Genomic DNA, 1,034,572 nt, shown 5'->3' with positions numbered 1-1,034,572 from the left:
GAGAAAATGGAGAGATGGCAAAAGCTGGGAAATTACAGTCTCGATTTCCTCCTTAACCAGCCACTAGCAACAGAGACAAAGGACCCCACTGATCTGTAAGATGGAACCTGGTGCTCCTCAGGTCCCACCTCTTAGGGCCAGTCTCCAGCTCCTCCCTGCCCTCTTGGCCATGGCTTCTGGAAGCTAGAGGCCCACTCTGGGGGCTGACTTCCGATATGTGTGCCAGAGTGCCCCGCGGGTGGGTGTCCCTGGCAGGCCCTGGCTGGGCGGAGGCTATAACAGGAGCAAGAGCTGTGTGTCAGAGGGGACACAGCTGCACAAGAAGACCTCAGCCAGGATGAAGCAAATCTGCCCATCTCGCCCACGCGCCTGCCCTCTCCCCCGACCTGCGCAGGTTTGCAATTCATCCGCCGTCCTCAGATGCTGTTCCTGCTATCAGATGGTGAAAATGGAGATTCGTCTTGAAGAAAAAAAGAAGTAGCTCGCTTCCCCCACACCCCAGTCTATTTGAGCCCCTCCCCTCCCCCACCGCCATGTGTTCCTGAAACCTGGGGCTGTTCCAAGTCCTAAATGTGCTGGAAAGTATATCCCTGAGCAGCTGTGAACCTGCTCAGGCTGCCGTGGCCCAGGGTGAATCAGAAACCAAGAGATAGGCAAGCTAACAATGCAGCCCCTTGTTCCTGCATTGAGAGAGAGATCGCCATCAGCACCGGGCTCCTGGGAGTAGGGGCGGCAAGCTCACACACACACGCAAACACACACACACACTCACCATTTGCCTCTTGGAACAACCCACTCACCTAGCCCACCCAGAGTAAGTGCTGGGGAAAGGTGTTACACAGCAGGCCTGAGACCATCATGACTGCCTGGCGGGGTCAGCCTCTCTCTAAGGTGCCTCCATCCTAGCCTCCTACTCTCTCCTTTCACTCTAACTTACCTGGGAAGGCAAGTTATGGAGGGAGGTGGAGGGGAGCGCTTGCATGAACCTAAATGGTGTGGGATTGTCTTGAGGTTTTCCACTGGGCTGGAAAGGTTTTCCACTGGGTGTGAAGGGCAGTGGGATGCATAGCCAGAGCCTGAGAGGGTTTGGGGAAGTCTGTTTACAGGAACCAGACACCCTGAAAAAAATAACTTGCAGGCAAGTTTCGAAGCAGGCCTGCTCATGGAGCTGGCAGCCGCTCAAGGCCGCCGTAGAGTTGGGGGCCTTCCCATTAGGCCTGATTACAACCACTCACGATCCTCACCAACTGCAGGCAGGAAGCGCCAAGCACCCATGGGGGTCTAAACCACCCACAGAAACAGCCCTGTTCACACGCACCACATCTGGGAGATCGGGCGGGGAGTTCTCTTCCCATCACAAATGGAGAAACTGAGGCTCAGAGCCACCTGCCTGCCAGGCATTGTCAGCGACAAAAATTAGAAGCCCATTTCTTTAGCAATTCCTAAAAGGCGGGGTGGGGGGGATTCTGTCTACCAGACACCTCCCATGAGCCTGATCTAAAAGCAAATGAGGAAGGATGAGCAGAAACACCCCCTGACTTAAAACTGTACCCACAGCCTCATCTTCCCAGACAGGGAGGGCACAGCCCAAACTCCAGAATGCTTCCAGGATAGAAAAAAGCCTTAAAGCCAAGACTGACCCACCAGGATTCCACCAGCTCTGCAGCGCTGGGCTTATCCTGTGTCTTCATCCCCACTCAGTCATCCTGCACGTTCTGCTTCAGAAGGAGCTTTCAAATCCTGCTCCTTCTGTTCCCTTCCCAAGCACCACTGCCTTCATTCAAGCCCACATAATCTCTTCCTGGAGTGTTAACAAAGCTCCCGCTTTCATCATGCCATCATGCCAACCACCATGCTCCCAGCTTATAAACCTTCCTGCTTTCCCTAACCCTCAAGATCAAGTGCAAACATCCGAGTCACACAAGGCCCTCTAGACACTGGGGTCAGCCCCAATTCATTCTCATCCTTTTGTTCCTACCCAGTAGTTGCCACATCAGGCAACTGAGTTACTCTGTGATGTCCCTGTGCCTTTGCACGTGCTGTTTCTCTGCCTAGAATAGCCTCTCTCCAGCATAGTCTCTACATTGAAAAGTTCCACCCATTCTTCAGAATTCAACTCCAGGGCGCTCCATGCGTGGGCCTGCGTCCATGTCTCCATGGGAGAGCTTCTTTGATCTGTAATGATCATCTGCATATCTGTCTGTTCCATCAGACCAGTGGTTCTCAAACTGGGGTGATTTTGGCTCCATGAGACATTTGGCCATGGCTGGAGACACTTTTGGTTGTCACAATGTGTGTGTGGGGTGGTGCTACTGGCACCTTGTGGGTAGAGGCCAGGGATGCTGCTAGACATCCTACCGTACAGGGCAGTCCACACAACAATTATGTGGCCCCAGATGTGAGTTGTACTGAGGTTGAAAAGCCCTGGACTAGTCTGTGTGTCTCTTGAGGCAATTCTTATTTGTATATCCAGTGCTAGGCCTAAAGAGGTATCCTATCACTGTTTTTTGTTTTGTTTTTTTCAAAAGACAGGGTCTTGCTATGTTGCCCAGGCTGGGGTGCCATGCTCATAGTGCGCTATTCCCAGGCATGCTCATAGTACACCACAGCCTCCAATTCCCGGCCTCAAGGCGTCTTCCAGTCTCAGCCTCCTGAGTAGCTGAAACGAAAGGCATGCACCAGGGCACCCAGCTTTCAATAACTGTTTTTTGAATAAATAAATGAACAGACTGACTTAACAGTTATATACTCCCCGCTGTGGGATGGGGGTCACCATAAGCCCACCAAGTTAGAGCTTAAAAAACTTGATTAATAATAAGTGAGCAAGCATATTGACAAGGATAGAGTAAAATATGCATGTGAATCAAATGCTTCACTTTTGGTGAAGAAAAGGACCAGCCTGTTATCAGAGTGGACCTCAAGTTAGGCAAGAACACATATAATCACTGTAACACTTTTTTTTTAAATTAGGGGCCTGTGATTAAGAAGTATCAGTAAATTCCTTCAATATGCTTACAAAGCAGATGCCAAACCCTTAGCAGGACAGAGGACTCAAGGCGCAGCCCTACTTCCTACAGGGGATATGGCCAACTTGGAGACGGTACAGAGAAAATCCATGCAGATGATTAAAGCTCTGGACACCTAGGCCCATGGAAGGAAGGCAAAGGAATTAATATTATTTAACTTCAAGAAAGAGATGGCTTGGAGGGTGTCCTAACAGACATTTTCCAGTAACACCGGAGGTTATTAAATGGAAGGAGTGGCCAGTCATTCTTTGGCATCCAGGACCCAAGAAGAAGAAACAGATGAGGAGGAAGGAGGATAAACGGCTTCTGGACAAAGTTGAGTAAGTAAAGTTTGGGCAAGAACCCACAGCGCGAGTGACAGAGGATCCTAGAGGATGCTGCACCTCTGCCTCTTCTCTAGAGGAGACCCCTTTCCCACTGCTAATGCTGTTGAAGGGCTGGGGAGAGGGCTGTCCAGGCTTCAGGCCTTGCTTTTGGAACTTTCCTTTGATCTGGAAAGACAGGAAAGACCAGGGGAGCCTGGGAGGCAGGGAGTAGGAGAATCAGGGAGAAAGCAAGGGTAAGAAAGGAGAAAGGACAGCAAGAGCAAGAGGCGGCTGGAAAGACACCAGGGGAATGTCAGGGCTGCATGGCCTCAGCATCTGGAGTGCAGACTGCGGGCTATATTTAGACTGCCATGACTTGCAATAATTTGTGCAAGGGGGGAAGAAAGGAAAATGTGAAGTTGGCGTTGTGTTGGGGAGGGAATGAATTATAAGAAAGGAATGGCCAATAGAGGCAAGCTGTGCCTGAGGCCCCAACCCTTGGCCTCTAGGAAAGAGCCTCTGAGCAGTGCTGGCCGTCAGGAGTGAGTGATGGTGTTTACTGAGCCTAATCCAACTCATGCCACCATTCCCAGATGCGCCCGGTACTCCCCACCAAGAATGTGGGGTGCTGGGTGTGCCAGGCATCCTGTCTACTGCAGCATCAAGACGGTTCTGGGATGATTCAGGGTCCCTGCTGGAGAAGTGAGGGCCCAGGCAGAAGCTCTGGAGAGGGGCTCAGGGCTTACGTGAGCAGCACTCTGTAAATTCTAGGAATTTGTATACATTGCCGAGGCCTCTCTCCAGCTGGATTATAAATAGAGGATTAGTTCAAAGGCAGGCAGCCTTTTAAAGAGACGGTGCCAAGCAAAGCCTACAACCAAATACAGTCAAACCTTCTTCAGCCCCTGTTCCCTTCATCCAAATAGCATATAAGTCACAGCAACGGCATTTCCCTGGCAGACCAGGCACCATGATGTCCTTTAAGAAGTGGTCAAGAGGGTTCAACTTCAGCTATATAGCAAAACCTCAGTTATCCAGAACAAAACACATCATTCTGGATAGTGGAGCTTTCCAGCTAGCTTAAGGGTTGTTCTTTTAAACATCACATGTCGTTGGGTGTGGGGGCTCATGCCTATAATCCCAGCACTTTGGGAGGCCAAGGCAGGCAGACAACTTGAGTTTGAGACCAGCCTGAGCAACATGGAGAAATCCTGTCTTTATACAAAAATACAAAAATTAGCAGGCACCGTGGCACATGCCTGTGGTACCAGCTACTTGGGAGGCTGAGGTGGAGGAACCACCTGAGCCCAGGGAGGCAGAGGTTGCAGTGAAGCATGATTGCTCCACTGTACTCCAGCATGGGCAACAGAGTGAGACCTTATTTCAAAATAAAATACAATAAACATCACATGTAAACATTTCATCATTTTGGATGGAAATTTTTCTTAAAAATAGTCATATGCTTACCAGGTTTTAAAATAGAATATACTGATCTTAGTTTCACATTTCTGTTTTGCTTAGGGTCATTTTTAGAAACTTCAGTTACTATACTGTTAACCCAGTAGTGCCCAAAGCTTTGAGATTTGTGTGGCCACTTGTATCTCTTCATACTGCTATGCTTTTGGGGTTCTTGGGTCTACTTTGTATCATTTTCTGATCTCTTCCTGTGGCAGTGATCACTTTTCCATGTTGTAAGGGAGAATGCTACTTTATTATTTTATTTATTTTTATTTTTTAGAGACAGAGTCTTAGCTCTGTCACCCAGGCAGGAGTGCAGTGGTACGAACTTGGCTCACTGCAATCTCCGCCTCCCGGGTTCAAGCAATTCTTCTGCCTCAGCCTCCTGAGTAGCTGGGACTACAGGCACATGCCTAATTTTTTGTATTATCGTATATATGGGTTTTACCATGTTGCCCAGGCTGGTCTTGAACTCCTGAGCTCAGGCAATCTTTTTACCTCGGCCTCCCAAAGTGCTAGGATTATAGGTGTGAGCTACTGCACCTAGTGAGAATGCTATTTTATTCATACCTATAGCAACCTCAGGACTCATCTTTTATTCTGTTCTGGGTTGAGAAACCAGATATGCAAATGTGCTAAAATTCTGTGTAAACAAAAAGTAAATAGGTTCTAAGAAACCTAGCTTTTTCTATTTCCAGAGGATTCATCCAGGCTTTCGTAAACGGTGATGGGCCATCCAGCCCTCTGAGAACCCAGTTGTTTTGAATTATATGCTACTTTCAACACAACAATATGGGGCTCTGTAGACAATGTTGGCTGCTTAGATACCTCTTGGCTCATCTCCAGGTTCTGGTCTGATTTTAGATAGTGAGGTGTCTGAGTAGCTTTGTTTGGGGTAGATAGAGCCTTACTCTAATTTGAAGTCTAAGTTCTCAAAGCCCTTGCATTTGAGGCAATTGAGTTTTTTTGCCTACCTATGTGTGAAGCTGGAACTGTGATTAAACCCAGCACAGGTAAAAGACCAAAGGCAATCACCCTGCCCACTTGTTCATTAATGTCCCATTTTCTGTGTCCTGTGAGATGCTGGGGATTGCAGGCAGGATGCTGAGCAGAAGAGTCACATGTAGGATCAAGAAATGAAAAGTCAGTCACTCAGAGGCACTGGGCTGTGAGTTGGTTCAGAGAAGAAGCAGGTAGAAGTTGGATATTCAAAATGGATGAAAATAGGTCAAGCCAGTCCAGGAAGGTACAGAGGTCCTTGGGCAGATTTTAGTATCATCTTTTTAAGCTGGGAAAATCTTTCTGTGCTTAGTCAGAATTAGTACTTTGTAAAGCCCGCAAATAGCTAACCACCCTTCAGCAAAGATCAGACATTTCTGATGGAGAAATTAGGCTCTGCGGGGGGTGACTTTACTCTCCCAGACCCATGGGCCAAGAGGTGGCTCTCAGAAGCCCTGCAGCCCAGGCCACCGCCACAGCAAGGCAGCCCTTGGTCAGCCTGTCTTAAGGCAGAAGGAGTCTCACCTTATCTCAAAGGGTGAGTCTTGAGAAGGGTTATTACATCTTACTCCTGTAGAAAGGCTCGGCGTCAGATTGATTTTTCTCTCATCACTATCAGGTTAAGAGAGTTGGTCTTTTTGCCGAAGGTGTTCATCATGGCCAATCTGCTCTCCCAATGATTGGAGGAAATCTGCCCTACACAGCCCTGTCTGAGAACATGTGACCCACCTCCCCGCTTCACACATGACTGGACCAGGGGTGGGCACTTGACCCAAGGGTGACCCATTCATTGGCTAACCAGTGATAACTAATGATGGAGGTGACTTGGCACAAAAAGATAAGGTTAAGATAAATACATCATTTCGGGGGAATCTGGACTTGAAAATGGAGCGAACGGGCTAATGGCCAATGGCCACTTCATCTGAAAAGTCATGCAAAGTATGGAGTGGGGCCATGAAGCCCATCTGTGAGCTGATATTACAGAGAAGTGGAAACTGAGAGTACCAAGCGGAGAACAGAGTACGGAGCAGAGGCTGAGAGAGAATGCTTAGAACATAAAGCTCCCAGGAGACGCCCAAGTTCTTGATAGCGTCTGCTCTTGCAAGCCCGTGACACCTGTGTTCCTAGCTGTGAATTTCTGTGAGCTAGCTTGGGTAGGTCTCTGTTCCCTGCAACAAAAAGAACTTTGCCCAAGATTGTCACAATCACTATAAAGCCAGCTGCTCAACCATGAGGAGCTTGGAGCTTGGAGCTCAGAGCTCGATCCATCTTAATGTGTCCTAATGTGTCCAAGGAATCCCAATTCTGTAACTTTTCCTCAGAGGACCCATTTTAAAAGGTTTGAATTCTTATGTTGTCTTTCTCTAATTACTCCAGAAGACCTCCACCTCTTCATGTCCCATTGCTATGACATGCCAGGGTTGCCTCTGGAGACAGCCAGGATTGATTTTAGTGCACCCTGGACTCCTGGTCATCAGTCCTAGGACTGCACTCTGCTTGATTTCTAATAACAGAGCTGCCCTGCTGACTGACACGTAGATCTGCTTCTCCCATAACCTGATACTCCCTACAGGTTCATGGCCATCACAAAATGTCAGTGCAGGAAGGGGCTTGGCGAGCATCTGGCTCAACCCTGTCATTTTAGTAATGAGGAAACTGAGTCCCAAGGAGGTAACACAGCTTACCCCAAGTCAGGCAAAGTTGAATAACTTGTTTTTCCCTCTCTCTCTCTCTCTCTCTCTCTCTCTCTCTCTCTCTCTCTCTCTCTCTCTCTGTGTGTGTGTGTATGTGTGTGTGTGTGTGTGTAGGTTTGTGTGCTTTTACCATTATTGGGTTTTGTCTTACTAGTTTTAAAATTCTTCTTTAAGCTTCAGAGGGCATTTTGAATTCTGTATATTTAAATTCAAATGAGTGTGCAGATATTGCACAGAATTCTGTATATGCTCAAGGTAGAATGAATTGCAAATATCCCACTAATACTTATCTTTTATATGAGTGGTCTCCAAAATAGGGCATGTGCAAGTTGATTTATTGGGGTAAGGGGAAAAGATTAGAATGTCTTTTTTATCATAACAAATGAAAAGTTTAAAGGATGAGATAAAAATAGACATTCTAATCTCTTCCTCTTACCCTAATAAATCAACTTGTACACACCCTAATCTGGAGACCAATCATATAAAAGCTAAGTATTAGTGGGGCATTTGTGGGTTCATTCTACTTAGAGCACATACAGAGTTTTGTGCAACATCTGCACACTCATTTCTCAAACACACATGTGCTCAAATTTCTCATTTTCACATCTATATACGTATATATATACGTATATAGATGTGCTCAATTTTTAAAAATTAATCAGAGTGGCTGGGCTCAGTGCCTCAGGCCTGTAATCCCAGTACTTTGGGAGGCTGAGGCAGGCAGATTACCTGAGGTCGGGAGTTCAAGACCAGCTTGACAATCATGGAGAAACCTTGTCTCTACCCAAAATACAAAATTAGCCAGGCGTGGAGGCACATACTTGTAATCCCAGCTACTTAGGAGACTGAGGCAGGAGAATTGCTTGAACCCGGGAGGTGGAGGTTACAGTCAGCCAAGATCGTACCACTGCACTTCAGCCTAGGCAACAAGAGTGAAACTCTGTCTCAAAAAAAAAAAAAAATCAGAGTGTGTAATTAAGATTTTAACATGTACTTCAAGGTTAGAATTGCTGTTCACAAAGCACCATATAATATAATATGGTAAAAACTGTGTGTTAGTAGTACTTTACTTCAAAATGCAAAACTCATAAAGAAAAAAATGATATAATAATGTCAATACGCTCTACGAACTATATTTAATAAAATTAATGAAGTGTTCCTGACTTTTTTTTTAAAACCACTTAGAAAAATAAGAAGAGACAATTACTTTTTAAACACAAAATACCTCTACCTTAAATTAAAAGCCAAGGAATTCTTAATGGCACAAAATGGGGGGCATTCTCTTTAGATATAAAACAAGGGTAACAGCTATTGCTTTTATTATATCGTTTTATGATGTGACAATTAGTTTGAAGTTTTTGCCAATGCACTAAGACATGCTGCAGCAATAAGAGGTAAAAGTTCTGGAAAGGATATGAATAAAATTAAGCTTCAGTATAATAGATTAATATAAGACAAAAAAATCAACAGGTGAAGCAAATTATGTCAGTTTCCTCCAATGATGTAAGGATAAATGAAGTTCTTTTACATTTAGAATTTTAATGCTGGAAGAAATCTTTATTTTTATTTTTATTTTTTCTTTAATCTCCGCTAAGTCTGCTAAGAAATCTTATATATATATATATATATATATATATATATATATATATATATATATATATCTGACCTACAGAAGATGTTCAATAAATATTTGTTGAACATATGAATAAATTATAAAATAGCCTCATTGTATAGTTAATATAGCAAGGCCCAGAGAAATTAAATGACAAACAAGGTAACTTTAAAGGAAAATGGATTTTTCTTTATGTATAAGGCCACAGTGGTATCACAAGTCATTGTGAAGGAAGATATTTTATTCATCAAATAGGACTAAAACAGATTAGAGATCCGAGGAAAAGAAATAATTTCGAAACTCATTGAATACCATTTCCAAGCCTTACTCCATATAGTTTAGAGTTAAATGTAGAAAACACAAAAAAATGCATACAGATTTCTTAAAGCAAATACAGGTGAATATCTATATCTAATCTCTAAATAAGAAGGGGCTGTAGACTGAAAGCAATGAAGAATCATGAAAGACCTAGAGATTATAATACATGAGATGATCAAATGCCTTTACTCTGGCAAATAATATAAGCCAAATTAAAAGGCAGACAACAAGCTGAGGGAAATACTTGAAACAAAATGTGAGAGACTTAAAGATAATATCCTTTAAGAGTTTGTATGGCTTGACAAGAAACACAAAAAGATAAATGAGCCAAGGACAGGCACACATAGTTTACATAAAAGGAGGTGCAAAAGACCAAACTTCGTAAGGCAAGGTCAGTTTCATTCATAGTCAAAACTTTATAAATGATCACTTCCCACCTATCAAAGAAGCAAACTTTTGTTTATTCTTAAATGAAATAACTCAAAGCTGCCCCTTTTGTGGGAAAGCAGGCATTCTCACTCACTGTTAGTAGGGAGAAACTGGCACTAGTTTACTGAAAAGCCCTTGGGCCATAGGCATCCAGAACCTTGAAAATGTTCATCAACTTTAACCCATCAATTTCACTCCTGGGAACAGTACCTATGGTTGGACTGCTAGATTTAGCAAATTAAAAATAATAATAATAAGATGCCTAGCAAACTTTAAGTTTCAGGTATATGATGAGCACTATTTGAGAATAAATTTGTCCCAGGGAATATTTTGAGCATGGTTACACTAAAAAAGTATTCATTGTTTATTTGAAATTTAAATTTAACTGGACATCCTGTGTTTTATCTAGCAATCCTTGCCTATGTAAATAACCTAAAATGTAGCAGAAATTTATGCACAAATCTTTGTTGTAATTTTATTTATAATAGCAAAAATACTGAAAGAAAATTCCTAAATTTCCAACAATAGAGGAATTGGAGGAGGGATGTGTGTCTGGAGAGTTTTTAATGACAGTGTTTACAATAAAATGTAAACTTAAAAACCCAAGCAAGCATCTTATACCCATTAGGATGACTATCACTTAAAAAAAGGAGAAAATAACAAGTGTTGGTAAGAATGTAGAGTAACTGAAACTGTTGTACACTGTTGGTGGGAATGTAAAACGATACAGCCATTGTGGAAAACAGTATGGCAGTTTTCCAAAACACTAAAAGTAGAGTTTTTATAATCCAGCAATTCCACTTCCGGGTACATACCCAAAATAACTGAAAGCAAGGTCTTGAGAAATTTGTATAGCCACGTTCACAGCAACATTATTCATAATAGCTAACATGTGGAAGCAACCCATTGTCCATCGATGAATGAATAGATAGACATGATGTGTTATATACACACAATAGAATATTATTCACCCTTAAAAATGAAGGAAACTCTGGTACACACTACAACACGGTTGAACTTTAAGGACATTACTCTAAGTAAAATAAACCAATCACTAAAATACAACTGCTATATGATTCCATACACGAAATACTTAGAGTAGTCAAAATCACAGAGTCAGAAAATAGAATGGTGGTTACCAGGGACTTGGAGAAGGTGAGAATGGGGAGTTAGTATTTAATAGGTACAGAATTTCTGGTTGGAAAGATAAAAATAATCTAGTGATGGTTGCAGAGTAATATGAATATACTTAGTACCACTGAAGACTACACTTAAAAACAGTTTAGATGGTAAATGTTATGCTATGAGTATTTTACTACAATAAAAAAATAAAACAAACCAACAAACTGAGCAGGCTCAAAGCTACAATCTCAAGTATATAAAACAGTATGTGCAGGAGAGCAACCTATAAAATACTAACAGTGGTTCTCCCTGAGTACTGATATTATAGGTTATTTTTATTCTCTCTTCTGCATAGTTCTGTATTATCTAAATTCCCTGTGATGAGTGTATAAGACTTTTGTGGGGATGAAGTTAATTAAAAATAAAAAGCAAATGACAAACCAGTGCCTGATCAAAACTACACTACTGACATTTTATGACATACATAGGAGAGTGCAGACTAATCTGTGAGTTGAGACTGAAAATGGAGCAGAGATGCCACTTCTTCTCACATATTCCTGATCTTTAGGCAAAGGAGGAAAATGGTCAGTGTGGTTTTGGGGCTTTTAAAAGCAGCAGTGGGAATCTGGGCCCTATTTCTAGGCAGGCCCCAGGAAGGCATTCAGGCCTTTGAGGAAGGTTGCTGCAGATGGTCCTTAGATGGTCTCACAAAGTCCTGTGTGCCTCGGGGGGCTTGAAAGCCACTGATGGATTCCAGGGTCCCTCAGAGGGACAGAGGAGTGGCAGAAGGAGGTAGATCCTGTGGCCATGTGACTAGGAACAGGACTTATGGCAAGAGTCAGGGGCTGCTGCCTGGGCACCAGAAAGAGGGCAGATACCATGGCCCTACACAGCCCTCCTTGATCCCTGAGGTCATAGGAGCAGTTGCATGTCTGAACACGCAGTAGGTGCTCATTGCATGAATTAGATGAACAAGTAAATGCTTGTTTTGCAGGAATTAGGATGCTAGAAATGCCTAGGTCAAGCCAAAAACAAGACCCCTGGAGGAAGAAGGGAGGAGAGGGAATTACTCCACAGAGTGGGAGGGAAATGATGGAGGCAGTAAGTGGGGAGCATAAGGCAGAGTGTAGCAGAGTACCCCTGCAACAAAGGGAAACACAGGTGACAGCCACCTGGGAAGGCGAAGCCCAAAGTGGAATCTGAGAGATGATGGCCTACTGACTCCAGTGCCTTCTCCCTTCCAGAGAGAGGCCCCGCCCCCTTTTCACGTCTGCTCCTCTCCTGGGAACCTGCAAAACTCTGTCAAAGGGGAAGCTGGGATCTGATGTTATAGTGTTTGAGTCAGGGCCTTCCAGGAGGGGTAGATGATCCTCCTAGACCTCCTAAAAAGGAGAAAACACAAGGAAATGCTCTGATTTCCTGGCACATGTTTAGCATTAATATTATTTTAAGTGAGTTATATGTTCTGAACACATCTATCCATTTATCAGAGGAGTAGGATAAAACGAAGTAATAAAAAGCAGGGAAGAGGAATTTTATCTTGGATCTGCGACTGCTCTTTTCTCCTCTCTAAAATGAGGAGTAGAATGGTTTGGCTAAAACACTTGCTTATTTTAGAGGAATCTGGATCTTTATCCCCCTACCACTCTCATCTTCCTTTGGTCTCCCCTTAAATGACTGAGTGGAAACCTACTTTAAATATAAAAACACACACAGATTAAAAGTAAACGGATGGATAAAGACATACCATGCTAACACTAATCAAAAGAAAACAGGAGTAGCTATATTAAATTTAGAAAGAGCAGGCTTCAGACCAAGGAAAGTCATCAGGATAAAGAGGGGCATCCCATAATGACTTAAGGGCCAGTTCTCCAAGAACATAAAACAGTTCTTAACTTGTATGCACCTAACAGTGTTCAAATGTGTGAGGCAAACACTGGTAGAACTTCAAGGAGAAACAGACGAATCCATTGTTACAGTTACAAACTTCAATACCCCTCTGTCAGAAATGGACAGATCCAGCAGGCAGAAAATTAGTAGTGACATAATTGAACTCAACAATACCATCCATCAACTAAATATAATAGAAATCTAAAGACTACTTTATCCAATAACAGAATACGCATTCTTCTCAAGGTCACATGGAACATTCACCAAGATAGACCATATTCTGGGCCATGAAGCATACCTAAACGTATTTAAAAAAATAGAAATCATACAATGTCTTCTCTCAAACTACAATGGAATTAAACTAGAAATAGTCCGATAGCTGGAAAATTCCCCCAAAAATGTGGAGATTAAACCACACATGTGTTATAAATAACACATGGGTCAAAGAAGAAATCTTAGGAGAAATTTAAAAATACTCGGATTTAAGTGAAAATGAAAATATAACTTAAATAAATTTGTGGGATGCAGTAAAAGCAGAGCTTAAGGGAAATTTATAGCACTGAGTGCATATATTAGAAGATCTAAAATCAATCACCTAAGCTTCCATTTGGGAAACTAGAAAAATGAAGAGCAAATTAAATCCTAAGTAAGCAGAAGAAACGAAATAATAAAAATCAAAGGAAAAATAAATGAAATTGCAAACAGGAAATCAATAAAGAAATGAATAAAACCAAAAGCTGGTTCTTTAAAAAAATCGGTAAGATCAATAAACCTTTTATCAGGCTAAGAAAAGAGAGAGGACTAATATCTAAGTTACTAATAACAGAAATCAAAGAGGGAACATCACTACAGATCCCATGGACATTAAAAAGATAATGAAATAATACTATGAACAACTCTATGCCCACAAATTTTGTAAACCTAGACGAAATGGACTAATTCCTTAAAGGATACAATCTGGCAAAATTCACACAAGAATAGACAATCTAAACAGGTCTATATATATTAAAGAAACTGAATCAGTAATTAATAGCCCCCCAAAATAAAAAGCACCAGGTCCAGATGGGCTCACTTGTGAATTCTATCAAATATTTAAGGAAGAAATTATACTAATTTGCTATAACTTTCAGAAAATAGAAGCAGAGGGCACATCTCCTAAATAATTCTATGAAGCCAGCATTACCCTAATAACAAAACTGGACAATGACATTACAAGAAAAGAAAATTATACACCAATTATCTCTTACAAATATAGACATAAAAATCCTCAACAAAATATTAGCAAATTGAATCCAACAATGTGTAAAAAGAAGTATATACTATGATCAAGTGGGATTTACCTTAGGTATGTGATACTAGTGCAACATTCCAAAATCAAGTAATGTAATCTATCACAGTAACAGACTTTAAAAAAAAAAAATACAAAGCCAGGTATGGTGGCTCACATCTCTCATCCCAGCACTTTGGGAAGCCAATGCAGAAGGATTACTTGAACCCAAGAGCTGGAGACCAGCTTGGGCAACATAGTGAAACCCTGTCTCCATATATTTTTTTAAATCACATAATCATATTAATAGATATGATCTATTGAGTGAATCAAAAAAAAATTTGACAAAATCTAACATTCATTCATGATAAAAATGCTCAGTAAACTAGTAGAGGGGAATTTCCTCAACATGATAAAGAATGTCTACAAAAAATCTACAGCTAACAGCTTAATGATGAGAAATGTAAAACTTTTCCACTAAGATCAGGAAGAAACCAAGGATTTCCCCTGTTATAGTTTTTTAGCATCATACTAGAAGTCCTAAATAATGCAATAAGACAAAGAAAAGTAAATAAAGAATGTTCAGATTGGGAAGGAAGAAAGAAAACTTTGTTGTAAATGACATGGACATCCATGTAGAAAATCCAAAAGAACTAACTTCTTAAGCTCCTGGAACTTCAAACGATTATAGTAGGGTTGCAGGATACAAGGTTAGTACAAAATGTCAATTGCTTTTCTATATACCAACAGTGAACAAGAGGAATTTAAAATTAAATTCCGGAGAACAATCCAAGATGGCCGATTGCCAACATCTCGGGATTGCAGCTCTCAGTGAAAGCACAGAGAACTAGAGGATGCTACACTTTCAGACAAATTCTCGTCGCTCAGGGAGCCGAAGATTCCCAGTGGAGGAGTCACACGGGTCACCAGCGCGACTCTTGTGGCCAGCGCAGCGGTTTGACCGGCACCTCGGCGCCACAGCTCTCGGAGCCACAGAGTAAACAGGGCTGGCTCCCCTTCTGACCGAGGTTTGGAGGACCCACACGGGTCCCCAGCACGACTCCTGAGGCCGGCGCAGCGGTTGTGATGGCACCTCAGCGCAGCAGCTCTCGGCGCAGAGTAAACGAGACTGGTTCCCCCTCTGACCGAGGTTTGCAGCCCCGGGAAGGCAGAGTCGCCTATTAGGGACACAAGAAGGAAGCCAGACAGGAGAATCCTGGGCAGAAAAGCACCATCAATCTTAATGCCACTGTTCTGGCCCTGGGAACTAACAACTTGGACGTCCATTCAAGAGACCTAATCTGAAAGTAGGTAATTTCAAAGACGACAGGCGGATACATTTACAATGATGGGAAGAAACCAGCGTAAAAAGGCTGAGAATACTCAAAATCAGAACTCCTCTCCCTCTAAAGATGATCACAGTTCCACATCAACAATGGAACAAGGCTTGATGGAGAACGAGCGCATCCCATTAACAGAATCACTCTTCAAGGAATGGAGAATAAGAAACTTCTGTGAGTTAAAAGAACACGTTGTAGCCCAACGTGAAGAAACTAAGAACTTTGAAAAAAGGTTTGACGAAATCCTATTGAGAATAGACAACTTAGAGAGGAATATAAGTGAATTAATGGAACTGAAGAATACAATGCAGGAACTCCGAGAAGTATGCACAGGTTTAAACACTCGAATTGTTCAAGCAAAAGAAAGGATATCAGAGGTTAAAGTCCAACTTAATGAAATAAAACGAGAAGAAAAGATTAGAGAAAAAAGGATAAAAAGGAATAAGCAAAGTCTCCAAGAAATGTGGGATATGTGAAAAGACCAAATTTACGTTTGATAGGTGTACCTGAATGCAACGGAGAGAATGAATCCAAGCTGGAAAATACCCTTCAGGATATTATTCAGGAAAATTTTCCTAAACTAGCAAAGCAGGTCAATATTCAACCCCAGGTAATACAGAGAACACCACAAAGGTATTCCTCAAGAAGAGCAACCCCAAGGCACATAATCATTAGATTCACCAGGGTTGAAACGAAGGAGAAAATACTAAGGGCAGCCAGAGAGAAAGGTCAGGTTACCCACAAAGGCAAGCCTATCAGACTTACAGCAGATCTCTCAGCAGAAACTCTGCAAGCCAGAATAGTGGGGGCCGATATTCAACATCCTCAAAGAACAGAACCTTCAGCCCACAATTTCATATCCAGCCAAACTAAGCTTCACAACTGAAGGAAAAATAAAATCTTTTATGAACAAGCAAGTACTCAGAGATTTTATTACCACCAGGCCTGCTTTACAAGAGCTTCTGAAAGAAGCATTACACACAGAAAGAAACAACCAATATTAGCCTTTCTAAAAATATACCAAAAAGTAAAGAGCACCAACATAAAGAAGAATTTACATCAACGAATGGTTCAAACAGCCAGTTAACATCAAATGGCAGTAACCCTAAATTTAAATCGACTAAATCCCCCAATCAAAAGACACAGCCAAAACCCAACGGCATGTTACATCCAGACCTGTTTCACATGCAAGGATACACAAAGACCCAAAACAAAGGGATGGAGAAAGATTTACCAACCAAATGGAGAGCAAAAATAAATAAATAAATAAAAAGCAGGAGTTGCAATTCTCTTATCAGATAAAATAGATTTTAAAGCAACAAAGATATAGTGGTAAAAGGATCAATGCAACAACAAGAGCTAACGATCCTAACACCCAGATACATAGAGACTTAGATTCAATGAGACAGAAAATTAATAAGGATATCAAGGACTTAAACTCAGATCCAGAACAAGTAAACTTAATAAATATTTATAGAGCTCTCCACTTTAAATACACGAAATATACATTCTTGTCAATACCACATCACACCTACTCATAGGTTTAAATGAAACATTGATTGGCCATTATTAATACCCATTTTTTTTTTTTTTTCAGAATAAAGCAATATTTCTGTTCACCCTCCCTCTTTCTCTTCCTCTTTCTTCCTCTCCTTTACTCATTTTTTTTTTCTTTCCTTCTCTCAAAAAAAGAAAAAAGAAATCAACTTGTAAACCTCTAGATCCAGGTCAGCAATGTCTCTCTCATTGCTTGATTTCCTTCCTCCCCTTCCTTCCTTCCTTCATCCCTTCCTTCCTCCCTCCCTTCCTCCTTCCCTCCCTTCCTGCCTTCCTCCCCAAAAAATAAATAAATTAAATTAAATTAAATCCCTTAGCACAGGGCTGACATATGACACACATGCAATACATGGTAGACATGAGTACAGTCTCTGCAGACCTTCATCATCTTTTATCTGAACTGTGCTTGGGCCTCCTTTCCTCTATTCTTTCCTTAAATAATTATGCAAATAGCAACCACGGTGAACTCATTAAAAATATGAGTTCAAATATGGGCTCCTCATTGCTCACAGGGTAAAGACTGTTAACACAATGAATAAGGTCTCAAAGTTCAGGATCCTGGCTACCTTTTCCATTGCATCTCCTGCCACTTCTGTTTTAACTTTATGGTCAGAGACAATAAACTGTGAGATTCCCAGCTCAGTCGTTTCCCAGTACCCACCCCAACATACACCTAGATGAAATGGACCAATTCCTTAAAGGATGCAATCTGGCAAAACTCACAAAAAGTCCACTTGCTATTCACTGCTACACATCGCTGCTTCTTTGCTCCGGTAGTTCCTTAGTTGTGGAATACTTCAGCCCATCTCTTGGCGAACTCTTCTTCTCCAGTATAAGTCACCTCCTCCAACAAACTAGGGCTGAGTCTCCCTCTTCGAAAAATACCACTATCATTGCATTTATCATGCTATGTTTTAAAGGTGTGCTTCTTCTGTGTCTTCAGCCCTACCAGAGCATAAGATTCTTGAGAGAAGGAAATTTGATTCCTTTGAATCCCCAACACCTAGTAAGGCAGCTGACCCTCAGTAGGTGTACAATAAATGTTTCTTACGTGAATTACTATGTAAAGGCACTGAGGTAAGCACTTGACAAAGCGGATTACTTCTCACCCTTTCAATGAGATGGAAAAGTAGCTACCAATCTGCCCATTTAATAGATGAGGGAACCAAGGCTCCCAGAGATTAAGATGTTTGCTGGAGGTCAAAGTAGTTGCTCCTGAATCCCAGATCTGACTCCAAAGCCCACATTCATGTTGCTGTACCACAGAGTCCCTGGAAAGGGGTCCCTTTTGGGGACACCTTGGGTGTTTGAAGGTAAAGGTAATATCATCACACATGTCTAATGCATGGATATGCTTATGGAAAATACTAGGTACTCATTGCTGGCTGCTTCCCAAAGCCTTAAAACCTAGGCCGGGGGTGGTGGCTCCCTCTTCTAATCCCAGCACTGTGGGAGGCTGAGGCAGGTGGATCACTTGAGGTTGGGAGTTCAAGACCAGCCTGGCCAACTTAGTGAAACCCTATTTCTACTAAAAATACAAAAATTAGCCAGGTGTGGTGGTACGCACCTATAATCCCAGCTACTCAGGACGCTCAGGAAGGAGAACCACATAAACCCAGGAGGCAGAGGCAGCAGTGAGCTGAGATCGTACCACTGCACTCCAGCCTGGGTGGCAAAGTGAGACTCTGTCTCAGAAAAAAAAAAGAAACCTGGCTATGCCCACCTCTTCCACAGGCCTTATGGAGGCCAAACCAAAGGGCGCTGTCCTTTTCTCTCTATCCCCTCAAGCTGTCTTCTTTTGCTTTGGATCTCTGGCTTTTCTTCCTAATTCCTAAATATAGATGCTCTCCCTGCTTTCCCACTTTTTATTCCTATTGCTGACATATACCTTCTGCAGTCCCTGTCCCTGTCCTGTGGCAGAGATGACCACCAGATATGTGTAGCCCACTAGGGACTACCCAACAGTCACCCTTGCATGTAGATGGGGCCAGGTGACTGAGTTCTGTCCGGTGGAAGGCCTGGCTCATAAAAGCCTCCTGCCAGGTCTTCCATATTCTCCTGGGCCACATGAATGTCATTAATGTCAATTCCAGGCTGACCTGGAGCCACATGTTGAAGACAGCAGAGCCTCCCTCACTCAGGATTCTTGAATTACTTCAGATGCAAAGCCCTGCTCCTCAGCCCTGTGCCAAATTAGCTTTAAGTGAGCAAGAAACAACCTCTATTGTGTCACATGGCTAAGATTTTGGAGTCTGTTATAGCAGCTAGCATCGCCTTACCTAACTCAGACCCCTTGCTGAACCTCGTGTTCTTGGGCACTCCCCTCCCCCAAGGAAGCTCCACTCTACATCTCATTGCCAAGTTAGCTTCCTTGCTTTCCTTCAGTCTACCCAGGGTTGCCGCCTTCCCTCTCAACTCTTCAATGGCTTCCCTTTACCTACAGACGCAAGGACAAGACCTCAGGCTCCAAGCAGCAACCCTCTCGCTCTCACATTCTCGTGCTACTGTCAAATCTGACAAGCCTGAGTACCCCACGTGCATCCTGTCCACTCCTGCCTCTGCTTCCTGTTTTCTCTCCATCTCCACAAAAAACCCTTCCTTCTCTGAGGTGGGCTGTCAAGTGCCCCAGCTACAGGGAACGGCCCCTCTGAAAGCTCACAGCCCTCTGCTTACATGTGACATGGGATCGATCCACTGCACTTTCCTACAATGCTACACAGGTTTGCTTGGCACCCTTTCCCTCCCACTGGACTGTCAACTCTCTGAGCACAAGCCTGGGTCTTACTTGTCCCTGACTGGGCCAGGCAGATCCCAGGTACAAAGTAGATGCCAGCTCCCCTCCCCCATCACCCAGCAATCCTTGATCTTTCTTCCTTGATGGTGAGGCCAGGGCACTGCAGAGTGTACACAACCAGCTCATCCATCTCCCTCCTCCCCGCACATTCAGAGGGCTAACTGTGTGACCTCTTCCATCTGTGGATTCCTCTCCCTCTCTCTCTTTTTTTCCTCTCTTAACAGGGAGGAAACAGGGTCTTGGAGCTTGCTCAGGAGCCTGGCCTGGTGGGGAAGAAGTTGGCTGCTCAGTTTTATTTAAGCTAGCAGAGACATCAATCGAAAGCTCTTTAAAGTTCTGTTTCAGCTGGATCCCCAAGAATGTCCTACCCACTCCTAATAAGAAGCTCATTTGCCTCCTCCAGGCCCCTAGTCTCAATTACAGACCCTTCACGTGGCCTACACATGTGTGAACGTGTGAGTTAGGATGTCAGCTCACAGTTGCCCTCTTTGACCCAGTTCAAAAAAGGATTTCTCTCCTCTTCCAGGCCTGCCTTCACTGGCCTTCTCTCCTTTCTGTCCCGAGAGACCTTGTGACTTTGAGGCCTCTTCCCTCTGCGAACTAGCCAGGGGAAAACCTGTGACTGAAGACACTGTATCTGGGCCCTACCCTTCTCATTCTTCACGGGGCAATGTTCCCAGCTATGGTAAGAAGCAAAGAGAAGACAAAGACCAAAGCCTGATGCAGAAAGAGAGGTTTGCAGTTGTGCTAAAATGTGCTGTGGGGGCCTCTAAATGAATGCTCCCGCAGGCTGCCTGTGCATGCGTGTGTGTGTGTGTGTGTGTGTGTGTGTGTGTGTGAAGAGGTCCTCGTGAATGCCGGGCCGTCCCTTCCTACTCCTGAACTCGGCCACCACAGCCCTGGTTCTTTTCCATCCCCACTGATGAAATGCTTCTTTATGTCTTATTCACATCCTGTCTTGACTACCACAATTGTCTCCTCGCCGGGCCCACATGTCTCTCATCACCAATGGGATCCAAATGTTGCTGACAAAATAATCTCACTGCCTTTGTGCTGCAATCACATTCTTCCACTTCTGCAAATTCTTCTCTGTCTCCCCATTACTAGGGGAATCACACACAGACCACCATCTCACTCTGCCTCTCCTACCAGCTTGTTCTCATCCTCTGGCTGTTCCTAAGTTCACAGATCTTTCAGGCCTGCCCAGGATGCCTGGAACAAACTCCTCGTACTATTTACTCAGTCAGCAAATGTTGATGAAGGCCGAATGAGTTGGCTCAGATCTGTAATCCCAGAACTTGGGAAAGCTAAAGTGAAAGGATCGCTTAAGGCCAGGAGTTCAAGACCAGCCTGGACAATATAGCAAGACCCCATCTCTACACAAAATTTAAAAATTAGCCAGGCATGATGGCCATGGTTATGGTCCCAGCTACTCTGGAGGCTGAGGTGGGAGGATCACTTGAGGCCAGGAGTTTGAGACGACAGTAAACTATGATTATACCACTGCACTCTAGCCTGGGCAATGGAGCAAGATCCTATCTGAAAAAAAAAGTTTATTAAAGAGTGACAGGCACTCTTTCTAGGCACTGGGGAGATAGCAAGAAACAAAACTGAGAACAGCAGTCAATAATATAAAAGCAAAATAGAATATCAAGTGTTATAAGCGCTCTGAAGAAATCAAAGCAGAGAAAGGGGATAGAGAGCAACTATTCCACAAAGTGGTTGAGGAAGGCCTCTCCCAGGAGGCCTAGAACCTGCTCCCCACCTTCCCTCATGTGGGGCTTGGGGCTGCCATCCGCCTGCTTTGTCAGAGGACTCCCCTCCCAGCCTGCTCCTGTACATGTTTATCTTCATTTGAAGATCTGAGAGGCGCTGAGCATGTCTGATTCAGCAGGACAACTGTTAAATTATTAACTCATTCAAGACTCACTAGGACTGGAAACATCAAGCACATATACAAATCCTCAAACACAAACTCTGTTATTTTCCAATTCCTGGTCCAGAACACTAAGGGCCATTTAAATATGGATTTTTTTCTTTTTCTTTTCTTTTTTTTTTTTGAGACTGAGAATCACTCTGTTGCCCAGGCTGGAGTGCAACCTCTGCCTCCCGGGTTCAAGTGACTCTCCTGCCTCAGCCTCCTGAGTAGCTGGGATTACAGGTGCCTGCCACCACACCTGGCTAATTTTTGTATTCTTAGTGGAGACGGAGTTTCACCATGGTAGCCAGGCTGGTCTCGAACTCCTGACCTCAAATGATCCATCCACCTCAGCCTCCCAATGTACTGAGATTACAGGCGTGAGCCGCCACTCCAGGCCTTAAATATGGTATTTGATTGACTAGTGAACATTTATCTGAGTGTCCTGTCAAAGTCTGAACTGTATCTCCACTTCCCCAGAATTGGGGTGCCTACTGGCAGTGGTCACCCAAAGCTGACTCTGTCTTCCCCAGCCAGGCCTCCTCCCCTTTTTCAGACAAAGTACACTGGATCCATGGAATAGATGCTTGGTGACAATGTGCCTTGATTCACTTTTAAACAGCCCATGGAAAAAAGCTCCCATGGCTGGAGGCCTCAATGGGCAATTTTATTAGCAGGTGAAATGACTACCATTAAATTAGTAGCAACAAAAATTGCTATCACTTAAAAGAATGCTGTGTCATGTGGGTTTTCCTTTCTGGGAGGGGAAAGGCAAGGACAGGTATCAAGATGAAGACTAGATCTCCACTTAGACTCAGAGCAAAGTTGTAAATTGCTCTTCTTCTCAAAGGGTCTCTCTCTGGCAGCCAGCTCAAGAGTGGCAGCCATTGTGCCCATCCCAGTTTGTCCTTGCCCTACGTTCTTAGTATGGTCTGTTTAGGTCTGCCCTGCCTAATACAATAGCCACTAGCACAGGGACAATTGAGCATTTGAAACGTGGCTAGTCAGCATCAGCATATGCTGTAAGTGTATAATACACTCTGGATATTGAAAACTAAGTACAAAGAAGTAAAGGTGAAATATCTCACAAATAATTTTTATATTGGTAACAATTTAAACAATATTTTGGGGTCTAAGAGAATATAGTATATCTTTATTATATTAAATCACTATGATATAAATTAGATTTCAAATCAAATGTATCCTTCAAATTAATTTCATTTGTTGATTTTTACCCCTTTAGAGTGGCTTATCAGAAAATATAAAATTACACATGTAGTTTTGCATTTGTGGCTTGCATTACATTTCAGTGAAAAATCCCTGAGTTAGCATCACATCTCTGGTTTTTAAAACATAGTTTAAAGCAGTTCCATTTTGCTCACTAGAAATTTTACACAGAGCACCCTCCACTATCTAAAGCAGGTAAAAGTGGAGCTGCCCAGGTTTAAGGGGGTGGATATTTGCAGGAAAAGAAAGTTGGAGGTGCACGGCATGGGGCTGAGGAGCCCCATCCATTATAGCAGAAGACTGTTACGGTCATCTATTATGGGATCGGATCGCCCATTCATTTGAAATTGAGTGGGGGGATACTCAGAGGCCCCCATTCAATCACCCTAAGTGGAATCTGATCATTATCTTGGAATAAACATTCCAAATGGAAGGTGAGTGCTGGAAGATAAGGGAGATAAGGAAACCATATGGCCTTGTCCCCGGAGGCTCCCAGAGTCTTATTTTTGAAAGGATTAATGCATCCAAAGGGGGATCATCATAGTTCCGTTTCTTGAGGCAGAGGCCCTAGCACCTCATTCAGGGATATGAACTGTCCCAGGCAGAAGGGACTAGGACTCAGGATGCATTCCTCCACACTTACCTTTTCCTCCTCCCTCATCTCCCTTCACACCAAAGCCCCCCAAGCTGGTGTAAATGGATCCCCAATCTCTAAACTGTACTCAGCATCCCAGGCCTGCAAAGTTGGGGTCCTGGATCTCCCTCCTCCTTGATCTAGCACCATTGCCAGAGGCTCCATCTCTGTCTCACCCCCATCCCATTCCTGGCTGACCAGTGGTGGCCGCCAAGGTGGTATACAGGGGAGAGGCATTTTCCAGGCAGGGGTGGGAAGGTTTCGGTGGGTCTGTAGGGACTATGGAGCCAGTGGCAGGCTGAGAATCCCAGCCATGGGGGCAGGGCAGGTAATATGAGCCCTGGAGAAAGGGATCTGGGGCTAAGGGGAGTGGGAGGCAAAGGCGACGGGCTTTTGAGCACGTTCTCTCCTCCCCACGTCACAAGGCACTTCATCCTTCATTCCTCTGGCATTGCTTTTCTTGCACAGCTGTTCTCTGACCCATAACTGGAGACTGTTGAAGGCAGTTGGTTTAGGTACAAAAGTGGATGCTTTAAGCAGAGTGAGTGGCTTCGGGATGATGTACTAGTAATCGTTGATAACAGTAATAATACAAAGAATAGCCAGTATGTATTGAGGGCTTACTCTGTGCCAGGACTTAACTTGATGATCTTGTTGATAATCAAGCTCTATGATAAAATAGCTTATGAGGTAGGTTCTATTTTACCCAGGAGTAAACTGAGGCTCAGAGAGGCTAAGTAATTTGCCCAAGATTGCACAGTTAGGAAGCGCTGAAGGCAGGAGTCCAACTCAAGAGGTTGGACCTTGGAGCCTGGTTATTGATGCAGACAAGGAGGCCAGAATGTGCTTATTCCTGTCAAACTTCAGCAGTCTTGGTCAGTGACAAGCAACTGGAAGACAGTTGCCAGACTCTCTCTGTGCACATTTTGGATGGGCCCAAGGTAACTTGGGCAGTTGCCCCTGGCTACCAACCAAGTGAGCCTGAGCTGTGGTCTCATACCTCACTTGCTGGAACAATCCAAGCCCACTGTTGTCCAAACAGCCCTGGCCAAGAAGAAGCCACTCCTTTACCCCTGACCTCCAGCATGGTCACATCTTAGGGCAAGGTGGGAACGACAAAGGGTGTATGTGGGTGGGGGTAGCCCCACAGAGCTCCAGCCCACAGGCTTCCCTGCTTCAGGATCGCCCTGGCCGGTGGCCTGGGTTTCGGGATTTTCTGTGCTCTGAGCACATCTAAACATTTGGAGAAAAACAAGAAAGGGAACAATAGATGCTTGTGGGCTGGAGAACAGGGCTAACTTCCCCCAGGGACTAGAGCACTGTTCATAAACTGCCCCAGCTGCACTCTCACGGTCAGGATGTCACCGGAGCCTTGCTGAATTACAGCCTTGTCCTCTCCGGGGGCAGGCTGTGGGCTCCTGTTATACATCGTGGGGGGAATGCAAATGCCGTGGGGGAGCCAGCTGCTCAGGGGGAAGGCATAGTCTCCTGCTTGAATTTTAGGAAATCACACAAAAAATATGCATCCGAGCCTTGGCGCTGTAGCTCTGCCAAATCATCCTCTGACAGACATGTCCTGATCACAGCTGTTTGCCTCACAGGAAAAGAATTAGGTTTCTGTCAAGTGGACTCTGGGCACAGCCCCAGAGAGTCTGATGGGGTCCCAAGGACCTGGAGAGTATGTGGAACTAACTTGTGTGGAGAGCAATTTGGCGAGGAGGCAATGGCATTGGTGTCCTCAAAAAGAGGTCCAGGCTTGGGTGTGGTGGCTCATACCTGTAATCTCAGCACTTTGGGAGGCCGACACAGGAAGATCACTTGAGCCCATGTGTTTAAGACCAGCCTGGGAAAGATGGTGAGAACCTCTCTCTCTAAAAAAAAAAAAAGAAAAGTAAAGTAAAAGTTAGCTGGGCATGGTGGTGCATACCTATAGTATCAGCTACTCAGGAGGCTGAGGTGGGAGGATCACTTCAGCCTGGGAGGTCAAGGCTGCAGTGAGCCGAGATTGTACCACTGCACTCCAGCTTGGATAACAGAGCAAGACCCTGTCTCTTAAAAAAAGAAAAAAAAAGGCCCACTGGTTATTGCTCTGAGTAGGGTGGGCATGGTGGGCCAACAGTGGGCTTCTTGGAGCTGGCTCCCCTCAGGCTTTTTGGACAGTTGCTGCCCATCATCACAGACAAGGGCAGCAGGGGCAGGGTGTGTTAGGTCAAGAACAAGTTGGTGAGTGGAGGGGTGCAAAACAGAGCTCAGACCCCCTCCTCATTCACAGCTGGCTGGGTGGTGCCGACCAGGCCCTGTCAGGCCAAATCCCTCCATCCCGTGCTCCCGGCCTCCATCCCCCAGACCCCAGACAATTTGTGAGGGATGCCCCTGTCTGGATGGCATCCCTGGAAAAGGCTACAGTGTTTCTAAAGAGGCTGTTCAGACATCACATCACAGTCCCAGATGGCCAAGTGGCTCCTGTGCTCACTTGGCCGCTCTCCCTGAGAAATGCTTTGGATCAGAGAGTACTGCTAGGTTGTTTTTGCCTGAAGGAAGTAGTAAGAATTCAGCAAGCACCCCACAGTTGAAAGAAAAGTCAGTGGCTTTACTTGCTGAAAGTATTAGTAAAGAACCCACTGAGAGGATGTGAAGCACCACACACTAGCTAGGTAAGAAGGCCCCAGATGAGGGGCCTTTGGGGCAAAGTGAGAGGAATTGAGAAACAAATGGTTTGGCTTCTGGAGAAGAAGAAAAGCGTTTCTTAGTGTCTAAAAGGTTTAAAACAGCTGTGCTAGGCCATGCCTGGAGCATGATCCAAAGGCAAAGGTCAGGAGTGTTTTGCTGAAGAGGTCTTCCTGAGAGCTCAGCAGTCCTTCCTGCCCTACTTCACTTAGCAAACCCTGACTGAGGACTCCTGGGATGCACAGGATTCAAAGACGAACAAGAAAGCTCACCTTCAAACACTCCCAGGCCAGCCCTCTGTCCACGCTGACGGTTACACAGTGTGGACAGGGCAAGAATAGGAGGTGGGCAGCCAGCACACAGCGCACACACAGACACTGGAGCCTGGGGAGGCAGGAGCCTGAGCAGTCTTCAAGGGCAAGCCAAGGCTGGCCAGGCAGCCAAGGAGGTAGGATAGATATTCTAAGCAGAGGGAACAGACTGTGCAAAGCCTGCCAGTGACAGCATAGCCCCCAGGCAGAGCTTGGACAGTGATAAAGTGACAGGCGCCCAAAGAGGAAAAGGTATACCTTATACGTTCTGCTTTTAACTCCCTTGATTTTCTGTCTGTTTGTTTGTTTGTTTGTTTGTTTGTTTGTTTGTTTGAGACAGAGTCCCACTCTGTCACCCACGCTGGAGTAAAATGGCATGATCTTGGCTCACTGCAACCTCTGCCTCTCAGGTTCCAGCGATTCTCCTGCCCTAGCCTCCCAAGTAGCTGGGATTACAGGCGTGCACCATCAGGCCTGGCTAATTTTTGTATTTTTAGTAGAGATGGGGTTTCACCATATTTGCCAGGCTGATCTCAAACTCTTGACCTCAGGTGGTCTGCCCACCTTGACTTCCCAAAGTGTTGGGATTACAGGCATGAGCCACTACACTCAGCCAACTCCCTTGATTTTCTATACACCTGGCACACGGGAGCTTCAAAACCTTGTGGCAGGAGGGCCTCTCTCAAGTCAAGTTCCATCCCTTCTGGTACATTAATTAAAGGCCTGTCCCTGGCTTTCATGCTGTAGTGGCTCCCACAAGGATCGGTCTCCAGGCTGCTCCCTGCTCCTAATGCTTTCCTGAACACCCTCTGGTCCACCATGCCAGAGGCAAGCAGTACACTTGCATGTTATGAGGGAAGGGTCTGTTCCCAGGAAGCAAAACAATATTATCACTGTATTTTCCTGATTTCTGGTCTCACAGCATCTTCCCAGCCCAGTCCTGAAAAACTGCTATTAAATCAATGCAGCTTTAGAATTGAGAGAATCCAGTAAATCCCAACTACACCCACCTTTTAGACACAATCTTTGACCATATACATCCAGAATTTCATGTATGTTCCCTAATTGTATTCTTTTTCTTCACAATTGGACACACAGTTGACTGGCTTAACTCCAGTGAGCATCTGACTGAGGCTGAATAACCCCACTTTCAGCGTGCCTAGTGATTCCCATCTTGGTCTCAATTATATGAGATCTGTGAAACCTGCCCTTCTTATCACTAGCATCAGCACTTCATTTTTCCATTTCCACTTATTCTTATACAACAATAGGGCTAAAATACAAGAAACTATTCAAATACTTGCACAAACAGTGCTGAACAGTCCAAAGGTGATGCTGCTGAAATGGAGCTGTTGGCCAGCAGGCAGCACTACCTGTGATGGCTTTGAAATGCTCCTTCATCTGCCAGCCTGGGAGTTCTTGAAACCAGGGGCTGGTTCAAGGGGTTGGGGTAGAGGAGGTGGTGTTGGTATGGGTCAATGTAGAATGTATGAAAAAAAGGATGTGCCAGTAAAAGTTATAGGCTGAATGTTGTCTAAAATGATCGCATCGTCTGAAGCCCAGGGGGTTATAAATCCTGGCACCTACTGCCCAGATGGCCAGGCACTGCTATAGGTTGAGGCTGCTGGTGAAGGCTTCTCTCCAAGCAGCTTGTATTGCATCCCAAATGTGCTCAAGTAAACCTTCCAATATCTCCAAGTCTGGAGGTGCATGGGGGGTGGGGTAGAGACTGCTATGCTATTTTATAGCTGGGGAGATTCTGCACACTCATCAGGAAGGGAGGTCAAGTTCTAGGTCACACCTTCCCAGACGTGGCTCCAGCCTGGCCTGTTGCAGGGGGGAATAGTGGGGTAGAAAGAACAAGCTGCTATCATCGGCAGAGATAGGGGGCTTACTGGCCAACAGAGTGGTGAAAGGACACTTAGTGCTGCTTGAAGAAATTCCTCAGGAGGCTCAAGAGTGCCTGGAAACAAACACCCGGGATTTCTCTGCCCCTTAGCAACCCAGGCAGTGGAACGTGACTTAAGGTCTCTAAGCTTGCAGTGAGTGTGGTCCTGGCCATGCTCAGCCTTTCTAGGGGCTATACTGAGAAGAGAGTCCCTCTCCTTAAAGCTACCTGAATACCAAAAACCTTTCCTCAAAGCTTCTTCTTACTCTGGAGTCAGAATCCTCCCTGAAGTGGTAAGAATTTTGCAAGAAGTGGTAGGTGGAAACCTGGTCTTTTAGTTCATGACTAGCATGTTAGAAGGGACTGAACCCGGTCATGAGGGCAGGAGACTTGGCCTCCAGGCTTGCCTCCGAGCTGTCTTTCTGAACAGCTCTGGACAAGTTCCTTCATTTGCAAAATAAGACTGTTGATCTAGGATGGATTAGCTTTAATACTCGAGTTATTAGAGGATTGGTGAAATATGACAGTATGTGAAATGTGAAAATCATAAACTATGATTAAAAATAAAAATCTTAGGAGGTATGTATGCTTTTTGCAGCTGGGAAATGTAAGTCCAACCTTGGGATTTATAACAAACTACCACAGGAGGACTTTTGGGCTCCCAGTCAGGCCTCAAACCGGCATCACAAAAGGATAAAGTCAGTTGCTCCTGAATCCACCCCTACCAAGCTGGTTCTTCCTTCATCTGCCCTGGATGGAAGGGTGGCAATTTCCCTTCCAGATGCTGAGGGTATGAAAGCTTTGTTTGCAGGCTGGGGTATGAACACCTCCTTTTTAAGATTAAACATAAGACCAAGCACACTTTTCAGAGCTGCTAAGGCCCACATTTTGTGTTTAGCTTTGAGTTCCCAAGGCCCAGTCTGAAAGGCAGTGTTTTCTCTACCTTTAAAGAAGAAATGGGAAAAAGAGGTGGGTTTGGGGATTCTTATTTTGCAAACCTCCCTGGAGACAATGCAAAAACTCCTCCTCTGCAGCAGCAGGTAAACACCTGAGCTGGGAAGGAAAGCTACCTGGTAGTCCCAATGAATACCAGCAAGACAAGGGCAGGGAAGAGGCGGGGGCAGCTCCCCTACCAGCTGAAAGCTTATTTTGTTTGAACCAGGTCCCAACCACCCCCTGCCTCCCTTCGGGAGGGAGGTAAGGAGGGACCAAACCAAGAAGGGTGTGATTTTCCCGAGGGGCCACTGCTAAAATGAAGTCGGGCATCATGCGGGGCTAGAAGCTGTGGCTGCAGGAAGCCAGAGCTGATGCCCTTCCCGCAGCCTCTCTCTAGCCCCGAACCTGCGGGAAGAAAGTACTCCCCCCTTCCAGCCCGTTCGGGTTGGTTTGCGCTGGAATGCCACGCTTTTCAAAGTGTCTGAGTGATAGGCACTTTCTAAATATGTACAGCGATGGTCTGATAAGCAACTAAGCGTCTGGCTTCGTGGGTTCATGCCCCGAGGCCGGGCGGCCGGGGGAGGGTTGGGGGCTCAGCTGAAACCTCAGCTCCAACCTCAGCTCCTCCTTACAGGCCCGGCTTGCAAACGGTCCGATTCACTGCTGGGGTTTCCATTTTCCAATTACTTCTGGGACTGGAAGAACATGACAAGAGACACCTCCCCAGCCCCATCTCCTGCGTCCTGCCCGCGACTCAGCCCAGGTGACCCAAACGGCTGAGTCAACTTGGTGCAACCGGAGCGTTCCTATCGCGCCGGCCGCCCCCAGTCCCCTTCGCCCCTCGCTTGGCCCCACAATGCGCCCTTGTGCCGCGCCTGCAGTCAGGCCGGGGATTTGGCCCAGGGATGGGAGGAATATTCGTCAGATATTTAAAACAGAGCCGAGAACAAAGCAGACCTTTGTGCAGCGAGGCGGCCCGGGAGCTAGGAGCCGGGCCCCCCTCCCTCCTCCTGGCGCGCACACAGCTGGGCCAGGCGAATGCGCATGCGCGCAGCGACCAGCGAGCTCGGGTTCAGGGCCAGCTTCTATCCAAGGTAAGCGGGGCGCTGCGTTAGCCCCTTCTCGCCCTGAGCCCCCGGCGGCCGGAAGCAGAAGCTGGCTCTAGTCCGCAGGCGGCTGCGTGTTTAACTGAAAAAAGAAATAGTCATCTTCCATGTTTCTGTAGGACGCACAGATCAAGATAAAATGACACACCACTTGAGAAGCCAGATTTTAAATGACTGGAAATAATGGGACACTTGGGTCAGGTAAAAATCAAGATATTTGGAAAACGGGCCGTTTTCGGCAACCTTTTGATAGGCACATTCTTCTTCCGGGTTGTTTATGCTGGAAGACCGGCTCTTTCATTTTTCTGTTCACCGTCACTTGGAATTTGGAAGATGTGTGTTGGTTGTTGTCAAGGGCCCGGCTTTTGTTTTAGGTTGTGGGCTGACTGGACGGTGTTTATTTATTTATTTTTTTAAATAACTAAATAGCTAAATACAAGTATGCATGGTACAAAAGATGAGATTGTGTCATGAACCAAGAAATGTATAATTAACGAAATTTTAGGCAGAAGAAAGAAAGGGTTAAGAGTAGCTATTAAATATATGTTGGGGAAGGAGATTGAAAGTTTTCTCAAGTAGGATAGACTAGGAGTGAGTTGGTGGGAGGTGGCATATGCAAAGTACCCCCATTCTGCTTTATATTGACAGTGTTTGCACCCCATAGGTAATGGGCACTGGTAGACAGAGGTTGGGGGAAGCCAGTGGCCGGCTTAGAAGTGCGTTATGGTGCTTGAATTATTCAGATGGGTGAGAGAAAGGCAGTCCCAACCAGATGATTTCACAGCCTTCCAAATGCAGCTCCTGGAGCATGTTCAGTGAGGTTAGATGGACCTCCCCCATCAAACAAGTCAGGGGTTGCGCAAGGACTCAAACGGGGTCTGATGACTGGTAGGGCTAGGTCTTTGTAGTAGCCCACCCTGCTCCAACTGTGGACACACATGGTTTTGAGGAATTCATGGCTTTCTTTTTCCTTCATAGCTCAGTTACCTGGTGGTCACAAGAAAGCAAAGGGATTTTTATGTGACATCATCTTGGCAAGAAGCTCCCTTACCAACCTTGACCTCTAGGTCTCCATGGCAAATGCTGCTGGGACATCATTGGCACCAGATCACATCCCTTAAAGGCCACGCTGCAGCAAGGGCAGATAAATAATTTCGTGGCAACAGTCACATAGCAAACTCATTCTTAAATGTGGGCTGGTTAGTTAGGATGATGTAAGTGGTTTTTTTCCACTCTCTTCCACATTCTGTCTCTAGAATTCTAGGCCTAGGACATAGTCCAAGAATGTACCTTGGGGTTTGAGGTAAGAAAACAGGCTGGAGTGGGACTTGAAGAAGTACATTCTAGATACAAGGATAAATTATCTTTCCTTTCCCAGGTGAGAGTTCATTTTCTGTCTTGGTTCAACAAAGGTATGTTATCTTTATTTGAAGGAAGCTATAATAGATAGTCTTCAAGATGGCAGACTTTAGTTCTTTCCTTCCTCAGATTCATGGGCTGCTTCTCACCCCTTAAATCTGGTCCACCTGACCAACAGCATATGGTAGGAGCGACACTCTGGAACTTCTAAGGCTTGGTTGTAAGAAGCCTTGCAATATATGCCTGGATCTCTTAGACCCTTCAATACTGGAACACTTGTTCTAGAAATCGGCCACCATCCTGTGGGAAGTCCAAGTCACAAAGAGAGGCCAGAAATAGCTGCTGCATTCAAGAGCCCTAGCTGATCTCTCAGCCAATGTTCAGCATCACTGCCAGCCATGTGATGACGTTGACCTTGGACGTCCAGCTCAGTAGAACCTTCAGATGACTTCAGTCCTAGCCATTCCAACTGCAAGATGTCCTGAGTGAGAACCAGTTAGCTGAACCCAGTCAACAGAGATGTGAGAGATAATAATGCACTGTTCTGAGACACTAAGTTTTAGGGTATCTGTCACGTAGCAATAGGTAATTAAAGAGGAATGACATGCTAGATAGGTTGGGGAACATAGGAGAGGACCTCCTGATAGCCACTTTGAAAGGCTTTATTTCTCAGGATTTTTTGCCCCTGCATTCCCTCAACACTATTCCTGCTTTCTGAGCTGTGTCTGGCACATGGCACCATATAAACCTTGCACTGCTCACTAACTGTGCCATGTATATTGGTCTCCTCAGGTCGATGGTGGACACTTTGAAAGTAGGGACCTATTTCGTTTGATTCCTACCCTCCTTACCACTGACAGATTTGTCAAGCTGTTCCAGTAGATGAGTGCAGAGGATGGCAGCTGGAACAGCATCTTGAGGTGCTTATGTGGCATGGCTTCTGATCTTTGACATTTGATAGCTGAAGAACATGCTATTTGGGCCCACCCGGGAGCCAGCCACACCATGGGGGAGTCTGAACCTCACCCACACTGTGGCTGCTCAGGGGAAGGAGACCAGGGCCAAGAATGCAGTTGCTAACCTCCTGCTTAGATTTGCCTCTTTGGGGGCAGCCCTAGAAACCTAAAGAAGAGCTAAAACTGTGTGGATAGGATAACCCAGGAGACACAGAGAACCTATTGTAGGAAGGAGACAGGATCAAGATCTCCCCCAGCTGCCCATCTAGGGATATGGATGTTTAAGCCATGCTAGGGTCAGAAGTGGGAACATAGGTTAGCTTGAGTAGAACCTGGTGCCTGTGCAGGAATCCTGCCTTCTGCGGGCTACTTGGGAGGTCAGGGAGGGAGGATGGCTTGAGTCTGGAAGGTTGAGGCTGCAGTGAGCCATGTTTGCACCACTGCACTACAGCCTAGGCAACAGAGTAAGACCCTGTCTCATAAAAATAAACAGTCTGGCGAGCCCAGTACATATTCAGAGCTTGGGGGAGAGAGAGGAGAAAGGCAGGACAAAGGTGGCTCAGGAGGCAGTCCTTCATTCTGCCAATAAACATTCTTTTGTAAATCAGGTCTGGCTTGAGGCACAGGGTAGGCAGAAAAGAGCAAGGGAGACAAAGTCCCTGTCTCAGGTAAAATACCTAGAGGAGTTGTAGCTCCGATACACATCTCATGACATAGGCAGAGCTTAGCTGACCATGGGTATGGGGGAGCTGTGGTCTTCCCTCCTCATTGTATCCCAGTCTTTGGGCTTTGTGAAAGAAGACCTGGAACTCCTGTGCTATGAGGTGGTGATGAATGTGGGCACTAGAGCTACATGATCTAGTCCAGGTCCCGGCTGCATCACTTATTGGCTGTGTCACCTCGGGCAAGCTACTTAAACTCCTTTAGTGTCTCATCAGTAAAAATAATAACAGTAACAGTGTTTTATCTCAAGGTGGTCTGAGGATTTCATACAATCATCCTGGCAAAGTGACCCCTTAGCTCCACGTGTAGCACCGCAGGTGCTCCGGAGCCACCTGCTTCTATCCTATGTACTTCCCACAAGGCATGGGAGGGCTCTGGATGTGAAATTATCTGCAGGGTCCAAGTAACTTTTGCTTAGAAAAAACAAAAGGGATGATAAGGGAAGAAGAGGAAGTCTCACTTAGGAATGAAGTTGCCCAGGGCCCTGTTTGCTGAGAAGATCACACAGGAATCATATGACATTGGTCTGACTTTCCTGGTCAGGGTGCTTGCCTGTGTCCCACCACCAGGAACTGCCCACACATGCGCTGAGTTTCAATAGCACTGAGATCCTAGGCTGCTCTTCCTGAAACTCAGGAGAAGTTTGGGCTTCCCTCCTTTAAGATCAGAGGTGGCTCCCAGGTAATTGCCTGGTAGATATAAGAGCCATAGAGGACTTGGAATTATGAGGGTAGGGAACTGCAGTTTGGGGAATCCCAGAGTCTCAGGAAGCATTTTGGTTCCATCTCTTGACCCCACTTCATGGTCTGGCGTATGGAGGCGCCAGAAGTGCTAGGAGAGCTGTGATTGGCAGGCCTTGCTCCCTGCCCATCTTCCCTCTTAGCTTCCCCAGCACCATAACCCCGTTTAGACTGGGCATATGGGCAGATAACACAGGATATCATGCTGGGGATTGCATTTCTGAGAGGGGGCGACCGCCCTTGCCCATAAGTATGAGTTGCCTTTGCTAAATATCCCTGCAATGTAAAGTGATTAGCAAAGGGGACCATGGTCCTTTGTTCTACACCCATCAAATGTGCTGAAATCATTCTTTTCCAAGCAGCACATCCACATTATGCCACCATTCAGATGACACCAAGAGCTAATCATCCTGAGTATGAGATGTGTTCTCTGGTGAGATGCCTGGACCTCCACAGGGAAGGTCATTCTCTTGCGAAAATGCCCGCTTCCCCTCATCTTTCAGGGACCCCCTTCCTGACCAAAAACTCAAGGTAAGCAAATCTAGAGCCCAGTGTTTGGGCTACATTCCAGACTCCTGGTGTTTCCAACCCAGAGGGCTCATACTCACTGCAAATCTTTACTCTTCTTAAAAGTAGTTTAACCTGGCCGGGCGCGGTGGCTCAAGCCTGTAATCCCAGCGCTTTGGGAGGCCGAGGCGGGTGGATCACGAGGTCAAGAGATCGAGACCATCCTGGTCAACATGGTGAAACCCCGTCTCTACTAAAGATACAAAAAAATTAGCTGGGCATGGTGGTGCATGCCTGTAATCCCAGCTACTCAGGAGCCTGGGGCAGGAGAATCGCCTGAACCCAGGAGGCAGAGGTTGCGGTGAGCCGAGATCGCGCCATTGTACTCCAGCCTGGGTAACAAGAGCGAAACTCCGTCTCAAAAAAAAAAAAAAGTAGTTTAACCTTTGGGAGGTCGAGGTGGGTGGATCACGAGGTCAAGAGATTGAGACCATCCTGGTCAACATGGTGAAACCCTGTCTCTACTAAAAATACAAAAAATTAGCTGGACATGGTGGCGTGTGTCTGTAATCCCAGCTACTCAGGAGGCTGAGGCAGGAGAATTGTCTGAACCCAGGAGGCAGAGGTTGTGGTGAGCCGAGATTGCGCCATTGCACTCCATACTGGGAAATGAGAGTGAAACTTGTCTCAAAAAAAAAAAAGTAGTTTAACAGAAAGAAGACATTTGATCTTTCCTTAGTACATTTCAATAGTTAGATTTTCACTGTCATCTGAATTCAAGACACAGAAAAACAAAGCACAAAGCCCTACTGGTCCTTCTAGTTTATCCATCATATTTCATTACCTTCTAAGAAGTCTGCCTTATTAGCATATCTGATCACCTGAGGAATACCTGGCTGGAATGTTTAGATGGTAGTAAGGGAATGATTGGCTTATTTTCCTCCTCAGATGTAATTCTTTGGGCTCTCCACCCAGGGTCACTACTAGCCCATATGGCACCTATGTCTGAATTAGAAAAAGGTACCCTTCCTCTTTGTGGATACAGCCATGCCAGGGCACAGCTTGGCAGGCCGAGTGCATGCTGAATTTCAGCCCCCATCTGCCCTCTGTGCAGGTTGGCCTTTTGCAGTGAACAGCCTGCACAACTGTACATGGTGGCCTTGCCTATACTCAATGTTACTAGCTCTCATTTCTCTTGTGGGAAAGGTGGGTGTTGGAGAGGGAAGGGAAAGAAGATGTTTGTTGCTGTATATTACGGACAGGTTCCCCAAGAGTGGGCATGTTTTGAGGTCTGGGAGAGTTTCAGGGCATTTTACAGCTGGGCCCACTTTCCCTGGGACTGAGAAGTAGGGCTTAGAAATTAAGGCAGTCCTTGGGGAGGGAACAGCTGGTCAGTCTGCCCATAATCCTGCCCAGAAACCTGACAGCAGACAGCCCTGGATTTGCTCATTTGAATGCTTTAAGAGAATTTCTAAGAACCCTTCACCCTCTTCTGAGAAAAAGAAGGTAGGTTCATGGCGCTATTCTCCCCTTGCCTCCCATGGAGATTTGGTCTGTGGTTAGGACATCTGGGCACAGGAAGTATTAACCCGTCTCCGCTTTCAGATCTAAATCCAATTACCTGTCCAGGGGCTTGCCTTCCTCACTTTGATGAATTAATTTACAGAGTTCTCCATGGTGTGGTCTGGGGGTGTCAGGAGGGGGCAAGTCTAGAAGACTCCCTGTGGGATCCCAGGGGTATCATCTTCCCCAGCTGTAACCCAGCATAAACACCTCTACAACTGAATGAACAGCACATAGCATGTCCCTAACATGAATAGACCTCGGGAGGAATCATGACATCTAGTTTTTTGTTTTTGTTTTTGTAAATGGATACATTAATAGACCCAAGATAATCTTGTAAGTAACTAAGGGCTATCAGGAAATGCAGAGATATTTGTTCATTTCCTATTCATTCATTCATTCATCAAACTACTGAGTGTCTACTCTGTGCCACCCCAGTGTTAGGCTCTGGGGGTGAGGAGGTAAGAGAAATGCACTTTTGCCTTTCATTTAAATGGCATCTTCTCAGAAAGGCCTTCCATGACCACCCTCTTCCCAGACTTAGGACCTCCTGTGAACACTCCCTCCCTTTTGGTAAACAGCCTCCCGCTTTAATTAATTACTTGATCCATTTTTGTCTTCCCCACTAGACTCAACCTCAGGAGGAGAGAGACCATGTCTGCAGGAATCAAAATGAATCAGCACCAATCCTGGCCCAGGATGATATAGGTTGACTGAATCAGTTGTTCCCCGTCGAGTGTCCTGGAAGTCAGAATGGCTCTTCCCCTGTGATGCCCCTCGGCTTAGGCCATCTGGCCCCTGTGGAGGGTCTAATCCCAAGTAAGGATTCTGCTCCTGAGAGGGCCAGGACCAGACAAGGTCTCTCCTAAAGGCAGTGACTCTAGGACAGATGGGACAGTGACTAAAGGCAGTACCTTAAGGCAGTGACTCTAGGACAGATGGGACTCTGGAGGCCTGGATGGTAAAGGGGTAACTGGAGCTCAGGGATGCAGGCCAGGTTAGAGGCATGCTCTCCCATCCATTACAGGTACCCAGGTTCCAGGCTGACCCCTCTTTTAGGAAAGAAGTAAAGACATGAAGAGTAACCCTCTGTGGGCCTGTGCTGACCTACCTGCCATCTCAACCCCCAGATCTGCCAGAGGCCTGAGTGACATGGGAAAGGGGAGTGGTGTGGGGGCTGCTTGGCCTGCCTCCTGCACCGCAAAGCTCCGGGTTTGATTACACTCACTGTCACGGTGCACAGAACCTGCAACCCCACTGGGGAGATCAGCTGGGTCCTGATTGCTAACAGCATTGTTTTATTCTTGCTAAGCCACTACATCTTGGCTCTGTTGTTATGTTTCCAATAGCAACAGGGGGAAAGGCAACTTTGTCTACTTTGAGAGCTTATTTTTCCTCTTGTAGGATGGGATGTAAACAGCCCAGGGCCCCAGCCTGAAGACTTATGCCCTGGGGGCCCGTAAGGAGAAGGCCAGTTTAGCTCTGTCTCAGGCAAACAGGGGTCATGCTCAGGCTGGGGTCATGGAGGAGCCAGGAGCCAGGAGCTAATCAGCTCTTCTGGAACTGGGCTCAGCTGCCCTCTTCAGTTTTGAATGGTTACAAAATATCCATGGTGGCTGAATGGCAAGAGAAGAAAGGTGGCTATGGAGAAGTGCAGTGACACCATTAGCACCCTTGGGCATCACTCGGGATGTGAAGAAAAAGAGGATTACCCCACAGGCCTGGATGAAAAATATAGGGGTTCTCTCTGGCAAGGGGCTTTTGCTTCCCATTGAGAAGGAGCTGCCATCATGAATAGATGGATGGATGCATGGACAGGTGGGTGAGTGGATGAATGAATGAAACAATGAGCATGAGATGGGATTCTCCAGGGATTGAATGTGACAAAGGAAGGAAAAATAAGAAAAAGTGAGGAAATGCAATGAGGTGGTTAAACTCTCTTAGGCAGGGATTGTCAAGGAGTGGTTTGGAAGGGCCTTACCCCCCTCCCCTCCAGTCTTCATTGGCTTCCCCGAAAGTCATTCTAAATAAATAAACATGCAAGCTAAGTGAAAAATAAAGTGTTTACTATACAAAACAGCCTGATGAAGGCCCCCCAGCTCCTGCATTGCCCAGCATTCCATCCATAGGTTCTCCTTTACAGAAACTCCTGAGCTGCCACTCATCAGCTGCAAGGCTTTCTCCAAATCCCATCCCAGACCAATTGTATTTGGGCTGTGGACAGACAGGTGAGGGCCTGAAACATGATTAGAGGACATTGGGAAAATAAACTTCAGATTCACTTGAGAATAGGAAGAGTTAAGGAATCTTAAACCTTTCGGTCACTCCTACCTAAGGATTTGGGGTATTAATTAACAAAGCAAATCATTGGGTAGATTGTCTCTGCTCTCACTTCAGTAAAAAATGTTAAGTACAGGCCTTTACCCAGGGAAGGACCAGTAGGAATAGTTCACTGGGGCCAGGGTCAAGCGTTAGGGGTCAAAGGACTATACTCTCTAAGCCTTGAGCAGCGAGTACAGAAGTGAGCAAGGCTCTTCTTTCATGGAAGGTTCTTATCAGAAACCAGAGCTGTCTAGAGGGCCACAGTGAGTCAGATTACAACAGCTACCCAGGGTGGGGATGGGTCAGAAGGGGTCATGTAGAGACTGTAGGTAAAGTTGCTATTCTTAGGCCCCTGCTACCTCAGGGGTCTGCTGATTCACTTGAAAATCTCTGGACTCCTGGGAAGATCCAGTCCAACAACTTGCCTAGCTCTTGGGTAAGCCTGGATTGCCTTTAATGCTAACAAATAATAAGACAGTAGAGACTTTTTCTCTAAAAGAAAGATGCAGTATCATTTTTAAGCCAATGCAAGAGGTAAGATGAGGAAGTCTGATTCCCAGAGAAGCATCAATCTTACCCCAGATCTTAGAAGGACTTCTGGAAGGAAAGGGAGAGAGGGGCTGACCCTGGAGTAGTGGCCCTGGAAGCTTTGATACTGAGTTCCAACAGGAGTAGGAGAAAGGTACATTATATTTGGGGCAAGGATCAAATGAAAGTCTAGGAAAAACATCAACCTTGGAGACTGAATAGGCTTGCCACAAGCTTCAAAAAGGGTCTTAAGTGTCCCTTTGATCAAGGAGTAGACAAAAAAGGTGCCCCACGCAGAAAATAACCTCCTCAGGAAGGCAAGTAGGTTTAATGGGTTTTCACAGAAGGGTGGGAGACCATTTCATTTTGCCTTTCTTAGGACAGCCGTCTGGGGATGCTTGCCTGAGAGGTTGTATGTTCACTGTAGCCTAATGTCTTTCAGAGTAGACTGTCACTAACTCTGACTCCTCCCACGCATGGATTCCTTCCACCAGACCTTTGGCTTCCGTTTGTAAATGTGCTTCAGCCCGAGAGTGAAGGATTGGAGGAAACTGTAGTACCTGACTATCTAACTTGCTTCCTTGACTTCAGGACTAACCTTTCTAAAACTCATGACTTTTCCTTCTTTATTTAAAATCTCTATCTTTTAACATTTTAATTAACTCATTTTATTGATCTATCTTTCTAGTTAAAAAACAAAAATAAATCTTCTCCCGGGAACATGTATCAGAAGAGAAAAGAGTCCCTACTGGCTAGGGCTAAAAGCTGAGTTGCTTGTGTGAACTTGGCCTGGAGCATGATCCCCAAATGATAGTTGTCTCCATGTGAGTGGTTTTTATCTGGTCTCCTGCTCTCTTAGCCCTGACCAGGCTATATCTGTTGCTAAGACCTAGAGGAAGAGATTTGGGTTAGCCTGTGAAGCAGAGCAGCTAAGCCAGGAATTCTAAGAACAAGGGACAAAAGAAAAAACAGGTAGGGAAAGTGGAGGGGGCACTTCTTTCCCCAGGTCTGCTGCTATGGTCCAGCCTCCTGAATTTGAGTTTCTCAAGTAGTCAGGGCTAGGCTAAGGGCAAACTGAGGCTACAGTTAATAAAGTGATCTGCCTAACGCCTTACTAGTTACTAGGCACTAGATGCTTTACATTTAGAGGCAGCATCAACAACCCTGTAGTGTCAGTCAGAATTCTGGTGGAAAAAAAGAGGAGAATTTAATGAAGGGACTGTTTATCAAGCTATGGGCAGAGTGTAGGGGAACTAACAAAGGAAGGTGCAATACTTCAAGCTTAATAACATTGAGGAGGTATTACCATCCCTAAATCCAAAGAATCAAGAGGAAGGAATAGTTAGGAGAATTCACAGAGAGTACCTATAAGGAGGGGCTTCCTCATAAGATGGTGACAGTGCAACTTTTGGAAGAGGGGCAAAACTAATCCACAGTGATTTGACAAAAGAGCAGCTAGGGGAATAAACATCTCTTCTGTCATGTACTTTCCTGTTTGTTATCTCTCTTTCCTTGGGCACAACTAGAAATTAGAGGTCAAAGGCACCCATTGATGAGTCTAGACAGGTCAACAGCACAAAGGGTGGCGAGTGAACCTGGAGAGCAAATGTAAGATAGCCAGCCTCCCAGGAACACAGAAGAGATTTGTTTGTAGTAACTTTCAAAACTGTTTGCTTCCTTCTCCGTTGCCATCCCTGTTCCTGCATGGCTTGCGGATGCTAGAGTTTATCTGCTGCTTCCTTATATCCTGGAACCCCCAGCCAGGTTATCAGTGTCTAGTTTCTGGACCTGCCTGCTATCATTCCATTTCTTTATCAAAACCTGTTCTTAAGATTTTTGCTTCTGGCCATGACAAAGCAACAGGATCCAGATTTACCCTCCCCGCTGTATACAACTAGAAAACAACAAAATAAATGTACTGATGGCTTCAGAGACTGTACAGCACATAGTGCAGAACTATGACCCATGAGATAAAGAAAATACATGTGGTAAGTGATCACCACAGTTTCTGATTGGAGGCGCATTCTGGACTTTACAGCAGGGGAAAAAATATCCCAAGCAGAATATAGTAGTCTTGCTGAGTTAAAATACAGAAATGAAGCTCAAGGAGACTGTAGATTAAAGTTGTGGGACAGAGTTCCAGAGAAAGGGGGACTATGTTAAAAAAAAAGCTCCAGAAATCTGCATAAGTGCCCTGTTGAGTGACTAATACTAAGATGTTCATACCCAGAGTGAAGCTTTGTAAGTCTGGGCAAAGAATGACCAGGAGCTATAAACTGAAAAATTCAGAGAGCTCACATGGGATTCTGAGATATACAAATATCAACCAGCTTAATCACCTGAGACATTCACTAGAGATCCAATAAGGATCATATGCAAATAGTAGGACTGAACTATCTCTAGAATAAAAAAAACTTTAGGCTCATTCTAACAAAGCTGAAAACAAGCCTCTAAAGGAATAATCTTATTCATAAGTAACCACCTGCCAGATAAAAACTCAATACTCTTTAAAGGAAGATTTAAAAATATACAGACATTCAACAGTGTAACCTTTAAAATATCCAACATCTAAGCAAAAATTACTAGGTAATTTTTTACTAGGTAGCAGAAAAATATGAATAATATCAAGAAAAAAGTCAATTAATAGAAACATGCCTGAAAATGACAGCATTGAACAGACAGGAATGAACAGACAGGCACATTAAAACTGTTTCAGTATGCAAAATATACTCCAGGATTTTAAGAAAAACACCCATAAAATGAGGAAGGAATGCACCTCTAGTGGTGAAAAAGACAATATATGAAATGAAAGGTCAGTGGCTGAAATTCAAAGCAAATTGGATGCTTTGAGGAGAAAAGTAAAACTGAAAACAGCAACAGGAACTATCCAAAATGAAGCACCAAGAGGAAGAAGCCTTAAAAAAATAAATAGAAATGAACAAAGTCCCATTAACCCTTGGGCAATATCAAGTGGTCTAACATATGTGTAATTTAAAAAGAGAAAAAAGGGAGAACAAATTTTTGACAAAATCAAAGCTGAAAATTTACCAAATTTGATAAAAACTATAAATACCACAGAGCCAGGAATCACAATAAACCCCAATCAGAATAAACAAAGAAAATCATACCATCATACCAAGGTATATCATAATAAAATTAGTGATAAAGAAACAATTGTAAAAGTAGTCTGGAAAATGATATATTTTATAGTATTATAGAGATGGGATATACTGCAGACATCTAATCTAAGCTATGCAAGCCAGAAGACAATGGAATGCTATATTTGATATACTGAATAATCAACAAACTCAAATTCTGTATCCAGTGAAAATACCTCTTAAAAATGAAAGCATAATGAAGACTTCTTGAGTTAAATGAAAGCTTAGAGAATTCACCACCAGCAGATATGGATTAAAGAAAGGTTAACATAACCTATATTTATCCGTAGGTTTACCATTTCTGGTGCTCTTCATTCTTTTGTGTAGACCCAAGTATTATTTTCCTTCTTCATTAACAAGGAGGAAATTGTAAATATAATAACACAAATAGTTTAAAAGTGAAAGAATTAAGAAATATATATTGTACAATGCTTATCATAAGAGAGCTGGAGTAGTTATATTAATAATAGAAAAAGAAGACTTTAAGACAAGGAATAGCACCAGAGGTAAAGAGAGACAATTTCACAGTGGCAAAATGAAAAATTAAAGAAGATTTAACAATTCTAAATGTTTGTGTACCTGCTGGCAGAGCTTCATAATTTATGAAACAAAAACTGACAAAATGTAAAGAAGAAATAGAAAAAACCATAGTCATAGTTTGAATGTATACATTTCATCATTCCTCTCTCAGGAATTAATAAAACAAATAATAGGCAGAAAAATCAGTAAATTGGTAAGGATATAGAAGATATGAACACAAGTATCAATCCATTTGACCTGACACCTATAGAAGACTCCACCCAACAATAACAGAACACCTATTTATTTTCAAGTTCCATGGAACAGTCACCAAAATAGACCATAATTTGGGCCATAAAAAACAACTAAGCAAATTTTTAAAATTTGAAATCTCACTGTAAAATTATTAAATTAGAAGTAAAACACAGAAAAATGTTCAGAAACATACATGAATATTTGGAAGTTAAACATTATATTTTACATATTCTATGGGTCAAAGAAGAAAATGCAAAGATAATTTAAAATGATTTTGAACTGAATGAAAATGAAGACATCACCAATTTAAAGTGTACAATTCAGTGGTTTTTACTGTAGTCACCATGTTATACAATAATCACCACTATCTAATTCCAGAAAATTTTCATCACTCAAAAAGAAATCCTATACCTGTTAGCAGCCAGTCTCAACTCTCTCCTCCCTGTATCACCTGTAAATTATGAATCTATTTTCTATTTTTACATATTTGCCCATTTTGTATAGTTCATATGAGTGGCAGAAGGAATTTTAAAGTTTTAAATGCTTACATTAGAAAAGAAGAAAGGCCCATTTTCGACTTGATTACCAACATAATTCAATAGGAATAGAACAGTCCTCTCAACAAACATCCATGTACATGGATGGTCATAAGTAAAAGAATGAAGTTGGAATCTTACCTCACACCATATACAAAAATTAACTCAAAATGGATCAAAGACCTAAATGTAAGAGGTAAAACTGTAAAACTTTTGGAAAAAGTATAGGTGTAAGTCTTTGTGACCCTGAATTAGGTCATGGTGTCTTGGCTATGACATTAAAAAAAAAAAGAAATATTCAAGAAGATAAATTGAAACTCATTAAAATTAAAAATGAAGTGAAAATAAAACCCGTGGCATGGGAAAATATTTGCAAATCACATGTATAAGTGACTTATATCAAGAACATATAAAGAACTCTTACTGCAACAATAAAAAGACAACCATTTTTTAAAAATAGGCAGAAGATTTGAATAGACATTTCTCCAAAGAAGACACACAAATGGCCAATAAGGACCTGAAGAGATACATAGACTATTTCACACTCACTAAGATGGCAATAAATAAAAAAAAAAAAAGAGAGAGACAATAATAACTGTTTCAAGAATGTAGAGATATTGGAAGCCTCATATGTTACTGGTTAGAATATAAAGTGGTGCAGCTGCTTTAGAAAACTGTTGTTTTCTCAAAAAGTCAAACATATGAGCTAGGTCAATTGCTCACGTGACTAGCAATTCTACTCCTAGATACATACCCAAGAGTATTAAAAATACATGTCCACACACGCTGTTTATGAATGTTCATAGCAGCATTATTCATATTAGCCAGAAAGTGGAAACAACTCAAATGTGCATCAACTGACGAACAGATAAACAGAATGTGGTCTATCCATACCATGGAATATTACTCAGCTATAAAAACAAATGAAATTCCAATACATGTTACAACATGGATGAACCTTTGAAACACTATGCTTGTTGAAAGAAGCCAAACAGAAAAGGTCACATATGGTATAATTCCATTTATATGAAATGCCCAGAATAAGCAACTCCATAGAGATGGACAGTAGAATAGTGGTTGCCAGAGGAAAGGGGAAGGAGGAGTGGGGAGTAACTGCCAATGCATATGGAGTCTCTTTTGGGGATGATGAATATCCTGAACTAGATAACGGTGACAGTTGTACAATTTTGTGAATATACTAGAAATTGTACACTTTAAGAGGGTGAATTTTATGGTATGTCAATTATATCTTAATTTTTAAAATAAGTATTTGGTACAAATGAGTTTATGCCCCAGTGCTGATAACTGAAAGGCTTAATGAGAGGCTCTTCTCAGCAATGCGGTTCAACTCAGACCAACTCCTCCCCACAAAGGCTACAGAATCTATTTTTTCAACTGAAAAGTCCAGCTCTTGGGACCTTTGTTCTTAGCTGTGGTTGCTACCAGGTTGCCTCTGAAGCCTGAAAAATCCTGTGTAACAGGCAGTAGAGGTTGAATTTTTTATTTTAGTATCTATGCTTACTTTCCTGCAGCACGAGTTCTTTAAAGTCTATTGCTAACTTGCACTCATAGCCTGAATTGAAAAAATAAAAGATCATAGTGAAGCACTTTACAATTTATAAAAAAGCACGTTCACATTCACCACCCTTCTGATCTTAGCATTTAGATTGAAATTGGGCATCCTGAATGGCCACACAACAGCAGGCCCTAAACTCTACCCCCAACTTCTCTGACTCCAAAAATCGAGTGAGAACAACTAAAATGTGCTTCTGAGCAAGTTATGGGGAAATGGTCCCACTCGCCCTCCCAAGAATATTATGAAAGCTCTTGGCCATTTAAAGAACAATTTCCACTGACAACCTTTTTTTTTTTTTTTTTGAGATGGAGTTTTGCTCTTGTTGCCTGGGCTAGACTGCAATGGTGAAATCTCAGCTCACTGCAACCTCTGCCTCCCAAGTTCAGGCAATTCTCCTGCCTCAGCCTCCCAAGTAGTTGGGGTTATAGGCATGCGCCACCACGCCTGGCTAATTTTTCTTATTAGTAGTAGATATGGGGGTTTCATCATGTTGGCCAGGCTGGTCTTGAACTCCTGACCCCAGGTAATATGCCTGCCTAAGCCTCCCAAAGTGATGGGGTTATAGGCATGAGCCACGGTGCCCAGCCTCCACTGACAATCTTATATTGGTCTGCATTATGCAGAATGACCTCGACTATTAGTCATGGGGTGGGCTCAGATATTAAATGGCTTGGTCTAGTATGCTCACCTAGTTAACTACGCTGATTGTGGGTCCATTTTCACTCCTTCAGGGACACACACACACCCCTGCCTCTCTTTACAGCAGGATACTGTCTATCTTCCCAGCAGTGCTATGACCAGGGCTGAGTTTCCACTTGCATTTCCTTCCTCCCTCTTTCCCTCCCCCTCCTCCTCCTTCCCTCCCTTCCTTCCTTCCTTCTTCCCTTTCTCCCTCCCTTCCTTCTTCCCTCCCTCCTTTCTTCTTTTCTTCCTTTCTCTCCCTCCCTCCTTCCCCCTTCCTCACTCTCTTCCTCCCCCTCCTCTCTCCCTACGTTCTTTTTTTTAAATTATGGTCAAATATACATGACATTTATCATTGTAACTATCTTTAACTGTACTGTTTAGTGATGTTAAGTGCATTCTCACTGATCTCCAGCCATCACTGTTATCCATCTCCAGAACTTCTTCCTCTTGAAAAACAGAAACTTTGTACCCATAAAACATTAACGGCCCCTTCCCCTTTCTCCACCCTGGCCTCTGGTAATCACCACTCAACCTTTTGTCTCTATGAACTGACCTCTAGGTATCTCATGTAAGTGGAATCACACCACATCTGTCTTTTGGCCACCTGTATTCCTTGAGGGCAAAGAGTCATCCTGTTCCTGGGCTGGCCTGTGGGACCAGGTGTTTGATGTGGTAGCCAGGAAGGATAGCAAGAGGAAGGACAGCAGAGTCTGGAGTGCAAGCACATCCCGACAGAACCAGGAGGGCTCCCCTCACCCTGTCAACAGCTGGCAATTCTTTCTGCTCTTCTACAAGCTGAGTGTTACAAACAGGAGACTTTTCAAGCCCAATCCCAAACACAGGAATTCATCCCTCGTCAGTCTGTCTCCTGGGCCCCATTGAGACAGCTGGACTTCCCACGCAAGCGAAAGCATTCAACTGGGAGTGCCTTTTCCCGGGTCAGCCTGTTCCAGCTTTCCCTTAAAGGAGACCATCAGCTCCTTAAGAGCAACGGCTATTTTTCTGTCCCAAGTTGTGTAGAATGTGGTGTGGAGCACTTTTAAAATGCCCATTTCTGCTATTAGCAGCAATCAATGCAATCTATGCCATCCTAGGTTGGCATAATTGTATTTACTTAGCCAGACCTATGAAATTCACAGCAAGGATATAAGCCTTGTGCTTGATCCTCCCACTGGCTTTTGTGAAGATGAATGAACCAATTCCTTATTGCTGAAAAAAAAAAAAATTCTTTCACTGGACTTGGACTCAGGCCACAGCTAGACTGTAAGCAAGGAGACTAGAAAACAAACGTGGGCTGGGCATGGTGGCTCACGCCTGTAATCCCAGCACTTTGGGAGGCCAAGGTGGGCGGATCACCTGAGGTTGGGAGTTCGAGATTATCCTGACCAACATGGAGAAACCCCGTCTCTCCTAAAAATACAAAATTAGCTGGGCATGGTGGCACATACCTATAATCCCAGCTGCTTGGGAGGCTGAGGCAGGGGAATTGCTTGAACCTGGGAGGCAGAGGTTGCAGTGAGCTGAGATTATGCCATTGCACTCCAGCCTGGGCAACAAGAGCGAAACTCCATCTCAAAAAAAAGAAAAAAGAAAACAAATGTGGACCTGATAGGCTCTGTGATGTCCCAGGCGTAATCTGGTGGGAGTCCTGAGAACAGCCCATGCTGTGTGTGCCCAGGTGCAAAGAATAGGTAAACATTTCGCAAGCGAGAAAGCTTCGTTTTCTTCAAATTCCCATTTGAGACTGCCTGGGTGACTACACAATGTGCACAGTCATGCAAATAGGTAGAGTCCTGTTCAACATCTACAAAACACACTAATTTATTGATCTGTTTTATTTCTATATGGTACCTTTCCTCCTAGGAGCCGCAAGGCTTAACAAGCTTCAGCAGTCCTTTTACAACAGATAGGCCGCAAGGAGGGCAGATGTTCTAATCACTCTGCAGAAGACCCAACTGGAGGAAATGACATCTAGTGTGGGCATCAAGGGTTGTAGGAGTGGGAGGAAGATATAGAGAAGCAGAGGTTTTTCACTGGAGACATTGTAAAACAATGACACCCTTTGCTGAAAGAGACAAGGAAGCAATTTCCCTGGAGGTTCAGAAAGTAGAATTATACTTGCTGTTGGATGTTAAGTGTAGGTCTGGAAGTCATGGTGGAAAACTAGGCTGGGTATCACTGGATGCTCATCCAAAGTCTCCGTTCTGATTCCGGTGGCCCGGTTTCTAGGAGGAAGAGCAGAAGAGAGGACAGTTGAGTGCATCTGTGGAGGGCATGTAGACACTTCATAACGACCCGGGATTCCTTGTTTTTCTGAGCACATTAGGTATCAGGAAGGTAGAGCTGGGATGTAAGTATGCTGCTGACCAGCATTCTGACCCTGGCCATAGTTCTAACACCTGTGAGATGAGAGAATACGATCTGACTCAAATGCAGCAAAGTTTTCATGAAGATGTGTAACTGTTTGTGGCCTGCAGGTGTACATGACTAGGGAGATGAGATGAGACAGACACACGCGCACACACACACACATTCAGATGCGGTTGTGATAGGGAACGGACAGAATTTAAGGGAGAATGAGGCAGGAGAGCAATTGGTTTCACCTTTGGAGGAGGTAGGCCTTGAGTATGGTTGAATAAGATGCTACTGGGTGGCTATGGAAGTAAAGAGGAGGTGTCTGGAAGATAAAACAGGCGAACACAAAGAGGGAGCAGAAGACTGGGCAGGTGCAGAGGGGCAGCCCTGGGGGAGAGCAGCAGGTGGCTATGTGTGAGCACAGGGACATACCACAGAGCAGGGACCCAGGCAACATCTGCTGAGTGACAGTGGCGGCAGTGAGGTTGTACTGGAAGACAGGGGAAGCCCTCTTCCTGGCAGGGAAGCCACATGCGTGTGGAATTCATATGGGTTTCTAAAAGAGAGACAGGCCACTCTGATGGGTTCTGTGTCCAAGAATAGGGAGACCACAGGAGGAGAGGCCCAAAGGCCGAGAGGTAAGGTCCAGGGAGGAGACGGAAAGGGCTTCAATTCAGACAGCAACAGCAGGGTGGGAGGGATTGGAAAAATAGCACAGAACCTCCTTCAGGCATCCAGAGGCAGATCAGACATGGAGGGAGTCAAAGAAGATGGACAGAATGTTGGGGGCTTTGAGCCTGGGCAGTGGGGATGGTAGAAATACAGAAACAGAGACAAACTGCCTCAAGGAGAGGTTTGGGGAGGAGATATCAGTTCAGTTTTGTGCAGTTCAGTTTTCTACAGGGTGTCTAAGCAGAGACAGCTGGCAGAGCAGACAGGTAGAAATGCGGGGATTTCGGGAGCTGGAAATCGGGGGCTCATGGAAGCAGTGGCTGAAGATGTGGATACAGAGGAGATAGAAGGGAGTGCTGGGAGAGGAGGCCAGGCAGGCAGAGGAGCAAGTAAAGAGCACTGGGACAGAGAGAAATGGAAGCCTGGCAGGAAGCCACCAGGAGAACCCATGGAAGGGATGCAAAGGGTGGATGGGAAGCCCAGCAACTCTGAGGAGGCAGCTAGGGCTTAGCTCCTGAGTCACTGTCGTGAGGAGGACCACTGAGAATAGGCCCCAGCAGTAGCCGATGGCCAGGGCTGGAGAAGAGGAAGAGGAAAGGACCCTAATGAGAAGTGTGTGATAAAGGGGACGAGAGCAGAGCTGGTAGGCTGAGAGAAAGCCGTCTAAGGGAAGCCCTTGTAGGATGAGGAAGAGGACGCCATGCTTGTGGCTGTGCACCGGAAGCACCGGAGATGCTGCCGCACAACTTACAGTCCAGGCTGAGGACGGTGGCCACCTGGCGTGGAAGACATGGGAGCTGTTGTATTTGGACCCAGGTATGAAAGTTAGTTTTGCAAAGGAAGTGAGGACATCATCTGTCCCTCCAGGAGGGAGGGAAGGGTAGTGGTATGAGTGAGCGAAGTCTGAGGGGGCTGAAAGGAGACTCCAGGGGCCCTGTGGGAAGGCCTGGACCTCACTGAGAGATTCTGCAGGTAGAAGGTAGAGGTGGGTGTCTGGAGCATCTGAGGAGAATGACAGTGGCCAGCTGACTGTGGCCTGAGGGGAGAGCTGGGGACTCAGCCAGTGCTGGGCCTGCAGCTGCACCTTCTCTGGGGCCCACAGCCTCAGGTGTGGAATGAATGAAGTGGATGGCCATACGGGGCCCTCAGGGCAGGCCTGGGGAGAGTTGAGAGTGAGGGCGCTGAATGTCTGAGATCAGGTGGGCGAGGGAGCCCAGGGAAGCTCCTAGGGGGAGAGGCGGGGGCACAAGAGCCAAGGTAAGAGCAGGAGAAAGGACAGGTGAGGGGAGGAAGCTGCGGCCAGACAGTGGATATCAGTAGCTGAGGTCTCAAAGTGAGTGGCTGGAGGTTCTGAGGGAGCCAGGCAGGTAAGTGAAAGATAGTGCAGGGGCTGAGAAGTAGGGGCCCCAGAGGAGGGGCTGCAGCATGGAGAAGGGAGCGGCTGGGCTGGCTGCAGAGCTGAGGAGCGACTGAGAAAGAGGCAGCAGCAGGGCTGGGGCCCAGAGCCTTGGCGGGGGACATTGCTGTGCACAGTCCTTCTCTTCATTAAGCAACTGCACCTGTTGGGAAGCCAGGTCAGCTCCCAGAGGCAAAGGGGGGCCTGCCCTGTTCATGCTCACTGAATCCAACTCCTTGAGGGCCTGGGCTGAGGTGCTGAGGCCTGAGTTTCATGCCTGGGGACTGTGATGCCGAGGAGAGGGCATCAAAGGCAACTCCTTCAGCAGCTGACCCACGGCCGGCCCTGCCCAGGAGCACTCTGCAAGGCCCCTGGCTACCTGCAGCTGCTCTCCTTTTCCAGGGAGGTTAAAGCCCCATTCTAGGTTAGGCCCTTAGGCATGGAGAGTCCAGCTATTCCTCTTTCACAGCCCCGGGACTCCCTCATCGGGCACAAGCAGGGCTGCTCTGAAGCGAGGAGCATCTCCTGCGTGCTCCCACGCCAGGAGCCAGGGAACTGGCCTAGGGAAGGACTCCGGGTGGGGGCGGACAGGCCCTCGGCACTTCCCCTCTTAGAGACAAGCCAACAGCACAGCTGGACGCCCTACTCTCAATTTGTTCAGCTCAGTTGGATTCTCTTTCTCTCCCTGGTGAGCTTCAGTTTGGAGTCGTTTGCTCTTCATCAGCAGTTTCTGGAAATGTGGTATTTGGAGAGGGTTGGGGAGGCCTAAGAGAAGGGAAGGGAACCCTGAGAGGCTGTGATGGTGCCCAGCCATGCCTGAGGTGATCTCCTATGGGCATGTGCCGTGCCTGACCCTCAGGCCTGCCGCCCTCATCAGACCCAGGTGTCCATCCTCAGGCCTCTCAGGACCTTTGGCCTCATACCACCCCTAGCTAGAAACTGCCATGGGCTCCTTCCACCCAAACGAGAACCTTTCTTTCTTGATTCCTTCCCCTGAGGTCTGAACTTTCTTTGCCTTTCGGCCTGGCTCTTCTTTCCTCGAGAGGCCTGTGTGAGAAGGGGCAGGAGGTAGGCTGGGCCTGTCTTCCTGGGCGATTGACACCCCATCCTCCTGCATTGCCAGCCCCTCTCTTCCTCCCCAGCACCCCACAGGACAGCCCTGGCCCTCCTTAGAGTGCACCTCCCCGGGGGCCATGTGCTCCCTGCCCTTTCCTGGTGCTCCGTGGTATTTGTCCTCAGCAGAGGAGGGAGGCGCCAAGGCTTTGTGCAGAGACCCCGGGCAGAAGAAGATAAATGGAATTTGCAATAAATCCAGGAGCAAAGTTGTAACTTGACTTAAAAACAAACAAAAGGGCCAGAACTGCACTTAAGCTCAGCAGAAGCTCATCTCCCAGTGTAAACAGAAAAGGGCGGACGTGGGCTGAGGAGCCTCTTGGGCCTGGGCTGGCGAGGGAGGGGTCTGGAGCGGGGCTGGCCGCAGACTTCCTCTGGAAGAGATGGGCTGTGGGGGAGGGTCTCTGTGGCCTTGTGAAAGGAGAAAGAGGTGCTGGCATTGCTGTTGTTTGCCAGGCGTTTTTCCGTGACTTACCCTTTTGAAAGGATACTCTCAGGATTGAGACAAGAAGGTTGTTGTCAGACTGGTGCTGGGCAGATAAAGCTGGGTCTAATGGAGAGCAAACAGAAGTGCTGCCCTGAGCTCCCGGCCTCAGCCCTCCCTGGAGCTGGAACACCGGAGCTCACTGAAGCCTCTCCACCGGCTCAGAGGGGCTAGGTGCACCACAATGGGCTTCCCTCAGTGGCCTGCCCAGCATGACCCTGGAAAGGTCACTCTTGCTGCAATCACTGTGCCTCACCTAGAAGCGTGAGGCTGGACTTAAATTACGGCACCTTATCTTTACATGTGACACTTTATATATGACACTCCATAGTTTACATGTGACACTCCCTAATTTCAATGTGCCTCCACATACCTGACCCTCCTCAACTACTCGAGGAGTTGGGTGGAACAGATAATATCATCATCTCATGGGCAGGAAAACAGACAGAGGTTTTCCTGCCCATGAGATGACAGAGGTAGAGACCCAGCCAAGGTCACACAGCAAATTAGTAGTTGTTCCAGACGAGTGCAGGGGGAAAGGTGGGTCCTGAGGCACAGTTCCGACTCAGTTGATAACAAACGGTGTCATCTTGAATGAGCTGCGTAACCTCTCTGGGCCTAGGCTTTGGTCTAAGGTGATTCCTTTCAAAGGGTAAACAGATTGGCTGCCACTATCTTTGTGGCTGGGTTTTTCAAAGTCAGGAACCCCAGGGAACCCAATCGTGTGTCGAGGACCATACAAAACCAGTTTAAACATGGCACATCTTCCCGGAGCCTCATTTCTACACTCAGATATTTTGGGAGGGAAAATAGCCAACATAATGAAATCTTTTTTTAGATTGTAAAACAAGATGGTTATATTGTAAAAGAAGATGCAAAAATTCCAATTTTAAAAGCAAAACAGAAAATGTCAAGAACACACAGTGCTTGCTGCAGTCTGTCTCGGTTCTGCAGAGGATGTATTTGCTCTCTCCTGACTCCTGAGAGCTTGGTGGGAGAGTTTGGGAAGTACTGCCAGGGACCCACCCTGAGAAGCCTGGCTTGGCTCTTTCTAATGGGTATTCGAGCCTCACTAGGCAGTGAGCTGCCCATATTCCTGGTGAAGGTGAGATGGAGCTGTTTTCATAGCATCTTACATGAGGGTTCTGGTCTTAGGCTGTGCATTAGAATCACCTGATGAGCTTTCAAACAGGACTCATGCCAGAGTCCTCCCCCGCCACCCCCACCCCACCTCCCTGCCCAGGTGCACCAGAGTTCCTGGGAGTGGCTAGAGCACCCTGTGTCTTAAAACCTCCCAGGTGATTCTAAAGTGCAGCTTCTGCTGCCGACACTGACAGTTTAGACCTCAGAGTTCAGGGATCCCAAGAGCATCTGTCTCTGGTGGGAAACAGTGGCACAGACAGCCTGCTTTCTACCCCCTACCTACCAACCACACTTAGACTAGTGGGCAAATGAGGCTGCATTCCACCCCTAGCTAAAAAAGGGTGCGGAGATTAGGGGGCCGGTGGAGAACAATACGAAACTTTGTAGGGGCCGGGAAGGCTATACTGTGTTGGATAGCATCCCCCCAAATTCACGTCTTTCCCAGAGCCTCAGAACGTGGCCTTATTTGGAAATAGAGTCACTCTAGGTATAATTAGTTAAGACACAAGAGTGGTGTGGGTCCTTCCTCCGATCTGACTGCTGTCCTTATGAGACGAGGGAGAGAGTACACGTGAAGACAGAGGTGCAGGCCCAAGCAGAGCAGGAGCTGGAGGAGGTCTGGGACAGGCTCTCTCTCCCTCAGCACACCCAGAAAGAACCGCCCTGCTGCAACACCTTGATTTCAGACTTCTCGGCTCCAGAAATGGGAAATAATGAATTTCTGTTATTTTAAGTAAAACTTGACCAAGTCAGCCCTATGGGAAACGAACGCAGAGGCTAATGTCAGTGAGTCCTCCCTTGAGGGGCTGGAGGGGGAGGGGCTCAGCACCTTCCTAGCTGCACTGATGGGCATCTAGGGAACCACATGTCGCTGGCTTGATGCCAGTGGTTCTGTGAAGGAAATGAACATTGGTGGGCTCATTTTGCTGAAAAGCTGAGGGACAGAGTAAACATGGCCTGTCCAAAGCATCACTCTCTGAAGAAAAGACAAGAACACAGGAGTCAGTTCATGTACCCATTCATTCATTCACTCACTCACTCACTCGCTGACCACCCCATCACGGAGCCCTACCATGCATTCCCAGAACACACAAGTACATGAGACCAGAGCAGCCTGGCCCTGTCCTCAGGGAGCCTGAGCCAGTGCTCTGCTCATCAATGAGGAAGCAGGCCCATGGGCGCTAAGATTTCTCCAATCTGGACATTTGGTGACTTAGAGGGAGGCAGAAGGGCAGCCCCAGGGACCACTGTGCTGCCACTGGGGCATTTTCGGTGGTCACAGCTGTTAAGAGGCAGGGTTGAGGAAGGGCTGAGGGGCTACACACCCATGAGGATGTGGAGCCGGCCCTCTGCTCCCCTGGGGCATCTGGTGAAGCACACTTTACTGGAGAGCTGGGGGGATCAGTGACAAAAAGCGGCCCGCCGCAGGACACCACGGGAAGTGAGATGGGCTCAGCGGCCACTGATAATTGTACAAAACTGAAAATCTCTAGAATATTTCCAGTCCTTTGCTCTTATCAAACATCACATGGGAAACACTGGCAAGTTGTGCGGGACCCTTTCCAGAAGGAAGGGAACTTCACCCGTATGGCCTTTTGCAGGGAGAGTTTCTTGGAGTTTCAGCCTGCGAGTGGGCTGGGCTTCCTGTTCTGGGTTCACCCCACCTCCAGCCACTCTCTTGTGCACCTGGACTCGCCATGAAAGGCGGCTTTCTAGATGGACTCTCCAGCCAGGAGACATCTCTGCTTCTCAGGCTCTCTGGTTTTCCCTTCACATTTTTGAGAGTTACATGACACCCCGCAGCCAGCAATCATGGAGGACTAAGAAATACAAAGTTCAGGGCCTGAGGCCACTACGGCCTCCACTGTGGTTTTTCTGGAGCTCCATTTCATTTGGGGTAGAGGTGAATGCTTCCCTCCAGAGACCCCAGCAGGCAGGGGCTGAAGAAAGTTGAAGGAACAGTTGCTTCCTCCATGGTAGGGTATTCTTTGGCATGGATGCAGCCTGACAGCAAGGGGACAGGCGGCCCAGGACAGCCACAGGGCTGGACACAATGAGGAGCGGCTGGAGGCGAGACACATGTGCCATGGGCTCCCTCTCAGTCTTCGGGACAGCCTGACAACAGCAGTAATCATTAGCTCCGCAACTGCTTTCACTGTAAGTCCATGTTGACTGACACTTACACAGAATTAAAACACAACAACAGTTTGCAGTTAACTTGGCCTTTTATGACCTCACAGACTTTTATGAGGAAGTCTTGGGTTGCCTTATTTTCAAAGGGAAGCCAGCAGGTATGATGGGGACCCCAAGAAAGAGCTGAGAGCAGACCCCAAATCAAAAAGGTAAATGAAAAAAGCAGATAACCTGTTTTATGTTTGTAAAAGCAACACGTGGTCACAGGGGACAATTTGGAAGACACATAAAAGTTTGGTTTTTTTTTTTTTTGAGACGGAGTTTCGCTCTTGTTACCCAGGCTGGAGTGCAATGGCATGATCTCAGCTCACCACCACCTCCGCCTCCCGGGTTCAGGCAATTCTCCTGCCTCGGCCTCCTGAGTAGCTGGGATTACAGGCACACACCACCATGCCCAGCTAATTTTTTTGTATTTTTAGTAGAGACGGGGTTTCACCATGTTGACCAGGATGGTCTCGATCTCTTGACCTAGTGATCCACTCGCCTCGGCCTCCCAAAGTGCTGGGATTACAGGCTTGAGCCACCGCGCCCGGCCAACACATAAAAGTTTTAAAAATAAAGTAGAAGCCACCCATCCCTACAGACAACTGTCAGTGTTCTGGGCTATATCTACCCTTGCTGATTGTGAAAATATGTCTTTGCATGTGTGCCTTAAAAACAAAAATGGAAGCAGATTTGGCACTACAGTTTTTGATTTCACACATGAGGGTCTAAAAACCTGTAATATTTCAGGTAAATCTGATATAGGGATCAATAAAGAGAATAAAATTAAACTACGAGCAATTCAGCGCCTAATCCATAAGGCACTCCATTAGGTGGTATGCCGGATTGGAGATGTCTGGTGTTCAGAACCTGGCCTTGACACTGCAGAGGGACGGGAGAGGAGCAGTAGGGACAGCACTGATAGTCACATCCTCAGCTCCATTTTGAGCCATTGGGTCCTCAAAATGGTTTGCTGCATTAAGCAGAGTGCAGCCCGTCCCAAAGGCTCCTCGTTATTTATTCACTCAATAAATATGTACCTGTGCCTATTGCGTGTCAGGTGTAGGGGTGTTTAGGTTTTGGAACAGGGAAGGATTGTGGTGAGAGCAGCGTTTCAGGAGATTTATACAAGCACTGCTGACCAGATGGAAAGGCATGATGGATAATATGTGTTGACTTGCCTAGGTCATAGTACCCACATATTCGGTCAAATACTAGGCTAGGTGTTGCTGTGAAGGTATTTTTTAGATGATATTAACATTTCATCAGTAGACTTTGAGTAACCAGATTACCTTCCATAATGTGGGTGAGCCTTGTCCAATCACCCACTGAAATCTGGTCAGATTTCAGATTTGCCAGCTTCCACAATTGCATAAATCAATTTTTTAAAATCTATTTGCCTATCATCTGATATCATCTATCTATCCACCCATCTATCCACCACCCCCCCCCAACCCATCCACCAATCTATCTACATCCATATCCTGTTGGTTCTGTTTCTCTGGAGAACCCTGAGTCATAGAGATAGGAATGGACAAAGTCAGGAGGAGGGAGGTCAGCTGGGCCAGTCAAGATGCTGGGAGGGGTATGTGAATGTCTATGTTTGTGTGAAGATAACTGTGTGTGTATGTTTGTACATTTGTGTGTCAGTGTATGTATGCTTATGCCAGCATATATGTGTCTGTGCCTGTGTATATATCTGTACCTCTCTGTATGTCTTTGTGTTATATCTGTATGTGTGTGCCTGTCTGTATATCCACATGAGTATGTCTGTGTCTGAGTGTCTGTGTATTGGTGCATGTCTACATGAGTCTGTGTGTCAGTGTGTGTGTTTATCTACATGAGTGTCTGTGTCCGGTGGGGGATGCAGGCAGTTGAGACAGTTTACTGGGAGGGAGAGTACAAGCTGGGTCTGGGGACCAGACAGGAAGGTGGACAAGCAGGAAGGCAGGTCACATGGTGGGCAGAGCTGGAGCAGTCCATGGAAGGGAGCAGAAGACTCAGGCAGCTTAGGGAACAGGAGAGCCAGAAGTCACAGGTAGTACAGAGAGGTCTTTGGGGGCAGTTTAGGGACATACCCATGCCATTCATGCCCAGGGATGGGTTTTTCAAGCAGGTTGGGACAATAAGGCTTGCACAGAGTGTGTGGCAGTGGAGAGGAAGACCTGGAGTCGAGGCCCATGAGAATGGTGAAGAGAAATAGGGCAGTCAGGGTGGGAATTGGTTTGGAGTTGATGATGACTTCAGTTTTAGACCTGTTGGGTTTGTGGGAACCACAGAATAAGACTTTCAAGGGTGAGGAGGGGTAGTGATCAGTATCATGTTCCAGAAAGAACAAGGAAAATGCAGAGTGAGAAGAAGCCATTGGCTTTGACAAGAGGGAGGGGAGGCAGTGGGCCTCCATGTGGAGGGCAGCATTTGTGGGCCCCCTACTATGAATATATAGAAATGAAAGAACAGGAGATACCACATGAATGGCGGCAGAGCTGAGTGACGGGAGCCCTGTGCAGATCTGAATGAAGAATGAAACTCGGTCTTCAACACATTCAGGATGGATCCCATTAAGAACTTCCTCTGAGAGCTGGCAAACTGATATCCTTTAATCATGCTTTATATTTATAAAGGCCTTCCTCCAAAGAACTCCGAGTGCTCAGAGACATTAATTAATGCACTCTCCCAGCCTGCTTTAGGGAAAAGTTGGTGGCAGGTATCATCACTATGTTTGTAGGCATGGAAACTGGCAGACATGAGAATGATGCTACCAACCAAGGTCACAAAGCTAGTTTGTGGCCAGAAAGGAAGAAATTCAGGGAGATGTCCTACCTGGCTCTCCTCCTTCTGCGGCTAGGCCATCCTATATCACCCACATCTTGCCAGGACTCTCCTCCCCCAACCCCCACAAATTACTGGTGAGACTTGGCTATCAGACCAACTACAGGGCCTCAGGCTTCAGAGAGTGGCCCCCGGAGGGATGCTGGGGCCAGGTGTGGGGCTTGGGGACCAGGTCTTTTGTCTGCACCATCTTGGACTACATGCGAACCTAAACAGCTTACTTCTGCTTACTTATTTACTACCAGCAAATGCCGAAACCAAACAATAACAACATCTCCAAACTCAAGAAAGCATGCAGTCACTCAGTTGTGTTTCACAGGTACCGGCACACAAGAATTCTCTAGCACTGTAAAGTGAGGAAATACCCCAATCCTTATGCTTCAGGCGGTGCAAACCCAAACCATGTGCTCAGAAGCAAAATGCTCTCTAAATGCAAAGAATATCCAGGACAGCCCACTAAGAAGATACTTTGGTCACCTCTGGTGGTAATGATGATACCTGCCACCAACTTTTCCCTAAAGAAGGCTGAGACAGTGAATTAATTGATATTTTTGAGCACTTGGAGTTCTCTGGACAAAGGCCTTTATAAACATAAGGCATGACTGAAGGGTATCAGATTGCTAACTCTCAGAGCTTGGGTTTTATCAGGCCAAGAAAGGAAGGGAATGCCAGGGGTCCCAGTGGCAGAGGTGATCTGCAAAGTCCTCTACTGTGGCCCCGGAGGGTGCAGATGTAGGGACCACTAACCTAAAGACATGCAGTCCTCCCTGAGACTGCACCTGCCAATGCCTGCCAAGCCCTGTGGGCTGCCGATACCCAGGCTGTTGAATAATGAGGACTGGCTCCTGTGGGATCAGTTAAGCAGTACATATTCCCAGTCTAGAGTTTAATACCCTAGACATGGGTGGACATGGGAAACTCAAGGGCCACCAGCATGCTGGCTCAATGCCAAAGTTTAATTAGGCCCTAAATCTCCAGTGATTACACTAGGGGACCAATCCCCTGAGGCCAGCCAAAGGGAGAAGCATCCCGAACAGCATTGCATCGGCCTCCTTTGAGTCTTTCCCCTCAACTCATTGTTTGCTGAGACGTTGCTTGTTAGTGCAAAGAATCCCTTCCAAGTCACTGAGTAGCTGTACAGAAAATCAGAGGGCCACTGGCTAACGATCTCAACTGTCTCCTCAGGTAGGCTGTTTCCCACACCTGCCTGCTGCAGCCTGTGGAACCAGGAGTCCTGCAGGGGACAGGGTGTAGATGAGCATAATCACACTTCCATTCTTGGGTTTCCATGGGCGTTTGGTCAGAAGTCAGCAAAACTATGACTTGCTCAGAAAACAGAATGATTGGGCTCTTTGGGAGATCCCAAAGGCCCAATCACTCTGCAGGGCTGGGGCCTGGGACCTGAAAGTGAAGCCTAATCTTTTTGGGAGCCCCTGGGGAGGAAAAGGGTTATGTGAAGTGGTTCTGAAAGGAGGAAGGACCTGAGAATTTCAAAGAACCTCTGTCTTTTCCTTCCTGTCTCCATCCTTCTTTCAGAGCCCTGGAGGGGAGCATTCCAGCTTCTTACAGTTATGGTGAAGAGGGCCAACACCAAAATGTCACTCAAGGCCCAGACCCATTTCATGATCTGGGTGGGCATGGGTGAGAATAACATTTCCACAGAACTGATTGATGAAGGACGTGGGTACAAGTTTAATATAGGTGGAGCTGATATGAAGGAAGGTTGTGAGAAGAAAACCTTTCTTGTCTTTCTCCGACTTTCTGTTTTCATTCAAAGAGAGCAGGATTAAGTTCTCAGGTCTTGGAGTCACATGGCTGGAGTCTGCAGCCTGGAGGAGACCACCTGGCCATCGGGTCCTACCCGTCTGTGCACCTACTTGCTCACCCCATGGTTCCTCTACTAGCAATGAGTTTCCTAAACAGGGCATGGCCAGATTCCTACCTTGTGCAACTTCTGCTGTAGCTGGAGAAGGAGCATTCGAGCCTCCTTCGTGTTCATGAAATGAGTTCTGATACGTTAGAATAACGTCCAGCACATAGTATGTTTTGTATGGCAGCATCCTTTCCCCTCTTCAGCGGGGGTTTGGTTGGCTATGGAGATTTGCCCACACTGCCACGACTCCTGGCAGGCCCCGTGTTCAAAGAGTGTGGGAATAGAGTACTGGCCGATGTCTGACGGTCAGCACCGCAGTGGGCCGTAAAGCAGCAGCAAAGGGAGCAGCCAGCTCAGATAGGGCGCAGGAGATGAAAGCCAGCCGTGTTTTCCTTTCCAGAGTGCTGCTGTGTTCCTGAAGGCCTGCAGCTTCCTCTGCCCTGCTGGGTTTTTTTTTTTTCTTCCCAGTTCCTCTCAGTGATATCTTAAGAGGCAAACTTCCAGCACTAACAGGAGGTCTTTTGTTCTCCTTTTCTCAAAGTGGACTTTAACCCAGTTACTACAGACTGAGTCACTGTAAAAACAAACAAATAATAATAATACTCCATTTTCTTAAAGGCTCTTCCATGCCTGCTGACAGAAAAGGGGAACCTGACACTGCCCTGGGCCTGTGGGGCTCCTCCCCGCCTCCGCCTTCTGGAGGCACAGCCCATGAGAACCTTCCAGAACACACTGGAGCCCAGCACCATGGAACTGTTCAGCTAGGCTCTGGTTTGTTGAGGATTTCATCTGACTTGGAGGGGCTCATGGTCTCTGAGGAATTGGGGTCTCAACATAGTCCTGGTGGGATTTACCCCAGACTGAGGAATGCTTGTTGTACTCCTAGATCTGCCACACTCTAAATTTGAGACTGTGTCCCTTCTCGACCCTTTAGTTACTTTATATGTACGTGGATCAGGCTGTTAGACACTCTGAGATTTTATGAGAAAGGACTTTACAATGGTAATATCTTCCTGCTCTGTAAAGGACGACAGGGCAAACTAAGCATACTAGTGCAGCCCGAATCCGTTTAATAAACGTTTCACCTGCACTTAGTTAGGCATTAGGGTTACAGAGATGAGAAAGGGCCTCTTCCTGCCTTCGGGGAGACAGACCTGTACATAAATGAGGTTGGTGACTTCCCATATAAGTAACATGGACATGTGCTAAGGGTGTGGGTACAGCAAGAAGAGAATGGCCATCTGGCTGGGGAGCGCTGGGAATGTCCTCTTAGAGGAGATTGGGTTTGAGCTGAGTCTTGAAACATGAGTAGCTGTTCATGTCTAGGGCAGATTGAGGGAGAGGGGGCATAACCAAGGGATGCAGGCCATGGTAAGCTGTGACCTGCCATTGTGCAAGCCCTCTCTAATCATTGTCCAGGCGTTTTTGCCTCCATGCTTGGGTAAGAGCTGGACCTTCAATTTCCTTAGGAGGAGCAGACCCTGATGAACATGCCACTGGATTCAGGACTCTGGTCCCAGACGTTAATGACATCAGACATTAAGATCTGCTTTGGGCCACTACCCTCTGGACTCATGCCAAAGAGCATAGCCATGGCTCCAAATGGGTGCTGTTGCTCGTGTTCTCCAATAAGTTGTCACCTACGGTGTTCCTGACTCATTGGAGCACAAATGTACAGTGCAACATATTCATGTCTGCAATGAAAAACCAGTTCAGTTGCCTGGAAAATGCCTACTCACCTCCAACCCCCATTTACAAGTCTCCTTGACTGTGAAGTATCCCCAGAAGCTGTGGGCAGAGTTAGCAGCACTCCCCCTTGTGCTCCTGTGGCTCATTCTTCTAACCTTGACTCAGGCTCTAACTGTCATGTAACCTGTGATTTCTCCTTTTCCCTGAGTACGCCTCCTCCTAGCTGAGGGGAATGGACGGGGAATGACACCTAACACATTTCTAAATCCTTGATCTTAAGCATGGTATTTGGTTCATGGACATACAAGGTGTCCAGTAGACATCTGTGAAGTGGACACATGAATGAATGAATGAGGTTTGACTCAGTGTGCTGTGCTTGGTTTGACCATGATATCAACATGAGGCTTTGCTTCATCATCAATAACAAAATGGTAAGGCTTAGCTTAAGGGATTCCTACTGATACCACCTCTTCATGTAGAAGTAGATTTCTCTTCCTGGAAGCTACTTGTACTTGAGAATTTAGATTTAAAGTCAGACCGAGACCACCATGGGTCTCTAGGACAGTCGTCAATTTTTCTAAGCTGGTCCCTACTTTAGCAAATCCCAGGAGTGAAAGCAGAGGGGTCTTCATTTACTCTGTTGGGTTTGTGCCCCAGAGATACAGTCCTTTCCATTTTAGCATCAATCATTTGAAAAGTAAACACCTCGCCTTCTTGTGACCTGGCAAGAATAGGGTAGACTTCTCTCCATCCGGGTCAATTTACATCTGTGTCCTTTTATTTTTTAACTTTTAGGTTTGGAGGGTGCATGTGAAGGTCTGTTATATAAGTAAACTTGTGTTACAGGAGTTTGCTGAACAGATTATTTCATCACCCAGGTATTCAGCCCAGTACCAAATAGTTATCTTTTCTGCTCTTCTACCTCTTCCTCTCCTTCCTCCCACCCTCCACCCATGAGTAGATCCTAGTGTTTGATGCTTCCTTCTTTGTATTTATAAGTTCTTATCATTTAACTCCCACTTATAAGTGAGAACATGTGGTATTTGGTATTCTGTTCTTGAATTAGTTTTCTAAGGATAATGGCCTTTGGCTCCATCCATGTTCCTGCAAGAGACATGATCTTATTCTTTTTTATGGCTGCATAGTATTCCACAGCGTATGAAGTCTTATCAAGGACAGGGGCAGTGGGAGTCTCATTTCATAGGGAAAATGTTCCTTGGCTGGTCCTTCCAGCTCTCTATTCTGTCATCCTCAATGTCCCCTAACAACCAGGAGTGGATGACAATAAACAATTTCAGTGTTGGGACTGAGTTGGCCATGCCCCACTGGGTATGGTTCCCCAGACAATGCACAGCTCCTGGCCTAGCCTCAGCTCATTTTTCTGCTGTGGAAGAGCACAGGCCCCATCCTCAGATTGTCTCTTCCAGATTATAGCTTTAAGAGGAGTAGTAAAAAATTCCAGGAACAGGCTTCATCTCAATGACAGTAGTTGGTTAATTTCTTCTGAGAAAATGGAAACCTTGGTCTCCTGATGTGTGCAATGACAGGCACAAGAGGAATTTTCCAATACAACAAGGGAATGAATTTTCTAAGGACAGCCTGGCCGAGAAAAGCCGCCATCTGACCGTGAACCAGAATTGGGTAATGTGGCACCCTTGGAGCAGCAGAGGTGACCGGCTGGAACAGTCAGCCAGGAGGACAGCTGCACTCCCTACCACCTTCTGGGTATGTTGCCAAGGTCTGCCACTGACGGGATTAGTGACTTCAGGACAGCTGGAACATTTGCAGTGCCGTTTCCTAATGGTGGGAAGAGACATATCTTGATTCTACTTCTGTAGGAGGTGGTAATGAGGAGTAGCTGAAAGCTAGATGGGTTCTTTAAAACCTGTGACAGAAATGGTGCACACCAGGCTTATCTGTTGTGTAGGAGCTTTTACAGCAGCCGTGCTGTTTGCTTCTATGAACTCATTTATTACTCTCTTGGTCCACTCATTGGGCACTACTCTACGGGGAACAGGGTCCTATGAACCAGACAAACAAAGCTGAATTGTCTTAGTCCCTTAGTTTTGTTCTTCCCAATTCCCTTTATCGGGCCATTGTTCTCCCTAGCCCCTTTCCTTCTCATTCCATTTTCAAAACTCTGAGCTTCTAAGGATACTGTGAAAAGGCCTAGGAGAAGGGATGAATTGCCCCCGTGGTTGAAAACCCACTGAACAGCTGTCGAAGTTTATAACTGTCCTCCACGAACCCCTGGGAAACATTCTTGGAGATGCTCATTACTGATGGGAAAAAAAAAAAGTTTTGGTATGATGAATTCTCAGTGCCAGGTAGAGATGAAACCTTTCCAAAGCTGTTACTGTCAGTGAGAAATTCACCCTGGTGGTGATGGTTAGGATATCAGATACTGTGTGCCTCTTGCCCCATAAGCATCTGTTGTGGAAAAGGCTGAAGAATTTGAATCTCCAAAATAAAACGGAGAATAGACATGGGATAAGAAACAGGAAACACAGCTGCTGGTCTTTCAGATCATCTTTTTTCCTTAATGTAGTTTCCCCCTGATTTTGGAAAATGCATGTTAATGGGAGGAAACCTGGAAAATAAAAAAGATGATTCCACAAAAGAAATAAAAGTACAGTGTATTCTTATTGCCCAGAGATAGCACTGTTGACATTTTGATGCATATTTTTCCAGTTAGAATAGATATAATACTTCTTTTCTTATGGAACTGCTACATTGTATGCATATTGCTTTATAATCTGTTTTTTCTCTTTAATGATGTGGTGTGATCATTTTCCCATGAGACTAAGCCTTCTTCTGACACATAATTTTAATGACTACCTAGTATTCCATCATATAGATGTTAATTTAACTAATACCATATGGTTGAACATTTAGGTTGTGTCCATTTTGCTACTATAAATAACACGATGCAGACACTGGGGAGACTGACTCAGCCTGCTCGCTTGTTCTGGTCATAAGTCACTTAGTCTTCCTTAATAGTCATTGGCCGTTTGATGGGCCAGATAAACTTCACAAGCCTTGCTCTGAACACAAGGACAAATTTAATCTATTCAAGCTAGGAGTGGCCTTGGATGTTCTTTCAATTCCGCAGAAACACTGATATAAAAAGACAGTTATATTCAATTCATTTATTCATAGATGCCTCATTTCAGACAAAACAGGCTCCCTTGACTGATTTCCCTTTGGGCCTGGCCATCTTTTCTACAAGATAGGCAAACTTATTGTAACAGCAAAGGAAGCGAAACGTCTTTAGTAAGGTAAACCTGTAGAAGCAACTGGAAACATGTCTTCTAGGGTGAATCATTTTAAAATCATCTTCCATGTTTAGGATTTTCCAAGTAAATGTTCTGCTCCATTAGAGTAGATAATTGGGAGGGGAAGAGAATAAAAGTTCCAGCGCTCCTAGTATACTGAGGTGTTTACGCTGTGGTTTGTTTAGGCAAAGGGGAGGGCATTGGCTCAGAAGCACTGAGCAAGTACGCAGCGGAGAAACTGGGGCAAAATCTAGGCTGCTGGGTCCTAGTTTGTCTCAGCCTTAAGAAACTCAAGCGGGTACAGAGGGTAGGGGGGGTGCCTTAGTTCACCTCCTGTTTCTACAACCCTGGTCCTTTAGCCCAGCAGCAAGCCAGGGAGAAAATGTACTCCACAGTGGAGGGGCATGGGCCCTGTGCCTGGGACATCTGGTCTGGGGAGGGGCGCCTGAGCAGGTCACCTGTCACTTCATTGCCCCCTTTCTCATTCTTGTAGCCGTATACACATCTCCAGCAGTCACTAGATGAGACTGCTAAGGACAAAATTCTCATTGGACTGCCAAAATCTCATGCCTGTAATCCTAGTGCTTTGGGAGGCTGAGGTGGGTGGATTGCTTGAGGCCAGGAGTTTGAGATCAGCCTGGGCAACGTAATGAGATCCCACTTCTACAAAAAATTAAAAAATTAGCTGGGCATGGTGGCACACCTGGAGTCCTAGCTGCTCCAAAGACTGAGGTGGGGGATCGCTGGAGCCCAGGAGTTCAATTCAGCTTGGGTGATAAAGCAAGATGTCTCTACAGGAGGAAAAAAGAAAGGGGTATGGCAGAGGACTGTACATAGGGAAGAAATACTCGTGTGTGCACACACAGACTCTCTTGCTCTCTCTTTTCCTTTCTTTCCCCCACCGCCTCACTCACTCATAGTTTAATGGGGTTTCTGGGAGAGGAAACTGTGGTCTCAAATGTGTATGAAAAGTCCTGGAACAAGCTCTCAAAAGCCTGCAGGGGTGGGGGGCAGGAGGAATCACAAGATTGCCCTTAGGCAAACATTTCTGTCCCACCTCTCTTTTCAGCTGCCCTCATGTGTCATGAGACACCCCTGCCCAGCCTGACAGGCCCACATAAACAAAGTGCCCCCGTGGGCCATTCCTTTCCCAAGCCACAGAGGGGTCTTCTGGGAGTTGGAAAGGATCTTTCTGAGCTGATCTGGTGCTGGCTGATGAGCTCAGCTGTGTCCTCTTCTAGGAAAGAGTTACTGCATCAGAGCATGGCTGCCTTCCATCCCCCTCCCCAGTCATCTTTCTTCTTAGCCAGAGACAGGCTGGGGAAGTTGACAGAGGGAATGCTGGGAAGAGATCAATATTTCTTCCTTGGGTGGTTGAGGAGCTGCACAGATAGTGACAGCCTCTCTTCATGCCCATAATGAGAAAATAGTGGCATCACTATAAATGCCAGCCCTGATACATTCTCCACTTCCAGCCAGCCCAGGTGCCAGGCACCTGCATCTTGGCCTCTGGAAACTAAGAAGGAAGGGCCCCATGCCCATTTGCCAACCTTTTACACTAATGATGTGAATTCCCTCTTGTCCCATTGGATTTCATGTCTCCCTCCCCATCAAACCTCTAGAGACAGGCCCTGATCGGTTCCTACTACTATTTTCTTCTCTCTGCTACAATGACAACTTGACCCCTACCTGCAGCTTCTGCCCCCTTAGCATCAAAGGGCCCAGTGATCATCGGCTGGTGAGAGCTAGAGAGCCCTCCGTGGGCCCGGCCCTGTTCCAAGGGGCTCTCATGTATTAAGTCCTTAGAACAATTAGTCCTTAGAACAATTTAGTCCTTAGAACAATTCCATGAAGTGGGCAGTTACTATCCCAGTTTTCTAGATGAGACTCCTGAAACCCAGAGAGGTTCATTAACTTGCCCAAGGTCCCACAGCTAAAGAATAGAAAATCTGAATAGCAGCATAGCTCTGGAGTCCTGCCCTCAAGGCCATGCTGTGGGTGGGAATAAAATGGTTCCAGTTCTGCCAGCCCTTGCTGCTGGCACAGTTCTGACTTGGGGCCTCAGTCTGACAACAGGATTCTGTCTTGCTTCTGTGCCTAGATTCCTTCTCTAGAGACCTGGTGTGTTCCTCTTTCTAGGATACCCTATGATGCAGGATTCCTACCATCCCTTGTTTCAAGTTCTGGTATCCCACCTTGAGTCCATTCTGATGGCCATGGCTATGGACCTTGCTGATAGAGCCTAGACAATAAGAATGACGTCTCACTCAGTTCTGTATCCCATGCAGAGCCAAGAACATGGTACCCTGCACACCCATAGGAGCTGTTCAAATCACATTTGCTGAAAGGGATCAATGCCAAAATGCTCTGGGCCTCAGTTTCCCTATCTATACAATGAGGCAATAAGAATATATCCAGAGTTTTGTGAGAATGAATTAAGTGAATCTATGTGTCTAGCATGTGGCCAGTGAACAGTGAGGGTTGGCAGTTACCATTATTGATGTAGCGGTCACTTGCGTTATATATGGGCAGAAGAACTTTGAGCTCTAGGATTCTAATCCTGGCCCTGCCACTTCTCAGATCTAAGATCTTTGGCACTTGAACCAACTTTTTTCCTGTGCATGTTTTCCCATTTGAAAAGTTGCATAGTGATACTTGTACCTCACAGAGATTTTGAGAATTATGAGATAGTATGTGTGAAGTAGGGTGCCTGGCACAGAAAAAGATCTCAACAAATGATAGCAAAATTTACCAGTGGTATGATTGTTATTTTAAAACCAGGGTGCATATGCTTACAACATTTGGGGCCACTCAGTATTCCTGTGACAGACTCCTCTCTTTGATACACACACACACACACACACACACACACACACACATACAGTCATTGCATACACCTTTGCACCTCCCTGCTCACATTTATGGTGCAAAATTAAGACATCTGGGGCTTAGCCATTCCCCATCAGCCCATGAAAGCAGGCCTCCTGCTTCAGGGGAGGAGGTTTAGGAGCTTGTATCCATGGAAAGCATCCATTCTCTCCCTTCTGATACTGAGGGGACACAATAATATCACAGCCATCTGGAAGGAATGGCTTGACCAGATCCTTCAGGGAACAGGACCATCAGAGGACAGGGAGTGTGAGCTTCTCTCTGACCACCTGGAAGCCACCTGCCTCCTGAGTGTGTGCCCAACTCCACACAGTACTAGGTGGTGAGGCAGTTTCCCAGCTCTCCATTCCTCCAGCAGGATCCAGAAGTGAAAGGAGACAAGAGGAGTGACAGCAGGACTGTGTGGCTCATCCAGGTGGCCAGCCAATCACTTCCACATCCCAGCGGCTCAGGACTGCAAGTCCAGTGGCTACTCCAGATCCCTAGAGATCTCTCCAGGCCTGCCAGAGCACCACATGGTAGCAGGACCCCACCACTCCTTAGCAACAGGGTGAGAGATCCTTGTTGCAGCTGGTTGTGGGGAACCTTTCATTTTCATTCACTTAAATGAAAAGAAGCAACTCCTACACCCCACCTGCCATACACACACAGGGGCCCTGGCTCTGGCAAGGTGCAAATGCCCAGTGAAGAAGACATCAGACACCCAGGGCTCCTCAAGTTGATTTCATTTTAATCATTGGAAGGATATAGATTATGATATCATCATATGGTTGTTTCTTGAGAAACATCCAGAGCATCCATGTTGGAGGTGTATAGTCAGAGGGATTTATTTACAGATGGAAAAGCCAATGAGGTGGCTCTCCTCTTTGTCTTTATTAACGAACATGTGACAAGTATAGCAAATAAGAGGTGTCCTCAAGTCTCTAGCATGGCTGTTGTTCAGTGTGTCCAGCGTCCCTGGCAGAACTCAGCATGGAGGACACATCACTCTTCTTGCTCCTACTTGTGGGACTTCTTCCAGCTTCCATTTCCTACTGTCCTTGTGTGTGTTACTATGCCACTGGGGACCCAACTCACTCTAGTGTTGCCGTCTTACCTGACTAGCCTCCCTTAGCCCACTATGGGAAAGATGCTCTACCTCAGCCACCCAAAACATGAACTAAGAAGAACCGGAGTTTTGTTTAAATAGGAAGAGGGAAGAGACAAGTCACTGGTGAAATTCACAAGGCCAAACCATCAGAATGAGATTGGGCTGGTGGGGTAGGGAGTGGAGGGGAGGGGACCATGGCTGCCTGACCCATCTCAGGTAGGGGCAGTCACCTAGTGAGAACTTCATGGGGCCATCTAGAAAGGCCTCTCCATGGTGAGGGTGTTGAAGAGGGACATTCTAGAGATGCCACTCTGCCCCACCACCCATGGTCAGCATTGGGAGGATCATGGGCAGATAGAGTAGTGGACACTTAGCTGAATTATGGAAAATGCCATAAGAGGTAAGTCAGCATCATCACCCTCCTAGAAAGAAGGGCTGCAGAGACACAGAGAATTTGAGGTTGGATGGCCCCTTGTGGGTAATGGGTCTAACCCCAGGTAAGACAGCCAGGTGGTGTCAACATTTAAGATTCCAGATCTATTTATACCCTCAGTGAGAAGTTCAGTTCCAGTCCTCAGGCTTAGGAGGTAATAAAGAGGCCCCAGCCCCAGGCATCTTTGCTGTAGATAGACTAAAAGCTGAAAACCTGACATTGCCAGGTTTCTTTGCTCTGAGAACCAGACTGATGGGACAGGTAACCCCCAAGGCTGCTGGGGAGGTAACTGGAACACCCTGCCATGCTGGCAAGCTGGGGGGAGTTAAAAACAGGTGTAGATCCAGGAGGTAGCCAGACTGGTTTCAAGCCTGCTCATGAAAAACTGGTTCTATTTTTTTAACAATTGTCAACCTGGCCCCCTGAGCCTGGGTAGACTGGCTGTCCAGGCAGAGCTCGAGGAGATGCATGGCAATTGCAGTCTCAGCGCTCACTCCATCAGTCAGCCCAAACCTCCTTGGAAGCACAGAGCCGGACTGATGAGTTAGTGAGGCTCTTCACATCTTGCTGGAGACCGAGGCCAGCACTAATTTTTAGAATCAGCATCTGGGTGACACCCCAATCGGCTGCTCAGGGAGACCTGTGTGAGGCTAGGCAGAGGATGAATGTGAGGCTTGGGGTGAAGGCAGGGAGGAAGGCTTTGAAATGGGCTGGGTCTGAAGTGGCAATAAATGTCAGTGCAACATTAAGAAATACACACCACAGGTACAGACCTGAATGCATATGGAATGTGTGTGTCGTGTGTGTATATATGTCTGTGTGAGCTAACACAGACATACCCAGCTTGATGAGCTAACAAAAAAGCCAAAAACTGAAAAAGGGGGCGGAAAAAAGCCCTTTCTATCCCCGTAGCCATTAGAAAGAAAATAAAGTCCAAATTGCATTCAGGGCTGCTGAGACAGAGGAAGAGAGAGGCAAGAATGGAAAAAACAGGCTATAAAGATGCCAGGGCTCCTTAAGCAGAAACATCTGTTGAAGTCATAAGACTAGGGGCCTGGTCAGGCTTCTAACAAACCCAGGAAGAGGAGAATCTGTACGGGATCAGGAGTACCCTCATCTGCCCTGTGCAGGGCCCCTGGGACCAGCATACATGCAGAGGAGATACCTTCTCCAGCACTCAGCCAAGGCCTGGCTTCCAGCAGCAGAGAAAGGGAGAGGGAGGAAGAGACGTCCCCAGGTCAGGAGGGGCCTGTGGCAGTCAAGGGGGCAGGGATGTAATAGCAGTTTTCAGTGTGTGTTTATTTAAAGCTTTAACTCACTGAGGCAGCCTGGTGAGCCACATGTCTCAACTCCTGTAGCTAAAGAAAGAAAAAGTGAAGGCGGGGGAGGGAGGGTCTCTTGCTGACCTGCACAGGAATAGGTGGCTATGCTTGCTGTTTGCAAGTGTAGGCCACTCTCTCGTTTGTAATTTTCAGCAGAGGCCAGCTGTTCAAGGTTCACCTCTTCTAAAGACTACAAAAATGGCAGCTACCATATTCCAGTCTCTGTACCATGTTCCTTGTAAGTATCACTTATTTTAATCTGCCAGTAATTCTGTCATCCCCAGAATGGATGGAGACATGCATGGCTGTCTTCAAGGAGATTCTCATCTTAGCATTATCATCCCAGGAGGAAACTGAGGTTTAGAGAGGTTAAGAGACTCACCCCAGGTCACCCAGTCAGTACCCAGGAGCTAACCCTCCCTCCTTTCCTCTACAAAACTTGAAAAGCAGCTTTGCAAAATCAGTGCAGCATTTATGGAGACGTCAAGGTCCCTGCAGACCCTCGTGGTTTGTCCATCCCTGTGTTCCCTTACATGAGCTTGGAAAGCAGGAGGCACTGTAGTGACGGAACACACCAACCCCAAACAAAGGAAAGCCGGTTAAAACTCCAACCCCCAGGACAACGAGAGAATCCTACTGTCTCTCAAGGAAACTCACAGACAGCGAAAGAAATGAAATCCAGACTCGATACTACTTGCTTGTGGGGAACCGCCAAGGGGCTATTTATCCATTATGAAAGTTACATGTTGTATCTCCTCTTCCTGGAACGCCCCTGTCCCCAGACCTGACCTCGCCAGACCACATTCATTCAGTTCCTTCACTCACAGTGATCTGTTCTACATGAGACAGCTTGGTCCCTCTAGGGGCACTGTGGATCTTTATTTCACATGTGGGTAGCTGGAATGAAAAGCTACCACTGTTGGCTCTGGGATTCATGGTCAGGGGACTGTAAGTCCCCCAGAAAAAAAAACTGAAATGGCAAGAGGACGGACTGAAGCTGGATCTCCTGGGAAATAAAGGATTTTGATGTTCCCTGAGAAATCATCTCTGTGCCTCTAACATTGACTAGGGTAGGAGCCTTCTGGTACCAGGCCAAGCCCCACATCAGCCCTTTATAATAGGTTAGATTATCTCTGCTGTAAAGGGGAGGAAGCTGAAGCTCAGAGAGGGAGCTTAACTTACCTAAAGTCACGTATTACTAAGTGACAAAGCTGGCATTAGAATCCACAAGGCTGGGCTGGGTGTGGTGGCTTACACCTATAATCCCAGCACTTTGGGAGGCTGAGGTGGGTGGATCACCTGAGGTCAGGAGTTTGAAGCCAGCCTGGCCAACATGGTGAAACCCCATCTCTACTAAAAATACAAAAATTAGCTGAGTGTGGTGGCGGGCATCTGTAATCCTAGCTACTCAGGAGGAGTAGCAGGAGAATTGCTTGAACCTGGGAGGCAGAGGTTGCGGTGAGCCGAGATCAAGCCACTGCACTCCAGCCTGGGCGACAGAGCAAGACTCCGTCTCAAAAAAAAAAAAAAAAGAATCCACAAGGCTGGAGATGAAAGCACCCACACGTTCTTTCCTGTGCTTCACGCTGCCTCAAACTCCCATGTGCCTGTGTCCGCTGGCCGTCTTGTTAAAACCCAATCTCTGATTCAGTCAGGCCTGAGATTCTGCTTCTGTAAGAAGGTTCCAGGCCTGCACCTTGAGGGGCGAGGATCTATACCTGCTGCCTTTTTAAATGCATTCTGCCTGCCATTTGGGCTGGTATTTCTTTGCCCCTTCAATGTAGTTTTTCCACCAGAATGCCAAAACTGACCAAAAACCACACTGCAGCCCAGTCAGCTATGCTATGTACCCAATTATTGTAACTCTTACTCTTCCCTATGACTTGGCTGAGTGTTAAAAACCCAACATTAGCCTTGGGTAACAAAGGCTGGCAGAGGCCTGCCTCAGTGCCGCTCAGAAGCTATGGAGGAGGAAGCTGCTCTGCGGGGCTGGGGTAGGACTCAATATGGTTCTGGATCTCGGGGGGATGGATGTGATGAAATCTCTCTCATATGGCCTCTCCCACAAGCTGACGGGAATTTCCTGCTCAGACCAGAGAAATTAGGGTTTGCTCCTCCAGGGCCAAGCTCAGTGGGAAAAGTAAGAATAAGCAAGAAAGCAAGGGTCTGGCTTTGTGTGAGCCCCGCTGTCTCGGGTTCCTGGTTCTGCTCCATTTGTAGCTGGGGGAGGGATCTTCTCCAGTTCATAGTTACAACCTGAGATTCTGCATTTTCCCAGGGCTTGCTCAAAGGTTCTGCGTACAAATCTTTCAGAAGGGCTGGGGTGATCTGCATTCCACGGAAAGGAGGGGCTGGGAAAGGCTGGGGCTCAGGTTTGTTTTCCAGCACAAAGACAAGCTAGAAAGACAACCAGAAAACCCAACCCCAACCTCTGCAGTGCCCTGACCACTCTCCCTGTCCTTTGCGTTGACAGAGGGGTTCCTTCTTTCAAGACACTACTGAGGGCCCCTTATGTGCAGGCGCTGTGCTGGATATTGACACATAGCAGAGAGCAGGATTCCTGGCTTCCAGCCCCCAGAGCTCGAAAGCTGGAAGGAGCCAACTTTTTTTTTTTTTTTTTTTGAGATGGAGTTTTGCTCTTGTCGCCTAGGCAGGAGTGCAATGGCGTGATCTTGGCTCATTGCAACCTCCACCTCCCAGGTTCAAGTGATTCTCCTGCCGCAGCCTCCCAAGTAGCTGGGATTACAGGCGCCTACCACCATGCCCAGCTAATTTTTGTAGTTTTAGTGGAGATGAGTTTTCACCACGTTGGCCAGGCTGGCTTCAAACTCCTGACCTCAGGTGATCCACCTGCCTCAGCTTCCCAAAGTGCTGGGATTACAGGCATGAACCACCACCACCGTGCCCTGGCCATGGAAAATGCCAACTTTTAAAGGGGTAACTGAATTTCCATGAGGTACATGCTGAGAATGGGAGTGTCTGTGAAGCCAAGTTACATGTTCTGTGCACATTACCTACCTGGCTGTGTTGATCATGACACCTGGCCCTCCCATTTGGGCCCAACATGGGTCTCCCTTTACTCCCTGGCCTGCCCCTACCTCCCGTGACATCACCCTTTAGAATCCACTGGACACCTTGGTTAAAACCAGAGAAACACATGGGCTTGTACATCCATGGGCATCTGGAACCGATCGGCACAAGGGCTGGTGAGGTTGTTCTTTGGGAGTTGTGCAAATGTTTGCCTTGGTCAAAAATAAAGGTGTGTGGAGGGGAAAGGTCAGGTCAGGCAGGGAGGAGACAAGAATTGAGCGGGGGGTGCACCATGGAAGAAGACCGAGCTGGGGAGTTGCTACAGGTCCATCTGGTTACCCGGGGCTCAGGACTGCCCAGCTTTGAACAGTCCTCAGGACGAATCACTGCCCCCGGAACAGGACTATCACAGCTCTGCCTCTCCACACCAGCCTCAGAGAGTTCTGATTGCAGTTTGTCACACCCACCCCCATCTTTAATTATCTTCTCTTCCATAGGCTGGGAGGTAATGGGGGTAAGGGGAGCTGGAGGAAGACTGATTGCAGCTGATTCACTGTGAAACGAAAAGCGTAATGTGCCGTGGATGTTTTGCAGGGCCTTGATGAGATCTGCAGCAGATGAGCTGTTGCCCTGGCAACGCTAATGAAAAGCAGGCCTCAAAGAGGTCCAAGAACCCCCGTGGGCTGAGTTATCTCCCCCCTTTGCAGCTCTCCTTGCCTCCCCACCAGCAGCCTCAGATCAAACTTCCCGAATATTTATAAAATCTCTACCAGAAACAGAGAAACTCAGCCGCCCAGCCAGGCGTCTGCCCACGTCTTTCCGGAGCTGCTCGGGTGACACTCTCCAACGTGTCTCATTATTCTGTTTTTCATCCTTGCAGTGAGCAGGACAACCGTGGGGGGCGGGGGGGGGGGCGGGGGCTGGAGAAAAAAAAATGTTTGCTCTGCCCTGTTCCAGCTGATTTTGACTTGGGGAATGTACTTAGCATTTAGGGGCCTTACCTGGGACAGGTCATCCCCAGCCCCTCCCTACCCTTCTGCCCTCTAGTTTTCACTTTATCCCACCTTTGTTAAAGATGGGCTCTGACCTACAGCCTGTTTGGCTATTCCTTGGTTGCTTGTTTAGTCCATCAGCCTCCTGCCTGGGGCTCCTCATCAGCCCCTGGGAAAGTCTGAGGAGAAACTCACTAAGAAGCTCTCTGCACTTCCACAATGGAAATGCCAGGGATGATGGGGATTGGCAGCAAAAGGAGCCAGCCTCCCTGCCATGGTGAACCAGGAATTGGGCTTATTCCCTCTGAAGAAAAGAGAGTTCCTGAAATTCACCATGGGGAGACAGCAGGGAATCGAGGCTGGTCTGAGAAAATCTAGGTGACCGTCGCCTTTTTTTGCGTGCTGGTTAGTAAAATGCAAAGAACGTGAAAAACAGAGCATACAGAGATGGGATGCACCTCTCTGGGCTTTGTCCTGCCAGAAAATGGGAAGACTCCATTTGCCCAGCTGAGTATGTCCCGAGACTGCCCTTTCCTGACCACCGCGTCCTATGGGTGACACAGACTTATATGTAGAAAGGCAGCCGGGGCTTGTGGGTAAGTCCTGGATTGGGCTAAGAGGGTTGAGTGTCATCTGAGTGTAATGCCCAGCTCTGCCAAACCCCAAGGGCTCAGTCTGGCAAGTTACAAAACGTTCCTCTCTCTCAGTTTCCTCGTCTTCAGAAAATGAGGATGGGAGTAGGTAGTCTTTAGGATCTCTTCTAGTTCTGTGATTTCTATGTAACAATGGAAGAATAAAAATGCTATGTGGTAGGAAGCACTAACATGGACAGAAACCATGGGCCAAATGTGGGGTCCAGTTGGTAAATAATACAGGTGATAAAGCAGGAGACTTGATGGAAGTGTTGGGAACCTTTTGTGGAAGTGAAACCTCAAGTCACCTTGAAGGACGAAAGGGATTTGGACAGAAATAATAACAGTTGGCCGGGTGCTGTGGCTCAGCCTGTAATCCCAGCACTTTGGGAGGCCAAGGTAGGTGGATCACCCAAGATCAGGAGTTCAAGGCCAGCCTGGCCAACATGAAGAAACCTCATCTCTGCTAAAAATATAAAAATTAGCCAGGTGTGATGGCAGGCACCTGCAATCCCAGCTATTCAGGAGGCTGAGGCAGGAGAATCAATTGAACCCGGTAGGTGGAAGTTGCAGTGAGCTGAGATCGTGCCACTACACTACAGCCTGGGGGAAGAGAGCAAGACTGCCTCAAAAAAAAAAAAAAACAGTTGGGTAGGTGCAGATGAGCAGATGTTGGGAGCAGGCAAGGAGTGCAGTGGAGAAGGTGAGCTGGCTGGAGGTGAGGAAGCATTGGGAGGTAAGGTTCTCTAGGGAAGGCTGATCAGGGCAGGGGGGCAGTGTTACAGGGGCATGAGCGTTAGAGAGAAGCAAAGAGGCTTGTTTGACTGTAATAGCTCCTGCTTAATGAGTATTTAGATTAAGATTAATGAGTCTGCTTTGAGTGACTCCCACCAATACCCTGGCTGTAAGAGGTGGAAGGAAACCATATCAATAACAAGATAGGACCCTCAGCCGCTGGCTCACATGGCCTGGGTTCCTGCAGCTGAGGGATCTGACTCTTCAGAGATATGTCCTTTTGACACCTTTCTGCCAAGGAGGCCAGCCAAGTGGCACAGGCTGGTGGGGATTAGAGTCAGGGAATGTAAGACGAGGAAAACAAGCTCTCCACTGTGTCGGGAGCGTGAGACGGTGACACCCGAATGACCCTGAGGCACGAGGTGTTGGACAGACATCCAGCTCCGGTGTGGGGGAGGTGCCTGGGCATCTGGAGGGCTCTTCTAGGAAACCACCAAAGCAACTCCCCCCAGTTTTCACTGGCTAAGCTCACCCCACCAGGTCCCTCAACTGGTGTCTGGAGTGGCCAGTGCTGTGGCCCACACATTAGGGAGTCTGCTCTGGCTCACCTCCAGCCATGATGATGTGTCCACAGGTTAAAGGAACATGGCCCCTGAGCCCCACACATGCCCTGCTGCTGGACGGTGGACCGTGCTTTGTGCATTCTGATCCTGGAGTTCCCTGGTCAGTTCCCTGAGCCTAGGCCCAAGGCCATGGTGCGGGTGGACCATGTCACTGGTATGCACACCCATAGGTCTCAGAAGGTGACCGGGGGTGACTGGGGGGCACTGCGAAGCTTGGACATGCGAGCTGAGTGCTCACACATGTGTGCTCATGGCCCTTCCTAGTGCTAAATGAGGCCAGGGTCTGAAGCTAGCCCACCAAATTCCAGTGCGGAACTCTGAGGGGTCCATGGGTTCTAAATTCAAGCTTGGCCTTCACCATATCAGGAAGGTACATTTGTCAAGGCAAAAGGAGAGAACATTCTATGCAATAGTTTGTGTTACATAGTAATAGTTTGTTAGCTTGATTTGTAACTTTCAAATCTTTGGATATATGAAAGCTGGTCTACACTATACTCTTACCTGGACCCCCAAAAGTTTATGGGGAGTCTCTATATCCTAAACTCATCTTACAGCTTCTCCTCCCATGTGCATCACTATTAAGGGACCACCCTGTCTCCGAAGAGTGTCACCTACTCCTGGCAGGTCTGCAGGTGCTGTAGACAAACGTATCAGGTAAAGCCAATGGACCTGAGGCCGTAGCGAGCCATAGCACCTGCCACCACCAGCTGAGGCCTGACATTTTTTTCTTTCTTATTGTACTTTAAGTTCTGGGATACATATGCAGTACGTGCAGGTTTGTTACATAGGTATATATGTGCCATAGTGGTTTGCTGCACCCAGCAACCTGTCATCTACATTAGGTATTTTTCTTAATGCTATCACTCCCCTAGCCCCTCACCCTCAACAGGCCTGTTCCTCTCTCTGTGTCCATGTGTTTTCATCGTTCAACACCTGCTTATGAGTGAGAACATGTGGTATTCGGTTTTCTGTTCTTATGTTAGTTTGCTGAGAATGATGGTTTCCAGCTTCATCCATGTCCCTGCAAAAGACATGAACATCCTTTTTATGGCTGCATAGTATTCCATGGTGTATATGTGCCACATTTTCTTTATCCAGTCTATCATTGATGAGCATTTTAGTGGGTTCCAAGTCTTTACTATTGTAAACAGTGCTGCAATAAACATACATGTGTATGTATCTTTATAGTAGAATGATTTATAATCCTTTGGGTATATACTCAGTAATGGGATTGCTGGGGGCAAATGGTATTTCTGGTTCTAGATCCTTGAGGAATTGCCACACTATCTTCCACGATGGTTAAACTAATTTACACTCCCAACAGTATAAAAAAGTTCCTATTTCTCCACATCCTCTCCAGCATCTGTTTTTTCCTGACTTTTTGGTAATCGCCACTCTAACTGGCATGAGATGGTATCTCACTGTGGATTTGATTTGCATTTCTCTAATGACCGGTGATGATGAGCTTTTTTTCATTTGTTTGTTGGCTGCTTAAATGTCTTCTTTTGAGAAGTGTCTGTTCATATCCTTCACCATTTTTTGATGGTGTTGTTTTTTCTTGTAAATCTGTTTTAGTTCTTTGTAGATTCTGGATATCAGCCCTTTGTCAGATGGGTAGATTGTAAAAATTTTCTCCCATTCTGTAGGTTGCCTGTTTATGCTGATTATTGCTTCTTTTGCTGTGCAGAAGTGCTTTAGTTTAATTAGATCCCATTTGCCTATTTTGGCTTTTATTGCCATTGCTTTTGGTGTTTTAGTCATGGAGTCTTTGCCTATGCCTGTGTTCTGAATGGTATTGCCTAGGTCTTCTTCTAGGATTTTTATGGTTTTAGGTCTTATGTTTAAGTCTTTAATCTATCTTGAGTTAATTTTTGTGTAAGGTGTAAGGAAGGGGTAGTTTCAGTTTTCAGCATCTGGCTAGCCAGTTTTCCCAACACCATTTATTAAATAGAGAATCCTTTCTCCATTGCTTGTTTTTGTCAGGTTTGTCAAAGATCAGAAGGTTGTAGACGTGTGGTGTTATTTCTGTTCTGTTCCATTTGTCTATATCTCTGTTTTAGTACCAGTACCATGCTGTTTTGGTTACTGTAGCCTTGTAGTATAGTTTGAAGTCAGGTGGTGTGATGCCCCCAGCTTTCTTCTTTTTGCTTAGGATTGTCTTGGCTATAGAGGCTCTTTTTTGGTTCCATATGAAATTTAAAGTCGTTTTTTCTAATTCTATGAAGAAGTCAATGACAGTTTGATGGGGACAGCATTGAATCTATAAATTACTTTGGGCAGTATGAGGTCTGATATTTTTTTCCAGGGGCCAAAGCCTCTCCTCTGTGCCTTCCCTCAGACTGCTTATTGTACAGATGCTCCTTGACTTACAATGAGATTACATCCAAATAAATGCAGGGTGGGCTGGAAATACCACAAGTGAAAATGCACTGAAGCCACCTAACCTCCTGAGGATCACAGCTGAGCTTAGCCCACCTTCAGTATACTCAGAACACTTCCACAGCCTAGAGCTGGACAACATCACCGAGCAGCACAGCACACTGGGGGGCATTGGCCCTTTACCCTCATGACCAGCTGGCTGACTGGGAACCATGGCTCACACCACCGCCCAGTATCACGGGAGAGTGTTGTGCCGCTTTCTACTGAGTGCTTATCACTTTTGCACCATCATCAAGTTGAAAAATCACAGCTAGGGGACCATCTTTATTTTGAATGCCCTCCCCCAATTTCGTCTTAAAGGCAGATTACTTAATAAAGAAAGCCTGAGAGCCTGGTCAAAGGTAGTCTATCCCTTCTCCTAAAAAAATTCTACATTACAGTTTCAATTATATTAATAAAAGTAATTCATGCTCATGAAAGCCACTGAATCACACAGGAGGGAAGAAAGCGAAAGGCAGGAGCTCCCTCAGCCTCCTGAGCCCCAGCTGCCCTTCTCCAGAGTCGACCACCAAAGCACAGCTGCCATGTCCCCGTGTGGAAGTGGCCTGTGCACATCCGAGGCTATACTGTATGGAGGCTCCCATCTGTTCCTTGAGATTTCTAGGGGAAAAAGGATTAAAGAGAGGTGAGAACAGAACCTTGGGGAAATGGGGCTGGTTGGATGGGTCTGAGAGAGGAAAATAACTGAAAGGAACGCAGAGAGTTATGGGCACCCAGGGAGGTGACAGGGGGAGGTGTGGGGCAGGTATATGCACCCATAACAGTGGGGGGTGTGGGGAGTCAAGAAGGGCTATAGCTAAGAACAAAATCAGTGGAGCTGACTGAGGAACACCTGAGCGGAACAGCAGGGGCAGAATAAAGCCCACATGTATAACAATGTCTCTTCCATGTGAGTCACTGTCCCAAACACTCCCCCTCAGTGACTCACTTCATCTTGCCCAGAGTGCTCATTTGCAGATAATGAAGCAGAGGTACCAAGCACTAAGTAGTCCAAGGTCACACAGCTTCTCAAAGGCAGGACAGGCCTCCTCCAAGGTCACACAGCTACTCAAAGGCAGGATGGGCCTCCTTCAAGGTCACACAGCTACTCAAAGGCAGGATGGGCCTCCTTCAAGGTCACACAGATACTCAAGGCAGGACAGACCTCCAAGGTGACATAGCTACTGAAAGGCAGGACAGGCCTCTAAGGTCACACAGCTACTCAAAGGCAGGATGGGCCTCCAACCCCGGGGGGCCCGCCATGTACTAAGGTCTGTGCTTTGGCCAAACCACAGCTGGCCGTGGGGTGAGCAGGAGGCGAGGAGGTGGGGCAGAGTGGTGGGCCTCCCTGACAACGCTTACACTGAGAGAAACTTCCAGAACATGGAAGAGGGGAAATGCAATGAAAGAGGAAATGAGGGGGATCCCAGACCCTGTTTTGTCCTGGTATAGTGGGAGCCAGTGGGGGGTCTCAGGGTAGGCAGGGAGGATGGCTGCTCTGGAGGAAATCAGTACATTACAGGCAGCACCTTTCAAAGCCCCCTTCAAAGCTCCATGCTGGCCCTGCAGGCGCTTCTCTTTACTGTCCCCCAGCTCCACTTTTGGGCACCGCCCCCTCCCATGCCTTCTCCTTCTGAGCAGATTGTTGTGACAAGGCCCCTGGCCGATCCGGGACCTTTGCTTGATTGGGCCTGGGCTGGGGACACGGAGGCATCTGCCGCACTGAGTCTCTGCCTCAGCCTCGGTGCAGCAACAGTGGGGGCGCAATGCCTGTGAACCCCGTGACCATTTTCTCTCTTTCATTTTCTTTCTGGGCACTCTGACAGTGGGGCAGCCAGCCTCCTTGGAAGGAACATGGGTGGGGAACAGAAACTGGGATTGTAAGGTGTGCCCCACACACCAGGCCCAGCTCTCTTCAGGCTGATTTGGGAGCTGTTGGTGTGTTTAGGAAACATGCAAATAGGCTGCCAGGTAAAATGCAGACCGCCCAACACAGTCTAGATTTCAGACAAGCAAGGAAGCATTTTCGATATACGTATGGCTCAAATATTTTATAAAACACACTTATACTAAAAAAAAAAAAGTTCATTATTCATCTGAAATTCAAATTTAAATGAGTGTTCTCTATTTTTATTTGCAACATCTGGCACTCTATCCTCAAACACAAACACCCAGCCTGGCTCCCAGGACTTGCTCAAAGAGAAGCTCAGGCTGGTGCTGTGCCTTCGATCTGGTGGACCTACATTACGTCCTGTGCTCCAGGAATAAAAGACATCTCTGAGTTCCCTCAGTTCACTGAGACGTTAAGTCCCTCCTCTAAATCCCCATGAGTAGTAATGGAGGGGAGGGAGAGAGGAGTTTGGTGATTGGAAGCAGCTGGACAGAAGACTTGAAACAGAATACTAGGTGCTTCTGGGAGGTCTCTAGAAGCAGAAGTGACTTGCTTTTAGACCCTGGAATTTTCAAGGTGAGTGAAGCCATGTGTGCAAGGGGAAATTGGTGGTGACCTCACCATCATGGAGAGTCGAGAGGGCTGAATTCGGCATCAGTGACTGCTAGGAGACCCTTCTGGACCCTAAGGTGTGCCCTACCTCTTTACTCTGCACAAAACAATGGAAGGGGTCAGAGAAGAGGCTACTCAGAGTGGATGGGTAAGGCCAAGCAACCTATCCAGGCCCACACAGTAGACTAGAGGGAAAGCAAGCCTATGACCCAGCCCCTTGAACCCTTGAATGCTTCCAGAGAGCTAGGTCTTGGGAAGGTTGAATGGCACACCCATTAGCTACCCTTGATCACACTCTCCTCCTTTGTCTCATCACCTCTCTGTCTGCCACGTGTTAGAAGGCACATGGATCTGGGCAGGGTGCCTGAGTCCAGACCACTTTCCCTGAAATTCCATTCTGGATTTTGGGCTCCACCCTCCTGTGATCTATTCCTTCCAAATTGGCCTCCTTCGTATCATTATAAGGGCCCTTTGCCTGTGAATCAATATATGCTTCAAGGGGAGACAGGCTATCCAGAGACACTCAGGACCTGGGCCTCAGCTGTGAAGTGTGGTCTGTTGTTTGTTTCTTTTACACTAATTGCATAGCAGGTCATATATAAGGTGGGTTGGCAGATTCAGAAACCTCCATGAAAGCTGCCATGTCATATCACCCATGGAGGGAAAGTTACTTTATCTTTGCTTTTCTTTGCTTTCACTTCTGTTAGCGAGTTCTAACAGCCATTGCCACATAGCGTTGTGTAGGCAGCAACCTGTTTGACAAGGTGCCATGGACAAGCACACACCACAGAATCAGGAAGACCAATAAGTCTTTCAGGAGTTTGCCTGATGGAAATGACTTGAGTTTGGGGCCAGCCTGAAGTCCCACAAAGCAGTACTATGCACACCCACCATTCTCCTTGATTTGAACCTACCCTTGGGGACATGTCTGATTTCATTCATTTATTTAAATGGTACTTATTGAACACCCACACCATGGCAGGTAGGATTCTAAGTGCTGGGGATACAACTTTGGGAAAACAGACCAATTCCCTGCCTTTAACAGTGTGTGTGTGTGTGTGTGTGTGTGATGAATGAGGTGATCAACCCAAGTGCATCTGGTAACAATAAGTTCTATATAGAAAAATAAAGCAGAGAAGAGGAGATAGAAAGTGCTTGGGTTGCCCTATTTAAGGCAAAGGTCTGTCTTATATAGAGGTGAGAGAAGGCTTTTCTGATAAGGTGATGTTTTTGGAGATCCTAAGTGAGGAAGCTAGACATGACGGTTTAGCGGGTAGAGCATTCTACTGCAGATAGGCAGAGGGCTCAGCAAGGACAGGGGCCCTGAGGCGGGACCATGCCCATCTCATTGGGGGAACAGCACAGGGGTAGTGTGCCTAGCACATGCAAAGGGAGAAGAGGTGGAGGAGGAGTAGGGTCACATTATGCATTGGCCTTGACTCCAAGGGTGGCTGGAAGCCCTTGGAGAGCTTTGAGCAGAAGTATGATATGACTGGCTTCTGTTTTTAAACAATTGCTCTGGATGCAGTGTTGAGAATAGACTGAAAGGCAGGCATGGGAAGGCTGGAAGCAGAGACCATCTGGAGGGTCTTGCAATAATCTAAGCAAGAAATGTGGCTGGCTTTGGCCAGTGAGGTCATGATAGTGGTGGTGAGAGGTTGCTGGATTCTGGATTTATTTTGAAGGAATTGCCAACAGGATTTGCTGATGGCTTGGGTATGGAATATGAAATTCCTAGAGGAAGTAAGGATGACTCCAAGACTTTTGGTCTAAAATTTGGAAGGATGGAGTTGCCATTTACAGATATGGGGAGACTAAGGGAGGAACGTGTTGTGGGGAGGATGGGAATCAGGAGTTTGATTCTGGGTATGTTCATGTGGACACACCCGGTAGATATTCCGCTGGAGATGTCAAGCAGGCAGTTAGGCATACAATTTTGGAACTTAAGGGAGAGGTCTGGGCCAGAGACCTAATTTGGGAGCCAGAAGATAGATGTCATATAAAGCTACATGATGGCATGAAACCCTGCAGGAAGTGAATGAAGATAGAGAAGAGACGAGGTCTGAGGATGGAGCCACAAGCTCCTTCTCTGCCACGCACCAGCAATACTGAAGAGCCATGTTCAGGGTTCAGTGGCGAGCCAGCTCACTCACAGCAACAGCTACTGCCTTTTCTGTGCAGGCCACCTACAGCACCTTCTGGGTGCAGACTTTTAAAATCAAGAATAGGCTCCAAAATAATATCTGAGATGAACTGTACACCTTTTCACGTCCCTGAACAAGGCAGTAAGGGAGATGGGCAGATGTTGGTGTCTCTATGCGAAACAATAAAAAACATTTAGTCTTTATCTGGTTACTGGCACATAGCTCCTAAAAACCTTAGAATCTCCAGAGTTATAAGAGTGTCTTTTGTATGTGAATGAGATGACTGGTGGCCCCTAAACAGCTTTAGGATGGGAGCTGGTTGCCAGAAAGACCAAGGCGTGATTAGAGGGTTGGGACTTTCAGCCCCACCCTTGAGCTCCAGGGAGAGGAGAGGGGCTAAAGATTGAGCTAATCACCATGGTTCATGTTTAAATCAATAATGTTGACACAACAACATTTCCATTTAACCCTAAACAACAACAGGGCTCTGAGAGATCCCTGGTTGGGGAAAACATCAAGGTGTTGGAGAGGCCAGAGAAGTTCTGAGCCCCTTCTTCTACACATTTCTGTAGGAATCACTTCCATTTGGCTGTCCCTGAATTGTATTATTTATAAGAAACCAGAAATAGTAAAGTGCCCTGAGTCCTGTGAGTCTTTGTAGCAAATTATCGAACTTAACGAGGTGGTTGTAGAAACCGCCAAATTTATAGCTGGCTGGTCAGTGAAGGTGGCACCATGGGACTGTGGCTAGTATCTGAAGTGGTGGCAATCTGTGGGACTGCGCCTCTAAACCTATGGGATCTGTCCCTAACTCTAGGCAGTGAGTGTCAGAATTGAATGGAACTGTAGGACACCCAGTTAGTGTCCAGAGAGTTGGAGAATTGGTTGGTAGAAGAAAACTCACATATTTGATGTTAGAAGTCTTGTGAGTAAAAACAATTCAGACCCTATAGCCAAGGTTTCACCCAGAGACGCAGGTGGTAAGATTCCCTCTGTATACCAAAGCCAGGCTGCATGGGCAGGAGTCTGTGGGCACTGCCACGCGAGGAGCTGATTGTGTGCTGGTGACTGACCCTGGGGCCTGGTGAACCCAAGGTGACGGGTGGGCTAAGCAATGTCTACTGAAGTGGGTCCCAAGAGGCTGAATGCTTCAGTGAGGTAGGGAAGGGTATAGGCAGATGAAATAAGAGAAGGCAGAAAGGACCCTTTCGATGTGGTGGTTAACAGAGTGGGCTTTTTAATCAGACAGACTTGGCCTCACTCCTTCAGAAGTTACTAAATCACAACATAAATAAGGAGTTTTGGCCAGGCCTGGAGTCTCACGCCGGTCATCTCAGCACTTTGGGAGGCCAAGGCAGGTGGATCTCTTGAGCTCAGGAGTTTAAGACCAGCCTGAGCAGCATGGTGAAACCCTGTCTATACCAAAAATACATACATACATACATATGTACACAAACATACATATACATAAATACATACACAGATACACATACATACCTATATACATATACATGCATACACATACATACATATGCACACACACACATATATACATACATACACACATATATGCCTATATATACATACGTGTGCATATATACATTCACATAAAACCATATACATACATACATACATACAAATGAGCTTAGCACTATGCCTGGCAAATGACAAATTATCAATAAATAAAAGTTGCTAAAATCATAATTATTTTTCATGATTTCAGGATAATCTACCTCTATCCAGGCCTATTCAGACCAAGATTGGAAGACAGATTTCAGAAAAAAGCAATGACAATACCTTGTCCCTCTAAGGGGGGAAATGAATGTTTCTAGAAGTGGCTAATTTAAGAGAAAATAAGGATGAGATTTTGCTTTTATCCAGTGGGAAGCAGCTCCCTGAGAGAAGCACACCTCAGAAGAACCTGAATTTCAGAAAGAATGCACTTGCCTCCAAGTGCAACAAGGAAGGAACAAAGGCAGGGTGAGAAAAGTCCGAAGCACAGAGCGAGAGGGTGGGGAGACGGACGGAGTGGGTCACCATCGAGCAGAGGGGCTGACCTCGGCTGCAGAGGACAAAGGAGGTGCTGTCCCGAGGGGGAACCAGAAGTGCAATCTGGGACCAGCTGGCCTCACCTTTTCATTTTGTTGAGAGGAAGCAAGGACCTAGGGTAGGGAAATGATCATGACAGGCCATACGGGACCAGGTCCCAGGCAGCTGGAAGCTGCCAAGTGGGATCCAGGCTCAGCTGTGAGGAAGGTCTGAAGTGAAGGGTGAATGTTGAACCCCGGCTCATGGCTTGTGATTGAGAATACCATTCAATGACCAGCCTAGGATTCCATTGCTTTTTTCTTTTTAGGTAAAAATCAGATGAGTAATGAGTAAAAGCACGTGAACAGTAATTTTAAGTTTGACTATGGAAGCATCTAGACTGAAGGAGGGACAGAGGGTCATTCTTCGTTATTCCTTTTTGAGGCTGGGCCTTCATCTTCAAAACCTTTATTTTCAAAATGATGAAAATTGTAGACAAGGCTACAGGACAAGAAGCGTCCAGTGGCATGGCTCCAGTATCCTGGGGAGGGGCAGCCAGTTCCTTGGGTTTCCATGAACTCAGAACATGCAAACCTAGCATTGCCTCCCAGCTCCCTCCCATACCCATTCATCTCCTCTTGAGTTACAGTAATCATGGAGATCAACTGGGTGCTCTGCTTTTAGGCTCAAAGTCAAGGCCAGAAAAGACAGAACTGAACTGGAAGTTTTGCTTCCTTCTCCATACCTCCCTGTCAGCTTGTAAGCACCTTCTGTTCACCCAAGTTTTGGAGAAGGCATTGGTCTTGTATTCTGACACAGACCCTGGCCTCCCAAGCTTGCTTTCCAGGGAATCTTAGCAAAACACAAACAGAATGGCCCTGTTGGTTTTTCCTTTATCTAGCTTTTTTTTTTTTTCTAAATAAAACACCATGAAATATTTTCTCTTGATCTTGAAATACTTGCACACTGGGACCTGCTGTAGAAGATCTCAAGGTAAGAGAAAGTTCAGCAAAGAGCATAGAATCTGAGTCAAGAGCCTGGAACCCAAGCCAGGTTCACATTTGACCCCTTACTTACTTACTTATGTCACACCCCTGCCCCAAATCAAAGTCCAAACCAGTTCTTGCCTCCAGCACAGCCAATTCAATGACAGAGGTCAGAGGGGTACCACTGATCTGATTGTTAACAGGCAAAGATAGCTCCTACCCTAGAAGCTGTGAAGTACCAAGGCCTGGATCCCTCCCTAAGAATCTTTCCCTGCATCCCCCAGGGCTAGTCATGCCTGGGTGCTTTAGCATCTCTATCTGGAAATGACTCATTCCTCACTAAGTGTCATGGAAAGGCTGCCAAGAGACTCTCCCTAGAATAAGGGTTTTCAGCTTTATGCATCCTCAACCTTCTACTGAGGGGCTTTACTTCTCATTCCCCAAAGCCTCAAGGTCCTCCGGGGTGGGGGTGGCAGGCAGATCTGAAACGGTAACAATCCCAATCACTAAAAGGAGGAAGGTGTCCCCCGTGCTTATTTTTCTCCATTTGCCTTCTCCCTTCAGGTTCATTCTCTTCCCTTTGCTGCCTTGCTCTGGGACTGAGCAAGTCCCAGTGCCCCCTGGGACTGAGTGCTGGGAGCTCAATCACCAGCTTCCTTTGCCCTCTGGCTTACTTTTGTGTCCACCAATGTGATGTACAGGCAGGAGGCTGGAGGTCAGGAGAGTGCCTCTTCCCCGGCTCCCTCATGCTCTGGCGCTTGGCTATGGCAGGGGCTGTGGCCCTTGGGACCACTGCTCCCATCAGGTGGCCACCTCTGTGCTTCCAGCGCTCACCAGTTCCCAGTCACACTGTTGCCTTTCTTTGCTCCTCTGGCTGAAGGCTGGTGCCATCTTCCCGCTATTGCTAGTTCCTTGGTGCTTCACCATTCCTGCTGCTGTCCTGAACCCTGCTGGCCACCTGTAAGTTGTGCCTTCACTGCATTCTTCTCAGTCAAATCCTTTTGAAAATAATTATTTCCTGCTAGGACCCTGATTAATGTATCTTTCTATATGTATTTCAAAATAAAAACTACCCTAAATGGTAAGTATGAGGCATTCTGACGCTGACTCTTTTGAAGCTGTGTTGGTGTCCAAAGATGCACTTGGCTGCCAACTGGGGAATGAGCCTGGGTGCAGGGACTGCTGCTGTTGCAGCTTCTAGAATGACAGGTGGGGGCCCTGGCAGTTGTCAAGCCTTCCTCATTGGAAGAATCCCCATTCACCATGGGTTTGTGGCTTTGGGGGAGGGAGAGGGAAGGAGACGGAATTGTTTTACAATCTACCAGGCAAGGCTCTGGGATTCAATGGTCCATTTCAATTTTCCAAACGGGGCCTAAGACTCAGGGAAGTGGCCACAGAGCCCATTTCAGTCCAAATCAGCCAGACCCCAAACCTTTATAGATTCTCATCCTGAGGAAAATAAAATCTGGTGACAGTCAGAGAAATGAGGGGCAGGGGGAGCAGGGAGCAGCAAGGGAGCTTGTCATGTAAGCCCCAGCATCAGAAAGAGTTTGAATTCTGGCCCTACCCTTTACAAGCTATGAGAACTTGGGAAAAGTCACCTAACCACTCAGAGGCTCAAGTCCCTCATTTTCCAATTGGGAATAAAGAAACTCCATATCTTCTAGTATTGCCAAGTCAGTATTTTTGACAGAAAACCCTGACTGAGCAGCCCTCATTGAGGAGCGCCATCTGAAGGGCTTGGTACAGTGCCTGGCCTGCCAAAGACGTGCAGGAAATGGGACTTGGTATTATCTAAGTCCATCTCCATGGCTTCCTGCTAGAGAAACAGTCATTGTGGAGAAGCTCCTTGGATGTATGAAGGCAATCAGAAAACCACTCAATGACGTGCTTTCCTTTTCTCTAACCTCAGAGTGGACTTGGATGAGAAGACTGCTCACCCCCAACCTCTTTTGCTCCTGGGCCTATTTCCCCAATCCCCCTGCACCCTCCATAGTTACTTGGGACAAAAAAAAAATCCTTGCTAAGTTGGCAGGCTTTCCCTCTTCTCTGAGGAGCTCTTGGAATTGACTAACGAGGTTACCACAGGTGCTGCCTTGCTGCCAGCCATGAAAAAATAAAAGTAAACTATTCTCTGTTGGAGAAGTGTGATGGGGGACACATGCCCAGAACTGCTACTGCAAGGATCTCAAACCACAGGGCTGTTGCTGTAATACATTTCTGCTTCGCTGGCCCAAGGTCCCTGTCCCATGAGAGTGGGCCTGGTAGATTCAAAGTGGAGGCATGGGAGCCCCAGATGTGGTGGGCTGGCCCTCTGGGTGCCCCTACACAGGCTGCTAGAGCACTGGGTGGGAGGGCAGAGCTATCTTTTTGGGAGAGATCCACAAAGATGTCTCAGTTGGATTATGTTTAAATAATGTCTGGTGGGCTGAACAGGGTTTTAAGGGCTGAGAATTAAGACCTATGTGTTCCATAATGCTGTTAGTGATGAAATGGCTGTGGCCGGGTGCAGCGGCTCATGCCTATAATCCCAGCACTTTGGGAAGCCAAGGCAGGAGGGCTGCTTGAGCTCAGAAGTTCAAGACCAGCCTGGAAAACACGGTGAGACACTGGTGCATGCCTGTAGTTCCAGCTACTCAGGAGGCTGAGGCAGCAGTATTGTTTGAGGCTGGGAGTTTGAGGTTGCAGGGAGCCAAGGTTGCGCCGCTGCACTCCAGCCTGGGTGACAGAGTGAGACCCTGTCTCAAAACAAAACAAAACAAAAAGAAGTAGCTATTTCTCACCCTCAGCTTGCTGGAGTTGGGGCGGGGGTGGAGGGTAGAGCACTGGAGTTCCTTCAACACATGAGTGAGCTTGCACACCCCACACACACACATACCCCCATACACCCCCATACCCCCACACACAGTAGTCGATGAGAACAAAAACTCAGGCGGAGCCCAAACACATGTGCTGCATATTCTTGTTTGCTAGGCTCTGCAGAGGGAACTGAGCACCAAGATGATGCTCAAGTTTTAATCTGCAGGCTGAATGGAAGGTCTGCCTCCTTGGAGGCCCAGGAACAGATAGGTTGGACGGTGGCCTGGAGCCTCCCAGAACCATAGGCTCCTGAGGGGAGTCCTGGGGCTTCATCCACTCATTGAACAAAGACCTGCTAGGCACCCTACAAAATATTGGATACAGAGCAGGGGGCAAGGGTGCTGCCCTCCTGAAGCTTTATTCCCCATGGGAGAGACAGGTAATAAACAACACAGGCAGCTCTTGTGTGTTATTTGGTGACAAATATATGGAGAAAAATAAAACCCAGTAAGGGGGATAGGGAGACTTTGGGTAGGGATGTCAGCAAAGGTAGGTGTCAATTTTCTCAAATGTAGAGCATCAGCAAAGATCCCACTGAGAAAGGAATGGGTCAAGTATGGGCAGTGAGGAGGCAGGGAACCATCCAGGTGGAAGGCATAGCAAGTACAGGGACACGGAGGCAGGGGCGAGCCGGGTTTCCCTGAGAATCAGTAAGGAGTCCAGTGTGGCTGAATGGAGGAGCGCATGAGGGGGCACAGCAGGAGTTGGGGCACAGAAGGAGCAGGACTCTACCATGTGGGCCTGCAGGCCACATCAGCCTCTGGCTTTTACTGAGTGAGGTGAGAGCTGCTGGAAGGCTCTGAGCAGTTGGAGGGCTGATCCATTGTATGCAGTTCACCCTGGCTGCTGGGAGTTGACTGGAAATAGGATAGAGTAGTATGAGGTGACCGTAGCAGAAATCCAGGTGTGAGGGGTGATGACACTCCCCGGCCTGGGTTTGAATTCCGACTCCATTACACACCACCTGTGGCACCATGGGTAGGCTGTTTCGTCTCTCTGTGCTTCTGTCTCCTCACGCGTAAGATGGGCTCTTACCCATTCTTCATAGGGTTCTTTCTAGGACTGTGATGAGGATTAAATGAGCGAATACATGTACAGTGTCTGAGGTGTAGTAAGAGCTCAAGAAACATTAGCCATTATGCTGTGATGCTGCTGATACAACACTGGCAATTTGGAGATGGAAAGTCAAGGTCGGCAGGGGCAGAGGATATCAAGATTGAAGTCACCGCCTGGAAGGTCAGTGATAGAAGCCAGGATACACTGCGAGGTCAGGACAAGCCAGGGGCCAGCGATACGTGGACAGTCCAGGATCAGGTGGGAGTGGCCTTCGCAGGTGATCTGTGGGGGCATCCCAGGAGTTATTGTGGTGGCTGACTGGAATCAGAAGCCCCAGGCAAAAAAAAAAAAAAAAAAAAAAAAACAAAGAAAGAAGGAGTTGGGCCTCAGGCAGAATAAAAACAAGGGACTTTGCCAAGAAAGCAAACCAAAGAGCCCCCAGCTGCAGGAGCGGCTCAGGGCAAATAAGCAATGTGAACATCTTATTTCAAGAGTTTTCATGGGCTCCTTAAAAAGCAAGGTTAGGTTTCCAGCAAGATAGAAAGCAAGGCAGTTACTGAACATTCCAGCCTGCAAGATGTGAAGTCTGGGTGGCAGCCGGGAAAGGGCCCATGACACAGGGTTGGGGCTGATGCCTGGGAGAGAAGCCCACCGTGGGTTTGAGAGATATTAGGGGACCAATGGACACTTAGCAGAACCCAATAGTGTAACTGGATTAGAGATTATATCTCAACAGGTTGGCCGGACAACTTTTTGTTTGTAGATTACCAACATCCTTACTTCTAAGCCAGAGGACATGAGACAGAACAAGGACTTATTTGCACAGAGTATGAAACAGCCATGCACTGGGGTCTGTGGGGGTCCATGAGCTAACACTTTTCCCAGAATGGCGTATGCTCTGGTTCTGGGGATTGTGCTTTATAGATTGGTAATATTGGACGGTGAAATAAAATCGATGCCGCCTCTTGCAGCTCCTTCTTCCCCTTAGAGGCTGCTCACTCTCATTTTTCTCTTCTTTTAACAAACTTGATCATCTGGCTCTCAGGTAAGAACCTGAGCCAAAGAGATTCTCAAAAAAAAAAAAACCACCAACACCAAACAACCAATAACTGAACAACTAACAATCAACCAATTAACTACACATGGTAGGGAGAATGCCAGCCCCTCAAAGGTGTCCACAGCCTAATTCCTGAAGCCTACAAATATGTTCCATGACAGGGAAAAGGGAATTAAGGCTGTTAATTTAACCTTAAAGCAGGCACATTGTCCCAGCCAATGTAATCACAAGGGTCCTAACAGAAGAAGAGAGAGGACGAAGAGGAATTCGAGTCAGAGGGAGGAGTGGTGATGGAAGCATGACTGGCCAGAGAGCTGAGATGTTGTGGCCTTTGAAGATGGAGAAAGGTGGCCAAGAGCCAAGGAATGTGGATGGCCCCTAGAAGCTGGACAAAGTAAGACAACAGATTCTCTCCTGCAGCCTCCAGAGGGAACGCTGCCCTGACAACACTGATTTTAGCTCAGTGAGTGCCATGTTGTACTTCTGATTTCCAGGATTATAAAACTAATTGATCTGTACTATCAAAGCTACTAAGTTTGTGCAGCAGCAATAGGAAATGGACACATTAACCAACCATACTGGATCTAGTTTGAGCTGACAGGATTGAGTCCGGTGCTGCAGCAGGCAAGGCCTTCAGCCTGGTTGTGTCGTCTTAGCTCACAGGGTCTCCTGCCCTGTGTTCTAGCCAATCAGAAAATTTACTGTTGCCTGATAGTTCCTGCCTCTCCCCTCTGCCAATGCTCTGTTTCTGGGAGAGTTGTTAGAACTTACATTTCGGGCTTGCAAAGCCCCTTCACTGGTTGAAGTTCAAAGGAAATGCTGAGCATTGGAGCGGTCTGCAAACTGGAAAGCTCATGAAGACATGAGCTAGTATGTGATTTGATTTGATGTAAGTGTGTGGCTCTCTAGCCTTTGAGTCCAAAGCCCCTGAATGTCCTCAGGGCCTTCTCCTTTAGGTTACTGATCACAGTGTCTTAAATTACCATTTCATATATGCACATGTTATTCTCTTACTAGATTTGCAGCTTCTCTGAGGGCAGGGCTCTGGACTTCAGTGTTTACCCTGGTAGTCCCCATAGGGAGAAGCTTAGCTGGAGGTAAAAATGAAGATGGGGCTGAAAACAAGAGGGTCAGAAGGTTACAGCAGGCTGCCGAGGGCACTGGGCCACGCTCCTAGCTCAGCTGCAGCCCCCAGACTTAGACTCCCTGATGATAGGACCTGGCCATGCTTTTGTCCCTTTAAATAGCGTAGAGTATTTAGTAAACATTGATGGGACTCTGTTTCTCACAGTACCCTCCCCTGGTATTTTTAAGGTCCTACAGTGACATTTAGATGCCTACAATCTTGGCTGCCACTGGCCTATCCTATGCAAAGTGACAAGGCTGCTTTCTCATAGCCTTGTTTGATTTCAGACCTTCCAACCTCGCAGTCAAAGGACCCCTGGGAGAGAGTCATAATTCTGGGCCCTCTCCTAATCACAGGCTCCCCCCACTGCCAGGTCCAGCCAGTGCTTGGGTCCAGGCAAGACAGCCCTCTGGGTACTCCTGTTCCCACAGGTGGGGCAAACAGATGCAAGACAAGGAGCTCGGGGCAGAGGGACCCAGGGGCCACCGGGGAGGCTCATTCTTCCCTCTCGCTGGCACAGCCTGTCCTGTTACTCTGGGCCACATTAGGTAAACAGGGGAAAGAAAACAATGTGTGTCAGCTACAAAATGAGACCGTCAGGAAAGGAATGTTATTGCCAAGTGTTCTCCGAGGGCAAGACAAACAAAGAAGGTAAACCCTGTCTTTAACATCAGGCCCAGCTCACAGCCATGCCCTCCAGCAGCCTTTCTATGAGCAAAGGCCTGTGCCTCACAAAGAGGGACCCTTTCTACCTGCCTCTCCTCACTTTTGCGGGGTTAGCTTGGCTTACTTCCTCAGCCCCTGGGTTGTGGGGGCTCCCTGCTGAACAGCCAGTGGGAAGGCAGAGGCTGCCGGGATGCAGGCTGCTGTCAGGCCTGGCTTCATGGCAAACCCAAGAGCCCATGGTGCTGTCGGCTGCTAGCCGGGCCCTTTTAGAGGGGCATTCCCATCTCCAAGGAGGCAATCACATCAATAAGGGACGTTCGGCATCTTGCCCTCTCTGCGGGCAGAGGTGTCCCCTAGCAACTGGGGCTGTGATCTGCATATGACAGCGCATTGCAGCTATTCAGGACTTTTCTTTCCCCTGCTTTCTTTGAAACAAGCTTGCCCTATATCCAAGTTCCCTGTGAGCCCCATACAATGAAAACAGCAGTTGACAGGTTCCCTGTAACTTGTGAAATTTGAGTGCATCCAAGGGGAGAAAGAGTGCTCATTACCGAAACACAAAACGAGCCTCTTTCAAGGCGTGGTGCGTTGGCCCTTCAGTTTGCTGCTGCTGACCCTGTTGCCCTTCTGAGCACAATAAGCAGAGGGAGGAGAGGGAGAGAGAGGCCTTTACTCCTTAAGTTGCCAACTGATCACCTCCTAACCCCTATGGGGGCTGCTTCTCCTAAACAATTCGGGTGACAGAGGTCAGGGCTCTGGCCCATTCCTCTGGGGAGATCTTAGCTCTCCCTGCAGGGACTTTCCCAGGTGAAACAAAGACAAGCTCCAGAAGCCTTAAACAAAATCCTGCTGATGACGCAGAAGGAAAATACAGAAAGGGGAAATGAGAGGTGCCCAGAACCACAACATTGGGTCTCAGCTGGTTTATTCAACCAGACCTCAAAGCCCGTTACACACTCTGAGACTGGGCCATGCATTGCGGAAGCCCAACCACATCTACATTCCAACATGGTGGCCAAGGACCACTTAGCAACTGGGTTGGGGAGAGGAAGCCATGGAGGGGGAAGAAACAACTCTATTTTTGCCCACACTGGATTTTATCTAATTACTAGACTTCTTACATTCAAAATATCAAAAGAAGATGAGAAAGAAGACAAAGAGAAGGCAGAGGAAGAAGAAAGAGAAGACGAGGAAGAAGAAGAATTGATGAGGTAGGCCAAAAACAGTGCAAACTTTGAAGGAAAGCCTGTTGAAAATGGCTGCCCGTCCCTGAAGTTGCCCAGTGAGGGTTCTAGAGGGATCCAGCGCCACAGCTTGAATGGTACACCCTATTGTGCACAGAGCAACATAGGGTAGTGCACGTGAAAAAAATGCAAGGAAGATCTGTGTCTTACCTCCACCCTGCCCTTGGTAGAGTAAGGGATGGCCAGGAAAGATCAGGCTCTATTCTTTCCTTTTGATTCCAGAAGCAGTAAGTGCAGGTGACACATACAATCCTGTTGTGCCAATGATTGGGTACAGGTTTGGTTGGGGATCACAGGCAATTTAACCATTGGGCTTCTAGTTATCATCAGAAAATGAGCTGTACCACTTGCAGCTCTCTGAAGGTGCCGTGTGCTTTCATTTCGCTGATGATGTCCCCTTCTTGCTGGAATACCCTCCACCCACTCATCTACCTGACAAATTCCTGTGGATCCTTCAGGCTATGTACCCAGTGCCATCTCCTTTGCCCATGTTTCTGTCTTGGCACGTTTCACATTGTGTTATGGTGGACTGTTTGCTTTCTTTTCTGTGTCATAAGACAAGTTTCTTGGCGGGTAAGAATAACCACTTCATTCATTTTTGTTATCATTGGTGGTTAGTACATAGTAGCTGTTCAACAATCACCTGAAGAATTGTACTGAATCATGATCACAATAATTGTTTCTTTTTCAGGTCCTGGAGTGAGTTTTAATTAATCACCAAGGACTTGTGAACAGGGTTATAACTTCTGTAACTCCAGGGGCCCCATTCATATCGTGTGAACAGGATATCTGGAACTATGCAATATGGCAGCTCTGCACATGAATTCTTGCCATAGGCCAGGCGGCATGGTACAATCCAAATACCAGGAGCTTGAAATCTAGTTACAGAGGCAGGGCTAATATGAAAGGAAGAGACAGTAACGGCACCGCCAAGGTTGTTCTTCTTGTGGGTACAGCAGGGATCCTGGGAAGGGGCAGGTGTATGCAGACTAGAGTCATTGGGAAAGACTTCATGAGGGAGGTGGAACTTGCCTTGTCCATGATGACTCGGGTAGAAAACAGATGATAAAAAGCGGGTATACACAGAGCACAGAGGATTTTTAGGGCAGTGAAAAACTACTGTGTATGATAATACAATGGTGGATATGTGGCATTACCATGTTTCTCCAAACCCATAGAATGTACAACACCAAGCGTGAACCCCAACATAAACCATGGACATTGGATGATAATGATGTCAACAGAGGTTTATCAGTTGTGGGATGTTGATAACGGGAAAGGCTGTGCATGTGGGGGGACAGGGGTATATGAGAACTCTCTGTGCTTTCTGCTCTATTTTGCTATGAACCTAAAACTATTCTAAAAAATTAAGTCAGGCCCAGCACGGTGGCACACACTTGTAATCCCAGCACTTTGGGAGGTCGAGGTGCATGGATCACCTGAGGTTAGGAATTTGAAACCAGCCTGGCCAACATGGTGAAACCCCATCTCTACTATAAATTCAAAAAATTAGCTGGGTGTGGTGGTGCATGCCTGTAATCCCAGCTGCTCAGGGGGCTGAGGCAGGAGAATTGCTTGAATCTGGGAGGTGGAGGTTGCAGTGAGCTGAGATCATACCATTGCACTCCAACCTGGGCAACAAGAATGAAACTCTGTCTCAAAATAAATAAATAAATAAAGTCAAATTTTTAAAAAAGAAGGTACAGGCCTATTTGGGATATTAACAAAAACAAGCATATTAAAAAAGAAGCAAGCAAAATATATAGGGAAGTCAATAAACTATGACCTGGCCATTGCTGGCTGAAGGGAGAATACACTGAAGAGTAGCAAGAAAGATGGTTTGATAGGCAAGTTGGTGCCAGATAATGAAGAATCTTGAAAGCCAAGCAGAGAAGTTGGGATTTGGTATTGGAGGTCTTGTAGCTTCTAGGGCTGAGAAGTGACATAATGAAAGTGGGATTTGATGAGACTTCAGAGACAAAAGCAATCCAAACATGCCCCAGTCATTGAGGCACCGGCGAGTTTCTCCCAACTCGTTAGGTGCATGCTGTGAGCCCTGGACTATCTATGAACAGAGCTGTGGAAGACAATGGTCAATCTGGCAGTGGTGATGAGCTCCTACAGTGCTTCCTGAGTACATGTTTCATCAGTTGGATCAAGGTCACAATTTGAGTGAAGCTGGCATAACAGGGCATACAAGACAAGCAGCACTCAGGCTTGAGGGGTTTGCCTGGATTTGCTGCTGACTTGCTGTTAGAAATTTGACCTTGATGTTCTTCTAATTACTAACAAAGGTGATGAATCAGACAGTTCTATGGGAAATAGGCCAGGTTCACCTTATTAATTCTCCAGATTTTCATCACAGAGTGTGAGAGCTGAAGATAGGGTTTTATCAGCTACATCTGGGAAACCAGTCAGCAGTCATTCAGCAAATACTTACAGACTCTGAGGACAGAGCAGCAAAGAAAACAGACATACTCCCCGCCCTCACAGAGCTAACATTTTAGTAAAAAAACCATGTAAAGTTGGTTTCTTATCAGGTATAGAGAAGGATGACTCCCAGAACCGCTTAACCTGGAGAAATCAGGAGTGAGGGTGAAGGGTGACAAGGCCCAGGGAAGTGAGGTGGCTTGGCATCAAGAAGAGGGAGCAAGTTTACCTTATTCTAGAAGAATGGTCCTCAAACTTTCTACCCCAACGTCCCCAAGGGATATAAGCAGACACGCTTCCTTCAATGTGGCTTGTGGCCACATTGGAGCCAGGGAGAAACGAGAGTGGCCAGACACCTCCAGGGAAAAGATCCAGATACCCTCCCCAGTTGCACTGAAAGAACCTGATGGAGTGAGACACCATTCTCCAAATGCATCTTTTCGGCAGTGTTTTTATAAGATAATATCGACATGAAGATGTTAAGTCTTTCATGAAAATACATTAGGGAGAAAGCAAGAGTCGGTCTGTTCCACATGTAATCAATGTATTAATGATCAGGCATAGGCAAGGGTGGGGTGAAGGAGATTAACTCCCTTTCTGTGCCTGCTCTCCCTGTTATTGGAACTTGGCTATACTTCTGCCCAGCTCTGGAGAATTATTACAAACTAGGTCAATGAATTAAAGTCATTGAGTAGCAGATTCCACCTCAATGTTAGAACTTTTCTTTTTTGAGACAGTCTCACTCTGTTATCCAGGCTGCAGTGCAATGGTGCCATCTTGGCTCACTGCAACCTCCACCTCCCAGGTTCAAGCGATTCTCCTGCCTCACCCTCCTGAGTAGCTGGGATTACAGACGTACACCACCACGCCTGGCTAATTTTTTGTATTTTAAGTAGAGACACGGTTTCACCATGTTGGCCAGACTGGTCTTGAACTCCTGACCTCAGGTGATCCAATCGCCTTGGCTTCTCAAAGTGCTGGGATTACAGGGGTGAGCCACCATGCCCAACCAAGAAAGAACTTCCTGAGGATGAAAATTTTCAAGGAGTGGCTCAGATATCTAAGGCAGTGAGCACCCATCCTGGAAGAATGCAAAACCCAGGATGGTCATCTGTTTGAACATCCTGTACTGGCAGAAATATTAGACTCAATGAGCAACCAGAACCCTCTGGTAATAGAAGGCAGAAGTTTGAAGAGAAACAGGAGGAATCTGAGGGCCGGCCTTAACCAGAGCCCAGAGAAACACCTTTCAGCGACAGTCATGGGAGCCCCAGATCCAATTCTTAAAACTGAATGTCAACGGAATTAATTCCCTGCGGCATCTTCAACTAGGGCCATACCCTGCACCATTATTCGCCATATGGAGACATTTCAAAGATGACTGCAATTGAGATGTGAGACAGTGAAGGGTCTGGTCTAAAGGAGAGACTTGCGTGGAAACTAGACATATTGAGGTCTCCTCTCAAAGGGCTGTGCAAAACTCCGAACAGAAAGGCTTGGCTCTGAGTGAGCCAGATCCCAAGTGCCCCAGGGTTAGAATGAGTCCCCTCACATTACTGAACAAATGCCTCTAAGTCACCTTTTGCTGGAGGAAGCTTGGTCCTTGCAGGAGGGCCTTAGATTGGGCCCTGATAAGGCAGTGCATCCTGTCTGCCTCCCTGTCCACACCCTCACAGCTGGGCCTGCTGCGGTTGCTGCCGACTTCAAAAGCACCACTTCCCTTGGATCTACATCAAGGATTGGAATGAGAAAAGGGTCCTCTGACCTTCTTTTAGTGAGTGCTTAAACCTTTGTGTTGTGTGCATGTGGGGTGTGTGTGTGTATTTTTCCTGTCACTATTGTGTTTTTATGCACTGGATAGAGAATGTTTGAAAACAATGATCGGAAATAGTCTTTCACCTATGGCCAGAGGCTGGAATCTGGCCCAGTGATGGGAGAGGCCGTGATCACCCAGTGGGAACCTGGTGGCCCACGTGAAGAATGTCACTAGGGTGGATGGCAGGGCCTTCCCAGACCCCACCCCAAACACTGGTGCTCTGAGGTCCCCTCAGCCAGTGAGGCCACGGGCACTTGTTGAGTGTGTCTCTGTGCCCCAGCTCTCTCAGTGGGAGATGCCAGCCTGGAGGCCAGACCTCATCCTCAGGCCCATCATCTGCCTCACTCTCAAGGTTTTTCCATTTCAGCTTCAACCCAACCTGATCATCAACACCATGCCAGGCCTGAAACCCAGCCCTCTCCTGGGCTCTTAGGAAGGTGCCCTTGGGCTGGTGGGAAGCCCCATGAGGTGACAGCAGCCTTTCCACCCATCCCGAGGTTCAGGTTGCAGGTGCTGGTCATGGGAATCTGAAGAACTCTGTGGCCATAAGTAAGGGACAGGGAAGCTCCTCCAGCCCGAGCTGCCCGCTCAGGACTGCACCCGGCCTCCTCTCTGGGGAAGAGGAACACAAGCAGCTCCTTGTCACAGGCCTGTCCCCTGCTGGGATGCATCACCCAGCTTCAGGGGCCTCTCATTACCAGAAAGCACCACAGCAGTGCTAACAGGGGCCGGCCAGGCCTCTGCGGCGTGACCTCTCCTGAAAGGAGCCCAGCCAAGCTGTGGGCCAACACCCACAGGCTGAAAAGGAGACAGGGACTGTTGACAAGGGAAAAAATGAGAAGCGGGAAGATTTGTGCTGAAGGCATATTGGCCGCAGAGAGCCTCTCTTCGGGCTTTCTCAGCCATTCTCAGTAGGCCCTGTGGTTTAAAGGATCCAGTGCAGAAAAATCAGGCCCCAAACTGATTAGGGCCTAGCCTTCCAAAAAGACACAAATCACCTCTTTCCTGCCCCAAACACCAGGCAGAGCAAATGCTATTAATAACCCCGGCCTCTGCCCGGCCCATGCAGGCCCTCTAGTGCGGCCAGCTGTTCAGAAACAGGTTTGGGAAAGTGATCTTTGGCACACAATGAAAAGGGTGTGTATGTGTAGGGGAGCACCCAAGAGTTCTCTATCAGGGCCAATATTATTTTTAATTGCCGAGAATCAGCCTGTGGCCGTTACTCAAGGCTACAGAGCACAGGCTTGCCAGGGATCAGAAACCAACTTCAAGAGGAGGTGAAAACGCGCGTTCCAAGCACTGCTCATTACCGAGCTGTCGTTTCTTATGGAAAATCAGGTTACGCCTCAGAGTTGACACAGTCCTCTCCCCACCACCTTTCCCTCTTTTGCTCCCATTTAGAAAAGGAGCAGTGAATTTGAGCAATCTGGGAATTCTGGTTTCTGCCCTTCCCCCGAAGCATGACCGATGGCCCATTTTTCAAGCCAAATCTCACCCCTTGCTGGCAGCTGTCAGGAAACCACAGAAGGTGCTTGAAGGCACACAAGAAATGGCTGGTTCTAATCTGGAGAAAAAAATGAATTAACAAGGCAGCTACTTATGGAAGAATGTTTTCTTTTCTTCAGCCCCAGCCTGCATATTTTCACAACATGTGTACTCTGTTACCTTGTCACTTCCCTGTTTTCTTTGGGTAAATAACTGGGCTGTGGACTTGCGGGGGGGAAAGAAAGAAAAACCCAGCTCAGAGTATCACTGGAAAGGCCTGGCTGGCTGAGCTGGAGGGAAGGAGCATGCCTGGAGGAGAGAACAGGCCCATTGCAGGCTAAGCTTGGCCCACGCTGGATGGGGCTTTTCATTGAACTCTGCAGGTAATGATGTGAAATCAGAGACGGAGGAGAAAACTGCTCGCCTCAGCCCAAAAACTGGGCTTGGCAGACCTGAGACTGGGGGAAATAAAGAACTTCTCTCCTTCGCCAAGTTCAATGTGAAGCCCTCTCTGAACTCGGCAGAGTCAACAAGGCAGGTTGAAGCTTTTCTGCCAGCCTCTGCCCTCCCACTGGCTAGGGTAGCGGCCAGGGTGAGAGAGGTCAGTCTCATCATGCCCAGCCGTGAACTCTGGAGGTACTGGCAGCAGCGTGGAACTTCCGTGGAGCACAGGAGTAGGCTCTTCCTTTGTAGCAATACATGGTCTGTGTTTGGATGGGGAGGCGATGGGCTCCATCCAGAAGATGCCCAGAGGTTTCTGAGTTCCTCTCTTCCAGAGCTGCTATGGAGAACTTCTTCACTTCTCTGGCCTTAGAATGTTTGCCTTGTGATGTCTGTACCATACACTGGATGGGTATCTAGCAGGGCATCTTTTAGATATGCCCTAGTGATGAGGGCACCAGGTGGGGGAATAGTTGTGGGGAAACAAATGTTCACTCTAACAAGTCAGTGTCTTTCTCCCTAACACTGTAACAACTCTCCTTTGCGCAGGTTCTCACGGCTGATCACTAGAATGGAGAATCAACAATAATATTGCTGCCTCATTGCTCCTAAGACTGCACAGCACACAAAAGGAGTTAGTTTGCCAAGTGCCAAAACATGGCTGTGGGTGCTGGATCCACCCTGCATGGGGAAACTGAGGCAGAGAGCACTCAGAGCCTGAGACTAGCACAAAAGCCCCCACAGCTGACTTGGCAAAGGCAGGACTGACCGGGTGCTGTCTGGGCCTCTGCATATGTCCATTTCCTTTCTAAATTTGCTCAAGAGCCTTTGGGTCCCACCTTGGACTCCCTATCTCACCCTGTAGATCACACAGCCTTCATCAGGCAGAGGTTTGGAGTTCAAAAGCAGCATTTTCAGTTGCAAAGATCTGGTCCCCATCTGTTGAGTGGTTCTTTCAGTATTGCTGGAAGGGCCACAAATGTCCCATGAGGCCAGGTCACTTGCAGAGAAAAACTGATGCTGTTGTTAAGTGTTGCCTGTTCAGAACTGGCACTTCCAGGGTGACAAGGGCTTTCTTCGGGCAAAAAAGGACACACCAAAAGCTTTCTAGGATAATTATGGACTCTTCAAATTATTCATGTGGTCTAATTCTGCAAAGACAGCCCCAGAGATGCGCTGTGAGGCAGACAGGAGCAGCTCTTGAGGACAGAGACAACAGCTCATATACACTGCTGCCACGAGGACCAGGCTGAGAACTTTACACACATCACCTCATTTCATCCTCTCACTCACCCTCTGCACGGAAGACTGTTCTCCTTTTCCAGGGGAGGAAAGTACAGAGACCAGACAGGTTGGGCCCCAGACCCACCAGTGTGACTCCAAAGCCTGTATGTTCTGTATGTTCATTCACCAAGCTGCAGTGCATTTGAGGACAAAGCTGAAGGAACTCCCGTCTCAGAATGATGCCATTTAGCTCGAGGGCCTGCTCCCTCTAGCCTGATGACCTGTCCAGAAGGCTCTGCCAGTGCCCAGATAGAAACATCTCTCCAGCAGCATTGCCACATGGAACCCTCCCACTGCTGGTCCCTGAGAAGCCACACTGGGAACTTGCCTTCCTCTGCCCTCCTCCCAGGCATACCTGGTTTATATTTATACCTCAGCCTGAATCCTCACATTGCTAGTCTTATCTTCTTCCTAGTCACCTCCCCTAAGGGTCCCCAGCAGTGCTTTGCAGAGCAGAAGCCCCAGGTGAGCATGCCTGATGAAGAATTAAGCTGTATTTCTCCAAGGGGGCCCTCTAGATGCCTAGCATCAGAATCCCCTGGGGGTTGCTCCAAGAATGCAGATTCCCAGACTCTGTCACAGACCTCAATAAGACTTTCAGTGGCGGGGATAGAAATCACTATTTTTCATAAGCCCCCTAAACGATCCTTAAGTTTGAGGTCCGCAATTAAGGCTTTCCAATGAATTAAGATATGTGGATCACCAGATGCTGTGGAAGTGGGCACTGTGCAAAGAGCTCATTGTGTATTTGGTATCAGCATGGGAGTTCTCAAGTGGGGAGGCTGGGGGTGAAAGGAAGACAGGAGCAGCAAAGGAAGGTGTAGGAAGCTGGGCAATATTTCTGCCAAACTGTTTGGAACTCCTGGATGGGTGAAGTTCTCCAAGAAAGTTCCAAGCAGAAGGTTTCTAGAGCCCTATTTCAGGCATTCCTGAATCTGGCCCATTTCCTGCTGGGAAGCAGTATCCCTGTGCTCCCTGCTGGATGATCCCAGTGAGCAGGAGAGAGAGAGAATCAGGCCCTAGGACTTCCAGAAGTGAAGTCAAGTAGCCTTGTAATGTGGAGAGATCAGGGTGGAGAATGAGAGAGGAGGGCAGAAGAGTTGGGGGGAATGGGGGATGAGGCCAGTTCATTACTTCTAAAGGTTACTTTCAGGTAGATTTAGGGGAGCAGCAGCCCCCAACCCCCAGATTCATTAATAAAAGACCTCCCAGGTGGGCCACCATGTGCCAAATATAAGATGAGTCAGTTTGGAGTCTCAGAAAATAAAAACAAAAATCCTTTATACAACTGAAAAAGAAATATTTTTCCCCCGCCTCACCAACAACTCCAAAACAACTGAACACAAAGTACTTTAACCTTGGCGTGTGACAAGACCTCCATGAAAAATCGTTTCTCAGCCCATTTGATGGGAAAAGAGTGCTAATTTTGTGACACCTGTAACATCTGGGTATGCTCAGCAGAAGTCATTCCAAGGAAAAATCTGATTATTAGTTGGAAAAATGGGGCAAGAAGGGGATAGAGAAGGAAGTGGCTCTGCTGGGTGTGTGTCAGTGTGACTTCTAGAACTGTCTGTGCCCATGTGGACTTGGACAGGCCACTTCAGGACTCTGGGTCTGGGTCTTCTCATCCAAAATGAGGTAAGGAAGAGCCGTGCAGTCAGCAGAGCTGCTGCCTTCAGCACTGGAGACCCCGAGGCAGACACGGGCTTCTGCCTTTTGCCCATTCCACACTGGAGTCCTCTTTGGGGTGCAGCCCCGGCAAGCGTGGGTATCTGTGGTAAAGACATCCTGCCATCGCTTTAGTGGAAAAATAGCAGAAAAAGGGCTACAAGCAGCTCTGCAGTCTTCCCCTTTGATGAAAGAAATCAGGGCATTATTCAGAATTGCTCCTGGGGCCAGGCATACTGGCTTACACATGTAATTCCAGCCCTTTGGGAGGCCAAGGCAGGCGGATCACCTGTGGTTACGAGTTTGAGACCAGCCTGGCCAGCATGGTGATGCCTTATCTCTACTAAAAATGCAAAAATTAGCCAGGTGTGGTGGTAGGGACCTGGAATCCCAGCTATGTGGGAGGCTGAGGCAGAGAATCACTTGAACCTGGGAGGTGGAGACTGTAGTTAGCCGAGATCATGCCACTGCACTCCAGCCTGGACAACAGAGCAAGCCTCCTTCTCCAAAACAATAAATAAATAAATAAAAAGCTCCTGGGATGTGTATTAATCACAGGTTAATGACTAACACATTCATATAGTGTCATACGTATGACAGATTATATTTAGATATATTTATGTCGCATGTATGATACTATATGAATACAAATTACAGGTGTTTGTATAGATATTTGTGTATTTATTACAAATAAGTATTATAAGTATACATAGGTAATTACCTACTATTTTATAGGCATTTGTTTCTATAGATACATATACGTACAGGTTTTTTGTGTATATATATATATATGCACACATATGTATAACTATATCAGTACAAATCACAGGTATTTGTAGACATGTTACAAATACCTATTAGAGATACGTATTAGTAAGTATCATAGGTATTTATATTATATACACATGTAAATATATAGGTATTTGTGTGTATGACACTATATAAATACAAACCACAGGCGTATATTTACATTTACGCACAGATACAGAGTAACCCAAGGGGCCATGGACAATAAGCATTTGACTCCTATAGTGAACTGAATTGTGTCACTCCCAAAAGACAGACTGAAGTCCTAACTCTAGTACCCTAGTACCTGTGAATATGACCTTATTTTTAAAATATAAATATATTTGCAGGTGTAATTACAACGTAGGTGGAGATGAGGTTATTCTGGAGTAGGGTGGGCCCTCAATCTAATATGACTCATATCCTTATAAAAAGAAGCAAGAGGAACAGAGACAGAGACTGTCATCCACAAGGAGACCACCACAGGAAGACGCAGATGCATAGGGAAGGGCTTCATGAAGACACAGACGCACAGGGAAGGGCCACGTGAAGACACAGACGCACAGGGAAGGGCCACGTGAAGACAGACACAGAGGGAAGGGCCATGTGAAGACACAGATGCACAGGGAAGAGCCACATGAAGACAGACACACAGGGAAGGGCCACGTGAAGACACAGACGCACAGGGAAGGGCCACGTGAAGACAGACACACAGGGAAGGGCCACGTGAAGACAGAGATGCACGGGGAAGGGCCACGTGAAGACACAGACGCACAGGGAAGGGCCACGTGAAGACACAGACGCACAGGGAAGGGCCACGTGAAGACACAGACGCACAGGGAAGGGCCACGTGAAGACACAGGTGCACAGGGAAGGGCCACATAAAGACACAGGCGCACGGGGAAGGGCCACGTGAAGACACAGGTGCACGGGGAAGGGCCACGTGAAGACAACAGCAGTGACAGGAGCAGGGCAGCCACGAACCAACGAATGCAGAGGAGTGCCAGCCACCACCAGAAGCTGGGAAGAGGCAAGGAAGGACCTTTCCCCCAAGCCTTTAGGAGGAACAAGGCCCTGCTAAAACACTGATTTCACACCTCTAGCCTCTAGAATGATGATGTAATCAAGCCACTCAGTAAAGTACCCACTTGGCTAGGGCAGCCCTTAGGAAGTGACTACAGCTCTTGTAGCCAAATGGAATGAAGCACAGCCTTCACGTCAGCGTTGGGTTTGCAGCTGCCGAGCCCCCTAGATGGTGGCCCCTCTTCCCAGCTCTCTCTCAGGGCAGGGGTGGGGTGGAGATATTCAACTATTTCCAACTGAAACCAACACTTGTAAGGTTATGAAGGCCCCTAAACCTGCTCTTCCATGATGATGGCTGACACCTAAAGCCACCCTGCCACTACCCGAAGCCCATGCTTGATCACCTGGAAATGGGGACTGAGAGAGGGTGAGAACGGCACAGCCTTTGAGCTCTCATGGGGTGGCGTAAATTTACAGTCAGTATGCCTCTGGATCAGAGGTCCTGCTGTTAAAGAGTTTTCTTTTTTTACTTTAATGGTACACAGGAATTCTCCCCTAGCCCCCTCAAAACACTCACACATCTTTTTAAAATTTGCACCTTTTTTTCGGTCTGGTTTCCTATGGTGAAGGGGAGGCTAGGAAATGCCAAATAAATCATCTGTCTGTCCTCACTCAATTGAAAGGCAGGAAATGCAGAGAACAGTCAAGTTACCTTCCCACTTTGCATATAACAAGAGCTATCAGGACCTGTTCCTTTGAAGGGGAGGCCCTTCTGACAGCAATATTAAGTTTTCAAGGCCACTGGAGTTTGTTTCTAGGGACCGGACCCAAAGTAGGCAGGCATGTGGGATGCTGGCTGTTTCCCCCTCCAGCCACTTCTAACAGTAACTTCTTGGGCTTGCCCTGGGAAATTACTCAGTCAGCAATGATTTAGGAGCTCCATGTGCACAGCACCATTGGAAGTCTATGCAGGATTAAAGGCATTCTACTCTTGAAGCCTAATTTTTAAGGAACGTACATCTACAGACAGTCCTGGACTTACAATGATTCAACTAAATGATTTATTGACTTTATGATGGTGTGAAACTTGCAATTTTGACACAATGTACAGTATTCAATAAACATGAGCTATTCACTACTTTGTTATAAAGTAGGCTTTGTGTTAGATGATTTTGCCCATTGTAGGCTAATGTAAGTGCTCTGAGCACGTGCTAGGGAGGCTGAACTATGAGGTTTGGTAGGTTGGGTGCATTAAATACATTTTCAACTCACAATGTTTTCAACGTTCGATGGGTTTATTGGAACTTAACCTTGTCGTGAGTGGAGATGCATCTTTAGTTGGTGCGACAGCTAATCATGTACATCAAATAATGAGCCCAGACAAGGAAGTTTATAAAAAGTGTTCTCCCCAAAATGTAGAAAGGAGCACAAGTGCTTTCCGGGTGGCCAGCCAAAGCTTCTCGGAAGAGGCAAAGGCTCTGGGCCGGGGCTTGAAGTCTAGGTAGGGCCCCAATGCCGGGGACTCCTGAGGACGCCACGGAATGGGGTGTGAGGAGGCTTATTCAGGAAACACTGAGAAACTTAGGGTGTGTGAAGAAGGTGGGGTGGGGTGGTAGGAAACAAGGCGGGAAGGATACGCAGGAGCCATCCTCTGGGATGTTTTGTGGATGACAGATTAAAACTGTGCTTGCAGTCGGGTGAATGGGGCCAGCCCTCCCTGGAAGATGGCCTCCACTTGGTCTTCCATTCACGGAAACATATGTAACTGCAAACACTTTCAGGCCTAATGTGATCTCCATGGTAGGGTTTCTTGAGAGGCCACACAGGGGTTTCCTGCAGTGCATTTCCCAGTGAACCTTTCCTCAAACCTTCTGGGACATTTGCTCCTCAGGTTTCACACTGCTAAAAAGGCCCCTCTGTCTTGTTCTTCCTCCCTTTCTCTTTTTAGCCACCTCCTCTTCTCAGGCTGTCCTCTCCCCATCCCCCAGGGGTCTCCTCACTTGTCCTCTGGGTAGCCTAAGCTGTACTCCACCTGATGGCTTTAGGAGCCGTCTGAGAGGGATCAGCAGGGAGGAAGGGCATGCTGAAGGAGGCCGCAGACAACGAGAGCGGCTGGAGGCTGTTGGTTCTATGGAGAGGCCTGAGCAAGGCCCTGGGAAGGAAGAGAGCCCCAAAGTAGGACAGGCAAGTCGGGGTTCCCAGGATGGCTCTGGTCTGGGTGGGCTTTCACATTTGAGGTCTGTCCCCCTTGCCTGACTGTGGGGCCATGTGTTGCTCCCTGCTGTTTCCCCATGCCTAGAAGATGTCTAGAATATAGCAGGTACTTAAAAAGTAACTGCTGAGTAAACAGCAGCTGAAGTATTAGAAGAAAGAAAACAGCGTTTTTAAGAAGAACACTGTTACAGTGACTTGGCTCATAATAGGAAACCAACGTGCCAATTCCCTTTCTCTCTTCCCTTCTTCTATGCTAAATGTTTTGTGCTCAGCACATCCGTCTTTAGAATTGTTTTCAGAAAAGATAGCACTCTAAGCCCTAACATCTAGTCCATGAAGCAGGTATTACAGCAGAAAAAAACCCACACTGGCTCCCAAGGAAGTGGATGAGTTGTACACAGAACAAGCCAGAGTCTCCCTGTGTGTCTAATGGGGGAATGGGATGCATGGTCTTGGAGGATATTTCCAGTGCTGTCTTTGATTTCACCCAGCTGTCAATCAGGGTCATGTCTGTTTTATTCAGCTCAGCACTGAGCATACCGGGGACATCTAATACGTTTCTACTGAAGAAATGAATGCTAGGATGGATGAGTGAGTAACTCAGCAGTATCCTAGGCTGAAGAGAAGGGATCCTTTGCAACCCCAGGGCTGTCAAGGAGCAGACAGCCCAGGGTTCACCTCCCCTGCTGTCCCCAAAAGCAGGAACACCAGCAGGTGGAAGAGGGGAGACTGCGATCCACCTGGGTCCATCATGCCTGTTTCCAGTTTCTGCCTACCCTGATTCACAGCTGGAAATATCCTCCAAGATCACATGTCCCACTCCATTAGACAGACAGGGACACCCTGGCTTGTTTCATGTACAACTCACCCACTTCCTTGAGAGCCAGTGTGGGTTTTTCCCTTGTGATACCCGCTTCATGGACTGCATGTTAAGGCTTAAATGTGTTATCTTTCCCAAAAATACTTTAATTCCAAAGATGGCTGTGCTGAGCACATAACATTTAACACCAGAAGAAGGGACTAGAGAAAAGGAACCAGCACATACAAATGTCCTATTATAAGTCAGTTACTGTGCTAGTGTTCTTCTTAAGAAAAGTTTTTGGCCAAGCACGCTGGCTCACGCCTGTAATCCCAGCACTTTGGGAGGCAGAGGCAGGCAGATCACAAGGTCAGGAGTTTGAGACCAGCCTGGCCAACATAGCGGAACCTTATCTCTACTAAAAATTCAAAAATATAAAAACAGCTGGGCATGGTGGCAGATGCCTATAGTCCCAGCTACTCAGGAGGCTGAGGCAGGAGAATTGCTTTAGCCCGGGAGATTGAGGTTGCAATGAGCCGAGATTGCGCCACTGCACTTTAGCCTGGGCGACAGAGTGAGACTCCATCTCAAAACAAAACAGTATAAAAACAAACAAAAAAAACCTTCTTAGTTTCTTCTAATACCTCGGCTGCTATTTATTCGACAATTGCTTTTTAAGTACCTATATATTCTGGACATCTTCTAGGCATGGGGAAACAGCAGAGAACAAACAGACAAAAATTCTTTTACTGTCACACTGACATTATGGTGGAGAAAACAGAAACAAGATAATGAATAAAATACTAGTATAGTAGAAGGTGATAAATGCTATGGAAGAAAATAAAGAGCAGGAAAGGAAGACAGGAAGTGCTGGAGGAAGGAGTTGGCTGTTGTGGGGTGTGTGGGGGATGCCATTAAGGTAAGGGGGCCAGGGAAAGCATCACTGGGAAGGTGACCTTGAAGCAAAGACTTGAAGAGGTTAAAGAATAAGCTGTGTTGGCACATGGGGGGAAAGAGTCCAGGTGTAGAAACCACTTACCAAGGGAAAGCTGCAGCAGGAGGATTGTGAGGATTTCAGAGAACAGCAAGGAGACTAGCCTGGCAGTAGGACACTGAGATCACTCTTTTCTTTTCTTATTTCTTTTTTTTTGAGATGGAGTCTCACTCTGTCACCCAGACTGGAGTGCTATGGTGCGATCTTGGCTCATTGCAATCTCTGCCTTCTGGGTTCAAGTGATTCTTCTGCCTCAGTCTCCCGAGTAGCTGGGACTTCAGGTGCATGCCACTATGTTGGCTAATTCTTGTACTTTTAGTAGAGACGGGGTTTCACCATGTTCGCCAGGCTGATCTCAATTTCCTGATCTCATGATCCACCCGCCTCAGCCTCCCAAAGTGCTGGGATTACAGGCCTGAGCCACCACACCCAGCTTCAGACCACTCTTTACATCTAGGAAGAACTGGCTTTTCCTGTTAGCGCTTGGTTAATTCTCCTTCTTAGGAGGTCAAGGTCACAGGTGCAACCTTTGTTTTGTGACTTTTGTTTTCCAACAAGTCATCTTGCAAGGACAGAAGAGATGGTCACATTAATAGATGAATTATCACAAATCTGTCCTTAGAGCTGGTCTGGGGCCTGACTCCACAGCCAACTACCAATTTACACTTACACATATCATCACCCTTTCTGAACCTCAGTTTTCTCCTTTGCAAAACGGGGGACACACTTGGCAATACCCTATGAGATGGGACTCATGTGTTGTAGAGTGAGTCTGTAACTGTGATCTGCTGTAGAAAGTGTTCATTGTTGTTATTATTATACCATAGAAGTCACTCAGGGTCTATGTCCAGCTCATGTTGGGTCTGTAAAGCCATTTTAGTAGACAAAGCTCATTTCTTAGCTCTGTATGCTAGGTTGCAGAGATGATTTTTACTTATGTGTTATAGTCAATCTTATTATTTTGGGTGAGTAAAGATTTCATGAGGCTCTCACCAGCCCCTCCGACCTTTGCCTGGATCTGTCAGGCCATTTACCAAACCTGTGATGATCCCACTATCCCCAGCCTCCCCCGCCACCCCTTCTCCACCTCTACTTTTGACTCTCAGCCTCACTTGAGAGAGCTGCACATCTGTGCTAATGGCCTCTATTACTAAATCATACAGTGTGACCTAGGCGCTCAATGCTGCCAAACAATTTTCATCCTTTGGTTAAGCCCTTGTTGGCTTCCTGTGCTGGGAGCTCCAAACCGACTCCACCCTTCCCAAATCCCCAGCCCTACCTCCCCTCCTTCTCCTCGCAGCAGATGGCTTGTCTTCAGCGGCACTAGAGGAGGCAGCTCAACAGTGTGAACCTCTTCCTGCCTGGAAATTCCTTAACCAGACCTCAGTCTACCCTTGACTCTGCCCATCTCTCCTGGGGCCAGGACTAATAACATCTCCCCTGTGGAGAGGATGGTTTCTCCCTACACTGGCTACCATATTATTCTTTCTATAGAAATCATCTGAGTGATGCCAAAAGATTTATGAATAAAGGAAGTGATTGCTGTCCTGTTGATCATAGCATCAACTGGGAAGCCACCATGTGTTCAGCAAAAGGGGACTGGTTAAACTGATCATGGTACAGTCACGCAATGGCAAGGAGGACTTTATCCATAGTACGATCCCAGTGTTCTTAGAAGCAAATGAAATCGGCGACAATAAACACAAATATGTGTGATTGGGGAAAAAGACTGGAAGGAAATATACAAAAATAGAAATAGTGATTATCTTCAGATGGTAAGAGTATGAGGGATTTTTACTTGTTCTTAGTACTTTACTGTACTCCGAAATTTCTCCTTTAAGCACGTAGTATTTTTATACTTAGAACAAAAGCAAATATATTAACAACACTATTTCTCCTTAGAAAAGCTGCATGTGACTCAGTTCCTCTTACTTATCCTTTTAAATGTAGTGTTTCCTGGGGTGGTGCCTGGCTGACAGCTGCACATGTAAGGACTGGAAGCAAAGAAAGCCATAACCAATTAACATTACAGCGGGAACTGAGGCGTGGAGAATGGAAATGCCTCCACAGGAACATGTTATTACTAACTTTTTTTTTTTTCATCATGGGACAGGTGTTAAAGGGAATGCACGAAATTTGCTCCAGATAATTTATTTTTTAAAATACTATGATTATGGCATTGTGCTGCTTCTCCCTTCACGGGGACTCTCAACATGGGAACTATTTGGTAATGGATGTTGCATTTTAGGTCTTTTACATCTATTTAAGGGAGGCCCTACTGTGTGCCAGCACTGGTGAGACAAGGGGTTATCTGCCAGTGGGTCTTGAAAGGGAATGGTGCAGCACGCCTCACTAGGGGCTTTGCAGATGTTTGAGGGAGTTTCTGATCGGCAACATGACTGAAGGAACGGGTGCTGCTGATTTAGTGGGTGGGGGCCAGGGTTGCTACACACTCTGCAATATATAGGGCAGTCCTATATAACCAAGAATGGACCCACCCCAAACGCCAGTGCCTGGGAGGTGAAACACAAAACTGGACGGCAGAGTGTGGAAGATGCAAACTCGAATGCTCCCCTACCCCCAGGCCAGGCAAGCAGAGGCTGTGGTGCAGTGGGGACAGCTGTTTGGAGCGGTGGCCAGCATTACTGTATCTCCCAGCCTTCCCAGCAAAGTCAGAAATCTAGATGTAGATGTAAATTTTCCCGATTAAAAGCAAACAAACAAACACAGAACGGGCCAACCAAACATATCTATGGGCCAGATTTGACCATCAGGTGTCCACTTGCAACCCTGCCTTAGGGAAAGGCATAGTCCCTGTCTTCGTGAGAGGAACGGAACAGAACCCTTAGGCGTTCAAATTCAAGTCCTAGAGGGGACAAAGATGGGTTCAAATCTCAGCTCTGTCATTTACTACCTCTGATCTTGGCAAATTCACTGAACCCTACTTTCCTACTCCATAGAACGGAACTGGCGGTAACACTCTTTGGTTTGTGCTAAGATGAATCTGGGGAGAGACCCCCAGAGCCTGTGCATGGAAAATGATTAATAGAGCAGAGATATTCTTATTATTAAGGACACCACAGTCTAAAATAAGCATCTGCTATGTACAGCATTCTGTGTTAGGTGCTGAGGGGTTGTAAATAAGTGTGAGAGAAAGCCCTTGACCTGGAGGTGTTTCCATTCTAGAAAAAGAGAGAAACCCTGGGTGTAAATATTGTGAGCTGGTCAGATGTAAGAATATGACTGACATGAGACACGTACTGGCGACCAGAGGCAGGCACTTCTTGGGAAGGGGGAATCCAGCCAAGCAGAGAAGGAGGCAGGGGAATAGCCTAAGCAAAAGCAAGGAGACAGACGACAAAATCATAGTAACTACGTGCTTATCACAGACAGGCACTCTCTGAGTCCTACGTGGGGGATACATCTGCTGCTTGGGCATCAAACCTGCGAGGGAGGTGACATGGGGCTGGAAGGTGCCCTGGAGCCAGGTCAAGGGGCTGCCGATGGCCAGGCTACAGCATAGATATTTACTTGTGGACAGGGTGTGGAAACAAGGAAGTGAGCTTTAGGAACAGTGATCTAGGGTCCAAGGGTAACGTGGAAGTAGAGATGGGGACAGTGGTCTTACCAGGAGAGCAAGCCTGAGGCCTGGGACTGGGTAGGGAGTGCTGAGGAGGTGCTTCCCCAGACCTCTGGAAGAAGGGCATTTGGGGGTGGTGGGGTATGCTGTTAAAACTAACGGCCTGGAGGATCACGGGGACGTTTTACAGGGAAAATGATTTCAATCTCTTGTACCCCTCCACGCTGTTCTGGCTTGCTTTCTCCACCCTCTGCCAGCATGTTTGCTCTGTCGACTACTCCTCATGGTTATAAATGCCTCTCTTTAACTATTTTTTAAATTTTTGGAAGGAACTCATTCTCTGGAAAATTTGCTGTTATTTCCCAATCTCTAGAAAATCTGGACTCATCCCCCACCCCTGCTTCTCTAGAACACAGAACACAGCTCGGGTTATTGATGGATTGGGTACAGCAGAACTTCCAGAGTTTTTGCCCATCTAGGCTGGCCGATAAGGAATCCCATGTTGCATCAGAAGGAACAATGTGCTTAGTAAATACTGTGAAACAACATTTGCAGGGGAAATTGCTAATCCACTAAAAGAACAAACTGTCTCCAAGCACTCCAACAACATTCATTTACATTCCAACAGGCAAAATGCTGTTTACACAAGAGGCGCATCTATTTTTAAAAGGAGACCAGGCACACCTCTCTTAGGGAAGATTCTGTAAGCTGTGACTCTGATGGATTCTGCAGGATAAAGAGTAATAAGACTGTTTTGCTGGGGATGTCCCATACCTGAGATTCTTCAGACCATAACCAGAATTGGTCCAAACCAGCGAAGTTTCACTGTGCTGCATCTTTAGCATGAAAGATCCCATGAACAATCACTTAAGCTCTCCCAGCAGACAACTGCTATACAACCACTGGGGGGTACTTACACCGAAGGACTATGAACTCCTCCAGGAAAGAAGCCTTTGCTTTGAAAGTCAGTATAATACCCTCATGTCCACATTTGCAGAAGGAAAAGTAAACAAATACAAGTGTGCAGTGACTGGCACCTCATGGGCCAGGAGGGAGCACGGCGCAGCGTGTGCACAGGAAGTGAGCACTCCAATGAGGGAAAGGGGGCAGAGCCTGTCTGCAGAGGGGGTGAGAAAGTCTCTCCATGCTGCTCCTTCAGAAGAGTCCTGTTAGTTCTTATTCTGTAGCAGGACAACCTCCGCCCTCCTTCTGAGTCCCCCAGTCCTCCTCCACTGCTAAAACAGACGTTGGGGGACAGCTGGGAAACCTGCAGCAATGAAGAATTACTAGACAATGGTCAGAGCTGACCGAAGCTTTAAAAGGCTGCCTTGTAGATGGCAAGTTTCCTGTCACCAAAGGCAACCAAATGTAAGTTCACTATCAGTCAGCAGGGAGAGTGGCAGGATTTCGCTGTAGCTTCCTGCAGAACTTAGTAGAAAGAAATACCTAACGGATGTTTTTTCCCTTCTGGATCTTTCTATAAAAATGTGTCCAGGGTATAGATGAAGCACCAGATAAGAGCTAACAATCTTGTGGTTAGCTGGACCCATGATTTGGTGCAAGTCACTCCTCATTGGTCAAATGAAGTCTGAGGCTCAAAGAAATGTGAGTTGTGGCCCCCATCCCTTTTCTTTCCCCATCCCTCTCCCTGGAACATTTTATGACCTCAGACAGTGGCTCAAAAATGGAGATGTTCCAAGTCTGACTCAGTCACCAGCCTTGGAATTAGGGTTGTCCTGAGGAGATGGGACAGACAGCGGGGAGCCTATCTGGTGGCTTTTGAAGAACCTGACCTGCTCCTGGTGCTCAAAACTCTCAGCTCCCACTCTGACTCCCAGGTCCTGAAATGCCAGCCTCACAGTCACTCCCTGGGGATTTGAATACACCCCTACCCACTCAGGGGTCCTGTAATCAAATGCAAATTAGGTCTTTATGCAACAAAAGGGTGGGAGGAGAGATTAGCTGACAACCCTGGGAGTGCCTGGCACAAGGCCCTGGGGACTGATGGCCCCCCATAGAGGGAGGTCAGGAAAGAAAGGAGAACAGAAAAGGGAGAGATCTCAGAAGGGGTCAGAGGCCTTGGGCAGCCCCCTACTTCATCCCCCAGTGGGCCCTGGGTGGGGGAGCTAATCCTGGGTCATCGGCCCTGGGCATTGTCTCAGCAGGGTCAGGACCCCCACCCTGTGCATCACTGACTACACTTCCGGCCTCCTCGCCTGTGATGCTCTGTGCTAAACAGCAATTCTCCAGGCCTGGGACCCAGAGACATCCACTCTGTCCCTCTCATTTCTCCAAGACCCCAAGAAGTCAGGACTCAATGCCAAGAGCAGGGCCTGATGGGGCATAGCTTGGAGAAGAGGCATGCACAGAGGGTGGAGAGCCATCTTGGAACCAACTCCTGCGGAGTAAATCAAATTGCCCTCCTCCCCAACAACCCGCTCTGCAATCCTTTCCAATCAGGGAGTCTAAAATTACCATATTTACAGCATCTGCAGCCAAGCCAAGCACTAAACAAGATGAATAGCGGTGACGCACAGGCCTGAGTGGGAGCCTGGGTAAGAAGCATGCAGCCGGCTGGGCAGGGCAGGGCTGGGCTGGGCTGGGCCCTTGGGGCGAGTGAGCCACAGAGGGAGAGTGAGGACAGTCCCGGGCAGGGGTCCTGATGGGTGAACTCACCCAGCACTAAGGGGAGGTACAAGGGGGTGGTGGGTGAAGACGCCTTGGTATCTCAGCCTTCTGGAAAAAGAAGAGAGGAGGCATAACAGAAGGAGAACATGAGAATATGCTGCTGACTTCCTCCTCTGCCTCCCTCTCCTTAAACTCTCTAGGAGGAACCCACTGAGGCCTCCAAGACAGGATGCCTTCCATGGAGTTCCTTGTGTGTATGTGGGGTGGGGGACTTCCAGCAGGGTTTTGCTCTGAATTCTTCCAGTGGGGACACCCATGCATGCCTTGTGAGTTCTCTTCCCAAGCAGCCTTTTCCAAGGGCGCTCTGTCAACCTACACAGACCAGTGACTTCATTCCTAAAAAGGGCCTGCAGGTCTGGGTGCTTTCATTCTGGAGGAGACTGAGGCCAGGAATGACGGGGAATGTTCTGCTTCAGGGTGTCCCAACACTTTTTGTCCCACCCTGGCTGTTCTCTCCCTGGGAGGAAAAACGCCCAGGAAAAGAGGCTGGTGACTCATGACCTGCTCACTTGCACTTGGAGTTTCAGAGCTAGGAGGGAATTATAGACAACAGAGAGAGGGAAAGAGACAGGGCCAAGGAACGGGGCTTGCGGAGTCTAAGGCCAGTGCTGTGACTCCTGCCCTGGTGGTTCACCATAGATTCTGTGATGCTCCCGGGTGCTGAGGAGTGAGCAGGGCTCCTGGACCCCAACACTCATTCCTTCAGCCACAGCATCTCCACTTTGAGCCGTTTTGGGGACTGGGCTTCTCTTTATGTTTTCATTTCATTTCCCCAAAATGTTCAGTGACTGAAGTAAAGTCACTGGCCTGTACGAGCCGACAGGAAGTGGAAGGTAACAGTGGGTGGCTGGAAGGAAGGCAGAATGAGGTATCTTTAGAAACAGCTGGAATGTAGCAGGGATGTCGAGAAAGGAGGTTAATCCCGACACAAGGTCACGATCAGCACTCACGTGTGAACCAGCCCCCAGAAGAAAACTTCTCCCCGAGAGATTGAGAGCCAGAAGCCACCTGCACTAATCCTGCTGGGACCTGAACCCAGACCCCAAAGTGTGGGCTGTTTGTTAAGCACTGATCTAATCCATGACAGCCATTTGTGGTAGGAGGTGAGGAGAGGCTAGATTTGCTGATGCTTGGAGCTGCATTAAAAAAATGTTTCCAAGCTGAGGACATCCTGAAATAGGCAGACCATTCAGCCCATGACTAATTCTGGCCTCACCCTCGGGGTGTCCTAGAAGGAGACAGTCCTGATAAACTACACGGAGGTGTTTCTGCTCTTCTTACTTTCCCAGAAATTTGCCAAGAGTTTGCCACTAACATTAATATGGTAAAAACTGAGTGGAGTTGGTCACCCGAGATAGCAGCTCCCACTCCCACTGACCTCTGTCCTGTCCTGAGTAGTGCCCATGCTATTCCATAGTAGCCAGAAGTCCTCCTCTCTTCCCCTCCCGCCTTTCAGAGCACACCTCTGCCTCCTCCCCTGGCTCCGCTTTCCCATCCTCAAACAGTATTCCTCCAGTTTTGGGCTTCTATTTTTAATTCCAACTCTAGCTGCTTTCCTTGAGTGACTTTACTCTTGGTTGGCTTCGTTTATCACCAAAAACCTGTGACCTTGGCCCTGGCCATCTTCCAGAACTGCCCACATATATTTCCAACTGTCTACTGGACATCTCTAGTTGAACATTCTATGGTTGTCTCAAGTCACACATGTCCAAGACTGATTTCATTGTCTATGCTCCCTTGCTTCCCATGACAAGTCCCTCTTCACCTGAAGGTTCCTACCCTATCTCCTCTCTGTCAATCACTGATATCACCAGCTACTCAGACATCCAGATGGAAGCCTCTAGGCCTTCCCTCTCCCTCACCAAGGCCTAACAATGTTAACTCTGATGAGTCCTCTAAATCTCTCCCCTTTCCATCTATTCCACTGTAGCCCCCAGTTAGGCTCTCAGTACCTCCCTGCTGCCACCAGTCCTTCCTCCAGAATCTCCCAGCCTTGGATGTCCCTCCGTTCTACAAACTGGAGACAACTGTCTAAACACAGATCTGATTACTCAGTAAGTAAAATATTCCCTGGTGATCCACTGTGGGCCCGACTTTGTGCCGAGAACTGGGAATACAGTGGTGGACATGACTAGTAGGGTCCCTGTCCTCATGGAACTCACAACAAGTTCAAAAACAGATACATGAATAAAATACTTCTAAGTTGCAGGGTAGGAAATAATGGGGTGGAGTGGCTATCTGTGCCACCCCTTGCAGAAAGACCTTCAGAGGCTCCTCATTACCTACAGAACAAAGTTCAGACTCAACTTGGGAAGCAAAAATCTTAGTATGGCCCAATTTATTCTTCAACTTCCTCTCCCACCCCTACCTTCTTCCCCGCAACCCCCTACTCTGTGTTCCATGTTCTATTCATCTTTGAATCCCTAGCCCTTCACTCTTGGCAAATAACAAGCAGATAATGAATACTTAGGGAAATCAATGCATGGACAAGTGGATGATGGCTAGGTGTCTACAGGCATGCCCTCTCCCGCTCCTTACATCTACTCTGGTGAAACTGCTTTACAACGGCCCCTTCCTTTGGGTCTCCAAAATGTTTCTCACACTGTTTCTGCCCCAGGTACTCATAATAATGTCTTTCCTGCTAGACAGTTAAGGCATTAAGAACAAGGGCAATATTGTTCCATTCTGAAAAAAAATGCCTGGCACACAGCAGGTGCCTGAAACATGCCAGTGCAGTTGACTGTGAAGAGTCTGAAGCAAGGGGAAGTGAGTGTTGTCTTTTTTTTTTTTAGACTGTTTCCTACAAATACTACAGTGGCCATCATATTTGGGTGGAAAAAAGAAGTATGAAGATATCCACCGCCAAGTGGGCAGACAGAGGCACACACCGGAACAGCCTCAAAGAGCCCAACTTTGTGTCTTTCCTTCTAACATAGTTTTGCACAAGCAAAAGAGGAGAATAATGAACCGGATATTAATAATGAACCATGGAATCTGGTGCTCAAAGATATACCCTTATCCATCTGAACGGAAACTCATCTGGATTAGGAGATGGTTCTAGGGCTAACCTTATTTCTTCACATGATCTGTGAAGAACCAACCCCATTCATCCTAGTGACAGAATATATATTTATTCCCAAGGACCTTAAGTGAAACCTAACTCCTTTGCTGCTCCCACATCCCATCCCTGGAACTCCTTCATCATTATTCTCTAAGTCCAGAATAATTGAACACAGGGGTCTGTTGGTTTTTGGCAAATGCATTCGGAGTCCCTGCCTTCTTTGGCAGGATGGGAGGAAGGTAGACAGGTACCCAACCATGAAAAAACTTCAATTAAAAAATCTGATTAAAGGTAAAAATAAAAATAAGAGGTAGATTTTGTAAATTTTTTTAGGCTTGGTGCCTGCTCTCAGAAAAGTACTGGGCACGTGCCAATCTTCCTGGCTCCGCTAGGTCATTGTTGACTCTCGAATTTCACACATGGTCACCTAGTCCTCCTTTCTTTTTCCAGTCTCACCAGAAAGCACCCCACCGCTGACCTGAGCATTTCATTAGTCCTATCTCTTTAGGGGCCATTTAAGATTTCTTGACAGCCTTATTTTATTCACTCTGGTTCAGTGTCGCCAACCCAATAATTCTCAGCCAAGCCTTCAAAGGAAATACGATCTGCTTGCTGCGTCAGATCACTTGGAAACAGACACGATTGGCTTGGAGTCACTCCATGCGGGGCTGTAAAATTGTTCTCTCCTAAGTGGGTTGGGTTAAGCCCAAGCTGAGACAAGAGATTTCCAAGGAATACAGAGCACAGGACTGTAGTAAGTGGTGGTGATTCAGTCAGTGGCCTTCTTGCTTCTGAGTCCGTATTAACCTTCCTCCAGCAGCAAGGATGCGTAGGCAGCCTTCGCAGTCAAACAAAACAGTGAGGTCTTCAACACCGGGCTTCATGAAACAGTTTACAAGAGTAGTGGGGATGCAGCCTTAGTGCAAATCTCTTTATTCTTGCCAAGTTCTAGTCTAAATGTTTGTGTTTCCAAGATAAATGAAGGTTAGTTAAATTGATTTCGAGACATGTATCCCATGCAAAGTTGGCAGGGTGTCCACACTTCCATTGGGCCAACTCCACCAAATACCATTGAAATTCCAATACACATTTGTCCGAAGGTCTTCTTGGACTTTCAGATGGGGTTAATTTATTCTTTAACTTAATTTTTCAATGTGTCGTTTTTGTTCTAATTACCTGAGAGGCTGTCTGGTGTAACAAAAAGAGTCCTAGATTAGGAATCAGAACTCCCAGTTACATCATTCATAGGGCAAGCCATTTAATGTGCCTCAGCTGCCTTAGCTACAAAATAGGAATTGTGCTACTTGCTTTAAAACCATAAAGCATCATACAAATGTAGGGAACAGCTAGCCCCAGCAGTGGTTGTGTGGTTGAAAAGGAAGTGATTCTCCTGGTCCCATTGAAGCTGTGGGCCAAATCAGTGTGGCAAGAATATGAACATGGGTGGTCAGGTGAGCAGGACACTGACTGCCCTTTTAGAGGACCTAGTTCCAACTCAAGACAAATCCTTCCATCTCATTAATTTGTATTCTTATATAATCTTTTGTTTTAAATAAATTTTAGAAGTACCCAACAGAAGAATTTTTCATCGTTTTTTCCACCAGGAACATAACGATAATTCTTGATATTCAACAATATTCCTTTATTGAATCACTTCTAGTCCCAGATTTCTAGCTTCTAGGGAATAGGAATAAAAATGTTTGACCTCAAAGAATTTAGTCTTTTGGCAAGATGTGCTTGTAAACAGATAATCATGAAGTAAAGCTAGGATGGCAGTAGTAAGAGAGTGACAGGTTCTCTAAGGCAGGGGTTGGTAAACTACACCCCAAAGGCCAAATCCAGTCCACTACCTATTTTTGTAAAGAAATTTTTTTAGAACACAACCATGTTTATTTGTTTACATATCACCGATGGCTGTTTTTCCACTCTAGTGATGAAACTGAGTCGCTGGCAGAGATAATAGGCTTCCAAAGCTTGAGATAGCTTCTATCTAGCCTTTTACAGAAAGTTTGCTGACCTCTGTTCTGAAGGAATCAGGAATCTTACAAAGATTTAACCTGCGTTAGAGAATGGGAGAAGGGCATTCCAGCTGGCTGGAACAGTAAACACAAGGGAATGGAGTTATTAAAAAACATTTCGGGCGGGCGGCGCGGCAATGGCGGCTGGCGGCAGGGATCCGCGGGCTGGCGACATAGAGGAGGACGCCTCACGGCTCATCTTTCCTAAAGAGTTTGAAACAGCTGAGACACTTCTAAATTCAGAAGTTCATATGCTTCTGGAACATCGAAAGCAGCAGAATGAGAGCGCAGAGGATGAACAAGAACTCTCAGAAGTCTTCATGAAAACATTAAACTACGCAGCCCGTTTCAGTCGTTTCAAAAATAGACCATTGCCAGTGTTCGTAGCTTGCTACTCCAGAAAAAGCTTCATAAGTTTGAGTTGGCCTGTTTGGCCAACCTTCGCCCAGAGACTGCTGAGGAGTCCAAGGCTCTAATCCCAAGCTTGGAGGGGCGGTTTGAAGATGAGGAGCTGCAGCAGATTCTTGACGATATCCAGACGAAGCGCAGCTTTCAGTAGCAACCTCCAAACATACTGCTTCTCAGAGAAACCATGTCCCCAGGCGTAACACCACCTTCCCAGGGGCTGGGGCTCACTTGCACAGACGTTCTACTGCAGAAGACAGTTGAAAATCCCTTTGGAGAAAACAGCCCAGCTTGGCATTGCGTTAGGTTGCTGTTTGAAATAACTCATAGGTCCAGGTGACAGGTAATCTTGGAGCAGCCTTGTGCAGTGGCTGCTAGTGGCTTTCCTGAACGTGCCTCTGGGAAGTGTGAGGTGGGTGTGTCATATAAGCCACACTGTTGACTACCTCATTCATGGTTTTGGCCTCCACATCATCTTTTCTTAATATTTCACTTTTTTTTTTTTTTTGAGACAGTCTTACTCTGTCGCTGGGTGCCAGGCTGGAGTGCAGTGGCACAATCTCAGCTCACTGCAACCTCCACCTCCCGGGTTCAAGCAATTCTCTTGCCTCAGCCTCCCAAGTAGCTGGGACTACAGGTGCACACCACCACACCCAGCTAATTTTTGTATTTTTAGTAAGATGGGGTTTCACCATGTTGGCCAGGATGGTCTCGATCTCTTGAACTCGTGATCCGCCTGCCTTGGCCTCCCAAAGTGCTGGGATTACAGGCTTGAGCCACCGCACCTCGCCAGTATTTCAAATTTTAATTTCAGTACGTTTATACTTTTAAAAATTAGACCAGAACATGGTAGACTTTATAGAGAAAGACCTGTTTTACATAGATGCCAAAGGAATAACTAAACCGCTGTTATTGTTTGAAATGCCTGTTTTTGTCTTAATGGAGTTAGGGCCTTAACTCTTGCCCAGGCTAGAGGAGTGCAGTGGTACAGTCGCAGCTCACTGCAGCCTTGACCCCCCCGCCTCAGCCTCCCAAATAGCTGGGGCCACAGGTGTGTACCACCTTAAAGGATGAGAGTGTCCATAACAGAACACCTTGGTATTATTGTGCCTAACCTGGGGGACAGGGAAGAAGCCTGCCATGGGAAGTGTTTACACTTAGGGACAACTGTGCTAGGTATCGTGGAGCCCATAGCCTTGAGCGAGATGGCTACTTTGCCTTTTTTCTTGAACTGTCTTGCATAATGTGGATTTGCGGCAAGTGGTCTTGAAGGACTCATTTAGTCACCCTCAAATTAAGATTCTACTTCATCTTCCTTGGGCCTGCACCTCAAAGATGACAAAGAACAGAAGAACAGTGGTCGTGCCAAAGAGGGCTGCAGCCAGGTGTACGCTATTCACTCCAACCTATTTGCTGCATGAACTATGCCCATTGTGTGCCCAATGACAAGGCTTTTAAGAAATATATCATTTGACATGTAGAGGCTGCAGCAGTGAGCAATGTTTCTGAAGCGGGCGTCCTTGACGCCTGTGTACTTCATAGGCTGGATGTGAGACTACACTACTGTGTGAGTTGTGCCATTCACAGCATGGTAGTCAGGAATCGAGCTCATGAAGCCCGCAAGGACCAAACACCTCCACCAATGTAGACCTGTGGGTGCTGCCCCATGACCCCCACCAAAGCCCATATAAGGACCAGAGTTCTTAAGGACTGAAGAAAAACTATTCTTTGGAGAAAAATAAAATTGCAATTGTACTTAAAAAAGTTTTTACTTCATAGGCCAGGCTTGAAGTTCTGAACACTTTGAAGTCTCCAATCTAAGCCTCTGGCTTGCTACTTAGCAATAGGTGTTCTATGATGGGCTGATTTGGAAGGAGGGAGTCAGCTACTCTTGAGCCACTTCAATGAAGTCACTTGATCTCAGTCTGGGGGGAAACACTTTAATAGCTAAACATTCTAGCTTTGATTTTTTCTGAAGGAAATACACCTCTTGAATTCTGGGGTTTTTCTTTGGGGCATTTGCTTGACTGTATACGAACTTGTGATCCAAGGAAAAAGGAGAAAGAATAGTGTTGGCTTTTATAGTCAGCATAGTTTTATGTTTGCTACTAGATAAGGAAAAAATAAAAAATTCTTATTTTTATAAAAAAAAAAATTTCATGATTAAAAAGCAATGGGAAGTCTCACTGGTATAAGACAGGGAGCAATGGGAGATGAGGCTGGAGAGATGGGCTGAGTTTGGGTGGAGAAAGACCCTGTAAGTCAAGGCTAATGGGTTTGAAATTCATCCTGTAGACCTTTGGTCTCCAAATGGGATGCATGCCCCAGAGTTCCGCAAGATGATCCACTAGAATTTAGTAGTCAGGAAGTACTAGAATTTTAACTTCTTTTTTTCTAGGAAATAAAAAACATGGTCTTCTAATATTTGACATAAATATTGACAATGGGGTCCTCATATCCATTGTCATGGTCATGAATTGTTCATGAGATATCCTGTGGCAAGATGAAGACCTGCACATTGCAGAGTGGGCAAATGGTGTCCTCAGTCCTCACTCCCCTGGGGTTTTCAATGACATAGGAATCACTACAGCTTGCATGTCCCTGACTCATTGGATTATGGATATTATCAAATTTAATGTAACATACACAAAATGGACAAGAAGATTAAAATATTCCCACATGGAAACAATGGATCAAAGATGATATTAGTAGCATAAGCACAAGCATATAGTAAGAATGATAGCATCGACACTGCTCTTAGAACAAGTTTTCTTCAGCCATATTACAAGGTGAAGACAATGACCAAATATTTGCCTGTAACAAGAAGTCAAGCCAAAACAATTAGAAATTTTCATAAAAACTATTAGATATAAGGAGTTACATCATTTGTGGTGGCTCTCCCCTGACATATTTATTGTGCTTTGAGATATTAGCTAATGACAGTATGAAGCCACCAAAATTGACAAGACTTTTTTTTTTTTTTTTTGAGATGGAATTTCGCTCTTGTTACCCAGGCTGGAGTGCAATGGCGCCATCTCGGCTCACCGCAACCTCTGCCTCCTGGGTTCAGGCAATTCTCCTGCCTCAGCCTCCTGAGTAGCTGGGATTACAGGCACGTGCCACCATGCCCAGCTAATTTTTTGTATTTTCGTAGAGATGGGGTTTCACCATGTTGACCAGGATGGTCTCAATCTCTTGACCTAGCGATCCACCCGCCTCGGCCTCCCAAAATGCTGGGGTTACAGGCTTGAGCCACCATGCCCGGCCGACAGGACATTTTAAGCTATTGCTTACTTCATCTTTATCTCAGCCTTTAAAAAATTAATTTTGTGTCTGTTTTATAACATACATATTAGTAAAGTAATACATGTGTATAATTTAAAACGAAATATATGTATATTGGAAGTACTGATTCAAAGTTTTTTACTGATAAGGTGTTAAATCAAAGTTTGGGAACCACTTCTATACAAAATAGAGGACCAATGGGGATCTCAATAAAAGATGAGATGAGGTTTGTTTATCTCACAGGCTGCCACGTAAAAGATAGACTCTTGCAGGGTGGCCACTTAAAGCCATTTTTAAGTGCCTGAAGATCTTGAAAAAAAAGTTGTAAATACTAAGAGCTGTTATTGCAAATTCCACTTTGCCAGCTCTTTCTTTTTTAAGAAATGAATGGCTTCTTCAGGCTCACACAAGGCCCCAAAGGATGGCACAGACAATACAGCTTTGCTACAAGCAGTTAGTTGGGTGACATGGGCAAATTTCAGGGATGAGGAAACATACCCAAGGAATACCGCATGCCATCTAGACTCAACTTTCCTCTCTGACCTGCATGAGTTTCCAAGGCAAAGGGGTCTTCAATCACGAGGGCTATGGCCACTGTTTAAGCCAGAGGGGCCATTCCTCCTCCTGACAGGCATGATTAATTGATTCTGACACACAGACACACTCTGTGAGGACTGTGCATATAAGATGTGGCTTCTGGGAAGGACTACAACATTTCTCCTCTGGAAAGGGGCCAGGTAGGCCATTAGGCTGTTATAGCCAGTTCTCCTTAGTCACCTATTCTTTGCCACAAAGAACTCAGTTGTCAGATTTGAAGAACTTAACCAATATCCTGTCAAATCTTCAAGAAAAGAGGAGCCTGACCTGAGCGAAGCAGAGAAAGGATCTGCAGCCTCTCCCTGGGGATGTAGCTCGGGCAGTCCCAGGAAGGTACCAGCACTGGTCTAGAGCCGAAACCTACACAGACAGCTTCTTTGGGAACTGTCTGGGTAGGTTTAGGAAACATCACAGATGGCTTCTTTCTCTGTGCTCCATGAACAAGGGCATACCTATTCTTTTCTGCCTGTCTTCTTCAAGAACTTGAAGGGGAAAAGTGAAAACAAAAACACATGACAGCAACAACCACCACATTTTATGGTCCAAGATGTAGTACAGTGTGGGTGAAAAAAGCATGTCCTGCCTGTTTTTGCAAATGTCACATCATCTGGCCCTACTCTTCAGCTCAACCTTCTTCCCCACATGGAGTCTTCATTACAATCAAGTCTGTTTCCTTCTCTCCAGCACACCATCCAAGTCCATTGTTTGATCTTTGTTGAAATTATACTCAACCTTGGGGCCCTCACAAGCTGTCATTTCTTCACAAAGTGTCCCTCACTACCCCAAACCCACCCTCTCTCTCATCTGGTTGGCTAGAGAGAGTCACATCCAATTAGGGTCCCCTTGTGTGTTTCTCTAATTGTTTCCAATCTCCCCAGCTGCCTTTCCTTGGGTTGGGGGTGTCATTATATATTTGCATAGCACCTAGAACATGCTAAGCCCAGTTTTGCAAATACTTATTGTTTGACAATCCCACTAGTAGCAATAAATAAGTCATTTCCACATGAAGAGTCAGATCTTGGGAGGGTGGCAGGTAAGTCAAATTGAATAAGGGAGGGCTGAATAAGTCATATGTAATGACTTTCATGGTTCATGTAAGTGGAGCTTATCTCAAATGTCAAGGATTTCTAGCTAGAAGAGGTCTAATGGTCCGACAGTGTTGTGGTGTGGTCTGCAGTACAGTCCTAGGCTCTTGAGCCTTGAACAGAGTGCAAGGAACACAGATGAGCCTATGTTTGCCTCAAGCAGATCATTTGAATTCTCTAGATCCTGTATTTTTTTTTAAGGAGCAGGGTAGATTCCCTCATGTCCTGGAGGCATCTGGAAAGGGCTGAGCATGGGCAGCTCTGTCTAGTGGCTTCTCTCTGTCCCTCTGTTGCTTTGGGACAGCTGCTCACAGTGGATGCCAGCACAGACATGCTCTTCCAAAGACACATCCTGCCAGGATGACAGGCCCTAAAGGAGACACTGACACAGAAGAGAATCCTAACACTCTCTTACCGCATCAGTAAAGAACAGCAAACAGGAGCCAACAGCAGCCTGAAGGATGCTGCCCATGAGAGGCCATAGTTTAGCATCCTTTCACCCACAGGAGGAAGAAAAGTCCCTCCTTTCTCACCCCTTCCCCAAAATTAAAACAATGAAAATCAGCTCTCATTATCCCGATAATTAAGTCCCATTCAGCCAGCTGACAGCGGCCAAAGAATGATTTTTCTGTGCAGCACTGTGTGGCTGCCCTCCATGGCCTCATTCATGGGCCACTGTGTGCATTTAATCACCCTTAGCTGGGCCGAGCTAATGAAATGCTGGGGCCTTGCCCTGCCCTGACCCTGCTGCTATTTCTATCTGAGCTCAGCACGTCCTTTGCTTGACAGTTGCAACCGAACAAGCAGATTTTTCTCTCCCATCTATGGAGTGTAAAGAGCCTATTTTGGCAGCCTGTGGGGCAGGAAACCCCTCTGGAAACGCAGTGAATGCCCCTGGAGGTTAATGTGCAAAGCTGTTTTCCAGACTGAGAGGCGGGCGGAGGAGGGGTAGAGGGCTGGCGACTTGGAGGCAAGGAGGCTGTGGCTGGGGGCTTTTCTGGGGCAGAAGGGGAAGATGAACCTGGAAGAAGTATGGGGCCATGAGGTGAGGCTGACTGAGCCATCCTGTCACAAACCTGAACAAAAGCTCTTTGTCAGTTATCAAAAATCTCCCTCCCTCACTGGGGTCAAAGTGAGAAAATCCATTGCACTGGGTTTCCAGTTCGCATGGCATAGAGAAAGGGGGGATCCCTGCGGAGAGAGACTGCTCTCTTGAAGTTCCTAGCTGTTGTTTTAATGATTTCCCAAGATTCAGAAGTTAGGGACTAAGATAGCAAAATCATAGGCATTTATCCATACTAAAATGTAAGGATTTTCACTTAGCTAATGGGAAAAAAAAACCTTTCTTTGAGGAAAGTCGTAGAAAAGACGCAAAAACAATGTGTTAAATGGGATGGCATGGTGGCTTTATATAGAAAGGACATAGCTAAAGAAGGACTCAAATCAGGGGTGACAAACTCAAATGCCCTCAGGGGCCAGAGAGATCAGAGGTCACCGAAATGAGAGAAGGGAGACAGGTGGGAACTGTGGCCAATTAGAAAATGCTGGTCCAGCCCCATCCAGGGCAGGCTGATTCTGCTCAGCCCTAGCTCTTTTTTGCCATACAAGTAGGCAGGCCCACGATTTTCTGTACTTTTAAAAAAGAGACATCAGAAATCTCTATTCTTATACAAAATCTCTCAATTGTTGATGTTAGAAACTAATTTGAGATGTAAAAAAGAAAAGCAGCGTACTAGCCAAACAAACCATGTGTTGGCGTACTGCAAACCTACCCCCAATGTTTGCAGGGCCTGGGGCAGGAGGAGAAATGGTGGCCCCCATATCATGTGTCTAAATATTTAAAAGGTATAAATCAAGCCTGCCAACTGTTAAACCAAATATATTCTGTCTGCCTACAATGACAAAATATGCCTTCCTAAAGACTTGGAAGCCAGGTGTGAGAACTCAGAGTTCTGGGACACCTTGGAGTTGCACACAGACATAAGGCAACAGAGAAGAGCTGGCTCCTGGCCCCCAGCCCTCCCCTTCCCACCCCAGCTCCAGCCTGCACACCTGTGGGAGTCAAGCTCTGTCTAACCCCCAACACCTCAAACAGCCCCCCCTTCGCTGCCCCCCTGACTTAATGCTACTCACATCAAAGGTACAGACTGCCCGTAGGAGGCCAGATTCAAATGGATTTGGGGACATTTGACAGGACTCTGGGGATCTGGGACCCAGAATGTGAGGTGTCTTGGCATTTTGGCCCATGGGACTGGAAAGAGCCAGAGTTAGGCTCTTTAAAGTGTGGGGTCCAAGTTAGGGTCCCCTCCTAGCAAGACCTAAGTGTGTTACTGGCCCCAGTTTGAGATCACTGACTTAAATAATCAAACACCCAGAAATGAAGACGTCTTGATGCTTAGCCTGGTTTGTTGACCAATTAGCTACATGACCTTGGGTAAATCGTAATCATTTCACGAACCAGTTTCTACACAAATGGAGATAAAATATCTCTTCTAACCAACTCATTTGAAAACTAAAATGAGATTACACATGAAAATATTTTGGAGTAATAATTAAATAAAGAAATTAAAAGGCTGATTAAGAAAAAGACTGCCACAGACACAAATTTTATCGAAGGGAGCATATATGTGAAGGTCTCACTCAAAATATCCTATTAAGAGTCTTTTTAATCTCAAGATATGGGCTAAGTCTAGAAGAACTAAAATGATAGTACTTTTCATTAAGGGTTTTTTCTCTTTATTAACAGTCCCTTAGGATGGGTCTCCTATCACATTAATCTTCAAAGAATATTGCAGAGGTAAATAAAAACAAAAGTAAAACCTGTTTCAGTAATTCATGGCTCCTTTTTAAGAGCAACCCCCTTTAACCATCATTAAGGTAGTATCTCTGTTTAGGGACATGTGCTGTTATTGTGACAGTCATTCTAAAAATGTTGGGTGCCATTTATTTTATTTTCTTTTTTTTGAGAAAGCATTTCAGTCTGTCACCCAGGCTGGAGTGCAGTGGTACAGTCACGGCTTACTGCGGCTGCTACCTCCCAGGTTCAAGTGATCCTCCTACCTCGGCCGCCTGAGTAGCAGGGACACAGATGCTCACCACCACACCCAGCTAATTTTTTCAATTTATTTTTGTAGAGACAGCATCTCTGTTTTCAGGCTGGTCCTAAATTCCTGGGCTCCAGTGATCCTTCCACCTTGGCCTCCCAAAGTGCTGGGATTATAGGCATAAGCCAGTTGTGGTTGACCTTGCAACTGGCTGGGTCTCAATTTTTAATGAAATAAAACCAATATGAAAAATAGCAAAAGGGAAAAAAGACTACTTAAAAGAGTAATGAAATACTATAGAAATTCCACAAGGATCTAAATCAATAAAAAGACCAAATTTTATTTTTAAAGACTTACGGAAAATTAACTTTAAGCCATAGAGTAGACAAAACTTTACAAAGGATAACTTCAGCTACCAGGAAACATGTATGTGACAGTAAATTTAAGAGTTCTTTCCAAAGAAATACAGTTTGATATAGATATCATGCAAAAGCATGACTGGCCTCGTACTGAAAGATATCCTTCCATTAAGACCAATCTAGGGCTCTGAAAGTACAGCTGGAGAAGAAATACAGTTCTATATAGTCTTTGTTTTAAAAAAATGCAGTCAGCTTTCTCAGGTTGAGATGTTTTCTATATTCTGAAACACCCAGGGAGGGTTGGAAATAGCAGCTGTCAGAATGCCTAGCACTCAGCTCCCTTTCCGAATAACAATCGAATTTCCTGTTGGGGGATTTTCTCTCCCCAGTAGAATACAGTCTGTGGATATTGCTGGCAATCAGGAGGTTTTTAATCCAAGTTGGGCCAATCAGATATTCCCTTCAATGGAAAGTGAATTTTGAACAGAGGGACAAAGAGAATGGAGATGTCAGAAGTTTCATCCCATCCAAGTGGAGCGTTCTAACTAGACCGGTGGGACTCTTGGACCCTTGTGGTTCCTGCTTCTTAGTTTCTGGAATTTGCCTGCTTCTTACCCATTTCTAAGACTGGTTCTTCAGCCTTCCCTTAATTCTGTGGGACCCCCTTTTTCCTTTCTTCAATCTCTGGCTTATGTTAGCTAGAGGGATTTCTGTTGCATGCACCCTAAGAACCTTAGCACAGAAAATAGCACCAGTGCACTGTGGTCCTGATCTCTGTCCAAATCACCAAGTGCTCCTGGAGGCCTTTTGTGTGCCTGACCCTAGCGAGCATGTGTCTCACTGAGGAAAATGAGAGGCTTCACACAGAAATAGTGGTACTGTCCCAGGCATCCTCCATCCAGTTATACATGTTTGTCTTTTTCCTTGGTTTTCCTGAAATGTTGGAATGTTCCTTTACTTTTCCACTTGATAGTATGAGCTGTTCATAAAACAGCCAGCAGAATCCTAGCACTTTGAAGGGCGCTCCCAGAATGACTTTGTAGTTGGAATGCATATGACAGTGAGTCAGCTTGGTGCTCCTAAGGCCTCCTGTAAGATGGATGTGTCAATATCACATGCTTTGAAATTAGGTCCCAATGCACCTGGCTGCCTTTAAGAGAAGTCAGTGGAAAAGACTGACGATTTGCCAGGTGTCAGGATGGGGATACGCAGGAACTAAAAATAACAAAGAAGAGCAATATGCAGGGTGGAGGGGGGGAATAAAAAAATCTGGGAACTGATAGTAGAAAGTGCCCGGGTCACAATCACAGTAAGATATAAACAAGGGTATAGGACATTAGAGGCAGCAAATGCCCTAAGCTAGCTTTTAGATTAACTTTTGAAATCAGAAATATTATAAACAATTATATTTATTGTTTAACTTTCACTCACTGCTAGAGGTCAAACCTCTTTGGTCTTTTGCCATTACCTGGGCTTCTACCTTGAGATTGTTCTGTACATCCACGAACCATAGGAAGGTGGGGTAATTTGGAATTTAAGAATACAGAGGCTGTAGAACCAAACCACAGCTGGAATATGTTTGAACTTTAGCTCTACAACTTGTTAGTCCTATGGACTTAGGCAAGCTATTTAACCTTCCTGTGCCTCAATGTTCTCATCTATAAAATGGGGGCAGTGATAATGCATATAAAGAACTTAGTAGTAACCTTGGCACATTAGTGCTCTATAAGTATTAGCTACTATTAATCAATTGAAAAATATGTATTGAACAGCCACAATGTTCCAGGCACTGTTTTAGTCCTTGGGATGGATCAATGAACAAAATAGGCAAAGACCTCTACCCTTGTGGAATTTACAATCTGGTGGGGGTGGCAGTGGGAAGACAGATGACAAAGTAACTTGATAGTGTTAGTAATATCTGACCCAATATCCACCCACTCCACTCAGCTTTCTGGAAATCCTCTAAATCTTTACCTTCTTCTTTGACCATTCTGTTCATCTTCGTGCCTTCACTGAAGATGTGGTTTTCCCCATAGCACCCAAAAGTGTGGTTGCTTTTTTATCTCACTGTCCCATATCCCACAGCCTGTAGATAGGACAATGGGCTTCCTTTCTTTCCGCTGCTACTTCCAAACCCTTTCTCCTCTAAAAAACATAGCCATTTGGATGCTCATTCCTTCACATTATCTAACTCTTCTCCCACTGAATTGCTGTCATCAACAACCTATTATTCATTTATTAAACACTTGAGCATGTAACTCTTCTGTTTCAATCCTATTTTTGCCATCGTTCTTGGGGACTTAAATATCCTTGGTCTCTGAGTTCCTTGACCTTCTCACTTCCAATGATCTATTCTTCCACTTTCTTCAGCTATGTTAAAATGGCCATAGCCTAGCCTTGTCATCACCACCTTTCAAGTTGAGATTTCAACTGTCATATGCTGACCACCATTTTCACCCTTCCAGCCAACCTTCTGTAGTATTTCTACTCTAGTAATTTTTTTGACATCAACAATCAATTAAGCTCACTTGCTTGTCTGTTTTTATTGTTTGTTTTACTTTGCTTTGTTTTGTTCTATTTATCACCTCCTCTCATGTCCTTGTTTTCCCTTTACCCGTGATCAATTCCACGGTCCACTATTATCACCTTTGCCCCTCTGTCCTCATGCCAAACTCTCCAAGAAAAATCTTCAAATCTGGTTAAACCCAACTGTTGGCTTAGGCTGAAATAGTCCTGAGGCAATTTAAGGTTAATAGTGAAAGTAATTCCACTGAGTTGACTGATTACACACTTTAAATCCATGACTGCAGTCCTCAAATGAGTACTCAACATTGCTCAGAAATGCTGTGTTTTTTTCCCTAGTAAGTTTATTTTAACTTTTCTAAGGTCACTGTTTATCTCTTCTCCCCTCAGACCTCCAATGATCATCCCTTCTCAACTTATGATCTCAATTCATGTCTTACTGAGAAAAACAGAAATAATCAGACAGAAACTCTCTCATCCCTCCACTGCAACATCTTTAAAACTATTGGCATAGGAATTGTCTTCCTTCCCATTGCAATGGAAGAAGTAGCTCTCTTCCTCCTAAAGGCAAACACCTCTACTTGTGCTTTGGATCCCATCCTCTCTCGATGTCTCAGGACTTATTCCTAAGGTCATCCACCTCTCTTTTCTGCACAATCAACTTCTTTCACTCTACTGAATTATTCTCAACAGCAAACAAAGTGCTCAGGAACCTCCCATCTTTTAAAATCTACTTTGATACATTCCCCTCCGCCTACAATCTCAGTCTCTGTCTCCCTTCCAATTAGTTTTACCTAGTGCCTATAGAATGCTGTTAACTTTTGTATATTGATGTTGTATTCAGCAAAATCAATGAAATCTCTTATTATTTATAATAATCTTCCTATACAATGGATTTTCTGTGTAAATAATCTTATTAAAGAAAGATAGCTTTGTCTGTTTTCAATTCTTATACCTAATTTCTCTTTCTTTTTTCATTGCACTGGTAGGACTATCGAATAATAGGGGTGATAGTAGGTATCATCTTTTTTCTAATTTTAATGAGGCTACATATAAAGTTTTACCATTGAGTGTGTTGTCTATGAAGGTATTGGTTATATATTCTTTATCAAGTTAAGGAAGTTCCTGCCTACTCTTACTTTGCTAAGAATTTATATAATAAAGGAACTTTGAATTCTATACAATGATTTCTTTCTGCAGCTATATTAAGATAGATCATAAACTATCTGTTACCATGGCATATTACATTAGTAGTTCCTCATGCCGGACCATCCTTGCATTTTTTAGATAGATTCCACAAGGTTTTAAAAACACATGCACCCAGACATGTTATCTCTGGTAATATTCTAGTTAGAAAATTTTCTTCTAACTATGTTTATAATGGATTAGTCTATACTTTTTTCTTAGGTTTGGTGTCAAGTGCCTCAAAAAATGAGTCACTTTCCTTCTTCTTCTACCCTCTAAAACAGTTTATATAACATAGAGGGGGTTAGCTGCTCATTCATAGATTGGTCAACACATCCCAGAAATCCACCTAGGCCCAATGTCTTTTGGATAGAAGACTTTGATTTTGGGTAGCAATTCATTTCCTTCATAGGTTATTGGTTGATTTGGATTTTCTAGTTATTTATTCTTGATCCAACTTTCAAAATTTACTTTTCTAAAAAATTATTAACTTCATCTACTGGTATTAAGTTTTTCATAGATTTGCTCATTCTATATTTTATGATTTTTTTTCATTCCAGTTGTATCTGTAGTTATAAGTTATGTTCTCTTTTTAATTCTTAATATCATTTATTGCATTTTATTTCTTTTTATTCTGGAGCAGCCCTGCTAGAGTTTTAACTATTTTACTAGTAATTTTGAATAATCAACTTCTGAATTTGTTTATTCTTGTTATTTCTTTTCCATTAATTTTCAATATTTTTATTTTGTTCTGCTTTCTTTAGGCTTAATCTATTGTTTTCCTTGCTTCTAGATTTAAACACATCTTTTAATGAGTTTTAAAAATTGAATTCCACTGTGACCAGAAAACATGTCTATAAGGTATCAATTCTTATAGATTTATTGAAACCTTCCTTTGTGTGGCCTATGATGTCAATTTATGTAAATTTCAACATATTCTTGAAAAAGAACACATGTTCTCTATTGTTGGATTTTGGCTTTTATTTGTTTTTGAGACAGGGTCTCACTCTGTTACCCGGGTTGGAGGGCAGGGGCATGTGATCATGTCTCACTGTAACTTTAACCTTCCAGGCTCAAGAAATTCTCCCTCTTCAGCCTCCAGAGTCACCAGCCCATCTGGCTAATTTTTAAATTGTTTCTGAAGAGACAGGGTCTTCCTATATTGGATAGGCTGGTCTCAAACTCCTGAACTCAAGTGATTCTCCTGCCTTGGCCTCCCAAAGTGCTTGGATTATAAGTGTGAACCACCATGCCTGGCCTATTGTTGGATTTTGAGTAAAGGATATATCAGTTTGTGGTTATATCTTTTATGTTTTTAATAAATTTCTGTAAAAATAAATTTAAATCTACCACAATTTTACATTTTTACATTTTCTCAGTTTTTGCTTTACATGTTTTAAGTTTCAAGGTTATGTTTTTAGGGGCATTTCGGTTCATAAATATTATCTTTTCTTATATCGTTATATATCTCTCTATGCTTATTAATATATATTTCCCTAGATTCTACTTGCCTTACTGTGATACTGCCTTTATTTTGGTTAGCATTTTGTGGTATATTCTTTTGTCATCTCTTTATTTCTAAGTTTCCATGTGGTGTGGCCTAAGTATTTCTTTTACGGTTTTTGTTTTTTTTTTTTGAGACAAAGTCTTGTTCTGTCATCCAGGCTGGAGTGCAATGGGGTGATCTCAGCTCACTGAAACCTCTGTCTCCCAAGTTCAAGTGATTCTCCTGCCTCAGCCTCCTGAGTAGCTGGGACTAAAAGTGTGTGCCACCACACCTGGGTAATTTTTTGTATTTTTAGTAGAGATGGGGTTTCGCCACATTAGCCAGGATGGTCTCAATCTCCTGAACTCATGATCCACCCGCCTTGGCCTCCCAAAGTGCTGGGATTACAGGCATGAGCCACCATGCCTGGCCCTAAGTATGTCTTCTGAAAATAGCCTATAGGTGAATACTTTAAAAATTCTAATCTGATATTCTCTAATTTTTAATAGATACATTTAATCAACTTATATTTATTGTAGTTACTGTCATATTTGACTTAGTTCTTCCATTTTATTTAGTTTTCTATTTATTTTCCTTCTTTGTTGTCTTAGGTTTTTTTCTTCTTTCCTGTCTTCTTTCATTTTTTTTGGTCTTTCCTGTCTTCTCTTAGGTTGGTGAGAGTTTCTATATTCTATGTTTTCTCTTTTGTTAGTTTAGAACCTATAGATTGAAGTTCTTTTCTATTCATAAATGCCTTTAAGTTTTACCATACACATTTAATTATATATGTTTCAAAGTCTAAAATTTTCGATATCTTATCCTCCTCCTGAACAAGGCAAGATTCTTAGCACACTTTACCCTGTAAATTCTCTTTATACTAACAAATTATCTTAACATATTACCTTTTAACTTTTAAACTCCAGATTTAGTTATTTTACAGTCAGTTGAAGTAAGTCTATTTTAATTTATTTATTTCTGTGCCCACTATAATTTCTTGATTTCTATGTCCTATGTTGAAACTGAGTTTTTTTTCTTGATCTTATAATGGTTCTTTTAGTGAAGACTCAAGACTGATATAAACTTTATTTTTTAAAAATTCCTAAATTGCCTTTATTTTAAATATACTCTTAAAACTTAGTTTAGCTAGGTATAAAACTCTAGCTTTACAGGTGTTTCCCCCAACCCTTCAGATATTTGAAGATACAACTGCACTGTCTGCTGGAATTTACTGTTGTTAATAAGATGTCTATTATCAAGGTAGCTATCATTCCTTGATAAATAACTCTTTTTCTCTCTGGTAACTTTCTCTTCCTTTTCTCTCTGGTAACTTTCCCTCCCTCCCTCCCTCCCTTCTTTCTTTCCTTCCTTTCTTTCTTCCTTCTTTCCTTCCTTTCTTTCTTCCTTCTTTCCTTCCTTTCCTCCCTCCCTCTCTCCCTTCTCCCTCCCTCCCTCTTCTTTTTTCTTTTTCTCTTTCTTTCTTTTCCTTACTTTCTCTCTTTCTTTCTTTTGACAGGGTCTTTCTCTATTGCCCAGGCTGGAGTATTCATGGTTCATTGCAGCTTTGACCTACTGGGCACCAGCAATCCTCCCACATCAGGCTCCAAAGTAGCTGGGACTCTAAATGCATACCACTATGCTTGGCTATTTTTTTATTTTTTGTAGAGATGGGGGTCTTGTCATGTTGCCCAGGCTAGTCTTGAACTCCTGGGCTCATGAGATCCTTCTGCCTCTGTCTCCCAAAGTGCTGAGATTACAAATGTGAGCCACTGCACCTAGCCATAACTTTTATACTATCTTTTTTATCCTTGAGGTTCCATAGGTTTTCTATTTCATATATATATAAATTAGAGCTTCTCAATATATCTTCATGCCCTTAACTCTGACTTGGGCTACATTTTGGTGGCTTCTTAAATACTATCTTCCTATTCACTAATCCTCTCTTCATCTATTTAATGTCTGGAATCTATTCTATCTATATATTTTAGCTTTTTAATTTGTTTTTGTATTTGCCAGTTCTTATTTCTGTCTACTTTATTTCACAATATGCTTTTTAAAGTAGATGTTATTTCTCTTTGAGTATTTAGACAAATTGTTTAAAGTTTTAGTCAGATTGTTCTGTTATTTTAATTTCTTTGGACAAAATTAATCTAATGAATGTTGATTTTGTTGACTGGTTTTCTTACTGTTGAATATTTTTGCTTGGATACTAATTTTGAGAATGACTATCTTCTCCTCATTTTCTTCTATCCTAGAGGTTTTGTAGAGGTCTTCTTTCTCATTTTCTTTCATCCTAGAGGTTTTGTAGAGGTCTCTAGTTCAGAATCAAGTGATGATTTGAGATCTTTCCCAGCCATGGTGTTAGTGATCTCTCCCTCAGTGAAAGAGAATCCTAGCTTCTGTTAGCTGGGCTGTGATTATTTCTCCTGCCTCCATAGGCCTACAGTTTCCTATAAGCAATAATCTCAGATATGATCATCAGCAGCTGTTTTTCGACGTTCTTTCCTAGTAATAAAGCTCCACCTTACAGATCACCTGAGGTCAAGTGTTTGAGACCAGCCTGGCTAACATGGTAAAACCCCATCTCTACCGAAAAAATATAAAAATTACCCTGGTGTGGTGGCACATGCCTGTAGTCCCAGCTACTGGGGAGGCTGATGTAAAAGAATCTTTTGAACCCAGGAGGAGGAGGTTGCAGTGAGCCAAGAAAGAAAAAAAGAAAGAAAGGGGGGGAGGGAGGGGAGGGAAAGAAGCGGGGAGGGAGTAAGGGGGGAAGGGAGGGAGGGAGGGAGGGAGGGAGGGAGGGAGGGAGGAAGCCCCACTTCAATGTTTCTAATTTTTTTTTTCGAGACAGAGTTTTGCTCTTGTTGCCCAGTCTGGAGTGCAATGGCGCAATCTCGTATCACCGCAACCTCCACTGCCTAGGTTCAAGCGATTCTCTGGCCTCAGCCTCCCTAGTAGCTGGGATTATAAGCATGAGCCACCATGCCTGGCTAATTTTGTATTTTTAGTAGAGACAGGTTTTCTCCATGTTGGTCAGGCTGGTCTAGAACTCTTGACCTCAGGTGATCTGCCCACTTCAGCCTCCCCAAAGTGCTAGGATTACAGGTGTGAGCCACCATGCCCGGCCCAGTGTTTTGTTTTAAGAAGTGAGTTTAACCCCAGTAATCCACTGCACTTGAAGCAATTTGAGTCCCTGTCACTCCACAGGAGCCTCTAGCTGTGCTTCTGGATTTAGAACTCAGCCAACCTGTAGCTTCAGCCTGGTTCACCATTTCAACATAATCTACCTAGAAAAGGAAAACCTGTATTTGATGAAACAGAATAGGGTTGTGAATTCCTTGGAGTTGGACAGACCAGGGTTTCTTTTGCAAACTTATCACTTACTAGCTGGGAGATTGGGAGCAAGCTATCTAACTCTTTCTTATTCTTCAACTAGAAATAATAATGCCTACCTCACAAAATTAAGGGGATAAAATTTAAAACTGTGCCTGATACCCAAGAGATGCTCACAGGACACAGAGTAAGTATTAATATTAATCATTTTAAAAGGTAAATAATCGGTTCTGAACAAATCCATATTTGCCAGGATTTTTTTTCCCCCTAAATATGGAGCTTGACTCAGAAGACTTCTTCTTGCATTTCATGCCTGCCTCCTGACATTTACTGGTCAAGATGTTTAGTATATGAATTTTAGCAGGGTGATCATGGGTTTTTACAACAGATCAGATAAAGCTTCATTTATTTATACTTTATGATTTATGTCCAACTTTTAAAGTGTACTTGAGGTAGTTTACAATGAAAGTCACATATGCAATAAATTAGTTAAATAAAAAAGAGAAAATTAAACCATAGAGGAAGGAGGGAAAACAATTATGCCCAAAATCTGAGTTGTCACCGTAATTGAGCATTACATTTGTTTAAGGTTTCCTGGCAGCTAAAGGGAAAGGAAGAGGAAATGTGATGAGTGACATCATTCTCAATGGCTGAAGTTTTTCTATGAAATAGTGTAGCAAGGTTATGATGGGCTAGAAACCGTGCAGGGTTATGCTCCATTCAGGATGTACGATGCGAAAGAGCAGAAGGGATTCTTTACTGGTTGGTGTCAGTGTTTCTCATGGCTTTAGCAACAGGTTGGACGACTGTGGCTTTAGATGGCTTAGTGCAATATGACTGGCGCCTACAAACTGAGACTGAAGACTTAAAAACAACGTTTAAAAAATTTGGGGTATAAAAAATACACATTTACTAAAGATTTGGAAACTTCGAAAGAATATAAAGAAGAAAATACAAATTTCCTTACAATTCCAGTGCTCAGAAATAATCATTGTTAATATTTAGTAAACTTCCTTCCAGGCTTCTTTCTATGCATACTTCATTAGCTGACTTGTTGCATTTCTTTCTGGCTCGATGATTCTACAAGTTAGGTGGCCTTTGGCCCAAGTGGTTGTTTTATTTAACAATACAAATAGCTACTGCTCATATATCATACATCTGATGTGCTCTAGACACTCTATTGGTGCATTATGTCGTTCCAGTCCTTCCAAGGAAGTTTTCCCTATTTGCAGAGAGGTTATGTAATTTGTCTAAATCACATGGAGTGAAAGGAACAGCAAAACACAAATCTGGGTGTGTCTGTGCAGCGTATTCTCTTTCTCCAACAATGTGTGACTTCTCTGAGACGCAGGCGTGCCCCTGATCCCTGCCACTTTTTTGTGACTCCTAGAAGTGGGAGTGCCGGAGTCTGACATCAGCTCAGTTGGTTCACGGGCCTCAAATGGCCAGCCCAGAAAACAGAAGGAGCTTACTCCTCCCCTACTCACTCTCTCCTTTTGTCCCCTTCCCCCGCATGCCAGAGGTCAAGAAGCTAAACTGTCTAGGTTCCCAGGTTAGCTCAAGCAGCTGTTCAGATGGTTTTTGCTTTGATAAAATATTGCAACTCAAACCTCTTTCACAGGGATAAGGTTAAGAAAAAGTCAAGAAACCCAGTTCCATTGTTTTCAGTCCCAGTATTACCAAAGGACATGTAGGCTTTTTGTTGTTTTATTTTGTTTTTGTTTTGTTTTGGTCATCGTTATTACTGTGGTTTATAATTGAAACTAAGTGCAGATGTAACTTTCCTCTCTCCTGAGCTCCCTGTTCTGCCCAGAAACTTCTCTCTTGGGCAAGTCACAGACCACAGTCTTGCAGCAGTCCCAAGCAGCCACTAAGAGTCACAGATCCAGGCCACACTGCTGTCAGGGCAGGCTGGCTGCCATGCCCAGAAGGGGCAGCCTGTTGTGAGTGGCCTTTGTCCAACGCAAGCAGTGTCCCATGTGCCAGGGACCACTCCTGGCTGAAAATGAGCTAGTCTTCTCCCCTCTCCTTTATCACTTTTGGGACCTAAGAACTGAGTCCAGAAGAACCACGCAAAGGCCTGAATCTCAGAGGCTGTTGGTGGGCCATGCAGTGGGCTAAGATCCTTGGAGCAGAGGTCTCCCATGCAGAGAGCTCTGCAGCAGTCTGGATGAATCAGGCTGGGTTGCCAGCGGGCGTGAGTCAGCAATAAGATGCCCTCTCCCCACTACACTTGCATAACTCTAAACACAGGCTTTGTCTTCCCTAACAATCACTCATCTGGCTGTGGCACACCAGAGGCTGCTTCCTGAAGGACATGTTCATGGGAAAAATATTTTAAAAGAGGGTATCCACACCTGAGCTTCAGCACTGTGTGCAACGGTAATTCATCTGAATTGCCGGAAGTATAATACAATCACACGTCACTTAACAACCAGGACATGTTCTGAGAAATACATCAATAGGTAGGTTTGTCACTGTTTATCTTAGAGTATACTTACACAACCCAGTGATATTGCCCACTACACACCTAGGCTGTACTGTCCTATATGTGGTCAGTTGTTGACCAAAATATTGTTACGTGGCACATGACTGTATGTGGCAAACCATGAACAAGGTGGTTTTCCAAATGATTTGCCTCATGTGGGACCCATTTAATAATAATAGGAACAAGAGCAACAACAACAAGTACTTGTATAGCACTGGACACGTGGCACACAGCGCACTAAGCACTTGATTTACATTAACTTGTATACTTTCCCCATTTTACAGATAAGAAAACTGAGGCACAATGGTCTTAACCAACTTTCCCAATGTCACAGAGCTACTAAGAGCCTGAACCAGAGCCCCAGGAATTCCAGTTTCTTAACCCAGCTCAGAAGTTGGACTTGGATGTTCATATTATGGAATGGTAGAGGATGGAAGAAAATTGTAAATCACAAGTATTTCCCAGTTGATAACCTCTCAAACCTGAGGATGGCTCAGGTTGGCTCTTGGCACTCGGCATGTCATGGTTCTATCATGCAAATTCCATGTTCCAGAGCTCACAGAAGTTGTGGCTGGCTATCTGGAAGTAGAGAAAAACACCCCAGAATGCTAGTTGGAAATGTTTGGCATTTTGGGAGAGTGAGGGTGTGAAAAGCAGCTTGTTGTAATGCTATAGGATGTTTGGACCTCTCTGAGGAGGGGATTTGGCAACTCTGCTAAGAAATGGAACATTATTTGTCAAGAAGAGACCCCACTGTAGATGTGGCTTAGCCTGGAGGACCATGAGAATTTCCACATGGTCAGTGGGAAGATGCTAAGGTGGCCACCATGTTTTTCACTTTTCACCTCATGGTCCAATGTCCTCCAGGTCCTATGACCTGGGGATTGAAAACCATGGTAACTTTGAATGACTTTCTTGTTGCTGTTTTAACAAGTTACCACTAATGGAATGGCTTAAAGCAATGAAAATTTACCTTATAATTCTGGAGAACAAACGTCTCACATGGGTCTCACTGGGCTAAAATTAAGACATCTGCAGGGCAATGTTCCTTTCTAGAGGCTCTAGTGGAATATCCATTTGCTTGCCTTTTCCAGCTTCTAGACGTGGCCCTCAGTACTTGGTTCATGGCCTCTTCCATCTCCAAAGCTGATATTGGCCCACTGAGTCTTTCTTACATTGTTTCACTGACATTGACTCTTCTGCCTCTCTTTTCCACATTTTGGGACCCTTGTGATTATACTGGGCCAAGGACAAGCTGTCTATCCTGAAGTCAACTGATTAAGCAACCTTTTCTGCTTCCTTAATTCTCCCTCACCATGTAACATATGCACAGGTTCCAAGGATGAAGACTTGGACGTCTTTGGGAGGCCATTACTCTGCCTATCATAAGCCACAGAGGAAAAGGGTGGAAACCCCTATAATGAACATTCTTGACCCAGCTGAGGGCCTGATAAGCAGCTGGTGGTCTCTACCACATGCTGGAGAGAAATCCCTGGGGACCTGGCTCAGAGAAAAAACTGGGAAATCACACAAGTGCCTTTTAAAGAACTACAGATATGTCCATCTTCTTGAGAAAACCCAAAGTCAAAAAACTCACTTCTGCTCCCTGTTAGAACCTAAAAAAGAACCATCCTGTGGGGTCGAATCATTGACTCAGGCAGCCTGGAATCCTTCTGAACAGTGACCGCAAGGGAGAGTTTGTAGGAGAACATGAGTTAACTCAGTTCTAAAATCTCAGAAGAACGCTTCCAGAACATTCCTTCATTGCGCATCTTGGATCTGTTAGGTACAGCTTTAAAGCCATTTCAAGCCTGTGGGTGTGTTTAGCCTGTGTGTACGAGGGCAGCACACGTAGAACTCACAATGTGTTTCTATTTCTTGGTCTTGAAGCAACCTGTCAGGAGTGTGGAGAAGTAAGGCCCGTGATTTCAAGCCTGTCAGGGTTTACTCTGTCCATAGATTTATCTGTCATACTCTGCTCTGGCCATCTCTCAGTTTTAGTCTGTCCAGCCTGAAATGGTTTAATTTTTAAATTTTATGCATCTTTTTCCATTTTTGAAACTTCTGAGATGTGTAGCTCATGTGGGGATCGCAACAGCAGCTCTCCCTGTCGGTCAGCCAGGAGCAGTGCAGACGCCATGTGCACCCTTGGGAAAGTTGCTTGACCTCTCTCTGTCTCAACGTCCTTGTCTGCAATGTGAGGATAATTACAGCACCTACCACCTAGGGCTGAAGTAAGGAGTGAGTGAACCATGCAAAGTCCTTAGAAATGTCTGGTACTTGGTAAAGCTGTAATACTCCATAGCTGTTATTATAAAAAGATTAAATAAGACATGAACCTATACTCTTACTGTCACAGAACTGGCCATTTTGATGCCACCAGAACATTCATATTCACTCGATTTTGAGCATGGCAGACACATTCCTAAGCAATATGCTTCTTCATTTTGCTTTATAGGAATATAGTTGACCCTTGAACAACATGGGTTTAAACTGCCCAGGTCTACTTATATGTAGGTTTTTTTTTTTTTTCCCAACCAAACACGGATTGAAAATATAGCACTTGCTGGATCCAAACCTGTGTGCATGGAGGGCAACTTTTCCTATACAAAGGAACAGTTCCCCCACATATGCCAAGGGGCATTCCCACAAAGGCTGTTTCTTGTACACATCAAGGCCCACTGTTGAGTGGGTAAATGATAGGCAGATGAAAAGCTGGGCATTTATGCCAGGGCCAAGAGAAAGCTCCTCTATCCAGCTTGGGTTAGGGACATAAATAGGGCACAGTGGGTTCTCCCAGGGCTCTTTGGTGCTTCCTGTCTTCCTGACCCTAACCCAAACCCAAAAGGGAACCTCCCAGACAGTGTTATGTTGCCCTGACAGTCAATCAAATCCTGTTCATCCAAAAGGCCGCCTCAGACATCATGAACAGATCTTGGCCAAGTCCATTCTAATCCGGCTTCAACCTCCCGTGCCCCAACTCCACTTTCCACTCTGTGCTTTGCGGCAGTGTTGAATGTTACGGAACTGTCCTTGGGGGTCTGTTAAGAAGGCTTCAGGCTTCCCATCCCATGGCAGGACTGCTTGCTGTCCTCTGCTCTCAAGCCTGGAATCTGCTTTCCACTCTCATCACAGCCTGCTTCTGAATGGTCAGATTCTCCCACCCAGCCTGGAAGAACTTCAGGGACCAAGAACCTTAACTCCAAATGGAACACAGGCCACAAAAATTCCTCAAATATGTACCCCAAAAACAAAAGGGTCTCCGGGGATTCACTTTGTCTTACCAAGTTTCAGCCGAGGGGGAAACATTCTAATGTTGAATAAGAAGAACTGTCAGAGAACTGTTTTGTTCAACAGCAGATGCATTCCAGACCTTATCTAATCAGGGAGCCCTCTTCACAGCTGACGCAGAGGCTGTTCCTGCACATTGTTCCTGAGTCAGGGAGAGGGGCCTTGATTTTAAATGCAAAATAATGGTCTTTTGGCACAGGCAAAGGTGGTTGGCAGCTGGAGGTTTGGGGTGACCTCTGACCCTCTCCCACAGTTCCTCGCAAGTCCCACTGCACAAACCTAAGCCACCCTCAAATCCCAGGCTCTAATTGGCTCTGGTTTGTTTTGCTTTTCTCTTCTATCCAGAGCTTCAAAAGGCACTTCGATAATTGTTTGAGGCATGAAAAAGGCAGGTTTCGGCTTTCCTAACTGGAATGGAGGTAATTACCATCTTCCATACACGAGCCGGTACATGCTTCAAATCAGATGGCTCTGGGTTGTTTTAGAAAGTGTAGCTGGGCCTCCGAGTCAGGAGAGGGAGGATTATGGGGCCTTCCAACAGCTCTATTCCAGAGAGGGAGGAATTCAGACATCCCAGAAACAGTGAGGGAAACTTCCATATTCTTTTGCAGTCTCTTCAAGTCTGCCCAAGAGATTTGGCCTGAAAAGATTGTGCCTTCAACCTCATCCTGGAAATTCAGGCAGCATTTTTTTGGTTTTCTCTCTCAGGAGATGGAAGCTGACACCCCACATGACTCCCATCTTGTCTGCAATCAGCAACCAGGGCTTTGACCTGGGCTGTCTTCCTTTCCAGCCTCAGAAAGGGGTCAAACTGAGCTGGGTCTAGTAAGAGCTGCCTCAGAGAACCAGAACACGGATTTGCTTTTGTTCTCTCAGGAATGCAAACCCAAGTGGGGGCAGACTCAGGCAGACATCCCACTCACGCGGCCCTGAGTGTGGACTGGGAGCAAGACCCTGCTTCCAATTTCAGCCTGTCAGCTGTGAGTCCACAGGCAGCGAACACACATCTCTCACCCTGCCACAGCCTCACCCAGAGAAGAAGGGTTGACTTCACAGCAACCCTACGTTAAGGTTAACTTCATTTAACATAGGGTTAGCACAGGTTTAATATGAAGGGCTAACAATTACATGTAACAATTACATATAAATGTTAGCTACTGTAATTGTCAGAGGCATGGCCACTGGTGCCAAAGGAACCACTCTGAAAATTCTGGACGTTTCCAAGACTCTGGGGATTCAGAAAAGGAGGAAGAAAAGAAGCTGCTGCAGGAACAGAGCAGGGAAGCTAGAAGGGAACAGGGTGGCAGCCCCAGCTCAAAAGGGCTGCCCTCTCAAGGGCACACCTGAAACGTATTAGGTTGCCTGAAATTCCACAGATTAGAGATTTAGTTTTGCTTCTTCATAATAACATATCTCAAAGAGAACTGGCTGGTTAAACATTATTCATACATCTGTGTGAACTGGTTTATTTGCTCTCTTCCCAATACCTACACACTTAGAAGCTTCAGAGAGCAACGAGCTTGGGTCTGAGTTAGGGACTAGGAAAGGAACAGAGAGTAATAATGTAGAGTCATGAAGCACTGTCTAGGACATGGCCAGCTGTTCAGATTCTAGAGCCCCAGTTCAAATCACTGGTTGGCCTGCAGACAGCCTGCCTGGCTCATGAGAAGAGAGAAGTGGGGAGGTCAGGTATGAACTGGAGGGCCTGAGTTGCTTTTCTGATGTTGGTACTTACATGTTGCCCACTTGTAAAATATCCTTTGCAAATGGTTTCTGGGACTCACTCTGTTTTGGGAGTGCCTCCTTCCTGAGCTCTGCAGATGGCTGGCCCAGGGAGCAGGCCCCAGCTGCTGCCTCTCCTCAGACATTCCATCCCTATGATGTCATCCAGGTGCAGGGTTGGAGTCACCTCTCCACTGCAGACTCTCTTGATGTGGATATTCAGTGGCCTACTTGACAGCTCCCTTTCAAGTAGGTCACACAGAACTCTCCACATCCCCTTAGCCCTACCCCGTGCCACCCAAAACAATCCAAACAAAAACCCCATCAGCACAGTCTCCATGGACATGTTCTTGATGCAGTCAACCTTTCAGGGCTATTGACATTTCTCTCTGTACCTTGTGCTTTTCTTTCACAGCCCTTAAGACAATGCATAATCACTTACTTATTTTTATACTGACTTGGGTAATATCTGTTTCCCAATAGACTATAAAATTCATGAGACCAGGTGGTTTGTCTCCTGTTCTTCCCCACACCCTAAGTAGCATATAGTAAGTCCTCACTATGTATTTGAGGAATGAACAGTATTAAAGCGGAGATGGGTCCTGGGGTGAGGAAGAGTTTCTGGGCACGAAGAAAGGCCATGAAACCTGGCAAAAAATGTATGAGCTCATATCTTGTTTTCCTGAAGGGTCATTTGGTTTCTTCCTCCTCCCATCTGATGAAGTTTTATGTTTAACTAAAGCCCTGAACAGTTAGAACAAATGTATAGGAAATGATCACATGATCCTGAACTTAGCAAAATTCTACAAGCTTAAGTGTCTAATATGAGGAGTGCCTAAATTATACCTATCAATATAGTTGACTCTCAATTATCCATTCCAGTGGATAATCTAATAGCCAATAATCTAATCATTTATAATGTACTTGCCTATAACCCCATAAGTTTTACATGTGGCTTTGGATTATGTTTCTGAATTTGCATCAGAATATAGGGGGCTCTGATGGTTTAGGAATTCACAGTACTCAGAGCATATATATGTCCAATGTCACTACCTTAGCTGCCCATTAAGGATTCCTCTGTGTTCCAACTGCATGTAGAAAAAATACTGTATTGTGCTTGGGAGGAAAGTATATTGGTTTTTGTTTTTTTATTTTGTTTTGGAGAAGGAATCTCACTCTGTCGCCCAGGCTGGAATGTAATGGCATGATCCTGGATCACTGCAACCTTTGTCTCCCTCAAGCGATTTTTCTGCCTCAGCCTCCTGAGTAGCTGGGATTACAGGCGCATGCCACCACACCTGGCTAATTTTTTCAGATTTTTTTAGAGATGAGGGTTTCATGTTGGCCAGGATGGTCTTGAACTCCTGATCTTGTGATCTGCTCGCCTCAGCCTCCCAAAGTGTGGGGATTACAGGCATGAGCCACCACACCCAGCCTCATTGGTTTTCTTTTCTTTTTTTTTTTTTTTGCCATAAAAATTGGGGTCCAAACCCCAGCTCTTGCACTTACTAGCTGTGTTTTCACACTACCTGTCCCAGTCTAAACCACTCCCTCAGGCAGGTGTAAAACAAGTCAAGAGCAGAGTTAAGCTCCTTATGAGCTTTCTGTTTTACATCTAGGCAAAGAAACTTCCTCTCTTCTCCTTTTCTTCTCTTTTTCTTTCTGCCTTAAAAGACCTTCTCTTCCAGTTCAGAGGGATGAAGTCAACAAGGTGTTTGTTTTACAGAATCATGTCTTGTTGTGAAAGCTCATAATATCTAGACAAATCTGAAAGAAAAACACTGTCCTGGGAAATCTAATATGGAAAACGGACTCCCTGGTCTTTCCCTGGGCTCCACTGGCCCCACCAATGGTGCGCACGATGGTGACTTTCTCCACGTTGTACATACATCTGGACATTTGCTCATGCTGTCTTGGGTCAAAGTCTCAAGTTGGAAAATGGATTCATCCTGATTTCCAAGGCAGAACCAGTCACGTTGTCAGTGGGTAGCTGAGACCCCAGAATTCCCACCTCTTTTCCCTGTCATGAAGTTTATATCTCGAGGGAAAACAGCTGTCCATTCTCAGGCCAACTGGGACTGCAGCCGGCTGTTGCTTCCAGATGCCAAGAGTCAGATGCACACCCACTCTTTTCTCCTACTCCCTAAGGCTGAAGTCTCAAACTTTATTGAATTTATTAATAACCTTAGGGACTTGCTAAAAAGCATTTCCCCAGGCTCTACCTCCAGAAAATCTGATTTAGTTAATTCAGATTGGCCAGGAAATCTGCATTTCAAATAACAACCCTCCTGCCCCACCTCATTTCTGATCTCTAGGAAATTCCTAGGTAATTGGTCTAAGAATCATACTTTGAGTGACAATAGCTACAGTGGAGGCACTGGTGTGCCGGTAAATGTTTAACAACGGGCTCTGGAGGGGGAAAAGCCTGGTTTATAGCTTGCTGGTTTCTGTGGTATAAATATTCCCACCTTGGTCAACTCGAGCTACAAATAGACATCATGATTGTGAAGTTGGGAAACGGTTTGTGCGATCAGTTCTGATAAGCCCATAGTAACTGATTTCAGCACACCCACTGAGTGGAAGTGGCCGGATGCCTTCAAATGCTAGTTCCTAGGCTCTGGCATAGAAGGGCCACTGTTCAGTCCAGAATGTCACATCTCCGAAGTTTTTCCCCTAAATCCTTCATTTTTTGAATGGTTTGTTTTGGTTACTGGCTCCCAGAGACGGAGGAAGGGGGAAGAGGAGCTCCAGGAAAGAAAACGCAATTAGTGTGGGATGTTGGCCTGAGTTACACTGCTAACGTTGTTCAATCCAGCTTTCAGCAGGGAAGGGGTTTCAAACACCTGCCTCTGCCTTCATTTGATAAGCTTCTGGTCAACTCACATTAACCTGATCCTGCTGACCTGGAGAAGGATGAAAAGGCTGAGTGTCGGGGACCTGAGGGGATGAAAGGGGATGGGGGAAGCCTGGGGGGGGTGCTCATATGACCCGGGGTCGCCATCGGCTTAAGGCTTCCCCTTTGTCTCCCTGCTCTGGCCCCATGTTTGAAGGTTCTGGTGATTTCCTCCTGCCCCCGACTAGGCGAACAGATGTGGAAAGATCTCCAGTTCCCAGGGCTCAGGACACAACTGCCTGTTGTTTCCCGCCTGCAGACCGGGGCCAGCAGTCACAGGCGGAGCAGCTACGCAATCACTTGCTAAAGAGCTGAGCCCAGTCAGGTATGGGCGCAAGCCTACTCTGCCTGCCCGGAGTGAGAGGATGTGTAAGCCTAACTGAACAAGAATGGAAAACAATCATGCCCCCGCCCTGTCTTGCTCTAAGTCCACTGTGTAGGAATTTGGAGGCACTTTAGCAGAGGCAATGACTTGAGCTCTTCCACGGCAATACAATGCTCACCGGTGCCATGACCATTTGAACAAATGCAGCCTTCTGGGCCAGCTGCTTCTCTTGTCCCATACTGCAGGTACTGCCAACATGAGAACTTTGCTCACTTCTAGACTGGAGTTGAGGGAACCCTGCTCCTTCAAAAAGAATGTTTTCCTTAGCCCACTGAACTTTCGGGGCTCACTGGATCAAGGCGGCAGAAGAGTTACAAAGGAAGGGGTTAAGTGTTGGCTTCCCTATGTACCTTATTTATTCAACACTGATAGTTTCAGAAATGGCTTAGAGCCTAGCTTCCTCACCATCCATATACCTTTGACAAGTGGGACAAATAAAAGCATGAAAATATATCCCTTAAATGAAATACCTGTCTCATAGCTAGTCCATCTATAAGAATAAGCTGATACCTAATGACATGTTTTCTAGTCTATGCAATAAACAGTCGTGATTACAATTTTGCATGAAGACCCGGTACATACACATCTTAGCGTAGAGCACATTTACCTGTAAATGCTACGAGTGGTAGAATGTCAGCCATCTCCTAAAGCACTGATTCTCCAAGTGAGGTCTGCAATCCCCAGAGATCCCCAAGACCCTATCACAGGTGTCTGCAAGCTCAAAATTATTTTCATAATAATACCAAGATGTTGCTTGCCTTCTTTTCTGTGTTGACGTCTGGTTAAAATTGCTGGCGCTGGATTACACTGGCAGTCATGATATTCTTCACTGCTACAAACTTACAGGGGAAAAAAAAAGCCAGTTTCACTGAAGAATAAAATGAAAGGTTTTTGCTTTACAAAATCATGCCTGATTGTGTAAATTAGACAGTAAAAATTATTATTTTTATGAAACCTTGCCCATAAGTGTACTCCTTCCTCCCTTTTTTTCTTCCTCCCCCCACCTCTCTCCCTCTTTCTCTTTCTCTGTTTCTTCTGTGTGATGACTTGGAAAGAAAGTATCAAGTATTTCTGGTGCATCCTGAAGTATGATGGTCATCTGGAGGAAAAGCACTTAGTCAGTGTCCTGAGCTGTGAGCGGCACCAGCCACCTGCATGGAACACAGTGTTTACCCAAAAGGACCAAATAACCCATGGTTATTCAGATTTGGTTACTTGACAGGCATTTTCTCAAAAATGAACAAACTGAGCTCATGACTTCAAGAAATACAATAATTGACAGTATTTTCTGCCAAAATAGAAATATAAAGCAGAAGTTAGAAGTTATAAAAACCTGTCTCTGCCATAGTGAATGTAACACCTTCCCAACACTTATAGAGGTTTTTGATGGGATCAGTGGTGATATTAACAAATAGGAACTTTTAGTATTTATCACGAAATATATCAAATTAGAAAAATCTGCATGACTTAGTGAAGCAATATTTTCCAAATGACCCATGCATAGTATTACAAAATCATGCATAGGCAAAGATCTATTCAGAGCACAAGCCAGACAGATGAATTTTAATAAAACAGCATAAAAAGTTCGTTGATATAGTTTTAGATTCCACATTGCAACTAACCTTAGTAATCTACTATTGGTTGAGTTTTGGTATAATGTCAAAGAAGAATATTCACAATTATCTAAAAAGACTATTATAATATTCCTCCCTTTTCCAACAACATATCTATGTGAGGCTGGGTTTCCTTCACATACTTCCACCAAAACAACATTATCACAGCTGATTGAATGCAGAAGCCGATATGAGAAACCAGCTGTCTTCTATTAAGCCAGACAGGAGATTTGCAAAAATGTAAAACACTGTCACTCTTCTCACTGGGTTTTTTTTAAAAAACACAGTTATTATATAACAAAATGTTATTTTTAATGTTTAAATGAATTAATATAGGAGTTTTAATAAATTACTAAATATTAATTTATTCATTAATCATGAATAAATATTAAATGAACAAATATTATTTTTCAGTTTTAGTTTTTAATATGGCAAATTATTTACTTACCTGTTGCTGTATAGCAAAGTGCCCTAAAACAACCGTGGCTTCAGACAACAGTCATCATTTGTTACCTCTGTGGTTGCTGTGCTTAGGCAATTCGGGAGTGGCTTGGCTAGGCAGTTGGGGGGTGGGGGGGTTAGTCTCTCATGAGGTTACAGTCACCTGAAGGCTTAACTGAGGCTGGATGATCTGCCTTCAAGATAGTTCATTTGCAAGACAGGCCAGTGTTGCTGGCTGTGAACAGGAGGCCTTGGTCCTTCTCCATGTAGGTCTTTCCCTGGTGCACTCAAAACACAGGATCTGCTTTTCTCCAGAGTGAACAAGAGAGGCCAAGTAGGAACAACTAGTCTCTTTTATAACCTAGCTACTGAAATCATTTACCATTACTTCTGCCATTTTCTTTTTTTTTTTTTTTTTTTTGAGACGGAGTTTCGCTCTTGTTACCCAGGCTGGAGTGCAATGGCGCGATCTCGGCTCACCGCAACCTCCGCCTCCTGGGTTCAGGCAATTCTCCTGCCTCAGCCTCCTGAGTAGCTGGGATTACAGGCACGCGCCACCATGCCCAGCTAATTTTTTGTATTTTTAGTAGAGACGGGGTTTCACCATGTTGACCGGGATGGTCTCGATCTGTTGACCTCGTGATCCACCCGCCTCGGCCTCCCAAAGTGCTGGGATTACAGGCTTGAGCCACCGCGCCCGGCACTTCTGCCATTTTCTACTTGCCGCACAGACCAGCCCTGAGTCAATGTGGGAAGAGACTACACAAGGGCATGAATACTAGGAGATAAGATCTTTGGAGGCTATTCTGGAAGCTGGCTACCACGGGATCTATCAATAGATACAACCCACATAAACCAAGGCTCTTCAGGATCATCAATAACTGTTCAGCATATACAGAAGTCCTTAAAGCCAAAATAATTTAGTTGCCAGCCTAAAGAAATTGGTCCAGCTGGGTGTGGTAGCTCATACCTGTAATCCCATCACTTTGGGAGGCTGAGATGGGGCAATCACTTGAGGCCAGGAGTTTGAGATGAGCCTTGATTTAGAGATTTAGAGATGAGTGAGATCCCATTTCTAAAAAAAAAAAAAAGAGAAAAAGAAAAGAAAAAGAAATTAGTCAGGCATGATGGTGCACACCTGTAGTCCCTGCTACTTGAGAGGCTGAGGCTGAAGGATTGCTTAATCCCAGGAGGTTGAGGCTACAAGTGAGTTGTGATTGCACCACTGCACTCCAGCCGGGATGACAGAGGGAGACCCTGTCTCTCTAAAAAAAAAAAAAATTATTAGTCCATATCTCTAAAGTGTCTTTGCTGTTATCTTTGTCCTATTGCTCACAGTTATACCATCATTTAGACAACTTCTTGCCCACTCACCCTCCACAAGCTTGGACACAGGTTTCTAGCTCTGTTTCTTCTAAACTTGAGTTTGCTGGAGACTCCTTTATGGGTTTTAACACTCCCCATAACCTTTGTCTGATTTGTACATAGAAAAATAGCCCCAAAATTACAAATAAATTATTAAACTAAAGGTCAGTAAGACTACTGGACATAAAATATTTGAAAATAAATTATATTTCAATAAGATACACAAATAACCAGCAAACACGTAAGAACTATCTTTAGTTAAACCTGCTCTCTGCAGATTGCAGCCACACCTCCCCAGGAACAGAGGTTTTTGGGGCTAGGTCAGGCCCCCCCATTACCTGCTTTAGAGAAGACAGGGAAGAAAATCACTCACTGTCTGTAATTTTATTTAAGAGAGTGCAAGAATGTCATATTTGAGCCTTTCACTCTTTTTTCTTTGTATTTCTTATCGGAAATGAAAGAAAACAGCCAGTGGAGATAGGATCTCAGGTCTAGAATTCCTAGCAGGTAATTTGGGAGTTGAAAACAAATCTCCCCTGAAATGCATTAAGCAGGTGAAGGGGATTCCAGTTTCAACTCTTAAACCACACCTTATCCTGGCCTGGCAAATAACTTCCTTCCAGCCCCAGGCAAATCCCAACTTCCACCCGCCAAAAGCCTGCAGTTAATAAACGTTTAAACAACAACAAAAACCCCAAGTGGTAAAAGGAAGACTGATTGGAAGCCGAGATACTAGAAGGGCTGCTTGAGAGTCCCTCTCTGAGGGCCACACCCACAGGAGGAAAGTTAGCCAGGGAGGCCGGGGCCTGGAGCTGAGGGACCCAAGGCATAGCGTCTTTCAGAGCATCAGAGCAGGGTAAATATCTGACTTGAATCAAATGATTATTTTTCTTGATCAGATTTGTCCACATGTTTCATTAGAACTTCATACCGCTAACCCTGGTCAAACCCTTTAAAATGGCCAAAATCTCCAGGTTGCATGATTGAGCCACAGTATGTCCTGCTTCCCGCTAAGTGCTGCAAGACTGCAGTTTCTGAACACCGGTCTAGATAAGTCAGCTGAGGGTTGGTCAGGAAGTTCTCACGTGTCCAGAGAGAACTGAGAAAAACAAGGATCATGTTATGTTGTGGGAATGTGCTCCGCAGTACTTTTTATTCCGATTTGACATATCAGAAAATGGAGGGTAGAGAGCTTGAATAACTTGCCACATAGCTAGTCAGCAGCAGAGCAAGGATGGAGATTCACACGATCAATCACGGTGACTACCCTTTGCTGAGCACCTGTCATGAGACAGTCAAAGCACCTTGTGCTTTGTGTGTGTTAACTTGTTCAGTTCTCATGGATTGCTTCCTATTTTAAAGAAGTGAAACTGTTCAACAGAGCTTCCTGCCACAAGGGAAATCTTCTTCATCTCACTGTCCAATAGGTCACCACCAGCCCCATGTTGCTAATGAGCCCTTGAAATGTGGTAAGTGAAACCGAGGGACCAGATTTTTAAATTTTATTTCACGTAAATTTATTTAAATGTAAACAGCCACATGTGGCTGGCAGCTACTGCACTGACCAGCACAGCTCTAGGAGGTTCAGTAGCTTTTCCAAAAGCCAGCTAAGTGATGGGGTGAGGGTAGTGTTGTGGGGCTGATTGAGCCCAAAATCCACGCATCTCCCCTTTTCTCTCTGCTCCCCTGTGAGGTGGCCTGCCTTTTCCAAAGTGAAAGACCCTGGAAGGAAACTGACCAAACAGTAAACAATCAGCCAAAAATTAAGCCAGACCCCCTAAAGGTGGAGTCCGTATTTGAGCCTGCTTCTTCTGAATGTGTCTGGGAGCCCCCATGGGTGGCCAAACAACCCAGCTGGGGGCTTGAGACACTGCACCAGTAACTTCCCAGAGCCCACCATGGCCCGTTTGGCTGAGGGTTCTGTGACTCACAGGTTCCAACCCTACAATTTAAACAGTAGCATTTCCTTTTTCTGGGCTTAACACTAATTGGTAGAGAGGTGGTGCGCTCCCAGGCCCAGCCTCACCCTGTCAAAACATGTAGCTCTCAAAGGTTCCTACTGGAGGCACCACCCATGAGGTACGGCTACCATTGCCATGTGTCTGAATGCCAATGCTTAACCCAAGCCGCCCACTGTTGTTCCATGAGCCTCTCTACAGCCTCTGAATGTTCATCTTTGCTGCATCACGCTCCTCCAAAGCCTCCAAGGACATCCTGTGAAGCTCAGAACAAAACCCAAAGTCACCACTTCCATGGCTGGCCCCTGCGCCCTGCTCTGACCTCATGTACCATAGTTGTCCCCTTTGTTCAGCCCCAGTTCCTGGCTTCCTTACTGTTCCCCAAACACATCACACTCGTTCCTGTCGCAGGGCTTTGCACTTGCTATTCCTTCTACTTGAAATCTTTCTGGGTTGAACACTGCTTAACTTCATCCAATCTCTGCTCAAATGTCACCCCTTCAGAGAGGTCTTCTTGACCCCGCTGTGTGTAAAGTAGTGCACCCCTCACTGCCATCTCTTACCCTGCTTACTTTTTTCAAGGCGCTTATCGCTAGTATGTATGTTCGTTGGTTTGTTTGCTTACTATCTATCACCCATACTAAGACGCAAACAGGGTAAGAAGGAACAGTGTCCTTTTTTCACCCTGTATCTCCAGTTTCTAGAATAGAGTCTGCCACATGTGTGCTCACTGAATATTTGTCGAGTGAATAAATGAATGCATGCATGCATGACTGCTTACACAGAGTTTGGGGGCGGGGGGCAGAGGCAGGCTCAGGCTGTCTCCCTCTACACAGACCCGTACTTCCATGATTTGGATGCCAAACCATGAGAAACAAAGAGATTTGCCAGTTTAATTTCTTTTGCCCTGGGAAAGTTAAAGATCACAGATAATCCAGAACTCAGTGCCAAGTTCTCTGATTTATAATCGAGGAATTATCCACACAGAGGTAAACAAGAGCAACGGACTGACAAGCAAACTGTAGGAGGAGAATGATGAGAAGCAGACGGAGAGACCCATGCAATCTGCAGCCTTCAGCTAGCCTGGGTTCCCGCCAGCTCTCACTCAAATTTCGATCCAGAGAATCTCTGCTGATGTTCACTTCCAGATTCCTCTGGGCCACACTGCCAGGTGGCTGTTGGGCACAGGGATCACTGCAAGTCACTTCTCTACCTGACAATGATATTTTGCACGCGTCTTAAAGGCACACCCAAGAGGGCAGGCGTTTGCCAAAGATGCCCCAGGCCCACAAAAGTCACCAGATTTCCCCAAACCTTTCCTTCTTTAATGACAGAAATGTTTCTCTTTTATTCCACCACTAAAAACTTCAAAGAAACATAACTAGCATCTGACACATAGGAGGTAGTAAAAACTGAATGAATGAATGAATGACAGTATCAACCCAAAAGGGGAACAGTGGTCTTGTGAAGAATGGGATAGTCAAGCAAATCCTGGACTCCCTATTGCCTGCTAGATCACTTTGGATATGTCCTGAGGCCTCAGTTTCCCTATCTGTAAAAGGAAAGCCTGGCCTAGCTGAACTCCAATTTCCCTCCCAGCTCTGACACTCTAATTCTCTGAACACGCCTTCAGAGCTTCTTTATTGTAGACGAGTTCTTACATGTGTCCTGCTGAGAGCAAGGCCTGCTGGTCTGGCCTTGTTTTTAAGAACCAGAGGTTATTTAATAGCAATTCTCCCAGAATATGTTTCATGTCTTCCATGAAAGAAGGTTCTGGAAGGCAGCCATCATCAAAATAGGAAGTAACGTCAGGTTGGTGTGCCATTTATCAGACAACACAGGCTTAACCAAAATTCCTGTCACCCGCTATGGTGATTCTGGGAGCTTGACCAGATTTCAGAGGTTTCCTATTCAAAGTGGTGAGAAATCATCTCTGTGGCTTGTGGGATTTGATACCTGCTTCCCTTCTTTCCAGGGCTCAGGGCTGTGGGTGCCAAGTGAAGGCTCCAGTAACCCATCTCCTCCTCCTGGGGTCTGAGGGCAGCCCCTCCAGCCTCAGAGGAGCGCTCCGTCCTGTAGGCCGTGGGAATGCCCATGCAGGCTCGGATCATTCCTATCTACTTCACATTTCACTTTATGCTGTCTGTAAATCTGACCATTTCTTCCACTCCTAGAGGTGTCCCAAAGCACTAGTCCAGCAGAATTCAGACTCCTTTCCCTTTCCCAACTCTACTCACAGCCTCGACTCACCAGGAAGAGAAAGGGCATCTGACCGAGAGTGGGACCAGGATTCCAGACCAGCTTTAGATGAGCATCTCTCTGGGCCTCAGTGTCCTCGGATGGGCGAGAGGTGGGGACTGGGTGTGGCTGCTTGTCCTGTCCCTTCCAGCTTTATGATTTTCCCCAGCCCAGAGCCGGAGCTGGCCCCTCTCCAACAAGGAAGCCATGGTTTGTATGTTACGGAGCGGCTACAAATGCAGGGGCATTTTTTTCCATTTCTTTTTAATGATCCTAGGTACTGGAGGAAGAGACAAACATTTTTATGATCCCAGGAACCAAACAGCATAATGAAAATCATGGCAACCATCAGCCCAATAAAACCATGGCAAAAGCCTCCACATTCTCAAACAAGACCCTGGGAATTTAAAGCTCTCAGAAGCTTTAAGTGGCTCAGGCCTGGCTGAAGGCCTCCGGACGCCAGCTGATGGCTGATGAAAGGATTTTAACGCGCCACTGAAATTCTCTTTTCCTAAATAACCACTTTGAAACCTGTTAATTACAGACACACAACCAGCCCTAGCCCCCCAACAGGACCCAGGGCTTCTACCAGGGAGAGCCGGGCTCCAGAGGCTGGCCGCTGCCTTGGCGCTACACACGCTTTGTGTTGGGTGACTTTGCTTCAGGAAGAGAATCCAAAGTAATGAAAACCACATGGCCACTCCCCCGCCCCCAGCCTCCTACGCTACCTCCCTTCCCTGGAGACAGAGCCCGGCTCAGTCTAATTTGGTCCAGTGTTTTTGTTTCCTAAAATCTGTCTTGGGCCCTGGGCCATTAATAGGTTGCAGCTGATTTTAATCTACATGAATCAGAGACTTCACTTCTTTAGTTTTAAGGAGATTACAAATTGTGTGTCCCACAAACTCGGGGTGGAGGGAAAGGACCTGGTGGGGAGTGCAGGGTTGGGGAGGTGGGGAAGATCCTGGAAGGCACAGAAACTGCTCCCCACTCAGCAGGGGGCTTGAAGGAGCCTGGGATCACTCAAAGCTGTGGGAGGGGGACTAAGGGGAGGTGAGGGTCTTGCAGCTGTGACTCAGTGGCAAGAACACAGAATCTGGTCCTGTATAAACAGAGTTAAAATCGAGGATCTGGACTGGCAGAGGCCTCTACTCACCTATCTTCAACAGATTAAATTCCCAAGTGCTTGTTGGGGCACCCCTCAGAAGCTAAAGCAGGGGGAAGCAAACCATGGCTGAACTGGTCAAATCCGGCCTGCAGCCTGATGTAAATAAAGTCTTCCTGGAACAAGGCCACTTCCATTTGTTTACGTATTGTCTGTGGCTGCCTTGCAGTTGTGGTAGAGACCCTGTGGCCTGTAAAGCCAAAAATAGTCACTATCTGTCCCTTTTCAGTAAATGTTTGCTGACTCCTGGGCTAGAGAACCATCCGAAATCTTACTAGGCAGGAATTCTCAAGGGATGGATTTAGGATTTACTCCATGCCCACCCCATACCAAAGTCTAAATTCCTTCCTTCCAAACATGACTCTTCAGGGAAGTATCTTCATGCTTATTTGAGCAATGACAATAAAACAGAATGCCCACACCATGCCACTCAGCTAAGCTTCCAAGTACCGGCCCTGACAGCCCTACACTCCCATTTCACAGATGAAGAAACAGAGTCACTGAGATAAAGCAACTCACTGAAGTTCCCTCAGGGAACAGCACAGTTAGGAAGAGCTGAGCCTCTGAGTCATTGCATGGTCCTCTCTCCATGGGATGTAATGAAGGGAGCTGGGGAGCTTTAACATAGCAAGGCTCCCTTACGTGTGCCACAGGGCCACTTGACAACCCAGTGAGGGGCTTGGCAGTGTGTCTTCATTTTCAAGGTGAAAAGCATAGTACTATCAGGGAGTAGGGATGAGAATCAGATAGGCCAGACTACACTCATCCCCTGAAAACCCCGTTTACCCAGGCCCAGTGGTTGGTGGGCCCAGGCCCTCTGGCCCTAGGCAGGCCCCCACTCGATCAGGACCCGGGGCCCCTCTTCTCCCAGTGTGCCTCTAAGACAGCTCTTGCCTTTCAGGCGCCTCGAGGCTAGTGGGGCAGAGACAAGCAAGGGGAGGATGATGACTGCATGACAGGCGCAGTGATACAGAGGCACATGTGGTGCTTCAGGAAGACAAAGCAGGGTCACCTTGCCCTTACCTAAAAGCCAACCCTTTGTGGAACTCTGGGTGAAGAACCTCCAATGCAAATGCTACTCACTAGAAATGTAAGCAGGCACCCTCCCTTCCAAGGCTTTCAGGGGCTAAATAAACGTTGGGGTCATTCTGGGGACAGGCAGGGAAGCCAGAGAAACTGGTACCCCCCGAGGAACGAGACTGGCAGGTAAACTGATGACACCAAGGAAGCTGCTGTCTTGAAGCAGTAGGAGCTCTCCCCATGGGAACCATTTCCTGGAGGACCAGGCCTGGGATGGAGACCTTTGCAGCCAAGGTAGGATGTCACCCCAGGCTGCAATCTCAGTGGTCTGGAACCCCCCTGAAGGCTGGCTATGTCTGGGCCTTGAACAGAATCGCAGACCAGCAGCGTGCCGTGCTGGCTTACACAGAATGTTGACTCTGAGAAGGTCTCTAGCTAACAGGAGCTGAAAGTTCCTATAAAGGATAGTGAGTGGCCTGTACCTCACTGTGTCTATTTCCATTGCTGCCCCGAAATCCCCTTTCCTTGGTAAGCTTCTCCTAGAATTTTAGGCAGTACCTCAGTACGGTTTCAGAATTCATCGAGGAGCCATGGGTCCCAGTTTTTAGAGTTTTGCTTTGTTCAGAGGTCTCCAAATGACTAGAGGTTGTGAATTGCCAGAGGGTAGCAGAGGACTCCAGCTGAGCAGGGACCAAGTATAAAGCAAACTTCCATCACCCTCAGCAACTGAAGCCCTGCACTGGGGCCAAGGCAAAGCCTGGGAAATGACCCATCAGCATCTTTGGGTCCCCTCATCATGGGGACTCTGCTCAGAAATAGTCTTCAGCAAGGTTAAGCCCTTGGCCAGATGGAGAACATGGCACGGCACTTCTGGCTTCTGCCTCCCAGGGAGCCTCCAGTGCATCCCTGGTACCCTCTGCTTCTGACAGCACAGGGTTGAGGGTGTAAACCTCAAAGCTCTATTTTGTCTAGATTTGGTTTCCAGGTGGATTCAGGCTCTCTATTCCATGGAACCCAACAGCCTGGAGATTTCTGCCACTGCATCCTTGAGTCAAGACTGGAAGAAGAGCAGAGGCTCATGACTATCCCACAAATGTGAACCGTGGACCAAAATGGGTGTTCAGGACAGCTGATTGGACAAGGTCCCGAGCTATGCTGAGGAGTGACGCTGGCACTTCGTAAGGCAGTGGAATGAAACATACCATGGTGAATTAGCAGTCACTGAGTGTCTATTGTGAGCTGCTCACCATTTGGATGAACAAACTCTCAAGGAGACTCTGAGGCAGTCACATGCCCAGGAGTTTGTTTAGAGAGTACAGTTTCTTCCCATTCGAGGTGTGCAGAATTTTCACTTACAGGTGTGTGATCATGATGTTGGGTCAAACTCCTCAACTTTCCTACAGAATGCCACTCCTAGGACCCTCTGCAGTCTGAAGTCCTCATACAAAGAACAGAGGATTTATGTCAAACTCTACCCTTCTGCACTACCAAACAAAGCCGAGTCTGAATAAAGCAAAGTGAAACAGCTCATAAACACTTCCTGGGGCTGGGCTCACTAACTAAAGCTCAAAGCAGAGCCAGCTAGATGCTTTTCAAACCCATGAGCACACTCAAGGACACCCGAGCTGCCACTGGCCCGTGCAGATTGGGTGCCGAAATGGCACTGCAGCAACGAAGGAGGGCGTCATTCTAAAATTAGAGCTCTGCTTTGTCTCCGCTCTGAACATATATGGGCGGAATTATGAATTAATGTTGAAAATCCATTTCATTTGTACTTCAAGGGCACGTGGGCCTGATGCCCACACTCCTTCCCCAGCCCCTCTGCAAACGCACTCGCCCTCAACTCACCCCGGAGACCTGGAGCTTTTGCTACCAATCACATTTTGTGTCCTGTATAAACAAGGCCTGGTAACTAGTACAGGAAATGAACTTCACAAGCACTGAATGTGTACCCACCTGTGGTATGGGGAGTTGCCAGATTTTTTTCTAACTGAGATTGTTCACAGAATCTCGAAACTTTCTTTCAGCTTCCCCCTCTGCACACTGGAGTGTGGGCACCTGCCATGCATGCACACATACCCAAGCACAAAATTTCCCTCAATTTCCCCCAAAACATAACAGCAGTGAGATCTGCCCATACATACACGGGCACACAGCCGTTCCCAAACCTTCTCTTTTGTCTCCCCACCCACATTTCGATATATAAACAACAGCACCTAGTTGTACTGGGGCTGCCCCCTCCGCCTTGGATCCACACAGAACTTGTGCCTGCTCAGCACAGTCCAGCACACAGGAGCTGGGGAGCCAAGGATGTTTATCTTCCCATGTGTGCACCAGCGTGCATGCACACATGCACGCGCGCACACAGCCACATTCCAGCTGGGCCCAGCACAGCTGTGACAGTCCTGGGTCTGTTTGCCATTGTTTTTCTTTGCTTCTAACAGGCATTCATGCAACAGAGAGGAGGTCATGAGAGGTTTCCACCCCATTTTGTAGCATTTACCTCGAGCCTGAGTGCTGGGGAGGTGGCTTTTGAGAATGAGGGATGGGCAGTAGGGTGGAAAGCAGAGATAAAGGCATTCCTTCCCATCTCCTGCCTGAGCTTCACTTGCTAATGTGCACTGTTCGGGATTGTTTAGAGCTTTCTTTCTGTATCACCCTGTCTGAAACCTGGCTGGGAGAACCGAGGCTCAGCTAAAGAATCTCTGCAAGTTCTGTCTCAAAGTTCTGCTTTATCACCTCTTATTACTACAGTTGTTCTAGTCCCAGCCTGCTTGGGGACAAACTGTCCCGAGAGCCTGAGTGGGAAGCCCCAGCCACATAAGCAAAGACAAATTTGGGTAGAAACTGAAGGAGATAAAAATGGACCCCAAGTGGCCACTATTCCTCTAGGAATTTTGGCCCACAAGAAAAGCTGGTATATAAAGAATTCCCCACCCGACCCTCGAGCAGTGAATGTTCAAATGATTCCCTCAGCAGTACATATGCAAAGTGGACCCTGTCTTTGCATTGACAGTAAGATTGGGTAATCTGCAAGCTCATTTGCTATTTCTAAGAGCCAGATGAGACTAATGCATCTAAGACACTAACAAACCCAGGGTTCTTACCATGTGGATCTGGACAGAGAGAATGTCTCTGTTGCATCACTCACACACCACAGTTCCCTCATAGTGTACACTGCCCCAGGGTGTACACTATGAGGGAACTGTGCTGTGTGACAGATTTCTCATTGTGCCCCACGGAACTGTAGCAAGGGACTGGTTAGAAATACATGTAGTTTGTCTGCAGCCGTCACTTGCAAACTCCGTCCCACTCACCTCCCTGGTCCTTTCTTCAAATAAAATCTTACTAGAAAGCCCAGTTGTACACTGTTGAGTTGGTCAAAACAGTCTCTCTGGTTACAGGGATAAGTTAGTTGTGTGTGTGCGGGGATGGGGTGTCACCATCTGCTCCTGCTCCATCTTCGTGCTCCCCCATCTATACTTTAGAGAATCTCTGAGGGGGTCCTTGAATCCCAGGTTGAAAACCGTGATCACAATGCAGGCCTTTTCTTTTAACAGTTGTCAAACTTTGTACCCAGGAAAACACATTATGACAAGGAGCTGCTAGAAATTTGACAGCCTTTCAAATTAGCCTGAGTTTTATATGCTGTTGATTTCAGCTGCTGCCCATGTTTGGCATGGCATTCAGAGTTAAGGACCCCTTGCTGAAACTCCCTGTTCTCTCGCAGGTCCGCAGTTCAACAATTGGGAATAACTGTACAGAAATTAAGAAATGAGACTGGAGTCTCAGATGGAGCCACACCTCCAAGTGTGGAGACTGAGCTCCAGTGTCTAGTGAAGAAATTTGTGCTTAAATAGTATTTGGCGATGGAGAGCCATTAAAAAGCCATATGCTATTATTACTATTAATTCTTTTTTAGGCCGGGAAACGATTGAAAATGAACTAGCAAAACAAAAGATTACTCCTTTGCAATTTAAGTTCCCTTTCCCATCTCTAGCTGTCTGAGCCTCCATATCCCGGCCCCAGAGTCCACTGGGAGAGTTTCCCTCCTGAGAGTCACAATGGGCCCAGCCCAGATACCTTTCTCCAGTCTTCATGATCAGAGGCACTGATTGTCTGGTGTGGCCTTACTTAAAGCGAGTGGCCAAGCTCAGGCTTCGGCACCCTTGCGACTGTGAGCAAACTCATTGATGTACACACAAATGAACACATGCCTAAATTAAAGAATGTGCATACGGGTGAACAAAGTGGGGATTTATATGGTGTGCAGGCCAAAATGGAGACCTGATTCCTTGGTTTTGCCTCCCTTCTTTCCTGGACCTTCAGATCCCCCAACCCCCAAATATCTCAATGAAGTCCTTGGTTTCAGCTGCGGAGTCAAGAAACAGAACTGGAGGTGGCATGGAATGCTGGCTTGGAGGAGGAATCATTGCTCCCGATCCAGCTCTGTACCCTGCTTGCCTTGGGGAGAACTCCTGAAGCTTTTGGTACTGGAATGTGTCCATACCTAAAGCGAAAGGTGCTATTAACGTGCATCTACCAACTTCAGAAGGGACCGCAGGGATGAAGATATAATTAAAGCCTGTGAAGAACTTTGTGCTTCCTGATGAAAGATAACACCACCACCATGAAGTTTTATTATCTACCGACTCTGTTTTTAAAATGGTTCCAATTCCTTTCTGTTTTTCCTTTTGGGGTCTGCATAAATTTTATTAGCCATTAATTTAAAAAAGAAAAGGTCTCCTTGTACCTCAGGGCATGATTTTATTCAGCACCTCAGAGAATTTCTTTCCATATCCCAGACCCTCAAAGGATTCCTCTTGGTCAGGGTGGAAGAGGCCTGCGTTTGGCTTCAAAGGCCCTCCCTCCTTCAGGCTGGGATGAGACTGATAATGGCTCTCATTTTGTGTTCAGCTGCTGAGTTCAGTTCAATTTAATAAATGTTTATGGAACATCTACTAACATCTTCTTAGCCCTGAGAGGCAGGGAAGGGCTGAAATGAGTAGGAAAGGTTGTGAACTTTGGAGCCAGGCTGCCTAAGGGTTGAATTCCAGCTCGACACTTCCATATGGGTCCACTTCCATGTGAAGAGGCTCAGTCACCTCTCTGAATCTGTTTGTCAACTGTAAAATTGAGATAACCCCATTCATCTCCCAGGGTAAAGTAATAAAGAGATAGAAATCTATTGAGTGGTGGGTAGGTGCTCAGTGAGGCCTTGCCCCCTTCTCTCTAGCATCAGCCTCTGGAGGAGGGGGAAGGAAGATGCCTCTTCCTCAGCAATGTTTTCCTCCCCAAGGCCCTCTGTCTACTCCTAAAGACTTGTCCATCATTTTGGAAAGAATGTTAGCCAGTTAAACCAGTGGTTCTGAAATGTTCTCATGTTAATTTCCCCTGTGCTCTGGGCAACCCATTCCATTCATACACACCCTCCTCCACCAAAGTACCTGCAAGGCCTCCCCATCATTATGTCCTCCACCCTCCCTCCAAACCCATTCCCAAGGAGGAGAGAAGAGCTTTCCTATTCTTTTGAGATAGTGAGCAGTGCAGTGGAAGTGGCTTTGCTGTCTGTCTCCACTTCAGAAAAGATAAAACTGCAGGGTCCATGAAGTGTCAGTCCTCCAAAGGAGGCTTCAGGCCACAGGGAGGAGGGGTGAGCCCAGGCAGGGTGGGCGGAGGCTGTCCCAGAGGGACCCATCCAGGCAGAACCAACACTGCCTTCCAAGGTGCCCTCGCAAGGGCCCACCTCACCTTGGATCTAGCCTGAAAGATGCCCCCTAGAATGTTCCCTAGCAGATATGGCTGTCCTGTGGGGGAGAACCATGATAAAGGAGTCCATACATGATCCTCTCTTTTTCTAAATGAGGATTCTTGTCTCCCGGGTTCCCAGGGAGGAGAGCGGATGCAAAGGGGCTCTTGAATAGGCACCGCAGAGGCCAACACACTTTAAATTAAGCTTCCGATGCTTAGAAGGGGCCACGGCTTCCCACAAATCCCCTGGCGCACGGAGCTTTGAGGCAGAGTGTTCAGTCCGTTTGTTCTTTTAGAAGTGCGCCTTGGAATCCAGGAGCTATTTGTTTCCGAAAGGTAGGCGCTCATCAGGTGGGTGGTCTTTGCATTTTTTGTGTGCTTTGATTCCCTCCCTTTTCTTTTCAGGACTATTGAGGGGTTTATTTTTCCCTCTCCCAGCAGTGCTCAGGGGTTTGGCTGCAATGTGCATCTGTGCTGGGTTTTCCCACAGGCCCCTGCAAAGGCAGCCCTGCTGCCTTCAGAAAGTCCCAGGCAGCCCGGGGGTGGGGGGTAGCCGGAGCTGCAGCTGTGCGCCCCCTCCCTTCTGTAGTAGGCTTTGATCAGTTTTCGTGGGGGCTGCGTGCAGCCTGACCTCCCATCTCCAGCGTCTCTCAGGTGGAAAGTTCTGTTCAGCCTGTCTGTGGCTTCAAAGGCCCTCCCTCCTTCAGGCTGGGATGAGACTGATAATGGCTCTCATTTTGTTGTCTGATCTCCCAGCAGCCCACATCTTCCCATTGACAGGCTTTTGCTTATTTGGTTGGGCTGCTTTGGCCAAACTCAAACCACCTTTCTGGTTGAGGAAGCACATTGACGTCCTCTCCCATTGAGGCTCCTTTGATGGCTCAGACATGGCCTTCCAGCCCAAACAAAGGTGACCAGGCTGCAGCAGCCAGGCACCTGGAGAATCAGAGACTGGGTGTTGAGCAGGGCGGATGGCTCTCTGCGAGGGCAGAGGGCTGCGTGAGCCTGTGAGTCTGTGAAGAGGAACGTTCGGCTCCGCCCTTTCTACCTTTGAAGACTGAGGCAGCCCAGTGCTTTCTGCTCTAGTTCCTTGCAGGAATCCAGCCGTGGTGGCTGATGTCACACATCATCCTATGCCTGTGCCCGAACCTGGACTGGACATAGGCAAGGCCAAAAGCCTTGATGTTGACAGCATTTCCCAAGAACTTGAGCCATTCACTGTCTTCAGAAGTGGGCACCTGGCCAGCTGAGCTTGGGGAGTTCCTGGTCTGGCCCATTATTTCCAATAGTTGTGGCCTGACAGCCTTAGTTCTCAGGCCAAGGGGGTAACAACAGCAACCTCAGTTGCTTCAGGGCCTACTTCTGGCTCTGGCCTCAAAGTGCTGCTGACTCTGTGCTTGGGCCTTCCAGCCTCCATGATGTGTGTAAAAGGACAGGGCTGCACATCCAAAGTAGCCGTCGGCGAGTTTGTGCAGGGGCTGCTGCCTCACCGAAGGTTCACGGGGTCTCAGCTTCGGCGTGTCTCTCCCCATGATGTGGATGGGGTTAGGCTGCATGTTGCCCTTTGGTTTCCTCATATTTAAAATAAGGGTGGCCAAGGGCAACAGGAGCGGTCAGGAGAGCATCCTTCTTCCTCGGTCTGATAGCACAGTCTCTTCCTTCCTTTTGATCATACTCAAAACAACTTCAATAGAACAATAAGTCTGGGAGGAGCCAGAGGGGGATTTATTATGCTGTTGTGCTGTGGCAGAGCCTTGCCTGACTTTATCTTGCACTGAGGTCTGCATGGGAGGAAATCTGCAGGCCTGTGGATTGTCTCCCTGAAGCTGAACTCCCTCCAACCTGGAATCTGGGAGGGAAGAGGAGACGCTGCCATGTTGGCCACACCCCAGGGTGAACCATGGCAAAAGGGAGATCAGCCCAGGTCTCCCAAAAATCTGAAAACATGACTGTGAGAGGCACAGGGACCCTAAACAGTCAGAGCCCACCTGGGTTTAGCCCTATAAAAGGAGATTGTGGACAGGTGCTCATGAGAGTTTTCTTAACAGCTGGTGTCCTCTCTTCCCATTCTAGCAGGAGAGGGAGTTGTGTTGGGAGGTGCCCTCTGTTTGTGGCAAAGTGGGGAAAGCTCAGCAGTGGACTGTCAGCTTCTCACACCAGAGAGATCATGTGGTAGGGGGTTCTCTTTCCCAACAGGGCTGAGAGCCAAGAAAGGACCTCAGAGCCTTGGTGCTGAGAAAGTTGATTGGCCCCAGTTTTGACTTTATCTCCCCCTGAATGCAAATGTTTTGACATCCGTCTGCTGTTAGCAGGATCCACCAGGTCATCTCAGCAACCTTCACCTCAATCGACCCCATAACTCCAACCCTCACTGACAAAGAGAAACTCTAATGCCAGTGCTGCTAGTAAAATGCATACATAAATAAATACATCCTTTCTCATCCAACAGCTGAGTGTTACAGGATGCTGGCCTGACCATCTCTGTGGGGCTAGAGCCTTTTGTAATAGTGTAGATCAAGCACAGGCAAACCTGGGGTCAAGGTCTGGTTCCACTAGCATTTGCCAAATGAACTTGAGCAGATTACATGACCTCCTAGAGCCTCAGTTTCCTCCTCATCTGTAAGAGGGGGATGAGTATAGCAACCACATAGGATTGTTTAGAGGATTAAATGAGATAATGTATGTGACATACCTAGCACACGTTAAACATTCTATAGAGTGTGCTCATTATTATTGCCACCACTTCAAATAGATGTGAGGATCTGATCGAACTTCCTTGGTCCCGAGTAGCGTCCTCAGGTGAACCGTGAGCCCCGATCTCTGCCATGAGCAGGTAACGCATGAGGAATGCAAGAGGAAAGAGGCTCCGCAGTACAACGTTTAGTTCACCTCAGACCCTGGCAGCAAATCCAGGGGATGAATTCTGTTTTCTAGACGACCAGAGTCTCTCTCTTCAGTCATTTCATCTCGCTGGGCAACCTCACTGCATTGGTTTTCTAGGGCTGCAGCAACAATCTGTCACAAACAGAGTGGCCTAAAAGCACAGACATTTATTCTCTACAGTCCTAGTGGCCAGAAGCCCCACATCAAGACGTCTGCAGGGCAACGCTCCCTATGAAGGCTCTTGGGGAGACTTCTTCCTCGCCTCTTCCAGCTTCTGGTGCCTCCAGGTGTTCCTGGGCTTGGGGCTGCTTAACTCCAGTCTCTGCCTCTCCTTGGTCACACTGCCTCCTCCTCTTTGGGTCTTTCCCTCTCCGTGTCTCTCCAAGACCCTTGTCATTAGATTTAGGGCCCACCTGGGTAGTCCAGGATGATCTTATCTCAACATCCTTAATTACTTCTGCAAAGACCCTTTATACAAATAAGGCCACATTTACACATTCTGGGGGTTGGGACATGGACATAGATTTTTGGGAGCCACTATTCAACCTACTGCATCCACTAACCCTGCAAAATAGCTCGTTGGATTATGACCTGGGGCTGGTGAGGGGCTCACTCCTCTCCATGGTAGTATCACTGGTCCTCTGCTTAGTCTCAAGGAGGGTTATGAACTAACACCTTCGAAGAAAAGAAAAATCTAGCTCTTCAGTTTTTACTCATTGGCAGCGAGTGAAAACAAGTTCTTTCCACTTAGTGAAATACAGACACCCACTACATCCAATGGGGGACTCAAATTCAAGCTGAGTCCCAGGGCTTCCTGTTCTTTGCTGGACATGTTGGGATTTCAAAGCCCATTGTGTCCCTTATGCTTATGAACGCAAAAACTCATGTGTGAGGAGCTCCCTTCTGGCAAAGTCCTACAGGAAGCATTCATTCTCTCAGTGCTCAAACCCTTCACCTTCTCCTCTTCTTGTCAACCTCCAGAGGCTCCAGACTCACTGAAAAGGGGGCACAACTCCTGTCTTGTCTCAAAGGCCTCCCTTGGCCTTGCTCTCTGACCCCTGTTGTCTGTTTCCTCCTTCAGCCCCTTATTCAACCATAAAGATCCATGTCTAATAGGAAAGACATTTCCCAGGGGTTCCCAGTCCCCTGTCAGGAAGGCCTGTCCTCCAAAATTGCTGACAGTTACACTATCAGACTGCAAGGGAAGACAGATCCTAATACAGTGTTTTTTTTGTCCTTCCTATCAAATCATGCTTATATATAAATTTAGTATAGGGCTCAGCTCCTTCCAGGTGGTTTTAAGAAAAAAGCCAGTGTTATGCCCTTTCCCTGTGATGAGTCTAATTGCATGAGGCTCAGGTGGTGGCCCTGCTTTGCCCCTCAACAGCGTCTATGAATAACTTTGTGTTTGTAGGTTTCTTTTTAAAGGTGTTCCTCCTATTTCTGGTTCTCAGATGTTGACGAGTAGCATATGTAGAGTTCAGTCTGGGATTCTGAACACAAATCTGGGATTCTGAACACCAGATCACATATTCACAGAGTCCTTCACCACTGGAACCTGGCTAGGGGTGGGAAAGTCACCATAACCCTACAGTCCTGTGGAAAGGGTAGAGTAGTGCGGACTAACTGGAAAGAAGTGAAAATAAGACAAAGTAGCCAGTAGAATTCCGGTCTGCCTCTTGCTTAGCTACAGAGAGCGCAGCAAGGCGATGGGGGATGTCCACTGCTCTCTGAACCATCCTTCAACTTATACACTGAGGGTTCCATTTTCTCCCCTTTTTCTGCCCACAGGTTTGTACAAAATTTGTGTCTTCACATGGAGACTATGAGTTTTTTATGCATGGAACACAGCCCTCTAGAAGGGTCTTGTGCCACTTTAAAACGTGACTCCCCAAAAATCTGACCTGTGCTTATACATTGCTGATGGAAATACAAAATGGTTCAGCCTTGTGGAGAATAGCATTGCAGTTCTTCAAAAAGTTAAACATAGAATCACCATATGACTAGTAAATCTGCTCCTAGGTACATACCTAAAAACATTGAAAACAGGTATTCAAATAAATACATGTGTACACAAGTTCATAGCAGCACAATATTCACAATAGTTGAAGGGTGGAACCAGCCCAAATGACCACTGATGGATGAAGGAATAAAATGCAGTATATCCTGATAGTGGAATATTATTCAGCCATAAAAAAGGAATGCCTGCTACAACATGGAGGAGCCTTGAAAACATACTAGTGAAAGAAGCCAGACACAAAAGGTCACATACTATATGATTCCATTTATATGAAATATCCAGAATAGGTAAATCCAGTGACAAGGCAGATTGGTGGGTTTCCAGGAGCTGGGAGGAGGGGAAAATGGGGAACATTTGGGTAATGGTTATGGGTCTTACTTTTGGGGTGATGAAAATATTTGGGACTAGACAGAGCTGCTGGTTGCAATTGTGATGAAATCTACTTGCCATAGAAGTGTTTCTTTTAAAGTGGTTAATTTCATCTTATATAAGTTTCACCTCCACAAAAATGAAATGTTTTAAAAAGAGAGAGTTAAAAAAAACATACCTGTGTGTTCCACACACACAACCCAACCCCTGCTCTTGTTCCCATTTCCTGTTCCCTTCCTGGTTAGACCTGTGTGCCCATTGCCGGTGCCATGGTATCAGATCAGCGTATGGTGCAGATTACTGTTGGGCTTGTTCTTGATCCCACTTCTGAGACACATCCTCTAAAATTCCATGACTAAAGCTGAGTCTACACAGTAGCAACCAAACATTGTAGCAGAGAACAATGGGTGTGGGTGAGAACACCTTCACCACCAGACTGTTTCCCAACATTTTGTTCTGTGGCGGTAAAGCTGATTTTTCTCAGTAAGATGAACAGGTTTGCACATTTCTCTGTCTCTAGGAATTTCCACAGGCTGCAAGAAAAAAAAGAACACAAGTGTTACTATACCTAGAAAAAGATGTTCAAGGCTTGCATAAAACCCACTAAGGCTAAAACTGCTGTTTATCGAAGTTATCGGGGGGAAAATGTTCATGCCCCCATTCTATTTGTTCCAACCTCATTTGAACAATTGAGACAGAACTTGTAGTTTTGCGTTTCCATAACAGAGAGGATTTGGAACTTCAAAGAGAAAAATGCCCATAGGGAGAACTGAGGACATGGAGACACCCTACGTTAACTAGGGTGCAAAGTTAGTCTCTTGATGGAACTGTCATTCACTCATGCACTTGAACCCTTGAAGTCATTCATGATGGCTGAAATCAACTTCTTCCGAACTCCTGTTTATGTTGATATTTTGATCTCCTTCCATGGATCACGAATATTCTTAATGGAATTCATTCATTCACTGCATATGGTCCTGCCATGTGCCAGCAGGCAATGGGCCAGGCCACCAGCTGGAGAAGACCCTGCCCCTACCTTGCTGCATAAGCACCTCAGTGAAAAAGCGAGGCAGACACATCAGGAACATCACAACCATATGGCAGATGCTCAGACAGAGGTATCCGGCCATGGGAGCACCAAGGAGTCACTGCCTCTGGGCCCCGTCAGAGTTGGGGACAGTGGACCACAGTGTTAAAGGAAGATGGTGACAGGAGATCAGCATTGTGGGCCAAGTAAGCACAGCATCCACATCAGCCCAGAGGCATGGACACAGGTGGCATATCTGGTGAACGTTGCTGCAGAGGGGAGACGGGAGGCTGTCCAGGCAAGTTGGGGCCAGGCTGGGAAAGGCCTTCCATTTGACCCAATTTTTTCTGCTGACTGTTTTCTTTTCATAGGAATGATAGCCAAATATTTGTCATACATCATTTTCCTTCATTTTCTCAATAGCCCCCTTTACCAATGAATACACTGAAGTTCCAAAAGCTACAGTAATTCCAAAGAGGGATGCACCCATCACCGGAACACTGCTTGTCAATGACTGAGTGGTTGCTGCTGGGGAAGCCAGGATGGAAGGATGGGACCAGAAGGACAAAGGTGGCTTTAACTGCATCAGTAACATTTCATTTCTTAAGCTGGGTATGGGTACCCGGATGCTCTTTGTGCCTTTTTGTTTGTGTGAAATTTTCATAATGATTCTTCAAGCCACTGGACTTGTGCATTAGGGTAGCATCTTTGCTTGAAAAGAGGCAGTGTCTGAGGCTGAGGATCCCTTGAGAACACAGGGGCTGCCCTTAGTGTCCAAATGCTTTATGGGTTTTTCACTGTGATAAGAGGTAAGTCACTGTTTATTCCACCTAGTTGAGGCCTCAGAGCCGACACTTCTATAGAAAAGGCAGGACAGACGGGTTTGACCCTCCTGGTTCCCTTGGGCAGGAACTGCAAGTTTCCCATCTAGGGGCTTATGAGCAGAGAGGAAGGGGTCTCAGCTCCACAGAGTGTCCTCAGTTACCGCTTCTACACGGCTTGACTACCTGTACTCTGAGTTCCTTTTCAAGCGCATTTCCCTTTAGTGAACACTGTTTGCTTCCTCTGCCAGAGCATCCTGCCCCTCTAGTGTAACCCTGAGAAGGAGACCCAGGCCCCTGCCTTCCTGGCATGCAGAGCTTAAAACAAGAGTGCTCCGCCATCAGACATCCTTACCACTTCCAGCTATTGAGTGTAATCAGGTGTGCCAGGATCTGATTTCAAAGCCAAAAGCAAAGGGACTCAGAGGAATCCTCTCTCTCAGTTGCGCCAGTGGAAGACAAAGGGGTCTGAACAAACAGGATGCACTAGAGCTGTGGAGAGCACTCCCCAGCAAGTGGGGCGGGCGGGATGCAGGGTGAGAATAGTTGGCCTGTAAGCCTGGGCGTTGGCATGCAATGCAATCGTGCCCAAGAGAAGCAAGGCAGGGCATGAACGGATGCTGATTCATCTGACAGCCTATCTGGAGGGTTCCTGATAAGACAGTCATGCTCTTCCAGGGCCCAGAGAGTTATATAATCCCCACCGGACTATAAGAACCCAACTCTGGCAGTTCACCTTGCAGAGAATGCTGACATTTCTAGAAATCAGAGAAAACCCTCTATGCCTTGTAGGGCAGATGAGTAGTACTAAGGAATCTGCAAGCAAGTCAGAACTGATGTCTTGTGAAGGTGGAGAAGACCCACTAGTTGCATCCCAATGTCTGGGTCCTGGTAGATCCATTTATTTCTGTCCCTGTTTCCATCTCTTATCCCATAGTCTTGGGCTTGGGAGCTTACATCTAGTAAACTGTCCTGATCATTAACTGGGTAAAAAGTTGAAAGCCATTCCAGAGAACAGTACCCTTATTGGAAGGCTATAAGCCGAGGGAAAATTTCAGTATTTCCTTTCTGCTTCCCATTGCCCCCATTTTTATACTGCAGGAATCAGGGATAAAAACAAATGTTGTATCACACCCAACCTGAAGGCAAACGAAGATCAAAGGCAACAAGACTAGGAAGCAGCTTACAGTGGGAAGGGGGTACCCATCTAGACTGACCGCTCGCTGATTGTGAAATTCAGGGGTGTTTGCCCCAGTTCACCATCTTTCAGAGATAGCCTTGGTGGTGCTTAAAAGCACCAGGAGTGCTTGGAGTATTAGCCACAGGCACCTCTGGCTGTTATAGTGCCTGGGGGGAATGCTCCTGGCATTTTCTGGATGAGGTTAGAAGTACAAATGTCCTCCAGTACATAGGACAGTCTCACGCAACCGAAGAACTACCCCGATCTTTTTCTAATAGAGTAGTACTGATGAAATTGGTCATTTCTTTTCTTCTTTTTTTTTTTTGAGATGGAGTCTCACTCTGTTGCCCAGGCTGGAATCTAATGGCGTGACCTTGGCTCACTACAATTTCCACCCCCTAGGCTCAAGGGATTTTCCTGCCTCAGTCTCCCAAGTAGCTGGGATTACAGGCACGTGCCACCATGCCCTGATAATTTTTTGTGTGTGTGTGTTTTTAGTAGAGATGGGTTTCGCCATGTTGGCCAGGCTGGTCTCAAACTCCTGACTTCAAGTGATCTGCCCGCCTCGGCCTCTCATAGGGCTGGGATTACAGGTGTGAGCCACTGCGCCCGGCCGGAATTGGTCATTTCTGACACTCAGATGAACCCTGAGCTCCTCCAACCTGGAGCCTTTGAACATGAAACCTATAGCGAGAGTCTCTGAAAAGAATCCAATTCTAAAGGCCAGTGTTGGTTCTAGATGAAATAAAAAGCACACAGAAAATGAAAACCTGCCTGACACCTATAGTTCATCAGTTGCCTTTAAAGGAAACTCTTACACAAACTCAAAAGTTCCCAAGAGAAATTCTAACCGGGCATAAAGCATTGTGAGATTTATGGAGATGCTTTCTTCCAGGGATAGACTTCTGAGAATCGGAGACTCAGAGGCTGCCTCTTGGCTTCTATAAAGTAGTTCTGGCACATACATTAGGTTGTTTTGTCCCTATACAGTGTAAATAGCTAGCACGTGACACTTCAGCAACTGCTAAAAATGAAGTCCCAGCTACTTGTGGGTTTATGGAAAGCACAACATGTGCAAGTTGCAAATGATTTCTATGTAAAATGGCAACGTGACTGCGGCTCTTCTGTAGCATGACCAGGTGGAAGGTAAGTATGAGGTCCTTGGGGGAATTCTAACTACATGAAATTGACTGACTAGGACTGTTTTTTTTTTTTTTTTCTTGGAGTAGGCAGGGGGAAACCAGCAGATACCATTCAGATTTTTCTTACAAGGAGAGACTTGATGAATCCATCATTGTACTCATAAGCCAATGCCTTTCACAAAGAATTTGAATTCTAGGGAGATTTTGAGCACAAAGCTGCAATGTCTTTGAGAACTTGATTTATGATGCATGATGAACTGCTGTTAACTCTGGGGTCATTCAGCCAGTGCGGATGGGAAGGGCAGCCCCATTAATCACAAGGTAGCAGAAGACCCCTCCAGGTGAGCCAAATGCACAGAGGGAGGAAGTGAGTCCAGGTGGAAAAAGAGACCCCTCCCCTCATCGCTGGTGTGGTTGGGAGACAGCTCTGCTTCAGGGAAGCTTGGAGGGATGGTCTAATGTACATTCTCGCAAAGAATCAGAGAGGCTGCAACTTGTCTGAGAAGAATTTACATCCTGGCTGCATGGCATTAAGCAAGCTACCTAAATCTGAACCTTGGGCCCTTCCAAGATGGGGATAATAGTACCTGCCTCAGAGGGTTGTTAGGAAAATAAGCAAGCATTTACTGAGTACCTAATACATGCCAGGCTTGGTATGAGGTACTGGGGAGATGGTAGTAGAAGAGCTGACAGTTTCATGAAAGCACTTCTATAGTGTCCTAGGCACAGACACTGCCTATCATTTGTAGCTACTCAACAAATGTTACTTCCCTTCTCCTTATAATCTGTACCACTGGGCACCTGCTATGTGTAAGCTATTGTGTAGGCCCTTGGAGCTGGCATCAAGTAGCAATTTGTAGCTTCAAAACTGGTTTCACATGTGAGAACAAATGTCAGCAGTTTTTGCACTTGCTGATGGTGAGATAGCAGGAGGGGTTTTGAGCTCACAAATCCCTTTAGCTGTAGCAGCCCTCCTTTAATTGATGTTATATCCTGGACTTCTTAGAAAGATCCAACCTATTTATTGATGGTCATTAATACACCTGACACTGCTCTAGGTGCTTAAGAAAAAATTCAATGAATAAATCAAAGATGCCTGCCCTGCAGAGCTTATATGGTAGCAGAGAAAACACAGAATGAAGGGTAAACATTGTGAGCTGTTGATTATTTATTACCTCATATGGAGATAAGTGCTTTGGGAAAATATAGTAGAGCAGGATGGGGGTAAGCAGAGCAGGCTGCAATTTTAATTAAGTGCGGTAAGTCTCACAGAGAAGGTGATATTTCAGCAAAAACTTAAATGTGAGGGAGTCATCATCCACCGTGTGAGGAAAGGAGGGGAGGGAGTCAGCTATGGTACTTTGGGGAAAAGGGTTCCAGTAAAGGGTTCAGAAGTGCAAAGGCCCTAAGGTGAAAGCATGCCTGTGACAGGAGTCAGCTAGGAGACAGTGTAGCTGCAACAGGTGAGCAAGTGAGGAGCAGTGAGAGGCTGGGAAGCAGGTGCCACTGGAACCGGGGGTGGGGGGATAGTGGGAGCTTTCTAGGCTTATGGAAGGACTTTGCTTTCAGTCTGAGTACGAAAGGGCCACTTGAGAGTTTCGAGCAGAGGAATGGCATGATTTGATTTATGTCTAAAACTGGAGAGGAGATCATAAACTTAGGCTCAGGCCTTCCATGAAGGTTGGAAAACCATCCATTTATCTACCCCGTCATCTTCACAGGCCCCCCGGCATGAAGATTAGGCAGATTATTTCTAGTCCCATTTTACAAACTGGGGAAGTGGGACTCAAACTGGAGAAGTGGGAAGGCTAAGCACGTTCTCTGAGGATCCAGGGCTGGATGGTGATAGGCTGGGGACTGAATTCTTGCAGTGCCCCTGACTTGGACTAAGATGGGTTTCTGGACACTTGGAGCTGTCTGCTCCACAGTGTCCACAGGGGTTTTATGCATCCTTGAGGGTTGTTTTGGTGGAGAGAAAAGACCATCTGGGGCTACTTTGGTTTTTGAAAAGTTACACATTGAAACAACTCAGTTTTCTTTTAGGCTTTAAAGTTCATCTTATAAATCTTATTACATTCTCACAGATGGTCAATGAGAGTTTGTAGACGATATCCCCCAATTCAAAATATCCTTCCTTACCTTATGCCTCAATAACAAATATGATGCGTTGCACCTAGTACATCCCACGTCATACATCTCAGAGTCAATCACACCAGGAAGGAGGAGGGGGGCACTGCTGGGGGCCCGGGGTCGCGGTGCAACTTGGCCAGGTACTAATCCATGACCAGGGCTGGGCTCCCGGCCTCAGGGTCTGTGGGGTGGGCTTACTGGCAGTCACTGGCCGCAGGGCAGGATGCCATAGGGAGATGATTGGAGAGGCACCCAAATGAAGGGAGAAAGGGAATGTTTTCCATTTGCTTATCTCCTACCTCCCTTTTTATCCTTAACTCTGGAGAAAAATTTGCTACTACAAAGTTGTACGCTGGTTTTTCTTCTACCATGTTGACGAGCAGGGGCTCAAGGGGCAGTCTGACAGTGTAAGGCCCCTCTGAGGAGGCCTCCCATTGCTTACCTCAGGCTTTTCCTAACTCCCCGCTCTTTCCTTGGCCTCTCCATGCTCCATCTTTCTCTCTGCTGTCCTTCCTGCAGCATTCCTCTCCACCCCCTCCCTTCTATTGGCCTTGGGAGCTCTCCACCCTTCCCCTCCAACCCTCCATACCCCACACTCTTTGTTGCTGGATTCAAGGTTCTCAATACAATAAAGCTTTGATGATTTGCCCCAATTGAGAAGGAATGTCAGCTGAAATTAATGAGGAGTCTGAATAATAGAATTTTGAAGCAAAGTTTAGTTGCTTTCACGTTAAGACATCCTTTCCAGAGAGAAGAGTTAGCATTTAAATGCAGTAATAGTTGATGTTGAGAAATCGGGCAATATGTCTTAGAGAATCTTTTCAGTAATCTACCAGAAACGAATCACTTATAATTAGCATTTTCTTTCTTTGAATCAGAGTGTTTCTGCGTTGAAAACCTTTCATTTTTAGCGACTGACATCTTTAAAATCACTGATTTTACCAGACTTCTCTCAGATCCACAAGTTTCAACTCCTGAGTTCTTTGTGGCAGAGACATTTACACACTGAAAGTCTCTCTAGAAATTTTTAATTATTAATGATATAAGCAATACATGAATATATTCTTGCAAAAAATTAATACCTTAAAAGGAACAAATTAAAATCACATAAATAAAATCATTTTCTGTTATCCCATTTACATTACTTTCTTTAAGGTGGTAACAATGTATTCTCTGTAACAAACCATTTTGCACAAAAATCCCTTCTCCGGGGTCCTACCCAAAAGGCAACTATCCACACTTAATTGGATCCTACACATTTAAAAAGTAGTGGCTGAGGGAGTTACAAGCTCTCAGCTTCCCAGTCTATATCTTTATTCCTTAATTCTCCCCACTTCCTTACCACATCTCTGCACACTCCATATGCATGTATCTGCCAGGAAATCTCAGCAAGTGAAGCACATCTGGCAAATGTTAATAATTAGGAAATCTAGATGAGGGCACTTGGGTGTTCATTATATTATTTTCTCTACTTTTCTGAATGTTGAAAATTTTCATAATGAAAAAAGAAAAAAAAAAAAAAACTCACAAAATTCTAAAAACAACAAAACAGCAAGTGACCCCGGGAAGAAGAAAGGACCGGTTCTAGTTACTGCTGTTTCCCTCTTCCTAGAGAGTCCCACTGGGAAGGGCTGTGCCTCACCTGTGGGAATAGGAATGTAGAAATGCCTGGTGTATTTCTTAGTAATATGGCTACTTTTCCAAGCTCTTTCATACTTGTTCTTGTTTTACTTGCACAACAAGCCTTTGGGGGTAAAAAAGGCAAGTGGGTTTCCCCCATTTTACAGAAATATTATTGGAAACCAAGAGGTTTCATGATACTAGCTAATAATACCAGCTCATAGTTACTGCTTTCTTACTAGGCTGCAGGCATTGTTCTAGCTACTTATGTGCACCAAATAATTTTAAGAATTATGTGCATAAGCTTAGTAAGTGGTGGATTGCAGTATGAACCCAGGCAGTCTACTCATGAGTCTAAACTTACAAGCACCTATATCCTCATGTGATAACATTACAGATGACTTTCTAGCATCCCAAGAGTGGAAATCTGGCAGCCTTCAGGGTGCATTCAGACTATAAAAGCATTTATTTGGCGTATACAGTATTTTATAATTTTTGAATTTCAAGATGTATTTAAAGAGAGATTTTATCTGAAAATCCAGATTTCTGGCTTCCCTTGTAAAATCAGACATTCTGGCAACGTGAGGCCAGCATCCCACAAGATAACAAGTGATTGGAGCTGAGATTGTGAAAGAAAAATTTTCATGACACTTGTTAAAGACTTAGAGGAAGACTTTATTCAAGAAAGTATACTGCAATGGGGTTCTGCAGAAGTGCGAGATGGGCTCAACTCAGAACACATTGAGGAAAAGTGCGAATTTATAGCCAAGGAGCAGGGTGGATGCCAGTGAATGACTAAGAAACACCAAGGCTAGGGGCATTCTGGCTAAACTGACGTGGCAGGATTCTTACTGAAGGCAGACAAGGGTGATAGGACATAAAGGGAGGGGGCTGAGGAATTTGATCAGATATTGAGAGTGATCAAATACCAAGGGTGGATAATTTTCACTCAAGTGACTCAGCAGGATTCTTGCTAAAATTGGACTAAGCAAGCCAAGGACAGAGCCCAAGGTCGGGGTTTAGTCAGAAAGAGGACTCAGAGGAGCCTGACTCAAGTTTAATCAAGGAAGAGTCTTTGTCAGTAACTGCTGCCCCTTTATATAGGGTATGTTCTCTCTAATCTATCAGTCCCTACAACTCCCTATTATTGCACCTGGCCTCTTTTTGCAACTCTTTTTAACCTGTCTAGCATGAGCGTTTGAGTTTGTAACCCCTGTACTATTAAAAAAAAGATAAACCCTAATGAATCAGAATTAATTTCTGTCCTGGTACCATCAACACACTGCCTAAGTCATTTATTCATTCATCTTTCCAGATAATAACCATCCATTCATGTATCCATCCATCCACCTTTTCATTCTTCTTGTCTCATGCACCCTAGCTAAGCAAATTGTCAAACTGAACAGTCATACCTGAATTTCTTGGCCAATATCTACTTTTCTCCAAATCAGATAAGAAGGGCAAGATCAGAGGGTAAGGAATGTCCTATGAGGAAAACAGTTATGGTAGGTGTTATGAACTGAGCTATGTCCCTTCAAAATTCATATGTGAAGTAAACCTCCAATGAAACTGTGTTTGGAGTAGAGCCTTTAAAAGAAGGTAATCAGTGGCCAGGCACAGTGGCTCACACCTGTAATCCCAGCACTTTGGGAAGCCCAGTGGGGCATATTACCTGGGGTTAGGAGTTCAAGACCAGCCTGGCTAACATGGTGAAGTCCCATCTCTATTAAAAATACAAAAATTAGCCGGGTGTAGTGTTGTGTGCCTGTAGTCTCAGCTACTTAGGAGGCTGAGGCAGGAGAACTGCTTGAACCAGAGAGGTGGAGATTGCAGTGAGTCAAGATTGTGCCACTGCACCCCAGCCTGGGCAAGAGAATGAGACTGTGTCTCAGAAAAGAAAAGAGAAAAGAAAAGAAAGAAAAGGTAATGAATTGTACATGATGGTCAGCAACAGAAAATAAAATAAAAGGATGTAATTAAGGTTAAACAAGGTCATAAATATGAAGTCCTAGCATCATGGTGATCTCAAACCAATAAACATAGAATGGACACACAGAAAATAAAAACCAAGAAGATGAGGTTCTATACAATGGAACTAGTGTCTTTATAAGAAGTGGACAAGACGCTAGGAGCTCACACACACAGAACAAGCCATGTAAGGACACAGAGAGATGATGTCCATCTGCAAGCCAAGGAGAGAGGCCTTCGGAGAAACCAAACCTGCTGGAACCTTGATCTTGAACTTCCAGCCTCCAGAACTGTGAGAAAATAAATTTCTGATCTTTAAGCCATGCAGTCTGTGGTATTCTCTTATGCAGCCAGAGTGGATGCATATGGCAAGGAACTACTGTCCAGGTGCCCTCTGCCTTTTCAATCCCTCTGACCCTCTCCACTTTCCCTGAACAAGCAGTCACCTAACATCCAAGGCCATGTGAATAGCTACAAAGAGAAGGTGTTGGTAATCCCAGTTAAAAAGGTCTATGGTTTCTCCAGGGGTGTGACTGCACCATCAGGATGGGCTTTGAGGGTGGAAAAGGGCTGTGGAGATGCCACTGAAGAATTCTACCAGTGAGATGAACTCAGGCCATTTCACTAAACCCTGTGTGCTTGAAATGGAGAGTTGCTGCTTAATGTGTACAGACTTTGGAGTTGGGGTGTGGGCATGAAAAATATTAGCAAAACCCACGGTGGCTTAAGGAACACTGAGAGGTACAGGTTCATCCAGCTAGTTGGTTGGGTTTAGCAAGCAGTTTTTGTCTGGAGATCCTGAGCCCAGCTTAAACTGTGATGGTCAGAATAATCACTGCAAAATTTGCTTCATTTTAAGCCTTCCTCCAGCTTTCCACCAGGTGTTCTACTTAAAGAGGCTCATGGTATTGACACAAAGATAGGTGGTTGTTGATTAACTCCAGAGGGGCACAGAAAACTGGGAGAAAGCCAAACTGGCTTCTGCTTTATCTCTGCATCAACTTTCAAGCAATTAGATTGGTAACGACTGTGTGGTTTGGACAATGGTGTTGGCATGACAGGCTGGACAAATCCCACGTGGGTTCCTGGTCAGCCAATGGCAATAGACTTCAACCTCTCATTCTAAATAGAATGGGCAGGGATCTGGAGGTGCTCCAGCGGAACTGACTGGAACCCTACAGTAGCAGCTCTGGAAACACTGTCAGAGTTACCTTCTTTGCTATCATGGGCTCCTAGGGAAATGCTGCAATTTTAGTCACTAGATAAAAATGTCAGTCACAAGACAAAGTTTGACTGATGATTTAATCACCATTGACATACTCGGAGGTCAGGAAAGGGCAAGGAAACACAGACATTTAGACTAGCCTCTCCTTCACTCCTAGACTCGTGTCCACTAAAAATAATGTGGGCAGACTGAAATTTGAATGCAGATGGGTTGGGTTTGGCTTTTAGCCATCTGAAGGGTTACAAAGGTGATGGTATCTAATGAATAAATGGTAAAACATACTATCACAATTCACTTTTCCCCTAAGCCTCTGGTTGATGCATGAATTTCATATAAAGCACAATTTCTCTGACTCAGTTGAAATAGGGAAAAACCACACATGACTAGTCTTCCAAAAACCATCATGAAGATTTGTGAATAACTTCCAATAAAGAGCTTTGAGCACCGAGAATGCAACTGGCAAAAACTTTATCCAAACCGAATCCTTCACTTGTGTTCTAAAATCTGAGTTTGAAAGCTATTTGAGACTTGTTAGTCAAGAATCTGGGCTTTACAAGACCTGAGGGTGGGGGCTGAAGAAAGGCAAGGATCAGGGATAGGGGCAGAGGATCCTTGCAGGGGCCAGAGAAGACCTTGGGGGTTAATGAAAAAGGAATATCTTCCCACTCGCTTGGTCAGGGTTTCTCAATGGAAGTTCCTCTTATTTCTGCTGATGCCTGTTTTTTGGGAAAAGGAAGTAACTCCAAAAACTGGTACAAGGAGAAAAGGTAGCTGGGTCCCATGATGGGAACACAATTTTCCTTAGCTAAGAGAGGATTGTGTTTCCATTCCTTTTTTCATTACATACCTTCTCAATATTCTTTATATTCTTAAATAAATCTCAACAGCTCTTCCTTCCCACTCACTAGTCCTATGCCTCTGTGACTGGGCACTTCAATAGGGCGAGAAGTAAAATTCTGGAGTCAGGGACTGGAGATGAGCAATGATAGGAGATGCCTAGGCTGTGAGAGTATAAGGGGACCATGTCTACAGTTATGAGCAAGAAGCAAGAGAGAATGGGTATGCTTGCGGCAGTCCTGTTAGAGGGTATACAGCCCGCCCTGGAGTTCATCACTGTCTTGCCCTCTCACAGCCCCTCTACGAGAAAATGCCGGCCCACACTTCCTGCTACTTGGGCAGCCATGGTTTCAGGGACTTCCTTAGCCAACAAGGGATTGGTTAGCTAGTGACCAATGATGTTGTCTGAGACAAAACACTAAGATAAGCCCTAGATAATGAGATTCTCTCTTCAGAATCGTAACCAAGGAAAAAAGCCAACGGGAACTGAAGTTGAAAGGCTAAGGGGTAGGGAGAAACACAAGGATAAACCATGTGCAAACTGCAGTTTTGAGTAAACAGAACTATACAGCATGCAGGGCAAATCTGGGGTGAGAGGGAGAACAGCCCTGGGCAGACACACAGAGAAAAGCAGAGACCCCAGGATCATGAATTTCCAGGGCTGCCTTCCCTCTGGAAGGCCTTCCAATTCCACACCACCTATATCCTTCCCAGTATGTGTCCCCTTTTCCCGGAGACAAGTGAGACTCTTCTTCCCAGTGAAAACAGCTCAACTGTAATAGAAGTTTGTACACACTCCATGTAGGTAGGTTGAAAACGGAATTATTATCTGAAGACATCAGCAGAAGCAAGAGGATCTCCCCATCTAGAGTTAACTAGAGTAGGCCGGCTCTCAGCAAACATGGCCTACCACCATGGCTTACTTGGAAGCAGCTTGTGCACTTGAGATTAGGTTTTAGGCAGGAAATAGTGTGACCTAATTTCTGCTTTGTTCTTATCATGTCAGGTTATGCCAAGTCTATGTTTGAGACCTGAAGAAAGGAAGTCTTGGAATCTACAAAATATTAGTTTGGTCTGAGAAAGTTAAATCCCTGTTAAGTCACCAAAATCCAGGTCCACAAATCTCTCTGAGAAAAGCTTTAAACCCGTGATTTTTTCACTGGTTCAAAGGAGCAAAGACATGTGGTGGTCATGTTGGTTGACTAACAAGAGCTGATGAATCATCTCTTCAAGGCTCCCACTTCAAGGCTCAGGAGGGCTAAATCGGAAGGAAAACCAAAAGCAGCTCTTGTCAATATGAGACCTCCCTCGTCTCTCATGTCCACAGCCTTGGAAATGTCCCCAGGCAAGGCTGCCATCAGCACTTGACCAAAAACACATGCAGGCAGCCCATTCAGATCAGGAATTCATCATGAAAGAATAATAAGGGAAAGTTTCTCTCTCTCTCTCTCTTGCAAGGAGAGCTGCTTTCTGGAAAAGTCACAGGGCTTTGAAGGAATGTGCATCATGTCTGGTAACAAGGGGTAGAATGGAAAGGAAGGGCACATTTCCAAAAGCCTTTTCACACAGGGCATGATGGTCTGGGGTCACTCAAAACTAGTTGTTCTATCTTAAATGTGTTATTGAAATCAGGCCATGACTCCCTTTAACCCACTATCCCTTCTCAGAGTTGTTTGTGTCTGAAAGCGCTAGAGGAAAACTACCCAGAGTTAATTAGAGTTAACTGGTCTTTCCTGGCTACCCCTCTATTTCAAAAGGTCACCTGTGGACTAAAATGGGCTGCAAAACCGTTTGGTTTTCCTTAACACTACCCCATAAATCTTTGATGTATGCCACGTAATCTGAGGGAAAAGTATATAAGCGTGAATATGGAAGAAGGAGACATTTGCAAGCCCAGTGGGTATAGCTGTGCATGACAAACATTACAGATGTTTACCAATATCCAGTTCCCATTCCCTTCAGAATACGGAGCAGGTGGTACCTTCTTGCCTCCTGGAAGTTAGGAGTAGCTGCATGGCTGCATGGCCATGAGAGTAGAAGTAATGTATACCATCTTTTGAGGGAAGAACTTAATCACCAGTGCTCAAGCTCTCTCTCCTCCTGCTCACCTCTCCCTTCCCCTACTGTGGTACTGTGGCAGTGCATGTTAACACTGAAGTGCAATACTGGGTCCTACATGGAGGAGGGCTTATCTGGAGAGGCTCAGACATACACGGATTTTGCAAGTCACTGACATTTGGGGGGACTATGTGATGGGCAACAGAACCAAATGTGTCCTGACTTACGTCTAGTGATTTATTGGTTTTCTCTCCTCCCAGATCTATGTGGAGTTTTGGAAAATTTGTGTTCCATCTGAACTGTGCCCTCACTGAAATTCAGAAGTAGGCAGTGTGTTTTCTCTCACACTTAGGATGTTTGGCTGAGAAGAGCGATGAGTGCCTTCCCTCCATTTGTGCAAAAGAAGCCTCTTTGAATTTTGGAGTGGAATAAAGAAAGTCCTTTCACAACCACAGGAGAAAAGTGATGGTGATGATATTGAAACCAAAACTTGGAAAAAATGACCCTTCCAAATGGTTCCAAGACCACAGTTTTTAGGCTAGAATCAGATATTCTGCACTTCTCCTTGCCTTCACTTACTTTTCTCCCATTACCTAATCCTTGTCCTCCCTTTCCAGAATTCTCCTTTGGCAATCCTGGTTTTCCTGGACAAACTTTCACAGCCCTGTCTCTGACCAGTAATTTTGCTTTGTTCAGAACACACAACCTAAAAGATATTATGCACAGAGTTCAAGGCTCTCTGGGTTAATCCAAAACGTTCCCCTTGTGGGCTGACAGGGACCACACATTTCTGAATCTTCACCAGGACTGCAATACCTTCATAGAATAGCTGGAAGGCTAACATAATTAGGGAGACAAAGTTGAACTCTGACACAGTGAGCTGTAGTCAGCAGTGATTGCACTGCTGCACTCCCAACTGGGAGACACACACACACACACACACACACGCACATGCACGCACACACACACACCCTTAAAAAGTCTCTGAATCACATCATAATTACTTTCAGTAAAAGTAATTAATGATACAGGATGCCTTACTAGCATCTCATGGGTGGTACCAGCTTGGCAGATTTTCAGTTCATAGGGAAGAATGCTACCTGTGTCCTTCCTCATGAACATTTCCTGGGTCAACTTACCTGCGCATTTCTCCTAATCGCTAGTAATGATGATGAGGGAAGGCAGTGATGGAGCCTCTATTATAGTCTGAGCATCACTGCCCAGAGTCCAAGATCAAACCACTAGCATATTTCCTGGTGATTCTTTTATTTAGAAACTGCTCACTGAGTTCTCACTGTTGTGAATGTAGTATTGTGCTGAGTACTTGAGTGAATTGAAGCTAAGAGTTGTGATCAGAGATCTTACACGGGCAAGGGATGAGAGACAAAAGAGAGTAGAACTGCCTGAGTTCACGTCCGCATTTCATCCTTCCCAGTGAGGGACTGAACCTCTCTTGCTTCAGTGCCTCATCTGTAAAGAAGGAATAATACCAAGTTCTACCTTGTAAGATTACTAGAGGCATTAGAGAAGTCTGTGTATGTAAAGTGTGTGCCAGACACGCAGCAGGTGCTCCGTATCAGAGGCAGTGCTTAGGCCTGTCCCTGCAGCATGGTTTGTGGTGAAGGCCTGGAGGGCCTTGGGCAGGAAAATACAGTATGGTTTGTCAATCACTGCATGTAGGGCACTCTCTTGTGTTTCTTGGGGTCAAAAAGGTAGTGTCAAGGAGGAGCCACTTAATTTTTGACATTTGGGATTGGGATATGTCTTCCTCTTACTTTTTTCGGACGCATTTGAGTGATCCTTTTTAAGTGTGAACAATTTGGCCTTTTTTTCTTGGCAGACAGTGAAAGTGAAGAGAGAATAAATTAAGAGTTGCAGAGAACAGACATCTTTCTCAATGTAAGGGAGAAAAAGTAATATATTTTCCTCATCTATCTCAAGGTTCATGGCTGAGAGCTCTATAACAAAATACAGATTCACAAGAGAAAAACATATACATTTACCTTTTTCTTCTTTGAAATGGAAAGTACCTATTAAGTGCTTCAGAACCAAAATCAAAACCATGACTTCACCATGGACTAAGAAGGGTTCTCAAAAGACAGTGCAAAAAGAAGCAGCCCTCCCAAATCCAGAACCACCCCCAAAGATAGTCAAATATACAAATGCACCTCCCAAGAGCTGGCGATAGTTGGTACAATAGCCGCAAATAGGGTGCAACCCACATTTCTCTCCAGCCATATTCTTGAGTTCCCCTCCCCTGAAGTTTGTTGGGGAACTCAAGACAGCTTGTATGCCCCAACAGGGAGAAAATCAAGCCAAGTTATCAGGAAAGAAATTGAAACAAAGAAAGAAAGAGACAGCAGTCCCTGAGAGGGAAGGGATCAATAACAAATGCATAACTTAAAGCCATATTTAGCCAGAGTCACAATATAGGTGTAGGAGTGTGTGTGTGTTTTCCTGCTAATCCGAATTTGGGAAGGAAGGTTCAAAAAGAAATTTTTACCTTCTCTCTCGACCAAGGACTACAGAGATCGGGGAGAGCTGACCTTGCTAAGAATTCTTATTTTTCCAGCTCTTTTGTTAATTGCCCCAGGATCTCATCTGCAAGATCCAGAATGAGTCGGGTATCTCAGCCACCCCATATGGGGCACCAGAAACTGTAGGGGAGAAAAATAGCATCTTTTCCTTACCTATTGCAAGGTTCATGGCCAAGACCCCTATAACAAAAGACAGATTTACAAGAGAAGGCCAAGCTCACACCTGTAATCCCAGCACTTTTGGAGGCTGAGACAGGCGGATCTCCTACAGACAGGAGTTCAAGCCCAACCTGGTCAACATGGCGAAACCCTGTCTCTACTAAAAAAAAAAAAAAAAAAAAAATAGAAAAATTAGCCAGGTGTGGTGGTGCATGCCTGTAATCTTGGCTACATGGGAAGCTGAGGCAGGAGAATCACTGGAACCTGTGATGCAGAGGTTGCAGTGAGCCGAGATCACACCACTGTACTCCAGCTTAGGCGACAGAGTAAGACTCCATCTCAAACAACAACAACAACAACAAAAACATTTATAAGAGAAAAGCATAAACTTTATTTAATGTAAATTTTATGTGACATGAGAATCTTTAGAAATGAAGACCTGGCTGGGCATGGCGGGTCATGCCTGTAATCCCAGCATTTTGGGAGGCTGAGCTGGGAAGGTGGCTTGAGCCTAGAGGATCACTTGAGCCCAGGAGTTCAAGACCTGCCTGGGCAGCACAGTGAGATAGTCTCTACAAAAAATAAAAAATTAGCTGAGTGTGGTAGTGCCAGTCTGTGGTCCCAGCTACTTGGGAGGCTGAGGTGGGAGAATCACTTGAGCCTGGGAGGTTGAGGCTGCAGTGAGTTGTGATTGTACTGTTGCACTCCAGATTGGGAGACAGAGTGAGACCCTGGCAAAAAAAAAAAAAAAAAAAGGAGAAGAAGGAGAAGAAGGAGAAGGAGAAGAAGAGGAGGAGGAGGAGAAGGAGAAGGAAGGAGAACCCTGCAAACCAGGGAAATCTGTATTTTTATGCCTAAGTTTGATGAAGAGTAAATAGTCACGCAGAAGTATGGTTGGAAGACTAACGAGTATGATCTAGGGGGAATAAACTGGGGGAAATTTAGTGAGACCTTTTTGTTCAGATTCTTCTCTGTCCCCATGTCTTCTCCTTTCCTCTGGGTACAGAGTGAACACTTTAGGAATGAACATTTTACAACCTGCTTCAGGAGAGGAGAGGCAAGGGGAAGGTGACAGTGGCCTTCCTGCCTCTGCGTGTTTTTTCTGGTGCCAAGGTGCCAGATTTTGGAGTAGTGTATCCTGAACCCCACCACCAACTTCTCAAATAGTCCCTTGATGTTTGAAATTAGCGAATTCATGTCATAAGAATCCACAGGAAATGTACATTTCCTGATTAAACTGATTGCGAATTACCTTGGTTTTCGCCAATATTCTATTGAATATCCCAAGTTCTCAAAATGTACCTCACTCAGAGAGAGACACTTGGTCACAGCCTGGGATAACTGCCTGCTCCGCCTCTTCCGGGTCTACCCAAATCCTTCTTGCCTTCTGATGCTCAGCACACCAACACCTTCCCTGATTCACTCCAGCTGAGTAAGATGCTCTTCCTTTTGCCCTTGCTGCCCGGGGCTTGGATGTGATTCTGCTTTATATTATAGTTAATCGTTTGTGAGTCTTTTCCCATTCCTTGGAGTACGTTTTTGGAGGGCAGGCCCACATTGAGCTTTGTTTTCAAGCTTTACCTGAGCACTCGGTATGTGCTCAACAAACACTGAATTGTTAAAGGACTCAGTTGTTCAACGATTCTTCATCAGTCTGCACCTACTTGGTACACTGCACTCTGTTGGGCTCTCACAGGAGACACGAAATAGGATGAGACTTGATTCTAGCCCTCAATGCACTAAAAATCTCTGATGGAGGAGCAGGTACAAAGTGATTCTACACAGCACAGCTTGAGATCACTAACAACCTGGGTAAGGCGGGTCGCAAGGCCAAAGGCTGGAAAGATTTAATGCCTGGCTTTGAAGGGGCTGAAGCCCCCAGACCTTGCCCTGAACCCAGCCTGATGCTTCAATCAGAGCCTCATGGCAGTAAGAGCGAGTAGGCTGGGTGTTCTACTGGAAACGACTAAATTATCCTACGGGTCACCACTTGATTTATTTGCTAATTGACTGGCGCAGCTTTGGGCTTTAAATCTAAAGAAATCATTTCATCCTTTATTAAATACCGCATGAGTCTCACTCTTTGTTCAGCAGGGCTATACACAATATACCAAGGAAACTTGAATTTACACTACAATAGTTATGCCACTAATGACCTACAAATGCCACTAATACCATACATGCTCCACTTCTCGGCTGGATCTGAACCTGTCAGTGAATTCTGAGCCCATCGACCTCCCTCTGACACAGGGCCGACCCCCATGCCCATGCCCGCCCCCAGCCTCCCCCATCGTTCCACAATTTCATTTCTGAATCGGTTACTATTTGGAGACTCCAATTCCTTTACACCTACTCTTTTTATTTGGTAGACAATACTTTATTCGGAAATGTTCCCTCCTGTAATTACAAATCTTGTTAGTCATCCTCCTCCTCTCCCCAGGGGGATTGTGGGCTTTAATTAATTAATGTGGTTAAACCCTTTGAGGTGCCTGGTTGAAAGGTGCTATATAAGTGCAAATTATTATTATTATGGCTGTTGACATCCCATGGTGGCAAAGCTCTCAGCCCTACACATCTAGAGACCTGAACAAAGGCTTCTTCATCTTCACCTTCCCTGCTAGGTCTGAAATCGCTAGCTCAATGGTTTAGGGGCAAATCTGTTACCATCTCAACAGCAATCAACTAATTAATCCCCATTATGTCAGCTTCCGTTTCCTTCTTCCAAGCAGTACGGTCCTGTTTTATTTCACAAATCATGCCCCCATCAATTCTAGACAAAGGTCGCAGTATCCCTATGGCCTCTGCTGGCCTCAAAGAAAAAAAAAAAGGAGAGAAAGTAAATTTGAAAAAAAAAATTGTTATGAAATGCACTAACTTCCCACCAGCAACCTAAATGGAACTTTCCTCCAACACTGGTCCTCTTCCACACCTACTGCCCACAGGGTCATTGGCGTCGAAAACCAGAGACCCAAAAATACAGCAAAAGTGCAGGTTAGGGTCCTGCAGCCCTGGCTTGACTAAGGATAGCTATAGACAAAAGGTGTTGCTTGGTGTTGCTTGCTGGGTGGGAAGAGGTCATCCACAGAAGCAAGCACCCCTCTTCAGCTTTGTCTGTGACCCCCAAGTTTCCCCTGAGAAAGCCAGCTGCCATCTGTAGCCAGGAAGCCCTCACAAAGGCAGGGGACCATGATTTAGATGTTTTGTGCTACACCTAGCACACCACAGCCCTTAACAAATGCCCAATACTTCTACTATGATTGTAGCCATTGAAAGCAGTCCTGTCGGGGAGACTTGGCCTCGCATAGGGATGCTGCTGACCAAAACACTCCTTACAAGGTTGTGCCTCAGACCCTTTGTTAGAGTGGATGTGGGCAAGCCTCAGGGGGTCATGTCTTCATCTGCCTTCATTTATCCTCCCTATTGAAGGGCTCCTTCAGGACATTGGTCAGTCTCTGTGGGAAATGATTTGGAGAGCAACAAAAGAACTTGGGCTCTTTGGGGGGCCTTCAGAATTCAGTAAACATCTGGACATGGAAGGCCAGGTTCTCAAGCAGTCTAGCTGGGGAGATGTCAAAAGAGAGAAAGAGCTGTGTCTGCAATGCAAGCCCTTAGTTCTGTGGCGACATTTGTTGTAGAAAGACACAGACACCCCAGTAGGTAGATCGGAAGATTTTTCAAAAGCTCCTCTGTTTGTTGGGTTTTGTGAGTTCAGTGCACTGTTTGTCAGTTCTCAGGGCATGTGTGAGGAAACAGGAGTTTCGCATGGCTGGCGAGCAGCATGTGATGGATGTTCTGATTCTGTGTGCACTACGAATAACCCAAGGTTGTATAAGCCTGTCCTGGTATGTTGCTGTTAAGCGTGTCTGCTATCCTTGAAGTTTGTAAAGCCCTCACGAGTCAAGATGACTTATTGAATTCTCATCCACGAGCACATTTTAATTGACAAAAAAATTAAGCACTAAGTGGTGAAGTGATTTACACTTCATCAGTGAAATTCAGGATCTGAACTCTTGACTCTCAACGTTCCCTTTATTGTTGACTCAATCCATTTAGAACACATTAGTCAGCATGATTCAACATTCACCACTAATCAGCATTAGTGATGGAACTAATCAGCATTCCCCAGTGTCCCTGAATCCATCCTCAAATAGCAAAAGAAATTGGCTTCTGTCAAGAGACAATGGAATGCAGTTTTCGTCAGTATTCACAAGCTGACGTCCAGTCCAAGTCCCACATACTCTCAGGAACCTTCCTTCCTCAGTCATCCTAGTTGAAATGAGCCGACCCCCTTTATCCTTCCATGTTCCACTGTTTGAACCTTGGCAACAGGTATCACAGTTTGCTTTTGATTAAACTTATTTAACTACATCTCTCCTCATGATTCTGAGCTACCAAAAGGAAGGGACTTTGTTTTTCAGCATTATACCCCTTGGCCCCTGAGCACCATGCTTTGTAAACAATAGATGCTCAACAAATATTTGCTGAACTGAACTCACTGAAATGCAGCTTAAATCATATTCCAGAAAGAACATGAAGTTCTTTGGAAGAGACTTTCAAAGAAATCAACAACCTGAATTGATTGAACATATTTTGGTACTATTACCTGGCCATTTTTGCAAATGCAAATTGTTAACTCGGCAAAGATAGCCAAGTGGCTTCCAGGTTCTAAAAGAGGAATGTAAATCCAGCCTAACTATAGTCCAGGCCTTGGAACAAAGTTTTTCTCTATAATGTTATTCCAACTGACATTTTGTTCCATGTGTATATGTGTGCGTATATATATATATAAAATTTATTTTTTTTTAAAGTAGAGACAGGAAAAAAAACATTTTGGAAAAAAAAGTGTTTGGTCTATGACTTTGGACTCAAGGTCATGCCCTGCCTTGTGCTATAGCACTAGTAGCTCTCTCATTGAAGTTTCTTTCTTGCCTACTGCCTACTAGCAAAACATACGGCAATTCCTGCCTGAAGGAGATTCTGTTTTGGGTGAGCAGAACAAGAGTTTTGGGTGCTGATCCTTGGTGAAGTGATACTCTTTCTCTTCTATTTTAGAACCAAAGAGGGTCCTGATGGCACTTTTTAATACATAGATATTTATGCCGCATTTTAAGAGTATAACTATCATGCAACAAGCCCAGCCCTTAGGTCTCTGTACTATTGCATCTTATCTCTGCAACTGGGCTCCTCCGAAAGGGCTGTGTCACCAAATATTTATCATCTTTTCTTTCCTCATGATAACAGAACTCCCAAAATTCAGCTGGGTATAAGGCCACCCAGATTAAGGACTACATTTTTAGGCTTTCTTGTCATATATTTACAGACTGGCCAACATCATATAAGCAGAAATAATGTGTATAACTTCTGGTTAATGTCCTCAAGGGAAGGGGGATGCTTTCCCTCCCACCACCGCTCTCTATCTCATGCACATCTTGCTACTGGGATGGAAAGCATGATGCTGAACCATTCTGGAACATGGTAATAGCAACATCCTAGGTGTGATGGAGCAAAAGACCAATGGCCTGGGCTCTTGGAAAGACATGTAGAGCTGAGCTGCTATACCAGCTCTGGACTGCATTCCTCCTCGGTGCTACATGAGGATGCAGTACATCTCTATCATGTATACAACTGTTAGGTTAGGCTGTAGTTATACCTGGCCAAACTTATAATCAACCTGCAGTCAAGGAGTTCCTTGAAGGATTGTTGTATCAGTGTGACCAATCCATTTTGGCTTAGGATTTCCAGATTCAATATCTCAACAGAGGCTCATGAATCCTGAGAGGTAAGTTGCCATAGGGGCTGCCATGATGGAAGATGAGAGGACCCAAACCTATTTCTGATTTTTTAAACTCTTAGGAGCCCAGGCTAAGAGCTTAGAAAGGGCTACAAACTGAATTTTGAGGCAGTGAACATCATTTCACCTTTCTGGAACTCAGTTCCCTCAGGTGAGAATGAGGGTGATAAATGAGACTAAAAGTTCACTTTCTGGGAAGTATTATGTAGTTAACTTTAGGGAAATGAAGAAATTATTTTCAGAGAGAGAGATGGGGTTTTGCTCTGTCACTCAGACTGCAGCGCATTCCTAAGAACGCATGAGAAGACTGCCTGTGGAAAGATGATGACAAACTTACGATTATGTGAGGCTGCAGAGAAACTGGTCCACTATCTCCAGGACAAGTATAAACTGGTAAAAGTCTTTTTAAAACTATAAACCTAAATATCAAGAAACACATGTAATAAGATTGTACAAATAATCAAAATTTCTGTAAGTAGGGGAGTGGGTACCATGTGGCATATTCATACACTGAATGGATGTGGATACCTAAAGTGAAAGAACATGACTTGTGTATCATATGACCTGTGTACCAGGTGACCAGTGTATCACGTGGCTACATTACAAAAACAATGTTAAGCAACAAAAGCAAGTTGTGAAATTGTGTACAATAAGCCATTTATGCAAATTTCAGAATGCACTCAAAATCAATCATCATACTATGTGTAGACTCACATGTATGTAGAAAAATTTATAAGAATGGAGAGGAAAGATATAGACCAATCTCTGAGAGTTTTCACTTTTGTGGAGGAACTGGTAAGAAGGGAATAGACCAGGGATAGGTGCAAAGGAGTTCTAAAGTGTGCCAAGTTTTGTTCCTGTAATTAAAAAAAAATGGAACATAATTTTAGTAATTATTTATTTGGGGTGTTAGAGTCACATGTTTTCTTTCTTGATTTTCTGTACTGTTCTGTATTTAAAGCGTCTTTCATATATTATACAATATTTCCAAATTTCGGAAAATCGCTCTTCAAGGCTAGTTGCCAGAAAAAAAGGAAACAAAGCAGAGTGCCTATGTGAGAAGATGTCACGGAAGGAGGGGATGGAAAGTGAATGTAGACAGAGGAGAACAGCACTGGGCAGATGGGAGTCCTTCCTCTCCTTCCTCATCTCCCCAGGAGGTCCCAAAGTAAGGCAGGCAGAAGCAGCAAAGGACAGTGCCTTGGCCTAGGCAAACTTTCCGAGGCTGCAGTGGCACCTGGCAGGCTGGAGACAATGTGACAGACCTGCTCTGCCTTCTTCTCCAAGACCTGTGGGAGAGGAGTTTACTCTCTTTGCTCCATTGAGTTCCAGGGCTCTTTGCCCAGGCTCCCACAAGAATGCCAGGCCGTGCCAGGTGTGGAGGTGGTATTTACCAGAGATACCTCTGTACCTGGATGGAAATAAATTGAGAATTTTCTGGGTCACTTTGAGTCCAGCAGCATAAAACATTTTGGTAGGTTACTGATTTAAACTGAAATCTGATTAATTCAGATGGTGGTATTTGGGGGAAAATTTTTTTCAATAAATCATCCAGTTGGCTCAGTGACTAAGAAAATGGGGTGGGAGAACTTAACGCAAGTTTGTGACAAGGGAACAAACAGAGGAGATTAATGCCTTTCCCGACATGCTTCAAAAGATGATCAAACCGTTCTTGATTACAAAAGCAAAGCAATAAGGATGAGGCACATAGCTTTCCAGCTCCAAAAAAGATCGCTGTTGCTTTTTCTATTTTTCTTGTGCCACCCTATTCCAAGTGGTTGGAGATATGGGAAACTAATTTCGTCTCCAGCACCTTCTCTGGACCTGTCTCAGGGTGCCCTGGACTCCCCAGCTCCTACTCCACGTTTTATGCTGCTCACTCAAACCTACACTAATAGATGACAGCACCAGAATCCAAATTCAACCCATCATACCTGACCTTGATTTTGCAAATATGATATAAAAAACACACTGTCTTACTGAGGAACTAAGCCACTATCTTCTGTCCTGTTCAAAACAACCTGGCTTTTCTTTTTCAAATCCTCCCCAGATTCCTGAGGAAGGGAGTAAAGGGGAGGCTGTGCTGGATCAACCCTTCATCCCCCGACCTCCCCTCGCTTAGGTTCTATTTCACCAAGTCCACAGGTGTTTATGCCTATGAGCCCCTGAAAACTAGGAGGGCTCCCGGACTGGGACTTGGGTTTTCCTCTAGGCCTCCTGCAGCGCCAGCAATACAGCCCGGCTGCTTTCAGTGACAGAATCTTTATTCCTGGCCTTCAGTCCCAGCTGTGTTCTGGGTGACACATTTGCAGTTTGCTAAGGGAACAAAGGACAGGACCAGAAAAGCCGTGGGTCAAGCTGGAGTTCACTGTAAACTCTCCCTTTCCTTTCTGCTGTCAGTTGCTTCTGTGGGCACACCCCATTAAAGCTGATTCCCAGAATCAACTCCTACTTTTCCCTCTCCACTGGGCCCCAGCGCACCTGAGCATCACTCTAAGAGGCCAGCTAATCCTCTGAGCTTATTCACTTGGCAGGCACTGAGACTTCCATGGTGAACTCTGGGGACCAAAGAAAAAATAGATTCATGAGATCCCCTCCGACCCCCACCTCTCTCACTTCATTGCACAAAGAGACTCAACTCTCTCACTGCCTGGGATCTAGCTTCCTCTCAGAGTCCAAACCCTCAGGAAACTGGTGACTGTGAGCTCCCTCTCCTTTGAGGCCTAAGTATTTCCAGCATCTAGGGCCCAGCATCCAGAGGCCAGGATCCCAGACAATTGCTGGACAGACAAAGAAGATGCAAACAGGATGGTATTACCATGTTAATGGCCCAAGTTGAGGCCTCCTGAAGATGCTGGGAGGAGGGGGGGGTTCTTTCATTTACTTTTTCTTTCCTTCTTTCTTTCCTTCCTTCCTTCCTTCCTTCCTTCCTTCCTTCCTTCCTTCCTTCCTTCCTTCTCTCTCTCTTTCTTCTTTTTTTTGCAAAAGGAGAATAGTTCTGCTTTCTATTTTACTACAACAATAGCATGGACCGGCTCCTTCATGTGTTTAAAAAGCAGCCTGAGAAATCTCTAACCAGCCCCTCAGTCTCTCCAGCCTGCCGCTTTATTGTCCTTCCCATCCCAGTGAACAAAGGGGAGGGAAGGCCCCCAGTTGTTGACTGTTCTCGGCATCCTAATCCTTGAGAACCGGTGAGGGAAATGGCCTGTGGAGCTGGTAAATCGAATTCTGCCCTCACCTTTTATTCCCTCCCTCTGCCTGTGCACTCCGGAGTTCTTCAGGTATTATAAAGTCTCCTGGCTAGCAGGCCAGTAGGCATCTGGGGGCTCGCTAAGGCATAAAAGGCCCTGAGGGATCATTCCCTATCCCCACGGGTAGCCTGTGTGGTTGGCTTGTTCCCACCATCCAGGCGGCTTTATTGAAGACCGAATGTCAGCCACAGTGGCTGGCGGCCTCCTTCTAGTTGGCAGCACAGGAGCTGCCCTGTCTGTTCCAAGTCCCTGGACATGGGCTGTACATCCCACCCAGAGCTCCAACTTCCACACCAACTTGGGGCTAACCTGCCAGTGAAACTCCTCATGTAAGGAAAGCTACTTGGCCTTGACTGGTGGTAACTTTTCAAGTTTTTCCCTCAGGAACCAAGGGTTTCTTTGCTTTAAACCTGGGGAATTGTGCAGGTGTCTTTTACCTCAGTCATCTGACAAGAATGGGGGACAGGAATTAGCTTTGATGTTGCAGTATGTGGAGATCTCAAGGGTACAACTGTGCTGAGCTAAGGGAATGATGAGGACATCCTCTCCTAGGAGGATCAGGCAAAGCTGAAGTGACAAGGTTGTTACAGATCCTGCAGGTTGGTTACAACGATCCACGTCAGAAAAACATTTTACACTGCGGTCCCCACACAAACTTATAATGTGCACGCACATTCATACACAATCACACAACAAATATTTTATGAAATGATAACAATATGTGTGACACAACCTGGTATTTTTTACTCTCTATTTCTTCTGTCTTCAAATGCTGGTTGTGACTCATCAATTTCACTTCACGACCCACCAATGGGTTGTGACAGTATTCGAAGCCTTGAATCAAGGTTAATATTTTCATTTTCCAGCTGACAAAATCAAGCCCAGAGATTTTCTCAAGATGATACCAAAGCTGGACGTAAAATCAAAGGTAAAATCTCATAAAGGAGGGACCTGTGTTTTCTGGGGACCTGCATTTTTTGTTTTCCCAAAGTCTTTGGGAGCACACAACAAGAAAGCAGGGCATACCAAGAGCTTTGTTTTCAGGGGCATTGCTGGTAAAAGCAGAGGTGTTCCACTGCTTCTGGGAAACCTCTGAGGGGGCTGTGTAGCTTGGGGAGTGGAATAGAGAAAGCAATCAGGTGAGGTTCTGAGGTCTCTCAACCAAGCATTTTACTTACTGGTGGTTGTTTTCGAAGCATAAGACATTTTCCTGAATTCCTCTCTTTCCTAGACACAGCACCAGGTCAGCCTCCTTTAGTGATCCACTTTCTCCTCCGTTATCCAACTTTTTTGAAAAGTCATTCCTTGCAGTTTTTTAACCTCTACCAATTCATTGTATTTTCAGTCTCTACTTTCTCTTCCCTGTGAAATCATGATCCTAGCAATGAGCATCCGAGAGACAACTCAGTGAACCTTGTTCCCACAGACGTCATCCCAAGTTATCCAAATTTGACCAGGCTTATAAATGCTGTTTAACAAAATGCCCAGGGTATGTGTATCACATGAAGACGCTTGATACAGGTCATCTGAGCAAAACAAACTCTTTTCCTCCTGAAATTACCTCGTAATCGTCCATAGAATTTCTTGCAATCTTCATCTAAATTTGCTACTTACTATACTTCTAATCTTTTAGGAAAGCCTCCAAAAATGAAGAGCTGAATGCCACACTGTGCACTGGGTAAATAAAAGTCCAGCTTTCTGATTGCTTATTAGCTATACACCCTTAGAGAGTATGTAACAAAGAGGCCTGCTGTTTGCTTTGCTTAATCTGGTCTTCAAATCTCTGTTCCTTTGTCAGAAAACACTATTTGCAATTGTAAAAAAAAATATTTACCAAGGAACTTGGATAGCATAAGTCAAAGGCTAAGAGCCAAAGGTCAGTAGTTCTCACCCCAAATTTCGTGGACCTGAGAGTTCCTGCTGTGGAGCTCAGCTACACCAAACAAACATGCAGCTTTGTGAGTCCATTAAGAAGCAGACATTTTAGAAGGGGAAGGAAAGGGAAGGCTGCAGCCTGTTCCTCAGCTAGAAGCATGGACTCCCCAGCCTGCCCCACATAATCCCTGCTAGATCTTTGCAATGCAATGTGTCTCTATGGGGGAAATCACAGGGACTACCCTGTTTCACAAACCTGGGAAAAATGCTTAACTTATAAAATCCTTCAGGGTAGGACTTCTCCCATGGACAGCAGTGACAATATGCTCCTCTAGGGCTCAGGCCAGATGTTCACCTAAGCACCTCTGTGGATGGGGTCTCCTGCCTGACAGTAGGGGACAGATATGTATCCTGAGCACTTCTGTGGGGATTCTTCCTCATCCACAAAGCAGTTTTGGACATCTGATCTGTGGGCTGACTCTTCTAACAGCACTCGAATTTACCCCTTCATGTGACTTGTTTTCTGGAAAGACCTGTAATTGGGTGCCTTTCCTAACCACCAGTGCATCTGGCATCTGGGAATGAGCTACCATTGTAGATCAGTGAGTTCTAGGTCAAGGCCTCAGGGCGCTCCACCCTAAGCAAGAACTCAGCTCTAAGTCTTGGGTTCAGGTCACAAGGTGCAGGTTCTAAAGGTCAGGCCCTCCACAGGAAGACCATGTCAGGACTTAAGCACAAGAAAAGGAAACAGGATAACCAGGAGTGAGGGAGGCAGGGCTCAAGGAGCCATGACATTGCCCCTCAGAGGCTGCCAGCCCAAGTGGCTCTTCAGCTTGTTAAGCAAGAGGACTCTGGGGCAGCACTGGCTCCTCACCTCCACACTGGTGTCATATTCATTGCCTACCATGCCGTAGGATCTGCAAAGAGGAATGGGGTGGTAGCAATTCCGAGCCTTCTCGGTTTGATCCTCATGTTTTGATCGTCTCATTCTGTTGTGAAATTCTATAGGTCTCCCTCGGCCCTACCTCAATCTTCTCTGTTAAATTCTTGCCACAACTGCTGATCCCTCGCTCTCTTTAGGGTAAATATCACTGGCCAGTGCATGTTGTCCAGAGCTAGCTTCTACATCGTAGTGATTACCACTAGCAACGGGTGGCACTACGCATCATCAGTTTAAAGAAATAGCTTAATACAAGGATCTTACCTTGAAGAACCAGGCCTTCCTCCTTGATGGTGTAGACAAATGAGGTGAAGGGAGCGAGTGGGGACTTGGCAATGAGAATCTGCACATAAAGCACATTTTTCTAGGGTTAGTCAAAGGATCAGGGATGGGCCTCTATTGACTCCCTGTCCCACTTTGAGACAAATGGTAACATATGACTATAAGACACAAGGCTTATTTAAAAAAAATTTATAACCCAATGTTTAAATGAGTGTTATCCTTTCAAAGCGGTCATCTTAAAAGGCTATACATTTATTCCAACTTTTCTGCCATCAGATACCATATTCTTGCATCAATTCTTTTAGAAATAAATCTCATTATTTTATAACACATGCTTAAATTGCTACCTTTCTGCCCCAAAAATAAACCTAACTTGATTCTCTAATTTTATTTATAAATTTAGCTGTTTTACTAAAAAAAATTCAAAGCTACGTTTAAAAGATTTACTATCACTGCAAATATTCAAAATGACTTGCTAAAGACAAAGCAATCAAAGGTTTCTTTTTTGGCCCTGGTCCTTCACCAAATCTTCTCTTACTTATGGTGTAGAGCATTTTCCACGGCCCTTGACTGTGGATTTGGGCACATGACTTGCCAGGTGGCACGACACAGGTTGTGCCAGGTTCCAGCCAAGGCCTCAAAAAGCCTCAAGTATTTCTAATTGTTCTCTTAATGTTTGTGCCATCGTCAGAGAAAAATATGTCCATACTAGTCTGCTATCTCAGAAAGAGGGCAATAGATACCTGAAACAGAGCTGGCCAGGAAGGCTTGGGCTAAGGAGTTGACCCCCAGAGACCCACATGTACACAAGTTAAATATTGCTGTATGCCTCTGAGATTTTGCCAGTGGTGTCATGAAGCATTATTGCGGCAAGAGTTAACTGATATACCAGCCAAAATTTCAAAAATGTCTTCAGCAATGGCATTCTCCTACGAAGACACCTATTTTAAAGGAGATGGTTATTTGGTCATTTAAAAAATCAGTATCATTAGGCCATTATCATGTCTCATATGGCTCTATAGAACCTCTAATAATTGGTAGGTTGTTTTATTATAGTATTTCTACTGAAGGAAGATTCATATCAGTTTCCTGTTTTACACATTAAAACATTATCAGAAACAGGGACAGTTGAACTCTGAACCATGTAGGTAATCAGGGAGGCAAGAGAGAAGGAAGAAACAATTTCAAATAATCAAAGGGCTTACATATAATATCTTGATTATCTCAATTCAACAGATATGTACTGTCAGCTATGAAAAGTGGTGGGGAAATGTGATGAAAAGATCGCAGGTTTTAGTGATAGGCTTGGCATCCAGCTCTTCCACTCATCAGCTAGGAGCCTACAGCAAAGCCCACAATTTTCCTTGAGTAGCCATTCCCCTTCTTCCCCTTAGTAAAGAGCTCCTCAAGTTTCCACATTTCTCTGCTTCTGTTGCAACTAGGTGTGGCTATGGGACCAAGCTTTGACTGGCAGAATGTGAGCACAAATCACAGGTAGAACTTCTGGATTATGTTTTCATGAGAAAACTGCTAAATAAATAACTTGCTAAAGGCAAAGCAATCAAAGGTTTCTTTTTTGGCCCTGGTCCTTCACCAAATCCTTTACTATGTGACTTCATTTTCTCTTACTTAAGGTGGAGTGCCCTTCACTTTCCCTTTCACCCTTCCCAAGACAGGAACCAGCTCCAAGCACATGGGTGTGGACAACACCCTGGGGCTGACAAAGCAGCAAGAGAGAGGGAAGCTGCGTGGCTTCAGAGAACATCAGTGTCTCCAACCCGGGGTCACAGTCCTCTCAGGACAGAGCCACTTGTCTCAACCACTGTATTTTGGTATCTTTGTTACTACAGTGCAGCCTGAACTCTAAACAAAACTGTGATTCCGGACAACCTAAACTTTTTAAGTCTCAGTTTCCCCACATGTAAAATGGTAATAAAAATACCTTCCTAAATGGGATTACTATAAGGATTAAATTAAGTACACAAAATGCCTGTCACTGTATCAAACATAAAATAAGTTCATAATAAATAATAGGAACATTTTCAACTAACCCATCACATATGCTTCCCAAGTACCCCTTCACCCTCACTCACCAAACAACCATATACTTGGCTTCTACCAGAAGGAAGTCTCCAGTTGAATTTCAGTAATTTTTACAAGTGTTCTACAGTTATCTAGATAAATGAGTTCATCATTCTCAGAACCAATGAGAAGGAAGTATAGGTGGGCACTTACACTTTCATGTCAAAAATACCTCATTTGAAAATTAAGGTGGATCCTGGATCCCCTTCTGCCTGAGACAGTTTGGAGACAGTTCAATGTGAATTTTCAGAATACCCCTTAGAAGGGGAATGGCATGATAGAAGACAAGACAGTGGTTCTTGGTTTTAATTTGGGTTTGCATCACTGGTATGTCTGCTGACCTACACATTCTGATTCTGTAGGTTTTGAGTGGAGCCTGGGAGAGTCTGCATAACAGGCTCCCAAGAGACACTGATGCTGTGGTTCACAGACCACATTTTGAGTAGCCAGATTCTAGGCAATCAGCCTGATTGAAGAGTCTAAGACGGAGAGGCAAGAGATGGGAGCTGTGGGGCCAGTTAGGGGTGACTCCAATAAATCAGTGATGAGATGATAAGGGCATAAACTATAGCTGTGTCAGAAAGAGGGGGAAAAAAGGAAATAGATAAGAGAAATGTAAATCCTTTAGATCAAGTAGCAGTAAAACTAAACTAAACATATCCAAAATCTCAGATCTTCATTGTCTGTATGTAGCAACTAGACATGAAACCAAAAGGGTGTAAATAACTAGCAATAAATAAAGTATCATGCCATATTTTAAAAAATATTACCATTTTTATTTTATGGGCTACAGAAACTGAGACCCAGAAAAAAAGAATGCCATCTGAGCCGAAGCCTTCTGACTCTGTGGTGCTAACTCCACCTTCTAATAGCCACTCTGTGAACAAGCCCTGAACTGCAGCCAAGAGGATCTCACATCTGGAGGGACCTCCCTGCAGGAAATCAGAGAGTTTGGACAGGTCACTGATTAACGCACTGTCCTTCTGGAGCAGGGTTTAAAATGAGTCATCAAAAGGATGATCCGTGTGCAGTTAGAAAAAGGAAGCGATAAGTTATGTCAGATGAATTCCATTTCCTTTCTTTGGAAAAGAACTTCCAGATTGATAGATCAGAGGGCTATCACCAACACAAAATATCTGATTTCAGCAAAAAATGTGACAAACTCTCTTGATAGTCTTCTGAATAAAGTGAAGATAAGTTGAGTTAGATACTAATACCACTAAGTGGACTTGTGAGTCACCAAAAGGTCAATGGTAACCTGGTGAGGGACAGCAATCTCTAGCAGAATGTACTGAATTCTAGCCTTGGTCTTACTGACTTGAATAAGATTGCTGATGTATTCAAATACATCCATACAACAAATATGAAATCCAGCAGGAAATGGAACTGACAAAACTGCTGCTCTAATAGGGCTTATATTCTAAAGAAAGATAAGAAGTATCAAATAAATACAATTACGTTATGTTCGATGAGTATACTCGCAATGGATGAGAAGATAAAGAATATATGAAGTGTACTGGATTGAAGGTGGGGGTGTCAATTTTGAGTAGAGTATCATGAGATCTCACTGAAGAGGTGACATTTGGACTTCTGAATCATGTAACTAAACCCACTGATAAAATGCTGAATTGATGGGAAGGTAACAGAAGACAAGGAGTTTAGAGAAAGAGTTCATATATTAGATTAGATAATCATGATATCAAAACAAATCTCAATTTGGTTGGAATGTTGGAACAAACCCTACTCATCGTTTGGGATGCAATTTTATTGAAAAAAATGAAAGGCCTTGTCCTTGAGAACAGAGCACCAATGTTTCATTATGGAACAGGAGAAATAAGATTTAGTATTCAGAAATGGAGTGTTGGTTAACTATAGTTCAATATTAGTCAGCTGTGAGATGTAATTCTCAAGAATCTAGCATGTTCTCAGGTTATATCAATGGAGATACAGTATGTGGAACAAGGGAGGGGATAGTCCTGCTTTCCTCCTCATCCAGCAAACCATGCCGGATGCAATGTGTTTGGATTGGGGCCCAAGTCCCAAAAGAAAACAATGACAAAAAAGAAGGTAGCTGGATGCTCAAAGCAATCCATGACCACAAACACTTCAATGCAAACATCATGGACTGGAGTGAAGATGCATGTTGCTTTTACTTTGAGTTTTAGAACCTGAAGATTCTGTAACATTATATACTAGTATTATATACTATTACATACTATATGAAGATGCATATTGCTTTTACTTTGAGTTTTAGAACCTGAAGATTCTGTAACATTATATACTAGTATTATATACTATTACATACTATATGAAGATGCATATTGCTTTTACTTTGAGTTTTAGAACCTGAAGATTCTGTAACATTATATACTAGTATTATATACTATTACATACTATATGAAGATGCATATTGCTTTTACTTTGAGTTTTAGAACCTGAAGATTCTGTAGTATTATACACTAGTGAGGGGGAAGTGTAAATTATATTTCAATATATTTCAGGAAAAAAAGTGATGCATTCCATGTATCTCTGTGGATACAGATAGATTTCTCCCTTTTTTAGATCTGAATTAATGCCCCATGACCTTTCTGCTATTCAAACTATAAACTATCCTCTTCTAAAGCAGACAATCCCCAGCAGATAATTTAGGCTGCACTAGTTCAGATGTTCAGCCATCCCATAAATCTGGGGTGTTCTAATCATTGTCCGACTTAGGCGGTTTTCAAGCATCATTCAGTCTTTTCCAACACATGATGCCCTGCATGGAGCCCTAGCTGCCTAATAAAATACCAGGGCCCTAGTGAAAAATTCTGATCACACTCAAACCTGCGTGCAGTGTGTGAAAGTTGGCTTTGGAACTCTGAGGGTTCACAGAAATATGTAACTGAGCAAGAATGAGTGTAGACATATGCGGCTCAGAAAGCCTGGGCTTCATGTGGTAGTATGTGGTATGGTGGGTGGTTAATCTCATCTCCCACAAATAGCCAGACTATTTCTTCTTGAATATTTCCTTCATATCAGCCCAGCGCAGCTTTAACTGCATTCTAATGAATACACTTTCTCCTCTTTTGCAAGGCTAGGACCACTATCCTTGCAAGGAAAATGGTCCCTCACATTTTAAAATTCTTTGGAGTGGTTGGCCCTGTAATCTCAGCAATTTGGGAGTTTGAGGCAGGAGGATTGCTTGAGGCCAGGAGTTTCAGATGACCTTGGGCAATACAGTAAGACCCTGTTTTGATTAATCAATCCATTGATCCAACCATCCATCAATTCTTTGGAGGAATATATTTGGTATACCAAATATGTTCAATGCTGAATCCCCAATCCCACTACCATCTGGAAATAATTCTTGTTATTTGTACCATCCACCCATCCATCTGTGTACTTTTTCAATACACAAATATGTACTGGGCTTTTTTCTCTGTGTTCAGCACTGATCTAGGTGCAGGAGATAGAGCAGGGAATGAGACAGAGAAGTCTCTGATCTTACAGAGCTGACATTCTGGTGGTAGAAGACAGACAATACTGGGAAGCCCTTGGGCTTTTTCCACTGTGACATTCTACAATGTGCTCCTCACTCTAGGGCATTCAATCCCTCCATCAACAAACATTTATTGAGTACCACACTCTGGACCAGGCAGACTGAATTTATACTCTGTAAATTTGTACTTACTAAAATACTACCACCTGTTTCTACCTCAGTTTATTTCTTAGAGGCAAGCTCTGAATTCTCAGTGGAACTGAGATCTCGGCATTTTCTGTAATCTCACTCTGTTCCCTTCTGCAGGGCCCAATGTGGTGCTTTTCAGCTGCGGACTCCTAGAATGATGGGCAGGCATCTTCCTCACTGTTCTTCATTTCATTCCTATGCTGGTGTGTGGAGGTTTCTCTCCATTTACAAGTGGAAACACAGAGGCCTAGCTGGTACTCTAAGTAAAGCGTGGAAGGAAAATTGGCCTTTGGGGCCCATAGGCTTCTCCCTGCAAACTCTCTCCTCCTTTTATGTCCCTCCCCCCAGGTTTCTGTTTTGCTCTCTGTAAATAAGCTGTCAGCTAATTCTCTCTACCCCTAAAGTGAGGGCTGGTAAACCTTTCCACGTTACCCTTCTCAGGTGTGTCTACATTGCAATGTAAGACTCTCAAAAAGAGAAATGGGTCTGTAATGATAGAAAGTGCAATAGAACTGTGGTGGGTAGGGGGGACTTCCAGAGTTCCTACACTAATACTGCTCATGAGAACAACAACAACCAGCAGACATTCATCTTCACAATAATCCTCGAAGGTAGGTGCCGAAGCTGGATTCCAACCAAGACTACCTGGTCTGTACTTGTAACCACCACGATGGCAGCTCCCAATCTGTCACATACAACTCCATCCACTTTTCTGGGATTACACATCAAATGAGGCAGGATATAGAAGTGCAGATAAGGACACTTTCTTTTCTGCACGAATATTGCATGATTCAAGACAAAGAAGGGGGCTGGACAGGGTATCCATGCCGGTTGCCTCAGCTGTTCACAAGCTTCCACACAGCAGTCTGCCTTCTATCCTTCATCTCTGAAAATCCAAATACAAATGTCACCTCTTCCAGAAGCTTCTGCTGATTTCTCCAGCCTAAAGTCATCTCTCTCTAATCCCTTCATGCTTTATCTGTATTCTCTAATTATTAGTTTTCTTGACGCTTGACGGTTAAATGTTACCTGAATTAACTATAATCTATTTGACCATTCTTCTTCTTGCTGCTGTTTCTGGTCCCATAAACCTCTAGTGTGGTGCTACATATGTAGTGGAAGCTTCATTATGAAATGCAAGAATGAATGAGGGAATAAATGCACAAGTCGATGACCCATAGAAGCTCTACTGATTCATATCCATTTTTAGGACTTATCTGGCTCCCTCTTCCCAAAGTTAGGGAACTCAGAAAATGCCATAGAAAACAGCAGGCTTCCCAGTCAATCACTGCCAAGATTCTCAGCTTGGCCAGGCCCAAAGTCAAGTCTTTGGTTTCAGCTTGCTATAGCATCACATGTTTTTCCTGGCCTGATCCCACTTTCAAGAGGCTCAGTAAGTGGAAAAGGAGCCACAGAACAGAAAGTGCTGGGCATAGGAACCCCAGGCCTTCTCCAGGATGGTGACACCTTCTAGGGATAGTGTCTGGGTCCTCCTTTTAAAGTATAGGTGTGGCCCTCATCTGAGGCAACCAAGCCCAGCCCTTCTCCATGGGTGGCTAGGAAGGCCAGTGTGGAGCAGACAGCACAGAGATGTCAGGAACCTTGGGCACAGGCTATCCTGAAGGCTGCTTTGTTTTTTTTTTGGTTTTTTTTTTTTTTTTGAGACAGCGTCCAGTTACCCAGACTGGAGTGCAATGGTACAATCTCAGCTCACTGCAACCTCTGCCTCCTGGGTTCAGCCGATTCTCCTGTCTCAGCCTCCTGAGTTGCTGGGATTATAGGCACCTGCTACCATACCCAGCTGATTTTTTGTATTTTTAGTAGAAACGGGGTTTCACCATGCTGGCTAGGCTGGTCTCAAACTCCTGCCTCAGGTGATCTACCTGCTTTTGCCTCTCAAAGTGCTGTGATTACAGACGTGAGCCACTGTGCCTGGCCTGGAGGCTGCTTTTATAGAGTTCTGGTCCTGGCAGTTTACATGAGTTCCTGCAATATAGCCCCAATCTTAAGAAAAAGGGATTTTGCCTTTGTGGCCCAGGAAAGCAGACATGAATAGGCAGCCATGAGCGGAGAGTAAGCTGGCAACTGATTCTTCTACTTTCTCTTCTCTAATTTCTGTGCCAGGAAGGCTTCCTTTGACACCAGTAAGGAATCCTTCCTCTCTTCTATTTCCTTCCTCTTCCCACCCACAACCCCAAATCTCACATTAGCTGGAGGTGAAAGGAAGAGTGAAATGAGCTGGCAGAGGAAAAGTATAAGCAGAAGAGTTTCTTCCTGTAAGGGCAGGAGGTAGGACTGGCTTTCTTTCTATCCCTACTATCTGGTATAAAAGGTGGGGCCCAGAGACAGTGTAATATGCTCAGCAAAGAAAAGTACAGCAAGAAGCAACTGAAATAGACAGCTCAGAAACATGACTTTGCATCCATCCACGATTTCCTGTCCTGCTAGTGTTTTAATCCTGTCTCAGTCTCCCTCATGATCAGCAAGATTATGTGGTTGCTGATAAATTCAGTGGGGATTTCCTTGTTGAATGTGTCTGATACTTTTAACTTCGTGCAAGGGTCCTGCCGAGAAATTAGGGAGGAAGCCCACTCACTGAAATGTCCTTCTACAGGGACCCTATTCTCTCACTTCAACTGGAGTCCTAGGCTAATAAAACCCATTGCTAAGTTAAACAAACCTTTCCTCTAGCTATGCCAAGTGTCTACGACAGAAATCCTTCATGCCAGGGTTTTCCTCCTTGTCCAGACTCAGAAAAAAGTTGTTTTCTCAGCTGCTTTGAAGCTCAGGAAGAGAGCCAGGGAGGCAAACAAACCAGTTAGTCTTGCATCAGATAATTCAACAGGCTCTTGATAACCCCAAGTTTTCTGTCCCTTCCCAGTTGAGCTGAACTCTCCAAGCCAAAGGACAGAAGGGCCGGAAATGCTCCAGACAGGAAGATCTGTGACTGGAACGAGGCCATAGGATCAGGGGAGCTTGAAGTGTACCCAGTGATCCTCACAGGAATTCCCCATTGTGTTGCGAGAGCTGGAGGGAAAGGTGGCAGAAGTCCAACTCTCAGTCTGTGTTTGGATCTTAGACTGATTAGAATCTGCTTCATCACTTGGAAAATCACTCTGCATGGAACACTGAAGCCTCAACACCAGCAGCTTTGCAGGATTATAAGGCGAGAGCAGAGAATGAGTTTAGCGGCATCTAAACTGCCTTCTCAAAATAGAAGAGCAAGATCTGTAGAAGTAATATAGTGCTGGAAAATGGCAGGGTGGAAAATGAGTTTATTAATTTGTCTACACATGGCCTACTTCACAACTTTTTCTACAGAAATTAGGGAGCATAAAGTAAGTTCATCTGAATTCCTAAAAATATAATTCTAGTCTCTGGGAAGAGTCTCTTAGGAAGTTTGCCCCTGGGATGATGGGATCTTATTTCCTCACAGAATATCATTATGCTCTTGTATAACAACTCTCTGGTGACTGTTTTCAAAATGTTTACCTATAATATAAATATACATCAGGTTCCCAAAGTATAAGAAAGTGTTGCCTAGAAAAGAGCAAGCTCCTTAAAGAAAACATTAATTTCTTCTGATCAGTAGGATATTAACTTAGTAAATGATGGAACAGCAAATAGTTGAGGGTCAGAATGACATTTTGAGTTTAGTGTTTTTCCCCCAACATTTTATTATGAAACTTTTCAAACATACAACAAAAGTATAAGAATTTTATAGTGACTATCCATAAACATATCAACTGGTTCTACCATTAACATTTTATTGCCTGAACCCACGAATTTGAGGTTGTAATGAGCTATGATTAGTTCTCCAGTCTGGATGACAGAGCAAGGCCTTGTCTCGAAAAACAGAAACAAAAACCAAAATCATTTTAATACACTTGTTTTTATCACATATATATTTATCTGTCAACCCATCTTATTTTTTGTTCTGGTGTTACTACATGTCAAAGTAAATTGCAAACATCAGTACACTTTTCTCTAACTACTTTAGCATGCATATAATTAACTATAAGCTTAATATTTATTAATACAATTTAAAAACCAGGTTGGTTTTTTTTTTCCAGTGAACTTTGCATGTGGTTTAAAAGTGTTAGTAATTCTTCCTGAATTATGCCACAATCAGAGAAAATTTATCAACTATAAATACATGGTAGTATGCAAACTTATACAGTCAAAAATATGGCCCACCAATTCTACATTTATATCAGCTTTATTTAGGTATAATTTACGTGCAATAAAGTTATTTTTTAACATAAGCATTTAAACTATCTATTTCCCTATAACCACCGCTTTAACTACACCACATAAGTTTTGGTATATTGTATTTCTGTTTTCATTTTCATTCACTTCTAATTTCTCTTGTGATTTAATCTTTGATCTATTGCTTATTTAGGGTTTGTCTGTGTGAGTGTGTTTTTAAATCTGTACGCATTTGAGAATTTCCAAATTTTTCTTTCTTTTTTTTTTTTTGAGACAGGGTCTCACTCTATTGCCAGGCTGGAGTGCAGTGGCTCGATCCCTGTTCACTGCAACTTCCGTTTTCCAGTATCAAGCAATTCTCCTGCCTCAGCCTCCTGAGTAGCTGGGACTACAGGCGTGCATGACCACACCCAGCTAATTTTTTGTATTTTTAGTAGAGATGGGGTTTCCCCTTGTTGGCCAGGATGGTCTCGATCTCTTGACTTCATGATCTGCCCACCTTGGCCTCAGAAAGTGCTGGGATTACAGGCATGAGCCAACACACCCGGCCTCCAAATTTTTCTTTTGTTACTTATTATTAATTTCACTCCAGGGCTGGGTATGTTGGCTCCCACCTATAATACCAGCACTTTGGGAGGCTGAGGTGGGCAGATCACTTGAGACCAGGAGTTCAAGACCAGCTTGGCCAACATGGCAAAACTCTGCCTCTACTATGCATACAAAAATTAGTTGGATGTGGTGGCGCATGCCTGTAAGCCCAGCTATTCAGTTGGCTGAGACGCACAAATCACTTGAACCTGGGAGGTGGAGGTTGCAGTGAGCAGAGATGGTGTCACTGCAATCCAGTCTGGGTGACAGAGTAAGACTCTGTCTCAAAAAAAAGAAAAAAAAATTCATTTCATTGTGATTAGAGAAGTTGGTATGATTTCAATCTTTTAAATTTATTGAGGCTCACTTTGTGGCCTAATTTATACTTGAGAAGAACATATATCTGTTGTTGTTGGGTAGGGTGTTCTGCTGGAAATGGCAGGGTAAAAAATATTTATTAATTTGTCTACACACAGCCTACTTCACAACTTTTTCTACAGAAATTAGGGAGCATAAAGTAAGCTCATCTGAATCCCTAAAAAATATAATGTTAACTAGGCCTGTGAGGTCTACTTAGTGTAGAGTGCTGTTTGAGTCTTCTATTTCTTTGTTGAGTGTCTATCTAGTTGTTCTATCCATTATTGAAAGTGGGGTATTGAAGCCTCCAGCTATTATCACTGAATTTCTATTTCTCTCTTAAATTCTATTAGTTTTTGCTTCATGTTTTTTTGGGCTCACCTGTTAGGTGCACATATGTTTATAGTTATGTCTTCTTGATGGAGCGATCCTTTTATAATTATAAAATGTTTCTTTATTTCCAGTAATAATTTTTGTCTTACAGTCTATTCTGTCTGATATTAGCATAGCCATTCCAGCTTTCTTTACTGTTTGCATGACATATATTTTTCCATTTTTTTACTTTCAGTCTATCAGTGTCTGACTCAAAGTGTGTCTCCTGTAGACAGCATATAGTTGAATCACGTTGTTTTTTAAAAAAATTTATTTTGCCAATCTCTGCCTTTTGGTTATAGCATTTAATCAACTCACATTTAATGTAATTATTGATGAAGTAGAATATATGCCTGCCACTTCAGTATTTGTTTTCTGTGTGTATCTCCTTTTTGTTCCTCTGTTTGGCCATTACAGTTTTCTGCTATTCCTGCATTGTGTTAGATATTTTTCTAGTATACAATTTTAACTCTCTTGTTATTTTTTTCACTATGCATTTTTGAGTTATTTTCTTAGAGGCTGCTCTGAATATTGTCATTCATACTTAACTTAAAACTAGTTCAGATTGATATCACCTTAATTTCAATTGTTTCCAAAAATTTTGCATCAATATAGCTCTATTCTCTTTCCCTCCCTTGTACCACTGTCATACAGATTACATTGTTATACATTATAAGCCCATTTACACAGTTTTATAATTGCTTTTTGCAGTTATCTTTCAAATAAGATCGTAGAGGAAAAGACTTACAAACAAAAATACATTATACTGCCTTATATTTACGTTTACTTATATATTTATCTTTACTAACACACTTTAGTTTTTCATATGTATTCAAGTTACTCTCTAGTGTCCTTTCATTTCAGCATAAAGAATTCTTTTTAGTATTTTCTGTATGGCAGATGTACTAGTGACAAATTCTTGCAGATTTTGTTTTTCGGGGAATGTCTGAATTTTTCCTTCATTTTTGAAGGATAGTATTGCTTGATATAGAATTCTGGATTGACTTTTTCTTTCAACAGTTTGAATATGTTATTCTGTTACCTTTGCTTCTGTGGTTTCTGATGAGAAGTCAGGCAGTTAATTTTACTGAAGATCCCTTATACATGAAGTGACTTAGTGGTCCACTAATGACATGACAGACTTCCTTAAATGCTGTGAATCAGTAAATCTTTCAGTTTGTCTGTCTGTCTGTCTCTGTGTGTGTGTGTGTGTGTGTGTGTGCGTGTGTGTGTGTACGTGTGTGTTGGGTCATGCATTCAATACTCCATCAAGCCATATAACTCTGTTTTATTGTTTAATTCCTTCTTGCACACAGCTTCAAGGGCTGCCAGAAGTGAGAGCTTCAGGTTTTGTTAGCTCTTACAAAGCACTGGGTATGTATGTGGCCCTCTATATTCTTTGGTATATGTAAGAGCTTTACAAAAACCCCTGTAGCGATCTTAGTCCCCCAGATTAATTTTACATTTTTTTGGTCAGCCTTTTATTGGCCCTACCTGGTAATGGAGCCTTGGGCAGCCATGATGGTAAGCAATTACCACTGACTGTTTTCAACAAATGCTCTATGGGTAGTGCTGTTCACACTGACCAAGTTCTGAGTCTAGATCAAATAAAGACAAGCCCTGAGAATGGAGCTTTTTAGCAAGCAGTTAGGTCAAATAATAGCAATTCTCTGGGATGGGGTTTTTGAGGTGCTCCAAACCTGTTTTATCCTCTCCAGTGGCTGCTACCATGCTGGCTTTCAAAGATGCCACACAAATAAAGACTGTTGATTTTCAAGGTTACTATAGCACTGATGAAAAGAGAACAGAACTAGGGCAGTTAAAATTCCACAAGTCTTGCTGTTCTTCCTGAGAGTCACTTGTTTTGTTTTGTTTTCCTCAAATAAACACTCTTTAGACTGTTGTGAGCCTTTATTTAATTTCCAGAATTCTGAAGAAGTTTATTTTGACAGTTTTTGTCAATGTTCTTGCTACTTTTATGGAGGTGTAGATTTTGGGAGTGTGTTGGTCCACCATGCTGAAAACTGAATCTCCTAGGCCAAAATTTAAACATCCTGTGATTCATTCAGTATCTATCTTGGTTATCTCCCCTTTCAATTCTGACTCCTCCTTTTTCTGTTTTAAAAGTTGTCACAGCACTAGACAACTGATTTTTTAAATCAACTTAATGTTTACACATAATTTAAAATGGCAAATAATGCCACTTTTTTATTATCTTTCAGCTCTTTAGTTGAATCTGTCACCTATCATATTATTAATTTGCAGGTACTCTTCCTTGTCTTCTGACCATTTCTAATTCACTGCTTCCTATTTTTGTTCTTATGACATTTTTAACTCTGAGGAAATTAATTATACTTTAAGTTTTCTTCTGAATCTTACATTATCTCTAAATCCTCATGGTTCTTTTATTCTGTTTTCTTTTCTCCTTGACATGACAGGAATTTTCCAAAGTCTGGTGATACTTGGTTTTCAATCATATTTAAAGCATAAAATATTTTTATACTAAAAATACAATTCAAAGCACTGTGTATACATACAGCATTTATAAACTGGTGGGATCCACTGTAGAGTCAATAAATGGAGATACCTTCTCAGAGGTGGACTGATATTTAAAAAATGAGTTCTTCACTCTCTTGTTTGGTTGCTACATTCTAGAAGCAGGGCAGAGAAAGAGGCTATAGACTCACCATTTGGCAGGCATAATCCTCTGTTTTAACAAAATGCTCATCTTTGTCCTTTGCTTTATCTAGAGTCCCAAGTCTGTCTCCAAAGATAAATTTTGGCTTTTATCCTGGGTTGGAGATTCGTCACTTGCCTTTCTAGTGTGAAAAAGGAGGTTCAGTTACTTTATATATTCCATATAAAATTGTAAACCAATCTGCTGTTTTTGTCTTTTCCATCTTCTTTGATATCTTGTACTTCTAAGTCCTGAAGAAATCTCTCAAGTGTTCTACTCCTACACTATTTTGAAGGCACTCTATTCTTTCTTGCCAATCTTGTATCATTTCCTGTGTTCTATTATTTGCTGAAATCTGTTGATGTCTTAAAAAGATTCACACAAGTGGGAGGGGGAGGTGGGGAGGGATAGCCTGGGGAGAAATGCCAAATGTGGGTGAAGGGGAGAAGAAAAGCAAAGCACACTGCCATGTGTGTACCTACGCAACTGTCTTGCATGCTCTGCTCATGTACCCCAAAACCTAAAATCCAATAAAAAATTTAAAAAAAAAAAAAAAGATTCACACTCTCTGTCTTTTTGGATTAACTTTACTATTTTATCACATGGAAATAATTTCAAATGAATCATGAGAAAGAATGAACATGTGATCAAACCTCCACATTAAAGTGGAGGCACTGTGAACTTTAGTTTTTCTATCTTCAGTTAGGTAGTGATTTAGTAGTATTGTCATATCAGTTTGAGAGTTATGCACGTGCACACAAGTGTGCACACAACACACATTCCACTGTACAGAGGTACCAAATAGCTCCTCTTAAGGCTGCTCAATCCTATTTTTCAGCTATTATCAAATCATGCCTATAAGGCACTAAAAAAGGTGGCTTGGGGCCAAGTACAGTCAACATTATTACAAAATGTAACACATCTTGAATATGGCCAAACATGTCTTTGAATCTTGGCTATATACTTTTGGGTACTCTAAACTCTTTAAGCCTTACTTTCCTCATCTCTAAAATGAATACAATAGCACTCATCTCATAGGCTTACTGTGAGGATCAAAGAGATGAAATTAGTGAAAAATGTGGCACATCATAGGAACCTGAGAAATATTACTTTCTTTGTACTATGATGAGAGAATCTTAGGGGGATAAAAAAATGCAGAAAAGTTAGTAACTTGCTCCATTTTAAGGCTAAAGAGTTAGTTGAATGGTCTAATTGCCTTTCCTTGCTGTCCATGTGAGAGTGCCTATGTGTGTAAGGCTAAAGTACAACTTCATATACAGGCTCTAGAACTGTACATTTAGGTTTAAAATGATGTTTCTAACCATTACTAAAATTATTAATATTACCATTTATTAATATTACCATTGGGTACTCTGAAGGAAGAACTGACTTTATTGCTAATAAGTTCTTCGCCATCAAATACTACATTTAAATTTTATTTTTACTGTTTTTTTACAAATAAAATGTTAACATAAGTATCACCAACTTCAACTTTCAAGTAAGAATAAACTGGTTTCATTATGATCTGAATCTGGAAACATAAATCTAATTCCAATTAAAGCAAACAAATACTGTCACAGGCAATTTCAAGCAACAGGAATCCATTCCCTTTCTCTACCCTAAATCAGGAGTATATAAATAACCAAAAAACCAAGATGCACAAGAGCTCTGTCCAGCTGTAAATCCTAAGCTCTCTGGATATCCGGTTAGGCAAGCCTGACTTCCCAGCACCATCCACAGACCCTTAAGAAACAGAGTTGGGGGCCAGGCACGGTGGATCACACCTACAATCCCAGCACTTTGGGAGGCCAAGGCGGGTGGATCACGAGGTCAAGAGATCAAGACCATCCTGGTCAACATGGTGAAACCCCGTCTCTACTGAAAATACAAAAAATTAGCTGGGCATGGTGGTACGTGCCTGTAATCCCAGCTACTCAGGAGGCTGACGCAGGAGAATTGCCTGAACCCAGGAGGCAGAGTTTGCAGTGAGCCGAGATCGCTCCATTGTGCTCCAGCCTGGGTAACAAGAGTGAAACTCTGTCTCAGAAAAAAAAAAAAAAAAGAAACAGAGTTGGGTCCTTCTGTTCAGGTCCCCTAGGAAATGCAGCCAAAGTGAGGCAACTCTGGCTTTCAAGGGTCACAGAAGGAAGACTGTGGCTATGTGATTATTACAGCAAAAAGATGCCAGGAACATAGAGGGTGTGTCTTGAATTCCGAAGCACACATCCCTGTTACATCATGCTTGGGCCACACGGGACTTTCTTTAGTCTCACAGGAACCAATTCAAGGAAGGCAACATGTTTCTGTGTAAAGAGGTTAAAATCTGGGCTTGACACATTCAAAAACAGCTGGTCAAATGGGACTGGTTTGTTTAATGTACCACATCCCTGGCGCTGCTCTGATGGGTGGAGGAACCAGTGCTAGTGAGAAATCAACATGCTCTTTCTTCAGAGTATGGTCAAATTAATTCTCTCTTTTACTGCAGCATTTTTACTATTTCCCTAAAGTCCTCCTCCAGCAAATGCCAGGGCAAAGGACAAGAAGAAAACACAAGACTGGATTTCAGATGAGTTGAAGGGTGTAACAGAGAAACAGCAGGGCAACCTTCCCAGCTTTTCCTTTAAGCACAAACTAAATCTGGTTTCAGAAAGACGGAGGAGAGCTGGAACTTTATACAGTAACTCTCTCCAGTGTTGTCAGGGTATAACCAGGAACCTGCCAGCTTTGTCTTTTGTATTTTCAATGTGACTGTCTAAATCTTACACTATATATAACCATAGAATGACTCACTTATCAACTATTATAGGGGAATTAAGGTATCTTTAATTCATAGAAATAGGCTCACAGACTGAAATAATTCAGGAAACAGGTATATGCACCAGAAGGATCTCAGAAAGAACTTGGTAAGAAAAGCTTGACAGCAACCAGACTGGATATGTAAAGAGTTTAAAATTCTAAAATTCTCATTAGAATCACTTGTTTGTGCTCAATCAGTGTCTTCAGGCAGTCTACCTACTTAACACACACACCACCCGGCTAAGCATTCTACAGAAGGAGAGAATAGCTTATCTTGCCTGAAACACAGGACCCTGAAGCTGAGAATACAGATGAATATCGACCATCAAAGGAGTCAAAAACTGTCCAATATAAGGCGTTCCCTGGGCTAAGAACTCCGGATAGGGCCTTTGTGGGGTGCAGCATGGCCTGGCACTGAGACTCGACAGTCATGCTAAAAATGAAGTCTGCTCAGAATCCTCCCGGGCCTTTTACGGTGTCACAATCCCACATTCCCTTCTCTCTCTTTCCCTGTTGGTACACTATGAATATGGCTTTATGTTTTTCTGATTATATAAATACCACATGTTCACCAAAACAAGTCAAGCAAAACAGAGTCATGAGGAATAAAGCAACCCAGCCTCCTTCAGTGGTTCTGAGTGAGAAAAACTATGTGAGGAACTACAGAACAGAGTGTGGGGTCTAAGCTCCCTTTCTCCCTGAGGGCCCTTCAGGGGTGGAACAGGAGGTAAGTCCAGAAGACATAGTCTTTAAAAAAGTCCTGGCCGGGCGCGGTGGCTCACGCCTGTAATCCCAGCACTTTGGGAAGCGAGGCAGGCAGATCACCTGAGGTCGAGAGTTTGACCAGCCTGGTCAAAATGGCGAAACCTCGTCTCTACTAAAAAATATAAAAACTAGCCAGGCGTGGTGGCATGTGCCTGTAATCCCAACTACTCGGGAGGCTGAGGCAGGAGAATCATTTGAATCCAGGAGGTGGAGGTTGCAGTGAGCTGAGATCGCACCATTGCGCTCCAGCCTGGGCAACAAGAGTGAAACTCCGTCTCCCAAAAAAAAAAAAAGTCCTAAGCTCTTTTGGGGACTTTCTGATGTCAGCTTCATTCTGTCACCCCTCTCTGCTCCTGTCCTCCTACCAGGCAGGCAACTGTCTCCTGGAATGACACACAGCAACCTTGGGTTTAGCCTAATTAGGAGGCATAACAATGGGAAAAGCCTCTTCTTTGTTCCCCTAGGGTCCCATCTTAAATAACTTTCCGTTTTCTCCCCTCCTTTCCAAGGAGTTAATCATGTTTTAGAAGTAAACTAGAGCTCTGCCTAATTACTATGGGACAGAAGCTTTTATCACAAAGACAAGAGTCCACATGAGTTTTCTTCAATACTCAGCCCTAGTTCTTCTAATCACAAGGAGGAAGAATAAATTAGAGATAACTACCCTAATGACACTGTAGATTCCAGTATGCACAGGCAGGCAGATTCATCCCCAGGGGAGTCAGCCAGAACTCTAGGAGAAATGAGACACGGAAGAGGCGAGAGAAACGAGAATGGAAACAAAACAAAAACTAGGTTTAGCTATAGGAGAGCCTGGAGACCTCATTCCTCCTCAGGCACAGCGGCAGGATCTCCAACTCTCAGGAGACACATGATGAGGAAGGGTGATCTTGGGGACAGCTGGGGGGATGGCCTTAAGGTCTCTCATTGTTCAGAGCTTGATAATTTATTTGGTGATCTGGAGCGGTCTTCTGAGCCATCTACCACTTTCAAATGAGAATCCTAAGAGAAAGGCTCAATTAAGGTGGACCTTATTACAAGACATTTAAAAACAACTAGATTTAAAGATCCATTCAGTCCAGACCAGCATAGAATACACTTTGAGGAGTCTTTGTAAAATGTTCACCATGCTCTTTGGTGTCCCTAGGTAGAAGGATTAGACAAAGTTAATGACAAAGCAAAGCATGGCTACAATATTCATGCACCAAGTCAGCTATTTCTAAAACGAAGCTATATTGCTACCTCTTTGGTCCTTCGTTAGGTTTAAATCAAAGGTTTTTTGTGTGTGTGGGGTTTTTTTTTTTTTTTTTTTTTTTTTGAGATGGAGTCTTGCAGGCATGTGCCACTATGCCTGGCTTTTTTTTTTTTTTTTAAATTTTAGACAAAGTCTCACTCTGTCCCTAGGCTGGAGTACAGTGGTGCAATCTCGGCTCACTGCAACCTCCCCCTCCCGGGTTCAAGCGATTCTCCTGCCTCAGCTCCCAAGTAGCTGGGACTACAGGCACGCACCACCACGCCTGGCTAATTTTTGTATTTTAGTAGAGATGGGATTTCACCAGCCATGTTGGCCAGGATGGTCTAGATCTCCTGACCTTGTGATCCACTCACTGTGGCCTCCCAAAGTGCTGAGATTATAGGCATGAGCTACCACACCCAGCTGTTTTTTAAGTAATTAAAAATGAAAGTTTTTAAGGAACACAAAATTTCATTCATTTTTGTGTTATGCTCTTAACTACATTCCTGTATAGCCGTACCATGAATACTATGCTGCTATGAAAAAGGATCGGTAATATGTATATTTACATGAAAAATTATCCATATGTGTAGATTACTTTTAAAGTAGCTTATATGACATTATATATGGTGAGTACATAAATATTTTGATATATGCGTAGAAGAAGCCAAGAGGATTATATACTGAGCCTAGAAGATAATATATTATATTCCCTCCTACTACATCACTTGATTTTTTTTTCACAACTAGCATGCGTTACTTTTTTGTTTTCCATTTCAGAATAAACAAACAAAAACATCCCCTCTCTTCTACGTGGAAACTCCAGTTAAAGACAGAGTGTGTGCTCTGCCATTCTCTGTCAGCAATTAAGCCAGGATATGCAATTCGGTATTGCCAGAGATTTTCTGTTGAGCAGGCAAATTCTAGCTGGGTGCCACTGAAAGCAGACTACACCAAAATGAAAATACAAGACCTAAAAAGGGCAGACACACTTGGAAATTATATAAACCATATTTATAACAAGTATAAACAACGACTACTCAGAACTGAATGATTTATTTAATGTTATATTAATTCAACAAATATTTACTGAGTGCCTCCTATATTCCAAGTACTGAATTAGACATTAGGTAAAACAAAGATGCACACAATGAGGTTCCTGCCCATAAGAAGCTAAATGGCCCAGGTTTGAGGTAACCCAAAAAGACTCAGGAATCCAGGAGATGACATGTTAAAAAACACTGGCTTCCTTGCTTAAGGTGAACTGTAGTCCACAGCTTCAGTGACTGAAATGCCTGTACTTTTCGCTTTCTCAGATTAATATGGCCAATGTATACAAGGGCTGCCTTGGTAGACTGTATGGATCATATATTCATGTAATCTTAAAGTGAGTTTTCTCTGTCAGACAACTAAGACCCTTGTATATGATCCACAAGCCCACGCCAGTGGATTAGCACATTTTTCACTTCCTGAAGACCATCCTCAGCTCCCTATAGTATCTACTTTCCAAAGCCTTCAGTAGGTCCTTCTCAATATGGCCCACTAGCTGCTCCAGTCTCCACCCTCACCTCTGCCCCTCCTGCTCACTCACAATTCAGACTTGCCAATCCAGCTAGATTTTGAAAATTACGTTTTATTCATCTTTGCTTTTTCCAGAGCCTAACCTAGTACACAGTAGATGTTCAGTAAATATCAGCTTGCTAAATGACCACATTTCCAAAATTATTACTAATTTCATCTTAGTTACTTGTTTGATGCCACTTTTGAACTGGAAAGAATATTTTACAGCTCATCATTAATGATTAAGTGTAACTAACCCAGAAAAGGTTGCATTTTTGTCATGGAAGCAATGACATCAAAGCTTAATATGTGGTTTTCTTTTTTTTTTTAAAAAAAAAGGCCATGGATATAATGTCTAAATAAAACCCCAAAATGATTTCGTAATTGCTTTTAAGTCAGTATTTTTAACTTACTCTTCATCTGAAACTTTTTCAAGAGCCTTATAAGCCAGAAAAGCTGTTTAATGTAAGTTTCATGCTTTTTTTCTCTCTCTACTGTGATGGAGGTGAATAATGAAATGCCAAAAGGAAACCAGTAAGACAAAGGGCAAATGCATAAGAAGGAAGAGGAAAAGAAAAGGATGGAATCATATAGGAACCAGGAAAGTAGACCCTGAATAATCAGGAATTATCTCTACTTAATTGGAGAATAAACTCTTTAACTTAACAATACAGGTTCTCATTATTAGAATTATCCAGCCCACATTTGTATGTAACTATGAGTATTTAGTATGTGTATTATTTAATATTCTTTCTGTTACAAGTAACAGAGATGTGATTGAGACCAAACAAAAAGGGAACTGATTGGCTCACTTAACTGGAATGTTCAGGAGCAACTGACCTTAGGCATAGTTGGATCTAGGGCCTCAGATGAGGACCTCATAATCTCCCCTCCTTTCACCTGGAACATTCTCTCAATCTTTTGTTTTATTCTAGGTTGATTTATTATCCTTCCCAAGTGGGTTCCTTCATATGGTGGCAAAGACAGCCACAAGGAGCTCTAGTCTTACATCCTACCAATTTAGCAACTCTTATTGTTCAGCAAAATTCTGGGCTTACTCTATTCAGCTTAGCTTGGGTTAACCAATTATTGCAAACCAGTCTCTGTCAACAGAAAAAGTGATCCTTCCATTGGTCAGACATGAAGCCAGTGGGTATAATCAGCCCTAACTAAACAACATAGGCTGAAAAAAAGTGAAGAGGCATGTTTCCTTACAGGAAAATCATGGTGTAGGTATGAGAGAAAGGGTAAGCAGAAATACCAGATATCTATCACACCGTCTGAGGCAAGACAAGCTAGTAGCTCTACCTCACTTTAGAGTCTCTTTTCTACCATTTACTAGTTGTTTTAACTTCAGAGCACTTCATAACCTCCGTAACCCACTTCTTCCATCTGTAAATTCAGGGTAATAATACCCACTTCATAGTGTTATTATAAAAACCCACCTCACAGCATATTGTAAAGATAATGTTTGTATAGCTCTTACCACGTGCCTGGCACAAAAATGGCAACTGATAATGTTATTATCAGCATTCCCTGGAGCGGCTATTATAGAAAGCACAGAGGATATAGAAACTGGTAAAAAAGAAAGTTGCATCATTATAACCTAGATGCCAAACCATGACATGCAGCTTTACTTCGGAGCCCCTCTAGAGTCTATTGATTTATTCTTGGCACTTGAACAGAATCATTGCCTCCAATACCTTAAACCGTTCTCAGTCCGACACCACGTTCGTTTCCACTCTACTGTACAAGCGCTGTAGGACGGTTGATCCCATTCATTCACCAAGTCCATCACTTTCTTTCTTTTTTTGAGACAGAGTCTCACTCTGTCACCAGGCTGGAGTGCAGTGGCATGATCTTGGCTCACTGCAACCTCTGCCTCCCAGGTTCAATAGGTTCTCCTGCATTAACCTCCTGAGTAGCTGGGACAACAGGTGCACACATCCAGCTAATTTTTGTATTTTTAGTAGAGATAGGGTTTCACTATGTTGGCCAGGAGGGTCTCAATCTCTTGACCTCGTGATCTGCCCGCCTTGGGCTCCCAAAGTGTTGCAATTACTGGTGTGAGCCACCGCGCCCAGTCAAGTCAATTGCTTTCTGTATACCCACTCATGACTTTAGAAAAGTCTTAATTTTAGATTTCCTGATAAAAGGACGATATTACTTGAAACTGGCCAAGACCCAGTCATAGTTTGAGGTGGGTTAACAATTAAGAATGTGCTGATTTTAATTATTTTATTATCTGTGGCCCAGTGTCACAGACTGAGGAAGGTGGGGTTCAGAAATTATAAGATATATCTGTAAAATTACACCTTAAATTGGTGAATAGTTATTAAGATCAACAACAACTAACAATTAACCTCTTTGGGATTGAATTCCTTCACATATAAAATGGGGATAATAGAACTTACCTTATAAAGATGTGATAGTAAGTGCATTATTAATAATATATGCAGAGTACTTCAGTACTTGGTAAATGGTTAAGTACTTGATAAATGCTAGCTGTTGTTACTGCTGTCATTTTTAAATACTATTGAATTGGAAACCAGTAAATTAGTAATCTTACACAGAATCCTTTTTAAGTAAGAGATCTTTTCCTTCTGAAGGAAATAAAGTTTAAGAGGTCTGGCCAATCCTACAGATTTATAGCCATGTGAAGCTGAGAAGAGAATTCTGCAGTCTCTTCCCCTAAATTGTCCCTTTGTTGAAAGCCTTGTGGGTTAGCTCTTCAGCCTGCAAGCAGAGTATGAATGTGGGAAGACATCCTGTAGTTCTAGTTTGCTGTTGGCTTTGGGTTCCATAATGAAGGTCTCTGCCTACCTCTGGACCTCATAAACAGCACCGTGGGAGGAAAAATTTGCCAAAGTTCAGTTGTATATCAAAGAAAGCCACAGAGCCAGAGAGCTCCCTGAGGACCCACACAGCTGCTTTGTCTCCTGCCAAGCCATGGCCCTAATGCACGGATATGCCTGTGAGCCAAGAGCCAAAGCCACAAAGTTCCACCAGTTCATTTAGCCTTGGCATTTCAGTGTACTGAGGGATCTGTTATTTGGGTTGCTGTCTCACTGTTAAGGGGTAAAAACAGAAACATGCCCCCCCACCAGAAAACTGGTTTACTAAAATCACCACCATTACCTCCACCCCATCCCAGCCCCTACTGTGAGAACAGCTCTACTGTCTTGTGTGACAAAATGTAGCAAATGCCAGTTTTTCCCACTGGTGACCCCTGATCACTTTGTGGTCATACTTTCCCATGGAGCTGACTTGGATGGGCCAGTTTCTGCACTCCAGGGTAGGTGCAGGCCTATGGCCAGTGCCACCACTGCTGAGTCTACCTTAATCCCTCTCCCTCTAAAACACTCTTCATGGTTTAATTTCCACTGCAATAGCTTTTCAGATTTTCCCTAAACATCTTTCACCTCAGCACACACAGATACACACACACATACACAAAACTCACAATTATTTTCACCTATGGGATTTGCTTATTTTCTCAAACAATGCCCCCAAATCCAGTGGCTACAACTTTTCTCCCTGGAAGTCATGATGATTTGAGTTCTAGAAAAGTCTCTGAATGGAGAGCTATGCAGAGGACTTTGCACAAGAGAATCCTGAAGTTACAAATAGTAGCTTGTCATCTTTGGAGTTTATTTCATTTAAGTCAACAAATGCAAGCTGGGCATCTGCTCTGTGCCAGGCACTGTGCTATGACTTGCAGCTGGCATGAAAGGGAGGCAGTCAGCAGGTAACTGAACCTAAAACCATGTGCAATGAGAGTCCAGAGAATGCCAGTAATGCCACTTCTTCACGGTGGTTGACGAGAATGTAAGAGAGGGAATCATCAAGACCATGCCACAGAGAACAGGCTGAAAAATTCTAGGCACTAATACACACTGCAAAGTCATACTAGAAGCATATAAATATGAGTACATAATGCTTTAAGAGTAAAAAAAAAGGTACATAGCACTAATATTTCTTATCCATGAATTCTGTTTGAATAATCAAAATTCATCCCTCAGTAGAGCTTTTATTCTTGAAAGCACAAGGTTATTTTTCTTTAAGACAAATTTCTATTTTTATATAGGAAAATGCAGTCCTTGAGAAAAAGCCACTTATCCAAGACTAGGCAAAACTCTGTGTCCCGAAGGCTGAAGGTGGCCAAGCTGGGGCAGCTATCACAATTCCCATCTTCTGCATTACCATCAGACCACCCTGCCATAATAAAACCAAGCCCACGTCTTGGTTTTGAGCATTTGAAAAATGGAGAGAAATGTGACATTTTCCATTTGAAAATGGAAAGAAATGTGACAGGGAATCTTAGATTCCCTGGCTTTCTGATTACTTGCAAATCCACATAAGGCTCACATATCGCCCTCCTCTCATTTTGTCAGCATCTGAATTTTTTGGTCATCATGTGAGTGATGAAAACTTAGAAGCTACAGTGATATGTACAGCATGTGGAAAACCACTCCCAGGTTCTCTCTGCCCTGGAAGAGCCAGAGGCACATGCACACATTTCTTATACACCCAAACAGACCTATTTGTCCACTTGTGAACACATTCAACATCATCAGACACTCGTTCAAAAAACAGCATGCTATGTGCTGACTTGATGGGAAGCCACAGGCTAAGTTCTCAGACACTGGCCAAGAAGAGATGGGATCCAACCCATCCCTAGACCACAGGAAAAATACTTTTGACCACAGAGCTGGCCGCAAAATATTCTTTTTGTAGGAAACAAAATGTTTCCAGGCTTGGGATTTTCTTTTCTTTCTTTCTTTATTTTTTCAGTCCTTTCACTGTTACTGAGGAGGAAAGGCAAATGCTTAAGCAAGAGGCCAAGTAAACATCGAAAGAAACCAAAACCAGTGCTCCTTTGCTGAAAGAGTGGAACACAGGGTGAATGAGCCGTGTGCTGGATGAGGCCCAGGCCTTGTGAAGCTTTAGGGGAGCAAGGACCCAGGCAATTCTTTATGTGTTCATGGCCCCAGTTTCATCCTATTTCACTGCAGCTCCACTTAGTGACTAAGTGGGCCTGGGCAACTTACTTAAGTTTTCCGAGCCTCCATTTCCTTAAGTGTAAATAATAATAACAATAATATCACAGGTTAGCATAAAGAATAAATGAAACGGCTGGGTGCGGCGGCTCACGCCTGTAATCCCAGCACTTTGGGAGGCAGAGGAGGGCAGATCACAAGGTCAGGAGATTGAGACCATCCTGGCTAACAATGATGAACCTCCATCTCTACTAAAAATACAAAAAATTAGCCAGGCATGATGGTGGGTGCCTGTAGTCCCAGCTACTTGGGAGGCTGAGGCAGGAGACTCACTTGAACCAGGGAGGCAGAGGTTGCAGTGAGCTGAGATCGTGCCATACACTCCAGCCTGGGTGACAAAGGAGACTCCATTAAAAAAAAAAAAAAAAAAAGAACAAGTGAGACATATGTAAAAGCTGCACAGGCTGGGTGCGGTGGCTCGTGCCTGTAATCCCAACACTTTGGGAGCACAAGATCATGAGGTCAAGAGATCAAGACCATCCTGGCCAACATGGTGTCTACTAAAAATACAAAAATTAAACGGGCATGGTGGCATGAGCCTGTAGTCCCAGACTCAGGAGGCTGAGGCAGGAGAATCACTTGATCCCAGGAGGCAGAGGTTGCAGTGAGCTGAGATTGTACCACTGCATTCCAGCCTGGTGATAAAGTGAGACTCCATCTCAAAAAAGAAAAGAAAAAAGCTGTGCAAAAGCTACTACATAGTAGGCTCTCAAGAAATAGGATTTGTTAAGGTAGTTTTCACAGGTTGCTAGGGACCTATTTTCATGACCTGTTAGAAAACAAAGATTCCTTAGAGATTAACACTCCAGACCCCATATTTCATAAATAAGAAAACAGTCCTAGAGAGAGAAAGGTTGTGACCAAATCATCCAGTCAGTAGTAGGCCCTGGGCTAGGACCCTGCAGACTGGACACAAAGAGTAAAGAGAGTTAAGGTAATTCATATCACAGAATATTTTAATGCTATGTGCTGTTGAGTGGCCATGGATATCACACTTTGTGTCTCCAATAACCGCCCGGCAATGTAGAAATGCAGATTTCTAGTCCTGCCCCCCAGAGTTGCCGATTTAGTCTGGGAAGTCCAGTAATCTAAATTTTTGACAAGCTCTTTAAGTGGATTCCAACAGGTAGTGTCTGACCACCTGTCAAAAAGTATTACAAGAGGAAGTCATCAGCCAAATAAATAACTGAGCAGAATGCTAGGTTTGTATCCTATGGTTTAGCACAAACAATGTGGCCAGCCCCCATTGATAATGAGACTTTTCCCATTGTACAAAATAGTAAGTGAGATATAGCATGGCATTGTTTCTTCTTCATAGAACCAGAAAGTGCAATCATCTTCTAGATCATGTAATTCCCTTATAGAAGAAGAATCTATGACTCGAAGTCATTTGTTCAAGATCACATACCTAATTAGAGACAGAGCTAGAACTTTATTCTAGAATAACATTAGCTTTTTTGCAATGGAAAATTTTTTTCAGGTACCCAGATATGAAGACAGTAGTTTAGGTATGTATGTTATATACTAGAATCCTTAAATTAATCTTAATCTCTGAAAGAATTAAAAAATCATGCCAGCTTTTTGATGCACTCTAATGCATGTTATTTCTGGTGCTGTGATTCACTTCATAGGCGCCCTTACAGGCTAATGAAGGAAACTTGGTCAGAAGAAAGAACTGACAATGTCATACAAAGCCAAACACTTCAGAGACACAGAAACTATAGTTACATGGTTGCACATAACCTACTTGCTTTTCATTAAAATCCTGCTCTTTTTATATAAAACATATATCTGATCCCGAGGTCTGTAAAGTTCTGTGAGTCATCAAACAATTGTGTAAGTATCCTGGTTAGTGATTACCGTGTTAAAGCATTTGCGGACTTCCAAGACACATCCCAAATAAATCAATACTGGCTTAGATTCAAGTCCAATTCTCAAAAGGATGAGGTTTCAGCTGTTCCCTATACTATTAGAACATATAATAATTTCTTAGCAATTTCTGGAGTTTGATTCCCCACAGACTAGAAACTATGGTTACTTTCCTTTCTTCCTTTCTCTCTTTCTTCATATGGAGTTTTGCTTTTGTTGCCTAGGCTGGAGTAAAATGGTGCGGTCTTGACTCACTGCAATCTCCACCTCCCGGGTTCAAGCGATTCTTTCACCTCAGACTTCCAAGTAGCTGGGATTACAGGTGCCCGCCACCACACCTGGCTAATTTTTATATTTTTAGTAGAGATGGGGTTTCATCATGTTGGCTAGGCTGGTCTCGAATGGCTGACCTCAAGTGATCCACCTGCCTCGGCCTCCCAAAGTGCGGGATTACAGGCATGAGCCACTGCACCTGGCCGAAACGATGGTTACTTTCTACTCTTGGCCCAATGCTGAAGAATCTGAGAAGGCACAAGTATAGTTCTTCTACTTCTACTTTTCTTTGATGAATGCTTTCAGATAGCAATAATCTCCATCCCTCAATACAGTTTGTTCTGAAAGTTATCATAAAATGTGGGCAACATCGCAAAGTAAAAGCTATGGCCTGTTTGAAAAAGAATCAATAGTGTAGTCTGCAGTTTGATAATGCCTATCCTCATAAAAGCCTCAGAATGCTCCGATTCATGAAATCAGTAACAGTCACCTTAGACAAGATTTATTATGATTTAGATCAATCTTACAACCATTATTATCAGCCAAATAAGGCCAAAAGAAGGGGGTTAGAGAAGTCTCTTTACAGAATCTGAGGTGGAATCTGAATTAGAATCCAAATACACCACTAACCACTTAATCATCCTTTCCCTCCTGGAGAGAGTTCTGGCCTTCGGAGCTGTTCTGCTCCATGCCATTTGGGCATTCAGAGAATGCCAACTCCTCTGCTACCACATGAACCAATTAAAGGGTGGGAGCCTGCCATGCTTTCAATAAGGGAGGGGCAGGTTTGGATGTGTGCATACAGACCCTGGAACATTTCAACACACCTCTTTTAGAGAAGGTTCTGTTGGTTTCAAACCCCCAACTCCCATGAGGCATTGTTTCCTGAGCTTAGATACATCTGGAAAGTTTTGGAAAATCCTACAGGAAGGAGGCTAGGCCAAAAGAGCTCCTTTTCTCATGCCACTCAGGAAGCACAGCACAAATGTTTGCCCTTCAAGACAGTCCAGGCCAGGAGCCCAACTCTCAGGGAAGGAGAACCAGATTAGACAGAAGAGTCCTCTGGGGGAACAGGGCCAATGGAGAACAGATTGCGGGGGTCTTATATTTACCATGTACCAACCGGGAACCTGTATCTGTCAAGGTCCATCAGTAAAACAGGACTTAGCCCAGTAGTTCAAGAGAGAGCATTTAATTTGGGGAATTAGTTACAAATGTGTTGAAAGAGTTGAAGTGAAAATAGGGGATATTGAGTCAACCCAGAGATTAGCAACGAGAAGAAGCTACCCCATCCCCAGGGCTGGAGGAATCAAGGAAGAGGTGCTGTTACTAGAGCCCAGGGACTGGGGCTGCTCAACTAGAGTTGGGAGAGCAAAGGGATCTTGAAGAAGAACTAATGTCACTGCCTGGGATACCACTGGAAGCAGGGCAGAGGAATGAGAGAGAGAGTGAGAGAGAGAGAGAGTGTGTGTGTGTGTGTGTGTGTGTGTGTACACAAAAATACATGGCTTCTCTCATATTTCTGCCCTTCATCCTTCCTCTCCAAACCAACTAGACTCAATGGAAAGGGAGACTAGAAAATGCGAATTGTAGGGTCAGTTCCCTGTGGTATCAAGTAGAGCAGGGGAAGGGCAGGGAGTGGATCTGAAGGCAAACAATCTACTGGCTGACATGACCCACTGAGGCAAGGATTCCTGATTCCCAGTTTGGAAATGTGGGTCTTTGAGAAAACTCTGAAGCCTGAACAGGTATTTCTGTAAATTAGCTACTGATGCCACACCCCAGGACTTGACGTTTGCTAGAATTCAGTCGAGAGGGAGACACAGCTCTTCATGGGGCCCTCTCCTCCTTGAGCTCAGGGGCTTTACTGAAAATAGTTTGCACCTTCCCTTTCTGCAGAAGGAGTCTCTTAACTTTTCATTTTTCCCACATTCTGATAACCATTGTCTCTATATAGAAGCCAGGGATCCAAAATAAGGAAATGGCATTGAGAGTGGAGATGGGATGATGGGCTGTAAGCAGTGGTGGGAGGCAAGGGAAGAGAAAAGTTTGACTCAAGATTCTGTGTAATTATAAGAAAGCCTTTCTGATCCCCAACCTAATTCCTGATGGCAGTCATGAGGCCTGCATAGAAGAATGGAAGAAGCCATACGATGTCCACATAAACAGGAAACCGCATGTTCCAAGCAGGGCCAGCTCCTGCCTCCCTCCCAGGCCTCCTTTTTCTCCTGTACCAGCCTGTTTCAGTGAGTAAAACCTCATCCACTCACTCATTTGCCTCAGTAACAACCTCCTTCCCACACTTACAGATCTCCTCTTTGTGTTTAAATGCTGTGGATCCTGCCTTCTTACCATCTCAAAACTCTTCCCTCTTTTTCCTCTCCATATCCACTGTCTTGGTTCAGGCCCTCATTTATTTGCATCTTATTTGAAATCCCTCCAAATCTATATGGAAAACTCTTGCCAAAGGGAGACCTATAAGGTAAAAATCTGATGTCACAGCCTTGCTGGGAGTTCTTTATTGGGGCTTCTGAAAGCCAGCAGGACTGCGTCTGGTTTGTCCCTCCTTTCCTTGCTTTATCTTTAACTACATACAGGCCCCATCCTCCCCCATCCCCACTCATTGTACAGACACATACTCTCCCCTGTAGCACTAAAGAAGGACCATTTGCAGTTTCCACCTCAGAGCCTTTGTTCAAACATCTTCCTCGGTCTCCTACCTCACTTACCTACAAATACCAGTGCATTTTTCAAGTTTTGTTTCTAGTATCACACACTCTTCTGAATCTTTCTCTGGCTGTCACTTCCCTGTGAGTGTTCTAACCGTCCCAATAGTGATGGCTACACTGTCCTTTTCCACAATTCCCTCCGTTTCTTCTTGAATTTATTTACCTGTCTGCTTCCCTCTATTAACACTAGGTAGTCTCCTCTACTACTATGGCTCTTCAGAGCAGGAAACTGAGCTTCATTTGACTTAATTTTCCCAGCATTTGCGACACATACGTACCCAGAAAAGATATGAAGGATAAGAAAATGAGGCAGGAATGAAGGGAGAGGGGAGGTGTTCAACATAAATAACACTTAGCTGTCTTGTCTAGATAAAAATAGAAGAGTTACGCTCTACAAAGCCAGCATCAGCCTGAAACCAAAACCTGGCAAAGATACAATGCAAAAAGAAAACTTCAGGCCCTGATGGAAATATATGTAAAAATTATCAACAAAATATTAGCAAACCAAATCCAGTAGTATATAAAAAAGTTAATTCACCACGATCCAGTAAGCTTCATGCCTGAGGTGCAAGGTTGGTTCAACATATGCAAATCAATAAATATGATTTACCACATAAACAGAATTAAAAAGAAGAACCATCTGATCATCTCAACAGATGCAGAAGAAGCTTCTAATAAAATCCATATTCCCACATGAAAAAAATTGTCAATAAATTAGGCGTAAAAGTAACATACCTCAAAATAATCAGAATCATCTATGACAAACCCACAGCCAGCATCATACTGAATGGGCAAAAGCTGGAAGCATTCTCCTTAAGAACAGGAATAAGACAAGGATGCTCACTCTCACTACTTCTATTCAACATAGTACTGAAAGTCCTAGCCCGAGCATCAGGCAAGAGAAAGAAATAAAAAGCATCCAAATAAGAAAACAATAACTCAAATTATCTCTCTTATATACTGAGAAAACACTAAAGACTCCACTAAAAGCCTCCTAGAACTGATAAATGACTTGAGTAAGTTTTGGGATATAAAATCAAGGTACAGAAAATTAGTAGCATTCCTGTACACCAATAATGTTCAAGCTCAGAGCCAAATCAAGAACACAATCCCATGTACAATAGTCATAACAACAAAAAATACCTAGGAATACATCAAACTAAGAAAGTGAAATATCTCAACCAGGAGAGCTACAAGTAACTGCTGAAAGAAATCAGAGAGAACCCCCTCCAAAAACATTCCATGTTCATGGATTAGAATAACCAATACTATTAAAATGGCCATACTGTGCAAAGAAACCTGCAAATTCAACACTATTCCTATCAAACTACCAAGATCATTCTTCACAGAATTACAAAAAAAGTTCTAAAATTCACATGGAAACAAAAAACAGCCTAAATAGCCAAAGCAATCCTAAGCAGAAATAACAAAGCCAGAAGTATCATATTACCTGACTTCAACCTATACTAAAATGCTACAGTAACCCAAATGCCATGGTGCTGCTACAAAAATAGACACACAAACCAATGGAACAGAATAGAAACCCCAGAAATAAAGCTGTACACCTACAGTCCTCTGATCTTCAAAAGAGTTGAGAAAAATAAGCAACGGGGAAAAGACTCCCTACTCAATACATGGTGCCAGGATAGATAGCTGGCTAGCCATATGCAGATGAATAAAACTAGACCCCTATATTTTACCACACACAAAAATTAACTCAAGATGAATTAAATACTTAAATGTGGGCCCTCAAACTATAAGAATCCTAGAGAAAAATCTAGGAAATACCATTCTGATGTTGGCCTTGAGAAAGAATTTATGACTAAGCCCTCAAAAGCAATTGGAACAAAAACAAAAATTGACAAACAAAACCTAATTAGAGAGCTTCTGCACAGCAAAAGAAACTATCAGCAGAGTAAACAGATGACCTACAAAACTGGAGAAGATATTTACAAACTATGCATCTGACAAAGGTCTAATATCCAGACTCTACAAGGAACTTAAACAATTCAACAAGCAAAAAATAAATAACCCCATTAAAAAATGGGCAAAATACATGAACAGACCATTCCCCAAAGACGACAAACAAGTAGCCAACAAACATAAAAAATGCTCAGCATTACTAATCATCAGAGAAACGCAAATCAAAACCACAATGAGATACCATCTTATACCAGTCAGAATGGCTTTATTACAAAGTTAAAAACAGATGCTGTTGAGGCTGTGGAGAAAAGAAATTGTTCTACCAAAAATATATATATATACACACACACACACACACACACACACACACACACCCCAAAACCACACACATGTACTTGTATGTTCACTGCAGCACTATTCACAATAGTAAAGATATGGAATCAACCTAGGTGCCCATCAATGGTGGACTGGATAAAGAAAATGTGGTACATACACAGCCATAAAAAAGAATGAAATCATATCCTTTGCAGCAACATGGATATAGCTGGAGGCTATTATACTAAGTGAATTAACATAGGAACAGAAAAACAAATACCACATGTTCTTACTTACAAGCACAGGGTACCCACGGACATAAAGATAAGAATAACAGACACTGGGAACTAGATAAGGAAGAGAAGAATGGGTGAAAGGGTTTAAAACGATACCTATGGAGTACTATGCTTACTACCTGGGTGATGGGATTATTCACAATTCAAACTTCAGCATCTCATAACATACCCATGTATCATACCTGAACATATGTTCCTGAATCTAAAATAAAAGTTGAAATTATATTTTAAAAATTGCAAACTTATCTCAAAGAGATATCTGCACTCCCATGTTCATTGTAGCATTATATACAATAGCCAAAATATGGAAACAATCTAAAGGTGTATCAACAAAGAAATGGATAAAGTGGGTATATACATACAATGGAATATTTTTCAATCTTAAAAAAAAAGAAAATCCTGCCATATGCAACATGGATGAACCCGGGGGACATTATGCTAAGTGACATAAGTCAGTCATAGAAAAAAAAAATATTGTATGAGTCCACTTATGAAGTATCTAAAATAGTCCAAAAGATAGAAACAGAATAGAATGATGATTTCCAGTGATTGTGAGAAGTGGAAAATGGGGAGTTCTGTTTCAAAAGTACACCATTACTGTTGCCGTGTGACTGAGTTCCAGACATCTGCTGTATGACAGTGTGTGTGCATACAGTTAATATGGCATTGTGTTCTTATACTATTTGTCAAGGGGATAGATCTCATGTTAAATGGTCTTACCACAAAAAATTAAAAGTAAAAAAAATTAAAAATGCAAAAAATTTGTAAGAGTTAGAAGAGGACTGTGTCTTTGGTTAGAGTACACACAAAAGATTGTTATTACAAATACAGTCTCTAGAAGATTTATTACTAAAGATTTTAAGCTGTAATGCATACTATCTTCATTCGTTTTGTGCTGCTATAACTGAATACCAGAGACTGGGTAATTTATAATAAACAGAAATTTATTTCTCATAGTCCTATATGCGGGAAAGTCCATGGTTGAGAGGCCATCACATTGCCAGGGCCTTTTTGCTGCATCATCCCACGATGGAAGGGCAAAAGGAGGGTGAAAGAGATAAAAGGGGGCCAAACTCATCTATTCATAAGGAACTCACCCCTGTGATAATAAACCCACTTTCACAATAATGGCATTAATCCATTCATTACGGATGAACTCTTAAGGCCTAAATTAATTCTTAAAGGTCCTACCTCTTAATGCTATCACAATAGCCATTAAGTTTCCAACACATGTATCTTTTGGGACACCTTCAAACCATAGCATTCTGGCCCTGATCCCCAAAATTCATGTCTTTCTCATATATAAATACATTTATTTCATCCCAGTATCCCCAAAGTGTTAACTCATTCTAGCACCAACTTAAAAGTCTAAACTCTCTGCATGCCTACAGAATTAGCACAATGTGGGAACAACCAAGGCTTACCACTTATATCCTCCAGAGTGGCAGCATGATTCACATGTGGGACTGCTTGAGCTATGACTGAGTGGCAGAAAAATGCTCCTCTGGGGATGCAGAAGGCAGAGTCCTGAGGTGGCACTGGAAAGTCAGCCTGTGGCTGGTACCCCGGGGTCTGTCCCTGGAAACCATCTGCCCTCCTAGAGCTCTGGGTTTGTGATGGAGGGGCAGCCTCAAAAAATCTCCAAAATCACCTCAGGGTCATTCTCCCATTGTCTGGATGAATAGCATCTGGTTTTCCTCTATTCATACTAATCTCTTTATCAAATGGTTGCTTAGCCATACATTTCCTCTCCAGAAAATGCTGTTTATTTCTCTACCACACAACCAGGCTGAAAATCCTTCAGATCCCTTTTAATTATAAATCCCATCTTTAAATTATTTTTTCTCTTCTCTCATTTTACTGCATGCAGTTAAAAGAAGCCACACGGGTTTTTCGATGTTTTACTCAAAAATGTCTTCTCCCAGATATCCTAGTTTATTGCTCTTAAATTCTGATTTTCGTAAGGCCTCAAGGCATGGATGCAATTCAGCCAAGTTGTTTGCCACTTTATAATCATCATGGCCTTCACTCCAGTTTCCAATAAGGGATAGTCATCTTTTCTGTCTGAGACCTCATCAGAATGGCCTTAACTGTCTATATTTCTACCAACATTTTGATCACAATCACTTACGTAATCTCTAAGAAGTTTCAGATTCTCTCCTTCTGAGTCCTCATCAGAATTAGTTAATGCTCCTATATTTATAGCAATCTAGGCTTTTGTTAGCCTGCTACTCCAAATTCTTCCAGCCTTTACCCATCACCCAATACCAAAGCCTACTTACACAATTTTTTTTTTTTGAGATGGAGTCTCGCTCTGTTGCCTAGGCTGCAGTGCAGTGGCGTGATCTCAGCTCACTCCACCTCCCGAGTTCAAGCAGTTCTCTACCTTATTCTCCTGAGTAGCTGGGATTACAGGTGCCTGCCGCCATGCCTGGCTAATTTTTGTATTTTTAGTAGAGACAGGGTTTTACCATCTTGGCCAAGCTGGTCTTGAACTCCTGATCTCATGATTCACCCTCCTTAGCCTCCCAAAGTGTTGGAATTACAGGCGTAAGCCACTACGCCTGGCCCACTTCCACATTTTCAGGTATTTATTGTAACAATCACCCCACTCCTTGTACCAATTTTCTGTCTTAATCCATTTTGTGCTGCTATAACAGAATACCACAGACTAGATAATTTATAATAAACATAAATTTATTTTTCACATTTCTGGAGGCTGAGAAGTCCAAAATCAAAGGGCCAGTATCTAATGAGGGCCGTCTTGCTGCATCACTGCATGGTAGAAGGGCAAAAAGAGGGTGACAAAGAGACAAAAGGGGGCTGAACTTGTCTTCTTATAAAGAAGCTGCTCCTGAAATAACAAATCTACTTCTCAATAATGACATTAATTGATTCATGATGGCAGAGCCCTCATACATTGATCACCTCTCAAAGGTCCCACCTTTTAATAGTTTACAGTGGCCATTAAGTAAACTACTACTTAATATATGCTTTTTTGGGGGCATATTCAAACCACAGCATATACCTTTTCATGAGGAAAAATATGAGATTATTAGGATATGAAAAACAGTGACCAAGGTGTCACAGTGACTGCTATGGTAGTTACTCATCCTACTGATCTCAGTAGGTTTTCTTTGAAAATACTTGGCCTTTGAACAACAACCACAACATGTAACAAGATCCCCCACACAGAGGGGTCTTAGAGACTATTGTTTAATTCAAATTGAGATTATAGGTACAGCCAGGTGCTATGGCTCATGCCTGTAATCTGTAATCTCAGCCCTTTGGGTGACCAAGGTAGAAGAATTGCTTGAAGCCAGGAGTTCAAGCCCAGCATGGGCAACACAGCAAGACCCTGTCTCTACATAAAATTTAAGAGTTAGCCAGGTGTAGTGATACGTGCCTGTAGTCTCAGCTACTTGGGAGGCTGAGGTGGAAGAATTGCTTGAGCTCAGGAGTTCAAGGCTTCAGTGAGCTATGACCATGCCCTTGCACTGCAGCCTGGGCAGCACAGCAATACCCTGTCTCTAAGGAAAAAAAGAGATTACAGTGGTTCCTGAGAAGGACTGGCCTCCTCAAGTCAATGGCATCAAATACTGACACAGTCAGCAGAGCCAGTTACAAGGATCTTGGAGTCAAGGGGTTCTTTGAGCAAATCTACATGAGAAAAGCAGGGAATAAAAAGCATGGTATAAAAAGGAGAAGCTAGTGTCAGAATGGAGTCACAAGTAGGAAATAGAGATCAGTCACAAAAAAGAGCCTAACATTCCAAAGCAGGTCAGGATGGAGCAGTATATCTGGAGAGAAAACTGTATAAATCGTTATAAATAAGAGAGAACAGCTTGGCATAGGCACAGCTTTTAAGGGTCAGAAGTCATGCTGGAGCTTTAAAATAAAATCTTTTTATTATAAAGCGGCACCCGTAAAAACAAAACAAAATAACAACCAAAAAAAGAAAACCATAGTACTGCTAGAGAGTTTTCCCATTTTATTAGACATTGAATCTTCATTAGGATGCTGGGATAACACTTTCAGAGAAGAATAGACAACTGAGAAAGGATTTAAAGATAAACTGTGAAGTGGATTACCATATGGAAAAGTGACTTTACAAGGAAAAAATGAAGAAATAGATATCATTTAAATGTCATTCTGTATCATGAATGAGGGAAGGGATGTATCAATGGGATGCACCACTATGCCTCCTGGGCCCTTAAGTTCTCACTGGAGGAGAGAGATGAACACAGGTCCATCCCCACTGTGGGCAAGATGCCACAGAGACCTCTCTTTCTTCTTTGACAATAAATGCCAGAACACTGAAGTGAAACGCAGAACACAGAAAAGGTGCTTGCTGGAAAAGCCGGTACTTGGAACAGAGAGCAAGAGCCAGAACTTTCCCTGATTGAATGGTGAAATCCAGAAGACCATGTCCTGTAGAGCTCATTCTTCCTCAAATGTGTTCTGTTGCCATACAGAGCTACACAGTTATAAGAAATAACTAATCATTACTTAATAATTGAGATGGGAAAAGTTCTCTCAAGGCAATGGATCATTCCACTCTTTGAAGGAAGTATTCCACTCAGTATAAGCACTGAAGGTGACCACACCACAGGGTTTGAAAAAAATTTTTTCTGCCATTAATTCCAAGTAACGTGCATGAATAATCTTAGATGAACATGGTATTCGGTGTAGAGTCAAGGTTAAGAACCTAGGGATGTAAAAGACAGAGTGTATGTATGTGATGGGGAGGGAGAGGCAAAGGAAAAGGAAAGTTGTGGCTTTGCCCCTTAGAAGCCATGTGATTTAGAGCAAAACTTCAAAACTCCATAAACCTCAATGTACTCCAACTACAAAGTGTATCTAGTAATACCCACCTCACAGAATTGTCGTGAGGCTTGAAAAAGAAAATGCCCACAAAGCACTTGGCAGAATAACTGGCACAAAGTAGACTCTCAATAAATGGATGAATAGACTCAGCAAAGCAACCAGAGAGCCAGGGCCGCAGGGGCTTTGGATGGGTTGTTTTCAGTCCCTCCCAGACATACCAGGTGCCTCAGCTCTAATTCTCTAAGGTTTGTAAAGATGTGCCTCTTTCTGGAGTTTGACTCTCAGAGAATTCTGTTAGAGAATCGCATATCATAATCCCAGCTCAATCTTTCATTGCCAAATCTGAATTGAAGATTCAGAAAATGGGCAGTGTGATACAACCATGGCAGCTTGGCTCTCCAAAGGTGCTCTCAAAATCACAGTCCCTTCGGTAATAGTAAAGTGAGAGCCCAACAGTCAAGCACACAGTTTTTGTCTGAGATGCAAGAACTCTTAAGCTCTGCCAAGGTAAGAAGAGAACCTTCCAGAAAGAGATCCTCAGTTAAAAAAAAAACAAACCCTCTGCTTCAAGCATTCTAAGACAGTTGCCAGGAGCCACTGGCTGATTTAAAAATCCAGGGAAGCTTGGGGAAGGGAGAGGACAACAAGGTGAAGGTTAAGGGAAGGAAGGAGTGACTATGGCAACTTTGCAGTAACTAAAAATTCCAAATTATTTACAGCGGCAGAAATCAGAAAAGCTCAATGATTTATATTACATTTGAAAATTAATCGTCCATCAGATAATGTGTAGCATATCATAAAATGTTTTGGTAACACAATCTGACTAACATAAATTCAAACAGAATGCTAGAGACTTATTTGATTCATTTCTCCTGAAACCTCCATAATGTAAGCCTTTTGTCTGCTTCCCATTCCTCCACCCCTAATTTTATAAGCTATTAAGAATTTGGAAGGGCCTGAGGCTCCCTACTCTACTCACTGCACCCATCAGTGACATCAAGAACGGACTTGAAATACAAACTAGCATTGTACCATGCTGTGTGCCTCACAGCCACAACTACCCCAGGAGAGAAGCAGAGGCCACAGGTCCAGGCGGCGCCGCACCTCACAGCAGGGATACTCCCCCCAGCAACAGCAGCCAGACGACTAGTGCTCCAAGCTGGACCTGCGTTGGCCACATGTGTGACAAGCTTTCAAATCACACACACAGGAAGAGGAAGGGGCATTTCAGAATCACAGGCTTATGCCAGGAGTATTTCTAAGCCAAATAATGCCTAGAGCAAGAGAAAAAAAGCAAGAAGAAGCCCATCGTCTCCTTGCTTTCATGTTCCTGCCCCAGAATGGGAGGAGCTATTCTAATATGTAACTCAGTAAGTTTTACAGGTAAACCAGTGACACTCTAGGTCTAATCGTGTTGGGAAAAAGAGAGGAAGATAATAAGGACCATTCATTGCAACCCAGCAGAATCATCACTAAGTCAGGGCTGTATTCCCAGGAGGTCAGGCATTCTGTCACTGAGATAGGAGGTCAGAACAAGATAAGGTCACAAAGACCTTGCTGATAAAGCAGGTTGCAGTAAAGAAGTCAGCCAAGGCCCACCAAATCCAAGATGAACGTGATCTCTGGTGTCCTCACCACTCATTATACATTAATTATAATGCATTAGCATGTTAAAAGACACTCCCACCAATGCTATGGCAGTTTACAAATGCCAGGGCAACATCAGGAAGTTACCTTATATGGTCTAAAAAGGGGAAGAACCCTCAGTTCTGGGAATTGCCCACCTCTTTACACGAAAACTAATTAAATAATACACCTCTTGTTTAGCATATAATCAAAAAATAATCATAAAAATGGTAAACCAGCCCATTGGGGTTGCTCTGCCACAGAGTAGCCATACTTTATTCCTTTACTTTCTTAATAAACTTGCCTTTTACTTTATTCTATGGACTCACCCTGAATTCTTTCTTGCTTGAGGTCCGAGGACCCTCTCTTGGGGTCTGGATTGGGATCCCTTTTCGATAACACAACTACTACCTTCGATCTCAGAGAACATGGTACAGGAAACAGAACTGAGGGTCTGGAACCATACGAACTTGGTTTCGAATACTGATGCTATCACTGAATACAAGTTATTTGTTATTAGCTAAGTTCCTCTATTTGTAAAAATGAGATGATCAGATCTATGCTGAAGGGTTATGGGAGGAATGGATGGAAATAAAGTAACAAGGGTAAAAAATGATGCCTGCAAACTCATAGGTACTCACAAAAGGCTAACTCCCTTCCATCACTAGATAATAAAGAGGACTTTAAATTAGTATCACCTGGTGCACAGGAACCAAGCAAGGATGCTGTCCATTACCAACTATGGGACCCTGGCGTGGCAGGAAATGGGTTCCCACACCGGCTGCTGCCTGCCCTGAGCCTCTCTTCTTCCCTCTGTCCTGCCCTGCTTTTTCAAAATAAAAATGCATTGACTCAAAAATGTGATAACCAAAAAGCTTCTCTCATGCTCACAATATCAGACATAGTTGTTCTCCTCTTGCACACCGTTAGCCTGTGAAGATGAGCACGAGGAAGCCAGGATTGAAGGGGGCTGTCCATGAGTACAAAGGCCATCTGTAGAACAGTAGCACAGCTAGCCCTGTGGCAAGATGTTGTCTATAAGGAAAGTCACTTGACTGAGGAGTTCATGCTCACTGCGAAGTTCAACTTGGAAAAAGTCATATATTCACATTTGGGTTCAAGAATTTAAAAGATGATTTTTATCTTGTAATTCAATGCATGCGGGTGAGATGGTGCTTACCTTTTTTTTTTCCTGCAGTGTTCTTTAGGATCTTTTTATGAACCACTGTAAGTCATGGGAGACATAAATATATCACCTGCAAAGTGGGTTTGGGGACTTTTTTGCCTACAGTCTTTCTACTAAAAGTTACCAGAGTAAAGTGAAGATAGTAACAAATTCAGAATCCAAAGAATTGGATTTCTGCTCCATTTCTGCTGTTTACTAGTTGTGTAACCCTGAATAATTCACTGAATCTCAATTGCTTACCCCCATCTGTCAAACAAAGGGGTCAGAATGGAGTAGGAGACTGAAGACCACCCATGTAAGAATCATCTGAAGAGCTTGCTGAAAATTGCAGATCCTAGGCTTGGCCCCGCCCTCGCTGAATCCAGCACTGGGGATGGGGCCTGGGATATTCATTGTTCACAAATACCTGGGATTTTTATATTCACTGTACTTGGGACTCACGGGAGAAGATGATCTCTAGACTGTATCTCAGATGGTCACTGTCATATTCTAAATGCTTTTTGTTCTAGTGAAAGTGCTGATTCATTTGTAAATCAGTTCATAGTTCAGGCAGGTATTGAACCCTTCTTTCCTTTTTAGTTTCCCTAGCCAATGAGGTTGCCCATTTTCTTCTCACTCACAGCTAACCAACTAAGGCTAAAATACAACATCCTGTCCAATCTTCATTCTCAAATGAGCCAAATAAATTTCAAGGTCCTTGACTCTCAGGCCAGCACCTTGTCCAAGAGATCCCATAGCTGTTTCCGATATTGTTTCCCAACTGAAAATATTTTCCTTCCCAAGCCAGACTACAGAGTCTTCAGTTTGGTTCCAAAGCCCTGTGTCTCTTCTGCTTCCTGCAACTGCTCAGATTTCTCTAGAAATCTCTTGCCCAGGTATTTGACCTAGTTTACTTAGCAAGTTAGAGCAGGGAGGGTCACTGCACAAAGGGATTTGATACCAGACAAACAGTCTATAAAAATAAAACAAGTCAGAGCTGGAGGAGAACAACAGAGATGATAAAATACTGGTGAAATGAGTGGCTCATTAAAAGGTAAACCACCTAAATGCATTGTGGGAGGACCAGTCACTTGTCCCGGGATGCTCAGAGCTAATGCACCTCAAAGAGAGAAGGAAGGACATGTGCTAAGTCTGCCGTAAAAATAAATGTCTTCAGTTTAAATACATTAATACATGTATTCTTTATTCGTAGATAGGTCCTTTCTACTTTTTGATGTTAAAGCATCTTTACCTTTTTGAAATGGTGGTAACAGTTAATTTTATAACTCTATTCGATTAAAAATAATGTTTAAAACATTATGGTGGTTCTCTCACCCTTGTTTTGTTTTTATTTTATTTGGCTCAAAATCTCCTAGGAAAGACTGACTCTCCCCCTCAGCAAAGGTGCATGGTCTACCATGGTCAAAGCGTGGGAAAGAGGGCCCTCCATCTGCAGTGTGGGAGTCATTGTACCTATTTTCAACTGGCAATTTCCAGTGGAACCCTCTTAACAGAAAGTTCTCTCTACTTGAGCTCATTCAGAAATAGTGATTTCTTGGATACACTGACTATTTTCAAAGGAAGTCCCATGAGTTTGCTTGTTTGTTTATTTGCAGGTGGTGGGAAAGGTACAGGTATTCTTATCTCGAATGTGGAGATGGAAGTAGGAGATGTCCACCTGGGTATCATCTGTGTTGTGCTTTCTCAGTCCCTACACTGTGAGTACCAGCTCACTAATCATTCACTGGGACTGCACACTTTCAGTAGGATCTCCTCAGATTTTAATACATTTGCCTAGTGCCCTGAAAAAGGGGATCATTTAAAAGTCACCATTCTGGGTTCCCCTTTCATTCATTTCCCCAGTCCACTCAATACCTGCTAGAGCACGTCTATTGGAAGAATGTGGGCAGGGGCTTGGATCTCACACTTGAGCAGCTCTGGAAAGGGAGGGGACGTTTATACTCAAGGCAATGTACCTGACTAGATTTTATGTTCCCTTTGCTAGTTCTGCAGATATTTATGCTTAAAAAGGGTTTTCACCTCCCGCTAAAGCACAGTCAAACTTCTCTGGTGGGATCTAGTCTCTCTCACACACACACACACACACACACACACACACACACACACACACTCACGTAATTCTCCTTGCCTAAAAACAGCCGATGAGCTGGAGTAGAAAACAAGAGAACAAGTACAATGACCTGGAACCATGCCATCAAGAGAGGGGTACCTACAGCCACCTAGGCTGCAGAGTCCCCCACCCAGGTGGTGCTGAAGGAACTGAGAGGCAGACACTCAGCTAGAACAACAAAGTGGGTCTATCTGAGGGACCAGCAGCCTTCCAAGCTGAGAGCCTCAGGGGGCTGACAGCATTTGAGATTGAAGGCCTCGAGCAGACGCTGATCCACACATTTATAATCTCTGAACAGGTGATCATTATTAACAAACAGAAGTTTGGTATTTTCTCATAACACAAAATATGCCAAGTAGGTAGCTGATGCCTGCTTACCACTGATCACAGAAAAACTGAAAAGTACTCTCCATGAGGGAGCCATGGGGGCAGGGTCAGATATCTTAAAGAATTATTTTATCCAGTGTATGATATTCCACTTTGGAATGCCCCAAGTAGTTTTCTACTTGGAGTAGTGGGTGGGGAGTGCAGCTAGGTTTTCCTTGCCATAATTCTTCCTAGCAAACAATGTATTTTATCATACACTCAGCATTTCTCAATAATCACAAACTTAACATTCTCAATAGAGGAGTTCCTTTTGAGTTAGGGCAACTAAGCCTGAATCCTTCTTTGGAGGAATCTAAGAGTAGGGAGATATACAGCTATGACTTACATCAGGTAAAACATCATCCTCAATATCTTTCTTTGGGTGAATACGAATGTAAGCCTGACATGCTGCCCCAAATCTACCCTTCAGCTTATCTGAGGGAAAAAAAAGTATCAACTTTTCTTTAGTTATTCAGTCTTTCATTAAGCCTGTCTAACCAGAGAGAAAAGTTAAGACTTGTAGAAGACAGCAACAAAGATTTCCTACCCTCCGACTGAAGTCCTCATGCTATCTGCTCCCTGAAAGCAGCTGGAGAACCCTTTGCTCCCTCAGCCTAGGTCTATGTTTAAGGCTCTGGCTTACTTACACAAAGGCTATCCCATAAGATTCCAAGGGAAGCCTGACTCCTATCCTCCCATAGACTCCAGCAGGCTGGTCTGCGAAAAGTATTCCTGTATTCAGTATTCTCACAGTATTTCTATTTAGGTATCTGCTTATATTCTCAAGGTTTGATGCTAACCCTTTAAACCAACAATTACTAACATTATAAAGGAATGGTTAAACTGTAAAACTCAATTTCTATGGGGAAGAATGATTCTAAATAAGCAGTCCTTCATCCTTAAGACTGGGCTCATGAATAGCTACAGGAGTGTGTTTCTTTTTCTTGCTTTCTCTCTCTCTTTCAAAATAAATGTATATACTGTGTAAGTGTCAAGCACTGCCCTTACATTTGAGGGTACACAGATAAATTCAGTCAGAGACCTCAAGGGGCTCATAATTCAGGGCTCAGAAGTCTAAGAATAGAGACAAGGGCCAGGTGCAAGTGTGGGTCAGAGGGAAGAGGGACGGATCACAGCTGGTGTCAGGGAAGTCTTCATAGTGATGATATTTGAGTCTCTGAAAATATAAAATGGACGCTGAGAATCCCATCACCAGAAAGGAAACACTGAATACTACCAAGATGCAAAACAACCTGGGGCTTTGAGAAAAGCCTGTGGATTCAAGGGTGGATCAGCAGCTTGAGTGATATTGGTTCTGTCAACAATTTACTAGGTATTTTAGGCTGGTCCCTCAAGTGTCCCATAATTTCAAAGTGCCTCCTAAATAGAAATGAAAATATTATTAGAGAATTCATTTAAATAAACCTCCTATATGAAAAAAAATGACCTCTTTCCAATTTGTTGAAATAAGAGAGTCATAATATTTATTTCATCAAGGGGGTGTGAGGCTTAAGTCAGGATTCATTTACTTCCTTACTCCTTCCAGGGCACTTGAAAATTTATATAATCCCATTTGTGGTTTGTAAGACCAGACTTCATGAGGATTTGAGGAGAAACTGTATAAATGTGAATGTTTTTATCGAGCTTTCCCTCCTTCTTTTAAGTATAACCAGCCTTCGCTAGACAGCACTTGGTTATGGCAAGAGTTTCCCAAGTTAAGGCCTCGGCCACTCCTCTGCACGCTCTGCCTCATTAATCGCTACAAAACCTTCCTTGGTGGCAGGCCCCCATCTCCTCTACACTTACTTCATTCACTGTGCTCTTACTGCAAGTCCTGTTTGCATGCTTATGTTTCCTCAAGTAGACTGTGAACAACCACAGGGTATCAACCATCTTTTATCTGTTTTTCTGAATCTCCAGCAACTAGTCACACAGTGACTAGCAGAGAAGAGGTGATTAAATAAAGTTTGTCAAATGAGTAACAGCTCAAAACCTCTGCTCTTGTTACAAGGCAAAACACAGCCTATCTGCTCTTGTTACAAGGCAAAACACACCCTCTGACAATGCAGCCTATCCTCCTGTTCTTCAGCTGCTGCTCACTCCATCCCTGCACCTCCCCTTTCTGACTACCTGAATTTTCTCTCTTATTTAAGGCAGAGGTTCCCAGCCTTGGCTGAACATTAGAATCACATGGGGGAGCTTTACAAATCAACACTGATGCTCAGCTCTACCGGTGGAGATTTTAAGTTTACTGGCCAGGGTGGGGTACTGGCATTGGTATAAACGCTCCTGTAATGAGCCTTAAGTGCAGCCAAGTTTGAGAACCACTTTTTTTTTTTTTTTTGGAGACAGAGTCTTGCTCAGTTGCCCAGGCTTGAGTGTAGTAGTGCAATCTGGACTCACTGTAATCTTTGCCTCCTGGGTTCAAGCAATTCTCCTGCCTCAGCCTCCCGAGTAGCTGGGACTACAGGTGTACAACACCACACTTGGCTGTATATATATATATATATATATATATATATTTTTTTTTTTTTGGTCTTTTTAGTGGAGATGAGGTTTTACCATGTTGGCCAGGCTGGTCTTGAACTCCTCACCTCAATCCACCCACCTCAGCCTCCCAAAAGTGCTGGGATTATAGGCACGTGCCACCGTGCCCAGCTGAGAACCACTGATTTTAAGGTAATACTCAAGTCTCACCTTTTCCTGAAAAGACTTACTATGCCTCTGATGATGTTACCTTCCTTTGGATTCAAAGCAGTTACTGTTTTAACCACTCATTAGACAACAAATCAAACACTGCCTTGTGACAGTACCTCAGTATTAGTTTGTTGGGACCTCGAGGGCAGGAACTACTCTTCTACTTATTTATATCCCCATGCCTTGCACAGGGTAGACCAAAACATATTTTCGATGGTTTTAAACAACAACAACATCAACAACGAAAAGTAGGCGAGGCCATTTTAATTCTACTCTAAGAACATGTCTTTGGTAAGAATAAAAATGTTGCACAAAGGGTGGGGTGGGATTGAAGCAGAGTAGGAAAAGAATAAATAAAAGTCAAATGGAAAAAAAGCTAAATTAGTCCAAAAGAAAATGTTTTCCAGCTTCTTAGGGTTTTTCAAACACTGAAGCAGAATAAGCAAGAGAATTAACTTGGCTTGTGCCTGATAAGGAGATTTCTTTCTTGGTTACAAAATTTTGCAAAGTTTCCAGGGTGTAAAGAAAATGATCAGCCAGGGAGGACTCCTTCCCTCGGACAACACAATTCAGCTCTTGGGTTAATCGGCTTTAAGGTCTGCTCAGCTTGACTTGACCCCCTTCCAGGCCTGTGATCTCTGTCTAAGCCTCATATTCAAGAGCCCTGGTATAGAGCTCAATGTCATAGAAACAGGATGAAACATAATCTTCATCCCATAGCCTGGATCCCTGGGTGTAATGGCCTCTTCTTGGGCATTGGAAAACCCTAAAAAACAAAAAACTATACCTGTTATCTTCTCCATGTGGCTGGTGTCCCAGAGGTCTCACTATCCTAGAATGATCCGGCATGTTCTGCTACTAAGTGGTGTTATAAGAAAGTACTATTTGGTGCAGTTACCTTATAGATTAGCTTTAAAGTATTGTTTTGGGCACATATCCCAGAAAAGACTTAGCTTCATATGGCTTCTATAGTTTGTCACAAAATAAGGACCACAGGAAAGTCTCAGGGAATCGCTAAAGCACACCCTCTGCTTAGGCAAGATAAGGTCACCAGACAGACATGTTTTCTATATCAAACTTTATTCTAGTTATTAAGTCACAAATTTAACAACTGGTCCCAAAGGGTATGCACATTTCTATAGATTAATTGAATGTATGTTCTTTGCCTGGGTTGGCCATTTTAACATTGGCCATGTTTTACATTAATTTTTAATTACTGTTTGATTAACATGATTCCAGAGCATTTAAGTCTACTCCTTATTGATTACTAATGATAGCGACAAGTTGTCTTTTGTAAATTAAGATAACATGACTGACCCATCTAATGGGATGTGAGCTGATGAACTGTCACTGGTCCACCCACACTCTGCTCCTCATTCTCCTTACGACCACTGGGCTGCATTTTACCATATAAGCCAAAAGCCAAACGCCATCAACATCCTCCAGTCACCAAAGAGACATATAAAACGATAGATTTGTCTCACCAGCTACTTCCTGTTGACACTGACTGGTTAATTTATTAAAACAAAAGGAAAATAAAAATATGGCTCCAACTTCTTTATTCACTTATAAATTCTAACTGGAATTAGTAAAACTAGGATTTGGGAGCCTTGACTCCATGATACCATGTATATATAATAGATGTAATCATAAATTCCATGTGTAACAGTAAGAATGGCTTCTAAAATCTAAAACCTAAAACTGAGATAAACTACAGCTTTCAAGGAGTGGGATCAAGGCTCCATGAAAATGAATGTCTCAATACTGATTCACAAGGAATTTTGCTTCCTCTGATAAAGTTTACGTAGGCGTGTTCGACAATCCTTAATGATATCCCTGAAAGCTGCAACACAGCTATTTAACATGATTTACTACCAAAGGTCATTAGATTCTCCAGGAATATTCTGGAATGTATTCCACTAAAAAGAGAAATAATAGCTTCAGAACCTAAGATACCTGACTTATCAGGGAAAAGGTTCCATTGAGGCAGTGAGTAGTCCAGGGCCTGAAAACTCAAGAATGTTTCCCTGAACAGAAACAAGCAGCTCCATCTTCTCAGGACATGGCTGACTTGACCACCAAACTGGAATGCTATTTACACAGTCCAAAGCAAACCAAAAAGAACTCTCTGGTCTGTAACCAAGGGCATTTGAAAAATTATATCTAGAACAGGCGATAGCTCATGCCTGTGTTTGATGATTCCTGCTTCCTTGAAAAAGAGCCAGTTTACCTCATGCAGGTAAAGGCAACAAAACCTTTTCAGCCATCTCCTCCAGAAAGGATCACCAGTGTGATATTTCATGCCTCTGTATCTAAACAGCCTGGATGTGATTTATATTTAGCAAGGTGGGCAAATCTGGCTTCTGAATTCTATCCTCTCCAAAAAATCAAAATAATCACCCGTCTTCTTCTTCTTCCAGCTTTTAGGAGAAACTATGATTGAATCTGGTTGTACAGTAGGATAAAGCTGAGGTTCGTTCGACACTAAGAAATTTTGTATTATGAAACATTTTACCAAAGAGGTCAGACAGTGGTGTCCTTTTCTTTGGAATCAAGAGAGAAGACTTAAAAGGAGGTAGAAGGTAACCTTTCTGGATGTAAGGGAAGGATTCTCACTGGGACCAGTATAGAAACCATAAATGGGGAACTCTGAGAAAGTGGTCAACCATTTGGAGGTCTCTCTAGTATCACTCAGTACTTTACACTACAGGTGTATGTGTTAATGTAAAAGTACCTAGTATCTGTGGAAGTGTTTATTCACTTGGCAGCATCTGTCTGGCCTAAGATTTTCAAAGTACACATACGCCAAGAAAAAGCACCATCATTATTTAATTCATATGCAAATTATCTAGTCCTCAATAAATACAATCTAAGTGAAATGATCATTTAGAGGCAGAGAATTGGACATCCTTAGAAGTGGGTCCTTGGTTGCCTACAAATATCAGAGAAATGCTTACTCTGGGAGATCAATTCTTATGTTTTTCCTGTGTGTGATTTGTCTCCCCACTTTATTATAACTGCTGTTGAGACAAGCAGAAATGCTGGTATCTTTATGCCCTACCAGTTTGGCTGGCCCAGGACAGACAATGCGGCCAGCATTTTCAGAGATGCTCAGGTTGCTAGGTACATCTCGTTCCCTGACCTTCATAGTCAGAGAATACTGTCAAAGCACTCACCTGTCTTCTCTCTGAACCAAGGTACTGGAGGATCAGCCGGGTATTCACACAGTGACTCCAGGTATTTCCTAGTGCAGCTGTCACACAGCTGGATCCAGAAGTGCCTGAAATGAAATGGTAAAAGCATGCTTGCAGATGCCCTTTCTTGAGATGGCATTTCACATGAAGTCCAGTCACTATTCATTGCTCAGAGAGTACTTGGAGGCTCAGTTCCTTACCACAGAAGTTGATGAAGTAGGAGAATGAATATGAGATGAACATGAGAATAAAAACCAGCAGGGGTTTCCTTCAGCCTCAAAGTGACTACCACTGGGCCAAACAATAACAGAGTTATATCTCAAAAAGAGGTTGCATTGCAAGACAGCTCAGAGCCACTGCTAATAATACATCTAGCCATTCAATATCCAAGGCATAGTGCTACTCCACAGAACCAGTTACGAAATAGTCTTAGTTTAATAGAGTTGTTAGACATTTTTAGCTTGACAAGAGTCTCAACTCAATTTTCCTTATCAATATAGAAACAGTGGCATATACATGTAAAATTCCCTTGTCCTCCCACCCTCCATATACACACACCCCAAAAAAAGGAATCTGGAGATCTCAACATTTCATATGTAGTCTGTTTTAGACATCCCTGTTCCAAGAGAAACATTCCTTTACCTTCTAAGACTTTCCTATAAGGAGAAGGGTCTGAAGTAACCTTTATCTGAGTTCCTAGCCTCCTCCAAGTTGCATCTTACATCTCCAAAGCTTTACTGACCCTTCTTGACATCACCAGGAGAAAACCTTTCTACTCCCTACCCCCTTCTTCCCTGTTGAAGGTGAGCCAACGAATCCTGCCGCATAGAAGCCAGCTCCCACAATCATGTCTGGCACATCCCGAGGCCTCCTCTGAACCCCTGTGCCCTGTGCCTGAGGCCACCTCTGAACCCACTTTGGTCGTGGGCCATGACAGGAATCCTAACCTTGGAGGGCACAGTTGGACATTTACTGTCCCTTGTAGCCTCCAGATATGATCATTTTTCAACGAGGAGACTATATACAGGTTGGAGTCCACTGAATTAGCTAAAACACAATGAGGCCTTGAGTGTCTCATCTGTCACCCCCTTATGACATTATCTGTTTGTATGCCTTAGTGTGGAGTAGGAATAGGTCTTGTTTTCCAGGGCAGACACCTTTCAGGGTGGTCTACTAACTGCACATGGCCTAAAGCACCTGGGTCCAAAGGCTACAATGGACAAATGTAGTTCAGTGGTTCTTGGCTGGAAGGTGATTTTATTGGTAATGTCTAATTCACAGTGTTACTGGCATCTAGAGGGTAGAGGCTGGTGATGCTGCTAACCATTTTATATTGCACAGGACAGCATCCTGCAACAAAAAAAATTATCCAGTCCAAAATATAACAGTGCTGAAGCTGAAAACTCCTGAGTCAGATAACACCAACCATATATATATGTGTGTGTGTGTGTGTGTGTGTGTGTGTACATATATATATATATGTATATGTATATATATATATATATGTATATGTATATATATATATATGTATATGTATATTTCTTGGTTCAAGCAGGAACAGGAATGAATGAGATGGAAATCAATAACCAAGGTCTCAACAAGCCCAGAGATTTCAGATTAAGGAAATTTTGCGTAAGAAAGAATAAAATTTGGGGTAACGTCAGTTCATCATGCACACAACTCAAAACATGCACAAATTAATGCGAAAACAAATAATCTAGACTGTTCTGATCTGATCACATCATTTCCTTACTTAAACGCCTTCAGTAGTCCTTCATGCCTGAGATTAAATACTATCTCCTGAACAACGCTCTCTGAGCACGTTGTCAGCTGCCTCTGCAGCTCTCTCTGGCTTCACCTCTCTCAGCTCTCTCACTAGATGGTCTCCCATGACCTCCTGACTGCCCTGGCCCCATCCTCCTTGACCTCTTGTCAGCAGTTGATAAAGCTTCTCTCTTCTTTGGCATCCAATCTACTGGCCTCTTCTGCTTCTCCTTTTACCATGTTGATTACTCCTTTCCTTTCTCTGCCTTTGTTTTCTCTGTCTTCTCAGTTGTGGGTGGACCTTAGGGAGTGGGGCATGACCACATTTTTTTCTTGTGTAATACCAGATGCTTTCAGTGTCCAGGAAAATAACATACCTTAGTAAAGATGCCAGGCGCTTGCATATTAACATGCATAAATTATTTACCCCCACTAAGAGAAACAGTCTTTACCATTTCTCTTGAAATTCACAACCCTCTCAGTCTAGCATTTTCCGCTTTTATAGAAATAGACTTAGAGAAAAATATTTTCTACTATAAGAAAACCAACACTGCAAGGGCAATAGCAACTACATTTGCATTTTAGAAAAGCAGCTCTATTGAGATAATTTACCTATCATACATCCTCCCATTTCTAGTGTCTAGTTCGGTGGCTTTTGCTATATTCACGGAGATGTTCAACCATCCCCACAATTAACTTTAGAACATTTCATCACCCCAAATAGAAATCCCACTCCCACTGCCCATCAGTCCCCAAGATCCTATTCCCTGCCTACCTCTAGCTCTTGGCAACCAGTAACCTATTTTTTCCTCTATATATTTAGTAACTGACTTTCAATGAAAGCCTATGAGATGAGGGAAGTGGTGAGTACTGTGGTGAGTCCGAGAGTTCATCCAGGATCTCCAGGGGGCAGTCTCTGTTCAGCTCCAGCTGTTGTTGTCATGCGGCAATGTGAGTTCACAGTTAGTCACATCTTATTTATTTATTTATTTAAAAAATGTAAAAACCTTTCATAATCTCATATTTCAATGTTATGATTTTAATTGTTCTAACATCAAAGTACAATTTTGATTTTTAAAAGGGAAGCCAGAAATCAATGCTTTAAGTATAATTTCCTGATTTACATCAGGAATTTTAAAGTTTTAAATTTTTAACAATTTTAAAATGTCAGTTTAATATTTACACTTTTAAAAACACACAAATAAACATGCTTTTGAGCCAGATATGCCTCATTCCTATCAAGCTTGCAGTGTCTGCTCTACACAGCATGGCTACACTCTGAAAAGGATGAGAGCTCCTTTGACAAGGTGGATGGTTTCTAAGCCTTTGTCTCAACCTCTGGCTTGTCTCAACACCTGTCTTCCACTTTTAACCACAAGAACTGCAAGCCTACACCATAAATTTTAGCACGGCAAATTCAGTATCATCAAAGCAAACTCATATTTTCCCATATAAATCTACTTCTCCATCTCTGAGGTTTAAAACCTCAGCTCCATTTTAAAATGTCTCCTTCTCTCATGCTTCTCACTTGCAATAAATTGAAAGGTCTTATTGATTTAACTGTAAAATCCTACCTATATCCATCCGTTCATTTCTCCTACTTCACCTTAGACCCATTTCCAACCCCTCATTCTTCCTAACTTAACCTTAGACCCACGTTAGCTTTCACCTGGTATGACTGCTTTAGTTGCCTGTTGTCCATGCTACTGTCACTTTCTCCCTATTAAAGCCATCCTCTATTTTACTACCTGATTAACCTCCTCCAAGCACACATCTAAGCACACCTCCCTCCCATTTACAACCAGCATGCTCAAAAACTTTCAATGGCTCCCAACTGCCTTCAGAGAATTCTAAATTCCTAACACTGGCATTCAAGGACTTTCTACCCTGTGCCCACCTGCCCTTCCAGACTTCTTTCCCCCACTCTATTTCTCACATCTGTGTTCCTACTTAATCACTTATTCCTCCCTCATCTGGAACTCCCCTATGTCCACATGTTTCAAATCTACCCTGCCTTTAATGCTACTCCCTATGTGCCAGTTTCTCTAATCTTCACAGAAATAATGTCTTCCTACTGTAAACTTCTAGAATACTTTATTTTACTGTCTCATATAACAATCATTTTCTACTGTGCTATATTATTTGTGTGCTTTTCTTATCACCTTTAATACAGAGTCATGCTCTGCATAATGATGTTTCAGCAAATGGCAGACTGCATATATGACGTGGCCCCATAACATTATTATGCTGATGATAAACTTCTATCACCCAGTGATGTCATAGCAGTGGTAACATCATAGCACAATGCATACTCACATGCTTGTGGCGATGCAGGGTAAATAAACCTACTGCACTGTCGGTTGTATGAAAGTATAGAGAAATGCAAATCAAAACCACAATGAGATACCATCTCATGCCAGTTAGAATGGTGATCATTAAAAAGTCAGGAAACAACAGATGCTGCTGGTGGGAGTGTAACCATTATGGAACACAGTGTAGGGATTCCTCAAGGATCTAAAACCAGAAATACCATTTGACTCAGCAATGCCATTACTGGGTATATACTCAAAGGATTATAAATCATTCTACTATAAAGACACATGCACATGTATGTTTATTGCAGCACTGTTCACAATAGCAAAGACTTGAAACCAACGCAAATGCCCATCAAGGATAGACTGGATAGAGAAAATGTGACACATATATACCATGGAATACTATGCAGCAATAAAAAAGATGAGTTCATGTCCTTTGAAGGGACATGGATGAAGCTGGAAACCATCATTCTCAGCACACTAACATAAGAACAGAAAACCAAAGACTGCATGTTCTCACTCATAAGTGGAAGTTGAACAATGAAAACACATGGACACAAGGAGGGGAGCATCACACACCAGGGCCTGTCAGAGGGTGGGGAGCAAGGGGAGGGACAGCGGAATAGCATTAGGAGAAATACCTAATGTAAATGATAGTTCGCGGCTGCAGCAAATCACCATAATAGGTGTGTACCTATGTAACAAACCTGCACGTTCTGTACATGTACCCCCGAACTTAAAGTCTAATAAAAAAATTTTAAATTACAGCACATACAATTATGTATAGTACATAATACTTGATCTTATTATAGTATATATATTTACTATACTTTTTATCATTATTTTACTATACTTTTTATCATTATTTCAGAGTATAGTCTACTTATAATAACCAGTTTAGTAAATACAAAAACCAGTTTATATATTTACTATATTTTTAATGATTATTTTAGAGTATATTCTACTTATTTTAAAAAGTTAACTGTAAAATATCCTCAGGCAGATCCTTCAGGAGGTATTGCAGAAGAAGGCACTGTTATCACAGGAGATGATAGCTCCATGTCTGATATTGCCCCTGAAGACTTTCCAGTGGGACAAGATGTGGAGGTAGAAGACAATGATATTGATGACATTGATGATATTGATCCTGTGTAGTCCTAGGCTAATGTGTGTGTCTGTGTCTTAACTTTTAAGAAAAAAGTTAAAAAAAAAAAAAAAAAAGCCAGGCACGGTGGCTCACACCTGTAATCCCAGCACTTTGGGAGGCTGAGGCGAGTGGATCACCTGAGGTCGGGAGTTTGAGACCAGCCTGACCAACATGGAGAAACCCCATCTCTACTAAAAATACAAAGTTAGCTGGGCATGGTGGTGCATGCCTGTAATCCCAGCTACTCAGGAGGCTGAGGCAGAAGAATCACTTGAACCTGAGAGGCAGAGGCTGCAGTGAGCCAAGATCGTGCCATTACACTCCAGCCTGGGCAACAGGAGCAAAACTTCATCTCAAAAAAAAAAAGTTAAAAAAAGAAAATAGAAACATTTCTACTTTGAGAATAGGAATATTCTCAAAATAGAAACAAGTTTACAGAATAAGGATATAAAGAAAATGTTTTTGAACAGCTATATAACGTTTGTGTTTTATGTTACTGCAAGATCAAAAAGTTAAAAAAATTATAAAGTAAAAATGTTATAGTCATCAAAGGTTAATTTATGACTGAAGAAAGAAAAATGTCTGTTATCAATTAGTGTAGCCTAAGGACACAGGGCTTATGAAGTCTACAGTAGTGTACAGCAATGTCCTAGGCCTTCACATTCACTCATCATTAGGTGCACTCACCGACTGACCCAGAGCAACTTCAGTCCTGTAAGCTCCAATCACGGTAAGTGCCCTACACAGGTGTACCATTTTAATCTTTTTACTAGATCTTTTCTGTTTAGATGTGTTTAGAATGTTAAATACTTACCATTGTGTTCCAATTGCCTGTAGTATTCAGAAGAGCAACATGCTGAATGGGTTTGTAGACTAGGAGCAATGTGCTATACCATACAGCCTAGGTGTGTAGTAGGCTATGCCATCTTAGTTTGTGTAAATACATTCTATGATGTCCAGACAATGTTGAAATTGCCTAATGATGCATTTCTCAGAACCTATCTCTATTATTAAGTAACACATGACTGTATATTACAGAGGCCAAACCCACATCTGATGTATGTCAACATGCCTGAGTCACTTAACACAAGGTCTGAGACACAGAGGATGCTTATAAATACTGACCACATGACTAATTAAAAAGTTATTTCCACTAAATTTTGAATTATATTATATCTTTGTTTTGGCAGCAAATTTACATCCTTAATTCTATCTTGCTTAGCTAAAATTAATAGGTTTACATTATTCAAGTAAACTCTAGAAGTTAGTTGCTCATGCCTGCTAAGTGATGGGATGAAGTGAGGCTGAGCTCTAAAGTTTGTCAAGAAAAAGGTACATGTGAATAATTAGGAGTTGCTAGTTAAGCACTCAAAGATTTTTTTTGGTGATAAACTGCGGGAGTTTCTCAGGTCTAAAGGAAGACACAGGGTGTCTTCAGAGGTCAGAGCCACATTTGGACCAGTAGCAACTATTTAAAGGACTCCACGTTGCTAAACCAATAAGAACAGTATAAAAAAGTCCCCATGTATTTGGTTGTTTTCTGGACAGGTAAACCTAAGTCTTAAGTAAGGGCCATGAGTACAAATGACCACAGAAAAGTTTCCAGAGGAAACCCTGAGTGAGCAAGCTTGACTGTAGTCTACCATAGACTTTAAAAACATCCATTTGCATTAGGAGTTGCTTATAAACATTAATCTACCATAAAAGGAATAACAGCAAGGCCTTGAAAGTTAATAATAATGAAAGGCAATTAAAGGTTTTTGTGTGTGTGTGTTTGTTTTTAAAGACAGATTCTCCCTCTGTTGCCCAGGCTGGAATGCAATAGCATGATCATAGCTCACTGTAACCTTGAATTCCCACGCTCAAGCAATCCTCCCACCTCAGCCTACTGACTAGCTGGGACCACAGGCACATGCCATCACAATTGGCTAATTTTTTTTATTTTTATTTTTGTAGAGACGCAGTCTCATTATGTTGCCCAAGGTGGAAAGGCAGTATTTTTTAAGGTACTATATGATAGGCATTATGTAAACTTAAATCTGGTTGAGCTTCATATCTTAGCTATATCTTTTTTGATCCTTTCAACAATCTATGAAGTAAGTAATATTAACATCCCTATTGACAGAATGAGGCTATGAGAAACTAAGTCACTCCAGGTCACATGGTTAGTTATTGACACAGCCAGTGTTCGAAACAGGCCAAGTGAGTCTTAACCACTACTCCAATTAGCTTTCTCTGGATTTATCACGTCCTCGTGTCAAATAATGTGTTATTCTGCTAGCCCACAAGGGCCTTGAGAGCTCAAAGGCCCATCTCTGGGAGGACACTGATGGAGGTGTGTCATGAGGATCTTATCACTCATCTGAGCTCTGCATGTCACTCAGGCTCCATACTCGGCTTTCTCTGTTCTGATGTACAGTGATAACCCAGGGCAAGGGGTTTCCAGAAACACAGCACAAGCTCTGGCTCAGCAAGTTACTGCACCTCACTCAACTGGCCCAGCAGCTGGATTCACGCAAGTTGGGTGGCCTGGAACTGACCCTCTCTGGTTGTAGGATTAAAAATCTGTTCATGATTGGAAAGACAGTTCACTTAATAAGGCCTCGAGTATAAGAAAGCAATTGAAGGGTGACTGCAGTAATAGGATCACTTGAGAGAGGGCATTAGGAAAACTGTTAGTGACTATAAATTTGTAACCTTATTTTAAGCTGGAAAACTGAGTGGTCTCTTACGTCTTTGAACTTTCTAGCATTCCTGTGAGAGGGCTGGCATAAATGATCGTTAATGCTGTTGATAGGACATTTAAAGTAGGAGGAATCTGCTACTGGCTTTTAGGAAAAGGTGATTTCCTGCTAGATTACCTAACTGGGTAAGAAACAGATAAGTGAACCTTGTCTGTGTTCACTTTAAGAGGCAGTTCTAAACATTGAGGTGCTTGCTCTCTCTCTCCTTTTTGATGATTGTGATATTAAGACCTGCCAAAGCAGTATGACTTCATTGTCTGGAATTCGGTTCATTCCAATACAAATACAAAAATTGAATACATGAACTGAGCTTTGAAAATATTTTCATTTTTGAGGATTTTCATTGTTATGGGATTGAGCCTGTAGAAGTTTCTGGGTAAGCTACATAGAGCAAATCTAATTTATTCACACCGAAGTCAGGGCTCTCTATAAAAGACTGTGGGAACATTCATTCTCCACTCTCTCAGAGACTCTTTTAGGTAAGTCAAAGCATGTTCCCTTTCTGTGATTGCTAACCCATCTGTAAAATGTGAATAATTCTTGCCTCCAGGCAACCAGAGGTTCTTGGTGACCCTTAGATGAAGATACTTGATATGTATAAGTGACAGGAACAAGGATAATCAAACACTGAAGATGAAATTCTAGGGAGGAAAGAAGTTTAATCATTATCTCCTACATTTTTCATCCTGTTAACAATGAGGCAAGATAATAAATCTTGGTTGCGAAGTGGTTAAAACAACATGATTTGGATTCTGGAATATCTCTCATAACTATCTTTTGGATCCAATTCCTTACTCATTTGGTGTGGGAGTTGGTTATGAAGATGAATTTCTCGCAAGGCAAGGAGCTCTCTGCTCTGTATACATGGGGTGTAGCCCTTGTGCAATCAGACTGGAGGAGGATAACAAGGTTGCTATGTAGCCTTGATTTCCAAAAAGGTGATGGGCTTCTGGTACCAATCTGTGTCAGTATTTAGAAGAGGCCTGTTGGAAAGCTCCTTCCCTGAAAACATTTCAATTTATGACTCCTATGCTAAGCATTTCTGGGAGATCAGACTGAATCTCTAGTGCATAACAGAAAAGCGTCTGCCCTGTAGCAAAAGGGTCAAGTTTAAAAGAATACTTTTCCGTGTTTAAAAAAAGTCAAAAAAACAAAGCAATGACTCCCAGAATAGGAACAGAGGGGAAGGAAAAGTTCATGGCCTCAGAGGATTGGATATTCTGAATATTTGGTCCCTGTAGTCCCTGCAGATGAAAGCCCACTTATTTAGACTAGAAAGAGGAAATTTAAAAAAACAAAGGAATAACAATACCTACAAATGTTTTCAGGACTAAAATAAATCCAGGGAAGAAGATGGTATGTTACCACTGGAACTGCATTCTCCTTATCTCCTGTCCTCACATCCTGAAGCGCATTCTATGTAATGCATGATAGCCTGTGGCCAGCTGCTGGCTAGGAGGCAGGACCCTGAAGTTCTACTTTTGACTCCGTTGTGAGCTTTTGATGAGACCAGGTGGGAGAAGGAGAGTAGTGTCACAAAGAACCTCAGAGTAGGCCTCGGTAATGAGTAGTTACATAACCTTGTTAAGCCTCAGTTTCCTCATCTGTGACAAGAAGGGGTAAATGACTTCAAAAGTTCCTGCCTTATTAAAAAAACTTTGAGTTCTACAGTATTTTGATGACATGAATGAGTTCCTCATTGAGAACCTCACTTGTTTCAGAAAGTCTGAGAATGCTCCCCTTCATAAGCTGTCTGTGAATTGCTGTGCCCTACCCAGCACCCATTTATGCTTGAAGAGAGCACACACATGGGTTCTTTTGCTGATAGCAGATTTCTCTCCAGACTAGAGATATTCTTAGTCTACCCTACTTAGTAAAACTTTATGATGGGTAAACATGTGCCGACCAGTGGCCAAGTCCCAGCAAACACAACTTCATAGTAACAAAGTTTAAAGACAGGAGTCTGAGTGCAAGACTAGGGATCAGAAGGGGGTTATCATCCATTCAATTCAGCTTCTCCTATTTAAAACTAGGCCCTGGTACTTGCTGAGCTTCAGCATGGTTCTTTATTGGATCGTCCATTTGAAATGGGGAAGTGACTGAGAACCTGGGTTACCACTCTTGTCAGGTCATCAGTTCTTGTCCCATACAATGCAGAGATTCAGCAACAGAAAGTGAAGAGAGTGAATGAGTTTTTAAAGTAGGAAAACTGCCTATAATAGGCTATTTTTAGAATAAAGATTCAAGATGACCTACAAGCTCTGTGAGACCACAAGACAAAGGTTTCAAAGAAAAGAGACTGGGATAGGATCCGACATTTATCCTCCAGCAAAATTCATTTCCTTGGGGGCTTGAGGTTCACTAACTGAACCTGTAAACCAGCTGTATTTAGGGTGCATTCTACTTCCTTTGGTCTCTAAAACTGACAATGGGTCTTTAGGTCAAGTTCCAACGGAAGTGATATTTCTGACCTAGCTCTATAAATAGAGCACTGGAAAAAACCCATCAGCTGCAATGGCTCAGGGATCACACACTACCTATTAAGTAAGTAACCACAGTATTTGTGCTGCCATTTTAGATAAAAAAAAATATCTTTTGTTATTTATAATCTCCAGAGCTTTGAGATTCTCAAAATTACTAGTTGCTATTCAGATTTGTAAAATAAAAGGTCTCTGGCATAAAACCGTGAAATAACTGCTTCAACCAATACCATCTACACACCGAGGAAGGCATTTGGCTGGTAAAGAATGGGCTGCTTCATTTCAGTAAAGCAGAAAATTTCATTCCTGATGTCCCTTGGCTGGAGGTGAAAGGAGTGAATGTAGTCCAGAGGCTTTACTTGCACAGCATACCTAGGCTGATCCAAGTCTCAGTAAAACTTGTTACTGAGAAAGGTAAGAAATGTGAAGCAGAAAACAGGAAGAAGTGGGGCAATCAGAACCCCTGGAATGGAAAAGTTAGGGATGGGTCCTCCATAGCAAAAGGTAGGGCCGAGGCAGGGGTGAGCCATCCACTAGGCTAGCGACTGGTATGCACCAGCACAGATCACTCAACAGCTCCACTGGCGCATGGATAGGGAGAAAATACCTTCAGTTTCCCAGAGTCGTAACAAAATACTTTAAGTTCTCATCCAACCAGGACATTTTTGAAAATGAAATGGGATCATTTTAATAGGTATATGGGATAACAGAGATAAACTGAGATTGCTCTGAGAAAACCAAGACATACGTTATCCTGCAGAGATACCATGTAGGAACTGTACAGAATCAAGTGAGAACGCTCACTTTCTAAGAAAAGCTTCAGTCTGGAAGCAGGGGATGCTGAACTAGGCTTCTCTGCTGTTCTGTAGTGTTGATCATCAAGGTCTCAAGATGGCTAGGAAAACAATAGTAGGCATAGGAAGAACAGAACTAGACTGTCTGAATAAAAAGAAGCAATCTCCCATCAGCTCAACTTCCAACATTCTCTAGGAGGCCTTGCCCCTGAGCCTTTTCTTCTCTAATAATACAGCTTTCCTCTTGCTACCTTCTACTTAAGGCAAAAAAAAAAAAAAAAAAAAAATCCTGAATGGTGACCTGTAGATAAATATCCTGACCCTTTGCAAAGAAGTTTTTAATTAAAAATAAATTCGCTCATCACAGAAAATACATATTACCCTTAGGTAAATACTAGCATAATAAAGAAAACAAAACCCAAAACCCCAACCATTTAAAGAAATCAGTGTCACTTTCTCTTTAAATTTAGGCTTCATTCAAGAGACGCCAGAAAGATGCTTGCATAAAATATGAGATTATTTTCCCCCCAGAAAGTGTTCTATTTGCAGACCACATCTTTCAGCAGTCCTGGTACGAGCTTTGCTTTCCTGCTCCCATTGTAGAATCAGAGGCAGAAGGAAGATACCAGATTTGGATTCTCATAAGACTTGTGTATTATAAATGGTCACCTTCTTATTTTTTGACCACTTGATATTTGTTTCATGTGGTCCTGGCTGAGGTGGAAGGAATACAGCTGCTTATTCTGATCTCACATTGGGTATAGCTCTGAGTGTGGGAAAAAACAACACCCTCAGAAGTGTGCACTCAGCCAGCTACCTTTGGAGAGAGCTGGGGAGGGTGCAAAGTGGTATGTCCTTTACCAGTCACTCTTTCTGGTGAAGATTCAAACTATAGTGAAGTAATATTTGATAGCTTTACATATCCAACGAAGTACTTTGGGACAAAGAAATCCAGGTGACCACCCACTTGACTGAAAAGCAAGGGGACACACTAGCAGTCATGTAGTTTGCCTTCAGGAAAAGAGCTCACAGGGCAAACCCAGGACTGGAAGAGGGTCCTTTGCCCAGGCCTTAGCTGGTGAAGAACTGTGCCTGGGTAAGCCTGCTCTTGCTTCAGGTCCACATAGGATCACTAGCTCTTTGCAAGCAGTGAGGACTGAAGAGAAAAAGAAATGTGGTTTGTTTATTAGGAAATATGTTCTTGAAGAAAAATATTTATGGGAGAACATCAATGGCTTTAAAAACCATTAATGCAAAAAGACATTTCAACTAAATGCCATGTCTAATCCTGGATTGCATCCTGGAAAAAATTGCCGTAGAGTACATTATCCCAATAATACCTGGCAAAGTTTGCATATTGTCAGTATATTAGATAATAGTATTGTATCAATACTAATTTTCTGGGTGAGATCACCATACTGTGGTTATGTAAGAGAAGTTCTTGTTCTTAAGAGATAAATGCTGAAGTATTTGGGGATGAAGGGATTGCTATCTGTAATTTGCCCTCAAATGGTTCAGCAAGATAATTACAATAGGTTAATATTATAAAATAAATTGGTAACTAATATACAAGAGATAAAAACAAATGAGGCAAAATGTGAAAAATCAGGTAAAGGGTATATGGGGAGTTCAATGAATTTTTCTTGGAACTTTTCTGTAGGTTTGAACTCTCCCCCACCAAAAAAAAAAAATTAGTGTGAAAATGTAGATTGGCCTTCCCTGAGAGATTACTTGGTCACTGATGTAAAATCAAGACATGGGATTGGATCCCTGGAGAAATTACTAGGGCATTCACACGTTTCTATGCAACATAATCATCTGTTAGCTTTTAAAAATGCAGAATCCTAGGCCCCATCCTGAACCTAATGAATCAGACTCTCTCCTCTGAAAGTGATGCCCAGGAGTCCCTATTTTCAACCACCCCCACCTCAGATGATTCTAATATACGTTATCTGCTGTTTCACTTGCAATTACAGACTCCTCAGATCCTGCAGATAGTCCATGTACCATCATGCATGCATTTGTATTAGAAAATCTCCACCTAGTATCTTGTGATGTGGCTCTGTGTCCTTGTAATCTGGAAGACATCATTCTGGAGAATGCCCTTTGGCCCAGTTTTTAAGACTGACTTAATCCCCCACCCTACTTCCCAAGAGGAACAGAGAGAAGAGATGTAAATACCCTTTAGAATGCCATAATTCATCTGCTTGGAGTTGTTGTCCAAGGAGACACCCAAAACTAATTCGGAGAGGCTTGGTAGGAGGGGCAGCTGACAGCCTGGGCATAAAACAGGCCAGGGCTGGTGACTGGGCCCAGGTCCTCACTCAGAGACCCTCATTAAGGCCCCTCCTCAGTCATGCTCCCTGACCTGCATTGCTTCAAGACACCAAGCATGGCTCAGCTTTCAGAATTCACACTCTCCTTTGTTTCCTCAGTGACAGCTGGAACAGAATGCAAGTAGGGGTGCAAAAAGAATCAAGTGGGACAGGAGACAGAAGTGCTGAGGTGCTTTGAAAGCTCCAGAGTGCCTAAGCGCACCTGATGAATTCCACTTAAATTGCTTCCTTTGATCCCACAACATGGATACAATCCTTATTACCATTTCATAGGCAGAAGTGACTTGACCACCAAAATCCGCCTGGTCAGCAGAAAGCTGGACCCAGGCCCAGGCCTTCTCCAGCTCTAGTTGTCCCAGCCGCCTGCTGCCCTGTCACTAGGGAGCACATCATGGTGGAGAATGCTTTCAATTATCACCTGACCCAGAGTGTGAGGATTTATGGTTATGCTTTCCTCCCTCCCCATCTCCATCAGCCTCTTTGGGAAGCAGAGGATCCCGATAGGAATCAGCATATGTTCCTGCGTGGGAGGGAACGGAATGCTGGCCTCACATATGTTTGCTGCCCTGGAGGCTCTGAGAAGGGGGTGGGGGAAGAAGGAAAATGTTGACGTTTGGTGAAGGCAATCCCAGTGTCCTTTGCTCCCAGAGTTTTAGACAAGAACCCAGAGGGTTTTCGTTTCCCACGCTGGTGAATTCATTTTGGCTGCCGAGTTCCTTCAATGCAGCTTGTGCTTCCTTGACCATCTGGAACAGGGCTTTCTGAGAGACGCTGCCACACTTCTCCTTTTGGGGGCCTGCACACACACACACACACACGAGGGGTGTCCCCACGCCACCATGCCAACACAAGGCTCACCACAAACTGAGGCCACAGAAGGGAGGAAAACTCCATTTGTGATGGAATTCTCAGCTCACAAGTTTCAAGGCCTAAACAATGTGCAGATTACCAGGGTGTGGGGCTTAGGCAGTGGAGACGACCTTACTTTAACTTCCTCAAGGATCTCTATCACCAGCATGTCCCAATCCCTGAAGAGGGGTGGGGTAGGGGAGTCAAGTGCTTTCAGGCAGCCGCCTCACGGCGGGACAGGGAACTCATGAACAAAATGTGCTGAGGCTTTCAGGGTTATTTTAATTGGGGGAACTGGTTTTGGTGGCAGTAGACAGTCAGTTCACATCTGCAAAATACGAATTCTTAAGCAAAGCAGTTTCCTCCTTCTTTGAAGGCCAATGCTTATCCAGAAATGGGAGAGAACTATGGGTTTACTGCAAATGACCAGCATCAGGGAAGTGATCAAGACCATCAGCTCTGGGTAATGTGTCCCACATCTCAGACGTCAGTTGATATAAGACATTACAGTAAAGAATTATGAGGTAACATTTTGGGATAATTATTGTGTTCCAGGCGAAACACCTTACATGCATTATCTCTATGAGGGAGGTACCATTATCATACCAATTTTCTAGTGAAGGAAGCTGTACTACAAAGAAAGTGATTTGCCCAAGGCCACCTGGCAAGTGGCAGAGTCAGGATTTAAACCCAAGTCTGACTCATTATTTTTCTTCTTATTGTTTCTTTTGGCCATTTAGAAAGTATTATAAGAATGACCATTAATCTCCCTTTCTGGGAGGGAAAACACATGGAAACCACCCTCCCCACAATTTTCTGGACATCTCATTCATTTTCTTTTCCTCATTAAATTTAATGTTCCGTTTCTTATTCAGAGTCATCTGGGCCTTTCTGGAAAAGCATATTTTAATAATGCTTTCTCCCTATTGTTAGGAAACTCTTAGTCATATGAAAGGTTTCTAGAAATTGATACCAAAAGAAAAATAACTATCCAGGTTTTCTCCAACTGAAAATACGTAACGTGATCCTAGTTGCCAAAATCATAACTGGCTTTCCTTCTATGACTATAACCTCCACATCTGGTTCACCTTCTTTGCCAGAAGTACATGATCATATATCTTCTGCTATCTTAGGATGTTTCTCTACCTTAGGACATTTGTAGGTAGAATTGCTATGCTAATCATCATTATAATCTGATAATTACATTATTTCTTTTATCAATGTTCACTCTACAATGAAAATATAAAGCAGCAGAAGGTGGACATGAAAGAATAAGAAGAGCCCTGAAGAATGCCCATTAGTTCATTGTTTTCTTTTTTCTTTTTTTTTTTTGAGATGGAATTTCGCTCTTGTTACCCAGGCTGGAGTGCAATGGCGCGACCTCGGCTCACTGCAACCTCCGCCTCCTGGGTTCAGGCAATTCTCCTGCCTCAGCCACCTGAGTAGCTAGGATTACAGGCATGCGCCACCATGCCCAGCTAATTTTTTGTATCTGTAGTAGAGACGGGGTTTCACCATGTTGACCAGGATGGTCTCGATCTCTTGACCTCGTGATCCACCCGCCTTGGCCTCCCAAAGTGCTGGGATTACAGGCTTGAGCCACCGTGCCCAGCCTAGACCATTGTTTTCATCTGTAATGTGGTTGCGGGATGGGAAGAGGGAAAACCATATAGTACCGACCAGGTACCAGAAACTGTTCCAAGTGCTTTACATGATACACATCTCTTAATTGTCTCAACAACCACATGAAGTAGATAGGAGTGTTGCCTCCATTTTATAGGTGACAAAACCTTACCGATATCTATAGCTAGTAAGTAGGACAGACAGGATTCAAACTGTCAGCTGGACTCTGGGATGTCCCTGACCTGTGATCCTGACAGGCAGCCACTGCCAGGAGTCCTTGTTTTAGATATTATCCATGTCTGCCGCTGAACTAGATCCTAACAGCGGATATGTAGTACACCCTTACCCAAGGATGGCCCGTAAGTTTTCATGACATTACCATGGACTCATCTTGCTTGTGAAACCAAGTAGTAGTACAAACATAAGTATCATGTGTTAAAAAATTTTTGAAGTAAAAGGTTCTGTCATCATTGTCCTTAAAGAAAGTGATGTGCCCAAGGTCACACACTTAGTCACTGGGTCAGTTCTGGGACAAACACCCCTTGATGTCCAGCCCTTAAGTCAAGACCATTGCTTCACCTAGAAGGCACCATGGGCACTCTGCCTGAATCCAGGAACCTCTGGAGTTGTATATGGCTCTGTCCAAGACAAAGGAAGCCGCTGTGCCAGCTCCACAGCAGCCCTGGCTCTAAATAAAAACAGCACAACAACAACACTATAGCAGCAACAACAGAATAATAAAATAAAAGGTGAAACGCCCTCGAGAGCATAAAAATTTCCTTAAACCGATCATCAAGGAAAGGACAGGGAGAGTTCCTTCTTTAAAGAGGTAAGTGCCTGCCAGCAGAAACCTGAAACTCATTATTCTGCTGTATTTTCTTTTTTCATGACTAAAAAGTTTTTCTGTCCTCCCCTTCCTATCCCTATCAAAAGAATATCCCCCAAGACAATCACAAACTTTAAAAATAGCAGGCCCTCACTTCAAACAAAATGTAAAAATAAAAATTCAAAAACCCATAGTGTTTACAAAACAGTTTTACATGGAGGAAGGGCAAATTTTATCTTAAGAGAGGCTAATTTCATAGGACTGGGCAAAGAGAGGAGAGGTAGAAAGGGTGGGAGCACAGAAGAAGGGGAGGTGGGAGAGGAGGGGATAAAGGAAGAAGAATCGCTGGCTTTAAAAAGCAACATTGTCCAGAGAGGTGAAAGGGAACAGATGGCCGTGGAGAATGTGGCCCTCAAAGCCTGAAGAAAGGGGCGATGCCGACAGATCTTGCTGTTTCCCATTGATGCCTGAATGTTCTGGTGTGTGGAGCCGAGGCCAGTGCAGGGGACGGACCTCTGTTCTCAGCAGCTCACTGGGGCACTGGCGCTGAGGCTCACTGAGAAAAAGAGCAGGCGGGGGTGAGGGGGGTGGGAAGCAGCTGTGGTCGCAGAGGGAAAGGGCAGTGGGCAGCAGCAGGGATGTGCGGCTTCCACAGCCTTCTCTTCTGGTCCAGCCCAGGGAGGTCAGCCCAGTGCTGGTCTCTGCCCTGGCAGAGGTGAAGGAAAGGACAGGAGCCAGGGCCCAAAGCCTCGGCATCCTCCCCCTCAAAACCCACTGGGGGAGGCCTGTCTAGAATAAAGTAGATACCTTGGGAGAGGGAAATAAAGAAAATATTCCAAATGCTTTCAGAGGATTGAGACATTCAAATTACAATAAACAAGAAATCTGGGTCCCTGAAAAAGGTCAGAGAATCCTGCCAAGTAAATCTTACATTATTTCATGGAGTCTCAAGGCAGAGAAGTGATTTGCTGAGAAAAACAAAAATGAGTAGGTGGCAGACCCAGGAAGGAATCCAAGAGTCAGTTTCAGAAGACTGAGTCAGCCCCCAAAGAGGTGTAGGGTTCAAGGTGGGCCTGCCCGGTCACTGCTCATAGCTGTGCCGTACTGGAGGATTGTTATTGGAGACTCACAAGTCAGTACAGAGCAGCACTAATACAGGAGCCTCTGGCCAGCGGGTGAGCCCATTCTTCCAGGAGGAAAAAGCCCAGCAGCCCCCTGCAGATTCAGGCCTGAGAACTAGGGAAGGCAGGGAAAGGTTTGCAGAAGCAGCGATTACAAAGAGGCCCATAAACTTTAGGGAACAAAGATGCAATCAGTGTAATTTCCTTAACTTAACTTTGATCACAAAAATTATCCTTCCAAATGACATCTTGACCTCTCCCTACACCTGCAGAAGATGTGGATAAAATTCAGCCCTGCTCCTGCCCACTACAGAGGGAGCCACATTCTGCCTAGCTCACTTTTCCGTCAGCCTACAGAGAGTGCACAAGTTCAAAACAAAATTCCCCCGGTTCTTATCTTCCTCTCTCTTCTCCCCTGGCCCTAAAAATGAGAGACACCGGAATTTGAGGCAGATAGTCTCTCTAACAGTGGGGCAGCAGTTTGCAGAGACAGATCCCTCATCAAAACAATCTTTTGGAAACATCTCCACACATTTCCGGCCCCCATAAACATCTCTCATCTAACCCTCTGTGAGAGTAAAGGAAGTTAAACAGGAGCCCTAAATATATTTAGGGACCTGGCAAGTTCACCTTTACCTGGGGCTAGACCTCCATTGCCAGGTCAAAGAGCCACCAAGCCCCACGTTCTGCACTGTACATGCATCGGAGTCACTGAGAAAATTCCCATGGAGCGGCTCAATGAAAAAGATCAACCATGATAAAGACCTTGCCTTTTATTTCCCTGCTTCATCCAAATTGCTTCCCAGGCGCTTTAGATTTAGAAGCTCTACTAATCAACCTTATAAACAGCAGCCCAGCCACTGCATAGAAATTACTTTGTATAGCTCCTAAGCAAAATTACCCCAGGGGTTAGAAGATGCCCAAGGCTTTAACAATCACAACACAACACAGCCTCAGTATAAGAATAGAAGACAAGCACACTTTGACATCCCAATTGAAACTCTGGGCCGAATCCGACATAGAAGAATGTAATTACCTTTCCTAGTTTGATGGTGCACTGAAGAAATTGGAGAAGCGGAATACCTATTAGGTCCCCACTAATCCTCCTCCTAAATTCAAAGCAGGGCTAGTCCCTGGAATTCATTTCTGAGTATCCTTGCTCTCCGCTATTGTTAAACAGCTCAATTGATAAGTGCTTCCAGCTAATAATGCTTTCTACTGAGCTCACCCCCTCCTCTTTCCCAGCGGCTCAAAGCACTTTACAAATATCACCTCATTATTCTTTATAACACTCAAGTGAGCCTGATAGGTGGAAAGGTTCATTATCTTCTCCTTTCCCAATAGGGGAAATAGACAAAGGAAGGAGAAGTGACTCGCTGAAGCCAACAAAGCAGAGGCAGAACTGGAACTAAAACTCAGCCATTCTCCTGACTCCAAATGCGCACATGTCCTATGTCAGCGTGTAAAGCTGTTCTGCTGACAGGGCAGGATTTTCTCCGCGTGGGCTGTGTTGTAATCAACAGGTCCACAGAACTAGGGCACCAGGCTGGAGGGGAAAGGGCATGAGTTGAAATGGGAGGTCCCAGTCAACGGCCTTCACTAGTGTGGACCAGTTTCTTCACCTCGGAATCCCAGCCTCCTCCTCGGAAAAGAAGGTGTGTGGATTACAGGATCTTTCAGGTTCCTTCCAGCTCTTAGGTAATTGGTGAAGTAAGAGTTTCAAAAGAGGGTTCTATTTTTCACCAGCCCCTTGTGACCATCTGGGCCTCATTCCTTTTGCAAGCCTGAAATAGCATCTTTGTTTATAGAGGGCTCTATGTCACCCACTGTCCACCCAGTGGAGATCAAATCATTCAGTTCAAAGTGGCAAATGAGAGAGACAGTCCTGTAGGGCATCAAGGCCAAGCACTAAAGAGATATGGAGATAGGCAGGGAGCAGGAAGACAGAAGACTGGAAGGGTCATAAAAGGAAGAATTGGCAAATGACATCTTGAACTGTGCCTTGATCCTCACCAGGGCACTCCCTACATTCCAAGGAACCTATGACAAGCCTTCCAAAGCATAAGAAGGTCCCAAAGAAACAGGGTTTGCTTGGGTTTTTCTAAATACAGGATTTATTTGCCAACCCCAAAACCAACGTGAACAATGACCCGATGTACCCTGTAGTGGTGGTTTTCCATGTAAGCAGAATTTGATTTTTATGAAATAACATTGATGTACCTTCCTCAAGTTAATTAAAACCAGATTATACAGGTGGTTCCATAGTTTATAATGTGTATTGCTTGAGCCAGATAAACCAGAGTCTTTAGAAAACGTGCAGTATTTCATCTCTCTGATTTTCTACACTTTCTTTTCCTAAATGATGCTTTACTACTCCTCATTTACCGCAAGAGTTGAAGAGAGAGGACATTTAGCAAAATCAACATTTATTTGTAGGGGAAGCAGCCCCCGCAACCAGAATAATGGCCTTGGAAACAGTTTTGTGTGATGGGGCGATGGCAGTGACTGGATATAAAGGACTGACTGTGCAGCCGCCAGAAAGAAACACATTTTTGTAATATCTGAGTTGTTTCTGTTGGCCTGATCTGCCTTGCATTCACCATGGGAACTGAGTCAACAAGTTTGCTTGCTTTTCTTTCATACAGAGCATTTTCTTTCCCACATACAGGGTAAAAGGAATAAAGAATAGATATCCCCTGAAAGTCAAAGGCTTCATGATTAAAAAAAAAAAGGGTATAATGTTATTTTTCTCCAAGTCCAGCTGTAAAGGCAACTGGTCATAAGTTCTATTCCGTCTGCTCTCTCTGAGCACCTCAGCCTGCCCTTGTGCAACCTTCTTTCTGGGAAGTTAAAGAATGTCCAGGATTAGCTCAAGTCCTGAGGCTGCCAACTGTGACAATCTACAAAGGTCTCTTAGGTAATAATTCAGATCCCATTTCTGCTCAAGGCCAAGATGGTCCCCAGTGAGTTGGAAATATTCTCATTTCCTGGACCTAGACCATAATGTGAGTTGACCTTCTAACATCTTGGAAGGGCAAGCTCAGCATCTCTGCATACTAAAGACTCAACAACTGATATATCTGTGACAACACAAATGAAACAGAACGTTAAAAGCAGGGGTTAAGAGGTCATCAGCAACAAGTTTAAAAAGAAATACCACATGAAAAGAAAGAAGAAAGGAAAAAGAGAGAGAAAGAATAGAAAGAGAAAGAAAAAGAAAGAATGACGAGCCTCATAAATTTAATATCAAGTTATCTCCCACCTAATTCTAGAGGAAGATATCTTGCGAACATATCCTGAACTGAACTTTTGAATTCTCCAAAAGAAGGCCAAGTTTCCAATGCTAATTAGATAAAATGCCAAATTCCTCTCACCATTGCAATCCCAAGTTGGGAAAGAATGAATCAATACGCTAAGCTTGTGAGGTATTTTGGAGACAAGTAAGTCTTTAGATCCTATGCGGGACTATATTAGTGTAATGAGGTCTAGAGGACACCCTAATCCTTCCTCTGATGCTCTTTCTCTGTATTTCTTAGTAGTGCAGACATCTGAGTACTTAGTGAAACACTAAAGTAAGCTTCTAACCCAGCTCTGTGACTAACTCATTCTGTGACCTCCTTAAGCCTTGGTTTCCCCAACTGAAAAATAAAGTATGATTGGGTTTCTAATATCCCTTCCAACTCTTAAATACCCTACTGTTGTATCTCTGCATGGATGGGCTCCAGCACTTTTCCTAGCCACAGTATATTCTCTACCTTTTAGTTTCATTCAGTGCTGGTCTGTCTCCAAGGGTCCCAGAGAGGAAGTGTCTCGAGTCCCAGGCTCTAAATTCAAGCTTTACTGACTAATAGGAATATTTACTTCTCTGACCCCTGCAGTATAAACTCAATGTGAGAATACTAGTGTTCCAGGTGATCTCACTCAGGAAAACCCAATGGCATATGCCAATAGATACAATCCAAAATGGGCAAGGATGAAGACCCCAAATGTGAAGATTTAGGAAGTAAACCAAAATAATAATAGGCTAAGCTCACAGTATGAACACCTAGGAATGAATGAATAGCTTTAATATAAATGACCAGAATTTCAAGGCATAGATTTTTCCACTACTCAAGATTTGCAGTCTAGTTATGACCTAGCTCAGCAACTATATCCACAACAATGGATTTCCACAATGTTAGTTGAGGAAACATTAGGAACAGTCAGCAACTCCAAAAAACTTTTCATTCAAGGACTCTAAAATGTTATGTAAGTATTATTTCTTATGATCCCAAACAGAGGTGGAGATGAGGCTCTTCATCTGAGAAATAAGGAACATTTTACAGACTTGTCTCAGATTATAGAGTAAGCTAGGAGTTGAACAGAGACTCTAACAAGCCATTCTCAGAACTATTCAGTTCCTAATCTTTACATATTAGCAGAATACTTAGGTTTCAAATAGTAGAGTAATTCAGAAGATTCATTGAGAAACAAAAGGCCCAACTTGGTCTTGATTACCAGATTTCCCTAGCAATCAGTGATCTTTTTGTTTGCTACCTTTATTTGGAAGTCTTTTGGAAGTCTGACTGAGATAGACCAAATCTACATCTGACAAAATGATTAATATAAATACTAATGTGTGTTTAAAAAATAATTTTCTACTTTTCTATATTACCTATTGGTCAATTCAGAATATAGCCTTGTTACGACAGACCGACATTTAGAACACACTTGTAGATCTGATATATTAAACAACAAAGCAAATCACAAAGTAGTATGTGCACTACAGTCTAATTTTTGAAAACAAAATTAAAATAGGTATACACATAGAAAAGTGGCTAGAATGACAAACACTGACACACACACACACACACACACACACACACACACACATACACACACACACATATATATTTTTGAGGTGGAGTTTTTTTTTGTCGTTGTTGTTGCTTTTGTTGCCCAGGCTGGAGTGCATAATCTCAGCTGACTGTAACCTCCGCCTCCTAGGTTCAAGTAATTCTCCTGCTTCAGCCTCCCAAGTAGCTGGGATTACAGGCATGTACCACCATGCCTGGCTAATTTTGTATTTTTAGTAGAGATGGAGTTTCACAATGTTGGTCAGGCCGGTCTTGAACTCCTGACCTCAGGTGATCCGCCCGCCTCAGCCTCTCAAAGTGCTGGGATTACAGGCGTGAGCCACCACGCCTGGCTGACATATTATCTTAATGTACTATGATTATAATTTTTATTTTCCTTTTTAGGAGCTATCTATATCTTCTATTGGTTAATAAAACAACATGAATAAACGTCATAAACATAATAGTGAGTAAAACAAAACAAAAGAAAAACAGTACCAAAGAGAACCTGCTATATAACTCCATTTATACAAAGTTCAAAATCAGGCAAAACTAATCCATGGTTGTAGAAGTCCAGATAGTAGTTACCTTTGGGATGAGGGTGGAGAGGTGGGGTAGGGATCGTGACAGGAATGGGGAGCATCATGGGGGAACTATTAATGTTCTGTTTCTTAATCTGGGTGCTGCTTACACGTGTGCTCAGTGAGAAAGTTCACAGAGCTATACACCATGATGTACACACCTTTTTGTTTACGTATGATACTTCATTTAAAAAGTTACTTAAAAAACCAAACAACGACTGAATCCAGAGGCTTCCTCACACACATTGTCAGGAAATCTAGAGGAAGGACTCTTTCTGGGGGGTGGGGAGAGCCATATTCCCATAGTTCCATTTCTGAATTCTGGAATACGGCTCCATAGAAACAGGAAGAGGAATACAGATTTACATCATTGAAGGCTCCTGAGTTATGAATATCAGCATCCTTTGCCATCTCCCTTGACAACATGGTATTGGCCTCAGACAACATGGTGACTCTGAAAATCCAAGTTTTCATTCAATCAGACTCACGATAAAGGTCAGTCATTCAGCCTGGACCACATGCAGCCACACTGAGGGGTGCACTTCCCACATCAGGGCTCCATTAATGAAAACAAGCTGAAAGTGGCTGAATCTGCTAGAACGGAAGCTCTGTGAGGGCAGGGACTTTGTATCCCCACTGCCTGATGGAAGATCTAGCATAGAATTAGGGCTCAATAAGTATTTTTGAAGTGAGCAAATATAATATTTTCACTTTCAAAAAGAAGAAGTGTGTGTGTTCAGCTCATGTAAAAATTACGATGGACACTACAGAAGAGAGAAGATGAAGTAGAATGGTATATATTTGAATGGTGATATATGTCTCTGATTGTCCCTTCCGTGTTCCTCAACTAAGTCAGGCTAACTAAGGCATGGGGAGATTTATGTTGCTATAGATGTTTAGTGAAACAAGCTAGAAAAACAACAGTGTCCAGACTGAGTATAGTAGCTCACGCCTGTAATCCCAGCACTTTGGGAGGCCAAGGTAGGCAAATTACTTGAGGTCAGGAGTTCAAGACCAACCTGGCCAACATGGTGAAACTCCCTTTAGTAAAAATACAAAAATTAGCTGGGCATGGTGGTGTGTGCCTGCAATCTCAGCTACTCAGGAGGCTGACGTGGGAGAATCACCTGAACTGGGGAGGCAGAGGTTGCAGTGAGCTGAGACTGTGCCACTGTACTCCAGCCTGGATGACAGAGAAAGACTTTGCCTCAGTTGAAAAAAAAAGATTGCAAGTCACATATGTAAGTTAACGTTTTCTAGTAGGCACATAAAAAAATAGAAATTGGTAAAACAAATGTCAAATATATTTTAGTTAACACGATACATCCAAAACATTATCATTTCAATGTGTAATCAATATGAAAATTAAGACATTTTATGTTATTGTCCCTCATACTGTCCTTGAAATCCAGTGCATATCTTATACTTATGGCACCTTTTATGTGCTCAGTAGCCGCATGTGGCTGGTGGCTATGTAGTGACAGTGCAGGTGTAGGACAGCTACCTGGTGGTTGTAGTGTGTGTGTGTGTGTGTGTGTGTAAGACAGTTGATGGTATTTAATGCTGGTTCCATCTGTTCCTGGAGTCAGCTGCATCCCAGTCCTTAGTTTTTATAGATAGGCCAGTATCCTTGTGATAATTTTATTTTCTGCTTCAGCTACTTTAAGTATGGTTTCTGTCACATGCAATAAAGAGACAGATGTACAGAAAACATGCCTGTGGGTGCATCCTGCTTTAGAGGTACAATGCCTGTCAAACAGTAAACACTAAATTAGCATTGTTGAATTTGTCAATTAAGAAATACAGTTATTAAGAAAAATGTGCCACCATCTTATTACTGAAGGTGTTATGCCACTTGCTGTAGATTGCGCAGTCGATTTGTACATCACTTTTGAGAACAAATGAACCAAAGTCTAGTTCTTACTTTAGGTATTCCAGGTGCATTTTAGCTGTAAATTCTGAATCAAACAGGAGTTTAATAAGATGCAGGCGCTACAAGATACCTGGATACTATCCATCTGAGACTGCTGCAATGTAAAAGAAATTAAAATAACAGCCTTTCTATCAGCCAACATACCTCCTGCTTCATCTCAGGGTTTGTCTTTCTGCCAACACACATTTATTTCCGTGTGTCTTCAGTTAAACATGGAACTGGAGTTTGAGAGGAAATGGGTCAGTGGTTTGACTTTGCTGAGGGGAAAGCAACAGCCATCCCTGATCCAAAAACCCAAATCACTTGGTGACTTAAATACATAAATAAGTTTGGTATTTTAGTATTGTTGTTCATTCCACTCTATTAGGTCCAGACTTGTACAGGAGAGGTGCTATCAATGAATGTACAGTTTCATCTGAATTCCAATTTTTCTATGTCACAAACCAGTATTTGGGTATCCTGAATTTCATCTGCTACCCCTGTTTCTGTGATAGCTTTACAGTGGTGTACCATCAATAAGTTGGAAAGACTAAATAAGTGGCAGAAACAATCATCTTCCTTCTGCTTGATGGAAAACTCTTCCTGGGACTGGGAAGAAAGAGATACTCAATGCCATTAGGAGGAGTTCTTGCTTGGCTTTCAGAACCTCCAATGCAAAAGGCACATGCAATCCAGTGAGATTAGAGGAGAGAGGAAGGGCCACTTGGGTACTAGGTAGTATCAGGCCAGAGACAGAGAGAACCAGAGAACAAACTCTCTATCATCTCCTGCTGCTAAAATTCTTGGGTGAGCCCTGCAGGTGCTAAATGTGGGAGGGCATTTGCAGAATTTGCTGTAACTCCTGCTATCGAGAGAGGTTGAAGATATTCAGCGGGTGCCTTACAGCATAGAGAGGACTGGGGAAAGGTATGTTATTGCTACATTTGTGTGAATCATTGGCTTGTAATGCACTTATAGTCTGCATAGATCATTTAACATTTGAGTTGGAAACTTAACCCAATTGTCTACGGAGCTGTTTCTGATTTGCCCTGGTCGAAAGGGGTAAGCAGGTCATATCTGAATTTTCTACTCATCCTAATTATGACACACAGCAGATGGAACTCCCAGCACAAAAGCTGGACTCCTGGGTTCTGCCAATAGCTTGTATGTGGCCTTTCTAAGTCCCCGCTTTTATCTTAAAGTGTCCATTTGTAAAAAAAAAATGGAGGCAACAATAACCTCCAAAGGATACTGTCCTAAATGTTGATGAGATCACATTTAAGAACCTGCAGACTTTGGAAAAGAGATGGGAAATAGAGCAATGAAGTGATTAAGGGACCATCTTAAGTGACAAGTGGCTAAGAGCACAGACTCTGGAGCCAATCTCTGGGCTGCCACTTATTGCCTTTGCCTTTGAACAAACAACCTCTTAGTGCCTGAGTTTTTCATCTGCAAATCAGGGCTAGTAATAGTGTCTTCTTCCTAGGTACCATTAAATGGTTTTATATATATTAAATGCCTAAAGCAGTATCTGTCAACATATAAAATTAGCAAATCATTTTCACACTTAAAGCTGAAAAAGACATCACAAAATATCTAATCATTCTCAGAAAATACCCTTTCACAAATGAGAAAGCTGAAGGCCAGAGAGATCAAAATAAACTGATAGAAATAATTTGCATATCCCAGTCAGCTCACCAGCACAGACAATGATGCTTATGAACAACAATTCTCAGCAAGGGTCATCACTGGATGCTCTTAATGCTAGATTAGGTCCAGAGGTAAGACTGCTCTTCTGGTCTAGTCTTGGGGGACAAATTAGGCCTCACTCATCGGTTCTTAGCTGCCAGATGGGCTCTTCTTCTGAGAGACACAGAAAATGTGACAGCATTTGGCTGGTGGTACTCAGTGCCATCAAGCTTCCATGAAGGTCAGCCTGAAATTGCCAGTTGCTTGAAGGGGTACTGGAAGGGAAGGGAGTGCTAGGGAGTGAAAGGCGAAAATCTATCCCACTGCCTAGAAAAGTCTTTTGGAAGAATGAGCTAAGTCCAAACGTTTCAATTTCTGTTGCCAGGGGCTGGTGAGAAGACTTCACCTTGATGTGATGTGGCAGCGAAGGTGGCAGGCCTGCCATGCTGTCGATGCAGAGAAGCTGCGGCCCAGCTGACAGGAGGGTTGAGCTGAGCAGCCTCACTGTTCCCCCGGGACCTGGACCGAGCTCAGAGCCAGGGGAAGTGGGGATTAACACAATGTGGTGTCCGAACTAATGAGTTAGCAAAACAGAGACAGATGGCAATTGAGTAACTTAACTCGCCCATCTCTGTTTGCAATGCACTTCCATAAGCTTCTCCTCTGTCCGCGTGCAGTGTAACTCTGCCCAGCTCTTTCTGTTCATCCCAGAAGATCATGACCACAGAGTAATCATCCTACATAAAAGAAGCTATAACACTACTTTCTAAACACAACTGTCACTCAAAATGGGGGTATGCTGGTGGGGAGGAGGTCTTTCAGATACCATTGGTGAGATACCTCTGGTTCTGGAGAAAAAGCAGTTATTTTAAAGGAATTCTTGTTATTTTATATTTAAGATATAATTCATATAACGATTGCTTAAAATATAGACAGCTGTGTATGGGAATGCTAAAAAGGGGTATAACTTGCAACCTGGAAATGAAAACAAGAAAAAGGAACCTTAATTCTGATCCCAAGACAAGTTTCCTTCAGTCAGATCTTCAGGATTGTGCAACAGTTTCCTTCACAGGCAGTAGAGAGAGGTGCTGCTACCAGAGGGTGTGATAAATGACGTGAGTGGACACTTAGACCAGACACGCCAGCCTTGCCACTTTGGGAGGCAAATGGCTGCTTCACAAATTATCTACTGCCCTGTGCCTCTCATAAGGTTTTTTCCTGGCTTCTTTTCCAACGGTCATTGCTTCCAGGTGGCATTACTGTGCCAGCTAGCAACGAAGCCAGCCAGGAACATAGGCATTTGGGGAAATCCTGCTTTGTACTTTTGAATGTTGGTTCATGTTTATAACAATCTCTGTAATAATAAAGTTCCAACCACGTAAACAACAAGATTTTCCAGAAGAAAAGAAGGTTTAAAAAATCCCTGATTTATGCATTTTGTTAAAAGGTTTACTTTTCCCCTGATTTTTTCTTATTATTTCATTCTGAGGTCTAAGAAAAAAATTAAAATAAACTTCATTGATGCAAATGGATTTCACTTTCACAAAATGAAAAGCTGATTTGAGAAGAAACTTCAGTGGTTACTGAATTACTCAAAAGAACAAAGAGAACATGTACCTTGACAAAGAAGCCTGTAAGTGGAAAGTGTACTCCCCACTTGTACCCACACTCCCAAGCTCCCCTACACAGTGACCCTCTCAGGGGCTACCTGCTCACTTCTGTCTTCCTTGAACAGGTCCTTGGGATTGACACAGAGTAAAACGTGATCAGACTCCACAGCTTAGTAGCTGGCAGCATCAGCTTCGGACTCAATGATGCCTGGGGAAATACTGATATTCCACCCTGATTCTAACTCTGATAATGCAGGACAACAGAATGCACAGGTGAAAAAGGCCCTGAATACTGAGTGCTGAGAGCAACACTTGGAGAAAACCACATATGACATTCTTGGAAGTAGAAATTCATTATTTTTTTTTTCACTTGCTGCTATTGGGAATGAACACACTTTCCAACTCTAAGGGTTAGCTGACTTTCATGGGAAGTAACTAGTCACAACCTCCTTGTTAAAAGAAGAGGATATCCTGAAGACATGAAACTGGTAAGTGATCAGCATCTACTTCAGTTACGCTTCCGCCAGCATGTACATCTGTGTTATATACCACGTGGTTTCTCAACTTCAGCACCCTGCCACTTTGGGCTGGATAAGTCTTGGTTAGAGGGACTGTCCTGTCCATTGTAGGATGCTTAGCATTGCCCTGGAGAGACACCAGTAGCATCCCCCTACATCTGTGACAACCAAAATGACTTCAGACACTGTCAAAACTCCTCTGGGAGCAATACTGCCCTGGGTTGAGAACAACCGGTACACTGGTACACACAGTAATTCTGAGAAAGCTTCAGTGAGGGATGTTACAATCTTCTGTTTGATACTTTTTAAAGTTATATAATTAGCTTATATATTTTTATGTTGTTTAATGAGAATCCAACTGACACATATCCGAAGAGATTAAAAATACTGAAAGGAAATTTGCACCAAATTACAAGAGGCATTGATACCTTCTAATGGGAGGAAATTTATGAGTAAATTAAGAATTAATTAATTTTTCCAGTTGTGGTTTCTTATGCAGAAAGAGGAATCAAGATAAGCTAAATAAATACAATGAACATAAACAAGGCCATGTGTTATCAGGAAGTATGGTGGTTTGAGTCTAAAGGGGGCTACACGCAGCTGGGCCAAAGAAAAAGCCGTGTAATACTATGCTAGTGATTTATCAAAGAGGTTTTTTTTTCACTTGTCTCTAAGAGTTCTATCAGCTTTAACCATGCCTACCTTCATATCCCAGGAAACTATCAACATACCATCAGTAGGATATGTTTTTAAAGTGATTTTTAGAGTAGCCAAGATATATTTGTGCTGGTCCAACCAGTGAAATGGTTGATCTGAGTTAAAACCAGGTAAGGGAATACCACCTCCAAGTCTTAACTTCATTAGCATTGGTGAGCAAGTCGACTATATTGAGTAGAATTTTTAAGAGTATTAAGTTCTAAGTCTTTGTGGGAGGGTTCTGTCTTTTCATCTAGACTTAGCTGAGTACCTGACATAGTGTCATCTGTAATAACTGTTATTTGAATGAATGAACAAATAAATAATTTGTATTTGCAGTAGATAAAGAATATCTGGAGTAGGGCCCTAACTTTTTAGGTTAAGAATTAGAAAGTCGACTCTGTCCTCTCACAGAATATCTTATGGTGCTGATGTCAAAGATCAGTGATTGAGTGAGATCAGTGATTCTCATCCAGAGACAACTCTTCCTTTCTCTCCCCTCCCCCGGCCCCAGGGTATGTGTTAATGTGTGGAGACATTTTTGGTTGTCACAAATGGAGAGAAGCCTTTGGCATCTACCCAGTTGGAAGAGGTAGGAACGCTACTAAGTGTACTATAATGCACAGGATAGCTCTCCACAATCAAGAATGATCCAAAATGCCAATGGTGCCCAGGTTGAGAAATGTCAGCCTAGATAAACCAACCGACCAGAGCTAAATAGACTTTGTCTCAGAATATGTTTTCTGCCAGTCCCTGTTCTTGTGCTTCCTAAGTCCTTTCTCTATATATCCATCCCCCTCGAGCCTCCTAATCCCAAATCTTACTTTATATGTATTTTGCATCCACTGGCCATTACACCTGTAAGCAAAGATGGAGTAATACAAACAGTGGACAGAGTTCCATGCAGGGGAGGTCTGGAGTGGACAGAAACAGAGCAAAAGGTGTTTCCTCCTAAATAATAGTGACTGCAAGGGGTTTGGGGTGGAAACGCAACCAATGATTTTCATTTTAAGCCAATCCACTTACTGTGGCACTGTTACTGACAAAAAGGAAGAAGTAGTGTTAGAACATAATTATAAAGAAACTCTATGGTTTTTTAACAGAAACGCACCATGATCAATTTAAGGGAATTAGGAAATAGACCAATACTGCTTTAAGTGAAGCTCACATAAGTAAATTCTTCTAAGAAATAGGTAAAAATATATTTCCCAGGAAAGACTCTCTGGCAAAGTAGAAAGACTGGAAATCTGGTGAGTCAGATTCTAACTAGCTAACTAGCTATGTAACTCTGTAAAGTCATTTACGGTCATTAGGACTTGGTTTCCTAATCCAAAATAAGAGATCATTTCCAGAAGCTAAATTTGACAATTGACAGGATAAAGAAAACAGGATATATGGGGAAATGGGAAAGAATGATGGATTTGGAATAAATGTGAACATGATTTCATGGCTAAGACTGATGGCTCTATATTCTGCTCTTTTAATTTAGAAACCTATCAATAGATGCCAATTAAACTGTGCTCACCCTTCTGATTGATCTAACTTAAAATATTTTAAGTGCCCACCTCATCTATTTTTACAGGACTGAAGTCATCACTCTTTTAAACTGAAGGTTGCCTTATGTGGCTGTACACAAATCACAGCCTTGATGAACAGGGAATTGTATTCAACAGTTTTCCTTTGCAATCCACATGTTCTAAGCTAATACCAAAATAGTGAGAACCCTGAGATTGCAACAAAAGGTTGAGATTACATTTTCACTGAAATGACACTGAGGTGATGGTGCCAGCCAAACTTCTGAGTGAGTTATGGCACAGACACAGCCCAGAGACTTGGCATTTTTCTGTTTCTATTTTTTTCAACTGATGACTCTTGCTGAGACTGTAAAAGCCAGTGATCCTTCATCCCCCATTCCATCTCTCTGTGGGGAATTATAATATGATTAAATACTCTTAATTATACACACACTCTGACATCTTAAGGAAGCTGATGAAAACTACCTGGCAGAAACCATAGGTGTGTATTAACTCTAACCAACTGAGGCCTGCTGGGGCACTAACCACAATCATTGGCTTTGACTCCCCAAGTGAGATGTCACTCTGAGACCATGTGTGTGGTCAGTTAATCAGGTGTGTTTCAGTTTGGCTGGGTGAATAGGCTCTGCAATTTTACTTTGGTTCATCAAACATTCTTAGCTATTTAAGATGACCAACAACCTCTGTCAGAGAGGAGTAATTTGGAGGAAAAGTAAGCTCCTCATTGGTCAAGTGGAGCCAGATAATTTTACATGGTTCCCAGAAGGTACTTAGAAACACACTTTAAGCAAAAGAACATCTCTAGAACCCGGATGCTTTGAGAAAGAGGCAATTTAAGTGAATGACAGCAAAATAAAAGCCTGGAATTTCAGGAAGTGGTTAAAGGAACAATGTGTATATAAAAATGAAGTAAAATCACTTTTTCCTGGCAATCTACTTTTATGCACAATGCAATGGTATGACAGTGACTAGCATTTATGAGTATGTGAGTCCACTCTCTATGTTTACAGATATCACAGCAGCCGTCAACAACGGAAAAGGGCGAGTGGCTCCCTTTGTGACTAGCAGCCTCACTCTTTACCCCGCTAACTTCACCACACCCACGGGAGCCTTGCTTACCAGCCCAGCAAGAGTTGCCTTGATTAAAATGTGATGTCCCTGGTCACTAACAGGTCTCTTAGGAAATAAAGGGAAACTAGCCAAACCATACTATGGGAGGAGCAGACAAAATCTCTCTCCCCTTTCCATTCAGACATATCCTGACCACAAAAATTGTCTTCCACCAACTCTTCTGCTCTCCATCCTACCTTCCAATGTGATTACATTTGTCTGCCTTTGTACTTAATCTTCATACACCTCTGTCATTCCTCTCTTCTCCCTACAGTGGGAGTAGGTATTTTGGTTAACTGTAGGCAAAGTGTTACCATTCCCCATGTCCACTCTGAGGCCTAGATCACGGATCATAGATAGGAAGATGAATGAGGACAGAAAGGGGATTTCCTCTACTGGTCTGCCAGTCACTCCCCTCTCCCAGCAGTTTCTCTATTTTTTTCCTCAAAGCACTTGGCAGTCGCTGAGCAAATCCTGCTGACTTGGAAGCTGAAAAATTTCTGGTAAAAATCTATTAGCAAAAATTATCTCTGATACATAAATTTTGATTAGAGAGATAATTTATTTTAGATTTATTTATGCACTCAATCATCCAATAAATATTGAATTCCTTTATGTATCACGAACTAGACTGGGTAAGTATTTTAGTAAATAATGGCATGAGACTTACGTCAGGCTGAGCAAGGCCTGCCAATATCATTTTATCCTTGAATGAGAAGCTCCACTTGCTATTTCCCGGAACAAATAACAATGAAGCAGCACATATGGCAAATAACAGGTACCTAGTATACATTTGTTGCTGTAATTGGATGAAGAAGCATTGTTGGGAAGAACAAGTAGGCCAAATCAGAAGATATGAAGCAAAATTTCTGGGCCTGAGTATCTCATCTGTAAAATGGGGATCATGCTACCTACATCATTTATTAGACAAAACTGTAGTGAAAATCAAATGAGATAATTCATATGAAAGCATTCCATAAATTATGAAAGTAGAATGCATACATAAACTACTATGACTCTTCAATCTCAAGATTACAGATAAAAGTATAGTCAGCCCTCCATATCTAGGGGTTCCCCATCTGCCCATTCAACCAACATGGATTGAAAATATTTTGGGGAAAAAAGGAATAAAAAATAACAATATAAGCTGGACGTGGTGGTTCACACCTGTAATCCCAGCACTTTCGGAGGCCAAGGCGGTTAGATCACCTGAGGTCGGGAGTTAGAGACTGGTCTGACCAACATGGAGAAACCTCATCTCTAACAAAAATACAAAATTGGCTGGGTGTGGGATGGTGCGTGCCTGTAATCCCAGCTACTTGGGAGGTTGAGGCAAGAGAATCGCTTGAACCTGGGAGTCAGAGGTTATGGTGAGCCAAGATCGCACCATTGCACTCCAGCCTGAGCAACAAGAGTGAAACTCTGTCAAAAAAAAACAAAAAAAGAAGAAGAAGAAAAAATAACAATATAACAGTAAAAATAATACAAATTTTAAAATACAGTATAACTATTTACATAGCATTTATATTGTATGAAGTATTATAAGTAATCTAGAGATTACTTAAAGTATATGGAGGGATATACATAGGTTACATGAAAATACTATGTGATTTTATATAAGGCACTTGGGCATCTGAGGATTTTAGTATGGGGCTGAGTCCCTGAACCAATCCCGCATGGATACTTAGGAATGGACCATGTATCTCCTCACTTCAACCAACAAAGAAACCTTAACAGAGGAAGGTGGTCTCAATTAACTAGGTTGGCCACTAATACATGAAATGATTTGAGTCTTAAAGGGAAAGGGAAAGAGCTATTGGGACAAACATGCTTTTTATAATTTAAAATATAGTGACTGAAAACAGGAATCACCATATATTAGTGAAAACAAAAGAAACTCATATGCTAAAAGACTTAAACATATTGAAGTGGTTCAAAAGTAATTAGATTGAGTAGGGTAAGGATACGAAAGTTAAAGCTAATGTTTTATCCTACCTCTATATTCGAATTCTGAGTAGATGAAAACTGAACTGTTTTCACCTACTGGAGTCTTTAAAAAGACTCCACATACCACTCAAACCCGAAGATATGTGGAGTCTTTTTAAAGGGACAAATTGAGACTTGCAAAACTGTTAAAAAATCTCTAGGAGACCTTAGATTAAGTTTCAGAATCACCAGCTTAAGAAACTTAGGACTTATTTTTTGAAAATGACTTTTCATTGCAAAGCATTGTCTTTATGATTTAAAACAATCTTCATAAAAAGTTTAAAATCTCATTGAACTTGCAGACCTCAAGAATCTACAGCTCTCAATTTGAGAAGTACTGATTTTGTCTCACTCCCTCCCTTTATAGATGAAGGAACTCGGGCCTGTGAAGACAGTGACTCCCTAAGCCACACAGATGGCTATTAGCAAAAAGGGCGCATAAGCCCAGGCTGCTTGATTTCATGAGCAGAGCTTTTTCCTTCTTCAGACAAGCCCTTCTCTGTTTGTGGCAGAGCTCACTATCTGCTCCAGACAGATACTGGTATTGTCCTACGCCAGAGACAGGGAAGCAGATGGAGGCGAGAAGGTTTGAAGGGGAAGTGATGTGGGTGTGGCTGATGCAGAACGTCATGCAGCTGGATGAGCTATTTGAAAGAAAGGTATTTCCAAGGCTGAATTCTTCTGTTCATCATTCAAACAAAGAAACATTGGGTGGAAAACACTGGCAGTTTTAATAGCAGGCACATTTCTCCCTAACAAGTTTGGGCAGAAAGTAGAAAGAATATGGTCCTGAGCTAAAAACTGGAGAGGAACCAGAGAAGGTATGAGGTTATAATTCAGGGTGGCCAATTTAATCAGCTCATATTCATTAAACACCCACATACACATGGTGCTTTACAACAAACCCTTCCCTCACTCTGAAGCATCCACAGGCCTGTTTTAAATGGGCCACCCTGTACATGTTGGGAATCTGGCCAGGGTGTTAAGGCAACTGCTTCCCTTCCTAAGAAAAATAGGGTAGATTTTTAGACAACCACAAGTAAAAGCTAAAACCTCTAGTTTCACATCCCATCTGAAAGCTGGGAAAGACTTGAGGAATCTGTTTTCCAAGAATCTGTTTGCAAAACTCAGTAATATATTAAACCCTTCCATTTCAGACCTGTAACATCCTATACTGTCTACATTCCAGGACTTTTACCCTGCAATTTCCCTGGGTACATTTGCCCTCTTTATTGGAGCTGAACTCAAGTGCTTTATGAATATTCCCACATAATGACTGAAGCATTATGACCCTTGAGTTATGTATAATTAGCCAATCAATGATTTTGGTCACTTCCGGCCCTTATATAATGGATTCATTGTAACTACAAAAAACATGTTCTTACCACTGCCTGTGTAAGCTGCCAAGAATATTTTCAGTCTTACTGATTTATCAAGCAACTTTTGATTGCAATCTGAGGAGAGGACTGCCTGGGCCTGTTCTTTTGACACTCCCCAGGAGCTGGGCCCAGCAAGCTTCAGGTACTATGTGGTCTCTGAATACCAGGGAGGAATGCGGCACAAATCACCCCACTTGGGTCCTTGCCCAACTGTGTTGGCAGGTGCTGTGACTTTTACAAGAAATCTTATACTTCCAAAGATTGTAACCCACACAGAGGGCATGAGACCATTAGGAAAGACTGAAAAGCTCCCTTGACATCAGGCCATTCATTCTTCGATAACTTTTTCATTCTTACATGATGACATCCACTGGGGATCTCAGGAAGCTAAGGATAAGACTCAAGGTGTTCTAATTACAGTTCATAATATAAAGCAAACAGTAGGTGCTCAATTAAGCACTGCTGGGTGGAGGATTGTTTTCTGTTTTTAATTTGGCATAGTTTCAATGTGTGGTTTAGAGGGTGAAATGGGTTCAAGAGGTCGTAGATACAAATGGGAAGGCAAGATGGTTTGTTTGAAGCGGCTCTGCATGTCTCCAAATAGGTGAGCAAAGAAAAATACAGTATTGTTCAAGGTAGTTAGGTGAACAGTCATAAGAGCTGTAAAGTAATAAGCCTACTTTAATAACACCCTCACATTTTACAAAATCCTTACGTGGCCCCAACAGCTTTGCCTTGGGTGTACATGGAATAAATAGCAGGTGGCTTGTCTGGCATGTCCTTCCAGTTCAGGAGTAAGTCTGAGGCCCCTGGGACCCTAGGAGTCCTCCAGCTTAATAAATAGAATATTATCAATATTCTGGAAGGCTCTTGTGTGATCCTTCTCCAACAGCATCATAGTCTCTCCTACCCAGCGTGAACCTTTATTTTAAACTTGGTGATTTTCATTCAAGCTATTGTCAACATTTCAAAAATCCTATCAAATGTACCCAGAATAGGCTCCCCAAGCCAATATAAGGGTCACATTTCTTTATATTTTTCACTAGAATTAATCAGCTAAATCTAATTTTCACTAGAATTAAATCAGAATGAAAATCAATTTTCATTTCATTAAAAAATGAATTTATTAATTCATTCAACAAATGTGTATCAAGTGCCCACTGTGTATCAAGCAAAGACTTAGGCACTAGAGAAACGGCCATGAACAAGACAGACATGGTCTCCATCCTCACAGCCTAAACATGCAAATGGTTACACAAATAATCAGTAAGGTATGGTTGTGAAAAGAGCTCTGTGGGTGAGGTGCAGCATACTCTGGAAGTGTAACTGTCAGCTACAACCCATGAGCAGGCACAGGGTCTGGGAAAGCAGCCCTGAGAAAGCACCACTGGAGGAAGACATGAGGCAGAGGATGCAGCATAATGACATGCCCTAGGTATCAATGAGAAAATAATAAAATCGTGATTTAACCATCAGAGTTTGTTTAGTAGGCTCAAGCCCTCAAAACGTGGGATCTCTAAAGAAAAACAGAATGAAAAGTGACAAGTATGGAAGGCACAGCTGCAGAGTGCCCCCTGCCTCACTCACCCCAGCCACTGAAGCTGAGAGTGGTGAAGGAGGGTGTTAGGAAAATTCAACTTTACCATTACATACAAAGAGATTAAAGGACATCCTAGCACCCTGGCTCCTGAAGCTCTGTTTCTTGAGGTCGAGCAGCAGACCCTTCCCAGGTTTAAATAGGGTAGTGCTAAGTTTTGGTTGCTGAAGCAGTTCCATCCGCACTAACCTTTACGAACCATGACTGTGTCAGTTTTTCCAAGCAGGAGAAATGGATGCAAAGCCAGGCCACATCTTAATAGGGCCCTGGTGAGCTAATGGGTGTGATTATTTCATTGTCTCGGATTCACGCCAGCCCAGGCTCATCAGATACAGGCACAATCCAGGAGAAACATGACCTCACTTTCGACATGGGACTGTGCATTCAGATGCCAATAGGAATTTAGCGATCCCTCAGTGCAGGTAAAACTGAGCTCTTTATGGTTTCAGCTAATGAGAAGCATACCAAAGTTACCTAAAACAGTAAAGCTAATATTGACATTAACATACTAGATACTGTTAGGGCATGGGAAGCCAGGAAAAACTTCTGAGACCATCTGTGCTAAGTGTGTCACATCTATAATGAGGCGTGTATTTAAGATAAATTGCCATCTCTTTAAATGATTAAGTACCAGATTTATGGAAAGCTGTAACCCCACCAGGACCACAGGGTTGTTAAGTGGTTAATGCTATAAAGGTGAGAATCTCAAGGTTTCAGTTGTGCCACAAATTGTCCACTGACTTGCAAAACCTTTGCCAAGGAAACTTTGCCTCAGTTTACCCAATGAAAGAAAAGGAAGTCTATCACCTATGTTGCATAGCTGTGAGAAGGGCAAAAGTTTTACAGTCAGGAACATGCATGCATTCACTGATTCGTTCTCAGAATCTTCTCATTATATCATGTTGACATCCATTGGAAGACATCAGAAAGTACAACACAAGGCTCAATGCATTCAAGTTCAGCGTACAGCACATTTGCTCATTATTCATTCAATACTTTTTTTCTGAGTATCTATTATGTGTCTGTGTGAGACCCTGTACTAGGCACTAGGAATATTAGAATTAAAAACAGACTTGCACTCTGCCCCAACGGTGCTTAGAATTTGCTGAGGGAAAGGGCCAGGATTGACTATTAACTCATTTGTGAGTTGTGTGGTATTGGGCAATTTACTTAATTTCTTTGTTGAGTTTCATTTCCTCATCTGTAAAATGAAGATAATAAAACCTGTCTGGTATGAAAGTGCCTAAAATTACATCACACACAAATATAAGGAACCCAACAAATGTTGGTTTTCTTCCTCTCTCCAGATTACAAAGCTAAGTCTTAAAGAGTTTCTGCTCTTCAAATAAAAGGTGTTTCCCAAATGCAAAAGACCAAGCCATTATTCTCACCGACCACATAAGAGGCAGTGTGGTATAATGGAAAGATCTCTGGCTTTGGAAACAAAGACTGAACTTAGAATCTTTTTTTAAAAATTATCTTATTTTGCTTTAAGTTCTGGGACACATGTGCAGAACCTGCAGGTTTGTTACATAGGTATACTTGAGCCATGGTGGTTTGCTGAACCCATCAAGCCATCATCTAGGTTTTTGTATTAGGTATTTGTCCTAATGCTCTCCCTGCCCTTGTCCCCCACCCCTTGACAGGCATATGTGATGTTCCCCTCCCTGTGTCCCTGTGTTCTCACTGTTCAAAACCCACTTAAGAGTGAGAACATGCGGTGTTTTTGGTTTTCTGTTCCTGTGTTAGTTTGCTGAGAATGATGGTTTCCAGCTTCATCCATGTCCCTGCAAAGGACATAAACTCATTCTTTTTTATGGCTGCATAGTATTCCATGGAGTATATGTGCCATGTTTTCTTCCAGTCTATCATTGATGAGCATTGACTTGGAATCTTGACTCTCCCACGTACTAGATACATGGCCTTGAACCTTTTCAGGTTTCTCCTATTCTAAATGTTGATATAGACCTAGGATCAATCCTCTGCTATATTCTTACCTACAGCTCAGCCCATTCTCCTGAGCGCTAGACGAAGACTCATTTATTCAATGGCTTTGTTATTGTCTACTTGCTTATCTTTCTCTTTTCAATTATGTATTTTCTGAGACAGGGTCTCGCTCTGTTGCCCAGGTTGGAGTACAGTGGCACAATCAGGGATCACTGCAGCCTTGACTTTCCAGGCCCAAGCCATCCTCCCACCTCAAGCCCCCAAAGTAGCTGGGACTACAGTTGCACACCACCAGGCCTGGTTAATTATGTTTATTTTTTTATAGAGACAGGGTCTCACTGTGTTGCCCAGGTAACTAGTCTTGAATGCCTAGGCTCAAGCAATCCTCCTACCTCGGCTTCCTAAAGTGCTGGGAACCACTATGCCCAGTCACTTGCATATCTCAAATGCAACTTTTCTAGGACAGAACTCTTAATCCTTACCCTGCTCCTCCCATCCCAATCTGTTCTCCTCAACATTCCTAGATTTTTTTGGCAAATAACTCTAGGAATGGAAAAAATGATGCCATTCTCAGTTATTTAATATAAAAAATACACAATTCTTCATTTTTGTTTTAAATTTTCTTTTCTTTTTTTTTTTTGAGACAGAATCTTGCTCTGTTGCCCAGGCTGGAGTGCAGTGGCACAATCCTGGCTCACTGCCTCCTGGGTTCAAGTGATTCTCCTGCCTTAGCCTCCTGAGTAGGGACATGTGCCACCATGTCCGGCTAAGTAATTTTGTATTTTTAGTAGAGATGGGGTTTCACCATACTGAGCAGGCTGGTCTCGAACTCCTGACCTCGTGATCTGCCTGCCTCAGCCTCTCAAAGTGCTGAGATTACAGGCTTGAGCCACCGCACCCGGCCAATTCTTCATTTTTTTTTTTAATGCACTGCGTATTCAATCTATTTGAAGATCTTGTAAGGAATAGCTTGAATCTGACCACTTGCCATCCCCTATGCCACACCCCCCAGTCTGAGCCACCATAATCTCTCTCCTGGATTAGTGTTATGTTTCCTGATTTGTCTCCAGGCTTTCATGTGGCCCCCTTAGAGCCTATGCTCCTATACAGCAGGCCAAATAATCTTTCTAAAGTGTTAATCAAGACATGTCCATCTCTGGCTGAAAACTCTGCACTATGCTTAGGATAAAATCAAGCTCTTTGCCGAGTTTGACGTACCCTTGCCCTCTCCAGTCAACTTACAGGCCTTACTAGGTTGTTGTGAATATAAAACTACACACAGGAAGGAAATTTAAAATTATTAGGGGCCATCAGTAGATGTTACTGTTGTTGCTATCGTTATTATTGGATCCGTTGCCCCTTGGTAAAGAGTTTTAAACTTGTCTTCTAAATGTAAACTGTAATTTCTGCCAATGGTTTTATGTCACTACGGACAGATCTTGTAACAGGAAAATCCTTTCCTTCCTTGTTAATCCATTTATGCCAGAGGTTGCAATTTTTGTGTATGAAAAATCAGAACTTGGTGATGACCTTGAGCAGGATATAAATAACTCCCACAAGCTTAGTGTTCCAATAATGGAACACTAGGCATAAATGGGTTAATAGGTTCAGTCATTATCCTCCTACCATATATTAATTTTGTATTTTTTCACTTCTGGATGTGAGATGTCCCTTGCAGGAAACAGCAGCTGTGCTACTAACCCTGGACATTGTCCAAGGCCATTTCCATATCGTGAGAGAGAATCATCCCCTCGAAGTTTTTTTTTTTTTTTTTGCAGCACAAAATAGAAGATCAAAGAAAAAAAATTATATATATATATACAGATATAAACATATAGTATGTAGCACTTTTTGTCCAGAAATGACTTCTGTGTGATCTGAAAAATGACTAGGCCATGGTCTCCAACTCAGCAACTGTACTGAGCTAGTCATTATGATTATTCCATTCACCACTTAAACACAAGAGGCTCTGGAATGAAACCTAGCAGCCAGACATAACGTATGATGTATTGATAGGGAAAATGAAAGATGTGGCACCTATTATAAAGAATAGGAGGAGTTTGTGAAAGAGAAATGTCATTGACTGAGTTGCACCAAAATTCCAAAGCCAAGCAGCACACACTTTGTCCCTTGAGAAAGGTAAAACCCCAGTTTCACATTTTACCCAAGAAGAAACCATGGTATAAGACCAGGAAAGAACCTTAGAGGACACAGCAATGCTTGTGAATCACCAATACTACTTCCGGAGTGCTCTCATTTTCTTATGGAAGGTTTCCAAACTCAACTCAGTGGACACAATCTGAGCAAGAGCTGGTGTGCTGAAGAGCAATATGCCCAAGCGAATATAGCACTAACAAGATCCTGATGATGGTTTCCTAAATGGTTTTCTAGATTTTACAAATAGCCAACTTACTGCCACTAGGCTATTTGCCTTTAAATGAAACATCAAACACATAAACAACCTGGAGACTCAAGCAATGAGCCCAGCGGGTAATGTCAATATAGAGCCATGTCACATCTCCCAAGAGGGATGTATCACCAGGCCTCTTCAGGACAAGCTTCAGAGAAAAGAGCTGGGTACTCTACAGCCAAGAGACTCAGGAAGGGTGCTCGTTTTTTGTGGTTGCTATCTCACTGCACGGATGGGGGAAAACCCTAAACAATAAGAACAACAACCATGACCAGGTTCCGGCAGCTACCCTGAAAACGAGCCACAAAATGTCAACCTGATTTTGTAGTCATGTCTCAGGTGTTTGCAGTCTACTTCATGCAGTCTTATACTTCATTTTCCCTCCTAATTATTAGACTGCAAATCTCTCCTATAATTTCATTGCTCTATTTCTTTCTATATGAAGCAGCAGAGTGCTTACTACTTTGGGAAGTAGGCAGGGCTTTCTGGTGTTAGGACTTTAGATAATTTCCCTCATTCACCACTTTAAGAGTGAAGTAAGATACTAAAGTGGCAGCCTTGGTAGCAGGGATGCAGCACTTGTACCACCACTGCCCCATCATAGAGCATATGGGAGTGGCTGCTGAGCAATTACATGACAGCAGTCCTAGCAGCCACTACAGACCATCTGGAGTTGAATGGAAGATGAAATCTATTTGCCCTTTCTGGCCAGAAGCATCCAGGTATTACAGGAAAACCACCACAAAAAGAATGAAGCATATGTACTTTATAGAAAGAAAAACACAGTAAATAACTAAACTCAAACAAATACAACACAATTCAAATATTCTGCCTTTACTATGGCAGGCGAACATTAGCTTGAAGACTTAGCTATGATGGGTGGGAGAATGGAGGATGAAAAGGACTTGGGCCTTACTATACACTAGCTATGGGATTTCTGAGTAATTAACTTCTTTGAGGCTGTGTGCTCATTTGTGAAAATACAGGAAAAACACATGCCTCACAGGGTTTATGTTAATATAAAAATTAAAGGAGAAAAATAAAAATATGTACATATTAAAGTTAATTCCTTTCCCATTTAGCTTTCTGGTGTTTTAGTTCTTAGATGCACCTATACCTAGCTTTAGTAATATTTCCCTAGTAAGAAAATGTCACCTGTAAGCTGATTCAGCAATAAATAAACAGCAGAATTCTACGAATTCTTTTTGGCATCCAGACAGGCCTATAGCTATTAAGATAAGAATCAATTCTAAAATGTTCCCTTTTCTATGTGATTGTCAGAGGTCTCAGAATGCCCATAGCCATAAAAATACTTGTCAAAACATTCTTTTTCATAGGCTTTCTCTTGTTTCCCTTTTTCTACCACAGCTGTGACACCAGCACTTTATGTCCATCACTAATAATCCCACTTCCTCAGGACCCAACAGAACCGCTGCTTGATCCTTCTTCTTTAAAAGAAGAAAAACAATTTAACCTACCTCTTTTGTCTGGGCTGATTAATCACCAGGCTAGCTTTTCTGGGTAACTTTTTCAAGTATTGTATCCTCCTTCTCTATAGAGAATACTCTTCTCTATTTTTCTGCGCTGTCAGCACATTTCTCATTACCTCCTCTATTCTCCTACGGATTTTCCCCACTCCTAAGAAGTCATGGTTCTCTTCCTATGTGTTCTTTCAGTCCTCATGAACCTGCATTTCAAATGTCTGTCAGACTTGCTCTACTTTATACATTTTCATACCCTCGAGTCTGATATATAGTAGGCATTGAATAAATACTGAGTAAGCAAATTAATATAAATGAATTTTAAAATTCTCAGCTTTTCCAACAGCCCCTTACCACTCACACATAAATATGTTACTCTGTCTTAAGTCTTGGAATCCTCATACTCAACGGTAAGAAACAGGAAGATGGTGAACTTTCAAGTTTATAGGTACATCTGATTTAGCCTAGATCATAAAATTATGACTAAGGAAGTGAATATCAAGTACAATTTGAAAACATATCATGTCATCATCTTTCGGTCCCCAAATGGTATATTTCATGAACAGTTTTATTAAGTGGCCATTTTGCAGAGGCTTTCAGGTTGCCTGCCTGTCAGACTGGACCATACACAATTACAAGGATTCCACAGTAGTCTGCCGTCCCTTCCTGCATTTTATAAAGAGCACTTCAAAATGCTCTGAAAAAATCTGTTATGTCCTGAAGCTCCTGAGAGTGAAACGTTACAGTTGGAAGCCGCCTGAAGCTCATTTACACACTGAGGTTATTAATCCCCTTCTTATATGTTTGATATAAGCCCTAGGGCACTTGGGAGGGTGATCCAATTACCCAATTCAGAGAATTGCCCTTTTCTTTCAACCAAGTTCAGAGCTCTGAATTTTTGTTCCACCAATGACTTTTTGTTTCAGTCAAACAAGGTCACAGAAGAGGCCAATATCTGCCAAGGCCAACAGGGGTTTCATTTACATGCTCACTAATGCGAGCAACATAAGAACCTCTTGAGAGCATTAAACTAGGGTGTGGGACAACAAGCCTGTTATTTATTTACCAGTTCCCAAAGCCACCCCTGCCAGTTTTTTGCTATTCAACTTTTTGGTTACCATTTTGGATTTAACGGAATTCTCTTCTGTGCATCTGGAATATGTGGTGGGATTTGTCAACAGGCAAGAAATCTCTAGGGAAATGTTGAGATAAGCCTTCGAAGGCTACTTATTCCAGGGACACGAGGCAGACTAGGCATAGTCTGTAGTTCCTTAAAGTCAAACATTTCCCAAGTTAGCTTATTTATGGCCATAGGGAGTTTCTTTTGCCATCCATCATCTGTCTCAGACCTTTATTAGTTATTATGTTGTTGTTTCCTTTACAACGAATACTAAATAGAGTTAGTCTTGCTCTAACTAAGACTGGTACACTTTTATCATGGTCAGAGAAAGGATGGTTTGGCCAGTGTTTTATCACTGTCAGAGACATAGGCTGTCTGTTAAAATTGACTATGGTATGTTTATTACTTGAAGCTGATGAACAGTACTTTAGCTGAGAATAAGCATTAACAGATGGTCCAGAGAAATAAGGCAAAATGTTAATTAATTTCTCCAAAATTCCAGTACTCCCACTTCAGAATTTGTGAACAATATAAAATTAAACTAAGATTGTTAAGAGAAGAGTTACTCTTATGAATGTTTATTAAAGTCAAGAATAACTAGTTATCAAAAAAAGCATCTTAAAAAGTGACACTAGTCTTTGAATTGTTCTATGTTTGCAATAATCAACAGAAACATCTGGAAAACTCACCTTCCTGCCTAAATATTTCACAAATATATTCAGATTATCACTGAAAAAAAGTCAGGAAATGAAAAGGTAAGTGAAAAATGTATTTCTTCTAGTGGCCCAATCATAAAGCCAACAGTTTTTGAGTCTGATACATGAAAGAGATAACAAAATTTGTAAACAGTTAAAGATATGAGTTATAAAAAGTAAAAAAAGAAAAGACAGGTTAAAAATATAATTTAGACAGCCATACATGTTATACAGATGAATTTTTCTGACACGTACTGCTCAGATGAGAGATTGAAAATGCCTTAAAATTTTGTTTTTTAGAACATGGAGAAAGAATTTGCAGATCACACTGATTAGTTAATAATCTGAAACTAGAAGATCTGGGTTTTAATCTCAAGCTTTGAAATTAATTCATCATTTGGTTTTGGAAAGACTTTAACTTGCCTCATCTCAGTTTCTCCAGATGAAATATCTAGATTGTATGACACAGCATGATTCATCCAATAGGAAGCCCTTACAGATAATGTTTGTGCATGTAAGCTCTAAGGCTGGACTGCCTTCAGCAGCTTGAAGACTTTAAAAACAGGACAGAGCAATAAGACAAGTAGGACAGTTCTCTGCTTCCAGCAGTGTTACCGGGAGTAAGTAGAGATCACTTCACATCTTTCCTCACTGGGCAGTTGCATCAGACACAGAACCTGACTCCTCTTTATTCTACTTATAGCCCTTTTTCTTTCTGCTCATGCCCATGAAGCTCTGGCATTAAAGCTGATGGTCTATTTCGAGGTGGCCCACAAAGTACTTCCCCCCTCAGCCTCCACTGTCACTTTGCTGTGAATCCCAGCCCTATCCAGCAGTGCCCCATGCTCTCCTCAGACCCATGACAGGATGGGAAATGTGCAGGAGGACTAAATTCCTGCCACGCTAACCTTAGCTCCCTCACCAAAGCTGAGGACAGTCAGAGGCCAGCACCCTGACATGGGCACCTCTCTGTCCCTAACACCTGCCAATTCCTGCCTGAAAACTATTGAAAGAATGCTGGGGTCCAGGGAGCTTGAGCGTGAAAAGGGTAACTCACAGAAGGGAAAACACAATCCTGGCCTCAAAGCAGTAATAAAAATAAAATTAAACCCTCACACACACACATAAGATTCTTTATGTCTTCAATTGAAGTTGCCAGAGTACTTCACACTGGAACTACGTGCAAGAGGATTTTCTGAAAAAACAAACCACACACACAACAGACCTTACTGCTCCCTTGAAGGGGCTTATTTAAGGCAAAACAAGGCCTCCCATCATTCCTGTGAGAGATCATTGTCCCCCTTGTTGCCACAGCGCCCTGTGAGGCTGTGGGAAACAAATGACCTCAGAGGCACTGCAGTATGTGTCACTGCAAAAGAAAAGAGAGTGGAAGGGGCTGGGGGAGGGGGCTGCTGGCGAGCGGAGCCCTCCACCGCGCGGCTGTCCTCCAATGATACCCCTCCAGGCACAGCGGGAAGGAGGCTTGCCGGCCCCAGGAGTCTCCCTCCAGCCTGTAACGGGATTAGGCTCCCGCTCCCTAGAAGCAAAGCGTCTTTCTAGATGTCCTGCTGCTCGCCCTGGTCAATGTGTCCTCTAATTGGCCCTCCCCACAAAGTGCCTGCTGACTGCTAGTGTCTCCCTCTGTTTCATGGGTGTCTTGAGTGGAGAGAGGGCTCCCCCGAGGCCCGCGAAGAGTGGGCGCAGAGGGAGGGAGGGAGAAGAGGGCAGCCGAGGATGACAGGGGTAGCTGGGGGAGGGGACACAAACAGGGGCAATCGGAGAGCAGGGAGGATGGAGGCGGGGGGAGAGAGGGTTGGGATGAGCGGACCAGGAGGGAAGATGGCGAGGCAAAGCCGAGAGAAGCACTCAGCAGCAGACCCTTCCGTCGCCCACACTGGGGAAGGAAGCCCGTGTGGCCTCGATCTCACTGGGGTGCGTGTGAGAAAACAAGCCTGCAGTCCAGCCAGAAGCGGCCTTCCCACCACACGACTTCCTCCTGTGGACCCAACACGGACCGATGTGGTCCCTTCTCCGCGATCTCGGTGAAATGGAGTGGCTGATGTGACTTCCGGCCTACACAGGGGCCCACAGAAGCACAGTGGTTGGGGGCGGACTCTGAGTCTCACTAAGTGGGCAACACCACCCTCACTGCACCCGCACACGCTCCCACTCCAAGCCGGGAGAAAGACTGTTACAGCATCGCGTGTGTGCATTTTGAATTCAAAGATGATACCGGCCCCGCCCTCCTCCTTGAGCCACAGAGCTATGTTAACCACAAGGTGGCAAACCAAAACGGGGAAGGAGGACAGAGTGGGCGCCGCGGGAGAGCAGAGCACCCTGGATGAGGCTGCACACCTGGAGATGAGCCTGTCTCCATATTGGGAGACATTGAGAACACGCAAAAACAATGAAAATAAAACATGACATATTCACAAATATATACATACATATCATCCAGTTTATCTGTAAACTTCCTTTTATATATGCATATATTCTTTATGGAAACAGGTATGCATCTCTTTTTATTGTTTAACCACTTATGCTAATTCATCAATTACTTTATGCACAGTACAAACTTCTGAAACTATCGGAGTTTCAAAAATTCTGTTGATCCATAGAATTTGTTTTGGCTTCTAGAAAGCAAGGAGAAAGTTTGCTGCATATGAAAAACTATCTTGTACCCAAAATCTTTCTTCACAAAAGTCTCAGCTGTGGCAATGTAGGTTTTTGCACCAAGTTTGCAACTGGGAAGTACTGCAGTCTGAAAGTAGCTGGGTTCAGGGCACAAAGGCTCTGCCTATTTTCAGTTGTTTACCAGGAACTCCAATGTCTCTAGGCTGCCCCTTCTCCTCCCAGTGGTGCCCAGGACTGTGCAAGAACCCCAGAGGCATTTGCATTTCACGACACACTCATTCAAACTAGAGATAAGAGTGAGAAGGAACTAAATACACAGCATTTCGTTATGTTTCTTTCAGGCCTAGTGCTTACTCTTTTCAGAGTAGTGATGATTATGAAAGAATGTAGGCTCTAGAATCAGAAACTTGATGCCAAGCTCCCCAACTTCACCTCTCTGTTCTTGCCTCCTAATCTGTAAAATGGGGCTGATAAGACTCACATCATCAGATTGCTGGAAAATCAGTTAATAATGAATTAACATATGAAAAATCCTTAAAACAATGGCCTGGCCATAGTAATAAATATTGGTTGCTGTAATAATTAATATTAACATATTTTTCTTGGCTAGCTCTCATTTAGGAATTTTTGTACCCCACTCAAAAAAATTAATAACAATAATGACAAGAGCTAATATTTTTATTTTTTGAGAGCTATGTGTTAGGCACTAGAGGTCCTTTATATGTATGATATGTATTCAATTCTCACAACAATCCTATGAGGGAAGTTTGTAGATATCTTCGTATAACCTTTAATAGAGGCACTGCATTAGTTTGAACCATATGCTATGGCTGATACTTAGCCACCTTAGGTCTTAGAAGCAGTGACTTCTTTAGTTTAGCCTAATTCTTTGGGGGCAATTATAAAGACTTCAAGGGGCCAGGCATGATGGTTCATTCCTGTAATCCCAGCACTTTGGGAGGTCAAGGCAGGCGAATCACTTGAGATCAGGAGTCTGAGACAGCCTGGCTGATATGATGAACCCCGTCTCTACTAAAAATACAAAAACTAGCTGAACGTGGTGGCGAGCACTTGTAATCCCAGCTACTCAGGAGGCAGGAGAATCACTTGAACCTGGAATGTGGAGGCTGCAGTGAGCCAAGATTGTGCCACTGCACTCCAGCCTGGATGACAGAGTGAGACTCAGTCTCAAAAACAAACAAATGAACAAAAGACTTCAAGGAAACAAGGACCAGGTCAAGGGAAGAAGATACATGAAACAAGCACTAGGAGATTCTCCTCTTTCTCCATCCTTTCCCCCCATAGCTAAAACATGATGAGAGGATATGATTTAGGAAGAAAGCAGTTGACATAATGATACTGAGTGTAGAAGAAGAGAAACTAAAGCTCTAGGGAGCAAGGAGGGAAGTGTAAAAGCACTAGCTCTTGAAATTCCTGGCAACAGTTCCTCAGCCTTAGAAAACAATTTCAGTGCCCTTCATTCACTCAGTAGGTACTTATTGAGCATCTAATCAGAGTCCTTGAAACAGGGTGGAAATGAGTAAGACCTGGATTCTTACTTTGGTCCAGCTGTTTGTTAGCTATATGACCCTGGGTGAGTTTCTTAACTTGTAAGTGCCAGGGCTCAAAAAACAATATCCCAAACTATTGTACTTTGGCTGGGTGACTATTCAGAACTAAAGGAAATTAGGTAGCCTCAGAGCCACCTCAGAAGCAAAGTCTCTCTCTGACCTTCTCCTGTCCTCCTTGTCTCCCATGTCCCTTGAAGGGAGTCACAGAAACCAGAATTCCTCTTCCTCAAGACAGGTCATAGAAACTAGAACCCCTCTCCCCCAAAGCAATCAATAAAACATAGAAAGGTCATTCTCTCCTTTCTCCCTAAAAACCCTCATTCCAGGAAGGTCTTGCCCCCTACCTGGAGGAGGCAATGCTTACAGAGAAGCCAAATAGAATCTGAACAGACAGGCTTTGCTGTGCTATATCTACCCCTTCAGTCTACCACCATTAGACCATACCCTTTGTTGTCCAGTCACATTTCTACACAGCTGCCCATTGTTCATCAAACCAAAGCATAGAAACAGACCATCTTCTCTGGACCTTTGGGTCTACATTTCTGAAGACTCCCCTGTCATGTAATATTTTGATCAAATACATTTGTTATGCTTTTCTCATCAACCTGTCTTTTGTTAAAGGACTGTCAGCTGTGACCCTCATGATGGGCAGGGAAGGGCGTCACATCTTTCCACCCCACATAAGTCCCAATTTCCTCTTCCATAAAAAAAAAGATAATATCATATATGATGTAGAGTTGTTGGGAGGATTAGAGACAAGTGTGAAGAAGACTTAGCACATGGCACATGCCCAGTAAGAGTTATTATTACTGCTGCTGCCACTACTGCCACAGGCATTGTGCTAGCCACTTCAGGTTGGGCCCTGCTGTCCAGATGTCGGCCAGTGAAAGGAAGAATTACAGAAATAATGATGATAAGATGTGCCTAGCGAGGAAGTTCAGTGCATTTAGGGCAGCCTTTTATGGCAAGGAGGACTTCAGCCAGGGAAGGGTGGGGAGAAGGCATTCCAGGAGAGGGAGTGGCATCTGCAAAGGCACAGAAGCTGCAAAAGCACATGGTGGGCTCTGAGCTGGGAAGCAGTGCAGTCTAGTACATCTGGGGAGGAGGAAGTGAAGAGGAACAAGAGAAGGCTGGAAGAGCGCTGGGCCACAGAATGGAGAACATGGTCTCCCCACCTTCACCAGGAGTTCAGAAATGAATAAGACTATACACAGTTTTACGAGATTCTTCTTTTAACTGCCAAATATATCATTTTGATTATTTAAGTGTTTGTTGTTCAAGACCCAAGGAGCCCAGCCCAGGCTGACTAGGCCGTTTCCTTGCAAAAACTGAGAAAGGTTAAAAGCAAACAAGTGAAAAGTACCCAGACCAAAAGCTAAGTAGACAAACATTTTTTCCTTTCTTTCTCCTTGATTCAGTATTTGAAAAGACTAGTCTCTAAAGTCTCTATTTCAAACAAAAAGAACAGACAGTTCCAGCTTCTAAATCCTGGCAAAGAACTGCCACCACTCTTTTTGGAGAGAGAAAAAACACACCCCCTACAACACACAACTTTCAGCAACGTTTCTGCCAGGAGCATTCCAAATGATTCCTTTGAGGTAGCCAAGAGGAGCCCTCAAAAGGTGAAAGAACTCACAGCTCTGCCTGGCTTCTGAGAGAGGTAACGGCTGTTAAGACCTGTGGGCCCTGCTTACTGGCCGCTGATCTGGAGTGGCTGCCCAGCATCCTGGTGCTATGATTTCAGGCAGCAGCTGTTTGAGGTTACCACTCACTACCCTGAAGCAAGAAGAGAAGGGACTCCCCCAGCCCCAGTGGTTGCCCCCCTTTCATTCTCCCTCCCCCTACCCCCATGATTACCATACTCCTTTTCCCAGCCCTCTCCCAAAACAAAACCAAAAAACCACCCTACTTGCCCCTGAGCTAAAGGAATCCAATCACCCAGAAAGGGAGACTTTATGAGCTTTCTGGGGTTCTGGGCGGATGGAAGGGATTAAAGCAAGGTGTGCTTTATGTCTTTTGTAGTTTATTCTCCTGCTGCCTTATGGAGTAGCCAATTCCCCACCTTCAGACAGGTCTGCTTGTTCCTCTTGGTGGGTTCTGTTTTTCTTTCCTCCCTCGTGGGTTTTTCCTAAGGTAGTGAGAGGATGCAGTAAAACTCCATTTCAGATGCATCATAAAATTCAGAGGTTGGCCTATGGCAGCTCCAAGCAGGTGGGGTGTGCTCCACTATGGCAGCTGCTCCTCTGTAGGGTGGTATGAATTAGGAGAGGTTTCCAACAATTCTGTCATTCTGTGCTGGGACTGAAGCAGAGGGGCATGGCTCAGTTCTACCTTCTCTAGGACTGACATGTCTTCAATTAGCATGGTGAATTTCTTCTTTTGTTAAGGATACTCAAACTCCATGGTACAGTTAATCATAAAATACTATATCTTTTAAACATTTTTCAAATAATTTTTAATAATTTCTTTACCATAGACTTTTATATCATACGATCTGACTGAAGAATAATTTACAGTCCAGATCCTGCATTCCATGGACCAACCAGACCATAACCTTCCAAGAGTTTTCCAACAGGACCTATTGTATTTCACAATAGGAGAAATATTATACAAGTGGGCAATAAAAATACAAAAAGACGCTTCATCTCTCTAGAAATCAAAGTAAAGCAAATATAAATGACAATAAGACATCGTTTCACTCAAGAGATTCATGAAGACTGAGGAAAAAAATTAACTGCAGTGTAGGCAATAGTGTGGGAGACCAAGAAATCACAAACACTACTAATGGGCATGCAAATGGATACATTCCTGACAGGTAGTTTGGCAATACATACGAAAACTGAAAAATGCCTAGGACCCGTTGATCATTAACCTCGCTTCAGGAGTACAGGCATGCCTAGTTCTATTGTGTGTCACTGTATTGCGCTTCGCAGCTTTGTGTTTTTTACAAATTGAACGTTCGTCCTTGACAAGTCTTTCGGTACCATTTTTCCAACAGCATGTGCTCACTTGATGTCTGTGTCACATTTTGGTAATTCTCACACTATTTCAAACTTCCATTATAATTATATCTGTTATGGTGATCTATGATCAGCGATCTTCTCTGTTACTCTTGTAATTGTTTTGGGCGCCATCAACCACACCTCTGTAAGACAGCTAACTTAGTGTGTGTATTCTGACATTCCACCAGCCAGCCCTTCCCCATCTTTTCCTCTCCTCAGGCCTCTCTATTTCCTGAGACACAACAACATTGAAATTAGGCCAATTAATAACCCCACAATGGCCTCTGAGTGTTCAAGTAAAAGGAAGAGTCACGTATCTCTCACTTTAAAGCCACAAATGATTAATCTTAGTAAGGAAGGCTCACTAAGATGTTGAAAGATACCTGTCTGTGCTCTAGAAATGGAACAACAAAGTATGGATGGCAGCACATCTGTTTGTAGCATGGTTTACTGAATATTTTAAGCCCACCATTGAGACCTAGTGCTCAGAAAAAAAAAAATTCTTTCAAAATCGTACTACTCATTGACGATGATGTAGCTGGTCACCGAAGAACTCTGATGAAGATATACAAGGCTAATGTTGTTTTCATGCCTGCTGTGGCCCATGGATCAAGGAGTAATTTCAACTTTGAAGTCTTATTATTTAAGAAATACAATTTGTAAGGCTATAGCTGCCATAGATAGTGATTCCTCTGATGGATGTGGGCAAAGTAAGCTGAAAAGCTTCTGGAAAGGATTCAGCATTCTAGATGCCATCCAGAAGATTCATGATTCATAGGAAGAGGTCAAAACATCATCCTTAATAGGAGTTTGGAATAAGATTCTAACCATCATGGATGACTTTGAGGTGTTCAAGACATCAGTGGAAGCAGTTACTAGAAATGTGGCAGAAATAGCAACAGCATTAGAATTAGAAACGGAGCCTGAAGATGTGACTGAATTGGGGCAATCTCATCACATAACTTGATGAGGAGTTGCTTCTTATGGATGAGCAAAGAAAATGATCTCTCTTGAGATGGAATCTACTGATCAGGATGCTATGAACAATGTTGAAATGACAACAAAAAATTTAGAATATCACGCAAACTTAGTTGACAAAGCAGTGGCAAGGTTTTAAAGGACTGCCTCCAATTTTGAAAGAAGTTCTTGTAATCCCAGCACTTTGGGAGGCCGAGGCGGGTGGATCACGAGGTCAAGAGATCGAGACCATCCTGGTCAACATGGTAAAACCCCGTCTCTACTAAAAATACAAAAAATTAGCTGGGCATGGTGGTGCGTGCCTGTAATCCCAGCTATTCAGGAGGCTGAGGCAGGAGAATTGCCTGAACCCAGGAGGCGGAGGTTGCGGTGAGCCGAGATAGTGCCATTGCACTCCAGCCTGGGTAACAAGATCGAAACTCTGTCTCAAAAAAAAAAAAAAAAGAAAGAAGTTCTACTGTGGATAAAACGCTATCAAACAGCATGGCATGCTACAAAGCAATCGTTCATGAGTCAATCCATATGGCAAACTTCATTATTGTCATTTTTTAAGAAATTGCTACAGCCACCCCAACCATCAGCAACCACCCCCAATCAGTCAGCAGCTTTCAACACTGAGACAAGACCCTTCACCAGCAAGATTATAAGTTACTGAAGGCTCTGATGATCGCTAGTATTATTTTTTTTTAGCAATTAAGTATTTTAAATTTAGGGAATCAATATTGTTTTTAAAATATATAATATTATTGCACACTTTTAATAGAATATAGTATAGTATAAACATAACTTTCATACACACTGGGAAACCAGTGAATGTGTGTGTCTTGCCTTATTGCAATGGTCTGGAACTATGCCTACAATATTCTCCAGATACGGCTATACAGCCTAAGGAGATAATTAGACAAATTTGGAAATCTGGATATAAAAGGATGTTTGTTGCAATTTTTAAATGATAGTAAGCAATAGAAAAATACCGAAATGAATAATAATTGGGAAATGGATAAATGGATAAACAGCACAGCTGTTTAATGGAATATATCATCACTATAATTAATGGTGTCATTATTTATGGACATAGAGTTGTCCACAATGAGAAAGTACAGGATGATCTTGTTTTCTAACAATGGCACAGGTCAGTATAATATGCACATTCTGAGAGTGATCTGGACAGTGGCTCACCAAAATGTTATTTCTCTCAGAAGTATGATTTAAATTAACTTTTCCATTTTTCCTTTGTACATTTAATAATTTTAAAATTAGAAAACAACAATAACAATAATTCTGTTTTCATTTTGGTGGGGGAAAAGAAACCCAATCCACTGAACCGATCTCCAACTGTGACCAGCAAGTCTCATGAATTTTCTTCAGTCTGGTTCCAGAGAGGTATTTGCCAGAATGACAACCATGGCCAATTGATATTAGAAAGAGTTTATTAATATCAGGAATAGATGGGCAAGATTAAGTTGGAGAATCTAATAGACCCACAAGCCCCATTCCACTTTACTTTCTTTTGTTTCCAAAATCAGAATGAAGCCAGTAACAAAATGAGGAGCTAAACTTTCTAGGCAAATCATTTTGGGTTCCAGGTAACATTAAGGTGAATTTTTAAATGCTCAATCTATTATGAGAATATTGGAGCTAATCTACCACTCAATAAAATTTGTATTGATGTTTTCTTTTTGAAAGTCAAAGAATTAACAAAAAATATGTCTCCAAAAATAGGCAACACAAGGATGGGACGTGAAAAATACATCTGTACTAGTCCCACCAAAACAAGAGTGCCATCTCCACAGTTTGGGAGCTCCCACTGGGTGGCTGCCTACATCCCTCCAGTGACAAGATGGGATCCTCTTTACTGTGCTTCATGGTGCCCTCTACAGACAGAAAGCTTACTCACTAGAGTTCTTCCTAAAAAGCCTGAAGGTACTCAGATAGTGCTCTTATACTAGAATTACCTTCTCATTTCACAGAAAGGGAAATTGAGTCACAGTGCAGCCAAAAGGCTTAAATTCGGCATTTCAGACCTCAGAGCTTGAAATGGGGCTCCTATATCAAAATTCTGTCCTATGTCTACTATTTTTCTTTTTGCTACTTAAATCATGAGGAAGACATAGCTTCCCAAGGGTTACCTTCCCTACCTAAAAGTATAAACTCTTTGGATTCTTTAAATTTAAAAAATATATATTTTGTAGAGACAGGGTCTTGCTTTGTTGCCCAGGCTGGTCTCAAACTTCCAGGCTCAAGTGATCCTCCTAACTTGGGTCTCCTAAAGTGCTGGGATTACTGATGTAAGCCACCACATCTGGCCAACTCTTTTGATGTTTAAGCTTGTAAGTACACAGAAGTGACAAACTTCATTTTACTAGTCTAAAACCTTATTGGAAGACACAAAAGTTCTTATAATAGGCACACTACCTATGTAGCACCACAAAGAGCAGTGACTACAGCTCCTTTTTCTAATGTTCTTTACTACTTTATGAGTAATCTCTTTGTCAAGAAAACAATGCTGCTATCATCAACAGTTCTAAAATGTCTTTGTTTCATGGAAGTGGTGATGAGAAAGGATCATGTTTGTTTGCCTAACATCACAGGTGGAACATGTACATGTGATTTAGGCACAACCCTTAGAGACCCACGGGCTTGAGGGTACCCCACATGGTTCCACCACTTGGTTAGCCTGAACTGCTCAGAAACCTCTAATAGAAGCAGAGTTACAGAGAGGGGAAGGTCTTACTGAGCCCTTTGCCCAAAGTGGCAACTTTTTAGAAAAATTCTAAATGAAATGTTGATACTTCTGTGCCCCCTTCCCCCAACTGTGACAGCCAGACAACAACGGCTCAGGCCCCAACCCCAACACCCTGCTCTGTGCTGATATGACTTGAATGCACCTCCGCCTCCACGTTTTTATACTCTGCTGTGGACCCCACAGTGCCTGCAATTGCACCTTCCTTAGCCCTAATCCTTCATCTCGTCTTGCCAAAATGCCAGTCTGAGTGTTCCATGGTAGATCTGGTTACTGAGAAAGAAAGATAGACACAGCTCTGTGGCAATATTCTAGCCCCAATATTCCAGCACTTCTCATAAGTCCTCCCCTCTGCTACCCCATCCCTAACACCTACACACATAGAGGCCCAATCCAGCTGTTGGGACAAAACACCAAAGAAGTCCCTTGCTGGCTCATATCTTCTTGTTAAAATGCAGATTGAGATTATTGCAGTCTTTTGTAAATCCACTATTACCACCAGTGTATTACTTTGTTTTTCTTTATGGGGTTAAGTAGCATGAGCAGAACTCAATGTCTACACTTTTTAAAGGTGGTACTATTGGCAGTTGTGACAAGATGACAGTTGCAAACCAGGACTATCCTCAGAAATTGGGATATGTGCTCATCCTGGGTGTGAGGAAAACAACACAAAATAACAAAAGGCTAGGGAACAGGCCCAGAGGGGGCTGTTTTGCTTTTAACTTGCTTTTTGGCATTGCTGTTAATAAAAATCCTTAGAAACTACAATGGGCTGTGTGCTTGGTTCAGGACTCAGAACACAGAGGAAACATTTTATGACTACACTCTGTAGGCTAAATATGGGAGGAAAAATAGTACCAGCATCACTTTCCCCATCAAACTACCCCCACCACCATGCCAGACCCCTACCTGCTGAAAGTAAAAGCAAGGGACACAGGCAGGCCAATTCTTGGGGTTCTCAGAAAAGATAAGAAGGGAATGAATGAATTCAAACACAGACCTAGAAGAAGCTCAGAGAATTTATACTGGTAAATGTCCCAGAAACCCCTGGACTCCCTCTCTGAAATCACGAAGCCCTTACCAATGATAACAAAGTGAAAATTCCTGCCTTCCAATGCCTGGCAAGTGCGATGGGAGGAGTCTAGGGAAGAGTCCAGGCCTATGTCCTAGGCATCAGTGGGCAAATAGGTTCTAACATCTCAAGGTCACATTGAACATAATGGCTCACAGAAAGGACCTATTTGGGTCTATGGTGGCATCTCCCTAGGAAAAGTAGGAGCTTCTTTTGGGAAGAGTTCTACAATGCAAACAACCACCTTCTATGTGAACTCTTAGAGCCCACCCACTGGTAAGGTGGAAGAGTCAGGAGACATGTTTCTATGTGGGCAAGGGGGTGGCCTGGTCACTTCCTAGGTTCCTGCTGGCTTTCTGAACGTGTCCATAGGAGGCATCAGAGCTGGCCAGAGGAAAATCAATTTGTCCATTCTCACAACTGATAAGTAACAGTTACAGAAACACAGTACCACGAAGTTGTTTAAGCCCTCTTGTTACTGTCTGCTCTTTCCTCACCCAATATCATCCATTCATTAATTCTATCATTCATTCAACTAATATTTATTTATCCACATTTATGATTCAATTATCACCTATAAGGAGATGACTTAATTGTGTATCTCCAGCCCAGACCTCTTCACTGAGCTCCAGGACACCTATATCTTCCTGGTATATCTTCTTAGTTTGTCAAACTCAGTGTCTCCAAGGCCAAGCTCATTATCAGCTCTTAAACATATTCCCTTCTTTTCATCTCCATCCTCATTACTCCAGTGCAAAGAAACCAAAATATTTCCCCTGGTCAATTGCGTCCACTTTCTGGCAGGGGTCCCTCTTCACCCATCTAATTCATTCTCTACACAGCAGCCAGTGGGATGTTTCCAACTAGCAAACCTCATTACCTTACCCCGTCCTTTGCTAGAAACAGGTCAATGGCTTTTCTTTGCTCTTAAAGACCAAAAACCCCACTGTGTTCTGCTCCCTGGCAATGGTCTAATCCTGCACATTCCCTCACTCTTGCAGCCTCTTGCATGTGCTATGTCCTTGCTGATTCCTCTCAATGGAGCGCTCTCCTCTAATCAATGCCTCCTCCCTCTTCAGGTTGCAGGACATCTCTTCAGTAAAGGCTTGTGAAGTATGTTCCACTCTACAGTAATGTACTCTCTTAGTCAATGGACCCCTCTCCTTTGAGGTAAAGATCAGGCCTGCAACTTGTTATTTACTTTGGGCTTCTTTGATTCATGGCTGTTCCTCCTCTAGACTGCAGGCTTTGTGTGGGCAGGAGCTGTGTCTGTTTGGTTTACCATAAGCATTCATCAAATAATTATTGAATAAAGAATAAAGGGAAAAAAGGAAGGAGAGAGAGGAATGATTCCTGTTCTCTCAACACTTTTGGTCTTTCCTGCTTTTAGTAGAAAAAGCAGTACTTTTCTACTTCTGGTCTTTAGTCCATGCTGTTCCCTTAGTCTAGCATGAGACTTCTCTCTCCCACCAGTTAAAACCCTATTTCTTAATCAAAATGCCACTGTCCTATGTCTGCCCTTCATTTCTGGCATTCTTTGGGTCTGGTCTGGATTAGGGTGCTTTATGTACACAGTCACCTTTTGGGCAGGGTCCATGTCTTATTTGCCTCTGTATCCTACCACCACCACCACCACTGTCCCCAACCTCAGGGCTTAGGGCAGTACCTTTTACAAGTTTATTGAAAGGAAGTGAATTCAGTGGAGCTACTGACAATAAGGCTAAAGCCATGAGGGAAGGATTCCTTTCCCAGTTAGGTGATACCATGTTGAATAGTCACACTATTGCCTGGTACCATCCTATTGTTGACTTTACTGGAGTTGTACTGGTAGTTCTGCTAGACTGGTTCACAGAAGAAGTCAAACAGATGCAATTTCTACCTTCCAGTATCCTACTATCTAAAATGAAGAATGATATTAAGGCAAAGTGAAGGCAAATGTGTTCAGCGGGTTTGATGAATAGAAGTAGAGGGAGTTAGATATCCTGGAGCGACCACCATCTCCCCTTCACTAAATCAGGGAAACTGTCTATCTTCACTTAATTCTATTTACTTAACACTACCCTAAAGAAAACTTGTTTTCATGTATCCATCTGTCTCATTTTTCAAATGAAATTTCTAAATGCAGACCACACACGATATTTCTTTCAGTGGACCTAACACTGATTTATGCTAAGACTCGGGGAAGGGAGGCACTCTGAAGAAAGATGCTTCAACAGCAATTTTCTGACTGTCAGCCTTTGCTTGCTCTGCTATAGTAACATGCAGATGCAGTTTAGTGTCTCAATTACTTCTGGATTTGGTCCATTCCAGAGTCATATCATCTCTGCTATACCAAGGAAGCGTGAAAGTCAAAACTGTGATTCCTGACAACCATGGTGATAGAATATAAATTAAAAGGCCCTTGCTTGCTCAGCCATCATTCTGAAAACATCAGAATGCAATTTGTTGGACAGATTCTATAATCTGCAGATGAAGGCAGTTATAGGGCTCAAGTTTATCCAGCGTTAACAAGCCCTAATAGTCTAGTTCAGCTCAGACATAACAAACGGAAATGGCTTTAAATTATCCTCCCCTAGAGACATGATTTCATAAGAGAACAAACTCTATATGCGCACAGAGAGATTTCCAATGTAAACATGTGGTGGAAGCTAAAAGCTGCAGCCGAGTTTCAAGCCTGGATATGCCAATGGCAGGGTATTTGATTTCAAAGACACTGATTTCCTCCCAGTGCGATAGCATGTATGCTTTTTTTGCTGACTACACTTTGAACTGCAGAATACACACAAGCTTGCATCTATGTGTAATTTTACAGTTTTCTTTCTAGCCAGGATATTAATAGATTTTACTTAGCCTTTGCATACATAAGTATGACTGGGATACAGATGCTTAAGGCATAAGGTTCCTCATAGAAAACACAAGGCTCCCTCATCACCTGGGCTGTCTGAAAAACAGACTAGCCTTTAAGGTTTTGCAAAACACAGGGTGAGCAGCTTGGCTCTTCCATGTTCAAGCAGGATATCAACCAAGCTCCCCATGAATATAAAAAGTAGGGAAGCCAGGCACAGTGGCTGACACCTGTAATACCAGAACTTTGGGGGGCTGAGGTGGGTGGATCACCTGTTGTCTACAGTTCAAGACCAGGCTGGCCAACATGGTGAAACCCCATCTCTACTAAAAATACAGAAATTAGCCGGGCATGGGGCACACGCCTGTAATCCCAGCTTCTAGGGAAGCTGAGGCAGGAGAATTGCTTGAACTCGGGAGGCAGAGGTGAGCCGAGATGGTGCCACTGCACTCCAGCCTGGGTAACAGAGTGAGACTCCATCAAAAAAATAATAAATACATAAAAATAAAAAAGTAGGGAAAGGAGAATTCCTTTGCCCTATAAAGAGAACAGAATATCCTCGTTTATTCCTTTTAGGCGAATCAAGTCTAAAAGGCCTAAGACCAAGATTTTACAATGACAATCAGCCAATGTCCATTTGACCTATATGTCAAATGAGGTCTGTCTCTTATTTTTATATGGCCCATGAATTCAGAATAGATTTTACGGTTTTAAATAGTTGAAAAATAATATTTTGTGACATGTAGAAATTATATAAATTTCAAGTTTCAGTGTTCATAAACAAAGTTTTATTAGAACACAGCCATGCTCATTTGCCCATGTGTTGCCTATGGCTACTGATGCACTAGAGTGGCAGAGCTGTTTAGCTGCAACACAGATCACATAACCTGCAAAACCTAAAATAAATAAAGGCCTAAAATATTCTGGCTTTTTACAGAAAAGGTTTGTTTATCCCAGATCTAAACTATGAGACAAAGTCAATGTTAATCTTCAATTGGTTTTTTTGTGTTTAAACAAACATATGCATTATGCCTATGAGCTCCCAAGTGAGTTAAATATCCTTTGCATTTATACCAGAACCCATTTAGCCAAAGTTGAATGCCTTTGTACAGTTTTCTTTCAAACCATCAAGTCTTGCATGAATCATTTTGACCCGAGAGCACAAGGAAAGCACAAATAAGAAATCTTAATTTTTTATTTAAAATTTTCTGAATTTGAAAATATTGTATGACTTCACCCCAGAGGGCACACCAGCTTACAATATGTAATTTAGACCATGAATATACCATAGATTCTTCACTTTTCAGTCATTACAAACTGTTCTTGCTACCACAGCACACCTAAGGAATTTGTTGGTGCTTTGCAAAGTATTTAAAATGTTTATATAATTTTTAAAAAATTAGTCTACAGCCGGGTGCGGTGGCTCACGCCTGTAATCCCAGCACTTTGGAGGCCAAGGCGGGTGGATCACGAGGTCAAGAGATCGAGACAACCCTGGTCAACATGGTGAAACCCTGTCTCTACTAAAAATATAAAAAAAAGTTAGCTGGGCATGGTGGCGCGTGCCTGTAATCCCAGCTACTCAGGAGGCTGAGGCAGGAAAATTGATTGAACCCGGGAGGCAGAGTTTATGGTGAGCCAAGATCGCGCCATTGCACTCCAGCCTGAGTAACAAGAGCAAAACTCTGTCTCAAAAAAAAAAAAAAAAAAAAAATTAGTCTACATTTATCATCAAAGCTTGTCACAGAAGTATTACTTTCAGTGACGTTAAAGCTTTGAACTGTAAACTCATTGAGGGAATGTCCTTGGCATTTAATATTTCTCATGCCCTCCCAGAGCATGGTCCATGCAATGGTCACTTGGTAGCACTGGTACCAAGATAGGTATGTGCTGACCTTACCAGCATCTTTCATTTCTTGACTTCTCTATTGCCCTGTTGATGTTCAGAGCCCACAAAGAATATTCAGCAAATTCATTATTCCATCCCTGCCCTGGGGTAGTGTATGTTTAAACTACTTTAAAAGGATGAGACTATCACTATTTATCTATTTATTTATTTAGAGATGGAGTTTCGCTCTTGTTGCCCAGACTGGAGTGCAGTGGCATGATCTCGGCTATCGCAACCTCTGCCTCCCAGGTTCAAGCAATTCTCCTATCTCAGCCTCCCAAGTAGCTGAGACTACAGGCATGTGCCACTACGTCCGGCTAATTTTTTGTATTTTTAGTAGAGACGGGGTTTCTCCATGTTGGTCAGGCTGGTCTTGAGATCTGCCTGCCTCAGCCTCCCAAAGTGCTGGGATTACCGACAGGAGCCACTGCGCCCAGCCTTCTCTATCATTTTAAAGTCCTCTCAAACCACACAGATATCTTCTGCCTTGGATTCCCAAGCAATCTTACTGTGTGTGGGTGTTTTAATAAAGATCAAAAGTGACCAGCAGCCCTCTGCACTCTACGAGGAACAAAGATGGCTAGTATTAGTAGCTGAAACTGCTGATGCTGTTCATGAGCCTGCTTCGTTATTTATTGTTATATATTTGTTTGTTTATTTTTTGAAACAGGGTCTCACTCTGTCATCCAGGCTGGAGTGCAGTGGCACAATCATGGCTCACTACAGCCTTGACCTCCCAGGCTCAAGCAATCCTCCTGCCTCATCCAACTCAGGAGGCACATGCCACCATATCTAGCTAATAAATATGGTTTTTCATAGACACTGGGTCCTACCACATCGCTCAGGCTGGTCTCAAATTCCTGGGCTTAAGTGATCCTTCTGCCTTCGCCTCCCAATATGTTGGGATTATAGACATGAACTATTGTACCTAGCCGCCTCTTCTTTTAATTTAATTTCTTTTTTTTTTTGAGACAGAGTTTCGCTGTTGTTACCCAGACCGGAGTGCAATGGCACAATCTCGGCTCACCGCAACCTCCGCCTTCTGGGTTCAAGCAATTCCTCCTGCCTCAGCCTCCCGAGTAGCTGGGACTACAGGCACTCACCACCATGGCCAGCTAATTTTTGTATTTATAGTAGAGACGGGGTTTCACCTTGTTGACCAGGATGGTCTTGATCTCTTGACCTCGTGATCCACCTGTCTCGGCCTCCCAAAGTGCTGGGATTATAGGCGTGAGCCACCGCGCCCGGCCCCAGACACCTACTTCTTAAAGTCAAATCTTTGCAGTACAGGGGACCCCAATCATTTTGTGGGTGCTAAATCTATTTTCCCAAGCTGATAGGAAGTAAAGGAATGCAGCTAACAAAAACTCTGAAACTGTTACTCTTTTATGCACAGATAAATATGCATTTAGTCAATAAACATTTATGAAATACTGCTAAAGTGTCAGCAACGATAATAGATATTAGAGACAACAGAAGGAACATGACTTGGACTTCGTCCCTACAATTTTTCAGTCTAGTGAAGGCAAACAGTGTAGCAAACAATTCATTAAAAAAAAGTGGCCGGGCGCGGTGGCTCACACCTATAATCCCAGCACTTTGGGAGGCCAAGGCGGGTGGATCACGAGGTCAAGAGATCGAGACCATCCTGGTCAATGGGGTGAAACCCTGTTTCTACTAAAAATACAAAAATTAGCTGGGCATGGTGGTGCGCGCCTGTAGCCCAGCTACTCGGGAGGCTGAGGCTGGAGAATTGCTTGAACCCAGGAGGCGGAGGTTCCGGTGAGCCGAGATGGTGCCATTGCACTCCAGTCTGGGTAACAACAGCGAAACTCCATCTCAAAAAAAAATGTGTTGAGGATTACAGACATGGAAGGGAAGACAAGGAAGAGAATGTTTCATTCTTCCTAAGGGTGAACTGTGAAAAAGACTTCAGAGAGGTGGTACTTTGATTGAGTCTTAAAAGCTGGGCCAGCTTTGGGGGGTAGAGGGAAAGCAAGTGGGGAAAGGATAAGTTACAGGCAGAGGAGCAGCAAAAGGGACCAAAAAATATGAACTATCCTAGAGCATAAGAAGTACTCTGAGTAACAAACAATGGTTCTAGTGTATGTGTTTTGGGGGAGGAGGGGTGATGGAGAAATGAGGCCAAGAGAGAAACCATTCAGAGAGATACGGCTGGAGAACTGAGCAGCTGCCAGACCCTTGAGGTCCCTGTGTGTATGCTAAGGAGTCTGGAATAAATCCCAGAGACAGTGAAAAAGACACGGAGGGATTTCAAGTACAAGAGTAACACAATCACATTGTTCTGCTAGAAAGAACACTTTGGACATGGTATAGAAGAGGGACGAAAGGACTACAGAGTGGGGACTGCTGGGCTAGTCCAGGCAGCAGCAATCCAAGGTGTGAACTGAGATCCCAGATGCAGGGGTGGATATGAAAGTTATTAAGGAAGAAATCTTGATGATTGAGTGGTTGTTTGGAGGGACAATGGAACAGAGGGAAAGTTGATTTCCAGGTTGTTGTTTGGTGGCGGGGTGACTAGTATTCACTATGTGCAAAGAAATAGAAGAGGAGGAATAGCATCTTTTTTGCTTAAAAACAACAGTAACAGAAAGAAATTAGGGCCTTCCTGATTATATTCTAGGCTAGGAAATCATATCAAATGAGGTTGTGCTTCAAGCAGTCTCAGAAAATTCTTTTTCTGTCCTTGTGGCTTTTGAATGTCATGGGTTAGAGTACCACGTCAAAGATGAAGCCGCTTTAAATCTGTTTTGGAAAAAGAAGGGATATAAATATGTAATATAGAAAACATCAAGATATTTATATTTTAATCTATTCTCTGCATGTATCCAAAGACAAATATAGGATCTTTCTGAAATTCTTCTGTGAGATTTGAGGGGACTAAATTATATACCTTTTCCACAACTGAATTCTGAACCCATTTGTGTTAGTCTGTTCTTGCCTTTCTGTAAAGAAATAACTGCCCAGATGCAGTGGCTCACACCTCATGCACCTTGGGAGGCCAAGGTGGGTGGATCACTTGAGGTCAGGAGTTTGAGACCAGCCTGGCCAACATGGTGAAACCCCATCTCCACTAAAATACAAAAATTAGCTTGATGTGGTGACACATGCCTGTAATCCCAGGTACTCGGGTGGCTGAAACATGAAAATCACTTGAACCCGGCAGGTGGAAATTGCAGTGAGCCGAGATTATGCCATTGCATTCCAGCCTAGGTAACAGAGCAATACTGTGTCTCCAAAAGAAAAGAAAAGAAATACCTGAGGCTGAGAAATTTATAAGGAAAAGAGGTTTAATTGGCTCACACTTCTGCAGAGTCTAGAGAAAGCATGGTGCTGGTATCTGCTCAGCTACTGGTAAGGCCTCAGGAAGCTTCTAGTCACAATGGGAGGCAAAGGGAAGCTAGCATGTCACAAGTTGAGTGTGGGAACAAGAGGAAGGGGAAGTGCCACACTCTTTAAATAACTACATTTCATGTGAGCTATCAGAGCAAGAACTCACTCAACACCAATGGGATGGCACTAAGCCATTCATGAGGGATCTACCCCCATAATCAGCACACCTCTCACCAGGCCCCACCTCCAACATTGGGAATTTTAACATGAGATGTGGAGGGAACAAACATCTAAACTATATCATTATTGCTCTAGATCCCCAAATCTCAGGTCCCTCTCACATTGCAAAATACAATCATCCTTTCTTAATAGTTCTCCAAAGTCTTAATTTGTTTCAATACCAATTCAACCCAAAGTCCCAAGTCCCAGGTCTAAAGTCCAAAGTTCCATCTGGAGATGAGTTCCTTCCACCTATCAGCCTGTGAGATCAAAAACAAGTTATCTACTTATGAGATACAATGGTAATATGGGCATTGGGTAAACATTCCCATTTCAAAGTGAAAGCTGGCCAAAAGAAAGGGGCTATAGGTCCCATGCAGGTCTGAAACCCAGCAGGGCAGTTATTAAATCTTGAAGCTCCAAAATAATCGTCTCTGACTTCATATCCCTCATCCAGAGCACACTGGTGCATGGGCAGCCCTGTGGCTTTGCAGGATGCAGCCCCATGACTGCTCTCATGGGTTGGAGTTGAGTGTCTGCAGCTTTTCCAAGCTCAGGATACAAGTTGCCCATGGCTCTACCATTCTGGGATGTGGGGGGAGGCAGCTGCCTTCCCACAACTCCACAGGCAGTGCCCTGGTAAGGACTCTATGTGGAGGCTCTAACTCCACATTTCGTCTCCATGCTGCTCTAGTAGAGGTTCTCTGTAAGGGCTCCACCTCTGCAGCAGGCTATTGCCTGAGCACCCAGGATTTCCAATACATCTTCTGAAATCTAGAGGGTAACTGCAAAGTTTCCTTCACTTTTGCACTCTGTGCATCTGCAGGCGTAGTATCCCACGGAAGCCACTAAAGCTTACAGCTTGTACCCTTCAGAGCAGCAGCCCAAACTGTCCCTGGGGCCCTTTGAGCTGCAGCTGGAGCAGCGTCTCAAGTCTGAGCAGGGCAATGGCCCAGGCCTGGTCCCTGAAACCATTCTTTCCTTATGGGGCTCTGGGTCTGTGATAGCAGAGTCTGTCTCCAAGATCTCTGGTATGCTTCCGAGGCCTTTTCCCCACTGTCTTGGAAATGAGAACTTGGCTCCCTCTTAGTTATGCTAATCTCTCTAGTAAGTTGTTGTTCCACAACCTGCTTGTATTCCTTTCCTAAAAATGCTTTTTTTTTCTTTCTCCGCCACATGGCCAGGATGCAAATTTTCCAAACTTTTACACTCTGCTTCCCTTTTAAATGTAAGTTCCAATTTTAAATCATTTCTTGGCTCCTATACCTGATTGTAGGCTGTCAAAAGAGATAGGGGGAAATTACGTAACATTATTCTGGGCAATTATATTTTAGACCTGACCCTAAAAGTTCACATAACTAAAGCAAAAATCGAAAAATGGGATTATATCAAAATAAAAAGCCCCTGTACCACAAGGAAAACAACAGCAGCATAAAGCGACAACTTTTGGATAGGGAGAAAATATTTTCAAGCCATATGTGCAATTAAGGTTTAATATCTAAAATTTGTAAGGAGCTCAAACAACTCTATAGAAAGGTAATATGTAATCTGATTAAAAAATGCGACCTGAACAGACATTTCTCAAAAAAAGATACACAAATGGTTCTTCTTATATGAAAGATATATGAAAAAATGCTCAATATCACTAATCATTAGGGAAGTACAAATTAAAACCACAATGAGATATCACCTAACACCTGTTAGAATGGCTATTTATAAAAAGATGAAAGAAAAGGGTTGGCAATGAATGTGGGGAAGAGAAAACCCACACATTGGCAGTGGAAATATAAATTAGTACAGGCATTATGGAAAACTGCATGGAGTTTCCTCAAAAAACTAAAAATAAAATTACCATATGATCCAGCAATCTCATTTCTGGGTATTTACCCAAGAGATGTAAAATCAGTATGTTGAGATGTCTGTACTCCCAGGCTCATTGTAGCAATATTCATAGTAGCACTGTTATAGAATCAGTCTAAGTGTCCATCAACAAATGAATGGATTTTAAAAATGTGGTGTATACACACAATGTAATACTATACAGCCCTGAAAAAAGAAATTTTGCCATTTTCAACAACATGGATGGAATTGGAGAACATTATGCTAAGTAAAATAAGTCAGGTACAGTGAGACAAGTAGAGCATATTCTCATTTAAATGTAGAATTCTATAAAACAATTGATCTCAAAGAAGCAGAGAATAGAATGGTGGTTACGAGAAGCTGGAGAGTAGGAAGAAAGAGGAGATGATGGACAGGTGCAGTGGCTCACGCCTGTAATTCCAGCACTTTGGGAGGCCGAGGTAGGCGAATCACGAGGTCAAGAGATCGAGACCATCCTGGCCAACATGGTGAAACCCCATCTCTACTAAAAAATACAAAAATTAGCTGGGCATGGTGGCACACACCTGTAGTCCCAGCTACTCGGGAGGCTGAGGCAGGAGAACTGCTTGAACCCAGGAGGCAAAGGTTGCAGTAAGCCGAGATCGCACCACTGCACTCCAGCCTGGTGTCTGGTGACAGAGTGAGACTCTGTCTCAAAAAACAAAAGAGGAGATGATGGCCAAAGAGTATAAAGCTTCAAGAGGATGAAAGTTGGTTTTTTTTCTTTGAGATATATCATGTGGTGAGTATAGTGAATAATTATGTACTGTGCATTTCAAAATTGCTAAGAGAGTACATTTCTTTTTTTTTTTGAGACAGAGTTTCGCTCATTACCCAGGCTGGAGTGCAATGGCGCGCGATCTCGGCTCAACACAACCTCCGCCTCCTGGGTTCAGGCAATTCTCCTGCCTCAGCCTCCTGAGTAGCTGGGATTACAGGCACGCACCACCGTGCCCAGCTAAATTTTTTTGTATTTTTAGTAGAGACGGGGTTTCACCATGTTGACCAGGATGGTCTCGATCTCTTGACCTCATGATCCATCCGCCTCGGCCTCCCAAAGTGCTGGGATTACAGGCTTGAGCCACCTCACCCGGCCGAGAGTACATTTCAAATGTGCCTACCACAAAACTAGTATGTGTTTGAGGTGATGGATATCTTCATTAGTTTGATTTAATTATTCTACATTGTATTCAATTATAACATTACATTATGCCCATAAATACATACAAGTATATTTGTCAATTTAAAATTAAAAAATAAGTAAATAAAAAGGCAACAGAAATGGAGACCAAGGGCTACATATACTTTAAAGATAAGGAGCAGGTAACTCTCCAGGATTTGTTGCCTGAGTGGATTTGGGGCCAATATGCAGCGGACAACAAAAACAGAAAACCTGGATACTCATTGCTATTTACCTCAAACTGAAAATTTCAAAAAGTTCTACAAATATAATTAGGTCAACCATGGATATGTGTGAATTTACAAGATGTAGAAACCGCAAGTACCAGCAGTTACCTAATGATCTGCTCCCCTAAGTGTCTTTCCACATGGTGACAAGGATAAACCTTTCTGTGCCTTTCTACTTGCTTTCATTTGATGGGCTTCACTTTATGGTAAGGAAATCTTTTGCTCATTAACTCCAAAGCTAAACTCTTCATTAGAAACAGACACACACACACACACACACACACACACACACACACACACACACACAGAGAGAGAGTGAGAGAGAGAGAGAAAATGAGAGAAGGCATGGGTGCATAGCAACAGTGAGCTTCCCCAAAACTGGGTTAGGCACTGTCCCTATCCTGTCCCTCTATGTCTGGTGGAGGACAATATCTGAATGTGAGAAGTTCTTCCTTATCTCAGACTCACCAGTTAGATAAGCCATTCCACTTTCCCTAAAAAGCAGTGAAGAAGTACAAAGCCCAAGAGTGGCTTAGGGGAAACCCTTCCTCCTAGAGAACAAAGACTTTCCCCCCAAAGCCCTTGATGAGTAGTTTTTTCTTTCCTAACTTAAGCAGTAGATAGAAGTCAATTCCACTCAGTAAGCATCAAGAGGCTTCTGTCTTCGAGGGACTGGACTAGGTACTAGAAATAAAAAGATAAAAGACAAAGTTCTATCTTCAACTGTTTTCATCCTATTTCTGGAAGACAGGCCTCTAGAAGGAAGATAAACACATGATAGTGTCAAGAAGTAAGCAAATTACATGGGGAGCAAACAGGAAGTACTAATTAGTTGTAACCTAGGGAATTAGAGTGAATATTTAAAAGCATTTGGGGTTTTTTTTCTTACACTGTATACAATATTTCAAGCCATCATTTCCTTTTCATTAGTGGAGGATTTTGGTTTGCCACAGGATGCGAAAGTGGATTAGATGCAGTTGTGTGATATATTGATGGACATGTATTATCTCCACCACTTTTCTAATAACTGAAGACTTCCTTTCCTTTGGAGAACTGTTCCAGCCCCATCTCTGAGGCCTGTCTTCCTGCCACTGGGGTAGACAAACGATCTAATGGGCCAACAGGGCTCCTTTTGAAGGTACTGACAAAGTTGGAAAGAAAAAGGCCCTTATACCTATGAGATCCTAAGTGATAAGGACCAGAGACCGCTGCTTTGCTACCTACCATATGGCAAAACCTGCTGCGAATAAAACCCAACAGGAGGAAAGCAGAGCAGAGAGATGGAATTACAGCAGAAACGATGATGACGCTGGAAACCCAGTTAGATCCACTCCTTAGACTTCGCAATTACATTGGCCAATGAATGCCACTGGATCTGTCACTTTATCATAAACTTAGAAATCACTTTATTAATAAAATATTACTTATAAATTGCTTTTACCATACCTCTGACATAAGAAATTAAGGTTCAGGCTTCCACAAAACTGTATGAAAACCCTGACCACTTTAATCCTAGGAATTGCCAATGATTCTATAAATGACACACTGTTATTTAATGATGAAGCTACTCTGATAGCTACTCTGAAGCATCAGATCAACCATCATTTTAGTGTTAATTTTTCCTATAATACACTTGCATATAACTTAACCCTTCATATTTCTATAATTTATTTTATTCATCGTGCATTTTTTTTTTGCATTATACGTAACTGAAATACAGTTACCTTAATTCTTGTCCTTTAAAGAGATTAAATTTATTTTCAGTTCTAACTTAATCATTAACATAGTGCTTTGCCTTAACATTCTCTCTGCCAAGTTCATCTTAGTGGCATCTTCAAGGTAAAATCAACTTTGATATGTGAAAATTCTTGCTTCTCACCCTCCCTGAAGGGGAAAATATCAGCAAAATTCCAATTTTAAATTGTTTAAATTGTAAAGAACTCTATTTCCCTGCTTCTTAACCTGTAAGGATGAAACAGGACAAGTGAAAACATGAGATCTCTAAGCGTCAAAGGCAGACTGTTCCCCATTGCTTTCATATTTTACTTCCCTAACCAGATTTCAATCTCTTAGAGAAGGAAGTGTCATGATGTCTTGGGATATCTCAAATATGCAAGATGGTATGGGAGCCTAGGGAAAATCTCCCCTTTGCCCTCTGAATGTTTACTGAAAATCCACTGACAAAAGGCAGATTAATAGGAGAAGAGGCATACAAACATAACTAACTTGCATGCATGTGCATAGGAGTCATAAAAAATAAGAAAAACTCAAAGAAAGGGTCAGATAGTTGAAGTTTTCATCCCGAGGTTACAGAAGGAATAGGGGCTTAGCGCCTGGCAAGACCAGTTATGGGTGGGAGAGAAGAAAAGCATGGCTAGCAAAGGCAGTCTTGTAATGCAGATGAAACCTCACAGGTAGCAGCCCTCTAAAAGAATAAGTTTTCTGTTAGATCCCTAGAGGTGTCAAACTCTCAGTTTCTCTCTCCCAGGAGCCCATCTGTCCTAGATCCAGACAAGTCACAGCACAGAAAGGCTGGCTGTTTATTTCAGCAATGTAGATTTTCTCTACAGATGCAAATCTCCTCCACAAAAGACAGATTTACAGGGCTATTCCTGTTTGCAGGCCCTCTGAATAGCCATCTCAAACATGTCAAAGAAGTAGATTGGAGTGTGAAATATTTTGGTTTCCTTTAATGGTAAAAAAAAAGGAAGGAGGAAAAATTTATTTACCTTCCTTGGTAACTCATTCTATTGGTCCAAAGCCACCTGAAAGTTATTTCTGATAAATATTTCTAAGTAAACACTATAAGTAAAATATTATTGAATACTAACCATGTGCCAGGCACTATGTTACATTCCTCCTAAAAACATTTCTTCTTTCTTTTAACCCTTGTGTAGACAAAGAAAAAGTAGGCACCTTCTCTCTAAAAGACTATTACACAGTCCCATCTCAGCACTGTCGACGACTAAATTACCACAATTTCTTTAAACATTCTTTATTGTGATGATTAAATTATATACATTGTAGAAAATGACTGTGCCATTAGAACGCTACCTTGCTGTACTACTTTTCAACTTTTACTACTTAGGAGAGGCAGTTTTCCCTAGCCTCTAATTTTCTCAACATTTAGACTGATTCATATTTATAAGAGGAAGAACTAGGCATAGAGAGAGAACAGTATATTCAATGTTCATCTTAGTGGAATCCATAAGGTTAAATCACTCCTGACATATGAAAATTGTTGCTTTTCACCTTCTTAAGCAGCAAAAAAATTATCAATAAAACTGAACCCAGAAACAAAGTTATTTGGTATAATGTTAGATGAAAAATATGGCAAGCATAGTTCTCTCCTCCCGCCGTCCAAGATGCCAAAAGAAAAGAAGGCCAAGGGAAAGAAGGTGGCTCCGGCTCCTGCTGTCGTGAAGAAGCAGGAGGCCAAGAAAGTGGTGAATCCCTTGACAGATAAAAGGCCTAAGAATTCTGGCACTGGACAGATATCCAGCCCCAAAGAGATCTCATCTGCTTTGTGAGGTGGCAGCAGCAGAGAGAGCCATCCTCTGTAAGTGGCTGAAAGTGCCTCCTGCCATCTTCCATTAACCAGTTCACCCAGGCCCTGGACCACCAAACAGCTACTCAGCTGCTTCTGCTGGCCCACAAGTACAGACCAGAGACAAAGCAAGAGAAGAAGCAGAGGCTGTTGGCCCCGGCCAAGAAGAAAGCTGCCGGCAAAGGGGATGTCCCCACTAAGAGACCACCTGACCTTCAAATAGGAGTTAACACTGTCACCACCTTGGTGGAGAACAAGAAAGCTCAGCTGGTGGTGATCGCACACGATGTGGATCCCATGGAGCTGGCTGTCTTCCTGCCTTCCCTGTGTTGCAAAATGGGGGTCCCTTACTGCATTATCAAGGGGAAAGTAAGACTGGGACAGCTAGTCCACAGGAAGACCTGCACCACTGTTGCCTTCATACAGGTTAACTCAGAAGACAAAGGAGCTTTGGCTAAGCTGGTGGAAGCTATCAGGACCAATTACAAAGACAGATACGACGAGATCTGCTATCACTGGAGAGGCAACGTCCTGGGTGTCAAGTCTGTAGCCCACACTGCTGAACTCAAAATGGCAAAGGCTAAAGAACTTGCCACTAAACTGGGTTAAATGTACACTGTTGGGTTTTCTGAACATAAAAATAATTAACAATACAAATTTTCCTTTAAAAAAGAAAAATATGGCAAGCATAAAGATACACTTTGAGATAGCTAAATAGCCTCCAGTCTTAACCCACACATGTGTGGGCCCTTGGCAGCCATGTTTAAGCCACGTTGTCTGGCTGGATTAAGGGCAGACATATCACCTGTGCCAGACTGGTCAGATCCTCTAACAGGAATTTAGACTCATTGATGCGGGTCTACCTGGGCTGGGAAATCTAAGGACATACAAACGTAGGTACTGAGGATGCACCGCCTTTGGCCATGTGCTAACCAAGCAGTAACGGTGGCTAGATGAGAAAGAGAAAAGAAAGAAAGCAGATATACAGAGAGAAGCAGAGATCTGAATTCAGGAGCCCCTAAAGGGAGCCAGGCAGACACGGAGATACAACTGGGCCACAAAGACCAGTTGCCTCGGTCCTTGCAAATGCTCCAGTTTCAGGCTCTGGTCTCTTATGAATCCCAGGTATATTTCATGCTGTTGGGTTCTGTGAGTGTCCTTATTCCTTATGGCAATTTTTTTTGTTGCTGTTAAGACAGTTTGAGTGGGTTTCAGTTATTTTCAAATAAATGATTTCTGGACCTGGCATGGTGGCTCATGCCCACAATCCCAGCACTTTGGGAGAATGAGGCAGGAGGATTGCTTTACCCAGGAGTTCAAGATCAGCCTGGGCAACATAGTGAGACCCCATCACTAAAAAAACACACAAAACAAAACACAAAAACCAAAAAATCAGCTGAGTGTGGTGATACATGCCTGTAGTCATGTATACAGCTACTGAGGAGGCTGAGGTGGGAGGATTGCTTAAGCCGAGGAGGTCAGGCTGCAGTGAGGTGTGATCACGCCACTACGCTCCAGTCTGGGGGACAGAGTGAGATCCTGTCTCAAAACAAATACAAATTTCTAATGTAGGAAATAAGCGAGTGGTTCTTAATTTGGGTTGAGTATCAGAATGCCCTGAAGAGGGTTTAAAAACACAAATAACCCTGCTCTGTTCCCAGGGATTCTAATTCAGTAGGTCTGGGATATAGTCTAGGCAAGGGAAAATTTTTAAAACCTCCACCTAAGAATTATGGCCCATGGAATGGCAATAGGTAGATAGCAGAAAGCTAGACAGCAAAGGAAAAAGGACATTTTGGATCAAGATAACAGTGCCAATAGGGAAGACAGAACCACAGGAATCAAGAGCACAGCCACTTCCACAAAGTTGCATGCTACAATGGCTAATTTTAGCATCTACTTTCACACGGCAAAATTGTGGTCAACTTTAGACATCTGTCTTGAAAAGAGATGTGAAGTTCTGAGGGGGTATTTCAGGTTTAATTCATGTATCAATAAACTATCCACTGCAGCTTTAAATCTGAATCATTTTGGTAACTGGAAGCATCAAATCTTCTTAAAAAATTATTTAGCTGGGCAATTACAGGTTGCAATGGGCAAGGATAGGCACCAATGAAAATAAGATGTGGGTGTGTGCAAGAGAGGCAATTATGTGGGAATTTCGTACACAGAAATTCTCTACACAGGAAGAAATTGAGTCCAAAAGCTGATTTTATTCATCTGACAGCAAGATTAACACTCAAATTGTGGAATAAATTAGTAAGTAAACTACAAATGAAATCACTCTCTTACGAGTTTGACAAAGGAATTCATCACAGTTAGAACGTGGAACTTTTCTAAGGTAGATGACAAAAATTACTGTAATATTTGTTAAAAATTTTGTAAACAACCATAAAAAGGAAATGTATAGTATTCTACTCTATATAAATGCATCTTTTAAGAACTACATTATTTGGTTATAAGTATTGGGAACAAATAAAAAATAAATGGTTAGCTCCCCTGCAAACCCTGGGAATGAATTCTCCATCATTGAATGGGTTGGTGTCTAAAAGCCACATCAGGTTTAACATACAATAGCATTAGTTTCAAGAAATTGACACAGAGAAAGAAAATATTATTTGGGCCTTAGAAACCTCCACTATTTAATAGATGCACTGATGGCAAATAGAATTCTGTCATTGTTTTATATTAAGGTTCAAAGCACTTTTCTCAAAATGTAGGAATTTGGAGTGTAATTTGTTTAAAAACTTGAAGAATTCGCTGGTAATTGATTGGAGTACATCACCATAACAATCTATGGACTGGACAGTAAGACCCCCAGGGACTGAGTGACTTCTTTGGTCAACTTGATTGCTTCATATCTCACACGGGTAGCCCTCATGTATACCAAAAGGAATGAATAAGTGTTGAGTGAAATATAATGAAAAGGAAATATAATCATTATTACACATTTATGACATCATTCTAGGCAAGTAAATGATCTTACCGTTTTGAATTCTGCTTTCTTTACTGTAAAACCAAGATTCATCCACGTTAAATACAAAGGAAGATACGACAATTTTGAGAGCTAAATAGTTTAAAGCAAAAGAAGGCAGAACCATAATTAAACATTCGGTTTCCGGCCGGGTGCGGTGGCTCAAGCCTGTAATCCCAGCACTTTGGGAGGCCGAGGCGGATGGATCACGAGGTCAAGAGATCGAGACCATCCTGGTCCACATGGTGAAACCCCGTCTCTACTAAAAACACAAAAAAATAGCTGGGCACGGTGGCGCGTGCCTGTAATCCCAGCTACTCAGGAGGCTGAGGCAGGAGAATTGCCTGAACCCAGGAGTCGGAGGTTGCGGTGAGCCGAGATCGCGCCATTGCCCTCCAGCCTGGGTAACAAGAGCAAAACTCCGTCTCCAAAAAAAAAAAAAAAAATTCGGTTTCCTTAATAGTTTCTTCTCCAAATGATATAATAACAGCTAACATTTGCTCAACACATTATATATCACACATCATTCTCACATATTATTAACTCTTTTAACTCTCAGAATAACCCCTGAAATAGGTACTATCATTATTCTCACTTTTACAATTAAAGAAACTGTGGCACAGAGAGGTTAAGTAACTTATCTAAGATAAAACAGCCGGAAGTGGCAGAGCCAAGATATATACCAAAGCAAGTTCTCTCAGCCATTATGCTTTACCACTTCTTGAATGTAGTGACCACACAGATTTTTTTTTTTTTTTTTTGAGACATCTCTCGCTCTGTCACTCAGGCTGCAGTGCACACTCTCGGCTCACCGCAACCTCCGCCTCCTGGGTTTAAGTGATTCTCCTGCCTCAGCCTCCCAAGTAGCTGGGATCACAGGTGGGCGCCACCATGCCTTTCTCATTTTTGTATTTTTAAGTAGAGATAGGGTTTCACCATATTGGTCAGGCTAGTCTCGAACACCTGACCTCGTGATCCACTCGCCTCAGCCTCCCAAAGAGCTGGGATTACAGGTGTGAGCCATTGTACCAGGCTCCACACAGGCTTTTAACCTTTCATTCTAGTCCCTTAAAGTATTGCTAACCTAATGGCTATTTCCATAATACCAAACCCATGGTGGGTGCCTGACTGTCCATGGGGAAGGCTCTGTAGAACTTTCTGCTCTTATTACTAAAAAAATCAGTAGCTACAGATTCTAACTCTACCTTTATTTAGCTCGGTGCATCTGAACAAGCCTCTCAAGGCCCCAATTTCTTCATTTAAATAAAGGAATTATATTAGATTATTCATGAAGCTATTTTCCAACCGTAAAATTCTATTAAAAAAAGTAAAAGATTTCAAGCCTCTTCTACCATTCCCCACATTGTCAGACCTTTTCAGCACTGCCTCCACCGAACTTAGATCCAGGAAGGTGAATTGGTTGCAATGAAACCTATTAGTATCATAGAGGAAAGCCTGTTTAGGGACTGCAAAGATACAAATAAGAAAATTACTGAGAGACTAAAGTATGCTGATTGTACTAATGAACTGAAAGAGTGGCTATCTTCTTTTTTAATTTTGACAAAAATGTAAATGCAGAAAAGTACAGAGAAAAAGATAACATATTTTCTGGGTGTTTTTTTTTTTTGAGACAGGGTCTCACTCTGTCACCCAGGCTGGAGTGCAGTGGTGCAATCTTGGCTAACTACAACCTCTGCCTCCTGGGTTCATGGGATTCTCCTGCCTTGGCCTCTCAAGTAGCTGTGACTATAGGCACGCACCACCATGCCTGGCTCATTTTTATATTTTTAGTAGAGATGAGGTTTTACCATGTTGGCCAGGCTGGTCTCAAACTCCTGATCTCAAGTGATCCGCCTGCCTCAGCCTCTCAAAGAGCTGGGATTACAGGCGTGAACAACCGTGTCTGGCCAACATATTTTCTTCAGCTCTTGTCATATATATATATATTATCAAGAATTTGGAGAGATTATATGTACCACCATGTTATGGAAGCACTATTCACAATAGCCAAGATATGGAATCAACTTAAAGGTCTATCGACAGATGAATGGATAAAGAAAATGTGACCTATATTCATAATGAAATACAGCTGATGCTTGAACAACACAGGTTTGAACTGCAAGGTCCACTTACATGTGGATTTTTTCAATAAAGTTACTCTAACCTGCCTCTCCTACCTCCCATTCCACCTCCTCTACCTCTGCCACCTCTGAGACAGCAAGACCAGCCCCTCCTGTTCCTCAGCCTACTCAATGTGTAGACAATGTGGGTGAAGACTTTTACGATGATCCACTTTCATTTAATGAATGTAAATATGTTTTCTCTTCCTTATGATTTCCTTAATAATGTTTTCTTTTCTCTAGCTTACTTACTGTAAGAATACAGTATATAATATGTATAATATACAAAGTATGTGTTGACTGGTAATGTTATCAGTAAGGCTTTCAGTCAACAGTAGGCCATTAGTAAAGTTTCAGAGAAGTCAAAAGGTACTGGTGGATTTTTGACTGTGTAGAGTTAGCACCCCTCATCCCTGCATTTTCCAGGGTCAACTTTATTATTTATTCAGCCTTAAAAAAAAGAATGAAATCCCACCATTTGTGATGATATGGATGAACCTGGAAGATATTGTATTAAATGAAATAAGTCAGATGCAGAAAACAAAATACCACATGATTTCACTTCTATGTGGAATCTAAAAAAGTTGATTACATAGAAGTAGAGAATAGAATGGTGGTTACCAGAGGCTGGGGTGTGGTGGAGAGGGGTATGGGAAGATGTTGGTCAAAGGAGACACAATTGCAATGAGACAGGAGGAATAAATTTCAAGAGACCTATCGTACAGCAAGGTGACTACAGTTAAGGATATATTGCATTTTTGAAAAACGTGGAGAGTGGACATGCTCTTAGCATAAAATGGTAACTATGTGAGATAATGCATTTGTTTAATTAGCTAGATTTAACCATTCTGCAATGTATGTATACTTTAAAACATCATGTTATAGGCTGGGCACGGTGGCTCATGCCTGTAATCTCAGCACTTTGGGAGGCTAAGGCAGGTGGATCATGAGGTCAGGAGTTTGAGACCAGCCTGGTCAACAAGGTGAAACCCCATCTCTACTAAAAAATACAAAAATTAGCCAGGTGTGGTGGCATGCACCTGTAGTCCCAGCTACTCGGGAGGCTGAGGTAGGAGAATCATTTGAATCCGGGAGGCATGCCACTGCACTCCAGCCTGGGCAACAGAGCGAGACCCCATTTAAAAAAAAAAAGTTGCATATGATTATAACATACAATGTTATCTCATAATTTTAAAAAGAAAAAAAATTGGTGTTCACCCTCCTGGCCTTTTTAAAAATAAAAATAAATATAAATATAGCCTTTGTTGTACATCATTTTATCTATGAAGCAAAAGGCATCTCTAAGGCTCACAGCTGGAAGTGTAGGTATCAGGTTGCAATGCTTGGGCCTGTTCACGTCAGACTAGAGGCTGTCAGATAGTTCTTCAAAGTGACTGTACCAATTTCCTCTCCCATTAGCAGTTTGAGTTCCTGTTTTCTTATATGCTCACCAACATCTAGGGTTTTTGCTTTCTTTTGCCAAAGTGATGGTTAAGAGTGGTATCTCATCTTTGTATTAATTTTTATTTCCTTAATGACTTGTGAAGTTGAATGCCCAGGTTTCTTCTAAAAATCACCAGTTTATATCCTTTGTCTATTTTTCTATTTTTTTCTTATTGATTTGTAGGCATTCTTTACATATGATGATGATATGAAGGTAACTAACTTCTTAAGGTTAGAAGGTCCTAAATTACAGGAGTCCCGGGATGGCCCCAGTTACGTCAAGGGGACACCGATCTGCTGAATGGCTCTGCAGCAGAGACTAAATGCAGACACAGAAAGGGTGAGAGTATTCTATACAGGGACCACCAGCTAAATGAGTCCTCGGCTGGGTGGGTGGGTTGTGGACAGGGTTCTCTTGTCCTCTTTCATCTACCTATCCATTGTCCTGGCCCCTCTACTACTCTACAACTCTATTTTCTAGTCAGTAGGAAGGAGAAATATGAATCAGCCATTTCAGTCTCACTGATGGAATCACAGAATGAAGAAGAAAAAGTGCAGATTCTCTAAAACAAGGTTTCACATAGATGAGCTGATTTAAAGATGTTTCTTCTTAGTTCACAAAATATTAAAGAAAAAATATTTAGTTTCAGATGAAACTAAACTGAACTGGAATAAGAAAGATATCTATCTTTATTTCTCTCTCTGCACTTCAGTTTTTTCTTCTGGAAAAGAGAAGGAAATAATTTTTTTTTTTTTTTGCCCCATGGCTAACTAGAGACAGCCTAGAATTAGAAATACAACAGATTCAAAATCTTCTCTTGTATGGGGTGAGTGAATATATAGTTATAAGCTCCTTCACCAAGAGAACTTAGATCTTTTAACATGTAGGCCAGGAGGCTGCTCCATGGTGCTGCCCCAAACTTTCTCAGTAGTTAAGAGCCATGCACCCTATAGAGGTTTAGAAAGAAAACAATACTATGAATGGGAGCTTATTCTCCTTGGCTTTTCTTGAAATAATGATCTCTGTCAAGCCTCAACAGTTAAAATGAATTGTATTTTGATTAATTACCTTTATTCTGTTAAAAAAATAAATGACCAAAGTATGTGTTTATATATGCAGAGATGTATAATATATGTGTGTGTGTGTGTATATCTCATTTGTGTTTATGTGTATATACCAAGAGTGAAAGAGCCAGCTGTTTTAGCCATTTATATTTGGGGGATGGGTGGGTAATACAGTAAGTTCTGTTGAAAGGAAATTATGGGAGAGAATCTGATATCCTGAATCTTTCAACAAGACAGGGTTCAGAGGGCAAGTGTGGAAATAAACTTAGAAACCAGCTTCTTGTTTCCAGATCAGTTTTTAAAAGTAAGCCTATAATGTGAATTCTTTTTGGAAGTCAGGATTTTGCTGCTGTTGTTTGGGGATTTTTGTTTGCCTGCTTGCTTGGTTTTGTTTCTAAGTTAATTTTTCTTGCATGATTCCATTAGAAAATGCGTATGAATGGGATATTGTTAAGATTCCTTTCCGTCAAAATCACCATCTTCAGCAAACTCCCCCAATACTTTCAATTACCAGTTTGCCGAAATGACATTCTTCTCTCGTCCCAGTTTTTCCCTGTAACTTGAAAACTACAAATACAGAAATTATCACTTGAATCTATGCAGGATAACTGATTGTGAAGTCAGACAACCTCTGTTATTAGCAGACTCATTTAAAAGCTGGAAAGCCTCCTGGATAAATTACTTTTAAGTGACCATGTGGGCTCCATGAAGGGGAAATGACTGCTGGAGCAGAACATGCGGAATCTGTCTCAGCGATGTGGCCCCGGAAATTGCAGAACCCAGTTGTGGAGCTAATTAGTAGATATGTGGATGCATGAACACTATAGTCACAGGAGCTTGGACTTACACAGAACATCCTGACTTGCCACATAGCAGAACTCAATGAAATGACCCAACTAGTTCGGAAACATGTGGATCAACATATGGACTTTAGGTTGTTTTTGAAACTTTAGGTTTTTAATAAGTATAGATCCCCTGAAACCACAATCATGCCAAAGCTATTGTTCTTTAGAATAGCTTTTCCATGTATAAAACCAGAATTGTTTCTAAAACTATATTTTAAAAGTAAAATACAGTTCTCTGAGTCTTGGTTTGTAGTCTCTGGATCCAAAATTATACCAACTAAGTTGCAGTAGGACATAACGCCAGGTCTATACTAGAGTTGACATTCAATGCTCCTGACTCATTATGGAACACTTAATCCTACCCGTCCAAACACACTGCCGCCAATACTAAGCTGCCCCATGATTTGGCTCACTTATCATATCTAGTTAATGAAGAAACTAATTATAAATTGCTAATAGCTAAACTGAAAGAGTAGAAAATAGAAATCCTATATTTTATCATTAACACTAGTATTCCTTTGTTTTGATTTTTTTTCTGATATGCTGTTTGTCTATATACAATAGTTACTTCTTCAAAGGCATGTTATGAACGTTGGAAGTAACTCCCGGGCAGAATTACACTTAAATCAAACCAGCCAGTGTTTCTCATGTTACCTTTTACGAGGTACAGCAAGTCGTTCAACAGCTCTTTTGATAAGTACATCCTCTATCTGGTAATCACAGAATCTTAGTGAAGAAAAGTCTTAAAGGTCCATCTAGTCCAACATCACACCCAGTACAAGAATCCTATCTGCTTGAAAAAATTCTTCCTTTGTATAAATGAAATGTCTAAGGCAATTTTCTCTTAATATACTCAGCGGAAGAAGGAAACATCTGGCCACCTTTTTCTTTATAAGAACTCTTTCCATACTGAAACACCACTTATTTTCTCCCTTCAATCTTCTTTTCTTTTAGTTAAATAGCCTACTTTCATCACTCTTTAGAGATCTGATTTTCCACGCTTTTAATCATTTCAGTTGCTTTCCACATCCTCTGAACATGCGGAAGCTCAACCTGGGCATGGCAGCTGAATGAGAGCTTTGCTACTGTCTTATTAATGCTGACTATGGTGACTCAGTTTTTAATGCCAGGCTCTTGTTAACATAGCCTAGCATCATGTTAGATTTTAAAGTTGTTTTTTTCTTTAATGTAGTTAATTCTTTTTTTTTTTTTTTTTTTAATTAAGAGACAGGGTCTTGCTATGTTGCCCAGGCAGGAGTGCAGTGGCTATTCACAGGCAACATATGATCCCACCACTGATCAGCACAGGGGTTTTGACCTGCTCCGTTTCTGACCTGGACTGGTGCACCCCTCCTTAGGCAACCTGTGGTCCTCTGCTCTCAGGAGGTCACCATATTGATGCCGAACTTAGTGCAGACACCCGATTGGCATAGTGCACTACAGCCCAGAACTCCTGGGCTCAAGCGATCTTCCCATCTCAGCCTCCTGAGTAGCTGAGACTACAGACACACGCCACCGCACCGGGCAATTTAGTTGATTCTTTACTTCAAACTTTTCTGTTACCAATAAATATTTTTAACATTAACTTTTTTAAAAGAAAAATCCTCAGAGTACTTAGAATGATTTATTTTTACTGTACTTTAGGTTCTGGGGTACATGTGTAGATCATGCAGGATTGTTGCATAGGTATACACATGGCAATGTGGTTTGCTGCCTCCATCCCCATGTCACCTACATCTGGAATTTCTCCCCATGTTATCCCTCCCTGATCTCCCCACCCCACCCCGCTGTCCCTCCCTTGGCCCCCCACAAGAGACCCCAGTGTGTGATGCTTCCTTCCCTGTGCCCATGTGTTCTCATTGTTCAACACCCACCTATGAGTGAGAACATGCGGTGTTTGCTTTTCTGTTCTTGTGTCAGTTTACTGAGAATGATGGTTTCCAGATTCATCCATGTCTCTACATAGGACATAAACTCATCATTTTTTTATGGCTGCACAGTATTCCATGGTGTATATGTGCCACATTTTCCTTGTCCAATCTATCGTCGATGGGCATTTGGGTTGGTTCCAGGTCTTTGCTATTGTAAACAGTTCTGTTATGAACATACCTGTGCATGTGTCTTTATAGTAGAACAATTTATAATCCTCTGGGTATATACCCAGTAATAGGATTTTTTTTTTTTTGAGATGGAGTCTCACACTGTTGTCCAGGCTGGAATGCAATGGTACAATCTCGGCTCACTGCAACCTCTACCTTCTGGGTTCATGAGATTCTCCTGCCACATCCTACTGAGTAGCTAGGATTACAGGCACGCACATCCACACCCAGCTAATTTTTTATATTTTCAGTAGAGACGGGGTTCACTATGTTTGCCAGACTGGTCTCGAACTCCTAACCTTGTGATGTGCTAGCCTCAGCCTCCCAAAATGCTGGGATTACAGGCATTAGCCACCACAAACAGCCTAGAATGATCTTTTTAAAGGTAAAAACCAGCCTCCACAGGGTTTTAGCAATATTTAATCACAGATGCCACACACAGTTGGTAATACACCCTGTTATCAGTATGATGTTTCTTCCTTTACACATACATAATTCTGGAATTCTTTATGTATACATCATGCTCTCTGGAACCAAAGAAAAGGAAAGATACCTTCTGTAGATTCCTGGAATTCTCAGCTAAAGCTGACATTAGTATCATTTTAGTAGCTTATAGCCTCCATGGGGCCGTGGATCTCAGAAGTTGTTGAATTCTCAGATGTGTTAGTATTTTACTCAGGAGTTGGGGTTATAAGTGACAGAGTACATGTTCAAGTTGACATAATAAGCCTGGGTGTGGTAGCTCATGCCTGTAATCCCAGCACTTTGGGAGGCTGGGCAGGCTGGGCTTGAGGCCAGGAGTTTGAAACCAGACTGGGCAACATAGTGAGACCCCCATCGTTACACAAAATAAAAAAAATTAGCTGTGTGTGGTAGCACATACCCCTTTTCCTAGCTACTTGGGAAGCTAAGGAGGGAGGATCACTTGAGCATAGAAGTGTAAAGTTATAATGTGCTATGATCATGTCAGTGCACTCCAACCTGGGCAACAGCAAAACACCCTGTCTCAAAAAATACATACATAAATAAAAATAAAAAGTGACATAATATACAAAATAATTGGAAGGGCTGGGGGTAGATTTAATGGGTCATATGACCAAGGTAGCTGAACCTGAGTGGTCAAACGATGATGAGAATCAGTCTCTTTCCTTAGCTCTTCATTGCAGTGTGTTCATTGCGTGCAGTCTTAGGCAGGCTTCTCCAAAATGGTGGCTACAGGCTTATACTGTACCAACTTAGTGACCCTAGCTTACAGAGGCTCCACTTCCCCAGCAGTCTCAGCCAAATTCTTATGGTTGGATTCTTACATGCTCAGCTTGGGTTACATATTCATTTCTAAACCAAGCACTGAAACTTGTTTGGTCTGATCCAGGTTCAGAGCCAACCTCTAGAGCTGGAGGATGGTGTCAGCTCCATGTGAACCACAGAGATGGAGAAGAAAAATTGAAGCTCTGTTTCCAAAAGCCAGGGGAGCTGAACAGGAGAGAACACAGAGCTCCTCTATTCACAGCTCTGTCAGTGTCTTCTCATGGCTACCATGGAATCCACAAACGGTATAGTCCGTGATACAGAGTATGGAATCGGTAAAGGCTTGAAGAACAGGTTCACTGGCTAGCTTTGTGACCACTGGCTCATTACCAGCACAAGACCTCAAACACTTAAGGACCACAGAAGCACCACCTAGCAATGCACAGGAGAAAAGTTGGGTAGAGATGGAAGGAGGGGTGGAGAAAGGGTTAAGAAGATACAGTACTCTCGGTGTAATTTCAGGGAGCAAAACCCAAGAATTAGAGAAAGTGTTTCCATAGAGCTAAGAAAAAGTATATATTTAAAACCTGTAATAAGCATTTCTTTGTCCCTGGTTCAGTAATGTTCTGATCGAAATTTTGTAGTGACCTTAAGGCAGCTTACTCAAACAGGCTGAGTGGCCACAGAGTAAGGCTACATAAAGGTACATGAGGTATATAGGAAAAGAAGACGGGACAGAGGGGTCAACAGGGGAGTGAGTGCCCATGGGGCTCCCGGCAGAGGTAGGTTAGCTGGTCCAGTAAATTACCTACCTTTTGACAATGATTTAAAGGGTTTCTTGCTGAATTATAGTAAAATAAATACATATTAGTGAATAATTAGAAGACAAAATTCTATTCTGAAACACAAATACTGTGCTGAAATGTGCTAGGACCATGTTTACTAAGGCACAGTGATTAAATTTTAAATTCTAGTTTATTTTTCCTTTTATAGTTGCAGATATTCCTTTGTACTTATAAGTCTACTTTAATTTATGAATATTTTATACTGTGTTTTAATAATACGTTCTCAAAGATTAATACCTACTCATAGTGGTTAGAACTTGAAATAATTACAGTCTGTTTATCTTTGGTTCCTTGTTGAATCTTAAGTTAATTATAAAAATATTTGTAAGTAATAAAAATAACCTCATTGGGTAATATGGGCATTGGTATTAAAAGCAAAAGAGAACCAGGAAATTTAGTTGGATTCCCAGAGGAGTTTTTGGCTGAGAAAGGTTTGGGAAGCACCATGCTAGCTAGATGCCTCCAAGAGTAATATACTCTTGGCCTAAGCATAGAAGGAGAAAGCAGTAGACAGAAAAAGGGGAAATGGAACAACCCTCTGTAAACAAAAACAAAAAAAAAAGAAAGAAAGAAAAATAATCTCTGAAGAATAGCATTTTTATTCTCTGCATACCCTGGAGGAAATTTATACACAATTTCTCACCCATCCCCACCAAAAAAAAAGTGTCAGGAGGTCAAACTAAAGACACTGAGAAAATATCTGACATTATCAAATTGATGGTTTAAGAACTATGGCAGAAATACTTTAAATCTATTAAAATTTTAGCTTTCTGAAACAGATAAAATTAAAATACACACCCTTACCTCTAAAATCAAGTGTGAAACATGTTTGCTGGTTTTCTTCCTGTGTGTCCCTCTAGATTTACTTGCAATCATTCTTCACTTGCTCTCTGCCCTGGGACCTGGCCTGTGTGTGTCACATCAACAGGACTCTCCTGGGTTGGGCCACTGTGGCGTACCAGCAGGAGACTGGAAGGAACAGAGTGACGTTTGGCTACGGCCTGGCTGTGCCTCTTGATGGAAGGTCTTGGATCCTGCTAGGCAGTCTTGTCCACACAGACCCCTCTGTCTCCTGCTTCCAGAAACCAGCCTGTTCCCTCACCTTCTCAGTCTAGGGGCACTAATGGAGCCCCACTGCAATTAGCCTCGGAACACGAAAGTGTGCCATTTGATGGCATCCTGACTGATACAATATGTAATGTTTTAGGTTGAAAAAAATGTCGTTAGGCTATAGAGAAAGTTCTAGTGGCAAACTGTGCTCATTTATGTCTACTCCTAACATTTACTACTATTTTTTATTAGAGTTGAGTGTGGGCCAAGCAGAGGCGTAAAAAGGCTTACAATCAAAAAGCCTTTAGTTCTCCATTCATGATTTAGTTCTCTAGTCATAGATACAGACTGGGCTAGAACAAGAGCTACTTAGCTTTTATCACATTGACACAAGCCTGTGTCTCCTCTCCACTTTCCTCAAACCCCTACATGTCCTGACAACCTGTCACTTTTTCTTTTCACTGGGTAATAGCGGGGCAAATAGCACTGTGAGTAAGAGTGTCCAGGATGGTGTTAAACACACCCCAAGGTCACTTGGGGAGACATGTTTTACTTAAAGAATAATAACATTATTCAACTAGTACTTAATACAAGATGAAAATTGTTACAACTCAGCACTTCAACAGTAAGAACGGTGTCTCAATCATTTTTCTACTCCCCAGACATAGCACAGTGCTTGACACTTAGTAGGCAAAAAACACTCAGATAAATTACAGTGTTAAATTCTAAGGTACAGTAGGATGGTAAGTACTATGCGTGGCCACAGTTGTGTATACTGAGTGTACATTTATACTGTGTGCCTGGGTTCCCTTTCACTCATCTTAATAGAACATCACTGATGTCTCCCTTGGCACGGTTTTTAACCTATTTTGGGTCATGGACTTCCCCATTGAGAATCTGATGAAATATACCTACACACGAAAAGATAAATATAGGTCAAGAACTAAAGATAAAAAAAAACACTCTTAATCAAGATGTTCGACAAAATACTGAAGGAGACAGAGTCCCTGTGTAGAAAAAGGGCAGGGCACGCAGTACTCTATGAGGAATCTGAAGAAGTTCATTCCAGCTGGACTTCACAAGAGTATAACCTAGAGAAATTTACTTTCTGTATCAAAACCCCCAACTTCTAATGATGGGTACCTATGGCGGTGGTTGCTGATGACAGCTCTCACTACAGGCCAGGCATTGTGCTAAGTGTTTTATATATTTTCACTCATTTAACCCTCAGAAACATATGTTCACTCATTTAATCCTTATTAGGTAGGTACTACTATTATCTTCATTTTAAATATGAAGAGGTTGGACCCAAGGAGAATTAGCAGACGGCTCAAGATCATAAAAGCAGTTGGTGAAGGAGCCAGCATAAAACCCAGGTTGTCTCACTCAAAGACTTGAGCTCATACCTGCTCCTAACTGCCTCGCTCCACTAATGGAATTTATTAGAACATACTTGTTGAGTAGCTAACGGAGCATAAGGCACTGTGTTAGTTGCTGTGGGAGACCCAGAGACATATACAACAGAGTTTTCCCCGAAGAAGGCACAAATGCTAGGGGAGGGGATAGGAAGGTAAAGCCTCATTTGCATTAATAATGCCACATGGTACAGGTGAGGAACAACTGGGGCAGAGCATCAGGACTACTGAACTAAAGCATGAGTAGGTAGGTCAAAAGCAGCCTGAGAGGTGCTATCACAGGAATCCAGAGACTTTGAAAAACTAATGGTACCAATGAAAATTGGAAAAAACTAGGGGAAAAAACAGTCACACCCTAGAAAAAAACTTTATATTAAACATTAATATACAACATGAAACACAAAAGTTTATATCTTAAGTATATTATTTATATAACATAAAAGGCAAAATGTTCTAGAGAGGTCTTTCATATCATTAGAAAGTGCCAACTGAAAGCCAGAGCACGTGCAGACTGAGCCCCGGGACAGTCCTGGTTCTTGAACCCGTATGCCAGGAGTCCGAGAGAAAGAGATGAACAGGATAGGGTACCCACCCTCAAGAAGCATACAGTTTATTGGGACAGACAAACTGCTATGCAATTTACTACAAAATGTTGTGGTGCCATGACAACAGGAGATGAATAGAGTCTATGAGAGGAGGCCTGAATGGCTCAGCAAGTGTCATCCCTGCCCAGATGTGCAGGTTGGGCGTAGTTTGTTGAATCTACTTGGGCTCAAATGGTCCATTATTGAGTGGGCTTTAGAATGTAAAACAAGAGATTACTAGATAACCACCCAACCAGTATTGTAAGTAAACTACATACCATTTACTGATGTGCCAGCCGCTTATAAATTATAGCATATCCACTTGTGAGTGTGGCTTTATTTATGATCCTCTAAGAGTTTAACTTCTAGCCACTAGTAACTGGAGGTACCTGCCCTAGCTTTTATTCTCAGCCTCTTTTCCTGCTTTCTTGGACGTTTTGCAGCTTCTAAGGACTCACAATGGTATGCCCTGTTTAACAGGTCCTCTGGGCTCTTTCTACATGCTCTCTTGGAACCTGAATATCACGTTTGAAGGTGAAGCTTGAAACCCAGAACAATGCCTCCATCCCACTTCCATTCTCTGTGCATCCATCGCTCTCTCTGACGCAGGACTGGGTCTCCCCAGGAGTTTCACTCTATCATCCAGGCTGGAGTACAGTGGCACGATCTCAGCTCACTGCAACCCCCACCTACCAGGTCCATGCAATTCTTCTGCCTCAGCTTCATGAGTAGCTGGGATTACAGGTGCCTGCCACCACACCTGGCTAATTTTTTTGTGTTTTTATTAGAGATGGGGTTTCATCATGTTGGTCAGGCTGGTTTTGAACTTCTGACCTCAAATGATCCGCCTGCCTCGGCCTCCCAAAGTGCTAGAATTACAGGTCTAAGCCACCGCACCCGACCCCCTGTTCTTTCTTGTTTGTACTGTACCTCCTGTCTGGATGGTCTCCCAGTTCCCTAAGGAACACCACCCTTAGATGCCAAGGCCTCAGACTCAATGTCCAGTGAGGTCACAAGTGGAGGCTCAGCCCAGTATCTGGTACATAATAAGCACTCAGTAAAGGTTTTGCTGAATGATGAAGGAACAAATAAATGAATGCTCACATCTTCAGGTCTCTAAGAAACCTGCCCTCGGCCACTAGCAGCAGTGCCCAGCTGCCACAGACTGACTGACTGTCTCATCCTGGATACTTCATCCTTACAATCTGCTCTCACTCCCAGATCCCATGGCCTCCCTGGGTGCTCCTGTCTTTGGGTCAGGAAGTCATATTTAATTTGACCCTGTGTTCTTGGGGGAAAAACAGCTCTGGGCTGAGTGCTGCTGGGAAGGCTGCCCCTAGAAACAAGAGATGTTTTCCTCTGTGTGTGTTCTTGTATCCCCTTTTGAAATTCTCACAGTCACAAATCTACTAGTCAAGGTTATTAATGCCACGCATCTAACATATAACTGTCCTTTTTTAACCAACCGTTTAAGGTGCTAGCTAAAAGCATTCCTGGTAATTTTGTGAAGTCAATGCCTTAACCTTTCTGCTTGTAGGCAGCCCTCTTTTCACCTCACAGTCAAATCCCAGTAGACTCCCCCACATTCCCCTAACTTAAAGGTGGCTGTCTCTACTCAGGCCATCCTAGCTTTTAGGCTCCTAATAGTCCCACATAAAGCAAACAGACAATGGTCTTTCTGCACAGTGCATCTATGAGGCCCGGAAGGCAAAATTCTATCAGGTGCCACGTAGCTCTAGGCCAACTATGTCCTAAATCTGCAAAGCCTCAAATCAGCCAATCAAAACACACAGATAGGGTACCACTTTAGTACAAGGCATGGGAATGATACACAACCATCAGAAACGTAGGCCTCGTTCCTCAAAAGAAGCTTATGAATGAGAGAAAGGTTACTTAAAAACCCAGCATTACAGGCCACACATGCTGACAGCCAACATGAAGTAGAGGCAGCAAAAGCAATTGATACATGTGGAGGGGATGGGGAAGGAAATTTGGATAGTTGTTGGAAGGGGAAATAATTGGTCAGTCTGCCCAAAATACAGGTGAGAAGAAATCCATCAAGCTTGACTAATTATCAAAATCCTTGAGTAAAATTACAGAATATGCTATCTTATAGTCCTTCAAACTGCCAGTTGGATTTATTTTGGACCCCTTCATGATATCAATATAGAAATCAAACAGTTCTTCATGCATGAATTAAAAGAAAGACCCTATTACTATTTCTTCATTTTATACATTAATTGAATCTAGTGCTTACTACATACTAAGCACTGCTCTAAGTGAATTATAAATATTAAGTCACTGTGTTGGGCGTGGTGGTTATGTCTGTATCTTAGCACTTTTGGAGGCCAAAGTGGGTGGATTGCTTGAGCTCAGAAGTTTGAGACCAGCCTGGGCAATGTGATGAAACCCCGCCTCTACCAAAAACAGAAATATTAGCTGGGTGTGGTGATGCACACCTGTGGTCCCAGCTTCTCAGGAAGCTGAAGTAGAAGGATCACTGGAACCTGGGCAATTGAGGGTGCAGTGAGCTGCGATCACACCACTGCACTCCAGCCTGGGTGACAGAGTGAGACCTTGTCTCAAATAAATAATTTTTTTTTTTTGAGACAGAGTCTCACGCTGTTGCCAGGCTGGAGTGCAGTGGCACAATCTTGGCTTACTGCAACCTCTGCCTCCCAGGTTCAAGCAGTTCTCCTGCCTCAGCCTCCCAAATAGCTGGGATTACAGACGTATGCTACTATGCCCAGCTAATTTTTATATGTTTTTTAGTAGAGACAGGGTTTCACCATGCTGGCAGGATGGTCTCGATCTCCTAACCTTGTGATCCGCCTGCCTCGGCCTCCCAAAGTGCTGAGATTACAGGCGTGTGCCACCATGTCTGGCCTAATACTTTTTTTTTTTTTAATTAAAAAATTAACTCATTGAATCCCCACAGCAACAATGTGAAGTGAGAATTATTATTTTGCCTTCTTTACAGAAAGGGCAACAGAAGCACAGAGTTTAAGTAACGTGCTCAAGGTCTGCCTTTGTGCTGCCTCTCTGGGTACCAAGAAAAAGCAGATTATGAATCAAATGCTGCTATATGCTAAGCCTCTCAGAGGCCACAAAATGCTAAGAGCAGACACTCATCAATGATGTCTTCCCAGAGCTTCTTTTGAAATCTTTCAAGTCTATCACTTACTAAATTGTTTCTGAAAGCCGCTGTGGCACCAGAATTCCACACCCAAAGGGAGGGAAACAAAACCTTTGCAAGCTTGCCAAGTGTATAAATTGGCTAAATTAGACCTGCAGTGGGGAGATGGGTTGGAAAAGAACAGGGGAATGTGCAGAGGGAGAGTAAAAGGGGAGTGGGCACTCTAGTCTTGGAGAAAGGAGCAAGATTACTTTTTTCAGATGTATAGAGCTAAGAGAGAAGATCATAACATTATGCCTCCTACTGCGGCTTTTTCCCCCTAGTTTTACTTTTTTTTGTGGGGAGGCACTTACATTTCCTTTTCAAATTGGATAGACTTGATTTTAAAAACTGTGAGAAGTGAGTGGTTAAAGGAAATAGGAAGTAAGGAGAAATGTGGCCCAATGGCAACTTGGAGACAGATGAGGAGAGCACTGAAGAAAAGGAAAGAGGAGATTTTCTGTACTTCTGCAGGGAGGAGAGAAACATGAGAAGTGTGCTGAGAGCTGGAAGAGAAAGGCTGGGAAAGCTTTTAACCAGAAGGAGGCAGTGTTCTAGTGTGACCCTATGAAAGCAATTCTTGCAGACCTTTGGGTCTATAACCCACAGTTTAAGAAATGCTATTGGGATACATGGGAGATCACACCCATAGAGATATTTCACACTTAACAACTGTAGCCACAGAAGATGATGGGATGGAAGGGCTAACTTCGTGAACTTTCCCAGTTGGACCAAGTAAAACTTTTTATTTAATGAGATTGAAACACTGACAAATCATTTTATAGAGGGAGTGAACCAGGAAGAATATATGTTGGTTCTAAAAGAAAATGGTGTTGGGCAGTATATTTTCGTCACTAACCAAGAGGAAAGCAGGGAGGAGGAAGAGAGGAGCAAGGCCCCTTGCCTTTGGCAGGCAGTGGTCTGAGCACTACAGCAGCTCTGCAGAATTAGAACAGCCATCTTGGAACATGAGCCATGTTAAACTCATCTCAAAGCTGTTAGCTATTTACAGTCTAAGCCTTGACAGTCTCCTCAGGCTCTTTAAAGATATTAAAATGATGACACATTTTAATATGCCAAATTTAATATTACAAAAATGTTGTAATAAAGTTTCAAGGCTTTCTTTCCCCATTGGCTTAATCACATGCATATAAAACAGGAGGCATTCAAAGTTAACATCTTCTAGTGCCCAGATTGCTGCGACTATTGCATTGCTGTGTGATACACATCACGAACGATTCTTTAAGGCCAGTTTCAGACCAAAAGTACTCTATAAACTCCAGCCAGTAAAGAACAAGGGGAGAAAGGGATGATTCCAGTATCAAGCCAAACTGGGGTCTTGGGGAGGGAGAGGAAAAGTGGAGAATCTAAGGGCACTACATGCAGCAGTAAAGTGATTACTGAAGGGGTTTTGGAGTCAGAGTGATTTGAATGCTTATCCCACCTCTACCTTTCAATGGTTCTGTGACCTGCAGAAAGTTACTAAACCTCTCTGGGTCTTTATTTTCTCATTTGTAAAATGGAGACAACAGTATATGTCTCATAGGGTTGTTAGAATGCAGTACAAACTCATGTAGGTAATGCAGGAAAGGCATTGGCACATATTAGGCACTCAGTAAATGCTAGCTAGTATTCTCAGAGCCATGTCTAGTGAGATTCCACTTCTCTAGGCTACGAAGATGTCTTATAGAAGAATTCAAGAGGGTGCAGAGTGACGCTAAAGAAGCTAAGCACTTTACCTTTCAAAGGGAACCGCAGTTCTGACCTGATCCTGAGTTAAAGCTGGAATACAGAAGCGTCAAGGTGATCTACAAGGTACACCCCTGAGCCACAGTAGACCTGGGTGGGCCATTCCCAATAGAATTGGTCCCCAGAGCTGGTTACAAGAAGATAAAGGAATGAGAAAGGATTCCCTTCACCTTGGTATGACTGGACTTGATTCTATTTTCAAAGCTTTATCTCATAGATTGTTTTTTTTTTTTTTAGGTTTAAAATGGATAGTGATTTTCAGTAATCATAAAAGACCCCAGTCCCTTTGGACAGTTTTTTAAAAATTGAAGTAACAAAGCATTGCTGGCTTTAGCAAAAAGAAATACAGGGCTCAGTTCAATTTAAATTTCTGGCAAACAATGAATAATTTTAACATATCCAGTACTTTATATTTTTAAGCATCCCAGTACAATATTTCAGATGTACTTAGACAAAAATTGAGATTTATCTGAAATTCTAATTTAACTGGACAGCCTGGATGTTTTTGGGAACCCTAAACAGTGACCAAGAACTTGCCCTTACTAACATGCAGGGTGGCAAAGCAGTCACCAAAACAGCAACGAAAACTCCTCCATTTCCAGGGCCGTCACTTCTCAACAAACGCAGCACTAGATTCTCAGACTTTTTGTTTGTTTGCTTTTTAAAGACCATTTCCCTACAGAGAGGTTTTTTTTTTTTTTTTAAAGCATCTCAGTCTACAGAAAAAAATAACAATGGGATGGGACTTCCCCTCTGATGGCATCTAAATAATTGCTGGTTGGCTGACGACTAAGGCATGATACTTGTAAGAGTACTGACCCCTTGCTTATTTAGCTCTTCTAGCCAAGGCCAATAGGTTAAGTTATGTTCTTCCAAAAATGTCTCTTCTTTATTCTTCATGAAAAAAATACACATACAGAAATTATGTTCCCCCAAATGGAACAGCATTTTCTTTGGCAGGTTCAATGCCACTAAATACTATGAAATTAACCTTCGGGGCTTAAGGGGCAAGGCCCAACAGTGCTGGCCATTGTCTCTAGCTACAGCTGCAGCCCAGCTATTCACACTGACTCCAGAGAGGGAGGTCCACCATGTCATGAACAAGGCCACATGGTAGGTAAACTGTCCATGCAAACAAATAAATGCAAAAACTCTCTGTTTCCTGGTAATATAAAAACCAACTGCATTCTTTCCTTCCTGAGGGATAGTCAGTAGTATTCCTTACTTTCCAAAATATCTCCAAACAACCCCAGGTTCAGGGTCTTTAGCAACTTATATTTAGAAATAGGTTTAACCAATAAAGCCCCAGGGATTTTAAGCAAATAGTACCACTCTTCTTCCTCTTTTTTTTTTCTTTCTTCTCAGACCTCGAATTCATTTCCTAAAACTACTCAGGTGCAGTGACTACTCTTTCAAAGGTTAGCAACCAAAGTTTCAAGGAGTTGCTGGACTTTTAATCTTCCTGAAAGTATTACATTAAGCTTTTGGGCCAGCTTACAGCAGCCTATGGCCAGGCTGACCTGGACAAAAATAGAATTCACTCCAGTTTACCAATCTGGCACAAATTATGTGCTGGTCAAAAACGCTTTTTAATCCAGGAATCACTAGTGACAATCCATTGGTGCTTTATGTGGCCCAGTAGGTGTGACCAGATGATTCAGAAAGAAGAAATTGAAGAAAACTAATCACATCACCTTGGTGTAAAGCATGCATAATAAACGGGGTGAAATGAACTGTGTCTCTAGGAAGGCTTCATTGATAAAGGTAAAGCAGAGCTTGTGATTCCCTTAATTCCATTGTTTCTGACTTAACTATATAAAAATAGCTAAACTATGTGATACATGTGTCAATCAATTTTGGATTACTCACTGTTCGCAGAACACATCCCAAGTTCTCCTGTCCCTGAGCCTTTGCTCACATCTTTCTTCTAGATTGCTTCCCACCCTTACCCATGCCAGGCAAAAGTGTATCTGAGTTTTTCAAAATTCAGCTCAAATGCAATTCTTCCCTGAAATGTTCTCTCTTTCTCTTCCAAATTCCAAGCGTTCTTTGCTTTTTCTATCTTTTCACAGATATCTAACTGGAAGGTGTGATGGACTTGTTTCTCCCATGAATGATAAAGCCCCCTGAGGCAAGGACTAGATATCCTGGAGCCTCATCAAAACAGAGCAGAGGGTAGGTACTCAGTCAATGTCAGCAGGACTCGTGAGCTTAACCATGTCATTGATTTCTTAGTAGCATTGCCTCTACAAAGTCTTTACTGATGACCTTCCTGATATCACACAACTCTTTACCACAGAATTCATGACATCATATTGAAATTTCTTATAAACCACTGGACTATTAGTTCTTAAGGGTAGAGACATTATCTCACTATCCATATGTCTGCAGTACTTAACACAGTACTTGAAAATGAGAGTGCGCTTAAATAAGTATGTGATGAGATCTTCAAAGTGAACTAACTATAAGCTCTTTCAGGGGAGCTTAGATTCCGATCTTCTCCTTCTCTTTATAACCAAGAAACATTGATTGATGCTGACACATGAGGTAGGTTCTGCAGCAGCTTCTCATTTTTTCAAGTAGGTTATACCATTTGGTGAGCAAAAATATGGAAAATGTTCTGAAATATAAGTGCTAATCTCAAGGTTTCATGTATTTTGAGAAGCTTGAGACTTAACTGTCTCAAATGGCTTCCTGGGTGGGCCTCTTCCTTAACCCAAGATAGCCTCACAAATTTCTTTCTCACTTCAGCAACACCTACATTCCAATTATGATCATTATTTGGTATTTTCAAAATAACTCCAACTGAAGTTCTAAAACTGGATTATACGATGACATGACTTTATAAATTTATTATGCTAAAAATCATGGAATTGTATATTTACAATGCGTGAATTTTATGGTATGTAAATTATATCTCAATAAATCTGTAAAGAAAATTAACTTCAACTAGTCATCAACAGAGAATCCTCTTATTTTTCATTTTAACCTCCAAGGTCTACCATAGTAAAAGATAGCATGGCTGTTCCTCATTAACCAAGAGGTGCGTCCACTCTGGCAGGAGTGTTCAGGCGGGTCACCAAATGTAAACAGCTCTGTAAAGGTCATCACAAAGGCGCTGTTGTTCTGTCTCACAGCCGAGAAGGAAAGGAGAGTCGCCACAGAATATCTACTCTTTCTTGCATCCTAATTAGAAACATGTGGAAGAGGGCCCACCCACAGGTCAAACCAGCCAGAAAGGCCCCATTTCTTCTACCTAATGTTGCATGTTGGCTAAAGTAAGACCTCTCCCTGTGCCTGCCATGGGAATGTTTTCAAATTATAAAAGTATCTCCAAAGGCCACCATCAAAGCACCAGTAGATTTTCACTAGTGGCTCCCCATGATTTGAAAAACACTTCCTTGACCAGCACATAATTTGCGCCAGGTTGGTAAACTGGAACCAATTCCATTTGTTTGTCCACTTCAACCTGGCCAAGGGCCTGTTGTACCCCGGCCCAAATTACACACTCCCAGACTCCCTTGGGTAGGTGAAATGCAGAATTTACAAAGTTTAAAAGCTCCAGGCAGCATCTTGGCAATATATATTGTACAAATGTCTGTATTCTTTCTTGTAAGTCACTTAAATTGAACTTAATATTTTGATTCTTTCCATTTTACAGATGGAGAATATAGCAGCAATACCCAAACTGTCTCAGTGAGCTATCAGGTAAATGAATGATAGGACATATAAACTCTATTAATGCCCTAAAGAAAATGCCATATAAGTCTAAGATGATATTTATTACAACACTACCAAAAGAGCAATACTGTTGTTCTCATTCAGACAAGCCCTAGTTAATAGTCACATTTCTTCAAACTCTAGGAGACAGTAACTTGTTTTAGCAGTAGAAAATTGATATAAAGTTAGTTCAAGTGAAACTAAAGTTTTATTTTGGGCCTAAAGAGCTGCAAATGCTGGCAGACCTTATTATTTACACACACTTAAATGATAATGCTGTTGTTGTTTTTAACATAGGGAGCAATACGTGCAAAGACTGTTGTGCTGGCCCATCATGGGGCCTTCTGCAAAGATGAGATAGTCCAAGAGGCCCTCTTTGATCTGACCAAAGATGGGTATTTAATCTCCTATGTGGAAGAAAACTATAGGTCTTAGATTAATTACCCAGCTATAGATCTGCTGCCAAACTGCTCCAAGTCTCTCCTCCTAATGTGAAATAAAATGGCCATTTACTTCAAATCATGTGGTAGAGCTCGCTTAGGCCAGAGAATATGCATTCCTTCTTCCCTCATTTGGATACGTAAAAGATCAGTGCTTTGGGAGCTCAGTCTGTACTCTGAACTTCATTGTTTCTTCTAAGTTTGCCAGACACAGGATGAGAGACGAACAATAGGTAGTTCTCAGAAAGAAACTTTGAAACTGAAGGGAGTTAATTTTATGTGTGGAGAGCTGATCTTCTTGGTTGAGATAGACAATTAAAATGAGACAAAGACTGAAAGGCCTTCTGGTGAACCCACGCAAAGTGTCACTAGCTGCCTTTTCACAGAAAACCAACTGGGTTCTGGCAACTGGATGGTGGTAGCAGTGGGTGGGAGGGGAAGTCATAATTAAGAACCTATGGTTCCAGTTAAATTGGTCACACGCTCTATACAGAAGCCCAGTCTATATTCTGAATCACCACTGATGGTCATAGGGGCCAGAAGATCAAAACTGGGACTCAGTGGATGATCGTGAATGAATGTCTGAGCTTCTCTGTGCTGCCTCAACTCTTAAAAATAAATAAATAAGACCTGTCCACTTTAGTGTGAATGAAGTGGCATCACCGTTTTGGCATCATAACCAAGATACGTCTTGTTAATATGACTCTGCTCCGTAGACTCAACTGTGTGGAAGCTTTGGGCTTCCAACATACGAACAAATGCCAGGGGCTCAATGATCAGCAGCCAAATGTGGAATCAGATTCGCTGAAAAGAGGCAAGCATTTTAAGTCTGCCTTTCAAAGAGCTGCAGCCCCACCTGACCACCAAGTTCTAAATGGAAGTGGTTAACACTGTTTGGCTGCATTTTCTTTGGCTGGCTCATGCCTTGTTGACCACTGAGAGACGTTTGGGCAGAATGAGGGATCAGAATGAGTGCAGGGAGGGACAGGAGAGGACACAGTGGAGTAGGAGTGAACTGGGCAGTGGAAATGCCCTTTGATCAAATGCTTATTTTCCTTGCGGCAGGGCAATTATAGTGAACTTGCTATCGGCACTCTTGGATCAATTTTTCCAGATACTTCTCTGAAGAGAGAATGACTCTGATCAAACCCTCCCCAAGCCAGAAGTTGAGGAAGTAGGAGGAGGAATTTTAAAAGTGGGTAATGCACATAGAATTCTTAACAGAAAGCTAGATGAACTGTTCTGACACACAGCAGTTTTCTAGCCCCTAAGCTGAAGCTTCCAGGCCTATAGAGGCTATAGCAATCAGAAGCCACAGGGGTCTTTATGCTCCTTCCTCCTAGATTTCAAAATAGTCAGAGAAAAAGGAGGAAGCTAGGCACTAAGAAGCCTAGTACTGAACAATCGTAGCTATTGTCACCCCACTCCAAATGTGTTCTATCAGAAAAACCATTTATATCACTCGAAACCAATGCCTAACCCCCAATCTCCCTGACTGCCGCTCAACCTATGACAGTTCCAGGGGAACTGCAAGCCAGAGGTGAAGGATTCCTTTGTTTGCACGTCTGTGATAGGATGACATGTGGTCCTGAGTGCCAAGGTACTAAGATAAGAGGGGTGCCCAAAATGCCCAGATGGCTGGAGAATGAAAACCCAGAGAAGAGAGCCAAGTTTGCACAGCAGACAAGGACCACTGTGGCTGGGGCTGGAAGTGGAGTTCTTGTAGTCCACAGACAGCAGCGGAACTAAAGGAAGCCATCCCCCGACTCAGCTGGTGGGAGTTGGGCGGCTTCCCAGCTGGAAGGGGCTCTCAAACACATCCCTGTAAGCTACCCATGAAAGACAGAGATGCCGTTAAAAACAACAAACAAAAGGAGCCGCTAATCAAGAGGAACTTTAGACTTAAGAATGGGATTCAGTCATCCTTCCAGAAAGATGCATGCCTGGGCCACAGCCCAAGAGAATGACATTCAGCTGCTGTACCCCTCTTTGGGGCCCAAGTTTGGAGGCACTGAAAGGAGAAGAGATTCACAAAGGAGGCAGATGGGACGGCCCCCGCAGACATGCAGTGCAGTTCCCATACAGAATATTATAATTCACCAGGTATAAGCAGTTGCAATTGTGATCAGCTGCTTGAAACCGAAATAACGTTTTGCATAAGAAGCAGCGAAAACCTCAAAATTCATATCATACCCTTTCCCCATAAACTCTGAAAGTTATAATCATTTGGTGGTTGACGCACAGTGCTGGAAATCAGCAACCAGTCATCTTGGCCACCCCCAGTTCTAACTACTCAAGACAACCCAACCAAGGGCTTTTTCTGTGGTTAGTAAAACGAAGCTATTTTGCATCAATAGCCCAAATGGCCTTAATTCTTCTTTTCCAAGCTTAATACATAAAACCAGGTTATTTTGCTAATAATGGCTGCTCCCTCTATTTCTTTCCTAATATTTTCATTACTAACCAAATTGCTCTTAGCAACATTTTATCTTCCACTAGTTCTTCAAATAGAAAGGCTATAACATCACCAGGTGAACCAAAAAGAACAAGACAGTGGAAAAGAGAAACATTTAAAGTTTGATAATTATGCTGGCAAAATCCAAACTGTGGAAAAAAAACTGAGTTGGGACAATTTAGTTTAACTGGGACATTTTAGTTTAACTGGGCTTTGAGAACTATTTGTATGATCACCAGGGCTGGTCTGTTTTTTTTCCCCCTTGAAAGCCTAGCTGCCTTTGTTCAGTGAAGAAAAAGGGAGGTTATACCTGTTGACCCAGCTGCCCTCAGATGACAACAGGGTTAATACTGGAGGGAATCTGCAGGTCTGTGAAGACTGAGCCTTCATCCCACCCTCGCCTTAATAGCTGGATAGGTAAAGCAATAGCATCTTCTCCCTCTGCATTTCAGTCTGCAACGTGTTTTAAACGAGAAGACAGCATGGCAGCAGAAGAGTGGGTCGTTCTACATTCTGCTCTGGAACATGCGTGGACATCATGCCACTGACAGACTCCAGGGAACTGCATTTTTGCTCCTTCCACCTTTTCAGAGGTGTCAGTGCAGGCTAACCGAGTCAATCTTCATAATCAGGAACAGCTTCTCTGTTTATAACTTAATCGTGGATACAATACCTTTCATCAGCCCTAAAAAACAAAACGAAACAAAAACACATTTCTCCTCCATTGTGCCACTATCCCATATGGACTTGGGCCTTTGTAGATGAAGAACACTCAGTTATCCCTGAAAATGGCTAAAATTGTATTTAGTTGATTTGTACAACATGAATTGCAAAACAGTGCTCAGTTTCAATATCCAGTTACCTGTTATTTAAATCTTGTCCTCCTTACAAATGACATCAAGAACTATGGGTAGAGTCTTCTTAACAGCACTAGTGCTGTTTCAAGTATGATAATAGAAGGAAAAAAAGATGACCTTGAGCTGAGATAGCTTAAAGACTGCAATAGGAACAAAATTCCCTTTGAAGAGAGAACGCAAGCTCTTCAGAAGAACAAGAATTCAGATGTCCTAGGTCACTGCTGGTGGCATTGGCATTTATCACTGGCTGCAGAAACATGGTGGCCAGATTTCCTGGAAATTTTTTAAAAGGCTTCTTTCCTGAATTTTCTCCGCATGTAAACCATTATTTATTTGCAAGAGAAGAGGGGGAAACGGCATATACATATATTAAAACTTCAAGCCTTTAAAATAGCCATTGCCTGCTTCCCAAATGGCCTATTTAGTAAGTCTCATTTTCTTGCAATGATTTCCTCTTCAGACAAAGTTGCCTAGGGGTAGTCTATTAAATATATTTTATTAGCTTTTCTTTTCTTTCTTTTTTAACTAGATTACATGTTGGACTGCAGTTAACAACACAGACGTGGCACCCGCAACCTACTTTGCATCCCTCTGCTCACAGAAACATTCTGGAGAGACTGCACTTCATCCTAGCAAGGATGAGCCGTGTAGGGTTTGGAAAATGGGAGCTGAGGAGGTAAGAGGCAACGGATGAAGGACCACTATCTAAACAGATTCAAAGGTGATCTGCTTTGTATTTTTTATTTTTATTTTATTTGTTTATTTATTTATTTTTTGAGACGGAGACTTGTTCTGTGGCCCAGGCTGGAGTGCAATAGGGTGATCTCTGATTACTGCAACCTCCGCCTCCCAGGTTCAAGCAATTCTCCTGACTCAGCCTCCTGAGTACCCGGGATTACAGGTGTATACCACCAGACCTGGCTAATTTTTGTATTTTTAGTAGAGATGGTATTTCACCATGTTGGCCAGGCTGGTCTCAAACTCCTGACCTCAAGTGATCTGCCCACCTTGGCCTCTCAAAGTACTGGGATTACAGGAGTGAGCCACCACGTCCAGTCATGACCTGCTTTTTAAAAAGACTGCCGCCTTACCCCTCATATCCTGCATCAAGCACTCATATCTATGATGGTGATCCTGACAACAGCATAAGGTTCTCTAATATTATTGTTGTGATCATATGTGCGGTGTGGTTTACAGGCTTCATGGTTTTGTAAAAAACACAAGCATACAGAATGAAAAGGGAGAACAGTTGAAAATTCATCAGGTGATAAGAGGAAATTGGGTTTGTGTGCCTGAGGGGAAAATGTGATCCCTTCCATCCTACAGTGAGCAGAGTATCTGATCTTACTTCTACCCAACACCATCCGAGAGTGAAGCTGCCAGAGTAAAGGGCCTTTTACACAGGAGAGAGGTGGGCACCCTTGTAAGACTCTCCATCTTCCCAGGAGCCGTCTTTCAGACAACTGATTGATTCAAAACCAATTTATTATTAAGGCCTTGAACTACAGAAGACAGGAGTATCAATGAAAGTATTCCCATGCCTGACAATGGCTCCAAACTAACACAAAAAAGCAGAATCAAATAATACCTTATAATCTTCTGTATTCCTCAAATTATGCTTCACATGACAATTTACATGTATCATCCAAATATGTCTTAGAATATTTCATGTATAAGGCCATCGCATTCTCCTGAAATTCCCTAAGTGTCACAGCTGGAATAACTGCTTCCCCATGATTATTCACTTCCTTTGTCTAGAGGAACCAGCTCTCCCTGGGTCCAACACCAGCAGCTCTGCGGTGGTTCCTTCATCATGTCTTTGGCAGACATCCAGCCTCTACCATTAGTTGGGATGTTTTACAGCAAACAACACTACATTTAAAGATGCTTATTAGGGAGATTTAATTAAAGTGATTAGCATTATTATCATTATTGTTATTATTAAAATATTTTGGACGTTTCCAAGTACAGAATACCCCAGTGATTTTCATCTCCCAAAATAATAAAAGTTAAATCTAGCAGGAACTGTTTGGCTTTAGTGTCTCAGAAGATACAGTGTTGCTTAATGTCCGCTAGATTCATCCTTGGCCCTTCACCTTTCTCTAGCTCTCTGTGATTTTTCTTTCTTCTCTACTTGAAAATAAACATTCTTTACCTTCAGGCCTCTCATTTGCTGATCCTTGAGTTGTGATCCTCTGTGGCTCATTTCACTGCCAATACCAGTGCCATTGACTTAGCTTTTAATTTAAAAACTGGGAAGTGGGAAACAGATACCCACACTTCATGAGGCTGCTCTGTCTCAAATGCTTCCCATCAGACAGATAGTAACAGAGCCTCCTTTCTTGGTGGAGAACATGAGCTATCTTTTATGCCTTCTTAGTTAATGAAGGGTCTTACTGTAAGAATAGCTTTTCCAGTCCATAAGCAAGATAACTCATGAAAAAATCTGCTAACATTTCTAAGAGCTAAATATGAAACACCCATCTTTAAGTGACACAGAAACATCATCAAATAGTGTGGTATTGCATCAAAGATACGTTCATAGGTCTAATAGTGAAATAACTGGCGTTACAACATGACAGCAAGGATTTTTCCCTCTGTTTTATGAGAGCCTTCTCTCTCCATATTGTTCATGAGCTGAGAGCAAGGGCAGCCTTTCCAATAGAAAGTACATTTGGTTTCGATTCACTTTCATAACAACAGACACTAACCCTTAGGAAGATGGAGAACATTAAGCTCCATTGTTCAAGCTAAGGACGAATGACTTGGGTGGCAGAAAGCTAAACAGTCGCTTTTCTGAAGAAGAAAATGCCTATGGGTGTAGCAAATCTCATTCTCAAACAGCCTCCTTTTTTTAAAAAAATGACACAGATAGACAGTTAAGGAAAGCTAAAGAATCATCTCAAATCATAGAACTGGGAAGGGATCTCAATAAATTATCATTTGATTCAGCCTCCTCTAGAAAGTTTTGTTTCTTAAATAATTTTATAAACATTAAGACACTGTGATTTAACAAGGGATAAGGGCAGAGAAAAATATTTTATAAATTATTTTAGTAAGAAGCTTGTAGGACCTTTTATTATCTGAAATAATGACTAAAGGAATGAAATTCTTCAGATTTGGCAGCTTTAAGGTTGTAGAGGTTGTTAAGAGGTAGAAATAGGATCCATGCTGTATTCCTCTGGCAAAAGAAAGTACTCATGCCACTGGTTCATGTCTCAAACAACCCGAACTCACTCTCCATCTTTATAATTTTTCAGAAATAATCTGTCATGTACATTTCCTTTTCTCTCACTGACAGAAAGGAAAGCATATTGGATAAGTAAATACAATGGAAGACTTCTGACGCACAAAATGTCCTAATAAAGTGTCCTTCAGGATAAAAAAAATACTCAAGTTGGAAGTTATGTAATTCTATCCTTGATATTATTTAGAAAACAACAGGGGAAAACACCATCCACTGTACATTCCTCGAGAACCTCCAATCAAAGGCTCTAGCACATTTCCTGGCTTCAGACTGGCTATAAATAAATTTAATAAGGATGAAAAAAAAATCACTGCATCATTTACAGTTCTCTCTTGACTCCAGCTGACAAAAATCCAGTCCAGATGTTTATGTTGCAAGAACAACAGTAAGAGGGTGAGCCTCAATCATGAGTATGAAAGCCCAGAGAGAGTGAATTTGAACAGAAAGGGAGAGCTAGTTTGGCAGGGAGGGTGTAGACAAACTTGATTTGATACTAACTTACAGATACACAGTAATTAATTAATTTTGTGCATAAGAAATTCAGTTTATTAGCCTTTCCTCTGCCTCATCTCCCTCTTCAAAGCCACAGGAGCTTGGCTGGTGAAACGTGAAATGGTTGTTCCATAACCTTTGCTTTTAAATTAAACAAATGACTTCAGATTTCGGAGCAGTTGTTGACTCAGGGGAAAGCATGCCATTAAAAGTGTGCCAGAGACGGATTTAATTGGTACAAGTCCCAAAAACTGCTCGAAAGAGCACAGGCTTCCCGCATATAGATTTCAGGAAAATTACTCAAAGGCCTCACAGCTTTGTCAGAATTTGAGATGTGAAACAAGGCAGCTGAAAGACTCCATATCAAAAGGGTAAATTCAATTCAGGAGATATTAATCTGATTACCTAAGTAAGGCTGTGAATCGGATATGCTCCATTGTGCGCTCTCGTTCAACCTGGACAGCTGGAGGAGCCAATAGCTTCCTTTTCTCTGACATATAATTAAGTTTTAAGAGACTATCAGGTTACGGATACAAAGTTTTAAGAAATATTTCATTCAGGAGTGGTATTTACAGTGCTCGCCTATTGCAAGAGACATTGTTCACTTTATTTCCTTGAGCCACACTGGAGAGTGTGTGGATCGGGGCCTAGGGGCTTGGTGTTTGTGTTTCAGGCTACAATAAACGCCCTCTGTGCACCTGCCTGGAGGAAAAACCAGTCCAGCCGCCTCCCAAAACAAAAGGGCCCTGTATTAAGTGCTGAAAACCCAGACATGAACTGACCCTGTCAAATTCCAGCTAGGAAAAAAAATCAATATTTTCATCCAATCCAAGAAGTGCTGTCATGTAGGTTTCTGGATTTCCTTTTTCATCTGCACTGAGTCTGAACAACGATGACCTGTCAACAGAAGTCATCTCCTTTCTCATGAGTCTCCTTGTCTTTCTAGATACTTCCCTGATGGCACAACACGTTGCCTGGCATGCCATAATCTGCCCTCCAGAGGTCAACACGCATTCTCCCACTCTTTCTCTACCAGGTCCTTCCCACTGGAATCTCACTTCGGCCATGCAAGTTCATCTTCTAAAAGAGAACATTACTAACTCATGTGTTTTCAACGATTTTTCCAACACACACTTGTCAAAAACTCTAGATACATTTAGAATTGCAAGAATGTTTATCAGGCCAAAGGATCAAGGTTATATTTCTTCCATGCTCATTGTGGTTTCCAATGCAAACTGGTCAAAAGATATATTGGGTCACATAGAACAATTTCAGATGATTTCCTCTGAGAGCTGTTCAGCTTGGGTTTGTTTTAATTCATGTGTAGAATTAATCATCCTTGTCTCAGCTGAACTGCACATTCTCATGGAGAAAAAATGATTTCTCACAAATATGAAACCCAGGTAGGTGGTTTTGTTTGTGAATTTCACCAGAGGCATGGGCAACTTTAGCCTAAGTCATGGGTAAATAAATGGAAAAGAACAAGGTGATTACCTGAACTTGAAAGTGCAAGTTGGTTACAAGACCAGAAAGGACTTGTGAATTGCAGTCTCCTACTTCTCTAAGTCAACCCTTAATGGAGGGGAAAATTAACGAAATCATGACTTCGATATTTAAAACTGCCATAGACAGTAAACCTTTGGCTACAAACATTTTTTAATATATTTGATGATGAATAGCTAAACTTTCAAGGTTAAGTTTTCTCAAGGTTCTTCAATAGCTCCTCCAAACTCTAGCCTAGTGTGGGGGCAGAAAGTGGGAACCAAGATGACCATCACAAGAAAGTCAGTTCCCTAACATGGCCATTCCACTAGGATGTGCTGAATTGTTTGTGTCTGAAGAGAGGAGAGAAACCAAGCAGCAATTTACCTGATTGGCTGCTCATTAAACAGCTAGACAAGAAAAACAGTCACCCACCACAGGCACTAAGCCACTCCAACCTATACCATGCTACCATGGCCAGCCTGGTGAGTTCTCAGTTGAACAGCGGGCTGGTTAATAGCCTGTCACTTTGTAAGTGGGTCTAACTCAGTGATGGAGGTGGTCTGCTGGCTGATATCCAGGCACTGCAGACACAGTGAGTCAGGACAGACCAACCAGGGGGTTCATCTTAGTTCTGCTCTGACATCCTAAGGCAATGGTCCAAGCCTCCATCACAAAGATCACAATGATCTCTCCTCTCTGTGAATGCCTCTGATATTAAAAATCTGCTTCTCTCATCCTGGCAATTCATTAGGTGCTGTACTACAATGTGACTTTCAGTGTTTCATGTCTGTGGGTCTCATGTTCTGGATTTTCCTTATTTTCGTGACTTTTTTTGTCTTATCCACTGTATTGCAATACATACAGCCAGTTTATATATAAAGTTTAGATTCATTACAGTACGCAAGAATTCTAGGGTTCCAACTAGATGAAGCTGACAAACACTAAAATTAGCCTTTATATTTGAGAGGGCAGGGGCCAAGCCTGGTATTGTTTTCATGGCCTCCTGAAAATTCAGCATTTCACATTATAGGTGACTCATACTTAATGTGTAAATGAATGAACAATTGAATGAATGGGCCCAGTGCTCAAATTTTGTTTTCAGTCTCACTCTACTTGAGACAGTAAAGAGCTCTGCAGTAAAAACAAGGAAGGGAGATATTTGAACTATACCAAGTGGTGGGAATACATCACAATGACTCAGTGGGATGTGGGGAAAAATATTAGAACCTACCTCATATTTGAAAAATTCTATTTCTGGTGTGTTTTATGTAACAGCAGCAACTTGCCATATTTTGGGGTAATATGGTAAAAAAAATAATGGATTATAGTCAAAGATTGCTGCTCTAGATCCCCAATACCATAACAGGGTCAAAACGAACGTGCCAAAATGCTCATAGATGGGTTGCTTCAGCCTTCTTTAAGAAGTGAACAGAGAAGCCTGTTTGAGGCTTGAAAAAGAACATACCAATTTGCTCACTGAAGACAGAGGTGACAGAAGAAGCAAACTGAAAGGGCTGCAACCTTCCCCTAATGCTTACAGGATAGCTGAGGGAACTGAGGTCCAGAGAAGTTAAGTGCCTTGCTCAAAATAGTACAGATGGTTTGTGGCAAAGCTGGCCCTTGAACAAATGTCTCCCGATTCCAAATGCAGTGCTTTAGCTTCTCTTAAAACACATTGCTTTTCTGCTGACTATCAGTACAGAGATTTCAGGGCACATATTAAAAAAAAACAGCTACAATTATACTGATGCATGGAAACCTCTCAACAGAAATATGTGATCATAAGCTACAGACAGACTCTAGGTTTGAATGCCAACTAATTACTAGTTATGTGATCATCAGCAAGTTATAGAAATACTTTGCACTTCAGTTTATTTGTTTCTAAGTTGAGGGTAATCATTGAACCCCACAAAGTTGTTACATTTTTATGTGCTTCCAGCTACAAAATGATTCTGTCACTTCCCTATTTCAATGGTTTCCTATCACCCTCAGGAAAAAATTCAAACTGATTAGCATGAGGAATAAGACCTTTCACAATCGGGCCCCTGCCTGGCTCTATACCCTGCCTCGATTCCATGACATGGGCTTTTCCCTCTGCCAGGTGCGCTTTCCCCTTCTCTCGGTCCTCTTAAGAACTACTGTTAATTCTTCAAGATCCAGCTCAAATTCCTCCTTCTTCTAAAGTTCTGAGACAGCCTCCTCCCCAAGCTAGGACTCCTATCTGCTCCTCCAGAAGTATTCCAAACCTAGTGCCATCATGACACCAAGTGTCATCTGCTTACTCGCCCATCATATGCCATGCCCCTTCCCCTTCCCTGACTGTGAGCTTCCCAAAGAGCAGGAACTGTAGCCTTTGTCTCTCTGTCCGCAGCACCTGCCTAACACGTGACCTAGTAGACAGTAGGTGCCTAATGAATATCATCATAGTATATCACACTAAGCTACTCAGTCACCACCCTTGTGTGAATGTGGGAGATTACTCCTTCAAAAGCTGAGCTGTTCCGCTTCTGTTCTTTCCTTTCTGACATAGTTCCCTGCATTGCCTACTGCCATTCATCATACAGTTATTTATTATCATCAAGTATTTATTAACTATTATCGTCAAGCACTTGTCTAAGATGTGGGGATCCAGCACTGAATAAAAGTGACAAAAATTCCTGCCTGTAAGAATTTATATTCTGGCTAGGCATGGTGGCTCACTCCTGTAATCCCAGCACTTTGGGAGGCTGAGGCAGGTGGATCACTTGAGGTCAGGAGTTTGAGACTACCCTGGCCAGCATGGTGAAACCCCGTCTCTACTAAAAATACAAAAAAATTAGCCAGGCATGGTGGTGCGTGCCTGTAATCCCAGCTACTTGGGAGGCTGAGGCATGAGAATTGCTTGAATGAGGGAGGCAGAGGTTGCAGTGAGCGGAGAAAAAGAAAAAAAGAACTTACATTCTAATGACCCTAAGACAGGACTTTCTGCTGATTTTCCTTAGTTTTGTATTATCCAGTCAAAGGGCAAACTATTTCACACAGTTCTAGTTTGGTCCCTGAAGGAGCAAGAACCTTCTTCCTGGCTGGCCTTGGACCCAACCCTTGGTCTCTGGCAGCCACTTATTCACTGTTGTTCATTTTCTGGGATCTACATTTAAAGTTTTCAGTTGCTTATTCTATCTCTGGTCTAGATATCTGCTCAGAAGGAATTTATTTTGATACTTTTCTAGCTTCATTTACCTAAATATCATATTTTAAAGCAAAACAAAGTTTGTCTCCTTAACCCTGTCCACTGGGATTTCATTCATCCTCTATAGCTGGAGATGACAGGGCCAGGAAATGTGATTATCTTAGTTGCTCTGATGAACCTATTAGATGGAAGTATGGCTAAAAAAAAAATCAACATCATAACCTAAAAAGACCTTCTATTAAACACAGGAACCTCCACCCTCAACACACACACACAAACACTGCATATATACACAGGCACATCTGCATTTAACCCATAAAACTCAGATACTCCCCTGAGGGTAGAGAGTAATTCTGGTCTAGCATATTGTAAATCACGGAAAGGATGTATCTAACAGACACAGACTTCTCTACTGCACATATTTTAGTTATCCAGCTGCCCTCTTAGCTCCTCTAGCTTCCCTTGCTCAAGCAGTGGACAGATGATGGCTGACCATGGGCTATTGCCTGTGCTAATGCGCCTCTGTTATATGTCCCTGAATATGAGGTAATTTACACATGGTTAAATTAAGGCCTCATATCTCACCTGATAATAATAGTTTAGAGTACAGTGGATTCGGGATAAATGGAATAGACATCTCTCCCCATCTAAAGACAAATTCAAGGGCTAATTATTTGTATAAAGAAAATTAGATCAAGAAAGATCCAGGTTATCTGGGGCTAAAAAGAAAATGTTTTTAAATTTCATTTTTAAAACAGTATATTGCCTTGATGGCATGGAGTAGTGATGGTAACTTCTACCAAAATTTTGATCTGAAAGGAGAGGGCTGGGCATGGTGGTTCATACCTGTAATGCCAGCACTTTGGGAGGCAGAGGCCGGAGGGCTGCTTGAAGCTAGGAGTTTGAGACCAGCCTGGGCAAGATAGTGAGACCTTGTCTCTACAAAATAAAACTAAAAAAATTAGCCAGGCATGGTGGTGCTTGCCTGTAGTCCCAGCTACTTGGGAGGCTGAGGTGGGAGGATCACTTGAGCCTGAGCCTGGGAGGCGAAGTCTACAATGAAGGTAACAGAGTGAAACCCTGTCTCTAAATAAACAAACAAACAAACAGACAGACAAATGGAAGAAGGAGAAGATGCTTAGAATGAAAATGACTAAAGGGACCAACAGAGCTACACAGTCCTGCTTAATAAACTTACAATGTCTGCTCAGCTGAACAAAGTCCTTCTATTAGACGTTATGTTTGGGTACTTACCTCCCTTCAAAAAGAATCTGTCCATCATATATAGCCCCTTATCAGTGGACCCTGCTGAAAGGATATTACTATTATGGCTGAATGGATGAAAGGACAACCCATGAACAGAATTTACCAGGTATGAAAGATAAAATGGGTCAATCAGATCATAAAGTCAAGTGTCAGTGTCATGGAAAGGCATGACAGAGATGAGATAAATGAAGAGAATAACCTAAGTCTCAACCTTCCCAATTCCCATGTGATCTGGCAGTATTTTAGTTCCTATATATACATAGTCAAGATAATCTCAATTGTATCCTTACAAAAGAGCTTAGTGGATAAAAATGTACCTCTGGAGCCAGTCTCCCTGGGTTGAAATCCTGACTCTGCCACTAATTGTGTTGCCTTCTAAGCCCCAGTTCCTTCATCTACAAAATTGGGATAATTAATATAGTTATCCTTCACTATCTGTGGAGGATTAATTCCAGGACCTCCTGCAGACATCAAAATCCATGGATGTTCAAGTCCTTAATGTAAAACAGCATTGCATTTGCACAAAACCTATACACATCCTCCTGGATACTTTAAATCATCCTTGATTATTTACAATAGCTAATACAGTATAAATGCTACGTAGATAGTTGTTATACTGTATTATTTAGGGAATAATGACAAGGAAAAAAGTCTGTATGTGTTCAGCACAGACACGACCATCCATTTTTTCCATACTTCCTATTTTTCGATTCACTGTTGGTTGAATCTATGGATGCAGAACCCATGGATAAGGAGGGCCAACTGTACCATCCTCAGAGGTGGTCGTGAGGACTGAATGTGATAATAAGCATACAATGCCAGGCATGCAATATATGGTCCATAATGTGTGTATTAACATACCCCCCAGGTGATTCTGATGCGTGCTGAAGTTTGAGAAAATGGAATAAAGGTTTTGGTGGAGAAACACAACCACTCCCTATCTTTGACTGAAGAACAGTCCTCCTCTATCTGGGGAAGATCATCCATCTTCTTCGATCAAACATGCAGCTTTGGAAGGGACAGATATCCGAAACCAGGTCGGACCTCAACTGGGCCCTCCTTGGGCTAGATTGCCTTGCTAGACCTTGTTACAATCCTTCTCCAAATCCTAGTAAACATCACAAATCTGAAAACACTTCACACCACATTACAACACAAACTAAACATCATTGGGCACCACCCCTAAAAACCAGCCATTCTTTTCTTCTTTATAATCTGTGACTCAAGAGGCCTCTCGCCCTTTGTATAGCATTCTCTGCAGCAATGAAAAACAAGGGTCTCTTCTCAGAGAGTCCTAACTTGAAGGCCTCTGGGATCACACCACCTCTTGGCATCCCATTCTCTCGGCTCTTGGCCCTGTCGTCACCTCTCTAGCTGTGGCAACTGACAAAGATGGCTTGGTGTTTTTGTCCCTCCAGCCTTCTTGACATTGAGAGCTTAAAACAAACAGTGCAGATTTGAGAAATTAGACAGTAAATCCTAGACAGTAAAAAGATTTGAGGGTGAGGGGAAAGTACTTTCAAAGCTAGCCCAACTCTCACACAAACTACCTCAAGGACTGCTGCCCAAAGAAACCTCTCTGGCTCTCATCTAACTTGATTGTAATGCATCTTGTGCTTCAAACGTGCCTCCTTTTGGCAAACTACCACCAGCAAAACAAAGCTCCTGACAAGAAGCACTTCCTGGTGGTTGACTTTAATGCTCCCTTTCTCCTTTTGATCTCCCAGTTGAGGCTATATTGCCCCCTGGCCTCCAGGCTGAAAATCCTCAACACATTCCTCTCCCTTTTGAGATTTACAGCTTTTCTGACATTTGTAGGCTGTGCCCATCTCCTCTCAACTCTAACCTCCCCTCCCTCGCATAATATTTAGGCTTTCTCTAGCCAAATACCACACATTTTTTTGGTGCTTTTAATCTTTTTCTATAAATCAGGCCTTTCACGGCATCTGAACAGCTGCTGGAAGACATATGCCCAGTCAAGTGCCATGGTCTCCTGAATACCAGGGAAGTAGAGCACTGGTTGGCGTGTGCCCTTGTGAATAGAACCATATAAAATCGTGTGTGTTGATATAGTCTGTGGCTTTGGAAACAAAAACTGAAAGGTCACCAGGACACTTAAACATTTTTATCCAAAATCCACTCCTAAGAGGCAGCAGTAAACCAAATCTAAAACTTCACAGAAGGGGCTCTGACTTCTGTTCCCAGCACACAACCTTTCACTGTGTGGCCATTCAGCAATTCCCTTCACTCCTTCATGCTTCAGTTGCTTGAGGTAGATTAAGAAATTCATCATTTAAGACAATTAAAAATACTATGGAAACACTAATGTGAATAATGTTGATCATAGTTGTGAATATTAACTTTGCAGTCACATGGTGACACCTTAGGCTTTCAAAGTACTAATTATAGTCAACTTGTATCCAACCTCCAAGGAGTGGATTTTAAAACCGCTCCACTCATACGCATTGGCACATGGCCCTACACAAACCAAAGAACATTAAGTTTGAGATTGGGCTGTGGAGGGCCTAGGAGCTAAAGCGTGTAGAGATCTCTGCTAACTTGACCAACGCACCCCAAAGTCTGTGGTTAATGGATTACAAATTTGGGTAATGAAGGACAATAAATCACAACTATAATAATAAAGCTGAAAGTACACACAATTTAAATAGAAACACCAGTGTTTTTTATCGGAAATGAAAGAAACCATTGATCATGGCAACTGTCTGAGATTAGCAGGGAGCCACATTTTCAAACATCCTGCAGTAAATCCAGAGCAGATCCAGCTGGAAAGCAAGAAATAAGACTTAAAAATTCACACCACGCTTTGAAGTTTGCTTCTTTCATAACCATGAGTCTCTGATTTCTCCCAACCATTCTGAGCTGCTCTTCCTTGTTGAACTTACTTTGAAAAAGAACACAAGCCACAAACTTGCATATAATCTTTCAAATGGACTCCAGCTTTTTGCAGGGATGGGTTGGTAGGGAATATGACTCCCCAAATACCTTCTCTTGCACATGAAGTCAGCCATCAGTTTCCCTGACTCCAGCCAGAACAGAAAGCCTCCCAACAATAAAACTAGAAACCGCTCTTGGTTCTAGGAAGTACTGCTATTTCTCTTGTGTTCTTTCCTTGACCTATCCACACACTTTACATTTTTAGTTTTCATGTGCTATGATCTCCTATCCACACATTTTACATTTTTAGTGTTTATGTACTATGATCTATCAAAAACAAGTAATGGCAGTTAAAAGGATACAACATGCCAGATGCACCAAGATGGTAGCCTAATAATGTCTTATTTTCCATAAAGCCATGTGGAACTCCTGAAGTGGGCCACGTCACCATAGTGAAGTAACTGCTACTCTGTTCAATCATCAGAAGAAAGCAAGCCAATGGTCTACGGCTTCAGTCTTGCACAGGGCTCACTGTTATCATCCGTCAAATCTTACCTACCAACTGTGCCATGGTAGGTGGGCACTCAGTCAGTTCTGCTCAAATCCCAGGTGACTTCAGAATAGGATATGGCATCTTAGGCCATTTGGACTGTTAGATCCCTTCTCTATTAATCACTATGGGGAAAAGAGATATTCCCCATGACTGAGGTCCAACAATCCTTAGTATCTCCAATGACCACAAGGAAGAGTTGGCAAGGACTAAGAAACATGTTCTTGGCCACAGAACAGTGTCAATAACTAGGCACAGAACTCTACAATAAACTATATGTCTGAATTTCTGTCAACAAAATGAAATGTGAAGAAGAAAATACTGTGATTCAAAGTGCCTAGTCTAGAACAATATAGAATATACAACCAAAAAAGTCCTTATTTCTACCCCCATCTCTTCTGTTAAATAACAGAGTGGATGACTAGAAGATTGCTACAGTCTTTTCCAGCTCTAACAATTAAGATCTTAAGGTGTGTCTGAAGATCAGGAACATTCACCCAATGATAGGGGTTAATTCTGATTGATAGAGTGGGACGAATGAGTGTGTTGCTGATGTTATCCTAGATTAAACACAATAAAAAGGACCTGCAGAAATCTTTGCATTGGTACTTTGGCATACCTGCAACAATCTCCCCTTCCTGTACTGCTGCCTCTTTCTCACTCTGTATATACTTCACGTCTTGCCTCTTGCTCACTCTGCCTCTCTCCACACAAAGGTATACAAAATCAGAAGTGTGTGCAAACCAGTGAGCACGAGAAACACACTGGGATGGGGTGGGCCCGAGGTCTGTCTTGTCCTGTAATAGATTTCAGCTGCAGTGCACAGTGCACTGCTTAAACAGTGCTCCCTTGAAAACAGTTGTGGGGTGAGAACAAGCAGCCAAGAGCGCCAGTGATAAAATGATCTGAGTTGACCTAAGAGGAGTAGTACCCAGCAGGGGCTGATCCAGGGAAATGAAGTTCCTTCTGCTCTGATGCAGAGGAGGGAATACAAGTGACCTGGCCCAACTGAGAGATCTCTTCCACCCCAACAGATCCTGTACTATTAATATCTGCCAGCTGCAGGCCCAGAGCATCCCCCTGCTGAGATCAAAAGAGCTCCTATCTTAGCTGGAACAAGGTCATCCGCACAGGGCTGTAAAAAGCGAGCCCTGGCTGGCTGCAGGGACGTCTATGGGGGAGGAGAAGTCAGGAGATGGGAGGTGCTCTCTCACGCTCCTTTAATCTCGGCTGACCAGCTGTTGCCCTCCCAGTGTTTGTAAAGTTGAGAGTTCTTTGTTTTTGTGTTGCTGGGTCTCCCCGCCCCCACCCTTATTAAATGTGTGGCTGAGTTGTTGGCTTGGATTAAGTAGACTCATGTTCACTGCTTGACATCATGGTATAATTCCCTTCAGCGAGGTTTCATTCCACTGTTGAGTTATCCAGCTCCCAGGTGGGAGAGTCGAAGAAGGGAGAATTACACCCCAAAGGCCAAGGACTTTCCTGGCACTGCTCCTGCCCTGAGCTTTGTGCCTTGAGAAGGAATGAGAGGACACACTGAATTTTCTCTGTTTACTTAAAATATTTCCTCACATGTGCAGTGTGCTTGTCAGTGTGCAGCCTGCCTTTCACAAACTATTCCATTCACAAGTTACTGGGAGAACAGAACTTTCGGGACTTATGCAAATTGACCAGAGTTACAAAGTAACCCCAACCCAGTGTGTTTCTCATTCTCACTGGTTTGCACACACTTCTGATTTTGTATACCTTTGTGTGGAGAGAGGCAGACAGAACAAGGGACAGACAAGTAAGACCAGAAGTGTACACAGAGTGAAAAAGAAAACACACGTGGAGGGAAGGCTGCTGCAAGGTATGCCAAAGTATCAGCGCTAAGATTTCAGAAAGATCCTTTTGATTGAGTTAATCTAGGGCAACATCAGCAACACAGCCAATCTTCCTACTCTGTAAATCAGAATTAAAACCCCATCAGTGGGTGAATGCTCCTGACCTTCAGACCTACCTCATGATCTTATATGTTAGAGCTGGAAAAAACTTTAGCAGTCTTCTATTCATCCAACCTGTCATGTAACAGAAGAAGAAACTGAGACCCAAGTAATCAAAAGGCCTGCCCAACACCGCAGTTAATAACTCATTGGCAAAGCTGATACAACGAATGCTTGAAACAAAACAGAGCAATTTGTGTGTGTGTGTGTGTGTGTGTGTAAATCATAGGAACTTAACAGCCATTATAATATATTTGAATGGGTATAAATGTTCTAAGACATTGTCCATTTTAATCCACTAATAAAAACCTTCATTATAGACTTTAGGAATATATTTCCATAGCCTCTTTATCTGCTCAGCTGTACAAAGAAAAAAAATCTAGAAAAACCAATTGTTTCCATTCCTCCTTGGATTTCTGGGAGGATAAGCTAGTAACTCTTCCTTTGCTGTCAACACAATATCAGGAGTTTCTTGTGGCAGTTACACTGCAGCCTTAAAGTCATTTCTTTTCTATGTGATTTGCTCTTCTTCTTTGCTTAAGATAAACCAGGAAGGCAACACAAAGAAAAGTACTTACTGGTTTTCAAATAAGGAAGAAGTTTATTCTGGTCTCCTCCTCAGAGCTGAATAAATATGTGCATGTATGTTTGTGTGTTTGTGTGTGTGTGTGTGTGTGTGTGTGTAATAATTATAACACTTTTTAACAATGTTCATAGTTGCTTTATGTGATCCTCATGATCACTGTTCTTCTGAAGTATTTTCTGTGATACTCATTTGGCATTTATTTACTGCCTAGTATGTGCTTAGAATTTTGCTAGTCACTGGATAACAACATGGATACAAAAGAATATGACGTGGTTGTATCTTTAAAATCTGCCAATTAGGCAGAAAAACATGAAAAGTTAAACTAATTTTCTTTTCTTCATATAGTTGAGCAGATAGAGCGGCCACAGAGGAAAAACAGAGAGTGAGACCACAGGCAAGGAGGTTCCGTGAAAGAGGCAGTCTTTAAATAAGCCTCAAAGGAGTGGATGTGGGATGAGAAGAGGCAGTGGAAGTGAAAAAGGGAAGTGCTGTTCTGGAGAGGGAGAGCTGTCTATGCACAGGCATGGACCTGGGAGTGGGGAGGAGCAGGCAAAGAGCAGCACGCTTGGCATAGGAGCTTCACCTAAGATATTGGCAGAAACCAAATTTGAATAGAAAGGAAATGACAGATTATGAAGGGTTAAAAGCATTAACATTATCCAGTGGTGTTTTGGAAGCCAGTCCAACCAAAGGAGAAAAAAAACAAAACAAAACAAAACAAAAACACCTGATTTTTAGCATTTGCTGATTTCCATGGTATAAATACTTTTACCATGGCTGATTTCAAGCTAACAAACCCCAAATCCCTAAATATTTTAAAAACAGCTTACTGATTTTAGCTCATTCTCAGGGAAAAAAAAAAATTCTAAGATTTCTGAGTAGGAGAGCATCATAGTAGAATGACGCCAGATGGGGAAGTTCAATTTGGTAGTGGCAGAATGGAAATGGTAGAGGCTACATTGGGAAGGTCAATCTGGATGTTATTAAAATAATCCAATTGGGAGTTTAGTAAACCAGCTGATCACAACACACATTACAAAAAAGAGGGGACCAAGGAAAGATACGTGGAAAGAAGTACTAAGCAGATTTGATGAGAAAAGTTTCAGGAGGGAGGAATACTTGATTCAGGTTTTCGGCCCCGTTGATGGGGGTTATGATGAAGCATCTTTATGTAGAAGGAGGGTACACAACAAATCCTATAGTTTTCATGAATAAGCCATTCGTTTTCACTCCTAAAGCCACCACTAAGAAGCAGAGGTGTGGTTCTTGCAATTTCTAAGACCATCAAGCAAAGTTGATGGGCAGAAGACCACCTAGGCAGTCAGTCAGGAGCCTTGCTAGGCCTAAAAGTCTCCTGTATTCCATCAGGAACGATTCTCAGAAAGTGGAAAGGGAGGAGGGGTCTGGAAGAGCTATGCACATCTACCCGGCCTGCAGAATTCTGCATGAAAGATACTAGAGTATAAGGAGAACAACTCAAAAATGTCAAGTAAGCACTTTTAATAAAACTAGAAACCACCCTCTGGTTTACTGATGTTATTTCCCCAGCTACGTAAATCTTATTGCCATTGAAATCATAGCCAGCCTGACCTTTGCTAGCAGGGGGTGGAGAAAATTTTGCAGATTTACCAACGTGGAGATTTTTTTCTTAATCTTCTGTCAAGCTGATTAGGAATGTCATATCTCTGGCACATGAAACTGATGTACACTTTTTAGTCCAAAGGAGCTCAGCACAAAGAAAAGGCTAAATTGCTATGGGATCACTGGTAAAGTCAACCTTTGAGCATCAGTCTCAAAAACAAAATCATTTAACAATTAATCAGCCCTTATTCTAAGGACCTGAAATAGCCCACACAGGAGTGACTAGCCTCCAACTGGATGTCACTCATAGAGGCAGGGCAAGAGACTCCCCAAGTATAAGATCAGATGCCAGGAAAGGTGGCCAAACCTAAATCAACAGGCTCTGGCTGGGTTCACTGGCCAGGGCCTATTAGCCATATCTCCCAGCTCTCAACAGGAGGTGGAGAAGCAGTGGGGCTGTATGTCAGTGTCAAGTTTCAGCCTCTCTAGGACGGATTCCTTACCTTCAGACAGGGACAAATCATCAGCTGGAGACACCAGGTCTGCCTGAGAAGCCAGGGCTCCACTCAGATGGGTTGTAATCTGATTCGTCAAGATAACCTGTGAACAGACAGGGAGAAGGGAGGGGCAAGGGAGAATAAAGACAGAAAAGATCAAATTAATTATTAGAACTATCAAAAGGTAGACTGTGGTTTAGGAGAAGACTGATAAATACAGAGGTAGGAAAACCCCAGCCCTGACTTTCACCAGCTTTATCTTTAGGCCAGAATATCTGGCAAGGCCTAGAATTATTCAAAACCCAGAAAACTGAGGAAATAGAATGACTTGTTTCAGAGTAAAGCCTCTATCAATTCATTCTAAATGCTGTGTAAGTTGGGACTGAGGCGTGTTATCATATCAGTTAAATAATAGACAGCTAACCACAATTAAATTCACATGTACACATTTTATCAGACTTTAATTTTTAAAATTATATCTGCCAGGCACAGTGGCTCATGCCTGTAATCCTAGCACTTAGGGAGGCTGAGGCGGGCAGATCACCTGAGGTTGGGAGTTCGAGACCAGCCTGACCAACATGGAGAAACCTCATCTCTACGAAAACTACAAAATTAGCTAAGTGTGGTGGTGCATGCCTGTAATCCCAGCTACTTGAAAGGCTGAGGCAGGAAAATCGCTTGAACCCAGGAAGTGGAGGTTGCAGTGAGACAGGATCTCACCATTGCATTCCAGTCTGGGCAACAAGAGCAAAACTCTGTCTCAAAAAAAAAAAAGAAAAAGCAAAAGAAAGTCAGGGTTTTATTTCCAAATTTGTGAAATAGGAATGAGTTTGACTCTAAATAAATAACACTCCTCTTTTAAATAGCTGAATTCTAACAAAAGAAGTTCAAAGTCTCACTATGTATTTAAGACATATTAACATAATCCTATCTATACAAAAAAAGAGGTCATAACATTTAAAATTCCTGGAAAGGACTTTAAAATTACCTAATTAATGTGATCCAATGCCACACAATATTTTCAAATTTGGTATAGTCAAGAAACTATTCCTAAAAAATTCTCATTTGTAAAATCTACCTTATTGTTTAGAAGCCTAGAGGAAAAATAAATACAGATTCTTTTCTGGAAAATTGTAACATAATGAATACCACAATCATTTCCCAAGGTTTAGATGTTCTCATCATGGGAAGAAACTATGAGCATCTTGGTCACTCAGAGGCGATGTCCCTTCTGAAAAGGGTACTGGGCATTTAGTACACAGTTCAGTGCTTGGAATATTTGCCTAGCTGGACTGTGCTGAACCAAAGGTCAGCTACGGTTGTTGCCACCTGATTTGAACAGAAATGGAAATCACCTCCATTCTTTATTATCCAGCTTTTCAGTCACACCTCTGTCACTGTATCCTGAATGGACCAGTGACACATTATAAATCCTGTATCAATGGCAGCTTAATTGAGGGCTGAGAGGGAGCAAAACAGCAAGGTCAGGTAATGAAATGAAGTACTTGAATAGCAAAGACAACCTTTTAAGGTCTGTGTGCCCACTGGGCTTGTGAGCCTCCAGTCACTCTACAGTAGTAATCAGATATTGCAGGATTCCACTCAGTATTTGCTAATCTTATCTCTCATAATTCTTTTGTATTGCTACTTTCCATCGACCAGTGAGAATCACCTATGTCTTCAATTAAAATGGCTGGAAACGGTCAAGTAGCCTCCTTGAAATACTATTCCACTATATGAGTATAAATAAGTACTTGTGTTCATTTCTCTCTCTCTCTCCACACTCTCTCTCTGAGACAGGGTCTCACTCTGTTGCCCAGGCTGGAGTGTAATGGCGCAATCTTGGCTCACTGCAACCTCCACCTCCTGGGTTCTCCTGCCTCAGCCTCCCAAGTAGCTGGGACTACAGGCCTATGCCACCATACCTGGCTAATTTTGTATTTTTAGTAGACATGGGGTTTCATCATGTTGGCCAGGCTGGTCTTAAACTCCTGACCTCAAGTGATCTACCTGCCTTGGCCTCCCAGAGTGCTGAGCTTACAGGCATGAGCCACCATGCCCGGCCATTTCTCTGTGTACCTATGAGCTTCATTTGTTCATAGGTTAAATAATATCTATCTTATGAAAGTTTTATGAGAATTAAATGAGATAATCAATGTAAGGTACTTAAAGTATCTGGCACATAGTAAATATTCAATAAATAGAAGCAACTGCTGTTGTTATTATTTCCTTCAGAATGAGGATATACAGGTTAATAAATTAGTATATGTCATAGGCTCCAGACATATGTTGGTTCTAACAATAGAACACTAAATCACAATTTTCTATATCAGGATACACTTTGGTACCTGATCATTTGTACCTACTTTAGTCTTTCCTAAGTTTGATTTAACTGCAAAGAATTTGTGTAAAAATCTTAGTAAGAAAAATATAGTCATTATTTAAATCAAGGCCAATATGATACTGACATTGCTCTGAAAAACACTATATGCTTTACCTACCAATGAACTGAATAATATATTTGTCTTAGCAAAAAAAAAAATGTGGAACTTCTGAGAGATCTAAATATGTCAGCTCTAATATTTTTGTGATTCTTCTTAAATGATGGCTTGGTGAAAATGACTGGGACTCCAATGTCATAATTAATAGTAATGAGAAAAAATTTCTTACTTAATACCTACCTGCAAAGCATGTCACCATATACATGGGGGAAATCAAGATATAAAGGTACTGTATGTCTCTAGAAACTTACAAATTCAATGATGAGGCATTGACTAAAATATGTAGACCACTTTTTCTCAATTCACTGGTTCTGTAATGGAAACTTGTACTGAGATGATGGTTTTATTGTACAGAACTAATGAAATGATACCCTACAGAACATAACACTGAACTACAGATGTACTTCAAAAGATACCCAGCATAATTTCTGCTTCTGGTGAAACAGTAGATGGGGAAGAAAATATTTTCACTCCCCAATGGCAAAAGAACAAGCTCCTAACTGATTTTGCTAATAATCCTCCCCCTTTTAATTATGAGTCTTAAAGCCAAATCCAAAGGGACACATAGCAACCAAACTCAGGGCTTTGCTAATCATGCCATCTTATGAGTTGCTGTGGCTTTCTAAATCTATTTTCAGCAAAAAGGATAGAATGAACACATTTCCCAAAACAATGATTACACTCATCACAACTTGGGCAGAAGACTATAGGTATATTTTCTTCTGAGGCAATCAGGAGACTTGAAAACTCTACTCTTAAAATAACATAGGAAATACTATTACAAATTATGAACAGAGTCTTACCATGATCTGGTTTCTAAAAGTGAATTCTAACAGACACTTCAGGGGGTTTTCCTGCTGCTTTGCTCCATGGGAAAGACTGAGGCTTCTGATGCTCAGTACTAAATTTGTGTAAGAGCAGTTTGCACAAGGGCTTTGGAATCAGACCTGAACTTAGATTGTGCGTTCTACCATTTACTGGCTGTGTGATATGGGGCAAGTTTCATAATCTCTCTGGGTATAAAAATACTTAGCTCACATGGTTCTGAGGATTCACAGCTGGATATGCATAGAAAGTCCTTAGCACAGTACCTGGCCTGTGGCGAATGTTACCCCATCATTGTCATTAGTTATCCTTTGCTGATTTATATCTTGCTTGCTTAGATGTGAAACCAATGCCTCATTCCATTTTATATAGCATATAGCCCACTGCTGACAAATAACAAACATTTGCTGTCAATATGTTCAAAAACAATACAAATTTAATTGAAAGTACATATGCTATTTTTGCTATTTCCCTAAAATACGGCTTGTTGAAAACATACAACATACCCCTAACTACACACCAGCAATTACAATGCAAGACTAGAGTGGGATTTTTGGACAAAGGAAAAGATATATATTTTTAATGGTCATGATTAGGTCTGAAGCCAGGAATAGAAAGAATCCAACTTAATCAGCTTCTCTTGAGGAAGAATACCATCCACCTACTAGAAGGAACAAGAAACCCTAAAAGTTATATAAAGTAAGTTCTGTCTCAACTCAACCTTATGTATGAGAGACCGCTTACTCCTAAGCCTCTTTGCACTGCCCTCTTCAACGTCGGTTGCTTACAGAGGTGTACGTGTATATGAAATGGCCTTTCATATAGTGTCACACAGACCTTGAGTCCCATTTTTAATACTTTCCCACAAGGGAAGATGGGGAGAGATTTCTCCCTTCAATAGCCATGCCCCCAGGTTTCCAGTTTTACTCTGCATTATGTAGCTTCTCTAAGTACATCTTACTCAACCCTTCCGCATACTTCAGTCAAATATCTACACTTAGTTTAAGAGAAAAATATAAGATCTTTAAAAAAGAAATACAGGGTATAGATTCATAAACAACCCAGCGGGCCCTTCTTCACAGACAGCAGGATGTATAAGCTAGAGAAAAGAGATAGAGAGGACCAGTTAATGATGAGATGAACTGGTAAGGCAGAAGGCTAGGAAATCAATGTCATTTTGGTCAGAAGGCAGAGGTTCCTGGCCATGAAAAACCAACCAACACACACACAAACAAAGATACCTGATTTATTTCCACTAAGTATTTAAAAAGGTAGCTTAAGGCAGTAAAACCTTGAGTTAAGAGCAGGTAAGTGGAATGAGCTGGTCATCAGTCAGGGGACTGGGCCAACTGAGCCTAACTCTCTGCTAGTCTGTGTACCCAGTGCAGACCCTCTGCCTTTAGTTGACCAATCTTTATTTAGCTATGCTATGACTAGACTATACCCAGACTACACCTACCCTCTGCTCAGGCTTACTGTTCCTGATCTTAAGGGGCCACTGTACACATCTATACTGACCTACTCTACATTGAAGGTTAGAAATATCTTTGTTGGGGGCCTCCATGAATAGCCGTTTTGTATACTGGAGCCTTCCATGAGTACTAGAATGCATTAGTGGAGAGAAAATGGGATAGCCCTGGAGGCCTGAGTAGGAAACTGCCAGGCCTGAAGCCACAGCCTTTGATGGAAGCAGCTCATTTTACCTGATTCTTGGTGGGTGACAAAGAGGAAGTCTGTGGTCAGCCAAGGATAGAATGGGTTGGAATGTGATATCTGGCCGTTTGGTTAGCAGAAGAGATATTCATGATCAGCAATATAATTACTGATTAAAGTCAGATTTTTAAAGGACCTAAGAATCTGCCAAATGCCATCATTGAGCTTTCTATGGGGGCAGCTGAGAAGCAAATTTTGTAATACCCATTTTCTACCAAGTGAACTGGTGTCACCTGTCTAATACCAATAGTACAGATTGCAGGCTTCCCTGCCTGCCCTCCTCCCTAAAGCAACATGGGGCACAAGAGAAGAGAGAAACTCTCAGCTCAGACCTACTGACAGGTGACTTCTCCAAGCCTTAATGTCCTGCTCTAGAGAATTCCATCTATAAAAGTAATAAATAAAGAAATCTAATGTCCAGAAATACACTGAAAGATGGTCAAGATGCTACACTGTAACAAGACCAATCTTGTGATAAGACTCTTTTCAGACTTTGCTAATAAATACCATAAATCAAATCAAGTAGGTCATTAGCTTCCGTTTCTATGAAAGTCAAGCATGTGAGGCAATCTTATATGAATTCTGACAAATTTTTGGTGGTTTTCAGTGGCCCTTGATAACATGTGGTTATCATTTCCGAGGCCCATGGGAAGTTCTGAAACTAAAGCTTTTCATGGAACTCATGTCTCTGTGCAACAGAGTTGAAGGGGTAGGCTGGGTTAGGGGATTCCTGAAGCAACCTCAGGCATCTCAGGGGCATTTCTAGCCCATAAAACACCTGCTTCCTCCTCCCGTCCACTCACTGGCAGAAACCTGCCACAATCTAACACACATCAGGAAGTTTCAAAATCACTTTAACTGGGCCAGGATAGTGAGGTGCAGTGATAGTCCATCCTGGTACTTCCGGCTTTCAAGTAAACAGCAGCCCCTGGATAATCTGGGTGGCCAGAGAGAGAGGCAAAAAGAGAATGTGGGTGCTGACTCTACTCACCAACCCGCCTGGCGCTAAATCCAATGCTTTCAAAGTGACAAGCCTCTGCCTTTCATCAGCTCTGAAGGCATAATCTTTTTTTCCTTTTTGTACTAAAAACGGTCTCTCTGCTTAAGGCACAGCTTTAAAAATGTTACTTTTGTATCTGAAGTGATCCTAATTGCCATATATGACAGTGACCTAGCCTTTCTATCCAAACGCCTGGGATAAGTCAGAAATTCAAATTTTAATCCTGGCTCTGTTAAGGGTTACTGAATGCTTTGCTTTTAAGGAGACAGAGACCGGAACTTTCCTGTGAGAAATTGTTCAGGTCCATTGAGTCCTTTCATCACCAAGGTTTGAGAGAAAGGCCTGGAGTGGTTTTCCCCATGCCGTCCTCCTGCTCCCCAACCATGACGGTGTCTGCCCCAACCTGTCTGCTGTGGTAGGAGCTGAAGGTGAGGAGCAGACAGGAGGAAGAACGAGAATAAGGAAAGCAATGAGGGCAAGAGCCAGAAGGAAAAGAGTGGGAACAGGGTAGGTCTAGAAAACCCATGCTCGCAGACACACGTCTTTCCCCACCCCAAGCCCTTCCCAGCCATTTTCAGTTTTGGAAAGAGATACCCAATATTTGTTAAGAAGAAAATTCACAAAAAATATTTTGGAATTTGAGCATCACAAAAACAAATCTGGTTTTACTATTGGCTGGCTTAGTTTTGCCAAACTCTAGAAAATAAAAAATCATTCCACAATTTAAAAAAAACAACTTTTATCTTAGCTTCGGCTCAAAAAATATCAACTGTCAATTCTAGAATAAAAAACTGATAAGGTTTCAATATTCCAGCCTGCCATTTCCATCTTGAAGGAATGCACAACAATTGTTTTTGGGAAAATCTGAAAGGCTGCGGGGAATTTTTCTTGTGAAATATTTGTAGAGAAGAAGCCAAACTTCAATTTTGCTTGAAGAAAACATGGGTGTGGGAGTCAGGAAGCCTTTTATTTCTGGCTCTGTCACTAACCTGTGTAATTCTGGGAAATTCTCCTAACCTCTCTGTACCTAAAAGTGTTGAGTCTACAAAAGATATGCAGAGAATGAATGTATTACAGCTGTTATAATGTGTCTGCTTAGAATAAATGTTTCATATATTTCACTCACATTAGGATGAGGGCGGTACTAAAAATTCCATCTTTGCATTGCTTCTTATCTTCAACCTTAAGAAACTCGTCCCACACAGAACCAATTGGCGGTAGCCAAGGAAAAGTGGGTAGAAAAAGGGATGAAGGAACAACTTGAAATAAATTGTGTTTATGGTGAGAATACTTTCAATCTTAATAAATTCACACCTCGTATTATCAGCCCTGAGGAGAAAGCTCTTCTGTAGATTTCACTGTGAAATCCATAGGCAAAGCTAGAGAAACACTCTGCCTAGTAGGGAAGTCCCTAAAGAAGAGTGGCTCAATCTGAGGAAATGCAGATGGAGGAGGTGAAAAAAACTCCTCAGCTTTGCACAAGCACACACTCAATCACAGAGGGAGCTGACGCAAGTAGTGCTTCCGTCCTACTTTTGACCACTGAGTTCAGAAAAAAATGTGTTGAAGCAGAATTGCGTCTGCCATTTGGCAAAAGTAAACACACAAGATAAGCATGTGGCTCCCTAGGGCAGCTTTCTCTTTGGCCTACTTCTCTTGGGGTGCACACACAAGGGCATGCAGTGGAAACTGTGGGCTGGCAGCTACCATGCCATAGACATAGGTGTGGAGAGCTGGTTCCACTGCCGGCTGCTCCACAGGCTCCAGTGGGCTGAGGTTAGCACGTGTTGGTTCCAGATCTCAGATGGGGCCGGCAGTTGTAAAGAGGCCACAGAGAGTAAGCTAGTGTGCTGTTTCCACCTTCAGTCCAACCCCGGTGGCATCCTGTCAGTGATCTTGGGCCCACTGCAGGAAGTAACATGCACAATTGGTGAACTGTGACAATGTAGCCACAGTAGCTTTCAACTGTACATTCACCAACTGTGTGCGATTTTGCAGTTAATATGAGGCCCAAAAAAGTCTCTGGCCAGCCAGAACCTGGAAGAGAACAAGGCTAACAGTCAGCTGACTCTGAGGTTCACATGGACATGAAAGAAACTATCCTACCAGCCTTCTGCCACACTGTACATATCCTGTGGCCAATTTGCTTTGGCACGTAGCGTGTATCCCTTCCTGCTACCTGATCACTGCCCACTGAGTCCCACAGAAAGGCAGAGGAGGTGAATTTCCAGCACCGACCCCCCCCGCAAATTTCTGCTGACCTTTTTAGGTGTTTTTATTACTTGATGGTGCTTTCTATTCATGTGTACTCCTGGGCTCTGGGGATTCCCCTCCCTTTGATTTGCAAGGAGGAATAGAAAGACACAGCTTTGTGATCAGTCCATCACAGACGACTGGTATTAAGTGATTTCCCCTCCTTAGACTCATTTGATACCAAGAAAACCATTCTGTTGAGTCACTTGCTCCTTGCAGGTACGAAAATATGGCACTTGGGGGAGTCCAACCTGATAAATACCAACATTGATAACCTTCAGCCTCAGCTACACTTCCAGTGGCTTATAGTAGAGCAGTGTTGAAGCAGAGGAGCCTTGGGTCCCACCCAGCCTCTGACAAACCTCCAGTGGAGGGTGAACACCTCTGGGCTGACTCCTTGTATCTCTGTGCCACCAGCACAAACGGCATCCTAACCACCAAGGGCTCTCCAAACTCAGTGCCTGGAGAAGTGCAACCAATTCTACTTCCAGAGTTATTCTATAGCATAAAATGGGAGCAAAGTCCACTCGCTATGTGTTCAAGCAGAGGTTAACAGGTCTGCCTAGGAACAAATTTCCAAGTTAGCCACCTCATCAGATATACTCTTGAATAAAAGTTAATTATTTGATTTTGTCAAGGAAGGGATATTGTGTAAGGTGCTATTTTTAAAAGGAGGGGTGGGGGCAGCTGAAGCAATGCTATCTGTGTCTGTACTTAAATAAATGACATCAATATGGACACACAATAATAACCTACAATTAAGCAGAGTCAGCACAGGAGAGACAAAAGAAGACTAGGTCCAGAGCAAATACATTGAAATGGCTAAATATTTACATGAGTTGGGGCAGGCGTCCTCCCATGGTGATGCTCTTGGAGTGGAGATCTTCCATTATGGTTACTAACATTCAAACTCCCAGTCATGTGGTACAAGCCCATTAAAAAGGATGCCATGAGGCCAGGTGCAGTGGCCCATACCTGTAATACCAGCACTTTGGGAGGCTGAAGCGGGTGGATCACCTGAGGTCAGGAGTTTGAGACCAGCCTGGCCAATATGGTGAAACCCTGTCTCTATTAAAAATACAAAAAATTAGCGGGGCATGGTGGCGGGTGCCTGGAATCCCAGCTACTCAGGAGGCTGAGGCAGAAGATTTGCTTGATCCAGGGAGGTGAAGGTTACAGTGAGCCAAGATCATGCCATTGCACTTCAGCCGGGGCAACAAGAGCAAAACTCCCATCTCAAAAAAAAGTATGTCCTGGTCGAAGGCAGATCACACTTGAGGCACAAGCTCTACTGCCAGAAGCCAAACAAGTTTTTAGTCTCGGATACTCACTCTAGTAGCTAGGAAATGGCTCCTTGACACTCTCCAAATGGGAAATGTGAGGCTTTCAGGACTCAGAGTCGCTAAAGATAATGGTGAGGCACCTATGCTGTGCATTGCCTAAACCTGCCCAGTACAACTGCCTGTGGGTGCCACACTGTAATTTTTCTCCCTCATTTCCAGGTAGCTATTCGTTGTCTCTCATGACATCTTTAATAAGAATAACCATGTCATTTTACACATACTTTTTACTTCCCAGGGTATGTTCACAGAATGGTCTTAGCTGACCCTCAATGCAGAATGAGGGGAGCTGGGAAGTGACCAAAGCGGCTGTCCTGGGTTAGGAGGGTGGGCTCCAGAGTCAGATCCCCTGGGTTTCCATCTCAGCTCCACTGCCTACTAGTTGTAGATTATTTATTCCACACCTACTCAGGTATATTATTTAATCTCTCTGTGCCTCACTTTCTTCAACTGTATAATTGGCATAGCAATCCTACCTATTTAAGGATAAATGAGTTAGCATATGAAGCACTTAAGACAGTGCCTAACACCGAACAGGTGCCTAACAAATATTAATGTTATCCTTTTACTTACTATTCTATTGAGTTCAGTTCTTCCAGTAGGAAAACCAAGGATTGTAACATTCTCATTCTAATTTCTCTACTTCTCACAGTTTACCCATCCCAAATGTCCCAGTTGGAAATAGCCTCTTTTACTCTATAAGTTTCCATCTTTGAGGGGCCAGTTCAAATCCCACCTCTTCCATGAAATCTTTGCTAACTATTCTAGCTCTAATTTTTCTCTCACTTCTTAATATTCAGACTTTATTTATTTATTTTTTTTTCCAAATATTTTTGAGACAGGCTCCTGCTCTGCCACCCAGGCTAAAATCCAGTGGTGCAATCGGGGCTCACCACAGCCTTAAACTCCTGAGCTTAAGCATTCCTCCTGCCTCCGCCCCTAGAGGCACACATGTACCACCACACCCGGCTAATGTTTTATTTTTCCGTAGAGACAGAGTTTCCCCGTGTTACCCAGTCTGGTCTCAAACTCCAAGGGTCAAGTGATCTGCCTGCCTTGGCCTCCAAAAGTGCTGGGATTACAGGTGTGAGCCACCTTGCCCTAGCTAATACTCTGACTTTAGAATCGATACCAAGTAATTTAGTACAAGACTTTTTATGTCATTTGTAGTATCCATTTCATGAGATTTTTATGTATTTCTACACCTCTGACCCCGTTCTCAAGGATAGGGGGAAGAAAGGAAACTCAGGTTCACTAAGCATTTCCTATGTGTCAGACCCTCATCAACTGCTTGAGATACATTGGCTTATTTCATCCTCACAACTTAGGAGGTAAACATTATCATCTCGGTTTTGAAGATGAGGAAACCGAGGTTCAGAGAAATTGAGGCGTTTTCTGAGTTCCAATAGCTGGCACATGGGGGACCCAGACTCAGACCAGGTTGCTTGGCTCTCTAGTCTCCAGTTTCCATCACATAAAAAGGTTCTCAACATGAAAACTCATGGTTCCATGGATATTTGTGGATTAATTTCCTCAGCATAAGGCATTTACTGATATTGGGTTAACCAAGTCCCATGTGTTTAATGCAAAATCATTCATAAAGAAAAATACTGTACAAAATGTTTAAGTATAAAACAAATTTTCAGTAGCAAGAAGAAACCAGTCAACTGTTAGAATTCTGTTTGTTAGAAATGGAAACACTGAGTCTTCAGGCGGAGGAACCATGCTCCAGTAGATATGGCAAGGGAAAGGACACAGACTCCTGGGTTCTATTTCTGTCTTGGCCACCAACCACTCTGCTAATGTTTTCACTTCTGCTGAAATGTGATGACGAGAGTTTCAGAAGAGAGTTTGTCACATAAGAATAGAATAAGAACAAGCAGTTAGCTGGTTAAATGTGGTAGAGACACAAACACTGTGATCTGTATTAGGGGTTCACAGGTGGGAAAAAATCCATTGGGCATTTGTCTTCTCAGTTTCCCTTCAACGCACAGAGAACAGCACCACTGGGTCTGGAACAAACCTTTAATATAAATGATAATAGTCTCTGTGTTTTCAAATGCATATCTCTAAAACTAAAGGTCTTAGGTTTAATAAATATTTTCTTGTATTTCCTATTTGAAATGATCTTTGTATTTATTTTTCAGATTGGTTACTCTGTACAATGGTAGTGCTAAATAAGAAAAAATAATTCATTCTTAATATATCTGGGAACCAGCTCATGAAGTGTATTAGTGCCTCTGTAACCTGATGGTAAAGACAGAGCTAGGATGGAGGTCATAGGGCGAAGGGTTTGTCTTTGGTCTTTGAAGTCATCTAACCAAGAGGCCAGGCTGTTTAACAACTGGTAACTGAGGAGGGTTTCTGGCTGTTCCTGCAGTCCTTCAAGATATACCATGATCCCTTCGAAAAAAAGGGACACAGAACCTGGAAACACTGACTACCAATCCTATATACCTAAAGTCCCACTGAATTCAGAATCCTGGATTCTGAGCAAGCCTCACGGAAGCCATCCCACTTCCATCATGGCCTGGAAAGGGGTCACTGCCGAGAACAGTTGCCCAGATGCTTAGGAATGAGAGGACAAGCAAGCTTTTTCTTTCTGGTTATTGACAACACGGTGTTTATTCTCATGGACTCCTCCTGCCCTCCCTAGGACCACATTGAAATGACTAAATCTGCCTGTTGGCTCCAGTGAATCCAGTCAAATAAGTCAATTCTCTTTAAGTTTGTGGTCTCAACTCCTTGTTGGTTTATTGCAAAATTAAAGGGCACACAGAGTAGAACCATCAATCAGTAACCAGCAGAGGAATAAGCTCTTTGTGGAATGTACCAAGAAGCAGGAAAGAAGAAAAAATGAAAAGAAACCTCATGAAATGGTCATTTGTTAGGAGAACAGAGAAAAAAATCTGCATTTTACATGCAACATCATTTAGGAAAAGTCTTATTAAAGGTTTCCTATCTCACCAGGAGAGCAAGCACAGGAACGCAAACAAAAATCCCTCAAAATGACCTGCCATCTAGTAGTGCTGGTTTTTTGTGGGTTTTGCTGTATTCCATAGACACAGCCAGAGATCATGTGGCCCAAGGGCTGGAACAGTGACTCAGCAGGCTCAGGACCAGAAAAGGGAGATGAGAAGCCACTGTTGTTTATTACAATACAAAACAGACAAACAAATGTAACTGGCTCTTTCCGCCCTCTATGTCCTGCTGACCTTCCCTTAGCTCCCCTTTATTTAAAGTACCCAGTGCCATGTCTCACTTAGAATTTTTAGCAAATGCAATTTGATCAGGGTGAAAACTGAAGAGTAATATATAGTCTAGACAAAGAAAACTGACATCTACTGGGTACCCAGTGAGTATCAAATACCATGCTCAGTGCCTTACTTACCTCCTTTCATCCTCATCATTGCCCTACAAAGTATGTGACATGGTTTCTTTTTTAAAAATAAAGATATTGAATGATTTGCCTGGCTTGCAGCAGGCAGCAACATTAATGTGACTACAAAATCACTTCTTTCAAATAGAGTCACCATTTCAAGCATGGCACCAGGAAAACTGCTATGTGGCATACTAAATCCCTCTGGAAGAAATGACATTGGCAGTACTGGAAAGAGCATAAGGGTAACTCACCAGCCGTGTCTACCTTGCACATTTTTCTCTCTAGATAAGTTTCTTCTCTAGGGAACTAATATTGTCTAATTCACAGGCGAGAAAAGCAAGATGCCAAGAAGTGTAGGAAATTTCTGGCACTGGTAGGCAAAAGAGCCAATAGAATACATGTCTTTTTAAATCATGGTTATAAAAAGACTGATACTTTTCTGTTACCAAAAAAAGAAATGAAATGAGTATGCAAATGAGCTATAATGAGTAGCAAGTAACCCGTGAAAAGAGGGATGCATGGGAAGTTAAGCGATGCGAAGGTATGACTTCTCACTGGGAGACTCAGGAAAGGAATCATTTGATCTGGGCCTGGAAAGAAGGCCCAATTTGGACATTGAGAGCTATGGGGAAGGTCTAAATGGCAGAGGAGGCCCTATATTATAAGAATTTGGATCTGCAGAGTGTTTCAGAGGAGGAACTCTGGAATACTGGAGGTCATTAACAAGGTGACCAATCTTTCACTTTCTATAAAAATAGCACAGGTATTTATACCAGGGGTTCATCTGTCTCAAAAAGTCATGCTCTTTGAAAAGCATGAAAACAGGCACCCAGCTGGAAGACACTGAAGAAGACTTCCTTCTCCTGTTCACCTGCATTTAAGTCACATGACCCAACTTTCCAGGAAGTAAAGGCAAGATGTCTGCATAATCTCCTCCTACCACTGAACTTGGTTCCTACAGAACAGGTTCTTGCAGTAAGGAGAAAAAAAAATAGAAATAACATGTCAGCTGAGAGTTCAAGGGTAAGGGCGTGTGGGGGGGAACGGAGGGGGGGAGAGAGAGAGAGAGAGAGAGAGAGCGAGCTGAGTTTCAAACTGTATTTAGAAGCTAAATTCTGCTAAAACACATCAAAGAGTATTAGGCCCCATTATAGAGGAATGGAAAAGCCCTAATTCACATGCAACAGGGTTTAGGAAAAATTTTTGTTAAAGACTTCTCTAAGGTGGTAAAATACTAAAACAAAACAGCAACCAAAAAGTCCTCCAATGACTGTGTGACTGGGTGTCATCCATGCGTATCCTGATAACTTCTCGCCAATTCCCTCTCAGGCAGGAGAGACCCCACTGGACTTCAAAATGTTCCTACCCTAAGGAAAGGAGGCATTATAAACCAAAGCAGAGCCCCTTTATTTGTTCCACTACTTTTTTTTCAAGTCCACATTTTCTGCCAGTTACTTTTCAACATGACTGACAAGAATGCTTTCCACTTTTCCATTATGCTTTCAAAATCAACAGCAAAGCTCAACTAGGAGTTCAGATAAAAATGTTAATCAATACAACTATAAGAATGTGACTTTCATATAAATTTGGTCAGTTTTAGGTGGTACGTGAGGGTCACAGAGAAGCCCCTGACTCTAACACAGACTTGGAAATGAAAATAAGATGGCCTTACGGAGTTAAACTGCATAATCAGCACTCACTGGCTCAGGACGGAACTGCTGAATGAAAGGATAGAATATGCGCCTCATTAAGCAATGGATCAAGGCAATGATCATCAATGGTGCTAAAACAAGTGGGTGAGAAGTTGACAAAAATCTTGGCATGGGAAGATCAAGCTGCCACCATCCTGAACCACTGATCAACGTAAACACCATTAAAGGTGATATAGTCAGACATTATTGCCTTGTGACATGATAAGATAGGAAGTACTAGCACCACCTATAGAGTATTTTTGCCTAAAAAGAAAAACAAACAAAAGAAAACTCTAAATCCTAACCTAATAAAACCTCAGCAGTAACCCCCAGTTTATAGGAAATATAAAATCTAGAATACCAAGTTAAAGAACATGGTGAAGAAGCTATCAGCCAAATCTAGCATGTGGGGCATTCAACATCCATTCTCCAAATAACTAATGTCACAAATAAAGGGAAGGTAAGGAAGTAATTATTTGTGACATTATTTATTTATGACATTATTTTATTCTGGGAAGTACTCCAGAATAAAAGAAAGTAAAAGGATATAACAACCAAATGCAATTTATGGACCTTATTTAGGTCCTTATTTAAACTAACCAATTGTAAAAGGATATCTTTGAGACAATCAGGGAAATTTGATTATGGGCTGGGTATTAGATGATATTAATGAATTGTTAATCTTGTTAGGTGTGGTGAAGGCAAGAGATTATGGTTTCATATGGCCTTAGTGATTTAAAGATGGGGATGTAGGTGGAGAAATGTGTGTTCCAGAGAGAAACTTAAAAATACAAAGAGGGAGGGAGGGAGGGAAGGAGAAAAGGAAGGAAGGAAGGAAGGAAGGAAGGAAGGAAGGAAGGAAGGAAGGAAGGAAGGAAGGAAGGAAGGAAGGAAGGATATATAATCATGATACATTCTGTAGCTCTGCCATGAATGCTTACATTGTCACAGTAATGCAATTATTAACTGAATATTACGATATAATCACACTGGAAGAAAGAAGGGGAGGAGTGAAACGGGAGGAGAGAATGGTGTAAGTACTCTATGGTCATCATCCATAGAAAACAGGAGATAATGTGTAAAACTGAAAAATTAAGAAATAGCAATTCAAACATATCAGTTAGAAATGTGGCGGTAACTAGTAGAATCAACAATAAGAGATCTGAAGTGGCTGCTTCCAAAGCATACGAAGCAAAGGAGAGGGGAAATCAGGGCAAGAAACCATTGTTTTTCAATAAAAATCTATACTACTATTAGATTTGTAAAACAATATACATGTTTTACTCTGATGAAAAATAAAATTTAAATTAAAAATAATATGTATAACAGCATATGGGGAGTAAAAAATTATACATAAAGGATAGCCTAGCATGGAGGCTTACACCTGTAATCCCAACTACTCAGGATGCTGATGGGGGAGGATCACTTGAGCCCAGGAGTTCGAGGCTGCAGTGAGCTATAATTGCACTACTGTACTCCAGCTATAAATGACAGAGTGAGAGCCCATCTCTAAGAAAAAAAAGAAAAATGATATCCGTGCTTGTTCCAAACCTGACTAGAGTTGCCAGGAAGCCCAGTGTGCCCACTCAAGTGGTCACCTGACAGATATATCTGCATGTGGAGGGGAACAGCAGGCTAACAGGGCCTGATAACATAAGCATTTGAATCACTTAACTCCCCTCTTATTGATTCTGTACTTACCTTGGTAACTGTCAATAATGTGACAACTGTCCAATAATTTGATTTGTCACTTAATTTACTTTAAAGGGGAACTTAGGCAAGCTTATCTAGTGCTCAGAAAAGCTTAATTTTGCACTGTAGAATTAATAATGTGGCATTCTGTTTTTATAGCTCAGCCTGGTCTGGAGCTTTGGGACCAAGAACAGGGCCAAGTTCGCCTGAGAGTGATATGCTTTTGGCCAAAAGCTGATCACCAGGCAAAAACCACTTTGGGAGACTTCCTGACTCTGGATAGCAGCCTCCTGCTCGGGAGCTGCCCTAACCTTAGTGTCCTCACCATCTTGCCTGAAGTGAGAAATGAAAACCACCAGTTAATCTGGGTTATTTCCCTACATGACACTAAATAACTGAGAGACAATTGTAGCTGAGCACTTTTAGGGAGACACAGTGGCCACTCGTGGCTCTTTTCAAGCAAAGATATTCTTCAACAGGTGCTTTCAGGACCCCACAGGACATCACGGGCAGAAGCTAAGGTTCGAGAACTTTTAAATTAAACAGTTCAAACATTTAAAATATCATGATAATAGAATGTTTAAGTTTTTTTAAATAAAGAAAACAAAATAATAAGTATTGAGTACTTCCAATGTGCTCTTTACATGTAGTATTTCATTTAATCTTCACAAAACCCTATAGTATAGGATCATTCTATTTGTCATGTATATTTATTTATTTACGAAGGAGGTAAATAAGATACGGCAACACTGAATAATTTAGCCAGGGTCACATGGCAAGATGGAGCAAGGATTCACACCTGGGTTGTCCGCTTAGTGGGTGTGGTTCTGAGCAGCAGTGAAGTGTATTACTGAGACTCACGCTGCAAGTGAGGAGTAGAGCCAGGAAGAAGCAGCTCTTGTCTTTTACTACAAGTCAGCAGAAGGAAGTGGAAGCCAATGAAACCCTTGAGACATTATTATCTCCCCTAACTATAGCCACTACAACCAATTCCATTAGCTTCAAGCCAGCTGAGTAAATACCTGAGTTATATTAAGCCCCCATAGTGATCGCCTGGTGAAGAAGTGCCTCTGCGCAACTGAATCCAAAAATTAGAAATTAAGTTCTGAAGTCATAACAGAACTGTTGGTGACAGGGCAGAGAAAAAAGTACGGCATGTAAAAATTGCTTGCTGTTTCATTGTCGAGTTGAAACAAGTATCTCACAAAGATAACATCAAGCATTTGCCTTACTTCCCCCTGGAGAAAGGAGAACACAAAGAAAATGGCAAATTTAGGAGGTCCCCAGAGTTCTTACAAACTTGTCCTTCATTTTTAATCAAGGCTACCATTTATTGAGCAATTACTATGATGTGTGAACAATAAAGCTAAGCACCCTTCAAACATTATCATCATCGTTATCTTGAATTAGTTAGTCCCTTGCTATGAGTTGATCAGTCTGCTAAGCGCTATGCAAAGATTACCTCCTTTAATCCTGGCCCCTCTCCTGTGAGGCAGGCCATAGTATTTTATATCCATTTGACAGGTAAAGAATATGAGCGTATAGAGGGTTTATAAAAATTGTATAAGGTAATGGGAGAGCCATAACTTGAAGCTAAAGCCCAGAACCCGTATCCACTGGAATATAAAGACTCGCTTTTTACCTACCATGCTGTATTATCTATTTACCTTTCTTTTTAATATTCACAACACATTTTCAAGGTGCTTTAATGTTCATTTTACAGATGAGAAAAATGAGCCTCACAGAGGTTAAAATCACTTTCTAAAGACACACAGCTGGTAAGCAGCAAAGCTGGGATTCAAACCCAGACTTGTTTCACTCCAAACCCCAAGCTCTTCATCACTACACTACAGCGTCTGTCTTTTCATTGGGATATCAGTGTGTTCATTTAATAAACATTTATCAAAGGCTTACTCTGCACCAAGCACTGCTGTAGGTACTTGGGATACAATGTGAACAAAACAGATAGAAATCCTTCCCTATACGGTTTACATTCTAGTGGTAGGAGGCAGACAATAAACATAATAAATGACAAATGATACAGTATGTTAGAAAGTGATCATTGCTATGGGAAACAAACTAGGCTAAGATTCAGTTTAAGGTGTGGGAATAGGTTGCAATTTTAAACAAAGTGGGCGACAGAGGCTTCATGGGAAAAAAGAAATATGAACATAGAGTTAACAGAGCAGAGGACAGCACAGATATGAATATCCAGTCAGTTTTATATCCTTTCAACAGAAATCTGTAAAGAGAAATCCTTTAACAACTTATCTCATGTATAAATACCAAGGAAGCAGAAAAGTTAAAAAGACAAGGCCTGGGCTTTGTCCCCTAACTTGCAAAAATGCATACTGCAAGGAGATAAGAAAATACGCACACAGTTCATCTGCTATAAAAGAAGGAAATGGTAAGGTTGGTAGCTGTGTCTAGACAAAGAAAAAAAAAAGAGAGCTTAATATTTTACCTATCAAGAATTAGCTCCCAAAGTCAGTGGCCTTTCCCAGGCAATCTGGGTGATGTCTTCATCAAGCTCTCAGTCTACAGATGTTAACATTATAAAACTATTCCCATAAAATTGCACTGCATAACAGCCGAAGACTGGCTGAACCCCTGTGACCCAAACGTGGTATCTCCAGAAAAACCAACAAGGCAAGCTATATTACACTTTCCACGAGTACACAAAACCTAGACTATTCTGAGTAAAAGTTCATTACAGGGAGAGTTCAGCCTAAGACTGTGGGAAATTACAGAAATAATCTCTTCATCCAAATAAAAAAAGAATTCCTTTATTAGGAAAGATCCTGAGAACACATCCTTCTATTCCAGACTTTCTAATAAGGAAAAATTAAGGCTAGACACTGAATTTTGGTATTTTGTCTACTCTGTGAATGGCCTTCAGTAAACCATCTTCTCCTTACAGGTCACAAACAAGTTTTATTGGCCATATCCGAGGATACAACAACATATATTCTATAGGGCTTCTCCTGTATTGGGCTGGATTGCAAGGCATGTAACAAAGTAAAGGACCTAAAGAAGGAAAACTGTCTAGTGAGTAATATAAGTTAAGGTTGCAAAGTTATTCCTAGGATTAATATCAGTAAAGTATTACGTGACTATGAAATTTATTTCTATTTTTTATTTCCTTGTTGACCCTTTGGAAAGAGGGTGGTTCTATAGCAGATGTTTCCAATTGGCAGTTGTGCATGACCAGAAGCTTCAGATAAAGTGAGTCAACCAGGACCTTGATCCAAGGCCTGTGTTCCACTGCTGGACCACAGCCCTTTTCATGGTACAGGTCCCACAAAAGAGAGACAAAGCAAGAGAGGGAAGGAAAAGCCAGGAGAGAGGTAAATAACTTCCAGTTCAATCCCTCACCGAGTCCACATATGTTTACTGAGCAACCATTGGAGGACAGGTGTTGTTCCAGCTTCTGGGTAACAACACAGAACAGGACTAAGACTTCTGTCTGCCCTTGTGGAGTGAGACCCCCTAGTTAGGGTCCAACAGTAAACAAGAAAACCAGACAATTTCAGATATGATGAGTAATGTGAGGAAATAAAATATTGGGTGTAGTTACTGATAGGACAGTCAGGGGAAGCCTGTCTGAGACAGGACATTTAGGCTGAGATCTGAGTGATGATCCTAGGGTAGCACAGAGTTCAGGGTAGAGTCCCAGGCAGGAGAGATGAGTAGAAAGGTCCTAAAGATGCTTAGGATGCCCTGGGAATCCAGCAAGACCAGCATGGCTGGAGTTACTACAAGAGGTGGTCAGAGCAGTGGGCAGGGCTGAGCCAGGCAGTGCCTTGGAGGCGGGCACCCAGCCTTGGGCTTGGTTGCAAGAGTGGTGGGAGGCCACTGGTGGACTGAAGCAGGAGACTGACATGATCTGGTTTATGTTTTAAAATGTGCTGATTGTGAGGAGTCAAGCGCCAACATTTAATCCTTCCACGAAGGCACAGCTTTTGTGTTCTTTGTAACACGCTTAAAATATTCATGAGTGCTCAGTCCTTCTTGGCTGGGGGGAAAAAAAAGAAATTATTTACCAAAGCTCTTCTTCTCCAGGCCACTGAGTGTTGGGAGAAGTAGAAAGACAGAAACACTGGGCCCCAAAGACATGCTGGTGGGCCACCCCCACCCCTTCTCAGGATGGCCAAGCATGATGCCTGAGGGGAGAAGGTGTCTGATCACACTGTGGTAGTTATAGTTGAATCTTAACAGTGGCACCAAAGCAGAATATTTCTAGTTGGAAACACTTTAAAATAGAATTCCAGTACATCCAGGGCAGGATGTGGTCTCATTCTATCAGTCCGTAAGTACTTACTACATCTCTACTAAATGCAGTATAGGAACAAACAAAGATGAAAAAGTGAATGCTGTGTAAATTAAAGATGCTCTGTGACTTTGAGGATTTGAAAGTCTAATGGAGAAGATAAGTCAAAAGAGGGAAAATGTCCAGTGGTCCACAGAACTATCTTCTCATATATGTAGATATTTAGATATAGAGCTAAAACCCAGATCTTTTGATTCCTACTTCATCACTATCGCAGGTGAACAAATCCACAAGGCCCATAGTTTATGATTCTAATTGTGATGAGATATGAACATACATTCTGCCAGGAATCTGTAACCCCCACTATTACCCCCAATAAGACAAAGGTCATCCACAAACAGCCACTTGGCAGAATCCACTTCAGCAAATTCAATCTCTTCCAACCCACCATGAGTTTCACTTCCCTGTGGGAAAGATACAAAATGTACATGGGAGGAAGTGAGAGTGACGTGCTGGTGATCAGTTGTCTTTTCTGTAAAAGTGCAATCTACACAATGATATATATGTATACACAGAGGTAAATGGCTGTGTGATGTATATGTATGTGTGTATGTGCAACCATATATGCATTTTAATAGCTAATCCAAGAAAAATAAGCAGGACCTGGATATGTTAGGTGTGTCTACGGCGTGTCCAAAGTGATATCTCCCAGAATGGTAGGACAAAATTGACGTAGCTTCTCTAGTTCTTCTCTAGCTTCTCTAGCAGGAAATGCAATTCTCTTCTTGCTGCTCAAGGAGAAATGTTAGAACTCTAGAGGCTTTATGTTAGTCTCTTCTATCCACTCAATTTCTAATAAAAATGGCATTTAGGTCACTTACTTAAAACAACAGTGATTTATAACTGCAGCTGGGAACTGCATGGAAGTCTGCAGTACATTACTTGACATCTGAAAAGTTCAGTTTTATCTATATAAAATAAGAACCATAAAACTGACAATCCCAGAATAAGAACAGGGGAGCTTCAGCGTGAAATAAATTGCTTAATTGAAAATAGCAGCCACTAACATTTTTTTATATGATATTCATACAAAAAGTGATACGATGGAGCTGATGTTAATTCAGATATATCAGTCCAATAGATTACAATCCTCTATTGTGAGCTAGATAGACATCAAACTGAATTATGGGCCCATAAGCAAAATATTCTTAAAATAAGTTCCCTTACATGTTTGAGGACCCTCCTTCAAGGGTCTTATACATACCACAGGAGTTCTGACAAAATCCCTCTACAAAATGGTCCATATGTAGAAGTACTGTTCTTTTCACTAATGTTAATGTTTGCCGAATCATCAATCAAACCCTACACACAAATTCTTTCATTTGAAAGGATTCTAGAGGACTACTTCTTTTATTCGACTCTCCCAGTGGGAAACACGTTCTCTTTGACGTTAAATGAAATGACATGAAACTAGGTTTCTAGATTTGCATAAAGGATTTTTTTTCATATAATACCATGTGAATTTGTCTTACCCCAGTTGTACGAATTGAGGTATGTTTTTAATATCTGTGGTTGTCACAGTTTTCCTATTATTAGGGCTACTCTGGGGATCTGAATCAGCTGGATTGTTCACCTTCAGAGCTCACAACCAAAAGAGCAAGAATTTCCAAAGAGCAAAAGAAGTAACATATTTATGGAAAGCACAATACTCTTCCCCTTTTCAGATTGCTTTTTACCCATCTAAAGAACAACAGGCCATCAGAGGCAGTGCACTGGGTTAGACTTACAAGTCAACTTCTCAGGAGAAACAGCATCTAGACTGAGCTCAAGGTTTGACCTCCAACTTTAGACCTAATTCAGAATTCTGATTGTTTTCCTAGAAGATGAGCCCAACATCTCTGTAACTTTTTCATACTGTATAGAACTACAAAATAAATGGTGTGCTGATGTTTTTGATAAAAAAATAACATGCATTTTACAGCACTTCACAAAATGTTTTCATATTTATCACGCATTTGAGGCACAGCCTTGTCAGGCGGGTATTACTATCATCCCTGTTTTACAGAGATACCAGAGTCACCAGGAATATATGTAATTTGTCAAAAGACACTCAACTCTTAAGTAGTGGAGTCAGAATTTGGTCTCATAGTCTGTCTTCTGTTCATTTGTACCTCATTCCCTCTGATAACTTTGCTTAGATCAAAAATCCATCGCCCTTCCAGGTAAATGTTGGGGTTCAGAACAGGATACCCCAAAATACGGCACCCTGACATATCAAGTATTTTAAGCTAAAGGACATTAGAAAACCACAGAAGGAGGAAGGTCACTCTCTGACCTTCTCCTGCCTTTCCTTCTGAAGCAGGCCATAAAATAATTTTCTGACCTACCTTCCCTAAAAGTAGGCCTTAAGACCTTCATTCCAGAGCAGTCCGACCCTATACCTGGAGGCCAAGAAGAATCTGAACGAACAGGCCTTGCAAAGTTCTCCCTAGTTTCCTACCATTAGATCATACTCTGTGCTCCATCAGTCATACTTCTGTATGATTACTATACATAATCATAATCATACTTCTGTATGATCATCCATAGAAACACACAGTTTTTCTTGGGTCTTTGGGTCATTTCTAAGGGCCCCAGTGTCATATACAGCTCTGTTAAATACATTTGTTATGCTTTTTGCTGGTTAATCTGCCTTTGCTACAGGGTTCGGCAATGAAGCTTACAAAGGGCGAGAAAAGACATTACGTCTTCTAACCATACAGTTTCTGGTACCCAGACAGGAACCTAAATCCTAGCCCCAATTGTGCAAAGACCAATCACTTTGCCAGGCAAGGACTGCTCAGGGGAGGGATACAAATAAAGAACAAATGTGATGGGAATATCCATCTATAAACCCAGTGCATACACTTAATCCAATTTAGTAGTGTCACATCTTATTAAATGTGCATTTCCTACACTGCTACATTTATAATTCACATTACAAATGAGCACAATTATATTCATCTCTCAAAATGCCAACCATCTACTAGAGTGATTTTTTTTTCTTCTGTGCTACTTGATTCATACCAGTCAATAGCATTTATCATATTATTATATTATACAGTTATTTTATTTTTATTTTTATTTTTTTTGACACAGAGTCTCACTCTGTCACCCAGGCGGGAGTGCAGTGGTGTGGGATCTCGGCTCACTGCAACCTCCACCTTCTGGGTTCAAGTGATTCTCCTGCCTCAGCCCTCGAGTAGCTGGGATTACAGGCGCATGCCACCACGCCCAGCTAGTTTTTGTATTTTTAGTAGAGATGGGGTTTTACCATATTGGCTAGTCTGGTCTTGAACTCCTGACCTCAAGTGATCCACCTGCCTCAGCCTCCCAATGTGCTGAGATTACAGGTGTGAGCTATCACACCCAGCCGGCAGTTAGTTATTTTTACACTGGTCTGCCCTACTGGTCTGGGAGCATCTTAAAAACAAGAACCATGTCCCATTCATTGCCAGCATAGCACCTGGTATACCTTAGATCCTGAGGAAATGATTGCTGAATACTCACTAGGGGACCTAGTGAGTATGGGACTCACACATTTGTTTGTAATATACTTAGCCATAAATGAGTGATAAATCTTAAGAGACCAAACCTTACTAAGGCCAGACCACTATCTGAAACATACAGTAACTCTGCTATTATAATTCTAGCTCTGAATTCGGTTTAAGAATTCTGTTTGTACTACTGATAAATATTTATCATAGGTTCATAAGTGTCTACTCACTTCAGACATCAAGGTAATAGGAAGCTCTAATGGTAAAGTGAATTGGATATGGGATAGGAAGGTGAAATCTAAGATTATCCTACTCATTCCAAGAAGTCTGGTCACTTGGCCAGTATCTACCTAAGCCACTTGACATAGATTATCACATTTATTTCACATTAAACCCTGTGGGAAGTACTATAAGATATTTTAGAGGTACAGTTCTAAGAGATAAAGAGTTCCCAGAATATGGAGATAAAGAGTCTCTATTCCATGTTTTTCTACTACCCAATGCAACCTCCATGCATATTCCTTTAGTTTGGAATAGGTAATATCCAGGCAAGGCAGATGAGACATGGTAAAGAAGGAAATCAGAATACAATGCTTACCCTGTTCTCTCACTCTCTGCCATCTACTTTTCTTGGATCCTAAAAGCTTCTGACATCTCATTCAGCACCTTCTAATCCCCCTAAATGAGTTTCTACTAATCTCTTCTCTGATTAAAATAATCCTTGCTCAACCTCCTACTCCTTAACTATCTCAAGGCTCCATAAAAGTCATAGTAACATATTTGTATCTACTTTAACTTTACTACCTTACCTAGCCTCCAGAAAACTAAATATCCTAGGAGATGCCTCCTGTACTTCAAGCATTCCCCCAGAATAAATGAGGTCCCAGATACACCAAAGCATCTCTCACTGGCTTACCCCAAATCTTGTCAAAACCCCCCGGCCATCCAAAACACTACCTACTCAGAAAACTGTCTCTTCTACTCTGGTAAATTCTATCACCAAGTCTATAAACCTTGGATACTGCCAGTAGTCTGGCTCCATTCCTGCCTGTAAGTCATCCTTAACCCTAGCCATAGAATTCTTAGATATCTAGAAACTTCTTAGGCATTCCTATTTCCTGTAGGATAGTCTCAAATGGAATAGGCATGTTGACCAACATGACAGCCGTACCCCTGACTACCAGCTAATTAAAACAGTCCTACTAATTTAAGAGCCACAGTCCTGCATAAACACGGTCCTCGCCCCTGTCTGAAGCAATAGGAGTTGCTAGAGCTCCACTGTTCTCAGTGAATTCAAGGAAGTGGCAAAGAAGGACCATGGACTGACTAGAGGGTTTGTTTACAGAGCCAGCTCAAGAGTCTGGCAAAGTGGGATGATAGCTCACTTCTGTGTTTTGGGGGCCTTGGCTGTTCCCAGAAGGGAAAAGTGTAAGGCAGTTAGAAGACAAGCACCAAAATTGGTGAAATTTACATATAACATAAATTCACTGTAACTCCTCTGTGTATATTGCTGTTTGGCATCCCTTTAACCTACTATACATTGCTTGTGATTTTTGCATTCTAGTTTCTGATGATCAAGGCTGCCATTAGTGCTTATTTAAACCAGATGTTTTCCACAAGAAAATGTCAGATGAGGGGGAAGGGCTAGACCATTATGAAAGGACATAGGTCTTACAATTTTCCTCTTCCCAGAGACTGCTGATTTGACTCAAGTTTCTGAATTGAAAGTGTGACATATTCATTTTTACTTATAGAAAAGTGTAGCTTTGTGTGTTCAAACAAGACTAGTGTCAGAAAAAAAGCATTTGTGAAATATACTTATCTTTACTGCATATGTAACTAATGTTAATTACATAAATCTAAAAATGTGAAATTACAATTAAGTATTGATAATGAATATAATTATGAAATAAGATTTAAGTTCTAAGACCTTGTTTAATTTTTTGTTGAAAATATGTTGCTAACATCACTGGGACTGTCTGTCCTGTGAGCCCTCACCCGCCTCGTCCCTTCTATGTGGTGATTTCCCTTTTCACTCCTTAGGTCTTCCTTGGCTTCTATAAAACAAGAAATTCTGCTTTTTACATCAGCTTCTTAGAATTGAGTTTTTGTCATCTGTAACAGAGTCTTGAGTAAAATGTTGTACTAAGCATTAGAATTTTTTTGTATTCAAACTCTTGTTTGTTTGCAGTTTGTTGACAGGTAATTTGCAAAAGTTGTGGGAAAATGCTTGCAGGAATCCTGTGCCTTTCAGCCCTCCCAATGCATCAGTGTGGTACGTATTATTTCTGATGCAAAGGAGGAAACTGAGGCTAAGAGACTTGCTCAAAAAACAAACAGCTACTGTGAGAGAGGAAAAGATTTATTTTTCCATGGCTGAGTCTCCATAACAAAAGCCAGGTTACCAAGCATAACAAATTTATTTATAAATTTTATGTGACACAGGAGGCTTCAGAAATGAAGATCCAAAGAAACAAGTAAACTTAAGTATTTTTGTGCTTAGGTTTGATGAAGATATGGATAGTTGTAGAGAAGTATAATTGGGAAAAGAGGGTATAATCTAATGGCAATTAACAAGAGGGAATTTAGCAAGGTCTGTTTGTTCAAACTCCTCTCTGAGTTCCGGTGTCTTCAGAGATAAAGACACTCCTTAGCTTCAAGAGAGCAGGGCAGGGGGAAAGTAAGAGAAAGACCTTCCTGCTTCTGCAGTTTTCACAAATGCCAAGGTTTCATATGGTGGGGTAGCTTGTCCTGAGCCCCATCACTACCAAGAGTTGTGGAGAGAATTCCAAGCCAGGCAGATGTGACTTAGATTTCTATTAGCCTCCTAAATAAACTGGGTCAGAGGGCAAGTGAGAATCCCACATCCATGAATATAAACTTCAATTGCATGTGGTAAAAACCTTAAGTGTAGCATGGCGATGTGTTGTTTACCTTTCTTTACTACCAAATCAGAACATTTTCTGCATCTGATTAAACAAACTCTGCCTTGGGGTGATAGGGTGGGTGAGAAGAGCAGAAGGGAGTGCCTCCCCAAGGTAGCAGGTGACACGGGCTACAAGGGTGACCTTCCTTCTCTCACGCCAATATCTCAGGTCCCCTCATCCATTTAATAATACTGCCCCAGTCACAAAACAACAAAAGAGAGACCTTGCTCTTAAAACCCTGGATGCTAAATCTTCATGCCTTCTCCTCTTTCCACACTGCTACTCTTTCCTCTTACTCTGTCTACAACATCACAAATACACGTGTGCATACACATACACACACATGCTGCAACATTCATATGAAACAATACACAGTAAACATTCCTACAAGGTGAAGAGACTCTAGGGAAACAGGGCTACTATGCATCCAGCGGGGGTTACTCCTATTTACACACTCTACCAGCTCCATAGCGAGCATGCCCTGAGTCCTGCATTTACTAACCCAAACAGTCTCACCCAAGAACTCTCCCAGCGCCCTTCCCTGCCTGACCTGGAGTCTCTGGCCTACTGTGTCCTGCTGCAGATCTCCCTGCTCCTCTGTCAAACCTCATAAGCTCCTTCTGCCTCACCTCTTTTCTTCTCACAAAACCCAGTAACAACCTTATACCTGTTACTGGTTTGGGAGCAAGGGGTGAATACGAGGGCCAGTTCTGCTCACTTTGGGATAGCAGGGATTTAAAAATACCTAATATAGAGGGTTACATTTTACATGGGGATTGTATTCTAGAGTTGGCATGTAAGGCAAATTTTACATAGTCAAAATTACCCTGGAAAATCCCTTAAACCTCCCAATACAAAATACATGGTTTTGTAGTTACAACGCTGCACAGTATATGGGTATAGAGTAATATGCATAGCATATAATTAAAAGTACAAGTGCAAAATACAATTCTGCAGTATTTTTAATTATATACAAGAAAGAGAGAGTGCATAGCTGAACTTGAATACATTAAATGGGGCGCTGATGCTACTCTTCTGTATCTTTCACCTCAACTCCCACAGTCTTTTTTCGCACACTTCTAAATAGGCTTAAGGGCTCCATTTACATGAAAAGACAGACAGCTCCGGGAACCTTTGAGGCCTTCTCTTAAGATACACAATCACCACAAAAGGAAAAGGGAGAGCATTCTTTCACACAGATCTCTTTTCCTGTTTTTGCCTTGTGGCAGGAACAAAAGAAGATTTCTGAAAGAGAAAGCCGGTAAAAACTGCAGGCCAATAACTTCTACACTAGGCTGTGAAAGATGCCCTGTTTCAAAATGCTTCCTTAAGCTGCAACATCCACAGCACACAGCCTTGAGGAGGTGCAAGGGTCTTCGTGACCAACTGGCCTAAAATCTTTGAAGGATATGAGGCCTTAAGAAAAACCTGAGTCTATGAAATCATGCAGAATGAATTAAAAGGTGCATTCTAGCTGAAATCTGAGGTAAAACAAAGGTTAGATTAAGCATTTCAGAATTAATGGAAGATTAATAATTGTTCTGAATGTACTTACTATTTTTTAAGAACTCATTATCTAAGTATGTCTTCAAATATAGTATCAGGTAATTGTTTACGTTAGCTGTTGAATGTTCCTCTAAATTGAGAAAATCAGTGTGTAGCATGGTGGAGTACAGAATATGCTACCCCCAAATATGGAACCTTGGCATACTGAGTGTTAAGCTGAAGGAAGTTAAGAAGGCTGCAGAAGCGAAAAGGTCTCTCTGACCTTGTCTCTTGAAGACCCTCGTGAGACAGGTGTTTTATATTCTACCCGGAGAGAAGGAATGTTAAACAGAGAGGCCAAGAAGAATCTGAACCAACGGACTTTGCTGAGATCCCCCCAGTTTATTATCATTAGGTCATACGTGCTTTTTATCCAACTATACTTCTACATGACTATCTACTCTTCATCAAACCTAACCATAGAAATACAGTTTTCCTTGGGTCTGAATCTTGATTTCAGAAGGCTCCTGCATTGTGCAAAACTTTGGTTAAATCAATGTGTTACGCTTTTCTCTTGTTAATCTACTTTGTTATAGAGGTGTCAGCCATGAAACTTGTGAAGTGAAGACATCACTCTCCTACGATCTCTACCCCGCTATCGTCCCCCCCTCCCCACGTAGGTACATACATGGTCTCTCAGCCACACTGGCCTTCTTTTTGTTCTAGAATACTCTAAGCTTTCTCCTATCCCAGAGCCTTTGCACCAGCAATTTATTTCTGTTTGAATATGTTTTCCTCAATTTTCCCATGACCTATGGGATGCTTCTCCTGACTTAGGCCTCAGCTAATGCAAGTCCTCTTCATAGGGGCCTCCTCTGACCACCCATTTGATAGCAGCCAATCTCCACACCTTCCATTATCACTTTCTCTAGCTTTACTTCCCTGGTCAAATATATTGCTACCCAAAAATACCTTATATATTTGTTATTTTGTTTATTATCTGAATTTTTCCACTGAAATGAAAGCTCCTTGAGGATAGGACCTCTGTCTTTTTCATCACGTTCTCAATGCCCAACACATTCCTGGCCCAGAGTAGATGCCCAATAAACATATAAGGGAATAAATGACTCTCAGGCAAAATAGTGATACAGCCATAGCCACGTGGCAGTAAGCCTCCTGCTTGGTCCACAGCATCATGGTCAAGATACCTTGCGTACCTGGTGCCTGCTACCTAAGCACTAGAAAAGGGACTAGGAAGGGAAATAAAGCATTACAAGCTCAACTTGCAGATCTGTGCTGACCCTTGATCTGCTATCTATCTTGCTTTGGAATCTTATGAAATTATGGCCATTTATAACCACATGTTGCAGATTACAACTGGCTTTACACAGTTAACCTTGTCTAATTCTTCTTCAGCCCCGAAAAAAGACAAATGCCATCTTGTTAAATCACATATGATAACCTAGGCAAAAGCTTCTGAGTGCTCTATTTATATATGGAGAGCTTTTAAATCATCCTCCTTTGCTTGCATTTGGTTCAAGAACAGGAGCCATGACAGGGCAGAGCTCTGTGGAAGCTGGCACTGGAGGCTGGACTTCAGCAGCAGGAATTTGCAGAGCCTCATTCACTGACATGTCTCATGAATATATCTAAGCTGCTTCTCTCAAGCCCACCTGCCACTGGCAAATTCTCCCTTTACTTTCTGGCCTTGACTCAGTTGCTTAATTCTAGTCTAGTTAACCTTGACTGGGGACAGGTCACTCTGGTCTGAAAAATGACTACTTAGGTCACTGGAAGTGGAGGCTCCAGAATTTTTACATAGGAAGGCTCCTGCTCTTGATTTTCCAGAAGACTCTTCTTTCTTTGCAGTAAACTTTCTTGTCATCTGAGTTGGCTTGAATGGGTGTTTATTCCTGAAGACCTCAAAAGTCTAAGTTAAACAATACGAGTGTGTGACAGAGGAAGAATAATGCTCTCTGGTAACGTAGCTCATGGGGATGGTCATGACCTGCCCCCAAACAACAAGCAGTCTCTGGGAAATCCTGGAACAGCAATATGTTGGAAAAGGTGCAGTGTTCATTGTTTGATACTACACACGAACACACACACACAGCCCATTTTATTAGTCATGAACCCAGCAACTTTAAATTTTATTAAGACACACAGCCCATCATGTTCTAGGGTTATACTAACATATTAATGGTTAAAGATATATGTTTCTGGAATAAGGAAAATCAACCAAAAACAATAAAAATTTGGTTTCAAATCGTGTGTGTGTGTGTGTGTGTGTGTGTGTGTGTGTAGACACAGGGTCTCCCAGGCTGGAGTGCACCGGCACATATGATCACGGTTCACTGCAACCTCGACCTTCCAGGCTCAAGAGATCCTCTGGCCTCAGCCTCTTGAGTAGTGGGGACTACATGTGCACATCACCATGCCCAGCTAATGTTTTACTGTTCATAGAGACAGGGTCTCACTATGTTTTCCAGGCTGGTCTCGAACTCCTGGCCTCAAGTGATCCCCCCAGCTTGGCTTCCCAAAGTGCTGGGATTACTCACCTGGCCTCAAATCCGACTAATCATATCACCTCACACAGCTTACTTATATTTCTGAATCTCAGATACCTCATCATTAGAAGGTGAGTAGTAAGAAATTTCTCTTGGGATTTTATAAATATTCAAATGAAACAAACTAAACATCTAGCATAATGTCTATCTCTTAGTAAGTGTTCAAAAATGTCAGTTCCCATGCTCTGGTTTGACTTACCTTCTCCATAAGTAATAAACCTATCCATTAATTTAAAACATGAATTATCTGCTTATGGTTCTCTACCATTTTAAAAGCTTGGGTGATGGAAGAAATAAATGATATGGACTCCACTTCTATAAAGCTTACAATTGAGTTAAGATGTCACAAACAATTACAGAGAACAACACTATAAAACCTAATATATTTATATAATAAACTACAGAGTTTTACAATACTGTTAAGGTAGAAATCTTTCCATTAAAGAATTTCTCAATCCTGCCACCTTAGCAAATCAACTCTTTTCACTTACTCATGTTCCCTTCTCACCTTGCTCTATATATACACATTTTTATAATTTTATGTTTTGTTTTTATTGCTTAACATTATGTAAAAATTCTTAATATATAAAATCATTATTTTTAAATTATCAATTCATATAAGCATAACCAGTATATTATATATGTCATAGTTTAATTCTTCCATTATTAGACATTGAAGGAGTTTTTCCCTTTACAAATAATGCTGCAATTAATTTTATTTTTATTTTTAATTTTTGGTTCCATTAATGCTTTTAATTGTGGTAAAATATATAGCAAAATGCTTATTATTTTAACTGTATCTGAGTTTATAATTCAGTGACATTAAATTAATTCATAACGTTATATAACTATTACAATTATCTGCTCAAAATATTTTATTATTCCTAACATAATAAATTCTGTACTCGTTAAAAAACAGCTCCCCATTCATTCTTCCCCAAGCTTCTGGAAACTTCTATTCTACTTTCGGTATCTATGAATTTGCCTATTCTAGATACCCATATAAGTAGAATCATACAACATTTATCCTTCTATGTCTGATTTACTTCACTCAGCATGTTTTCAAAGTCCATCCATGTTTTAATGTTGCAATTAATTTGATTAGTGCAGTGGTCATTTTGTAATTGCCTTTTTTAAAATTTAAATTTTATTCCTTTTTCCTGGAAACTATACTCCAGCAATAAAATGTTAAAATATGAACTCTGCTCTTGAAATATATGTGATCTCTTTAACTTTATTATCCCTTATCTGAATAAATCCAGATTTTATGTTTATGACTTTAGTATTTATCTGATTCTATTTGATTGCTTCCTGTGCCAAAAGTTTTTCCTTTTGCATTAGGTGTCAAATCTACAGAAGTTTAGGGGCAAGAGAGATTGGTGAAGTGAATAACACAATAGGAAAGGCTCAGGAAAGGTGGTATTTAACCTGGGGCCTTGGAAATACAGTAGGTTAGGCCTCAGAAAGAAAGCAAACCTTATACAGAAGGAAAACACCTTGAGAAAAAATACTAGGGAGTCACGACTGACAAAGCAGTGACTTCAGGCCTCTTCCCCTGAGAGCAGTAGAGCTGTTCCTGGGGAACCACTGGAATGAGCCTGATGAGACAAGAAGGAACATATCATAAGGACCTGAAAGCCAGACTTAAAAATGGAAGCTTCCCCAACTGCAACTAATTCAGAGTCATAGTCATCAAATTAGATGACACCTTTAATGAACTTTCTAATAAGTCTTTTCTGGGTGACTACAAACACCCAAGTCTACCTGGAAGGATTAAGACAGATCCTTTAATCCTTTCTTAATAGACCACTTAGCAGACATCAGATGGTCAGCTGCATAACAGAAACGGCCAGTGAAGGAGCCACCCAGCACCAGCCCTAGAGAGGTGACAATGATTTCTAAGGGCTATAACTCTGGTGACTAGTCTTCAGATTCAACACCCAAATAGGGTAAATCTGTATCCCCTTGTCAAGCTCACTGTGTCACCTGACCAAATTTAGTCAGAGTTAAGGTGCAGCACATATTTCTTCTGCTGACCACAGTATCCTGGATTCAGATGGATTTTTTTGTGTGCAGTATTTATTATTCTAATAAACCAAATGGAATGTTTAGAGATGACTAGAGCAATCTGATTGGCAAATGTACAGGGCATTAATTCTTCCAAGGTGACTGGTGCATAAAAAGTGAAACTATAGCACTCATATAAACAATCCATCTGCCTCATTTTCCTCCCCCAGGCACCTCTAATTTTCAGCTTATATTAGCTGTAAGACGAGCTAATGTTTTTAGTAGAAAAATGGCATCATCCCAGACATAGAAATTACTTTAAGAAGGAAAAGCTATGTAGCAATACAGATTGTATAAATAGGCATCCAAGAACAATGACTACTACACTGTGGCAGATAGATGAGACTATGGTACAGGCAGTTGAAAAACTACTAATTTATTACAGGTATCAAAAGTTCCACTATAAGTGAGATAATTATGTGGTAACTTTTGTCCATAAATATGTATTTTTTTGAACTAATTCCAAAGAAATGACTAACGCAACAATACAGTCTAATTGTCTCAAAACAAGTCCCTCCCTGTAGGACTTTGAAAACTAGCGTCAATGATTGTCTTACAAAAGGAATTAGATAACTAAGTTATGAACATAGGACTTGGAATTTTGGGACCAGAACCAGGATACAAGAGCTTTCCCGAGGGGCCAGACCAGGAAACCAGGCAGGTGACCTCTAAGGTCAATTAGTAACTATTTCCAGGTAATTACTTTATGTTTATCTTTGACAAATCTTGCTTTCAACTTCTTGTTGATATATTAACTCTTTCTGTCAACTCTTTTTGTTTATCTCTGTCTTTGAATTCTTTCTTAGACCAGAAAAAGTTTTTTTGAAATAGTTGAAACACAAAGTCCTTAAGATAATAATGTTTTATAGTTGGAGAGGGGAAAAGGAAGAGGAAGAAAAGGGAAAAAGAGCAAAGTGAAGGAAGAAGAGAATGGGAAAAATAAAAAAGGGAGAGTGTGAAAGAAAGAAAATACTAAGTGAAAAAGGGGAAGAGGGGAGGATGAAAGGCGAAGGAGATGAAGAAAAAGAGAATACATAGTTCTCTTTAGGACTATAAAGAGAATTATTCCAGAAGTGAAAGAATCAAACCATTAGAGAGGAATATACTGGACTATTTTCCAGCTCCTCCTAAATTGCCTCTTGATTACTCAGTACCCAATGAGTAACTTACGAGGCCCAAAGGTACACCTTGTATTCAAATAGACAAGGACTCTTCACAATGCTATTCAAATAGACAAGGACCCTTCACAATGCTGATCATGGATCCCTTTGGTGATCTGGTGAAACCTATGAGCCCTTCTCAGAAAAATGTTTCTAAGTGTATAAAATATATACACTTTTAAGTAAATAAAACACAAGATTACAAAGAAAACCAATTTTATACAAATATAGTTTCCAAAATAACTTTGAATATTTGAAATATTAACAAATGTGCTTCTTAATGCATGAATAGCAAATTCTAGTGGTGGATCAACTACTATATTGTCAAAGTAGTGATGAATATAAAAAAAAATTTTCCAGGTACCTGGAACAACTGAAATGCAAGACTAACTATCTGTAATACTAAGAATCTGTGGTTTAAAGTCCCAAGTACAGCTAGCTAAACCACTACTGTGGTTTTTTGCCCACAATCAAAATTGAAGGAAATAATCCATTTCAGTTAAAGGTTAGTGAAAATGGAGATACAGCTTTCTTCTCATCCAAGTTCATGGAAATCCTGAATTTGGAGGGTGGGGAGAGAGATGCTGATGCTAGGATCAGAACCTCCTACCCTATTCTTATGTAAAGAATAAAACAACTTGAAGAGATAGTACTCTTTTTTTAAATGAATCTTTTAATCTAGGAGCAACATGAGATTCCAAACAATCATTCAGATCAAAGAAACCAACAACTCTGAAGAAATAAATAATTGCAGAAACAAGTAACATGAAGTGGTACTAATTACAAAGGCTTCTTCGAGAAGGCAAGTCCTTTCCAAGTTCCTAAAGAAGTGCTAATATATTAGGAACACTGACAAACTGAAAAATTAAATATGAGCTTCACACCTCACACCACATATCAAGATAAGATCCAGACAAAACAGAGTTAAATATAAAGCTATTTGAAAAAACTAGAAGAAACGATACATATTTTTCTTGTTTTTAGTGACTGCTAAGACAGAGAAGGATAATACTTGTGGCCAATTATATCAGTAAAATATAGAGCAATATATTTTGTAAGAGTATTGTCCCACAATTCCGACTTTGAATCTCATTTATGTCACCTCTATCTGTGACATAACTTTCCCCACAGGAGGGTTATTGTAAAGCATAAATAAATATAGATTTATAAGCTGTAGTAGTAATAATGGAAACTTTAAAAAAATCACTTATTAGCTACCATTTTATGTGTTTTAAAGAAACGTTTTGCTCAAAATAAATTATAAAGAAAATTACTGACATGTGATTACAAAAAAAGTAAGACTTTTGCATATAAATGACTGCATAAACAAAATTAAAAGGCAAATGAGAAACTGGGAAAAATAACTGAAACAAATATGAGACAAAAGGTTAACAGTCTTACTATGTAAGTCAATCTAAAAACACATATTAACATTCCAATAGGAAAGCAAACAAAAAACTAAAGAAACATTCACAAAAGACAAAATACAACATGCAGAAAAATTTTTCCGAAAGACAGTTTTAAGGATGTGAGAAAATACCTAAAGTATAATATTAAATGAAAAAAATGCTACAGATAGCATGATCTCAATTTTGTTAATGCACTGAAATATACTGAAAAAAATCTGGAAATAAATATACTACAATATTAAAGGTATCTTTGGATAGACAATATGACTAAGTGATTTTTATTTTCTTCTTTATATTTTTCTTCCTTTTGGAATGGAGAATGTGACCAAATTTACAATGAGGAACATTCCTTTTTAATAGAAAAAAGGAACATAACACTATAACATTGCTTGAAACAGTGAAAAATTAGAAGCCACCTAAATATCTATCAGTAATAATTGGGTTTGTATATTTATATTCAGTCTGACTTAATAGGCTACTGTTAAAAAAGAATAAAGTATACTTTTTCCGGCAATGTTGTTACATAAAAAGAAACAAGTTGCAAATCAGTTATATAAATGTGACCCTATTAAAATACCATGTACATTTCTCCATTATTTGGCAAAAGACACATGTGCACATCCATGTGTGCATGAGTGATGGAAGGAAGGGTGGTGAAGTAGTAGGGAGACTTGGAGGAGTATACTGAATCTCTAGAATATAAGCTAGGACCATATTTAAATGTAAGTTCAAAAATACACGTCTCAGCCAGATTTACATAATTTTAGATGGCTCTTATTTCTCCCTCTTTCATTCATATAATTTCTGAAGCAGTTGGGATAAGTAACAGGGAATACCCACATTTGAGTCTCTATACAGAGAATATTTCCAGGAAAATCAGAGCCTAATCATTCTTTAAAGCTCAAATTTCCACAGCTAAAGTGTAATTTAAAAATTTACCACCTTGCTGTTTTCCAAGTTTAGCTGCCTGGCTATACGTATACTCAATTCCTGAAGGCTGTAGGATTAAAAGAGGCATGTGGGATCGTTCTCTTTTGTAGAAACTGCAAAACACCCTTTAGAAATAAGGGACTCAAAAAGAAAGGCTATTGGTTCTGAAAGACATTCCTCTTAAATCTCAATTAAGGCCAGTTCCTTCCTGCACCTTACAGGTTGTCAAGGCTTCCCCAGATGGCAGACAGGTCAATCTTGATGTGCATGACTGAGATAACATGGCTGAGTGATAACTGTGTTCAGTCATAACAGACACTGGTGTTTTTCCTATACCATTAAAAAATGGAGCATTTTTACATAACTGTATTAGCATGTCATTTCTAAACAACACCATTCTCTCTCACCATCAAACAAATGGTATTTCACACTTTGCCAAGGGCTGAGCTGAAAAGGACAGCACTAAAGTTGGAAGTTGGGTAGAGCAATGAGCAAAGATGTTGGACCCGAGCAGACATGGAGCCAACTGAAATCAGTCTGTTCACCTAGAGGAAGAGCTGTGACACCTGCAGGATGCTTCAGACTAAAGCTTATCATGGGAAAGTCTCTTTTCTTAAATCATTTCCTTTATTTTGTTTTCCTCAACGTTAAGAGTCAAAGGACAACTCCTCCACATTCTTTCAAAAGCTTTAACAGGTTTCAAGTTGTTTACCAGCATTTAAAATAGAAATAGGACTGGGACCTCTTTCCTTGTATAGTTACACGCTCCCCTTTAAAAAAAACACATGCTTGGCTCTTTTCACCTCATGCTTTTAAGAAGGAATTTTAATGGGCCAGGGCTCATCTAGGTGCATAAACTCAGGAGGGAGGAGCACAATGGTAAATTATACCTTGCAAAGAGTCAGAGCCCACTCCTTGCTGCCAGTGATGTTAAGTCCATAAACAAAATCTATTTTTTTTTAATTCCTCTTTGAAAGGTGTAAAAGAAGAAGATGAATCACCTCTTTTTTTCCCTGGATCTGTCATACAAGAATCAAGGACTTGTCAATGACTCCAAACAGCAGTGCCTTGACAACTAGTCAAAGACAAAGTTGTTTTGTCCAGCATCTCTCCTTTCTCTGGAAATATTTTCCTTGCAATTAATATAAGTTATGAGGCTGTACTGAAGAGCTCAATAAACTGACACTCAAGGACATTAGTTGGCTTTTTTATACTAAAAACCATGGTAAGCTGATACATACAGCTTGTGTCCATGAGGGTAGAGGTTCTGGAACTTCTGGTAACCCCTGGCTACATCCCTGCTGCTGCTCTGGGGCAGTCATTGTGTATTCTGATATTCTTTCCCTTCCTGGGAGTGCTCCCTAACCCTCAGCTCTTCTTTCCTATTTATTTCTGTTAGACCCCAGACCCTCAGGTCTCTGGTTTGAGTAGTCATTGAGATGTAGGTGTGAGGCCCTCACAGAATTAATTCTGGTTGTCCTGGGGCTGTGAGCAGGCCGGGGCAACACCCATGGGCCTGTTCCCAGGGAATTTAGGGGAAGACTTTACCTATTTTGGATATGCTTTTTCTCCTTATGGATAAAAACAATAATAATACCACTCCCACCATGTTGTTCGTTTTGGAAATACAAATCCAAAGAATTCTATAATACTTGAAAATGTCTACTTAAAGGAATTGACTAAATTGTGATTGTTTCCCTTAAAAGTAAACTATACAGCTTGATCTCTCAGGCATTATAGTAAGAAAATTAAGCTTCTTGACTCAGAAACAAATATAGAAATAAGCCATGACTCATTTTTACCATCATTCTACTCCAGAAACTTAAAAGCATAGTCTGCATAGTGAAGATCCACATAAAAATGCAGACACATTTGCTGCACTGCTAAGAGCAGAAGATACCAATTAATTAGAGAAGTGTGAAAATCAAGACAGGACAAATGAGGGGGACTGGTAGGGAGAGAGGAAGAAGAAGTGACAAACAACAGCAAAAATAACATAAATGAATAATTCAGAATGGATGCTAAATACGAAAGTGGGAGCCAAGCTGGGGTAAAGTTCAGATGCATCTAGGTTACTTTGCGCAACACATCTATTCACTAAAGCGCCAAAGCAGCTATTAGAGGAAACAATAAAGAGGCCCTCTCCCCTGGAAATTCGAGTCCTGCTTTGGAATTTTTACGACATTTCTTCCTTAACAAACAAGAAGGTCTCACCACCTTCTCCTGGCTTCAAAGACTCACTATGGTGGTAGCCCGCGATTAATATCCTTAGTCTGCTTTATATATGTGGTTTGAGGTATTTTCAAAAGTCATGTACTTTAGAAAAGAATTGCAGCCCTAGCAGGCAAACAAACTTAAGATCCCCATATCCCTAGCCTACAGGATTGTGCCGATTACCGGGACTCACCTTGGTCATGTCAACAATGCCCTTTCATGTCACCAGGGCTGTGTGTTCAAAATTAGGATACAACCTGGACCTCCAGCTAAAAACTAAAAGATCCCCTAGGATTCCCAGTCGGCAAGTGGTATAGGGTGTGATGTAAGTGTATGTGTAAAACTACAGGACAGTTGGTTTTTGTTTTATATAACAAGTGCGTTCCTGAAAAGTCAAGATTTAAATACTTTTTTTTGGTAGATGAAATCATTTACAATTCACATCAGAAACTCACTATTTAATGAAATCTGATTGTGGTTTCAGTCATAAAGTAAAGGATGCCTTTGTAATTACAATAAAATCTTTTTGTTTGATCAATTTTATACATTCTGACTTGGTTTTACTGGGGTATACTTGGTTTTACTTAGAGTATTATTACTAGTTGGTATCGTTTTGTTTTAACACTGTTCTTTTCTTTTTCGGCAAAAATCCAAAGAAGTATTTCCATAACCCAAGTTGATACTCTTCACAACATAAAAGACAGAATTTGCTCTGCTTTATTTAGCTTAGTGTGTCCTGTGGCATGTGAGGCATCCAGGGTAGTAGACACCAGTAAATTGTTAGGAAGAAACTGAGAGGCAATGTCCCACCGGCTGCGGCAAAGAGCTGAACCAGGATCAGACTGCTCTTTAAAACACCTGTTTTGTAAACCTGAGTTGGTGAGGGCAGCATCTTCCAGCTGACTCAGACCAGCCACTGCTGCCCTCTGCCAGAGGGGTTGGTGCCATTTGGGCAAGGGCTCAGGTGCCTTACCCCCTTACCCCTAGACCCTTCATGACCCACTGGCACACAAAGGCAAGAATGCCAGCACCAATGGACACATGCATCCCAATCTGCCATTTCAAAGCAGCTGCCTGCAGGCTGTGTCCAACCTCTGCTAGCAGAGTGCAATGGGGCAGACCAATTAAAATCCAGGGGAGCTGGGGAAAAAAGAAAGATGGAAATCTTAAAGACAGTATCTTGGAAGCATATGTTTTAGAATCACAGCAGCCAGTTCCCTGTCAAGAAAATATTGGCCATGTTGGTTGGTCCAATCTCGTAGCCACAGATGGTTTATGCCTCACTACTCAGGTCCCCACTCCCCAGAGTAGTGAGAAACAAAGGATGTGGTGCTTTGTGGTGTAGTTATTCTGCCACCTAGTGTTATGTGTAAAAACAAATAACGTTTTAAAAAAATACAGGCTGTGTTAAAGAGTAAAAGCAGAATCATGAACTTCACTAAATTGCATTTTTTCTTCTTTTCAAACATGAAGATTCTTCACTTACACTGGTGGCCTGGGGAGGCACTGTCAGCAATTACACCAGCCCTTCTCATTTGAATGGAAGGCCGAAGAGTATAAGGTCTGAAGTTTAGGATGTGAAGGAGAAAAGAACATAACCTCAAAAACCCATTTGAGTGATATTTAAAAGGACTGTTCCCTCCAATTAAGGTAAATACCATGAATACAATAATACAAACTGGAACTGGACAAGGATAGTTACAGTTTCTGCCCTGGAGAGGAAAAAGTAAACAGAAAAAAATGAAGATTGCTTTTTAAAGCATTATTACTTCTGCAACTTACGCATCATGAAGTAAGAAAACGAGCTGTGGGCTTGGAGTGAAAGTCTGAACGTGAGCCCCGATGCAGGAGCTTCCTCGCTATGCTGGTGAGCTGTGCAGTATCTCTGAGCTTCGATTTCATGTTCTGGAAAACAGCTCTACCTACACCCATTCTTCCCCCTTTTACAGGACTGCCCCGAGGATCCATTAGGAACATACATGAAGGCATTCTGTAACTATAAAGCACTGTGCAGCATCCTGAAGACCATTTCCCTCACTACATTATTCTCTTCTTTGGGTTATGGCTGCCATTTATATGTATGTGGCTTTCTGTATTGAACTCGTCCTGGAGTGCTAGTGTTCATTCTCAAATAAATGCTTTCAAGGTTAAAAGAAGTATTAAATAAGAAAATGTGCAAGTATGCCATGCAACATGTGAAAAAACATCCCCCCAAAAGACTAATAAAGAATTAGCATTACAGTTTTAAAATTAGATTGTTCCAAGTGTTTCTCCTTAAAATTATGTTCCGTTTAGAATGATAGCAATCTTGATTAGTTGTTTCTACTAAAATTAGTATATTCATGAAAGTTCTTAAAATTATAGGGCATCTCAACTGAACTGTCCTTCTCGTGGGCAGAGCTTCCCATTGTGATAAACCAGGCATCATGAAATAGTTTTTCATTTCTGTTCCTGCACTAACTAGTGATATAACTTTAAGCAAGTCACTTAACTGCTCTCAATTTCAGTTTCCAAATGGGCAAAAAGTTAAGAGGTAAACAAAATAATCATGTCTTCCAGTTCTATGATGACAAGTTGTTGTTCTGCTTTTGATAGCAAACTTTAAGGAAAATTCAAAATTCATGATAGACTAGCTGGAATGTAATTTTCAGAAGGGTCCTACAAGTGATATAAATTTTTAGTCACAGGATAGAAAAGACAGCATTAGGTGAGATGGCCACTGAGGCACAGGTGTGTTTGTGTCCTTTATCAGAACTTAGAGCTGCTCAGAAACCACTGTGGGCCAAAACAAACAGTCTGCAGGAAAGTGCTTACCCAGCCACCTACCTGGCCTTTCCAAATTGCAAAGAAAGACTTTACTTCCACTTAGCTCTGAAAACACCCTTTGCTCTTTTTAGTAATATTTTTAACAATGCCAAGAAAAGAATTTTATTTATCCAGATTTCCTCTCTCCTCAGAAATGTCAACATTACTCGGGAGTACAGCAAAAAACAGCCTGGAGTTTTCATGATGTGAACGTCAGACCAAAGTCACTCTGTGGAGAGATTAAACTTGGAACCTGATTGCCAGTACAGACTATAACTCATGCCTAGAAAAAGTCCAGCTGGTGACTTCTGTTAGAGAATTCACAGCCACACTGGGTTCACAAGCCTTTCTTCCCATATGGAAGCCCCCTTTTCTTAAACGTCCCAGAATCTCTCTCCTTTAGGTTGATGCCAGTGCCTCTTCTCATAAAAGTGCTCAGCTTTGCTCTATCTCCCTGGTTTGTACCAACGCTGGTGTATTTTGGCCTAGAAGACTTAGCCCTTTTCTTTCCCCTGCCTATTGGAACTTCTATCCTCTTTTGTCAAAAAGATTTTTTTTCAAGTCTTTCCAATAATCTGCTGGAGGCCACAGAGACAGATCTAATCATGGTTCTCATTAATCTTTCTCCACTGGCCAAATAGAGCCAGGAATGGTGCTGAATTCTTTTTTCTCCCTCAAGACATCCTTCTGTCCAAGGAGTTAGGGCCCACTGTGTGTTCCTGGGAGCTAACATTTGCTGGGGAATGTTCAGGGATTTCACATTTACCCTAAACAAAATAACATATAAAACTTTAAGTCTAAATTCCAGAGAGCTTTTTAAAAGGAGGGGCCTTGTCTCTCCTTGGCTTACAGCAGCCCTGAAGGCTTGCTGTATCTCATTCATTTTGGCCATTTTCCAGAGCAGCTGACAAACTGAAAATGAGCACACTGCTGTCTCTCCTTCGCTCCCCGCACTACCTTCCCCTGCCCCTGACAACCACCTCTCCTCACACACAGACCCATGAGGGTCAGCTCCATTCTCAGAATAATGTGAAGATGAACACTACCTCCACCTCATTGCTCAGACTTTAATACCGATCTTGAACAGTCTTGGTTTGGGATTTCAAATGTAAGTCATTCCTGGCCTAAATCAGATTGTGGGATTAGAGCCCTATTCAACTTGTGAGAGCAGGAATTCGCCTTTTAGGGATATGTGTCTAAAGTCATAAATCGCCTTGGAGACATGCCCACCTCCACTTCTAAACTGCCTCTGAGTCTCTGTCCTTTTAGATAAGTAACAGGAAAAGAGATATAAGGTAACTTATGTTGCATGATTTGAACCAAATATTTGAGGCAGGCTTTTCTGTGCTTGGGAAGCTCTGGTGGAAAGCTGACTTAAGGGAGGGCAAAGCATCACACACTAGCAGATCACACCAATATAAAAATCTAAGCGAGGGGCTTCCAGTAGGAACTCAGGGCCCCTACATAAGGCACTACTTCCATGTATTACTAATACATCACAAATTTGATCAACCATAGTTGCAAGTCTATTTGATTCAGTATTTAGCAGCAGCTCCAGTTCCCCAAATTAGCAAGGAAGAGGCATTCAGTATATAAAGCTTTCCAATAAGAACCACTATCTTTGAAGTACTAAATTTATTGCCGCCCTAATTTGTTGGACCCCCACCCTGGCTGGGCCTCTTCTAGATCACAATACAAATGGGATTAAGACTCCTAGGACCAGAACAGGGTCTAACTGATCTGAAGCAGATGGAGGAGACAATGAGGACTGAGGTCACGGTTTTACGTAGACATTTTCACCTTGGTATCAATGACATATCTCAGCTATTTAGTGTTAGGGCATTCTTTAACACTCCTTCTAAGGGAAACATCATGGGCCTTTCCCATCATGCCATTCATCTTCTCAAATGTTAAGACATTGTTTTCTTTATGAAGTGTATGATTAATTGCCAAGACAACACCTGTGCCTTGCCATTTTGGTTATGGGGAATAGTCTAGGAAATCCATGTACGAGACTACCCAGATATTACCCACCCAGTGGCTTGGAATGCAGTGTGGCCAAAGGCATTTCCGGAGAGCTCACAGGACACATCGGCCATGCATGGGTGGATTTGCTGGATGGATCAGACAAACCAACCACAACTTTTCCATCTTTTGTTTCGATTCCTTCCAGTAGATTGGCCTTGTTACCAACACTGATGCCAAGACTACCAATTGCTTGCAACAAAGAACTGTTGTTAACCCCTACCCACTGCTTCATTCACTCTAATTATTCTCTAACAATACAGTGGCTTCAAAAAGCCTCCAACTGTCCAGCAGACACTATGGGCCAGAGGAATCACTGAACACAAGCAGCCTATCAACAGAAGACAATACTGAAGCAGCTTCTGTCTGAGTGTTTGCTCCATCTTCTCTGAAACAATGGGAGAGAGAGCTCAGGAGAATAAAAAGGAAGTCCTGCCCTACAGATCTTTTGTTTGTCTGCCAATGCTGTATCTGTTCCAAGTTCTTGGGCGTATCCTTCACCACTCTCAAATACAGGAAAAAGCCTCGATTTCCTAGGAAATGCAGCTTCTATGTTTTTGATGAATTCTTATTGTACCCGAATCAGACTTCAGTGAGGACTCTGGTTAAGATTTTTTTTTTTTTTTTAACTCCTATGGTCAAAACATCTTATATAGTAGGTAGGCCGTTGGACTAAAAATTCACAGCAACAGTAACAATACAAATAGATCTTTCTATAACATTTTAAATGGCAGCATAGAGCCCACCAACTAATCAGTGGTTGTTTCTGTTTGTTTTTTAACACATAACATTGGTTGACAGAGTCACTGAGTAGAAAAGTAATACATTGGAATCAGGTCATCATGAAAAGAGAACAGTTCAACAAAATTGAAATCGATACAATAGTCTTGGAGGTTTCCAAATAGAGGGAATATAAAGTCAACAGAAAATTAAATGAGAGGAAGCCTCTGTTCATTACAATTCAACATATAATTAGATTGGGATGCACCCATGATGATGAAATACCAGCAGAAATGAAAGGTCAGTTGTTTCCAGTAGGGTGATGCTGTCAGAACTGTGTTTAAAGGAAACAGACCAACACAGTAACCCAGAATCTCAAAGATACCCAGAATAAAGGGGATTCATTATAGTCTATTTGAGTCATCAAGTAGTGTGAGTTCACATGTAAAGGGAACTTGGGGCCTGGAATGTGTACAGTGTGTCAGTTACTACCAAGCAATTAAAGCAATAAAAACCAAGGCTCCAAACCATACCCACAGCAGAGCTATAAATAAGTGAACAAAAGGAAACTGAATTCCCCAAGGAAGGAAAAGCCTGGATCAAAAAAATCAGCAAGGTTCAAAATAACATCAACCATGACAATTTATAGTGATGTTACTCAATAATTCTTACATTCTGGATGACTTAACCAAAAAGATAAACTAGTAGAAGCATTAACATGCAGAAAGTTGTTTCTGCCTAAAAGTATGCACAATATAAAAAAGTTTACAAAAGGAAAAAATATGAATGCTTTATTTTTTAACCTTTGCAAGTTTAAAAATTTTAATCATCTTGAAAATATTTCCCTAGCTAAAAAAAGGAGAGAAATGTCATTGATTATCACATGTGAATCAAAACAATGAGTGATTTGAAGGCAACAAGCACTTATTTCCCTTAAAATTTCTGTTATAAATAGCCCCAGGTTTTAGATGTAAATTAACTCTGGAGAGCATATCTTAATAACAGTAATAAATAATACATGATGCTTTCAGTATTATTAGTAGAGTATATATGAAAATGTTCTGCCAAGAGCCTCTTTCAAGGAAGGACTTGCTGTCCAGCTACGGGAGTATCGTCAGCAGAGAGCCTCTAGAATCAGCTCCTTTAGGGTGAGCTTAAGCTTTCTAAGGGCCTCCATGCCTGAGATCATGTCCTTCCAGGAGCAGATCATATCCCATAACTAAGAGGCTCCACCACTTACTAGGCAGGTGATCTCAAGTAAGTTACTGACTTCTCTGACCTAGAGCTTACATAATAATATACTGATAATAATAATATCTTCCTCAGTGGTTGTCATGAACATTAAATGAGATAACGTATGAAAAGTACTTATTTAGTATAGTGTTTAGTACCTAGAAGGGCTCAGTAAATTGTAGCTATAGTATTATTCTTAACCCCAGCAATTAGCAAGCAGGTAGTTGAAAAGTATATGTTGATGAAGTAAGGCAAAGTCCTGCTATATACTCTACTTTCTTCTGTTTGAACTTAGAGGAACTACTGAATTCAAAATGAGGAGAAAAAAGGAGCTTTATTATTAATTTGTCCAACAAATATTTATTATGTGCTGACATGTAAGAAAAACTAGACTTTCTACCTTCAAGGGGCCTACAACCTGTAGCGGGAAACAAGATGTGCTAATATCTTCTATTTCCAGGCAGTCTGTTATAAGTGCTGTCCAAGTATAGACTACCCAGGGGTTCAGAGGGTGGCAGTCACCTCCAAGCACTCCCTGGGTAGGACAGCTAGGGAAAAGGGTACCTTGAAGAGTGATGAGAAAAGAATTCATTCTGGGCCAACAGGATGGACTGAGCCAGGTCTAAACAGGAGAAAGCAAATGCATCTTTATGGAAATCCTACTAGTCCAGGCTAGCTGGAGGACAGGGTTTATGCTGAACATGAGTGAGAGACAGGTCTGGAAAGGGTAGTGTGGAGTAGCCTGGGAGGGGCTCAGATAGCAAGGCACAGGTGGCAGAAACCAGAGACGCTTCAGAGCTGAGACAAACTGATCTGGCAGCTGTGTACAGGGTCAACATGAGCAGAGGAAGTCTGGAGACCAGGCAGACACTGCCAGAGTCATTTAATCCTCATAACAACCCAGTGAGTATCCTCAGATGGGGAAATCGAGATAGTGTAGGCCCAAGGTCGCACAGCTCAGAAGAGACTGGAGTGGGACAAAAACTCAGTGTGGCACTAGAATTCATGAAGGGAGACATGACTGGGCAGGGGAGTCATTTGAATAGTCTTGGGAGTGGTAGAAAAAACATACATGAGCTGAACTGCTTGTAGGGAGAGTGCGGGGAGAGGGGCAGAAACTACTTTTTAACTATTTAAAAAAATTAAAATCTGAGAACTAAAAAATTTTAAATTTAGATGGAACCTATATTAATTAGACTTAGCCAAAATGATGAAGCCAAATATTTTATCATGACACCATGATTGACAATTTAAAAGAGAATAGGTTTTTCTTGCAACAAAGGAAGAAAGAAGAAAAATAAGGAAAGAGAAGTTTTTTGATTCTAGGCTCCAAACTCTTCTTCCAAGAGGAAAGAATATGCCCTTTGGGTTGTTCAGCGTACCAGAGCCACATTTTAAAGGGAAAGACAAGAAGAAGTAATTGACTAGGCCCAGGTAGACTGGGGTGAAAGCTATGATAACATCCAAACAGCTGCTGGCTAACAAATGATAAAGAAGTACAGATGGCAAGCTCACTGGAATTGCTTTTCTTTGTAGACTTGTCACACGTGAATTTGGTTTTATTTTAGCATAATAAGATAATATACGTAAAGTGCCTTCCCCACCACGTAAGGCAAAGCTCTTTTCCTTTCTCAGCTTCTTCCCTATCTACCCAACAGAAGGGTAAGATAATTTTTCTTTCTTTGATAGCATAACTTGGAGAAATATAAAATAGTCCAATATTTCTTCAAGAAGACAAACATCAAGGCAGATTTCCTTGGCTTAATGTCCTTGAGTCTGGCATTACCTATGAGTGAGTATTAATGGAGATATGGGTAAGAGGAGGGTGGAAAAAATAACAAGTCGAGGGAGGAGTAGTATGGGTTTTGTGTTTTTGAATTGTCACTTTAACACTATTAGATGTGGGAAATATTGTTACTGAGATGGAATAAATTAGGCCTATATAAAAGTATAGGTTTAGTAGAGAGAGAAAAAAATATATCTATATAGTAGAAAAAGTACTGTGGCCATTCGGATGAGCTTCAGGTTATATTGGCATGAGGAAAAGAAGGCCCACACTACTTGTGGACACCATCTTCGTTTTCTCTCTGCTTTTCCTGAACAGACAATCCCCAGAAGTTCCTGTTTATTGTCTGTTTTTCCCTAAGTGGCTGTATAAGGAAATGGAGTTAAGGCTGTTAAAGGTTTCCAGTTCCTGGGGTGAAAGGCGCTGTTCTAAGTCATTGCACTCATTATATACACAACAGGCATGGGCTGTGGCTCCAAATGGTCACAATGAGGTCTGTTCTGAGATGATCTGAGGCAGATCCGAGGCAGTCTCTATTATTGTAGATATAACACCCAGGGTAATAGGGGCGCCCTATAAAAACCTCAGCTGCTGATAGAGCGGGACTGTGGCTCCTGGACAGTGTCAGTGTCACACTTAGTGAGAAGGTCTCTTGGCTCTGATGCCTTCATGGATGTTCTCATGGACAGACTGTGGCCTTCTGGGCAGATAGACTGTGTAAAAATAAAGAATATTGTGGGCCCAAACAATGTGACTAATGTAGCTTTTTCACATCCAACCTAAGACTTTTCACTTTTTAATTCAGATATTAAATTATAATTATACTGGCCAAATTTTCTCAACTAAAAACCAGGACCCTTGTCAGCAATTTATATTTAAAGGGACAATAGAAAGTACCTGAAATGAGATTGTTGGAACATCTAATAGTTCTATCAGAGCATGCTAGATAAAGAGGCCTCATATGGTTCTTTTGGCTTGTAGAGATGATAAAGGAAACTCCAGGGTCTCAGAACTGAGGCAGTACCACAGGGCTGGGCTGATGAGATGGGTGAGTGAAGGACGACAGAGAACAATGAACAAAAGAAGAGGGCTGTGAGTTGAAGAAAACATATCCAAGTCAGGCACTAGAGTGGAGTCCTGGTGCCCAGTTAAAAAAAGAAAGAAAAAAAGACTGTAGAGAAGGACAGCTTCTTGGGAAATAGAGGCTGAGGCTGGAGCAGGATGACTGCTTCCCTCTCTGGAGGATCAGCGTGTGATGAGAACACCGTTGTGACATCAATGTCAGGCAGAAAGCAGGGTAATAAGTGTTCTTGGGCTGACGACACACTGAGGATTTCTCAGTGTTGGGTAAACTCAGTACTTCCAAGAGTGGCTGTGGTGCTGTTGGTGACATTTTGAGAAAGGGAGTCAGAGAAGGGGCGAACTAGTATGGGAAAAGCCATAGGAAGGCCATGTGTCCACCCACACCCCCCAGGTGCCCACGAAGGAAGTGAGGGGAAAGCAGAGGCATTTTCCTCAGATAACAGCTGTGTCTTATCTTCAACAAGTCTGCTCCAGGAGGCTGTTATTTCTACAAGGACAAGGACCACAGCTTAGTTATCCATGTGACCTTAGTAACCAGCATAGTGCCTTATATGCTGTGACTATTTGATAAATATTTGTCATTTTGTTGTTGATGTTGTTGTTAAGGTGCCAAGGTTTCTGCAGAACTAGTGTCTTCTGATAGTGGTTCACAGAATGCTATAGAACATCACAGCTGAAAAGGACACAGATATCACCATGTCGAGTTCTCTGATGTAGATCCAGAAACAGGCTAAGAGGAGCAACACATCTTGCCCAAAGTCATACTCTATCCCCAGATAGTCTGATCCCTGGTAGAATGCAGGAATCTGTTAACATGCATCACATCAACCCCAAATTGACAGAATTAAGTGCAGGTGTTCTGCAGACCACAACCCAGGGATACATGTTATTATATTATATGGTCTGGTTTTAAGAGTTGAGACCAAGCTGAGTGTCACAGTGATGAGTAAGGGTTAGCATAATCTATCAATAACTTTTCTTTTTCCTTCTTTTTTTTTTTTTTTGAGATGGAATCTCACTCTATTGCCTAGGCTGGAGTGCAATGGCACAATCTCGGCTCACTGCAACCTCCACCTCTAAGATTCAAGTGATGCTCCTGCCTCAGCCTCCCAAGTAGCTGGGATTATAGAGTGCGCATCACCATGCCCGGCTAATATTGTATTTTTAGTAGTGATGGGATTTCACCATGCTGGCCAGGCTGGTCTTGAACTCCTGATCTTGTGATCCACCCACCTTGGCCTCCTAAAGTGCTGGGATTACAGGCGTGAGCCACCGTGCCCAGCCATAACAACTTTTCCTTGTAAAGAAACAAGGAATGTGGTTGGGCACGGTGGATCACACCTGTAATCCCAGCATTTTGGGGGGCTAACACAGGAGGAACTGCTTGAGGCTAGGAATTTGAGACCAGCCTGGGAAACACAGTGAGATCTTTGTCTCTACAAAAAAATTTTTTAATTAGCTGGGCACAGTGGTACATACCTGTAGTCCCAGCTACTTGGGAGACTGAGATAAGAGAACTGCTTGAGTCCAGAAGTTCAAGGCTGCAGTGAGCTATGAAATGTGCCACTGTATTCCAACTGGGGTAACAGAGCAAGACCTCATCTTAAAAGAAAAAAAAAAAACAACTAAGGAATTCTATTTTGTGAAAAATGTTTCTGATCAAAACCACCATGAAATACCACTTCACAACTACTAGGATGGCTATAAGACTGACAATAAAAAGTGCTGGCAAGGAAGTGGAGAAACTAGAACCCTCAATATATTGACACTGGGATGTAAAATAGTGTGGTGACTTTGGAAAATGATTTGGCAGCTCCCCAAAATGTAAAAAAAAAACACAGTTAACATATGACCCAGCAATTCTACTCATAGATATATTCATAAGAGAAATGAAAACACATGTCCATGTAAAACCTGGTATATAAATGTTCATAGCAGCATTATTTATAATAGCTAAAAAACAGAAGGAAAAAACTCAACTCCATAGAGACAGAAAGCAGTGTTTGCCTAGGGTTGGAATGGGGAGTAAGGAGGAGAAATGCAGGGTGACTGCTAATGGGTACAAGATTTTTTTGGGGTAAAAATGTTCTCAAACTTGATAATGACAATAGTTACACAACTCAAGGAATAAAAAAATTACTAAATTGGACATTTTAAATAGGTGAATTTGATGGTTTGTAAATTATGTTTCAATAAAGTTTTTAAAACTATTTTGAAACCAAGGCTCCTAAGTTCCAGTACATCACTAGGCCTCATCTTGTGATACTTGAAACTGGCTCTGGACTATCTGGATTTGTTTATTTTTCATTGCTTCAGTTAACAGCAGGAAGAAATAAACTCATGGTTTCTCAATGTGCTTATGATCCTCCATTCAAGATGCAACTCATTCTTCCAGAGTCAGGAGGGAATAGACACTTGAATCCAGGTGCTCTGCAGGCTGGAAAAGATTTAAATCCCTGAGTTGGCTCCACAGCAAAAACATTTTTTCCAATAATTCTCTTCTGAAGAAATTTCCCAGGACAGAGATTTTTGAGGCAGATACATTACTGCTTACATAATTGAAATAGCAGGTGCATAAAGGCAGGCAGAGTGTGTCAGCTGGTTTGATGAAGGGTCATACAGGTGTCCTTGAAAATAGGCAAGTGCCGGGGAATCAATTTGTGTACTTTCTCAGAGCCTTGAGGAACAGACTGTTACTATTAGTTAAGGGGCTGCATACAAATGACACTCCTTTGTGTGGATGTCTGCAAATCTATATAGAGGAGCCAGCAGTCATTTAGAATCCAGGTCAGCCAGGGAAAGCTGAGCAGGAACATGTGTTTGTGTTTCAGAGAACAACTCCCCAACTCCTCCTCAAAGTACACACAAAGATAATGGCCTAGAAGGGGTCAGTGTCTTACTAGCCTTTGACTGAGGTATCAAACCTCATTAAAAAGTCTGTTTAATCATATGTAGAAGAAGAACAGAATCCAAAGTTTGTTCTGTCATAAAAACAACAAACATGTTGTAAAACCCTGTTAGTGAACTCCTAAAACTCTCTCTATATAGCGCGAGTAGATTACTTGAAACACAATCAGGACAGAATACACACACATCAGCCATGGTGCTAGCACCTATAGGTTCAGCTCCCAGAGAGGCTGAGGCAGGAGGATTGCTTGAGCCCAGGAGTCTGGGCTGTAGAGCACAATGCTGATCAGGTATCCTCACTAAATTTGACATCAATACGGTGACCTTACGGTAGCAGGGGACCACTAGGTTGCCTAAGAAGGGTTGAACTGGCCCAAGTTGGAAACCGAGCAGGTCAAACTCCCATGCTGATCAGTAGTGGAACGGTACCTGTGAATATCTGCTACACTGCAGCCTGGGCAACACATCAAAACTCTCTCTCTTATTTAATTAATTAATTTTTAAACTTTTATTTTAGGTTCAGGGGTACATATCCCAGTTTGTTATATAGGTAAATTGCCTGTCATGGGGGTTTGGTGCACAGATTATTTTGCCACCCAGGTGAAAAGCATAGTATCTAATAGGTAGTTTTTCTATCATTCATCCTCCTCCCTCCCTCTGCCCTCAAGTAGGCCCTGGTGTCCGTTATTCCCTTCTTTGTGTCCATATGTACTCAATGTTTAGCTCTCACTTATAAGTAAGAACACATGGTTTGGTTTTCTATTCATGTGTTAGTTCACTTAGGATAATGGCCTCCAGCTTCATCCGTGTTATATGGCTGTGTAGTATTCTACGGTGTATATGTATGACATTTTCTTTATCCAGTCTACCATTGATGAGCATTTAGGTTGATTTGTTGTCATTACTATTGTGAATAGTGCTACAATGAACACACACATGCATGTAAGACCTCACCTCTTAAAGGGAAAAAAACAAAACAGAATACACTCTCTATACTGTCCTTTGTCCCCTCCTCTTCTGCTTGATCGATCTAATCGGCTGTCTTAGCTTCAAGTATAGTTATGTTCTGCATGGTCAACAATATAGTGGAGCTGAAAAATTCGTATCATGTAGTGACACTGTAGGTGTCCTGACGACATAGTGCCAGATATTACTCATGCAGTTGTGGTGATTCTAGTGTAAACAAACCTACGGTACTGTTAGTCATATAAAAGCACAGCATTAAAAAAAAAAAGCACAGCATATACAATAATGTACAGCACATAATACTTGATAATGATAATAAATGACTATGTTGCTGGTTTGTTTTTACTGTGCTATACTTTTATCATTATTTTACAGTATACTCTTTTTACATATCAAAAATATTTTACTGTAAAACAGTATTCTGTGCAATGCCAGCACAGCCTCAAACATCTCCCGTTTACCTCTTGATTGTATGTCATTTTCTCTTGTGCTTGATTTAAGTTTTATTACAAAAGTCAAAAAGTTAAAAATAATTAAAAGTTTATAAACTGAAAGTTACAGTAATTAAGTTTAATTTGTTATTGAAAATGTGTAAAATAAACTTAGTAAACCTAAGTGTAGTACTTATAGGGTCTACAGTAGTATACAGCAATATCCTAGGCCTTTAAGTTTACTCACCATGCACTCACTGACTTACTCAGAGCAACTTTCAGTCCTGCAAGCTCTGTTCATGGTAAGTACCCTTTATAGGTTTGCCATTTTTTATCTCTTATACCATATTTTTACTGTTTAACTTCTATGTTCAGATATACAAACACTTGCCATTGTGTTCTAATTGGCTATAGTATTCAGTACAGTAACATGCTTTACAGGTTTGCTCCCTAGGAACAATAGGCTGTACCACACAACCAAGGTATATAGCAGGCTATACCATCGAGGCTTGTGTAAGTGCACTCTATGACATCTGCATAATATTGAAGTCACCTAATAACTCATTTCTCAGAACACATCCCCATCATTAAGTGGTGCATAACTGTAATTCACGTACTTCTCAGCTTTCTTTCTTGACCCCATACTATTGTCATTCATTCATTGGACTTCTCCACCTGAATGTCTCTGCTGCTCATTAGTGCCTTAATGTAAACTTAACATGTTACAAAATGACTTCATCATTCCCCCAAGGCTGCTTTCCTCCTCATTTCTTGTTGAAGGCAGCATGACACATCCAGACATCTGAGTTCCCAACTGGAGGTCCTGCTCAAACACCCACCCCTGTATCCAACCAGTCACTGTAGTCTGCTCAACTGACTTCTGATATGCACCTCAGATCTGTCCCTTCACCTCTTCTCCTACTGCTACCACTTCCAGACTATACAGCAGCTTTCCCACTGGTTCTTTGCTACCGCTTTTTCCACCTTACACTATCATCAGAATTCTCTTCCTGAAAAAGGAAATCAAATGAAGTTACTCTCTTTCCTTAAAACCTCTATAAGTCCTATTACTTGCACAATAATGCCTTGTATGCTATGAGACCCATCACAATCTTAACTCAATTTAACCTATTTAGGCTCATTTTCTACTACAACTCATAAAAAATGTATTTTTTTGCCCTGAATATACTATGCTCTTTCACACCTCTTTGTATTTCCACATGCTGTTCCCTGTATTGATAGAGCTCCTCCCACCCTTGTTGAAACTGGAAAATATGGGTATATCTTTAAGTTTCAACTCAAATATTTTATCTTCTCCTTTGCAGAAATATTTGCTGCTACTTCTGTGTTTCCTCAAGTATTTTACTTATACCAAACACTAAGCACAAAACGCAATATATAACTTCAGGTCTGGGGTAACGCCTTCGTTAAAACTGCGTCTCCAGCGACTAGCATACTCAGGTACTTAATGAATGTCCATGAACCAAATCAATAAACCAGGAGACTAAATTATTATAAAAGCAAGAGAATGGACCTTCTAGTATAAAAGTATACAAATCTAAAAATGAGCATTTCCTCTAAAATAAGCTTCACGATAAGGTATATTAGCCAAACAAAATAATGCAGTCAGCATATATGGCTTTGGCTCAGACAACCAGAACTGACATTTCAGTCCTGTCAATGTGACCTCTTCATGCTTAACTAGTAATAAGAATTATCTGTGTGTTTACTGTTGTTCTTGTTAGGAGGTTATAAACTGGCCCGTACTCCATCTGAATAGATATAAAAATAAGTGATCACAATAAAATTCTACCATCTAAACAACCATCTTACAATATCTAACATTAAATTAAGAAATGAACATACCCAAGTCTCCTAATGCACACAAAAATATTCTACTTCAAACACATGAATGAGCCAATGGCCTGTGGCTCTAGCCCACATCCCAGTATCTGAAGACGGTATGCTTAAAAGCTTTTGGCAATATCTTGCAGATTTTTCTATAGACCAATATCAAGACAATTTATCTGACCTCCTTGATCTACATAGCCCTTCCAGTACCTACAGCTATTTTTCTAGAGGCCTGAATGAGTCAGAACAAGAAAATGATTAATCAACTTGGTGAGATTTGAAAGCTGGAAGGGAGCCATCCTGTGAGTAAAAGCTCAGAGCTGTGGGACTTTAGCAGTTGGAAAGTTAGGGGATTTCCATGGTTGAAAACATTTGGCTGGCTTGCTGTTGTCCTCTGACCTTGCAATAAGACAGACCAGACCGAGCTGGTGATTTACCTCTGACAATATCCTATGTCTGCTGCCTTTGGCTGTTCACTCTGACTCGACAAAATCAAAGTCATTCCCCCTGAGCCTTATGACTTTGGAACTGGCTCAGAAAATTTTCCTGTTTTTCCTCCCAATGGATATAATTCTCAGACCTTGGCTTCACTTTTATGTATAGCGAGGCTTAAATTAAAAGTGTATGCAATGCACCTAGCACAGTGCTTGGCAAAGAGTTAGGTGGGTCTGCTCCTTTTTAGGCCAGGTTGGTTTCCCAGCACCCAGGGGATATAGCACCATCTTCCTTTTATTTATTTATTTATTTATTTAGCCAGTTGTTAACCTGCCAGTACCATTTAAAATCACTTTTCCTGCTTAAGGTTTGTATTGCTTGCCACTGCTCCTTATTTCATCTATTCATATTCTTCCAATTCCCTTTACTGGAGACCTGATTTCCAAAGTTGCTTATTTTAAAGAAACTACTCTTGGATTATCTAACTTGTATATTCCAAAAGTACTACAGCCACTGTTGCTGTTCTTTGCTGTTTAACATGTAATATTTTACTGATGCCAGGAAGGCTTCTCATATTTCCCAACTATTTATCTCTATCAGTTCTGCCTCGACTTCCATTTTCTTGCCCTTTTTACTTTGTGTACACTGTCCTCTTTCTTCTTTCTTTCACTTGAGCATACGAATCCCTTGGATGATATTACCATTTATTACCATCTATTTCTTTCCTGGGTCTTCTTTCTGTTCCATTGCTGCATTTATAATACATTCCTGTGTCTACCATCAATAATAAGTTCAGCAAGATATTCTAATGTCTGTTCATTGGTCTCCTGCCCTGTTTCTCTCTTTAACATCATTTATTTTCCCTATATGACTTTTCCACTGACTTAATAAAGAAATAGGTTTAGGCAAAGCTTTCTGCTTTTCTTCTCTACTAGAAAAGATTCAAGTCCTCCATTCAGTAAACATGGTCATATGTCTCATATATACATACAAACATATACATGTAAACTTTCACTATGAGAATTCTTATCCATTGATTCGTAGATCACAAGGGACTTGCTGAGCAATGACAGCTGCTGCTTTTCAATGCACTGGCATGGTTGGGAGGGTGCTGGGGATTTTGCCTTTTGGCACACAAGTCGGTAAACACATTGGAGATTAGCAGTGAAGAGATAAGAAGCTTGAGGGTGGGGAGGACTAGAATGATGGTTCAGGAGAAGAGGGAAAAGGAGGGAATTTCAGGAAAAGGAATAGAAATTATAGATCAAATGACCAGATAGCAAAAAGAAGGGGAGAGATTCAATAAGGTTGGAGGAAAGATTTAGAGAGAAAACAAGATCGGAGGAAGGAAGGTGGAGTGGTTAAGGATAAGAAAGAAATTAGAAACAGAGGCAAAGAGAGAAGAAAAAGGTGGCAACCAGCTGGTTATCCACTTGAAAAAGAAAGCATGAAGGAAAATATTTAAGAATAAGTAAATACAGATGAGAAAACATTCCAAATCAATGTGTCATCCTCCTTTTAAAATCCCCTTTGTTATTATAATATACTATCAACAATATGGCTCCTTGCTACAAATCCCTCAGTGGACAGAAGCAGAAATATCCCTCTTGCTAATTCGTTTGAAGTCAGTTACTCTAGTCAAAGCCCTCAAAGACTCAAATCCCGTCAATCTACACAACTCGAAAGTGAGAAAGGAACTGGGATGTCCTTCTGACAGTTTACCTCCACTGACTGGCCCTAATGTTGACCTTCCACGTGTGATAATAATGACAGTAATTTTTTTCACATCAAATAATTTTTAAAATGTATTCAACTCCAGGCAACTACAATGACCAAAGATACTTGTTACTAGTTACTGATTTACATTTTAAAAGTACTTGGGAAACAAAAGGACACTAAAATCACAGCTAAGCACTCCTAAGCCAGATAACGGTCTTTTTGGCAACTGCTAAGAATCAGAAATCTCTGCATAGCAGTCCGTTTCTTTAGCTGTAAGACTGAATCTATTCCCTCACTGTAGATTCCATAGAACAGATTTTGTAGTAGGCATCTGTTGCCTTTGAATATCTTTTTTTGGTAGTAACACCAAAAGTGCTTGGCTTTAGGTAACCACCCCGACCTTCATTATGGACATTGCCGGTAGGACTGCCATCTAAGGCGCACGGCCTTCCCTGGCTAAGAGGTAGGCTTATAATCCAAACCAGCCAGTTGAATTCTCTGCTGGGAATTTGAATGTTAGTCAAACAATAACGATGTTTAACAGAAAATGTCTGGAGTGAACTCATCCGTGGTGGTGCCTTGATGTGACTATTTCTGTTTCCTGTACTCCCAAAGCTGTCTTATTCTGGAAATGTTTGTTCTACTTTTCCTTCAATTCTATAACATACTCTATATATATCCAGAAATTACTTTTTTTTTCCTTTCAGTTAGTCAAATTAATTTATATTGCTTGCAATCAAAAAGCATCAACTAATACACTGAATGAGAAAGTCACCTGTATATGATTGTCCTACAATTTGATGCTTTTCCTAACCTCTCAGCTGGCTACAGGCCTGGTCTCCTCTGTGCCTTCTCAGTGCTGGATACCTAGCTGAAAAAGTGTAACTGATTCTGAAGAGCAAGAGTAGAATTCAGTGACATGCTAGAAATGGTAAGAATTGCTTCAATCTAGTTAAAGTGAAAATTTTAGTATGAGATGAAGAAGGTGGCCTAGCCCATGATGGCATCAGTAAATAATCAAAGAGATGAGGCAGTCTTAAGGGCTACATAGGGTACAAAAATATAATAGATCTATGACAGCTCTGATCCTGTCCCCTAAATTGAAGACTTGCCTAACTAAAAGGACATGACAAATCCCAAACTAGAGCCAGGATCTTGCCCCACTGTCGACAGTTTTCAGGGCCATGCCCTTTGTCTGGGAACAGGGTGACTGACCAACTGAACAGGTAGCACTGTTCAGTACACGCCAAGGGCCTTGTAGGGAATGTACTGAGCCTAGGCCTAGAGACCAGGGTCTAGTTGCTCCCGGCGCCCTGGAGACTGCCTACTCCAAAACTGTGAGCAGATCAATCGAGATTTTATTGCAGATGTATACTTTAAAGAGTCATTTCTTTCTCATTCTACAACATATAAGACATTGACAATGGCAAATTCCTGTCATAATGAAGATGAGTAAGCCAGAGGCATCTTCTATAAAGTCACACTTTCACTTGCACTGGTTCCTAGCACATACTATTCTAAAATGCAATGTGCTGCTCATCTTATCCACAGAGAGCCCTCTAGAAAAGAGTTTTATGATAAAATCTAATTGCCAAGAGTTCCATAGGTGGTCCAAGAATACAATTAGGCCAATAGTGACCAGGTTTTCCAACTCCTGGCTATCAAAACATGTTAGCTTGACCAGCAAGATGACTACAGGTCAACACAAAAGATTAAAATATATACAACGTAACGCAAGATAGAACAATCACTTCTCAGCTGTCCAGAGAAGCTTGTTTACAAATGAACTTTCAACTTACGAATTTTCATAAATATAAAGCTAGGTCTTTTGCTGGTGGGCAAAATGTTAACTTTGCCCACCAGCAAAAGATAATATATTGGCTGTTCCATGAATACCACCTTTTGGGCCTTCTTTTATAATCTATAAGTTAAGAACTTCATTTTTAGAGAATATTAGATTTTCTTTTCAAATCTGCCAATTTCTGGGTCCCAGATGAGTCACTGAGAAAATCAGACTTTATTCCCATGTTCACAGTATACAGGAAGCTGCAAAAGCTAAGATCTGAAAGGAACCTTAGCAATCATTCAGATTAAACCCCATCATTTTGCAAAGGATAAATTGCATGTGAGGGCCAGTCAAGAAGTAGAGACTTGACTTGATGTAAGTCACATAGTTGGTCAGTGCCAGGCTAAATCTAGAGTACAGATAATTTGACTTGTGTCCCTGGCTCATTTCACTATATCAAGTGCTTTAAGAAAAGCTGTTTTTAACCAGTAATGAATTCTCATTCATTCATGTTGTTCAACACAAATTTATAAAGCATGTCTTACATACCAAGAGCTGTTTTAGGTATGCACACAAAATGATGAATAGCACTAAGTTCCTTTTTAAAAAAAAATCAAAGAAGTTGGTTTCTAAAAATGGCATCTCTCAGTTTTTCAGCAAATTTTCATACTGTGTTAAAGGCAAGACAATGAAATAGGTTGTATAAATCTAGTAAGAATAATGATTCAACATTCATTAAGCAGAATGGGAATTATTTTGCCAGCAAGAGAAAATATTTTCATTAAGCTAATGAAAGTTTCATTAAACTAATAAAATTTCATTAAGCTAATAAATATTTTCACTAAGTGAATCATATTTTCACTAAGCTAATCATACTAGTAAGGCCAGGAAACCATTACGATCTCTAGCCCCCAACCCAGTGGTAAGACCATCCTGACTCACATGGTGAAACTCAAGTCTCTACTAAAAATCCAAAAATTAGTCAGGCATGGTGGTACGTGCCTATAATCCCAGCTACTTAGGAGGCTGAGGTAGGAGCATGGCAGGCAGAGGTTGCAGTGAGCCAAGATCACACCACTGCACTCCAGCCTGAGCGACAGAGTGAGACTCTGTTTTTTGAGACCAAAAAACAACAACAACAAAAAATATCTGAACTCGTGAGACTTATTCACTATCAAGAGAACAGCATGGGAAAGACCCACCCCCATGATTCAATTACCTCCCACCAGATCCCTCCCACAACACATGGGAATTATGAGAGCTACAATTTAAGGTGAGATTTGGGTGGGGACAGAATCAAACCATATCAAATGAGATGCTCTATAAGATAATATGTGAAGAAGTCTTACTCAGTGTCTGTCCCAGGAAAGGCTTTTAGCTTATGTTTACTGAATATTACACTTTCTTACTTTTAAACTCCATTTTGAGCCATGTAGGTTGGCTCCCTCATTTTAGAGATTAGAAAACTGAAGCAGAAAGGAGTTAAGTGACAAGAACACTCAACTAACTGCAGTACACCAGAGACAGCAATCAAGTTCCTTTGCCTCTCAGCCTAGAGCCCTTTTCTCCACGTCACACTGCCTGTGACTTGATTGGTATACTTGCTCCTCCCTGCTATCTATGAAGAAGCTTCTAAAAATAGTGATATCCCACAATGAATGGATTTCCAGCAAGCCATCAAGTCCAAGCCAAGGTCTTTGAGCAAGATTCATGTTAAAACACTCAAAGGGAATAGAAAATATACATTTTCAATCCTCAGAGATGGAAATTCTATCTCATTTCTCAGTAGTCCACTCCAATTTTGCTTGTTAGTAGATACTTCCTTATGCCTATCCCAAATCCTTCATATTGCAGTTTAAGCCTCTTGTGTTGTCCTCGGGTGAGATGGAAAACACTGGTCACTATGTTCCGCTAAGCTTCTCTATGTACATAAAGACTGCTATTAAATTGCTCTTTATCTTCCTTTCTTTCCAAGCTGACTAATCCCAGTTTCTTTAAATTCCCTCATAGTTCTTTCCCACTCTTTTTATCACCTTTGTGGCTGAACTCTCAGCCACCTCTGGATTCAACCCCTACCCGTTAATTACAAATCGCAGACCTGAGCACAATTTCCAAATATGGTTCTAAATGTTGACTAGCAAGCTGATTGTGTCATCGTTTCTGCAGAATAATTCCCTAAATTAGCATCCCACGATCATGCTTTGGTTTGTAAAACTATAGGCCACCTTAATTTAGACTGAAAGTAGATTATTTGTAGCTTCTTCATAGCAAATTTAAACTTGAAGTGCCTACACCTCCCAGTTCTCAGCGTGTTTCTAATGACCTCTCCTCCAAGCATAGCAAAGAACTAACTTTAATAAGAATCCAGATAAGACACAGTAAGTAAGAAAGTAAATACACTGAACAGGAATCCTAAAATGTGTATCAAATATAAATATAAATAGATTTGTATAACAGTGTTCCTCTATTAGTGCAAATAATTCAGTGGTATCTAAGAAGCAATGAGTTGCTGAAGTACAATTTACTTATCATATATTGTCCCTACAGTGTTTTGTTTCTTTGCAAAATTTTTCCAAATTTATAATATTTTAGGAAAAAACTTCTCTAAACTGAACTTTATGTCTAAATTTTTATGTCTGGTATGTCTAAATTTTTTTCTTAACAAATATTTTTTCTCTTGTATTTTCTAGTATGTGCTGTTGAGGCATAAAAAGAAACTAGCTTTTTAAGATGTCTTTTGTTGTTGCATTAAAAAATAAGTGTATTATAAAATTAGCAATTTCTTAAGCCATATATTAATATCAATTTAATTAATATTTATCAGACACCTACTATGGATACAATACATACTAGAAAACTTAATAAATATGAATAGATCATAATAATATGAACTTGAAAGGCCTTTCACAGAAGGTAATACTTAAGGTGAATATTGAAAACTAAGTAAAGTTTTGACTGCTGCTTAAGGTAAAGAAGATATGCCAACCGGAAGTAATGCCTGCGTGAAAAGATGGCAGAGCTACAGCACTTACACAGCTAATGGACCACTGGCAAAGCAAGTGACTGGGAGAGAATAAAAGTGGATTCTAGAGAGATACTGTTGTACAATAATTTTTCCAAAGTGGTTCTTGAAAAGTTTTCCAAGAATTGTAAGAGTCATGCAATTTCAGAGAAAACAAATAAAACAGGTTCATGCAGGACAGACACTGCATCAAAGGAGGTGGTATAAAGATCCAGGAAACAAAGTCATTTGTTTTTTTTTTCAGATGGAGTCTTGCTCTGTTGCCCAAGCTGGAGTGCAATGGCATGATTTCGGCTCACTGGAACCTTCACTTCCCAGGTTCAGGCGATTCTCCTGCCTCAGCCTCCTGAGCACCTATAGGTGCCTGCCACCACACCTGGCTAATTTTTGTATTTTTAGTAGAGATGGGGTTCCACCATATTGGCTAGGCTAGTCGCAACCTCCTGACTTTGTGATCAGCCCGCCTCAGCCTCCTGAAGTGCTGGGATTACAGGTGTGAGCCACTGTGTCTGACCGTCATTTGCTTTTTATAGTTTAAATAATTTCACCCTCCACAGTTTCACCATTTTTTCTTCATTCTACACCAAAATTGTTTCGTCCCACTCTGCAAACGTGGAACTTCTTTGTGCATGTGTGTTTCTCAGTAAGAAGAAGAAGAACAACAACAAAAATGTGGCTGAGGCTGATTTGTAATTTGTCACTGTGGCTTTGAATTGTGGGTGATATCAGCACAGCTACAGAAATTGGGTTTGTCAGTTAAGCCTCCCTCCCTGCTGGCTAAGCAGTAGAGCATGAACCATAAACCATAAAGAAACAATAGCAGGTCTCAGGGGTTATTTGTTGTTGTTTTCCAAATACATCTTAGTGACAGAATGGAAAATGGTCAACTGGGAATCTAAACTCATCAAGGCCAAGTTTCTCAAGGCCAGGATAATTTCATAAGGTACGATTTTATTTTCTTTCCATTAAAAAATATTTTAAAAAATTTGTTAAGAAAGGAGAAAGAAAATAGTTGAGAAATGTCTGAGAAGGGTTTGGCAGAATGGGATATGTGGCTTAACTAGTCAGAAGGAGCAAAGAGTTTTCATGGCAGAATTCTCAATCCACATCCCCTTAACAATTACATATGACTGTAGGCTTGTGCCGTACAACAATCTTACAAATAAACTGACAGAGTGAAAGGTCTGAACAGGACTCAGTGACCTTGGATGAGTTGGACGAATACTACATATATGTGCTTCCAGGCATACACGTGTTTGTGAGTATGTCTATGTGTGTGTGTTTCTCAACAGAAAATTTAAAGCTATAAAAATTCCTACTCATTAGACATTTATTAAAAACATTCATATCCTAAATCAAGCCTTGGCCTAGGCAAGGCTAATAAGTAATGAGACAGAAACCATCTTGGAGGACTTCTTAAACCAGAAGGAGAAAGAGGAATGTAAGCATGTTTGATTAAAAATGGGAGGAAAGGAAGAGGAAAAGTTTTTATGCCTCAAAACTGTCATTTAGGCAACCATGTAGATAATGATTTCCCTATTAGCCAAGGTAGGGGAAGTGCAAGAGATGGCCATTTTGGAAAGAAATACTAACAGTTTAAACTTGGGCATTCTGAGTTGGTGTTAGCACACATCTAGTAGGAGATTCCCAGCAGACACGCGGGACACATGGGGCTGTAGCTCAGGAGAGGAGCCTGGGCTTGGAGGCAGAGATCCACAACTGGTCAGGGTATTGTGCATTCCACAGGAAGGAATGAGAGCTCACCCAGGGAGAATGTACAGTAAGAAAAGAAGTATAGATGCTATCTAAAATTCTGTAAGAGATAACAATACAACAAATACATCTTGGGTAACCACTCTGTTAAGTCATTTTGTGAGGTATCTCCAGGCATAGAGAGGTGAAGAAAATGGAGTTCCAATCTTAAAAAGATTACTTCTCCTATGGGTATTTATTATTTATTTAATAATAAAAAGTAAGCATTTATTTATTTTTATTTTTAAAATTTTTTATTTCAATAGGTTTTTGTGGAACAGCGGTATTTGGTTACATGAATAAGTCCTTTCGTGGTGATTTCTGAAATTTTGGTGTGCCCATCACCAAAGCAGTGTACACTGTACCTAACGTGAACTTTTTTGTTGAGACAAAGTCTCATTCTGTCGCCAAGCTGGAGTGCAGTGGCGCAATCTCGGCTCACTGCAACCTCTACCTCCCAGTTTTTTAAGCAATTTTCCTGCCTCAGCCTCCTAAGTAGCTGGGACTACAGGCGTGCACCACCACACCCAGCTAATTTTTGTATTTTTAGTAGAGACAGGGTTTCACCATGTTGGCCAGGATGGTCTCAATCTCTTGACGTTGGGACCCGCCCACCTTGGCCTCCCAAAATGCTGGGATTACAGGCATGAGCCACTGCACCCGGCCTAATGTGAACTCTTTTACCCCTTGCCACCCCCAGCCCTTTCCTACGAGTCCCCAAAGTCCCAAGTATCATTCTTATGGCTTTGTGTCCTCATATCTTAGCTCCCATATATGAGTGAGAACATTCACTGTTTGGTTTTCCATTCCTGAGTTATTTCACTTAAAGTAATAACCTCCAATTTGATCAAGGTTGCTGTAAATGCCATTATTTCATTCCTTTTTATGGCTGAGTAGTACTCCATGGTGTTTATCTACATACATACCACTTATTAGATACCTAGTAGTGGGATTGCTGGATAAAATGGTAGATCTACTTTTAGTTCTTTAAGGAGTCTCCACATTGTTTTCCATAGTGGTTGTACTAGTTTACATTCCCACCAGCAGTGTAAAAGTGTTCCCCTTTCACCACATCCATGCCAACAGCTATTATTTTTTGATTTTTTGATTATGGTCATTCTTGCAGAAGTGAGGTGGCACTGCATTGTGGTTTTGATTTGCATTTCCCTGATAATTAGTGATGTGGAGCATTTTCCCATATGCTTGTTGGCCATTTGTAGAACTTCCTTTCAGAACTGTCTATTCATGACCTTAGCCCACTTTTTGATGGGATTATTTGTTTTTCCTTGATGATTTGTTTGAGTTCTTTTAGATTTCAGATATTACTCTACTGTCAGATGTATAGATTGTAAAGATCTTCTCCCAATCCGTGGGTTGTTACTCCACTGATTATTTCTTTTGCTGTGCAGAAGCCGTCAATTTATCTTTGTTTTTGTTGCATTTCCTTTTGGGTTCATGGTCTTGAAGTCTTTGCCTAAGTCAATGTCTAGAAGGGTTTTTCTGATGTTATCTTCTAGAATCTTTTTTCTTTTTTCTGCTTATTTGATTCTACTGCTGAGACTTTCCAGTGCATTTTGCATTTCTCTAAGTGTGTCCTTGATTTCCAGATGTTGTGTTTTTTAAAAATTTATGCTATCTATTTCACTGAAGAATTCTACTTTCATATCCTGTATCATGCTTTTGATTTCTTCTTTTTTTTTGAAACGGAGTCTAGCTCTGTTGCCAGGCTGGAGCACAGTGGCGCAGTCTTGGCTCACTGCAACCTCCACCTCCTGGGTTCAAGTGATTATTCTGTCTCGGCCTCCCAAGTAGCTGGGACTACAGGTGCGTGCCAAACGCCCGTCTAATTTTTGTATTTTTAGTAGAGATGGGGTTTCACCATGTTGGCCAGGATGGGCTCGATCTCTTGACCTCATGATCCACCCATCTCAGCCTCCCAAAGTGCTGGGATTACAGGCATGAGCCACCGCACCCGGCTGATTTTGATTTCTTTAAGACTTTACCTTTCTCTGTTGCCTCCTTGATTAACTTAGTAATTCACTTTCTGAATAATAATAATTATTATTATTATGGCAATTCAAAGATTTCATCTTGGTTTGAATCAACTGCTAGTGAGCTGGTATGATCTTTTGGGGTGCTAAAGAACCTTGTTTTGTCATATTTGTCATGTGTACCAGAATTGTTTTTCTAATTCCTTCTCATTTGGATAGACTGTGTCAGAGGTAAGATCTGGGATTCAAGGACTGCTGTTCAGATTCTTTGGTTACACGGAGTGCTCCCTTGATGTTGTGTTCCCCTACGAATGGGGCTTCCTGAGAGCTGAACTCTAGTGATTGTTTTGGCTCTTCTGGGCCTAGCCATCTGGAGCTCCCCGGTTCTGAGCTGGTACTGGGGAGTGTCTGCAGGGTCCTGCGATGTGATCTATCTTCTATCTACCTTGCAGCCAAGGATACCAGCACCTGGTTTGGTAGAGGCAGCAGGGGAGTAAATGGACTCTGAGGATCCTTGGTTATGCTTTTGTTTAATGCACTGGGTTTGTGTTGGTTGACCACCGGCCAGGGGGTGGCACTTTGAAGAGTGCATTACTCCTATAGGGAGGACGCAATTGAATGGGATAAAATAAAATAAATACTATGGAATAGAGTAAGTCTATCAGGTTAATGTTAAAGTAAATCTCTTTAAAATAATTCCAGTTTCCTAGTGATTTCCTTCATAAAGGGTCCTCATGGGAGAAAAAAATTATCAAATTTTCCTGCTCCAAAGGAACTAAGAAGACTTGATACACAAGATCATGGCGCTCTGTCAGCAACACTCCTCTGCTGGGAGTTTTAGTTAGTTAGAAGTTCCCTTTCTCTTTATTAATCTTTTCAGTATTTTTCAGGTTTTCCCTAAATCTGAACGTATCTCCGCTGTCAGACTTATATCCACCTACTCAGTCCATCAGGTTGCAGAAATTTTCCCATTGCCCTCTTGTCACCAGACTTGGTACTTTACCAAACCATTCCTGCTCCCCATCACTGTCCATGACAACATTTTTGGCTGCATAATCTATTATATCTAATAGTGTCAAGTTGCAATATTGTGCCTTGATAATACAGATATACACTTCCCACTGTCTAACATATCACACCTTCCATTCATACTGAAAATTTCACAAATTCAACCTTTTAGATTATGTTGTAAAATTATCTTAATTGGGCCAGGCGCTGTGGCTCAAGCCTGTAATCCCAGCACTTTGGGAGGCCAAGGCGGGTGGATCACTAGGTCAAGAGATCAAGACCATCCTGGTCAACATGGTGAAACCCCGTCTCTACTAAAAATACAAAAAATTAGCTGGGCACGGTGGTGCGTGCCTGTAATCCCAGCTACTCAGGAGGCTGAGGCAGGAGAATTGCCTGAACCCAGGAGGCGGAGGTTGCGGTGAGCCGAGATCACGCCATTGCACTCCAGCCTGGGCAACAAGAGCGAAACACCATCTCAAAAAAAAAAAAAAAAAAAAATTATCTTAATTGCCTGTTTTTTCAACAGAGATGTGTAGGTTTTCTGATATAATCAGGGCAGTTCTTCACAGTATTTAACTAGATGTTTTTCATCTCTAAAGAAAGAGTCAGATATTACTATCATAATTATGCATTTGAAGTTTCTTTTGATTAAATAAATATAAAATCAATGTTAATGCCACATCAATAGCACTCACAATCAGGTAATAGCAATATTAAGTCATCACATGGACAGTAGCAGGCTTTTCAACAAGCACACATTTCTCTAGTGCCCATCCTCAGATTTTCAAAAACGTTACTGACAGCCACATAAACTGTCAATGAAACGTAGTGCCAACTGCCAATGATACTTAACAAAAAGTAGGCATCTCACATTGCTGAAGCCAGAATTAAAGTTAGACCAGAAATGAGCCAGGCAATATTACCTCTTTTTCCTAACCCCTGGTACTCACTTGGAAGGGGGATAGGAGTAGGAGGTTAACATCAAATAATCTTTACAAGTCAGAACATAACAGGTTTTAAAATTGTTTTTGGCTCCATTGCCTCTGGGTCAGCTGCTGAAACAGAAGTCAAGCTGTGACTTATAGGCTTACATTAATTTTCCTTATGCTGCTTAATTTTAGTAGCATAGTTTCCACATACTCTAATTTCTTGTTTTCAGTGTTGTATGACATGTCTTGTAAATAGTGTGAAGTTGATTTAACTGTATAACATTAAAGTTATATCCCCACTAGGTCTATAATCTAAAGACCTGTTACTTAAAGATAAGGAGTAATTCTGACCTCCGTAACCACTGAGAATTATGAAGAAATCCAATGAGGCCCTCTTACTTATTAGAAACTAATCTTAAACAAGAAGGCCTTGCTAAACTATACAAAGTTGTCCTTTCAAAGTTAAGTAACAGACACTTCATACTCTAGACTGAGTCTTCCATGACTTTCTCTGTTTTAGGAAAATATTCTACATGAGTACCCAACTCTCTGCTCCAAATTCTTCTGGTTTCATTCCTCTTCAAAGACTATGAAAGTCAGGGTTATATTAAATTTAATTTGGCCCATAGCCACACAAGTCCCATCAAGAAAAAAATCTTGAGAATGCCACTTTAGGGCAGAGCCCGTACATTTTCAGTGTTCAGAACAGACCCCAGTAGGATGCGTCACACAGTGCTTCCCCTCATGCCACAGTTCTTGACTCTGAGTGGGTGAAGACCTCAACTCTCAGTCAGCCTGATGGGGCTGATCCCACTTCCCAAGGACCGCACACCCTCATCATATAGTACTGACTAATGAAAACAGCAATTATGTTCTTGATCAAGAGGCCATTATCCACTTTCTTTATAAAAGAACCATAAACTCCATATTCTTTGGCCAGAAAGATATACCTTTACACTCTGTGGGATTAAGCTCATAGAGGTCTATACAGAACTGATAACATGAGATTTAAAGTCGGGGGGGGCAGTTGGATTTAGAGACGGGGAGATGAAGAATGGTCTGAAAGCAGCAGTGGGGAACAACAAAGAGGACGCTTAGACCACCTCCAAGACTATGGCCATAGGAGACTGGGGAAGATAACATTGCCACACTTAGGAAGTCAGCAGGGGAGGATGCATGCTTAGGTGACAGCCACAGTTTAGTCTACAATGGGAAGGTGAAAGGACTGTTCTGAGAAGGGATTGAGACATAGGAGGTTTTGCCAGTGGCAGACTCTGAATCTCAGGGGACACAGGACTTGGGGAGAAATGGAATAGAAGAATTAGAGTTTGGGAGGTAAAAGCTTTCCTACAAGTCAGGCTTCTTAGAGTGACTAATGTAAACATTGATCAAAGGCCTCATGAGATGAGATTGTTTGAGGCAAATAGTGGTGATTACGCCGAGAAATGGGTCAGAGAGGGATTATTGTCCAGGCTCCTCTTGACCCCTGTTGGTGGAGGTGAGAAAGTCCAAGGAAATGGTGCCTTATCCAAGTATTTACACCCCTCTTAATCTCTGCGGATGGAAGAGATGATATGTAAATCCACAAAACAGAGGAATAGTATATACACTTTGAAATACCTCTTTGTAATTCTAAACTTAATTTTATAGCATGAAATAAAAAGATAAAGGAACCACTGGGATAACAGAACTTAAATGGGATTCTTTAAGAAGACCTTGACAGCCTTATTTGAGAAATCTTCTGGGGAAACTTAAGGATATTTCATGGCTTTGGAGAAACTGAAATGACATATTTGATTTGTTATCTCTTAAACTTTTCCAACACATCAAGGTAGTGTTCGCTTTAGGAAAGTGATCACATGTCCTTAAGATTCAATTTCCTTATCTGTCAGGAGGTGACAATAATACCTATCTCCTAGGGCTGTCATGAGGATTTAAGTGAAGCAAACACAAGCACAGCATCTACCATACAGTTCACTGCCAGTAAACACTTAACAACCTTTTTCATTTGTTCCCTCTAATAAACCCATGAGGCAAGTGTTGTCTCTAGTTTAAAATGCAGAGATAGGTTTTTAGAGAGATTTAGCAACCCATTTAAAGTCCCTCTTTTAGGAAGAGATTGAGCTGGGGTTTCTAACTGCTTGGGCTGATGCCGAAAATTGGTCTGAGCTCCTTCCATTGAACCTCACTGACTTTCCCATTTGTTTTTAGGAGAACTTATTTTCTCCAAATTAGTTGAGAAACATATTGCCCTTACAAATGCCAAAAGTAGTAAAATAGGTGTACCTGGCATAAGCCCACATGTGAATCACTATCAGACAAGAACCGCCTGCATTTACTGATGGTAAAGAATAAACAGAATATGAAAGAACACTGGGCACTTAACAAAATCCCATAAGAGCTCAGATTATCCTTGGTACTAAGTAAGTTCCTCTATGTTATAAAGGCAAAATTTGGCTTAGCTTTCATTTGTTTCCTCTTTTTGTATTGAAAAACCCCAAAGTTAATGAAAACCAGTGAAGCAGCTACAGGATCTAGAAGATGTGTGCAAGCAGTCTAAAGACATAGGCTCTGGCCCTGCCTCAACTACTAGGCAGCCAGCGGCTTTGGGCAGGTTCATAACCTCTCCAGTGGTAATAACCTAGTGATTTAAGAGTATGGATTTCAGAAACAGAAAGCCCAGGTCTAATTTCGGTTCTTCTAGTTATGACTGCGTGACCTTGGGCAAATAACACTTTGAGCCACAGCTTCCCCATTCCAAAATGGGGATAATAGCACCTAATTCCTGGAACTATTATAGGGATTAAACATACTATTGCAGGTAGTTGGAACAGACTGGTGCTCAGAGAACATCTGTTAACTGTTCCCACCATCACTCTTGAGTTCCAGTCTCCTTGTTTCTGAAATGGGTACAATAATATTTGTCTTGCCTCCTCTTCCCTACCTTCCAAACAGGATTATTTGTGATGATTATTGTGTGTAAAAAACAAAGAGAAAAACCAACAAGGAAGATAAAAACAACTTCAAATATTAACAGTTATATGATGAGAGAGAGTAGACACCACTGGTGTCTAAGAGGGTCAAAAATTACTTTCTTCTCATTCCCTATTGAGAAACTTCAAAAAATATAAAAGGCCATAATATTAAGGATATAGGGTTATTGTGATGATAACTCAGGAGAGAACCGAATATACTATTTTTGCTATTTGAGACAATGGGGATAATTAATCTTCTTCAAGTTTTTTGAAAATGATAATGAAATCCTATAAGTCCTAAATACCTAGCTGAGGAAAACAAATTGTTCTTCAGCTTCTCAGAACATCAAGTTCTTTTTTCCATAATATAATTAGAACCCCCAAGGATTCATTTAATTCACAGTATAAAGGCAAAACAACAAAGTTGAAATAAAGGAAGGCTGGTTTCATGACTTCCCACAAAACTGGGAATTTTTTACTACAGCACAATGCAATAAAGAGGCTTACAAATTGAGTCCTGGGGGAAGGACACAGCTATATTTGTTGCATGTGGATATAAGAGGCCAGAAGTTAGGCTCTTCTATTCTGTGAAGTGCCATGTGCATAAATTTGTAGATTGTAATTCCCTTTAACTCAAAACACTGGTGAACAAACAGTTGGAACAAAGCCACCTCCAGAACATGATGAGCCATAGCACTTAGAACACTGATGTCTCTCACTGCTCCAATAAATTAAGCCTTTAAACTACTGCCGTGCTTTACTTGGAGTTTCTGTTATTTTCTAATGCATGTCTTAACTGATTTCAAAAGAATCTTAGAGAGTAGGGGGCCGAAGAAGTAATCTAGACATCCCGCCCCCAACCTCTCAATTTTAGAAGACTCTTTCACACCATTCTGTAGAGAGGCCAAACATTTCAGGAATAAGAGTGCCCCATTGGCTTGGTTGCCCCACTAAAGTTAAGGTTGATAAGAACCAGGGGTAACACAATTCCCCTGCCTAAGGTTTTCATGAGATTAAATTTTGACCTTCTTTTTTTTTTGCAGCCCTCTTCAAGGTTTCCAAGAAGAATTTTTGTGCAGATATGAGCTAGGTTCCATCCTGTCTCATTCAGAGTCAAGAAGCCAGGTGCACCCCTGTCTTCAGGATGCACACCTTCTCCTTCTCCTTCTCCTTCTCCTTCACACAGGAACTGCCCTGCCTCTGCAAAGAACAGTTGCCCAGGGCCTTGCCTGACTCAGAGTGTGTTTAACTGGGGAAGGGAACAAAAAGCCTGATTGTAACTATAGGTCAGGCCACGTTTTCTAATATGGTTTTACTGGAATAAAGCTGACATTTTGTTCTCCATCAATCTGATGCCAGAGCCCTTTTCTCAACAGGGAATGAGAAGTGATTTTTGTCTCTCTTAGACACCAATGGCATCTACTTTCCCTCATCATATAACTAGGTTGTTAATATTTCGAGGTTGCCTTCATATTCCTCTTTGGTTTTTCTCTTCTCCAGGCTGACATTAGTCCACCATTTTCCTCTTAGGATGTAAATCTAGACCTCTTACTCTCCTGATTATAATGGTCAAGACCTCCTTAATAACTGACCTGACCTAGTACTCTGGACATGGACTCTTAGAGAAGAACTATTGCCACCCACGATCCATGATGCTATATTCTAATAATGCATCATCATATATTTGTTCTTTTTTAAAAGTAGGTATGTTAGTATTGAATCACATCGAGTTTCCCATCAACTAATATCCCTAAATCTTTTCCTTGTTACTTGCTATCAACCCAAGCTCCCTCCTTCAAGACTTAACATACTACTTTGCTAACCTTAGCTTAGGACTTTACATTAATCCACATAAAATTCTGACTCACTGGTTCTAGTAGCATAATACAGTGGTTAAGAGGATGGGCTTTGGTGATAGACAAATGGTTCCTGTGTCATCTGTGCCTCTTATTGGCTGTGGGACTCGAGTAAATGACTTAACATTTCTGTGCTTCTGCTTCTACCTATAGAATGGCATATTATCAGTATACACCTCAAAGGGTCACTGTGAGGATTAAATGAGATAATTCATATAATACACATTTAACATTTTGCCTAGCACACAGTAAGTACTCAATAAATGCTACATATGATTGTTATTAGCAAATCCACCCATCAACCTACACAGATCTTTAAAAAATCTTATCACACTTACTGCAAAAGCACATGATTTGTGCTTTTGTCAGAAATTTTTAATGAGAAACTTGGACAGAACAGCATCAGTAGACAGGTTCCTGAGGCTTACCCTGAGGACCCCTCTTCAGAAGGACTACATCCATCAGCTCAAAACTGCCAGCGGACATTTGTGCAACCAGCTATGAATCTACTCAGCTTCAACAAGACAAGAAGAGTATCATAAAAATCTTAGCCAAACTCCTCCCAGAAATAAAAATCTATCCCTTGACATTCCTATAACCAGTAAGATGAAATGTGAAAGACTTTAAGGATGCTAGAAATAGGAAAGTTTTATTTTCAATGAACTCATATTGACTCCTGATAATCATGTTCTTCTCACAAGCAATCATTTAGTAATCCACTCTAAAATTCTGCTGAAGATCAACATCCTGCACATTCTAGAACATGTCTTCTTCAATTTTTTTCAAAATTAGGACAGTGACTAGTGCCCTTTTCCATTACTATGGCACTAAACCACTGCTATCATTTCTCATAAATGATGTGACTACACTGGCGAATTCTGTCACTACCCAATGCTGTGGGTCCAATGGAAAGGCCCCAGTAGTGAGTTAGGAGAGTTCTAAACCAGTCCAAATTGGTCAGACTGGTCAGAGTTCTAAACCAGTACAAATTTGCTGACCACCCAAAGGACACACAGGGTGGTATTCACCTTGCCACCGCTGCTGCTGCTAACAGCTCTATGTAAGGCTCTGAGCCAAGTATTTTACATGGATTATTTAATTTAATTATCAAAACACCCCTTTGAGGTCAGTGTTATGATAATATCCTTTTTTTAGAGAGGAAAGTAGGCTTAGGTGTCATACAGCATGTAAGTGGCTGATCTAGTATTCACATCCAGTTCTATCAGTTTCTAGAGCCCAAACTTCCAACCAAATGCCATATTATCTCCCTTTTTTACTAAATGGCACTATCTGGCTATACAAACTGCACAGCTTGGGTCCAGAACCAGCCTTGTAGGCACAGAAACTTGACCTCATCAGTATCCCAGAGCTGAATAGACTTAGGCATGATGCCTCCCCCTGACAAAGTTCACAATAAACTGGTGGAGCCAACAAGAATGCCAATGTGTTGATTTATAAAAGTTATGTATCTGTTACACAAACCAGATACTCATAACAGTCTGACCAGAGCATTTTTCCCTTGGGAGGGTTCTACTTACAGAGGCAAACTGTAAACACAAGACATCAGAACAGGAAGAATTTGCTACAGAACTTGAATGTTAATTGAATTTCCAACAAAGGATTGTTGCCAGTGACACTGAAACTTTGAAGACTACCAGCATTGGCATTTCTATGGACAGTTACTGTGGGGAGAGGGCACAACCAGTGTTTACCTCTGAGTGCTTCTGATGTTGACCAACCCCCTTTCTGACACATTGGTGTATTACTTATGTCCAGGCCAGTCTTTGGCCCAGAGACAATGACTTTCCTTAGGTGACTTTCCACAATTCTGCTCTGAGATATTCTCTGATGGTTTTATATATTAATTTATTTCCCAACCAAGTTGTTGAGTAACACCCCCCTCCCCATATCTAGTCTACAATCTACAATATAATTAACTCTGGCCTAAGGCTTTTAATTCATTTAAGACAGCTAGGAGCTCTTCTACTTTATTTCTTTTTTCCCCCTTAAAGTCACGTGTACCAAATTCAGTTGGCAATACAAAAGAGGTACTACAATAGCAAAGGTGGTACCAAAACAGGACCTGAGATGTTCTTTTCCTTTTTCTATATTTTCCAAACATTGGTTTCAATGGGGAAAGCGGGTGGAGGGAGGGCAATGTGATTAGAGAGATTCTTACACACACAGAGCAAGGCCCTTGAACTAAAAGTGGAAGTAGCCTTATATTCAAATAAATCAGTCACTAGACATTGGGTGGGGAGGGTAAAGGGTCACCAGGAATGTTCTGAGCTAGGCCACTTCCTGATTTCAGATATGCCTACCTAGGAAATGCACCATGTGGCAATGCTCTCGTTCTGACCACAGCACATTAGTCAGAGAAATATCCTCAGAGAGAGGATCAAGGAAGACAAAACACATGTTTAAGTTTGGAAACACAACTGACACTAAGTGAAGCTTGAGAACTTGAAAATGAAAGTGACTGGAAATGAAGTGAAACCATTCTGTTAGTAAAGAATGAAATGCGAAAATGAAATGAACATTTTAAATTGAACACACTGCTTTTCATTTTACTTGATGACTCAACCTGGGAGTTTCTGTAATATATACAGAATTCTGTTTGGTGAAGTGACCTACTTGCTCTTTGTGGGCAACCTTATCATGAAGAACTAGGGAGTAACTCACTCCGTGCCATCATGATATTGATCACAAGTGCATTTCCTTGCTTTTGCAGAGTGCTATGGAGACTTCAAAGCACTTTCCCAAGTATTTTCTCCTTTAATTCTCACACAAACTCTGCGAGATTGTTGTCCATTTTGTTATGGGTAAGGAAACTGTTTTAAGTTCAGTGTTTCTTCCATGATACTACAGCAGAGGCAGTTACTACTATAGCTCACCCAGACTTCACTGAAGGCCACCAAGACACACACAATGGTCATTCCATTACCCTTAAGTAGCCCAAGTCCTGGTCATGTATTTATTTATTTTAAGAACGAATTTCGCTCTTGTTGCCCCGGCTGGAGTGTAATGACGCGGTCTCAGCTCACAGGAAGCTCTGCCTCTCGGGTTCAAGCGATTCTCCTGCCTCAGCCTCCCATGTAGCCGGGATTACGGGTATGTGCACACCCAGCTAATTTTGTATTTTTTGCAGAGACAGGCTTTCTCCATGTTGGTCAGGCTGGTCTCAAACTCCCGACCTAAGGTGATCTGCCCTCCTTGGCCTCCCAAGTGCTGAGATTACAGGTGTGAGCCACCATGCCTGCCCGCCTGGCCTTTGTCATGTATATACATAGAATGGTATGTTATCTTCCCTAACATCTTTAAGATCAAATCCACATGTACAAGAACATGCTTAAGGTAGTCCTATCTATTTGGCTCCAGATTATTTGAGTACTGCAACATAAATACTAATCACCTTTTTTGCTTCAAGCATGGTATATAAAAATTGTGGTCCCATTGAATAAATCCCTTGTTACCTGGTCTCAACATTCCTGACTATAGCACTATTCTAAAGATATTCCTGGCTAGGCGCCGTGGCTCACTCCCGTAATCCCAGCACTCTGGGAGGCCAAGGCAGGTGGATCACCTCAGGTCAGGAGTTTGAGACCAGCCTGGCCAACATGGTGAAGCCCCATCTCTACTAAAAATACAAAATTTAGCCAGGCATGGTAGCACATGCCTGTGGTCCCAGCTACTCAGGAGGCTGAGGCAGGAGAATCACTTGAACCCAGGAGGCAGAGGTTGCAGTGAGCTGAGATCACCCCACTGCACTCCAGCCTGGGCAACAGAGTGAGAACTCATTTCAAAAAAAAAAAAAAGAAGAAGAAGAAGAAGGTATTTCTAAAGTGTGTTTCACTCAGATTAATACAGTCTGATGAAATTCCAGTGCCAAATAATGAAAAAGATTGTGTGCTCATGGAGGAATATTTCTGCCTGGCAAGAAACTTCCTTTAATACCACTTAAAAAGATTAGCAGGAGGAAGAAAATCAAAGTTACAATAAAATAATTATTACTAAAATTTCTCAGTGTAATTCCTTTCTTTGATGCCTAAACACAGTACCTTCTATTCTAGCAAGATGGTAGTTAAGGCATGTATATCCAAAGGGCAGGAGATCCCTAAGCGGTAGAGTATCTTAAAATCACCTTCCCAAAAGTAGACTTAAAGTGGACCAGTGCATTTTTCAAATCTAAATATTCTCCTTTCTCCTTACCCTCACTTCAGCTCTTTCAAATGTTGGATAAAAAAAAATAATAAAGTGAACAAGGCAACAAAGACAATTTTTTAAATGCTTTTAGTAAGGCTGAGCATGGAAAAACTCATCTTCTAGAAGGGAATCTTAGTGGGAGGAACAACTCCTCTTAGAGAGTTATTAGTGAAGCTGTGAAAATATGAGGCCCTGGAAGCCAGAGGTGTCACCCAACAAGGCTATAGCAGGGACCATCAGCAATGGTTGCTGTGCCCTCTGTCACTGCCTCAACTTAGAAATTTTGTCAGCCTTGTGGGACCTAGCATGGTGCCTACCTCACAGAGAGTTCTATAAATAATTGCTGAATGAAATCAGATGAAATGGAAACAGGTTCAATATGTCTCAAAGTATTAGATACTTGAGTGCTACAGTAGAATTGTTCTCTATTGGAAGAAAAGAAAAAAAATATATATACCATTTTGAATTGCATGTCTTCAAGTCTTGCAATGTGAAGGATGACAAAATCTTCCTGATCCCCAAATTAGGTCATTTATCATGAAAGGCGAAAGCACTTCTGCAAAGTGCTGCATCTTAAACTACTCAACCAAGCAAAATTTCACCTCAAGGGAAGCCTATCACAGATCCCCACAGATTCCATTCAGTAAGGATTTGACTTTCAGATTGTCCATAGAGGTTGCCTGTGGGTGCTGGCTACTAAACTGCCGCTGAGCACAGTGCAACTCTATTATAATGCAGCTTGTCATCCCACAGACATGACATCCAGTAGGGTATAATATATAACCCCAACGAGTTTTTCTGTTGAATAGAAATGCCATAATGAATGGTGCAGCTGCGGACCTGTGCGGAGGGTCAGTTAACCTGAGTTCAAGCTCTACCATTTCCAGCTGTGGGGCCATGGACACATTATGTTATCTCTCTGAGCCTTGCTGTTTTCCTGCAGAAAATAAGGAACTTAAAGCAGATAACCTCAAAGATTCTCTCTAGCTTCTAACATCTGTAATACTCCATGACTCTGTAAAGAAAGGCAACTAAAATTAAACACTTTATTCCTTATATATTGCATAGAAAACAGGTTGAGACATCAAAAGGTCACACAGACATGATCCTATTAGAAAAGCTCAGCCCTTTCTGTGGCTGAAAGGAATGAGAGTATCTTGGCTTTCAAAGTGGGCAAAGATTTGGTTTGGACTTCTCTCCAGAAGACAGCATGTCTCAGCAGCTGTGATGCCAGTAGCCGCAGGCTGGGTCATTGCTTTTAGTGAGGCCCAGCAGGCACAACACAAATTTCTTAATTACCATTACCAGAACCTTCACCATACCTTGTTGTTCTTGGGGACTCTCTTGGTCAGGTAATCTGGATTAGATCCAACCCAATTTATAAAATTTGAGGCTTTTCCCACTGTAGGTAAGATTACATGCTATTTTAAGAAACCTCTGGGGGGATGAGGAAATATGTTGTTTTTCTTTTAAATATTATACTGTATATCGATTCCAAATGCTAGCTGAACTTTTAAAGAAAAATATAAGTTCCCCTAAAAATAGCCTGTCTACAATTCCTCTTAGACTAGGGCATTTTATATACATAACTTGCTTAGCATGTGATTAGAAATAAAATAATATTTAGTGAACGCATTTAAAAGGTTAAGAAAAGCTAAATATAAATGTCCCAAAACATTAAACATTAATTAATGTGAGCTGAGTTGTTACTTTAAAGTTTTATTCTAAACAAAAAAACAAAACAAAACCCAAATGAGTTCTTAAATCCAGATTTAAAAACATTTGGTAACCAAATATCAAATCCAAAGGCCTAGTCTCAGTCTTCAATCTTCCTTGACCACTGTGCAATAGTGGACTGCTGGAATTTTTTCTAATTGTGACCACCACGACTCTACCTAGTATTGGCTCCCCTACTTTTTGACTTCATCCTCTATATCTCTTTCCCCAGGCTATTCTTAATTTGTCACCTTCTTCTCCTACCATAACTTTTTAATGTATCAGAAAATGCAGAGCCATCATTTGCTCTTTTCTCTTTTTATATCTTTTTCTTAGTCTTGCCTTTGGATTTGGCAAACTCTAGATGTATTTACTCCTAACTTTGTGTGGATCACTTCCTAATCTTAATCACTACACTTCACCTTGTCATGTGAATTTCAATTTTCTATCTTCCCCCACTGCATGCAGAAAATCTCTACCATTTTGCTGTATTATTTCAAAATCAGAAGCCATATAAAACTGAACTGAGCAAGTAAGAAACTTCTGGGAATGAATTAAAATTGGATGAATGCATTCATGATTTCTAAAATATGTATATATCTATATGTATGTGTGTGTGTGTGTGTGTGTGTGTGTGTATTTTCTCCCAGTTCAGTTGAATGAAAGAGCCAACAGCCAAGATACCTCAATAGTAATAAGCACACCTATGCCCAGAACGTGGTCTTTAATACTATTTCCACTAAAAAAGAACTGGGGTTTCTTGGGAAAATGGGTAATTTGAGAGCTTAGGCAGGATAGGTACAAGATATGCCTAGGATAACTTATGCCAAAAATCAAGGAAGTGGATCAATCAAAGATGATGGAGATATGACACAAGATCATATTGGCTAAATCTAAGACAGTTTAAGTATCAAAATGATTTGGTACAGTATCAACGACTGAAAAGAACAGTGGATTCCATCATCAGTACACACTGATAAGAAATGCATGTATAGATGGAGAAAAGAAAAAGCTCATGCTTATTAGAAAATGTCTACTATTGATAGGCAAATGTGGAAGGAATGTCAGAGTTGGAAAATCATGATTTTTCAGTCATCTTATAACATTTGGGCCGCACAAGAATCATCAATAGATAATATATCTAGGGGTAGTGATTAAGAGCAAGCTATTTGTTTCCCACTGATTACTCAGTGCTTGCAAAGGAAAAACAGTAACTATGCAAAGGAAAAATTAGACACTGCCTTGACCTGGTGGTCAAAATTTACATCACCAATGAGTGGGAGATGGACACTATGTGCCTGCAGATATGATAACTTGAGGACAAAACACCCGCTGGGTGACAAGGCATAACCTGATTCTAATCATTAGGAAACAACAGACAAATTTTTAAAAGCAAAAGGCGGGGGGCTTAAATTCTTCAAAAATGTCAACGTCATGAAAGATAAAGAAAGGCTGTAGACATGTTCCAGATTAAAGGAGACTAAAGGGACATGACAACTAAATATGACAACTAATGGCAATACCTAAGCCTAGGCTGGATCCTGCGCTGCAGGGAAAAGAGCTACAAACAACACTATTGTATCTTTGAGTCAACTGATAAAACTAGGATATAAATGGTAGATTATATCTAAATTATATCTATATCTACTATTTATAGTAGATATAATCAACCAAATTTACTAAAGTTGATAACTCTACTAAGGTTATATAACAGAATACCCCTTTCTTGGAAATACCACATCGAAGTGTTTAGGGGTAAAGAATCATGATGAATGTAATTTAGCCTCAAATGTCTCAGAAAAAATATTATACATATATATGCATATATAGATAGTATAAATTATAAAGCAAATGTGTTAAAATATTAGCAATAGGTGAATATGGGTAAAGCTAATTGACTGTTATGTGTACTGTTTTTATTCTTGTAACTTTTCTTACTTCCAGATAAAAAGTTAAAAAATAAAAATGAAAAAAATACAAAAACTAACCCCAAAAGCCTGGATTGAAACCTTTTATCCCAGCACCCAAACAAGTTGTCTGTATCTTTTCTTGGCTTTATTCTCCTAAGTTTTTCAACCTACTTATTGCCCTTGTTCTCCCTCTCTCACCTCTCAGAGCCATTTCACCACATACTGCCTTTTCATCCTTCATAATGTTTCACGTCTAACCCTTCCTTTGAATTCTTACCACTACCAGCCTATTTCAAACATCTATCATTTTGCAAAAAATTGTTGCTACAATTTATCACTCCTAAAATAGGCTATGTCTATTCAAAAATGTCTTACGCATATTGATAGATTTGTCTGGAACCATATTATTTTCATTCCGTCGTTCATCTCAGATTTTCACTATGGACTGTACAACACCTAAAATAAATAAGTGCCTACCTTCTTAGAACTTATAAAAAATTAATAGTTAAATAATACTGTTTTTGGTAGGAAAAAGTTGAAAACACCAAAGAGCACATTTGCCTCTCAAAAATCAAAATAGCTCAAGGTCTCAGAGTATATATAACCACTGCTAATGACTTGTTATGTATCCTCTTTGATTTTTTTCGTTATCATAAGTGTAAATATATTTTACAACATGCGGACCATACTATACATTCTGTTTTATAACCTACCTATTTTCACTTCTTCCTGTATCATATTTCCACATTTGAATAAATATTTTATACAATATGATTTTTAATATCTATAGAGCAACACAGTGTATACTTGTAGAATAATTTATTTCATAAATTATTTGGAAGTTTTTAAATTTTTAATTCTTATAAAGACCACAAACAAAAATAATTTGTAGATACATATTTGTACTCACATCTTAATAATTTACCTCAGGTAAATGGCTATTTTGCTGTTGTTTGTTTGTTTGAGACAGAGTCTCTCTCTGTTGCCAGGCTGGAGTACAATGGTGTAATCTCGGTTCACTGCAACCTCCACCCCCTGGGTTCAAGTGATTCTCCTGCCTCAGCCTCCCAAATAGGTGACACTACAGGTGTGCACCACCACATCCAGCTAATTTTTATATTTTTTTAGTAGACATGGGGTTTAACCATGTTGGCCAGGATGGTCTTGATCTCTTGACCTCATGATCTGCCTGCCTTGGCCTCCCAAAGTGCTGGGATTACAGGCATAAGCCACCGCACCCAGCCATAAATGCCCCCCCCTTTTTTTTAGATGGAGTCTTGCTCCATTGCCCAGACTGGAGTACAGTGATGCAAGCTCAGCTCACTGCAGCCTCTGCCCCCAGGGTTGCAGCAATTCTCCTGCCTCAGCCTCATGGGTAGCTGGGATTACAGGCACATGCCACCACACCCAGCTACATTTTGTATTTTTAGTAGAGATGGGGGTTTCACCATGCTGGCCAGGCTGGTCCCGAACGGCTATATTTTTAAAAATTAAATCACATCTTCCTCCACTAATGTATGCAAACATGCTAGAGACATACCTCACTTTATTATACTCCACTTTATCGTGCTTCACAGATACTGCAACTTTCACAAATTGAAGTTTGTGGCAACCCTGCATCAAACAAGTCTATTGGTGCCATTTTTCCAATAGCATGTGCTCATGTATGTCTCTGTGATATTTAGTAATTCTCACAATATTCCTAACTTTTTAATGTCTGATTATGTTACTATGGTGACCTGTGATCAGTGATCTTTTATGTTACTCTTGTAATTGTTCATGAAGGAAATTAAAAGTGCTACTCCAATGAACACATGAATGATAAGAATGATAAGAAGGCAAAACAACTTCACTGCTAATAGGGAGAGTTTTAGTGGTTTAGCTACTTGACTAAACCAGCTGCAACATTCCCTTAAGCCAAAGCCTAATCCAGAGCAAAGGCTTAACTCTCTTCAATTCTATGAAGACTGAAAGAGGTCAGAAAGCTGTAGAAGAAAAGCTGGAAGTTAGCAGGGGTTGCTTTATGATGTTTAAGGAAAGAAGCCACCTCTGTAACATAAAAATACAAAGTGAAGCAGCAAGTGCTGACATAGAAGCTGCAGAAATTTGTCCAGAAGATCTAGCTAAGATCATTGATGAAAGTGGCTTCACTGAAAAACAGATTTTTCATGTAGACAAAAATAGCCTCATATTGGAAGAAGGTGCCATCTCAGATTGTCAAAGCTCAAAAGCAGAAGTCAATGCCTAGCTTCAGAGCTTCAAAAGACAGACTGACTCTCTTGGAAGGGCTAATGCAGCTGATTAACTTGAAGCCAATGCTTATTTACCATTCTGAAAATCTAGGGTCCCTAAGAATTATGCAAAAACTACTCTGCCTGTGCTCTAGAAATGGAATGACAAAGGCTGAATGACAGCATATCTGTTTACAATATGTCTTACTGAATATTTCAAGCCCACTGTTGAGACCTACTGCTCAGAAAAAAAGGATTTCTTTCAAAATAGTACTGCTCATTGACAATGTACCTGGTTACCCAAGAGCTCTGATGTAGATACATAAGATTAATAGTTGTTTTCATGCCTGATTCTGTATCCCATCAATCAGGGAAAAATTTCAACATTCAAGTCTTATAATTTAAGAAATAAATTATTGTAAGGATATAGCTGCCACAGATTTCTCTAATGGGTCTTCACAAAATATATAGACTGAAAACCTTCTGAAAATGATTCACAATTCTAGGTGCCATTAAGAACATTCATGATTCATGAGAGGAGGTCAAAATATCAGCATAAACAGGAGTTTGGAAGAAGCTGATTCCAACTCATCCCAGAGGATGACTCTGAGGAGTTTAAGACTGGATGAAATCACTGCAGATGTGATGGAAATAGTAAAAGAACCAGAATTAGAAGTAGAGCCTAAAGCTGTGGCTGAATTGCTGGAATCTCCTGAAAAAAATCTTATGAAAAGTTGCTTCATATGGATGAACAAAGAAAGCAGTTTCTTGAGATGGGATCTAAACCTGAAGGTACTGTGAACATTGTTGAAATGACAGCAAAAGATTTGAATATTACATAAACAAGGTTGATAAAGCAACAGCAGGGTTTGAGAGGACTGACTCAAACTTTGAAAATTCTATGGGTTAAGTGCTAGCAAACAGCATGACATGCTACAGAGCTATCTTTCATGAAGCAAAGAGTCCATCGATGCAGGTGAACTTCACTGTTGACTTGTTTTGAGAAACTGTCACACCCACTCTAACCTTCAGTAACCACCACTGTGATCAGTCAAAAGCCATTAATATCCAGGCAAGACACTCCACCAGCAAAAGATTATGACTCGCTGAAGGCTCAAATAATTATTAGCATTTTTTAGCAATAAATTCTTTTTAATTAAAGTATATACATTGGTTTTTTTTAGACATAATGGTAGTGCACAAAAGAGTCTACAGTATAGCATTAACATAACTTTGATATGCACTAGAAAACTGAAAAAAATTGTGTGAGTAGCTTTATTAAAATATTCACTTTTTTTCCATATGTACTTTATTGTGGTGGTCTGTAACCGATCCCTCAATATCTCCAAGATACGCCTGCATGCGCTTTGACACCTCTATGCTTTTACTCCCTTTCTGATGTTGCCTTCATGCCTTCTCTATGCCAATCCAAATCAGAAGCAGGCAACATATCTTAAATGTCTTTTTATCAATAGTCTCAAAAAACAATCACTAACTAACATCCTATATATTCTTTTCTGCCTTATTCAAGTCTCTCCACTACCACAGAGCCTTTCCTATATCCTCCACAAGCCATAGTCATCACTCTCCTTCCTCCTTATCACTGATATAAAAAAGTCTGATATACAGTATTTTTTCCCATTGACAGGTGATAAGTGCCTGCATCTCCACTTGACACGTAGGAGAAACATGGCATGAAAAGGTGACTTACTTGTCAATGGTCCAGTTCTAGGACATAGTACTAGAGCCTATGTCCTAAGATAAGCCATGAGAAGAGTAATCCCTGGGAAAGTTTTTGATACCAGACCTGTCCCTGCTAGGCCTTAAATGTCTGATGAAAGTGAAAGTTGATTAGATTAGCTTAAGGTAGAAAACAAATGGTTTTTAAATTAATTATATGCTTGAATTCTTCAGGTTAATGAGTCCTCTTTCCAGAAATATCACTAAGATTCAAAACTGTCCTTTTCATTCTTTCAGGTAGATATGTTTACTTAAAAATAAAACTGCTAAAAGTTGTAACTGAGAAAGAGATTTATAGAACTTGCTCTCATAAGATGCAAATCATTTACATTTATAAATCAATAAATTACATACATACTTTTAAAATGTATAACAGTACATGAGAAAAAAATCTTCTCTTAAATAATTTCAATATGAAACTCCTAATTTGATTTGTGTTTTTAAAAAGATTCATGAGGGATTAAAATAGTAATGAAACTCTACTACTTAAGCGAAGTAGCCAGGACTACTTTGGACTTTGGGAGAGAAATCTTAGTATCACCAGTAGCTTCTGGGGATCCAGCTGCTACCTTTGTACAATTGTAGAGAAAATCATTTAGCTGGGCATGGTACCTAACACCTGTAATCCCACTTTGCGGGGCCAAGGCAGGAGGACTGCTTGAGCCCAGGAGTTGGAAACCAGCCTGGGCAACATAGTGAGAAATTCTCTACTAAAAATAAAAAAAATTAGCCAGGTGTGGTGGCACATGCCTGTGATCTCAGTTACTTGGGAGGCTGAAGTGGGAGGATCACTTGAGCCTGAAAGGTTGAGGCTACAGTGAGCTGTGATCACACTATTGCACTCCAGTCTGGGTGACAGAGTGAGATCCTGTTTCAAAAAGAAAAAATATATATATTGATTTATTTTCAATAAAATAAATCAATTTTACAAGTAAAATTGTATGTATAAATTACTTAGCTTTGCATAAGCCATCACTAAAGCTGTCTTTGAGGCTTATGAAAGGAAGGGTCTCTGAGGATATTAAGTTAGAAGAGAACACACTTGCAAAATGTTATTCCTCAGCTTTTCTTTTTTGTCTCTTCAAGAATTTTCCATCGTAAAATGTTATGCACTTTTTCCTCAATTTTTAAAAAATGAAGTTTTAATAGGTAATACTTTAAATAGAAGCAATGACACAGCACTGTCCACTACCTTCTCTAAGAATGACAAGCTCCATCTAATCAAGAGAGGTAAGAAGGAAGTGGTTAATATTGTTGTGATAATCCCCAAATCAAAGCCACCATTTGCACTGCCTATGTTCTTGGGCTTCCCCATGCCAGATGCTGAGATTGCCTTCATGGACAAGGAAGGTGCCACAAAAGAAATGATTAAAAACAACTAGAAGACGATTACTCCTTTGTGTCTCCTGCCTGAGAGCCTGAAATCTGAGCAGAATTCATCTCCATTTCTCTAATGAATTCCTCTGCTGCTGTCATGCAGTTAATTCTCCGCATTTTCTACTACCCTGATTATTAAAAAAAAAAAAGGAGTAAGGAAAAGGAGCCAGCCAATATAAACATGAAAGGGTACTCCCACTTCTGTGTCCTTCAGATATTTTCCAGAGCTCGACTGTGGGGACAAAAGAGATTGGGGGTTGCTGGGGAGTTGTTTTCTGTTTCCTCTGGGAGACAATGGGCCAAACCTGCCAGACAATGCCACAGTGCAAGTAGGTGGCATATCACTAGGCAGCAAAGGTTTTCTTAGTGAAGCTGGATGTTCCCTTGGCTTAGCCAAGACAGACTCCAGCTATTATTGAATGGTGGTGGGTGGAAGACGAGAGCCAGACCCTCCCTAAAGGGAGACTGGCTGCAGACATCCTCCACTGGGCCTCAGACCAAAGCACCGAAGGGGAGGACGTCATGGGATGAAGGAGGGAGGCAACTTCAGAAACTTAAAACCAGCACAACGTTTTCATTTCCTGAACCTAAAGCAAATATCTGTTTGTGGTATTCACTGGAGTTTGAGTTTTTTCTTTTGTCAAGCCTATAGAGACTTGACAAAAGACTGACTAGAAGATTGGTCTGAAGTTCCTGAGACTGAATGGAAAGTAAACTCTATTACATGAATACCAGAAGGAAAACTATTACATGCCTAAGTTCAGGATGAAAGAATGACCAGGCTGAATAAAAGTTCATGTAAAAAAGATCTAGGGGTTTTAGTTGACAGTGAACATTACATGAGCCAACAGTGTGACTTGGCTGCTGAAAACCCTGATGATATTTAAGGCCAGATTAGCGGAAGTATAGTGTTCAGGGTAAGGAAAAAACAGTCTTTCTGTGCTCTGCACTGGTCTGGCCACAGCTGGAGTGCTGTCTCTATTCTGGGTGCCAAGTGTTAAAGAAAATACAGAAAACTGGAGCATGTCAAGAGAGTCACAGAAAGAGAGAAGATACAAAAATCATGTCATATGAGGAATAAGTAGAGAAACTAGAATTGTTTCAACAAGAAAAAAGAATTCATTGAGCAGATTAGCTATCTACAAATAGCTGGAGGGTATTCTGTAGGAGAGAGGGCAAACTTATCTCCATGACTCCAAAGGGCAGACAAACAGGCAGAAAACTAGCTCAGTATGAAAAGAATTCTTCCAACAATTCAAACTGTCCCCAAATGGAATAGGTTGTTTTGTGTAATGGTTTTTTCTCCAATATTGGAAGAGTTCAAAGTCTAATAAACATCTGCCAGGGATGTTATAATTGAGCATTCCAGCATTAAGGGGGAGACTGGTATCAAATTCGTTCTAACTTCAATCCTGAGATCTGCATAATAATACAGGAATAACAATAAAAATCGAAGGCATCTATTATTGATTCATGGTCATTCAAAACACCACTGCAATCCTCTGCATTGAGAACCATAAGCTATTTCTGAGTTAAATTTAAAAAGACCTAATAAATTGGGAGAGAAAACATGATCATGGTCATGGAAAACTCAATATTGTTAAAGATGTCAATTCTCTCTTAGTTCAGTCCAGATTCATTACAATCCCAGTGAAAACCTCAACAGTGTTTTCTCAAAATGTTTAGGCTGATTCTAAAATTTGTATGAAATGCAAAAGATTTATGTGAAAAAATTGATTTTTTTAAAAACTCACAAAGTCAGAAAACTCTCACTAGTATTGAGAGTTTTGAGACTTAGTATAAAACCTCAGAGCCTAGACAATATAGAAGTGGTGTAAAGATAGCAAATCCTGCTGTGGAACTAAATGGAGAGTCCAGTTAGATTGAAGCATATGCAGTAAATTAATAAGTTTTTACAAGGCTCCAAGATAATTTAACAAAAAGAGAAAAACATTCAAAGATAGCTAGAGAACAACTGGAAAAATACATAGGAAAAAAATGAACCCTGATAGCCACCTCATGACACACTCAGATTAATCCAAGATTGATCATAAACATAAGAGACGATGGGAGGCTGAGGCGGGTGGATCATGAGGTCTAAAGATCGAGACCATCTTGGTCAACATGGTGAAACCCCGTCTCTACTAAAAATACAAAAAATTAGCTGGGCATGGTGGCGTGTGCCTGTAATCCCAGCTACTCAGGAGGCTGAGGCAGGAGAATTGCCTGAACCCAGGAGGCGGAGGTTGCAGTGAGCCGAGATCGCACCATTGCACTCCAGCCTGGGTGAAAAGAGCGAAACTCCATCTCAAAAAAAAAAACAAAAACAAAAAAAAACAAAAACAAAAACATGAGAGACAAAACAATAAAGCTTCTAGAAAAAAGTACAGAAGAACATTTCTGCAACTATGGGTTTGACAAAAATTTCTTAAAAAGGACATAAAAAGACCTAACTATTTTAATTAAAACTTTCTCAACAGAAAAGACACCAGCAAGAATGTAAAAAGACAAGCCACAGACTGAGAGGAACTATTTATAGTATGTATATCTGAAAAAGGAGTTACATCTATAATATATATATATATATATATATATATATATATTTTAAAAACCTCTAAAACCAACAATAAAAAAACAACCAATGAAACTTATCAAAAGATTGAAGAAACACTTCACAAAAGAATATGAGTCCTTAATAGGCACCTAAAAAGGTACTCAATATCATTAGTTATCAGTGAAATAAAAATTTAAATCACAGTGCAAGACTATTTCAAGCTTACTGGAATGTCTAAAATTAAAGAAAAAAGCTCTTAGCAAAATTGTAGAGCAAACATAATTATTTTATATTTCTGTTGGTAATGTAAAATCTGTAAAACCTACTTTGGAAACAGCTTGGCACTTTCTTCTAGAGTTAAACATTCGTCTACCCTATGACCCGCAACTTCAAAAACAAAAGAACTTGTACAAGCGTATTCATAATGGCAGTATTTATAATAACCCTAAAGTGGGAATGGCTCACATATCTACCCCTAAGAGAATGGCTAACAGGTAACTGTCTTTTTACCGTGGCGTACTACTCAGCACTGAAAAAAGGAATGAACAAAAGATACATGCAAAACCTGGATAAATCTAAAAAGCAATGCTGTCTGAAAGAAGCCAGGTACCAGTGCTTGATTTCTACTTATGTGAGTTTCAAGCACAGGAAAAATGAATCTATAGCGTTAGAAATCAGAAAAATGATTGCCTGAGGAGGTTGGATATTGACTGGAAGGGAACACAATAGTTTTTTCAAAGCTCATTGAATCGTCCACTTAAGATCTGTGCATTTCACTCTCTAGACATTTTACCTCAATAAAAAATAATATCTCTGCTTCCAAAATCATTGCAGTTCCTTGAGTTAGTATTCTGAGTAAATAAGGAAAACTTCCCTCCAGTGAGAGTCTTAAACTAAAGAAACCATTGTTTATCGGAATTCTAGCATACTGATACCTTTTCTAAGATGTTTATTAACCTGTTTTATCTTTTAGATACCTGTCTTCCAACAAGTTATACTACATACTGAAAGAATAGAACTCCTTGAGAGTAAGATCTATGTCTTATTCACCTTTGTACCCCAAAGGGCAAGCATAGCATTTGACCCAAAGTTCATATCAAAAATATCTGCTGACTATGCTAGGACTACTAGGTACTGTAGATACAGCAATCAGCAAAATAGAGCTGGTCTTAGATACCAGGGAACCTGTAATCTAGTGGGAACCACTAATACTCAACAAAAAGTCACACAAACACATAATTATAAAATTATAAGAAATACACTGAATAAAAAGAGGAAGAAGAAGAATTATAAGGGGAGATCTAATTTTCTTAAAGGAGTGATTTTTTACACAGAGACCCAAAGGATAATAGCAATTGGCCAGGTGAAGACAGGGGAAGGAAGACTATTATTCCATGGAGAGAAATGAACCTGTGTGAAGATGTGAGAAGTGGGAAAGAGTGAAGAGGAGGCACAGTGGGACCATGCAGGACTTTGCAGGCCATGTGATTATTTCTATGTTGAATTCTAGGGGTACAACAAGAAGCCAATGAAAGATTTTAAGCAGGGAAATAATATAAACTATCACCCTGGCTACTGTGTTTAAAAGGATTGGAACGGTACATTTCAAATCATTAATGGATCATAAAATGACGTTAATTAATCATGCCCAGCAAGAAAAAGACAAAGGAATATAATTTTAAAATGCATCATACATAGAAAATATACATATTATTTTGTGAATCTTTGATTTTAGATTTACTTATAGATACATAGCAACACAAGTATATATACTGGGAGTATCATGAATGTATTTTTTATTATGGGTCATACTTAAAAAAGTCTGAAAGCTGTTAATTAGAGGGAAGCAAGAGTGGAAACTGGGAGACCAGTTAGGAAGTGACTGGAGAAGTCAAGATGGTAAATATGTTGACAGATTCAGTGCTCATTCTGGAGACAGACATTTGAAAGGGCTGAAGCAACAAAGTGGTTGTTTGCTTTTGGAGGGCAAATGAAAGGGACATGTCAAGGATGACTCAGTTTCTAGCACCCATTAACTTGAAAAATGAGCGAATGTGAGTGAACAAATGAGTAAAGACACCATAGTAAATCTAACTAAAACTGTAGTTTTCTTCAGAGTTAACTATAAAATAAAATCTATCCTAATTATTTAAAATAGTAGAAACTATTTTTCCCCTTTGGTTTCCCCTCACAAGGTTTTGAGAGATATGACCCAGGTCTTCTTCAACTTCATATCCCACGTCCTAACATTGGGCTTGCCAGGCTTGCCACCAAATACAAACTTAGTTATTATGAGCTGAGTGAATTAATGAATGGAGTAAAATAAAAATGAAAAAGCAGTCAGTCTTCAGAGAAAATAAAGTGTTGTCAGTTCTTAAAGTCAAGGAAGAGCAAATGCACTTAGAATAGACTTTTCTTAGAAGTTGCCACTTAATGATCAAAAGTCACATTTTATAAAACTAAAGGAAGAATAATTACTTCTGAATATTAATACATCTCAAAAGTCCTCTTTTACCACACTGTCATATCTCATTCTCACTCTGTGTTTACAGATTTGCAAAAAATTCTAAGTTCATGGTTATAAACATTACTTGGATTATTCCTGGGTATTTGGTAGATGGCAGATATAATTCTCTCTTTAAAAGAAAATAAATGGGTCATGGATAATATTTAAGAAACCCAAAGCTACACAGCAGCAGGGTTCACAGTAATCTGTCCCTGGTCTTCTGGTTTGTAGTTAGCTGTGTGGCACTTTTCTTACTCCCTAACTAACACCATTCTTTTGTTGATCCTGATAGTTAAGAGTTGTCTATTCAATTTTCACTCCCTCAAGGGCAGACACCATGTCTTCTACTATTACTGCATTGTCCATAAAGATGAGCAGTCCCGAACAAAGCAGATACTTAATATTTCTTGCCTGGACTAGCAGTAAAATTAAAACAAACATCTCCTAATTTAGAGGTTAAACTAGACTCTGCTCCCTTTATCATGCTATGTTGGTCTTGCATGCAAGTTTTATCTCCAGCGGTCCTTGCCTTCCATTACACAATAGGAATTGCCTCTTTTCAAAATGAAAAACATTTTCCATTGTAAGTTATACTTGCAGCTATGATGTTGAAATGGTCCTCGAGTGACTATTTTTATCTATGCTGGAAAGGAAAAAGTATAACTCATAAGCTTAATTCTTAAAACAAATCTAATAACTGTCATTGGTCCTAGATGACCCTCTTGGCTTGTTTGTTTCTCTTAACGTCCCAAGCTATTTCCCCCAGAATTCGTGGTAGTAAACAGTCCGATGATTGTAATCGCAAGAGAGACTCCTGCTGGTATAACGAGTGTGATCTCTATTATTTCTAACAGATAATGTGCCATCCTACACACACAAGAAGCATTGAAAGGTGGTAGAGGGGAAGTCAGAGGTTAAGAAGCTTGAAGGAGGCCTAAACAAACATGTTGAATCTGAAAATCTGGTTCCCAGCATTCTTGCCTCAACTTGACTTGGTCAAAATAGACTGGCAAGTGAGATTAGGTGCACCATCTTTTATTCTGGCTCACTGTTCATCTTCAGTTTGGAGTGTCTTTGAAAATCACAAATTGTTATAACACATTAGTCACTAAAAATTTGAGGTAATTGTTTAGAGAACAATACTGACTACCTTAGAGAGTATTTTGAATTTTGCCAAGTGTTTTTCTGTCCCTTTAGCGCTTCCTTGTAGCAGTTCTGATAAATCTAAATATCATTATTTCCATCTATTTATGAGAAAAAAAGAGATGTATGCAACTTTGTGCCAAGCCTGAGGCTGCTTGAAGATATGGTCCCAGACCTCAGTAAGTTTGCTTCTTGTTGAGGGAAAAAACATGTACGAAATCAATTAAAACACAAGGTACAGTGAACTATGTGCTTCAGCAACAGGTCAGATAAAGTGGTACAAGGAGCAACATTTAAGTCTAAGTAGAAATGAGGGAGGAAATTTAATGACAGAAGTAGCATTTCAGTCTTGGAAGGATGTCAAGTATTGTCATGGGGATGAGGAAAGAATTCTAGTCTGCGGTAACAGCACTATCCAAGCTAGAAAGGATATGTACTATATCCAATATAGTAAGGGCAGGCTATATTCAGGGAACCACATGAAACCTGTGTGGCTAGAGCAGAGGGGTCACATGGGATCAACAAGTAAAGAATAAAATTTACCTGAATGAAAGCCACAAAAATGTTGTCAGTAAAAAGTAAATATGAATTTAAAGTTTGGAAACATTTTGAGTGTCTCAAAGAAAAGGGCTATACCAATTTTAGTGTTATCTATCTGGTTTAGGATGAAGCTGACAATCAACAAATTTGAAAATATAACCTATCACTAAATTATTTGATCAGAAAAATCCATTTATGTAATTAATCTTTCCCAAAATTCATTCATAAAATTATCCTATTCAAACTCCTACATATGCCAATATTTTAACAAGTGTAACTCACAAGATGAATTCTCATAAAATAAGGTAGGATATAAAACCAAAAAGTTAAAAAAGGAGAGACAGATTGACTTACATTTAAGATCTCATCCATCAAGTTCAGGGCCAGTAAAAAGAGCTGCCCAAAGAGCTCTGGTCTGTTTACCTTAACATCAGCAGAGACATATAGTTACAAATAGTGCGAATTCTGGAGAGGAAAGTCTGTTTTCAGAGAGCCAATGTATAACTTTTGATGGCTAACATTTGAGATTTAATCAAGCTTGGGGCCAATTAAAAGAAATTGTTTGGAAAGCACAGGCTTAGTGTTTTTATTGTCATCAGCTGACGTATAAAGGTTATAATTTGATCTTTCAAATTTGGAGTTGAAAAATCTGTTTTCAGAGAGGCTAATATATATTTTTAATAACTTTTGTAAGTCATATGAACTTCTCTTCTTTTCACAGTGAAAGAGGAAAGAGCGCCCAAGGAGAAGACCTCATGAAAGGCTCCTTTCAAACAGTGGCCCTTGCTGTGTCCTCTGGATTAAGGGCTCATAAATAAAAGGACACAACAGCTGCAACTTATGATTAACCATGGTATAGTATTTCAACCAGTGAATAACATTATAGTTATTAGAACCAACAAAACGCCTTGTATTCATTCAACACATGACCTTGGCTTTGTCTGGCCTGTAGGTGACCTGAATTGAAGAGAGATGTCTGGGTTAAAATTTAACTCAGTGTCTGAAAAGCTATGTCACATGGCTGGGAAGTTCGTAATGTTGCAATTTCAGGAATGCCCCCCCTTTCAATGTGATTGGATAGTATAAAGGTGAATCTGAGTGTATCATAAAGCTAATTGGTCAGTCTCGGACAGCCCTTGAATGATGTCCAAACATTTGTGAACAGTTTGAGTAAACCACTCAGGTTATTCTTACACAACCAAGGTAACTTTACTGCCTGCCGTGGGCAAGTGCTCTCTAGATTATAGTTGTAAACAGTTCTCAAGTGATTATGACACATATTCTTTCTCTACCCTTTAAGGAAAACAGAAAAGGGCTTCACCCTTTTATTTACAGGCTAAAACCAAAGAAATCTGAGTTTCCTCTGAGTATGAGAACCTACTCTGAGTGAGACCTGGGCTCCCAAGAGGGACCACAGAAGACAGGAAGAAAGGGTCTTCCATTATCTCCTTCCCTAGAAAGTTTACCTGAGTGAAATCCACAAAAATGTCAGTAAAAAGTAAATATGAATTTAAAGTTTGGAAACATTTTGAGTGTCTCAAAGAAAAGGGTTGTAGCTTTAGTGTTATATATCCAATTTAGGATGAAGCTGACAATCAACAAATTTGAAAATATAACCTATCACTAAATTATTTACTTACATAATTAATCTATTCCAAAATCCATTCATAAAATGATCCTATTCAAACTTCTGGATGTGCCAATATTTTAACAAGGGTAACTTGCACTGAGAAGTTGCTGATGTCCCTCAAGTATCAGATGGGTTCAGGACTGAATTTTAAGAACTATTTTCCCCATGTCCACAACAGATGAAAACTAAAAGAGGATGACTTTTCTCATTTTAATGGATAAATAACCATATCACTTAGTTCTTAAGTACTTTCTTATCATGAGGCCTCAAGTCACCTTTAATTGGGTTGTCCTACTAAATGACCTGATCATATAATGGTTTCAAACTCTGTTACAGAGAAGCTCAAGTTTCCATAAAGCAGATCTATGGCCTCCACAGAAATCATGATCCAAGCACATATGCTTAATTTTTGTCTGTTTATCACCAGTTCATATGTTAACACTACAATAGAAGATGAGTTTCCAAGCATAAATACTTAATTATTTAAATAACTACATTTCTACTCCCAACTTTGCCAAGAAACCATGCAATTTCTCTAAAAGTGAACAGTAATATTTAACATACTTATATTTATAACATTCTTTTAATAAAGAATATTGTCTTTTAAAAAAAAGCCTATAGTAATATAGCATTAACTAATAATATTTAGAGAATTGATGTTGGGAAATAAGGAGATACATATTTCTCAGGAAAAAGGAGTTTGCTTGAATCTTCCATTTCATTGTTACTCATAAAATGTATAACGCTAACTACATAAAGAACTTAAAATTCATTAGATACTATTTAAATTAATGGGATAAAGTGTTATCTTCTAGAGAGATTATGGATTTTAATATTGAGCAGTATTGAGCATAGATTAGATCCTATATGGACACCTGTTAAATTGAGCCAATTAACCATAAAAAAGTAAAAACTAGCTTTTTAACAATAGAGTCAAAAAAAGTTTTAATCTGAACTTTTCATCTTGATGTCTCCAGAATATAGAGTATATAGAATATAAAGCACATAGAATATAGAGTGCCTTGGATATAACAGGCATCAACAATGACTGTGTTTATGTGAATGAATGAGTTGATTAATTAATGGAAGAAGGGCAGCTCCATACTAAAATTATGATAAGCTGAGAAGGGATAGGGCCATTTAGGTTACTGAATATAGCAGGAAAAAAATGTCCATTTGGTGGGCATGTTTTTTAAATCTTTTTTTAATACATTTGAAAGTCTGTTTATACATGTTCTATCTGTTCACACATGTTTTAAAAATCTGTTTCCATATATACTTTTCAAAGAACAGTTATAAATCTGAATCGGTGCAAAATAAAGATATTTGAGCCTGGATTTTCTAGCACAAGAAAAGTAACTGGACCAGCTTTTTAAATAGGGAAATGTGTTTATTTTCTTTGAGTGCCAAATGTAAATTAAAGGGATTGATTTCAAGATTATCTTTCAAGGAAGACTACTGAACTCTCTTGTTGAATCAAATTACTCTGAGCAAGTTTTCTGATATGTAGCTTTTAGAAAACATGCATAAATATCATTTCCTTTAATATGTCAGCAACTTTCAGTAGGAGAAGTAATTTTGAAATTAAACATCATTCCACTTCCTTTGCAATGGTAAAAAGCATCCTTCAAAAGGAATATTTAAGGGAATTTAAATTTAAGGGAGGCTGGGTGTAGTGGTTCACACCTGTAATCTGAGCACTTTGGGAGCCCAAGGCAGCTGGATTACCTGAAGTCAGGAGTTTGAGACCAGCTTGATCAACATGGGGAAATCTCATCTCTAAAATTACAAAAATTAGTTGGACATGGTGGCGGGTGCCTGAAATTCCAGTTACTCGGGTGACTGAGGCAGGAGAATTGCTTGAACCCAGAGGCAGAGGTTGCAGTGAGCCAAGATCATGCCACTACACTCTAGACTTGGCAACAGAGCAAAACTCCATCTCTAAATTAATTAATTAATTAAAGGGAAGGGGCAGTTGCTTTTTTCTATAAGGAATAAATAGCAAGAAAAAGGGAGTTTGATCCTAACCATATCTCTCTGCTATTTAATACCTCAAGTCTTAAGATTTACAGTTTCTAATAATACATTATCAAGTGAGTGGAAAAATTGATGAAATTTGTTTTTAGTCACTGATCTATAATTGCCACAAGGAAATCAGTATTTAGGTTGGATCTCGCAGCTTTTCAGATTAGTGGCAAGAAAGTGAATCAATATTACTTGGTTTGAGACTTCTACAAAAAAAAACACCTGTTCATGTCCCCTTTCCATGAAGAAATATACACTGGATGAACTAAGGAAATTATGTAGTAGCCACTCATGATCATTCAAGCACTTATTGAATACCTCTGGTGATATAAGAATGACTAAAATAACATGATACAATTCCTTGCTATGATCATGTTTTTTCTGCATACTTTAAAATAATGATTTTAATGCTGATAAATTTGCTGTCAGTCTGTAGTAGCAGCAAATAACCTTTAGTCATTGTCTTTGTGACAAACAGATATGCATTTTGGATCTGTGGAATTCCTTCCTCTTGCAGGAACAGCAAACTGAAATGATGAATTCAAGATATTCAAGAATTTGCATGCCATTCCACTTGCCCTATATAGAAACTGAATTTCTTTTTCTTTTTTTTTAGAAACTGAATTTCTTTAAGACTAACATGTTGGCAATATATCATTACGTAGCTATTATTTATTTTTCAATGTGCATTGTTATACATAGTTTCATCTTATTTTCTTTTCTTTTTTTCTGAGACAGAGTTTTGCTCTTCTTGCCCAGGTTGGAGTGCAATGGTGGGATGTCGGGTCACTGCAACTTCCACCTCCTGAGTTCAAGTGATCCTCCTGCTTCACCCTTCCGAGTAGATGGGATTATGAGCACCTGCCACCATGCCCAGTTAATGTTTTGTATTTTTAGGAGAGATGAGGTTTCATCATGTTGGCCAGGCTGGTCTTGAACTCCTGACCTCAGGTGATCCAACCACCTCGGCCTCCAAAAGTTCTGGGATTAGAGGTGTGAGCCACCATGGCTGGCCTGATTTTCATAGAAAATCTATGAGGTAGTGGCACTGAAAATCAACCCTATCCTTTTATTTTTCATGATTTTTACATTTTAAGATTTTGGCTGACGGGGGTAAAGTAGTAAATACAAAAGGAATGCATTCTCAGTGCAGACAATTTAGAAACAGACAAAACCAGATCCAAATCGAACAATCATTCCTAGTCCCACTACTAGATACATTATTAGCATTTAGGTTTCCAATATTTTGAGTTATTCTTTGTATTTAAACCTGTTTAAAGATGAGAAAATTTTCACATGTATAATAGGAGTCGAAGCTAGGGCTAAAACTCATCAATACTTTTCATCATACTAGGAAGCCTCTTCCTTCTTATTAACCTGTCTCTCATTCAAAATGCTCAAGCATTAAAAAGAATAAAGCTCCAGAAACACAGATTTGGAGATTGTTCAGATTTGTTTCCATTTACAGGTAAACTTACCAATGGTTTTTGAAGAGAAGCACCTGCAGCACAAAAATCATCAAACACAATGATTTTTAAAATTCTTTTTAGCTCTGAAACAATTCTTTTTTTTTTTTTTTAAACAGGGTCTTGCTCTATCACCCTGGCTAGAGTGATGTAGTGGCAAACTCACTATATAATCAGTGGCTCAAGCCTGTAATTCCAGCACTTTGGGAGGATGAGGCAGGCAGATCGCTTCAGTCCAAGAGTTCAAGACCAGCCTGAGTAACATGGTGAAACCCCATCTCAACAAAAGAAAAATGAATACAAAAAATTATCCAGGCATGGTGGTATGCACCTATAGTCCCAGCTACTCAGGAGGGTGAAATGGAAGGATTGCTTGAGCCTGGGAGACAGAAGTGGTAGTGAGCTGTGATTATGCCACTGCACTCCACCCTGGGTGACACAGTGAGATACTGTCTCAAAAAAATAATAATACTTTTTTTAAAAAAATCTCATTATAACCTTGCACTCTTGGGTTCTAGTGATCCTCCCACCTCAGCCTCCCAAGTAGCTGGGACTACAGGTGTATGCCACCATACCTGGCTAATTTTTAAAAGTTTTGTAGTGATGGAGTCTCACTATACTGGCCAGGCTGGTGTCAAACTCCTGAACTCAAGTAATCCTCCTGCCTTGGGCTTTCAAAGTGATGGGATTACAGGTGTAAACCACTGTGCCTAGCCCAATTCTGAAACAATCCTAATCTTCTCTGAATAGAACTGTGGCAAGAGTCAAGAATCAGGATCAATAGGATAACACGTGTGTGATGGTTGTAATACTGTCAACTTGATTGGACTGAAGAATGCAATTATTCTTGGGTGTATCCGTGAGGGTATAGCCAAAAAAGTTTAACATTTGAGTTAGTGGACTGGGAGAGGCAGACACACTCTCAATCTGGGTGGGTACCATCTAATCAGCTGCCAGTGCATCTAGAAAGAAGCAGACAGAAGTTGAAAGGACTTGACTTGCTGAGTCTTCGGGCCTTCATCTTTCTCCCATGCCAGATGCTTCCTGCCCTTGAACATCAGACCCCAACTTCCTCAGCTTTTGGACTCTTGGACTTACAACAGTGATTTGCCAGGGACTCTTGGGCCTTCGGCCACAGACTGAAGGCTATACTGTTGGTTTCCTTGCTTGTGAGGTTTTGAGACTCAGACTGGCTCTTTTGTTCCTCAGCTTGCAGATGGCCTATTGTGGGACCTAACCTTATGATTGTGTGAGTCAATCCTTAATAAACTTCCCTTCATACATACATCTATCCTATTAGCTCTGTCCCTCTAGAGTACACTGACTAATACAAGATGAGAACAAATTAAGTCAGTCGAAATCCCCCAAATAAGAAGTTAACCAAACTAAAATCAAAATCATAAACCAATATCATAAGTTGGAACAAGGATCAATCAAGGAAAGGAAAGGAGTACAGGTCCAGTAATCAACCTAAAGTTATACATCTAGGAAGTGGTAAGGCCAGCATTAAGCCCTAATTTAGGTGGCTCAATCTTTTCTATACACCCTTGCTACCTTGATATTTTCATACATTTCTAAGAGAGCTGCAAAACTTTCCTTGATCCTAATATACTTCCTGGATAGCTCCAAAGATGACTGTCCCATGTTTTACCTCTCTAGGTGCAGTCACAGGGCGTCTATGCCCCTTAAATCTCTAAGAAACAAGGCGTGTTTGTAAATGCCTTAACATTTTCCCCAGAAGGTGAAACCTAAAAATGTGGTTAGCAAAGGTATCTCAGAATTTGTTTCTGCAATAAATGTCTCTTCCAGTTTCTGGAATGTGTGAGAAAATTAAACATCTCTCTCTGGCTCTCCTTTACCACATGAACACCCATGAATATGTGGATGCGTGAGCACACACACACGTACATGCATGTGCAAACACACACAACTTAACCATCTTCACTTCAGATGATCTGAACTTCAAGTCAGGGCACCCGTAATCAGAAACTGGAATATGTAAAAAGGATGTATGAAAAAGAAACCAAATTGAATTGAATATTAAAACAGTTACGGAAGTCACATATTCTCTGTTCAAGCAAATCCTGCTGCCCTTACCTGTGCAAACACATTTGCCTGTAATATGTAAAATCATTACATTTGCAGATAAAGTTAAAACCAACATATTGATCCAAACTAGTGGGAAACAAGCTGAAATGCTTACAGCAGTCAAAATTGGGAAAAGTAAATCACAGAGTTACTCAGGACACTGCATAGCTGTTAATTTAGCTTTGGAAAAATCTCTCTTAAAGGAGAACTTCTAAACTGAAGCTCAAGATGGCTTGAATACAGGCAGTGATTTGTAAGAGAGGAGGAGGAGATCCCACAGGAGAACTGAAATCGTATTAGACACCAAGGCTTCTCAAGCACATTTTCACTTAACCTACTGCATTCTCATGGCAAAACACCTCAGAATGCTCTAGGGCATGGAAACCATAATCTACGTAATGCATACATCATTATATTCTTTAGAATGGCAACAGATCTACATGAAAAATATATATAAATGTACTGTTTTAAAGCCAGTTGCAATTATTAGCCATATAAGATTGGAAAACAGGATGCCTGACTTTTACTCAGAGTTTTTCCAGTGACTCACTGTGTAATTCTGAGGACATTACCCTTTGATCCTTTGCCTACAACCCAGAGGATTTTAACTGTGCCCCTCTCAACCCCCACCTTTGGAGGCACCCTCTCCAGCTTCTTTTGCCTTCACATGAAAGGATCTATAGACGCGGAAAATCGTTGTTTGGTGATTTCCTATAACCTTCTTTCTAGTATTTCAGCCATTCTCCTTTTACATCTGAGAGACACTGCAGAGAAATCACTGCTCTGCACAATCAAAGCCACAGGCTTAAAATTTCACTGTTGGAGGGGGCAGGCTGAGAAGGAACAAGTCTGGCTTTAACACCACAAATATCTCCAATTACCAAATGTGGGCAGAAAAATTACAAAAACCAAGGAGAGACAGAAAGGCCCTTGGTATTCTTCAAAGCTTCCCTTTGGGATGGAAGTTCCTTGAGGCTTCCAAGGCAGAAAGCCTGGGCAGTCTGCACACCTGGGGTGCATTAGTGGGCCCTGGACTCAATGTAAAACAGGCTGAATTTCATCTAGATGCTTCCCACAATCCACTCTCATAAAAGTTCACAGTAATTTACCAACTTAGGAACATGGCATGGTATTCATGGAGCACTGAATCTGAGGATTGCCTTCCAGAGTCACTGGATAAATCCCACTGCTCATCTATGTAAACACACCTTCATCTTGATTACCTTTGGCTCAAAGGGAGTTTCATTTTGTTTGCTGTGGCACACAGTCAAGACTAAAACACATCTTCAAATCATTCTCATACCTCTCCTGAGAAGTCTTTCAAAGAGCATCCAAATGCTGATGTAACTAACGTAAGAGTTTTAGCATTAGGTTATGTGCTCATCTGAATAAAAAACAGCAATGCCCCTACTGTTTGCTTCCCTTTCCTCACCTGCCTTGTGGAGGTGATGATCGCTTGTCCTGCCAGTTCCCCCAATCTGTATGAAAAGGAAGTCTCATGTAGTTACCTAGCAGGCTCCAACCTTGCCACAGCAGCAGGTATGGCTGTTCCTTCACAGAAAAGCCCTTCGTCTTCTCATTTCCCTAACTCTGTCCTGTACATCTTGAAGTATAACTCAGCACAGAGCTCACCCAGCCACCCTCATCAGTGCATTCAATACGTTGGCTTGCTGTCTTCCTCCACCCCCAGCTACTTAGAGAAGCAAAGCATAAGGCAATAGCTTTTGCATTCTGGCTCTCTAATTTGCTACCTGTGAGACCTTGGCAAAGTTACTTAGCCTCTCTTTGCCTGGGCTTCCATATTTGTAAAATGGCGATAATGATGGCAGCTGCCACATAAGGTTGTAAGCATTAAATATATAATCTTAGACTAGCACCTGAAATGTAGTAAAGCACTCAATAGCATAATGATAACCATGATGATAAGTTCTCATTATCTAAGTCAAGTACTTTTCTTAAAAAGAGTACTCCTCTACCCTGGCCCTCTCTAACATTTACAACTCCCTCATCTAACAGTGGGCAAAATGGCCTCCTACTACTCCCAAACCACAACTTGCTAGAGCAAACTGAGCCATTAGTAAGCAAGCTGTAGGATGAACAGGTTTGGGCAAAATAATACATGAGGGCAAAGTAAAGATGAATGACAATGCTCCCAAAACCATCTGTGCTCCGTCAAACTAGACACTCTAAACACATAGGCTATGGTTCAGAATCCATTCAAAGTTGGGATATTCTAAGGTGACAGATGGCAAAACTTTAACCATTAGGGTGACTTATAGAATTAGGCAATGCTCTAGCTTATACATGTTATTTGGGACTGAGGAATTGTCAGTGCTACAGGCCAAGCTCATATCAGAACACAAGGTAGGAATAAAGGGTGGAATAGAGGGCACGCCTCCCCCAACACACAAATATACATTCTACCATCTGTTTCTACCATCTGTGCAAGACCCAACTGTCTTGAAGTCAGACCCGAACTGGCTGGGATCCTGGTGTTTGGTGCTCCTTATAAGCCATTCATATCTCCCATGTGATGTAAGTCACACCACTCCTATGGTGTGGTGCCCTGAAAGATGTAACATCTGTTTACACATGTTACAGCCTAGCGTTCTGGTGCATGCTTTCTATGGTAGTCTTACTCCTAACAGTTACAATAATAACATAGAAGAGCATTTTTCAACTTGTATACCTCTCTATATCACATTATTATTACACAGGTGCTCTTTGAAAAAAATTCCGTATGCCATATAAATATCCGTTTCTATGTGTGCTATGACATAAGAAAGGCTGTGAAGCACTGCTCTAGACTAAAATCAGAAATAAACCTGCAGTTCATTAGTTCCAAACATTTACTGAGTACCTGCTAAGTACAAGTCATGTTACACTATATGCTCTTAATAATCTGCACTTAGATTTTCTATCTGTAGCTCAGAAATAAAATAATGCATACATTTGTACCAGAGGAATGACCTCAGGGTAATAATTGCTACAAGTACTTTGTGAACTTTATAGATAAAAAATAATAGGTACATTTAAATATTTATTTTTAATTTGCTGCATAAAATCTGCTTTACCCCCAATCAGATTATCCCCAAGACGGCAGAGCCTCGTCCTGAAAAGAAAGCCTGAAAACTAGGGATATATGAGAAATACCTGCTACATACTAGTGTAGCAAGGAAACCATGTACCAATAAACAGTAATTTAACTGTAAAAGGAACACATAATGAAAGCAGTTCCTTTATCTTCAAAGGAAAAATATTAATGAAGGAAGAAGGGTTTAGAGTACTTTGAGGGAAGGTGGCACTGATCTTACCTGCCTCTATATCAAAATGCTAATATAGAAACACACTCCCACAATCATTTTATAACAGTTGGCATCCATTGTGATTCAGACCAGAGCAGAAATTTTATCTACACTTCAAAGTGTTTCCTATTGCAGCCTCTTCAACATAACCAAAAAAGCATTCTGTGGTCATTCTGCCTGAAAAATTAGGGAAACATGATTTTTTGTTTTTCAGGTTTTCTACATCTGTTTACTCATGTCATAGCCAAACAGCATCAACTGCTGGCCACACAAAATGGGGCAATGAAATGAATGTGTTAAACTGTGGGAGAATTTTAATGCCATTTTACTGAGAACTCCCTTCTCTCTCTACTCCATATTCTACCAATTTCCAATATGCCAGCTATTGAACAGCACTAGAGAGAAGTTACCATCCTCCAGAAACAGCCTAAAAATTCCTTTGTGGACTTAAAGGGATAAGAGAAAATTGAAAAGCCTAGGCTTCAAACTTTTACAAAGAAGGATTTGAGAAGGAATGTGATTCAACAGGATACGCATAGCCCAATTACTTAGATGACTGATGATCGAAGTCTTAATCCAATCTCCAACGTGAACTCCTCATGTGATTACTGTCAAGTAGGGAACCCTGTTTCTTAATTCATGAAACTGGAGAGTAGAGACATGGGAAAAGGATGAGAGAAAAAAAGCAAGTATGCATAACACACTATAAAGTGGAAAGTGATACCTAACTAAACAAATGATAAATCATATGAAAGAACAATAATAATCTTTTTCCCATAGCCTCAGAAAGAATATTTTTAACTAATTGGGTCACTGAAAAACAATAATTTTATATAGCATTTTGATAAGTAAGTCCATGGGCTAAATAATTTTTTTAAAAGTTACTTATCAATAATGTATTCAAGCTGTGTGTTTGATCCACAAAGATAAATGGGTTTCAGTTTATACTTGCTGTTTATTGAAGCAGCCTCAGGCAGGACAGGAATAAGAGAAAAGAAGACAACCCTGAGTACTGCAAAATGAAGAGGCCAGCTCAACATTAGAAAATGGGCATTATAAAAGCAGTGCTGAGACCAGTTTTCTGCCTACTTGGATGAGCTGCCACCTTTGAAGCCATGCCAAGGTCATGTGCATTGAGCTGTTAAAGATATCTGAGTAGGAAAATGTTTTCAGGAAAGGCAACTTTCTTTAAAGTACCTGGTCATCTGGTCATTTCAACAGTGGCTCAATGATCAATAGACGAGACAGCATAAAACGTCAGTCAAATGCCAGAAAGCTTGAACATCTCGGCTGGAGAGTTAAATTCTTTTGACTTTTGGAAGGCTTTCTTAAATTTATTTATATGTGTTTCCAGGAGCTTAAGCTATTTTTTTTAAAACCTAATTGCTTCTTGTTTCCATTTTTTCCCCTTTCTCTTTCTCCCCACTGCCGCACCTTGATCCGCCCTCATCAATTTAGAGTTGCTTTTATATATTTTCTCCTTAAGCTCTAGTGGACTTAAGCTCTAGCCTAGTGAGAGAAAAGATAAGCACATGTGACTGAATGTTTTTAAGGAAATATCCATAGAGGATATCTAGTTAAACTTGAAACATGAATTTTGGTGGATGGAAATCAGTAAAGTATGTATAATTAGATCATTCTGGTACTGGCCAGCAACAAAGATCATTCTAAAAATCAAGAAAAAAACACCTATGTGCCTACCTGTGTAAGCACACATAGACACACACACACACACACACAAACACACACAGGATTGTATGCACACATGTGTGCTCGAGCAGTCACAGGCATATACTGTCGGGCTGAGTGCCTTTCTGGCACCCAGAAAAAGATGGCACATTTGAAAGTTTTAAAGGAAAACATCACCAAGTGTTTGTGTACAGAATTACGTGCTGTTTGCCACTGGAAGCCAATGTGGCATTGTACACTCAGTGTCAGTCTCGAATCTGGAAGAAAATCTTTTCTCAGAAACAAGTCTTAGTCCAATATTAACTTTCTTGACCCATTCTGGTAGTTATACTCTGGAGAAAAAGGCTCCTTTGCTCATTTTGTGACATGCCTCAACCGTGGATGGCAAACTTGATGACAATATTATGAATAGAGTGATTTAGAACAGATCTCTAGTAAAAAACAGAACTCTATCTTGGCATAGTGCAGTTGATTAATATGCCCTAGGCCCATGAAATACATACTCTTGCTGCTAACTGAAACAATCCAGAAGCCTTCTGTCTAAGGTATCTGGGTGATATTGTTACATAATTCTATCCTCTTTTGGTACTGCTATAGCTATTTATTTCAAGGTTGGTTACCTTTAATTTCTAGAATCAGGAAATGCATGATCCAAAGTTTACCTTTTATTGTGTTTAAAATGGACCTGCTCAGAAGTCTTCAATATAAAGTATTAATACTGTAAGTTCATGCAATGTTCATCAACTCTAGAGACCAAAGGGCTTTTACAGATGCCATTGTTTTAGTTTTTAATGTTCATTCTATCCTCATGTCCTTGTAAAGAAATCATCTAATGATGATTGATTTACTTGAGGTAAAGTCACTGAGGAGTAAACTCTAAATTTCTTAGGTAAAGCTGAGAAGTAAACTCTAAATATCACTATTTCAGCACTAGAATGTGTTATCTTATTTTGATAAATGACTAAGGATTTAAGAGCTAAGTCTGTGAGAACAGCATACTGATTAAGAGTACAGGCTTTGGAATTAGTTGGACCTGGGTTTGAATCCCAGTTCACTATTTACTATTGTGAATCTTGGATAAGTTTCTTAACCTCTCTGTGCCTCACTCTTCACTCATTCATAAGAAGCCCCAGAAAAATAGACACGTTACTTGGTATGTTTTCTAAGATGTATGCCTAAGAGACAAAATCTGCCTCCTTGTCATCTCCTAGGGATATTTAAGGATTAGCTAGATTGGTGAGTTGGCACATACTCTGAGACACCAACTAACAAACACAGTATCCAAATGGAGTCCAGGCCCAGCAGGAAGATCCTGCCTATTATAGCACATGTCTGGAAATTTACTCATGACAGCAGCAAGCAGGCTTCTATATCACCTACTGTGATGGAAGAGAAAGAGAAAGGCAACATCTTGATGACAGATATTGCAAATTTGAATGCAACTATTCTAGGAAGTGCATATGTAGTTGAGAAATTATTAAGCCATTGGTTTGGAACTGTCAGACTTTACAGATGAGGAAATGGAGGCCCAGAGAGGTTCACTTGATGGAATTTATACAGTAAGAGGTAGAAGAATGATTTGAACCCAAGTCAGACTGAGTCACGCATTTTCCACCAGTACTCTGTACTCACTAGGAGATGATAATCTCGTGTATAAATGTTAACTGATAACTTATCTCAGACATCTGGAAGTTTAACAGACACTATAATTCAACTTGAATTTGGCTGGGGAACCATAAAAGAAACCAAGACCAGTGAAATGCCGGCACACTTACTATCATACCCCAGCACTCATTTAGAAAGAAATGCATCACAGAATATGTCAGTAATGGCTCATTTAATACAACCAAAAATAGGTGTTTCTTAGCTATTATCCACCTGAAGACTATCCCCACTCAGCTCTGCTTGTGAGGTGTGATGAGCACATCCGACATACCGGCGGGAGAACCATAAACAACTGCACCTAGCTGTCTTTATAAACCTGCCAACAGTGAATAAAATGAAAATAGTCAGTACGAAGCATTCAGTACTTAAATAGCTGTGCTTAAATGATGAAGTCAAATACTGTTCCTCCTTAGCATGCTTCATTTCTATTTTAAACATACCAACTTTCTTTAAGGCCAGCGAAAGGATGGAAAATGGAGTTTGGAGTTGTAAGTCTCAGATGAAAAAATAGAAATGCAGAAGCCATGAAGAAGAATGTCGTACATCAGTATTGTAAAAAGATCATCAATGGAATCCATCTGTTGCTTTATGTCATCGATAGTTTGATCTTTCTGGGAAATGCTGATTCCTCAGTATTCAAAGTATGGCTGGAGAAAGGGAGAAAACATTCTGTTCCTTTCTCATGGGCAAATATTGTTAATATTTACACTAATTTAATAACATTATTTGCAAGGAGAATAAAGCAAAAAACTTAGATGTGGATTGTGCCACTGAGCTCACCATTAATAGAATTAAATTTTCTTGTGTAATGCAGTTCAGTCTTTGAAAAGAGGATTAATCAACATCAGGCTTCCATTAACTCATTCAATTAATTTCAAGTTTAAATAAGTAGGTCAGAATAGGTTTGCAGACCCATTGAGAAGATAACATTTTAGCAAAGGCTTGAAGTGTGTAAGGGAGTTAGTCATGTGTACATTAGAAGCAAAGCATTTTAGTCATTAACCTTGAACCAATCCAGTGCCCTCTAATCTTGGCCCCATTGGATGGTCTTATCAACATGCTGTTGGCTTTACTGCAGCACTGTTCAGTATTTCCAATGTATCCTATACATTTTAAATAGCATTAAAGGGCTCAAGGTACTATAGCTAAGCTGTTCTTATCTTAGCCTGGAGAAACTGAGATCTACCAAGGTTGTATCTTTGTTTTGGTCAAAATGATGTTGTTCTCTTTCCTGTGGTTCTTATATAACCATTTTTTTTTAATAAGAAGACAGGGTCTCACTTTTTTTGCCCAAGCTAAAGTGCAGTGATGCAATCATAGCTCCAATACAGCCTGGAACTCCTGGGCTCCAGGCATCCTCCCACCTGAGAAGCTAGGAGTACAGGCTTAAACCGCCACATCCTGCCTTAGCACCATCCTTATTTCCTTGACTATCCTGTACTTTAAATAATCTACCAGAAAGTGGAACTTACTAGCACCTCCACTAGAGTCTGAACAGGCAGCGTAAGAACTAGTATATGCAAAGTAAGAAAAGATAACAAAATGTATAAGAGTCATTAAGAAGATAAGGGAGGAAGAAGGAATTAATAGGCAGATGCGACTCACAAATACAGTTGATGCTACACCCTGGAAACATCACAATGAAATAATCTAAGACTTGGGCTAGTCAGTAACATAATTACAAAGATGTCCTGCAGGATAAGTTTCTAGTGGTTAAGGTTTCAGTGGCTAGAAGTATGCCTTTCATGGACCAATATGTGGCCACAGATGTCAATACAATGACCTACATAGGAGTAGTTTGTATATTTTACTGATCTTAAGACTTTTACTCATCTTAAGACTGTTTCAAAGCTATGCATTCTTCTTTGAGTAAATATTTATCTATGCAGTTGAATGGCTCAAGCCCAAGGAAAGAAGCCAGGAACATGGGAACTACCTAATATTCTGCTGCTGCTTCAATCTGACAATGAGGGACTTGTTTCTTCTCTAAGTTCTCTCTACTGAGGAACTGAGACAGTGCATAGGCACCTGGAATAAGACCTAGAGACCTTTCCACAAAATTATTCATATTGCATGTGATTCTTATCCCATAGAAGGTGCCTAGACCCAGGAATTCAAATCAGTGAGTAATCACTAGTTCTTGTCACCTCTCAGATCCTGAGTAGGGCTTCCGATTTAAAATGTATAGCCCAAAAGTTAATTTCCCACTTAGGTCTCATTGTACTTGCTGGCTGCTGTCTGGGAGAATAAAATCTTGGATTCTAAGACCAGAGTGTTCCCACAGACTGTATAGCAAGATGGCAATCAGCTCTTTGCAAAGAATATAGAGAGTATAATTCTATCTTGAAGTCTGACCTTGAGTGGAAAAAGATCAAAGACCAAAATGTTTTAACTACAAATGGCTCTAGCCAGCCATACTTGGCTTTATATTATAAATAAGAAACAAAACAATGCCTCCATGAGTTAAACACTGAGCTAAGTATAAATGGGTGTACACTCATTTGAATTTGCCACTGACTTGCTGTGGAACTTTTGGCAAGTAAAACTTCTCTGAGTTTTACTTCTTCACCTGTAAAATTTAAAAATGATACTTTACTAACTAGGTTTTCACAAGCAACAAACTTTAAAATGCCTTTGAAAAATGCAAATGCCTGGAGCTGTATAGTCAGTCACATCCTCTTCAGACTAAAACAAAGGCCCAACTCCCTGAAATCCAGGTGTCCCCTCCACTCAATAATAAGAGACCTTGGAGATTTGGCTCAGAAATGAGTAAACAGACTACAATACAGGAAGGGCAAACTACTGGGAAGGGAGGCCAATGCTGGTTAATCATTCACAGGATTAGGTGTCTTATTTCTCTTTCATAACATAGGCTTGACTAGCTAGAAACTTACCCAGCCAAGCACAAAAAGCCATCAGTGGTTAAAAGAGAATAATTGAATGAGAAAGGAACCATGGTTCGGGTCACATCATTTTAATTCTCTTAAGTTCTTTCTTTAAAGGGCGATTTTTCACTTGAAGTTTGGGAGACATCAGTCACTCTGAATATATAGAAATTCATTTATTCTCCTTGCCTATATAACCTCTTATATATTGTATAAATGAGCTCCCAGAAGCTTATGGATTTTTATGGAGGAGTTTGGCAAAACTTCACAATCCTGTTCTTAGCTTTCTGCAAATTGTTATGTGACTTAGGAAAGCCTCTTAATCTAGCTAAGCTACTTATTCTCCAAAAATAGAAAATAGAAATTATGAATTGGGCTCTGGCTATTGAAGGGACAAGTCCATCAGTCTCTGGCTCTGTTTGCATTTTGCAATGTGGTCAGAGGTTAAGTCAGTAAGGACAGGACAAATACACATGTAATAGATTAAGAATGTAATGACAGAAAAATATACAGGATCCACATCCTCCTCTAAATGACTGACAAAGGATTTCCTTACCTCTTCAAAATGAGAACTAGGTGATTTAAGGGAGGAGGGAAGGTACAAAGTGACATTGAGGGAGGTACAGTTGCACTGAAGACCTAACAGAATGTAATGAAAAGAAATGTATTAAAATTGACTGGTAGATATGTAAATTTAAACATGACTTTGATAAAGAGGTGTTGAAATATTAAGTATTTTCATCAGCCTTAAGTAAGAATGAGAAATATGGCTGGGCACGGTGGCTCATGTCTGTAATCCTAGCACTTTGGGAGGCCAGCCAAGGCAAGTGGATCACTTGAGGTCAGGAGTTCAAAACCAGCCTAGCCAACATGATGAAACCTCTTCTCTACTAAAAATACAAAAAAGTAGCAGGGTGTGCTGGTAGCAGGCACCTGTAATCCCGGTTACTTGGGAGGCTGAGGCAGGAGAATTGCTTGAACTTGGGAAGTGGAGGTTACAGTGAGCCAAGATCGCACCATTGCACTCCAACCTGGGCAACAGAGTGAGCTTCTGTCTCAAAAATAAAAATTAGAAATATGACAAGATGAAAGGTAATCACTGCCTATAAAACACTTCATTTAATATTTTCTTAGAAACCAATAAAATGAAAATTTCTAGTAAAAGACACTGTAGGCCAGGTGCAGTTGCTCACACCTATAATCCCAGCACTTTGGGAGGCCAAGGTAGGTGGATCACCTGAGGTCAGGAGTTTGAGACTAGCCTGGACAACATGGTGAAACCCCGTCTCTATTAAAAATACAAAAAATTAGCACGGAGTTGTGGTGCATGCCTTTAACCCCAGCTACTTGGGAGGCTAAGGCAGGAGAATTGCTTGAACCCAGGAGGTGGAGGTTGCAGTGAGCCGATATCGCTGCCAGTACACTCCAGCCTGGGCAACAAAAGTGAAACTCCATCTCAAAAAAAAAAAAAGACACTGTAGTCTTGAATCATTTTCTCCAAATAAGATTCTGCTGCAGAAATGCCTTATTTCTTTCTTGTTCTGTCAGACTCTAAATAAAAATAAGAGAAAATGACGAAGCATAACATAAGTTACAAACTCTTCAAGAAAAAGGAGAACCTCTTCTATAAATACATGAACTCAGTAAGACTGAGAACCTGTCCACCTGTTTACACAGAAAAGTAAGAGACTTTGCCACTTGCCGGTTTATGGAGGAGGAGCCTGAAACCCTGGGCAGCAGGGCCTTCCCTTTCAGGGACTCCTGGTTAAAACTTCCTTTGTTTTACCCAAAGGCCAAATCCAAGAAATGAAGCTTTTACTTCGGGAAACCCTGGTCTAAGATTCAGTGAAGTCATCATTCTCAATACATTTTTTTCATCAACATTTTAAGCTCAGAAATGAGAATAAAAAGTTGTATAGCCTTTCCAAAAGGCAACTTGCTATTTATAATCATGAAAAAATAGATCCAGCTTAAATGTCCAACATCTAGAAGAATGATTATAAAATTTATGTTACAGTCTTGAGGTAAATCATTCTGCTGACATTAAAATTCTTTTGACAAAAAGTTTTTAATAAGATGAGATAAAATGATAAGAAATACTATATAAAAACTGTAAAATATGAGCTAAACTATAAATGTGTATAAAATAAAAACTTTAAATGTGTATAAAATAAGACTAGTAAAAAATATGACAAAATGTTAACAGTAGCCATTTCAGGGTGTGGTTTTAGAATATCAATTTTTTAAATAATGGCTTTATTAAATAAGGAACATAGAGTACTTTTATTATTAGAAAAAAATAGTAATAAAAAGAATATCCTCTGATTTTAACTCTCCTGTGTGCCAGTATTTCCCCTGCCCAATCTTTCATTCTCTCCTAAACCTGAGCCAGACATTTTGTAGTTAATTACCTAAAATGTTTTTAATGAAGGGTTACTCTGAAATGGATCCTGTACTAAGCAAATTAAAGGATATGAAAGCAATAGGAAATGAGGTCTTTGCTTTCAAGGAAAGGATGCTGCTAAACTCTACAGAGAATGCTTGGGAGGGAAAACCACCAACATTAACCTAAGAAATAAAGAAATATAGGAAATTCAAGTAGAGTAGGTTCCCTCCTGCAATGGAGAGTGAATCACTCCGTCATTCAATTAAAACCAAAGAGTTCTCTTATACCCTAATGAAGAAGTCAGAAAACTGAACTTCACAATCATTACAACCCTTAGTAAGAAAGGCATCTTCCTAACGAAGAATCTAAAGCCAGGAGAATTTAAATGGTTGTTTCCACCACAGCTAAGAGTCCACAGAACAGTATTCTTTGCTATTTTTTGTGAACATGCACACAAAATATACAAACGAGACTTGTTTAATTTAGAAAAGGCTGTGTTGTAAGGGCAGTGCAGGCAAGCAGAGAAATGACACTACTGTAAGTTGAACTAGCAGGTCATCTAGAACCTCTAATTCAAAACGTGCCCATCAGTTCAACATATATCCATCAATTCAAATATACCCGTCATGGCTACCTTGCAAGAACCCGCCCTTCCATGAATGTGCATCACTAACTGCCTCTCAGACCATCTGGCCACAGGAGAATTCCAGTCATCAGGACTCCGCAACATCTATGTAGAAAGTTATTTGTGATATGAGATATCAGACTGGGGGAGGGGGTTAACTTTTCTAAATGTATATGTTATTTAAAATATATTTAAAGTTCCAAAGAATAGTAAATGCCCAAGTACATTAAGGGGTTATATTTTAAGGAACAGATAAATGGAAAAGTCAAGTTATGTAAAATTCGTGACCAATAATAGAATAAGAAGGTTATCATCATCAATGAGAAGCCTAAGAGTAGATAAAATGCTTTGGGAGCAGAACATTTGAATCGGGCGCTAAACAACAACAAATGTAAGCAGGCTTCTTGAGGAGGATATAACCAGAATATGACTCTGGTCTGGGTACTCCATTACCCTTTCACAACGTATCCTCCTCTGAAACCAAGCTGCTTCCAGGATAGTAGATGAATCATCTGTTAGAAAAATGAAGAAAGCCCCAGATTAAAAGAAAGAGAGACCAAAATTCATTGAGTTTACTATGCAAGCTGGAGTCTTCAAGGATCAGAAGCTATATGAAGTGCTCTTATGGTGATTAGGAAAACAACAACAGCTAGAATAATCCCTCCTAAAAACTGAAATAGGAGAGGGCCAGGAACAAACTGCTCTGATGGAGGTGTATGCTTATGTCCTAGGACCTGGAATAAAAGAGGATTTTAAAGGGCAAGTCTGAAATGTACTCACTGAACATGACTTGTCTTGCTAAGCCTGGTTCTTGTCATGGCTATTATGCCCTCAATTTCATGAACATCATCATGTTCACTTGGGAAGAAAAAGAAATGATTTTAGTAGTAATTGCACATCAATATGAGAGTCCTATTATTTCTATTAAGTTAATTAACCTATTTTTGAAAAGTATACAAAATAGGTCACTTAAGTGGGTGTGACCTTACCCAGTGAACTATGCTTTTAAACTGTCTCCAACTATTAAGATTTATAGACCCCTTTATCAACATCTTGGTTTGAAAAGGCTGGCTGACTGAAAGGCATGCAACACCAGGCCAAAACAGCTTTGGTCCCTATCAATCAGCCTATTATTACTTAATGATATTTAGATGATATGATTAGATTTTCAAATTGAATGCTGTTTAATCTAAATTCCAGAGTGCTTGTGTAATCATGCTACATTTTAAGGTTCAGGCAAACAGTCTGAAGGAGAGAATTTATATCTAAGATCTATAAAAATAATGCTCCTCATAGAGAAAACTGCTTTACCATGGTATATGGATATGGGCAAAAACTGCTTCTAAATTATCACCACCATCACCATCAAAGACATAAAAGGCCTTTGCCGAACTGAGCACCATGCTAGGCAGTGTATAAAACTTTTGTTTTGTACTTTTGTCCTGATTAAAAGGAGTAAACTTCTAGAGATCCATTTCTATTAAATTTCATGCAATTCCATATACAAAGAGATAATGTCCTTTAGAGCCTCTTCCTATCCGAGGGTCTATGGGTCCACGACTATGTGGCCCACCCCAAGGAGTGACATGTGTGCTATACCGAATAAAATCTAGTGCAAAGATTATGAGAGCCACTTCCAAACTCTCACAGTCTAACAAAACAGTGTTAGCATTAGAGTAGTACAAATCACAAAAAAGAATAGCAAGCTATTCTTCAAAGCAATTCACAGATCTGCCTAAGGTTACAAAATATATTGTATATACTTTAGAGATAAAGCATATACAAGTATGTACAATATATTGCATATAGTTTATCTCTAAATTATATACAATAAAATTCATCTTATAATGTTGTTTTAAAAATTAAATAAGATAATGTCTATGGGAGGACTTTGTACCTATAAAGTGCTAAAGAGGGCAGCGAGTATAATAAGAATATCAGAACTCTAATAAATGACTTTTCTTTTTCTTTCTTTCTTTTTTTTTTTTTTTTAAAGACGGAGTTTCGCTCTTGTTACCCAGGCCGGAGTGCAATGGCCCAATCTCGGCTCACCGCAACCTCCGCCTCCTGGGTTCAGGCAATTCTCCTGCCTCAGCCTCCTGAGTAGCTGGGATTACACCACAGGCACGCGCCACCATGCCCAGCTAATTTTTTGTATTTTTAGTAGAGACGGGGTTTCACCATGTTGACCAGGATGGTCGTGATCCACCCGCCTCGGCCTCCCAAAGTGCTGGGATTACAGGCGTGAGCCACCGCGCCCGGCCATAAATGACTTTTCATGGTGAAATGTCAGACTGTCTATGAAATCTTTCGGTAGATACAGTGGTTACAGGCGTATTCTTGTTGTCCCATCAATCATACCAATTAAGTAAAGACCTTGTCTACCCATCAAATTTTAACTGAAGTACCTTAAAAAGACATTTCCATGCAACACTGAAAAGGGGGCAGAATTTGAAGAGGAAAATATGGTCATAGAATTTTATTCCACCCATCTATCTAATTGATCTACCAAATGCTACCTCTGTACCAACCACTGAGCTGGACATTGAAAGGCAAAAATAAACAAGACATAATCTCATATAATTAAGCAGGAAGAGTAAGATGTATATAAAATACGTCTATAGGTTTCATAGGAATTATGTAAAAAGTATATACAGGGTAAGATGGAATACAAGGAGGGAGTTACAAAAGACTTCACACTGGAATTAGGTTTTAAAATGTAAAATAGCTGTTTGCCAATTAAAGAAGTGGGTGGAAAGAATGTAGAATGTCCAACAACATGGCATGTTTTGGAACCCATAAACTTTCAGTGTGGCTAGAACAGAGGTCATAAGAGGATTCAAGACTAGAAACAGGGTAAAGATCATTAAGACCTCAACAGCAATATAAAGAGTGTAAACCTTGTCTTACAGCACTCAAGAAACCACTAAATATTTTTTAAATGAGACAGTAATATTTTATGATTTGCATTATGGAAAGGTTAATCTGGAAATAGTATCGAGAGTAGACTGTACTGAGACCAGACTGGTGGCAGGAGGACAACTGCAGCTGCCCAGTAACAGAGGAGCAAGAGCCAAATTACGGTAATAATCGGGGGATGGAGATAACGGACATCAAGTATTAAGGCAGTCAAATCAACAGATGTTGAGGAAATGGGGTGAGGGTTTTTCAGCTTGAGTGCTGGGGTGAAAAGGTATCCCATTCACAGAGAGAGGAAATTCAGGAATAGAATATTAACTTAAGTTTTATACATGTTGTGCTACAAATCATTACAGGACGTCCAGGTAAAGAAGTTGACCAGTTACTGGATTAACGAGTCTGGAGCTCAGGAAAAATATCTGAGCCTAGAAATATAGATTTGGGAATCGGCACATTGGTGCTAATGGGAATGATGAATTCAACGGCACTTTTCTAACACTCTCTTCCCTACTACGTAGCCTATACCACCAGATAAGTCTTCTCGGACTACTTAAAATTAAAGACACTTTGAAGATGAAACTTGATTCACAGCTAAAAATACTTAATCGAAATGTTGGTACAGATAACAAAGTAACTCTTTCTGAAAGCCAAACCATAAATTTTTTTACTATACTCTGGGTCTAATTAAAAGATAAAAAGAATTAAATTTGGCAAATAATTGTTAAATGAAAGACAAGTAAATATAAAACAATTTACTCCAAAGGTTTACTATTCTGAACCATAAAAATAATAATTAGTATTTTGTACCTATTGGTTATTGTACCTTTTATCCTTCAGACTGTAAGAACATTATATTTTCATTAGTTTTCACAACATGTCTGTCAAGTTGGCTAGTGGACGAGGACTTTTTTGTTCATGTATTGCTGGAGAAACTAAAACATAAAGGTAGAAATAATGTACCGAGTCTCCCAGTAGGCCATTAAAATGAAGCTGAAATAGAATACAGATCTCCAAACTTTTGGTTTTCACTCTCTTCCCTACACTATTATCACCATCATTTCCGTAACAATCGATAGCATGTTACCGCTGGGTATCGGGCACTATATTCATGGGACTGTGCCAGGCCACCCTCTTACGGCATAAGATATTAATGCAAAGATTATGTAAGGGGGAGGTGTGAGTAGGGAACTTTCTCTAAAATCTTTCGGCTATTTCTTTTATGCACTATGCTTACCAAATTAGGTGGATTATTATACAGCATGCAAAACTAAAAATAATTTTATAAAGTACTTGCAACTTCCAATACAAAGCCAATGAGAAAATATATTGTAGTAAAGAGAGTTGTTTTTAATCATTACTAAAAAAGGAAGTTTAATGAGGGAGACAAGAGCTGGCATGAAATGTAGAGCCCTGCAACACCAGGTCACCAGTACAAATCCAGTCCAGGCTTGAACTGGCTAGAAGTTACCTTGATATAATACTGTTTTGTTGGCTTGTATAAAATAATGAGTGTGTTTCATGCCAGCTCTCACAAGACAAGAATCTACTTCACAAAATAAATAGTACGTCTGACCCTAATAGAACCCTTTACCACCCCCGCAAAAAAATGCATATGAATACAGTGAATTATTGCCTACCAGCCCCTGTCTTCCCCATAAAAGATGACCCCTTCTTCACTGTTCCACCCAAATCAGTAACCTCTAGATGGCCATTATTTCTGTCTGGCAAAGCTCGCATGCCACTGTGTAGTCCTATTTTCCTTCTGAGATGAACCATAGAAGTTTCCAGATTTCTAAACATAATGTTAACTGGTACCAAGTTCCCAAGAAGTTACTAATGGGACAAAAGAATAAATTTCTTTTTAAAGTGATTTTAAAATCTCCGTACAGAAAGACATCTGAAAGTACTTAAGAAATATACTTATGTCCCTGTTGGTTGAAAGAAAAAAAAATAACCCTCTGTTTTATTCCATAAAGATTATTGAAAATACCAAGCGATTAATGCTATTTATATGGCATTGAGTTAAACTCCAAAGGTAACACTTAACCACACTCTGTTTACCAAGTTAATCTACTAGATTTGTTTACTTTGTCTGATTTACTAAGACAAATACGTTGAGTGTCTAAAATGTTTTATCTGGCCCTGGGAAAGGAAAACTAAAGGAGTGTTGTGCTTTTATTAATAGATAAGTGCAAACAGGCCCTATCCTATCAAATGAACAGCTAGGACCTTTGGCCACTGTTTACTGAAAATAAAATTAGGCTTGGCTGGCAGGTATTTATCAGATCTGAGAATAATTAACTACCCACATCTGGTACATGTTACTGAAAATGCTAGTGGGAACCATTACCTTTGGTAAGGGTTATTTTTCCTGAACAGCTAACATCCCCCCACAAACTACTGGAATGCACTCCCAAACACACTCACAGCAACACCAAAAGCAGTTCCACAAGCTGTTTCCCCACTTCAATCCAACAGAAAAACAGTTTTAGAAATCTAAAAGAAATCACCAAGACATGGCTTGTTCCCACCGCACTCCACAATGCTCACCAAGGGGATCACTAGCCCCAGAAAGCCCTTGGAGCTTTGCAAATACATAAGGGTCATCTTAACTTAACAATAACATTTTGCACTTTAAATCTTGTTTGCTTTTTAAAGTACTTCAGGGAACTTCACCCATGTAGAATAAAACAAGTACAGTTTTCACAATTCAAAAGGAGAGCCTAGGAGCCCACAGCCTCCATTATTAGACAGTTGAAAAGGCAATAGTCAAATTCAGGTACACTGTGCCTAGTTCAGTTCTCTTCTACCCTGACAATCTCATTACCAGGTGATAGTCTTCATCATTTTATTAAAGGAAAGGAAATGCTCCAAGGCATTCATATAAATAAGCAATCCAAAGTAAATTGTTTTATATTTATATCGCAGAAGAGAGTAAATTCAAGGTTTCCGTAATTATTTTGCTATGAAATTCTAAATAAGTCATTGTTTAGTCAAATGACCTCTCATCTCTGCTCTGTAAAACTGGGACTACCAAAACCTATCACAAAGCAGTAAAGAGAAATAAACTGCTGATGGCACCAGGAAAATGTTTGTAAACAGATAAGAAAGTCCAAATCTTCAAGAACATTTCTTCTCAAGAAAAACAGGATTATATTAATAATATATTGATTAATTGAGCACCATTTATTACAGTATTTTTCCAACTTTTTCATAAATAAATATTACTGTCCTTCCTAATGTGACAAAGGAACCTGCATCCTAACGAGTAAGAACTTGGGTGATTTGAAGATCAGCAACTGCCTTATTTCCAAGGAAACTGCAAACTGAATTATATTAGCAATGAATGGGTGACCTGTCTGTACACACATGCCTTACTAAAATATCTAGGGGGGTGGACATTAGACACCTTAGTAGATAAGGATATGAATCAAGAAACAAATAAATCTCAGGATACAGAGCCAGTAAATAGGGCTTGGGAAACAGAAGAAGGTAGGTGTTAGAGGCAAGGAGGAAATTTAATACAGGAGAGGAAAGAGAGGCCAAAGAAAAGTAGAAGAAACAGAAAAAGCAATGAGTATCCCTGAGATTAGGTAAAGTGGGGCCAGAAAAAAAAAAAAGGGCACTACAGGCATGAGATGGAGGACCATCAGGTAGACGGGAGAGAAGGGAAGAAAGTCATCCATGTAAAATATCAATGCAAGCTGGAATTATTCAGTTGAAATCAGAGGAATGTTCATTGATCTGGGTTGGGTCTGATAAGGTTAAAAAGAACCAGAGAAGGGAAGGGACTTATGTTGCACACAGTCATGAGAATTTGGAAAACAAGAAAATTATTTGTATAAAACTGGCAAAATTAGAAAATGCTAAGCCCGAAATCTTCCAACTCCAACAATAAATTTGACTTGCTGGATTGTAAAAGATTTCTTATATGAATGCCATCTGTAGTATCACTCTAATCATTCAGCTCTTCTACTAGAATATTATCTGTGGTTTGACTACAGAACCACAGCTTTCCTTGGATTCATTCAGATATGCACAATCCAGAAACCACTTGTAAGTCTCAAGGAGTCAGACAGCACAAACTATTTTCATGTCATTTAACAAAAAGGCTGTTTTCTCTGAAGTGTCAAACCCAATAACTGGCAGTTATAATACATTTAAAGCATTCTTCTGCTTTCATTATTCTTTCACAAAGCACTTGCTTACAGGAAGAAAATTTCTATATGTTTCTTAGTACATTAAATCTCTTATTATCATCCAAATTTTTAGAAATGCTTTGGCTCAGATTTTAAAAAATAATTATTTCCCCTGGTACAGAATCTTCTGTATGAAATATTAAAAGGCTTCTGAGGTAAACTTACATATTTCCTTTAAAAGCATTCAGTGTTCAATTTAAATATCCCTAGATTTATATTTTAAGAAAAAAATTATATGACTTATTTTAGAATGAAAAATTATGCCTGGGAAGCTGGTTTAAACTCGCATAAAACAGTATTTTAAAAAGGAATTTAAGTTCTATTGCAATTTACTCACTAACCAAGAGAATTCAATATTCTAAAATTAGCCGCTATGAAAATTAAAGTAAGTTTCCCTGATTTAAGAGACAACTTAATTATACCTACATATTTGAATTATTTCAATCCTGTTCTCTATTACTTATTTCTTTCAAAACTTATGTTAATAGTAATGCCCTAGAAATTGAACCTAAAAAGTAGGGTTTCTTAACCTTAGCACTACTGACGTTTTAGTTGGGTAATTCTTTGTTGTGAGGGATTGTCCTGTGCACTACAGGACCTATAGGTATCCTAGCCTCTATGCGGTAGCACCACACTCACCTCCCTGCACAGTTGTAACAATTTAAAAAGATGTCTCCAGACCTTACCAAATTTCCTCTGGGGGAAAAAATCACTCATTTTTGAAGAACACTGCTGTAAAATGAGGGCAACCATCACAGTTTCACATTAAGGGAGAGGAAGGAGCACAGTGTTGTAGGGATACAAGGTGTGGAGAAAAGACAGTGGGCTTTAGATTCAGGCAGATTTGAGTCAAAGTTAACACCCTATCACTCATTAGCTATGCAGCCTTGTAAAATTAACTTAATTAAGCCTCAACATCTTCATAAATGAAGTGAGACTGGTAACACTTTAGTTGACATTTGTCTTTGTCTGCCCAGAATCTCTTTGGGGGGGAAGAGTTAAAAAATTGTCTCTTCCTTTAGAGGAAACAGATCTCTTCTACTCTCAATCCAGTCCCTGCCCCAGGGTTGAGCACATGAACCAGGTTCAACCAGTGATTTAATTGCATTCCCCAGGCCTTAATACCTGGTGCAGGGATGTACATGTGACCTAAGCTGGGCCAATTACACTCAATTCTGAGACTCTGGCTCAGGGAATCAAGAAAGATTCGTTCCCTTTCTACTAAGTTTGCTAAGCTAGTAGAGTATATGCCTGGAGCTACTGAGTGGGAAAAGCCTGAATAATAAAGCCAACCAGTAGAAAATAAGAGAGAAAGCCTTGACAAAATGATGTGTAATACCTGAAGTCAGATCTACTCCTTAGATTTTTCAATTATGTTATCTAGTGAATTCTCTTTTATTTCAACTTAGGTCAACGTGAGTTGTGTTTTATCACTTGGAACCAATAGAGTTCTAGCTTATAAAGTGCCTGTCTCAAACAGGTGTTGAGAGGACCAAGTAAAATGAAAATAATAGGCCTATAAAGAGCTTCCTTCCCCTGAGTCCCAATTTATAGAAATCAAAACAAACACAATGATATAAGAGCCTAAAACACAATACTGTGAAGGATCAAACAAAAGAACTCATGTCTTGGCTTTGAGCTCTTTTCAACAAACTGCTAGACATTTCAAAAGAGTTTAAATTCATAGAGCCAAAAATGACTATGTAATTACTCTGCAATGTTACCAATAATCAAGCCAATGAAAAGCACTTGCAAATTCTGGTTTGTTTTGTTTGCCACCATTGTTTATAAGTGGCCAACAGTAAGGGTTTGCTTACAAAGGTTCCATAGGTTGATTTTATTTTATTGCCAGAAGGCTGAAAAGGGATTTATAGAGTAAGTAGTTTAAAGCAAAAATAACAGCGTTGGAACCAGGGAGAATCAATCGAGGCACCCACTTCAAATGCAAAATTTTAGAAGCTACTAAAAAACTCAGTAGTCAAGATACAATATTTTAATGCAATATTTTAAAAAATCAAAATCAATTCCGCAAATCCATGGTGAAGAAAATATCAGAATTTTAAATAAAGACGGGATCGGTGTCACTGGTCTTTCGTTTTGCCTTGGCTCCAATAAGACTTGGCAGGGCACTGCATTGCAAAATAGAGTAAAATTGTAAGTTGTAAGAAGCAGAGACATATTTAGTATTCACAAATAGCATCCAAGACCTGAATGCATTTGAGTGGCAACCTAGTTAAGAACTCTGAATTGAAAGCTAAGGAACTCACGTTCAAGTTCCAGCTCTGTCAGTTCTCTAAGGTATGTAACACTGAGCAAAGTACTTGGCCTTTCTAATTTTAGGTTTTGGCATAAATAAATGGAAAGGTCTATACCAGATGATTATTAAGATCTTTGTTAGCTCCAAAGTTATATGATTCCATTATAAAACTGATTTCTTCTGATGTCTAAAGACAAATCACAGTGAGTATGTTGCATTTCCAGTTCAGCATTTGTGTCATCTGGGAGCTCATAAAATAACAAGTTTTAACCATGCAAGTCTAGCAGTGAAAATAACCCAGGTTGAGGGTGATTTTTTTTAATAATAGGAGTGTTCTCACATGTTTCAAATGCCATTTGATTGTAAGTTCCTACAATAGAAAATTTGGCAGCTTTCTGTTGTGGGTATAGGGTAGCAGGTTGATGTGTGTCTCTAAAAGCTGAAATAATTCACATGGCTACCCACTGACAAGCCCACTGAAGCATAAAGGAATTGGATTAATAAGTGACTGCTTATAATTCCAAAAAATGGGAAAATGAAAATCTAAAATTGACAACAACAAAGAAACGGGACAAATATCTGGAACAGGAATAAGAAAAAAATGTACTCTATTTAACTCTGAATAGCATAATATGTTAAAAGTAGCAAATGGTTTAGAAAGCATTGGAAAGAGAATGTGAAAACCGAGTATGCAAATTTAAAATGTCTGTGTTCAGGGTCCAAGCATATACTTTCTCTCTCTTTTTAAAATTTTTTTGTTGTGAATCCCAAGAAGTAAAGAATTCTCCATGCCTGGGAGGTAGACTCAATAGCATTTTTTGTGAGATGGAGTCTCGGCTCACTGCAACCTCTGCCTCCCAAGTTCAAGCGTTTCTCTTGCCTCAGTCTCCTGAGTAGCTGGATTACAGGTGTGTGTCACCACTCCCAGCTAATTTTTCTATTTTTAGTAGAGACAGGGTTTCACGATGTTGGTCAGGCTGGTCTTAAACTCCTGACCTCGTGATCTGCCTGCCTCAGCTTCCCAAAATGCTGGGATTACAGGTGTGAGCCACCATGCCTGGCCTCAATAGCATTTCTAAAAGAAGCTTGGAAATAAAAGCGAGCTGTTTTTTTAATCAATTTTTTTAAACATTAACTTTTTTTATACAAAATTTGAAACAAAAGTCAACACGATCGTATTAATGAGTATTCCCCCAAACAAGCACACCCATTACCAGCTTTAATAATTGTAAACTCATGGCAAATGTTATCATATCTATATACGCACCAATTTCCCCCATTCTCATAAAGGGCTACTCATTTTAAGTCCCCAAACAAAGCTTTTGGGGACATTAGTTTCCCTGTTATAAAATGAAGGCAATAAATTTTCTCACCTAAAAAAAAAGTTGCGGAAAAAAATAAGCAAATCTGTTGAGGCTCTTCTAACACTTACTGTGGTGTCTGCATGTAAGAAGTAACAAGATAGAAAACAAAATCAACTTTTGTTTAAATAAGTCTTTCTTTTAGGCAATTCAAAGTACTTTGAGAGAATTTATCTTTCATTCTCCCAGCACCTCTGTGTGGCCAATGAAAGTATTATTATTCACCTTTAGCAGATATGGAAATTAAAGAAAAAGAAAGTTATTCAGGCCAGATCAAATGAAGAATCAACAGGAAAGCCAAAAATAAATTCAGGTTTTCTGGATCCCCATGTTCTTTCATTATGATATGTCACTTCTACTCCTATTACAATATATGTGAATGAAAACAATTGTTTTCTCTAAATGAAATGGACTTATACTCTATCAAAAAGATTTATACATTTAAAAGTGCCATATAGAGCAGTGTTATATAACATGTAGATATTAAAGTATAGTAACTGACTGACGTTAAAGTTCACTTTTTAGATTCATATAAGGCCATGCTTTAGTTGGTTCAGCTTACCTAAAGAAGACAGCAAAAAGTAAAGGTAGGAAATTAAACACACCTGTGGTTCACTAGCATTGAAGAGTTACAGTCTGGCATTTCATAGGTTTGAAATCTAAACCATTTACTTGGCAAATGTGAAAATTACTTCAGTGTTACACTTGGGTCCAGTCCATAATGCCACAGGCATGGATGATGCAACTTCCAACTAAGTTACAGAGTATTTTTACAGCACTTACCAACTCATTATAACTTCATGTATTTAAGACATTTTCCTTCCGATTCATACAATGGTTCCTGTTCATTGAGTTTAGTCAAGGCAGGTTGGGATGGTGTCTTGGGATGGGAGAAGAAAAAAAAACGGCTGTGTGAAGGGTGTGGTGAGAATAGTCTGCCATGAGCCAGATCTCCCTGAATGTGGCCTATTATCCATTTGATGGGATAAATCAGGGCAAAAGCACTGTCTCTTTCCATAGTCTCAATAATAGCCAGCTGTGGCTTGAGCAATGTCTTCTAGGATAATCACAGCAGAGATCACAGCTTCCTAAACACTCAAATGAATAGTTTACAAGTTTATATTAGAAGGAGATTCTTCTCCAGTGATTTGAAAATAATATTAAGGGTCACAAGCTACCCAGCGCCTGACTCCTATGCCTTTCTGACAAACCAACCAAATAAATAAAAACAAATAGGTTTAAGTCACATTTTTTTAGTTTGTTACTGCCGTTATTATTGTTTTTATTCAGGATATAGAGCTCATATGGATTGCTGCTTATAAAATAAGACAGAAAACAAAATTACAATATAATAAAAAAGACAGTGAAGTGGTAGTTAAGCAACCTAGGTTCATCTGTCTGCACCAACTAGCTCTGCTGGGCAAGGCTGATACACTGCAGGACAGAAGTTTTCTATCTATCAAAAGAAATCCATCTTCCAAATGATTTCTTTCTTTTTTTTTTTTGAGATGGAGTTTCACTCGTTACCCAGGCTGGAGTGCAATGGCGCGATCTCGGCTCACCGCAACCTCCGCCTCCTGGATTCAGGCAATTCTCCTGCCTCAGCCTCCTGCATAGCTGGGATTACAGGCACGCGCCACCATGCCCAGCTAATTTTTTGTATTTTTAGTAGAGACGGGGTTTCACCATGCTGACCAGGATGGTCTCGATCTCTTGACCTCGTGATCCACCCGCCTTGGCCTCGCAAAGTGCTGGGATTACAGGCTTGAGCCACCGCGCCCGGCCATTCCAAACAATTTCTAAGACTATTTTAGTTCTGAAATTATTACACTACCTAATTCCATACCTTTTATTTTATTACTTCTATATCGTATCCCCATCTTTCACAATGCCATCCCTTTCATATAACAGGCATAAATCATCTCTCTATTGATTAGTTTATAGAAAAAATGTTTAAATCCAAAGCAGAGAAAAGGAAACCCTTATATTAAGTGAACTTTTTGTTTTTTTAAGATGGAGTTTCACTCCTATTGCCCACTCTGGAGAGCAATGGCATGATCTTGGCTCACCACAACCTCCGCCTCCCAGGTTCAAGTGATTCTCCTGACTCATCCTCCCAAGTAGTGGGATTACAGGCATGCACCACCATGCCCAGCTAATTTTGTATTTTTTTTTTTTTTTTTTTTAGTAGAGACAGGGTTTCTACATGTTGATTGGGTTGGTCTCCAACTCCCAACCTCAGGTGATCTGCCAGCCTCAGCCTCCCAAAGTGTTGGGATTACAGGCGTAAGCCACTGTGTCCGGCCTTAAGTTAACTTTTATTTATTTATTTTATTTTTTCAAGACGGGGTTACACCATGTTGGTCAGGCTGGTCTTGACTCCCGACCTCAGGTGATCCACCCGCCTTGGCCTCTAAGTGTTTGGATTACAGGCATGAGCCACCACACCCGGCCAAGTGAACTTTTAATAGCACTCTTTTATGCGTATAGGTTAAAATGAATAATAATATTTTCTACTTCTCCAGATCCCAAAAGTAAGTCCCTTTTTAGTTTGTTAGTTTGTTTGTTTTTGAGACAGTGTCTTGCTCTGTCACGAGTGAAGTGGTGTAATCATGGTTCACTGCAGACTCAACCACTCACGCTTAAGCAATCTTCCTACCTCAGTCTCCCAGGTAGCTCAGACCACAGGTGAATACCACCATACCTGGCTAATTTTTGCATTTTTTGTAAAGACAGGGTTTTGCCATGTTGTCCGGGCTGGTCTCAAACTCGAGCTCAAGCAATCTGCTTACCTTGGTCTCCCCAAGTGCTGGGATTACAGGCACAAGGCATCATGCCTGGCTGTAAGTCCTTTTTAAGTGGATGGTATCCTCTTTAAATCAAAGAGATGCTACGGAACCAGATGAGAACTCATAATATCAAAGGTTTACATTTTTATGTAAAAAAGTTCAAAATTCTGCCAAAAGAAAAAAAAATGTACCAAGGTTTCCATTTTCAAACTTTCGAAAATAACCTTGGGTGTATTATCATTAATAAGAGGATAATAAACTCATCATAATTCATTATAATTCAAACATTTTATATTTTCCTAAATACTTCATGAATAAGTATCACTCAGTATGCATGACCCTGTTAGAATGAAGTTAAACATGAATAAACATGGAAATTTTTTAAAAAACGGAGCCTTCTGAGCATACTGCATGCACAACTTAATTCCAAACTATGACCCAAGAACAGCAAGATACGCTACTGTCAGTTTCATAAAGGCAGAGAGAGAAATTTTCTGAAGTGTTTTCTTGACTTAAAAAGGATTTCCCCTAAAAGTTAGTAACTAGATAAAGGAAAAACCAACCTTCCACACAAAGAGGCACAAAAAACTAGGAATAACAATCTTATAGCAAAATATTCTGGAATTTTAAAACTTAAAATACAAAGCCTTTCCTTGTGAAGATGTACTTCCATTCTGCAAGAGCTCTGTCAACATTATCAACCTCAAACACTTGGCTCACACACACAAAAAGAGGGATGACGTAGGAAATTGTTCTGAAATAAACAAATAAAACTAGTATTCTCTCTCCCTGGAAGCAGTGCTGCTCTGACACAGCGTGCATGGCAACTACCATGTCAGGACGTCATTTTACAGTGTTTAATTGTTGTATTCCAGTTCAACAGTCCGAGCCCCTCTTCAAAGTGCAAGACAGAAGAAACAAAAAGATATTCCAAGATTTTACCTAGTTCTTACTTCACTAGCTTCTACTGAAGAAACTCTAAGTGCTAATTAGTAACATAAACCGTGCAGATGAACAGTAAGTCTCTGTGTGTTACTAATCTCACACATAGGAAGAGGATGTCTTTGTGCTCTGAGGGCCTAGTCAATCAGAAATTCATACTTGCTGAAAACTGCAAAAACCTTTGTATATTGCATCCTGGATTCACATTTGGATTCTAGTTACTGCTCGTTACCCGTGAACTTTTCTGTTTTTCAAACTGACTATTTATAATAGGATAAAGCAGTTGCAGTAACTACCCTATTGCAATCTAGTTGAATTTTGCAACCATTTATTGACTTGGCTGACACTAAAGGAGCCGTAAGAAGAGGCTTTTCTGTATTTTTTTGCTTATTCTCTTGCCAAAAATCACTTGGTTCCCTAGTGAAGCCCAAATAACAAAGCAAAACAAGCAAAACCAAAAATCTCACAGCTATTTTACTATTATAAAGAAATTAATATAATACTATATTATGATATCAACCCAGCTCCCATTGCATGATTTCCTTTTATACAACATGTTCAATGAAACTGATCATTCTAGTAGCTTGTGCATATGTTTCCTTCCCCCTAAAATTCAATAATCTACCCACTGATATGGTCAACAATGGTACAAAAAATGTGTTATGCAAATGTTTTTGAAGAATATAAGTGAGATAAAGACTAGATAATGGTAATTCTGAGATTAATTATCTTTCTTAACTCTCTATAAGGAAATATCATGGATCTTTCATTTAGAGACTCCCTGTTTTGTGACTGGTCATTTCTTTTTTTTTTTTTTTTTTTTTTTTTTCTGAGACGGAGTTTCACTCTTGTTACCCAGGCTAGAGTGCAATGGCGCGATCTCGGCTCACCACAACCTCCGCCTCCTGGGTTCAGGCAATTCTCCTGCCTCAGCCTCCTGGGTGGCTGGGATTATAGGCACGCGCTACCATGCCCAGCTAATTTTTTGATTTTTAGTAGAGACGGGGTTTCACCATGTTGACCAGAATGGTCTGGATCTCTTGACCTCGTGATCCACCCACCTTGGCCTCCCAAAGTGCTGGGATTACAGGCTTGAGCCACCGTGCCTGGCCTGCGACTGGTCATTTCTATAACCACCAATGAAAACTTAAAGGAAGGTCTCTGAGTATTTTTGCCTCTAACAAAGATGAAGTAACAGGGACTAGATTTATCTTACCACCTAAAACAACCAAGAATACTTTTCAAGAAGTGTAATATATGGAACAACCCATTTTCAAGACACTGGACATCCGACAAGGGATGGGGGTAAAAAAAAAAAAAAAAAAAAAGGAAGGTTCTACAATTTCCTCAGGTACCTTAAGAGAATTTCTAAGTTGTGCTGCACAAAGAGGGAACATAGGTGGAATTCAACAAGCTTCCTGAAGTGAGGAGGAGGAGCTGAAAATCCAGAGAAAAGAAGACAGCTAAAGTTGACTAAAGAGATCTTAGAGGGTCCCCCTCAAATATTCATCAGACTACTGATTAGTACATGCGTGTAAGGAAACCACCTGAGGCTAGAGAAAGAATGACCTGAGAGAAGTACAGGGTAGAGTTCTTGGTACTCATACAGGACCAAGAATAATGCCTATTTTTACCAATCAGAATGGAAAACTCTGTAATTCACGAAGCACTGGGTAGAATACTCAGAAGGGTCTTGCCTTGATGGTGAGGAATGATTAGCTTTAAATTGAATGGTTTTGCCTAAACAAATCCTGAAAGCAAAATCCAAAAGGATGTGTTTCCAAGTAATTTAACTGCATCCCAAAACAAAGTTTAAAATTTATAGGAATACAAATATCCAGCACCCAAAAAGGTAAAAATCACAATGTCTATTATCTAATCAAAGATAACAAGGCATGCAAAAGAAGCAAGAAAATATGACTCATAGTGAGGAGAAAAATGAAACAATTAAAATTAACTCAGAACTGACACAGATACTAGAATTCGCAGACAGGGTGCTTTGTATAGTTAAAATAAAATGATCAAAATATGACTTCATGAATTACATGGCTTTTTGACAAAGTGATTCTTTTTTTCCCCCACAATGCTTAAAGAGGTGGAGAATAATGAGAACAAATCTCTTAGGAAATACACTCAATAGATAAGATATACTAACCTCATAGTGAGTGAGTTTCCATTTCATTTAGAGTCTAATTATTAAGGTCTAGAGTCTCAATTAGGGTAGAGGTAGGCCTCCATGAATGCAAAGTCTAGTCAAAGTTTCAGGCATAAAACTATGCATCTGACAAATGTCTACTGTCCAGCATATATAAGAAACGTAAATGAATTTACAAGAAAAAATAACCCCATTAAAAAGGACACGAACAGACTTTTCAAAAAAAGACATATATATGGCCAACAAGCATATAAGAAAAGCTCTATATCACTGATCATTAGAGAAATGCAAATCAAAACCTCAATGAGATAATATATCACACCGGTCAGAATGGCCATTATTATAAAGCAAAAAAATAACAGATGCTGGTGAGGTTGAGGAGAAAAAGGAACACTTGCATGCTGCTGGTAGGAATGTAAATTAGTTCAACCATTGTGGAAGGCAGTGTGAAAATTCCTCGAAGAGCTAAAAACAGAACTACCATTCGGTAAATCAATGGGTACAAAGAAATGATCACTGGAAAGGATAACCACTGGATAATATAAATTTATTTATTATATTTATTTTCTTATCAAAATATATTTTATAGATAATTGACTAAACAAAATTGAGTGTGGGATTTATAACTAATGTATATTTATGTGTAAGTAACATATATGACAAGTACAGTAAGATTATTGTAAGGTTCTTATACTATGTGTAAAGTGGCATAGTATCACTTAGAGATATTGACCCAGCAATACTAATACTGGGTATATACCCAAAGGAATATAAATCATTCTATCATAAAGACATAGCACATGTATGTTCATTGCAGCACTATTCATTATAGCAAAGACATCAAATCAACCTAAATGCCCATAAATGACAGACCTATTAAAGAAAATGTGGTATGTATATGTATATGTATATATATATTTGCTATGGAATATATATATATACATAGGCAGCCATAAAAAGGAAGAAATCACGTCTTTTGTGGGACCATGGATGGAGCTGGAGGCCATTATCCCTAGCAAACTAATGCAGAAACAGAAGATCAAACCACATGTTCTCATTATCATTAGGAACTAAATGATAGGAATTGATGGACACAAAGAGGGGAACAACAGACACTGAGGCCTACTTGAAGAAAGAGGGTGGGAGGAGGGAGAGAGTTAAAAAAAAAACTATTGGATAGTAGGTTTAGTACCTAGTGATTAAATAATCTGTAGAGTCAACCCTGTGACACAAATTTACCTATATAACAAACCTGCACATGTACTTCTGAACCTAAAAGACAAGTTAAAACAATTACCAATTTGCTAAGTTAAAAAAAAAAAAAACAAAAACCAATATTTGAGGCATATCTTTTTACAAAAGGTTCTAGAGAGAGATGGTTTGGCCAACACAATGGAGATCCACAACAACATGAAAAGTCCCTCAACACTAGCAAATGGTGCTGGTGTTGGCAGGCAAGGCTTAAGAGAATAGCTCAAAGGCTAACAGAGAGTAGTCCTGACACAGCCTACACTCTCAATGTGTCTGTCAAAATCTCGGGTTTATATGTGTTTTAGAGTCCAGTAGTTGAGGAGAATAACTTATGTATGTGGTCTGATAAGATGTGATATAATATTTCCATGGGGAGGAAGATTACACTCCATGTTCTTATTGCAGCAAAACATTTATCGCTCATGTAGCAAATTATATGTTTGGAATCATTTCAAAGCTACATAACACAAGAATAATAAAATAGTCTTTATAACTATAGTTCCATGTTTGAAAAGTCAATAGAAATACTAAAAATACCCAAATCTAATTTCTAGAGGTAAAAACTACAATATTTGAGGTAACAAATACACTGGATAGAATTAAAAGTAGATTAAACATTGCAAAAGAAAATGTTAAAGAGCTTGAAGACATAACAACAGAAACTATGCAAACTGAAACACATATACCCACATACAAAAGTCAAAAGAAATGAAAGGAGCTGTGGGATATCAGTGAGCTATGGGACAATTTCAATTAATTTAATGTGTGTGGTAAGAGACCCCAAAGACAAGAAGGTAGAGAGAGAAGAAAAATATTTGAAAAAATAGTTGCCAACATTTTTACAAATTTGATGAAAATGCTAAACCAACATATCAAGAAAACTCAACAAAACATAAAAAGCATAAAAGGCAAAGAAAATTACACAAAAACATATCACAATCAACTGCTCAAAAACAAAGAAAAAAGAAAATCTCAAAAACAAGAGAAGAAAAACAGATTATATACATATACAGAGGAACAAAGGGAAGGATCAGCATAGTTTCTAGTCAGAAATAATAAAAGCCAAAATACAATGAAGCAATAACTACAAAAAGCTACAGGAAAATCTATCAACCTAGAATTCCATACTCAACAAAGATATCTTTCAAAAACAAAGATAATAAAGACCTCTCAGATAAAAGTTAAAATAATTCATCACAAGGATACCTACACTACAAGAACTGATAGAGCAAATCTTTCAGGTAAATCAGAATATACAAAGGAAAGGTCACATGAAATGGTAACCACTAGGTAATAAATATTTATTTTCTTATCAAAATATATTTTACAGATAGTTGACTAAAACAAAACTCCGTGTGGGATTTATAACTGAAGTATATTTATGTTTAAGTAAAATATATGACAACTACTTTGACTATTGTAAGATTCTTACATTGTATGTAAAGTGGTATAATATCACTTCAAGATAGACTTTGATAAGTTAAAAGATATATATTGTCAGTCCTACAGCCATCACTAAAATAACTACACAAAGAGCTGCAGCTAATAGGACAATAGTAGAAGTAAAATGAAATCATAAAAACAGTAATCCAAAAACAGATAAGATATAAGGTTAATGTATATAAGTCAACTGCTTGTTTATATACCAGCAATGAGCAATTGGAATTTGAAATTAAAAACACAATATTATTTAGCCTAGCATCAACAAAAGAGAAATATTTAAGTATAAACAAAACAAAATATGTACAAGATCTACATAAGGAAATTTTAAAACCTTCATGAAAGAAATCAAAGATCTAAATAAGTGGAGAGAGAGTCTATGTTCATGGATAAGAAGACTCAATATTGTTAAGAAGTCAGTTCTTCCCAACTTAATCCATAAATTTGGTGCAATCTCAATCAAAATCCCAACAAGTTACTTTACGGATATGAACAAATTGATTCTAAAGTTTATGTAGAAAGGAAAAAGACTAATAGCCAACATAATACTGACAAAGAAAACAAAGGTGGAGAAATAAGTCTTCAGGCCAGGTGTAGTGGCTCATATGTATAATCCCAACATTTTGGGAGGCCAAGGCAGGTGGATCACCTGAGTTAGGAGTTTGAGACCAGCCTGACTGACATGGTGAAACCCTATCTCTACTAAAAATACAGAATTAGCCAGGCCTGATGACACATGCCTATAATCCCAGATACTTGGGATGCGGAGATTTGCTTAAACCCAGAGGAGAACTGCTTAAACCCAGGAGGCAGAGGTTGCAGTGAGTTGAGATTGCACCATTGCACTCCAGCCTGGGCAACAAGAGTGAAACTCTGTCTCAGAAAAAAAAAGAAAAGGCTTCGACTTCGAGACTTACTATAAAGACATAGTAATCTGTCAGGTATAGTCACATGCACCTGTAGTCCCAGCTACTTGGGAGGTTAAAGCAGAAAGTTTGCTGGAGTCCAGGAGTTCTGGGCTGTTGTGTGCTATGCCAATTGGGTGTCCACATTCAGTTCAGTATCGATATGCTAAAAGCAGGGAACCAACCAGTTTGCCAAGAAGGAATAAACTGGCCTAGGTTGGAAATGGAGCACTCCAAAATTCCCATGCTGATCAGAAGTGGGATCACACCCATGAATAGCCACTGTACTCCATCCTGAGCCACATATGAGACCTCATGTCTTAATTGAATACATACATACATTTGTAAAGCTATATTTATCAAGACAATGTGCTATTAGTGAAAATATAGATAACTAGATTAATAGAACAAAATAGAGCCCAGAAACAGACTCACATAAATATAGTAAACTGAACCTTGACAACGAAGCAAAGTCAATTCAGTGGAGAAGGATACTCTTTTCAACAAATGGTCCTAGACCAACTAGTCATCCACATCAATCTAAACATTGACCTTGTATCTTCACAAAGATTAACTCAAAATAAATCACAAAACTAAATATACAATGTAAACTATAAAAATTCCAGATGATAGCATAGAAAAAAATCAAGGTAATCTTTGGCTTGGCAATGAGTTTGAATATAACACCTAAAGCACAATCCATGAAAAAAAATTGGTAAGTTAGGCCTCATTAAAATTCAAAGCTTCTCCTCTGCAAAGACACTGTTAAGATAATGAATAGAGAAACCAAAAATTGGAAGAAAATCTTTACAAAACACCTGTCTCATAAAGGACTTGTATCCACAGGATTCTTAAAACAACAATAAGAAAACAATCTGATTTTAAAAATGGGTAAAAGATCTAAACAGATACTTCTTCAAAGAAGATATGCAGATGCCACTACATACCTACAGAGCTTCCTCAACTTACAGTGGGGTTATGACTCAATAAATTCATTGTAAGTTGAAAATTCATAAGTCAAATTGCATTTAATATACCTATTCTACTGAACATTGTAACTTATATAGCTTAGCCTATCTTAAACATGCTCAGAACACTTCCATTAGCCTACAGTTGGACAAAATCATCTAACACAAAACCCATTTTATAATAAAGTGCTGACTGTCTCATACAATTTATTCAACAGTACACTGCACAGTACTGATGGTTTATCCTTATGACAACATGGCTGACTGAGACTTGCGGCTCACTGTCACTGCACAATATCATGAGAATGTACCGTAACACATATCACTCACTAGCCTAGGAAAAGATCAATATTCAAAATTTAAAGTATAGTTTCTACTGCATGCATATTACTTTCGCACCATTGAAAAGTCAAAAAGGTGTAAGTCAAACCATTGTTAAGTTGGGGAACATCTGTATCAGAATGACTGAAATCCAAAGCAATGACATCATCAAATGCTGGCAAGGATATGGAGCAACAGAACTCTCATTCCCTGCTGGTAAGAAAACAAAATGGTACAGTTTGACAGTTTTTTACAAAGCTAAACATACACCAATCCTATAATCTAGCTATTCCATTCCTAGGTATTTGCCCAAGAGAAAAGAAAGCATACCTCTGTTCAATAACTTGTAGTCAAATGTTCATAGCAGATTTGTAATAGCCATAAACTAGAAAGAACCCAAATGTCCATCAACAGATGAATGGATAAGCAAATGTGGTTTTTATATACAGTGGAAAACTACTTTGCAATAAAAATTAATGAAGTACTGATACATGAAACAACATGAATGAATCTCAAAATAAATCTGAGTAAAAAAGCAAGACCAAAAAGAGTTTATACTGTATGATCCATTAATGAGGAACTGTAGAAAATGCAATATAATCTATTGTGACAAAAACAGATGAGTGTTTTGCTCGATGATGGTAAGGTAGGGAAGGGTAAGAGACATGGATTGCAAAGGTCATGTAGAAACATTTAAGGATGGAGGACATGTTTATTATCTTGAGTGTGGTGATGATCTAATGGGTATATAAATATGTTAAAACATCAAACTGGACTAAATATGTGCTGTTTACTGGCCGTCAGTTATGGCTCAAAAAAGCTCTTAATTTTTATTTAAATTTCCCTTGCTTTATCTTTTTTGGTTCCATGTTTCACTCTCACAATAGTTCCTTCCTGCTGTGTTGTAATCTCCTTCCATAAGAGTTGTTTAAAGAATAAAGAATAACTTCTTCATTTATCCTCAAATCAAAAATATTTATTGAAAACCTGGCGTATATGAGTCAATGAAGTGGGCACTTGAAGGCGATACAATTGGGCATTATAGAGACAGATACCAGATAACAAGGGATAAATAATACGGATGATGATGAAATGTAGTGACAGATGTAGTTTACCAGAGTAAAAAGGCTCAGGGAATGATTAAACTGTAAACCAAATATTAGGTCCATGAAGAACTCTTGCCAGAAAGTTTTAAGAAATGGCCAGGCATGTGTCAGAATTTCAAGCAGAACATAGAAGTTGCAACAAACAGATTCTTAAAGTTAAATTATTTTATTATGTTCTCATTTATTAAACTGCAATACATAAAATCTCAATGTGAGAACATGAGATGAGCATAGAGCTAATTTTAAAAAGTAGATTCCAGGACACATTTACTCATAGTATGTCTTCTGTAGGAAAATTAGAGAAACAGTCCTAGTGTCATCCAATTCAACTATTCCTCCTAGGTTTATAGATCTCAGTTGATGTTTTAAAATATATCAACTTTGGCACTCTCCCCTCAAGGGCCAGGAATCTCTGCCTGTTATGCCTCAAGTGGAAAAAGACTCCTGGAGAAATTCTTTTGCCACCACAATGATTTCAGTGTGGTTGTAAGTGGCGAGTCTCAATGCTTGCCAAATTCCTCTGGTCTGATCCCATCTGGATGAACCCAAAATACAGCAAAATAGGACCTTCTATTTCCTGGTCATATTTGATTATCCAATATCCCTCCAAAATCATGCCCGCTTTTTATCTTTAAGCAAACGTTGGCCTAAGGCTCTTAATCTAATATAAGACATTGTGTACAAATAGGTACAAGGAACACCCCCTCCCATTATTGCTATACTTTTACCTTACTGAAGAAGCAATTTTAAAAAATGCTAAGAGTGTTCATAGCTTTTACTTATCTAGCCATAGTTATGGGCCAAATTATATGAGCCTGAAAGTCTCCTGACAATTAATGGTTTCATAGGAAGGATCCACTATGTGTTGGGCACATAGCGCCTCTTTCTAGTTGCACTTAACTTCTGTTTAAAACCTAAGCCAGGGTCCTGTGTTAAAGAAGCAAAATTCCTTCTGTCTAGCTCCTTAAAGTCCTTCCCTCTAACTCAAGCGACACCCAAGCAATCTGAGAGGTCCTCAACTGAAATTCCCCTGAATCACCTTCTGTGAAGATTCTAAACTTTTTTTGGGAGACAGAGTCTCGCTCTGTCGCCCAGGGTGGAGTGCAGTGGGAATCAGCTCAAGCGATTCTCTTGCCTCAGCCTCCAGAGTAGCTGGGACTATAGGTGCGCATCATCATATCCAGCTATGTTTTTTGTATTTTAGTAGAGATGGGGTTTCACCATGTTGCCCAGGCTGGTCTCAAACTCCTGAGCTCAGACATTCCACCCACCAAGGCCTCCCAAAGTGCCAGGATTATAGGCATGTGCCACCACACCCAGCCTAAACTTTCTTTTCTTGCTCTGGCCTCTGCTAAATCCATCTTAGCTTTTGCTTCCTAACTCATTCCTTTGCCCCACACAACTAGTTAAACAACGTAGTCCTGATTCCTTTTAACAAAACAGTCTGGATCCCTTTATGCTGAATATAACTTCTGCTTATATTCAAACTGAGTACATATAATTTCACATTGAAGCTGTTCATCACATAGTTCAGTAAGTTTCAGAAAAACACTAAACATCCCAAGTTTCTAAAAATGTGAAATAATATTCTACACAGATTATATATTCTAGATTTATCTAATAGTGTTTAGCCAGATGAAAGGCAGGGGCCAAACCCAAGGACTCTCCAAATGTCTTCTTTGGGTGAGTTCAACTTGTACAAAAGTTCTTGGAAAAGATGCAGATGCACTGCAACTAAGTAGAGAGGAAAGCCGTAAAGCAAAGGGAAATGTCTTCACTGATGAAAAATCTCCACTGATGAAAAATATCAATGTAATTTTTACGGGAATTCTTTTATATAGTGTTCTGCACACCGTAATTCATGGGGCTTTTGTTTATTCATATAAAGGATAAATATTTGGGTGTTTAAAGCTTCTATAAAATATTAAAGATAGTTAAAAAAGGGAAATGTATGAATCACAGTCATGATATAAATAACTTTCAGTAATTCATTTCCAGACAATTCACACATTAATACTGACTTCAAGATCACACATTAACACTGACTTCAAGAAAATACTACTGAATATGAGATGCTCAGAATACCCAATTATAAAATATCTATTTTAAATGATTAAAAAAAAAATTTTTGGTTTTTTTGAGACGGAGTTTCGCTGTTGTTACCCAGACTGGAGTGCAATGGCATGATCTCGGCTCAACGCAACCTCCCCCTTCTGGGTTCGAGTAATTCTGCCTCAGCATCCCAAGTAGCTGGGACTACAGGCACACACCACCATGCCCAGCTAATTTTTGTATTTTTAGTAGAGACGGGGTTTCACCTTGTTGACCAGGATGTTCTAGATCTCTTGACCTCGTGATCCACCCGCCTCGGCCTCCCAAAGTGCTGGGATTATAGGCATGAGCCACCGCACCCGGCCTTTAAATGATTATTTACACATATCACATTTTTCTGTGAATGGCAGATTTTTGTAATAACTTGTTAAACATAATATATGTAACAGGTACTTTATATAGGTTATATGATTTAATACCCACAATAACCCTAAAGTATTCTTGTTACTTGTGCCATATTACAGAGGAGAAAACAAGTCCCCAAAAGCTTTGGTTCCTTGCCTAATTTACCCTGCCAGTAGGTGGCAGAACAAGATATTCAAATCCGGAACTGTCCAGCTTCAAAGCCTGTACCCTTTCCAATAGGATACACTCTCTGATGGAGTTCTCACTGGTGATTTGGAAAATTACTATGGAGCACAGGTGTTATAACAGAAAATGACTAGACAATAGATCAGAAGGCTTGTGAGCCTCGCTGTGGCATGTGTGTAACTTTGGTCTAATCATGTTCCTGGCCAGGCACGGTGGCTCATGCCCGTAATCCCAGGACTTTGGGAGTCCCAGGCAGGCTGATCATGAGGTCAGGAGTTCCAGTTCAGACTGGCCAACATGGTGAAACCCTGTCTCTACTAAAAAATACAAAAATTAGCTGGGCATAGTGGCTGGCGCCTGTAATCCCAGCTACTTGGGAGGCTGAGGTAGGAGAATTGCTCCAACCGGGACCCGGGAGGCAGAGGTTGCAGTGAGCTGAGATCACGCCACTTCACTCCAGCATGGGCTACAGAGCGAGACTCCATCTCAAAAAAATAAATCATGTTCCTTCTGTAGGCTTTTTCTTATCTATTAATACAAAACAGGGAGTTTGAACAGTTAATATTGAATGGCTCGTCCAGCTCTAACGTTTTACCATAATGATTCTATGAATTGTAGACCATGCAAAATCATGTAATAAGAAAATGAGTAACAAAATGTTTAACTGCATATTTGAAATAATAAAGCCAAACAGGTCAAAGACTCAGGACATTATACAGGCAGAAATGGAAAAAGAAAATGGCTTTGTAGTGCTATAGTCCCAAAATGAATAAAAAAGACTTTATATAGTATAAAGTTAAATAAGATCCTATCAAAAAAGATTTTTATCAAATTCACCTGTTTGAATTTAAAATCAATTAACATTTTAATTATTTTAAATAAAACACAAAATACAGACATGAGAAAACATAGACAAACCCCAACACAAATATGCTTTGAGGTTGTTTTTTTTTTTCTTTTTGTACTAGCTTCTGAAGATGATATGGAGTTCCTTTTAAATAAACAGAAATGTGGGTTGGCATTGTCAGGTATAGGGCAAGACAGTTGATGAAGTTTCCAGAAAGAGAAGCAGAGAACAACTCATTGTATCTCAAAAAAGCTCTACTGGTCGACAAAAGACAATGCTCCACTACAAAACACAATGACTGTGGGAGATTTTCATCTTGTTTTGCTTTCAGTACGCAGGCTACAAAGTCAGTCTGTGCAGAGTGCAATCATTTAAAACCTTCATAGTACATGGCGCTTTCCTATATTCAGCCAAGATTCTTCAATCAGGCTTCCTGAGATTCTTCCTTGGTTTTCTACAATGATGAGAACCAAGTGCCTCTTTGCTCAGCTACCATCACTAAGAGCCAACATGGAGACAAGCTCTGGGGGGAAACAACACAGGCCAGAGGTGAAAGTACACCAAAAACTAGTTTCTCCAACAGCTGGGGCTAGACAGACAGCAAATGGCCAAGAGCTCTCTGAGCCTTAGGAGGCCAGTGGTTTGGGATGAACTGTCAAAACTGAGAAAGGGTCAAGTTTCTAGGCTTGTGAAAAAGAACAGAGGCTCTGGTTATACATCTTAAGTTTTCTCATTAGATAAATATGTTTTATGTGGGGGGGTGGCGGGAAAGACAAAGAGCAGCCTGGCAAAACAACCTTAGACAACCAAATCTTCCACAGGATTTTCACAGACAGAAAGGCTGAGTAATGTAGAGGAGAAAAAAAAATCCCCGAACATGAAGGGAGGGAGGAAAAATTAAAGCCATCACTTCTAACATTTGCCAAGGAAGGAGAGTGAGAACACTGTTCAGACAGTCCATAAACCAGGTATAAGTGACTTTTGGTTCTGATAGAGTCCACACACACTTACAATACCCTTCCACCAATGCCAACCACCCTGTGCTTCCTCTGAAGGTTGCAGCTGCTTTTCAAAGCCCCCAGAAAGCAACAGGCAGAATACAGTGACAGCTGGAAGGAAGGAGATTAGGCAAGGACTTGGCTTAAATAGAAGTGTAGCCAAAAGGCACACATATAAAGAGAGAGAGACAATTATCCTGTGTGGTTTGTGTGTGTGGTGTGGGGGAAACTCAAAATAAGAACTAGCCAAAGTTCTGGTCTTGACAGCCTGAAGGGTTTGGCAAGCACAGCCTTTCTCATGGCAGGCGGGCCAGGAAATGAAGCTTTCAGCTGTCTATTTCAATGTTTTGCTCACTGTCACCATTTTCATGTTCGGCCGCTGGACTGTTTGTATTTTCTTCTTCTTTGGGGATTAGCACATAAGTGTGGACAAAGTCCATTTTGGTCATTCAGGACTCTGCCATGTACCATTTCCTTCCACACCATTATCTGTCAACTAGGGACTTAAAGAACAAGAAATCCTGACAGAGAACTAAACAAACTATGATATTAGATTATCTGTAAAAGACCTTTGAGATATCTTACTCGGCCTTATTTTACAGATGGGGACACTAATAGCAGCTAAGAGAAGATGACATGCTAAAATCACACTAAAACTTAGAGAGTGGCAAAGTTGGGACAAATACCTGGCTCTCTCATCCTCATCCAGCCAGTAACCTGTCCACAAAAATCACAGTGTTCCTTTAGGACTCCATCTCAGACAGCATAATCATTTTCCCCCAACCCCTTTTTTAGTGGAGACTTGATAAAAACTGTGATGTGTTCTGACTCTCTGATCAATAATTTGCATGTAAGTTTGGTAAATAATCATCCAAACTTTGTGGTCTCCAAAAAGAGAAACAAATGTGGAAGCATACAACTAACAGCACTCAGAGAAAAGACCCAAACTAAAACCAAGTAAAATACATGACATAAAAACTAGCTTCATAACACTTAGATTCCTACTTTTACTTATTATACATAATTATCACTATTATTAAATCATTATGATAATGCAGCTACCCAAATAAACTATGGCCTCTGTTTATCCTGTTATGTTGATCTACAAAACAGCAAGTCAATTTTAGACCTTGGAGATGTCTTTTAAATTAAACTAAGCATGTATTTAAAATATTGTATTTCTAACTCCAGGAACAAATTTAAATATAGAAGATAATATTTTCATTTGAAAGAAAGACGAACATGCAGAATGAAAAGTTACTTTCAACCAAATTAAACCTATATTATAGAAATCATTTCACAATTTTTTTGCCAATGGAAATAATTTCTGATGTTGACAGAAATCACATATTCAGAAATACATAATCCTTAAAAGGCTTAAAAGAGTCTAACTCTGAAAAGAAGTTTGAGAGTGGAGGGGTAGGTATATATAAACCAATCTGCATGTAAGGTCATAACAGAGCAATCTATATTCTTTCCTCAAACTGTGGTTTCTTGTACTCCAAAAAAATTTTTTCTTCTGGTACTATAGAAATCATGCTACATGACATGTTTTTAAACCACTTCATTAACTAGTTAAAAGTTAAATTAACTAATGTTTCCTTATTGATATTCATTTCAATTTAACAGATAGTCTTTAATAGTTTTACCAAGCATCATATAATTCTGGGAATAAGGAGATGAAAGGATGCTTCTGACATAAAAGTACTCAAAATTAACTGGGGGAACCAACATATGAATAGAACGACCCTGAGTTGTAAGTCTTGTGATAAAAGATGCTTTGAAAGCACATGGGAGGGGCCACAGGCCAGCACGGGAAGGTCTAGGAAGGCCAAATGAAGAAAGCGACACCTGGCCGGGCACGGTGGCTCAAGCCTGTAATCACAGCACTCTGGGAGGCCGAGGTGGGCGGATCACGAGGTCGAGAGATCAAGACCATCCTGGTCAACATGGTGAAACCCCGTCTCCAATAAAAATACAAAAAATTAGCTGGGCATGCTGGCACATGCCTGTAGTCCCAGCTACTCAGGAGGCTGAGGCAGGAGAATTGCCTGAACCCAGGAGGCGGAGGTTGCGGTGAGCCGAGATCACACCATTGCACTCCAGCCTGGGTAACAAGAGCGAAACTCCATCTCAAAAAAAAAAAGAAAGTGACACCTGAGTTAGGCAGGTTAAAAGAAAGGAGTCCTACTTCTATTATGCTTAATGTTTTCTTATCTAACATACTCATTTCATAGGAAATTTGATCCATCCCATGAAACTTTTGAAGAAAAAATGACATCATTATTGTTGTGTCAAAATAAGATTAACAAAGAGTACCCAAACATACTGAATATCAAAAAAACAAAGACTGAAACCAAATAATAATGTTAATGTAATACACAAAAATCAGAAAACACAGTAATTTTTTCAGAGTTGCCACATGAGCTTTGTCACTCATATTTATGTATTATAGAATACTAACTACCTGCAAGACATTTTGCTAGTGCTGTAGCAGATGCAATAATGATTAAGCTGGTCTCTCTTGCCAGAAAATTTAACATTTTGCTTTACCAGCATATTCTTTCCCATGCAGAGAAAAAGCAGCAATTCTCAAAAACTTTTAGTCTTGGGGTCCCTTTAAGGATATAAAAATTATTGAAGACCTATAGAGCTTTACTTAGGAGGGTTAGACTTACCATATTGGAAATTAAAATAGATGAATTTTTAAAGCATTTATTTAATTCATTTAAAACTAACACTAATAAACTCATAACATCTGATCATAAATAATATATTTTTATGAGAATAACTAGCTTTTCTAAAACAAAAAGCTTTCATGAGAAGCGTGGCACTGTTCTGCATTCTTGCAAGATTCTTCAATGTCTGACTTAATAAATGACAGCTGGATGGTGACTCTTGGCACAATGATGAGGGTGACTATGCTCAACTTGCTCTGACAGTCCTGGTTTATTGCTGTTATCTCAGAATAATTATTAATAGAGCCCCTTTACTCTCAAAAATATCCTAGTTTTGAGGATATTTATCCTCAAATTATATGGTCACCTTCACAATGCCCTTTAAAAGCAATGCTAGCATTTCACTTCTTCCCACCATGTGAACAGTTCTAAATAAAGCCATGCTGGGTTTGGCTTACATAATAATATTATACCAACCTCTTCTAAAAAACAGCCAGCCCTAGGTGAAAATTCCTCTCAAACTCTTGATTTCTCTGTTTGTTCATTTGCTTGTTTTGCCTTCTGCTATGGTCTGAATATGTTCCCCAAAGTTCATGTGTTGAAAATTTGATCCCCAATGTGGTGGTGTTCGGAGTCAGGACCTTGAAGAGGTGACTAGGCAGAGCCCTCATTAATGGATTAGTGCCATTATCTCAGGAGTGGGTTCCTTATAAAAAGAGGAGTGCTGCCTCCTCCTCTCTCTCTCAATCTCTCTCTCTCTCTCTCTTTCAGCCTCTCTTGCCCTTCTACCTTCTGCCATGGAATGAAAAGTAAGAATGCTCTCAATCTTGGGCTGCCCAGCATCCATTACTATAGGCCAAATAAATTTCTGTTCATGATAAATTACTCAGTCTCGGGTATCTTCTTATAGCAGCACAAAATGGACTAGACATCACCTTAAACTATTGACAAAACCCATTTTTGATAGTGACAGTACATGCTGCTGTTTTCTTGCTATATATCTAGTTCAGAGTTTGAACTATAGAATGCCACTGCTTGGTTGTTTCAAATTGACTGAAATATAACCTATAGATTGAGTGCTATCAATTAACCAGATTTGGTTAACCTCTAGACTAACAAACCACTAGTCAAAACCTAGCACATCAATTCACACCATCACCAGAAATTGAGACAACTCAGTAAGACAAGAGACTTCTTTGAACAAGTATGAAATCTCCCAGACCTAACTCTGTGAGCATAGCAGGGGGTATGAAAAGGACTGGAAAAGAAATGCTGTAAATTCTGATTAGTGAACCTTGAAAGTGACATGAATTTGGCTTTGCAGCCCAAGTTGCAGAGAAATCTCAGCAGTTATCCAGCACTTTTAGAGAGTAGGGTGAAATTATAAGAACATTTTTATGAGTTGTGGCTGGCAAGCCCTGGCCTGTTAAAACTCTTTAAAAACCAATGCCTTGGTGGAGGTAACATTTACTGTTTACTGTAGCTCTGGTTGTTAGGGGTTATTGCTAAGGTCCTGGTTTTCCATGACATCAGCAGCATTCCAAGGGAATTGTGTGTCAGTGACTTTCAGTAATGACTCCCTTTTCCAAATGTTCAAAGCTTCTGCCAAAGCTGCCCTACACCTGCACACCAGCTGAGTTGGAGGAAAAGGAAAAGCAAGATGGATTAAGTGGGATTTTTGTCTGGGCTCCTTAATGAGACTAAAGGCTTTTCTTCCTTCAGTGTTTGGTCTTGTGTAATAAATTGATGCCAAATCCTTTAGGAATGACATGATTATCCTTAACTTTTTATAAATCGATCTGATTATCTGTCATGACTTCTCACTGTCATATTCTGGAATCGCCTTTTTCAGAGTTTTCTTCTTTAGGAAAGTTTAGGGCCTAATGAGACAATCAGTGTGGCATGCAAACCCTCTGGCAGGGTTTCTGAGAGGCATCTGCGGCTCCCCAAATTAGCAGGAAGCAGAAGCAGTGAGGAGACATTACTGTGTGGCTGCTTCAGTGGTCACCTGGCTTTCAACATTTCAAACTAGATGTGTTCTCTCAAGGGGCAGCAGCAGACCTGATTCTAGAGCCTGTCCTTGCCAAAAACTGGGATCTGGTTAACCTTATCTGAGGGTGTCTAGTGCCCACTCAAGAAGCCTTAGACTGCTACCAGGGTCAGTGCCAATTGTACACTTTTATAAGACCTTTCTTCCAAAAGGCTTAAAGTGTTTTACTAATATTATTAACTCATCAGTAGTCATGACAACCCCCTGAGTAGAAAACTAGCAAATATTAGTTCAGGTGGGAGAAATTGTAGGATGGGATTGAGAAGAATTGAGTGCTCTACTAAGAGGGAGGCAGTGGGAGAGCTCACAGAGTCCCATGCCCCACACTGCTACCCCTTAAGTAATTTATCCCTTTCAGGGCTTGCTCCAGTTCTGCCTAGTATAGATGAACCTTCTTTTTTTTTTTTTTTTTTTTTTTTTTTTTTGACTCAATCAAAGGATTTTGAAAAAATAAGCACTGCTGTTAATAAGGCAAAGCCTGAAGCTGTCCAAGGAAAACAAGATCAATTTTATACAAACTGTCTTCTTAAGAGTTTTGATTAAAAAAATTTTATGCATTCAGTGTCTGCTTCTATGACTGATACAAAGTAAAGGTTCAATCTTTCTGTACCTCAGCTTCCTAATCTATACAAGCAAAAAAAAAAAAAAGCACTTGGAGTATCTCCAGAGATGTTTTTTTTTTGAGACAGAGTTTTGATTTTGTTGCCCAGGCTGGAGTGCAATGGCACAATCTCGTCTCACCGCAACCTCTGCCTCCCAGGTTCAAGTAATTCTCCTGCCTCAGCCTCCTGAGTAGCTGGAAATACACACATGCGCCACCACACCCAGGTAATTTTTTGTATTTTTAGTAGAGACGGGGTTTCTCCATATTGGTTAAGCTGGTCTCCAACTCTCAACCTCAGGTGATCCACTCACCTCGGCCTCCCAAAGTGTTGGGATTGTAGGCATAAGCCATCACGCCTGGCCAGATGTTTTTAGATTTTAGTAATAAATGTTTTGAATTGCATAGAGATCTTTGAAGAAGGAACTCTGAAATGTTGAAAAGTGCCCTCTCTTAGAGTGTATTACAATTTTAGAAAAAACTCCTTTAATTACTGGTATATATGTTAGGAAAGGAAGATAAATTCATGTGGTTTCAAGTGATTTTTAAAAATAAAAGCCTCTATAATTACAAAAAATAATAATCGTCTTTATCTTGCAGAAACAAATTTTTTTTTTAAAGTGGTAGAGGCAGGGTCTTCCATGGTATGTGGAAGCCACAGATAACATATGAATAAAGATGGCTACTTTTCCCAATTTCTCTTTGACTTCATCAAAAAGGAATCAAACATAAAAAAATACTAAAGGAACCATTCTCATTCAACCATAGATTGAATGAAGATAGGAAAGCACAGCTCTTAGGTTCAAGTACTGAGATAAGCAATAAGTCTGTTCAGTGTAAGTTCACACTGAGTTTTGAGCCTTAATTTCCTTGAGTATTTTTTAAAAAGAAAATTTTACAATTATACCTTGTTAGCAAAAGATTGAGCCATTTATAAAACAAGACTTTCAGCAGACTTCCTGGTATGCAGAATTAACAAGGCTATCCTTGACTAAATTCCACAAATCATTTTCATAAATAAATATATAAGTTAGGAAGCGGAGAGAGAGACAGATACAGAGAAAGAAAGTTTTTATCCAAAATGCTTAAATCCCACGAAAAGAGAATTTTTTAAAAAAACATTTCTTTTCTCCTTGAAGAGAAAAGATTTAATGAGTTACTAATCCCCTTGGTAAAGTTCTTTGGTAATTGCCCTATTTTAAGCCACACTAATTTTGCTGGGAGCCTTTGCTGTTAAAAGATGTTATTTTATTATATGAAACTACACACACAAAAGCAATGAAACAAAACGGTAAAATATGCTTCGGATTTTGTTATGCTACCAACCTACACTTATCCAGAAATTTTAACTGCCAAATGTCTTTTATCTCATGCAGACTTCATCTTTCACCACCCACCCTTTACCACATGAAGCAACAACGTTGGAATGGAAAACTCTGGGAATAAAAACCTGAGCCCTGGGGGGGAAAAAAAAACTAAATGGGAATCTGCCTGCAGCTCTGCAGATTTTCAAGCTTGTCCTGGCTTCTTGGGTCTGTAAGCTAGACTTTTGTGCCCAGACTCTGAGCAAGGCAAGCTCAAATCACACCCTGAGGGCTAGGAACAGAACACACAGTCTAAAATCCTCTGAAGAGTTTTGAGAGCTTGCTACAGAGAATCCTTTCTCATTGGCCCTTGGTGATGTCATGCCCATGTCTCCAGGGCCCAGGAAATGCACCATGACTAATGGAGCACCTCATTTGTAAATACACATGCCTTCTCAGAGGAGCTGCAACTGGCAGTGTCAGGGCAACGAAGAAGGCCCAGTTAGGGAATGCCAGTCAGCCAGGCACAAAGGGCTTCCGTAGTTTTGAAATAAACTACTCTTGTTCACCTTCTCATAAAACTCTCAGCAACTGCATGGACACCTGTGGATTGTAGTACTGCAGGATAGTAACCCTTAAACTGGTTTGCCAGCTTGTTTGTCATTATTCTCTTTAAGGAAATAAAAGTGGTCATTATAAATAAGACACACATCCTTTCAGATTTCTAATGCATTAAGGCAGAGATCAGCAAACTTTTTCTGCAAAAGACTAGATAATAAGAATTTTAGGCTTTGTGTGTCACATGATATCTGAGCTGGCTTTGGCCCATGAACCATAGTTTGCAGACCTCTTCCCCTGCTATATACCTGGGCCAAAGTACTCTTAAATAAGAATGCAGTAACAGGAAAGGAGTTTCTATAATGTATCTGTGATGGCTGTCCTATCTAGAACCTAAAGATAGTTATAGAGAGGTGGTCTAGCCCATGGTTTCAAAATGTAGGCTCAGTCAAATGGCTGAGTATAAATTCTAACTCTGCCATCTCTGGATTTAAGTTCTTGGACAAGTTACTTTATTCCTCTGAGCCTTGGTTTCTTCATCTGCAAAACAAGGTTCCAAATTGTTCCTACTGAGCAGAGTTAATATGAAATTTCAGTGAGATAATATACGAACAAAGCTTAGGCATAGTATCTAGGACACCACAGTGCTCAATAGACTATTCATGCTAGATTTTAAGAAAATTATTATAATTACCATACCTGGCTATACTAACCCAAACTAAAGAGACACAGATCACTACAAAAGCAAATACACTGTTAACTTCTTTCCCATTCTATTAATCCCATCATTATCTGTAATAGTTGCAAAGAATTCCATATGGAATGCACCATAAATGAATCAAAATCTTATGTTGAACATTTGTTTACTGTCTTTTGCCATTATAAACAATATTAGGATGAACATCCCTAAATACGTACCTTTGAATACTTGTTCAATTGTATTCATTGGGGTAAAAAGGTATCCACATTTTAAAGAACTCACAGTTGTTCAGCCAACTGGCTCTCCAGAAAGGTTATACCAATTTCTATTTCTACCATCACTAAAAGAGAAGATGCTTCCTAACCTTCTTGAGAATAGTACAACTATAATAACACTGAAAAATTTCAGGCCCAGAGAGGTTAAATGATTTGCCCAATTTTAATAAAAAATGTTTAGTGTTCCCTTTGGCCCACGACTTTGTAGATCATTTTATAATAATTTTAATTAATGGTAAATCTTTTGGGAACCCAATTGAGTTATGATTGTTATTAATAATTCCATTTTATGGTTGAGAAAGCTGGAGTCTAGAAGTTTACTTTAGATAGCCAAAGTTCTCCAGATAAGGCAAAGAACATAGATAAACACAATAAAACTAGAAATAATTCTACCCCATTGTTGGGCCATGCAAGACCTGCCACAGTATTGCAGGCAAAATGTAATTTTCAAGTGGCCCCAAAATATATTGCTAACTCAGGGACTAATTTAACTTTCCTTTCTTTTGGCAAACAGCAAATCTAAACAGAGTCCTTTTATTTTTGTTTTTTGCTGTGAAACTAAATACGCCTATAAACAAAATGTCTTCTTCCCAGAGGAAAAAAATCACCTGAGCTTTTGACAAGAAAGTCACAGATCTAGGCATCTGTTAAGGTTTACTTCATTCACTCTATTCAGTTACTTTGCTTTATTTTCTTCTCAACACTCATCTCAATTTGAAATTTTATTATTTATTTGCTTGTAACAATTCTAAGTTCCATGAGGACAGGGACTTTGTCTTGTTTACTATCTTTTCAGTTCCTAGAACAGTACCTGGCTCATAGCAAGTGATCTGTAAACATTAACTGGATGAATAAATCCTACCAGATGCCATCTGTGTATTTCCCTAGCTCTATGAACTTCAAGTCAGACAGGCTTTGGAGTTGTTCTCTCTATCTATAATACTGCAAAACAAACCAGCTTCCTAGTGGAAAAGAGCATACGTTCTCTTACCAGCAGGGTCCCTAGCTAATAAAACCCCAATCAAACCTCCACTATTAGTTTAGCCATGCTACATGCTGGCACATGTTGACATGTCATCATCTCTCACCTTATCCCTTCACTTACGAGATGCTGCCAACTGTTTGCCCTTATAAGCATGCACATTGCTTTTAGTCATGTAGTCTGTTGGTTGGTTGGTTGGTCCCCAAAACACCCTCCCAGGTAAGTCAGTAATTAGAATGAAGTTCTAAAGACAAATGCAAAAAGACCTATTCACCGTTTTATTTAAAGATGTAATGAACATGGTAACTGACCACCCAATATCCATTCTGTCCCAGATGATTTATCGAGTTCTATGTGGTCAAATATGGTAGCCACTAGCCATATATGGTTACATAAATTTATATCAATTGAAAAAAGCAGTTCCTCAATTGCACTAGCTATACTTCAATTGTTCAGTAATTGCCACATGGCTACGGTATTGGACAGCATGGATATAGAACATTTTCATCACTGCTAAAAGTTACAGTGGGAGGTCCACTCAGACAACAGTAATCCCATTCTCTTATCTGAAACTGATTTTAAAATGGGCATGTAGCAGAACTCGGGTCAACAGAACATGGAGAAGTCTGTGAAGTGGCTTCTGGGCAAGGTTTCCTTATGCCTAAAGTGTCACGTAACAAATGGTCTCTCTTCTGCCTTTGGATAATGTTAGTTCAGGATGTGATGGAAATGTTGCAGCCATCTTGCAAACATGAGGAGACCCAGTCTAACAGCAAAGTGTACCCATTAAAAATGGCAGAACAGAGTAATGAAAGGGAAATGAGCTCTTAAAGAAATCACTGAGCTACTCAACTGTTACCAGCCCTGTATCCTTATTATGTGAGAGAACAAGGTGAGAAATTTCTCTATTGTTTAAGCCACTGGAGTTGAAGTTTTTATAATTCATAGCCAGATGCAAACTAATAACAGAGCTTTATTTATAGTTCTCTATTTCTCTCTAACGAAAGAGTTCTAAATCAGTCACTGTACTGCTAAAAATCTAAAATGGCTCCACTTTAATGCAGGTCCCTAAGTCTGGCTACAACAAAACCTCTTTCATTTACTCCTCAGCGAAAGAGTACTGTCTCTCACAGATGTGAGCATCTTAGATTTTTTCCCCTCTGTTATTAATTTCTATTTTCCTACCACTTTTCATCTAAGGAATTTATGTTTAAAATACAATATGAAAAATATTTTGCAAATAGGATTTCAATAGCAAAAGCTTTTTTCCTTTTGATAAAAGTGAGAAGAATTCAAAGGTAGGACTAGAAGTTTTAACATTCTTAAAATGGGAAGGATCCTCAAAGCTCAGCTACCTAGCCCCTTCATTTTATAATCAGGGAAACTGAGATCCAAAGGGATAAAGTAACTGTGGTAAAAGAAGTCTTCCAGAGATGCTCATGCCCTGATCTCTAACCTATTAAACATTTCGAGATAAGGAGATTATCTTAGACTCTCCAGATAGACTCAATGTAATTATAAGGGACCTTATAAAAGGGAGGCAAAAGTGTCAAAAACAAAAAAGAAATGTAGTAATGGAATCAGATATTGGAGTGATGTACTCTGAAGACAGAACAGGAAGCCACGAGCCAAGGAATGCGTGGCCTCCGGAAGCTGGAAAGGCAAGAAAATGGATACTCCCCTGAAGTTTCCAAAAGGAACACAGCCCTCCGGATGCTTTGACTTCAAAATTCTCATCTTGAGAATTGTAAAATAATAAATTAGAATTGTTTTATATAGCTTAAATCTGTGGTAATTTCTAACAGTAACAACTGGAAACAGAAACTCATGTTGTGGCCTTACCCAAAGTTACACACAGCTTGTACTAGTAATGTCAAAACTCAAATACTCTAAGTCCAGTTTTCCTTCTATGAGAAACTTCTTTTTTTGTTGTTATTGTTTTTTGAGACAGAGTCTCCCTCTGTCGCCCAGGTAGGAGTGCCGTGGCATGATCTCGGCTCACTGCAACCTCTGCCTCCCGGGTTGAAGTAAGTCTCCTGCTACAGCCTGCAGAGTAGCTGGGGTTACAGGCATGTGCCACCATGCTAGACCAATTTTTGTATTTTTAGTAGAGATGGAGTTGTACCATGTTGGCCAGGCTGGTCTCGAACTCCTGACCTCAAGTGATCCTCCTGCCTCAGCCTCCTAAAGTGCTGGGATTACAGGTGTGAGCCACCATGCCCAGCCTATCAGAAATTTATATACCTCCATCTGTTCTTTCCATACAGTTTTCTCAAATACAGAAAAACCTGAGTTCAGTGCTTTTATTGTGTTCTATGGAAAAGTACCTGATTAACCACAATACAGGACCACTGTATAGTGGTTAAGAGCATAGCCTCTGGACTGGAATCCTGGTTCTGCCACTTACTAACTGTATGACTTTGGGCATGTTATCTAATACTCTCTTTGTATCAGTTTCATCAGTTGTAAAATGAGGTTAATAACATCTAGCTTATATAGGTTTATTGTTAGAATGTAATTAGTTAACATTTGGCAAGAACATAACACACCAGCATGGAATAAGTAATATGTGTTCATTACAATAAGCTTTTAAAAGTATGGCTGGTCTACCTTCAATCTGTCATATGTGACCCTGCTCACAGCAAAACAAAATATTAAAAGCCACTGGAGAGCAAATAATTTAACTTAAATTTTCACTTCAGATGGTTGTTTCTTAACTAATTTTGATTTTCAAATTACACAGTCTAGATCCTATTTTGGAAGTTTTTCTATGTTTGGGCAAGTCACATTTAAGCCAGACTACAAATAGGCAGTTTACAGACAGGAAGTGTCTCATTTATACCTTAAAACTAACATAGTCATATTTTTTATAAATAATACAAGAAGACCAAGATTTTTTAAAATATGGACTATGCAGAGGGCATTTGATTAGCTTGTTCAAATGGCTGAGCTTCTTTTTTATAGAATATGGTGAATGGTGGGCTTTGGGATTTCATATTTAGAATCTTCAGCCATCCCTGAGGTAACTTAAGGCTCTACTGAAAATTTCCCTACTTGGCAAGAAAGTAACTAAGTATGAAGATTTCTCTCTTCTCTCATATTCTCCTGTGCATGCTTGTAAGTATTACTTGCTTGGCTTGGTTTTAATCTTAATGGAATGTAGCCACTCCCAAAGCACTGAAAGCATTCACTAAGATTTGAACATGCTGCATTTTGGATGAATGAGGAAGATTCTGTGACAGAAGATGGGAAGTAAGCATATTCAATTAAATCAATGAAATACTGACAGGCAATACAACACAACATTTCTTATTATTATTCTTATAATAAGAAGAAATGAGAACCAAATTGTAAGCTCCATGAGGGCAAAACCTATGTCTATACTATTCCCCATTATAACCCTGAACCCAGAACACTTTTGACACTCCGGTAGGTGTGCAGTATTTCTGGAATAAACAAATGGACTGCCAAAAGGCAAAGCTAAAGGCTAAATTTATATAAAAAAAAGCAACATGGGATGTTGCTGCACTGTCTAATATGGTAGGGATTGTGTAAAAAGGAAAATATTAGTAATGTGAGGTGTTTATTTACAATAATCCATGGTACAAGTAGAATCACATGTCCTCTTTCCAGTCTGTTATTAACTCTTGCTGACACTCAAAATGAAACTACCTCTTTAATAGAGTGAGATTTTCCTTTGCTACATTAATTAAAACACCACTAAAGAGAAAAACAGGTATCAGAATAGAGCGAAACACACAGACATTGCACTACACTTAAACACTATGTACTGAATGGTTTTACTCATCTTAAATTTAACTGCATCTGTGCTGGAAACACATCTGAGCTGAAAAAGAAGGTATAACAGGTAATTTGGCAATTTAAAATTCTTAAGAGCAATAAAAAATATGCGAAATGATGCTTCATTCCTTAAAATATTAATCATAAAAATAAAATAAAATCATCTTCATCAAAATGTAAAACTGTTGCTGTGCAAAAACCCTGTTTAGAGGATGAAAAGGTATTTTACAGAATGGGAGAAAATATTTGTAAACCGTATGTCAAAGAACTTGTATCTAGAATATGAAGAGAATTCTCAAAATTCAACATTAAAAAAATCAAATAATCCAATTAGAAAATTAGCAAAAAATACATACATCCTTTCACTCAAGCGGGATATAGAGATGGCAAGTAAGCCATGAAAATATGTTCAACATCACTTAGCCATTGGAAAAATGAAAATTACAATCACTATCACCTACCAAAAATGGCTAAAATAAAAATTAGTGATAACACAAAATGATTCTGGATCACTCATACACTGCTGGTGAAAATGTAAAACGGAATAGCCACTCTGGAAAACAGTCTGATAGTTCCTTTTAAAACTAAAAATAGATTTACTACACAGTGCAGGATTGTACTCTTTGATACATGTCCCAGAGAAATGAACACTTCTTTTCTCATAGAAATTTGTACATGAAGCTTTATTTGTACACAGCAGCTTTATTCATAATAGTCCCAAACTAAAAACTATCCAAATATCCTTAAAAGGGTGAAGAGTTAAACAAACTATGGTACATCTATACAACAAAATACTACTCAGCAATAAAAAAGAATTCTATATACATGCAACAACGTGGATGAACCATAAGAAAACTGGAAAAAGCCAACCACAAAATGATACATATGGTATAATTTCATTTGTATAATATTTGTGAAATAACATGATTATAGAGATTGAGAACAAATTCACAGTTACCAGAAGTTAAGGAATACGAGATGGGGTAGGTGTGGCTAGCAGGATGTGGCACGAGAGGCTCTGTTAATACAGTGAGGCATTTTGATGAATGATAGTGGTTATACAAAGCTACAAATGATGAACACACACAGATGAATGCTTGCATTACTGGTGAAATAAGTTTTATGGGTTATACTCATGTTGGTTTCCTGTTTCTGATACTGTACTCGAGTGATGAAATATGTCAACACTGGAGAAGGCAGGGTAAAGGATGTACATGACCTCGCTGTATATTTCTTTGTACCTTGCTATGAATATATAATTATTTCAAAAATAAAAATAAAAAGTTTTTTTAACTTTTTTTTAACCAAAATCATCTTTAAAAAGTCATTCAGACTTAAGAGTACTGTCTTCGAAGGTAATGTGTGTTTAAATCCACAGGTTCCATTTTTTTAAAAAAATATATATGACTTCTCTTCTAGCAGACATTCACTTTTAGAAAATAAAACATTTTCCTCTATCTTCGAATTCAAAAATAACTGAATAAGTACTCTTCAGTTTCCAAACAGAGTAATCCTTGAGTTGAAATACACAGAAAAGCTTTCCGTGCCGTCAGCGCTCACGCAAAAATGGTGAACGTTCCTAAAACCCGCCAGACTTTCTGTAAGAAGTGTGGCAAGCACCAACCCCATAAAGTGACACAATACAAGAAGGGCAAGGATTCTCTGTATGCCCAGGGTAAGTGGCGTTATGACAGGAAGCAGAGTGCCTATGGTGGGCAAACTAAGCTGATTTTCCGGAAAAAGGCTAAAACTACAAAGAAGATTGTGCTAAGGCTCGAGTGCGTTGAGCCCAACTGCAGATCTAAGAGAATGCTGGCTATTAAAAGATGCAAGCATTTTGAACTGGGAGGAGAAAGGGCCAAGTGATCCAGTTCTAAGTGTCATCTTTTATGAACAGAATAAAATCTTGAGTTTATGTTCAAAAAAAAAAAATACACAGAAAAAGAAAATTCCAAATATAAACCAATATGTGCCTGCCTTACCTGGAAAACAGCTAGAATCATAGCATCTCTGAGTTGGAAAGAACTTGAAGGTCTTCCAGTTCAAATTCCCACCAGCATAAAATTCATTTCTCCAATATTTCTGATTGATCTAACATTTGAATACATAGTTACTATTTTGCCTGCCCACCAAATTCTTTTCCGGAAAAAGCATCCCTCTTTTTTCTGTGAACTGCTTTTCTCAATTAGAGTTCCCCTAAGGGCCAATTTTTTCCATCACCAGATCAGTCCAGAGAAGGCACTGGAACCAAATTATGGGTCCTACCCCTTGGCCTTAGTTGATTTGCTCAGAATTGGGCACTTGCCCCACTTGGACCAGAGAACTTTTCCAAGGTTTTTCTCACTAAATGTGCTAAAGAGAGTTTCTCTTCATTGTTGGGAGATGTATAACCCAGGCATGCTTTGCAATCATGTTTCATATAATGTGCATAAGAGAGAGAGAGAGAGAGAGAAACTGCAGAGGAAAAATAAGCTAATACTCTAGAGAGAAGCAGAGATGAAAGAAAGAGAAACAAGGAAAGCTGCATTTGAGTCTCTGGTTCTAGTTGTTTCTGGGGCCCAGTGGGATGTCTGCCCTCCCCACAGTTTGGCTGTTCGATCCTTTCTTTGTTCACATGAGACATTCCTAATATCTTTCCATTAATTTCCTATCTTTACCAAGCTAGTTCAAGTCATGTTTCCACCACATGCAATGAAAAGAATATCCTGTTATGAATGAAACGTCCATAACTCACAGTTCAGCCTGTTAAGAGCTCTAATTGTTAGAATGTTCTTCCTCGTGTTGAAACAAAGTGAGCCTCCATGGATATTGCAACCATTGCCCTACATCCTTACCACGTCTCATCCTACCCTTTCCAATATTCAAAGATTATGATCACATAGTCTTTGTGCACATTTGTTACTTTTTGTCTGTACAGTATATATTACCTTACTATTTTGCTAATAGAACTCTAATTCTTTGAGGGAAATTACCTCTACCCCACTGAATGCAGCCTAGTGGGGTCATGAGTCAAGATTCCTTGCCATTCTTTAGCCAAAGAGTGAACATATGACCCAAGCCAGATGCCCTACTTTTGAATCTTAATAAAAACACTGAAAGTTGCTGGACTGTCATCACTTTGGCAGTGAAGCCCTGAAGAATGTGATCGCCAGCCCTCGTAAGCTGTTCTTTCCCTGTCCTTTCTGAGCCTGATTCTTCCTGCTTCTCTTTGACCTATAAACTCTTTAATATCTTTTCAATAAGAAATGCTAGTAACTAGTTAGTTTATATAATTAAACAAGTCTATCTTAAACATATCCCCAAACTTTTCTCTTTTTTAGGCTAAAGTAATCTCAGCTTGTTGAACTGTACTTCAGGTGACTTAATTTCCAATCTATAATCTGATTGGTTCCCACCTAAATAAATATTTATCAAAAATCTTTGTGAACATATGGCAGTCAAACAAAAGGCGATCTGACCAGAACAGAGATAGGAAGAACATGTCAAACTTTTTTTTTTGAGATGGAGTTTCGCTCTGTCACCCAGGCAGGAGAAAAGTGGCGCGATCTCGACTCACTTTAATCTCCACCCACTGGGTTCAAGCAAGTCTCCTGCCTTGGTCTCCCAAGTGGCTGGGATTACAGGCATCCGCCACCATGCCTGGCCAATGTTTGTATTTTTAGTGGAGGCAGGGTTTTGCCATGTTGGCCAGGCTGGTCGTGAACTGCTGAACTCAAATGATCCACCTGTCTCAGCCTCCCAAAGTGCTAGGATTACAAGCGAGAGCCACCAAGCCTGGCGAATATGTCCATTTTTGATTTTGACATGTACTTATGTTAATGCAGCTTCAAAGCCCACGTCACAAACACATGATACTGAGGCAGCTAAAATCTTAAGTCGTTTTTATGTTAACTTCTATAAATTAAATATTTTCAGACATATATAGTATACAGTTTACTTTTAAAATTCTACATGACATTGAAGCCTGTTAGGCTCTATATAGTTTCGGTTAAGTCTACAAAGGTTTACCAATATAATGATATGGTTGTCACTGACTTTAGGAGTACAGATTGAGTTTTATTCTCTAAGAATGTGGCAAAGGAATAAAATAACAATAATCCTGTTCATCAATATTCTCTAAAGAAATTTAGTAATTCTAAAGTTAGATATCTGAGTCACATAATTAACTAAATATGTTTGTATAAAAGATCCTCTGAGCCACTGATAAATAGAGCCAGACTTTTCTTAAGAAAACACAAACACACACACACACACACACACACACACACACACACATATATATAAAATCAGCCATATAGACCAGGCATTAAGAACCAGTAATTATGGAGGCTTACTTGATAACTCTCAATAATTTGTGACTGGCAAGCACTTTTCTCTGCTGTTTACAGGAATTCCCATGGGAAATGAAGATGCCACTGTTTCACCGGTAAAATTTTATTTTCAGGATTCTTACTTTAGTTCAGAAAGTTTATAATGCTCAGAGATCTCAAGGCTTCAGTAAAAGAATCAAATTTTTTTTTAAAAAAAGAGTTAGACGAGATTAGCTAAAGAAAAGTTATTGGATATTTTGTTTGAATTTCTGAGATCTTTTCCATTTTAATTTTAACCATGGCTTCAATCCAAGATATGCTATACAATGGGAATTCTGAAGAACAAATACAGTTGTAAAGCAATAGAAAGATGATTCCTAAAAGGGAAGGCTGGCTGCCCAGTGTGTTCCTCAACATTGGTTTTCTTGTTGAATTTATCTTCATTCCAGGATCTAATCTCAGCTAATCGGTTTCAAAATCTAATCTTATAAACATAGCAAGAGAAAACCCATATTAAACAGATTCATAGGCTGATGTATATAATCAGAATGCTGATTTATTAATCTCCTCAGAGAAAATCAATTGCTACAAAGACTAGGAACAGTTGAGTCAGCCCACACTAGCGTATTTTCTCCTCTAAAAGTACCCTCTACAGACCAGAGAACAGCTTCCAGGAGTTGAGAGCAGTCCCTGGCTGACAGCAAGAAAACAAGACTTCATTTCCATAGCTGCAAAGGAATGAAAGCTGCCAATAACAGGAATGAGCTTGGAGGAGAACCATGCAGATAAGAACACTGCCAACAAACACCCTGATTTCATTTCAGCTTGAATAGAAAACTCAGCCATACTGTTCTAGATTTCTGATCTACAGAAATGCAAGCTAATAAATAGCTGTTGTTTTAAGCTGCTAAGTTTGTGGTTACACTGCAATAGAAAACTAACACACCTATAGACCAATGCTTCTCAAAATGTTGTTCCCCAACCAGCTTCAGTATCATCTAGGAACTTGTTAGAAATGCAAATTCTTGGGCTATAACAATCTGGGGATAGGGCCTAGCAATCTGTATTTTAACAAGGCCTCCAGTTAATTCTAAAGCACATACTAATGTCTGAGAATCACTGAAGTACACACTGCTTAAGCAGGCATAGGGAACAAATATGTTACCTATGCGATCTGGTCTTCTTCATGCTTCTATAGATGACCAACATCTATTCTGACTAATATCTGCTATTTAGTTTTGCAATCAAGTCTTTTATTGTTTCAAGATCATAGTATTTAAGAAAACTATGTAAATTTCCATTGTGATCCCATGCTTACTGACTTCTAGTTTAACTCTAGGGAAAAACCTTATTTCCCCTTTTAAGTGAGAGGCACCTCACTTCTGTTCCCCTGCAGTATCTACATTGCACTAGATACTAGGTACAATGTAGCAGTTGTAGCTAAACTACTATATTGAAGTTAAACTACATTATTCTCTAGTTAAAGAATAATGTGACATATATAAGTCTTTACGTTTTAGCCATGTGTTGTCACCCTAAACTCTGAACTCAGAGTTTTCAGTCAGTTTCAATAATCAGTGTTTGCCTGGAAGTGAGCATCCTACCTCTGTGCATAAAGAAAACTCCTAAGGTATAGTAGAAAGAGACCTAAGGTTACACAGCAAGTCCATAGTAGAGCCTAAATTGGAACCTAGCCTAGAGACCTAGGTTCCAATTTAGGCTCTACTATGGACTTGCTGTGTAACCTTAAGTAGGCTGACATCTCAGAGCCTTTTCCTTATCAGGAAAATAAAAGCCTCTAAGTAAAGGATCTCCTAAAACTAAACTCTCTGTGGCTTTCTCATCAACACTGCATTTCTTCCAGAAGCAAGACTAGTGCCCTTGATGACAAAAAAGAGTAAGATACAAAGTAGTAAATGATATTGCAACTGGCTTAGTTTGTGTCTTATAAGAAGAGGAAAAGCCTAGATATCTCCTCATCTCTAGGAAATTACCTTTCAGAGTAAAGAAAAATTAATATAAATGAAAAACTACATATTAACTCTTTAGTAGAGTTACCAAAACTAGCTTGAGAGTTTAAATTAAAATTATTAGTGCTAATTTAGTGAGAGCTGTGTATTTGTTACCAAGTTCATTTCATTTGAGAACAGAGATACAGAGCAGGACCTATAAGCCCCACTCACCCTTTTTTTTTTTTTGAGACAGGGTCTCACTCTGTCACTCAGGCTGAAGTATAGCAGCATGATTTTGGCTCACTGCAACCTGTGCCTCCTGGGTTCAAGTGGTTTTCTCACCTCAGCCTCGCGAGTAGCTGGGGCTACAGGCCTGCACCACCACACCCAGCTAATTTTTGTATTTTTTGGTAGAGATAGGGTTTCATCATGTTGGCCACGCTAGTCTCAAACTCCTGACCTCAAGTGATCCATCCACTTTGGCCTTCCAAAGGGCTAGATTTACAGGAGGGAGCCACTGTGCCTAGCCTAACAGCCCCTTTGTAATGAAATGTATATTCTGTCAAATTTGACCTGAAAATTACAGATACTTTGATTGCTGAGAAACTTTACTGTGATCTAATTGACTTCTCTTCACATTACCTTTTCTGAAGGTCTGTTTCTCTGGGTGAGAATCTAAGATAAAGATAGGGACACAAAAAGGATTAAGCTTCTAAAGGAATGAAGTTTGATCTTCAAAAGGAAGAACTTGGAACAATAAAAACCAAACCCATATTCTAGCTTCTAAATACCACCATGTTCAAAAGGTTTCCACATTTCTCTTAAAAGCCATTTGGTCCCCGTGATTCTTCCCAAGCAGTAAAAAGAATTTTAAATTTAAAATTAAATAATTTTTATGGGTTTTTCTAATTGTATCACACACACATTTTTATATTTCATTCAACAGATATTCATTGATCATCTACCATGCTCTCCAGGAACTATGCTAAGAACCTAGGCATAAAAGGTAAAGCACCTACTCACAGGAAACTTACACTTCTGGGGGACACAGACTAATAGGCAATTCCATCATGAGATACAATGAAAACTCCAAAATTTAAGTCTATCTGATAACAGATCAATTCTACTCAACCTTCTAAGAAATGACAGAATACCATCTCTGGGTTGTAAAGTAACAGTGAATAAGGAACATATCCTTCCAGTCATGATGATATCAATATAATCAAGCAGAATATTTCATTGCTACTTGTGGTTCTCTAGGGACAATAAGCATTATAGCATATATACATAAACGTATAAATATAATATATATGTGGGTTACAATGTACAATTGTTATTTATGTCTTATTATTACTATGCAGCACAGCTAACTTTGGAAAATGAGCCCTTACATTTCCCATTCATATACTCAAGGCCAGCATTCACTGAATAAATCTAGCATTCATTCAATCCAAATTAATGAATACTCTGTGTTTCAGCACTATGCTAGGCCCTGGGCTAATACAGATGGAGGACTTAGTCCTATCCCTGTGGAATTTGCAGTCTAATAGAAGAGACAGCTATATAAACAAATCATTGAAACAGTATGTGAATGGTGCTTTTAAGAGTATATAATCCTAGCAGAGCATAGGGAGTGAACAGACCACTCAGAGGAGGAAACCAGGTGGGCTGGGTGGTTGCCTGATCTATAGCTACATTCAATGGTCTGGGTGGAGGAGTTTTGGAAATACAAAAATAAATAAGACAAAATCTCCATCTTGATTTCTATGATAAATAGGGAGACAGATGAAAAAATATAATTTGAGGAAGATATATGAGATAAGCCCTTTTACAGAGGGTCAAAATGCTTAGGAAAAGCAGAGCAGAGGATGACTACTTTCTTTTAACAAGGGCACTGGAGAAGGCTTCGCAAAGGCGGGGGGTATCTGAGGTGGCTCATTAGCTTATACTCTAGAAGGTTCTATTTATACCAACAGACATAAATTATTTCAGCTCTAAAGAGGTGCTTTTAGATTTTCCCTTAGCTGTTTTAAAGTCTTTATAGAGAAACTGCAATAAGCAAATATATTCTCTGTAGAAAGAATCCACCCAAACACCTTGACATTTTCATTCCACATATTTCACACATGATATCTTTTATGTCTGGGAAAGTAGACTAGGAAATGTTTCAAATACTCAAGGGCCTCAAAACATATATGTTGGAGAGTGTACCTAATTTCTAAAAATGGTCAAATTGCAAAAGAATCCATTTTGATTGGAAAACAAGATGCTGACTCTTCTGGTATGGAACAGATGCCACAGTTCAAGCACTAAGGAAGTCAAAAGCACCTCTGCTGTCAAGAAAGTCACTGCACAGTCTCTTCAGCTCAGCAGCAATCTCATGCTGATCAACGTGTCACACATTAAAACCCATTTTATTTGGTGAGGGGCTATAGTTTTATACAGTTATTCAAAGGAGCAGAACACTTCTGACTGCTGCTTCCAATCTTTGCTAACAATGACTTAGGACTAGAAGACTTGAATTTAAAAGAATCCGTAATGAAGGAAAGTAAATTTGCAACTGCTGAGTATGAGACTTTTTTTTTTTTTTGGCATACACAAAACCTAAGTGGCTCCCCTAGAACAAGAACATGCATAGCAACAGAACCAAGGGAGCAAACATGCTCAGTAAACAAGGCTACATACTAAGGAAAGTGCTAAGTATGAATATGAATATTTAAAAGCTGATAAAAGAAGGATTTTTGTTGTTACTATGGTAAAAAAATTATTAGCACAAAAAACTGTATGGCTATAAACAAATATGTATATACTTCAATCTCCATTATATTATAATTATTGCAACCAAATTATTCATATCAGATCTAACACCAGAGAAATTATGGGAAAACACCAGGATTGATTAGCGTGCCCATCAACGTAAATGTTAGCAGTCATTATGAAGATCAGGTATGGGATGTCTGGCTTCAACTTCTTAGGTATCATTTTGATAACTCCTTTATAGACTCTGTTTTCATGTAATCCAACGGGACCTTGGTGCTTTCTAAATAAAACCCTGAAAATGAGTTTCAATGGAACTACAGTTCTAAGAACAGAGCCTTCCATAAATTTTCATGGCAGATTACATGATATTTAAGATCAACTGACTAATCATCCAAAAGGGATTTATCTTTAAAAAAAAAAAAATCTCTTAAATACCTAAATGGTTACAATGGCTCCAGAAGTGAGATACTTTTTTCTTTTCCCAGGAATATCCAATTCTCCTGACAACTAAACTGACCACAGTCAAACTGCACAAATTTTCTTCTACAAACCTGGATATGCGTGCCTTAACCAAAGTGCTCTGCCACTGCTCACAAATATTAAAGTTCGGCTTGCAAACATAGTCATTTGATTTGATGAAGGCCCGGTTCTAAGCGCTATCAGACTCAGTTCACATTCAGATGAACGCAGGGCACTGAGAATTACACAGCCAATTACTTACGAACGACTGTGTGTGCTTTTCCATTGCAGCTTTTCTTCCAGCTCTCATGGAAACAAGCACTGCCGCAGCCCCTTGATGAGCCAGCAGAGCCCAGTCATTTGGCAACAATGACGGGTATCTGGCATCTGAGATGAACATCAACTTAAGACAATGATAGGATTAAAAAAGAAGTAAACACAAGACAATTCTTTTTTTCTTTTTTTCACCCCCTTATATTCTGCATTTCCACTTGCTTGATTCAGTACTTATTTTGTTTTGAATGTTGTATAAATGAATGCTACAGCCCTATGCAATTTTTAAACCATTTTACTGTGCATCTCATATAGAGCTCAATAATGTTACTGCTGGCATGAGTGCACCATAAAGCATGACTCCGTGATGTAACATTTTAAATAAGGATACATTTCTCATCCAATATGACATCATATAGGAAAATTTTGCTTTGTCACCTGTTTGTCATGAGAGCTTGAGAAAGCTACATGATCCCTTTTTTTTTTTTTTTTGAGTCAAGAGTCTTACTCTGTTACCCAGGTTGAAGTGCACTGGCGGGATCTCAGCTCACTGCAACTTCCGCCTCTCAGGTTCAAGTAATTCTCCTGCCTCAGCCTCCTGAGTAGCTGGGATAACAGGCGCTCGCCACCATGCCCAGCTAATTGTTGTATTTTTAGTAGAGATGGGGTTTCACCATGTTGGCCAGTGGTCTTGAACTCCTGACCTTGTGATTTGCCCACCTCGGCCTCCCAAAGTGCTGGGATTACAGGCATGAGCCACCAAGCCCAGCCTTACATAATCCCTTTCAACTGTATATATCTTATCATTAAAATAAAAATAAGAAAACCTGTCTTATTTTTTTCTCCTTAATAACTTGTAAGGCCTATTTGTTAATCAAAATGAATGAAAACAATTCACAAACTCAGTGACATCAAGGAATTTGTTCACTGTTTTACTTAAGTATTTAAGGAAGAATAATTCCATGGCTTCAAAATATAGAGCCATCACATGAAATAGCTAAATATGAAAAATATGTTTACAGATTTTTGTGTGTATGGCTGCTAGAACCTAGAAGTTACCCAAAGTCTCCTTAATCTGCCATTCTCTGAATAAGACAGGTACCAATACTATGGTACCTCTATTGGGAATGCAAAGGCTTGCAGTAAAATTGGATGAAATGGCTTACTCAGAGTCACCCAACAGCTTTGTGGTAGGAATGGAAAAGAACCCACATGGTTAGATGGTACTATGAGTCTACAATTTTCTCCTTCCATTTAAGGACATTTCCAAAATGACAGCTCCAATCTTCATATGTGCTTATTATACAATGTGCCACCATTACAAAATTTAAATTTTAAAAAATGGGGGAAAGTTCCATTCTCCCAAACATCCATTTGCCAGGTGATTTAAATAGTACAAGTACATCATAGGTCTCTGACGCACAGAGTCCAGGGAGCTAATATATCATTTTGGAATACTTACAGCCTGAAGAAACACAGAGTCAAATCATAGCGGGGCCAACTAGGCTTTTTATCCAGGATGGATAAGTGAAATTCCATGCAGTTGCTTGTGCACAAAGTATTTTCAATTAGATTTTTGAAATGCAACCAAGAGTTGATATCATCTAACTTTTGAAAAGATGAAGTTCCTGACTAGGTGTGGTAGCTCATGCTTGCAATCCCAACACACTGGGAGGCCAAGGCAGGAAGATTGCTTGAGCCCAGGAATTCAAGACCAGCCTGGGCAACATAGTGAGATCTTGACTCTACTAAAAATTAAGAAAAAAATTAGCCAGATGTGGTGGTGCAGGCCTGTGATCCCAGCTACTTAGGAGGCTCAGGTGGGAGGATCATGTGAGCCTGAGAGGTTGAGGTTACAGTGAGCCCTGACAGTGCCACTGCACTCCAGCCTGGGGGAGAGAGCAAGGCTCTGTCTCAAAAAATAATAATAATAATAATTTAAAAATTAGTTCCTCTCATTTATATGGTTAATTTTATTTTTATGGAACAGGCAAAGCCTGAACATGATATAAACTATAAAGGATTTGCACTGAAAAGAAAGTCTCTTTTTCCTGTTTCTCAAACAGCAAATCCCCTCCCTGGAAACAACCTTCTTTTTTTTTTTAAACTAATTATTTATTTTATTGCATTTTAGGTTTTGGGGTACATGTGAAGAACACACAAGATTGTCGCATAGGTACACACATGGCAGTGTGATTTGCTGCCTACCTCCCCATCACCTATATCTGGCATTTCTCCCCATGGTATATCTCTCCAACTCCCCACCCCCCACTGTCCCTCCCCTACTTCCCCCCAACAGACCCCAGTGTGTAGTGCTCCCCTCCCTGTGTCCATGTGGAAACAACCTTCTAACAAAGATAAGCTATGCATTTGTGTGTGTGTATGTGTGTAATTTATACAAAGTAGAGCATATTAGACATACTGTTCTCACTTTATTTAATAATGCATCTTGGATTTTGTTCTATTACCACTGCAGAACTTCCTATTCTTTTAACAAGTTGCATAGTACATTCCATGGAGTACCATAATATACTTATTCAGTCCCCTATTGATGACAATTAAGTTGTTTCTAGTCCTCTGCTATTATAAGTATTGATGCAATAACTATACTTATATCAGTAATTTTGCTCATATGAAAATACAAATGTAGAAAAATTCCTTAAGTGAAATGGCTTAGTCAAAGGATATATGCATTTAAAATTTTCTTACAGATCATCCTTCACAGAAGTTGTATCTACCAATTTATCATTCCACCAAAAAGTATTAAAACTACTTTCTCAAGCCCTTTATAATAAGCTTTGATCAAGCTTCTTTATCTTCAATAACAAGATAAATATTTTTTATTTAATTATCATCATGAGTGAAGTTTGGCATCTTTTTCTTAAATTTTAAAAGCCACTTATGCTTACTTTTCTGTGACCTGTCCTTATCCTTTGCCCATTGCTGGTCATCGTTTTCTTGTTTATTTGTAGATGTTCTCTACTAAAGATACAAAAAATTAGCTGGGCATGGTGGCGTGTGCCTGTAATCCCAGCTACTCAGGAGGCTGAGGCAGGAGAATTGCCTAAACCCAGGAGGTGGAGGTTGCGGTGAGCCAAGATCGCACCATTGCACTCCAGCCTGGGTAACAAGAGCGAAACTCCGTCTCAAAAAAAAATAAGAAAAATGGTCTTGGTCTGTGATAAATGTGAAATATTTTCTCCAGATTTTCATTTGTCATTTGACTTTGCTTATAATGGATTTTCTTGTTATGCATAAATTTTGTTTTTTAGTATTTAAAGTTATTTATTTTATGGCTTCTGGGTTTTATATTTGAAAAGACTTTCTAATGTAGAAATTATCTTAAATAATCTTAGCTGTTTTCTTCCAATACTTTTCTGATTTGATTTTTTAAATTTTAATCATTGTTCTACCCAAGGATTTATTTTTGCATAAGGCTTAAGATACAAATCCAACTCAATTTCTTTGCTTAATGGTAATATTTATTGAATGAATACTCCAATGTTTCTTGTAATATGCAATGCCAACATTATCTTATGTGAAATTTTCATATATCTGTATCTATCTATCAATCTATCTATATCTTATGCTCCTTCCACATTTATTTTTGATGTCCCATTCTTTTCCATTTAACTATCTATACCAGCACCACAGTCTTTAAGTTATTGTAGCTTAATGCTTTTTTAAAAAGCTGATCTAGTCCCATCTCAATGCTCTTCTTTCTCAAAATCTATCATTATAGATTCTTTTATTTTTGTAATTTTAGTTGAGTCACTTGATTTTTCCAAATATACAATCATATTACTTAGAAGGTATGGTTAATATGCCTACTTTCTAGTTTTTTTATTTCTAATTTCTTTTTTCTTGTAAGACTCCATTGTCTAGTGTTACTATAACAATACTAAATGACAGTAGGAATAAAGGTGATCAATGGCTTAAGAAGTTTATGGAAATGCTTTCAGCATTCTCTATAAAGCAAGATGTTGACTTTTCAATTTTTAGGATAGTAAGAGGGCACTTACCAATCTAAGGACTGTGGATCCTGAGATCACTTGACTAGGAGGTAAGGATGGGGTCATATCATATAAACCATGGCTGTTACTCCTCGACATTGAGGAATAACACCCCTTAGAAGCATGGTAAGCAGATGCCATAAAACAGGTCTACTACAATTTTTCACTGACTGGAATCATTGGAAAAGTTTCATAAATACTTGCTTTTAGGTTCTTCACTTTTACAATAAAGCTGATAATGCACGGTTGCCAAGCTTTAATAATAATTAGAAATAATATATGTAAAATAGCTAATGAACAAGAGTCACTCAGTAAGTGATAGCAGTATGATTAATCTATGAGATAATAAAATGTTCTAATTTGAAACACAAGAGAAAAAAATAACCTCCATGGTATAAAGAGACACTAACTTCCCTATAACCCATTCCTCCATATTAATTTTTACTTTACATTATATCTTCTCTAAAGAAATTGTTACAGAGAATCATACTCCTGGCAATATGATAGAAGACTAGTACATCATATAAAAAATATAAAATATGTCTTTTTAAGCAAGGTCCAGCTGAAGATTAACAAAAATAAATATAAGCCAGAAACAACTGAAAAATGTGATTTAGGGGTAGAAACTTAAACCACTTGTATGGCCTAAAACCTGCAGCTTAGAATTTAACATCAAGAATTGCAGCCCAGACAACATGTCTCTACAATAAAATTAGAAAAATTAGTTGAGTACAGGGTGGCACAGGTCTGTAGTCTCAGCTACTTAGGAGGCTGCAGTGGGAGACTACCTCAGCCCAAGGTGGGCGAGGCTGCAGTGAGCCATGATTGCACAACTTTGCACTCCAGCCTGGGTGACAGAGTAAGATCCTGTCTTGAAAAAAAAAAAGAACTGGTTTGGTGATGCCCCTGGATTTGAAGTGTTCATAAGCATCTGATGGGAACAAATAGAAATATTCCCTTGAAGAACATACTTTATAAACACTGGCCTCAAAGAATTTTAAAGGACAGTGTTCCTGAAATGAACGAACACATACACACACATGCACGCAACACAAACAAGCTATTATAATGAGGATCAAGTCAAATGAGAACTCATAATGAACATTTTAAAACATTTTGAACCAAATGGGAAAGCATTATGAAAAAATCTACAGAGCTCAATATACACCTACACCATGGCTATGGACAGATGTGTTGTCCTCACAACTCCTTTGTGCCCAAGTGTTTCTTACCCTTCTCAATTGCTGTCACCTGCACAAATCTGGTACATGGATTACAAAAAATCGGCCAGGCGCGCGGTGGCTCAAGCCTGTAATGCCAGCACTTTGGGAGGCCGAGGAGGGTGGATCACGAGGTCAAGAGATCGAGGCCATCCTGGTCCACATGGTGAAACCCCGTCTCTACTAAAAATACAAAAAATTAGCTGGGCATGGTGGCGCATCCCTGTAATCCTAGCTACTCGGGAGGCTGAGGCAGGAGAATTGCCTGAACCCAGGAGGCGGAGGTTGCGGTGAGCCGAGATCGCGCCATTGCACTCCAGCCTGGGTAACAAGAGTGAAACTCCATCTCAAAAAAAAAAAAAAAAAAAATCAAATAAATAAAAGAAAGAATGGACAAGGCAGAGACAGAGACAAAGATATTTTTGGAATTACATTCAGAGTCTATGGCTCTTTATTCCTTTTTGTTGGGGAGGGAGCACACTTTCTTTAAATATCCTCATTAGGAACTGTCACAGGATGGAAAAGCATAAGGAGTCATGACAATTAAATGCAACGTGGGATGCTGGATTAGATCCTGAAGCAGAAAAAGGATATTAATTGGGAAAATTGAAGAAATTTAAATGATGTCTACAGATTAGCAAATAGTATTTTGTTGGTGTTAATTTCCTGATTTTGGTAAATGTACTACACTTATGTTAGATGTTAACTTTAGAAGAAGCTGAGTGAAGGATATATGGAAACTGCTATTTTGTCTACAGTTTTATAATGTAGCTATATTTATAAATCCATTTTTTTCAAAATAAAAAGAAAATAAATATCCTTGTTGATGGCAAATTGTTATTTTTAAATTATAGAAATGATTTGGAAAAGAAAAAATTAATGCAGAACAAGGGCTAGTCAAAAGGTCAGTAATCTATTTGGGTAATAAATTTCTTTGCAGGGGAGGGGTTGATTTAAAAAATATGGTGTGACTTTAAGTCAACGTGAGACTATTTTCTTTTACAGTCCATAAATGGCTCCTAACGGCAATTCAAAAGGACGAGTTCTAAAAATATTTCTTGCAATGACAGCATCGTTGGATTAGTGTAAAGAGTGGCTATATTGAAGAATCGTACTCATTTAAACAGTGTACCTTATGGTATATTTATTTTTAAAAATCACTCCTCATTACCTTATGGTCACACCTCAGGGTGTTAAAGCAATTTCTGGGCACTCAGTAAGTAAAAGAAAAGTTAATTGAATGCAATAATTTATCATGTCTCCCTATGCTTTCTAATGTAACAGTCTAGGTTATTTTTAATCTCTTCAACTATGGAAGATATTCTAATTGTACCTTTTTGATATTTTGAGCATATTTATTACTCTTTAGCAGAAATTTGCTATTCTATGAGAGGGAAAGGAAAGTCCCCACAAAAAAACAGAGTGGCAGAGAATGAGCAGCCCATATGCAGTGTTTGGTCACCAAAGTGAGGTCTCCAGGCTCATATCTTTTTGGTCCCATAGTATATTCTAAAAATACCAATACTGAGCATCCACCAGACATATTTACCAATCTATTGATCATGATAACTGCAACATTTAATGGAGAATTTATAACCCAGGATCTTATCCTTTAGTTAGTAAGTTCAGATATTCATACATTAAAATTTGTGTTGGAAGGCCTTTGTGTTTCATAATCAAAAAATAAATAGAATAATTTATAAAACTATATATAAATAATTACTCAACTAGGCACCATGATCAAGTCTATAACAAAACAGAAACATTTTATTTCTTTATTTTTCTAATGCAGCAGCATGCTCTAGAATATAGGCCCAAGTCATAGAATAAATGTCTAATGTCTCTTCCTTTCTACCACTTAATTTGCCTATATTTTGCCTGTCTTGCTTATAAAACACATGTAATAACATTGTTACCTTCCAAGGGACTTATGTAAATTAATGAATATGCCTGTAAAACATTTTGTAAACACGAAGTGTTACATAAATACTTACAAATTCCTTGAATGTGCTCATTATATTGCCCATTTTCAACCTTAATATTTACTTATAACTCTACATTTGAGATTTCCCCAAGGAAGAAATTCCAACTTTTCTTGCCTGTAGCTTTATAGACTTTTCTTTATATAAGCAAAATCCAATTCAATAGGACATAGAACCAGGAATAAACACAAGTAACAAAAAACCAAGCAGTATTCACAGATGCTCTAAGCCTGCAAATATAGTTAATCACATTCATTCAGCACTTACACTGCAAAATTACAACAGAAATGTAGTAATTTACAGAAGGTTAAACAGTAAAATTTAAAAGTTCACAATATAATGTCATGTCTATCAAATTCTTACTTACCAAAGGGCAGAATCGTATGAAAGCTCAAAGAAAATTTTATATCTGAACAAGATTTGAGAAATTTAGCTTCTATTGCTCTGATTTCATAATTTTTTTTTTTTGACACTGAGTTTTGCTTTTGTCACCCAGGCTGGAATGAAGTGGCATGATCTTGGCTCACTGCAAGCTCTGTCTTCCAGGTTCAAACAATTCTCCTGCCTCAGCCTCCAAAGTAGCTGGGATTACAGGTACCCACTACCATGCCTGGCTAATTTTTTGTATGTTTAGTAGAGATGGGGTTTTGCCATGTTGGGCAGGCAAGTCTCAAACTCCTGACCTCAGGTGATCCACCTGCCTTGGCCTCCCAAAGTGCTGGGATTGCAGGTGTGAGCCACCGGGCCCGGCCTACATTTTTGTAATGAATCACTTCAAATCATACTACTCATGCTCTACATAGCCAGTCTGAAACTATTACACACCTGAAAATCTAGTTTCATACTAAAAATTACTAAGATGATTAAATGAAATTGTACATAAAATATTATTCACAGTATCTGTTATATATAAACACTCAAGAAATAATACACAAATAATATGAAATTAATAATTAACTCTGGCAGATCATCTCACGTCCAATAAAAATGAAATTATTAAAGACTTGGGAAATACTATTAATAATATCTCTATTTGCACATTAAACCCATGACAATGAAACACAAGTTGATAACTATTTAGGCCATTTTTGATAATAAGAAACATCGCAATGAGAGTAACAAGATTAAGAAAATAAATATTCTTGCTGTGAACAATTTTAGCATATTTTATATATTATAACACAGAAACCATCATATGTATCTGCACAAATTTAATGACAAAATGCTGCATATATCCCTCAAAAACTTCAACTGAAAGACTATCACAAAAAGATAATAAGAATGCCATTCAGTGGTACAATATCAGATAATGGGTCAGTATAAAACAAATGATTTTCCAACAATGTAATGTGGAACCATATCAATTATGTGAGAGAAAATAATCCAACTTCCCCTTAATACATTCAGATACAAAACAAAATATAATCTGGCACAAATCACATGGTTCAGTAAGGCTGAAGTGTTGGCTGTGGATCAGGACTGGGTGGCTATCACTAGCAATGATCACAAGTATTTAGAATAAAAAATAAAACAAGCAGGATACCACAACTCCTTGGGCACTATTGAGTTCACACAGAAGAGAAACTGTATATATGGATTCAGTGTGGAAAAACTCTCACCAAAACATTAAGTCTTCTTTCATCCCAGAAAATATTCATACTAGAGAGAAACTCTTTGTACTGAATGTTGGTGGGCCTTCAAATGAAGTCAAAGTTGCTTACTCATCAGAAGACTCATACTGCAGAGAAACCTCATGAATGCAAGCATCTGTGAGAAGTCTTTTGCTAAGAAATCACATCGTGAACCACATCATTAAATTCGTACAGGAGAGAAACCTATATATGAACCAACTGTGAGGAAGCCTTCAAATGTCAAATATGAATAAACACAGAATGCTCATACTTAAGATAAAGCCTATCAACGCAGTGACCCTGATAAGGGCTCCATTCAGTTATGCTGGTATCCAGTCCAGATAATCAGTACTCAGTATGCATCAGAGCATTCATATATGGAAAAAAAAAACTTATTTGTTTCCTGAAAGTCATAAAGCCTTCTCACAGTAATCAGATTTAATCATAAAGCAGAGAATTCATGTTGCAGAGATCATATGAATATTTTGTATATGAGAAAGCCTTCAAGGGTTGTACTGTGAGAACTCATTCCCAAGAGAACCTCTAAGAATGCCTGGTATGAGGGAACCTTTCTTTATTTGCACCAACCTCATTAAGTATCATATTTATGTTGATAGTTTAATGCATGAGGAAGAGCCTTCTTGTAGAATATACCAAAATGTGCATTTCTTTAAATATTAGTGACTTTATGATTTGCAAATTAGAATTCTTCATCTATGAACTACTTGTTCCAAACACTTAGCTATTTTTCTTACGAGTTGTTTTCTTTGATAAAATTCTTAATAATTATGGATATTACCCAATCTTTGTTATTATGCATGTTGAAAATTGTATTACAGCTTTCATTATAATATATTTTACTATAGGGACAGTACTGATTAATCTACGTTACAAGAATTCTCTTCCTGCAGGAAAGCCAAAGGTAGCTGATGTAAATTCTAGTAAGAATTAATTTTTTTAAAAATCAATAAAAATATTTTTAAACATAAATATGGTATTGTACTCAGCATCTATAAAATATTAGCAGGCAAAAATTAGACATCATAGGTCAAAATCTTACAAGTTCAGAGAACTTTAAGACAGCTGAATTTAAGAGCAGTTTTTGTAATTTAGGGAAACACTGTCTAATTATATAAAGTAAATTTTCTATGTAGCAAATGTATTTAATTTGTAAAGAAACAAATGATGACATGTCCACTACACATGAACTATGTTCGTAATACCTTTATACTGAAGTCTCACTAACTGGGTGTTAATTGCACTAGCTCAAAAAGCATCTAGCAGGTATTGCCTTGTATGACCACATAAGATTATCTTCTGGAGCTGGTGAGCCTGCTGCCACTTTTCCGTCTGAATTCAGCTGAGATTAAACCAGCTGGGGCACAGCTGCAGCACAGCTGCCAGCTTTGATTTCCTATGGCTGCACTACAAACAATCACCCCAGAGTGATCACATGATAATGAAATCTGAATTACTACAGCTGAGGCTCACAATATTAAAAATTAAAATTTGCTAAGAATTCCAAAAGACTATCTGCATAAATAATTAGATTTGTAACTAGGTTATCACGTATTTCTATGCAAGTTTTGTCATCTATCTAAGTCCAGGCAGATAGGCACCCTATGAATCAAGTGACTCTTAACCTCAGCCACAGGAGACACTGTATGTTTGTATTCTAAATCATAAGAAAATGAAGGTGTGGAGGGGCTGGCAAGTGAGATCTCAAAGGAGAATAGTCGAGATTGAGCCTCAATAAATTATGGAAGACCATTGTTAATTAGGGTTGAAAACATAAAAATTCAATGGAAAGAGAGTCTTCAGAGACTAAATCTCAATGAGTGCAATGTTATACTAGGACTCCTTACTCTGAATACTAACTGAATTTGCTATATGATGTTATACCATGAATAAGTTATGCTTCCATAGTAAAGCCCCAAGGGCTTTTAAAAATTCCTTTAAAGGCAGTTTCATGTAATAACACCATACCTACTGCTGAAGGGCGTAGCAGAGATCCTACTATGAGCTAGCCTCTTGCAGGAGAGTTAGAAGATTGCAGAGTAAAGCTTTGTGGAGGGTAAGCCATGGGAACACATGGCCAAACAACGCAACGAGGTCTAGAGGAGCAGAGACAAACATCGCACAGGTAACATAATTTCAGTGCCTGGAAAGTACAAAGTACAATCACAAATCAAAGGCTTAATAATGTAATATTTATCACCGCAGGTGACCATCTGCTTTGAGTCTGTTATGGGATGTAATTGCTCCTTTCTTGCTGACAGCCATTTCAGGGACCCAGGGGGCACTTCTGGCAACCTGCCCAAGATGGTCCTTTCCCTTTGTATTTTGGCAGGAACAGAGAAGTATTGGATAAAGGAAATGTTTTGGTGAACGTTACTGGATTTTCAGTTTACCCAAAACCAAAGTACGTAGGATGGTATTGTAGTGGGGTTGTGTTGTATTTACTTCTCAGAAAAGAAAGAACTGCCACACATTCAATATGTGAAAGAAAGCCTTGAAAGCAGACACCTACTCACCGAAAGCAAATAATTTAAGATGGATGAATTGAAAAGACATGTAACAGCACAACCACATGAGAGCTTTTGTGTGTATAAATTTGCTTGTGTTTTAAACCACTGATATCCTGTTTCTGAAAACTTATTCCTAGCCTCTATTCTCCTCTAATAGAACCCAATCGGTTTCTGACAGCTCTTTCCCAAACAGCTGTCTTTCATTTAATTTCATTTAGCGTGCAAACCGTTTCAAGTTGCATGCACAAGCATACTGTGAAGAATTCATTTTCTCTAGTTTCCTGGCGACAATAAAAGAATTTAATAATAAAAAAGGTGAACTTTGGCCTGAAATGTTGCTGTCCTGATGAAATAGTGAATTATACAAGTGGAAGTGATCCAAAGGTTACTTGGTCCACCCCCTACAATGCAAAAAGAGCCTAGACAGATCCTTTCATGTAATTATCTTACTTGTCTTTTTAAAATCTTGCAAGAAAAATTCCACATTCTCACTAAATAAATTTGGGCCAGACCTTGATAATCTGAAGAATGAACTTCCTCAGAGATAAATGCAGGGGGAGTAAAAGGATTTAGGACTCACAAACTGGAATTAGTCAGAATACAGACTTGAAAAATGGGTCTGACTCTAAATGCATAGACAGGAGAGTATCAGGGAAGATTTTTGTAAAGGAAGCTGAGTTCTTAAAGAAGAGAGACAAAATATCGCATAATAGATCCTGGGTTTCCGAGTTTAATAATCATGGATTAAAATTCTACCAATGTCACTATATTGGTAGACATATGGTATATATATGGTACCATAGTATAGTTCTCTTATTTCCAAAATGGGTGTTAACAACATTAATGGGCTCTCATTGTATTTTAGGCACTACTCTAAGTTTTAAGATCTTGCATGTATTAACTATAGATAAATGCTTATACAATAAAGTTGTATGGAATAAATAATGTTATTAGGGTGGTTAGCACAGTTCTTATGTTCAATAAAGAGTAATAATTATTCTTCCCACTTCTTCTCATGAAACCATATATGCTCACCAATCTGGTTTCATGAGATTTTTGGGACCCAAAGATCTAAAAAGAGAGACCAAAATAAGTAATACCACTTTGCTCCCTCCCTCTTTTCCTTTCATCCAAGGCAGGAAACAATCTTGAGACAGACGGAGTAAAGGAGAACAATTCTCTTTTGTCTCTTACCTAAGTAATAATGGTAAGAAGAGGAGACTGTGGATCAGTCTGAACACCTTTCAGTTTTTTTTGACACAGATAACCACTTCATCCTCTATTTTTTTCTACCCTTCTTATGTTCACTATACATTCTCTGAGTTTCAAATCTCCTAGGATGTTGAATGCCACAGAGTGCCTCAAAGAACAAGCCTACTACTGTCCCTTATAGACAACTTTGTCCCTATCTTAAATTTCCACCTTTCACAAAAGACATAGTAAGCTTACTTTCCAATTTCTTAGTATAATAGCTTCTGAGTATGATGGTCCTTAAAATTAGCAGACATTTATGAATTCAGTGAAATTTGGGCCTAGAGTCTCCAATCTATTAGACAGTACTTACATCTCAGCAGCATCTTTTCAAGTAATAAAACCAGGGCTCTCTGTGTGATCTTTCTATGTTCAATTCAACCAAAGTTTACACTACATTCTTCTTTGAGTTTAAATTTTGGTTGAACCAAGTATGCCAAAGATTTGGCAGGCATCGACTGTAGGGATACTCAGCATTCAATCTGACAAGAGGCTAAAATATCCATTTTAAATAGGAAGACGAGACATGAAGTTGGTATTACCAATGCTTCATGTTATCTGGTACTGTTGCCCACTCTTTCCCATGCAGCCCTATATTTCCATCATTAGCAAGAATGTCTGGGCCAAACACCACATTCAGAACCATGGCTCCTTGCTGTCTATACTTTAGGCTCCAAATAACTGGTTTCTTTCTCCAATCACCCTGAAAAAGAGGGAATATTATCTCCCAACTACAGCAGAGGATTCCTAGGCACACTTCTGGAGAAATGCACTGGGAATGCTAATGGAAAAAAACTATACCCCAGCAAAAATTTTATCTTCTCTTTCTAGCAAGCTTCTTATTTCTTTCAGGAAACATTGCTTGCTGTTATATAATGCTTTGGGTAGGACACTCACACATCTCATTAGCACCAGGCCAGAGCATTCAAGAAACAAAACCTACTTCGATACAATGTTTACAAAAGAGAGACATGTATGAATTCATGCCATAAGCTGGGCTCATAGCCACATTATAAAAGTCATATTCAACCTGCCTGCATTTTATCAAACCATGAATCATTTCTACACTGACCCCACCCGCAAGACTCTCATGCTCTGGCCAGGGAGCATTTCAAGTGTGTGGCCATCAAGTGCCATGAATAGCAGAGAAACCACGAAAAGCAGTTTCTAAATCAAATCCATACTCTTGAAAATAAACACGTTTTTGAATGACATAATTACAACAATATGCCACTCTTGGTTTAAAAGTTAATATAACATTAAGTTTTTTAAAAAAGGAATCAAGAAGAAAATATGATACCATATTGCTCTGTATCAGTTTTTGCCTGTATATAATAAGGCTAGCTAATATAAATTAAGGCAATAGACAATCAGATTGATAAAATAACAAAAATTGAAGGTCCTCATGGGCAATAAAGGTTGAGACCATATTGTACTTGAATTGCAATAATCCAAACACAAACAGATAATTGAAGTGGTGGACTGAACCAAACCACCAAAGCCAAATTAGTAGGTTTAAAAAATATATATGTAACAATTTTTCGAGATATTACTCACATATCATAACATTTATCCTTTTAAAATAGCTAATTCAGTGTTTTTAGTGTACTGACAGAGTTTTATTACTGTCACTAATATCTAATCCTAGAATATTTTCATTACTCTGAAAAGAAACCCCATTCCCATTGGTAGTCACTATCCCCTCCCAGTCCTCCCTCTCTCTAGATCCTGGCAACCACTTATCTCTCTTCTGTCTCTATGAATTTGCCTATTCTCAACATTTTGTATAAAAGGAATTATACAACATCTAGCTATTTGTGACTAGCCTGTGTCACTTAACAGAATGTTCATCCATGTTGATGCATGTATCACTACTGTATTCCTTTCACTACTAAATAATATTTCACTGTACAAATATACCACATTTTGTTTATCCATTCATCAGTTGAGAGACATTTAGGTTGTTTCCACTTTTTGGGTATTATGAATAATGCTGCTATGGATATTGATGGACAAATTTTTGTGTGGACGTATTTCAAGTTCTCTTGGGTATACAGTTAGGTGTGGAATTGCTAGGTCCTAAAAAGTTAAACTCTATGTTTAACTTTTTCAGGAAGGCAAGTTCCAAAATTTCACATCCTCACCACACTTGTTATTGTCTATCTTTATTATTATAGCCACCCTAATGGTACAAAGTAGTATCTTATTATGTTTTGATTTGTATTCCACCAATGACTAATGTTGATGAGCATCTTTTCATGTGCTTATTGCCCATCTGCACGTCATCTTTGGGAAAATGTCTAATAAAATTAGTTATCTACTTTTAATTATTTGTCTTTGTATTCGTGTTTTATAAGAGTTCTCCATATTTTCTGGATACTAGACCCTTATCATATATTAGATTTGCAATTACTGTCTTCTTTTCTGCGGACTGTCTTTCAAGGTCACAAAGATTGTGCTCTATGCCTCTAAGAGTTTTATAGTTTTAGATTATATATTTAGGTGTCTGATCCATTTGATGTGTTGTGTAAAGTACCAATTCAACTTCATTCTTTTGCATGTAGCTGTCAAATTGTCCCAGTATTATTTGTTGAAGAGATTACTCCCCAGTGAATTGTCTTGGCACATTTATAAAAATTCAATTAATCATAAATGAAAGAGTTTACTTTTCAACTCTCAATTATAATTCATGGATCTGTATTATTTATCCTATGCTAGGACCATACTGTTCAGATTACTGTGGTTGTATAGTGAGTATTGAAACTAGAAAATAAGAGTCCTCCAACTTTCTTCTTCTTTAAAAGATTGTTTTAAGATAGTTTTGGCTATTCTGGATCCCAGTGAATTTTAGCATTGGTTAAGGTTTTGTTAGGAATTGTATTGAATATATAGATCCATGTAGAGAGTATTTCCATATTAACAATATTAAGTCTCCTTATTCATGAATATGGGACATCGTTCCATTTATTTAGGCTTTTTAAATTTCTTTCAATTATGTTTTATAATTTTCAGCGTACAGTCTTATAATTTTGGAGGTTCGATTTATTCCTTAGTATTTTATGTTTTTTGATGTTCAAAGTACTAGGGTTTAGCATCTCTTCTAGCTCTCATGAAGCACTAAAAGGTAAAAAAGGAAGTTCATAAACTTCACATCCTATGCTATATGCCTGTCAGCTTAACTATGTCATATCTAAGCATGTTTATACCAATCCTGAATGTTTATAAAAATCTTAACGAAGAGGGAAATAATATTGACCTATCTTGAGGCAGTAGAACACAGCAAAGTTCAAACTGGAATCAAATAGATTGGTCACTCACAGGCTATAAAATGCTAAAAAATTTGTTCTTCTTCTGTAGCCTCAGCTTTCTCATTTATAAAATTAAGACAATATTTGCCTTGCAAGGTTTTATGTGGATTAGAAACAATACATTTATGGGTCAGGACTTTGTCTTGTTAACTATTATTTCTTTGGCTCCTAAATGAATACCTGGGGCACAAAAGGTGCTCAGTGAATACCCATTAAATGAGTTTTTAAAAAGTATAATGTGGTATCTACCAACAGTAAGGGCTCAGTAAATGACAGCAATAGTTACCATCATCATAAATCATCATCATGAGATTACTGACTTTAGCATAAATAACCCAATGTCCCAATGAAGTACTAAGGAAGCTGAATCATAGTACTACCATACCCTGCATGGATTGTAAATATAAATAAATTTAGCCAGAGGCAATGCAAACTTGGTAAGAGCAAAGGAGAACTTTAACAACTCCAATGTGACATAAACACTGCCGTTCATCTTCAAATTAACTTCTACTTACTCAATATTGTTGAATATGGAAAAGGCTAGAACACATTGTGCCTCATAGGGCAAAATAATCAAGGTTTGACAGAACAGCTGTAAATAAAAAGAAGAAACTACCATGTCTAGTTTATATTGATTATAATAATATATTAACCATGCTAGAAAGTGCTCTAATTTTTTTAAGTGAAATGATCCTTGAGTTACTTTTTCTGTATAGTTCCTTAAGTTCACTTTTTTAAAGTAAGAAACAAAAGTAGAAATGATAAAAATAAAAAGAACCCCACAAATGTGCCGAGCTAGAAACATTCAGTTTCTAGGTTCTTATAATTTCTCAAAACAATAGAAATATTTGTAAAAATAGGAAAATAGAACAAAAATGAATGCTCAAACCAAAATTCAAGTCCACAATATGCAGTCTCTAAAATGCCTTCTGCTGTTTCAACTGACCGCTTTTTAATTTCCTGTAGTTTTATCTTCTAAAAAGATTAAGAAGGAGCTACTGTTTGCATTTAAAACATGGCAATATGACTCTAAAACACTTTAAACTTGGCACTAGTCATTACTAATTGGTTTAAAAGCCATTTTTTCCCACTTCTATTTCATTCCCATAGTTGCAAATCAAAGGAAGATGATCTTTCAGAGAACCCAATAAATAGAAGGTATATAATCCTGCCACTAATACTGCCAAAACCTGTTTCTGTACTTGTAAATGCTTTTTGTTTCACCAAACAAAAGTGGTTGCTTTCATTGAAGAAAAGAATTTAAAAGACATTTCTTAGTATAATAAAAGCAAAAGTCTACTTATAATTACAAATATTTTAAACTTGGAGTCTGAAATGAAATTCCAATTATTGTTATCCTGGTATGCATTTTGCAATAATTTGAAAGTCTTCCTTTTGTCCTTTCAAAAATAATAAAAAATTCAATCTACTTTTTAAATCTTTAAACAATGCATACTTAGTATAAAACAAACAAAAAGTATAAAATAATGTAAAATTATCCCATCCTGAACCCTAGGCCCATAGTCCTCCTCCCCAAAATAAATTAGTTTCTTATTAACAACCTGAAATTTTCCATATGCAGTCAAGTATAATCAATCATACAAACATAATACATACATACATAAAATCATGCACATGTCTCAATTTTTAAACTATCATTTTATGACTATAACAGAGTAACTACAAAGCCTAGGAGCTTAAGCAATGTTGGAGAGCATTTACCAATCCTCTTCTTTTAGACAGTTCAGGAAACTGAAGCCCAATTAGGTAAATTGTCCAAAGCTATTCTTAACCACTTAGAAGCTCTGAAATTTTGTTCTTTCATGATTTTAAAGATATTGCTATCTCAGAAATACCTAATAGAGACAACAAGTTGATGGGTGCAGCAAACCACCATGGTATGTGTATACACATGTAACAAACCTGCACATGTATCTCAGAACTTAAAGTATAATAATAATAATAAATGAAACCAAAAAAAGAATATTGCTATTTCCTAATAGACCTTATAACATCTTTCACACACAGAAAAAAAAAATCAAAAAAACAAAAAAGATTCCTAAAGTTCAGTTTAAAGTAAATATGCTTCAAACTAAAGTTTCTCCAACTATTTCAGTTTCCATCAGGGTGGGAGGGTGTGGTCATCAAGTTTCATCTGATATAACAGTTCTGCCTGGGCAGACTCAACAGCCTATTCACATCTGTATTCTTAAGAAAACTAGTAAAAATAAAGTATAAGCTTTATTAATTTCTCCAACTCCTGTGCAGGCATAGTACAATCATAGATTTTATTTTCTCAGTTGAGTGCCTAAGAATTCAGAGAAACAAGCCCCAACCTGTACCCTGCATAATAAACAAATAACAATATCTCACTAAGTAGCTCAAGAGGTAAAGTTCTTGGTTTCATCAAAAGTGAATGAAATCTATCATGGATTTCTTGTAATCCACTTACAAGAATCATGTGGGCCAATATTCACCCAGTTGGTATGTGAGCAGAGACATGATGTCAACAGTGTCTGGAGATAACCCTATTCCAAAGCCACTGTGTTCAGTGAGATTTCTGCAGTGATGAAAGGTACTTCACTGAATGACTGCTAGTAGAATATGCAATGAAGTGGGGAGATTAGATAACTGAATTTTAAGACACAGAATTCAGTTTTGGTCTCACCATGCCACCCTAGGTCTAAATGCATTGTTTCCCAGTTTACCTGCTCTTTTAATTGGTAATAATATTATTTATTCGTTTGGGGACTTCAGAAACTTCTGACAACAAAGGCCTTGCTCAAGAACCTACCATGCTTTTTTGAGTTCTTAAACAAAACAAAACATGTAGAAGCAGCTGTTTGCCCTCCCTCACATCTTTGCAAGCTTCCATAGAAGCCAGAATCTTTATTCTCTTTTGTCTATTATACTATCATTTACTAATTCTTTAAACCTTTCAAAATCACACAGAAATAGAAACTGCCCCTTAAGCTTGACATGGCACTAAATACTAAAACTTCTGTAGATTGTTAGCAGTAAAAATGCCAAATAAAAATCTCCGGCATACACTCTCACTCTGTGTACATTGTTACCTTGAGTTTCTGGGATGTGTCTCCAACATAAACAGTACTTGTGTCACATTTAAAGAGGTTACCTCAGCCCTTCTGAAACCTGCGACTGGGTAAGTTCTATTCTCTAACACAAACACTGCAAGATGGTGGACCTGGCAAGTCACGACCCTAATACTGAAAAATGCCAACTAATGCTTCTAATAGGAAAAAAAATATTGAACATGCAAAATTCTCTACATTTTTACAGGATTAATTACATTTCTCATGCATAAACCACCTGTCTTTGGAGGGGGTATGTGATCCTAATGTTGTTTTAAAAATTAATTTTTTAAACTGTCTCCTCCTAGTCTGAAGAGGTCTGAAACAGTCAAATATATGTTTTCTTCTTCTTTGTCCCTGAGGGTAGGACATGTTCTTGTTCAGTCTATCCTCTAATGAAATCTGGAGAGACTTCCCTTCCTCAATTTGTACTAACACTTTAAATTAACTTTGCATTCTAGGAAAAAGAAATGAGAAACAGGTGCAGACATAAACATTATAATAAAATAGTCACAGCAACCTACACTATATTCATAAGAGTAATAATTTAGAATCTTAGTTATTGGCATCTAATAATCTAATACTTTTGGTTTTGTTCCTCACCTTCTGGTTGCAAGCCTTTGGGTCACTTCATTTTATGTTTTTTATCATTATACTCTTCATGGCAAGAAGAGAAACACAAACTGAAACTCAATGTGAGAATTTATTTCCTAGTTTCTCACAAAAGGTGTGATAGAAAAAGAGATTGAAACTATTATGGTGACTCCTGAGGTTTTGAATTATACAGGGAATACATTTAATTATTTTATTAATTATGTTTCATAAATCAATAAAGTAAACTGCTATAGTCCACTTATGCAGTATTGAGCTCTAAGCAGCTCAAAAGACATGCATTAGTATGGGGGTTTATATGGTTTGGCTGTGTGTGCACCCAAATCTTTTCTTGTAGTTCCTATAATCCCCATGTGTCATGGGAGGGACCCAGTGGGAAGTAACTGAATCGTGAGAGTGGTTACCACCATGCCGTTCTTGTGATAGTGAGTTCTCACATGATCTGATGGTTTCATAAGGGGCTTTCCCCTTTTTTGTTCATTCTTCTCTCCGCTGCCACCATGTGAAGAAGGACTTGTTTGCTTCCCCTTCCATCACAATTTCCTGAGGCCTCCCCAACTCTGTGGAACTGCGAGTCAAACCTCTTTCCTTTATAAATTACCCACTCTTGGGTATGTCTTTATTAGCAGCATAAAAACAGACTAATATAGTAAACTGGTACCAGTAGAGTGGGGTGCTGCTGAAAGGATACCCAAAAATGTGGAAGCAACTTTGGAAGTGGTAACAGGCAGGGTTGGAAGAGTTTGGAGGGCTCAGAAGAAGCCAGAAAAATGTGGGATATTTGGAACTTTTTAGAGACCTGAAGGGCTCAGAAGACAGGAAGATGTGGGAAAGTTTGAAACTTCCTAGGGAATTGTTGAATGAATGGCTTTGAACAAAATGCTGATAGTGATATGGACAATGAAGTCGAAGTTGAGATGGTTTCAGACAAAGAGGAGGAACTTATTGGGAACTGGAGCAAAGATGACTCTATTTATACTTTAGAAAAGAGACTGGCAGCATTTTGCCCATGCTCTAGAGATCTGAGGAACACTAAACTTGAGAGAGATAGTTTGGAATGGGAATTTATCATTAAAAGGAAAGCAGAGGCTGGGCGTGGTGGCTCACACCTATAATCCCAGCACTTTGGGAAGCCGAGGCGGGTAGATCACAAGGTCAAGAGATCGAGACTATCCTGGTCAACAAGGTGAAACCCCATCTCTACTAAAAATACAAAAATTTGCTGGGCATGGTGGTGCCCACCTGGAGTCCCAGCTACTCGGGAGGCTGAGGCAGGAGAATTGCTTGAACCCAGGAGGCGGAGGTTGTGGTGAGCCGAGATCGCGCCATTGCACTCCAGCCTGGGTAACAAGAGCAAAACTCCGTCTCAAAAAAAAAAAGGAAAGCAGAGCATAAAAGTTTTTAAAAATTGCAGCGTGACTATGTGATAGAAAACAAAAACCTATTTTCTGAGGAGAAATTCAAGTGGACTGCAGACATTTGTATAAGTAACAAAGAGTCAAGTATTACTCAACAAGACAATGAGAACATGTCTCTAGGGCATATCAGAGGTCTTCATGGAAGCCTTTCCCATCTCAGGCCCAGAGGCCTAGGAGGGAAAAATGGTTTTGTGGGCCAGGACCAAGGGCCTCCTTGCTCTATGCAGCCTTGGGACATGGTGCTCTGCTGCCCAGCTGCTTCAGCTCCAGCTGTGGTTAAAAAGGGGCAAGGTACAGCTCAGGCCATTGCTTCGTAGAGTGCAAGTCCCAAGCCTTGGCAGCATCCATGTGGTGTTTGTCCTATGGATGCACAGAAGACAAGAATTGGGTTTGGGAACCTCCACCTAGATTTCAGAGGATGTATGGAAACACTTGGATGTCCAGACAGAAGTCTAATGCAGGGGTGGAGCCCTCATAAAGAACCTCTGCTAGGGCCGTGCAGAAGGGTCGGTGTTGAAACAAACCACACATCTCTATTATCTATTATATGATTGACAATAAAGAATAGTGTCCCTACTGGGGCACTGCCTGGTGGAGCTGTGAGAAGGAGGCCACTGTTCTCCAGACCCCAGAATAGTAGCTTGCACAGTGCACCTGGAAAAGCCACAGACACTCAACACCAGCCTGTGAAAGCTGGGAGAGTGGCTGTACCCTGTAAAGCCACAGGGGTGGAGCTGCCCACAGTGGTGGGAGCTTATCTCTTACATCAGTGTGACCTAGATGTGAGACATGGAGTCAAAGGAGATCATTTCAGAACTTTAAGATTTGACTGTCTCACTAGATTTCAGACTTGCATGGGGCCCATGGCCCCTTTGTTTTGACCAATTTCTCCCATCTGAAATGAGTATATTTACCCAATGCCTGTACCCCCATTGTATCTAGGAAATAACTAACTTGTTTTTGATTTTACAGGCTCAGGCAGAAGGGACTTACTTTATCTCAGATGGGACTTTGGACTTGGACTTTTGAATTAATGCTGGAATGAATTAAGACTTTGCAGGACTGCTGGAAGGCCATGATTGTATTTTGAAATGTGATGACATGAGATCTGGTTTTGGCTGTGTGCCACCAAAATCTTATCTTGAATTATAGTTCTCATAATCCCCAAGTGTCATAAGAGGGACCCGGTGGAAGATAATTGAGTCTTGGAGGTGGATACCCCCATGCTGCTGTTCTTGTGATACTCAGTGAGGTGTCACAAGATCGGATGGTTTCCCCCTTTAGCTCATTCTTATCTCTCCTGCTACCATGTAAAGAAGGATGTATTTGTTTCCCTTTCTGCCATGATTGTAAGTTTCCTGAGGCTTACAGCCCTGCAGAACTGTGAGTCAATTAAACCCTGTTTTCTTTATAAATTACTCAGTCTAGTCTCAGGTATGTCTATATTAGTAGGTGAGAACAGACTAATAGAGTGGTCAGGATCTGGGTGGAGTTCCTGCATATATATTTGCTAGCTGAATGCCCCTAAGCCAGCAGTGATTTAACCCGTTTGGGCTTTACTTTATTTACTCTTTGCAAAATAGGGAAGAGGGACATGATCTCTAAGGCTCCATTTATCTAGAAAGTGATGAATTATTTTTAGTTAATTCAATATTCATAGCCTCTTTCAGGTAAGTCAAGCTCAAGTAAAAATTATTCACAGAGAACAAAAGAGTAAAGCACAATGAAAGGATGAGAGACCAGGGTCCATACCCAGTAAATAAGAGGAGTCAAGTACCACCTGACCTCAAGGCAACTCACTGCACACTACACAGGGTCATACTGAAAGGCCATCAATCTTTACTGAAAAAAAGTATGCACTTTGGGCCAGGTGCAGTGGCTCATTCCTGTAATCTCAGCACTTTGGGAGGCTGAAACAGAAAGACTGCTTGAGGCCAGGAGTTCAAGAGCCTGGGCAATATAGTGAGACCCTATCTCTAAAAAAATTTAAATAAATAAAATTAGACACTCAAAATTAAACCTCTGTGCAACAGGTCAGAACTTTTGCATATTCAAAGGCACATGAGTATGCAATCAGACTTATAAAATAGTTGTTAAAGTTACTTATTTTCTAATAAAGAATTCATATTTGACCAGTTTCCTTCTATAGTTGAGGTCTTTGAAAATACACTTCTATCTTCTTCCTTTCCCATCAAGCTCTCCCATATTGACATGGGCAAACTCTAATCTGTACATGAACAAAGTCATGAGACAAGAGTCTGATCAGGAGGAAGTCAAAAAGAACTTCCCCCTCCCTTTGAAATTTTAACTCTTGTCCAAGCACTCCCTCTCACCCCATACTTCTCTCATAAAATGTGTTTATTTATCTTTGATTCTCCTCAAAGGTGCCTGGAGAAGCCTGTCAAGTTAGCTGCCACCTTCCAGATTTAATCAGTTTTCCTCAGTTGTTTGGCAGTTCTAAATGCAGAAACCAAAAACTCTTCTGCTCAACTGGGCTTTCTCAATACAGGCGTTGGCACAGCCCCACACAATTCCATCTAAGCAGAACAACCGCAGCATTAAGTTCCCTCCCATCACAAGGGCCCAGTGTTACTTGGTTTGGTTGTCACTCCACCTGTCAGCTGCCACCAGAGGAAAACGAATTTGCAAATTCACACAGTTTTCTTAGGAATGTTCTTTCTTCTTTTTTTTTCTCTCTTTGGACTCTATAGTCCAGTAGCCTCTATTCTTCAAGGGCATGGTGGCTTATTTAAACATAAATTTTTACAACATAACTGGAAGAGTGCCCTGCTTGCAAATGGAAACTGACACAGAGCAGACTTAACTGCAGCAAGCAGGTGACAGAGCAAGGAGAACAGAATCCAAAATTATTATTTTCTGTGTGTGTGCTACTGAACTAAAAGAATTTAAGAAAGTTTTACTCAGGGTCATAGGTTGGGTTGGGAGGCTGGGAAAAGAAAATCATTAGTATCTATATCTAATTATGGTAAGAGAATTTCACAGACATCTACAACCTAGGTCAAACCTCAAGGACATGAAAACATAAGACATTTGCATACATCCCTAAGCATCATGATTAAATTCAGATAGTTGGGGATATCTCTCCATGACCAGGATCCTGTTGTGTTAAGAGCCTCTAAATAATAAGACTTCATGGGTTCTGTTTCACAAAAAGAGTAGTAAGTGATTAGCAGCTTGGGAGATCAAAGGGATTTTCCCAAGTCAGGGTTTTTCAACTTCATTAAATCTAGCAATTAAAGAAAGGAGGAGTTTTGAATTATGACATAATATTGAAAAAAAAAACAGATTGCATGGTTAAACAATAAACAATGCTGATGTTTAACAACCTTGTCCATTGCTGTCTCCAGAATCCCTAGAACAGAGCCTGGCACATAATAGGAGCACAGAAATGCTGTTCTCTCTGCCCAGAACCACCTCCCCAGCAACACCACCATGGACACAGCACCTCTCTCACTGCATTCAGGTCTCTGCTCAAAGGCTCCCTCTTTAAATATGCCTTGCTTGAGCATATGCTCTAGAATTTCCTCTTCATTTTCTTCCTAACACCGTGATATGGTTTGGCTCTGTGTCCCCACCCAAATCTCACCTTGAATTGTACTCCCATAATTCCCATGTGTTGTGGGAGGGACCTAGTGCACGATAATTTGAATCCATGGAGGGTGTTTCCCCCATACTGCTCTCATGGTAGTGAATAAGTCGCAGGAGATCTGATGGGTTTATCAGGGGTTTCCGCTGGTGCATTGTCCTCATTTTTCCTCTTTCTCCTGCCATGTAAAAAGTGCCTTTCATCTCCCACCATGATTGTGAGGCCTCCCCAGCCATGTGGAATTGTAAGTCAATTAAACCTCTTTTTCTACCTAGTCTTGGGTATGTCTTTATCAGTAGAGTGAAACTGGACTCATATATATGTAATGTTACCCAACATTATATGTCTATTTGTTTACTTTTCAGTTGCCTGGGTAGGTACTGTTTTGTTTGCTACAGTATTGTCAATCTCTTAAACAAAATCTGGCACATATTAGGTACTCAATAAAAGTTACAAAATAAACTATAATAAACTACAGACCTACTCTATTCTGTATTCAGTCATACAGCAATAAACAATCACTGTTTATTCACGGAATTTTGGATACTATGTAGGAGTAAAGAACCTGTATTGATTAAGAGAAAGCCCCTAGATAAGTAAGTCAGTCAGTCATGATAACAGTTTAATATGAAAAGAGTCATGAGGCTGTGCATAAATGGCTATGAGAACAAGGAGGAAAGGCATCTGAATCCAGCTGGCAAAGTGAGTAGATTTCTCTAGGTAAAGCTTTGGTGAGGTGCTCAGCAGAATGAACAGAATGTGGGAGAAAATGGAGCATGCAGCTACGTGATGAAGCAACAAGGACAGCAGACAATGTGGGAGGTAAGACCAGAAAGAGGCAGGGAACTTAGCATGAAAAGCCTTGGTGCTAAACTAAATGAATCCTGGAATGACATATGTTTGTATATCATTTTAAGAATAATTTGCATTTTAAGAATACCATTCTGATAACTTTGTAGAACATGAATTAGAAAAGGTCAGAATAAAGGAAGATACATTTTTCCACTGGTCTAGACAGGAGCAATGAAATGAAGAAAAACCATCCCTGTAGTCATTCATTTATTTTTTCATTTTTTCAATGAAGAATTCTTAGTGCCTGCTTAGGCAAAGTTGTGCAAGGCACCTAGAACAGGTAATAGGCGTAAACATGGGAAAGAACCTGCTTTAAGGCTGTGAACAGATGACAGATAAAGGACTGGGTGACTGATGAAAGGAGTCTAATTTGACTGTTGTGTATATGGTTTGGGTGACTAGTTTACTCGGGAGGAAAATGATATGAGAAGTTTCAGATAGCCTGAAGTACCATTTGAATACCCAGTTAGAGACATCGACTAAGCAAAAGATGGAGAATTCATTATCCTCATAAGAACAAGCAGAAAAAGTCATTCCATTCTATATAAACGCTCAAAGCCTTCTACATGGCACTCCTTAGAGACTCCAAATTTCCCTACTCCTATTCTCAGATAAAAATATATCCAAATTAGTTATATTTCTTTAGGGAAGCAAATGTTCTCATAAAAAATATAAAATTTACACTTTTACTAAAAATGTGAACTTAAGAAAAATAAAAATTACAAGGAGACTAATTTTGAGAAAAAAATCACTCTTTGAAAACTGGCACAAGACAAGGAGGCCCTCTCTCACCACTCCTATTCAACATAGTATTGGAAGTTCTGGCTAGAGCCATCAGGCAAGAGAAAGAAATAAAGGGTATTTGAAAGGTAAGAGAGGGTGCCAAATTGTCCCTGTTCGCAGATGCATCATTGCATATTTAGAAAACCCCATTGTTAAGCTGATAAGCAACTTCAGCAAAGTCTCAGGATAAAAAATCAATGTGCAAAAATCACAAGCATTCCTATACACCAATAACAGACAAAAAGAGAGCCAAATGATGAGTGAATTCCCATTCACAATCACTACAAAGAGAATAAAATACCTAGAAATACAATTAACAAGGAATATGAAGGACCTCTTCAAAGAGAACTACAAACCACTGCTCAAGGAAATAAGAGAGGACACAAACAGATGGAAAAACATTCCATGCTCATGGTTAGGAAGAAGCAATATCGTGAAATGGCCATACTGCACAAAGTAATTTATAGATTCAATGCTATCTCCATCAAGCTACCAACGACTTTCTTCACAGAATTGGAAAAAACCACCTTAAACTTCTTATGGAACCAAAAAAGAGCCCACATAGCAAAGATAATCCTAAGCAAAAAAAAACAAAACAAAAGAAAAAACAAAACTAAAGGCATAATGCTACCTGACTTCAAACTATATTACAAGGCTACTGTAATCAAAACAGCATGGTACTGATACCAAAACAGAGATATAGACCATGGAACAGAATAGAGGCCTCAGAAAGAACGCCACACAACTATAACCATCTAATCTTTGACATATCTGACAAAAACAAGCAACAAGAAAACGATTCTCTATTTAATAAAGAGTGATGGGAAAACTGGCTAGCCATATGCAGAAAGCTGAAACTGAATCCCTTCCTTATACCTTATAGAAAAATTTACTCTAGATGGATTAAAGATTTAAACATGAGGCCTAATACCATAAGAACTCTAGAAGAAAACCTAGGCAATACCATTAAGGACACAGGCATGAGCAAGGACTTCATGACTAAAACACCAAAAGCAATGGCAACAAAAGCCAAAATAAACAAATGGAATCTAATTAAGCTTAAGAACTTCTGCACAGCAAAAGAAACTGTTAATAGAGTAAACCAGAAACCAACAGAATGGGAAAAAATTTTTCCAATCTAACCATCTGACAAAGGGCTAATATCCAGAATCTATGGAGAACTTAAACAAATTTACAAGAAAAAAAAAATCCCATCAAAAAGTGGGCAAAGGATATGAACAGGTATTTTTCAAAAGAAGACATTTATGCAGCCAACAAACATATGAAAAAATGCTCATCATCACTAGTCATTAGAGAAATGCAAACCAAAACCACATTGAGATACCATCTCACGCCAGTTAGAATGGCAACCATTAAAAAATCTGGAGACAACAGATGCTGCAGAGGATGAAATAGGAACACTTTTACACTGTTGGTGGGAGTGTAAATAAGTTCAACCATTGTGCAAGACAGTGTGGTGATTCTTCAAAGATCTAGAAATAGAAATTCCATTTGACCCAGCAATCCCATAACTGGGTATATACCCAAAGGATTATAAATCGTTCTATAATAAAGATACATGCACAAGTATGTTCATTGCAGCACTGTTAATAGAAAAGACTTGGAACCAACCCAAATGTCCATCAGTGATAGACTAGATAAAAAAAAAATGTGGTACATATACACCGTGGAATACTATTCAGTCATAAAAAATGATGAGTTCCTGTCCTTTGCAGGAACATGGATGAAGCTGGAAACCATCATTCTCAGCAAACTGACACAAGAGCAGAAAACCAAATACCGCATGTTCTCACTCATTAGTGAATTTTGAACAATGAGAACACATGGACACAGGGAGGGGAACATCCCACACTGGGACCTGTTGGGGGGTGGGAGAGCCAGGGGAGGCAAAGCAGGGGGTTAGGGGATTGGGGAGGGATAACAGGAAGGTGATGGGGATATGGATGTAGCAAACCACCGTGGCATGTGTATACTTATGTAACAATCCTGCATGATCTGCACATGTACCCCAGAACTTAACGTATTAAAAACTAAAGCATGTACTGATCCACAATTCACTCAAACTATATCCTGGAACAAAACCCAACATTCTCTATAGAAAGATAACAGAGTTCTGCATTCATTACACACTGGGGCCTGGGGGGTGGGGAGCTAGGTGAGGAATAACAGGGGGTGGGGGGATTGAGGAGGCATAGCATTAGAAGAAATACCTAATATAAATGACAGGGTGATGGATGCAGCAAACGATGGCACGTGTATACCTATGTGACAAACCTGCACAATCTGCACATGTACCCCAGAACTTAAAGTATAATTTTTAAAAAATAGCCCTTTAGATTGATACTCAACAATTCTAAAATTGTATGAATGCATTCGTCAACAGAGGAATCCATAATAAACAATAGAAAATGTGTAGGAGGTAAAAGAAAGGAGGAAAACAAATGAAGATGGATGTATACATGTGACATTCCTAGGAAGAATGTGATTTAACTATCAAGTCAGGAAACCTTAATTGTCCTTACATATGTTATTTGTATATTTGCTTCCATCACCAGGATAATGATTTGTGGCAGCGTATGACCATTCATTAACACATAAAATAAATAATTAAGAAACATGAAATCAAAGAGGACCACAGATAAGAAAGTAATTCCAGGAGTAAGACTGGCACACAAACACATAGCATGTATTCCTCTGAGGCTATTAGAGATGATCTTGCAAATTTGGATCTAACCTTCCTAGCAACCAAAGTAAAGAGGAAAACACAATCAAGTATAAGATTCATAATAAACATGTGATTTTTAAAAACATGAATCATTGTTTCCTGACCTTGAGATCTGAGAAGAATTTCATCTGTAAGTCCTCTCAAAACTGATGTATGTGGTGTACTAGGTGGGCTCCTCCAAGAAAATTCAATCACAGAGAGAATACTGAATTTTATTCAGCTGTTTGCCATAACATCCATCATTGAAGGCCAGTGATTTAATATCACAAAGGAAAGGAAAGAAGGAAGAAAGGAAACAAGGAAGGAGGGAGGGAGGGAGGGACTTCTACAAGAGGCAAAAGCAGCTGAGTTAAGCACATAGCTCTTGGATGGTATGACAAGGAAGGAAAGAAGGAAGAAGGGAGGGAAGGAGAGAAGGAAGAAAGAAAGCAAGGGAGGGAGGGAGGAACTTCTGTAAGAGACAAAAGCAGGTAAGTTAAGTACATAGCTCTTGGATGGTATGACTTGGCTTGAAACTAAAATGCAGACAATTCAGATAAATGGATGGAGAATAAGTCATTCACACAATCTTCTATAAATACTTCTCGGAAACAGGCTTTTGAACAACTGAATAGCAGAGATTTCAAAGTACTCATCTCTAAAAGAAGCCTGAACACAAATTTTCTATGGTGCAGCTTAAAGGTATCCATATCCTTCAGCAGTGGCTGAAGCAAAGGCAAGGTTAAAGTCCTCTTCAAAGATTCATAAGCCTAATGAAGACATCATACTCTACAAAAATATGGATTTTGTAGAATATCCATGAAAAATATGGTCAAGTAGGAAGAAGATGGGCTTTAGAGTTAGGCTTGGTTTGACATTCTGGTTCTGTTATTTACTGTTCTATACCCCGGAAAAATCACTTAACCTTTCTGAGTCTGTTTGTTTCTTTTATCTCTAATATGCAGGCTGTAATAGGAGTAAACAAAGTAAATATAAAGTGCTACTATAGTTGAGTATGTGAATACAAAAATAAATGGGGAAGGGGCAAGGCAGATACCAAGAGAACTAATCAGAAAAATCAAAACAAAAAACAGTATACATGAAATTGAAGGGAGGGAAATATAGAATCCATATCTAGCAAAGTAAGACTTTTTTATCATCCCCAAGAATACCAGGGAAGAGACTTCTTTATATTGTAACACAATATAGCATGGTCCCAAGAGAGCACAACTTCTACTAATGGGAGCGTATCATACTCTTCCAAGAGCACTGGTGGGTTGAAAATAAGTTGAGAACACAGTTCTCAACCAAGACTTTTTTTTCACCTTCTTTCAGTTGCAGGTAATTAGTCAGTGTTCAACATTTGTTATAAATAGGAAAAATCTACACATCAAATGATAAATACCAATGAAATAACTCATTCATCTAATTTCTAAGGAACCACCCACACATTGCTTCTGTATATCATCAAATATAAGATATAGTTAAAAGAACTCTAATGATAAATTACTTAATTATAAACCTATACTTGCCAGGAAAAGAATTTTAATTTAACAAGCAACATAAAAAATAACCAGAGCCTGCTCTCAATAGGAATTACTCAATCTGCCTTGTGGCAGGTGTACACAACACTTGAAAAGAAACATCTGCTTTCCTTTTTATAGATAGCTTCACCTCAGGAAAAAAACATAAATTCCTGTTTATCATAAAACACTTTAAAAGCTAAGAAAGCGGCCGGGCGCTGTGGCTCAAGCCTGTAATCCCAGCACTTTGGGAGGCCGAGGCGGGTGGATCACAAGGTCAAGAGATAGAGACCATCCTGGTCAACATGGTGAAACCCCGTCTCTACTAAAAAATATACAAAAAATTAGCTGGGCATGGTGGCACATGCCTGTAATCCCAGCTACTCAGGAGGCTGAGGCAGGAGAATTTCCTGAACCCAGGAGGCGGAGGTTGCCGTGAGCCGAATCGCGCCATTGCACTCCAGCCTGGGTAACAAGCGTGAAACTCCGTCTCAAAAAAAAAAAAAAAAAAACAAAAACTAAGAAAGCATGACCAGGCCGGGCGCGGTGGCTCAAGCCTGTAATCCCAGCACTTTGGGAGGCCGAGACAGGTGGATCACGAGGTCGAGAGATCGAGACCATCCTGGTCAACATGGTCAAACCCCGTTTCTACTAAAAATACAAAAAATTAGCTGGGCACGGTGGTGCGTGCCTGTAATCCCAGCTACTCAGGAGGCTGAGGCAGGAGAATTGCCTGAACCCAGGAGGTGGAGGTTGCGGTGAGCCGAGATCGCGCCATTGCACTCCAGCCTGGGTAACAAGAGCGAAACTCCGTCTCAAAGAAAAAAAAAAAAAAGAAAGCATGACCAGATGTAGTCATTTAGGAGCATTTTTCTTCCTTATAGGCATCTTATTCCTGAATCAGAACAATTGAAATATTTTATTCCTACTTTTTTTCAACTAACCTTTTCCAGCTCATCACTAACCTATTTTCTGGTCATCTCTCCTAAATTATGTTCACCCTGACTGTGGGGGTAATCACACTCCTCAATCCAGCGTATATCATTATTATCTGTCTGTGCGAGGCCTCTCTGTTGGCTTATTTATATTGTTTTTACCCCCTTTATCTCTACTCCCCCATTTTTTCCTAAGCCTACATAAGCAAAAACTTGTCTGGCATCTGTCTTTGGATATAGAGTGTTTCTTTGAAAAATATTGTATTGTTTTACACATACGTGTGTGTTTTAAATTTTTATAAATGGCAATATGCTATGCATAGCCTTCTTTTATATTTTTCATTAAATACTTTTTCAAAATGTATCCATGATACAGTATGGCCCTCTAGTTCATACCAAACTATCACATTGTATTGGACAGTCTGAACGTACTACCTCAAACAATGCCACTATAACCGAAGGTGACCTCAAGATGAATTAAAGCCTGAATATAATAAATGTGACTGACAGAAAAACAAAATGTCAGAAAATAATTCTGTGGCCCTGGACCATAAAATCATAAACTATAAGATTTTTAAAAGTGATATGTTTGACCAACCCAAAAATTAAGATCTACATCAACATAAAATCTTAAATCAAGTCACAATAATAAAAAGCCAAATCACTAACTAGTATATATAAAGAGGTACTCAATGCTGTTAGTAATCAGAGAAATGCAACTTAAAATTAAATACCACTTCACACCCATTAGTTTGGGAAAATGAGAAAGTCTAAATATATAAAATGTTGGCAAAGAAGTGGGGCAGCAGGAGTGTTCATACACAACTGGTGGGCTGTAGACTGGTGCAGCCATTCCAGGAAGCAATCTGGCAGGATTAGTGACCTTTAGAATGTATAAGCTTGATGACCTTACAATCCTACCCCTTAGTACATACCCTGGAGAGTACCAGGATGTTTCTTACATCATTGTTAGTGGTAGCAAGGAGGAAGAGACAAGCTCCTTTTTGTAAATGCAATATAAAATCACATTGACCCAGATTATGAAAATATAAATCTCTTATCTCCATAAACATTTTTAAAATAAAGAGTCTACCATATACTTTCTGTAGAAAATTAGGGCATGTTTGCAAACCTGAAGTAGAAACCAAAAATAATATCACACATTTGCACACATATTATTTTACTATAGAATCTAAGGGAACTTTTGTTTAATAACTAAATATTCTCTACAAACTAAGAGAATTTACATACAGTAAGGCCCTAAGTTACATACAGTCTTAAAAGTATTATTTAAATGTCATAGCAATATGTTTTTGAAACTTAGAGAAATTTAGAATAATCTATTTACCGTGTTACTGTAACTATGTTGAAAAAATGAAGGATAGGAGAGTTGGATTTTCTGTTTCTAAAGTTATGCTCGTCATTCAACAACAAAAGATGCCTATTTTTTATTTGACCATGTTGCTTTAAAGTAAGTATAATAATCTGTTCCCAAGAGCTAAAGTACATCAGTGCTGGAAGATTAATGTGATACGATGCTCTGAGCACTCCAAGCCCTTGATATAAAGGTCTGATGGACCCTGTGTTCATGTTAGTGTCTCACTTTAGTAGCGTTCATATGCACACACATGGCTCTAGAGTGCCTGGTTTAAAATAATAATAATTTGGCCACTCTGGAAAACCAGAATAAATAACTCAAATTTAAAATATGTTACTCAGTTTTTTATAGCACCTCTAGTTTCCACTTACTTTCCCAAATTTTAGGTATAAATCTAAAATGATATCATTTAAGGCATAAAAGCCCACAGATATCTGCTGCCTACATCTCTTACAAGAAACTACTATCTTGAAGTGTAATTTAAATACAAAAAGTCTTTGCCAAAGGCTGCATTTCACACACACATAAACATTTACCTGACAAAGAGGCTACCCAAAGAACCACATTTGGAGAAGGGGGAAAAGGGGATGGGAGGGCATGTACAAAACGAAAAAATGGCACTTGGCATGGTCTCAATTTGAGAGGCCCAGGCAGATTGAGATGTATGGCTTTGTTCCATCAAAAGGTCGTTTGAAGCACAGTATTTTATTTATATAATAAGGTATTGAGTTCTAAGGTCTCTGATACACCCCAGGGAACCAGCAAAAGCTAGTCTCAGCCCTGTGCCAGCCCCCTACTGGGTCACTAATAAAGACAGAGAACTGTGAGTGCACCCAAATAAAACACAGGAAAAGGTGAAAAAGGACTCTGAGCTGGGTCCATTCCTTTTATTCCAGAGGAGCAACCTTTTCTGTACTTAGGGACTAATGAGTCATGAACAGGAGAGGGGAACAAATCACACAGTACATTACCAGGAGGGACAACACCGTCAGCCTTTGTGTTCAGTAGCTGGTTCAGTTTTCAGAGCATTTCCCAGCAAGGACCAAAAGCAACTTGAACAAAGGAAACATTAGTTAGATACTTGAACTGTCTCCATTAATACCCCAGAGAATTGGGTGCTTCAAAGTTGGAGTGACTAGTGAGAGTGAGCCTATAGGTAAGGGGGCCTAGGAAAATTAAATAATGATGGCTTTATATGAAAAGTTCATGAAAAGCAGAAAATGATGAGAATTTTTTTTAAACTTGTTTTTCAGAGTTGTTATTTTCAAAGTTCTGTCCTAAGGACATGAACTCTGATCCCTCTGCAGACTTTTAAAGGGAGAACGGAAATGAAGTATAAGAAGGTATTTTATTTTCTATCTTCACCACTTAATTAGGAAGGCATTTAAGGTGTTCAAAGTTTTAATTGCCTTCTCCCCCACCCCAACCTCCTTCTTCAGTTACGCCCATACAGCAACTGAGCCAGAGCCAGACAGACATCTGAAGCTTCTCTCATGCAGGAAAAACACCAGCACAATTACCCCAGACACCATTTATTTCTCTCCCCCACTTCCTTCATCCCTCCCTCTCTCTCTCTCCATCTTGGTCTCTCCCCATCTTTCTCTCTCTTTCACACACACACACACACACACACACACACACGATTCTATTACACTGCTAGTACACAGAAAGCTTTCTTGGCATAATTGATAGCAGCAAACGCTGCAACATGATAAAGTTTCCAATAATCTGAAAGGAAAAAGAAAAAAGATGGAAAAAATGAAGAGTTATTAGACAAAAGAGGCTGAAAAAGCTAACTCTCTCTAAAAAGCAAATAAACAAACAAAAAAACACCTTCTAACTGAGACACATTCATGGAAAATGACAGTGATCCAAATTGGTCATGATAAAAAAGTAAATTTGATTTATTTCCATATACCTTAAAAGTCTAGAATTTTACCTCTTTTCTCTCTATTTACTATGATAGCCTGCAGGTTCAATAAAAGACATTTTAGTAGGCCCAGGATTATCACAAAACTTTTGTCCTTACAAAAACTTATAGCAAAGACATCACCAATAATTGCTCTTAGACTCATGGAGAAATGAGATCCTTAATTCTGATCTGGAATTCCAACAATAAATTCTAACAATAAGTGCTCATTTAGGACCCTATAGTAGTATATAATAGTTTAATTATTTTAAGTCAATAAAAATACTATCAGTTTTTATTTATTTAATATCAACAACGTATTGGTACATATACACGACCTTTAATTCTAATGGTGATGCACAACAGACATTACCAGGTAATCTTACAGAGAGTAAATGGCTCTATAATATCCTCACAGGATGTTTGAGGCCCCATAGCTCAGTCAATGATGGAGCTAGAGTTTTTTTCTGGTTCCATAGCCTACTTTCTTTCTGATAAACCACAGAAGGAAGTGAGACCCCTGTTAATATTTGAACCGAATATTTTTCTAAGCATATACTATAATAATCCAGAGTTTTCTACAACCAGTAATCGATCATATAGACCAGTCAATCATGATGAATCATAATGAAAATGATACCTTTACTAAGTAAGGTAGACTGGCTAGAGGTGATTCATCCCATCTCAAGTTGCCCCATTTTCTCCCCTCTCATATCAACCTCTATGTCTCCTTGACTCCTTATCAACATTTAAATATGCTCAAGCCCACATGCCCTTCCCCAACCCCATACAGAAAGGGAGCAGGGAAATGCTGGGGAGGGGAGGGCGTGGTCCCTGGTGAGGGCTCTACCCCCAGGCCTATGTCCACCGACCTCGGTGAGGACAGGCACTCCTGCCTTGGTGCCCAAATGTTGCATTTCCCAATACCACCCTGGCCCACCATGCCCCCACCCGATGCCTATAAAAACCCAGAGACCCTAACAAGCAAACACACAGGTGACTGGACATTCAGTGTAGCACATGAACTGAGGAACACATAGGCAGCTGGACATTGAGAGGAACACATCAACAGGCTCCGGCACACCGGCAAGCAAAAGTCGTGGAGTTTGGCTGGGACAACAGGGGGAGGGCCTGGGCCTCTGGGCAGCTGACTCCAGGGGAAAACCTTCCTACTCCATCCCGCTTGTGTCTTCCCCCATCTGCTGAGAGCTACCTCCACTCAATAAAACCTTGCACTCATTCTCCAAGCCCACGAGTGATCAAATTCTTCCATTACACCAAGGCAAGAACCCCGGGATACAGAAAGCCCTCTGTCCTTAAGATAAGGAAAGGAGTCTAATTGAGCTAACACGAGCCGCCTATGGACGGCAAAACTAAAAATGCACCCTGTGACACATGCTCACTGGGGCTTCAGTTGTAAACATCCACCCCTAGACATTGCCATGGGGTCAGAGTCTCACAGCCTTTCCATCTGTACACTCCCGTAGAGGTCTGATCAGCGGGACACTGAAGAAGCAAGCCACTCCCCACTGTGGCATGCCCTGCATGGGGGACAAAGGAACTTTTCCCATTTCAATGCCACCTTCACATACCATCTTCAGTCTCTTTAGAGCCAGAATTCATGAAAGTATGGCCTCCCACCTCTCATGATTCTGTCACCTCCCACTTACTCTTTAACCAAATTTAATGAACTAATGAAACTACCAGACTACCAAAAAGCCTTTTAAAAAGCTACTGATGCTTTTTAGTTGCAAAATCCAATGGCTTTTTCTTGAAACAATCTTTTTGTTTCCCAAAGTCTTAATTTTACCTGAACTCTTAGCTGAATTCAAAACCATAAAACACTCCCTTCTTTTTGAAACTCTCTCTTCCCTTGGCTTTCTACTATACACTGCTGATTTTCCTCATACTTCTCCAGTCTTTCCTCTCTTCAGTTCCTTGAATAAACTGCTCATAATGCTGCTATACTAGGCTGTACCCTCTCTGCATTCTCCTTGGATAATGTTATCTATTTCCTTAATTTCAATTAAACCAGCTAATACCTGAAGAATACCTAAACTACACATCCAGCCTAAATCTCTCTGTGACTCTAGAAATGCAGATACTGTCTAAAGAACAGGGGATACAATAAGGAAGAAAACAGACATAATCCCTTTATTTTCCAAGTTCACTGTCTAACCCTTCCTTGCAAATGTCTCAAAGGCACCTCCAATTGGAAATGTCAAAAGCTGAAGCCAATTATCTGCTCAAATTCCAAAAGAAAGGAATTTTGTTTTTCCTACTCTAGTCCCCATCTTAATGAAAGCCACCAATATTCACTGGGAAATTATTCGTGACTCCCTCTTTTCTCCAGTTAATCACCAATTCTTAATGTTTTACCTTCTAAATAAACATCTCTGTATATAATTTCTTATAATTCCGCTGTCAATACCAAAACGCAGACAACCATCATTTCTCACCAATGTTACAGCTAGCAATTTCTTAACTGGTCTACCGTCAGGCTTATTATCCACTGATTTAACATACTGCCATAAGAAACACATAGCAGCATACAAGTCATCAGCATTGAGGCAGGGATATACATAGCAGGGGTTCAATATATTTTTGTTGAATGAATAACTCAACCAACCAATCCAGACCCCAAGGGCTACCTTTGCTGTTTCTTCAAAATCTCCCCAAAATTGAATAGTAGTCTTCGGAAAACAAAATATCACCCCAACATTTATGCCTTTGTTTTGCTCTGCTCCTCATGATTACAAATACTGGGGAGGTGCATCAAACTGCTGAATGCTGTTCATTATCCATATTTAAACTCCAGTTGTGTAGGACCACCATGTATGTCTACATCAATTGATCTGAACTGGGGACAATTTTGTCCCCCAAGGGAGTGTTACTACTGGCATCTAGTGGGTAGAAGTCAGAGGTGCTGCTAAATATCCTACAATGTACAGAACCACTTCCGATGACAAGGAATCATCTAGTACAAAATGTCAATAGTGCCTATAGTTTTAAAAATAAGGCACTACCAAAAGCACTATTTCAAAATTGTCACAGGATTAGGGTGTTACAAGAAGACAATAAACCTGTTAACTTCCTCTGTAAAATGAGATATAACATATTCCATTTTCTAGGATAAAAGTGAATGGGTTTCTCAGATTTAAAAAAAAATAGAGACAAAGTTTAAATAATGCCTTAGCATTCCAACTTTAGGAATTAAAAACTATTTATAACAAGTTCTAATAAGATTTATTAATTTATTTACTGAAGTCTTCATTCTTTTTCTGCTTACTCCCAACAAAAATAAACACAATAATAAAATACCCCAACATGCATACACAATGTCTTATCATTGCTTCTTATAGCTTTGGGAAACAAAAACATTATTTCTTTCTCATGTTCCTTCTCTATCTTCTTCACGCTCTTTATTTAACAACCATAATATTGGGTATAGAGTTGAAGAGCGAGTTAATTTAGTCCATAATGTAGTAATGAAGTGAGTTTTATTGTCTGCTGTACTTGTTAATGTGCTCTCCATTCTCAAGATAAAAAATAAGCAGAATTCCTCATATTTTTCTCAGAAAACAAAAGCGAATGACAAAAACCTAAATTAATATGCTTTCTTGCTGAAAGGCAACTTTTTTTCTGACAATCAGGAAACATGAAATATTCTCCATTTTTGTCTTTAACAAGTAACCATCAAACCAATGCTAATATATATTAATTCTAATGGCTTTTTTTTCTACTAACTTTCTTTACTAGATACTACATTTTTAAGTATTATGCAATTTTCTGTACAACATCAGAGTAGGCTAAGAAACCAGCAGTTATGATACAATGAGTGCAAAATTTAGGGGAAAAGAATAATCCAGTGATGGAGTATCAAAATCTCCGTGGCTTGCTGTGACAATATTCCTTTTTTGTCCTTCATGCAATATCATCAAGATTTAGAGCAACTTGACGTAAGTCAACAAACCTACTCAACGACTTCGTTGTCTGATTATTGCATCTAGTTACTGCCTTTAGAGTTTTTGATCATTAACTGTACCAGCTATGTCCTAAATGGAATTATCTAATACATGCTGAAATAATATAGAAAGGCCTTAAAATCAAAAAGTAAAACTGCTTTCATAATCTCTACTCCTCTCACTCTAAGATCTCAGGTGGTTCCCATTTTTTTAACCTTACTTTATTAAAGATAAAGTTTTCATTAACACTATTTGAATCTCACCAAATAAAGGCTATCTCTTCTAATTGAAACATAGGATATGTCACAATAACTGAAATCACAGGTTAATAGTTGAAACTCTCTAGTCTGCCAATAAGAGTTGTGATCCAGGATATGCACAGCATAAGAATTTGAATAAACAGGTTTTACCCTAGGAGAGTGTCGTGGGGAAAGAGACTAGTATTAGACAGTTCAGCAGTGTGCATATGTACCCGGATACCTATATCCAAATACCTCAGATGTGTCAGAACACAATAAATACCTCAGTTCTTGGCACTAATATGTAGACTCAGAAAAAACTAGGAAATGAACTGAAAAGTGAAAACTGAGTAGAAAATATTAGTCATTGCAATGTGAAGATTGGCAACAACATATGTCCATCAGTAGTTCAAAAAATTATAATATAGCTATACAATAGATACCACAAAACCACAAGAAAGAAAAAGGAAGCATTTTATGTACTAACATGGAATGAATTCCAAGATATACTGTTAAGTGAAATTAAGCAAGGTATAGAACAGTAGTTATGGTAAGCAAGTAACTGTATGAAAGAAGAAAGTTTATTTATCCATTCATTCTCACATACATATGCGCACGTGCGTGCGCGCACACACACACACACACACACACACATCTTTCTCCTATGCATACCAAATATTTATGGAAGGAAATAAAAGCAACTAGTAACGTAAGTTGCCTTCAAGGGAGCTAGTCAGATGGCTTGGGGAATTGAGAGAAAACAAAATTTCTTCCTATATACAGCTCTGTAACCTCTAAAATTCTGAACCAGGTAAATGTATTTCCTACTCAAAAATAAATGCAACTGAAATTTTAAAAAATTTTATTTGTCAAACCATGTAATTGTTAGGAAGAAATAATTATTTATCACTCTATAACTCAGTAAACTTTGTCAATATTCACTGGGTCTTCAGCCACAAACAATCTCCTCTAGACACTGCCACGGGCTCAGAGCCCCACAGCCTGCCTGTCTGTATGCTCCCCTAGAGGTTTGAGCAATGGGGTACTGAAGAAGGGAGTCGCATGCCCTGCAAGGGAGACAAGGGAACTTTTCCCTGTTTCACTGTGACTTCCTTCAGAGCTCTCCATTATCACCATAGCCTCTGAGCTACCTGCAATAGACTTTTGAATAACATTCTCCTTCATAATCCAACGTTTTTATTATAATAAATTAGGAGGCACATATAAACACAGAAGTAAGTTTTGACACAAGTGGTTCCAACCTTAAATGCCATAAAATAGGACTCCACCCTCACTCTTCTCCTTTTAAATAATACCTATGTTACTTAATGATGTGATCAGGTAAACTGAACACATGTCCTATGCCACAGCTGGAGGAAAGTTCAAGAGGCTCCTGTGGGCTGGGACCACAGTCCTGCTTGCACATGCTAGGAGGAAGCCCAAGAGGCATTTGAATCTTTGGCCACTTCAGACAGAAAAACAAAAAACAACTCAGTATCAGTTATGCCAACCCCAAACCTATGATCTCAGGAAGACACTCTATAGTAGTCAAACATTACTAAACAATTAAATACTTTAGGCATCTCATTATAGAACAAAATTTCTTTAATTTTTTGAGAGCCATATCAAAGTGGCAGATGCTTATAATTGTTAATTCCTAACTTCAAAATCTTCTAGGACAAGCTAATTTTTTCCAGGCCATGCTACAGAGTTTTGAGTCTCCAACTAAGTGCTTATTCTCATTGGACTCTCTGCATCAGATCAGGACCAGTTTCCTTCCCCTGTACAGCCTAACAATGGTTAGGCATCACCTTGGCTCTGATCTTCAGTGAAATTCTATCAATGGTGGTTAGTTTTTAAGTTTCAATGCCCTCTATTTTTTCTTATGTTGAAATATAACTATTTATCTGGAGCTGATGAAGACACCAGATATTGACTACTAAACTGTTTTTCTTTTTCTCAATCAGTATCAGAGAGGCCAGGAAAATACATGTTAAGGATCATGGTAAAACATCTGTTTTTCAGATAAGAAAGTAGACTTTTCAGTTAACGCTCCTGAAGAGACCCCCGCACTGATCAAATTCAACTGTCCATCATGGCATTGGTTCATAACTGCTCATCTAGGTTAAAAGAAAAGAAGGCATCTAGAAGACCAAAGTGAGGCTTTCAGAAAAGGTTTAACACTTGGAAACTGATCCGCATTTCAGACTGAGGACACCCCTCATGTTATATGCTTTGATGGTCTGGGGCCTGGGTTTTGATAGACACTTGAAAGCAAATAGAGCTATTCAAACATTAGCCCATATCTGAAGAGTATCTTGGGTACTCAAGCACATTATGAAATGTGGTTAACATGCTTTGATTTTGAAAAATCCCAGAGAAGGAAAAGAATGTATATAGAAGAATGGAAAACACATATACAATTGGACATTATGGAATCAGAAGTATGGACAGAAAATAAACAAATAAGATTAAGTTGATACATCTGGGGAAGGAAACACTAGCCCATTCATCCTTAAATTCCCCATCAAATAAACAGGAAACAACTGTATTCATCCTTATTTTGCAAATGGGAAAATCAAGACCTGAAGCAGAAAAGAAACAGCATGGGAAAAAATGTTATAGGTTTACAAAAGTAATGATTGAGTATGAACACTAAGGCTAAGTCTCCTGATGTCATATCCTACCGTTCTCATCTTTCTTCATCACAGAAGGTCCCCATTTGTTGTTCCTATGTCTTCTCCAGGAAATTGGGGAACTACCTGATAACTACCAGTAATATATAATTATCACTTTCATGCATACAGAATGTAATTTTAGCCAGATGTAAAATATGGAGGAGAAAGAAGAAAAATGATCTTTGACTTCCAGGAGATTTGTGTGTTAGAGAGACAGCATGTGAGACCGAGTGTAAGAGCACACATACGCCACCTTGAATCTTTCTTGAAAACAGATGGTGATGAATGAAATTAGTTTAAAATAAACAGGACATATGTAGTCTAATCTCCCATGCAGTGAAAAAAAAAATACACACCTTTAAAAACTTTTGTCTTTTTGTCTTTAATGTTTTTAATATATTCTACATATTCAGATAATACTTGATGTAGTAGTAATAAAATAAAAATCAACAGATTTAGATTTCATTGAGAGAGGCAGATTCATTCAAATTCTAAAATACTTACTGATACTGCTAGTGATACTATATACTACAACTAATAACAAAAGGAAAAATACTATTATACTGTGGTACCCTTTGCTTTCTCAAATGTATCAGTTTAAATGGAAGTGAATGCTAGATATTGTCAAATAGAGCTTAAGATCTCTGTGGGATTGACGTGTATATTTTAAATGCCAAAAAATATTATGCAAATCAGTGAAACAATGTGTTTCTAAGCAGATTTTGACCACAATTAAAAGATGATTTGGAAGACTGCATGAAATAAAAAAGAAAAGTAGGCAATAATTTACCTGTAGAAGTTGATTGAACATACGACTTAAATGTTCCTTTCCTGAAATTATACCAGCATAGTGGAAAATTAGCAATATGTGAAAATGGGAAACAATCTAATTTAAATGCACAGTAGAATCTAAAAAAGAAAACGGTTATTTTGGAAAAATAGACTCCAAGGAATGTCCACAGCAAAGTTAGTATGGTTCTAAGGTCAGAGAGATTCCAAAAACAAGAAGATATGTTAACTCTTTTGTAGCATAAAAATTAGATGGCTATTTAAAACAAATCCAGGGTTTTAAATCAACCAGGTTTTATTTATTCATTTATTTAGAGACAGGGTCTTTGCTCCGTTGCCAGGCAGGAGTGCAGTTGCACCATCATGGCTAACTGCAGGCTCGACCTCCCAGGCTCCAGCAATTACCCCACCACAGTCTCCTGAAGAGCTGGGACTAGAGGTATGAGCTATAACATCCAACTAATTTTTTAATTTTTTAATTTTTTGTAGAGACAGGGTCCCTCTCTTTTGCCCAGGCTGGTCTGGAACACTTGGGTTCAAGTAATCCTTCTACCTTGGCCTCCCAAAGTGCTGGACTACAAGCATGAGCCACCATATCCAGCCCCAAGTAACAGTTAAAAATAGTATCTTGATGCCTTATTAGTATTAATGGAAATCAAATATCTCCTGCATCATAGCTAAAGTTGGTCTCTTAGAAAACCTCCAAGCAATTTGCTAAGTCGGCCACTAATTATCTTTACAGGATATTAACATGGCATTGCACCTAGATAAGTTTCTTCATCTACATTTGGAAATTAATAAAACAGGTGAAGGGCTCAGAGCCTGACATATAAGTCATATTATTTTTACTCTATAATTTTCTGTTCATAAATCACTCAACTGGGAGAAAGAACAAGAGCTGAATGTAAACCAGAAATAATACCTTTCAAACACTGAAAACCTAAATGCAGCTTAAACACAGAATCAGGAAATAAAGAAATATTCATGGCCAGGCACAGTGGTGCATACCTGTAGTCCCAGCTACTTGGGAGGCTGAGGCAAGAGGATCACTTGAGGCCAAGAGTTCTCAAGACTAGCCAGGACAGTAAAGTCCCACCCCTAAAAGTTTTTTTTTTAATTTCCAGTGACTCAATTGAACTAAATAAATATCCTCAAGATAATGAAAATAAAGACTATAATTGGATTATATTTTTATAACACTGCACACAATATCTGCATATCACATGCATGTTATATATGTGACAGGCCTAGGATACTGGGTAGCTCACAGATGCTTAAAATGTTTATCTTCCACCTTATGTACATATAAGAACAAGCATACTTTCTTTTTTTGAGATGGAGTCTGAGTCTGTCACACAGGCTGGAATGCAGTGGTAAAATCTTGGCTCACTGCAACCTCTGCCTCCCAGGTTCAAGCAATTCTCCTATCTCAACCACCCCAGCAGCTGGGATTACAGGAGTATGCCATGACATCTTGTTAATTTTTGTATTTTCAGTAGAGACAGGGTTTCACCATGTTGGCCAGGCTGATCTCAAACTCCTGACCTCAGGTGATCCACCCACCTTGGCCTCCCAAAGTGTTGGATTACAGGCATGAGCCACTGTGGCCAGCCAAGCACACGTTTTAATGTAACATATTGCTAGCAAATAAGATATTCAATTCATATTTTTGTTTGTTTGGGGAGAATGTATTGCGGGTTTGTTTCTTGGAATTTGAGCTTGTGATGGTCTTTTAGGCTTGGTTTACACAAACATTAAATGTACATATGCTTAGAAAAGGCAAACATCTTTAATATTCAACTTGAAACTTTTTCAAAAGTTAGTAAGGTACCTTTCTACATAATTAGTAGGCTAGACCTTCCAAAGTAAAACCTAAGCAGAATAATTTATTAAATAATGACCAGTCTACTGGACAGTGTTTGTAAATACCCTGGGGGCAGGGATAATATCTTGTATTCTACATTCTGGCAATCATCTAGCATGGTATCTTACACATAGTAGCCATACGATAAATACTAATTGTCTGAAATAGATGACAAATATCTAAATCCTAGTCTTACTTCTACTATGAACATTTTTTGAAATCTAATAAATATCTTATGAGATATCTTATGAGAAAAGAAAGCCCATTCCCCCATTTTAACCCTGTTGCTGTTATATGACCCTTACTCCCCTCTGGCAACAGATGACTGAATCAAGGGTAGACTTATAATTAAACTAAATAAATTAGAGTATCTCATTTGAGAATTTGAACTTAAAGACTGGCAACTGGAAGCTAAACATCTCAATGGCAGAGGATTAAAACAAAGGTTTGGCTGAGTTTCTCAGAAGCAAATTGGTTCCTCCTTTTTGAAGGCCTATCTGTACAATATTTTTATGAATACTGAGATGTATCATTTCTTATATTCTTAAATGAAAATTTCACTTTTGGGTAGTAAATAGCAGAAACAAACTAATGCTTTAAGCAAGAAATTGTGGCAAGTCACTTCTCTTTATAGCTGTTTCAACACATGCAAAATATCATGCATATTCTTCAAGTAAAAAAATTCCTTGCATTTGTTAGTTCAAACAACTTCCAATCAGAAATTTCTTTGGCAACCTCCTTAAGTGACTCATGCTAATTACTATTTGAACAGAAGAAGCCAGCTCTAATTCCTTAGTCTTTTTTTTTAGATAGATCTAAAAATCTGCCTTCTTGTAACTTTGATCCACTGGTCCTACTTCGTCTTCTACAGAAATTGAAATAAGTTTCTTTTACTTTCCATGTGCTAATAATCTTTTAGCCTTTTGAAGGAGGTGTCCTATCGCCTTCTTATATTCACTCTTTTCCCAATTAAACTTTCTAAGCTCATTCATTCTTACCTGTACTTGAAAAATTAACTTGATATGGTATATATTAAGATAATTTGATTTCTGCACATGGTTACTGATATGTGATTATTAAAGAAAACTCTACTTTTAGCTCCTCCGTCTGTGAAGAAAAGACATTGAAAAAGTTTCTCTAGGCCCACAGAATATTTCTGGATAGAGAGATAAAATCATTCAAGTTAGGAAACTGACACATGGAAGCCCAATTCCAAACAAGCAAGAGTAAAGCTTGATACTGTCCTCAGTATTTCCTTCCATATTCCCAGGTCCATCCAGTATGTCATGGAGCCATGACATTTCCCCATGAAATGATCTTCATTTGTCTGTAGAAAATCCCCCAAATCCTTGCTCATATTACTCCTCAGTGGGCAGGGCCTCTTAGCCTGGGCCTGAACAATTCCATTACTGGCAGCTCTGCATTTCTCTGGAGAGGACATCCCAAAGACAACCCATAGCCCCTCTGCCATTGCAGCTGCAGCAGGACTGCCCTTACTGCTAGTGGGCTGGGGAGAGAACAAAGGGCCTCAGCTGTTTGCTTTGCTGGAAGACCACAGCCTCCATACAGAGAGGTGCCCAAACTTTCTTCCCTGTGAGCCCTTACCTGCTCCTCTCTACCAGGCAGCTCCCCTGGCTCAGACGCACAAAGCAGCTGTCCAGTCCCTGGCTGAAAATTCCCACTGGGAATGGCTCTGTATTTCCCAGGTGTGCAGCTCCCAAAGGCAGTTAGCAGCCCCTCTGTCACTGCCACTGTAGTGGTACTGCCTTTACTGCTCTCAGACTGAGGAAGGAACAAAGACATGAGTGCTTGACTTGTGTCCCCAGTACTGCAGCCATCTTATGGAGGGGAGCCCAGTCTCTCTTCGACGTGAGCCTCCACCTTCCTACTCTTCATCAGGCAGGGCCGTAGGCTTGGTCCCACAACACAGGTGTCCCACCCCCCAGCTGAACATTCCCACTGGTAACAGCTCTGTTTCTCTGAAACAGACAGCCACCTACATAGAAAAGGCCACTCTGTCTTCCCTGTGAATCTCCCACATCCCTCTGTTTGTCGCCCAGCAGGGCCTCTTGGCTTGGGCCTGCAAGGTAGCCACCCCAACCCAGGCTGATTTTTCTGATTGTCAGGCAGCTCTGTGTTTCTCAGGGGTGGAGCCTAAAGAAACAAGTGAAGAGCTCTCTGCTATTGCCACTGCCAAGGTTCCAAACTTGGGAGAAAACACAAAGCCTGAACTCAATATAGGGCTACAATATACAGCACAAGAGTGCCAAACAGATCTGCAGCCAGCACTCAATGGGAGAGGAGCTGACAGTCTCAGACCACTGAAAGGGAGCACAGCTGCACATGCAAAGAAATGCAGAGGAACCACATGGCTGAGCAAGAACCTACCTACAGGCCATTAAGCTTAAGCACCATCTACTGGATCACAGCCCAAACATCAACATCAAAAATGCTTTGCTAATAATATACACCTCTGCGGAACTAAGGACAAGGATTCAGGCACAAATATAGACCCTGCACAAAGCGTTAGCCCTCTAAAAACATCCAGAAACAAAGTCAACTGACTACATTCAAATTACACCACAGTTAAAGAAACATCACCCACACAGATGAGAAAGAATCAGCACAAGAACTCTGGCAACTCTAAAAGCCAGAATGTCTCCTTACTTCCAAATGACCACAGCAGCTCCCCAGCAATGGTTCTTGACCAGAAGGAAATGGCTGAAATGACAGACAGAATTCAGAATCTGGATGGCAATGAAGATTGTCAAGATTCAGCAGAATATTAAAACCTATGCCAACAAATCTGAAGAATCCAATAAAATGATTCAAGAGAATGAAAGATGAAACAGCCAATTTAAGAAAGAACCAAATTCAGCTGATAAAGCTGAAATTTCATAATACAAAGGAGAGTATTAACAGCAGAACAAACAAAGCTGAGAAAAGAATCACAGAGCTCAATGACCAGTTCTAATTAACTCAGTCAGACAAAAATAAAGATAAAGAAATTTTTAAAACTAAACAGAGTCTCTGTGAAACATAAAATTATGTAAAGAGACCAAATTGACAACTTATTGGCATCCCGGAAAGAAAGAGAGAGCAAGCAACTTGAAAAACCTATCTGAGAATATTGTCAACAAAAATTTCCCCAAACTCACTAGAGAGGTCGACATGCAAATTCAGAAAATTCAAAGAACTGCTGTGAGATACTATATAAGACGACCATCCCCAAAGCACTCAGTTGTCAGATCCTCCAACATCAGTGTGAGAGGAAAAATATTAAAGGCACCTAGAGAGAAGGGTCAGGTCACTTACAAGGGAACTGCACCAAGCTAACAGTGAACATTTCAGCAGAAACCCATTTCAGCCAGAAGAGATTAGGAGCCTACATCCAGCATCCTTAAGGAAAATAAATTCAAACCAAGAATTTCATATCCAGCCAAACTAAGCTTCAGAAAAAATAAGACCCTTTTCAGAAAAGCAAATGCTAAGAGAATTTATTACCTATTATCTAGTGACATGCCTTACAAGAGGTCCTTAAGGGAATACTAAACATGGAAATGATGGACAGTTACTGACCACTACAAAAATACGCTCAAATACATAGACCATCAACAGTGTAAAGCAAATACACAATCAAGTCTACATAACAACCAGCCAACAACAGGACAGGACCAAACTGCACACATCAGTATTAACCACGAAAAAAACAGGTTAAGTACCCCACTTAAAAGGCAAAAAGAGGTAAGTTGAATAAATAGCAAGACCTAATGTTACAATGTCTTCAAGAGACCCATCTCACATACAATGGAAAAGTAAAGGGATGGAGAAAGATCTAGCATGCAAACATAAAACAAAAAAACAGTGGGGGGAGGGGGTTGCTGTTTTTATTTCAGACAAAACTGACTTTAAACCAACAATGATCAGAAAGGACAAAGAAGGGTATTACATAATGATAAAAGGTTTAAATCAACAAGAAGACTTAACAATCCTAAATACATATGCACCCAACACTGGAGCACCTAGGGTCATAACATGAATTCCTAGAGACTTATGAAAAGACACAGACAACCACATGATAAGAGTGGGAAACTTCAATACCCCACTGACAGTATTGGACAAACCACTGAGGCAGAATATTTGGGACCTAAACTTGACAGTTTACCAAATACACTAAACAGACATCTACAGAACTCTGCACTCAACAAAAACAGAATATCCTTCTGATCTGCACATGGTACATACTGTAAACTGACCATACAATAGGATACAAAGCAAAAGCAATTCTCAACAATTTTTAAAAACCAAAATTATACCAACCACACTCTCAGGCTACAGCACAATAAAAACAGAAACCAATACCAAGAAGATCTCTCAAAAGCATACAATTAAATGAAAATTAAACAATCTGCTCCTGAATGACTTTTGGGTAAACAATGAAATTAAGGCAGAAATTAAGAAATTCTTTGAAAAGAATGAAAACAAAGATACAACAGAGCTGAATCTCTGGGACAGAACTAAAGCAGTATTAACGGAAAAGTTTATAGCACTGTGACGGTTAATACAGAGTGTCAACTTGATTGAATTGAAGGATGCCATAATGATCCTGGATGTATCTGTGAGGGTGATGCCAAAGGACATTAACATTTGAGTCAGTGGGCGGGGGAAGGCAGACCCACCCTTAATTGTGTGGGTACCATCTAATCAGCCACCAGTGAATGTAAAGCAGGCAGAAAATGTGAACTGATGAGATGGGCCTCGCCTCCAAGCCTACATCTTTTTCTCATGCAGAATGCTCCCTGCCCTCAAACATCAGACTCCGAGTTCTTCAGTTTTGGGACTTGGACTCACTCTCCTTGCCCCTCAGCTTGCAGACAGCCTATTGTGGAACCTTGTGATCATGTAAGTTAATACTGAATAAACTCATAGATATACACACACACACACACACACACACACCAACACCACAGAAAAATGAACATCAACACCACAGAAAAACAAAAAACCTAAGAGACTATTAAGAACATCTCTATACACAAAAACTAGAAAACCTAAAAGAAATGGGTAAATTCCTGGAAACATACACCCTCCCAAGATTGAAGTTGAAGGAAACTGAATCCCTGAGCAGATCAATAATAAATTCCAAAATTGGATCAGTAATACAAAAACTACCAACCAGAAAAAGCCCTGTACCAGAAAGATTCACAGCAGAATCCTACCAGATAAAGAAGAGTTCTACCTGTCCTATTAAGCCTATTCCAGAAAACTGGGGAGGAGAGATTCCTCCCTAACTCATTCTATGAGGACAGCATCATCGTAATACCGATACCTGGAAGAAACGCAATGAAAAAAGAAAGCTTCAGGCCTATATTCCTGATGAACATAGATGGAAAAAAAAACCCCATCAAAATACTAGTAAACAGAATCCAGCAGCACATCCATCAAAAAGCTAATCCACCACAATCGAGCAGGCTTTATTCCTGGGATACAAGGTTGGTTTAACACATACAAATCAATAAATGTGATTCTTCATAGAAACAACTAAAAGCAACAACCACATGATCATCTCAATAGCCACAGAAAAGGCTTTGGATAAAATTCAACATCCTTTTGTGTTAAAAAACCCTAGGCATCAAAGGTATATACCTCAAAACAAGAAGTGCTTCATCTACAACAAATCCACATCCAACATCATCTGAAGGGGTAAAAACTAGAAGCATTCCCCTTGAGAACCAGAACAAGACAAGGATGCTCACTCGCACTGCTCCTATTCAGTATAATATAGGAAGTCCTAGTTAGAGCAATCAGGCAAGATAAAGAAATAAAAGGCATCCACATAGGAAGAAAGGAAGAACAACTATCTCTGTTCATAGGCAATATATACTATACCTGGGAAATTCCATTGTCTCCGGCCAAAGGCTTCTAGATCTGATAAATAACTTTGGCAAAGTTTCAGGATACAAAAATCAATGTCATCTCCATACACCAACAACGTCAAAGCTGAAAGCCAAATCAAGAATGCAATCCCATTCACAACAGCCATAAAAAATCCAAAATACCCAGGAATACAGCTAATCATGGAGGTGAAAGACCTCAAACAAGAATTACACAACACTGCTAAGAGAAATCCGAGATGACACAAATGAAAAAACATTTTACTCTCATGAATAATAAGAAGAATCAATACTGTGAAAATGGCCATATTGCCCAAAGCAATATACAGACTCAATGCTGTTCCTGTCAAACTACCAACAACATTAAACACTAAAATTCAACTGGAACCAAGAAAAGAGCCTGAATAGCCAGAGCAATCATAAGCAAAAAGAACAAAGCTGGAGTCATCATATTACCTGACTTCAAACTATACTACAAGGCTACAGTAACTAAAACAGCATGGTACTGTTACAAAAACAGACACATAGACAAATGAAACATGTTAGAGAACCCAGAAATAAAGCACACCTACAACCTTCTGATCTTCAACAAAGTCAATAAAAGCAAGTAATGGGAAAGGACTCCCTATTCAATAAATGTTTTTGGGATAACTGGCTAGCTATATGAAAAAGATTGAAACTGGATCCTTACCTTTCACTATGTACCAAAATCAGCTCAAGATGGATTAAAAACTTAAATGTAAAACCTAAAAGTATAAAGACCTTAGAAGAAAATCTAGGAAATACCTTCTGGATATCAGCTCATGCAAAGACTTCAAGACAAAGACCCCAAAAGCAGATGCAACAAAAATAAAAATTGACAAATGAGACCTAATTAAACTAAAGAGCTTCTAAACGACAAGAAATGATAAACAGAGCAAACAGACACCCTACAGAATGGGAGAAAATATTTGTATACTATGCATCCAACCAAGGTCTAATACCCAGATTCTATAAGAAACTCAAACAAATCAACAAGCAAAAAACAAGAAACCCCATTTAAAAATGGACAAAGTACGTGAACAGACACTTCTCAAAAGGCATACATATGGCCAACAAGCACGTGAAAAAAAATGCTCAATAACACTAATCTTTAGGGAAATGCAAATAACAACCACAATGAAATACCATTTCACACCAGTCAGAATAGCCATTATTAAAAACTCAAAAAATAACATCCTAGTGAGGTTGCAGAGAAAAGGGAATACTGGTACACTGCTGGTGAGAATATAAATTAGTTCAGTCACTGTGGAAAGCTTGGAGACTTCTCAAAGAATTTAACATAGAATTGCCTTTGACCCAGCAATTCCATTACTGATATGCACCCAAAGAAATGTATTAATAAATTGTTCCATCATAAAGACACATGCACACATATGTTCATCATAGCACTATTCACAATAGCAAAAACATGGAATCAACCTAGGTGCCCAGCAATGGTAGATTAGATAAGGAAAATGTGGTACATATATAACACAGAATACTTCACAGTTATTAAAAAAGTGAAATCATGTCCTTTTGCAGGAACACGGATGGAGCTGGAGGTCATAATCCTAAGTTAATTAATGCAGAAAAACAGTATTTGGTTCTACATGTTCTCATTTATAAGTGGGAGCTAAATATTCAGTACACGTGAACTCAAAGACAGGAAACACAGACATCAGGGCCTAGTTGAGGGTGGAGGATGGAAGGAGGGTGAAGATTTTAAAGACTACTTAATTGGGTATTACGCTGATTACTCAGGTGACACAATTATCTGTACACAAAACCCCTGTGACACACACACAATTTACCTATGTAACAAACCTGCACATGTATACCTGAAACCTAAAATAAAAGTTGGAAAGGAAAAAGAACCCAACAACAACAAAAACAAAAGTACCTCTAAATATACAGAGGCCTTTATTCCTTGCCCCAATTTATAAGCCATAGCTCTGATCAAGGCATAGCAGGTTGTACCCCTGCTCAGTAGCCTAAAAAGAAAAAGGAATTCTCATCAATGTCTGGCGTCAACTTACCTTTGGCATGAAAACAAACAAAAAAGAGTATTCAAGAGAAGCAATTTTAGAATGGTGGGGTAAGAATCTTAGAAAATTTGCTATTTCCTAAAAGCAACAAGAAAACCAGCAAAATTGTCAGAATTAGTTCTTCTAGAGCTCTGGAAATTAACCAAAACCTTGCAATAATTGAAAATTGTTTATCGAAGAAAAATTAGCGAATCTTGCTAAGAATAGTGAGTTCTGTGGCATTTTAAATTTCTCTATTCCCATCTTCCATTCTCCAACTTCAAGGTACACTAGAAAACCAACAGTCATGTAACCATGGCAGATATATAACCAGAAGTATTGGTGTGAAAGTAGAGGAATTAGAATCTTCCTGCATTGCTGGTGAGGATGTAAAATGGTACAACCACTTTGGAAAGCAATTTGACAGTCCCTCAAAAATTTAAACAAGAAATTAACATATGACCTACGAAGTACACACACAGCTATACACCCAAGGGAATTGAAAACATGTCCATATAAAACTTCTACACAAATATCCAGAGCAGCAGTATTCATAACAGCCAAAAAGTTGAAACACCCCAAATTTCTATCACTTGATGAAAAAGGAAACAAATGGATGTGGTATATCCGCATTATGAAATATTATTTGGCAGTGAAGTCATAAGAATAAAGAGCTGATAAATACTAAAACATGAGTGAACACTCTACAAAGAGAAAAGAGGCTAGTAACAAAAGGTCATGTTTTATATAATACAGTTATATAAAATGTCAAGAATAGGCAAATCCACAGGGGAAAAAAATGGATTTGTGGTTGCCAGGGGTGAGAGAGAAGAAGAAATGTGGAGTTCTTTTTACAGTGATGAAAATATTCTATAATCAGGTATTGGTGATGGTTGCACAACTCTTTAAATATACTAAAAAAACCACTAAAATATACATTGAAAGTATTATTTAAAAGCTGGTTTATAAAAAAGTTTTCATTGATCTAAACGTGCTCCCATACTTTCTCCCTCTGATTGTATCTTTCCTTTATCTGAAATGCACATCCTTTTCATGAAAAACTGCTGAAATCAGACCCATTCCCTAAGAGCCCATTCAAATACCACTCTTCCCAGAGTGTCTTTTTTTTTTTTTTTGAGACAGAGTCTCGCTCTGTTGCCCAGACTAGAGTGCAGTGGCATGATTTCGGCTCACTGCAACCTCTGCCTCCCAGGTTCAAATGATTCTCCTGCCTCAGCCTCCCTAGTAGCTAGGACTATACGTGCATTTCACCAAGCCTGGCTAATTCTTTGTTTCTATATTTTGTAAAGATGGGGTCTTGTTGTGTTGCCCATGGTGGTTCAAGCAATCCTTGGCCTCCCAAATACATCATTTTAAATATCTTAACTTTATTAGTTCTTTGTGACTATCTTTTATCTTCCATACTGAATAGTAAGAACCTTGAGAACAAGGATCATTCATGTCTTCTTCATGCATAATCAAAGGTGACTTCAAAATTCTCTAGTATCAGTCTGCTTATTAAAACATGGTTTGTTTCCTTTTCTTTTCTTTTCTTTTTTTTTAAGATGGAATCTGGCTCTATCACCCAGGCTGCAATGCAGTGATGCAATCTCGGCTCACAGCAACCTCCACCTCTTGGGTTCAAGTGATTATCCTGTCTCAACCTCCCAAGTAGCTGGGATTACAGGAGCCTGCCACCATGCCTGGGTAATTTTTATATTTCTTAGTAGAAACCGGGTTTCACCATGTTGACCAGGCTTGTCTTAAATTCCTGACCTAAGGTGATCTGCTTGCCTTGGCCTCCCAAAGTGCTGGAATTACAGGTGTGAGCCACCGTGCCTGACCAAAACATAATGTATTTCTTTCCAGAAACATAGAAAGGTAAAAATGTTTTTACTTTTTTCTCTACTACATTCCATAAGTCAGCAATACTTTTCCCCGCACCTACAAGGTATTATGTTTGGTGAATGAGTTTGCTCTTCCATATGAGTATACAAAATAAATCACCGTTGTGCAACAGTCTAATGCTCTTTCCATTTTTTCCTATCTTGTTTCCTTTTAGAACCACTGAATGCACTGCATTCCAGTAAAGTTGTATCATTTTATATTCCCAACCAGAGATATGAGAGTTTCCATATCACATATAGTATTAGGAATTATGTTTAAACAAAACCAAAATAAAAAACCCTAAATTTTAAGTGTGCACCAAGCTGAGATGATACAGCTTCCAAACCCCTTAAAACAAGCTGCTCAGGGTGCTCCACCACCAATAAAACACAATTCCCCAGAAACTTACCCACCAAAATGAAAATTTACAAATTGCCAAAAAAGGAAATCAAAGCAAAAATCTTAAATAAACTCAGCAAGATACAAAATAATACAAATAAACAATTTGATAAAATGGAAAAAAATCATTATCTCAATGAGAATTCAATGAAGGGATAGATTTCATAAAAAAGAACGAAATAGAAAACTTTGAGCTGAAGAATTCAGTGGATGAAATAAAAATAGAACAGAAAACCTCAATAACAGATTAGATAAAGCAGAAGAAAGAATCCCTGACTTTCAAAACAAGGTTTTGTTTTTTCCCGTTTTTCAAAACAAGGTTTTGAAATAACTCAGACAAAAAATAAAAGATAAAAAAAAGAAGAAAAACAAAAAGAGAATTAAGAATAACAAAGCCTACAAGACTTTGGGGCACCATTAAGTGAACAAATATTCATATTATGTATGAGAATCCCAGGAAAGAAAACATGGAAAAGGGCCTAGAAAACCTACATAATAAAATAATAGCTGAGAACTATCCAAGTCTTCAAAGAGATATGAACATCTAAATCCAGGAAGCTCACAAATCCAGAAAATGTTTCAACCCAATAAAGTCTTCTCTGAGGCACATTACAGTCAAACTGTCAAAAGTCAAAGACAAAGAAAGAATAGTAATAACAGCATAGGAAAACCATCAAGTCACAGATAAGAGAATTTCCATTCAACTAGGAACAGATTTCTCAGCAGAAACCATACAGGCCAGTAGAGAATAAAATCATATATTCACAGCACTGAAAGGAAAACATTGCTAGCCATGAATGAATATTATACCTAGCAAAGCTATTCTTTAGAAAGAAGGAAGAAATAAAGTCTTTCCTAGGAAAGTAAACACTGAGAGAATTCACTACCCTAGGCTGGCATTACAAGAAATGCTTATGGGAGTCTTACATCTGTAAGCAAAAAAATGGTAATTACCATTATGAAAGCATGAGGAAGTATAAAACACTGAGTGAATGCAAAAATGAGAAAGGAAAAGAAATCAAACCATATCACTTCAAGAACCACAAAAATGTAAGATAAACAATTAATTAAAAGGAAAAATCCACAAAGGGCATATAAAACAGCAGAAAACGAGTAACAAAATGACAAGAGTAAGGTCTCACCTGTAAATAACCCTGAATGTAAAAGAATTAAATTCCCCAGCTAAAAGATATAAGCTGGCAGAATGGATAATAAAACAAGACCCAACTATATGCTTCCTACAAGAGGAGGTGCCACACACTTTTTCTTTTGTTTTTTCAGATGCAGTCTTGCTCTGTAGCCAGGCTGAGTGCAGCGGCATGATCTTAGCTCACTGCAATCTCTGCCTCCTGGGTGCAAGTGATTCTCCTGCTTCAGCCTCCCAAGGAGCTGGGACTACAGGTGTGCATCACCTCATTCTGCTATTTTTTTGTATTTTTAGTAGAGACAGGGTTTCACCATGTTGGCCAGGATGGTCTCAATCACTCGACTTCATGATCTACCCACCTCAGTCTCCCAAAGTGCTAGTATTAGAGGTGTGAGCCACCGTGCCCAGCCACCACATACTTTTAAATGACCAGATCTCCCCAAAATTCATTCACTGTCATGAGCTCACCAACAAAGGGATGATACCAAACCATTAATGAGAAATTCACCCCCATTATCCAATCACTTCCCAGTAGGCTCCACCTCCAACATTGGGGAATACAATTTAACATGAGATTTGGCCAAGAACAAATATTTAAACCATATGAAAAATAAATAATAAAGATTACAGCAAAAAATAAACAAAATCGAGACTTCAAAAACCAAAAGACCAAGAAGATGGAAAGTTGCATTTTTGAAAAGATAAAATCAACAAACCATTTAGCTAGCCAAAAGAGAGAGAAAGAAAATCCTCCAAAATAAAATAAAAAATGAAGGAGACATCACAACTAATACAGAAGAAATGCAAAGGATTGTTGTAATTGATTTACATATGACATGAGAATTCAGAACCTCAATTATACTTGCTGATATGTAAATGATATAATTTTACCTACATTAAGGAAAAATTCTCTAACAGAAAAGGCAAAAATTCTCCCCAAAAGTGGTTCTGAAAACAGATTTAAAATACACTTAGTCAAAATTAGCTATACTAAACATGTCATAGATTTTTTTTCTTAAATATTAAGGATGGAAAGGACATTACAGATAACCTTAGCCAATGCTTTCATTTTTATGAATGTGAAAACTAAAGCCCAAATGATTGTATCTTTAGATAAGTTATATTTGCTTTTAAGGAATGTCAGTTTATTCCTAAATTGTTTTTTTTTTTAATTATTTTTTTTATTGCATTTTAGGTTTTGGGGTACATGTGCAGAATGTGCAAGACAGTTGCATAGGTACACACATGGCAGTGTGTTTTGCTGCCTTCCTTCCCTTCACCCACATTTGGCATTTCTCCCCAGGCTATCCCTCCCCAGCTCGCCCCCAGCTGTCCCTCCCCTATTCCCCCCCAATAGACCCCAGTGTGTAGTACCGCCTTCCCCGTGTCCATGTGTTCTCATTTTTCCTCACCCACCTATGAGTGAGAATATGTGGTATTTCATTTTCTGTTCATGTGTCAGTTTGCTGAGAATGATGTTCTCCAGATTCATCCATGTCCCTACAAATGACACGAACTCATCATTTTTGATTGCTGCATAATATTCCATGGTGTATATGTGCCACATTTTCCCAGTCCAGTCTATCATCGATGGGCATTTGGGTTGGTTCCAGGTCTTTGCTATTGTAAACAGTGCTGCAATGAACATTCATGTGCATGTGTCCTTATAGTAGAACGATTTATAGTCCTTTGGATATATACCCAGTAATGGGATTGCTGGGTCAAATGGAATTTCTATTTCTAAGGCCTTGAGGAATTGCCACACTGTCTTCCACAATGGATGAACTAATTTACACTCCCACCAACAGTGTAAAAGTGTTCCTTTTTCTCCACATCCTCTCCAGCATCTGTTGTCTCCAGATTTTTTAATGATCGCCATTCTAACTGGCATGAGATGGTATCTCAGTGTGGTTTTGATTTGCATCTCTCTAATGACCAGTGATGATGAGCATTTTTTCATGTTTGTTGGCCTCATGTATGTCTTCTTTTGTAAAGTGTCTGTTCATATCCTTTGCCCACTTTTGAATGGGCTTGTTTGTTTTTTTCCTGTAAATCTATTTGAGTTCTTTGTAAATTCTGGATATTTACAGAATTTGTCAGATGGGTAAACTGCAAAAATTTTTTCCCATTCTGTTGGTTGCTGATTCAATCTAGTGACTGTTTCTTTTGCCGTGCAGAAGCTGTGGAGTTTCATTAGGTACCATTTGTCTATTTTGGCTTTTATTGCCAATGCTTTTGGTGTTTTGGTCATGAAGTCCTTGCCTACTCCTATGTCCTGAATGGTTTTGCCTAGATTGTCTTGTAGGGTTTTTATGGTACCAGGTCTTATGTTTAAGTCTTTAAGCCATCTGGAGTTAATTTTAGTGTAAGGTGTCAGGAAGGGGTCCTGTTTCTGCTTTCTGCACATGGCTAGCCAGTTTTCCCAACACCATTTATTAAACAGGGAATCCTTTCCCCATTGCTTGTTTTTGTCAGGTTTATCAAAGATTGTATGGTTGTAGATATGTTGTGTTGCCTCTGATGCTTCTGTTCTGTTCCATTGGTCTATATCTCTGTTTTGGTACCAGTACCATGCTGTTTTTATTACTGTAGCCTTGTAGTATAGTTTGAAGTCTGGTAGTATGATGCCTCCCGCTGTGTTCTTTTTGCTTAGAATTGACTTGGCTGTGCGGGCTCTCTTTTGGTTCCATATGAAGTTCATGGTGGTTTTTTCCAGTTCTGTGAAGAAAGTCGATGGCAGCTTGATGGGGATAGCATTGATTCTGTAAATTACTTTGGGCAATATAGCCATTTTCACGATACTGATTCTTCCTAACCATGAACATGGAATGTTTCTCCATCTGTTTGTGTCCTCTCTTATTTCGCTGAGCAGTGGTTTGTAGTTTTCCTTGAAATCCTTGAGGTCCCTTACGTTCCTTGTGAGTTGTATTCCTGGTATTTTATTCTTTTTGTAGCAATTGTGAATGGCAGTTCGTTCTTGATTTGGCTCTCTTTAAGTCTGTTATTGGTGTATAGGAATGCTTGTGATTTTTGCACACTGATTTTATATCCTGAGACTTTGCTGAAATTGCTTATCAGTTTCAGGAGTTTTTGGGCTGAGGCGATGGGATCTTCTAGGTATACTATCATGTCATCTGCAAATAGAGACAATTTGGCTTCCACCTTTCCTATCTGAATACGCTTTATTTCTTTTTCTTGCCTGATTGCTCTGGCTAGAACTTCCAGTACTATATTGAATAGGAGTGGTGACAGAGGGCATCCTTGTCTAGTGCCAGATTTCAAAGGGAATGCTTCCAGTTTTTGCCCATTCAGTATTATATTGGCTGTTGGTTTGTCGTAAATAGCTTTTATTACTTTGAGATACGTTCCATCGATACCAAGTTTATTGAGGGTTTTTAGCATAAAGGGCTGTTGAATTTTGTCAAACACCTTCTCTGCGTCAATTAAGATAATCATGCGGTTTTTGTTTTTGGTTCTGTTTATGTGGTGAATACGTTTATAGACTTGCGTATGTTGAACCAGCCTTGCATCCCCGGGATGAATCCTACTTGATCATGATGGATAAGTTTTTTGATGTGCTGTTGCAATCAGTTTGCCAGTATATTATTGAAGATTTTTGCGTCTATGTTCATCATGGATATTGGCTCCTAAATTGTTAAGGGGGATTATTATAATATACTAAGCAGAAAAACACAAACTACTTTTCTTCTGTTTTCACACCATAATCAACAAAAAAGACTTCTGTGACCAAATATGTGAGGACTCTTTCCCCCAAACAATCAATTCTTTAGTAGACACCAACTGAGTGTCCACTACTTCAGTTCAATTCTTACACTACCTGGAGATTGTGTCAGATCCCATAGGTTGAGGGTTCAGTCCCCAAGACCAACTGCCCCCACAAACTTCTGATGATTAATCACTTTTCCCAAGTTGTTTTGCCTATGCTTCCAACTTACAGAGTTCGGGGTAGAACAGAGAATGAAAAACTAACCCAAGTAATTTACTCAAAGATACTATTTACACTGTATGTCCTCAGACTAAAACCAAAAAGCACCCTAAACAAATACTGAAAATTAGTTAACAGGATTCCTTTTTAAAATATATGGGTTAGCAATTATAAAATTGTTTCTTCATATCTAGGATTGAGTAAATAAGTAAATTTATTGAGGATAATGGAAGCAAGCTTCTTGCTGTTGAAGAAAGAAGCTAAAAACATGGGAGGAATGACAGAATGGACACTGTGGTGCTGAATGGAAATTGTAGTTATCAGTATGAATTCCTGGTTTCTCATAAGAAAAGATAAAAACAAAATATCAATTCTGTGGTATTACTTTCCCAAATTCATAACATGAATCTAATCATAAGAAATCATTAGAAAATCAAATGAAGAGTTTTTTTTCAAATAAAATAAAAGGCCTATACTCTTCAAAAATGTCAAGTTATAGAAGACAAAGAATACATTGTTCCAAACTAAAGATCAAGAGGCATGACAAGCGAACGCAACACATGATCAGGGATTTTAACTTGTTATAAAGTCCATTACTGGAACTGGAAAAACCTGAATAAGGTCTGTAGATTAGATAATAGTATTATATCAATGTTAATTTCCTGGTTTTAATAATTACATCATGGTTGTATAAGAGATTGTCCTTGTTTTCAGGAAACATGCATGGAAACATTTAAGGATAAATGGGTATCATGTCTTTGATTCCAAAAATGCAGAGGGAGAAAGTCTGTATTTCTGTATGTTTGTATATATTATTATATGTGCATAAGTGAACAATCTATCAGCCTAAATACTGGTTATTACCTACCACACACATATATCAGCCTGATCTCAGAGAAGAGTGAGATCAATATTTACCAACAGAATTATATCAGAATATTTGTGAGATACAGTGAACTCTTAGAGAAACAAAGAATTTAAAATAATCTGAGGAATCTAAGGACCTGAATTATTCAAGATAATATATTCAGGTACTTAAAGGAAAATTAAAAATAAAAGGTACTTTATAAAAAATCTAAAAGGTTCTTCTTGACCAGAAAGGTCTGACTTCAGTACTCAAGGACTACTGATGGTACAGCCCAGAGTTAAAGGCTTAGCTAGAGAGAAGCAATCACTTCCAGAACAACCATCCTATCTTCTCATTCTCAGTCTCTATCATTAAATCACTCATTACTCATTAATTCAGTTACTCACCCAGGCGATTTATATTTATTGAGCATTTTTTAGAAGCCAGGTCCTATGCTGACATCCTCACAACCCAAAAACATGGAGGTCAGTGTCTGGATACAAAAGATATTCAAAACAGATGGGTTCTGTTTGATCCATACAGTTTTTCATTCCAAAGACTAAAGCAAAGACACCTGGACAACTTCTGTCAAAGATTCACCTACGCATTCCCAACAAAGTGATCTAAGGTTTTAAAATGAATTTCTAAAGCCCGTTCTTTCATACAAAATTTAACCTTTCAGAACCACTTATAGAAAAATAGCCTTTAATTCAAAACTATACTCTAAAGGTCTAAAATAAAAGTAGTCCTCCAGCTTCCCAGTTCCTGAAATAAGTGTTCTACTGGAGAACTAATTGGTATTTAAAAGGCAGAGTATACAACTCAGTTAAACATCAAGGTAAATACATATTCTTTCCAATGAACTGAGTAGTAGATTTGATTCCCTTGTTCTGCAGATGAAGATCAAGTTTGCGTAGGTTAACTATAAACATGGCTACCTGTAAAACTAATGGATATGACATAGAACAAAAAGAGGCAGAATAAGGCACATTTTGGTATCCATACAAGAAATCAGCTGGACACAGTGGCTCACCTCTATAATCCCAGCACTCTGGGAGGCCAAGTCAGGAAGATCACTTGAGCTCAGGAGTTTAAGACCAACTTGGCCAACATGGTGAAACCTGTCTCTACAAAAAACACACAAAAAAATAGCCAGGTATGGTGGTACATGCCTGTAGTCCCAGCTACTCTGGAGGCTGAGGTGGGAGCATCACTGGAGCCCAGGTTGCAATGAGCTGTGATAGCACCACAGCACTCTAGCCTGGTCAAAAGAGTGAGACCCCATTTCAAAAAAAAAAAAAGAATATGTCGTGGAAGTGAGACAGATAAAAGACATCGAGAGAAAAAAAGAATAAAGATATCTAGAAATGACTAGAGATGATGAAGTAAAACTTTGGAGTAAGGGAAGAATGTACAGAGGAAGTGATTATAGTTACTGGGAAGGGGGCCAGTTCCAGGGCTCTATCCTCTTACTTGATGGCTTGGCAAATGAGTGAAATGCTCTGAAAGGTAAGTTTTCCCACCAGTTATAAAAAAGAAAAAAATTAAATATTCCATCTCAGATACAATGCACAGATACAATACAGCATTTGCTGGACATATTAAATGTTAGTTATTATTACTATTATTGTTGATTATAGCAGAAGCTAAATAAATACACTTCGAAGATGTTACTCATGCTAGACCTATGAAGAAATTGTAATTTAAGAGATTTCTGGTACAGAAGGCTCCAAATGTCAAAGTGTTGTTTGTAAGTTATTTCAAGATGTGACAGTTAATGTCATCATTGCCCTAGTAGATGAAGCAGGCTAAGATGAAGAGAAACCAGAGCTTTCCGTCATGTTCAACAAAATTGGAGTCTGTAGTCTGGTTATTACATGTAATTTACCTATCTATTTGTGTACCATTTACACATCAAAATGCCTTAAACCTCAAGGGAGTATTCTTCTTAGTTTTGAAAGCTAGTAAATTGGCCTCTTTATATTTTTTCTAAAAACAATGCATTACATACATATATACACATATATATATATATATGTTACATACATGTAATGTTATATATATGTAGTGCAGTGATATATGTAATGTATACATATGGTGTGTACATATATGTGTAATGTTATATATATGTAATGCAGTAATATGTATATAAATACACACACACACACACACATATATATATATATATAAATAAAACATGTTTGGTCTATCTAATAAACAGAGATTTTGGTGGGAATTAGATTAACAGGACAGGCACAGTGACTCACACCTATAATCCCAGCACTTTAGTAAGCAGAGGTGGGAGGATCACTTGAGGCCAGGAGTTCAAGACAAGCCTAGACAATACAGTGAGACTCCACCACTACAAAAATTACATTAAAAAAATTAGCCAGGCATGGCTAAAAATTAGACTGCACCTGTAATCCTAGCTACTTGGGAGGCTGAAAGGGAAGGACTGCTTGAGCACAGGATTTTAACATTACAGTGAGCTATGATTAAGCCTATACTATACGCCAGTCTGGGCAACGAAGCAAGAACCTGACTCTTAAAGAAAAAAAAGGAATTAGATTAACAAAGTCTGTTATTAGCAAAATGCAATAATGAGGACTCTTGTGGCAATATCTTTAAAAATGTGAAAATTCACCTAGCAATTTCACTTCCAGGTTATTTCATAAAATCAACCAGGGTTGTACAAGAATTTTTCCATAAGGCTATTCCCTACAGCATATTTACAGTAGCAAAAATACATATATTGAAAACCAAGAAACAACCTAAATTTCAAAAGCAGACTAATAAAATAAATGAGAGTGCATTCCTATGTTAAAATACTCTGGATTAAAAGTCACGTTGTAGAATAATTTAGTAGTGCCAAGAAAACATGCAACATATGATTTTATTTAAATTTAAGAAGTAGATAATCTTTTTCATAAACTTGTTGGTTCTTTTCAAACAATTTTTCGATATAAATTTTAAGAATATTTTATAGTTTTTGAGAAAATCAGAATTCTAGAAATCTGGTAACTTTCCCTTTTAGTTTACCCTTAAGCATTTTAAAGATTTTTGACACTGCTATGAATGGAACAATTACTCTTAATTTTTTTAGTTGGTTATTTAATGATACAGAGAAAATCTTATTGATATATGTATATTTAGTATCTACTCATCCAATCAAATTTTTCCCTTTTTAATATTTCTTCTGGAGTTGTATATAAAATGTTTTCTTGGGGCCAGAAACAACGGGTCACATCTGTAATCCCAGCAGTTTGGGAGACTGAGATGGGTGGATCACAACGTCAGGAGTTCAGACCAGCCTGGCTAAGACGGTGAAACCCTGTCTCTACTAAAAATAAAAAATTAGCTGGGCGCAGTGGTGGGCATCTGTAATCCCAGCTACTCGGGAGGCTGTCGGGAGAATTGCTTGAACCCAGAAGGCAGAGATTGCAGTGAGCCGAGATCATGCCACTGCACTCCAGCCTGGGTGACAGAGTGAGACTCCATCTCAAAAAATAAAAAATAAAATAAAATAAAAAGTTTTCTTGGAAGGATTGTCTTAACACACAGTTATAAATTTAAAAAAAGCAAGATCCACATAACTGTATATAAGGTGAGCCCATTTAGCAAAACACACTCCCCTTCCTCATTTATACCATTATATATAATGTATTTGTATATAATAAAATGGCCTTGATGAATGCTTAAATACAAAGCTTGTTAACATAAATGTCTTAAGAGACGGCAGGGAGAGCAGGAGGACAAGAGGGCAGGTAAACTTCCTTTGCCAAAAAATATCTGCATTTTAAAAAAGATATTCATGAAAATGCAGTATGATACTCATGTTGATGTGTGTGCACACACGTGTGTGTGAATAGAGATGCCTAAAAAGACAGTTACCAAAATTTTGATGGTGGACTACTCACAGTGATGGCTATTCAGGTATTTTTATTTCTTCATATTTTTCTGTAGGATTCAAAACTGTATCACATGAAATTATGCAATACTATGAAAAAAATAAAATCTTTGTTGTAGACTAAAAAATGATACACACTGTGGTATGCTGGTATATTGATGAGTCAGAAGAAAAAGACGATAGGAGGAAAAGGATATATACTGCAATAATGTTAATTATCAACAGGGTGATGGGGAAGAGAATAGAGGTAGAAAAGAAAAGAAAAAGAAATAAGCTTTTGAAAAGTACCAGCTTTACCATCACAGTTATAATCTCATTGGGGAAAAATGGCTTCCATAAGAACATGACTTCATCTTTATGATACTGCCTGTAAGAGAAGTACAGAGAAAAGACCTAGGTAGACTGAATCAGGGAATCCATCACAGAAAAAATAGAACTTAAGATTAGAAAGATTTAAATACATTTTAAAGTAATGATTTTCTAGACCTGTGAAATACACAATCAAGGTATACAAGTTGAAATGCATACCACTAGACTGCAAAGGAAGCTTTATGTTAGAGCAGGAAATAAGTGTAAGGTTGCATACAGCCAGATTACAAAGACCTCAAAGGACAAGCTGAAAAACAGGTTTGACGTTCAAGGCCTTGTTGAGCAGAGGAATGTTTTAGAAATACAGACCTAGAGATGGCATGGCTATGTAAGGGGATGAGCAGCAAAGGAAACATCAAAAAGGCTGGTGAGGAGGCTGTGGGAGTAACGAAGGCCTGTATAAACAAGGACAAAGCCAAGATATATTGTAAAGAATTGTTTGGAAATTCTTGCCTTGCAATCTCCAAGTCTTAATAGTAATTCCAAGGAGACCAGGGGCCCTGGGGAATCTAGAAGGTAAAGGATGGGGCAATGAGCAACTCTGAGAAAAAAGGTGGAGAGGCCTTGTTTGTTAGCAGAGGAGCTGGGGACCTTGGCTAGGTTTGCAATCAGTGCAATCTCTGTACTCTTTGATGTGCTCTGGCACCTTTAGGAAATGCTGGTCTGGCCCAGGGTCTCCAACAGCTAACAAAGTATCCAAGTTACTGATTTCTGGACTCATTTCTATTATATAAGCTTTAGGTGGCAATCTTTTTTTTTTTTTTTTTTTTTTTTTTTTTGAGATGGAGTAACTCTTGTTACTCAGGCTGGAGTGTAATGGCACGATCTCGGCTCACCGCAACCTCCGCCTCCTGGGTTTAGGCAATTCTCCTGCCTCAGCCTCCTGAGTAGCTGGGATTACAGGCACACGCCACCGTGCCCAGCTAATTTTTTCTTGTATTTTTAGTAGAGACGGGGTTTCACCATGTTGACCAGGATGGTCTCGATCTCTTGACCTCGTGATCCACCCTCCTCGGCCTCCCAAAGTGCTGGGATTACAGGCTTGAGCCACCGTGCCCAGCCTAGGTGGCAATCTTAACCTCTTATTAAATATCTAAAGAATGTTTTGATTGCTCACTATGTAGCTATCTAAATATTATAAAATTCAGTTACTCCCCAGTGTACTTCATTTAGATGTTTAGATTTGTTGGGAGTGAACACCCAACAAATATTTCCATGTCATTTTCAAAGCAGTCTTTCTTCTGATAAGACTTTTCCACAGTTTAGAACTTGTTGACACACTAAACACTACAGATAAGATTTCAGTTAAAAATATTTCATTTTTAAAAGAGGACAGGTTCCTCTTACTTCTCTCCAAAATAAAACCTAAAAAAAGGAAAAGGAAGAAGCATCCATGAAAATTTCTACCTTTCTTTTCTGTCTGCATTTTCTTCATACAGTGAAGCCTACTTAAAGCAGTAGACTCATTTGTAGATATTCCCTGAAATAAAAGCTCCAGGCATAACTATACCCACCCTCATAGTGCTGAGAGGAGATAATATTAATATTTGTAAAATGTTTAACACAGTGCCTGACACATTATAATTACTCTAAATGAGAGCACAAAATTGTAGTTCATGAAAACAATAGCAGGCCAAGAAACTGTTTATTCCATATGATTTCAATTATGTTAAATTACACAGAAAAGATTAGAAAGAAATGCACTAGAAAGCTGTCATTATTTCTGGGTGGTGGTGTTAGAGGTGGTTGCCCTTCTTTATCCTCATTCTTTTCAAATTTACCACAAAAGGTGTACATTTCTTGTATAATCTTAATTTTAAAATATCTAATATTAACAGGATTTTTACACAGAAGAGGGACACATAGAAGGTATTATTGCCCCAGCAAGTAGAGACTGAACCAATGTTCTCTTCCCATTCTGTTTAGCAGCTTGGATCCCTCAATAACAAGACCACATTTCTTCTCATAAACTTTATTTTCCTTCTACTTGTTACCTCTACTTCTTTATAGTTGTCCACCTGCTATAATTTCTTTTGCTTTATGGTCTTGAAGAATAGAAGTTTAAAAGGTACAAAAAAACAAAACCAGTCCCTTAAGAGGCTTCCTTCCAAGTAGAAACCTTATTTATGTGGATACAAATAAACAAAACCTTATTTAGATAAATATATATTATAGTAAAAGTCTCCAGGAGTTAGACTGTGATGTAAAATGGTCTCTTAATATTGTGGGAACATAGGAAATGTTAGAATAAAAAAAACAGGATTCTATAATCCTTTTTTAAAAAATCTTTTTAAAAGTAGACTTCTTATAAACACTAAACTGAAATGGAATACCCTTCAACCAATGAGCTTAAACTAGACTTCAATATAATTTTATCCGATTTATAAAGAAGTGTCAATTGTTAGTCCCATTTTGAGACACGGTCTTGCTCTGTCACCCAGGTTGGGGTGAAGTGGCATGATCAGGGCTCACTACAGCCTCAGCCTGCTGGGCTCAAGCGATCCTCCCACCTCAGCCTCCAGAGTAGCTGGGACTACAGGCTGCACCACTGTGCCCAGTTAATTTTTAAATTTTTGCAGAGACCAGGTTTCACCATGTTACCCAGGCTGGCCTTGAACTCCTGGGCTCAAGCAATCCACTAGCCTCAGCCCCACAAAGTGCTGGGATTAGAGGCATGATCCATCATGTCCAGCTAGACAATCACAACATTTGAAGATAGCTCTAAAAGTTTTAGGGCCACGCAGAGTGGCTCACATCTATAACCCTAAAACTTTCCAAGACCAAGGCAGGAGGATCACTTAAGCACCGGAGCTCACGATCAGCTTGAGCAACCAAGTGAGATCTTGTCTCTACAAAACGAATTAGCTGGCATAGTGGCATATGCCTGTAGTCGCAGCTACTCAGGAAGCTGAGGTGGGAGGATTGTTTGTCCCAGAAGATCAAGGCTGCACTAAGCCATGACTGTGCCACTACACTCCAGTCTGGGTGACAGAGTGAGACCTTACCTCGGAAAAAAAAAAAAATTTTTTTTTAGAGCAATGGTCTAAACAGGCTACAAGATGCACTATCTACTTCACAGAACCTTCCTCTCTAGAATAAGACAGGACCCTTCCGCAATTTCCATAGGTGGAGCCAGGACTGCTGCTGCTGTTACTGCTGCTGCCATGTCTAAGGAGAGAAAGAATGAGAAACACTTCTGCTTCCAGACTTGAGAAAAAAACTCAAATATTTATATATTTTTGAATGTAATAATTTCAAACTGTAAGAAAAACTATAAAGCTTTTCTTTTTTAAGCACCATTAAGCAGTTAAACCATCATCCCCAAAGGCTTGCATATGTTGCTCCCTTTTCTCCTACCCCATTGCCACCCTGTCCTTTCTCAAGTCACTAATATCTACCGCTCTACTGTAGAATAGTAATAAATACAGTGTTTTGGTATTTTCAAATTATTATTTCATTTTTTTTACTCATGAAAATGTTTTGCTTCTTGATTTTATTTTCAAATGCAGAGGTACAGAACATTTTATGCTTTTCTCTAAAAAATAACGACTTATGAAATCTAAATTAAATTATTTTTACTTCTATGATCCTCACTGGGTTTTGTTTCCTATAAGATTAATGGATTTTTTGCAGAAAGTATTATTCACCAGTACTGGATTATATATTAAGATACAGAATTAAATGATCTGCCATCACATTCAAAAATTAACTGAACTAAAATTGGTAACAATTTTATTCAGCCCTTATTGTGTAAAAGGCATTGTGTGTGAGATAAGAAGTACAAAATAAGAGTTGTACTTAAAATGTTGACCTATATTCTTTATCATCCAAAGCTAAGATATGCACTCAATAATAGAGTAAGTCATTTCAATTTTCTAAAACGTAATAGCATCAGACTCATGGGATGCCACATTTTCCTTTCAACCTCACAAAAATCCTGCTTTCTGCAACAGAGATTCCAGTTAGGTGAAAAGCAAAATGTAAAATGTGACAATGTTCCCATTGGTCATTGATAAGCATACACTAATTAGATTATAGCCAATAAGAAAGGGACAAGATTGGGGTGGGGGCAAGATAAGAGGGGTGCAGAGAGAGAAAGAGAAAAATGAGAACAAAAGAAAAGGTTGTCTTTACTAAGTTGTCTGTTTTAAGGCAACAAGGACCAAAGTTTAAGAAGAAAAACATAAATTTTTAGTATATTGAAAGGAATACTTACAGTTATTTAAAGAAAGACATAGAAAGTTGAACAAAATCTTTAAAAAATTTAGACAGAAACCAGTGTGGATCTCCATAGACTACCTAATATTCTGACCAGCTAAGTCTGGGCCGGATAAGTAAAGAACTCAAAGTCGATCTTGTGTTTTGGCATTTTAAGCAGTTTGAAGAACACAGGGAACAAGAGAGGAAAAGAAAATAATCAACACTGGCCCAATGATATCCTTATAACTTCTTCACCTCACCACTGGAAGCAAATAAAAGTCTCTGTCACACTGTCCTCCTTACACTGAAGTCAAAACTAGAATTTCCAACACTTCATATCCTTTGGTTTCAAAATAAGTTGAACCTGAAGATATCATGTAAATTTGTTTAAAATGGTTCATTCTTTTCCTGATGGATGCTTGCTTGCACTGCTGCTTTTTCAAGACGACAGTGAGAGCAGTCATTGAACTTTCTGGCACTGTTTTTCCTGGGCTAGTTATAAACAATAGGAAGCTGACAAGTAGGCAAGAAGAAACCTGTTTTTGTCATCATGCTTTGTTGCAACCTGATGGGCAATAATGTTGGGTACCATATTTAGCCATGTGCTTTCCCTGTTCTTTAAAAAGTTTATTGTTTGTTTGGGTGTGGTGGCTCACACCTGTAATTCCAGCACTTTGGGAGGCTGAGGCAGGAGGATCACCTGAAGGCAGGAGTTCAAAGATCAGCCTGGACAACATGGTGAAACCACGACTGTACTAAAAATAAAAAATATATATTAGCCAGGTGTGGTGGTGGGTGTCTATAATCCCAGCTACTCAGGAGTCTGAGGCAGAAGAATCATTTGAACCCAGGAGGCAGAGATTGTAGTGAGCTGAGATGGTGCCATTGCACTCCAGCCTGGGTGACAGAGTAAGACCCCATCTCAAAAAAGAAGGGAAAAAAAGGTTATGGTTTAGTACTCATGTGTAAAGTTTTAGCATACTTCCTTCTTTTATAACCTTTTCTGCAAACAGTAATAGAAAAGCTACCTAATGGTATTTCATATAACTTTAGCCTTCTAGGAGTTTTACCATCTTTGGCAATTTGGATTTCAAACCAAAGATCTAACTTATGCTTAGTCTCTTGATTTGTTTTTTAATTTCAACTTATTTCTTCAAAGAGGGTTACTTTCCCTACTTACTTACTGGAAACCCTTTTTAACATTAGTTTTCAAATTAAATACCAGCCCTAGGTTGCATATCAGCTCTGCAACTTTTCTAAAGATTTGCAGATCAAGCCAGAGAAGTAGTCTGGTTTGCTTTTGTACAGAAAGTGATACAGACACATTTGGAAACTACTACTTAGTCCAAGATTCCAAGTTCCAAATCTCACTGAAAATAATTGGGACTTGAATTCCATTTTTCTTCCCACCTACAAAAAAGCTGGTTCTTAAAAATTGTAAAGCTCCTAATATTTCTGAGTCATAAGATATCTTTTCCAAAACAGCATTCTGATCGGTATAATGCAAATGAATCACCAATTAAATTCTACCCAAGATATTCCTGTACTAGAATTCAAAGCAAAGTGCTTAGCAAAATGTATCTTAGGATTTGCCAAGCCCCAAACATTTGAAAACAACTAATAACTCTAGGCTGTTTTGCCAAGTCCAAAAAAGCCAATGGCTACCCTCTTTGAGAATGTCTTCATGTTTCTGAATGCCTTCTATTTAGGCTTCACAGTCTAAGTCCTTTGGTATCAAAGGTCAAGAACCACCAACCAGAGAATTAATAAAACTGAAGCTCTAGGTAAATAAACTTCGAACTCCTAAGCTCTGTTATAAAGTTTCACACATAGTTCATCTGTTGAGAGAAGATTTTTTTCCATTCAAAGAGCATTTAGCCCTAGGATTGCCTTTCATTCAGCAAGGATCACCTACATTCTGATTCTTGCGGTTATTAGAGCAAATCATGGGGTGTTGAGAACTTGGCTTCCTCCATCTTAACAAAACAGTTCAAGTCAGAGAGGCAGTTAATCCCTGGAAGGCTTTGTGATCCCATCCCCTGACATGTTTGATAAATATGGAAATTGTAAAATGTCCTGACTTGCTAAAAATTTTTAAGTCTGCTTAACATGCTCTTTGGCCTCAACATGCACAAAGTGCTGACTTGGCATGCCTCGGGGCCTCCATCACCTTCTCTATTGTGTATACACTGACAACCCCTGAAGCATAAATAAGTCACATTTCACAAAGAATGTTTACTCTACGCTGTAAGAGGGACTCTCCTTTTCTCAAGGAAACAAAAGCATGGCAAAGGGGAGGAAGAAAGGGTGCGTACAAAAATATGTGGCAGAAAGAAAAAAAAACCTTCAATTCTAAATAATTACAAAATTGAAGACCATAAAAAAATCTGGGCTGGGGATAGGTGTGTCTACATTTGGCTTATAAACAAATCTTTCAGAGTCTGAAATTACCATGGTAGGAAACAACTATTCCTCTTTGTTTCTTGCTTTACAAAATGTAATGAATAATATAGTTTTCTTTCAGTACCTCCTGTAATTCAAATGAGTCCACTCCCCTTTAATGCTATTCAAAGTTAAGAAAATGAAATACTATTATGACCTGTATCTGGCCACCACTGAGTAAGAAAACAAGCTCTGATTACATGAATAGATCCAACTTCTACTCATCTCAAATAACTAATCATCTTGGAGAGTGAATAAACAGCTATATAAATACCAAGAAAGAAGGCTTGTAACTATACAAGCCAGGTGCAGTGTTTAGAAACTCTGCAGACATAAAATTCAAAGGGAAACTGAAAAAAACACAATGACAGTATATTCATGAAATGCTGATGACGCACTGGAGTACTTCAGAATATATAGCCAGCTACATTCATCAGTCATAGACATTATTGATATTCCCAGAGCCAACCATCACATTCGCAACACTTTGACTGTTTCCAGAAGATTGCTTTCATGGGGTCTCCCGGGGCTGCTGCTTATATTAAACTTACAATTACGAGCAACAACAGCAAAAGTGAGAAGCAGATGGCTGGCTGCAAGGTGGAATGGAAACAGAGGCCTCATGGATGCAGAGATAGGCACATCTTAGTAAAAAGAAAAGCAGTAGTAATATAGCTGAGTGGCAGAGAACTGGTGGGAGAAGAAAAAGAAGCTAAGAGTCAGGATGATATACATACTATTAAACCTATCCAGGAAAAACTGAGAATTAGCTATAGCCTGCAGACAGTTCTCAGGGCCTGCTGGTTTCAGGCAGACAGGAAAATAATGACCAGACCATTACAAAGGGCAAAAACGTAACCTGTGGCTGCAGGGGAAGAAAACAAGGATTAAAAAAAAAGAGTATAAATGTTGACCCTCAGGCTAGTCCTGGTACCCCAATTAAGGAAAGAAGGAAAGTAGACAAATTATAACTTTAGGAGAAAGAAATAATCAAAGGGATTGAGAATATTATCTCCTACCTTAGCATCAATACCACATTGCTCAAAAACAGTTGCAGCTCAGAATAGCCTGGCATAAAGAAAATAACACTACAGAGAGAAAAGGAGGCTGTATTAGTGAATTCTCACACTGCTATAAAGAACTACCTGAGACTGGGTAATTTATTTAAAGAGAGAGAGGGAGAGAGAGAGATTTAATTGGCTCACAGTTCCACAGGCTGTTAAGGAAGTATGGCTGAGGAGACCTCAGGAAATTTACAATGATGGCAGGAAGCAAAGGGGAAGCCCGCACATCTTCACATGGCAGAGCAGGAGAGAAAGCCAAGTGGGAAAGGGCTACACACTTTTAAACAACCAGATCTCATGAGAACTCACTCACTAAGACAAGAACAGCAAAAGGGAAATTCACCCCCGTGATCCAATCACTTACCACCAGGTCCCTTCCCCAACATTGGGAATTATAACTCAACAACAGATTTGGGTGAGCACACAGAGCCAAACCAGATCACAGAACAGCCAAACTAACGACCCAGTCACCCATCTTCTCCTATGGGAGGCAGAATGCCCAATGTTCAGCTCAGTGCTTCTCAAACTTTAATGTGCATGAGAATCACCTGGAGTATCTTGTTCAAATGCAGATTCTGATTCAGAAGGTAAGGAGTGAGGCCAGAGATTCTACATTTTCAAAAAGCTCCCTGGTGATGCTCTAATGCTGCTGTGAGGACCAAGGGTTCATATGGACCTCACTCAGGTAAGTTCTGGCTTGCCTCATGACCCTGGACAAGTTGTTGAATTTCTCTGATTTTTTTTGTATCTTCATTTATTGAATACAGATAGAAATGCTTAACTCATCACATTGATGCGAGAAATAGACAAAACAATAATGCTTAGCTATTACCATCACTAGCATAATATTTCCCAAAGCATAATAGACATACCATTGATAGTAGAAGGAAAACCTTTTTGAAATTGCAATTGTTAGGCAATATTTTAATAGATATTAGAAAAAAACATAACTATTACGTTAAACCCAAGATTTCTCAAATATTATCACTTAGGATAAACTAAGTTTAAAAGAAAAAGTTAATTGTAAAAATTACAAAGTAAACAAAAGGACGAGAGATAAAGAGAACAAATACGATGAGGATGATACTCAGTTGACTAAATTTGAGAAACATCGATTAACACAAGGTTAGCAAGCTCCTTGAAGGCAGGGGCTTGACCAGATTATCCTATTATAAGGAGCAGGTGTGTGGTAGAGTTTTAAATGCACTTCAATTCTTTCTGGTCATTAAAGTCTTAGAAACTGTACTTTAATCAAATGATACTCATCTTCATGCTTATTCATATATATTACATAATTATGCTATCATAAATCATGAAGATATCCGTAAGATTAAGGAAAATAAATTCTGTCGAATACAGCCATTTTTTCCCCTTGATACTTAAAGTAACCAATCTAAACTACCTCCCAACAATGGGTAAATAACGAAATTATTCCCCAAGGAAAGGAAAGGCTATGATTTCATGTATTCAGTATTATGATGTTTCTCCTTTCCCACAAAAGTTGTATAATACCGTTATAAGGTAATTTGTGGTGAAAGAGATGGATGCGCATAACTGAACACTTTACAACCGAATCTGTCATACCTTTAACAGCAACCATTAGAGCAAAGAGGAAGTCTAGGGTCACAGATGAGTAGAAAACAGCATATTGTGAGTAGTGCAGTTTTCAAAAGAGAACTATATAAGGCTTTCTGATGTATGTAGCATCTACCGTCTGATGTATTTGAAGCAGGATCTAATTGCTATAATTTTGCTGTAGAAGTCTGATGGTTTTGTTGAGTTCTATAATAAATAAAAGGTAAACACATATGTCCAAACTTCAGTCATTCATTTGTCTATGACGTGAACCACTTCTCCAATGAATTAGATAATAGTTTTCAAACACTGTCCTGAAAGAATATTTCCTCAAGTTTTTGGTGCTATTCATAGTATAATACTTATAAATATAACACATTTTTTTTTAGATGGAGTCTCACTCTGTTGCCAGGCTGGAGTACAATAGTGTGATCTCGGCTCACTGCAACCTCCACCTCCCGGGTTCAAGTGATTCTCCTGCCTCAGCCTTCCTAGTAGCTCGGACTACAGGTCAGTACACCACACCCGGCTAATGTTTATATTTTTAGTAGAAACAAGGTTTCACCATGTTGGCCAGGATGGTCTCGATCTCCTGACCCATGATCTGCCTCCTCAGCGCCCCGAATTTCAGGGAGTACAGGTGTAAGCCACTGAGCCTGGCCAGATATAACATACTTTTAAGTTTAATATGTATTATGAACAATTTCCATTACTTTCTTAAGTCTAGACAATCAGCAAAACAATAAATCAGGCCCTGACTGGTTGTTTTTGCTAATTTTCATGGTGTTAATACTTCTACTTGGTGATTTGAAGCTATCCACATGATGTCAGTGAACACGAAGTTGTGAAAAGATGTACAATAGTATACACCATTATATAGTATTTCCAATACAGATACAACAGACACAAATAACCTCAAGAGCATAGATCATAAAAAGTAGTGAAACATAATTAAAGGATTGAGTTTTGAGTATTATCTTTGTTTTAAAATAATTTATTTAATTGTAAGTTTATAGTTTAATTTTTACTGATACCTGGCTCACAGAATTTCTGAAAATGTAATCATTATATCTTGGGAGCTGATGAGGGCTGCCTCCAACACATCACTGGCCACATACCACATCCCACACATTGTTGCTACCACCATATTTACAAATCAATTTTGAGTGTTCTAAGTTAAAAATTTCTTGCATAAATGTGGCAAATTTTGTGTGTTAAAGAAATGACAATAAAAATAACCATACAGATATTATGATTTGTATATTTTATACAGCCAGGTTTGTAGTCAACAAGGAAAACTTAAGAAATACTTCATAAAACCTTCAGCTTTACAAAATCAAATAATAAAAGCACCATTGCATATTGGGGGAGAAAAGTAGCAACAGATATTCATTTGGGTAAGGGAAAAAAATGGACATCAAGCTATGAATAAAAATATCTGTACTGATTTTCACAAATAAAACTGGTCAGAAAAACTTGATTTGCTAAAGGAACCAGGCTGCTTATAATTGAATTCTAAAGATTGTTTTCTATGAGACAACCATCACAACAGAAATGTTTTAGATACTAGTATCACATGCCAATACCAACTTTTTAATTTGTAAAAGATAAAAGAGGAAATTACAAGCAAATCCAAAGCTATTTCACTAATCCCTCTAACTGAAGTAAACCACTCAGAGAATTAGAGAGCTTATTCTACAAAATGGTCATTTATGATGTCAACTAGTACTTTTAAAGACTTTAAAACACTGGTCTGCATTGCACTGGTTGAAAAGCTAAAAGCGGTTAAGTTGTGCTTGATCCCTTGGAAAAGTTCAATTAACCAGTTTATATCAAAAGGATGAACATTCAACTACCTTCCCCTTCTTGGAGAATAGCTTGTATGAATAACATTCGAAAGCCTGCTATAAAATCCTAGGGAATTGTTTATTTTAAAAGTTAAGTCTTCAAAGCTCAGAGAAATACACAGCACATACACTGTTTACCTCTACAAAATGGAACATATGGAAAAATTTATAACTTTCAAATGTTATTATGCTGCAAAACAAACATGTGGAAGAACACAACAGGAATAAATACGGTAAGATCTGTTCACTAACTGGAGTTGCTGGAGGCACATGGAAGATTTTACAAAAATTGCAACATTTAAGACATTGGCAGGACAGTTGTGCTAACCCGCACTTTATGACAAGATTGCACACAATAGTTCAACTGTTCCTTCTGAATTATAACACAGGTTTAGGCAGGTAAGTCAATATGAAAAGCAGCCCTTTAAAAAAAAAAAAAAAAGAGGCGGCCAGGCACAGTGGCTCACACCTGTAATCCCAGCATTTTGGGAGGCAGAGACAGGCAGATGACGAGGTTAAGCGATCAAGACCATCCTGGTCAACATGGTGAAACCCAGTCTCTACGACAAATACAAAAATTAGCTGGATGTGGTGGCACGTGCCTGTAATCCAGCTACTCAGGAGGCTGAGGCAAGAGAATCGCTTGAACCCCTGAAGTGGAGGTTACAGTGAGCTGAGATCGCACTACTACACTCCAACCTGGCAACAGACCCAGACTCTGTCTCAAAAAGAAAAAAGAAAGAGGGAAAACAATTCCTGTCTTCTGTTAAAAATTCTAAATAAGCATTATGGATACTAAAGAAAAACAAGTGAAACAGCTAAAATGATAAAATGAAATAACCACTGGGTGATAAAAATTGAAATAAAAATATGGTTGAAAATTATTTTAATAGAGCAAATAAGTTGTTAGTTTTTTTTAACTGTAGAGTGATATAGATTGATGAATTAAGTCGATTTTAAAATTTAATCCATTTTTACAATGGCTTTCAGATTTTAAAAAAGGCACTAAACCTACATTTTAAAATGTAAAATTTTACAGTCTTCTCCCCAAATCCTCTCAATGTGGTTTAGTATTGAAATATATGTTTTCACACATAAAACTTGAATGATAAAATAATAATTTCCCCCAAATTCTCAATATCAGCAGTACCCCAAAGAAAAATTCCTTCTAAGTATAAAGACATAAAAATAATTCCCAGGAAATAAAAGCACTCTCTGTCCAACGCTCACATGTACTAAATGCAGAGGCTGAAATAAGACTTGGATGTTCTTTTTACTTTCTCCAATCTTCTAGTCATTACTTTAACAGGCAAAGAATAACTAAACAGTGAAACTCTGACGGGAGCACATACTTTCCACACACCCTAAATGTCAAAGGCCTGTTTAGAGAAAGGCCAAACAGTCTACTGCATCTTAGAAGTAAGGGCCAGAATTAGGAGATGTTTCTGACTAAGGAGTTTATTTCTGCCTCTACCTCTGCTTCATGTTGTAATGTTAGCAAAGAGATTTATCTGTTCTTCACTTGGCTTTAAAAATAAAGATGGAGGCACATAACCTTTTCTTAGCTCTCTAGAATATTGTGAGGCTACAATAAATAATGCCCATTAAAGCTTTGATCCTGTAAAGAAAAAAAATTGACATATACAGGAGAGATTTTAGCGATTTCTGAAAGACCAATGGTGGTCAAGATGAAACACAAGGATCTGTCAAGATAAGCCACAGATCACAGGGAAAAGCCTGATAACCTTTCTTATTTATTCTCTAGGTAAAAATTGTCTTTGAAATCTAACCAACAGACTGCCATCTAGATTATATACAATTTCCACTTCTATAACATTCACTTATGCCATCACTACGCATTGTAACTTCTGAACAGGTAAAAGACAACTAGAATAACCAGAGTAATGATCAGAAAATCAGAGGAAAAGTCAGGTGCTTGATTTCTAAGGCCTAGCTTCTGACATTAAAAAAAATAATAAGGAAATAGAAAACTGGTATTAAAAACCAGACTTCTGGCCTCGTTATACTCCCATTTGCCTCTTTCCGAAGAGGTCATCAGTACAACTACCAAGATTTCTTGGTGGGAAAATAATTTTGTACGATGAAACAACTACACATAACTGAACCTTAGTTTGTGGATATACACCAGTATTTGCATTTAAGTTACTAAAGACTAGTACACAGTGTTTCTACTGATTTTTCTCTCTGAAAGAGAACTAGTAGTGAGAATCAACCTTCTGGAGCCCTGAAGTAGTAAAATAGTAATGAGGAACACCTTTCCTTGCATATTAGTACGCAAAACTGGGGGGATTCATGTTATATTTTTAAATTTTCATATCTCACTCAAGAATGTGATGCAGATTGTTAATTTGTAAAAAAAATCTTCACTTTCTAAAGATTGGAATTAATTTTCCTTTTATCAGTTGATGTTTTCACAGAGTATATGGACATATACATAAAACACGACTCATTCCTGAATGCTGAAAAACAAACATCCTGTCAATCTTCCAAACATACATCTTATTTTTAAAAAGAGAAAGAAAAGAAAAAAATCAGACTCTGCAAATAAGATAAAACAATAAAATCCATGAGTATAGATCTTCACAGTTTAATTCCTGTAAGGGAAAAGAATGGGGTAAATTAGGTAAGACAGAGTCCAAAAGAACCAAAAGAAGATCCTGTAACCAGGAAGAAGATCTTTCCACAGTATATCTGGCATATATTTAAGTCTGGAAGACCAAGGTTAATTAATTCCCTTCAGTCATATCCTCCTCTTACTTACGCTTGAACTCCAAGGCTCATGGTGACAAATGTGCACAATTTGCTTCATTTGCAATGTTAGACATCCCAATCCCTTCAGATGAGCCCTCCAGAAACTGAGAAACCGGAATGGCTTACTATTTCTCCCTAGAGAACTTTTTCTTTGGGAATATCATTATCCTAATTGTCTATATAACCTTTGTCTGGGGAACTTAAAACAGGAGATTTATTTTTTTTGCTAAAAGTGGTATCTGTATCTGCCTGAAATTAACAAAGGATATCCAATATTTAATTAACTCTATTGGATGTGAATATTTTATCTAATAGGGTTATATAAATAAACTATCTTTTCAACGTAAATCTTATCTTAGGCTTAAGAAGGCAAATAGGCTGGTTTGCAATCCTTGCACTTTGGGAGGCCAGTGCAGGAGGATTGCTTGGACCCAAGAGTTTGAGACCAACCTTAAAAACATAGTGTGACTCTGACTCTACAAAAAATACAAAATTAACTGGGCATGGTGGCAAGTACCTGTAGTCTCAGCTATTCAGGAGGCTGAAGTAGGAGGATTGCTTGAGCCCAGGAGGTAGAGGCTGCAGTGAGCTGTGACTGTACCAGTACACTCCAGCCTGTATAACAAAGCAAGACCATGTCTCAAAAAAAAAAAAAATCTTAAAACATGACTAATCTATTCTGGGTCAGATAAGAACTCTGACAAATACTGTATTTTAGTGGTATGAAAATTCAGTAATTGCAAAATGAGAAATATTTCCAATTATTTTTTGTCCAAGGTGCCCCAAAAAATGAACAAAATCCCCCCTGCAAAGCTACATTAACAAATAGTAAAATATAGTCAGCAGTCACCTAACAAGAGCAAGAAAAACTAACATCTGTTTGTATCTCAGATTTTGATTTTTAAAAAGACTTCTTTCTTAGGAACAACAATCAAACGACTGTGATTGTTCCTAAGAAACAATTAAACTCAGTCAATATCAGCTACCATCCGTCATCTTTCACAAATAAAATTGAAGAAAATGCATCTTAACTGACAATTTACACTCACCCAATTCTTTTCGGAACATTCATCCCCGTCGGGGATGATTCAGCCCCATTGCCTACTCCAGCTCAATGGTGACTGGGAAAAAGAGGATCATTAATTTCTCAACAAGTTCCACTTGAGCGGTCTCCAAGCCTTCTGCGGGAAGAGCTGCTAAGTGGTCAAAACAGTGGAAGCCAATAGCCTTCTGCCCTCTTAGTGCTTTCTGTGTAGCTTGTTGGAGGACTAGGCAGCTCAGTGAGTTTTGTTATCTTTTAGGATGCACTGAATTGAAACTGCATGATTTATCTCAACTTCTAGTCGAAAATTTCACAAAATTATCCATGTAAATGTCATCCAAATATAGCTGGTAAAATGAATGACAGTTGGCAGAAGTGATGATAGTAAGTGACACTTTATACTTAAAATAATCCAAATAGAAAAAAAAAGATTTGATGTTTGTAGTCTGGAATAAAAACAAACATTAAGAGGATTTAAAATTAGGGAATGTGTGAAGATAGAAAAATAAGAGCATGTGCTTAAAAACAGCATTATTATTTTCCACACTTATGTTTAAAGAAATATTCAAAGTTAAATACAGAAATTCCGTATATAGCTCTAAACCCTAACATGCTATACAGGATGATTTTTCTCTTGCTTTAATTATTTAACATTTAACAAAATTTTAATGGGTGTCTACTATAGGCCAGGCATTGCAGTAGAGAATGGAAAAGACATGGTTCCTGCCTTCTGGAATCTTGGGAGGAGATAAGGAACTGTAAAGTATAATAAGCATTATGATGATAGAGTAATAAAGAACAGACCACAGAAGTATCTACTCTAAGTGAAGATCACTTGAGGAAGTAAAGTTTAGGTTGAAACCAGAGGCCAAGTAGTAATGATCCTCAAGAAGGATCAGGAAGGCAGCAGAGGAACACTATGTGGAAAAGCTGAAATAAGAGAGACCTGAATGAAACTGAAAGAAACTCACTAGAGTTAAGGCATGCGCAGGGTAATACTGGTGTAAGATAGAGTTGAAAGAAGAGATAAATAAAACCATATCAAGAAGGGCTCTGCCCTAAGAGCATGAACAACTCACTAGAATGTTTATAAAGGGAAATAACATTATTGTGTTATCACTCTATCTACAGTGTGGAGTATGAAATAGTGTGGCAAAGTGGTGAATAGTAGAACGCTATTGTCACAATAGTGTGAGAGATAGTGCCTTGGACTGGAATGGTAGCACCCCAAGAAGAGATGTAAAAAATTTTAGGAACTTTTTACGCAGAATGATCAAAACTCTGTTTGACAATGGAATGTAGGGAGGGGAAAAGAACCAGGTATCTCCCAGTTTTCGATTTGAACCATGGGAGATGAATTCACTGGAAGCAGACCAAATATGGAGAGAAAGGAGTGGGAAAGAAATGAGATCAAAAATAAAATTTGAAATGCTTGGGAAGCCAGGCTGATGTGAGTTCCAAAATAAATAGAAGATTAAAAATGGGGAATAGCTGTAATGGTGAAGAGAAAGAAGGAGAGTGCTAAATACTGAAGTAGTAGAACAGTTTCTTAAGTGACTCTTAATAAGTTTAGGAACCAGTAGAAAGGGAGGTAAAAATAATACAAGGACCTCTATTTTGCATGCTTACTGCATACCTGCTATGCTTAGCAATTTAAAGATATCACTTTTGATCTTCATAACAACTCTATGACCTAGATATTATTGTCTTCAACTAACACACATTTCCTACAGCATGGGGGCACATCTGTGATACAGGACCATCTGCCTGCCATCTCCTTCCAGAGCCCCTCCCTGGACCCACACTGCAAGAGCATGTGTGCAGTGCAGCCTCTCCTATCTAGCCTGGATGCTTTACTCCTCTTAAATACATTTCTAGCAGCCTGGGAGCACTTCAGATCCCCCAAAATACCCAAAACCAAACCCTGAGGGTCTGATAGATGAGCCACAAATTAGTCCCAACACCCCAGGGCTGTGGTGGACAGCTTGGGAGTGCCAAGTCGAGTTATGTGCCTGGCCCTGGAGCAGTGGAAGAACCCACACTCAGGTCTTAGAGGAAAACCCAGAAAATAACTATCTTGAAATCAGCCTTGGCAAAGAAGTTTTAGCTAAGTCCCCGAAAGCAACTCCAACAACAACAAAAATTCACAAGTGGGAACTAATTAAAGAACTTCTGCACAGCGAAAAAAACTATCAACAGAGTAAACAGACAACCCATAGAATGGGAGCAAGTATTCACAAACTATGTATACAACAGAGGTATACTCTATAAGGAACTTAAACAATTCAACAAGCAAAAAACAACCCCATTTGAAAATGGGCAAAGGACATGAACAAACACTTCTCAAAAGAAGACAGACCAAAAAATAGGCCAGACACAGTGGCTCACATCAGTAATCCCAGCACATTGGGAGGCAGAGGCAAGTGAATCACTTGAGGTTAGGCGTTCAGGATCAGCCTGGCCAACATGGTGAAATCTCATCTGTACTAAAAATACAAAAACTAGCCAGGCATGATGGTACATGCCTGTAATCCCAGCTACTCAGAAGGCTGAGGCAGGAAAATCACTTGAACCTGGAAGGGGGAGGTTGCAGTAAGCCAAGACTGCACTTGAGCCTGGGCAACAGAGAGAGACTTTGTCTCAAAAAAAAAAAAATTACAATAAGAAAAAGACATACCAAAAAATAATAGATATTGGTGAGATTGTGGAGAAAAGGAAATGTTTATATAAAGCTCCCATTTATAAGTGAGAACACGTATTATTTGGTTTTCTGGTTTCTGCATTAATTTGCTTAGGATTATGGCCTCCAGCTGTCTCCATATTGCTGCAAAGGATATGATTTTGTTCTTTTTCATGGCTGTGTAGTATTCCATGATATATATATGTACCACATTTTGTTTATCCAATCCATTATTGATGGGCACCTAGGTTGATACTATATGTCTTTGCTATTGTAAATAGCATGGTGATGAACATATGAGTGCCTGTGTCTTTTTGGTGGAATGACTTATGTTCTTTCGGGTATATCCCCAGTAATGGGACTGGTGGGTCAAATGACAGTTCTGTTTTAAGGTCCTTAAAAAATATCCATCTGTTGTTTTTTCAATTTTAATAACAGTCATTCCGACTGGTATGAGATGGTATCTCATTGTGGTTTTGATTTACATTTCTCTGATTTTTAATGATGAGCATTTTTTCATGTTTGTTGGCTGCTTGTTTGTCTTCTTTTTTTCCCCTTCCACTTCTTATTTTAGGTTCCCATAAACATGGGAACAATAGACACTGTGGACTAGTAGAGGCTGGGCGAATGAAGAGGAGTATAGGCTGAAAAACTACCTATTGGGTACTATGCTTACTACCGAGCCAATAAATTGATTCAAGAGTCAATCAACAAACTTCATTCTTGTCTTGTTTGAAGAAATTGCTACAGCTACCCAACCTGTAGCAACCACCAGCCTGTTTAGTCAGAACCCATCAACATCAAGGCAACACCCTCCACCAGAAAAAAGATTACAATTCATTGCAGGCTGAGATATCATTAGCAGTTTTTAACTTTTTTTTTTTTTTGAGATGGAGTTTTCGCTCGTTACCCAGGCTGGAGTGCAATGGCGCGATCTTGGCTCACCGCAACCTCCGACTCCTGGGTTCAGGCAATTCTCCTGCCCCAGCCTCCTGAGTAGCTGGGATTACAGGCACGCGCCACCATGCCCAGCTAATTTTTTGTATATTTAGTAGAGACGGGGTTTCATCATGTTGACCTGGATGGTCTCGATCTCTTGACCACGTGATCCAACCACCTCGGCCTCCCAAAGTGCTGGGATTACAGGCTTGAGCCACCGCGCCCGGACACTTTTTTTTTTTTTTTGACACAGGTCTTGCTCTGTCTCCAGGCTGGAGTGCAGTGGTGCAATCTTGGCTCACTGCAACCTTTGCCTCCTGGTTCAAGTGATTCCCCTGCCTCAGCCACCTGAGTAGCTGGGACTACAGGCACATGCCACCACGCCCAGCTAATTTTTTGTATTTTACTAGAGATGGGGTTTCACCATGATGGCCAGAATGGTCTGGATCTCCTGACCTCATGATCCACCTGCCTCGGCCTCCCACAGTGCTGGGATTACAGGTGTGAGCCACTGCACCAAGCCTTTAAACCATATTTTTAAAATAAGGCTTGAACATTTTTTAGACATATTGCTATGACACACTTAGTAGACTACAGTACAGTGCAAACATAAGTTTTATAGGCATTAGGAAACAAAAAAAATGTGTGCCGTCCACTTTATTGGTATAACTGCTTTACTGCAGCAATCTGGAATTGAACCCACAACATCTCCAAGGTATGCCTGTAAAGAAGATGAAGAGTGAAACAGAGGGGAGTTGAGGGACAAATGTCAGTAACAGTACAGAAAAGAAATAACACTTAGTTTCGCTAGTTAGCAATTTGCTTACCCATGTTAACAAAGAGGCAGATTATTTTATAGCAGGTGAAAAAATGATGGTCTAAAAGTGGCAGGGAAGACTTAAAAGGACAACGACCCTATGAGAGTGAAGATATGGGAAAATGACAACTATCCTGGCTGTAAGAGAAACAGCACCCCAGGAGAGAACCAGACTTTCAATCAGGAAAAACCTTCCTGACAGTGGCTTAGCAATATTGAAATTTCAGACACTGCTGCCATCGCTGGCATCTGATCCTCGTGTGAAGGCACCACTTCTCAGGGGGCAATGTCCTCCCTTTATACCTCTCTTTTGCCCTGACTCCTCTAACAGAACATTAGCTTAGTTGGGACATTCTTTTAGGCAAATTAAAAAATAATTATATGTGAAAAAAAAAGGAAAGCTACTATACTGACCTCAAAGCAGTAAAGCTGTTTATTCAGAGAGTCACTTGAACAAGGCAGACACAGTCAGTGTAAGGTCCCGGGGGTTGAAAATTTCCATCATCTGGTTATTTCCCCAAGTCCTCTGCCATGCATCACAAAGCCCTCTGTAAATCCACTTAACAAGGAAAGAGCTAACATTCCTGTTTATTTGCTTCAACTCCCATCAATAAAAGATGGTACATCCAAAAGATAAAATAAATATTCAGCCACAAAAATCATGCTGCAAAAAATATATATGTTTACATGGAAAGGTATTCTCTTACCTCTAAAAAGCAGATTAGAAAATAATATGTTGAGTATAATCTCTTTTTTGCAAACAATCAATGTTTTTTAAATTGCAGTTAAGTATACATAAAATTTACCATTTAAACCATTTTCGACTATACAGTTTAGTAGTATCACCTATATTCACAGTCTTGTGCAACCATCAACATTCTCCAGAACCTTTTCATTGTCCCAAACTGAAACTCTGCGCCCATATGTAATATAAATTTTTACATATTAACAGAAAAAGTCTGAACAGATGTATACCAAAACTCTTAATAGTGGACAGTTTTAGATAGCTTTTTCCTACTTTTTAGTCTTCTCTCTTTCCCATTTTTTTCTAAAAGGAAGTGTATTTCTAGTGTAATTTTAAAGTAACTTTAAGTGATGTTTTTAAAAAGACACTGATAGTTAAAACATTAAAAAAGCAAAGAGGCTGGTGCAATGACTCACACCTGTAATCCTAGCATTTTGTGAGGCTGAGGTGGGCAGACTGCTTGAGCTCAGGAGTTTGAGACCAGCCTAGGCAAATAGTGAAACCCCATCTCTACAAAAAAATATAAAAAATTAGCTGGACATGGTGGCACATGCCTGAGTAGCTCCTTAGCTACTCAGGAGGCTAAGCTGGGAGGATTGCTTGTGCCCAGGAGACAGAGGTTGCAGTAAGCTGAGATTGCTCCACTGTACTCCAGTCTAGATGAGATAGTGATACCCCATTTCAAGAAAAAGAAAGAAAAGAAAAGCAGGATTAGAAGCCATGCTTATCACCTTGTATAATCTGGTAACATTCCCCTGCTTCCTAAAAATAAGAACACCAAAGTTTAGCAGAGTACATTGCTGCTGGCTGTCATTCTTGCAGTTAGTTACGGCCATGTAACTAAATTTTAGCTAAAGAGAACTATGTGTAACTTCCCAGAAGGGTCCTTAAAGGGAAGGGGCACATTCTTCTTGTTTTTTTTCTCCTCCTGCTAGCTGTAATACTGATATAATGGCTGAATCTTGAGCAGCCATATTGGACAATGTGCCAATATGGTTAAGACTGAAGAAGATGGCTGGGCGTGGTGGCTGATGCCTGTAATCACAGCACTTTGGGAGGCCGAGGTGGTCTGATCACTAGGTCAAGAGATCAAGACCATCCTGACCAACATGGTGAAACTCCATCTCTACTAAAAATACAAAAATTAGCTGGGCATGGTGGTACATGCCAGTAGTCCCAGCTACTTGGGATGCTGAGGCAGAAGAATCACTTGAACCCAGGAGGCAGAAGTTGCAGCGAGCCAAGATCGCACCACTGCACTCCAGCCTAGCAAAAGAGACTCCCTCTAAAATAAAAAGACTGAAGAAGAAACAAGATAGATGTATCTTTTTTTGTTATATGCAGTCATCCTAATCTTAACTGATAAAATTACAGTCATCCCTTGGCATACACTGGGAACTGGATCCAGGGCCGCTCCTGCACCATGTATACCAAAATCCACACATACTCAAGTTCCATAGTCCACCCTCTGGGATCCACATATATGAAATATCAGCCCTCCATACATGCAGATTTTGCATCTCATAAATACTGTATTTTCAATGGAAATTTGCTTGAAAAAAATCCATGTATAATTGGACCCATGCAGTTAAACCCATGATTTTCAAGAGTCAGCTATACCTTCTAAATCATTTTCCTTCCTAGCATGCCTTATGTGCAATGCTATACTTTTGTCAACCATGAACATAGAAAGACTACTACAGAAATTGGTAAATAACAAATTTGCCACTGCCACCATTCCGGCATTCTGAAACTTTTCTTCACTGAAGCAGTACTCTGTAGGTTTTGGTCCCATCTCTTTATTTAATTTTTTCAGTCTCCTTTCAAGGCTTCTTTATAAACTGTCAGTTTCTCTAAACTGTTCTGAGGAAAAGTTAGTTTTGGTGTGTTTCTTTTAATACATGTTTAATGGATATTTCAGTAAATCAGCCACTCAAATTCTCCCTGAAGCAGTCATCCACTCAATTATTACTGAATGCCTAATAACTAACCATTTATTGAATGCTTACCATATTCAAGGAACATTACATATTTTATTTCTAATGCTCTCAGCAACTCCACAAGCTAGGGATTATTATATTCATTTCAGAGATGGGTCTGAGGCCCAAAGAATAATAACCCAAGTTTTCATAGCTAGCAAATGGAAGATCAGACTTTGAACTCAGGCTTATTTACTCTAAAGTCCATTACCCATTCATTATACCCCATGGCACACACAAATCTATGACTCAAAATCCAGACACATAAAAAGCTGAATAATTTTAAAAGTTTTGCTACTTGACTCAGTATATGTTTATGATGCATTTTTTATGAGTGCTGTGTTGAGTGGCTGTCAGTGATACAGAAATGTTTAAGTCTGCAAGTAAAATGAATAAGATAGGAACAAATTAATGATTTTGTGAGGCTGAGGTGGGCAGACTGCTTGAGCTCAGGAGTTTGAGACCAGCCTAGGCAAATAGTGAAACCCCATCTCTACAAAAAAATATAAAAAATTAGCCGGACATGATGGCACATGCCTGAGTAGCTCCTTAGCTACTCAGGAGGCTAAGCTGGGAGAATTGCTTGTGCCCAGGAGAAAAGGAATATTAAGAAGTTCTGGGAATTCCTACAATGGAAAGATCACTGAGTTCAAAAGATAATGGAATGCTTCAATTTATCCCCTATAAAAATACAGAGAATTAATTTTAAAAACCTAATCCTTGTTGAAACTCATCTATACCAATTAGATAGAGTGGTACCAGATAATACAACCTTAGAATAAAGGTAAAATCTTAACAGAACTTGCTGTGACATTTAAATTAGTACCTTTAAAAATTGATTAGCAAAGCATTTTCCTTCTACAAGGTATGCTACAGATTACTTGTTTCATCACATCTTACACAGAAGCTTAGCTTCTCTAAACTGTCTATTAAAGTTAACCAATTACTGATTAAAAAGAGACAGGAAAAACAGTTTTAACTATTTTTCTGAAAGTGTGTAAAATTATATTATCTGTAAATATTTGAACATATTTTGAAAAGGTCTGAAAAATTCCTTCACTAAGTGAGATGAGCTATAAACGGTCAAATAAAATTTTAACAATGCATAGGTTAGACAGGAATGTGGGCCACACAGACCCAGACCCAACTTTAGAACAATGTCACTAGCATTTTTTTTAAAAGAAACAATTAGCTACTTAACTACTAAGCAGTGTTTTAAATAGGTAATTCTGGAGTTAAAATTTATTTTTTAATGTAGGATACTTTTTAAAAATTCAAAATCCTCTATGAAATTTTCTATGATAGACTGTATCTAAAATCTAGGGGCAAAATGAATTCAGCATTGATCTCTAAAAAACAAATTCAATTAGTATATGTTCTATTGGTTTTTAGAGGAAATGTTTAATTTCTAAAATTAAAAAACAGGCTGGGTGTGGTAGCTCACACATTTGGGAGGTGGAGGTGGGCAGATTATCTGAGCTCAGGAGTTCAAGACCACCCTGGGTAACGTGGTGACATCCTGTCTCTACTAAGACACAAAAATTTAGCTGGGTGTGGTGGCACTCACCTGTAGTCCCAGCTAGTCAGGAGGCTGAAGCAGGAGAATTGCTCGAACCCAGAAGGAGAGGCTGCAGTGAGCTGAGATCACCCTACTGCATTCCAGCCTGGGTAACAGAGCCAGAGACTCGATCTCAAAAGAAAAAAATTAAAAATAAAAATAAAATAAAAAAGATTTATTTTAATAATGCCTTATAATTCAACAAAAAACTAGAGCTATAAATTAGAATTTGGTTTTGTGACAAAAACATTATGTCTTCATTATAATTATAAAATACACTTATTATTAGAAATTTGGAAAATGAAGAAAAAGTTAAAGAAAAAAGCCATGTTCTTTTCAGCTCCAAACACTGACACTTCCTTCTTCCATTAGTACATTCATATTTTTTTATTTTGATCATTCTATATAAATTAGATATTTAGCATTCTTTTTTTCTTTTCATTGAACTTTATGGCAATTTCCCTTATTGTTATAACGTCTTCAAAGAAGTCACTTAATTCCAGAAAACATTCCAATGAATTTACTTAACCACTGTTCACTTTAAACAATTAGGTTGCTACCAACTTTCTGCTATTCTTATTAATGCTATGATAAATATTTTTGTACTTTTTTGAATTCACAGATAATTTCCTTAGCATAGATTCTAGGAGTGAAATTGCTAGCAAAAGTTACACAGTCAATAGGGCCTGGGTAAAAAGCATATGTGAGTTGGCTTGTACTATTTCATGAGAGGTGACTATTAAATTTTCAAGAATTTTCTAAGCCAAGTTGTTAAACACAGCCATCATTTAATGTACAAATAAACAAAAATTTTATTTAAAAAAAGGTAGTAAGTACTCAAAACACTTCCTTTGTTAAATATATTGGACATTTTACTATTATCTGTGCTCTAGGGTTGCTTATATCTATTGTTATCCAGTTGGCAGGATTACTGTGTGATGGTATTCCAGTGCACATCTCTTCCTAACTCCACACTTAGTAGTATTACGTTAGTGGCCTGACTGAGGCCATGGTGGGAGTTATATAATGGAACAAATTGGGGCTTTTTACCCCCTCCAAAGGCTACCAGAGAATTATCCTGATCAGTCAGTTGGTGAGTTATATATGTATGTTGTTTATTTTACTGTCAAACTGCCAATGTTTTTCTACCCATATTTGCTTATAATAAGCCCTTAAAAAGACAGAGGCACAGGCTGATGGCTAAGCATTTTAATCAGTTTTGTTACCTGACTCACTCACTAAATGTTTTGAAGCATTTTTTATAAGTCCTGTGTTGGGTGACTGTGAAATATCTTCAAGTAAAATGGAAAAGATAGGACCAAATAATGATTTAATAAGCTAGAAAAGGATTATTATCAACAGCTTCCAAAAGAAAGAAAATAATAATTGCCATAAGGTAAAATGATATAGGGATGCCAAGAAAGGAGAGATCATTTCCTGCTGAAGAACTGTAAAAGTTCCATAAAAGAGAAGATATTCATAAATGAATAAATGGTGTCAGAAAAAAGTGAAATGATTATTTAAGGCTATCAAAAATTTTGTCCTCTTCTTTCCATGGCACTTTGACGTATTTGTTTTATAATATATATTATTCCCCATCTGATACAGTTTGGCTGTGTCCCCAACCAAATCTCATCTTGAATTGTAGCTCCCATAATCCCCATGTGCTGTGGGAAGGACCCAGTGGGAGGTAATTGAATCATGGGAGCAGGTTTTTTTCTCATGCTGTTCTCATTATAGTGAATAAGTCTCATGAGATCTGATGGTTTTATAAAGGGCAGTTCTCCATTACACACCCTCTTCTCTGCTGCCATGTAGGATGTGCCTTTGCTCCTCCTTTGCCTTACATCATGATTATGAGGCCTCCCAACCATGTGGAACTATGAGTCCATTAAACCTCTTTCTTTTATAAATTACCCAGTTTTGGGTAGGTCTTTATTAGCAGCATGAGAACAGACTACTACACCATCTTATGTTGGAATGACTATAATATACCTCTGCCTCCCCCATTATACTATTCATATCTCCTGAGTATTTACCTTTGTATCCCCATCATAGTATGTGTTATATAAATGTTGTGCTTTTAATAAGTGCATAAAAGAATGATTCAATGAATAGGAGCTCACATTTATGAGCTTATAATGTGCTAAGCACTGTCCTAAGCACTTTATATATATTTAATCATTTAATGTTCACAACACCATGAGGTAGATGCCATTTCTACCAATGAGAAAACTCAGCCATTTCACAGAAGAGCAGACTGAGTCACTGTCCTAAGCACTTTATATATATTTAATCATTTAACGTTCACAACACCATGAGGTAGATGCCATTTCTACCAATGAGAAAACTCAGCCATTTCACAGAAGAGCAGACTGAGTCACAGAGTGTTTAAGTAACTGGACCAAGATTACACAGATGGCAAGAGGGCTGGATTTAAAACCCAGTCAGTCATATCTGCAGCTCTTGCTCTTCACCATGCTTCCACATCCCCTCTCAAATAAGTGAAGCATCCCAGGTGGTCTTAGTGAGTAGGGTCTGGTGCTCTCAAATAAATGACTGAGCAGGAGACAAGATAGCAGTGAATCCACGTGCTCCTTTTTTTTTTTGCATTCATTTTTATATTGTTTCCAAGTCAAAAAGAAATAACGAATGCTTCTAGATTTTGTATTCCAATCAGTGGAGTCAGTTCATTCACATTCAGAATAGTACAGGTATCTCTCTTAGATTCCTACATTTATTTTTTTTTTACTGATCCCTAAATTTAAAGAAATAAAATAAGTGAGTCTCAAATTTGGCAAGTTTTGACCATACAAATTTCTCCATGTTCTCCTATGTTGTTTTTAAATACCCCAAATTTGCCAATTAGAAAGAAAAATGCTATTTAAATATTCAAAAAGGATGTGAAACACTCCACCTGAGTTTTGATAATCCAACAAGACTATGCTTTTATCTGGTAACCTGTACTTGCTATACAATGATGTGTAGAGACTAGGAGATATGGTGTAACTGTGTCACAAATGTACCAGGGTAACAGTCACTCTGGCATATCCTAAAGATAGCACTACTGGGTTCTGAGAGACAAAGAACACTGAAATGCCTCAAAGCAACTTGAGACTGATAAATCTCCAAAGCAGAATCAACAAATGTATGTCCAACAATCACTTATACAAAGTTACATTTCTCTATCAACTGTTAATGGGAAAAAAAAGAAAGAAAAGGAGAGGAAAAGGAGAGGGGGAGAGAAAAAGCAATCTTTGTCCCTGATAAAATATCTTAATAATAATGGAGATTTTTAAATAATTCAAATTACTAACCTTACCAAAAGTCAGTTCTGATTTCCATACCAATGAAGGAAGACATACTCTTTAGGTAATATTATCACACCAAGACCAAGATACTCTATTTATTCTTATAAAAGGACATGAAATTAATTTATCAATCAAGTTTTATCAGTCAGTCTTAGATTACCATCAAATAAAATATTTGATAACGTATGTACTCATCTGGGCACTGCTTCATGAAAAAATTCTGACTTATTTACCACATCCCATTCTAAGAATATGGAAGGATGAAATCTTGGGTTCCTGACCTCTGCACTCATTCAAGACATTACTTAATAGAAACCGCACCTCTCAAATCTATTCTAATATGATGCATACAGGAAATAAAAATTTGCATCTGAAATATTTTTTAATGTTTAAATAATACTAGACAAGTTTTTAAAATTGTAGTAAATTGTTTGTTGTCCACCAAGATCAGATAAAGTTGTATTCTAATTAATACAATATTCCGATTTAGTTTCCTCATCTGTAAAATAAGACTTATGGATTAAATGAATTAATATTTGTTTAGTATTTACAGTAGTCCCTAGCATATAGATTAAATACTACATAAATAATAATCAAATAAAATAATATCATTGTGGTAGATCATTTTTCCAAAAATGGCTTCCGCCATATTTCTGGTCCGTCATGCTCTTCCAAAATCTTGCCAGCCCCACCCATCACATGGTAGAGTCTATTTTTCTCCTCTTGAGCCTAGGGGGATTCCTAATTATTCTGAACAACAGAGAAAAATAGAAATAATATTCTGTGACTTCCAAGGCCATGTCGTAAAAAGGATATAGCTTCTGCCTATCTTTCTCTTTCTGAAATGTTTGCTCTGAGGAACCCAGATGCTCTACTTAAGGAAGCCCAAACTAATTCATTGGAGAGATCACATGGAAAGACCCCTGTGGAGAGAAACTGAGACCAATAGGCAGTGACATCTGCCAGACATATAAATGAATGAAGATTATAACTCCTAGCCTTTGAGTTTTCCAGAGAACTAAGAGAAGCCATCCCTGCTGTGCCCTGTCCGAATTCCCGACCCACAGAATCTATGAGCATAATAAGTGATTGTTTTCTGCCAATGGGTTCTGGGGTAATTTGTTACACAGTCACAGGAGAGGGAACAATAAAACTACTATACTTTTAAAATTTGCATTGCAACTAAAAAAACATTTTTTAAAGATTTACAAAGCTAAATATAATACAAATAGAGCAGAGAACTAACAGAAGATAGACAAATAAAACAAATTTGAAACAACTGTCAGGCATCCAACATATAATTATAACAACAGTAACAGCTAGCAAAACAGTTAGTATCCCACATGCATAAGAAGCACCACCAAATGTCATGATTTAATGCTCCTAATAACCCTATAAGGATACTGTTATATCCTAACACTAAATAAGAAATAAAATATCCTGACACTAAATAAGAAATAAAATATCCTGACACTAAATAAGAAATAAAATACCCTAACACTAAGACTATAATTTCATCCTGCTTTGTTGCTGGCACATTTTGTATCCTTGTAGTAAACTATTATTACTCATATAGACCAAGGATTGGAAAACTTTATCTTAAAGGGCTAGATAAATATTTTAGTCTTTGAAGACTCTCCTCTCGCTCTTTCTCTCTCTAGATGTACATATTATATACATAATATATATATACTACATATGATATATATATTTCTTTGTTTTATGTTTGTTACGATCACTTAAAACAGTAAAACCATTCTTAACTTGTGAGTGCTACAGTAACATGCTGTGGACCAGTCATGAGCCATAATTTGCCTGACAGACCATGGTAGGGAAATGTTAATACTGTAAGTTTAAATTAATAAACCCATCTTTATTATAATACTCATAATAGCATCTACAGTTGTACAAAATTAAGAAGACATACTTTCTTGCTCCAGCTTATTATTATCCACTAAAAGTGTAAGCTTCCTTGAACTACGTCAGTAAATGAAAACATAGATCCAAGCATCAATAATTTCCATTCCAATAAATGTCTCTTCATAATTGACATTTATCTACTTTGAAAAGGTCTAGAATACTGTCAGAAAGAAATGATTTTTCTAGGGTCTAACTGCTTCTCCAGGCATCCACATAGATATGTCTATGTTTGTTTACTGCGGTTCACGACAGCCCAGTGTGATTGATAAAACACTGAACACTTCTAACCTTTAGCGTCGATGCTTTGCAAGAAAATGTTTATTATTCTTGGCAGGAATGATGGAAACTGGTGAGAAACAGCCAAACTAACTTCATATGTAAGTGAACTGGAATTTTTAGGGAACAGTTCCCTCTAGTAAATTTGTCTACATACAGCTTAATCAAGCAAATTTATAGCTGTTAACAGGTTGTGCCTCTTTATTCCTGAACATATAAATAAACTTCTTAATCAGAACAAGAACAGGTTCAGAGTCCAATTATTTAAACCAGAATTGGTCCAGTACCTAACTGTAGTTAAAGCGACTGTCAAAAAGAATCATAATCAAAGTAGAAAAAAGTTGTTTTTCTGTTTCCTCAAAGCTATGAAGATGCTGCTCAGTGAACACTTTTGTGATCATCTAAAATCAAAGCTACATGACCTCATTTGAAGTAAGATGCCCAAACTAATGCCAAATCAAACACATGTGTTTTCAAACTGAGGTTCCAAATTAGGAAGAAGCTAATTACTTAAATTCAAATTGGAAGGGAAAAGATTTTTGGGAGCCTATAAATCAGAAGGCTCTTAGAAACTGGAATGGATATGGGAGTGAGGAAATGAACTCATGTGTATAAAAACCATTTATTCACCTTGGTCAGGAATGTAAAAGTAAATAAATCTAATTAACTACAAAATAATAAGTAAAGGTTCATATACACCCCTCTCTACAAACTAAGAATAGATACAAGTTGATTACTGGTAAGTAAGGTGTGGGACAAACCTTGTTGATAGAAATGGGTTGCCCTCCAGAATTAATTAGTTAAAACAGTTATCAGAGAACCAATCCAATCATTAAAAACTCATACTAAAAATTTACAACCTTCATTTTGGTAAATCCTTGGAAAATTAGAAGTATTTTTTCAAAGTATCTGATGTTTTCACTATTTGTGTGGCTCACTACCTTTGTTTCATCCAAAAGATTATCCAAGCTACAAAGAAACTTACATTCTTTGTACAAATACAAATATAATTACAGACAAAACCACTGAACACACAGAAAAGCCACAAAATAGCACTTTGGAACCTACATTGCTATATAATTGACAAGCTCTATTTATTATAAATTGGCTTTAAAAATGCCATGCCCTATATAAAACCTAAATTTTACAATAGATACTGAAATTCTATAATATCTGCTAAATTCTACCTTTCTCCAAATTATTCCAATATGACTTCAAACTAAGTGCTCACAGTATAGGCTGATCAGAAGAAATAGTTCAGGTGTATCCATTTTGAAAGTAATGAAATAAGGTCCAATAACATTAAAAATAATAATACTTTTACAAGAACATCTATTAATAAGAGACTGAATTTTTCTGACACAAGAAATATTTTTATATTAACAAAACAGAACCCATTACTTTAAAATTTTATATATTTGTATTAGAAAACAGGGGGAGGTTGGATCTGAATAAATAAAATGAATAAATGATACAGGACCCCAAACAGCTATCAGTTTTTCTAATGAAGCTCTCCCTGATAAGCCAAGGTTTCAATGATCTTTTGATCTGAATTTCTATAGAATTTGCAGGCTAAATCACATATAATCAGTTGATTTTGTATTGATTTGCATTATTTACAAGTTATTTCTTATTTTTCTCTATGTTTTAAAAATCTTTTTACTCTCATAGCAAGCTAACTACATCTACAAGCAATTTTTACAGCAAGTACTCACCTCCTTACAACTCTCCTTAGTACTAAGGAAAGGTAGGTTCCAATTATATAAAGAGATCTGAATATCATTTAATTCAATTGACTATGGTAAGCCACTGAAAAAGAATGAAATGATAATAGCATATTTGAAGAGCAATAAGCTAAATGTTTTATGCAGGTTGGATTAGACGGTTGAGGAACTAGAAGAAAACAAAACAAAATTAAGAAACTGCTCAATTGTTCACAAAACGGGTGGCAGTTAACTGAATTAGGGTAGTGAAAAAAGTGGAAATAAGCGCAGAAACAAATGAATATATTGAAGGAGCCTAGAAATAAACAGTCACAAGCTAGTAATTTATGACATATGAGAATAAAATAGAATAGTCTAAGATAATTAATTTCAGTTAAACAAACACTTAGGAAGACCCTAATTTTTGCAAGGCACTCAAAAATACAAAAATAAATCAATATTACTACTTAACAGTCAGTAGTGTTAAATATTATGAGGAAGAAAAGATGAAACAATTTAGAGAAAACTGAAAGGATGCTATTCTACAGACCAAGTTGTCTAACAAGATCTCTCTATGAGGTGATGCTTAAGCAGGGAACGAAATAAGGCATGGGTATAAGCTACACGGATATTTATGTTGGAAGAAGTTTCCAGAAGAAGGAACAGACTATTAGGAGCTCCTATGTAGCAAACCCTACACTAGATGCTAAAAATACATGAGTAACCAAAAAGGTACATGTCTTCCAGGATTTTACATTATTGTAAATAAATAAACAAAAACATAATGTCTTGGAAGTGAAAACTTCAATGAAGAAAAGGCAAAAAGATAAGGAAATAGAAATTAATGGATGATGGTGCTGCTATTTCTACTTTACAGATAAGGATATTGAGAAGTTAAATACAAACTGATAAATCAGAGAGCAGGTATTTAAACCCATAAAGTCTCACTTCCAAGCTCATTCTTTTTTTACTGTGCCATTTTCTCCCTCTGTATTATAAAATCTCCACTGAGAACCACAAAATGGTAAAGATCACAGTTTATTCTTTGTTATACCCCTCATCAGTATGATAGCATACAGTGGACTCAAAATAAGATTGAATTGACTCTGATTTCCACCCTAGATATAATATTAAAACTCCATTACAATTTAAAAAGCCACAATCCTGACACTAGGGAGATGGCTCTTCTTACTTAGGGAAATCTCATTCAATGACAACAATCGTTTTTAAAAATGTATCATTTAAAGGTAAAAGTGACAGGTTTCTAAGGAGATCAGAGCGAAAGAGAACTACTCAAATGGGCCTGGTGGTGCCTATCTCTAAAACAGCAAACTATTTACATGGGCTTGGCAAATGGTGGGATATATAATCAATGAGCGAGGAAAAACCAAAGTGATCACTATACAGATGTAAAGTGACCCAGTGACAAGTTAGCAATACGTATCAGGACTCATTAATACTATTTGCCCAAGTATTTTCTTCATCATAAATCATCAGGATTTAAAGTACTTCATTTCAATGCTGCTTCCTATCACTTAACAAACTAGTTCACACCTGTCAACACTTTAAACTCATAAATCAAAGGAAGAAAATCCTAGGGCCAATGGGAAAAGGTCTCACCATGCCATAATAATCCATTTAATCTATCTTATTCATAATTATTTTGCTTTATTCCTAGAGACCAATACTTGGTCTCTAATCTTGAAAATCTGGAAAATTCAGAACTATATAAAAGAAAAAATAAATAACAACCTTAATTACACCACCCAAGAATAATCACTGTCACTATGATGAAATGTTTCTTTCCAATCTAATTTGTGCGCGCGCGCGTGTGTGTGTGTGTGTGTGTGTGTGGTGGCTTTTGTCTAAATGAATGTTGCTTTTGATGAATGTGTGTGTGGGGTGGTGGTTTTTGTGTAAGTGAATGTTGCTTTTGATGAATTATGAATTGTGTGAGTGAATGTTGCTTTTTATGAATTCATACATTTTACACAGCTTTGCATCTTGCTACTTTTCACTTAACATTAATATTATATAAAGATCAATTTGTCTATTTTTAAAATATAAATTTTAATAATGGTAAAATATTCTACTATATGTAATTAACCATCCTCTATTGTTTTTCTTTTTCTATGAATTCGTTTTTATATTATTTGGCCATTTTTCTATTTGGAAGTTAGCATTTTTTCTCTCATTAACATGAACGCTTCATATGGAGATATTTGCCCTTTATCAACATACATAATACAAGTATCTCTATAAAGAACTCTTACAACTCAACAATAAAAAGACAAATTACCCAATTAAACAAGGGGCAAAGGATGTGAAAAGGCAGTTTGCTAGAGAAGAGATGTAAATATCTAATTATCACATGAAAATCTGCTCAAAATCATTAGACATTAGGAAAATCAAAATCAAAATCATGAGATACCACTTCATACTCATTAGAATAGCAGGTGTAATGTAAAAAAATTTGTAAGGAAAATAAAAAGAGTTGATAATAATATAAAGAAATTGGAACCTCACACAGCGCTAATGGTGTAGCCACTGAGAAAAACAGGCAGTTCCTCAAACAGTTAAACACAGAGTTACTATAGAACCCAGCAATTCTAATCCCAGATATAGAGTCAAGAGAATGAAAAGCACATTTCCAAACAAAACGTTGATAGAAGTATTTATAGAAGCATTACTTATAATGGACAAAAATAAAAATGAGTCCAATATACATCAAATAAAATGTGGCATATCCATATAATGGAATATTATTTGACCATTCATAAAAGAAATTAAGTACAAATACATGTTGTAATATACATGAGTCTTGAAAACATTATACTAAGTAAAAGAAACCAGACACAAAAGATCACATTTGTATGACTGCACGTATATGAAATGTCCAGAATAGACGAATACATAGTGACAGAAAATGAACAGATTCATGGTTGCCAGGAGCTGGGGGAAGGCAGGAATATGAAGTGACTGCTAAGGATTCTTTTCTGGGATGATGAAAATTTTCTAGAGTTACATACTGGTAGTGGTTACACAACTCCATGAATAAAGTAAAAACTACTGAATTGTACATTTTAAAATGGTGAATTTTACAGCATGTCATTTATATCTCAATTTATAAAAGATTTAAAACATTAAAAATGGAATATAAACATAAAAGTTAATGCTCTATCATCAGCCCAGGAGTTTATGAGACCAGAAATTCCACTTTATGTATTTATCCTAATATGTAGCTTTGTCTGGTACAGCAAAAGACTAGAAGTAATTTAAATTCCCATCAATACAAGACTGGGTAAATATATTATCACATAATATTATTAAATATTATGAGAGTATTTTTAAAGGATAAGCTCCTTATATAATGAAATGCAAGGATTTCCAAGAAATATTAAGAAAATAAGGTACAAAACATCATGTAAAGCATGCTACCAGTTATATTAAAAATACACACACATACTTGTATATACTTCTATATACAATATTGAAAGAGATAGTGACTAATAATTTTCTAGAATAATTGAAAGGATACCAAAAATAGATTAAATAACTTTTTATCAGGTTTAAAAATTTAGATAAATCAACAACTTTCTAGAAAAATCTTATGTAAAACATCTCAAAAGGAAATAGAAAGTATGAATAATTAATTAAAAACTGAATAACTAATAAAAATATACCCATAGAGAAGCTATTTGTAGTACATAAAATCAACAAAGAACTGGTATTTATAATATATAAAGAACTTCTGCATATCATTAAGAAAAAGACAGACAACCCAAATGAATAAAAACTTGAATAGGCACTTGGTATGGTTTGGATCTGTGTTCTCACCCAAATCTCACGTTCAAGTGTAATCCCCAATGTTGGAGATGGGACTAATGGGAGATGATCAGATCATGGAGGTGGATCCTTCATAAATGGTTTAGCACCATCACTTTGGTGCTCTTCTCCTCATAGAGTTCTCACAAGATCTGGTTGTTTAAAAGTGTGCAGTACCTCCTTCCTCTCTTTCTTCCTCTTTCTAAAAGTGTATAGCACATCCTCCTCTCTCTTTTATTCCTGCCATGTAAGATGTGCCTGCTTCCCCTTTGACTTTTGCCATGATTCAAAGTTTTCTGAGGCCTCCCCAGAAGCTGTTATGCTTCCTGTACAGCTAATGGAAACATGAGCCAATTAAAAACTTCTTCTTTTTTATAAATTACACAGTATTAGGTATTTCTTTATAGCATATCAAGAAAATTCCTTTATAGCATATCAAGAAAATTCACCAAAAAAATTATACAAATGACCAATAAGTATATGAAAAAGGTGTTTAATGTTCTTAATCATCAAAGAAAGGCAAGTTAACAACACACTATGTTATATTATTCAACATACCCATTAGAATAGCTAAAATGAAGTAGTTAAATACCAAGCTCAACAAGAATGTGGAACAACCAGTGCTCGAACATGGTTGGTAAAAATATAAATCAGTTCATCAACTTAACTGTTTAGCAACATCACTAAAGCTAAATACACGCATAATCTATAACCCAGTAATTCAACTCCAAAGTGGAAAAAAATGTGTAAGTAAGTCCACCAAAATTTCCATAGCAGCCCTATACACTAGGCCAAAACTAAAAAGCACCCAAAACTCCATTAACAGAAGAATGGATACAATAAATATGTAATATATTCTATAGTAGGAATAATCACAAAATAGAATACTACACAGTAAACAGAATGAACCACAAGTACATAATACAACATGATGAATCTTACAAATATACAACTGAGTGAAAAGGCCATATAAAAAATCATTCTGTATGATTTCATCTGTATACAGTTCAAAAACAAGCAAAAACCCCCTAATATATGGTTTAGAAACTGGAGCAGCGGTCCCCCTCAGAGAAGGCAGTAGATGAAAGGGCACACAGTGGGGCTTCTGGGACAATGGTAATTTTTAGCTTCTTGATCTAGATTCTGGTAACATGAGATTGTTCAGTTTGTGAAAATCCATTGAGCTGTACATTTATGACTTGTGCAATTTTCCCATATATACGTTATATTTAAATTTATAAATTATTTTTAAAAGCCCCCCTACCTAGAAACTCCACCAAGTACAGAGGATGTGGAAATAAGCTTTACCATATCTTCATGAAGAGAAAATCCTATATTATACAAATTTTTCCAGAGAATTGAAAATGAAGAATGCTACTGAGCTTATTCTATAATCTAGAAAGAAAAATTGATACCACAAACAAAAATTACAGAGAATTCTTAAACAAAATATTAACAAAAAATCCACCAATATATTCTTTTTAAATAACTAAGTATAGTTTATTTGGCAATGCAAGGATTATTTAACACTATAAAAGCCATTAACATAATTTACCACATTAATGGGATAAAAGAAAAAAGCCATATGATTTATCTCAGTAGATATAAAAAATTATAAAATTTTACTAGCAAACTGAATCCAGCAGCATATCAAAAAGCGTATCCTCCACAATCAAGTAGCCTTCCTCCCTGGGATGCAAAGTTGGTTCAACACATGCAAATCAATAATTGTAATTCATCATAATAAACAGAACTAGACAAAAACAAAACGATCATCTCGTAGACAGATGCAGAAAAGGCCTTCAATAAAATTCAACATTCTTTCATGTTAAAACTCTAAACAAACTAGGTATTGAGGAAACATACCTCAAAATAATAAAAGCCATATATAACAAACCCACAGCCAATGTCATACTGAATGGGCAAAACCTGGAAACATTCCCCTGGAAAACTGGCACAAGACAAGGATGTCCTCTCACACCTTTCCTATTCAACACAGTACAAGAAATTCTGGCCAGGGCAATCAGGGAAGAGAAAGAAATAAAGGATATTCAAATAGGAAGAGAGAAAGTCAAACTATCTTTGTTTGCAGATGACATAATCCTATATCTACAAAACCCCATCCTCTCAACCCAAAAGCTTCTTAAGCTGATAAGCAGCTTCAGCAAAGTCTCAGGATACAAAATCAATGTGCAAAATCGCTAGCATTCCTATACACCAACAACAGGCAAACTAAGAGCTGAATCATGAATAAACTCCCATTCACAATTGCTACAAAGAGAATGAAATATTTAGGCTAACAAGGAAAGTGAAGGACTTCTTTAAGGAGAACTATAAACCACTGGTCAAGGAAATCACAGATGACACAAACAAATGGAAATACATCCCATGCTCATCGATAGGAAGAATCAATGTCATGAAAATGAACAGACTGCCCAAAGCAATTTATAGATTCAATGCTGTTCCCATTAAACTACCTTTGACATTCTTCACACAATTAGAAATGCTATTTAAAAATTCACATAGCACCAAAAAAGGGCCCAAATAGCCAAGACAATCCTAAGCAAAAAGAACAAAGCTGGAAACATCACACTATCTGACTTCAGACTACATTACAAGGCAACAGTAACCAAAACAGCATGGTACTGGTACAAGAACAGACATATGGATCAATGAAAAACAATAGAGAATCCAGAAATAAGACCACACACCTATAACCATCTGATCTTCAAGAAACCTGACAAAAACAAGCAATGGGAAAAAGAGTCCCTATTTTATAAGTGGTGCTAGGAGAAATAGCTAGCCACATGCAGAAAACTGAAACTAGACTCCTTCCTCACACCATATACAAAAATCAACTCAAGATTAATTAAAGACTTAAAAGTAAAGCCCCAAACTATAAAAACCCAAGAAGAAAATCTTGGCAATACCATGCAAGAGGTAGGCACAGACAAAGATTTCATGATGAAGACGTAAAAAGCAAAACTTGACAAATGGGATCTAATTAAACTACAGAGCTTCTGCACGAATGACAGAAAATTTTTGCAATATATCCATCTGACAAAGGTGTAACAGCCAGCATCTGCAAGGAACTTAAACAAATTTACAAGAAAAAAAATAGGCAAGGGACATGAACAGACAATTCTCAAAAGAAGACATACCTGCAGCCAACAAATACATGAAAAAAAAGCTCCACCTCATTGACCGTTAGAGAAATGCAAATCAAAACCACAACGGCTCACATGAGTCAGAATGGCTATTACTAAAAAGTCAGAAAACAACAGATGCTGGAAAGGTTGCAGAGAAAAAGGAACACTTCACACTGTTGGTGGGAGTGTAAATTAGTTCAGCCATTGTGGAAGACAGTATGGCAATTCCTCAAAGACGTAGAGGCAGAAATACCATTTGACCCAGCAATCCTATGACTGGGTATATGCCCAAAGGAAGAGAAATCATTCTATTATAAAGATATATATACACATATGTTCATTGCAGCACTATTCACAATAGCAAAGACATGGAATCACCTAAATGTCCATCAATGATAGGCTGGATAAAGAAAATGTGGTATATATACACCATGGAATACTACACAGCCGTAATTGAGACTATGTCCTTTGCAGGGACATGGATGGAGCTGAAGGACATTATCCTCAGCAAACTAACGTAGGAACAGAAAACCAAACACATACATTCTTACTTATAAGAACACTTCTATTCAAAAATCAAGAAGTTTGAAGTGTGGAATAGAAGAAAAATTGCTACTGCACATATGAATCCACAGAAAATATAAGATACTTTGCAATCCATTTTTATAAGCATGCAAAGCAGGTTTGCTGGACTTGAAATATAAAAATAAATTTTCTGATCCAACAACTGATTTGATTACATAATAAAAATAGATTCCACTTTTTAAAAACTTAAAAAAACTCATGAATAAATCTAACCAAAGTATAATTTGTAAGATCTTTGAGGACAAAACTCTAATATTATAGAAGAATACCTAAGTAGAGAAATAAACCATTTTCATAAATGAAAAGACTCAATATTATAAATATGTAAATTCTCCCCAATTTATGAATTCAATGTGATTCTAATGAAAACACAAGAGGATTTTTTGTGAGAACTTATCACAGAGAAGCAGAGGAACAGACTTCTAAATTATGGGTCTCAGAATAGAAGATAAAGAACTTTTAAAAACTGAAATCCACATTTCAAGGGTGATATTTGATTTTTGTTTTTCTCATTTCTGGGCTCATCATTTTCAGGGATAACAGCCCTTCTTCATGAGGCTTATTTTTTCCCAAACGTTCCATAGCTTCAGAAAACAAACCAAAAAATATTAGACCTAAAGGTCAGATAAATGTTACCCACTGGAAAAATGAAGTAAACTCAATCCAAAAAGCCAACTGATTTTTAATGATGCAAAACAACTGATTCTGAATGACGCAAAAATCTAAAAGAGAAAATATCTTAACAGTCCATATCTTTTCAAAATAAGACATACGTGAGGCAACAAACTATGAAAAAATGCTCATCATCATTGGTCATTAGAGAAATGCAAATCAAAACCACATTGAGATACCATCTCACGCCAGTTAGAATGGCGGTCATTAAACAATCTGGAGACAACAGATGCTGGAGAGGATGTAGAGAAACAGGAACAGTTTTACACTGTTGGTGGGAGTGTAAATTAGTTCAACCATTGTGGAAGACAGTGTGGCGAGTCCTCAAGGACCTAGAAATAGAAATTCCATTTGACCCAGCAATCCCATTACTGGGTATTTACCCAAAGGATTATAAATCGTTCTATTTTAAAGACACATGCACACGTATATTCATTGTGGCACTGCTTACAACAGCAAAGACCTGAACCAACCCAAATGCCCACTGATGATAGACTGGACAAAGAAAATGTGGCACATACACACCATGGAATGCTATGCAGCCATAAAAAATGATGAGTATGTGTCCTTTGTAGGGACATGGATGAATCTGGAAACTATCATTCTCAGCAAACTGACACAAGAACAGAAAATCAAACACCACATGTTCTCACTCTTAGGCGGGTGTTGAACAATGAGAACACATGAACACAGGGAGGGGAGCATCACACACTAGGGTCTGCTGTAGGGGAACAGGGGAGGGACAGTGGAGAGTAGGGAGATTGGAGAGGGATAACATGGGGGAAAATGACAGATATAGGTGATGGAGGGATGGAAACAGCAAACCACATTGTTATGTATGTACCTATGAAACAATCCTGCATGATCTGCGCATGCATCCCAGAACCTAAAGTGCAATAAAATATATATTTAACAATAAAAAAGTATATATTTTAACCTAAATGAAATAAAATACTTAAGTTTAGAATTCCCTACTAAAAGATATGTAGAAACTATATTAGTTATATACTTTACAAAGCCCTTGACAGTATTTGTACTAAATGTGAACATACCAGAGTCTAAGAAAAGTCTTTATAGCACTGTCACATTATCAATCATTTGGAAAACCTAGGAAATCAATTTTTACAGGGGAAAGAAAAAAAAAAGATGGAAGTTACCCAAAGAAAGATAACAGAGAAAAGCAATTCAGCAAATTCTTGGAAACTTGGGGAGGGAGCTCTGGAGTTTAATATTAATGAAATGATCAGCTTAGACTCTCAACGTAAAGCAGTCTTGAATAGTGGTTAAGAAAAGATCAGCCCACAGGAATTTTCCACAGGCTTTCCCAAATTTATTAGTCATGGCAATAAATAGGAATGGCCTACGGAAGTATACTTTTACTATGAGGTTAGACTTTCTGTTTGTTCTTTTTTTCTTCATTTTTGCATTCCTACTACTAGGATTTTTTTGTTGTTGTTTTTAAGATCTAAACTTTTCCTAAGGTTCTGGACTATGTTGACATTCATAAGTGTATTTACAGATTCCCCACGTTTTATACCTTTGAGCCCTTGTGCATTTAGTTTCTTTAAAGTAGAATGTCCTTGGAACCCATCTAACATATCAAAATCCTACTCAACCTTTAAGGAGCAATTTAAATATCGTTTCCTCCTTGAAGAATTCTACAGTAATAATAAAAATTAATGTTCCACCATCCTATGTTTATTCTAAAGGAAAATAAACTCAATACTTAAGGAACCTCTATGATATGCCAAGGGCTTTATGAAAGAATTTTAATATAATCTTCTCAAAAGTCCTATAACATACTATTATCTTCATTCTGCAGATGGAAAACTAAAGATGTGAGAGGTTGCATAATACAATAAGTCATGGAGTTGGGATTTAACAAAAGCCTATCTGATTTCAAAGTCCATGGCCTTTATATAATTTCATGCTGCCTTTATCACAAACTGACTTGGAATGTGTTGTTTATATGCCAGTCTACTCTTATAAGTTATGAGATCTTTGAAGACAAAGGCATTATCCCATTTAGGTTTTAATCCTCCTATCCCAGCACAATGCCTAATATGTATCATATAGCACTCTAATGCTGCCTGAAATCATGTGAAGAAATTAGTACTGCATTCATTTTTCTCATAACTAGCTTCTATGTAGCCTCATGACCATTAAAAAAGTAAGTACCTGGACTTCGAGCTACAACAGAGTAACTGGTACCAGATCTATCCTAACGTAAACACTGAAAACTGGAAAAACATACAAAAGAGTTCTTGTCATACATCAGACAAAAGTTAGTGTAGGACTGTGATCCCTAAGAAAAGGAAAATGAACAAGGTCGTCCTGATGTCTGTCTGGAAGCACTTTCTAAAATGCACCACAAGGAATGATAACCCCAAGAAAAAGTACAGCAGTCTTACTAAGTTAGGGTGACAGAGTCAAAGTTTAAAGAGTAGGAAAGAGATGGAATCTTCAGGACAGAGTGCTAAAGAGGAGGAGCTATACAGAGAAGAGCTCAAGAAATCTACACAGGGTTCCCCTTGAGACTATGACTGAAAATTAAGCTGCACATACATAGAGTAAGCAAGCAAAGTACCATGAATGTTAATCTAAATAATTTCCAGAACTCATATAAGACTGTGAGACTTTCTGACAAGGTAAAGGAGAGAGACCTCACTGAATACCTAGAGCACTGAACAGAGACTTCAGAAGGGTCACATCCTAGTAGTAAAGATGAACTAGCTCTAGAGTAGTGGTTCCTGATCCTTTCCCAATTTGCCACTCACCAGTGGCACTTGCAACTGCAGCATCTACCCGAAGATAACTTTCCCATGTAATATATCATTTTAATTATTATTTTCACATTGCTCTAATATATCAACTTTGGAAACAACAGACATCATTCTATTTATACCATTCTGTTTTTAGTAGTGATATATCCATTTACAAAATATAGTAATTCTCAATCACTAAAAAATGTCAAATCCTAGAATATGCAGCATTCCTACACTTGATGTTAACACTGTTCTCAAGCAGTTGTTGGCTGAAGATTCATTTGATGAATCTAATTTTTCCAAAGTAGATGATTCTAATGATTCTGATGATTCAGATGATTATGATGTTAGTTCAGTTTAAAAATAACTCCAAGAACAGTTTTATATTTTATTTTCACACTGAAAATCAGTCAGATCTGCTTCAGCCTCAAAGACCATGTTTATGTAAAGTTAAATAAGCACTGGCAGTAAGCTGCACTTTTTTTTTCTAAAAAGGAAAAAGGTTAAAAGTTAAGAGTACACCACAATAACTTAGAGATGTATTAAAACACAGATTGCTAAGCATCACTCTGAGCTGACACTGATACTGTTGCTCCAGGTACTACACTTTGACAGCCCCTGCCCTAGAGTAAAAACAAATCTAGACAAACTCTAACAAGCATCAAAAGAGTCATACTGGGACTTCTGCCAAGATGACCGAATAGGAACAGCTCCAGAGTGTGCAATTCCCAGTGAGAGTGATGCAGAAGGCGAGTGATCTCCACATCTCCAGTCGAGGTACCAGGTTCATCTCAATGCGACTGGCTGGATAGTAGATGTAGTGCAAGGAGGGCAAACCAAAGCAGGTTGGGGTGTTGCCTCACCCGGGAAGTGCAACAAACCAAAGAACACCCTCTCCTACCCAAGGGAGGCCATTGGGGACCTTTCTGGATGCTCCGGCACTCTGGCTCAGATACTGCGCTTTTCCCATGGTCTTTACAGCCCAGTCACCAAGAGATTCCTGCCTGTGCCAACAACACCAGAGCTGCAGGTTTCCAGCACAAAACTGGGTGGCTGTTTTAGCTGGCACTGCGGGTTTCCAGCACAAAACTGGGTGGCCGTTTTAGCTGGCGCCTGGAACACCTACGAGACAGAACCACCCATTCCCCTGAAAAAAAAAGGACTGAAGGCAGGGAGCCAAGTGATCTGGCTGGGCAGGTCCCATCCCCACAAAGACCAGCAAACTGAGACCCACTGGCTTGTGATTTTTCCAGCCAGCAGAGCAGTTTGAGCTCCACCTGGAGGGTAGAACTTGGTGTGGTGAGGGGCGTCCACCATTACTGATGCAGTTCTAACCTTGCTTGTGTGAACAAAATTGCAAGGAAGTTTACACAGTAGCTGGGCGGAGCCCATGGCAGCTCAGCAAGGCCTCTGCAGGCAGATTGTGACTAGACTTCTTTTTTGCTGGGCAGGGCATGTCTGAAAAAAGGCAGCAGGAACTTATAAATAAAGCCCCATTTTCCTGGGTCAGAGCACCTGCGAAAAGGGGCGGTTGTGAGTTTCACTTCAATAGACTTAAACGTCCCTGCCCAGCAGCTCTGAAGGGAGCAACGAAGTTCCCAGAACAGCACTTGAGCTCTGATAAGGGTCAGACTGCCTCCTCAAGTGGCTCCCTGAGCCCCATGTATCCTGAGAGATACCTCATACAGGAGAGCTCTGGCTGACATCTGGCAGGTACCCTTCTGGGATGAAGCTACCAGAGGAAGGAACAGGCAGTAATCATTGCTGTTCTGCAGCTCCCATGGGTGATTCAAGCAGGGTCTGGAGTGAACCTCCAGCAGTCCTGCGGCAGAGGGGCCTGACTGTTAGAAGGAAAACTAAAAAACAGAAAGAAATAGCGTCAACATCAACAGAAAGAACGTCCACTCAGAGATCCATCTGAACGTCACCAACTTCAAAGACCAAAGGTAGATAAACCCACAAAGATGGGAAGAAACCAGTGCAAAAAGGACAAAACACCAAAAACCAGAATGCCTCTTCTTCCCCAAGGGATCACAACTCCTCACCAGTAAGGGAACAAAACTGGATGGAGAATTATTTCAACAAATTGACAGAAGCAGGCCTCAGAAGGTGGGTAATAACAAACTTCTCTGAGCTAAAGGAGCATGTTCTAACCCAATGCAAAGAAACTATAAGAACCTTGAAAAAAGATTAGACAAAAATGCTAACTAGAATAACTAGCTTAGAGAAGAACATAAATGACTTGATGAAGCTGAAAAACACAGCACCAGAACTTCGCAAAGCATACACAAGTTTCAATAGCCGAATCGATCAAGCAGAAGAAAGGATATCAGAGATTGAAGATCAACTCAATGAAATAACATGAGAAGGCAAGATTAGAGAAAAAAGAGTGAAAAGAAATGAACAAATCCTCCAAGAAATATGGGATTATGTGAAAAGACCTAATTTACATTTGATCGGTGTACCTGAAAGTGGTGGGGAGAATGAATCCAAACTAGAAAACACTCTTCAGGATATTATCCAGGGAAACATTCCCAATCTAGCAAGGCAGGCCAACATTCAAATCCAGGAATTACAGAGAACACCACAAAGATATTCCTCAAGAAGAGCAACCCCAAGGCACATAATCATCAGATTCACCAGGGTTGAAATGAAGGAAAAAATGCTAAGGGCAGCCAGAGAGAAAGGTCGGGTTATCCACAAAGGGAAGTCCATCAGACTCACAGTAGATCTCTTGGCAGAAACCCTACAAATCAGCAGATAGTGGGGGCCGATATTCAACATCCTTAAAGAAAAGAACTTTGAACCCAAAATTTCATATCCAGCCAAACTAAGTTTCATAAGTGAAGGAGAAATAAAATCCTTTATAGACAAGCAATTGCTGAGAGATTTTGTCACCACCAGGTCTGCCTTACAAGAGCTCCTGAAGGAAGCAGTAAACATGGAAAGGTACAATCAGTACCAGCCACTGCAAAAACATACCAAATGGTAAGAACCATCGACACACTGAAGAAACTGCATCAACTAAGGGGCAAAACAACCAGCCAGTAATAAAATGGCAGGATCAAATTCACACATAACAATATTAACCTTAAATGTAAATGGACTAAATGCCCCAATCAAAAGACACAGACTGACAAATTGGATTAAGAGTCAAGATCCATTGGTGTGCTATATTCAGAAAACCCAACTCACATGCAAAGACACACATAGGCTCAAAATAAAGGGATGGAGGAAGATTTACCAAGAAAACAGAGAGCAAAAAAAAAGCAGGGATTATGATCCTAGTCTCTTATAAAACAGACTTTAAACCAACGAAGATAAAGAGACAAAGAAGGGCACTACATAATGGTAAAGGGATCAATGCAACAAGAAGAGCTAACTTTCCTAAATATATATGCACCCAATACTGGAACACCTAAATACATAAAGTAAGTTCTTAATGACCTATAAAGAGACTTAGACTCCCACACAATATTAGTGGGAGATGTTACCACTCCACTTTCAATATTAGACAGATCAATGAGACAGAAAATAAACAAGGATATCCAGGACTTGAACTCATATCTAGACCAAGCGGACCTAACAGACATCTACAGAACTCTCCATCCCAAATCCACAGAATATACATTCTTCTCAGCACCACATCGCACTTACTCTAAAATTGACCACATAATTGGAAGTAAATCATTCCTCAGCAAATGCAAAAGAATGGAAATCATAACCGTCTCTCAGACCACAGTGCAATCAAATTAGAACTCAGGATTAAGAAACTCACTCAAAACCATACAACTACATGGAAACTGAACAACCTACTCCTGAATGACTACTGCATAAATAATGAAATGAAGGCAGAAATAAAGATGTTCTTCAAAACCAATGAGAATGAAGACACAACGTACCAGCATCTCTGGGACATATTTAAAGCAGTGTCTAGAGGGAACTTTATAGCAATAAATGCCCACATGAGAAGCAAGGAAAGATCTAAAATTGACACCCTATCATCACAATTAAAAGAACTAGAGGAGCAACATCAAACAAATTCAAAAGCTAGCCGAAGCCAAGAAATAACTAAGATCAGAGCAGAACTGAAGGAGATAGAGACCCAAAAAAACTTTCAAAAAATCAGTAAATCTAAGAGCTGGTATTTTTTGAAAAGATCCACAAAATAGATAGACCACTAGCCAGACTAATAAAAAAGAAAAGAGAGAAGAATTGAATAGATGCAATAAAAAAATGATAAAGGATATATCACCACCGATTCCACAGAAATACAAACTACCATCAGAGATTACTACAAACACCTCTATGCACATAAACCAGTAAATCTAGAAGAAATGGACACTTACACCCTCCCAAGACTAAACCAGGAAGAAGTAGAATCCCTGAATAGACCAATAACAAGGTCTAAAGTTGAGGCAGCAATTAATAGCCTACCAACTAAAAAAAGTCCAGGACCAGACAGGTTCACAGCCAAATTCTACCAAACACACAGAGGAGCTGGTACTATTCCTTCTGAAACTATTCCAAACAATACAAAAAGAGGGACTTCTCCCTAACTCATTTTATGAGACCAACATCATTCTGATACCAAAACCTGGAAGAGATAAAATGAAAAAAGAAAATTTCAGGCTAATATCCATGATGAACATTGATGCAAAAATCTTCAATAAATACTGGCAAACCAAATCCAACAGGACATCAAAAAGCGTATCCATCACGATCAAGTCGGCTTCATCCCAGGGATGCAAGGCTGGTTTAACATATGCAAAGCTGTAAACGTAATCCATCACATAAACAGAACCAAAGACCAAAACCACATGATTATCACAATAGATGCAGAGAAGGCTTTCGACAAAATTCAACAGCCCTTAATGCTAAAAACTCTCAATAAACTAGGTATCGATAGAACGTACCTCAAAATAATAAAAGCTATTTATAACAGCCCACAGCCAATATCATACTGAATGTGCAAAAACGGGAAGCATTCCCTTTGAAAACTGGCACTCAACAAGGTGCCCTCTCTCACCACTCCTATTCAACATAGTATTGGAAGTTCTTGCCAGAGAAATCAGGCAAGAAAAAGAAATAAAGTGTATTCAATCGGGAAAAGAGGAATTCAAATTGTCTCTATTTGCAGATGACATGATTGTATATTTAGAAGACCCCATTGTCTCAGCCCAAAATCTTAAGATGATAAACACCTTCAATGTGCAAAAATCACAAGCATTCCTATACACCAATAACAGACAGAGAGCCAAATCATGATCAAACTCCCATTCACAAATGCTACAAAGAGAATAAAATACCTAGGAATACAACTAACAAGGGACGTGAAGGACCTCTTCAAGGAGTACAAACCACTGCTCAAGAAAATAAAAGAGGACACAAACAAATGGAAAAACATTCCATGCTCCTAGTTAGGAAGAATCAATATCATGAAAATGGCCATACTGCCCAAAGTAATTTATAGATTCAATGCTATCCCCATTAAGCTACCAATGACCTTCTTCAAATAACTGGAAAAAAACATCTTGAACTGCATATGGAACCAAAAAAGTGCTTGCATAGCCAAGACAATCCAAAGGAAAAAAAAAAAAAAGTCTGGAGGTATCACACTACCTGACTTCGAATTATACTACAAGGCTACAGTAATCAAAACAGCACGGTACTGATACCAAAACAGAGATATAGACCAATGGAACAGAACAGAGGCCTCAGAGGCAATACCACACATCTACAACCATCTGAACTTTGACAAACCTGAGAAAAACAAGCAATGGGGGAAAGGATTCCCTGTTTAATAAATGGTATTGGGAAAACTGGCTAACCATGTTAGAAAAGCTGAAACTGGACCCCCTCCTTACACCTTATGCAAAAATTAACTCCAAATGGATTAAAGGTTTAAACATAAGATCTAACACCATAAAAAACCTAGAAGAAAACCTAGGCAATAACATTCAGGACATAAGCATAGGCAAGGATTTCATGACTAAAACACCAAAAGCAATGGCAACAAAAGCCAAATTAGACAAATGGGATCTAATTAAACTTAACAGCTTCTGTACAGCAAAAGAAACTATCATTAGAGTGAATGGCCAACCAACAGAATGGGAAAACATTTCTGCAATCTACCCATCTGACAAAAGCTAATATACAGAATCTAAAAAGAACCTGAACAAATTTACACGAAGAAAACAACACCATCAAAAGTGGGCAAAAGATATAAACAGACACTTTCAAAAGAAGACATGTATGCAGCCAACAAACATATGAAAAAATGCTCATCACCACTGGTCATTAGAGAAATGCAAATCAAAACCACAGTGAGATACCATCTCATGCCAGTTAGAATAGCGATCATTAAGAAATCTGGAGACAAGAGATGTTAGAGAGGATGTGGAGAAAAAGGAACACTTCTACACTGTTAGTGGGAGTGTAAATTAGTTCAACCATTGTGGAAGACAGTGTGGCGAGTCCTCAAGGACCTAGCCCAGCAATCCCATGACTGGGTATATATCCAAAGGATTATAAATCGTTCTATATAAAGATACATGCACACGTATGTTCATTGCAGTACTGTTTACAATAGAAAAGAGTTGGAACCAACCCAAATGCCCATCAATGATAGATTGGATAAAGAAAATGTGGCAAATATACACCATGGAATACTATTCAGCCATAAAAAAGGATGGGTTCATGTCCTTTGCAGGGACATGAATAAAGCTGGGAACCATCATTCTCAGCAAACTGACACAAGAACAGAAAACCAAACACCACATGTTCTCACTCATAAGTGGGTTTTGAACAATAAGAACACATGTACACAGCAAGGGGAACATCCCACACTGGGGCCTGTTGGGAGATGGGAGGGCTAGGTGAGAAATAGCAGGGGGTAGGGGGACTGGGGAGGAATAACAGCAAAAATACCTAATGTAGCTGACAGGGGTATGGATGCAGCAAACCACCATGGCATGTGTATACCTTTGTAACAATACTGCATGATCTGCACATGTACCCCAGAACTTAGAGTAAAAAAAAAAACAATGGTTGTACTGATCCACAATTCACTCAAACTATACCCTAGAACAAAGCCCAACATTCTTTATAGAAAGATAATAGAGTTCTGCATTCATGAACATCACATTGACTATTTCCATATTGATATTAATAATGGGATTAATAGCAGATTTGGCACAAGAAAGAGAATAAACTTGCAGGACAACAATAATATCCACAATGAGGCACAGAAAGAAAAAAGATAAAATTAGCAAAGATTCACTGATCTGTGGAACGGTATTAACTTACTAGTTTCACTAGTTTAACTTACATGCAAATAGAGTACCATGGGTGGGATGAGAAGGGCAGGACAGTATCTGATAAATGAATGGCCAAAATTTACAATATTTGACAAAATATCAAAAAACAGATAAAAGCATCTCAACAAATGACAAACAGGAAAAATATAAAGGAAACAACACAAAGACACATCATAATCAAAATGCTAAAAACAGTTACAAAGAAAAAAGGAAAAAGTTTAAAAGCAGTAAAAAAAAAAAAAAAAAATGGCATTATATAGAACAGACCATAACAAAGAATAGCATGACTTCTCATCAAAAACAACACAAGCCAGAATACAATGGAATGACAACCTTAAAGTACAAAAAGGAAAAAACACAAAACATTGTCAACCTAGAATTCTATTTCTAGCAAATATGTCCTTCAAAATAAAAGGACAAATAAAAACTTTCAGAAAACCAAAGGCTGAAAGAATTCATTGCAAGCACATCTGCAATATAAGAAATATAAAGAATATTCTTCAGGATGAAGTTAAATGATTTCACATGAAAGCCTGGATCTACATAAAGTAATGAAGAATACCAGAACCATAAATATGTGGCATTTAACATTGATATTTAGTTTTAATATTTACCTATGGATATTATTTATAAATTATTTCATTTACATTTAATATTATAGTAAATATTTTGAAATTAATTTTAATAAATTTAACTTAAATTGAAATATTAATACTTGGTATTAAATTAAATATAAAAGACTTTTTTCCTCATTTACTTAATTCCTTTAAAGATAACAAAGTTTAGCTGAGTGTGGTTGAACATGTGTATAGTCCCAGCAACTCAGATCCTCAGGAAGAAGATAGCTTGAGCCCAGGAAGCTGCGTTCAGCCTGAGCAACAAAAAATAGTATTTTAACAAGCATCTGTTTGGTAAAACTTGGGTAGTCCTTATCTGAAATGCTTGGAATTAGAAGTATTTTGGCTTTTGAACTTTTGATTGTGAAAAATTTTCATATACACAATGAGATCTCTCTGGGATGAGATCCAAGTCTAAACAAAAAATTCATTTATGTTTCATATATACTTTATATACACAGCCTAAAGGTACTTATATACAACAGTTTAAATAATTTTGTGCATAAAACAAGGTGTGTGTACATTCAATCTCAGCCACCATGTGGACAATCTGGTTATTTGCCATCATCCTCACTCCTGATTGAATCTATATGCAACCAATAAGGAATCATTTTCTTACACTCATTCACACATAAATACTTAAGAGTAAAAATATTATATAAACTGAAAAATAATGTGTTCAGAGCGGCTAAGCAGCTCAGTAGCATCACCAGAATACTTACGTCAGCTACTGAGCAACAGCAACAACAAACAATGGTAGGATTTTGGTCTCCACCTAGAATATTGTGTTCTGATTAAAAGGTTACTACTGTACACTCTATTTTATTTTGTTTGGTGAGAAGAAACATCAGAAGCAGTCAAGGGACCAGGGGATGTTCCTCTCAGGAAGGAGAAGGTATTCTGTTGCATCGCTTTTTAAAATATTTCCTCCAAAGTCATCTGCCTCATTAACAATGGTTTTTGTCTTAAAAGTCTCTTTGATTTTATAAACTGACATAATTTATTGTTCTCTGATGAACGTACACTGCTCTAGTCCTTCATTGTGCCCAATCACACATTTTCACTATGTCTATGGGCTCTTTTTCTGCAATGTTAATACCATCATCTTCATTGTCACTATCGTCTTGATTCAGAACTATTTCGGCTATTTCACCATTGGTCAATGAAAGAACAACCAAAGCAACATTATCGATATTAAAAGGTCCTTTGACATCTACTTCTTCTAGCTTACTGATGGGCTCTGAAGGCATATTTTTTGCATATGTGGGGTCAGACATTGTTTTTTCTCACTTGACATACAGAACCCTTCAACGTCATCACCTTGTTCATCATCATTGCCAACAGAGGCAGGCCAGAGCCTGTGCCAGACATGCACTGTGTCTTTAGTCACAGTATTCCAAGCACTGGCAACAGCATATGCACCATCCTTCATGCTAAACTCCTTTTGAAAACATTTTGCATACACCTCTGTTTATAGCTGTCAGCATGCTATTCAAGAAAGTGTTTTCATATTTACTCTTCATTGATCTAAAGGAAACCCTGGTCACATGGCTGAACTAATGAAGTAATATTTGGGGAAAAGTACATGACACAAACATGATTTTTGATGAGAATTTCAGCTGGAGGATGAGCAGAACAGTTTTAATAGAACAATAAAATCTGGCAGTTGTCATCTGATCCAGCTTTCCAGCAGTGAGCGCAAGCCACTGGTAAGTGCTGTTTACAAAACCAATCAGAAAAGATGTCCCTGGTGATCCATGCCTTTTTGTTAGCATAATAGTGGACTGGTTAAAAATGCATTCCTTGAAAATAATGAGCAAGCTTTTGCCTATCACAGCAAGTTTATACTTATGTGTGCCTACTACATTAACACATATCAACACTGTTATTTTGTCCTTTGCATTCTTAATTCCATAAGGGCTGTCTCATGAATTGTAGTCAGTATCTTTCTGGGGCAGTAATGCCAAAACAGTGGTGTTTCATCAGCATTACAGATTTGTTCTGGCATAATATTTTCATCAGCAATGACCCTGGCAAATTTATCAATACATTTCTCTGCTGTTTCATGATCAGTAAACAATTTGTGCAAATCTTCAAAAATGTAATGCTTGTCTTTTTTAAAATTTCTGCAACTTGCCTGTTGAATATTCACAGTTCTCTTCAATTTTCAATTCACTGTAATCAATCTTTGTTTCATGATCAGCATAAAATTAAGTTATGTGTGTTCACTGCAATACTGATGGGTCCATTCTTTTCAGTATGTAATCAAGATCTTCATTTTTAACTTTATGCACTGTTTATCTATTTTGCACTAACTTCATCACTTTCAGCATAGAATGTCAACAGTTTATCCTTCTGTAACTTTAGGTCATTCCAATACCATACTCTTCTGAAAGGCATTTCATGCTTATACTGCTGTCCATTTTCTCTAACAGCTTGGCTTTCTGTCTATAGATAACAAATGCTTCCTCTTTCTCTTATCACTGTTACCATGGGAGTATCTGCAGGCCTTCTTTTTTTTTTTTTTAACATTTGCAACAGTATCTTTACACCACAGAGTAAAAAACAAGCAAAAAAACACACTAAGTAATGCTCACAGACCTTAGCCTCATGTGAGGCATCATGAGGAACCTGCCATTGTTCCAACCTGCACATGTGCCATTTTATTACCCTTCGTGGGCATGCTTGTTGAAGGGGAATCTGAGTGTGCACAAGGTTGTGCACAGGGATGTGCACAGGGAAGATATACCGCAGCTCAAGGTAGGCTAAAAAGGTCTTTTTTCCCTTAGAAACGCTAAATAAGGGCCAGGTACTTTGGCTCACACCTGTAAACCCAGCACTTTGTGAGGCTGAGGCAGGCAGATCATGAGGTCAGGAGTTCGAGACAAGCCTGGCCAACCTGGTGAAACCCTGTCTCTACTAAAAATACAAAAATTAGCTCAGTAGTCCCAGCTACTCAGGAGGCTAAGCCAGAAGAATTGCTTGAACCTAGGAGGCAGAGGTTGTAGTGAGCCTCTGTACTTCAGCCTGGGTGACAGAGTGAGACTCCATCTCAAAAAAAAAAAAAAATGCTGTACACCTATGTTTTGATGATAACCTGTCACATAAGGTTAGGTATGGAATTTTCCACCAGTGGCCTCATGCCAATCCTCAAAAGTTTTCAATTTTGGAATATTTTGGATTTCAGATTTCCAGATTAAGGATGTACAACTTGTACAACTATGTTTCACATATTGTGCAGGGATATAGAAATGAACTAGAAATAATATTTGCCTTCAAAAAACTTATGAGGGATACAGACAAGTAAATAATAGCAAACACAATTCCAGAAGGAGAGAAGATAGTATGAGAGTCAATAAATAATTCAATAAGGTGGAAGCAGAAGATAGAAAGACTGGAAAAACAGACACGGTAAATCATGAAGATCCACATCATAAAAAAGAACATGGATTTCATAGATAACTGGAAGTACCTGGCAAATTTTTTACTGCAGAATTACATTTTCAATGTGTTTTTGTGCCAACTGAGGTTTTTTTTTGTTTTTTGTTTGTTTGTTTGTTTGTTTGTTTGAGACGGAGTTTCGCTCTCGTTTCCCAGGCTGGAGTGCAATGGCGCAATCTCGGCTCACCGCTACCTCCACCTCCTGGGTTCAGGCAATTCTGCCTCAGCCTCCCGAGTGGCTGGGATTACAGGCGCGCGCCACAACGCCCAGCTAATATTTTTTGTATTTTTAGTAGAGACGGGGTTTCACCATGTTGACCAGGATGGTCTCGATCTCTTGACCTCGTGATCCACCCGCCTCGGCCTCCCAAAGTGCTGGGATTACAGGCTTGAGCCACCGCGCCCGGCCTTTTTCGTTTGTTTTAAAGAACATTTTGATAACAGACAATAGGAAAAAGATGAGGTATAGAGAAGGGTTGGAGATAGAGCTAGAGGCACAAAGACCAAAGTTAACTGTCATCGTTTAGGAAGTGACTGTGACTAGGACCTAAACTAAGGCAGTAATGAATCACTCTCTCCTCCTCGATACTCTCATTCACTTGGCTTCCAAAACACTATACTCTTGATTTCTCCCTTAACTCACTGGTTGCTTCTTCTCAGCCTCCTTTGTTGATTCCCTCTCTTCCTCTACTCTGCCCGAATCCAGATTCTTAATGTTAAAATGTCCTGGGATAAGTTCTTATTCCTTTTCTCCATCTATTCATTCTCTTGGGGGATTTATCTAGGTTTTTATTTCAAATACTATATATTTTCATATGACTCCAAAATTTACTTCCAATGAAATTCTGAACTCAGATATCTGACTGCCTACTCAATACCTCCACTTAGATACCTAATAGACGTATCAAAGTTAACAAGTCCTGTTCTTCCCTTCTAAACCTGCTCTACCCACAGCCTTTCCTCCCATCTAAGTTGATGGAAAATGCACTTACTTGCGGGGGTAGGGGAGGAAAAAACCACATAGATTTATCTCAACTCTTTCTCTTATATTCTACATCTAATCTATCAAAAACTCATGTTGGCTCTATCTTCCAAATTCTAGAATCCACAGCTCACTGCCTCCACTGTCACTGACCACTCTGTCTAAGCTACCCTCACCTCCTGAGTGAAATATTCCAACAACCTCCCAGTTTGTCTAATTTATGCTTTGCTCATATAATCTGGTCTCAACCAGCAGCCAGTGGTCTTTTAAAAATATAAATTAGGTATCTCTCCTTTGCTCAAAGTATCTATCCATTCAGCGTCTCACAAAAGCCCTACAGGAGTGGACCACTGTTACCTCTAAGACCTTTTTCCACTTCAGATCTACTGATTTCCCTGGAGTTCCTTGAACTCACCAAGCATGCTCTCATCTTAAAGTCTTTGCACTGACTGTTCTCCCTACTTGGAAAGCCTTTTTTCCAAATATTCTCATGGCTTACTTCCTTCAGGTTTTTGCTGAGATTTCATTGATATGGACCATCTTATTTTTTTTTTTTTTTGGAGACAGAATCTCACTCTGTCAGCACAGGCTGGAGTACAATATCACAACCTTGGTTCACTGCAGCCTTGACCTCCTGTTCTCAAACAATGCTCCTACCTCAGCATCCCATGTAGCTGGGACCACAGGCACACACCACCACACCCAGCTAATTTTTAAATTTTGTGTAGAGGCCAGGTCTCACTTTGTTGCCCAGGCTGGTCTTGAGCTCCTGGACTCAAGTGATTCTCCCACCTTGGCCTCCCAAAGTGCTGGGATTACAGGCATGAACCACAGCACCAGGCCTGGACCATCATTACAACCATTTTAAAAATTGCAACCCTCTCCCCACCTCCCACACTCTCAAACCCCATCCCACCCTACTTTTTCTTTTTTCACAGCACTGACACCATCTGGAATACTATATAATTAAGTACTCCTTGAATGAATAAATTTTACAGGCAATGTAGAGAAGGCAGATTTTTTAAAAAATGAAGAACATAAAATCAGCAGGGCTTGGTCTCCAATAGTATTCAGAGGGAGAAAAAAGAAGTATGGGCTGACATCCATATTTCTAACTTGGGATGGAAGGAGCAAAGACAAATTTGTGAGAAAAAGATACTAAGATCACAGTTTGGGACATGTGGAGTAGATGAATTAGTTATATCCTATTGTGAGCTACAAATCCTGAAGATCCCCTAATCTGCTAAGCAGTCTAGGTATCACATATAAATGGAATCATACATTATTTGTCTTTTTGTGACTGGCTTATTTCACTTAGCATAATGTCCTCAAGGTCATCATGTTGTATATGTGTCGGAATGTTTTTCCTTTTACAAGATGAATATTCAATTATATTAACATACCACATTTTGTTTATCGAATCACCCATTGATGACATTTGGATTGATTCCACCTTTTGGTTATTGTGTATAACACTGCTATAAACATGAGTATACAAATATCTCTTCTATTTCTCTGCAATCTTGAGATGACTATGGGAAATGTTAGAGAAAATCATGAGTTGCAGATGGGAAGATTGATGAAAAGGAGCTAACATTTTGCCAAAGAATCCTAGAAAACCAGAGAAAGACAAATGGCAGTAGTAACAGTCTTAGACATGATAAGATTTGAAGATCAACCAGTGGGGACCCCTCCCTGCCTTAAATCCTGCTTGAGCTTAGTCATACAAAGGAGCACTGACTTCTCATTTCATATTTCTAACTGTTAAACTAGGTAATTCTAACTTACCCTACCTGGGCTTAATAATTATTTATAAGGTACTGTTAAAAGGGTATACTCTTAATATGAAACACATTAACCAACTTATATTAAAATAAGTTAAAGATAAAACTTGACCATGTAACCAGTGAATATGTTCACTATTCACTTATCCTGCAGGCAATGTCTTTGTTGGCTTAATATTACAAAAGCTTTCTTTTTTAAGATCAGTCTTGCCTACATAGCATGATGCACATTAAATTTAAAACCAGCTAAAAATATGTTTATCCAGGAGAACAAAAATGGCTTTTCTTCTTGAAAAAAACATTGGTTAGTATTTTTGAACCTCTTACATGATATCTTATTTCTCCTTTCAAAAAAGCAATATGGAAATTAACAACAGTCCAAAAAAGGAAAAGAAAGAACAAAACCTGAAAAAAAATCTACCTCAGTATTCAGTTTCAAAGCAATGTTAATATTGAAGTACATAAAGGTATGATTTTTTAATGGATACCTAATAGTTATAATATACTTGTAACTATATATACTAATAGTTAAGTTATTAACATATAGTTGTTAGAATAGTTAGCACTTTTAATATTTAACACTGTTAGAATACAGTGCTAAAAATCAGAATTGTCCAGGGTTTCTTTTATACTTGTCTTTAGAGGTTACATCATAAAAAATAAAGTAATTGCTCACTAGAGAATCCTCATACACTGTTGACAGGAATGTAAATGATTACCACCTCTATGGAGAACAGATTGGAGGGTCTCCAAAATACCAAAAATAAGAGTTACAGTATGATATAGCAATCCCACTACTAGGTATACATCCACAAAAAGGAAATCAGTATATCAACGCGATATCTGCACTCCCATGTTTATTGGAGCCCTAGTCACAATAGCCAAGATTTGGAAGCAACCTAAGTATCCATCAACAGATGAATGGACAAAGAAAATGTGGTACATATACAAAATGGAGTACTATTCAGCCATAAAAAAGAATGAGATCCTGTCATTTGTGAGAACATAAATGAACTGGTGGTCATTAGGTCAAGTGAAATAAGCCAGACACAGAAAGACAAATTTTGCATGTTATCGCTTGTTTGACAGAGCTAAAAATTAAAACAATTGAACTCATGGAAATAGAGAGTAGAATGATGGTGACCACAGACTGGGAAGGGTAGGAGGCTGGAGGGAAGGTGGGATAGTTAGTGGCTACAAAAATATAATTAGATAGAACTAATAAAATTTAGTGTTGAATAGCATAACAGGATGACTACAGTTCACAATTATTTTTTGTACATTTTAAAATAACTAAAAGATGGGGTATCCATCCCCTGAAGCATGATGGCCCTGATGTGATTATTATATACTGTGTATCTGTATCAAAATATTTCATGTACTCCAATAAACATATATACACCTAGTTGTATATATTTCTTCTTATAGTTGCCATATAGTAGGAATATATATTTACGGAGTACACGAGATATTTTGATATAGATATACAATGTATAATAATATACCTACTATGTACCCACAAAATATATGCCTACTATGTTCCCACAAAAATTAAAATTTTTAAAAATATATTTATTCGAGGATTAGCTGCCTATTAACAGATTTTTAGGTAAGTAAACGGCCAGATAAATTGTAGTATATATCAATTTCCTAGTACCTAGCAGAGCAACCAGTACTTACCAGGTATCTGAAAAAATATTTATAAATTAATGAATGAGTAAAAGAACAAATGTGTGAACAAACCAATTAACTTGGTTACTCTGATGTATCTGCACATATTCATTTCATAGCACTATCTTCTGATAGCTGCAGTGTGATCACCTTGTTTTTGATGCCAATTTAAAAAGTGTCAAATATAAATAATTCTTCCTAGAAAAAAAATTTTTTCTTCTAAACACTTACGTCCTTTTAACTTCAGAAAGATATTTTAGGAGTAGATAAAAATAAAGCTTCTTGCAAAAGTCACAGACATGTTTTGATAATAACATACACAGATGAATCCTGTTTATCAATTTATGGTCAAAGGCATTCTCTGCCTCTTAGCCAAATGACAGAGTAAATTGGTATAAACAACTAGGAAACACACCACCAAAAAGAGTCAGACTTAATCTAAACATCAACTAGTTTTACCCGCTTTCTGATGAATAAGTTTCTTCTATTACCACATGCCCGGAAGGTAGTCTGGCAACACCCTGGAAAATTCACTATTTAACTCCCAGCACAGCCTATTTCATTCTTTGGACAATTTTAAGGACCAGACAATTATTCTTTACAGAGAGTCAAAATCCATCTTCATGTCACAATTGGTTGTCACTTTGCCTTCTGGAGCTTCACAGTGTCATTCTAACCTTCCCTCAAAAGGGTCGCCCTTCAAATACTAAGAGATAGCTATTAGGACTCCTTATAGGCTTCTTTTTGTAGCTTTGTTATGTGAAAAATTTTAGCCATTTTCTTCTGGATATGCTTGAAGTTTATCACTCTTAGAGTACGAAAATCAGAACAAAATAGTTGGATGCAAAGAATAAAGCAGGACTACTACTAATCTTATTCTAGACATTCTATTAATGATCTAGACATTCCTAAGATCACAATGCATTTTTTGAAAGGAACATGACAAAGTTGATAATATTAAGTGTTCAGTTAACTTAGGAATGTTAAGCTTTTTTTTCCTACCCCTACATCTAAGTCATTTCTCCTTTATTCTGTAATACATAGTATTATATATTATGTTATATTATAAACGTGCCCTCAGTAAATTTTATCTCGCTTAAGCCCATCATCCTGGTATTTTTAGAGCTTTTTTGACTCCTGTCTATATCGCTTAATAATTTAGCTATCCTTCCTCAACTGTGTATTATCTACAAATTTAATCAGCATGCCAGCTATATTTTCTTTTAACTCTTTGTTGATATACATAATGAAGCTGAAGACAGATTCCTATGGTATCCCAGAGTTCTCCTTCCAGGTTAACACAGATCATTAAATAGTATCACTCAGATGCCTGTTCAGCCAACTGCATAACAACATAACCATATTATTATATCCTATCACTCTTATCCATCCTGCCCACAGTGATATCATGATGGACCATGTCAAAAAGCTTCCTGAAATTCAGACCCCTGTCTGCTGTGATCAACAGTCTAATAGCCTTCCAAAGAAGAAAGAAATTAGGTTAATCTCCATGAAAGGTTTTTATAAAATCAGGCTAATTCTTTGAGATCATCATTTTTCCTTAACTACTATCTACTAAATCACCTAATATGAAACTTTACTAAGGATTCAATTCAGATTGACCAGCTGTCTCGAACAAGAAAGGGAGAGAACCTAGAGATGCTTAGGGTCTATGATCTGCTTTCTCTCCTCCATCTTTTTGCCTGAAGGCTCTGTCTCTAAAGATCCTTCCCAAGCTGCTGAAGCAGTGGGGAAAAAAAGACCAAAAATGAGTTTCCCAGATTTAAGTGCCTGGCTCCTATTTCCAACTGCTTTTCCCCAGGTTTTTTAATGCAATAAAAACCAATCATTATCTAATGTTTAACTTATCTGTATTACTTTTCTTTTCCATTCATATATAGTCTGGTGGTAACTACTCTGAAATGGTTTCTAGTAAGGCTTCACCCTTCTACTCTCTCTAAATAGAAACAAATGCTATGATAAAATCTTCACACACTAATAATCTGTGAGAGAAAAGACAGTAGCTTGATATGCAGCTGTAGGATCACACCTTTCTAGTTTTGCTTTTCATGCCATCACCTGCTTACCTATTTGTATATTTTTTAATTAAAAATATACAAATATGTACAAAACTATACATATTTGTATATTTTTAATTAAAAAAAATCCCAAAGTACTTACAGATAAAACATACTATGCCTCGCTAGTAAACAAACTCAAATCAAGCAGCACTGTTTAGTTCTTGGGCAATAAATAGTCATAACCAATAATTGTATTTGTATGTTTTTAGTTCAAAAAAAAAAATCCCAAAGTACTCACAGATAAAACATACTCTGCCTCTCTAATAAACAAACTCAAATGAAAACTCCACTCTTTAGTTCTTAGGCAATAAATGGTCATAACCAATAATTGCATGCGGCAGATCTTTTTTACAATAAAAGCCCTCCCTAAAAAGTAAGGAACTGGTTGTATGGCAAAAAGAAGCAAAATTTAGGATTAAAAACACATGGAATATTATGCTTCCCAATGATAATCTATATAATTAGTCACTTCTCTTGTAGAATATTGTTAGTTTCTTTTTGCTTTTGTTTGTGCCTGGCTATCCCATTAGGGACATTGACAAAATTGATTAAATGATGTTAAAAGTAAAATCACTGTACATGGCTACCATTTTAAAAGAAAGAATAATTAGTAATTTCCCCTAGAGAATTAGGATCAGCTTCAAACTCTTAAGAACCTCTTATAACTGCCTAAATTGGGAAAAATCCAAGGTTGAGCATGTAAATGCAAGCAAAGCAGATAATTTCAAAGAAACACTCATATCCTCAAGGCTAAGGTGCTGGCATAATACAGGAAATTCCAAATGAAAGTTCTCTCTACAATTGTGGCCCATAGGGGGGTTGACCCCCAACTCACTGCCCCTCCCACAAGATGAAAAAGTCATAGTGTATTTTTAAAGTACTTCATTTTCATATTTAAATGCAAGGTCCAAAACCATTAATTCACACAATATTTAAAAAATATCTTTCTTTTAGAAAATGTGTCAAGAATTAATATGGAATTCTGCATATGTCTATCAAAGACATCATAGAATAGTAGATTCAAAGAATTTCCTAATTGAAATCCTGAACTTTAAGTATTCTAAGACTTTCATTTTTCAAAGGTTCAGAGAACTTAAGTGATTTACCTGTAGTAAAGCAGCCAGTAGTGGATAGATCAGGAAACCACTACATACAATTATATTACATCTATTAAAATAAGGCACTGAGTCCCACAGGGTATAGTCCTAATACTTACTGTATTAAAATTATACTTTGTCTGTCTATTAAATATTTACATTTTAAATGTCTGTTAATTTAGAAGTCTAATAGTTTCCTCTTAAACAAAACTAAAACATCACTCTGTAAATTCATATCTTCAGAAAAACCGGTGCTGCAGTTGTTACACACTACAAACTACATTTTACAAACCACATTATAATACTCTAAGTGTAGAGTAATCAAATGTCATCACATATAATTAAAGATAAATTCAATGTGTCAAAACAGAAGATCAAAGCACTTTTAATACTGCAGGGCCATCATTTTCAATGGGCCTGTTCCTTGATCATGCCTTTAATTCACACAATTCAGTGAATCACAGTGCCTCTTCCTGCTATAGTGGAAATAAGCTCCCAATGAATCCTATTTTTTAAAAAACAGCAAGCATATAAAATATTCTCAAGCCAAGTCTGTGAAAAACTTAATGCATCACCAGTTTTCTATTAAATCTGATCCTGGAAAAAATAGACAAGATGTTGTTTTCATTTCTTTCTTTCTTTTTTTTTTTTCTTTTTCTTTTTTTTATTGAGACAGAGCCTCGCTCAGTCACCTAGGCTGGAGGGCAGTGGTGCAATCTCGGCTCACTGCAACTTCGGCTTCCTGGGTTCAAGCGATTCTCCTGCACCAGCCTGCCGAATAGCTGGGACTACAGATGCCCGCCACCACGCCCAGCTAAGTTTTATATTTTCAGTAGAAATGGGCTTTCACTATGTTGGCCAGGCCGGTCTTAAACTCCTGACCTCGTGATCCACCCGCCTGGGCCTCCCAAAGTGCTGGGATTACAAGGCTGAGCCACTGCGCTCGGCTTTTTTTTCATTTCTAAATATTCTGACCTAAGCATACATTTATTTTTGAGTTACAGGAAGAGTTCTTGGCTTCAAATACGGCAAGTAACTAGATAATCTGACTTACCTGGTATTTCCTGTTTGTTGGTTATTACTGGGTTTTTACTGTTTGTTTGCTTGGTTTGGTTTTAATATCTACTATGACAAATGCCAACTGAGCAATTCAATAAGAAATAACTAAGAATAATATCACTTGGCATTACATAAAAACCTCCCACTTCAGTTATTTTATTCCTCTAAACTTTGGCTGAACCACACTGGCTGTTATTTCGCTGAGGAAGAGATTGCCAAGTTATCCACAGGCACATACACACAGACAAACCACAATATGGTGAATGTCAGCCGTTACTCCTAAGAACCTCTTCACTAAAATATGTGCTGACTAATGAGGAGTTATTCAGTTAAGTTCAGATAAATGTAGAGTTAAAATAGGCCTTCAGAGATAAATAATCAACTGAGACAGTAATTGCCCCCAGATAATACTTATGAAAGTCAATACTAAGGAAACCTGTATATTAAATGTTCTTCATTAAAATAGGAAACGAACGATCTTCTAAGCATTCTTGAAGCTACCAATTTAAAATTCTAAATAATAAATTCAATCTTACCATGGACCTTTACAAATAAGTAGCAGACTTCAAGGAAATCAGAGCCTCTAAAAGGCTACTACAATGTATCTTTTCACATGCTGACTTAAAAAGGAAAAGCTTCTTATTTGTATTAACTATTAAAAACAAAACAATTGAACTTAGGGACATAGAGAGTAGAAGGACGGTTACCAGAGACTGGGAAGGGTACTGGGGACTTAGCAGGAGGTGGAGATGGTTAATGGATACAAAAAACAAAATAGTTAGAAGTGAGTAAGACCTACTACTTGATAGCAAAACAGGGTAACTACAGTCAATAATAACTTAATTGTACACTTCAAAATAACTAAGAGTGTAATTGCATTGTTTGTAATACAAAGGATAATGCTTGAGGGGATAGATATCCCATTCTCCAAGATGTGATTATTACACATTGTATGTCTGTATCAAAACATATCATGTACCTCATAAGTATATACACTAACTATGTACCCACCAAAATAAAAATTAGATAGAAGGGGGCTGGATGTGGTGGCTACAAACATTAGCCCGGCATGGTGGTGTGTGCCTGTAGTCACAGCTACTTGGGAGGCTGAGGCAGAAGAATCACTTGAACCCGGGAGGCAGAGGTTGCAGGCAGTGAGCCAACATCTTGCCACTGCATTCCAGCCTGGGCAATAGAGCAAAACTCCATCTCAAAAAAAAAAATAGTAATTATAAGGAGCCATAGCAAATCTCTGGATTAGTCACTTTCTAACAACTATGCTTATTTGATAATAAAAGGATAATAAGAGATCTTTTCTTGACAACCTAAGATATTTCCAATCTTGAGAAACATGTTTTTAAAAGACAAAGATCTTTTATGCTAACTGCCCACTAAAATACCATGTCAGATGAAAAAACTATTTGGGACTCTGTATATGAAAAATAGATCGAACATTATTGCAAAGGGTTTCCTCAGAGAAATCATGAAATTACACATGTCGATTAGTACAGAATTCACAGTGCATGCTCCATATTATATTATGCTTTGAAGTATCCAATTTCCTTCAAGATTCAATAAAACAAAACAATGCTTCTATTGTTACTATGGTATTCTTTGACCTCCTTAATTACTGAGAGTTAATTAATCTGATATGTCCTTCTCTGTTTGTTTTAAATCATCTCCTTAACCCATGGGATATGTAAGAACTTTTACTTATGAATATTTTTAATTTGTATCACAGGCTAAGTATTATGTGCTTAGGAGTGTGGGGAATAAAAATTACCAAAATAAATCATCTCTGTCTATAAGGAATTTACAATCTAGTTTGGGAAAGAGGACTCAACATTCACACACAGCACCATAGCACGTAGGTGCACACTATGTGCACCCAAATGCACATACACACACAGAATTAAACTACAAAAAAAATCAAGGTACAGAAGAAACAGTTATACAAACCCAACAGAGCCATTATACAAAATTAAGGGCCTTTTCTTTTCTTTTGAGACAAGGGCTGGCTCTATTGCCCAGGCTGGAATGCAGTGGCATGACCTCAGCTCGCTGCAACCTCTGCCTCCAGGGCTGAAGCCATCCTCCTGCCTCAGCCTCCTGAATACCTAGGACTATAGGGACGCACCACCACACCCAGCTAATTGTTTTTCTTTTTTTTGTAGAGACAGGGTTTCACCAGGTTGCCTAGGCTGGTCTGGAACTCAAACAATCCAGCCAACCTTAGTTTCCTAACGTGTTAGGACGACAGGCATGAGCCCGTTTCTGGCTGGGCCTTTACTTTTCAAAGCTGTCTGTGTCACAAAAGCCAAGGAAAAGTTAAAAAGCTGCTATATTAAAGGAAACTAAATAGACATGGCAAGAAAATTCCTATTCCCCCAATCCTTAGATTAGTGAAAAAACAACTATAAAGGTCATACAGGGATAAAAGGCAAATTTGAATGTGGATTCTACGTTAAACTATGATATACTGAACTTGATCAGTTACTGTTATTCTCTTCATACATGTTATATATGCCTCTTATTTACATAAGAGAATGCCTGTTTGTAAGAGACACATAGTATAATATTTAGCTTAAAGGGTTGCAACCTCTGCAATTTACTAACAGTTCAGAACAAAAGTATAGTAATATGTATACATGTGTATTAGAAGACAAGGAGGAAATATGGCAAAATGTTAACAGTGGATAAAGCACACCATATGAATGGCTGAAGGGAGCTGACTGTTCTATACTGGCAACTTTTCTGTATGCTTAAAATTTTTTCAAAATATATTTTTTAACTCCATGAACATTTAAGCTTAAAAAAAATCTTGGAAATCTATCTAGTACAGTTCTCAACCTAACTTTACAATTGCGGAAACAGACCTGACAATTAGATCAGTGCTTTCTTAGCTTTTTGTTCTTTACCCCAATCAGTAAAACATTTTGGGCACGCACTCCCTCAATGTAAGTATTTTTATTATTTATGTTTTCTATTTGGGTACCAATTTATTGTGTATGTTATAAGACATACACAAAAAGTAAAATGTATACAGGATGAGATAAAAATATTTGTAAATTTCTAATTTTTCTTCTTGCATCAGAGTGGAGTACCATGGAGCATCCTTTCCTCCTGCCCTTACCTTGGTGATCACTGATAGCTCAGCACAAAAGAGGGATTTATAACATATATGAATAGAATGTCATGGAAGATTTTATGCTGATGTGATTTATGTGGTACCTGAAGCATTCCAGGGCTTAGAAGAGTAGGTAGAGATGAGAGAAAGGCAGAGAATCCAGACTAAACAAAGATTGACAAAAGGCAAATAAACAAAAATCATAGAAACTTTGACAATTCATACTGAAAAGCAGTGACACAGAGGATTAAAGGATAGCTCAGTGATGAACTGCAGAATTGCTTAAACCATAGGTAACGAGGAATCTTTGAAGGGTTAGGAGGGTTAAAATAAGAACATGTCGGGACGGGTGCGGTGGCTCACGCCTGTAATCCCAGCACTTTGGGAGGCCAAGGCGGGTGGATCACAGGGTCAAGAGATCGAGACCATCCTGGTCAACATGGTGAAATCCCGTCTCTAATAAAAATACAAAATATTAGCTGGGCATGGTGGCGTGTGCCAGTAATCCCAGCTACTCAGGAGGCTGAGGCAGGAGAATTGCCTGAACCCAGGAGGCGGAGGTTGCGGTGAGCTGAGATTGCGCCATTGCTCTCCAGCCTGGGTAACAAGAGCGAAACTCAGTCTCAAAAAAAAAAAAAGAACATGTCTTGAAACCAACAATGTTTACAATAATCAATATGTGGCAGTGTTTTGCAGAATTAATTCAGAAAGATAGATATTACTAGATTACTCATAAGAAACTGCCATAACTTCTAAGAACCAAACTAAATCTTTAATAAAAACCCAGCCCTGCCTGATTTTTCTACTTGCCTGTATTATATAACTACAGAACTGGGTGGTTTTACATCACCAAGGTAGTTTTCCATAAAGAGATATACCTAAAAATTTTCAGCACAGGCCACTTATTTGTCATTGTTATTTCAAATCCAAACTGCCAGCTGGTCACAACTTTCTCCCAAAATATAAGAAAATCAAATAGTTGATGTGCTTGTTGCTATAAATGAGAATTAAAAAACAAAAGCTAAAACTAAAGACTATTAGCTCTGTAGGTTCTTCTTAGACAAATCATTGCTGAGCTTTTAAATAAAGTTTAAGTATCTCTTAAACATCATTATATGTAGTAAAAACCAATGCCTAGTGTCTGCTTTTTCCTAATTTGATAATATTTTGCAGTGAAAAAACGCTAACAAATTTGTATAACTTTTGTACTTTGTAACATGTTAATATAAAGCTGTTCAAATGGTATCTTTGTACCTCAGCATAAATTCATTATTTGCTCTTACTCAGACTGATACTGACATAAGAAGGCCTACATAGGACTACATTAACATTGACATAAGATGTCTATATGAGAGAAACAGCAAAATATGGGGCTTTATCTTTTTTTCTCTTTTTCCTTTTTATATAAAGACCAATGAGATTTGAGCTTACTTACATAATGGATAAATTAAACACAATATATTAAATACCAAGAAAATTTTAACCCTTGAGTTGGCTGAGACCATTATTTTAACCACTTCATCACTTAGTTCTGGATCCTCACTTGTGATAAAATTCAAGAATTTCCTTTCCCAAATTATGTTATAAATGAGTCACATAACCAATACAGTAGTAATAGTATTAGACAGTTTCTACAGATGAAGAGACAGGGTCTCTCTCTCTCTCTCACCCAGGCTAGAGTGGTAATTGTGATGTGGCAATAGCTCACCGCAGCCTGAAACTCCTGGACTCAAGCAGTTCTCACCAGTGCCTCCAAAGTGCTGAGACTATAGGCTCGTGCCACCACATCTGGCTAATTTAAAAAATTTTTGTAGATATGGGATCTCACTATGTTGCCTGGGCTGGTCTCAAACTGCTGGGTTCAAGTGATCCTCCTGCCTCAGCCTCCCAAAGAGCTGGGATTAAAGGCATAAGCCACCACACCTGGCCCTCTACTCCCTGTTTAGTAATCATTTGGTTTAAAAAAAACACAGAAGCAGAAGCAAAATATGGGGCTTTATCAAGAAAGTGAAAGAAGGAAATATTGATAAAGACTGAGATGGTCCACAATAATTTTAATATAAACAAAGATTGCTGTTCTTTAAAAATGACTATTGTAGCAGACACAGAATCTCTATGAAAAACCAAAGTACTGAATGGTCAAGGTGTAATCATTTCCTTTATGAAATGGTCTTCTCCTTTGATAACATCCTAGTAACTCTATAAAACCCAAGATAAAAGGTGACATATGGGGCTCTTCAATAATGTATATGTTCATTGTCATATTTATGTTTGTAAATATATAAATTATATTTACATTTATTACAATATGCTACTGCATGTTGAATAATATTGCTTTTGATGGTGAACTGGGTGTTTAACACCTCTTTACAATTTTTTCTTTTTTTAAATTGAGGTATAATTTTCTTGAGCTACAAAAAGCTGCAAATATTTAAAGTGTACAATTGGGGCCAGGCGTGGTGGCTCCTGTCTGTAATCCCAGCACTTTGAGAGGCCAAGGTGGGCGGATCACCTGAGGTCAGGAGTTCAAGACCAGTCTAGTCAACATGGTGAAACCCCATCTCTACTAAAAATACAAAAATTAGCTGGGCATGGTGGCGTGTATCTGTAATCCAGCTACTTGGGAGGCTGAGGCAGGAGAACTGCTTGGACCCGGGAGGCAGAGGCTGCAGTGAGCCAAGATTGTGCCACTGCACTCCAGCTTGGGTGACAGAGTGAGACTGCATCTCAAAAATAAGTAAATACAATAAAATGTACAATTGGATACCCTTTGGATTATGTATATACCTGTAAACTATCATCACAGTTAAGATAGTGAAAACATCCGTAACCTCCTAAAGTTTTCTTGTGCCTCTTTGTAATTCCTTTCTCCTCCTCTACTCCTTATCTCTAGGTAACCACTCATCTGCTATCATTATGATCATTATGAATTGTTTTTCATTTTCCAGAATGTTATATAAGTGAAATCACACAGTGAGTATTCTTTTTTGACTGACTAATTTCTCTAGGCATGATTATTTTAAGTGCCATCCATGTTGATACATGTACTAATAATTAATTCATTTTATTGTGAATAGTATTCCATTATACCAATATATTATAGTTTGTTTATCCATTCAGTTGTTGATGGACGTGTGGGTGACTTCACTCTTGGCTACTATAAATAAAGCTGCTATGATATTTATGTACAAGCCCTTGCATGGACATATGCTTTCAATTATTTGGGGTAAAAAAGCTAAATGAAATGGCTGAAGAATATGCTGGGTATATGGTTAACATTTTAAGAAACACCCAAACTATTTCTTCTTTTTTTTTTTTTCTTTTGAAACAGAGTCTCGCTCTGTCACCAGGCTGGAGTGCAGTGGCACGATCTTGGCTCCCTGCAATCTCTGACTGCCTGGTTCAAGCGATTCTCCTGCCTCAGCCTCCTGAGTAGCCAGGATTACAGGCACGCGCCACCACACTCGGCTAAGTTTTGTATTTTTAGTAAAGACGGGGTTTCATCCTGTTGGCCAGGATGGTCTTGATCTCCTGACCTCGTGATCCGCCCACCTCAGCCTCCCAGAGTGGTGGGATTACAGGCATTAGCCACTGCGTCTGGCCAAGAAACTGCCAAAGTATTTCTTAAAATAGTTGTACCATTTTACATTCCCACCTGCAGGGTTTAAGAGTTAGTTCCTCCACATACTCACCAACATTTCCTATGGTCAGTCTTCTTAATTTTTTCCTTTTATTTTTAGTTGACATCTAGTAATTGTACATATTTATAGAATAAGAAGTAATATTTGATGTGGTGTCGCAGTGCACTTTTCATTTCCCTAACAATAACACTGAGGTTTTCATGTGAGTATGGTCTCCAACTTCTGAGCTCAGGTAATCCTCTCACCTCAGCTTCCCAAAGTGCTGGGACTACAGGTGTAATCTACCATGCTCTGCCCAATGTCTATTTTTTGTTGTTGGGTTGTTTGAATCCTTACTGAATTCTGAGAGTTCCTTATATTTTGAATATAAGTCCTTTATCATGATATATTTTGCAAATATCATCTCCACAAATCTGTGGCTTGCCTTCTCATTCTCTTTTCAAGAGCAGAAATTTTAAATTTTGATAATGTTCAACTTATCAATTTGTTCTTTTATGGGTTGTGCTTTCGGAGGTATGTATAAGAAATCTTTTCCTATGTCAAGATAACAAAGATTTTCTCCCTATGTATTCTTTAAGGAGTTTTATAGTTTTAGGTTTTACATTTTAGTCTATGATCTGTTTTGAGTTAGTTTTTATAAGGCATGTGATATAAATAAATTTTTTTCACATGAATATCCAATTGTTTTAGCACCATTTATTGGCCTTTCACCCATGATTTGCCTTTATATCTTTGTGAAAACTCAGTTGCCCACGTATGTATGAAACTGTTTCTGGACTCTGTTCTCTCCCACTGATCTGTTTCTCTACCTTTATGCCAATACCCTGCCTTGATTGCTCTAGTTTTTTAAGTCTTAAAATCAGGTAATGTTAGTTCCTCTTTTTCTTTTTTCTTTTGTTTTTGTTTTTTGAGGCCAAGTTTGGCTCTTGTTGCCAAGGCTGGAGGGCAATGGTGAGATCTTGGCTCACTGCAACCTCTGCTTCCTGGGTTCAAGCAATTCTCCTGCCTCAGTCTCCCCAGTAGCTGGGATTACAGGCCCCCATCACCATGCCTGGCTAATTTTCGTACTTTTAGTAGAGACAGGGTTTCACCATGTTGGCCAGGCTGGTCTCAAACTCATGACCTCGGGTGATCCACCCACCTCGGCCTCCCAAAGTGCTGGGATTACAGGCACGAGCCACAGCGCCCACCACTTCTTCCGCTTTACAATATTTTCTTTTGACATAAGATGCTACAGTAATAGAAATAAAGTTATGGAATTTTTTATTTATAACTGCATGAACCCTAGACCTATTTCTCTATTTCAAAGATAAAACCATTAATTTTAAAAGCTAAGCAATAAATCTTAAAAAGGCAAAGTGCAGACTTCAGTAGAATTTATCATCTCTACTACATATTAAGCATTGTGCAGGTACCATCACTCAGCTCTTTTGTTTAATAGTCTGTGGTTTAAACAAACAGCCACAGTTTTAAAAATGATAATATGTATTTACAGAGTATATATTTAACATCTATGATGTACTCCTAAGTATAACAGTCTCCAGTCAAAAGAAATAGAAGATAATGTTTCTATCACACTGATATCTACTTGGGAAAAAGAGAACAGACATAATACAATTTTTAAAAAACTTTAATAAATCAACATGAAAATAATAATAGTAGAAGCTTGGTTCAAAAGTACTGTGGAAAAATGGGGCCTGATGGGATGGGATTACCACAAAGACTCCTTAAAGAAAATTATAAATCAGATTTGGGAGAAATATTAGTGAGATTAGGGGAAATGAGATCAGTTGGTAGGAAAAGGCATGATGTTATTTAAGAAATATTATCTTAGTAGCAGCAGTAGCACAGTGTTAAAAGGGAGAATGACTAATTTAGAGAAATCAGGGAGAAAACTATTGCTATAATCCACGCATTAGGGGTTGGGGGCCCACCACCCAGAGTAGTGGCTACTAAAATGTCTTGTGATACACAAAGAATCTGAAAGCAAAAGTATTCCTTCACTTAAAATGTTCAGATCTATTAGAAATCATAGTTTAATGCTGTATTTTAACTGCATTTGGATATTTTTAAACCATATACAAATTACAATTGCATTTTTAAAAATTTACTTTTGTAGGGCAAAAACAACTTTCTACGCTCATCTTGAACAGTAGTGAGGCCTGGGGGTTGCAAAGTTGTTTACAGTGAACTCTGAGGGACTCCCATTGCCAAATCTGCCCACATTGTACCTTCATGTTTATAAAATGGCTAGCCGTACTTTCTTTTTTTCTCCTTCAGCAAAATTAGTAGACTAGCTTTTAGCATATGGAAGCATTTTCACATTGCAAGTTCTGGCGGTGGGGGGAAGGAACAATTTGCAAATGCCATCAAATGAAATGTGCACTTTCAGATGAGGCTGATTAGACAGTTTCATGTGGCAAAAGTTGTATTCAATAAGTCTCTTCCTTTTTTCAAGAAGGAAATGCTCAGATTTGCATAAAATACAGCATGGTGATCAAGGAAGGCGTCTTAAAAACAGTGTAGATTTTCAGAAAAGCACTTTTATTTGAGTGTCCAGGACTGAAATTCAAATAGATTTAATTTTTATTTTAAACTCCTTTTAAAAATATTAAAGTAGTGGCAACAGGAACAAAGTAGAATAGGGCAGTGGGTGGAGAAAGCAACAGTCTTTTGAGGGCTACACTCAGATTTCTTCCTGACATTTTTTCATGCCTCCGCACCTCCTTCACACTGTCTCTCCTCCCACTTCTCTACTTATTTTACCTTTAAACTCACCAGGGAAGAAAAGTAGGATATGTATGGGAAGTATGGGATGTGTAAAGAAGAAAACTAAAAGATGCAACAGAGCTATCATTGGCTTTATGAGCAGGCCCTTACAAGTCACCTAGAGGAAGAAACACACAGGCTGGAGGGATTAACTGAGGTGCTATTTAATTGACATTCTTTATTTTCCCAAAGAAATATATTTATATGTCATTACCTGTAAGGATAAAAGGTAAGAATCAAGAGCTTTAGCCTTTTTTGCTTTCTTAGTTTCTCTAATTCAAATATTCCAGTACTAAAGACAGGAATCTTGGCTGAAACCCCTACATACACAAATAAAAAGAAAAACTCTTTTTTGTATAATACTAGTAAGTTAGCACAAGAAAACAAAAAATGTGAAAATAATAGCCCAAACTATAGACTGATATTATAAATCATCCTAAAACACAATCTTAATAGAATTTGAGATAGCTACAAGGAAAAGTCAAATGCTCTTCTTATTAAACTCTATGACCAAACATTCTACTTACGGCTTTAGAGGGAAAATAGGAAGAGGTACAAAAAGGCACAGAAATAGAAAAAGCTGTAAAAGAAAATGCAAGGGAATATTGGTAGAAACTAGTAATGTAAATATAATTCTATCTTATCAAGATCACAGAACTAAATTTAAACTGACCGAAAGAACTGGAGCTTTAATTCCCATGGGCTCTCAGGCTTTGTTCTCTAGGGCTTGTACAAAGTATGCCAAGAATATTATGGAACACAACCATAATGTTATTTTTAGGCACTATGTGTACTTATATTTTGATTGATATCATTACCTGATTTTAAATTTCCTTGGCGAATAACAAGAAGAAGCTAACACAAAATTTCAATGATTGACCTTTCTTTGTGAATCAAATCCATAAAACTTTCAAGAAGGAGAAGATAAAAGTAAATTCCTTATTCAACTTATCTTTGCCAAAGGGCTTGGCCAGGCCCATAGCTAAGGATCAGAGACCTTGAATTGCTTGCTACGTAATACCTGTTCTGCACTAGGCAACTCTGAAAATTTTGCTTTGATAGTTCAAGGCTAAAAGCCAATTTTGATAGTTGGCCAGAGGGAACTTTTTAAAATTAATCTCTTCATACAGCAATGTTTCTTCAGGAAAATAACAAAATGTAGTTCCCAACTGTCCTGTAGTCCCAATTCATCCTCATGAATGTCTCTGGCAGTTAAAATTCATTCAAAAAGGATTTTTTACAGCTGAGTCAAGATTTCTAGTTTTTCAATCAACCAGCATACATTCATAGCACACTACAATAAAGATACAAGAAGTAAAAGGATTTTGCTCTCAGAAAATTGGAATTCTAGTTGGAAAAACATATTCACCCACTTAAACTAATTAAAAATAAAGAAAGGTACTGTTTGCTACTGAGTGTTAATACAATGAGAATTCAAAGATTAAAATCTAGAGTTGAGTCAAGTGCAGTGGCTCACACCTATAATTCCAGCACGTTGGGAGGCCAACATGGGAGGATCACTTGAGCCCAGAGGTTCAAGATCAGCCTGGGCAACACAGGGAGACCCCACTACTACAAAAAAAATTTTTTTAATCATCTGGGCAAGGTGACATGCACCTGTAGTCCCAGCTACTCAGGAGGTTGAGGCAGGAGGACTGCTTGAGCCCAGGAGGTCCAGGCTGCAGTGAGCTATAATCATGCCACTGCACTCCAGCTGGGCAACAGAGTGAGAGCTTGTCTCAGAAAACAAACAACAACAACAAAAATTAAGCAAAAACAAAAATAACTGGAATGGGCCATAGAAGTCCAAATTGTGTTTATGAAAGAAGTGGAGGGAACATAAAGAGACTTCAGTAAAGAACAAGAATTAATAAGATTTGGAAAAGCAAGTAATATAAGCATTACAGGTGAGAGAATAAAGCATTAAAGTAAGAAAGTAAAACTGAACATGGTATTAGGGCTGGGGATAAGGTCTGGTCCGTTAAATCAAGTTTATCCTAAAGTTGCCTTCTTACATATTTTCAGTTTAGCCTAAAGGTTTCTCTATACAATGTGAACTATAACCTAAAAGGATGTGTAAACAGAATGTAACCTGCTCTTGTGACAATCACTGAGTTTGGGCCAAAGGGTGCCAACTGTTCAAATCATGTTCAGATAAGGCAAATGTGCAGCTATAACAAATCCAGCTGTTTCTTGTACCTCACTTCTGTGCTTCTGTATGTCACTTTCCTTTTTCTGTCCATCAGTCTTTCAGTACATGGCTGCACTGGAGCCTCTCTGAGCCTACTCTGGTTCAAGAAGCTGCCCAATTTGTTCAATTAAACTCTGTTAAATTTAATTTGGTTAAGGATTTTCTTTTACCAGATCTAAGGTGTAAACAACCAGTTTAAGTAAAATAGGTGTGTTTGTTAAGGTTTATGGTTGAATAAATATGGTGAGGCTGGTTTATGGAAGGCTTTGAATGCCAAAGAGACCAACGGACACTTGATTAGGCTAATGAAAATCACAATTGGTTATTAATAAGGGAAGCAGAAGCATAAATTTCTTTTGAAAGGGTGGTTTTACAAACAGCATGCAGGTAAGGATTGGAAGCCAGCAAAAAAGATGATGGAGCCTGTTAGGTGCAAAGTGATAAGAACCTGAACTTGAATAACAGCATTCATTTGTGCACCATTCAATAATAATTATTGAATGTCTGAATGTTCATCATTCACATGTGAACAAGACAGATATGATATTACTAGCCCCCAGAAACCATTAGGTAACAAATGTTCATTGTTTTAAGTGGCTAAGTTTTAGGGTAATTTGTTATGGCAAAAGATAACTAATACAGATGTGAAAACAGTAAGGGAAATACCAAATAAGGTCAGAAAAGTAGGATAGAAACCAAAAAAGCATACTACTGTTGAAGACCAAAAATTAAAAGTTTCAACGTATAGTAGACTGGTAGTCAGTATCAGATATAAAAGAGGAAAACCACCATGGCACGTGTATACCTATGTAATAAAGCTGCACGTTCTACACATGTATCCCAGAACTTAAAGCATAATTTAAAAAAAGATGGATATAAGATGAGCATTTTTTTAAAAGTTGTTAAAATTGATACAGTTCACAACTAACTAAAAATTAGAAGACATATACAAGTACTTACCATAATTGATGACCAAATTGTTTTTTTCCTTAAAAAGAGAATGAATAGGAAAAAAGTGTACACAGCTGATAAGCACCTCAAATGTAAACAATTTATATTTCTACGCCTATGGGTCAACCATTAACTGATGTATATGTATAAGTGTAAGTATAAGTCTCGTGTATGGTAGTGAGTTTAAACCAAAATTTCACTTCTGCTTTGATCTAATACCCTAACTTTAGGCCTATACTCTCCTTACAACAAAAGAAGAAGCTTGGAATTTATTCAATCCTTTATCATATCACCTACCATATGGTGCTATAAATGATTTACATATTCCCTATCCTAACTACATTAAAAGTTCCTCCAAAGTAGGAATCTTTAGTTTATTCATATTTGAAATCTGAGTACATAGACCAATACCTAGCCCGTAAAAGATGCTCAGTTGCTAATTGAAAGTTACTGTATTTAGTAGAAAAACAAGGGATTTCTAAACATATACACATACCAGCTATCATTTTTGAGCTCTTAGGAGCTTTCTACCATTTCTGTCTCTACCGAATAGTATCTCTTCATTGCAATTCCCTAAAATTTAGCCTTGTCCCATTTGTCCACTTTAGAACACTAGTCAAGGTCCTTCTGCAAGACTTTCATGAATTTCATGGTCTTCACTTCTGCTGTATTTAATATTCAATCCTAACTTAGTTATAATACAAACCTTCATTTCCATTATATTGAACTGAATAGTCCTGAATCCATATTCTTTCATGTTTTTCTTCCCAGATCATCTCAAATTTTGACTTGTAATGTCAAAATATTTATTTGAATCTAAAATTCCATATTCCCTTGTGTACACAAGTTGATAATTGCCTGAATAAAGTCATTAAGTGGCTATATTTAGAAGAAATTTAAGTAGAAACATAAGAAATAAGAAAATGAGGTGAAGTTATAAAACTTAGCATTTAAAATAAACACTGGATGCTTACTTTTTAAATGTTCATTTGCGAAACAACTAAATATTCAATTTTTAAAACGGTCCTGATACACCAAATTAATCTAAAACTTTGCCATTTAAAATATAAATAGGCTACTACTGATCTTAAAGAGCTATAATCAGGACAAATTCTTACATTGAAAATGTTTGTGGGCATTTACTCAGAACAGCTGCCACCCAGGATGACTAAAATAACACAAATTAGATGTAATTGAGTTAAAGGACCACACCAGGTTTGTAATTCAATTTGTCCTATGTGGTTTGGATTTGGGTTTTCTTTTTCCCCTCCAGCAAACCACAGTTTGAAAACTTCATCAAATGGGAAGTACAAAGGAATAGGAATATATAATGCAAATGTTTATCATGAACAATTTACATAAAAATCCACTTTAACAGTTTGGACCAAGTTTGTGTGTCTGTGTGTGTTTTAAGTGTGATGGCAGCAAACACTTGTTTGAATTTCCTTTGAGGGTCCTATTCACTAAAACTTCTTGCTGCCAATTTCTCATTTTATCACAATTTATTCTAGCTGTAAAGTAAATTTTATTTTGATCTAATTTCCTAAATTTGCACACTATTTACCTAGAAGTACAAAGCAGAATCCAGCTTGAATTCAAACTCACTTATAGACTTCAGTCCAAAATCCTTTCATTAACGAAAGACAAGGGTAGAGCCAGAATTTTGACTAGAATGTACCTTTCAGCAGCCTTAGATATGGTTGATTATAAGTTGCTGATAGATATGGCTGATTACATTGTCATCACTGTGTTAATTTTGATTTCTATATGTCTAGCCAGCATAGACCTGCCCCTAGAAGAATGTTTAGATAAGATGTCCTGAAACTAACCAATCCCTACCCTTGTTGGGATCTACTCATATAAGAGAATGATCACTGAAGGACGTTTAGGAAAAGGGTTCAGCTTAGAAATTTATCGTTGCTTCTCACCATGCCCTTTCCATTGGAAGTCATGGGTTTGAAGCAAAATTTGAGATAACGAGTTTTCCCAATGAGTATTTTGTTCAAGCACCTCTCAATGCATGACACGATAATAGTTCCACATAAACCCAAAGGATCTGATGTGATTAACAGGCTTCATTTCAGAAAATCTTGTTCGACAAGATTTCTCTGATAATTACAGGTTAAGCAGCCCACAGCAATAGGACTGTGTATCAACCTGATAACCAATAAAAAAATCAAACTTACCCTCTTTTAATATTGATTACATAAAGTATTTGAATTCTTGCCAGTATGTAAAAGTCAGTTTTCTCTGTGTAGATAATGTATGAAACTATTATTAAGGCAAACTCTTGCCTCTGCATTTTTTACTTTGGCAGATACAGACATGAAAGGCACCTAGCCTAATAATTCTTCCTTGTATAACATTCCAGGACATATCATAAGCCTATCCCCTCCAAAGTCTAGGCCCTTCCCAGCTTTCCTAAGACTTTAAAACCACACCCAAGAAACTTAAGCTTCTTAGGTTGTTCAGATAGTATAGCTGTCAATCACATCAAATAAAGAGGGAAATGGCTTTTTAGAAATCATATCTTATTTAACAATATTGATGTCAAGGAGAGAGAATTTTTTTTCTAAACTAAGAGAACTAGCTACTCATCTGTCTTCTCCCTGTTATCTGACACGACCTGAGGTATGCCATAAATCTTCCTAAGAGACAAGACAGAGAAGTACTACTGGTTAATTATAGGGGTCTCCTGAACAAACCAGATGCTGAGTACAACATGTTTAAGATTATTGCCAGTCAGAACACGCACAAGGCATTCAAATGATCTTGGATGCCAAATTCTTGTTTTTGTTTCTCCCCAAAAATGTGGTAACATTTGTGTTACAGGTAGAAAAATGTACTATTGTGGCAATGCTAGCTTCTATTTTAAATTCATTCACAGTGAAAGCTGTATCTATATTTTAAAGGTTTGCCTCAATAAATCTAAAATTACATAGCCATTATCATTTTACAGATGGGAAAATTAAAGCATAGAAGAGTAGTGTGACTCATCAAAGGGCAAATATTAAGATTGTGCTTACATACTAGTTGCAGAATAAACGTCCAACTATTCCCCGAGGGAGGATGAACTAAGCAGTCATATAACACACAACAGTCAGAAAGAATAAAAAATGTCCAAGAGGAAGTCTGGAATACATCAAGAGCTATGTATTCTTCAAAACAAAAAGCTCAAATTCTATCTTTTATAATTCATTCCCATCTTTCCATTTTCCAGATTTTCTAAAATACTATTAAACTGTCTTTATTTTAATAGTAATTTACTTCTATGTACAAAGCTGCAATTCAGTTTACTTTTGCAGACAAGGAAATGAAAAATAACAGATACAAAGCAAGTCAGTGGTATCCTCTCTAATTTCTTTCTTGGTTACTTGACTGATTTGAATTATAAAGTTTAAGAGAAATTTTAAAAGTAACCTTTTTTTTTTTTTATCTGCAAACCATATTCCAAGATCAACTCTCAAATCTGCAGATAGAAAACATAGTCTACTAGTACAAGAAGTGTAACAAATTTAAATTTAGAACTAGCCAAACACAAGTAATCTTTTTAAATTCATATGAAACTGCTGAATAAGGAAACAGACCTTTCCTTACAATATCAATTCAAAATGCTTTGCCTCAGCTGAGCCTCATCTGAAGCCCTCCAGAGCAATTTACCTACTGAGCTATAAACATGAACAGTTCATTTCAGTACAGGTTATACTTAGAACAAGTTTCATATGTGTTTAAAAATACTTTATGGAATATATAGTTTTAAAATTATAATCTTTAATAGTTTTAACATCATAACAGAATAGTTCACAGATGTAGAAAATACACAGCAAACACTGCTGAACTTGCAGCAATCAAGTGTTAGTTTTGTGCACTAGTTGGATACTAAGCTTTGAAAGAATTATCGTAACACTTGGGGTGACATCATTTTGAAAAGTATGCTGAGAAAACAGTAAATTTCTTTAAACTCTTCTCTCAAGTATCTTCTTTGTCTAAATTGTTTTTCCTTTAAAGAGAAAAAATTACTGCTGGTGTGCATCAACAAAAAGAACAGTGACTTTTCACAGAGGCTAAAATCTGTTACATGTTTTCCTAACAAACAGCAACCAATCACAAGAAGGTGAGAGTGAAATTTAGAATGAGAATCTAACAGGATTATATCACAAAAAGTGTTAGAATTCAAGTAAAGTGGCAAATTTTACATATGACTTTCCATTCCAAGGTTTATCAAGATGACAGAACTCAGAGAATTTTTGAATAAACATAAAACTAAAAATATACCTTAGGGGGGAAAAAAACTAAAAGGCAGGCCACTCACTTCTATAAAGGCAAATGACTAAAAACATTAGAATCAGAAAGAGCTAGATTCACCACGGAGGGGCTCCTACAACTTACAAAACTTTGCTTTTATGTAAGTTTTTAGCACTGTTCTACCTAACATGGAACACTTTTTGTGTTCCTAAAAGAAATAATAAACAAATTCTAAATGACCTACTCTGGGTACTTCTCTCACTTTGAAGAACTTCCTTAAATACGAAATAACCACCCTACTGCTACCATTAATTTGTATAACATCTTTTTTTTTTTTTTTTTCTTTAAGCGCTGATCCTGTTTATTCGGCAGGAAAACTCCACCAGCCCAGGAGGGGACAGGTGGGCTTAATCCTCCTCCTCCTCCTCGTCTCTAGCTCCAGCCCCGCCCTGACCCTTCTTGGCATTCTTCCTCTTCACGCAGCCGGCCCCCATAGGGAGGGCGGAGGGAGAAGTCCATGTGCTTCTGGGAATCCAGGCGGGCAACGAAGGACCGGATGTTCACCACTTGCTTGCAGACCCTGATATGGCACTGGCGGATCAGCACGCGAGTGTGGTGGATGGACTTAGCCAAGCCCAGCTTGAAGACCTGGGTCTGCAGGCGTCTCTCTAAGAAATCCTCAATCTTCAGGCCCAGGATGTAAACCAGCTTCATCTTGCCCTCATCCAGCACCCCAATGTGGACCAGCCGCCGCAGCAGGGCATTGCCTTCCAACAGACGCCGTGAGTCCTTCTCGTCAAGTGTCAGCAGCTCCTGCACGGCCCTACAGATCTTGGTCAGGGTAAATTTGACCCTCCGGACCTCACGTTTGTTCCGGAGCCCATACTCGCCGATCAGCTTCAGCTCTTGGTCCAAATGATATTTCTTGAAGAGTCTCCGTGGGATCGCATAAGTTTTGCAACAAACCCAGCTCGGGGCCACCGGCATTCTGGCTCCGCTTACCTGTCTGCACCTAAGCACAGGACCCGGTCATTGAGAAACAGCAATTTGTGTAGAATCTTTATTGAGCAGCACAAAATAACTGGCAGTGGTTATCTTTATTATTTCACAAAAGATCCCTGGGTAAAGAGTCAGAAATAATCTACCACATGTTAAAGATGGGAAAATTTAAGAGCAAAGCATGACCTGCAATCACAAAGTGAGACTGTTACGAGATGGGACTAATTCCCCAATTCCTGACTGCCAATCTTTTGTTCCTGGTATACGACGGTACCTCTTAATTATCTGAAAATTCAAAAGCATAAAATGCAAACATCTTACAAGTATTTTATCCAAAGCGCCCATTCACTTTGACTCAGTCCTACGTTTCTTAGTTTTATACAGTAAAAAAAAATTTCAAATACTAGTGGTCTAAATTGATTGTCTGTAGTTTTGTGGTTATAATATTTGGCAGTTATCAAATACTTTTGGAGGTTTACTTTGAACATTAAATGATCATTATAAATATCCTTCAAGGAAAAGTGATAAGTAGCAGCATAAGTTTTATCTATTTAAATATTATTTATTTACAGTCCTAATTAAGTATAACCTAAATCAAGCATAGAAAGGTTCTTAGTTTATCAGAATGTATCCTCTGAAAATAAATTACCTAATAGAATCCTAGAGCTGTAAAAGCCCTCTAAATCACCTAATGCCTTCATTTTATGTATTTCAAATTTGCTTCTTTAATTTGGAAATTTAAATTAAGTGTTAAACAGAAGCAATGGAGGGAGGGCTTAGGCATATGGAACAGAGAAAACCAGATATATATACAGCAAAGAGTCCTGGTTACATTTAATTCCCGTCAATGTAATTGGGTGGAAGTGGGTAAAGGAGGAAGAAAGGGGAGACAGTGTTAATGCTAGTGAAGTCCTCTGAACTCGGTCCAACAAGTATTTCTAAGACAGTCTAATTTTTACGGATAACACTCCTCCCAAAACCAACAATTGTAACTTTCTTTACGTTTAATCAGAACCAATAATTGGTTACTGATATGGTTTGGTTCTATGTCTCCCACCCAAATCTCATCTTGAATTGTACTCCCATAATTCCCACGTGTTGTGGGAGGGTCCCAGTGGGAAATAGTTTGAATCATGGGGCAGTTTTCCCCACACTGTTCTCGTGATAGTGAATAAGTCTCACGAGTGCTTATGGCTTTATCAGGGGTTTTGGCTTTTGCATCCTCCTCATTTTTTCTCTTGGCACTGCCATGTAAGAAGTGCCTTTCACCTCTCACCAGGATTCTGAGGCTCCCCAGCCACATGGAACTGTAAGTCCAATTAACCCTCTTTTTCTTCCCAGTCTCAGGTATGTCTTTATCAGCTGCATGAAAACAAACTAATACAGTAAATTGGTACCAGCAGAGTACAGTGTAGCTGAAAATGTGGAAGTGACTTTGGAACTTGGTAACAGACAGAAGTTAGAACAGTTTGAGGGGCTCAAAAGAAGACAGGAAGACAAGAAAATATGGGAAGGTTTGGAACTTCCTAGAGACTTGTTGAATGGCTTTGACAAACTGCTGACAGTGATATAAACAATAAGGTACAGGCTGAGGTGGTCTCAGATGAAGATGAAGAAGATTGTTGGAACTGGAGAAAATATAATTCTTGTTACGTTTTAGCAAAAAGATGGCAGCATTTTGTCTCTGCCCTAGAGATTTGTGGAACTTTGAACTTGAGAGAGATGATTTAGGGTATTTGGTGGAAGAAATTTCTAAGCAGCAAAGCATTCAAAAGGTGACTTGGGCACTGTTAAAAGCATTCCATTTTAAAAAGGAAACAGAGCATAAAAGTTCAGAAAATTTGCAGCCTAATGATGCAGTAGAAAAGAAAAACCCATTTTGGGGGGAGAAATTCAAGCTGGCTGCAGAAATTTGCACAAGAAGGAACCGAATGCTAATCCCCAAGACAATGAGGAAATTGTCCCCAGGGCAGGTCATAGGTCTTCATGGCAGCCCCTCCCATCACAGACCCAGAAGCCTAAGAGGAGAAAATGGTTTCGTGGGCTGGGCCCAGGGTCCCCATACTATGTGCAGCCTAGGGACTTGGTGCCCTGCATCCCCACTACTCCAGCAATTGCTAAAAGGGGTCAAGGTATAGCTTGGCCCATGGTTTCAGAGGGTGCAAGCCCCAAACTTCTACATGGTGTTGAGCCTGCAGGTGCACAGAAGTCAAGAACTGAGGTTTGGGAACCTCCACCTAGATTTCAGAAGAAGTATGGAAACCCCTGGATGCCCAGGCAGAAGTTTCCTGCAGGGACAGGGCCCTCATGGAGAATCTCTGCTAGGGCAGTGTGGAAAGGAAATGTGGGGCTGGAGTCCCCACACAGAGTCCCTACTGGGGCACTGTCTAGTGGAGCTGTGAGAAGAGAGTCACCATCCTCCAGACCCCAGAATGGTAGATCCACTGACAGTTTTCACCGTGCACCTGGAAAAGCCAGACACTCAACACCAGCCTGTGAAAGCAGCCAGGAAGGAAGCTATACCCTGCAAAGCCACAGGGGCAGAGCTGCCCAAGACTATGGTAATCTACCTCTTTATCTGCGTGACCCAGCTATAAGAAATGGAGTCAAAGGAGATCATTTTGGAGCTTGAAACTGCCCCACTGGATTTCAGACCTGCATGTGTCCTGTAATCCCTTTGCTTTGGCCAATTTTCTCCCATCTGGAATGGCTGTATTTACCCAATGCCTGTACCCTCATTGTATCTAGGAAGTAACTAGCTTGCTTTTAATTTTACAGTCTCACAGATGAAAGGGACTTGCCTTGTTTCGTATGAGACTTTTGACTGTGGACTTTTGAGTTAATGCTGAAATGATTTAAGACTTTGGGGGACTGTTGGGAAGGCACGATTGGTTTTGAAATGTGAGGACATGATATTTGGGAGGGGCCAGGGGCAGAATGATACAGTTTGGGTCTGTGTCCCCACCCAAATCTCATCTTGAATTGTACTCCCAAAATTCTTACATGTTGTGGGAGGGACCCAGTGGAAGATAGTTTGAATCATGGGGGCAGTATCCCCCATGCTGTTTTTGTGGTAGTAAATACGTCTCACAAGATCTGATGGTTTTATCAGGGGTTTCCACTTTTGCATTCTCCTCCTTTTTCCTCTTGCTGCCACCATGTAGGAAGTATCTTTTGCCTTCCACCATGATTCTGAGGCCTCCTGCCCATGGAACTGTAAGTCCAATTAAACCTCTTTTTCTTCCCAGTCTCAGGTATGTCTCCATCAGCTGCATGAAAATGGACTAATACAGTTACTAAAATTTTTTTCTCTTCTAATTGTCCATATCAGACTGCTATGAGAAGAGGCAAGGGTTAAGCTAGCCCTAAAGATAATACTATATGTGAGAAGCTGAAAAAACTATGATAAATTATGTCTACTTACTAATAGGAAAAGATATCAATATCTACTGCAGAGTCAAAAAAGCAAGTTTGTAGACTGAGAGGCAGAGTAAGTATGATACTGAATCTGTGAGGAAAGCAAACAGACACACACACACACACACACACACACACACACACACAGAGCAGTATCTCTAACTCAGTGCATAGAAAAAGGTCTGAAGGAACAGAAAACCAAACTGAAAATGCTTGTCATTTTCTGGCATTGGTAAGTAGGCAGCTGGCATTGAGGATGATGGTGGTGAGGGAATGTCAGAGTAGCCTTTACAAACATTCCAAATGTTTTGAAAATAATATGTTAATATATTACTTATTTAATAAGAACAAATTTTTAAAAAGAATCAGATGTGGATAAAAAGGACAAAGGTTAAGCAGGAATATGCAATGGTTAAGGAGAAGCATGACTAGGCACAGCATGAGAAGCCTCTGCTTCATCAGTAACTTAAGGTAAAGAGCTGCTATTTTCCTTCGTTCCATTTACTCCTTAAACCCATCGTCTCTGGCTCTATCCTGATGATTTTTAAAAAGCACCAATGTGAATGTGAAGGCTCATGGTCCTATGAGTTTCTAACCATTCTTTACTCCTTTGGAACATGAGATAAGGTAGGAGTAGTAGGTAGATGAGGGTAATGAGTTTTCTTTTAATTGTTGAAATTAACTACTATACCAGAAATCTGCTGTGGTTATTTTTCTCTATCCTTTAGCTATAAAAGTAAGTGCTAGCTTTTGGCTGTATAAATAGGAGGAAGGCATTCATGTAACACTGTTACAAACCAGTTTCATCACTGCTATAACTCTAGTAGCTTTTAGAATCAAGTCCTTCTTCCTGGTTTGCCCAAGAGAAATTAGTCTGCAGCCACTAATCTGAAATCTGCTCTAATGGTGATCCTACTGCTTGGTCTATGCATATGGTTTATTTCTTTTTTCAAGAGAACTCTTTGTAAAATCTTGGCTTCCTCAGTTCCTCCATACAAACAGGAGTTTGTCAGAAAAGAGTGTTCTGCATGTATGGGGCAAGGAAAGGCATGATCAAAAGCACAAGAATATAGCAAGCTCAGGGAATTATGAGGAAGCTGGTGGGACTAGAATAAATGTATATGTATGTCTGGCAACGGGGAGTAGGGGAAGGGGAAATTATGACAGATAATGAGATAAGAATAAGTAGATCAGAGCCAGACTCTGAAACCCTGGCATGACACGCTAAGGAATTTAGACTTTATCCCTTGCGTGGTAATGGGGACGCATCAAAGGTTTTTAAACGAGAGAGTGATATGATTAGAGCTGTCTTTAACGAAAGAGATTTGACAGGAGTATGGTGGATGGATTAGAAAATGGAAAGGTTAAAAGTAGATAAGCAGCTCTCCAAAAATGGAAGATGAAAAGGGCCTAAACAGGGCAATGGCTAGGAGAATGGAAAGAAGAGTATGAACAAAGTCAAAAAGCAATTTTAATGATAGAAGAGACAAGACTTGTTGATAGATTGGTTGTAAAGACAGAGGGAACATAAATACTCAAGATGAATGTGATGTTTCCAGCTAAGAGGATGGAGAGGCCATTAATGACAATAGAGAGTATAGGAAAGGAGGTAGGGTGTTTGGAGAGTGTCCGGAAAAATGTGTTTGGGATTGACGGAAGTACTTACTAGGATAGCAACTCTTACTGCACTCCCAAAGGATAAGGATCTTTGTTTGCTAATTTTCTCTGTGTTGCACCTATTGCAATGCCATGTGCATTTAATTCAAGTTTATGAAAATGGTGATAATGCTAACGTATGCCAGGATAATTAAGACTTGACAGTATGTAAGATATCTCTTCAAAGTGCCTGTGTAGAAAGGAAATATGAGACAAGGTGGTTTGTTTTACTTTTCTGTCAAATTTCTTCTTTAGTCATTTCCAAAATAAATTCCCAATAATAACAGGGCTTTTAACAAGGTCCATTACTAAGAGCAACCTGTGGTAGACCACCGTACATCTCACAACTTTACATTCTACACATTCCAATAATCAAGTCACATCACCTCTAATTCTCCTTCTTGTTCAGGAACCTGTACTACCACTTAACATACTAAAACCTGCCGCACCCAATAGTCAAACATAATCAGAGCCATTGTAACACTATGGGAAAAAAGAAACAAATCATGCTGCTGTTAAAAAAAAACTTTAGGGAGGTACAGAAAAAAAAAGCACCATTTGTTCTGGTTAATGTTGTTGTGCAATGTTTTCTGGGGTTTGCCTTGTAGGCATGTTGAAATCATAACTAAATAAATCAGCTCCGGCAACACAAAGAAACAAGATTCCCTACCCCTTTGGCTGCCTGAAGGAATAATGGGATCTTCTCCATGAGGTGCACACACTTTGGAGCTGCTTTGTTTTTAATCCTCTGCCAAGTCAAGTTTTCGTTTTATTTTAATCTTAGTAACCACAGTAAATTCCAAATCTTTGACAAGTAAATGCTTTCTTCCTCAACAGAATCCCACTCACTTTCCTTTCTAACTCCTAGAGCTTAGGAGTTCAATAATGGCTGCACTACTGATCTCTTTTCATAAACAAGAAAATAAATAAATTATAAATTAGGCATATTTCCTGACATTTACATGTTAGTTTAAGTGTGAAATGGGTATGATAAAATTGTCTTCTCTGCCCATCATTAAAAAAAAATGTGTGTGTGTGTGTGTGTGTGTGTGTGTGTGTGTGTGTACTGTAGGGAAAAGAACAGCATAGAAAATCAGAAGATCTGACCCCGAGTCTCATTCATTTCAGTTGGCTGTATGACATTAGTTTAAAAACTTAAATTTGGTTTCCCTATGCATAAAAAAAGTTAGGCAGATATACTAGATGGTTTTCAAAGTCCCTTTCACTTTTAAATTCTGATTCATAAGATGTCTATTACCAATTTTTTTAAAACACATTTAAAAGTCACTCAAAAAAATTCCTTAAAAAACCCCTAATTTTTGGTGGTAAAATGGAATAAGCCTCAGAAATTATCTAATCTGTAGAGCTTTGAAACTACGTTTTATGGGAAATGCCTAAGCCGAGAGTTATAAACTATTTATTTCTTGGAAGGATTCCCTAGTTTAAAGAGATTGCTACCGGCTAATCTAGTTCAGCTCTGTCATTACAGATGAAGAAACTGAGATCAGGAATGAAAGAAGAAATATAACACATCCATAAAATGCTGTACCACTATTTAAAATGATGGTAAGAGAAAAGGGGTCAAGCTAAGCTAAAAAAGAAATGAGGATATAAAACTGTTTAAGTATATATTCATTTTTCAGAGTAATAAACTCATTGTATCACTTTCTTTAAAACATTCTCATTATATAAATTCAAACAATACAAAAAATACAAAGAAAAAATGCAATAAATCATCCAAAATCTCACCATTGAGAAGTAGTCTGTATTAGCATTTAGTGACCATTATTCCAGATAACTATTCACATATACAGATAGAAAATGGAAATAAATGACAGAAATAAATGTATTCCTTCTGGGATGAGATTATAGTCACTATTAAAAATAAAAAAACAACAATTCTAATGTTACCTGCAATTAACAGAAGCCAAAATGAAACTGAAGAAATTTTAAATCTTAGACAAATGTTTTTCTTCACTCAAGAAACACTGAAAAAAATCCCTCTAAGTTTAAGAAAAATGATACAAACCACAAAGAATAGATTAACTTTACTTTTAAGCTACTTTAAATTTTCGACAGTTCTGATTGAACTGCTGCCATGAATGATAAGATTAATAATCTCTTATTCCCATTTCCCTTCTACCTACCTTCCAATTGTTGTTGTATATATTTGTTTTACTTTGCCATGATGTAGAGTGTTTACAGTCTGTTCTACTGCCACAGTTTCTACAGTGTCTAAATCTTACATTTATATATGAAGGTATTTAATATCACAACAAGTTTTTGGTTTGATTCTTCTCTTGGTTGGCTAAATTTTAACAAGAAGTTCTTTTTTAGAAAGGTCTCAAAGATGCTATATTCTCTGGGTTCTTTCACATTTGAGAACATATGCCTGTGGCCTTTATACCTCAACAATGTCTTGGCTGGGTACACTGTTCTTGGGCCATCATTTCTTTTACCAGAACTGTGTTGGCATAACTCCTGTAGTATTCCACATTGTTATGAAGTCTGAGACCAGTCTGAACTTCTTTCTTATAGATAACTTTTGCTATTCCTTACATGACTGAAGAAATCGTTCTTTTGTTTGACAACAATCAGGATATGACTTGATGTTGAACCTTCTCTACCAATTTTCAGGATTCAATTTATCTTTTGATCTGCAGGTTTAGTTCTTCTTTCAGTGAAGTTTTGCTATGTCACTTCTCCAAATACTTTTTTAGTTTGATTTGTTGGGTCCTCTTCCTCATAGACACCAGCAATTCTTTCAACTTCGTATCAGATCACTGTTAACCAAATTGCTTTCATCTTTGTGTCTTATTCCTGTGTTTACTGTGAGTATTTTAAGCTTTCTCTCCAAACCATTAAATTTTTAGTAACCTCTATTCTATTCCATACTTGTTCTATATCATTTATTAGTTTTGCACTAGAGGTGTTCTTGTCCTCAAATGTGCTTGCTTAGCTCTACAAACTCACTTTTCAACAATATGAAAACATCCATTTTAAGATGTTATTTGTATGTACATGTGTGTGTCTATGTGTATATCTACATATACATGTACTATAAAAGTCCAAAGGCTTTTATCTACTTTACCAAAATGTTAATAGTTTTATGCTGTAGTCAATGATTTCTTTTCCTTTTCGCCTATCTGAATTTCCTAAATTTTTTCATAGTGAATGAAATATGCTTACACACTAATGTTTATGGACACACATATGCAAATATAAATGTTATATATATATTTCTAGAAAAAGAGTGGATTTCTAGAAAAAAAATATTGAGAACAAAAAGTATATATTTTCACAGAAAAATTGTGAAATGATTTGTCTAAGCAAGTCAGTTGGTAGTATTGTTTGCTTAAACTAACTATGCTGTTTCCAAGATGTTTGCTTCTCATAGGATAGCTACACATTTTCAGAGAACTGAAATATCCAGCCAAGGACTAAACATCTTTATGTCAGTCATGTAACATTCTAAGAATAATATCCTTCCTCAAGCTATGTGCACATTGTTCTTTGAAGAATAGGAAAGTAAGCTGTATTAGCATTCTGATAGCCAGCATATAATCTGTATCTGAGACACAGATACATAGTAGATGTGAATGAAAACCTCTCCTATTTTCTTAGTGACCAATTTTGTTCTTCTGTTTTGAGATTGAGCAAGTAGAGGCCTCAGAAAATTTCTTTATCAAAATTGTATCTAAAGAAGGAAATTCCAACTGGGCATGATGGCTTATGTCGGTAATCCCAACACTGGGAAGCAAAGGTAGGAGTACTGCTTGAGCCCAGAAGTTTGAGACCAGCCTGGGCAACATAGCGAGACTCTGCCTCTACAAAAATAAAGAACTGTCAAAATATAGATATGCTAGAAATAAGACAGCATGATAAATTTTGACTGTTTTTTCAACTTTAATTATGTCACCTAATAACACTTAGAGATACATCAGCATATTTTTATCTGGCTTATCATTATTTTTCAAGGCTACTATAAATTTCAAAAGAAAATATTGACCAAAGGAATTCAGGAGAACCAAACATGAACATTCTAAAAATTCAAAAGTCATGATCTAAATTTCAGGATTGGTAACACTATCAGGTGATTATTATTTTACTTGTATAAACCTCAATAGGTTACAGAATAAAACATAAAAATGAAGAATATAGAAAATCAAGTAATACAAGAAGTTGTATCACTTAAGATGGGTTAATATAAAAAAATGTGATGTGAAAAACCGACTACAATAAAAGATGTGGCAAGTAAACTAAAGATTCATTGAAATATAATAGAAAAATTCACGATCAATCTAGAGAAAGGGCAATAGAGGTAATGGGAAAGGGGAAAGAAAGATTTTCAAGGAAATATTTAAAAGCTTCCTTATTGGACTTTTTTTTTTTTGAGACAGTGTCTTGATCTGTCACCAGGTGTCAGGCTAGAGTGCAGTGGTGCAGTCTCAGCTCACTGCAACCTCTACCTCCCGGATTCAAGCAATTCTCCTGCCTGAGCCTCCTGAGAAGCTGGGGTTATAGGTGTACACCATCATGCCCAGCTAATTTTTGTATTTTAGTAAAGACAGGGTTTCACCATGTTGACCAGGATGGTCTTGATCTCTTGACCTCGTGATCTACCCACCTCGGCCTCCCAAAGTGCTGGGATTACAGGCGTGAGCCACCATGCCTGGCCCCTTATCAGTCTTGTATCTGGAACATCCTAACATAAAACTAAACTTAATAGTTGTGTCCACATGAATGACTTTGGATGCTCAGTTTTATAATTTAGTGATGCAAGTTTACAAAGACAAATGTTTTAAAGGAAGGATACAATAGTAAAATTTGTTTAGGGCTAAAGATCTTTAAAAAGCACTGAGACCTTATTCACTTTGGCTACAGTTTCACCTCATCAAATTTACATTCAACCATCCAACGCTATTCAAAAGGTTGTCCCAAGTAAGAATAGAAATAAAAATAAAGAGAAATATATTTTTTTACTATAGCTTTTATCTGAGTTTTTTGTTTACTGTATTCAGTCTTGACTTCAAACCAAGTTTATTTGACAAGCACTTGGTGGTAAGACTAGACACTAAACTTTTCCTTGATGAAAACCAATGTGGGTGGCTTCTCTGTATTTTTCATCTTTTTTCAAGAGGGTGCCTCTTTGTGGTGGCATAAGATCTCATATTGCTGTGTGAGAAAGACTGCTGTCCAGCCAGGCTAAATACTCAAAAGTAAATTCCACTTCTGAGTTCTACTGGATTAATAGTGATCAGAAGACTCAATCAAGCTGAAGCCAGGAAAGAAATTCATAAAGAAAATCATCACCAGCATCATCATCATCAAATAAAAATAAAGCTTCATTTATAGAGCTCTATGTTACTATCACATAAAATAAACAGACATGATTCCTGTTTTCCATGAAGCCTCCATGCTAGAGCAGATGATGTGACACAGACATATAAACAGACATTCCCAACACAGACCAGAGACATGACGGCTGCCACTAGTGCAGAAATAAATCAACAACAGCTAAATATTTACAAAATGTGAGAGATTTATTATGTGCAATGTATTTTGTATAATACAGATAATAGTCTCTGTAATTGGTGAGGACTGAATGAAGGTACAATTCTTTTGTTTCCTGGTCCTACTCTCTCTCTGACTTGTCATGTAAGTTTTAACCTGACAGTGACTATTTTGTATTCTACAAAAACAAAATAATAGCATTTAAATGTATTCCATATTGTATATACTACAAAGGTATAGACTCATGAAAATACAGTATAGCGGGGAGGGCCAGTGGGAGGGGGAGGTGGGGAGGGATAGCCTGGGGAGAAATGCCAAATGTGGGTGAAGGGGAGAAGAAAAGCAAAGCACACTGCCATGTGTGTACCTACGCAACTGTCTTGCATGCTCTGCTCATGTACCCCAAAACCTATAATCCAATAAAAAATTAAAAAAAAAAAAAAAGAAAATACAGTATAGCAAATTCTACTATGATTTCTGATGAAATGAACCAGGGCAGAAATTCAATTTTTAAATGCCTTATCAAAAAATATTCTCACATAATATACTTCACATACCAAGTAAACTATTTGGAGGTACTAACTTTTGGAATGGTTGGTGTTAACTTCTGATCAGAGACAGGGATTCTGAGTGTTATAAATGGTACTATCATTCTCCATCAAATATTACCTGTTTTATTTCTCTAAAACTTCCTCTGGCCATCTTCATCTCTCTGGTCCTTCTTTTTCAGATTTCTTCTTTTCACTTTCTTTTGCCCTCCTCTGACTGTAGGATCCACAAATATAAAAATAAAAAGCTCCCAAATAGATGAAAGGAACATGGGAACCCTTCTCCCTTTGGTTTAGAAAAAGGAAGGAGTCTGCTTTTTAGACAATTTAGACATATCATAATAATGACTTTTAATTAAGAGACCTTAGAGATTATCTGGGCTCCAGACACAGTGAACATCTTTCAGTCCCTCAAATGTGTCATATTCTTTAATATCCAAGCATTTCCTATAGTTGGATTATGCTTTACCTCCAATTTAACCACCCCAACACCTACTCACCTTTCTACAAAAGCAAACCTTAAGTTTTGCTTCTGTACTTTTCCTTTTGTATTTTCACAGCTTCTTCACCCATTCATCTACTTGATGCCCCAGAAGATTGAAAGCTTTGTGTGAGGAAGAACTAGGACTTTATCATCTCGCTCTATCACAACACGTGGCATATGGTAGGCATTTAACGATGGCTTGTTGAAGAGATGAAGGACAAGCCTAACCAAAACAATTAAAATATGTTCTATAGCTCTAGAGCTGCACTACCCAACAGAAGTTTCTACAATAACAGAAATGCTCAGTATCTATGCTGTCCACTACACTAGTCACTAGTCACATGTGGCTACTGAATGCTTGAAATGTAACTAGTGAAACTAGTTGAATAAATAAATTTTCAATTTTATTTAATTTTCATTCATTTTAATAGCCGCTTACAGTTAGTGGTTAACATACTAGACATGGAAGCTCTAGAGTTACAATAGAAATATATTATGCATGATTTGGTTTGATTATATTGTTTAATATATAGATAACATTTTAAAGTATGGTTTACTGAAATAATTCAGATTTCCTACATGAAATGTCTCTTAACAGATTACATACTATTCGAGGACAGGAATTTTATCTTCCTCCTCCTCATCTTATATATAGTAGATACTTGACATTTTATTTATTTTTATTTTATTTTGAGACAGAGTCTTGCTCTGTCATCCAGACTGGAGTGAAGTGGCACAATTTTGGCTCACTACAACCTCTACCTCCCAGGTTCAAGTGATTCTCCTGCCTCAGCCTCTCAAGCAGCTGGGATTGCAGGGGCCCACCACCACACCCAGCTAATTTTTAATTTTCTAGTAGAGACGGGTTTCACCATGTTGGTCAGGCTGTTCTCAAACTTCTGACCTCAAGTGATCCATCCACCCACCTCAGCCTCCCAAAGTGCTGGGATTACAGGCATGAGCCACCATGCCTGGCCAGATACTTAACATTTTAAAACATTTAACATTCAGTTAAACTGAATGGGAATACTGGCTCTTAAAATTTAAAGAATCTGGTGTCTCTGTTTATTTTATTTTCTTCCCAGTTTAAGTATAACAGGTGAAAACTAAAAAAACAGATAACCAAATTAAAGCAAAACAAAAAAAGCTGTTACCTGGACTGAGTATCCACCAAAGTGTCAAGCAGAAAAGGAACTATGGAAAGAATGTTCCCACATATCTCCTACATCTCTACCTCTGTTCCATCTTTGCCCACACTATTTTCATTGCCAAAAGCCAAACTCCTGTCCCAATCCCATCTTCCTCTGTCCAAATTCTACATGTACTTCAATGTCCAGTTCACATGTTGCTTCTTAATGAAGCATTCATGTTAACAAAGTATTGGATCTGTCTTGTCTATGCGATCCTCTAAGTTGGTTAATTCTGTTTTGTTCTATAGTGTTTGTCAAGTTCATTAAATATAATTAATTTTAGCTACATAGAATCTAGTATATTTTACTTTTCTGAATTATCAGCAATTGATATATGTAGTATTTCATTTTATCATCACCAATTCTGAAAATTAAGATCTTCTTGAATTAAGTCAAACATCTTTTACACATTAGACATATAATTCAGTATATTTCCAAACCTAGAGAAATATCTTTCATATAAACAGAAGAAATCAGAAGCAAGAGTAAGACACTGTGTCATACAAAACGATACCTTTGACAGACAGAAAAGATATACTTGACAAAATCCCAAACCACATTCCTAGAACTACTCCCTGATGAAACAGGTTCCTTACAACATTTTAAAGTACCTTCAAATCCTAAGTGCATATTGGCTTTTTGTGATCCAGCCATAAGGAGTAATAGTACTATCATCATTTATATTTCTGTATTTAGGATATGTGTATCAGCATGAATTAGCTGACAACAAAATTCTTCATATTTCTGAACACAGCCTTCCATAAAACTTTCTTCTGTAATTTTAAGCAAAAACAAATTCTAGTATAACTGAATTTTACTATAGAAAGGCAAGAAATTAAATAATCTATCCTCAACTGAGTCCTCATTGACACTCAGCAGCTTACTTCATTTTAACTATTGCCCACTGCAACTATTCTACACCTTTTCTCCTATCTCATTTTTCCTCATTCTCGGCCAATAGCCTTAACTTCTTTAATGAGATGCCTGAGATCTGGTACATCCTCCCTCAGCGTCTGTCCTCTCCCTATACGTCCACCCATCTCCTATCCTCTTACTCCTCTGATTTCTAAATATTCCTTCCCAAAGTCAATAACTCCATCTAAAAACTTCATATCATTCTTTCCAGATTCCTCCAACATCTATCAGCCAACAATTAACTGCCTACTCCCCAGTACCTTCTTTCTCTTCTTCTCCAAATACTCCTTTACCTCTGCCTACAACTACACTTATTTTTTTCAAATTAAAGAAGTCTTCCCTTGACCCTAGTGATCCTATAGCTAACATTTCATCTCTATCCTCCCATTCAACTCCAAAATCCCTGAAAGAGTAGTCTACATTGGAAAGGTTATTCTTTAACATGCACCTATTCTTTAACTTCCTGGATTCATTCACCCACATCACAGTATTAAAACTATCTTCTTAAAGGCCATCAGTGACTTCAAAGCCACCAAACCTAGTGGAGTCTTCTTCATCTCCACCTGTCTTCTCCTCTGGAAAGTTGAGCATATGATACCACTGACTAGCCTCTCACAAAAATTCTTTCATCTCTTGGTTTCCATGTCACATACTGATTTAGAAAGCAAACATGAGAGCCAGCAGCTAAACCTGCAAAATGGCTAATATTATTTCCCTCACTCATAAGATACAGGAAAATAAGCAACAGACTCACTGAGTCTGTCCTGAGTGGGGAATCAAGCACAAAGAATCTTACAGGCCAGGTCGGTGGCTCATGCCTGTAACCCCAGCTCTTTGGGAAGTGGAGGCAAGCGGATCTCAGCCTAGCCAACATGGAGAAACCCTATATCTACTAAAAATACAAAAAATTAGCCGGGCGTGGTAGCACATGCCTGTAATCTCAGCTACTCAGCAGGCTGAGGCAGGAGAATTGCATGAAACTGGGAAGTCGAGGTTGCAGTGAGCTGAGATCGCACCACTGCACTGCCTGGGCAACAGAGCAAGACTCCATCTCAAAAAAATAAAAAAATAAAGAAGAAAAAGAAACTTACCTATCAGGTAAGGTCAGGAATAGTATATCTAATCTTAACATTGAGAATGTAAGCCTCTGATCCCACAAATCATTCTGTGGATTATCAGTCCTAACAGCTTCTGTGATGATTCAACAGAAAGAATAGAATTAACTAGAGTTAGAGCACTACTCTAACCATAGAGTACAGAAGAGTCTGCAGGACAATGAAAACTGCAGCAGTAAAACAGGGTCACACACCTTAAGAGGGACTTCCTAATAATATGCTGTCCTGATTGTGCTGATTTCTTTCTCTCCTCTGACCCCTTTTGCCACCTTCTTTTCCTCTTTTCAAACTAAAAAATGTGTGTATTTCTCAAAGCTTTGTCTTCAATCTCTTCTTCCTGTCTCTTTCTCTTCTTTGCAATTCTCATAGCCCCTACCTATTCATCTCAAACACTCAATACATCTTCTTAAGTCCCCAAATCAGCTCCTCTTCTTAATCTTTTTCTTTCTGTTAATGGTACAAGCAGTGCCCTAGTTACCCAAATGCAAACCTTGCTCCAATTCTCTTCTCTCTCACTTCCCACATATAATTGTGGCTAAGTTCTGCCAATTCTATCTACCAAATGCTTCACTTTTCTTTTCCATTTCCACTGCCACACCTTATGTCAGGCCCTTATTCTCTCACCTGGACCTCTGCAATGGCCCCTTAATTTTAATTCTTGATTCTAATCTCTCCCAACTCCATTATATCCTTCCCATTAATCATTCCAAAGCACAGCTACTAGCTCCTACCATGCCCTTGCTCAACAGCCTTCATGGATTCCCCACTGCTAGAGAATAAAGTTCTAATCTTCATTCTCATTTTTAAAACCCTCCATGACCTGGCTCCAAGCTTTATTTGTCATTTCATCTCCCACCATTCTCTTCTACAAAAGCTATACTTCACTCTAAATCAGGCTTCCTGTTTCTAAATATGCCCTACATCTCCACCTCTGCTCCATCTTTGTCCATGCTATTTTCTTTGCCAAAAGCCTAACTCCTACCCCAATCCCATCTTAATCTGTCCAAATTCAACACATACTGTAATATCCAGTTCACATCCACCTCCTTCATGAAGCATTGATGTTAAAGGATTAGATCTGTCTTGTCTACACAGTTCTCTTGGATGGTTGATTCTGCTTTTTCTACAGATGTTTGAATATTTATATTCTACCTCTTCCTAGATAAGTTCTCTGAGGACAGAAGCAATATCTTATCCATCTTACTCTTTCTGCAATGCTTAGCATAGTGTTCTATACTAGACAGGACTAGAATATATGTAAGCCTCACAAAATAGCTGATGTAATTACAGGCATTTGGTTTAAGATGCCAAAGAAATCGGATTCAGAAGTAGTAAGCATTTTAAAAGAAAAAAACAACAACACTTTTTTTCCTTTGCCTTTAGAATACTTGTGTAGTCCTGAAGTCACGCTCTGCCAATAATCTTTTATATGTTGTGTTCCTAACAATATTAGATATGAATATTTTCAACTATTTCTTTTTTTTTTTTTTTGAGACGGAGTTTCACTCTTGTTACCCAGGCTGGAGTGCAATGGCGCAATCTCGGCTCACCGCAACCTCCGCCTCCTGGGTTCAGGCAATTCTCCTGCCTCAGCCTCCTGAGTAGCTGGGATTACAGGCACGCACCACCATGCCCAGCTAATTTTTGTATTTTTTTTAGTAGAGACAGGGTTTCACCATGTTGACCAGGATGGTCTCGATCTCTTGACCTCGTGATCCACCCGCCTCAGCCTCCCCTCTTCCTTCTCCTTTTCTTCCCCCTCCTACTACTCCTATTTCTGGCCAATTTTTCAGAAGACATCCTTACTTTACCTCATTAAGTTTAATACAAGGTGATGTGACTTTTTTTTTTTTTTTTCCTTAAAGCAGCTACAGCATCTGTCCTTCCTCAAAAGATGTTTTTGGACAAGCCAAACTTCAAAATGTCATTTAGGAACAAGTTTAGACCACGGCATGCACATCTTATTGCAATGATATGCTACTAATCTTTATAAGACAATGTACTGTCCATGTACATTGTCAGAATGTATGACAAGGTTTAATATCACTTCTTCCCATATATCTGTCCATTCATAAACATTGCAGAAACACTTCATTTACTCTTCCATGCATAGATTTTATTACTGCTTAAAATCTCACACTAGTATGTACTTTGTATTGACAATTATACTTCAGAATAGCTTATTATAAGCTCATTATAGTTCAAAACTTTGGACAACTGTTTTTAACTTCCAGTTATTTTTTCTATAAATGAAGCCAGGGAGCATTTCCTACAAATGGTTTATGTAACAATAGGTTACCTGAGGAGATGACTCTTGAATCTTTTGTGACAATACTATTGCTAACGTAAGCAACAAAAATTAAAGAAATTCTGGAATTAGAGTGGAAAGAGTGACTAATCTTCACTGGAAACGGTGACTTAGACTTCATTCTGGTTTTCATTTAGCCCAATGAAGAACGTTTTGTTCAATACCTGTAGGATATATTAGTTTGATGGTTCTAATAGCATTTGGAAACATCTACTGCTTTTTCAACATTTGTGAGTCACATGGGGTTATTTACGCAAAAGAACATGAGGTCCAGAAATGTTTCCATACGCTAGAAAATGATTCTATCAGTTTAACAGGGCAGAAGAAAAAATGTGATTGATTTTGCAAATGAACACTAAGCTATAGAAAGTTCCTTCAAGGTTAACTTTAACAACTTTGCAGCCACATCAGATCACCTCATAAAACAACAGAATAGTATAAAGTCAATTATGATTTATATGTTATAAAAACATGAAGCATGGTTAAAATATTCTAAAATATTTATTATTCTAAATTCATATAAACCTGAACTTTCACCTATTGATAAAATAGTAATTTTTCTTCCTACTCTCTTGTGACTCTTTGGATCATATAATCAAAAAAAAAAGGCAAGTTCCAACTTTCTAACTTCAAAACTTTTAACCGTATTGTTACTCTTCTCTGTTTAAGCCTTTTAAACCAGGAAGACAATAAGCTACAGGAAAAAAAAATGGGACTGCATTAAGTCTAAAGGCAGTTGCCTTATTTTGGTTAATAAACCATTTAATGTTCAATTTCTGCTCTGAAAAAAGCTCATAAAAATTTAACTTGACAATAGCAAACTATCACAGAAGAAAGAAGATGACTCAAAGTCCACTGACAACCAGATGATATTATTATTACACCCAGTTGCAGACCCAATGAGTGACAGTATATTTCAATGGATACGAAGCCACAGGCACCAACTAAGTACAGGCATACCTGCCTGTACCTCACATACATTGTGGTCTTTTACACATTGAGGGTTTGTGGCAACCATGCATTGAGCAAGACTATCAGTGCCATTTTTCCAACAGCACGTGCTCATTTTCTGTCTGTGTCACATTTTGGTCATTCTCACAATATTTCAGACTTTTTCATTATTATCATACCTGCTATGGTCATCTATGATTAGCAATCTTTGACATTACTATTAAGGCATCACAAACTGCAGTCCTATAAGATATCAAACCTAATTGATAAATCTATATATTCTGACTGTTCCACCACAGCAGCCATTCCCATGTCTTTCTGCCTGTCTTTGGACTCCTTATTCCCTGATAATAAAAATATGAAAGTTAGGCCATTTAATAACTCTAGATTTCTCTGAATCAGGTTAGAGAAAAAAATGGAAAAAAAAAAAATTAACCCTACAATGGCTTCTAAATGTTCAAGAAAGAAGAACAGTCACACATCTTTCACTTTAAATCAAAAGCTACAAATGATTAAGCTTAATGTGGAAGGCATATCAAAAGCTCAATCGGGCCAAAAACTAGGCCTCTTGTACCAAACAGCCAAGCTGTGAATACAAAGAAAAATTCTTGAAGGAAATTAAATGTGCCACTCCGGTGAACACACGAATGCTAACAAAGCAAAACAGCCTTATTGCTGATAAGGAGACCAAATGTCTGGACAGAAGACCAAACCAGCCACAACATTACCTTAAAGTCAAACCCTAATCCAGAGCAAGGCCCCAACTCTCTTCAATTCTATGAAGGCAGAGAGAGGAGAGAAAGCTGTAGAAGAAAAGCTGGAAGCTCACAAAGGTGGCTTCATGAGGTATAAGGAAAGAAGTATTCCATAAAAGTGCAAGCGAAGCAGTAAGTACAGCAAGATGCTACAGCAAGTTATTCAGAAGATCTACCTAAGAGCGCTGATGAAGGTGGCTACCCTGAACAACAGATTTTCCATGTAGACAAAACAGCCTCACATTGGGTGTGGGGGAAATGGCACATCAGACTTTCATGGCTAAAGAGCAGAAGTCAGTGCCTGGTTTCAAAGCTTCAAAGGACAGGCTGAGTCTCTTGGTAGGGGCTAATGCAGTTGGGAACTTTCTAAGTTGAAGCCAGTGCTCACTGGCCATTCTGAAAATCCTAGGACCCTCAAAAGTTATGCTTAATCTACTCTGCCTGTGCTCTAGAAATGGAACAACAGGTCTGGATGATAGCACATCTGTTTATAGCATGGCTTACTGAATATTTTAAGCCCTCTGTTAAGAACCACGGTTTAGTAGAAAAGATTCCTTTCAAAATATTACTGTTCACTGACAAAGCCCCTGGCCACCCAAGAGCTCTGGTGAAGATGAACAAGGAGATTAATGTTGTTTTCATGCCTATTAATACAGCATCCAGACTGCAGCCCACGGATCAAGGAATAATTTCAACTTTCAAGTCTCACTATTTAAGAAATATATTTCGTAAGGCTATTTCTGCCATAGATTGTGATTCCTTTGATGGATCTGGATAAAGAAAACTGAAATCCTTCTGGAAATAATTTACCATTCTAGATGCCATTAAGAATATTTCTGATTCATGGTAGGAGGTCCAAACATCAACACTGACAGGCGTGAGGAAGATGCTAAGCCTTATAGATTACTTTGAAGGTTTTAAGACTTCAGTGGAGGAAGTAACTGTAGATATGATACAAATAGCAGGAAAACTAGAGTTAGAAGTGGAACCTAAAGATGTGACTGAATTGTTACAATCTCATGACCAAACTTGAACAGATGAGGGATAAGGTATGAGCAAAGTAATGATGAATGAGCAAAGGAGTTATTTTCTTGAGATGGAAAACTACTCCTGTTGACAATGCTAAGAACATTGTTGAAATGACAACAAAGGATTTAGAATATTTCATAAACTTAGTTGATAAAGCAGTAGCAGGGTTTCAGAGATTGATCCCAATTTTAAAAGAAGTTCTACTGTGAGTAAAATGCTATTAAGTAGCATGATATGCTACAGAGAAATCTTTCATGAAAGGAAGAGTAAATTGATTCAAGCATCCATCAATAAACTTTATTGTTGTCTTATTTTAAGAAATGGATACAGCCACTCCAACTTTCAGCAGCCACCACGTTGAGCAGTCAGCAGCTATCAACACTGAGAGAGGACCCTCCACCAGCAAAAAGCTGATGACTCTCTGAGGGCTCAGATGATCATTAGCATTTTAAATTAAGGTATGTACATTGCTTTTTTAGGCATAATATTATTGCACACTTAGACTGCTGTATAGTATGAACACAACCTTTATATGCACTGGGAAATTTTTAAAATGTATGACTCACATTATTATAATAGTTACTTTATTGTGGTGATCTGATACCAAACCCATGATATCTTCAAGGTATGGCTGTGTACTGTAAGGAAATTTGCTAGCAAAACTAAAATACTTATAATAGTGCTGCTGGGTAGGATATATGTCCAGACCCCAATTCCTGTTGCAAGAGGTTGCTCTATTTCTACTCTGTCTCAGAAGACATCCAGAGTACACTGTATATTTGTAGGAAATAGGGAAGCAGCATCTCTACAACCAGAGAAGTTCAAAATGTCTCCTATCTGAACTTAATCGCATCTGATCCTACAACCAAGCAAGACACTCTTAGGAGAGTCCATCTTAAAATATATATTCCTCTGGACCATAACAAATTATGCTGACTCTATGTACATCCAGACTCTAGTAAGCAATAGGAACACAAACATACAACTATATATTCAATTTAGTACTTTATATACAACTCCGTAAGACAGACTTTTTCCTTAACAAATAAAACTATTTACCTAAGTTTGTCACAGTAGCTATACTTCTTTTGGATCAGTATTGATTTCTGAAAAAACACCTTATTTTCAATAGTTGTAAATGTTTTGCTGGCTCAAAACAACATGAAGATAAATGGGCTATGTAAAGTTTTCCTTTAAAATAGGAGAGTAAAAAGTGTTTCTTAAATATCTAATTGAAAACAGGGCCTTTTAGGCTACAGATTTTTCCATTATAATATATACACCAGAACACAAAGCAACTTAAGTGTTAAACATTAGGAATTTTCTAACATATGTACAAATGAAGATAAGTTATTTTGTTTTTTAGGATCAAATATGAGTCTTTATACGGAAATACCTTAAGCCTGAATGTTAAGTTTTCTCCCAAATCATTTGCTTCAAACAAAGAAGTCTCTTTCCAAGAAAGATCTGTATTTTAACTAATAATTCTAGGGGAGTCACATTACTGATGAAATAAGAAATTATGAATATAAAAACAACTCTTTTTGGAAGGTAAAGAAAGACAAAGAAGAAAACATAGAGAGATGACAACAAATACTTAACGGAACACCTTCCATGAGCCAGACATTAATATGGGAGCTAAGGACACAAAGTAAATCAAACACAGTTCCTGCCCTCATGAAATTTATAATTGATGTAATGCCATTATTATATTTTTCTCATGTCAAAAGAGGTATTTATATTGCCATCAATCCATAAATGAAAGTTAACATGCCTTACAGGAAAGTATTTCCTAACCCCTGGAATAATCTGCTCCTCTAAACAAGAGGCTAATCAACTGGACCTTCCCATTCCTCTTTGTCTTTGGATAATTTTACTATTTATGCTTTATACTGTACATTCAGTCATGGGGATATATAACATAGATGTTTATTAATGATGGTGATAATGGTAACAGCAATAGTTAATATTTAATAAGCATGTGTTAAGTTCAGGGCATGGCACTAAACAGTTTACATTTATTATTTGGTCTAATCCTCACCACAACCCTATTTGATGGATATTATTATGATGTGTAACAGGGCTAGCACTGAAAGATTACTGTTTTATCAAATATAATAGATCAAAATAAGAGACTTAAATATATCAAATTAAGAAATCTAATTTTACTTCTTTATTCTTCTATCTAGAACCATAAGTAACAACTTAATCAGAAATATATAGCTGCAAGTTTAAGTTATCACTGTCCTGCTCCTCAGTGGAATATACACAAAGCTTAGCATATGGCAGAAGATGGGAAAGACAGAAGTAGTATATCCATCCCTTCTCTCCTTAAACCTGTGTTTTCTTTTGTTTTTTTAAAAAGCACAATATCCATTTGTATGATCATATTGCTTACACCAAAGACTTTTGTTTTATCTAAAAGAACTCTTTTAACCAGGGATGAAATAAAATTTATAAATTAATTTCTAGGCTGAGCGTGGTAGCTCACACCTGTAATCCCAGCACTTTAGGAGGCAGAGGCGGGCAGATCACCCAAAGTCAGGAGTTCCAGACCAGTCTGACCAGCATGGTGAAACACTGTCTCTACTAAAAATACAAAATTAGCCGGGCATGGTGGCACATGCCTGTAACTCCAGCTACTCGGGAGGCTGAAGCACAAGAATCACTTAACCCAGGAGGCAGCGGTTGCAGTGAGCCACGATCGTGCCATTGCACTCCAGCCTGGGCAACAAGAGCTAAACTCCATCTCAAAAAAAAAAAGAGAGAGAAATGTAACAACTTTTCCCCCTTTCCTACTCCTTTCTATTTCATTTTTCAAAAATAATCATTTATCTGATTAAAGGTTGAATTAGAGAAAATTTCAAATTCCCCCAAAGTTATCCCTCAATTCAAAACAGGATATAGCACTAATTGCTGAGAGTTCTGAAACTGTATTTTGGGATTTTCAAATCCCAAATTCACTCCAAATCTCAAGATTACAGTTATTAAAAGGAACTGAAACAGCCCTTCCTCTAAGATGCCTGTTTGAGAAGAGAGTTATCTTTCCACCATCCTGAACTGGAGTGAATGTTGAACACCCCTTTTGATAAAGTCTTAATTATAACAATTTTTAACCATTTAAGGGTTATGAAACTCACTGGGAAACTTGTGAAGGCTATGGACTTTCTTCCCAGAAAAATTATAAGTACACACACATAAAATTTTATATAATTTGAGGCATTCTATACACTTACTAAAACCCAATCATGGACCTCAATTTAAAACTCTTGGTGTGGGCCAGAGGCAGTGGCTCACGCCTATAATCCCAGCACTTTGGGAGGCTGAGGCGGGCGGATCACCTGAGGTCAGGAGTTCGAGAGCAGCCTGGCCAACATGGTGAAACGCCATCTCTACTAAAAATACAAAAATTAGCTGGGCATGGTGGCACATGCCAGCTAATCAGGAGGCTGAGGCGCAAGCACTGCTTGAACCCAGGAGCTGAGATCGTGCCACTGCACTCCAGCCTGGGTGACAAAGCGAGACTCTATGGCAAAAACTAAACAAGCAAAAAACAACTCTTGGTCTGTTTATTCACCAATCACATACCCTTCAATATCCCAGGAGCTTGGTATCGTGTGTGAAAATAATAAAGTGAAGCTTTTTGAAGAAAAATCAATTGAAAGAAAAATGTTTAATGTCCCAAGATGAAAGGAGTAGTTGGCAATTTGGGGTATCACTAAGCTGGCTGTACTCTAAAAGGTCTCACCAGACGACACTAGAGAAGCCATCTAGAAGGTAACATGGTCTTAGACTGTGCACAAACCACTTTAATATCTCAGACTTCCACTGCTGACTAACACCTTCTTGCTTTAGATATTTTAATAACATTTAATCAGTGGAAATTTTTGACATAATAGTATAGCCAGATTTTCCTTACTATTACTGATTCTTATCTAGAAGACAGTTTAGCCACTCACTGTAGCCAAGTCTTGCTTTTTCCTTGGCTACAAGGAATACAACTAAAAAAATATTTTAATATAGCAATACATTCAAGGTAGATATGATTTTTTCTTTCTTTTTGGTGAAAGGGCTCCCTGGCTTATCCAACAATCACAATGCCTCAAATTCATCTTTGCATCTTCTTGACTCACTTAATCCAGCAGATTTCAAAAAATGTCTATTGGGTATCTAATAACTATAAAGTTCATAAGGGCAAGGTCCAGGTCACCTTTGGTTCCCTATGGTATGCCCAGTGATTAACTGCCTGACACACAGTAAGTGCTCAAAAAATACAACTTTAATATGTTGATCAAACTCTTGCAGCAACTACCAGTTCAACCACTAGGTATATGAGCTTGGCAAGTTACTAAGTATCTCTGAGATCGTTTATTTACCTAAAAAAGTGAATAATGATATTCATACAATTAGTACTAAGATTAAATAAGATCAAGTACACAAAGCACACTACTGTAGTATCAAAAACACTGCATTATTCTTTAATGTAAACCTATATTTTTAAGGCCTGTTAAAATATAGCTAAATTTTAAAATATGACACTATAGTCATATTGATATGGTTCAAATTAACTTTACAACCACATTCTTACAAAAAACAAAAACAATAAAGGGCCAAAAAAGCTAGGAGCAAAAATATTAAAATACAGAGACAAAGACAGCTAAAAAAACAAAAACCAAAAAAACCTCATAAATAAGGCAATGTTTTGAAAGAAAATAACTTCCTTATATATTTGTGGCTTAAAACACAACTAATATTTTCCAAGTGACAAAGCTGGCACAAACATAGCAATTGGGAGATTTAGTTTTCCTAAAATTATTTTTCAGCTCTGTCAAACAAAAAAAATCTTTACTTCTTAAAGGCACGTACTCTAAAATGAAATTGTCTTGGTGGTACAAAAGCGCCTATTAAAATGTGCTTTAGTTTTCTTCTGCCTCCACACCCCCTGCCTGCACTGTTTTCTTTAAAAACTAAGTCTATAGTGCCATCTACTGTGTCTGTTCAGATCACATCACTTTTGCTGGTTTTATCCAGCAAAAGAAACAAGAAATGCAGCAAATTTAGAATCTGTCACTTTATACAATGTACTTAGATGTAAATACCTACCTATATACACTATCTATACCTATATCTGTATCTCCACCCATATTTAGTATCTGAGCAACAATTTACCTGCTTTCTTTCCACTTTCTTCTTAAGTGGGCCCGAATTCATTATAACCCAAGTATCATAATAGGAACCAACATGTTTACCTCTATACATTAGAGGAAAGAGGTACAGTAATAATAACAAACCTTTATTGAGGGCTTACTGTAGGTCAAATAGTATTCTAAGTGCTTAAGCAAAATAAAGATTCCATAGATAAAGCTTCAAAACCATTTACTCCACTCACATCAGTGAAAATGACTGCTGTTTATTTATTTTGTGGTTGTTGTTTGTTTGTTTGTTTGAGACAGGAGTTTCACTGTTGTTACCCAGACTGGAGTGCAATGGCACAATCTTGGCTCACTGCAACCTCCGCCTTCTGGGTTCAAGCAATTCTCCTGCCTCAGCCTCCGGAGTAGCTGGGACTACAGGCGCGCACCACCATGCCCAGTTAATTTTTGTATTTTTAGTAGAGACGGGGTTTCACCTTGTTGACCAGGATGGTCTCAATCTCTTGACCTCGTGATCCACTCGCCTCGGCCTCCCAAAGTGCTGGGATTATACGCGTCTGAGCCACTGTGCCCAGACTGTTTATTTGTTTTACATGGATATACCACCATGCAAATAAAACCAAGCATCTTGAGGAAAAGAGCTGTAATTCACTGTTCTTTTAAAATAAATGGATGTCAACTCCACAGCCAGTGGTAAAAAATGATTTGATGGATGGATGGATGGATGGATGGATGGATGGATGGAAGGAAGGAATAATAGACAAATGGATGGATAAAGATGGCCAGCCCACGGCGCCTATGACAGTACCCATCATATTTTTTAACCCACAGGGTCTTTTTCATTACAAAGATGTACCTTTAGCCAGAAAACTCAACATATTAAGGAAATCTCCAGTTAATTCAAAACCTCCTTCTTCCTCCCTAAGTGTATATTTAGGGAGCACAAAGAAAAAAGTTTTAAAAGGTCACTTATAAACATGGTTTGTCTCCAATATAAGAAAATGTGTATTAGTACAAGCCTCATAACTTACATATCTAAATAAGTGATGTTTGTGAAATGTATCAACCAAGAACTAATCTAATACTACTAGTACACAAAAATTTTTTGCAATTTCTCATTGGTAATTTCCTTTAGAGTCTGTTTTGAAAGCAATAAAAGAAAATATGTTTTACTACTTTACATTTTATTTATTATATTTAATATATTTCAGTCTATTAGTTTGACTACCCATCTTACTCATCACACTCGGCTCTAAATGACAGTTGACTGTTTCAAAATTCAAAACAGCCTACAAAAGAAAGACCTGCCACCACAGAAAACTGACAAAAGAACTTACCAAGAAAGAAGTATGCATTAAATGGGTATATATCTTCTACGACCATTTTGAGAGAAACAACATTCATTTGGATACACTACTGCTGACATTTAAAAAGAAAGAAACTCGGGCATCATATTTTTAAGTCACTGAATTTTATAACTGCAACTATTCCCATATAGTTTTCATTTGTTATACATATCAATGTTCTCTGTCTTAAGTCTTCCTTTCATAAAACTGTAAAGACTCTGTAGTCTTCTTGGAAGACTTGGCAGGCTTTGAAACTTCAACGCATTGACGTTACTCCTGCTACTTCACATAAACCTTCACTTTAAGTTCAGTGTGTCTGCCACCATATTGCTCAATTCTTCTACTATTCCAAATGCTCTGAAGCAGCTTCCAAGAAATCCTTGTTTGGATCAGCAAAAACAATTTGATGTCATCAGCAGATTTCACCATTTCCTTCTGGAGTCATTAAAACACTAAACAAGCACGATCTTGGTATCAATCCTTGGGTTTCCTATCATTAACTTCTCTCCAGCTGAAGTCAAGCTATTCTCTCTACATTGTGATTTCCAAAATAGGACCAGGATGTGTTTATGTGCTAGAAGTGTACACATTGATGGATTTTTATAATGAAAGTTGCAGAATGCATTATGAAAGTAAAAGGGGGAAAATCCCAAAAGCCAGAGAAATCAGCAAAGAGAAGCAGCTCCTAGTTGAGTTGTCTCATCCAAGCATACTGCCTCGTATTTAACTGATTCTTAAACCTCGACAGGATTTTAACCTTTCCCCACCAATTACTTATTTCTGTTATAATTATACGAGAGACTTTATTAAACACATTTGAAAATTCTCTGTGAATTATAACCAGCAGGTCTAACTACTTTATTCACTTTTCCTCTCTTTACTACATTTAAAGAGAGAAAAGCAAAGAGTCCCTACCCAGAAAGTAAAAAAGCAAACAGTTTTCTACCCAAACTGGTCTGTACTCTGAACAAGAGAAATCACTCTTTCTTTTATTGAAGTGCAAATCTGTTTGAAGCGTTCATTCTGCTTTCCCAGCCTGCTCTCTGCAGCTGCATAAAAGATGAGACTTGGGAATAAAAGAAAACTAGGCTGGGGCCAAAAAGCAATACTGTCCATATGCAAACTCACTCAAAGAGCAGTAGTTTCTGTACATCCCTTCCCACTGCTTCCATTCTAGCAGACCCCTAGCCAAAAGGAGGAGTGACTGTGCTATATCTGTATGTCCAATCCTGTTCAAAACAACTTCTTATATGAAATCAGGGGAAGGATAAGTTTACTAAACCCCCAGTTCTGACAGAGAGCATGAGGCATTCTCAGGGTCAACTTTTAGCTCTAAGCTGGCTGGAATTAGGCAAGTTTAAGAGAGCAATAGGGAGAGTCTAACAGGTCTCTTACAATGCTTGTGACAGAGGCATAGCAGCAGGGAGTAGAAATCACTTTACCTATCTTACCCCATGCAAAATTAAGGCAAAATCTTCCTCCATGCCAAATCTGCAACAGACTTTCAGAATGTCTAGAAACCCATTAGCCTACATGCAAGGGTATCAGGTAACCTTATAATCCCAGCATTCTCCTCAGGCCAGCAGTGAACCACACACAATTGAAAAAGTTCACCACCTCAAAAAAGAACTCTGCTGGGATCAGAAGGGTATTCTCAAGGGTTTTGAATTAGATGTCATTATAACTCCATGTTATTTTTAATACCCTTCTTCGGATTTTGCTCCACACAGAATTCCCAAGTTACAGAAGGACCATGAACAATGTCCAGATGTATAAAATGCAAAAATACTTCCCTCCTACTTGTGGATTCCAAGATAAACACCACAAGAAGCACATGTGACTAAACTTAGAGCTCATTCCAAATTAAATACTGCATCATGTGCACAGTTTAGGGCTTAAAAAACAAAACCCCACAAATATTCTGCACGGTTCATAAGCCAGGCTTGGGCAAGCACATGACCACGTTATAAGAAGGAACCATGAATTGAAGAGTAGGGGTAAAGGGTGAGAAAAGTCTTAGTCAAAACCTTTCCCAGAAAATTGGTGCTGTTTTCAGTGAACATTTGTATAATGTGGGACACAGATGAAAGAGGAAACTATTTTTCTGTGCTTTTTTTTTTCCCTACTGACATCCTTATTTCTAAAACTGTCCACCAAATTGGGAAACTCTGCAAAGATTTCAAAATTCCGAGCCAAAGCCAAGCACAAACATCATTAAATACAGATACAAACACACACACTGAGGTAATGAGAACTTATATCTCTGACTGAGCAGACCAGACAGAATCTTCTGATATATAAGCTGAGTTCTGGACAGAGTACATGGAACCTTATGGGACAGACCAGGAGAGTCAGGCAATGTGAAAAGACCTCTCCACTAGTGTTACTGTGTTTCGAAAAAAAAGTAAAAAATAGATGGATAAAGTAAAAAGACAGCTAAGAGATAGTATAGCTAACCGGGTAAGTTCAGTTTTTCTCCCACAACTTAACCTAAGCAAAAGCTTTCAAGAAATTCAGACTGGGAAATGTTTAGTTACGGAAATATCTTTTTAAAAAAAAAACTACATAACATTTGACAGATGCACATATATGTAAAATATATGTAATGTTTGACAGATGTAACACTTGACAGATGCATATATATTTTACATATATATATTTTACTACATTTAAATAGAGAAAAGCTTTGTCAAATGTTACATAGTTTTATATATATAACTTTTGTTTTATGTTAGTTATATACATAAAACTATTGTTTTATATATATAGTTACATAGTTTTATATATATAACTTTTGTTTCATATATGTATAATGTGGGTTATGAAGCATAATTAAAGAATATATACCTAATGAACCCAGCACTGAATTTATGAATTAGAATATTTCCAATCTCCTATGGACTAAATGTTTGTGTCCTCCCAAAATTAATGTATTAAAACCCTAATCCCCAATGTAATGGTATTTAGACATAGGGCCTTTAGGTAGGTCATTAAGGTTAGATTAAATCTTGAAGTTGGAGTCTCTATGATGGGAACAGCCATGTGAGGACATAACCAGGAAGAGGCCACCCAACCGTGCTTCCACCCTGATCTCAGACTTCCAGCCTTCAGAACTGTGAGAAATAAATGTTGGTTATTTGAGCTACCTAATCTATATGGTAATTTGCTATAGCAGCCCAAGCTAACTAAAACACAATCCCAGCGAAGCTGCACATGGGCCTCTACCAAAAACCATCTTCCTGCCTCCATGCAATGATCATCACTATTCTGAATTGTGCATTTTTTTCATTCTTGTCTTTTTTTTTAAATAAAGTTCTTACCCTAACTGTTGGAGTTTTCTTTCTTTAAAGGAATTAGGTATTTCACTTACTACTGTCAATTTTATATACACTATCTAGCTTTGCAAGAATCTATATAAAAGCATGCACAATTTGGCTTCCTCCTTTTTAAGGCTAACATCCTAGAGTAAGATGACATATAATATATATTGGGTACATACATGTATTTAAAATGAATTTGGTATTCCCTTTTTTGCTCCTGTTTGTGTGTGTTTCCACATTAGAGGAGGGAAAATAGTAAAGCCTTTATCTAATATATCAGAAAAAAGTATCCACCTGTATGTCTGTCTTCCTCCCATTTTAAGTAATTCAAGATATGAAATTATCTCTTACTTGCTCTAATTTCCTAGTACCTAACAAAGTGCTAAATGTCAAATAATTATTTTTCAATTAATCTCTCAAATTAAAGCCCAGATGCACACAGTCAGAGCTGGTCAACAACAACAAATATTGTTCTTTTGATCAGTGTTTTTCTTACATAACAGATCTCTTCATTTCTCAAGCCTAAGTTTACCAATTATCTTCCTAGATGGCAAATCATATAAGTCACTAAAATCACTTCCTCACCCACTAAATAAAAATCTTAGGTGGCAATGAAATTGTCAAGTGAGACCATTTTCTCGAGAGTCATACAGTGCTAAGGAGTCCATCTGGGCAAGCACACTATCACACACACAAGTTTAATTTAATAGTATTTGAGCTATTCTCAACCACAGATGCCAATATGACATGGAGACATCAACTGTTTTCTGCTGAAGAACAGCATCATCTACAAAGCAAACTATACACAAAATGACTGAGAAGTTCCTGCTATTTGACAGCAAGGAGTTTCACAACCACCTTAACGTTATCTTTATGTTATGTACTGAACACAATTCTCCTGGGTGCTATGTTCTAAAGGATAGGCCTACGCCCTCAATTATGTCACCATTATGCAATATGCTCATGATTACAAATTTGTCCATCAACTTGAAGGAGCAAAACTGACAGTTACTGTCACTTCAGAATCGAAATTAAGTTGTGTGGCCTCCATGAAAAGTATTATTTGTTAGAAAACTTTCCTGACTCATCTCTTGATTCTACTCAATGCACAAGATTATCTAAAATCTCTCTCTGGGTGTGGAGAGGAACCGGGAGAGAAAGTGCCTGAAGAATTTAAGCCAGTTGCAAGACATCAATATAAAAAATCTTTCTTAAGGGACAACTGCACTGTTATTCCAGAAGGCTTAACAGTTACACTTTAGGAAGCAAAGCTTAGAACTATTCACATAAATGTTATTAGTCTGGAATTCATTCTCACATTGTAAAAAATGAAAATTTTAAAAATTGAAACTCACTGGAGCACATGCCAGACTTCGTTATGAAACTCACATAATCCAGTTGAAAAGCCTTGGTCAAGAATCCGTACTGATGAGTCATTCTACAGAAAAACCTTGAGAAGGTGGACATAGTTCTCAGAAGATGATAACATAATTCTGCTTCAAAGAAGACCATGAAGAAAGTAACAGGACAGAATGGGAAAGAAAATTGAAAATGAATCCAACATATAAAATGAGCTCTTTAAAACACAATAATAGGCCAGGCATGGTGGCTCATACCTGTAATCCCAGCACTTTGAGAGGCTAGGCAGGTGGATCACAAGGGCAGGAGATCGAGACCATCCCAGCCAACATGGTGAAACCCCATCTCTACTGAAAATACAAAAATTAGCTGAGCATGGTGGTGTGCACCTGTAGTCCCAGCTACTCAGGAGGTTGAGGCAGGAGAATCGCTTGAACCTGGGAGGCGGAGTTTGCAGTGAGCCGAGATCATGCCACTGCACTCCAGCCTGAGTGACAGAGCAAGATTCCATCTCAAAAACAAATAAATAAATAATAAAATAAGAAGAAGATGAACAACTCATTAAAATTGGGCAAGAGATTTAAATAGACATTTCTCCAAAAAAGATATATAAATGGTCAGTAAGCACTTGAAAATTCTCAACATCATTAGCCATTAGAAAATGCAAATAAAAAACCACAATGATATAACCACTTCACACCCTACAGTCACTAGGGTGATTGTAATTTTTAAGAAAAAGATGACACGTATTAGTGAGGATGTGCAGAAACTGGAACCCTAACTCATTTCTGGCAGGACTTTGGAAAAATGGCTTCACAGTTCCTCAAAATATTAAACACAGAGTTCCCATATGATCCAGCAATTCTACTCCTGAGGATATAACCAGGAGAAATAAAAACATATGTCCAAACAAAAGCTTGTACGTGGATGCTCATTACTGCATTATTCATAATACCCATAATGCAAAAATAAACCAAATGTCTATCAACTAATAAATGGATAAACGAAATGAGTTATATTTATACAATAGTATATTATTGGCGATGAAAAGGAAGGAAGAATACTGGATAACATGCTGCAACACACATTTTGAAAACATTACGCTATATGAAAGAAGCCAGTCCCAAAAGAACACATATTATATGACTCCACTTTTATAAAATTTCCAGAATAGGCAAATCTATATAGAGAGAAAAACAGTGATTTCCAAGGGCTAGGGGAAGGTGGAAATGCAGAGTGAGAGAGTGGCCGCTACTGGCTTCAGGGTTTCTTCTTGGGATAGTGAATGTTTTGGAATTAGACTGTGGTGATAGTTGCACAATCTGTGAATATGCTAAAAAAAAAGAGCCCTAAATTGTATACTTTAAAAGGGTGAATTGTATGGTATATAAATTATGCCTCAAAAAGCTGTTAAAATTGTTCTGTTTTTTGAAGGCTTTCTGTAATGTGTCCTTTATAAAATAAACCTTTGTAAAAAGGTCTATTAATAAAATAAGATCTATTTTCTAATATGTATTCTTGAATATGAAAGTTCTGGCATTCAAAAAACAGACGTTGGCCTACTGACATTATCCTCTGGTGTAGTAGAATTCTGCCATAGTGAAATCCCTCTCTGCCCATCTTTTATTACCCTACTTGACCTTGTTTAGTTCTCATATTCATCTTTATAAGATGAAGTCCTCAGCATACCCTAGATCCTGAAGGAGCAAATAATGGATGTGATCAATTACTATTTTAGAAATAAGAAATAAGGAGACTTCAGCTGGGCTATTTATCTAAGACAATGCAAAAGAATCCACTTTAAAATTTAAAAGAGTTAGTCAAAGGCAGTGGCTCACACTTATAATCCCACCCAACACTTTGGGAGACCAAAGCAGAAGGATACCTTGAGGCCAAGAATTTACGACCAGCCTGGGCAACACAGCAAGACCCCCAACTCTATAAAAAATTGTTAAAATTAGCATGGCATGGTGGTATGTGCCTATAGTCCTAGCTACATGGGACACTGAGGCAGAAAGATCACCCAGCCCAGGAGTTTAAGACTGCAGTGAGCTATAATCAAGCTATTGCACCCCCATTTGGGCAAGAGAGCAAGACTCTGTCTCTGAAAAAACAAAAAATTTTAAGAGCTGCATGTGCAGAATTGGCACTACAAATCCATTTCTAGCATACAACTGGTATACCTTGTTATCTTTGAAAGTGCACCGTATCTTACACTCAGAGTAATTGCCTAATCATCCCTATATATGTAAAAAAAGAAAAAAATGCTAAAGATGGTCTTTCTGGCATATCCAAAAATTAACTGTCTCTGAAAGGATTCCTATACAAATCTATCTTATACCAAGTACACTTTAGTCAGATTTATTCATTCATTTAACCAAAATTTACTGAGCACTCACCTGCTAAACACTGAAACTATACAAATAAATTATATTAGAAACAGACTCTACCATAAAAAAAATTCATCACTGTGGAGAAAGACAAATGCCTTGTAAACAGGCAATAGGATGGTGTGCTATCTAGCAGAGGAGAGAGCATGGTGCCGACAGGAAAGCATTCAAAGTCAGAAGTCTAAATTCTACAACGAACCAGGAAGTATGTGGACTATAACCAGGAGACGCCTTGCTGAGGTTTCCTGTCTGATCCTACCATTCGTTCAACATATGGACATTCCCCCCATCAATAAGAGCCAGGGATTGAACAGCATGCTCCAGATTCCTCAATAATATGCACTCCCTGCCCTCAAGTGGCTATTTTCAAAGTATGTCAACTAGAGCTTTTTTTTTCCACTCCAGAAACTCCTTTCTGATAGGGGGGTGAAATAGAGAATATGAAACAAATAAACCTAAAAATAAAAGGCATTCTTCCACATATTATTTAACATACTCTACAGGAAGGGGGTCAAGATTTTAGTTCAGATATTTTAAACTCCCTTTACCTATCAACTCTCTTATGGTACAAACAGCATCTTGTATCCTCAGCCAGAATTCCTAATTCTCATTAAATATGTGTCAAATGAATAAACAAATAAATGAAACAATGGTAAGCAACAAATGCCATAAATACCACTTCCCTGGGGTAATTATTCATGGCATTTTACTACTTCCTTCACACCTGTTTACTTTCTCCTTTTCTCTTTTCTTGCCCTCCCACTTCTTTCCTCTCTTTTTATCTTTACTTCTTCCTTTCTCTCCTATTTGAAATCTGCATCTTAAAGACTGCCACCAACTGTTCTCACCGGCAACTGCTTTGCTAAGCAGGCCACAAGGATCCTAGTGAGCAATGGAGTGCTCATAGTTTTCTAATTAAAAAGCGCCACCTAGTGGTTACAGTTCCCTTCATCCCGATGGTACCAGGAAACCTGAAAGTTAAGCAGTGTTAACAAATTCCAGGTCTTCCATGGTGCCAGCTTGGTCTTATGGCAGCATCAGATATAGTGAACTCTTTTCCTTTCACATCTACAATCAAGCTGTCAGAAGTAACTGATGTTGACAGCCTACAAAGCTTTGTAGTCAGGTGTATATTGACTCTATTATACCCTACAGTTGACAAATCATGTTACTTCAATTCTAGTAGAATTAAAGGTATAGGCATTGCCTGACTCGGCAGGAAGAGGCAGTTTCTCCTCTTCCTGAACTCCTCAGCAGAGGTGTATTCAAGGTGGCTGACTAGAGAAATTGGACATTCACTCTCTCAAGAAAGAAATTACTAATAGAAAATCAAAATAATCACACCTCAAATAGAACATCTAGAAGAGAACACTGGAGTCCAACAAGCTCTAGCCAGAGGAGACACCTGAGGCAAAGAAGGAGAAGGAAGCAAGTGACCAACTCAGCCAAGATCAGGTACGAGCCCCAATAGCCCACTATCACAGGGAAAGGGTAAGTGAGAGAACCTTAACAATCTATGTCCCCACTGTGGACTGCTGCAATCCAAACCATGGGAGAGCTCCTCTACCCACACAAACACTGACACTAGCAAGGGTGGTAATCTGGAGACCTGCAAGGGCATTGCACTAGACAAAGAACTCATGCTGGGTCAGTCACACCCCCAAGATCTAAGCTGCTACTGCAGAGCACCACTGTGAGAGCACAGCTGTCATAGGACTACATCCTGACCTGGAAATCCAAGCTCCCATATCTCCACATTCTGGGATCTCCCACTAACAACCCCAGTGTTGACCCAAATGGCTACAGCAGCATAGCATTGGCTGGGCTCAAAGGTGTTGCAGGGTCCCCAGTATTCTAGTCCATAGGGAACACTACGCCTCAGGGAATGGTGCAGCGTACCAAAAAGTTACAGTGTACCAAAGGTGCATTGTACCAGAAAGGCAGCACAAATTCTGTGCTCAAGCTCACAAGTGAAGAGATCTCCCGCTCTCGGCACACTGCCATCATACTAGCTGTCACTAGGAACCCAGGTGGATAAGCATGATAGCTGTCTGGAGCTGGAAGCAGTGATCCTGCCTGCACCAGTGGACTGGCCTCTGAGCTCAGGTTTGCACATATACAGCAGGAGCCTCTCTCCTCCTCTGCATGTTCCTATAGCTTCAGCCACTGCTGCTGTTGCCAGGGGCTGGGGTAGAGAAGCCAGAGGGCTGTCTGTAGCTGTAAGCAGTAACTGTGTCCCCACTGGTGGTGTGGCCTCCATGCTTAGACTCATATGTGAACATGGGGTCCCTCCCCTCCTCAGCATAGCAGTACAGTACTGTTGCCACCGAGTCTACAAGTCTAAGAGCTGTGTGTCTGGGGCTGTGGATGGTGACCCTGCAACACAGCCACCATCAACATTAGCAAATACCGCACGGGACCCAGATTGTCTTCTCATCACTGCTGCTGCCACTGCCCACACCATACCAAATTCCCAGGAACCCGAGAACTTGCTCACCTGTCCAGCCTACCTCTGCCACCACCACCTCAGCATCTGAGCAAGCCACCTGGAGACAAAAGAATTGAACCTCTTGGTCCCACTGCACACTGTCCTGGGGCCTAAGAACAGGTATATTCAGCCTACTGCTGCCACTGATGGGGCCCAAAAAGTGGCCTACCTAGCATCCCTGTCCCACTAAACTTCACTATAAGCTCCACTAATAACCACACCATAAACCATGGAGGAAATCACAGATACTACAGATGTGGTTTGTATCTAAAGCAATCATACAGAGACTACACAACTGAATGCATCCAGAATCAAAGCCAAAGAGCCCTACCCAAGTAGCACCACTGATGCTTCTCCTACGAAAGAAGTCCAAAAGCAGGAGCTAAACATTGGGTACACATGGACATAAAAATGGGAACGACAGACACTGGAAAATACATGAGGTAGGAGGGAGGTAGGAATACGTTGGATAACATTTTCTGTTCATGTCTGGTAGGTCCATTTGGTCTAAAGTACTGTTTAAGTCCAATGCTTATTTTCGGTCTAGATGATCTCTTTAATGCGAAAGTTGGGATGTTGAAGTCCCCCACTATTGCTGTATTAGAGCCGATCTTTTTCTTTAGATCTAGTAATATTTGCTTTATGCATATCTTCTTGCTGGATTGATCCCTTTATCATTATATAATGACTTTGTTTTTCTTTCTGTGTCTTTTTTTTTCTTTTTTTTAAGAGATAGGGTCTCAGTGTGTCTTCTAAGCTAATCTCGAGCTCCTGGCCTCAAGTGATCCTCCCATTTCTGCCTCCCGAGTAGCTGGGATTATAGGCAGAAGCAATCATGCCCAGCTTCTTTGTCTTTTATTATTGTTTTTGACTTAATGTCTGTTTTATCATAGTATAGGTATTTCTGCTTACTTTTGGTTTCCATTTGTATGGAATATCTTTTTTCATTTATTTATTTTCAGTCTATCTGTGTCTTTACAGGTAAAGTGCACTGATTGCAGGCAGCATATAGTTAGGTCATTTTTTACAAAAGTCAATTCAGAGAGTCCGTACCTTTTAAGTGGAGCATTTAATCCATTTGTATCCAAGGTTATTATTGAGGTTTTGTTCCTTCATATTGTTAATTGTTTTCTGGTTTTCTATGGTGGTGCCATTTGAGGTTTTTGTCTTTTTCATTTGTGTATTGCTTTACCAGTAAGTTTCATATTTTTGCATGTATATTTTATATGTGTACTTTTTTTTTCCCACTCCCTTGAGCATTTCTTGAAGAGCTAGTCTAGTGGTGATGAATTTCCTGTGCTTTTGCTTGAACCCAAGAGCAAAATAAAACTGCCTTGTTGCCCACACAAAACCTGTTTGGAAGATCTCTTTATTAAAAGCGTTTAATATTCGGACTACTGGACACGAATAACATTTGTTGCCGAAACCCAGGACAGGGAACTCCCATGGGAGATTAGTCCCCTGCTCCAACTTTCATAGAGATCTACCTACCGACCCAGGGTCATCAGACCAGCCCACAGACACACACCACTGGCTATTTTGGTAAACAGTCTCTTTTCGCTTTCCCATTCTTTTGTCTTTTCTTTTCCACTTCCTACCCTTTTCAGTTTCGTCCTTTTTCCACCGCAAAGACAAGGAAAATCAGGTAAACAAGGTTCTTCTGTGTGGTTCAGGACTGGAAAAAATCCTATGTAGGTCACGGATCCAGGGACCCAGTTTTCCGCAGGGGTTCAATTATCGTGGAGATGTTCACCCTAGTCACTCGCCCACCAGGCTCATGGCCAATATTAGTGACAGGTCAATGTAGAGGACGATCTCTCTGGCTGCTCACCAATGAGGAGGATCAACCGAGGCTCAACTAGGGACTCCTATTGAGTGGCTGGGTTGTGTGCCCATTTTCCTTGTCTCACGGGCAATTGTCTGTCATCCATTCCTCCCTCCTCTCCTTTAACCTGCATTCTGAAAAATCTCAAACCTCTCCAGCTGTCACCTAACCTAAAACCTAAGCATCTTATTTTCTTTTGCAATACCACTAGGCTACAATATAAATTGGACAATGGCTCTACATGGCCAGAAAACCGTATCTTCAATTTTTCTATCCTGCAGGATCTAGACAACTTTTGTCATAAAATGGGCAAATGGTCTGAAATTCCCTATGACCGGGCATTTTTTTGCACACCAATCCCTCCCTAATCTCTACTCCTCTTTCCTTTCATCTGCCCCTCCTTCCTCTGCCAGTGACCCAGAATCTTCCTTGTCTAATCTAATCCTGCCAACCTGTCCGCACCAGGCCCTAATACAGGACCTAACCCCACGCCCCAGAGACTTCCTCCTCTTCCTCTGCCCACAATCCACCTCCTTATGCCGCCCCCCGCGACTTCACCTCCCCACCTCATACGCAGCCCAGCTTACAGTGTAGTCCTGCAGCTACCTCCTCTGCCCCTGCCCAACAATTCCCCCTTCAAGAGATGGCTGGAGCCAAAGGCATAGTTAGGGTGCACATTCCTTTCTCTTTATTCAACCTTTCCCAAACTGGCCAACGGTTAGGCTCCTTTTCATCAGATCCTCCAATACTTAACCCAGTCCTATAATCTCACCTGGAGTGACTTAAATGTCATCCTTACTTCTACTCTCACCCCTGAAAAATGCTTAATATGCATTTTATCACCCAATCAGCCGAGGCAGGCAGGACTTCAGACTTTCTGGTTCCAGGCTTGCACATGGAGGCCTGACAGTAATTAAACAACATGCTCCTAAGTGACCACTGGGTCAATTAAAGAATTAAGATAGAAAATTTTGAAATTTCTTGAAACAAAGACAATGGAAACACAACACACCAAAACCTGTGAGACATAGCAAAAGCATGCCAAGAGGGCAGTTTATAGCAATAAACACCTAAATCAGAAAAACAGAAAGATTTCAAATGAGCAATCTAACCACACGCCTTAAAAAACTAGAAAGCAAGAACAAAGCAAACCCAAAATTAGCAGAAGAAAAGAAATAATAAATATCATAGCAAAACTAAAACAGAGACTAAAAATACAATACAAAATATTGGTCATTGAAAAAGATAAACAAAATTGATAAACCACTAACTTGACTAACCAAAAAAAAGAAAAGAGTCATCCCAAATAAACAAAATCAGAAATGAAAAAGGAGACACTGCAACTGACACCAGAAAAGTACAAAGGATTATCAGAGACTATTATGAACTAAATGCTAGTAAAGAGAAAATCCTAGGGAAAATGGAGTAATTCCTGGAAACACACTACCACAGTAGTTAGTAAGAAATAATTTTTAGGCAGGAAGAAAGGGTAAAGGTTCTCAGTGGAAATTTTCCTGTAATAAGAAGCAGTCCCCAAAACATTTCTTTTTTTTTCTTAAAGATGGGGTTTCACCATGTTGGTCAGGCTGGTCTTGAACTCCCGACCTCAGGTGATTTGCCCGCCTACACCTCCAAAGTGCTCGGATTACAGGCATGAGCCACCAAAACATTTGTTTTCTAACAGAAATGGCAGCTTAAAGAGCCAGCCAGGCAAGTTTTGATATGCAAATTCAGGTGATTAGAAACTAGGTCCACCCAACATGGCCAACATGGTGATTCCAGTCACTGGCCACCTCCAGATAACTCACAGGTGTTCAGGACGTCAAGGTGACCCACATTTGCATATTAAAGGACTAAGGTGGGAGGGCCAGGTTTTTCACAGGCTACGTGAATGACACACCAGCTGAAACCAATCCCTGGGCCATATGCAAAAGAGACACAGCCTTCTCCAGCCTCCTAATATACAACCAACTGCTTAGCTGCTGCACACATGGTTTCTCTCTCATAGCCCACCTCCGTCTCTGTATGAGGGAGCTTCTTCCTTCTTTCTTGCCTATTAAAACTCTCTGCTCCTTAACACCACTCCACATGTGTCCATGTCATTTTAAATCAGCATGAGACCAAGGATCCTGGTGTTCGTCCATTCATCAGAGCCGTATCAATACAACCCATTAAGATTGAATGAGGAAAAACAAAAAACCTGAACATAATGAGTATCAAGCCTGAACCAGAAACAAAAAGTTTCCAAGAAAAAAAGCCCAGTACTGAATAAAGTAAGCGCTGAATTCTACCAAATTTATAAAGAAGAACTCATACCAACCCTCCTCAAGCTATTCCAGAAAGTTAAAGGAAGGGAATTCTCACTAACTCATTCTATGAGGCCAGCATTACCCTGATACCAAAACCAGACAAAGCTACAACTAAAAAAATTACAGAACAGTATCCCTGATGAAGATAAATGGAAAAATATTCAACAAAATATTACCAAACTAGATGCAACAGCACATCAAAAAGATAACACGCCATGATCAAGCAGGATTCATCCAAAGGATGCAAGGTGGTTCAATATATGCATATATGCCAAGCACAGTGGCTCACACCTATAATCCCAGCATTTTAGGTGGTCAAGGCCAGAGGACTGCTTAGGCCCAGGAGTTCAAGACCAGTCTGAGTAACACAGGGACACACTGTCTCTACAGAAAAAATTTAAAATTAGCTGGTACCAGCTACTCAAAAAAAAAAAAAAGAATATATATATGCAAATCAATAAACAAGATACATCACGTCAACAGAATAAAGGACAAAAATCATATAATAATCTCAATAAATGCAGAAAAAGCATTTGACAATATTCAATACCTCTTCATGATAAAAACTCTCAACAAACTAGGCATAAAAGAACCTTATCTCAAAATACTGAAGGCTGTATATATGACAGCTCCACAGTTAACATCATACTGAATGGGGAAAAGTTGAAAGTCTTTCCCTTATGAAAGAGAATAACATAAGGATACCCACTTTAACCACTCCTATTTTCAGCATAGTACTGAAAGTCCTAGGCAGAGGAATCAGGCAAGTAAAAGAAAATAAAAGTCATCCAAATTGGAAAAGAGGAAATCAAATTGTCCCTCTTTGCAGATAACATGATCTTATATATTAGGAAAACTAAAAGACTCCACCAAAAACTCTTAGAATGGATAAATTCCATAAAGTTACAGGATACACAATAAACATACAAAAATCAGTAGCATTTCTAGACACCAATAATGAAATGGTCAAAAAAGCAAGCAAGAAGGCAATCTGATTTACGAAAAGTAGAAAAATACATATAATACCTACAAATAAATTTAACCATAGAGGTGAAAGATTTCAAAAAAAAATCAAACTAATAAACACTGATGAAAGAAACTGAAGACAGCCGGGCGAGATGGCTCATGCCTGTAATCCCAGCACTTTGGGAGGCCAAGGTGGGCAGATCAAGAGATCAGAAGTTTGAGACCAGCCTGGCCAACACAGTGAAACCCTGTCTCTACTAAAAATACAAAAAATTAGCTGGGCATGGTGGCAGTCACCTGTAATCCCAGCTACTTGGGAGGCTGAGTCAGGAGAAACACTTGAACCCAGGAGGCGGAGGTTGCAGTGACCCATGATCACGCTACTGCACTCCAGCCCAGGCGATAGTGCAAGATCATCTCAAAAAAATAAAATAAAAAGAAACTGAAGAGGACACCAACGAACGGAAAGACAACCCACACTCAAGGATCAGAAGAATATCATTAAAATGACTGTACTGCCCAAAGCAATTTAAAGATTCAACTCAACCTCTATCAAAATGCCAATGTCATTTTTCACAGAAATAGAAAAAAATCCTAAAATCTGTATGGAACCACAGAAGACCATGAATAGCCAAAGCAATCCTCAGCCAAAAGAACAAAGCCAGAGGTATCACACCATCTGACTTTAAAACATATTACAAGGCTATAGTAACCAAAATACCAAAGAATTAGTGTAAAAACAGCCACATAGATCAATGAAACAGAATAGAGAACCCAGAAATAAATCCACATATATACAGTCAATTGATCTTTGACAAAGCCTCCAAGAACATACACTGGGGAAAGGACACCCTCTTCAATAAATGATGCTAGGAAAACTAAATGTATTATATATATTTATGCAGAAGAATGAAACTAGACCCCTATCAATCACCATATACAAAAGCTATTCAAGATTAAGGACTTAAACATAAAATCCAAAAATATAAAGCTACTAGATGAAAGCATAGAAGTCTAAGCAAAGATTTTATAACTAAGATCTCAAAAGCACAACCAACAAAACAAAAATAGACAAATGACACTATATCAAACTAAGTAGCTTCTGCATAGCAAAAGAATAGGCAGAGCAAAGAGACAAACTCATGAGTGGGTGAATATATTTGCAAATTACTCATCTGTCAGGGGACTAATATCCAGAATATATAAGGAACTCAAACAACTCAACAGTAAAAATACAATAATGCCACTTAAAAATGAGCAAAGGGACTGGGCTCAGTGGCTTACGCCTTTAATTCCAGTGCTTTGGGAAGCCAAGGAGGATCATTTGAAGTCAGGAGTTTGAGACCAGCTAGGCAGCACAGAAAGAACCTGTCTGTACAAAAAGAAAAATAAAATAATTAGGTGGGCATGTGTGGGAATCGCCCCTGCAAGAGGCTAACAACTTGGCCTCTGCCATTAGGTCAACTAGATTCCTTACACACTCTCCCTAGCTGGAGGCTCTCAAGCTATGGGAAAGAAGGAATTGAGAGGAGAGTGACTAAGCAGGACACTATTTCCAGCCTTCTTGGTCGATGAGACAATGGCTGGGTGAATGCCGAAGTGGTTTAACTGGGTATTGTGTCCCCCTTTTCTGGCTCTTGATCAAAGCCTGTTTTACGACTTTATCTACCAGGCATTGTTTCAGCCTGGTGACCTCCTCTGCGGTCCTTGTCTTTTGCAGATGCATGATTTACTGCTGAGCTTGTGACTTCTAGATAATTGAAAATTGTTATCTGAGTTACTGGTTGTTCTGACAATATTGATATTCAGCATCACCTATTTCCCCCTTGATCTTTTAAATCAGTATCTGTTCTCTTACTAGTTCCCCAGAATTATTTTCTGTTTCTTTGAGAAAAGCTTTGATCTGACGTAAATAACATTAAGTAGAAAAGCATATAATGGAACCTACTGCACAAATAAAATTGCTGTTTGGGCACTGCCTAATCAGTCCTCCAGACCCTGCTCTCTGTCTCCTTTTTTCCACGCACACTCTCTTCGAGGTTTGGGACCCTCTCGCTAGACGAGACTCTGTTCAGTTTCCAACAGGCATGGTGGCATGCACCTGCAATCCCAGCTGCTCAAGAGGCTTAAGTAGGGGGGATCACTTGAGTCCACAAGTTTGAGGTTGTAATGAGCTATAAACATGCCACAGCTCCAGCCTGGTTGTCAGAGCAGGACCTTGTCTTAAAAAGGGGCAGGGGGAGGATATGAATACACACTTCTCAAAAATGTATGAATACATACAAATGGCCAACAGGGATATGAAAAAATACTCAACATCACTAACCATCAGAGAAATGCCAATCAAACCACAATGAGATATCAAAGTACCCCAGTTAGAATGGGTATTATTGGAAACATAAAAAACAACAGATGCTGGTGAGGATTCAGAGAAAAGGGAACTCTCATACACTGTTGGTGGAAATCCAAATTAGTAACTGCTATGGAAAAATAGTACGAAGATTTCTCAGTAAACTAAAACTACCATACAACCCAACCATATGAATACTGGGAATCTATCCAAAAGAAAAGAAATCAGCATATCAAAGGGATACCTGAATTCACATGTTTATCACAACACTGTTCACAACAGCCAAGATACGGAATCAACCTAAGTGCTCACCAAAGGGTGAGTGGATAAAGAAAATGTGATATATATATATATTATATATACACACAATGAAATAATATTCAGCCATAAAAAAGAATGAAATCATGTCATCTGAAGTAACATGGATGGAACTGGAGGTCATTATGTGAAGCAAAATAAGCCCAGCACAGAAAGACAAATACCACATATTCTCATTCACATGTGGGAGCTAAAAAACTTGATCTCAGCTGGGCGCAGTGGCTCAGGCTTGTAATCCTAGCACTTTGGGAGGCCGACGCAGGTGGATCACAAGGTGAGGAGTTCAAGACAAGCCTGTCCAAAATAGTGAGACCCTGTCTCTACTAAAAATAGAAAAATTAGCCAGGCACAGTGGCAGGAGCCTGTAATCCTAGCTACTCAGGGGACTGAGGCAGGAGAATTGCTTGAACCAGGGCAGCAGAGGTTGCAGTGAGCCAAGATCAACCCACTGCACTCCAGCCTGGGTGACTATGAGACTCTGTCTCAAAAACAAACAAACAAACTTGATCTCACGAACATAGAGAATAGATGAACAGACATGACAGACTCGGAAGGGTGGTTCAAGGGGAAAGGACAGGAGAGGTTGGTTATGGGTACAAACACATAATCAGATAGAATAAACAAGGTCTAACATTTGATAGCAGACCAGAGTGACTATGCTTAGTAACAATATTATGTATATTTCAGAGTAACTAGAAGAGAGGACTTGAAATGATACCACATAAAAATAAGCACTCATGATGATAGAGATTCAGTCATTACACATGCTATGCATGCAGCAAACTCTCACATGAATATATAAAATGTAACAATTAAAGAGAAAAAAACAAATACCCATGTCCAAGGTATATAAGGTGTCCCATTTAAATGAGTAGCTTTCGTTTAAAGTCAATAATATATCTTATAAATAAAATTCAAGAATTATTCTACCCTGAAATACAGTCATGGGTATGAACAATAAATACCGATCTTCAGCACAGTTTAAATAACAGGAATGGAATGTCTCATAGAAAAGTATTACAGTATAAAATACTTTGTAACATGTCACTGGCCAAAATCTATGAGTTACCGAAGTTTTTCACAATCAGTACTTACTATCATCCTATTATCCCTAACCTCAGGATCTATAAATTGTCCAGTGAGCTATATGAACTGAGATCCCTTGCTCAGTGTTAAGAAAACATATCCCAGCCAGGCATGGTGGCTCATGTCTGTAATCCCAGCACTCTGAGAGGCCAAGGCAGACAGATCATGAGGTTAAGAGATCGAGACCATCCTGGCCAACATGGTGAAACCCCGTTTCTAATAAAAATACAAAAATTAGCTGGGTGTGGTGGCACATGTCTGTAGACCCAGCTACTCAGGAGGCTAAAGTAGGAGAATTGCTTGAACCCAGGAGGCGGAGGTTGCAGTGAGCCGAGATCATTCTACTGCATTTCAGCCTGGTGAAAGAGCAAGACTCCATCTCAAAAAAGAAAGAAAGAAAACATATCCTTTCAACAATAGCATGATCTGTCTATTTTAAAAGAGAAGAAATGACTTCTTGAATGGCTTTGACAAAAGTGCTGAAAGTGACATGAACAATAAGGTCCAGGGTGAGGTGGTCTCAGACAGAGATGAGGAACTTGTTGGGAACTGGCGTAAAGGTGTCTGTTGCTATGTTTTTGCAAACAGACTGGCAGCATATTGTCCCTGCCCTAGAGATTTGTGGAACTTTGAACTTGAGAGAGATTATTTAAGGTATCTGGTGGAAGAAATTTCTAAGCACCAATGCATTCAAGAGGTGACTTGGGTGCTGTTAAAGGCATTCAGTTTCGTAAGGGAAGCAAACATAAAATTTCAGAAAATGTGCAGCCTGACAATGTGATAAAAAAGAAAATTCTATTTTCTGAGGAGAAATCCAAGCCGGCTGCAGAAATTTGTATAAGTAACAAGGAGCCAAATGTTAATCCCCAAGACAATGGAAAAAATGTCTCTAAGGAATGTCAGCTGTCTTCACAGCAGGCCTTCCTACCACAGGCCTGAAAGCCTAGGAGGAAAAAGTGGTTCCAGGGGCCAGGCAAGGGTCCCTGTGCTATGTGCAGCCTAGGAACTTAGTGCCCTACATTCCAGCAACTCCAGCCATGGTTGAAAGGGGCCAATGTAGAGTTCAGGCCATGGCTCCAGAGAGCTGCGAGCCTTGGTAGCTTCCATGTGGTGTTAAGCCTGCCAGTGCACAGAAGTCAAGAACTGGGGTTTGGGAACCTCTGACTAGATTTCAGAAGATGTTTAGAAACACCTGGACGCCCAGGCAGAAGTTTGCTGCAGGGGTGGGACTCTCATGGAGAACCTCTGCAGAAGGGAACTGTGGGTTTGGAGCCCCTGCAGAGAGTCCCTACTAAGGGGCATAGCCTAGTGTAGTTGTGAAAAAATGGACACCATCCTCCAGACCCCTGAATGGTAGGTCCACTGACAGCTTGCACTGTTCCCCTAGAAAAGCTGCAGACACTCAATGCCAGCCCGTGAAGGCAACCAGGAGGGGCGCTGTACCCTACAAACCACAGGAGTGAAGCTGCCAAAGACCATGGGAACCTACCTCTTGCATCAGTGTGACTTGGAAATGAGACACGGAGTCAGAGCTTTAAGATTTGACTGCCCTGCTGAATTTTGGGCTTGCATGTGGCTTGTAGCCCTTTTGTTTTGGCCAATTTCTCCCATTTGGAATGGCTGTATTTACCCAATGCCTGTACCCCCATTGTACCTAGGAAGTAACTAATTTGCTTTTGATTTTACAGGCTCACAGATGGAAGAGACTTGCCTTGTCTTGGATAAGATGTTGGGCTGTGAACTACTGTATTAATGCTGAAATTAGCTGAGACTTTGGGGGACTGTTGGTAAGGCATGATTGGTTTTGAAATGTGAGGACATGAGATTTAGGAGGGGCCGGGGTGGAATAATATGGTTTCACTGTGTCCCCACCCAAATCTCATCTTGAATTCCCACATGTTGTGAGAGTTACCCAGTGGGAGGTGACTGAATTATGGGGGTGGATCTGTCCTGTGCTGTTCTCATGATAGTGAATGAGTCTCACAAGATCTGATGGCTGTAAGAATAAAAGTTTCCCTGCACAAACGCTCTCTTTGCCTGCTGCCATCCATGTAAGACATGATTTGTTCCTCCTTGCCTTCCATCATGATTGTGAGATCTTCCCCTGCCATGTGAAACTCTAAGTCCAGTTAAATCTCTTTCTTTTATAAATTGCCCAGTCTCAGGTATGCCTTTATCAGGAGCATAAAAATGGATTAATATGCACTTTATACAAAAATCAGGTCAAGATAGAACAAAGACTTAAATCTAAGACCTGAACATAAAAATTCTATAAGATAACATTGGAAAACCCCTTCTAGACATTGGCTTAAGCAAAGTCTTCATGACCAAGAACCCAAAATCAAATGCAACAAAAACAAAGATAAACAGATGGGACTTAATTAAACTAAAAAGCTTCTGCAAGCAAAAGAAATAATCAGCAGAGTAAACAGACAACCCACAAAATGGGAGAAAATATTAGCACACTATACATCTGACAAAGGACAAATATCCAGAATCTACAAGGAAATCAAATCAGCAATAAAAAAAACAAATAATCCCATCAAAAGTGGGCTAAGGACATGAATAAGTAATTCTCAAAAGAAGATATATAAATGGCCAACAAGCATATGAAAAAATGCTCAACATCACTAATTATCAAGGAAATGTAAATCAAAACCACAATGTGATACCACCTTACTCCTGTGAGAATGGTCATAATTTAAAAATCAAAAAAATAATAGATATTAGCATGGATGTGGTGAAAAGGGAACACTTTTACACTGCTGATGGGAATGTAAGCTAGTACAACCACTGTGGAAAACAATGTGGAGACTCCTTAAATAACTAAAAGTAGATCTACCATTTGATCCAGCAATCCCACTACTGGGTATCTACTCAGAGGAAAAGAAGTCAATACATGAAAAAGACACTTGCACACACATGTTTACAGCAGCACAATTTGCAATTGCAAAAATATGGAACCAGCCCAAATGCCCAACAATGAGTGGATAAAGAAAATGATACACAAACACACACACACACACACATACACATACCACCATTATTTCATCAGCCATAAAAACCAATGAAATAATGGCATTCACAGCAACCTAGATGGAATTGGAAACCATTATCTAAGCAAAGTAACTCAGGAATGGAAAACCAAACATTGTATGTTCTTACTTATAAGTAGGAGCTAAGGTATGAGGACTCAGAGGCATAAGAATGATACAATAGATTGTGGGGACTTAAGGGGAAGGGCAGAAGGCAGGTGAGAGATAAAAGACTATATATTGTGTACAGTGTATACTGGCTGGATGACGAGTGCACCAAAATCTCAGAAATCACAGCTAAGGAACTCATCCATGTAACCAAACACCACCTCTTCATGAAAAACCTATTAAAATTTTTAAAAATTTTTAAGTACATACTATCTGAAAAAAAAAGGCATAATTCCATTGAGATCTTTTACTTAAATGTAAAAGTTAGAAAATAAAAACCTGTTAGGTTTTCTTCTACCTGCAATAATATTTTCTAAACATACCTATTCATAATCTAACAAGATGTTAAGGGGCATTTTTGTACTTTTTCCAGAATCAGTAACTAGGGCCCACAGCTGACAGCAAGAGGCAATAAGGCCTAAATCTGAGGGAGAACACCAACAATTAGGTTCATATATTCAGATAACCTCCCCCAAGGTTTGCTGAGAAGTAACAAACTCACTGGTGCATTCAACCAACTCTCCCAAAGAGAGAACTAAGAGAAGCAAGGGAGAGCTTGGGAGTCTGGCACTATGAAGGGTCATTCATTAAGTTGGCACTTCAAGAGACTTGGTCATACAGATTGAGAGGTGAAGATATTTGCAAGGCCACACTGGCAACTTGGTCCAAAGTTGGCTGCTTGCTGAGCTGCAGAAACTGAAAGCACCTGAACACAGAAATATACGAAGCTAATTATCTAGAGAGTTCTGAAAGCAAAGCCTATCCTAGAAGTCAGAGGACATGGCAGGAACTGACTATTGTCAGAGCACACTAAAACACACATACACACCCATAAACACTCAGACAGGGACCATGTTGACACACTCATTCACCCAGTGTACACATCTTTGGGATAGGGTAAGAAACTGAAGTACCAGGAGAAAACCCATGCAGACATGGAGAGAATGTGCAAATTCCACAGAGATAGTGGCACCAGTTGGGAACTGGGGTTTTTGCGGGTTTTTTGGTCATCAATGTTATAACGAAACAACATTATTTGAGGACCTGTTGTAATTCCCTAAATTTTATCCTGGCCTAGACTGTTTAATAACAAAATATATGTGTGTGTACACACACACATATGCACATTCACATTGGAAAGTTGTAGGTTATATTCTTGCTGTCATTAATAAATGCCAAAGGAAAGTCTCACATCAACTAGAACGTTTGTGGAAAAAATACTCGCTTTATACCCTAATAGGGTGGACCTGTTCAATAAATTGATTACAATAATAATTACCAGAGTTCTTATTAAAAATATAGATTCCACCAGACACAGTGGCTCATGCCTGTAATCTCAGCTACTAAACTCAGCTACTCTGGAGGCTGAGGCACAAGGATCGCTTGAGCCCAGGAGTTCTCCAGCCTGGACAACAGAGAGACCCTGTCTGATATGACATGACATGACATAACAAAATACAGATTCCTAGCCCTCCTCTATGGATTCTGATTTTTTAGGTCTGGGGTGAAATTCAGGAATCTGCTGGGTTTCTTTGTTTTTGTTTGTTTACAAACTTTCTCAGGGATTCATATTATCACACATATTCCTAAGACCAAGCACAGAGCCTGTCATATAGCACATACCCTACTAATGTTTGTTGACTGGATTAACTAATGTTCTCAGACCCGTGGATGACCATGTATTATAGAAACTTAACTGCCATAAAATCTTACAGAGTATTAGAACTTTAAAATAATAATATGCAATTAGATTATCTTTTTCTCCTCTTGAAGTTTTCCTTTATGGGCCATTTATCTGTGCATATATTAACTGGACAAATAAGAAATGAGATTAGACATAAACATAAACCATATTTATATGAGAGAAATACTGATGTGATATAAACTGCTACATTTTATATGATTATATAAAAGAAAAAAATGCAAAGATGAAATAAATTTATAACTAGGCAACATTCTTTAAACAGTAAACTTTGTATTTTTTAATCTCCAACAACAAAATAACTTTAAAGTTGAAAAATATTCCACATTAAAAAAATCCATTGTTAAATTGGAAGAACATTACTTTATTGGCATAAGTCAATGTAGTATAGAAAACATATCTTGGGAGGGAAAAATATTACATAAGAAATTCAGTTGCTTTTCGTATCTAAAATTAACAACTGAAGTTTTTTCCTTTGCACTGCTCTAGTCATTTTAAAAACAAAATATTCTTATAAACATGATACTACCATATATACTAAAATGAAAACTGATAAATGCTTCTAAATATATAGATGAACTTTAAATTCTTTAAACTAAAATAAATGGTTTCCCCCAACTCATTCCCTGGAGAAAAAGAAAAAGGGGGAAAAAAAAGCTTTGTTTTCTAGAATGTGGCAGAAACTATTCTTCAGCTAACCCAACAGTCAGCCGCAAGCTCTTGGTTTGGCAGTTCAATTACAGATGATCATAGGAGCTAAATACTAGGTTTCTGAGCCTCTATTCCAACTATGGGTGATCTAACAGCAGAGAACTGAAGGGGAGAAAAAACATTTTTTCCTCATCCCTCATAAGTATGTACTTAACACAGACTTCTATAAGAGAAGGCAGATTAACAAGAGAAAGACAGATAGGTTTATTAATGTGTGCAGTGTATATCACACAGGAAAAGCTCTCAGTGAAAAGTAACTCAAGGCAGTAGTTTATGAGTCTGGCTTATACAGTATACCAACAAAGAACAATAAATTTTGAGAAGTGACAAGGCAAAGGAAAGCAGTCCCAGACTTCCAGAGGTGGGAAACCATGGAAAGGTAAATATATGGAAGGCACTAATGGAGTAAAGTCAGCTTGCAGATTCCTCTGGCGCCGTCTCTGAGATGATAAAGGTTTTTTCCAGTAAAGGAGAATTTACATCCTGTCTATAGGGGAAAAAGGCAGGAGGGAGGACAGCAAGACCTTTTTTCTCTGTAAATCTGTGTCCTGCTTTTAGGCAGAGAGATCTACTGCATCTTAACTGTCTTCATCTCAAGAATCCTTCCTATTTGGGAAAGGCATATTCTGGTTTCCTACAGTAATAAACTTTATAAACCTTCGCAGAATACTATAATTGCCTGCCTACTTGCATGTACCCCTTATTACAGTGTAAGCTCCCTTAAGTTAGGGATAGTTTATTCCCTAACTCTCTGAATGAACTATCAGACGCTTGGAGAATAATCAAACACATACATCAGTTTAATTTGGTTTAGAGAGACATCTTCCCTGGAGTTTCGACTTTCCTGCTCCATTCTGTATGAGTCATCTCTAGGCCTGCTACTCAGCTGTCATCCTGGACTTTTGTTCACGACCATCTTGCAAATTTCTCCTTTCTCTCCAGTGTTACATTCCCTATTTTCCTAGATTTCATGCCTTCTTTCACATACTTCAATAGCTTTCTGTGGGGAGATATGTAGGAGATAAATTTTTGGTAGCTGGCATGTTAAAAAAATATTTTTAGGCTATCCTCATAATTGACTGACTATTTGGCTGGACTTAGAAATCTATGTTTGTCATAATTTTCCCTCAGAACTTTGAAGGTATTGCTTCCTTGTCTACTAGCTTCCAGTGTTACTTTTAAGACTGATAATCCACTAATCCCTATTCCTTTCCTTATGACTTGTTTTTACTCTCTGGCACTCTGAAATGTCCTCATAATAGGTCTTTTCTCCCCCTCATTAATGGTGCTGAGCACTTTCAATTTAGAAACAGATGTCCTTCAGTTCTGAAAATTTTTCTTACATTGTTTCACTGATAATTATTTCCCTTCCATTTTCTTTGGTCTGTCTCTCTGAAAGTCTTTTTAGAAAGGAGGTGGGCCTCCTGACTAGATTTCTATTGTATTTATTATGTCTGTAATATTTTTATATCTCTTTGGTTTTTATATTCTGGGAGATTTCTTCAACCTTATCTTCCCATCCATCATTTTAAAATTTTCTTCTATCATATTCGGTGAGCTCTTTTTCCCTAAATGTCTCCCTTTTGCAATCTCTTACTCTTGTTTCATATAGCAATATATTCTCTGATCTCACAGAGATAATTATGTCAGATACTGTGTTCAGTGATTTGCATTCACCATATTTAATCATCACAACCAACCTACGGGTAGATGTCATTATCCCTGCAAGAATGCCTAATAGACATCTCAAACTCAATATACATAGGACTGAACTCCTGATCTTCCCCTTAAAATCTGCTCTGCCCACAGTGTTCCTCTTGTCAGTTGATAACAGTCCCATCCATTCAGTTCCTGAGCCAAAAATATAGGCTCCTTTTTGTTTCACGTAACATATTCAAATCATCAGGAAACCCTGTTGCCTCAATCTCAAAAATAAATATAAAATTCAATCATTCCTCACCATTGTCGTTGATACTACTCATTATCATCACCTTTGATATGGTTTGAATATTCTCCCACCCAAATCTCCTGTTGAATATTAATCCCCAACATGGGAAATGGGGCCTAGTGCAAGGTATTTGGGTCACAGGGGCAGATCCCTCATGGCTTGGTACTGTGTTCATGCTAGTGAGTGAGTTCTCAAGAGATCTGGTGGTTCAAAAGTGTTGGGGACTTCACCTTCTACTCTCTCTTGCTCTTGCATGTGATGGGCCTGCTCCTGCTTCCCTTTCTACTGTAAGTAAAAGCTCCCCTGAGGCCTCTGCAGACATTGAGCAGATGCTGGCGCCATGTTTCCTACAGAGCCTGTAGAGTCATGAGCTAATTAAATCTCTTTTCTTATAAATCAACCAGTTTCAGGTATTCCTTTACAGCAAAGCAAGAACAGCCTAACAAAATCTGTTACCTAGGTTACTAGGAAAACCTCCTAATGATTCTCCCTTCTCTTATACTTAATGCCCCTACAGTCTATTCTCAATTCAGCAATACCAGAGCAAGCCTTTTGAAACCTCATTCAAGTCTTTGCTCAAATGTCACTGGCTCAATGATGCCAACCCTGAGTACCCTAATTCTGCACCTGCTTTCTTCCCTATTCAGTATCTCCCTTACCTTGCTCTACTTTTTCTCTGCTTATAGCACTTACTATTTTTAACATGCAATTACTTTTTATTGCTTCCTCCCTCCCCTACCATTAGACTGGAAACGGCACAAAGAAAGAGGTTGTCATTATTTTATTCACTGGAATACCCCAACACATAGAAGAGTGGCTAATAATATTTGTTGAATGTATTAATAATAACTACTTTATACTTGAGGGCAGTAAGGCCTAGAGAGATTAATTTGTCTAAGGTCACACATCTAAAACATGAAAAATTTGGGTAGAACCCAGATTGGCCTAGTACCAAAATGCACAGGTTTAACTTAGAGTGCCTCTTATCCGTGTCTGTGGCTAAAATGAATAAAGCCTCCATAGACTTCCAAGCCCAAGCTTTGAGGTGGGTTCTTAAGTTTCTAATAAAAAATACATTCCTGCCAGGCACTGTGGCTCACATCTGCAATCCTAGCACTTTGGAAGGCCAAAGCACTTCAGTGGCACATCACTTGAGGCCACAAGTTCGAGACCAGCCTGGGCAACATGGTGAAACCCTATCCCTATAAAAAATACAAAAATTAGCCAGGTGCAGTAGCATGCACCTGTAGTCCCAACTACTCAGGAGGTTGAAGTGGGAGGACCACGTAAGCCCAGGAGATTGAGGCTGCAGTGAACCATGAGCACCACTGCACTCCAACCTGGGCGACGAAGTGAGACCAGTCTCAAAAAAAAAAATCATTTGTGTAAATTTAAAGGGAAAGTGTTAATGTAAATGTATGAGGCAGTAAAATATGATGGCATTTAACTCAATGCAAAAGTCGGCAGATAGAAATTTCCAGCAAGCTTGGAAATTTCTTTAAGCCTTCAACTACCCATATGGGAACCAGATGGCCAGAGAAACTTCTATTTAAAGATCTCTGACCCCCTAATAGAGTATGTACTGCTTCCTCCCACTTTTACTTAGCAAGGCATGCCTTTGTGGTTCATGATATATTATCTTATTCAGGATCTTCCAATATTTCTTCTGAAGATTTACTTTAAACACATGCTATTGTGTATTTTAACTAGACTGTTGAAAAGTTTTTGGCTACTTCCTCTACTCCTATTTAAACATTTAGATTACATATTCTCCCTAAATAAGAGCTAGAGAGGAAAAAAACTTTAGGTCCTAAACAGAAATATTAATTTTTTTGTACTGGCAGGCTTAGAAAGTAAGGACAGAGACTATTTACATGTTGTAACTTTAGACAATACTAACCAAGAAAATCCAACTCTTGTGTATGCAATTTGATATACAATCTTATAAATCCAACTCTTATATACAAATGACATATTTTTGCCCCCAAAGTCAAGAGGAAAGCTGGGCAAGGTCTTTTAAGTGTCTTTAAAGGGCAGTAGGTCTAAAAGGCAGGACTAAAGCTGCAGGCAAACAAGATCCTCTTGCTATCTTCCTTCGCACTCAATACTTAAACCAATGTCATTTCCCTCCAGCAAAGATGATAAAAGCCAATAAGGCTAGAGGAATCCACTCTGAAAAAATAGTCAGCTATTGCTGGTACTTTTGAGAAAAGAAAAGTACCTTTCCTTTCTTCAAGATCCAATTTATTCATTCACCAATTCAAATCTATCCAAAAAGCTTACTCAGGTATTACAGTAAACAGTTATTTCTGACTGACTGACACCTAATTCCCCCCTTCTTCTGATAAACACACCCAATTTCTTTTTTAAAACATAATTTCAACTTTTATTCTAGATTTGGGGGTGCATACACACAGGTTTGTTACAAGGATACATTGCGTGATGCTGAGGTTTAGAATATGCAGATAGTGAGCATGGTACCCAGTAGTCAGTTTCGCAACCCTTGCCCACTCTCTAACTTCCCTCTTTAGTGGTCCCCAGTGTCTACTGTTCCCATCTTTGTGTCCATGAATACCGAATGTTTAGCTCTCACTTGGAAGTGAGAATTTGTTGTAGTATTCGATATACCCTATTTCTTTTGGAGAACTATTCTTCCACACTCTCAGACCATGTGTTTTGGGAGAGGTGGCATTCCCGACAAAAAGAACACTTGTTTACAATATGACAGCTGAAATAAGAAGGTAGAGTATCACCTTATTCAGCCTCAGATGGGAACATGCACATTGGTGACTCAATTTTTTCCTGCTCTGCACATGTCTGCAAATGACCCTGAAAGCACCAAGATCATTAATTTGGGTATTACAAATAAATCCTGACAAGGAGGCAAATATACAAACACAAAGTCTACAAGAAATGAGAATCAACTGTATATGCATAACTGCAGAATACATGAGAGTCTTCCTCTCTAATCTCAGTGCAGTGAAAGACTTTCCAACTATGACTCAAAATCTAGACATAATAAAAGAAAATATAAATATATTTTACTACACGAAAATTTACACATAGCAAAAAAGTCCAAAAAGTCAAAAGAAAACTAAAAGAAAATATTTGCAAAATATATTACATGTAAAGGGTCAATATCACTAATCAAATTTTAAAATATTCATTGATGATTATTACCTAAATATATATTTTTAGAAGTTGCAAAATGATGGTCTTCTATCATTGCTTCCAAATTTATTAGTTAGAATTTTTCTGTAAAGAGTTACTACTTGATTTTCCTGAAATACAGTTAACATAAAAGATGGGATAAATGCTTCTTTCCTTTAAATTGCCCATTTCAGACTAAGAAATTAGTGCCATAGTTTCTTCAATGGTTTCCAGTGAGGTGTGGAGTATTTTTTTCATTGATATATATCATTTTTATGTATTAAATGTGTTTTAACTAATTGTGTCTTTTTTTTTTCCTTAAGACTTAAATTTTCTCATCCTTGGCTAAAAGGGACCACTTATATTTTCCTTTTCTGGATATGTCATGTAGTGGAATCATACACAGAGATTGTTTTAGGATGAGTAACCTGGCAGCAGTGAGCAGCATGTACTGATGGAACAAAGCCAAGAAGAAAATAGAGATAGATGGTTAGCTAATTATAATAGGCTAAGTTAGAGATAACCAAACTTTTTGTTCTCTACACCATGTATTCATTTTCTAGGTCTGCCATAATAAAGTACCACAAACTAGGTGGTTTAAAATAATAGGAATATATTCTCTGGCAGTTCTGCATGCTAGAAGTCTGAAATCAAAGTATTAGCAGGGCCATGCTTCCTCTGAAGGCTCTAGAAAAGAATAATTCTTTGCCTTTTCCTACCATACGGTGGTTCCTGGCAATCCTTGGCCTTCTCTAGCTTGTAGCTACATCACTCCAATCTCTACCTCTGTCTTACATGGCATTCTTCCCTATGTGTCTCTTCTGGGTCTCTATACTCAAATCTCCTTCTCTCTATTAAGACACAAGTCATTGGAATTAGGGCTATGATGGTTAATACTGTCAATTTGATTGGATTGAAGGATGCAAAGTATTCTTCCTGGGTGTGTCTTTGAGGGTGCTGCCAAAGGAGATTAACATTTGAGTTAGCCAGGCATGGTGGCTCATGCCCGTAATCCCAACACTTTGGGAGGCCGAGGCAGGCAGATCACCTGAGGTCAGGAATTCAAGACCAGCCTGGCCAACATAGTGAAACCCCATCTCTACTAAAAATACAAAAATTAGCTGAGCATGGTGGTGGGCGCCTGTAATCCCAGCTATTTGGGAGGCTGAGGCAGGAGAATCACTTGAACCTGGGAGGCAGCGGTTGCAGTGAGCCGAGACTACACCACTGCACTCCAGCTTGGGCAACAGAGCCAAGCTCCATCTCAAAAAAAAAAAAAAAAAAAATTGGAGTTAGTGGACTGGAAGAGAAAGACCCACCCTCAACTGGGTGGGTACTATTTAATCAGCTGCCGGCATGGCTAGAATAAAGCAGGCAGAAGCAAGTAGAATGTACAGACTTGCTGAGTCTTCTAGTCTTCATCTTTCTTCCATGCTGGATGATTCCGGCCCTGGAACATCAGACTCCAAGTTCAGCTTTTGGATTCTTGGACTCACACCAGTTATTTTCCAGGGGCTCTCAGGCCTTCAGCCACAGACTGAAGGCTGTCAAGCTTCCCTACTGATATAGTTTGGCTGTGTCCCCACCCAAATCTCATCTTGAATTGCAACTTTCACAATTCGCATGTGTCAGGGAAGAAACCGAGTGGGAGGTGACTGAATTATGGGAGTGGGTCTTTACTGCACTGTTCCTGTGATAGTAAATGAGTCTCAAGAGATCTGACGGTTTTAAAAACAGGAGTTTCCATGAACAAGCTCTCTTCTCTTGTCTGTCACCACATGAGACATGCCTTTCACCTTCTGCTATGATTGTGAGGTCTCCCCAGTCACATGAAACTGTAAATCCAATAAAACTCTTTCTATTGTAAGAGGAGACAAAAGAAAAAAGAATGGAAAAGAATGAAGCATATCAGCCAGGCATGGTTGCTCATGCCTATAATCCCAGCACTTTGGCAGGCCGAGGCAGGCGAATCGCGAGATCAAGAGATTGCAACCATCCTGGTCAACATGGTGAAACCCTGTCTCTACTAAAAATACAAAAATTAGCTGGGTGTGGTGGCATGCGCCTGTAGTCCCAGCTACTTGGGAGGCTGAGGCAGGAAAATTGCTTGAACCTAGGAGGCGGATGTTGCAGTGAGCCAGGATTGGGCCACTGCACTCCATCCTGGTGACAGAGCAAGACTCTGTCTAAAAAGAAAAAAAAAGCCTCAAAAGGGCATATCTAAGAGTTACTGGCCTTAAAGAGGAGGTATAGTGATAGGGATAGAAAGTTTATCCAAAGGGATAATAACAAGCCAGGTGCAGTGGCTCACGCCTGTAATCTCAGCAGTTTGGGAGGCCAAGGTAGCTGGATCACCTGAGGTCAGCAGTTTGAGACCAGCCTGGTGAACATAGTAAAACCCCCATCTCTACTAAATAATACAAAAATTAGCTAGGCGTGGTAGAAGGCTCCTGTAATCCCAGCTATTAGGGAGGCTGAGGCAGAAGAATCACTTGAACCTGGGAGGTGGAGATTGCAGTGAGTCAAGATCATGCCATTGCACTCCAGCCTGGGCAACAAGAGTGAAACTGCATCTCAAAAAAACAAAGAAAAAGAAAGAAAAAGGAAATAACAGAGAACAAACCTAAAGAAAGATGTCAATATTCATATAAGAAATTTATAGAACACCAAGCAGATTTAACCCAAAAAATACCTTAAGGGATTTAATAATCAAATTGCAAAGGTCAAGGATAAAGAAAAGATCTTAAAAGCAACAAGAGAAATGAAACAAATAACATAAAATAAAGCTCCAATATCTCTGGCAGTAGACTTCTTAGTGGAAATCTTACAGGCCAGGAAAGATTGGCATGACGTATTTAAAGTGCTCATGGAAAAAACGCTTTTACCACAGAACAGACTATCTGGTGAAAATATCCTTCAAATATGGAGAAATAAAGACTTTCTCAGACAAATAAAAGCTGAGATATTTCATCAATACCAGACCTGTCCTATATGAAATGCTAAAGGGAATTATTTAACCTGAAAGAAAAGGGCAGTAATGAGCAACAGAAAATAATCTGAAAGTACAAATTTCACTGGTAATAATAAGTACACAGAATATTGTTATCACTGTAATTGTGGTATATAAACTACTCATATCTTATGCAGAAAGACGAAAACATGAACTGATCAGAAATAATAACTACAACAAATTTTCAATGTAGAGTTTAGTATAATAAGATAAACACAATAAAAAGTTTAAAAAGCAGGGAGATGAAAAAGTATACAGCTGTATTTGTTTTATTTTTGCTTATTTGTTTATACACTCAGTATTTTTTTTTTTTTGAGACAGAATTTCGCTCTTGTTATCCAGGCTGGAGTGCAATGGCGCGATCTCATATACACTCAGTATTAAGTTATCCGTTTAAAATAATGAGTTATAAATACTATTTGCAAGTCTTATGGTAATCTCAAATCTTAAAACATAGACCAAAAGTAAAAAGCATGAAATTATAATGTACCTCACCTTCACTAAAAGAAAGGAGAACACCAGAAGACAAATAACAAAATGGCAAAACTAAGTCCTTACTTGTCAATAATAATATTGAATGCAAATGAACTAAACCCTCCAATGAATCTATTCAACATAAATTGGCTGAATAGACTTTTAAAAAAGGAAACCAAATGACCTGTTGCCTACGAGAAATATACTTCACCTATAAAAACATATATAAACTAAAAATAAAAGGATGGAAAAGATATTTCATGCAAATGAAAAGCAAAACAGAGCAGGAGTAATTATACTTGTGTCAGTTAAAAAAAAAAAAAAAAAAAAGACTGGCCTGGCGCGGTGGCTCATGACTATAATCCCAGCACTTTGGGAGGCCAAGGTGGGTGGATCACGAGGTCAAGAGATCGAGACCATCCCGGTCAACAAGGTGAAACCCTGTCTCTACTAAAAATACAAAAATTAGCTGGGCATGGTGGTGCGCGCCTGTAGTCCCAGCTACTCAGGAGGCTGAGGCAGGAGAATTGCTTGAACCCAGAAGGCGGAGGTTGTGGTGAGCTGAGATTGTGCCACTGCACTCCAGTCTGTGTAACAACAGTGAAACACCGTCTCAAAAAAAAAAAATTTTTTTAAGAGAAAAACTATAAGAAGAGACAAAGAAGGTCATCAAAGAAAAGTGTCAATGCAGCAGGAGGCTATAACAATTATAAATATATATGCACTCAACACTGGAGCATTCAGATATATAAAGCAAATATCATTAAAGCAAAAGAAATAGACCACCATACAATAATGGCTGGAGACTTCAACACTCCACTTTCAACACTGCACAGATCATCCAGACAGAAAATCAACAAAGAAATATCAGATTTAATTTGTACAACAGACCAAATGAACCTAATATTTACAGAACATTTCATCCAACAGCTGAAGAATACACATTCTTTTCCTCAGCACATGGATCATTCTCAAAGACAGACCATATCATAGACCACAAACAAGTCTTAAAGCGTACCATAAAATTAAAATAATATCAAGTATCTTCTCTGACCACAATGGGATAAAACCAGAAATGAAAAACCAGAGAAATTTTGGAAACTATACAAACACACGGAAATTAAACAACATGCTCATGAATGATCGGTGGGTCAATGAAGTGATTACAAAAGAAACGGAAAATTTTCTTGAAACAAATGATAATAGACACACAACATACCAAAGCCTATCAGATACAGAGAACGTAGTACTAAGAGTGAAGTTTAAAGCAATTAAGTGCTTACATCAAAAGAAAAAAATTCACATAAACAACCTAGTATTGCACCTTAAAAACCAGAAAAGTTAGAGCAAACCAAACCTAAGTTAGTAGAATAGAAATAACTAAGAGAGAAGAAATAAATAAAAATACAAAAGATCAATGAAATGAAAAGTTGACTTTCTGAAAAGATAAACAAATAGATAAACTTTAAGTCAGACCAAGAAAAAAAGACAGAGGACCCAAGAAGTAAAATCAGAAATGAAAAAGAATTACAACTAATAACACAGAAATGCAAAGACTCATTAGAGGCCACTATAAGCAACTACCTGGCAATAAATAAAACCTAGAAGAAATAGATAGAATTCAACAATATTTTTTAAAAATCATTCATCAGGACAAAATGGGACTTATCCCTGGGATGCAAGCATGGATCAATATATACAAGTCACTGAACGTGATATGTCATATCAACAGAAGGACAAAAACCATATGATCAATTCAAGTGATGCTGAAAAAACGTCTGACAAAATCCAACATCCATTCCTGATAAAACCTCTCAAAAAACTAGGTGTAGAAGGAACATAACTCAACATAATAGAAGTCCTGTATGACAGAACCATAGCTAGTATCATACTGAATGAGGAAAAACTGAAAGTCTTTTCTCCAAGGCCAGAAATACAACAAGGATGCCCACTTTCATCACTGTTATTCGAATAGTACTGGAAGTACGAGCTAGTGCAATTAGAAAGGAAAAAGAAATAAAGGGCATCCAAATTGGAAAGGAATAGGTCAAATTAATCTTGTCTGCAAATGATATAATCTTATCTTTGGAAAATCCTAAAGACTCCACCAAAAAAACTTATTAGAACTGATAATTTGAGTAAAGTTGCAGGATACAAAATCAACATACGAAATCAGTAGTATTTCTATACATCAACAGCAAACAATCTGAAAAAGAAATCAAGAAGGTCATTCCTTTTATTAAAGTTACAAATAAAATTAAATACCTAGAATTTAACTTAATCAGAGAATTGAAAGATCTCTACAATGAAAACTATAAGACATTGGTGAAAGAAACTGAAGAGGACTCACACAAAAATAGAAAGATATTCCGTGTTCATGAATTCAAAGAATCAATACTGTTAAAATGTCCATACTACTCAAAGCAATCTACAGAGTCAATGCAATCTCTATTAAAATATCAATACCATTCTTCACAGCAATAGAAAAAACAATCCTAAAAGTTACACGGAACCATAAAAGACCCAGAATAGCCAAAGCTATCCTGAGCAAAAAGAACAAAACTGGAAGAATCACATTACCTGACTTCAAATTCTACTCCAGAGCTATCGTAACCAAAGTGACAGGGTACTGGCATATAAACAGAAACAAAGACCAATGGAACAAAAGAGATAACTCAGAGACAAATTCATACTTCTACAGTGAGCTCATTTTTGATAAAGGTGACAAGAACATACATTATTGAAATGGCAGTCTCTCTAATTAACAGTGCTGGGGAAACCAAATGTCCATATTTAAATTAGCACGACTACGAAGAATAGTTTGGAGTTTCCTCAAAACACTAAAAATAGAGTTACCATATGATTTAGCAATTCCACTGCTAGGTATATACCCAAAAGAAAGAAAAATCAGTATATTGAAGAGATATTTGCACTCTCATGTTTACTGTAGCACGATTCACAATAGCCAAGATTTGGAAGCAACCTAAGTATCCATCAACAGAAAAATGGATAATGAAATGTCGTACGTATACTCAATGGAATATATTCATCCATTAAAAAAAATGAGAACTTATCATTTGCAACAACATGGATGGAACTGAAGGTCACTGTGCTGTGTAAAATAAGTCAGACACAAAAAGACAAACTTCACATGTTCTCATGTATTTATGGGAGCTAAAAATTAAAACACTTGGCTGGGCACAGTGGCTCATGCCTGTAATCCTAACACTTTGGGAGGGCGAGGTGGGTGGATCACTTGACGTGAGGAGTTTGAGACCATCCTGGCCAACATGGTGAAACCCCATCTTTACTAAAAATACAAAAATTAGCTGAGCATGGTGGTACACACCTATAATCCCAGCTAGTTTGGAGGCTGAGCCAAGAGAGTCACTTGAACCTGGGAGGTGGAGGTTGCTGTGAGCCAAGATCATGCCACTGCACTCCAGGCTGAGCAAAAGAGCGAGACCCCATCTCAAAAAGAAAGAAAAAAAAATTGAACTCATGGAGAGAGAAAGTAGAATGATGGTTATCAGAGGCTCAGAAGAGTAGTGGAGAGTGGGACAGAGAAGTGGGGATACTTAATGGGTGCAAAAAAAATAGAAAGAATTCATGAATTTTATAGCACAACAGGTGACCATAGTGAATAACTTAAAAATACTTTAAAAATAATAATTTTAAATACTTTAAAAATAACTAAAAGAGTATTACTGAATGTGACTATTACATACTGTATGCCTGTACCAAAATATCCCATATACCTCATAAATATACACACCTACTATGTATCTACAAAAATTAAAAATAAAATTTAAATACTAATTTTAACTGATTAATTGAAGACATTATTAAGCAAAATTGGTATGTGGCAGTGAAGAATGCATTGATTACTAATTTGGTATGGTACCAGTCTTAATTTGAGCAAAGGCACTGCAAGTTTTATCCATCACTATTTTCTTCACATTCAGTGCAAATGTCAACACCATGAAAAAGGTAAATTACATCTTAATCTAACTATGAAAATAGTTTTGACTTTGCAGATCCCTGATAGAGTCCCAGAGATACCCAGCAGTCCCAAGATCACGTTTTGAAGATCACTGCCCTAGATTTCTCAGCTTTGATGAATCACCCATGACCTTAAACTAGTAAGTCAAAATCTCTTCATACTTTGACAAAGCACCATTAGATGATTCATAGGTCCACCAAAGGTTGATAATCACTGGCCTAGATGATACAGTGATAGGTAAAACTAGGGTAACAGCAGTGGGAATATACAGTAGGGGATAATTACCAAGAAACTCTATTCATTAAGAACTAAAAGGCGGCCGGGCGTGGTGGCTCACGCCTGTAATCCCAGCACTTTGGGAGGCCGAGGCGGCTGGATCACGAGGTCAAGAGATCTAGACCATCCTGGTCAACATGGTGAAACCCCATCTCTACTAAAAACACAAAAAAATTAGCTGAGCATGGTGGCGCGTGCCTGTAATCCCAGCTACTCAGGAGACTGAGGCAGGAGAATCGCCTGAACCCAGGATGCGGAGGTTGCAGTGAGCCGAGATCGCGCCATTGCTCTCCAGCCTGGGTAACAAGAGCGAAACTCCGTCTCAAAAAAAAAAAAGAACTAAAAGGCATTGCAGATTGATACAATGTAAGAATGTGAAGAAAATTAAATAGTCAAAAATGTGAATCTTGATTACTGAAAAACTTATGATACTATTAAAAGATTAAGAAGTCAAGAGGAGGTGAAAAACCTAGAGAAGTAGGAGAAAAGATAAATTATTTTTTCCTGATCCTCCAAGTCAGAATTAATCCCTTCCTCCTCTGTGTTCTCACTAAATTGTTTGCATCTCTATTTTTCATTTTAATTCATTTAAATTTGTTAATACATTTTGCACTCTATTACAGTGAGCTATTTCTCTCCTAATCACTAGAATCTGAAGTCCTCAAGGGGATGATTAAGCTTGGTGAACACCAGCGTGGGTTCCTATAATTGTAAAATTTTTTGCATGTTACATAATCTCTCTAGCCTCAATGTTATCCCGTCTAAAATAAGGATTAGAGATATATTTTCATAGTATCTAGCATAATGCCTAGTGCACAGTAAAAACTCAAAGGATAATAATTTAAAAAAAAAAATCAATCAGCATAGTTACATTTCCTTTAAAAGGACTGCTTTTAAAGCTAAGACCTTTCTGAGTGAATACTTTGGTAATTCTCACTATAAAGCATACCACAGAGAGATCATTCTCAATTAATTACAGAATTATAATCTAATTTGTGAATTGAACCATTCAAAATATCTAGCTGCAGACTCATTAAGCCCTCTAAAAAAATGGACAAACAAGAAGTACAATTTAAAATATGCCTTTCGTTTATGGAATGTGGCATTTGGCTTTGTACAAAGAGTAGAAGAAAAAAATTTTCCCAAAATACCTAGATTCCTGGTGCATTTAATTTACTCATGCTCTCATACATACAGATACGGCAGGGGGATGACATTCTTTTCTTCATTCATGTAACTGAAACACGCATCTGGTCTAAAAGGCAGCAGTTTATAAGAGTCACTCCCCAGAAAGTAATGGTTCTGGAATAGAGGTACAGAACAAAACTCTATCTAGCTGAAATAGGAACGGAGCCGAGAAAAGAATGAAAAGGAGTAATCCTAAGGGAGGTAAAATGCAACTCTCAAAGCTGGCTTTTAACCAGCACAGCTAAGGTTACAGCTCCTGACTTGCCAAAACTAACAGTAGGGTCTTTTTTTACCACAAGTAGTAAAGAGTATAGTTTTAGGTTTCATCTAAAAATAATTATTTAAAAAAATGAAAAAAAAAAAAAGTATAATAGAACTATTTAAACTGTATCATGAGTAAACAAATACTGTTTCTATCATAATCAGAAATGGCACCCCTTCACTATTCACAACAGCTTGCCTGGAGAAGGTTGTACCTCTTCAGGAAAAACAAACAAACAAGAAAAAAAAAACCAACTCTAGAATGTCATGTCAGGATGCATCCAGCTGCAAGTAAATAAAAATCCAGTTCGAAGTGGCTTAAAATAACACTTCTCCAGCTTTTGTGTGCATATGACTTATCTGGCATCAACACTGACTTTCAGAGTTGAAAAACAAGCAATATCAAACTGCAAAGCAGAATGGTAGTAATTTGGTTTCCTGGATTATATTTAGCATATAGTTCACTTTTACAATTCCTTCAGTGAAACATTATTTTTATTTAACTATTTATAAATTAAAACAGAAACAAAAAAAAACTTATGTCCATAAGAATAGTAAATATCCTTGCTGAACACCATTATTGCCAGGTACCTCTTAATGTTAGCTATATTTGTATACACAGCTGCACAATGTGCATGGTGTATGCCTAGGCCTACATAAAATTTGAAAATGGGCCAAAGACTAAAATGTTTAAGAAAATAAATTCTGAAAAATTAAACATACTGACTGATGTTAAATAAGTAATAAGAAATAAGTACTTATAACCATAAACCTTACACTGATGCCTGTCAAGTTGATAATGGAGAAAACATTATGCAACTGAGGTTTTTATAAAAAGTATTTTTTGGCCAAGCACAGTGGCTCATGCCTGTACTCTCAACACTTTGGAAGGACAAGATGGGAGGATCACTTGAGCCTAGTAGATTGAGACCAGCCTGGGCAAAATGGTGAGACCTCATCTCTACAAGAAAAATTTTTTTAAAGTTAGCCAGGTGTCGTAGCATGTGCATATAGTTCCTGGCTTAAGCCCAAGAGGTCAGTAAACCATGTTCATGCTATGCTACTCCAGCCTGGGCAACACAGTGAGACCCTCTCTCAAAAAATCCAAAACAAAACAACCAAAAAAAAGTATGTAATTTTCTTTTTTGAGATGGAGTTTTGCTCTGTCATCCAGGCAATGATCTCGGCTCACTGCAACCTCTGCCTCCCGGGTTCAAGTGATTCTCCTGCCTCAGCCTCCTGAGTAGCTGGGATTACAGGTGTGTCCAGCTAATTTTTGTATTTTTAGTAGAGAACGGGGTTTCACCATGTTGGTTAGGCTGGTCTGAAACTCCTGACTTTGTGATCCACCCACCTCAGCCTCCCAAAGTGCTGGGATTACGGGCATGAGCCACCATCCCCAGCCAAAAGTATATAATTTTTTATATTAAATATTCACCCACATCATTATTTTTATTGAATGAATGTAACAATTTATTTAATCAAACTCCTGTAATACTTAAGCTTCTTATGAATTTTTACTGACACTACAAACAAAACTGCAAAGATATATTCTTATTTATTTCCTTATGATAAGTATGGAATAAGTCATAGGAGAGATTCATTTTTAGAGTCTGTAATAAGTTTTGTCAAATTGTTCCTCCAAAAGGCTGGTACTAATTTACATGTTCACTGGCAGTATCCATTTTCCCACACCATAATTTACACTAGGTATTACCAATTTTCCATTCTGCTTTGCAGTTTGATATTGCTTGTTTTCCACTCTTCAGTGTCTACCAAATGTCTCTTCCTCCCCTTTTCATTGGTTATACTCTAGTTTAAGTTCTTACTACCTTGCATTGCTACTCTTTATTTTGCATGTGTTTTCTCCTCCAGTCTATCCTCTGGAGCAGCAGTTTTCAAACTTTTTGGCTTCAGCACTCTACCTCCTAAAAAAATTACTGAGGATTCCGAAGAGCTTTTGTTTAGGAAGTTATGGCAAGTTGTAACTAAGAAATTAAAACAAAATTTTGAATACACAAGCATGTATTCCATTAGCTGTATGAGATGATGACATCCCATGTTACAAAGCCTCTGAAAAACTTGTACACTAAGAGAATGACAAAAAAGTAAACAGTATCTCAGAATTCTTAGAATTATTAAAAGTATTATTATGAAAATATTTTTAACCTTTTCTCCTTAAAAAGGTCTCAGGGTCCTCTACCCACACTCTGAGATTTTCTGCACTGGACGATGCTCTTTGGACACAGGCTCCATGTCTTATTCACCTTTGTATTATTCCCAGTACATAGAACTGAGTCCAAGACATCACAAGTGCTCAAGAACCATTTGTTTAATAACTAAATGTACTCCCCACCACCACCAAATTATCGTCCTGACATACTGCTCTGGCCATGTTACTCTCTCTGAAAACTTCTAACGGTTCCTAAGTACCTACAAAATAAAAAACAAATGTCTCTCTGGCCTCCAAGGACCTCCTTAATCCAGTCCTTATTTCCCTTTTAACCTAATCTCCCATCCTCAGTTTAAAAAAAACAAAAAACCTCCTGCTCCAAGTAACCTAATTTATTCACAGAAATCCTAAAAAAAAAATAAAATTACACTTTTTCTGCTTTCATGTTATTTGTTGACACCAATTGCTTCCTAATCCTCTTGAAATCTCACCTATTTATCCCAAATTCCATCTTTCCCTTTAGGTCAGCCCTAACTGCCCACTCTTCTTTGAAGTCCCAAAGCCCATACCTCAGTCCCAAGACCATAGCATCAAAAACACCAGAGAGCTTGTTACAAATCCAACTTCTTGAACCATATGCCAGATTTAATGAAATCAGCAACTCTAAGATGGGGTCAACCAGTCGATATTTTAACAAGCTCTACAGTGATTCCTATGTATGCTCAAAGTTGACAACCATGAGATTTGGGGATTATAACTGGTTATAAAAAACAAAAACCGCCTGGGTGCGGTGGCTCACGCCTATAATCCCAGCACTTTGGGAGGCCAAGGCGGGCAGATCACAAAGTGAAGAGATGGAGACCATCTCGGCTAACACGGCAAAACCCTGTCTCTACTAAAAATATGAAAAAAAAAAAATTAGCCAGGTGTGTTGGCACATGACTGTAGTCTCGGTTACTTGGGAGGCTGAGGCAGGAGAATCTCAGGAATCCAGGAGGCAAAGATTGCAGTGAGCCAAGATCACACCACTGCACTCCAGCCTGGGTGACATCTCAAAAAAAAAAAAAAAAAACCTTAATACAGTAATTTAAACAAATAGGTATTTCCACATAGGAAAAAAAGAAGCCTGGAAATGGATCATCCAGGACTGACTTCCAATGATGTCAAAATCCTTAGCAGGTTGGTTTATCACCTTGTGGGCACAAGATGGTTGCTGCTCCTTTGAGGCATGAAGAAGGAATCATGCCTAAACATCACAAAGGATCATGCCTAAAACATCACTGACCCACAACCCCCCAACAGTAAACCTTCCCTTAAATGCTGTAATAAGCTGTATTTTCTAAAGATGGCTACCTCAATATATTTATTGTTTAATATGTTCTTTTTATAACTGACAGATGCTCCTCCAACTGACAGAAGGGAACATATTCTCTCCCTGTAAGTCTAGGAGGAGATTTCTAACAGTCTTGTCTAATAGAGGACAGCAGAGATGATGCTAAATAACTCCTGAGGCAGGGTCATTAAAAAAAAAAACCTAGTGACAATATTAAAACCACATGTGAATGTTCCAGTTGAACCCCCAGCAGGCACAAGCATTAATTAAAAAATGGCATGAACAAGCTTTCATATGACACCAGATCTGATGAAGAACTTAAGCAAAGTTTCACAATACAAAATCAATGTACAAAAATCAGTAGCATTTCTATACACCAACAACAGTCAAGCTGAGAGCCAAATCAAGAATGCAATATTATTCACAATAGCCACAAAAAAATAAAATACCTAGGAACACAGCTAACCAGGAGGTGAAAGATCTCTAAAACAAGAATTACAATACATTGCTGAAAGAAATCAGAGATGACACAAATGAAAAAACATTCCATATTCATGGATTGAAAGAATCAATATTGTTAAAATGGCCATACTGCCCAAAGCAATTTACAGATTCAATGCTATTTCTATCAAACTACCAACATTTTTCACAGAATTAGAAAAAAAAACTATTCTAAAATTCATATAGAACCTGAAAACCCAAAGCAATCCTAAGCAAAAATATTATAACAAAGCCAGAAGCATCACACTACTCAACTTCAAATTCTATTACAAGATTACAGTAACCAAAACAGCATGGTACTGGTACAAAGCAGATATACAAAACAAGAGAAGAGATCAGAAAACCCAGAAATAAAGCCACATACCTACCTACAACCATCTGACCTTTGATAAAGTTGATGAAAACAAGCAATCCCAGCAGCATTTACTGAATTCCCTATTAAATAAATGGTGCTGGGATAACTGACTAGCCATAAGCAGAAGATTGAAATTGGATTGCTTCCCTTCACCATGTACAGAAACCAGCTCAAGAAGGATTAAAGACTTAAATGTTTAAAACTTAAAACTATAAAAACCCTAGAAGAAAACCTAAGAAATACTATTCTGGACACAGGCCATGACACAGATTTCATGACAAAGACTCCAAGAGCAACTGAAAAAACAAAAACAAAAAAAACTAACAAATGGGATCTAGTTAAACAAAAGAGATCTGTACAATAACAACAATAATGAAAACTATGAACTGAATAAACAGATAACCTACAGAAAGGGAGAAAATATTTGCAAACTATGTATCTGACAGAGGTCTAATATCCAGAATCTATAAGGAATTTGAAGAAATAAATAAGTAAAAACAAACAAATCCATTAAAAAGGGGCAAAGGATATGAAAGACACTTCTCAAAAAAAGACAAACACACGGCCAAAAAGCAAATAAAAAAATGGTCAAAATCCCTAATCATTAGAGAAATATATACTAAAACCACAATGAGATACCATCTCACACCAGTCAGAACAGCTATTATTGAAAACTCAAAGAATAATAGATGCTGGTGAGGTTGCAGAGAAAAGGGAACACCTATACAATGTTAGTAGGAATGTTAATAAGTTTAGCTATTGTGGAAAGCAGTTTAGCAATTTTTCAAAGAACTTAGAACTATCATTCAACCTAGCAATCCCATTACTAGGTATACACCCAAAGGAATATAAATCATTCTACCACAAAAACACAGCATGCGTATGTCCATCACAGCACTATTCACAATAGCAAAGACATGGGATCAACCTAAAGGCCCGTTAACAGTTGACAGGATAAAGAAACTGTGGTACATATATAACATAGAATAATATGCAGCCATGAAAATACTAAATCATGTCCTTTGCAGCAATATGGATAGAGCTGGAGGCCATTATCCTAGGCTAACTAATGCAGGAACCGAAAACTAAATACCACATGTCCACATTTGTAAATAGAAGCTTAACACTGAGTCCTCATGAACACAAAGATGGAAACAATAGACACTGGGGCCTATTTGAGGGTGGTGGGTGGGGGAGGATATGCACTGAAAAACTACCTTCTGGGTACTATGCTTATTACCTGGGTAATGAAATAATCTGAACACCAAACCCTCACAACATGCAATTTACCCAAATAACAAACCTGCTCCAGGTACGCCCTGAACTAAAATAAAAGATGGAAAGGAAAAAAAAAAGGAGAACTAAAACAGACATCAGTGTCCAGAACTTGGTCACATGGCTATCTTCAGTTGTCAAAGAAGTTGAGAAATCAGGAAACACAATGACTGTCGTGAACCAAGGCTGGGCATACAGCTACCAAAACTTGATTAGGGTTCTATTAACAAGGTGAAGATGGAAATAAGTTTTGGGTAGGCAACTAACAGTATCTCCTACAAATACCTAATTAGTACTTATTATCTACTACTGTATAATGTTAATCTTTTTAAAAATATGTTTTACATTCATAATAGAAACAAAAGTCTTGAAAGCAGACTTTCATTTTTAAAAAATGCCTTAAATGGTGATTACACTAAAAATATTAGTTATTTAACTTCTGAAGGGAAATACTTAGGTCACACTTTAGAAAGAAATTCTAGATCCTAGAAGGTGAGATTCTGAAACAAATGCACAGAAAAGGTTTTTATCATTTTGAGAGTACTTTTCAGAATAACTTCTCTGGGTAAATGAGGGTACAAATAAACAATCAAATAAGCTTTGCAGAATCCTAACAGTATACAGACAAACCAACTAAATCCAGAGTTAGAAGTTTCTTCAGGCCGGGATCGGTGGCTCATGCCTATAATCGGCAGCACTTTGGGAGGCCAAGGCAGGTGAATCATTTGAGGTCAGGAGTTTGAAACCAGCCTAGTCAACATGGTGAAACCCTGTCTCTACTAAAATTGCAAAAATTAGCTAGGCGTGTTGGTGAGGGCTTGTAATCCCAGCTATTCGGGAAGCTTAGGCAGGAGAATCATCGCCTGAACCTCAGAGGCGGAGGTTGCACAACTGCACTCCAGCCTGGGTGACAAAGCAAGACTCAATCTTCAAAAAAAAGAAGTTTTCTCAGAGGTGCCTATAAATTCTCCCCAAAGCTGGCCATTACAGGCATTTGCCCAGCCCTTTATATAGCAATAAATATTGGTATAAGCTAACTCATAATTGTAGGGTCTTCTGTAAACATAAAGTACTAAATATTTATTTTAAAATAACTGCACTGATTTATCACTAAATGATAATCTTACTCTTAGTGGACAGAGTACATCACTATAACTCCAAAAACTGACACTAGCCTCCAGCTACTAACCACTCATGAATTTTACTGCATCACCATCTCTACAGCTTTAAATAATAAGAATAACATAAAAGCCAGATGTCCTTACAATCTAATTTTAAAACAAACTTAACACTAGTCAAAAAACATTAAAAAATTTTTATTTTAGCTAAACAAATTGAGTTAAGTGCATTATTTGAGTTTAGAAAACTCTGATTCATCGTTAAAGCAACTAAAGGTAAAAACAGTCACTAAATCAGATTTAGCTGGTTATGAAACTATCAACTAATATTACATAGTATTTCAGAATTTACAAAGTCCTTTCAGAAATATAAACATATATTATCCCTATAAGATTATTACATATGAAAGTGCTTATAAATTATAAAAACCTCTCTATAAAGTCTAATAATCAGAAATATACTATTACTATTCATTCATCAATATTATTAGTAACAATAATATTAAGCTTATGAGATAGCAACTTTTAGCCACTTTCTACAGATAATGACACTAAGGCTCAGAAATGAGAACTAACTGGTCCAGGACTGCATAACTAGTTGTAACACATCTGGTACTTAAACTTCTATTTTCTTTCATTTTTCATTTCATTTATATAAATATATGAGATACAGTGTAATTTTGTTACACGATACATTGCATAGTGATTAAGTCAGGACTTTCCATGTATCCATCACCGGAGTAACATACATTGTACTAATTAAGTAATTTCTCATCATCCAATCCCCTCCCACCCTTCCCAGGCTCCACTGTCTATCATTGCACACTCTACATCCATGAGTACACACTATTTCACTCCCATTTATATGTGGTATTTGTCTTTTTGTGTCTAGCTTATTTCACATAAGATAATGGCCTCTGACTTGATCCATGTTGCTGCAAAAGACATCATTTCATTCTTTGTTATAGCTGAAGAGTATTCTATTGTGTATACATACTACATTTTCTTCATCCAATCATCCACTTAGGTTGATTCCATATCTTTAATATTGTGAACTGTATTGCGATTCTGGGTACCTTCTACTGCTCTCTATTCTGTTCCATTGGTCTGTATATCTGTTTTTATACTAGTATCATACTGTTTTATTATTTTGAAATATATTTTGATATCAGAAAGTATTTTGCCTCCAGCTTTACTTGGAAGGTAATTGTCTTAACTGTACTATATTAACTGGACACATTCAAGAAATGCGAAGGATACGTAACAGTATCAATCAAAAAAACAAATTTTGTCTTTGAAAAACACAAGAAAATATCTTTTGACCAAACTGTCATACAGCTAGTTTTCTATTTCAAACTGTGTATTTGAATTCAATTAAACAGTGAGCTGTTATTAGATTCTATTCAACAGATTATCTAACTTCTCTAGTGTTTTCCTTTCATAAGTTAAAATTCATAACATAGAATATCATCTGACATAGTTAAACTTCTAAAGAAGGTATTATAGTAATACTATGTACAGAGCACTGATGTTAAATTCCCACTTGAATCACAGCTCTTTGTATAAAATCTTGGTTGATGTCTCACAGAAGTTCCTGCATCATACTAAATTAAAGGTACAGAGCTGTCAAATTATCAATGAATCTTCTACATTCAGTTTTAAAGGGGTAGGGGAGACACTTAAGTTTTAGTTTCCAAGTATCTTTTCAATTTTTAGACGAATATTAGAATGCTCTCCCTTTAAGTATTATAAGAATTGAAGAAGGTATCTAATGAGATACGCATTTCAAAAATGGCTTAACTAAAAAAAGTGTGATGCATCATTCTACAAATATGTACTGGACACTACTCAATATACAACACTATTCAATGTAGGCAGCTATGGAGGATGCATAAGAACATAATTCTGTTGTCAGGGAGCTTTATAGTATAACTGAGTAGCTCAGATATACACATGCAAATATTTAAATGACACTGCAAGGCAAATACATGATTAAAGTTCCAATTAGAAGTTAGACCATATGTACTACAAAAGAAGGTAGAATTAACTGGGCTAAAACAGTGATACAAAAATCTCAGGGGAGAGACAGAACTTGAGAGCTCAGACAGGAAAGAAAAAAAATTAGAAAGGAAGTGATGAAAGAGGAGGACATCCACAGCTAAAAAGACAGAGAAAGGTCCAGGGTAGATGAGCAGTCTGCACAGAAGAGAAATGACAACATGGGAGGAGTACGTTGGAGCCAGAAGGAAGAAAACTTTAAATATCGTATCATATATTAAACTGAGACTTAATCATTCAATAAATATTAATTAGAGCATATATTATGTGCCATATTGTGGCACAGGATTCAACTGTGGACAAAACAAATAGTTTATCTACTCCCATAGGGCTTATAGTCTAGTAGTTTTAATTCTATAATATCATGGTACCATACAATGCTTCTGAACACACGAGAGATGTGATCAGAGACACACTTTGGGAAAATGATGTAGCAACGGTATGTACCCATATGAACTATTACTTGTAATATTGGGGTTCAGGGTACCCTCAGCTCCCCTGAGAGGACGTTTCTCCAGGTTCTTGGTCTCCTGCCCTCTCAAAAATGAGAGAGAGGACCATGGTGCAGTGCACAGTAAATGCCGGACTCAAAAGTGTTTGTAGAAAGTGATTTATTTAGAGAGAGAAAAATGAGAAGGAGAGAGAAACAGCTAACTCTCACACTGAGAGAGAAAAAGCCGCTCTCACACTGAATGAGAAGGGTTTCCAGAGGGAGAAAACCAGAGAAGGAAAGCTCCTCTCACACTGAGTGAGAGAATCCAGAAAGAAGGATTTCAAGAGAGGAAAGCAGCTTCCACACTGAGTGGAAGGGAATAGAGACAGATGGAGTTCAGGAGGGGAAGACAGGCTTCCGGGAGAGTGTTCGTGCAACCCAAACATGGAGTCCAAAGGGGTGTGGCAGAAGGGGACTTTTAACCTGGGAGGAACCCCCACCTTCTCTAAGACCCGGGGCCAATGAAAGGTGTTCCTTAGAACTTCCGCTGGACTGATTGACTTTTGACCCTTTCTCCTGCCCGCGAAATTCAAACATAAACAAATCTCCCAGATGGAGCGAGATGGGAGGGGGGAATGGCGCTGGGAAGTCTTGCCCTTATAACTATGCCCCCTTGTGGGCCCGGAAAGAGAACACATTCCCTCATACTGATACAGAAAAGGGAGGGGCAGACCCATTTAGATACTACAATAACAACCCAGGATAAAAGTGGCAAGTGATATTATTCAATTATCCAAATGGCTCCTTAAGTAATTTTAGATAAATCATCTCATTCTCTGCATCTTTGTACTCAATGGAAAAGAAGATTGCCACTCAGCTACAACCTTAAGATCTTCAATTAGAAAATTTTACAACAAATCAAGGCACTGTGTAACACTACACTAAATACGTAAAGTAACTTTACTAAATATGTAAAGTAACACTAAAGACTAGGAGCTACAGCTGGCCTTCATTTCCAACCTTTTCTTAGCAATACAACTTTAGAATTATGCATGTGCTTTATCAATTTAACCACTACCTATCAGTCTCCAAAAGAGCAATCACTTTCTAAATAAGAATGGGACACTGGCCAGGCATGGTGGCTCATGCCTATAATCCCAGCACTTTGGGAGGCCATGGTGGGCAGACTGCTTGAGCCCAGGAGTTTGAGACCAGCCTGGGCAACAGAGCAAGACACTGTCTCCACTAAAAATAAAAAAAAATTAGCTAGGCATGGTGGTACATGCCTGTAGTCCTGGCTACTTGGGAGGTTGAGGCAGGAGGATCACTTGAGCTCGGCAGATGAAGGCTGCAGTAAGCTATGATCACACCACTGCACTCCTGCCTGGGCAACAGAGAGAGACCTTGTCTCAAAAAAATAAAAATAAAAATAGAATGGGACATTTAAGGGTCAAAGCTAGACATGATAAAGGGTTTACCAAGAGACTATGAAGGTCTGTGCTACCTCCCTTTAATTCCCTTTGTGTAATCTATAGTCCCAAATAAAGGACAGACAGAGAAGTACCAAGTTACTTACAAATTTTTAAGAAACAGAAAAGGAACACTAGACAAGATACTTATTTTATTCTCCATTATATCACAGAGAGCGATTTGTCTCTACAATTACCTTATTTGTAGAAGCCTTTGGGGCAAAGACTCTGTTTTGTTCATCTTTATTATCCCATTGTGCCTAGCATGGAGCTTTGGATGCAAGTGCTAAAGGTTGAATTAAAAAGGAAAAACAAAAAGAGTCTAAGATCCAAAAAATAATATGAGTTAACCAGATGAAGGAGGGTTCAGGCAGTAACAGCCTCCATCAGTAAGACAGAGGGGATACAATAGTAAATAAGACATAATTTTTCCTTCTGAGGCACTTGCAGCCTTGCTAAAAAATATATCAGGAGGAGAGAGAGAACATACACCAGGCATTTAGAATGAGGTAACTAGCAAAATTAATAATTAAAGGCTACTTTTTACTGAATGTGCCAAACATTGTGAAGACCATTACAGACATTATCTCATTTAATACTCACAGCCCTATGGGTCAGATATGATTATCCTCATTTTTCAAACGTGGAAACTAAAAGTTAAAGCTGGCATAAATACTTATTCAAGGTCATAAAATTAGCAAATAGTGGAGCTAAGATTCAAACCAATGTCTAACTCCAAAACCAGTTCTTTTAACCTCCAGGAACCAGATGAAAGTAATGAAGGTGGTAGAATGTAATCAGGTACTGAATGCATTTAGAAAGTGGAGCCAAGAGGATTTGCTGAAAGATGAAGAGCAGGGTTTCAACTGAAGAGGTATTAGAATATCTATGGGACCAGATAACTAAATGGAAGAGAGCCAATGCATCAAAATCTAGTCCCCTTCTCCAAATACAGCCAGTGCTGTTTCCTTATGAGTACCCAGAGCCAACTTCTACTCATAAAACCTGCCCTACTATCCTATTTATTTATGGGACAGGGTCTTGCTCTGTTACCCAGGCTGGAATACAGTGGCATGTTCATAGCTCACTGCAGCCTTGAACTCCTGGACTCAAGCCATCCTCCTGCCACAGCCTCCCAAGTAGCTATGACTACAGGTGTGCACCACCACACCCAGCTAATTGTGTGTTGGAGTGGGGACGGTGTGTGAAGACAAGGTCTTGCTATGTTGCACAGGCTGGTCTCCAGCTCCTGGCCAAATGATCCTCCTACCTTAGCTTCCCAAACGATAGGATTTCAGGTGTGATCCACCACACCTGACCTCCTTTTGTTTTTTAAATTTTTTATTTTGAAACAATTTAGATTTACCAGAAAGGTGCAGAAAGGGTACAAAGTTCCCAAATGCCCTTTACCCAGCTTCTCCTAATATCACCATCTTACATACCATAGTACAATTATCAAAACCAACGTATTAAGATTGATGCAATACTATTAACCACATGTTGCCAGTTTTGAGCAATTACAAATTAAGTTGCCATAGATACTCTTGTACACATGTATTAGTGCCCCTGGATGTCAAGGGTCCCTATGATTTCCTTCTGGCTTGGTGATTTACTAGAAGGACTCACAGGACTCAGAAAAGCTGTTATAGTCACAGTTATGGCCTATTACAGCAAAAGGATACAGATCAAAATGAGGAAAGAGAAAAGGAGCATGAGCAAAGTCCAGCAAAAAACAGGTGCAAGATTCCAGGTGTCCTCTCCCAGTGGAGTTGCATGCACGTGCTTAGTTGTCCTAGCAACAGTGTGTGACCACACGTGCAAAGTAACGTCAACCAAGAAAGTTCACCCAAGCCTACATGTCCAGCATTTTTATTGAGGGTCAGTCACTAGGCAAGTAATGCCTGCATGTGAATGACCTCAGCTATTTAGATTGTAGTCCCTAGATCCCCAGAGAAAAATAGGCTTCACCATATATCTCACTGTTTGTATAAACCATCTGATCAAACCAGTACCTGTGGCTCAAGTCCTCAGGCACATACCACTCTTACTAAGCAGAATATTGCCAGGACTCAGCTCTCACCTTCCAGGAGCCAGTCAAGGGCAGTCCTGAAAAGAGGCCTTTTTGGGAATGGCTAGGTGTGAGTAACCCATGCCAGCTGAATTAACCCTAGCCTGCAAAACCTATGAATCCATTTCTGAGCTAACTCATGCATTTTAACAATGGCACAATATAATACTGTACGGATATATCAACACTAATTTAGCCAATCGTCTACTCATTAACCTTTAACTTGTTTCTAGCTTTTTGCTAGAAACAATAAAAACAACGTTTCAGAAAGCATAAAGAGCTACACAAAAGAAAGATATACTTTTTCTAGAATTATTTTCACTGACCGATAAAGGTTTAGTCTAGACTGAGTTTCAGGGACCTGAATGAACATAAGATAGTTTTAGGAACAATCTGATTTCAAATCAGATGTAGGCATTTATGGAAAGGAAAAACACTGTAAAGGACTTTCCTTACTTCAGAAGTCCTATGGTGCTTGTTTTCAATAATAAATATAAAAGTAATAAGAGCAAACCAAAAATTACATGATTTCTAGAAAAGTCATACAACATTACACACAGCAAAATAGGACTGCAGAGTTTTAGCAACATATCTATGTCTACATCTAGGGTCTATGATTCCTACTTTACAATCAGAGTAACTTCATCAGGCTTTCACAAAAGTGACAGTTTTGAATATTTATGTTTAAGATAAAAGTAAATGTCAAATTTGTGTACATACATTCTTTTTCCTGTTATCTCACAAGTTATAAACATAATATTCCCAATTTAGAATAAAACCTTAATTATTTTAAGTGATGTAGCCTAGTTTCTTATTTTTTAATTTTCAATATTTATTAGTATCTAAGACAAGGTATAATCCTACAAAAATTAAACACAGTCTGCATAATGGGACAGCTCGTGGTGTAAAAAATAATAATAATAAATAAATCCTGGCGCACATGAAGTTTATCACTAAAAAGAAAACAAAAATTTATGCTTTTGTCAAATAATAAAAAGTTAAACCTTGTAACATGTCCACTTTAAAAAAAGAAAAAAACTCTTTCCATTTGTTAATGATTTAAAACTCTGTCTTTAAAATAGCAAAATTAAAAATGTACATGTTTTGATTCATTTTTCTAAGCAGCTTTAAACATAAAAATAATCAGTAATATTCCAGAAACCTTGATAAGCAATAAATTAGAGCAATGGATATTCTCAAAAGGCAATGTAATCAAGAACACAGATTGCAACAGAAAAACTGATTATAAGCATATCTTAGCAAAATAATTTGGATTTAAACAACTTTCAATGGAAATAAGGCATTTCCCCTCTTAGAATATTTAATAATATATACAAATTTTTCTCCATATACCTCTTTTGTAAATAGTGTTAACTGGTACTAGTCCCCTTACACCAGAAAGCATCTGTACAATATCAAGAAATGAAGGAAGTAGAAGAATCAGAGGAGACAAAAAAAGTTTAATATTATACATATAACAACTGAAATTGATTCGTTGAATTCTCTGAAAAAGTAAAAATGTAGATCTTGGAAATAGGAGTAAAAAGCATTTCCAAAGACTTTTCAAAAGGTGAAAGTCCTGTTATCTAAGTAATGTATTTTCGTTCTCTTTTATTCCAACAACTTATAAAACTCTGGAATGGAAAATAAAGAGATTACAACTAACACGGCATGCTACAAAGGTCAACTTAAAAACTTGGCCGGGTGCAGTGGCTCACGCAGGTAATCCCACCACTTTGGGAGGCGAGGCTGGTGGATCACAGAATCAGGGGTTTGAGACCAGCCTGACCAGTATGGTGAAACCCCCATTTCTACTAAAATTAGCCAGGTGTGGTGGCTAATAATCCCAGGTACTCTGTAATCCCAGGTACTCTGGAGGCTGAGGCAGGAGAATCACTTGAACCCAGGAGCAGAAATTGCAGTGAGCTGAGATGGTGCCATTGCACTTCTTCCGGGGCAACAGAACGAGACTCCATCTCAAAAAAAAAAAAAACTTAACAAGAATTTCTTTCTTTTTTTTTTTTTGTTAATCAATGAGAGCTTCTTATGTTGCTCAGGTTGGCCTTGAACTCATAACCTCACCTCCTCAAGCGCCAGGACAATTGGCCGGAGCCACCCCGGCTCCCGAACAAGGATTTCAACAGCAAGAATAAAAGAATTTAAATTGTGTTAAAAGATAGAGAAAAATATTATAATAAATGTAAATATGACATACATATTATGGTAAGACTATTTTTAAATCTGAATTATACTTTCATTAGCTATTACCTCCTAAATACTAGTTATCCATAGTGCTAGGTCCTGGAAATCAAAGAAATAGAAGATGCAATCATGCCGTTAAGAAGTCTACCACAATTCTGTATGTCTCAGAAAAAAAGAAAATTATGCCATGGAAAAAAAAATCCCCAAACTGGCATCTAAAAGATCTCTCATTCTACTTACTGCTTGTCCTTTCCTATGCTGAATGTACTGAAGCAAGTAAGGTCACTTTTTGGCTTCACTGTAAAATGAAGGGGCTAATCTAAATTTTCTTTAAGGTCCTTTCTGGCAAAAACATCCTATTATTTTAATCTGATACATAATTTATAAGATGTATAATAACTATTCTGTAGGTGGTAATTAGAAGTCAATGATAAACAGTCAACATAAATAGGGATAACCACAATTTATTTTATAAGGCAATATTTAAATTCTTTTCTGTTATTTTTATCAAGTATCTCTAAAGTCTCAGAGCCGACTGTTTTTTCAATACTAATGTGAACACACTTTAAAAAGACAAAGGTTCTGCATCTTCCAACCCCATAGCAAAGTATCACTTAGACCTCCTCCATAAACTTCAGAAAAAAGATTCTACCAGACTTCTACAACTGTTTCTCAAAATTGCAGTCTGAACATATTCAAACGTCTATGAAATTCTCTGTGAGAATTTTTAAATTTTGTTTTCATTTCAGTGATAGCTTCAAAATATTAGTAAAACCATCTTATAATTGAAAACTTCCAAAAGATATTAATACATCTATTTTCAATCAAGTGATACTGATTAGTTCCTCTTTAATTCTCAGGGACTAATGTAGAAAAGAGCAAAAGCAAACTTAAAACTTAAATGCATTCAAGCCCACATGAGGGCCAAATGATGTCACCCTTCCCACTCAGATAAAGGTTTTTTAGTGCTAGTTCAAATAGCCAAAGAGGTGGAAGAGCTGAGTCATCATGTTTTATATACATATTTTTATATATATATTTCAAAACAATCTGTAAGATAAGTTTATATACGTATATCACAAGCAATAATTTAATTTAGTAAATTATCATCTATAACATATTAAATTGTTATAATTAGAATAGTACTATGGTGTCTGTAGATGCAATCCACCTTTATGGTTTTATAAGCACAATTTAATGTTAAGAATTATTAACTAGCCGGGCCAGGCGCAGTGGCTCATGCCTGTAATCCCAGCACTCTGGGAGGCCGAGGTGGCTGGATCACGAGGTCAAGAGATTGAGACCATCCTGGTCAACATGGTGAAACCCCGTCTCTACTAAAAAAAAAAAAATACAAAAAATTAGCTGGGCATGGTGGCACGTGCCTGTAATCCCAGCTACTCGGAAGGCTGAGGGAAGAGAATTGCCTGAACCCAGGAGGCGGAAGTTGCAGTGAGCCGAGATCCCGCCATTGCACTCCAGCCTGGTTAACAAGAGCAAAACTCCGGCTCAAAAAAAAAAAAAAAGAATGATTAACTAATCTTATAATTCTGTAATTTCTGTGATATTATAATAAAAATGAAGTCAGCAATGGGGTTTTGTGAGAATATTATTTGTATTTAAAAGGAGTCAATGCCTTAGCCTAGTTTGAGAAAACAATGCTCTTATAAGCAGATTGCTCTCTTGTCCTTCTTCCTAATTCCTTAAGCTACTGGGTTTGTGGTGGTACCAACCCTGGGTCCTGAGCCTAGGAGAAGGGAGAATGGTTCAGATCAGGGTTTTCTGAGCCATCCTAATACATGGGTAGTGGTATTTCATTGTGATTTGAATTTGCATGTCCCTAATGACAGGATTTTGACTATCTTTTCATGTGTTTATCTGCCATCTATGTATCTAGAATGCATGGCTTACCACCCAATGCTCAGAGGCCATCAGACATTCACCTGTCATAGTTCTACTAGACTGAGATAAAAATCTCTTCTCCTACTGCCTGGTTCTCTGATACTATCTAAATCTCTAAAGCCTTTTTCAAATTTAAGAATCTTAAGAATTTTTCTTCCTATAAGATGCCAGTGTAATTTGAGTACATCTCCAATATAAGACATTCTGCCACTGAAAATTGTATTTTATTACTGTTAAAAACAAAGATATATTAAAAATAAGGTTTAAAGCAAATATTAAAACTTAAGTTCAGTACCAATAGAGATAAGATTAATTAAAGACCAAGATGAGAAGTAATATCTACAATTTATACATTCAAAAATATTTGTTGAGTGTTTATTATATGTTAGGTACTATTGCTGGTACTGAGAATAAGGCAGTCCAGGTACAGTGGCTCATGCCTGTAATTCTAGCACTTTGGGAGGTCAAGATGGGAGAACTGTTTGGGCACAGGAGTCTGAGACCAAACTGCTCAACACAGTGATATCGTATCTCTACAAAAAATAAAAAATGAGCCAGGTGTGGTGGTGGTTCCTGCCTGTAGTCCCAGCTACTTGGGAGGATGAGGTGGGAGGATCACTTGAGCCCGGGAGGTTGATGCTATAGTGAGCCGTGATTGTGCCTGCACTCTAGCCTAGGTGACAGAGTGAGACCCTGTCTCAACAAATAGAGAGAGAGAGGACAAGACAGTAGAAGGAACATACAAACATTAGATATATAATATGCTACGGGGTGAAAGCTGTGTTGGAGAAGAAACAAAGCACAGTAAGAGGGCAGCTGGGATATGGTTAATACTTATATGGTTTGGAAAGTCCTCACTGATAAGGTGACAGGATAGAATAAGCCATGTGGATATTTAGAGGAGGAAGGTTCCAGGTTGAAGAACATGAAATACTCCTCTAACGGGAGCATCTATGGGCATGTGAAAGGAATTACAAAGAGGCACAGGTTTACTAATTTGCAAAGCAAATGAACTAGACAACAAAATACTATCTTAAGACACTTAGTTCCATATATGTTGTGGTTTTTGCAATTACTTTTAATGGCAAAAACCGCAATTACTTTTGCACCAACTTAATAAAACCATCTATTCAAAATATAGAATAAATGTATAAAAGTTCATGATTTCCATTCTACTATAAGGACACATGCACATGTATGTTCATTGCAGCACTGTTTACAATAGCAAAGACCTGGAATCAACCCAAATTCCCATCAATGATAGACTGGACACAGAAATGTGGCTTATGTGTACCATGGAATACTATGCAGCCATAAAAAACAATGAGTTCGTGTCCTTTGTAGGGACATGGATGCACCTGGAAACCATCTTTCTCAGCAAACTGACACAAGAACAGAAAATCAAACACCATCTGTTCTCACTCATAGGTGAGTGTTGAACAAGAAGAACACATGGACACAGGGAGGGGAGCATCACACACTGGGGTCTGTTGGGGGGAAACAGTGGAGGGGCAGCGTGGGGTGGGGAGTTGGGGAGAGATAGCATGGGGAGAAATGCCAGATATAGGTGATGGGGAGGAAGGCAGCAAATCACACTGCCATGTGTGTACCTATGCAACAATCTTGCATGTTCTTCACATGCACCCCAAAACCTAAAATGCAATTATAAAAAAAAAGTTCATGTTTTTTTAAAAATAATCTCAGACCTGTGTGAGAGATTTTTCAATTAAATGCATCAATTTAGCTAGAAAAATTCTGACATTTTCTAAAGGAAGTATTTTTCAAAATTCTTTTAAAACCAATCTTACTTGTCACAAAAAACAGTTATCACAGTTAGGCAAGTACACAGTATAATCTGCATTTATCTCTAAATATAGAAACAAAGACAAAGACAGATAAATGGGATATTCAGTACCTACTTTTTTTCAGAGGGTTCTGTTAGAAGCAAAGAAAAGTAGGGCCCCTTTCTCACTTGGGAAAATAAATCACCTTGGAAAAAACTGAAAAGCATTAGTCTACAGTTACTACTTAAAAGCAAAAAAATACAACTTTTAAAAAGTGAATTTTATTTTGCACAGGATTAAGTCAAGCAACAGTATGAACTAATAATAAAATAAGACTATATAGTCATCCTGCTGTATCCATGGGGGAATGGTTCCAGGATTCCTCTGCAGATACCATAATCCATGGATGCTCAAGTCACTCATATAAAATGGTACAGTGTTTGTATATAACCTATGTACACTCTCTTGTATACTTTAAATCAACTTTAGATTACTTATAATACCCAATATGATTTACATGCTATGTAAGTCACTGCTAAACTGTATTGTTTAGGGAAAGAGGGAAAGAAAGTCTGTACATGTTCAGTACAAAGACAACAATCCTTTTCTCTTTTTCCAAACATATACATATTTTTAGAGACAGAGTCTCGCTCTGTCTCCCAGGCTGGAGTACAGGCATGATCATGGCTCACTGCAACCTCAACCTCCTGGGTCCAAGTGATCCTCCTGCCTCAGCCTCTTGAGTAGCTGAGAATGCAGGGTCATACAACCACACCCATTGTTTTTTCAAATATCTCCTCTCCTTAGTTGATTGAATCCATGGATGTAGAACCCACAGATACAGAGGGCCAACTGTATACATAAATTCCTATTCAATCAAGTATCTTTATAAACTATTTCAAAGTTCCCTATTCTCCTTGACCAGAAAATATATAAATTTGAATTTATCATTTTAACCAACTACAATAAACTATAAAAGACGAACATCACCCAAGATAAACTATATCACTTGACTTTAATTCAAAATAAACTAAAAAGCCATTAAAGTATGTAGAATTTTTTGAATGCTACATTTTCTCCCTTGACTTTTTCCTCGGTTTTATAAATCTCAAAGGCAGTGTGGTAGTTTATATCACTTATAGATATTCTTTATGTTGCAAAGATCCAAAACTTTAATTTTCCAAAAACAAATCTAAAAATAATAAAGTCATAACCAAATTTTATCTCAGTTTAAGGAATTGTCTTTTCTTGAGATGAAGCATGACTAAAATTGAGAAGCCTGAATGATGATGAGGCTGTGGAAGAACTGAAACATCTGACAGATGGGAATGTTAAAGCTTATACATCACAACCCCTTACAATATCCTGTCATCTTCAGACTTCTGATCACAATGCCCATTACTAAAAACCAATCCACCAGTAATCTTTCAAGATTTGCTTACTGGCACTTTCATTACTATCATTCCAACACCCCTTAATAGTGACCTTTGACCATTTGAAGCAAACCAAAGCCTACCTCACACAAAACGGCACAGAACACAATAATGTATTATCTAAACCTAAAATACTTACAATAAAACTAATGACTGCAACAAAGAAATGGACCTAGGCAATTTCATGAAGTTTTACTATTTATATTTACTGCAGTATGACAAATGTGATATAAAGCATACACAAAAAGTAGACAATGAGAACTAAGAAAAGGAGGAATTACATGAACTTTTAAAAACATCATTCAAATCTGCTCCAGGCTCAAATTATTAAAAGAATAAAATAATCTCAGCAGATGAACTAATTTAAGATGATGGTGATGTCTGCTATAGCAATTAGACTGTACCACCTTTAAAAAGTCATCCATTTTACATTTTCCTCTAATTTTATTACTTGATACTATAAGTCAGTGAATGTAATATAAAAGAAAAGAAAAGAAAAAAGGGGGGATAAAAACTTACTGGGATTGAAAACTCCTCAGCCAAATACTTCAAGGAAGATGCTTCTCTTGCCAAGAATTTGTTTCTTTCTTTGAGATTGCCTGGAAGTTGTGTATCAAATTCCTTTCTGACCACAGAAGCAACAGAGTCAATAATCACAAGTTTAACTCCTTTTGAGATAATTTCTTCTTCCAAAGATTCAATCCTATAAAAGAAGAATTTATAAAATGGTCGATAAATTTAAGGTATAATAAATAAATAAGGGTGTTGCAATGGCTAAGTAACTTAAAAACAGTAACAAACTATTCTTCCCTACGTTACAGTAATGGTTTGCAAGAATTCAATAAATCCACCTTATTTTCAGGTCTTCTAGACATATCATACTTTTCTGGGAACAGAGAAAACTGTTTCTGGGTAGTTTCAAAATTCCTTGGTTCTCCTAAGATAATGCTAACGCTCCAATTCTGGGGTAAACTACTTGTGGCGGCCAGTCTGCAAAATGGCCCATACTTACTCCCTCCTCTTGGTATTTCACATCCTTGTGTAGGCCCCTCCCACAGTATACCAGACTTGATCTGTATGACCACAAGCATATGACAAAATGATGGTACTTTATTTCTGAGTGTAGGTTATAAAAGACTACAGCTTCCATCTTGGGTACTGCTTCACTTGCCCAGTCTCTCAGGTCACTTATTCTGGGGGAAGCAAGTTGCCATGTTGTGATTTGTGGAGAGGCCCAGATGGTAAGGAACAAAGGCCTCTTGCCCACTGCCAGCAAGGAACAGAGATCTTCCAACAACTACATTAGGGAGTTTGGAAGCAGACACTCCAGCTCCAGTTAAGCCTTGAGATAACTGCATCCCTGGCTACCAGCTTGCCTAGAACCTCTTGAGCAACACTGAGTGAGAAACATCCAGCTAAGCCACTCCCAGACATTTAACCCTCAGAAACTATGTGAAATAATATACATTTGCTGTTTTAAGCTACTAAACTGTGAGACAATTTGTTAATCATACAATAGATAAGTAATGTACCACTTAAATAATTAAATCTAAAATATTTTATTCATTTAATTTTTTCATTTTTAAAGAAAGACTTCAACCAAAAGGCTATATAGCAAAGAAAAACACTGAAAAAGTTATTCTAATAATTCTAACCTGTAAAGACTTCTCTCACTCAGAAGCTGAAAACATAAAAGATAAAACATAAACCTTCAAGTCATTACTAAAAAATCAAAATCTAAAGCAGCATACCTTTGCAGAACTTCATCACAGGTGAGCTCCCGATAAAGATGAACTTTACTACTTGTCAAAAGTAATTTTTCTTCAGTGTTAAAATATCTGGGAAAACGGGATTCTGCTATCTCAACCAGTCTGTGGGTGAAAAAAAAAAAAGCACAAACAAAAATAACCAATTCTATTTAAAGCCACATTGCTGAATCTCTAATTAATTTTATTTGAGAAACTTATCAGCCTTATCAATAGAGCAGGTATAAGCAAAATAGCTTAATATGGAGGTTTAGAATGTAAGCTCGCTTTTGTAAGCACTAACAGAGGTTAGCAGTCAGAGCATGAAACCAGCAAGGGCTTTTGGATCTCATCTAACCTTGAGCAAAAAACAATGTCTCTGAGATTTATCTTTCTGGGATTAAATATGGTTTTGGTAAATGATATTTAGAGGAGCAGCTGTAAGATATGTATACTAAATAAGAATGCTTTCATTTTCTTGAATAAAATAAGTATATGAACAAATATGGTATATGATATTCCAATAACCAAGTATTAGTAAGTCTTCATGTCTCAGTCCAGAAAAATATACTTTCTCAAATGAAACAATTCATGCAAATTAATGCCATGCAATAATTCCTTGGTAAACAGAAAATTATGGCCCAAACAAATTAATGTTATCCAATAATTTCTTAGTCAAACAAAAAATGATTTTCTAAACACTGAATTTTAGCCTCAAAGCCAGTTTTTTGTTTGTTTGTTTTTACTTTAAGTTCTAGGGTACATGTGCAGATCATGCCAGTTTGTTACATAGGTATACACGTGCCATGGTGGTGGTTTGCTGCATCCATCGGCCTGTCATCTACGTTAGGTATTTCTCCTAATTCTATCCCTCCCCAATCCCCCGCCCCCTGCTATTCCTCCCCTAGACCCCACCCCCCAGGCCCTGGTTCCCCTCCCTGTGTCCATGTGTTTTCATTGTTCAATACCCACTTATAAGTGAGAATATGCAGTGTTTGGTTTTCTGTTCTTCTGTCAGCTTGCTGAGAATGATGGTTTCTAGCTTCATCCATGTTCCTGAAAAGAACATGAACTCATTCTTTTTTATGGCTGCATAGTATTCCATGGTGTCTATGTGCCACATTTTCTTTATCCAGTCTATCATTGATGGGCATTTGGGTTGGTTCCAAGTCTTTGCTATTGTGGACAGTGCTGCAATAAACATTACCTGTGCCTGTGTCTTTATAATAGAATGATTTATAATCCTTTGGGTATATACGCAGTAATGGGATTGCTCGGTCAAATGGTATTTCTATTTCTAGATCCTTGAGGAATCGCCACACTGTCTTCCACAGTGGCTGAACTAATTTACACTTCCACCAACAATGTAAAAGTATTCCTATTTCTCCACATCCTCACTACCCATCTGGTGTCTCCTGATTTTTTGATGATCGCCATTCTAACTGGCCTGAGGTGGTATCACAACGTGGTTCTGAATTGCATTTCTCTAATGACCAGTGTTGATGAGCTTTTTGTCGTACATTTGTTGGTTGCATAAATATCTTCTTTTGAGAAGTGTCTGTTCATATCCTTTGCCCCCTTTTTGATGGGGTCGTTTGTTTTTTTCTTGTAAATTTGTTTAAATTCTCTGTAGATTCTGGATATTAGCCCTTTGTCAGATGGGTAGATTGCAAAAATTTTTTCCCATTCTGTTGGTTGCCAGTTCACTCTAATGATAGTTTCTTTTGCTGTGCAGTAGCTCTTAATTAGATCCCATTTGTCTATTTTGTCAAAGCCAGTTTAATATATGCAGTATGCCAAACACAAGAGAGTGACAAGTTAAAACACCATCATTCATATTGTAAGATATGGAAAGCATTACTAGAAATTTCTCATATTTATGGTTAAAAATGTTAAAACTACTAGTCTTTGAGTTTAACCATCTCATTTCATTTTAAATGTGTTTTTTTGTTTGTTTTGTTTTGTTTCAGACAGAGTCTCACTCTGTCGCCAGACTGGAGTGCAGTAGCACAATCTCGGTTCACTGCAATTTCTACCTCCCAGGTTCAAGTGATTCTCCTACCTCAGCCTCCCGAGTAGCTGGGACTACAGGCACATACCGCCACGCCCAGTTAATTTTTTAGTAGAGATGGGGTTTCACCATGTTGGCCAGAATGGTCTTATCTCTTGACCTCCTGATTCGCCCGTTGGCCTCCCAAAGTGCTGGGATTACAGGAATGAGCCACCACACCTGGCCCATTTAAAATGTTTTGAGTTTAAACATCGCATTAGATTTTAAATAAAGTGTCATTTTATCAGCCCTAGTACTTACCTAGCCATCCCAGGGAACTGGGAGGAGAGGCTGTAAACCTGAAAACCATCCTATATTTTATGTTCCATTTAGAGACTCAAAAATACAAAAGAACAGTGTTTTCACTTCTAAATAATTAGAGTTCTGGGTCTCTGCTGAGAACTTTAAGAAGATAAACAAAGTCCTTACATTTGCTATAATCAGAAATAAAAGAGAAAACCCTAAAACAGGAAAAGAGAAGAGAGAACTTCAACAACTTTTTTAAAGTATACTTTTGAACAATTTGAAAAGAAAAATAAACATAGTTAAGTTGAACAGGAAGAGGAAAAAAATACTTCATGAGTAAAGAATAATACCAAAAGAGGTGTAAAGAGTGAGAATAAAATGGGTCAAATAACCATCCAGGAAAAGAGCTTAAGAGAGGCACAGGGACTGAAATGGAAGAAATGAGGTAAGTGAGGAAATCAAGAAATTATATGGCATTGACACAGACAGAGGAGCCAAATCCTGAGGGTTTGGGGGAAAAAGCGTAAATTTTCTGATTAGGAAAACTATTTGCTGAGTTTAGTGTTGGTCAGAGAAGTAGCTAAAAAATCGCTGGCATTTAGAACCTACCAGTTTTTAACAAGATAGGCCTGGCAACATCTAGAAACATGGAAGTTTTTCAAACTTTGAATGCCCAGTTGATGAGGAATCAGACCGAGAGTACCTAACTTATGAGCAACAAGCATTGAACAGCTGACAATTTTCTGCCCTCTAGCACTAGGCTGGATTTCCACTAGTGGCTTGAGTAGTGAAAGGACCTGGAACTTATTGCTGCTTTCTCATTGCTGAAGGCCTCTCAGAAGGAATGGTGGTCAATGGATAGACATGAACAACCTTTATTCAAAGTTACCATGCAAGTAACTGTATTAAATGGTTATTTACACACCAATATGCTGTAATTTTTTTTTAAGACTGGGTCTCGCTCTGTCACCCAGGCTGGAGTGCAGGGGCATGATCTCGGCTCACTGCAATCTCCACCTCCCAGGTTCAAGCAATTCTCTGCCCCAGCCTCCTGAGTAGCTGGGATTACAGGTGCCTGCCACCATGCCCGGCCAATTTTTTTGTATTTTTAGTAGAGATGGGGTTTCACCATCTGGCCAGGCTGGTCTTGAACTCCTGACCTTGTGGTTTCGTTTTATTTTTATTTTTATTTTTTTAAAACAGAGTCTCTCTGTCACCAGGCTGGAGTGCAGTGGCATAATCTTGGCTCACTGCAACCTCCACCTCCCGGGTTCAAGTGATTCTCCTACCTCAGCATCCCAAGTAGCTGGGACTATAGGTAAGCGCCACCACGCCCAGCTAATTTTTGTATTTTAGTAGAGTCGGGGTTTCACCATGTTGGTCAGGACCCTCTCAATCTCCAGACCTCGTGATTCGCCCACCTCAGCCTCCCAAAGTGCTGAGATTACAGGTGTGAGCCACCGTGCCCAGCCAATATGCTATAATTTTCTATAAGTTTCTCCAGATATTTTTTATTTTATAATAAATATCTGAAAAAATATAAATCAAAAACCAAATATAAATGCAGTATTCGACATGCCCCATATTCACCCTACTAACTTCTCATGACAATCTTCATCACAAAGATCTTTTTTGTGTAAGGCAAAAAACAGAAAAGAACCTATCATTTGCTCCCAACATTAATTACATAAAGTTTGAAAATAATGCCATCTAGTGAATACCTTTTTATAAAAAGTATTCTTTTTGAAATGAGCACTTAAGATTCATTCATTTGATGAATATTTATTAAGGACCTACTATATGCCAGGTACTGTTCTAGGTGCTGATAAAATGGCAATGAACAACCACTACCACCAAAAGAAAAAAAAAAACCTTCCCTCATGGGGTTTACAGTATACTGAGGAAGACAAACAAATAAATATATATCAGGTAATAAGGCTCTAGAGGAAAATTAAGCCGGATTAGGGAACAGAATATGACAGGTGGGGCAAGTGCTATTTTATATTTTATGTAAAATGAACTGACAAAGTCTTATTAATAAGGTGACATTTGAGCAAAAGCTTAAAAGAGATGAGAAAATGAACCATCTGGATATCCAGTGAAACAGCACACAAGAATAGAGAATTGCAGCAAGTGCAAAAGCTTCTATGTGGAAAGATGCCTGGTGTGTTTGAAGAACAACAAACAGACTAATGTATCTGGAACACAGGGAGCAAGAGGGAGAATAATAGAAAACAAAGAGCTAGCCAAGGCCAAGATCACATTAAGACCTTTAGGTCTATGGTATTTTGTTTAGCTTTTATTTAGTAAAACAAGAAGCCTAGAAGCAGGAACAAATGATCTGACTTCTTTTTTTTAAGGACCACTCTAACTGCCAAATGGAGAAGAGGCTATAGATGGGCAAGAGTGAAAGCAAGGAGGTCAGCTAGCACAATAGACCAGATAAGAGCTGGCAGTGATGTGACCCAGGGAAGTAACAGCTCAAGTGATGAGAAGTAACTGGACTCAAGATATAGTTCAAAAGAGAAGCTAAAAGAATTTGTTGGCCAGGCAGGATTGCTCATGCCTGTAATCCCAGCACTCTGGGAGGCCGAGGTGGGTGGATCACCTAAGGTGAGGAGTTAAGAGAGCAGTCTGGCCAACATGGAAAACCCTGTCTCCACTAAAAATAGAAAAATTAGCCGGGTGTGGTGGCATGTGACTGTAATCCCAGCTACTCGGGAGTCTGAGGCAAGAGAATCACTTGAATCTGGGAGACAAAGGTCGCAGTGAGCCAAGATCACGCCACTGCACTCCCGCCTGAGTAACAGAGTAAGGCTCTGTCTCAAATTAAAAAAAAAGAATTTCTTGACTAACTGGATGAGCATCTAGAAGAATGGAACGATGATTTTATTGAAGCAGAAAAGACAAGATTCAGATAAAAGTTTTGGTTATTGGTGCTATTTGCATATTTTATTTCCTTCATGGTGGAATCAAGAATGCAGTTTTGGATGTATCAGGAAATTCACATATGTAAGCCTATCCAAGTTCCACATCTTTACACAAATGAATATGAATCGAAGTTCATAGGAAAGCTCAGAATTCAGATATCAATCCAGGAGTTACAGCCTACAGAAGATTTTAAAGATCATAAGACTAGATGATATCAGGGATTGAGTACAGATATATAAGAAAAAAAGTCCTAAAACTGAGTTCTGGTATTCCCCAAAGCCTAGAAGTTAAATTGATGAGGTGGATCCAGCAAACAGAACTGAGAGGAGGAGGTGACCAAGAAGTAGGTGTAAAATCAAGAGAGAATGGTTCCAAGAAGCCAAGCGGGCTAGGCATGGTGGCTCACAACTGTAACTCCAACACTTTGGGAGGCCAAGGCAGGAGGATTGCCTGAGCTCCAAAGTTTGAGACCAACCAAAGCAACATACCAAAACCTTGTCTGTAGTAAAAATTAAAAAATTAGCTGGGCATGGTGGCATGTACCTGTGGTCCCAGCTACTCGAGAGGCTGAGGTGGGAGGACTGCTTGAGCCTGCGAGGTCAAATCTGCAGTGAGCCATGATAGCACCACTGTACTCCAGCCTGGGTAACAGAGTAAGGAGAGACTCTGTCTAAAAAGTTAAAAAGAAGTCAAGTGAAGAAAGCTTTTCAAGAAAAAGGGAGTGATCAACTCTTTCAAATACTACTATTGGGTTGGATAAAATTTTTTAAATCAGTTGCATTATAGAGCTGGGAACTAAAGCCTGGATAAAGTGAACTCAAGAAAGAATGAAAGAAGGGATTTCCAATTCTGCCCACAAAGGATTAACTGGTACAGTAATTGCACAGAAACAATAAATAGAAAATCAGATAGAATACACGAAACAACAGTTTTCATATACTGAACGATAGAAAGCTCGAAATTGTGATCCTTGATAGAAAGGAAACAAACACAATGAACCTACAATCACCTCAGCTTACTCAAGAGGCAGTTTCCAGGATGCAACACGAGAAAGGGAAAGCAATCAGAGCCTGGTAGACAACCTTAGTTGAGGAGATGGGGATCAGAGTTTGGGAAAGCTAAGGTGGCTAGAACTTATAGGGCAGAGTACCAGAGAGGACGCAGGTGTGCAGAGGGAGCACTGTAGAGATCTGCAGAGAGGTCCACTTGAGAACTAATCTGAACACACAAAAATATGTGAAGGGAAACTCTCTGAGGTTGAGGAAAGAACCACCAGATTAGACTGAACAATTCCTAGTGCTCACACAAGGGTGGGAATAGTTCGGGTTTACACAAGAGTGAAGAATAAAGAAAACTCATTATACACTGGACACTGGGCAGAATTCTCAGAAGGATTTTACCTTAGTAGTGGAGCTAAATAAGTTTCAGAATACAGAGCATAGTTATACACTGCATAACAAATTTCAGTCAATGATGCATCACTTATACAACGTTGGTCTCAAAAACTTATATAGTATATTTTTACTATACCTTTCCTTTGTTTAGATACACAAATATTATTGTGTTGTAATTGCCTATTCAGTACAATCAATCAATTTGTGAAAATGGCCATACTGCCCAAAGTAATTTATAGATTCAGTGCTATCCCCATCAAGCTACCATTGACTTTCTTCACAGAATTGGAAAAAAACACTTTAAACTTCATATGGAACCAATAAAGAGCCCACACAGCCAATACAATCCTAAGCAAAAAAAACAAGGCTGGAAGCACCATGTTACCTGACTTCAAACTATACTACAAGGCTACAGTAATCAAAAGAGCATGGTACTGGTACCAAAACAGAGATATAGACCATGGAACAGAACAGAGGCCTCAGAAATAACCCCACACATCTACAACCATCTGATCTTTGACAAACCTGACAAAAACAAGCAATGGGAAAAGGATTCCCTGTTTACTAAATGGTGTTGGTAAAACCAGCTAGCCTTATGCAGAAAGCTGAAACTGGATCCTTTCCTTACACGTTACACAAAAATTAACTCCAGATGGATTAAAGATTTAAATGTAAGACCTAACACGATAAAACCCTAGAAGAAAACCTAGGCAATACCATTTGGGACATAGGCATGGGCAAGGACTTGATGACTGAAACACCAAAAGCAATGGCAACGAAAGCCAAAATTTACAAATGGGATCTAATTAAACTGAAGAGCTTCTGCACAGGAAAAGAAACTATCATTAGAGTGAACTGGCAACCAATGGAAATGGAAAAAAATTTTTGCAATCTACTCATCTGACAAAGGGTTAATATCCAGAATCTACAAAGAATTTAAACAAACTTACATGAAAAAAAAACAAACAACCCACCAAAAAGGGGGCAAAGGATATGAACAGACACTTCTCAAAAGAAGACATTTATGCAACCAACAAAATATGAAAAAATGCTCATCATCACTGGTCATTCGAGAAATGCAATTCAAAACCACGTTGTGATACCACTTCAGGCCAGTCAGAATGGTGATCATTAAAAAATCAGGAGACAACAGATGGGTACAGAGAATGTGGAGAAACAGAAATGCTTTTACATTGTTGGTGGGAGTGTAAATTAGTTCAGCCACTGTGGAAGACAGTGTGGTGATTCCTCAAGGATCTAGAAATAGAAATACCATTTGACCCAGCAATCTCATTACTGAGTATATACCCGAAGGACTATAAATCATTCTATTATAAAGATACATGCACAGGTATGTTTATTGCAGCACTGTTCACAATAGCAAAGACTTGGAACCAACCCAAATGCCCATCAATGATAGACTGGATAAAGAAATGTGGCATATATACACTATGGAATACTATGCAGCCATAAAAAAGAATGAGTTCATGTTCTTTTCAGGGACATGGATGAAGCTGGAAACCATCATTCTCAGCAAGCTGACAGAAGAACAGAAAACCAAACATGTTCTCACTCATAAGTAGGTGTTGAACAGTGAGAACACACGGACACAGGGAAGGGAACATCACACTCCAGACCTCCTGGGGGGTGGGAAGCAAGGGGAGAGATAGCATTAGGAGAAATACCTAATGTAGATGACAGGGTGATGGATAGCAAACCACTATAGCAAGCGTATACCTATGTAACGAAACTGCACATTCTGCACATGTACCCCAGAACTTAAAGTATAATTTAGTAAAAAAAAACACACACACACACACCATATAATGAATTTACTTTCTAATAGATAATAGTTAAATATTCTTTAAATTTTCCAGTTTAAATTTCTAATATGATAAATACCAATTGATATAATCCACCTAAACTAGAGTTTAAGGGCCCTAAAAATTAAAACTTTAAGAACTATAGCCATAAAGAAATATCCGAAAGATCAACTACCAAAAAAATCATAGATAAAAGATAGCATAACCAAAGTTAAAAGATAAATTATAGCCTAGAAGAAAATCATGTAAGCATTAATATCCATAATACACAGAGTATTTATATATATCAATAAGAAAAAATGGGCAAAGTGTATGTCTAGATAATTTGCCAAAAATGAATACATGAAAAGATGTTGGCCGACAACAGTTAAAACAATGAGATGTCACTTTTTCCCATAAGTGTGACAAAAATTAAAGAAATTAAAAACTGTTGATGAAGGCTCTCAAAGTACTGTTAGTTGGGATACAATTACGTACAATATTTCTAGAGGAAAATGTGACAGTTTATGCAAAAATTAAAAACACATCCTTAATGGGTTTCTGATGGATTAAAGATACTGACATAAAAGATAAAACTATAACTATATTAGGAAAAAACTGTAAGACAATATCTTTGATACCGAATGGAGGTGGAAAACTTGTTAAGTAAGATCTGAAAACCAATACCATAAGGCAACAACTTCAAATTTACAAATTTCTGGCCAGGCACAGTGGCTTATGCTTGGAATCCAAGCACTTTGGAAGGTGGAAATAGGAGGGCTGCCTGAGCCCAGGAGTTCGAGACTAGCTTGGGCAAGACGGTAAGACCCCAGCTCCACAAAAAAAAAGTTTAAAAATTAGCCAGGTGTGGTGGTACATGCCTACAGACCCAGCTATTTGGGAGGCTGAGGAAAGAGGATCCCTTGAGCCCAATAAGTTAAGGTATGGGTGAGCTATGATTGTGCCACTTCACTCCAGCCTGAGTGAGACACTGTCACTAATAAAAATTTTTTTAATTACAATTACAAATTTGTGTTCAACAAAGGATACTATAAAAATGATAGATAACAGAGCAGGAGGAGGTATTCTCAATGCGTAAAACTGATAAACAATTAATATCTAGAAGACACATAAAAAACTTCTGCAAATCAAGAATAAAAAGACTAGAAGCCCAATGGGAAATGGGGTAAAGACAGACTCATAGATAGAAAGCCCTAATGTCAAACAAGTATTATTGAAAACACAACTTGGATCTTTTCTTGGAGTCAAATTATTATTTCAGCCACAGTTCAGTGGGAAGAGGATGTGAGTTCTCCTCTCAGCTATCTTACTAGCCATGATTGTGGGCAAATCACATGGTTTCTGAGTCCCACTTTCCTTATTTCTAAAATGAAGATCATAATACCCATCTCTCACCTGGCAGTGCTGCTGCATGTATCAACTGAGATAAATGTCAATTATATCATGCTGCAATATGTTCTAATTAATAAAATATTGTTTATAGCACTGTCAGTCTTAATGACCCTCACATTACAGAATGGCTAGCATCCCTAGACCATATCTATTTATTACTGTTAAAAAAAATTTATTCTTGCACACCCCTACAAATTCCCAAAGTACCTACTAAAGGGGAAACTGCCTGCCATCCTCCCACAACTGAGAACTATTAATTTATAAAATGGAGGTAGTACCATTGTAAACGGCTATGCTGTCAAAAAAAGCTACCTTTATACTCTTAGTCTATCAAACCCCAAAACAATATACCTGAAAACCTATTAAGAGCTTTATTTCTAAAATCTCCATCCTCCCTGGATGAATCATTTGCATATCAATTGCTAGTGGAGATGTCTGAGGTCAAACACCATGACTTCCCAATTTCCCCGTCTATATCATCTAACTTAGCCTACTATACTCAATAACCCTACATCCACTCTCAGTGTCCCACTGCCCAGAACCACTCATTTCTGATAGACAAATAATGCAATCAATCCAATCCTACAATCAAAGGATTTACTGTGGTAGAACCCCTCAGAAAATGGTTAGAAGTGCTCCTCTTTTAAAAGAAAAAGAAGTTCCAGACCACATTTTAGTTTTGCCATCAAGTCTCACCTTGCAAGTGACTATGCCTTAATTTGGACTTGATAGCTACGATGCACTTTAAAGATTCCAATTCTGGAAAGAGTTAACTGCTTATGAATACAGATGAACTTCTTTCCTGATCAGTTCCAGAATCAAAAGGCACATGTCAATTAAGAAGCAAAAACCCTGTTCAAAATTATTAGTTCCCTCTGTGACTTCACAGCTCTTATACAAAAGGAAAAATAAAAGCATTTCATTAGTGACTACGTCAACTTGAAATAAAACATATGCTTAATGTAAAAGTTTTCCAAAATCCTAGTTAAAATATAGCATCATAAATGTGCTAAAATGTAGGCTTATGGCTTCTCAAAGCTTCTTGTACATATGTACTCTTTCCCTGTTTATTCATTCAATATGTCTTAATATAATAATATGAATCTATTAATTCCCCTTACAGATTCCAGAATATTCCAAAGCTTTGTTATAGTGATAAGTACTTATGTCTAATTCTACTTTATATCCTAGAAACTTTTCAGGATTTCCCTCCCCACTAATTCACCTAGATTCACTAATGATAAGGCTGCTGGAATTGAACTGAAGAAAACCTACGCAGTGCCACGAAACCATCTCAAAAAAATGATTTAGAAGGAATTTATCTCCCCTATTGTTTCTTTCTGGGTCAAAGATTCCAAATTTATACCAACAAGCAATTATGGCAATGGCCTTAAGACCACACTGGTATTACCTTCAGAATCAGCCTGAGTCATGGCTGGCCACTACCACCACCTGCAATGTCTCCAATTTTATTTACAAATGCAGAAAGAATGACACTCTAAACACAGCCGAATGGTGCATAATAACGGGGATATGTACTGAGAAATGTGTCATTAGGCAATTTCACTGTTGTGTGAACATCATAAAGTGTACTTCTACAAACCTAGGTAGTATAGCCTACTACACACTTAGGCCACAAGTCTGTATATTAACACTCTGTACAGATCTGTAGCCTAGGAGCAATAGGCTATACCATATAGCCTAAGTGTTAACAATTGCGTACAAATTAGCCTCTATGGTATACCAGTTGTAACACAGTGACAAATATCTTTATATCCAAACTTTACAAAGATACAGAAAAATTATGGTATTATAATCTTACGCAACCACCATCTTACATGCAGCCCATCCTTGACTGAAATGTTGTTATGTGGCACATGACTGTAGTTTGTTAAGTATTAAACAGAACTATCTGTGGGGAACCTGGCACCCTGAGAGGTGACATGCATACCAAATACAGCAGCTCCTTCAGGTCTAAGCTTAGCCACTGCTCCCATACAGTACCAATACAGGTACCTCTCCTTTGTAGACTCTGTTATAATATTTACAATTTCACATTTCAGTGATTCTTTGATTAATGTCTTCCTCCCTTGCTGGACTAATTGTCTTCCCAATTTTCAAAGCTTTCTGATTTCATTACAACTCAGGAATATCCACTTCTATCTCCTAAAATTCCAGTTCTATATTCTATCTCCTCAGGTCCCCACCTTCCAGAGTCCTGGCTCTCATCTCTTACTTCCCTAGATCCCTCAGTTTTTCTCACATAGTTATTGATCCCCTTCAATTTGCAGTTCTAAGACTCAAATTTATTTTCCTTTATCCATTTCATTCTTTAAAAAACCTTATTTTAATATCTCTATTACTATTTGCCATCCATATTACCTTCATTTTTTATTTTTAATGCACAGTTTCATCTTTTGGTAACTGTCTCTAATATGGACAATAAATTAATTCAGTTCATGTACACTGGAATTCTCATGATTGCCAAAATTTTCGTAGACTAGAATATGGGGGTGGGTCACTGACTTAATCTACTTATCCATATTGTCAAGGTATATACAAGCATATGGTACCTAAGATTACATCAGATCTTAAGTAAGTAAAACAAAACCAACAAACAAAACAGCAGACCTTTTCTGGATCAATCAGAAGAGAATCCAGATCTCTGCCTGAATAGCATTCCCCTTCTATCCCCAGAGCAGTCCCTCTAACTCAGTCTGGTTAGTGCCAGACTATACAATCACCTAATTCAGGAGATTCTTGACTTCCTTGGGCCACAGAGGAAGAAGAAGAATTTTCTAGGGCCACACATAAAATACACTAAAACTAATGATAGCTGATGATCTTTAAATAATTGCAAAAACCTCGTAATGTTTTAAGAAAGTTTACGAATTTGTTGGGCCACGTTCAAAGCTATTCTGGGCTGTATGAGGTCCATGGGCTGCGGGTTGAACAAACCCATTCTAATTGTTAAACAGTCTGGAGATACATTGCAGTCTATGATGAACAAGCATGATTAACAGCTATTTTAGATTACTATCCTCTAAAAGACATGTAAAACAGAACTAACCTTTCCAAAGTGCTTTTAAGTATATCATCTGCAGAATTTTCTTGTTTTCTTTAATACATTTTAAACAAGTAGTTTCTATTTATTCCTTCCTTGTTTTCTCTGTCCTTCTTAGTAAAAAGATACCTAGATATTTATAGGAAGAAATTATTTTCTACTTTTTCTCACCCTAAATTCTCTATATGTGAGTCCTTCAATCCTTCCTCATATTAATCCTTTAAATGCTCCCTCATTTGTGCTGATTAGACAGCTGGCTTTGTAAGCACAAAGTGGAGACCTTGCTAAAACATGCAGACCTATAAAATAGACCTTTTTGAGTCTCATATTACCCTGCCTTACCTCTTCACTAAGTCCAGAAACAGCTGGGGCTGAAACAGAAACTGTTAATTACCAATCCAATATCTATTTCCACTTCTTCCTTGCTATGAGAGCCCCAGTTTTATTCAGGTAGCAATATTAACCAGGCCCAAACAACTCATCATGATTGCTATGATGATCTTCTCCCCTCACCTTCCCAGCCTCTTTTTACATGTAGAGGTGGCTCAGTGAGAAATCTGCAGGAGGATTACAGGCAACAAAAAGGAAATCCACAAATGGGAGGAGGAAGATAGTCTGAATAAAAGTACACTTTCCTAATAAAAGATATAGTTAACCCTTTTCCTTCCCACTGACTTGAGCATAGAATGGATCCAATGTCTGAAAATGTACCAGCCCTAGGTCTCTCTGTCATCACTGAGCAGGTGAACCAGTGCCAGCAACCACCTACTCAGGTTACGTTAGATGAGAGAAATAAACTTCTTTTTGTTTAAGTTACTGTTCTTTGGATAGTCAGCTATCTGCAGCAGTAAGCTTTCCTAACCAATTGACCAACCTTCCCTGATAATTCCAAATAGGGATTAGCTGCCCTGTAACAGAATGGATGAAATGTGATCAGACGTTACAGGGCCACTCCATTCATGACCCACCATGACAAACTAGAAGGTAGTGTAAGAATGCCAAGTCTGGCATATATACCAAAGAGCACTCGTATTTTTTTATTCTACCTGGCCCTATCACCAGACCTCAAAATCTATTCCATGTGGGAGCCAGATGATCACTCACTTTAAGCCTTGTGGAGAATAGAATAAAAAACCAAATACAATATAAAATTCAATCCCTATTCTTAAATGACCTTCATAAGAGCTCCTTGTGAATTATGCAACATAATTCCAAAAAGGAGCTAAAATCTTACCTCTTCATTTTCCAACCTGCCTCTGATGTAAATACCAACATGCACATAAGCAGAAAAAGTTATGAAGGAGAAATAAATAAATAGGGAGAATGAAAAAAGTAAATAATTAAGGCACTATAAAAAGACAAAAAAGCACAAGATTCTCCACAAATTCATTTGAAAAATGCAGACAAGTCACCTGTTAGTCTTCTGCTACTGTATGTATGCTGATATCACCCGAATCATTGATGGTTTTTACACTGCTCTGAATTGTAATACTGATAACAAAAAAAATCATGCAATGGTTTACTCCTTAAAAAGACATCCTAAACTTAATTTTGTATGTGGTGCTAAGAAAGCAGAAATCCATTACAGTGCACTGACTGCTGTTATAAAAATAATCTTAATCTTTGAATTCTTTACCCAAATTCCCCAAGACTTTTGTAAGAGCTATTTACGCTATTTATGACATAACTGGCTATTTAATACCTACTTGGCTTGTTAGTTGAAGGCTAATCATTGGCTTTTTAAAGAGTACTTGTACAACTTGAGTGAACAACTGTCTTTACCAGCTTTAATCTCAAACATATTTTCATGTTCAAATTTCCAGTGGTCGCAATGTTTACCCTTCTGTTTTTTTTAACCATTTATTTAAGTCAAGATCCAAATAAGTTCATCACTTTGCAATTGATCAATAAGGTTTTTAAATCTGTTTTAATCCAAAGGTTCCCCTTCCAACTCTTTTTTAAGTTTACAGTTTATTTGTTAGAGAAACCAAGTTGTTTGTTCTCTTATTTCCCAGTTTGGTTTTGCTAATTTCATTTTCTAGAGTAGTTTGATGTGTTCCTCTCTTCTCTAGCTATGTTGTAAAATGGTGGCTGGATCTGAAGTCTTGATCACATTCAAATTTGGTACCCCAATGACTCATCATCTTTTTGTGATGTTCAATGCCTAGATCCATTAGATTGTTAGAGTTTGTAATTTGGTGATATTCTATCATTCCTTCTTCATTTACTACTGAGGTACATTTGTAAAAAGACAGATTTAGGCCAGGCGCAGTGGCTCTCACCTGTAAACACAGCACTTTGGGAGGTCAAGGCAGGTGGATCATCTGAGGTCAGGAGTTCGAGATTAGCCTGGCCAACATGGTGAAACTCTGCCTAAAACTACAAAAATTCGCCAGGCATGGTGGCACATGCTTGGAAGTCACTCGGAGGCTGAGGCATGAGAATCACTTGAACCCAGGAATCGGAGGTTGCAGTGAGCCAAGATCACACCACTGCACTCCAACCTGGGTAACAAAAGCAAAACTCCATCTCAAAAAAAAAAGTTATTACTCAGTAATATAGTTCATATAGAAACAGAAAAATAGATACTTGACTTCTTTTTTTGCCCATTTTCACAATAATGAGGTGCTTCTTCAGAACCCTCCAATGATAATCAGTTGGTTCCTTTTCATCTCTTAAGGTCATTATGGACTCATTTAATTATTTCATGCTTTAATCCACCGCTATTATTATTCATATGGATGCATAACTTGTCCATCTTTGGCCAGTGGGAGCCTCTTCTGAGTCCGTTGGACACCTCCCAAATAGTCTTTGTAGTTTCCTTGCTATCTACTATTGTGTTTCACATTCAACTTTAAAATTCCCTACTCCAGAACTGAGTTAGCCATTTCCCCCAAGGAAGAACCCTCATTCCTTTCATTAAGAAATGGTATCTGGAATTCATGATTGGAGTCCCATCGTAAATTGAGAAACATCTGTCTTTACAAAGCAGCTAACCCACTGTTTTTCTTTTCAGTGTACCCTTTCTCTCATTTTCTATTTAAGTTCCTCCCTATTTTTTCAACTTATTTCTTACCAACTTTCTGCAAAACACAATTTATCCAAGATCTCAACTTATATTAATAAGAAAGGAATATAAAAGACAAAAAGTAACTTTCCTGTGTCAATTTTAAAAGAAAATTTTATTTAAAACAGCATTCTCTGTTCTTAAAAAAAGTGGAGGGAAATGTTAACCTGTGTGTAAATGTTTCATGCTATATATAAAAGTAAAACATTATAATGGAAAATAAAATCTCATACCTTTCAGCACTAAATGCTGACTCTGTGTCAATGTACACCACAGCTCCTTCTAATCCTCCCATATTGGTGGGTAATGTAGCTAAAATGCTCATCATTATACAAAACTGAGTTTTTCCACAACCTGGTGGACCTGTTATCTAAAAAAAAAAGAAAAGAAAAAAAACGTTGTTTGCATAAACATCACAAGCCAGTCAAAGCAAAATCCTTTTAAGACCTTGCTATATATGCACGGTCTTAAAAGATGTATGCATATATCTCTCTGGGCTCCCAAGAGAGAATTAAGCCCTAACACCCCAAGACATCCATTGTATATAATGAATTAACTTCTCTCCTCTGAATTGGCACTAGTTATATACCAACCTTGGAAAAATTGAGAAAATACTCACTCAAATCATCCACTGTATTTTGTAGTTCAGATGAGAAACTTTTAGTTGAGAAAGGCTGAAACATGCACTCATTTATACCATCATAACTTGGTATTCTATACTTTTCCTCATGAAGATATTTATAATAGGACTTTGAAAATATTTAAGAGTCTTTAATAAATGGTTGAGCATTTGTTACAAATTGGCATTTCAAAACAATACTGTACTAGTCCCATTAACGGCTACTTTAATCCATATTTTTCAGAGTATCTAGGGGTGAAGCGTACTGATGTATACAGTTTACTTTCAAACAGTTCAACAAAAATGTGTGTATGTACACACACATGTGTGTAGAAAGAGAAATAAAGCAAATTTATTGCTTCGTAAACAATTGTTGAGTTTAGGTGATGCATACTTTGAAATGTCTGTTTTGAAATCTTCATTGGCAGAAAACTATTTTGAGATTATGAAAGTTGAAATCAAAATAGTATAGACAGGAAATTATATGTATATTTAAGTGTAACTAGAAGTAGTTTGGCTCTGTGTCCCCACCCAAATCTCATGTTGAATTGTAATCCCCAGTATTGGAGGTGGAGCCTGTGGGAGGTGATTAGATCATGGTGGCAGTTTCCCTCTTGCTGTTCTTGTGATAGTGAGGGAGTTCTCACAAGATCTGATGGTTTAAAAGAGAAGTGGCACTTCCCTTCTCTCTCTCTCTCTCTCTCTCTGTTCCGCCATGGTAAGATGTGCTTGCTTCCCCTCCACCTTCTGCCATGATTGTAAGTTTCCTGAGGCCTCCCAAACATGCTTCCTGTTAAGGCTGCAGAACTGTGAGTCAACTACACCTCTCTTCTTCATAAATTACCCAGTCTAAGGTAGTTCTTTACAGCAATGTGAGGACCAACTAATACAGTAGTTAACAAAATTAGTTTGAAAATGTTTAAAAATATATCCTTTCAACATAAGCTATTTTTCCCATTAGCTGGGGCACCCAAGTTTTTAGAACCAATGCATTATTTATTTGTGAAAATAACACTAAATAACATTTTTTTTCACAATGAGAAGGGGAGAAAAAAGGAGGGGAAAAGGAAAAAAAAATCTAAGAAATGAAAAAAACTCTGGGCTAAAACTGAGACATACAATAAGGAAACTGTCTCAGACATATAATGAAGTAGAAAGAAACAAATACAAATGATCCATGAGTCTGAATCATCTAAATTTGTAGTTCTCAGATTTGAGTGAGCATTAGAATCACCTGGAAAGCCTGTTACTCAGCATTTCTGGTTCAGTAGGTCTGGATTATGGCCTGAGAATTTACATTGCTAGTAAGTTCCCAGGTAATGCTGATGCCATTTATACACTTTAAGAAACACTGTTTCAGAATTTAGTCTAAAGGTGGACTTCATTTATCAAAGTTCAACCTTTAAACACAAATGTTCAGCACATGCCTGTAATCCCAGCTACTCTGGAGGCTGAGGCAGGAGGATCCCTTGAGCCCAGGAGTTCAAGACCAGCCAGAGCAACACAGCAAAACCATGTCTCCAAAAAAAAAAAAGAAAGAAAGAAAATTCCCACATCAGAAACTATGTACTGGTTTATAATCTTTTACAATGATCATTTAGACTTCAAGAACAAATAATTACTCCTGTAAATAATAGCTTGCCAGATTATGAGTGATCAGTAAAGAGAGTTCTCCAAACTTCTTTGACCACATACTCCAACAAACCAGCCAAAAAAGCAATCAAAATGAAATTTAGTACAGCCTTCCAATATATGCATATTTATTACATACCTACTATTTTACTAGTAAGTCCTAGAGTATAAAACCCCCCAAAAATGAATTAAAAATTGCAAACATTAACAATCATTTGATAATACTTATTACTTATATAAAAGATCTTTTTGCTCTCATAAAAGCTTAACATTTTTAGTAGAGCAATGATAATAATGAAAATAATAAGAAACCAAATTGTATTTTTAAAAAATAATAATATAAATATTTTGTGATTTGGTGATTGAAATGTGAGGTCCTAAGCTCCATTTATTTCAGTACTTAATTGTAATTTCCCTTCCCATAGCTGAGAAGGGGATAATTACAAAGATATAAGAATTAAAATTAATGAAATACATCATTTGTTGGACTTAAATAAATTACTATTTGCACTTTTCAATACCTTCCATCTAACATGCAAAAGTTTTTGTGATCTTTAAGAAATATCCATCTTGCCTTATGTCAATTGATCATTTTTGCAGACTAATAAAAACATGTCACATTTTAACATTTTCAGCAACTGGCTTAAAAACCCACTGAAACTTTTTTTTTTTTTTTTTGCTTACATTTATTTATTTTTATGGAAGTATGACAATCAGCTAGAAAAATACACAAATTACATATGACCAGTCTGATGAGTTTCTACCACGACACTCATTTGCTACCAGATATATATCATGGGTTTTGCTAGTTTTAATATTTTTAATTGATAAATAACAATATATATTTATGTAGTTCAATACATTTTGAAATATGTTTATAGTACATTGTAGAATGGTTTAATCAAGCTAATTAACATATCTATCACTTCATATACTTGTTTTTCTTTTGGTGAGAACATTTAAAATCTATTCTTTTAGCTATTTGAAATATACGACATCATTACTAACTATAGTTACCATGCTGTACAATAAATCACCAAAATTTATTCCTATTGTCTAACAAACTTGAGACTCTTTTATCAACATCTCTCCTTCCTCTATTCCCCCTTCTCCCTACTGACTAACCTCTTCATTTGGAACATTTTTGAAGAGTATACAAAATGTTTTTCCAAGTATTTTTTAAGAGTACAGATAAGTTTTCATAAGACACACATATCTTTGACAACAAAAATCACATGATAAAAGAAATATTTCCAGTGATTTTAAAAACTCTCTCTGTGTTTTCATCACAGCCTTTACAAAAGGCAGTTACATTTTCACTCCTTGTTAAAACATTACCTTTACCTTGAAGGAATGAAATAAGAGTGTCCACTGATTGGTTGGTTGCTTGGCATGTAATCTACAATGCAGATTACATAGTCACTGTCACACAAAAAGGGTCAGCAATTTTGACATCTCTTGTCTTTTCATTTAAAAAACACACACTTCACCCATCTTTTTTTTTTTTTAAGGCAGGGTCTCATTCTGTTGCCCAGGCTGGAATACAGTAACATGAACATAATTCACTGCAGCCTCAACTTCACACATGTCTAGCTTTTTTCAATTTTTTAAATGTTTTTGTAGAGACTGGGTTTTGCCATGTTGCCCAGACTGGCCTCAAACTCCAGGACTCAAGCCATCCACCCACCTCAGCCTCCCAAAGTGCTGAGATTACAGGCATGAGGTTCCATGCCCGGCCAACTCATCTTTTAAATTCAACAATTCTTTTATAATCTTTGCTTTAAGATAATCAGAGATGCTCTTGTGATTCAAATGATTCTCATGGTCACTACTCATCTCATTACAGAGTACAACAGGGATTCTATACAACAGTTGGGATTTTTTTGGTTGTTTATTTTGTTTTGTTTTGTTTTGAGATAGGGTCTCATTCTGTCACCCAGGCTGGAGTGTAGTAACACAATCACGTCTTACTGCAGCCTCTGCCTTCAAGGCTTAAGCAATCCTTTCACCTCTACAACTCAAGTAGCTGGAACTACAGGCACACACTACCATACCCAGCTAATTTTTAAATTTTTTATAGTGGTAAGGTCTCACTATGTTGCCCAGGATGATCTTGAACTCCTGAGCTCAAGTAATCTCATCTTGGCCTCCCAAAGTACTAGGATTACAGTCTTGAGCCAACATGCCCAGACTAACAGTCAGATTTTAAGAAAAATTAACAACATTGATATCATACTGAAATACTCTTTGCTCATCTGACATCAACCTATGTGTTGCTATAGATTACCTAAGTATGATGCAACAGAAAAGCTGGAAGACTTTTACAGGGACCATCCATGTACCCACCACTTAGACTCTGCATTTCTAATTTTAACTGTATTTGTTATACTATACTATGACTATACCATATGCTTTCTGTATGATTAATCCATTTACCAATCCATCTTAAGAGTTTTTTAATGCATTTTAGAGCAAGTCAAACACATTAATATAGTTTCCCCTTAACAGTCCAACATGCATATCATTAACTAGAATTTTATATGTATTATTCGTTTTTTTCCTTTTGCAGTAAATTTTACATGCAATGAAATGTGCAAATTATAAGCCTACCATTTCATAAATTCTAGCAAGTGCATATATGTATGCAACCTAAACTCTTATAAAATCAAAACACATCATGATCACAGGAAATTATCTCATTACATTGTTTTGCATTCACGAAGTCACTTATTTTCAAGAATTTATTTTCCCTGATACATCTTTATTTTAATGGCACAAAAAGAAATTAGTTCTTCACGTATTTTATTATTGAAACAAAATATAGCTACTATAATAATCTGGGCCTTGTTAGAAAAAGCTGTACTTCAAATATATAGCAACCTCCAGCATTAAATAATTTAAGTTCTTGATGTTTCAAATCATCTTCAAAGATTTCTACACACTTCTGGAAGTATTTGTTCACAAAAGAATTCATCTGTTGTTGCCATATTGTTTCCTATGTTTTATTTCATCCATTTTATGAACAAGTGTGTCCCTAATGTTACTAATAATGTACTATATTTGGTCTTTTGCTGTTAAGAAAACACAAGAGGCTTTTAAATATCTAGCATTAATTTTAGTGACATTTTTCTAGATACTGAATAATGTATCACATAACTTTAAATGTCATGGAAAAACTTTTTTTTTAATCTTCCTGTCCCACATGTTTGTTAATTATGATGGCTTCCTACTATTGTTAGCCAGTGTTTCAAGGAAATAAAATAACAGAAAGTGTTTCTTTGTTAACAATAATGGATATAATTCCATCTATCAATTTGTCTTGCTTATAATTTCACTACTTCCAGACATCTTCTCAGCTGAGATTAGATTGTTGCTGATTTTTACTTCATTAGTCTCATAAGAGAAGCATCCGCTCTGACTTATACGTGTGTGGCTCACTTCCGCTCCCATTATTAGTATTGCATACAATTTACAGTTTCTCTGCAGGAATCTTTCTTGCCATTAATCTGTTTTGTGAACTTTGATTTCATTAAATCCATAAATACACTGAACTAGACACATGCAGCCTTGTAATTCATCCCAGTATGTTGAAAATAAAGGTAAAAGCAAGGGGCGTCTGTCAATTCCTGCATACTTTCCTCATGCACTATAACTGATACCTAACAGTCTGATACACAGACCAAGTGAGGATGTCACTGTTGATCCATTTATTAAATGTTAATTGAGGTAAATTTCATTTACTAGATTAAAACAATGAAAGTTCTAATATTTTCTTTCCACAACCTAATGAAACATCTTACATATCCTGCTTTGGAAATGCTAGTGTAAATTCAGAGCTCTAAACATTTTTTATGGAGCTTTCTTCATTATCAAAAACAACATGGGCCAGGTGTGGTGGCTCACACCTGTAATCCTAGCACTTTGGGATGCCAAGGTGGGTGGATTGCCTGAACTCAGGAGTTTGAGACCAATCTGCACAACATGGTGAAACCCCGTCTCTACTAAAATACAAAAAAATTAGCCAGGCATGGTTGCATGTGCCTGTAGTCCCAGCTACTCGGGAGGCTGAGGCAAGAGAATTGCTAGAACCCGGGAGGCAGAGGTTGCAGTGAGCCAAGATCACGCCACTGCACGCCAGCCTGAGCAACAGAGCAAGACTCCATCTCTAAAAAAAAAGCATCAAATTAATCAGCAGATATCAGAGCAAGGAAAACTTCTGTCACTAAAAGTTTAAAGTATATCTTGAAATTAAAAAATGCTTATGCTTATTAATGATAGCAACAGGAGGCAGCCAAATGCCTAGGCAGATAGGGTAGGGCCAAGTATCGGGTGAAACCCCACGTCCAAGCCAGATACAGTTCAAAGCCTGAAAGCCAAGCTACAAGTTAAATCCCTGGACCAAAGTGAGAACTTGTCTTCCTGTTTGGCGTGCTTTCCTCTGGATTGATCCTCACCCTTCACCTGTTTTACATATACCTACCCTTTACTGATTGGTTTTCTACACTGCTGTCTTTGCTTAAACTTTTTCATATAATTACAAACCAATCAGCATTCACTCCCCATTCTGTGACTATAAAGACCCCAAACTCAGTAAGTAGAGGAGGAGACAGCTGGACTTTAAGGGAGATGGACAGACCTTGGGGAAGATGGCCAGACTTCAGGGAAGAGATGACCCAACTTGGGGGAAAATAATCTGCTCTTCCCATCCCCTCTTCAGTTACCCTCTCCACTGAGAGCCATTTTAATCACTCAATAAAATTATCTGCCTTCACTATCCTTCAATTGCCCAAGTGCCCTCGTTCTTCTTAGACACCAGCAGGAGCTTGGGACCCACCGAGTGTGGGTACCCAGAAGGCCGTCACACTGACCCTTTGCCCTCACCAGCAGAGGGCAGCTGCCCCACATAACGAGGTAAGGGGCCAACTGAGCTGCTAACACACCACCATCCTCAGAGCGCAGAACTAACAGAATACTATAACACCCACTCTAGGGATTCAGGGTCATGGGCACCCCCGCCTAGGTGCCTCCACGGGCCGTGCATGGAGCTTGCTCCTGCTGGCTCCCAGAGGGGCTGGCCGAATCCTACACTTGCTAGCTCATGCCTGGTCTGGCCACAGGCCCCACACAGAGCTTGCTCCTGCTGGCATTTGGAGCCATGCCGACCAGATCCTGCACTCACTCACTCACACATAGGCATGAAGCTTGCTCCTGCCGGCACCTGGAACAGCCAGCCAGATTCCGCAATCGCTCACTCATTTGCTCTCTCTCGAAAGGGGTTCAGCATGGCTGAGTAAATGGGGTGCCCCTGTTATAAGTCCAGCAAACAGGCTGAGAAAAATCTTGCATCATTAATATCATTAGAGTGCTAATTAGCAGAGGAACAAAGGACAAGCCTTTTTATACATACTACCCATATGCCAGGTTTTAGATATGTTCTCAGATTTAATGAGCTTAAAACTGTTAAATGCTTTGTGATTTTTAAAAGCGTGAAACAAGCCATTATTTTAATTAAGAAAAATATATGGAAACATTCAGTAAAGTATCAAGTGCCTTGAAAATGTAATTACTATTCTATCTTTAAAAAACATTTTAAAAATATCTGAAACAAGTGCAACTGGCATTTTCCCTACTTCATCGTTTTTATGTACTGATTCAGTATAGTCTTGGAGAAAACAGAATATCATGTGAATAATAGTAAGAGATTTCTGGGTTGGTTGGTTTGTTGAGTTTGGATTAGAGTTTGGATAGTAGCATTTACTTTAAATTATAATAAACCATTTCTAAATTTTTTTTAGCAATCTCAGATTCTCTTCATAATTTTTTTTCCTTTCTTCCTAGACTCAAAAACATTATACCATTATGCAATTTTACAGGCTGCCTGGAGTTGAATTTCATTGTTTTTTCAGGTTTATTTAGTGGGTGAAAACATTTCAACATTAATAATTTTTAGCTTCAGATAGTTTAGCCCTGAATTCTAGCACCCAAACCACAAAACTTCAAGTTGTGTTCAGTTCCTAGCTTCAGCCCCAGTGGTGGTTAGAAAGAGAAGACATGCCAAACCAGAATAGGCGAAGTTACTTGCTTCTTGGAAACTCAGACTGAATACAACACCAAAAACACCAGTGAAAAAACAATTCGCTTCATATAGTTAGAGCCAAAGATTCAATAACCTGCTTGAGAAATGTAAAGGAACCGAAAAAGTCAGTAGTGAACATCATTTAAGCATCAGCAATGAAGCCAATATAATTGGTGTCAAGAGCAAAGAGAATTATTCCCAAGAAAAGGTCTAATTGCACCAAAGTAAAGATGAAGCCTCCTCATCTTAAACTTAAAGTTATTACATGACTGAGAGGAATGTAAAACCTGGACCAGTTAGAACCTAAAATCTTATCAAGTTAACTCTCCCCACATTCAGGATGAGGGCAACAGGACAGGGTAATCTACCAAGCCAATAGCTGGCAGAAGACAATTTAAGGACACGTGGCTCTGATCTAAAACCAATAAGCATGGGGAAACTTCATTTTTAAAAAGCTTCATTAAAAAAAATATTTTTTAGTGACCTCCAGCATCTAACGACTTGTCTCCATGTGCTCAGCAATTATGTAGAAATATGAGTAGGTCTTCAGACCTACTGAATTCATTTTTAAAATAACAATCTAAATCCTAAAGCCAAAACCAGAAAAAGAAAGAAAAGAATCTCAGAAAGGCCAGGTTGCATTTTGCCTTGTGAAAGAAACCTTTATCTTAAATTACTTTACACCAACATGTGGAAGAGTTTATGTCTTGGATTCTCTCTACCACTCCCTCCTTTTTCATATTGATAGCTGCTGTTTTGGAAGTAAATGGGAAGGGAGGGAGGAAGAGTAGGGATGAGAAAAGAGCAGAAAAAGCAGGAGGGAATAGAAATGACAAGTACCCCAAGTTGCACCATTAACAAAAATCAACCATATCAAGGGATATAATCATTCATTTAACAGCAGTCATTGAACATGTGCCCTAGTAAGACCCTAATAAACCATTACAGAGCAGAATGTTTATTTCTAAATTAGAGAATAAGTGAAGAATTGGAAACAATGGCCCAATCAACCACATATGCTAAATGCCTGTATTAGAAAAAAGGCCTACTTATCTGCCTTTCAAAATCATTGGTCAGGATAAACAAATGTTAGCAGTCTATACTCAAGGAACATCCATTCGAAATCTCTCTGTAGTTTTCCTGCTGCTGTTACAGCTTGTGGGGCACATCTGAACCTGACTACAGCCTGAAGAAAACAAGATCCACCTTTGCAGACCTAGAGATCCATGAATAAAAAAATAAATGCCTGCTGCTGTTGTCAGCAGCCAAAATCAACTAATAAAGTATCTGTGTCTTCCACTTAACAGTTTCATGTACTTCTATTACATGCCTGGTGCTTAAAGGCATTAGAGTTTACAACCCCTGCCTTATTATTTCCTGTGGTCACACAGGCCACAGCTAATCCTGCCAATTATAAAAAGAACTATAATGCTAATTGATTCAAGGAAAAACTAGGATGCTAAAATAGAATTCTGGCATCCTGCTTCTAACATTTGGCAATAGCAGGGGAGTCACTTCCAAAGCCAAAATGCTGCACTCAAAGCAGATACCTCACCTCCCAAAAAATCATGAACAAAGCATAGAAATGACTCCAGAAATACAAATAATGTAGAAATGTGCTATGTTATTTCTCATTACTTAGAGCAAGGATTCAGATAGAATCATCACTCTCAGTGTTGCACAGATTTGGCAGTGCCTGAGTTTTACTATCCTAGAGGTGCTCATGAGCTATACTATGCAGATATTACATCTTTCTCTGTTGAACTGAGTTCTCTAGTCCTATACTCTAGATTACACTACAACATGAAAACACCATTTGTTTAAGATACAGGATCTCACCTCAGGCTGAAATGCAGTGGCGTAGTAAGAGTACACTGCAGGTTTTAACTCCTGGGCTTAAGTGATCCTCCTGCATCAGTCTCCCAAGGAGCAAGGACTACAGACATACATGACCACACCTAGCTAATTTTTTTTTTACTTTTTGTAGAGCTATGATCTCACCGTGTTACTCGGGGCTGCTCTCAAACTCCTGGCCTCAAGCAAACCTCCTCCTTCAGCCTCCCAAAGTGCTGGGATTACAGGCATGAGCCACCACACCTGGCTGAAAATATCTTTTTTGATGATATCTTTGAATACATTTTTTTGGAGATGGAGCCTTGCTCTATTGCCCAGGTTGGAGTGCAGTGGCACGATCTCAGCTCACTGCAACCTCCGCCTCCTGGGTTCAAGTGATTCTCCTGCCTCAGCCTCTCAAGTAGCTGGGACGACAGGCACATGCCACCATGCCCAGCTAATTTTTGTATTTTTGGTAAAGATGTGGTTTCACCATGTTGGACAGGCTGGTCTCAAACTTCTGTATTCAAGTGATCTGCCCATCTCGCCTCCCAAAGTGCTGGGATTACAGGTGTGAGTCATTGTGCATGGCCTGTACCTTTCAATGCAACTTTAATTTTACCTATTCATGATAGCATCTATCTTCTGACTTCCACTGCACCTACCCCACCCCGACATGAGCATTTCAGTCGTGGCCCACAGCCCTATCAAAAGCCTTACCTCCACAGATCTGTGATCCTTGGGGCTCCCACCACCTAAGTGTCCTGCCTGTCCCTGCCTGACAGTTTAGCTCCTCACCCAGATATCAGCCCTCACCCCTTCCCATCACAGCCAGGACCTGAGGGTCCCCAACAATCCAGCCCCATCCGGACTCATACAGGAAGTCCAGCTGGCCATCTAGGGTCTAGGGAGTTACAGATCTCCCTACCCCACTCCAATTTTGCTAGTATTTGACCACATCTCCCATTGCCTGAGGTTGGACCAACACAACCAGCCAACACCACCACAACCAACATGCTCCTGCAGAGACCCAAAGAAGGAGTACCCAAGTCCCGCTCTTAAATGAAGAGCCATCACATTGGAGAGCAGAGGAGCCACACAGCCACCTATATTAAGCTAAGGGATAAAGTTCTGCTCCAAAAACCACTTCCCTGGAGAGTCAAAAATTAGACATTTCCTGAAGCTCTCAACTATATGGTGGTCTGGAGATAGGCTGCAGTGTGTGTCTGATCTAGGAGTCAAGAGCTCTGAAACAAGGGTGTGACTGGGCAACAATCTACGTTCCAGCCTCTCTAGAAGGGGCTCATGCAGCACCCCACACCCACAGACTGTAGCACAATTCACTTGGAGCTTTTCCTAGCCACAGTAGCTCTCTAGCAATAGTCTCCAATCAAAATGGGAACTCAAAAATGTCAGAGAAGCCATTCAAAGCATGGATTGCAAGAAACTCAGAGACATAAAAGAAAAGACTGAAAATCAACACAAAGAAACTACTAAAACAATCCAGGAAATGAAAAAAAGAGATAAACATTTTAAAAAGGAATGAATTAGAGCCTCTGGAACTGAAAAGTTCACTTTGGGATTGTCAAGCTATTGAAAGCTTGCTTTATCAATAGACCAGACCAAGCAGAAAAAAGAATTACAACTGGTATTTCAAATTAACCCATACAGACAAAAGTAAAGAAAAAATAATTTTAGGCCAGTTGCAGTGGCTCACGCCTGTAATCCCAATACTTTGGGAGGCAGAGAAGGGCAGATAACCTGAAGTCAGGAGTTTAAGATCAGCCTGATCAGCATGGTGAAAACCCATCTCCACTAAAAAAAATACAAAATTATCTAGGTGTGGTGGCGCATGCCTGTTATCCCAACTACTTAGGAAGCTGAGGCAGGAGAATCACTTGAACCTGGGAGGCAGAGGTTGCAGTGAGCCAAGTTTGTGCCATTGCACTCCAGATGGGACAATAGGAGTGAAACTGTCTCAAACAAAAAAAAAAAGGAAAGAAAGAAAGAAAGAACTTCATAAAATGAACAAAGTTTTTGAGAAGTGTGGGATTATGTAAAACCACCAAATCTATGAATTATTGTCATTCCTGAGAGAGAAGGATAAAAAGTTGACAACCTGGAAAACATACTTGATGGAATAATTCAAGAAAATTTCCCTAATCTTGCTAGAGATGTAGATATCCAGGTCAACATGAAGACCATCCCAAAGGCACACAGACATTCACCAAGGTTAATGCAAAGAAAAAAAGTCTTAAAGGCAGCTAGAGAGAATGGTAACGTCATGTATAGAAGGAATCCCATCAGGCTAGCACCAGACATCTCAGCAGAAACCTTACAAGCCAGAAGACAGTGGGGACCTATTTTCAGTGTCTTTAAAGAAAAGAAATACCAACAAAGAATTTCATATCCCACAAATTAAGATTTATAAATGAAAAATAAATAAATCCCTCCTCAGACAAGAAAACGCTGAGGAAATCTGTTTCAACTAGAACAGCCTTATAAGAGGTCCTTAAGGAAGTGTTAAACATAGAATGGTAAGAACACCACCTGTTACCACAAAAACACACTTAAGCACATAGCCCAAAGACACTATAAAGTACGCAGTCAAGTCTACATAACAACCAGCCAACAACACAGTCAAAGTCTCACATATCATTATTAAACCTGAATGTAAACGGGCTAAACACCCCACTTAAAAGACACAAAAAAGCAAGCTTGAAAAAAAGACAAGACTCAATCATCTGCTGTCTTCAAGAGACCCATCTAACATGTAAAGCCATAGGCTCAAGGTAAAAAGGGATGAAGAAAGACCTAGCAGGCAAATGGAAAAACAAGCAGAAGTCACTATTTTTATACCAGATAAAACAGACTTTAAATCATAACAACTAAGACACAGAAGGGTATTACATAATCATAAAGTGTACAATCCAACAAGAAGACTTATCTATCCTAAATATATACCTATCCAACATTAGATCACCCAGATTCATAAAACAAGTTCTTCTTGACTGATAAATAGACTCAGACGGCCACACAAAAATAGGGGGAGACTTCAACACCCCACTCACAGCAACAGAAAGATCATCAAGGCAGAAAAATAACAAAGAAACTCTGGACAATTAAACCTAACAATATCTATAGAACAATCCACATACCAACCAGAGTATACATTCTTCTGATCTGTACAAGGAACATATTCTATAAGCAACTACATGTTTGGTCACAAAATAAGTGTCAATAATTTTTTTAATTAAAATCATACCAAGCATACTATCAGACCACAGTGCCATAAAAACAAAAATGAACATCAAGAAGATCTCTCAAAACTATACAAATATGGAAGGGACACAACTTGCTCCTGAATAACTCCTGGGTGAACATGAAATTAAGGCAGAAATCGAAAAATTCTTTGATATTAATGAAAATAGGAACATAACTTCCCAAAATCTCTGGGAGGCAGCCAAAGCAGTATTAAGAGGAAAGTTTTTAATACTAAATTTTTTCATCAAGAAGTTAGAAATATTCCCAATTAACAATTTAACTTTGCACCTAATGGAATTAGAAAGAAAAAAATAGAAGAATAAACCAACCCAAAATTACCAGATGAAAACAAATGCTTAAAATTAGAGAGAAGACTCTGAGGCAAGATGACCAACTAGATACAGCCAGGAGGAACATGTGCCAAGTGACTGGGACTTTGAGAAGACTGGCACATTCTGAGATCTTCAGAGAGAAGGCAATGAGAATGGATGGAGGGTCGATACAGATGCTGGGCTGAAGAAAGAGAAAACTGGGAACTCTGCATGGGGCTACCACACACCAAGACTTACTTCTGGCCCCCAAGGACTCCTGAGGAAGGGGTGAGTTGAAGAGGTGAAAAGCAAACCCCTCTCACCACAGACCTCTAGAATCCTACCAACAGGAGACACTGTGACTCCAGGGCATGGAAAGTTGAGCTGGCTGGGAGAGGTGCTTAGAGAGGTGGTAGGGGTAGGACTGCAGCCTGTGCAGAACCCAGAGGGTTTGGTGCAGTAATGTCTGCAGTGGAGTACGACCAGGGTTTTCCATCCCCCAAGGTTTACCATGCTCTCCTCCTAGGAGACTTCAGCCTTAGGGGGACTGTCAAATCTGAACAGATCATGGTGGTCTTGCATGTGAAATAGGGCCAGTCCAATCTAATCACTCCTTGTCTGCTGGCCTCTCCCAGGGCCCCAACCTGGTGGAGTGCACTTGCAGTGCACCCTTGGATGCCCAACCGAGGGGCCCATCATAGCTCCTTTACTGGCAGATGGTGCCTGACTGTCAAGAGCTCTAGCAGAGCAGACTCCAATGAGGTGCACCAGACCACCCACACCCATCATCAACTGCAGCCTCCTCTGTGCTGCTTTGCTGGCAGGAACTCACACACAGCCATCCCCCACCCTACCATTTTGCTGGCACACACCTCCCCTCCACTGCTGGCACCCATGTGCACATGCACCCCACTGTGTCACAGCTGCGGCATAAGTGTAAACCCACTGCTGTGTGGCCATTGCCAGTGCGAACGTGCATACAGAGGCCAGTGACCCATATACCACCTTACACCACAACCAACATGTACGTGAACACACACGGAGACTGGCAGCCCTGTAACTGCCAGCACTGCAACCCCCCACCCCTGTGCCACCACCACCACCAGTGTGAATACGTACACAGAGGCTGGCAGCCCCAAATCCACCAGCATGCCGTCCAAGCCAAGAAGCAGGCATCCCACCACAATGCAGCTGCTAAGCACAGATCCCACTGCCACGCCCCAACAAAGCATTTTGGCTGGCACCAGCCATCAGAGGGTTGTAGCCAGCGATTTAAGAACACCTGGGCCCCTCCAGCGCAAAAGGTTCCTAACCTCAAGGTGCCAGAGAACAAAGCTGGGGGCCTGAAATCAAATTCAAGAAATGCAGAGAATCTCTGTGAGATACTACCCAAGATGATCATCCCTGAGACACAGTCATCAGATTCATCAAAGTCAAAATGAAGGAAAAAAATGTTAAAGGCAGCTAGAGAGAAGAGGAAAGTTGGCTGCAAAGGGAACTCCATCAGGCTAACAGCAGAACCTTTCAGCAGAAACTCTATAAGCCAGAAGAGATTGGAGGACTATATTCAGCATTCTTAAGGAAAAGAAATTCCAATCAAGAAGAGAGAGAGAGAGAGTGTGTGTGTGTGTGTGTGTGTGTGCGTGCGTGTCAGGGTTTCACTATCACCCAGGCTGAAGTGCAGTGGCATGATCATGGCTCACTGTAGCAATGACCTCCTGGGCCCATAGTCCTCCCACCTCAGCCTCCCAAGTAGCTGGGACTACAGGCACATGGCACCATGCCCAGCTAATTTTTATATTTTTTGTAGACACACAAGGTTTTATAGCATGTTGCCCAGGCTGGCCTCAAATTCCTGGGTACAAGCAATCCACCTACCTAAGCCCCCCAAAGTGCTAGGATTACAGGTGTGAGCCACCATACTCAGCCCCAACCAAGAATTTCATATGCAGCCAAACTAAGCAAAGGAGAAATAAGATCCTTTTCAGACCAACAAATGCTAAGGGAATTTATTACCATTAGACGTGCCTTACAAGAGGTCCTGAAGGGAGTGTTAAATATAAAAAGGAGAGGCCATCACCACCCACTACAAAAACACACTTAAGTATATAAACCATTGACACTATAAAGCAATGACACAAACAACTCTGCATAATAACCAGCTAACAACATGACAATATCAAATCCACAACATGTCAATATTAACATTGAATGTAAATGGGCTAAATGCCCGATTAAAAGGCACAGAGTGGCAAGCTGGACAAAAAGGCAAAACCCAATGGTGTGCTATCTTCCAGAGACCCATCTTGTGTGTGCAATGACACCCACAGGCTCCAAATAAAGGGATAGAGAAAAATCTACCAAGCAAACAGAAAACAGAAAAGAGTAGGGGTTGCTATTATAACAGACAAAGGAGACTTTAAATCAATAAAGATTTAAAAAAACAAAGAAGGGAATTACATAATGGTAAAGCATTCAATTCAACAAAAAGGCCTAACTATCCTATATATGCAGCCGACATAGAAGCACCCAGGTTCATAAAGCAAGTTCTTTGAGACTTATGAAGAGACTTAAATAACCACATAATAATAGTGTGTGACTTCAACACCCCACTGACATTATAAGACAGATCATTAAGATATAAAACTATAAAGAAATTCAAGACCTGAACTCAACAACTGACCAAAGGACCTAATAGACATCTACAGAACTCTCCACCCAAAAACAACAGAATATATATTTTTCTCATCTGTACAGGGCACATGCTCTAAAACTGATCACAGTATCAACCATAAAACAATCCTCAGCAATTAAAAAAAAAACTGCAATCATACCAATCACAGTCTTGGACCACAGCACAGTAAAAATAGAAAACAATACTTAGAAATCAACACTTAATACTCTACAATTACATGGAAAATAAACAACCTGCTCCTGAATGACTTTTCGGTAAACAATAGAATTAAGGCAGAAATCAAGAAATTCTTTGAAACTAATGAGAACAAAGATACAACATACCAGAATCTCTGCGACACAGCTACAGTTTTAAAAGGGAAGTTCATAGTATTAAATGCCCAGATCAAAAAGTTCAAAAGTTCTCAAGTGAATAACCTAACATCTTGCCTAGAGAAAAAGAGAAGCAAGAGCAAACCAACCCCAAAGGTAGCAAAAGACAAGAAATAACCAAAATCAGAGCTGAACTGAACAAAACTGAAATGAAAAAAAAAAAAAAAAAAAATTAAAAAGATCAAAGAACCAAGGAGTGTTTCCTTGAAAGAATAAATTAGACTACTAGCTAGATTAATAAGAAAAAAAGAAAGAGAAAAGATCCAAATAAACACAATCAGAAATGACAAAGGTGACATTCCACTGACCCCACAGAAATACAAAAAACCCTCAGAAAACTATTACAAACACCACTATGTACACAAACTAGAAAACCTAGAAGAAATGGATAAAGTCCTGGAAACATTCAACCTCCCAAGATTTAACAAGAAAGAAATTAAACTAAGGAACAGACCAATAATGAGGTCCAAAACTGAATGAGTAACAAAAAGCCTACCAACCAGAAAAATCCCAGGACCAAACACATTCACAGCTTAATTCTACCAGATGTATAAAGAGCTTATACCATTCCTACTGACAATGTTCCAAAAAACTGAGGAAGAGGGCCGGGGGCGGTGGCTCACGCCTGTAATCCCAGCACTCTGGGAGGCCAGGGCGGGTGGATCACGAGGTCAAGAGATCGAGACCATCCTGGTCAACATGGTGAAACCCCATCTCTACTAAAAATACAAAAAATTAGCTGGGCATGGTGGCGCGTGCCTATAATCCCAGCTACTCAGGAGGCTGAGGCAGGAGAATTGCCTGAACCCAGGAGGCGGAGGTTGCGGTGAGCCAAGATTGCGCCATTGCACTCCAGCCTGGGTAACAAGAGCGAAACTTCATCTAAAAAAAAAAAAAAAAAAAAAAAACTGAGGAAGAGGATCTCCTCCATAACTCATTCTACAAGACCAGTATCAGCCTGACACCAAAACCTGGCAGAGATACAATGTAAAAGAAAGCATCAGGCCAATATCTCTGATGAACATGGATGCAAAAATTTGTAAGAAAATATTAGCAAACCGAATCCGGCAACACATCAAAAAGTTAATACATTGTGATTAAGTAAGCTTTATTCTTGGGATACAGGGCTAGTTCAACATATGCAAATCAATAAATGTTACTCACACCATAAACAGATTTAAAGCAAAAACCATACAATCACCTCCACAGACACAGAAAAAGCTTTCAACATCATCCAACATCCCTTCATCATAAAAACCCTCAACAGACTAGACATCAAAATGAACATACCTCCAAATAATAAGACTCATGTATGGCAAATGCACAGCCAACATCATTCTAAACAGACAAAAGTTGGAAGAACTAGAACAAGACAAGGATGCCCAGTCTCACCACTCCATTTCAACAGAGAACGGCAAGTCCTAGCCAGAGCAATCAGGCAAGAGAAAGAAATAAGGCTGAGCGTGATAGCAAGTGCCTATAATCCTGGAATTCTGTAAGGCCTAGACAGGCAGATCACTTGAGGTTAGGAGTTCAAGACCAGCTTGGCCAAAATAGTGACACGCCATCTCTACTAAAAATGTAAAAAATCAGCTGGGAATGGTGGTGCACACCTATAGTCCCAGCTACTTGGGAGGCTGAGGCAAGGGAATCACTTGAACCCAAGAGGTGAAGGTTGCAGTGAACCAGCATCAAAATAGAAAAAGTAAAATCATCTCTCTTCACTGACAATATGATTCTATACCTAGAAAACCCTAAAGACTGCTCCAAAAGGCTCCCAGAACTGATAAAATGACTTTAGTAAAGTTTCAGGCTACAAAATCAATCCACAAAAATCAATAGCTTTTCCTACACCCATAACATTCAAGCTGAGAGCCAAGTCAAAAATACATCTCATTTACAATAGCCACACACAAAAATAAAGCAACTAGGAATACATCTAACCAAGGAGGTGAAAGATCTCTGGACTACAAAACACTGCTGCAAGAAATCATAGATGATACAAACAAATGAAAAAAATTCCATACTCGTGTATTTGAAGAATCAACACCATTAAAATGGCCATACTGCCCAAAGCAATCTACGGATTCAAACTACCAATGTCATTTTTCACAGAATTAGAAAAAACTATTCTAACATTCAGGTGGAAAGCTAGAGACTGAAAAGTAAAAGCAATCTTCAGCAAAGAGAACAAAGCCAGAGGCATCACATTACCTGACTTCAAACTACAGTAACCAAAACAGCATGGTACTGGTATAAAAACAGCATTGCTTAATGGAACAGAATATAGAACCCAGAAATGAAACCACACACAAGCCTCTGATCTTCGACAAAGTCAACAAAAATAAGAAATGGGGAAAGGACTCCCTATTCAATAAATGCTGCTGGGATTACCAGCTAGCCATATGCAGAAGAATTAAACTGGACCCCTACCTTTCACCATACACAAAATTAACTCAAGATGGATCAACAATTTAAATGTAAGACCCAAACTATAAAAATTCTAGAAGAAAACAAGGAAAATCCATTCTAGACATCAGCCTTGGCAAATAATGGCTAAGACCTCAAAAACAATTGTAACAAAAACAAAAATTAACAAGTGGGACCTAATTAAAGAACTTCTGCACAGCAAAAGAAAATATCAACAGAGTAAACAGACACCTTACAGAATAGGAGAAAATATTCACTGTTAGGTCCCCCAAAGATGGCAGCACTGTTGTCAGGCCATCATGAACTCTGTAACCCATACATACGCCTCCAGATGGCTTCCTGGCACCTGAAAAACAATAATACCACAAAGAAGGACAACAGGTTCCAGTTCCAGCTGACTGATCAACCCACTGAGTAAACAACAACCAACCCTGAGCGGTAACTTTCCACTCATTGCCCCAGCCTATAAAGCCTGCTCTGCCCCCCACCTGCACACTAACTCCCTTTTCAGACTCAGCCTTCTCGCAGCAGGGTGAATAAACAGCCTTGTTACTCACACAAAGCCTGTTTGGGTGGCCTCTTCAATCAGATGAGCGCTTAACATTCACAAACTAAGAATGTGACTAAGGTCTAATATCCAGAAACTATATGAAACTTAAATAAATCAACAAGCAAAAACGACCTCATTAAAAGTAGGCAAAGGACATGAACAGACAAGAAATAAAGGGGGGAAAAAAAGGACATGAACAGATACTTCTCAAATGAAGATACACATGTGGCCATCGAATATATGAAAAACTGTTCAACATCCCTAATCATTAGAGAAATGCAAATCAAAACCACAATGAGATACCGTCTCACATGAGCCAGAATGGCTATTATTAAAAAGTCAAAATATCCAGGAACAGTGACTCATACCTATAATCTCAGCAATTCGGGAGGCTGAGGCAGGTAGATCACCTGAGGCCAGGAGTTCATGATCAGCCTGGCCAACATGGTGAAACCCCATCTCTACTAAAAAATACAAAACCATTAGCCAGGCATAGTGGCATACACCTGTAATCCCAGCTACTCAGGAAGCTGAAGCAAAAGAATCACTTAACCTAGGAGGTGGAGGTTGCAGTGAGCTGAGAGTGCCACCACCCTCCAGCCTGGGCAACAGTGTAAGATTGTCTCAAAAGAAAAAAGGTAAAAAAAAAAAAATAGATGCTGGCAAGGCTGCAGAGAAAAGGGAATGTGTATGCACTGTAGGTGTGAATATAAATTACTTCAACCACTGTGCAAAGGAGTTTAGAGATCTCTCAAAGAATTTAAAACAGAACTACCATTTGACCCAGCAATCTGATTGCTGGGTATATATCCAAAGGAAAATAAATCACTCTAGTGATTTATTAGTGCAAAAAGACATACGCACTTCTATGTTCACCGTCACACTATTCACCATAGCAAAGACATGGAATGATCCTAAGTGCCCACTCATGGTAGACTGAATAAAGGAAATGTGGTAAATATATACCATGGAATACTACAGAGCCATAAAAACAAAATCATGTCCTTTGCAGCAATGTGAATGCAGCTCTTGGTCAGTATCCTAAATGAATTAACACATGAACAGAAAACCAAAGACTGCATATTCTCACTTCTAAGTGGGGGCTAAACACTGGGTATATATAAACACGAAGATGGGAACAATCAACACTGGGGATTATTAGAAGGAGGAAGAAGGCGGAAAAGGCTAAAAAAAACTACCTAGTGGGGACTATGTTCAGTACCTGAGGGACGGCATAAATCATACCCAAAACCTCAGCATCACACAATATACCAACGTAACAAACTTGTACATATACCCTCCGAACCTAAAATAAAATAGAGCACCCAATTATTAGAGAATAATCATTCTTTTCAAACACTCATGCAACATTTATCAAAGTTGATCACATATTCAACCTTAAAAGATGTCTCAGGAAACTTCAAAGAATCAATACCACGCAAAGTTATCTGACAAAAATGTAATTAGGTGGATAATGTAATTAAAATTAAAAGAATTTTTTTTAATTAAGTAATTTAGATATTTTTAAATTCCAAATAACTCATGAGTCAAAGAAGCAATTGCGATGGGAATGCTTAAATACTTTTGGTACAGAATGAAAACGGAAATACCGTATATCAAAAAAGAATGCTTCAAGAAAAATTCACAATCTTAAAAGGTCAGAGCAAAAAGTAAAAAAACTGAAAATAGATTAAATGTCCAATTTAAGAAGTTAGAAAAAATAATAATAATCCCACAAAAAGTTAAGTGAAAGGAGATTAATAAGAGAATAGCAGAAATAAAGGAAGTAGAAGACAAAGAAGTAATTGAGAGGACCAACAAAGAACAGCAGTAAAATGCAGAGTTGTTTAAAAAGATGTCAAATCTCTCACAAGATTTTTTTAAAAGAGAGGAAGAAATAAAACAAAGTAAATAATATCAGAAATGGAAAAACAAAGTAAGTAATATCAGAAATGGAAAGGGGGACAAAAACCACATGTAAAACCAGATTTAAGAGCTATGAGAATATAATGAATAATTTTATTATAATAAATTTTAAAGAAAATGGACAAATTCCTAAAAATCTCATTCACTGAAACTACCCAAGAAGAAATACAAAACCTGAGTGGCTCTATACTCATTAAAGGTGCAGTGTTCGCGCCAATGGCTTGAGACAGTTAGAGTGACTTGCCCCATTCTGGCTGCTGGACCTAGCTGCTCTCCCCCCGCTCTCGAGGGCTGTCAAGTTGAGGTAAAAATGACTAAGCCACTGAGGCAAAAACAGAATGCAGAGTAAGGGCCTGCGGTTTATGAGGACATTTTGCTGACTGCTCTCATATCCCCTTTAGTCTCTGTGTAAGCAATAGGCTTGCTGCAATTGAGGTGCCTGAGAGGGGCAAAGACCCCTGCCCATATTTTCTCAGGAGCTGAGCCTCTGTTCTACCTCCTGATGGAAAACATGATTAACAAGCCACCTTAAGGGCACCATTGTTTGCTTGCACTGTGTATCTTTGAAAAACATAGATTAACTCTTAAACTGCTTTGTAAGCTATTATCATAAACCCCCTTAGACTGCTTTGTGAGCTGTTATCACAAGCCCCTGATAACTTTTTTACGTGATTTCTGTTCCCTTTTCTGTTTGCCCCCTTTTCTGCTGAGCTAAAGTAAATGTAACAAGAAAAAAGGTATAAAAGCTGTAACCCACAAAAATAAAGCTGCTGCTTGACTACAAGTCATTCAGACCTCCAGACTCCGCTTTTCTTTCTTCTTTCACTTCCACGCACTCTCTCCCTCAGGTTGAAAGAGACATCTACGTTGGTGGTCTCAGGGACTCCCGCAGGTTGGTAGCCCCCCAGCAGACGTGTCGGACCCCAACATAAAGGAATTGAATTTTTTAAACTCTTCTCAGAAGGAAAAATACCAAGATCAGACAATTTTTCAGTCAAGGTCTACCAAATCTTCAAGGAACAAATAATTCCCATCATATGCAAACTGTTGCAGAATATTAAAAAAAGAGATATTCCATAATCCATTCTACCAAACTAGTATAAGACAGATTCTAATTCAGACAAAGACACTACTAAAAGGAAAATTACAGCTCAATATCCATCTTAAATATTGAAAAATCTTAAATATTAGCAAACTGAATCCACAATAGTTTACTTTAAAAAAGATAATATATCATGACCAAGTTGCACTTGTCCCAAAAATGCAATAGTAGTTCAACATCAGAAAAATCTATTAAATGTTACTCAACACATTATCAGACCAAAGAAGAAAAATAACATAATCATTTCAATCAATGCAGAAAAAAAGCTTTTGATAAAATTTAACAAATTAGTATTTTAGCTAGGAAATGAAGGAAAGTTCTTTATTTCTGATCAAGGATATCTACCAAATACAGCAAACATCATAGGTTTTTTTGTTTTGTTTTGTTTTTATCTAGAAATAATTTTTAACTTACAGGAAAATGGTATTAATAGAAACAGAAGGCCAGGCACAGTTGCTCACACCGGTAATCCCAACACTTTGGGAGGCCAGGGCAGAGGGGATCATTTAGGGCCAGGAGTTCAAGACCAGTCTGGGCAACATAGCAAGCCCTCATCTCTACAAAAGATTTTAAAAATTAGCCAGGCGTCGTGATGCACACCTGTAATCTTAGCTACTTTGGAGGTTGAGGATCACTTGAGCCCAGGAGTTTGAAGCTGCAGTAAGCTATCGTTGTGCCACTGCACTCCAGCCTAGGAGACACAACTAAACCATGTATCTTTTTTAATTCAAAAATAAAAATAAATTAAAAATAAAAACAGAATACAGAATATATATGTATTGTTTTTCCACATTCCCCCACTGTTAGTATTTTGCCCCATTTGCTTTATCATTTTGCTTGCTTTCTCCTACTTCTACATGTGTGTATGTGCATGTGCATGTATGAAAGGCAGTATGAAATCAGCATGTCAATCTACACTTCAATTTTTATTGCAGCACTATGCAAAGTAGCCAAGACATGGAATCAACCTAAGGGTCCATCAACAGACAAATGGACAAACAATATGTAGTATATACACACAATGGAGAACTATTCAGCCACAAAAAAGAATGAGATTCTGTCATCGGCGACAACATGGATAGAACAGAAAGTCATTATTTTGAGTAAAATGTCAGGCACAGAAAGACAAACACTGTATGTCCTCACTCATATGTAGAAGCTAAAAAAGTTGATCTCATAGAAGTGGAGAGTAGAATAGTGGTTACTAGAAGCTGAGATGGTAGATGTTAGAGGAAGATAGCCAAAGGTTGGTTAGCAGATACAAAATTATAGCAAGATAGGAGAAATAAGTCTTAGTTTTCTATAGCACTATAGGGGAACTATAATTTACAACAATTTATTGCATATTTTCAAACAGCTAGAAGAAGGGCTTTTGAATGTTCCCAATACACACAAAAAAAAAACACATGGTAAGTATTGGCCAGGCAGGGTTGCTCACACCTGTAATCCCAGCACTTTGGGAGATTGAGGTGGACAGATAACAAGGTCAAGAGATCAACATCATCCTGGCCAACATGGTGAAACCCCATCTCTACTAAAATACCAAAATTAGCTGGGCATGGTGGCATATCCGGTTGTCCCAGATACTTTGGAGCCTGAGGCAGGAGAATTGCTTGAACCTGGGAGGCAGAGGTTGCAGTGAGCCGAGATCATGCCATTGCACTCCAGTCTGGGTAACAACAGCGAAACTCCGTCTCAAAAAAAAAAAAAAAAAGAAAAGGAAAAAAAAAAAGTATGATTCTGGCACCACCTGGTGGCAGTATATTCCAAAAGCAGAAGGGTGGGTGAGGGGGTGTGTGTGTGTGTGTGTGTATGCATTTTTATAAATAACAAACTCACTCATTTATTTACCAACTATTTAACAGGCATCTACTAGGCATAGCTCATATAAATCTTTAAATCTCTCTTGGAAGACAGGAGATAAAATACCTTATTTTAAAATACCCTGTTTTAGATGCTATAAGGTATAGTAGGGTCCCTATCTCCAAGGAAAAAAATCTACAGTTAAATTATGACTATCGGAATGTAAGAAAAGAATCTGTTCTTATTTTGAAGTTTCCTGAAAGTATTTATGCCCCTAGAACTTTCAAGCAAGAAGTCCTCAAGAGTGTACTGATAAACATAGTCTATCAAGTCACCACATTGTAAGCAGTTTTCAAGGAAAATAACTGCAGTGGTTTTAAAATGTCCTCAAATTCTTGACACTTCTTCAAAAGGTTGGCCAGGCGTAGTGGCTCATGCCTGTAAATCCCAGCACTTTGGGAGGCCCAGATGGGTGGATTACCTGAGGTCAGGAGTTTAAGCCCAGCTCGGACAACAGGGTGAAACCCCATCTCTAGTAAAAATACAAAAATTAGCCAGGTGTGGTGATGCATGCCTGCAATACCAGCTACTCACTTGAACCCAGGAGGCGGAGGTTGCAGTGAGCCAGGATTGTGCCACTGTACTCCAATCTGGGCAACAGAGGGTGACTCTCTCTCAACAACAAAAAAAGTAGAGGCTAATTTCCCTTTCCCTAAATGTTGACTTGATGACTCACTTGTAATGACGTAAAGTGGCAGAAGTAGTGTGTAACTTCCAAAGCTAGCTTGCCAAAGATATCACCACTTTCATCTTGCCTTCTTTGAGACCACTCCCCTGGGGGAAGTCACCCATCATGTCATAACACTCAGCAGCCTGTGCAGAGCCTACCTGGGGAGGCACTGAGCCCTCCTGACAACCACCAGTACCCATTTGCCAGTCACATAAGTGGGCCCCCTCAGAAACAGATCCTACAGACCCAACCAAGCTTCAGATGACTGCATCCCTCACCAACACTGCTTGAGCTAAACCACTCCCAAAGACACTAAGAAATAATCAAGCACAGTCCTTGGCACAGAGTTAGTCCTTGGCACAATGTTTATTGTTTTAAGCCACTTAGTTTTGGCATAATTTGTTTTGCAAAAGTATTAACCAACCCAATAACCTATACTTTCTAGAAGAAATTTAATCTATAACAGAAATTAAAACTAGCATACTTCAGTTTAATACTGTAATTTTTCTATATGTTGCTAAAATTTCAAATTGTCCTTCCTTTTTTTTTTGAGACGGAGTTTCGCTCTTGTTACCCAGGCTGGAGTGCAATGGCACGATCTCGGCTCACCGCAACCTCCGCCTTCTGGGTTCAAGCAATTCTCCTGCCTCAGCCGCCAGAGTAGCTGGGCCTACAGGCACGCACAACCATGCCCAGCTAATTTTTGTATTTTTAGTAGAGATGGGGTTTCACCTTGTTGACCAGGACAGTCTCACCTTGTTGACCAGGATGGTCTCAATCTCTTGACCTCGTGATCCACCCGCCTCAGCCTCCCAAAGTGCTGGGATTATAGGCGTGAGCCACCACGCCCGGCCAAATTGTCCTTCCTAATTTATAAGGAGTGATCCTTTTTTAATTCCCCCAATTATTTCATAATATTATTTCATAATATTTACCACGTTCTTTTTCTTGTGACACGGTCTTCCTCTGTCACCCAGGCTGGAGTGCAGTGGTGTGACCATGGCTCACTCCAGCCTCGACCTCCCTGGCTCAAGTTCAGCCTTCTGAATAGCTAGGACCATAAGCATGTACCACCACATGTGACTAAATGAGTTTTGTTTGTTTTTCGGTTTTTTTTGGTAAACACAGGGTCTTGCCTTGCTGCTCAAAGTGCTGGGATTATATGCATGATATAATCATATATGTCATTTATGTGTGCATATTACATATATGACATGTATATGTATTGCATATGTGTACATAACATAAATCTATGTATGCATGTATATGTGTATATATAACATATATATAATTATATATAAACGTATATATAAACAAACCCAGCAATATTTATCACTAAGTTAATTCAAAGATACAGCAACCTAAGTAGATTTTAATCAGTCAACAAGGATTTTCTCTTTAACATCTCTGTTTGCAGAGCAACCACACTAAGTACTGAGTGAAGAACCATATCCTTGAAGTGCTTATAATTTAATTCAGATTACTGTTCAAGAAATAATGTATGTGTTTTTTTTTTTTTTTTGAGATGGAGTTTCGCTCTTGTTACCCAGGCTGGAGTGCAATGGCACGATCTCGGATCCCGGGTTCAGGCAATTCTCCTGCCTCAGCCTCCTCAGTAGCTGGGATACAGGCACGTGCCACCATGCCCAGCTAATTTTTTGTAGTTTTAGTAGAAACAGGGTTTCACCATGTTGACCAAGATGGTCTTGATCTCTTGACCTCGTGATCCACCCGCCTTGGCCTCCCAAAGTGCTGGGATTACAGGCTTGAGCCACCGCACCCGGCCCTAATTTATGTTTTTTAACTAAACTTTTTCCCTGGCTCTGAAGATCATAGGTCAATGGAAGAAGGTATGAAAAATTTTTCCTTTACCTCTGTGAGGGATCCACAAGCCACACCACCATGCAAGGCTTCATCCAAAGCAGAAAGGGTAGTAGATAAGAATGCTGGTGAGAAATCAGCAGACCTTTGTGTTTTTATCCCATAAGCCTGAACAAGAAAATGATTAAGTTTTATTCAACTTCTATACACATTCAAAAACACAAACCAACTCTAATTCTCTAAGTTTTAGCAACTTTAACCCTAATCCATCCTTTTCCCTTCTATTATTTGTTCAACAAATATTTACACTGTGCCAAGGACTGTGCTAGATTATGGGGATATGACATAACAGAAAGAGACCTTGCCCTCACAGTCTTATGAAGTCTGTGGGGACTATGAAATTAGGACTAGAAACCAGGCAATTATACCAGCATTAGTAAGAGATATTGTAATAGGGAAAGTATAACTGATAGGGATTTTGGAAACGTAATGGAATTTCTGGATGCCTGTGCTAAAATCTGAAACAGCTATTAGGTGAGCAAAGGAAATATGACTATTCCTGCCAAAGAGGGCAGAATGTACAAAGAAAGGTCAAGAAGCAAGAGAAGAAACAGAGACTAACAAAAACTGCAAAACATACAGTTCATCTAGAATGACTAAAAGATAGAGTGTGGGTGTTGCACAGCAAGCAATGAGGCTAGAGAAGTAAGCACGGGCCTAACCATGAACAGCTCTGCTGAAGATGCAAAAAGGAGTGACATGATCAAATTATTATTCAAACTCAGATTCGTTTATGAAGAATAGTGTGAAGGAAGGTGCAGTAGGCTGAAAAATGACACCCCACCCCCACCCCAGGATATCCAAATCAAATCTCTAGGCCCTCTCTGTGAATATTACCTTATTTGCAAAATGGGTGTTTACAGATGTGATTAAGTTAAAGACCTTAAGATGAAGGGATAATATCCAGGTGGACCCTAAATACCCTCACTTATAAGACAGACGCAGAGGGAATTCAGTACACACAGGAAAAGGTCATATGAAGATGGAATGGAGAGAGAAGCAGCTACAAGCCAAGGAATGCTAATGGCCACTAAAAGCTGAAAGAGGCAAGGAACTGATAATCCCCTGGAACCTCTGGAGAGAATGCAGCTCTGCCTACACCTTAATTTTGAACCTCTGAACTCCAAAACTGTAAGAGAATAAATTTGTGTTGTCTGAAGCCAACCAGTGTTTGATGGTTTGTGTTAGAACTGTCACAGGCAACTAATACAAATCATAGTTTCAAAGAGATACTCGGATTAGTTTGTAAAGAACAGCTTAAAGCTGGGAGATCTGTCAGGAAGACATAACAATCATTCCAAAGAAAAATAATAGTAGCCAGAAGAAGGTAATAGTAGTGGGGATAAAAACTTTTGGTACTAGAGACTATATCTAAAGCCAGGTACACAGTATAACAGTCCCCCCTTATCCACGGTTTCACTTCCCATGTTTCAGTTACCCATGGTCAACCTTGATCTGAAAATATTAAATGGATAATTCCAGAAATAAACAATTCATAAGTTTTAAATTGTACATTGTTCTGAGTAGCACAGTGAAATCTCTCATTATCCCACCTGGATGTGAATCATCCCTTTCCAAGTATATATACACTGTAGACACTCCCCACCCCTTAGTTAGTAGCCATCTCAGTTATCAGATCCAAAAAACATAGTATATATATAGTTTGGTACTATCCAAAATTTCAGACATCCACTGAGGGTCTTCAAACATATTTCCTGCAAACAAGGGGAGAAACACTACATATCTGAAGTTTTTCCAATATAATAAAATTCTGAAATTCTCCTCTTTGTTCAGTCTTACTCTGTTACCCAGGCTGGAGTGCAGTGCAATCTCAGCTCACTTCAACCTCCACTTCCCAGGTTCAAGCAATTCTCCTGCTTCAGCCTCTCAAATAGCTGCAATTAGAGGCACCTGCCACCACACCCTGCTAATTTTTGTATCTGTAATAGAGACAGGCTTTCGCCACGTTGGCCAGGCTTATCTCAAACTCCTGGCCTCAAGTGATCTACCCGCCTCGGCCTCCCAAAGTGCTGGGACTACAGGTGTGAGCCACTGCACCTGGCTTGAAATTCTCTTTTCTTATCCTTGGTGTTTGTACATAAGACATTATACAAAGGACTTTGGTGATTTTATTTGTTGGTTTTGATCGTTCTGATGTATTTAGAACTATAAAATTTAATACTCTATAAGGAAATTTGTTTTTTAAATTATTTTATTAATCTTCTGGGATATATATATTTATATATAGCCAAAGGAATATAAATCATTCTATTATAAAGATATATGCACACATATAGTCACTGTAGCATTCTTCACAATAGCAAAGACATGAAATCAGCCCATATTCCCATCAATGATAGACTGAATAAATAAAATGTGATACATATACACAATGGAATACTATGAAACCATAAAAAGGAATGAGATTATGTCCTTTGCAAGGACATAGATGGAGCTGGAAGCCATTATCCTCAGCATACTAATGCAGGAGCAGAAAACAAAACACTGTGTGTTCTCATTTATAAGTAGGAGCTGAACAATGAAAACACATGGACACATGGAAGGGAACACCACACACTGGGGCCTGTCAGAGGTTGCAGGGGGGGTAAGGAGAGCATCAGAAAGAATAGCTAACAGATACTAGGCTTAATACATAGGTAATAGGATGATTTGTACAGCAAACCACCATGGCATACATTTACCTATGTAACAAACCCACACATCCTGCACATATACCCTGGAACTTACAATAAATGTTGAAGAGAAAAAAAAAACCAAAGCCAATGTTTAAGGCAGTGCTGAAATATAAGGAATGCTACAAGAATGAATGTAAACCATATGAGAAAGATGGCTTCTTGAATTGTATTTGAAATTGTATTAAGATGGCAGCTGAAGGTAGTGATGGAAGTAGAAATTTAAGTTGAATTTTGGGACCATAATCTCTTATTTAATTACTTAACTGGAAATATGCCATGCATATTGACCAATTACATTGACAGATGACAAATTAAAGGTTTTTCTGGTGCTTTACAACCTTCAAAATAGTAACAAGTTAATGTGAATCTAGTCACAGAATCATTGCATAGTATTTTAACTTCTGTTTTCTCCCATAAAACAAAGAAAACTATTCAAAGCAATGAAATCAATGATAAAGCTAAGACTAGTGCCAATTTCTATCTCCAATTCTGATTCTCCTTCTGACTACCCTGTCCTTCAGATAGTTTCCTCAGATCACAAGTTAAATCTGAACAAAAGAAAATATCTGTTCATCAGTTTGGCACAGTGGCTCATGCCTGTAATCCCAGCAGCTGGGGAAGCCAAGGCAGGAGGATCACTTGAGCTCATCAGTTCAAGAACAGTCTGGGATACATGGTGAAACCCCATCTCTACAAAAAAACCCAAAACTTAGTTGGGCACGGTGGTGTGTACCTGTAGTTCCTGCTACTCGGGAGGCTGAGGTGGGAGGATAGCTTGAGCCCAGGAAGTGGAGGTTACAGTGAGCCAAGATCATACCATTACACTCCAGCCAGAGCAACAGAGCCAGACCTCATCTCGGGAAAAAAAAAAAAGAAACTATTTGTTGTTCAAATATCTGTTTATCATTTTCAGAAGTTTCAAATGACACTAACATTCCTTCCTTCTCCCCTTCTTCAGAGAATTGTACTTCATTGATTGGTGTTCATTAAATTTCAATATAAGGTAGTAAGGTAAGTAACTTACAGTCCACATAAATAAATACATTTGCAAAGCACTGAACATAATTTTAGGAAAATCTTACTGTGGGAAAACGAGGTATTTTTTATCATGCTCCAAGTCTACGTTTTGAAGAGCTACAGTCATGACACAGAAAGTCTGAAAAAATGTACGATTTGGTGAGGGCTTTTGTAAAAGACTTCAAATTTCTTAAGAATAAAGAATATTGAATTATCTTTTATTCAATTAACTAGCAAGTATAAGTACAATTATGTGTACTTTATAATCTACAGCAAGTGACGATGGTAAAGGTCACTATATCAAAGAAAGGGGCATTCTAAAATTAAGAATATATTACAATTTAGCTATGAGGCCCTCAAATACTACCTAATCGATTAGAGAAAAGTGTCCTTTTGAACTACTGCTATTGGCTGCAAAAAATAAAAACTTTCTGTTGCTCCCTAATTCCAAAATTTAGGAATTGTCTTCCAAGAGCTTATAAATTACACAAGTTTTTCACATATAGGCTAGATTTGGTAGTTCATGCCTGTAATCCCAGCACTTTGGGAGGACAAGGCAAGCAGATTACTTGAGGTCAGAAGTTTGAGACCAACCTAGCCAACAAGGTAGAAACCTCATCTCTACTAAGAATAAAAAAATTTGCTGGGTGTGGTAGCACCATGCCTGTAATCCCAGCTACTTGAGAGCCTGAGGCAGGAGAATGGCTTGAACCCGGGAGGCAAAGGCTGCAATGAGCCAAGATCATGCAACTGCACTCCAGCCTAGGCAACAGAGTGAAACCCCATCTCAAAAAAGAAAAAATTTTCACATGTATTTTCCTTAGAGAACTCCTAAGGTAGGAAACTTAATATTTTTAGGTATTCATCTCTAATTCTGCATGTGCCTCATTCCTAAAAAAAAATGTTTAATGAGATAAGAAATCATTCATAATCAAATCATAATAAAATATACATATACCGTTTGCATCTTTGGGGCACAGGCCCTGCTGACCGTACACAGAAGTTCATGGACACCTCGATAACTCAGACCAGTCACCTTCATAAGCTCCAGTGGGGAAAGACATAAAAAGTCCTAAAGAAACATAAAGAGAATATTTTAAACATATATGTGTAACAAAGATATTAGAGTTAAAAGGAAACCTTCAATCGATACTGCTCATGTAGACAAAAGTGTAATTTATTGCAGATCAAAGATTTAAGCATTCATTATAGTATTTTCCCCAAAAATATGCCTTAACTAAAAGTTATAATGACACAGACTTATCTTCTATTTACGCTGTTTAGTTGGCATATAACAGAGGATACACCAAATAACACCACATAGCAGCAGTATCCAATCCAGGTGTATATGAGCACTACACTATGCCAAAAAGAATTTGGGTATAAATATATGCCCAGAAAGTGTCAGGTTGAAAGAGTTTCTTTCTAATCTAGAAGTTCACTCAGAGATAATGTTTCATAAGTGAAAAAGAATGAAACTGACTATAGGATAAAATATCAAATTTCATACTGTTAAGAATATTTCCGAATATAAACATGCAAATAATTAAATGTCTAACAAAGGAACCAAAGATATCTTTAACATAGAAAGTAATTCAAAAAAAAAAGTTGCAGAATGCTCTGTGAATATGTCTTATTAAGGATAAAATCAGGCTGGGCACAGTGGCTCATGTCCATAATCCTAGCACTTTGGGAGACTGAGGCAGGCAGATCACTTGAGATCAGGAATTTGAGACCTGGCCAACATGGTAAAACCCTATTTCTACTAAAAATATGACAATTAGCTGGATGTGGTGGCACATGCCTGTAATCCCAGCTACTCAGGAGGCTGAAGCAGGAGAATCACTTGAATCTGGGAGGTAGAGGTTGCAGTGAGCCGAGATGGCACCACTGCACTCCAGCCTGGACAACAGAGCAAGACACTGACTCAAAAACCAACAAACAAACAAAAGGATAAGATCCTAAGATAAAACCTTAAATCTAGCCAGGCACAGTAGTATATGCGTATAATCCTAGCTACTTGCGAGTTGAGGCCAGAGGATTGCTTAAGTCCAGGAGTTTGAGATCAGCCTGGGCAACATGAGAACCTAGTCTCAAAAAAATACAAACAACCAAAACCCTTAAATCTTATTTACCCTGCTAAGGAGGATTTGCTTCACTACCTTGCAAGGTCTTCTCTATACATTTCTCATGCTTCATCAATAAGAAAATGGTCTAACTATTAATTTATCTTGCTTTTATAAAAGAAAGGATACATTTTAAATAGTATCTACTCATTTGAGTTCTATTTCTCACATAACTACAAATAAACAGCAAAGGTGTACTTCACCTTATGCCACGACCACTCTCCCCTCAAAATGCAAAAATACTAAATTTGGGTAAATGAAGTTACAATTGGAAATGTACCCAAGGAGGCTTGATATTTACAATTAGCCTATGGAAAAGCACCATCATTTATGTTGTTTTCGTAAGCCTACATTCTCACATTTTAAGTTTAAGAGGTATTAAGGTATAAAGTTAATTTGTGCATAAAACTTCTCAATGGAAATTTTAAATAGAATTTACCTGACAGGTAAGAATCTGATGTCTACTCAGACGGTCACACAACTCTTGTGATAAACCCACTCGTTTTAGTTTCTTGCTGCCCATATCTCCAGATCCAGCAAAGAAAAGAAGAACCATGAAAAAACATCAGAATATAACATAAGTGACAGTGAATAGGCTATCCAAAACAAAATAAAAAATTCCTCAAGTTTTTCCATATGTAAAATGAAACATACTGTGTTAAAAATATTACTGATAAAGGAATGCAGTAGAATCTTTTTAAATGTTTTAACTAGGAAAGACAATTGTTTGTCAAACAGGCACACAGAGAAACAAGGCAACCTCAAATATAATTTCACACACTTATTTGATACTTACTACATGAATATAGTACACTTCACATTTGTGGAGCATCTCAAAATGTTCAATGTATGTATCAATTTTATTTGGATATGTAATTAACTTTCAAGGCATATTTACAAACAGAATCACTAGAAAGTATATTGCACTGTAACAATTTGCACTGCACTGTAACAGTAATAGCTCTATTTATTGAGCACCTACCACATACCAGGCATTGTTCCAAAACTTATCTAAATTATTACATTTAATCTTCTCAACAACCCTAGAAGGAAAGTAGATTATTGGCCCCTTTTTTTAAATATGAGAAAACTAAAGCCTGGAAAAGTTAGCTAGTCCACTGTCACCAGAAAACATAAATGACTGATCCAGAATTTCAACCCAGGCAGTCTGACTCTGAAACCTATCTTCTTAATCATTACACTCTACTGCAAGTCCATAATCATATTTTTTTTTTTTTGAGACAGAGTTTCGCTCTCGTTACCCAGGCTGAAGTGCAATGGCGCAATCTCGGCTCACCGCAAACTCCGCCTCCTGGGTTCAGGCAATTCTCCCGCCTCAGCCTCCTGAGTAGCTGGGATTACAGGCACGCGCCACCATGCCCAGCTAATTTTTTGTATTTTTAGTAGAGACGGGGTTTCACCATGTTGACCAGGATGGTCTCGCTCTCTTGACCTCGTGATCCACCCGCCTCGGCCTCCCAAAGTGCTGGGATTACAGGCTTGAGCCCCCGCGCCCAGCCCATAATCATATTTAACTTTTCCCTTTTCTAGGAGTCAGAATACACCTTCTGAATCAAATGAAATTTTATCACTGCAGCAAAAATGTTGATATATATACATATATACATATATATACACGTATATATGTGTGTGTGTATGTGTGTGTATATATATATATATATATTTTTTTTTTTTTTTTTGAGACAGGGTCTGGCTCTGTCACCCCAGCTAGAGTGTGGTGGTGTGATCTCAGCTCACCTCAACCTCCACCTCCTGGGCTCAAGCAATCCTCCTACCTCAGCCTCCCAAGTAGCTGGGACCATAGCATGCACCACCATGCCTAGCTAATTTTTATATCTTCTGTAGAGACACGGCCGTGACCATGCTCACCGAATTTTTGTATTTTTTGTAGAGACAGGGTTTTGCCATGTTGCCCAAGCCAGTCTCAAACTCCTGGGCTCAAGTGATTCTCCCACCTTGACCTCCTAAAGTGCTGGGATTATAGGCATGAGCTGCTTATATTCTCATATGCAGTTAAATTTCACTCTTGTACCTTGCTAGAAGTAAATGAGGCTCATGAAATATTTATCTTTAGAGAGCTACAAAAGAATTACTGTGGACAGGCATGATGACTCACACCTGTAATCCCAGCACTTTGGGAGGAGGCAGGCAGATCACGAGATCAGGAGATCGAGACCATCCTGGCTAACACAGTGAAACCTGTCTCTACTAAAAATATAAAAAATTAGCCAGGTGTGGTAGCATGTGTCTGTAGTCCCATCTACTCGGGAGGCTCAGGCAAGAGGATAACTTGAACCTGGGAAGCGGAGGTTGCAGTGAGCCAAGATTGTGTCACTGCACTCTAGCATGGGTAACAGAGCAAGACTCTGTCTCAAAAATAATAATAATAATAATAATTACTGTGAGTCTCTTAATGCATACAAAGAAGAAGTCATATATCTCATTGAGATGGTAAAGAAATACTTCTGGAAAGAACTGAAACAAGAACTCTTAATGAATCCAAGAAATAAAGCAATAGAGTTATCAGAAAAGAATTAACATTTTAAAATAAAAATGTATGTATACTGAGGATATAAATATTTGTTTATTTCCAATACCATGGCCCACATTTCTATCTAACACCCAAATTCTCTGAATCAGATTGAATCAATCTCTCTCTCTTAACACACAATACATACATACACACCTCTCAAAAACACAAAATATATCCTCTTCATTTCTCTCTATGGGAATTTCTTAGAGATTTGTTTTCCCCAATAGAAAACCAAGTGATATGTGCTATAACACTGCCTAGTGTCTTTTTGGATCAGGTAGTTTCAGTTAATGACACCATTTAGACTGAAAAATTCAATTCACTTAAAAAAAAAAAAAAAAAAAAAAAACTATAGGCCGCAAGAGATGGCACACGCCTGTAATCTTAGCACTTTGGGAGGCCAAGGCAGGCAAATTGCTTGAGCCCAGGAGTTCAAAACTAGCCTGGGCAACATAGAGAGAAGCTGTCTTTACAAAAAAAAATACAAAAATTAGCTGGGCATTGTGGCGCACACCTATAGTAGTCCTAGCTACTGAGGAGGCTCAGATGAGAGGATCGCCTGAGCCCAGGAGGTCAAGGATGCAGTGAGCTATGATCATGCCACTGGACTCTAGCCTAAGGAACAGACAGAGACCCTGTCAAAAACAAAAAAACAAAACTATAAATTCTAAACTACAGGGACTTTTAAAACAACCAATTCTGCTATCTCTGCCTTATTAGGGCCACTCCCATCACTTGCCTGGACAATTGCATATTGTTTCTAGCCACTCCATTCATTTGTTCCTTAATTTGCTCCTTCCACGGACACTTAAGTACACACCCTGCTGAGCTCCAGGATACAAGAATCACTTAAGCATTTCCCCTCTCCTTTGAATACTAATAGTTAAGAGATGAAAAGAGATGTACACACAAATAACTACAGCCATGCAGTAAGTATTGCAACTGCTATTTAAATGTGCTATAGGAGCAGACAGGAAGAAGCCCCAAATTCTCCTGCAAAAGTCAGACCAGTGTCACAATCCTGCTCTGAGTAACTTCCTAAAAAGTCATGCTTATCCTTTAACACTTCCCATGGGACTAGTAGACCACAGGATAAATTCCTAACTTCTTAGGGTCACATAAAAAAACATCAAAAATTCGTCCCTCGCTTCCTTCTCACTCATACATCACACTGCAAGGTTCAGATCCTAGCCTTCCTGGCAGTTACCTCACCTGTCAGTGTCTTTATTTCCTTAAAACCCTTGTTTTAGTCATACGAAGTAGGAAACTACAGTCATATGAATTTACTACTTCACATGACTGTAATGAAGGTTAAAGGAGTCAGGTAATGCCTGGCACTTAATGTCAGCAATCATCATTAACAATTCATTCAGCAATAATCATTTACTGACTCTCACATGACCTGCCCTCCAGCCATGTTATGCATGTGTATTGGCAGGGTAGGCAACTATCATCCTGTATCCCTGACTTCCCTCCACAAATCCTTCCCCAGAGTATTTTCCTCTCCAGTGTTCTCGTCAACTTCGTACATATCTGTTCGATAATCTTATCAAAGTATTATTATGGCTTGCAAGTTTGTTTTTCCACCGGAGCACGTAAATTCCTGCTGTGTATGTGTGCAAGAACGCCCCTCTGTGTACTGCACATGAGGGGAAACAGTCAACCCTGGAGAATGGACCCTCTCCTCCTCACCACCAAGAAAAGAAAATTCTTCATGTTAAATGTTCTACTATAACTGTTTAGGAACAATAATAGCTAATATTTATTGAGTCCTTATTACGTGCCACACTCTTCCAAAGGCTTCGGGTGTTTTAACTCACTTTACTGATAAGGATACTGAGGCACCAAGTTGAGAAACCTGGGCAAAGTCAAACAGCTAAATAATTCGTGTGAAGCTCACATTCGAATCTTGGGGCCGGACTCCAGATTCCACACTCTCCACCACCACCCGAAGTGCGACAGTCACTCAACTTCCCCTAATGACAGGCTCCCTTGCTTAGACCCCAAACTACCTGAAGCGGGAAGGGGGCTAGGGAGGAAGATGGGCATCAACAGGCGGAAAAATAACCCAGAATCCCCTAAAAAGAGGTTTACCCAACAATGAGCAGCTTCCAAGCATTCCCCACCGAAAGACTGCCCGAAGCTCACCCGATTCGCGGCGGGGTTCTTAGTGAAGATCCCGACAGTCTTAAGGGAGCATGCCCAGCACGTAAAGGACAATATCGCTAATATCGACACCCACGGGCCTACGGTGGGAGCAGGAAATAATGAGCGAGCCCCACTTCCCCACAATGGCACCCCACATGAAACTTTCCAATACCGGGTCTGCAGCCTCCAACTTTTAAGTTTCCCCACTCATTACACAGTTTCCCCGCGGAAAGCGCCGCAAAGCAACAACCGAAGCACTGATTGGGTCGTCATCCTGGCTATTGTATCCAATAAGAGGCCGGCAGAGGTTCAGGTTTGCCCCACGGTTTGCTGGGAATTGTAGTTAACGCTGTTATCAGCCTAAGAGGTCGAATCTGAAGCAGTTTCTCAATATAATGATTATCAAAATTTGTTGGAGAACCATCACCAAAGAGACTATGAAGCAAGGGAACACCCTGTTTGGAAATACTTTTTTGTATCACCACTTTTAAAAATGGCTTAATGGGGCCGGGCGCGGTGGCTCACACCTGGAATCCCAGAGCTTTTGTCACCGCCCAATGGGTCCACCTTGCCAGCTGCCTAGACAAAACCAATTTATCAGGACAGGAGAATTGCAATGGAGAAAGAGTAATTCACGCAGAGCCAGCTGTGCGGAAGACCAGAGTTTTATTATTACTAAAATCAGTTGCCATGAGCATTTGGGGATCAGGGTTTTTACCGATAATTTGGCTGGTAGGGGCCTGGGAGGTAAGGAGTGCTGATTGGTCAGGTTGAAGATGGAATCATAAGGGGTCGAAGTGAGGTTTTCTTAATATCTTCTATTCCTGGGTGTGATGGAACAACTGGTTGAGCCAGATTACTGGTCTGGGTGGTGTCAGCTGATTAACTGAGTGCAGGGTCTACAAAATATCTCAAGCACTGATCTTAGTGCTTACAATAGTGATATTACCCCCAGGAGCAATTTGGGGAGATTCAGACCCTTGGAGCCAGAGACTGCATGACCCCTAAACTGTAATTTCTAATCTTATAGTTAATCTGGTAGTCCTGCAAAAGCAGACTGGTGCCCAGGCAAGAAAGGGGTCTTTTCGGAAAGAGCTGTTACCAATTTTGTTTCACAATCAAACCATGAACTGAATTCCTTCCCAAAATTAGTTCAGCCCACGCCCAGGATTGAACAAGGACAGCTTAACGGTTAGAAGCAAGATAGAATTGGTTAGGTTTGATTTCCTTCACTGTCATAATTTCCTCAGTTATAATTTTGCAAAGGCGGTTTCACTTTGGGATGCGGAGGCGGGCGGATCACTTGAGCTCAGGAGTGTGAAACCAGCCTGGCCAACATGGTGAAACCTCGTCCCTACTGAAAACACAAAAATTAACCTGGCGTGGTGGTGGGCACCTGTAATACCAGGTACTTGAGAGGCTGAGGTGAGGAGTCAAACCTTGCCTCAAAAAAATAAAAAATAATAAATTAATGAGTTAGAGAGGCATGTTAGTTTTCTTAAGAATCGAGAGGACAATCCACCAATCGCAGAAGAGTTTTTGGACGAGAATGTTCTGTTTGTTTTAATTTGCTCTTTTCACCACCCTTTAATGGTGAAATAGTTTGGGAAATGCTAAATGAAATTACTAAATCTGAAACACATATTGAGGAAACCTGAGAGTCCGTGATTTAAAAACACCAGAGAAACCAAACAGAAGTCTTGGTGTAAAGCAGCTGTGGTGAGGAAACCTAATAAATTGATACTTTAAGACTTGGTTTCAGGCCAGGCACGGTTGCTCACACCTGTAATCCCAGCAAGAGGCCGAGGCAGGTGGACCACGAGGTCAGCAGTTCGAGACCAGCCTGACCAACACAGTGAAACCCCCCCCCCTTCTCTACTAAAAATACAAAAATTCGCCGGGCATGGTGGCGCACGCCTGTAGTCCCAGCTCTCAGGAGGCTGAGGCAGGAAAATGGCCTAAACCTAGGAGGCAGAGGTTGTAATGAGCCGAGATCGCGCCATTGCACTCCAGCCTGGGCGACAGAGCGAGCCTCCGTCTCAAAAAAAAAAAAAAAGACTTGGTTTCAGGTTATTATGTTTGCGAAAAACCTTTACTCATTCTTTGCTCTCTGATCTCTTATGCATACTTCTATCTTATAATTTCGCCCACTGTATCCTAATTTTTGGCCTGCACCTCCCTTAAGGAGAGGAACCTCAATTTACTCAACTTAGAGAATAGGGCTTAAGCCCAGTGTAGTGGCGCACGCCTTACAGGAAGGCCGAGGCTGAGGATTACTTGATGTAGGAAAATCGAGGTTGCAGTGAGCCGAGATCACTCCACCGCACTCCAGCGACAGAGACCCTTTCTCTAAAAAAATAAAATAAAGCCTCGCACACCGTTCCGTTAACAGCTGTCAGGTAAATGTGCAAATAAATGAATGCGGTGAAGCAGAAGAATATGGAAATTCAGACCTAAGAGTTCCGGAACAAAAAAGCCCAGTAGAAAGAATAATAATGGAGGAAAGCCCAGTTCTCCTAACTCTGGGTATCCCCCGCTCCTGGCAAAACACCATCACTGGTTGGCGTTCACTAAATGTTGACTCCAAATATTAAGGAGAAAAGAGAGCGGAAGAAAAAAAAATCCAGGGGCACAGCTCTTCCCGCCACCTGCTTGGCTGAATGGAGAACTGAAAGTATTGAGTGCAGGAGCTGTCACAATTGAGAGAGATGGTCTGCAGCCAGTTAGCTGATTTCCTCTTTCCGAGCTTTCTAGCTTTCCTTCCTCCCGGAGGGGTTGCGTCACGTGACTCCAACCAATATGGCATTTAATTTCCATCTTCCCTGCCTTGAGCCAATAGGAGTGGGGCTTTCAGTCGTTCTCACCACCGCCTTTCGGAGTGGGATCTGTCACCTGACTCGGCTCAAACATGGCTGCGCTGAGAGCTCTATTGCTTTGGGCGCCGGGAGCAGGTGAGTGTGAGACACCCCTGAGAGGGAGGGGTCCCTCTCCACGACCCTTGCAAGAAGCGTCCTTGAGTCCCACCCCTGCACTGCTTTCGACTTATGACACAGATTCGTCTCCTCATCTCCAATCTCTGCCTTAACAGAGGGCTCAAAATAGAGAGAGGTTCCTGCTAAATTTCTCACCCTTGAGGAGGCGACCATCTGGGGATTTGGAGTCAGGACTGGGCGTGAAGTTCAGCGGGGAATACGGAAGTAGAGTTATGGGTCTGCGTCTGGGGCAAATACGACTCTTAATATTGTGAAATATAGGAATCGCGTAAAGAGTTGGGATACGCCCCTTGGAGAAAGTGTTTTCAAAAAGTAATGTGGCAAATTAAACTTAAAACGATACTTAGGCAAGTAAGTCCCGCCTCTCCCAGACGGGCCAGTAGTTGCTGCTCTGTCTTAATACAGTGCCTTCTGTTTCTTCTCACTGGTGTGTGTGTTGTTTCTAGGAGGTATTCCGCGAATGAGAACATTGAGAATGTGTTCGGCGTAACTCATCTCTTTGTATCTCCCTGCACTCTGTGCTGGGAAAATGAATCATCCATTTGGAAAAGAGGAAGCTGCTTCCCAGAAGCAGCTTTTTGGATTTTTCTGTGAATGCCTGCGGAGGGGAGAATGGGAGCTGGCACAAGCATGTGTACCTCAGCTACACGAAGGACAAGGGGACATCCCAAAGAGGGTGGAAGACATACTTCAGGCATTGGTGGTGTGTCCAAATCTGCTGAGGTAAGGGATCTCTTTTCCTACCAGTCACAGGGTGAGAGACACGTGGTTCAATATTTGGGCATTGGTCGCTGTGCTACCACTCAACTACCCTCTGAAGAATAAGTAGAGGCAGAGTGTATTACACATGCTCTGAAATTTTACCTCTATAGTATACACCCATTACTTAGTCAATACTGGCTTTAGATTATCATCTGCAACTGCCTGGCCACCAACGTGTGCCTGAAACTGCCATTGTTTATCCTCGTTAATATAGATGGTGGAATTGCATTGAAAACTATTTTCTTTACCTCCAAAAAGCAAACCCTGTTCTCTTCTTGCTTATGAGATTGAAGATATTGTTGTACCTTTACTTAAAACTTTTTATTTTGAAATGATTATAATCTCACAAGAAGTTGCAAAAATATGAAGTCCAGTGTATTCTTTTCCCAGTTTCCCCCAATGGTGACGTCTCATACAGCTGTAGTACAATATCAAAACCAAGACATTGACATTGGTACATTACTCTTAATGACACTACAGACTTTGTTTGGTTTTCAGCATTTTCTTAATCTGCCTTCATTTTTTTCATTTGTTGTTTTATGCAGTTTTATCTGTATGTAGATTCATGTAATACCACTGTAATAAGGATCAGAACTGTTCCATCACCACAGAACTCCCTCACTCCTTGGTGCTAGCTACCTCTTTGATTTTGTACAACAACCCCTCCTTGTTCCCTGGCAATCACAGTTCTCTATCCCAGATTTTCAATGAAGTTCCTCCTGGTGATGCTGGTAACCACTAGTGATATAGGAGTCAAATGTACTGTTTTAACTCTTTCCTTGGCTTTTCCTTTCTTTGACTGTTATGCTGTACTCTTTACATATTTTATTAGCACATATACAATGGAGAAAAGTAAGTGATCTCTTCCTTCTCTTTTTCTCCTTTAATTTGAGAGCTAGCCAGTTATCATCTAAATTCCTAACTTCAAAGAAAGGCTTATGAATTCCTAAAGTCCTGTTTTTAGCCTATGATTAAAAATAAATCTGTATGAAGTTCCTTTTTTAAGAGCATCTGATTCAGTTTCTGTATTCAAGAATATGCTTTAGATAGTATTAGCTATTATGGTTTTCTGTATAATATTATTTGTTTTCAACTAAGATAGGGAGGTAGAGGTGAGATTGAGGCTTTTTATGAAAGCTGCTAGCTCTGTTCTGGTTCTAACCTTTTTTTGTTTTGAAGACAGAGTCTTGCTCTGTTGCCCAGGCTGGAGTACAGAAGCATGATACAGGCTCACTGCAACCTCTGCCTCCTGGGTTCAGCCTCCTGAGTAGCTGGGACTACAGGTGCCTGTCACTACACCTGGCTAATTTTTATATTTTTCATAGAGATGGCTTTTTATCATGTTGGCCAGGCTGGTCTCGAACTCTGGACCACAGGTGACATGCCCACCTTGGCCTCCCAAAGTGCTGGGATCACTGGTGTAAGCCACCACACCTGGCCTGGATCCAGTGTTTTATTGAACTGTCATGTACATTTAAAAATATCTCATTAGGACAGTGTCTTGCCTGTTCACATTTAAAACAGAATGAGCTATGAAATCTGTCTTGGATAACAAAAGATGAAAGATCAGTAGAAACTCTTTTTGCAAGTCTTTCTTTTCACCTTTTTCAGATGTGGGCAGGACATCAACCCTCAAAGATTAGCCTGGGTCTGGCTTCTTGTACTGGAGAAATGGTTGGCCCAGGAAAAGGTAAGTAGGTTTGTATTAAATTTTCCCCTGAGGCCAGGACTTCAAAGTAGTTGTGGGATTTAACGATAGAGAATGTCGGTTACATTCTCTATCGTTAAATTCCGCATACTTATTCTCAGAATGGCTTAAATTTTTATTGCTGACTCCTTACCTAAATTCATGTGCTAACATACACTGGCATATAATACCATTTGTGTGAGTCTTGTGCCTAAAGAGAACTTTTGGGAACTCAGTGAAGACACAAAATAGCGAATAAAATATGAACCTGTGACATTAGGATCTATTCAACATTTAAGTAATAGAGAATGGGCTGAAACTTTTTTTTTTTCCAAACATCTTATTTTAACTAGTTGAATTCCATGAAATCTCATAGATTTAAGTTCCATTAATTTGTAGTGTAATAATTCACATGAATTGAACTGAAAATTATCAAATATAAAAACAAGTAAGCAAATTAATAGTGAAAAAAACTGGTAAGGAATTACTTGTTTTTAAAGCTAAGCTTCCATTAAAACCCCTTTTAGAAGTATGTGTTAATTCTCAGAAATTGATATCTATAAAAGAGTTTATCAGAGGCAATTTCATATTGAACCTCAGACTTTGAGATTTAAGTGAGAACCTCTAACTTAGAAATGCTACCCCAAGGACACACCATAAAGTTAGTTAACAGAACTGGTGCTGAAACCAAATCTGACCTCAATCCTCTGCTTTTTCCACTTTAACATTACTTTTTTTTTAAAAGCCCAGATGGACTTAAAACTAAGAAACCACAAATTCTCCTTTTTTTTTTTTTGAGTCGGATTTTTGCTCTTGTTGCCCAGGCTGGAGTGCAATGGCACAAGCTTGGCTCACTGCCACCTCTTCCTCCCTGGTTCAAGTGATTTTCCTGCCTCAGTCTCCCAAGTAGCTGGGATTACAGGCATGTACCACGAAGCCTGGCTAATCTTGTATCTTTAGTTGAGATGGGGTTTCTTCATGTTGGTCAGGCTGGTCTTGAACTCCCGACCTCAGGTAATCCACCTACCTTGGCCTCCCAAAGTGGTAGGATTGCAGACGTGAGCCACTACACCCAGCCTCACAAATTCTACTTTTAAAATGTCTATAATTTAGCCTATTTTTTAAAATTTTGTTCCTCTCAGTCACCAGAATGAATTTTGTCTTTAGTTCCATTTTTGCATGATATTTATCCTTTACATAGCTGTCCAAAAGTAACAGAAATTGCTCATCTGAATATATCTCTTATCCAGGCTTCATCCAGCTGTCTAGGAAAGAAAAGAGAAAGAAAGACTAGTAGGAGGGAGAAGAAAGAAAAGCAAGATTGAAAAATAAGGAAACCCAGGATAATTAAGAGTTGGCTATAGTTTCAGATTTAAAAGACAAAACTTGAGCTAAAATAGTAACACTATAGTTGCAATAGTATCTTCAAAGAGAAAAAGAATGATTGTTTCTAATTAAGGATCTCTCTAGTACAAACATGGAATTTGTCAAATCAAATTAACTTTCCCCTCAGTAGAGAAGATTTGTTTACTTTACATCTGCTTGGTTGCTTATTTTCTAGATAGTTGCTCAACTATGTCAGGAGATGGATTCCACTTCCTGTTCTTGTTTTTTCCAGCTTCACAGATAGATCATTTGGTCTTTAAAGCTTCATTGACTTGCTTATTTAAACAGTTGCCGGTCGGGGTCGAAGTGGCTCCCGCCGGAGGTCATGGTGCTCGCGAAGGCGAGGTCATCAGTTCAAGGCTAACCTGAGCAATCTCATAAGCTCAAACTGATTGGCAAAATAAATAAATAAATAAACAATTGCGGGACTATTTTAGTTCCTCATAGAATTTCAAAACTATATAAGGACCATGGCATCCAATGAATTCTTGGGGTAGTTTTCCAAGTCCAGTCATTATCTTGAAGGTGCCTTCATCATCTAGGAATTTACTGGCTGCCTGTCCTTTTCCAGGCTCCCACCTTTTGCCAAAAGCTTCCTGTTTAATTGTTAGATGAAATAGTCATTCTATTTACCCTTTCCTTCATTCATTTTTGCCTTCTGCCTTTTAATCTTGCAGGGATTTATCTCTACATGTTTAAGCATGTATACAGAGATTCCACTGCAGAAATGTTCACTTCTATGCTGCTTTTATTAGAGGAAAACTGGAAACAAATTCCATGTCCACAATATAGGACAGGTTACTAAATGGAAGTATATCTATACGTAAAATGCTATGCCAGTATTCAAAAGTATTTGGCAAATGAGTTTTCGGTAACATGGAGTGCTCCTGGTCTGCTGTATAGGAAAAAAGGCGGTTTAGAAAAAAGTACATTTGGTATACATGCATAGAGATGTGCATAGAAAATGGTCTGAATGGCCTTAAACTACAATTTTAATAATTGTTCTTCACTGAGAATATAAAATATATATTTCATATATATGTTATATATCATATATTTCCTATATGTGATATATATTATATATTTCATATATAATGCATGTTATGTATCATATATAATAAATTTCATACGTGATATATATTTCACATATAACTATACAAATTAAATTTGTAAAATTATAAAATTATATAAACAATATATGTTATATATATTATATTGCACTCTAAAATATATGTATGGTTTTTTGGTTTTTTTTTGAGTCGGAGTTTCGCTCTTGTTACCCAGGCTGGAGTGCAATGGCACGATCTTGGCTCACCGCAACCTCCACCTCCTGGGTTCAGACAATTCTCCTGCTTCAACCTCCTTAGTAGCTGGGATTACAGGCATGCACCACTATGCCCAGCTAATTTTTTGTATTTTTAGTAGAGACGGGGTTTCACCATGTTGACCAGGATGGTCTCCATCTCTTGACCTCGTGATCCACCCACCTCCGCCTCCCAAATTGCTGGGATTACAGGCTTGAGCCACCGTGCCCGGCCAATATATGTATGTTATATATATATCTCTTTAATGTTAAAGCACTTTATCTTAGAGAAATAGCAGAAATAAGACTAACTGGACATATATCTATTTTATATATATATATAACATATTTTAGTTTACTTATTTGTATATTTAATTTTTCCGCATTGAACATGTCTTGCTCTTAAAGTAAGAAAACCCATGCTTAGAAACGCTGAGCAAATTCTTGCCCATTTTAGGAAGATAAATGTTAGTCATTCATGATCCTGAATATGTTTAAAGTAGTTTCAGCAGTAAAATAAGTATAATCTACTCAGTCTTCAGGATTCTAGATAAAATCTTAGCCAGACTATTAAGGACCTGCTGACCTAGACATCTTATCAATTATTTTCTGTTAGTCCTCAATGGAAGCACTATTTCTCAGCTTCCCAGCATGAATTTTATCCACCAGCTTCCAATCATAGGCATTATACAAGCATTCACATGGCCTTGGTGCACATATTAGAGAAGCACATGGTTAGAACATATGAGGTCTTGTTAGCCTCCGATGTGATGAACGGTACATGAATGGAGATAGGTCTGTGCTCTAAACTCTCCTCACGCACGTGCACCCACACACATAGATCTGCAGGTGTTCCTTGCCTTCCAATAAAACTCATCTGTGGGAAGCTTTAACCAGAAGCAGGATTGACAGATGTCTCATATATAACGTAGTGTTTGTCAGGATTAGTCTCAGGCCCTTCTTATTTTTATTTGTGTCTGGAGAAAGGGAGACTCCAATTTGAGTGTTAGGGACCAGGTGAAGATAAGTTATTGCCAAACAAGCAGGCACAGGAGGAGTCAGAGTCTTTCTCTCTATGCATTAGACCTCTCTGATGGCCTATCTCATTAACAAACACTGGGATCACCTTGTAAAAATTGGAAAAATCCTTCCTAACCATTTTGCCTCTAGTAAAGATTGTTTGTAAAAAATATATAACTATGTCCCACAGGTTTGATTTGGAAATTAAATATGATAATAATAAAATATGGCACACAGTACCTGCAAGGTACCAGCATATAATAAGTGTTTAATAAACATTGGATTTCTCCCCCTTTACTGTTGTTTTTCTTTCACTGAAACTCAAAAGATAGTGGATGACAGAAACAGGGGTTTGGACAAATAGAGGATTATGTGGGCCATACCCTCCCAGGCTTACCCACAGCTGGGAATTTTGAACACAGCAAGGGAGATTCTTGGAGAAAGACCTCAAGTGACAAAGTCAATGAAATGAACCAATCTTGGTACTTAAGGCTTACCACTGCAGGCTTTAAGTATTAGTTTTTAAAAGAGGTGTATGTCCAAGTTTAGCTATTTTTGTTTATAAAGAATAGTATCTGAAAGCATATCCAGAAATGTTGTGTTTAAAAGTACTTTATCTTAGAGAGGCCAGGCATGGTGGCTCATGTCTGTAATCCTAGCACCTTGGGAGGCCTAGTTGAGTGGATCACTTGAGGTCAGGAGTTCCAGACCAGCCTGGTCAACATGGTAATACCCTCTCTCTACTAAAAATACAAAAATTAGCTGGGCGCGGTGGTGCCCACCTGTAATCCCAGCTACTCAAGAGGCTGAGGCACGAGAATCACTTGAACCTGGGAAGTGGAGGTTACAGTGAGCTAAAATCATGCCACCGCTCTCCAGCCTGGGCAACAGAGTAAAACTCTGTCTCAAAAAAAAAAAAGAGTACTTTATCTTAGAGAAATCGCAGAAATAAGACTAACTGGATAACTGTACAGAAATACATAATTATAATTTGTTAACTAAAACATATATATCTAATTTCTATGCTTCCTTCTTATGATTCTTCTAGAAGTTACTCCCAGTTGTTTTCCGGAGAAAGCTTGAGTTTCTTTTATTGTCAGAAGACCTCCAAGGTGACATTCCAGAAAATATCCTCAAGGTGAGAGAGGGCTCTGGTGCCATTTGCCCAGGGTTGACAGTTACTCAAGCAGCTCAGCTTCCAGGGCCCCAGCAGAGAGATGTGTCCAAGATGTTGGCTATACTTTGTTCTCAGGCAAGGCAACACAGAAGCTCCTTTGAGGAGAGTTTAGAGTTAGGGTAAACTTACATAATTTTAGAAGTCTTGAGGTGCTTGTCCAGAAATGCTAAGTATATCTGGGAATTAAAGATTTATTAGTAGTTAATAGGGAATATGAAGGGAATAAGGAACTAATATTTGTGGACTGTCTTTTCTATAACAGGTTCACTGAATGTGTTAGAGTTAATTCTCATAATGACCTTCTAGGGACAGATTCAAACTAAGTCTTAATTATATCTTTATCGCATGTATCAGTTACTACTTTAGTGCCTGATATATATATTCTGAGGCCCAGTACTTATATTCTTAATGACCCTGCCACCAGTTAGTTAAATATATATTTACAGTAGGTATTTAAGAGAGGAACGAACTTTCACTTGTATTAGGTAAAGGACTCATAGTCTTGCAGTCCTTCTCTGAGGCAGTTAATGGAGTCATCATTGAATACCATCTACAGGCATGGTGCTCAAGTGTGGGAAATAACCTAGTTCTCACCACCTTCTCTCCCTGTGTCCTCACCCTGCAAACAGAGGACAGGCTCTACAGGTTCTTGCTTTTAGGTGACTGAGGAAGAAGGACTGAAACATGCACAATTATGTGTTAAATTATATGGTACTAATTTTAAGTTCATTGAAGTTATATGGGTTAGAGGTATTCAAGAAGGTTTTATGCAAGGTTAATGAATGGACTAAAAGCATAGCTAGGATTTAGTTCAAGGATTAAAAAACAATGTTCTTTTAAAAATTGAATGTAAATGGCTTTAGATGGGCATAATGTCTTGCCTGGTCTGACCTTGATTCACATCACAGTACACATTTTGGAGGCAGCGAGGTGGGACTAGCTTGAGCATGGAGGCCCTGGGCAATTGAGTCCATCTCTCCCAGCCTCCATGTCCTCATCTATAAAATAGGAGTAATAGTGTCTTCCTCTGAAGACTATTGTAAGGATTAATTTGATTTTTCTGTGTAAAAGACCTTAGAACAGTGTCTGACACGTAGTAACTACTACAGAAGTATTTGCTACTGCTACTATTACATAAATAAGCCAAAAAAGAGGAAAGCATGAAGGCACACAAGTGATAACATCCCCACCACCCATCCCTCTCTTCATCCTCTCTTTAGGAGCTGTATGAGACCTTAACACAAGGTGCAATAGGCCCCGTGCCTGACAGAAATCCGAGGAGGGAGAGCTGGACTCCTCATCTCAGCTCGGAAGCTGTCTCTGTGCTCTGGGATCTTCTGAGACAGTCTCCCCACCCAGCACAGGCCCTTCTGGAGCTCCTGCTTGGGGAGAATGATGGCACCAGCCTATGTCATTGGCCTCTGCAGAATGCACTGGTGGACCTCATTCGAAAGGCATTGCGGGCTTTGCAGGGCCCTGATTCAGCAGCACCGCCTGGGGTAGTTGATGCCATCTATGCAGCCCTGCAGACTCTGCGTTGCCCTGCAGAACCATTTGGGGCTGAGTTGCGTCTTCTGTGTGAGGAACTACTAGAGGCCTGCAGGACTGAGGGGAGTCCCCTACGGGAGGAGCGGGTGCTCAGCTGCCTGCTGCACAAGGCCAGCTGGGGCCTGGTGTCCCTGTATGGCCATACCTATGCAGAGAAGGTCACAGAAAAGCCACCAAGGGCTACAGCCTCTGGAAAAGGTGTGTTCCCTTTGCTGCTGCTCCTTTAGTTTCAGTAATCCCAGTATGCCCAGCCTCACTGGAGTCTCTAGACTGGTACCTTCCAGGTTGCTTAGGACATCTAATAGGGGAGGCTAAGCAAAAATGGGTATGATGCTCTTTTGTAAAAGTACAGGTCTGGCATAGTGGCTCAGGCCTATAATCCTAGCACTTTGGGAGGCCAAGGCAAGGAGGATCATGTGAGGCCAAGAGTTCAAGACCAGCCTCTGCAATGTAGTGAGTTCTCATCTCTACAAAAAAATTTTTAATTAGCCAGTCTTGGTGGCACACACCTGTGGTCCAAATTACGCAGAAGGCTGAGGCAGGAAGATCACTGAGTTCAGGAGGTTGAGCCAGTGAGCCATGTTTGCACCACTATATTCTAGCCTGCATGACAGAGTAAGACCCTATCTCAAAAAAAAAAGTACAGGTTTTCTAGTGTAAGATGGAGGTGATGGGAAGAAAAAAAGTAATAGCAATAGCAGGAAAAAGCTTTTCAGAAGCTCCCAATAGAAGTAAAGAATCTTTAAGATAAAGTATGGAAAACCCAGCCTAAGGTTTTAAAAGAGCAAACTCACATCACTTGGTTGTTCACATGGGCTCTAGCTTAGAAAAGAAGAGGTCTTGGTTTCCTGATAACCATGTTGTTTGATGTTCAGTCTCACTGGATCATCTAGACCCTGAGCGGGCAATGCTAGCCCTGTTCTCCAATCCCGACCCAGCCCAGGCTTGGAAAGTGGCCTATTTCTACTGCCTGAACAACAGCAAACACTTCCTCGAGCAGATCCTGGTAAGTCAAGCTTAATTGCTCATTACGGAAGTCTAGGGCTTCTCCCCAGACTTTTTCATTCCTCATTTCTCTCCCACTCATTTAGCCAACATAAAACAGTCTAATTAGTGTTGAGTCTTTGGTTTTGTGCCTCCCACAGTCCCATGGGAAAGGAGGCTCTGAGAATCAGTATCATTCATACTTACAGTTGCAGTCATTTTACGTCAGTCCTTTGGCAGAAACTAAAATGTTGAATATGTGTGTGCTTTCTGGAGGATGCAAGAAAAAAAAGACAGTGGCAACAATATGTTGCCTAGCTGGTAGCAGAATTTAATTACTTTAACCTTTTCCTTCCAGATTGCAACTAAACTCCAATTTAATTCAGCAGATATTTATTAATCTCTTCCTATGTGCCATATACTGTAATAGGAGCTGGAGTTACAACAGAAGTCAGTGCCTGCCTTCGAGGAGCTCACAGTCTAGTGTTTTCGTAAATATTTATCTTACTCAGTTCACCACTTCGGTTTTTTTGTTTTTGAAACAGAGTTTCGCTCTTGTCACCCAGGCTGGAGTGGCGAGATCTTGGCTCATTGCAACATCCGCCTCTTGGGTTCAAGCGATTCTCCTGCCTCAGCCTCCCGGGTAGGTGGGATTACAGGTGTGTGCCACCATGCCGGCTAATTTTGTATTTTCAGTAGAGATGGGGTGTCACTATGTTGGCCAGGCTGGTCTTGAACTCCTGCCCTCAGGTGATTCACCTGCCTCGGTGCTGGGATTACAGATGTGAGCCACTGTGCATGGCCAACCACTCCTGTTGTTGTCAGAAACCTCCCTGCTATACTAAAACACTTCTTTCTCTAACGAGCAGTAAGCTAGAACCCATTCTGTCTTTTTTGTTTTTGTTTTTTTGAGATGGAGTTTCACTCTTGTTACCCAGGCTGGAGTGCAATGGCACGATCTCGGCTTACCGCAACTTCTGCCTCCTGGGTTCAGGCAATTCTCTTGCCTCAGCCTCCTGAGTAGCTGGGATTACAGGCATGCGCCATCATGCCCAGCTAATTTTTGTATTTTTAGTAGAGACAGGGTTTCACCATGTTGACCAGGATGGTCTTAATCTCTTGACCTCATGATCCATCCGCCTCGGCCTCCCAAAGTGCTGGGATTACAGACGTGAGCCACTGCGCCCAGCCACATTCTGTCTTATCCACAGAGCTGCCTTTAACAGCTTTCTTTGACTTACAGGTAACAGCACTAACATTGTTGAAAGAAGAAGACTTCCCAAATCTTGGCTGCCTACTTGATAGAGAATTCAGGCCCCTCAGTTGCCTGCTTGTGCTCCTGGGCTGGACACACTGCCAGAGCCTAGAGTCAGCCAAGAGGCTGCTCCAGACCCTGCACAGGACCCAGGTAACTCTCACTCAGCACTCAGGCTGCTCTGCAAGTGAGAGCCATGGGGCTTTGGGCTTAGGCAGAATGCAGAGCCCTAAAGTCAGTCAAAGTCTGTAACCCCAGGTGTCTGAGTCAGCATCTCTTTCTTTTCCCATATTGACATAGGACCTGGGCTGTGATGAGCTCCTCAGGGATGCCTGTGATGGGTTGTGGGCTCACCTGGAGGTCCTGGAGTGGTGCATACAGCAGAGCAGGTATGGCCCTGTGCAGTCAGCACCTGCCCACCATGGGGAACAGCTGACCCTGTGCTCCACATGTGTGGCCATTTCAAGGCATCTTCCACATAAATGTTTTGAGCTGGCAATGTTGACCAGCCACTAATAATTGTACCAGCTATTAAACCAAGAAACACAAGTAATTATTACCTTCACCATAGCCATCAGGTCATAACTAGAGGATAATTTTAAGATGACAATAACAAAAAGAACAAGAGCTCACATTTCCAGTGCACTTACCACAAGCCAGGCATTGCTCTAAGCCCTTTACATGGATGATTTTAATTACGCCTCACAAAAATCCTATGGGTAGATACCAAAATTATCCTCATGTAAAAATTGGGCAACTGAAGCCCAGAGGTAGAAAATAACTTGTCCAAAGTCACACAGCTCATAATGTCACCCACCTTCTTCGCCTTCTGTTACCTTGGATCACCCATATTGAACAAATGCTTACTGAACTGTGTGTGAGGCCCCGCATTTCTCTGGTAACTTAACCAAGACCTAGGTTTCCTTTCTTGTTCTTCATCTACTTCACCAGCACGTGGTGAAGTACAGTGGGCAGAGGGGGAAGTAGCAAGGGACCCTTACTCAAGGTAAAGCCAGAGAAAATTGTGTTCGTTTGAAGCTAGAAAGGCTGTAGAAATTAGAGAATTCAATCCATAGGCCCTTTCTAAATTCTACTAACCGGAAAGGTCCTTTCTAGACAACTAGAGCTGGTTTGATAGGTGTATTCCCTGAGGTTAAATAAATGCTATGCTTGGACCCAAACCAACTAAAATTTGGTTTGTGGGGAAGTGAAACTTGTGGCGTTACGGTCCGGAGAGGAAGAACAAGAGGGAATGGAGATTGGTCTTTCTTCAGGCAATAATATAAACTGCTTCTCTTCCATCCTCCCGACTTTCCCCTTCAGCAACCCCATACCAAAGAGAGATCTCTTGTGTCATTTACATGGTGGAGACAGCCACTCAGTGCTCTACACTCTCCATCACCTTACAAATCTTCCAGCCCTCAGGGAGGAAGATGTTCTCAAGCTCTTACAGAAGTTGCCAGCCAAGGACCCCCAGCAAGAACCTGGTGAGTTGGGATGGAATGACCTGGCCAGGATTTCCTCTTAGGACAGTTTTGCATGTTTCTTCCAGCATGAGATTTATTTACATGTGATTGCTGAGATCTTACGAGAAGGTGGTGAGCAGATCTCCTCTAAATGTTTGTCCTAATCAGACTATGGGATATAGGTCATCCCTCCTCTTTCTTGGTGAGGTGTAGAGAATCCTGTGAGTGTGGTCCCGCATTCTTTGTCCTTGTGGAACCATCATAGGAACCACTACTACAGCCTCATTCCAGTGAAACAGAATTAGGAACTGTCCTCTGAGTACACAGCATTGTCAGTCAGCGTTTACACAAATTCTCAGGGAGTGACTTCATGTTTTATAAGCTTTCTGATAGCATGTTTTGTGCCTTTTCTCTTGTGTCTGCTTCATATACATATAACAGACAGGAAGTTTAGAAGAAAAACTTGCCTGGGCCCAGCGTGGTGACTCACACCTATAATCCCAGCACTTGGGAGACTGAGGTGGGTGGACCACTTGAGGTCAGGAGTTCGAGACCAGCCTGGCCAACATGATGAAATCCCGTCTCTACTAAAAATATAAAAAATAAGCCGGTGTGGTGGTGTGCGCCTGTAATCCCAGCTACTCGGGAGGCTGAGGCAGGAGAATCACTTGAACCTGGGAGGTGGAGGTTGCAGTGAGTTGAGATCGCACCACTGCATTCCAGCCTCAGTGACAGAATGAGACTCTTGTCTCAAAAAAAAAAAAAAAAAGAAGAAGTGGGCCGGGCGCGGTAGCTCACATCTATAATCCCAGCACTTTGGGAGGCCAAGGCGGGTGGATCACGAGGTCAACAGATCGAGACCATCCTGGTCAACGTGGTGAAACCCCGTCTCTACTAAAAATACAAAATATTAGCTGGGCACGGTGGCGTGTGCCTGTAATCCCAGCTACTCGGGAGGCCGAGGCAGGAGAATTGCCTGAACCCAGGAGGCGGAGGTTGCAGTGAGCCAAGATCGCGCCATTGCACTCCAGCCTGGGTAACAAGAGCGAAACTCCGTCTCAAAAAAAAAAAAAAAAAAAAAAAAAGGAGAAGAAGAAAGACTTGTCTGAAACAGGAACAAAGCCTTTTTTTTAACCTAAGATCTTTGCTTACACTCAAGACCCCATTAAAAAGCTCTTTGTTTTTAAGTTTTGTCTTATTTCTCTCCTCTCTCAAATGAATTCTCACCATGTTTTTTTTGTTCGTTTGTTTGTTTTTGAGAAGGAGTCGTGCTATGTTGCCCAAGCTAGTCTTGATCTCCTGGGGTCAAATGATCCTCTTGTTTCGGCCGTCCTAATAGGTATAGGACTACAGGCACTTATCACTATACCCCACATAGTGTTACCCTGTTTTTAATTGACTAATAATAATTGTATCTATTTTGGGAATACAACATGATGTGTTGATGTATGTATATATTGTGGAATGTATATGTTTCTTTTTGTTCTTAAGAAACGTATCATTGTACGGTCACAACCTGCCACACAGGTCAGAGACACTTACCTTTGGGAGACACAAATTTTCTTATATGGCAGTCAAGGTTTCCCAGCCTGGTTGTTGCTTTATTTTTCAAAAGGACCAGCTACTAATTGGAGAACCAGTGTTATTAGATTCCATGTTTTTTCTGGAAAGAGAGGCAGCTTGGTTAGCAGATTTCCTATAGGAATAGGAGCTCTGCTCCTACATGCAAGTATACAGGCCCTCCAAAGGAATACAGTATTTTTAATCTGATACTTGGACCCACTGGGGCATACTTGGAACTTGAACTTGGAAAAGGCAAAATGAGGCAATAATAAGGCTGTAACTAAGGGGAGGCAAGAGAGACATTTAAGGTACAAAATTTAAGGAGGCACTGAGGTACAAGTCCTGGCCCTGGGCAATAATGCCATGTAAAAGTCATGAGATATGTAGAAGGGAGGTGATGGGGAAAAGGAAGTGCAGGGAACTGAAAGTTGATACTGACTAGAGGGAAAGCTCTAGTCAGCCCAACAGAAAGGAGAGAGGGTAAGAACCTACAGGTGGACCTCTAAGTGCAGCACAGCATCTCTTTGCTTCACCCATACTTGCAGCATGAAGGGATTAACTCTCAAGTTCAGCCTGTTTCTCTCTGTAATTCAGATGCAGTTGATGCTGCAGTCCCTGAACACCTGAGCCAGTCTCAGAACCTGACACTCTACCAGGGCTTCTGTGCCATGAAGTATGCCATCTATGCCCTCTGTGTGAACTCACATCAGCACTCTCAGTGCCAGGACTGCAAAGACAGCCTCTGTGAGGACCTGGCTTCAGCTGCAGAGCCAGTGAATGACTCTCTTTCCTCCCCAGGTACAGCACTTCCCTCCATCCCTGACATAAGCAGGTAACAACCTATGCCAGTACGGGCTTTGTGTGTTTACTCTCTTCCACCAAGATTGGGAGTGGGGTGATAGTCTTAATTTTATTTTACCCAGGAATAGTCTCATCCATCTGTCTGCCTCTTTAAATCAAAGGGACATGGGAAAAGGAAGTGATTGCCTAAATTTTAACAGAATCTGATCTCCTAGTGGGGTGTTTTCAACTGCTTTTTTAAAAAACGAATTTCATGGTAGAAATGGCATTTTACACCCTCCTCCAATTTGCACCAAGGTAATAACTTCCTGTGTTTGCATATGTGTGTGTGTATATATGATCTATAGACTGAAACAAAGTTTTAAAAACAATGCTTACTTCATAGAGCACACTCCAGATTATTTTTCTTTCCTATTTGATCTTTTTAAATGTAGCCTTCTAAGGTGATTTCAGAGGTCACAGCCTACAATGTGAAAAGTACCAACCTAATCATCTTATCCTCTCTCATTTTTCTTAATAATTGACAATTCCTTAACTTGCCTTCTGTGACTAGTGATCAGTTTTCCCTCTTTTCTAGCTTTGGAATAGACCTTTACCCCTTAGCATGGTCATTTTTGCCTACTGAGGATTTCTTAAGAGAGCTACGTAGCCATGATCATCTTTAGTGTAAAAATAAGTGGAAATAGAATGGAAGAGTAAAGGGTCTGCCTCTACCTTCATTCCTAGAAGTGAAATATGGAGTCCTTATCAGGGATGAGGAACAATGTAATATTTACAAAGCAGATACAAAATAATGAGTTTTCCGTAAGCTGTACTTTTTTTTTTCTTTGAGACAGAGTCTCACTCTGTCACCCAGGCTAGAGTACAGTAGTGTGATCTCAGCTCACTGCAACCTCTGCCTCCCGGGTTCAAGCGATTCTCCTGTCTCAGCCTCCCAAGTAGCTGGGATTACAGGCACCTGCCACCAGGCCCGGTTAATTTTTGTATTTTATTAGAGACAGGGTTTCACCATGTTGGCCAGGCCTGGTGTCAAACTCCTGAGCTCAAGTGATCTGCCTGCCTCACCCTCCCTAAGTGCTGGGATTACAGGCATTAGCTCTACCATGCTTGGGCAGCTGTACTTTTAGAATAGCAAAATCTTTCTGCAAATCATGAAGAGACAGCCTAAGAACTCTCACTTATTCTTCTCACTGTTACCTCAGTTCCTTTAGAATTAAATAAATAAATGAGCTAAAGTTGTGAGAATCTTTGACTCTGGGAGGTAATGTTTCTAATGTTTGCATTCTCTGTCTTCTCTTTCTCTGGCCTCTTCTCTTGTACATGTTTTTGTAGGTGCTGCAAATCTCTTCTCAACTTACCTGGCCAAGTGTCGACAGTATCTGTGCAGTACTCCTGACTCTTTGTGCCTGGAGCTTCTAGAAAACATCTTCTCATTGCTTCTCATCACCTCTGCTGATCTTCACCCAGAGCCTCACTTGCCTGAGGACTATGCTGAGGATGATGACATTGAGGGGAAGAGCCCCACAGGTTTGAGGTCCCCATCAGAGAGCCCTCAGCACATAGCACATCCCGAAACGAAGTCAGAATGGGGTTCCCTGGGAGTCCCAAAGAGCCTTGCTTATACAATGCCAAGCCATTTGAAGGCAGAGCCAAAAGACAGTTACCCAGGGCCTCATAGGCACAGCTTTTTGGACTTAAAGCACTTTACTAGTGGTATCAGTGGATTTCTGGCTGATGAATTTGCAATAGGGGCCTTCCTCAGGCTTCTCCAAGAACAACTGGATGAGATCAGCAGCCGCAACCTCCCTGAGAATCTAAAGCAAGAAGGTCAGAGCTGCTCAGGAAGCAGAGATGGACTGCAGAGCCGCCTGCATCGACTTTCCAAGGTTCTCTCTGAGGCCCAGTGGAGATACAAGGTGGTGACAAGCAACCATCGTTCAGGTGAGAGGAGGATGAACTGGTGGGACCAGAAGGTGGGAGGGAGAAAGATCCCAGGAATGTGAGAGAGAGCTGGGAGTACATGGGAATCACCCTGTAACTCAGGGCATATCATCACCATGGCAACCAGTGTCAGAACACTGGGGTATGCTCCATGTCTCAGAGCCCAGTGTAAATTTCCCCTATCTGTTATGCTAAGAGGGGTCCAAATCAAAGTTGATCTTTGTCTTGTATGCCCCATTGGGTTTGCTCTTTCAGAGGAACAACCTTCCCGAAGATACCGGCCTGCCCCACGGCACCCCAGTCTCCGCCGGGGTCGTCGGACAAGAAGGAGCCAGGCAGGTAATCTCAAGAGCTCATTCCCATGCACTAGGCAAGTGGTATAATGTTACTTGTCTAATACTCTTTAAGAAACAGCACATGGTCAAAGACAACAAGTGTTGAAAAATTATCCTATTCCCACTCCCGCAGGGTATCTCTTATTAATAGTTTCCTATGTATCCTTCCAGAAATTTTCCATGCAATACAAACATGTATACCTTTTATATATATACATACATTATACTATATATTGAGAACTGCAGCTTGATTTTTTCAATTATATCCTTTTATATATACCAATATATTATACTGTAAATTGAGAACTTTTTTCACTTACCATTTTAAATACTCCTTAGTGTTCCATTGTCAAAAACACCCTGTTCATGGACATTTAAGTTTTTTACTATTATAAACAGTGCTGTAGTAAACAACCTTGCACATGTCTGTGCATAAGCTCCTAGCAGCAGAATTACTAGATCAGAGGTATGTGGATATAAAATACAGATAGATATTACCCAGTTGCCTTAAAAATAAGGTAGACCAATATATATTTCTTTTTTTCTACAAGAGTTAATATTAAGTAGTCATTATATGCCAGGTGCTGCTCTACATTCCTTATAATTGCTAACTTATTTAATGCTCACAATACTGTGAAATAGGTCTTATTATTTTTTCCCTTTTACTTTTTCTTTTCTTTTCTTTTTTTTAAAGATGGCATCTCGCTCTGTTGCCCAGGCTGGAGTACAGTGGCATGATCTCAGCTTACTACAACCTCTGCCTCCTGGGTTCAAGCAATTCTCGTGCCTCAGCCTCCTGAGTAGCTGGGATTACAGGTGTGCACCACCATGCCCAGCTTATGTTTGTGTTTTTAGTAGAGATGGGGTTTTGCTATATAGGCCAAGCTGATCTTGAACTCCTGACCTCAAGTGATCCACTCGTCTCAGCTTCCCAAAGTGTTGGAATTAAAGGCATGGGCCATTGTGCGTGGCTGCCCTTTTATTTTTAGTTGGCGTATAATAATTGTACATATTTATGGTACATATTGTACCATATTGTATATATATTGATATTTCAATATGTTTATAAAATGTATAATGACCAAATTGGAGTAATATCGTATCCATTGCCCCAAACATTTGTCATTTCCTTGTGTTGTGAACATTCAAAATCCTTTCTTGGCTCACACTTGTAATCCCAGCATTCTGGGAGGCCAAGGCACATGGATCACTTGGGTAAGGAGTTCAAGACCAGCCTGGCCAACATAGTGAATCCATGTCTCAACTAAAAATACAAACGTTAGCTGGGTGTGGTGGTGGATGCCAAGCTCAGGAGGCTGAGGCAGGAGAATCTCTTGAACCTATGAGGCAGAGGTTGCAGTGAGCTGAGATTATGCCACTGTACTCCAGTCTGGGTAACAGAGTGAGACTTCATCTCAAAAAAAAATCCTTTTTTCTAGCTTTTTGAGAATATATAATAGATTATAGTTAACCATATTCATCCTGCAGTGCTACAGAACAGCGGAACTGATCCCTATCTAGCTCTGATTTTGTATTCATTAACCACCCTCTCTCCATCCTTTTCTCTCTCCTATGATTTATAGTTCTGCAAGCTATATGTGATTACCTATTTGCACATACTCTCATCAGTCAGTTGTATTAGATTTTTTAAAACCTTCACCAACATGGGTGATAAAATAATGATGTTTCCTTGCTTTAGTAGTAGTTTTTTTTTTAAGTTTGAGATTGAATGTCTTTTCGTATATTTATTGGTTATTTATATTTTTCTGTAAACTGGCTAGTGTCTAAGGTCCATTTTTCTTTTAGGAATTTCTTTCCCGTTGAATTGTAGAAATCTCTTTATACATTAAGGAAAATACTTTGTCATCATGTGCTATGATTTTTTTCTCTATTTTGTCTTTTTATTCTGATTATGGGCTTTTCTTTGAGAAGTTTAATATAGGCACATTATATAGGGGTACTAAATTTTTAGAGAATCAAGTTTTGTTATGGTTTTTGGTGTTGATCTTTCAAAAATTAAAAGAAATTCATGAAGATTTCCTGTGTGCTAAACAATACTAGGTATCTTGAGGGAGGTAAATGAGGCAGAAACTGGGCCTTTAACTTCAGTTTGTAATGTACCTGCTTAGACAGTAAACATGAAAAGCTTAAAGTGACCTGAGGCCCTGCCTGAAAACAGAAGACATGTCTTAGGACATCAACATGATCTGCAGATGTCAGGGCAACAGGTTTCATGAAGGAGTTGACTGTTGAAGCAAACTCCAGAGAATGAGTGGGCTCTAGCTAAGTGGCAACATGCAAGGTGAGCATACTGGGTAGGGTGGGGGATGCCATGAGAGAAACCTTCAAGGTCGAGTTGCTAAGTCTCTTAAGCTGCTACATTAATCAGTTTGGGTCAAAAGGCAGAATTTGCATCCACTCGAACCCTTCAGCCCAAGAATGCACAACCCACCATTCTTTCCTACAGCTGTTCCTTCTAAAGGGCAGCCCAAACAGTGAACTGAGGGGACTCCCTTGTATTAGGCTGAGACAGCCCCTCAAATGACCATGCTAAGGAGTAGTGAGCCTCTGTTAGAAAGCTCTAGCACATTAGAAAACGTGGTGTTGAGAAGAAGCTTTTTCCCTGAGACTTTGAATATTATGGCCTTCAGCCAGCCAGGTCTTAGACTTTGCTTTCCTACATTTTTTTAATATACACAGGGTTTTGCTCTGTCTCTCAGGCTGAGGTGCAATGGCACAATCATAGCTCAATGTAACCTTGAACCCTGGTCTCAAACAATCCTTCCTGCCGCAGCCTCCTGAGCAGCTGGCACTACAGGTGCATGCCACCTTGCCCGACTGGTTTGTTTTTAATTTTTTGTGTAGACAAGGTCTTGCTATGTTGCCCAGGTTGGTCTCAAACCCCTGGGCTTAAGCTATCTTGCTGCAATGGCCTCCCAAAGTGCTGCGTGTAAACCACTGCACCCAGCCAGTTGTCTACTTTTTCAAGCATGAGAACACCTTTTTCTATGTCAGGAAATATTGTGTCCCTACTACTTCCTGGTTATAACAGTTGTGCTTTTATTTTTTCAGAATACTGCCAGTGTTTACTGCGCAGGTGCCGATCACTGACTCCTAAAAATAACTTGAAGGTTCCTGTGGCTTTGAGACCCACAGGTTGGGAACTACTGGTATAGGCTACTACCCAAGTGAACCCTGTTGCCATATTAAGCCCACCCCTTGCCTTTGGTCTGTAGGAGTTTGTGTTTTGCTGTAGAAAAAGCAGCAGGTGTCATAGTAATCATTGTCCTCTGTCTCTAACTACTCAGATCTTGGCTTTCAAGCCAACTTCACACTTCCCACTCTATAAGGAGCTGATGATTGACTTTCTCTTTTCTTCCCAATACCTGTAGATGGCCGAGACAAAGGTTCCAGCCCATCTCTGGAAAGTACAAGTAGTGAGCTGAGCACAAGTACATCAGGTATGCAGATTTCCACCAGCTGCCAATTTTGAGCAGCTTTGCCCTGATAGTGAGTTACCATATACCATGGTGTAAAGCCAGGATTAAGCAGTCAAAGTTGTTGTTCAAGGTTGGCAGATGGCCAGATTTTCGCTGGGAGAAGGGAAAGGACTGTTTCATTCTCAATTTAGTTATCCAGCAGCAGAGATAAATAGAGGCAAATACCCAAGGAAGGTAATTGGCATTTACATCTTATATTCAAGGATAATAACATAGGTTTGCCCTTCATTTGAGGAAAAATTAAGACCTATTTATAGACCTTTTACAGAAGAACATTGAGGAGATAAAAGTTTGGTGGGAGGTGGCAGCAATATAGCATTTCCTCAATTCCTCTTGCTTCTCTGGCCCCACACATTCATGTGTCTCAACAGAGGGAAGTCTGAATGCTGTGTCTGGGCAGAATGAGCTGGACAGCAGATTGCACCCCCATCCTCAAAGTTCACTCATCCCCATGATGTTCTCCCCACCTGAGTCACTGCTGGCATCCTGCATCCTTCGAGGGAACTTCACAGAAGCCCGTCAGGTGAGGGGAGCCTAGATCATACCTTGCCAGACCTTAACTGACTTAGTATCAGGTAAGGCTTGGAGCATGTGCAACCAGGGCCACTTGGAAGCACTCAGGGGTCCACATCGAGCAGAAGAAGCAGGAGGGGGTTTCCATATGCCCAGGCCCAGGCTTCAGCAGGGCAGACTGAATGATACTGAATTGTTTGTGGTTCTTAACATAAGCAGTGTTTTAAAAAGGTAAAAGAAAATATTCAGCCACACTCCCACCACTTACAAACATAGAAACTTTTGTTTATCTGCTTGACTCCTTCTTTGAACATATACAGGTTTGTGTTTTTTTTTTTGGAGTCTTGCTCTATTGCCCAGGCTGGAGCGCAGTGGCATGATTTCTACTCACTGCAACCTCCACCTCCCAGGTTCAAATGTTTCTCCTGCTTAAGCCCTCCGAATAGCTATGGTTACAGGCACCCACTATAGCACCAGGCTAATTTTTGTATTTTTAGTAGAGACAGGGTTTTACCATGTTGGCCAGGCTGGTCTCGAACTCCTGACCTCAAGTGATCTACCTGCCTCCACCTCCCAAAGTGCTAGGATTACAGGCATGAGCCATCACGCCCAGCCCATGTTTTTATCTAGTTAAAAATTATAATACAGACAATTTCCTTTTCTTTTTGGGCGGGGAGGTGGGACTGAGTTTTGCTCTTGTCACCCAGTCTGCTGGAGTGCAATAGTGCGATCTCAGCTCACTGCAACCTCCTTCTCCCAAGTTCAACCAATTCTCCTGCCTCAGCCTCCCAAGTAGCTGAGATTACAAGCATTCGCTACCATGTCCAGCTAATTTTTGTATTTTTAGTAGGGATGAGGTTTCGCTATTTTGGTCAGGCTGGTCTCGAACTCCTGACCTCAGGTGATCCACCCACCTCAGACTCCCAAAGTGCTGGGTTACAGGCATGAACCACTGCACCCAGCCTCCATAATAAATAAAATGCCAGTTCAATTAACAGACTAGAATGTTTGTATTGTAGAAAGAAAACAGCACAGGAGTGGTAGTCAGAAAGACTCTGAACCTCTGAGCTTTGATATCCTCATTTGACAATTGGAGTTAAATGTAATAACTACTTTTTCTACTTCATAAGGACGTTAAGAGGATTATGTTCTAACTGTGAGGAATATAAAAAATTCTCTACTCTTGATTAAACTTAATAGCATAAAACACTACTCTTCTAATTTTTAAAATTCTCTTGGTATATTAATGATACTTTTACTGTTAGTAAAGTATTTGGTAATTTAGCTACTTAATATGTAGATCAGAATAGTTCTTTCACCTGAGTTCAGTTGTTGAGGAATAAATCTAGGGAACTCTAGGTGACAGGACAATTTTTACTTAACCTTCTCTGATCATTTTAGATCTTATACTTTAATGATAATGATAATTATGATCCTTGAAGGAGGACAGGACCCTCCCAGCCCCAGCCTTTCTTTTCTTTTTTTTTTTTTTTTTTTTTTGAGGCAGAGTCTTACTCATCACCCAAGCTGGATTGGTGCAGTGGCTCTATCTCAGCTCACTGCAACTTGGCCTCCTGGAATCAAGCAATTCTCCTGTCTCAGCCTCCTGAGTAGCTGGGATTATAGATGCACACCACCATGCCTGGCTAAATTTTATGCTTTTAGTAGAGACGAGTTTTCACCATGTTGGCCAGGCTGGTTTCAAATTCCTAACCTCAAGTAATCTGCCCACCGCGGCCTTCCGAAGTGCTGGGATTATAGGCGTGAACCACCATGGCCGCCCCCCACACCAGCCTTTCTAATGCTCAAATCCAGAGGAATTTATCTAGGAGTCCCATGATATTTTACCCCTAAATGTCCTCTACTTCTTTTTTCCTTGGGCCATGGTCTTTTTTTTTTTTTAAATAAAAACTTTATTTTTTGACCTGAATACAGACAGAATAAGTTGTATGTAAGAAAATAACAGAAAGTATTAACAAGAAAATAAAATTATTTTTAACCCTATAGTATGAAACAACCAATATTAAAAATTTAGTTTTTTGGCCAATATTTCTCCAAAATATATATGACTTTTATATAGCTGGGATTATTTCAAATCTAAAACTTTATATCATGCATTTTTATATTGTGATATGAGCATTTGTCTTTTAACCTTGATTTTAGTGACCTTACAATAGTCTAATCAAGTAGATGCATTTAATCATTTCCCTGTTGCTCAAGATTTAGATAATTGTTAACCTTGTAATAGTTGTAATATATAGTGCCAAGGTGATTACGTTTGGGCATTAAGCCTTTTGAATTATTTTCTTTAAGTTCCTCATAAAAATTACTGAGTCAAAAGATAGAAACACTTTGAAAGCTTTATAGATTGCCAAACTGCTTTTCAAAAAAGTTGTGACACTTAATGTTACACCAACTCCTAAGGATTTATTTTTGCACTTCGTTATTGTGATACATGCCAAATGATATTGTTACTTAAATTCCTAGTTTGCTGGGGTGTTTTTGTTTTGTTTTGGTTTTTTTGAGATGGAGTTTCGCTGTTGTTACGCAGACTGGAGTGCAGTGGCACAATATCGGCTCACCGCAACCTCTGCCTTCTGGGTTCAAGCAATTCTCCTGCTTCAGCCTCCCGAGTAGCTGGGATTACAGGCACACACCACCATGCCCAGCTAACTTTTTGTATTTTTAGTAGAGACAGCGTTTCACCTTATTGACCAGGATGGTCTCGATCTCTTGACCTCGTGATCCCAACGTGCTGGGATTATAGGCGTGAGCCACTGCGCCTCCCAACATGCTGGGATTATAGGCGTGAGCCACTGCGCCCGGCCCCTAGTTTGCTGTTACGGGAAAAAATATTTTCTCATTTATATGTTAGTCATATATATTTTTGCTGAAATTGTCCACAGTTTTTGCCTATTTTCTACTGAGGCTTTGGTGGTTTTCTTTTATGAATTTTTTTTTTTTGCTAGGCAAAGAACTTTATTAACCTTGGTTTCAAACTTGATTCCCAGGCTTCTTCGGCTTAATTAGCTGCAAAGAAGGAATTGTGTATAAGCAAAAAACTGAAAAGAGCTGCAGTGTCCAAGGGGCTTGGGCTTAAAAATATTAGAGATCTAGATTTTTTCAGATCCATAAACAAAAATTTCTTAAAAAGCAGTCATAATATAAAATAGCAGCTCCCAGTAACTTCTTCAAGTTTTATCTTCAGAAGTTGACTCAATTCAGTTTGCCTCATTCTTGGAAGCCTCATCAAAATTCTCCACAAGATCTGGTACTTCATCATCCTCCTCCTCTCCAGTAGCAAGCGGTGCTTTTCCATCCACAGATTGTTTGGGCAGAGCTTCAGCCAGTCTCCTGAAACTGGTCAGACTGTCTGCCCCAAGCTGGTTTAAGATGCTGGGTAGCATTTCTGTCCGCTGCTTTGTCTCAGCATGGCCTGTAATGGTGAAAGTGTTCACTGCCAGAGATGCCTGAACTTTAGGGTTGTTAAAGTGGATCACTGTTCCTTGGTTTGTAAACATATTCACCTCTTCAATACCAGAGATATTGTTCACCCCTAACTTCTTTAAGGAGAACTGAAGTTTTTTATCATCTGCTGTGGCTGTTCTATGAACCACCTTCTTCTTTCTGCGAGCAGTTCCTTTCCCACCAATGCGCACTTGTGCCTGCAGTTTGGCGAGTTTTTCCTGGTTCATGATTGTTTCTTTCATCTTGTCGGAGCAGATAAGGGGTCACGCGGGGGACTAGGGTTGGTGCTCAGGGGGTCTCGGGTAGACCAGCTGAGATTACGAATTATTTTTTATAGCTGACCTGCTCTTCTAACATTCAGTGCTCTTCTGACCCTACAAAGCACAAAGACATCTTAGGGCCACAGTCTAATGGTTGGCAAGATCTCCTATCTAAGGACATTGCCTAAATCAGTGGGACCACAGGGCCCACACTCTCCCTCTCCCATGACAGGTGCTGTTCACATTCAATCTGAAGTCCTCACCTAGTTCAGGGGAACTGATGTTCATGGAGCGCTACCAGGAAGTGATCCAAGAGCTGGCCCAAGTAGAGCACAAGATTGAAAACCAGAACTCAGATGGAGGTAGCAACACCATTCGGAGAACTGGCAGTGGCCGCTCAACTCTACAGGCCATTGGCAGCGCTGCGGCAGCAGGTCAGGCTTCCTGCTAACACCATAAATGATGAGGTTGCCGGGAAAGGGGGGAAAAGGGCAGAAACCACCAGAATCGTAGGCTGCTCATGAGAGTGAGCAGAAATTCAATACAGGACACCTGCCTTGAAAAACAGCAAACTCGATACATCCAGTTTTCCAGCTGCGTCCAAATTCCCTGCCCAGGCTGTTCACACACCACCACTCAACCTACTGTGTGAAGCTTATCCTATGTGACATAAACTGAAGACTATGAATGCTATTTTTAACCTGTGTTTTGATGGCCACTGTCTCTGGCTTCAGGAAATGGTTAGGAGTTTATTTCCTTCCCACATAATTATTCAGGGATAAAGCATATTATTTTACTGTTCTATAAAGTGAAGTTGGATATTAAAATGTAAGCCCTAGAATTCACAGGCCTCAATTTCCCACCTTGGATGCACTGCAAAAGAGCCCATCCTTTCATTATTTCTTGAAGCTGGAATCTTTCACATTTTCACTACTCTTACTGACCTAGGCTCTACATACCAAGGTACCATCACATACTGCTCCCTATATATTATCCCAGAAATTTTCTTTGCCTGTTCACAAGAATATAACACATCCTTTCTGTTTTTAATATAAATAGGCTCTTAGGACAATACTACAGTCTACCTTGCTTTTTAGCGATGTGTTCTAGAGATCTTTTCTGATTAGCACACACAGATCTACCTCATTCTTTCTGAACCTACTTTGAGACCCCATTTGGAAGAAGCCCTCCCTCATCTGGACCACTCTGAGTTTCTCTTGGTCTTCCTTTCATGCTACTGTTTTGAAGCTACAAGCATGGGCCATAATGATAGTACTAATATAAGTAGAAGGTGCCCTGTGCAGATGAACCTCAAACATTTTTTAAATAACTACTTTGCCTAATAAAAGTTGTTGTAGTGAGAATCCTTTTAACCCCTTGCTTTTTATTTCACTGCTGGATGGCCAGGAATGGTGTTTTACTCTATCTCTGATGTGAGCGACAAGCTGCTCAGCACCTCTGGAGAGCCCATCCCCACGCTCCAAGAGGACTTTTGGATAAACACAGCTCTGACGGAGCCCACTGCACCCCTGAGAGAGGTTCTGGAAGACCTCAGTCCCCCTGCCATGGCTGCGTTTGACCTAGCTTGCTCTCAGTGCCAGCTCTGGAAAACCTGCAAGCAGCTTTTGGAGACAGCTGAACGGCGTTTGAACAGTAGCCTTGAAAGGCGGGGTGAGTGTGCTGTGTTTAATTATATCCCTTCATTCTCGAATGAGATGGGTTTCTGAGAGTCTTGATAAATTGTCCAAGAAGAAAGCAGTTACTGGAGGAAGCACATGGCAAATTGATTATGAAATTTCATCACATCCAATCAGATATAGTCATAGAGCTAAGATTTATTTCTGCAAATGGATACAAAGAGAAATCAGCAAAGTAAAAGGCTCATAGGATAAAATCTGAAGGAAACCAGTTTTTTTTGAGACAGAATCTCGCTCTGTCACCCAAGCTGGAGTGCTTTGGCACGATCTCAGCTCACTGCAGCCTCTGTCTCCTGGGTTCAGGCGATTCTCCTGTCTCAGCCTCCCGAGTAGCTAGAACGTCAGGCACGTGCCACCACGCCCAGCTAATTTTCATATTTTTAGTAGAGATGGGTTTCACCATCCACCCACCTTGGCCTCCCAAAGTGCTGGGATTACAGGTGTGAGCCACCACACCTGGCCTCTATTTTTTATACCCATTAACCATCTCCATCTTTCCCCACCCTTTACTACCTTCCCAGCCTCTGGTAACCATCCTTCTATTCTCTATCCCCATGAATTCAATTGTTTTGAGTTTTGGATCCCACACATAAGTGAGAACATGTGATGTTTGTCCTTCTGTGCCTGGCTTATTTTGCTTAACACAATGATCTTCAGTTCTATCCATGTCATTGCTAATGATTGCATCTCATTCTTTTTTATGGCTGAATAGTACTCCATTGTGTATAGGTACCACATTTTCTTGATCCATTCATCTGCTGATGAACACGTAGATTGCTTCAAAATCTTGGCTATTATGAACAGTGCTGCAACAAACATGGGAGTGCAAATATCTCTTCAAAACACCGATTTGGGAATTAATTTAGTGACCACTGTATTTCCAGATTATCCCAAGTATATGGGAGTATAGGAGAGATATAAAGCATAATCTGTGTTCACAAAGTTGTTTATAGTCTAGTTGGAGTGTCAAGATACCATTTAAAGCAATTAAAGAAGACAGATATGATCCCCTCCCAAGTTCACAGCTTAGGGCAGTACCATGACAAATCCATTTGACTTGGGAAGACAATTCCATGGGAGTGCTGGAGATTCTGAATCTGCTGATGTTATTGACAGCTGAGGCATCTTGCCAGAGGTAGTCCTAGAATCTCAGGCATGGAATTAGCAAAGTATACTAGTTGTCACCCCAAATGGCACAGCATATATTTCCTCCTTAATATTGAAGAGGATAAAATTGCACAGGTACATATAGGACTGAGTGTCAATTTCTGAAAATACCTCAATGCCTTTTTTTTTTTTTTGCATTCCCTCTTTTTTCATCTATTTCCAGGTCGACGGATAGACCACGTACTCCTAATTGCCGATGGCATTCGAGGTTTTCCAGTTGTTCTTCAGCAAATCAGTAAGATTTTCAATTACTTGCTTACGTCAGCCGGTCAAACTAAATCAGGTGAGTTTCTTTTTTCTCTTTTCTTCTGGATTTGGAACATTAGGTCAGCAGCAGACTTCACTTTTTCTTTCTCATTTGCTTTCCATAGAGAGTGTGGAAGAAAAGGGAGGAGGCCCTCTACGGTGCAGCATCACTGAACTGCTTCAGATGTGCTGGCCCAGCCTAACCGAGGACTGTGTTGCCAGCCACACCGCCCTCTCCCAGCAGCTAGATCAGGTCCTTCAGTCACTGAGAGAGGCACTAGAGCTGCCAGGTACAAGGCTGTCTGCTCAGGAACAGATAAAACTGAACTGGGGAGAGGAAACAGCTGAGAGTGACAAAGCACTTTGGCACAGAAGTTTGGGACCCCAGACCTGGGCTCTATCAGCCCTTTAGTTAGCCAGGTCATGTCTCAGTGTCTCGTAACTTCACTTCACCTTTTTCCCACCTCTCATGTATGGCGAACACTCCATTTGCTGATACGTTTTTCTCACAAGGAATGAGAAAAGCTAGCAGGTACTCAGTAAATATTGATGAACCCTTCCCCAAAAGATGGCTGTGTACTTCATAAAGCTGTTCCACCCCAGAAACAAGGATAAAAATAGAACTATACACCCTATAGTAATTTTATACACTCCAGACTCAAAGCTCTTCCTGGCTGAGAATCACTTGTCTAAGTAACTGACTTACAAATTTATATTTGCCTTGTAAGTGTAGTGCCCAGGCAGCTGTCAGATGCCCCAGGCAGTGTATAGTAGGCCCAGTTCACATATCCAGTCAGAAATTGACCCAGAGCTGGACTCACGGACTGAAGCCTGTGTCCTTTCTCCTGCCATCCACCTCTCAGAGCCCGGGACTCCTCCACTTTCTTCCCTGGTGGAACAGGCAGCCCAGAAAGCTTCAGAAGCAGAAGCTCACCCTGTGCAGATCCAGACTCAGCTTCTCCAGAAGAACCTGGGCAAACAGACCCCAGCAGGCAGCAGGCAGACGGACTACTTGGGCACCTTCTTCAGTTACTGCAGTACGCTTGCTGCAGTTCTCCTTCGAAGTTTGAGCTCTGAGCCTGGTAGGTAGCAAGAAAGAGGCAACAGATTCATGGCAGGCCTTCTAGTGTTCAGGGCAAGGAATAGAAAAGATGCACGATTAAAAGGCTCCAGATAACAGCAGCAGCCAAGAACACTAGATTTGTAAGGTCCTCCTCTCTTATTCATTTCTGCCTTTTTTTTTTTTTTTGAGACAGAGTCTTGCTCTGTTGCCCAGGCTGGAGTGCAATGGCATGATCTCAGCTCACTGCAACCTCCACCTCCCAGGTTCAAGTGATTCTTCTGCCTCAGCCTCCTGAGTAGCTGGGACTAAGGTGTGCACCACCACGCCCAACTAATTTTTGTATTTTTTTAGTAGAAACGAGGTTTCACCATATTGGCCAGGCTGGTCTCAAACTCCTGACCTCGTGATCCGCCCACCTCAGCCTCCAAAGTGCTAAGATTACAGGTGTGAGCCACTGTGCCTGGCCCCGTCTCTGGCTATTTTATTCATCTTGTGCTAGTTTAATTGTATAGCACATGGGAGTACTCAATTTTGGAATTAGTGACTCAAAAATATCTCTGTCAGACATGTGGTCCACTGTGGATTTGAGGGCCCAGCAGAGGAATCAAGTCTCTGAGTACCAGATTCTTTCCTAAGCCCGCAGAGTGAGTACTGCATGCACTTCAGTCGGGTTGAAGAGAGCAGGAGTTATCTGTCCATGGCTAGACCTGCCCACTGAAGTTCATCTGGGGTTGGAAGTCTTTAGAGCAGTGGTAAGATATAGATAAACCTGTGGTCAGGTTCATGCTGAGAATACCTTTTACCTAGAATGAATTAACAGAAGGCTCTCAATATTGTCTTCATTTTGACACTGTACTTTTTTCTTGATTCTGGGAAACAGGGCTCTGAACTCTTGCAATCAGCGGTGCAAACAAAGATCATATTCTTTACCTTTGCAGATCATGTGGAGGTCAAGGTAGGAAATCCCTTTGTTCTGCTGCAACAGAGCTCTTCCCAGCTGGTGTCACATCTCCTGTTTGAGAGACAAGTTCCCCCAGAGAGGTAGGAGCCACCTTCATGCAAGTCAGCCATGGGCCTTCCTGATTATTTCATCAAGATAGCCAGGGGCTCAGTGCAGTTGTGCTTGGGGTTAGTACAGAGAGTGAGGATTTCTTCCAGACTTAATCTTTTATCTTATACAACTCTGTGAAAATGTAATGTGCCTTGTTTTCTTTTTTTTCTCTCAATACTTCTAGCAGTTATATTGTTAAGTATGAAATGGGTGAATCTGTACTTTATGAATAGGCAAAAATCCAAAACTTCAATAACATGATATTTGGTTAGACTGTAGGAAAACAGCATTCTCAGAGATTGCCAGTGGGACATAAATTTGTACAGCCTCTGCAGGAAGGCAGTTTGTCAATATTTATTAAAATTGCAAATTCATATGCCCTTTGATTTAGCAATCCACATTGGGGAATCTATCCTACAGCTTTATCATATGTATGATAAATTATTTATGTGCAAAATCATTTCATTGCAGCCTTGCATATAGTAACAACAGATCAGAAAACTCATTGCCCACTAATAGGAGCATAGTTAAGTTGTGGTTCATCTATATACTGGAATACTATGCAACTAAGAAACTAAAGAGGGTCCTCTCTGTAGAGGGATGTGGATAGATCTTCCAGATGTGTTCAGTGAAAACACAAAGGGCAAAGGAGTATGTCTAATAGGCTACTTTTTGTGTTTTAAACAAAAGAGTATAAAAATTAGAAACTTTTATTTACATTAGCTCATGTAAGCATAAAGAAATCGTAAGATTATGTAATAATGCCTATGTATTCAGGCCTCGTATGCCTTCTGCTTCTCCCCTTCCAGACTGGCAGCCCTTCTGGCCCAAGAGAATCTCAGCCTAAGTGTGCCGCAGGTCATCGTTGGCTGCTGCTGTGAGCCCCTTGCTCTTTGTTCATCCCAGCAAAGCCAGCAGACCTCCTCCCTCCTGACTCGCCTGAGTACTCTGGCCCAGCTGCACGCCTCCCACTGCCTGGATGACCTCCCACTTTCTACGCAGAGCTCCCCAAGGCCAACTGAGAACCCCACATTGGAAAGAAAGCCCTACTCTTCCCCACGGGACTCATCACTCCCAGCTCTCACCTCCTCCACCTTGGCCTTTCTTAAGTCTCACTCAAAGCTCCTGGCATTGGTGGCTTGCCTGGGGGCTTCCCCGAGGTTAAAGGTCAGCAAGCCCAGCTTATCATGGAAGGAACTTCGTGGCCGCAGGGAGGTGCCTCTAGCTGCAGAGCAGGTAGCCCGGGAGTGTGAGCACCTTCTGGAACAATTCCCTCTGCTTGAGGCCTTCCTCCTGGCCGCCTGGGGGCCCCTGCAAGGTTCCTCGCAGCAGGATCAGAGTCTGGCTATGAATCTCTGTGGTTGGGCTGGTCTTTCTACCGTTCTCCTGGGCCTACATTCTCCCATTGCCCTAGATGTACTGACTGAGGCTTTCAAGGAATCCTTGGTGGTCAGAGATTGGTCCCGGGCCCTTCAGCTCACTGAAGTGTACGGGCGAGATGTGGACGATTTGAGCAGCATAAAGGATGCAATCCTGAGCTGTGCTGTGGCATGTGGTAAGCAGAATGCTATGCCTCCCTTTTCCACTAGTGGTAATATTTGGCATTCACTGGGTGTATCATCACATTTAATCCTCACGGTAACTCCAGAGAAAAGTCCCACCATAATCTCATGTTATTAAGAGGAGACCAAGGTTCACTTATCCAGGCTGGTAAGTGGTAGAGTAGAGCTTAGAACCCAAGTCTATCTGACTTTAAACAGGCCCTTGTAACCAGTATTCTCAATACTGTATATCACAATTCTAGTGAAATTCTATAGACTACAAATGTTTGGGCCGCACCCCTGGAGGCCCAGGATGGAGCTCAGGTACATGTTTCCTTTGAAATAGGTATCAGCAAACTTTTTCTATAAAGGAATTTGTAAGCCACAGTCTTGCTCGTAACTACCCAGCTCCTCCAGTATAGTATGAAAGCAGCCAGAGTCAATATATAAAGAAATGAACATGGCTATGTTCTAATAAAACTTTATTATAAAAGCAGATTGTGGGTCTGTTTGATGACCACTGCTTTGAAAGCTCCCCAGAAGATTTTGACGTGTAACTAGAGTGGAAAGCCAATGAGCTCCAACACTACTAGGATTTCTTCTAGGATTTCTACTACTAGGATTTCTAGTAGTGTTGTCCCAAGAGTCGGGTGTTTGATGTAGGGAATGACTTTTGGGTAGGAGGCTTGGCTCCCTTTGGAAAGAAGAAAATCCGCCTTGAAAAAGTGGAGAAATCCACTGACTGGCCATGTGGTCTTAATTGCTTGGAGTCTGTTCTTTCTGTCTCTAAGATCAGATCTGTGAGATGGGTGTGGAAGAGAGAGATCTAAGTCATGATGACAGAGAATATCCAGGGAGTGAAACTAGTTACCTGGAATAACTTTCAAGTGGTTACATATGGCACAGGGTGGAAAGTACAGGGAAAAGGAAAGTTTCCCTGACAAGGTGAGTCTGAAATAGTCCAATATGTTCAGCATGACAAAACATGGAGAGCTTCATCTCGTCTGTCTATCCGTCCATCTGTCCGTCCTTCCTTCCTTCCTTCCTTCCTTCCTTCTTTCCTTCCTTCCTTCCTATTCCTTCTCTTCCCTCTGAAAGTCTTGTGACTATTATCAGGTTTACATAAAGAGAAATAAAGGGTAGAGTTACAGCATTTTCCTTGTCATATAATGGTTCCAAGTGTAAAAACTAGTTAGGTCACATGCATCTTAAGGATCATCCAAGCTCCTGTTTTATGAAACTGAAGAAAGCCCTTTCTCCAGAAGTAACCTGGACTCTTGAGCTCTTCAGGTGCCACGCTTGCTGCCTCTGAGTTTCTTTTTTGTCTTATAGACAAAGAAGGTTGGCAATACCTGTTTCCTGTGAAGGATGCATCTCTGAGAAGTCAGCTGGCCCTACAGTTTGTGGACAGGTGGCCTCTGGAGTCATGCCTGGAGATTCTGGCCTATTGCATATCAGACACAGCTGTCCAAGAAGGACTAAAGTGTGAGCTGCAGAGGAAGCTGGCAGAGCTGCGGGTATATCAGAAGGTATGGACCCTAGCATCAAGAGAAAGGAAACGGGCTTCTCACTCTATGATCAACCCCAACCTATTCTCATATGATGGGGGACTTTAAGAAACAGAAAATATAGGCCTGGGTTTTGCTTTGCATCTGGCTTCAGTTCTTAGGTAAACAGCAGGGAGGCCTCCAAGCTGGTTCCTATGTTACTTATTCCCATAATTTTAAATATATTTGCATCAAGTGAGGGTAAGAATAACAAGATTCACATTGGAATTGTGTATTACAGTCCAGAAAGGCTTTTTCACGTCTATTTGAGCTTCGTGTATGTTTTTGTATATTATATCTTCTATAAAGGTTGTTTTAAATTTCAGCAAAATTCCAAGAGCTATTTTGAAAAGATGCATGAAGGTGACAATTTCAAAAGTGAAAGATTCTTCTGGGATATTTGTTATGTTCAAGCTCAAGAGGCTTATAGGAACAAATTTAGGAAGCACAACTATATAACAAGTATAAAATAGATGATAATTTTCCCTCATATACTTGGAGCAGACAGAATCCAGGAGCCCTACCAGGGACAGTGAAAATGGCAGGTGAAAAAAGCTTTCTTTTCCTTCTTCCTTGGCAGTTTTTATGCAGAACTAAAATGCTGTATGAAAGGTGATCCCACAGAGCATTCAAGCCAGAAGAATATGCTGAGTGGAGTTTTGAGTTGGAGGAGCATGGGACAGGTGACCCCAGAACAATTTGTAAAGCATGGGAACACTGTCTTCACTAGTGAAAGGCCCAGTCCTGACCTCCATATTCAATCTTCACTCCCTGCTTGTTCTTCCTGAATAGGTTCATTCTGCTCTCTAAATAATCTTTGCTCAATTTGCTCTCTTTTCTGGCAAGTTGTGACAGCCTGCCTTTGGGGCAGAGATCTAGGGATGGCCCACCTGTGGGCATGCCAGTGACTTGTTCATGGAGGGAGAAGCTGTAGTGTGGTTTGACGGATATTCCTGTCTTTCCTTAGATTCTGGGTTTGCAGTCTCCCCCAGTGTGGTGTGACTGGCAGACCTTGAGGAGCTGTTGTGTTGAGGACCCATCAACTGTCATGAACATGATTCTAGAAGCACAGGTACCATTTTCCTGGGAGGTGTTCCCCTTTGTGCTCCTTTCAGAGTTGTAACCCCTTAGCTGGCTGTAAAGACCCCTTTCTGCATGTCAATGTTCACTTTTTAAAAAAATAACTATACCACATTGTTTTGTATTGTGAAATTTGCCAAAATCTAGATAAGTATAGAAAATAATACAATTGACTCTTTTGTATTATCACCCTATGTTCATACCTGAGATTTTCTACACTGTATGCATTAGGTACAGAATGTACTCCTCAAAGTGGAATTGCTGGGTCATCATTCATTTGCTAGGATATTACCAACTTGCTCTTCAAAACATTCACTCCAGTTACACTCCCACTTGCAGTTCCTGTTATTCCATAACCTTTTCACCTTATTATTATTATTATTATTATTATTATTATTATTTTGACAGAGTCTTGCTCTGTCACCCAGGCCAGAATGCAGTGGTGCGATCTTGGCTCACTGCAAACTCCGCCTCCCAGGTTCAGGTGATTCTCCTGACTTAGCCACCTGACTAGCTGGGATTACAGGCACCCACCACCACGCCTGGCTAATTTTTTTGTATTTTTAATAGAGACAGGTTTCACCATGTTGGTCAGGCTGGTTTCAACCTCCTGACCTCAAGTAATCCACCCACATTGGCCTCCCAAAGTGCTAGGATTACAGACATGAGCCACCATGCCTGGCCCCTTGTTACCTTTTTATATTGTCCAACTTTTCACTGTTTGTAATAAGATGGCATCTCATTATTGTTTTAATTTACTGATTACTAGTAAATTTGAATATCTGTTCATGTGTTTATTGGACTTTCAAGTGCTAAGTAGGATTTTGTCTGCCTTTTGAGAAGCTGACTGTGGATGCTCATTCAAATGTTCATTGAGGAAATACTTATTGCATGCCTATTATTTGCCAATCACTATGCTAGGTGGTGTTGAAACAAAAATAGTTAAGCTGTCCTTGCTCTGGAGTGGCTCACATTTTGGGGAGGGGGTGATATATGACGCATGCCTCGGTGACTGCAACATAATATACAAATGACAGAAGTAAGCCCAGATTCTGGGAGCACACACAGGGCGCCTAACAGCCTGAGAAACAAAGAAGCATCCTGAAGAAGGCAGTCCTAGGCAGGGTTGTAGGGAGTACATTCCAGGCACCATCATGTGGGAATATTTGAACAAAGCCCCAGGAATTCTATTCTCTGAAACTTCATCTACAGTTCACAAATTGGGGTTGGGGGATAGTGTGAAGAGGAACATGGGTGGAATCCAACCACCAACATGTTTATTTGGTCTTTATAGTATTGATCTGCAGAATTTTTATTTTTTCATATTGACTTTTGCCAAAATTTTAAAATGCAGAAATTTTATGATTTAAAAAAAATTTTTGTAACTTACAAGTCTGACAATATTGGGCCTGCCCATTCTTATTAGCAACAGTCAGAGCTGAGCAGGTGCTATGTCCTTTGAACAGTCTTTTCAGTCTTTCCCACTTCCTTAGAATCTCCCCAGGGATGACACCAAGTGTCTGTTGCCACATGTTATCCACTTTTTTTTTTTAAGTAGAGCTAAGACGAAAGTGATATAAACAACAAGCCTGCTTCAGTGATTTTCATCATAGTGAGGTTCCCATCAGCACTTACAAACATTCCTGGGGCTTTGTAGACTCAAGGCTGCTAAGAAGAATCAGGCAGTCATTTAAAGGGATTGGAAGCATGTGTGTTTCCTTCCAGGACTATGAGCTGTGTGAGGAGTGGGGCTGCCTGTACCCTATTCCAAGAGAACATTTAATCAGCCTACATCAAAAGCATCTTCTCCACCTTCTAGAAAGAAGAGATCATGAAAAGGCTCTGCAAGTAAGCCCCCAGTTCTTTCCATTTTTCTTCTAGGGTGGGACAAGATTAGTCAAATCAGATGGCTTTATTTTCATGTTGAATCCCCTGCAATCTCAGATCTGCTCCTTTGGGTTTTTCAGGAGCTGCTTATAGTCATATTGAGTAGAAGGGGCCTAGCCTTGCACTAAGTGCCAGATGAGGCTGCTGGGTCCAGAATTCTACTGAATTCTGGTCCTGTCAAAGCCATGGCATTTGGGAAACTACAGGGGTGGTTTTAAAAAAAAAAATGAATGTAGAGAAAGGGTTAGTCCAAAATGAATAAACCTAAATATTCCTTTCTCAAACAAAACAAGGCTGGTCTAAGAGCTCTTCTGTAGGCCTCACCTTCCTCCTCTACCCTTCAACAATAGCTCCTGCAAAGAATCCCTGACCCCACCATGTGCCTTGAAGTCACAGAGCAATCCCTCGACCAGCACACTAGCTTGGCCACTTCTCACTTCTTGGCCAACTACCTCACCACCCACTTCTATGGACAATTGACTATTGTCCGACACCGTGAAATCCAGGCGCTGTATGTGGGATCCAAGGTAAGGAGGAAAAGAGGGTGTTGGGAAAGCATGCCTGAGGGAGAAACTGCAAGTGTAGCTCATCTTTAGAACTTGCCTTTTCAATGGCTCTTTGGCCAGGCACCTGCCATCCGTGGCTGGTGCTGTATGAAATCTTTACCCTAGCAGCCCACTGTATTCTAGTTGAGTCTCCTAGGACTTGTCATTCTCTTCCTGTCTTGCCTCCATTGTGAATTCTACCTGGTCCTCTTAAGTTGCCTTTATGGTTTCCATAGCATCTGCTATATCAGTGCTTCTCAATTCTAACAATATATTAGAATTACCTGGACTTTAAAAAAAAAACAGGTTATTCACCTCTACCCCATATCAGTTAAGACTGGTCTTGGGATAGGGACTGGATATCTTCCAAAGGGCTTCTGATGTAAGGATTTAAAACAACTGCTTGATAAACTTGTCTGTGCTAGTGGAAGAGGGTTAGTTGTGTATGTAATTAGATGACATAATAAGTTCTTACATTGATGTATAACCTTGGAGACTTTAGTAGAAGAAACTGCCAGCTAGAAGAAAGTAATCCAGTGAAGCAGAGTTTGAGGAGAGCTAGGACTCTCTGGCATTCTTCTAATTATTCTGTCTGGCAGTCCTATATACTCCCCCACAAATAAAATGTACTAGGAGAGCCATAAATATAACCACTTACCCACTTACTAAGAGTTAAGCTACATAACATGTTCCTTAACAAGATGCACTCAATGTGCTGTAGCTAAGTAGGGGAACCCTTGAAAACTGGCAGTGAGCAGAGTCAGTGAACGTATTTCAAACCTAGTGACCACAACCTCTAAGGTGAACTTAGATTTATCATTTACCTGTAGAACATAGGAGGTGCCAGCTTTCGTCAGACCACTAACACCACCTTGTATTTCTCATTCTGAGTAAAGCCTCAAATAAACAGAATGGTGGCATTAAGGGTCAGGGAGAGTTCAACCATACCTGGAGGAGTCTAGGCCAAGGGTCACCAGGCTACCACCTATGGGCCAAATCTAGTTCCCAGCCTGTTTGTGTAAAGCAAGTGTTATTGGAACACAGATGCAACTATCATTTACATGTCTACCTATGGCTGCTTTCAAGGTACATGCAGAGCCGGATGGTTGAGTACTCTCTGATCCTTTATAGAAAAAGTTTACTAACCCCTCATCTGGTGAAGGTACTTGGAGTACTTCTCAATTACCATCTGCAGAATTTAGTGGGGAGCTCAGCCTTGCTTCCTAAAAGACCACAAGTCCATTTCAGTAGCTGGCTATGCACCTGTTGTTCTCATGCACCCTTCCCCTTTCCAGTAAGAATCTTGAGTTTCTTCTGAAATTTGTGTACAATTTTTTTCTCTATGGATCTATCCCACAAACAGATTCTGCTGACCCTGCCTGAGCAGCACCGAGCTAGCTACTCCCACTTGTCCTCTAACCCCCTGCTCATGCTGGAGCAGCTGCTTATGAACATGAAGGTGGATTGGGCCACTGTGGCTGTGCAGACTCTGCAGCAGCTGCTGGTTGGGCAGGAGATTGGCTTCACAATGGACGAGGTTGACTCTCTGCTTTCCAGATATGCAGAGAAAGCTCTGGACTTCCCGTACCCTCAGAGGGAGAAACGATCAGGTAACTGCTAGCATCCTGGAAGGGGATTCTAAAATTAAAACTAATACATTCTTAGTTTTAATTTTATCCCTTTTTAATATTTTGGGTTGATCTAGAGTGAACGAATACATTTCAGGACAGAGAGCTCTTCATTACACAGGAGAGATCTTAGTCTTGGAGGAAGTAGAATAATGACCAGAATCAAAAAGTTGTAGATGACCACTGCATGCATAATAACATAAAGGTTTGGAAAACAAAATAGGCTGGAAATGGTCTCTGTCTGGCCTTGATGTAGTGGGCTCTTCAGTGCCGTCGTTTGGTATTGAGAGTATGCCTTATTCCCAGGATCACATCAGATACCGCTTGTATGTGAGCTGACTCAGCCTCTTCTACAATGAAGAAACTGAAGTATGGACTGATGTTCCCAGCCAGCTCTTTTTTCTCACTCCCTGCCCTCCAGGGGCATCATTTCAACATCTTCCACTTCCTCCTGGGCATTTTTACATTTACTTTGTAGAATCCTAGTGTCCATTTCATTATCTCATATGCCTAAACATGGTTTGTTTTTTGAGGAGTTTAAGGAACATGCATGCTATGGGCTTAGAGGTACCTCCTCCGTTCTCTTAATACCTGGCAGGGTCATGGAATGGCAAGCAGAAAAGCCAACAGACCTTTGTTCTAAATGGCTAGGGTGGTGAATCAAGTGCTTATGGTAGAACCATATTTTGTCAGCATTTTCTCTCTCTACAGATTCTGTGATTCATCTCCAGGAAATTGTCCACCAGGCTTCAGATCCCGAGACCCTCCCTAAATCACCATCAGCAGAGTTCCCTCCTGCTTCTCCTGGTAAGAACTGGCTCTGAGTATTCACTAACATTTTTCAGCTCAGTCTTGCCTTATTCTGTCTTTCAGAATGTTCAGTTACAACATTAAAAGTTATTAATTTTTTGTCTTGGTTCATTTCAGCTTTATATATCCCCAAAAAATTCAACATACAGTAAATTCTTGTTATCTGTGGCAGTATATCTATAAAAGTCTCCACACTGAACTAACAAATCCAGAACTCTTGCTCCTAGGGGAAATATGTACATGTATACACATATCTCACATAGATGGTAATCTTAAATCCTAAAAATAACTCATCCTAGGCAATTCTATTTCTTTTTTTCTACAAAGGAGGTTCAGAAGTGGTAAGTGACTTGCCTGAGACCACCCCCCACTAACAGGTCCCAGAATTGGGATTCATCCAACTAGCCCCAGCACTGAGCTTCTTGTACTACCCTGCACTGTCCCTACCATCTCTACCTTCTGGTAACTGTTGTTTTTTGGTTTTGTTTTTGTGATGGAGTCTTACCTGTCGCTCAGGATGGAGTGCAGTGGCGCAATCTTGGTTCACTGCAACCTCCACCTTCTGGGTTCAATCATTTCTCCTGCCTCAGCCTCTGAGTAGCTGGGATTAAAGGCGTGTACTTCCACTCCCACCTAATTTTTGTGTTTTTAGTAGAGATGGGATTTCACTATGTTGGCCAGACTGGTGTCAAACTCCTGGCCTTAGGTGATCCACCTGCCTTGGCTTCCCAAATGCTGGGATTATAGGCATGAGCTACCACGCCCAGCCAGGTCACTGTTGTATAAAGGTCGAAACAACCTCAGCTGGGAATCTGAGAGTTGAGTGTTGGGTGACTCAAAATTTTCACTACTGCATGTGTTTCCAAATGACCATGAAAGCAAGATGAATACTGTTTTTGAGGTTACAAATATTAACGAATAAGCAAGTTCACAAATATGCAACCTGCTATTAATGAGGATTGACTGTACTTAGCCCTCAAGTTCATACTGTCCCACACAAAGCACAAGCTCCTTGAAGTCCTCAGCCATGTCTTGGGCACCTTTTTCACCACCCCTCCAGTCCCCTGGTCTCCAGCCGCTACACAGTGGCCTACTCTCAAAAGAAGCTCAGACAAGTGTTTTGTTTTGCCAAAACACTTTGTTTTTGAACTCCTGGCTTCCAGTGGTCAAAGGAGCAGGATTCTAAGGTCTCTTCTTCTGAGTGCTACAAAGAGTCACTATGTTTAACAGCTCTCTTTTTCTGTGACCAGCCAACATTGCTCTGCTAAGTGATAAGAAGTCTCTTTACATATCATAAAGCAGACTGTGGCATTTTCTGGACATACTTTGAGAATTAGCCATGCTTCATGATAACCAGCTGAACTGGGGAGGGCTCAGCCTTGCAAGTATATGAGCAGCTACATGCATCTGCATAAGGCAACCTGAGCAACTTTGGTGTGTGTGTGAGAGAGAGCTTTTTGTTTCGTTTTGTTGGAGACAGGGTCTCACTCTATTGCCCAGGCTAGAGTGCGGTGGTGCCATCAGAGCTGACTACAGGTCAGTTCCTCCAGCCTCAGCTTCTCAAGTAGCTGTGACTACAGGCACACACCACCATTGCCTGGTTAATTATTTTATTTTTTGTAGAGACAGAATTTTGCTTTGTTACCTAGGCTGGTCTTGAGCTCCTGAACTCAAGTGATCCTCCAACCTTGCCCTGCCAAAGTGTTGGGATTACGGGCATAATCTGCACCCAGCCTCTGAGTTTTTTTATTATGGAAAATTTGCAATCACAAAAGAGAGATTAGTACAAAGAATGCCTCAATTCTTGTTAGCCAGTTAAAATAATTATCCTCTCATCATGACCATTCTTGTCTCTTCTATACCCCCACATCATTCTGCCAGAGTATTTTGAAACAAATCCCAGATGTCGTATCATTTCATTTATAAATACTTCAGTATAAATCTCTGAAAGGTAAGGACTTTCATAAAACAAAGCCATAATATCATTATCACATCTAGGAATAATAATAATAATTCCTTATTCTCAAATATCAGGTCAGTAATCAAATTACTCCAAATCTCATCAAGATTTTTTTATGGTTGGTTTTTCTAGACTCAAGATCTAAATAATATCCATACCTGGCATGGGATTTGGTGAAATTTCTCTTAAGTCTCTTTTTTTTTTTCTTTTTTGAGATAGTCTCCCTCTGTCACCCAGGCCAGAGTACAGTAGTATGATCATGAACTCCTGAGCTAAAACAATCCTCCCACCTCAGCTCCCCCCGGTAGCTGGGACTACAAGCACACACCAGCATGCCTGGCTAACCATTGAATTTTTTTCTTTTGTATAGATGGAGTCTTGCTGTGTTGCCCAGGCTGGTTTTGAACTCCTGGCTTCCAGTGATTCTCCTGCCTCAGCCTCCCAAAGTGCTGCGATTACTGGCATGAGCCATTGTACCAGCCTCTTAACACCTTTAATCAATAGGTTCCCTGCCTCTTTTCTTGTTTATCCACCCTACCTCTCTTTTATTTGTGGAGGAGACTAGTCATTTGTCCCCTGGAGCTTCCCACATGCTGGATTTTGCTGACTGCCTCCCGGTGGCAATCTGCATCTTTGTCCTCAGAATTTCCAGGACACTGGTAGTTAGATCTAGAAATTGGACTTGATTCAGGTGTAACATTTTTTAGTAAGTTTACTTGATAGCAGGTGGTATACATGTCCATCAGGAGGCACACAATGTTCAGTTGTCTCTCTTTTATGATACAAACAACCACTGATGATCATTAACTGGATCTGTTCTTTCAATAAGGCTTTGTAAAATGGTGAAATTCTATCATTCCCTCTTCATCTATAAGCTGGTATATTGATTACCTTTCACTCTGACCTCTGGTTCTGCCTCCCAGGTATCTCCATTGTACATTCCCCCAGTCTAAAGGAAAGGAGTTTCCCACCAACCCAGACCCCACTGGAATTTGTGCCCCCAGCAACACCCCCTGCCAGGCATCAGTGGGTACCAGATGAGACTAAGAGTATCTGCATGGTCTGCTGCAGGGAGCACTTCACCATGGTAAGCAGCATCGGTCTCCACTAACACCCTCAGGAGAAGGTAAAGGAGAATTTTAGTTCATGAACCTGAGTTTATAGAGTTACCGCCTGTCCCCAAAAGAATATTGATATTTTCAGAACTGTCAAATCTAAAACATTGGGGTTTATATTTGACCTTACCAGAATGTATTTTCTGGATCCAGACAGGTAGTAGACATCCTCAAATATCCTTAAATTGGGCTGGGCACGGTGGCTCATGCCTGTAATCTCAGCACTTTGGGAGGCCAAGGCGGGTGGATCATGAGGTCAAGAGATCGAGACCATCCTGGTCAACATGGTGAAACCCCGTCTCTACTAAAAATACAAAAAAACTTAGCTGGGCATGGTGGCACGTGCCTGTAATCCCAGCTACTCAGGAGGCTGAGGTAGGAGAATTGCCTGAACCCAGGAGGCGGAGGTTGCGGTGAGCTGAGATCGCGCCATTGCTCTCCAGCCAGGGTAACGAGCAAAACTCCATCTCAAAAAAAAAAAAAAAAAAAATTGTTAAATTCTAAAATCTTTGCCATTGTCATGAGATAATAAAAAAGAGGTAGGATGAGTCACCAGATGTCAATGAATCTTGTTTCCAGCTCCTGTGTCTTTGACAGTAAGACTGGTGATCTAGCAGTGGTTATATGCACTGACTCAGGAGACAGAGGACCTTGGTTCTAATCCTGGCTCTGCCTCTTTATGACAGTGTGACTATACGCTATTTTGGTCTCATGTGCCCACTTGTAAATTAAGGATGATATATTCTTAGGCTCATGGAGCTATTAGGATTAAATATGGTAATACACCATACTTAATGCAGTACCTATCCAGTATGCCACATCAGCTCAGTACTGATGAAAGTGATGGTGATATAATTGCTCTGTGTCTATTTCCTCCTCATCTATAAAAGAGATGTAATATTTCTATATCCCTATTAGAATGAAATGAAGCAGTACTTTAAAGGCACTTTGATGCCCATCCATGATAGACTGGATAAAGAAAAGTGATATATATACACCATGGAATACTATACAGCCATAAAAAAGAACAAGATCATGTCCTTTGCAGGAACGTGGGTGGAACCAGTGGTCATTATCTTAGCAAACTAACACAGGAACAGAAAACCAAATACCACGTGTTCTCAATTATGAGCAGAAGCTAAATAATGAGAACACATGGACAGAAAAAGGGGAACAACAGATACTGGGACTACTTGAGAGGTTTGAAGGAGGGAGAGGTTGAAGGGAAAAAAACAGCTAGGTACTATGTTTAGTACCCAGGTGACAAAATAATCTGTACACCAAACCCCCGAGTCATGAGTTTACCTATACAACAAACCTGCACATGTACCCCTGAATCTAAAATAAAAATATTTTTTAAAAAAGATATTAGGAAACCAAAGTCAGATTTTCTCATTTAAACTTAAAAATCTTCAAGGAGGACAATTGGTTGTGGCTTGTTGAGACATATGACAAGCCACCAAAAGGAGTTATACGTGACAAACTGCTCTCTAGCTTTGAAGCCACCATATAGAAGGTTTACTTACATATAGGGTGGTTTATCGAAAGAGTTTCTAATCTTTAAGTTCTTCATGACAACGGTTGGCCTTTATTGACTGCGACTATATATGTTCCTGGCATGATAATAAGTGCTTGGCTTAAGTTATTTCTCTTAAATTTTACAATAACCTGATGAGCTTGATAATATTATTGTATTACACATATCAGAATCTGGATGTATAGAGAAGGTATATAATTTGGAGAAGACTGATGAGAAATTCTGAATTGACTGATACAAATTAAGAATTTATATGTAAAATTAAATTGTACCTAAGTGTTTATATTTTTAAAAGTCTTTTTTTTTCCTTTTTTTTTTTTTTTGAGGCAGAGTCTTGCTCTGTCGCCCAGGCTGGAGTAGAGTGTTGCTGTCTCGGCTTATTGCAACCTTCATCTCCCGGGTTCAAGCGATTCTTCTGCCTCAGCTTCCCAAGTAACTGGGAGTACAGGCTCCCACCAGCATACCTGACTAATGTTTGTATTTTTAGTGGAGATGGGGTTTCACCTGTTGGCCAGGCTGCTTTCAAATTCCTGACCCCAGGTGATCTGCTCGTCTCGGCCTCCCAAAGTGCTGGGATTATAGGCATGAGCCACTACACCTGGCCTGAAAGTCTTACTTCACGTTTATCATGTGTTACAAATGGTGTCTGGTAAAATAGCCTTGGTATTTTAAAATAGTGTTTCTTGACTAAGAAATAATTTCTTAGTCATTGTCATCAATACTTTATAGAAATGTGATACTCACTGGCTCAGAAAGTGACTTCTTCCCTAGTACTTTTTACTGTTTCTCCATATATTGCCTCCATACCCAAGTAGAACTTGTCCGGAGCTGCTGCAAAACTCATGACTTGGCGTCTTTGCCCATCGGTGGACAAATATTTTTAAATGTTTGATATTTTAGGGCAAAGATTGTTGTGTCCTTTTTCAATAGAGACCCAAGCACTTGGTGTTCTTAATAAATAAGCCATTGGTAGCTAATACCATGTATAAATGGACTGATGGCAATCTCCCCTTCTCTTCTCCCTCTTCTTTCTCTTCCTGATGGCTTTCCTCAGTTTAACAGGCGTCATCACTGTCGCCGCTGTGGCCGGCTAGTGTGCAGTTCCTGCTCCACTAAGAAAATGGCGGTGGAGGGCTGCAGAGAGAACCCTGCTCGTGTGTGTGATCAGTGCTATAGTTACTGCAACAAAGAGTGAGTGTCCTCCAGCAGGGCTGTTGCTATTATTGACTGCTGCACCCTCCCCCAGGGCCCTACACTCCTAGGAGTCTCGTTATAGAGTGCATTTCAAATCCAGAACACTTACAAAAATATATAACATTCACACTGAAATGCCATTAACTCTACAGTGAAGTGTTTGTACACTGACCTTGCTCAGAGAATCTACTAAGAGAGAAAGTAGGGTTGAGAGGAAGAGGTGTTCAAGGCTCTTACATGATGTTCTCTCTGAAATCAGGACATTGGTTCCTTAGCCCTTCCCCAGACCGAGGCCATTGAGCTTAGTTCACCAACTCACCTATTTTCCAGGCTCTCTTGCTTCAGCTGGTCTCCACTCAGCTTGGATGGACATATTCACACCTGCTGAATGCTTGGGCATTGCTTAAGTCAACTCTGATCTAGGTACTTGCTTGTAATCCATAATTAGAAGAGCCTCCATACTTGCCTACACAGAGTTCACCTGCCAACAAATTTCAGACACTGCTAATACCTCTGGCAAGACATATTAAGACTTTGTTTGTTCAATGTTGCTCAATTGTTTCCACTACTTCTGGTAGCAAAGGAGCATGAACCTAAGACTCCAAGAGCATCTGGAAATATGGGCCAAAGCAACCATCCAAAACCAGTTACTTTGAATTCTGCATGCTTTATTTACAAACTTAAATAGAGTTTATATTTTCCTCCATAGCATTATTATGTTTGTCCTGATATGAACGTTTTTGGTCATTATTTACCATAACGATTACTGCTTTCATAGGAAGGAAGACATACCATGCTTATTCCACAGTTTCTGTGACCCTAGCATACCACTGCCTCCCTCCTTCAGGAAGAAATTACCCAAACACCATACTGCTGAGATTTGAAATGGACCATTAGTATTGATGGGGGGCTCTTTCATTCAACATTTCTACCCTCAAAGAGCCCTCCACTGTAACAGGGAGACTCTGTAAGCTGATGCTATCTACTAGGCTCAAAACAAAGAAGCGACTCAGGCATTTGTTTAACCATTTTTCCTTCTCTGTTTTCAGTGTCCCAGAGGAAACTTCAGGAAAACCAGAAGGTAAGGCCAAATCCCATTCTCTGTGACTCTTCATTTGTGTTCTTAAGTTGACTCATATCTTCAGCATATCACTCGCAACTGATATACTTGGCCAACTTATGCACTCCATTCAACTTGTTGGCCAAAGCAAATTCTTGGCATTTCAATGAGCCTGTTTCCTCTGAAGTTCATCATATTAACCCATTACATTGACCCATTAGCTTCCAGCGTTGAGAAGGCCAGCAACCAAAGAATTTGGTTCTTAACTTTTAGTAGGTGATTTTATTTTAGTTTTACCTAGGTTTCCCTTTACCATCCTACCTCCCTAGGTAATCCCTGTTAACAGTCTGGCCTGTATCTGTTCACAGCAGGTTAGTTTTTAGAGTATCCAATGGCTCAGCTGTCCAGGTGAGAAACACGCTCCTTTTGAGGTTTCGTGTGTAAAGCGAGAAGGTTGTGTGATGAATGCTGTAACACTCACCGCAGGTCTGGGCCTGGAGAAGAAGGTTTGAGTTGCTTAGTGGGGTGTCCTAAAGCAAACAAAAGGAACCAAGGAGAGAGAAAGGGGCCCTGAGATAGCAGGCAAGTGTCTACCTGCAACTCATGCCAGCTCACTGGACTGGGTTAGACTGAACTGCCAGCCAGTGAATGACACATGAATGGCAATTCTCTTCTCAGCGCTAGACAGCTCCAAGAGTGAAAACCCTCCATACTCGTTTGTGGTGAGAGTTCCCAAAGCAGATGAGGTGGAATGGATTTTGGATCTCAAAGAGGAGGAAAATGAGCTGGTGCGGAGTGAATTTTACTATGAGCAGGTAACAGCAATAAAATGCAATGATCACCTAAGTTTCTTTATGATGTGTAGTAGTATGATAAGAAATACAGAGAAAGGTGAACACACCTGACCTTTACTTGTTTATAATGCAACAATGTGGGAGCTAAACCAGTAAATCCATTAAGATAGAAAATAATGAGCATCTTGGGAATTGCACAAAGGGAGACCAGGAAAGGCTTCGTTGAAGAGGTAGCATTTAAGATTTAAGATGAGCTTTGGAAGAATGGTAGAAGTGTGACAAGCAGAAAGTTAGGAGTCATGAGGAGACTGGGGATGGGGAAGGACAAAGAATACAAAATCGAAACATCCTAGCAAAGACACCATGTCCAAAATTGCAGGGCATGACTGGAGAAGTAGAAGTTGTTTAATTTGAAGGGAACATAGAGTCAATAGAGTTAATAGAGAGCTCATAAAGGTAGGACTAAAAAAGGATTATTTATGTAAAGGGCCTTGCATTCTGCAGTAAGGACTATCTACTTGATAGATACCAGAGACGTATGAAAGATTCCCAAGTGTACTTCAGGAATATTAATTTAGCAGCAGTGTGTCCATGGCTTAAAGAAGCTCCTCTAGGCGGTCATACAAGCAAGCTGACTATTGTTGTCCAAGCCAGCAATAAGGACTTGCACTAGTAAACCAGAGAAAGGAGGGGACCTATGGACATTGTCTAGAAGTAAGTGACAAGGCCATGCGCAGTGGGGCCCACCTGTAATTCCAGCACTTTGAGAGTCTGAGGTGGGTGGATCTCTTGAGGCCAAGAGTTTGAGACCAGCCTGGGAAACATGGTGAAATGCTTGTCTCTACAAAAAATACAGAAATTAGCCAGACGTGGTGGTGCACACCTGTGGTCCCCACTACTTGGGAGGCTGAGGTGGGAGGATTGCTTGAGCCTGGGAGGCAGAGGTTGCAGTGAGCTGAGATTGCAGCACTGCACTCCAGCCTGGGCAACAGAGTAAGACCCTGTTTCAAAAAAATAAAGAAGTAACAGGTGGACACAGTGCCCTTCTTCCCAGTAAAATGACAAAACCTAACAGCCAGAGCTTTGGCAGTGCTACTTAGAACATCTGAAATTTGTTTAGTTCCACTTCTGCTTTCTTGTGGAATCTGGTTCCTTCCTCCAGTGTCTTTCAGCCTTTTGAAAGGGGAAAGATAATTTTTGCCACCCAGCTGCCTTTGGAGAATGCTCTGGCCCCTGGACTCACCATGTGTTCTCCATTTTCCACCCTGGCCAGGCCCCCAGCGCCTCCTTGTGCATTGCCATCCTGAATCTGCACCGGGACAGCATTGCCTGTGGTCACCAGCTGATTGAGCACTGCTGCCGGCTCTCCAAGCGCCTCACCAACCCGGAGGTGGATGCCGGGCTGCTCACAGACATCATGAAGCAACTGCTCTTCAGCGCCAAGATGATGTTCGTCAAAGCCGGCCAGAGCCAAGACTTGGCTCTTTGTGACAGGTAGAGGGCAGTGTGTCTCTATTCTTTCACTCGGGAGCAATTTCTAACCAGCTTCTTTTTCTGACCCCACTATGAGATTTTTTTTTTTTTGAGGCAGAGTTTCGCTCTTGTTACCCAGGCTGGAGTGCAATGGTGCGATCTCGGCTCACCGCAACCTCCTTCTCCTGGGTTCAGGCAATTCTCCTGCCTCAGCCTCCTGAGTAGCTGGGATTACAGGCATGTGCCACCATGCCCAGCTAATTTTTTATATTTTTAGTAGAGATGGGGTTTCACCGTGTTGACCAGGATGGTTTCGATCTCTTGACCTCATGATCCACCTGCCTCGGCCTCCCAAAGTGCTGGGATTACAGGCGTGAGCCACCGCGCCCGGCCCCCCACTATGATTTTTTATCTCACCATCCTCTCTGACAAAACATGCTGAAAGATGTTTCATCTCTTTGATGTTGATAAAATGGTGTTGCTGGATCACAAGTGTTCTTCCTCATCCTACCTGACATGCTGTGTCCTTTTCTTTTTCAGAGCAGCTCCTCAAAGTAGAGTTTGCTCTAGCTATACCCAGTCAGAAAGAAAGTAAAGACTTTCACTGGTTAATTTGTCATTAAAATTAATGTAGAGAAGCACCGTTAGTCTCTGTGGGACCTTCTGGCTTTTAAAGAAAATGTGTCCTCCTTGAACAAAACTCTACTCCAATCCTGACCAAATTCGAACTGTGACTTCAGTGAGTTCTGGATAATAGATTTTAAAAAGCACGCTGGGAGATGGTCTATTCCTGTGTCACAAGTAGGAACCTGAGTCGTAAAGTAGAAGTGTGTATGGAAAAGGTATGATTAGACCTCCTTCAGGTTCCTGTACAACCTGCTTTGACTCCATCCATCAGCCTGACAATGAAAACTCCTAATTCCCTGCCTATCCACCCAGATGTGTGACTCATATTGTGTATTCCCAGCACTCAGTCCTAACCAGATTTGGGAGCAGGGAGCATAATTTTCTTTGCAGTATCATTGCCTCCCTCAGACATATGCTCAGAATACTTGCCTAAGAACTCAGCAGCCAGCATGGAGCACAGCAGATCTCAGCTTCACAACTTCCTAGTTCTGTTAACCCCTTTAGGCCTCAGTTTCCCACTCCATAAAATGGGATGGTAATACCGATCTCATGGGGCTGTTACAAGGATAAAATGAGTTCATCCATGTAAATGTGAAGAACTAAGCCTGGTATATGCTGTGTACGCCAAAAATGTTAGTAATTTTAATATTTTTAGTAACAAAACTATAAGGTTGAAAAAAGCAGGAGGAGGTAAACAAAGTAGAAGGAAGTGAAAGGAACTAATTTGATTGCTTTATATCAAGAGGTAATATAGATTCTCATCATTTTTCAAGTTGATACATGAAGAAACAGATATGTTAAATGTTCTAAATAACCATGAAAAGAATCAATAATCTACCAAATTACAAGAAAAGGATAGAACGAGGAAAAAAACAGAAACCTTTCCACATAACAGAAGGTGGAAAACAAAGGAAACATGAAAAAAGACTTAAGGCAAAAATAAAAATATATTCAAATATATATATCTCAAATGTCAGTAATGTAGATGAGGAAATAAAAAGATACTTAGAATAGGGGGGAAACAAACTTCCCCTCAAGACCTGTATTTCCTTTAAAATGTAATATAGATGGAAGAAATATCCATTTTTAGGCTGAGGGCAGCAGAAAATAAGGAAGTCCTCACTTGAGTAGGATTCTCACCCACCCCAAGGTGTCATGCGCTTCTTTGACAGTTTACTGCACTGGGGTACATTTACGCAGCCTTTTCTCTGACCCTGCATTCAGATATGCCCACTTTAAGAATCCTTGCCTTTACACCAGTTTGCTGATGGGAGTGGATTCATTGCTTGCATGTGTTGCCGTGCATATCAATTACACACTCTTGGTTTTCAGAGTATTTTTCTAATGCTTTTAACTCATACCTCCTTCTTCTAAACAAACAAATAAATAAATATAGGTTTAAAAATAAAACTCAGGCCAGGCACGGTGGCTCACACCTGTAATCCCAGCACTTTGGGAGACTGAGGCAGGCGAATCACCTTAGGTGAGAGAGACCAGCCTGACCAACATGGAGAAACCCTGTCTCTACTAAAAATACAAAATTAGCCAAGTGTGGTGGCACATGCCTGTAATCCCAGCTACTCCAGAGGCTGAGGCACAAGAATCACTTGAACCTGGGAGGCAGAGGTTGTGGTGAGCCCAGACCGTGCCATTGTACTCCAGCCTGGGCAACAAGAGCGAAACTCTGTCTCAAAAAGGAAAAAAAAAAACCTCAGCTGGGTGCAGTGACTCTTATGTTTAATTCCAGCTACTCAGGAGGCTGAGGGAAGAGGATCCCAAGGCCAGACCAGGAGTTCGAGAGCAGCCTGGGCAATGTAGTGAGACCTAGTCTCTAAAAACATCAAAATAAAAATTAAGTCACCACCTACTTCAAATGTTTTCATTTTCCAAATATACAAATATATTATGGGTACCGATGCTTTTATATACTTTCCTCTCCTCATTCCTACATTGATAAGAATGACTGGTGTACATAATCCCTTTCTAGGAAATTGGTGGATAAGTCAGGATCCACAGTTTTTTTGCTGCAGTTATAAGACAAGACTCAGGAACCTTGAGTGTAAACTTGTCTGAGTAGCACTAGACAGTATAATCTAGTCCTCCAGGCTTTCTGCCTTTATAAGGTTTTTACAAGCATTGGGTGAGATCACAGAAGGCAGCCCTAGTAGGCTATAATGAGAGCCCATCCTTAGCCCAGGGTGAGGATGTCAAGTGTAGAATATGAGTGAAGGGCCAGGATGCCCCCACCCAGCAGCACCTCTAGGGAATTGTAGTGATATGACCTGTGCACTAACCAGGAGTATAGGCCATTAATACTGAATCTTTGCTCTCTCACACACAAAGGATGTTCCAAAGGACCAAAAAGCAAATGGGTTACTTGTAAGCCCCCAATATTCAATGTAAAGGCTTTGCCTCAAATAACCCTGAGCATCCCTACTCCAAACATGAATATCTAACATTTATTGAGTGCCAGAAAAGTTCCAGACACTATCCTAAGCCCTTTTACTTGGGTTATTTTATTTTATCCTAAAAACTCCACTGTTACAGTCATGCATGGCTTAATGACGGGAATATGTTCTGAGAACTGCATTATAGGTGATTTCATCATTGTACGAACACCATGGAGTGCACTTGCACAAACCCAGAGAGAATAGCCTTCTACGCACCCAGGTTATGACCTATTGTTCTAGGCTACAAACCTGTACAACTTGTTACTGTACCAAATACTGTAGGCAATTGTAACACTATGGTATTTGTGTATCTAATATAGAAAAGGTATAGTAAAGATATGGTATTAGAATCCTATGTGACCACCATTGTATGTGCAGTTTATTGCTAACTGAAACATCATTATATGGCACATGACTGTATATCCATTTTACAGATGAGTAAATTAAAGCAGTGAGAGGTTAACTAACTAGCTCCAGGTCATAGAGCTACTAAGTGATGGAGCCAGGATTCGGTGTGACTCCAGAGCTTTCACTCATGGTGTCTATGCTATGCATCTCTCAATTCTAATGATCATTTTTGCAATTAAAAATGAAGTAGGCCTTTAATCCCAGTACTTTGGGAGGCCAAGGTAGGTGGATCACCTGATGTCAGAAGTTCAAGCCCAGCCTGGCCAAGACGGTGAAACCCATCTCTATTTTAAAAATATAAAAATTAGCTGGGAAAGGTGGCAGGCGCCTATAATCCCAGCTACTCAAGAGGCTGAGACAGAAGAATCATTTGAACCCAGGAGGCGGTGGTTGCAGTGAGCCAAGATCAGACCACTGCACTCCAGCCTCGTGATAGAGCGAGACTCTTCCTCAAAAAAAAGAAAAGGGAGTAGGAAACCTTTAAGCAGCTACTCTTAGTAAGACTGTAGGGAGCCTCATGGCCTTGTCTTTTTCCTCCTTATAGCTACATCAGCAAGGTAGATGTGCTGAATATTTTAGTTGCTGCTGCCTATCGCCACGTGCCATCTTTGGATCAGATACTGCAGCCAGCTGCGGTAACTAGGCTAAGGAACCAGCTTTTGGAAGCTGAGTACTACCAACTGGGCGTCGAGGTGAGACAAAGACAAAGCTTACTTCCACCCCACTGTAATGAGTTGCCTTTGCTTAGCCTTGCAGACCAGGTATTGCCTTCTCTCAGTTGTCCTGGCCACGGGGAAGAAGCAGGGGCATGACTAGTTTGCCAGCTAAGGAGTAATGGCAGATAGTGGGGATGAGGTGGTTGGCAACTTGGGAATAGCATAGGTCTTTGGGACTTTCAGGCCTGGATGTAGCTACCACTCACTAAAAGGAGCAATTTTTCTCCCAGGTGTCCACAAAGACTGGACTTGATACCACTGGGGCATGGCATGCTTGGGGCATGGCCTGCCTCAAAGCTGGGAACCTCACTGCTGCACGGGAGAAGTTCACTCGCTGTCTGAAGCCCCCATTTGACCTCAATCAACTGAGTCATGGCTCAAGGCTGGTGCAGGATGTAGTTGAGTACCTGGAGTCCACAGTGAGGCCCCTTATATCCTCGGTAAGAGAAAAGCAGGAAGAGTGCCTGGCTCAGGGAGGGAGGCCCAGGAATAACAATGACCTCGGAAAAGAATCAGTGGAAACTCAGCTGACAGTATTAGTCCTGGCTCAGCGTCTGCCAGGTTTATATATTTTTTGTTTGTTTTTGTCTATCACATATAGCTAGATAAGTAACTATATATAGTTAGATGCAATTTTTTTTTTAAAAGAAACTGTAGAAAAATAATTTTTAAAAGATAAAAATGACATATAATCCAATACACAGACTAATTAGTGTTAAGATTCTGGTGAATTTTCTATATTTTGTTTTTTAATGAAATTGGAGTTGATCCACATCATAATATATAGAATCGTGTATCCTGCCTGTTTTTCTACCATTGACACTGCATTGTGAACATTTCCACATTGTTTTTTTTTTTTTGAGATGGAGTTTTGCTCTTGTTACCCAGGCCAGAGTGCAATGGTGCGATCTCGGCTCACCGCAACCTCCGCCCCTGGGTTCAGGTAATTCTCCTGCCTCAGCCTCCTGAGTAGCTGGGATTACAGGCATGAGCCACCATGCCCAGCTAATTTTTTGTATTTTGAGTAGAGACGGGGTTTCACCTTGTTGACCAGGATGGTCTTGATCTCTTGACCTCATGATCCACCCGCCTCAGCCTCCCAAAGTGCTGGGATTACAGGCCTGAGCCACCGCGCCCGGCCACATTGTTAAATATTCTTTGCAAGCAATATTTTCAGTGCCTGCTGAGAACTTTTTGAGTTTCACGTTTCTCTGTCGTTCTTCTGTGCTGTCAGCAAGATGATGATTACTTTGCCACCCTGAGGGAACTGGAAGCTACCCTTCGGACGCAGAGCCTTTCTCTGGCAGTGATTCCCGAAGGGAAGATCATGAACAACACCTACTACCAAGAATGCCTCTTCTACCTGCACAACTATAGCACCAACCTGGCCATCATCAGCTTCTATGTGAGGCACAGCTGCCTGCGGGAAGCCCTTCTGCACCTCCTCAACAAGGTGGGACACAGACACAGCTCAACAAGGCAGTGCCTGCCTTGCTCCTCCGGCTCTGACCACTCAGCCTTAACGGGGACAATAAACCCCAGATACTTAACCCTGTGTTGAGCTGTGGGGCCATCTCTAGCAGAGTCAGGTCAAAATGGAGGACTCTTCACAACCGTTATCCAGTGAGTGTGCAGAAGTCTTAGCCTGGATCCCAGATCACTGTTCTCACTGGCAATGGCATGTTTCAGTCCATCTTCCAAAACATGCAGCAGAATCGGATAGTGGTTAAGAGTGTGGTCTCTGGAATAAGATGCTCAGTGTGAGTCTTGCTTGGCCTAGGGCATATTGCTTAGACTTCCACGTGCCTCTCTACGTGGCCTGGGATGGTGTCCAGCTTCTGACCCAGCTGCTGGTCCATTCATTGTTGTTATCACAAGGACCAGGAAGCACCCATGGCACCGATTCTGTAGTTGAGCCCCAAATAGATGATTAAAGAATTTGCTCTACTTTTTTTCCTCTCCCATCCTCTGCCCACCTCCCACTGGAAGTAAAGCCACCCCTGAAGAACATTATGTTTTTGGAGCCCCTGATAAGCAATCAGGACCTCGTTTTACCATGACCCATTTTTTTGTTTTTGTTTTTTTGAGATGAGGACTCACTCTGTTGCCCAGGCTAGAATGCAGTGGCATGATCACAGCTCACTGCACCCTTGACCTCCTAGGCTCAAGAAATCCTCCAACTTCATCCTCCTGAGTAGCTGGATCTACAGGTGCATGCCACTGCACCAAGCTACATTCCTTGTTTTATCTGAATGTTCCATAATAACTTTTGGAGAAATTGGATTAGATGTACCAGATTTTATAGAAAATTTAAGGAGCTCAAGGCAGACTTTAATTTCATTCTGTCACCCTAATTCAAAACAGCAGCCAATGAAAATATTCAGATAGACATATTTTCTAAGATTGATCCAAGTAAAATCAGCAGTTCACAAAATTATTGTGACTATACCCCACAGGACAGTGAAGGGGAGGATGTTTTCACCAGTGTTTAACTACTGACTATTCTTAGCTACTAACCAGGTCTCAAGAATAATGTGGAAGTCATATTACATGGAGTTGAATTGCTAACTTTTTTCCTTTTCTTTAGTTTCCAAATTAGTTTAGCAGTAAAGATGCTTCTCCCAGGCACAAATTGAGAATGGAAATCACCTAGTTCCGTTCCCTCTGACAGCTGTAATCCAGAGAGCTAAGCTGCTTACTTCATTAGCTTGGTATAAGCTGACGACAGCAGTGCCCTTGCTTTATATGTGTCAGAGCTAGGAAAGAAGCCTTCTTTTTATCTCCTGTAATCACAGTTACCCTTGAACTGATATATCTTACCTTTATTTTCAAGCAGGTAGGGAGAACAGGAAAAGACATTGTGAAAATTACACCTGAATGCCTGGAGTATGGAAGGCATTCTGTTTCTAGCCTTTTCCCTGTGGGTTTTGTCCCTTTGCCCATGCTGCCCCCAGAATAAGCTTGCTAAAACATAAATAGACTCATCTTATTCCCCTCCCTAAAAGGCTTTCAGAGGATCTCCATGGCCACAGGATGAACTCTAAATTCCTTAGCATGCTGCAGAACTCACCAGGATCACGCCTCCTTATTTCTCTAATTTATTTTCACCACTAATCCTATCTGTACCTTACATTCCAGACTCATCAAATTACTTAAATTTTCCTGATTTACCATGCACTGTCTTATTTCTACCAGTCTTTTTGTGCTATTTCCTCTACCTAGAATGCCCTGCCCCTTCTTGTTTTCTTTAAAAATTCCTGTTTATACTTTTAGTATCCTTGCAGGCCCTCAGGCCCTCTCTGTTGAGCATTCACAGAACACTCAAGCAGCATTAACCACCGTTGCCCCTGGTACTGCATTTATCCTACTGGATTCCAACTGTTTGTTTACAATTGAGTCTTTCTATCTGGACCAAGAAGACCTATATTTTACTTATCTGTGTCTTCAGGTACCTGACCTAGTACCAATTATGAATAAGTGAGTGGATGAATAGATGGCATGGAAGTTCTTGAGGTATTGCTCTTCTGAGGTATTCCATCTCTCTTGCAGAGCTAATGCCCCTGCTTCTTAAAATGTGGCCTACAAGTTTTAGATTAGGTCTGGTTTTCTCTGTTAGGAACAACCTGAATCAGGAAAGACACCCCTAACCCTCACCCACTATGAATGTTCTCAAAGCCCAAATCTGTTTTGCTTCCAAACAGCTTGTGCCCAGTGCCACTGTGCTGGCATGGTATACCACCGTGACTTTATTGTCATCCTTGACTCTCCACTGATTACTCCTAACCTCAAGTCTAAATGCCAAGATGATTATTAAAAAGCCAAGGGTTATTCTGGGCACTAAGGATACAGCAGTTAAAAAAAAAAAAGACAAAAGGCCAGGCATGGTGGCTTATGCCTGTAATCCCGACACTTTGGGAGGCTGAGGTGGATGGATTGCTTGAGGTCAGGAGTCTGAGACCAACCTGGCCAACATGGTGAAACCTTGTCTCTACTAAAAATACAAAAACTAGCCGGACATAGTGGTGCCCAGCTGTAGTTCCAGCTACTCAGGAGGCTGAGGCAGGAGAATCATTTGAACCCAGGAAGTGGAGGTTCCAGTGAGCTGAGATTGAACCACTGCACTCCAGCCTGAGTGACGGAGGGAGATTCTGTCTTTAAAAAAAAAAAAAAAAGACAAAAATATCTACCCCCATAGTAGGAAGAGAGAGAGTGAACATGATAAATAAAATAGTGGTAGATGATGAATAAGAAGAAGAAAAATAAAATGGGGAGAAGAAAGATGCAGCTTGTACAATTTTAGACTGGGTGCCCAGGGAAGGTGATATCTGAGTAAAGTGCCAAAGGACATAAGGAGTGCCAAAGATCCACATAGATCTATGGAGAAGGCACAGTTCAGGCAGAGGCAGTGACAAGGGCAAAGGCCAGGGTGGCTAGAGCAGAGTTTGCTGGGACAGGATACTATGGATAAGGTCAGAAAGGTCACAGGCCAAATCACGCAGGACCTTGTGGACATTGTGAGGGATGAGAAGGGAAACCCCTGGAAGACTGTGAGCAAGAGGAATAACATGATCTGGCTTAGGTTTCAAAAGAGTCACTTGGGCTTTGTGGGCGTTAGAATGACAAGAGGTAAGAATGGAAGCTGATAGACCAGGGAGGAGTCTGTTGCAATAATCCAGGCAAACAATGACGGTGGGATCCAGTGTGGTCCAAGGGAGGTGGTGGGAAGTAGCCAGATTCTGTGTGCTGTAATCATGATGGTGCTGATGAATTTCATGAAGGAGTGTGAGGGAAAAGATGACTAAGATGACTATATCCAATAGTCTACTAAACATGTCCACTTAGATCTCCAAATGGGCATGTTGAGTAGACAGTTGGACATAAGTTGTATGTAAAGTTCTGGAGTTCGGGGGGATGAACAAACTGGAGATGGGGATTTAGGCATCATCAGCAAATCAACAGTATTTTAAATATTACGCCTGGATGAAATCACCAAGAAAGTGAGTATAAATAGAGAAGAGTGTAGGTTCCTCCTAAGCCCTGGGGAGATTGGGAGGGATCAGCTAAGGAAATTGAGAAGGAGCAGCCAGAGACATAGACAGAAAATCTGTAGAGGAAGTGTGCTGGAGGCCAAGTGAGGAAAGTTTTCTCAATTAAAATAAAAATTTCTTTTTAAAAAAGGCTTTTCAAGAAGGAAGAAGCCATCTGGGTCAAAATCTGCTGAACAATCAGGTAGAAAATGAGGATCAAGAATTAACTGTTAGATTTACACTTTAGTGGTCACTGGTGACTTAAGGGGCAGTTTCAACAGGAGTTATGGGTGCAGAAGCTAGATTAGAATGGGTTCAAGAGAAAAATCACAGGAGGGAATTAGAGACAGTGAGGATAGATAACTGTCAAGGGGCTTCTCTATAAAAGGAAAGAGAAATGAAGCAGTCGCTAGAGTGAAATTCTCAACGGTGTCTGTGACACATAAAAGATTAAGAAGCACTGCTATGGGAGGATGCTGAAGGTCCATCAATAGAAAGAAGGTCCACCACTGTCTGGATCCCAGACAGTGCCAGAACCGGGCTCAAGACTTCTGACTTCTCGCCCTGCCCTGCTCCAGGAGAGTCCTCCAGAAGTTTTTATAGAAGGCATTTTCCAGCCAAGCTATAAGAGTGGGAAGCTACACACTTTGGAAAACTTGCTAGAATCCATTGATCCAACCTTGGAGAGCTGGGGAAAGTACCTGATTGCTGCCTGCCAACATTTACAGAAGAAGAACTACTACCACATTCTGTACGAGCTGCAGCAGTTTATGAAGGTAATGGCAGCCCCTCAGGGCCTTCTCCCTCTGTCGCTGCTGCCCCACCCTGCAGGGGAGGCAGTGCACGATGAGGAAATGGGACTGTCATTGGTCCCTGACCTTGCTATTTGGCTGACCCTAGAGCAAATCCATGCTGCTCTCCAGCATTGTTAAATAATATTAAAATTTCCATCCTAAGTTTGGAGGCAGACTTTAATCCTGTCAGCCATGGCCTTCTTCAGAATGCAAGGAATGGATAGGTTAAAAAAAAAAAAGAAATGTATGGTAGTTTCAAGATAAACATGAGGCATGAATGTAGAATTCACAAGGAATGATGAAAAAAGTTAGTGTTTTTAGAGAAAATGCGTGAAGGGAGAAGGAGCACGTTCCTCCCAATCTGAGGATTGTCAGTACTGAATGACAGAGAAATTGAATTATTTAATGCCAATTTGAGTGGAGAAAAGTAAAGCCAATTTGAGTGGAGAATCAGAAATATCTTCTTGTAGCATCTCTTCAGCGGTAGAATAATGTCCTACCCAATAACTCCACCAGTCAGTGCACCTAAGGATCTCTTGGACCTTGGGGTGACAAGCTCAAAATACCAGTTCAGCTTGTGGTGGGAGTGGGAGCTGAAAATGAGGTCTTGTAGATGGAAATCCGATGAGAATTCTCGTTACACCCCACGCTCCAAACCCCTGATCTACTTTGACCTGAACATTCATTTTTCTCTTCTAGGACCAAGTTCGGGCCGCCATGACCTGTATTCGGTTCTTCAGTCACAAAGCAAAGTCATATACAGAACTGGGAGAGAAGCTCTCATGGCTACTTAAGGCCAAGGACCACCTGAAGATCTATCTCCAAGAAACATCCCGCAGCTCTGGAAGGAAGAAAACCGCCTTCTTCAGAAAGAAGATGACTGCAGCTGATGTGTCAAGGTAGCTGGAGGTTCAGGGGACCATTGGTGTGAGGCAGAAAGGCTGGGACCAGGTTTCTGTTGATGATGAAGCTACTATTGTCTATTCCCCAAACCATTAAAAAAAACCTAAAAGGATTAATCCCTGGATGACAGTGTCTAGTACAAGCCTCCTACAGAGGAGCTGATAGGGGGAGTAGGGAGTGGAGGGAGGATTAGCATCACAAGCTACAATCAGACTACACTCCAAACTCCTTACAATAGGCAAAAAGGGTCCTGCATGTTCTGGCCCCTTCTGATATCACCATCTTTAACTCCTGCTACTCTTTTCTTGCTAAGCCCTGGCCTCCTCAGGGTTCCTCAGCACACCAAGTCCTTAATTCCTCTCAGCTTTTATACTTGCCAGGCCCTCTACATAGAACACAACATCTGGAGTAAATGCTCTACCATTACCATTTATTACCTCTATAGGCTTAATTGCTAACTATTTTATGAGTTTGTTTACTATTCATTTCTCTTCTAGCCTATAAACTCTGAGGGCAGGGCTCATGTCTCCCTTGACCTCTGTTATTGTACCTGGCACATAGGTGCTCAATAAATACTTATTGATTCAATGACTGGACCTTATCTGGTTCCACAGTGCATCATAATATTGTGAGTCTGTGCAGGACACGAGACCACCATTTTTTTTTTTTCTTTTCATAACTGCTCACAAGGCATTTGGGGTCTCTTTTCCCTCTTCATCATTTCTTTTTCCTTTTCCATCACCATGTTATTTAGCTTCTCAGTCTCCTGGCCTCAGTCCTCTCACTCCTGGGGCCCCTCGTGAGGCTAGACTATGCATTTCCTGTCACTATAGGCACATGAACACACTTCAGCTGCAAATGGAAGTGACCAGGTTCTTGCATCGGTGTGAAAGTGCTGGGACCTCTCAGGTCACTACTTTGCCTCTGCCAACCCTGTTTGGAAATAACCACATGAAAATGGAAGTTGCCTGCAAGGTATGTGCAGCGTTTTGGACCTCTGGAAGACTACTGTCATCTTCTAGAACTCTTATCATAATTGCCGTTGTTTAGTGATTATTTCCGTTGTTTGTGTGATGTCTGCCTCCCCGCTAGAATATGAGCCACAGAAGACTGGCGATCAAGTCCATTTTGATCATTCTTGTATCACTAGTGCCTGGCACTTAGCAGGGTCTCAATGAATAATTTGTTGAATAATGGAATAAATAGGGGCCTTCATTCTTGGTTAAGAGGATACGCTAGTAATTATTACTTTTTTAAGCATGATTCCCTTTCCTTTTCAGGTCATGCTGGGAGGGAAAAATGTAGAAGATGGTTTTGGCATTGCATTCCGTGTTCTGCAGGTATGACTTGGATTACTGAAATCACACTGAGGACAATCAGCACTTGACCACAGTTCCGTGAGAGATTATTCTTTAGGAAATTCTTATCCCAAGAAAAGCAGATTTACATGCACATTAGGGATGAAATCAAGGAGGTGACTATTAAAGAACTGGGTCAAATTCAAGACTCTAGGCCACTTTGCCAGAAGACAAGTAACCCACAATAAGTTCATCAAAAGCTACCAAATAAACACCAGGAGCCAGGTCTCAGACAGTTCCCCACAGCTGTTTCCCTGAGAAACACTGCTCGTTCTCACAGGGAGCTGGAGGGGTGGCCACAAGGGCTGTTCCCCATCCTCGGTCTGTACAGGAGCTAGCTGGAGGAATATGTTTTCTGTTGCTTGTCATAAAAGGACACAGGTGGGTTTGTGGCACTGGAGCAGGGGCTGGAAGCAGGGCACTGAAACCATGAGGGGTAGAGTCTCTGCAAACCCACCACCATAGCTCCGTGCAGATACCCCAAGAGCTGACAGCAGGCAGCTTAGGATAGGCAGGGCATTTATACGTTGTGCATGTATCAGTGATCAATGGCTTCATACATGATTAGTCAGATGTTTTTCTTCCCATCTATTTTCAGTGTTGGACAGAGCTGAAAACACAGATACCCTGGTAGGCAGACAGAGGGGCAGCTCTGTCCAGGCCCTGTGGCATAAGGGTTCTCCTAGACCAGGTTTAAGGTGTTTGTCTGGCAATTTCAGCAAATGGGTCTTTCAGTGAATGGGCCTGTTAATGGGTCTGTTTCTGAACACTAAGTTGCCTACCTCTTAACAGAGCACCAGGTGTCCAGGACAGCAAATACCAGCCCCCAAAGCCCATTTCTCAAGAAAAAGCAGACTTATTAGAGAGAAAATGAACTAGTCTTAGGATTCGGATAAGAATATTTTCAGTAAGTGCCACCGCAGCAAGTGAAATGTACCATTTTAGATACGACAGCTGCAGTTTTTGTGAATGCTTCCTAAATATCTACCTAATTCCAAAGAGGAATTTAGCTTGCTTTTTGTTTGTTATATTTATGTTTTCTACTGTGAATCAATATGGCTCATCTACACCAAGCATAGTGAGAGCCGTTAAATGCTGCCTCCCTCCCCACTGTTAATGTCCCCTGCATCTAAGCTCATCACCCCATGTTCTGTTCTAGGACTTCCAGCTGGATGCTGCCATGACCTACTGCAGAGCTGCCCGCCAGTTGGTGGAGAAGGAGAAGTACAGTGAGATCCGGCAACTGCTCAAGTGTGTCAGTGAGTCAGGCATGGCAGCCAAAAGTGACGGGGACACCATCCTCCTCAACTGCCTGGAAGCGTTCAAGAGAATTCCACCCCAGGTGCGCTCCCTCCTGTACCTCTCAGCTCCTCCATCGATTTCAGTGTCTTCACATCCCCGTCTTTATTATGTTTCCCAGAATGTGCCTGAAATTCTACAAGATCCTTTTATCATTCTGAACTGCTCTGCAATAATGGCCTCACCCTGATTGTGACCCTTCCCTGTAAAGAAAATTTATGGAGATGTTGTCTATACCCAGAATGTGGCCCTCAACATCCCATTGTGTAATTTTGTTTGCACCTGGAAGTGTCTATGGAGTTGAGCTTCTTCCTGCAATTCTAGGGAAGATCGGGGTGGGCCAGCAGATGACCTTTGAAGCCTGTTACCTGCAGAATTTTCCTCCCATGGTGGCTTTTTGGAGTGAACAGAGTCATATCCATTTAGGAAGGCTGAGGACAGGCCTCTTGGAAACTGTTCCTTCTCCCCAAATTCTGAAGCTTAGTGTTATACTAGATTTTCTTTCTTGCTCTTAAAGCAGGACTTGAGTTTAAAGAGTCAGCTCGGTGTGATGTCTATAATCCCAGCTGTTCTGGAGGATGAGTGGGGAGGATCACTTGAGCTCAGGAGTTCTGGACTGTGGTGTATTATGCCAATACATACTTAGAGTTAGAACTTAGTGTCTACACTAAGTTCATGATCAATTTGGTGACTTCCCAGGAGAAGGGGACCACCAGGTTGCCTAAGGAGGGGTGAACCAGCCCAGGTTGGCAATGAAGAAGGTTAAAATTCCTGTGCTAGCAAAAGTGGGGTCCTGCCTGTGAAAAGCCACTGCACTCTAGCCTTGGCAACATAGTGAGTTCCCATCTCTTCGAAAAAAAAAAAAAAGCCAGGCAGGCTTTTTCATTCTGGAGTCAGAGTGGCTGGGCTCAGGCTGGGTTGGGCCCTGGCTCTCAGACTGTGGGACTCTTCTCCTTCTCACAACTGCTGTTTCTGTTCTGTACAGGAGCTGGAGGGTCTGATCCAGGCAATACACAATGATGACAACAAGGTGAGCAGAATTGTCTCCAGACCCCAGTGATGCTAATGAATAGTCTCAGGCTTGCCCTGTCACCTTTATCCCTTGCTCCCCACAATAGCTACATACAACCCATATCTCAGCTTCTTTATTATCAGAAGTGGAGCTGGGGCTTGGATAGGGGTATAGATAGGAGGGAATAGATGGGAAGCAGATGAACACGGACTGCATGAGTCCCCAAGACAAACATGTCCTAGGCTTTACCATCAAGATAAACATGTCCCAGACTGCTCTTGAATCTCCATTTTATATTGATGCTCTCAGAGAGCCCCAGGAAATCCCTCACCTCACCTCCATCTTTGCGTGGACTGATGGAATGAGGTTCCCAGAGTAAGCAGGTATCTCTTTATCCAAGAGAGAAAAAGGTACAGTAAGAAAAAACCCCACCCCACACTTTGACCAACAATGTCCACCAATGTCTCGATCTCCAGAATGAACCTCTCCTCAGGGGCCAAAAAGCTTGTCCCTGTTTGGGAAATTGATGAACCTTTGTTTCCTGTTGCCTTTGGGAGGAGTGCCAGGCAGAATAAAAATCTTCCCAGATGCCCCCATTTGTGGCTGACCACTGGATTGATCCTCTGGCCATCTGCAGGAAGGTCCCCAGGCCCAGAGGGCCACGAGAAAGTCAAGCCAGTCTGAGCTGCCCTGGCCAGCGGCAGAAAAGTTATTCGACAGCTGAGTTCCCTGTGATGAAAACTAATGTGAGGCAAAGAGCTTCTTATGTGCTTCCCATGGCAGTATTGCTAATCCCTCGACTGAATTTACCGGGCATTTTTCAGGCTCCAGAGTTAAGGAGAACAAGTTCTAAACCTTTCATTTATTTCTGTAACATAATGAGCTCCTTGGAAAGGATGAAATTCTGACATCCTGAAATGTAGAGAATTACTTTTCTAGAGTCAGATTGAGAACCCAACAGCCAGGATAGACGCCCAGGTCCTCTGATTCCCAGACTGCAGTTCTTTCTTAAGCCTTCACTGAGCCTCCCACTCAACAGGACAGAGACTCTATTCCTGAGAAAGACATACACTGAAATAGAGACAGTCCTTATTACTTTTTCAGGTATTTTTCTCTCAGCAGCTGTCTCATGCATTAAATGATCTTAGGCCACGGGGTCTTGCCAAAAAACAGCTTCATTCAGCTCCATTCCAGACTGTCTGGCAAAATGTCCTTCTTCTCTTGGTACAAATTTTGCCTGCCAACTTGTGATATGTATTTGGCTTAGCATATGTAGCTGCTAAGGGGAGCTGAGGGCCTGGGGAGAGCTGACATCCTAGGGCAGCAAGTGGATCCCAAGCAGCACAGGACTGGATCACTTTAGTGACCTCGGAACGTGCCAGACATCATCTAGCTGCAGGAGATTATCTGTGATTCAGCTTAGAGAGGAAAGAAAGACTTTAGTGACCAAAACAAGTAACAGATGGAGCATTGATACAGGAAACAAGGAGAGTCCCCTCCACTAACCAACAGGGATTATTGTAGCAGAAAGGCAGCTGCTGACAGAAGCTCTGTGGCAGCTCATGAAGGCCTCTCTGCTCACCAGCCTAGAGCACTGGCTATCCAGGGGGTGCTGGGGAGACTAGGGCCAGGAAGGAAGGGACTCTTGTCTCCACCAAACTGGGGATTCATGAGATAGCGATCCTGGGAGATACATACACACATACGCACATCCTGAAACGGCTGCCTCTGTCCAAACAGGCAGAGTCAAATCAGGTCTAAGCGGGGTTAGACCTTGATGCAGCTTTTTCCTATTGCGTGTATGTGTCTTCCTCCCCAAATTTCCTCTAATTATAAAAAATAACTTTAGCTTCAGCAGGCTGAAAGCAGAAAAGTAGAGGAGGATCTCTGTGTCCATTCTAGGACGGTTCTGATGTTCTAGTCATTCCTGTAATACATATTCACTGAACACCTACTATATGCCAGGCACCAGGAAGACAAGGAGTAGAAAAAACAGACAGTTCTCTTGCCCTCATGAAGCTTAAAGTTTGGTCAAGGAGACAGGCATCAATCAAATAACCACCGAAGTAACTGCAAAATCACAACTCTGTGGGTGAGAGCGATGCTGTCCCTGAAGCCCGGAAGAAGCTGGAGAGCTCGCGAGAGTGAGGAGGAGGAGGGTGTCAGAGGGAGTGGACAGAGACAGACTGCCTGCTGGCCTGCCTTCTTTTTTAAATTCTTAGCTTACTTGTGATAACCTTTTACAGTATAAAATAACACTGTGTTATAGCTTATTTCCAGAATATTTAAAAAGTTGTTATAGTACCATAAAATGCACAAATCCTGTCATGAATGTGACAGGTGACATGTGATATCTGTCTGCCCGAGCTTCTGCTGCAGCTCTGTACACTTGATTTGTCATTGATGGATGTGTTTCTGCTGTCTCTTTTGTAACTGACTGCCAGGTTCGGGCCTATCTGCTGTGTTGCAAACTGCGTTCTGCCTACTTGATTGCTGTGAAGCAAGAACACTCACGGGCCACAGCCCTCGTCCAGCAGGTTCAACACGCTGCCAAGAGCAGCGGGGACGCGGTTGTACAAGACATCTGTGCCCAGTGGCTTCTGACAAGCCACCCCCGGGGTGCCCATGGCTCAGGCTCCAGGAAATGACCTTGGGCAGCGGGGCCAGGAACACGTGGCCTGAGAGCTGGGCAACAGCAGTGACGGCGATGCCCTCCACCTCTTTCCTCCTGTGGAGTGGGACTTCTATGGCTCTGTCCTAGGTTGGAAAGAGCTGGATTGGACCCTACTTGCCTTTCCAGGCAAGGATAGGACCTTTCACGCAAGTGCCATGTTTCTCTAAATTTGTGGAATCTATGTGTGTTTGTCTGGAGAGGGCCAGTTCTTTCTACCTCAGAGTGAGTGTGTGTACACACACGTGTGCATGTTCCTGTGCACTCATGTTTACGCCCAAGCATTTCTGAACAAATGAAACTCTTCTCCATTGAAAAGAGGCACTTTACTTTAGACTTGCCACTCTGAAAACCTTCCCTGCGTTTTGGTTCTTGACCCGGGTTGTCCTGTTTGTACAGTCCCCTCCCTGTGGACCTGCTTTAGTAGCTCCTCTTACCTAGAGGGCTTTTACAGAGAATTAGAGCAACACCCAAAGGATTCCCTCTTTTCCTTCCTTCACTTTCCAGAATTCAGAGATGGCTTTAGGGCAAGTGCTACCTGCAGAATAAACCTGTTTTCCAGGTGTCTCTTCCAAGCACAAGAAGTCCTGGAGTCTGGATTGTAGTCTGAATAGAAGGGTTTTCAGGTCCAGGCATTTGAAAGCTGTGGGTGCGTGTATAAATGATCAGGTCTGCGAGGCTAACACGGGCAAGAGGGTTTCCATCACATTCATCCAGAGGGGAAAGAAAGGCAAACCATCCAAACAGGGATACAGGGGGCTGCTCACAAGCACAGAGCTGCCTCTTGTGAATCCCCTGCTGCAAAGTTAGCAGGTGAGAGAATGTGACTTCCTTTCTGAGAGTCTGGGGAGAGAAATGGTGGCCAGGCTCCTAGGACTGAGTGGCTTGATTTTACCTATTTGATCTGCAATTCTGTTCATGCTCCTTGGATTGGTTAGGAAGCTGCCTCCTCTTCCCTCCTGCTTCCATTCAGTCTCTTCAGGACCACAGGATGGATATGCAGACACATGGGGTCATTGAGAAGGCAGTGTGCTTCTTTTCCCTGTCTTAAAAGAGGGACTCAAGGGTTAGCTTTGTCTTAGAAGGGGGAATCAAGGGTTGGCTTTGGAATTGGGCCTCTGGATAGAGCAGAACAAGGGGATAATGAATAGGTCACATCTGGTTGGTGGAAAACTAGGTGAAGTGCTTCTTTAATATGCACTGGCTCATCTTTCCACCTAAAATGTGACACTGTTTGAGAAAAGGTGTGTCATACTTAGTGACTTCAATTTGCAAATGAAGGGCCTAAAGAAAGCTCTGCAGCTCTGAACCTCCCACTGGCCAGAGCTCAGCCTGTTGGTCCCACTCATGATGCTGAGACAAACGGAAACTGGAAGCTGAAGTCAGTGTCTCTGGTGCTTAGAAACCCTGTGGATTTCCCTCTGAACCAAGATTTTGAGTAGTAAACAACTCATGGACATCTGTCAGATGAGAAGTTTTGGTCCTGTTAAAGAGGAGAGAGAATGGCCAGATGTGGTGCTAACACCTGTAATCCTGGCACTTTGGGAGGCTGAGGCAGGCAGATCACCTAAGGTCAGGAGTTCGAGACCAGCCTGACCAATACAATGAAACCCCGTCTCTACTAAAACTACAAAAATTAGCCAGGCATGGTGGCAGACATCTATAATCCTACGTACTTGGGAAGCTGAGACAAGAGAATTGCTTGAACCCAGGATGCAGTGAGCCAAGATCGCGCCATTGCACTCCAGCCTGGGCAACAAGAGTGAAACTCCGTCTCAAAAAACAAAAACAAAAAAAAAAAAAAGGAGAAAGACTATAAGGAAACTACTAGATCCATTTGGGCTAAAGTTTGGCTTTTCCTTCCTTGAGTCAGAACATATCCATCTCCCAAGAAATGTCCTTCTCTGGCATCTGCTTGCCCTTCTGAGTCTACCTTTTTGCACTGAACATAAGCACTTTATACTAATGAGTCACAAATCTTGCAGCCCTTAGTTTGGGATGAGACCAAAATTTCCTGACTTTTTCCTATAACTCATCAAACTATCAAATTATAGGCAACTACTGACTAGACTGACATAAAATGAGGCTAAAAGCTTTGAACACCGTGCTGTAGTCTCCATCAGAAAAACGCCACCAAAATAGATATCCACGTTGAGGGGTTGAATGCTTTGCTACAAACAATCCACAATAAAGTGTCTATCCAATGAGTTTCTTGGCTTCATAACTGCTTTGTGCTGTCTTGCTACTACCCTTCTCATCCTTTTTCCTTGTGGAGAGAAAAGGTAGGTGGGGAAGATGAGATGGCTTTCAATTCAGACTTCCTCTAAACAATCCCCATAATGACTGACTAATGATTCTGCTTAGGATTTATCTCAAGTTTCCTATGTGTTTAAAACTATTATTATTATTATTTTTGGGAAAGAGTTTCACTCTTGTTACCCAGGCTGGAATGCAATGGCGCGATCTCGGCTCACTGCAACCTCCACCTCCTTGGATCAGGCAATTCTCCTGCCTCAGCCTCCTGAATAGCTGGGATTACAGGCATGCGCCACCATGCCCAACTAATTTTTTGTATTTTTAGTAGAGACGGGGTTTCACCATGTTGACCAGGATGGTCTCGATCTCTTGACCTCGTGATCCACCCGCCTCGGCCTCCCAAAGTGCTGGGATTACAGGCATGAGCCACCACGCCCGGACTGTGTTGAAAACTATTAGTGCACCCTCTACCACCAGAAAACTTTTTTTTTTTTTTGCTTCATTTAGGGGATGGGTGGAGATAGGTAATACGTTTATAAGGTGAAAACTCCCTTCCATCCTGTGCCCCCAGCCCAGTCCTCTCCCAGAGGCCACCATTGTTATCAGTGTCTGGCATATAGGTCCAGAGCTACTTATGCATAAACAAATATTACTAACGTGTTCCATCATGAATCTGTACTATAATTATTTAACCAGTTTCTAATGGTGGACCTTTTATGTCGTTGCCGTCTTTTGCCACTACAGATTATGCTGCATTGAGTTATTTTGTCCAGAATTGGTGGGTCAGAGAATAAATGTGTTTAACAAATACTGCCAGTTACTCTCCAAAGAGCTTGTAGCAATTAACTCTCCTACCAGCATTGTAGAGAGTACTTGCTCTGTCATACCCTTGCCCCGACAGTTACCAAACTTTCTAGATTTTTGCCAGTCTGATGGGTGAAAGATTTCTTCTTTAGTGAATTTTTTTTTTTTCTGAGACGGGGTCAAGCTCTGTCACCCAGGCTGGAGTGCTGTGGCCCAGCTAGCACTTTTATTTTTTTGTAGAGACAGTGTCTCACTATGTTGCCCAGGTTGGTCTTGAACTTCTGGGCTTAAGTAGTCCTTCTGCTTCATCCTCCTAATTCATCCTCCTAAAGTGCTAGAACTACAGGGCCACTGCCCCAGCCCTCTAAAACTCTTTGAAAAGCTGTTTGTCATTTTAAAAGCCCTATATATATTTTCAATGCCAACCAAATTGTCAATCTTTGAAACCAGGTGTAGGATCTTTGGGGAAAGCAGAACTCAAACTTAGCTTAAACTTTTCTTGCCACCCACTCCAGGCATATGTTTACAGTATGATACTTGAACCCTGGACAGTGGCTTCACTGCTCATTTTCTCCTTTTCCCAGAAACATGATCTTATCCAATTTCTCATGTAAAATACATATATATATATATACACACACACACACACACACACACACACATTCAGGGATCATTTCTATAGTTCATTACTAGAGAAGTAGAGAAGTTTCTCTGAACATGTAGAGTATCAACTAAAGAGCTTTTGTACAGTGAAACTATCAGAGTGAACAGGCAACCTACACAATGGGAGAAAATTTTTTCAATCTCTCCATCTGACAAAGGTCTAATAACCAAAATCTACAAGGAGCTTAAACACATTTACAGGAAAAAATCAACCCCATCAAAAAGTGGGCAAAGGATATGAACAGACACTTCTCAAAAGAAGACATTTATGCAACCAACAAACACGGAAAACAAGCTCATCACTGGTCATTAGAGAAATGCAAATCAAAACCACAATGAGATGCCATCTCCCGCCTCTAGGCAATTATTAAAAAGTTGGGAAACATGCTGGTGAGGCTGTAGATAATTAGGAATGCTTTTACACTGCTGGTGGGAGTGTAAATTAGTTCAACCATTGTGGAAGACAGTGTGGCAATTCCTCAGGGACCTAGAACCAGAAATACCATTTGACCCAGAATCTCATTACTGGGTATATACCCAAAAGATTATAAATAATTCCGCTATAAAGACACATGCACATGTATATTTATTGCAGCACTATTTACAATAATAGCAAAGACTTGGAACCAACCCAAATGCCCATCAATTATAGACTGGATAAAGAGAATGTGGCACATATATACCGTGGAATACCAAGCAGCCATAAAAAAGAATGAGTTCATTTCCTCTGCAGAGACATGGATGAAGCTAGAAGCCATCATTCTCAGCAAACTAACACAGGAACAGGAAACCAAACACCACATGTTCTCACTCATAAGAGGGAATTGAATAATGAGAACACATGGAGACAGGGAGGGAAATACCACACACTGGCACCTGTTGTGGGGTGGTGGGAAAGGGAAGAGAGAGCATTAGGACAAATAACTAATGCATGCAGGGCTTCAAACCTAGATGACGGGTTGATAGATGCAGTAAACTACCATGGCACATGTATATCTATGTAACAAACCACATTCTGCACGTGTATCCCAGAACTTAGTAAAATAAATAAATAAACTTAAAAACTAAAAAACAGCTCTAAAAACAACAGTAATGATTAAAGTAGAGCTGAAAACCACCTGGTAGCGGACATAGCACAAAGATATGTCACAGCAGAGAAAACTGGAACGCCCAATCTAAACCTAGGATAGATGACCTCTATGTTTAGAAACCTGAGACACTCCAAGGTTACCAGATATCTTTGGTTGGAGCTTAAGCAAAGTAGATCAAAGGCTATTAGATTCTTTTAATACCCAAGCAACCAAATATCAATAGTCACGCTAACCCCCAGAGGAAATGGCCTTTTTCTGGTCTTCATCTCTTCTTCCACAGTGACAATGTTGACTGACCTATCCCTGAAATTTCCAGTTCTTCAACAACACATTTATTTAATATCTGGTTACTGAATGGCTTCTTTGGTGGAATGCTTTCCTGCTCGCTAATTCTGCATGTTGTTATTTCTGCTTGGAGCCCTTCCCTCAGCACCTCTTCTACCCTACCCTCCAGTCTACCATTGTCAAACCTCTTCCTTTAGTCCCACATTGAGTGCCATCTCCTGTACAGATTATTCACTTCTCTGCCTATGCTTTCTCTTCATCTCACTTCAAGACAAATTCCTCAAGGTTCTAGCCATTTCCTCTTGACACTCATACTATCCCATACAATCCCATAGCTTCAGCAGTCATCTTGACTTCTCCCACCCACCACTACTTAACTTTGCCCCATTAACTCTTTCCCACGTCAGATCTGCCTTTTGACTACCTCCTGGAACTCACTACAAAACTGACCTGTACTTAAAAATATTAGCATGTCCAAAATGGAATGCATTCGAGTCTACTCACAAACCTGAACTTTCTTCTTCAGTAAATATATAGTTTTATTTTATTTTACTGAGACAGGGTCTAGCTCTGACACTCAGGCTGGAGTGCAGTGGTGTGATCACAGCTCACTGCATCCTCTGTCTCCTGGGCTCAAGCCATCCTCCCACCCCGGCTTCCTGAGTAGCTGAGGCTACAGTGTGCGCCACCATACCTGGCTAATTTTTGTATTTTTTGTAGAGATAGGGTTTGTTTGTCATGTTGCTCAGGCTGGTCTCAAACTCCTGAGCTCAAGCAGTCTGCCCACCTTGGCCTCCCAAAGTGCTAGGATTACAGGTGTGAGCCACTGCACCCAGCAGTGAATATGTAGAATTAAAGAATGTTATTATTACTATCATGCGTGCTGCCTGGCTAGAAACCTCTGTGCTGGCCAGGCATGGTGGCTCATGCCTGTAACCCAACACTTTGGAAGGCTGAAGTGGAAGGACCACTTGACCCCAGGAGTTTGAGACCAGCCTGGGCAACATAACGAGAACCTCACTACAAAAAAAATAAGAAAATTAGCCAGGCATAGTGGTGGGCACCTGTACTCCCAGCTACTCAGGAGGCTGAGGTGGGAGGATCATTTGAGCCCCGGAGTTGGAGGCTGCTGTGATCCAATATTGTGGCACTGCATTCCAGCTTGGGAGACAGAGTGAGACCCTGTCAGAAAGAAAAGAAAAGAGAGAGAAAGAAAGGAAGGAAAAGAAACAGAGGAAGGAAAAGAAAGAGAGAAACAAAAAAAGAAATACAGAAAGAAAGAAAAAGAAAAGAAAAAGGAAAAGAGGAGGGAAGGGAGGGAGGGAAAGAAGGAAAAAAAGGAAAGAAAGAGGGAGGGAGGGAAAGAGAGAAGAAGGGAAAGAAAGGAAAGAAAGAGAAAAAAAAGGAAGAAAGAGAAAAGAAGAAAAAAGAAAGGAAGAAAGAAAGAAAGGGATCTCCATGCTGGACTGTTTCTTACCCCACCTCCTCACTGGAAAACATTCAAGTATCTGCCATGACTCAAGCTATGTCCAGTAGAAAGCCAAATCCTATCATCCTACTTTCCCAGCCAGAAGAACCTGTCCCTTCTACTTTATCACTGTAGTTCAGGTCCTTGTCACGTCCTCCTCTGACAGTTGTAGAAGGCTTTTCATCTCAAACATTCATCCTTGAGTTGCATCTTCTACCAGCTTCATATGAACAAATAATAATTCTAGATGAATCAAAGGACTTCTCTGTAATACTGAGGTATGGAGAGTCTAAGCATATACAGAGTCTAGGATCCTTGAAAGACTTGATATTTTTTATTGTGCTAAAATATACATAACATAAAATGTACCATTTTAACCATCGTTTAGTGTTCACTTCCGTGGCATTAAGTACATTTGCATTGTCGTGCAACCATCACCACCATCCATCTCCAGAACTCTTTCATCCTCCAGCTGAAACTGCACACACTGAACAATAATTCCCCCATGTACCCTTCCTCACAGCCCCTGGTAACCTCTACTGTACTTGTTGTCTGTGAATTTGACTACTCTAGGTACCACCAGCAAGTGGAATTGCACTGTATTTGTCCTTTTGTGTCTGGCTTATTTCATTTAGCCTAATGGAAACTTTAGTTGATGTTAGTGATCAGTGATTCGTGGTAGCGCCAATCTGGGAGACCGAGTGATTTTCTCCAGCTGTACTCTTGGTATGTAGAAATCAGAGAGGTGAACTGCTCCATGTGTGATTGGCCTTCACTAGACAGAGGTGATTATGGGGCAAGTGAATCAGCAAGGAAGAAAGTTGGAGGAGTAGGAGGTTGTGGCTAGAGTGGGATGTGAAAAGTTATCTGGAGAGCAGGAAGTTCATGTGATGACAAGATGTCCAGGTGTAGTCTTTGTTATGGGAATTGAGGACTGAAGAAGCATAGAAGAGAAGGTCAGTGATGAGGAGAAGGTCAGAGAACTGAGTCTGAGTGAATATGCATCACATTTTTAAATAGTAGTGCTCTGGGCAACCCATGCATATCACAGTTATCATACTATTCACTTGGTCTTCCTTCGGTACCTTGTTATTTGATGTGAGTTATTTACTGTTTAATCATACTTTCTCAGATACTTTATATGTCAGAATTCTCATATGTTCAATCTTTTATAAAACACTCAATCTTTTATGCCAGATTGACATTGAACCTCTATGGTAGATGCTAGTTAGGGTCTGGGGTCTACCATGGTTCTATCTGGCACATCAGAGGGCCCACTTCCCTGGAAATTCCCAGGGTTGGGCCTCCAGTGGATATGTCAGACTACATGAATATGAACTACATGAATAGTTTTGCCCTTAGACCTGGGTAAGAAGGGCTCCTTCCCTTGGCCAGCCACTTTAAAAGCCTTATATTTCACCAGAATGCACAAGAAAACAATAAATATATTTACAAATAAATGAGGCTCTGGTACTCAATGCTGACATAACACAACCTGATACCCTAGACATTTGCTGTCATGATTAACACTGTTTAGGCCCAAGGGAAGCCCTTATTAACTGCATCCAAAGGCTTTGAAGGTATGCAGATTGTGCTTCTGTTTCTGAGTTTAGGGAGGATTTGAATAAAGGAAGCAGTTAGGGAAGAGAAGAGACAAATTCATTAATTTGTCAAATTCTTCCCCAGCATTAGTGTAATAAATACTTGCATTAAAAGGGGTATCATTTTCAGTAGTCGGAGGGTCTATATTCTTGCCCTTCATATTCCAATGTGTGTTTGCAACACTTGTCTGCGGAGTCTAAAAAAAAATTGCAATATTAAACAATTCATATCACTTTTTTTTCTTTTGGATACGGAGTCTCACTCTGTCGCCCAGGCTGAAGGGCAGTGGTGGGTGTCCGACCTACCCTCTGCGGGAAGACTGAGCTCGTTCGGAAAAAACCGGACCGCAGGCTAGAGGAAATTCCTTAAGTTCAGGCTTTATTGAGAGGAAAGAGCCTCCGGGCAGGCCAGCCGGGACGAAAAGGAAAAATGGCCGCGCCGCTCAGAGGGGCAGGGTTGTTTTATAGGGGGCTGAAGGGCTGGGGGGTGGGGAAGCCAAAAGCTGAGGTGGTGGGCAACTGTTGGTCAGTTTGAACTGCTGGGCGGGAAGCTGGGCGGCGGGAAGCTGGGCGGTGGGAGGGCTAGGGCCGGTATGTAAAGTGAGAGATAAGGGAGCCTCTTCGTGGGGGAGGGAAAGAGAGAGAGAGAGCTTTCACGGTAGGGGCAGAGTTTTCCAAACATTCCCGACTCCTTAAAGAAAAGAAAAAGAGGGGTCAGGGGCGTCGGTTGTCTCTCTGGCTACTTCCTGCTGACAAGGGTCGACGGGGGTTCTGAAGAGGTCTCTTTTCTTAAGGAGCCTGGATGTTTGGGGAGAGGTCTGTTTCTTGCACTCGTTCAGGGTGGGGTTGGAGCAGCATCTGGTGGATGGTGACTCGAGTCAGTTCCTGAAAGCGCCGCTATAGGAACTGTAGAAAGCAAGGAGCAATAAGTAAGATTAGGCAAACAGCTACTAGGGGCCCAAGCAACGGGGACAAGAGGGTATACATAGAGGAAGACCACCACGCCGTGGCTTCAGCCGAGAACTTCTGACTCTGCAGGTTAGTTTTGAGTTTCTGGAGGCTCTCGATTTGGGTTTCTACTAGGCCGGATTCATTGATGTAGTAACAGCACTCTTCCTGTAGGAAGATACAGGTCCCTCCTCGTTCAGCAGTGAGCAGGTCCAGGGCTCTTCGGTTCTGCAAGGCAACTTGGGCAACTGAGGTGATCTGTCGTTGGAGTGATGCTAAAGACTCAGTAGAGTCATCAATAGCCGCTTGGAGTTGTGAGGTCAGTCGGGCTATGGCCAGGTGAGAGTGGACTAGTGCCCCTCCTCCTAATCCTGAGTAAAGTAGGGGAGGTAGCTGTCTAGAGGAGTAGTCTCTGGCGGTGGGGGAGTTGAAAGCAGGAAGGGGCAACCATACAGCAGCTCAAATGGGCTAAGCTGTGACGGGCCCCGGGGGCTTGCTCTTAACCTGGTGAGGGCAATAGGAAGCAAGGTTACCCAGGATTGGCGGAGCTCAAGCATGAGCTTGGTCAGATGCTCCTTTATTAGGCCATTGGCCCGTTCCACCTTACCAGAGGACTGAGGATGGTAGGCGGCGTGTAGCTTCCACTGGATTCCTAGAGAGGTAGAGACAGCATTAGTAACCTTGGAGACAAAGGCTGGGCCGTTGTCTGACTGGTGGCTGGGAGTCCAAAGCATGGGATGACGTCTTGAATGAGATGAGTGGCTACCATCCCTGCAGACTCAGAGGCTGTGGGGTCAGACGGGTTGTTAGTGTCCCAGACCTGAGGGTGGACTCCGGGGAGTAGTTCGGCTAGGGCTTTTTGGGGTTTGGTATCTGAGGTGAGGGCTAGGAGAAAGAGGCTGTGTGGGTTGGCGGTGGGGAAGGTTATGACGGCCTTCAGCTTTGAAAGGATGTCTCACCCCAGAAGGGGAACTGGGCAGGTGGGGATTACTAAAAAGGAGTGGGTGAAGGGAGTGGAGTTATATGAGCACATGAGTGGTGGGGTTTGATAGGGGATACTCAGGGTCCCATTGATTCCCATGACTAAGACCTGGGAAGGGGTGAGATGGCCAGAATAAGAAGGAAGTGCGGAGTAGGTAGCCCCCATGTCTTGTGACCCTAGGCTCGGCGAGGGTAACCGGAGTCGGAAAGCCAGGGCCCCGCTAGTCATCTAGCAGCCCTAGTAGACTGGGGAATGGAGCTCCCTCGGAGGTCGGCTCCTGGCAAGCAGGCTCCTCCCTACTGAGGGTGACCGCCGGCTGCGTAACGCCAGTGTGTCTGTTTTGAGGAACCGGCACCCTGGGGAAGCTGGGGCAGTCTGACTTCCAGTGTCCCGGGAGCCGACAGATAGGGCAAGGCTTAGTTGGTGGCCATGGTTGTGGACAGGCTTGGGACCAGTGTCCTTCCTTTCCACATTTGAAACATGCCCCTGGAGGGGCATGGGTTTCGGCCTTGGGCTTCTGGTTCCCTGCCGGCCTTAGAGCCACCACTAGGGCTTGGGTCTGGAGGGCAGCCTTCTGCTTCATGCGAGTTTGGCGGGCAGCCTCAGCCGCATCTTCCCTGGCATTGAATACTTTAAAGGCCATTTTTACCAGGTCTTGGATGGGAGTCTCTGGCCCCTCTTCTGCTTTCTTTAGTTTCTTTCTTATGTCGGGTGCTGATTGGGAGATAAAATGGGAGGCTAATACAGTGGCCCCGTTTTGGGAGGCTGGATCTAGTCAAGTGTACTGGACTAGGGCTTCTTATACTTGAGTGAGGTATTGGAATTCTTTAATATAGGTGGATGGGTTGGCTGAGAAGGATCCTAAACGTTTCTCAATTTGGGACAGGTCTTGGAGTGAGAAAGGAACATGGACCCTGATTAAACCTTCTGCGCCTGCTACTTCTCGGAGTGGGGCCAGGATAGCTGGCTGGTGAGAGCGGGTGTGGGCCGCCACCGGAGAGGCAAGAGGAAGTGTGGCCTCTGAGGGAGGGGGCTCGGAGGGAGTAGAGGGAGAGCGAGGCATGGCCTCTGAGGTAGGAGGTGCAGAGGGAGTGGGGGAAGGGCGTGCCGTTGATGGCGACTGGTTGCTGAGATTGGCAGGAGAGGACAGATGTTCAGGCAGATCCTCCGGTGAGGAGTAGGGAGGGGGAGAGGTAGTGGAGGAAGATTTACGGGGGGTTCGAGATAAGAGGATTTGGTAGGTGGAGCAGGAAGAACATAGGTTGGGGTGGGTACGGAGGTCCCAAAAAGCCTGGACGTAAGGAATTTCATTGTCCTTGCCCGCGCGGCGACAAAAATCGTCGAGATCTCGGAGGGTGTTGAAATCAAAAGTGCCAGTCGGGGGCCAATGTGACTGGTTACTGAGTTTGTATTGGGGCCAAGCCACCTGAGACAGGAAGATAAGCTTTTTCTTTCTGAGGGTTTGGGAATATCCCAATTTGGTAAAATTCGCAGCAAGCACCCAAGGGGGGTGCTCAGAGGTATTTTGGACTCCGAATTTCCCATGGCAGGCGCAGCTACAGACTCTCCGGCGCGGATGGGCAGATGCAACGAAAAGGCGTCCCCGTTCGTTGCAAATTCCCCGGAGTACAATTAAGTACGGAAAGGGAAGCGGTCAGAGGGGCGTCCCCCGTCTGGCGGCTGTCCCTCGGAAGGCTCCTGGAGCCGGAATGGAAGACTACCTTGGCTCGGCCGAGACTAGGCAAGGAGTCCGTGCGGAACGCCGGAGAGGGAGCAACTGCACCATGCCGTAGGAAGAGGAGACGGGAAGCGGGGGAAGGCAAAGCAAGAAAAACTTGGCTTACCTTAATCGGAACGTGGAGGTGGCAGGGCCAGTGTTGGGTAGGTCGGGGAGGGGGGCCGTGGCCGGGCCAACAGCCTCAGCTCCCGTCCCGGGTTTCGGCACCATTTGTCCGACCTACCCTCTGCGGGAAGACTGAGCTCGTTCGGAAAAAACCGGACCGCAGGCTAGAGGAAATTCCTTAAGTTCAGGCTTTATTGAGAGGAAAGAGCCTCCGGGCAGGCCAGCCGGGACGAAAAGGAAAAATGGCCGCGCCGCTCAGAGGGGCAGGGTTGTTTTATAGGGGGCTGAAGGGCTGGGGGGTGGGGAAGCCAAAAGCTGAGGTGGTGGGCAACTGTTGGTCAGTTTGAACTGCTGGGCGGGAAGCTGGGCGGCGGGAAGCTGGGCGGTGGGAGGGCTAGGGCCGGTATGTAAAGTGAGAGATAAGGGAGCCTCTTCGTGGGGGAGGGAAAGAGAGAGAGAGAGCTTTCACGGTAGGGGCAGAGTTTTCCAAACAGTGGGATCTTGGTTAACTGCAACCTCCACCTCCCCGGGTTCAAGAGATACTCCTGCTTCAGCCTCCTGAGTAGCTGGGATTACAGGCACCTGCCACCACACCTGGCCAATTTTTGTATTTTTAGTAGAGACAGGGTTTTAACATCTTGGCCAGACTGGTCTTGAACTCCTGACCTTGTGATCCACCACCTTGGCCTCCTAAAGTGCTGGGATTACAGGCATAAGTCACCACGCCCAGCCCATATTACTTTTAAATTGGTAGGCATGTAGGTATAAAGGAAACATGTGTGAAGTATGATAGCCATTGTTTACATTAGCAACTAAATGGACAATTAACTTCATAATTGTGAACTGTTTCATTTTATAAGTCATAGAATTAATTAAATTTTTTAAAATAAAAATATTTAGCTTTATTTAATTTGGATTTAAAATGTTGAGACTCAAAATTATAATTTGTCTTTTAATTTTAATAGATAATTAAATATTTTAAAAGATAAATAACCTAAAACATTTTTAAAATAATTTTTATTTTTGCATTTATTTGATTTCCATTTTTATGACAATATATTAAATTGTGTATACTTTCAATACAATTATATTGATTTACTCCTTTAAGTAACTGCTGTCATTGAACATAAATTATTAGATGATATAACAACATAGTGATTTTATCACAATGAAAACTGGAAAAAACAAATTATATGGGTATTTCTCATCTGAACATTTTTGGCCCAGAAATGGTATATAGCTAAGTGCTCTCTTTTGCATCATCTGACAGCTGGATACAGGGGCTCCAATAGAGAACACTGAGGCCCTGGGGGATGGTGGAACCATTGATTTTTTTTTTTTTTTGGTTATGGGGAACAGAATCACCCTCCTACCCCCATCCCCAAATTGAAGTGTGACATGAGCAAGCAATACACTTTTGTTATATTGTGCCACTGTAAATCAGCATTGTTACAGCAATTAATCTCCTTCTAACAGAGCAAGTTGTACCTCATGTCCTGTGATTTTCTCAGCTGATTGTTTTGGCTAATATAGATTATACATCCATATGTAGAAACAATAGACTGTACATACAGATAAAAACTTGGATAAACACCTGTGAGGGTGTATCAGGACTATTAGGACTCTCTGTGCTAGGATATTAGGTCAGTTATCCCCACGGATATCTGTCATATTCAGAAATCAGTGGAAGATGACAGATCTTGGGGGAGCAAAATGTAATGAAACGTCAAGTATTCACTTGGCAGATGAGGAAATTGAGGGTGATGAAAGCAGGTCAGGAAGACACGACATAATAAACTGTCCTCGGTAAGTCCATTTTCTACTGATACAATCATATAATGTTGAACCACATAAAGTTGCTGATATACGATCATTTTTAACCTACTTTTAAATTTTCTTAACTTTTTAAAATTTACCATCACTGCTAGTCCAAGGCAGATGTCTTCCTGACCTACTTCCATTTTTAAAGGGAGTGTATTGGTCCACTCTCACACTGCTATAAATGAAGCACACAGCCAGGCATAGTGGCTCATGCTGATAATCCCAGCACTTTGAGGGGCCAAGACAGGAAGATTGCTTGAGCCCGGGAATTCAAGGCCAGCCTGGGCAACAGAGAGAGACCCTGTCTCTATGGAAAAAAAAAAAGAAGGAAAGAAAAAGAAAGAAAATAAAGCACTCATTCTCTCAGATGCTGGAAATGTACACAGCTGCCAACTCTCAGCTGAGTTTTTCTCTAGATTTTTCCCTCACCCAGGTCATGCCCCTCCCTGGAAGCTGCCCACACCCAATGACTGGTCACTGTAGGTGTTTAAAGACCAACATCCTTTCCTCAATTCAAGACAGCTCAGCTCCAGAGCTCCTTGAGGGACAAGACCACCTAATCATTTGTTGTGACCGCATCGCAGTTCAACTTCACCCTCTGCTGTTCCACCTCTCTCACTTCCCTACAGATAACAATCCGAAGGGTCCTCCTAATAAATTTGCTATGTGCAAATGTCTGTATCTCAAAGTCCATTTTCTAGGATACCTAACCTAAAACCATTTCAAATATGTTCACCAATATCACTTGACTTTGAACTTTATTTGTGGTATGTTTTTTAGATGTATTCCTCTTTTCCCATATGCTTTTTGCTTTTCATGTCTTAAAAATGCTATTCCTCTTCCAAAGGCAAAAGATATTCTTCTATAGTTTTTTCTAATACGTTCACAACTTTTTTTTTGCCGTTTAATCCACATGGTACTCATTTGTAAGAATAGTGTGAGGCAAAGAATTTACCTTTATGTTTCATTTGGATAGTTATTTGTCCAGCACCGCTTATAATGTCCATGTTTTTCTGACTGATTTGAAATGCCTCTTCTACCTGACCTCAGGTGATCCACCCACCTCGGCCTCCCAAAGTGCTGGGATTACAGGCGTGAGCCACCGCACCCAGCCTTCCCATTGTATTTCTATTGGACAGAGTCTGAGTGTTTAACATTGCTGCCTTAAATATATTATAAAATAGTACACAGTCATTAATATCATTAAATATCATATTTTCATATAATATATAATTAATGGAAATGATAGTTGTAGAAGAGGCATTTCAATACCCAATACCCAACTACACTTGAATGCTTCACAGTGAACATTTGACTCAAGCCAAATCTGGAATTTTTTAAATTCTACAAATAGGAAATAGCCACAGGAACTCTTTAATGGTAGAGGGAGAGAAGTCTGGTGTAGCTTGGTGCTTGAATTCCAGTTATTTCTGAGATACATCTCTGCCCAGTCTCCCTTTACAGTTTCTATCCTTCCTTGAGTTTATGAGCAAAAATATTCCATGGTTTGGGATGTAAGCTTGCTCAATGTGAGCATCCATTTTATAACTAAAAGAGGCCAAATACACAAAGTATATCCTGCTGGGCTTGGACTGCATGGCGACATTGTATACCGAGTTGAGTTGGATAAGGGCCAAGTGCCAACCAGGGTAATTTGTGACAGCTAGTCACCACCTAGGAAATTTGTGCTCTGAAACTGTTTGCTTCTTGAGTTTCATATGTCCTTTGATTTCCTTTTCCTATAGTGTCCCATTGAAGTGTTATTTTTAGGAAATTTAGAACAGTCTCAATCAAGCTCAAGGAAAAAGATTTTCCACCCAAGGCTAGATTACCTAAGGGTGTCAGAGGTGAAGAGAAGCCAGGAATAGTGAAGGCAGAGTGGAACTGGGGCAGTTAGAGAAGCACCGAGGAGGGAAGTCTGGGACAACTGAAATCCTTGAGCTCTTCTCATCCAGGATCTTGTTTCCTGTATCTTAATGGGCACTCTGCCAAGTCAGGAAGCCATATCCATATGCAAGCACAAGTCTATAGCAGAAAAACAGCCCCGATGGTAGCAGGGGGGAAGGTCGAACGGTATCTCAGCCACCAATCCCCCAGCATTGTTTGTGCAGAGCCAAGACCTTTCACTTGCTCAGATGTTAAGCAAAGTCTGGGGCAAGTCTTTTCTAGAAACATGACAAGAGGCTAAGACTGGCACATGTTCCTTGCCCAGGCTGAGCAGACTAGACAGTCCTTTTAGTGTTAGGTGAGACACTACAGAGAGGTGAGATGTCGCCTGAGCACGAGGCGATTCTGAAGGAGTAGTGCTGAGGGAGGCTGTGTCTCGTGGGAGCACCTGAACACCACGAGAAATGATGGAGTCTGGAATCTGAACAAGGAGAACAACTATGGTTTAACATTCTGAAAATGCCAACAACATGTCTAATCAATACCCATACCTACGGTTGTTTTCTATTGCATTCTTTGTTGCTCAGCTTCCCAATATTTGGTGTCACTTGCTGTTGGGTATAAGTGCATCTAATGATTTGGGATATGATGGAAACTTTCAGATTTAAAGTATTTTCTCTAGCCAAATATTTAACAATATGTCTTTAAATGAGACGCAGTACAGCATTGTGGTTAGGAGTATCCACCCCAGCCCTGGATCACTGTGAGCTGGCCAAGATGTGACCCTTGCTGAGGATGGCAGGAACGATGCGTGCTGCAAGTGGAGCCTCGTTCAGGAAGGAAGAAGATGGGATAACGCAGAGAACAGCACCCCTCAGAGAAACTCAGGGGAAGAGTTTCTCTGTCAGCACTCGAATTTTCTAAGGCCATTAGGTCACGGGGGAGCAAAATCCTTTCCTCTTGGGTGCCAGATTCTCACTGAAACTGCTTTTGTCTGTCTGCCTAACTCAGATGAATTCCTCCCAGCAGCTACACACCCTGAGGATCCTATATTACAGCTGCTGTCTTTGCCCCGAGTTCTAGGCCTAGGCCTGTTCCCTTGCTATTCCCCAGTTCCTGTAGCCCAGATTTAGGCTACCAGTACCCCACCCTAAGCAACTGGCCCTAAGGTCACTGAGTATCTTAGAAAAGATCCAAAGAGCTTTTTATTTTATTTTCTCTTTTTAGGATGAAGTCTTGCACTGTTGCCTAGGCTGGAGTGCAGTGGTGCAATCTCGACTCACTGCAACCTCTGCCTCCTGGGTTCAAGCAGTTCCCCTTCTCAGCTCCCCAAGTAGCTGGGATTACAGGTGCATGCCACCATGCCCAACTAATTTTTTGTATTTTTAGTAGAGATGGGGTTTCACTATGTTGGCCAGACTGGTCTCAAACTCCTTGTGATCCACCCGCCTCAGCCTCCCAAACTGCTGGAATTACAGACATGAGCCACCACACCTGGCCCAAAGAGGTTCTTAAAACGTTCAGGTTTCAAATATTTGACACAATCAGGAATAGGATGGCCTTCATTAAGCCAATCATAGTGTGGCAAACTTGAAAAGTTTACAAAATAGAATAGCTCAAAAGATTCCAAACACAAATAATATGAGGATTCCATCTTCGTTAAAGAACACTCTTTTGAATGTGCTATTCTGTTATCTAAGAAAAAAAGATGTCTTATAGAATGAAGATTCCAGTGAAATAAAAATGACTATATTTGAATGTGTGGAAGTGGAGGACCTTAGCCTTGTGAGCAAGTTTGCTCAAGAACCCTATGCCACCGATACCAATACCAGCATGATGCCCCAGATGTGGCAGCTAGAGCCAACTCCTTGAAGCCCATACATGGCTTGGTTTCTTCTGCCTACAGCCAACACCCTTTGATATGCATAAAGGTCCCCACCTCAGGCCTGCCCCCTTGCATCACTGCTTACAACCATAATCTCTTACATCTGGCATGAGTGCCTGGCCCACATGTGTGAATCCTTGCTCTCACACCCAAGGTTTGTTTGCTATACAGAGAGCAGCGTGGCACACTTGCCTGTCATATTCCATGCTCCTAGTTTTCTGTTTGTTCAGCCCAAAGAAGATATCCAGGATCAGCGTCATCAATACCCTGTGTGCTCTGTCCCCACCCTTGCATCACCTTTTCCTTGCTTTCCCCGCCTCCACCTTACCTTTATTCTTTGCCAAGCTTTCCAGTGGACCCAACAATGTATAAGGCACAGGTCATAGGTCCCAGGAGTAAACATATATGGTTGCTTCCCTAGTATCATTCCCTCCCTTGGCCTATTCATGGTCTTGGATTTTTCCTTGTGGGGAATTGCCACTTCCTCCACCATGGGAAGCAGTAGGGAATGGCTGTTAAGAGTGCAGGTTCTGGAGTCAGGCTACCTAGCTCTACTCTATGACTTAGCAGGTGTGTGAACTTTAGGAAGCTATTTAATTTCTCTGTGCCTCATTGTCCCCATCTGTAAAATAGAGTTAACAAAACCTATCCCAGAGGATTCTTGGGAGGAATTCTAATCCTAATTACTAAAAGTGCTTTAGATTAGCTATATTCTTCCCCACTGGGTGAGATGAGAGGGATGGACCCCAGCTCTAGGTAGGGTTAGTGAGTTCTTAAGTCAATTACCATAGCCCATCCCCAGCCTCAGTCATTGGTTCAGGAGGGAGCCCAGGATTCAGTTCAGGCTAATGAGCCATGAGCAGATTTGTTATGGCTTATGAAAAGAAAAGCTTCCTCTCCTTTCAGAAGGACCATTCTCTTTCCCTGATTTGTTAGACAAATGGGGAAACATGAACTCCAAGTATTAAATGATATTCAGGAATTATTAATGTTGTTAGGAGCGATAATGGTATTGTAGTTTTGTAAAAAGCAAAAGTTCTTATTAGAAACACATACTAAAGTATTTATGAGTGAATGATATGATACCTGCAATGTGCTTTAAAATATCCCATGCCCACCCCCCCAAAAAAAATGTCATGGAGAAACAAGATTGATAAAATGTTAATGTTGATGCTGGATGATGAGTACATGAGGATTCCTTACACTATTTGCTCTACATTTGTCTATTTGAGAATTTCCATAATAAAGGCATTTTAAAAGTCTGTTTGCTATTGAAGAAAAGGACATTTTTGTCACCAGATGCCCTTTGGATGCCTTAAAAATTGAGCCAATAAGCATGATTTCTTTGGTCAATCATTTGAAAGATTAGGCACATCTCTCCACCTCTTCATAGTGACCGTCAGCCCCTGAGGCAAGAAGCAGGTCACCTGGACCACAGCAAAGGAGAGCAGAGAGGCCGGAAGGGGGAGAAGCTATGAATTTAGGACAAGGGATTATCATGGCTTGGTTTTCCAGATGAAGTCCTACATCTGGCCTAATCTGTGGTGGAGCTCGGCATCTCTGTAATTGAAGCCACTCTTCTATTTGAGATAATAAAATGTTAGCACTGAAAGAAAATTGGCAAACTACTCAACTGGACCCCCTTATTTTGCCCCTAGATGCGATATTCTAAGAAGGTATGGCTGGCTGGGTAGGGTGAAATGCTACTCTCTAAACTAGCAGGCTGGTTTCCCTGCTTTGCTCCATTTCTTTCCCTTGATGCCCTGAGAAAATAAATAAGGCAATAAGATGAATACAGTCTTTATTTTCTCTAAAAATTGAAAGGTATGAACTCTACAAAAACAAACCATCTATATGATTGAAATGGGAAGGTTCAGGTGAGAGAAAAGAAATTAACTTGGCCAGGATTAGCCGGGATCTTTGTGTGTCGGTCCAAACTCCAGGGTGGTAGCAAATATTTTTAAAAGGAAAGAGGTCAGTCAAGAGTTGGAGTGGACAGCCCCTGGAAATATGCAGTGATGATGGTCTTCTTGCCTCAGCTGAGCAGCTGGTGCTGATGAGGTAATTGATCCCATTTCTCAGGCTCTTCTGCCACCCCCATGCCTAGCCTGGGATCTGCCCAGTCCTGCTGCCCCCAGAGGGTTGCTAACTCTCCAGGTCTTAAAGAAGAATGCTCTGTAGGTGTGCACATCTCAGCCATGAGCCAACCTCACAAGAGTGTGGGGTGGGCAAACATTTCCAGAAGGGTGAAGAGGATCAGAGCAGGCAGGGGTCGCGGCACCAGCTGGCCAAGAGGACAATCCTTTAGGGTTGGCCTTCTCCTTGATCCCCATTCATTATGGAGTGGACTAGGCCTGATAAAGCTGCAGCTCTTCCACCAGCTACTCCCACTGGATTCCTAGAAGCTCACAGCTGACATTCCATAGGCGCTCAGCTGTCTTGTTATTTCGGGCCCTTGGAGACACCCAGGTCCTCTTGCAGTCACTGGAGGGCAGAGAAAGAAGGTAAATTCCAGGAATGAGAATTAGCAGTCTAGAAATCTTTATGGTCCCTTTCTCAGAATGTTTCTAAATGTATAAAATCCAATATATGCCAGACTCAAAGAAACTAATTATATAAAATACATTCGAAAAATATTTTAAAACAAATTTGTGATATAGTAATATGCAGGCTTGTTTATTAATATATTCTATAACAAGATCTAGTACCAGGTCTCATAATCAAAGGATTTTGAAGTTAGTGGTGAGCGGAAGTGACATTCTACGATATCTGCAACAACTGCAATGTGATATGAAAATATTTATAATCCTATTGGTGACAAAGTCACAGTTTTCACTACTTCTACTGCAGTGCCTACATTCATAATTGAAGAAAATGCCAAATCTAAATTGGAGATTAAATTAAAGATGAAGTTATTTTTCCCATCCAAGTTCATAGACCCCTTGAATTCTATTGGTAGACCCACTTGCATACCATGAACCCCAGACCACGCCCTCCATATTTGCTTTGGAATGAGCAGGAGGCCTTAGGACTAGAGGGATAGGGAGTGGGAGCAGAACACAGTTCTCATCATGGTTTTCTTCTTAATTCTCCTTTTTTCTAATTAAAAAAGTCCTGTATGACATTTGGAAAATGCAATACTGATAAAAGAAGAAAACCTTATCATGGCTGGGTGCAGTGGCTCATGCCTGTGATCCTAGCACTTTGGGAGGCTGAGGCAGGGGGATCACCTGAGGTCAGGAGTTCGAAACCAGCCTGGCCAACAAGGCAAAAACCCATCTCTACTAAAAATACAAACAAACAAACAAATAGCCTGGCATGGTGGCAGGCAGCTGTAATCCCAGCTACTTGGGAGCCCGAGGCAGGACATATGGCTTGAACCCAGGAGGCAGAGGTTGCAGTGAGTGGAGATCATGCTACTGTATTCCAGCCTGGGCAACAAGAGCAAAATTCCATTTCAAAAAAGAAAAGAAAAGCCTATCATTTAGTTGCTTTCTGTACAGTCTGTTTTGCTTTGTTTCTATATAGAGATATAATCTCTCTTTCTCTCTTATATAAAACTGGGATCATACTGTATCTAGTTTGAGGAGAATATAATTTTTTTTTTTTAAATAGGTTCTCACTTTGTCACCCAAGCTGGAGTGCAGTGGCATTATTATGGCACACTGCAGCCTTGACCTCCCAGGTTCAAGCCATCTTGACCTCCCAGGTTCAAGCCATCCTGACCTCTCAGGTTTAAGCCATCCTCCCACCTCAGCCTGCCGAGAAGCTGGGACTACAGGCATGCACCACAATGCTGGGCTAATTTTTTTTTTTTTTTTAGTAGACATGGAGGTTTTACTTTGTTGCCCAGGCTGGTCTAGAATTCCTGAGCTCAAGCCATCCTCCTGCCTTGGCCTCCCAAAGTGCTGAGACAACAGGCATGAGTCACCACATCCAGCCTTAATTTGTTTTTTTTTTTTTTTTGGAAAAAGAATTTTACTCTGTTGCCCAGGCCCAGGCTGGAGTGCAGTGACGCAATCTCGGCTCACTGCAGCCTCTGCCTGCCAGGTTCAAGTGATTCTCCTGCCTCAGTCTCCTGAGTGGCTGGGATTACAGGCTCCCACCACTGTGCCCAGCTAATTTTTTGTATTTTTAGTAGAGATGGGGTTTCACTGTTACTGGCCAGGCTGGTCTCTAACTCCTAACCTTAAGTGATCCACCCACCTCAGCCTCCCAAAGGGCAGGGATTACAGGCATGAGCTACCACACCTGGCAAAATTTTTAAATAATAATTTTAAAAACCTAGAATAAAAAGATAAAAATCCTCCTTCATACTCTGCTTGGCTCTCCCTAAAATTCCTGCCAGGCGCGGTGGCTCACGCCTGTAATCCCAGCACTTTGGGAGGCTGAGGCGGGTAGATCACGAGGTCAAGAGATTGAGACCATCCTGGTCAACATGGTGAAACCCCGTCTCTACTAAAAATACAAAAAAAATTAGCTGGGCATGGTGGTGCATGCCTGTAGTCCCAGCTACTCAGGAGGCTGAGGCAGGAGAATTCCCTGAACCCAGGAGCCGGAGTTGTGGTAAGCCGAGATCGCACCATTGCACTCCAGCCTGGGTAACAAGAGCGAAACTCCGTCTCAAAAAAATAAATAAATAAAATAAAATAAAATTCCCTGGAAGTAACCACTACTGTCCAGTGGTTGGGTATCCCCCAGACTGTTCTCTATGTATAAATAACCATATAGTTTTGTATTCCAGTTTTTCTTTACAACATTATATCACTAACATGTTTCTATTAATTACATATATGAACATATGATATCTAATGATTGTATAATATTTTCCACATATTTAAGACAGCAATGCTAAACACTCAGACTCTAGCGTAGCAACTGTCCAGTAGAAATATGATGGAGGATGGGTGCAGTGGCTCACACCTGTAATTCCAGTACTTTGGGAGGCCAAGGCAGGTGGATGAACTGAGGTCAGGAGTTCAGGACCAGCTTGGCCAACATGGTGAAACCCCATCTCAACTAAAAATACAAAAATTAGCCAGGTATGGTTGCGGGTGCCTGTAATCCCAGCCACTTGGGAGACTGAGACAGGAGAATCGCTTGAACCCAGGAGGCAGAGGTTGTGCATTGCCCTCCAGCCTAGGTGACATGAGTGCACTTTGCGCTAATTATTATTAAAGAATTCATGACTTGAGTGAGCCAAAAGCTTAAAGAAGGAGAAAAAGGATCCAGAGGGCCTACTAACATTCTCTCCATGGCATAACCAACAGCAACAGTCTTCTTTAAAAGCTTTCAGAAAGCTGCGAAGTTTACATGAAAAGTGGCACATGGGTATAAAATAGAGCAAGAAAAGCAACTCTTTCCAACACATAAGTTTGTGCTGTAAGCTTCCTTAACAAAGTAACAGCATGCTGTTGGCAGGCCCAGCCCAAACCTGGACTGCATCATCAGGCACAAACTCAGCTGCTCAGGATGCAAAGCCCAGTGAGTCCTGCACCTCCCATGCACACACGACCAGGGGTGGAGAGAACTTGCTCTGCCTTCACACACCTGAAGTACTTGCCACTCAGGGGCTCCAGGCCCTCAGCCAGGGCACAGTGCAGGCTGGTCTGTGCCCCTTCTCGTGCCGTCTTAACAAAGGGGGAGAAAAGCCGCCAGAGCAGGCAAAGCAGGGAGGAGTGCCGGACCAGCTCGGAGCGGACGATGCCTGGGTGCACTGCATAGGTGGTGACGCCTGTGCCTAGGACAAAGAGGGCACAGTGAGACCAGGGACATACTCTGAGCCCAGGAAAACGCTTATCTCCTGCAGCAAAAGTGAGAAGGAGGGACTCAGGAAATATAACCCCAGGATTCAGCAGGTACCACTCCTGGCCAGGCAGAATTTGAACAGGAATTAATTGATGTCTTTCAGAAAGATCTATAGCCTTCTCAGGGTTCTATGTTCCAAAAGGAATGCCTGGTTCAAGGCCTTCTATTTCAATGTCATTGTCATACTGTGGCTTTAGTACTACTAATAAACATGACAACATGTAGTGAGTAGTATCAATTATTGACAGTGGTATCTTTACCATTTCTACAGAAGGAGTTTAAGGATAGCAATCTGATTGGAAGGTGGTGGGTAAGACCTTATTTTGAGCTGATTTGCCTGGCAAGCACATTTTATGAGGTATAGATTGAGGGATAGTGATGCAGATTATGGGGGATTAACAAACCCCCTAAGACATCCCTGGTGCCATCACTATTTTTCAGTACCTATTATGTGCAAGCGCTGTGTAACGTTTTAAATGTATTCTCTCATTTAATTCTTAAAGAGGCTTGTGAAGTAGAATATTATGATGCCCATTAACAGCTAAGGAAACTAAGTCACAGAAAGTTTAAATAAATTGCCTAAGGTTATACCTGGCAGGCTGCAGGCCCAAGGTCTGATCAATAATGTAAAGTTAAGAATATGGAATCTAGACCTGGACTGTCTGTATTTAAATCCTGGCTCAGCTAGGAACCTTCCTTGGGCAAATTTCTTAATCTACCAGTGCCTGTCTTTTCATCTGTAGAGTGGGGGGAAATGATAGCACCCACCTCACAGGAATGTTGAAAGTATTAAATTAATTAAGATGTGTAGTGCATGGCACACATAAACCTCTCAATTATTGTCATAATTTTTTTATGATTACCATCTTCTACTACCTTGGCAATGTTCCCAAACTCTGATTTATCCACTGTAATAAATGGTCCCCTAGATCCACATATGTCAGAGCCACCAGCTCACCCAGTGCTCCAGGGGAGCACAGAATCATTAAGGAATAAGAACTGACCTGACCTGATTTTACAGCTGAGAAGATGAAGTCAGGGGAGGTTAAAGGAACTCGTCCACATCCACCTGGGGCTAGCATGTGGTAGGGCAAGATCTTGGACCCAGGGGTCTGAAATCCAGCCCCAACTCCCTGAGTCCAGGCAGTGGCAGCTCTGTAACTCAGATCACAGTGTGGACCTCAGCAAATGACACCCAGATGGAAGCACCCTAGGTTTAAAGCCAAGCACCCATGTTCCAGTTCTGACGCCCTCACCTGCCATATTCTCTTTAGTAGGCCATTTCCTTGGACCTCAGTTCTTCTCTATAAACTAGTAGTAATAATACCTGTTACAAAACTCCTCTGCCGCCAGATCACCTGAGGTCAGGAGTTTGAGACCAACCTGGACAACATAGTGAAAGCCCATCTCTACTAAAATTAACCAGGTGTAGTGTCATGTGCCTGTAATCCCAGCTACTCAGGAGGCTGAGGCAGGAGAATCGGTTGAACCCAAGAGGCAGAGGTTGCAGTGAGCCAAGATCGCACTACTGCACACCAGCCTGGGCGACAAGAGTGAAACTCAGTCTCGAACAAAACAAAACAAAACAAACAAAAAGCCTCTGTCTGTTGCAAAAAGCTATTGTGAAAATCAAATGAGATAAGAGATAAGATGTGACATAAATGTAAGGTAACTTCATGAGGTTCTTAACCCCTATTTGATTTTAAGCTTTCTGTGGGCAAGGACTCTGTTTTTATTCCATTTATAATTCTCCTTAATGCACAGAACTATTGCTGACACATGCATGTTTGACAGCCTGACTTCACAAGTTTCTGTGGACCTCTAATCTGGTCTGAGGACCGTTTTTGCTATTTTATTTTATTTTATTTTTTTTAATTTTTTATTGGATTATAGGTTTTGGGGTACATGAGCAGAGCATGCAAGACAGTTGCGTAGGTACACACATGGCAGTGTGCTTTGCTTTTCTTCTCCCCTTCACCCACATTTGGCATTTCTCCCCAGGCTATCCCTCCCCCGTTTTTGCTATTTTAATCCTGACCCTTTCTCCAGACTTACCTTGGAGTCTCTTGGCCAGCTCACGAGTAAAAAGCACATTGGCCAGCTTGCTGTGGCAATAGGCAAAACTCCTGCTGTAGCGCTTCTCACTCTGGAGGTCATGGAAGTGAATATTGCCAACGTGATGAACCACCGAGGACACGTTCACCACCCGTGCAGGGGCAGACACCTTTAGCCGCTCCAGGAGCAGGTAGGTGAGGAGGAAGTGGCCTGTGAAGAGAGCCAGCAGGGGAGATTGAAGGTGGAATGGCAGCCCGGGCTCAGCGTGTGGGAACTGAGAAGACTTCAGTGTCAGCTCACTTCCTTCTGGGTGTGAACCAATTTTGATGCCATGAGTAACACTAATGGTCAGTTTGGTCTGAGTTTGTGGATTCCTCAAAGCAAGAGCCAGAGCTAGACTACAAGTAAGGCAATCATACTTAATCAATATTACTTTGTACTTCTGCCCTTGACCAACCTGCTGGCTTTTAACTCCCCATCTGGCCATGATAGCATAACTAGGGACCCAGGTACACTTGTGTATAGACAGAAAGATGGAACAGTCAGGGAAAATAACATTAACTTAGGATCAGAAAACATGTTCCATGCTCTCCTCCCTAAAGTCTTCACCTTGAACTCTGCACCCCAGCCTGCCTCATACCTCAAGTTCTCAAGGATGGCCTACCTCCATGGACTAGCCAATGGCTTGGTTGGCCCTCAGAAAGATGTGACCTCTTCAGTCAAGCCCAGATCCCTGCATATCTCCAGTCCTGGCCCTGCCTGGCAAGCCTTGTACTGCCACTTCCCATCCAAGAATGACATTCCTCTCCTTGGTATTTCCTGAAATTTGCAGCCTCTTAATGGTATGGGTAGGAGGATCTCACTTTATTAGACTGATCAGGAGAAGGACAGTGAACAACACGTCAATGTGTGTAGTCTATTGGAATTCCTAGGCTCTATGAGGGCACCGGGACATTCTCCACATTTACACAGGGTCATCTTCCTAAAGAAAACAAAGCAGATGTGCCTCATTTTTTAGTCACCCAAAGATACTTACCCAGGTGGTTGACTCCCAGGTGGGTTTCAAAGCCATCAGCTGTCTTGGAATATGGACACATCATCACTCCCGCATTGTTGATCAGAACATGGAGCTGCTTTTCCTCTATAGGGCACAACCAATGAGATCCTGTGGTAAGTGAGGAGTCCCCTGGCTGCCTGTCACACTCCTGCAAAATTGTTCCTTGCCTCCAGTTGTCTTTACTGGAGTAAAATTTTGATAGGAGTCACTTGCTCTGCCCCTTCCTTCTAAGACAAGGTGTTGCCTCAGCAGTCAATAACTATCCTCCATTTGGACCTATCTCAGTGACATCCAATAAGCATTGTCATTGGGTTTCTAATGAGTAATTTTAGTTACTTATATCTTCCTGGACATTGTTCCTTCATTTATTTAGCAAATGTGTACTAACTACCGACTCTGGGCCAGGTGCACTCTGCTGGGCACTAGGAATCCAGTGGTAACACAAGACAGACATGGTTCCAGGATGTCCCTCATGGATTTCATAGTCCTTGGAAGAATCTGGTCATTTTCCAAGATCCAGAAGAACATGCCAGCAGCACAACTTCATCTTATGCCTATGGCCACAGAAGGTGGATTCTCAGGATGAAAGAAGAGAGTGGCATTGTGGCCACATCTTGATGCCAAGGTGCAAGCCCAGACAGGGAGCTGACACCTCCAACATTCTCACTGCTGATGCAAAAAGAAGATAAGCATCCTGTCTAGTCTGTCTACTCACCATCATCTTGCCAATTCCCTGTTCTGCTGGTTCCTGTGGCAGAACCTGTCTAGTGGGATAAATGATGGTTCTGATGTAAGGGCCGTAGATGGTCCAGGGCGGAGCAGCCACTCCCATACCTGGTTTCCTGCTTTTCTAACTACCCATCAGGACCTCACCTGCCAGAAAGCCCTCAGCAAAGGCTCGGATAGATTTGGTGTCCGATAGATCCAATTTCCGCACCAGCACCTGGGAGTTCTTTGTATCTGCTCGGATTTCACTGGCAGCAGACTCCCCCTTCAGTACATCTCTGCAGGCAATATAGACTCGGGCTCCTGGGTCCAAGACAAAAAGAGAGCAGTATGTTCAGATCCTAGGTACAAAAGAGGTACAGTAAGTAAGCTTGGGACTGGTGGACAAAGCATTCATTCTCTCAGCCATCCCTAAACAGTGGAGTGGCCTGTTGCCACTTTAGGCTTTTCACAGTAGTACTCGGCAGTCTTCCTGCTGTCAGTTTAACTCCAGGCTGGGAACCCTCGTTTTACATTCTGATATCTAATGTCGCTTAGTATCTCCTTTTAGAATAATTGAGTTGGCTACACACAGACGTCATTGTTTTCCTCATTTTATTCAATAGAGAGAGAGTAGGGAAGAAGCAGTTTATTGAAGGCCACAGTGTAAGCTGGTGTGACAGTTGGACTTGAATCCCAGGTTCCTTGAATTTCTAGTCAGAGCCCCCAAGCATAGGAGGAAACACAAAGCAATATGGACAGAGGGGCAGTGGAAAGAAGGGTGGGAGACATGGCCCTGTGGAGACTAAAGGGGAAACACTTACCTCTGCGAGCGAGCTCTCTGGCCGTCTCCTTGCCAATGCCTGTGTTGGCACCAGTGATCACCACTACCTTCCCAGGAAGCTGCACATTTGTTCTACACACTCCACCAGCAAAGAACTTCCTATCGGCAAGGGAAACAGCATCACCCACCATCCTTCACAAGCTCACACTAAGATACATTAAAAAAAAAAAAAAAGATATCCAGCCTCAAAGAGGGATATCTTTAAGTTGCAGTCAGGAGACTTGTAAAAGCTAATCTTCATGGGACAACATTTTTCCATGGGGCAAGGTAGTCACCTGCTCACCTGTGCAGGTGGGACGTTCACATGCCCAGAAGCCACAAATAATCATATTGGCAAACAGAGTAAATGCTCTTGTTTAGGGCCAATGGAGACTTTCCTTGTTAGGTAATAAATACACCTAGCTCTTATCTCTAGAGGTTCCAGAGAAAAGCTTTCCCCTCTAACCTACATTCAAAACATAGGCATGATAGACATTGGTGGAGTTGGAGTCAATGTTCCGTAACCATCATCATGAGTAACAGATGAACAGCACTCTGGGGGTTGGCATACACAGGTACTGATCTTAGGCTGTCTCTCCAGTTTTAGGGCGTGGGGCATTTCAGAGACTTTCTGCCATCGTATTAGAGATTTCATTCTGGCCAGACAGAGAGAAAACTTCCCTTTTCCAGACCTCTACGCAAAAACACTCTTTTACATGAAGTTGACTTCACAGGGACCAAAACAGAACACAGAGGGTCAGAGCTAATACTTCATGCACATCATCTGACTGCTAGTTATTAGGCTAGGCACTTTCCATATGTAATTTATTCTAATCCTCTCAACTTCTCCAGTATTATTTCCACATTTCAGTAGAGAAAACTGAGGCTCAAGGAGGTCCAAGTCACATAGCAGTGGCAGAAGTGGGACTTTAACCCAGGTCTCTATAGATAACCTAGAATAACACTGTCCTTGGTAGGTCCTTTTAACCTCCTTTATCATCAGAAATTTTTTAGGCTGAGTCCAGTGGCTCATACCTATAATCCTAACATCTTGGGAGGCCAATGTGGGAGGATCGCTTGAGCCCAGGAGTTTGAGCCAGCCTGGGTAACACAGTGAGACCCCCATCTCCACAAAAAAATTTAAAAATTAGCTAGGTGTGGTGGCACACGCCTATATTCCCAGCTACTCAGGAGGCTGAGGCAGGAGGGTTGCTTGAGCCCAAGAGTTCAAGGCTGCACTGAGCTATGATCACACTAATGCACTCCAGCCTGGGGTGACAGAGCAAAAATAAAAAAAGAAGAAATTTTAAAAGTCTCCACTCAGGAGACACATTTATTTGACACCCTAGAAATCTCACAGTGAGAGAGCCATTCCAAGTCATTAATTGAGGGTAGTCTCAGAGGGAAGAAAATCTGTTCCTTTCCCAAACCACCCAATACTTAACAGCATGACAAGCCAGCAGGGCCACCTTGAATAGGGACAGAGTCTCTGAGTTCTTCAGAGACACCCAAAGGAATAACATGAAAAAGCAAGGACTCCCACCTAAGGTGTCTCTTGAACTACTTGCCAGAGTCATCCATGCAACCTTCTTCAGGCAACAGACCTCTCTCTCCCCAGAGCTCAGGTGGGGCCAGAACTCAGCCCCACCTCTACCTGGCCGCAGATGCTTCCTTCTGGTTTTCCACCATGGTATTCACGACACCCCCTTCCTTCCTACTTTTCCTGCCTGGATTTTCTAACCGTCAGCCTCCTTCCCTTTCTCTTCTTTCAGCAGCCGACAACTGGCTTCCAGTGCAGGTCTTCATAAACGATTGTTTGAGTTGCTGAAATAAAACAAACCTGATGGATGGAGCTACCACGTACAGGAACGAGAAGAAAGAGGTGAGCAGTCCTAAGGCGGCCAGCATCTTTCCAACTTCTATAGCTGCTTTTGCTGCTGCTCCAGCTTCAAACCCAGCTCTGGCTCAGGATCCTGGTCTGGCTCCAGCTCTTGGCTGCTTCTGCTGCTTCTCTGCTCCTCTCCGTCCTGGGTGCTCAGCAACAACCTGACTCCGAGCAGAGCCCTATTTAAATCCGAGAGCTGTCAGAGCACAGCCTGCTGGGAGATGTAGTCCTGACGGAGAGGGGATGGAGGCAAGGTTAGAAGCTTACTTAGGCTTATTGGCAAAGAGAATGTGGGGAAACTAAAGCAAGTGCCCCTTAAATCCCCCATTCTCAATTATCCCTCTTCTCTAGGAAATGTGTTCTCCCAACTACTGCCACCTCCACTGCAAGATGGAATATATAGAATATTTCTAACTTTAGCCACAAAACCCATAATGCTTAAAATACGAGTGGATTAAACTAGGACGGGAAGGAAACTCCCAGAAGAATGGAGACAGAAGTCAGAAGAGTGGTTAGTCTTAGGGAGGAGGGGGTGGTGATTGGGAGGGAGATGACTAAAGCCCCTGGAGGGTTGAGAGTATTCTGCTCTTTCATCCAGGGGTTCGTACAGATTTCACGTTGTGAAAATCTGCTGAGTCATATGCTTTCTATTTGTTCATTTTCTGCATTTTATTTTATACTTCAATGAAGTTAACACACACACATGCATATTACAAGAAAAGGGTACAGAGTTTAAGTGCATGGACTTTAGCGCTGAATCTATTAAAAAGCTCCATGGCCCTGGGCAAGTTCCTAAACTGCTAACTCAATTTTCTCTCTTGTACAGTGGGCATGTTTATATATATATGTATGATTATATATTATATATGATTTTATATATTTATATAATTTATTAATATAATTCATATTTTTATATATTTTATTATATATTATATATTATTATAATATATAATAAAATATATAAAATACTATATGTATAATATATAATATAATCATATATATTTGTGTATATACAAATATAATCATATTTTTTACATCTATATAATATATATATCTCTCTCCCCATTTGTTTTAAGTATTTATTTTACTGAGACATACTCTTTATTTCTTCTGGAAGAAGAGAAATAGAAGCGACTAAAAACTTTTGTAATTTCAATCCCAATGGAGAACAGCTTCCTACAGGCTGGCGTGAGGACCGGCTATACAGAGAGCTCTCTGAAAGTGCATCCACTAATGGTCCAATAATAAACTCAGAAAATTCTGGTGAAAATGGAAAAATCTTTGTTCATATAGCTCCAAAAAGTGGATAACACCTTCTTTGCCCAGGATTTTGTTTTCACTTTCAAACATTCTTTTATAAATACACATATGTTAGGGTGGGTGGAAGAGCCAAAGGAAAGGTATCCGTTTTCCTCTGATACCACATATTCAGAGTGTTCAGCTTCGGTAAAACTGGCTTTATAACATGTATCTGATTTCCTTCTAAAGTCTCCATAATTAAAATATAATTTTCCCAAAACTTCAGCTCATCTTTTTTCTTCTCAGACCACCAAAACAAACTTGAGCCGTTTCCTTCCTGGGGCCCGCAGGTGCAGTCGGCCCCCAGCTCCGCCGACACCTCCGCCGCCCTCTGCAGCAGGTAGCGCGCTCGCTTGCGCGTCAGGGCGTCCGCATGGCCCAGCCCCGCCTACACCGTCCAGCAGAAGCGCCAGCAGCGCCTGGCGTCCGGGAGCGGTCGCCACCCGGCTCGGGCAGCAGTTTCTCCGCCAGGGCGTTCAGGACCAGCAGCTTCGCCTCTACGACGCCCGGCCCCGGGGGCGTCCCCGGCACGACCAGCGCTCCCCACACGGGCCGCAGCGCTGCCCTGCTGCACTGGACCAGCACCGGCAGCAGTCGCCCGGCCACCAGCGCCGCCGCGTCCTCCACGAGCCCGGCCTCATCCCCGTCCCCGCCCCCGCCAAGCGCTCCAGCAGTAGCCCGTCGTCGCGGGGTCCCAAACGGGGCCCGACGGCCGCCAGCCCCTCCATGGCAGCCTCGGCGCCACCCCGCGAGCAGATCGCGCCGCGCTTCCTCCGTCAGCGCGGTCACCAGCTGAGGACCCCGGGTCAGGCGGGCGCACGAGCGCAGGGCCGCGCCCGCCGCCCTCAGCACGCGCAGGCAGTGGCAAGGCGACAGACCCGGGTCAGGGCTGCTCGCCGTGCGCCCACGCATGTTCCGCAGCAGCTGCAAGACGTACCCAGCGGCCACCTCGCGGGCCGCCTCCGGGAGCGCGCCTCCTCGTCCTCGAGCCGCTGCAGAACGAAGCGCAGCGTCTCCCCGCGGCACAGCGCCCTAAGCAGGCCCGAGGGTCCCGGCTCTGCGAGAGCAGCTCTTCCGCGAGCACCCCCTCCATTTGCCGCGCGCCCGCGCCGCCGGCCCGGGCTCCCAAAGCTGTTTTAAGTATTTAATTATTACATTGGTGGAAAATAGAAACTAGCATATGCTAAACAGTATAAGAATCAGCTGTTATGATTAGCTGTTTTGATTACTATCCTTTGATTCCTAGCTGTTATGATTAGCTGTTTTGATTTTTCTGTTGAATACTATTGAAGATGAGGGGAAATACAAGAAAATGCTGGTAGAGAGCCCAAGATGGGGTATCACTTGAGGCCAGGAGTTCAAGACCCAGCCTAGTTAACATAGTAAGACCCTGTCTCTACAAAAAATTAGCTGGGTGTGGTGGTATGCGCCTGTAATCCTAGCTACTTCGGAGGCTGAGAGGGGGATTACTTGAGCTCAGAGGTAAAGGTTGAAGTGAGCTAGGATCGTGCCTGGATGTGTGCGATTTGGAAGGAGGGTAAGCGGAGTCCATTGCCCTTCCTTGCTCTGTGTTCCTCTCTTGGACAGGAGAATAGGCAAGGAGCTGGGCAGGACCACAGGAATAATTTCCCAGTTCTGTTCCCTCCCATGAAGCCAGAGGAGCCTCCAGGGATACCCGGGCATGAAAGAAGACTCCTGTGGCAGGCAGGTGTTCATGTCCTTATTCGTCAATTCATCCATCCTCTCAACACACGTTGAGTGTTTCTTTGCATTAGGAATTGTGCCAAGTACTAGGAAGACTAGTACTTGGGGAAACCCATGAACCTGACCAACAGAACAAAGAGTGATCAGATTCTTCCCAGCAGACAGTTCTTGACTCAAATCTAAGATCTTTGCATTAATGAAGATGGTACTCACCTTATCTTAAGCTTGTCCAGGAAGCAGAGAGTCCTTAAGAACAGCATGTAGTCCTCTGGAGAGAAGATATTAGAAGGACTATAAGGCATCTAGAATTATGAAAATACACAAACACTTTGCTAAAATCAAATATTAAATATTATATTCCAGAGACCACTATCATGTCATTGATAAGTTGTTCCAAAATGTTAAACCCTATTACTAAATACAGGTAGGCGAACAGAGAGACAAATCAATAGAACAGAATGGAAAGGCAAGAAATAGACCCAAATACACATGGGGATTTACATGTGATAAAAATGCCATTTCAAATCAGTGGAAGAACAGATGAATTAATTAACTAAGTATTGTAGCACCTAGGTATCCAGTTGGGAAAAAGCAAACTTGATCCTTCCAAAATTCTAATAGCTCAAAGATATAAACATGAAAAATGAAACCACTAAAGTATTCAGAAGAACCACTGGACAAATTTTAAAATAATTTTAGAATGGTAAGACCTTTCTAGTAAGACAGCAAGCTGAAAACTAAAAGTTAAAAAATGAGCATGACAAAAACTGTCATATACAAAGCAAGATAAATGAGAAACTGGGGGAAATATTCACAACAGGCTTTGAAGAAACTAATCGATTTAGTAGATAAAGAACTCTTACAAATCAATAAGAAAAAGAATAACAACCCAATTGAAATAGCGGTTTACAAAAAAGGAAATACAAGTGGCTCTTCACTCTCACTCATGGAGAGATGCAAATTAAAGTTACACTGAGAGCCACTTTTCACTTATCAGATTGCCAAAGGTCAAAAAGATTATAGTATGATCCACTGGTAAGGATGTGAAGAAATAATGCTGACACATTTCTAGTGGGAGAGTCCATTGTTACAGCCTCCATAGAGAGAAGTATGGTAATATCTAGTAAAGATGTACATGCACTCATTCTCCCAAACATTCCACTTCCATGTATTTTTAAGGTTACCATTGTAGCTTTGTATATAATAGCAAAAGTTTGGAAACCTACATGTCCATCAATAGTACAGCCATGTAAGAGATAGTATACAGCTGTATAAAAAGAATAAATAAGCAAATAAACATTAAATTTTGGTTGGGCACTGTGGCTTACATCTGTAATCCCTGCACTGTGGGAGACAGAGGTAGGAGGATCACCTGAGACCAGAAGTTCAAGACCAGCCCAAGCAACAGAGTGAGACCCCCATCTCTACAAAAAAGAAAACTAAAAATTAGCTGGCCTGGTGGCACACACCAGTGGTCCCAGCTACTTGGGAGGCTGAGACAGGAGGATCACTTTAGCCCAGGAGGGTGAGGCTGCAGTGGGCCATGATCATGCTACTACATTCCAGCCTGGGCAACAGGGCAAGACTCTGTCTCTAAAAAAAAAAAAAAAAGAAAAAGAAAAAGAAAAAATAAAGTTTTCAGCAAAAAGATCCTGATAACCTACAGGTCACAATTCACAGGTTTCCAAATGAATTGCCTGGAAAAGGTCTTAAGATTGATGGCTTACATCCTGTCTCTGAGTAAAGAATCTTATCAAGAGCCACTCAATATCTATCTTGAGTTCCTAAAATTATGTATTGATTAATTATCAGTTTACTGATTAAACTGACATTGAAAAGGACACTTTTGTTTCTAAATCACAAAGTTCTGCTGATTTGTTTTTACTGTCTTGTGCAGAAAACATTTTGGCCTATATGCTGTCATCCATAGGCAATGATTGTAATCTCTGTGTTGCACCCTCCAATGGAAAAGGATAACTCTGATATGAGGAGTCCCCCTTCCTTCTCCTAAACTGTCTTATAAAAGCATTCCAACTTGTAACAAACATTGGAACATGCCCAACTTTGTTGGTGTGTCTTACTGGGTAAATTCTCATATTTGGCTTCTAATAAACCTTTATCAATTTGTCTCTGCCCCAATGGCCTTAATTTCTGTCAAAAACCCTATCACTTTGCAACAATTTGCATGTTTATTCATTGCAATATCAACAATAAAGCTATTTCTCAAACTGGTATTGAGAAATTCTTAAACATGCTTTGTCACATAAGCAAAGCCATAATCATTACACACTTCATCATTGTAATCAATATCAAAAAGCCCAAGGACCTATCTGATACCTGCTTTTTAGGGATTTTTAAACCTGAGACAGACATAGATATAAGTCACAGAGAAAAGGAGATGAAAACACTAGAGGAACCAGTGCACAAATGGGCCTGAAATTCAGCAATGACAAAGCACTCATCACTTGCAACACCTTTGAGAAAGATTCTCTTCTAGCCTCACCACGAGTGCATCACAGGTCAGGTTACCAGGTCAGCCATCCTCCCAGGGCTGACACTGAGGCAGCGATGTGTGGAGATCACATGCTATGAAGCAGAGCTGGAAAGCTGCTTGCTGATTTGACCTTTGATCATAATTCGTCTAGCAGCTCATACTGTACTGGTCTCCTGGTTATCCCTGTCCTGGATACCCTACTAAGATGGAGCCTCTTACAAAGTAGAGCCAGAGGGCGAACTGTAAACTCTCTTTCTCTTCTTCCCTTCCTCTTTCTCCCCCACACTATTCTTCAAATCACCAGATGAGACAAGTTTTGGAAGCCAGATGAGACAAGTGGAAGAAGATCATGGATTCCATCTTTCTACTGCAACCCCTGCTCTACTTCCCTAAGGAGCCTATGCAGCACCACAGCGTTATTTCCATTTCCAGCCACGAGGAACTTGCTGCCTCTTCCCATGCCCCTACCCTAAACAGCAAACCAAAATGGAAGCACATGTTTTTGTGTTTGTTTTAACCAATAATAATTACTTATTGTTCCCTTTTCTTAATTTTAAAAGCTAAAATGAACACACTTTCTCAAAGAAAAAAAAATTTTTGCTGCTAGTATGTAACTTCCATTGATTTTTCCCCCTATAAATCAACAGCCCTTACCGTTAACTCACAGCAGGCACTATTGACATTAAAAAAAAAAAAATTAGAGGCAGGGTCTCACTATGTTGCCCAGGCTGGTCTTGAAATCCTGGGCTCAAGGTGATCCTCCCACCTTGGTCTCCCAAAGGGAGACCAGAGATTACAAGCATGAGCCACCACACCAGCCTATTGACATTTTGAGCCTGATAATTCTTTCCTATGAGGGGCTGTTCTGTGCAAAGGAGGATGTTTAGCAGCATCCCTGGCCTCTCTACCCACTAAGATGCCTGGAGCACTACTGTCCCCTTGTGACAACTAAAAATGTCTCCAGGCATTGCCAACTGTCCACTATGGGGCAAAATCACTCCCATTTGGGAACCACTGCCCTCCAGAATGTAGGCCTACAGGATAACCCTGGTGTGTGTCGTATTTAAAAGGATTAAAGCACAGTAAGGTTTTACTTAGTATCTGATGCCTTTGACTCAGCTATAGCCAAGGTAGCCTGCTTGCTGTCCACAGCAAGTTATTAATAGCCTCTCAGGGCCTGGGATGCTGGCCATCTACTAATCCCTTTGTCCTTCAAAACTTTACCTTCTCCCAGCTTAATTCTATTTACCTCGAATCAATCCATTAGTCTACAACGGCTGGGATCTATGTACACATATACTTCAAAAACACACCTCTATTGAGTGGCTTTCTGAGGTGATAGAAATGTTCTCTCTCCCAAAAGGAGTTTGGGTTACATGAGTCTAGCCTTTGTCAAAACAGCAAATATATACATATATACATATATATAGTGGACAGCTGGCAATGCCTGGAGACTTGTGGGGCTGGGCATGGGTGGCTCATGCCTGTAATCCCAGCACTTTGGGAGGCCAAGGTGCGCAGATCACAAGGTCAGGAATTTAAGACCAGCCTGACCAACATGGTGAAACTCCACCTCTATTAAAAATACAAAAAATTAGTGGGCATGGTGGTGGGTGCCTGTAATCCCAGCTACTCAGGAGGCTGAGGCAGGAGAATCACTTGAACCCAGGAGGCTGAGGTTGCAGTGAGCCAAGATTCTGCCACTGCATGCCAGCCTGGGCGACAGAACGAGACTCCATCTCAAAAAAAAAATAAAATAAAATAAAGACTTGTGATTTAACTGCATATAAATTTTACACCCAAAAGAAAAAAAACTGTAAATGAATATTGAACTCTAGTTAATGAATTATATATATATTTTATGTATATATATAAATAATATATATAAATATATAAATATAATTTATATATATATAAAAATATATTTATATATTATTTATATATATATACACATACATGCTGAAGTTTTTAGAGGGGAAGGGTACTGATGTCTGTAATTTACCTTGAAGTACATTAATAAAATAAAATGGATTGATAGAAGGAAGTAAAACCAGCATTTTACTATATATATGATAAAACCAGTATCATAAAATGTTAATGTCGAATCTAGGTGATGGATATATGAATGTTTACTGTAAATTTTTGTTTTTATTTTTTGAGACAGAGTCTCTGTGTCAACCAGGCTGGTGTGCAGTGGCATGATCTTAGCTCACTGCAACCTCCACCTCCCAGGCTTAAGCAATTCTCCTGCCTCAGCCTTCTGACCAGCTGGGCCCACAGGCATGCACCACCACACCAGGCTAATTTTTGTATTTTCAGTAGACATGGGGTTTCACCACATTAACCAGGCTGGTCTTGAATTCCTGGCCTCACGTGACACACTGGCCTTGGCCTCCCAAAATGCTGGGATTACAAATGTGAGCCACTGTGCTCAGGCTGTAAAATTCTTTAAACTATTATAAATGTTTGAACAATGTTCAGATTAAAATATAATGGAAGTACACATGCAGACACACACAAACACATGTGTGAACACACTTTCTGTCATGGAAAATCAAGAAGCATATCTGTGGTATTTCAGTCAGGGTGGTGGCAAAAATATTAAAGAAAAAATATTAGGGATAGTTATAGGAAATAGTCCCAAAACCCTCTGGAAAGACCAGGCAGTTTACACAGCTTCAGATGCCAGAATGGGCCAAAGGCAGCTAGTTCTTCTATCCTGAGGCTTGAAGCATAGGGCAGTTAGCAGGAGAATGCAAAGGAGTTTATCTGAATAACTTGTTTACTTGTTTACTCATTACTAACCTTTACTGTTTCATGAACCAGATGGCTTTCTGGTGGGGGGATCAGATTTATCACCTGCAAATGGTGTTTGTCTTAGGCCTCAGAACCTAGCCTTTAATCTTTACCCTCTAGTTGTATTGACTCAAAGCCTTTATCATTTAATGCGTGCTGAATAAAGATGGGGAAGGCCAGCGTGTTGGGGCTGGTAGCCGTTAACTCCTTCAGGTGAGTGGCCACGGACACCCCTAGACCACTCGTTCACTGTATTCTGTGTCTAAGTGAATGTACTCACCTGTCATGTAGCTGGGGTCTGCCCTGGCACATCATTTCAAAATGAATATTTGTCATAAATTGCCATATTCATTGTTAAAAAACTTTCTAACATCGATGGAATTTTTTTTCAGCTGAAGAAATTTTTTTTTTTTTCTTAATAGAGATGGGGTTTCACCATGTTGGTCAGGCTGGTCTCGAACTCTCGACCTCAGGTGATCCATCCTCCTCATCCTCCCAAAGTGCTGGGATTACAGGCATGAGCCACCATGCCCAGCCAAAGAAATCTTTTATTGTGTTTAAGGTCCAACTTAAATATGTCTCCCCTCAGCAGCTTTCACCTATCCTAATAAATCATCCACTTCCCTTGCTCCCATACACTATTATTTGCATTTTCTGTACAGCAGTCACAATTGCTTGACTTAAGGCTTAGACAACTTCTTATTTCTCCAGCTCATGGCAGAAACAAGGTCTGCATTTGTGTTCCCCCAGCACATAGAACCAAGGTTTGCATGAAGCAGACATGCAATAAATAGTGGTGAATATGGTTGCGTTTACAGTAATCTCTCCCTGGTTATGAGATTCTATGATATCCTAATTTAACTATTTGCAACTTTGTGAGTATTGCAAGATTTGTATTCCAATGGAAGTGAATTGTGAGTCACTCCTTTAGAAGATACTTAGAACAAACTTGGCATTGGGGACTGAAATGGGATGTAAAATAGAAAAGAAGCTAAGGGATTTTTGCAACTAACTGTTGGGGATTTTTTTTTTTAAATAAAAGAGGGCCAATAAACCCAGGCCTTACTCGCACTGTGGTGAGATGCTCAGGATGGAAGGGGAAAAACTGTGCAAAATTTCTACCAACTCAAGGGCTTATAGCAATCGGTGAAGTTGTAGGCAATCAATATCAAGACAAGGACAGATAAAGAAAACAAATGCCTCTTAGACAAAATGTTTTACTATTATCTCTTTGGAGTAAACTAAATAATATAGAGAATTATTTAAAGAATACTCACCATGACTTACTGTCCAGATAATGAAATAAAACATCATCTGAAGTAGATCTGGATGTTGTAGAGCCTGAAGTCTATTCAATTGTGGGGCTCTTTTTTTTTAACAGCTATTATGCTATTGAGGAACTTGTCTTTCTGGGTCTGTGAGGGGTGTGGTTTCAAAGGCAGGAGTTTTCTGGCTCCACATCTCTATCCGGGGATCAGAGGGGTTTCAAATGTAAAGTTCTTTGTCTGGGTTTCCCACAGGTGGGATAGGTACAAAAGCCAGGTGGGACTCCTTTGTTCCAAAAATCCCACCAAAAGCTCTGGGAGAAGAGGGCTCTGTTACTCAGGGCTGTGGACCAAGTAGCCAATCCAGTATCAGAGTCAAAGATCAATCACTCCAGAGGAAGTTTGAAAGAACTCCTCTCATTGGATGAGAAATGAATGGGGAGGGAATAACTCGAAGGTTAAAATTCAGCTGCTTCTTACCTGAACAGATTGCCTTCTTCAGGTTCCCCTCCCACAAAAATGTGGAAGCTTTTTTTCTCTCTTTCTCTCTGTCTAATAAATCACTCTTGCGCAAAACTCTTTGGGTCCATGATATTTATCGGAACGAAAAGCTCACCATGCCTCCAGGGCCGCTTTCTCCATTCTTCCGGGTAAGAAAGGCCAAGAACCTCTTCGGAACCAGGCGCTGGGGACACTCCCCCAGTTACATCTTAGAGCGGTGAGTGATATTGGACCCCTTTCGCTTGCTAATCTGTCCTTTACCTTCTTTTAAATTTGTTAAGGAGGTAAAAACCGGGTGCCTGCTGGCCATCTAAGAGCGGCAGCAGCTGGGCCCAGGTGACGGGAGTGGCAGTCGCCCATGCAAGCCATGCCCAGCCTTTCAGGCCCCAACCTCCTGGGTCCAGATTTCTGTGAGGCAAGCTTCTTCCTGGCTCTTTCCTCTAAGATATTTCCTACACATGAGGCTATTACCCTTCTTGCTAGGACTTTGAGTCTCCTGGGGTGGCAGTCCAGGGACCCTTGCCCTTGGTGCCCTCAGGCTTATGCCTATGGGGACCTCCTACAGGATAAATACACACGGCCAGTTCCCTTAGTCCGCAGTGCTAGGTTATGTTCTAATGGAGCCAGAGTCTATCAGAGGGTACTGGAAGCTATAGGACATTGGGTTTTTTTTTGTCACCCACAATTTCCCAATTCAACTGAGTGGTGCCAAAATCTGATGTGTACAATTTGTCTTGCCTAGGATTGGCTGTCCGTACGGCAGAACTTCTCCATCTAGAATACCATAGTCAGACCTGGTCCGAGGCTCAAGTAGCTAATTACAGGCCCCACAATCTTAGGGCATATTCCTATAATGAAAAGTGGGGTGAGGGAGAAGGCTGGGTCTCAAGGGCATTGTTCTGGCTCAGCCATGTAGCCAGCCATTACCTTCTTTAAGATTGTTGTGCTTAGAGGCCTTTCTCAAGAAGTTTATCCTCCTAGGGAAGTTTTTTGGTCAGGCCTATCTTAATTGAACTCTTGCTAGGAAATATTGGCACCCATTGCCCAAGCCTCACTGGCTTAGTTCTTCAAGTACCCCCTGTGGGAGTACAAGGCCACTAAGCCCAGCAGTCCCCATGTCCTTATGGTGGCCAAACAGGACATTAGACAGTGAGGGTGTGCCCATGACGCCAGTAAGTGTGGTTAAACCTGGCACATGGGGGTCCCAGAAGATGATCATGCATCTAGGGTGCAAGGAAACAGCAAGGTGCGATAACTGGGGGATGCCCCAGCGCTAGCAGTTGCAAGGAATAACCAGGGATGTGGGCATCCCTGTGTTCAATTTCAGAAGGGTGCTACTCTTCCCAAGGCAAAATAACCCTTACAGTGTATCCTGGATAACTTGGACCAATTTGACCCACAATCTTTAAAGAAGCAGCAGCTCATTTTTTTCTGCCAAACAGTGTGGCTGCAATACCCTCTGCTGAGTGGAGACACCTGGCCTCCTGAGGGAAGTATAAATCATAACACCCTTCTACAATTAGACCTGTTCTGTGAGAGAGAAGCTAAATGGATTGAGGTCCCCTATGTGCAAGTTTTCTTTTCTCTACGGGATAATCCTCAGCTATGTGAGGCTTGTAACCTATGCCCTACTGGCCCCTCCTCAGGACTACCCCTGCATTTAGGACTCCCTGTGGCTCCTCCCTCCATTGATGCCGACCAGGTCTCTTCAGCTCCTATAACCCAAGAGAAGTCAGGGAAGGCCAAAACGGCCAAGGCACCTCAGGCTACTAGGATGCCCCAACTCTGTCCCCTATAGGCAGTAGGAGGAGAATTTGGCCCAACCAAAGTACATACTCCCTTTTCACTTTCTGACTTAAAGCAAATCAAGGTGGACTTAGGAAAATTTTCAGATGACTGGGACAAGTACACAGATGTTTTGCAGGGCCTGGGTCAGTCCTTTAAATTGGATTGGAAAGATATCATGTTATTGCTCAGTCAGACCTTAACCAGCAGTGAGAGAGAGGCTGCTCTAGCAGCAGCTCAAGAGTTTGGTGACACCTGGTACTGTAGTCAAGTACATGACCAAATGACGTCAGAGGAGAAGGATAGATTCCCTACAGGTAGACAGGCAGTCCCTAGCATGAACCCTCTCTGGGATCCTGACTCAGTACATGGGGACTAGAGCCATAGACACCTATTGACCTGAATACTTGAGGGATTAAGGCAAACTAGGAAAAAGCCCATGAACTAGGCAATGTTATCCACCATAACTCAGGGAAAGGAAGAAAACCCAACAGCCTTCCTTGAGGGGTTACAGGAGGCCTAAAGAAAGTATACTCTCCTGTCACCAGACTCCATCAAGGGTCAGCTAATACTAAAAGATGAATGTATTATGTAATCAGCAGTGGACATTAGGAGGAAGCTCCAGAAGCTAGCCCTGGGGCCAAAACAGAGTCTAGAATCATTACTAAATCTAGTAACCTCAGTGTTCTATAATAGAGACCAGGAGGAGCAGGCCGAAAGGGACAGGAGGGACAAGAGAAAGGCCACAGCCCTAGTCATGGCCTTCAAGGGGATCGAAAGAGGAAAAGGCTTAGGTTAGCCACCAGTCTGGCAGAGCTTGCTATCACTGCAGCCTACTGGGACACTTTAAAAAAGATTGTCCCCAGAGGAATAGATTGCCTCCTCCTCCTTGCCCACTGAGCCAAGGGGACCACTGGAAGGCACACTGTCCCAGCGGATGAAGGTTCCCAGGGCCTGAGGTGGCTAACCAGGCGACCCAACAGCAGGACTGAGGGTGCCCCAGGCAAGTGGCACGGCCATCTTAGTTTTGCTTTCCTGTCCTGGACAGTTGTCCTCCAAGTCTGAAACTGTCTGAGGAGGCCTAGGACAAGCAGCCTCCCAATATTTCTCCCAGCCCCTAAGCTATCTGGGGAGATATGCTCTTCTCTCATGACTTCCTCATCATGCCAGAAAGTCCCACTTCCTTGCTAGGGCGGGACCGGTTAGCCAGAGCAGGAACCATCATCTATATGAACATTGTCAAGGAGGAAATCCCTCTGTGCTGCCCATTATTTAAAGAAGGAATTAATACCAATGTGTGGGCAATGGAGGGACAGTTTGAGTGGGCAAAGAATGCCTGCCCAATTCAAATAAGGCTAAAGAATCCCACCTCTTTTCCTTACCAAAGACAGTACCCCCTAAGACCAGAAGCCAAAAAGGGGCTACAAGATATTGTAAGGAACTTAAAATCTCAGGGTTTAGTGAGGTCCTGTGACAGCCCTTGTAATACTCCAATTTTAGGAGTACAAAAACCTAATGGACAAATGAGGCTAGTATAAGATCTGAGGCCTTATTAATGAAGCTGTGATCCCTTTATACCCAGCTGAACCCAAGCCATACACCTTGTTCTCTCAAATACTGGGAGAGGCACATCCTTATGGTCCGGGTTTACAGTTCCAGATCTTAAGGATGCCTTTTTCTGTGTTCCATTACATCCTGACTTCCAGTTTCTGTTTGCCTTTGAAGACCCTTTAGACCAGAATTCTCAGCTCACTTAGACAGTGTTATCCTAGGGCTTTCAAGATAGCCGCCACCTGTTTGGCCAGGCTCTAGCCCAGGACCTTAGTCATTTTTCACATCCAGGTACCCTGGTTCTTCGATGTATGGATGACTTACTTTTAACTGCTAACTCAGAAACCCAGTGTCAACAGGCCACTCAGGACCTTCTAAACTTTCTAGCCTCTTGTGGATATAAAGTTTCCAAATCCAAAGCCCAACTTTGTAGACAGCAGGTAAAATACCTGGGACTTGTCTTGTCTAAGGTCACTCAGGCCCTTGATGGAGAGTGTCTCCATCCATACTGGCCTTCCCCCATCCAAAAACCTTAAAACATTTACAGAAAATCTTAAGAATAACTGGCTTCTGCTGATTGTAGATTCTCAGATATGGTGAAATAACCAAACCCCTATACACTCTGATTAAGGAAACCCAAAAGGCTAACACCCATCTAATGCAATGGGACCCTACACCTGAGGCAGCCTTTCAGACCCTGAAGCAGGCACTACTGCAGGCTCCAGCTCTGGGCCTTCCTGCAGGGAACAACTTCTCCCTATATGTTACGGAAAAGTCAGGAGTGGCACCGGGGGGTTCTCACCCAGACTCAGTGGACCACACCACAACCAGTGGCATAGCTAAGTGAGGAAATTGATGTAGTAGCAAAAGCCTGGCCACACTGCTTGCGGGTCATAGCCACAGTGGCTATATTGGTCTCAGAAGCTGTTAAAATAGGTTAAGGGAAAGATCTAACTGTATGGACTTCACATGATATAACTGGAATTCTGGCCTCTAAAGGAGGCTTATGGCTATCTGACAACTGCTTACTCAAATATCAGGCCTTAATGCTTGAAGGGCCTGTACTTCAGCTGCGCACATGTGCAGCCCTCAATCCGGCTACTTTCTTCCTGAGGAAGGGGCAGACAAAGAACATCAGCAGGTTATAGCCCAGAACTATGCAGCTCGAGAGGATCTCTTAGCAACTCCTCTAGCCAATCCTGACCTTAACCTATACACTGATGGAAGTTCATTTATGGAAAATGGAGTTTGGAAGAAAGGATATGCAGTAGTCAGTGATCAAACAGTGCTTGAAAGTTATTCCCTTTCTCCTGGAACTAATGCCCAACTGGCAGAACTAGCAGCCCTCACTCAAGCTCTAAAATTGGGAACAGGAAAGAGAATAAACATATACACAGATTCCAAATATGCTTACGTGGTTCTGCATGCTCATGCTGCCATACAGAAGGAAAGAGAGTTCCTAACCTCGGCAGGAACTCCCATTACATATCATAAGGAAATTTTAGACTTATTACAAACTGTCCAAGAACCCAAAGAGGTAGCGGTCTCACACTGCCGAGGTCACCAGAAAGGAGATGAGAAGGAAGCAGAGGGCAATTGCCGAGCTGACCTAGAGGCAAAAAGGGCAGCCAGACAAGAATTTATAGAAGGATTTTTAATATGGGAAAACCCTCTCCAGGGAACTAGACTTCAATACTCATCAGAAGAGGTAGAGTGGACAGCCTCCCAGGGACATAATCTTCTTCCTTCAGGATGGCTAGCTACTGAGGAGGGAAAAGTGCTCCTACCTGCTGCCAGCCAGTGGAATGTACTTAAAACCCTACATCAAACCTTCCACATGAGTATAGAGAATACATATTGAATGGCCAAATCTATGTTTACAGAAAAAGGCCTCTTCAAGGCTGTCCAACAAATAGTCAATGGATGTGAAATATGCCAGAAAAAGAATCCTTTGGCACACTGCAAAGCTCCTCCTGGGAAACAGCAAACTGGCCATTACCCACATGAGGACTGGCAAATGGACTTCACCCATATGTCTAAGTCTCAGGGATATCAATATCTGTTAGTATGTATAGACACCTATGCAGACTGGGTTGAGGCCTTCCCCTGTATAACAGAAAAAGCCCAAGAGGTAATAAAAGTCCTGATTAATGCCATAATCCCTAGATTCAGACTCCCTCACTGTCTTCAAAGTGATAACGGCCTTGCCTTCAAAGCTGCAGTGACCCAAGGAATTTCCAAAGCATTAGAAATACAATATCATCTCAACTGTACTTGGAGGCCTCAGTCCTCAGGGAAAGTGGAAAAAAATGAATGAATTCTTAAGAGACACTTAAAGAAACTGGCACAGGAAACCCACCTCCGTGGCCTTCTCTATTTCTAATAGCACTTTTAAGGGCTTGAAACTCTCCTCAGAAAATCGGACTCAGCCCCTATGAGATGCTTTATGGATAACCCTTTCTTACTAATGATCTAGTATTAGACAAGGAAGCAGCACATCTAATAAAAGATAGAACCTCCTTGGCTAAGTACCAACAGACTCTTAGGACCTTACCTGAAGGACACCCTAGGGAAAAAGGGAAAGAGTTGTTCTGCCCTGGAGACTTAGTGCTTAAGTCTCTCCCCTCAGACTCTCCCTCTCTAGGCCCTTCATGGGAAGGACCATTTTCAGTTATTCTGTCTACCCCAACGGCAGTTAAGGTGGTGGGGACTGACTCATGGATTCATCACACTCAGCTGAATCCTTGGTCACCTCCTGAAGAAAATCATAGACCCTCCACTCCACGGCCTGAAGTTCCAGGAGACGACCCTTTGTACACCTGCGAGCCGTTAGAGGATCTATGTTTGCTTTTCCAGTGAAATCCCCAGGAAAGTGTCTACTCATGAGTCTAACTTACATCCTGCATTTACAGGACTATCAATTTTGACTTTACTATTTGCAACCAGTCTCTATTTGGTTGCCCCTGCAGATTGGCCTACATCTTATAAACTCTCCCTCAAATCATACGGGGCTTATAGGTCCCTCGGTCACCAATCTACAAATTCCATCTACCTCAAAATTCACTTGTGTGAATTCTACTAACAACACCAGTGCTTCCCTATGCCAAAACTGGGTTGACTTACCACCAGGCCTCAACTGCCTAGCACCAGGCTTATTCTTTGTTTGTGGCACTCAGCTTACTGCTCCCTGAACAATACTCCTGAGGAAATTTGCCTCCTTTCCTTCCTAGTGACCCTCCCACGATGATTTACACCAACTCTTAGGTGCGGTGAATTCTTTTGCCAAGGCCACGCCATACACAAACCCCAATTATTCCTTTCATAGTGGGGGCCAAAATAATAGGAGGACTTGGTACTGGCATTGGAGGAATTACTACCTCTACTCAGTTTTACTATAAGCTATCTCAGGAGTTAAATGATGACATGGAAAAGGTTGCTAATTCTCTCATAACTCTGCAGAAGCAGCTTGACTCTTTCCCTGCTGTGACTCTTAAAAATAAAAGGGTCCTGGATCTGCTAACAACAGAGAGAGAGGAACCTGTCTCTTTTTGGAAGAAGGATGTTGCTACTTTGTAAACCAGTCAGGTATTGTCTTAAACAAAGTTAAGGAACTCGGGGACCAATTGAACACAGGGCTAAAGACCTTCAAGAAACAGGATTGTGGAGCTTGTTTAACAACTGGGCGTCCTGGCTCTACGCTCTTTTAAGCCCGTTTATAACCATTCTATTATTGCTGGCCTTTGGGCCTCTCATTTTTAACCTTCTTGTCAAATTCATTTCTTCTAGAATTGAGGCCATGAGGCTAGAAATGGTCCTGCAAATGAAACTCTGATGTCCTTGGCTCGTGAGTTCTATCATAGACCTCTGGATCAACCTGCATCCCTGGAAGACTCCCCTCTGGAGGAAACCTCAACTGCAGGGCCCTTTCTATACCCCAGTTCAGCAGGAAGTAATTAAAGAGCAATGGACACCCATGTCCCAACAGCATTGGACTTTTCTGTTCAGAGGGGGGACTGAGGGACTTCTCTTCCTGGGTCCGCAAGGGGCATGGTTTCAAAGTCAGGAGTTTCCTGGTTCCATGCCTCTATCCAGGAACCAGAGGGGTTTCAAATGTAAAGTTCTTTGTCTGGGTTTCCCATGTTGGCTAGGTAGGGAAAGCCAGGTGGGGCTCCTTTGTTCCAAAAGTCCTGCAGAAAGCTCTGGGAGGAGGGGGCTCTGTAACTCAGGGCTGTGGACCAAATAGCCAATTAGAGTCAGAGACCAATCACTCCAGAGGAAATTCGAAAGAACTCCTCTCATTGGACAAGAACATGAATGGGGAGGGAATCATTTAAGGGTTAAAATTCAGCTGCTTCTTACCTGAACGTATTGCCCTCCCACAACAGCATGGGAGTGTGCGCTCGTTCTCTCTCTCTCTCTCTCTCTCTCTCTCTCTCTCTCTCTCTCTCTCTCTCTCTCTCTCTCTCTCTCTCTCTCTCTCTCTCTCTCTCTCTCTCTCTCCCCCTTCCTCCCTCCCTCCCTCCTCTTGCTCACCATGTCTCCGGGGCCCCTTTCCTCATTCTTCAGGGTAAGAGAGGCCAAGACCCTCTTTGCAACTTGGAGCTGGGGATGCTCCCCCAGTTACACTATGAATTCATAGGGAATAGGTTCCAGCAACTTAGACTTCTTTCTATGGGTTCTCACAAAGTGTACTTCTCTGAGTGGGGAAGGTTGACACTGCAGGTACTTTTCTCTTTTGCTTTCTTCTTTTTCTGATCCTTTTCCCTTACATGTTTCAGGAAGCTATCTTGGCTCTTAGACTGCTTAATTTGCTCAGTATACACATTAATTCTCTCAGCAAGAATCTTGCCTTTAACTTGTTTTGAGGAAGGAGACCCTTAATCACCTTCAGCCTTCCACACTGCATCTCAAAAGGAAAAGATAGAAGTTAGCCAGAGGAGGGACTAGTTGGTGCCGCCAGCCTGGTTAAGGATAAGACCCCAACTGCTAACCACAATCCCATCTATAGATCATGGATATGACATGGAGGAGTCTTTCCAAAGGCATTGTTTTTACTTAAACAGGATCAAACCCGCACCTAAGTCACGTACCCCATGCCTACTTCATATATCAAGACCCTTTCACATGTAATTTCTAGAGTTGTAGGTCCAAGACCTTTTCACATGTAACTTCTAGAGCTGTAAGCCTATAAAAGGGCAGGGACTTTCTTTGTTAGGTGAGCTCGACTGTTAGGCAACTATACCACCATTGCTCCCGGCTAAATAAATCCCTTCCTTCCCCAGTTTGGTGTTCAAGAGGTTTGTCTTGGGGCTTTTCCTGCTTTATTTGGTTCCCTGACTGGGAAGTGAGCTGCAGTTGGTGGCCGGCCAGCACAACCTTTCAGGTGGTTTTGGCTTGCCCTGCAGAGCATCCCTGCAGGGGACTCCTGCCTGCTTGGCTGATAATTGCTGAGAGCACTCCCAGGCAGGTATTGGCCCTGGTGGAAAGCTTCACAGTGTGGATCCACCCAGTGGCTGAACACCAAAAAGGAACAGGTACTTGGAGTGTCCAGATAAATAGAAACACAGTAGGATCAATCCTGGGAAATTTGCCCACCTCCTTTAGGTGGAAGCATGGCCTGAACACCCATGTGTACTGGATTTGGACTCTTGAACTTGGCTCGTTCTCTCTCTCTCTCTCTTTCTCTCTCTTTCTCTCTCTCTCTCTCTCTCTCTCTCTCTGAAACTAACCTTGGAAGTTTTGCTTTTGGTTTTGATTTGGGTAGAGGGAGGAGTACGATTGGACTCGTCAGCCATGAAATGTGGGGGCCACAGGTTTGTTAGAGGAGATCCCAAGCTCTGAGCAAATTGTGGGGCCAGCTGTGATTATAGGCGATCCACATACGGCTGGATGGAGGTCCCCTCAAAATCTAGGCATTGTGAGGGGATTAACGAACACTTCAATGCCAAGTGGCATCTGAAACCCTCCCCAAGAGGGAGACAATCCTACCGGCCTGAAGTAAAAGTGAGAGTGGGTGTGTTGCACCATGCTGGGCAGGAACAACTGAGGGTGGAGTAAAACTCTCTTAACTGTCTGTGAGGATGTTTTTCTGTGCAAAACATGGGTCATACTCATAGCAAACCTAGCCCTCTAGGGACTATGCTGAAAATTTTCAAGAAGTGATTTAGTGGGGATTATGGAGTAACTATGACACCAGGGAAGCTAAGGATCTTATGTGAAGTAAACTGGCCAGCATTTGGGGTGGAATGGCCCTCAGAGGGGAGCCTAAACAGGCCTTTTGTCTCCAAAGTATGGCATGAGTATACATGCGGCAGGCCAGGACACCCTGATCAATTCCCATACATAGATTCATTCCTGCAGCTCATTCTAAACCTTCCACAGTGGCTGGGAGGACAGGCAGCAACCATATTAATGGCAAAGGGACAGACAGCTAGGGGAAAACCCTGCTCCACCCACCAAGAGACATCGACTGCTAAGGTCCTGGCAGATCCAGCAGCAGGAACACTGATTCCTAAGGTCCTGGCAGATCCAGCAGCCAAAGAGCTTTTACCAGTAATACCCCCTCCTCCTGGTCTGGAGGAAGGACTCCTTGCCCCTGGGCCGGAAACCTCAACACCCCTGCCAGAATTGCACACCCCTAAACCACCAAGAGTAGATAAGAGAGAATGCAGAGAGACTCCTCCCAAGGCCACCCACTTCCTGGGAGGAACTCCAACCCTGCCTCTAGCAGCCCGTCTGCAACCCAAGGCAGGGCTGCAGATGCCTTTAAGAGAGCAGAGGTATAGGAAAGTGGATGAGGTTGGCCACATGGTGGAAAGGCGTGTTTTCACATAGCTGCCATTCCCCTTAGCTGGAAAAATAATAACCCATCTGATACTGAGAAGCCACAAGCTCTCATTGACCTACTGCAAACTATTATTCAGACTCATAACCCTACTTGGGCTGATTGCCACCAGCAGCTTATGTATCTTTTTAACACGGACAAAAGGCAGAGAGTACTCCAAGCTGCCTCCAAATGGTTAGAGGAGTATGTTCCTGCAGATTACCAGAACCCCCAAGAGTAAGTCAGGGTCCAGTTACGGGGGATTGAGCCCCAGTGGGATCCAAACACCCTGGAGGGCATGCAGAGGTTAATCCCGTACAGAGAGGCCTTACTGGAAGGATTAAAAAAGGGAGCCCAGAAGGCTACAAACATCAATAAATTTTCTGAGGTCATTCAAGGGAAAGAGGAATCCCAGCACAGTTCTCTGAGAGGCTATGTGAAGTTTATTGCATGTCTACTCCTTTCAATCCTGAGAGCCCTGAAAACCAACGCAGGGTGAGATGACATTAGTCAGTCAGTGTACAGAAGACTTTAGGAGAAAATTGCAGAAACAGGCAGGATTTGCAGGCATGAATATTTCACAGTTACTGGAAGTAGCTAACCAGGTGTTTGTGAACAGAGTAAGCCATAGGGAAAGTCATAGAGAAAATGAGCCTCAGGCTCGAAACACCAACTTTATAGCTGCTGCTATTAAAGGAGTGCCCCCAAAAGGGTGGGGAAAAAGGGGCTCCTGGAAAGCCACCCAGTCTAATCACCCACACCTGCAGTGTGACCAGTGTGCTTGCTGTAAGGAAGTTGGACACTGGAAGGACAAGTGCCCCCAGTTGACAGGAAAACAAGGCGATCTTAAGCACGAGGCTTCAGATGAAAGTGATCTGTTCAATCTAACGAAAGGGCCACTGGACTGAAGGGGGCCAGGCTCAACTGCCCCCAAAGAGTCCATGGTCCAGATGAAGTCCTATAACCCCCCATCAAAGGAAACAACCAATATTGTTGGAGCTACTGGGGTGCCAGAGAAACAGTTTTTTTTGTTTGCCTTGTACTGGGCAGAGGACAATCTGCCAGGACTAACAATCAACCAGGCCCATGTGCTCATTAAAGTCAAGCCTGGGGTTCAGCCAGTTAGGCAAAAGGAATATCCAATTCCCCGAGAGGCCCTAAAATGCATTCAGGTCCACTTAAAACACTTAAAGGACTATGGAATTATGGTTCCTCACCAGTCTCCATGGGGCACCCCTGCTCTTGCCTGTTCCTAAACCAGGGACTGAAGACTATAGGCCAGTGCAGGACTAGTGTTTGGTTAATCAGGCTACAGTGACTTTGCACCCACTTGCACCCAACCTGTACATGCTGTTGGGATTATTGCCAGCAGAGGATAGTTGGTTCACCTGCTTGGACTTAAAGGATGCTTTCTTTAGCATTAGACTAGTCTCGGAGGGTCAGAAACTATTTGCATGTCAATGGGAGAATCCAGAAACAGCTGTGACCACCCAGTACACCTGGACCTGGCTTCCCCAGGGGTTTAAAAACTCTCCCACCATCTTTGGGGAGGCACTAGCCTGTTACCTCCAGAAGTTTCTTGCTAAGGACTTAAGCTGCATGCTGCTCCAATATGCTGGTGACCTTTTGTTGGGACACCCCACAGCAGTTGGGTGCGCTAAAGGAACACATGCCTTACTTCGGCACCTGGAGGACTGTGGGTATAAAGCATCTAAAAAGAAAGCCCAGATTTGCCACCAGCAAGTGCAATATCTGGGGTTCACCATCTGGCAGGGAGAGTGCAGCCTAGGAGCAGAGAGGAAACAAGTCATTTGCAACATGCCAGGACCCAAAACTAGAAGGCAGGTAAGAGAGAGTTCCTGGGAGCCATGGGTTTCTGTAGATTGTGGATTCCAAATTTTGCTGGCCAAACCCCTATACAAAGTGACAAAGTTTGGGGGTGGGGGACAAGGAACCATTTGAATGGGGATCCCAGCAGTGGCAGGCCTATCAGGAACTGAAAGCAAAACTTTGTCAGCCCCGGCTTTGAGGTTACCTGGTTTAACAAAGCCTCTCATGCTGTATGTGTAAAAAAGAAAAAAAAAATGGCAGTTGGAGTTCTAACACAGACAGTGAGACCTTGGCCTAGGCCTGTAGCTTATCTCTCCAAGCAGCTGAAGGGAGTTTCCAATGGATGGCCCCCATATTTAAGGGCCTGGGCAGAAACTGCTCTTACAGCACAAGAGGCTAATAAGCTAGCTCTGGGATAAAAGTTAAACACCAAAGCACTCCATGCAGTAGTGACTCTAATGAATACCAAAGGACATCATTGATTGACAAATGCTAGGTTAACCAAATACCTGAGCCTGCTAAGTAAAATCACCATTGACGTCCGCAACACCTTAAACCCTGCCACTTCACCCCTGGTGTCAGAAGGACCAGTTAAACACTTTGTGTTGAAGTATTGGACTCAGTTTATTCCAGCAGGCCCGATCTTTGGAATCAACCATGGACAGTAGTAGACTGGGAGTTGTGTGTGGATAGAGGCAGTTTTGTTAATCCACAAGGAGAAAGGTGTGCAGGCTATGCAGTAGTAACTCTGGACACTGTACTTGGGACTGTGCCACTGCCTCGGGGTACTTTGGCTCAGAAGGCTGAACTTATTGTTCTGACCCAGGCCCCAGAACTGAGTGAAGATAAGACTGAGAACTTTTATAGTAATTCCCAGTATGCCTTTCTAACTCTTCAAATACATGGGGCACTGTACAAAGAAAAAAAACCGTTAAATTCAAGAGTGAAAGGACTTTTTCCAAGCAGAAGGTAGAGTGAATAAACAGGTTAGGGAAAATGTGTCAGAAAACAATTAAAGTAAGGTGCAGGCACTTCCCTTCGTGTTATTCAACTTTAGATGTACTCCTGATATTTCCCCTATAAAGTCTTATATCATAGGCCCCCTCCCATACTGCAGGTACTTCTGGGAACTCTTTGGGCATGGGGAAGAATTGCGCTAGGACAATAGCTACAAGCTCTAGGGAAAAATCACTCAGGATATTTCAACCTGGGTAAATGAAAGATGCCTTGTAAGCTTATTCTCCCCAGTTCACCCTTTCTCTCCAGGTAATTGAGTGTGGATAAAGGACTGGAATGCAGTCCCTCTGAAGCCATGGTGGAAAGGACCCCAGACAGTGATCCTGACCACTCCCACAACCGTAAAGGTAGAGGGAGTCCCAGCCTGGATCCACACAACCGCGTCAAGCCAGCAGCAGCTGAAGCTTGGGAAGCTGGACCAGACCCAGACAACAACTACAGAATCACCTTGAGAAGGACAACAAGCCTTGCTCCAGCCACATCTCAGAAGCTGGCTGGTCCACGCACAGCCGAAGCATGAGGAAATTCATCATGGGACTTTTTCTTCTTAATATTTGGACTTGTATGGTAAGGACATTAACTAATTTTGGAGAATGCTCTCAGTGTGTGCACCAGGTTACTGAGGTAGGATGGAAATGTACTGCCGTTCTTTTGTCCTACAGTTATTAAGAATGTACAGGGACACAGAGGGGAAGCTGTTTATATAATGGTACTTAGTATAAGGTGTGTAATCTAGGGGATGGACGACCCGATGTCTGCTATGATCCATCAGAACTCCCTATGCATGTGACTTTTGAAATTAAACTCATAACAGCAATGGAACAGCCCTACTACGTAACAGCTAAAACAGAGGAGAAGGGAAGCCCAAAACAGGCCACCCTAAAGTTTGATGTCTGTGCAGCCATCAATGCCTATCCTTCCAGTGGGTGGCGGGGGGTGGGGGGGAGACTGTGGTTCCCTCCGATGGGAACAAAGTTACGCAAAAAAGCATAAGTACATCTACCAGAAAACCTACTGGTGCAGTAAATGCATTTTTTGGTCATGTATCATCTGGGCCATTTAGAAGTTAATACAAACAATCCTGTTCACCTTGTAAAAGAGAGGGACACCATTCCAGGGAGTAATGTCCCCTGAGTCTTGGGACATTGTAACCCAGTAGAATTAATAATCACAAACCCCCAAGACCCCAAGTGGGAAAAAGGGGAGAGTGTAACGCTAGGAACTTATGGAAAAGGGCTTGATCCCAGAGTCAGTATCCAGATTCAGGGAAAAATCCAAAGACGCTCAGCACAGTCAGTGTATCAGCCCTTCGGTGATATATTAAATGAGCCAGTGACAGAACTTCCAAAAAAGACAAAGAACTTGTTCCTTAAACTTGCTGAAAATGTAGCCCATTCCCTTAATGTCACTTCTTGCCATGTATGTGGAGGAACTACCATAGGTGATTGGTGGCCGGGGAAGCCCATGAGTTATACCCTCTGACCCTGTCCCTGACCTGACCTCAGTTCAAAGAATTCAAACCAACAGTTTCTGGGTTTTAAAGGTTTCGATTACTGGACAATACTGTTTGATCAGAGAAGGAAAGACTTCCCTGTTCCAGTTGGAAAGCTTAGCTACTTAGGGCAGCAACTGTATAATGGAACAGTGGACACTATAACCTGGTGGAGCACAAACTATACAGAGAAAAACCCTCTCCTAAAATTTCCAAAATTATAGGATGCTTTGAATTATCCGGGGTATTGGAGAGACTGGACAGCCCCAGCTGGGTTGTACTGGATATGTGGGCATAGAGCTTGTGTAATTATTAATAATCTTTGCTTGCATAATCTTTAATAAACAAGACAGTGATATTGGTTTAATAACAATAGCTACATCTTAAATCTAGTAAGATTAGCATAACTTTAATCTTGTGGCTTTAGGTGGGCTAGTCCACAGGAAGTAAGGTTTGTCATCGTCTTTGTTTCAAAGCTAAACTATAAACTAAGTTCCTCCCAAAGTTTGTTTGGCCTATGCCCAGGAATGAACAAGAACAGCTTGGAGTACAATTGCCTGAAAGATGGACTGGTCGCTGTGTCATGGGCATCATTAAGCCTTCCTTATTCCTATTGTCTGCCAAGACAGGTGAGCTGTTAGAACATCCAGTCTAATCCACCCATGAGAAAAGAAGTCTAAAGATAGGTGGAAGGGAAGATAATGAGTGGCCTCCAATGGTGATATGATTGGTCATACTTATCCCTGTCAAATATTATAAGGAGTCACAATTTGACATGGGGTTACAAAACTATAAACACAGCCCAAAACAGAATAATCTTTGCTTCTGTAATCTTTAATAAATAAGACAGTGATACTAGTTTAATAAAAATAGCTACATATTAAATCTAGTAAGGTTACTATAACTTTAATCTTGTGGCTTTAGGCAGACTAGTCCACAGGAAGTAAGGTTTGTTATCTCGTCTTTGTTTCAAAGCTAAACTATAAACTAAGTTTGTCCCAAAGTTTGTTTGGCCTATGCCCAGGAATGAACAAGAACAGCTTGGAGGTTAAAAGCAAGATGGAGTCAGTCAGTTAAGTTAAATCTTGTTTATTGTCTCAGTTGTAATTTTGCAATATATGTAAGAATTACATTGGTTTGGTCTGGAAAGGTGGGAAAACTTGAAGCAAAGGCAGGAAGTCTCAAAGTGGGGAGGGAGCTTCCAGGTCACAGATAGGTGACACACAAATGGTTACATTTTTTTTGAGTTTCTGATTAGTTTTCCCAAAGGAGGCAAATCAAATATGCATCTATCTCAGTGAGCAGAGGAGTGACTTGGAATAGAATGAAAGGCAGGTTTGCCCTAAGCAGTTTCCAGCTTGAGTTTTCCTTAGTGATTTTGGGGGCCCAAGATGTTTTCCTTTCACATTCTTTATGCCTTTTTTTTTTTTTTTTTTTGAGATAGAGTTTTGCTCTTGGTGCCCAGGCTGGAGTACAATGGTGTGATCTTGGCTCACTGCGACCTCTTCCTCCCAGACTCAAGTGATTCTCCTGCCCCAGCCTCCTGAGTGGCTGGGATTACAGGTGCATGCCACCATGCCTGGCTAATTTTTGTATATTTAGTAGAGACAGGGTTTCTCCATGTTGGTCAGGCTGGTCTCAAACTTCTGACCTCATGTTATCCACCTGCCTCAGCCTCCCAAACTGCTGGGATTACAGGTGTGAGCTACCATGCCCAACCTCTTAATGTTTTTTTAAAGTGCTTGTGACATTGAGTTATAGGGGTTTGACTCCTTGGTCTACAACGGACGCAAAATCCTACTAAATTTTTAAACACTGACAGCCATTAAAGCCTCATCTTCAGACTCGTTAGAAGATACTAATCAAAATAAACTGCATTCCTGAAACACAGGGCCAGAAATTAAAGCTATTAAACTCCTCAAGGCCCAGGGACTATCACAGAATAGGTGGGCATGTGAGATGGTAAGGGCCAATTTTAAGAGATAAAGTAAGTTCAGTTTCTCTATAAGTTAATCATGAATGCCAAAGGCACACTGAGGCAAGACCAGCATATGGGCCCCTGTGTCAAATTAGCAAGGTTTTCTTGAAGTATTAACCAACTCCTAAATAAAGGTTGTAAAGGTTATGAAAGGCTTATGAAAATTATATCTTATTGTCAACATTCAAATGTTATAGTTTATAAAATTTTGAAAAACAAGTTTAATTGGCTTCATCCTGTTTTTATTGGGGTTTATGGTTTGGAAAAGTCTCTTCTCTCAAAGAATGAAGGTTTTCACCTTTTTTTTTTGCCCTTGAGTTATCACTTTGGTTAAATAAATGATTTATTTCACAATGACCTGTAATTCTCTTTTGTGATGTCAAATGTTTTAAACCTTTGATATTTGACAAACATGCCAAAATCAAATTACAAATTATGTCTTTTTCTGATCTAATTAACCCTTTAGGATATTACTGGTCCAGTTGTGGTGGCTCATGTCTGTAATCGCAGCACTTTGGGAGGCCGAGGTGGACAGATTGTGAGGTCAAGAGATCAAGACCATCCTGGCCAACATGGTGAAACCCTGTCTCTACTAAAGGTACAAACATTAGCTGGGCATGATGACATGAACCTGTGGTCTCAGCTACTCAGGAGGCTGAGGCAGAAGAATTGTTTGAACCCGGGAGGTGGAGGATGAAGTTAGCTGAGATCATGCCACTGTACTCCAGCCTGGCAACAGAGTGAGACTCTGCTAGAAAAAATATATATATTATTAATAGGTTCCCTAAAGTCCAACAATGACATATTTGGCTTATTTGGTGTAAAAATTATACAGAAGCCATTGTCAAATATGAAATGGTGTTTGGTTTTCTTTGGGCTGTATTTGTATAAATATGTTTCTGGTATGTGTTCCAGATTCATAGGAAACTCCTATAATTCTGATATGACTTAGTGCTCATTCAGTAATAATTATAATTGTTATGTTAAATTATTGTGTACCACAGAGATTAAAAAAAAATTTCCTTGTCAATTGTGTCTTTAACTCTGGCTGCCCTAAAACCTTTCCTCATCCAGACAATTGTTATCTTGTTTTGGTCCTCCTTGGAAAGTAGCTTTATAATCAGCTATGGAACCCTAACAGATGTTCTTAAATGCAGGTTTCTGATAATGTTGGAGATTGTGACCTTAGAATAGAGGAGAAAACTTTCAGGACTCTCAAGGAGACCGAATTGTTCATGAATATCAAGCAGAACAGGAGTAAACTGTGTAAACTAAACTGATAGAAGACTAAAGTAATCTTTTTAACTTTTTACTTAAAATGTTGCTGATCCTTTGTTTTTCAGAGTCAAGAAAACTTTTAACTATTTACAGCCTTCAGCAATTGAGTAAAGTATACTCCCATGAACAAAACTTGGAGCATATTTGTTTCTCTTTGCCTGATTTCTTCAGAATTTGGAAACTGTATTTGTAACTTATAACAATAGTTATTTGCATAAGTACAATAAGAATCTGTTTTCATTTCTAATAGGACACAGTTGGAGAAACTGGTTATTTATCAAGACTTTGACTGGAATGGTATGCTTTCCTTTGGAATCAAATTTTACCTATAGAGCCAATAAAGCCCCTTGGAAAAATGGCCTCTTACCTTTATCTACACAGCCCCTATACAAGGTTCCTGACCTGTGGTACGTAAAGAATATCACTTTCTGACAGGCCCTGGAGCCCCAAGTTTACCTTAGAACCTCAAGAAGAGATCACCCAACTCATAGGTATTTCATGGCACAAATCCATGGCTGGGCTCAGCTTTAAAGAAGTCTTATCTGAGATTTCTTCTATGGAACACAGTTTCATCAAAGCCAAATTAAAAGCCTATGCAAAAAATCATCGTTCTTACCAGCCTGGCCAACATGGTCAAACCCTATCTCATCTCTACTAAAAATATAAAAATTAGCTGGGTGTGGTGGCACATACCTGTAATCTCAGCTACTTGGGAGGCTGAAGCAGGAGAATCACTTGAACCCAGGAGGCAGAGGTTGCAGTGAGCCAATATCATGCCACTGCACTCTAGCTGGGCAACAGAGTGAGATTCCATCTCAAAAAAAGAAAAAAATATTCTTGCTTCACTGTATACAAATAATTAGGTCAAGTTGAATAAAGCAAACCAGTCCTACCACAATTTGTCTTTAGTAAATATGGGAAACTAGAAAGAAAAAAACCTATGTTTCAAAAAGTATAGTACACTTGTTGTTAGATTTTAGTCTTGCCTAATGTTTTTCCATTTTTACTGTTTTCTACAGTTTGGACTGAATTCTAATTTTTCTTGGCTACAAGTCTTCAAAATAATGTTTTCACTTTGTTTCCTTCTTTTTCCCCCATTTTTCTTAATTTAGAGTCACTGAAAACTAAGTTGTGCTTTCGCAAAGCTCTGCAAACTGAAGCTAGACAACGTAAACTTCAGAAGAAAATAACAGCAATCTATTTACATGCATAAACCACTTTCATACCTGCCTCCTGATATGTGGGCTTCAGAGTAATGTGGCCTTTATAGGTTTCCCAGTATTGTTCTTTTGTTTGTTGTTGTTTTTCTCCCTTCCTCTTCCTAATTTCTCTTCACAGGACATGAGACTTCACAACCTTCTAAAAATGAGCTTTCCTAATAACTTAGGACCTACCTGTCTAGGAATAAACCATCCTAGTCTTAAGAGATTAGACAAAAACTGGGACCAGAAACTCATTTTCTTCTAAAATGCTTTCTCCAGTAGATTTGTTTTTTTTTTTAAGGGTGGAGAATACATAAAAGGAAAACATTTGGGGCCCCTAAAAATCACTAAGTTAAAGGAAAAATTCAAGCTGGGAACTGCTTAGGACAAACCTGCTTCCCATTTTATTCAAATTCATCCCTCTTCTCACTAAGATAAATGCATGTCGGATTGCCTCCTTTAGAAAGGCTAATCAGAAAGGCACAAGAATGCAGCTGATTGTCTCTCACTTTCCTGTGTCCTGGAAGCCCCCTTCCTGCTTCAAGTTGTCCCACCTTTCGGACCTAACCGATGTTCATTTTACATATGTTGATTGACATCTCATATCTCCCTAGAACATATAAAACCAAACTGTGCTCTGACCACTTTGGACACATGTTGTCAAGACCTCCGGAGACTGTGTCATGGGCACACGTCCTCAGCCTTGGCAAAATAAACTTTCTAAATTAACTGAGACCTGTTACAAATTTTCTGGGTTCATACTACAAATACCACAATATTCAGAAAATGACATTATATTTTTATTTTATTTTTAAAATTAGAGATGTGTCTGGCTATGTTGCCCAGGCTGGGGTGCAGTGGCTGTTCACAGGCACTATCATGCAACTGATCAGCCCCTGTATTTTGACCTGCTCTGTTTCAGACCTGGGCCTGTTTACTCCTTCTTAGGTAACCTAGTGGTCCCTTGCTCCCAGGAGGTCTCTATATTGATGCTGAACTTAATGTGGACACCTGACTGACACAACACATTACAAGCCGAGAATGCCTAGACTAACGGGATCCTTCCGCCTCATCCTTCCAAGTAACTGGAACTATAGGCACACACTTAATGCTTGACATACTTAATGATACCTTTTCTTATATTCTTGGCTGCATACTTTTTGAAGGCCTCGTCCTATAAAAATTATTTTGTAAATATCATTTTCCGTAGTGAAAAAGATAATTCAGCTTTTCCTCTATCATGGCTGATTGTTTTTTAAAACACCTTAGTTTGAAATATTACAAAAAATTGCAAAAATACTACAAAAAATTCCTGCATACCTTTCACTCAGCTTCCCCAAATGTCAACATTTTAAATAACCTTAGAACAGTGATCAAAACCAGGAAATTAACATTGGTACAACACCACTAACTAAGTGAACGGCTTTATTCTAATTTCACCAGTTTTCTCACTAGTGTCCTTTTTCTGGTCCAGGATTAAATATAGGACCCCACATTGCATTTGGTTGTGGTAACCTACAGGTCATATTTGGCAGTCTTCCAAATTAGCCTACCTGGGGCAAGTCTTATGATTCATGGCTTACATCCTATTTCTGAGTAAAGACTCTTCTGATAGACTCTCAAATCTTATTGTGAGTTTCTCAAATTGTTGTAAGTACTATTATGTAATCTACCGACACAGAAAAGGACACTGATTTGTTTCTAAATCATGAAGTGTTACTGATTATCTTAAACATAGACATTTAACTTGTATGTTGTCATCTGTAGCCAATGATTGTAACTTCCATATTGTACCCTTTGATGAAAAAAGACAGCTCCAGGATGAGGAGTCCCCTCTCTTCTCCTAAACTTTCTTATAAAAGCATTTCAACTTGTAACAACAGATGTTAGAATACACCCAATTTTATTGGTGTGTCGTCCCAGGTTGATCCTCACATTTGGCTTCCAATAAACCTTTAAAAATTTATTTCTGCCTCAACAGCGTTAATTTCTATCAACAAAATGGTATAACTGACAGGATTTCAGAATGACCTACCCGGACTACCTAGACCTACTTCCAACCTTCGCGCATGTACCAGCACAAAATCCATTGTGTTTCTGGACTTAGATGTCCCTGCTCAGTGCTACAGATGAGTTCCTCCTGAAATCAATGAACTTCCTGTCTTGGTTGAAATTCTGGTTTATTAAAGCTGGTTTCCTCTTTGGCTAGGTGGTACAATGACTTTCTCAGAACCAGAGCTACTGCTACGGATTCAAGATAAGGGCTTTTATTAAATTCTAGGGCAGGGTAAAATAGAAGCGCTGTGAATTGTTTCCCTGGTGATTTGGGAGTGAGACAACCTTTCCTTAGCTTTTTCCTTTTCTAGTTACATGAGGGCACTCTTACTCCACTCCATAACTTGTCTGACAGAAAACTAAGATGGGACATGTCCTCTTAGACGGAGGATACACCCGCTGAGTTTTAAGTTTATACATAAAGGATATTTAGCATCCTTCCACTTCCAAGTGCCTAGATAAGTAGATCCACCTAACCCAGGATGGTTATAAGCAGCAGTGGCCAAAATGGAGCTGTTTCGAAAATGCCTAAGATCATTTATTGGCACATACAATTGAAAAACTGGTTTTAGATCCAGACAAATTGAAGAGAAGATTTACTTCTAATAATACCTACAAGCTTCTAAAAAATTTTTTAAAATGCCTCAATTCAAGAGGTAAAAAAGATATGGGAGACAATTTGTAAATTTTAATGATTTAGGAGGCTTTCTCCTTTTTGCCTCCAATTGCTCCTCCTCCTCCTACCCCTGTGATCTGAACTCAGCCCTGTCTATTTGTTCTCCTGGCTCCCATACCCCTCTTAGGCAGAGATTTTTAGAATTTCTTTTTTTTTTTTTTTGAGATGGAGTCTCACTCTGTTGCCAGGCTGGAGTACAATGGTGCAATCTCGACTCATTGCAACCTCCGACTTCCTGGTTCAAGCAATTCTCCTGCCTCAGCCTCCCAAGGAGCTGGGATTACAGGTGTGTGCCACCATGCCCAGCTAATTTTTGTATTTTTAGTGGAGATGGGGTTTCACCATGTTGGCCAGGATGGTCTCGATCTCCTGACCTTGTGATCCACCAGCCTTGGCCTCCCAAAGTGATGGGATTACAGGTGTGAGCCACTGTGCCCGGCCTAGAATTTCACAATACACACATTTCCTTCCCTCAAAAGGGAGAAATATATTTAAATTTAAAACAAGGGGAACAAACAAAACAACTGCAGAATGAAAATAGAGCTACTGAGATTATAAAAATACAAATCCAATAATTCTTTCTAAACTGAGAGATTAATATTTAAAAAATGAGATTCTCAACATTAAGACATGCCAGGCCAAGCACAGTGGCTCATGCCTGTAATCCCAGCACTTTGGGACGCCAAGATGGGAGGAATGCTTGAGTCCAGGAGTTCCAGACCAGCCTGGGCAACATGGCAAAACCCCATCTCTACAAAAAATGCAAAAATTAGCCAGACACGGTGGTATACACTTGTAGTCCCAGATACTAGGGAGGCTGAGGTTGGGGGAATCACTTGAGCCCAGTAGGGAGAGTTTGCAATGAGCTGTGATCATGCTACCACACTCCAGCATGGGCAATGGAGTAAGACCCTGTCCCAGGGGAAACAAAAAACAAAAAACGTACTGGGTTTTCTGAGACTCCAGCTAGATACATATTATGGCTCATTGTTGTGCACATCTTGAAATAATAGCCAAATTAGAACTCAAATGGTCCACCCAGAGCTATAGAGTTAACATGTAGGATTTTCTAAGTTATCTGTCTACCTCTACCTATTTTTTCTGCCTACTTTAAAACTACTGACTTTTCTACTTGTGTTGAGATAAAGGTCAATGTTTATAGTATTACTAACTTAAGAAGACTTCAAAATTTTGTTTTTCTTATACAATTCTGCTAGTTCAGGCTAAAATGTTAACATTAAAAATCTAACTCTAAACTCATTTGAAACTGAATAAAAGGAAAAAAGATATTTTAAAAATAAAACTGCCATAGAACTGCTTTACCCAAAAATTTGGCTCACAGCCTTCATTAGATTACCTTTTGGGACAAATAAATCATAGCCATGTGAACTAACAGGTCCCAATTTTTTTCAGAAAGAATATAGATCCAACCATCTTTTACAAACTGGTGAGTTTGTATTACTATCTCATGACTAAAATTCTAAAATGGAAGCTAAAAGGGCTAGGTAAGGTGACTCGTGCCAGCAGTCCCAGCACTTTGGGAGGCCAACGTAGGAAGATCACTTGGGCCTAGGAGCTCAAGACCAGCCCTGGCAACATAGTGAGACTCTGACTCTACAAAAAAATTTTTTTCAAATTAGCCAGGCATGGTGGCATGCACCTGTAGTTCCAGGTACTCAGGAGGCTGTGATGAGAGAATCGCTTCAGCCTGGGAGGTCAGGACTGCAGTGAGCCATGGTCACACCATTGCTCTCTACCCTGGGCAACAGAGTGAGATTCTGTTTCAAAAAACAAAAAAAGAAAGGTATAAGATCTCTATTTGTGCATGTATATATATGTGTTTAGATGTGTTTACATATATACACATAATGTTATCTGTTTCATCCACGTGATACCCAATTGACTTATAAATAAACAAATGAGCACTCATAAATTAGGGAGCCCAAAGGTCTTCCAAGTTCACATGACTTAAGTAATTTTTTTTTTTTTGAGATGGAGTTTCGCTCTTGTTACCCAGGCTGGAGTGCAATGGCGCAATCTCGGCTCACCGCAACCTCCGCCTCCTGGGTTCAAGCAATTCTCCTGCCTCAGCCTCCTGAGTAGCTGGGATTACAGGCACGCGCCACCATGCCCAGCTAATTTTTTGTATTTTTAGTAGAGACAGGGTTTCACCATGTTGACCAGGATGGTCTCGATCTCTTGACCTTGTGATCCACCCGCCTCGGCCTCCCAAAATGCTGGGATTACAGGCTTGAGCCACCGCGCCCGGCCAACTTAAGTAATTTTTTAATAAATAAACTGGCTTTAAAATTATTAGTAAAATAAATATTAAAATGTCTTCAAATTGTCAACATACATATTTGCCTAGATTTATGGTCAATTTTATACTTGTCATTAAATATTTTACACTGTCAGGGTTTGGCACAAAAGGTATAATACTACAAACCCAGCCAAAACAAAAATAAACTTTGTGTGATTTTTGATAAGTAAGACTAATTTAATAATGTTTGTTTAAGAAATACAGCTAAATCTTCTCAGTTATTGGCAAAATATATTTAACTTTAAAGTTCTTGCTTACGTGCATATCTGAGATTCACAGGTTATGAAAATGGTTAATCGAAAAATAACTTTAAAAACCTGGGCGCAGGCCAGGCATGGTGGCTCATGTATATAATCCTAGCACTTTGGGAGGCTGAGGTAGAAGAATCACTTGAGCTAAGGAGTTTGAGACCAGCTTGGGCAACATGATGAGACCTCGTCTCCATTAAAAAAAAAAATATATATATATATATATATACACACACATATACAAATTTTTTTTAAAAGCTGGACACAGTGGTTCATGCCTGTTATCTTAATGCTTTGGGAGGCCAAGGCAGGTGGATGACTTGAGGCCAGGAGTTCAAAACCAGCCTAGGCAACATAGTGAAACACTATTGCTACAGAAAAAAATTGAAAATTAGTCTGGCATGGTGGCAATTACCTGTAGTCCTAGCCACTCAGGAAGCTGAGGAGGGGGGATTGTGCCCAGGAATTGAGGTTATGGTGAGCTGATCATGCTATTTCATGATAATAATTTGCCTTACATGGTAAATTATTTTCCTGAAGCCAAATGACCAGTTAATTATAGAAACAAAAGTGTAGCACAAAAGTTCAAACATGTCATGAATAGTCTATATAAATCATAATAGAGTTCTTTAAAATTTTTAAACATGTATATGTGATTTAGTTGTCTATAATCAAAAAGAAATTATGTGTTTCTAAAAATTGAACTTTTGTATTAAAAATATACTAATGCAAAACTAAAAATCTATGGTCCTCTATGTTAAAATAACATTTTCTTAAAGTATAAATTTGCTCTTAGTGAATTATAAGAGGTTTTGATTTTAAATTCTATAATCTATTTCTTTTCAAAAACTTCTCAACTTTATATCTCAAAAAATTCAACTTGTGCTATACCACACTGCACATTGATTCACAAGCCATACATCATTGTTGTCTCTTTTTTATGCCCTTAAAAAGATACAACTTTTTCTTGGCTGAAATGATACTCCTCTCCTTCAAACTTTTTGTCAACTTCTGTAATCTTTGTGGGTTTTTTTTTTCTTGAGGTGGAGTTTTGCTCTTGTCACCCAGGCTGGAGTGCGCAATCTCATTTCACTCCAACCTCTGCCTCCTAGGTTCAAGCAATTCTCCTGCCTCAGCCTCCTGAGTTGCTGGGATTACCAGTGCCCACCACTTCGACCAGCTGATTTTTGTATTTTTAGTAGAGACGTGGTTTCACCATGTTGGCCAGGCAGGTATTGAACTCCTGATCTCAGGTGATTCACCCACCTCGGCCTCTGGAAGTACTGGGATTGCAGGCATGAGCCACCATACCCAGCCAACTTCTGTAATCTTTTTTCTGGTTCTAACTCTGGTGTGGCCTGATGCTAAAATGTTTATCTTAAAGATCTAGAAAAAAACAATTTTCCTCCATTATAACTTGATTCTGTAGTCTTGGCTTTTCTTGATATGTTTATTCTATATGACCAGGGGACTTCTGATGCTGTTACTAAGAAATATTTATTTTCCTGCTTAAGATACAAGTTTCCTTGTTTTCTTTCCTCTAAAATATACTGTACATTCATAACCCTAGACACATTCTTCGTGTATTTTAATTAAATCCAAGTATTCTTTTCATTGAGTCTGTCTTCCAGGTTATCTAAAAATATTAGCCTAGCTAATTTTTTTGTATTTTTAGTGGAGATGAGGTTTCACCATGTTGGGCAGGCTGGTCTTGAACTCCTGACCTCAGGTGATCCACCCACCTCGGCCTCCCAAAGTGCTGGGATTACAGGTGTGAGCCACTGTGCCCAACCCTTTTATTTTCTTTAGAGTTCTCTTTTCTTCTCAGTAGCACACAGGTTGGCAAAACATGACCCACAGGCCAAATCCAGCCCATTGTGGAACACACTAACACTTGAAAAGTAAACACAATAACATTTGAACTAATTTGTTCAAATATTATCTATGGCTGCTTTCACATTTACAACAGCAGAGTTGAGTAGCTGCAACAGAGACCAAATCCTCCTCAGGGCATAAAATATTTATTTTTCTTTTCAGGAGAAGTTTAACAGCACCTATACTATCCAGTCTCTCATTATTCCAATCCCATTATAGTTAATTGTTTTTTTGTTAAACTTTCTCTGTTCAAATTATTGTGTAGTTTCTATTCTTCCGATTGAACCCTGTCTGATATATCTCCAACCTCTCTGGCTGTTTTCTTAGTCAATTTTTGGGCTCCCCTCCCTCTACTCATTTCATAATGTTAGGGGTTCTCAAGGCTCTCCTCTGCTTTTAGACAGATTTTTGCTCTGCCGCCCAGGCGGGAGGGCAGTGGCACAATTCTAGCTCACTGAAGTCTCCAACTCCTGACTTAAACAATCCTCCCACCTCAGCTTCCCAAAGAGCTAAGACTACAGATGAATACCACCATGCCTGGCTAATTTTTTAGTAGAAATAACCAATGCTTTTTAATCTGGGTTTCATTAATGGCTCCAATGTATCTATAAACCACCTGAAATTACATGCAAATTTTATGTGAATATTTCAAATGCACATAAGTATCCAGCTTCATCTTTTGGCAATATAGCTCAATAGTTAAGGACACAATAGACCCTGCATGCAACCTGGGGGACAAAACTGACTCCATCTTGGATGCTAATCTACCATGTTGACTTCTGATCTGATTAGCCCCAGTCCTGATTCCTGCTTTTTTTTTTTTTTTTGAGACCGAGTCTCGCTCTATCACCAGGCTGGAGTGCAGTGGTTCTATCTTGGCTAACCTCCACCTTCTGGGTTCAAGTGATTCTCCTGCCTCAGCCTCGCGAGTAGCTGGGACAACAGGAATGCACCAACGCACCCAGCTAATTTTTGTATTTTTAGTAGAGACGGGGTTTCACCATGTTGGCCAGGATGGTCTCCATCTCTTGACCTCATGATCTGTCACCTTGGCCTCCCAAAGTGCTGGGATTACAGGTGTGAGCCACTGTGCCTGGTCCGGATTCCCACTTTATTTATGTCCCTAGTGTAAGAACATGTCAACCTCGATGTTACTGCACAAATTATCATCTGTTACACATGTAGCATTCTTGCCTGTTCTGGAGGGCTACCTTTAAAGTTCCATGCATTGGAACATGTGTATTTTAACCAAATTGAAATTATGCAAAAGAACCAGAAAATATTACTGTGTACAATTAAGGAATCACAGACAGATATGGATTGGTCAAAACACTCTCACATTCAACCCCAGGAAATGGCCTCAGATGAAAGAAACTATTGAACAGGGAACCTATTTATTCAGAGAACATGCTCATGGCCTTAATTCAGGACAGGATTAAATACTTTCACGAGTTGGCAAAACCATCTGTGCCAATCCGAGATATTCATTGCTACCCCAGGAGTATGTGACCCAAGCCATCAGGAAGACGACATTCTATTATTAACGACCACTCAAACACTAGAAAAATCATGATAGTTGCCACAATAATTTAAGATAGACACAATAAAGTGGTTCTCCTGGGAATGTCTTCAAAGACTTATTACTTCGTCTCTACTGGAAAAAGGAATCCTTGAGGAGGAAGGGCTTACACTCCCCCACCTTCCCAACTGTTCCACTCCGATCGCTCCTTTCTTGTCTAATCCGCCTTTCATATCCCAGACCTCCACATCTGATCTCCAGGAGAAACTGCGGTAACTGCCTAACCAGGATTAGGGAAAACTGAACCAAGGATTGGACTTGGGTCTGGGGAGTTAGAGGACTGTAGAGATTTCACAAACACCTCGGGTGGCCGTAAGGGAGAGCTGGGTGAATGATCCCACAGGCCCTAGGCCCTAGGCCCTAGGTGGTTGGAGATTAGTGGTGTCTCTGGTGCGTAATTCAACTTTTGCCAGCGTCGGCTGCGGCGCTCCCACGTAGCCAGCCAGAGGCTGCCAAACTCTGGACTACATTTCCCAGAGGGTTCTGCTCCCCGGGCTGTCGCAATTTGAATTGGGGCGTGTCTAGAAAAAGAAGCCGTAGTTCATGAGCACCGCTGGGGCATCCTGCTCCGGTTCCGCTGTAGGCGGCAGAGATGGTTGAGCTCCTGCTCCTGCTGCTGCTTCTCCTTTTCCCCTTCCTTCTGTATGTGGCTGCGCCCCAAATCAGGTCTGTGCAAATGTATTGCCTTCTCTTGCGAATTCTTGTTGGAGGGCGGGAAGGAAACATACAATCCCCACCAAAGCTTTCTTGGAAAGCTCCTGGGAGGGGGGCTCCAAGATGGCGGGGCCCAGACTTTGGTGGGTTGGAGGCGAGGTCCAGATGTCCTGGATGCCAGGAGGAGAACCGAGACCCCAGGCAGTGAGAAGGGGCTGCACTCCGGGCACCCTACTTTTCCCTGGCCCGTTTTTCTTTTGTCTCAGCACCTCCTGATTTTGGCTCCAGGGAATCCCGAGGATAAGGCTACCTCAAACGCTTGAGTTTCGGACCTGTGAATGGGATATGGCCCCACGCTTTGTCCTCCGTAATTCCCATGCCTTGAACCAGCATCCGAGGTATAAAGGAGCGATTCCACATTTCGCCCTCTGAAACTGATGGCAATCGTAACATCTGCGGCCCCATATTTGCTCTCTCGTTGCTGTTAGAATCGTTCGTTCTCTGGGCGGATGTTGTAAAGGAAGAGTGTTTGGTTATGAGTTCTATCCTGCCTTGCTAGCAGGAGCACGGGGGATCTGAGTTTCGAGCTAGGTAGGGTACGAGGCGGTGAGGGCTGGGAGAATGGTGGGAAGGTATTGACCAGGTGATAGATCAGCCCAAGGCTGGCCAAGTGCCCCAGGCAATCAGCAGCGGGCTGTACCACCGGCAGCCTGCTGATTGGTTCTAAGTAAGTCACCAGTAGTGACGGACCAGTGATTGAATAGATACACCCCTTCCCTAGGTGGGCGGTCTTAGTCCCAGTGGAGCTTGAAGCCAAGCCAGATCAGTCATTTCTCACCTCGATCACCTACTTTCCTTCCTTTATTTTTATTTTCTCTTCCCTCTCTGGTGCCCCTCTTCCAGTTATATTTTTTCTCCCTTTTGAACACTCAGTTCTCCCGCCTCTAGGCACATGTGGTGCTCACACTCAGATGAAAACACTGATTTTTATCTTTTTTTCACTACGAGATCCACTTATCCAAATAGAATCTCAATGAAAAGTTGAACCAGAACTACTGAAAATAGTGCTCATACCCCAGTGGAATTTTTCTGGAAAAAAAAAAAAATATATATATATATATATATACATACACTGCAGGAGCTGTATTCCCAACTCAGCAGGGCCATGGGATTTGGGCCAGAGCCGGACTTTTATAGTGGATTGTATCTTTCATTCCTACTGATTAAGGAAAAGAAAGAGCTAAGTATATGTCCTACTAAGTTGTCACTCCTGGAACTACAGTAAAGGGATGTGGGAAACAGCCTGGAGGCTTGTTCTCTGAGGAGGAAGGTAATGGTTGGTGGGTACCATGAGTTCAGTTAATCTGTCTCCCTGTCGGCATTTTTGCACTAACCAAGTAGCTTCAATGGCTAAGTGTATGTACCTTGCAATTTCAAGTTCAATGAAAAAGGCTGAAATGCTCTTTAAAAGTGTAACTCCTGGTCAACAGATTGTTTTAACCAGAGTCCCAACATTGCCAAGAAGAGACTAGAACAGTCTGAGAACTGCCAGTCCATGTCTGTGCATTCATTCATTTGGAAAAGGCAGTAGGGTACAGTGCTTAGAAACAAGAACTCTAATTAGAACAAGACGTGAATTCCAGCTCCTCTTTGTATGTACATAATCTCTTTGTTTTAAGTGTATGTGTGCATGCGTGGGGTATTTTTTTTTTTCTTGTTTATTTTGTCCCGGAGTCACAAGCTTTCATAATTTCAACTTTTCGTATGGATTAGCCATTTCTCAGGGCCATAAAAATGCCAGTTGAGGACAGATTGACCTACAGAAACTTGTTCTTTCTTTATCTGGGCTGAATCTTGTGATTTCCTAAGCCACAAGTGCCTTAGGGAGAGCTCAAATCAAAGCCAGGTGCCTGGCTAATCAGATATTCTTCCAGTTTTTGTGCTGCAGGGAGCAGCTGTAAGCTTTGCCCTTGTAATAGAATCACTTTTGTCTTTGAGCAAAAGCAGAAAACTTTTACCATCTTTCCTCCAACTTTCCTTAAACCTTTAAAAGGACAACGGTTACTAAAGAACTGAAGCAAACCTCAGCCTGAAGACACAGGGAGTTGCTGGAACCTACTGGTGAGACAGGAGAATGAAGAATTGATGAGCTCTCCTTCTCTGCAGGAAAATGCTGTCCAGTGGAGTGTGTACATCAACTGTTCAGCTTCCTGGGAAGGTAGTTGTGGTCACTGGAGCTAATACAGGTATCGGGAAGGAGACAGCCAAAGAGTTGGCTCAGAGAGGCAAGTTCACCTTTCAGTTCCCTCCTATTACTGCCCTTTTACCCCTCACAGTGATGATGACTCATTCTCATTGTTTCTTCTCAGTTTTGGAATTCAAGAACACTTAAGAATTCCATTGATTTGATGGTCTGAAACTAGTACTATGCTCTGCATATAATGGACTCTTAATGAATATTGTTAATTTATTTTTCCTTCCCTATTTGCTAATCAGATACCTCTGTTGTAGAGGAGTAAAAATGTGTGTTTTTAAAAAATGTTGGAAATAACATCAGATTTATAATGCCAACAAAAAAACAGAGCTGATCATTTCTCTTTCCTATGTCATATGCTGACTGACAGGAGCTCGAGTATATTTAGCTTGCCGGGATGTGCAAAAGGGGGAATTTGTGGCCAAAGAGATACAGACCATGACTGGAAACCAGCAGGTGTTGGTGCGGAAACTGGACCTGTCTGATACTAAGTCTATTCGAGCATTTGCTAAGGGCTTCTTAGCAGGTAAGTGAAGAATTGGAGAGACTATGTTGTGGGTCTTGAGATCAACATGGCAGATTTAACTAAAAGGAAAGGCTCCTCTCCCTCATAGAAATGGTGGATAAAATATAGCCAAAAATTTTGTAGCTGAACTCATAGTCACTGGGACATGATTTATGTCAAAGGGATATCCTCCAGAGGCCGAAACAGAAATTCAAAACATCATAGCAGTGAGTAAGAGCTGAAGCCAGAACTCTCATGGGAGTCTCAGAACTCAGTATGGGCTTTTTAGGGTCTGGGGTCTAAATACCTATACAGGGATAGGAGATGAAGCCACAGGCCCTTGAGATCTGGAGCTGCATTTGAGGTTCCACGCAACGTTGAGATTCACAGAAGGCTACCTGGTCCATAGTATAGAGGCTAATAATAACTCAGGGACATGATGAAGCTTACCATCTCTTTAGGATATAGATGGATAGAGTCATCTGCAAAAAATTAGAACCCGAAGCTGGCATCATCTGTGGAGCCTGAATTCATACCACCAAATGATATGAGGATATTTATGGGTTTGATTTTTTTTTTTTTTTTTTTTTTTTTTGGTGTAATACTCTGGGAAATTAACGTAAAAAACCTGTAGTGTCTCATCAAAAGCAAATCCAAGAGCACTCTATAGGTATATCCCTTCATAGCCCAGGGATCTAGGCCTCCAAGGAATAAATTTTTACTGGTTGAACTCATAGTTATAAATTACAAACCACATGAGGAAATGAACCATGAGAGAGAGCTGGAAGATACAATAAAGAGGTGAAGCCAGTATTTATTTCTTTGGGGATCTGAATCCCAGGGTAGAGGCACAGAGAGAACATTCATTTTTCTCTTGCTTTGGAATCTTTCCATTTGGCTTGGGAAGTCTTTATTGGGAGAGGTGGATGGAACAATTCCCAAAAGCAGTGAGTAGGTAGCTCCTGAACTACAAAGATCAGGAAGGTCATTTGGTAGTGTAAAATGGAATTTTGCCCCATAGTAAAAGGAGGTGGGATTCAGCTAAAGTCTTAAAATGAAAAACAACAGAAAATAAGTATGAAGGGAAAATGGAGAGAAGATTGAAGTCCTGCATCCTCACTTTCAAAGCCTGAGTGTGAGGCAGATTTCTAAGGTGTACTAGCTTTGGCTAGCCAATTCCACACTCCATTGTCTTGTCCCTGCAGAGGAAAAGCACCTCCACATTTTGATCAACAATGCAGGAGTGATGATGTGTCCCTACTCGAAGACGGCAGATGGCTTTGAGATGCACATAGGAGTCAACCACCTGGGTAAGAAATCTGGCCTTATCACAAAGCTAGAAAGAACCAAAATTCTCTTCGGAAAACTTAAGGGTCAGATTGAGCCTTCTTGTGGTGTGATTGAACCTCAGGACCAGAATAGACTATGTGTGCATTCCTACCTGACAGCTGAGGAATACCTGAGGCCTGTTTCACGTTCTTCCCACTTTTTTTTTTTTTTTTTGAGATGGAGTTTCGCTGTTGTTACCCAGACTGGAGTGCAATGGCACGATGTCGGCTCACTGCAACCTCTGCCTCCTGGGTTCAAACAATTCTCCTGCCTCAGCCTCCGGAGTAGCTGGGACTACAGGCGCGCACCACCATGCCCAGCTAATTTTTGTATTTTTAGTAGAGACGGGGTTTCACCTTGTTGACCAGGATGGTCTCAATCTCTTGACCTCGTGATCCACCCGCCTCGGCCTCCCAAAGTCCTGGAATTATAGGTGTGAGCCACCGCACCCGGTCTTCTTCCCACTTTTTAATCTGTGATTCAGATTCAGTTTGCCTTGGCGCATTTTTTTAATAGCCTAATGGGTTTAGAGGACTGTGTTCCTTTCTTAGTAGTGATCCTTGAAGCCAGAACCAGGTATAGGCCATCTGCTCTTTTTTTGTAGAGACAGGGTCTTGCTATGTTGCTGAGGCAGGTCTCAAACTTCTGGCCTCAAGCACCCTCCTGCCTCAGCCTCCTTAAGTACTGAGATTGCAGCTCTGAGCCACTACACCTAGCCAACTGGCTCGTAAGAATGAGATCAATCAAAGTAGGAATGAGCTGGGACTTCATATTCACATAGTCTAGACCTATCTCACTCATATAAAGATTTCGCATGTCTTTGGCTGTCGTTGTTTCCTTGAACCTTCACTGAACTTGTTTTCTAGTTGATAATGAAAAGTTGGAGGGAAAGACCTTATTTCTGGATTCTCTGCCTCCCATACCTGAGACCTACTCACTGTGACTCCTGTCATTCCCACATGGCTCTGAACTTCATTAATTCTAGTACTTCTCAACAGGTCACTTCCTCCTGACCCATCTGCTGCTAGAGAAACTAAAGGAATCAGCCCCATCAAGGATAGTAAATGTGTCTTCCCTTGCACATCTCCTGGGAAGGATCCACTTCCATAACCTGCAGGGCGAGAAATTCTACAATGCAGGCCTGGCCTACTGTCACAGCAAACTAGCCAACATCCTCTTCACCCAGGAACTGGCTCGGAGACTAAAAGGTGGGCCTGGAGGAAAGAAGTGTGGAGACATGAGTCAGAGAGAGGCAGGTAAAAGCCAGGAAGTGGAAACTGTTTCCAGAGCCCATCACCTGGAGAAAACCTGTTTCCGTGGCTATAACTGAGTATAGGTTTAGTAAGTGGTCCACAACTGAATGTTGGAGGTAGCTGGCTGGGGACAGTGAGACTCTGACTTTGAGTCTGAAGGCCTGGCTTTTCCACTTATTAGCTGTGTGATCTATAACAAGTTACTTAACTTTTTTTTTGAGACAGAGTCTCGCTCTCAGGAGTGCAATGGTGTGATCTTGGCTCACTGCTGACCTCCGCCTCCAGGGTTCAAGCAATTCTCCTGCCTCAGCCTCCCAAGTATCTGGGACTACAGGCATGTGCCACCACACCCAGCTAATTTTTGTATTTTTAGCAGGGACAGGGTTTCACCACCATGTTGGTCAGGCTGGTCTTGAACTCCTGAACTCAGGTGATCTACCCACTTAGGCCTCACAAAGTGTTGGGATTATAGGCATGAGCCACCACTCCTGGCCGTTACTTAACTTTTAAGACTTCCTTCTTCATATGTAAAATGGGACTATTTCACAGTTTATTGTCATAATTAATTCAGGCTTCATAAGCAAGGTTTTTTACTCATAGTGAGACTGAGTAGAAGGGAAGGGCCTGAACTGGGACTAGATAAAGGCAGTAGAATAAAATAGATACTGGGAATATGGAGGGGCAGAGGTCTCCCTTGCAAAGATTCAAATAAGAGGGAAATATATGCTTGGGAAGGGGAGTTTCCTATCACAAATACACAGAGGTCCTTAGCACTGTATACTCTGGATTTCTAATAAAGAGAAGGGAAATCAAGGGTGAACTATGCTAGGTATTGAGGCAGGCAAAATGCAGGTTCAAGGAATCAGGCACAGATACCCTATAGTTGGAATAGGATCATCCTACCAATGTACAGCTGTGAGATGTGAAGGAAGGTGGTGGTTAGCTCAGTCCATATGTCCAGTTTGTGTCCAGGGTATGACATCGTTGATCAGTTTAGGATAGATAAGGGTTACTGGATGGTTAAAACTATCCAAAGAGTTGAACAGGAAGCTAGGGTGGCCTGGAGGTGGAAAGATGGGGCCAGTGGTAAGAACTGGATAAAAGTGCACTAATACGTGAATGAGGTAACTAATAGTTGTGAGGATTCAGTGGAAAATCATTATGGTGCAGTAAAAGAACCCTGGTATGACAGAAGATTCATTCATTTAACCATTCAGCAGACATGTATTCAGTGCCCATGCTGTTCCATGCACTGGTTTAGGGGATTGGGGATGAGTTGGTGAACAAGATAGGTACAGTCTCTTCCTTGGTTTGGTTTACATCTAATGGGGGAGAAAGACAATTAGCAAGTCTTTATACAAATTGTTACGTGTAAAATCAGTCTAGTAATGCATGAATAATTCTCGTTGTAAAAAGTTCAAATAAGGCCAGGCACAGTGGCTCACACCTTTAATCCCAGGCACTTTAGGAGGCCAAAACTGGAGGATTACTTGAGGCTAGGAGTTTAAGATCAGCCTGGACAAAATAGTGAGACCTCATCTCTATCAAAAAAAAAGTTGAAAGCATATTGAAGTATATAGAATTAAAGGTGAAAAGCTCCCTTCATTTATTTATTCCCCTCTTCCCCTGCTCTTCTCCCTTCATGTGACCATTATCAACAGCTTGTGTGCCCCTTTACAATAATTTTCCTATGTATTTGCATATGTATGTATCACGTACAAGGAACTGAAACTCTAATACAGTATCTTGGCGATCTTTCCATTTAGTACATATGGATTTACCCCATTCATTGTATTGGCTGTGTTGTATGTCATAGTATATATGTGCCTTAGTGTATTTATCCATTTCCTTAACAACATCTGGATTGTTTCCTTTTTATTGTGGCTGTTTAATTATAATTGTGATAAATGTTATAAAGAAGTACCAGGACTTACAATGGATTTTAGTGGGGGGACCTTATTAAGGGAGGACCTTATTCAGTCTGAGGGTTCAGGGAAGACTTTTCTGAAGAAGTGAGTTGCATGCTGAGCCCCCAAGGATGATTATAAATTAAATGGATTAGAGGCATTAATAGAATGTGGAGGCTGAGGCCAGGTGCAGTGGCTCACGCCTATAGTCCCAGCACTTTGGGAGGCCGAGGCAGGTGAATCACCTGTGGTCAAGAGTTCGAGACCAGCATGGCCAACTTGGTGAAACCCCATCTCTACTAAAAAGACAAAAAATAGCCAGGTGTGGTGGCGGGCACCTGTAATCCTAGCTACTGGAGAGGCTGAAGCAGGAGAATTGCTTGAACCTGGAAGGCAAAGTTTGCAGTGAGATGAGATTGCACCATTGCACTCCAGCCTGGGTGACAAGAGCGAAACTCTTTCAAAAAAAAAAAAAAGAATGTGGAGGCTGAGAAACATTCCAGGCAATAGGAAGAGAATGTACAGAGGTCTGGGCTCAGTTTGAGAAACAGTGAAGGTTACCATGGGTAGGTTGTAGAAATCAAAAGTAATAAAGATCTGAGCTGAGACTGGTGAGGTAGGTAGAGGCCAGATCCTTAGAGGCCACAGTAAGGATTTTAGGTTTTATTCAAACAGCAATGGGAAGCCTTTAAAATTAAAGCCTTTCAACATGGGGGTAAGAGAGGTTGCAGCAGTTGATTTCATCAGCAGAGGCAAGAAATCAGGGTAGTTTGGACTAGGTGGTAGAGATGGAGGGTAGCAGACTCTCCTGAGAGGTATTTAAGGTAGAAAAACCACAGAGCTTGTTGACTGGAGATGCATGCTCTAAGTGGGCATTCATCAAGAATCCTTTTGCCTGACTGGGCATGTCGGGAACACTGCAAGAACCAGGTTTAGTTCCCAAAAATAGAAATCAATTTGGGATCTCTGAGTCTGCATTACTATGGGTTGAGTAGGCAGTTGGGAATAATACATACTCACAGTGCTGTCTGTAGTTGTCAGTCCACAAAAACCTGAAAAATTCTGTTTCTTCATAAGCTTTACACCAAAACTCATTTGGCAGCAAAACATCTCCTGTACTAGGGAGATTAGATAATAGGCAGTATATGTATACATTTCATATTACCTTTCTACAATCAGGAGAAAATTGAAGTATGTCTGGCCCCTGCGTTTTTAATAAAGGATTGGGGGCCTGAAATTGCATGTGGAAGAGTGTCATTTAGTGGTTACCATGCCTCAGGTACTCTTTTTTTTTTTTTTTGAGATTGAGTCTCTGTCGCCTAGGCTGGAGGGAAGTTGGCTCACTCTAACCTCTGCCTCCTGGGTTGAAATGATTCTCCTGCCTCAGCCTCCCAAATAGCTGAGATTACAGGCACATGCTGCCATGCCCGGCTAATTTTTTGTATTTTAGTAGAGATGGGGTTTCACCATGTTGCCCATACTGGTCTAGAACTCCTAAGCTCAAGCAATTGCCCTGTCTTGGCCTCCCAAAGTGCTAGGATTACAGGGTAAGCCACCACACCAGGCATTCTTCTAAGATCTTTAACATATATGAACTCATTTAATCCTCAGAACAACCCTGTGAGGTGTAGGTATCATGATTATTCCCATTTTAGGTATAAAGAAATGAGTCACAAAAGGGAACTTGCCCAAGGTTACACAGCTAATGAGTGCAGCCAGGATTTGAAACTGGGCAGTCTGTCTACAAAGTCCATGCCCATAACCACCACATTATGTTGACACCCAGTGTGTCTGCTGTTCAGAGGAGCAATTTGGGCTGTGGACAAAATGTAAGCACTGTAGAATTATGGAGAGGGAGTCTGGTGAGCCATGAGAACTCCAACATTTGTTTGCATAGAAGATGATGAACTGGTCCAGAAAACTGAGACAGAGCAACCAGAAAGGTTAGGAAAACCAGAAGTGGTGTAGGCTCATGGAAGCCAGTGAAAAAGAAGACTTTAAGAAGCAGTGGGTGCCTGTAATCCCAGCACTTTGGGAGGCCAAGGCGGGCAGATGATTTGAGGTCAGGAATTCGAGACCAGCCTGGCCTACATGATGAAGCTCCGTCTCTACTAAAAATACAAAAATTCACCGGGCATAGTGGCGTACGCCTATAGTCCCAGCTACTTCAGAGGCTGAGGCAGGAGAAAATTGCTTGAACCTGGGAGGTAGAGGTTGCAGTGAGCCAAGATCATACCACTGCACTCCAGCCTGGGCAACAGAGTGAGATTCTGGCTCAAAAAAAAAAAAAAAGATGTGTTCACTACAGATCTAACTCTGGAGAAAGAAGAGAGAGAGAGAGGGAAGGAGGCAAAGAAGGAAGGGAAGTGAGGGAGGGAGGGAGATGCATTGGGTGTAGTGGTTCATGCCTGCAAGGTGGGAGGATTGCTTGAGGCCAGGAGTTCAAGACCAGCCTGGTCAACTTAGGGAGACCCCATCTCTAAAAAAGAAAAAAAGAAGGGGGTGGTCAACAATGTTAAGTGCTGCTGAGTGGATGAGTCTTGGCTCTGCTGATTCCTGACAGGAAAGTTTCCAGTGGCAAATACACAGAGGTCCTTAGCACTGTATACTCTAGAGCCTTCTTAGATCTGTGAGATGTAAGTATAAATTACTGTAAGCAGTACTTCTGATGTCACCATGGGCAAAGAGTCTATGTGTGAAGGTTACATGTTTATTTACATCCTTTGCTGTTTTGGGCCATTCTGCAAAATCAAGTCTTGTCTTCCCCTCTCTTCATGCCACCCCCAACCAGGCTCTGGCGTTACGACGTATTCTGTACACCCTGGCACAGTCCAATCTGAACTGATTCGGCACTCATCCTTCATGAGATGGATGTGGTGGCTTTTCTCCTTTTTCATCAAGACTCCTCAGCAGGGAGCCCAGACCAGCCTGCACTGTGCCTTAACAGAAGGTCTTGAGATTCTAAGTGGAAATCATTTCAGGTATGAATCTTATCTCTTTTTGAAGATGAGATTTTATTGCTCAAAGGAGATAATTTGGATTTGTCTTGTATACCCTTTTTTAAAAGTACATTGTCTAATATAGCTTTCATCTTTTAACTCTAGAATTTTTACCTTTTAATAGGAGAATTTGACTCTTTTTTGTGATAACTGCTACCATTTTATTTTACTTATGCTTTTATATTGATAATTATGTATTCTGTTTGTTTTCTTCCTATCTTTGTTATATCAGTCCAGTTTTCCTTTTTGGATTCCTAGTTCTATTGTTTTACATTTAAAAGAATTTGAGGCGGGTTGTGGTGGCTTACACCTGTAATCCCAGCACTTTGGGAGGCTGAGGTGGGCGGATCACCTGAGGTCAGGATTTCAACACTAGCCTGACCAACGTGGAAAAACCCTGTCTCTACTAAAAATACAAAATTAGCCGGGTGTGGTGGCACATACCTGTAATCCCAGCAACTTGGGAGGCTGAGGTAGGGGAATCACTTGAACCTGGGAGGTGGAGGTTGCAGTGAGCTGAGATCGTGCCATTGCACTCCAGACTGGGCAACAAGAGTGAAACCCCGCCTCAAAAAAAAAAAAAAAAAAAAAAAAGAATTTGAATGTGTATTTCTTTATTGTCTTCAGGATTGAAATACTACCTATGGACTCCCTTTCTTGAATAAGTGAAGACTTTTAAAATGATGTAAATGTAGAGAACTTTGAACATAACACAGGGGTAGGTAAAATCGTGCACTGAACCTGCATATAACGGAGCCTCAGCTACCATTAACTCATGGCCACTTCTGCCCTGTCCCCATTTTCTGTATTTTTCTTCTCCCATATTATTTTGAAGCAAATTCCAGGCATCACGTAAGATAAAAATTTTAACGTGTTTTTACCTCTACTTCAGGTTACTGTTGAAATTTTAGGAAAGAAGCTGAAAATAGCATTAAGATTGGAAAGAAAGGGAGACAGATTATGAAAGGCCTATAGTGCCAGCCTTGTAGAGGAGCCCCAGAAGTTGTTTCAGTAGAGAGACATAATCTGGTCTGTGCTTTAGAAACTTTGTTTCTAGTGAGAGTAAGAGTTCCTGAAAGTTTGAATGAAAGGAATGGTAGTGTGAAAGAGGCCCTGAAGCAGCAGAATTTTTATCACTGGATGATTAATTAAATGAGGGGATGGGGGAAGGATTTGCTAACCTGAATTTCAAGCCTGACTGAGGTTGATGACATTAAGACAGCAGACACGGAAAAGTAGTATGGAACTTAGGGTTCTTGGATTCCAAAGCAGTGGAAATGGACTTTGGTTAGCTTAAGCAAGAAGGAAGTTTATTAAAATATTAGTAGGGAGAGGAGGGACTCCTAGGTTGAAAGGGAAGTCTGAAGAGACATACTAAGAACAGAGTGGCAGTCAGCTAGCTGGGGCACTGCTACCAGGGTGAGTGAACGCCAGCTATTTTCAGTCTTTAGGTTTTGTTGCTTACCATCCACTCTCTGGGGAGGAGGCTTTGGATCTTCTTCTTTCTCCCATCCCTTCATTTTCACTCTTTTGATTAGAGGAAGACAGCCACTTTATTAACACTCTCTTCAAACTATATTGAAGGGGAAAGGGTAATTCTGCAGAAGGAAATCAGGTTGCTATGGCCAAAAAGTAGAATGTTCAGCCAAAGAGTAACAATTCTCCACTCTGTAATAAACCAACCTCTGTACATGTCGAGTGTTATCTATAAGGCATGCAAGTAGAAATGTATAGCAGATAGTTGGAAATGTGGTTCTGAAGTATAAGAAGATAGATTTATGTAGCACACTGAATTGATTTTCCAAGAGTGACTGGTTTCTTCTTCCCTGGAGATTATAAGAAAAAAACACAAAAACCCTTTATCTTGGTTTTAATTGAATGATTTAAAGAAAGTCAGCTATAAATCCATAATTTACTATTGAATTGACTTTTGAAGAGCCTTTTTTGTGCTGTGGATTCTTAATTCATTTTGAAGATCCAATAGCAGCCATGTAGACCACCATCAAGAAATGAATATACAAGTCTGTTTTGATTGAAGCCTGAAGATTTTTGCACTGGCTCTTCTTTCTGCCTCCAACCACTAATCTGCTTTATGTCTCTAAGAATTTGCCTATATTAGACATTTCATATAAATGGAATCATATGATATGTGGCCTTTTGTGACTGACTTCTTTTACTTAACTTAATGTTATCAAGGTTCATCAATGTCAACGCATGTGTCAGTACTTAATTTCTTTGATTGTTGCACAACATTTCATTGTATAGATTTGCCACATCTTATTTATTCATTTATCAGGTGATGGGCATTTGGGTTTGCACTTTTTAGTATTTGAATAATACTGCTGTGACCATTTGTGTAGAAATTTTTGTGTGGATATTTCTCTTGGGTACATAGAAGTAGAATTTCTGGGTTATATGGTAACAGTTTAACCGCTGAGGAACTGCCAAATTTTTCCAACTTGACTGCAACATTTTACGTTCCCACCAGCAGTGTATGAGTGTTCTAATTACTTCACATCCTTAACAGCACTTGTTATTGTCTCTCCTTTTGAGTTCAGTTATCCTAATGAGTATGAAGGAATATCTTGTTTTTATTTTCATTTTCCTACTAATGATGTTGAACATTTTTTCATGTGCTTTTTTGTTCACTTGTATCTTTGTTGGGGAAATGTCTATTCAAGTCCTTTGCCCATTTTTAAGTTGGATAATTGTCTTTTTATTGTTGAATTACAAGAGTTGTTAATAGTTTACATACAAGTTCCTTGTCAGATACATAATTTGCAAATATTCTCTCATTCTGTGGGTTGTCTTTTAACTTTCTTAATGGTGTCTTTTGAAATATGAAAGTCTTAAATTTTGATGAAGTCCAGTTTATCTGTTTTTTTGTCACTTGTACACTTGTATCTAAGAAATCATTGCCTTACCCAAGGTCACAAAGATGTACTACTGTCTTTAGTAAAGACAGTTTTCTGTTACTGTAACAGAATACCACAGAGTGGGTAATTTATAAAGAAATTTACTTAGCTCATGGTCCTGGAGGCTGAGAAGTCTAAGAACATGGTGCTTGGCATCTGGTTGGGGCCTTGTTGCTGTGTCATAACATGGCAGAGGGCATCACATGGTGAGAGGGCAAGCAAGAACAAACCCACTTTCACGACAGTGACATTAATCTGTGTATGAGGGCAGAGCCTTTATTAATCAATTAATCTGTTCACAAGGGCAGAGGGATTAAGTTTCCAACATGTGATTTTTTTAAAGGATACATTCAAACCAGAGCAACTACTATGTTTTCCTCTAATAGTTTTATAGTTCTAGCATTATTTAGGTCTGTAATCTATTTAGAACTTTTTTTTTTTTTTGAGACAAAGTCTTGCTCTGTTGCCTAGGCAAGAGTACAGTGGCGTGATCTCAGCTCACTGCAACCTCTGCCTCTTGGGTTTAAGAAATTCTTCTGTCTTAGCCTCTTGAGTAGCTGAACTACAGGCATACACCACCAGGCCCAGCTAATTTTGTATTTTTTAGTAGAGATGGGGTTTTTCGATGTTGGCCAGGCCGATCTCCAACTCCTGACCTCAGGTGATCCACCCACCTCGGCCTCCCAAAGTGCCGGGATTATAGGTGTGAGCCACCGTGCCCAGTCTTGAACTAATTTTTGTATATGATATGAGGTAGGGATCAGTTTCCTTAGCACCATTCATTGAAAAGACAGTTTTTTTCCCCATTGAATAGTCTTGGTAGCTGTATTAGTCTGCTCAGGCTGCCATAACAGAATCCCACAGACTAGGTGGCTTACACAACATAAACTTATTTTCTCACACTTTTGGAGACTGAAAGTCCAAGATCAAGGTGCTGGCCTGGTTGGTCTCTGGTGAGGGCTGCCTTTCTGACTTAAAATGGATGACTTCTCTCTGAGCCCTTACGTGGCCTTTCCTTTATGTACACACACTCCTGGTAACTCTTCCTCTTTTTATAAGGACATCAGTCCTGTTGGATTAGGGCCCTACCCTGATGACTTCATTTAACTGTAATTACCTCCTTAAAGGCCCTGTCTCTTTTTTTTTTGAGACAGAGTTTCGCTCTTGTTACCCAGGCTGGAGTGCAATGGCGCAATCTCGGCTCACCGCAACCTCTGCCTCCTGGGTTCAAGCAATTCTCCCGCTTCAGCCTCCTGAGTAGCTGGGATTACAGGCACGCGCCACCATGCCCAGCTAATTTTTTGTATTTTTAGTAGAGACAGGGTTTCACCATGTTGACCAGGATGGTCTCGATCTCTTGACCTCATGATCCACCTGCCTCGGCCTCCCAAAGTGCTGGGATTACAGGCTTGAGCCACCACGCCTGGCCAGGCCCTGTCTCTAAATACAGTCATATTGGGAGTTAGGGCTTCAACATATTAATTTTGGGGGAACACAATTCAATGTATAACAGTAAGCTTGTCAAAAATCAATTGACCATAAATATAAGCGTTTATGTTTGCACTTTTAATTCTGTTCCATCCATTTGAATGTCTATTCTTATGTCAGTATCATACTATCTTGATTACTATAACATTGTGGTCAGTTTTGAAATTAGTTTATCTTTTACCTCTATTAATTGTTAGCAAAAGCCCACTGGAAACATCAATACTGTGACCATGCTGATGCCAGAAACACACTTAAATAGCTCTTACTTGGTTGAGTGTGGTGGCTTGTATTTGTAATATCAGCACTTCGGGAGGCTGAGGTGGGCAGGTTGCTTGAGGCCAGGAGTTCAAGATCAACCTAGGCAACATAATGAGACCCCATTTTTGGTTGTTGCTTTTTTTTTTTTGCAACAAATGTTTTTGCAACAAATGTTTTGTAGACCCCTCTACAAAAAATGTAAAAATTAGCCGGGTGCGGTGGTGTATGCCTGTGGTCCTTGGGAGGCTGAGGTAGGAGGATCACCTGAGCCTGGTGAAGTTGAGGTTGTAGTGAGCTGCGATCGTGCCACTGCACTCCAGCCTGGGCAACAGTGAGACCCTATCTAAAAAAAAAACACAACAACCTCACACCTATAATCCCAGTACTTTGGGAGGCCGAGATGGACAGATCATGAGGTCAGGGGTTTGAGACCAGCTTGACCAACATGGTGAAACCCTGTCTCTACTAATAATACAAAAATTAGCTGGGCATGGTGGTACATGCCTTTAATCCTAGCTACTCAGGAGGCTGAGGCAGGAGAATTGCCTGAACCTGTGAGGTGGAGATTGCAGTGAGCCAAGATCGTGCCCCTGCACTCTAGCCTGGGCGACAGAGTGAGACTTTGTCTCAAAAAAAAAAAAAAGCAACAACCAAAAAGCTCTTGTAGTATTTGAAAACTTTTTATAGTCTGCAAGGAAACTTCATGTCAGTTGTGTCCTCTGCTCTTCACTGTAACCTTATGAAGAGTATAAGGCACAGTGCAGTGGAGGATGCAGAGGCTTACTAAGGTTGAGTCATTTCCAGAGAGTGATACAGAGCCTTGTGGTTCTCACTGATGGTCTTTTCATTAAGAAATGGCAAGCTGTACTGGTCATACTGGTGAGTCTTTTTAAACAGAAGTACTGATAAGACTTGTTTTGTAAATGTGAAGACATTTTGAAATGGTATTTCTCAAACTTTAGTGTGTTCAAGAATCATCTGGAGAGCTAGTTGAGAACAGACTTCGGGACCACAACCCTAGAGATTCTGATTCAGTATGTCTGGAGTAGGGCCGGAGAATTTCTAACAAGCTCCCAGTTGATGCTCCTGCTGCTGGTTTGTGGTGCACACTTTGAATCCCACTGTCTTACTGGACATGGTGTTGAAAGTGTGCATAATATACTTCTCAACTCTTTCACCTTCAGAATTTGCTTAGAATACTGAGGAAGCAATTTTCTTGAAACAGTATACTTTTAAAAATTGCTTTCTCACATGACTTTAAAGATTGCAATCCATTCACTCAATCTTTTTTTGTTTTTGTTTTTGTTTTAGAGCGAGTCTCGCTCTGTCGCCCAGGTTAGAGTACAGTAGCATGATCTCGGCTCACTGCAATCTTCACCTCCTGGGTTTAAGGGATTTTCCTCCCTCAGCCTCCTGACTAGGTGGGATTACAGGCTCATGCCACCATGCCTGGCTAATTTTTGTATTTTTAGTAGAGATGGGGTTTCAACCAGTCTCAATCATTTTTTTTTTCCAACTTTGATTGAAAGCTTACCAGGTGTGTACCTCACCTGGCCTCAATCATTTTTTTTTCAACTTTGATTGAATGCTTACCACATGTGTACCAGATCCAGAGAATACAAAAATGAGTAAGAATTGTCCTTAAAAAATTTTTCTGCATCAGAATTATAAAATTTTGAATTACAGGCTGGGTGCAGTGGCTCATGCCTGTAATCCCAGCACTTTGGGAAGCTGAGGCAGGCGGATTACTTGAGATCAGGAGTTTGAGACCAGCCTGGCCAACATGGCAAAATGCTGTCTCTACTAAAAATAGAAAAATTAGCCTGGCATGGTGGTGGGCGCCTATAATCCCAGCTACTCCAGAGGCTGAGATAGGAGAATTGCCTGAACCTGGGAGGCGGAGGATGCAGTGAGCTGAGATTGGGCCATTGCACTCCAGCCTGGGTGAGAGTAAGATTCCGTCTCCAAAAACAAACAAACAAACTTGGATTTACAATGAAGAGAGGGTATATGAAACACTTTGCTTTAATTTGAATATGTCCCTCAAGGTTCATATGTTAGAAACTTAAGCCTCAATACAGCAGGGTAGAGAGGTGGGATTTTTAGGCAGTTAATATAGGTCACAAGGGCAGCCCTCATGAATGGATTAATGCCATTGTCTCTGGAATGGGTTCATTATCCTGGGAGTGGATTCCTTATTAAAGGATGACTTGGGTCCCCTTCCCTCTCTTGCCCATGTGATGCCTTCCATCTTGTTATGACACAGCAAGAAGGCCTTCATCAGATGTCAGCCCCTTGATCTTGGACTTCTCAGCTTCCATAATCATAAGCCAGTTTCTGTCTGCTCATTGTCATTATGCAGTCTGTCGTATTCTGTTACAGCAGCACAAAACGAATCAAGACACCTGGTACCTTGGTTTTGCCATTTCTTTTCTGCTGTCACCTTTTCCTTTTGTTGTTTTTGAAGCTGGCTTTACTTCTCATATGAGTTTACAAATAGTTATAACTTCAGGTAGTCCAGAAATAAGCATTTTTTTTAACCACTCCGAGCATCTCTGACCAGTGTGAATAGCAGGATCTCAGCTATATGACATTATCCAAGGCCCTGTAGAATGGCCCTATGGACTTACTTGAAGAAGTTGGATATACATGGATGTCAGGCAGGCACTGATACTAGAGTTTAATTATATAAATAGGGGAATATAAAGACCAAATGTATACATTACATATCAAACAAAGCATTCTGATCAGAATTAATCTAATGAGAAGATCTAAAATGGCAATTATATTTTCTCTGGGTAAAGACTGGAGAATGAAGAGATAGGACAAACACTGGCCCTGTGAAGTGCTTGGAGGACGTGTGATCCCTGGTTGTTTTTATGCCATATTCCTTATGTCAGGCAGATGGCAGACTTCATTAACACTGTGCTTCATACCTCTCTCTTTACCTTCCAGTGACTGTCATGTGGCATGGGTCTCTGCCCAAGCTCGTAATGAGACAGTAGCAAGGCGGCTGTGGGACGTCAGTTGTGACCTGCTGGGTCTCCCAATGGACTAGCAGTGGCAGTGGCAGTTGGACCCAAGAGAAGACTTCAGCAGATTACACAATACTTCTTGCCTATGATTCTCCTCAAGGTTTCCAACCTTTAGCACAAAGAGAGCAAAACCTTCCAGCCTTTACTGCTTGGTGTCCAGTTAAAACCCAGTGTACTGCCAGATTCATCTAAATGTCTATCATATCCAGATTTACTTTGCTTCTGTTGCTGCCAGAGTTACTAGAGATGTCATAATAGAATAAGAAGACCCTCATATGACCTGCACAGCTCATATTTTCCTTCTGAAAGCTACTGCTACCTAGGAGAATCTAAGCTGTAGCAGGGATGATTTATGCCAATTTGGACTAGCTTTTTTGTTCACAATTCAGTTCCTCCCAACCAACTAGTCTTCATTTCATGAGGGCCACACTGCAGCCTCAGCTAAACTCCATGAATCACAATGACTTGGCTCAAGAGCAGGACTTGGCCAGGCGTGGTGGATCACTGGAGGTCAGTAGTCTGAGACCAGCCTGGCCAACATGGTGAAATCTTGCCTCTATTAAAATACAAAATTAGACAGGCATCGTGGTGCACACCTGTAATCCCACCTACTTAGGAGGCTGAGGCAGGAGAATCACTCAAACCCAGGGGTGGAGGTTACAGTGAGCTGAGACCCTGTCACTGCACTCCAGCCTGGGCGGCAGAGCGAGACTTTGTCTTAAGAAAAAAAAAAAAAGCAGGGCTTGACGCTGACCTCTTTAACTGTCATGCACCAACTTCTGGATTCTCTCAGGAGATTCTTAACTGAAGCTGGATTATGGCATGGCCTTATTGCTGACAACCTAAAGCCACCACTCTTAAGATGCTGTCTTATGTCTAAACCACAGAACTCCCTTTTCTAAGAAGTTTGTGAGGTTTGGGGAATGGCAGAAATGTAGGGGAGGCAGAAATTATAATCAAGTTCAAACTGTCATTTTCCTGTTTCTCAGACCAGGAAGTAGGTAACAAGAGGAACACTATGAAAAGATAGGCCACTGGACTCCAGTTAGTGACCCCAGGCCCATGGAAGCCTCCTTTTTTGTGCCTTAGTTTCTCTTAGGAAATGAGAAGAAAGGCTGTTTGGTCATTGTCACTGTGTATATTTTTGTGTGTCTTCCTGTGTATTTATGCCAAGGGAGTATTTTCACAAAGTTCAAAATGCACAATAATCAGAGACCATGCAAACCAGTGCCATTTATGCAAATAAAACTCCGCAAAGGGAAACTGATTCTGTGTATGTTGGGAACCACCCAACATGGGTACCAAGAGCACATGGGTAGCAGGGAAGTCAACAAAAGAAGGAGAACGCTGGGAGAAGGGACTAAAGACTAAGAAAATAGCAAAAGATATACTAACATAGCTATGGAGGAATTGAGGGCCAGCCCCCAAGACTGATGAGGTACTATCTGAATAAAAACCATTGTGGCAAAAAAGAATATTCTAAAAACAAACAAGAAAACCCCACCAATTCTTTATCCAGAAAAATTATCTTAGGGACCGATATTGGTAATTATGGTCAATTTAATAATCTTTTGGGGCATTTCCTTATATTGTCTTGACATTAAAAGGTCTATGTGCCAAAATTCTGTATTTGGAGAATCTTTATCAAAAGTAACGCTGCCAAAGGAAGTCTGAGGAATTAGTAGAGTTCCCATCACTTGTTTGGAGTGTGCTATTCTAAAAGAGTTTGTGATTTCCTGGCATGACAATTGTATTTTAACTTTGGTGGGAGAAAGAGTTATAGGACCAGAGTCTTCACTTCTGATAATTGTAAATTAATCTTTTATTGACCTTGTTTTGACCATTAAGCTATATGTTTAGAAATGGTCATTTTATGGAAAAATTCTGATAATAGTACAGAACAAATGAATTAATGTTTTACTTAATTTATATTGAACTGTCAATGACAAATAAAAATTCTTTTTGATCATTTTTTGTTTTCATTTACCAGAATAACTAACAATTAAAAGTTTAATTATAGTCAAAAGAAGAAAACACTGTTAATTATTATCTTTATGCAATGATTTCTCATTCTAAAGAATAATTTGTCCCAGAGTCTAGCTACAGTGCAATCTCAATCCACATGCTCTTAATTTAGGTTGTATGATAATCTGATTATTAATTCACTGTTTCCTACTTACATTCTTTACACTCTTCACAGACCATTTTTTTCACATTTCTTGATCATCCCGGGCAATTTCTCTTTTCTTTTTTATTAGAGTCTTGCTTTGTTGCCCAGACTCGTCTCAGATCCTACCGCCTCAGCCTCCCATAGTGCTGGGGTACAGGCATGGGTCGTGGCACTCAGCTCCAGGCTATTAATCTTTTTTTTTTTTTTTGGCACCTGCCCCTTATTTCTGTACCGTGACAAGTCCCAGCATTGTGTTGTGGAACTTATACAGTACACTGACAGTAACCTCAGACTTGGTCATCTCTGTGCTCAGTGTATATTCAGAGCTCAACCAAAGTGTGTTGAATCAACAGCTAATGAACTTTATCTAATAAAAATGAGAGCCCAGGAGGTATAAATTAGCAAAGTATTTTCCCCTGAGCATTCATGTATCTTTTAATATTTGTAAGCAGTTTAATATTGAGCTCTCAAGCAAACATTTGAGAATAGACACCTTGAGCAAACTGAAATCGGTGAAAATAGGAATTTAATCTTTTTGAGATAGGGTCTTGCTCTGTTGCCCAGGCTGGAGTGCAGTGGCCCGAACTTTAGCTCATGGCAACCTCCGTCTCCAGGGTTCAGGCGATTCTCTTGCCTCAGCGTCCCGAGTCACTGGGATTACAGGTGCTCACCACCACGGTCGGCTAATTTTTGCATTAGCAGAGACGGGTTTCATCATGTTGGCCAGGCTGGTCTCAAACTCCTGACCTCAAATGATTCGCCCACCTTGGCCTCCCAAATTGCTGGGATTATAGGCGTGAGCCACCACTCCCGACCTTAAGATAGGAATTTATACCCAGAGAGTGCAGGAAAGGACCTTGTAATTGTTAACACGTGACACAGTGGCAGATGGGACCTAATGAAGCCAGGTCCACCTTCCACACCAGGTTATCAATTCCCCAAGAGCAGAGAATAAATGTTTTATTCACCAACATGCCCAGATCTCTCACAGTGCCTATGCAGGACAAACACCTGTTGTGAAAAAGTGCACGAGGCAACCTAGTGCACTAGGCAGGCCTGACAGCTAGAGTATTTTGCATGTGCCCCCTACTTCTGTACGGTGACAAGTCCTAGCATTGTGTTGTGGGACTTACACAGTACATTGACGGTAACCTCAGACTTGGTCATCTCTGTGTTAGTATTTCATCCTAACCGGGTTTCTGTTTTGAATTTTTGTTTTTTGGAGACAAGGTCTCCCTCTGCCTCCCAAGCTGGAGTGCAGTGGTGGGATTTCTGCAGACAACCTTCTGGGCTCAAGTGATCCTTCTGCTTCAGCCTCTGGGGTAGCTGGGGCCAAAAGTGCGCGCCACCACGCCCGACTCCTATTTTGGGTTTCTGGTAGACCTTTCACTATTGTGCCCAGGCTGGTCTCGAACTCTTGGGTTCAAACAATCTTCCCACCTCGGCCTTCCAAAGTGCTGGGATTACAGGCGCGAGCCACTCACCCGGCTGGGTTCCACTTCTGAAAGCGTGGGGAGCCGCTGGGCCTCCCAAGGAAAGTGCTCCACCTCCCGATGGCAAGCACAGCCCCCGGCCCAGCTATCTTTCCAGGGCTGAAAAGCTAACATTCAGTCAAAACGCGAAATGATGAAGTCGGGTCAGGATGCCAAAGCAAAGCGCGATGACAGTGAGGACGACGTCTAGACACAAACACACACCAAACCACCTCGCTACCGGGCCGGAGTCCACTGCCGCGGCGAGAGCTGAAACTCGCGGCCGGGACAACGCGCGACCCCGGGACGGGATGCTCTCGGAGCCAAACTACATCCCCCGGCGTGCACTGCAGCGCCCGCCCCCTCACCCGCCGAGGGGACCCGGGAAGAAGGCGGCCGAGCTGCCCGTCTCGCAGGTCCCCTAGGGCTCTTTCGCAGCGGCGCCTTTGCCCACCCTGGACCGGGCACTTCTCGGACTCCGCGACTGCTGCTCGCCCCGGCGCGGCACCGCTGCCTCAGGAGTCGCCTGGGGCGCGCAGTTGCCTGACTTCCTGTCAGGCTTTCACGCCGGCGCTCCCGCAATCACGGGCTGGAGAGGGTGGGCGTTCCGGCTCCGGAGGACCCTGCCGTGGCCCCGGAAGAACCTCGTCCTGGGCGGCTGTGGCGCGGCGGTCGCCGTGATGGCCTCGGGGCTGGGCGGCTGACCGCCGGGCTAGGAGAAGGCACAGCGCCCCGAATCTCAGTGGCCGCTGTTCGAGCGCGGCCTGCGCCATGGCCACCTCCGCCGCCTCCTCGGAGCATTTCGAGAAGCTGCACGAGATCTTCCGCGGCCTCCATGAAGACCTGCAAGGGGTGCCCGAGCGGCTGCTGGGGACGGCGGGGACCGGTGAGGCCGGGGCGGGGGGGTCACGCCGTGGAGGGGTCACGCCGTGGGGAGCTCGGCCCCGCGCGCTTCGGCAGGAAGATTCCCCCACCTTCCTCCCAGCCCCGGGCCCGCGTCTCCTCGCTCCGCGTCCGCGGACACGCCCCCTACGACTGGCTGGGTTCCAGCCCCAGGTCTCCCTGCTGCCACTGAGAGTGAACTGGGGACGTTGCCCCGGGACGGACGTCGGGGTTCAGTTCCCTGGGATCCTTCCATGGCCTTCCACATTTTCTCGTCTCTTTTTTCACTGCGGCAAACAGAGCAGAGCAGTGGGGCTTTTGTATCTGCGGTCTTGTGGTAGAATGGGTTTCTTTCGTAGCTGTTTTTTGTTTCTTTTATGCATTTGAAAGTATTAGTTTCAAGACAGGTCTAGTTTTCACTAGACTGTCAGAGGATCTATGGCACAAAAAAAGGGTTAAAAACCCAAAGGAATCATAATTTGGGGGTGTTGGTAAATACCAGTTACTTACCAACAAGGGGACATTTAAAACCCAATTGTGACATTTAGATGTGGCCTTGTTTTGAACATTTTATACCGCTGAGACTATTTACTACCCCTTAATTTCATGAAGCAGGTTGCTACGAGTTCTGTCTGGAGGAGCTAGCGTTTTTCGGCCCTAAATCCTTAGGAAGACCTACTGTAGTTCTTGGCCTCCGAACATATAGAACTTGATGTCAAGGATAAGACTTTGAAGTTTGAAGTTTTACTGCTTTTACTTAAGGGTCAGAGTTTGGTTGTTTGCTCAACGAATTAATCAAGGTCATAGGAATTGAATGACTGTGGTGAGAATGAAATTCACGTGTTTAACATATATTTATTATGAAGCTGCTTTGTGCCAGGCACTGTTCTAGGTGCTGGTTAGTATTGCAAATTACAGTGAAAAAGACATGCACATCCCCATTCTGGCAGGTAGGTGATAAACAATATGTAATTATTAAGAGGCAGTGTTAAAGTATACAGGAAAATAAATCAGGATAAAGGAATAGGGGTGGGACTTCAGTTTTATGTTGTTATTATTTATTTATTTTTTGAGAGAGGGTCTCACTCTGTCACCCAGGCTAGAGTGCAGTGGCACGATAGCTCACTGCAACCTCCACTTTCCAGATTCAAGTGATTCTCCTGCTTCAACCTCCAGAATAGCTGGGATTACAAGCATGCCACCACCCCTGGCTAATTTGTGTGTGTGTGTGTTTTTTGTGGAGACAGGGTGTCACTGTGTTGGCCAGGCTGGTCTCTAACTCCTGACCTCAAGTGATCTGCCTTCCCTTGCAGATTTAAATAGGGTGGTTGTGAAAGTCCTCTCTGGGGAAATGGCATTTGAACAGAGACTTGAACGAAGTGAGAGAGTAAACCAGAAATCTGGAAGAAGTGACTGTCGGAAGGGGAGAATAACACAGCAAAGGCCCTTAAGCAGAAGTGAGCTTGGTGTGTTCAGAGAAGAGCAAGAGGTTCCATGTGCTTGGGAATGGGGTGAGCAAGGGAGAGAGGTAGGCAGGACCAGATCATGTAGGGCCTGTGGTCCATGGTGAAAGACTTTTCCTAAATATGATGGGATGTGGTTAAAAGGCATTGTGCAGGCTGGACGTGCCAGCTCATGACTGTAATCTCAGCTCTTTGGGAGGCTGAGACGGGTGGATCACTTGAGGTCAGGAGTTCGAGACCAGCCTGGCCAACATGGTGAAACCCCATCTTTACTAAAAATAGAAAAATTAGCCAGACATGATGGCAGTTGCCTGTAATCCCAGCTACTCCAGAGGTTGATGGGGGGAGAATCACTTGAACCCAGGAGGCGGAGGTGGCAGTGAGCCAAGATTGTGTCATTGCACTCCAGCCTGGGAGAGAGAGAGAGGCCACGTCCTGGAAAAAAAAAAAAAAAAAGAAAAAAAAATGTATTGTGTAGAACCATGGTGGGATCTGATTTATGTGATTGAAAAGTGGGCTGCAGGCTGGGTGCAGTGGCTCACACCAGTAATCCCAGCATTTGGGGAAGCCAAGGCAGGCAGATCACTTGAGGTCAGAAGTTCAGGACCAGCCTGGCCAACATAGTGAAACCTTATCTGTACTAAAAATACAAAAATTAGCTGTGCATGGTGTCACCTGCCTGTAGGCCCAGCTACTCGGGAGACTGAGGCAGGAGAATCACTTGAACTCAGGAGACAGAGTTGCAGTGAACTGAAGAAAAGAGTAAAAAAAAAGAAAAGTAGATTGCAGTCGAGGAGTGGTGGCTCACACCTGTAATCCCAGCCCTTTGGGAAGCTGAGGCAGGAATACTGATGTGTTGAGGAATTTTGAGACCAGCCTGGGCAACATGGTGAAACCCCATCTCAACAAAAAATACAATAGTTAGCCCGGCTTGGTGGTGGGTGCCTGTAGTCCCAGCTCCTGGGGAGTCTGACGTGGGAGGATCGCCTGGGCCCTGAAGCTAGTGGTTGCAGTGAGCCAAGATGCCACCACTGCACTCCAGCCTGGGTGACAGAGCAAAAATAGAAAATTGAATTCATTATTACTATAGTTTGAATGTCTCTCTAAAACTTATGTTGAAATTTATTTGCCATTTTAATTTTATTAAGAGGTAGGACTTGTAAGAAATAATTAGACCATGAGGACTCTGTCCTCATGGATTGGATTAGTGTTATCCTGAGAGTGGGTTGGTTGTTGAGGGAGTGGGTTAGTTCCACCCTCTCTTGCTTGCCTGCCATCTTGATCTGTTGCCCTTTTACTTTCTGCCACGGGCTGACCCATGGGCATCAAGAAGGCCCTTGAAAGAAACAGGCCCCTCAGCCTTGGGCTTCCCAGCCTCCAGAACTCTGAGAAATACATTTCTTTTCTTTATAAATTACCCAGACTCTGCTTTTCTGTTGTAGCAACATGAAACTAAGATAGCTGCATTCACCTTTGTTGTCTACCCCGCCTTTTTCTCCTTCCTGCAGAGAGAACAGTCAGAAATATGTGATTTTTTTTTTTTTTTTGAGATGGAGTCTTGCTCTGTCACCCAGGCTGGAGTACAGTGGTATAATCCCAGCTCACTGCAACCTCCACCTCCCGGGTTCAAGCAGTTCTCATGCCTCAGCCTCCTGTGTAGCTGGGATTATAGGCGCATGTTACCACACCCTGCTAATTTTTGTATTTTTAGTAGAAATGAAGTTTCATCATGTTGGCCAGGCTGGTCTTGAACTCCTAACTTCAAGTGATCCACCCGCCTCAGCCTCTCAAAATGCTGGGATTATAGGCGTGAGTCACTGCATCCTGCAGAAATATGCAAATTTCTACCCAACCACAACATAAGTTGCTGGTAACAGACATAGTTGTTTAATGGATAAGTAAATAAAGTATATCCATATCCCTAGAATTAGAGTAAGAAGTCCAACAACTTTACCTCCTGTTCACTACCTCATTCACATGGCCCAATAAATATTTGTTGAATAAATTGAATTTATATAAGCAAACACATGGTGCCTCATCTCTGAATCCTCTTTTTCTAGTTCGGAGACCACATCATAAACTTTTCAGAGCTTTAATGCCCATTATGAATTATTAGGCACAACACAATGTACATAATACAATCCTTGCATGTAGCTTATAGTGTCTGATTGAATTCAGTCATTTTTCAGTAAACACTTAAGATTAATATGTATCAGCCACTGTCTGGGCCCTGAGGACTTTCAGAGTTCTTACCTTAATAGGAAACAAACTTACAACAAAGTGTGTGATTAATACTAAAATAAAGTTCTTTAAGACCATAAAAAAGGCTGGGGAAGAGAGAGAAGCCTCTCATAACTTCAAAGTCAATATAATAGGTTGAATGGGAGTTTGCTAGACAGAGAAATGGGAAAAGGCAACACAAGGAGTTAAAAATGGAATACTCCCAACTCTGGAGCTTAAAATGTATGTGGGAAAGTAGTGGTAGATGGGGAAGGTGAAATACAGCCAGATTGTGAGGGGATCTTAGTGTCACATTGAGGCATTTGATATGGGAAAGTCAGTAAAGGACTTAAAGCAGTTGATTGATGTGGCTTTTCTTTCAGAAGGAGGGCGTTAATGGCTAAATGGAGGATGAGAGAGCACAAGAATCTGTGTACAGGGGACCATTAAAAACCTCTTGTGCAGTCATCTTGGTAACAGGAATCTGGAGAGTACTAAATCTAAGAGGTGCTTCGTTGTTTGTTTTTTGTTTGTTTCTTTGACACAGGGTGTCCTGCCTCCTGTCACCGAGGCTGGAGTGCAATGGCACCATCACTGCTCACTGCAGACTTAGCTTCTTGGGCTCAGGTGATCCTCCTACTTCAGCCTCCTGAGTAGCTGGGACCACAGGCGCATGCCACCAGGCCTGGCTAATTTTTTTTTAAAGTTTTAATAGAGATAGGGTCTCCCGTGTTGTCAAGGGTATTCTCTAATTCCTGGGCTCAAGTGATCCACCCATATCACATCAGCTTCTTAAAGTACTGAGATTACAGGTGTGAGCTACAGTGCCTGGCCCAGGAGGTGGTTTGGAGGCAGAAATTAACCAGTCTCATTGGTTTTGAGGAGTGAGGAAGGATTCCAGGGTGTCTGCATTTTTTCACTTGGTCAGCTGGTGAATGATGAACTTAAAAATATAAGAGGAAGAGCAGAGTTATTTGGGTTGTGGATGAGAGTATCAAAGGTACCTGTAGAATAGAGATCATAATATATGTCCATTCTAGCCTCACAAAATAGTTGTTCTTCTGCCATTAAAAATAGAGAACGATCCAAGATGGCGATCGCTAACATCCCGGGATTGCAGCTCTCAGGGAAGGCGCGGAGAACTAGAGGACGCCACACTTTCAGACAAATTCTGGTCGCTCACGGAGCAGAAGATCCCCCAGTGTAGGAAACACACGGGTGGCCAGCGCGACTCTTGTGGCTGGAGCAGCGGTTCCGCCGGCACCTCGGCGCGGCAGCTCTCGGAGCAGAGTAAACAGGTTCGGAGGACCCGCACGGGCCCCCAGCACGACACCAGAGCCCGGTGCAGCGGCTGTGACAGCACCTCGGCGCGGCAGCGCTCGGCGCAGAGTAAACGGGATCGGTTCCTCTTCTGACCGAGGTTTGGAGCCACGGGAAGGCAGAGTCACCTACTACGGACACAAGAAGGAAGCCAGACAGGAGAATCCTGGGCAGAAAAGCACCATCAGTTTTAATGCCGCTGCTCTGGCCCTGGGAACTAACAACCTGGACGTCCACTCAAGAAACCTAATCTAAAAGTTGGTAATTTCAAAGACGACAGGAGGATAAATTAACAATGATGGGAAGAAACCAGCGTAAAAAAGCTGAGAATACTCAAAGTCAGAAGGCCTCTCCCTCTAAAGATGATCACAGTTCCACATCAACAATGGAACAAGGCTTGATGGAGAACGAGCGCATCCTGATGACAGAATCACTCTTCAAGGAATGGATAATAACAAACTTCGGTGAGTTAAAAGAACATGTTGTAGCCCAACGTAAAGAAACTAGGAACTTTGAAAAAAGGTTTGATGAACTCCTATTGAGAATAGACAACTTAGAGAGGAGTATGAGTGAATTAATGGAACTGAAGAATACAATACAGGAACGCCGAGAAGTATGCACAGGTTTAAACACTCGAATTGTTCAAGCAGAAGAAGGGATATCAGAGGTCAAAGTCCAACTTAATGAAATAAAACGTGAAGAAAAGATTAGAGAAAAAAGGATAAAAAGGAATGAACAAAGTCTCCAAGAAATGTGGGACTATGTGAAAAGACCAAATTTACGTTTGATAGGTGTACCTGAATGCGACGGAGAGAATGAATCCAAGCTAGAAAATACCCTTCAGGATATTATTCAGGAAAATTTTCCTAAACTAGGAAAGCAGGTCAACATTCAACCCCAGGTAATACAGAGAACACCACAAAGATATTCCTCAAGAAGAGCAACCCCAAGGCACATAATCGTTAGATTCACCAGGGTTGAAATGAAGGAGAAAATACTAAGGGCAGCCAGAGAGAGAGGTCAGATTACCCACAAAGGCAAGCCTATCAGACTTACAGCAGATCTCTCAGCAGAAACTCTACAAGCCAGAAGAGAGTGGGGGCCAATATTCAACATCCTCAAAGAACAGAACCTTCAGGCCAGAATTTCATATCCAGCCAAACTAAACTTCACAACTGAAGGAAAAATAAAATCTTTTATGAACAATCAAGAACTCAGAGATTTTATTACTGCCAGGCCTGCTTTACAAGAGCTTCTGAAAGAAGCATTACACACAGAAAGAAACAACCAGTATTAGCCTTTCTAAAAATACACCAAAAAGTAAAGAGCACCAACATAAAGAAGAATTTACACCAACGAATGGATAAAACAGCCAGTCAACATCAAATGGCAGTAACCCTAAATTTAAACTGACTAAATCCCCTAATCAAAAGACACAGCCAAAACCCAATGGCATGTTACATCCAGACCTGTTTCATATGCAAGGATACACAAAGACTCAAAACAAAGGGATGGAGAAAGATTTACCAACCAAATGGAGAGCAAAAATAAATAATAAATAAATAAAAAGCAGGAGTTGCAATTCTCGTATCAGATAAAATAGATTTTAAAGCAACAAAGATATAGTGGTAAAAGGATCAATGCAACAACAAGAGCTAATGATCCTAACACCCAGATACGAGACTTAGATTCAATGAGACAGAAAATTAATAAGGATATCAAGGACTCGAACTCAGATCCGGAACAAGTAAACTTAATAAATATTTATAGAGCTCTCCACTTCAAATACACAAAATATACATTTTAGTCAATACCACACCACACCTACCCATAAGTTTAAATGAAACATTGATGGGCCATTATTAATACCCAATTTTTTTCAAAATAAAGCAATATTTCCATTTACTCTCCCTCTTTCTTTTCCTCTTTCTTCCTCTCCTTTACTTATTTTTTTTTTCTTTCTTTCTCTCAAAAAAAAAGAAATCAACTTGTAAACCTCTAGATCCAGGTCGGCAATGTCTCTCTCATTGCTTGATTCCCTTCCTTCCCTTCCCTCCCTTCCCTCCCTTCCCTCCCTCCCTCCCTCCCTCCCTCCCTCCCCACTTCCTCCCTTCCTTCCTTCCTTCATCCCTTCCTTCCTCCCTACCGTCCTTCTTCTCTCCCTTCCTGCCTTTCTCCCCCCCCCAAAAAAATAATAACATATGGGGGCCAGGTGTGGTGGCTTATGCCTGTATCCCAACATTTTTGGAGGCTGAAGCAGGAGGATTGCATGAGGCCAAGAGTTGGAGACCAGCCTTGGCAATGTGCTGAGCCCCTATCTCTACAAAAAGTAAAAAAAAGAAAGATTAGCTGAGTGTAGTGGTGCTCACCTGTAGTCCCAGCTTCTCAGGAGGTTGCAGCAGGAAGATCGCTTGAGTCTAGAAGTTTGAAGTACAGTGAGCCGTGATCACATCATTGCACTCTAACCTGGGTGACAGAGCAAGATCATCTCTAAAATTAACAATAAAACATTTATGAAGAATATTATGTGGATTGAGAGGCCATATAGTATAATATTTAACAGCAAGAATTCAGGAGCCAGACTGCCTGAGTATAAATCCACCTATTAATAGCAGTGTGAACTTGAACAGGTTACTTTAACCCAATTAGTTTCCTCTACAAAATGAGGATAAATCATAGTATCTACTTATAGGGTTTTTGTGAGGAGTAAATGAGTTAATACATGTAAAGTCCTTAGAATACTGCCTGATAATAGAGCTACTAGCCGTTGTTTTATTTAAATGTAAACTAAAAATACCAGCCCTGTATATAACTACTCTTACCATGTTCTTTTTTTCTAGAGCACTTATTTTCTGACACTTTCCGTATTTATGATATTTACAGTATATTGTTTGTCTTCCTTTCACTAGGACAGTGGGGTTTCAGTGTGGTTCATGAACCAGCAGCATCAGCATCTTCTAGGCTCTACCCCAGACCTATAGAATCAGAAACTTTTAACAAGAAGTGTGTTTTCACAGCTCTACAGGGGATTTCTGATGAAGGCCAAGTGTGAAAGCCACTGAGCTAGATTATAAGCTCAATATTATCTCTGGTTCCTTTCACTGTGTTTCCTTAGCACCAGAACAGTGCCTAGCACGTACTAGGTGCCCCACAGATATTTGTTAAATGATAGAATATGTGAATAGTGTGAATTGTTGGAAAGAAAATACTAATATTAATATATAATTGTGATGTATTTCTATTCTGTTTTTCATATTTTCATGACTTTAAAAATGGGTATATTCCACCTATTAAAACAACAAAAACAATATTTCTTCCAAGTACAGTCTCCATTCAGTTTCTGCCTTTGAAGGACATTAGAGACAATGTGTCCTATTTTAGGAAGTTTTTGTGGGATTGACTGTCCATAAAATGTCCACATATTATTGTATGTGGGATTGACTGTCCACATACAATAATAATTATTCCATTTAATATTTCAGTAAGTACCTGTGGCTATAATTTCTAGTCTTGGTTTTATAACCTCTGAAGAGGTCTCTCCAGTTAGCTCAGAGCACTATAATGTGCCGTAATTTCTGAGTCTAAACAATATGTTAAATGCCTGTGGTCATGATTTCTAGTTTTGGTTTTGTCATACTTGAAGACATCTCTCCTTATGTCTTAATGAGTATGGTAAAAATATTGAATTTTTTTTCCATTTTAAGTCATTTAGATTTCAGTATGTGTAACACAAGACCCTATTATTTGGGGAGCCAGAAAAAATAATCACTAATGGAGTACTGTAATCAACTGGCCAATAAACACCAATTACTTACAGACTGTAGAATTTTAACTATTTTAACTCATATTTTCTACTGAATTTTGTTTTATGCTCTTAGGTCTTCCTGCCTATTTACTTTCAGAAACAATGGTGGTTCGTATTTATTGAGCCCTTATTATATTTGGCACTTGCTAGGTGAATGTTATGTGTAACATAACAACCCATATGAGATCAGTACTCTTATAGTGCTTTTTTGCAGATGAGGAAACAGATTGGTTGAGAGGGATCTGATGCTTTTAACTACTCTATGGTGTCAACTGTCACGGTATACAAATAAAGGGTGTAAGTCCTCCATTTTGCCACAGTGAGGCGCCAAAAGCAAAGAGAGGTTCTCTAGTCATTTCAATTATGTCGTGGATGGTCAAGAGTCATACCGTTTGCTGTGGTGAACTTTCCCCTACTTTTTTTTTTTTTAAACAACAAACAGAGCCATAGGTTTTATGAGTAGTATGGAGAAAAATATCTGGAGTATCTTGTGTATATTAAGAGAGTGTCACACAGCAATGAATGAGACATAGAAAAGGGTGTGTTATTGTTTGCTCTTTCAGGCAGTAAGCACATCTAAGGAGGTTTATAGCTCAAGAATCTATGGACAAAGTAAAAATGACAAAATAAATTTCCATATTTCAGAGGAACTTAGTCTTAAGTTGAGATTATAGAACATATGCATCCAAAATGATTTATGGTCACTTAAAAAGTAGGATACATGGACAAGTGTGGTGGTTCACACCTGTAATCCCAACACTTTGGGAGGCTGAGGTGGGAGGATAGCTTGAGCCCAGGAGTCAAGACCAAGCCTAGGCAACATAGTGAGGCCCCATCTCTACCAAAAAAAAAAAAAAAAAATTAGCTGGATGTGGTGACACGCACCTGTAGTCTAAGCTACTCGGGACAGTGAGGCAGGAGAATTGCTTGAGCAGATAGATGAGAGGATTGCTTCAGCCTAGGAGGTCAAGGCTGCAGTGAGCTGTGGTCATGCCACTGCATTCCAGCCTGAGTAAGACCCTGTCTCAAAAAAAAAGATACAACTGACAGATGCTGTTGTGATTAACACAATGTAAATCTATAGAAAGCATTACAGTGACATTACATCTTCTGTAGGATTGGGTTCAAAAGTCAGGGTGTGGCCAGGTGCAGTGGCTCACGCCTGTTATCCCAGCACTTTGGGAGGCTGAAGTGGGCGAATCACAAAAGGCCAGCCTGGCCAACATGGTGAAACCCTGTCTCTACCAAAAATAGAAAAATTAGCTGGGTGTGGTGGTACACTCCTATAATCCCACCACTCAGGAGGCTGAGGCACAAGAATCGCTTGAACCCAGGAGTTGGAGATTGCAGTGAACTGAGATGATGCCACTGCACTCCAGCCTGAACAACAGAGTGAGACACAGTCTCAAAAAAAAAAAGGCAGGTCTTAAGATGAAAATCAGAGTAGACAAATCATCTAAGAAAATCTCAGGACAGCAACTGAATACCCACATTGCCATTTCTCCATAAGCCCAGCTCATCTGTTCTCTCTTGCAGTGGAAAAGATTGCTTTTCCTTTAGTTGGTGGAAGTGCTGGCTTGTATTTAGGAGTCACATTGAAAAATACATAGCTGCGGCTGGGCACGGTAGCTCACGCTTGTAATCCCAACACTTTGGGAGGTTGAGGCAGGCAGATCACAAGGTCAGGAGATCAAGACCATTCTGGCCAACATGGTGAAACCCCGTTTCTACTAAAAATACAAAAATTAACTGGGTGTGGTGGCATGGACCTGTAACCCCAGCTACCCAGGAGGCTGAGGCAAGAGAATTGCTTGAACCAGGGAGTCAGAGGTTGCAGTGAGCCAAGATCGTGCCATTGCATTCCAGCCTGGCGACAGTGAGACTCCATCTCAAAAAAAAGAAAAATACATAGCTTTAAAAGACCGTATCTCCATACAGCATAGATGAACCTTGACTTTATGCTAAGTGAAATAAGCTAAACACAAAGGACAAATATTGTATGATTCCACTTAATGGTGCACCTGGAATAGTCAAATTCATAGAATGGGGAGGTATTTCAGTCTAAGATGATGAATAGTTAGTGGTGATGGCTCCACAACAGAGTGAATGTACTTAAATGCCACTACGATATACACTTCAAAATGGTCAAAATGGTAATGTGACATATATTTTGTCACAATTTAAAAAAAGAAACAAAGACTGTATCCCCAGTCTGTGAAGGTAATTCCAAAAGACACGTTCAAAAAGGCAGAGGTTGCAGTGAACTGAGATTGCACCACTGCACTCTAGCCTGGGTGACAAGCGAGACTCTGTTTCTGAAAAAAAAAAAAGAAAGAAAGAAAAAAACATTGTTAACGATGGCAACTTTCTGGTGATAAGTAGATTGCATGTAGATTTCCAGGAAGAACATTCATTTGGATGTATAAATTTTTTTTAAATGAAGCTCCTCATGAACGGCGCTAATTTTTGCTTGTTAGTTATTAGAGGATGACCTACTTCCTCGTTTTATAGTCAGTGAAGGAAGAGGTCAGTTCCCAAAGAAATGAAGGAAATTATCCAAGCTTACATGCTGAGGCAGGCCCCAACCAGGCACCAGAACCTCACCCCCCTGACTAACCAGGGATTTTACCCATACAACTGTTTACCAGCATTCTGGTACCAACTTCATAATTTTTGCCACATCCAAGTTCCGTTACTGTTACTTAATCATTTTCTTTATGTCAGCTTATTTCATCTCAAATATATTTATTTAAAACAAAGTTACTTAAAAATGAATCTTGGTTTAATTTTAGATGGAAAACCTGTAGTATAAGTGATCAGAAAATACAATGAAGACAATACTGTTTTAGTTCGATGTTGTTAGGCCTGTAATCCCAGCACTTTGGAAGGTCAAGGTGGACGGATCACCAGGTCAAGAGATCGAGACCATCCTGGCCAACATGGTGAAACCCCGTCTCTACTAAAAATACAAAAATTAGCTGGGTGTGGTGGCGTGCCCCTGTAGTCCCAGCTACTCGGGAGGCTGAGGCAGGAGAATTGCTTGAACCCGGGAGGTGGAGGTTGCAGTGAGCAGAGATTGTGCCACTGCACTCCAGCCTGATGCCTGGCAACAGAGCGAGACTCTGTTTCAAAAAAAAAAAAAGCTGAAGCCTGTTCTATTTTTGTTCAAAGGGGAGATTAGTAATTTTTAGGTGTTAAAGATACACTCACCAAAGTGACTGACTGGGAAAGGCTGAAAGGGAGCTGAAAGGCGAATGAATAACATTCTCATTGTGTGAGTCATTACCAGTGCCACACCCAGAGAAAAACAGGCACCATACCAGGCAGCCTCCCAGCAAGCAGAGTAGGTAGATTTTTAAATTCGTTTTGCAGAAAAGTAGTAGATATGAGTTAGCATAGAAGTGGTTCACTGTGGGCATGAAGGTGAGGAGTTTCAGAGAGTCACTATTGGTAAACATTCTTACTAATAAAAGTGTGCCTAGTCCCTTAGGATGAGGGAAAAGAAAAGGTTGAGAATGATTAACTTAAAACTGTAGTATTTCTTGGAGGGATGCTGTCGGCTTTGGGGACCAAGTAATTATGCGGCGCTGTCCGAAATGTGGGTATTCTTGTTCCCTGAGTACTAAATGCCAATAAGAATAATTCTTTTCTCAGCCAGGCACCGTGGCTCATGCCCATAATCCCAGCACTTTTGGGGGCTGAGGTATGTGGATCATCTGAGGTCAGGAGTTCAAGACCAGGCTAGCCAACATGGTGAAACCCCGTCTCTACTAAAAATAAAAATAAAAATACTTTTTTCTCTTTCCTCCTCCTCGGTCATTGTGATAAGTTCCTATACATTTTATTTGTTTATCTATTTGAGACAGAGTCTTGCTGTGTTACCCAGGCTAGAGTGTAGTGGTGCAGTCTTGGCTCACTGCAGCCTCAGCCTCCTGGGTTCAAGCAGTTCTCCTGCTTCAGCCTCCCAAGTGGCTGGGATTACAGGCATGTGCCACCATACCTGGCTAATTTTTGTATTTTTAGCAGAGATGAGGTTTCACCATGTTGGCCAGGCTGGTCTCGAACTCCTGACCTCAAGTGATCCACCTGCCTCGGCCTCCCAAAGTGCTGGGATGACAGATGTAAGCCACCAAGCCCGGCCTGTGTCATTTTTAAATGCCTGTTTAAGATGACTGAGTACTACTCTCACTAGGGGAGGAATAAGAAGCTTATTCTAAGCAGAGGGAATGGCCTTTACAAATGTGTGGAAATAGTAATAAGCATTTGAAACTTATCTGCATTTTCTAGAAGAGAAGAAGAAGTTGATCAGGGATTTTGATGAAAAACAACAGGAAGCAAATGAAACGGTGAGAGTGAAAAAATTTTGTTTCTTCTACGTGGTCTTCCTCTTTTCCAGAAGTAATGCTATGAACTGATCACAGATTAACTTCCTGTCTGTTGATCTTGATTTTGACTGTTTTTTACTAAATGAAGCCAACTGATGGGGATGGGTATTAAGGAGGTTTGACAAACACAAATGGGTAAAACCTGAAGACTCTCCTGAAATATGAGTCTTTGATAATATATTGCTGATGTGAGTAGTAAGGGCATTCTCATACCCTTACCCAAGCAGTCTCTTAAAATCTCTTTTTAAGAGCTGGCCATTAAGATAGGTTACTGGCCAGTGTGGTGGCTCACACCTATAATACCAACACTTTGAGATGCCAGGGCAGGAGGATCACTTGAGGCCAGAAGTTCAAGACCAGCTTGGGCAACATAGGGAGACCCCCATCTCTTCCAAAAAAAAAAAATTACACAGGATTGGTGGTGCATGCCTCTGGACCCAGCTACTCAGGAGGCTGAGGTGGGAGGATCACTTTAGCCTGAAAGGTCATGATCACACCACTGCACTCCAGTGTGGGTGACAGAGCAAGACCCTGCTTCAAAAAAAAGAAAAAAACTGTTCTTTGTTAAACTTACTGACACAGAAAATGTAGCTCAGAGGTGATTCTAACCATGTCCCTTTCTGTCTTAAAAGACAGCATTGTAGCTGGACTTGGTACCTCAGGCAAGACATGCATGAGCTTCAGGTGGGACCTAAAGTTTGTCAGAAGTTGCTTCTCTTCACTTGTGGCTTTTCTTTAAAAAAAAAAGTTTGTTTTTCCTCCAGCTCTATGGAAGCAAGAGTCCTTTGACTCCATTTCATTATACTCTAGCAAACCCATTAAGACTGGGGCCAAAATCCTGGTCCCTGCTAGAACCCTGCAGAAATAGTTGCCCCTGCTTTTGCCATCCCAGAGCAGATGGAGAAAAAAATTCTGTTTTAGCCAGCGAACTGCCTTCTTGCCTGTTGAAGATCAACTTCTCAATTTCCCAGTTATCCCAGTGAAAAAGAAGCACATCTGCATCCTTTTCTCTGTTTTGCATGTGCTTTATGAAGGACCAGGCTACCAGACTGTGGAAACTATCTTCTTCCTAATGGGAGTACTAGGAATTTTTCTTAATACCTGTGTACAGCTGGGCATGTCCATGATACCTGTTTGTAGCCATTCTCCTGTTTTGATTAACATATTGGTAGCCTTTTAAAAATCTAGCTACTACTGATTTGTTTGGTGCTCAGATACTTGTTTTCTTCGAACTCAACAAAATAATCCTACCTTGACCATTCCAGGCAGATGAAAATAATTTAGGGCTGCTTGTGAACATCCCCAGGTGTTACATTTTACTTATCCTAGAAGAATGGAAGTCTGATTCCTCTAAAGCACCTGCTCTGAGGTGGGCCCCTGGTTGTCTCTGACATGGAGACAAACATGATTGATTTTCAGAAAGAGGAGCAGGAAAAGTTTTTAGTACAGTAGACTTCAAAGCACTTCTTGATGGCAGTGTTCAACCGTATATTGAAGAGAGCCAAGAATTTGAAGATTTTGAATCCTGACTCCTTTTTAATTTTATTTTTATAGAGATGAGGTCTTGCTGTGTTGCCCAGGCTATGCTCAAATGATCCTTCTGCCTAGGCCTCCCAAAGGGCTGAGATTAGAAGCAGGAGCCACTATGCCTGGTCCAGACTCCTCCTTTTTGTGTAATCTTTAGCAGGTTTCTGTAAATCATATATGAAATGGAACATTTGCTACCTTATTGATTTGTTATGAGGATTAAATGGAGGATATATAGAAACATGTTTAGTAAGCTCTAAAATACTTTTGTCTCTCCATTCATTCATTCAGTTCATATATTTTGAATGCTTGCTCTGTGCTTGCTGGGCACTGTGCTAGGCATTTGGATTGAGAAGAACATCCCAGAAATGGTCCTGCCTTATGTAGCATATGGTTGAATTATTTACTTGGTGTAGTCCAAATAAATAAGTAGTTTGATTAATCCAAACTAGGCATATTTCCAAATGAGTGAGGGAAGAACCAGGCCATCTACTCACTACTTTCTGCCTTCCCAGCTGGCAGAGATGGAGGAGGAGCTACGTTATGCACCCCTCTCTTTCCGTAACCCCATGATGTCTAAGCTTCGAAACTACCGGAAGGACCTTGCCAAAATCCATCGGGAGGTGAGAAGCACACCTTTGACAGCCACGCCTGGAGGCCGAGGAGATATGAAGTATGGCATATATGCTGTAGAAAATGAGCATATGGTAAGTTTTAGCTTCCTTTTTTTTCCTTAAGGGCCTGTGGTACAAAAATTAACCATATCGTTGGATTATTTCATGTTTTCAGTGTATACTAGAAAATATTTTTTTCACCCTTATCCTCTTTTCTGCATCCAGCTCCTGTTATTCCCTTGGTATATGCTCTATTTAATGTAGCCCTTTCTAATCATATGCATATTTAGATTTCCTTTTATCCTTAATATAATACAGTCTTATAATAAAAATAGTGCTTTGTATATAGTAGTATATAAGTGTTACTTATTTTTTCTGGATTCTGACCCATTGATCTAATTTCTTCTTGATCTTTTTTATTCTTTCATATAAATTTTAGAATCACTTTCTCAAGTATGCCTGGAAAATTCCATTAGGTTTCTAATTTATCAGAGTATTGTTTCAAAATCAATCCAAGCTTTCCTTTACCTTAATGTCAAGATGGCCCAGCAACTGAGATACTGTAGCCAATGCAGGGTGCTTCTCGTGGAGCTTTTTATCATTTTATTCTGTGGTAATGGAAAGTGAGCCAGACTGCTCTCTAGTTTTCAGGATTCTAATTTATAAGATTGGACTAATTGAACATCTGTATTCTGAAACCATCTAAGAAGCTAGTCGTTAAAGAAATTAAACGTCTGAAAGGTTAAATGTGCTGCATTTGGTCTATCTTCCATAAACACAACACAAAGTAAGACTTGCCTGGCAAGTAACACAGAAGAGAGATGGAAAGGGGCCCACCAGTGCAGTCTGAACAGAGGTAGAAAGGCTCATACTACAGTTTTAAACAACTCCTGTTTCATGATGCATCCTGATTATAGTTTAAGAGACATTGAAAATGATATTGGCTTGACATTGCTGATGCAAAACTAGACATTTTGAGGCTGATGTTTTTAAAATTTTCGCACAGATGTACGAGGGATCGTCACAGATTAGAAGCTGACAGATCACTTGAAAAGGGAGGCTGGAAAAGGGCAGGCGGGTGGAGTGTGGTTCTACTGGTTTTATTTGAACCTCATTTAGTGGTTTCCTCATCTACTGGTCTATATGCTATTTATCAAGTGAAAATGCTACAGAGCACCTGACATGGTGGCTCATGCCTGTGCCTGTAATCCCAGCACTTTGGGAGGCTGAGGCTGGCAGATCACCTGAGATCAGGAGTTCGAGACCAGCCTGGCCAACATGGGGAAACTCTGTCTCTACTAAAAATACAAAATTAGCCAGGTGTGTTGGCGGGTGCCTGTAATCCCAGCCACTCGGGAGGCTGAGGCAGAGGCTGCAGTGAGCTGAGATCACGCCACTGCACTCCAGTGAGACTTTGTCTCAAGAAAAAAGAAAATGCTACTTCTTGCTACTTCTGGTCTGAGAGCCAATCTTTTGGCTTCTTGATGATCCTACTGCCAGTGGTCACCTGCTCTGTAATAAGCCTCTGTGAGCTGGGTACCTTTTGATTGTGTGTGTGTGTGTGTGTGTGTGTGTGTGCTTTGAACAGCTAAGAACTTAGAGCTGCTGCCATTTCTGTCAGTGGTTATTAATTCTGGCCTGACAAAAGCTACTTTCATCTTCATGCTGTCTGCATTTAGGATTACAGGTTTTGGTGAGGATTTAGAAAATTAGGGTACTTGAGAAATTAGGGCAGCTGGGGAAGCTTGCTCAAGCCCCAGACACTAATTTCCCTGAGACCAGATCACCCCCAGTGTGGCAGCTCAGGGTTTTTTGTTTGACCTCAGGTGAAGTTCTTTGTGGAGCTCATCAAGAGTGAACCACATACATTTTTTTCCAGAATGTGGTAGTGTCTCAGACTTCTAAATGATTTCTTTACATGCTGAAAAAGAAGAATTTATTCATCTAGGCAATTCCACCCTGAACACACCCTATCTCAGAAGCTAAGGCCTGGTTAGTACTTGGATGGGAGACCCCCTGTAAATACCAGGTGCCAGAGGCTTAAAACGAAGAAAAGAATAGCTCATTCATGATCCTTCAATCCTCAGTCCCAGTCAAGTGGGTATCTTCAGTGAATTAATTTTTTTTCTAGGGCTGCAGAGTTTAGTTGGTTTGCCCATATTACTATCAAAGTTACAGGCTATATGCATTATCAGGTAGCTTCTACACCTGCCACATCTGGGCTGCCACCTTTCAGAAGTTGATAGTCCAGGAAACATATGGACCAGTTCAAATTCATCACCAACACAGGGAAAGTGCTCCAGTATTTTTAATCCATCTTTCCTTGCCTCGTGTAAGTGTAAAAGGCAGTGGAGTAAGGGTATTGTGATCCTATTAATTGGATTTCCGGTTATGCTTTAGTCTATAACCTTGAAAAGAATCATTAGCTTTGGTTCTGTCTTAAAAGGAATGAAAATTATTGCTTACTGTATCCCTTCTTACATGGGGAAGGTCAGGAGGAATATGCTGGCAATGAATTTATAATGGAAGAAGTCTTAACATTTGTCTTCCATACTCCTTTCAGAATCGGCTGCAGTCTCAAAGGTCACTGCTTCTACAAGGCACTGAAAGCCTGAACCGGGCCACCCAAAGTATTGAACGTTCTCATCGGATTGCCACGGAGACTGACCAGATTGGTTCAGAAATCATAGAAGAGCTGGGGGAACAACGAGACCAGTTAGAACGCACAAAGAATAGAGTAAGGCTGGGCAGAAAGGGAAAGGGGCAAGTATGGGGAAATTGAGAGGCCACTGCACCTGGAAACCATACTAAGACCAAAAGCTACGGCAGTTCTGAATTCAGGGAATAGTCTTTTTTAGGTTCTTATGCTTCTCTCAATTTTTATTTATTTATTTATTTATTTATATTTTTTGAGATGGAGTCTTGCTTTGTTGCCCAGGCTGGAGTGCAGTGGTGTGCTCCGCTCACTGCAACCTCTGCATCCTGGGTTCAAGCGATTCTCCTGCCTCACCCTCCCGAGTAGCTGGGATTACAGGCATGTGCCACCACACCCAGCCAAGTTTTGTATTTTTAGTAGTGATGGCATTTCACCATGTTGGCCTGGCTGATCTTGAACTCCTGATCTCAGGTGATCCACCTGGCTCAGCCTCCCACAGTGCTAGGATTACAGGCATGAGCCGCTGTACGCGGCTGCTTTTCTCAATTTTTAAGTTTGCTTGGCTGAGAGATCTCTGTTAGAAGTAATTTTACTCCTAAGATTTAGACATCATTGGAAATTTTTGCTTCAATGAAAGGAAAAAATGACAGAAGGAACCTGATTTATGCACTTAAAAGATTACAGGAATTAAAAGCTGCCAATATGAGATTTTAATTTCTCATACATCTAGTACAGTATTCTGCTATTCTTATGAAAACATCATCTACTTACACCCTGTCATTTAGAGTTGAGGCTATTTTCCAGATTTCCTAAAATAGTACCACTGTTTATAGGCAGTTTATAGATTATATAAATTATGGTTCAATTCTAGACTATAACTCTTTACTATTATATAATACTTAAAAAAAAAAAAAAGCAATAGGGAAAAAAATCTCTAAGGATTATCCAGTAAGGTAAGCTGGATCATTGTGGAAAGAAAACAAATATTTAAACCAAGTGACGACTGTATCAGGGAACTCTAGTTTGCTGTCACTCTGAGAGACTCCGAAAAAGAACTCATTTATTTTTTCCTTTCCATAAATAGTTAACCTTCATAGGAATTTTTTAGTTTTTTAGAGACAGGGTCTTGGTCTATCACCCAGGCTGTAGTGCAGCAGTGCAATTATAGCTTACGGTACCTTCAAACTCCTGGGCTCAAGTGATCCTTGTGTGTAGCTGGGACTACAGGCATGTGCCACTGTGCCTGGCTAATTGTAATTTTTTGTAAAGACCAGGTCTCACTGTGTTGGTGAGGTTGCTCTTGAATTCCTGGGCTCAAGTAATCATTCCACTTTGGCCTCCCAAAACTCTGGGATTACAGCCACTGTGCCTGGCTGGAATTTTAAATTAGTACAGTTTGCCAATAGAATGTGTATTCTTAATAGCAGAAGGCAAATCAGATTGAAAAACATACTGGGACCAAGATTTGGACAGGAAAATACTAGCTCAGTGTGAAGATTTGAGTAGATCTTAATAGCTAGAATTCTCCATTAAGTCAGAGTAATGCCCTTCCCTCTTCAGTGAAAATTCACAATAAAGTACTAAATTCAAGGCAAGCTATGAAGAATATAATTTGCTTACAGATCATAGGGGTTCTGGTTTTTGAACATACCAAGTAGATTGGTTGAATTTAAAAGCCCAGGAGGCCAGGCTTACACCTATAATCCTAGTACTTTGGGAGGCTGAGGTGGGAGGATGGCTTGAGCCCAGGAGTTTGAAACCAGCCTGGGCAACATAGTGAAACCCCATCTCTACTAAAAATCAAAAAAAGTAGGGTGTGGTGGTACACAACTGTGATCCCAGCTACTTGGGAGACTGAGCTGGGAGTGTTACTTGAATCTGGGAGGTTGAGGCCGCAGTGAGCTGCGACTGCAGCACTGCACTCCAGCCTGAGTGATGGAGCAAGACCCTGTCTCAAATAAATAAAAGCCAAGGAATAAGCTGAGAGATCAGCTTACCAAGGCCACTGGGGAATGGGAACAGATGGCAGGTGGACATCTGCTGGAGGTGAAATATCCTCCAGCTGTCCAGATTAGTAGCAGGCAGTTGAAAGTTCCATGGAGGTTAATTCCTTTCACAATTCAATGTAACTGTCTCTTAAGAGGGTAAAGAAAAAAGATAACGAGATCCCAAAAGCAGTAACACACTAACCTACAAATACAAATGCAGCCAGACGTGGTGGCTCACGCCTGTAATCCCAGCACTTTGGGAGGCCAAGGCAGGCAGATCACGAGGTTAGGAGTTCTAGACCAGCCTAGCCAATGTAATGAAAACCCTGTCTCTACTAAAAAAATAAAAATACAAAAATGAGCCAGGCATGGTGGCAGGCACCTGTAATCCTAGATACTTGGGAGGCTGAGGCAGGAGAATCGCTTGAACTTGGGAGGCAGAAGTTGCAGTGAGCCGAGATTGCACTATTACACCCCAGCCCAGGTGACAGTGCAACACTCTTTCTCAAAACAAAAACAAAAAGCAAATGCCACCTCAAGAAGCTGTCCTGAAATCTGGCTGATGAAATTCAGATCTTAAGTTCCTCTGCAGTCACTGGTTGTCCAATCTGCTGGCTGTACTTGAAGGCTTCCCTTTTGGAGTAGCCATAGTGAAAGATTAGCTCAGTCTCAGGAGTCCATCCCTGGCAGCAACCTAGGAATATAATGATTCGTAAGCCTACTTAATGAATACTAAAATATCTTGTCCTTTCCAGGTTCTACTTATACGCAAAGGCCATCATTTAAATTGGCTTGATTTCTTGGAATTTTTCAACAGCCCTTAATGCCCACTGTTAATCTAGGGATATTAAAATTGTACAGAATGTACTTTTGAAAGGAAATAATCACTCTTTTCTCTTCTCAGCTGGTAAACACAAGTGAAAACTTGAGCAAAAGTCGAAAGATTCTCCGTTCAATGTCCAGAAAGTAAGTTTTTAAAAGTCATGAAATTTGTCTTAATGTCTTTCAACCAAAAAGCTTAAAATAGTGACTTACAAAAGTCCTAATAAAGCACCTCAGCAGTTGATGCCAGATAGTCCCCGTATACTCAGTGCTACCCAGCAGATCAGAAGAAATACACTAAGGAATATGGTCTTGGATAAGTAGCTCAGGATAAAATCATTTGTTAAAAGAATATACTGCTTTGACTTAGAGCAGTGAAAAATTTCTCCACTGAAAGGACATTTAATCACAGCTGATGTTCGTTAGAGAACGCAGCACGTGGGAATAACAGAGCTTCCTATTCCTTGAAATATATTTGTAAAATCTCTATTAGAAAGCAGTTTTCACTTGCATAGTACTTGTGTTTTGGCTCTGTTTGCCCTTCATGGGAGTCAGCACCTTTTCTGGAAGTTCTGTCTTGTTAGCAAGAAGTAGATTTTTAAAAATAAAACCCTTAGGGAGTTGTCAGGGTTGGTGGGCATTAACTGAGGCAAGATGCTGTAGAATCTGCTGGCACTGCCAGATTGCCCAGAGGACCTGGAGCATTGCTTCACACAGGCATTTTGAAAATGAAGCTCCAGGAAACACAAGCTGTTTCAGGAGGAGAACGGAATTCTTGGCATCTAAAGGGTGGTGGAGCTGATGACCTCCTATATAGAGCCACCATGGTTCTCAATTGGTGAAGCAGCATATGCCATGCATCATCAGTTGGCTATGGTTTCATTTCCCAAGAAACAGGATTGACCAGTCATCACAGTGACTTAATTCAGTTTCATTCAGCTCTCTATGGACTCTTAGTCTGATAAATAGCCCTTTTTGAAGATCTCTAAGCCCTTCTTTGAAGATCAATATTTGAATTGTACTAACTGCCACCAGTAAAGTAGTCTTTACCAAAAGTAAAAAACAAAACCCTTGTGCTAATAGCAACAAATCCAGGGCAGAAATATTGCCACTGAGGTTGAAATTGGGTTTAAGAGAGGATTGTGTGTGACCTTGTGTACAGGTGGCCTAGCATAAAACAAAACTACAACTCAGTCATGTAACTAGCAGGAGGGGTGAGATTTTTCTACAGTGGTAAATTCTTTGTGGAAGAGGAAGAAGCCTAGAGTGAACATGAGAACCAGAGGTTGGATTTTTAAGCTCCTGTACTACCTTTATAACATATCCATTTGGGTTGATAGGAGAGCAAAGGGAAAAATAGGGCAGAGGAATAGAAGTTTACAAGGGATTGAAAGGTATTACCCAGGCTTCTAAGTTACTTTATCCTAGGGCAGGACCCATTCTGAACAGGATGTATATTTGATTACTTTTTCTCGATAACCCCTCTTTCTAGAAAAGCTATTTTTAAAGGAAATAACTACTGTTTGAAGACATTTCAGAGTCAAGAAATCATTTTTGTGCTTTGGTTTTTATTGTCTCAGTTTAACATTACTGTGAGGTAGACAGTATTATTCCTAAGTGACAGCTAAAGAACCTTATATGTACTTCCTGCTAAGTGGCTGTGTGATCAGACAAACAGCCTCAGAGTATCCAGCCTTGGTCCCAGGTCAAACCCCAAAGTAGGTTATCCAAAATTCTGACTACTCCCCACTTTGTTTCTTTGTAGAGTGACAACCAACAAGCTGCTGCTTTCCATCATCATCTTACTGGAGCTCGCCATCCTGGGAGGCCTGGTTTACTACAAATTCTTTCGCAGCCATTGAACTTCCTATAGAAAAGGGTTTGTGGACCAGACTTTGACCTTGTGAATGCATGATGTTAGGGATGTGGATAGAATAAGCATATTGCTGCTGTGGGCTAACAGTTCAGGGGTGCACTGTGTAGCCAGACTGTGGGAGAAGGGAAGGAAAGATGGAAAGCCACTTAAATGTGAAGGAACAGCAACAAGACCAATATGATATACCAAGGTAATAAATGCTGTTTATGACTTCTTTAAATTTACATAGTACTGTAGCATATTAATACCCTGTGAACTGCAAAAAAAACCAAATACATTTATAGTAGTATTGGTCACCAAAATAGAAGGGAAACTTTACATTTGTGAGAATATGCAGATATTCTCATTAAGGCAGTATTGACCAGACAGCCATTTAGTATCTGTCCCCTCAAATGCCTCATAATTCTGGAATGCCCATTGTGAAATATGTCAGTGCACAGTATCTCCTAAATTCTCACACGTGCTTGATTTTCCGATTCATCTGGTGAACTGGGAGTAGGAAGTTGGTCATAGACAATGTGCCCTCCTTCCCTTGTCTGACCAAAACTTGAAGCAATCACATCCACTGCCAGGTTAGCTGTAGTCTTTGCCTCTTCCTCTGAGGTGGCCAACTGAGGATTGACTTCTACAAGATCCAGTGCCGACAACAACCCTGGAAGAACAAAGTGTAACAAAACCTCAGATTCCTTTGCTGCTACTCAGTGAGGGTCATCCCACTGGGACAGGGAGAACAAGCCAAGGTAAAAACAAGAGTCAATTTTGTAGTAAATACCTATTTTCAGGAAGTCCCTTGCACCTCATCCTCTTAGCCATGAATTTAACTTAAAATTCTGTTATGCTACAGTAGATTAAAAGAAAACTTTATGATAATGAAGTAAACCATCCCTGTTCAACTAACATAATAGGTATAATTGTCAGGCTTTCTGGAAAAGGCTTGGTGTGGGGTCAGGGGGTTTTCAACCTGCTTATTAGAACAATGTATGCCATCTCCAGTATGACTAGGAACCTTCTAGATGCCTGCCTGGAAATGAATCAAGTATGAAGGCAGAGGAAGTCTCCCACTTTTCACTAGCCAGAACTCCATTCCTACTTTTGAACTCTAATGCTCTATCTGTATCTATTAGAGCACCACACCATATATCCTGAAATGTAGTTATTACTGCAAACTTCATTCTCACCCCTGCAGGCCTGAGCTCTGGAGGCAGGTTCCACATCTGACACATGTTTTTTCTCCCAGCAGACTGACCCAGTCTCTTGCACTTGATCAAGAGAAGATTCAGCCATTTGTTAAGGTTTGAGAACTTGTGTCAAAGCTCTCAGTAGTGTTCCTTTTGCCTGGAGCAGGTGGAAGGGAAGCTTAGACCAGAAGACTCTGTACAGACCCACTACCATGCCCACCCCTCTAAATGCCTCATTTCTCCATAGAATTTAACTTTTTAATTAGTTATTCTGGGTGAAGGGTGATCTGAACAAGCTAGTATTCAAGAATACAAGTATCTAAGAATATTTAGGGTGGCCATAAAGTCTGGAAACATGTGTGAATGTACCCAATGGTTTATTGATATTACACTATAGTACATGATGTGCACAATGCCATCATGTCCCTTCAGCATATTCCCTTATTAGCAATGCATAGTCGAGTGTACAGTGCCAAACTGCAATGAACAAGTGTATTACTGTAGCATTTCCATCATTTCCTGCGCATGGACACCTGTGTTCCTGATTTGTCTCTGATTTCCACTGACTAAACCTGCACCTTTAGCATATCCCAGAAGTGGTAATCAAGGTTTGCCTTATTAGCAATACATGTATGACTTATGTTTCCAGACTGTTGCCATCCTATAAATTAATTTAAGCAAACTACTTTATGTATCTATCTAGTTGACAGCATTATAACAATTTTTTTTTTTTTTTGAGACAAAGTGTTGCTCTGTTGCCCAGGCTGGAGTGCAGTGGCGCGATCATGGCTCACTGCAGCCTTAACCTCCCGGACTCAAACCACCTCAACCTCCCAAGTAGTTGGGATACCTGGCTATTTTTTATAGAAACAGGATCTCACTATGTTGCCCAGTCTGGTCTTGATCCCCTGGGGTCAAGCAGTCCTCCTGCCTTGGCCTCTCAAAGTGCTGGGATTACAGGTATGAGCCACTGTGCATAGCTCCATGAGTGTCTTTGGGAATAAAATATTGTAGCAGGGGAAGAAAGACACAAGCCATGGCCACTGCCACATATAAGTGCTAGTGGTTATTAACCCTTGCTCTAAGTGTTTTTAGGAAGCAAAACAGAAATTCCCAGGTTCTCTGGCCAGTAACTTAAGGACCACTGGCAACATCTAAGATTGTGGAACTGAGAATCAGATTGGTACTGCCTTCCTTTCTGTACTACCTAAGGTTCTCGCAGGCTGTAGAGCTAAAGAGACCATTCTCAATGCCAGTTTCTATCCCAGCTAGTCAAGGGTTCTCTATATCCCTGAACCTTTCAATCTGGGGTCTCTGTCTATACCCTAGTTCTATCAGATGGTTACTGAAGCAGTATGATTTGGTAGTTCTTTAAATTTTGAAATAGCTTTAAAATCAGAAGCTTCTTGACAGAATTGGAAACTGTTTGCAAACAAGTATGAGTTTTGGGAAAGAGTGGCTAACCCCTTGTAGCCAGTCTTGATAACATAGAATTCATCTTAATACTCTTTCCATCAGTCATTCTCATCTAACTGTATCCCCCTTATTAGAGATCTATCAAGTTGTAGTACAAGACCTACCTTACATAAAGGACCCAAGATATTGTCCAATTTGCAGATTTCTTCAAGTGGTTAGCTTTAACTCCTAATTCACAACTCACAATGAACCAACCTCTTAATGTTAAAGTGCAAATTGTAGCCTTGCCTTCGCCTTCTTATCTTAATCTGCCTTAGATAACTCAGACACAAAGAACTGCATCAGTTTGACAGTTTATTCTTGTATTTAATTATTTAAATATACAATTTTTAACTCATTATTACCTTACCGTAATTTGGTAAGAGCCATTGCCAAACATGACTCTAAAGGACTATATCCTTTTTTTAGCCTGGCCATATAATTTTTAGCTACAAAAGTTTAAACAAAAACAAACTGCAATGATATAGAATAGCAGAAAAGATCTTTGCAGGCAAGAGACTCCAGCATATTTACTTACGTAGTTAACAGGCTGCAGACCTGGTTGCTACATACCTGTATTGTGTATTTCCTCAGCAATATACATCCCTTCTCGATAGGTTAGTCCTCCTACCACAGGAGTTCCTGTGGCTGGAGCCAGTGTAGGGTCAAATGCATCAATATCAAAACTCAGATGGATTGGTCTTTGTCTCCTAGAAACGAAGAGGATAAAATAGTACTTATCTGGTTGTGCTTGGATACTCATCCTTCTTTTGATTGCAGCGCCTTGATTTTGTTGCTGTTAGTCCTGGTACTCTGTTAATAAAGCTGTCAGTAAATTTCCAGACTTCCTATTCTTGGAAGTTACTGAGATTGGCATATTAACCTCCTACATACCACTGCATGATACTGCCATTTGTTCTGCATGCCTCAGACAAACTAACCCCAATGTAAATTTCTGGCTTACCCTGGGTATTAGAACCTCTTATACTAGTAACTGTCAATAGAGGGATTTCTTCACTTCTAGATGAGATTGGCATCTGATACAGTCTAATTTAAATTGCCTTGATGTAGGTTACAGTTGCTGTTATTCTCTGAATGTAACAGCAGCTGAAGTGAACTCTAATTTTAGGTCTACAGTCTTAACATCTTCCATTTCCAACTTCATTATAGCCCACAGTGTCCAACAGCTGAAGCTAACAACCATGTTTCTTAACAGTTTACAAAATGACATACTACCAGATAACAATTCTGACAATCACCTGGTATTGACCTGGTATTGGGAAAATGCTCTGAAAACTACCATTTGATTAGTATCTATACTGCCAAGATTTGCTTAACATAAAACTCAGATGAAACAGTTGTGAGGCTGGGAAGAATGGCACAATTGAAACAATGAATGCTTCTCATCTGAGAAGATAAGCATTAAAGATGGAGATAAAGAAAAATTCATGAGCTGGGCTCGGTGGCTTATGCCTGTAATCCCAGCACTTTGGGAGGCTGAGGCGGGTGAATCACGAGTTCAAGAGATCGAGACCATCCTGGTCAACATGGTGAAACCCTGTCTCTACTAAAAATACAAAAAAAAAAAAATTATCTGGGCATGGTGGCGCGTGCCTGTAATCCTAGCTACTCAGGAGGCTGAGGCAGGAGAATTGCCTGAACCCAGGAGGCGGAGGTTGTGGTGAGCCGAGATCGTGCCATTGCACTCCAACCTGGGTAACGAGCAAAACTCTTTCTCAAAAAAAAAAAAAAGAAAAATTCATGAGACAGAGGATCTAGGCAATGATTTAGAGGAAACCTCCTCCCAAAAACTCCAAAGGAAGAATATCACCTGTGTTTCATAATTTTGCCTTTCTGAACTATTTAAAATTATGTGTACATTTTTGCTTTTTATTTTTGAAGTAAAGCTGCTGTCCTTAAGAAACAAGGTAAAGTGTGTTACCCATTGGGGGTTTGCCCTGACATCAGTTATAGTTACTTACTTGCCAATCAGCAGATCAAATGTTTGTTCCATGACCTTCTGGATACCAAGTCGATCAATATCTCTCATGGAAAAATACTGGATATCATAGTTCTTTAAAATAAAACTGTGATGAGATATAAAGGAAGGAGTCCTTAGTTTAAAGAGCATTTTTAACAAATGTGTATTTGGGGGAGGGGGTGGGTTTGTTGTAGTGACCTACAAATAGACCAAGTCAAGCATCAGCCTTTCAAATGGAACATAATTGGCTAGGACAGGCCCTAAATTTAAGCCAAATGGGTCAACTTACTGTTCGGGAGGATCTACGTCTCTTAGACCAATATACACAATACTTGGGGAAGAGATACAAGGTTTGATCCAAGAAAATCCTGGGAGTTGTGGTACCTATGAAAGGGAAGAATGGACAGGATTAATCTAGAATTCTTGGTCTCACCAAGATCATCACCATGTGCCTCCCTGGGTATGCAGTCTGCTTGCTTCTGCCATCCACAGAGTAAGTTTAGAGCAAGACACCTGATCTGGGAAGAAGTGATAAAAGATGGAAATGTTTCAGAAGAGCAGCTGAGAAACACAGAATTGCTTTCTCATGAAGAATAAAATCTCAAAGGTTGTCTTGGTTTCCCATTAACTTACCTAGTAGCAGGAATACTGCTGATTAGTCCTTCTCTATCCCCTTGCACACTGCTGACTGGTTTACAGATTGGTTCTTGAAGCATAACCTGGTTGCCATCTCAAGTTGCCAACAACTGACACAGGACTTCTGCCCAATGAATAATCTTTGTACTGTCCTGGTTTGACTTAGTCCCTCACTGAGGGGAGGCGTATACAGATTCTAGTCTGTGCCTAACATGGACTCCTGTATCTCCTGAACCACTCAGGAAAATATTACCCAGAGGTCATCATGGTTTTAATTTGTCTTTTAGATCAGTGTGTCTGAGAGTATGGCCTGAGAGCCTCTAACCAAGAAGTCCTTAAGCTGTGTGTGGGTATATCAGTCACGATAGTTACTACCCACCCCCTGATTTACTTTCTTAAAAGGTTATGAGCCCACCTTCCCCAAAGAACAGGGACTATGTCCTAGTCTTTATACCCCTAGCATCTTTATACCGCTAACTACCTGGCCCATAATAGTGATGAACAAATGAAGGAGTGGTAATCCACACTCAACCCACTCTTCACCAAAAACTTACCGAACTAGACCTTCAACCCCAGCATAACCCTGCAAGCCATTCACCTTTCTTTTCATTTTGGCCCACTGACCTTGTCCTGTAGTTCTCTGAGGAGAAATGAAACTGGCTGTCCATGGAGATTTCCTGATGAAGTGGTAAGGGGTGTGTTGATGTCAGCATGGGCATCAACCCAGATAACACAAAGGTCTGGGCAGTGTCGGGCATGACCACTAATGGTACCGATTGCCAGGCTGCAAAGAACAAATACGAATCTTGAAGGCCCTCTGCTTGGCAAACATGACCCATAACAAATGTCCTCAGCCAAAGCAACCTATACTTCCTCCATAGGGCAAAGTCAGGGTCTTGATGGAGGCTGGGCTTGGGTGAGGCTGGGCTTGTAGTTCCCAAAGGTTAACCTTGAGTGATTTAGACAGAAATATAAAGCCCTAGAGATTCCAAGCTGGTGACTGGCTATCTCTGAAGTGTGACAGATGTCACTGCTGTCTGCAAATCCATATAATTCTATTCATTAGCCCTGGCTCAAAAAAGAACCTCAAATATTTGTTCAATGAATGAAATCAAGTTAAGCCAGGCAAGGTGGTGTAAACTTGTAATCCTAGCTACTCAGAGGGCTGAGGTGAGAGGATCACATGAGCCTGAGTGATCAAGACCAGCCTGGGCAACATAGTGACACCCTGTCTCCAAAAATGAAAAAAAAAAAAAAAAAATCTAGGTAAATGATACAGTCTGTAGGTAACAACTCACCAAAGTCTGAAAGAAAAGCTCTTGGAAACATTAACAGGGTAAACCAATTAAAGACCTCATTTAGACCACTGAGTAAAAAGATTTAATGCATGTTACCTTATGTATATTAGCACGGCATTCAATTTTTTTTTTTTTTTTTTGAGAGAGTGTTTCACTCTGTTGCTCAGGCTGGAGCGCAGTGGCGCGATCTCAGCTCATTGCAACCGCCACCTCCTGAGTTCGAGCTATTTTCCCGCTTCAGCCTCCCAAATAACTGGGATTACAGGCACATGCCACCACACCTAGTTAATTTTTTGTATTTTTAGTAGAGACGTGGTTTCACCATGTTTGCCAGGCTGGTCTTAAACTCCTGACCTCAAGTGATCCACCACGCTCAGCCTCCCAAAGTGCTGGGATTACAGGAGTGAGCCACCATACCCCGCCTCAAATATTCTTGAGTGTTTTTCTGTTTTTCTGAGTGTTTTCCTTGTCCTTTGGCTCTGCTGACATTAGCCAACTGTCCTGTCTCAGTTCTGAGAATACAGCTGATGAAATGCTGGAAAGCTTCCCGGTAACCAAGGAATTAGACATAGATGGGAACTGCAGTTTAAGCATCTTAGAACTGCAACCGTCCTTCTTGGTTAATATAGCATGAAGACAGCTGTTCTAGGCTCCGTGTCCCACAGTGGTTGGGTCTTTTGAGGAATAGCATGGTCTAGTGCAAAGGCAGTGGATTAAGTCGGAATACCAGATTTTTAGTCCAGGAAGAGCTGTGTGACTGAAGACAAAGCATCTAATTTCCTTAGACATCAGTTTCCTTTTTTATAAGATAGGGATGATAATATTTGACCTGTGTAAATCAGAGTTGGCTTGACAATTAAGATAAGGTGTATGTTAAACTATAAAAGGAGCAGTGACCTAAAAATGCCTCTTCTTCAAAATGTTCAACACCTATTCAAGTTATGCACTTATCCCTTCCTCTCTAGAATTTCAGATTGCCTAGGTTTTAACATTCAGCAGCAGACGGGTAAGCAGTAACATGGCTGCAATATGGATACAGGGAAAGAAAACAAGGTCTGTGCTAATCACATTGATCAGTGGTCCCCAAACAGTGAGACTTGACCAGATGACAGACTAAATAAATTCCCAGAGACCACACTGAGAAAGGAGGCAGGAAACTTGCCCTCTGGTTGATTTAATTGAATGGCCTAGTCATGTCAGTAGGGAACCTGGGTGTGACCATTTTCTTCCACCTCTGTTCAGTGATCTGAAAAGCGCTCTCAAGCAAGCACCTCAGGGAAAATAATCACCACAAGAGTCACACTGGGTTTGAATCCCAGCTCTACTTCCTGGTTCTAGACCTTGGATACATTATCTTTTCTTTCTTATTTATTTATATTAGGAGACCTGATCTCACTGTGTTGCCCAGACTGGCCTCAAACTCCTGGGGGCTCAAGCAGTGCTCCCACCTCAGGCTCCTAAGTAGCTGGGCCTGCAGGCATGCACCACTGTGTCTGACATGGATAAATTCTTATATATCTGTCCCTCCATGCTTCCAACAGTAAATGATAAAACCATATCTACCACAGAGCATTGTTAGCGGGATTAACTGAGGATATGTATGGAGTGTTCAATATTCCTAGTACTTAAGTGCCTTTTTCCTACCAAAGACCTTCATTACTTAGTTCAAATCACATTCCCTTGTGAAGCCTTTTTTAGTCCAGTGATATCTTCCTCCTTTGAAATTCTGCAGAATTAAATATTTTTAATTGTTTTATTCCATGTATATTTATTTCACCTAGGCCTTAATACATCACCAATTTCACCATCTCTAGCACTGCTAAGAAAATATCAGAACAGTACTCAATAAAATATATTGCTGATTCAGGAGGAGACAAAGGATCAAAGGACTGATTGCCTGAGTCACTAGGGTTCATACTATGGAGGTAGAAAATGTATGCATGGCTGGGCACAGTGGCTCACGCCTGAAATCCTGACACTTTGGGAGGCCTAGGCAGAAGGATCACTTGAGCTCAGGAATTTGAGACCAGTCTGGGCAACATGGCAAAACCCCATCTCTACAAAAACAAAAATGAACCAGACGTGGTGGTGTGCACCTATAGTCCCAGCTACTTAGGAGGCTGAGGTAGGAAGATGGCTTATGTCCAGGAGGTGGAGGTTGCAGTGAGCCAAGATCACACCACTGCACTCCAGCCTGGGTGACAGCCAGACCTTGTCTCAAAAAAAGAGAGAAAGAAAGAAGATGTATTAACATGCCAAAGGGGATTTCTAACAGGTCTATTAGCAGAAATACTAACAAAAACTCCCAAATTCAGCCTATCGATGGATCTTTCTAATTCTCCAAAGTCATATGATAGTAAACTTTCTCAAGTAAGCTTTCCAGGAGAAAAACATGTAATAGTGTCTAGAAACCTTGCTTAGTGTACCTCTGAACTTGCTGTCTCTGAATGTTTATGTTCTTACTATACAATGTGTCATACAAAGAAAACTACACAGTGCCCCTTTAGCTGCTCAGCATCTTACACATTTAAATGCCATTCATTTTAATATCTACCTTAAAAATTCTGTAGGGTGTTTTTCTCCAGATGAGGAAACAGATAAAGAAGCTCAGTGATGAGCCCAAAGCACCATGTAATCCAGCCCCTCACCATCCCTGGCTCCCGGCTTACCTGTGGTCTCCTCCCAATGTGACACAGCTGTAGCCATCTGACACAGCTCTACTAACCACCTCAGCCAGTTCCTGGTTGGCAAGACCCACTGAGCGTGGATTCACTATTAGGTTGTTGTAGAGATCATCTTTGGGAACTGGAGTAAAACTCAAATCTCCAAAGTCTTTTAGGTGGCAGCCTGGAAACAAATGAAGGATGACAAGATGAATTTTCTGTCCTATCTCCCACTCTTACTCACCTGGACCACAATGATAATGTGTGACAAAGTACACATCATAATCATTTTGTCACAGTAAAACTTTAAATGTCAAATGATTGTGGGAAAGTTATCTTGAGACTGTTATAAATACTGTTTTGCAGATGTTGGAAACAAACCAAGAGATGTTGATTGACTTAAACTAACAGTAAAAAAATGGTAACAATTAGACCTCAGACACCCAGAGTGATCAAGTATAAACATCAAAAAAAAACCCAACAATTTTAAAGAAAATAAGATTTTTTTAAAAGTACTATAAATTTAGCAAAAATATACAAAAAGATTCTCATTTTTTAACTTTTTTTTTTTTTTAAGAATGGGGTCTTGCTATGTTGCCCCAGCTGGTCTTACTTCTGGCCTCAACTGATCCTCCTGCTTCAGCCTCCCAAAGTGCTGGGATTATGGGGATGAGCCTGGCTAAGAAATTCACATATTATAAACTTTTATAAATAAAAAGCCAGTCTGAAACATCCTAAAAGAAATATCTAACATTTATTGATTACAAGATCCCAGGCATTGTTCTAACTGCTTAACATAAATTCTTAAGACTCAGAACAATTCTGTGAGGCAACTAAAATGTGCGTATTCTGTGGATGAGGAAACTGAAGCAAAGAGAAGTAACCGCCCAAGTTCACACAGCTGGTAAGTGCCAGAATCAGGATCCAAATCTAGGCCATCTGGCTCCAAAATGTGTACAGGTTGAGTGCCCATTATCCAAAGGCTTAGGACCAAAAGTTTTAGATTTATTTTTTTTCAGATTCAGATTTTGGAATATTTGCACATGTGCTCTCTCTCGCATGCACTCGCTCTCTATTATTTGTAGAGACAGGGTCTCACTGTGTTGTCCAGGCTGGTCTCCAACTCCTGGGCTCAAATACTTCTCCCATGATGGCCTTCCAAAGTACCAAGATTACAGGTGTGAGCCACCATGCCTGGCCTAGTTATAAGCATAATACATAATACTATTTTAAGTGAGGTTATTAGAGTAAGTTAACTGCTATAGCAACTCCCCCAAAATAATGGCTCAAACATAGTTTATTTCTTCTTCATTTAACATCCAGGGTAGGTATTCCAGGTTAGCAGGAGGCTTTCCTCCATATAGTAATTCAGAGACCTGACTTGTGGCTCCCATACCTAGGGCTTTGTCATCTGTGTGGCTAAGTCTAGGTCTCCCCAGGTTGAAGGCAACAGGAGAGAAAGAATTGAGAAAGCACATCTTTTTTCAGAATTCTGGCCTGAAAGTGGCACATTACTCCTGCCTACTTTTGGCACTGGCCAGCAAATGCAGATCTAGCTTATGTCCAGAAGAGGATGAGAATGGATTTTGGTGGACAGCTAGCAATCTATGCCTCAACGAGTACTTTTTTTATTCTGCTATAATCTTTAAGAATGAAATATGAAAGTTTATGTTGCTCTAGGATTACAAATTTATATTAAACTATTCTAGTTAATTACATAACTGAATCAACAAATATATGATGCCCTCCTGATGTCACCTCGTAAGAGCTTTCTCTTCTGCTGCTCACTGTGCCAACAGTATTGAGGTAACCAAAGGACTAGAAGAGCAGAACTCTAGTTCTAGGATTATCTGAACCCTGGTTCTAGTATGTTGTTGTAGAGAACATGAATTGTAACCCATCTGCTACAATTTTTTTTAAGAGGAGTGAAGAGGATGATGGGAGGTTAACTTTTTGTAAGAGCAGAATGAACTGAGTAATATTAAAACTATTCTTTTTTTTTTTTTTTTTGAGATAGAGCCTTGCTCTGTTGCCCAGCTGGAGTGCAATGGTGTGATCTTGGCTCACTGCAACCTCTGCCTCCCAGGTTCAAGCAGTTCTCCTGCCTCAGCCTCCCAAGTAGCTGGGATTACAGGCATGCACCACCATACCCAGCTAATTTTTGTATTTTTAATAGAGATGGGGTTTCGCCATGTTGGTCAGGCTGGTCTCAAACTCCTGACCTCAAGGGATCCTCCTGCCTCAGCCTCTCAAAGTGATAGAATTACAGGCGTGAGCCACTGTGCCCAGCCATAAAGCGGTGGCAGATTTTCTTATTAGAGTACTGTGGCAAATTCTTCTGGTTCATCAGCTATAAGAAATGGTCTCACTAGTTTTTCAAGAATCTTAGGGTAATGGCGAAAAATGCAAGCATTGTAATGTGTAAGGAATATGTGTCTGGCTGTTATGCCTGAGGGAACTTTCCCTTTCTCTAACTGCATCAGATCAACTCATCTGTAAGTCCAGGTCAGGTGAGAACTAGTATTTCATTGCTGCCCTTTCTTCTAAGAGGACATTGTAGGACAACAGGAGCCTGAAACTTCAAGGAAGTACTCATGTCAAACAGATTTGGAACCATTGTGAAAGTCTCTCATTTTTCACCTGCTGTTTATACACTGGCACAGCCTGGTTGCTTCTCCCCCAAGTACTGGTAATAAAATACACTGAGTACTACTCTGATCTTTCAGGCTGAGATGTTACCTTTGGCCTTGATAAACCTATTCCGGCCCTATTGGAGAGGAACGAGAACACAAGTACATCAACAGAATGATGCAACCAGGCGGTACAGAAGAAATCAAAACAGCCCTACCTGACCTTAGCAATATCTGTGGCTAGTGAAATATTTCTATTTCACGGCTAGTGAGTAAATTCCTGAAAGAAGCCCGAGACAGGAAATGGATAGTAATTGTCTGCCTCTACACACCACACTGTGCTATGCACTCTGCAGTATGTGCTCATTCTCACATCCTCTGCTGGTATCACTATCCACACATTGCAGAGGAAGAATTTCACCAGTGGTAAATAGCTCCAACCGTTTAACAGTAACTGAATCACCCTTTGGTTAGAGACTCATATACGATTACATGATGAGTAAGCAAGTTCTTTTTTGTTTGTTTTTGTTTTTTTGACAGCATAAGGCTATCCCATTCTCCCTGCTACTGTGACCGCAGTTGCTACTAGGGCTCCCAGCAAGTCAAGAGAGATGGGTTTCAAAATGGGCTGACACACAGAAGGATCTGCTGAGCCACAGGCAGCCCACCGGCAGAATAGCAGAGATGGAGAAAAGCTAGGGGCCTCTTACTGTGCAGTTTTTCCAAATTGTTTCTAAATAGGATAGAAATGTTTGTGACTTGTCAAGAATAACAAGTTAGTGAAATCAGGAGAAAAACAAAGACTGCAATCTCACTTGTGCTGACTGGGTACTAATGGCTTTTAAAGTTACAGACTCAAATATTGTATGTGGCAGATTTAGCCTCGCACAAAAGGAATTCCTGGATTTTAGTTTAATTTTGCATTTTATTTTTTTGAGATGGAATTTTGCTCTTTCACCCATGCTGGAATGAAGTGATGCAATCTCGGCTCATTGTAACCTCCACCCACCAGGTTCAAGCGATTCTCCAGCCTCAGCCTCCCGAGTAGCTGGGATTATAGGTGTCTGCCACCATGCACAGCTAATTTTTGTATTTTTAGTAGAGATGGTTTCACCATATTGACCAGTCTGGTCTGGAACTTCTTCTTTTTTTTTTTTTTTTTGAGATGGAGTTTCACTGTTGTTACCCAGACTGGAGTGCAATGGCAAGATCTCGGCTCACCGCAACCTCCGCCTTCTGGGTTCAAGCAATTCTCCTGCCTCAGCCTCCCGAGTAGCTGGGACTATAGGCACACACCACCATGTCCAGCTAATTTTTGTATTTTTAGTAGAGACGGGGTTTCACCTCGTTGATCAGGATGGTCTTGATCTCTTGATCTCGTGATCCACCCACCTCGGCCTCCCAAAGTGCTGGGATTATAGGCGTGAGCCACTGTGCCCAGCCTGGAACTTCTAACCTCAGGTGATCTACCCGCCTCGGCCTCCCAAAGTGCTAGGACTATAGGCATGAGCCACCTCACCCGGCTGAATTCCTAGCAATTTAAAGGGATGCAACTGCTAATTCTTAGAACAAAGTTGTACCTGAAATACTAGCTTGTTAAAAAATAAAGTTGCACATCCCTCCTCTCCCCAGGGTGAAGTGGAGGATGCTGTGGTGAGCTGGCCCTCCAGAACTGCAGTGCTGCTGGAGGAGTCAGACTACCATGACATCGTAGGGAAGAAGGGCAGATTTTTTTGTAGTTTTTTTCTTTAATTTTACTTTAAGTTCTGGGGTACATGTGCAGATCTTGCAGGATTGTTACATAGGTATACACATGCCACGGTGGTTTACTGCCTCCATCCCCCCCGCCAGCTACTTTTTTTGTAGTTTTTAATTAGGGTATGGGAGGGGTAGGGAGGTTTTTTATAAACTATCATTTTCTGCTGAGGGTGGAGTGTCCCATCCTTTTAATCAAGGTGATTATGATTTTGACTAATAAAAAAGACTTTTAAAAATAAATAAATAAGGTTACAATGTTACTAGAAGTCTAAACTGGAGGGTGAGGGAGGATAGAGGATGCTGGGGTTAATTCAGGCCACTTGAAGTAGGTAGAATTTCTCTTATCCATAAAACGTAATTTGGGTAATAACCTTTGCAGAGACTGTTATTTATGTAAACTCGTTTGGTTACTACCAATAAAATACAGAGATCTGAGTTTTATTTGGTGCATTTAACTTGCAAAGGCTATACAACCTCAAGAACCATGTCTCTTTTTTTTTTTGAGATAGTTTTACTCTGTTACCCAGGCTCGAGTGCAATGGCACAGACATGGCTCACTGCAGCCTCAGCCTCTCAGTTTCAATCAATCCTCACGTATCACCCTCCAGAGTAGCTGGGACTACAGGCATGTGCCACCACACCTGGCTAATTTGTATTTTTTTTTGTAGAGATGAGGTTTTGCCATGTTGCCCAGGCTGGTCTCAAACCCCTAGCCTCAGGCAATCCACCTGCCTCAGCCTCCCAAAGTGCTAGATTACAGGTGTGAGCCACTGTGTGCCCAGCCAAAGAACCATGTGTCTTGAGATATCTGTCCCAATGTACTTCTTCAGAGTCCCAGAGGAGACAGCTCCAACCAGCCCTTGTAACATCTTCCTCCCCACTCTGCTCTCATGTTGCCTCTGCAACAGGCAGGTTTTCTCAGAGACAGTGAGGACCATGACTAAGACAGGGGCAGCGATAGTGGCACTGGGGACTCAAAGTGACTGTGAGGATCTAGGCCACCAGTCACTTCGGCATAATATATCTATCTAACATACACCAGCATTAACCTCAAGAGCAAATGATACAAACATGATGTTAATAGATGCCTTTGGATGAATGTGATCCTTGATGTATATATATATATACACACACACACACACACACAAATACAGAATACACACTTGAAAATTTAGTTCAAGATGTAACTGAGATGATTAACAACATCAGTTATATGTTTCCTGCTAATTGGTTCTCCAGCTACATCTGTCCTTCTTGCCTAAGGAGAACAGATACTCATCATCTAAAGATAGGTTTTGGAATGTACACCACTCTGAACCAAGCTCATGTCAACCCTCTGTAGACCATAAGTCTCCTCAGGCTTTCTCAGACAGACTGTCAGCTGATGGCACCCTGGCAACCTGGTTCAAACACAGGCAGGATGGAGGCAAGAGGAGGGTTTCTCTGGCTTCATAAAGTCACATAACCATATCCATTCAGTACAAGACTGTTGAGCTCCTCTGACAAGAAAAGATCTGCTGTTGTTAACATGTTGACAAAACTTCAGTCCTTCCAGTAGCTAGTCAGAAGAAGAAATAGCAACAGTCCCCAGAGAAAAAATACTGTTCTTTAGAGCATGTGATGTTTAAAAATTGTTTACACCTGAGTGCGGTGGCCTACACCTGTAATCCCAGCACTTTGGGAGTCTGAAGTGAGTGGATCACTTAAGGTCAGGAGTTCGAGACCAGCCTGGTCAACACAGTGAAACCCTGTCTGTACTAAACATACAAAAATTAGCTGGGTATGATGGCACCCACCTGTAGTCCCAGCTAATTGGGTGGCTGAGGTGGGAGAATCGCTTGGACCCAGGAGGCAGAGGTTGCAGTGAGGCGAGATTGTGCCACTGCACTCCAGCCTGGGCAACAAAGTAAGACCCTGTCTCAAAAAAAAAAAAAAATTGTTTACACTCGGCCTTGTTCCAGAAAGGATTTAAATGAAGACACACCAGGCTGGCAACTACAGCTTTGCAAGTTACCAGTCCTGATGGGTAGCTCCCTGCCCTAGACCCTGGGCTATCCTGGTGAGTCTGCCCAAGAAATCTAAAACCAAACAGATGACATCGCATTCTATACTGCTCTGGGCTGAAAGCACAGGCTACTCAGACAGCCTCAGCCAAACGCTATACCAGATGCAAAGAAAATTCCTGTCATCTGCCCCCTGACTTCCTAGGAGAGTCCAGATCTCTAGTCAGGTTCAGTTTCTAAACTTGTCCTACCTCACATAGTGGTTTCAGTGAGATAACAAGGAAGGACCTGACGCATGCTGGAGATTACAGATTAGTTCAACTGCATGAGGCATCTCTGTGGTTTTTCTCCACACCCTCTCCTTTTCCTTGAAACTGATGGTATAACCTCGGACTTCCCAAAATTTGTAATATTGCTATGTCATTTTGATGCAACAGTTTCTGGTGAGAAGTAGCAAACAGGCTGGGCACGGTGACTCATGCATTTGGGATCCAAGGCAGATTGCTTGAGCCCAGGTTCAAGACCAGCTGGGGCAACATAGCAAGACCCCATCCCTACTGGGAAAAAAAAAGTGACAAACAAATGCAGGCCCACTGATTTCTCACTGGAATGGCTCTTAAAAAGTCCTGCTCTCAGGCCAGGGACGGTGGCTCACGCCTATAATCCCAGCACTTTGGGAGGCCGAGGCAGGTGGATCACGAGGTCAAGAGATCGAGACCATCCTGGTCAACAAGGTGAAACCCCGTCTCTACTAAAAATACAAAAATTAGCTGGGCATGGTGGTGCACGCCTGTAGTCCCAGCTACTCGGGAGGCTGAGGCAGGAGAACTGCTTGAACCCAGGAGGTGGAGGTTGCGGTGAGCCGAGATTGTGCCATTGCACTCCAGTCTGGGTAACAACAGCGAGACTCCGTCTCAAAAAAAAAAAAAAAATTTTTTTTAAATAAAAAAAGTCCTGCTCTCACAGATAGTTTGAATTTTCTATGTTCCCTATGGAAAAAAATAAAGGCAAGGCCAATTAAATCTTAGAATACCACTTTTCTGAAATCCCTCCACAATGCCACAACCTGCTGTAACTCAACTCTTGGGTCACACAGCAAGGTGTTTTCTACTTCTTTTTCTATGCTGTGGTTCTCTTCTCTTGGGGTAGAGAAGGGAGCCAGGAAGAGTCCATTTTTCTTCCCTTCAAAGCTGAGCATTACCACATATATTTATTCTCAATATGAACAAGGTTTGGTCATTAAGTAAATTTATTCAAAAATTAAATTATTTAAGCCAACCACTGTAATCTCTTAGGTTCTGCCTCTGAATTGTGCTGTTTTGGAATTAAAGGAACAATGCAGCATCTGTCTAAAGTAACTAGAGGCCAGCCTTACTTGAAAGAAAGCAGTCATTATCTACTGATGTCCTGGTTTAAAAATATATTTCAAAAAAGGGAGCAATAACTCACCATTATTACCTATTAGCTTTTTTTGTTGTTGTTGTTGGAAACAGGGTCTAGTTTTGTTGCCCAAGCTGGAGTGCAGTGGTGTTACCTCAACGCACTGCAACCTCCATCTCTCAGGCTCAAGCCATCCTCCCACCTCAGCCTCTCAAGTAGCTGGGACTATAGAATCGTAACACCACACCCAGTTAATTTTTTTGTGGGGGAGCTGGGGTAGAGATAGGGTTTTGCCATGCTAACCCAGGCTGGTCTTGAATTCCTGGGCTTAAGTGATCCACCCACCTTTGCCTCCCAAAGTGCTGGGGTTACAGGTGTGAGACATTGCACCTGGCCGCCACTAGCATTTAGCTTGAATATGTTTATTAACTGGTAGCCAGCCACCTTGCAAGAGTTAAAGTTTGATATGTGACAACTATCCTTTGAGTCATACATTCTCAAAAATCTGGGAGACCAGGTGGCTTCTTAGTAGCAGATCATTTTCAGAGAAACCGAAATACTGGTCTGGGAAGACTCATCATGGGTTGTGATGTAAATGAAGTTACAGGAGAAAGTGAAGATGCTTTGCTCCCTTTTTTCCTTCAACAAAAGTATACTGTGTGCCTAGCACTCCACTAAATCCCAGGGATGCAGAAATAAGGTATGGTGCAGACTTCAAGGAGCTCACAGGCTGGTGAGATGTCAGGCAGGGAAAGTGGCAGCCCAGCCGAGTGCTAACTGCTATGAACCAGCTGTGCAAAGGGTGTGGGAGGAACAGAGATCCAGGAAGAGAAGGATCAGGAGAACGTCACAGAAGCAGCAATATCTGGAAGACATTAGCCAGGAATAAGAGAGGAAGAGGAAATGCTTACCTAAGAGGCAGAGAATACCTTCAGCCCTATAGAACAAAGCACAATTGCCCTGGTCCCAGAGTGCATTCAGAGGACTGCAAAGAGAGGCGGCAGGAGGAGAGGGCAAGGCCCAGATCCTAAATATGATGGGAACAACCAGTGTTTCTAAGCCAGGAGGACACATCAAATCTGCATTTTGGATCTAGTGCTTGTGTCGAAAAATGGCCTGGAGGCCGGGTGTGGTGACTCACACCTGTAATCCCAGCACTTTGGGAGGCCAAGGTGGGCGGATCACAACGTCAGGAGTTCAAGAACAGACTGACCAACATGGTGAATCAGCCAGGCATGGTGGTGTGCGCCTGTAATCCCAGCTACTCAGGAGACTGAGGCAGGAGAATCACTTGAATGAGGAGGCAGAGGATGCAGTGAGCCAAGTTTGTGCCACTGCACTCCAGTCTTAGTGACAGAACAAGACTCCATCTCAAAAAAAAAAAAAAAGACCTAGAGAAGCAGAGTGCCACAGGAAGCAAAAGAAAGAAATGAGAGGGAACAGAAAGATTCCAGCAATAGTTAGAAAGGCATGGAAAGGGAGGGAGGAGATGATAAGTTCAGTTTGGGATATGTTGACATTGATGTGTTAGAGACTATCCTGTCGAAAGTACATGGAGACAAGTTAATGAATAATTCTAGGCAATCGTCAGTGGCTGACAGTATCACTTAAATGTCAGCTCTGATGAAGTATATATCACCATAGAACATGTCATAGGATACCACAGGGATCCAAACAGAAATTCTGCCAACATATGACCTAGATTCCTGTACAAATAAACTGCAAAGAATAAAAAACGAGAGAGAGACCTATAAAGGTCTTATAATATAAAGCAATGTGGACCTTATTTGAATTCAACTCAAACTTAAAAACCACAAAAGAAATTTTAAAAGTATAAATTAATCAGACAATGTGAACAATACAAATTAAAAATTAAGAGGCTTAATTCTCCCTGTTGAAAATACAGAGACCTCCCTTCCTCCCTTTTATTTCATAGTTTCTCTGTCCTTTTCAAATGTATGTGAATCTCCGTAATGACTAAATAAGCCTCTCACCAGTCTGACAACCCAGGAATGCTTGCTTCCTGAAGGACCCAGGGAGCCATCTCCTGGGGATGCAAACATTTAGTGAGATAGTGCCTCAGCCTCTGAGTTCCACAGGGGAAAGAGTCTAACTGCCCTGGGTACAGATGGGCGGGCGCCTTGCTCCAATTTGCAAAACCACCTCCCCTGTTAAGATATGAGAAATTTGTTTCCCCTCTGGGTGGCCATGATAAAGTTAGGATACACTGTGTGCGATAAAAGGTGCTGTCAAGTCCATGAAACAAGATGTCTGATTTACTTCAAAATGGTCTGGAGGTGGTTAAAAAACATTGCCTCATATTGGTGATGATGCTGGCTGATGGATATATAAAGTCAGTTATGATACCGTCTCTACTTTCATTATGTTTGAACACTTCTATAGCAAAAAGTTAAAAAGATAATGGAAGATACCTGTATACAGGTTTGGAGTTAGGAGGAAAAATAAGTATTAAAGATAAAGCTTTTGCTAGACAAAGTGGCTCATGTGTGTAATTTCAACACTTTGGGAGGCTGAGGAAGGAAGATTGCTTAAGTCCAAGAGTTTGGGACCAACTTGGGCAACAGAGTGAGACCTCATCTCTAAAACAAAAAGAAAAAAAAATAAGCAAAATTAGCTAGGCATGGTGACACAAGCCTGTGGTCTCAGCTACTTGGGAGACTGAGGTGGGAGAATTACTTGAACCCAGGAGGTAGAGGCTGCAGTGAGCCAAGATTATACTACTGCACTCCAGCCTGGGTGACAGAGCAAGACCCTGTCTCAAAAAATTAAAAAAAAAAAAAAAAAAAAGATAGAGCTTTAGGTGGCATCAGCATACAGGCGACAGTGAAGCCGTGGAAGCAGACTGCCAGTCAAGACAGGATAAAGCAGGAGGATCAAGGAAAGAATCCTGAGAATACTGACATGTAAGGAGTAGGTAGAAATAGAGGATATAGGCCAGATGCAGTGGCTCACACCTATAATTCCAACGCTTTGGAAGGCCGAGGCAGGAGGATCACATGAGGCCGGAGTTCAACACCAGCTTGAGCAACATAGTGAGACTCTGTCTCTAAGAAATAAATAAGTTAGCTGGGTGTGGTGGCATGTGCCTGTAGTTCCAGCTACTTGGGAGGCTAAAATGGGAGGGTTGCTTGAGCCTGGAAGGTCAAGGCTGTGGTGAGCTGAGATCGTACCACTGTACCAGCGTGGGTGACAGAATGAGACGCTGTCTCAAAAAAAAAAAAAAAAAAAAAAAGAAAGAAAAGAAAGGATCTAATAAAGGAATTTCAAGAGTTAAAGCCAAGAGAGAGTAGTGTTGGTTTCAATTTTAAAAAGCAGGGTTAGGCTGGACGCGTAATCCTAGCACTTTGGGAGGCTGAGATGGGTGGATCACCTGAGGTCAGGAGTTCATGACCAGCCTGGCCATCATGGTGAAACCTCATCTTACCAAAAAAAAAGGCAGGGTTAGTAGCGTAAATAAGGTGAATGTTATACTGTTCATTGTATTAGAAAGTAGGTCAGATACTGCAACAATACTAGGTTTATTAGAATGATGGCCCGTGAAGCCACATTATAACAAGCTGAAATGTAAAAGGGCAATGAGGAAGCCAGGAAGTTGGCTCTGAAGAAAAAATAACTAGACAATAGCTAGAGGGCCACCTGAGGCCAAGGGGGATGGTCAAGGGTTGCACAATTAATTACTGAAGGGACAGGTTAGGAGAGAAAAGCCACAACAGGAGGGGAGAGGAGGGATAATGCTGGAGCAGGAACCATCAGAGGGGATGGAGTCTAGAGCATAGGGAGAGGGCACTGCTGAGTGTTAGTTGTCCAAAATCCATTCTTCTCTTTTCCCAGAGAGAACAAGGTTATGGGAGCATAACCTCTTGGAATAGACTACATTTACTAACCTTGCTTGTAACTGGATGTGGCTACTTAAACCACTTCTGGCCAGTAGGATAAGCAGAAGTGTCTGGCAACAACTTCTTGGGAAGGGAGAACTGCCTTTGCCCCTTTCTTTGTTCATTTTTCCATCCTGCTGCTGAGGCCACAACCATCTGGCGCCATTAGGCAGAGGCCTTGCCTGTGCCACCAGATAAGAATCTAGGTCTGAGCTTAGAGGAACAGAGCTGCTAAACCAGCTCTGGACTACTTTTCAAATTGTTTACTTGAGAGTCAAATGAACAATTTTTCTTTAAGCCACTGTTAATTTCGAGCCCTTACCATGGGCACTCTTATCTATGACATCCATTTCGATGGCAACAACTGCAATTACTTTTGCACCAACCTAATACAGGAACTAGACCCTCATCCTCTGAGGAGGGTGTTAAAGCTTCTTTGTCAATACGACTTGATTTGGAGGATGACAGGGAGAAAGTTGGAGAGAGTCCATACCTCTATTGGAAAAGCATGAGCTTGAGGATCATGAGATGGCTGTCGTGGGAAATGCAGGAAGGCAGACACCGAGAATGAGGGCTACGCTGGAGGTGACGATCATGCATTTATGATGATTTTTTAAAAGACTTTTGAAATTATTTACATTTTGTCTTACAAATGATCACTTTTAAATGGACTTTCTGTAAGAATGTATAACTCAAACATTTGCCAAGTATTTATCAGATCCACACATATCCTTAGAAAGGTTTTCTGTGTAGTCTTCATTAACGCAAGTCTTTGAGAATGTTTCACTTTCACTGGAGGATCTTGAATACATTTCATAATAATGAAGCTAGAGTTCTTATGCAGTGTATTCATTATAAACTGTAAATAACATTTCTATTAACAAGAAAGCTGGGTAGGACAGTTTCTTCCTTTGCAGTAAGAGCCAAGGAGGCTGAGAAGTTGCTTGGACAATCTAAGATTTTGTTTTTATATGGCAAGAAATGAGGTTCTTAATTACTTCTCAATTCTACTACTGACCTTGGGAAAGTTTCTTAACCTCCTCAGGGCATACTTTTTTTTTTTTTTTTTTTGGAGATGGAGTCTTGCTCTGTTGCCCATGCTGGAGTACAGTGGTGCAATCTTGCTCACTGCAACCTCCGTCTCCCGGTTCAAGCAATTCTGCCTCAACCTCCAGAGTAGCTGGGATTACAGGTGCACCCCCACCACCACACATGGCTAATTTTTGTATTTTTAACAGAGATGGGGTTTCACCATGTTGGTCAAGCTGGTCTGGAACTTCTGACCTCAGGTGATCCACCTGCCTTGGCCTCCCAAAGTCCTGGGATTACAGGCATGAGCCATCACACCCAGCCCCTATACTTCCCTTTTTAAAAAAAAATTCTCAGCATTTATTTACAGATCAAAACAATGTGCTGAAAAACAAGTTGAATAGTTTTCAGATATACAGCATTATGTTCCTAAGAAGCCAGAACTTCAGGTGACCTTTCTTGTTCTTAATATACATTCTATATTTAAATGTTTTCTCCTAAATTGTGATACTAGGCTGGGTGCGGCAGTTCATGCCTGTAATCCCAGCACTTTGGGAGGCCAAGGCGGGCAGATCACATGAGGCCAGGAGTTCGAAACCAGCCTGGCCAACATGGTAAAACCCCATCTCTACTAAAAATACAAAAATTAGCTAGGCATGGGGGTAAACACCTGTAATCCCAGCTACCTGGGAGGTTGAGGCTGAAGAATCACTTAAACCTAAGGGGCAGAGGTTACAGTGAGCCGAGATCACACCACTGCATTCCAGCCTGGGCAACAGATCCAGAGTTCGTTTAAAAAAAAAAATTGTGATAATATACATAAAATTAAGTTCAGTAGCATTAAGTACATTCATATCATTGTGTAACTAACCGTTATCACCATCATCCATAGAACTCATCTTGGGAAAACAAAATCTGTACCCATTAAGCAATAATTAACTCCCCATTTCTTTCTCTCACCAAGTCCTAGTAATACCATTCCACTTTGTTTTTATAAATTGGACTACTCTAAAAACTTCATATAAATGGAATCATGCTGTATTTGTCTTTTTGTGACTAGCTTATTTCACTTAGCATAATGTCCTCAAGGTTCACCCTTGAGGGTAAACCTTGCGGCATCTGTCAGGTTTGTTTTGTTTCTTAAACAGAAATGAGGCTTTATTCTGTTGTCCATGCTGGCAGGCTAGAATGCAGTGGTATGATCATAGCTTTCTACAGACTCAACCTACTGGGCTCAAGCAATACTCCCGCCTCAGCCTCCTGAGTAGCTAGAACTACATTCATGCACCACCACACCTAGCTAATGTTTTGCTTTTTGTGGAGATGGGGTCTCACTAAGTTGCCCAGACTGGTCTCAAACTCCTGGTCTCAAAATATATCAAGCAATTCTCCCACTTCAGCCTCCCAAAGTGCTGGGATTATGGACATGAGCCACCCCACCCAGCCCTGCTTTTTGAAGACTGAATGATAGCCCATTATGCCACATTTTGTTTTTCCATTCACCCATCGATAAACACTTGGGTTGCTTCCACCTTTTGGCTATTGTTAATGCTGCTATGAACATGGGTACACAACTACTTCCAAGATCCTGCTTTCAATCCTTTTGGGCACATACCTAGAAGTAGAATTGCTAAATCATATAATAATTCTGTTTTTAATTTTTAGAGGAATTGCATACTGTTTTCCATAGCAGCTCCATTTTATGTTCCTACCGATAGTCCACAAGAGTTCCAATTTCTCCACATCTTCATCGATACTTATTTTCTGTTTTAGTAGTAGCCATCCTAATGACTCAGGTGGTCAAAATTTGCTTTTTACAAATTATGAAAATGGGATAATAGCAAATGCCTAGCTCACTGTCTAGAAGACAGTAAATGTTAAGTATAAAAAAAAACTTTTGGTAAGTTAAATAAGAGGTATTAAGTTAAAATATTTGCTGTCAGGGCCGGGCGCGGTGGCTCACGCCTGTAATCGCAGCACTTTGCGAGGCCGAGGCAGGTGGATCATGAGGTCAAGAAATCGAGACCATCCTGGTCAACATGGTGAAACCCCATCTCTACTAAAAAGACAAACAAAATTAGCTGGGCATGGTGGCGCATGCCTGTAATCCCAGCTACTCAGGAGGCTGAGGCAGGAGAATTGCCTGAACCCAGGAGGTGGAGGTTGCGGTGAGTTGAGATCGTGCCATTGCACTCCAGCCTGGATAACAAGAGCGAAACTCCGTCTCAAAATAAATAAATAAATAAAAATATTTGCTGTCAAAAATGGGAAATACAATATGACTACATTGAAATTTGCCAAATCCCAATAGCATCTATTATAGATTTTTCTATGTGCAGGTACACCACTGATACAAGTTTTTACTAAGGCATTAGCAAATTATTGATAATGTATTCACCTTCCAAAAGGAATCTGCAGGCGCGCACAGTGGTGCACATCTGTAATCCCAGCTACCCAGAAGGCTGAGGTGGGAGGCTTGCTTGAGTCCAGGAGTTTGAGGCCATAGTGTACTATGTTTATGCCTGAGAATAGCCCCACACTCCAGCGTGGGCAACATAGTGAGACCCCATGTATAAAATAAAAGAATCTGCAATATAAAGGGGGCCTGAAAAATGAAAAGCATGAACCCAAAGAAACAGGTCACTATTAGTGACATTTCAGGTGGGATTGGAGAGGGCCCTAAAATGATGCCACTTCTCAGCTCATGCCTCAGCTCCTATTCCTCTGTTACAGTTGACCCATCCGCCAAGGGCACTGTGGCACAGATAAAGTCCAAAGCAGGTTTGGTTTTATGCTGGATCCCCAAAGGAAATATAAAGCCAATTTACTAGACATTTACTTTCCAAATACGTATCAGAATGACTTTAGAAATCAAAGAACCCAGAACTTTACTAACCTTAAATAAACAAGCTCATTCCAATAATTTAGCTTCCAATCACATATGCAGACCCTAGACACTAGGCAAAGTCTTTTTAGGGGGGAATGGGACAGATGCTGTACTTTCATTTTTTCCTTGCTGTGGAAATACACCCTTAAAAAATGTAGAGATGAGGTCTTGCTACGTTGTCCAGGCTGATCTTAAACTCCTGGTCTCAAGTGATCTTCCCACCTTGGCCTCCCTAAGTGCTGGGATGACAGGCATGAGCCACTATGCCTTGCTGACTAAGTGTTTAATAGAAGAGTGTGAATGGCAGAGGAAGAAGGTTTGCTGGATCATACAGCCCTACACTCTTTTCAGAAACATCACTGATATTTGCTGTTGAGTCAATCTAGCAACCAGTTCTTGTCCCAAAGATATAAAACCATTATTCAAAAGACACCTTAGAGACACCAGTTTCATCTCTTTTCAATGCCCAAAACTAGACTTAAAAAGATCCATATCTATCAACAGACATGATTTGTAATGTGTCTTTATTGTATATGTCATAAAATATAAACACATAAAACTTACATAAATATAACAGATAGTTGTAAACACCCTAGTTACTACCCAAGTCACAAAATAGATCAATATTAGCAATTCAGAAGTTTCATATGTGTGTGTGTGTATATATATATCCTTACTGATCACAATTGCCTATCTAGTTTTTTTGAGATATAATTCACGTACCATAAAATTCATCCTTTTAGAATTTATAATTCAGTGGCTTTTAAAATATTCAAGAAGTTGTGCAGCCATCGACACTACCTAATTCCATAACAGTTCCATCAAAAAGAATGTTTCCGGCCGGGTGCGGTGGCTCAAGCCTGTAATCCCAGCACTTTGGGAGGCTGAGGCGGGTGGATCACAAGGTCAAGAGATCGAGACCATCCTGGTCAACATGATGAAACCCCGTCTCTACTAAAAATACAAAAAATTAGCTGGGCACGGTGGCACGTGCCTGTAGTCCCAGCTACTCAGGAGGCTGAGGCAGGAGAATTGCCTGAACCCAGGAGGCGGAGGTTGCAGTGAGCCGAGATCACACCATTGCACTCCAGCCTGGGTAACTAGAGTGAAACTCTGTCTCAAAAAAAAAAAAGAATGTTTCCTTCAACAAAGAAACCCATACCCATTAGCAGTCATTCCCGGCTCCTGGGAACCATGAATCTCCTTTCTGTTTCTATGGCTTTGCCTATTCTAGACAGTTCATATAAATGGAATCATATAACATGTGGCCTTCTGTGTCTGCCTTCTGTCACTTAGCATGTTTTCTAGGTTAATCTGTGTTGTAGCATTCCATTTATGGCTGAATAATACTCCATTATATGGATATGTCAGATTTTCTTCACCTACTCAATTAATGTACATTTGAGTTTCCACATGTTGATAGCATGTTGATAGTTTCCACATTATTCATAATGCTATGAACATTTGTATATAAGTTTGGGTATGGCCAGATACAGTGGCTTATGCCTATAATCCCAGCACTTTGGGAGGCCAAGGGAGGTGAATCACTTGAGGCTAGGAGTTCGACACCAACCTGGCCAACATCGCAAAATTAAAAATACAAAAGTTAGCCGGGTATGGTGGCGCTTACCTGTAGTCCTAGCTACTCAGAAGGCTGAGGCCGAGATTGTGCCACTGCACTCCAGCCTGGGTGAAAGAGCAAAACTGTCTCAAAAAACAACAAAAAAATTGTGTGAACATATGTTTTGAATTCTGTTAGGTATATACATAGGAATAGAATTGCTTGAGCATACAGTAACTGTACATTTAACTCTGAGGATCTGCCAGACTGTTTTCCAAAGTGGCTCCACAGTTTTACATTCACACCAGTAGCGTATGAGAGGTCCAATCTTTTCACACCCTCACCAACACTTGGTGTTATCTACCATTTTTATCATAGCCATACTAGTGGGTGTGAAATGGTATTTCATTGTAGTTGTTTTTGGTTTTGTGTTTTCCTGAGACAGAGTCTTACTCTGTCACCCAGGCTGGAGCAGTGGCACGATCTTCATTCACTGCAACCTCCGCCTCCCAGGTTCAAGAGATTCTCCTGCCTCAGCCTCCCAAGTAGGTGGGACTACAGGCATGTGCCACTACACCCAGCTAATTTTTGTATTTTTTAGTAGAGACAGAGTTTCACCATGTTAACCAGACTGGTCTCAAACACCTGACCTCAAATAATCTGACTGCCTTGGCCTCCCAAAGTCCTGGGATTACAGGCATGAGCCACCATGCCTGGTAATTGTAGTTTTTAATTTGCATTTCCATAATAACTAATATGTTTATTGCCCATTTGTATAACTTCTTTGGAGAAATGGCTAGTTAAATCTATTGCTAATTTTTAAATTGGGTTGTCTTTTTACAGTTGATATTTTATTTATGTTTTCTGGACACTAAAATCTCACCAGGCATATGATTTGCAAATATTTTGCCCATTCTCTGGGCAGTCTTTTTACCTTTTCGCTCCTTTTTTTCCCCATTACATTGATAAAGTATTTTCACTTTCTCAATAGTGCTGTCTGAAACACAGATGTATTTAATTTAGATAAATCGAATTTATTTTTATCACTTGTGATTTTGGTGGGATATTTAAGAAACCAACACCTAACCCAAGGTCACGAAGATCCAGTCCTATGTTCTCTAACAGTTATATGGTTTCAGCATTACATTTAGGACTTTGGTCCATTGAGTTAATTTTTTTATAGGGTGTGAGGTTGGGATTTTTCTTTCTTTTTTTTTTTTTTGGAGGGGTGGTATGTGGATATGCAGTTGTCCAAGCACCATTTACTGAAGACTATTCTTTCTCTACTGACTTGTTTTGTTCAAATAAAGACAGCCTTGTGAATGGGAAATTTGACCACCAGACCAGTCGAATGACAGTTCTCTGGGGATGGTCTATAAGGAGTATCAGCTCTGTTCTTCCTTTTCCAGTAACTTCCGGCCTCCTGTTTTTACTGTGATCACAGGCTACTGGTTGTCTAGGCTATGGCTGATCTGGGAAAAGGCAGTATGAGAACAGGGCAAGTTGAAATGCCACAAATCTTAATGTTCTTACTGAGATTCAACATTGTTCTTGAATAAATGCTCCCCAGATTGCTGCAAGCCTTTGGTTAATTTCCAGAGTTCTGAAAAAGGTGACTGATAATTTTTGCCAACATTCTTGATATGGCTTGGCTCTGTGTTTCCACCCAAATCTCATGTTGAATTGTAATCCACAGTGTTGGAGGTCTGGCATGGTGGGAGGTAATTGGATCATGGGGGTGGTTTCTAATGGTTCAGCACCATCTCCCTAGTGCTGTCTCCTGATAGAGTTCTCATGAGATCTGGTTAAAAGTGTGTAGTACCTCCCTCTTCACTCTCTTCCTCCTGCTCCCACCATATAAGACATGCTTGCTTCCCCTTCACCTTCCGCCATGATTGTGATTCTCCTAGGGCCTCCCCAGAAACAGAAGCCTGTGCAGCCTGTGTAACCATCAGTCAGTTAAATCTCTTTTCTTTATAAGTTACTCAGTCTCAGGTATGTCTTTACAGAAATGCAAGAACAGACTAATATAGTTCTCTTTCCTTTTTTGGAAGCCCTACACCATCATTTTCTTTCTCTTTCTTTTTTTTTTTTTGAGCTTCTAACAGTTACGCATTTATTTTCATGTGTAGGAAGAAAAACATAACTAGCAAGTGAACATGACTGAATGGATACCTGGCTCAGCATAAGGCTAAAGTCAGAAGTAAGTGAAAACAAAATAGCGTGTTGATTTAAGTGAAATAACAGTACAGGAGACCTTTGGTTATGGTAACAATTGTGGCAGCTACACCACCATTTTCAATTGCGTCACTATACAGTATTTTAAAAGACTACAGATTTCCCATTAAAATGCAAATATCCGGTTTTTCTTGAAAAACTGGAGAAAATACAAGGCTCACTCCTCACATAGTAACAGCTGGCCAGAGCTCACAAATTACCATGGCTATCAGAGCTAATCAAAATAAGGTGTGGATATACTGCTCCTCAGCCTTGCCAGAGCAATGCCTTTTCATTTCTCTTAGGCCCTCTTTATACACTAAAATAAGTGGGCCAGGCATGGTGGCTCATCCCTCTAATTCCAACACTTTGGGAGGCCAAGATGGGAGGATTGCTTGAGTCCAGGAGTTCGTGACCAGACATAGTGAGACCCTGTCTCTCCAAAAGAAAAAAAATACATATATCCAGTCCCAGCTACCTGCTGAGGTGGGAGGATAGCTTCAGTCCAGGAGGTTGAGATTGCAGTAGGCTGTGACTGTGCCACTGCACTCTAGCCTGAGTGATAGAGTGAGACCCTCTCTCAAAGAAAAATAAAAGGTTACTTGAGAGAACTATTGAGTGTCCTTACTAAGCCCAAGGAAATAAAACAAGCCCAGACACTAAGTCAAATACATTCATTAGAGAGAAAACAGGAAGTTTCACTCATGCTATGGTAACACTGGCAGCCTGTGACATCAGAGCAAAGGCAAGGAACAAAGGGACTGTGAAAGTTACCTTTTCATGGGTCTCTCCCTTGAAATTTGACTCATGCTGCTTATTTGAAAGTGCTCAAAAGACTTAAGTTATTTTGCTACTGTTTAGGAATAGGGCAATTGAAATGTCTCTTGGTACTTTTCTCCAACATAATCCAGATTAGCCAAAACCACATGCTAGAAATCTGCTGAGTGCCACAATGTTATTTAATAGGCGATGAGATTCTATTTCAGGTGATACTGAGCTACCAATCAGCTACACGGTAAGGATATAATTGTACAATTAAAGATATTCGAGGACAAAAATAAAAGGGAAGGCCACATAAACTGAAACTTCATCACTTTAGGTTAGAAGTTTAAAGAGGAAGCAGTAGAGGGAGTAGTATTTCCAAGAGAATGGCTCCACCTGGGTTGGAGTGGAAAAATACCAAGAGCTGTGACAGGAAAGGAGGTCTACAAAGCCTAAGAGAAACTGCTACAAATGTGCCCTTCCCCCCTCATTCAGCAGCCTCAGCTGATTATCATAAAGGTCTCCTCCAGAAGAGGCTGAAACTGCTTCTTGTCAGGAGACTCTTAAGGCAGAAGCTACAGACGGTAGAGCAATTTGAGCAATGCTTGGCCAAATTCAGATGGACTGCAGAGATGTCTCCAGGATTTAAAAATAGTGATAACCAGAGATCATCGTCTTCAGTGTAAAATGATTCTTTTAAAATGGCAGTGTGTACAAGCTATTTTAAGAGACAGTATGCTCATTTATAGGTGGGAATAAAAACCACCTCCCATTAGATAACTTGCGACACATTAAAAGACAACTAAATCTTAGCAGTTTGTCTTTAATCTTTGGTGGTGAACTTGGAGAGTTATTAAAATGACCAAGAGAGGCCTTAGTAAAGAAGAAACCGCAATTATTTAATAAAAAAACAAGGTTTGAGTATCGACTCCAAGTCAACATATCTGTATGTAGGCGGAGGTACATGAAGGACACCTCAACTCAAGGCACTTTCAGTGACTTCATTATTCTCTGGCTTTGGGAAGGAGATGACTTCACTTGCAATGGACTTATGACTAGCAGAAGAGATTTCAAAGCAACAGTTGGAAGTTAACTTAGATTCTGTGTTACTATCTCCATAATCTCCCTGCTGCCTCACATTTTGCACTTATATCACCAGAAAAGGTACGTGAATGATCCAAACACGAACAGAGCAAATGGCCTTGAACAGTGGCTAGAAATATTTAGATTGGATATAAGGAAGAACCTTCCTCCCATAAAGGTATGTATGTATGTATGTGCGTATTTGAGATGGAGTCTCACCCTGTCGCCCAGGCGGGAGTACGTTGGCATGATCTCAGCTCACTGCAACCTTCGCCTTCCAGGTTCAAGCAGTTCTGTCTCAGGCTCCTGAGTATCTGGAGGTGCATGCCACCATGCCTAATTTTTAGTTTCTTTTCTACTAAAATGCCACCATACCTAATTTTTGTATTTTTAGTAGAGAAGAGATTTTACGATATTGGTAAGGCTGGTCTCAAACTCTTGACCTCAGGTGATCCACCTGCCTCGGCATCCCAAAGTGCTGAGATTACAGGAATGAGCCACTGTGCCCAGCTCATAAACGTATTCAGATTTGGTGCTGTTACTAAGAGAAGGGTTCTCCAATACGATAGAAATGGCATTTATGGCTAGGCATGGTGGCTCACACCTATAATCTCAGCACTTTGGGAACCTGAGGTGGGCAGGTCACCTGAGGTCAGGAGTTCAAGACCAACCTGGCCAACATGGTGAAACCCCATGTCTACTAAAAATATAAAAATTAGCCAGGTGTGGTGGTATGCGCCTGTAATTCCAGCTACTTGGGAGAAGAATAGCTTGAACACAGAAGGTGAAGGTTGCAGTGAGCCAAGATCACACCACTTCACTCCAGTCTGGGTGACAGAATGAGAGTCTGTCTCAAAAAAAAAAAAAAAAAATCCCACACAAAACACAGATATTCTATAAGATCTATAAGTCTATAAGACCTGTATTACTGCTTCCAGTAATAAAGCTATTAACTCTAGAGAGGAAATAATTTGAAGACAGGAAACTGGCAAGACTAATGAATCGTCAGCATCTCAAGATTGAGTTAGGAAAATGTAATTCTAAGGGGAAATGTTGACTGTGCAGTTGAAGTTGGAGCTAGTGTTAACATCACTTGCATTCACTGGCAGCTGTTTAGACCTTGCCTCACTCTACCTCCTTGCCTTCCAACACTCTTACTCTTTATTGCAACAAAACTTTCCCTGATGACTCCTTGATAGATCTTAAGCTGCAGATTGAACCCAAAAGAGGATGTAGAATGTGGAACTGTTCCTAAGTACATAGCCCTGTAGTCCCAAGATGTTAGAGATAAGACCCTGAAGTGATCTATTACTAGACCTGCACAAATATCTAAAACTCCAACCACTTACCCAAACTGGAGAGCCTTTTCATCAGGCCAGCTTCTCTTATGGCAGCGGGACCATGCTCCACTCCTTTTCTTTTCTGTTAATCACACAATTTACAGTTAGAGGTAGGGAAGATGACTGAAAAAAAAAAACCATTTTGGTACACTTAGTTCCCAGCAGGTTCCTCTGAAAACCTGTGACAGCCTTAGCCCTTGCATCTATGACTGTCCTTTCACCTCTAAGGTTTGTCATTTCCTCAGACACTTGCAGGGAAGGAGGGGGAACCAACCCCTCTGTTCGAACCACATCAGCTGTCCACGCCAAGACGGGAGAGGCGGAGCCAGATTAGGATCCGGGAGCTAGGCGTGTTTGGGGCTGGCTAGGGCCGGAGACCCGGCTTCTCGATGACAGCGCTCCCGACTGCAGGTTTCCTTCATTGAAAAGAACAAAACAGCCCCTGCCGGCCTCCCGCGCAGGAGAGGCTAGCTCCAATTTCCCTCCCAGTTAATGCTCATTCTGAGCGATTGGATCCAGAAGACTTAAATCCTCGGTCGCTCCCTTTAACCTCGTCCGTCGATTGTCCACCGGGGATTCTGGCCAGTTTCGCCCCCTCTAGCTCCTCCAAGGAATTCTCTTCCTTCTCCTCTCCCCTCCATCACCCCAAGCTGCATCCACTGTTTTCTCGCTCTTTCTAGGGAGGCCGCAGAAACTCGCCCTCATCTCATACAGGGTACCCTCCAACCCTCCCTCCCTCTCCATCCTCTCTCGGGGAAAGTCCCACGTGCTCCCACGGTGTCCAGTCGCAGGAACCCGCCAGCTCTTCCCCTCGCTGTTTTTCCCCATCCTCTCTCCTCGCCTCCCAGTCCCCAGCACCCCACCGCCGCTGTCTCCAGGTTCTGGGGGGCGGAGGCTCCTGCCCGGCGGTGCCAGGTGCCAGTTCTCACCTGCCCTTGTGAGAACGGGGCTCCTATGACAGCCACGGAGTGGACGGATTTCTTCAGGATGGAATGCACTCGCGTCTGGAGGAGACGCGAGAGACTGCCCCTTAGGGACATGATCCGCAGCACTGAGAATCTCCAAAACAGAGGCCGCTGCTCTGCGTGGCTGGAAGCCGGGAATGCGCGCCACCGCCCGCTGCTGCGCTTACCTACCCGCGCCTGCCTCCGCCCCGCCCCGTGACGTCACCGCCACCTTGGCCCCGCCCCGGCCCCGCCGCCGGCGTCTCCAACCAGCCCCCGACACACCTTCCCGCAGTCCCCGCCCACCGTACTGCAGGGCTGGGACACGCCTTCGATGACGTCACCCCATGCTTGGGCTCTCTGGCCAGGGACACGCTCCTGCTGCTGATGCCAGGAGGCCAATATCCGGCTCTGGCCAGTAAGAGCGGAGTGATCGACAGGTATGTCCCTTTGAGGAAGGCGGTAGGCCCCTGCCAGGTTCCTGAACTTGGCGGAATGCAGGAGCCGACACGAATCTTCACGCCCAGCAGATGCTGACTCTACCGATGGGCAGGCTGGGTCGGGCTTGGTCTGGCCAGACCCCACGTTAAGTGCCCTGCCTAGTCAACACTACCATCCATCTGCTTCGTTCGATCTCAAAGCCCAAAGTCCAGGAAACACTCTTAGACTTTGGGCATCAATACAATTTGGATTCGGAGATACAATACAGAGTTTTCTGAGCCCGGCACTTTTATAAAGACCCGTCTACCTTAGGTATTTTGAATGAAAGAGGTTAGGATTTACAAAGCAATTAATTAACTTCTAGATGTTTTTCAATTATTTACCTGAATAAAGAAAGCGCTGGTTATTGAAAAGCAAATATAGCAACGTAGACTATTTCTAAATTTGCAGTAGGCTAAAGAGCTTACAGTACTAAGTAAATACTTAGAATTTTAATAACTAATAATTTAATAATACCCAGCGTTCCAAGAACTTTACCCCTTCAATTCTATACCACAGGACATTTTTTTGAACCAAAGAAGATCAAAGACTAAGTAATTTTCCCAGACCCACATAGCAGAGCTGACTCCACATTTCAAGTTTTTTTTTTTTTTTTTTTTTTTTGAGACGGAGTTTCGCTCTTGTTACCCAGGCTGGAGTGCAATGGCACTATCTTGGCTCGCCGCAACCTCCGCCTCCTGGGTTCAGGCAATTCTCCTGACTCAGCCTCCTGAGTAGCTGGGATTACAGGCACGCACCACCGTGCCCAGCTAATTTTTTGTATTTTTAGTAGAGACGGGGTTTCACCATGTTGGCCAGGATGGTCTTGATCTCTTGACTGTGTGATCCGCCTGCCTCCGCCTCCCAAAGTGCTGGGATTACAGGCGTTAGCCACCGCGCCCAGCCACATTCCAAGTTCTTAACCAAGACACTATGGCATGAAATAATCTAGACATTATTTCTACCAAAATAATTTTTTACATAAACACCTGAAATTTATTTCACTGATGTCAATTTACATGCTGCTCTCCAAAATAGTTCAGCAGTCTCCATGACAACACCGTAACTCCAAGGAGCTTTAGTACTCGGAGGCATTTTATTTTTAGAGGCTCTGTTGTATACTATCTCCCCCTGCCGGTTTAACAATGATGTCTTTGAGGCATTAGCAAAATAACCGCTGTAAGGCAGTGGTTCTGCAAGTGTGGTCCCAGACCAGCAGCATCAGCATCACCTGGTTACATCCTCAAGAAGAAACTGGCTGCATATGGCGACTCACCCCTGTAATTCCAACATTTTGGGAGGCCAAGGCAGGAAGATCTCCTGAGACCAGGAGTTCGAGACTAGCCTGGGCAGCATAGTGAGATGCTGACTCTACCAGAAATAAATAAATAAATAGGTAGCTGGGTATGGTGGAGTGTGCCTATGACCCCAGCTACTAGAGAGGCTAAGATGGGAGAATCTCTTGAGCCCAGGAAGACGAGGCTTCAGTGAGCCATGAGCACACCACTGCACTCCAGCCCAGGTGACAGTGAGACCCTGTCTCAAAAAATAAAAAGCAGCAAGAAACTTCTTGCTTCTTGAGCACCTGCTGTGGGTCATCAGACACTTGTTAGAAGCGCAAATTCTTGGGCCCGACCCCCAAATTTACAGGATCAGTAACTCTTGGTAGGGCAACAGTAACTTGTTTTAATAAGCCCTCCAGGAGGGTGGAGGCGTGGTCAAGAATTCACAGTCGCAGATACTGTCATACTTCAGTTCATTGAAATTATCTTGATACTTTGCAGTTTCTTGCACACCACCACATCCAATTTTTTCCCCCATTACTGTTTTCTAAAGTTGATACTGGCACAGGTTGCCTCAGGGCTTCCTGTGCTACTGCAAAAATCTCTTGCCTCTTGAGCACTTACTGTGGGATCAGCAAACTGACCTTTCCAAAGTGCTACCTTAATCGTTCATGTCAATTTCGGTGGTTTTCCACTGCCTATAGTTTAGTCAGAGAGAAATTACTAGTTCCACTTTATTATGCACTGGGAGAGTGAACAGGAGATTGTTATATAAGTTGAGCACTCTTAATCCAAAAATCTAAAATATAAATCTAAGTTTTGAGCACCTACATGATGATGCAAGTGGAAAATTCCACAGCAGACCTCATGTAACCAGTCCCAGTCAAAATGCAGTCAGGTTGGTCCAAAGGTAGTCAGTTACCTTAATAGATTGTTCACAGTCAGTTACAAATGGAACACCTTGTTCTACTACTGTACTTGACTAGTCTTTAAAAAAAAAAAAAGGCTGGGTGCAGTGGCTTATGCTTATGAGTCATGATTGCACCATTGCACTGCAACCTGGGTGACAGAGCAGACCCTGTCTCTAAAAAAAATTAAAATAGGGCTTGTCTCATGGCTCACACCCGTAATCTGGGCACTTTGGGAGGCCAAGGCAGGTGGATTGCCTGAGGTCAGGAGTTTGAGACCAGTCTGGCCAACATGGTGAAACTCCATCTACTAAAAATACAAAAAAATAGCCGGGTGTGGTGGTGTGCGCCTGTAATCTCAGCTACTCAGGAGGCTGGGGCAGGGGAATTGCTTGAACCAGGGAGTGGAAGTTGCAGTGAGTCAAGATCATGCCACTGCACTCCAGCCTGGGAGACAGAGTGAGACTCTGTCTCAAGAAAAAAATAAAATAAAAAAGGACAGGCCTGTGGCTCACCCCTGTAATCCCAGCACTTTGGGAGGCCAAGGTGGGTGGATCACTTGAGGTCAGGAGATTGAGACCAGCTTGGCCAACATGACGAAACCCCATCTCCACTAAAAATACAAAAATTAGCTGAGTGTGGTGGCGGGCACCTGTAATTCCAGCTACTCAAGAGTCTGAGGCAAGAGAATCACTTGAACCTAAGAGACAGAGGTTGCAGTGAGCCAGGACTGAGCCACTGCACTCCGGCCTGGGCAATGGAGCAAGACTCTGTCTCAAGAAAAAAATAAAATAAAAAATAAAAACAAAAATAGAAATAAAAGAATTCAGTCAAAACTTTGTTTCATGAACAAAATGATTTAAAATATTTTATAAAATCACCTTCAGGATATGTGTATAAGGTATATATGAACATAGATAAGTTTCATCCCATTCCCAAGATATCTCATTTAGGGTTGCATCCCAGTACCAAGATATCTCATTATGTATATGCAAATATTCAAAAAAATTTCAAAATCTGAAACACTCCTGATCCAAAGTATTTCAGATAAGGAATACTCAACCTGTAGTTCTATTATCCTTTAAAATTCAAATTATTGGCCGGGCATGGTGGTTCACACCTGTAATCCCAGCACTTTGGGAGGCCGAGGCGGGTGGATCACGAGGTCAAGAGATTGAGACCATCCTGGTCAACATAGTGAAACCCCGTCTCTACTAAAAAATACAAAAAATTAGCTGGGCATGGTGGCGCGTGCCTGTAATCCCAGCTACTCAGGAGGCTGAGGCCCGAGAATTGCTTGAATCCAGGAGGCGGAGGTTGTGGTGAGCCGAGATCGTGCCATTGCACTCCAGCCTGGGTAACAAGAGCGAAACTCCATCTCAAAAAAAAAATTCAAATTATTATTTATTCCATTTCTGAAATAGTTTATAATTTGGGGGGGGGGGAAGTGGAGTCTCACTCTGTTGCCCAGGCTGGAGTACAGTGGAGCGATCTTGGCTCACTGCAACCTCTGCCTGCCGGGTTGCCTAAGGAGTGCATGGCACAATCTTGCAGTGAGCCAGGACTGAGCCACTGCACTCCGAGGAGTGCCATATATATTCTACTAAAAAATATATATGGATACACATATATATATATATATGGTTAACACGCTACCAAATGTGTCTTTAGATAGCCCTATCCTGGTGATATGTTTAGTAGCCCCCATACTGTACCTTGTTTGGTACAATACGGGGGTTGCAAATTGGCATGGAAATTTAAAGTGGGTTTTCACTGGTGCACAGCACAAATTAATTATATATGAGATGGTAGCTTTTCATTTTCAGTTGTCTATGATGCAGCTTATATGAAATAATTGTTGTTCTGTTAACTGCATACCACTTGGTATTGCAAAAAAAAGTTGCAGCTGTTGACATTCTGAATGTTTCTAAGTAAATACAATTTTTATTATTTTTCTTTTTTTAATTTTTTTTTCAAGAGACGGGGTCTCACTATGTTGCCCAGGCTGGAATGCAGTGGCTCATCACAGGCGCGATCCCACTACTGATCAGCACGGGAATTTTGACCTGCTCCGTTTCCGACCTGGGCCAGTTCATTCCTCCTTAGGCAACCTGGTGGTCCCCTGCTCCCGGGAGGTCACCATATTGATGCCGTGCGGACACCCGATCAGCATAGTGCACTACAGCCCAGAACTCCTGGGCTCAATCGATCCTCCCACCTCAGCCTCCTGAGTAGCTGGGACTACAGGCGTGCACCACCGCACCGCGCCTGGCTTTTTATTACTATTGTTGTAACCATATATATATATATATATATATATGACACCTTATAGTTTAAAAACAAATCTTACATAGGCTTACATTTCAATTTTTTTGTCTTTAAAAGGAGCGAGTTATGGCCAGGTGCAGTGGCTCACGACTGCAATCCCAGCACTCTGGGAGGCCGAGGCAGGCAGATCACAAGGTGAAGAGAGTCAGACCATCCTGGCCAACATGGTGAAACACCGTCTCTACTAAAAATACAAGAATTAGCTGGGTGTGATGGCACACACCTGTTGTCCCAGTTACTCAGGAGGCTAAAGCAGGAGAATCACTTGAACCCAGGAGGTGGAGGTTGCAGTGAGCCAAGATTGTGCCATGTACTCCAGCCTGGTGACAGAGCAAGACTCCATCTCAAAAAAAAAAAGAAAAAGAAAAAAGGAGTGAGTTGTGTACAGGGTGGTTAAATGCTTTAATGACAAGACAAGAAAACTGCACTAGAACTTACTCATCATTACATCTTCTTCATCTTCCTCTCCTCGTCCTCTTCTCTTCTTTTTTCTCGATTTTTTCAGCCTCAACAACTCCCTTTTTTGCTGCATCAGGCTTTCCTTTAGCTCAATATGCAGTAATATCCTTTCTGTATTTTTCCTTCAGCTTTACAGCCTTTTCATAAGGCTGCTTGTCATCTGCAGGAGTGTTATTCCACACCCCTCCCAGCTTCTTCGCAGCATCACCAATGGACAGGCCAGGATGTTCTCCTTTGATTTTTGGGCCATATGCAGAACAGAACAAGAAAAAGGCTGAAGGAGGCCTCTTGGGTGCATTGGGATCCTTGAACTTCTTTTTTTTCTCCCCTTTAGGAGGGATATATGTTTTCATTTCTCTTTCATAATGGGCCTTGTCTGCCCATAGCTTCAAATTGTCCTTTCTCTTTAGCAGACATGGTCTTCCACCTCTCTGAGCACTTCTTAGAAAACTCTGAGAAGTTGACTGAAACATATGAGCGCTACTTCTTTCTTATGCTCCTCCCGACAAGTTTGCACATAAAATACATATGATGGCATTTTTCCTCTTGGCCTCTTAAGATCTCCTTTGCCCATGTTTGGTTATTTTTCCTCAGCGAGGCACAGAGTTGCCTAGTGCCTGTCTGACTCTCACTTGTCCCTGTACTGTCTTTATATGGAGCTCGACTCTTTTGAGCTCTGCCTATAATTCATTTTTAAAACTGCAGAGCTCATAAAACAGCAACTCAAAGCAAAACAAAAAGCAAACCCCAGTGTTCAAAATGAATTCTCTGCTTTTATTTTTGAAACAGCCATTTAATTTAAAAACACTTTTTTAAAAATGAAATTCTAAAGTCATAAAGAATGAGTTAAGTTTTAAAAATTTACTTTAAAACTTGTACCCCGTTAGTGCTTAGCTCTAGGACCCCTCTCAGGTTCAAACCAGCTTGCTCTATTTGTCTTCTTCCTTTGTAGGAGAATCTAGAGATTCGGTGTCTTTTCTTTAATTATGTGGCTGCCAACACACACTATCCCTTCATAGGTTGCTGGGAGTTGTGTGTGGGGAACTGTGAGGGAGTGGGAATAGGTGAGACTTAATTGTCAGGTTTGCTGATTTCGGTGGTGTAAATACTTTCTTATTTATGTGCTCCCATTTTGATGTCACTGAACATGGAGTTGCAAAGAGGTGCTCACTATACAGTATTTCTACCATACAGATACAATCGACACAAAAACCTTTAAGGACATAAATCATAGGAAGCCATAGTAAAAGAATTAGGAGTGATAAGTCTGGAGTCTACTATCTTTAGTTTTAATATAATTTAATTGTAAACTTATGTAATTTGATTTTTTAATTTTTTGACATAATCTCCCTCTGTCACCCAGGCTGGAGTGCAGGGGCACGATCACAGCTCACAGCAGCCTTGACCTCCTGGACTCAAGCAATCCTCCCACCTCAGCCTCCTGAGTAGCTGGGACTACAGGTGCATGCCACCATGCACAGCTAATTTTTTTTTTGTAGAAATGGGGTCTCATTATGTTGCCTAGACTAGTCTCAAACTCCTGGGCTCAAGCAATCCTCTTTGACTCAGCCTCCCAAAGCTGGGATTACAGGCATGAGTCACTATACCCAGTCTGCAATCTGATTTTTGTTCTTTTGAGATGGAGTTTCGCTCTTGTTACCCAGGCTGGAGTGCAATGGCGCGACCTCGGCTCACCGCAACCTCCACCTCCTGGGTTCAGGCAATTCTCCTGCCTCAGCCTCCCGAGTAGCTGGGACTACAGGCGCGCACCACCATGCCCAGCTAATTTTTTGTATTTTTAGTAGAGACGGGGTTTCACCATGTTGACCAGGATGGACTTGATCTCTTGACCTCGTGATCCACCCGCCTCGGCCTCCCAAAGTGCTGGGATTACAGGCTTGAGCCACCGCGCCTGGCCTGCAATCTGATTTTTAATGGTTGTGTTTGACAACTGGCTCACAAAATTCCTAAAAATCGCAACTGCTAAGAGCTGGCTCTAGTACACTATTGTTTATTGCAAATACGTGGGAACTCAGAGAATGCTAAACTGTAAATTCTCAAAGGCAGTGTAGTGGCAGAAAAATGTGATACCTT

General features: G+C 40.9%; 7 protein-coding genes, 4 long non-coding RNA genes and 4 pseudogenes across 33 annotated transcripts; 9 read left to right on the top strand and 6 right to left on the bottom strand.

Annotated features, from left to right (window-relative positions):
- The first annotated feature begins 30,428 nt into the window (after positions 1-30,428).
- LOC144577432 (uncharacterized) lies at positions 30,429-39,902 on the top strand. 2 transcript variants are annotated; one of them, XR_013521294.1, is made up of 3 exons: positions 30,429-30,486; positions 34,639-34,807; positions 36,976-39,902. It is a non-coding gene; the product is annotated as an uncharacterized LOC144577432 (long non-coding RNA). The 2 variants fall into 2 exon arrangements; XR_013521293.1 differs by having other exon boundaries at positions 30,429-34,807.
- Positions 39,903-55,362: 15,460 nt separating this feature from the next.
- LOC118144966 (uncharacterized) lies at positions 55,363-71,254 on the top strand. The gene is made up of 3 exons (XR_004729967.3): positions 55,363-55,429; positions 70,819-70,903; positions 71,116-71,254. It is a non-coding gene; the product is annotated as an uncharacterized LOC118144966 (long non-coding RNA).
- A 44,615-nt stretch (positions 71,255-115,869) lies between these two features.
- Positions 115,870-121,805, top strand: LOC128928830 (DNA-directed RNA polymerase II subunit RPB4 pseudogene; annotated as a pseudogene). Its single transcript, XR_013521292.1, has one exon. The product of XR_013521292.1 is annotated as a DNA-directed RNA polymerase II subunit RPB4 pseudogene (transcript).
- Positions 121,806-169,827: 48,022 nt separating this feature from the next.
- RAD51B (RAD51 paralog B) lies at positions 169,828-812,499 on the bottom strand. 12 transcript variants are annotated; one of them, XR_004729965.3, is made up of 12 exons: positions 812,212-812,499; positions 808,003-808,088; positions 806,396-806,509; positions 801,716-801,832; positions 774,735-774,871; positions 758,541-758,660; positions 757,309-757,492; positions 365,658-365,754; positions 247,559-247,662; positions 212,761-212,892; positions 198,778-198,856; positions 170,427-170,485 (listed from the first exon to the last, which is right to left on the bottom strand). XR_004729965.3 is itself a non-coding variant. In XM_035260799.3 (11 exons), the coding sequence occupies exons 1-11, from the start codon at positions 812,234-812,236 to the stop codon at positions 170,469-170,471; spliced, it is 1,080 nt and encodes a 359-aa protein (XP_035116690.1). In that variant the 5' UTR covers positions 812,237-812,499; the 3' UTR covers positions 169,828-170,468. The 12 variants fall into 12 exon arrangements, 11 of the variants coding, with proteins under 11 accessions (XP_035116690.1, XP_078191354.1, XP_009004475.1 ...); XM_035260799.3 differs by lacking the exon at positions 212,761-212,892 and having other exon boundaries at positions 169,828-170,485; XM_078335228.1 differs by lacking the exon at positions 212,761-212,892 and having other exon boundaries at positions 169,828-170,485; positions 812,266-812,499.
- On the top strand, positions 271,374-278,870 carry LOC118144967 (uncharacterized). The gene is made up of 3 exons (XR_004729970.2): positions 271,374-271,486; positions 274,978-276,225; positions 276,328-278,870. It is a non-coding gene; the product is annotated as an uncharacterized LOC118144967 (long non-coding RNA).
- LOC108593512 (large ribosomal subunit protein eL42-like) lies at positions 519,189-519,496 on the top strand. The gene has a single exon (XM_035260804.2). It carries the CDS (start codon positions 519,197-519,199, stop codon positions 519,494-519,496), a length of 300 nt encoding a protein of 99 aa, XP_035116695.1. The 5' UTR covers positions 519,189-519,196.
- On the bottom strand, positions 646,179-724,419 carry LOC103795813 (small ribosomal subunit protein uS4 pseudogene; annotated as a pseudogene). Its single transcript, XR_013521291.1, has one exon. The product of XR_013521291.1 is annotated as a small ribosomal subunit protein uS4 pseudogene (transcript).
- Positions 812,500-815,159: 2,660 nt separating the features above from the next.
- On the top strand, positions 815,160-883,095 carry ZFYVE26 (zinc finger FYVE-type containing 26). Of its 2 annotated transcripts, XM_002807245.6 has the most exons (42): positions 815,160-815,216; positions 815,705-815,981; positions 817,632-817,710; positions 822,465-822,554; positions 823,814-824,339; positions 825,017-825,147; positions 826,369-826,533; positions 826,681-826,769; positions 827,704-827,867; positions 830,004-830,207; positions 831,543-832,151; positions 832,407-832,490; positions 835,879-835,947; positions 836,358-836,509; positions 840,460-840,661; positions 841,635-841,898; positions 843,255-843,374; positions 843,463-843,627; positions 844,201-844,419; positions 845,339-845,441; positions 846,261-847,006; positions 848,325-848,521; positions 849,507-849,611; positions 851,345-851,467; positions 851,857-852,033; positions 853,415-853,661; positions 854,391-854,486; positions 857,373-857,536; positions 860,156-860,292; positions 861,345-861,376; positions 862,034-862,170; positions 863,423-863,643; positions 867,652-867,799; positions 868,054-868,263; positions 869,058-869,276; positions 873,429-873,626; positions 874,344-874,543; positions 875,381-875,522; positions 875,828-875,887; positions 877,065-877,247; positions 878,190-878,234; positions 880,661-883,095. In XM_002807245.6, the coding sequence occupies exons 2-42, from the start codon at positions 815,788-815,790 to the stop codon at positions 880,862-880,864; spliced, it is 7,620 nt and encodes a 2,539-aa protein (XP_002807291.4). In that variant the 5' UTR covers positions 815,160-815,216; positions 815,705-815,787; the 3' UTR covers positions 880,865-883,095. The 2 variants fall into 2 exon arrangements, with proteins under 2 accessions (XP_002807291.4, XP_078191351.1); XM_078335225.1 differs by lacking the exon at positions 830,004-830,207.
- LOC144577431 (transcription factor BTF3 pseudogene) lies at positions 838,389-840,211 on the bottom strand (annotated as a pseudogene). The gene has a single exon (XR_013521290.1). The product of XR_013521290.1 is annotated as a transcription factor BTF3 pseudogene (transcript).
- Positions 883,096-900,205: 17,110 nt separating the features above from the next.
- On the bottom strand, positions 900,206-910,912 carry RDH12 (retinol dehydrogenase 12). 3 transcript variants are annotated; one of them, XM_009006217.3, is made up of 7 exons: positions 910,710-910,912; positions 908,871-908,989; positions 908,215-908,370; positions 907,321-907,425; positions 906,285-906,494; positions 903,972-904,161; positions 900,206-900,905 (listed from the first exon to the last, which is right to left on the bottom strand). In XM_009006217.3, exons 1-7 carry the CDS (start codon positions 910,775-910,777, stop codon positions 900,803-900,805), a joined length of 951 nt encoding a protein of 316 aa, XP_009004465.1. In that variant the 5' UTR covers positions 910,778-910,912; the 3' UTR covers positions 900,206-900,802. The 3 variants fall into 3 exon arrangements, with proteins under 3 accessions (XP_009004465.1, XP_035116688.1, XP_078191350.1); XM_035260797.2 differs by having other exon boundaries at positions 910,734-910,912; XM_078335224.1 differs by lacking the exon at positions 903,972-904,161.
- Positions 910,913-920,779: 9,867 nt separating this feature from the next.
- LOC128928829 (uncharacterized) lies at positions 920,780-941,735 on the top strand. The gene is made up of 3 exons (XR_013521729.1): positions 920,780-921,030; positions 927,936-934,386; positions 937,756-941,735. It is a non-coding gene; the product is annotated as an uncharacterized LOC128928829 (long non-coding RNA).
- Positions 941,736-949,082: 7,347 nt separating this feature from the next.
- On the top strand, positions 949,083-969,086 carry RDH11 (retinol dehydrogenase 11). 4 transcript variants are annotated; one of them, XR_013521288.1, is made up of 8 exons: positions 949,083-949,188; positions 951,343-951,461; positions 951,801-951,956; positions 953,141-953,245; positions 954,263-954,472; positions 959,216-959,405; positions 960,051-960,141; positions 967,040-969,086. XR_013521288.1 is itself a non-coding variant. In XM_009006215.5 (7 exons), the coding sequence occupies exons 1-7, from the start codon at positions 949,115-949,117 to the stop codon at positions 967,140-967,142; spliced, it is 957 nt and encodes a 318-aa protein (XP_009004463.1). In that variant the 5' UTR covers positions 949,083-949,114; the 3' UTR covers positions 967,143-969,086. The 4 variants fall into 4 exon arrangements, 2 of the variants coding, with proteins under 2 accessions (XP_009004463.1, XP_009004464.1); XR_013521289.1 differs by having other exon boundaries at positions 951,230-951,461; XM_009006215.5 differs by lacking the exon at positions 960,051-960,141.
- A 2,303-nt stretch (positions 969,087-971,389) lies between these two features.
- On the top strand, positions 971,390-994,539 carry VTI1B (vesicle transport through interaction with t-SNAREs 1B). Of its 2 annotated transcripts, XM_017977492.4 has the most exons (7): positions 971,390-971,647; positions 975,710-975,833; positions 984,739-984,797; positions 986,879-987,070; positions 989,541-989,714; positions 992,526-992,587; positions 994,209-994,539. In XM_017977492.4, exons 2-7 carry the CDS (start codon positions 975,731-975,733, stop codon positions 994,303-994,305), a joined length of 687 nt encoding a protein of 228 aa, XP_017832981.1. In that variant the 5' UTR covers positions 971,390-971,647; positions 975,710-975,730; the 3' UTR covers positions 994,306-994,539. The 2 variants fall into 2 exon arrangements, with proteins under 2 accessions (XP_017832981.1, XP_009004462.1); XM_009006214.5 differs by lacking the exon at positions 975,710-975,833.
- Positions 993,995-1,027,180, bottom strand: ARG2 (arginase 2). The gene is made up of 8 exons (XM_002754036.5): positions 1,027,006-1,027,180; positions 1,026,086-1,026,158; positions 1,003,537-1,003,714; positions 1,000,194-1,000,353; positions 999,223-999,317; positions 998,935-999,039; positions 997,526-997,662; positions 993,995-994,971 (listed from the first exon to the last, which is right to left on the bottom strand). Exons 1-8 carry the CDS (start codon positions 1,027,114-1,027,116, stop codon positions 994,766-994,768), a joined length of 1,065 nt encoding a protein of 354 aa, XP_002754082.1. The 5' UTR covers positions 1,027,117-1,027,180; the 3' UTR covers positions 993,995-994,765.
- A 5,267-nt stretch (positions 1,027,181-1,032,447) lies between these two features.
- Positions 1,032,448-1,033,123, bottom strand: LOC144577430 (high mobility group protein B1 pseudogene; annotated as a pseudogene).
- Between the last annotated feature and the right edge of the window lie 1,449 nt (positions 1,033,124-1,034,572).

This window comes from Callithrix jacchus, chromosome 8, assembly GCF_049354715.1.
Source record: "Callithrix jacchus isolate 240 chromosome 8, calJac240_pri, whole genome shotgun sequence".
Classification (NCBI taxonomy): domain Eukaryota; kingdom Metazoa; phylum Chordata; class Mammalia; order Primates; family Cebidae; genus Callithrix; species Callithrix jacchus.
The sequence above is the reverse complement of the archived record's forward strand: the minus strand, read 5'-3'. Positions and strand labels throughout refer to the sequence as shown.

What these genes read in the sequence shown, in the direction of transcription:
- LOC108593512 (XM_035260804.2), top strand. Translation starts at nt 519,197, where the DNA reads ATGGTGAACGTTCCTAAAACCCGCCAGACTTTCTGTAAGAAGTGTGGC.
- RAD51B (XM_054240082.2), bottom strand. Translation starts at nt 812,236, where the DNA reads ATGCTTGGAAGCTGCTCATTGTTGG. An exon ending in TGGAAGCTGCTCATTGTTGG is followed by an intron (nt 808,089 to 812,211) that starts GTAAACCTCTTT and finishes CTGGATCTGGAG; the next exon opens with ATATGGGCAGCAAGAAACTA. An exon ending in CTGAGGAGTTTTCAATCCCA is followed by an intron (nt 365,755 to 757,308) that starts GTAAGTTTTTAT and finishes GTCTGTTCACAG; the next exon opens with GTTATCTTGACGAATCAGAT.
- ZFYVE26 (XM_002807245.6), top strand. Translation starts at nt 815,788, where the DNA reads ATGAATCATCCATTTGGAAAAGAGGAAGCTGCTTCCCAGAAGCAGCTT. An exon ending in AGACCCTGCACAGGACCCAG is followed by an intron (nt 826,534 to 826,680) that starts GTAACTCTCACT and finishes ATATTGACATAG; the next exon opens with GACCTGGGCTGTGATGAGCT. An exon ending in AGCTGCAGCAGTTTATGAAG is followed by an intron (nt 873,627 to 874,343) that starts GTAATGGCAGCC and finishes TTTCTCTTCTAG; the next exon opens with GACCAAGTTCGGGCCGCCAT.
- RDH12 (XM_009006217.3), bottom strand. Translation starts at nt 910,777, where the DNA reads ATGCTGGCCGCCTTAGGACTGCTCACCTCTTTCTTCTCGTTCCTGTAC. An exon ending in CCTGGGAGTCAACCACCTGG is followed by an intron (nt 906,495 to 907,320) that starts GTAAGTATCTTT and finishes CTCTCTTCACAG; the next exon opens with GCCACTTCCTCCTCACCTAC. An exon ending in CTGAGTGGCAAGTACTTCAG is followed by an intron (nt 900,906 to 903,971) that starts GTGTGTGAAGGC and finishes TCTGCCCTCCAG; the next exon opens with TGACTGCAAGAGGACCTGGG.
- RDH11 (XM_009006215.5), top strand. Translation starts at nt 949,115, where the DNA reads ATGGTTGAGCTCCTGCTCCTGCTGCTGCTTCTCCTTTTCCCCTTCCTT. An exon ending in CAAAGAGTTGGCTCAGAGAG is followed by an intron (nt 951,462 to 951,800) that starts GCAAGTTCACCT and finishes GCTGACTGACAG; the next exon opens with GAGCTCGAGTATATTTAGCT. An exon ending in CATAGGAGTCAACCACCTGG is followed by an intron (nt 953,246 to 954,262) that starts GTAAGAAATCTG and finishes ACTTCTCAACAG; the next exon opens with GTCACTTCCTCCTGACCCAT.
- VTI1B (XM_009006214.5), top strand. Translation starts at nt 971,533, where the DNA reads ATGGCCACCTCCGCCGCCTCCTCGGAGCATTTCGAGAAGCTGCACGAG. An exon ending in TAGAACGCACAAAGAATAGA is followed by an intron (nt 989,715 to 992,525) that starts GTAAGGCTGGGC and finishes TTCTCTTCTCAG; the next exon opens with CTGGTAAACACAAGTGAAAA. An exon ending in CTCCGTTCAATGTCCAGAAA is followed by an intron (nt 992,588 to 994,208) that starts GTAAGTTTTTAA and finishes GTTTCTTTGTAG; the next exon opens with AGTGACAACCAACAAGCTGC.
- ARG2 (XM_002754036.5), bottom strand. Translation starts at nt 1,027,116, where the DNA reads ATGTCCCTAAGGGGCAGTCTCTCGCGTCTCCTCCAGACGCGAGTGCAT. An exon ending in CCCCGTTCTCACAAGGGCAG is followed by an intron (nt 1,026,159 to 1,027,005) that starts GTGAGAACTGGC and finishes TGTGATTAACAG; the next exon opens with AAAAGAAAAGGAGTGGAGCA. An exon ending in TTTGATCTGCTGATTGGCAA is followed by an intron (nt 997,663 to 998,934) that starts GTAAGTAACTAT and finishes CTTCGTTTCTAG; the next exon opens with GAGACAAAGACCAATCCATC.